The sequence below is a fragment of the Triturus cristatus genome, chromosome 12 (genome assembly GCF_964204655.1).
Source record: "Triturus cristatus chromosome 12, aTriCri1.1, whole genome shotgun sequence".
Lineage (NCBI taxonomy): Eukaryota > Metazoa > Chordata > Amphibia > Caudata > Salamandridae > Triturus > Triturus cristatus.
The window spans coordinates 537,561,785-538,375,041 of NC_140595.1; the positions used below are offsets into that span (position 1 = coordinate 537,561,785).

Here is an 813,257-nt window from a genome sequence, read left to right on the forward strand (position 1 = left end):
TGCCTGCCGACGCCAGCGCTCCTGACTTCAACCGCGAGGAGCTCAACCTGCAATGCGTGTGACTTCAAAGGCCCGATGACTCCTGCATTGACCTTCGGAACAGACGTCTACGGACGCCGTGCTTTTGGAAGCTCAATGAGAGGCTGCCGATGCCCTGCATCTCTAAAGGTACTGTTTTTCGGGTCTTTCCGACACCGTAGCTGGCCCGCGACACCGCGGTCAGCCAGAACGGTTTGGATTTGTTTCTTCACGACGCCATGATAGCCCCGGACGGATCTATTGACATCAAGGAACTGTTTTGCAAGGTTATTTTGATAACTGAAGATTTCTTAATACTGTATTGTGGGTTTTTATAATTTTTGGTCTTGTCTTAAGTATATAAAAATATTGGATATTTATCTAAACTGGTGTGGTGTCCTTTCGTAGTGCTTACTCTGTATTACTGTTGGTTTTGAGCAAATGCTTTACACACTGCCTCTAAGATAAGCCTGACTGCTCGTGCCAAGCTACCAAGGGGGTGAGCAGGGGTTATTTTAGGAGTGTAACTCCCTTATCCTGACTAGGAAGAAGGGTCCCTATTTGGACAAAGCTACTCACCTCTGCCAACTAGAGACCCCCATTTCTAACAGTAACTCTGCTGGATTTCTTATTCACAGGCTGGCACCATAAAAACAGAGAAAGAACAGGCAATCACACAGTTTGGCTGAGCATCTGTGCAGCCGTAAAGGTGACAAATAATGTATAAAATTTAGCCTAGAGCTTATTCTCATCAGACCCTGAATCTAGGCTAAAGAAGAGAAGGTGAGTTAAGAATCTGAAATCTCCCGGGAAGTGGACCAGAGTCTTCAGTCCTAGGAGAAACCATGTGCCATGTAACACGAAGACACAACAGCCTAGTGTGAGCTTTAAATAAGCATGAAACCTATTACAATAATCTTACCTTGGAGTAGGCGATCCTGTTTGCTAGGTGGGACGACTCTTCAAAATCTACCTGCATCATGCATGCTCCCTGGCTGCCCTGAAGCGCTGAGCATGTCGGGCACGCAGAAAGTGAAAGCAGGCATCACACATCTCTGCAAAAAAAAGCACTGCTTTTATGCTGTTTATAATAGTACACAGCATAAGAGCAGTGCAAGTATTGGTTGGGACAGGTGAGCACAGCGCTCCATCGGAGACCGATGGGGTTGTGTCTCTGCATTGCAGCTCCTTTACAGAGATGACCGGGGAAGCCTGAACTCCGCATGTCAGGCTGGACGAAAGCAAAATACGGGCCAAACTGACATGAACAGTTCAGATACACAGACCCAGTTGGTCACAGCAGTAAACCATGCCTAGGAGCACAGTATGCCTTGCCTACAAGACAGATGATTAAGGGTATCTGTGGGTAATGGTTGGCAGGTCGCAGGTCAATGCCCCTACGCTCATATGTAGAAACTGCCCCTGGTCAGTCCACAAGCTAGCTCCCACTTTGAAGCTGTAAACTATTTCCCCCATCTCCATTTCTGAGCCTATGAGCTGCTTCACTTCTACCCTACTGAGATTACTGAGCCTTTTTTCCTACTTTGGTCATTTCTTCGTCTTGCCCCTTTACCACACCAGGTTTAGATTTCAGACCTGCCCAGAATATCAAATTTGCCACACCACACCACACCACACCACATCCACTCATTATTTTTACACCATCCGCTTTTTGCATCCTAATCCTATGCTTAAGCTTTATTCTATGTCATTGAGCACCTGTTACCTGCCATAAGAGCAGAAAGCTCTTTTGTAATGTCTAGGCTTGAGCCTTACTCTGTGAGGGTCAGCATCCCAACCCGATTGTGGCCATTTTCTAGGGACTGTATTTCTGGTTTTACATCTAAGTCAATGTTTCAATATATTATGTGGCTTACTCTACCCTCTTTGTAAAAGTCACTTGCATCTGAAAGCAATTAAAATCGGTTTGATGGTAAATGCTTTTACAGGTGGGTTCATCCTGCTTGCTGTTATTTAAGCAGCGTTTTCCCTTGCTTGCTATAAATGATCTGCTACTTTCTCAAGAGATAATTCATTGATAAACGAAAATGTGGCTTTTTGTCAGCCAAGTAGAATTCAGGACAGAAAATTCGACCAATCTCTTTACAAATGGTTGATTGGTTGATTAATCCATTTAGTTCATTGTGTATTAATGACCCACCACAAATCATTTACTTGGCGTTTGACCCCTTTTGTGGCAACCAATTTAATGCAGTCATGATGGATCACATTGGCTCAATACAAACACACTGGTTCACTGAACAAGGACACAACCATAGGCTCTGTACACATAGATGATGTGTTTTCATTTGTCATGAACTGATTGTACGTGGTAAGGGGGAGTCCACAACCACAGAAGGGGACCCTCTAACATAGATGTGTCTGGGAAGATGGCAATGTAACCATTCACTAACAGCAGCCCATCCTCAAATGTTGCTCTTCTTTACATCTATTCATCACCGGGAGGCTGATTAAAAAAACCCATGCAGGTTCTGACCCTCTGAGACACGCATGTTTCTGACAAGGCGCAACCTCATGATGTTTCCTTGCTTAACAACATAGGGATGTGCAAGAGATGTGTGTGATGGAAGGCTTCCGGAAACCACAGTGTACTCAACTAATTCTCATAAGATGCATGCATTGTTTCCGGGTGAGTGGAGTGGTGTGGCTCACTGGTTAGAGGCAGCAGACCTGGAAGCAGAGGATGGCCCGGGACCAGGGTTCAATTCCCGACGCGGCAGGGTCATGGACCAGGGCCAGCGGACTCGATAATTCTCGCTTCAGTGCCTACTCTAACCAGGGATCACACTCGGCAACTCTGGGCGTTAGCATGCCTCATCTCCACAATGGCCCCCCACATTCGCCGGGGATGCCTGGTTTCACCTTGGAGATACCCTGGAGGAACCATCTCACAGGGATAGCCAGGAGGGGTTCCCCAGCGGTCTACAGCGCCACGACGCCTCAGGGCAGCAGTGCGCTTTACAAGACACATACATTTACATTTAAAGTGCTCTGATTTTAAATGTGGATGATGATTATTCATGGAGTATTAATATCAGGCTTTTGGTTTTTTTTGAAGACCATAAGTATCCTCATTTCCTTACCTTAGACCTTTCTGTTAACATGTTTTTCTTGAAGTCTTGCCGTAAATTATGCATTATGGTGACCATATAATTTATTCATCCAATTAATTCTTGATTACCGGGGTAACTTTACCTTTTTATCCATAACCTTTCCATTACACTATTCCTAAGCTGTAGCCTTAAAATGTAGCCGGTAACTATCTTTTTTTTCCCCTCTAGCTTGTTTATAATCTGGTTTTTATTTCTTAGAGTTATTCTAGAAACTCTGTTCAATTTCAAATCAATAACTTCTTGATTTTTAAATATCAAATCTTCAAGACAGATTGGCACATTTACCTGTGGAATCTGAAAGCAGATAACAAATTGGGATTTCAAATGAAGTGTTCTATATCGCTTTTTTCCTGGGATTTCACTAGGCGTAATAGATCTCTAGCATTATCATCTTGCAACACAATTTCTCTCAGCCCATTATATTGATGATGGTGAACCTTGTAACTTTAAAAATGGAGGAGTATTGTGCAAAATGAACAATTGTTACTTACCTGTAAACAGGTGGTTCTCCAGTATTGGTGTCTTTCATAGATTCACATGCTTGAATATTCCCCGTCGTCGGAGTGGGAGTCCCACGGTAAATAATATAGCAATATATATAGTCATAATATACATATATATATATACATATACATAAGTAATCATATAAAAACAGAGATATAAGTAAGTGATAAACCTCAAGAATGTCCCTATATGAAATCTCCATAGAGATACATGGAAAGAGAAAAAAGACATTCGCAGTCTATCTCTGTCATTATGTTAGTCCAAACTACGGCCAATCAGGCGCCAGCTCCTCTCTAGAGCCTTCTCCTCAGAGCTCCTCACCTCAGATTTTCGTAGCACCAAAGTGACTTTAGAGTGTATGAGGAGAAGAGAGCCTCTGAAGGGAGGAGGGAGGGTCGCATGTGAATCTATGAAAGACACCAATACTGGAGAACCACCTGTTTACAGGTAAGTAACAATTGTTCTTCTCCAGTATTGGGGTGTCTTTCATAGATTCACATGCTTGAATATAGAATAGCCAGCAGTAACAATTATTATTGTTTCCATAGTTATAACAGCACTAAACAGTTGTAATGCCAATCAATATCCTTAAATATATGATATTACTGAATATCTATATAAGTGTAAATGAACCATTATCTCAACAGTAAATGGAAACAATATGGAGGAGGGAAGGAAGAGGCTCACCTTATTTAAAAAGATTGCGAAGCACTGCCTGCCCAACTGCAGCATCCTCCTCGTTTAAAGTTGCCAAGCAGTAATGTCTTGTAAACGTATGTCTACTTGACCACGTAGCTGCTCTGCAGATCTGATGTAAAGGCACTCCAGCAAATAATGCGGTTGAAGAAGACATCGCTCTAGTGGAGTGAGCCCTCACTGGTGACTGCAATGGCTTGTTTGCCTTTTGATGGCAGAAGACGATGGCTGCTGAAACCCAACGTGCAATAGTTGGTTTTGTCACTGGACGTCCCTTGTGATAGCGTCCATAAGCTATGAAGAGTTGATCAGTTTTCCTTAAAGAAGCTGTTCTGCTGATGTAGAACTTTAAACATCGTTTCACATCCAGGGAATGTAATCTCTGCTCCGCAGGAGTTTGAGGATTAGCAAAGAAGGTTTTCAAAATCACTGGTTCGTTAATATGAAAGTCTGAAGGTACTTTAGGCAAAAAAGTTGGATTTGTACGCAACACTACAGAATCTGGTTTGAACTGTAGGAAAGGCGGATTTATGGTAAATGCATGAATGTCACTGACACGACGTGAAGACGTTAGTGCCAGAAGAAGAGCCACCTTCCAAGTTAGAAACTTCAACTCGACCTTGTGAATAGGTTCAAATGGTGGCCTCATCAGTTGTGCCAATACGATGTTCAGATGCCACAATGGAGGTGGGCGTCTAACAGGAGGAAATTTACGAAATAACCCTTTGAAGAATTGTTGGATAATCCTTGAAGAACAAAGGGACGTTGAACCATCTTGACGGAAACGGGAGATTGCCGCCAGAAAAACCCTCAAGGTTGCATGAGACAATCCGGAGTTAGCTAAATGCAAGAAGAAAGGTAGCAATTGTTGTGGCGTGGAGTGAAATGGATGAACTCCATTAGCTGCACACCAGTGGCAGAATCTTTTCCACTTTAATTTGTACGTCTCTACCGTAGAAGGAGCCCTCGCCTGAGCCAAGATGTCTCTACAGTCATGTGGGATGTCTAAATGGGCAAATTCACAGTGCTCAGGTTCCAAGCTGATAAGCTCAGTGAGGAGGGGTTCGGATGACAAATTTTCCCCTTGCTCATTGTCAGAAGATCTGTATGAGGATGTAGAAGGATTGGTTCGCATTGAGACATTAGGAGTAACTCTGAGAACCATGCTTGCCGAGGCCAACGGGGAGCTACTAGAAGTAGATGGCAAGGTTGCCTCCGCATTTTCAACAGGACCCGAGGTATGAGTGGGATTGGAGGAAAAGCGTAGGCAAACAGATTGCACCAGTTCATCAAAAGGGCATTGCCCCGTGATCCTTGGTGGGGATGCCAGCTTGCATAGTGTCGGCATTTGCGGTTCTCTGGTGTGGCAAAGAGATCCAGCTGTGGACGTCCCCATCGTCGAAATATCATCTCCAGCGTCGGCTGATGTAACTCCCATTCGTGGGTCGACGAGGAGGACCTGCTTAGGGAATCCACTAGGATATTGGATACCCCTGGTAGATGAACTGCTGCAATCATGATGTGATGGTTGAGAGACCAATCCCAGATCGACTGGGCTAGACGAGACAGTTTCGGGGATTTTGTTCCGCCCTGCTTGTTGACGTAGTGCATGCAGGTTGTGTTGTCTGTCTGTATGAGGACTGATTGTCCTTGGATTAAAGGAAGAAAGGATTTGAGAGCCAGAAATATAGCCATGAGCTCTAACCTGTTGGTGTGCCAGGCTTTTTGGCATATTGTCCATTTTCCCTTGATTGATAGATCCTCCAAATGAGCACCCCATCCTTCTAGAGAGGCGTCTGTTGTTATTGTCATGTCTGGTATGATTCACAGAAATGAAATGCCTTTCATTAGATTTAACGGTTGTGTCCACCATTTCAGTGCCGACTTCATCCGATCTGTGACGGTTACGAGATCGTTGAAAGAACCCGTAACCTGACGCCATTGAACATCCAGTTCTTCTTGGATGGGGCGTGTCCGTAACCTGCAATGAGGGATCAATGCAATGCATGACGACGCCATCCCCAGAAATGACTTCAACAGTCGTACAGAAACGGATCTTTTTGATCTGATAAGGGTTACCAGACGGAGAATCCTTTGAAGACGGTCTTGGGAGGGAAGTGCCCTGGCTGGCACTGTCTCCAAAGTTGCTCCTAGAAAATCCCTGAAATGAGAAGGCTGTAGATGAGACTTCGCGGTATTTATGCTGAGCCCTAAGGCGCGAAACACCTCTTTGCAAAGACGTGTGTGCTGTCGAAGTTGAACCTCCGATTGTGATTTTAGGAGACAGTCGTCCAGATATGGGAAGATCTGCACACCCTGGAGACGTAGGAACACTACGACAGGGGCTAGCACCTTTGTAAACACTCGCGGGGCCGAGCGTAAGCCGAATGGTAGTACTCTGAACTGGAAATCCTTCCGACCCACTCGAAAACGAAGGAATTTCCGATGTTGTCGTAGTATGGGGATATGAAAATAAGCATCTTGGAGATCGATTGTTGCCATGAAATCTCCTTGTGAGAGTAAGCGCAAGATCTCTACAAGCGTCAACATGCGAAAGGATTGTTTCTTGAGAAATCTGTTGAGAGCCCTCAGATCTAGAATGGGCCTCCATTCCCCGTTCTTCTTGGTGATAAGAAAAAATCGGGAATAAAATCCTTTTCCTTTTTGAGATCTTGGAACTACCTCTATAGCTCCCTTGTCTATTAGAAGTTGAACTTGATATAACAGTTCCTTGATATGAGCTGGTGGTGGTCCGGTAGGCAGTGTGGGTGGAGGGAATTCGGTGAACTCTAGAGTGTGACCTCTTTCTACAATGTCCAAAACCCAACGGTCCTTTGTTATGGAGGACCATTGAAAAGAGTACAGAGAGATTCGACCTCCAATTTTTTGGGACTGATACAAGTCATTGTCTCTTAGGGGTAGAACCCCTATAAGAGGATTTTCCTCTGTAAGTCTTGGAAGACTGTTGTCGAGAGGTTTGCTGTTGGTTATAGGAATAACGGTTGGAACCTTGGCTATATGATCTATACTGGTTGTTTCCTTGTCGAAAATTAGAAGAGGTGCCGCGACGACGATGTAGATGCTGTCGTCGTCGTGAGAGTCACCGTCGACGAGCAGGAAATTGCAGATCTCGTCGTCGGAAGCTTCGTCGACGACGAAGCCAGTTTTTTCTCTGAAAACTGGGAAGTGGAAGCCTCAGCAGCCTGAGAACTATGTCTCGTGGGTGACAAAGCAGTAGACAAGGCAGAAGAAGTGGCAGATGTCATAGTCAAAGACATTTTCTTCTTTTTCAGAAAAGGAGAAGGTAATTCTTGTATGCTACTGCGCTTAGAGGCTGTGTGGGAACGGCCAGAAGTAAGGCTTTCTACCTCAGAAACCACTTCATCTTTATCCTTAAGTCTCTGTAGCCACAACAAGAGACGGCCTTCCCTGTCCTTCAAAGTTTTTGTAGAAAAAGTTCTACAGAACTTACATTTATCCACTTCATGGTCTGGGTAAAGACAGTAAATACACTTACTGTGCGGATCTTCTGAGAATAAACGTAGCTTTCCACAAGAAGAACAAGGTCTAAACAAAGACTTCTTACTTGAAGACATGCTGAATAGAACAAAACTGAGCAGAGCTCAGGGAGACTCCCTTTCACACGACGTGCGGTAGAAAATCTGAGGTGAGGAGCTCTGAGGAGAAGGTTCTAGAGAGGAGCTGGCGCCTGATTGGCCGTAGTTTGGACTAACATAATGACAGAGATAGACTGCGAATGTCTTTTTTCTCTTTCCATGTATCTCTATGGAGATTTCATATAGGGACATTCTTGAGGTTTATCACTTACTTATATCTCTGTTTTTATATGATTACTTATGTATATGTATATATATATATGTATATTATGACTATATATATTGCTATATTATTTACCGTGGGACTCCCACTCCGACGACGGGGAATATTCAAGCATGTGAATCTATGAAAGACACCCCAATACTGGAGAAAGGCAAAATAACATGTTTTAAAATTGGGCAGAGCTAAATCACCATCCTTGACTTACCCATGTAAAATGCTAAGAGATAACCCAGGACAAGAGCCTTGCAATAAAAAAAAGAAGAAAAAAACGATAATATCTTTAAAAAAAGTTGCATACAATACGCAAGTGGCAGCAAAGAAAAGAAAATTAAACATTAGGAGCACTGTCATTTTAATCAGAGCTTCTCTACCAAGAATCATAAGAGGTAATGACTTCCATTTTAATAATAGGGCTTTGGTTTGTGCCAATAACGGTTGACAATTTAATTTATGGAAACCCCTCTATTGAATTGGTACAGTTAATGCCGAGCTAGCATTCTGGATGTTGATTGTAACAGTGCCACTGCTCAGAAAGCAAACTTTCCAGAAAGCAGTTGCTTAATAATACTTCAGTCTCGAGATGTTGATCTTGTATCCCTCCAGGGCATGATATGATGTAAATATTTCAAACAACATGTCTTAACATAATTTTAAAAATAACATGATGCCATCTGCATATATTTTATTTTGTGCCATATGTGGCACTGGGGTATAAATAAAACGGCATTTTCTTTTTTTTTTCAAATGATGTTTATTAGCAATTTTTTCACAAAATTATACATAAACCTCCCACCCCTCCCTTTGGACCAAGATATTACTTCACATCATATTCATCCACAAGAGAAAACAGTTCGATAGATCTGGGGAATAATACAGCATATATTGTCAGACTCAGTACAATTACAATACATATTCACCCAAATAAGATCATAATATTGACCAAGCATTTTAGGTGTGATCTAGTTGCCAATGCAAAAGCGAACCCCAAATCTGAATCCCTCTTCTCTTTTTTCTCCTCCCTTTAGTTTTATATATAGCTACTTCCAGAGTGCAGATTGCTAATAGTCTGGATCTCCATTGTGCATAAGCCGGTGCAGTAGCATCCAGCCACGCTGAAGCTATACATAGTCGAAGGACAGCCATAGCTATAAAAATAAGGTCCTGCATATGATTAGGTCTTTGATTATTAGATATTCCTAGCACAATTTCCTCCCGAGTGATAGATATATTAGCTTGAAAAATTTCTGAAAGGAAGTCAGAGATTCCTTTTATCAAACCTGACAGTTTCTCGCATGAGGCAAACATGTGAATCATGTCGGCAGCGCCCAACGAGCAGCGTGGACATGTTGTTCCCTTTCCTACTGCCCATTTTGCAATCTTATATGGTGTATAATAAAGGGAGGAAAAAGTTTTATAAAATTGTGCCTGGAGATTTATAGACATTAAACACACTTGTGATAGTTCATACGCTCTCATAGGAATATTCGGTTGGATTGCAAGTGAGGTCTGCCACTCCATTAAATATTTTCCCAAGTCATCAGGGAGCTTATCCCTAAAAAGTTCATAGATGACCTCAATTTTAGGGGTATTTGGTCTACATATAGTATCTAGTACGATATTATTTTGAAATTTGTCACGTCCCCCTGTTTTCTTTTGCAAAAAATCCCTGATCTGTAGATATTTAAAAAACTCTCTATGGTTAATGGAATATTCAGTCTGAAGATCGGAGAAAGTTTTTAGGCCGCTTGAGCTATAAAAACAGCCTAATTGCTGAATGCCATTCTCGATCCATCTCGGCATACAAGTGTCGTGGAATAGAGCTGGTAGCTCATAATTAAGCTTAATTGGGGTGTAACATGAAAAGCGGCCCAATCCTAGCAGTTTTCTTACATTAATCCAAACTTTATATATACTAGAGATGGTCTTGAGTTTTACTTTCTTAAAATAGTTGTCGTTCATGTGTCGCCAAAGACAACCCTTGCAGCCTATCCCTAGGATCAGTTCTTGTGGAGTGATCCTATCGGAATTGTGGCCTTCTCCTATTGATAAGAGCACGATACTATATCTGATTACCGTAGCCCAATAGTATAGCTTAAAGTTTGGCATTCCAAGTCCGCCTCTTTCTTTGGCAACATAAGCCATTTAAGTGCTCGGCGAGATCTCTTATAACCCCAAATAAATCTAGAAAAGATATTTTCGATGTTTTTAAACTGTTGGGGAGTGAACTCCAGGCATATTGTGCGAAAGAGATATAAGAATTTAGGTAAACATAGCATTTTAATGACGTTACATCTCCCGCCAATAGTAAGATGTAGGTTGTTAAGTCGGAGTAGTTCTTTCTTGGTGTGTTTAATCAATGGGTCTAAATTTAAGCTAACTACACTATCTATGTTTGCGGTTATATCAACTCCTAGGTAGACAGCATGTTCCGTTACTCTATAGTCATCCATCTTAAGCTTGTCATTAATAACTATCTGTGTTTTAGTTGAGTTCAGCTTGTATCCGGAAATCTTACCAAAGCTAATCTCTTCCTCTTCTATCGCTGACATTGCTTGGATAGGATTACAGGTGACTATGGCTATATCGTCGGCATACGTTAGGATTTTTGTCTCAATATTAAATGCCTTTATCGGAGTTATTAGCGGATGGTTTTCTAATTTCCGTATGAACGCATCTATATAAACTGCAAATAGTAGGGGAGAGCATGGGCACCCCTGTCTCGTTCCCCTAGTGATCTCAAATCTCTCTGAGAGTGTCCCATTGATCATAACGCTGGCTCCTGGGTCAACATATAATCCTTGTATGGCTGTAGTAAATTGTGATGTAAGTCCACACCTACCCATAATTTCCCAAAGGAACCTCCAGGAGACCCTATCAAAGGCTTTTTCTGCATCCAACAATATTAAAGCCATAGGGTCTCTTGTTTTTTCTGTGAAATCAAAAATTGATATCACCCGTTGGACATGGTCCGATGTCGATCTCCCTGGGATAAACCCATGTTGACGAGGAGACACTATATTATGGATAATAGGGGCTAATCGGGCGGCCAGTACTTTTGAATAAATTTTCGAATCCCCATTTATTAGTGTGATCGGTCTATAAGAGCCCATTTCCATGGGATCTTTATTTTTTTTCGGGAAGACCATGATTTTTGCTGTAGACCATGAGGGAGGTGGTTTACCGCCACTAAAGATGGTGCTAAACAATTCATGCATAATTATTCTAAGCTGTGTTGCAAATTTTTCATAAAACTCTGAAGGGATTCCATCTATCCCAGCCGCTTTTCCATTAGCTAATGTTTTCAATGCCATCTGGATTTCCTCCCACGTAGGGGTACTATTAAGATTAGCCTGTTCCTCCTCATTAAGGCAGAACCCCTCATATTGCTCCAAGTATTCAACCATGTTCTCCAGTTCTCTATTAGGCTCTTTATATAGATCTTCGTAGAATCTCTTAAACGCTCTTCTAATATCTGAGGCTTCCGTTCTCACCCCTCCATCTAAGTCTTTAATGTTCTTTATTGTATTTATTGTGTGTCCAACTCGTTCACTGAGTTCATAAGTTTTTGTTTTATAGATCGTAGCTTTGCTAATAGCTTTCTCAATAAACACTTCCGATATCCGATTTCTAGCCACAGCCACCCGTTCTAATTCATCAGTTACCTGCCCACTTAGTGTTGCTTTGACTAGTTCCGCCTCTGTCGTACTCAGGTTCTGTTGTAGTCTATCGAGTTGAGCCTTTCCTTCTCAGTTAAACCTAGTAGAGAACTGGAGAGTTTCTCCTCTGATCCCAGCTTTCAATGCGTCCCAAACTATCTCTATCGGAGCACTACCGATATTAACTTCCAAGAAAGCCGATATCCATTCCCTCATATGGTTATTATAACCTTCGTTCATTAAAAAGGCCCTTTCAAACGTCCAACTCCTCCGGGTGGCGCTGCTTCTGTTACATTCCAGATTAATACTAGCGGGTTGTGATCCGAAAGTATCCTAGGTAGTTTGTTGATTGTGCACCTATTTTGCAGGGAATTGGAGATGAGGAAATAGTCAAGGCGTGCATGGCGTGAGTGGGGTAAGGAATAAAAGGTAAATCCATGATCGCCTGGGTGTTTCATATGCCAAGTATCTATCAACCCATGCAGTGAAAACAGCTCCTTAAAAGCCCTGAAGACCCTAGGTTTTCTCCCTTGATAGATAAATGTCGGTTCTGTCGACCAGTGCCCCGGAAGGTTTATATTAAAATCGCCACATGTAATTAAGGGCAATGGCCAATGTACCAACTCGTTAGTAATATAATTCAGGGCTTCAGGGTCATCTCCAACATTGCCATATACAGTGCAGATAGTCATCCTATTTTCCCCATTATTATATAGACATTCCGCAATGGCCCACCTACCAAATTTGTCGGAAATTGTCTTTGTAAATTGAAACTCTCCCCCTTTAGCTAAAATTGCAACCCCTTTAGTTCTAGTAGGTTGTGTTGAAGCGATTATCAGTTTATATCCTAGCATTTTTAGGATAAATAGTTGTCCACCTTCGATGTGTGTTTCTTGTAAACATATAATATTTGGTTCCATCGTTTGTAAACCGATAGCAACTTTTTGTCTTTTGTTTTGATCGTTTAGGCCGCATATATTCAATGAAATAATTCTTATCTTATTCATTAAAGATATATTTCCATTTTCCTGTGGTTATACCCTCTTTTTTTACTATATAGCTTGATCTCCATTTTCCCCCTGATTGTGGATCATTACATTCTACTTTTGATTCAGCCTTGGTCCGCAAGCCCCCCCTCCCCAAAGCCCCTCTTCCCTCAAGGTCCCCACCCTCCTCCCCCCCCTTACCACCCAATGAGGTGTCCGGGGTCAGCAAGTACCCAAGTGTGTGCGTCAGCCTGATCAGTGCGTTTCAGCACCCTCTGCGTACCGGCCTGGTAGGACTGGTATAATCCTTATAGTCAAGTTTCCAGGTTTTGATTGTAGTTTCCTTTATTGAACAAAAAAAAGAATTAAACTTTTTGTCCTTATATCATTTTGTTGTCTTAGTTATTTCTTTTAAGTAGACCTCTGCTTGGATTTCGCTTGTGAAGCTTCTCGTTGTACCATTATAGATTATTTTCAGCCGTGCCGGATTTTGGAGAAAAACAGTTGCCCCGGTTTGTTCAAAAGGGGTGATTAATTGTCGCAGCCTCCATCTTCGCTCGACGGTCGTGTGAGCATAGTCTGGTCTAGTAAAGAATGAAAAGCCCTTGTATTCTCTTTTTTTTGTAGGTCTTGCCAGATCGTAGATAGCTTCTCGTAAAAGAAAATTTCCGAAGTAAACCAGTATAGCCCTTGGATATTGGGGCGGCTTGTGCAGGTGTTGAGGGAGCATCAAAGGAAATCGGTGGGCACGTTGAATTTCTTTTTCTATTTCCCACGTTTGTAGCTCTGGGAAGGCAGTCTTCAACAGATTTATCATGAAGCCCCTTGGATCGTTGTCCTCCTTGCCTTCAGGAATTCCGAGGAAGCGCAAGTTATTTCTTCTAGATCGATTTTGTTGGTCTTCGATCTTTATCATTAGGCCTTTTATAGTTGCCTCTTGATCTTTTCCATGTTTTTGCAACTGAGCAACATCGGACTCAAGGTTTTCAGTACGTGCTTCTATTGTCCCCATTCTCTCAGAAATTTCAGTGCAAGTTTTGTCTACTTTTTGAATTGCTCCCTGTAGCTTTTGGATAGCAGAATGGTTCCTCTGGCTATCCATTTTTGTATCTTGATGGAGACTCTTAATGGAGCTTAGCACTGCGGCTAGTGAGGGCTCTGCCAATGAGCTTGCATCAGTTCTATGGCCAGATCGCTGTTGATTTTCATAAAGATGTTTGTTTTCAGATCTCCTCTTTGTTTTAATATTAGGGCTTTTTCGCGCAATTCTAATTCTTGTGCCAGGTTGTTACGAGTTACTCGTCCAGTCGAGGGTTTCTTCATTTATGACTTGGCCCTGTTTTTTGACTTTCGCCTTCCTTTTTTCAAGTCTTTGTCTTTTGTTCAAACCTTGCTCAGAGGTAGTTAGTTTATCCGATTCTAGAAAATCTGAGCCATCTGAACTACCAGAGTCCGAAATTTGGTCTTCACTTGTATCCGTTATCTTGCAAGATTCGCTAGAGATGGACAAGCCGGTTTCATACGGGTCTGAATCCGACTCTTCGGAGAGTGCGTCGTTTTCGAGTGGAGTAAGTTTTTCCCTGTCTGATGCAGGTGAGCAGAGTGAGAGGGATAGGGGGATGTCGACCACATTTTCTTTCAGAGTGTTAGATGTATTCTCACTGTTGCTTGGATTTATTGTGTCTGTTTGATCTATTTGATCCTTTTTAGCTATTCGTGTTCTGACTGTTTTAGCCCCTGAATTTCTCCGGGTTAAGTCATATGACTGATCGATGAACTGGGTGCCAGAGTCCATCGCCCGTATAGACTTTTCATTAATAATGGGCCGTGCTAGAAGGAATCCAGAATCATCGCCGTGAATACTACTCGTAGCAGTGGGTTGTTTCTCATCACTTTCCTGCGTGGCAGATTGCTTATCCGTTTTCAATAAAGCACTCCCTACTTCTCTGTTCAGTGGGCTAAATATATTGAAGATCCTAGGCTGAGAAAGATCCTGAGCTCCGGTAGTTTTTATCGCAGCTTTTAAATTTTTAATTGTTTGTAGTCTTTTTACTTTTTTTGCCATTAATTCTAGATTCTTGTTGCTATCATTACTGTCGTTGTTTCCCAAGTCTTTTTCTCTCTCTCTCTCTTTCTTCTTTTCTTTTCTACCCCCGCTCCCACTCTTGTTTTCTTTCACCTCTTCCCTTTCTTTCTCTTGTTCCATCTCCTTGTCTTTCTCTTTGCCTTTATTCTGCTTCTTATCCATGTTTTTGTTTTTATTCTTGTCTTTTTTTACTGTTCTTTCTTTACCCTCAAGTTTTCCTTCTTCGTTCTCTTTGGGTCTGGAGCTTCTTGTTTCGGGTCGTCTCTGCACTTCGAAGTTTCTCGTTGAGTCCTGTGCGTTCATTGTATTTTGTATGTTTTCCGGCTTTTCTGTGGTCTCAGAAGCTTCTGAACATCTAAGATTCTGTTCTCCATGTTCATCATCTATAATTAGTCTTCCCCCACCACTTGCAGCTTCATTTCCGCTTTCAGTTCCATTACGTAGGGGTTGTTGTTGTAGTGATATAGCTTCTGTGGTCAGTCCACCTTCTAATCCACTTACAATTTCCTCGCCTCGAGCCGCCATATCTGTAAAAAATGATACTGCAATGAGTGCGATGAGTGCCTGCATTGCCTGTAATTCTTGAATAAATACTGTATTCGGGTGTGTCTGAAATTCTTGGAGTTGTTGGGGTTGTTGGATTCGGAGTTGCTGCGTCAGTTGCTGCGTCAGTTGCTGTTGCTGTAACTGATTATGTATAGCCCTTTGTATAGCCTGTATAGCCTGTTCTAAAGGGATTATAATAGTATATAGATTCCAACAGTTACTTGAGGAGTATGCTGGGTATGAACAGGTGGTAAAGATCTGCACTTGTATCATAATATCACTATTCGTGTGTTAATACTATGTTAATACTGCTTGTTTTGTGGTTTGTTTCAATATGTCTACGCTCAGCACTATTCAGCCCTATTTTTCAACGCTGTTCCCAACGCTCCAACACTCCACCCTCCTCGACCCTACTATTTCTAATATTTCTACTATTTCTCACTCAGGGACTCACAGGGGCTGCAAGACTTAGGTCCATTACTTGCCCTTGCCCTTTCACAAGTTCTTCCCTGTTTTTCCCTATTTCTCTTGTTCTCTTGTTCTCTTTGTCTAGTCTGTCTCACCTCCTTTGTCACCTCTCTTGATTTCAACCCCAGCTGTAGCTGTAGCTGTAGCTATAGCCGTTTCTGCTCCAGGCTCCTATCAGCACGTACACGCTATCTGTTACCCTAGTAACAGCGTAACGTGAGTCAGCAGCGTGTACTAAGAGAGCCCGTTCCCACGTTAGCAGATGACGCAATGACACGAAGGAAGGCTTTGGCCAAGCAGGAGTTGCGGAGTTAATGCTGAGTTAATGTTGAGTCGTAGGGGGGAATTCTGACGAGGTAACGCTCTGGAGCAGTAAAACAGAACAGAAAAGGAATGCGAAATGCTAGGCTAGAGCTTGAGTTTGAACTTCATCTTGAGCTTGATTGAAACGTAAGTATGTTGTCTCAGTCTTTTCAGATTTTCAGATTTTCTCTCAGTCTTTTCGGTTTTCCGTTTATACGGTTGTGCGGGTATGAGAGCATGTGTGCGTTTATATACTCATTAGCAATTCTCCACGCACCGTGTAGCTCTTAAAAGAAAAAAAAAGTCTCACAGCAGTCTCCTATAGTCTCCTATAGTCTCCTATAGTCAATACAGAATCGGTGCAAGATCGGAACCGCCCTGGAGTAAATTCAGTACCAGTATCAATGTCCCATCTCGTCAATACAACTTACGCTTCCGAAGGGTCAGCGCCAGATCCGGGGGTCTTCCCTATTAGAATCCTCGCCCCTCAAGACGCTAGCCTCGATAGCAGACCGTCGGGTATCCCAGCTCCGCTCACTGCTTCCAGGACTGCGGCAACGTGACTTTTTCCACAGTTTCTCTCACGGCTCACAGCTCACAGCTCCACAGCCGGATTGGGTTAGGGGTAGATGCCTCCACTAGCTAATCTTGGCCAGCTAGAACCCCCGTCCCAATCTCTGGCTATCTACAAGTTCCACCGCGTCTTGTCCATGAGTTCTTCAGTGCTTCAGTGCATCGTGACATCATGGCAGCATACCGCACCGGAGCATCAAGCATCAGTGTATCGGAAACTCTTTACCCGGGGCAGGATCCCTACTGTTGTACTCTCTCGGACTGGAGTTGGGCTGTAAAAGTCCAAAACGCTCATTGCCACAGGCCATTGCCACCCCAGAGAATATTGATCGTAGGTCGTAGAGCGTAGGTCATAGATCACAAATCACAGCGTTCTGTTTCTTCATCTTTCATCTCTCATCTCACCAACTCCAGGCCTGGGCTAGGAATCTGCTCACCAGGCAGATTTCGCAGAGAGGTGCCTGTCCGACCACTCACGCCGTCGCCATCTTGCCTCTGTCAAACGGCATTTTCTAATTTCAATTGCTAGAGTCTTTATAAAAAAGAGCAAGTGGAATAGGAGACATAGGGTAGCCCTGCCTAGTCCATCATTTCACTTCTAAACTGCACGCATTCCCTGAATTAACAATAAATCTAGCTATTGCACCCTTATATAATCTAGAAATTACCTGTACTATTTGTGTGGGGTACCCACATTTCCCTAATATGGAAAAAAAAGTATTCCATGCCACCAGGTGAAAGCTTTTTTTCGGCGTAAAAAAAACAAAACATTATTACGGGTACCTGTTTTACAGAGAGAGTTTTCAGTGCCTCCATTAAATGGTTTGTATTGGGGCAGAGCCATCGCCCAGGTACAAAATCTTTTTAATCACTATGTATGAACTTACTGACTACAACATTAAATCAATTTGCAATTCATTTCATAAACATCTTGTAGTCAGTATTTAAAAAAGAAATCAGGCGATATGATCTAGGATCCTGTGAGTTTTTGTCCTTCTTCAAAAATGATACAATAGCCCCAGCATTAAAAGCTGAGAGAATAGCACCTCCAGAAAACATAAAATTGGACAAACTAAGCAGATGTCTATGTAACTCATTATAAAATGCTTTACAAAACTCAGTAGAGTAACCACCAGGTCTGGAGGTCTTTCCAACAGGCAGGCTAGTGATCACTTGGTGTAAATCTTGCATTGTAAAGGACTTTATTAACAGTGCTGCCTCCTCTTGTATAAGGAATAGAACGTTTCTGAAAAAAACTAATTTAGTTTACGTGACTCTACTTTCTGAGCATTATTACAATTTAGTTGCTTGAAATGATCCAAAAGAACGAAATCCAGATTTCTGGCACCTTGGCAGGCTTACAGTGTTTAGGGAAACCTTTTCACATGACTGTCAAGCTAAGAAATTACCAGAATCGTTATTTTCCTCATATATTTTTTGCTCGTATGTGGAGTTAGTTGCATAGTTCATAGCATATACATATTGACGCAAATTAGTTCTAGTCTTTTAAAAAATCATGCTGTTTTCCTTTCTATCTTGTTGTAGAACTATTTCATAAGTGCTCCTAACCTGGGCTTAGAGATCTTATTTTTCCTCCACCTGGGTCTTTCTAATAGTGATGTCCTTAGTTATTATCAATGCTGGTAAAGAAGCTTTGATAGCATCCCAAACCCCTTCCTGGGGGGAAGTGTCAGAAGGCTTGGCAAAAAATCAGAGATCTCTTCCTTTATTTCACTAACCTAAATTTCATCTTATAAATATGATTTATCCTTCTAGGAGTCCAAATCCTATTATGTGCAATTCCACTGCTGAATGATCCGAAAAATTCAGTAGAGTTACCATGGACACAAAATGAAGTGGGGGTCTGGAAAAAAATCAGTTTGGGTGGCTGAACGAAATCTAGCAGAGACATTGGTATATTCCCACTTGTCGAGGAACTGGGTCCATCATGGGTCCACAGGCCTTAGCCTTGCCTTAAGGTGATGCATTGCCCTGGCAATTTGGAATTTAAGCTGTTTCTTGCCCTATGTTGTGGTGTTTCTTTTGTGATTCTGTAAAAAATTAAAATCACCACCTATGATTGTATCCCCTGTATACGATATAAGTGATTACAAAAAAAAGAGTGTGGAATGCCTCTGGGTTATCTTCAACCATGGCTCAAAAAGACGAGGCGGGTGGAAGCCATAGTGCAATTGACCAGGCACCACCAGCCCTCTTTATTCTGTTGCCACAAGAGTATCTGTGTAGTAAGACCTTTTGCAATAAAAATCGCCACTCCACTATGTCCAGCTGTGGCTGATGAGAAACATTCCAAACACGACCAGATTTTAAAATTGTTTAACTTTGTTGTAGGAATATGTGTATCCTGAAGTAGAATCACCGAGGGGCGATGAGTCAATATTTATCAGTCAATCACCTCTGCTTTTCGAGTATTATTTTAACCTGTAGCATTAAAACACAAGATTTTCAATTCATCACTCATAAGAATATCTACAATGACTTAACACAGCTAAAATGTTATCAATCATACTTCTGAATACGGCATAGAAATAAAACCCTAGTATATTAAGGACGGTAGAGTAGATGAAATGTTAAGTCTACATTCATGGCGAGGCTATACATGATACCAATATTAAAATACATGATGTCCAATTCCTTGGAATAAAAAGGAAATCTGTAGAATCTACAGAGTGTAGTAGTATTTATAATTTCTAAAGTGGCGATAGTGCTTTCCACCCAGTTTCACCATAAATTGCTCGTGATAATAAAGTGACAATAGCGCATATTGCACAACTAATTCCAACACTTGATGATTTTTGATCTCTCTCTCTAATATGCATACTTTTTTATTTTCAATAAACAAATGCATCCTCCACCCCATCGTCCACCCCAACCCTGTGCTATAGCAGGTAGCCCAACCAAGTACCACCCTCAGGTTCCACCCACTGCCACAAGACTACTGACACCATGAAATAGTGGAAAGGCTCTCCAGTTCCTGCACATTTAATTCATATGTCTTGACATTCAGTGATCAAAGCAGGCCAGGCTGCTAATCTGCAGAAAGGCTGTTGGAGAATCATTTGAATTTTGTGGAGATGGACCATTGTGGAGATGTTGGGTGCTCGTGTGAAGTCCATGTGTTGCCTGATCTGGTTTATCTTGTTCTTGAACCTTGAAGATGTTGGTTGTAGATGTGCACTTCTCTTTGGAGTGCGCAAGAGGTTGGGTCACTATAAAGATCACACCTATAAAAAAGCCCTGGTTCTGTTAAAAGCAACATTGATGGTATTCTTGTGGGAGGTGATCAAGGCCTTATTGATGAATTACCTGTTCATTTGAATGTGCACCCCCAAGTCCCAAAAGATCCCTTTTACCTCTGCCATCCACCAGGATTCTAAATTGTGCCCTGTCACCTTCAACCTTTACATACAGCGTTCAGGAGGGGCTGTACTCACAGATAACAGCATAAATATTCACCAGTATGCCAATTATACACAGCTCTATTTGAAAGTCTTTTCTGCTCCAGACATCCAATGGCTGTGCAGCGCCTGCTTGAAGCTCAAACCCACCAAGACAGAATTCCTATAGTTTGCTATGAAAAACAAGCAGGAAAAAGCACAAGCATGGCTATATAATACAAACTTTTCAAACCCCAACTTTCAATGAATACCATTTCACCTGGATTCACTCTGGACATCATCCTCTCACTCAATGAACTCATCGCCCGCCTTGTACCAACTTTCTCTCTAAAGAAAGTGAAATAGTTTCTTCCACAAAGCAACTTCACAACTGCTGTCAAATCCCTTGTACTCCTTCATCTGAATGGTGGTAATTCCTTGCTCAATGGTCTCCCAGGCTCCACATTTTCCACATATCACAGAATATCTCATCCAGGGCCTGAACAAATATGATCATGTCACCACTATCCTGGTGGAAGGTCATTGGCTCCCATTGTTGGCCCCCACCATTTTAAAATGATTTACAAAGCCATCACGCCCAGAACGCCCAGTTATCTTGCAGATCTCTGAGTATAACTGCAACCAGGACACTATCAGACTGCAGACTAAGAAGTGAAAAAAAGAAAAAACAAGTCGCAGGACTTTTCCATTTATGCACCTAGGATCTGGAACAACACCCCCATATTCATCCAGACCGCATCCAGACCGCCCTAACACTGCTCCAATTTAGGACAAACGCACTTGTTTATATAATAACAACAACAGAAATGCAGTAACGGCCCACTTCTGCTCCCAGAACCCAGCTACCTTTGGTATCATTTGTTGACTCTAAGCTTGCCTATGACCTTGTACAGCCCTGCACCACCTTTTGCCTAGGTTTGCACTATGCATAGTACCACACACACACATATAGATACACACACAATACACACATAAATGCACACAAGATGGTATGGATGTCAAGATTATTGCAAAAGGTATTATGGAAAATAAGTTTTACTAAAAGACATTTAGGAAAATTATTTTATCATAGGCTGCTTGTGACTGTTCCAGTGAGAGGTTTCAGGGTTGACAAGGTTGTGAATGTATTTGCCACCACTTGTTTTGTTGGTGTCCCATACTGCATCGGCTGTCCGCCAGCTTGTAATTGTACCATGTTGGAGAGGGTTTGACATTCTTGGAGCAGGATCTGATAGGGATAGTGCCATCAGCTGTTGTGTGGAGCATGCCGTTGAATAATAGGCTCTTTTGGGACCGAATAAGGCTGGCAGGAGTGTCAGGTTAGTCTTGATTGCTTGTAAAGAGAATTTTTGGACATGACTACTCAGCGTCATTGTGCTTTTTAAGTTGACCTTGGTTGGTTGGAGATGTGTTCGTCAGGTCATGGGTGATTGTGGAGCAGTCATTCCACAGGGAAGGTCTTCATGGTGTGGTGATACATATGAGGTGCAAGAGTCATTGGTCTATATTGGCAGAAAGAGGACCTTTGATGTGATCTGTGGGAAGCAGGTCAGTGAATTTGCCATTCATTGTTTTATTTATGCAAATCATAGGGCGTTAAGTTGCAGAGGAAGATACTGTTCATGTAACTGGTTAAGCTTGTAGTCATGAGGTCTGACATACCGAGGTTGACTGTTCAGTTAGGGCTGAGTGACAAGTCTGGGTCAGCCAGGCACTGGAGATGCTTGGGGGACACAGCACTAGCTCATGTGACCATGAAATCACACTGACATTTGATTCACTTACTCCATGCCAGATGAGTTACTTCTGAATATATCAGAGAACTGGATGGCATGGTTGCTTGGCTCTCATTGGCTCTGGTGTTTGTGACTCCTTTAATCCATCACTCATAAGTGAGGGCCAGATTGTGTGCAAACATATATTCCGCACTGAAATGCATCCTAAATCGACAATATTTACTGGGACTTTGTCTGTCTACAATGGACTCTACCAATTAGTATATGCAGCCATCTGATGGAAAATTCAGAAACTGACCGCTTTATAGAACTGGGGAAAACCAAAACACCCCTTGCACTTCCCCCACGACAAAAACTTGGGTGCTCAACCTGAAATATTGTATTTGTATGTGTTTTGTGGTCAACGGGTTTTATATACTAGTGGCAAAATCAAAGTCAACTGCCTTGTCTGTTTTTTTATTTTTTTATTCCAGTACGATTCGATTAAAGTGTTCGGAAAAATAGTGTTATACGCATGGAACTCCCAGAACGGTAGAGGTAGGCAAATAAAATAAAGGACTAGATATTGCAAAGGCAGACAGAAAAGTAAAATCATATTTAATAAATATTATTTATTGAAATTGTAATAAACAACTACAGAAAAAAAAATGCATACAAACACATTTGTTAACCTTAAACATCCCATACACCAGGTAGGAATAATGAAGAAAATAGATGTCCAAATATCTCATTAGGTATTAAAAAAATAAACACATAAATTCATTTCTTTCTACCTAATTCAATTGTTTGCTATTCTGCTGTAGAAACTGTCTGATAGATTAGGCTATCATTATCACTTAGGAAGACATTTCTGAAAGTGTATAGAGCTAGTGTGTGCACACTGTCACAATTATTGAACCTACCAGCAGCTAATGGTCCCAGTATCTCTCAGGTAAATGCTGTGGTCTATCGCTGCCTTGTCAGAGTGCTTCCACAAAAATACTGTCTGTCCTCTTCTTCACAGAATGTTTGGCAGGTTTTACGGCATGTGTGCTAGTAAAAGGAATATTTTATGGATGGCTATTTTTAGCCACATCAAGGTCAAGAAGATTAGGCCTGGATTAAACTGTATTACATTGGAGAAATTTGGCAAAATTTGCAAATCTCATGTTATACAACATTTCCTGGAACTTCACATCAGGCAACTTTGCGCATCTCCAGTTTGGGAAACTGGTTCGTGCAGAAACGGTCTTGAGGGACAGTCATTTTCAGCTAGAAACCATGTCCTGCCATTATTTCACGTGATTTTTTACACGAGGTACACCCTTACGTCTAATTTTCATTTGTGCTACTGGCAAAACACCTTTACTATAATTTAGCTGAATTTTTCCCAAAAAAGTTACGTGATTTCACACACCACTATCATGAATTCAGCGTAACAATACTTTTGTAAATGATGCTAGCTTCATTCTTGGTGTGTGTTCAACTGTGTGGGTCTAAAGTTGTGAAATGCCTACACTTATTATTTTTTGCTGAAATTATCAGTCAAACTAGAGTCTCAGATGGCCAACCTTGGTCACGGAGAGTCAGTGCATGGAATTGTTTACATTGTCAATGATTACCTTAAAAATCTAGCAGTCTCTGGACAATGTGGGCTAACGCTGGGCACTCGTAGCCTCTTCCATAAGCAAGGACAAGGGACCCGTGGTTCATAGAAGAGCCTGTTGGACGTTTTTTATCTCTCTGTAGGGAAACAGGACTTGCCGGGGGTGATATGAGCAAAGATGGCAAGGTAGTATAACCTACATCCTGCGGGCAGGAAGAACACATGGAACATTGACAAAATATTTCAAGCACCCATTTTAACAACTTAAAGGGCAATCTTGAAGATTTAATCAAAACGTAGCACATACCTAACATAATACATTTAACATAATATCCAGGAGCGGCCAACAAACAATGGGGCCTGCTTTAACTACAGGCAATAAGGATTTGACCTGGTCTTCCTCTGCGTTTGAACTCTTTTCCAAAGTTACAGACATATTTTAACTCCCACCACTAAAGGTGTGCTTTGGGATTTTCCTCAGTCTAATCCATACTCAATGTCCTCTTCTTCAGGCTGTTGTGTGTTAAAGATGGATTCTCCAGACTCTGCTTCACCGTGTTTCTTGTCTTCTGAAGAGTAACGATCTGCACAATTGAAGGGAAAAATATGGCATGTGAACAGTGACTAGCTTGTAATAGTCGACATTTGTACTAAAAACATTTGTGTTTTCCATGAAAACCTTATTTATTAAACTATTAAATATTCCAAGAGGTTGGGTTTGCGATGATGAAGAAAAACAAATTCAGTCATTCAGTATCATTATTAAGCAAACTCATGTGGACATTTTCCAAGATTTTAGGAATAACCTCAAAATAGATTACAAAAGCAATATACTCATGAATATGGTTCAAATCTGAAGAAAAGAAAAGAAATGCCGTCTCAGGGGGTGTATCGTGTTACTTATCTTGGATGTAAATTATCTTGGATGTTTCAACTCATATGTGTTAACGTATATCGTAACTCAAGTCATAGCTTAAGTCATCTCCATTTTGAACACTGGTAAACAAATTAGCAAGCTAAGGTGATTGCATATTCTGCAAAGATAAACCAATTTGTTCCCCTCTTCGACCAGAATTGATGGCAAACCTAGAAGCATCTTAAACAGTTTTAGGAGATGTCCAAGAGGTCAGATAGCAAATGTACATAGATAGAAAAAAACTATAGAGACAACATTTAGTGGAAGGGAGTGAGATCATGCTGAATTTGATCTTGCCATTCTCACCACGTGGCATCATTGTATCAAAAAAAGTTGGCAATCAGCAGGAAGAATGCTCTGTTCATATATAAATTTAAAATGTGCCTCAGATATAAATCCAAGATCACTGCCTTATACTCTTTGCTTTTATCATCACTAATAATAGGCAGAATTACAGTGTGCTGACAGTAGTGATACCTGACTTGGGGCCCTTGATCTTGTTCCAACTGGCTGTTTGGCAAAATTTCACTGTGCGACCAATATGCTTTAGAACGTTTTACGGAAATGAGAAGGCAGACATTCAACAAGGATTGTCTAGATATGAAGGTAAATATTCTAGCTAGGAATAAGCAGGTTCCTAGGATTAAAATACATGGATTTCTGTCTTCTTCCGGACCAAATACAATTGCCCAAAAAGTTTTCTTCTGGCTTTGCTTTTGCAAAGGTTGCTTGCACAAGGAGTACTTGCTCGAGTGACCCTTATCTGAACCTGTCGTGTTCCTGATGGTAGAGCCATAACCTGAAGATCACAAGCCCCAGCACTCTAAGGGAGGGTGGGAAATTGAGAGATAGGTGGATAGGATGACTAGGATACCTGTTAATAAGCTAACTTACACTAGCAATAGATAATACTCTTTCTGGTATAGACACTCTATCTAACTGCTGATTTTTCACCTTGTGAATCTCCCCACGTGTTAGTCAGGATCTGGAAAATGTTTGTAATAGCTCCTGTGCCCTGGCAGATGGCACCAGTGGTCCCCCACTTCATCATGACTCCGTGTCACTTTCATGACAGCATTGGCCCTGCACTGATGTTAGTTGTCTTCTATTTTGTTCCACTGCCTCAGTCATGCAATATGGTTGACAAGACTGAGTTTGTAATAGTAGTGGGTGAAAAAACTAACCTGGGACCTCATCACTCCCAAACGGTCATTCCACACATCCTCCCAGAGAGGCAGCCAAACTGGAGAGCATAAGCTCAAGATCAAATGTTTGGAGTAGCAGACCCTCTGAGCCCCGTCTGGGGATATCAGAATGAGGTGTGTCGGTCCTGCTTTTCTTTAGCACCCATGGAATCAAAGAAATATGTGGAAAGATGTCCAAGAAGGAGAAGTGCCACTAAAGGTAGGACACAACTTCAAGAGACCCTGACAATTGAAACTCTATATCACAAATCATCTGGCTCTGAGTGTTTTTAGAGATAGCAAAAAGTTGACCAAGGGCTCCCCACTGATGATACTTGTGCACAGCAAGATGCCACCTGCTGACTTCACCTGCCCTGATCATTAGTGACCTCTCTAGATGACTTACCATCAGAGAGATCCCATCAGGCAGGGCGACTGGACAGAGGGCCCACGACCCCTTGAGGGACCATGATCCCACGCTGCCCTGTGTTGTCTTGGATCGCCCTGCTCTTGATAGAAGGCAGAAAATCATTGAGAATCAGATGGCATGCAGCTTCAGAAGATTTATGTGATGTCACCACTCCACTGGAGACCAGAAGCCTCTGCTCTCTATCTGTTCCAGATGACCTGTCTAAATGAGAGACAACATCATGAGTTCCGGAGAGGTTAGAGAGAACGGTCTGCCACAGATCAGACTGGCATATGTCTTCCACCATTTGGGGTCCTGAATTGCCTTGTCAGAGACACAGGTCTTACCCAAGATGCTTCCCCAGTGCAGGGTCCACTGCAGATGCAGGTTAAATTGAAGGGACTACATATGCTGCTGACCCTGGAAAGCCAACAAGATGCCTGAGGCTAACTGGCCCAGAAGCCACAGTACCGTAAGGGCCCAAACAGTGGCTCTCTCCTGATTATAGCTTGATTATGCCTGACTTACTGTGGAGGTGGGAAGGCCTTCAAGGTGGCTGTGTCCACAATGGCTTTAATAAAAGGATGCCTCTGTTAAGGTTGAAGATGAGACTTCGACTTGTTGATGGAAAACCCTAGAGTAGACCTGTTTTCTGTAGGTGCTCTAACACTTGCTGAAGAGTCCACCTTAACCAGAAGATCATCAAGATATGAGAAAAGATGTATCCCCATGAAGATGAGTCGTAACCAAAGACATGACTTTTGTAAATACATGAGGAGCTTATGTAAGACTGAAAGGAAGGGCAGTGAACTGGAAATGGTCTAATCCCACTACAAAATGGAGATACTTCCTGTAAGACTACAGGAATAGTATGCATGTATGCATCCTGCAGATCCACCGACTACATCCAATCTTTGTGGTCCAAATCCAACAGAGTCTGCCCAAGATCATCATCTTGAACTTTGCCTTCTGGAGGTACAAGTTCAGAACTAAGAGGTCTAAGATCAGTCACAAGTACAAGTTTGATAGCCAACTTGGTGAACAACATCGACTACTCTTTGGAGAGAATCTTAATGTGAAGACGGGTGTCCAGAAAGGGAAGGGGATACCTTACATTGAGAACTGGAAAACCCATATGTCCAATGTAATCAAGTGCTAGCATGGTAAGCAAGGTCTTATCTTGACCTTGATAGAGCTAGATTTCTCAAGATTAAGCATTGCTCTGTTTTGTGTTTCAGACAGACAGCATTTAAATTGGCACGCAGATTTTGGTGCAAGTGAAAACACATGGCACATGAAATATGAAATGAGGCCTAGTCAAATGCTTTTTAAAAAACGGCACTTTTGGTGCATGCAAAGTGAAAGACATAAAATGAGGCCTGGTCAAAACGCTTTCAGTCTGAAATGCTTGTGCTGAATTAGCATGTGTTTTTGCAGTGTAGAGAAACTCGTGATTGCAGTTTTCCTTTTAAGCTTTGAAGATAAAACGGAATGTGTTCTCTCCTCCCAGCTCCTTTTCTCTTATAATCTACACTCCCTGTTCCCGTCTCAAGAGACTCTGGCTTTGTTGCATATTTAGACAATGCATATTCAGTTCATAACACATCTTTTTATAATGTGTATTAATTAATCAACCATGCACCAACACTACACGTGGGGCAAAAGCATTTTGCATGAAAAGCTATCTAAAACATTAGAGCATGTTGCTTTAAGTATGAATTAACTGCTTGCGCTTTGAAAACTTGCACTGGTGCATGTTTATGCTATGTTGTACATTGCACATTTTTGCATGATGTGCACAAATAATAGAAAAACTGCTTTAAACTAATAGCTTTGGCTAGGTAATAACTAACTAGGTAATAACTAAAACAGGCTACAAGTATGGGGGGAGGTAAACACAATGGGTTTTATTTCATAAATTAATACTCTTTTGTGTTTGTTTTGTTTTTGGCCTACTATAAAATGGCTGCCTGGGAATCCAGCATGGCTGGGAATTGTGCTGAATGAGAAACGCATGCGCAGAACCAGCTTGCCTCAAGTGAAGACACATGGGTCAAAGCAACAGTGAACTGTACATTCTTGTCATCGTGCCAATGTACCAGTGTTTGTTGGAAAGTATCATTCCTGCATGCGATGTGAAAGCAAGGAGGAAATGGACTGATACATTTTTCTGCCTTAATGTTGCATATTTGTATAATTATTGATGGTGAAACATAAGACTATATTAAGCATCAACGCTTCCGTTGTTAAAACTGGTATGGGTTGGATTTGCAATGAGAACAGGATGGTGAGACCCTCATGTCATCTATGCTAACCAATCACAGTGCGAGTTTCTACTGAAACTGCAACATTATTAGTGTACTCAACCAAGAATTGGAGTATACATAATGACCCCTTAGGGGGCGTGTAGGACTAGAAGAGATAGGAGGAGAGGGAGCAGATGAGACCAGACATCATATGGGTTAGGTACATGAACGTCGCGGGTGAAGCCTGGGAGGAGATTGCGTCCGAGGAGAGACAGAGGGAGGTCGGGGTTCTTGCTCATATTTTTTTCAGAGAGTCCTTGCACATCATATTTGTGGCAAGGCAGATCACATTCCTCTGTGGTCTTATGAACGGCGGGCTGTCTCTCTCTGTGAAGCACAGAGAGGCAGATTGAACAGACCAGGGCAGAGAGTACAGCTGATGGAACAGGTTAAGATTTAGATGCTAAAACTCTAAGTTTATGCTTTGACTAATTAACTAGTTTGAAAAAGATGTATTTGTCTTATGCATTTATTTCTATATATGAGAGATTTTTGCCAATTATTAATTATTGATTAGCCTTCAAACTCACTCTTGAATTATATTTTTCCTGAAACTCTTTGAAGAGTTCTGACTGGCGTAGAATTAGGGTTTTTTCTCTCCTTTATGGAGTGCTTTGTATGCAACCTATAATATGTTTTGTATTAATTCTATTTTTCCTATTTTCAATTCTGTAGTCTGATTGATATTTGACTAATGAATAAAGGGTCAGAGAACCTTAACTTTTAACTAGAAAATAAAACCCTTTAAAAATACTCACAACACTCTTTATTGGCTTAAATATTAATTGCATTTTTGATTGTTCATGTTTATGTAAAGTCTCCTGAAGGTAATACAAGGTGGCAAGGGTCCAACACCATTACAGCGGTAAATTAGAAGTAAATGAGGTTTTGCATTGAGAAATTACCGTGAAATTACAGCTGGATCAGTTTCTGGTAGCAAGAGGATGGCTATTATCAATTAGTTTAGTGATTAAGGATTATTAATATCACCATCAACTATTCCACAAATGGCCCATTCACCTTAGGAGGAAAGTTGGTCTGTGAAAATTGGTTTAGATATTGACTAATACAAATCGAAGTGAAGAAAATCCACAACCCACTAGATCAGTTTCTGGTAGTAGAGGTAAGGATAACACCAGCACCAAAAGTAGCATAGTTTAGTTTAAAAGCCTAAATAGCGCTAGAAAATAATTGCCCAAGTAAGATAAATGTCCAGATTCGCTAAAGAAAGTCCTGATTCCAATGCTCAGAACCTGAAGACTGTCAAAGCAGTACTGGAAGGTGATGCGATTGCTGGAGTGGTGTGAGTATCAATAGGGTTGTGAAATGTTGTTATTGTGCTAGGATGTATTTTTGAAGTGTTGGAAATAGTAAGGGTTTTGACTGTTGGTGAAAATTCTGCTCATTTATGACTTGATGGTTTTAGTGATTATATTGGTAATTTCATAGGACAGCATTTTTGATTATTGATTATAGGTTTTTAATATGAAAAGTTAGTGCCTTGTTTTATGTTGTCGGGAAGCACAGGTACAGTGATACCTGGAAATTCCCGGGAAAGGAATAGCGGGTGGTAAATGGAAACCACACTGCTCTGAGGTTACTCGTCTGAATAACACTGAGAAGCTATGCAGGGCTGGCAGTGTTAAATTAGGGACTATTTTCTGTGTAAAAGTGAGAGTGATTGATAGCAAAGAGTTCGCTGGTGAAACTTTGGTGTTATATCACCTAGAAAGGGTAACACTGAAGGGGTAGCAGGTTCTTCTGAGCTTGAGTGAAAGGTAAGCAGGAGGGATTTACTCGCAGTGTTTGAAGAGTAAACGGAAATTCTTACTTTGTGAAGAGTAAGCAGAATGTGTTACTCGTAGTGAAAAGAAATCTATCCTTTGTTTAGTGGAACAGACAGAGTAGCGGATGTTTTTATGTTGTTATTAACAGAATTTTGATTAAGAAAACTCAGAAAAATATTTCAGTAAGATTTTGTGGAGGGCCAGTAGTAGGAGTTAAACTGACTGAAATTGAAACTGACAGCATTGGAGAAAAGAATTTGCATTGAACTATTGCAGAAATTAAAATGTTTGAAGGTTTAAAGAAACTGTTGGGAGGTAAAGTGAAAAATGTGTTTTTAATTGGTGATGCTTCTGAAGGAACACCCGTGCATTTTATGTCTACCAATTTAGGACAAAATTCATGTATGTGGGGTCACCAATGGTGCAAGATTACTGAAAAAGAGGGTCCTTTGAGGTTTCCAAAAGATGGTACTTTTGAATTGCAAATTATTGACAAATTAAGGGAAGTGTTATGTGAAATAAAGACACCATCTAGAGCTACACAATTTGAGGATTTAAGCATGTGGGAAAAGACAGCAAGAGACAAAGCAAGTGAGGATAAAAAGGTAAAGAACCAGATACAGGAGAAGGGAATTAATGATGACAAAAAGCTTCAAAAAAATAGTGATTCAGGGGGTGAAATAATGGATGCATTGTTCACTGAGTGTCTGCCACTTTATGTGGTTCCCATTAAAATACTGAAAATAGTGTACCTGTAAGTACTACAGTGGCTACTGCCTCTGTGGAACAGAGAGAAACACAGATTGAGAGAACTGTGCAGACATTCCAGATTGACCCACTATCTGTTGATTCAGCACTGACAGTGATATCTCCAGGTATTACTGCTTCAAATTTGACTGATTCAGTCCAAAAATTACAAACTGCAGATGCACAGGCAAGGTTCAGGGTACATATGAATGATGAAGCAAATGAGAAAATGTTTTCTTCAGGAATGCAGTTGCACCTTGCAGAAATAATAAAATATAATTTCAAATGCAATGGGTTTGAGAAGTTAGGAGACAAGTGGGCAAGAAAACATGAGAAGAAAGAGAAACCACCAGACCTTGTTAGGGAAAATAATAAACAGGATGAAGGAGAAGCGTTTGCTTACTCATTGAGAGAAAAGGTGGGAGAAGTGCATGTTCATGTGTCATGGAACAAAGGTGAACCTGCAGCATTTCTGAACACATTCCCACAATTGAGGGACAAACTTATGCTGTGGTACCCACAAATTGATGGAGTTGTTGAAAATTTAAAAGAGTTGTGCATTAATTTGGAAGTGTTCTTTGACATTGCCATGCAGACTGAATTGTGGTTTGAATCTAAAGTTGTTGTGCACAGGCCAGGTGAGGAGACAATGACAAGGGTTTGCATGAATGCACCATCATTTTCTGTTGTTATGGAGAAAAACGTAGCAGTGATTACTTTCCTGAAGGGCAGAGTGCCAGCAAAGGATGTTGAATGGGTACAGATTAAAAGCACACAGGATGGAAGTAAAGGTGTTTTGTTTTGTGCAAATTCAGATATGGATGTTGCACTGCTGGAAAAAGTATTCTTTTGCCATCTTTATAACAGATTTGAGCATTGGAAGAAGAAATTTAAATTTAAACATGATGCAGCAGTTGGAAATGTATTTATTTATTTATTTTTCACATTTATAGAGCGCACTGTTACCCAGAGGTGTCCTGGCGCTAGTTGAGAGAGTGTGTATGAGCAAGGGCTTACTGTGTGAAAAGCCAGGTCTTTAAAGCTTTCCTAAAAGAAAAGAGGTCCGGCAGTAGTCTGAGGTTCAGCGGCAACGCAGTCCATGCCTTTGCTGCCCCTAAAGAGAAGCTCCTGCCTTCCCAACAAGCTTTCCTATCTCTGGGAATAACTACCAGACCCTGCTCAGCTGATCTCAGAAGTCTAGTTGGTCTATGCCATTAAAAAAGTTGGGAAATGCAGAGGGGACCTAGGCCATGCAAGGCCTTGAAAGTAACGCAAAGAGATTTAAAAATAATTCTTTTGCGAACTGGTAGCCAATGTAACTTCACCAGGTCCCGTGATACAGAGGCAAATTTAGGTGTGCCTGTGATTAGTCGGGCTGCAGCATTCTGCAGAATCTGGAGTTTGTTGAAGAGCCCCTGTTGGGCGTTCAACAGAAGGCTGTTGCAATAGTCCAGCCGGGACAACACCAGTCCAGTGACCACGGTCTTCTTATGCTCGTCCGCGAGAAACGGCAGAACTTTCCGAATGGTTTTTAGGACAAAGTGAGTTGCTGAGGAGAGTGCATTAATTTGAGGCTTAAAGGACAGAGAGTTGTCCATAAGTACACCCAAGTTTTTGACCTTTGGGACAGGAGCTGGGGGAGTACCCATTTCCTCCGGCCACCAGCGAGGGGACCAGAAATTGTCTCTGGACCCGAACAGCAAGACTTTGGTTTTAGTAGAATTTAATTTGAGACAGTTATCTGCCATCCAGTTGCTGACTTCCCGCATGCAGCCTCTGAATCTATCAGCTGTGCTGTCAGTTTCCCCTGGTAGCAGAGATACCACTATCTGAGTATCATCTGCGTAAGAGGTTAACTGGAAGCCAAAAGATCTGATGACTGGTGCCAGGGTGGAGACGTATATATTAAAAAGGGTGGGACTCAAGGATGACCCCTGAGGGACTCCGCAGGGAAGCACGAAAGGGTCTGATTCGTAGTCCCCTATTGCCACCTTCTGCGTCCTGTCAGACAGGAAGGCGAGCAGAACTTTAAGCGCCTTGCCCTGGATCCCCGTAGCCCTGAGCCGGTCCCCAAGTATCTTATGGTGGACCGTATCAAAGGCCGTGGATAAGTCTAACAGGATCAGGGCAGCTCTACCTCCTGCATCCATCACCGTTCTCACGTCTTCTGTTGATTTAATCAGGGCAGATTCGGTACTGTGCCCTGCCCTGAATCCGTGTTGGGAGCGGTCCAGGCCCTGGACTGCCCCTAGAAAAGAGCTTAGCTGTGTGTTTAGAATACCCTCCAGGATTTTAGCCAGAAGGGGTAGCCTGGCTATTGACCGAAAGTTGTTCAGGTCAGTCACCTCTAAATTCGGCTTCTTCAACAGGGGTAAGATGGAAGCTTGTTTCCAGCATAAGGGGAACTCCCCCTTGTCTAGCATCGCATTGAACAGAGGGGTGAGCCCTGCGGCCACGGCCGAAGAGGCCAGTTTGGCCACGCTGGCTGGACATGGATCATTAGGGGAACCTGATTTTGTCTGTTGAAGTCTGCTCTCCACCTCCTCCTTCCTAATGGGGGAGAAGTTGAGAAGCCTAGGAAGATTACAGTCTGCCTCAGGGTTGGTATCTGGAGCGGCGGTCTTGACACGAATGTCTAGTGGGCGGAAGATATTTTCTACTTTTTCCTGGAAGAATTTCGTCAGATCTTCACATAGTTTGCGACTAGGGGGTATCTCCACTGGTTTGGTGACAGCCAGGGACGATACTGTGCGAAATAATTCCTTAGCGGAGTTACTAACCTCCTTAATACGTTTCGTGTAAAACTCATGTTTTGCCTCTTGAATCGCATATTTATACCTTTTTAACTCTAAGAGGAGAAGTTTTCTGTCCTCCTCTTTGTAATTTTTCCGCCAGATTCTTTCCTGCTTTTTACAGAGCAATGTGTGGTCCCTGATACGTTCAGAGAACCAAGGCGCAGAGGGGCTAGATCGAGTGGAGTGATACGTTTTAGGAGGGGCAAGGTTATAGCATGCTGCCTCCAGCCAGTTCGTGTATGAAGTGGCTGCATCTTCCACCTTAGCCCTAAGGGGCTGCATGGAGGTTTTGAGCAGGCTCTCTAGAGCTTCTCCATCTATATCTTTCCACCTCCTGATAGTTCTGGGTGGGTTCGAGACCTTACTAGGTCTAGAAGGCGGGGACAGGCTGATATCAAAATGCACTACCGCATGGTCAGACCAGGAGACCGGAAGAATTGCCGTGATTTCAAGGTTGGGAAGATTGGAGAAGATCCCATCTAGAGTGTGTCCTGCCCTGTGGGTTGGGCCGATAACCCTTTGGTTAAGCTCAACCCCAAGCATCAGATCTAATAAATTCCGCGTATCGGGGTCTGAATCACATTCCAGGTGAAAGTTAAAATCTCCCAGAGCTGTAAATGTCTTAGCGCAAAGTGCTTCTTCTAGCAAGCAGCTGAGTGCTGGGAGGAACGAGGTTTTGGGTCCGGGGGGCCTATAAATTAGGCCACCCTTGAGAGATTGATGGTTGGAAAGGGTCAGGTTATAGATAAGGGCTTCAAATTGGTCGGTGGTATCCGACTGGAATGAACCTCTGATGGAGTTATGATAGAAGATAGCGAGACCTCCTCCGCTTTTATTTCCTCTGTTCTGGACAAAGCACTCGTACTCAGGGGGGGTTGCTTTAACAATATCCGGACCCGAGGCAGCATCTGTCCAGGATTCTGTTACGAATGCTATCAGAGATTTGGTTTCAATTATGAGGTCCGCTAGCTCTATACTGTGTCTCACCAGGGATCTAGCGTTAAGTAAAAGACATTTAACTGCAGTGTGTTCTTTCCTTATCCAAGGCACTGATGAGGCTGAGCAGCAGTTACTCGTTTGCCAACATATCTTTGGGAGAGCTTGATTGCAGTTACTGCATAGCTGTGGGGGGGGCAGCCCATCCTCACGCATTTCTAAGATAACGCATCCCGGGCTCCCGCCTTTGTATCGGAGAGCCAGGAGAGTGTCACGGCTATAGACAAAGCTACTAGGCGTTTTCCCTGACCCTGGACCAGAGGTCCCGGCACTAGGCGCGGAACCGGCGCGGACGGGCGCAGACGGGCTTGCCTTTGGCGCGCCTTCGGCGTGCCGCCGGCGCGCCCGCTGCGCTCGTCTGCTGCGCTTCCTGTGTAAGGTGACCATTTTATGCCAATCGTGGAGTGAGGGGCGGAGCACTAGTCTGCTCGCCCACCTCGTCTGTGAAGAGGGCAGAACAACGGGCCACTAGTCACGGGTTCGATCCCCGAATGTGCAAAAGAGCAGTATTTACAAGCTGTGCGGTTTTAGAATACAGGCAGTAAAATAAGATAAAACGAGTGTATTTAAAACGAGCAGCAGGTAATGAGGGCAAAGAAACCACGTACCATACAACAATCACAGAGCTTTCAGTCCCGGCTTCCGCCTCAAGACCGTATTGTCACAAACACACGCAAACAATCAGCTGTGGTGTGTGAGGGTGGGAAGTTTATACCTATCGTGGAGTGAGGGGCGGAGCACTAGTCTGCTCGCCCACCTCGTCTGTGAAGAGGGCGGAACAACGGGCCACTAGTCACGGGTTCGATCCCCGAATGTGCAAAAGAGCAGTATTTACAAGCTGTGCAATTTTAAAATACAGGCAGTAAAATAAGATAAAACGAGTGTATTTAAAACGAGCAGCAGGTAATGAGGGCAAAGAAACCACGTACCATACAACAATCACAGAGCTTTCAGTCCCGGCTTCTGCCTCAAGACCGTATTGTCACAAACACACGCAAACAATCAGCTGTGGTGTGTGAGGGCGGGAAGTTTATACCTATCGTGGAGTGAGGGGCGGAGCACTAGTCTGCTCGCCCACCTCGTCTGTGAAGAGGGCGGAACAACGGGCCACTAGTCACGGGTTCGATCCCCGAATGTGCAAAAGAGCAGTATTTACAAGCTGTGCGGTTTTAAAATACAGGCAGTAAAATAAGATAAAACGAGTGTATTTAAAACGAGCAGCAGGTAATGAGGGCAAAGAAACCACGTACCATACAACAATCACAGAGCTTTCAGTCCCGGCTTCCGCCTCAAGACCGTATTGTCACAAACACACGCAAACATGTGCAAGAACAGAGAGAAATGCAGGTACAGGTGCAATGTGTCAGCCAAGCAAATGCAAATGTCAAGGAATATGAGTGTCTAGATGTCATGAAAATATGCATAAAGCCAATATCAGACTTTAAGAATGAACGTCTGATTCAGCACAACAATGTCCATTTTGGAGATGGCTCATATTTGAAAGGTAACAATGACACATTAGGAGCAGCACATGCTATGATCCTTATACATTATGTTGTCAAAGCTTCATGGCTTTCAGTAGTTACCTCAGCCCAAAATTCGAAATTGATTGCCCTTACCATAACATGCAGTATATCTGCTCAAATGGGAGTCACTGTTGTCATGGGAGGGAGAAATGCTAATTCAGTTGCACAAAATTGTGTTCTGTTAGCATATACATTCAATGGAATCTTCACAGGTGAATTAATAGAAGCTCAAGAAATTGTTTCAGAAGCAGAACAACAGGGTTGTATTAGAACTGTTTTTGAGAAAAGTGACAACTGCATAGTAGCAAATGTGTTATTGCAAAAACTGATGCCCAGGTATAGATTGCCAGTTTCTCTGAAATCAGATCATAATGAGGTTTCAAATATGATGTGTGCAGAACCACAGATTGGACAAGGATTGGATTGTAGCTATCTCCCTGATGAACAAGTTACTTACCTTCGGTAACGCTTTTTCTGGTGGATACAGTATCTGCCTGTGGATTCCTCACCTTGTGAATATCCCCTGCGCCAGCATTCCACGGAACTTTTCTTCCCCAGCATTCCACGTCGACGTGGGCGACGTCACAATACATCGGCTCCGCACGCGACTCCGTACGACGTCATCGGAGCCATAAGAAGCCCACGTCGGCGTGATGACGTCAGTTCCACCCATTTTTTCCGTGCCTTCGAGGCGAACAGGTGAACCAACGACAACTCCAAGTATACACAGTATACAGAATACCAATACATATACATAGCATACAAAAACAAAGGAATGCTAATCAAACAAGCATTTCCTACAAATGTACAAGAGAATATACAAACATTTCAAACAAGACCTATTCCATGGTATACAAAGGTGGACAACGGGGAGGCGGTTGGGTCAGTGAGGAATCCACAGGCAGATACTGTATCCACCAGAAAAAGCGTTACCGAAGGTAAGTAACTTGTTCTTCTGATGGATACATCTGCCAGTGGATTCCTCACCTTGTGAATAGATTCCCACAGCAGTCCCCACTCCCGGAGGAGGGTGTCCACCTTTCTATACCAGAAAGTCTTGCAAGACAGAACGCGCGAAGTGGCCCTCCCTCCTCATCTCAGAGTCCAAGCAATAATGCTTTGCGAAAGTATGGAGGGAGGCCCAAGTCGCGGCCTTACAAATATCTGCCACAGGAACACCCCGGGCCAGAGCAGATGTTGAAGACTTAGCTCTAGTAGAGTGAGCACGAATACCCTCAGGAGGAGTCTTACCAGCCAGGGCGTAGCAGATCTTGATGGTCAGTATAATCCATCTTGACAGCGTGCGCTTGTGCACCGCTTTACCTTTAGAACGACCAACGTAGCCAATAAAAAGCTGGTCATCAATACGAAAGTCCTTGGTCCTGTCCAAATAAAAACTCATAGCCCTCTTCGGGTCAAGGCGATGGAGTCTTTCTTCTTCTTTGGAAGGATGAGGGGGTGGATAAAAAACAGGGAGGGTAATAGACTGCCCCAAATGGAAAGGAGTAACAACTTTTGGCAGGAAAGCAGCCCTGGTCCTGAGAACCATCCTTTCAGCATGTAAGGTAAGAAAAGGAGGTTTGGAACTAAGAGCTTGAAGCTCACTCACCCTCCTTGCCGAGGTTATGGCTACAAGAAAAACCACCTTAAAGGACAACAGCCTCAAAGGACAATTATGAAGAGGCTCAAATGGGGACCCCATTAAAAAGGTTAAGACAAGATTAAGGTCCCACTGAGGCATTACAAATGGAGTAGGAGGAAACATGTTTGTAAGGCCCTTGATGAACCTCAGAACAACCGGAGATTTAAACAACGAAGGTTGATCTGGAAGGCACAGAAATGCCGATAAGGCCGAAAGGTAGCCCTTGACCGTGGCCACTGCACAGCCCTGCTGAGCCAAGGAAAGAGCAAACTGAAGCACATCAGAAAGATGAGCCTTTAAAGGGTCAATGGATCTCTCTCCACACCACTTTACAAACTTAGACCACCTGTAGGAGTATATGGACTTGGTGGAGTGTCGCCTGGCCGATAAAATAACGTCCACCACATCAGGTGGGAGAGAGAAGGAACTCAGGTTGCCCCGTTCAATCTCCAGGCATGAAGGTGTAAGCTCTGGAGGTGGGGGTGTAGAACCTGCCCCTCCGACTGCGAGAGGAGGTCTGCCCTCAAAGGGAGACGGAGCGGAGGGCACGAGGAGAGGTGGAGAAGATCTGTGTACCACACCCTTCTTGGCCAGTCCGGGGCGACCAAAATGACTTGGGCCCGGTCTTGGCGAATCTTCCTCAGAACCCGAGGAATCAAGGGTATGGGAGGAAACGCGTAAAGGAGTCATGAGCCCCAACTCAACTGAAACGCGTCCCCCAACGCCCCCTGCATCGGATATTGGAGACTGCAGAATGACGGGCAGTGCGCGTTCTCTCGGGTGGCAAACAGGTCCACCCGAGGTGTCCCCCACGTCTGAAAGACGCGACGAACCACCTCCGGATGGAGCCTCCACTCGTGGTCGGCGGAGAACTGCCGACTGAGACTGTCCGCACGCACGTTCAGCACCCCGGCCAGATGATTTTCCATCAGACAAATCTGATGGTCCTGAGCCCAGGACCATAGTCGTAAGGCCTCTCTGCAGAGACAAAGAGACCCTACTCCTCCCTGTTTGTTTATATACCACATCGCGGTCGTGTTGTCCGTCAGGACTTGAACTGACTGACCGCGAAGGGAAGGGAGGAAGGCCTTGAGTGCCAAACGAATCGCCCGCAATTCCAGAAGGTTGATATGAAACAACCTTTCCTCTGGAGACCAAAGACCCTTGATCTCCAGATCCCCCAGATGAGCTCCCCACCCTAGGGTGGAGGCATCCGTTATCACTGTGGCCACCGATGGAGGTAGATGGAAAGGCTTTCCTTGGGACAGATTGCCCTCCACGCTCCACCAAGACAGATCCGCTGCAGCTTCTCCGGAGATCTTGATCGACTCCCCGAGATCCCCGTTGTGCTGATACCACTGCTTGCGGAGGCACCACTGGAGCGCCCTCATGTGCCAGCGTGCATGGTTGACCAACAGAATGCAGGAAGCGAACAGACCGAGCAGGCGAAGGACCTTCAGAACTGGAACAACCGCTCCACTGTGGAATAAAGGGACCATCTCCTGAATGTCGAGAATCCTTTGAGGAGGAGGGAATGCTCGACACACAGTAGTGTCCAGTACTGCCCCTATAAACAGGTTGCGTTGAGAGGGCACCAGGTGAGATTTGGGCACATTGATTGAAAAACCCAAGTCGAACAACAGCTGAGCTGTCACCTGCAGATGACGCTGCACCATCTCCGGGGACTCTGCCTTCAGAAGCCAGTCGTCCAGGTAGGGAAAAACCGGAATCCCCGACCTCCTGAGATGAGCAGCCACCACTGCCATCACCTTTGTGAAGACTCGAGGTGCAGTAGTAAGACCAAACGGGAGGACCGCAAACTGATAATGTTGCGACCCAACCGTAAAACGGAGATACTTCCTGTGCGACTTCAGGATTGGGACATGGAAGTACGCGTCCTGCAAGTCGAGCGACACCATCCAGTCTCCTTGCTGCAACGCTTGAAGAACCTGCGCAAGGGTCAGCATCTTGAACTTCTCCTGTTTCAGGTAAAAATTCAAGATTCTGAGGTCCAGAATCGGACGTAATCTGCCGTCCTTCTTGGGGATCAGGAAATACCGGGAGTAGCATCCCTGACCTCTTTCCTGCTCCGGAACCACCTCTATTGCGCCCTTCTGAAACAAGGCTTGAACTTCTTTCTGCAGGAGAAGCAGGTGGTCCTCCGAGCAATAACCTTGGCAAGGAGGGTAAGGGGGAGGAAACTCCCGAAAGGGAAGGGCGTACCCAGTCTCTACGAGGTTCAAAACCCAAAGGTCGGTTGTAACAGATTTCCAACCCCGTAGAAAGTAGGACACCCGACCCCCCACAGGCCTTACATGATCCAGGATGGGGGATCTAGGACTGCTTCCCTGAAGCCTCATTTGGAGCAGAGGAGGAGGAGGAAGAAGAGGGGTTACGACCAGAACCTCTCCGACCCCTTTGCTTCCCTCTATAGGAGCGATAGAGGGGATTCTGCTGCTGTTGTTGCTGCTGCTGTTGTGGCTGTCGGAAGGAGGGAAAGGATGATCTTCCGAATCCCCTAGCCTTACGGAAAGTTGAACCTTTAGCAGGAACCTGCAGACCCAAGGACTTCGCCGTCAACCTACTGTCCTTAAAACGTTGAAGGGCAGAATCTGCCTTCTCCCCAAACAACTTTTGTCCATCAAAGGGCAGATCCACCAGCGTGGCCTGGACATCTGCAGAAAACCCTGAGGAACGGAGCCAAGCCTGTCTCCTTGCGGCAATGGACGACCCCATAATCCTCGCCACAGAGTCCGCCGTATCCAGCCCAGACTGGATCACCTGCCTGGCAGCTGCCTGAGTGTCCGCCACAACCTCCATGAAGGACGACTTATCCCCCTCAGGTAACTTAGGGGCCAAAGTTTTTATAGAGTCCATCAGGGCATGAACATAACGCCCCAGCAAGCATGTGGCATTTGACGACTTCAACGCCATACTTCCTGAGGAGAAAGTCTTTTTGGCCGCCTGATCAACTTTCTTTGACTCCCTATCAGCAGGAGATTGGGGGAAAGCACCCGAAGCATGTTTAGAACATGAAGCCTGCACCACTAGGCTCTCCGGAGAAGGATGCGTGGATAAAAAATCCGGGTCTCCTGGCGCAACCCTGTATCTCCTTGCCACCTGCCTGCAAACTGCCGGAGCTGATAGAGGCTTCTTCCACACCTCCAACACTGGTTCCAAGAGAGCCTCATTGAAAGGTAACAAAGGCTCTGAAGCCGACGTCGGAGAGTGCAACACCTCTGTAAGCAGATTGGACTTGTATTCCACAGAGGGCAGCTGCAGATCTAACAACTCCGCGGCCTTCTTGATCACAACATGGTAGGGCGCCAATTCCTGTGGTGGAGAAGACCTTGCAGAAGCATGCTCCCACTCCGGGGTGGTATCCAAACCACTTGCTACCTCTATACCTCCAAACTCATCCGAAGAAGAGTCGACTTCACCTTCTTCCACCTCAGCCCGATATCTTTCCTCCTCCAAAACCCTTTGGGCCTCCCGCCTCGATCGGATCCGGGGAGCCGGCGTCGTCGACGTCGTACGCGGCGTCGGTGGAGCCAAAGGCACCGGCGTCGGAGGCGCCACAGGTGGAGTCGGCGGCGCCGGATGCGGCGTCGATGGAGTCGGCCTCGGCGTCAGAGAAGGCTCCGAAGATTGACGATCCATCCGAGGTCGAGCCGGATTCCCAACCGGCGCCGGAAACTGCCAAGAAGGCGCCATCGGCATAAAAGGCAGAAAAGGAGCCTGAGCGTATTGCTGCGGCACTCCCAGAGAAAACGCCATCGGACCCACGGGACCTGCTGGTGCTCCGGATGGGAAGGATGCTCTCTGAAAAATGCCATACATGGCATTCAGAAATCCCGAAGGATCCGTACCTGGAGCCGGGAATTGGGGATAAGGAACTGCCCCTGTATCCTCCTGTGGAGTCACCGGCGTCGGCTCCTCAGAATCCTCCACCGGAGCCGCGGAGTCACCAGGCACCGGAACAGACTCTTCCTGCTCCTGCTCATCCAAATGCACATCAGATTCCACCCGACCCGGAGTCGAAGCCTTGGACGGCGCCGGCGACGGCGTCGGGGAACGAGCTGGAGTCCGCTTCGGAGAGGGAGACTTCGAAGACTTATCAGGAGAAGGCGAAGGAGACAAGACCTTGCTCTGACGTCGACGAGGCGAAGCCGACCTCGACCTCTTAGACTTCGAGGACCGACGCCGAGAAGAATGCTTCCTCTTCTTATGGTGCTTCTTCGACTTCGACGACCTCGAAGTCGAAGACTCTCGCCTGGACTTCTCCTTTTTCCTCCCTCTCTTATCCTCACCGATCTTCTTCATGAAGAGTTTGGTCTTCCTCTCCTTCAGCGCTTTAGGATTCATGCTCCTACAGCACCCGCACTCATCCACGTCATGATCAGAGGAGAGACACCATAAACAGTTCTGATGCGGATCCGTCATGGACATCAGGCCTCCGCACTCCCTACAGGGCTTAAAGCCCGACTTCCTCGTCGAAGACATACCGATTTTAACAAAAATACACCACTAGATTACAAAGTATCTAGAGAGCACTGGGAAAAAACCGTTGCGCGTCGACGGCGCGGAAAAAAGGGAACTGACGTCATCACGCCGACGTGGGCTTCTTATGGCTCCGATGACGTCGTATGGAGTCGCGTGCGGAGCCGATGTATTGTGACGTCGCCCACGTCGACATGGAATGCTGGGGAAGAAAAGTTCCGTGGAATGCTGGCGCAGGGGATATTCACAAGGTGAGGAATCCACTGGCAGATGTATCCATCAGAAATTTCAAGCATAATAAAGCAACACAAAGACAGTACAGAGTTACACTTTGCAAAAGACTTTGTTTCAGCATCACCAAAGTGGCTTGAAAATGGACATGCAAATACACTTGTGAAAAACACAAATGATTATACTAGCCATTGCTGTGAAGGTCTGACTGATGTGGACCGTGCAGTTCTGCATAATGAATGGTGCCAAAACTTTGATTTGAGAGATGCTGTGAAATGGAAAGGCCTGTTCCAAAGGATCCTGGCAAAGACTGCTGTGAAATGTGGTGGCCTTCCAAATTGGGTGCATGCCTCTCACACACGTATGGGTCCTGTTTCCCCCTGATAAAAAAGCTCCTCTTCAAGAAGATATGCCAGCAGTGGTCAAAAGTCTACAGAAGAGGGTCAGTCAAGCTGTAAGGGAACACACAGAGTCTGAAGTAGCACTAGAGAACACTGAAGTGGCACAGGAAAAGCAAAAAGTGGAAACTGACTCAGATAAAAGCAGTGTCCAAAGGGTGAAAGAGTCAGATGCAGCCTCTGAAGAAGAAATTAGTGCTGTGGGCCTACGAGTGGAGGTAGGAAAAAGATGGCTGAAATGGTACCCAAAACGTTTGCAGTGGCCCCTTGAAAAATCATTTGCACCAATAAATGAAACATCTGAATCTGATCAAAGTGAAAATAGAAGTTAAAGGCTTGGATTGAAAAAGTGCAAATAATTGATGGTGCTCTGTTAGAGTTTCTCATCACCTGAATGGTCAAAATGCATGGAAAAAGTACAGAATGTCACTTTGAATGAACTGTATGAGCCAAACTGATGGCAAGCTGGTAACAAAGAGAAAAAGAGAAAAAAAAAAAAAGGCTGAAACAATAACTAAGAATTGTCAAGAGCTGAAGAGAAAAGAATCGTTGAATGATGAAAGAAAAAGAAGAAAAGAAAAAAGAACTGTCCTTTTGAATTTTCCTTTCATTATTTTAGTTACTTATTTTAGAGACGACTAACAGTTCCAAGAAGCTAATCACAGAACTGTGCACTATACATTTGAGCTTTTCTATATATGATATGATTACAGACAAAACTTGTGTTGCCTTAGAAATAGAGGTAAAATTGTTATATGCTCAGCTTTTGCAATAAAAATGTCACTTGTGAAAATAAATAAGTGTGATGATTTACAAATCAATTGAGGTATCATGATTTGTTATCATCAAAGGGTGAGTTGATAGAGCTAGATTTCTCAAGATTAAGCATTGCTCTGTTCTGTGTTTCGGACAGACTGCATTTAAATTGGCACGCCGATTTTGGTGCAAGTGAAAACACATGGCACATGAAATATGAAATGAGGCCTAGTCAAATGCTTTTTAAAAGGGGCACTTTTGGTGCATGCAAAGTGAAAGACATAAAATGAGGCCTGGTCAAAATGCTTTCAGTCTGAAATGCTTGTGCTGAATTAACATGTGTTTTTGCAGTGTAGAGAAACTCGTGATTGCAGTTTTCCTTTTTAGCTTTGAAGATAAAATGGAATGTGTTCTCTCCTCCCAGCTCCTTTCCCTTATAATCTACACTCCCTGTTCCCGTCTCAAGAGACTCTGGCTTTGATGCATATTTAGACAATGCATATTCAGTTCATAACACATCTTTTTATAATGTGTATTAATTAATCAACCATGCGACCAACACTACACATGGGGCAAAAGCATTTTGCATGAAAAGCTATCTAAAACATTAGAGCATTTTGCTATAAGTATGAATTAACTGCTTGAGCTTTGAAAACTTGCACTGGTGCATGTTTATGCTATGTTGCACATTTTTGCTTGATGTGCACAAAACTGCTTTAAACTAATAGCGTTTGCTAGGTAACAACTAATACAGGGTACTAGTTTGGGGGAGGTAAACATAATGGGTTTTATTTAATAATGTAATACTCTTTTGTGTTTTTTTTGTTTTTGGCCTACTATAAAATGGCTGCCTGGGAATCCAGCATGGCTGGGAATTGTGCTGAATGAGAGACGCATGCGCAGAACCAGCTTGCCTCAAGTGAAGACACATGGGTAAAGGCCACAACGAAGAACAAAAGTTACTTACCTGTAAACTGTGGTTCTCCAGTATTGGTGTCTTTCATAGATTCACATGCTTGAATATTCCCCGTCGTCGAAGTGGGAGTCCCACGGTACATAATATAGCAATATAGTAATAACATAAGCCTAATAGGCATAAAAGAAAGAAAAACCATAGAGTTTTCATGGTTAGACAACTTGTCACCTCTATAACATATCACTGTCGTTATGTTCTAGGCCAAATCCAGCCAATCAGTTGTCTGCACCCTCTAGAACCCTCTCCCCAGAGACTCAGGCTCTCAGATTTTCGTAGCACAAGAGTGACATATAGTCAAATACATAATTAGAGCCTCTGAGGGGAGGTGGGTGGGTCGCATGTGAATCTATGAAAGACACCAATACTGGAGAACCACAGTTTACAGGTAGGTAACTTTTGTTCTTCTCCAGTATTGGGGTGTCTTTCATAGATTCACATGCTTGAATAAGAGTAGTGAGCAGTGAATCAGAATAATACAAGGTACATAAGCATCAAAACAATAGCATATACAGTGCAAAAGACTATATGCATATAAATATACATATATATATATAAATATATACATCTATACATAAATAAATAAATAAAAGTACCTTGTATACAGGAGGAGGGAAGCATCAGAGGCTCACCTTATTTAAAAAGATTACGAAGGACTGCTTGTCCCACGGCTGTATCCGTGTTATCTGCAGCATCCAGACAGTAGTGTCTCGTAAAGGTGTGTCTGCTGGACCATGTCGCCGCTCTACAGATGGATTGAAGAGGGACTCCAGCAAAAAACGCAGTAGAAGAAGAAACCTTCCTGGTGGAGTGCGCTTTAACGGTAGCAGCGAGAGGTTTCCCTGCTTGTTGATGACAGAAGGCAATAGTAGAAGATATCCAACGTGCTGTAGATTGTTTGCTGACAGGATGACCTTGTCGCATCCGTCCGTAGGCGACAAAGAGTTGGTCATTTTTACGAATAGCAGCAGTTCTCTGAAGATAAAATTTGAGGCATCGTTTGACATCCAAAGAATGAAGTGACTTTTCTGCAAAAGTTTGAGGATTTGGAAAAAATGTTTTTAAAACAACCGGCTCATTGAGGTGGAAATCAGATGGTACCTTAGGGATAAAGGTCGGATTGGTGCGAAGCAGGACAGAATCTTTAGTAAATTGAAGAAAAGGTGGGTTAATGGTAAATGCTTGCAAGTCACTGACCCGGCGTGAGGATGTAAGAGCCAGTAGGAGAGAAGTCTTCCACGTGACATATTTGAGGCTGACCTTATGGATTGGCTCGAATGGCGATCTCATGAGCTGCGCCAATACAACATTGAGATGCCAAGGAGGAGGAGGCCAACGTATCGGAGGAAACATTCGGAAAAGCCCTTTGAAGAATTGTTGTATTACTCTTGACGAGTAAAGGGAGTTAGAGCCATCTTGTCGGAATCGTGAGATTGCTGCTAAAAAGACTTTAAGGGTAGCGTATGAAAGACCTGATTTTGCTAGGTGCAAAAAGAAAGGTAAAAGTTGTTCCGGCTTGGAATGCATTGGATGAATATTGGCATCACTGCACCATGAACAAAAGCGTTTCCATTTTAGTTTATATGTTTTCACAGTAGAAGGAGCTCTAGCTTTTGCTAAGACTTCTCTGCAGTCCAAAGGGATGTCCAAATTCACAAATTCAAAGTACTCAGGTTCCAAGCCGCCAAGTGTAGAGATGCAGGATCGGGATGACAAATTTGACCGTGTTCCATGGTCAAAAGATTCGGAAGAGGACAAAGCATGATCGGTTCGCACTGAGACAGGAGCAGCAGTTCCGTGAACCATATTTGTCGAGGCCATCGGGGGGCTATAAGGATGAGACGACAGGGTTCTTTCCTCATTTTCCGTAGAACCTTGGGGACCAGAGGTATCGGTGGAAAGGCGTAAGCATAAATTTTGGACCAGTTCATCAAAAAGGCATTCCCGCACGACTTTGGTTGGGGAAGCCAACATGCGTAGAACTGGCATTTTCGGTTCAGATAAGTTGCGAAAAGATCCAGATTTGGGGAACCCCATAGTTGGAATATATGATCCAGAATGGGTTGGTGCAATTCCCATTCGTGATTGGTCGTGGAGAATGTTGGACGCTCCCGGAACATGCACTGCTGTGAGGGCGATGTGATGTTGAATCGCCCAATCCCAGATTTTTTTAGCCTGAAGGGACAACAGAACGGACCTCGTGCCTCCTTGCTTGTTGATATAGTGCATGCACGTTTTGTTGTCCGTCTGGATCAACACCGTGCTTCCATGAATGATGGTTTGTAAAGCTTTGAGAGCCAGAAAAATGGCCAGTAATTCTAACAGGTTGATGTGTCTTGTCTTTTGATGAACCGAGCACTTGCCTTTCACAGTTAGTCCCTGCAAGTGGGTGCCCCAACCCTCGAGAGATGCGTCGGTGGTGAGGGTGAATTGTGGAGTGTCCGCCAGAAAAGGACGCCCCGCGGAGACATGTTCTTCGTGAGTCCACCATAAAAGAGCCCTTTTTAGGCGAAGGGTGACTCTGACTAGGTCGTTGAAAGTGCCTGAGACCTGAGCCCATTGCTTGTCCAGTTCTTCCTGGACAGGTCTCATCTTCAGGCGGCAGTGAGGGACTAAAGGAATGCAGGACGACAGCATCCCTAGGAAAGATTTCAACTGTCGGACAGAAACAAACTCTTTTAGGTGGATAGAGGTCGCTAGATCGCGAAGACGTTGTCGCCGTTCGTGCGACACAAAAGCTTTCCCTAGACTGGCATCCAGAATGGCTCCCAAGAACAATCTGTTTTGAGCCGGGCGCAACTGAGAGTTTTCTAAGTTCAGTGTGAGGCCCAGAGATTGGAACAGGGATCTGCATAACAGAGTTTGTTTGGACGCTAGGTCGAAAGACTTCGCCTTCAGAAGGCAGTCGTCTAAGTAGGGAAAGATTTGTACTCCCTGAAGACGAAGGTAAGAAGCCACCGGTGCAAGGACTTTTGTGAACACTCGGGGAGCAGAACGAAGGCCGAATGGCAGGACCTTGAATTGAAAATCTCGTCCGGCCACCCTGAATCTGAGGAATTTTCTGTGTCTTGACAATATGGGAAGATGAAAATAAGCGTCTTGCAGATCTAGAGTTGTCATGAATTCTCCTTGAGAGAGAAAAGGAAGTACCTCTTGTAGGGACAACATACGAAAAGTTTGTGTCTTTATATATTTGTTCAGGGCTCGTAGATCCGAAATGGGACACCATTCTCCCGACTTTTTCTGTATAAGGAAGAACCTTGAATAGAACCCCCTGCCCTTCTGTAGTTTTGGTACCACTTCGATCGCGCCCTTTCTCAATAGAATATTTAGCTGATTCAGAAGCTCTTTCAAGTGTGCAGGCGGGGGACCTCTTGATGGAGTATTTGGAGGAATCTTTATAAATTCCAAAGCGTGTCCCCTGCGCACAATATCGAGAACCCATTGATCGGTGGTTATTTGCGACCATTTGGAGTAGAAGCGGGAGATTCGACCTCCAAGTTTTGGAGGAGTCCGTGACTGAGGGTAATGAGAGTCATTGTTTCTTTGAGGAATCCTTTCCTCTGTAAGAAGATGTGCCTCTGTATTGCCTGTAATTGGAAGAATTTTGCTGCCGATAAGATTGCTGGTTTTGAGAGGAATAGCGGCTCTGTCCTCAAGTACCTTGACATAAGTACCTTGACATTTACATTGTCCTTGCCTGTATTGGTTTGAATTGCCTCGAAAGGAAGAAGAGGAACCACGACCTCTTGCGCCTCGAAAAGGTTGTTTTTTGAATTGCAAAGACCCTACAGCACGAGCTGTGTCAGTGTCCTTCTTAATTGCCTGAAGGGCATCATCTATATGCTGGCCAAAAAGGGACTCGCCGTCGTAAGGCATGTCCAGGATTTTTGTTTGCAACTCTTGACGAAAGGACGTAGCCCGTAACCAGCCCTGATGCCGGAGGACTGCAGCACCTGCCAAAAGATGGAAGCCAGAAGAAGGCACATCAATGGCGCAATCTATAATCTCCGAAGAAATTCTTTCTCCCTCTTGGAGAATCTTCAAAGCCTCTGGTCTGGATGATTCAGAAATAAGATTAATCAGAGATGAAATGTCTGACCACATTTGGCGATCGTAGCGGCCTAAGATCGCCAAAGAATTGGCCGCTCGTACAGTAGCTGCCGCCATAGTGAAAAAATGTTTCCCTATACCATCCAGCCGTCGACCTTCGCGATCAGGAGGTGCCGACAAAGGAGATGAAGGGTTTCTAGATCGGCGTTGGGCTGCCTGAGTAATAATGGAATCAGGCGAAATTAAACAGGCAGGAGAATTTGGAGGAGCCTTGTATTTTTTGTCTATCCTAGGAAGGATGGCTGGAATCGAATTAGGAGTTTGCATCAATTTAAGGCCCTCTTGCCATATAAAATCAATGATTGGAATGCAGCGGACCTGCTTTTGAGGTTGGTCCTTAAAGTCATATAAGAAACAATCCTCCTCTCTGGTTGTCATAGGGAGGTGAAATCTTTTAGCTGCTCTTTCCATGAGCAAATGAAAACCACCAATGTCAACTGGGGGAGAATCCAAAGGAGCTGGATCAGCGGGAGAAGGTGTTTGAATCTGATAGTTGTCCCAGTCAGAAAGGAGGGAAGCATCATCCAGCTCACCTTCCTCTTTGTCAGCGTCATCATCTTGTTCCTCGACTATATCTTCAAGTGTGATTGGAGGAACCCCAAGAGATTGTTCTCTGGTCACTGATGTAGGTGTGGCTACCGTTTCCCTAGGAAAAACAGGTTGTTGAGGTGTCTGCGGCGTTGGAGTGGTATGCCCAGACCGTGGAAAACGGCAATTATAATCATCCAGCATGTACTTTAAATTGGAAATCAGACTTAAAGGCAATTGTGCCATAGGAGGTTCCTGAACTGGATGCGTGTCATAAGATGAGAAATCATCTTGTTGCAAGTCCTCCTCATCATCATCTGAGTCCTGACATTTAATTAAAAGTTCTGAAGGACTGCGAGCAGCCCGAAATCCGTCATCCTCGTATTCCTCATTGTCAGATGAAAACAGCACTTCAGGAGGCTGCACAGGTGTTTTAAGTGGTATCAGGGTATCCAGAGACGAATGCCGGCATTGAAGCAGAGAGTTTGAAGTCTCTAATGGTAGCAAATCCAGAGTTGGAGTCGTAGCCATCGTTGCTGGTGCTGAAATTCGCCGTTGAATTGCTGTCGACGACGAAGCCACCGTCGACGACGAAGCCACCGCCGACGAGGAAGCCCCCGTTGACGACGAAGTCATCGCCGACGACAAAGCCACCGTCGACGACAAAGCTACCGTCGACGACAAAGCTACCGTCGACGACAAGGCTACAGTCGACAACAAGGCCACCGCCGACGAAGAAGCACTCATCGACGACGAAGTTCCCGCCGACGACGAAGCCATCGTCGACGACGAAGCACTCCTCGACGACAAAGCACCCTTCGACGACGAAGCACCCGTCGACGAAGTCTGCTTCTTCTTATGCTTGATAGCCGTCGACGACGAAGTTAAGGGTAGTGTCGATGAAATGGGTCTCATCTTAACTGATACCAGCGACGACGGTGAAGACGCCGACGACATGATCATCGTTGGCTTCATAGACATAGATGCCGAGGTCGTCGATGTAGATGCGACGACGGCAGCTCTCGTCGACGGAGGAAGCGTTGAAGAGCTCGTCGACGAGAGAGGCAGTTTCTGAGGTAAAAACTGCGCAGATGGAGTCTTAGACGCCTGAGAATCAGATCTCGGGGGCGTCAAGGATACAGAGAGGCCCCTGGGGGGGGGAATCACCCCTCTTGAAGTAGAAGGTTGGGTAGTAATCTTGTCTCCATGATGTTTCTTCACCACCTTAGTTCTAGGAGAAACTTTTTGAGAGTCACAGGACCTTTTCAAAGAGGGAGCAGTTTGGATAGAAGACACACTCTCCACATCTGAAACAGGATTTTCTGAAGTCTTCATCTTCTGCAGCCACAGAAGGAGACGCCCTTCTCTATCCTTCAAAGTTTTCTGTGAGAAGGTTCTACAAATTTTACAATCCTTTACCTGATGTTCAAGATATAAACAATAAATACATTTTTTGTGAGGATCTTCAGAATGAAGTCTCAGTTTACCACAACTCCCACAAGGTCTGAAGAGGGATTTCTTGGTTGTAGACATCATAGACTCAATCTTCTGTGAAATATGAGATGAAAAAAACTGAGCAAGCTCAGGGAGACTCCCTTCACACGATGTGCGGTAGAAAATCTGAGACCCTGAGTCTTTGGGGAGAGGGTTCTAGAGGGTGCGGACACCTGATTGGCTGGATTTGGCCTAGAACATAACAACAGTGATATGTTATAGAGGTGACAAGTTGTCTATCCATGAAAACGCTATGGTTTTTCTTTCTTTTATGCCTATTAGGCTTATGTTATTACTATATTGCTATATTATGTACCGTGGGACTCCCACTTCGACGACGGGGAATATTCAAGCATGTGAATATATGAAAGACACCCCAATACTGGAAAACTGTACATTCTTGTCGTCGTGCCAATGTACCATTGTTTGTGGGAAAGTATCATTCCTGCATGCGATGTGAAAGCAAGGAGGAAATGGACTGATACATTTTTCTGCCTTAATGTTGCATATTTGTATAATTATTGATGGTGAAACATAAGACTGTATTAAGCATCAACGCTTCCTTTGTTAAAACTGGTATGGGTTGGATTTGCAATGAGAACAGGATCGTGAGACCCTCATGTCATCTATGCTAACCAATCACAGTGCGAGTTGCTACTGAAACTGCAACATTATGAGTGTAGTCAGCCAAGAATTAGAGTATAAATAATGACCCCTTAGGGGGTGTGTCGGACTAGAAGAGATAGGAGGAGAGAGGAGAAGGAGCAGATGAGACCAGACATCATGTGGGTTAGGTACGTAGGGAGGAGATTGAGTCCGAGGAGAGACAGAGGGAGGTGGGAGTTCTTGCTCATATTTTTTTCAGAGTGTCCTTGCACGTCATATTTTTGGCAAGGCAGATCACATTCCTCTGTGGTCTTGTGAAGGGCGGGCTGTCTCTCTCTGTGAAGCACAGAGAGGCAGATTGAACAGACCAGGGCAGAGAGTACAGCTGATGGAACAGGTTTAGATGTAGATGCTAAAACTCTAAGTTTATGCTTTGACTAATAAACTAGTTTGAAAAAGATTTATTTGTCTTATGCATTTATTTCTCTTTATGGGAGATTTTTGCCAAGTATTAATTATTGATTAGCCTTGCAAACTCACTCTTGAATTATATTTTTCCTGAAACTCTTTGAAGAGTTCTGACTGGCGTAGAATTAGGGTTTTTCCTCCTTTATGGAGTGCTTTGTATGCAACCTATAATATGTTTTGTATAAATTCTATTTTTCCTATTTTCAATTCTGTAACCTGATTGATATTTGACTAATGAATAAAGGGTCAGAGAACCTTAACTTTTAACTAGAAAATAAAACCCTTTAAAAATACTCACAACTCTCTTTAATGGCTTAAAATATTAATTGCATTTTTGATTTTTCATGTTTATGTAAAGTCTCCTGAAGGTAATACACGGTGGCAAGGGTCCAACAATTAGAAGTAAATGCGGTTTTGCATTGAGAAATTACCGTGAAATTACCGCTGGATTTGTTTCTTACTGGCCCCAGATGCCCATAGAGGGCAAAAAAATAGGGGGTTGGAAGCATTGCCTGGGGGACAAACAACAGGAAGATTGATGCTGCTAATGTCCTTGACCCGTGCCACTATGTGTGCCTCTACTGCCCCGAAAAGTATTTGTAGGTTGCTGAATGGGTTGTGAAGGCCTCTGCTGGCAGAAGGCAAGGCCCCTAGAGTAACCCCAGAACTTTCTGTACTGTTGGTGGAAATGGGGAGCTAGGGCTAGCACGTCCAAGGAGCGAGCCATGGGTTTGCTATTTTTCATAACCGCATTTGCCTTTTCTCCAAAAAGCCTGTCCCCTGAAAAGCGTGTATCCATTAATGATGCCTGGACATCTCCGGAAATTTGGTAGAGTGCATCCAGGCATGTGGTATGAAAAGAAACTGGTGCACAGAGCAGGAACAATCAAGTGTATGGTGTCTAGGCTAGAATGTAAAATCGTTTAGCTGCATCTTGTCCATTTTGGACTGCTTGTGTGAAGGCATTACATAGACCTTCAGGGAGTGCAGGAACTCACATGCCTTGTCCCTGAGGGTGTAACTGTGGGTACATATTAGCATGTTGCATTTAAATAATTCAGTGCCAGACTGCCTGAAGAAACATTTTCCTGACCAGTGCATCAGTCATCTTGGACTCTCTGCCCAGAGCAACCACAGGAAAAGAGTAGGGAATTAACAAATAGAGGCCTGTACCGTAAGGCTCTGCAGAGTTGGATGCCGGAATAAAATCATATGATCACCAGGAGCTGGTCTATGACGCATAGCAAAGAGGCAATCTACTGCTGACACAGAAAATGATTAGACCAGGCCCTCTTGACGGGCAACTGAAGTTCTGAAGTAGATGATCCAGGTTGAAAAATCTCTGTGTGAAGATCTGCTTTACTCTCCTCAGTGGGGAAGGGTAATTATAAAACGTATGCCAACTCCTTAAACACAACAGAAAAAGAGGCACTTTCCTCAGTCGGAGGGCCCAAAGTGAAATCAAGGACAGATTCTGGAGAAGTATCTAGGCCTGTAAGTCAAGGTATAATCAACATTGGTACAATGAGGAGGTAGCAAGGTATTCCACTTCATTATTATCTTGTTGAGCACTTTCAAGACCCCGACGGACCTAAAAAATACCCTCAATCCTCATGAGGTGCTGCTGACATTGTAGACAAACTGGACAGGGGTCATCCTGTGCCATTGGTTGGGTCAAACCCTAGCTGAGGAAGGATCAGAATCTGATGCTGCAGCCAAATTTAAATCTGAAGCTGGCACCAACGAAGCAGTAAGTGGCCCAGATGGAGGAAAGATCAGCGAGACCTGGGGTACCGGGGTGGACTCACAGTCTGGTGCTGGAAGTGCCGAGGCTTAACTTTATCAAGGGCGAGTTATGTCATGGGTTGCGTCTGCCAACAGTAGTTCGACTGGAGCCACCATTGGGTCAGTGGAGCCAGAATGCACGCCAAAGGGATCTTGGATCAGTATGAATCACTGAAGTATGGCCACTTAAAGGGATTCAACTTGCTGAGGAGTAAACGATGGCCCAGGGTATTAGGGCTGCATCAGCTTCAGGTCCCACATCTGGTCCAAATTGGAAGGCAAAGCCAGTTTCAAGTTTGTGAATGTTGAAGGTGATCTGGACTATAACCCCATAACCCCCCCCCCCCCCCCCTGCGCCCCCAGGTATGGATCAACCCTGCTTCTTGTTCCCGTTGATGTAGACTTTGCCTTCCCACTCCTTGGTGGATTTGGGGACATCAGTAACCATTTGTGACAGGGCTTTGAGTCACGTTTAATACTGACGCAACACAGGCAGACTTTGGATGGATCTGTAAATCTACTTCTATTGTCAAACCTTTTGTTAAAGTACAAAAGGGTTTTGATAAAGTAGCAACAGTAGCACAATGGGCAGAAGCAGAGTTTCAGAGGACATGGAACAAGGGCAAAAGAAGAACTGACGTAAAGCGAGCAGGAGTCCTAATGGAAGCCGATGGTGCCACCTGCTGGTGCACGCAAGCTATTGGCGAGGTTTTCCAGATCCAGTCCGGTGCCTGGGGGATTCAGGTGAGGAATCTGCACACTGATGAAGCAGCCATCAGAAATCTGCATTTTTTGGTCTTTGCCCTATAACTGCCCACCTCTACATCAATTTAAATTTTTTATGCAAGTTCAAGATTATACATGGTGACTAATATTAATCTCAATTTTGTGATATCACAGTTTCCTTTAATCTTCACTAATGCCACGAAAAATCATAAAGTGAAATAACAGCTCAATGCTTTCAATGCTTTGAATGTACAATGTACGACTCCATCACTATTATTTGACTCAAACCAGCTGCGATGTCTACGCCCATTTCTATTACATTTAACCAATTTCTTTTTCATGTTCATTGCCTCTTGAATTATGTGCAGTCGAACATCATTTTAGCTTGCATCTAGTGCCCAGTCATCTTCAATAACCAACTATCTAATGAGCACTGTAATCTAATCTTCCAATCGACATGTTCTCAGCTAAGAGATTGTGATTTCTCTTATTAATCAAACAACTTACCAAGCCACCTTCCCTCAAATTCGTCCACGTGTTTAACACTTCCTTCTTTCGCACCCATCCCTTTCCTTTGCATTCTAGCTTTCTGCATCTTTTTCTTACGTCCCTCCCCAAAACATAATGGTTCTGTCACTGTGTCATCTTCAAACACACACTCCCATCCTTAATCTCCCTCTGGTGCAGTGCTTTGCATGGTCTTCTAGAAGTAATCCTACCCTAAAAGCAGTCAGCTTTCTTTCGAAAAGGCTCTAAGAAGCTTTTTTTTCTGCATTAACAACGCTCTCTTGTAAGCATCTACTGGGAGAATAAAGAGGTCTGCACAAAAACATTTCCTCTCACCTTTTCGCAAAGCAGAAAAAATAAGGTCCACTTCCCAGTCTTCAGCATATGACAGGAGGCACCACCAAATTAAACACAGAAGGATGCTCTCTAAACTACCTCATGAAGATATAAAGCGCTAAATAAATGCAACCACAAAACAATACCATGCAAAAAAGACACAATTTCACTCCAGATAGATCTTAAGAATGTTCTCATTTACAGAAATTTTGTTGTTGCATAAGCTACAAAAACTATGGTAAGCTACGTTATCTTGAACCAGACCTGCTTAAATCACATTTTTGAACTAAACGATACCTTTCCGGATAAAACATGTATTCCAAAACATAAAAATTCAAGAATGAAAAACGGCAAGGCTCTCATAAAACAAGCCAATCTGATCAGCTCTAAAGCAGAACCATCGCATCTAAATCTTCTTTGAAAATCTGCCATTTCACAGAGCTGCATGATGTAATTAAGCAATTCGCATTGTTGAGAAAATATAGACGATGTACCTTTGTTTGAATGCTTAGGAGGCCAACACATGATCCTGCAAAGGGAATGCCTGACGACACAAATATATAGTGAGCCTGTCATAACCTTACCAGAAAAATCAGACAAAGCGGCTCGGTTCTCATCTACTTCTGACTGCCATGTATTTTCGACTTTATTCTGAGCTGACCAAGTTGGCAAACTGTCCAAGGTCCCCGAAGAAATCTCTTCAATTAATACTTTTGGTCGAATCCTTTCATCAGTTTCCTCCTTCGCGATGAAGGTTGGGACATTAGTTGATTCTTCTCTGATTTCTTCTATGAGTGGCCTTATGTGTTTGTGGCTCCCAGGTGTCATATTTAAGGTGTCTGACGTGAGGTCTTCTTTCATTTCTACAATCAGCGGTTTATCCGATGCCTCCCATTCGGATTCACTGTCTTCGTCGTCCCCAGAAATGACTTCAATTTTTGGCCGATAAATTTGCTGAAATTATAAAAACGAAAATGAGACATCTCTTTATGCAAAAATAACAATTCTGAATACGTGCATGACTTCTCTAAAACTATAGCGCCTCTCAAAGTAACGTGCGGGACCGGTGTTTTAGGAACATGTCATCATTTGTTTTTATCGTTGGAGAAATTCTGTATGTTGTAGTCAGTATGACCAATTAAACAAATACAAAGTCCGAATCATACATCAACATCCCAAATTACAAAGGTGTCTTGGTAAAGGTCGTTTTGATACCACTGGCCAGCACATTCTGACTCTTGGGCCCACCTATGGCCTTCTGCTAGGTTTTGCAGTTTCTCATTGCTTTGTTTTCCCAATGTCTGCTTTACTTGAGAGCTAGCTGTCTCCCAATTTCAAAATACTTCAGAGATAGGCCTAAGGTATGACTAAAACCTATGATTTACACACGTAGCCCACAGGGCATGGCCAGAAGCCATGTGCAGATGGTTCTGCTTCCATGAGAAATGGCACAGTTATGGCACTACGCCACAGCCAGGTGCCTACAGCCCTCTACTCATGATAAAAGTGTACAAGTCGTGTGTTCTACGTGGCACAGAGGATGCACGAAGGCAGTGGTCACAGTCCGTGGCCAGCACCCACTACACATGGCCAAAGACCTTCCAGAGCGGTTTCAGAAACCCAGTAAGTAGGAGTAGGCCTCGCCTGGCACCTTCGTCTGCTTCAACTGCCGAAAGTGGTGCAGAGTTGTTTCATACTCTGCTCAAGGCCAAAATAGATTTTTTAAAAAAGGAAACAAAAGAATTCAAATAAAACACTTGTATAAACAGAAGTTATTCTTCTTTGCACAAGGAAGGAAACAAGAAAATAAGTTTTGTTATGAAAAATACAAATACAATATCGAAAGTAATTTAAAAACTTCAGTTGAAGGACATGATTGCTATAACCGAAACCTAACTGCCTGTGAAAATCATAGGCTGTGGTGAGCAACGCATTCCATGCCCTTCTCATGACCTAAGCGGTACAAAAGGGGGTGGTGATGGACGGAGCATCAGACCCAATCAAACACTCACACCCAGTCATCAGATCTGGGTTTGATCCATCACCGTTCTTTAGCCCACTGTGCCACCCCAGTTCAGACATGGCCATATGCAAATCAGTCTGACCCTGTGCCTCATGGGAACAGTCCAGCCCGAACTGCCAAGCCTTGCCTTCCCTGGACCGGAAACAAGCTTCCTAGGACCGGTTTCTGGCATTTCAGCCGTCTTCAGCCAGGCTTGCTTGAATCCAGTGGCAAAGTGAGCAAGGGACTCACGTCTGAGCATACCCTGCCAACTTATGGCGAACAAAGCGGTACAAAAGGGGGTGGTGATGGACGGAGCATCAGACCCAATCAAACACTCACACCCAGTCATCAGATCTGGGTTTGATCCATCACCGTTCTTTAGCCCACTGTGCCACCCCAGTTCAGACATGCCCATATGCAAATCAGTCTGACCCTGTGCCTCATGGGAACAGTCCAGCCCGAACTGCCAAGCCTTGCCTTCCCTGGACCGGAAACAAGCTTCCTAGGACCGGTTTCTGGCATTTCAGCCGTCTTCAGCCAGGCTTGCTTGAATCCAGTGGCAAAGTGAGCAAGGGACTCACGTCTGAGCATACCCTGCCAACTTATGGCGAACAAAGCGGTACAAAAGGGGGTGGTGATGGACGGAGCATCAGACCCAATCAAACACTCACACCCAGTCATCAGATCTGGGTTTGATCCATCACCGTTCTTTAGCCCACTGTGCCACCCCAGTTCAGACATGGCCATATGCAAATCAGTCTGACCCTGTGCCTCATGGGAACAGTCCAGCCCGAACTGCCAAGCCTTGCCTTCCCTGGACCGGAAACAAGCTTCCTAGGACCGGTTTCTGGCATTTCAGCCGTCTTCAGCCAGGCTTGCTTGAATCCAGTGGCAAAGTGAGCAAGGGACTCACGTCTGAGCATACCCTGCCAACTTATGGCGAACAAAGCGGTACAAAAGGGGGTGGTGATGGACGGAGCATCAGACCCAATCAAACACTCACACCCAGTCATCAGATCTGGGTTTGATCCATCACCGTTCTTTAGCCCACTGTGCCACCCCAGTTCAGACATGGCCATATGCAAATCAGTCTGACCCTGTGCCTCATGGGAACAGTCCAGCCCGAACTGCCAAGCCTTGCCTTCCCTGGACCGGAAACAAGCTTCCTAGGACCGGTTTCTGGCATTTCAGCCGTCTTCAGCCAGGCTTGCTTGAATCCAGTGGCAAAGTGAGCAAGGGACTCACGTCTGAGCATACCCTGCCAACTTATGGCGAACAAAGCGGTACAAAAGGGGGTGGTGATGGACGGAGCATCAGACCCAATCAAACACTCACACCCAGTCATCAGATCTGGGTTTGATCCATCACCGTTCTTTAGCCCACTGTGCCACCCCAGTTCAGACATGGCCATATGCAAATCAGTCTGACCCTGTGCCTCATGGGAACAGTCCAGCCCGAACTGCCAAGCCTTGCCTTCCCTGGACCGGAAACAAGCTTCCTAGGACCGGTTTCGGGCTGGACTGTTCCCATGAGGCACAGGGTCAGACTGATTTGCATATGGCCATGTCTGAACAGGGAAGGCATGGCTTGGCAGTTCGGGCTGGACTGTTCCCATGAGGCACAGGGTCAGACTGATTTGCATATGGCCATGTCTGAACTGGGGTGGCAGAGTGGGCTAAAGAACGGTGATGGATCAAACCCAGATCTGTTGACTGGGTGTGAGTGTTTGATTGGTTCTGATGCTCCGTCCATCACCACCCCCTTTTGTATCGCTTTGTTCGCCATAAGTTGGCAGGGTATGCTCAGACGTGAGTCCCTTGCTCACTTTGCCCCTGGATTCAAGCAAGCCTGGCTGAAGACGGCTGAAATGCCAGAAACCGGTCCTAGGAAGCTTGTTTCCGGTCCAGGGAAGGCATGGCTTGGCAGTTCGGGCTGGACTGTTCCCATGAGGCACAGGGTCAGACTGATTTGCATATGGCCATGTCTGAACTGGGGTGGCAGAGTGGGCTAAAGAACGGTGATGGATCAAACCCAGATCTGTTGACTGGGTGTGAGTGTTTGATTGGTTCTGATGCTCCGTCCATCACCACCCCCTTTTGTATCGCTTTGTTCGCCATAAGTTGGCAGGGTATGCTCAGACGTGAGTCCCTTGCTCACTTTGCCCCTGGATTCAAGCAAGCCTGGCTGAAGACGGCTGAAATGCCAGAAACCGGTCCTAGGAAGCTTGTTTCCGGTCCAGGGAAGGCATGGCTTGGCAGTTCGGGCTGGACTGTTCCCATGAGGCACAGGGTCAGACTGATTTGCATATGGCCATGTCTGAACTGGGGTGGCAGAGTGGGCTAAAGAACGGTGATGGATCAAACCCAGATCTGTTGACTGGGTGTGAGTGTTTGATTGGTTCTGATGCTCCGTCCATCACCACCCCCTTTTGTATCGCTTTGTTCGCCATAAGTTGGCAGGGTATGCTCAGACGTGAGTCCCTTGCTCACTTTGCCCCTGGATTCAAGCAAGCCTGGCTGAAGACGGCTGAAATGCCAGAAACCGGTCCTAGGAAGCTTGTTTCCGGTCCAGGGAAGGCATGGCTTGGCAGTTCGGGCTGGACTGTTCCCATGAGGCACAGGGTCAGACTGATTTGCATATGGCCATGTCTGAACTGGGGTGGCAGAGTGGGCTAAAGAACGGTGATGGATCAAACCCAGATCTGTTGACTGGGTGTGAGTGTTTGATTGGTTCTGATGCTCCGTCCATCACCACCCCCTTTTGTATCGCTTTGTTCGCCATAAGTTGGCAGGGTATGCTCAGACGTGAGTCCCTTGCTCACTTTGCCCCTGGATTCAAGCAAGCCTGGCTGAAGACGGCTGAAATGCCAGAAACCGGTCCTAGGAAGCTTGTTTCCGGTCCAGGGAAGGCATGGCTTGGCAGTTCGGGCTGGACTGTTCCCATGAGGCACAGGGTCAGACTGATTTGCATATGGCCATGTCTGAACTGGGGTGGCAGAGTGGGCTAAAGAACGGTGATGGATCAAACCCAGATCTGTTGACTGGGTGTGAGTGTTTGATTGGTTCTGATGCTCCGTCCATCACCACCCCCTTTTGTATCGCTTCTCATGACCTAAGACATGATATCACAGATGACGTCACAACTGAAATCATCGCTGACTGGTGTCTCTTGATATCACATCACTATTGATATTACTAATGACGTCACTTAAGATGCTTAATGACAACGAAGCTCACAGTCTATTGGACTGACTGCACCCCCCGTGTATCTAAGGTTACTACAACACTATTGACACTGGTTTTCAGCCAGACCCTGCAATGAAGGAGAAAGGGGTTCTGAGGTAAGAGATTTCTTTGCTGTGCTTAAGTGATGTGAGTTAATATGGCAAATGATAGACAGACAGACAGACAGGCAGACAGGCAGACAGGCAGACAGACAGACAGGCAGACAGGCAGACAGGCAGACAGGCAGACAGATAGACAGATAGACAGATAGATAGATAGATAGATAGATAGATAGATAGATAGATAGATAGATAGATAGATAGATAGATAGATAGATAGATAATTACACAGCAAAAATGTAGTTATGGTTCAACAGCACTTTATATAAAAAAAACATTTCATTTTTTGATTTGCTGATAACCTTTGAGCCTGTGGACAGATCTGCACCAAATATAAGAACTGTGGTCATATTGGAGAGAAGTGACATTACAGAAACAAATATTGAACAAAAAGACAACAATCTGCAGCGACAGACAAATGTGCAAAGTCCACAGCTCTTACAGGAAACCTTAGTATAACCAAGCATACACATTAGAATGCATAACCAGGCTGACTATATTGTTTTACCTTGGCTGGTATTGCATCATCTGCTACCAAGAAATCGCTGACATCAATGTCTTCCAAGTCTGGAAGATCCTATAGCATTAAAAAAGGAATATTAATTTAAAGTAGAAGGTAAGCGTGCACATGCATAAAATATGAGGTAGTGGATTACTAAATTTTACTACACTATTAAATTATCAAATCCATCACTTGTAGACGATTAGTATAATCATTCACCTTGACTTGTTCTCCTCTATCTTTTTCTACCAATTTTCCCTCATAATTGATGCTCTATTCAGATTATCTTGTTAGAAACCGACCCCTTCCATCAACCTCGACCTCCCGCCTATGATCTCTCCAGTCAGAAATGCTTTACTATACTGAATTGTTAAGCCTGACCTGTGTTTTTTAGGTAGATTTGACCTGTCTTTGATGTTCTACCTGTATGTATGTATGTAATGGTGGTTCTGTTCTTCTATGATATTAACCCAAAGAGCCGGCACTTTAAAGGCAGTTATAATCCTGGTTGTTTTCTAAGGTTTATTGTGTAACTCGTCTGATTTGTATGTAAAGCACTCTAACATCCTAGAGCCTCATTCATGCTGTATAGAATCTCACAAATAAATCAGTACAATTTACCACAAATGTAAAAAGCAGAACTAATAAGTAATCATGATATCCCCGTGATACTATGAGCAACAAGTCCAGAGTCTGAAGGGTTTGTGAAGCCACGCAAGAGGTGCCGGGTAAATAACCAATGTCCTTACTGAATACACATTTACACTCTTTTCTGGCATTAGTATGGCCACAGCAAAGCAAGTTTTGATTGTAGTACGGAAAGTCGAGTTGACAGCCAATTGTTTCCAATCAGCTGAAACCTCCAGCTACTTTTGTTTATTTTATGGTTTACGTTTCAACACGTACAATCAGGAAACAGGTTGGAACATAAGGTGCAGAAGGAGAACAACAAGGAAGAAAATACCCTACATGCTCCTCTCAGGACATCTGATAATTTCTTAATTCATTCTATCTATCATCTATCTATCTATCTATCTATCTATCTATCTATCTATCTATCTATCTATCTATCTATCTATCTATCTATCTATCTATCTATCTATATATTGATATATATATATTTTTTTAAACAAAGTTAAAGTAATGTTATAGTTAGGCGGGAATTTCAATGCCAATGTAATGTTTTATACATAATAAAGCACTGAAATTGACCAGTTATAGTTATCTCTATTAACTTTAACTCATGCCCTAAGGTAACTAAAACTCACGCCCCGCCATGCACAGTTTTGTCATCCATTATGTCACTGACCATGTCATGAGTGATGTAATATGTGAGGTCATAAGCAGAGCATTGCAGGGGCCTAAGTTATAGTTAGCTCAAGTAACTATAACTGCTGAATTTCACTGGCTTTGTACAAGTGAAATCTAAGCCCAACTATAATGTCCCTGTAACCTTTGGGTTTTTCCCAGTGAATTTCTACGTTTTTTGTTTCACAGCTCTCGCTTGCTGAGAGTGGATTTCGTGGTTACTCTGACTTGCCGCGAGCTGTCAAAGCTCCCGTCAAGTCAGAACAAACAGATATGTCCCAGGGGTGGGCACCCCGGGACATAGCAGGAGCCTGCCCTGAGAGTGGTGGTCTCCAGGCCTATTATTGGCTCCTGGAGAGGAGCCACATGGCATCCTTTCTTTCTTCTGCATGGGCCGGCCCCATGGAGGTGGTGGTCCCATTGGCTCAAACAGCCTCAGGAGAGAGGCCCCAAGCGCCCCTCCTTTTTAAAAAAAATACCCCCGGGACCTGGCCCTCCCGGGGACTCATTTCAAAACAAGCAGGCGCCCATACTTGGTTTTTTTTTATTTTTGCTGGAGTCACAAATCTACAGTGATTGTTGGCGAACTTTTGTAAAAAAAAAATGCTTTTTGCCCTGTTGGGGTCTCCGTGGGACCAAAACGACCAGAGCTAGGGGGCAGGGTATTCCTACCGTGGGCTGTTTTTTTTTTTAAACATGATTTCTGGGACTTGGCTGAAGCCAAGTCCCAAAATGGCTGCCAGCACTTCGTGGTGGTAGTGTTGGCAGCCAAACAGATCTCAGCACAAAATCAGGTGGGTTTTCCGAGCCTTCGTGTCCCTATATATACAAATCAGTTTTTTTCTTTAAATCTCAAAAACTACTGAACGTATTTACACCACATTACAAAAAGCACTCTTTCTGGACCAAGAGACAGCTTTCTGCCAAATTTTGTGTAATTCGGTTCAGCAGTTCAGGCTGTAGTCGTGTTCAAAATCGCTATGGAAATATAATTGGAAAACAAAAAATTGGGAATACCCCCTTTTTCTCGGCCCCCACTTGACAGATTGCCCCAAAACCTATCTAAATTCACCAGGGCACTTTTTTTGGAAAAGTTTGTAAAGATTCATCAAACGTCACCAGAGATATAGGCAAGTCAAAAAACACTTTTCTTATAGAAACATGGACCTAACTATAACTACCTATTTCAGAGTTTTTAAAGTTTAAAATGGTACATTGTCACTAAAATTGTCACCTAGCTGTAATGTTACTTTAACCTTTGTTTTTTCAGTGATGAACAAGTTACATACCTTCGGTAACGATGTATCTGTAAGAAACCTTAGTTAGTTAGATTCCTCACCTTAGAATATCCCCAGGCATCAGGCTGTATCCGGAAACATTTTTCGTCAGCCATACCCCTTGCGCATTGCTAGGCGTCGTCTGCGGCTCCGCATCCGTCGTCAGCGTCGTGCGCCGGAATGACGTCGTCGGAGTACTTAGACGCCGCCCTCGCGTGCTGACGTCAGTTCTTGTACATAGCTTTCCGCGCCAGGAACGCAGAGCCATGCAAGGGACCGACACTGGTGCCAAAAAATCTAGGGCCCTAGAAAGGATAGCCTTAACCCTAGATGTCGGTTTGCAGAACGGGGAAGATGGGTGGGTCGGTGAGGAATCTAACTAACTAATGTTTCTTACAGATACATCGTTACCGAAGGTAAGTAACTTGTTCATCTGAAAGAAACACGTTAGTTAGATTCCTCACCTTAGAATAGATACCCCAGCAATACCAACCCCGGTGGAGGGTCTGCGAACCAAGATCACACCAGAAAGTCCTGGAGAACAGAACGGCCAAAGAAGCCGTCTCTTCGGACTTGGCTGTCCAGACAATAATGCTTGGCAAACGTGTGCAGCGAGGCCCACGTTGTTGCCTGACAGATGTCCTGCAAAGGGACTCCCCGTCCCAGGACAGTTGTCGCCGCTGTGGCCCGGGTGGAATGGGCTCTCAGCCCTACAGGAGGGTCCTTTTTAGCGAACGAGTAACAAGCCTTTATACACAATACGACCCACCGTGAGATGGTCCGCTTGTGTACTGCCCTTCCCTTCTTCGCACCCACGTATCCAACAAAAAGCTGGTCATCCACCCGTAACTGTTTGGTGCGGTCCAAATAAAAGGACAGCGCCCGTTTTGGGTCCAGACAGTGGAGCCTCTCATCCTCTTTCGAAGGATGCGGAGGCGGAAAGAAGGTGTCATGCCCCGCGGTCATGCCTGGAGATGCGGAAGGTATTTAAGGAGCATTGAGGGCTTCTAACGCTGCTTAGCGTTCTAGCTGTTAGCCCGTTTCCGTCTCGTCATTGTATTGCCTGACTTCCTGTTTGGTAGTGTTTCCTGTTTCCGGTTCAGAGGTCGTTGTGTCGCGGACTGTACGAGCCCGTGCTGTTCCTTTGCGGCAGTGTTTGTATTTCCCGGAGTTGTTGGGGGACAACAACGGTAGTCGCCCTCTGGTCTATTTGCCCTGCTGAAGTCGCCCACGGTCCAGAAGCCTCTGTCAAGTAAGGCCTCGGTGTTGGTAGCGTGGTGCTACTCACGGGGCGGTTCTTTGTTCAGCTCCCTGTTGTGGTCTTCTTATTCTTGTTTTACTCGAATCCTGCGGTTAAGGATTCTCTCTGACTCTTCTGGCCAGAGTTATATTGCTTTCTTGAAACTCTTCAGTTCAGTTCGCATTTCATTACCCCCCCCCCCATTAGGCAGGAGAAACTGGCGTGGACCTTTGGGGTGTATCGTAGGTTACAGTGGTACTTCATAAATAAACACGGTAACCATTAGTCATTGCAGGGGTACATTCAGGAGAAAGTTGTTCACACATATCCCTTATATCCTTTTCCATCCATATTCCCTGCAGCTCTTTGTTGTCGTATTCACCTCAGATTATCTGTGGACACACAAGGAGACTAGCATTCCGCCTATTCACACTCATCAGAAGATAGGGGTAAGCGCCTCCATTACAGTTACAGATTGATGGTCCAGGAAAGTAGTGAACGTTGGTTGTAATCGTTGTGCATTCACATAGGGGTCTGGACGTCTACAATAAGATACATGCTGAGAATTCCCTAAGTCAAAAACAGCGTGGTAGGTGTATTTTTACTCACACAAGGTTAGACTGGAAAAGGGGACATTAATGCACATTAACGAAGTGTCTTTGTCTTACAGCTGTGAAGTTCTGCCTGTTACCTAGAAGTGGTGTACCGCACGATCTGCCTTTTTTCCCCCGCCTACCCTTGTTTTGTTTCCCTGTTTTCCCTAGCGTCCCTCCTGGCTCTAGAGTCTGATAGAGCGGAAGGGGCGTGGGGGACGACAGAGGACTTCTCTTCAGGATTCCTGGCGCTCCTGCGGAACAGAACCACTGATCCTTACAGAACGCTAAGCCTGAAATAGATAGTTCTGCCCGAGCGCCATGGACCTGGGAGCAGTCACACTCGCTGATTTAGCTGGCATGTTGGGTAATTTACAGGCGGAGACACAGGCTTTGTCTACCAGACTCGACTCTCTGCAGCACGGGCATGAGCCAGGAGCTGCTGGGGGGAGAGTCGAAACCGCGCCCTCCGTGATCCATGTCACTACCCCTACCTCCATCCCTTTGGCCCCTCCTGAGAGATTCTCGGGTGATGCTTCCAGGTGCGGGGCTTTCCTCAGTCACTGCCAGTTGCACTTTACGTGTAAAGCCTCTTGCTTTCCCACGGATCAAGCCCGTGTAGCCTTTCTAGTGTCTTACCTCAGCGGAGCAGCCGCAGATTGGGCTATACCCTTGATAGATCGCGATGATCCCCTCTTATATAATTACTCTGCCTTTACAGGGGAATTTCGTAAACTATTCGACAGGCATACGTACACCCATTCAGCTGACACCGAATTGCTAGCTTTGAGACAGGGTAACCAGGATTTGGTGGTTTACATTACCTCCTTTCAGAGATTGGTGGTCGAGGCCAATTGGCCCGAGGAAAAACGGAGCACTTTATTTTATAGAGGGCTCCGCGATGATCTAAAGGATGCACTCTCTCAAATTGTGGACTTGCCCTCTGCCTGTACTGAGCTGATAGATTTAGTGGTTAGGATCGAACACCGCCTCCAAGAACGAAAACTTGAAAAAGGAAAGGGCGAACCACGTTTTGTGCCTGCTAAGGAGAAGAGAGTTGAAGCTGTGAAGGGTACAGATGACAGCGAGCCTATGCAGATAGGGTTAGTGAGAGGGCCGTTGTCAGCGGAGGAGAGGCAAAGGAGGAGAACGAATCGGCTCTGTTTATATTGTGGAAAGGCTGGTCATTTCCTAAGGACATGCCCAATCAAACCCAATACATTCAAGAGTTCGGGAAACTAGAAAGCCGGGGTTTCGTGGAGACGGGAGCCTTGGGCAGTTCTGGTCTAACAGTCTCCTCTACTGAACATGACATTACACCTATCCCTCACCTCTATGTATCAACCTACCTCTCTGTAGAAAATCTTGGCATTCACGTATCCACCATGATTGATTCAGGGGCTTCTGGGAATTTCATGGATGAGGAGTGGGCAAGGAGTAATCTAATTCCCTGTGTCGTGAAAGACGTTTCCACCAAGGTCTTTACGATAGATGGGAGCTCGCTTGTCTCGGGGCCAGTGACTCATAAGACAGTTAATCTCCATATGCACATACAACCTGATCATCACGAGGTCCTTGAATTTGACTTAATTCGGTCGCCGCAAATACCTGTTCTTCTAGGCATTCCATGGTTACACACGCATAACCCCATTATTGACTGGAAAGAAGCGACCCTCACGTTCCGCCCACATACACACAGTGAGGCTCAGGTGGCAGTGGTCCAGCATCCGCGTGAGATTGAAGTGACCAACCCTGTACCCGAATTACCTGCTTGTTATGAAGACTTGTACACAGTTTTCGATCCCAGGGAAGCAGAGGTCCTTCCTCCGCATAGGGTATATGACTGCAGAATAGACCTTGAGACTGGAGCCAGGATTCCGTGCAGTAGAGTCTATGCCCTTACGGAGAAGGAGAACCTGTATCTCAGAGAATACTTGGATGAAATGTTGGAGAAGGGGTTTATTAGACCGTCTAGATCACCTGCCTCTTCGGCCCTGTTTTTCATTCCCAAGCGTGAAGGGGGCTTGCGGTGTTGTATCGACTATAGGAGACTGAATACTATCACCATCAAAAACCGTTATCCCTTGCCTCTGATCGCTTCCCTCCTTGACAGAATACGCAACGCCAGGTATTTTACTAAACTAGATCTGCGGGGCGCCTACCATTTGGTACGGGTCAAGAAGGGAGACGAATGGAAAACGGCCTTCTGCACGAAATACGGATTATTCGAGTATTTAGTGATGCCCTTTGGGCTTTGTAACGCTCCAGCGGCATTTCAATTCTTCATCAATGAGGTGCTCTGGGTTATGCTGGACGTTCATGTCATCGCGTACATTGATGACTTACTGATCTATTCCTCTTCTCTGTCTGAACATATGGGTCATGTCCGTAAGGTGTTGGAACGTTTGCGTGATAATAATCTGTACTGCAAATTGGAAAAATGCTCCTTCCATACGCAAGAAGTGCCCTTTTTGGGATCTATTGTTACGCCCCAAGGACTCTGCATGGATCCCATCAAGGTCAAAGCAGTCCTTTCGTGGCCGGCACCTGGGTCGATCAAAGAGCTTCAAAGGTTTTTAGGGTTCGCCAATTTTTATAGGCGTTTTGTTCAGAATTTCTCGGAATTGGCACTTCCTCTCACTGCGCTATTGCGGAAGGGGAGTTTGTATGTATGGTCTGCTGCAGCTGAATCCTCATTTCAGCGCATGAAAAAGGCCTTCACATGCGCTCCTGTCTTGCGACATCCTGACCCGGCCTTGCCCTTTGTGGTGGAGGCGGACGCCTCGCAGGTGGCAGTGGGAGGGGTCCTGAGTCAAACAGATCCAGAGAGTGGCGAGTGTCATCCTGTAGCTTATTTCTCTCATAAATTCACTCCGGCTGAATACAACTATGCTGTGGGTGATAAAGAATTATTGGCGATAAAAAAGGTCTTTGAGGAGTGGAGGCAGTATCTACTGGGAGCCAGGTTTCCTGTTGTTGTCTATACAGATCATCGCAACCTTCAATACCTTAAGACAACCAAGGCACTGTCCATGAGACAACTTCGCTGGTCTCAATTCTTTTGTGAATATGAATTCACTATACAGTTCCGTCCGGGATCTAGAAATGGCAAAGCAGATGCCCTATCCCGGCTGGGGTTTCAACATTTAGAGGATCCGGTTGAAGCTCCATCTATCATTCCCGAGAAACACATCATAGGAGGTGTGATCACCGGAGCTGTATTTCAGGATCATGTTAGGGAGAGTCAGCTCTCGGCGAACATGCGGGCCATTGTTGGGTCGCATGAGACTCGCACGGTGGATGGGTTTGTGTGCGTTCAGGGAGGAGTAGTATTACCTACATCTGATTTGCAAGCCCAGGTACTAGATTGGTATCATTCACATCCCCTGTCAGGGCATCCCGGAATAAAGAAAACTACTAAGACCATACGGGAAAAGTTTTGGTGGCCAACCATGTTGCGTGACATAGAACACTACGTGAAGACATGTCATGTTTGTGCCCAAACCAAGAGTTCCCATCAGAAACCCGTGGGTCTTCTCCTGCCTCTTGCCTCTCCTCCGGGTCCCTGGCATACGGTCTCCCTAGATCTTATAGTGGACCTACCAGTAACGAAGAAATCGAATAACACCTTGCTGGTAGTTGTGGATCATTTCACTAAGACTGCACACTTCATCCCTTTACCTGGTCTACCCAAAGCCTCAGAATTGGCCTCTATTTTCCAACAACACATTGTCCGCCTCCATGGCTTGCCTTCGGTTCTGATCTCAGATAGAGGGGCTCAATTTGTATCTCGGTTTTGGAAATACCTATGTGCTCTACTACGGATTGATGTGCGACTATCTTCTAGCCATCATCCGCAGTCAGATGGCCAGACCGAGAGGGTCAATCAGTGTTTTGAGCAATATGTACGAAATCAAGCTTTGCACTCCTTGGCTGACTGGGACGAGTGGGTATGGTTGGCAGAAATATCGTATAATAACAGTCCACATACATCCACCACTATGACACCTTTTTTTTGTTCTCACGGTTTCCATCCGAAGTTGTTGCCTGTGGGGGTCTCGATTGACTGCCCTACTCCCGCTGTCACTGATCTAGTACTGAAACTACAGAACCTACACGTTAAGACATTGGAGGAGCTAGACATGGCCAAAACACGATATAAAGAGGGGGCTGATTTGCACAGGAGGTTGGAACCGATCTATGCTCCAGGGGATAAAGTGTGGCTTTCCACAAAGAACATTACACTCAAGGGTCCTCGCAAGTTTACTCCCAGATATATCGGTCCCTACACTGTCCTTAAGGTGGTCAATCCAGTGGCGGTGAAGCTCGAGTTACCTGCTTCGTTTCGGATTCATCCGGTTTTCCATGTGTCCTTGATAAAACCTGTTGAGCCTGGCACAAGTCTCCCTAGCGCACCCGCTCCTGTCCTTGTTTCCGACACGGAGGAATATGAAGTTGAGGACATTGTGGACTCGCGCACCCGGGGACGTTCTCTCCAATATCTGTTGCATTGGAAAGGATATGGGGTGGAGGAACGCACATGGGAATACGCTCGTGATGTACATGCCCCCCGGTTGGTACGGCAGTTCCATCATCGGTACCCTGACAAACCCAAACCCAGGGGAGAGTTTCTTAGGGGGAGTGTGCTGTCATGCCCCGCGGTCATGCCTGGAGATGCGGAAGGTATTTAAGGAGCATTGAGGGCTTCTAACGCTGCTTAGCGTTCTAGCTGTTAGCCCGTTTCCGTCTCGTCGTTGTATTGCCTGACTTCCTGTTTGGTAGTGTTTCCTGTTTCCGGTTCAGAGGTCGTTGTGTCGCGGACTGTACGAGCCCGTGCTGTTCCTTTGCGGCAGTGTTTGTATTTCCCGGAGTTGTTGGGGGACAACAACGGTAGTCGCCCTCTGGTCTATTTGCCCTGCTGAAGTCGCCCACGGTCCAGAAGCCTCTGTCAAGTAAGGCCTCGGTGTTGGTAGCGTGGTGCTACTCACGGGGCGGTTCTTTGTTCAGCTCCCTGTTGTGGTCTTCTTATTCTTGTTTTACTCGAATCCTGCGGTTAAGGATTCTCTCTGACTCTTCTGGCCAGAGTTATATTGCTTTCTTGAAACTCTTCAGTTCAGTTCGCATTTCATTACCCCCCCCCCCCCATTAGGCAGGAGAAACTGGCGTGGACCTTTGGGGTGTATCGTAGGTTACAGTGGTACTTCATAAATAAACACGGTAACCATTAGTCATTGCAGGGGTACATTCGGGAGAAAGTTGTTCACACATATCCCTTATATCCTTTTCCATCCATATTCCCTGCAGCTCTTCGTTGTCGTATTCACCTCAGATTATCTGTGGACACACAAGGAGACTAGCATTCCGCCTATTCACACTCATCAGAAGATAGGGGTAAGCGCCTCCATTACAGTTACAGATTGATGGTCCAGGAAAGTAGTGAACGTTGGTTGTAATCGTTGTGCATTCACATAGGGGTCTGGACGTCTACAATAAGATACATGCTGAGAATTCCCTAAGTCAAAAACAGCGTGGTAGGTGTATTTTTACTCACACAAGGTTAGACTGGAAAAGGGGACATTAATGCACATTAACGAAGTGTCTTTGTCTTACAGCTGTGAAGTTCTGCCTGTTACCTAGAAGTGGTGTACCGCACGATCTGCCTTTTTTCCCCCGCCTACCCTTGTTTTGTTTCCCTGTTTTCCCTAGCGTCCCTCCTGGCTCTAGAGTCTGATAGAGCGGAAGGGGCGTGGGGGACGACAGAGGACTTCTCTTCAGGATTCCTGGCGCTCCTGCGGAACAGAACCACTGATCCTTACAGAAGGTGGGCAAGGTGACAGATTGCCCGATGTGAAAGGGAGTTACCACTTTTGGAAGAAAGGAAGGACGAGTCCGGAGGACAACCTTGTCCGGATGAACAGAAAGAAAAGGAGGCTTAGACGATAACGCCTGGAGCTCACTCACCCGTCTAGCCGAGGTGATAGCTACCAGGAAAGCAGTCTTAAGAGTCAGAAGACGAATGGGACAATTGTGAAGAGGCTCAAAGGGAGCGCACATTAGAAAGGTCAAGACTAAATTCAAATCCCACTGAGGCATTACGAAGGGGACAGGAGGAAACATGTGAGTAATGCCCTTAAGGAAACGAGAAACAACAGGCGATTTGAAAAGAGAAGGCTGATCAGGAAGCCGTATACCGTTTTAGTGGAGGGACGCCTGGCTGCCAGAATAACGTCACAGACTTCGGGAGGCAAGTCCAATGGCATCAACTGTCACCGCTCAATCTCCACGCATGGAGGTGGAGGCTGGACAGGTTCGGGTGGAGAACCGTCCCCTGCTGCTGCGACAGAAGGTCCTCCCGAAGAGGCAGTCTTATCGGAGGATCAATTGACATACTGAGTAGCTCGGGATACCAGTACCTCCGTGCCCAATCCGGAGCCACTAAGATGACTTGGGCCCGGTCGCGCCTGATCTTCTTCAGCACTCTGGGTAGAAGTGGTATAGGCGGAAAGGCGTACAACAGACCGCAACTCCACTCGTGACGAAAGGCGTCCCCGAGCGAGTGCCACCTTGGAAACTCCAACGCGCAGAACTGCGGACATTGGGCGTTCTCTTCGGTGGCAAATAGATCTAACCAAGGCTCTCCCCACTGCCGAAAGAGGCCTTGCGCCACGTCCGAGTTTAGACGCCATTCGTGATCCATCATGCAAAGGCGGGTGAGTTTGTCTGTTCTGGCGTTCAGAGAGCCCGCCAGATGTTGAACCACCAGGGTGATGCCCTGATGTTCCAGCCATGTCTAGAGGCGCAGAGCCTCCTGACAAAGGGTCCACGACCCCACCCCGCCCTGTTTGTTGCAATACCACATGGCGGTGGTGTTGTCTGTGAACACCTACACCACACTTGCCCGGACAACGGGAAGGAATGCCTTCAGTGCAAGTCTGATCGCTATCAGCTCCAAAAGGTTGATATGGAGCCGAGTCTCCGCCGGAGAGCAGAGTCCTCTGATCTCCGCCTCCCCCATGTGGCCCCCCCATCCCAGGAGGGATGCATCCATCACTACTACGTGCTCCGGTTGGGGTAGGGAGAGGGATCTGCCGCTGACCCAATCGCGGTTCATGAGCCACCACTGCAACTGCTTCGCAGTGCCCTTCGAGATCAAGAGATGGTCAGACAGATTGCCACGATGCTGGGCCCACTGAAACTTCAAGTCCCACTGCAGAGCCCGCATTCGCCACCTGGCGTAATGCACCAACAAGATGCAGGAGGCCATCAGCCCCAGAAGCCGCAGCACCAACCTGACCAAAACCCAGGATAGAGGCTGAAAGATGGGAATCAGAGCCTGAATATCCCGGACCCGCTGCTCCGGAGGATAGGCCCGGAACTGCACTGAATCTAGAACTGCTCCGATGAAGAGGAGCTTCTGGGAGGGTCTCAGGTGTGACTTCGGCACGTTGATGGAGAACCCCAGCAAATGCAGGAGGTTGGCTGTAGTCTGGAGGTGGGAGACGACTTGCTGGGGCGAGCCCGCCTTCAACAGCCAGTCGTCGAGATAGGGGAAGACAGTAACCCGCGATCTGCGCAGATGAGCTGCGACCACCACCATCACTTTCGTGAACACCCGAGGGGCACTGGTGAGACTGCAGGGGAGCACGTTGAATTGAAAATGCTCCTGACTCACCGTGAACCGCAGGTAACGCCGGTGGGCCGGCAGGATGGGGATGTGAAAATAAGCATCCTGCAAGTCCAACGCTACCATCCAGTCTCCTGGGTCTAGGGCAGCCAGAACCTGAGCTAAGGTGAGCATCTTGAACCGCTCCTTCCGAAGGAAGGCGTTGACGCTCCTGAGGTCCAAGATAGGGCGTAGGCCCCCTTTGCCCTTCTTGGGAACCAGAAAGTAGTGGGAATAGCAACCACGACCTACTTCTGGACCAGGAACGCGCTCGACGGCCTCATTGGCCATAACTTCCTCCCAGAGAAGATTCAAGTGATCCCTCAACATGCGGTGGTACTGTGGTGGCATGGCTGGAGGGGTCGTCTCAAAGGGGAGGGAGTAGCCTCTTCGGACGATTTGCAGCACCCACCTGTCCGACGTGATGGAACGCCAGAGGAGCAGGTGATGGCGAACTCTGCCGCCCACTGGCGTGGAATGGGCCTGAAAGCTCGGACTAGGAGGGCTTTGAGGCGGATGCTGCCGGGGTGGATGTGGACTGACCGGCACGTTGGCCTCCAGTACCGCCTCGGCGGAATCCACGTCCGCGTGCAGGTTGGTTCTACGGCCGGTGGCTAGGCGGACGTGAGGAGGCGCCCCTTCCTTGGCGGAAGTTTGCGGCCGCGGGGCTGAGAGACCCAAGGACTTGGCCGTGGCCCGGGAGTCCTTGAAACGAGCCAGCGCACTATCCGCCTTCTCGCCAAAAAGGCAAGTACCATCAAAGGGCATATCCATGAGGGTACTCTGGACATCCCCCGAGAAAGACATGGACCGTAGCCAGGCGTGGCGACGAAGCGCCACCGTGGTCGAAATCGCCCGCCCCAGCGAGTCCGTGGTGTCTAGTCCACACCGTATGGCATGCCGTGCTGCATCTCGCAAGCGCCTGGGCGAGCCGTGACCGGGCCTCCTCCGGACACAGGGGCAGCACGTCCTCCACCGCATCCCACAGAGAGTGGGAATAACGGTCCAAGAGGCAAGCGGTATTCAAGGACCGCAGACCCAAACTCAGGGAAGAGAACAGCTTCTTTCCGAACTGTTCCAGCCTCTTGGATTCCCGATCCGGAGGAGCGGACGGGAAGGAGGATTGGGAAGTCGAGGCCTGGACACCAGGATCTCGGAAGTGGGGTGTTGGGACAGAAAACTGGGGTCGCCCGGAGAAGGGCGGTGGCGCCGGGCCACGTTCCGATCCACAGGAGGTACTGTGGAGGGCTTGGACCAGGTGCCCTGCAGAACGTCTACGAGTGCCTCATTGAACTGCAGCAGAGGCTCTGTGGAGCTTGCTGACGGTTGAAGCCTTGTGCAGCACCACTGAAAAAGCTGCACCTTCCTCCGAGGCCACAGTCGGAGGAGAGATGAAACCAGCGTCCGGGGAGGTGTCCAGACCACTGGCATCCCCCAGTTCGTCTGCCCAGTCCTGTGAAAGTTCGGCCTGTCTGGCCATAGGGTCCTCAGACCCCTCCCAGTCGCCCCCATCATCCGATTCCTGATAAACAGAAGGAATAACCGGAGCCGGGCGGTAGATGAAGTGCTCATGCATCGGCGTCAGATGCGGCTTTGAGCGGCGCCGCAACGGCGCCGGGCCCGGACCGGGGCTAAACCGGGGAACGGTGCCGTCCGGGGATGGCGCCGGGGGTGGAACCGGTGTCGGCGCCGTTGGAGGAGGCGTCGTGAGGTCGACTGGTGCCGGCAGAGATCCAGGCCTGGATCCCTCGGGGACCTGCGGCGTCGGGACCGAAGTCGTCGACGGCGCCGGGGCCGCCGGCTCGCGAGGTCGCCCAGTCAAGCCCGCGGGGCCCGAAGGCGCGCCTGCAGGCATCGACGGCGGAGCCAGGCCCCTCATGGCCGAGAGGAAGGCGCTGATCTCTGCCGGAGTCGCGTCAGTCCCAGGGACCGGCAGGTATGGGGACGGAGCCGCGGGGGTGGGACCACCCTGACCCTCGACCGAGCCGCACGACCGGCGAGGGGAGTCCGAAGAGTGGTGTCGCCTCTTGGACTTCTTCGAGCACTTCGACTTACCCCAAGACTTCGAGCCCGATGAGCGATGATTGTGACTGCGGCTCCGCGACCGGTCCTTGGACCTCCTCCTGGACCGGGACCGTGAACGGCGCGGAGCCGAGTGCCGAAGCTCGAGAAGCTTACAGGACCGCTCCCACCTAGCCTTCGAGGTCCAGGCCTGACAGTCGAGGCACGACTCCGCATCGTGGTCGGGCCCCAGGCAGTAAAGGCACCGGCGATGGTGGTCCGTCACCGACCTCAGTCGATGACAGGTGTCACAGGCCTTAAAACCAGGCATCCTACCGGCACCAGAGTCGAGTCGACAGAAGACCAAAAACAGTCAAAAAAGTTTAGTCAAAAAGTGACTAAGGGGTAAGCTCTTCCCGGATCGGCGCTGTATGGCGCGGAAAAAAGAACTGGTGTCAGCGCGCCAGGGCGGCGTCTAAGTACTCCGACGATGTCATTCCGGCGCACGACGCTGATTGAAACCGAGCCGCAGACGACGCCTAGTGACGCGCATGGGGTATTGCTGACGAAAAATCTTTCCGGATCCAGCCTGACGCCTGGGGATATTCTAAGGTGAGGAATCTAACTAACGTGTTTCTTTCAGATATAGATATATTTTCAACCAAGTTCCCTCGTAACATGGACGACACGTACACACTCTTGTCAGAGTGTATTTAACTTTTATTAACCCACCGAAGCACAAAATCATCATTGCGTGGCGAACATCACTGGTCTTATTCAGGATGAATGCCCGTTATTAAGCGCACCTTTTATCTTTATTGTCATTACATGATCTTTTCTATTACTACAGTTACAGTAAATTATGGGAGACGTAGTCTATACTTCTCAAAAGGTAACACTTTTGCTTAAAAACAGTGATATAACATAAAAATGTACAATTTACATACACACACCACATTTTCACCTTATGGTGCAAATAATATTGCATTAGTTTTTGATGCATTACATGTTTACTTTCATTCTTACTATTGTATCAATAAAAGCACAACTCAAAATGTACAGTCAATCTATCAAGTATATTCCAGTTCAATTGCCATTTCCTGCAAAATATAGTGTGCTTGTTCCACTATGCCAAAAATATTGACACTTCAACAATTAGAATCCAGTTGCCCATTCATGGGCAAGTAATTCAGACACATTTGGTCTCGAAAATAAAAAAATATGTTATCATTTAATTTCCATCAATGCTCCCAAGCAGGCTATTATTTAGGTGTGTGTTGGAACAGGCCAGGTGTTGTCCAGCTCCCTCTTATCATTTGTCTCGCCTGCTCGAGGGCTGAATACTTGTTACTCAATAACTTCAAAACTATTCATCGCATGTAATGAAATGTGCTTGGTTGTTTCCAACAATGTGTTCTATAAATCCCTCTCACTACTACATGGATTTGAGGCGACAATAAATCACAACTATGAAACATGAATAATCCCGAAGCCAAAAACTATACCCCATGTACGAAAAGCTCCTCGACCTTTGGGGGTCATTGTCTCCGTGTTGAGAAAGTTCCATCAATGTAACATGCAATGGGGCTCATCCTCTGTCACCCCCACTCTTATTTCTTTCCACCATATCAATTCCAAAGGTTCGCATTTGTTTCCAATCACTGTTATGGTGAATTTCAAAATCTCTCATCACTGGCTATATTCTGTCCTTGTTGGTTATTGCTCTTGAGTGTTCTAATATTCTATATTTCATTTCACATGTGGTACTACCAATAAACGCCCGGTTACATGGGCACTTCAGAATGTAAGCAAACATAAAGAGATGATGAACGGAGTCTTGAAACTTTTCAGACACTCATCCCCAGTCAGAGATCAGGGTTGAATCCATTATCATTCTTTAGCTCACTTTGCCACCTCAGTTCAGACCCAGCCATATGCAAATCAGTCTTGACCCTGTGTCGCATGGTAACAGTCCAGCACAAACTGCCAAGCCAGGTCTTCCCTGGACCGGAGACAAGCATCCTGGGACCAGTTTTGGGGTAACACCCCTCATCAGTCAGGCTATTTTGAATCCAGTCGCCGGGTGCGCAAAGAATGCACGTCTGGGCGTACCCTGCCAAATTAGGGTGAAGAAATCAAACACAAAGACATGATGGACGGAGTGTTGAAACTTTTCACACACTCACCCCCAGTTACAAATCTGGGTTGAATCCATCGTCGTTCTTTGGCTCACTTTACCATCCCAGTTCAGCCAAGCCATATGCAAATCAGTTTTTACCCTGTGCCTCATGGGAACAGTCCAGCCCGAACTGCCAAGCCAGGTATTCCCTGGACCGGAAACAAGCATCCTGGGACCGGTTTCGGGGTAACACCCCTCATCAGCCAGGCTAGCTTGACTCCAGTGGCAAAGTGAGAAAGGGACCCACGTCTGGGCATACCTTGCCAACTTCAGGTAAAGGAAGCAAACACAAAGAGATGATGGATGGAGCATTGAAACTTTTCAGACACTCACGCCCAGTCACAGATCTGGGTTGAATTCATCTTTGTTCTTTAGCTCACTTTGCCACCTCAGTTCATCCCCAGCCATATGCAAATCAGTCTTGACCCTGTGCCTCATGGGAACAGTCCAGCCCGATCTGCCAAGCCAGGTCTTCCCTGGACTAAAAACAAGCATTCTGGGACCGGTTTCGGGGTAACACCCCTCATCAGCCAGGCTAGCTTGAATCCAGTGCAAAGTGAGCAAGGGACTCACGTCCGGGCATACCCTGCCAACATAGTGTGAACAAAGCAAACACAAAGAGATGATGGACGGAGTGTTGAAACTTTTCAGACACCCACCCCCAGTCACAGATCTGGGTTGACTCCATCCACGTTCTTTAGCTCACTTTGCCACCTCAGTTCAGACTCAGCCATATGCAAATCAGTCATGACCCTTTGCCTTATGGGAACAGTCCAGCCTGAACTGCCAAGCCAGGTATTCCCTGGACCAGAAACAAGCATCCTGGGAGTGGGTTCGAGGTAACAACCCTCATCAGCCAGGCTAGCTTGAATCCAGTGGCAAAGTGAGCAAGGGACCCACGTCTGGGCATACCCTGCCAACTTAGGGTGAACACAGTAAACACAAAGAGATGATGGACGGAGTGTTGAAACTTTTCAGACACTCACCATCAGTCAAAGATCTGGATTGAATCCATCATCGATCTTTCGCTCACTTTGCCACCCCGGTTCAGACCCTGCAATATGCAAATCAGTTTTGACGCTGGGCCTCATGGGAACAGTCCAGCCCAAACTGCCAAGCCAAGTCTTACCTGGACCGGAAACATGCATCCTGGGACCGGTTTTGGGGTAACACCCCTCATCAGCCAGGCTAGCTTGAATCGAAGGGCAAAGTGAACAAGTGACCCACGTCTTGGCATACCCTGCCAACTTAGGGTGAATAAAGCAAACACAAAGAGATGCTAGACAGAGTGTTTAAACTTTTCAGACACTCACCCCCAGTCACAGATCTGGGTTGAATTAATTGTTGTTCTTTAGCTCACTATGCCACCCCATTTCAGACCCACCCATATGCAAGTCAGTCTTGACCCTGTACCTCATGGGAACAGTCCAGCCTGAACTGCCAATCCAGATCTTACCTGGAGCAGAAACAAGCCTCCTGTGACTGGTTTCGGGGTAACACCCCTCATCAGCCAGGCTAGCTTGAATCCAGTGGCAAAGTGAGCAAGGGACCCACCTCTGGGCATAACTTGCAAACTTAGGGTGAACAAAGCAAACACAAAGAGATGATGAATGGAGTGTTGAAACTTTTCAGATACTCACCCCCGTCACAGATCTGGGTTGAATCTATCATTGTTCTTTAGCTCACTTTGCCACCCTAGTTCAGACCCAGCCATATGTAAATCAGTTTGACCCTGTGCCTTATGGGAACAGTCCAACCCAAACTGCCAAGCCAGGCCTTCCCTTGACCAGAAACAAGCATCCTGGGACCGGTTTTGGGGTAACACCTTCATTTGCCAGGCTAGCTTGAATCCAGTGGCAAAGTGAGCAAGGGACCCACCTCTGGGCATAACTTGCAAACTTAGGGTGAACAAAGCAAACACAAAGAGATGATGGACGGAGTGTTGAAACTTTTCAGACACTCACCCCCAGTCACAGATCTGGGTTGACTCCATCCACGTTCTTTAGCTCACTTTGCCACCCCAGTTCAGACCCAGCCATATGCAAATCAGTCTCGACCCTGTGCCTCCTGGGAACAGTCCAGCTGAACTGCCAAGCCAGGTATTCCCTGGACCATAAACAAGCATCCTGAGACCAGTTTCAATGTAACACCCCTCATCAGCCAGGCTAGCTTGAATCCAGTGGCAAAGTGAGCAAGGGGCCCACATCTGGGCATACCCTGCCAACTTAGGGTGAACAAAGCAAACACAAAGAGATCATGGATGGAGTGTTGAAACTTTTCAGTCACTCACCCCAGTCACAGATCTGGGTTAAATCCATAATCGTTCTTTAGCTTATTTTGCCACTCCGGTTCAGACCCAGCAATATGCAAATCAGTTTTGACGCTGGGCCTCATGGGAACAGTCCAGCCCAAACTGCCAAGCCAAGTCTTCCCTGGACCGGAAACATGCATCCTGGGACCGGTTTTGAGGTAACACCCCTCATCTGCCAGGCAAGCTTGAATCTAAGGGCAAAGTAAACAAGTGACCCACGTCTTGTCATACCCTGCCAACTTAGGGTGAATAAAGCAAACACAAAGAGATGCTAGACAGAGTGTTTAAACTTTTCAGACACTCACCCCCAGTCACAGATCTGGGTTGAATCTATCATCGTTCTTTAGCTCACTTTGCCACCCTAGTTCAGACCCAGCCATATGCAAATCAGTTTGACCCTGTGCCTTATGGGAACAGTCCAGCTGAACTGCCAAGCCAGGACCGGAAACATGCATCCTGGGACCGGTTTTGGGGTAACACCCCTCATCAGCCTGGCTAGCTTGAATCGAAGGGCAAAGTGAACAAGTGACCCACGTCTTGGCATACCCTGCCAACTTAGGGTGAATAAAGCAAACACAAAGAGATGCTAGACAGAGTGTTTAAACTTTTCAGACACTCACCCCCAGTCACAGATCTGGGTTGAATTAATTGTTGTTCTTTAGCTCACTATGCCACCCCATTTCAGACCCACCCATATGCAAGTCAGTCTTGACCCTGTACCTCATGGGAACAGTCCAGCCTGAACTGCCAATCCAGATCTTACCTGGAGCAGAAACAAGCCTCCTGTGACTGGTTTCGGGGTAACACCCCTCATCAGCCAGGCTAGCTTGAATCCAGTGGCAAAGTGAGCAAGGGACCCACCTCTGGGCATAACTTGCAAACTTAGGGTGAACAAAGCAAACACAAAGAGATGATGAATGGAGTGTTGAAACTTTTCAGATACTCACCCCCGTCACAGATCTGGGTTGAATCTATCATTGTTCTTTAGCTCACTTTGCCACCCTAGTTCAGACCCAGCCATATGTAAATCAGTTTGACCCTGTGCCTTATGGGAACAGTCCAACCCAAACTGCCAAGCCAGGCCTTCCCTTGACCAGAAACAAGCATCCTGGGACCGGTTTTGGGGTAACACCTTCATTTGCCAGGCTAGCTTGAATCCAGTGGCAAAGTGAGCAAGGGGCCCACGTCTTGGCATACCCTGCCAACTTAGGGTGAACAAAGCAAACACAAAGAGATGATGGATGGAGTGTTGAAACTTTTCAGTCACTCACCCCAGTCACAGATCTGGGTTGACTCCATCATCATTCTTTAGCTCATTTTGCCACCCCAGTTCAGACTGTAACGCCCTGAACGTCTCAGGATCGTTTAACAGACACGACAATGAGGACGCAACCACTTGTGAAGGGTTAGTTCTTTTAATGAAGGCAAATAAAATACAAAGAACAAACAAAAGTTATAGTCACTGGAATCCTCCAGGCTAAGTACGTTACCAGCCCACAGCACGGATGGTCCTAACCGTCCTCTGCATATACGCCGATCCCGGCGTATGCCAACAGAGGGCAGAAATGAAATGGCCGACAATGCCAATCGGTAGGCTGTGAGGGGCACGAAGAGTGTTGGGGAGAATCGAGGAGTCAGGGAAACACCCAGCCGGGGTCTCTACCTGAAGGGAGCAGCCGCTCAACCTCTTCCTCAGACTGCACCGGGACGCGGAGTCACCTCCTGGTGATGCGTCACCGATACCCCAATCACAAGCAAGAAGACTGAACCGAGAGCAGCCGCTCGATCGATCCTGTGGACTTCCGAGTCTGTAACGCGGCAAACACCTCCTGGTGTGCGTTACAGCTGGCAGTCCCTGTGTCTCTGGTCGGGCTGGGAGTTACGACTCCAACCAGCAAAAGCAAAACCTCATGTTTCTTGTGGATATCCAGACGTAGTCTCCAGTGCGGTACAGTGGCCCGGGCCTTCTCTTCCTATCTGCCGCAGCCTTGTATCTTCTCTTGGCCTCTATTAGGACAGCCCTTGAGCGCATCAACGTGTCTTTTATGTGTGCCACCCTGTCCGCTGTGGCGGGAATCCTGTCCTCTCTGAACGGATGTAGAAATGGCAAGAACCTGGGATGTTGGCCATAGTTGCTATAGAACGGAGATGACTGTGTGGAGCTGTGAGTGGCATTGTTATAGGCTATCTCTGCAACCCATAGCAAGTCGACCCATTCTTCCCTGCCCTGGTCCACAAAACATCGCAGATACTGTTTGAGCGTTTGGTTCAGGCGCTCGGTTTGGCCGTCCGTTTGAGGGTGGTAGCTGGTGGACAGGGCGGTCTTAACATGCAGCGCAGTGCACCAAGTCTTCCAGAATTGCGCAGTAAACTGCGACCCCCGGTCCGACACGATCGCCCCAGGTAATCCATGCAGTCGTACCACATTCTTTAGGAGTAGTGACGCCAATTCCCCGGCCGTACGGACTCTCTTGCAGGGGATGAAGTGCCCCATTTTCGCCAAGTAATCCACCACCACCAGTATTGCCGTCATCCCCTGGTCTACCGGTAGGCCCACCACGAAGTCCAGTGATATGCTATCCCATGGTCTATCCGGGGTCGGAAGTGGATGTAAGAGCCCTTGGGTTCGGCCATGGTCGGCCTTCATGGTAGCACACGTAGGACACTCCTGTCCCCACCTCCTGACATCCACTCTCATGGTTGGCCACCAGAAATGCCGTCCCATGCTAGCCACCGTTTTTTCAAAGCCCAAATGACCTGCGCATGGAGAGTCATGGCACCAGATGAATGCTTGTTTCCTTAGCCTAGGCGTGGGTATCAATAGGCACCTGCCCTTCAGGGGTATCCCGTCCTTCAGCTGCCATTCTCTGTGACTGAGGAGCCACCTCCGCCATGCGAATGACCTGATCCCTCTCTTTATTCCCCTCAGGAAAGTATCCGGTTGGATAACCCCCAATACCATCCTCTGGGAAATGATGGAACGCTCGGTTGCAGGCAATGGTTCCTTAACTGCAGATTGACGGGACAGGGCGTCCGCCTTCCGGTTTTCCGTCCCCGGCCAATATGTGATGCGGAAGTTGAACCCCGCAAAGAAGATCATCCACCGCAGCTGCCTGGGAGAAAGGTGTCTAGTGGTCGTCATGAACTGTAGGTTCCGATGGTCCGTGTACACCGATACCACATGTCTTGCCCCCATCAACCAATGCCTCCATTCGGTGAAGGCGTCCTTGATTGCGAGAAGCTCCTTCTCCGCAATATGGTAGTTGCGTTCGGCGTCGTTGAGTTTGCGGGACATGTACGCAACGGGATGAAGCACCCCTGTGTCGTGGTTCCGTTGGGACAAGATAGCCCCCAGCGCCACATCCGACGCGTCCGCTTCCACCACGTAGGGGAGATCCGGATCGGGGTGAGCCAACACCGGCGCCTTACCAAAGGCGCTTTTCAGGGCCTCAAAGGCTTTGTTCGCTTCAGGGGACCAGACAAACTCCTTGGACTTCCTCAGTAGCTGTGTGATTGGGGCCACCACTCCTGAAAATCCATCTATAAACCGCCTGTAAAAGTTGGCGAAGCCAATGAAACTTTGGACGTCCTTCACGCTTTGGGGCACCGGCCATTCTTTCACCGCCTTGATCTTTCGTTCTGCCATCTCCTGTCCCTCTGGACTCAGCATCACTCCGAGGAATTCCACGGATGTGACGTGGAAGTCACACTTGCTGAGTTTACAAAACAGCATGTTTTCCCTCAGCTTTTGGAGCACAGCTTTGACGTGGTGTACGTGCTCCTCCACACTGGACGAATAGATGAGGATGTCGTCGATATATACGACCACGTAGATATCCAACTCCTCTCTGAATACCTCATTCAAAAAGTACTGAAAGGCTGCCGGGGCGTTGCACAGACCGAACGGCATGACGAGGTACTCAAAAAGGCCGAACCTGGTCTTAAAGGCGGTCTTCCACTCGTCTCCGTCCCTCATGCGCACCAGATGGTATGCCCCTTTCAAATCCAACTTGGTGTAGATACGAGCTTTCTTGACCTGTTCCAGAAGTACACTGATGAGAGGCAAGGGGTACCAATTTTTTATGGTTATCGCATTCAATGCCCTAAAGTCCACACAGGCTCTCAGCTCCCCATTAGCCTTCGGGATGAAGAAGAGTGGCGAGGCGGCCGGAGACTTGGACGGGCGGATGAATCCTAGCTTGAGGAGTTTATCCAGGTACCCCCGGAGATGCACGTTTTCAGGCTCCGTCAGGGCATACAGCCTGCCGCTGGGAACGCTGGCCCCTGGCACCAGGTCGATCTGGCAGTCAAACTGTCTATGTGGTGGTAGCACTTCCGCCTTCACCTCATCAAATACATCCTCAAAACTGTGATAAGCCTGGGGGAGAGCCACATCTTTTTCTGCCGCTGTAGCCACCGTCTGACTCCCGCTCTCATCTGCGTCAAGGGATTCCGTTCTTATTCCACAATGCAGGATGCAATACGGTGACGTCATTTCGATGCGATGTGTTGGCCAATCCACAAAGGGGTTGTGTTTCTGTAGCCACGGCAATCCCAATATGACGCCATATTGGGGCGCTCGGATGATGTTAAAATCGATTTGTTCCAAATTGTTCCTCCCATATCTCATCGGAAGGACCCCCGTGTGCTGTCCGATGGGCCCCGTCACCAATCGCCTTCCGTCTACCGCATAGACGTCTTCGGGTACTGCTTTGGGAAGAAGCACTAGCCCTAGCCTGCATGCCTCGTTGTGGTCCATAAACATGCCAGTGGCCCCTGAATCCACCATGGCCACAACGGGTATCCACTGGTCATGCACTCCCACGTGCACCGTGATAAACAGGTGTCGTTGTCCCTTAGTGACCGAGTTGGAAAGTGAAGGGATGGATGAGTGACTCCGAGATGCCCCTTCTCTGGTCTTGGAGTCCTCTAGTTTTCCGCCGGTATGTCCACCACGGCTGTTACCGACCGGTTGGCCCGATAACGTGACGTCTTCGGTTTGGCAGGGCATTCACGTACGTAGTGGCCTTTTTTGCCACAATATAGGCACAATCCTTGTTTACGGCGTGACTCTTTCTCCGTGGCTGTGAGGCTCGCTCGTATTGCGCTGATGTCCATGGGTTCTCCCTTGGATGCGGTGGAAGTTTCAGGACTTCCCACCGTCACATAGGATGGAAGGGATTTTCCTTTTCTCCCATGATCCCCCTTTCTTTCACTGAGCCTATGTTCCAGCCGTAATACCAGGTTGATAAGGCCCTCACATGTCTTGGGTTGAGGGTCAATATGAGCCACGGCGTCCTTGAGCTCATCGCACAGCCCTTGATGGAAGAGCGCCGTCTGTTTAGCAACAGGCCACTTGGTTTCCGCAACCAGCCTTCGGAACGCGTTGAGATACTGCACCAGGTCGTTGGATCCCTGTCTCAACTCAAGCATTTCACGGTCCGCCGTGTACGAGTCAGCCCTTCTGTCGAATACCTTCAGGAATTCCTCGCGAAAAGCACCCCAATCACATAAGAGGGGGTCGTCCCTGCTCACCAGAGGTACGGCCCATTGTGCCGCGTTTCCAGCCAAATAGGATATAAGGAAAGCCACACGAGCCTGACTCGTGGGGAACGCCTTTGGTTTGCACGATAAATGTAGCGCCACTTGTGTGAGGAATACCTGCACTGTGTTAGGATCCCCACTGTACCTCTCTGGTGTTGCCAAGGGGATGGCTACCGGCATTTCCACTACTACCGCAGGGGTCTGGTTCGTGAGGGAGGTGCTGGGCGTGAGCGGGTCCAATTGGATAGCATCCAGTCTGGCTTTTACATCGGCTGTTTCTTGCCTAGAGGCAGCCACTTCAACTTGCATGGCCGCTAAAGCAGCCAGCACATCATCAAGTGTTGCCATGTCTGTTATCGACCGGGAGACAGTTAGTGTTATTAAGGTCGGATATTTTGTAACGCCCTGAACGTCTCAGGATCGTTTAACAGACACGACAATGAGGACGCAACCACTTGTGAAGGGTTAGTTCTTTTAATGAAGGCAAATAAAATACAAAGAACAAACAAAAGTTATAGTCACTGGAATCCTCCAGGCTAAGTACGTTACCAGCCCACAGCACGGATGGTCCTAACCGTCCTCTGCATATACGCCGATCCCGGCGTATGCCAACAGAGGGCAGAAATGAAATGGCCGACAATGCCAATCGGTAGGCTGTGAGGGGCACGAAGAGTGTTGGGGAGAATCGAGGAGTCAGGGAAACACCCAGCCGGGGTCTCTACCTGAAGGGAGCAGCCGCTCAACCTCTTCCTCAGACTGCACCGGGACGCGGAGTCACCTCCTGGTGATGCGTCACCGATACCCCAATCACAAGCAAGAAGACTGAACCGAGAGCAGCCGCTCGATCGATCCTGTGGACTTCCGAGTCTGTAACGCGGCAAACACCTCCTGGTGTGCGTTACAGCTGGCAGTCCCTGTGTCTCTGGTCGGGCTGGGAGTTACGACTCCAACCAGCAAAAGCGCCACTGCGCTTGGACTCAGCCGAGTCAAAAAGCGAAGCTCAATGGTTGACCGGTAGAGCTTCCGGGTCCTTCACAGGTGACGATGGGGCAAGACACGGCCCAGGGAGTAACGACTCGACCTACCTCCGTTCTTGCCTTACTGGAGCACCACTCCGGAACACTGCTCTTCACGAAGCAGGTACGTCGGTGTAAACACAATATCCGACAGCCTTGTACCTCCCGGTTCCTCCCTTTATAGGGCGTGTTTTCCTTGAGTTATGTAACAGCTCTCCTGTTTACATAAGGGCGTGTTTCCCTTGAGTTATGTAACAGCTCTCCTGTTTACATAAGGGCGTGTTTCCCTTGAGTTATGTAACAGCTCTCCTGTTTACATAAGGGCGTGTTTCCCTTGAGTTATGTAACAGCTCTCCTGTTTACATAAGGGCGTGTTTCCCTTGTATGACAGGAATTCTTGACACAGACCCAGCCATATGCAAATCAGTCTTGACCCTGTGCCTCATGGGAACAGTCCAGCTGAACTGCCAAGCCAGGTATTCCCTGGACCAGAAACAAGCATCCTGGGACCGGTTTCGATGTAACACCCCTCACCAGCCAGGCTAGCTTGAATCCAGTGGCAAAGTGAGCAAGGGGCCCACATCTGGGCATACCCTGCCAACTTAGGGTGAACAAAGCAAACACAAAGAGATCATGGATGGAGTGTTGAAACTTTTCAGTCACTCACCCCAGTCACAGATCTGGGTTAAATCCATCATCGTTCTTTAGTTAACTTTGCCACTCCAGTTCAAACCCAGCCATATGCAAATCAGTCTTGACCCTGTGCCTTATGGGAACAGTCCATCTCGAACTGCCAAACCAGGTATTTCGTGGACTGGAAACAAGCATCCTGGGACCGGTTTCAGGGTAATACCCCTCCTCATCCAGGCTAGCTTGAATTAGGGGCAAAGTGAGCAAGGGACCCACGTCTGGGCATACCCTGCCAACTTAGGGTGAACAAAGCAAACACAAAGAGATGATGGACAGAGTGTTGAAACTTTTCAGACACTCACCCTCAGTCACAGATCTGGGTTGAATCAGTCTTGACCCTGTGCCTCATGGGAACATTCCTGAATGTAAACAGGCATGATATTCTCTAAATAAATGTCTCTTTTGTTCCCATTCCTCATTTCAAATTCTGAAGTGTCAACCTCGATACGACAGATCTTACAATGTTGGTATTTGAAAATTCCTGTCTGTGTGTTCCACCAAGCTTGTTCTTTTTGGCTATGTACCTGTCCTTGATGCTCCTGGCTTTTTGTATGTTATTATTGGTGCCACTCCCAATATTCTGTGTAATGTGGGATCACTTTTCAAAATTCGCCAATCCCTTCCCAAAATGTGTTTGAATTGAGGGTCTTCGTTAGTTAATGTTAAAATAATTCTGATATATTTTGTTGTCTAATTATTGGCTTTACCATTTTCTATTTTTGTAACAAGTAATTCCCATGTATTCCATATTGTTGATCTTTCCGCACATTTCTTGATCACCTTCTTTGAGTAGCCTCTCATGAGAAATCTATTAATAATTTCAATATTCCACTTATCCAATTCTTTATGTTCGTGGTTGTAGGCTTATGATTTAATGTCGTTTGGAGCATTCCATCCTCAATCAATATTTCTGTATCAATAAATACCACTCTTGTATTACTTATAACATAAGTGACTCTTAGATTCAGATCATTTGTGTTCAATATCTGGTAAATTGTTCAAATTCTTCATTAGTGCCATCCCAAATGATCAGTAAATCATCTATGAATTGCAACCAAACAACAATCTTGCTTAGTATCTCTTCTTTACCTTCCATGCAGTGTATTTTTCCCACCGCCCATTGTTAGATTTGCATAGCTGGGTGAAAATGATACACCTATTGAGGTCCCACAGTTCTGTCTGTATAGTTCATCATCGATTATGAATATATTATGTTTCAAGCAAATCATCATAATTTCTTCAATCATCAATTAATGTTCATAAAGAACAAGTTACTTACCTTCGGTAACGCTTTTTCTGGTGGATACAGTATCTGCCTGTGGATTCCTCACCTTGTGAATATCCCCTGCGCCAGCAACATTCGGAAACTTTTGTAGCAGTCCACGCCGATGAGGTCGAAGACGACGTCACAGAGGCACGGCTCCGCTCGCGACTCCGCTGACGTCACCGGCTCCATAAGAAGACCTCCTCGGCGTGATGACGTCAGTTCCGCCCCTTTTTTCCGTGCCTCCGAGGCACACGGACGGACTGACAGCAATATATACACAGTATACACAGCACATGATATACAAACCAACACACACAGTGTGGAAAATAAATAGCAAGGCACAAGAAACAACATAATACCCATGATAGTAATAAACACATTTGAAATACCATTAACATAATTACAGGTATAGAAGGATGGACAACGGGGAGGCGGGTGGGTCAGTGAGGAATCCACAGGCAGATACTGTATCCACCAGAAAAAGCGTTACCGAAGGTAAGTAACTTGTTCTTCTGATGGATACATCTGCCAGTGGATTCCTCACCTTGTGAATAGATTCCACAGCAGTCCCCACTCCCGGAGGAGGGTGTCCATCCCCCTATACCAGAAAGTCCTGAAGGACGGAACGAGCAAAGTGTCCGTCCCTCCTCACCTCAGTGTCCAAGCAATAATGTTTTGCGAAGGTGTGGAGGGAGGCCCAAGTTGCCGCCCTACAAATGTCCTCCACAGGAACACCCCTAGATAAGGCAGACGTAGAAGACTTAGCCGTGGTAGAATGAGCCCTCAAACCCTCCGGAGGCTCCTTACCAGCCAGGGAGTAGCAGATCTTGATGCATAGTACAATCCATCTGGAAAGGGTGCGCTTGTGCACCGCACGACCCTTTCTGCAACCAGCAATGCCCACAAAGAGCTCGTCATCAATCCTGTAGTCTTTCGTCCTGTCCAGGTAAAAGCTCACCGCCCTCTTAGGGTCCAAACGGTGAAGTCCCTCCTCCTCCTTGGAAGGGTGTGGGGGAGGATAAAAGGAAGGAAGGGTAATGGATTGCCCCAGATGGAAGGGAGTTACCACTGTAGGAAAAAACGCAGCCCTGGTCCGGAGCACCATTCGTTCAGCATGCACAGTCAAGAATGGGGGCTTTGAACTAAGAGCTTGAAGCTCCTTGCCGAGGTGATTGCAATGAGGAAAACCGTTTTAAAAGACAACAACCTCAAGGGACACTTATGTAAGGGCTCGAAGGGAGAACCCATAAGATAAGTCAGTACAAGGTTTAAGTCCCATTGAGGTACAATAAACGGAGTAGGAGGAAATTTATTTGTGAGGCCCTTGAGAAACCTAAGCACAATAGGTGATTTAAATAAGGACGGCTGATCCGGCAGGCATAGAAAAGTCGACAAAGCCTATAAATATCCTTTAACTGTAGCCACAGCAAAGCCTTGCTGAGCAAGAGAAAGGGCAAACTGCAGAATGTTAGACAAACGAGCCTTCAAGGGATCAATTGACCTCTCCCCACACCAGAGAACGAATTTAGACCATCTATAGGAGTATATGGATTTGGTGGAGTGTCGCCTGGCCGATAAAATAACGTCCACCACATCTGGCGGGAGAGAGAAAGAATTCAGGTTGCCCCGTTCAATCTCCAGGCATGAAGGTGTAAGCTCTGGAGGTGGGGGTGTAGAACCTGCCCCTCTGACTGCGAGAGGAGGTCTGCCCTCAGAGGGAGACGGAGCGGAGGGCACGAGGAAAGGTGGAGAAGATCTGTGTACCACACCCTTCTTGGCCAATCCGGGGCGATCAATATGACTTGGGCCCGGTCTTGGCGAACCTTCCTCAGAACCCGAGGAATCAAGGGTATGGGAGGAAACGCGTAAAGGAGTCGTGAGCCCCAACTCAGCTGAAACGCGTCCCCCAACGCTCCCTGCATCGGACACTGGAGACTGCAGAATGACGGACAGTGCGCGTTCTCGCGGGTTGAGGTTCTGTAGCGATCCGAACCCGTGAAATCGGTATCGTAGTACTGACACGATTTTGGTACCAATGAACCGCAAATGATCCATTATATGCATAACAGTGTTTTCGCTACGCAACTAGCATGAATTCACTGAGAAATAGGGCATTCTGTTGTAAAGTCATGGCATCCATTTTAGTTACGGCATCCATTTTGTTTCTTGCCCTCACATAGTCAATGAACGGGCGATGACCCCGGCAGAGTCACCTTGTTAAGGACACGTAAGCTCAAGCCCCGAGAAAGGCTGACGCTACATGACTAGGCAGAATCAAGCTGCCTCCCCTGCCTGAGGCCAGTCCTGCTATACTGGTTCTCGTGTCCGTTGTCCTGACTGAAAGGCCGAAGACGGTAGCCATGCCAGTTTATGATCCATAAACACCTCTTATCCTACTTTTCAATCCTTTGCACCTGGCTCTGCTTCTCTCCTTCTGGGCTTTTACAATGGGGAGGTTACGATTTTTATGATGGGGAGGATCGGGCAAAGAATGAAAAACTGTCAAGGGAACCTGATCGAATACCGAAATCCTACGACTAATTATTGTTTGATGTCTATTTACTGTTTGTTTGGGATACCGGGTTGGGCATGAGAAATATTCGTGTAATGTTGCCTAAAGACATTTTGCGTGTATTTAAAGAACAACCCACTTAATGCAATTTGAACAGTCTCGTAGATTCTGCCTCTGTGTGGTTCCTATGACTTCTGTGTCCCTGCAGTAAATAAACCTTGGTCTTTGACGCCACCATCGAGAAGCCCGTGTCTCTGTTTATTTGTGCACCGAGACAGGAGGACCTCAGGGGTCTTTGGGTGTTGTTTCCCTGACACCTCTGGACTCTTAAAAGTCCAGAACCTCAAATTGGCGCCCAACGTGGGGCGACGTCATCCGGTACCGGTCCAAAGCCTGAAAAGTTCGAGAAGTTTCGTGTGAAGATTCCGGAGGGAGGTACTCCGCTTCATCGATCCCTGCATGTCGTAAAAGTGGCCCGACGATCTCTTCCACGAGGGTTTCCGTTCCCAGACGGCTACAGAGGACCGCTGCCCTGACTGTCGCCCTGTCTTGGACCCGAGGTGCAGACCTTAGTACGGCGAGACGTAGACGGGTTCTCCTTGGTGACGTCTTCCACATTTCAGTTAAGTATTAAGTGGGTTACGCTCAGTTTGGTTGTTCCTTGTTGCTCTGGTTTAATTCGTAGATTATCATTGGTTGCTCTTGTTTAGATAATCTTTGTTTTGGTATTAGTTCATTTTGGTAGGCCTAAGTTCTTTGCGCATTTTGGTTGGAATTTGTCTTTGTTTGTCATGACTACCAGTAGTAATTGTTTCCTGTCCTGGTTACGTTGCAACGGGGATTCCCGGTTGGAGGATTCATGTTCGGTTCCTCCGATTGGAACTCCTACATATGAGCTCTATTGTAAACATGGTGTTGGTCCTATTACGTATAATGAAGTATGGATCCGTTATACCAGAAAAGATGGTGTCCTTAGTTGGCCACCGCATGGTAGCTTCGAAACCGAAATTCTAGATAATCTAGAAATGAAGTTGTTTAAGAGAAATGCCCGGCCGGCAATGTTTGATTCTTTTCGCGTATGGCGCAAAGAAGCCAAACAGAGAGAAATTAGGAAGACGAAGAAAGAACAGAAAGAGAAAGGGTTGACTTTAATGGAGTCTGCTAGGCAGCTGCATGTCAACGAGACTGAGAAAGCAATGGAGATGGCGAATAGAAAATATAATTTGGCAATTGATAAATGTTACCCTGTATTGCCATCTCGTCCTACTAAGCCGATGGAGGATCATGAGAAGGATCCTCTGTTGTCTTACCTGTTGAATTCACCTCCACCATATGCACAGGGTATTACAGTACCACAGTTACTACCTGTCGTACAGCCAGCTGCTGGTCAGCCTGGAATAGTTGCTCCACTTCCTTTGATTCCAGCTCCTGTCCTTCCCGTGGTTAATGTTCCTTCGGCACCCCCTCTTCCTGGGTCGCCTGCTCCGCCTTTGCCTGTCGTTACGCAAACTGCTTTACCTGCTACCCCTACCCTTACTATTTCATCTGCTCCAGCTGCCCTGTCCCCGAACCCTGTGAACGTTCTGACTCCGCTTTCCGTTCGTCGGAAAATAACCGACTCTGTAACTAATATCTTAACTCCTCTCTACACGTCTTTAATTGAGACCCCCGTTTCTGACTCTATACAGAGACGTAGCCAGCTTCCTGGTCCTCAGGAACGAGACATGTTAGATTAGACAGCTCTTAGGTGGATGTCGAAAGCTGTGAAGTATGATGCACAAGGGGGGCGGAGCTAGCCGGCGGCTATGGCGGACGTGTGAGCGCGGAGCTCCCGCTCGAGACCCCTTTCTATCCGTACATACGATCCTGAGTAGCAGCATTCTACTACGCGCTGGTGCGGAGGGTCCCCCCTGGCACTGGGTGGTGTCACCCCGGGAGTCCGGCGGAGCCGATTGAGCCCTGGTGCACAGATCCCGGCGAGCTCGGGGTGAGGAGGCGGGCTGGGCCGCGATCCCCGGACTGGCCTGCGGCTCGACCCGACGTGCGTCAGCTGACGTGCGGCTGCCAGGCACGAGGCGGACCCGACCAACGGGGTCCAACCGGCTGCGTGGTGCGGTCGAGCGCCCTGGACCCGAGTGCGGGGGGTCGGCTGCGGTGGCGCCCCCCCCCCCCCCCTGGATTGCTGACTGAGTGGGCAGCTAAGTGCGGCCTGCGCCGTGTCGGTCTTCAGGCGCCCTGGGGACGCGGGCACGGAGGCCCTCACCCGAGACATCTTGGCGCTGGGAGACGCCACACTTGGAGTAGTGGGGGACCACTTGCGCAGGCACGGCGTGCCCCCTCTCGCTCCCGCTCTGAGGAGGTGACCGGACACTTGCAGTAGCACATAGCCGCCGGAGTGCGGGACCGCGTGGCGGGGAGGTCGACATCGAGTGGAGACGGCGGTGGTCAGCCGGACTGGGCCTCTGTGCAGTGGAGGCGACCTCGGGCCAGCGGCCGTCCCCAGGCGCAGCCATGGGCAAAAGTGATAAACTACAGTCCAAACTGTCTTTTGATCCCCGCAAGCCGAAGGGACCGGTCGAGGCCTCGCCGGCGCGACCCCCGGACGGGGCGACTGCGGAGAGCGCCATGTGCGCCGACATCAAAGCAACACTGGCAGCGATGGAAAAAGGGCTGCAGGGCAGTCTGACCGCGATAGACACTAAGCTTGATGCACTCACGTACCGCATGGACCGCATGTCGGAACGAGTGGATAAGAACGCAGAGCGGCTGGACGCGACCGAGCAGAGGATAACGCAGGTGGAGGAGACGCAGACGGCGTGGGACGCGGACCGCCGGCAATTCAGTAAACTCCTGCAGGTCATCCAGGATAAGTCCGAGGATTTGGAGGCCCGTTCGAGGCGATCGAACGTCCGTATCACTGGCGTGGCGGAGTCGACGCACACGGGCCGAATGGAATTATTTGTGGAAAAACTGCTGCGGGCCCTGCTCGGAGAGGAGGTGTTCTCCCCAATGTTCGTGGTTGAGCGGGCCCACCGCTCGCTGGGCCCTCGACCCAAGCCTGGGGCGCCTGCCAGGCCTATAATTGCAAAACTGCTCAATTACAGAGACAGAGACACGGCCCTGCGATTGGCGCGAGAAAAGGGGAAGCTGCTATATGAAGGGATGGATATCTCCATCTACCCCGACTTCACGGCGAAGGTGCAGGAGGAACGCAGGCAGTTTGCACCCTACAAAAAACAGCTCCGCGATTTGGGCCTGGACTATGCGATGCTATACCCGGCGCGGCTCCGTATCAACAGGCAGGGGCAGTCGCACTTCTTCACAGACCCGAGGGAGCTGCAGCGATCCCTGAAAGAGTGGTCGAGGGAGCAGCGGCGTGGAATGCAGGACGACGCGACTGCCCGCACGGAGGTCTCCGACCTGGGGGACCAGGACTAGAACACTGGCGGTGGCTGCTTGATCTGACTTGTCTCCGGGTGAGTGGACGCCGACCCGCGACGGGGGCTGCCGCTCCACAGGTGGCTCGGCAACAGCGGGGACTATGTTGGCGCGCCAGAGGTGACGAACGCCATGGAGGACGCTGAGGCTGCAGCTGGGTGAGGCCATTATGCTGTGTTTGGGGACCCCCGGACATCGCTGCCCTAGCACTGGTGGGGGGGCGAGAGACTGGACTTCTGCTACGGCTTTGATCGGGGGAGCCCGGTGTCCCTAGGCACTGCGAGACTTTAGTGGGGAGAGCAACTGGAGTGCACCGCATGGTTTGATCTGCGAGCAATGGACCTGGTTAGCTGTCTGGGGGGGGCTGGGGGGCGCTGTACAGATTCGGATAGACTGGGGCGCTTGCCACTGAGGTGAGGTGTCATTCGCTAGCGCTGCGTTTAGCTTCGTTTGGGGGTCTGGAGGCGGGGGCACGGCCACACGGCGGACTCTTGGGAGTTCTGAGGAGCAGCCCGCTGGAGGCCCCTGCCCCAGCGCTAAAGGCTCTCTTGGCCCCCACGGGGGCTGGTTTGGGGATGTTTTTGTATGGTTGTTGTTGTGGGGTAGGGTGGGGGGAGGGACGGGGGCTCTGTCTGGCCAGGTTGGGGACGGTCGGCTGTGGGAGGGGGGCTGGGAAGTTTGGGGGACGTTCGGTGTTGTGCATTTGTGCTTGGTACTGTCTCTTGCATGGCAAGTTATTTGATTTACTGATGTGTGGCTGTTTCGGACTGTCTGAACTAGAGGGGCGGGAGGGGACATCCTGCTGCCCCACGTGCAGTGCTGATATTAGAACGAGTAACTGGGATGACTGGAACGGATGAACGAATGGATGACACTGACGGGGAAGTTCTTAGAGCGCTGACGTGGAATGTCCGAGGGCTGAATGACCATCGCAAACTCAGAAAGGTCTTAAACTACCTCCACCGACATCACATCGACCTGGCACTGCTCCAGGAGACTCACCTCCCACTTACTAGTAGGTTGCTGGCGGCGAGGGGCCTGGCGGGATCCAGTGCGGCCGCGGGCTTCACATCGCATTCTAGGGGGGTGATTACCTGGGTGAACCCACGATCGAGACTCCGGTTGACGTCGCTGCTTGCCGACCCGGACGGGCGATACTTAATAGCGCGGTGCGTGAGCTTTGTTAAATCCTGCACTCCCCAATTTCTTAATAATTATTTCTGTTCCCCAGTTGTGTTGTGTTCGCCACCTTGTCGGTGCGCCGGGACGCTCCTTCGCTGGAGCAGCCGTGCGCAATACAAATAGCACTAACATAACATAACATAACATAAAGGCCATGACCTGATAGTGGTCAATGTGTACGGCCCTAACTATGATTCCCCAGACTTCTTCGACGCTCTGGCGGCACAGTGCAGGCAGCACGTGCCCTCTGGCATGGTGTGGGGAGGCGACTTTAACTTCACATTCAGCCCAGAGCTGGACCGCTCGTCGGGGCCGGCCCGCCGCCCAGCGGCCGCTGCCTTACACATGCAGGCGGAGCTGATCAGGCTTGACATGCTTGATGTCTGGCGACACCGTCACTCGGGTTAAGGGGGCTTTACGCATTACTCGGCTTTCCATGACGTGCACACCAGAATAGATTACTGGTTGGTGTCCCGGGCACTGCTCGCGAGCGTCGCGGACTGCAGGGTGCTGCCACGCACGTTGTCAGACCACTCTCCTCTGCTACTGGTCCTGACCACTCCGCGTCGGCGGCCACCGCCGTTCACGTGGCGACTACCGCCGTATGCACTGCTGGATGACGTGTTCCGTGGGGAACTGGCGGACGAAATAGACACGTTCTTTAAGGTAAACACGGGCACAGTCCAGAGTTTCCAAACAGTGTGGGACTCGTTTAAGGCCTATATCCGTGGTGTAGCGATGACTAAGCATTCGGGAGTGCTTAAGTCCATCCGGCGGCAGCTCGGGGCACTGGAGTCGCAGATAGCTCAAATGGAGAGGAGACAGGGGGACTCGGCGGACCCGGAGGCGGCCGCGCGGCTGCAGCACCTGGTTGCTGAATTCAATAGTGAAGCGGACCGAGAGGTGAAACATATGGGGAAGTATGCCACGGCCCGCACGTACGGGGAGGGCGAGCGCCCAGGATCCGTGCTGGCGGGAATACTGCGCAATTCTAGGCGACCTCTGGTCATTGACGAGCTCGTCACGGCTGCGGGCGATGTGATCACCGAGGAGGAGGGGGTCATAGAAGAATTCAGGGCCTATTACGCTGGCCTATACAAATCGCAGTCCTCGCGTATGGAGGCAGAGATAGACGACTACCTCAGTTACCTCAAAATGCCATTTTTGTCTAACTCGAGGCGAGAATTCTTGGCCCTGCCCATACAAAAAGATGAGATCTTGGAGGCATTGGGGAGTATGCGGGCGGGCTCCGCCCCGGGAGCGGACGGGCTGACGGTGGCCTTCTATAAGGCCTTTCAAGACCAGCTCCTCCCGCATCTTCTGACCCTTTTTGATGACATTTGCCTCGAAGGCAGTATGCCCGAGACGATGCGAGAGGCCCTGCTAGTTACAATCCCTAAACCCGGGAAGCCCCCTAACCAGTGCGGATCCTATAGGCCACTCTCACTGATTAATGTCGATGCCAAAATATATGCGAAAGTGCTGGCCACGCGCTTGGCGCTCCTGGTCCCGGAGCTCGTGGCGCCGGAGCAGGCGGGCTTTGTCCCAGCCAGGAACCTTACGTATAACATCCGCACGGTCCTTGGCGTCATGCAACATGTGCGCCCAGAGAGTAAGGCCATAGCGCTCTTCCTTGATATGGAGAAAGCGTTTGACTCTGTGGAGTGGCCGTTCATGGTGCGGGTTCTCAGGAAGCTCGGGTTGGGGGAGCCTTTCCTACAGATGATAGGGGCTTTGTATTTCAGACCTACTGCCAGGCTTCGCCTCGGAGATCGAGTCACGGAGCCGTTTGCTATCTCTAGAGGGACCAGGCAGGGCTGCCCTCTCTCCCCACTCCTCTATGCGCTAGTGGCCGAGCCCTTGGCGTGCGCGATAAGGGAATACCACAGATTTGAGGGCATTAATTTTCCCTCTTACAAGATAGGTATCTCTACCTATGCTGACGATACGCTACTTTACATCAGAGATCCGGAGGAGAATCTCGCCTCTATACTGCGGGAGGTGGTTAGATTTGGGGCGCTATCGGGCCTCAAAGTCAACTGGAGCAAATCGCTGGCATTCCCGCTGACCACAGCAACATTGCCGTTCCCAATGGAATACCCACTGCAGTGGACAACGGACTCTATTCGCTATCTGGGCATTAGACTGCACAGGGACCCGGAGGTCTTGATGAGGGAAAACTATGGGGTGGCTTATTCCAAACTCGTGGATGAGGTGGAAGTGTGGAACAGACTGCCCCTCTCGCTGATGGGCAGGATAGCCATTATGAAAATGATCATCCTACCGCGCTTTCTGTTCCTCTTTGCCAACATTCCTACAGTGTTGCCCAGGTCTTTCTTTGCGCAGCTGACTCAGACCCTCCTCCGGCTGGCTTGGGGAGGTAGACAACCGAGAGTCCAGTGGAAAGTGCTAACGTTGCCATATGAGATGGGGGGGCTTGGAGCCCCGGACCTGGAGAGTTATTACAGGGTGGCGCAGGCGTCCCATCTGCATTCGTGGATACACGCTGACCCAGATGTCCCACATGTGCTGCTGGAGCGCTTGTTCGCGGAGCCGGTACCACTCCCGGCGACGATTTGTCTGCCCGTGGATCGACGGACTGGACTGTTGGACTCGCTCGGATCCACTAACCACGCGTGGCACATGCTTCTGAAACGGCAGGACTGTGCCATCTTATACTCGCCGCTGATGCGGGTGGAGTGGGCGGTTTGGCTCCCTCCTCTGCGAGAAGCGGGGGTGACGCGGGCTTTGGGCGCCCTGGGTATAGCGAGGATGGCAGACCTGTTCCAAGACGGCGTGGTTAAGACGCTGGAGAGCGTCGTATTGGCACATCCGGGGTGCACGTTACTCCAACGCTTCCAATTCCACCGGGTTCGGGGTGCACTGCTGTCTCTTCTGGGACCTACTGCGGCGGAGCCGCCCGAGATCCCGGAGCTCACCTATGTCATTAAAGCGGCGGAGCCGTCCAAGCTGGTCTCGGCACTCAAAAAGATTGGGGATCAACACAGGGAGCCTCAGTGCTCTGCCGCGCGGCGAGCCTGGCAAACGGACCTCGAAATGGACATCTCGGATGAGACGTGGAGATACTGCTGCTCCAGCACCAAAAAGGTCTCTTTGAACGGTCGTCACCGTTTAATACACTTTAAGTTCTTGCAGCGGGTATACTACACCCCTGAAAGACTACACAGATATGGGCTGCGCCCCTCGGCGGAATGCGAGCGGTGCCATGCACCTGTGGCTGACTTCCTACACATGGCCTGGCTTTGCCCAGGTGTGGCCCGGTTCTGGACGGCTGTATTCCGAGAGTTGAGCAAGATATTGGAAAGGGAGATCCCCCCAGACCCGGCTCTAGCGTTACTGGGCTACTCCAAGCCGCTTCCGCGGGCGCTGCGGCGACTGACGGATGTGGCGCTGCTGATCGCGAGGCGAGTTGTGGCGGCCTGCTGGATGAGAGGGCCGCTTCCCACTAAGAAGAGGTGGGCCAGGGATATGTTGTACTGTAGCACGCAGGCGGAAACATATAGCGAACTGCTGCCCCCTAGAAGTCGCCCTAAGAACTTCTGGGCGCTATACAGCACCTACATATCCGCGGAACATGCTGAGGAACCTGGTAAAGGGGACACGCAGCAGGAAGCCCCGGCGGTGTGCGGTGGGGTAGTGGAGAGTATGCCTTCGGACTAGAGTGCGATAATGGTGAGATAAGCCATGAGGCCTGTGTGATGTTCGAGAGAGAGACTGGTTGGAGGGAGGAGGGAGGGGGCATCCCTTGTACGAGGCGAGGGCTACCTAGAGACGGGCCCGCGCGGCGGGCACCGGAACCGCAGGATTGGCCAGGCCTGGAGACATGGGAGGTGATGTCGGCCCGGAGTTTGACACCCTGGTCAGAGACGGCGTGCGTGAGTATGCCTGAAGCGAGTGAAGATGGATGCATGATGGCGAACGAGGGGGGAGGGGCGGGTGTTGAGACTCGAAGTGCGAAGTTACGGGTACTCGAGCAGACTGCCGGCAGTTGGGCCGAGATGGTCGATTACATTATGGCGCGGTCCGGTGGGGCACACGTACCATATGCACTGGAAGCGTTTCAGCCCGAACTGCATTATGTAAAACTGCAATGCCGCCGGTCCTCCGGGATGTCGGCTAAATGGCTGTGTGAGAGCTGCTGGACTACAATGGCCGTTTTTTCTGAAGCAACGAACTGCAGAAGGAGCACACGGCAGTCTGTTATGTATATTTACAGTGTCTCAATAAAGGTTTTTGAAAAATCAAAAAAAAAAAAACAAAAAAAAAAAAAATGTATGATGCACAAAGAGTGTTAGATACTTTTATGCAATGGAATGAACCTACTCAATGTTATGTTTTTGACGTGATGTGTTCTCTTGTGCGTGAAGAATGGGAAGATGATGACTTAGATTCCGTCCCCTCTGATCTGATAAATATTCAACAGAAGTTCGCCACCGGAATGGTGATAGGTTCAGAAGTAAGGGGAGCGATAGAACTGATTTTAGCTCATAGGGATGATTCCCCTCTTCGAGCGACAAGAGACCCTGATGGTTCACCGATTACTACTAGGAAAAAACGAGGTCAATATCCGATGAGGGAAGTTCCGCCGATATGGCGTGATGCAGTTCAAGCTGATGGGGCTAATAATATTGTAGCTGCCCCGGCACATTTCCAGAGAGTGTGGATACACATCCCTTGGAAGCGGGCCGAAGTATTAGCAGTAAAACAAGCGTTACCAGACCCACGTAAAAATCCTGCTGGTTATTACAAAGAGTTAACGCAGACAGTTCAAGCGTGCATCATGAATTTGGCAGACATTGAAATGTTATTTGGTAATGTAGTGCCACAGCCTATATGGGCCAAGATTCGGCAAGAGAACCACCCAGTCGCCTTAGGAGGTGATTGGCCAGCTATTGTAGCAGCAGATGCGCAACAAGTTGGCGGTGCTAAACCTGAACCTCTGATTGCTGCCTTGCCTGGCAGAATAATTAATCTGATGAAAACGCTGATGCCAGCGTTACGAGTTAATTGGGATAAACTATCGGCATGCAAACAAAAGAAGGACGAAAGCGTTTCTGACTTTTTCATTAGATTTGAAGAGACATTCGTAGACCACAGTGGGCAAGATATGAGTACTGAAGGAGGCCAGAGATTGTTTGTCGACAAGTTCGTGTTTAATTTACTACCTGAACTTAGTAACAAGTTAAAGGATTCTGAAAGTGCATGGGCAGTGTCGACGACAGCACAGATACTTGCAACTGCTCAGTATTACGAGAATAGAGAGAAGGAAGAGAAGGAAAAGTCAGAAAAGAAAACAAAAGATTTAAAGACTAAAGTTCTTTTGCAACAGGCGTATCCGCCTCGTTCGAATCAGTCAGATTCACAGCAACGACCCCAGTTTCAGCAACAGCCACAATTCCAGCAAGGGACGTCCCAAAGATTTAATTATGGTTTTTCTCGACAACAGTTAGCATGGAATCAGTGTGCCTATTGTAAAAAGGAGGGCCATTATAAGAATGAGTGTCCGGTACTGCACGCACAGACTAGTGGTGTCCCAGCTCAGAGAGGTACTGTTGGATCTATGCAAACTCCTAGAGGTAGAGGACGTGGTACTATGACACCACAGGCCGATCGCCAATCAAATTATTTCGATCAGCGAAATGCACAATCTGCGCAAGCAGGTAGATCTCCACAGTATCATGTTGAAGATTATTATGATCATAATGAGGAGATTCAGAGAAGCGAGCACTAGGACAGCCACAGGCAAAGAGAGGGAGTAGTATCCGTTCCAGTTGATCAGAGTGGACCTTATGTCGCAGTAGTTACCTCAGGCGTGGTCGAACCGTTTCTGTTGGATACTGGTGCGGCAAAAAGTTCAATTATGCATGCGAAACTCCCTGGCGCACCTTAGTCTGGCTCAACGAACACTTCAGTAGGTTTCTCAGGCGCCCCTGTTCACAATCCTGTTTCTAGTCCTTTGTCAATATCTGTTGGGCCATGCGAACTAGAAGCACCCCTTATCCTAACAACCGGTTGTAATGAGAATCTGCTTGGTTTAGATCTGTTGAAACGCCTACATGCGACACTGTACTGTTCTCCTTCGGGAGTACAGCTCACATTAGGCAAAAGAGTCATCTCTCCAATGTATATGTCGATGGATAAGCTCCCACCGGAGCTGCATCCTCTCCCTGATACTCTTTGGGCAACTGGTCCTAACGATGTAGGCCTCTTGGAAATTCCCCCTTATGTGGTAAGTCTGAAAGCGAATGTTAAATTCCCACGAATCCCACAGTATCGGATTTCGAATGAAGGGGAACGTGCACTCTTACTGATTGTGAAAGACTTAATACAGAAAGATGTGATTGAGGAAACTAGAGGAAATGTCTGCAATAGTCCTGTTCTGCCGATTTTGAAACACACTGACCCTTCCAAGCCTCCAATCTACAGATTTGTGATTGACCTCAGAGAAGTAAACAAAATCGTGATTCCGCAGTTTCCTGTGGTCCCAGATATCACTGCATTATTGACGTTGATTCCTGCCTCAGCCTCATGGTTTACAGTTATCGACTTGAAAAATGCCTTTTTCAGCATTCCCATAGCCGAGGAAAGTAGAGACATTTTTGGTTTCTCCTTAGGAGGTCGCAGTTTCAGATTCAAGCGCGCTCCACAAGGTTATTGTGAGAGCCCTTCAATTTACAGCCAAGCATTGAAGAGTCAATTAGATGCTCTTGTACTTCCTCCTGGTGTTGCTCTGATCCAATACGTAGACGATCTTTTACTGGCTGCTGATGACAAGGAAACTTGCAAAGCAGCTACAATTTCTCTATTACGTCATTTGTCAGGCTTACATCACAAGGTGTCACCTTCTAAACTGCAATATTGTTGCCAAGAAGTGACCTACTTAGGTCATCTTTTGTCAAAGGAGGGAAGAAGGTTGACCCCAGAGAGAATCAAAGCAATTTCACAGATGACTGTACCAAGCACACAGAGAGAAGTGCGTGCGTTTTTGGGTATTACGTCATACTGCAGGCAATGGATCCCAAATTTTTCTCTCATGGCAAAACCATTGGTAGCCCTGACTGGAAAAGGTGTTCCGAGCCCTTTGCCATGGTCTGATGAATGTCAACAGAGTTTCTCTGACTTACGTGATGCGCTGTGTTCAGCTCCTGTGTTGGGTACTCCTGACTACAGTAAGCCGTTTACTTTATATGTCCATGAAAGAGAAGGTTGTGCTTTGAGTGTTTTAACGCAACAATTTGGTGACAAACAGCGACCTTGTGCATATTTCTCATCCACATTAGATCCGGTAGCCAGAGCATTGCCAAGTTGTTTGAGAGCTACAGCAGCAGCTGCAGTGTCTATTCGACAGTCTGCTGGACTTGTCATGAACAACATGTTAGTAGTCATGGTTCCACATGCTGTGGATACACTCATGAATCAAATGAAAACTCAGCACCTCACCAGTGCTAGACTATCAGGCTATGAGCTGACGCTTTTGGCAAGTCACATTCAGATCAAGCGATGCAACATATTGAATCCAGCAACGCTGTTGCCGACTACTCAGGAGTCGAGTGATTCAGAGCCTCATGACTGTTGTTTCAGAACTGAGGAAGAGACAAAAGGTAGGATTGATTTGAAAGATACTCCGTTACTAGATCCAGACGGCACCTTATATGTCGATGGGTCGTGTTTTAAATTACAGAATGGTGATGTGACGGCCGCGTATGCAGTTACGACTTTGAGTACGATTGTTGAGACTGCAAGAGTAAGTCAGAATTCTGCCCAAGCTGCAGAATTAATTGCACTAACAAGAGCGTGTGTTTTAGCTGAGGGAAAGAGAGTGAATGTGTTTACTGACAGCCAATACGCCTTCGGCGTATCACATAGCTTTGGACGTCTCTGGAGAGAAAGAGGTTTTCTCACGTCCCATGGGACTAAGATCCAACATGGACAGTTAGTCAGTGATCTATTGGAATCTCTGACCCTACCGAATGAAGTTGCGATTGTGAAGTGCAGTGCACATCGGAAGATTACGGATGATGTCGGCCGTGGGAATGCGTTTGCTGATGAGGTCGCCAAAGAGACGGCCAAGAACATGACGAGCCGAATGTATGTTGCAACGTCTGCAAGATGGATTGCTGAATCAGGGATGTGTGAGAATACGATTGAAAGTGTGAAGGCAATCCAGAATGAAGCAACTGAAAATGAGAAGAATGAATGGAAGGAGAAAACGGGTAAAATGGATTCAAGTGGATGTTGGGTTGATTTGTCTGAGCAGCAACGTTGGATGTTACCTGATGCGTATGTACTTGCGGTAGTCACGATGGCGCATGGAGCGGCGCACATCAGTTCGAAAGGGATCTGTAAAATGTTAGCCCCAGTATGGAAGAACGATGGAATCACTAAGTGTGCGGAAAGAGTGGTGAAAAATTGCATGATATGCCTGATGCATAATCCTGGCAAGGGAACCCCAACCCCAACTGGTCATTTTGCTCCCCCTTCTTGTCCCTTTGAAGTGATTCAGTTGGATTATATCCACATGGATAGGTGTAACAATCTTAAATACGTCCTAGTGGTAGTCTGTGCCTTTTCAAGATGGATTGAGGCATATCCGTTGAAGGATAACACTGCTATGTCCACTGCCAAAATCCTCCTCAAAGAATACTTCCCCAGATATGGTATGCCACGGATTGTTTGGTCGGACAATGGAAGTGAGTTTGTAGGGAAAGTTATGAAGAGTGTGTGTGCGGGTCTGGGTATTACCCAGAAATTCCACAGTGCGAATCACCCACAGTCAGCGGGTTTGGTTGAAGGGTACAATGGCACCCTGAAGCTGAAACTTGCTAAAATTCAAGCTTCCACTGGTCTCTCTTGGCCAGACGCACTGCCTTTAGCTCTACTGTCCACCAGAGCGACTGTACACTCTCGAGTAGGGCTTAGCCCATATGAGATTGTGTTCGGTCGTCCTGCTAATGTTTGGGGAGTCCCTAGGCCAAAGGAATTCAAACAGATTGAATACCCAATGTTGATTGATTATCTTTATGATCTGACTGCTAAATTAAGCCTTATTCATCAACAGGTATTCGAATCCTTGCCTAAACTGCCAGAGAGTCCAGGCCACACGTTGAAACCAGGCGACCAAGTTGTAGTTCGGAATTTCGAACGAACTCGGAACCTCCAGCCAAGATTCGTGGGTCCGTTCCAGGTACTCCTCACAACAAGAACTGCTGTACGCCTAGCTGGAAGGAAAAATTGGGTGCACGCTAGCCATACGAAGCGTGTCCCTCTCCCACTCCCCTATGACAATTGGGTTAGACAGGGATTTGGTGTATCCGAGACAGAACCTGTTCCTAGGCACATCCCTTTCAGTGATGCAGAGTACATAACGGACCACCCACGAACTGAAACACAGAACTTTGACACCTCAGCAGGAACCGCTCCTTTGAATCCTGGACCGAGTATTGTACAAAGTGAACATTTGCCACCTGTGGAGTCGAACATTTCCGCACCTGTAGACCAGCTATTTCAAGATCAGACAAGACCCGGAAAGTACAGATATAATCTACGTTCTCATGTTATGAACTAATGACATTGCATAATTACCTTTCTGTTTGAAAACTGTTTTGATCTTACTGCATTCCATTCAGTCAGGAAGTTTGCTCAAAATTTTTATCTTTTTGTTTTTATTGTTTCTCGCACCTTGCCGTCTGGGTTACCGTAGGGTCGTAACGTGTGCCTTGTTTTAATTTGCAGGGAATCAGACATAAGGTCGGTTTCTTCTGTCTATCTTGGGAACTCCCAGGGTAAACAGAGGCAAGTTTTTAACAGGTACAAACCATCCGTTGCGGTTGTAGAAGATGGAACTTCCTGAACTGCGACGGGTTAATGTCATAAATGTGCACAAGACAAAGCTATATGACATATTACATAGTAAATGTTTTCTAATGCAATGTACTCTGACACTTCTAATTGTTTTGATAACTTTGGTAGGCGGAATTATTTTTGGTATTCAGTTGATCTTTACACCTGTTACATCTACAGTATCTCCCCATGTTCCTGTTTCTCTGACTGTTGTTTCTCTTCATTCTTTCCATCCTTTTCCTGCCCACGAGCAAGCTCGACGCTCTGAGTTTATAAATAACACTTTCATTCAGCTCTTGCACCAACATCAACTAGTGGTTAACACAACAAACTGCTGGGTGTGTTGCTTGATACCACATACCATGGACAAGGGCATCCCTTATCTGGTTCTGCCCTTTAGTTATAATGGATCATTCTGGGCATTTCAGACCATGTTCGCTTATGCCCTAGAGACCTATCCTCCACGACCTCCGCGTTCCACTCGGTATAACTCTGCTAATAGAGCCTTGGTAAAAGGAATCACTGACATGGTTAGAGATGTCAATAACACTCCGTTCATTCCCAAGGATGAATTGCGAGTTTACATGGGTTGGAATGTTACGGAATATGGCATTACTCTGGGTGAGAACAAACGTAAAAGCTCGACTCCGAGGTCAGGTCAGGTCTGTTTGCAAGGAAATGGGAGGAATCCGAAAGCCCGACTAGGGAAGAGTGACTGTATCGAAACTTATGTTTTCCCGTCACAGTCTTCCCCTGCATTCTTAGCTGCTAAGGGTACCTATTTTGTTTGCCAAGACAGAGCATACACATGGCTGCCTGCTGACTTCTCAGGCTCATGTTATATCGCTCAACTGCTACCTCCGACATACACTGCTGCACCGAACTATCACAAAACTAGAGTTGCGAGAGGTGTTTTCAGTAAGGAAGATACTGCTGGCCAAGAAGCAGGAGACTTCTTCAAAGGTTTCCTTCCGTTCTGGGGGCCTATGGCCAACAGTAGAAACTTACGTCAACTAACACGGGTAGTTGAATCCACTATCACCGAAACTGCGGGTGCCCTTAGTAACCTGACAGCTGAGCTTCAAGCGGATCGCCTCATGACGTTACAGAACCGTATGGTTCTTGATGTGTTACTTGCAGATCGAGGTGGAGTGTGTAAGATGATCCAATCGAGTTGCTGTGTTTTTATCCCAGATAATGCGCCAACGGTGTACAAGGCCATCTCTAAGTTACATAAGATTTCTGACTCTATTCATGTAGAGGAAGGTGACTGGTCATTAATGGGATGGTTCTGGAGCCTGTTGTCTGCGTGGGGATGGAAGGTTCTGATAGTCACTGGTGTTGCGTTGGTATTTTTATTTTCGTGCTGTCTCATTGTTCAGTGTGGTCCTGCCTTATGTAACCTCTGCATTTCAACATGCGTAAGAAGACCACCTGTTTTTAGAGATACGCCACGGGATAGAGTAATGCTTCAACAACATATCAGTGACCTGATGAACATAGAAATGGACTCCGACATAGAGTGAGTTATTGCCTATGTAAGGGCAAAAGGACGGTCTGAGGTTCTGTAGCGATCCGAACCCGTGAAATCGGTATCGTAGTACTGACACGATTTTGGTACCAATGAACCGCAAATGATCCATTATATGCATAACAGTGTTTTCGCTACGCAACTAGCATGAATTCACTGAGAAATAGGGCATTCTGTTGTAAAGTCATGGCATCCATTTTAGTTACGGCATCCATTTTGTTTCTTGCCCTCACATAGTCAATGAACGGGCGATGACCCCGGCAGAGTCACCTTGTTAAGGACACGTAAGCTCAAGCCCCGAGAAAGGCTGACGCTACATGACTAGGCAGAATCAAGCTGCCTCCCCTGCCTGAGGCCAGTCCTGCTATACTGGTTCTCGTGTCCGTTGTCCTGACTGAAAGGCCGAAGACGGTAGCCATGCCCGTTTATGATCCATAAACACCTCTTATCCTACTTTTCAATCCTTTGCACCTGGCTCTGCTCCTCTCCTTCTGGGATTTTACAATGGGGAGGTTACGATTTTTATGATGGGGAGGATCGGGCAAAGAATGAAAAACTGTCAAGGGAACCTGATCGAATACCGAAATCCTACGACTAATTATTGTTTGATGTCTATTTACTGTTTGTTTGGGATACCGGGTTGGGCATGAGAAATATTCGTGTAATGTTGCCTAAAGACATTTTGCGTGTATTTAAAGAACAACCCACTTAATGCAATTTGAACAGTCTCGTAGATTCTGCCTCTGTGTGGTTCCTATGACTTCTGTGTCCCTGCAGTAAATAAACCTTGGTCTTTGACGCCACCATCGAGAAGCCCGTGTCTCTGTTTATTTGTGCACCGAGACAGGAGGAACTCAGGGGTCTTTGGGTGTTGTTTCCCTGACACCTCTGGACTCTTAAAAGTCCAGAACCTCAGGGTGGCAAATAGATCCACCCGAGGAGTTCCCCACGTCCGAAAGACGTGACGAACCACCTCCGGATGGAGCCTCCACTCGTGGTCGGCGGAGTATTGCCGACTGAGACTGTCCGCACGCACGTTCAGCACCCCGGCCAGATGATTTGCCAACAGACAAATCTGATGGTCCTGAGCCCAGGACCACAGACGCAAGGCCTCTCTGCAGAGACAAAGAGACCCCACTCCTCCCTGTTTGTTTATATACCACATCGCAGTCGTGTTGTCCGTCAGGACTTGAACAGACAGACCGGAGGAAGGAAGGCCTTGAATGCCAAACGTATCGCCCGTAACTCCAGAAGGTTGATGTGAAGCAACCTTTCCTCCGGAGACCAAAGACCCTTGATCTCCAGATCCCCCAGATGAGCACCCCACCCTAAGGTGGATGCATCCGTTATCACTGTTGTCACCGATGGAGGTAGATGGAAGGGCTTTCCTTGGGACAGATTGCCCTCCACCAAAATAGATCCGCCGCAGCTTCTCTGGAGATCCTCACAGACTCCCTGAGATCCCCTTTGTGCTGATACCACTGCCTGCGGAGGCACCACTGGAGCGCCCTCATGTGCCAGCGTGCATGGTTGACCAACAGTATGCAGGAGGCGAACAGACCGAGCAGGCGAAGGACCTTCAGAACTGGAACGACCGCTCCGCTGTAAAACAAAGGAATCATTTCCTGTATGTCGAGAATCCTTTGAGGAGGAGGGAATGCTCGACACACAGTAGTGTCCAGTACTGCACCTGAGGGCACCAGGTGAGATTTGGGCACATTGATCGAAAAACCCAATCTGTACAACAGCCGAGTTGTATCCTGCAGATGACACAGCACCTTCTCCGACGACTCCGCCTTGATCAGCCAGTCGTCTAAATAAGGGAAAACCGAAATTCCCGACCTTCTGAGATGGGCTGCCACCACCGCCATCACCTTTGTGAAGACTCGAGGTGCCGAAGTAAGACCAAACGGGAGGACCGCAAACTGATAATGTTGCGACCCTACCGTGAAACGGAGATACCTCCTGTGCGACTTCAGAATGGGGATGTGAAAATACGCATCCTGCAAGTCGAGCGACACCATCCAGTCCTCCTGATTCAGCGCCTGAAGAACCTGCGCAAGGGTGAGCATCTTGAACTTTTCCTGTTTCAGGTAAAAGTTCAGGATTCTGAGGTCCAATATCGGACGCAATCTGCCGTCCTTTTTCGGAATCAGAAAATACCGGGAGTAGCATCCCTGACCCCTCTCCTGCTCCGGAACCACCTCTATCGCACCTTTCTGAAACAACTTCAGGACTTCTTCCTGCAGGAGAAGACGGTGGTCCTCCGAGCAAGCTCCTTGGCAAGGAGGGTAATTTGGAGGGAATTCCCGAAAGGGAAGGGCGTACCCATTTTCTACAAGATCCAGAACCCAGAGTTACAGATTCCCAATCTTGTAGAAAATGGGTAAGCCGGCCCCCCACAGGACCAGCATGATCCGGAATGTCGAATCTAGGGCTGTTTTGCGGTGGTGGGAGGGGCTGAGGAAGAGGAAGAGGAGGAGGAGAGTTGACGGCCACGTGAGCGACCTCTAAGTCTTCCTCTATATCCCTTGGAGCCTTGCTGCTGTTGCTGCTGCTGCTGGGTTGGCCTATAAGAACGAAAACTCGCCCTTCCAAATCCTCTATACCTCTTGAAAGTACCTCTCGGCTGGGATTGAAGGCCCAATGACCTAGCCGTAGCCTTACTCTCTTTGAAGCGCTCCAGAGCAGCGTCAGGCTTCTTCCCGAACAGACCAGACCCATCAAAAGGTAAATCCAATAAAGTTGACTGGACATCCAAAGAGAATTCAGAGGACTTAAGCCACGCACCCCTCCTGGTGGCAACTGAAGACCCCATGACCCTGGCAACTGAGTCTGCTGTATCCAGGCCACTCTGAATAACCTGGCGAGCAGCCGCCTGGGCACCCGATAGTACTTCATTGAAGCCTGCTCTATCCTCCTCTGACAGTTTTGGTGCCAACTTTTTAGCAGAATCCATAAGCGCATGGATATAGCGCCCCAACAAACAAGTCGCATTTGAAGATTTTAATGCCATACTGGCTGATGAAAAGACCTTCTTGGCCGATTGGTCCACCTTCTTTGCCTCCCTGTCCCCTGGGACTTGAGGAAACGCACCTTTGGAACGTCCAGAACAAGCCGCCTGAACCACTAGGCTTTCAGGTGAAGGGTGTGAAGACAAAAACTCAGGATCCCCTGGAGCCACCCTATATCTTCTTGCAACTACCTTGGATACTGCAGGAGCTGAAAAAGGCTTGCGCCATACATCCAGCACAGGTTCCAAAATTGCTTCGTTGAAAGGCAACAGAGGCTCCGAGACCATAGCCGGAGAATGCAACACCTCAGTCAAAATATTGGACTTGAATTCAGTGGATGGCAATTGAAGGTCCAACAACTCCGCAGCCTTCCTAATAACTGCATGATAGGGTGCTGCATCCTTAGAGGGTTCATCTGATGGCGGAGTGATCTCCCACTCCGGAGACAAATCCAAACCACTTGCCTCCTTCAACTCGTCGAACACCTCATCAGATTCGACCAATTCCCCCTCTTCAGCCTCTTCCAACAAAAAGCGTCTCTCCTCCAGCACTCTCTGCGCCTCCCTTCTCGAACGGATCCGCACCTGCGGCGTCAGTGGCACAGTGTTCGAATCCGACGGAGCCGGCAGCGGCGTCGAACGCGGATCAGCTGGAGCAGCCGGCGTCGAACGATGTCGAGCCGGCGCCGGCGAAGAAGGAAGCGGCGTCGATGTTCTCGGCGCCGGCAGCTGCCAAGACGGCGTCGCTGGGAAGAACGGCATAAACGGTGCTTGAGGATAAACCTGCGGCACTCCCAGATTGAAAGCCATCGGACCCATCGGACCCATAGGTGCACCAGAGGTATACATGGCCCGTGAGAACACCCCATACATTGCACTGAGATAATGCGAGGGGTCCTGACCTGGATTAGGGAAAGCAGGATACTGGTCAGGTAACACCGGACTCGGGCCTGGCGGCGCCGACGGTGGAACAAGCGGCGTCACAGTCTCACCCGGAGCCTGACGATCCTCATCCAGGGCCGGAGTCGGAGACGGAGCCGGAGGACTTGCAGGATCCGGAGATGGAACCGGCGCCGGAGTGGACACCGGCACCGGGGATTCAGCCGGAGCCGGCGAAGGCATCGGAGTAGTTGGAGTCGGAGGCGAAGCCGGGACAGGAGAGGGAGACACTGACTCTCTTCGACGCCGAACTGGCGATTTCGACTTTGACGCCGAAGCCTTATGATGCGACGAATGTCTCCTCTTTTTCTTATGCTTCTTGCTCTTGGAAGCATGTCCCGAAGTCGACTTGGAAGCCGACCTCGACCTGGATCTTCTTCTACCCCTTTTCTCCTTCTTCTTCATCCGAGCGATAAAGAGTTTTGCCTCTCTCTCCTTAAGAGCCTTCGAGCTCATTTTTCTGCAACTTGAACAACCCCCGACATCATGATCCGAGGACAAACACCAAACGCAATCGTCGTGCGGGTCGGTGATGGACATGTGCTTGCCACACTCTCGGCAAGGCTTAAACCCAGACTTCTTTGTCGACATTTTCGGAAGATAGACAGAGAAATCCAGAAAACATACAAAGTAACCAGAACAGCTACCAGTAACGATTCCCGAAATCCGTTGGCGTCGTCGGCGCGGAAAAAAGGGAACTGACGTCATCACGCCGAGGAGGTCTTCTTATGGAGCCGGTGACGTCAGCGGAGTCGCGAGCGGATCCGTGCCTCTGTGATGTCGTCTTCGACCTCATCGGCGTGGACTGCTACAAAAGTTTCCGAATGTTGCTGGCGCAGGGGATATTCACAAGGTGAGGAATCCACTGGCAGATGTATCCATCAGAAGAACAAGTTACTTACCTTCGGTAACGATGTATCTGTAAGACACATTAGTTAATTAGATTCCTCACCTTAGAATATCCCCAGGCATCAGGCTGGATCCGGAAAGATTTTTGTAGCAATACCCCTTGCGCGTCGGTAGGCGTCGTCTGCGGCTCCGCGTCCGTCGTCGGCGTCGTGCGCCGGAATGACGTCGTCGGAGTACTTAGACGCCGCCTTCGCGTGCTGACGTCAGTTCTTATACATAGCTTTCCGTGCCAGGGACGCTGAGCCATGCAAGAGACCGACACTGGTGCCAAAAAATCTAGGGCCCTGAAAGGGAGAACCTTAACCCTAGATGTCGGTTCGCAGAACGGGGAGGCTGGGTGGGTCGGTGAGGAATCTAACTAACTAATGTTTCTTACAGATACATCGTTACTGAAGGTAAGTAACTTGTTCATCTGAAAGAAACACGTTAGTTAGATTCCTCACCTTAGAATACTTACCCCAGCAATACCAACCCCGGAGGTGGGCCTGCGAACCAAGATCACACCAGAAATTCCTGGAGAACAGAACGGCCAAAGTGGCCATCTCTCCGGACTTGGCTGTCCAGGCAATAGTGCTTGACAAACGTGTGCAGTGAAGTCCACGTTGCCGCCTGACAGATGTCCTGCAAGGGGACTCCCCGTCCCAGGGCAGTTGTCGCCGCTGTGGCCCGGGTGGAATGGGCTCTCAGCCCAACAGGAGGGACCTTTTTCGCCGAGATGGTCCGCTTGTGCACAGCTTTACCCTTCTTAGCACCTACATATCCAACAAAAAGTTGGTCGTCCACCCGGAACTGTTTTGTGCGGTCCAAATAAAAGGACAGCGCACGTTTTGGGTCCAGACGGTGGAGCCGCTCTTCATCTTTTGAAGGATGCGGAGGCAGAAAGAAGGTGGGCAGCGTGACAGATTGCTCGATGTGAAAGGGAGTCACGACTTTAGGAAGAAAAGAAGGACGTGTCCGGAGGACAACCTTATCCGGATGAACCGAAAGGAAGGGAGGCTTAGCTGACAGAGCCTGGAGCTCACTCACCCGCCTAGCGGAGGTGATAGCCACCAGGAAGGCAGTTTTCAGAGTCAGTAGACGAATTGGACAGTTGTGAAGGGGCTCAAAGGGAGTGCACATCAGAAAAGTGAGAACAAGGTTCAAGTCCCACTGAGGCATTACGAATGGAACAGGAGGGAACATATGAGTAATGCCCTTCAGAAAACGGGAGACAACAGGGGACTTGAAAAGAGAAGGCTGATCAGGAAGCCTTAAGAAAGCAGAGATTGCAGCAAGGTAACCCTTCAAGGTGCCCAGAGCAGAGCCCTGCTGGGCCAAAGAAAGAAGAAAGAGTAGAACCTCAGAAAGAGGGGCGGAAAGGGGATCCACAGCCTTTGCTGTGCACCATGCCACAAATTTGTTCCACTGGTAGGCATATACCGTCTTTGTGGAGGGACGCCAGGCTGCCAGAATGACATCACAGACTTCAGGAGGCAAGTCAAATGGCATCAACAGTCGCCGCTCAATCTCCACGCATGGAGGTGGAGGCTGGACAGATTCGGGTGTAAGACCGTCCCCTGCTGCTGCGACAGAAGGTCCTCCTGAAGAGGCAGTCGTATCGGGGGATCGATGGACATACTGAGTAGCTCGGGATACCAGTACCTTCGTGCCCAATCCGGAGCCACCAAGATGACTTAGGCCCGGTCGCGCCCGATCTTCTTCAGCACTCTGGGCAGAAGTGGTATAGGCGGAAAGGCGTACAACAGACCGCAACTCCACTCGCGACGAAAAGCGTCTCCGAGCGAGTGCCGCCTTGGAAATTCCAACGCGCAGAACTGCTGACATTGTGCGTTCTCTTCGGTGGCGAATAGATCTAACGAAGGCTCTCCCCACTGCAGAAAGAGACCTTGCGCCACGTCCGAGTTCAGACGCCATTCGTGATCCATCATGCACCGGCGGCTGAGTTCGTCTGCTCTGACGTTCAGAGAGCCCGCCAGATGTTGAACCACCAGGGTGATGCCCTGATGTTCCAGCCATGTCCAGAGGCGCGCAGCCTCCTGACAAAGGGTCCACGACCCCACCCCGCCCTGTTTGTTGCAATACCACATGGCGGTGGTGTTGTCCGTGAACACCTGCACGGCACTTCCCCGGACAGAGGGAAGGAAGGCTTTTAGTGCAAGTCGGATCGCCCTCAGCTCCAAGAGGTTGATATGGAGCCGAGTCTCCGCCGGAGACCAGAGTCCTCTGATCTCCGCCTCTCCCATATGGCCCCCCCCCCATCCCAGGAGGGACGCATCCGTCACTACGACATGCTCCGGTTGGGGTAAGGAGAGGGATCTGACCGCTGACCCAATCGCGATTCATGAGCCACCACTGCAGCTGGTTCACAGTGCCCTCCGAGATCAAGACATGGTCGGACAGGTTGCCTCGATGCTGGGCCCACTGAAACTTCAGGTCCCACTGCAGAGCCCGCATCCGCCACCTGGCGTGAGGTACCAACAGGATGCAGGAGGCCATCAGCCCCAGAAGCCGCAGCACCAACCTGACCGAAACCCAGGACAGAGGCCGGAAGATGGAAATCAGGGCCTGAATGTCCCGGACCCGCTGTTCCGGCGGATAGACCCGGAACTGCGCCGAATCGAGAACCGCCCCAATGAAAAGGAGCTCTTGGGAGGGACTCAGGTGCGACTTCGGCACATTGATGGAGAACCCCAGCGAGTGCAGGAGGTCGGCCGTAGTCTGGAGGTGGGAGACGACTTGCTGGGGCGAGCCCGCCTTCAACAGCCAGTCGTCGAGATAGGGGAAGACTGGAACCCCTGATCGGCGCAGATGAGCTGCGACTACCGCCATCACTTTCGTGAACACCCGAGGGGCACTGGTGAGGCCGAAGGGGAGCACGGTGAACTGAAAGTGCTCCTGACCCACCGTGAACCGCAGGTAACGCCGGTGGGCCGGCAGGACGGGGATGTGGAAATAAGCGTCCTGCAAGTCCATCGCTACCATCCAGTCTCCAGAGTCTAGGGCAGCCAGAACCTGAGCTAAAGTTAGCATCTTGAAATGGTCCTTCCGGAGGAAGGAGTTCACGCTCCTGAGGTCCAAGATCGGGCGTAGGCCCCCTTTGCCCTTCTTGAGAACCAGAAAGTAGTGGGAATAACAACCGCGACCTTCTTCCGGACCAGGAACGCGCTCGACGGCCTCTTTGGCCAAGAGGGCCGAAACTTCCTCTCGTAGAAGATGCAAATGATCCCCCGACATACGGTGGTTCAGCGGTGGCATGGCTGGAGGGGTCGTCTCGAAGGGGAGGGAGTAGCCTCTTCGGACGATTTGCAGCACCCACCTGTCCGACGTGATGGAGCACCAGTGGAGCAGGTGATGGCGAACTCTGCTGCCCACTGGCATTGAATGGGCCTGAAAGCTCAGACTAGGAGGGCTTTGAGGCGGATGCTGCCGGGGTAGATGTGGACTGACCAGCACGTTGACCTCCAGTACCGCCTCGGCGGAATCCATGTCCGAGACCGCGTGCAGGTTGGTTCTGCAGCCGGTGGCTTGGCGGACGTGAGGAGGCACCCCTTCCTTGGCCACGAAAGGGACGAAAGGCGGAAGTTTGCGGTCGCGGGCCGAAAGACCCAAGGACTTGGCCGTGGCCCGGGAGTCCTTGAACTGAGCCAGCGCACTGTCTGCCTTCTCACTAAAAAGGCGAGTGCCATCAAAGGGCATGTCCATGAGGGAACTCTGGACATCCCCCGAAAATGACGTGGACCTCAGCCAGGCGTGACGCCGAAGCGCCCGACCCAGCGAGTCCGTGGTGTCAAGTCCACACCGAATGGCATGCCGTGCTGCATCTCGACCGTCAGCAAGTACTTGAGCGAGTCATGCCCGGGCCTCCACCGGGCACAAGGGCAGCACGTCCTTCACCGTATCCCACAGAGAGTGGGAATAATGGTCCAAAAGACAAGCGGTTTTTAAAGACCGCAGCCCCAAACTCAGGGACGAGAACAGTTTCTTGCCAAACTGTTCCAACCTCTTGGATTCCCGATCCGGAGGAGCGGACGGGAAGGAGGATTGGGAGGTTGAGGCCTGGATAACCAGACTCTCGGGGTGGGGTGTTGGGAGAGGAAACTGGGGTCGCCCGGAGCAGGGCAGTGGCGCCAGGCAACGTTCCGGTCCACAGGGGGAACTGTGGAGGGCTTGGACCAAGTGCCCTGTAGAACGTCTATGAGGGCCTCATTAAACTGCAGCAGAGGCTCAGTGGAGCTTGCTGTCGGTTGAAGGACCTCTGTGAGGACGTTAGTCCTCACGGCCACAGCAGGCAACTCCAGCCCTAGGGCTTCGGCCACCTTGCGCAGCACCACTGAAAAAGCGGCACCCTCCTCCGAGGCCACAGTCGGAGGAGAGATGAAGCCAGCATCCGGCAAAGTGTCCAGACCACTGGCATCCCCCAGTTCGTCTGCCCAGTCCTGTGCAAGTTGACCCTGGAGGGCCATAGGGTCCTCAGACCCCTCCCAGTCGCCCCCGTCATCCGATTCCTGATAAACAGGAGGAACGATCGGAGCCGGACGGTAGATGAAATTGTCATCCATCGACGTCGGGTGCGGCGCCGTACCAGCGTCGGGTCTGGACCGGGGCTGAACCGGGAAACGGCGTCATCCGGAGAGGGCGCCGGAGGTGGAACCGGTATCGGCGGAGGAGGCGTCGTGAGCTCGACCGGCGCCGACCGAGATCCAGGCCTGGATCCCTCGGGGACCTGCGGCGTTGGGGCCGGAGCCGTCGACGGCGCCGGGGCAGGAGCCGCCGGCACGCGAGGTCGCTCAGTCGAACCTGCGGGGCCCGAAGGCGCGCCGGCAGGCGTCGACGGCGAAGCCAGGCTACTCATGGCCTAGAGGAAGGCACTGACCTCCGCCGGAGTCGCGTCAGTCCCAGGAAGCGGCGGGTATGGGGACGGACGCGGCTCCTGCGGCTCCAATGGAGCCGCGGGGGTGGGACCACCCTGACCCTCAGCCGAGTCGCGCAACCGGCGAGGGGAGTCCGAAGAGCGATGTCGTCTCTTGGACTTCTTGGAGTGCTTCGACTTACCCGAAGACCCCGACGAGCGTTGACGATGGCTGCAGCTCGAGAAGCTTACGGGACCGCTCCCGCCTAGCTTTAGACGTCAAGGCCTTGCAATCGAGGCACGACTCCGTGTCATGGTCGGGCCCCAGGCAATACAGGCACCGGCGATGGTGATCCGTCACTGACATCAGGCTATTACAGGCGTCACAGGCCTTGAAACAGGCATCCTACCGGCACCAGAGTCGAGTCGATAGACCAAAAGAAGTCAAAAAGTTAGTCAAAAAAAGACTAGGGGTAAGCTCTTCCCGGATCGGCGCTTACTGGCGCGGAAAAAAGAAGAACTGACGTCAGCGCACGAGGGCGGCGTCCAAGTACTCCGACGACGTCATACCGGCGCACGACGCCGACGACGGACGCGGATCCGCAGACGATGCCTACCGACACGCAAGGGGTATTATTACAAAAATCTTTCCGGATCCAGCCTGATGCCTGGGGAATATCCCCTAAGGTGAGGAATCTAACTAACGTGTTTCTTTCAGATAGTGTATATTCCTCTTATTGAGGAAATAGCGACAGGCTTCTACACCTGTTTCATGTCTGATACTAGTATATAACGATACCACATCCATTGCAATTAAATGACATGTTTCATTCCATGGAATGTGCTGCAAATGGGTAATCAGATATTTAGTACCTCTTATGTAAGAACTTGTCTTTGACTATTGGTGACGAAAGTTAATCCATATAAATTGAAGTTTCCTCAAACATCGATCCCATGGAAGAAACAACTGTCCTTCCAGGTGGGTTCACTCTGCTATTTTGTATCTTTGGCAAATTGTTGCTATCACAGATTTTTGGGGTACTAAAAATGTATATTCATCCTCATCCAGCAAACCTTGTTCTTTCCAATTGCTTGAATTGTTGAAGTAGCATTTCTTCCATTCTTTTATAGTGTTTATTTTCATTTTCTCATAGCATTCTCTATTTTGTCATAATACCACCAGTATATAGTATTCCTTATCCAACATCACTATATTTCCACTTTTGGTGGATTGTTTGATTTAAAAGTCAGTCTCTTCCTTCAACTTTTTCAGTGCTTCCCTTTCTTTCCTTGTCAAATGTTCTCCTTGTTTTTAGTTGTTTGTTAATTTGCAGACATCTTTAAACACCATCTCATGAAATACATCTACCTTATTCCCTGCAGGTATACTTCGACAAAATCTCGATTTAGATTTTACTGTACTTATGCCTGCTCAAAACATATTGATTCCTGCTTCTTTCAGTAATGATGCTGGTTCATTCCATCCTCTTGACAAATCATCCTGCTCCAATTCAGCTAAGGTACAAAGGATCTCTATATTATCAATAATACGTTTATTCGTGGGTTTTGGTGTCACGTTCGGACTCACTTGTTGTTTCTTCCCATAGTATTTTACTAGTTTCAATTTCCTTATATATTTAAAAATCTCTATTCTGCTATCTACGGAATCAAAGAGCATTGTTGGACAGGAGTTCAGACCTTTTGTTAATACCTTTATTTCCATTTCACTCAACTTGCATTTCGGCTAATGTATTATTTCCATCTCCATTGCTCTCTTGTCTGTCAATTCTACTGGTTGTTCTGTGTCCTCCTCCTTGTTTCTATTGTTCTTCCTGATTTTACATCCTGCTCTTTTTTTCCTCTTCCTTTGCCCCCTCTTTGTCACTTCACTCTCCCTCATTGCACCTCCTCTGTGCCTTATTTGCTGATCTTGATGTAGCAACCTCATTTCGTTTAAAAAAGACAGTTTTTGTTTCTTTTCTATCACTTCACTTGAAGCTCCTTCCCCCTTCACTTGAGTCAACATCTGATTCACTTGCAATGCTTTCAGTTTTCGATTCCACAATTATTCTATCTAATATTTCCTGCCTCCTCAAGTCTGAGAACCATTTTACAAGCGTAAATATTTCCCCATGATCGTAATCTTCATGTCTAGTTGAAATTTATTCAATTTTCACGCTTCTGCTTCCCCTTCATGTCTAAGAAGCTGTTCATCACTCTTGTCCTTCCATTTAATCAAATCATATGGTAAATACATTAGTTTAAATTAATTCTCCAATCGGGCTATTTCTTCTGGAATTTTAATCAGGTCTGCTTTGGTGTGTTTCCCAATGATTTCCATTAGCCCTAATGATAAATGCACAATATGATTATCCCACTCTTCTAACATGGCATCATTTTCATCGACATGACTTGGCATTAGAGTTATGCGCAACCCTTTAGGTACTCTTTTCACTTCTAAGTATTTTTCTAAATACATTATTTTTCACCATTTATTAACTTCCTTTCTCCTTAACTTTTCCAGTTACATGAAATTTCTATTTTATGTGTACTCCGCTCATTTTATTCACCGTTCCTCGTTCCACTGCCATAGCATCAGAAAGATTTTGTGTATGCTCAAGTAGTGAGGCTTCTGTATAAGCTCAAGTAGTAAATATTCATCATGTGCCTAGTTTACTTAAAAGGTTAACAATTAGCAGACAGAATTGTATCAACTTAGAATTTTACAAAATAAATTAAGAACAATTTAGGGAAAAAGCCATAGCAAAAGCTCCTTTGAAAGCCAACTGGTTGGTATCGCAAGGAGCAATAGCAAGGCACAAAAACTCAATCTATAAGATCAATTACGCTAGAAATATACTCTTTCTTTGAAGTGCTCTGCAATAAGCAAGCTCGTGAGACCATAGCTGAGCAAGCAATCCCTATAAATTTTTAAAAGCAGTCAGTAAACACGTGATCGTCACTTACATGATATATTGTTAATAGATATGTTAAATTATCTGGTCAAAATATCTAACGAGTAATTGTCTACTGTTAGTAAGTCCCAGAGAACAAAATGAGTCCCAAGTACAAACTAAAAAAAGGGGAGTTCTGGAATATGCACAAACTCAAGTGACGTCAGCAACAATTTTAGGTGTCTTGGTCAGAGGGTCAAATTTAAACATAGTTGAGAATCATGCAACAGATTAGTATAAAGTATGTACCGTACAAAAATATTAACATAGCGAGCAATGAAACATATGTAAGTTAAGCAATGTAATACAGACGTCAATGAAGAGCTTTTTCTGCATCTCTAGGGGAATGGTTTCCACCTCTTCAGTTTCATCCAGTTCAGTGACAAGCACTCCCTGGGCGGACATCTCCTGTAAAGATGTTGCTGCAGAAATAAAAGAAATAATGTCATTATTAAAAAATTGATAGTTCTCTGATGCTAATGTTTTCTTATTATATTCACATGTAAATCAGTCCAAACTTATTTTGATTCCCAACTACAGTCTTCTTTCCTATCTCAAGACACTAAAATGAAACAAATCTATCTCAAGCCATCAACCGTAATTCTCAAGTTTAGATTGGAAGCGGTTCAACCACAAATCAAGTATTTCCTAAAATTTAGAACTAGAACTAATATAGAACTAATCCAATAAGATAGATAAAATAATGAGCACAGTTTTTGTATTTGCAATACATTGAAAAGTAAAAGTTACTCACTGTTGATACTTCAGTACTCTTACTCCTGCAATACTATCAGTCGTACGAATGGAGTGTAAGGGAAGCACTTTCAGTTAAGAGAAGCCTGAGAATGCTTTATTTACTGATAATCTTCATCATACTAAACTCTGTTCTTCATCGTCACAATCCTTACTTTTTGTGGGGGAGACAAACCTGGACATGTAAATCTTAGCCACTCTTCTTTTACTAATGTCATAAATACTGGACTACAAATCCAGAAGTGGTATGTACAATACCCAAGCATACCACAACAATCAATGATGTTCCCTACACAATAGCAACAAGGAGGAAACATTAATCAGAAAGCTGGAAAATATTATGTCAGGCACTACTAGAATGATGTAGCAAGGGATGACCAAATTATGCGGTGAGGGTTAATTAAATTATGCAGCAAGGATGACATCTACCACTTCAAGCAGTAGATCAAAAGGAATCAGTTACTACCTCTCAATATCCATGCATGCAGGTGTAGACTGCGCATATTTGGGTGGAGGACCTTGCCCTGTTGCTGTGACAGAAGATCCTTGTGAAGTAGTAGCCTGATATGAGGACAAATGCTCCTGCGCAGAAGTTCGGTTACCACTCTCTCTGGCCCAATCTGGAGCCACTAGGATGACTTGGAACTGGTTGTTCTTGATATCTTTCAGAACTTAGGCAAAGAGAAACAGGGGCATGAACACATACCGGAGTCCGATGTTCCATTCCAGTCACAACACATCTCCTAATGAGTTTTCTTGTGGAAACTCCAGTGCACAAAACCTTTGATGTTGCGCATTCTCTACCGTGGCAAAAAAGTCTAGCCAGGATTCTGCCCACTGTTGGAAGTTGCCCTACGCCACCTCGGGTTGTATACACCACTCGTGATCTGCCAGATGACGCCTGCTCAACTCATCTGCTTTGGCACTGAGGGATCATGCCGGGTGGTTTGTGATCAGGGAAAGGCCCTGGTACTCCAACCAACTCCAGAGGCACAGAGCGTCTTGCCACAGGAACCCACTCTGGCATGCTTGATGCTATACCATCTGGCAGCAGTGTTGTTAAGTGAGAACCTGCACCAGTCTCCCCTTGATGGAAAGCAGACGAATCACCCGCAGCTCCAACAGATTCATATGGAGCTAGGCTTCCATAGGAGACCAGGGACATCTGTTCACCTCTCATAGGTGACCTCATCAGTCCACCAGTATAACACGGATATCTCTCTCACTAACTTCAGCTCTTCGTGGGGAAGGGATGTGGACCTGCCGCAGGACCAACTGAAAATGAGCAGCAAGCCACATCCTCCGAGATCTGGATTGACATCTGTCAGATTTCCTCTATGCTGGGCCCATTGCAACTTCAGATTGCATTACAGAGCCAGTAGGTACACTCTGGCATTGCTGGCACAGCGGATGCAGCAGGGTAAGAGTCAAAGTAAAAAAGGAAAATGTATTTAGACCATTAGTCTTTAAACAGCGTAAAAACATGACATTTTATGTAAATATTCTAAAATCATTACAACTTCATCAACCAACGTCATTGCAGAAGCCTAATTTCCATGTAATTCCTCTGAATTTTACACCATACTCCATGCGTAAGTCTTAAACACACCTGTATATAAACATAAATAATTTAAGAGCAATAAAATTCCTATTCTAGCATGTTTTTAAAAGGTAACCAGTAAAAAATTCCTCAAATCCCTATCCATCATAGCTTCTAATCTAGCTTACAGCCAACTATTTCCTATTCCATAAAAAATCATTTTTACAGCCTTCATGTACTTCGCAATGGCTATTGTAATTTCGAGATTTGGCTTATCTGTAAGGAGTTCAATTGCATGTGTGCACAGCCTAGTACCATAGTTTAAAAAGATAGAGGCATAAAAACTGTTTCCGTGGAGCTAACAATTTTAGGCAGTCCATCAGGATATGTAAATGATCGCATTGTGTGCCCAACAGGCATGTACATTTACAATCAGTTCGCCTCAGTTCTGTTCTTATTCTGCCATTTAACATAGCGGGATTTATGCCAATTCTCAACCTTAGTATTTCTAATCTAAGACATTGATTAGGTAGAATATCCAGATAGGGGTACCAATTTTCTTTCACCCAACTATTTCTCATAAATTTCACAGAATATTTCTTTCTCAGGTACTCCATGTCTTCCAGCCTAGACAATTCCTTCCCTATTGTTCTGAGTACGCTCTTTGTCACTTCTATTTGAAGAGTCTGTTGATCAATTCTTACGTCTAGATTTTCACAGATAGTTTATCATTTCTTTCTGCCCACTTTGGCCCATTTTAGGTCACTATGCTGAATCTCATTCTTACACCTCTGTGACAATTTTGTCTCTTCTCCTGTCCCCAATCTTTTCCAAAATCGTAATAGGCCCACTTGTGCACCTGTACATTCTTTGAGGTCATGCCCAACTCCAATCTAATTGCCTGGATCATAGATGAGCCTGGCAATGACATTAGAGATTTTATGCATTTTCCTTCCTCGATATCCCAGGTGCATTTTTCAGCTAAGCAGAGAATTTCTGCTCCATACTGTAATTGCGGGGGTATCAATCATAGCGCTGTAGGCCTTTATCAAAGGTCTGTGGGACACGTCACCATAGTTGTGATTACATTTGTTCAGCCCACACACAGATGTGTGAGATTTTGCTTTCTGTGCCTCCAAATGTGTGCACCACTTTAGAGACTTGTCAAACCAGACCCCCAGGTATTTATACTCATTTACAATCTCCAGGTTGGTTTGGCCCGAATACCAATTGAATTTCTGGTCTCTCGTCCCAAAACACAGGATTTTGGTTTTATCCATGTTTACCGTTAAACGTTTTTCTGCACAGTATATGCTTAAAGCGTTTAGCTTCCTCTGTAGGCCCATCTCTTTCTGGTCGAGGATTGCTAGGTCATCAGCATACAGTAAACAGGATACTTGTTTCCCACTCATTTCTGGGCTAGCACTTCTATCTGCCTCCAAGACAGATGGCAGATCTGCTACAAATATGGCAAAAAGTAGAGGGGCCAGTACACAGCCCTGTCTTAAGCCATTTTTAATCGCTATTTCGATGTTAAGCCCCCCACCAAGTCCTTAATCACCTGGGCCCAATTCTGGCTATGTAGCTCCTGAATTGCAACTAGGAGGCCTCTGGGATGTAATATTTTCTCATGGTCTCCCAAAGACATGTCCTATCTACCAGGTCAAAGGCCGTGTGGAAATCTACAAAGCAGCAATACTGCCTACCTCGCTGCTCCATAGACCTCCGTGCCACCGCCCATAGGGCAAAACAGTGGTCAATCGTGGAGTGACCCTCCTTAAAACCTCCTTGTTCCACCTGCACAATCGATACCTGCTCTACCCAATCCTTCAATCTGTCCAGGACTATTTTGGCAAAGATCTTCTCACCAACATCCAGCAGATCGATCAATCTATAATTCTTTGGGGTCTTCCTATCACCTTTCTTGAGTATAGGTCTAATTACTGCCCCCATCCAAGTTTTGGGGATAGTACCAGAGTCTAATATGGCTGAGAATATATGGGATAGAAGTTCGGCCCACCAGTTTAACTGTGTCTTTATTATAATAGCAGGTACATTTTCTGGACCAGCTGCACAAGTTAAATTTAACTTCCTTATTGTATCCTTTACATTTTTTACTGTAAAGGATGTTTTTAGATCTTCAACAGCCCATCCCCAGTGATTTTGTTTGCTTACTACAGGCACTTCACTTGTCCCATACAATTTGCCTAGATACTCCTCCCAAGCTGTTTCTTCCACTACACAGCTCAAGGACCCCGGGGACTGACCGGAGGCATCCTGTATCAGCTTCCAAAACCCTTTTACATTTTTTGTATCGATTATTTTCAGCAGGTTTTCCCAACATCTTTCTTTAAAAATCCTCTTCTGATTCCTAATTAGCGTTTTATATTCTTTTTTAATTTAGTCAGGTTAGACAGGGTACCCGGGTCATACCTTTTCCTCAGACTTCTCTTTTCTCTCCTTATTAACCTTTTCTTGTTCTTACACTCCAGACTGAACCATCTTAATTGTCTTCCTTGTGTAAATTGCTTGTCCATAGGCCTACCTTTAATTCTACTCTGAGGCATTGTACGACCTATTCTATTGTTTCCAGAAACCAGGCTACTTTCTGATGCTTAGCACATTCCATATTTAATTTCTGTTGAAAACTAGCCAGTTTCTATACATAATCATCTGTTAATTCTGTAGTCATAAGTTTAGGGTATTCCATTTGTTGGGGGAAGACTATTTCACGGTGGCTTATTGGCCCCCTAATAGTTCACGGTACAGGGCATTGGGATCGCTGCCATTACACCGGGTTACCTGGATCCCTTTTTCTGATGCATAATTCCAAGCATGTATAAACACGTAGTCAATGGGATAGTATTGAGCACCTATCCTGAATGTCTGTTTGGCTGGGCGGTCGGATTCCATTCTGCCATTTAAACTAAATACCCCTTTGAGCCCAAGGACTTCCCCAGTGCTACATCTTGTCTAGTGGGAGTGCAATTGGGGAAGTCGGCTGGCTCTATATCATATGAGCTCAATATTTCTTTAAACCAGGGATCAAGTTTTATTGGATTAAGTTTGTAATTAAAATCTCCCAATACAATTATCAAATCATTCTCATACTTTTCGCACAAAGCATCCATGTCGTCCTTGAAATGCCCCAATTCCACCTCATACTCCTCCTGGGAACCCCATTGTATATAGACATTCACAAGAATCACGTAGTCGCCCTTCATTTCTGTAACCAGTAGGGATACCTTGCAAACCAAAAACGCTTTACATGATGCATTTATTAACATTACTTTTTTCCCAATCCTGGTTGAGGTGAGTGTCATAATTCCCCCAGAGGGACGGCCAAACCTTTTTTCCTAACAGGTCTGTGAATTTGGGCAAAGCCTTCAATTACAGGGGTATTGTCCCATAGTCATCTTTCCTGCAAACAAATGATCTCGGCACACTGGGCTAGTTGTTTTATGCTTTCAACTTTTGTCTGACCTCCAAGACCATTTACATTCCATGATATCAATTTCAAGCTATGCGACAACCCATTTTTCTAATCAATATCGCTGATGAAATCAGACTCACTCTGATCCCACCGAAGAGAGCCTAGATAGCTAATTTCTGGACTTACCCCAAGGTTTACAAGGCTCAGGGTTCACAACATCTATGTTGATGTTTTCTCTATCCCCACATGCCCCGGCTATCAGCTTTACTTTACTTCCCCTAACCCTGCAGGATATTTCAAAAAGGTGCTACCTTGTTTGTTACCCCCCTCAAATTCGACTTCTGGCATTATCCTTATCCCTTCTTTCAATATCTCCTTTTCGGTTTTTAAAATTGCTGCCTTTACCAGCCCTGAATAGACTTGGACCTTAATGATTTCCTTGCCTTTACTATTACTGCTCTTTTTCAGTCTTGGACTTTATAGCTGGGTCCGTATCATCTCTCTGGTCCCTCCTTGGTTCGTTTGAGGCATTCCCCTCATGTTCTGATTCTTCTGCACCGGTCATAGAAAATATCCGTGGGGAAGAGGAAAGTCTAGGTTCCAAATTGGGTTAAATTCGGCTTAGGTTACTATGGTTAAGAAATGATGCATCTAAATGTGGGGCAAAATAATCTGTAACCTCCTGTCCATTTAACTGCTCTTTATTAGAGTCCTGGGCACTCACTGGCGTACGCATCCTCTTAAAGTGCTTGCCCACGAAGTCCTTTATTGATTGAGACACTAGCGCCCCCCTTTCACACTGGATTGAGTAGTATCAATTATAATTTTCTTCCTTGTATTTCTCTTTGAAGCCCTCTTTTAATTTTCCTCAGGGTTATCCATACTCTCTACTAGGATCCCGTTTTCAACTATGGAATCATTAAGCAGTGTAGGGTGATCTTTCTGCACTTTACATGCTTTTGACTTCCTTGGTGCCATCTTTCAGGGCCCTCTTCGGTGTCCCGTATAATTATGAAGATGTTTAGAGTGAGTGTGTATGGCAATTTGGGTAGAAGATGTGAGGATCCGGCTTCCTTGCTACCAGTGAGTTGCTCCACTGTTTTGCCTCCACCACCCTTTGCCGCTTTTGGACTAATGCCTGGTGTAACTAATACTGAAACAATGGTTGATGAAGATGACTTTTATATAACAGTGGTATCCTGTAAATAAGTGGTAAAACACTTACCTCTGCTGCGGGATGGCTGGCTGGCCATGACTCACACTAGAGCGCTGGGAGTTCCTCAAGCCTTGGGACATTTGCTTTTTCTTCAGATTTTCACACTTTTGTACGCTTTCCAGTCTTTTCCCAAGATGCCAAGATGTTTCCAATGCTAGACCTTCTGTCTACAACAACGCCTTACTTGTGGATTGGCCCCCTGCTAGGCTGCTGGACTTGGGCTGCTGGTAATGGACTTTGGAGAGGGGGATTAGAGGGGGGGAGGAGTTGTAGTTCTACATTGAACTGGGGACTTTAGCCCCTACACCTCCCTGATTTTGTTATTGGCTTTGCGTTACGTCAGTAGCCTTACATTTGCCCCCCTCTCCTGAGCTTCCTTGATGTTGCTAATGTGTCCCTGTTGTCTGGTTTCCTGATTTCCCTAATTTTGGGGGCCGTGCCTACCCCTCAGGCCCCCAAACACAAACTCTAGCTCCTTGCATGCCCACCGACCGCCTGCCAGCCACCAAGCACCGGCCAACCACCAGTGTCGTTGGGGCTCGTTGGGGGCTCGTTGGAGCTTGCTATTCCTCCAAAATTCTTTCTCTCTGCTTTTTCAGCGTTTTTCTGCTTTCGCCGCTCTCCCAGAGTTTAAACGGTGCGGCGTTATCGGTGAGGAGCGCAGTCTGGGAGTCTGTGGAGTCCGTCTATCAGCGTTACGTTGCACGGCTAGCCCACACAGCGGAGGTACTGCCAAGAAGTTGCAGAGCTGCTCTCACCGATGTCCAGGATCAAGGATGAAACACAGAGATTATAACCCAAATTTCCTGGACTCGTTGCTGTGGGGGGGAAGGCCCTGGATTGCACTGTGTCCCGGACATTGTCTTCGAAGGAGACAGATGCGCTTTAGCTCATTGATAGTGAACCTGAAGAGTGCCAAGAGGTTTGCAGTCATCTGATTGTGATTTATGGCTGACAGTGGTGAGCTGGCCTTCAATAACCAGTCATCGAGGCAGGGGAAACTGGTTTCCCTGACCTCAATGGGTGGGCAGCATCTACCGCCATGACTTTCATGAACACAGAGGTGCACTGGTGATGCCAAAGGGGAGCATGGTAGGCTGAAAATGCTCCTGGCATACCCTGACCGCAGATAATGTCTTGGGACTCCAGGACGGGTATATGAAAATATACGTCCTGCAGGTCCAAGGACATCATCCAGTTGTCCTGGCCCATGGCAAACAGGATCTGGGACATGAACATTTGGAATTTTTTCCATCTGCAGAAAGGTATTTAGAGACCAAAGGTCCAAAATCGCCTTGTAATCTTCAACCTTCTTTGGCACAAGGAAATAACAAGAATAGCAATCTTCTCATCTTTCTAAGTCTGGTACCCTCTCAATAGCACCCTTGGAGAGTAAAGCTCACACCTTCTGTCTTCTGAAATTCACTCCGATGTGGGGGGAATATTTGACAGGGCATACAGAAAAGACAATGAATAGCCATGTTGGACTTTTTGTGAGACCCATCTGTCAGATGTGGGTATGTACCATTAATGGAAAACTAAAGTGGCTTAGTGGCTATTGGAGCAGGGGAAGAGGAATGGGAGTACTGATGCCCCAATCTGACCTGTGTGCTGCCTTCCAGACCCACATTCACAGCTCAAAATGCCTGGGATGACTGATGTACCCGTGGGGAAGGCTGTCTTTGTCTGCATGGCAGCCCTCTGGGATAAACTCTAAATATTTTTAATTGATAAGGAAGCTGCTTGCCAGGGGTTAACAGACCCAAACAGTGAGCTGTGGCTCTATTCTCTTTAAAGCTCTTAAGGGCACAGTTTGCCTTCTAACTGAAATGGCACGGCCCATCCAAAGGCATATCCAAGAGGGAAGCCTGTAAATCACAGGAAAACCCAGTGAAGTGCATCCACACATGTCAACAAAGTACATGAACTCCAGTGTATGGCCTGAAATAACAAGTTGCGTCACCAATTTGTCTGATGTTACAGCTTCTCAAGCAGGAGCAAACCGGGAAATTCCATCCCCCCCTCCACATTTGCATTGTCGGAAATGGGAAAGGGGGCAAAAGCAGAGAGCCAAGCTCTTTTCTGTTTGTCACCGGTGCGTGACTCAGAAGCACTTCTCTTTTTTCCTGATTATCTCCCATAGGGCTGCCTTTGTCTACGGTTATAGAATTATCCTTACTCATATCCAGATTGTCTTAGAGGATAATTTGACCTTTGACTTCCATACTAGTTGAATCCTCCCCTAAACATTTGTGATCTTCAAAATGCAAGAAAATTAGAAGATTCAAATCTGCGTACCCAGAAGAGCCTCATCCACATGCTTTCCGAAAAGAGTAAGGCCTTCGAAGGGCATGTCCAAAATGTTTGATTGCACCTCAGGACAGCAGGTTGTGGTCTGTAGCCAACGATGCCTTCTTAACACTGTTCTGCCTGCAAGCTGGCCAAAACCTGTATTAGAGACATCCAGTGTTGCATCAATAATAAAAGAATAAGTGAGTTCTCCTTCTTTAAGGATAGCTCCCTCTTATCCTCTGGGATGAGTCAAAGCAAGGGTGCATTATCATGCCACATCCGGTGATCATAACACCCTAACATTGCCAAGGCGTTGGCTGACTTGATGGAGGTCACTGCCTTTAGATGAGAGTCTCTACGTCGACTATCTTGAGGTCCGGAGGATTGTGTTAGTGGATTTTAAGATCTTCTTTGAACCATTGAGGAGCTAACTGAACCCTGCTTTGTATTCCCAGTGAGACAAACTGAGGTGGAGTCTAGAGCCTTCTATTTTTCTCCTGGCGAGGTTTCACTGCCGTAACCATAACCGGAGCCTTCATTAACTTTAGACCTTCCGACCAAATAAAATCTAAAAATGGTATAGCTCTCACAGGCTTCAGAGGTTGCTCCCTAAAGTCATACAGGAAACATTGTTGATCTGTGAATTTAATTGAAAATTAAACTTCTTTGCAGCTCTTTCCATAAGAGAATTAAATATGGAAATATCATCTGTCTGATCTTTAGGAGCAGGTGTGTCATCCCCTTCCTTTGGAGTCACAATATCGTCCACCATATTATCTTGTCCTCCATCATCTTATGGAAGTTCACCTTCTTCCTCATCCACATCAAAATATGTAGATTGATTGGAGTCATTTTGGCCTATACCTTCAGGCGTTGGTGGGACCATTGCTCTCTGTACAACTCTGGGTGACTCTCTTGGAGGTGGCGAAGAAGGTAGTTGTGACTGCTGTGGAGAAGGATTATCTGGTAAATGATATGGCTGTTTTGGACTATTAGGCAGCTGCTTTGGCATTAACTTTTTTTAATTTTCCATCATTTGCTGTAATGTAGATAAAATTGCCATAGACACCTGGACTACTTCAGGATATCTGCGTTGCCTAGATGGTAAGTGGGATCTTGAAGCATGAGGACCGCAATGTTGGAAATTAATGTCTGATTAATTGTGGTTTTCCTCTATGTCCTCTCCAAAATAAGGGACATACTTTACATTTAGTTGCACGGAGTTATAAGCAGTTAGCAAAACACAGTTGCTTGCTTCCTCTCCCTGATCAGTATGTAAAATGTGAACTGGTGGCAAAGTTTATGCAATTAGAAATTAGAGGTTCCAAAAATGTATTCTTTGAGGGTGTCATCATTCTATCACCGAAGAAGCAGGTTCCATTGTTGACGGGATTGGCGTCGACGTAGTCAAGAACTGCATGAACAGAGTTGTTAAAGTCTACCCTTTTGGGCTCATCGTCGACAGTCTCGTAGACAACGTAGTCAGCGATGGTATCGTAATCAATGACAAGGTTTGAAATTTTGAAGATTTTTGACTCCTTCTTCAGAGGTTGATCCTCTGTCTGTCCCTTAGATACATGTTTTCCTACCTTACTGACAGGAGGGGATGCTGCAAGCGCTGCTCCAAACAAGTCCAATTCAGGAAACTGAATACGTCTCCTTTTTCGCATTGCCTTCATGTAAGTGCTTGGAGGAGCACCTTTTCCAGAATCTTCCCCTGAAGAGGGGGCATCTCCTTTAGAGAGAAGAAAATTCTCTTTAACCATCAGATTCAATGCCGACCTTGTTTCTCTTTCCTTAAGATTCTTAGTTGAAAAACGTCTACAAATGTTAGATTTGGAAGCCTTATGATTTAGATAAAGGCAATAAATACACTTATAACAAGGGTCATCGATGTAAACCTTTTTAAGACCATGGGTTGAACAAACCTTGAAAACAGATTTCTTGTCTCTGTCAGCCATGGTGGCAGTTGGGGAAAGTTGGCTGTCAAGTAAGAAGATCTCCCTGGCCCAGAATGTTATACAATTCCTCCTAAAAAAACACTCACAATACTTTGGTGCTGTAGATAGCATTGGTTCAAATCCAGGGCAGGTCAGGAAAGTAACACATTCAAGGTTCACTGAAAGGTTAGAGCAGAACTCTGTCAGGGAAGTCCTTCACAAACAACGTGCGGTAGAAATTTGAGCTATGCTGGCCTCTAGGAGGAATGGGAGAGCTTAATCTCCTATCTTAATGGTTGAGGTTTGGGTTCTTTCTATTGAGGTGGAAGGATGTGCTACTAAGTATACAAAGTGTTTCAGGCTTATGGCCATTTTACACTGTATACAGTATGTTGTATATTTTATACTGTATACTGCTATTTTAATGTACCGGGAAATCCCGGCCTGAAGATGGGGAAGGATTCAAGCATTTGAATACATAAATCATCCAATGTTGGAGAACCTGGGTTGTCCTTTTGACTGAATCAGAGCCAGACTGATAAGAACATAAGTTACTTACCTGTAAACTGTGGTTCTCCAGTATTTGGAGTCTCTTTCATAGATTCACATGCTTGAATCATTTCCCGTCGTCATTGTGGGAGTCCCACGGTACATAAAATAGCAATATATATGTATACCTATATACATAGTATAAAAATAACATAGCTAAAACATTCCATAGGAAGTATTGTAACATAACTGTCAATAGGAAAAAACATACCATTTTTTTTAGCTAGTCCAAGTCATTAGATATAGTCCAAACTCCAGCCAATCAGGCGTCAGCACCCACTAGAACCTTCTCCCAAGAGGCTCAGAACCCTCAGATTTTCAACCGCACGTCATGTGAAGGAAGTCTCCCTGAGCTCTGCTAAGTACTTCAACTTTTCTTTTCAAGAATTTTGCTTAGATCTTCTTTATTATGTCTTCTACTAAAAGATCATACTTCAGACATTGGGAGTCTTGTGGGAAATTGCGACTTCACTCTGAGGACCCACACAAGAAGTGTATTTACTGCCTACATCCTGACCATCAGGTGAGAGATTGTAAAATATGCAGGACTTTTCCTCAAAAGACCTTAAGAGACAGAGAAGGACAACTACTTCTGTGGCTACAGAAGCTCAACATGAAGGATGACCCTGTATCTGATGTGGAGAGTGATTACTCTCTTAAGACTGTTGACTCTAAGAAAAGGGCTAGTGAGGCGGATATGTCATCTCCTAAGCTTAAGGTGCTGAAAAAACATAATTCTTCTAGGCGTGAAGATCAGTCTTCCTCATCGAAAGGGACTCCAGCTCTCCCTAAGGCTCTCTCTTCACCGTCTACGCCTCCGAGATCTAAGTCTCAGGCGTCAAAATTTATCTCTGAGAAGCCTTTACCTCAGAAATCTGGCATCTCGTCGACGAGCTTGTCATCGATTCTGCCGTCGACGAAGTCCTCCGTCGTCACAACTACGACGGTGTCTTCTCCGTCGACGCTGGTCTCAGTGACGGTGAGGCCTAAATCATCTACGGTCTCTCTCTCTTCGTCGACGATGAAAAAGAAGAAACCGTCGTCGACGGACGCTTCTTCGTCGACGGGATCCTCCAAAGATCTATTGGCTCCGTCGACGCTAACCTCGTCGATGCCCTCCTCGTTGATACCTGTCCTGTCGACGGTTGTCTCGTCGACGCCTGCTTCATCGACGGTTGCTTCGTCGATGGTTGCTCCGTCGACGACAGTGAAGCCTTTGCAAATGGAGGAACAAGTATGTCTTTCGTCGATGGCTGCAGCTTCGTCAGCGGAATCTCTGCTATCGCCTCCAGGATTGATACCTCTAGTGCCTTTGAAACCTTCAACAGCTATTTTGCCACCTTCTGAACCAAGGAAGATCTCTTTGCTTCAACGTAGACAGTCTTCAATGGATCTTTTATTGCCAATACAAGCTTCTCCTAAACTTCCAGCGCAGCTTTTTGATTATGGGATGGAGGAGGAGGATTCAGAGGAGGATAATAGGTTCCGAGCAGCTCGTAGTCCTTCGGAGCGCCTCATTAAGTGCCAGGACATAGATGATGAACAAGACTATGACTATTATTCGGAGCCAAATATTCAACCATAATCTGAAAATCCGGCTGCACAGACGCCTTTGTCACTCATTTCAAATTTGCAACATATGTTGGATGACTACTACCGCCGCTTTCCACCTTCTGAACCAGCCTCTTCAATTCCTTAGACGCCTATTCCTCCTCCTTCTTCGCTCATTGGGCCACCTCCTCCTGCTTCTCCGGTGCCATTGACTGCTCAAAACATAGAGGACACTCATACAACTGATGAGGGCAGAGAGGAAGGGGAATTAGATGATAGATCCCTTCTTACTGAGTGGGACAATTACCAGATCCAGACTCCGTCACCTACTACTCCTACCCCTGTTGATTCTCCACCTGTGGATATAGGTGGATTTCATGTCCTCATGGACAGAGCAGCCAAAAGATTTCATCTCCCTATGGTCTCAAAAGACGAGGATTGCTTTTTATACAATTTCAAAAGTCAACTACAGAAACAGGTTTGGGCAATACCTATAATTGATTTCATCTGGCAGGAGGGTTTGAAACTCATGAAGACCCCTGCCTCCATCCCTGCAGTCCTGCCGCGCTTAGATAAAAGTACAAGGCATCAGACAATTCACCAGCCTGTTTAATTGGTCAAACAAAGCCGGATTCGGTTATTTCGCAGGCGGCTCAACGTCGTGACAGGAATCCTTCTTCTTCTTTGTCGGCTCCTCCTGATCGTGAGGGCAGACACCTTGATGCCATTGGGACAAAAAATTCCACCATGGCGGCAACTACTGTCCGGGCGGCTAATTCCCTGGCCATTCTAGGCTGCTATGATAGGCAAATTTGGACGGACATTTCTCCTTTTATCGATCTGTTGCCTGAAGACTCAAAAAACGAAGCTTTAAAGATTCTCCAGGAGGGTGAGAGGATCTCTGCTGAGATCATTAACTGTGCAGTAGATATCTCTTCTATGGGTTTTGGCCAGCTGGGAGGAGCAGCAGTCCTCCAAAGGCAGGGCTGGTTAAGAGTTAAATCCTTTCGCCAAGAAGTGCAAACAAAGATTATCGATATGACTTTCGATGGAGAGTCACTTTTTGGACAGCACATAGATGATGCCCTCCAACCAATTAAAAAAGATACTGACACCGCACTTGCTCTTTGCAATTTAGGAAACAGCCTTTTCGTGGTGCGAGAGGTCATGGTTCCTCCTATTCCTTTTGAGGAGGTTACAATCAGAACAGACAGTATCAGTCTTATCAGAGACAACAACGGTACTCTTCCTCACAGCAACATCAGATGTACTGTCAACCACCAGCTGCCTCTTATAAGCAGTACAGAGGAAAATCTTCATACAGAGGCTGAGACTCCTCAAAAAAGCAGTGACAGCCGCCACCTGCCGACCACTCTACTCAACAACCCAGCCAACGTTGGAGGACGAATCTCCCATTTCTTCTCAAACTGGTCTGCCATCACTACAGATCATTGGGTTTTGAACATAGTATCCAGAGGACACACCCTAGAATTTGTAACATTCCCCCAAATTCTCCTCCCAGAGGTCCTCCTCCTGCTCATCTGAAAGAACTCTTATGCCAAATCAAGGTCATGTTAAAAAAAGGAGTGATCGAAGTGGTTCCAAACTTACAAAGGGACCATCCTTTTGACTGAATCAGAGCCAGAATGATAATAAAGCCTCTGCTAGCGTGTATGCCCTGGGAGAGGCACCGGATCAATGTCCGAGTTTATGATTACCGGCTGCACATTTGTCATCTTGTAGTGCAATATATCGACTGAGATCGAACTGAAGCCAGTTCGGTGTCCGGCAGTAGTGAATCTTCTTCCAGCACCTGTGGTATCAGCAATGGTGCAGATGTGAAAGGGACTGGTGCAGGTCCTGGAGCCAGAGTGGAAGCCTATACCAGTGTTGGTACGGGGCCTGAGATGGATGCCAAGAATAGATCCACCTAAGTTAACCCAACTGGGGGCCACTACGATTGATGGCCTCTCATTCCTGGTTTGCCTTTGGGCGTATGAGAGCACATTTGTTGCACAACTTCAAGTGGTGGCTTGAGCCCAGACACCAGAGACACACATTGTGTGGGTCTGTGACTGACATCTGTTTTCTGAAGTTGCAGTAAGGTTTAAATCCTGTCATTTTGGGCTGGGACATTGTCCCCTAGCCCACTGGAATTCATATTTGGAAGTCGTTGGAGACCAAAGAAATTTTGAGCAGAGCTCTGATTCCAAGTTGAAAGGTACAGAAAGAAAGGAACTGATGTCAGCATACAAGCTTTGCTCTGTCACTTCTGGGGCAGTATGGAACTAATGCATAGCAGAACGGTGCCACCTAGCAAGTGCACCAGCACAGCTGATGAAAAGATTTCCAGATCCAGCCTGGTCCCTGGGGAGTATTTTAAGGCGAGGAAACTGCATTTGGAGTATCCAATAGAAACAAACACTTGTGAGAGTTCCTAAATTTTCAAGGCAAACCAAACCTTAGAACACCCTTTCCCAAACCCTCAGTGCTCATGGCGGAGGAGTCCGATCTTGTAAAACCAATAATACCTGCCAAGAATCACTTGTAGGTGCTTGGCAGGCATAGAAAATGTAAATTTAGTAGTTAAATATGTTTATGCACAAATTTACCTTTGTGAACCAGGCCCAATGTATTTACCTATCACTCAACATTCCAGTATTGTAGCAGGAGCTAATGCTAGCCTGGCACTAGTGTTCTGAAAAAGGCATTTGTAATTTACTGAAGAAATGTTTAAGCCATTTTAGTATAAATAGCTAATGCATGTGCATTCCTTAACATACAACTAAACTATTAAAACTCAACTCTCGGGCTTGTCCATAGTAAATACATTTTGCACAAGTGGTGCAGGTGAAGAACACAGATTTGAAGGCGGACTATATTGATTTATTGATATTGAAAACCTGGCATTTGGGGACAAAAATATAAGACCTTTGTAAAAGACTAACTTTCATTTGCGGGAAAATGTTATTTGTTTGAATTGAAAAACAGACATGAGAGCCAAACTACCGTATTTTCAGAAGTCAACAAGTGATGTAGCGGGCAAATTTAGTTTATTTACCAAAATATGAAAAAGCATGAATTAGGGCAATATGATGCCTGGAGGACATTTTTTATTTATTTTTTACCAGAAATGAAAAGCTGTTATTGTACAACAAAAGGTTTTGGTACAAATCTTTAGCTCAATTTGTTCTCGTTTCCAAATCAAGACGTAATATTCATTTCCTTTGTGCAAAACACAGAAAATGTGCACACGCTTAATATCTAGAATTTAAATAGCTGCTATTGAACTCTGGCAAGGGTTATGGTCAAACCGTCTCAGAAAAACAATTTAAAACATAGATAATGTGGATTACATCACACAGAATGAACCTTGAAAGCTGAATGGTCATCTTTGCAGTCCAATTCCCAGACCACACACTACCACCTATCTGTTCTGCAAGCATAGCCTAGATCACGATGGGCTCAATGATTCCCACAGCGGTATGGCTGTTACTATTTGCGTTTTATTTCCCATTTCCGCCATTAATGGTACACATTGTACACCTGGTAATTAGTAAACCCTGTGATACCCAAATTACAAGATGTGCAATTTTAAAAGACTGATCGCGATCCTGCCCATAATGTGTTACAAATATGTTTATTCTCTCATCACTGTCCCTAATAACAAGATCAAAGCTCAGTACTAAAACCTAGTTGCCCTTGGAACACTACTGTCAGTTAAGGTGGTGGAGTACCTTGTTTAGAGTGCTGTACTTTAGTTAAATATGTCGACGTAATAAACTTATGGGGTATAGAGCATAATTCCTTACCTTGTTCATCACGGCTTTCTTCAGCAATATACTTGTCAGTAGGACGCTCTTGTACGATAGTTTTTTTAGTGTCTTCTTCTGTGCTGTGTTGTTTTTCTTCCCCAACATACTGGACCTCTTGATGTGTTGAAGCATCTCCCTGGAAACCTGACTTGGCCAAGATTTCCTGGTCAATCTGGATAGATTTGTGATCTTGATCAGACATGATATGATCTCCCTGTGATCTTTCATTTGACAGCTCATCAAATGCCTCCATACTTTCGTTTACAAATTTCTGGATTTTTCTTTGTGTTTCCTGCTCCTCGCTGGAGCGGGAATTGTCTTCTGCATCCTTAGTTACATCATCAATGGGTGGAACTTCTCCTGCAACAAACACAGTCATTAAAAGAGGCAAGGGTTGGGAGAAGTGAAAAAGAAGCTACATTTACTTTAAAAGTTGTAGAATTAACCTCTGATGTACATAAAAGGCATTAATCAATACCCAATAAGATCAATCCTAACACGAGTGCATCAGATAAATAAGTTTGCCTTTAGAATAGATTGCCTTTAGAATAGATTGACAGCCCTAAGCTCCCACACCCGTTCAGTAATTCTAGTTATCAGCTGTCTTTCCCAACTGTTCCTGTTTAAGACCAGATTCTAGAGAAACAGACAGGAGGTTTATTTGATCTTTAGTCAGACACGAGGGAGCACCATGGGTTACCTTTGCAGCACAGATCACAGAGATTCATTGTTACATTTTTTCCAACTCAAATATGCATGATAGATATACCTCTTGGCTCAAAGGGACAAGAAAACGACTCACCATCAATAATGTTGATTCAGTGTGATACTGTGTTCTGCAGATTGGTTATCCAGCTGCACAGTAGGACACTAGAACATTAGTTTAGGTGTTGCTTTCTGATGGACTATTATTAGTATTCTATAAAATTCATTAAAATATTTATACCCAGCTCCCCTCGATGCTTGGAAGTGCCTTCTTCCTCCGTATGCCTCCTCCCTCCGTACTGCTCCTAGGGCTGCTCCTGCCATGTACTGATTAGTTTTAGTTTTCTTGTGTCATTTTTTTGCCTCGTTTCTTTTCCTGTTTTCTGCGCTTCCCAATGCCTGCCTCTCCAGGGTCCCTCCATGGACCTACTTAATGGAGGCAGCAGCATGGCCGCATCAAGCATGTATTTACCAGCTTCCCTTCGCTGCTTGGCAGTGCCTCCTTCCTCTGTGCCTCCTCCCTCTGTACTGCTGCTAAGCTGCTGCATGTTAGTCCTGGTCAACCAGTTTTAGCTTTCTTTTTGCCTCATCTCTTTTCCTGTTTTCTACGAGTCTCGCAGCCCACTCAGCGTTGTTCTCGTTTCTCGCCACCCGCTTCCCGTCTACCCAGCGCCCCTCCTAGGACCTCCTTAATGGAGGCAGCAGCACAGTCACATTAAGCAGGTCCTCAACAGCTCCCCCTCGCTGCTTGGCAATGCCTCCTTCCTCCATGTGCCTCCTCCCTCTGTGCTGCGGCTGGCGCTGCTTCTACCATGTACTGGTTAGTCCCGGTCAACCAGTTTTATTTTTCTTTTGTCATTATTTTGTCTTGTTTCTTTTTCGGTTTTCTGCCAGCCTCGCTGTCCGCTTGGTGCCGTTCCTGCTTTCTACCTCCTGCTTCCCACCGCCTGCTTCCCCAGCGCTCCTCCCCTCACCGAGGACCTACTTAATGGAGGCCGTAGTGCAGCCCCATTGAGCAGGACTTCACCAGCTCCCCCTCGCTGCTTGGCAGTGCCTCCTTCCTCCGTTTACCACCTCCCTCCATACTCCTGCTAGGACTGCTCCTGCCCTGTACTGATTAGTCCCTGACAACCAGTTTTAGTTTTCTCTTGCTGTTATTTTGCCTTGTTTCTTTTTCTGTTCCCTGCGAGCCTCGCAGCCCACTTGGCAGCGAACGCGCTTCCCACCACCCGTTGCCCGCCTCCCATGTGCCCCTTCCAAGACCCACTTGATGCACGCAGCAGGCGCACAAAAGGCGAGCCTGTCTGCACCTGTCCGTGCCCAGGCCACAGTCAGCGCCAGGAACCCTGGATCTCCCGCCATCCTCCGCTAGTCCAGGACCAAGCTCAGAGCCCTGAACTGCAGACCCCACAACAAGAACTGCTTCTGCACCTCTTCACGCTATACAGCAGGACCCTTCGCCTGCCACCTCTGCCAGTTCTTCGGCAGCACTGACACGCCAGTGTACCCCGACGCCACAACCTTACCCAATTTGACTGCGCCCAAATAACTCCACTGCCTTCTGCTTGGCACCTGATCCCTCTGCAAAAACACACTACCAAGATATGGGACGGTAAACAGCCATTATTGCGAGTTTTATACCTCGCGATACCATTACAACGCATGCATTACCATGCATGCGTTGTACATCGCGAAGTATATTACTACCCATTTTTTTAGAACGCATGGTCATTTACCACGCATGCCTTTACAACGAATTAAGGTATGTATAGTAAATGACCGTGCATTCTAAAAAAATGTAGCCCATCCACGTCGTTGTAAGGAAACCGAGGCTGTTCCGTTTTCTTGAGAACGACATGCACCGCCCCGCAGAGACGACGTGAAGCAGGAATAATGAGGAGAGAGGAACCACGAGGAGAGAGAGGTAAGGGGGTTTGGGCATGGGGTGGGGGTTACTTTTTAAGGGTTTAGGGGGTCAGGGGGTTTGTGTAGAGTAGGGGGTCATGCTGGGGGTAGTGTTTTAGGGTTTAGGGAAGTCTAGTGGTGTATGTGTAGTGTAGGGAGTCGTGCTGGGGGTAGTGTTTTAGGGTTTAGGGTAGTGTAGTGGTGTTTGTGTAGTGTAAGGGGTCGTGCTGGGGGTAGTGTTTTAGGGTAGTGTAGTGGTGTATGTGTAGTGTAGGGGGTCATGCTGGGGGTAGTGTTTAAGGGTTTAGGGTAGTGTAGTGGTGTATGTGTAGTTTAGGGGGTCGTGCTGGGTAGTGTAAATGTAGTGAGAGGACTGTCACTTACCTTAAAAACTTTTACCACGACTATACCTTTACCACGCATGTTTTTGCGTAGTAATGGCATGCGTGGTAAAGGCATAGTCGTTGTCAAAGTTTGTGTTGTAAAGGTAACTCATTGTAATTGACAACGCGTACTAATACCCGTGTTGTAATGGTACGCGTTGTATCGGTACGCGTTGTAACGAGTGCTATTCTATGAGATACCATCACCACCCTCACCCCAACATCATCTTCCTCACTGAGACCTGGTTCATCTCTGCCTCAGCACCATACATCGCCACAGCCATGCCCCTCGGCTACAAGATTGTTCTCCAGGACCGCATCAACAAACCTCAGAGGTGAAATCAACATCATCCACTGCAGCACCACTATGGACGACAACAACATAATCATGGAACACCTCAACTTCCAGTTCTGAATAGACAGCTAGACCGCCATCAGAGGCACCCTCCCGTACAGACCTCCAGGACTCCGCCATGGCTTTTGTGACACCATCCCCGAATATATCGCCCCCTAAGCCATTAACAACGAACACTACATTTTCCTCTGAGACCTAAAAATCCAACTTGACGACCCCAAAGACATCAACATCGTCAACCTTCTGGACAGCATGAACAATATTGGCCTCACCCAGATGGTTACCGACCCCACGCACATCGCAGGACATATGCTAGATCCTATCTTCACTGCTAGCAACAGAGTCAAATAAAGCCACACCATGACCTCACCTGGACAAACCACGCAATCATCCACTTCACCTACACACCAGCCCTAGCCAAGCTTCCAGACCGGTCAGCACCACTCACCGCAGCTGCAACAAAATATCAGAGATGGCATACTACCATGGAGCCCACTGACCAGACCACCTTCCACACATCACTCAACCAGAACCACAGACAGCATCAGAAAGAATGCCTTAGACCAACTGCATGGCAGTTCAGGCTGGACTATCACCATGGGGAGCAGGGTCAAGACTGAAGTGCATATGGCTAGGTCTAAACTGGCGTGGCGTGCAAAAAACGATGGATTTAATCCAGGTCTGTGACTGGGGGTGAATGTTTGATTTGTTCAACATTCTGTCCATCATCTATTCTTTTTGCATTTGTTGCTTCAAGTGGGAAGGGTGTGCCCAGACATGGGTCCTGGGCTCGCTACGCCACTGGATTCAAGCTAGCCTGGCTGATGAGCGGTGATACCCTGAAACCAGTCCCAGGATACTTGTTTCTGGTCAAGGGAGGACCTGGCATGGCAGTTCGGGCTGCAGGGTACCCATGGTGAGAAGGGTCAAGACTGAATTGCGTATTGCTAGGTCTAAACTGAAATGGCGTGGCATGCAGGAACCAATGGGTTTAACCCAGATCTGTGAATGTTTGATTTGTTCAGCATTCTGTCCATCATCTGTTATTTTTCATTTGTTGCCCTAAGTGGGAAGGGTATACCCAGACGTGGGTCCTGTGTTCGCTACGCCACTGGATTCAAGCTAGCCTGGCTGATGAGGGGTGAGACCCTGAAACCGGTCCCAAGACACTTGTTCTGGTCCAGCGAGTACCTGGCCTGGCAGTTCAGGCTGGACTGTACCCAAGCGGAGCAGGGTAAAGATTGAATTGCATATCACTAGGTCTAAACTGAAATGGCGTGGCTTGCAGAAAAACAATGGATTTAACCCAGATCTGTGACTAGATGTGAATGTTTGATTTGATCAGCATTCCATCCATCATCTGTTATTTTTGCATTTGTCACACTAAGTCGGGAGGGTATGCCCAGGTGTTGGTCCCGTGCTTGCTACGCCACTGGATTCAAGCTAGCCTGGCTGATGACGGTAAGACACTGAAACCGGTCCCAGGATGCTTGTTTCTGGTCTAGGGAGAACCTGGCCTGTCAGTTCAGGCTGAACTGTTCCCATGGGGAGCAGGGTCAAGACTGAATTGCATATGGCTTGGTATAGACACCTACCTCGAGGATTGGAAACACGCCGAGATCAAACATCTCCTTGAGAAACCTTACAACAACCCCAACGAGCTACTACTGACGGATCTCCTTGCTCCCCTTGCCTGTCAACATCCTCAAAAAGTCAATCAACCAGCAACTCACAGAATACCTAGAAAATAAAGATATTCTGGATGCATCCCAATCCAGATTCTGCTCCAACCACAGCACCATAACCACCCTGATCACTGCCTTGGATGAGATCAGAACCCACCTTGACCTGGGAGACTTAGCCACTCTGATCCTGCTCGACTTCTCGGCAGCATTCAACACCGCCTTCCACCACACCCTGATCAAGAGGCTTCATCAGATCAGCATCCAAGACGATGCCCACAAATGGATCACATCCTTCCTCTCCAGAAGAACTCAAGAGGGCCCTCTTCCCTCCCTTCACCTCAGAGCCTAAGAGCATCACCTGTGGCATCCCTTAAGGCCAATTCTTCAGACCCATCCTTTCTAACACCTACATAGACCTCATGGCCAGCATCGTCAGAAACCACAGACTGAACATCATCTCCAACACGGACGACACCCAGCTCATCCTCTCGCTATCCAAAGACCCCTCCACCACCAAGGACAATTTACACCTCTGCATGACCATCGTTGCCAACTGGATGCAAGAAAATTGCCCCAGACTCAACAAAGGGAAGATGGAAGTCCTGATCTTCGGGAACACAGCATTGATCCGGATCCAGGCCTGGATCCGTGGGGTCCTCCTGGGCCAGAGCAGCCGGCAACAAAGGCCCAGGACCCCGACCTACTCTGCAGGACCCGAGGCATGCCGGTGGAGTCGGGCTGCTCTAAGACGAGGTGTAAGGCCTCGTAAAACTGTCGAAGTTGGGCATGGGACGCTCTGGCTACTGGAAATGGGGGGAGGCGCAGAGTCATCCCTGAATCAGGCACCGGACCTGGAGCCTCTGAACAACGACGCTCCAAAACAGACGTTGCGTCAGGCGACCGATGGGGAGAAGGTGAAGAGCACTTGTGCTTCTTCGCCTTCTTCTTGTGTTTGAACCTACCCGAGGACCTCGACAACTTGAGTGCGGCGAGGAGTGGGGGCTCCGTGAATGACCTCAAGACCTTCCTCACTAACGAGACCTGGAACGACTTGGAGCTGACCGCCGGGCCTCCAACAACTTTCGGGACTGCTCCCGCAAAGTCTTCAGATACATAGCCCCGCATTCGGAGCACGACTTCAGCTCATGGTTGCACTCCAGACACCGCAAGCACACGCAGTGCGGGTCCGTCACCAACATCATCTTGTGACAGGACCCACAAGGCTTGAAACTGGTCCAACGATGGGACATCCCTCATGCACCAGGAGTCAATAGTCTTGAAAAGAAGGTGACCAAGCATTGCAAAAAGGCTAGCCAAAAAGTGGCTAAGGGGTAGCTCTCTCTGTATCTTCACTAGGCTGGCGCGGAAAAAGAAAGAACTGACGTCAGCGCGCAGGGGCGTCGTCTAAGTAGGCACCGCAACGTCATCCTGGCGACCACGGCGCAGACGACAGATACAGAGTCGACCAATGTCACCTACTGACGCGCAGGGGTACTGCTAAAGAAAAATCTCTGGATCCAGTCTGACGCCTGGGGAAAATTCTAAGGTACAGAATCTGCAACTAACTGTCTCTTTCAGATTTAAGACTTAACCGCTGATTCAGCCATTACTACAAGTGCAGCATGCTTTTTCTCTCTCTCTCTCTCTCTCTGTCTTCGTTTCTTTTTAGCATGTGCTCTGCCCTTCTTTAAACGCCATTCCTGAAGGGTCTCGCGTTTCTCTGACACTAATGCACATTTCCTGGGGATGAGCGCCCCTTTTTGATGATTCATATGCTATGTATGACATGCATTGCTCTCTAGCTTAAAGAGCACAAGTCCACTGGTCTGTAGAGGACCTGCCATAAGACTTAACCGCTCTTGCAGTTACACTTACAATTACATCCATATTTTGAAATTGTGTGCTTTCTCCTCCACCTTTTGTCAATACAAAATTCCTTAAGGATTTCACAGTTCTTTGCCACCACTTTTAATTTATAATTTCCTGGGGCATCCTCTTTTTGATTAACATGCTGTCTTTTGACACACACGTTTTCCCCAGCTTTATTATGCGTATGCATCACCCTCTTCATCACACAACTTCTAAAGGGCTTTTGCCATTTGTTTTCTTTGCTGTTTGTTTAATTCTGCGACACTTGTGCCTCATTATTGTTAACAAGCCATGTATGAATATACAGACGCCTTTTCTGTAGCATTGTCTAACAACACTAGGTTATCTTTGTCACTTTCCTCAACATAATATAACTGCCCATGTTACATCACGCCATGACATACCCATTGAGGTTATTGATGTGTGTTTTTCCTGCGTGCTTTTCCTATTTCTTTGTTTTCATCCAGCCGTGTACATAGTGGGGTCACCTACAAGGCTGGAGAGAGCTATTTAAATATCACCCATTAGGTAAGATTACCTAATTAATACTTTATTATCTCTTTCCTGTTGCCAAATTTGGAGACCTTACTCTGCAAAACATAATAGAACATTTCAACATGGCCTCTTTGTCTGGGTTTGTTCTTTTTGCTTTTGTCTTTCAGATGTGATGGTGGACCTATTCCTTTACAATTCCCTGGCCATTGCTCACTCATATAGGCTACTGAAACGTGGTGGCCAGTACATACATCTTTTATTTTCATTTTTATGATTTTGATGCAGAGTGGCTTACCATTTGGTCCTGCAGAAAACCCCTGCTGGGGTCACTAGAAGGCAGAAGCATGTTGACCTATTTTAGGGGTATATTTGCTGATAACCCCTAGTCCTTTTTTTAAAAAAAATCTTGTCCTAGGAGACCGCAGAATAAAAGGCATTTGGTCTCCCACATACAGTTTTAACCTTTTCTCTTTGCACTCTGCTCCTTATCCTTGGTATCTTCTTTAAAACACCTCAGCTCCTCTTCTAGTCCAGAAGAGTTGTAGCCCACAGCAGTGACTTTGTAGCCCTGATGTGAGGAAGGAACCCTATTAGGAAGCATGTCACCCTTGGGTGAGTGAGGGTTCTTGTCCTAACGAACAAGTTACTTACCTTCGGTAATGCTTTTTCTGGTGGATACAGTATCTGCCTGTGGATTCCTCACCTTGTGAATATCCCTTGCGCCAGCAACATTCGGAAACTTTTGTAGCAGTCCACGCCGATGAGGCCGAAGACGACGTCACAGAGACACGGCTCCGCTCGCGACTCCGCTGACGTCACCGGCTCCATAAGAGGACCTCGTCGGCGTGATGGCGTCAGTTCCGCCCCTTTTTTCCGTGCCTTCGAGGCACACGGACGGACTGACAGCAATATGTACATAAACAGTATACACAGTACACAATATGCATATCAACACACTCAGTGTGGAAAATAAATAACAAAGCAGAAGAAATAACATAATGCCTTTGACAGTGATAAACACATTTGAAACCCATCAAAAGAATTACAGGCATAGAGTCACTGGTATAGAAGGATGGACAACGGGGAGGCGGGTGGGTCAGTGAGGAATCCACAGGCAGATACTGTATCCACCAGAAAAAGCGTTACCGAAGGTAAGTAACTTGTTCTTCTGATGGATACATCTGCCAGTGGATTCCTCACCTTGTGAATAGATTCCACAGCAGTCCCCACTCCCGGAGGAGGGTGTCCATCCCCCTATACCAGAAAATCCTGAAGGACGGAACGAGCAAAATGTCCGTCCCTCCTCACCTCGGTGTCTAAGCAATAATGTTTTGCGAAAGTGTGGAGGGAGGCCCAAGTTGCCGCCCTACAAATGTCCTCCACCGGAACACCCCTAGCTAAGGCAGATGTGGAAGACTTTGCTCTGGTAGAATGAGCCCTCAAACCCTCCGGAGGCTCCTTACCAGCTAGGGAGTAGCAGATCTTGATGCAAAGCACAATCCATCTTGAAAGGGTGCGCTTGTGCACCGCACGACCCTTTCTGCAGCCAGCAAAACCCACAAAGAGCTGGTCATCAATCCTGGAATCCCTTGTCCTGTCCAGGTAGAAGCTCACCGCCCTCTTAGGGTCCAAGCGGTGAAGCCTCTCCTCCTCCTTGGAAGGGTGTGGGGGAGGATAGAAAGAAGGAAGGGTAACGGACTGCCCCAGATGGAAGGGAGTTACCACCTTAGGCAAAAATGCAGCCCTGGTCCTGAGTACCATTCGTTCAGCATGAATGGTCAAGAATGGGGGTTTCGAACTTAGAGCTTGAAGCTCACTTACCCTCCTTGCCGAGGTGATTGCTACGAGGAATACCGTCTTAAAAGACAAGAGCCTCATGGGACACTTATGTAAGGGCTCGAAAGCAGAACCCATGAGATAGGTTAAGACAAGGTTCAAGTCCCATTGAGGCACAATAAAGGGAGTTGGAGGAAATTTGTTTGTAAGACCCTTTATAAAACGAAGAACAATAGGAGACTTAAACAGCGACGGCTGATCCGGCAAACAAAGGAAAGCCGATAGAGCCGATAGATATCCTTTCACAGTAGCCACAGCAAAGCCTTGCTGGGCAAGAGAAAGGGCAAACTGTAGAATATTAGACAGACGAGCCTTCAAGGGATCAATGGACCTCTCTCCACACCATTTAACAAATTTAGACCACCTGTAGGAGTAAATGGACTTGGTGGAGTGTCGCCTGGCCGATAAAATAACATCCACCACATCTGGCGGGAGAGAGAAAGAATTCAGGTTGCCCCGTTCAATCTCCAGGCATGAAGGTGTAAGCTCTGGAGGTGGGGGTGTAGAACCTGCCCCTCCGACTGCGAGAGGAGGTCTGCCCTCAGAGGGAGACGGAGCGGAGGGCACGAGGAGAGGTGGAGAAGATCTGTGTACCACACCCTTCTTGGCCAATCCGGGGCGATCAATATAACTTGGGCCCGGTCTTGGCGAATCTTCCTCAGAACCCGAGGAATCAAGGGTATGGGAGGAAACGCGTAAAGGAGTCGTGAGCCCCAACTCAACTGGAACGCGTCCCCCAACGCTCCCTGCAACGGATACTGGAGACTGCAGAATGACGGGCAGTGAGCGTTCTCGTGAGTGGCGAATAGATCCACACGAGGAGTCCCCCACGTCCGAAAGACGTGACGAACCACCTCTGGATGAAGCCTCCACTCGTGATCGGCAGAGAACTGCCGACTGAGACTGTCCGCACGCACGTTCAGAACTCCGGCCAGATGATTTGCCATCAGACAAATCCGATGGTCCTGAGCCCAGGACCATAGACGCAGGGCCTCTCTGCAGAGACAAAGAGACCCCACTCCTCCCTGTTTGTTTATATACCACATCGCGGTCGTGTTGTCCGTCAGGACTTGAACAGACTGACCGCGAAGGGAAGGGAGGAAGGCCTTGAGCGCCAAACGTATCGCCCGTAACTCCAGAAGGTTGATGTGAAGCAACCTTTCCTCTGGAGACCAAAGACCCTTGATCTCCAGATCCCCCAGATGAGCACCCCACCCTAAGGTGGATGCATCCGTTATCACCGTGGCCACCGATGGAGGTATATGGAAGGGCTTTCCTTGGGACAGTTTGCCCTCCACGCTCCACCAAAATAGATCCGCTGCAGCTTCTCTGGAGATCCTCACAGACTCCCTGAGATCTCCCTTGTGCTGATACCACTGCTTGCGGAGGCACCACTGGAGCGCCCTCATGTGCCAGCGTGCATGGTTGACCAACAGTATGCAGGAGGCGAACAGACCGAGCAGGCGAAGGACCTTCAGAACTGGAACAACCGCTCCGCTGTAAAACAAAGGAATCATTTCCTGTATGTCGAGAATCCTTTGAGGAGGAGGGAATGCTCGACACACAGTAGTGTCCAGTACTGCACCTATGAACAGGTTGCGCTGAGAGGGCACCAGGTGAGATTTGGGCACGTTGATCGAAAAACCCAATCTGTACAACAGCCGAGTTGTATCCTGCAGATGACACAGCACCTTCTCCGACGACTCCGCCTTGATCAGCCAGTCGTCCAAATAAGGGAAAACCGAAATTCCGGATCTTCTGAGATGGGCTGCCACCACTGCCATCACCTTCGTGAAGACTCGAGGTGCCGAAGTAAGACCAAACGGGAGGACCACAAACTGATAATGTTGCGACCCTACCGTGAAACGGAGATACTTCCTGTGCGACTTCAGAATGGGGATGTGAAAATACGCATCCTGCAAGTCGAGCGACACCATCCAGTCCTCCTGATTCAGCGCCTGAAGAACCTGAGCAAGGGTGAGCATCTTGAACTTTTCCTGTTTCAGGTAAAAGTTCAGGATTCTGAGGTCTAATATCGGACGCAATCTGCCGTCCTTTTTCGGGATCAGGAAATACCGGGAGTAGCATCCCTGACCCCTCTCCTGCTCCGGGACCACCTCTATCGCGCCTTTCTGAAACAACTTCAGGACTTCCTCCTGCAGGAGAAGACGGTGGTCCTCCGAACAAACCCCTTGGCAAGGAGGGTAATTTGGAGGGAATTCCCGAAAGGGAAGGGCGTACCCATTTTCCACAAGATCTAGAACCCAGAGATCTGTAGTTACAGATTCCCAATCTTGTAGAAAATGGGTAAGCCGGCCCCCCACAGGACCAACATGATCCGGAATGTCGGATCTAGGGCTGTTTTGCGGTGGTGGGAGGGGCTGAGGAAGAGGAAGAGGAGGAGGAGAGCTGACGAGAGCCACGTGTGCGACCCCTGATTCTTCCTCTGTAACCTCTGGACGAGGAACTTTGCTGCTGCTGCTGCTGCTGCTGCTGAGTCTGTCTATAGGTACGAAAGGATGATCTTCCAAAACCCCTGTACCTCTTAAAAGACCCTCTCGACTGAGACTGGAGTCCCAAAGATTTAGCAGTTGCCTTGCTCTCCTTGAATCTTTCCAGAGCAGCATCTGCCTTTTTCCCAAATAGGCCAGACCCATCAAACGGTAGATCCAGTAGGGTCGACTGCACATCTTGAGAAAACTCCGATGTTCTCAACCAAGCACTCCTCCTGGTTGCAACAGCCGACCCCATGACTCTTGCCACAGAATCAGCAGTGTCCAGACCACTCTGAATCACCTGCCGCGCAGCCGCCTGAGCATCAGCCAAGATGTCGTTAAAACCAGCTCTATCGTCCTCAGGCAATTTCGGCGCCAGGCGTGAACATAGCGTCCCAAGAGACATGTGGCGTTAGTCGACTTCAAAGCCATGCTGGCTGATGAAAACACCTTCTTTGCCGATTGATCCAGCCTTTTTGCCTCTCTGTCCCCAGGGACCTGTGGAAAAGCACCTTTAGACTTCCCAGAACAAGCCGCTTGAATCACCAGACTCTCTGGTGACGGATGGGACGACAAAAATTCAGGATCTCCTGGGGCCACTCTGTATCTCCTTGCGATCGTCTTTGAAACCGCAGGAGCAGAAAAAGGTTTGCGCCACACCTCCAATACAGGCTCCACAATGGCCTCATTAAATGGAAGCAAAGGCTCTGACACCGCTGTGGGAGAATGCAAGACTTCAGTCAAGATGTTTGACTTAAACTCCGTTGTTGAAAGCTGGAGATCAAGCAACTCCACAGCTCTCCTTATGACTGCATGGTAGGGTGCGACATCCTTGGATGGCTCATCAGATGGCGGAGTAATCTCCCACTCAGGAGAAAGGTCCAAGCCACTAGCTTCCTTAAGCTCGTCAAAAGCCTCATCCGACTCTACCAATTCTCCATCCTCCGCCTCCTCTTGAAGGTATCTCTGCTCCTCAATAATCCTCTGAGTCTCCCTCCTGGAGCGAATTCGAATCCTCGGCGTCGGCGGCGCCGTAATCGACTCCGACGGCGCCGGTGCCAGTGGAGCCATCGGCGTCGAACGTGGATCCAGCGGAGCCTTCGGCGTCGAACGAGGTCGAGCCGGAGCCGGCGAGGATGGAAGCGGCGTCGACGTTCTCGGAGCCGGAGGATTCCAAGACGGCGTCGCCGGATAAAATGGGTAGAAAGGAGCCTGAGGATACACCTGCGGCACTCCCAAGTTAAAGGCCAAAGGACCCATCGGACCCGTAGGTGCACCAGGGGCATACATGGCACGAGCAAATACCCCATACATCGCATTTAAATAATGCGAAGGATCCTGACCTGGCCCAGGAAAGGCAGGATACTGGTCAGGCCCCACCGGACTCGGGCCAACCGGCGCCGACGGTGGATTCAACGGCGTCGCAGGCTCACCCGGGACTTGAAGCTCTTCCGGGGCCGGAGATGGAGCCGGAGCCGGGGATGAGACCGGCGTCGGAGTCCGGACTGGAACTGGCGAAGCCAGAGACAAAGGGACCACTGGAGATGAAGGACCAGCTGGTGAACCCGGCACAGGAGAAGGAGAGACGGAGTCCCTTCGACGCCGATCAGGTGACTTCGACTTCGGCGCCGTACTCTTGTCAGAATGACGCCGAGAGGAATGCCTTCTCTTTTTCTTGTGCTTCTTAGCTCTCGAAGCATGCCCCGACGTCGACCTCGAAGCCGACCTCGACTTCGATCGAGACCTCGATCTTGTTTTCCTCCTCCCTCTCTTCTCCTTCTTCATCCTGGCAATAAAAAGTTGTGCCTCCCGTTCTTTCAAAGCCTTTGAGCTCATTTTACGGCAGCTGGTACAACCATCCACATCGTGGTCCGAGGATAAACACCACACACAGTCCTCATGTGGGTCAGTGATGGACATATGCTTGCCACACTCCCGGCAAGGCTTAAATCCAGACTTCCTCGATGACATCTTCAAAGAAGACAGGAAACAGCAATGAAAATACACAAAGTATCAACGACGCTAACAACAGCGATTCCCGAAATCCGTTGGCTTCGACGGCGCGGAAAAAAGGGAACTGACGTCATCACGCCGACGAGGTCCTCTTATGGAGCCGGTGACGTCAGCGGAGTCGCGAGCGGAGCCGTGTCTCTGTGACGTCGTCTTCGGCCTCATCGGCGTGGACTGCTACAAAAGTTTCCGAATGTTGCTGGCGCAAGGGATATTAACAAGGTGAGGAATCCACTGGCAGATGTATCCATCAGAAAGAGGTCTCCTCCCATGAATAGGGCACATTCTGAGCCCAGTACTTTCATTACCTCACAACCGGGAGGATTCCTTTTCTCTCCTCTCCCGCCTCTTTTTTCGCAACTTTTGAGATGTACTTCTAATGAGTTTACATTCAGACAGGGAGTAGTATGGTCTCCCACACAGGGCCTCTCCATTTGATTCAGAGTGTTTATCAGTTGGATTATAGATGGCTAGGAGATCCATGGAGGTCAGCTGCAGGTTGATTAATAGCACAGGAGTGTTGTGCGAAGGTAGCACTATGCCTGGCTATAGAAAACATTTGTGTCAGGCACAGGGTGTTCAAGACATGAGATGGAGTTGAGACTAAGCTGCCTTGGTATTCAGAGCCCACAAAATTCGGCAGCGTACTCCTAAAAAAAACTTTTGACCTATCTGCATCGTCAAACTGAGATGAGTCATCCACTTTTGGAAGCAAAACAGATCTTTTAGGTTTTTTGTCAGGAAAAACAGCTTTGATTCAGCTGGAATCAACAAGTCAGCGTACGACCACAGAGAGGAGGATAAGCATAATCTTTTTTGAGGCAGGAAACTGCCCCAACATTTAGTATTTGTAAGAGATATGGATGAATGAATGGGTTTTAGGAGACAGTGATATTAAATTAGGAAAGATCTGAGAAATTTAAATAATATGAATATCGGAGTTCATTTCTTACACTGAGCATTCAAAAATGTGCGTACACAGGGCGGGCATTAGGGCAGTGAGACTCGAGCGGCCGCACTGGGTGCTGACCTGTAGGGGGGCACTAGCCTCAAGGGTGGGGGGGGGCTGTGTTAGCAATGACTTAAGATTTAAAAGCATCTGCTGAAGGAGTCCTTGTGTATCCAGCTTTCATGCAGCAATAAAAATGTCAAGATAACTCTTGTGATTAAAGTTCCTGCTAGAGAGAGAGAGATCAGAGTTCTGTCTAGTGGCAGTTTTCACTCGCCATAAAGTAGCACAGAGGGTTCATTTATTTGCCTGCTGCAAAGAACAGATCTGAATGTTATGTTGATAGATGAGTGGATTAGTGAAGCCAGCCTTTATCAGGGATTTAAAACAAATAAAATGTATGTAAGAAAGGGGCTACGGAGAGATGAGGGGCGCTTTTGCTGGGTGACAGTGAGGGAATCAGAGGAGGAGGTCATTGGGGGCGGGGGCGCCAAAATACATTGTCGCACGAGGTGCCACCAGCGCTAAAGCTGGCCCTGTGTGTACAATCAGACTCGGCACGCATTGCGTCATAACTTTCATAATCACACCTTAAAACCTCCCAGCAGACTACGTCATTCCTTTTTGAAGTACGCCTAGAACCGCGAGGGTCCTAGCACGCATAATATCAAAGACACTACACAAGGCACATTATATAAACATAGGATTAGGAAACTAGGCGTAAGACATCACTGTATATAAATAACAGACACTTATATCTGTAACATATGCCAACCCTGCATTATGCTTGAGTTCTACGCATACATATGAGAATTAGTAAAATGTTGCAATATGGCTACGCATGAGTGTAACTTGGCTTGCGTAAAGATGTACACTTTCAAAACTATAATGATTAGGCGTATTGGACACCAAAACTACAGTGGTCAAATGTATTTAACGATAATGAATAGTCACATGGAGTAATCCATGCAGACAGAGCCTGAGAGTGTGTGATAAGTAGACCCACTGCACTGTTTTTTTAATGTTTTTTCATGTGAGTTGTAGCAAGCACTCTGAAAGTGTTATTGGCACAACGTGTGCAAATATTGTCGGTTTCTCACTACTGTATAGCATTAGTCTAAGCAAGTTTGAGTGACAAGAGAGGTGAGCTGAGACAATGAAAAACTCAGAGCGGAGTACAATGGTTTAAAGTGTAGTTGTTGTCAGGGAGTCTAATTTGTAGATTGAATTTCAGTCTTGGTCGCAGCCTGAACCAAGATTATTAGATGAATTAATGAACAGTGTTTGCTGTTCTTAGATGGTTTCTCTTAATTTACTAGTATTGCCATGCATAACGGCATACTTCATAGAAGCGTGTTTTTATGCTGTTTGGTAAGTACATTTCTATTAAATAAAACAATAATGTTATTTATCATTTAAACGTAAACTTAAATATAAGCAGTAAATCTGTATATTTGGAGTAACAATACCTGATTCTTCCATCATCTTATGTCTTTTTTTAGCTTCTGCTCTCTTTCTAATGGCCTCTAAAGCATCAATACTGTCTTGTATTTTCTTCCTTTCTCTCGATGCCCATTTTTCTCTCTCCTCTATTTCAGCTTCACGGCCTCCTCTGAACCATGCCTCTGCACAAGCTCTGGTGACAATAAGGAAAGTGATGTTATTGGAGAGGGCACATATTGTCATGCATATCTAAGTAAAACGGTTGAGGTGTTAGGGGGAATGAGTTTAGGTTCTTGTATCTGACAGGCCTCAAATGGTACATTGTGAGTCGCATGCTTCAGTCAAAAAACAGTTGCTTTTAGTATGAGGCTTCCAGGTCAGATAAACAAGAAGTTATTTACCGGTAACAACAGTGCTCAAGGGTGGATATATTTTATACACTAGTACACTTAGAATGTCTCCCTATTCTGGAACAAAGATATTGAAAAAAGGTGTTTGCCTTTTTTAGTCTGTTGATTACACTATGAAAGCCCCCATTTACCTCCAAGTTCACCATAACTGACCGATTTAATTTTCTTTTGGGTAAGAGATAGTATAGTAAGGCACCTACAGTCTGCATCTAATTCTGGAAGGAGTGGTGAGGAGGGTCAATTGGAAATCCATAGACGGTACATGTTCTGGTGGGGAATTGTTACAGATAAGTGCCCTCATGTTCACCAACTTGTGACATTCTATATTTTAACATTATTCGAGTGAAACTTTAGCTAGAGGAGAGCACTGAGAGATTAGCCTTCACAATAATATATTTTTAGAAAGAATGAATAACCTTTCGACTCTACAAGTGGTATCCGAACAATATTGTTTATGGAATGTATGATTAAAGCACTACACATTTTGTTGAGGCGGTGCCATCTCTTATGTCAGTGGTGCAGGAGGGGCTACTGGACCACCAAACATGGTGGTTGGGGACATTTGTCTCAGATGTTCTGCGGCTGTCATACTATGGCTCTGCAAACAGGGCCCAGTACACTAATTCAGCGCTTGACTCTTAAGCAAGGGGTCTCAGGTGGATAGTGTGGGGGAGAGACTCAACACCCAAGAACAGGGGTCTAACAAAAGGCCCTGCAGCCCAAGCAGTGCAGAGGGCCCCCATGTTACCTCCATCCTGCTGGGGACCCTCATCCACTTCTGTAGACTGTGTGCATATGCACACAGAACAAATCAGAGCAGCTGCTGCCTGTCTATAGTCTGCTGCACAGTGCATTCCTTCACCATGTCTTCCTGGGGCTGAATTATAGAAAGTGCTCCAGGGATGCAAAAGCCATGTGTGCCCACCTTGTGAGACCCCCGGGCAGTTTGGTATTACAGATGGGGCCACAGACGCTTGCACTGCCTCTTCTGTGATACAGATAGCACTGGCGCACATGGAGCGCCAGAACTGAAGAGGGCATTACCTCATTTGCATGGGGGTGTGGTCCCATGCAAATGAGGGAATCTCTTTACCTCTGCACCCACGCAGTATTATGGAACACGAGCACTAAGGCAAAGAAGCTGTCAGGAGGACTGTCAGTACGCCCCATGATGGCAGCCCTCTGAAGAGGTTTAAGGGGGTTTTATGAACCCCCCCAGATATCCCCTTGAAAGAGGGTGCAGTCACTCACTGCACCTGCCTGCAAGGGGATTTCTCTTCCCTCTTAAAAGTGCTGATGGTTGCCGCCTGCACTGTGAAACACGGAGCAACTTTAAAGGAGCCGCTCCGTATTTCCCTTGAATGTGCTGCCCTCAGGCATGGGTTTATGGCTGCCCTGAGGGCAGCGCATTCAATATAATAATGTGCACTTTCCTTGTTTCCGCACGTCACACCTATTTGATGGTGTGCTGTGGCACAAACAGGCAAAATGTGTCCTATATGTAATATGGCCCCTGGTGAAACACCAGCAACAAAGTTGCAAAATATTGAATTATTGGAATCTAAGGGCAAAACTGTGCCCCCAAGCTTCAGGATGTCATTGAATATTGATCAGAAAGAAAAATACTGCCCTGTCAAGAGTGGGAAAGTCGATCAGGAAAGGTGGAGGACAGAGGAGAGGAGGCTGGAATTACAGAGAATCAGGGGAAAGGCAGAGAAAGTGACAGAGAGATGTGAGAATGAGAGTGAAATAATGGAACATCTTAGAGAGTGAGAGAAGTGAAAACAGATGTATGAAAGTTAATAAAAAGGCTGTTGAGAGCGAGATAGAAAGACCTCTATAGGGTATGACAAGATTGATAGAGACTGTTATAGGGTAGGACAAAAGAGAGGGAGGTGCTAAAGAATGAGGCGCATACATGTTAACACACAACTTGAGAAGTCTGCGCAGGACGTTGGCTGGGATAGGGCTGGTGCGGCTGAAACCGCCTTCAGTTGCCACAAAAGGGGCAAAAGCTAGACTGGCCATGAGGTGTAGTAGAGAGGATCAAGGAGCTGGCTGATGCACGAAAATCCTTGAACCACTCTAGGACCGCGTCTGGCTTCTCTCCAAACAGAAGGGATCCATCAAAGGGCATGCTCATCAAATTAGCCTGGACATCACTCGAAAAGCCAGACGTTCTAAGCCAGGCGTGGCACCATAAGACCTCCGTTGATTAAATTGCTCTGCCCAGCGAATCAGTTGTGTCAAGTCCACACCTGATGGTGAATTTTGCTGCATCTGTCCTGTCCTTAACTGCCCGGGCGAGCACAGGCCGGGTCATGTCCAGGACTTGGGACAACACTTGCACTGCCATCTCCCAGCGGGTGTAGGAGAAACGGCCCAATAAGCATGCAGCATTTACCAACTGCAATGCCAGGCTGGATGAGGAAAAGGTCTTCTTCTCAAGTAATTCCAACTGGCAGCCTTGAAGGTACTGACTTCAGGTCCAATGCCGGGGAAGGTCAGGAAGGCATGACTGGTGCCGTCCCAGATCTGCAATCGTATTTCTTAAGCCCCACTGGCACTGTGGCTGGAGTCAATGGCATAGAATCTAATGAGGCCCCTTCCAACGCTGCGGGTCCGTGGGCTCACCAGAGGGGTCAGCACGCTCAAATACGTGATGCATGGCCTTGTGGAACTCTTTAATTTGAATGGGGGTCACTCTGGCTCCCAAAAAAGGAGGGAGGCGCAAAGTCGACCCTGGCTCTGCAGAACCGTGCCTAGTGTTGGTGCTCCGTCCACAGTCGAGATAAAGACAAAGTCAGTTTGGACTTCTCCTTCTTCTTGTGCCTCTTCCCCGAATGTTCTGATGACCTCGAGTGGAAGTAAGAGGAATTGGGGCTCCAGGAGCAGTCCCGCAATCTACACTTCTTCAATCAGAACCATGATCTCAGTGGAGTCTCGCTGGCAGGTGTCAAATGGCGGGCCACAGGGATCTTCAAAGCTCGCTCCCGAAAGGCCTTCGGGGCCATGGCCTGAGATTCTGAGCACGATTTCGAGTTGTGGTCGTGCTCAAGACACCAAAGGCAGACAAAGGCAGATCGGTAACCGACATGGCACGGTGACAAGCACCACATGGTTTAAACCCTGTCTTCCTTGAAGACATCCTGGCACACTATGGGAAAACATTTCCCGAAGTAGACAAAAAGTCAAAAAAAGGCCTGTCAAGAAACAACGGAGGGGCAGCTCTTCCCGGGATCGGCGCTTAATTTGCACGGAAAGAAAAGAAGTGACGTCCGGGTGCCTGGGTGGCGCCTATATAGGTAGCTGCAACGTCATAACCAACGCCAACAATGCCGATAATGTCATGGAGAGCTGAATGCAGCCACTCGACAGCGCACGCAAGGGGTACTGCTCACGGAAAAAGTTTCTGGATTCAGTCTGATGCCTGGGAAATTCTAAGGTAAGGAATTACAGATAAAAGTCTCTATCAGATATTTACATTGTGTTGTGTTACAGAAAAAAATAACAACCTACATCTTTTCTTTCAGCACACCCCAAGTGCCCAGCAAGATTGTCACATAAATCCCTCACTTTTGAAGTCAGTGGAAGAAAAGTAATCACCAAGCTCTTTCGGAGGTCATAGCCTGACATGGGACCTCTGTCTATCAATGCACAGCAAATGTGACAAGATTAGAACAATATTTGAAGCCCTGTTTACCGAAAGTGAGCACGTGCGGAAGAATACAAGGAGTGAGTCAGAGAGGTGGCAAACAGGCTATGATCCAAGGGAGGGACAAAGACATGTTGTATAGCCTGAAACAAATAAAGCCAGCAACTAGAAAGTAAGCAAATGTGAGTTACAAGCTACAAAACAAATGGTAAGCAAGTGGTGGAATGCATTCCCAGGGAAGCTTTCAGAATGTCCTTAAGAAGTCTTCTGTCTGTTAGGTTTCGACCTAAAAATAGGCCAATGTTTGAAAACAGGGGCAGTTATGAACTTGTAAAGACACACTATAGATGTTTTTTAGAAGGTATGGAAGACTATATGGATATAAGCTTGTTACAGGCAATTTTGGTTTTAATATCAAGGAAACTAACAGTAACAACCATTGGCATAGCCAATAGGTCTCGCCTTTGGGACCTTATAAGTGTTTAGTTATCCAGCACAATATCCTTGGTGCAACAACATCAAGTGCTGCATGGCCTAACACTTATAAGGTCCCAAAGGCGAGACCTATTGGCTATACCAATGCTTGTTTTGAGTGAGTGGCTCGTGCAGGTATGCCACTATGAGGTAGAGATGCTGCGAGTTCTTTTACAGGAGCCCCTGTGACATTGCACCTTTTCAAAATGTATCTTGGGTATGGTGTAATATTTCTAGCCCCTATTCCTGTCTTCTCGCACCCAATGCATACTTAAATGTCCCATGTACAGCCGGGGTTGACACTCCTATTACCCCTGCCCTCCAGAGACACTTTACCTGTCATGGGTGGTGGTGGAGATGGTGGATGTGGTGGTGGACGTGGTGGTGGTGGATGTGGTGTAGACATGGTGGTGGACGTGGTGGTGGTGGATGTGGTGTAGACATGGTGGTGGACATGGTGGTGGTGGTGGACGTGGTGGTGGTGGATGTGGTGGTGGTGGATGTGGTGGTGGTGGATGTGGTGGTGGTGGATGTGGTGGTGATGGTGGACATGGTGGTGGACATGGTGGTGGACATGGTGGTGCTTGTGGACATGGTGATGGACATGGTGGTTGTGGATGTGGTGGTGGATGTGGTGATGGTGGTGGTTGTGGACATGGTGGTGGATGTGGTGGTGGATATGGTGGTGAACGTGGTGATGGTGGTGGACTTGGTGGTGGTAGACGTGGTAGTGGTTGACGTGGTGGTGGTGGAAGTGGTGGTGGTGGATATAGTGGTGGCCTTTTTGGCCTAGTTGGTGGTGGACGTGGTGGTGGACATGGTGGTGGTAGACGTGGTGGTGGTGGTGGACATGGTAGTGGTGGACATGGTGGACATGGTGGTGATGGACGTGGTGGTGGATGTGGTGGTGATGGACATGGTGGTGATGGTGGATGTGGTGGTGGATGTGGTGGTGGACGTGGTGGTGGACGTGGTGGTGGATGTGGTGGAGGACGTGGTGGTGTTGGACATGGTGGTGGTGCACATGGTGGTGGATGTGGTGGTGGTGGACGTGGTGGTGGATGTGGTGGTGGGCGTGGTGGACATGGTGGGAGATGTGGTGGTGGTAGACTTGGTGGTGGTGGATGTGGTGGTGGTGGTGGTGGACGTGGTGGTGGTGGACATGGTGGTGGACGTGGTGGTGGACATGGTGGTGGATGTGGTGGTGGCTGTGGACATGATGGTGATGGTTGTGGACGTGGATGTGGTGGTAGATGTGGTGGACGTGGTGGATGTGGTAGTGGTGAATGTGGTGGTAATGGACGTGGTGGTGGTGGACGGGGTGGTGGTGGATATGGTGGTGGTGGTGGCCTTTTTGGCCTTGATGGTGGTGGACGTGGTGGTGGTGGTAGATGTGGTGGTGGACATGGTGGTGGTGGACATGGTGGTGGTAGTGGACATGGTGGTGGTGGTGGACGTGGTGGTGGTGGACGTGGTGGACATGGTGGTGGTGGTGGTGGACATGGTGGTGATGGTGGATGTGGTGGTGTATATGGTGGTGGATGTGGTGGTGGACGTGGTAGTGGTAGACATGGTAGTGGTGGACCTGGTGGTGGTGGATGTGGTGGTGGTGGACATGGTGGTGGACATGGTGGTGGACGTGGTGGTGGTGGACATGGTAGTGGTGGATGTGGTGGTGGTGGACATGGTGGTGGTGGTGGATGTGGTGGTGGATGTGGAATTGATAGTGGACGTGGAGTTGGTGGTGGATGTGGTAGTAGTGGACCTGGTGGTGGTAGTAGGTGGACCTGGTGGTGGTGGTGGACGTGGTGGTGGTGGACATGGTGGTGGATGTGGTGGTGGACATGGTGGTGGTGGACATGGTGGTGGTGGACATGGTGGTGGTGGTGAATGTGGGGGTAGTGGATGTGGTGATGGTGGAGGATGTGGTGGTGGTGGACATGGTGGTGGTAGTGGTGGACGTGGTAGTGGTGGATGTGGTGGTGGTGGAAGTGGTGGTGGTGGAGGATGTGGTGGACATGGAGGTAGTGGACCTGGTGGTGGTGGACGTGGTGGTGGACATGGTGGTGGTGGTGGTGGACGTGGTGGTGGATGTGGTGGTGGTGGACGGGGTGGTGGTGGACGCGGTGGTGGACATGGTGGTGGTAGACGTGGTGGTGGTGGACGTGGTGGTGGTGATGGACATGGTTTTGATGGTGGATGTGGTGGTGGTGGTGGATGTGGTGGTGGATGTGGTGGAGGACGTGGTGGAGGGCATGGTGGTGGAGGACGTGGACATGGTGGTGGTGGACATGGTGGTGTTGGTGGATGTGGTGGTGGATGTGGTGGTGGACGTGGTGGTTGTGGAGGATGTGGTGGTGGTGGATGTGGTGGTGGTGGATGTGGTGGTGGTGGATGTGGTGGTGATGGTGGACGTGGTGGTGGACATGGTGGTGGACATGGTGGTGCTTGTGGACATGGTGATGGACATGGTGGTTGTGGATGTGGTGGTGGATGTGGTGATGGTAGTGGTTGTGGACATGGTGGTGGATGTGGTAGTGGTGGTGGATGTGGTGGTGAACGTGGTGATGGTGGTGGACTTGGTGGTGGTAGACGTGGTAGTGATGGACGTGGTGGTGGTGGACGTGGTGGTGGTGGATATAGTGGTGGCCTTTTTTGCCTAGTTGGTGGTGGACGTGGTGGTGGACATGGTGGTGATAGACGTGGTGGTGGTGGTGGACATGGTGGTGGTGGATATGGTGGACATGGTGGTGATGGACGTGGTGGTGGATGTGGTGGTGATGGACATGGTGGTGATGGTGGATGTGGTGGTGGATGTGGTGGTGGACGTGGTGGTGGACGTGGTGGTAGATGTGGTAGAGGACGTGGTGGTGTTGGACATGGTGGTGGTGCACATGGTGGTGGATGTGGTGGTGGTGGACGTGGTGGTGGATGTGGTGGTGGGCATGGTGGTGGTGGACATGGTGGGGGATGTGGTGGTGGTAGACTTGGTGGTGGTGGAAGTGGTGGTGGTGGATATGGTGGTGGTGGACATGGTGGTGGTGGATGTGGTGGTGGTGGACATGGTGGTGGACGTGGTGGTGGATGTGGTGGTGGATGTGGTGGTGGCTGTGGACATGGTGGTGGTGGTTGTGGACGTGGATGTGGTGGTGGATGTGGTGGTGGACGTGATGGTGGTGGATGTGGTAGTGGTGAATGTGGTGGTAATGGACGTGGTGGTGGTGGATGGGGTGGTGGTGGATATGGTGGTGGTGGTGGTGGCCTTTTTGGCCTTGATGGTGGTGGACGTGGTGGTGGTGGTGGATGTGGTGGTGGACATGGTGGTGGTGGACGTGGTGGTGGTGGTGGACATGCTGGTGGTGGTGGACTTGGTGGTGGTGGACGTGGTGGACATGGTGGTGGTGGCGGACATGGTGGTGATGGTGGATGTGGTGGTTGTTGGAAACGCCCACTCCCACTCCGCAGGGTGGTGGTGGACTCCCCGAACACACTGTGGTAGCTTGGCTCGAGTGGTCAGGAAACAGGCGCAGTGCTAAGCATACAATATACCCATACAATAACCATGCGTGCATCCGTTCCAAAAACGACTCTACACCGTAAAAATTATGAAAATATTCTTTCTTTATCTTTTTCTCTTAGTTGCTGATTGGAAAAATAAATAGGTCAATCACAATATACAAGTTTCAATTAGTGCAGGTCAAATAAATATTGGCTGTTTGATGAAATAAATAGGGGTGATCATAAATGACAGGGCATAAATACAAGTGCAATATATACAGACAATTAAATACTTTGAGGCAATAAATACTGTACCAATAAATATTGTACACCAACAAGTCCTGTGGACCTATCAATATAGTGCAGCAATAAATAGATAAAAATTCAATAAATACAGTATCCCCAATAAATAATTACAAGTATACAGCACCCCTCATATAATCAGATGACACTTCACTTCTTAAGGGCTGATTTGGCCCAGGCACAGCTTGTAGGGTTGTGGAAGGCTTGAGGGGGGAGGCTACTCCCTGGCTGGGACAAGGCTGAGGCCTAAACTGAGGTAGATCAAAGGGGGGAAATACCAATGCCCTGGCTTTCCTTCTCCACACAACCTCTCTAGGTTAGTCCCAGTTCACCCCAGGCACAGTCAGGTTGGTTTCAGCACCTCCCTAGCCCCTTAGAGCAGTCTCTCAGGTCTCCACAGGGCCTTAGGCGCCCTCTACTCCACTTACTGCCCTTTTTCTGATGTTCCGACGCCGCTGGAGTCGTGTCGACGCCGTGAGGCGGTTCCGGTTCGGTCTCGGCGGCCTCGGCACAATGTCAGTTCTTTGACGACGCCGGCAGGCGGTTCCGGTCCGATGTCGGTGGCCTCGGTTCGATCTCGACCTCCGATTCGACGGCGTCAGGCAGTCTCTTCACGATGTCGACTTCGGGCGGCTCCGGTCCGATGGCGCTCTCGGCTCCGATGACGTCGGCCGGCCTGGCCTCGATGTCGACTTCCGGCGACTCCGGGGTGCGATCCTCACCCCCGACCTCCGGTGCTCCTCCACACAGGTTCCGGGCGACTCCGGAGTGCGATCCTCACTCCCGACCTCCGGTGCTCCTCTACCTCGGTCTCCGACGACTCCGGAGGGCGGACTTCACTCCTCCGATGACGCCGCTCGCTCGACCTCGGTTCACTTCCTCCTCGACCTCTGGTATTCCTCACGACCTCCGTCGGCGCCCTCTCACGACCTCAGGCGGCTCCGGGTACGACGTCTGCTACTTCAGTCAGCGCCGCTTCTCCACCTCGGGCTCCAGGTCTTCAGGCTACTCGACGCCGGACTCCAGGGAAACCAGTTCTCAGGTCAGGATCTTGCTGCTTTCTGCTTCTAAGGCCTGTTCCTGCTGTTCAGGTCCTTAGGATGAGTTTTTCTGTCTTCTTCCCACACAGGGCTATAGGCTGGGATCCATCAGTAGGGACAAGTGTCAAGGGTGGGTTTATGGACCCCACTCCAGGCACAAGTTTCCACCCCTGCTGCTTCACTCCTTCCTCCTTCACTGTTGTGCTCCTCTCTCTTCACCAGTCAGGTGCCAACTGCCAGCTCCAACTGCCAACTGCCTCTCTTATCCTCCCAACATTCTAAACGGTCTCCAACTGTCACAGAGTTCTGGAATCTCCTGGAATGTTCTGGAAGGTGCTGGTAGGTTCCAGTGGATGCTGGTGATGTCACAGGTGGCCACCATTTTGTGCTCCAGGCCCTCAGACAGAAGTTTCAGGGGTAGGTAAAATGGCTCCCTGAATCTGCAGCAACACTAAAAAGTCTGGTGGTTCCCAAAAAGGAAAAATTCAAACAGGGTTTGAGGCAAAAGTGGGACAAAATAAATAATGATGAGGAGGGACCACCCAAAGGGCTGACAGGTCTAACACGCGTCCCCCCCAGCTGAAAGTGGGGAGAGCTACCCAACCCCTTGGGAGTTCTCATCACTAAGGCGGAAATACCTTGAGAGACCGTCTGCATTGGCGTGGTCCACTCCAGGCCGATGTTCCACCTGAAAGTCCATCCCCTGTAGGGAAATAGACCACCTCAACAACTTGGGATTCTCCCCCTTCATTTGCATCAGCCAACGAAGGGGTCTGTGGTCGGTCTGAACAAGGAAGTGCGAGCCAAACAGGTATGGCCGCAGCTTCTTCAGAGCCCATACCACTGCAAAGGCTTCACGCTCTATTGCACTCCACTTCTGTTCCCTGGGAAGTAGTCTCCGGGATAGGAAGACCACGGGTTGATCCAGACCCTCTTCGTTGAGTTGCGATAACACTGCCCCAATGCCATGTTCTGATGCATCTGTCTGGACAATGAACTTCTTGGAAAAGTCTGGGGCCCTTAAGACCGGGGCCTCGCACATGGCTTTCTTCAATTTCTCAAAGGCTTGCTGACAAGCCTCCGTCCAGACTACCCGTCGAGGTTGTTTCTTGGACGTGAGCTCCGTGAGAGGGGCTACGATGGTACCGTACCCCTTCACGAAGCGGCGATAGTATCCCGTGAGGCCCAAAAATGCTCGGACCTCAGTCTGTGTCTTGGGGGGTTCCCAGGCCATGATGGCCTCGATCTTCGCCTGGAGGGGTTGCACCGTTCCCCTACCCACCAAGTGTCCAAGGTACACTACCGACCCCTGCCCGATCTGGCACTTGCTGGCCTTGATCGTCAATCCAGCTTGTCTCAGGGCCTGGAGAACAGCTTGCAGGTGACGCAAGTGATCCTCCCAGCTGTTACTGAAGACGGCTATGTCATCCAGATAAGCAGCAGAGAAACTCTCCATTCCGGTGAGGATCTGGTTTACCAGGCGCTGAAACGTGGCAGGTGCGTTCTTGAGCCCAAAGGGCATCACACAGAACTGGTAGTGGCCATTGGGCGTGGAGAAGGCTGACCTTTCCCTTGCTCCATCAGTCAAAGAGATCTGCCAGTACCCTGAAGTAAGGTCAAAGGTACTTAAATATTGGGCAGCTCCCAGCCGGTCAATCAATTCATCCGCCCTAGGGATCGGATGAGCATCAGTTTTGGTCACTGAATTCAGTCCCCGATAGTCCACACAGAACCTCAGTTCTGGTTGGGCACCCGGTGGTGCAGCTTTCGGTACTAACACCACCGGACTGGACCAGGGGCTGCTAGAAGGTTCAATCACTCCTAGCTCCAGCATCTTAGTGACTTCACTATGAATGCTGGCCTTCACCTTGTCTGACATCCGGTAGATCTTGGACTTCACAGGTGGGCTGTCTCCTGTGTCCACGTCATGGACGCACAGGTGAGTCCTACCCGGGACAAGGGAGAACAACGCAGAGTACTGCCCCAGGGCCTGGCGACAGTCCTCCTGCTGTTCAGGAGTTAGAGATGGGGAGAGAATCACTCCCTCCACCGACCCATCCTTTTCTTGAGACGCAAACAGATCAGGGAGAGGCTCGCTTTCCACGTCCTCTCCTCCGTCAGTCACCATCATCAAGATGACTTCGGGCCTCTCGTGGTGGGGTTTGAGGCGGTTGGCATGCAGCACCCGCAGGGGCTGACGAGGGGTCTTCAGGTCCACCAAGTAGGTAGCCTTTCCCTTCTTCTCCAACACCTCAAAGGGTCCTGACCAGCGATCCTGGAGGGCACTAAGCTCTCCTGGTTCGATCACCCACACCTTCTGGCCAGGCTCCAACTCCACCGGGTGAGCGTTGTGGTCATACCACGCCTTCATTACTGCTTGGCTGGCTTCCAAGTTGTCAGAAGCTTGCTTCCACAACTTAGCCATTTGGCTCCGGAAGGCCAGCATGTAGCTCACCACATCCTGGGGGAGCTTTCTGGGAGTTCTTTCCCATCCGTCTCTCACCAGGTTAAGAGGTCCACGTACAGGGTGCCCATACAGAAGCTCGAAGGGGCTGAAGCCCACTCCCTTCTGTGGCACTTCCCTGTAGGAAAAAAGTAAACAGGGTAGGAGGACGTCCCATTTCCTCCGCAGGCTTTCAGGCAGACTTCTGATCATGCCTTTTAAGGTTTTGTTAAACCTCTCCACCAGACCATTGGTCTGGGGGTGGTAAGGAGTGGTGAACCGGTATGTCACTCCACACTCCTTCCACATTGCCCGCATATATGCTGACATGAAGTTGGTCCCCCTGTCGGACACAACTTCCTTGGGAAAACCCACTCGGGTAAAGATTCCCATCAGGGCCCTAGCCACAACAGGTGCTGTTATGGTCCTCAGAGGTATCGCCTCTGGGTACCGTGTGGCATGATCCACCAGAACCAGGATAAACCTGTGACCAGCTGTAGTCGGTGGATCTAATGGACCCACAATGTCGATGCCCACCCTTTCAAAGGGGGTGCTAACGACAGGAAGTGGTTCCAGGGGAGCTTTCAGCTTCACCCCTGTTTTCCCACTGGCTTGGCAAGACACACATGTCCGGCAGTAGGTATCGGACGACACTTTCATCTGAGGCCAATAAAAGTGTGGGACAAGACGGGCGAAGGTCTTGTCTTGCCCCAGGTGTCCTGCCAATGGTATCTCGTGAGCCAACTCTAAAAGGAAGGCTCGATAACGTTGAGGAACTACCAAGGCTCGTGACGATCCATGTAGGGGTGCCTTGGGTTCACTGTAGAGGAGGCCATCCTCCCAGTAAACACTGTAGTTCCCTTCAACGTTCCCTGCTGCCTGGGCTTCGGCCTGTCGCCTCAGCCCCTCAAGGGTAGGGCACTCCCTCTGGCCCTGGCAGAATTCCTCCCTGGACGGGCCTCCCTCCACGTGCCACTCGGCCGGGATGGGTAAGTCCTCCAGGTTGGTAACGTCCCCCTCCGCAGACTCCTGGCCCACCACCTCCGGTGGCCTATCCGTCCTACGGGGTGGAGACGCCGAGGCAGGCTCCTCCTGTCCTCGGTTCTTCCCTTGACTGGCAGCTGGCTGGGCCTTTGTTCCAGGCTCCAGCCGGAATGAACTCCCTCTTCGGGTAGTCTCGGACCTTGTGCTAACACAGGCCCAGTCAGGTGTACCCAGCATCTCGGTGTGAGTCCGGTATTCCACCTCCTTCCAAGCGTTGTGCTCCATGTCATTGCCCAGCAGACAATCGACTGGCACGGCAGGGCTTACGGCAACTCGAAGTGAACCTGCAACCCCCCCCCATTCAAAGGGAACCTCGGCCACTGGATAGTGACCTGTTCTGCCGTCAGCCATCGCGGCTGGGTGGAGTACATCGGGAATTACCTGCTCTGGAGACACCAGTTGGCTACGCACCATAGTCATACTGGCTCCTGTGTCTCTCAGAGCCTCCCCTCTTTGGCCGTTGATGGTGATCCACTGCCCATACTTTGCGGTATTTGCGGGCACCTGGATCTTAGGAACCATCTCCCGTTCTCCCAGGGACACTAAAGTGACACCCGCCCACTCCCTTCCCTTAGTTAAGGGCATCTCCTCCCCGAGCACTACACTAGCTACTCCGGGGGGCTTTCCTCCAGTGGGAGGGGGTGATCGTTTCTGACACTTCGGATCTCCTTTATAGTGTCCAACGCCACCGCACTCGTAGCAATGGACAACCCTTGGCTGCTGACTCTGGCCAGGATTAGGGTTTCTGGGTGGGTTAGCCTTAGAGGTGAATCCTGTTCCCTTCCCTTGGAAGTTATTTTGGGGGCCTTTGGAGAACTCCTTTTTCTTTTCCCCTCCCTCTTTCTTCTGGGGGGCGCCCTGTCCGGCCTTTTGAGTATCCCCTCCAGTCCCCCTTGTGGACACCCGGGTACTGGCCCAAATGTCCGCCTCCTCAGCAAGCTTCCGGGGGCTGGTCAGCTTGCTATCCACCAGGTGTTGCCGCAGTTCAGGGAAACATTTCTCGAGTAGGTGTTCCTTCAGTACTAGGTCAAACAGCTCCTCGTAGTTCCTTACTTCACTGCCCTGAATCCAACCTTCCAGTGCCTTCTTTGCATAGTCCAGGAAGTCCACCCAATTCTGTGTGCCCAGCTTGTGACTACCCCTGAACTTCTGTCTGTACTTTTCAGGTGTTAGTCCAAACTTTCTGATGAGCGCCAGTTTCATGGTGGGGTAGTGGGTCTGCTCATCCTCTTCGAGGGCCAATAAAGCATCCCTACCAGCTGGAGGCATGTACCTATACAATCCTCCTCCCCAATACTTCACTGGAACCCCATGGGCCCTCAACGAGACCTCATAGGCTGCTAGCCACTTGGCGATGTCGTCACCCGCCCCATAGCTAGCTACTATGTCCTTTGGCAGGTAAGGTTTGGGTTCCCTGGTGGACTCTTGGATTTGGCTGCCACCATTAGGAACAGTTGGTGCTCCAATTCTTAGGATCTGAAGCTCTATCTCTTTCAGTCTTATCTCATGAGCCATCCTCTCTTTCTCCGTCTCATGAGCCAACCTCTGTTCCTCCTTCTCCTTCTCCAGCTTTGCTAAATCCCATGTGAGCTGTCTTTTCTCTCTCCGATCTGCTAACTCCACGCTGGATAAGCCCCCGCTAGAGACAGTGCTGCCCTTCCTAGAAAGTGTCCTGGGCCCTGCTGACAGGTTCCCCACCTCAGGTTGGTACATCTCAGCCCCCTCGGGGTCAGGCTCTCCATCCCTGTCTTCCTCCTCAGCCTTGCTTTCCCGGCGTGCCTCCCCCCAAGCCCTTAAGCTGGTTTGGAGTGCACCCTTCTTTGCTCCTGGGGGACAGTACACCCCCTCCCGCTGGCAAAACTCCCTGAGTTGGGCCACAGTGTACGTTTCTAGATTTTCTAGTACAAACTCCATCTTGCCCACTCAGGTTAGAGGACAGGTTTTGTGCAGTAACAATGTAGGGGGGTACCTTTAGTAATACCTCCTCCCACCACCAGAGTAAATTTGGAAAAAACAAAAACCCACAATTAGGAAGGCCGCTGTGAGAAAACTCCCGGTGTAGGCCTATGGACTACCCACAGTTATTGTTGAGTATATGTAGGCACAGCTCTATCCCACCACTGAACACCAATTTATGTTGGAAACGCCCACTCCCACTCCGCAGGGTGGTGGTGGACTCCCCGAACACACTGTGGTAGCTTGGCTCGAGTGGTCAGGAAACAGGCGCAGTGCTAAGCATACAATATACCCATACAATAACCATGCGTGCATCCGTTCCAAAAACGACTCTACACCGTAAAAATTATGAAAATATTCTTTCTTTATCTTTTTCTCTTAGTTGCTGATTGGAAAAATAAATAGGTCAATCACAATATACAAGTTTCAATTAGTGCAGGTCAAATAAATATTGGCTGTTTGATGAAATAAATAGGGGTGATCATAAATGACAGGGCATAAATACAAGTGCAATATATACAGACAATTAAATACTTTGAGGCAATAAATACTGTACCAATAAATATTGTACACCAACAAGTCCTGTGGACCTATAAATATAGTGCAGCAATAAATAGATAAAAATTCAATAAATACAGTATCCCCAATAAATAATTACAAGTATACAGCACCCCTCATATAATCAGATGACACTTCACTTCTTAAGGGCTGATTTGGCCCAGGCACAGCTTGTAGGGTTGTGGAAGGCTTGAGGGGGGAGGCTACTCCCTGGCTGGGACAAGGCTGAGGCCTAAACTGAGGTAGATCAAAGGGGGGAAATACCAATGCCCTGGCTTTCCTTCTCCACACAACCTCTCTAGGTTAGTCCCAGTTCACCCCAGGCACAGTCAGGTTGGTTTCAGCACCTCCCTAGCCCCTTAGAGCAGTCTCTCAGGTCTCCACAGGGCCTTAGGCGCCCTCTACTCCACTTACTGCCCTTTTTCTGATGTTCCGACGCCGCTGGAGTCGTGTCGACGCCGTGAGGCGGTTCCGGTTCGGTCTCGGCACAATGTCAGTTCTTTGACGACGCCGGCAGGCGGTTCCGGTCCGATGTCGGTGGCCTCGGTTCGATCTCGACCTCCGATTCGACGGCGTCAGGCAGTCTCTTCACGATGTCGACTTCGGGCGGCTCCGGTCCGATGGCGCTCTCGGCTCCGATGACGTCGGCCGGCCTGGCCTCGATGTCGACTTCCGGCGACTCCGGGGTGCGATCCTCACCCCCGACCTCCGGTGCTCCTCCACACAGGTTCCGGGCGACTCCGGAGTGCGATCCTCACTCCCGACCTCCGGTGCTCCTCTACCTCGGTCTCCGACGACTCCGGAGGGCGGACTTCACTCCTCCGATGACGCCGCTCGCTCGACCTCGGTTCACTTCCTCCTCGACCTCTGGTATTCCTCACGACCTCCGTCGGCGCCCTCTCACGACCTCAGGCGGCTCCGGGTACGACGTCTGCTACTTCAGTCAGCGCCGCTTCTCCACCTCGGGCTCCAGGTCTTCAGGCTACTCGACGCCGGACTCCAGGGAAACCAGTTCTCAGGTCAGGATCTTGCTGCTTTCTGCTTCTAAGGCCTGTTCCTGCTGTTCAGGTCCTTAGGATGAGTTTTTCTGTCTTCTTCCCACACAGGGCTATAGGCTGGGATCCATCAGTAGGGACAAGTGTCAAGGGTGGGTTTATGGACCCCACTCCAGGCACAAGTTTCCACCCCTGCTGCTTCACTCCTTCCTCCTTCACTGTTGTGCTCCTCTCTCTTCACCAGTCAGGTGCCAACTGCCAGCTCCAACTGCCAACTGCCTCTCTTATCCTCCCAACATTCTAAACGGTCTCCAACTGTCACAGAGTTCTGGAATCTCCTGGAATGTTCTGGAAGGTGCTGGTAGGTTCCAGTGGATGCTGGTGATGTCACAGGTGGCCACCATTTTGTGCTCCAGGCCCTCAGACAGAAGTTTCAGGGGTAGGTAAAATGGCTCCCTGAATCTGCAGCAACACTAAAAAGTCTGGTGGTTCCCAAAAAGGAAAAATTCAAACAGGGTTTGAGGCAAAAGTGGGACAAAATAAATAATGATGAGGAGGGACCACCCAAAGGGCTGACAGGTCTAACAGTGGTGTATATGGTGGTGGACGTGGTGGTGGACGTGGTGGTGGATGTGGTGGTGGAGGACGTGGACATGGTGGTGGTGGACGTGATGGTGGTGGACATGGTGCTGGTGGACATGGTGATGGATGTGGTGGTGGTGGACGTGGTGGTGGACGTGGTGGTGGATGTGGTGGTGGAGGTGGACGTGGTGATGGTGGTGGTGGATGTGGTGGTGGTGGATGTGGTGGTGATGGAAGACGTGGTGGTAATGGACATGGTAGTGGTGGACCTGGTGGTGGTGAATGTGGTGGTGGTGGACATGGTGGTGGACATGGTGGTGGATGTGGTGGTGGTGGACATGGTAGTGGTGGACGTGGTGATGGTGGACATGGTGGTGGTGGTGGATGTGGTGATGGACGTGGTAGTGGTGGTTGATGTGGTGGATGTGGAGTTGGTGGTGGATATGGTAGTGGTGGACCTGGTGGTGGTAGTAGGTGGACCTGGTGGTGGTGGTGGTGGTGGTGGTGGTGGACGTGGTGGTGGTGGACATGGTGGTGGATGTGGTGGTAGACATGGTGGTGGTGGACATGGTGGTGGTGGACGTGGTGGTGGTGGACATGGTGGTGGTGGATATGGTAGTGGCGGTGAATGTGGGGGTAGTGGATGTGGTGATGGTGAAGGATGTGGTGGTGGTGGACATGGGGGTGGTAGTGGTGGACGTGGTGGATGTGGTGGTGGTAGAAGTGGTGGTGATAGAGGACGTGGTGGACGTGGTGGTAGTGGACCTGGTGGTGGTGGACGTGGTGGTGGACGTGGTGGTGGTGGACGTGGTGGTGGATGTGGTGGTGGTGGACGGGGTGGTGGTGGACACGGTGGTGGACATGGTGGTGGTGGACGTGGTGGTGGTGGACGTGGTGGTGGTGGTGGTGGTGGTGGACATGGTTTTGATGGTGGATGTGGTGGTGGTGGTGGATGTGGTGGTGGACATGGTGGAGGACGTGGTGGAGGGTGTGGTGGTGGAGGATGTGGACATGGTGATGGTGGACATGGTGGTGTTGGTGGATGTGGGGTGGTGGATGTGGTAGAGGACGTGGTGGTGAAGGACATGGACATGGTGGTGGTGGTGTACGTGGTGTTGGTGGACATGGTGGTGGTGGACATGATGGTGGATGTGGTGGTGGTGGGTGGATGTGGTGGGGGGCGTGATGGTGGAAGTGGACGTGGTGATGGTGGTGGTAGATGTGGTGGTGGTGGTGGACGTGGTGGACATGATGGTGGATGTGGTGGTGGGGGGTGGATGTGGTGATGGTAGTGGTGGATGTGGTGGTGATGGATGTGGTGGTGGTGGACGTGGTAGTGGTGGACATGGTAGTGGTGGACCTGGTGGTGGTGGACCTGGTGGTGGTGGATATGGTGGTAGTGGATGTGGTGGTGGTGGACATGGTGGTGATGGATGTGGTGGTGGATGTGGTGGTGGACGTGGTAGTGGTGGTTGATGTGGAGGTGGTGGATGTGGTGTTGGTGGTGGATGTGGTAGTGGTGGACCTGGCGGTGGTAGTAGGTGGACCTGGTGGTGGTGGACATGGTGGTGGACATGGTGGTGGATGTGGTGGTGTACGTGGTAGTGATGGACATGGTGGTGGTGGACATGGTGGTGGTGGACATGGTGGATGTGGTGGTGGTTGATGTGATGGTGGTGGAGGATGTGGTGGTGGTGGATGTGGTGGTGGTGGACATGGTGGTGGTGGTAGACATGGTGGTGGTGGTAGACATGGTGGTGGTGGTAGACGTGGTGGTGGTGGTGGACAAGGTGGTGGTTGTTAGACCTGCCAGCCCTTTGGCTGTCCCCTCCTCATTCTTTCTTCCTTTACCCTCTAATTTTTCTGTCCACTAGTTTTTTTTGGTGTTGACTTAGAGGCTCTGGGTGCCCCATCATCACTAATTGATGGTGTGGCACAAGGCGCTTCCCTAAAATGGAGGGAGGGAGAGAGCTCCTCCACAAAATGGTGGCGTAAACTGTCACCTTAGAACCTGGGCCATAGGCTGGCATGAGGAGCTCCAGAACCTTCTGGGCCACTCTAGCCAGTCAGGGCCCAGGCTATATATAGAGGTGGGGTGCGACGGCCATTTTGGTGGTGAACTGAGTTAGTCAGGAGTAAGGCACCTGAGTGGGGAGGTAGGAGCGCCAGAGGGGGGGAACTGACTGTTCTTAGGGCCTGCTTTTTCTCCCCCCTCGGTTGACACCACCCCCTACCTCGTGACCTAGCCCTGCCTTCAGCCTCTTACCCTGGGATCACGTCAACTTTTTGTGCTCCCCGTCTAGTCAGGACCCCTGAAGATAACTGGGGAAGAGAGTGACCATTTCTGACCTTATCCACCATTTTCCTGACTGTGCCTGGGTCCCTCCTATCTTGTTCCGCCACTTGCGTGTGGCCTGCCGCATTCCAACCAACCTGTCCTGAGCCTGGGCGTCGCTTTGAGGAGACAGGGGGCGCTAGGCGCCGAATACTTCGCCACCCCCGAACTGCCAGCCACCCCTAAATTTGTGCCACCCCCGTCGGGGCTGTCCCAGAGAATAGCTCACCGCTGCGGCCCAGGGCCGGAAAGATTGCCCCCATAGTCATCGGGTCCCGTGGAGAAGCCCAGGGCCCCATCGCTGCAGTCGGAAGGCAGGAAAGCCCACTGGAACCCTGCTAAGGCCTCACCAGGCCTGGAGCCATCCTGTGAGGGCCGCGCAAGGCCGTGAAGCGGATTCCCCCCATCACGTGACGGGGGCGGACTGCGAGACGCCGCCCCCTCCGCCGGGTGATTTGCCGACTGGGCCGCGCCCCGCAGGTCGCGCTGCATCGGCGGCTGCGGGCACGGGCCCTGGAAGTCTGAGGGAAACTCCGGAGCCGTCTGGAGTCCTGCGGAGCCCCCACCACCTCGCCGGACCGCGCCGAGTGGAGCGCTGACTGAGAGGAGGCCCGTGAGGGGCGAAAACCAGCACAGGGGCCGAGAGAAGGCTGAGGAGAAAGGTAACCCCTGGGGGAGGCAGGCAGAAGGCCGTAGAGAGGCCCAGAGTTCGCCCCTCCCCTGGGGAGGCCCAGTGAGTCACAACATTTCCCCCTGACTTGGGACCCACCTCACCAGCATCTCCTGCCTCTGTAGGGCTCCAGGACAAGGGAGTTTGGGGCCCAAGGACCTCGCCTCAGACGGAGAGTCCCGTTAAGGCCTTAGGTACTTGCTGGGGATAGCACTAATGAGGTACTGAGTACACCGCTAAGCGGAAGGGCCACTTTTAAGGCGCTATGAAATTACCAAGTGCAGTGCTATGTTAATGACTCTATTTAAGGTGCTATGAAATTACCAAGTGCAGTACTATGTTAATGACTCTATTTAAGGCGCTTTGAAATTACCAAGTGCAGTGCTATGTTAATGACTTTATTTAAGGCACTATGAAATTACTATGTGTAGTGCTACGTAAATGACTCTATTTAAGGCGCTATGAAATTGCTATGTGCAGCGTTATGTTAATGACTCTATTTAAGCCGCTATGAAATTGCTATGTGCAGCGCTATGTTTAATGACTCTATTTAAAGCGTTATTGAATTTGCTGTGCTGTGTTTGACCACCAGGTGGCGCGCTTGATTTCACATCAGGGCTAAGGTACTTAAGTACTGCCAATTTAACCACAACAAAATGTTTTGACCCTCATGTGGTGTAGATAAAAACTGATTGGTTTCATTTGAAAGAAAAAAGAAACCTGATAAAAGGAAAGATAAAGCTTTTCTAACTTTTATAATACATTGGTGTAGTGTCGTTTTTAGTGGTGATACGCTGGAGTGCTGAGGTGAGTGTGATGCAAGCAAGACATGTTACTCCGGAACAAGGCCTTTCCACCTGAGCCAAGCTACCCTAGGACTTTAGGTCCAACAAGTTGGTGTTCATCGGTGGGATTTTGAGCTTGTGCTTGCGTCCATTCATCAGCAATTCAGTGTGTGCCACGCACCCTACACCTGATTTTTGTTTTTATTGGAGTTTTCTCCAGGTTGTCTCCCTGATTGGATTCTTTTTGGATTTTCCGAAATTATCCCTGCCTTGTGGTGTGGCTTACTTTTGAAAGAAGGTCCTTCTCACCTTGAGAGTTCTTTTCCGCATTGTTTAGGGCCCCACCTGGCAGGATGGAGTTTGAGCTGGATAGTCTAGAAGAGTACACTGTAACCCAGCAAAAGGAATTTTGCCAGGAGAGGGGGGTATTTTTCAATGGGGGGAAAAGAGAGAGGAGCTCCAGACTAGCTTGAGAGCCTGGGTAATGGCCCACCCTAGCGGGGGACGGGAGGAGGAGGGACCGGGACCGGACACCACGGAAGGGGCAGAGTCACTTCTTCCCCCTGAGAGCAGCAATATGGTTGCAGGACCCAGGGCGCCTTCAAACGCTGGTAGTAGCGCTTCAGGGGAAGCCTGTCTTCGGCTGATTTAGCCGACAGGAGGGAGGAGAGGCAATTCAGGATGGAATTAGCCCGCTTGGAGAAGGAGAGGGAAGAGCGGAGGTTCCTTCATGAGCTCCATTTGAAAGAATTGGATCTCAAGGCCCTTCAGTTCGGGGTCCCCAGTAGTCCTGTTGGTGGCAGCGTACAGAAAGAAGTCACCAGGGAGCCCAGACCCCACTTACCAAAGGACGTAGTTGCCAGCTACGGTGTTGGGGACGACATCGCCAAGTGGTTGGCTGCCTATGAGGTCTCCTTATGAGCCCATGGGATCCCGGAAGCTCAGTGGGGGTACATGCCTCCGGTGGGGAGGGATGCCCTTTTAGCCCTAGAACAACGGGAGCAGACCAATTACCCCACCATGAGGGTCGCCTTGATTAGGAAGTTTGGGCTGACCCCTGAGAAGTACAGGCAGAGATTCCGGGGTAGCCAAAAGCTGGCCACCCAGATTTGGGTGGACTTCCTGGACTACGCCAAAAAGGCTTTGGAGGGCTGGGTGCAGGGCAGTGAGGTAAAAGACTACGAGGGGTTGTATAACCTGTTTTTGAGGGAGCACCTCCTCGAGAAAAGTTTTCCGGAGCTGCGTCAACACCTGGTGGACAGCAAGCTGACTAATCCTAGGAAGCTTGCAGAGGAGGCGGACATCTGGGCTAGTATCCGGGTGTCTTCTAAAGGAACTGAGGGGATTCCCAAAGGACTGGACAGGGCGCTTCCCAGAAGAAAGAGGGGGGAGACAAAAAGAAGGAGTTCCCTAAAGGCCCCCAAAAGAGTTCGCAGGGAAAGGGATCAGGATTCCCTCCTAAGGTTGGCCCCCACAAACCCCCTTATCCTGACCGTGGTCAGTAGCCTAGGGTTGTCCGTTGCTATGAGTGTGGTGAGATTGGGCACTATAAGGGGGATACCAAGTGTCCCAAGAGACCACACCCTCCCACAGGAGGAAAGACCCCCGGGGTGGCGAGTGTAGTGCTCAGGGAGGAATTGCCCCTAGATAAGGGAGGTGAGTGGGCAGGGCAAACATTAGTGTCCCTGGGAGACTGCGAGATGGTTCCTAAGACCCATGTGTCCTCGAATACTACCAAGTACAGGCAATGGGTCACCATCAATGGCCAGAGGGTGGAGGCTCTGAGGGACACAGGAGCCAGCATGACTATGGTAAGGAGTCAGCTGGTGTCCCCAGAGCAGGTGGTTCCCAACGTAGTCCACCCGGTTGTGATGGCTGACAACCGAGAGGGTCACTATCCGGTGGCTCAGATTCCCTTTGAGTGGGGAGCGGTTGCGGGTCCTCTTCAAGTTGCGGTAAGCCCTGCCATGCCGGTCGGCTGTCTGTTGGGAAATGACCTTGAACATATGGCCTGGAAGGAGGTCGAGTTCAAGGCTCATGTGGAGATGTTGGGGTCGCCTGAGTGGACTTGTGCCAACACGCGGTCCGTGACTGCCCGGAGGGGGAGTTCACAGAGGTTGGAGCCTGGGACAAAGGCCCAACCAGCTGCCAAAAAGGGTAAACGGGGACAGGGGAAGCCTGCCCCAGCATCTGCACCTCGTAAGGTGGATGGGGCAACTGAGGTGGTCCCAGAGTCCACAGAGGGGGATGTGACTTCCCTGGAGGGTTTACCTACCCCTGCAGAATGGCAGGTGGAGGGAGGACCTACCAGGGAGGAGTCTTGTCGGGCCCAGAAGGAGTGCCCCACCCTTGAGGGCTTACGGCGGCAGGCCAAAGCCCAGGCAGCGGGTAACGATTTGGGGAACTTCCACATATATTGGGAAGATGGTCTCCTCTATAGCGAACCCAAGGCTCTGGTGCATGGATCATCCCGGGCCTTGGTGGTTCCCCAGCGTTACCGAGCCTTCCTTTTGGAATGGGCTCATGAGATACCCTTGGTAGGACACTTGGGACAGGACAAGACCTTTGCTCGGCTTGTCCCTCACTTCTACTGGCCTCAGATGAGGATTACGTCCGACACTTTTTGTAGGACATGTGTCACCTGCCAAGCTAGTGGGAAAACAGGGGTGAAGCTGAAGGCTCCCCTGGAACCACTGCCTGTCGTTGGCATCCCCTTTGAGAGGGTGGGCATCGACATTGTTGGGCCAATGGATCCACCAACGTCTGCCGGTCACAGGTTTATCCTGGTTCTGGTGGATCATGCCACCCGGTACCCAGAGGCTATTCCTCTGAGGACCATTACCGCACCTGCGGTGGCACGGGCCCTGATGGGGATTTTCACCCGGATGGGGTTCCCCAAGGAAGTTGTGTCTGACAGAGGTGCCAACTTCATGTCGGCATACATGCGGGCTATGTGGAAGGAGTGTGGAGTCACCTACCGGTTCTCCACCCCTTATCACCCTCAGACCAATGGTCTGGTGGAGAGGTTTAATAAAACCTTGAAGGGCATGATCAGGAGTCTGCCCGAGAGCCTGCGGAGGAAATGGGACGTCCTCCTGCCTGGTTTGCTGTTTTCCTACAGGGAGGTACCGCAGAAGGGAGTGGGCTTCAGCCCCTTCGAGCTGTTGTACGGGCATCCTGTACGAGGACCCTTAGCCTGGTGAAGGATGGATGGGAAAAGACTCCCAGAAAACTTCCCCCGGATGTGGTGAGCTACATGCTGGCCTTTCGTAGCCAAATGGCTAGGTTGTGGAAGCAAGCTTCTGAAAACCTAGAAGCCAGCCAGACGGTCATTAAGGAGTGGTATGACCAAAATGCTCACCCGGTGGAGCTGGCACCTGGCCAGAAGGTGTGGGTCATGGAGCCTGGAGAGCTTAGCGCCCTCCAGGATCGCTAGTCAGGCCCCTTTGAGGTGATTGAGAAGAGGGGCAAGGTCACCTATGTGGTGGATCTTAAGACCCCCAGGCAGCCCCATCGGGTGCTCCATGTCAACAGCCTCAAGCCCCACCAAGAGAGATCAGAGGTCACTTTGATGGTGGTTGATGATGGTGACTGATGGGTCAGAGGAAGAGGAAAGTGAACCTCTCCCTGATCTTTTCGTGTCCCAAGAGAAGGATGGGTTGGTGGAGGGAGTGATCCTCTCACCATCTCTAACTCCCGAACAGCGGAAGGACTGCCGCCAGGTTCTGGAGCAGTACGCTTCACTGTTCTCACTTATCCCGGGAAGGACTCATCTGTGTACCCATGATGTGCACACAGGGGATAGCCCACCTGTGAAGTCCAAGTCCTACCGCTTGTCGGATAAGGTGAAGGCTAGCATCCATGGTGAAGTCACCAAGATGCTGGAGCTGGGAGTGATTGAACCTTCAAGCAGTCCCTGGTCCAGTCAGGTGGTACTGGTACCTAAAGCTGCCCCGCTGGGCACTACCCCAGAACTCAGGTTCTGTGTGGATTACAGGGGACTGAACTCTGTGACGAAGACCGATGCTCATCTTATCCCGAGGGCGGATGAGCTCATTGACCGGCTGGGAGCTGCCCAATATCTGAGTACCTTTGACCTTACATCCGGGTACTGGCAGATCTCCCTGACAGATGGAGCAAAGGAAAGGTCAGCCTTCTCCACCCCTGAGGGTTACTACAAGTTCTGCGCGATGCCCTTTGGGCTCAAGAACGCCCCTGCCACTTTTCAGCGGCTGGTGAACCAGGTCCTCTCCGGGATGGAGGCTTTCTCGGCTGCTTACCTGGATGACATCGCCGTCTTCAGCAGCAGCTGGGAGGACCATTTGTGTCACCTTCAGGCTGTCCTTCAGGCCCTGCACCAGGCGGGTCTGACGATTAAGGCTAGCAAATGCCAGATCGGGCAGGGGTCGGTAGTGTACCTCGGTCACTTGGTGGGTCGGGCAAGGTGCAACCCCTCCAGGCTAAGATCGAAACCATCATGGCCTGGGAACCCCCCAAGACTCAGACGGAGGTCCGAGCCTTTCTGGGCCTCACCGATTACTACCGACGCTTCGTCAAGGGGTATGGAACTATCGTGGCTCCCTTGACTGAGCTTACATCCAAGAAGCACCCTCGACGGGTAATCTGGACCGAGGTGTGTCAACGAGCCTTTGACACCTTGAAACAAGCAATGTGTGCGGCGCCTGTCCTCAGGGCCCCTGACTTCTCCAAAGAGTTCATCGTCCAAACGGATGCGTCGGAGCATGGCTTCGGGGCAGTGCTGTCGCAGCTCAATGAAGAGGGTCTGGACCAACCGGTGGTTTTCCTGTCCAGGAGACTACTCCCCTGGGCACAGAGGTGGAGTGTGATCGAGAGGGAGGCTTTTACGGTGGTGTGGGCTCTGAAGAAGTTGCGGCCATACCTGTTTGGCTCGCACTTCCTGGTTCAGACCGACCACCGGCCCCTCAGGTGGCTGATGCAAATGAGGGGCGAGAATCCTAAGTTGCTGAGGTGGTCCATCTCCCTACAGGGAATGGACTTCAGGGTGGAACATCGCCCAGGAGTGGACCACGCCAATGCTGACGGTCTCTCCAGGTATTTCCGCCTTAGTGAAGAGAACTCCCAAGGGATTGGGTAGCTCTCCCCACTTTCAGCTGGGGGGGACGCGTGTTAGACCTGCCAGCCCTTTGGCTGTCCCCTCCTCATTTTTTCTTCCTTTACCCTCCAATTTTTCTGTCCACTAGTTTTTTTTGGTGTTGACTTAGAGGGTCTGGGTGCCCGATCATCACTAATTGATGGTGTGGCGCAAGGCGCTTCCCTAAAATGGAGGGAGAGAGAGAGCTCCTCCACAAAATGGTGGCCTGAACTGTCACCTTAGAACCTGGGCCATAGGCTGGCATGAGGAGTTCCAGAACCTTCTGGGCCACTCTAGCCAGTCAGGGCCCAGGCTATATATAGAGGTGAGGTGCGACGGCCATTTTGGGTGGTGAACTGAGGTAGTCAGGAGTAAGGCACCTGAGTGGGGAGGTAGGAGCGCCAGAGGGGGGGAACTGACTGTTCTTAGGTCGCGCTGCATCGGCGGCTGCGGGCGCGGGCCCTGGAAGTCTGAGGGAAACTCCGAAGCCTTCTGGAGTCCTGCTGCGGAGCCCCCACCACCTCGCCGGACCACGCCGAGTGGAGCACTGACTGAGAGGAGGCCCGTGAGGGGCGAAAACCAGCGCAGGGGCCGAGAGAAGGCTGAGGAGAAAGGTAACCCCTGGGGGAGGTGGGCGGAAGGCCATAGAGAGGCCCAGAGTTCGCCCCTCCCCTGGGGAGGCCCAGTGAGCCACAACATTTCCCCCTGACCTGGGACCCACCTCACCAGCATCTCCTGCCTCGGTAGGGCTCCAGGACAAGGGAGTTTGTGGCCCGAGGACCTCGCCTCAGACGGAGAGTCCCCTTAAGGCCTTAGGTACTTGCCGGGGATAGCACTAATGAGGTACTGAGTACACCGCTAAGCGGAAGGGCCACTTCTAAGGCGCTATGAAATTACCAAGTGCAGTGCTATGTTTAATGACTCTATTTAAAGCGTTATTGAATTTGCTGTGCTGTGTTTGACCACCAGGTGGCGCGCTTGATTTCACATCAGGGCTAAGGTACTTAAGTACTGCCAATTTAACCACAACGAAATGTTTTGACCCTAATGTGGTGTAGATAAAAACTGATTGGTTTCATTTGAAAGAAAAGAGAATCCTGATAAAAGGAAAGATAAAGCTTTTCTAACTTTTATAATACCTTGGTGTAGTGTCGTTTTTAGTGGTGATACGCTGGAGTGCTGAGGTGAGTGTGATGCAAGCACGACATGTTACTCCGGAACGAGGCCTTTCCACCTGAGCCAAGCTACCCTAGGACTGTAGGTCCAACAGTGGGGAGGATGTGGTGGTGGTGGACATGGTGGTGGTAGACGTGGTGGTGGTAGACATGGTTGTGGTGGTGGACATGGTGGTGGACGTGGTGGTGGTGGTGGAAATGGTGGTGGTAGTGGACGTGGTGGTGGATGTGGTGGTGGTGGATGTGGTGGTGGTGGACGTGGGGGTGGTGGACATGGGGGTGGTGGACATAGTGGTGGTGGACATGGTGATGGTGGACATGGTGATGGTGGACATAGTGGTGGTGGATGTGATGGTGGTGGTGGACATGGTGGATGTGGTGGATGTGGTGGTGGACCTGGTGGTGGATGACGTGGTGGTAGTAGACGTGATGGTGGTGGGCGTAGTGGTGGACGTGGTGATGGGGGATGTGGTGGTGGTGGATATGGTGGACATGATGGTGGTGGATGTGGTGGTGGTGGACATAGTGATGGACGTGGTGGTGGGGGATGTGGTGGATGTGGGTGTGATGGACATGGTGGAGGTGGACGTGGTGGTGGTGGACATGGTGGTGGTGGTAGATGTGGTGGTGGATGTGGGTGTGGTGGTGGATGTGGGTGTGGATGTGGTGGTGGTAGACGTGGTGGTGGTGGACGTGGTGGTGATAGACATGGTGGTGGTAGACGTGGTGGTGGTAGACGTGGTGGTGATAGACGTGGTGGTGGTGGACATGGCTGTGGTGGTGGACATGGCTGTGGTGGTGGACATGGTTGTGGTGGTGTACATGGTGGTGATGGTGGAAGTGGTGGTGGACGTGGTGGACATGGTGTGGTGGACGTGCTGATGGAGATGGACATAGTGGTGGTGGACATGCTGGTGGTGGACGTGGTGGATGTGGTGGTGGTGGATGTGGTGGTGGACATGGTGGTGGATGTGGTGGTGGTGGACATGGTGTTCATGGATAAGGGTGTGCTTGCACACCTTACAGTGATATAGGCTACCTATATCCACATATATATACAGACACATATAAACCTATAAACCTGGTGGTGGACGTGGTGGTGATGGACTTGGTGGTGGATATGGTGGTGGACGTGGTAGTGGTGGTTGATGTGGTGGTGGTGGATTTGCTGTTGGTGGTGGATGTGGTGTTGGTGGTGGATGTGGTAGTGGTGGACCTGGTGGTGGAAGTAGGTGGACCTGGTGGTGGTGGTGGACGTGGTGGTGGTGGATGTGGTGGTGGTGGACGTGGTGGTGGTGGACATGGTGGTGGTGAATGTGGTGGTAGTTTATGTGGTGGTGGTGGAGGATGTGGTGGTGGTGGACGTGGTGGTGGTTGTGGACATGGTGGTGGTGGACATGGTGGTGGTAGTGGTGGACATGGATGTGATGGTGGTGGACATGGTGGTGGATGTGGTGGTGGTGGAGGACATGGTGGTAATGGACATGGGGGTGGTGGTGGACGTGGTGGTGGTGGATGTGGTGGTGGACGTGGTGGTGGTGGACATAAGGGTGGTAGACGTGGTGGTGGACCTGGTGGTGGACTTGGTGGTGGTGGTGGTGGTGGATGTGGTGGTGGATGTGGTGGTAGAGGTGGACGTGGTGATGGTGGATGTGGTGGTGGTGGACATGGTGGTGGAGGACGTGGTGGTTGTGGACATGGTAGTGGTGGACATGGTAGTGGTGGACCTGGTGGTGGTGGATGTGGTGGACCTGGTGGTGGACATTTTGGTGGTGGATGTGGTGGTGCTGGATATGGTAGTGGTGGACGTGGTGGTGGACATGGTAGTGGTGGTTGATGTGGTGATGGTGGATGTGGTGGTGGATGTGGTGTTGGTGGTGGATGCGGTGTTGGTGGTGGATGTGGTGGTGGTGGATGTGGTGGTGGTGGACGTGGTGGTGGTAGTAGGTGGACCAGGTGGTGGGGGTGGGGGTGGATGTGGTGGTGGTGGACATGGTGGTGGTGGACGTGGTGGTGGTGGACGTGGTGGTGGTGGGTGGACGTGGTGGTGGTGGACATGGTGGTGGTAGTGGTGGACATGGATGTGGTGGTGGTAGACGTGGTGGTGGTGGTGGAGGATGTAGTGGTAGTGGACATGGTGGTGGTGGTGGACATGGTGGTGGACGTGGTGGTGGACGTGGTGCATGTGGTGGACGTGGTGGTGGTGGACATGGTGGTGGATATGGTGGTGATCGTGTATTTGGTGGTGGATGTGATGGAGGACGTGGTGGTGGAGGACATGGACATGGTGGTGGTAGACGTGGTGGTGGACGTGGTGGTGGAGGACGTGGACATGGTGATGGTGGACGTGGTAGTGGTGGACATGGTGGTGGTGGACATGATGGTAGATGTGGTGGTGGTGGGTGAACCTGGTGATGGTGGTGGACGTGGTGGTGGTGGATATGGTGGTGGTGGATGTGGTGGTAGTGGACATGGTGGTGGTGGACGTGGTGGTGGTGGTGGATGTGGTAATTGATGTGGTGGTGGTGGATGTGGTGTTGGTGGACGTGGTATTGGTGGTGGATGTGGTAGTGGTAGACCTGGTAGTGGTAGATCTGGTGGGGGTAGTAGGTGGACCTGGTGGTGGTGATGGTGGACGTGGTGGTGGTTGACGTGGTGGTGGTGGATCTGGTGGTGGTGATGGTGAATGTGGTGGTAGTGGATTTGGTGGTGGTGGAGGATGTGGTGGTGGTGGTGGACATGGTGGTGGCAGACGTGGTGGTGGTAGACGTGGTGGTGGTGGACATGGTGGTGGTGGACGTGGTGGTGGATGTGGTGGACATGGTGGTGGATGTGGTGGTGGAGGTGGACGTGGTGATGGTGGATGTGGTAGTGGTGGACATGGTGGTGGAGGACATGTTGGTGGTGGATGTGGTAGTGGTGGACATAGTAGTAGTGGACCTGGTGGTAGTGAATGTGGTGGACATGGTGGTAGACATGGTGGTGGATGTGGTGGTGGTGGATGTGGATGTGGTGGATGTGGTGATGGACGTGGTAGTGGTGGTTGATATGGTGGTGGTGGATGTGGTGTTGGTGGTGGATGTGGTGGTGGATGTGGTAGTGGTGGTAGTAGGTGAATGTGGTGGTGGTGGTAGTAGGTGTACCTGGTGGCGGTGGTGGTGAACATGGTTGGGTGGACGTGGTGGTGGTGGACGTGGTGGTGGTGGACATGGTGGTGGTGGATATGGTGGTGGTGGTGGTAGTGAATGTTTTGATAGTGGATGTGGTGGAGGATGTGGTGGTGGTGGACATGGTGGTGGTGGACGTGGTGGTGGTTGTGGACGTGGTGGTGGTGGACATGGTAGTGGTGGACGTGGATGTGGTTGTGGTAGACGTGGTGGTGGTGGAAGTAGAGGACGTGGTGATAGTGAACATGGTGGTGGTGGTGGACATGGTGGTGGATGTGGTGGACATGGGGGTGGTAGACGTGGTGGTGGTAATGGTGGTGGACATGGTGGATATGGTGGTGATGGTGGATGTGGTGGCGGTGGTGTATGTGGTGATGGACGTGGTGGAGGATATGGTGGTGGAGGATGTAGACATGGTGGTAGTGGACATGGTGGTGATGGTGGATGTGGTGGTGGACGTAGTAGAGAACATGGACATGATAGTGGTGGATGTGGTGGTGGTGGACATGGTGGTGGTGGACATGATGGTGGATGTGGTCGTGGATGTGGTGGTGGAGGTGGACGTGGTAGTGGTGGACATGGTAGTGATGGACCTGGTGGTGGTGGATGTTGTGGTGATGGACGTGGTGGTGGACGTGGTGGAGGATGTGGTGGAGGACATGGTGGTGGAGGACGTGGACATGGTGGTGGTTGGACGTGGTGGTGGAAGACATGGGCATTGTGGTGGTAGACGTGGTGGTGATGGACATGGTGGTGGACATGGTGGAGGATGTGGTGGAGGATGTGGTGGTGGAGGACGTGGACATGGTGGTGGTGGACGTGGTGGTGGTGGACGTGGTGGTGGTGGATGTGGTGGTGGTGGATGTGGACATGGTGGTGGACATGGTGGTGGTGGATGTGGTGGTGGTGGTGGACATGGTGGTGGTGGACATGGTGGTGGTGGACGTGGTAGTGGTGGACGTGGTGGTGGTGGTGGACATGGTGGTGGTGTACATGGTTATGGTGGTGGTGGACATGGTGGTGGTAGTGGTGGATGTGGTGGTGGTGGTAGTGGTGGATGTGGTGGTGGTGGAAGTGGTGGTGGTGGACATGGTGGTGGATGTGGTGGAGGACATGGTGGTGGAGGACATGGACATTGTGGTGGTAGACGTGGTGGTGATGGACGTGGTGGTGGACGTGGTAGAGGATGTGGTGGTGGAGGACGTGGACATGGTGGTGGTGGATGTGGTGGTGGTGGACATGGTGGTGGTGGATGTGGTGGATGTGGACGTGGTGGTGGTGGATGTGGTGGTGGTTGTGGACATGGTGGTGGTAGACATGGTGGTGGTGGACGTGGTTGTGGTGGACGTGGTGGTAGTTGACATGGTAGTGGTGGTGGACGTGGTGGTGGATGTGGTATTGGTAAACGTGGTGGTGGTGGACGAGGTGGTGGTGGACATGGTGGTGAACATGGTGGTGGTGGACGTGGTTGTAGTGGTGGACATGGTGGATATGGTGGTGGTGGTGGACGTGGTGGTGGTGGACGTGGTGGTGGTGATGGACGTGGTGGAAGACATGGTGGTGGAGGACATAGACTTGATGGTGGTGGACGTGGTGGTGATGGTGGATGTGGACGTGGTGGTGGTGGACATGGTGGTGGTAGACGTGTTGGTAGTAGACATGGTTATGGTGGATGTGGTGGTGGTGGTGGTTGTGGATGTGGTGGTGGTGGACATGGTGGTGGTAGTGGTGGACGTGGATGTGGTGGTGGTGGACGTGGTGGTGGAGGAAGTGGAGGACGTGGTGGTAGTGGACATGGTGGTGGTGGTGGATGTGGTGGTGGACGTGATGGTGGTGGTGGTGGACATGGTGGTAGATGTGGTGGTAGTAGACGTGGTGGTGGTGGACGTGGTGGTGGACATGGTGGTGGTGGACAACGTGATGGTGGTGGTGGACATGGTCGACATTGTGGTGATGGGTGGATGTGGTGGTGGATGTGGTGGTGGATGTGGTGGTGGACATGGTGGAGGACATAGATATGGTGGTGGTGGACGTGGTGGTGATGGTGGACGTGGTGGTGATGGTGGATGTGGTGGTGGATGTGGTGGTAGACGTGGTGGAGGATGTGGTGGGGGACGTGGTGGTGGAGGACATGGACATGGTGGTGGTAGACGTGGTGGTGGTAGACATGGTGGTGGTGGGTGGATGTGGTAGTGGTGGACATGGTAGTGGTGGACCTGGTGGTGGTGGATGTGATGGTGGTAGACATGGTGGTGGACATGGTGGTGGTGGATGTGCTCGTGGTGGTCATTGACATGGTAGTGGTGGATGTGGTGGTGGTGGTGGATGTGGTGGTAGACGTGGTAGTGGTGGACATGGTAGTGGTGGACCGGGTGGTGGTGGATGGGGTGGTGGTGGACATGGTTGTGGACATGGTGGTGGTGGATGTGCTCGTGGTGATCATTGACATGGTGGTGGTGGATGTGGTGGTGGATGTGGTAGTGGTGGTTGATGTGGTGGTGGTGGATGTGGTGTTGGTAGACATGGTGTTGGTGGTGGATGTGGTAGTGGTTGACCTGGTGGTGGTAGTAGGTGGACCTGGAGGTGGTGGACGTGGTGGTGGTGGACGTGGTGGTGGTGGACGTGGTGGTGGTGGAAGTGGTGGAGGACGTGGTGGAAGTGGACATGGTGGTGGATGTGGTGGTGGATGTGGTGGTGGATGTGGTGGTTGTGGATGTGGTGGTGGTGGACGTGGTGGTGGTGGATGTGGTGGTGATGGACATGGTAGTGGACATGGTGGACATGGTGGTAGAGGATGTAGACATGGTGGTGGTAGACGTGGTGGTGGTGGATGTGGTGGTGGTGGAAGTGGTGGAGGACGTGGTAGTAGTGGACATGGTGGTGGTGGTGGTAGACGTGGTGGTGGATGCAGTGGTGGATGTGGTGGTGGTGGATGTGGTGGTGGTGGACGTGGTGGTGATGGACGTGGTTGTGGACGTGGTGGTGGACGTGGTGGACATGGTGGTGGATGTGGTGAAGGACATGGTGGAGGACATGGTGGTGGAGGACGTGGACATGGTGGATGTGGTAGAGGTGGACATGGTGGTGCTGGACATGATGGTGGATGTGGTAGTGGTGGTGGGTGGATGTGGTGGTGGACGTGGTGGTGGAGGTGGACATGGTAGTGGTGGACATGGTAGTGGTGGACATGGTAGTGGTAGTAGGTGGACCTGGTGGTGGTGGTGATGGACGTGGTGGTGGTGGACATGGTGGTGGTGGATATGGTGGTGGTGGTGGTGGTGAATGTGGTGGTAGTAGATGTGGTGGTGGTGGAGGATGTGGTGGTGGTGGACATGGTGGCAGATGTGGTGGTGGTAGACATGGTTGTGGTGGACGTGGTGGTGGTAGACGTGGTGGTGGTTGTGGATGTGGTGGTGGTGGACATGGTAGACATGGATGTGGTGGTGGTGGTGGAAGTGGTGGTGAAGGAAGACGTGGTGGTAGTGGAAATGGTGGTGATGGTGGACGTGGTAGAGGACATGGTGGTGGAGGACATGGACATGGTGGTGGTGGAAGTGGTGGTGGTGGACATGGTGGTGGATGTGGTGGTGGTGGACGTGGTGGTAGACGTGGTAGTGGTGGACATGGTGGTGGAGGTGGATGTGGGGATGGTGGACATGGTGGAGGACGTGGTGGTGATGGACATGGTAGTGGTGGACCTTGTCGTGGTGGATGTGGTGGTCATGGTGGTGGACATGGTGGTGGTGGATGTGGTGGTGGTGGATGTGGTGGTCATGGTGGTGGACATGGTGGTGGTGGATGTGGTGGTGGTGGATGTGGTGGTGGTGGATGTGGTGGTGGTGGACGTGGTATGAATGTGGTGGTGGATATGGTAGTGGTGGTTGATGTGGTGGTGGTGGATGTGGTGTTGGTGGTGGACGTGGTGTTGGTAGTGGATGTGGTAGTGGTGGACCTGGTGGTGGTAGTAGGTGGACCTGGTGGTTGTGGTGGACAAGGTGGTAGTGGATGTGGTAGTGGTGGACATGGTGGTGCTGGACATGGTGGTTGATATGGTGGTGTTGGTGGTGGTGGTGGTGATTGTGGTGGTGGTGGTTGATGTGGTGGTGGTGGAGGATATGGTGGTGGTAGACATGGTGGTGGTGGTAAACGTGGTGGTGATGGACGTGGTGGTGATGGACGTGGTGGTGGTGGACATGGTGGTGGTGGATATGGTGGTGGTGGTGGTGAATGTGGAGGACATAGACATGGTGGTGGTGGAGGATGTGGTGGTGGTGGATGTGGTGGTGGATGTGGTGGTAGACGTGGTGGAGGACGTGGTGGGGGACGTGGTGGTGGAGGACATGGAAATGGTGGTGGTGGACGTGGTGGTGGTAGACATGGTGGTGGTGGACATGATGGTGGATGTGGTGGTGGTGGGTGGATTTGGTAGTGGTAGACATGGTAGTGGTGGACCTGGTGGTGGTGGATGTGATGGTGGTGGACATGGTGGTGGACATGGTGGTGGTGGATGTGCTTGTGGTGGTCATTGACATGGTGGTGGTGGATGTGGTGGTGGATGTGGTAGTGGTGGACATGATAGTAATGGACCGGGTGGTGGTGGATGTGGTGGTGGTGGTGGATATGGTGGTGGTAGACGTGTTGGTAGTAGACATGGTTATGGTGGACGTGGTGGTGGTTGTGGACGTGGTGGTGGTGGACATGGTGGTGGTAGTGGTGGACGTGGATGTGGTGGTGGTGGACGTGGTGGTGGTGGACATGGTGGTGGACATGGTGGTGGTGGTGGACATGGTGGATATGGTGGTGATGGTGGATATGGTGGTGGTGGTGGATGTGGTGGTGGATGTGGTGGTGGATGTGGTGGTGGACATAGACATGGTGGTGGTAGACGTGGTGGTGGATGTGGTGGTAGACGTGGTAGAGGGACGTGGTGGGGGACGTGGTGGTGGAGGACATGGACATGGTGGTGGTGGACGTGGTGGTGATAGACATGGTGGTGGTGGTGGACATGATGGTGGATGTGGTGGTGGTGGGTGGATGTGGTAGTGGTGGATATGGTAGTGGTGGACCTGGTGGTGGTGGATGTGATGGTGGTGGACATGATGGTAGACATGGTGGTAGTGGATGTGCTCGTGGTGGTCATTGACATGGTGGTGGTGGATGTGGTGGTGGTGGTTGATGTGGTGGTAGACGTGGTAGAGCTGGACATGGTAGTGGTGGACCGGGTGGTGGTGGATGTGGTGATGGTGGACATGGTGGTTGTTGGACTTGGCCCTTCTGGCAGGTTCACCCCTGAACTTTTTTGCTTTTTACTGATGACTTGGTATGGTAATTGTTTGGTCTTTGCGCACTTTCCCTGTGTCCCAGGGTAAAGTGCGTGCGTGCTCTGAGTGCATGTGGTGAGATAGGCCTGCCCTCCCATAGGAATGCATGGGGAATGTATGTGTCCCTAGTAGTTCCTGATGCGTGGGGTGTGCAGGCCCGAGTTTGGTATGTGCGGACTCGTGGGAGTGAGTGCTGCGCGATGATGTGTGCGGCGTGCATGTACCTAGTGTGGAAGTGCCACTTCTAGAAGTGGGCACTTCTGTGTGCAGTGTGTCTGTCGCGTGATTGGCTGGTCATGTCATGTGACGGGCTAGGGATTCCCCAGAGTCAGGATGAGTCACCCAGTGGTGAATGGGGAGATCAGCAGCTAGATGGGTGGGAGGAGTACACCTGGGTCCTGAATAGGACAGGGTTTTCCACACACAATGCTGGCCCCGCCCCCTGCGGTGCGACTGACGACCCTAGCCCTGCCAATGAATAGAGTGAGGGGCTGAGCACATCAAGGGTGCTCCCCAACCAGCTGCGACTGGTTTTCCCCCTCACCCTGAACCCAGAACAAAGGGGTTTTGCTGTATAAGAATGGGGCTGTGTCCCCACAGAAACTGTTCTTTGCCAGGATCCTGCCTGAGGGGGGCTGCTGCTGCTGCTGCTGGACCAGAGGACCGCCACCTGGACTACCTCCCTGCCTGGAGGCCCAGTGAGCTGGCTCTGGGTCCAGCCTTGCCCCCACCCCTGCCCTGCTGCATGCAGGGGAGAACTTGCCTGGACTTTTGCTGATTGTGTGCCCTGAAGCGCTGGGAGCGCTTTATTTTTCACCTCTAGTGCCTGGAAGCGCTTTCCTTTTCCTTTAGCGCTCAGGAGCGCTTTTATTTCTAAAAAGCCGGTGCCCACCCGGCGTCTGCCCCGTCTCTGCCGAGCCTGAAGTCCCCTGGCAGGTGCCCACCCTGCCAGGGACATTGCCGCCATAATCGAGTGCCCACCTCGATTTACTGCCCTCAGAGAAGCGCCGGTGCCCACCCGGCATTTGCCCCGTTTTTATTGCCTATTTTGGATTTCTCACTACGGGAGCCCACCCCGCATTGCCGCCGTACTGAGGAGCTCACTGCCGCGACCAGGAAGCCCGGTGAGTCTGCGCGTTGGTGGGCGGGGCCTGCCCACGTCATAGAGCCGCGAGGGCTCCCCTTGCATCGGACGGAGAGAACGGGTGTCCAACCCGCTTCCCTGTTGTTCTCGGAGCGGGTGCCTACCCCGCCGAGCACCACGAGAAGGAGAAACGGGAGACGTCCGCCGCGATCGCAGGACAATCAGGTGAGCCGGTGTGTTGGTGAGCGGAGTCTGGCCACGTCTGGGAGCCGCGAGGGCTCCACTCCCGCATTTGCCCCGAGGAGAGAGGTCCCACCCGGAGGAGCGAGTACTGCCGGTGAGTAGAGGCCCGCATTGTTCCTCTAGAGCCTAGAGGGCTCCAACCCACGCCAGGCATTGTGTCTTTTAGAGCCCCAGTGCGCTCCAACGATTGGGGCATTTTGATCAAACTGAGTCCATGACCAGGACTCCAACGACGGGGGCATACTGGTTTTCAGAGCCCACGAGGCTCCCACACCGGGCATTGGTTGTTGCTCAGAGTCCAGAGGGACTCCAACACCCCGCATTGTTTTCTTTGAGCGCTGGTGCGCTCCAACGAAGGGGCCATTATTTCTCGAGCCTAGAAGGCTCTAGGGGGCATTTCATTTGTTTCAGAGCCCTGGGAGGCTCCAACGTTGGCCCCAGCATTTCTCCAGTTGCCCAGCACTTAGTGGGCAACTGCTACGTGTAGGTTGTGCTTTGTGCGCGCTGGTTGGCGCAGCCTGCGCCGGCGCGCCCTGACTTTTCTGGACACAGGGCGTCCTTGCCCCTTCAAGGCCAGTTGGCCTAGGGACTGCCACAGGTGGTGGCTTATGTGAGTTTTGGCGCTATTGTTCCTTTCCTGCACCTCTGAATGTGTTTATGCGTCATGTGCTTTGCTTTACACCTCTGAATGATATGCATCATGTGTTTATGTGCTTAGACCACTACAGGTATTGTGATACTTAGGTGGTTGTTTTCTCCCTAGTACAGGTGGTGCTAGTGAGGTCCTGATTCCCTGCGCAATATTTTCCTAAGGTGGTTAGGGTTGCGTAGGTGGTACTTACCTAATACCAGTAGTTACTGGTTGTGTGCTACATATGTTATTTTGTACTACAGTATTATTCCTATGTTCTAAAAAGTGCAAATTCCTGACAGTGGTCCAGGTGGCCCTGTCCCCTATATATATAATCCCTTGTAAATTCTGCCCGTGCCTGTTGGCACATTGTAGAGTGTGTGTTTTTATCTAATGTGTTGTGTATAATACAAAGGCTATTTTTATAGAATACCTTGTGTGGAGTTTCCTTTGTGGTGGGCCTTGGGTGTTGTTGCTGCGTGCGCGCGCAAACGCTTTACACATCGCCTCAGGGATAAGCCTGACTGCTCGTGCCAAGCTACCAAGGGGGTGAGCAGGGGTTATCTTTGGCGTGTAACTCCCCAGCCCTGACTAGAGTGGTGGTTTCTGTCTGGCTTTGGCGCAAGCCTCAGCTAACCAGAAATCCCATTTCTAACAGTGGTGGACATGGTGGTGGTGGATGTGCTCGTGGTGATCATTGACATGGTGGTGGTGGATGTGGTGGTGGTGGTGGATGTGGTAGTGGTGGTTGATGTGGTGGTGGTGGATGTGGTAGTGGTGGACATGGTAGTGGTGGACCGGGTGGTGGTGGATGGGGTGGTGGTGGACATGGTGGTGGACATGGTGGTGGTGGATGTGCTCGTGGTGATCATTGACATGGTGGTGGTGGTGGATGTGGTAGTGGTGGTTGATGTGGTGGTGGTGGATGTGGTGTTGGTAGACATGGTGTTGGTGGTGGATGTGGTAGTGGTTGACCTGGTGGTGGTAGTAGGTGGACCTGGAGGTGGTGGACATGGTGGTGGTGGTGGTGGTGGACGTGGGGGTGGTGGACGTGGTTGTGGACATGGTGGTGGACGTGGTAGACATGGTGGTGGATGTGGTGAAGGACGTGGTGGAGGACGTGGTGGTGGAGGACGTGGAGATGGTGGTGGTGGATGTGGTGGAGGTGGACATGGTGGTGGTGGACATGATGGTGGATGTGGTAGTGGTGGTGGGTAGATGTGGTGGTGGACGTGGTGGTGGAGGTGGACATGGTAGTGGTGGACATGGTAGTGGTGGACCTGGTGGTGGTAGTAGGTGAACCTGGTAATGGTGGTGGTGATGGACGTGGTGGTGGTGGACACGGTGGTGGTGGATATGGTAGTGGTGGTGGTGGTGAATGTGGTGGTAGTAGATGTGGTGGTGGTGGAGGATGTGGTGGTGGTGGACATGGTGGTGGCAGACGTGGTGGTGGTAGACATGGTTGTGGTGGATGTGGTGGTGGTGGTGGACGTGGTTGTGGACATGGTAGACGTGGATGTGGTGGTGGTGGTGGAGGTGGTAGTGATGGAGGACGTGGTGGTAGTGGAAATGGTGGTGGACGTGGTAGAGGTCATGGTGGTGGAGGACATGGACATGGTGGTGGTGGACGTGGTGGTGGTGGATGTGGTGGTGATGGACATGGTGGATGTGGTGGTAGTGGATGTGGTGGTAGACATGGTAGTGGTGGACGTGGTGGTGGAGGTGTGTTAGACCTGTCAGCCCTTTGGGTGGTCCCTCCTCATCATTGTTTATTTTGTCCCACTTTTGCCTCAAACCCTGTTGGTATTTTTCCTTTTTGGGAACCACCAGATTTTTTAGTGTTGCTGCAGATTCAGGGAGCCATTTTATCTACCCCTGGAACTTCTGTCTGAGGGCCTGGAGCACAAAATGGTGGCCACCTGTGACATCACCAGCACCCACTGGAACCTACTAGAACCTTCTGCAACATTCTGGAGCCCTGTGACAGTTGGAGGCGGTTTAGAATGTTGGGAAGCTAAGACAGAGAGTTGACAGTTGGAGCTGGCAGTTGGCACCTGACTGGTGAAGAGTGAGCAGCAGAAACCTGAAGGAGGAAGGAGTGAGGCAGCAGGGGTGGAAACTTGTGCCTGGAGTGGGGTCCATAAACCCACCCTTGATACTAGTCCCTACTGACTGAGCCCAGCCTGAAGCCCTGTGTGGGAAGAAGCAAGAAAAACCATCTTAAGGACCTGGACAGCAGGAACAGGCCTTAGAATCCAAGAACAGCAAGATCCTGACCTGGATACTGGTTTCCCTGGAGTCCGACGTCGAGTAGCCTAGAGACCCGGAGCCCGAGGTGGAGAAGCGGCGCTGACTGGAAAAGCAGACGTCGTACCCGGAGCCGCCAGAGGTCGAGAGAGGGCGCCGACGGAGGTCGTGAGGAGTACCAGAGGTCGAGGAGGAAGTCATCCGAGGTCGAGTGAGTGGCGTCGACGGGGGAGTGAAGTCCGCCCTCCGGAGTCGCCGGAGACCGAGGTGAAGCGTGCCGGAGGTCGGGAGTGGAGGTCGCACTCCGGAGTCGCCGGAACCTGAGGAGAGGAGCACCGGAGGTCGGGAGTGAGGATCGCACTCCGGAGCCGCCGGAAGTCGACATCGAGCCAAGGCCGGCCGACGTCATCGAAACTGAGGTCGCCATCGGACCGGAGCCGCCCGAAGTCGACATCGAGCCAAGTCTGCCCGACGTCATTGAATCGGAGGTCGAGATCGAGCCGAGGCCGCCGACATCGAACCGGAACCGCCTACCGGCGTTGTCAAAAACGGACATTGTGCCGAGGCCGCCGACATCGAACCGGAACCGCCTCACGGCGTCGACACGACTCCAGCGGCGTCGGAGCTTCAGAAAAAGGGCAGTAAGTGGAATAGAGGGCGCCAAAGGCCCTGTGGAATCCTAAGAGACTACTCTAGGGGTTAGAGAGGTGCTGGAACCAGCTGGACTGTGCCAGGGGTGAGCTGAGACTAATTTAGAGGGGTTGTGTAGGGTGAGAGAGCCAGGTCTCTGGTATTCCCCCCTTGATCTACCTCAGTTTAGGCCTCAGCCTTGTCCAAGCCAAGGAGTAGACACCCTCAAGCCTTCCACATCCCCACAAGCTGTGCCTGGGCCAAATCAGCCCATAGAAATTTAAATGTGATCTGATTCTATGAGTGTCACTGTCAGCTTTTAATTATTTATTGAGGGCACTGTATTTATTGTATTTAACCTATTTATTGCTTCACTGTATTTATTGTTCCACAGTATTTATGGTCGCACAATATTTATTGGTTTACAGTATTTATTGCCTCAGAATATTTAATTGCCTGTATGTATTGCACTTATATTTATGCCTTCCTTATTTATGATCACCCCTATTTATTGAATCATTAAGACAGTATTTATTTGACCTGCACTATTTAAAAAGCCTTGTATATTGTGATTGTGTTTTTATTTATTTAATCAGCAACTAAGAGAAAAAGAAGATAAATAGAGATATTTTTATAATTTTTACGGTGTAGAGTCGTTTTTGGAACGGATGCACGCATGGTTCTTGTATGGGTATGACGTATGCTTAGCACGGTGCCTGATTCCTGACCACTCGAGCCAAGCTACCACTGTATATGTCTGGAGAGACCCCGTTAACACCACCCTTTCCGGTGTGGGAGTGGAGTATTTCCAACAAGGTGGATGTGGTGATGGTGGATGTGGGGATGGTGGACATGGTGGTGGAGGACGTGGTGGTGGTGGACATGGTAGTGGTGGACGTTGTCGTGGTGGATGTGGTGGACATGGTGGTGGACATGGTGGTGGTGGATGTGGTGGTGGTGGACATGGTGGTGGTGGTGGTGGACGTGGTGTTGAATGTGGTGGTGGACATGGTAGTGATGGTTGATGTGGTGGTGGTAGATGTGGTGTTGGTAGATGTGGTGTTGGTGGTGGACGTGGTGTTGGTGGTGGATGTGGGAGTGGTAGACCTGGTGGTGGTAGTAGGTGGACCTGGTGGTTGTGGTGGACAAGGTGGTAGTGGATGTGGTAGTGGTGGACATGGTGGTGCTGGACATGGTGGTGGTGGATATGGTGGTGGTGGTGAATGTGGTGGTAGTGGTTGATGTGGTGGTGGTGGAGGATATGGTGGTGGTGGACATGGTGGTGGTGGTAGACGTGGTGGAGATGGACGTGGTTGTGGTGGACATGGTGGTGGTGGATATGGTGGTGGTGGTGGTGAATGTGGAGGACATAGACATGGTGGTGGTGGAGGATGTGGTGGTGGTGGACGTGGTGGTGGTAGAAGTGGTAGAGGACATGGTGGAAGTGGAGATGGTGGTGGACATGGTGGTGGACATGGTGGTGGATGTGGTGGTTGTGGATGTGGTGGTTGTGGATGTGGTGGTGGTGGATGTGGTGGTGGTGGACGTGGTGGTGGTGGACGTGGTGGTGATGGACGTGGTAGTGGACGTGGTGGTAGAGGATGTAGACATGGTGGTGGTAGACGTGGTGGTGGTGGAAGTGGTGGAGGACGTGGTGGTAGTGGACATGGTGGTGGTGGTGGTAGACGTGGTGGTGGTGGTGGACGCGGTGGTGGATGTGGTGGTGGTGGACATGGTGGTGGTGGACGTGGTGGTGATGGATGTGGTGGTGATGGACGTGGTTGTGGACGTGGTGGTGGACGTGGTGGACATGGTGGTGGATGTGGTGAAGGACGTGGTGGAGAACGTGGTGGTGGAGGACGTGGACATGGTGGTGGTGGATGTGGTGGAGGTGGACATGGTGGTGGTGGACATGATGGTGGATGTGGTAGTGGTGGTGGGTGGATGTGGTGGTGGACGTGGTGGTGGAGGTGGATGTGGTAGTGGTAGACATGGTAGTGGTGGACCTGGTGGTGGTAGTAGGTGGACCTGGTGGTGGTGGTGGTGATGGACGTGGTGGTGGTGGACATGGTGGTGGTGGATATGGTGGTGGTGGTGGTGAATGTGGTGGTAGTAGATGTGATGGTGGTGGTGGAGGATGTGGTGGTGGTGGACATGGTGGTGGCAGACATGGTGGTGGTAGACATGGTTGTGGTGGACATGGTGGTGGTGGACGTGGTTGTGGACATGGTAGACGTGGATGTGGTGGTGGAAGTGGTGGTGATGGAGGATGTGGTGGTAGTGGAAATGGTGGTGGACGTGGTAGAAGACATGGTAGTGGAGGACATGGACATGGTGGTGGTGGACGTGGTGGTGGTGGTGGTGGATGTGGTGGTGGTGGACATGGTGGTGGACATGGTGGTAGACATGGTAGTGGTGGACGAGGTGGTGGAGGTGGATGGGGTGATGGTGGATGTGGGGATGGTGGACATGGTGGTGGAGGATGTGGTGGTGGTGGACATGGTAGTGGTGGACCTTGTCGTGGTGGATGTGGTGGACATGGTGGTGGACATGATGGTGGACATGGTGGTGGTGGATGTGGTGGTGGTGGACATGGTGGTGGTGGATGTGGTGGTGGTGGACGTGGTGTTGAATGTGGTGGTGGACATGGTAGTGGTGGTTGATGTGGTGGTGGTGGATGTGGTGTTGGTGGTGGATGTGGTGTTGGTGGTGGATGTGGTAGTGGTAGTGGTGGACCTGGTGGTGGTAGTAGGTGGACCTGGTGGTTGTGGTGGACAAGGTGGTAGTGGATGTGGTAGTGGTGGACATGGTGGTGCTGGACATGGTGGTGGTGGATATGGTGGTGTTGGTGGTGAATGTGGTGGTGGTGGTTGATGTGGTGGTGGTGGAGGATATGGTGGTGGTGGACATGGTGGTGGTGGTAGACGTGGTGGAGATGGACGTGGTTGTGGTGGACATGGTGGTGGTGGATATGGTGGTGGTGGTGGTGGTGAATGTGGAGGACATAGACATGGTGGTGGTGGAGGATGTGGTGGTGGTGGATGTGGTGGTGGTGGAGGATGTGGTGGTGGTGGACATGGTGGTGGCAGATGTGGAGGTGGAAGACATGGTTGTGGTTGTGGACGTGGTAGACATGGTGGTGATAGTGGTGGAAGTGGATGTGGTGGTGGTGGACGTGGTGGTGGTGGAGGACGTGGTGGTAGTGGATATGATGGTAGTGGTGGACGTGGTTGTGGACGTGGTGGTGGTGGTGGTGGATGTTATGGTGGATGTGAACATGGTGGTGGATGTGGTGGTGGTGGATGTGGTGGTGGTGGATGTGGTGGTGGTGGATGTGGTGGTGGTGGACGTGGTGGACATGGTGGTTATGGTAGATGTGGTGGTGGTGGTGGATGTGGTGGTGGACGTGGTGGTGGAGGACGTGGACATGGTGGTGGTGATGGTGGATGTGGTGGTGGTGGTGGACGTGGATGTGGTGGAGGATGTGGTGGTAGAGGATGTGGACATGGTGGTGGTGGACATGGTGGTGGTAGACATGGTGGTGGTGGACATGATGGTGGATGTGGTGGTGGTGGGTGGATGTGGTGGTGGGTGTGATGGTGGAGGTGGATGTGGTGTTGGTGGATGTGGTGGTGGTGGATGTGGTGGTGGTGGTGGACATGGTGGCTGTGGTGGTGGACATGGTGGTGGTGGTGGATGTGGGTGTGGACATGGTGGGGGTGGATGGGGTGGTGGTGGATATGGTAGTGATGGACATGGTAGTGGTGGACCTGGTGGTGGTAGATGTTGTGGACATGGTGGTGGACATGGTGGTGGACATGGTGGTGGTAGATGTGGTGGTGGATGTGGTAGTGGTGGTTGATGTGGTGGTGGTGGTGGTGGATGTGGTAGTGGTGGACCTGGTGGTGGTAGTAGGTGGACCTGGTGGTGGTGGACGTGGTGGTGGTAGATATGGTGGTGGTGGTGATGGTGAATGTGGTGGTAGTGGATGTGGTGGTGGTTGAGGATGTGGTGGTGGTGGACATGCTTGTGGTGGACGTGGTGGTGGTGGATGTGGTGGTGGTTGTGGACGTGGTGGACATGGTGGTGGTAGACATGGATGTGGTGGTGGTGGACGTGGTGGTGGAGGTGGATGTGGTGATTGTGGATGTGGTGGTGGTGGACATGGTGGTGGAGGACGTGGTGGTGGACATGGTAGTGGTAGACATGGTAGTGGTAGACCTGGTGGTGGTGGAAGTGGAGGTGGTGTTGGTGGTGGATGTGGTAGTGGACGTGGTAGTGGTGGATGTGGTGTTGGTGGTGGATGTGGTGTTGGTGGTGGATGTGGTGGTGGTGGCCATGGTGGTGGTGGACGTGGTGGACATGGTGGTGGATATTGTGGTGGTGAATGTGGTGGTAGTGGATGTGGTGGTGGACATGGTGGAGGTAGACGTGGTGGTGGTAGACATGGTTGTGGTGGATGTGGTGGTGGTTGTGGACGTGGTGGTGGTGGACATGGTGGCAGTAGTGGTGGATGTGGATGTTGTAGTGGTGGAAGTGGTGGATGACATGGTGGTAGTGGACATGGTGGTGGTGATGGACGTGGTGGTAGACGTGGTGGATATGGTGGTGGTGGACGTGGTGGTGGTGGTGGACGTGGTGGTGGTGGAGGATGTGGTGGTGGTGGACGTGGTGGTGGTGGATGTGGTGGTGGACATGGTGGTGATGGTGGATGTGGTGGTGGACATGGTGGTGGATGTGGTGGTGGATGTGGTGGTGGAGGACATAGACATGGTGGTAGTAGACGTGGTGGTGATGGTGGATGTGGTGGTGGTGGTGGACGTGGTGGTGGACATGGTAGAGGACATGGTGGAGGATGTGGTGGTGGAGGACGTGGACATGGTGGTGGTAGACGTGGTGGTGGTGGACATGGTGGTGGTGGATGTGGTGGTGATGAATGTGGTGGTAGTGGATGTGGTGGTGCTTGAGGATGTGGTGGTGGTGGACATGGTGGTGGCAGATGTAGTGGTAGTAGACATGGTTGTGGTGGAAATGGTGGTGGTGGATGTGGTGGTGGTTGTGGACATGGTGGTGGTGGACATGGTGGTGGTGGACATGGTGGTGGATGTGGTGGTGGAGGTGGACGTGGTGATGGTGGATGTGGTGATGGTGGACATGGTGGTGGTGGACGTTGTAGAGGTGGACATGGTGGTAGTGGACATTAATGGTGGATGTGGTGGTGGTGGGTGGATGTGGTGGTGGACATGGTGGTGGAGGTGGATGTGGTAGTGGTGGACATGGCAGTGGTGGACCTGGTGGTGGTAGTAGGTGGACCTGGTGGTGGTGGTGGACGTGGTGGTGGTGGACATGTTGGTGGTGGATATGGTGGTGGTGGTGGTGAATGTGGTGGTAGTGGATTTGGTGGTGGTGGAGGATGTGGTGGTGGTGGAGATGGTGGTGGTAGACGTGGTGGTGGTAGACATGGTTGTGGTGGACGTGGTGGTGGTGGATGTGGTGGTGGTAGACGTGGTGGTGGTTGTGGACGTGGTGGTGGTGGACATGGTGGTGGTAGTAGTGGTGGACATGGATGTGGTGGTGGTGGATGTGGTGGTGGTGAAAGTGGTAGAAGACGTGGTGGTATTGGACATGGTGGTGGATGTGGTGGTAGACGTGGTGGGGATGTGGTGGTAGTGGACGTGGTGGTGGTGGACATGGTGGTGGACGTTGTGGTGGACGTGGTATACATGGTGGTAGTGGATATGGTGGTGCTGAATGTGGTGGTAGTGGATGTGGTGGTGGACATGGTGGTGGTTGACGTGGTGGTGGTAGACATGGTTGTGGTGGACGTGGTGGTGGTTGTGGACGTGGTGGTGGTGGACATGGTGGCGGTAGTGGTTGACGTGGATATAGTGGTGGTGGATGTGGTGGTGGTGGAAGTGGTGGATGAAATGGTGGTAGTTGACATGGGGATGGTGATGGACGTGGTGGTAGACGTGGTGGTGGATTTGGTGGTGGTGGACGTGGTGGTGGTAGAGGATGAGGTGGTGATGGACGTGGTGGTGGTGGATGTGGTGGTGGACATGGTGGTGGATGTGGTGGATATGGTGGTGATGGTGGATGTGGTGGTGGTGGTGGATGTGGTGGTGGACGTGGTGGAGGACGTGGTGGTGGAGGAAATAAAAAATGGTGGTAGAAGACGTGGTGGTGATGGTGGATGTGGTGGTGGTGGTGGACGTGGTGGTGGACATGGTAAAGGACATGGTGGAAGATGTGGTGGTGGAGGACGTGGACATGGTGGTGGGGGACGTGGTGGTGGTGAATATGGTGGTAGTGGATATGGTGGTGGTTGAGGATGTGGTGGTGGTGGACATGGTGGTGGCGGACATAGTGGTGGTAGACATGGTTGTGGTGGACGTGGTGGTGGACATGGTGGTGGTTGTGGACGTGGTGGTGGTGGACATGGTGGTGGTGGACATGGTGATGGATGTGGTGGTGGCGGACGTGGTGGTAGAGGTGGACGTGGTGATGGTGGATGTGGTGGTGGTGGACATGGTGGTGGAGGACTTGGTGGTGGACGTGGTAGTGGTGGACATGGTAGTGGTGGACCTGGTGGTGGTGGATGTGGTGGACATGGTGGTGGAGATGGTCATGGACGTGGTGGTGGTGGATGTGGTGGTGGTGGACGTGGTGGTGGACGTGGTGGTGGTGGTGGTGGATGTGGTGGCGGACGTGGTAGTGGTGGATGTGGTGGATATGGTGGTGGTGGTGGTGAATGTGGTGGTAGTGGATGTGGTGGTGGTGGAGGATGTGGTGGTGGTGGACATGGTGGTGGTAGACATGGTGGTGGTAGACATGGTTGTGGTAGACGTGGTGGTGGTAGACGTGGTGGTGGTGGACATGGTGGTGGTAGTGGTGGACATGGATGTGGTGGTGGTGAACATGGTCAGGTGGTGGAAGTGGTAGAGGACGTGGTGGTAGTGGACATGGTGGTGGTGGTAGACGTGGTGGTAGACGTGGTGGGGGATGTGGTGGTGGTGGACATGGTGGTGGTGGACGTGGTGGTGGTGGACGTGGTGGTGGACGTGGTGGTGGACATGGTGGTGGATGTGGTGGTGGATATGGTGGTGATGGTGGATGTGGTGGTTGTGGTGGATGTGGTGGTAGACGTGGTGGTGGACGTGGTGGAGGACGTGGTGGTGGAGGACGTAGACATGGTGGTGGACGTGGTGATGGTAAATGTGGTGGTGGTGATGGTAGACGTGGTAGAGGACATGGTGGAGGATGTGGTGGTGGAGCACGTGGTGGTGGTGGACGTGGTGGTGGACATGGTGGTGGTGATGGATGTGGTGGTGGTGGTGGACATGGTAGATATGGTGGTGATGGTGGATGTGGTGGTGGATGTGGTGGTGGATGTGGTGGTGGACGTGGTGGTGGACATGGTGGTGGAGGACATAGACATGGTGGTAGAAGACGTGGTGGTGATGGATGTGGTGGTGGTGGTGGTGGACGTGGTGGTGGACATGGTAGAGGAAATGGTGGAGGATGTGGTGGTAGAGGACGTGGACATGGTGGTGGTGGACGTGGAGGTGGTGGTGAATGTGGTGGTAGTGGATATGGTGGTGGTTGAGGGTGTGGTGGTGGTGGACATGGTGGTGGCAGACATAGTGGTGGTAGACATGGTTATGGTGGACGTGGTGGTGGTGGACGTGGTGGTGGTTGTGGACATGGTGGTGGTGGACATGGTGGTGGATGTGGTGGTGGCGGACGTGGTGGTGGAGGTGGACGTGGTGATGGTGGATGTGGTGGTGGTGGACATGGTGGTGGACGTGGTAGTGGTGGACATGGTAGTGGAGGACCTGGTGGTGGTGGATGTGGTAAACATGGTGGTGGAGATGGTCGTGGACATGGTGGTGGTGGACGTGGTGGTGGTGGACGTGGTGGTGGTAGTGGTGGATGTGGTGGACATGGTAGTGGTGGACGTGGTGGACATGGTGGTGGTGGATATGGTGGTGATGGTCGTGAATGTGATGGTAGTGGATGTGGTGGTGGTGGACGATGTGGTGGTGGTGGTAGGGTGGTGGTAGACATGGTTGTGGTAGACATGGTGGTGGTAGACGTGGTGGTGGTTGTGGACGTGGTGGTGGTGGACATGGTGGTGGTGGTGGTGGACATGGTGGTGGTAGTGGTGGACATGGATGTGGTGGTGGTGAACGTGGTGGTGGTGGAAATGGTAGAGGACGTGGTGGTAGTGGACATGGTGGTGGTGGTGGACATGGTGGTAGACGTGGTGGGGGATGTTGTGGTGGTGGACATGGTGTTGGTGGACGTGGTGGTGGTGGACGTGGTGGTGGATGTGGTAGTGGATGTGGTGGTGGACGTGGTGGTGGATATGGTGGTGATGGTGGATGTGGTGGTTGTGGTGGATGTGGTGGTAGATGTGGTGGTGGACGTGGTAGAGGACGTGGTGGTGGAGGACGTAGACATGGTGGTGGTGGACATGGTGGTGATGGTGGATGTGGTGGTGGTGATGGTGGACGTGGTAGAGGACATGGTGGAGGATGTGGTGGTGGAGGATGTGGACATGGTGGTGGTGGATGTGGTGGTGGTGGACATGATGGTGGATGTGGTGGTGGGTGGATGTGGTGGTGGACATGGTGGTGGAGGTGGACGTGGTCATGGTGGACATGGTAGTGGTGGACCTTGTGGTGGTGGATGTGGTGGTGATGGACATGGTGGTGGACATGGTGGTGGACGTGGTGGTGGACGTGGTAGACGTGGTGGTGTTGGACATGGTGGTGGATGTGGTGGTGGACGTGATAGTGGTGGTTGATGTGGTATTGGTGGTGGATGTGGTATTGGTGATGGATGTGGTAGTGGTGGACCTGGTGGTGGTAGTAGGTGAACCTGGTGGTGGTGGTGGTGGACGTGGTGGTGGTGGATATGGTGGTGGTGGATATGGTGGTAGTGGATGTGGTGGTGGTGGAGGATGTGGTGGTGGACATGGTGGTGGCAGACATGGTGGTGGTAGACATGGTTGTGGTGGATGTGGTGGTGGTGGACATGGTGGTGGTTGTGGATGTGGTAGACATGGTGGTGATAGTGGTGGAAGTGGATGTGGTGGTGGTGGACATGGTGGTGGTGGAGGACGTGGTGGTAGTGGACATGATGGTGGTGGAGGACGTGGTTGTGGATGTGGTGGTTGTGGTGGTGGATGTTGTGGTGGATGTGAACATGGTGGTGGATGTGGTGGTGGTGGATGTGGTGGTGGTGGACGTGGTGGTGGACGTGGTGGACATGGTGGTGGTGGACATGGTAGTGATGGTAGATGTGGTGGTGGTGGTGGATGTGGTGGTGGACGTGGTGGTGGAGGATGTGGACATGTTGGTGGTGATGGTGGATGTGGTGGTGGTGGTGGACATGGACGAGGATGTGGTGGTGGAGGATGTGGACATGGTGGTGGTGGACGTGGTGGTGGTAGACATGGTGGTGGTGGACATGATGGTGGATGTGGTGGTGGTGGGTGGATGTGGTGGTGGGTGTGGTGGTGGAGGTGGATGTGGTGGTGATGGATGTGGGTGTGGACGTGGTGGGGGTGGATGGGGTGGTGGTGGATGTGGTAGTGATGGACATGGTAGTGGTGGACCTGGTGGTGGTAGATGTGGTGGACATGGTGGTGGACATGGTGGTGGACGTGGTGGTAGATGTGGTGGTGGTGGACATGGTGGTGGTAGATGTGGTGGTGGATGTGGTAGTGGTGGTTGATGTGGTGGTGGTAGATGTGGTGTTGATGGATGTGGTGTTGGTGGTGGATGTGGTAGTGGTGGACCTGGTGGTGGTAGTAGGTGGACATGGATGTGGTGGTGGTGAACGTGTTGGTGGTGGAAATGGTAGAGGACGTGGTGGTAGTGGACATGGTGGTGGTGGTGGACATGGTGGTAGACGTGGTGGGGAATGTTGTGGTGGTGGACATGGTGGTGGTGGACGTGGTGGTGGTGGACGTGGTGGTTGACGTGGTAGTGGATGTGGTGGTGGACGTGGTGGTGGATATGGTGGTGATGGTGGATGTGGTGGTTGTGGTGGTAGATGTGGTGGTGGACGTGGTAGAGGACGTGGTGGTGGAGGACGTAGACATGGTGGTGGTGGACATGGTGGTGATGGTGGATGTGGTGGTGGTGATGGTGGACGTGGTAGAGGACATGGTGGAGGATGTGGTGGTGGAGGACGTGGACATGGTGGTGGTGGATGTGGTGGTGGTGGACATGATGGTGGATGTGGTGATGGGTGGATGTGGTGGTGGGCATGGTGGTGGAGGTGGACGTGGTCATGGTGGACATGGTAGTGGTGGACCTTGTGGTGGTGGATGTGGTGGTGATGGACATGGTGGTGGACGTGGTGGTGGTGGATGTGGTAGACGTGGTGGTGGTGGACATGGTGGTGGATGTGGTGGTGGACGTGGTAGTGGTGGTTGATGTGGTATTGGTGGTGGATGTGGTGTTGGTGATGGATGTGGTAGTGGTGGACCTGGTGGTGGTAGTAGGTGAACCTGGTGGTGGTGGTGGTGGACGTGGTGGTGGTGGATATGGTGGTGGTGAATGTGGTGGTAGTGGATGTGGTGGTGGTGGTGGAGGATGTGGTGGTGGACATGGTGGTGGTAGACATGGTTGTGGTGGATGTGGTGGTGGTGGACATGGTGGTGGTTGTGGACGTGGTAGACATGGTGGTGATAGTGGTGGAAGTGGATGTGGTGGTGGTGGACATGGTGGTGGTGGAGGACGTGGTGGTAGTGGACATGATGGTGGTGGACGTGGTTGTGGATGTGGTGGTTGTGGTGGTGGATGTTGTGGTGGATGTGAACATGGTGGTGGATGTGGTGGTGGTGGATGTGGTGGTGGTGGATGTGGTGGTGGTGGACGTGGTGGACATGGTGGTGGTGGACATGGTAGTGATGGTAGATGTGGTGGTGGTGGTGGATGTGGTGGTGGACGTGGTGGTGGAGGATGTGGACATGTTGGTGGTGATGGTGGATGTGGTGGTGGTGGTGGACGTGGACGAGGATGTGGTGGTGGAGGATGTGGACATGGTGGTGGTGGACGTGGTGGTGGTAGACATGGTGGTGGTGGACATGATGGTGGATGTGGTGGTGGTGGGTGGATGTGGTGGTGGGTGTGGTGGTGGAGGTGGATGTGGTGGTGGTGGATGTGGTGGTGGACATGGTGGTAGCAATGGCTGTGGTGGTGGTGATGGATGTGGGTGTGGACGTGGTGGGGGTGGATGGGGTGGTGGTGGATGTGGTAGTGATGGACATGGTAGTGGTGGACCTGGTGGTGGTAGATGTGGTGGACATGGTGGTGGACGTGGTGGTAGATGTGGTGGTGGTGGACATGGTGGTGGTAGATGTGGTGGTGGATGTGGTAGTGGTGGTTGATGTGGTGGTGGTGGATGTGGTGTTGATGGACGTGGTGTTGGTGGTGGATGTGGTAGTGGTGGACCTGGTGGTGGTAGTAGGTGGACCTGGTGGTGGTGGATGTGGTGGTGAAACGTGGTAGTGGTGGATATGGTGGTGGTGGTGGTGGTGAATGTGGTGGTAGTGGATGTGGTGGTGGTTGAGGATGTGGTGGTGGTGGACATGGTGGTAGCAGACGTGGTGGTGGTAGACATGCTTATGGTAGTCGTGGTGGTGGTGGATGTGGTGGTGGTTGTAGACGTGGTGGACATGGTGGTGGTGGACATGGTGCTAGATGTGGTGGTGGTGGACGTGGTGGTGGATGTGGTGATTGTGGATGTGGTGGTGGTGGACATGGTGGTGGAGGACGTGTTGGTGGATATGGCAGTGGTAGACATGGTAGTGGTGGACCTGGTGGTGGTGGAAGTGGAGGTGGTGGTGGTGGTGGATGTGGTAGTGGACGTGGTAGTGGTGGTTGATGTGATGGTGGTAGATGTGGTGTTGGTGGTGGATGTGGTGTTGGTGGTGGATGTGGTGCTGGTGGTGGACCTGGTGGTGGTGGCCATGGTGGTGGTGGACGTGATGGTGGTGGACGTGTGGACATGGTGGTGGTGGATATTGTGGTGGTGAATGTGGTGGTAGTGGATGTGGTGGTGGACATGGTGGTGGTAGACGTGGTGATGGTAGACATGGTTGTGATAGACGTGGTGGTGGTTGTGGACGTGGTGGTGGTGGACATGGTGGCAGTAGTGGTAGACGTGGATGTGGTGGTGGTGGACGTGGTGGAAGTGGTGGATGACATGGTGGTAGTGGACATGGTGGTGGTGATGGATGTGGTGGTAGACGTGGTGGTAGATATGGTGGTGGTGGACGTGGTGGTGGTGGATGTGGTGGTGGTGAAGGATGTGGTGGACGTGGTGGTGGTGGACGTGGTGGTGGACATGGTGGTGATGGTGGATGTGGTGGTGGACATGGTGGTGGATGTGGTGGTGGACGTGGTGGTGGAGGACATAGACATGGTGGTAGTAGACGTGGTGGTGATGGTGGATGTGGTGGTGGTGGACGTGGTGGTGGACATGGTAGAGGACATGGTGGAGGATGTAGTGGTGGAGGACGTGGACATGGTGGTGGTGGACATGGTGGTGGTGGACGTGGTGGTGGTGGACATGGTGGTGGATGTGGTGGTGGACGTGGTAGTGGTGGTTGATGTGGTGTTGGTGGTGGACATGGTATTGGTGATGGATGTGGTAGTAGTGGACCTGGTGGTGGTAGTAGGTGAACCTGGTGGTGGTGGTGGTGGACGTGGTGGTGGTGGATATGGTGGTGGTGAATGTGGTGGTAGTGGATGTGGTGGTGGTGGAGGATGTGGTGGTGGTGGACATGGTGGTGGCAGACGTGGTGGTGGTAGACATGGTTGTGGTGGATGTGGTGGTGGTGGACATGGTGGTGGTTGTGGACGTGGTAGACATGGTGGTGATAGTGGTGGAAGTGGATGTGGTGGTGGTGGACATGGTGGTGGTGGAGGACGTGGTGGTAGTGGACATGATGGTGGTGGTGGACGTGGTTGTAGATGTGGTGGTTGTGGTGGTGGATGTTGTGGTGGATGTGAACATGGTGATGGATGTGGTGGTGGTGGATGTGGTGGTGGTGGACGTGGTGGTGGACGTGGTGGACATGGTGGTGGTGGACATGGTAGTGATGGTAGATGTGGTGGTGGTGGTGGATGTGGTGGTGGACGTGGTGGTGGAGGATGTGGACATGGTGGCGATGGATGTGGTGGTGGTGGTGGACGTGGACGTGGTGGAGGATGTGGTGGTGGAGGATGTGGACATGGTGGTGGTGGACGTGGTGGTGGTAGAAATGGTGGTGGTGGACATGATGGTGGATGTGGTGGTGGTGGGTGGATGTGGTGGTGGGTGTGGTGGTGGAGGTGGATGTGGTGGTGGTAGATGTGGTGGTGGTGGATGTGTTGGTGGTGGTGGACATGGTGGTGGCTGTGGTGGTGGACGTGGTGGTGGTGGTGGATGTGGGTGTGGACGTGGTGGGGGTGGATGGGGTGGTGGTGGATGTGGTAGTGATGGACATGGTAGTGGTGGACCTGGTGGTGGTAGATGTGGTGGACATGGTGGTAGACATGGTGGTGGACGTGGTGGTAGATGTGGTGGTGGTGGACATGGTGGTGGTAGATGTGGTGGTGGATGTGGTAGTGGTGGTTGATGTGGTGGTGGTGGATGTGGTATTGATGGAAGTGGTATTGGTGGTGGATGTGGTAGTGGTGGACCTGGTGGTGGTAGTAGGTGGACCTGGTGGTGGTGGATGTGGTGGTGGACGTGGTAGTGGTGGATATGGTGGTGGTGGTGAATGTGGTGGTAGTGGATGTGGTGGTGGTTGAGGATGTGGTGGTGGTGGACATGGTGGTAGCAGACGTGGTGGTGGTAGACATGCTTGTGGTGGTCGTGGTGGTGGTGGACGTGGTGGTGGTTGTAGATGTGGTGGACATGGTGGTGGTGGACATGGTGGTGGACATGGTGCTAGATGTGGTGGTGGTGGACGTGGTGGTGGATGTGGTGATTGTGGATGTGGTGGTGGTGGACATGGTGGTGGAGGACGTGGTGGTGGATGTGGTAGTGGTAGACATGGTAGTGGTGGACCTGGTGGTGGTGGAAGTGGAGGTGGTGGTGGTGGTGGATGTGGTAGTGGACGTGGTAGTGGTGGTTGATGTGATGGTGGTGGATGTGGTGTTAGTGGTGGATGTGGTGTTGGTAGTGGATGTGGTGTTGGTGGTGGACCTGGTGGTGGTGATGGTGGCCATGGTGGTGGTGGACGTGATGTTAGTGGACGTGTGGACATGGTGGTGGTGGATATTGTGGTGGTGAATGTGGTGGTAGTGGATGTGGTGGTGGACATGGTGGTGGTAGACGTGGTGGTGGTAGACATGGTTGTGGTGGACGTGGTGGTGGTTGTGGACGTGGTGGTGGTGGACATGGTGGCAGTAGTGGTGGATGTGGATGTGGTGGTAGTGGACGTGGTGGAAGTGGGGGATGACATGGTGATAGTGGACATGGTGGTGGTGATGGATGTGGTGGTAGACATGGTGGTGGATATGGTGGTGGTGGATATGGTGGTGGTGGATGTGGTGGTGGTGGATGTGGTAGTGGTGGAAGATGTGGTGGAAGTGGTGGTGGTGGACGTGGTGGTGGACATGGTGGTGATGGTGGATGTGGTGGTGGACATGGTGGTGGATGTGGTGGTGGACGTGGTGGTGTAGGACATAGACATGGTGGTAGTAGACGTGGTGGTGATGGTGGATGTGGTGGTGGTGGTGATAGACGTGGTGGTGGACATGGTAGAGGACATGATGGAGGATGTGGTGGTGGAGGATGTGGACATGGTGGTGGTGGACGTGGTGGTGGTGGACATGGTGGTGGTGGACGTGGTGGTGGTAAATGTGGTGGTAGTGGATGTGGTGGTGCTTGAGGATGTGGTGGTGGTGGACATGGTGGTGGCAGACGTAGTGGTAGTAGACATGGTTGTGGTGGAAATGGTGGTGGTGGACGTGGTGGTGGTTGTAGACGTGGTGGTGGTGGACATGGTGGTGGTGGACGTTGTAGAGGTGGACATGGTGGTGGTGGACATGATGGTGGATGTGGTGGTGGTGGGTGGATGTGGTGGTGGACATGGTGGTGGAGGTGGACGTGGTAGTGGTGGACATGGCAGTGGTGGACCTGGTGGTGGTAGTAGGTGGACCTGGTGGTGGTGGTGGTGCTGAATGTGGTGGTAGTGGATGTGGTGGTGGTGGAGGATGTGGTGGTGGTGGACATGGTGGTGGTAGACGTGGTGGTGGTAGACATGGTTGTGGTGGACGTGGTGGTGGTGGACGTGGTGGTTGTAGACGTGGTGGTGGTTGTGGACGTGGTGGTGGTGGACATGGTGGTGGTAGTGGTGGACATGGATGTGGTGGTGGTGGATGTGGTGGTAGACGTGGTGGGGATGTGGTGGAGGTGGACGTGGTGGTGGTTGACGTGGTGGTGGACGTGGTGTACATGGTGGTGGTGGATATGGTGATGGTGAATGTGGTGATCGTGGATGTGGTGGTGGACATGGTGGTGGTTGACGTGGTGGTGGTAGACATGGTTGTGGTGGACGTGGTTGTGGACGTGGTGGTGGTGGACATGGTGGCGGTAGTGGTGGACGTGGATGTAGTGGTGGTGGTGGAAGTGGTGGATGACATGGTGGTAGTGGACATGGTGGTGGTGATGGACGTGGTGGTAGACGTGGTGGTAGATATGGTGGTGGTGGTAGAGGATGTGGTGGTGATGGACGTGGTGGTAGTGGATGGGGTGGTGGACATGGAGGTGGATGTGGTGGATATGGTGGTGATGGTGGATGTGGTGGTGGTGGTGGATGTGGTGGTGGATGTGGTGGTGGACGTGGTGGAGGACGTGGTGGTGGAGGAAATAGACATGGTGGTAAAAGACGTGGTGGTGATGGTGGATGTGGTGGTGGTGGTCGTGGACGTGGTAGTGGACATGGTAGAGGACATGGTGGAGGATGTGGTGGTGGAGGACGTGGACATGGTGGTGGTGGATGTGGTGGTGGTGAATGTGGTGGTTGAGGATGTGGTGGTGGTGGACATGGTGGTGGCAGACATAGTGGTGGTAGACATGGTTGTGGTGGACGTGGTGGTGGTGGACGTGGTGGTGGTTGTGGATGTGGTGGTGGTGGACATGGTGGTGGTGGACATGGTGGTGGATATGGTGGTGGTGGGTGGATGTGGTGGTGGATGTGGTGGTGGAGGTGGACGTGGTGGTGGTAGTAGGTGGACCTGGTGGTGGTGGTGGTGGTGGATATGGTGGTGATGGTGGTGAATGTGGTAGTAGTGGATGTGGTGGTGGTGGAGGATGTGGTGGTGGTGGACATGGTGGTGGCAGACATGGTGGTAGTAGACATGGTTGTGGTGGACGTGGTGGTGGTGGACATGGTGGTGGTTGTGGACGTGGTAGACATGGTGGTGATAGTGGTGGAAGTGGATATGGTGGTGGTGGACGTGGTGGTGGTGGAGGACGTGGTGGTAGTGGACATGATAGTGGTGGTGGACGTGGTTGTGGACGTGGTGGTGGACATTGTGGTGGATGTGGACATATTGGTGGATGTGGTGGTGGTGGATGTGGTGGTGGTGGACGTGGTGGTGGTGGACGTGGCAGTGGACGTGGTGGACATGGTCGTGGTGGACATGGTGGTGATGGTAGATGTAGTGGTGGTGGACGTGGTGGAGGACGTGGTGGTGGAGGATGTGGTGGTGGAGGATGTGGACATGGTGGTTATGGACGTGGTGGTGGTGGACACGGTGATGGTGGACATGATGGTGAATGTGGTGGTGGTGAGTGGATGTGGTGGTGGGTGTGGTGGTGGAGGTGGATGTGGTGGTGGTGGATGTGGTGGTGGTGGACATGGTGATGGTCGTGGTGGTGGCCGTGGTGGTAGATGTGGTGGTGGTGGTGGATGTAGGTGTGGACGTGGTGGGGGTGGATGTGGTGGTGGTGGATGTGGTAGTGATGGACATGGTAGTGGTGGACCTGGTGGTGGTAGATGTGGTGGACATGGTGGTGGACATGGCGGTGGATGTGGTGGTGGTGGACATGGTGGTGGTGGATGTGGTGGTAGTGGTGGATGTGGTGGTGGATGTGGTAGTGGTGGTTGATGTGGTGGTGGTGGATGTGGTGTTGGTGGACCTGGTGTTGGTGGTGGATGTGGTAGTGGTGGACCTTGTGGTGGTAGTAGGTGGACCTGGTGGTGGTAGTGGTGGATGTGGTAGTGGTGGACATGGTGGTGGTGGATGTGGTGGTGGTGAATGTGGTGGTAGTGCATGTGGTGGTGGTTGAGGATGTGGTGGTGGTGGACATGGTGTTGGCAGATGTGGTGGTGGTAGACATGGTTGTGATGGACGTGGTGGTGGTGGACGTTGTGGTGGTTGTGGACGTGGTGGACTTGGTGGTGGTAGACATGGTGGTGGACATGGTGCTGGATGTGGTGGTGGTGGACGTGGTGGTGGACGTGGTGATAGTGGATGTGGTGGTGGTGGACATGGTGGTGGAGGACATGGTGGTGGACGTGGTAGTGGGGGACTTGGTAGTGGTAGACCTGGTGGTGGTGGAAGTGGTGGTGGTGCATGTGGTAGTGGACGTGGTAGTGGTGGTTGATGTGATGGTGGTGGATGTGGTGTTGGTGGTGGATATGGTGTTGGTGGTGGATGTGGTATTGGTGGTGGACCTGGTGGTGGTGGCCGTGGTGGTGGTGGATGTGGTGGTGGTGGACATGGTATACATGGTGGTGGTGGATATGGTGGTGGTGGTGGTGAATGTGGTGGTAGTGGATGTGGTGGTGGACATGGTGGTGGTTGACGTGGTGGTGGTAGACATGGTTGTGGTTGACGTGGTGGTGATAGACATGGTTGTGGTGGACGTGGTGGTGGTTGTGGACGTGGTAGTGGTGGACATGGTGGTGGCAGTGGTGGACGTGGATGTGGTGGTGGTAGACGTGGTCGTGGTGGAAGTGGTGAATGACATGGTGGTAGTGGACATGGTGGTGGTGATGGACGTGGTGGTAGACGTGGTGGTGGATATGGTGGTAGATGTGGTGGTGATGGAGGATGTGGTGGTGATGGATATGGTGGTGGTGGACGTGGTGGTGGACATGGTGGTGGATGTGGTGGTGGACATGGTGGATATGGTTGATGGTGGATGTGGTGGTGGTGGTGGATGTGGTGGTGGACGTGGTGGTGGACGTGGTGGAGGACGTGGTGGTGGAGGACATAGACATGGTGGTAGTAGAAGTGGTGGTGATGGTGGATGGGTGGTGATGGGCGTGGTGGTGGACATGGTAGAGAACATGGTGGAGGATGTGGTGGTGGAGGACGTGGACATGGTGGTGGTGGACATGGTGGTGGTGGAAGTGGTGGTGGTGGATGTGGTGGTGGTGGACGTGGTGGTGGTGGTAGTAGTGGATGTGGTGGTGGTTGAGGATGTGGTGGTGATAGACATGGTTGTGGTGGACGTGGTGTTGGTGGACGTGGTGGTGGTGGACATGGTGGTGGATGTGGTGGTGGCGGACGTGGTGGTCGAGGTGGATGTGGTGATGGAGGATGTGGTGGTGATGGACATGGTGGTGGAGGACGTGGTGGTGGTAGACATGGTTGTGGTTGACGTAATGGTGGTTGTTGGAAACCGGGCAACCGGGTTAGCAGTCACCAGGTTCCCAGCACAATGGTAGCTTGGCTCGAGCGGTTGGGGGTCAGGCACCGTGTTAAGCGTACGTCACACCCTCACAATAACCATGCGTTCATCCATTCCAAAAATGACACTACACCGTAAAAATGATGCAAATCAAGTTGAAAATATATATGTCTTTATCTTATTTTCTCTTAGTTGCAGGTTTCATTACATAAATATAAGACAATAAGATTTTCCTTAAAAGAGCAGGTCAAATAAATAATACTACATTGGAATTTCAATAAATAGGTTCAGGTCATAAATAAGCAAGGAATAAATAGATGTGCAATAAATACAGATGGCAAATAAATACAGTCAGACAATAAATATAGTGCAGGAATAAATTAGTGGATGACAATAAATAAAGCACTTCCAATAAATAAAGTAAAACAATCAATGACAGTGACAATTCAAATCATTTACATGAGGTCACTTGGTCTTACTTTGCCCATACACAACTTAAGGACACTTGGCTGGCATGGGGGGTGTCCCACCTAGGTTGGTCAAGGCTAGGGCCTACACTGAGGCAAAACAAGAGTTATCTAAAGATCTGGCCCTCCAAACCACACAGCTCTTTATGTAGGTCACTGTACCAGTCTCAGTTCACCCCTGGCACTCTCAGGTTGGTTCATTAACCCCTAGAATGGTCTTTTAGGGCTCCACAGGGCCTTAGACGCCCCCTCTACCACTTACTGCCCTTTTCACGATGATCGGCTCCGCTCGGTACCGTGTCGACGCCGTGAGGCGGCTCCGGATCGATGTCGCTGGGCGGTCTCGACTCGATGTCGCTGGGCGGTCTCGACTCGATGTCGCTGGGCGGTCTCGGCTCGATGTCACTGGTCGGCCTCGTTTCGATGTCGCCTTCCGGCGTCACAGGGTCTCGGACTCCCCACTTCCTGGTGTCTCCGGAGTGCGATCTCCACTCCCGACCTCCGGCGCGCTTCACCTCGGTTTCCGGCGACTCCGGTGGGCGGACTTCACTCCCCCGTCGACGCCTCACCTCGACCTCAGGTGACTCCCGACTCGACCTCCGGCGCCTCTCCACGACCTCCGTCGGCGCCCTCACTCGACCTCCGGTGTCTCTCCACGACCTCCGTCGGCGCCCTCACTCGACCTCTGGCGGCTCCGGGTACGACGTCTGCTTTCTGTCAGCGCCGCTTCTCGACCTCAGGCCCCAGGTCTCCAGGCTTCTCGACGTCAGGACTCCAGGAGGACACTGCTGAACAGGTCAGGAACTTGCTGTTCTTCTTCTTTAAGGCCTGTTCCAACTTTTCAGTCCTTTAAGATGGTTCTTCTGGTCTTGATCCCACACAGGGCTCTATGTTGGGCTTGGTCAGTAGAGACTAGCATCAAGGGTGGGTTTCTGGACCCCACTCCAAGCACTGGTTTCCACCTCTGCTGCCTTACTCCGACCTCCTTCTAACTCTGTCCTCTCTCTTCTCCAGTCAGTTGCCAACTGCCACTCTGAGATGGCCTCCCAACATTCTAAACTGCCTCTCACTGTCACAGGGTTCCAGAATGTTACGGAAGGTTCTAGAAATCTCCAGTGGGTTCTGATGATGTCACAGGTGACAATGGGTGGCCACCATTTTGTGTCTCAGGCCCTCAGACAGAAGTTCCAGGGGTAGGGAAAATGGCTCCCTGACCCTGCATCAACACTAAAAAGTCTGGTGGTTCCCAAAAAGGAAAAATTATAATAGGGTTTGAGGCAAAAGTGGGACAAAATAAATAATGATGAGGAGGGACCACCCAAAGGGCTGACAGGTCTAACACGCGTCCCCCCCAGCTGAAAGTGGGGAGAGCTACCCAACCCCTTGGGAGTTCTCATCACTACGGCGGAAATACCTTGAGAGACCGTCTGCATTGGCGTGGTCCACTCCAGGCCGATGTTCCACCTGAAAGTCCATTCCCTGTAGGGAGATAGACCACCTTAGCAACTTGGGATTCTCCCCCTTCATCTGCATCAGCCAACGAAGGGGTCTGTGGTCGGTCTGAACTAGGAAGTGCGAGCCAAACAGGTATGGCCGCAACTTCTTCAGAGCCCATACCACGGCAAAGGCTTCACGCTCTATTGCACTCCACTTCTGTTCCCTGGGAAGTAGTCTCCGGGATAGGAAGACCACGGGTTGATCCAGACCCTCTTCATTGAGTTGTGATAACACTGCCCCAATGCCCTGTTCCGATGCATCCGTCTGGACAATGAACTCCTTGGAAAAATCTGGGGCCCTTAAGACCGGGGCCTCGCACACGGCTTGCTTCAGTTTCACAAAGGCCTGCTGACAAGCCTCCGTCCAGACTACCCGTCGAGGTTGCTTCTTGGACGTAAGCTCCGTGAGGGGGGCCACAATGGTCCCATACCCCTTCACGAAGCGGCGGTAATATCCGGTGAGGCCCAGAAAAGCTCGGACCTCAGTCTGAGTCTTGGGGGGTTCCCAGGCCATGATTGCCTCGATTTTCGCCTGGAGGGGTTGCACCGCTCCCCTACCCACCAAGTGTCCAAGGTACACTACCGACCCCTGCCCGATCTGGCATTTACTGGCCTTGATCGTTAAACCAGCTTGCTTCAGGGCCTGGAGAACAGTTTGCAGGTGACGCAAGTGATCCTCCCAGCTGTTACTGAAGACGGCAATGTCGTCCAGATAAGCAGCAGAGAAACTCTCCATTCCGGTGAGGATCTGGTTCACCAGACGCTGAAACGTGGCAGGTGCGTTCTTGAGCCCAAAGGGCTTCACGCAGAACTGGTAGTGGCCCTTGGGTGTGGAGAAGGCTGACCTTTCCTTAGCTTCATCAGTCAGAGAGATCTGCCAGTACCCGGAAGTAAGGTCAAAGGTACTCAGATATTGGGCAGCTCCCAGCCGGTCAATCAGTTCATCCGCCCTCGGAATCGGATGAGCATCAGTCTTGGTTACTGAGTTCAGTCCCCGGTAGTCCACACAGAACCTCAGTTCCGGTTGGGCCCCCGGTGGTGCAGCTTTTGGTACTAGTACCACCGGACTGGACCAGGGGCTGCTGGAAGGTTCAATCACTCCTAGCTCCAGCATCTTAGTGACTTCACTGTGAATGCTGACCTTCACCTTGTCTGTCATCCGGTAGATCTTTGACTTCACAGGTGGGCTGTCTCCTGTGTCCACGTCATGGACGCACAGGTGAGTCCTACCCGGAACAAGGGAGAACAACGAAGAGTACTGCCCCAGGACCTGGCGGCAGTCCTCCCGCTGTTCAGGAGTTAGGGACGGGGAGAGAATCACTCCCTCCACCAACCCATCCTTCTCTTGAGACGCAAATAAGTCGGGGAGAGGCTCGCTTTCCACGTCCTCTGCTCCGTCAGTCACCATCAGCAATATGACTTCGGGCCTCTCATGGTGGGGTTTGAGGCGGTTGGCATGCAGCACCCGTAGGGGCTGGCGAGGGGTCTTCAGATCCACCAAGTAGGTAGCCTTACCCTTCTTCTCCAACACCTCAAAGGGTCCTGACCAGCGATCCTGGAGGGCGCTAAGCTCTCCTGGTTCGATCACCCACACCTTCTGGCCAGGCTCCAACTCCACCGGGTGAGCATTGTGGTCATACCACGCCTTCATCACTGCTTGGCTGGCTTCCAAGTTGTCAGAAGCTTGCTTCCACAACTTAGCCATTTGGCTCCGGAAGGCCAGCATGTAGCTCACCACGTCCTGGGGAAGCTTTCTGGGAGTTCTTTCCCACCCGTCTCTCACCAGGCCGAGAGGTCCACGTACAGGGTGCCCATACAAAAGCTCGAAGGGGCTGAAGCCCACTCCCTTCTGTGGCACTTCCCTGTAAGAAAACAATAGACAGGGTAGGAGGACGTCCCATTTCCTCCGCAGGCTTTCAGGCAGACTTCTGATCATGCCTTTCAAGGTCTTATTGAACCTCTCCACCAGACCATTGGTCTGGGGGTGGTAAGGAGTGGTGAACCGGTAGGTCACTCCACACTCCTTCCACATCGCCCGCATGTATGCTGACATGAAGTTGGTCCCCCTGTCGGACACAACTTCCTTGGGAAAACCCACTCGGGTAAAGATTCCCATCAGGGCCCTAGCCACAACAGGTGCAGTAATGGTCCTCAGAGGTATAGCCTCTGGGTACCGTGTGGCATGATCCACCAGAACCAGGATAAACCTGTGACCAGCTGTAGTAGGCGGATCTAACGGACCCACAATGTCGATGCCCACCCTTTCAAAGGGGGTGCTAACGACAGGAAGTGGTTCCAGGGGAGCTTTCAGCTTCACCCCTGTTTTCCCACTGGCTTGACAAGACACACACGTCCGGCAGTAGGTGTCGGACGACACTTTCATTTGAGGCCAATAAAAATGTGGGACAAGCCAGGCAAAGGTTTTGTCTTGCCCCAGGTGTCGTGCCAAGGGGATCTCATGAGCCAATTCCAGGAGGAAGGCTCGGTAACGTTGAGGGACAACCAAGGCCCGTGACGATCCGTGCATGGGTGCCTTGGGTTCACTGTAGAGGAGGCCATCCTCCCAGTAAATATTATAGTTCCCCTCAACGTTCCCTGCTGCCTGGGCTTCGGCCTGTCGCCTCAGTCCCTCAAGGGTAGGACACTCCTTCTGGCCCTTGCAGAATTCCTCCCTGGTCGGCCCTCCCTCCACGTGCCACTCGGCCGGGATGGGTAGGTTCTCCAGTTCGGTAACATCCCCCTCCGCGGACTCCTGGTCCACCACCACCGGTGGCCTATCCGTCACACGGGGCGCGGATGCCGAGGCCGGCTCCTCCTGTCCTCGGTTCTTCCCTTGATTGGCAGCCGGCGGTGCCTTTGTTCCAGGCTCCCGCCTAAACGAACTCCCCCTCCGGGTAGTCGCAGACCTTGTGCTGACACAGGCCCAGTCAGGTGTACCCAGCATCTCAGCATGAGTCCGGTATTCCACCTCCTTCCAAGCATTATGCTCCATGTCATTCCCCAGCAGACAATCGACTGGCACGGCAGGGCTTACGGCAACTCGAAGTGACCCTGCAACCCCTTCCCATTCAAATGGAACCTCGGCCACCGGATAGTGGCCCATTCTGCCGTCAGCCATCGCGGCAGGGTGCAGTACATGGGGAATCACCTGCTCTGGAGACACCAGTTGGCTACGTACCATAGTCATACTGGCTCCTGTGTCTCTCAGAGCCTCCCCCCTTTGGCCGTTGATGGTGACCCACTGCCCATACTTTGTGGTATTTGCGGGCACCTGGATCTTAGGAACCATCTCCCGTTCTCCCAGGGACACTAAAGTGACACCCGCCCACTCCCTTCCCTTATCTAAGGGCATCTCCTCCCCGAGCACTACACTAGCTACTCCGGGGGCCTTTCCTCCGATGGGAGGGGGTGGTCTTTTCGGGCACTTCACATCTCCCTTATAGTGTCCGACACCACCGCACTCAAAGCAATGGACAACCCTTGGCTGCTGACTCTGGCCAGGATTAGGGTTTCTGGGTGGGTTAGCCCTAGGGGTGAATCCTGTTCCCTTCCCTGGGAAACTATTTTGGGGGCCTTTAGAGAACTCCGTTTTCTTTTCCCCTCCCTCTTTCTTCTGGGGGGCACCCTGTCCGGTCTTTTGAGAGTCCCCTCCAGTCCCCCTTGAGGACACCCGGGTACTAGCCCAAATGTCCGCCTCCTCAGCAAGCTTCCGGGGATTGGTCAGCTTGCTATCCACCAGGTGTTGACGCAGTTCAGGGAAACATTTTTCGAGCAGGTGTTCCTTCAACATCAAATCAAACAACCCCTCGTAGTCCCTCACCTCGCTGCCCTGTATCCAACCCTCTAATGCCTTCTTTGCATAGTCCAGGAAATCCACCCAATTCTGTGTGCCCAGTTTGTGGCTACCCCGGAACTTCTGTCTGTACTTCTCGGGTGTTAGTCCAAACTTCCTCACGAGCGCCACTTTCATGGTGGGGTAGTGGGTCTGCTCATCCTGCTCCAGGGCCAATAATGTATCCCTACCAGCTGGAGGCATGTATCTATACAATCCCCCTCCCCAATATTTCTCTGGAACCCCATGGATTCTTAAAGAGACCTCATAGGCTGCTAGCCACCTGGTGATATCATCACCCGCACTATAGCTAGCTACTATGTCTTTCGGCAAATAGGGTTTGGATTCCCTGGTGATTTCTCTTTCTTCGCTGCCACCACTAGGAACAGGGTGTGCCCCGACCCGTTGGATCTGGAGATCTATCTCCCTGAGCCTCAACTCGTGAGCCATCCTCCGTTCCTCTTTTTCTTTCTCCAGCTTCGCCAAATCCCATGTGAGCTGTCTTTTTTCCCTCCGGTCAGTGAATTCTGCTTCTAATAAGCCGTTGCTAGAGACACTGCTACCCTTCCTTGAAAGTGTTCTGGGCCCTGCTACTAGGTTCCCCACCTCAGGTTGGTACAAACCAGCCTCCTCGCTGTCAGGCTCTCCATCCCTGTCCTCCTTCTCAACCTTACTTTCTCGTCGTGCCTCCCCCCAAGCCCTTAAGCTGGTCTGGAGCTCACCCTTCTTTGCACCTTGGGGACAAAACACCCCCTCTCGCTCACAAAACTCTCTGAGTTGGGCCACAGAGTAAGTTTCCACATCTTCCAATACAAACTCCATTTTGCTCACTCAGGATAGAAGACAGTTGCTTACAGAAGCTATGCAGGGGGGTACCTTTTGTAATACCTCCTCCCACCACCAGAAGTAAATTTGGAAAAAACAAAACTCAAAATTAGGAAGTCCGCTTGGAGAAAACTCCCGGTGTAGGCCTATGGACTACCCAAAGTTATTGTCGAGTGGACGCAAGCACAGCTCAATCCCACCACTGAACACCAATTTTATGTTGGAAACCGGGCAACCGGGTTAGCAGTCACCAGGTTCCCAGCACAATGGTAGCTTGGCTCGAGCGGTTGGGGGTCAGGCACCGTGTTAAGCGTACGTCACACCCTCACAATAACCATGCGTTCATCCGTTCCATAAACGACACTACACCGTAAAAATGATGCAAATCAAGTTGAAAATATATATGTCTTTATCTTATTTTCTCTTAGTTGCAGGTTTCATTACATAAATATAAGACAATAAGATTTTCCTTAAAAGAGCAGGTCAAATAAATAATACTACATTGGAATTTCAATAAATAGGTTCAGGTCATAAATAAGCAAGGAATAAATAGATGTGCAATAAATACAGATGGCAAATAAATACAGTCAGACAATAAATATAGTGCAGGAATAAATTAGTGGATGACAATAAATAAAGCACTTCCAATAAATAAAGTAAAACAATCAATGACAGTGACAATTCAAATCATTTACATGAGGTCACTTGGTCTTACTTTGCCCATACACAACTTAAGGACACTTGGATGGCATGGGGGGTGTCCCACCTAGGTTGGTCAAGGCTGGGGCCTACACTGAGGCAGAACAAGAGTAATCTAAAGATCTGGCCCTCCAAACCACACAGCTCTTTATGTAGGTCACTGTACCAGTCTCAGTTCACCCCTGGCACTCTCAGGTTGGTTCTAGCACCCCATTAACCCCTAGAATGGTCTTTTAGGGCTCCACAGGGCCTTAGACGCCCCCTCTACCACTTACTGCCCTTTTCACGATGATCGGCTCCGCTCGGTACTGTGTCGACGCCGTGAGGCGGCTCCGGATCGATGTCGCTGGGCGGTCTCGACTCGATGTCGCTGGGCGGTCTCGACTCGATGTCGCTGGGCGGTCTCGACTCGATGTCGCTGGGCGGTCTCGGCTCGATGTCGCTGGTCGGCCTCGTTTCGATGTCGCCTTCTGGCATCACAGGGTCTCGGACTCCCCACTTCCTGGTGTCTCCGGAGTGCGATCTCCACTCCCGACCTCTGGCGCGCTTCACCTCGGTTTCCGGCGACTCCGGTGGGCGGACTTCACTCCCCCGTCGACGCCTCACCTCGACCTCAGGTGACTCCTGACTCGACCTCCGGCGCCTCTCCACGACCTCCGTCGGCGCCCTCACCCGACCTCGGGTGACTCCTTACTCGACCTCCGGTGTCTCTCCACGACCTCCGTCGGCGCCCTCACTCCACCTCTGGCGGCTCCGGGTACGACGTCTGCTTTCTGTCAGCGCCGCTTCTCGACCTCAGGCCCCAGGTCTCCAGGCTTCTCGACGTCAGGACTCCAGGAGGACACTGCTGAACAGGTCAGGAACTTGCTGTTGTTCTTCTTTAGGGCCTGTTCCAACTTTTCAGTCCTTTAAGATGGTTCTTCTGGTCTTGATCCCACACAGGGCTCTAGGTTGGGCTTGGTCAGTAGAGACTAGCATCAAGGGTGGGTTTCTGGACCCCACTCCAAGCACTGGTTTCCACCTCTGCTGCCTTACTCCGACCTCCTTCTAACTCTGTCCTCTCTCTTCTCCAGTCAGTTGCCAACTGCCACTCTGAGATGGCCTCCCAACATTCTAAACTGCCTCTCACTGTCACAGGGTTCCAGAATGTTACGGAAGGTTCTAGAAATCCCTAGTGGGTTCTGATGATGTCACAGGTGACAATGGGTGGCCACCATTTTGTGTCTCAGGCCCTCAGACAGAAGTTCCAGGGGTAGGGAAAATGGCTCCCTGACCCTGCATCAACACTAAAAAGTCTGGTGGTTCCCAAAAAGGAAAAATTATAATAGGGTTTGAGGCAAAAGTGGGACAAAATAAATAATGATGAGGAGGGACCACCCAAAGGGCTGACAGGTCTAACAGTGGTAGACATGGTTGTGGTGGACGTGGTGGTGGTTGTGGACGTGGTGGTGGTGGACATGGTGGTGGCAGTGGTGGACATGGATATGGTGGTGGTAGACGTGGTGGAAGTGGTGGATGACATGGTGGTAGTGGACATGGTGGTGGTGATGGACGTGGTGGTAGACGTGGTGGTGGATATGGTGGTGGATATGGTGGTGGTGGACATGGTGGTGGTAGAGGATGTGGTGGTGAGGGACATGGTGGTGGTGGACGTGGTGGTGGACATGGTGGTGGTGGTGGATGTGGTGGTGGACATGGTGGATATGGTGGTGATGGTAGATGTGGTGGTGGTGGTGGATGTGGTGGTGGACGTGGTGGTGGATGTGGTGGAGGACGTGATGGTGGAGGACATAGACATGGTGGTAGTAGATGTGGTGGTGAAGGTGGATGTGGTGGTGGTGGACGTGGTGGTGGACATGGTAGAGGACATGGTGGAGGATGTAGTAGTGGAGGACGTGGACATGGTGGTGGTGTACGTGGTGGTGGTGGACGTGGTGGTGGTGGACGTGGTGGTGGTGAATATGGTGGTAGTGGATGTGGTGGTGGTTGAGGATGTGGTGGTGGTGGACATGGTAGTGGCAGACATAGTGGTGGTAGACATGGTTGTGGTGGATGTGGTGGTGGTGGATGTGGTGGTGGTTGTGGATATGGTGGACATGGTGGTGGTGGACATGGTGGTGGACATGGTGCTGGATGTGGTGGTGGTGGACATGGTGGTGGAGGATGTGGTGGTGGATGTGGTAGTGATAGACATGTTAGTGGTGGACCTGGTGGTGGTGGAAGTGGTGGTGGTGGTGGATGTGGTAGTGGACGTGGTAGTGGTGGTTGATGTGATGGTGGTGGATGTGGTGTTGGTGGTGGATGTGGTGTTGGTGGTGGACCTGGTGGTGGTGGCCGTGGTGGACGTGGTGGTGGTGGACGTGGTGGACATGGTGATGGTGGATATGGTGGTGGTGAATGTGGTGGTAGTGGATCTGGTGGTGGACATGGTGGTGGTGGATGTGGTGGTGGTTGTGGACGTGGTGGTGGTGGACATGGTGGTAGTGGTGGATGTGGTGGTGGTGGACGTGGTGGAAGTGGTGGATGACATGGTTGTAGTGGACATGGTGGTGGTGATGGATGTGGTGGTAGACAGGGTGGTGGTGGACATGATGGTGGATGTGGTGGTGGTGAGTGGATGTGGTGGTGGGTGTGGTGGTGGAGGTGGATGTGGTGGTGGTGGACGTTTTGGATGTGGTGGTAGACGTGGTGGTGGTGGTGGCCGTGGTGGTGGACATGGTGGTGGTGGTGGATGTGGGTTTGGACGTGGTGGGGGTGGATGTGGTGGTGGTGGATGTGGTAGTGATGGACATGGTAGTGGTGGACCTGGTGGTGGTAGATGTGGTGGACATGGTGGTGGACATGGTGGTGGACGTCATGGTGGATGTGGTGGTGGTGGACATGGTGGTGGTAGATGTGGTGGGGGTGGTAGATGTGGTGGTGGATGTGGTAGAGGTGGTTGATGTGGTGGTGGTGGATGTGGTGTTGGTGGATGTGGTGTTGGTGGTGGATGTGGTAGTGGTGGACCTGGTGGTGGTAGTAGGTAGACCTGGTGGTGGTGGACGTGGTGATGGTGGATGTGATGGTGGTGGATATGGTGGTGGTGAATGTGGTGGTAGTGAATGTGGTGGTGATTGAGGATGTGGTGGTGGTGGACATGGTGGTGGCAGAGGTGGTGGTGGTAGACATGCTTGTGGTGGATGTGGTGGTGGTGGACGTGGTGGTGGTTGTGGATGTGGTGGACATGGTGGTGGTGGACATGGTGGTGGACATGGTGCTGGATGTGGTGGTGGTGGGCGTGGAGGTGGACGTGGTTATTGTGGATGTGGTAGTGGTGGACATGGTGGTGGAGGACGTGGTGGTGGATGTGGTAGTGATAGACATGTTAGTGGTGGACCTGGTGGTGGTGGAAGTGGTGGTGGTGGTGGATGTGGTAGTAGACGTGGTAGTGGTGGTTGATGTGATGGTGGTGGATGTGGTGTTGGTGGTGGATGTGGTGTTGGTGGTGGATGTGGTGTTGGTGGTGGACCTGGTGGTGGTGGTGGTGGCCATGGTGGTGGTGGACGTGGTGGTGGTGGATGTGGTGGACATGGTGGTGGTGGATATGGTGGTGGTGAATGTGGTGATAGTGGATGTGGTGGTGGACATGGTGGTGGTAGATGTGGTGGTGATTGTGGACGTGGTGGTGGTGGACGTGGTGGTGGTAGTGGTGGACGTGGATGTGTTGGTGGTGGACGTGGTGGAAGTGGTGGATGACATGGTGGTAATGGACATGGTGATGGACGTGGTGGTAGACGTGATGGTGGATATGGTGGTGGTGGACGTGGTAGTGGTGGACGTGGTGGTGGTGGAGGATGTGGTGGTGGTGGACGTGGTGGTGGTGGACGTGGTGGTGGACATGGTGGTGATGGTGGATGTGGTGGTGGTGGTGGATGTGGTGGTGGACGTGGTGGTGGATGTGGTGGTGGACGTGGTGGTGGAGGACATAGACATGGTAGTAATAGACATGGTGGTGATGGTGGATGTGGTGGTGGTGGACGTGGTGGTGGACATGGTAGAGGACATGGTGGAAGATGTGGTGGTGGAGGACGTGGACATGGTGGTGGTGGATGTGGTGGTGGTGGACATGGTGGTGGTGGACGTGGTGGTGGTGGTGGTGAATTGGGTGGTAGTAGATATGGTGGTGGTTGAGGATGTGGTGGTGGTGGACATGGTGGTGGCAGACGTAGTGGTGGTAGACATGGTTGTGGTGGACATGGTGGTGGTGGTTGTGGACGTGGTGGTGGTGGACATGGTGGTGGTGGACATGGTGGTGGATGTGGTGGTGGTGGACGTGGTGGAGGTGGACGTGGTGATGGTGGATGTGGTGATGGTGGACATGGTGGTGGTGGACATTGTAGAGGTGGACATGGTGGTGGTGGACATGATGGTGGATGTGGTGGTGGTGGGTGGATGTGGTGGTGGACATGGTGGTGGAGGTGGACGTGGTAGTGGTGGACATGGCAGTGGTGGACCTAGTGGTGATAGTAGGTGGACCTGGTGGTGGTGGTGGTGGACGTGGTGGTGGTGGACATGTTGGTGATGGATATGGTGGTGGTGGTGGTGAATGTGGTGGTAGTGGATGAGGTGGTGGTGGAGGATGTGGTGGTGGTGGACATGGTGGTGGCAGACATGGTGGTGGTAGACATGGTTGTGGTGGTGGTGGACATGGTGGTGGTTGTGGACGTGGTAGACATGGTGGTGATAGTGGTGGAAGTGGATATGGTGGTGGTGGTGGACGTGGTGGTGGTGGAGGACGTGGTGGTAGTGGACATGATGGTAGTGGTGGACGTGGTTGTGGACGTGGTGGTGGTGGACGTTGTGGTGGATGTGGACATGGTGGTGGATGTAGTGGTGGTGGATGTGGTGGTGGTGGTGGACGTGGTGGTGGTGGACATGGCAGTGGATGTGGTGGACATGATGGTGATGGTAGATGTGGTGGTGGTGGTGGATGTGGTGGTGGACATGGTGGAGGACGTGGTGGTGGAGGACATGGACATGGTGGTGGTGATGGTGGATATGGTGGTGGATATGGTGGTGGACGTGGTGGAGGATGTGGTGGTGGAGAATGTGGACATTATGGTGGTGAACGTGGTGGTGGTGGACACGGTTATGGTGGACATGATGGTGGATGTGGTGGTGGTGGGTGGATGTGGTGGTGGGTGTGGTGGTATAGGTGGATGTGGTGGTGGTGGAAGTGGTGGTGGTGGATGTGGTAGTGGTGGATGTGGTGGTGGGTGTGGTGGTGGCTGTGGTGGTGGACGTGGTGGTGGTGGTGGATGTGGGTGTGGACATGGTGGTGGTGGATGTGGTAGTGATGGACATGGTAGTGGTGGACCTGGTGGTGGTAGATGTGGTGGACATGGTGGTGGATGTGGTGGTGGTGGACATGGTGGTGGTGGATGTGGTGGTAGTGGTGGATGTGGTGGTGGATGTGGTGTTGGTGGGCGTGGTATTGGTGGTGGATGTGGTAGTGGTGGACCTGGTGGTGGTAGTAGGTGGACCTGGTGGTGGTAGCGGTGGACGTGGTAGTGGTGGACATGGTGGTGGTGGACGTGGTGGTGGTGGTGGTGAATGTGGTGGTAGTGGATGTGGTGGTGGTTGAGGATGTGGTGGTGGTAGACATGGTGGTGGCAGACATGGTGGTGGTAGACATGGTTGTCGTAGACGTGGTGGTGGTGGACGTTGTGGTGGTTGTAGACGTGGTGGACATGGTGGTGGTAGACACGGTGGTGGACATGGTGCTGGATGTGGTGGTGGTGGACGTGGTGGTGGATGTGGTGAAAGTGGATGTGGTGGTGGTGGACATGGTGGTGGAGGACGTGGTGGTGGACGTGGTAGTAGGGGACATGGTAGTGGTAGACCTGGTGGTGGTAGAAGTGGTGGTGGTGCATGTGGTAGTGGACGTGGTAGTGGTGGTTGATGTGATGGTGGTGGATGTGGTGTTGGTGGTGGATATGGTATTGGTGGTGGACCTGGTGGTGGTGGCCGTGGTGGTGGTGGATGTGGTGGTGGTGGACATGGTGTACATGGTGGTGGTGGATATGGTGGTGGTGGTGGTGAATGTGGTGGTAGTGGATGTGGTGGTGGACATGGTGGTGGTTGACGTGGTGGTGGTAGACATGGTTGTGGTTGACGTGGTGGTGGTAGACATGGTTGTGGTGGACGTGGTGGTGGTTGTGGACGTGGTGATGGTGGACATGGTGGTGGCAGTGGTGGACGTGGATGTGGTGGTGGTAGACGTGGTGGTGGTGGAAGTGGTGAATGACATGGTAGTAGTAGACATGGTGGTGGTGATGGACGTGGTGGTAGACGTGGTGGTGGATGTGGTGGTGGACGTGGTGGTGGTGGAGGATGTGGTAGTGATGGATATGGTGGTGGTGGATGTGGTGGTGGACATGGTGGTGGTGGTGGATGTGGTGGTGGACATGGTGGATATGGTGGTGATGGTGGATGTGGTGGTAGTGGTGGATGTGGTGGTGGATGTGGTGGTGGACGTGGTGGAGGACGTGGTGGTGGACGTGGTGGTGGAGGACATAGACATGGTGGTAGTAGACGTGGTGGTGATGGTGGATGTGGTGGTGATGGACGTGGTGGTGGACATGGTAGAGGACATGGTGGAGGATGTGGTGGTGGAGGACGTGGACATGGTGGTGGTGGACGTGGTGGACGTGGTGGTGGATGTGGTGGATGTGGTGGTGGTTGAGGATGTGGTGGTGGTGGACATGGTGATGGCAGACATAGTGGTGGTAGACATGGTTGTGGTGGATGTGGTGGTGGTGGACGTGGTGGTGGTTGTGGATGTGGTGGACATGGTGGTGGTGGACATGGTGGTGGACATGGTGCTGGATGTGGTGGTGGTGGACATGGTGGTGGAGGATGTGGTGGTGGACGTGGTAGTGGTAGACATGTTAGTGGTGGACCTGGTGGTGGTGGAAGTGGGGGTGGTGGTGGATGTGGTAGTGGATGTGGTAGTGGTGATTGATGTGATGGTGGTGGATGTGGTGTTGGTGGTGGATGTGGTGTTGGTGGTGGACCTGGTGGTGGTGGCCGTGGTGGACGTGGTGGACGTGGTGGACATGGTGGTGGTGGATATGGTGGTGGTGAATGTGGTGGTAGTGGATGTGGTGGTGGACATGGTGGTGGTGGATATGGTGGTGGTTGTGGACATGGTGGTGGTGGACATGGTGGTAGTGGTGGATGTGGTGGTGGTGGACGTGGTGGAAGTGGTAGATGATATGGTTGTAGTGGACATGGTGGTGGTGATGGACGTGGTGGTAGACATGGTGGTGGTGGACATGATGGTGGATGTGGTGGTGGTGAGTGGATGTGGTGGTGGGTGTGGTGGTGGAGGTGGATGTGGTGGTGGTAGATGTGGTGGATGTGGTGGTAGACATGGTGGTGGTGGTGGCCGTGGTGGTGGACGTGGTGGTGGTGGTGGATGTGGGTTTGGACGTGGTGGGGGTAGATGGGGTGGTGGTGGATGTGGTAGTGATGGACATGGTAGTGGTGGACCTGGTGGTGGTAGATGTGGTGGACATGGTGGTGGACATGGTAGTGGACGTCGTGGTGGATGTGGTGGTGGTGGACATGGTGGTGGTAGATGTGGTGGGGGTGGTATATGTGGTGGTGGATGTGGTAGAGGTGGTTGATGTGGTGGTGGTGGATGTGGTATTGGTGGATGTGGTGTTGGTGGTGGATGTGGTAGTGGTGGACCTGGTGGTGGTAGTAGGTGGACCTGGTGGTGGTGGACGTGGTGGTGGTTGTGGATGTGGTGGACATGGTGATGTTAGACATGGTGGTGGACATGGTGCTGGATGTGGTGGTGGTGGACATGGTGGTGGAGGATGTGGTGGTGGTAGTGGTAGACATGTTAGTGGTGGACCTGGTGGTGGTGGAAGTGGTGGTGGTGGTGGATGTGGTAGTGGACGTGGTAGTGGTGGTTGATGTGATGGTGGTGGATGTGGTGTTGGTGGTGGACCTGGTGGTGGTGGCCGTGGTGGACGTGGTGGTGGTGGACGTGGTGGACATGGTGGTGGTGGATATGGTGGTGGTGAATGTGGTGGTAGTGGATGTGGTGGTGGACATGGTGGTGGTGGATGTGGTGGTGGTTGTGGACGTGGTGGTGGTGGACATGGTGGTAGTGGTGGATGTGGTGGTGGTGGACGTGGTGGAAGTGGTAGATGACATGGTTGTAGTGGACATGGTGGTGGTGATGGACGTGGTGGTAGACATGGTGGTGGTGGACATGATGGTGGATGTGGTGGTGGTGAGTGGATGTGGTGGTGGGTGTGGTGGTGGAGGTGGATGTGGTGGAGGTGGATGTGGTGGTGGAGGACGTGGTGGATGTGGTGGTAGACGTGGTGGTGGTGGTGGCCGTGGTGGTGGACGTGGTGGTGGTGGTGGATGTGGGTTTGGACGTGGTGGGGGTGGATGGGGTGGTGGTGGATGTGGTAGTGATGGACATGGTAGTGGTGGACCTGGTGGTGGTAGATGTGGTGGACATGGTGGTGGACATGGTGGTGGACGTCGTGGTGGATGTTGTGGTGGTGGACATGGTGGTGGTAGATGTGGTGGGGGTGGTAGATGTGGTGGATGTGGTAGAGGTGGTTGATGTGGTGGTGGTGGATGTGGTGTTGGTGGATGTGGTGTTGGTGGTGGATGTGGTAGTGGTGGATCTGGTGGTGGTAGTAGGTGGACCTGGTGGTGGTGGACGTGGTGGTGGTGGATGTGATGGTGGTGGATATGGTGGTGGTAAATGTGGTGGTAGTGAATGTGGTGGTGGTGGACATGGTGGTGGCAGAGGTAGTGGTGGTAGACATGCTTGTGTTGGATGTGGTGGTGGTGGACGTGGTGGTGGTTGTGGACGTGGCGGACATGGTGGTGGTGGACATGGTGGTGGACATGGTGGTGGATGTGGTGGTGGTGGGCGTGGTGGTGGAGGTGGACGTGGTGATAGTGGATGTGGTAGTGGTGGGCATGGTGGTGGAGGACGTGGTGGTGGATGTGGTAGTGATAGACATGTTAGTGGTGGACCTGGTGGTGGTGGAAGTGGTGGTGGTGGTGGATGTGGTAGTGGACGTGGTAGTGGTGGTTGATGTGATGGTGGTGGATGTGGTGTTGGTGGTGGATATGGTGTTGGTGGTGGATGTGGTGTTGGTGGTGGACCTGGTGGTGGTGGTGGTGGCCATAGTGGTGGTGGACGTGGTGGTGGTGGATGTGGTAGACATGGTGGTGGTGGATATGGTGGTGGTGAATGTGGTGGTAGTGGATGTGGTGGTGGACATGGTGGTGGTAGATGTGGTGGTGGTTGTGGACGTGGTGGTGGTGGACGTGGTGGTGGTAGTGGTGGACGTGGATGTGGTGGTAGTGGACGTGGTGGAAGTGGTAGATGACATGGTGGTAGTGGACATGGTGATGGACGTGGTGGTAGATATGGTGGTGGTGGACGTGGTAGTGGTGGACGTGGTGGTGGTGGAGGATGTGGTGGTGGTGGACGTGGTGGTGGTGGACGTGGTGGTGGACATGGTGGTGATGGTGGATGTGGTGGTGGTGGTGGATGTGGTTGTGGTGGACATGGTGGTGGTGGTTGTGGACGTGGTGGTGGTGGACATGGTGGTGGTGGACATGGTGGTGGATGTGGTGGTGGTGGACGTGGTGGAGGTGGACGTGGTGATGGTGGATGTGGTGATGGTGGACATGGTGGTGGTGGACATTGTAGAGGTGGACATGGTGGTGGTGGACATGATGGTGGATGTGGTGGTGGTGGGTGGATGTGGTGGTGGACATGGTGGTGGAGGTGGACGTGGTAGTGGTGGACATGGCAGTGGTGGACCTGGTGGTGATAGTAGGTGGACCTGGTGGTGGTGGTGGTGGACGTGGTGGTGGTGGACATGTTGGTGATGGATATGGTGGTGGTGAATGTGGTGGTAGTGGATGAGGTGGTGGTGGAGGATGTGGTGGTGGTGGACATGGTGGTGGCAGACATGGTGGTGGTAGACATGGTTGTGGTGGTGGTGGACATGGTGGTGGTTGTGGACGTGGTAGACATGGTGGTGATAGTGGTGGAAGTGGATATGGTGGTGGTGGTGGACGTGGTGGTGGTGGAGGACGTGGTGGTAGTGGACATGATGGTAGTGGTGGACGTGGTTGTGGACGTGGTGGTGGTGGACGTTGTGGTGGATGTGGACATGGTGGTGGATGTAGTGGTGGTGGATGTGGTGGTGGTGGTGGACGTGGTGGTGGTGGACATGGCAGTGGATGTGGTGGACATGATGGTGATGGTAGATGTGGTGGTGGTGGTGGATGTGGTGGTGGACATGGTGGAGGACGTGGTGGTGGAGGACATGGACATGGTGGTGGTGATGGTGGATATGGTGGTGGATATGGTGGTGGACGTGGTGGAGGATGTGGTGGTGGAGAATGTGGACATTATGGTGGTGAACGTGGTGGTGGTGGACACGGTTATGGTGGACATGATGGTGGATGTGGTGGTGGTGGGTGGATGTGGTGGTGGGTGTGGTGGTATAGGTGGATGTGGTGGTGGTGGAAGTGGTGGTGGTGGATGTGGTAGTGGTGGATGTGGTGGTGGGCGTGGTGGTGGCTGTGGTGGTGGACGTGGTGGTGGTGGTGGATGTGGGTGTGGACATGGTGGTGGTGGATGTGGTAGTGATGGACATGGTAGTGGTGGACCTGGTGGTGGTAGATGTGGTGGACATGGTGGTGGATGTGGTGGTGGTGGACATGGTGGTGGTGGATGTGGTGGTAGTGGTGGATGTGGTGGTGGATGTGGTGTTGGTGGGCGTGGTATTGGTGGTGGATGTGGTAGTGGTGGACCTGGTGGTGGTAGTAGGTGGACCTGGTGGTGGTAGCGGTGGACGTGGTAGTGGTGGACATGGTGGTGGTGGACGTGGTGGTGGTGGTGGTGAATGTGGTGGTAGTGGATGTGGTGGTGGTTGAGGATGTGGTGGTGGTAGACATGGTGGTGGCAGACATGGTGGTGGTAGACATGGTTGTCGTAGACGTGGTGGTGGTGGACGTTGTGGTGGTTGTAGACGTGGTGGACATGGTGGTGGTAGACACGGTGGTGGACATGGTGCTGGATGTGGTGGTGGTGGACGTGGTGGTGGACGTGGTGAAAGTGGATGTGGTGGTGGTGGACATGGTGGTGGAGGACGTGGTGGTGGACGTGGTAGTAGGGGACATGGTAGTGGTAGACCTGGTGGTGGTAGAAGTGGTGGTGGTGCATGTGGTAGTGGACGTGGTAGTGGTGGTTGATGTGATGGTGGTGGATGTGGTGTTGGTGGTGGATATGGTATTGGTGGTGGACCTGGTGGTGGTGGCCGTGGTGGTGGTGGATGTGGTGGTGGTGGACATGGTGTACATGGTGGTGGTGGATATGGTGGTGGTGGTGGTGAATGTGGTGGTAGTGGATGTGGTGGTGGACATGGTGGTGGTTGACGTGGTGGTAGTAGACATGGTTGTGGTTGACGTGGTGGTGGTAGACATGGTTGTGGTGGACGTGGTGGTGGTTGTGGACGTGGTGGTGGTGGACATGGTGGTGGCAGTGGTGGACGTGGATGTGGTGGTGGTAGACGTGGTGGTGGTGGAAGTGGTGAATGACATGGTAGTAGTAGACATGGTGGTGGTGATGGACGTGGTGGTAGACGTGGTGGTGGATGTGGTGGTGGACGTGGTGGTGGTGGAGGATGTGGTAGTGATGGATATGGTGGTGGTGGATGTGGTGGTGGACATGGTGGTGGTGGTGGATGTGGTGGTGGACATGGTGGATATGGTGGTGATGGTGGATGTGGTGGTAGTGGTGGATGTGGTGGTGGATGTGGTGGTGGACATGGTGGAGGACGTGGTGGTGGACGTGGTGGTGGAGGACATAGACATGGTGGTAGTAGACGTGGTGGTGATGGTGGATGTGGTGGTGATGGACGTGGTGGTGGACATGGTAGAGGACATGGTGGAGGATGTGGTGGTGGAGGACGTGGACATGGTGGTGGTGGACGTGGTGGTGGTCGACGTGGTGGTGGATGTGGTGGATGTGGTGGTGGTTGAGGATGTGGTGGTGGTGGACATGGTGATGGCAAACATAGTGGTGGTAGACATGGTTGTGGTGGATGTGGTGGTGGTGGACGTGGTGGTGGTTGTGGATGTGGTGGTGTTAGACCTGTCAGCCCTTTGGGTGGTCCCTCCTCATCATTATTTATTTTGTCCCACTTTTGCCTCAAACCCTGTTTGAATTTTTCCTTTTTGGGAACCACCAGACTTTTTCGTGTTGCCACAGATTCAGGGAACCATTTTAGCTACCCCTGAAACTTCTGTCTGAGGGCCTGAAGCACAAAATGGTGGCCTCCTGTGACATCACCAGCATCCACTGGAACCTACCAGCACCTTCCAGAACCTTCCAGGAGATTCCAGAACTGTGTGACAGTTGGAAACCGTTTAGAATGTTGGGAGGATAAGAGAGGCAGTTGGCAGTTGGAGCTGGCAGTTGGCACCTGACTGGTGAAGAGAGAGCAGTACAACAGTGGAGGAGGAAGGAGTGAAGCAGCAGGGGTGGAAACTTGTGCCTGGAGTGGGGTCCATAAACCCACCCTTGATACTTGTCCCTACTGATGGATCCCAGCCTATAGCCCTGTGTGGGAAGAAGACAGAAGAAAACCATCCTAAGGACCTGGACAGCAGGAACAGGCCTTAGAACCAAGAAAGCAGCAAGATTCTGACCTGAGAACTGGTTTCCCTGGAGCCTGGCGTCGAGTAGCCGAAGACCTGGAGCCCGAGGTGGAGAAGCGGCGCTGACTGAGGTAGCAGACGTCGTACCCGGAGCCGCCTGAGGTCGTAAGAGGGCGCCGGCGGAGGTCGAGAGGAATACCAAGGGTCGAGAAGGAGGTGAACCGAGGTCGAGTGAGCGGCGTCATCGGAAGGGTGAAGTCCGCCCTCCGGAGTCGTCGGAGACCGAGGTAGAGGAGCACCGGAGGTCGGGAGTGAGGATCGCACTCCGGAGTCGCCCGGAACCTGTGAGGAAGAGCACCGGAGGTCGGGGGTGAGGATCGCACCCCGGAGTCGCCGGAAGTCGACAGCGAGGCCAGGCCGGCCGACGTCATCGGAGCCGAGAGCGCCATCGGACCGGAGCCGCCCGAAGTCGACATCGTGAAGAGACTGCCCGACGCCATCGAATCGGAGGTCGAGATCGAACCGAGGCCACCGACATCGGACCGGAACCGCCTACCGGCGTCGACAAAGAACTGACACTGTGCCGAGGCCGCCGAGACCGAACCGGAACCGCCTCACGGCGTCGACACGACTCCAGCGGCGTCGGAACATCAGAAAAGGGCAGTAAGTGGAGTAGAGGGCGCCTAAGGCCCTGTGGAGACCTGAGAGACTACTCTAAGGGGCTAGGGAGGTGCTGAAACCCACCTGACTGTGCCTGGGGTGAACTGGGACTAAGCTAGAGAGGTTGTGTGGAGAGGAAAGCCAGGGCATTGGAATTCCCCCCTTTGATCTACCTCAGTTTAGGCCTCAGCCTTTGCCTCAGCCAGGGAGTAGGACCCCCCAAGCCTTCCACACCCTACAAGCTGTGCCTGGGCCAAATCAGCCCTTAAGTATTGAAGTGTCATCTGATTCATGAGTGTTATTGTATACTTCTAATTATTTATTGGGGAAACTGTATTTATTAAATTCTTATCTATTTAATGCTGCACTGTATTTATAGGTCCACAGGACTTGTTGGTGTACAGTATTTATTGGTACAGTATTTATTACCTCAAAGTATTTAATTGTCTGTATATATTGCACTTGTATTTATGCCCTGTTATTTATGATCACCCCTATTTATTTCAGCAAACAGCAAATATTTATTTGACCTGCTCTATTTAAGAATTTGTATATTGTGATTGACTTATTTATTTTCCCAATCAGCAACTAAGAGAAAAAGATAAAGAAGAATATTTTCATAATTTTTACGGTGTAGAGTCGTTTTTGGAACGGATGCACGCATGGTTATTGTATGGGTATATTGTATGCTTAGCACGGTGCCTGTTTCCTGACCACTCGAGCCAAGCTACCCCATTGTGTCGGGAAGGCCCTCCACCACCCTGCGGAGTGGGAGTGGGGCTGTTTCCAACATAAATTGGTGGCAGCGGTGGGATAGAGCTGTGCCTACATATACTCAACAATAACTGTGGGTAGTCCATAGGCCTACACCGGGAGTTTTCTCACAGCGGCCTTCCTAATTGTGGGTTTTTGTTTTTTTCCAAATTTACTCTGGTGGTGGGAGGAGGTATTACTAAAGGTACCCCCCTGCATTGTTACTGCACAAAACCTGTCCTCTAACCTGAGTGGGCAAGATGGAGTTTGTTCTTGAAAATCTAGACACGTACACTGTGGCCCAACTCAGGGAGTTTTGCCAGCGAGAGGGGGTGTACTGTCCCCCAGGAGCAAAGAAGGGTGCACTTCAAACCAGCTTAAGGGCTTGGGGGGAGGCACGCAGGGAAAGCAAGGCTGAGGAAGAAGACAGGGATGGAGAGCCTGACCCGAGGGGGCTGAGATGTACCAACCTGAGGTGGGGAACCTGTCCGCAGGGCCCAGGACACTTTCTAGGGGGGGCAGCCGTGCCTCTAGCGGGGGCTTGTCTGAAGTGGAGTTAGCAGACCGGAGGGAGAAAAGACAGCTCACATGGGACTTAGCAAAGCTGGAGAAGGAAAAGGAGGAGCAGAGGATGGCCCATGAATTGCGCCTGAAAGAAATAGATCTTCAGATTTTGCGAATCGGGGCACAACCTGTTCCCAATGGTGGCAGCCAAAACCAAGAGTCCACCAGGGAATCCAAACCTTACCTGCCAAAGGACATTGTAGCGAGCTATGGGGCAGGTGACGACATCGCCAAGTGGCTAGCAGCCTATGAGGTCTCATTGAGGGCCCATGGGGTTCCAGCGAAGTATTGGGGAGGGGGACTGTATAAATACATGCCTCCAGCTGGTAGGGATGCTTTATTGGCCCTCGAAGAGGATGAGCAAACCCACTACCCCACCATGAAACTGGCGCTCATCAGGAAGTTTGGACTTACTCCGGAAAAGTACAGACAGAAGTTCAGGGGTAGTCACAAACTGGGCACACAGAATTGGGTGGACTTCCTGGACTATGCAAAGAAGGCACTGGAAGGTTGGATTCAGGGCAGTGAAGTGAGGAACTACGAGGAGCTGTTTGACCTAGTGTTGAAGGAACACCTACTCGAGAAATGTTTCCCTGAACTGCGGCAACACCTGGTGGATAGCAAGCTGACCAGTCCCCGGAAGCTTGCTGAGGAGGCGGACATTTGGGCTAGTACCCGGGTGTCCACAAGGGGGACTGGAGGGGATACTCAAAAGGCCGGACAGGGCGCCCCCCAGAAGAAAGAAGGAGGGGAAAAGAAAAAGGAGTTCTCCAAAGGCCCCCAAAATAACTTCCAAGGGAAGGGAACAGGATTCACCTCTAAGGCTAACCCACCCAGAAACCCTAATCCTGGCCAGAGTCAGCAGCCAAGGGTTGTCCATTGCTACGAGTGCGGTGGCGTTGGACACTATAAAGGAGATCCGAAGTGTCAGAAACGCTCACCCCCTCCCACTGGAGGAAAGCCCCCCAGAGTAGCTAGTGTAGTGCTCGGGGAGGAGATGCCCTTAACTAAGGGAAGGGAGTGGGCGGGTGTCACTTTAGTGTCCCTGGGAGAACGGGAGATGGTTCCTAAGATCCAGGTGCCCGCAAATACCGCAAAGTATGGGCAGTGGATCACCATCAACGGCCAAAGAGGGGAGGCTCTGAGAGACACAGGAGCCAGTATGACTATGGTGCGTAGCCAACTGGTGTCTCCAGAGCAGGTAATTCCCGATGTACTCCACCCAGCCGCGATGGCTGACGGCAGAACAGGTCACTATCCAGTGGCCGAGGTTCCCTTTGAATGGGGGGGGGTTGCAGGTTCACTTCGAGTTGCCGTAAGCCCTGCCGTGCCAGTCGATTGTCTGCTGGGCAATGACATGGAGCACAACGCTTGGAAGGAGGTGGAATACCGGACTCACACCGAGATGCTGGGTACACCTGACTGGGCCTGTGTTAGCACAAGGTCCGAGACTACCCGAAGAGGGAGTTCATTCCGGCTGGAGCCTGGAACAAAGGCCCAGCCAGCTGCCAGTCAAGGGAAGAACCGAGGACAGGAGGAGCCTGCCTCGGCGTCTCCACCCCGTAGGACGGATAGGCCACCGGAGGTGGTGGGCCAGGAGTCTGCGGAGGGGGACGTTACCAACCTGGAGGACTTACCCATCCCGGCCGAGTGGCACGTGGAGGGAGGCCCGTCCAGGGAGGAATTCTGCCAGGGCCAGAGGGAGTGCCCTACCCTTGAGGGGCTGAGGCGACAGGCCGAAGCCCAGGCAGCAGGGAACGTTGAAGGGAACTACAGTGTTTACTGGGAGGATGGCCTCCTCTACAGTGAACCCAAGGCACCCCTACATGGATCGTCACGAGCCTTGGTAGTTCCTCAACGTTATCGAGCCTTCCTTTTGGAGTTGGCTCACGAGATACCATTGGCAGGACACCTGGGGCAAGACAAGACCTTCGCCCGTCTTGTCCCACACTTTTATTGGCCTCAGATGAAAGTGTCGTCCGATACCTACTGCCGGACATGTGTGTCTTGCCAAGCCAGTGGGAAAACAGGGGTGAAGCTGAAAGCTCCCCTGGAACCACTCCCTGTCGTTAGCACCCCCTTTGAAAGGGTGGGCATCGACATTGTGGGTCCATTAGATCCACCAACTACAGCTGGTCACAGGTTTATCCTGGTTCTGGTGGATCATGCCACACGGTACCCAGAGGCAATACCTCTGAGGACCATAACAGCACCTGTTGTGGCTAGGGCCCTGATGGGAATCTTTACCCGAGTGGGTTTTCCCAAGGAAGTTGTGTCCGACAGGGGGACCAACTTCATGTCAGCGTACATGCGGGCAATGTGGAAGGAGTGTGGAGTGACCTACCGGTTCACAACTCCTTACCACCCCCAGACCAATGGTCTGGTGGAGAGGTTTAACAAAACCTTGAAGGGCATGATCAGAAGTCTGCCTGAAAGCCTGCGGAGGAAATGGGACGTCCTCCTACCCTGTTTACTTTTTTCTTACAGGGAAGTGCCACAGAAGGGAGTGGGCTTCAGCCCCTTCGAGCTTCTGTATGGGCACCCTGTACGTGGACCTCTTAACCTGGTGAGAGACGGATGGGAAAGAACTCCCAGAAAGCTCCCCCAGGATGTGGTGAGCTACATGCTGGCCTTCCGGAGCCAAATGGCTAAGTTGTGGAAGCAAGCTTCTGACAACTTGGAAGCCAGCCAAGCAGTAATGAAGGCGTGGTATGACCACAATGCTCACCCGGTGGAGTTGGAGCCTGGCCAGAAGGTGTGGGTGATCGAACCCGGAGAGCTTAGTGCCCTCCAGGATCGCTGGTCAGGACCCTTTGAGGTGTTGGAGAAGAAGGGTAAGGCTACCTACTTGGTGGACCTGAAGACCCCTCGTCAGCCCCTGCGGGTGCTGCATGCCAACCGCCTCAAACCCCACCACGAGAGGCCCGAAGTCATCTTGATGATGGTGACTGACGGAGGAGAGGACGTGGAAAGCGAGCCTCTCCCTGATCTGTTTGCGTCTCAAGAAAAGGATGGGTCGGTGGAGGGAGTGATTCTCTCCCCATCTCTAACTCCTGAACAGCAGGAGGACTGTCGCCAGGTCCTGGGGCAGTACTCCTCGTTGTTCTCCCTTGTCCCGGGTAGGACTCACCTGTGCGTCCATGACGTGGACACAGGAGACAGCCCACCTGTGAAGTCCAAGATCTACGGGATGTCAGACAAGGTGAAGGCCAGCATTCATAGCGAAGTCACTAAGATGCTGGAGCTAGGAGTGATTGAACCTTCTAGCAGCCCCTGGTCCAGTCCGGTGGTGTTAGTACCGAAAGCTGCACCACCGGGTGCCCAACCAGAACTGAGGTTCTGTGTGGACTACCGGGGACTGAATTCAGTGACAAAGACTGATGCACATCCGATCCCTAGGGCGGATGAATTGATTGACCGGCTGGGAGCTGCCCAATATCTAAGTACCTTTGACCTTACTTCAGGGTACTGGCAGATCTCTCTGACTGATGGAGCAAGGGAAAGGTCAGCCTTCTCCACGCCCAATGGCCACTACCAGTTCTGTGTGATGCCCTTTGGGCTCAAGAACGCACCTGCCACGTTTCAGCGCCTGGTAAACCAGATCCTCACCGGGATGGAGAGTTTCTCTGCTGCTTACCTGGATGACATAGCCGTCTTCAGTAACAGCTGGGAGGATCACTTGCAGCACCTGCAAGCTGTTCTCCAGGCCCTGAGACAAGCTGGATTGACGATCAAGGCCAGCAAGTGCCAGATCGGGCAGGGGTCGGTAGTGTACCTTGGACACTTGGTGGGTAGGGGAACGGTGCAACCCCTCCAGGCGAAGATCGAGGCCATCATGGCCTGGGAACCCCCCAAGACACAGACTGAGGTCCGAGCATTTTTGGGCCTCACGGGATACTATCGCCGCTTCGTGAAGGGGTACGGTACCATCGTAGCCCCTCTCACGGAGCTCACGTCCAAGAAACAACCTCGACGGGTAGTCTGGACGGAGGCTTGTCAGCAAGCCTTTGAGAAATTGAAGAAAGCCATGTGCGAGGCCCCGGTCTTAAGGGCCCCAGACTTTTCCCAGAAGTTCATTGTCCAGACAGATGCATCAGAACATGGCATTGGGGCAGTGTTATCGCAACTCAACGAAGAGGGTCTGGATCAACCCGTGGTCTTCCTATCCCGGAGACTACTTCCCAGGGAACAGAAGTGGAGTGCAATAGAGCGTGAAGCCTTTGCAGTGGTATGGGCTCTGAAGAAGTTGCGGCCATACCTGTTTGGATCGCACTTCCTAGTTCAGACCGACCACAGACCCCTTCGCTGGCTGATGCAGATGAAGGGGGAGAATCCCAAGTTGTTGAGGTGGTCTATTTCCCTACAGGGGATGGACTTTCAGGTGGAACATCGGCCTGGAGTGGACCACGCCAATGCAGACGGTCTCTCAAGGTATTTCCGCCTTAGTGATGAGAACTCCCAAGGGGTTGGGTAGCTCTCCCCACTTTCAGCTGGGGGGGACGCGTGTTAGACCTGTCAGCCCTTTGGGTGGTCCCTCCTCATCATTATTTATTTTGTCCCACTTTTGCCTCAAACCCTGTTTGAATTTTTCCTTTTTGGGAACCACCAGACTTTTTCGTGTTGCCACAGATTCAGGGAACCATTTTAGCTACCCCTGAAACTTCTGTCTGAGGGCCTGAAGCACAAAATGGTGGCCTCCTGTGACATCACCAGCATCCACTGGAACCTACCAGCACCTTCCAGAACCTTCCAGGAGATTCCAGAACTGTGTGACAGTTGGAAACCGTTTAGAATGTTGGGAGGATAAGAGAGGCAGTTGGCAGTTGGAGCTGGCAGTTGGCACCTGACTGGTGAAGAGAGAGCAGTACAACAGTGGAGGAGGAAGGAGTGAAGCAGCAGGGGTGGAAACTTGTGCCTGGAGTGGGGTCCATAAACCCACCCTTGATACTTGTCCCTACTGATGGATCCCAGCCTATAGCCCTGTGTGGGAAGAAGACAGAAGAAAACCATCCTAAGGACCTGGACAGCAGGAACAGGCCTTAGAACCAAGAAAGCAGCAAGATTCTGACCTGAGAACTGGTTTCCCTGGAGCCTGGCGTCGAGTAGCCGAAGACCTGGAGCCCGAGGTGGAGAAGCGGCGCTGACTGAGGTAGCAGACGTCGTACCCGGAGCCGCCTGAGGTCGTAAGAGGGCGCCGGCGGAGGTCGAGAGGAATACCAAGGGTCGAGAAGGAGGTGAACCGAGGTCGAGTGAGCGGCGTCATCGGAAGGGTGAAGTCCGCCCTCCGGAGTCGTCGGAGACCGAGGTAGAGGAGCACCGGAGGTCGGGAGTGAGGATCGCACTCCGGAGTCGCCCGGAACCTGTGAGGAAGAGCACCGGAGGTCGGGGGTGAGGATCGCACCCCGGAGTCGCCGGAAGTCGACAGCGAGGCCAGGCCGGCCGACGTCATCGGAGCCGAGAGCGCCATCGGACCGGAGCCGCCCGAAGTCGACATCGTGAAGAGACTGCCCGACGCCATCGAATCGGAGGTCGAGATCGAACCGAGGCCACCGACATCGGACCGGAACCGCCTACCGGCGTCGACAAAGAACTGACACTGTGCCGAGGCCGCCGAGACCGAACCGGAACCGCCTCACGGCGTCGACACGACTCCAGCGGCGTCGGAACATCAGAAAAGGGCAGTAAGTGGAGTAGAGGGCGCCTAAGGCCCTGTGGAGACCTGAGAGACTACTCTAAGGGGCTAGGGAGGTGCTGAAACCCACCTGACTGTGCCTGGGGTGAACTGGGACTAACCTAGAGAGGTTGTGTGGAGAGGAAAGCCAGGGCATTGGAATTCCCCCCTTTGATCTACCTCAGTTTAGGCCTCAGCCTTTGCCTCAGCCAGGGAGTAGGACCCCCCAAGCCTTCCACACCCTACAAGCTGTGCCTGGGCCAAATCAGCCCTTAAGTATTGAAGTGTCATCTGATTCATGAGTGTTATTGTATACTTCTAATTATTTATTGGGGAAACTGTATTTATTAAATTCTTATCTATTTAATGCTGCACTGTATTTATAGGTCCACAGGACTTGTTGGTGTACAGTATTTATTGGTACAGTATTTATTACCTCAAAGTATTTAATTGTCTGTATATATTGCACTTGTATTTATGCCCTGTTATTTATGATCACCCCTATTTATTTCAGCAAACAGCAAATATTTATTTGACCTGCTCTATTTAAGAATTTGTATATTGTGATTGACTTATTTATTTTCCCAATCAGCAACTAAGAGAAAAAGATAAAGAAGAATATTTTCATAATTTTTACGGTGTAGAGTCGTTTTTGGAACGGATGCACGCATGGTTATTGTATGGGTATATTGTATGCTTAGCACGGTGCCTGTTTCCTGACCACTCGAGCCAAGCTACCCCATTGTGTCGGGAAGGCCCTCCACCACCCTGCGGAGTGGGAGTGGGGCTGTTTCCAACAGGTGGACATGGTGGTGGTGGACATGGTGGTGGACATGGTGCTGGATGTGGTGGTGGTGGACATGGTGGTGGAGGATGTGGTGGTGGACGTGGTAGTGGTAGACATGTTAGTGGTGGACCTGGTGGTGGTGGAAGTGGTGGTGGTGGTGGATGTGGTAGTGGACGTGGTAGTGGTGATTGATGTGATGGTGGTGGATGTGGTGTTGGTGGTGGATGTGGTGTTGGTGGTGGACCTGGTGGTGGTGGCCGTGGTGGACGTGGTGGACGTGGTGGACATGGTGGTGGTGGATATGGTGGTGGTGAATGTGGTGGTAGTGGATGTGGTGGTGGACATGGTGGTGGTGGATGTGGTGGTGGTTGTGGACATGGTGGTGGTGGACATGGTGGTAGTGGTGGATGTGGTGGTGGTGGACGTGGTGGAAGTGGTAGATGATATGGTTGTAGTGGACATGGTGGTGGTGATGGACGTGGTGGTAGACATGGTGGTGGTGGACATGATGGTGGATGTGGTGGTGGTGAGTGGATGTGGTGGTGGGTGTGGTGGTGGAGGTGGATGTGGTGGTGGTAGATGTGGTGGATGTGGTGGTAGACATGGTGGTGGTGGTGGCCGTGGTGGTGGACGTGGTGGTGGTGGTGGATGTGGGTTTGGACGTGGTGGGGGTAGATGGGGTGGTGGTGGATGTGGTAGTGATGGACATGGTAGTGGTGGACCTGGTGGTGGTAGATGTGGTGGACATGGTGGTGGACATGGTAGTGGACGTCGTGGTGGATGTGGTGGTGGTGGACATGGTGGTGGTAGATGTGGTGGGGGTGGTATATGTGGTGGTGGATGTGGTAGAGGTGGTTGATGTGGTGGTGGTGGATGTGGTGTTGGTGGTGGATGTGGTAGTGGTGGACCTGGTGGTGGTAGTAGGTGGACCTGGTGGTGGTGGACGTGGTGGTGGTTGTGGATGTGGTGGACATGGTGATGTTAGACATGGTGGTGGACATGGTGCTGGATGTGGTGGTGGTGGACATGGTGGTGGAGGATGTGGTGGTGGTAGTGGTAGACATGTTAGTGGTGGACCTGGTGGTGGTGGAAGTGGTGGTGGTGGTGGATGTGGTAGTGGACGTGGTAGTGGTGGTTGATGTGATGGTGGTGGATGTGGTGTTGGTGGTGGACCTGGTGGTGGTGGCCGTGGTGGACGTGGTGGTGGTGGACGTGGTGGACATGGTGGTGGTGGATATGGTGGTGGTGAATGTGGTGGTAGTGGATGTGGTGGTGGACATGGTGGTGGTGGATGTGGTGGTGGTTGTGGACGTGGTGGTGGTGGACATGGTGGTAGTGGTGGATGTGGTGGTGGTGGACGTGGTGGAAGTGGTAGATGACATGGTTGTAGTGGACATGGTGGTGGTGATGGACGTGGTGGTAGACATGGTGGTGGTGGACATGATGGTGGATGTGGTGGTGGTGAGTGGATGTGGTGGTGGGTGTGGTGGTGGAGGTGGATGTGGTGGAGGTGGATGTGGTGGTGGTGGACGTGGTGGATGTGGTGGTAGACGTGGTGGTGGTGGTGGCCGTGGTGGTGGACGTGGTGGTGGTGGTGGATGTGGGTTTGGACGTGGTGGGGGTGGATGGGGTGGTGGTGGATGTGGTAGTGATGGACATGGTAGTGGTGGACCTGGTGGTGGTAGATGTGGTGGACATGGTGGTGGACATGGTGGTGGACGTCGTGGTGGATGTTGTGGTGGTGGACATGGTGGTGGTAGATGTGGTGGGGGTGGTAGATGTGGTGGATGTGGTAGAGGTGGTTGATGTGGTGGTGGTGGATGTGGTGTTGGTGGATGTGGTGTTGGTGGTGGATGTGGTAGTGGTGGATCTGGTGGTGGTAGTAGGTGGACCTGGTGGTGGTGGACGTGGTGGTGGTGGATGTGATGGTGGTGGATATGGTGGTGGTAAATGTGGTGGTAGTGAATGTGGTGGTGGTGGACATGGTGGTGGCAGAGGTAGTGGTGGTAGACATGCTTGTGTTGGATGTGGTGGTGGTGGACGTGGTGGTGGTTGTGGACGTGGCGGACATGGTGGTGGTGGACATGGTGGTGGACATGGTGGTGGATGTGGTGGTGGTGGGCGTGGTGGTGGAGGTGGACGTGGTGATAGTGGATGTGGTAGTGGTGGACATGGTGGTGGAGGACGTGGTGGTGGATGTGGTAGTGATAGACATGTTAGTGGTGGACCTGGTGGTGGTGGAAGTGGTGGTGGTGGTGGATGTGGTAGTGGACGTGGTAGTGGTGGTTGATGTGATGGTGGTGGATGTGGTGTTGGTGGTGGATATGGTGTTGGTGGTGGATGTGGTGTTGGTGGTGGACCTGGTGGTGGTGGTGGTGGCCATAGTGGTGGTGGACGTGGTGGTGGTGGATGTGGTAGACATGGTGGTGGTGGATATGGTGGTGGTGAATGTGGTGGTAGTGGATGTGGTGGTGGACATGGTGGTGGTAGATGTGGTGGTGGTTGTGGATGTGGTGGTGGTGGACGTGGTGGTGGTAGTGGTGGACGTGGATGTGGTGGTAGTGGACGTGGTGGAAGTGGTAGATGACATGGTGGTAGTGGACATGGTGATGGACGTGGTGGTAGATATGGTGGTGGTGGACGTGGTAGTGGTGGACGTGGTGGTGGTGGAGGATGTGGTGGTGGTGGACGTGGTGGTGGTGGACGTGGTGGTGGACATGGTGGTGATGGTGGATGTGGTGGTGGTGGTGGATGTGGTGGTGGTGGTGGATGTGGTGGTGGTGGTGGATGTGGTGGTGGATGTGGTGGTGGAAGACATAGACATGGTAGTAGTAGACGTGGTGGTGATAGTAGATGTGGTGGTGGTGGTGGACGTGGTGGTGGACATGGTAGAGGACATGGTGGAAGATGTGGTGGTGGAGGACGTAGACATGGTGGTGGTGGATGTGGTGGTGGTGGACGTGGTGGTGGTGGACGTGGTGGTGGTGGTGGTGAATTGGGTGGTAGTAGATGTGGTGGTGGTTGAGGATGTGGTGGTGGTGGACATGGTGGTGGCAGACGTAGTGGTGGTAGACATGGTTGTGGTGGACATGGTGGTGGTGGACGTGGTGGTGGTGGACATGGTGGTGGTGGACATGGTGGTGGATGTGGTGGTGGTGGATATGGTGGAGGTGGACGTGGTGATGGTGGATGTGGTGATGGTGGACATGGTGGTGGTGGACATTGTAGAGGTGGACATGGTGGTGGTGGACATGATGGTGGATGTGGTGGTGGTGGGTGGATGTGGTGGTGGACATGGTGGTGGAGGTGCACGTGGTAGTGGTGGACATGGCAGTGGTGGACCTGGTGGTGATAGTAGGTGGACCTGGTGGTGGTGGTGGTGGACGTGGTGGTGGTGGTGGTGGACATGTTGGTGGTGGATATGGTGGTGGTGGTGAATGTGGTGGTAGTGGATGAGGTGATGGTGGAGGATGTGGTGGTGGTGGACATGGTGGTGGCAGACATGGTGGTGATAGACATGGTTGTGGTGGACGTGGTGGTGGTGGACATGGTGGTGGTTGTGGACATGGTAGACATGGTGGTGATAGTGGTGGAAGTGGATATGGTGGTGGTGGTGGACGTGGTGGTGGTGGTAGTGGACATGATGGTGGTGGTGGACGTGGTTGTGGACGTGGTGGTGGTGGACGTTGTGGTTGATGTGGACATGGTGGTGGATGTAGTGGTAGTGGATGTGGTGGTGGTGGTGGACATGGTGGTGGTGGACATGGCAGTGGACGTGGTGGACATGGTGGTGGTGGACATGGTGGTGATGGTAGATGTGGTGGTGGTGGTGGATGTGGTGGTGGACATGGTGGAGGACGTGGTGGTGGATGACGTGGACATGGTGGTGGTGATGGTGGATGTGGTGGTGGATATGGTGGTGGACGTGGTGGAGGATGTGGTGGTGGAGAATGTGGACATTATGGTGGTGAACGTGGTGGTGGTGGACACGGTGATGGTGGACATGATGGTGGATGTGGTGGTGGTGGGTGGATGTGGTGATGGGTGTGGTGGTATAGGTGGATGTGGTGGTAGTGGATGTGGTGGAGGTGGACGTGGTGGTGGGCGTGGTGGTGGCCGTGGTGGTGGCCGTGGTGGTGGTGGTGGATGTGGGTGTGGACATGGTGGTGGTGGATGTGGTAGTGATGGACATGGTAGTGGTGGACCTGGTGGTGGTAGATGTGGTGGACATGGTGGTGGACATGGTGGTGGATGTGGTGGTGGTGGACAGGGTGGTGGTGGATGTGGTGGTAGTGGTGGATGTGGTGGTGGATGTGGTAGTGGTGGATGTGGTGTTGGTGGGTGTGGTGTTGGTGGTGGATGTGGTAGTGGTGGACCTGGTGGTGATAGTAGGTGGACCTGGTGGTGGTAGCGGTGGACGTGGTAGTGGTGGACATGGTGGTGGTGGACGTGGTGGTGGTGGTGGTGAATGTGGTGGTAGTGGATGTGGTGGTGGTTGAGGATGTGGTGGTGGTGGACATGGTGGTGGCAGACATGGTGGTCGTAGACGTGGTGGTGGTGGACGTTATGGTGGTTGTGGATGTGGTGGACATGGTGGTGGTAGACACGGTGGTGGACATGGTGCTGGATGTGGTGGTGGTGGACGTGGTGGTGGAGGACGTGGTGGTGGACATGGTAGTAGGGGACATGGTAGTGATAGACCTGGTGGTAGTAGAAGTGGTGGTGGTGCATGTGGTAGTGGACGTGGTAGTGGTGGTTGATGTGATGGTGGTGGATGTGGTGTTGGTGGTGGATGTGGTATTGGTGGTGGACCTGGTGGTGGTGGCCGTGGTGGTGGTGGATGTGGTGGTGGTGGACATGGTGTACATGGTGGTGGTGGATATGGTGGTGGTGGTGGTGAATGTGGTGGTAGTGGATGTGATGGTGGACATGGTGGTGGTTGACGTGGTGGTAGTAGACATGGTTGTGGTTGACGTGGTGGTGGTAGACATGGTTGTGGTGGACGTGGTGGTGGTTGTGGACGTGATGGTGGTGGACATGGTGGTGGCAGTGGTGGACGTGGATGTGGTGGTGGTAGACGTGGTGGTGGTGGAAGTGGTGAATGACATGGTGGTAGTGGACATGGTGGTGGTGATGGACGTGGTGGTAGACGTGGTGGTGGATGTGGTGGTGGACGTGGTGGTGTTGGAGGATGTGGTAGTGATGGATATGGTGGTGGTGGATGTGGTGGTGGACATGGTGGTGGATGTGGTGGTGGACATGGTGGATATGGTGGTGATGGTGGATGTGGTGGTAGTGGTGGATGTGGTGGTGGACGTGGTGGTGGATGTGGCGGAGGACGTGGTGGTGGAGGACATAGACATGGTGGTAGTAGACGTGGTAGTGATGGTGGATGTGGTGGTGATGGACGTGGTGGTGGACATGGTAGAGGACATGGTGGAGGATGTGGTGGTGGAGGACGTGGACATGGTGGTGGTGGACGTGGTGGTGGTGGATGTGGTGGTGGTGGATGTGGTGGACGTGGTGGTGGTGGTAGTGGATGTGGTGGTGGTTGAGGATATGGTGGTGGTGGACATGGTGGTGGCAGACATAGTGGTAGTAGACATGGTTGTGGTGGACGTGGTGGTGGTGGACGTGGTGGTGGTGGACATGGTGGTAGATGTGGTGGTGGCGGATGTGGTGGTCGAGGTGGATGTGGTGATGGAGGATGTGGTGGTGATGGACATGGTGGTGGAGGACGTGGTGGTGGTAGACATGGTTGTGGTTGACGTAATGGTGGTAGACATGGTTGTGGTGGTTGTGGACGTGGTGGGGGTGGACATGGTGGTGGCAGTGGTGGACATGGATGTGGTGGTGGTAGACGTGGTGGTGATGGAAGTGGTGGATGACATGGTGGTAGTGGACATGGTGGTGGTGATGGACGTGGTGGTAGACGTGGTGGTGGATATGGTGGTGGTGGACATGGTGGTGGTGGAGGATGTGGTGGTGATGGACATGGTGGTGGTGGACATGGTGGTGGACATGGTGGTGGTGGTGGATGTGGTGGTGGACATGGTGGATATGGTGGTGATGGTAGATGTGGTGGTGGTGGTGGATGTGGTAATGGATGTGGTGGTGGACGTGGTGGAGGACGTGATGGTGGAGGACATAGACATGGTGGTAGTAGATGTGGTGGTGAAGGTGGATGTGGTGGTGGTGGACGTGGTGGTGGACATGGTAGAGGACATGGTGGAGGATGTAGTAGTGGAGGACGTGGACATGGTGGTGGTGTATGTGGTGGACGTGGTGGTGGTGGACGTGGTGGTGGTGGACGTGGTGGTGGTGGTGAATGTGGTGGTAGTGGATGTGGTGGTGGTTGAGGATGTGGTGGTGGTGGACATGGTGGTGGCAGACATAGTGGTGGTAGACATGGTTGTGGTGGACGTGGTGGTGGTGGACGTGGTGGTGGTTGTGGATGTGGTGGACATGGTGGTGGTGGACATGGTGGTGGACATGGTGCTGGATATGGTGGTGGTGGACATGGTGGTGGAGGATGTGGTGGTGGACGTGGTAGTGGTAGACATGTTAGTGGTGGACCTGGTGGTGGTGGAAGTGGTGGTGGTGGTGGATGTGGTAGTGGACGTGGTAGTGGTGGTTGATGTGATGGTGGTGGATGTGGTGTTGGTGGTGGATGTGGTGTTGGTGGTGGACCTGGTGGTGGTGGCCGTGGTGGATGTGGTGGTGGTGGACGTGGTGGACATGGTGGTGGTGGATATGGTGGTGGTGAATGTGGTGGTAGTGGATGTGGTGGTGGACATGGTGGTGGTGGATGTGGTGGTGGTTGGGGACGTGGTGGTGGTGGACATGGTGGTAGTTGTGGATGTGGTGGTGGTGGAAGTGGTAGATGACATGGTTGTAGTGGACATGGTGGTGGCAGTGGTGGACGTGGATGTGGTGGTGGTAGACGTGGTGGTTATGGAAGTGGTGGATGACATGGTGGTAGTGGACATGGTGGTGGTGATGGACGTGGTGGTAGACGTGGTGGTGGATGTGGTGGTGGACGTGGTGGTGGTGGAGGATGTGGTAGTGATGGATATGGTGGTGGTGGACGTGGTGGTGGACATGGTGGTGGTGGTGGATGTGGTGGTGGACATGGTGGATATGGTGGTGATGGTGGATGTGGTGGTAGTGGTGGATGTGGTGGTGGACGTGGTGGTGGACGTGGTGGAGGACATGGTGGTGGAGGACATAGACATGGTGGTAGTAGACGTGGTGGTGATGGTGGATGTGGTGGTGATGGACGTGGTGATGGACGTGGTGGTGGACATGGTAGAGGACATGGTGGAGGATGTGGTGGTGGAGGACGTGGACATGGTGGTGGTGGTGGACGTGGTGGTGGTGGATGTGGTGGTGGTGGACGTGGTAGTGGATGTGGTGGTGGTTGAGGATGTGGTGGTGGTGGACATGGTGGTGGCAGACATAGTGGTGGTAGACATGGTTGTGGTGGACGTGGTGGTGGTGGACATGGTGGTAGATGTGGTGGTGGCGGACGTGGTGGTCGAGGTGGATGTGGTGATGGAGGATGTGGTGGTGATGGACATGGTGGTGGAGGACGTGGTGGTGGTAGACATGGTTGTGGTTGACGTAATGGTGGTAGACATGGTTGTGGTGGTTGTGGACGTGGTGGTGGTGGACATGGTGGTGGCAGTGGTGGACATGGATGTGGTGGTGGTAGACGTGGTGGTGGTGGAAGTGGTGGATGACATGGTGGTAGAGGACATGGTGGTGGTGATGGGCGTGGTGGTAGACGTGGTGGTGGATATGGTGGTGGATATGGTGGTGGTGGACATGGTGGTGGTGGAGGATGTGGTGGTGATGGACATGGTGGTGGTGGACATGGTGGTGGACATGGTGGTGGTGGTGGATGTGGTGGTGGACATGGTGGATATGGTGGTGATGGTAGATGTGGTGGTGGTGGTGGATGTGGTGGTGGACGTGGTGGTGGACGTGATGGTGGAGGACATAGACATGGTGGTAGTAGACGTGGTGGTGAAGGTGGATGTGGTGGTGGTGGACGTGGTGGTGGACATGGTAGAGGACATGGTGGAGGATGTAGTAGTGGAGGACGTGGACATGGTGGTGGTGTACGTGGTGAACGTGGTGGTGGTGGACGTGGTGGTGGTGGACGTGGTGGTGGTGGTGAATGTGGTGGTAGTGGATGTGGTGGTGGTTGAGGATGTGGTAGTGGTGGACATGGTGGTGGCAGATATAGTGGTGGTAGACATGGTTGTGGTGGACGTGGTGGTGGTGGACGTGGTGGTGGTTGTGGATGTGGTGGACATGGTGGTGGTGGACATGGTGCTGGATGTGGTGGTGGTGGACATGGTGATGGAGGACATGGTGGTGGATGTGGTAGTGGTAGACATGTTAGTGGTGGACCTGGTGGTGGTGGAAGTGGTGGTGGTGGTGGATGTGGTAGTGGACGTGGTAGTGGTGGTTGATGTGATGGTGGTGGATGTGGTGTTGGTGGTGGATGTGGTGTTGGTGGTGGATGTGGTGTTGGTGGTGGACCTGGTGGTAGTGGTGGTGGCCATGGTGGTGGTGGACGTGGTGGTGGTGGACATGGTGGACATGGTGGTGGTGGATATGGTGGTGGTGAATGTGGTGGTAGTGGATGTGGTGGTGGACATGGTGGTGGTGGATGTGGTGGTGGTTGTGGACATGGTGGTGGTGGACATGGTGGTAGTGGTGGACGTGGATGCGGTGGTGGTGGACGTGGTGGAAGTAGTGGATGACATGGTGGTAGTGGACATGGTGGTGATGATGGACGTGGTGGTAGACATGGTGGTGGTGGACATGATGGTGGATGTGGTGGTGGTGAGTGGATGTGGTGGTGGGTGTGGTGGTGGAGGTGGATGTGGTGGTGGTGGACGTGGTGGTGGCCGTGGTGGTGGACGTGGTGGTGGACGTGGGTTTGGACGTGGTGGGGGTGGATGGGGTGGTGGTGGATGTGGTAGTGATGGACATGGTAGTGGTGGACCTGGTGGTGGTAGATGTGGCGGATATGGTGGTGGACATGGTGGTGGACGTGGTGGTGGATGTGGTGGGGGTGGTAGATGTGGTGGTGGATGTGGTAGTGGTGGTTGATGTGGTGGTGGTGGATGTGGTGTTGGTGGATGTGGTGTTGGTGGTGGATGTGGTAGTGGTGGACCTGGTGGTGGTAGTAGGTGGACCTGGTGGTGGTGGACGTGGTGGTGGTGGATGTGATGGTGGTGGATATGGTGGTGGTGAATGTGGTGGTAGTGAATGTGGTGGTGATTGAGGATGTGGTGGTGGTGGACATGGTGGTGGCAGAGGTGGTGGTGGTAGACATACTTGTGGTGGACGTGGTGGTGGTAGACGTGGTGGTGGTTGTGGATGTGGTAGACATGGTGGTGGTGGACATGGTGCTGGATGTGGTGGTGGTGGGCGTGGTGGTGGACGTGGTGATTGTGGATATGGTAGAGGTGGACATGGTGGTGGAGGACGTGGTGGTGGATGTGGTAGTGGTAGACATGTTAGTGGTGGACCTGGTGGTAGTGGAAGTGGTGGTGGTGGTGGATGTGGTAGTGGATGTGATAGTGGTGGTTGATATGATGGTGGTGGATGTGGTGTTGGTGGTGGATGTGGTGTTGGTGGTGGATGTGGTGTTGGTGGTGGACCTGGTGGTGGTGGCCATGGTGGTGGTGGATGTGGTGGTGGTGGATGTGGTGGACATGGTGGTGGCGGATATGGTGGTGGTGCATGTGGTGGTAGTGGATGTGGTGGTGGACATGGTGGTGTTAGATGTGGTGGTGGTTGTGGACGTGGTGGTGGTGGACGTGGTGGTGGTAGTGGTGGACGTGGATGTGGTGGTGGTGGACATGGTGGAAGTGGTGGATGACATGGTGGTAGTGGACATGGTGATGGACGTGGTGGTAGACGTGGTGGTGGATATGGTGGTGGTGGATGTGGTAGTGGTGGACGTGGTGGTGGAGGATGTGGTGGACATGGTGGTGGTGGACATGGTGGTGGACATGGTGGTGATGGTGGATATGGTGGTGGTGGTGGATGTGGTGGTGGACGTGGTGGTGGACGTGGTGGTGGAGGACATAGACATGGTGGTAGTAGAATAGGTGGTGATGGTGGATGTGGTGGTGGTGGACGTGGTGGTGGACATGGTAGAGGACATGGTGGAAGATGTGGTGGTGGAGGACGTGGACATGGTGGTGGTGGATGTGGTGGTGGTGGACATGGTGGTGGTGGACGTGGTGGTGGTGGTGGTGAATTTGGTGGTAGTGGATGTGGTAGTGGTTGAGGATGTGGTGGTTGTAGACATGGTGGTGGCAGACGTAGTGGTGGTAGACATGGTTGTGGTGGACATGGTGGTGGTGGTTGTGGACATGGTGGTGGTGGTGGTGGACATGGTGGTGGTGGACATGGTGGTGGATGTGGTGGTGGTGGACGTGGTGGAGGTGGACGTGGTGATGGTGGATGTGGTGATGGTGGACATGGTGGTGATGGACATTGTAAAGGTGGACATGGTGGTGGTGGACATGATGGATGTGGTGGTGGTGGGTGGATGTGGTGGTGGACATGGTGGTGGAGGTGGACGTGGTAGTGGTGGACATGGCAGTGGTGGACCTGGTGGTGATAGTAGGTGGACCTGGTGGTGGTGGTGGTGGTGGACATGTTGGTGGTGGATATGGTGGTGGTGGTGGTGAATGTGGTGGTAGTGGATGAGGTGGTGGAGGATGTGGTGGTGGTGGACATGGTGGTGGCAGACGTGGTGGTGGTAGACATGGTTGTGGTGGACATGGTGGTGGTAGACATGGTGGTGGTTGTGGACGTGGTAGACATGGTGGTTATAGTGGTGGAAGTGGATGTGATGGTGGTGGACATGGTGGTGGTGGAGGATGTGGTGGTAGTGGACATGATGGTGGTGGTGGACATGGTTGTAGACATGGTGGTGGTGGACGTTGTGGATGTGGACATGGTGGTAGATGTGGTGGTGGTGGATATGGTGGTGGAGGACATGGTGGTGGTGGACATGGCGGTGGACATGGTGGACATGGTGGTGGTGGACATGGTGGTAATGGTAGATGTGGTGGTGGTGGTGGATGTGGTGGTGGACGTGGAGGACGTGGTGGTGGAGGACGTGGACATGGTGGACGTGGTGATGATGGTGGATGTGGTGGTGGATGTGGTGGTGGACGTGGTGGAGGATGTGGTGGTGGTGGGCGGATGTGGAGGTGGGTGTGGTGGTGGAGGTGGATGTGGTGATGGTGGACGTGGTGGACATGGTGGTGGACGTGGTGGTGGTGGTGGCCATGGTGGTGGTGGTGGATGTGGGTGTGGACGTGGTGGTGGTGGATGTGGTAGTGATGGACATGGTAGTGGTGGACCTGGTGGTGGTAGATGTGGTAGACATGGTAGTGGATGTGGTGGTGGATGTGGTGGGGGTGGACATGGTGGTGGTGGATGTGGTGGTAGATGTGGTAGTGGTGGTTGATATGGTGGTGTGGATGTGGTGTTGGTGGACGTGGTGGTGGTAGTAGGTGCCCCTGGTGGTGGTGGTGGTGGTGGACGTGGTAGTGGTGGACGTGGTGGTGGTGGACGTGGTGGATATGGTGGTGGTGGTGAATGTGGTGGTAGTGGATGTGGTGGTGGTTGAGGATGTGGTGGTGGTGGACGTGTTGGTGGCAGACGTGGTGGTGGTAGACATGGTTGTGATGGACATGGTGGACGTGGTGGTTGTTTTGGACATGGTGGTGGTGGACATGGTGCTGGATGTGGTGGTGGTGGACGTGGTGGTGGAGGTGGATGGGGTGATAGTGGATGTGGTGGTGGTAGACATGGTGGTGGAGGACGTGGTGGTGGACGTGGTAGTGGTGGACATGGTAGTGGTGGACCTGGTGGTGGTGGAAGTGGTAGTGGTGGTGGATGTGGTGGAGGATGTGGTAGTGGAGGACGTGGACATGGTGGTGGTAGACGTTGTAGAGGTGGAAATGGTGGTGGTGGACATGATGGTGGATGTGGTGGTGGTGGGTGGGTGTGGTGGTGGACATGGTGGTGGAGGTGGACGTGGTAAAAATTGATACTTGTATAGCGCACTACTCACCCGCAAGGGTCTCAAGGCGCTTGTACGAATACCGCTGTGGAACCCATCCTGGCTTTCCCTGTGAGGCGTCCACTCCTGGGCACCCCTAAGGTGGAGGCCAGGCATCCTTAGCATTGTGGGGGCCGTTGTGGAAATTAAGCAAGCTATTGCCCAGAGTTGCAGAGTGGGACTCCATGATTGGAATGGCACCGAGGCGAGAATTATCAGGTCCGTGGAATTTTTGAGCCCAAGACCCGCCGAGGCGGGGAATTGAACCCTGGTCCCGGGCTAGACCTCTGCATCAGGGTCTGCCGCTCTAATCATTGAGCCGCACTTCTCCACTGGTAGTGGTGGTGGTGGACATGGCAGTGGTGGACCTGGTGGTGGTAGTAGGTGGACCTGGTGGTGGTGGTGGTGGTGGACGTGGTGGTGGTGGAGGACGTGGTGGTAGTGGACATGATGGTGGTGGTGGACGTGGTTGTGGACATGGTGGTAGTGGTGGTGGACGTGGTAGTGGTGGTGGTGGTGGACATGGTGGTGGACGTGGTGGTTGTGGACGTGGTGGTGGTGGATGTGGCGGTGGACGTGGTAGTTGTGGACATGGTGGTGATAGTGGATGTGGTGGTGGGTGTGGTGGTGGACATGGTGGTGGACGTGGTGGAGGAAATGGTGGTGGAGGACGTAGACATGGTGGTGGTAGATGTGGTAGTGATGGTGGATGTGGTGGACGTGGTGGTGGACATGGTGGAGGACGTGGTGGTGGAGGACATGGACATGGTGGTGGTGGATGTGGTGGTGGTAGACGTGGTGGTGGTGGACATGGAAGTGGTGGACCTGGTGGTGGTGGATGTGGTGGACATGGTGGTGGATGTGATGGTGGTGGATGTGGTGGTGGATGTGGTGGTGGATGTGGTAGTGGTGGTTGATGTGGTGGTGGTGGATGTGGTGTTAGTGGTGGATGTAGTAGTGGTGGACCTGGTGGTGATAGTAGGTGGACCTGGTGGTGGAGGACATGGTGGTGGATGTGGTGATGATGAACGTGGTGGTGGTGGACATGCTGGTGGTGGACATGATGGTGGTGGACATGGTGGTGGTGATAGTGGATGTCGTGGTAGTTGATGTGGTGGTGGTGAAGGATATGGTGGTGGTGGACATGGTGGTGGTGGAAGACGTGGTGGTGGTGGACACGGTGGTGGTGGACATGATGGTGGATGTGGTGGAGGTGGGTGGATGTGGTGGTGGGTGTGGTGGTAGAGGTGGATGTGGTGGTGGTGGACATGGTGGTGGTGGACGTGGTGGTGGGCGTGGTGGTGGGCGTGGTGGTGGCCATGGTGGTGGACGTGGTGGTGGTGGTAGCTGTGGGTGTGGACGTGGTGGGGGTGGATGTGGTGGTGGTGGATGTGGTAGTGATAGACATGGTAGTGGTGGACCTGGTGGTGGTAGATGTGGTGGATATGGTGGTGGACATGGTGGTGGACGTGGTGGTGGATGTGGTGGTGGTGGACATGGTGGTGGTGGATGTGGTGGTGGATTTGGTAGTGGTGGTTGATGTGGTGGTGGTGGATGTGGTGTTGGTGGACGTGGTGTTGGTGGTGGATGTGGTAGTGGTGGACCTGGTAGTGGTAGTAGGTGGACCTGGTAGTGGTGGTGGTGGACGTGATAGTGGTGGACGTGGTGGACGTGGTGGTGGTGGTGAATGTGGTGGTAGTGGATGTGGTGGTGGTTGAGGATGTGGTGGTGATAGACATGGTGGTGGCAGACGTGGTGGTGGTAGACATGGTTGTGGTGGACGTGATGTTGGTGGACGTGGTGGTGGTTGTGGACGTGGTGGACATGGTGGTGGTGGACATGGTGCTTGACATGGTGCTGGATGTGGTGGTGGTGGACGTGGTGGTGGACGTGGTGATAGTGGATGTGGTGGTGGTGGACATGATGGTGGAGGACATGGTGGTGGACGTGGTAGTGGTGGACATGGTAGTGGTAGACCTGGTGGTGGTGGAAGTGGTGGTGGTGGATGTGGTAGTGGACGTGGTAGTGGTGGTTGATGTGATGGTGGTGGATGTGGTGTTGGTGGTGGCCGTGGTGGTGGTGGCCGTGGTGGTGGTGGACGTGGTGGTGGTGGACGTGGTGTACATGGTGGTGGTGGATATGGTGGTGGTGGTGGTGAATGTGGTGGTAGTGGATGTGGTGGTGGACATGGTGGTGGTTGACGTGGTGGTGGTAGACATGGTTGTGGTGGATGTGGTGGTGGTTGTGGACATGGGGGTGGTGGACATGGTGGCGGTAGTGGTGGACGTGGATGTGGTGGATATAGTGGTGGTGGAAGTGGTGGATGACATGGTGGTAGTGGACATGGTGGTAGTGATGGACATGGTGGTAGATGTGGTGGTGGATATGGTGGTGGTGGACGTGGTGGTGGTGGAGGATGTGGTAGTGATGGACGTGGTTGTGGTTGACGTGGTGGTGGACATGGTGGTGGTGGATGTGTTGGTGGTGGTGGACATGGTGGATATGGTGGTGATGGTGGATGTGGTGGTGGTGGTGGTGGATGTGGTGGTGGAGGTGGTGGTGGACGTGGTGGAGGACGTGGTGGTGGAGGACATAGACATGGTGGTAGTAGACGTAGTGGTGATGGTGGATGTGGTGGCGGTGGACGTGGTGGTGGACATGGTAGAGGACATGGTGGAGGATGTGGTGGTGGACGTGGACATGGTGGTGGTGGACATGGTGGTGGTGGACGTGGTGGTGGTGGATGTGGTGGTGGTGGTAGTGGATGTGGTGGTGGTTGAGGATGTGGTGGTGGTGGACATGGTGGTGGCAGACATAGTGGTGGTAGACATGGTTGTGGTGGACGTGGTGGTGGTGGACGTGGTGGTGGTTGTGTACGTGGTGATGGTAGACATGGTGGTAGATGTGGTGGTGGTGGACGTGGTGGTGGAGGTGGACGTGGTGATGGTGGATGTGGTGGTGGTGGACATGGTGGTAGAGGACGTGGTGGTGGACGTGGTAGTGGTGGACATGGAAGTGGTGGACCTGGTGGTCGTGGATGTGGTGGACATGATGGTAGACATGGTCGTGGACATGGTGGTGGTGGACATGGTGGTGGCGGTGGATGTGGTGGTGGTGGACATGGTGGTAGTAGACGTGGTGGTGGTAGACATGGTTGTGGTGGACGTGGTGGTGGTAGACATGGTGGTGGTTGTGGACGTGGTGGTGGACATGGTGGTGGTAGTGGTGGACATGGATGTGGTGGTGGTGGACGTGGTTGTGGTGGACATGGTAGTGGTGGAAGTGGTAGAGGACATGGTGGTAGGGGACATGGTGGTGGTGGTGGATGTGGTGGTAGATGTGGTGGGGCATGTGGTGGTGGTGGACGTGGTGGTTTTGGATGTGGTGGTGGTGGATGTGGTGGTGGACATGGTGGTGGACATGGTGGTGGACATGGTGGATATGATGGTGATGGTGGATATGGTGGTGGTGGTGGATGTGGTGGTGGACGTGGTGGTGGACGTGGTGGAAGACGTGGTGGTGGAGGATGTAGACATGGTAGTGGTGGACATGGTGATGACGGTGGATGTGGTGGTGGTGATGGTGGATGTGGTAGAGGACATGGTGGAGGATGTGGTGGTGGAGGACGTGGACATGGTGGTGGTGGACGTGGTGGTGGTAGACATGATGGTGGATGTTTTGGTGGGTGAATGTGGTGATGGACATGGTGGTGGAGGTGGATGTGGTAGTGGTAGACATGGTAGTGGTAGACCTGGTGATGGTGGATGTGGTGGTGGTGGACATGGTGGTGGACATGGTGGTGGACGTGGTGGTGGTGGATGTGGTAGTGGACGTGGTAGTGGTGGTTGATGTGATGTTGGTGGTAGACGTGGTGGTGGTAGAAGTGGTGGAGGATGTGGTGGTAGTGGACATGGTGGTGGTGGTGGACATGGTGGTGGACGCGGTGGTGGATGTGGTGGTGGTGGATGTGGTGGTGGTGGACGTGGTGGTGGTGGACATGATGGTGGTGGACGTGGTGGTGGTGGATGTGGTGGTGGATGTGGTGGACATGGTGGTGGAGGATATAGACATGGTGGTGGTGGATGTGGTGGTGGTGGTGGAAGTGGTGGAGGACGTGGTGGTAGTGGACATGGTGGTGGTAGTGGACATGGTGGTGGTGGTGGACGTGGTGGTGGTGGTGGATACGGTGGTGGGAGTGGTGGTGGTGGACATGGTGGTGGTGGACGTGGTGGTGATGGACGTGGTAGTGGACTTGGTGGACATGGTGGTGTAGGATATAGATATTGTGGTGGTGGACGTGGTGGTGATGGTGGATGTGGTGGTGGACGTGGTGGAGGACATGGTGGAGGACGTGGTGGAGGACTTGGACATGATGGTGGTGGACATTGTAGAGGTGGACATGGTGGTGGACATGATGGTGGATGTGGTGGTGGTGGGTGGATGTGATGGTGGACGTGGTGGTAGTGGTGGTGGACGTTGTGATGGATGTGGATGTGGTGGATGTGGTGGTGGTGGACATGGTGGTCGTGGACATGGCGGTGGATGTGGTGGATATGGTGGTGGTGGACATGGTGGTGATGGTAGATATGGTGGTGGTGGTGGATGTGGTGGTGGACGTGGTGGAGGACGTGTTGGTGGAGGACGTGGACATGGTGGTGATAGACGTGGTGGTGATGGTGGATGTGGTGGTGGTGGTGGACGGGGTAGAGGATGTGGTGGTGGAGGATGTGGACATGGTGGTGGTGGACGTGGTGGTGGTGGACATTGTGGTGGTGGACATGATGGTGGATGTGGTGGTGGTGGGTCGATGTGGTGGTGGGAGTGGTGGTGGAGGTGGATGTGGTAGTGGTGGATGTGGTAGTGGTTGACGTGGTGGTGGGCGTGGTGGTGATGATGGCCGTGGTGGTGGACGTGGTAGTGGTGGTGGTGGATGTGGGTGTGGACGTGGTGGGGGTGGATGTGGTAGTGGTGGATGTGGTAGTGATTGACATGGTAGTGGTGGACCTGGTGGTGGTAGATGTGGTAGACATGGTGGTGGACATGGTGGTGGATGTGGTGGTGGATGTGGTGGTGGATGTGGTGGTGGTGGACATGGTGGTGGTGGATGTGGTGTTGGTGGTGGATGTGGTGGTGGATGTGGTAGTGGTGGTTGATGTGGTGGTGGATGTGGTGTTGGTAGATGTGGTGTTGGTGTTGGTGGACGTGGTGGTGGTGGATGTGGTAGTGGTGGACCTGGTGGTGGTGGACATGATAGTGGTGGACGTGGTGATGGTGGACATGGTGGTGGATATGGTGGTGAATATGGTGGTAGTGGATGTGGTGGTTTAGGATGTGGTAGTGGTGGACATGGTGGTGGCAGACGTGGTGGTGGTAGACATGGTTGTGGTGGACGTGGTGGTGGTGGACGTGGTGGTGGTTGTGGACGTGGTGGACATGGTGGTGGTGGACATGGTGCTGGTGGACGTGGTGGTGGACGTGGTGATAGTGGATGTGGTGGTGGTGGACATGGTGGTGGAGGACGTGGTGGTGGACGTGGTAGTGGTGGACATGGTAGTGGTGGACCTGATGGTGGTGGAAGTGGTGGTGGTGGATGTGGTAGTGGACGTGGTAGTGGTGGTTGATGTGATGGTGGTAGATGTGGTGTTGGTGGTGGATGTGGTGTTGGTGGTGGATGTGGTGTTGGTGGTGGACGTGGTGGTGGTGGACGTGGTGTACATGGTGGTGGTGGATATGGTGGTGGTGAATGTGGTGGTAGTGGATGTGGTGGTGGACATGGTAGTGGTTGATGTGGTGATGGTAGACATGGTTGTGGTGGACGTGGTGGTGGTTGTGGACGTGGTGGTAGTAGACATGGTAGTGGTTGACGTGGATGTAGTGGTGGTGGACGTGGTGGTGGAAGTGGTGGATGACATGGTGGTAGTGGACATGGAAATGGTGATGGGCGTGGTGGTAGACGTGGTGGTGGATATGGTGGTGGTGGACGTGGTGGAGGATGTGGTGGTGATGGATGTGGTGGTGGTGGACGTGGTGGTGGTGGACATGGTGGTGGTGGTGGATGTGGTGGTGGTGGTGGACATGGTAGATATGGTGGTGATGGTGGATGTGGTGGTGGTGGATGTGGTGGTGGACATGGTAGAGGATATGGTGGAAGATGTGGTAGTGGAGGACGTGGACATGGTGGTGGTGGACGTGGTGGTGGTGGACGTGGTTGTGGTGGTGATAGTGGATGTGGTGGTGGTTGAGGATGTGGTAGTGGTGGACATGGTGGTGGCAGACAGTGGTGGTGGACGTGGTGGTGGTGGACGTGGTAGTGGTTGTGGACGTGGTGGTGGTGGACATGGTGATGGTGGACATGGTGGTGGATGTGGTGTTTGGCGGACGTGGTGGTGGACGTGGACGTGGTGATGGTGGATGTGGTGGTGGTGGACATGGTGGTGGAGGACGTGGTGGTAGACGTGGTAGTGGTAGACATGGTAGTGGTGGACCTGGTGGTGGTGGATGTGGTGAACATGGTGGTGGAGATGGTCGTGGACGTGGTGGTGGTGGACGTGGTGGTGATGGACATGGTGGTGGTGGTGGATGTGGTGGTGGACGTGGTAGTGGTGGACGTGGTGGACATGGTGGTGGTGGATATGGTGGTGGTGGTGAATGTGGTGGTAGTGGATGTGGTAGTGGTGGAGGATGTGGTGGTGGTGGACATGGTGGTGGTAGACGTGGTGGTGGTAGACATGGTTGTGGTGGATGTGGTGGTGGTAGACATGGTGGTGGTTATGGACGTGGTGGTGTTGGACATGGTGGTGGTAGTGGTGGACATGGATGTGGTGGTGATGAACGTGGTGGTGGTGGAAGTGGTAGAGGACGTGGTAGTAGTGGACATGGTGGTGGTGGACGTGGTGGTAGATGTGGTGGGAGATGTGGTGGTGGTGGATGTGGTGGTAGACGTGGTGGTGGACGTGGTGGTGGACGTGGTGGTGGATATGGTGGTGATGGTGGATGTGGTGATAGACGTGGTGGTGGACGTGGTGGAGGACGTGGTGGTAGAGGAAGTAGACATGGTGGTGGTAGACATGGTGGTGATGGTGGATGTGGTGGTGGTGGTGATGGTGGATGTGGTAGAGGACATGGTAGTAGATGTGGTGGTGGTGGACATGATGGTGGATGTGGTGGTGGGTGGATGTGGTGGTGGACGTGGTGGTGGAGGTGGGCGTGGTCGTGGTGGACATGGTAGTGATGGACCTGGTGGTGGTGGATGTGGTACTGGTAGACATGGTGGTGGACATGATGGTGGACGTGGTGGTGGTGGATGTGGCGGTGGTGGACGTGGTGGTGGTGGACGTGGTGGACATGGTGGTGGTGGACGTGGTAGTGGTGGACATGGTAGTGGATGTGGTGGTGGACGTGGTAGTGGTGGTTGATGTGGTGTTGGTGGTGGATGTGGTGTTGGTGATGGATATGGTAGTGATGGACCTGGTGGTGGTAGTAGGTGGACCTGGTGGTGGTGGGGGTGGACGTGGTGGTGGTGGATATGGTGGCAGTGGTGGTGAATGTGGTGGTAGTGGATGTGGTGGTGGTGGATATGGTGGTGGTGGACATGGTGATGGCAGACATGGTGGTGGTAGATATAGTTGTGGTGGACGTGGTGGTGGTGGACATGGTGGTGGTTGTGGACATGGTAGACATGGTGGTGATAGTGGTAGAAGTGGATGTGGTGGTAGAGGACGTGGTGGTAGTGGACATGATGGTGGTGGTGGACGTGGTTGTGGACGTGGTGGTGGTGGTGGTGGACGTTATGGTGGATGTGAACATGGTGGTGGATGTGGTGGTGGTGGATGTGGTGGTGGACGTGGCGGTGGACGTGGTGGACATGGTGGTGGTGGACATGGTGGTGATGGTAGATGTGGTGGTGGATGTGGTGATGGATGTGGTGGTAGAGGACGTGGACATGGTGGTGGTGGATGTGGTAGTGGTGGACATGGAGGTGGTGGACATGATGGTGGATGTGGTGGTGGTGGGTGGATGTGGTGGTGGGTGTGGTGGTGGTGGATGTGGTGGTGGATGTGGTGGTGGTGGATGTGGTGGTGGTGGTGGACATGGTGGTGGTGGTGACCATGGTGGTGGACGTGGTGGTGGTGATAGATGTGGATGTGGACATGATGGGGTTGGATGGGGTGGTGGTGGATGTGGTAGTGATGGACATGGTAGTGGTAAACCTGGTAGTGGTAGATGTGGTGGACATGGTGGTGGACGTGGTGGTGGTGGACATGGTGGTGGTGGACATGGTGATGATAGATGTGGTGGGGTGGTAGATGTGGTGATGGATGTGGTAATGGTGGTTGATGTGGTGGTGGTGGATATGGTGTTGGTGGACGTGGTGTTGGTGGTGGATATGGTAGTGGTGGACCTGGTAGTGGTAGTAGGTGAACCTGGTGGTGATAGACGTGGTGGTGGTGATTTGGTGGTGGTGGATATGGTGGTGGTGAATGTGATAGTAGTGGATGTGGTGGTGGTTGAGGATTTGGTGGTGGTGGACATGGTGGTGGCAGACGTGGTGGTGGTAGACATGCTTGTGGTGGACATGGTGGTGGTGGACGTGGTAGTGGTTGTGGTGGACATGGTGGTGGTGGACATGGTGGTGGTGGACATGGTGCTGGATATGGTGGTGGTGGAAGTGGTGGTGGAAGTGGACGTGGTGATTGTGGATGTGGTGGTGGTGGACATGGTGGTGGAGGACGTGGTGGTGGACATGGTAGTGATGGACATGGTAGTGGTGGACCTGGTGGTGGTGGAAGTGGTGGTGGTGGTGGTGGATGTGGTAGTGGACGTGGTAGTGGTGGTTAATGTGATGGTGGTGGATGTGGTGTTGGTGGTGGATGTGGTGTTGGTGGTGGACCTGGTGGTGGTGGACGTGGTGGTGGTGGACATGGTGGACATGGTGGTGGTGGACATGGTGGTGGTAGATGTGGTGGTGGTAGACATGGTTGTGGTGGACGTGGTGGTGGTTATGGACGTGGTGGTGGTGGACATGGTGGCGGTGATGGACGTGGTGGTAAACGTGGTGGTGGATATGGTGGTGGTGGACGTGGTGGTGGTGGACGTGGTGGTGGTGGATGTGGTGGTGGACATGGTGGTGGTGGTGGATGTGGTGGTGGTGGTGGACATGGTGAATATGGTGGTGATGGTGGATGTGGTGGTGTGGTGGTGGACGTGGTGGTGGACATGGTAGAGGACATGGTGGAAGATGTGGTGGTGGAGGATGTGGACATGGTGGTGGTGGACGTGGTGGTGGTGGACATGGTGGTGGTGGATGTGGTGGTGGTGAATGTGGTGGTAGTGGATGTGGTGGTGGGTGAGGATGTGGTGGTGGTTGAGGATGTGGTGGTGGTGGTGGACATGGTGGCAGATGTAGTGGTGGTAGACATGGTTGTGGTGGACATGGTGGTGGTGGAGATGGTGGTGGATGTGGTGGACGTGGAGGTGGACGTGGTGATGGTGGATGTGGTGATGGTGGACGTGGTGGTGGAGGACGTGGTGGTGGACGTGGTAGTGGTGGACATGATAGTGGTGGACCTGGTGGTGATGGATGTGGTGGACATGGTGGTGGACATGATCGTGGACGTGGTGGTGGTGGACGTGGTAGTGGTGGTGGTGGACATGGTGGACATGGTGGTAGTGGATATGGTGGTAGTGAATGTGGTGGTGGAGGATGTGGTAGTGGTGGACATGGTGGTGGTAGATGTGGTGGTGGTAGACATGGTTGTGGTGGAAGTGCTGGTGGTAGACGTGGTGGTGGTTGTGGACATGGTGGTGGTGGACATGGTGGTGGTAGTGGTGGATGTGGATGTGGGGGTGGTAGACGTGGTGGTGGTGGAGGACGTGGTGGTAGTGGACATGATGGTGGTGGTGGACGTGGTTGTGGATGTGGTGGTGGTGGACGTTGTGGTGGATGTGGACATGGTGGTGGTGGATGTGGTGGTGGTGGATATGGTGGTGGTGGACGTGGTGGTGGTGGACGTGGTGGTAGACGTGGTGGTGAATGTGGTGGTGGTGGACGTGGTAGTGGTGGACGAGGTGGTGGTGGACGTGGTGGTGGACGTGGTGGTGGACATGGTGGATATGGTGGTGATGGTGGATGTGGTAGTGGATATGGTGGTGGACGTGGTGGTGGATGTGATAGAAGACGTGGCGGTGGAGGACGTAGACATGGTGGTGGTGGACATGGTGGTGATGGTGGATGTGGTGGTGGTGATGGTGGACCTGGTAGAGGACATGGTGGAGGAGGTGGTGGTGGAGGACTTGGACATGGTGGTGGTGGACATGGTGGACGTGATGGTGGATGTGGTGGTGGATGGGGTGGTGGAGATAGACGTGGTAGTGGTGGACATGGTAGTGGTAGACCTGGTGGTAGTAGATGTGGTGGACATGGTGGTGGACATGGTGGTGGACGTGGTGGTGGATGTGGTGGTGGTGGATGTGGTGGTGGTGGATGTGGTGGTGGTGGATGTGGTGGTGGATGTGGTAGTGGTGGTTGATGTGGTGGTGATGGATGTGGTATTGGTGGACATGGTGTTGGTGGTGGATGTGGTAGTGGTGGACCTGGTAGTGGTAGTAGGTGGACCTGGTGGTGGTGGACGTGGTAGTGGTGGACGTGGTGCTGGTGGACTTGGTGGTGGTGGTAGTGAATGTGGTGGTAGTGGATGTGGTGGTGGTTGAGGATATGGTGGTGGTGGGCATGGTGGTGGCAGACATGGTGGTGGTAGACATGGTTGTGGTGGACGTGGTGGTGGTGGACGTGGTGGTGGTTGTGGACGTGGTGGACATGGTGGTGGTGGACATGGTGCTTGACATGGTGCTGGATGTGCTGGTGGTGGACGTGGTGGTGGACATGGTGATAGTGGATGTGGTGGTGGTAGACATGGTGGTGGAGGACGTGGTGGTGGACGTGGTAGTGGTGGACATGGTAGTGGTGGACCTGGTGGTGGTGGAAGTGGAGGTGGTGGTGGTGGTGGATGTGGTAGTGGACGTGGTAGTGGTGGTTGATGTGATGGTGGTGGATGTGGTGTTGGATGTGGTATTGGTGGTGGACCTGGTGGTGGTGGTGGATGTGGTGTACATGGTGGTGGTGGATATGGTGGTGGTGGTGGTGAATGTGGTGGTAGTGGATGTGGTGGTGGACATGGTGGTGGTTGACGTGGTGGTGGTAGACATGGTTGTGGTGGATGTGGTGGTAGTTGTGGACGTGGGGGTTGTAGACATGGTGGCGGTAGTGGTGGACGTGGATGTGGTGGTGGTGGACATAGTGGTGGTGGAAGTGGTGGATGACATGGTGATAGTGGACATGGTGGTGGTGATGGACATGGTGGTAGATGTGGTGGTGGATATGGTGGTGGTAGACGTGGTGGTGGTGGAGGATGTGGTGGTGATAGACGTGGTTGTGGTGGACGTGGTGGTGGACATAATGGTGGTGGTGGATGTGGTGGTGGACATGGTGGATATGGTGGTGATGGTGGATGTGGTGGTGGTGGTGGACGTGGTGGTGGACGTGGTGGAGGATGTGGTGGTGGAGGACAGACATGGTGGTAGTAGACGTGGTGGTGATGGTGGATGTGGTGGACGTGGTGGTGAACATGATAGAGGACATGGTGGAGGATGTGATGGTGGAGGACGTGGACATGGTGGTGGTGGACGTGGTGGTGGTGGAGTGGAGGTGGTGGTGGTGAATGTGGTGGTAGTAGATGTGGTGGTGGTTGAGGATGTGGTGGTGGTGGACATGGTGGTGGCAGACATAGTGGTAGTAGACATGGTTGTGGTGGACGTGATGGTGGTGGACGTGGTGGTGGTTGTGGACGTGGTGATGGTGGACATGGTGGTAGATGTGGTGGTGGCAGACGTGGTGATGGAGGTGGACGTGGTGATGGTGGATGTGGTGGTGGTGGTGAACATGGTGGTAGAGGATGTGGTGGTGCACATGGTAGTGGTGGACATGGAAGTGATGGACCTGGTGGTGGTGGATGTGGTGGACATGGTGGTAGACATGGTCATGGACGTGGTGGTGGTGGACATGGTGGTGGCGGTGAATGTGGGGGTGGTGGACATGGTAGTGGTAGACGTGGTGGTGGTAGACATGGTTGTTTTGGATGTGGTGGTGGTAGACATGGGGGTGGTTGTGGATGTGGTGGTGGTGGACATGTTGGTGGTAGTGGTGGACATGGATGTGGTGGTGGTGGACGTGGTGGTGGTGGAAGTGGTAGAGGACATGGTGGTAGGAGACATAGTGGTGGTGGTGGACGTGGTGGTAGATGTGGTGAGGCATGTTTTGGTGGTGGACGTGGTGGTGGTGGATGTGGTGGACGAGGTGGTGGACATGGTGGTGGACATGGTGGTGGACATGGTGGATATGATGGTGATGGTGGATATGGTGGTGGTGATTGATGTGGTGGTGGACATGGTGATGGACATGGTGGAGGACGTGGTGGTGGAGGATGTAGACATGGTGGTGGTGGACATGGTGGTGATGGTGGATGTGGTGGTGGTGATGGTGGACGTGGTAGAGGACATGGTGGAGGATGTGGTGGTGGAGGACGTGGACATGGTGGTGGTGGACGTGGTGGTGGTGGACATGATGGTGGATGTGGTGGTGGACAAGGTGGTGGAGGTGGACGTGGTAGTGGTGGACATGTTAGTGATAGACCTGGTGGTGGTGGATGTGGTGGTGGTGGACATGGTGGTGGACATGGTGGTAGACGTGGTGGTGGTAGATGTGGTGGTGGTGGACATGGTGGACGTGGTGGTGGTGGAAGTGGTGGTGGATGTGGTGGTGGACGTGAGAGTGGTGGTTGATGTGGTGTTGGTGGTGGACGTGATGGTGGTGGAAGTGGTGGAGGACATGGTGGTAGTGGACATGGTGGTGGTGGTGGACATGATGGTGGTGGTGGACGCGGTGGATGTGGTGGTGGTGGATGTGATGGTGGTGGACGTGGTGGTGGTGGACGTGGTAGTGGTGGACGTTGTGGTGATGGACATGGTGGTGATGGACATGGTGGTGGACGTGGTGGACATGGTGGTGGAGGATGTAGACATGGTGGTGGTGGACGTGGTGGTGGTGGTGGAAGTGGTGGAGGACGTGGTGGTAGTGGACATGATGGTGGTGGTGGACATGGTGGTGGATACGGTGGTGGATGTGGTGGTGGTGGACATGGTGGTGGTGGACATGGTGGTGGTGGACGTGGTGGTGATGGACGTGGTGGTGATAGACGTGGTAGTGGACTTGGTGGACATGGTGGTGTAGGATGTAGACATTGTGGTGGTGGACGTGGTGGTGATGGTGGATGTGGTGGTGGACATGGTGGAGGATTGGACATGGTGGTAGTGGACATTGTAGAGGTGGACATGGTGGTGATGGACATGATAGTGGATGTGGTGGTGGTGGGTGGATGTGGTGGTGGACGTGGTGGTGGAGGTGAACGTGGTAGTAGTGGACATGGTAGTGGTAGACCTGGTGGTGGTAGTGGTGGTGGACATGGTGGTGGTGGACATGGTGGTGGTGGATATGGTGGTGGTGGTGGTTAATGTGGTGATAGTGGATGTGGTGGAGGATATGGTGGTGGTGGACATGGTGGTGGCAGACGTGGTGGTGGTAGACATAGTTGTGGTGGACGTGGTGGTGGTGGACATGGTGGTGGTGGTGGTTGTGGACGTGGTAGACATGGTGGTGATAGTGGTGGAAGTGGATGTGGTGGTGGTGGAGAATGTGGTGGTAGTGGATATGATAGTGGTGGACGTGGTTGTGGACGTGGTGGTGGTGGATGTGGTGGTGGTGGACATGGTGGTGGTGGACATGGCGGTGGACGTGGTGGATATGGTGGTGGTGGACATGGTGGTGATGGTAGATGTGGTGGTAGTGGTGGATGTGGTGGTGGACATGGTGGAGGACGTGGACATGGTGGTGATGGACGTGGTGGTGGTGGACGTGGTGTACATGGTGGTGGTGGATATGGTGGTGGTGAATGTGGTGGTAGTAGATGTGGTGGTGGACATGGTGGTGGTTGACGTGGTAGTGGTAGACATGGTTGTGATGGACGTGGTGGTGGTTGTGGACTTGGTGGTGGTGGACATGGTAGTGGTAGTGGTGGACGTGGATGTAGTGGTGGTGGACGTAGTGGTGGTGGAAGTGGTGGATGACATGGTGATAGTGGACATGGTGGTGGTGATGGACGTGGTGGTAGACGTGGTGGTGGATATGGTGGTGGTGGACGTGGTGGTGGTGGAGGATGTGGTGGTGATGGACGTGGTGGTGGTGGACGTGGTGGTGGACATGGTGGTGGTGGTAGATGTGGTGGTGGACATGGTAGATATGGTGGTGATGGTGGATGTGGTGGTGGTGGTGGACGTGGTGGTGGACATGGTAGAGGACATGGTGGAAGATGTAGAATGGAGGACGTGGACATGGTGGTGGTGGACGTGGTGGTGGTGGACGTGGTGGTGTTGGTAGTAGTGGATGTGGTGGTGGTTGAGGCTGTGGTAGTGGTGGACATGGTGGTGGCAGACATAGTGGTGATAGACATGGTTGTGGTGGACGTGGTGGTAGTGGACATGGTGGTGGTTGTGGACATGGTGGTGGTAGACATGGTGGTGGTGGACATGCTGGTGGATGTGGTGGTGGCGGACGTGGTGGTGGACGTGGTAATGGTGGATGTGGTGGTGGTGGACATGGTGGTAGAGGACGTGGTGGTAAACATGGTAGTGATGGACATGGTAGTGGTGGACCTGGTGGTGGTGGATGTGGTGAACATGGTGGTGGAGATGGCCGTGGACGTGGTGGTGGTGGATGTGGTGGTGATAGATGTGGTGGTGGTGGATGTGGTGGTGGACGTGGTAGTGGTGGATGTGGTGGACATGGTGGTGGTGGATATGGTGGTGGTGGTGAATGTGGTGGTAGTAGATGTGGTGGTGGTGGAGGATGTGGTGGTGGTGGACATGGTGGTGATAGACGTGGTGGTGACAGACATGGTTGTGGTGGACGTGGTGGTGGTAGACGTGGTGGTGGTTGTGGAAGTGGTGGTGGTGGACATGGTGGTGGTAGTGGTGGACATGAATGTGGTGGTGGTGTATGTGGTAGAAGTGGTAGAGGACGTGGTGGTAGTGGACATGGTGGTGGTGGTGGACGTGGTGGTAGATGTGGTGGGAGATGTGGTGGATGTGGTGGTGGACGTGGTGGTGGACGTGGTGGTGATGGTGGATGTGGTGGTTGTGGTGGATGTGGTGGTAGACGTGGTGGTGGACGTGGTGGAGGACGTAATGGTGGAGGAAGTAGACATGGTGGTGGTGGACATGGTGGTGATGGTGGATGTGGTGGTGGTGATGGTGGACATGGTAGAGGACATGGTGGAAGATGTGGTGGTGGAGGACGTGGACATGGTGGTAGTGGACGTGGTGGTGGTAGACATGATGGTGGATGTGGTGGTGGGTGGATGTGGTGGTGGACGTGGTGGTGGAGGTGGACGTGGTCGTGGTGGACATGGTAGTGGTGGACATGGTGGTGGTGGATGTGGTGGTGGTGGACGTAGTGGTGGACATGGTGGTGGACGTGGTGGTGGTGGATGTGGTGGTGGTGGACATGGTGGTGGTGGACGTGGTAGTGGTGGACGTGGTAGTGGATGTGGTGGTGGACGTGGTAGTGGTGGTTGATGTGGTGTTGGTGGTGGACGTGGTGTTGGTGATGGATGTGGTAGTGGTGGACCTGGTGGTGGTAGTAGGTGGACCTGGTGGTGGTGGTGGTGGACGTGGTGGTGGTGGATATGGTGGTGGTGGATATGGTGGTGGTGGATATGGTGGTAGTGGATGTGGTGGTGGTGGATGTGGTGGTAGTGGACATGGTGGTGGTAGACATGGTGGTGGTAGACATGGTTGTGGTGGACGTGGTGGTGGTGGACATGGTGGTGGTTGTGGACATGGTAGACATGGTGGTGATAGTGCTGGAAGTGGATGTGGTGGTGGTGGACGTGGTGGTGGTGGAGGACATGGTGGTAGTGGACATGATGGTCATGGTAGACGTGGTTGTGGACGTGGTGGTAGTGGACGTTGTGGTGGATGTGAACATGGTGGTGGGTGTGGTGGTGGTGGATGTGGTGGTGGTGGACGTGGTGGTGGTGGACGTGGCGGTGGACGTGGTAGATGTGGTGGTGGATGTGGTGATGGACGTGGTGGTGGAGGACGTGGACATGGTGGTGGTGATGGTGGATAAGGTGGTGGTGGTGGACGTGGTGGAGGATGTGGTCGTGGAGGATGTGGACATGGTGGTGGTGGACGTGGTAGTGGTGGACATGGTGGTGGTGGACATGATGGTGGTGGGTGGATGTGGTGGTGGGTGTGGTGGTGGAGGTGGATGTGGTGGTGGATGTGGTGGTGACGGATGTGGTGGTAGACATGGTAGTGGTGGTGACCATGGTGGTAGACGTGGTGATGGTGGTGGATGTGGATGTGGATGTGGTGGGGGTGGATGGGGTGGTGGTGGATGTGGTAGTGATGGACATGGTAGTGGTGGACCTGGTAGTGGTAGATGTGGTGGACATGGTGGTGGACATGGTGGTGGACGTGGTGGTGGTGGACATGGTGGTGGTAGATGTGATGGGGTGATAGATGTGGTGGTGGATGTGGTAGTGGTGGTTGATGTGGTGGTGGTGGATGTAGTGTTGGCAGACGTGGTGTTGGTGATAGATGTGGTAGTGGTGGACCTGATAGTGGTAATAGGTAGACCTGGTGGTGGTAGACGTGGTGGTGGTGGACGTGGTGGTGGTGGATATGATGGTGGTTGAGGATGTGGTGGTGGTGGACATGGTGGTGGTAGACATGCTTGTGGTGGACGTGGTGATCGTGGATGTGGTGGTGGTTGTGGTCGTTGTGGACATGGTGGTGGTGGACATGGTGGTGGACATGGTGCTGGATGTGGTGGTGGTGGACGTGGTGGTGGAGGTGGACGTGGTGATTGTGGATGTGGTGGTGGTGGACATGGTGGTGGTGGACGTGGTAGTGGTGGACATGGTAGTGGTGGACATGGTAGTGGTGGACCTGGTGGTAGAAGTGGTGGTAGTGGTGGTGGAATGGTAGTGGACGTGGTAGTGGTGGTTGATGTGATGGTGGTGGATGTGGTGTTGGTGGTGGATGTGGTGGATGTGGTATTGGTGGTGGACCTGGTGGTGGCCATGGTGGTGGTGGAGGTGGTGGTGGTGGACGTGGTGGACATGGTGGTGGGGGATATGGTGGTGGTGAATATGGTGGTAGTGGATGTGGTGGTGGACATGGTGGTGGTAGACGTGGTGGTGGTAGACATGGTTGTGGTGGACGTGGTGGTGGTTGTGGACGTGGTGGTGGTGGACATGGTGGCAGTAGTGGTGGACGTGGATGTGGTGGTGGTGGACGTGGTGGAAGTGGTGGATGACATGGTGGTAGTGGACATGGTGGTGGTGATGGACGTGGTGGTAGATGTGGTGGTGGATATGGTGGTGGTGGATGTGGTGGTGCTGGACGTGGTGGTGGTGGAGGATGTGGTAGTGGTGGACGTGGTGGTGGTGGATGTGGTGGTGGACATGGTGGTGGTGGTGGATGTGGTAGTGGTGGTGGACATGGTGGATATGGTGGTGATGGTGGATGTGGTGGTGGTGGTGGATGTGGTGGTGGACGTGGTGGTGGATTTGGTGGAGGACGTGGTGGTGGAGGACATAGACATGGTGGTAGTAGACATGGTGGTGATGGTAGATGTGGTGGTGTGGTGGTGGACGTGGTGGTAGACATGATCGAGGACATGGTGGAGGATGTGGTGGTGGAGGACGTGGACATGGTGGTGGTGGACGTGGTGGACATGGTGGTAGTGGACGTGGTGGTGGTGGTGGTGAATGTGGTGGTAGTGGATGTGGTGGTGGTTGAGGATGTGGTTGTGGTGGACATGGTGGTGGTGGGCATGGTAGTGGATGTGGTGGTGATGGACGTGGTGGTGGAGGTGGACGTGGTGATGGTGGATGTGGTGATGGTGGACATGGTGGTGGAGGATGTGGTGGTGGACGTGGTAGTGGTGGACATGATAGTGGTGGACCTGGTGGTGGTGGATGTGGTGGACATGGTGGTGGACATGGTCGTGGAGGTGGTGGATGTGGTGGTGGTGGACATGGTGGTGGATGTGGTAGTGGTGTTGGTGGACATGGTGGACATGGTGGTGGTGGATATGGTGGTGGTGAATGTGGTGGTAGTGGATGTGGTGGTGATGGAGGATGTGATGGTGGTGGACATGGTGGTGGTAGATGTGGTGGTGGTAGACATGGTTGTGGTGGAAGTGGTAGTGGTAGACGTGGTGGTGGTTGTGGACGTGGTGGTGGTGGACATGATGGTGGTAGTGGTGGACGTGGATGTGGGGGTGGTAGACGTGGTGGTGGTGGAAGTGGTAGAGGACATGGTGGTAGTGAACATGGTGGTGGTGGTGGATGTGGTGGTAGACGTGGTGGTGGATGTGGTGGTGGTGGACGTGGTGGTGGTGGACGAGGTGGTGGACGTAGTGGTGGACATGGTGGTGATGGTGGATGTGGTGGTGGTGGATGTGGTGGTGGACGTGGTGGTGGATGTGGTAGAGGACGTGGTGGTGGAGGACGTAAACATGGTGGTGGTGGACATGGTGGTGATGGTGGATGTGGTGGTAGTGATGGTGGACCTGGTAGAGGACATGGTGGAGGAGGTGGTGGTGGAGGACTTGGACATGGTGGTGGTGGACATGGTGGACATGATGGTGGATGTGGTGGTGGGTGGATGTGGTGGTAGACGTGGTGGTGGAAGTAGACGTGGTAGTGGTGGACATGGTAGTGGTGGACCTGGTGGTGGTGGATGTGGTGGTGGTGGACATGGTCGTGGACATGGTGGTGGACGTGGTGGTGGTGGATGTGGTGGTGGTGGACGTGGTGGTGGTGGTGGATGTGGTGGTGGACGTGGTGGTTGATGTGGTGTTGGTGGTGGACATGGTGTTGGTGATGGATGTGGTAGTGGTGGACCTGGTGGTGATAGTAGGTGGACCTGGTGGTGGTGGATATGGTGGTGATGGTGGTGAATGTGGTGGTAGTGGATATGGTGGTGGTGGAGTATGTGGTGGTGGTGGACATGGTGGTGGCAGACGTGGTGGTGGTAGACATGGTTGTGGTAGACACAGTGGTGGTGGACGTGGTGGTGGTTGTGGACATGGTGTTAGTGGACATGGTGGTGGTAGTGGTGGATGTGGTGGTGGTGGAAGTGGTGGTGGTGGAGGACGTGGTGGTAGTGGACATGGTGGTGGTGGTAGACGTGGTGGTGGACATGGTGGTGGTGGACATTGTGGTGGATGTGGACATGGTGGATATGGTGGTGGTGGACGTGGTGGAAGTGATGGAAGTGGCGGTGGATGTGGTGGTGGTGGACGTGGTGGTGGTGGTGGACATGGTGGTTGTTAGACCTGGCACCATTGGCGTGGGTCACCCTTCCATTTTTGTCTGTGCCTCAATGTATTTTTGCGCTGGTGTTAGCTGCTCAGGGCCCTGTGACACTGCCATCCAGTGCCACAGGGCAAGTGCTCCCTATGGTAAAATGTATTATGTGAATTGACTTCCATGTTTGGCTTATTTGGTTTACTATCAGTCCCTAGTAGAGTGCACCAGGGGTGCCAAGGGCTTGTATATCCAAATGCTGCTAGTGGGCTTGCAGCACTGGTTGTGCCACCCACAGAAGCAGCGGGGTAAAATATGTCTAAGGTCTGCCATTGCAGAACCTGCGTGCAGTCTGGTACTGTCATGCTGACTGGGCCAGTGTCCCCACTCGCCAGTCCCTAAACCTTCCCTTACCTTCATGTTAGTCACCCCTATGGTAGGCCCTAGGGCAGGGTGCATTGTAAGGATAAGGTAGGACATGCCCTGAGGTGTGTGGCATGTCCTAATAGTGAATTACAGCCATTTTCGATTTTCACTATTGTAAGGCTACCTGCTCTCCATAGGCCAGAATGGGCTGCTAGATTATAACACCCTATAATCCTAGCAGGCTCAGGAAGCATGGTAGAAAATCGTGTTTAGTATGCCTGAACTCAGAATAATAAAATACATCTTTTAGTAAAGTTTATTTTAATATCCTGTGTTTGCAAATGCTACTTTTAGAAAGTTAGCATTTCAGTCCGCCTCTGGAGGGGAGGGCTATCTTCTTTGTGTGTAGCTTGAGTGACAGGGCTGGGAAGTTCCAGGAGACAGGCTGGCGCTACCAGGTGGTGAATAGGAAGATTACACCAGGATGGGTGGGAGGAGTGCACCTTGACTCTGAATGGGACAGTGCTCTGCCCCCACAATGCTGGCTCCACCCCCTGGGGAGCTTCTGATGTCTCTGCCCTGCCTGCTGAAAGAAGAAGCCAGAGTCTCAATAACAAAGTGCTCCTCACTGAAAAGAACTGGACTAGGATTATGCAAAGGCCCCCCTGGCCTGTAAAGACAAAAGAAACTGGGTATAAATGTAGGAGCCCTGCTCCTAAGAAATCAGATCCTGCTTGTGACCAAGAAGAACGCTCTGCCTGAGGAGGAGGAACCTGAAGCTGAAGGAGGAAACGCTGTTCTTAAGTCTGGAGCACTTGCCTGCAGTGGTTGCCTCGCTGCCAAGGGAGAGAAGAAACCTGCAAAAGACTTGCTTTATTTATTGACTCAAAGACTTGTGTTCACAGCAATCTCCAAGGGCTTGACCGTGCTTGCCCCCTGAACTGAACCCCAGGACCAGTGGGTTCACCGTGTCTCTGCTCGTCTGAGAATCGAACCGTGTGCTTTCTCCCGCCGGAGTGCTCTGCGCACTTTCACCCCCTCCAAGGGCCGTGACACCCAGAAGCCTGGCCGCCTCCACTCGCCGAGAGCCCCGCTCTACCTGAGTCGCTCTTGACCCATCGGGTCTGGCCGCCCGCTTCCCTGTCACCTGCCTGCTACTGGAGCGTGCTTGGTGTCCCCTTGCCCTCCCACCGGATTTCTACGTGGAACGCGAATTCAAGCCCCGGACGGCCGCCCATACGTCGCTCGTACCCGGCCGCCCCGCTTCGCCTCCACGAAAGAGTCGGACCGTGCCGCCCCCTGAAGTGACCTCTCGCACCGTCCGTGTCAGAGGCCCGGGGCCGCGCCTGTCCACCGAAAGCCGCCTGCTGGTTCTAGATCTGGAGTCCCTCGAGGTGCAGAACCTGCACCCCACCACCGAAGACTCGTCCAACACATCGCACGCTCCCAGGTACAGTGAACACTCTCTCGGACTCGGGGTCCGCAACGTTCTGATTTCCCCGCCTCACTGTGCCTAGGGTGCCCTGCGCATCACCGTGACTGGACAAACTCGAAAGATCACCACGAAGTGATCAAAGAAAAGACTAAACGCCTAATTATCATCTTGTGGCTCCCAGTTCGCAACCGTTATTTATGGTCTTGTACTAAGCCTGCATAGTAGAGAAACTTTTACATAAAGGATACGTATTTTTGATACAACTCGTGCCTGGCGTCCATTTGTGGGGGATCGTTGTGATTTACTGTGTGTCGTCATAAATGCTTAACTGACTTAGCGCCCTGAAGTTTAGCCCTGACTGCTCGCGCCACACTACCTATAGGGTGAGCAGGGATTGTTCTGAAGGGGTAATTCTCTTGCCCTGAATAGAAGAAGGGACCGCTGCTTGTCACAAGTACCTACCTGTGCCAACCAGGGGTACCCCCATTCTAACAGTGGTGATAGTGGATTTGGTGGTGGTTGTGGATGTGGTGGTGGACGTGGTGGTGGATGTGGTGGTGGAGGATGTGGACATGGTGGTGGTAGACGTGGTAGTGATGGTGGATGTGGTGGTGGTGGTGGACGTGGTGGTGGACGTGGTAGAGAACGTGGTGGTGGAGGACGTGGACATGGTGGTGGTGGACATGGTGGTGGTGGACATGATGGTGGATGTGGTGGTAGGCGTGGTGGTGGAGATGGACGTGGTGATGGTGGTGGTGGTGGTGGACATGGTGGTGGTGGACTTGGTGGTGGTTGACTTGGTGGTGGTGGATGTGGTAGTGGTGGACATGGAAGTGGTGGACCTGGTGGTGGTGGATGTGGTAGTGGTGGTTGATGTGGTGGTGATGGATGTGGTGTTGGTGGTGGATGTGGTAGTGGTGGACCTGGTGGTGGTAGTAGGTGGACCTGGTGGTGGTGGACATGGTGGTGGATGTGGTGGTGATGGACATGGTAGTAGTGGACATGGTGGTGGTGGACATGGTGGTGGTGGACATGGTGGTAGTGGATGTGGTGGTGGTTGATGTGGTGGTGGTGGAAGATATGGTGGTGGTGGACATGATGGTGGTGGTGGATGTGGTGGTGATGGATGTGGTGGATGTGGTGGTGGTTGTGGATGTGGTGGTAGTGGACATGGTGGTGGTGGTGGACACGGTGGTGGTGGTGTGTGTGGTGGTGGATGCGGTGGTGGTGGACTTGGTGGTGGTGGACGTGGTGGTGGTGGATGTGGTGGTGGACGTGGTGGTGGTGGTGGACATGGTGAACATGGTGGTGGATGTGGTGGTGGTGATGTATATGGTGGTGGACGTGGTGGTGGATGTGGTGGAGGACGTGGACATGGTGAAGGACGTGGACATGGTGCAGGTGGACGTGGTGTTGGTGGATATGGTGGTGGTGGACGTGGTGGAGGATGTGGTGGTGGAGGACGTAGACATGGTGGTGGTGGATGTGGTGGTGGTGGACATGGTGGTGGACATGATGGTGGATGTGGTGGTGGTAGGTGGATGTGGTGGTGGACGTGGTGATAGAGGTGGACATTATAGTGGTGGACATGGTAGTGGTGGACATGGTAGTGGTGGACCTGGTGGTGGTGGATGTGGTGGTGGTAGACATGGTGGTGGACATGGTGGTGGTAGACATGGTGGTGGTGGACGTGGTGGTGGTGGATGTGGTGGTGGACGTGGTAGTGGTGGTTGATGTGGAGGTGGTGGATGTGGTGTTGGTGGTGGACGTGGTGTTGGTGGTGGATGTGGTAGTGGTGGACCTGGTGGTGGTAGTAGGTGGACCTGGTGGTGGTGGTGGTGGTGGTGGAGGACGTGGTGGTGGTGGTGGATGTGGTGGTGGTGGACATGGTGGTGGTGGATATGGTGGTGGTGAATGTGGTGGTAGTGGATGTGGTAGAGGATGTGGTGCTGGTGGACATGGTGGTGGTAGACGTGGTGGTGAAAGACATGGTTGTGGTGTACGTGGTGGTGGTGGACGTGGTGGTGGTTGTGGATGTGGTGGTGGATGTGGTAGTGATGGTTGATGTGGTGGTGATGGATGTGGTGTTGGTGGTGGATGTGGTAGTGGTGGCCCTGGTAGTGGTAGTAGATGGACCTGGTGGTGGAGGATATGGTGGTGGTGGACATGGTGGTGGTTGTAGACGTGGTGGTGGTGGATGTGGTGGATGTGGTGGTGGTGGTGATTGTGGACGTGGTGGTAGTGGACATGGTGGTGGTGGTGGACGTGGTGGTGGTGGTGTGTGTGGTGGTGGATGCGGTGGTGGTGGATGTGGTGGTGGTGGACATGATGGTGGTTGACATGGTGGTGCTGGACGTGGTGGTGGTGGACGTGGTGATGGACGTGGTGGTGGTGGCGGACATGGTGGTGATGGTGGATGTGGTGGTGGTGATGGATGTGGTGGTGGATGTGGTGGTGGACGTGGTGGAGGACGTGGACATGGTGGAGGACGTGGACATGGTGGATGTGGTGATGATGGTGGATGTGGTGGTGGTGGACATGGTGGTGGATGTGGTGGAGGATGTGGTGGTGGAGGATGTGAACATGGTGGTGGTGGACGTGGTGGTGGTGGTGGACATGGTGGTGGTGGACATGGTGGTGGACATAATGGTGGATTTGGTGGGGGTGGGTGGATGTGGAGGTGGACATTGTAGTGGTGGACATGGTAGTGGTAGACATGGGAGTGGTGGACCTGGTGGTGGTGGATGTGGTGGACATGGTGGTGATGGATGTGGTGGTGGTGGACGTGGTGGTGGTGGACGTGGTGGATGTGGTGGTGGACGTGGTAGTGGTGGTTGATGTGGTGGTGGATGTGTTATTGGTGGTGGACGTGGTGTTGGTGGTGGATGTGGTAGTGGTGGACCTGGTGGTAGTAGTAGGTGGACCTGGTGGTGGTGGTGGATGTGGTGGTGGTGGATATGGTGGTGGTGGACATGGTGGTGGTGGATATGGTGGTGGTGGTAGTGAATGTGGTGGTAGTGGAAGTGGTGAAGGATGTGGTGCTGGTGGACATGGTGGTGGTAGACGTGGTGGTGGTAGACATGATTGTGGTGTACATGGTAGTGGTAGACGTGGTGGTGGTTGTGGATGTGGTGGTGGTGAACATGGTGGTGGTAGTGGTGGATGTGGATGGGGTGGTGGTGGATGTGGTGGTGGATGTAGTGGTGGAGGACGTGGTCGTGGTGGGCGTGGTGGTGGTGGACGTGGTGGTGGACATGGTGGTGATGGATGTGGTGGTGGACATGGTGGTGATGGTGGATGTGGTGGTGGTTGTGGTGGTGGTTGTGGTGGTGATGGATGTGGTGGACATGGTGGTGGTTGTGGACATGGTGGTGGTGGACATGGTGGTGGTGGATGTGGTGGTGGTGGACATGGTGGTGGACGTGGTAGACATGGTGGTGGTGGACGTGATGGTGGTAGATGTGGTGGGGATGGTGGACGTGGTGGTTGATGTGGTGGTGGACATGGGTTGTGGTGGATGTGGTGGTGGTGGTGGGCGTGGTGGTGGATGTGGTGGTGGTAGACATGGTGGTGGATGTGGTGGTGGTGGAGGACATGGAGATGGTGGAGGACGTGGTGATGATGGAGAACGTGGTGGTGGACGTGGTGGTGGTGGACGTGGTGGTGATGGTGGATGTGGTGGTTGTGGTGGATGTGGTGGTGGCGGACGTGGTGGAGGACGTAGTGGTGGAGGAAGTAGACATGGTGGTGATGGTGGATGTGGTGGTGGTGATGGTGGACGTGGTAGAGGACATGGTGGAAGATGTGGTGGTGGAGGACATGGACATGGTGGTGGTGGACGTGGTGGTGGTAGACATGATGGTGGATGTGGTGGTGGGTGGATGTGGTGGTGGACGTGGTGGTGGAGGTGGACGTGGTCGTAGTGGACATGGTAGTGGTGGACATGGTGGTGGTGGATATGGTGGTGGTGGACGTGGTGGTGGACATGGTGGTGGACGTGGTGGTGGTGGATGTGGTGGTGGTGGACATGGTGGTGGTGGACGTGGTGGTGGTGGACATGGTGGTGGTGGACATGGTAGTGGTGGACGTGGTAGTGGATGTGGTGGTGGACGTGGTAGTGGTGGTTGATGTGGTGTTGGTGGTGGACGTGGTGTTGGTGATGGATGTGGTAGTAGGTGGACCTGGTGGTGGTGGTGGTGGACGTGGTGGTGGTGGATATGGTGGTGGTGAATGTGGTGGTAGTGGATGTGGTGGTGGTGGATGTGGTGGTGGTGGACATGGTGGTGGTAGACATGGTGGTGGTAGACATGGTTGTGGTGGACGTGGTGGTGGTGGACATGGTGGTGGTTGTGGACATGGTAGACATGGTGGTGATAGTGGTGGAAGTGGATGTGGTGGTGGTGGACGTGGTGGTGGTGGAGGACATGGTGGTAGTGGACATGATAGTGGTGGTAGACGTGGTTGTGGACGTGGTGGTGGTGGTGGTGGACGTTGTGGTGGATGTGAACATGGTGGTGGATGTGGTGATGGTGGATGTGGTGGTGGTGGACGTGGTGGTGGTGGACGTGGCGGTGGACGTGGTAGACATGGTGGTGGTGGACATGGTAGTGATGATAGATGTGGTGGTGGATGTGGTGATGGACGTGGTGGTGGAGGACGTGGACATGGTGGTGGTGATGGTGGATAAGGTGGTGGTGGTGGACGTGGTGGAGGATGTGGTGGTGAAGGATGTGGACATGGTGGTGGACGTGGTAGTGGTGGACATGGTGGTGGTGGACATGATGGTGGATGTGGTGGTGGTGGGTGGTGGTGGGTGGATGTGGTGGTGGGTGTGGTAGTGGAGGTGGATGTGGTGGTGGACGTGGTGGTGGTGGATGTGGTGGTAGACATGGTGGTGGTGGTGACCATGGTGGTAGACGTGGTGATGGTGGTGGATGTGGATGTGGACGTGGTGGGGTGGATGGGGTGGTGGTGGATGTGGTAGTGATGGACATGGTAGTGGTGGACCTGGTAGTGGTAGATGTGGTGGACATGGTGGTGGACATGGTGGTGGACGTGGTAGTGGTGGACATGGTGGTGGTAGATGTGATGGGGTGGTAGATGTGGTGGTGGATGTGGTAGTGGTGGTCGATGTGGTGGTGGTGGATGTAGTGTTGGTAGACGTGGTGTTGGTGGTAGATGTGGTAGTGGTGGACCTGGTAGTGGTAATAGGTAGACCTGGTGGTGGTAGACGTGGTGGTGGTGGACGTGGTGGTGGTGGATATGATGGTGGTTGAAGATGTGGTGGTGGTGGACATGGTGGTGATAGACATGCTTGTGGTGGACGTGGTGGTCGTGGATGTGGTGGTGGTTGTGGTCGTGGTGGACATGGTGGTGGTGGACATGGTGCTGGACATGGTGCTGGATGTGGTGGTGGTGGACATGGTGGTGGAGGATGTGGTGGTGGACGTGGTAGTGGTAGACATGTTAGTGGTGGACCTGGTGGTGGATGTGGTAGTGGACGTGGTAGTGGTGATTGATGTGATGGTGGTGGATGTGGTGTTGGTGGTGGATGTGGTGTTGGTGGTGGACCTGGTGGTGGTGGACGTGGTGGACGTGGTGGACGTGGTGGACATGGTGGTGGTGGATATGGTGGTGGTGAATGTGGTGGTAGTGGATGTGGTGGTGGACATGGTGGTGGTGGATGTGGTGGTGGTTGTGGACATGGTGGTGGTGGACATGGTGGTAGTGGTGGATGTGGTGGTGGTGGACGTGGTGGAAGTGGTAGATGATATGGTTGTAGTGGACATGGTGGTGGTGATGGACGTGGTGGTAGACATGGTGGTGGTGGACATGATGGTGGATGTGGTGGTGGTGAGTGGATGTGGTGGTGGGTGTGGTGGTGGAGGTGGATGTGGTGGTGGTAGATGTGGTGGATGTGGTGGTAGACATGGTGGTGGTGGTGGCCGTGGTGGTGGACGTGGTGGTGGTGGTGGATGTGGGTTTGGACGTGGTGGGGGTAGATGGGGTGGTGGTGGATGTGGTAGTGATGGACATGGTAGTGGTGGACCTGGTGGTGGTAGATGTGGTGGACATGGTGGTGGACATGGTAGTGGACGTCGTGGTGGATGTGGTGGTGGTGGACATGGTGGTGGTAGATGTGGTGGGGGTGGTATATGTGGTGGTGGATGTGGTAGAGGTGGTTGATGTGGTGGTGGTGGATGTGGTATTGGTGGAAGTGGTGTTGGTGGTGGATGTGGTAGTGGTGGACCTGGTGGTGGTAGTAGGTGGACCTGGTGGTGGTGGACGTGGTGGTGGTTGTGGATGTGGTGGACATGGTGATGTTAGACATGGTGGTGGACATGGTGCTGGATGTGGTGGTGGTGGACATGGTGGTGGAGGATGTGGTGGTGGTAGTGGTAGACATGTTAGTGGTGGACCTGGTGGTGGTGGAAGTGGTGGTGGTGGTGGATGTGGTAGTGGACGTGGTAGTGGTGGTTGATGTGATGGTGGTGGATGTGGTGTTGGTGGTGGACCTGGTGGTGGTGGCCGTGGTGGACGTGGTGGTGGTGGACATGGTGGACATGGTGGTGGTGGATATGGTGGTGGTGAATGTGGTGGTAGTGGATGTGGTGGTGGACATGGTGGTGGTGGATGTGGTGGTGGTTGTGGATGTGGTGGTGGTGGACATGGTGGTAGTGGTGGATGTGGTGGTGGTGGACGTGGTGGAAGTGGTAGATGACATGGTTGTAGTGGACATGGTGGTGGTGATGGACGTGGTGGTAGACATGGTGGTGGTGGACATGATGGTGGATGTGGTGGTGGTGAGTGGATGTGGTGGTGGGTGTGGTGGTGGAGGTGGATGTGGTGGAGGTGGATGTGGTGGTGGTGGACGTGGTGGATGTGGTGGTAGACGTGGTGGTGGTGGTGGCCGTGGTGGTGGACGTGGTGGTGGTGGTGGATGTGGGTTTGGACGTGGTGGGGGTGGATGGGGTGGTGGTGGATGTGGTAGTGATGGACATGGTAGTGGTGGACCTGGTGGTGGTAGATGTGGTGGACATGGTGGTGGACATGGTGGTGGACGTCGTGGTGGATGTTGTGGTGGTGGACATGGTGGTGGTAGATGTGGTGGGGGTGGTAGATGTGGTGGATGTGGTAGAGGTGGTTGATGTGGTGGTGGTGGATGTGGTGTTGGTGGATGTGGTGTTGGTGGTGGATGTGGTAGTGGTGGATCTGGTGGTGGTAGTAGGTGGACCTGGTGGTGGTGGACGTGGTGGTGGTGGATGTGATGGTGGTGGATATGGTGGTGGTAAATGTGGTGGTAGTGAATGTGGTGGTGGTGGACATGGTGGTGGCAGAGGTAGTGGTGGTAGACATGCTTGTGTTGGATGTGGTGGTGGTGGACGTGGTGGTGGTTGTGGACGTGGCGGACATGGTGGTGGTGGACATGGTGGTGGACATGGTGGTGGATGTGGTGGTGGTGGGCGTGGTGGTGGAGGTGGACGTGGTGATAGTGGATGTGGTAGTGGTGGACATGGTGGTGGAGGACGTGGTGGTGGATGTGGTAGTGATAGACATGTTAGTGGTGGACCTGGTGGTGGTGGAAGTGGTGGTGGTGGTGGATGTGGTAGTGGACGTGGTAGTGGTGGTTGATGTGATGGTGGTGGATGTGGTGTTGGTGGTGGATATGGTGTTGGTGGTGGATGTGGTGTTGGTGGTGGACCTGGTGGTGGTGGTGGTGGCCATAGTGGTGGTGGACGTGGTGGTGGTGGATGTGGTAGACATGGTGGTGGTGGATATGGTGGTGGTGAATGTGGTGGTAGTGGATGTGGTGGTGGACATGGTGGTGGTAGATGTGGTGGTGGTTGTGGACGTGGTGGTGGTGGACGTGGTGGTGGTAGTGGTGGACGTGGATGTGGTGGTAGTGGACGTGGTGGAAGTGGTAGATGACATGGTGGTAGTGGACATGGTGATGGACGTGGTGGTAGATATGGTGGTGGTGGACGTGGTAGTGGTGGACGTGGTGGTGGTGGAGGATGTGGTGGTGGTGGACGTGGTGGTGGTGGACGTGGTGGTGGACATGGTGGTGATGGTGGATGTGGTGGTGGTGGTGGATGTGGTGGTGGTGGTGGATGTGGTGGTGGTGGTGGATGTGGTGGTGGATGTGGTGGTGGAAGACATAGACATGGTAGTAGTAGACGTGGTGGTGATAGTAGATGTGGTGGTGGTGGTGGACGTGGTGGTGGACATGGTAGAGGACATGGTGGAAGATGTGGTGGTGGAGGACGTGGACATGGTGGTGGTGGATGTGGTGGTGGTGGACGTGGTGGTGGTGGACGTGGTGGTGGTGGTGGTGAATTGGGTGGTAGTAGATGTGGTGGTGGTTGAGGATGTGGTGGTGGTGGACATGGTGGTGGCAGACGTAGTGGTGGTAGACATGGTTGTGGTGGACATGGTGGTGGTGGTTGTGGACGTGGTGGTGGTGGACATGGTGGTGGTGGACATGGTGGTGGATGTGGTGGTGGTGGATATGGTGGAGGTGGACGTGGTGATGGTGGATGTGGTGATGGTGGACATGGTGGTGGTGGACATTGTAGAGGTGGACATGGTGGTGGTGGACATGATGGTGGATGTGGTGGTGGTGGGGGGATGTGGTGGTGGACATGGTGGTGGAGGTGCACGTGGTAGTGGTGGACATGGCAGTGGTGGACCTGGTGGTGATAGTAGGTGGACCTGGTGGTGGTGGTGGTGGACGTGGTGGTGGTGGTGGTGGACATGTTGGTGGTGGATATGGTGGTGGTGGTGAATGTGGTGGTAGTGGATGAGGTGATGGTGGAGGATGTGGTGGTGGTGGACATGGTGGTGGCAGACATGGTGGTGATAGACATGGTTGTGGTGGACGTGGTGGTGGTGGACATGGTGGTGGTTGTGGACATGGTAGACATGGTGGTGATAGTGGTGGAAGTGGATATGGTGGTGGTGGTGGACGTGGTGGTGGTGGTAGTGGACATGATGGTGGTGGTGGACGTGGTTGTGGACGTGGTGGTGGTGGACGTTGTGGTTGATGTGGACATGGTGGTGGATGTAGTGGTAGTGGATGTGGTGGTGGTGGTGGACATGGTGGTGGTGGACATGGCAGTGGACGTGGTGGACATGGTGGTGGTGGACATGGTGGTGATGGTAGATGTGGTGGTGGTGGATGTGGTGGTGGACATGGTGGAGGACGTGGTGGTGGATGACGTGGACATGGTGGTGGTGATGGTGGATGTGGTGGTGGATATGGTGGTGGACGTGGTGGAGGATGTGGTGGTGGAGAATGTGGACATTATGGTGGTGAACGTGGTGGTGGTGGACACGGTGATGGTGGACATGATGGTGGATGTGGTGGTGGTGGGTGGATGTGGTGATGGGTGTGGTGGTATAGGTGGATGTGGTGGTAGTGGATGTGGTGGAGGTGGACGTGGTGGTGGGCGTGGTGGTGGCCGTGGTGGTGGACGTGGTGGTGGTGGTGGATGTGGGTGTGGACATGGTGGTGGTGGATGTGGTAGTGATGGACATGGTAGTGGTGGACCTGGTGGTGGTAGATGTGGTGGACATGGTGGTGGACATGGTGGTGGATGTGGTGGTGGTGGACATGGTGGTGGTGGACATGGTGGTGGTGGATGTGGTGGTAGTGGTGGATGTGGTGGTGGATGTGGTAGTGGTGGATGTGGTGTTGGTGGGTGTGGTGTTGGTGGTGGATGTGGTAGTGGTGGACCTGGTGGTGATAGTAGGTGGACCTGGTGGTGGTAGCGGTGGACGTGGTAGTGGTGGACATGGTGGTGGTGGACGTGGTGGTGGTGGTGGTGAATGTGGTGGTAGTGGATGTGGTGGTGGTTGAGGATGTGGTGGTGGTGGACATGGTGGTGGCAGACATGGTGGTCGTAGACGTGGTGGTGGTGGACGTTATGGTGGTTGTGGATGTGGTGGACATGGTGGTGGTAGACACGGTGGTGGACATGGTGCTGGATGTGGTGGTGGTGGACGTGGTGGTGGAGGACGTGGTGGTGGACATGGTAGTAGGGGACATGGTAGTGATAGACCTGGTGGTAGTAGAAGTGGTGGTGGTGCATGTGGTAGTGGACGTGGTAGTGGTGGTTGATGTGATGGTGGTGGATGTGGTGTTGGTGGTGGATGTGGTATTGGTGGTGGACCTGGTGGTGGTGGCCGTGGTGGTGGTGGATGTGGTGGTGGTGGACATGGTGTACATGGTGGTGGTGGATATGGTGGTGGTGGTGGTGAATGTGGTGGTAGTGGATGTGATGGTGGACATGGTGGTGGTTGACGTGGTGGTAGTAGACATGGTTGTGGTTGACGTGGTGGTGGTAGACATGGTTGTGGTGGACGTGGTGGTGGTTGTGGACGTGATGGTGGTGGACATGGTGGTGGCAGTGGTGGACGTGGATGTGGTGGTGGTAGACGTGGTGGTGGTGGAAGTGGTGAATGACATGGTGGTAGTGGACATGGTGGTGGTGATGGACGTGGTGGTAGACGTGGTGGTGGATGTGGTGGTGGACGTGGTGGTGTTGGAGGATGTGGTAGTGATGGATATGGTGGTGGTGGATGTGGTGGTGGACATGGTGGTGGATGTGGTGGTGGACATGGTGGATATGGTGGTGATGGTGGATGTGGTGGTAGTGGTGGATGTGGTGGTGGACGTGGTGGTGGATGTGGCAGAGGACGTGGTGGTGGAGGACATAGACATGGTGGTAGTAGACGTGGTGGTGATGGTGGATGTGGTGGTGATGGACGTGGTGGTGGACATGGTAGAGGACATGGTGGAGGATGTGGTGGTGGAGGACGTGGACATGGTGGTGGTGGACGTGGTGGTGGTGGATGTGGTGGTGGTGGATGTGGTGGACGTGGTGGTGGTGGTAGTGGATGTGGTGGTGGTTGAGGATATGGTGGTGGTGGACATGGTGGTGGCAGACATAGTGGTAGTAGACATGGTTGTGGTGGACGTGGTGGTGGTGGACGTGGTGGTGGTGGACATGGTGGTAGATGTGGTGGTGGCGGATGTGGTGGTCGAGGTGGATGTGGTGATGGAGGATGTGGTGGTGATGGACATGGTGGTGGAGGACGTGGTGGTGGTAGACATGGTTGTGGTTGACGTAATGGTGGTAGACATGGTTGTGGTGGTTGTGGACGTGGTGGGGGTGGACATGGTGGTGGCAGTGGTGGACATGGATGTGGTGGTGGTAGACGTGGTGGTGATGGAAGTGGTGGATGACATGGTGGTAGTGGACATGGTGGTGGTGATGGACGTGGTGGTAGACGTGGTGGTGGATATGGTGGTGGTGGACATGGTGGTGGTGGAGGATGTGGTGGTGATGGACATGGTGGTGGTGGACATGGTGGTGGACATGGTGGTGGTGGTGGATGTGGTGGTGGACATGGTGGATATGGTGGTGATGGTAGATGTGGTGGTGGTGGTGGATGTGGTAATGGACGTGGTGGTGGACGTGGTGGAGGACGTGATGGTGGAGGACATAGACATGGTGGTAGTAGATGTGGTGGTGAAGGTGGATGTGGTGGTGGTGGACGTGGTGGTGGACATGGTAGAGGACATGGTGGAGGATGTAGTAGTGGAGGACGTGGACATGGTGGTGGTGTATGTGGTGGACGTGGTGGTGGTGGACGTGGTGGTGGTGGACGTGGTGGTGAATGTGGTGGTAGTGGATGTGGTGGTGGTTGAGGATGTGGTGGTGGTGGACATGGTGGTGGCAGACATAGTGGTGGTAGACATGGTTGTGGTGGACGTGGTGGTGGTGGACGTGGTGGTGGTTGTGGATGTGGTGGACATGGTGGTGGTGGACATGGTGGTGGACATGGTGCTGGATATGGTGGTGGTGGACATGGTGGTGGAGGATGTGGTGGTGGACGTGGTAGTGGTAGACATGTTAGTGGTGGACCTGGTGGTGGTGGAAGTGGTGGTGGTGGTGGATGTGGTAGTGGACGTGGTAGTGGTGGTTGATGTGATGGTGGTGGATGTGGTGTTGGTGGTGGATGTGGTGTTGGTGGTGGACCTGGTGGTGGTGGCCGTGGTGGATGTGGTGGTGGTGGACGTGGTGGACATGGTGGTGGTGGATATGGTGGTGGTGAATGTGGTGGTAGTGGATGTGGTGGTGGACATGGTGGTGGTGGATGTGGTGGTGGTTGGGGACGTGGTGGTGGTGGACATGGTGGTAGTTGTGGATGTGGTGGTGGTGGAAGTGGTAGATGACATGGTTGTAGTGGACATGGTGGTGGCAGTGGTGGACGTGGATGTGGTGGTGATAGACGTGGTGGTTATGGAAGTGGTGGATGACATGGTGGTAGTGGACATGGTGGTGGTGATGGACGTGGTGGTAGACGTGGTGGTGGATGTGGTGGTGGACGTGGTGGTGGTGGAGGATGTGGTAGTGATGGATATGGTGGTGGTGGACGTGGTGGTGGACATGGTGGTGGTGGTGGATGTGGTGGTGGACATGGTGGATATGGTGGTGATGGTGGATGTGGTGGTAGTGGTGGATGTGGTGGTGGACGTGGTGGTGGACGTGGTGGAGGACATGGTGGTGGAGGACATAGACATGGTGGTAGTAGACGTGGTGGTGATGGTGGATGTGGTGGTGATGGACGTGGTGATGGACGTGGTGGTGGACATGGTAGAGGACATGGTGGAGGATGTGGTGGTGGAGGACGTGGACATGGTGGTGGTGGTGGACGTGGTGGTGGTGGATGTGGTGGTGGTGGACGTGGTAGTGGATGTGGTGGTGGTTGAGGATGTGGTGGTGGTGGACATGGTGGTGGCAGACATAGTGGTGGTAGACATGGTTGTGGTGGACGTGGTGGTGGTGGACATGGTGGTAGATGTGGTGGTGGCGGACGTGGTGGTCGAGGTGGATGTGGTGATGGAGGATGTGGTGGTGATGGACATGGTGGTGGAGGACGTGGTGGTGGTAGACATGGTTGTGGTTGACGTAATGGTGGTAGACATGGTTGTGGTGGTTGTGGACGTGGTGGTGGTGGACATGGTGGTGGCAGTGGTGGACATGGATGTGGTGGTGGTAGACGTGGTGGTGGTGGAAGTGGTGGATGACCTGGTGGTAGAGGACATGGTGGTGGTGATGGGCGTGGTGGTAGACGTGGTGGTGGATATGGTGGTGGATATGGTGGTGGTGGACATGGTGGTGGTGGAGGATGTGGTGGTGATGGACATGGTGGTGGTGGACATGGTGGTGGACATGGTGGTGGTGGTGGATGTGGTGGTGGACATGGTGGATATGGTGGTGATGGTAGATGTGGTGGTGGTGGTGGATGTGGTGGTGGACGTGGTGGTGGACGTGATGGTGGAGGACATAGACATGGTGGTAGTAGACGTGGTGGTGAAGGTGGATGTGGTGGTGGTGGACGTGGTGGTGGACATGGTAGAGGACATGGTGGAGGATGTAGTAGTGGAGGACGTGGACATGGTGGTGGTGTACGTGGTGAACGTGGTGGTGGTGGACGTGGTGGTGGTGGACGTGGTGGTGGTGGTGAATGTGGTGGTAGTGGATGTGGTGGTGGTTGAGGATGTGGTAGTGGTGGACATGGTGGTGGCAGATATAGTGGTGGTAGACATGGTTGTGGTGGACGTGGTGGTGGTGGACGTGGTGGTGGTTGTGGATGTGGTGGACATGGTGGTGGTGGACATGGTGCTGGATGTGGTGGTGGTGGACATGGTGATGGAGGACATGGTGGTGGATGTGGTAGTGGTAGACATGTTAGTGGTGGACCTGGTGGTGGTGGAAGTGGTGGTGGTGGTGGATGTGGTAGTGGACGTGGTAGTGGTGGTTGATGTGATGGTGGTGGATGTGGTGTTGGTGGTGGATGTGGTGTTGGTGGTGGATGTGGTGTTGGTGGTGGACCTGGTGGTAGTGGTGGTGGCCATGGTGGTGGTGGACGTGGTGGTGGTGGACATGGTGGACATGGTGGTGGTGGATATGGTGGTGGTGAATGTGGTGGTAGTGGATGTGGTGGTGGACATGGTGGTGGTGGATGTGGTGGTGGTTGTGGACATGGTGGTGGTGGACATGGTGGTAGTGGTGGACGTGGATGCGGTGGTGGTGGACGTGGTGGAAGTAGTGGATGACATGGTGGTAGTGGACATGGTGGTGATGATGGACGTGGTGGTAGACATGGTGGTGGTGGACATGATGGTGGATGTGGTGGTGGTGAGTGGATGTGGTGGTGGGTGTGGTGGTGGAGGTGGATGTGGTGGTGGTGGACGTGGTGGTGGTGGATGTGGTGGTAGACGTGGTGGTGGTGGTGGCCGTGGTGGTGGACGTGGTGGTGGATGTGGGTTTGGACGTGGTGGGGGTGGATGGGGTGGTGGTGGATGTGGTAGTGATGGACATGGTAGTGGTGGACCTGGTGGTGGTAGATGTGGCGGATATGGTGGTGGACATGGTGGTGGACGTGGTGGTGGATGTGGTGGGGGTGGTAGATGTGGTGGTGGATGTGGTAGTGGTGGTTGATGTGGTGGTGGTGGATGTGGTGTTGGTAGATGTGGTGTTGGTGGTGGATGTGGTAGTGGTGGACCTGGTGGTGGTAGTAGGTGGACCTGGTGGTGGTGGACGTGGTGGTGGTGGATGTGATGGTGGTGGATATGGTGGTGGTGAATGTGGTGGTAGTGAATGTGGTGGTGATTGAGGATGTGGTGGTGGTGGTGGACATGGTGGTGGCAGAGGTGGTGGTGATAGACATACTTGTGGTGGACGTGGTGGTGGTAGACGTGGTGGTGGTTGTGGATGTGGTAGACATGGTGGTGGTGGACATGGTGCTGGATGTGGTGGTGGTGGGCGTGGTGGTGGACGTGGTGATTGTGGATATGGTAGAGGTGGACATGGTGGTGGAGGACGTGGTGGTGGATGTGGTAGTGGTAGACATGTTAGTGGTGGACCTGGTGGTAGTGGAAGTGGTGGTGGTGGTGGATGTGGTAGTGGATGTGATAGTGGTGGTTGATATGATGGTGGTGGATGTGGTGTTGGTGGTGGATGTGGTGTTGGTGGTGGATGTGGTGTTGGTGGTGGACCTGGTGGTGGTGGCCATGGTGGTGGTGGATGTGGTGGTGGTGGATGTGGTGGACATGGTGGTGGCGGATATGGTGGTGGTGCATGTGGTGGTAGTGGATGTGGTGGTGGACATGGTGGTGTTAGATGTGGTGGTGGTTGTGGACGTGGTGGTGGTGGACGTGGTGGTGGTAGTGGTGGACGTGGATGTGGTGGTGGTGGACATGGTGGAAGTGGTGGATGACATGGTGGTAGTGGACATGGTGATGGACGTGGTGGTAGACGTGGTGGTGGATATGGTGGTGGTGGATGTGGTAGTGGTGGACGTGGTGGTGGAGGATGTGGTGGACATGGTGGTGGTGGACATGGTGGTGGACATGGTGGTGATGGTGGATATGGTGGTGGTGGTGGATGTGGTGGTGGACGTGGTGGTGGACGTGGTGGTGGAGGACATAGACATGGTGGTAGTAGAATAGGTGGTGATGGTGGATGTGGTGGTGGTGGACGTGGTGGTGGACATGGTAGAGGACATGGTGGAAGATGTGGTGGTGGAGGACGTGGACATGGTGGTGGTGGATGTGGTGGTGGTGGACATGGTGGTGGTGGACGTGGTGGTGGTGGTGGTGTATTTGGTGGTAGTGGATGTGGTAGTGGTTGAGGATGTGGTGGTTGTAGACATGGTGGTGGCAGACGTAGTGGTGGTAGACATGGTTGTGGTGGACATGGTGGTGGTGGTTGTGGACATGGTGGTGGTGGTGGTGGACATGGTGGTGGTGGACATGGTGGTGGATGTGGTGGTGGTGGACGTGGTGGAGGTGGACGTGGTGATGGTGGATGTGGTGATGGTGGACATGGTGGTGATGGACATTGTAAAGGTGGACATGGTGGTGGTGGACATGATGGATGTGGTGGTGGTGGGTGGATGTGGTGGTGGACATGGTGGTGGAGGTGGACGTGGTAGTGGTGGACATGGCAGTGGTGGACCTGGTGGTGATAGTAGGTGGACCTGGTGGTGGTGGTGGTGGTGGACATGTTGGTGGTGGATATGGTGGTGGTGGTGGTGAATGTGGTGGTAGTGGATGAGGTGGTGGAGGATGTGGTGGTGGTGGACATGGTGGTGGCAGACGTGGTGGTGGTAGACATGGTGGTGGTTGTGGACGTGGTAGACATGGTGGTTATAGTGGTGGAAGTGGATGTGATGGTGGTGGACATGGTGGTGGTGGAGGATGTGGTGGTAGTGGACATGATGGTGGTGGTGGACATGGTTGTAGACATGGTGGTGGTGGACGTTGTGGATGTGGACATGGTGGTAGATGTGGTGGTGGTGGATATGGTGGTGGAGGACATGGTGGTGGTGGACATGGCGGTGGACATGGTGGACATGGTGGTGGTGGACATGGTGGTAATGGTAGATGTGGTGGTGGTGGTGGATGTGGTGGTGGACGTGGAGGACGTGGTGGTGGAGGACGTGGACATGGTGGACGTGGTGATGATGGTGGATGTGGTGGTGGATGTGGTGGTGGACGTGGTGGAGGATGTGGTGGTGGTGGGCGGATGTGGAGGTGGGTGTGGTGGTGGAGGTGGATGTGGTGATGGTGGACGTGGTGGACATGGTGGTGGACGTGGTGGTGGTGGTGGCCATGGTGGTGGTGGTGGATGTGGGTGTGGACGTGGTGGTGGTGGATGTGGTAGTGATGGACATGGTAGTGGTGGACCTGGTGGTGGTAGATGTGGTAGACATGGTAGTGGATGTGGTGGTGGATGTGGTGGGGGTGGACATGGTGGTGGTGGATGTGGTGGTAGATGTGGTAGTGGTGGTTGATATGGTGGTGTGGATGTGGTGTTGGTGGACGTGGTGGTGATAGTAGGTGCCCCTGGTGGTGGTGGTGGTGGTGGACGTGGTAGTGGTGGACGTGGTGGTGGTGGACGTGGTGGATATGGTGGTGGTGGTGAATGTGGTGGTAGTGGATGTGGTGGTGGTTGAGGATGTGGTGGTGGTGGACGTGTTGGTGGCAGACGTGGTGGTGGTAGACATGGTTGTGATGGACATGGTGGACGTGGTGGTTGTTTTGGACATGGTGGTGGTGGACATGGTGCTGGATGTGGTGGTGGTGGACGTGGTGGTGGAGGTGGATGGGGAGATAGTGGATGTGGTGGTGGTAGACATGGTGGTGGAGGACGTGGTGGTGGACGTGGTAGTGGTGGACATGGTAGTGGTGGACCTGGTGGTGGACCTGGTGGTGGTGGAAGTGGTAGTGGTGGTGGATGTGGTGGAGGATGTGGTAGTGGAGGACGTGGACATGGTGGTGGTAGACGTTGTAGAGGTGGAAATGGTGGTGGTGGACATGATGGTGGATGTGGTGGTGGTGGGTGGATGTGGTGGTGGACATGGTGGTGGAGGTGGACGTGGTAAAAATTGATACTTGTATAGCGCACTACTCACCCGCAAGGGTCTCAAGGCGCTTGTACGAATACCGCTGTGGAACCCATCCTGGCTTTCCCTGTGAGGCGTCCACTCCTGGGCACCCCTAAGGTGGAGGCCAGGCATCCTTAGCATTGTGGGGGCCGTTGTGGAAATTAAGCAAGCTATTGCCCAGAGTTGCAGAGTGGGACTCCATGATTGGAATGGCACCGAGGCGAGAATTATCAGGTCCGTGGAATTTTTGAGCCCAAGACCCGCCGAGGCGGGGAATTGAACCCTGGTCCCGGGCTAGACCTCTGCATCAGGGTCTGCCGCTCTAATCATTGAGCCGCACTTCTCCACTGGTAGTGGTGGTGGTGGACATGGCAGTGGTGGACCTGGTGGTGGTAGTAGGTGGACCTGGTGGTGGTGGTGGACGTGGTGGTGGTGGAGGACGTGGTGGTAGTGGACATGATGGTGGTGGTGGACGTGGTTGTGGACATGGTGGTAGTGGTGGTGGACGTGGTAGTGGTGGTGGTGGTGGACATGGTGGTGGACGTGGTGGTTGTGGACGTGGTGGTGGTGGATGTGGCGGTGGACGTGGTAGTTGTGGACATGGTGGTGATAGTGGATGTGGTGGTGGGTGTGGTGGTGGACATGGTGGTGGACGTGGTGGAGGAAATGGTGGTGGAGGACGTAGACATGGTGGTGGTAGATGTGGTAGTGATGGTGGATGTGGTGGACGTGGTGGTGGACATGGTGGAGGACGTGGTGGTGGAGGACATGGACATGGTGGTGGTAGATGTGGTGGTGGTAGACGTGGTGGTGGTGGACATGGAAGTGGTGGACCTGGTGGTGGTGGATGTGGTGGACATGGTGGTGGATGTGATGGTGGTGGATGTGGTGGTGGATGTGGTGGTGGATGTGGTAGTGGTGGTTGATGTGGTGGTGGTGGATGTGGTGTTAGTGGTGGATGTAGTAGTGGTGGACCTGGTGGTGATAGTAGGTGGACCTGGTGGTGGAGGACATGGTGGTGGATGTGGTGATGATGAACGTGGTGGTGGTGGACATGCTGGTGGTGGACATGATGGTGGTGGACATGGTGGTGGTGATAGTGGATGTCGTGGTAGTTGATGTGGTGGTGGTGAAGGATATGGTGGTGGTGGACATGGTGGTGGTGGAAGACGTGGTGGTGGTGGACACGGTGGTGGTGGACATGATGGTGGATGTGGTGGAGGTGGGTGGATGTGGTGGTGGGTGTGGTGGTAGAGGTGGATGTGGTGGTGGTGGACGTGGTGGACGTGGTGGTGGGCGTGGTGGTGGGCGTGGTGGTGGCCATGGTGGTGGACGTGGTGGTGGTGGTAGCTGTGGGTGTGGACGTGGTGGGGGTGGATGTGGTGGTGGTGGATGTGGTAGTGATAGACATGGTAGTGGTGGACCTGGTGGTGGTAGATGTGGTGGATATGGTGGTGGACATGGTGGTGGACGTGGTGGTGGATGTGGTGGTGGTGGACATGGTGGTGGTGGATGTGGTGGTGTATTTGGTAGTGGTGGTTGATGTGGTGGTGGTGGATGTGGTGTTGGTGGACGTGGTGTTGGTGGTGGATGTGGTAGTGGTGGACCTGGTAGTGGTAGTAGGTGGACCTGGTAGTGGTGGTGGTGGACGTGATAGTGGTGGACGTGGTGGACGTGGTGGTGGTGGTGAATGTGGTGGTAGTGGATGTGGTGGTGGTTGAGATACGGTGGTGATAGACATGGTGGTGGCAGACGTGGTGGTGGTAGACATGGTTGTGGTGGACGTGATGTTGGTGGACGTGGTGGTGGTTGTGGACGTGGTAGACATGGTGGTGGTGGACATGGTGCTTGACATGGTGCTGGATGTGGTGGTGGTGGACGTGGTGGTGGACGTGGTGATAGTGGATGTGGTGGTGGTGGACATGATGGTGGAGGACATGGTGGTGGACGTGGTAGTGGTGGACATGGTAGTGGTAGACCTGGTGGTGGTGGAAGTGGTGGTGGTGGATGTGGTAGTGGACGTGGTAGTGGTGGTTGATGTGATGGTGGTGGATGTGGTGTTGGTGGTGGCCGTGGTGGTGGTGGCCGTGGTGGTGGTGGACGTGGTGGTGGTGGACGTGGTGTACATGGTGGTGGTGGATATGGTGGTGGTGGTGGTGAATGTGGTGGTAGTGGATGTGGTGGTGGACATGGTGGTGGTTGACGTGGTGGTGGTAGACATGGTTGTGGTGGATGTGGTGGTGGTTGTGGACATGGGGGTGGTGGACATGGTGGCGGTAGTGGTGGACGTGGATGTGGTGGATATAGTGGTGGTGGAAGTGGTGGATGACATGGTGGTAGTGGACATGGTGGTAGTGATGGACATGGTGGTAGATGTGGTGGTGGATATGGTGGTGGTGGACGTGGTGGTGGTGGAGGATGTGGTAGTGATGGACGTGGTTGTGGTTGACGTGGTGGTGGACATGGTGGTGGTGGATGTGTTGGTGGTGGTGGACATGGTGGATATGGTGGTGATGGTGGATGTGGTGGTGGTGGTGGTGGATGTGGTGGTGGAGGTGGTGGTGGACGTGGTGGAGGACGTGGTGGTGGAGGACATAGACATGGTGGTAGTAGACGTAGTGGTGATGGTGGATGTGGTGGCGGTGGACGTGGTGGTGGACATGGTAGAGGACATGGTGGAGGATGTGGTGGTGGACGTGGACATGGTGGTGGTGGACATGGTGGTGGTGGACGTGGTGGTGGTGGATGTGGTGGTGGTGGTAGTGGATGTGGTGGTGGTTGAGGATGTGGTGGTGGTGGACATGGTGGTGGCAGACATAGTGGTGGTAGACATGGTTGTGGTGGACGTGGTGGTGGTGGACGTGGTGGTGGTTGTGTACGTGGTGATGGTAGACATGGTGGTAGATGTGGTGGTGGTGGAGGTGGACGTGGTGATGGTGGATGTGGTGGTGGTGGACATGGTGGTAGAGGACGTGGTGGTGGACGTGGTAGTGGTGGACATGGAAGTGGTGGACCTGGTGGTCGTGGATGTGGTGGACATGATGGTAGACATGGTCGTGGACATGGTGGTGGTGGACATGGTGGTGGCGGTGGATGTGGTGGTGGTGGACATGGTGGTAGTAGACGTGGTGGTGGTAGACATGGTTGTGGTGGACGTGGTGGTGGTAGACATGGTGGTGGTTGTGGACGTGGTGGTGGACATGGTGGTGGTAGTGGTGGACATGGATGTGGTGGTGGTGGACGTGGTTGTGGTGGACATGGTAGTGGTGGAAGTGGTAGAGGACATGGTGGTAGGGGACATGGTGGTGGTGGTGGATGTGGTGGTAGATGTGGTGGGGCATGTGGTGGTGGTGGACGTGGTGGTTTTGGATGTGGTGGTGGTGGATGTGGTGGTGGACATGGTGGTGGACATGGTGGTGGACATGGTGGATATGATGGTGATGGTGGATATGGTGGTGGTGGTGGATGTGGTGGTGGACGTGGTGGTGGACGTGGTGGAAGACATGGTGGTGGAGGATGTAGACATGGTAGTGGTGGACATGGTGATGACGGTGGATGTGGTGGTGGTGATGGTGGATGTGGTAGAGGACATGGTGGAGGATGTGGTGGTGGAGGACGTGGACATGGTGGTGGTAGACGTGGTGGTGGTAGACATGATGGTGGATGTTTTGGTGGGTGAATGTGGTGATGGACATGGTGGTGGAGGTGGATGTGGTAGTGGTAGACATGGTAGTGGTAGACCTGGTGATGGTGGATGTGGTGGTGGTGGACATGGTGGTGGACATGGTGGTGGACGTGGTGGTGGTGGATGTGGTAGTGGACGTGGTAGTGGTGGTTGATGTGATGTTGGTGGTAGACGTGGTGGTGGTAGAAGTGGTGGAGGATGTGGTGGTAGTGGACATGGTGGTGGTGGTGGACATGGTGGTGGACGCGGTGGTGGATGTGGTGGTGGTGGATGTGGTGGTGGTGGACGTGGTGGTGGTGGACATGATGGTGGTGGACGTGGTGGTGGTGGATGTGGTGGTGGATGTGGTGGACATGGTGGTGGAGGATATAGACATGGTGGTGGTGGATGTGGTGGTGGTGGTGGAAGTGGTGGAGGACGTGGTGGTAGTGGACATGGTGGTGGTAGTGGACATGGTGGTGGTGGTGGACGTGGTGGTGGTGGTGGATACGGTGGTGGGAGTGGTGGTGGTGGACATGGTGGTGGTGGACGTGGTGGTGATGGACGTGGTAGTGGACTTGGTGGACATGGTGGTGTAGGATATAGATATTGTGGTGGTGGACGTGGTGGTGATGGTGGATGTGGTGGTGGACGTGGTGGAGGACGTGGTGGAGGACTTGGACATGATGGTGGTGGACATTGTAGAGGTGGACATGGTGGTGGACATGATGGTGGATGTGGTGGTGGTGGGTGGATGTGATGGTGGACGTGGTGGTAGTGGTGGTGGACGTTGTGATGGATGTGGATGTGGTGGATGTGGTGGTGGTGGACATGGTGGTCGTGGACATGGCGGTGGATGTGGTAGATATGGTGGTGGTGGACATGGTGGTGATGGTAGATATGGTGGTGGTGGTGGATGTGGTGGTGGACGTGGTGGAGGACATGTTGGTGGAGGACGTGGACATGGTGGTGATAGACGTGGTGGTGATGGTGGATGTGGTGGTGGTGGTGGACGGGGTAGAGGATGTGGTGGTGGAGGATGTGGACATGGTGGTGGTGGACGTGGTGGTGGTGGACATTGTGGTGGTGGACATGATGGTGGATGTGGTGGTGGTGGGTCGATGTGGTGGTGGGAGTGGTGGTGGAGGTGGATGTGGTAGTGGTGGATGTGGTAGTGGTTGACGTGGTGGTGGGCGTGGTGGTGATGATGGCCGTGGTGGTGGACGTGGTAGTGGTGGTGGTGGATGTGGGTGTGGACGTGGTGGGGGTGGATGTGGTAGTGGTGGATGTGGTAGTGATTGACATGGTAGTGGTGGACCTGGTGGTGGTAGATGTGGTAGACATGGTGGTGGACATGGTGGTGGATGTGGTGGTGGATGTGGTGGTGGATGTGGTGGTGGATGTGGTGGTGGTGGACATGGTGGTGGTGGATGTGGTGGTGGTGGTGGATGTGGTGGTGGATGTGGTAGTGGTGGTTGATGTGGTGGTGGATGTGGTGTTGGTAGATGTGGTGTTGGTGTTGGTGGACGTGGTGGTGGTGGATGTGGTAGTGGTGGACCTGGTGGTGGTGGACATGATAGTGGTGGACGTGGTGATGGTGGACATGGTGGTGGATATGGTGGTGAATGTGGTGGTAGTGGATGTGGTGGTTGAGGATGTGGTAGTGGTGGACATGGTGGTGGCAGACGTGGTGGTGGTAGACATGGTTGTGGTGGACGTGGTGGTGGTGGACGTGGTGGTGGTTGTGGACGTGGTAGACATGGTGGTGGTGGACATGGTGCTGGTGGACGTGGTGGTGGACGTGGTGATAGTGGATGTGGTGGTGGTGGACATGGTGGTGGAGGACGTGGTGGTGGACGTGGTAGTGGTGGACATGGTAGTGGTGGACCTGATGGTGGTGGAAGTGGTGGTGGTGGATGTGGTAGTGGACGTGGTAGTGGTGGTTGATGTGATGGTGGTAGATGTGGTGTTGGTGGTGGATGTGGTGTTGGTGGTGGATGTGGTGTTGGTGGTGGACGTGGTGGTGGTGGACGTGGTGTACATGGTGGTGGTGGATATGGTGGTGGTGAATGTGGTGGTAGTGGATGTGGTGGTGGACATGGTAGTGGTTGATGTGGTGATGGTAGACATGGTTGTGGTGGACGTGGTGGTGGTTGTGGACGTGGTGGTAGTAGACATGGTAGTGGTTGACGTGGATGTAGTGGTGGTGGACGTGGTGGTGGAAGTGGTGGATGACATGGTGGTAGTGGACATGGAAATGGTGATGGGCGTGGTGGTAGACGTGGTGGTGGATATGGTGGTGGTGGACGTGGTGGAGGATGTGGTGGTGATGGATGTGGTGGTGGTGGACGTGGTGGTGGTGGACATGGTGGTGGTGGTGGATGTGGTGGTGGTGGTGGACATGGTAGATATGGTGGTGATGGTGGATGTGGTGGTGGTGGATGTGGTGGTGGACATGGTAGAGGATATGGTGGAAGATGTGGTAGTGGAGGACGTGGACATGGTGGTGGTGGACGTGGTGGTGGTGGACGTGGTTGTGGTGGTGATAGTGGATGTGGTGGTGGTTGAGGATGTGGTAGTGGTGGACATGGTGGTGGCAGACAGTGGTGGTGGACGTGGTGGTGGTGGACGTGGACGTGGTGGTGGTGGACATGGTGATGGTGGACATGGTGGTGGATGTGGTGTTTGGCGGACGTGGTGGTGGACGTGGACGTGGTGATGGTGGATGTGGTGGTGGTGGACATGGTGGTGGAGGACGTGGTGGTAGACGTGGTAGTGGTAGACATGGTAGTGGTGGACCTGGTGGTGGTGGATGTGGTGAACATGGTGGTGGAGATGGTCGTGGACGTGGTGGTGGTGGACGTGGTGGTGATGGACATGGTGGTGGTGGTGGATGTGGTGGTGGACGTGGTAGTGGTGGACGTGGTGGACATGGTGGTGGTGGATATGGTGGTGGTGGTGAATGTGGTGGTAGTGGATGTGGTAGTGGTGGAGGATGTGGTGGTGGTGGACATGGTGGTGGTAGACGTGGTGGTGGTAGACATGGTTGTGGTGGACGTGGTGGTGGTAGACATGGTGGTGGTTATGGACGTGGTGGTGTTGGACATGGTGGTGGTAGTGGTGGACATGGATGTGGTGGTGATGAACGTGGTGGTGGTGGAAGTGGTAGAGGACGTGGTAGTAGTGGACATGGTGGTGGTGGACGTGGTGGTAGATGTGGTGGGAGATGTGGTGGTGGTGGATGTGGTGGTAGACGTGGTGGTGGACGTGGTGGTGGACGTGGTGGTGGATATGGTGGTGATGGTGGATGTGGTGATAGACGTGGTGGTGGACGTGGTGGAGGACGTGGTGGTAGAGGAAGTAGACATGGTGGTGGTAGACATGGTGGTGATGGTGGATGTGGTGGTGGTGGTGATGGTGGATGTGGTAGAGGACATGGTAGTAGATGTGGTGGTGGTGGACATGATGGTGGATGTGGTGGTGGGTGGATGTGGTGGTGGACGTGGTGGTGGAGGTGGGCGTGGTCGTGGTGGACATGGTAGTGATGGACCTGGTGGTGGTGGATGTGGTACTGGTAGACATGGTGGTGGACATGATGGTGGACGTGGTGGTGGTGGATGTGGCGGTGGTGGACGTGGTGGTGGTGGACGTGGTGGACATGGTGGTGGTGGACGTGGTAGTGGTGGACATGGTAGTGGATGTGGTGGTGGACGTGGTAGTGGTGGTTGATGTGGTGTTGGTGGTGGATGTGGTGTTGGTGATGGATGTGGTAGTGATGGACCTGGTGGTGGTAGTAGGTGGACCTGGTGGTGGTGGGGGTGGACGTGGTGGTGGTGGATATGGTGGCAGTGGTGGTGAATGTGGTGGTAGTGGATGTGGTGGTGGTGGATATGGTGGTGGTGGACATGGTGATGGCAGACATGGTGGTGGTAGATATAGTTGTGGTGGACGTGGTGGTGGTGGACATGGTGGTGGTTGTGGACATGGTAGACTTGGTGGTGATAGTGGTAGAAGTGGATGTGGTGGTAGAGGACGTGGTGGTAGTGGACATGATGGTGGTGGTGGACGTGGTTGTGGACGTGGTGGTGGTGGTGGATGTTATGGTGGATGTGAACATGGTGGTGGATGTGGTGGTGGTGGATGTGGTGGTGGACGTGGCGGTGGACGTGGTGGACATGGTGGTGGTGGACATGGTGGTGATGGTAGATGTGGTGGTGGATGTGGTGATGGATGTGGTGGTAGAGGACGTGGACATGGTGGTGGTGGATGTGGTAGTGGTGGACATGGAGGTGGTGGACATGATGGTGGATGTGGTGGTGGTGGGTGGATGTGGTGGTGGGTGTGGTGGTGGTGGATGTGGCGGTGGATGTGGTGGTGGTGGATGTGGTGGTGGTGGTGGACATGGTGGTGGTGGTGACCATGGTGGTGGACGTGGTGGTGGTGATAGATGTGGATGTGGACATGATGGGGGTGGATGGGGTGGTGGTGGATGTGGTAGTGATGGACATGGTAGTGGTAAACCTGGTAGTGGTAGATGTGGTGGACATGGTGGTGGACGTGGTGGTGGTGGACATGGTGGTGGTGGACATGGTGATGATAGATGTGGTGGGGTGGTAGATGTGGTGATGGATGTGGTAATGGTGGTTGATGTGGTGGTGGTGGATATGGTGTTGGTGGACGTGGTGTTGGTGGTGGATATGGTAGTGGTGGACCTGGTAGTGGTAGTAGGTGAACCTGGTGGTGATAGACGTGGTGGTGGTGATTTGGTGGTGGTGGATATGGTGGTGGTGAATGTGATAGTAGTGGATGTGGTGGTGGTTGAGGATTTGGTGGTGGTGGACATGGTGGTGGCAGACGTGGTGGTGGTAGACATGCTTGTGGTGGACATGGTGGTGGTGGACGTGGTAGTGGTTGTGGTGGACATGGTGGTGGTGGACATGGTGCTGGATATGGTGGTGGTGGACGTGGTGGTGGAAGTGGACGTGGTGATTGTGGATGTGGTGGTGGTGGACATGGTGGTGGAGGACGTGGTGGTGGACATGGTAGTGATGGACATGGTAGTGGTGGACCTGGTGGTGGTGGAAGTGGTGGTGGTGGTGGTGGATGTGGTAGTGGACGTGGTAGTGGTGGTTAATGTGATGGTGGTGGATGTGGTGTTGGTGGTGGATGTGGTGTTGGTGGTGGACCTGGTGGTGGTGGACGTGGTGGTGGTGGACATGGTGGACATGGTGGTGGTGGACATGGTGGTGGTAGATGTGGTGGTGGTAGACATGGTTGTGGTGGACGTGGTGGTGGTTATGGACGTGGTGGTGGTGGACATGGTGGCGGTGATGGACGTGGTGGTAAACGTGGTGGTGGATATGGTGGTGGTGGACGTGGTGGTGGTGGACGTGGTGGTGGTGGATGTGGTGGTGGACATGGTGGTGGTGGTGGATGTGGTGGTGGTGGTGGACATGGTGAATATGGTGGTGATGGTGGATGTGGTGGTGTGGTGGTGGACGTGGTGGTGGACATGGTAGAGGACATGGTGGAAGATGTGGTGGTGGAGGATGTGGACATGGTGGTGGTGGACGTGGTGGTGGTGGACATGGTGGTGGTGGATGTGGTGGTGGTGGTGGTGAATGTGGTGGTAGTGGATGTGGTGGTGGGTGAGGATGTAGTGGTGGTAGACATGGTTGTGGTGGACATGGTGGTGGTGGAGATGGTGGTGGATGTGGTGGACGTGGAGGTGGACGTGGTGATGGTGGATGTGGTGATGGTGGACGTGGTGGTGGACGTGGTAGTGGTGGACATGATAGTGGTGGACCTGGTGGTGATGGATGTGGTGGACATGGTGGTGGACATGATCGTGGACGTGGTGGTGGTGGACGTGGTAGTGGTGGTGGTGGACATGGTGGACATGGTGGTAGTGGATATGGTGGTAGTGAATGTGGTGGTGGAGGATGTGGTAGTGGTGGACATGGTGGTGGTAGATGTGGTGGTGGTAGACATGGTTGTGGTGGAAGTGCTGGTGGTAGACGTGGTGGTGGTTGTGGACATGGTGGTGGTGGACATGGTGGTGGTAGTGGTGGATGTGGATGTGGGGGTGGTAGACGTGGTGGTGGTAGAGGACGTGGTGGTAGTGGACATGATGGTGGTGGTGGACGTGGTTGTGGATGTGGTGGTGGTGGACGTTGTGGTGGATGTGGACATGGTGGTGGTGGATGTGGTGGTGGTGGATGTGGTGGTGGTGGACGTGGTGGTGGTGGACGTGGTGGTAGACGTGGTGGTGAATGTGGTGGTGGTGGACGTGGTAGTGGTGGACGAGGTGGTGGTGGACGTGGTGGTGGACGTGGTGGTGGACATGGTGGATATGGTGGTGATGGTGGATGTGGTAGTGGATATGGTGGTGGACGTGGTGGTGGATGTGATAGAAGACGTGGCGGTGGAGGACGTAGACATGGTGGTGGTGGACATGGTGGTGATGGTGGATGTGGTGGTGGTGATGGTGGACCTGGTAGAGGACATGGTGGAGGAGGTGGTGGTGGAGGACTTGGACATGGTGGTGGTGGACATGGTGGACGTGATGGTGGATGTGGTGGTGGATGGGGTGGTGGAGATAGACGTGGTAGTGGTGGACATGGTAGTGGTAGACCTGGTGGTAGTAGATGTGGTGGACATGGTGGTGGACATGGTGGTGGACGTGGTGGTGGATGTGGTGGTGGTGGATGTGGTGGTGGTGGATGTGGTGGTGGTGGATGTGGTGGTGGATGTGGTAGTGGTGGTTGATGTGGTGGTGATGGATGTGGTATTGGTGGACATGGTGTTGGTGGTGGATGTGGTAGTGGTGGACCTGGTAGTGGTAGTAGGTGGACCTGGTGGTGGTGGACGTGGTAGTGGTGGACGTGGTGCTGGTGGACTTGGTGGTGATGGTAGTGAATGTGGTGGTAGTGGATGTGGTGGTGGTTGAGGATATGGTGGTGGTGGGCATGGTGGTGGCAGACATGGTGGTGGTAGACATGGTTGTGGTGGACGTGGTGGTGGTGGACGTGGTGGTGGTTGTGGACGTGGTGGACATGGTGGTGGTGGACATGGTGCTTGACATGGTGCTGGATGTGCTGGTGGTGGACGTGGTGGTGGACATGGTGATAGTGGATGTGGTGGTGGTAGACATGGTGGTGGAGGACGTGGTGGTGGACGTGGTAGTGGTGGACATGGTAGTGGTGGACCTGGTGGTGGTGGAAGTGGAGGTGGTGGTGGTGGTGGATGTGGTAGTGGACGTGGTAGTGGTGGTTGATGTGATGGTGGTGGATGTGGTGTTGGATGTGGTATTGGTGGTGGACCTGGTGGTGGTGGTGGATGTGGTGTACATGGTGGTGGTGGATATGGTGGTGGTGAATGTGGTGGTAGTGGATGTGGTGGTGGACATGGTGGTGGTTGACGTGGTGGTGGTAGACATGGTTGTGGTGGATGTGGTGGTAGTTGTGGACGTGGGGGTTGTAGACATGGTGGCGGTAGTGGTGGACGTGGATGTGGTGGTGGTGGACATAGTGGTGGTGGAAGTGGTGGATGACATGGTGATAGTGGACATGGTGGTGGTGATGGACATGGTGGTAGATGTGGTGGTGGATATGGTGGTGGTAGACGTGGTGGTGGTGGAGGATGTGGTGGTGATAGACGTGGTTGTGGTGGACGTGGTGGTGGACATAATGGTGGTGGTGGATGTGGTGGTGGACATGGTGGATATAGTGGTGATGGTGGATGTGGTGGTGGTGGTGGACGTGGTGGTGGACGTGGTGGAGGATGTGGTGGTGGAGGACAGACATGGTGGTAGTAGACGTGGTGGTGATGGTGGATGTGGTGGACGTGGTGGTGAACATGATAGAGGACATGGTGGAGGATGTGATGGTGGAGGACGTGGACATGGTGGTGGTGGACGTGGTGGTGGTGGAGTGGAGGTGGTGGTGGTGAATGTGGTGGTAGTAGATGTGGTGGTGGTTGAGGATGTGGTGGTGGTGGACATGGTGGTGGCAGACATAGTGGTAGTAGACATGGTTGTGGTGGACGTGATGGTGGTGGACGTGGTGGTGGTTGTGGACGTGGTGATGGTGGACATGGTGGTAGATGTGGTGGTGGCAGACGTGGTGATGGAGGTGGACGTGGTGATGGTGGATGTGGTGGTGGTGGTGGACATGGTGGTAGAGGATGTGGTGGTGGACATGGTAGTGGTGGACATGGAAGTGATGGACCTGGTGGTGGTGGATGTGGTGGACATGGTGGTAGACATGGTCATGGACGTGGTGGTGGTGGACATGGTGGTGGCGGTGAATGTGGTGGTGGTGGACATGGTAGTGGTAGACGTGGTGGTGGTAGACATGGTTGTTTTGGATGTGGTGGTGGTAGACATGGGGGTGGTTGTGGATGTGGTGGTGGTGGACATGTTGGTGGTAGTGGTGGACATGGATGTGGTGGTGGTGGACGTGGTGGTGGTGGAAGTGGTAGAGGACATGGTGGTAGGAGACATGGTGGTGGTGGTGGACGTGGTGGTAGATGTGGTGAGGCATGTTTTGGTGGTGGACGTGGTGGTGGTGGATGTGGTGGACGAGGTGGTGGACATGGTGGTGGACATGGTGGTGGACATGGTGGATATGATGGTGATGGTGGATATGGTGGTGGTGATTGATGTGGTGGTGGACATGGTGATGGACATGGTGGAGGACGTGGTGGTGGAGGATGTAGACATGGTGGTGGTGGACATGGTGGTGATGGTGGATGTGGTGGTGGTGATGGTGGACGTGGTAGAGGACATGGTGGAGGATGTGGTGGTGGAGGACGTGGACATGGTGGTGGTGGACGTGGTGGTGGTGGACATGATGGTGGATGTGGTGGTGGGTGGATGTGGTGGTGGACAAGGTGGTGGAGGTGGACGTGGTAGTGGTGGACATGTTAGTGATAGACCTGGTGGTGGTGGATGTGGTGGTGGTGGACATGGTGGTGGACATGGTGGTAGACGTGGTGGTGGTAGATGTGGTGGTGGTGGACATGGTGGACGTGGTGGTGGTGGAAGTGGTGGTGGATGTGGTGGTGGACGTGAGAGTGGTGGTTGATGTGGTGTTGGTGGTGGACGTGATGGTGGTGGAAGTGGTGGAGGACATGGTGGTAGTGGACATGGTGGTGGTGGTGGACATGATGGTGGTGGTGGACGCGGTGGTGGATGTGGTGGTGGTGGATGTGATGGTGGTGGACGTGGTGGTGGTGGACGTGGTAGTGGTGGACGTTGTGGTGATGGACATGGTGGTGATGGACATGGTGGTGGACGTGGTGGACATGGTGGTGGAGGATGTAGACGTGGTGGTGGTGGTGGAAGTGGTAGAGGACGTGGTGGTAGTGGACATGATGGTGGTGGTGGACATGGTGGTGGATACGGTGGTGGATGTGGTGGTGGTGGACATGGTGGTGGTGGACATGGTGGTGGTGGACGTGGTGGTGATGGACGTGGTGGTGATAGACGTGGTAGTGGACTTGGTGGACATGGTGGTGTAGGATGTAGACATTGTGGTGGTGGACGTGGTGGTGATGGTGGATGTGGTGGTGGACATGGTGGAGGATTGGACATGGTGGTAGTGGACATTGTAGAGGTGGACATGGTGGTGATGGACATGATAGTGGATGTGGTGGTGGTGGGTGGATGTGGTGGTGGACGTGGTGGTGGAGGTGAACGTGGTAGTAGTGGACATGGTAGTGGTAGACCTGGTGGTGGTAGTGGTGGTGGACATGGTGGTGGTGGACATGGTGGTGGTGGATATGGTGGTGGTGGTGGTTAATGTGGTGATAGTGGATGTGGTGGAGGATATGGTGGTGGTGGACATGGTGGTGGCAGACGTGGTGGTGGTAGACATAGTTGTGGTGGACGTGGTGGTGGTGGACATGGTGGTGGTGGTGGTTGTGGACGTGGTAGACATGGTGGTGATAGTGGTGGAAGTGGATGTGGTGGTGGTGGAGAATGTGGTGGTAGTGGATATGATAGTGGTGGACGTGGTTGTGGACGTGGTGGTGGTGGATGTGGTGGTGGTGGACATGGTGGTGGTGGACATGGCGGTGGACGTGGTGGATATGGTGGTGGTGGACATGGTGGTGATGGTAGATGTGGTGGTAGTGGTGGATGTGGTGGTGGACATGGTGGAGGACGTGGACATGGTGGTGATGGACGTGGTGGTGGTGGACGTGGTGTACATGGTGGTGGTGGATATGGTGGTGGTGAATGTGGTGGTAGTAGATGTGGTGGTGGACATGGTGGTGGTTGACGTGGTAGTGGTAGACATGGTTGTGATGGACGTGGTGGTGGTTGTGGACTTGGTGGTGGTGGACATGGTAGTGGTAGTGGTGGACGTGGATGTAGTGGTGGTGGACGTGGTGGTGGTGGAAGTGGTGGATGACATGGTGATAGTGGACATGGTGGTGGTGATGGACGTGGTGGTAGACGTGGTGGTGGATATGGTGGTGGTGGACGTGGTGGTGGTGGAGGATGTGGTGGTGATGGACGTGGTGGTGGTGGACGTGGTGGTGGACATGGTGGTGGTGGTAGATGTGGTGGTGGACATGGTAGATATGGTGGTGATGGTGGATGTGGTGGTGGTGGTGGACGTGGTGGTGGACATGGTAGAGGACATGGTGGAAGATGTAGAATGGAGGACGTGGACATGGTGGTGGTGGACGTGGTGGTGGTGGACGTGGTGGTGTTGGTAGTAGTGGATGTGGTGGTGGTTGAGGCTGTGGTAGTGGTGGACATGGTGGTGGCAGACATAGTGGTGATAGACATGGTTGTGGTGGACGTGGTGGTAGTGGACATGGTGGTGGTTGTGGACATGGTGGTGGTAGACATGGTGGTGGTGGACATGCTGGTGGATGTGGTGGTGGCGGACGTGGTGGTGGACGTGGTAATGGTGGATGTGGTGGTGGTGGACATGGTGGTAGAGGACGTGGTGGTAAACATGGTAGTGATGGACATGGTAGTGGTGGACCTGGTGGTGGTGGATGTGGTGAACATGGTGGTGGAGATGGCCGTGGACGTGGTGGTGGTGGATGTGGTGGTGATAGATGTGGTGGTGGTGGATGTGGTGGTGGACGTGGTAGTGGTGGATGTGGTGGACATGGTGGTGGTGGATATGGTGGTGGTGGTGAATGTGGTGGTAGTAGATGTGGTGGTGGTGGAGGATGTGGTGGTGGTGGACATGGTGGTGATAGACGTGGTGGTGACAGACATGGTTGTGGTGGACGTGGTGGTGGTAGACGTGGTGGTGGTTGTGGAAGTGGTGGTGGTGGACATGGTGGTGGTAGTGGTGGACATGAATGTGGTGGTGGTGTATGTGGTAGAAGTGGTAGAGGACGTGGTGGTAGTGGACATGGTGGTGGTGGTGGACGTGGTGGTAGATGTGGTGGGAGATGTGGTGGATGTGGTGGTGGACGTGGTGGTGGACGTGGTGGTGATGGTGGATGTGGTGGTTGTGGTGGATGTGGTGGTAGACGTGGTGGTGGACGTGGTGGAGGACGTAATGGTGGAGGAAGTAGACATGGTGGTGGTGGACATGGTGGTGATGGTGGATGTGGTGGTGGTGATGGTGGACATGGTAGAGGACATGGTGGAAGATGTGGTGGTGGAGGACGTGGACATGGTGGTAGTGGACGTGGTGGTGGTAGACATGATGGTGGATGTGGTGGTGGGTGGATGTGGTGGTGGACGTGGTGGTGGAGGTGGACGTGGTCGTGGTGGACATGGTAGTGGTGGACATGGTGGTGGTGGATGTGGTGGTGGTGGACGTAGTGGTGGACATGGTGGTGGACGTGGTGGTGGTGGATGTGGTGGTGGTGGACATGGTGGTGGTGGACGTGGTAGTGGTGGACGTGGTAGTGGATGTGGTGATGGACGTGGTAGTGGTGGTTGATGTGGTGTTGGTGGTGGACGTGGTGTTGGTGATGGATGTGGTAGTGGTGGACCTGGTGGTGGTAGTAGGTGGACCTGGTGGTGGTGGTGGTGGACGTGGTGGTGGTAGACATGGTGGTGGTAGACATGGTTGTGGTGGACGTGGTGGTGGTGGACATGGTGGTGGTTGTGGACATGGTAGACATGGTGGTGATAGTGCTGGAAGTGGATGTGGTGGTGGTGGACGTGGTGGTGGTGGAGGACATGGTGGTAGTGGACATGATGGTCATGGTAGACGTGGTTGTGGACGTGGTGGTAGTGGACGTTGTGGTGGATGTGAACATGGTGGTGGGTGTGGTGGTGGTGGATATGGTGGTGGTGGACGTGGTGGTGGTGGACGTGGCGGTGGACGTGGTAGATGTGGTGGTGGATGTGGTGATGGACGTGGTGGTGGAGGACGTGGACATGGTGGTGGTGATGGTGGATAAGGTGGTGGTGGTGGACGTGGTGGAGGATGTGGTCGTGGAGGATGTGGACATGGTGGTGGTGGATGTGGTAGTGGTGGACATGGTGGTGGTGGACATGATGGTGGTGGGTGGATGTGGTGGTGGGTGTGGTGGTGGAGGTGGATGTGGTGGTGGATGTGGTGGTGACGGATGTGGTGGTAGACATGGTAGTGGTGGTGACCATGGTGGTAGACGTGGTGATGGTGGTGGATGTGGATGTGGATGTGGTGGGGGTGGATGGGGTGGTGGTGGATGTGGTAGTGATGGACATGGTAGTGGTAGACCTGGTAGTGGTAGATGTGGTGGACATGGTGGTGGACATGGTGGTGGACGTGGTGGTGGTGGACATGGTGGTGGTAGATGTGATGGGGTGATAGATGTGGTGGTGGATGTGGTAGTGGTGGTTGATGTGGTGGTGGTGGATGTAGTGTTGGCAGACGTGGTGTTGGTGATAGATGTGGTAGTGGTGGACCTGATAGTGGTAATAGGTAGACCTGGTGGTGGTAGACGTGGTGGTGGTGGACGTGGTGGTGGTGGATATGATGGTGGTTGAGGATGTGGTGGTGGTGGACATGGTGGTGGTAGACATGCTTGTGGTGGACGTGGTGATCGTGGATGTGGTGGTGGTTGTGGTCGTTGTGGACATGGTGGTGGTGGACATGGTGGTGGACATGGTGCTGGATGTGGTGGTGGTGGACGTGGTGGTGGAGGTGGACGTGGTGATTGTGGATGTGGTGGTGGTGGACATGGTGGTGGTGGACGTGGTAGTGGTGGACATGGTAGTGGTGGACATGGTAGTGGTGGACCTGGTGGTAGAAGTGGTGGTAGTGGTGGTGGAATGGTAGTGGACGTGGTAGTGGTGGTTGATGTGATGGTGGTGGATGTGGTGTTGGTGGTGGATGTGGTGGATGTGGTATTGGTGGTGGACCTGGTGGTGGCCATGGTGGTGGTGGAGGTGGTGGTGGTGGACGTGGTGGACATGGTGGTGGGGGATATGGTGGTGGTGAATATGGTGGTAGTGGATGTGGTGGTGGACATGGTGGTGGTAGACGTGGTGGTGGTAGACATGGTTGTGGTGGACGTGGTGGTGGTTGTGGACGTGGTGGTGGTGGACATGGTGGCAGTAGTGGTGGACGTGGATGTGGTGGTGGTGGACGTGGTGGAAGTGGTGGATGACATGGTGGTAGTGGACATGGTGGTGGTGATGGACGTGGTGGTAGATGTGGTGGTGGATATGGTGGTGGTGGATGTGGTGGTGCTGGACGTGGTGGTGGTGGAGGATGTGGTAGTGGTGGACGTGGTGGTGGTGGATGTGGTGGTGGACATGGTGGTGGTGGTGGATGTGGTAGTGGTGGTGGACATGGTGGATATGGTGGTGATGGTGGATGTGGTGGTGGTGGTGGATGTGGTGGTGGACGTGGTGGTGGATTTGGTGGAGGACGTGGTGGTGGAGGACATAGACATGGTGGTAGTAGACATGGTGGTGATGGTAGATGTGGTGGTGTGGTGGTGGACGTGGTGGTAGACATGATAGAGGACATGGTGGAGGATGTGGTGGTGGAGGACGTGGACATGGTGGTGGTGGACGTGGTGGACATGGTGGTAGTGGACGTGGTGGTGGTGGTGGTGAATGTGGTGGTAGTGGATGTGGTGGTGGTTGAGGATGTGGTTGTGGTGGACATGGTGGTGGTGGGCATGGTAGTGGATGTGGTGGTGATGGACGTGGTGGTGGAGGTGGACGTGGTGATGGTGGATGTGGTGATGGTGGACATGGTGGTGGAGGATGTGGTGGTGGACGTGGTAGTGGTGGACATGATAGTGGTGGACCTGGTGGTGGTGGATGTGGTGGACATGGTGGTGGACATGGTCGTGGAGGTGGTGGATGTGGTGGTGGTGGACATGGTGGTGGATGTGGTAGTGGTGTTGGTGGACATGGTGGACATGGTGGTGGTGGATATGGTGGTGGTGAATGTGGTGGTAGTGGATGTGGTGGTGATGGAGGATGTGATGGTGGTGGACATGGTGGTGGTAGATGTGGTGGTGGTAGACATGGTTGTGGTGGAAGTGGTAGTGGTAGACGTGGTGGTGGTTGTAGACGTGGTGGTGGTGGACATGATGGTGGTAGTGGTGGACGTGGATGTGGGGGTGGTAGACGTGGTGGTGGTGGAAGTGGTAGAGGACATGGTGGTAGTGAACATGGTGGTGGTGGTGGATGTGGTGGTAGACGTGGTGGTGGATGTGGTGGTGGTGGACGTGGTGGTGGTGGACGAGGTGGTGGACGTAGTGGTGGACATGGTGGTGATGGTGGATGTGGTGGTGGTGGATGTGGTGGTGGACGTGGTGGTGGATGTGGTAGAGGACGTGGTGGTGGAGGACGTAAACATGGTGGTGGTGGACATGGTGGTGATGGTGGATGTGGTGGTAGTGATGGTGGACCTGGTAGAGGACATGGTGGAGGAGGTGGTGGTGGAGGACTTGGACATGGTGGTGGTGGACATGGTGGACATGATGGTGGATGTGGTGGTGGGTGGATGTGGTGGTAGACGTGGTGGTGGAAGTAGACGTGGTAGTGGTGGACATGGTAGTGGTGGACCTGGTGGTGGTGGATGTGGTGGTGGTGGACATGGTCGTGGACATGGTGGTGGACGTGGTGGTGGTGGATGTGGTGGTGGTGGACGTGGTGGTGGTGGTGGATGTGGTGGTGGACGTGGTGGTTGATGTGGTGTTGGTGGTGGACATGGTGTTGGTGATGGATGTGGTAGTGGTGGACCTGGTGGTGATAGTAGGTGGACCTGGTGGTGGTGGATATGGTGGTGATGGTGGTGAATGTGGTGGTAGTGGATATGGTGGTGGTGGAGTATGTGGTGGTGGTGGACATGGTGGTGGCAGACGTGGTGGTGGTAGACATGGTTGTGGTAGACACAGTGGTGGTGGACGTGGTGGTGGTTGTGGACATGGTGTTAGTGGACATGGTGGTGGTAGTGGTGGATGTGGTGGTGGTGGAAGTGGTGGTGGTGGAGGACGTGGTGGTAGTGGACATGGTGGTGGTGGTAGACGTGGTGGTGGACATGGTGGTGGTGGACATTGTGGTGGATGTGGACATGGTGGATATGGTGGTGGTGGACGTGGTGGTGGATGTAGTGGTGGAGGACGTGGTCGTGGTGGGCGTGGTGGTGGTGGACGTGGTGGTGGACATGGTGGTGATGGATGTGGTGGTGGACATGGTGGTGATGGTGGATGTGGTGGTGGTTGTGGTGGTGGTTGTGGTGGTGATGGATGTGGTGGACATGGTGGTGGTTGTGGACATGGTGGTGGTGGACATGGTGGTGGTGGATGTGGTGGTGGTGGACATGGTGGTGGACGTGGTAGACATGGTGGTGGTGGACGTGATGGTGGTAGATGTGGTGGGGATGGTGGACGTGGTGGTTGATGTGGTGGTGGACATGGGTTGTGGTGGATGTGGTGGTGGTGGTGGGTGTGGTGGTGGATGTGGTGGTGGTAGACATGGTGGTGGATGTGGTGGTGGTGGAGGACATGGAGATGGTGGAGGACGTGGTGATGATGGAGAACGTGGTGGTGGACGTGGTGGTGGTGGACGTGGTGGTGATGGTGGATGTGGTGGTTGTGGTGGATGTGGTGGTGGCGGACGTGGTGGAGGACGTAGTGGTGGAGGAAGTAGACATGGTGGTGGTGGACATGGTGGTGATGGTGGATGTGGTGGTGGTGATGGTGGACGTGGTAGAGGACATGGTGGAAGATGTGGTGGTGGAGGACATGGACATGGTGGTGGTGGACGTGGTGGTGGTAGACATGATGGTGGATGTGGTGGTGGGTGGATGTGGTGGTGGACGTGGTGGTGGAGGTGGACGTGGTCGTAGTGGACATGGTAGTGGTGGACATGGTGGTGGTGGATATGGTGGTGGTGGACGTGGTGGTGGACATGGTGGTGGACGTGGTGGTGGTGGATGTGGTGGTGGTGGACATGGTGGTGGTGGACGTGGTGGTGGTGGACATGGTGGTGGTGGACATGGTAGTGGTGGACGTGGTAGTGGATGTGGTGGTAGACGTGGTAGTGGTGGTTGATGTGGTGTTGGTGGTGGACGTGGTGTTGGTGATGGATGTGGTAGTAGGTGGACCTGGTGGTGGTGGTGGTGGACGTGGTGGTGGTGGATATGGTGGTGGTGAATGTGGTGGTAGTGGATGTGGTGGTGGTGGATGTGGTGGTGGTGGACATGGTGGTGGTAGACATGGTGGTGGTAGACATGGTTGTGGTGGACGTGGTGGTGGTGGACATGGTGGTGGTTGTGGACATGGTAGACATGGTGGTGATAGTGGTGGAAGTGGATGTGGTGGTGGTGGACGTGGTGGTGGTGGAGGACATGGTGGTAGTGGACATGATAGTGGTGGTAGACGTGGTTGTGGACGTGGTGGTGGTGGTGGTGGACGTTGTGGTGGATGTGAACATGGTGGTGGATGTGGTGATGGTGGATGTGGTGGTGGTGGACGTGGTGGTGGTGGACGTGGTAGACATGGTGGTGGTGGACATGGTAGTGATGATAGATGTGGTGGTGGATGTGGTGATGGACGTGGTGGTGGAGGACGTGGACATGGTGGTGGTGATGGTGGATAAGGTGGTGGTGGTGGACGTGGTGGAGGATGTGGTGGTGAAGGATGTGGACATGGTGGTGGACGTGGTAGTGGTGGACATGGTGGTGGTGGACATGATGGTGGATGTGGTGGTGGTGGGTGGTGGTGGGTGGATGTGGTGGTGGGTGTGGTAGTGGAGGTGGATGTGGTGGTGGACGTGGTGGTGGTGGATGTGGTGGTAGACATGGTGGTGGTGGTGACCATGGTGGTAGACGTGGTGATGGTGGTGGATGTGGATGTGGACGTGGTGGGGTGGATGGGGTGGTGGTGGATGTGGTAGTGATGGACATGGTAGTGATGGACCTGGTAGTGGTAGATGTGGTGGACATGGTGGTGGACATGGTGGTGGACGTGGTAGTGGTGGACATGGTGGTGGTAGATGTGATGGGGTGGTAGATGTGGTGGTGGATGTGGTAGTGGTGGTCGATGTGGTGGTGGTGGATGTAGTGTTGGTAGACGTGGTGTTGGTGGTAGATGTGGTAGTGGTGGACCTGGTAGTGGTAATAGGTAGACCTGGTGGTGGTAGACGTGGTGGTGGTGGACGTGGTGGTGGTGGATATGATGGTGGTTGAAGATGTGGTGGTGGTGGACATGGTGGTGATAGACATGCTTGTGGTGGACGTGGTGGTCGTGGATGTGGTGGTGGTTGTGGTCGTGGTGGACATGGTGGTGGTGGACATGGTGCTGGACATGGTGCTGGATGTGGTGGTGGTGGACGTGGTGGTGGAGGTGGACGTGGTGATTGTGGATGTGGTGGTGGTGGACATGATGGTGGTGGAGGACGTGGTGGTGGACGTGGTAGTGGTGGACATGGTAGTGGTGGACCTGGTGGTGGTAGAAGTGGTGGTAGTGGTGGTGGATGTGGTAGTGGACGTGGTAGTGGTGGTTGATGTGATGGTGGTGGATGTGGTGGTGGTGGATGTGGTATTGGTGGTGGACCTGGTGGTGGCCATGGTGGTGGTGGACGTGGTGGTGGTGGACGTGGTGGACATGGTGGTGGGGGATATGGTGGTGGTGAATATGGTGGTAGTGGATGTGGTGGTGGACATGGTGGTGGTAGACGTGGTGGTGGTAGACATGGTTGTGGTGGACGTGGTGGTGGTTGTGGACGTGGTGGTGGTGGACATGGTGGCAGTAGTGGTGGACGTGGATGTGGTGGTGGTGGACGTGGTGGAAGTGGTGGATGACATGGTGGTAGTGGACATGGTGGTGGTGATGGACGTGGTGGTAGATGTGGTGGTGGATATGGTGGTGGTGGACGTGGTGGTGCTGGACGTGGTGGAGGATGTGGTGGTGGTGGACGTGGTGGTGGTGGATGTGGTGGTGGACATGGTGGTGGTGGTGGATGTGGTGGTGGTGGTGGACATGGTGGATATGGTGGTGATGGTGGATGTGGTGGTGGTGGTGGATGTGGTGGTGGACGTGGTGGTGGATGTGGTGGAGGACGTGGTGGTGGAGGACATAGACATGGTGGTAGTAGACATGGTGGTGATGGTAGATGTGGTGGTGTGGTGGTGGACGTGGTGGTAGACATGATAGAGGACATGGTGGAGGATGTGGTGTTGGAGGACGTGGACATGGTGGTGGTAGACGTGGTGGACATGGTGGTGGTGGACGTGGTGGTGGTGAATGTGGTGGTAGTGGATGTTGTGGTGGTTGAGGATGTGGTTGTGGTGGACATGGTGATGGTGGACATGGTAGTAGATGTGGTGGTGATGGACGTGGTGGTGGAGGTGGACGTGGTGATGGTAGATGTGGTGATGGTGGACATGGTGGTGGAGGACGTGGTGGTGGACGTGGTAGTGGTGGACATGATAGTGGTGGACCTGGTGGTGGTGGATGTGGTGGACATGGTGGTGGACATGGTCGTGGATGTGGTGGATGTGGTGGTGGTGGACATGGTGGTGGATGTGGTAGTGGTGTTGGTGGACATGGTGGACATGGTGGTGGTGGATATGGTGGTGGTGAATGTGGTGGTAGTGGATGTGGTGGTGATGGAGGATGTGATGGTGGTGGACATGGTGGTGGTAGATGTGGTGGTGGTAGACATGGTTGTGGTGGAAGTGGTAGTGGTAGACGTGGTGGTGGTTGTGGACGTGGTGGTGGTGGACATGATGGTGGTAGTGGTGGACGTGGATGTGGGGGTGGTAGAGGTGGTGGTGGTGGAAGTGGTAGAGGACGTGGTGGTAGTGAACATGGTGGTGGTGGTGGATGTGGTGGTAGACGTGGTGGTGGATGTGGTAGTGGTGGACGTGGTGGTGGTGGACGAGGTGGTAGACGTGGTGGTGGACGTGGTGGATATGGTGGTGATGGTGGATGTGGTGGTGGTGGATGTGGTGGTGGACGTGGTGGTGGATGTGGTAGAGGACGTGGTGGTGGAGGACGTAAACATGGTGGTGGTGGACATGGTGGTGATGGTGGATGTGGTGGTGGTGATGGTGGACCTGGTAGAGGACATGGTGGAGGAGGTGGTGGTGGAGGACTTGGACATGGTGGTGGTGGACATGGTGGACATGATGGTGGATGTGGTGGTGGGTGGATGTGGTGGTAGACGTGGTGGTGGAAGTAGACGTGGTAGTGGTGGACATGGTAGTGGTGGACCTGGTGGTGGTGGATGTGGTGGTGGTGGACATGGTCGTGGACATGGTGGTGGACGTGGTGCTGGTGGATGTGGTGGTGGTGGACGTGGTGGTGGTGGTGGATGTGGTGGTGGACGTGGTGGTTGATGTGGTGTTGGTGGTGGACATGGTGTTGGTGATGGATGTGGTAGTAGGTGGACCTGGTGGTGGTGGATATGGTGGTGATGGTGGTGAATGTGGTGGTAGTGGATATGGTGGTGGTGGAGTATGTGGTGGTGGTGGACATGGTGGTGGCAGACGTGGTGGTGATAGACATGGTTGTGGTAGACACAGTGGTGGTGGACGTGGTGGTGGTTGTGGACGTGGTGTTGGTGGACATGGTGGTGGTAGTGGTGGATGTGGTGGTGGTGGACGTGGTGGAAGTGGTGGTGGTGGAGGACGTGGTGGTAGTGGACATGGTGGTGGTGGTGGACGTGGTGGTGGACATGGTGGTGGTGGACATTGTGGTGGATGTGGACATGGTGGATATGGTGGTGGTGGACGTGGTGGTGGTGGAAGTGATGGACGTGGCGGTGGATGTGGTGGTGGTGGACGTGGTGGTGGTGGTGGACATGGTGGTTGTTAGACCTGGCACCATTGGCGTGGGTCACCCTTCCATTTTTGTCTGTGCCTCAATGTATTTTTGTGCTGGTGTTAGCTGCTCAGGGCCCTGTGACACTGCCATCCAGTGCCACAGGGCAAGTGCTCCCTATGGTAAAATGTATTATGTGAATTGACTTCCATGTTTGGCTTATTTGGTTTACTATCAGTCCCTAGTAGAGTGCACCAGGGGTGCCAAGGGCTTGTATATCTAAATGCTGCTAGTGGGCTTGCAGCACTGGTTGTGCCACCCACAGAAGCAGCGGGGTAAAATATGTCTAAGGTCTGCCATTGCAGAACCTGCGTGCAGTCTGGTACTGTCATGCTGACTGGGCCAGTGTCCCCACTCGCCAGTCCCTAAACCTTCCCTTACCTTCATGTTAGTCACCTCTATGGTAGGCCCTAGGGCAGGGTGCATTGTAAGGATAAGGTAGGACATGCCCTGAGGTGTGTGGCATGTCCTAATAGTGAATTACAGCCATTTTCGATTTTCACTATTGTAAGGCTACCTGCTCTCCATAGGCCAGAATGGGCTGCTAGATTATAACACCATATAATCCTAGCAGGCTCAGGAAGCATGGTAGAAAATCGTGTTTAGTATGCCTGAACTCAGAATAATAAAATACATCTTTTAGTAAAGTTTATTTTAATATCCTGTGTTTGCAAATGCTACTTTTAGAAAGTTAGCATTTGCTTGCTTAACCATTTCAGTCCGCCTCTGGAGGGGAGGGCTATCTTCTTTGTGTGTAGCTTGAGTGACAGGGCTGGGAAGTTCCAGGAGACAGGCTGGCGCTACCAGGTGGTGAATAGGAAGATTACACCAGGATGGGTGGGAGGAGTGCACCTTGACTCTGAATGGGACAGTGCTCTGCCCCCACAATGCTGGCTCCACCCCCTGGGGAGCTTCTGATGTCTCTGCCCTGCCTGCTGAAAGAAGAAGCCAGAGTCTCAATAACAAAGTGCTCCTCACTGAAAAGAACTGGACTAGGATTATGCAAAGGCCCCCCTGGCCTGTAAAGACAAAAGAAACTGGGTATAAATGTAGGAGCCCTGCTCCTAAGAAATCAGATCCTGCTTGTGACCAAGAAGAACGCTCTGCCTGAGGAGGAGGAACCTGAAGCTGAAGGAGGAAACGCTGTTCTTAAGTCTGGAGCACTTGCCTGCAGTGGTTGCCTCGCTGCCAAGGGAGAGAAGAAACCTGCAAAAGACTTGCTTTATTTATTGACTCAAAGACTTGTGTTCACAGCAATCTCCAAGGGCTTGACCGTGCTTGCCCCCTGAACTGAACCCCAGGACCAGTGGGTTCACCGTGTCTCCGCTCGTCTGAGAATCGAACGTGTGCTTTCTCCCGCCGGAGTGCTCTGCGCACTTTCACCCCCTCCAAGGGCCGTGACACCCAGAAGCCTGGCCGCCTCCACTCGCCGAGAGCCCCGCTCTACCTGAGTCGCTCTTGACCCATCGGGTCTGGCCACCCGCTTCCCTGTCACCTGCCTGCTACTGGAACGTGCTTGGTGTCCCCTTGCCCTCCCACCGGATTTCTACGTGGAACGCGAATTCAAGCCCCGGACGGCCGCCCATACGTCGCTCGTACCCGGCCGCCCCGCTTCGCCTCCACGAAAGAGTCGGACCGTGCCGCCCCCTGAAGTGACCTCTCGCACCGTCCGTGTCAGAGGCCCTGGGCCGCGCCTGTCCACCGAAAGCCGCCCGCTGGTTCTAGATCCGGAGTCCCTCGAGGTGCAGAACCTGCACCCCACCACCGAAGACTCGTCCAACACATCGCACGCTCCCAGGTACAGTGAACACTCTCTCGGACTTGGGGTCCGCAACGTTCTGATTTCCCCGCCTCACTGTGCCTAGGGTGCCCTGCGCATCACCGTGACTGGACAAACTCGAAAGATCACCACGAAGCGATCAAAGAAAAGACTAAACGCCTAATTATCATCTTGTGGCTCCCAGTTCGCAACCGTTATTTATGGTCTTGTACTAAGCCTGCATAGTAGAGAAACTTTTACATAAAGGATACGTATTTTTGATACAACTCATGCCTGGCGTCCATTTGTGGGGGATCGTTGTGATTTACTGTGTGTCGTCATAAATGCTTAACTGACTTAGCGCCCTGAAGTTTAGCCCTGACTGCTCGCGCCACACTACCTATAGGGTGAGCAGGGGTTGTTCTGAAGGGGTAATTCTCTTGCCCTGAATAGAAGAAGGGACCGCTGCTTGTCACAAGTACCTACCTGTGCCAACCAGGGGTACCCCCATTCTAACAGTGGTGATAGTGGATTTGGTGGTGGTTGTGGATGTGGTGGTGGACGTGGTGGTGGATGTGGTGGTGGAGGACGTGGACATGATGGTGGTAGACATGGTAGTGATGGTGGATGTGGTGGACGTGGTGGACGTGGTGGTGGATGTGGTGGAGAACGTGGTGGTGGAGGACGTGGACATGGTGGTGGTGGACATGGTAGTGGTGGACATGATGGTGGATGTGGTGGTGGGCGTGGTGATGGTGGTGGTGGACATGGTGGTGGTGGACTTGGTGGTGGTGGACTTGGTGGTGGTGGATGTGGTAGTGGTAGACATGGAAGTGGTGGACCTGGTGGTGGTGGATGTGGTAGTGGTAGTTGATGTGGTAGTGATGGATGTGGTGTTGGTGGTGGATGTGGTAGTGGTGGACCTGGTGGTGGTAGTAGGTGGACCTGGTGGCGGTGGACATGGTGGTGGTGGACATGGTGGTGGATGTGGTGGTGATGGACGTGGTAGTAGTGGACATGGTGGTGGTGGACATGGTGGTGGTGGACATGGTGGTAGTGGATGTGGTGGTGGTTGATGTGGTGGTGGTGGAAGATATGGTGGTGGTAGACATGGTGGTGGTGGTGGATGTGGTGGTGATGGATGTGGTGGATGTGGTGGTAGTTGTGGATGTGGTGGTAGTGGACATGGTGGTGGTGGTGGTGGACATGGTGGTGGTGGTGGTGTGTGTGGTGGTGGATGCGGTGGTGGTGGACTTGGTGGTGGTGGACGTGGTGGTGGTGGATGTGGTGGTGGACGTGGTGGTGGTGGTGGACATGGTGAACATGGTGGTGGATGTGGTGGTGGTGATGGATGTGGTGGTGGACGTGGTGGTGGATGTGGTGGAGGACGTGGACATGGTGAAGGACGTGGACATGGTGCAGGTGGACGTGGTGTTGGTGGATATGGTGGTGGTGGATGTGGTGGTGGACGTGGTGGAGGATGTGGTGGTGGAGGACGTAGACATGGTGGTGGTGGATATGGTGGTGGTGGACATGGTGGTGGACATGATGGTGGATGTGGTGGTAGGTGGATGTGGTGGTGGACGTGGTGGTAGAGGTGGACATTGTAGTGGTGGACATGGTAGTGGTGGACATGGTAGTGGTGGACCTGGTGGTGGTGGATGTGGTGGTGGTAGACATGGTGGTGGACATGGTGGTGGTGGACGTGGTGGTGGTGGACGTGGTGGTGGTGGATGTGGTGGTGGACGTGGTAGTGGTGGTTGATGTGGTGGTGGTGGATGTGGTGTTGGTGGTGGATGTGGTGTTGGTAGTGGATGTGGTAGTGGTGGACCTGGTGGTGGTAGTAGGTGGACCTGGTGGTGGTGGTGGTGGTGGAGGACGTGGTGGTGGTGGTGGATGTGGTGGTGGTGGACATGGTGGTGGTGGATATGGTGGTGGTGAATGTGGTGGTAGTGGATGTGGTAGAGGATGTGGTGCTGGTGGACATGGTGGTGGTAGACGTGGTGGTGGAAGACATGGTTGTGGTGTACGTGGTGGTGGTGGACGTGGTGGTGGTTGTGGATGTGGTGGTGGATGTGGTAGTGATGGTTGATGTGGTGGTGATGGATGTGGTGTTGGTGGTGGATGTGGTAGTGGTGGCCCTGGTAGTGGTAGTAGGTGGACCTGGAGGTGGAGGATATGGTGGTGGTGGACATGGTGGTGGTGGTAGACGTGGTGGTGGTGGATGTGGTGGATGTGGTGGTGGTGGTGGTTGTGGACGTGGTGGTAGTGGTAGTGGACATGGTGGTGGTGGTGGACGTGGTGGTGGTGGTGTGTATGGTGGTGGATGCGGTGGTGGTGGATGTGGTGGTGGTGGACATGATGGTGGTTGACATGGTGGTGCTGGACGTGGTGGTGGTGGACGTGGTGGTGGACGTGGTGGTGGTGGCGGACATGGTGGTGATGGTGGATATGGTGATGGTGATGGATGTGGTGGTGGATGTGGTGGTGGACGTGGTGGAGGACGTGGACATGGTGGAGGACGTGGACATGGTGGATATGGTGGTGATGGTGGATGTGGTGGTGGTGGACATGGTGGTGGATGTGGTGGAGGATGTGGTGGTGGAGGATGTGGACATGGTGGTGGTGGACGTGGTGGTGGTGGTGGACATGGTGGTGGTGGACATGGTGGTGGTGGACATGATGGATGTGGTGGGGGTGGGTGGATGTGGTAGTGGAGGTGGACATTGTAGTGGTGGACATGGTAGTGGTGGACATGGGAGTGGTGGACCTAGTGGTGGTAGATGTGGTGGACATGGTAGTAGACATGGTGGTGATGGATGTGGTGGTGGTGGACGTGGTGGACGTGGTGGTGGTGGACGTGGTGGATGTGGTGGTGGACGTGGTAGTGGTGGTTGATGTGGTGGTGGATGTGTTATTGGTGGTAGACGTGGTGTTGGTGGTGGATGTGGTAGTGGTGGACCTGGTGGTGGTAGTAGGTGGACCTGGTGGTGGTGGTGGATGTGGTGGTGGTGGATATGGTGGTGGTGGACATGGTGGTGGTGGATATGGTGGTGGTGGTGGTGAATGTGGTGGTAGTGGAAGTGGTGAAGGATGTGGTGCTGGTGGACATGGTGGTGGTAGACGTGGTGGTGATAGACATGATTGTGGTGTACGTGGTAGTGGTAGACATGGTGGTGGTTGTGGATGTGGTGGTGGTGAACATGGTGATGGTAGTGGTAGATGTGGATGGGGTGGTGGTGGATGTGGTGGTGGATGTAGTGGTGGAGGACGTGGTCATGGTGGACGTGGTGGTGGTGGACATGGTGGTGGACATGGTGGTGATGGATGTGGTGGTGGACATGGTGGTGATGATGGATGTGGAGGTGGACGTGGTGGTGGTTGTGGTGGTGATGGATGTGGTGGACATGGTGGTGGTTGTGGACATGGTGGTGGTGGACATGGTGGTGGTGGATGTGGTGGTGGTGGACATGGTGGTGGACGTGGTAGACATGGTGGTGGTGAACGTGATGGTGGTGGATGTGGTGGGGATGGTGGACGTGGTGGTTGATGTGGTGGTGGACATGGGTTGTGGTGGATGTGGTGGTGGTGGTGGACGTGGTGGTAGACGTGGTGGTGGTAGACATGGTGGATGTGGTGGACATGGTGGACCTGGTGGTGGTGGTGGACGTGGTGGTGGTGGTGGTGGAGGACATGGAGATGGTGGAGGACGTGGTGATGGTGGGGAACGTGGTGGTGGACGTGGTGGTGGTGGACGTGGTGGTGATGGTGGATGTGGTGGTTGTGGTGGATGTGGTGGTAGACGTGGTGGCGGACGTGGTGGAGGACGTAGTGGTGGAGGAAATAGACATGGTGGTGGTGGACATGGTGATGGTGGATGTGGTGATGGTGGACGTGGTAGAGGACATGGTGGAAGATGTGGTGGTGGAGGACGTGGACATGGTGGTGGTGGACGTGGTGGTAGTAGACATGATGGTGGATGTGGTGGTGGGTGGATATGGTGGTGGACGTGGTGGTGGAGGTGGACGTGGTGGACATGGTAGTGGTGGACATGGTGGTGGTGGATGTGGTGGTGGACATGGTGGTGGATGTGGTGGTGGTGGATGTGGTGGTGGTGGACATGGTGGTGGTGGACGTGGTGGTGGTGGACGTGGTGGTGGTGGACATGGTGGTGGTGGACGTGGTAGTGGTGGACGTGGTAGTGGTGGACGTGGTAGTGGATGTGGTGGTGGACGTGGTAGTGGTGGTTGATGTGGTGTTGGTGGTGGACGTGGTGTTGGTGATGGATGTGGTAGTGGTGGACCTGGTGGTGGTAGTAGGTGGACCTGGTGGTGGTGGTGGTAGACGTGGTGGTGGTGGATATGGTGGTGGTGAATGTGGTGGTAGTGGATGTGGTGGTGGTGGATGTGGTGGTGGTGGACATGGTGGTGGTGGACATGGTGGTGGTAGACATGGTTGTGGTGGACGTGGTGGTGGTGGACATGGTGGTGGTTGTGGACATGGTAGAAATGGTGGTGATAGTGGTGGAAGTGGATGTGGTGGTGGTGGAGGACATGGTGGTAGTGGACATGATGGTGGTGGTAGACGTGGTTGTGGACGTGGTGGTGGTGGACATTGTGGTGGATGTGAACATGGTGGTGGATGTGGTGGTGGTGGATGTGGTGGTGGTGGACGTGGTGGTGGTGGATGTGGCGGTGGACGTGGTGGACATGGTGGTGGTGGACATGGTGGTGATGGTAGATGAGGTGGTGGATGTGGTGATAGACGTGGTGGTGGAGGATGTGGACATGGTGGTGGTGATGGTGGATAAGGTGGTGGTGGTGGACGTGGTGGAGGATGTGGTGGTGGAGGATGTGGACATGGTGGTGGTGGACGTGGTAGTGGTAGACATGGTGGTGGTGGACATGATGGTGGATGTGGTGGTGGTGGGTGGATGTGGTGGTGGGTGTGGTGGTGGAGGTGGATGTGGTGGTGGACGTGGTGGTGGTGGATGTGGTGGTAGACATGGTGGTGGTGACCATGGTGGTAGACGTGGTGATGGTGGTGGATGTGGATGTGGACGTGGTGGGGGTGGATGGGGTGGTGGTGGATGTGGTAGTGATGGACATGGTAGTGGTGGACCTGGTAGTGGTAGATGTGGTGGACATGGTGGTGGACATGGTGGTGGACGTGGTGGTGGTGGACATGGTGGTGGTAGATGTGATGGGGTGGTAGATGTGGTGGTGGATGTGGTAGTGGTGGTTAATGTGGTGGTGGTGGATGTAGTGTTGGTAGACGTGGTGTTGGTGGTAGATGTGGTAGTGGTGGACCTGGTAGTGGTAATAGGTAGACCTGGTGGTGATAGACGTGGTGGTGGTGGACGTGGTGGTGGTGGATATGATGGTGGTTGAGGATGTGGTGGTGGTGGACATGGTGGTGGTAGACATGCTTGTGGTGGACGTGGTGGTCGTGGATGTGGTGGTGGTTGTGATCGTGGTAGACATGGTGGTGGTGGACATGGTGGTGGACATGGTGCTGGATGTGGTGGTGGTGGACGTGGTGGTGGAGGTGGACGTGGTGATTGTGGATGTGGTGGTGGTAGACATGGTGGTGGAGGACGTGGTGGTGGACGTGATAGTGGTGGACATGGTAGTGGTGGACCTGGTGGTGGTAGAAGTGGTGGTGGATGTGGTAGTGGACGTGGATGTGGTGAATGTGGTATTGGTGGTGGACCTGGTGGTGGCCATGGTGGTGGTGGACGTGGTGGTGGTGGACGTGGTGGACATGGTGGTGGGGATATGGTGGTGGTGAATATGGTGGTAGTGGATGTGGTGGTGGACATGGTGGTGGTAGACGTGGTGGTGGTAGACATGGTTGTGGTGGACGTGGTGGTGGTTGTGGACGTGGTGGTGGTGGACATGGTGGCGGTAGTGGTGGACGTGGATGTGGTGGTGGTGGATGTGGTGGAAGTGGTGGATGACATGGTGGTAGTGGACATGGTGGTGGTGATGGACGTGGTGGTAGATGTGGTGATGGATATGGTGGTGGTGGACGTGGTGGTGCTGGACGTGGTGGTGGTGGAGGATGTGGTGGTGGTGGACGTGGTGGTGGTGGATGTGGTGATGGACATGGTGGTGGTGGTGGTGGATGTGGTGGTGGTGGTGGACATGGTGGATATGGTGGTGATGGTGGATGTGGTGGTGGTGGTGGATGTGGTGGTGGACGTGGTGGTGGATGTGGTGGAGGACGTGGTGGTGGAGGACATAGACATTGTGGTAGTAGACATGGTAGTGATGGTAGATGTGGTGGTGTGGTGGTGGACGTGGTGATAGACATGATAGAGGACATGGTGGAGGATGTGGTGGTGGAGGACGTGGACATGGTGGTGGTGGACGTGGTGGTGGTGGACATGGTGGTGGTGGACGTGGTGGTGGTGGTGGTGAATGTGGTGGTAATGGATGTGGTGGTGGTTGAGGATGTGGTTGTGGTGGACATGGTGGTGGTGGACATGGTAGTGGATTTGGTGGTGATGGACGTGGTGGTGGAGGTGGACGTGGTGATGGTGGATGTGGTGATGGTGGACATGGTGGTGGAGGACGTGGTGGTGGACGTGGTAGTGGTGGACATGATAGTGGTGGACCTGGTGTTGGTGGATGTGGTGGACATGGTGGTGGACATGGTCGTGGATGTGGTGGATGTGGTGGTGGTGGACATGGTGGTGGATGTGGTAGTGGTGTTGGTGGACATGGTGGACGTGGATATGGTGGTGGTGAATGTGGTGGTAGTGGATGTGGTGGTGGTGGAGGATGTGATGGTGGTGGACATGGTGGTGGTAGATGTGGTGGTGGTAGACATGGTTGTGGTGGAAGTGGTAGTGGTAGACGTGGTGGTGGTTGTGGACGTGGTGGTGGTGGACATGATGGTGGTAGTGGTGGACGTGGATGTGGGGGTGGTAGACGTGGTGGTGGTGGAAGTGATAGAGGATGTGGTGGTAGTGAACATGGTGGTGGTGGTGGATGTGGTGGTAGACGTGGTGGTGGATGTGGTGGTGGTAGACGTGGTGGTGGTGGACGAGGTGGTGGACGTGGTGGTGGACGTGGTGGATATGGTGGTGATGGTGGATGTGGTGGTGGTGGTGGATGTGGTGGTGGTGGATGTGGTAGAGGACGTGGTGGTGGAGGACGTAAACATGGTGGTGGTGGACATGGTGGTGATGGCGGATGTGGTGGTGGTGATGGTGGACCTGGTAGAGGACATGGTGGAGGAGGTGGTGGTGGAGGACTTGGACATGGTGATGGTGGACATGGTGGACATGATGGTGGATGTGGTGGTGGGTGGATGTAGTGGTAGACGTGGTGGTGGAAGTAGACGTGGTAGTGGTGGACATGGTAGTGGTGGACCTGGTGGTGGTGGATGTGGTGGTGATGGACATGGTCGTGGACATGGTGGTGGACGTGGTGGTGGTGGATGTGGTGGTGGTGGACGTGGTGGTGGTGGTGGATGTGGTGGTGGACGTGGTGGTTGATGTGGTGTTGGTGGTGGACATGGTGTTGGTGATGGATGTGGTAGTGGTGGACCTGGTGGTGGTAGTAGGTGGACCTGGTGGTGGTGGATATGGTGGTGATGGTGGTGAATGTGGTGGTAGTGGATATGGTGGTGGTGGAGTATGTGGTGGTGGTGGACATGGTGGTGGCAGACGTGGTGGTGATAGACATGGTTGTGGTAGACACAGTGGTGGTGGACGTGGTGGTGGTTGTGGACGTGGTGTTGGTGGACATGGTGGTGGTAGTGGTGGATGTGGTGGTGGTGGACGTGGTGGAAGTGGTGGTGGTGGAGGACGTGGTGGTAGTGGACATGGTGGTGGTGGTGGACATGGTGGTGGACATGGTGGTGGTGGACATTGTGGTGGATGTGGACATGGTGGATATGGTGGTGGTGGACGTGGTGGTAGTGGAAGTGATGGACGTGGCGGTGGATGTGGTGGTGGTGGACGTGGTGGTGGTGGTGGACATGGTGGTTGTTAGACCTGGCACCATTGGCGTGGGTCACCCTTCCATTTTTGTCTGTGCCTCAATGTATTTTTGTGCTGGTGTTAGCTGCTCAGGGCCCTGTGACACTGCCATCCAGTGCCACAGGGCAAGTGCTCCCTATGGTAAAATGTATTATGTGAATTGACTTCCATGTTTGGCTTATTTGGTTTACTATCAGTCCCTAGTAGAGTGCACCAGGGGTGCCAAGGGCTTGTATATCCAAATGCTGCTAGTGGGCTTGCAGCACTGGTTGTGCCACCCACAGAAGCAGCGGGGTAAAATATGTCTAAGGTCTGCCATTGCAGAACCTGCGTGCAGTCTGGTACTGTCATGCTGACTGGGCCAGTGTCCCCACTCGCCAGTCCCTAAACCTTCCCTTACCTTCATGTTAGTCACCCCTATGGTAGGCCCTAGGGCAGGGTGCATTGTAAGGATAAGGTAGGACATGCCCTGAGGTGTGTGGCATGTCCTAATAGTGAATTACAGCCATTTTCGATTTTCACTATTGTAAGGCTACCTGCTCTCCATAGGCCAGAATGGGCTGCTAGATTATAACACCCTATAATCCTAGCAGGCTCAGGAAGCATGGTAGAAAATCGTGTTTAGTATGCCTGAACTCAGAAAAATAAAATACATCTTTTAGTAAAGTTTATTTTAATATCCTGTGTTTGCAAATGCTACTTTTAGAAAGTTAGCATTTGCTTGCTTAACCATTTCAGTCCGCCTCTGGAGGGGAGGGCTATCTTCTTTGTGTGTAGCTTGAGTGACAGGGCTGGGAAGTTCCAGGAGACAGGCTGGCGCTACCAGGTGGTGAATAGGAAGATTACACCAGGATGGGTGGGAGGAGTGCACCTTGACTCTGAATGGGACAGTGCTCTGCCCCCACAATGCTGGCTCCACCCCCTGGGGAGCTTCTGATGTCTCTGCCCTGCCTGCTGAAAGAAGAAGCCAGAGTCTCAATAACAAAGTGCTCCTCACTGAAAAGAACTGGACTAGGATTATGCAAAGGCCCCCCTGGCCTGTAAAGACAAAAGAAACTGGGTATAAATGTAGGAGCCCTGCTCCTAAGAAATCAGATCCTGCTTGTGACCAAGAAGAACGCTCTGCCTGAGGAGGAGGAACCTGAAGCTGAAGGAGGAAACGCTGTTCTTAAGTCTGGAGCACTTGCCTGCAGTGGTTGCCTCGCTGCCAAGGGAGAGAAGAAACCTGCAAAAGACTTGCTTTATTTATTGACTCAAAGACTTGTGTTCACAGCAATCTCCAAGGGCTTGACCGTGCTTGCCCCCTGAACTGAACCCCAGGACCAGTGGGTTCACCGTGTCTCCGCTCGTCTGAGAATCGAACCGTGTGCTTTCTCCCGCCGGAGTGCTCTGCGCACTTTCACCCCCTCCAAGGGCCGTGACACCCAGAAGCCTGGCCGCCTCCACTCGCCGAGAGCCCCGCTCTACCTGAGTCGCTCTTGACCCATCGGGTCTGGCCGCCCGCTTCCCTGTCACCTGCCTGCTACTGGAGCGTGCTTGGTGTCCCCTTGCCCTCCCACCGGATTTCTACGTGGAACGCGAATTCAAGCCCCGGATGGCCGCCCATACGTCGCTCGTACCCGGCTGCCCCGCTTCGCCTCCACGAAAGAGTCGGACCGTGCCGCCCCCTGAAGTGACCTCTCGCACCGTCCGTGTCAGAGGCCCTGGGCCGCGCCTGTCCACCGAAAGCCGCCCGCTGGTTCTAGATCCGGAGTCCCTCGAGGTGCAGAACCTGCACCCCACCACCGAAGACTCGTCCAACACATCGCACGCTCCCAGGTACAGTGAACACTCTCTCGGACTCGGGGTCCGCAACGTTCTGATTTCCCCGCCTCACTGTGCCTAGGGTGCCCTGCGCATCACCGTGACCGGACAAACTCGAAAGATCACCACGAAGCGATCAAAGAAAAGACTAAACGCCTAATTATCATCTTGTGGCTCCCAGTTCGCAACCGTTATTTATGGTCTTGTACTAAGCCTGCATAGTAGAGAAACTTTTACATAAAGGATACGCATTTTTGATACAACTCATGCCTGGCGTCCATTTGTGGGGGATCGTTGTGATTTACTGTGTGTCGTCATAAATGCTTAACTGACTTAGCGCCCTGAAGTTTAGCCCTGACTGCTCGCGCCACACTACCTATAGGGTGAGCAGGGGTTGTTCTGAAGGGGTAATTCTCTTGCCCTGAATAGAAGAAGGGACCGCTGCTTGTCACAAGTACCTACCTGTGCCAACCAGGGGTACCCCCATTCTAACAGTGGTGATAGTGGATTTGGTGGTGGTTGTGGATGTGGTGGTGGACGTGGTGGTGGATGTGGTGGTGGAGGACGTGGACATGGTGGTGGTAGACGTGGTAGTGATGGTGGGTGTGGTGGTGGTGGTGGACGTGGTGGTGGACGTGGTGGAGAACGTGGTGGTGGAGGACGTGGACATGGTGGTGGTGGACATGGTGGTGGTGGACATGATGGTGGATGTGGTGGTGGGCGTGGTGGTGGAGATGGACGTGGTGATGGTGGTGGTGGTGGTGGACATGGTGGTGGTGGACTTGGTGGTGGTTGACTTGGTGGTGGTGGATGTGGTAGTGGTGGACATGGAAGTGGTGGACCTGGTGGTGGTGGATGTGGTAGTGGTGGTTGATGTGGTGGTGATGGATGTGGTGTTGGTGGTGGATGTGGTAGTGGTGGACCTGGTGGTGGTAATAGGTGGACCTGGTGGCGGTGGACATGGTGGTGGTGGACATGGTGGTGGATGTGGTGGTGATGGACATGGTAGTAGTGGACATGGTGGTGGTGGACATGGTGGTGGTGGACATGGTGGTAGTGGATGTGGTGGTGGTTGATGTGGTGGTGGTGGAAGATATGGTGGTGGTGGACATGGTGGTGGTGGTGGATGTGGTGGTGATGGATGTGGTGGATGTGGTGGTGGTTGTGGATGTGGTGGTAGTGGACATGGTGGTGGTGGTGGACATGGTGGTGGTGGTGGTGGTGTGTGTGATGGTGGATGCGGTGATGGTGGACTTGGTGGTGGTGGACGTGGTGGTGGTGGATGTGGTGGTGGACATGGTGGTGGTGGCGGACATGGTGAACATGGTGGTGGATGTGGTGGTGGTGATGGATGTGGTGGTGGACGTGGTGGTGGATGTGGTAGAGGATGTGGACATGGTGAAGGACGTGGACATGGTGCAGGTGGACGTGGTGTTGGTGGATATGGTGGTGGTGGACGTGGTGGTGGACGTGGTGGAGGATGTGGTGGTGGAGGATGTAGACATGGTGGTGGTGGATGTGGTGGTGGTGGACATGGTGGTGGACATGATGGTGGATGTGGTGGTGGTAGGTGGATGTGGTGGTGGACGTGGTGGTAGAGGTGGACATTGTAGTGGTGGACATGGTAGTGGTGGACATGGTAGTGGTGGACCTGGTGGTGGTGGATGTGGTGGTGGTAGACATGGTGGTAGACATGGTGGTGGTGGACGTGGTGGTGGACGTGGTAGTGGTGGTTGATGTGGTGGTGGTGGATGTGGTGTTGGTGGTGGACGTGGTGTTGGTGGTGGATGTGGTAGTGGTGGACCTGGTGGTGGTAGTAGGTGGACCTGGTGGTGGTGGTGGTGGTGGAGGACGTGGTGGTGGTGGTGGATGTGGTGGTGGTGGACATGGTGGTGGTGGATATGGTGGTGGTGAATGTGGTGGTAGTGGATGTGGTAGAGGATGTGGTGCTGGTGGACATGGTGGTGGTAGACGTGGTGGTGGAAGACATGGTTGTGGTGTACGTGGTGGTGGTGGACGTGGTGGTGGTTGTGGATGTGGTGGTGGATGTGGTAGTGATGGTTGATGTGGTGGTGATGGATGTGGTGTTGGTGGTGGATGTGGTAGTTGTGGACCTGGTAGTGGTAGTAGGTGGACCTGGTGGTGGAGGATATGGTGGTGGTGGACATGGTGGTGGTGGTAGACGTGGTGGTGGTGGATGTGGTGGATGTGGTGGTGGTGGTGGTTGTGGACGTGGTGGTAGTGGACATGGTGGTGGTGGTGGACGTGGTGGTGGTGGTGTGTGTGGTGGTGGATGCGGTGGTGGTGGATGTGGTGGTGGTGGACATGATGGTGGTTGACATGGTGGTGCTGGACGTGGTGGTGGTGGACGTGGTGGTGGACGTGGTGGTGGTGGCGGACATGGTGGTGATGGTAGATGTGGTGGTGATGGATGTGGTGGTGGATGTGGTGATGGATGTGGTGGAGGACGTGGACATGGTGGAGGACGTGGACATGGTGGATGTGGTGGTGATGGTGGATGTGGTGGTGGTGGACATGGTGGTGGATGTGGTGGAGGATGTGGTGGTGGAGGATGTGGACATGGTGGTGGTGGACGTGGTGGTGGTGGTGGACATGGTGGTGGTGGACATGGTGGTGGTGGACATGATGGTGGATGTGGTGGGGGTGGGTGGATGTGGTAGTGGAGGTGGACATTGTAGTGGTGGACATGGGAGTGGTGGACCTGGTGGTGGTGGATGTGGTGGACATGGTGGTGGACATGGTGGTGATGGATGTGGTGGTGGTGGACGTGGTGGACGTGGTGATGGTGGACGTGGTGGATGTGGTGGTGGACGTGGTAGTGGTGGTTGATGTGGTGGTGGATGTGTTATTGGTGGTGGACGTGGTGTTGGTGGTGGATGTGGTAGTGGTGGACCTGGTGGTGGTAGTAGGTGGACCTGGTGGTGGTGGTGGATGTAGTGGTGGTGGATATGGTGGTGGACATGGTGGTGGTGGATATGGTGGTGGTGGTGGTGAATGTGGTGGTAGTGGAAGTGGTGAAGGATGTGGTGCTGGTGGACATGGTGGTGGTAGACGTGGTGGTGGTAGACATGATTGTGGTGTACGTGGTAGTGGTGGACGTGGTTGTGGATGTGGTGGTGGTGAACATGGTGGTGGTAGTGGTGGATGTGGATGGGGTGGTGGTGGACGTGGTGGTGGATGTAGTGGTGGAGGACATGGTCGTGGTGGACGTGGTGGTGGTGGACGTGGTGGTAGACATGGTGGTGATGGATGTGGTGGTGGACATGGTGGTGATGGGTAAGTTACTTACCTGTAATCCTAGTTCTCTTCCAGGGGTATCCTCATCAAAGTCATAAGCACTGAATATTCCCGCCCATGTGCGGGGACCCCGGAAATAATAAAATTATATATGTAAAAAACACATATATACAGCTCTGTATATGTATAAACATATATCATTTTTTCCAAGCAAATGCAGCTCCCATAAAAGGCTAGGCAATGTAAATATACACATCCAATAACACATATATACATATAAATATATATATAAAGGTATAACAATACACCTAAATCTCTTTTTTTTTTTTTTTTTTTAATGAGGTAAACACTCATGAGAAATCAAAAAATAAAGAGAGCAAACTGTGGAAAAACACAGATGTACAACACATTGCCAGCCTGCAGGCTGCATTGCAATATAATACCATAGAGACTAAAAAGCCCTGTACAGGTAAAAACTGGCACCGTGCCTTTAAGGCAGCCCTGACTTCCATATCCCATCATGCCTCAGGGGTGACAGTTAGGTCAGTTGTTCTTTGCGGGACCGTAGTCCTAAACACAAAGATATATCCTTTCCATAATGAATAATACACTTCTTCTCATTTGCCTGGGGAGGTGGGTGGGTTGCTTATGACTTTGATGAGGATACCCCTGGAAGAGAACTAGGATTACAGGTAAGTAACTTACCCTTCTCTTCCAGGGGATCCTCATCAATAGTCATAAGCACTGAATAGAGTAGCAAGCTCCCCTTCCACCAGCAGGCAAATGAAACTAAGGTTGTATCACCCATGGAGAAAGCGAATCATGAAAATGATTATGCATGGAACAGATTCCTCAAGGAGGCTTGTCCTACTTGAGTGTCTGCTCTGGTGTCCGAATCCAGACAATAATGCCTGGTAAAAGTGTGGACAGATCTCCAAGTGGCTGCCTTGCAGATCTCGGAGAGTGGGACATTATTGAGAAAAGCCGCGGTAGCCGCTTTTCCTCTTGTCGAATGCGCTTTAGGGCGCGCCCCCAATGGTTTCTGAGCCAGTTGGTAGGCCAATGTAATACTTGAAACAATCCACCTAGCAATGGAACGTTTGGATGCAGCAAAGCCCATACGGACAACCCCATAGTTCACAAACAATTGATCAGATTTCCTGACATTCTTAGTCCTATCTAGGTAGAATTTTAGGACCCTTTTGACATCTAGAGAATGCAACGCCCTCTCTGCTGGAGAGGAGGGGTTGGGAAAAAAGGTTGGTAAGGATATGGCTTGGTTTACATGAAAATCCGATACCACCTTGGGTAGGAACGAAGGATGAGTTCTCATCACCACCCTATTTAGATGAAAAACAGTGTAGGGTTCTTTAGAACAGAGGGCCTGTATCTCACTGACCCTCCGTGCTGAAGTGATGGCTATTAAAAATGCTGTCTTCCATGAGAGGTGCTGTAGGGTAGCCTTATGAATAGGCTCAAAAGGCGCACCCATGAGCTTCGACAGAACCAAGTTTAGCTCCCAGGAAGGAGAGGGAGGTCTAACAGGGGGATAGACTTTCTTGAGTCCTTGCAAGAAATCCTTCACTACCTGCACTTTAAAAAATGACTGCTGTGAAGGCGAACGCCTGTATGCTGTTATGGCTGCTAGGTGAACCTTTATGGATGAAAATTTCAACCCTGCCCTTGCTAAATGTAGAAGATAGGGTAAAATTACATCCTCCTGGCATTTAGTGGGATCATAATGATGCTGAGCACACCATATATAAAATCTTTTCCACTTACAGAAGTAGGAGTGTCTTGTCGAAGGCCTCCTGGCTTCCTTCAGTATGGACATACACTCTTGAGGGAGGTTCAGATGGCCATACTGGAGGACTTCAGGAGCCATGCTGTTAAGCTCAGCGAGGGAAGGCTGGGATGGTAAATCTTCCCCTGCATCTTGGATAACAAGTCCGGCCTGCACGGCAGCCGCTTGTGGGGTCGGATCGACATGTGCAAGAGATCCGTGTACCACCACTGCCTCGGCCAGTCCGGTGCTATGAGGATCATTTTGGCAGATGAATTCTGTAGCTTGGTCACCACCTTGGGAATTAGTGGGAGAGGCGGAAAAGCGTACACAAATGTCATTGACCAATTGATCAAAAGGGCATTCCCTAGGGATCCTGGTCGATGGTATCTTGAGGCGAAGCCTCGGCATTTTGTGTTTTGCTCGTCCACTAAGAGGTCCACTTGAGGACGCCCCCATTCCCCGAAGATGTCTTCTAACACCTCGTCGTTGATTACCCAGTCCTCTGGCTCTTGGAAATGCCGACTGAGCAAGTCCGCTTGCACGTTGAGTTCTCCTGGTAGGTGCACCGCTTTCAATGAGATGTTCCTTGCTAGGATCCAGTGCCACAGGGACTGAGCTTCCAGCGAGAGCGTTCTGGATCGAGTACCCCCTGCTTGTTCAGGTAGTACATTGTGGTGGTATTGTCCGTCTGCACTAGAATGGTACTCGTCGTGATCGCAGGCAGGAACGCTTTGAGGGCTAGGTGGACTGCCCTGAGCTCCAGCATGTTGATGTGGTACAACTGCTCGCTGCTGGACCACTGTCCCTGAGTTTGCAGAGTCCCAAAATGCGCACCCCATCCCTGAAGGGATGCGTCGGTGATTAAGGTCTGAGTTGGGGGCTCTTGATGGAAGGGGATCCCCACTTGTAGATTCCTTGGCTTCAGCCACCACTTGACTGACTGTTTGGCTGCAGAGGAGAGGCAAACCTTTTCTTCCCACAGGGAGTTCCTTTGATCCCATTTGTCCTCGAGATCTTGCTGGAGAGGACGCATCCTTAGCCTGGCATTGGGCACTAGGAAGATGCAGAATGCCATGGCCCCTAGCAGAGATGAGATTTGCCTTGCCGACGACAGATTGCTGGTTATAATCTGTCTGCCTTTTAGCATAATGGATGACTGTCTTTCCTCCGAAGGAAACACTTTTCCTACTACGGAGTCTATAGTTGCACCCAGGTAGTGGATCCTCTGCGTTGGTGAAAAATTGGACTTTTTGACATTCACTCTGAGACCCAACTTGCGACATAAGTTCAGGCATAGCGACAGCTGTGACCGCACATTCTGTGGTGATGAGCCCTTTATTAGCCAGTCGTCTAGGTAGGGATAGACGAAGACTCCTGCGCGCCTCAGAGCAGCCGCTACTACTGACACGCATTTTGTGAATACTCGAGGAGCTGACTTCAGGCCAAATGGGAGGACTTTGAACTGATAGTGAGAGTTGCCTACCACAAACCTGAGAAATTTTCGATGATTCCTTAGGATGGGAATATGGAAATATGCATCCTGAAGGTCCAGTGAACACATCCAATCGCCCATCCGGAGAAGAGGATATATTTGGTGGAGCGCCAGCATGCGAAATTTCTCCTTTCTTATGTGCTTGTTCAGTATCCGTAGGTCTAAAATGGGTCTGAACTCTACCTTCACACTCCTCTTTTGGATGAGAAAGTATCTGGAGTAAACTCCCTTTCCTCTTTGGTTTATGGGCACTTTCTCTATTGCAGATTTGAGTAGAAGCGTCGCTACCTCTTCTCTGAGCTGCTTTAGATGCTGGGATGAATTGACAGGAGGAATCGATGGGGGGTGACTTCTGAAACGAAGCGAGTACCCATGACGCAGTATATTCAGTACCCACTTGTCCTTTGTGATGGACTGCCACTCTGGAAGATGATGTGCAACACTTCCTCCCACCGGAGCGGTGGACAGCAACGGAGGAAGCGGCTTCTCATTGCTTCCCCGGAGCTTTGTTTCCAGCATTAGATTGCCTGTTGTTACCTCGTCCCCTGGATGGCTTGCGGGACTGGTATTGCTGTTTCTTTTGACCTTGCTGGTCCTGGTTCTTTTGCCAATGAGGGGTTTGAACCCTCTGTTGGTAACTGCGCCTGTCATTTCCCTTGCGGCGTCGAAACTCTTTTCTCTTTTCAAGCCCGACAGCTTTCATGGTCTCCAGCTCTGCTTTCATACGGGCCATTTCTTCGTCTGCATGGGACCCAAAAAGAGAACTACCGGAGAAAGGCAGATTTAAAATTCTTGCCTGCGCTTCCGGTTTCAAGGCCGTCAATCTAAGCCAGGATGATCTTCTGGCTGTGACTCCATGCGCATATTCATGTGCTGCCAGTGTTGCCCCATCCGCCGCTGCACTTATGATCTGGTTAGAAACCAGACTCCCCTCATGCAAAATCTCTTCAAAGTCCCGTCTGTCCTCTGATGGAACTTTGTCAATGAACCTCTGCAGAGAGTCCCATAATGACCTATCATAGCGCCCCAGAAGCGCCGAGGCACTCGCCACCTTTAAGCTTGAGGATGCTGAGCCGCAAACTTTCCTCCCCCAGGAGTCTTGTGTCTTACTGTCCTTATCTGGTGGTACCGTTGAAGATCCAGCTACTGCATGTGTCTTCCTGGCAGCGGCGGTGATGACAGAGTCCGGTGGAGGATCTGATTTAAGGAATAGAGGATCCTCCGGAGCTGGACGGTACTTTTTTAGAATTCTCGCCGGCGCCGTTTTGGTGGTTGCTGGTGTAAGAAAGATATCCATTACCGGTTGTAGCAAACCGGGGACTAACGGCAATAACGGGCGTGACACTGTACGTTCATGAAGAGTTTCAAAAATTATGGATGAAGTGGTCTCCTGAACCGGCATAGGGATATTTAATTTTGTAGCTCCTCTACACAACACTTCCTGAAACGTAGAAATATCATCTACCGGAGATACCCGAGAGGGTGACGTCTCCGAGAGTGTCGGTGAATAATCCCTTTTGGATGATCTGGAAGAAGGGGAGGTAGAAGGGGTTCTACGGCGCCTTCTCTCTGATCTGGTCGACTCCCTTCTGCGGGAGGAAGACCTGGATCGCCTTCTTGGTGCTCGAGAGTGACTTCGGGATTCTCTTTCTCGAGATCTTGGTCTGATCGGTGTCGCTGGGAATACCACGCCCCTTATTCTTGTTAGCGATGCCTTTATTGCGTCTGGTACAGCAGGGTCCTGAGGCATCTCCCTTACGGGACTTTGAGGTACAGCATTGTCCTCCTCCTGCGAACTTTCTCTTGCAGGTACTGGAGATTGATGCACAAGCTCTGGTGATTCTGATCTTGAACCTGAGCCCTCTGATCCTGAAGGCGAGATAGATATGAGACGCGGTGACTCAGGAGTCGTATATATCAGTCTATGAGGAGATTTTCGCCTTGAGACTGGTCGAATCGTGAGGCGAACATGCGACACCTCCTGCGTACCCTCAACAGAGGGCTGCCTCGACGGTGATAGGCCTATCACCGGAGATCTTTGACTCGAATCTTCGAGGTGTCTCGACGTCGAGATTATCTTCGACGGAGGCTTCATGTACCTCACCAAAGCTTTGGAGACCTGTGAGGACGGAGGCACCTGCCTCGACGTCGACTCCGACGGAGGCACCTGCCTCGACGTCGACTCCGACGGAGGCCTTTGCCTCGACGTCGACTCCGACGGAGGCCTCTGCCTCGACGTCGACTCCGACGGAGGCTCCTGCCTCGACGTCGGCCCTGACAGAGGCGTCTGCCTCGACGTCGGCCCTGACGGAGGCGTCTGCCTCGACGTCACTCCTGACGGAGACTTCTGTCTCGACGTCGAATGCTCCGACGACGTCGAAAGCCTCTTCGCCTTCGAACGATGTTTCCTCGACGGCGATCTTGATCTTGACGGCGATCTTGGTCTCGACGTCGACTGTGGAGATCGCCTACGTACTTCTTGCGACGTCGAATGATGTCTCGCCGGCCTCGACGTCGAACGATGTCTTTCTTTCGACGACGAACGATATCTCTGTGCCGACGTCGATCGATCTTCTCTTGACGTCGACAGATGCTTCTTCGACGTTGAACTGTGGCGCCGAGTCCTCGACGCCGAGCTTTTAGACGCCGTCGACGTCGAACGCATCCGCTTCGACGCTGAATCTAAAGTCGACGACGATTTTCTCTTTGCAGCATGACTTCCCCTTGACTCCTCACCTCTCAGCGACGATCCCGCCGCTGGAGTCTTCGACGCCGAGCCCGACGTCGATGGGGAGCAAACAGGGACCAACTGCTTCGACGTCGACCGTTCTGCTAGGCCATACAGCCTAATCCTCTCCCTCTCCTTTAAAGTCCTTTTGGAAAGGTCTTCACAATGATGGAATGTTGCTGGAGAGTGAGAGTCCGGCAGACAGATAATACACACCTCATGTGTGTCTGAAGCAGCCTTCTTTTTTCCACAAGATGGACATGGAACAAATAAAGAAGGCATTTTTCTGACAAAACAGCAAAAAAGTCAGTCAGAAAAACACAGGATACTAACTTCTTCAAAGATGTTGTAAGAAGAAGTCCAAAAAATCTTAAAGTTGTAATAATTCTTGACTAAAGAGTCAAAAAAGAAGAGAGCTGAATTCCAGGGTCCTGACTGAAGGAGCCGGAAAGAACAACTGACCTAACTGTCACCCCTGAGGCATGATGGGATATGGAAGTCAGGGCTGCCTTAAAGGCACGGTGCCAGTTTTTACCTGTACAGGGCTTTTTAGTCTCTATGGTATTATATTGCAATGCAGCCTGCAGGCTGGCAATGTGTTGTACATCTGTGTTTTTCCACAGTTTGCTCTCTTTATTTTTTGATTTCTCATGAGTGTTTACCTCATTAAAAAAAAAAAAAAAAAAGAGATTTAGGTGTATTGTTATACCTTTATATATATATTTATATGTATATATGTGTTATTGGATGTGTATATTTACATTGCCTAGCCTTTTATGGGAGCTGCATTTGCTTGGAAAAAATGATATATGTTTATACATATACAGAGCTGTATATATGTGTTTTTTACATATATAATTTTATTATTTCCGGGGTCCCCGCACATGGGCGGGAATATTCAGTGCTTATGACTATTGATGAGGATCCCCTGGAAGAGAAGGTGGATGTGGTGGTGGACGTGGTGGTGGTTGTGGTGGTGATGGATGTGGTGGACATGGTGGTGGTTGTGGACATGGTGGGGGTGGACATGGTGGTGGTGGATGTGGTGGTGGTGGACATGGTGGTAGACGTGGTAGACTTGGTGGTGTTGGACGTGATGGTGGTGGATGTGGTGGGGATGGTGGATGTGGTGGTTGATGTGGTGGTGGACATGGGTTGTGGTGGATGTGGTGGTGGTGGTGGACGTGGTGGTGGATGTGGTGGTGGTAGACATGGTGGTGGATGTGGTGGACGTGGTGGACCTGGTGGTGGTGGTGGACGTGGTGGTGGTGGAGGACATGGTGATGGTGGAGGACGTGGTGATGGTGGAGAACGTGGTGGTGGACATGGTGGTGGTGGATGTGATGGGGATGGTGGATGTGGTGGTTGATGTGGTGGTGGACATGGGTTGTGGTGGATGTGGTGGTGGTGGTGGACGTGGTGGTGGATGTGGTGGTGGTGGATGTGGTGGTGGATGTGGTGGATGTGGTGGACCTGGTGGTGGTGGTGGACGTGGTGGTGGTGGAGGACATGGTGATGGTGGAGGACGTGGTGATGGTGGAGAACGTGGTGGTGGACGTGGTGGTGGTGGATGTGATGGACATGGTGGTGGATGTGGTGGTGGTGGACATGGTGGTGGATATGGTGGTGGACATGATGGTGGTGGTGGACATGGTGGTGGATGTGGTGGTGGTGGATGTGGTGGTAGTGGACGTAGTGGTGGCGGACGTGGTAGTGGTGGACATGGAAGTGGTAGACCGGGTGGTGGTGGATGTGGTGGTGGTGGATGTGGTGGTGGATGTGGTAGTGGTAGTTGATGTGGTGATGATGGATGTGGTGTTGGTGGTGGATGTGGAAGTGGTGGACCTGGTGGTGGTAGTAGGTGGACCTGGTGGTGGTGGACATGGTGGTGGTGGACATGGTGGTGGACGTGGTGGTGATGGACGTGGTGGTGGTGGACATGGTGGTGGTGGTGGATATGGTGGTGGTGGACATGGTGGTGGTGGTAGTCGTGGTGGTGGTGGATGTGGTGGATTTCTTTATTTATTTATTTATTTATTGGGCTTATTGAGCGCGACAGCCACCCAAAAAGGGTTTCCCGGCGCTATAAAACACTGAAGCAAAAGAAAAGGCAGGAGAAGGTCATAAGAAAGAGACCGGAGCATGTTACTGGTTGAAAAGCCAGGTCTTAATGGCTTTGCGGAAATGAATGTAGCGGGTTTCCAAACGGAGAGATTGTGGGAGGGAGTTCCAAAGCTTAGGGCCTAAAAGGGAGAAAGATCTTCCTCCCATCCTTACTCGGAGAGTTTTGGGAACACAGAAAAGGCCTTGAGTGGAAGACCTCAGGCAGCGAGCGGGCATGTGGTGGTGGTGGTTGTGGACGTGGTGGTAGTGGACATGGTGGTGGTGGTGGATGTGGTGGTGTGTGTGGTGGTGGATGCGGTGGTGGTGGAAGTGGTGGTGGTGGACATGATGGTGGTGGACATGGTGGTGGACGTGGTGGTGGTGGACATGGTGGTGGACGTGGTGGTGGTAGTGGACATGGTGGACATGGTGGTGATGGTGGATGTGGTAGTGGTGATGCATGTGGTGGTGGACGTGGTGGTGGACGTGGTGGAGGACGTGGACATGATGGAGGATGTGGACATGGTGGAGGTGGACATGGTGGTGATGGTGGATGTGGTGGTGGTGGCCGTGGTGGTGGACGTGGTGGAGGATGTGGTGGTGGAGGATGTGGACATGGTGGTGGTGGACGTGGTGGTGGTGGACATGGTGGTGGTGGACATGATGGTGGATGTAGTGGTGGTGGGTGGATGTGGTGGTGGACATGGTGGTGGAGGTGGATGTTGTAGTGGTGGACATGGTAGTGGTGGACATGGTAGGGGTGGACCTGGTGGTGGTGGATGTGGTAGTGGTGGACATGGTGGTGGACACGGTGGTGGTGGACGTGGTGGTGGTGGACGTGGTGGTGATAGATGTGGTGGTGGACGTGGTGTTGGTGATGGATGTGGTAGTGGTGGACCTGGTGGTGGTTGTAGGTGGACCTGGTGGTGGTGGTGGACGTGGTGGTGGTGGATATGGTGGGGGTGGACATGGTGGTGGTGGATATGGTGGTGGTGAATGCGGTGGTAGTGGATGTGGTAGAGGATGTGGTGCTGGAGGACATGGTGGTGGTAGACATGCTGGTGGTAGACATGGTTGTGGTGTACGTGGTGGTGTTGGACGTGGTGGTGGTTGTGGATGTGGTGGTGGTGGACATGGTGGTGGTAGTGGTGGACGTGGATGTGGTGGTGGTGGACGTGGTGGTAGATGTGGACATGGTGGTGGATTTGGTGGTGGAGGACGTGGTGGTGGTGGACGTGGTGGTGGTGGACGTGGTGGTGGACATGGTGGTGGTGGACATGGTGGACATGGTGGTGATGGTGGATGTGGTGGTTGATGTGGTGGTGGACGTTGTGGTGGTTGTGGTGGTGGTGGATGTGGTGGACGTGGTGGTGGTTGTGGACATGGTGGTGGTGGACATGGTGGTGGTGGACGTGGTGGTGGTGGACATGGTGGTGGACGTGGTGGTGGACGTGGTGGACATGGTGGTGGTTGACGTGATGGTGGTGGATGTGGTGGGGATGGTGGACGTGGTGGTGGACATGGGTTGTGGTGGATGTGGTGGATGTGGTGGATGTGGTGGACATGGTGGTGGTGGTGGACGTGGTGGTGGTGGAGGACATGGTGATGGTGGAGGACGTGGTGATGGTGGAGAACGTGGTGGTGGACGTGGTGGTGGTGGATGTGGTGGTGGTGGTGGTGGATGTGATGGACATGGTGGTGGATGTGGTGGTGGTGGACATGGTGGTGGATGTGCTGGTGGACATGATGGTGGTGGTGGACATGGTGGTGGACGTGGTGGTAGTGGACGTGGTGGGCATAGTGGTGGACGTGGTGATGGGGGACGTGGTGGTGGGGGACGTGGTGGTGGTGGATGTGGTGGTGGTGGATGTGGTGGACGTGGTGGTGGTGGATGTGGTGGTGGTGAATATGGTGGTGGTGGTGGATGTGGTGGTGGATGTGGGTGTGGATGTGGTGGACATGGTGGTGGTAGACATGGTGGCGGTGGACATGGTGGTGGTGGACATGGTGGACGTGGTTGTGGTAGACGTGATGGTGGTGGACATGGTTGTGGTGGTGGACATGGTGGTGGTGGTGGACGTGGTGGACATGGTGGTGGTGGACATGCTGGTGGTGGACGTGGTGGACATGGTGGTGGTGGATGTGGTGGTGGACATGGTAGTGGTGGTCATGGTGGTCATGGATAAGGGTGTGCTTGCACCCCTTACAGTGGTATAGGCTACCTATATCCACATATATATACAGACACATATAAACCTGGTGGTGGACGTGGTGGTGGTGGACCTGGTGGTGGACGTGGTGGTGGTGGACGTGGTGGTGGACGTGGTGGTGGTGGATGTGTTGGTGGTGGTGGATGTGGTGGTGGTAGTGGACTTAGTGGTGGTGATGGACTTGGTGGTGGTGGACGTGGTGGATGTGGTGGTGGACGTGGTGTTGGTTGATGTGATGGTGGTGGACGAGGTGTTCAAATAGCTGGCACATTTGCCGTTCGGATCCATACAGCATGGTGATACAGGACATTTGCTTCAACAAAACTTCCACCGTATGGGTGAAATATCCGATGCTATTTAAAAAGACATATACAAATGAAATGCATTTCAAATATTTTGACTGTATGAAAAATTAAGGGCTTTCACTTTTAATTTCCCCAAAGGGAATTGATTAAAAGGTGCTGTCAGTAATAAAGTTAAATCGGGAAATCGGGGAGATAAGTCATCCGCAAGATGACAAAACAAGGAATGCGCGTGAGAGAGAGGGGGAGCAGGAGGTGAGCCCGGGAGTGGTGCGTGCATGCGTGTGCAATCTGCTCATTTTCAAGCACTGCACTCATGCTTGTGGCGCGCCCCTGCACGCTCCCGCATGGTGGATGCCGCCACAAGCACGAGTGTGTGCTTGAAAATGAGCAGAGCGACGGCTAAAGGCCCTCCTTTGCAGCCTGTTTGAAAAATTTGGGCTTTCACTTTTAATTTCCCCAAAGGGAATTGATTAAAAAGTGCTGTCAGTAATAAAGTTAAATCGGGAAATCGGGGAGATGAGTCATCCGCAAGATGACAAAACAAGGAATGCATGTGAGAGAGAGGGGGAGCAGGAGGTGAGCCCGGGAGTGGTGCGTGCGCGCGCAGTCTGCTCATGTTCAAGCACTGCACTCATGCTTGTGGCGCGCCCCTGCGCACTCCTGCAAGGTGGATGCCGCCACAAGCACGAGTGTGTGCTTAAAATGAGCAGAGCGACGGCTAAAGGCCCTCGCATGCATCAGCGCATGCGCGCTGTGTAGGCGAGACCTAAAAAGGGCTTAAAGGCCATAAAACAGGCCTGCACACTGACTTCTCAGGCCAGCCCATCGGGCACTGCCTGATTGCCCTAAGGGCCATTCCAACCCTGCTGCCTGCCAGGGAAGTGACAACTGCAGATGAAAGGTCTTCACTTATAGTCAAACTCATGTTAAGCTCTAATTATCACTATACCCCACAACTTCTCCCACCAACCAGAGAGCTGTTTTCATAGGCTCTCATTCTCAGTGGCAGAGTAATTCTGATTGGCCTGGCGACATTAGTTGTCAGTTGCATCGGAATTATGAGATGTGGTATTTAGCTGCTGAAAACAGTTTAAATCTTCAGGTGAAATACCCGGCAAACAACTAAAATAAGTATACATGTACTAGGGAGTATTTCCGCAGGGATACTGATTACATGCTTCAGGGAGGGGTTTTGGGGAAAAACATATAAAATGCCACCTGATTCAGAACAAGGACCTTAATACCAGAAGAATACCAAATCCAATCTTCATTGTACCTGTCTTTTGGAAAGACTGGTCTGTCATCCAGGAATGTCAGTTGCGGAAGTCGAACAGTGACGGTTTTTCTGTAATTTGAAATTTTTTTAATCACTTCATTTCCCATCAAATTTAACACACGCTACAAGCAGGAAAGAGAAAAATTGAGATTTAAGTGCATTGTAGTTTGCAATATAGCCCATATTTATAAATGTTTGAAACACGAAATAGTGATGGAACTTACACATTTAACATAAGCATTCAGATATATTATCAAACCAAAAAATATAGACTAAGGGCACAAAACATTTTCATTTTATCACTCTCAGATTACACAAATATTTAACAGCTAAAAAATCAAATGGATTTGCGGATGGTGAACAAGAAGACCTCAGTGATGTTAATACATTATACACTTTTTATATTACAGCACAATTATGGCTGTCATTATGTAATGTACCACATTTTACTAAACCGATTCCTGTGCGACACATATTTTCTCAACATGATTTTTTTTCTCGATTCCCAACAAATTTGTTCTGTGCATATAAGGGCTGCTTCATTTTCTAAGATTAGTATATTAAGTATTAGATGCATTGAATTAATATAGCCTTAAGGCACGACCTAGTGGGCTCTACCGGCCATTAAAGGTCCGCTCCAGCGTTAAAGACCCGAGCCGAAGGCGAGGGCCTATAACAAGGGTGTGGGCCTTCAATGGCCGGTAGACCCCGCTAGGAGGACTCTTAGGCTATTAGAACATTGTGCCCCAGAGGGAAGAATGTTCTAATTGGTAAAAACAAAGGCCTCTCGGTGCCAGAGGGGATTTAAATCCACTCAGGCCCTGAGAGGCCTTTGTTCACAGCAGTAGCTGAATGTTGTTCTGTGGTCTTCTACCGGCCCGTAGAAGCCCAGAGCCCTCCACTGCCTGCAATAGGAGTGCTCAACATTCTAATGTTCTAATATTAATTTGGTACCTTCAGCAAAGATCTTGTAAACATCTCTCAGGAAGGACGCCACTCTGATTTCGAACAGGTGGAATATCAATTCATTCTTACTAAAGATCTCGACTGATGTTCCCACACAGTGCACACACTGTTGTTTTTAAGTGATTTGGCTAGCTTTCTTAAAAATATCTACAAGATCTGAAATACAAATTTTTGTAAGGTGTGTTTTTTGTGTCCTAAACTTCGGTTGAAAGGGTGAGTGAGCATCCCACTCTGTTTTTTTAATAACTTTCTTTTTTATCGGCAACAGCATATTTGTCCAGCCATTTGAGGTATATACAGTTGCTGTTACAGATTCGTAGGCAACGCGGGTACAATATTCACAGGGATACACCGCCTTTTCAAAAGAACTTGCACATCTTTTTTACTAAATCTTTTTATTAAGCAGTTGTTCAGTTCACAACAATACAGACTGAATGGAGAGTACATACTGTGAGCCACTGGAGGCACAGAGCATTTACTTTTTTTGTTAAAGTTTCCTCTATCGGGCCTATAACAAGCACAACAGTTTAGATACAATCTGTTTCCTCAGACAAATCTGGTAGGGGGTATATCCCTGGACCTTCCTTCCAGCACCTACCTCAGATCCCTCAGGACTCTCTGTGATGTACCCAGCTACCCCAAATCTTTTCGAACTTGTGGGTACATCCCGACCCTGATACACCTCGCGCTCCGCCAACTGGCACCAGTCAGGATTATTTTCCCAGTCCCAGACATTCAGGGATCTGTTCACCCCCCCATGCTTTAGCAATATTTCTTTTTACAATCCCCGTTGCTAAAGTCAAACAAAGAGCGAGGTATTTGGGACATTTCACTGACCGGTGATACCCAGGATAAGCCATCGGGCTCGTTACTCGTGTACCTTTGACTTGGCGATTCCACAATTAGCCATTGATGTATAATCAGCCATACATGCCACAAGAATAATAACACCCCCCTTATCCGAACTCAGTAGAGAAGTAACTGTAAATTAGTCCATGAAACAGCTAATGCCTACAATCAAAAAAGCATTTGCAATGCAATATGTCTCGCATTTACGTGAGATTAAGCTATTGGCATTGTAAATGACAATGCGTTTTATTTCTGTTTTAAAAACCAAAACATAAATAAAAGGCATTGTCATTCACAATGCCAATAGCTCAAACTCGTGTAAATGCGAGACCTATTGCAAATGGCATCACGGACAACAGGAGGGTAGGGAATGGGAGGGAGGGCGGGGTGGGGGTAAAGAAGGCAGGACAACGGGAGGGAGGGCGGTGTTGTAAAGAAGGCAAGGACAACTGGAAGGAGGGCTTTGATGTAAAGAAGGCACCAAAGCACACTGTGCCTGCAGTTAGAGAAACTGGATAAAGAAAATAGTGCTCACAGTATAAATAACAGTACAGTGTAACAACCGAAATAAAGGGGCCAGTCGCCATGAGAGGTGACAATATGAAGAGGAGGCGGTACTAAGGAGGGCTAACAAGGATAAGGTACTTACCTGTAATTCTAGTTCTCATCCAGGGGTATCCTCATCAAAGTAATAAGCACTGAATATTCCCACCCATGTGCGGGCAGACCAGAAATAATAAAAATTATATATGAAAAACATATCTCTCTCTCTCTCTCTCTCTCTATATATATATATATATATATATATATATATATATATATATATATATATATATATATATGCACATATATCATTTTTTCTCATACCAATGCAGCTCCCATCTAGGAGGCTAAACAATGTAATAAACACAAACTGCTTTTGCAAAATACATAATTTGTATATAAAAACACAAGAGGGCAAGTAGCACTTGCACTCTGTATTTAATGAGTGAACCTCATGAAGAAAACTGCAAAATAAAGCAGACATTGTTAGCCTACAGGCTGCTTGTAAACCAATAGCATAGAAAATGAAAGCATTTTTACACAAAAACTGTCACCGCGCCTTTAAGGCAGCCATGACCCCTAGCTTCCCATCATGCTTCAGAGGTGACAGTTAGATCATTTGTTCTTTGCGCAACCCTGTGGATCAGGGCAGAAAGATATCCATTAAAAAAGAAGAAAATGTCATGTGCCTGGGGATGTGGGTGGGTTGCTTATGACTGATGAGGATACCCCTGTAAGAGAACTAGGATTACAGGTAAGTAACTTATCCTTCTCTTCCAGGGGATCCTCATCAATAGTCATAAGCACTGAATAGAATAGCAAGCCCATCTTCCACCTGCAGGCAAATGAGAGAAAATAACCAAACATACAACAACAGCCGCCATCAGCTGTTGAACAGATTCCTGAAGGAGGCCTGGCCTACTTGAGTATCTGTCTTGGTGTCTGAATCTAGACAATAGTGCCTCGTAAATTTATAGACGGACCTCCAAGTTGCCACCTTACAAATTTCAGGGAAAGGCACATTATGAAGAAAAGCAGTCGTAGCCGCTTTTCCTCTAGTGGAATGCGCCTTGGGAGTAAACCCAAGGGGCCATTGCTTTAATTGATAAGCTAATTTGATGCACAAAACTATCCATCTGGAGATGGAACGCTTTGAAGCTGGGAAACCCATTCTGATCGACCCATAGTTAACAAATAGTTGATCAGATTTTCTCGTGGACTTGGACCTAGCCAGGTAGAATTTTAAAACTCTTTTTAGGTCCAGAGAGTGTAAAGCCCTCTCAGCTGGAGTGGAGGGATTAGGGAAAAAAGTGGGCAGATAGATGGTCTGATTCACATGGAAACCTGACACCACCTTCGGGAGGAAAGAGGGATGAGTCCTCAATACGACCCTATTAAGATGAAAAAGGTTTCACATTTAAAGAAACTTGCTTGTATGCAATCCTCACGAATAACCTGTAATACTATAACCAATCTGTCCGTGAGTACTAATTTTGCACCACATCTTACATAATCATATCTAGAGGAAGCTTGTCTATGTGCTGTCTTAATAAGTAACCCGAGTGTCCTAAAAATGGCCGCCGAAAACGCGGGAACTTTTCTTCGCATGCGTCTACCACATCACGTGGTGTGACGTTCTTCTGTCGCTTGGGGGTAAATGTTTGCAGCTGCGTAATAGCTTCTAATATGGCCGCTTCAAAATAACATACTAATGCGCATGCCGAGCTGAAACTTACCCATGCAAGTTCTACTAAGTTATTAATGCAAAAGAGTTGTTAAGTAAATGGGGTTAGAGTAGAAGTAAGTGTTTTACAGTGAATTCATTTAAGATTGCATTCTAATGTGATCTTTTCTGACTTTATTAATAGTTTGTATTTGGGCCTTGGAGGGGTGACCACGTCTCTGTTCCCTTGTGATTTCTACACATGTGCAAAACGACTGCTTGCCCTGAAACAAGTGATGCAAGTTGACTGACTGACAAACCCTAAGCTGACAAGGACATGAGAACCCAAACTTCTGACCCTACTAGAGGAAGAAAAGGGGCAACAATGTATAAAGACTTTCCGATCCACATATGAAATGCTTGAGGGAATAAAGCTTGTGGGTATTAAAATTAAGAGGTGGGGATTAGACAATAGACTAAAGAAAAGTATTGCACTTGGTATGGTGTGATGTCCTCATCCCACTACTTGGCCCAATCAAATTGCGGGTGAACATAGAATTGAAACATTTGGGGGGAGGATCATACACTTGAATTTGGTACAACAGAGATAAGTTCTAGATAGTTAGACACACTTGATGCGGAGATGCTGATGCTATGCTGAGATGCTGCCCAATTTTGCTGCAATCTGACTGAAGAATCCTACACTAGGGAAAATTTGCGGAACAACCGAGGAGGCACATCTAGGAAGGGGTCCGGACGTGCCCGAGACAGAGAGAGTAGCACCAGAGAGGGGTGTAACGCTGGCGCTGCACTAGAAGAGGTCACCTTTCCCTGTCCCGAACCTGTCCTGAATCCTTGACTCTTTGATGTCGGGGTCCTCACACCATTCTAGGTAAATATATCTGTAGGGTAAATGTTCCGTACTTGCTCTCTGTCCTTTCTCTCCTCAGGTGCTGTCATTGCAAGAATGTATTAATGCAAACTGATTATAAGCTAGCTGTACTATTTTCCTGATGGAGATTTCTGGTATATTCATGTGTATCTTGATTTGACTCACAAAATTAATATTAATTCAGATAAACTTTTAAAACTCCCTCTGAGTCTGTGGTTCTTTAAAATAAAGTTAAATGCATTATTGTCTTTCCTCCCTATTCTAATCTACTACTAGATCTTATCGCACGTTCATTTACTCAGGAGACAGGAATGGTAAGAAGACTAGTGTAAAGGTTTCCTAGGGTAAAAAAAAATTGATGACCAGTGGATATTTGCCAGCTCATTGTGTGTATAAATGTATATGGGCCCAAATGAGTGTTGTGTGTATGAATGTGTAGAGCTGGTAAACTCCGCTGCATCAATGAGTCCTCAATACGACCCTATTAAGATGAAAAACAGTATAAGGTTCCTTAGAGCAGAGGGCCTGTATATCACTCACTCTGCAAGCTGACGTGATCGCTACCAAAAAAAGCCGCCTTCCAAGTGAGGTGTTGCAAGTTTGCTTTGTGGATCGGTTCGAAAGGTGGACCCATCAACTTTGATAGCACCAGGTTTAGCTCCCAGGGTGGTGAAGGAGGCTGGACTGGAGGGTAAACCTTTTTCAGACCATGTAAGAAATCTTTTACAACCTGTAACTGAAAGAAAGAAGGTTGAGAAGGTGAATGCCTATATGCAGTGATAGCTGCTAAGTGCACCTTAATGGATGGAAATTTCAAGCCTGCTTTTGCCAGGTAAAGCAGGTATGGAAGAATGACCTGTTCTTGTCCTTTGGTTGGGTTTCAATTGTTTTGAACGCACCACATATAAAAACGTTTCCACTTGCACGCATATGAGTGTTTAGTGGAAGGCCGTCTTGCTTCTTTTAAGATGGACATGCAGTCTTATGGCAGACCTAAATGGCCATACTGGAGGACTTCAGGAGCCATGCTGCTAAGTTCAGTGAGGGAAGGTTGGGGTGATGAATCCTCCCGTTCATCTTGGACAGCAGGTCCGGTCAGCATGGCAGCCTCCTGTGAGGGCATTCTGACAGGTGCAGAAGGTCCGGGTACCACCATTGTCTTGGCCAGTCCGGGGTTATCAAGATCATTCTCGCGTGCGAATGAGTCACCACCTTTGGGATGAGAGGAAGGGGTGGAAAGGCGTACACAAATGCCTCTGACCAGTCTATCAAAAGGGCATTCCCTTTCGACCCTGGCCGGTAGAACCTTGAGGTGAAGTCTCGCCATTTTGAATTTTCGTCATCCACGAAGAGATCGATGCTGGTATGACCCCAAGCCTGGAAGATGTCTTCGAAGACCTTGTCGTTGAGAACCCAGTCCTGTCTGTCTTCGAAGTGGCGACTGAGAGCATCCACTCTCGCGTTCTGTTCTCCCGGCAGGTGTGCAACTGTGATTGATAGGTTCCGTGCCAGGAGCCAATGCCAGAGCTTGAGCTTCCAGAGACAATGTGCGAAAGCGAGTTGACCTTGTGTCTGGAGAGACCCCATGTGGGCTCCCCAGCCCTGGAGGGAAGCGTTCGTGATCAGTGTTTGAGAGGGAGGTGCTTGATGAAAAGGTATCCCTACTTGCATATTCTTCTTCTTCATCCACCATGGGATCAATGATCTTGCTGCGTTTGAGAGACTTATCTTGTCGTCCCAGCGAGCTGTTTGCTGGTCCCACTTGTCCTCCAGATACTGCTGGAGAGGACGCATTCGCAGTCTAGTATTGGGGACCAGGAAGATGCTGGATGTCATCGACCCTAACAGGGAGGCTATCCGATGAACCAACAGCATTCTGTTGTCCAGAACAAGATTGCATTTCTGTATGATGGAAAATTGTCTCTCCTCCGAAGAAAACACTTTTCCTACCTCGGAGTCTAACAGAGCTCCTAGATAATGGATCCTCTGTGTAGGTTGTGGAGTCGATTTGTCGAAGTTCACATGAAGGCCCAGCCGGTGACAGAGTTCTAGGCATTGCAGGAAATTACTCCTCACGCTGCTGGGGAAGGGACCCTTCAACAGCCAGTTATCCAGGTATGGGTACACGAAGATGCCTTTGCGGCGTAGTGCGGCTGCCACCACTGCCATGCACTTCGTGGACACTCGGGGAGCTGACTTCAACCCGAAGGGCAGTACTTTGAACTGGTAGAGAAGATCCCACCAGGAATCTCAGATATTTTCTGTGATGTTGACTGACCGGGACGTGAAAGTATGCATCTTGTAGATCCAGCGAACACATCCAATCTCCCTGCCTGAGATGTGGATATATTTGATGGAGAGCCAACATGCAAAACTTCTCCTTCTTGATTGATTTTTTGAGTGTTCGCAGATCCAGAATGGGTCTGTACTCTGCTTTTTGACCCTTTTTCTTTACTTTTTTTTTTAACAATTCTTTATTGATTTTAGTATCCAAAAGTGTACAGCATTAACGACATATCAATATATCTAATATTCCCTCCCACCCCCCGCCCAAAGACCATCCCACCCACCCCACCCTGGCTGGTCCTTATGAAAAAAGAAACAAAAAACAAATATAAAAATGAAAAATAGAAGGAAAAACCAAAAACAGAAAAAGAAAAACAGTATTACAGTGACATATTCAACCTCAGACATGGACAAAGGGGCACACAGTTATTAGGAGCACCGGCTTAGTACCCCAGCGACCAAGCATATAAGCTTACATTTCACCGACCCTTCACTTAACTATTTTCCAGCCATCTTGTCAGAGGAGCCCACATGCCCATCCCCTTGACTCTTGATCTATGCCCCCTTCTGGCATATACTGCTGTTTCTAGCCTATAAACGGCTAGAAATCTCACCAACCATTTTTGTCCCGTAGGGGGTACAGGATCCAGCCAATGGGTGGCCAAACAAAGTTGAAACACTATCATAGCAATATATAAAAAGGTTTGAATCCGGGCAGGTAAGTGAGACCTGCTCACCCCCAATACTATCAATTGGGGAGTCATCTCCATTTGCTGTCCCAGGTAGGATACGAGAATAGCACCAACTCCCCTTTTGATCAGGCCCAGCTCAGGACAGGAAGCAAACATGTGCACGATGTCAGCCGCAGGATAGCTGCAGCGTGGACATGAAGCTCCCGCACCTCCTCCCCATTTAGCAAACTTCTCAGGTGTTATATAGAGATTAAACCATGTCTCAAAACATTGAAGTTGGAGGTTTGTAGCAATACAAGAGGTTTGGGATAAATTTAAAGAATCTTCTACTTCCCCCGCTTCCACCAGAAGCCGCTCTTGCCACCGTCCCACATGTTTGGGTAGGTCATCCACCATTGACTCCATTAGATTTTTATAAATCCTGCCTAGCGTACCTGACTCCTTGAGTACTCCCTCAACCAGCGATACTCGATCAAATCCCCTCCTAGGAAATCTCTGATCTGAAGGCACTTGAAAAATTGCCTATTATCTACCTCAAAAGTTTCTTTAATTACATCAAATGACCTTACCCCGGTTCCATCAATGATATCCCCCACCTTCCTCACCCCTTTATCATTCCAAATCTTCGTAAACCCGTCATTAAAAATGCTGGGGAGTGCTTTATTACCAAACAGAGGAGTGTACGCGTGAATTATGCCCATGCCGAACCTTTTACGAACGGCAACCCAAGTTTTGAAAGCACACATTAATGTCTTAAATTTCACCCTTTTATAGTACTTAAAATCGGTATAACATAAGAGACAGCCCCTGCCCTCCGATCCCAACAGTAAATCATAAATTGATACGGGACCCGCCCCTTGTGCCTGCTCAGGTTCAGCCCCAAACAAACTACCTATTTTGAATAATATGGCCGCCCAATGGTATAACTGAAAGTTCGGAACCGCCCATCCACCTCTCTCCCTGGGTAGCATCAAATATTTGAGGGCTCTCCGAGGGCGGCAATTAGCCTAGAGAAATTTGGAGACCAACTGGTTTATTGATTTAAACCATTTAACATTAATGGCCAACGGGATTGCCCTGAAAAGGTATAATATTTTTGGTAAAAACAGCATTTTAATAACATTGCTCCTCCCCACAAGGCTTAGTTTAAGATTATCTAAACGCTGAAAGTCTGCTTTAAATTTTGGCAGCAATGGGTCCAGGTTGATTTCAACAATCTTAGATACTTCCGCCATTATCTTGACCCTTCTGAACAACCCGTGGGTCGCTAGCATGGCATCCTTTGCCTAGTACAACAAGAGTTTTATTGGAGTTAAGGCGATACCCCGAAATTTGCCCAAAGATCTCTGCTTCTCTTTCAATTTCGGCTAGCGCTCCCAGTGGGTTAGGGGTCATAATGGCTAAATCATCGGCATACGCCAAGATCTTAATGCTCCCCCCACCACTATGTACTGCTAAAATCTGATTATTATCCATAATCCTCCTGACCAGGGGTCGATGTATAAAGCAAATAGTAGGGGGGAGCATGGGCACCCCTGGCGCGACCCTCTACTTATTGACACTGGGCCCGACAATTCCCCCATTATGGCGATTCTGGCGACCGGGTTGTTGTACATTACTGAAATAGCCTTAATAAAGCCGACGCCAATCCCTCTTCTCTCAAGTGTCGCCCATAAAAACGGCCAGGAGACCCTATCAAAGGCTTTCTCTGCATCTAGCAGGATCAGCTCGGCCGCGTCGAAGAGAGCAATCACCCTCTGAATATGGTCAATTGTGCTCCTCCCCAGAACAAACCCATGTTGGACCGGGCTAACTAAATCTTTAACCACTCCTGCTACCCGATTAGCCAAGATCTTGGCATAGATCTTGACATCGCTGTTAATTAGCGTTATAGGCCTATAAGAGCCCAATGCCTTAACCGGTTTCCCTTTCTTGGGAAAGACCACCATATTAGCCGACCCCCAAGTAGCGGGCTCCCTCTGTCCTGCCCGGGCTTGGAGAAAAACTTCAACCAATAATTCTAATACACAGGGTGTCAATTTTTTATAAAACTCCCCAGGGATTAGATCAGAACCCGCCGCCTTCCCGTTAGCCAAAAGGCTAATAACCCCTGCCACCTCGTCCGCTGTAATGGGGGTTTCTAATGATTCTCTCTCCTCCCCAGTTAGCTCATCCCCAGGCATCTCTGCTAGGTAATCCCATATCTCTTCTTCGCTTTCCACTGTATCTTCGGAATATAAAAGTTGGTAAAAGCGCTAGAAAGCAGCTTGAATGTCCAGGACCTCAGTGACTTCCCCCCTTTGAGGATCATTGACTGCTAAAATAGCTCCCTGAGTCGCCCTCTGTCTAGTACGTACAGCAAGCAGATTTCCCACTCTCTCGCTGCATTCGTACATTTTGGATCTCCACTCTGTATATTTCCCTGCTGCTTTCTTTGCTGAGATTTTCCAAATTTTGGATTTGGCTAAGGCTACCCTAGTCTGTGCCTGGCCCACCTCTCCCCCATTAGCAATAGCCTCAACTAATTGAGTTTCTGCATCTGATAGTTTGACATATACTTCCTGAAGATTAGCTTTAGCCACTTTCTGAATCCTCCAACCATACCTTGAGGTTTCCCCCCTAATTCCTGCTTTCAGGGCATCCCAGACGATGCCCACCCGAGTACTACAGTTATTCTCGGAAATAAACCTCGGAACCCACGCTTCCATATGTGCAATGTAATCTTGATCAGATCAAAGTGCTCTATCAAAGGTCCACCGTGATGTTTCCCTTTTTACAGCCTGGAGCGGAATATCAAGAACAAGCAGATTGTGATCGGACATGCCCCGAGGGAATTTAAAAATCTGGTACCTAATCGACAAAATCTGGGACACAAAAAAATAAACTAACCTGGCACGTGATTGATGTGGGGCTGAAAAAAGGTGAATCCATCATCTTGAGATCCCTGCGACGTCCAGGCATCTACAAGCCCATGCGTCTGACAGAGTTCCAGCAGTGATTTAAAAACCTTGGGTTTACGTCCCCTGTATAAGCTTGACCCCAGCTTCATTGTATTGGCTCCCAAATTTATGTTAAAATCCCCACACTTAATCATTGGCAATGGCCACCCCACCAATTCCATATTTAACCAATTCAACAAAGCCGGGTCATCAAGAACAGAACCATAAACCGAGCAGACCGTAAAAGAAAAGGAACCCGTATTGCATAAAGTGAGGGCCCATCTGCCCATATGGTCCGCCTTGGACCGTGAAAAGCTGATGCTTTTCCCACGACCCATAATAGCTACCCCCTTAGTCCGTGTACCTTGGGATGTGGAGGAAATTAGCTGGTAGCCCCCTACTTCTGCGACCTTCTGCCTCCCTGCTTGGATGTGCGTCTCCTGTAAGCATATTATATCTGCATTCAAATACTGCATATCTTCACTAATCCTGCGCTTTTTATAGGGACAATTCAAGCCACATATGTTTACTAACACTATTCTAATCTTGCCCCGTGCCATTGAAAGCATTCTCATTTACCTTCCAGAAGATTTGTCTACCATACATATAATCTCCATGCCACTGCATATATTTTAACCCAATGAACCAGCCAGAACCCTTGAAGAACCCCCCCTCCCCTTCACCCCACCCCCTGCCTTATGGCAAAAAAGGTCCAAAGACCCTTGAGATGCTCCCTGCATGAAACTGCTTCCCACCACCACCCATCCAGCTCCCTTGTGCGAACACCAGAAAAAAACAAGCTTCCATAAGTCCAATACATCAAAATAGCCATATATTCCTCTTTAACCCCTTCCATGCTGCGCAAATTCCGCCGCTGTGCTGACGGAATCTTGCGCGGGCGTGGTCATGACGGAACGGTTCCGTCATGAGCACAGCTCAACCGTGGCTCATGACGGAACCGTTCCGTCATGAGCACCGAAGGGGTTAAGAGTCCTTGTGGGCCGAGGCTCCTGATAGCTTTCGTAGAAAATCTTGAGCTTGAGCCTTTAAAGAGAAGACCCTACTATTTCCCTGATGGATAACTTTGAGACAAGCAGGGCTCAATAAATACACTTCACAGCCAGCTTTTTGGAAGGGAGAGATAAGTTGTCGAAGCCTCCACCTCCTTTCAACCGTTGCCTGGCAAAAGTCTGGCCGGACAAACAAGGAGTGGCCCTCCGCTGAGCGCTTTGCTTCCGGGTGTGCTTTGTCAAAAACTGCTTGTCGCAACTGAAAATTACCAATAAAAATCAGTATTGCACTGGGTTTAATATCCCCTTCCATTTGGCCCTTTCTTTTCTTCAACATGAGTGGGAAACGATGCACCCGTTGCACTTCAGAATCCCAGTCCCAATGTGAGAGTTCGGGGAGTCCACCTTTCAACAAGCGGAGCACAAACCCACGAATATCTCCCCCTCTGCATTTTCCAGAATGCCCAGTAGCCTTAGATTATTACGCCTTTAGCAGTTCTCAAAATCCTCTAGCTTCCACATGACATCCGTCATCCTAGATTCATTAGATGTTATTTGTTGGGTAGTGCTCTCTGCTCCTGTCTCCAGAGTCAACACTTGTTTTTCCAGCACCATTGTTCTTTCTGTTATTTTCGTGCAGGTTTTGTTGATTTTCCTAATGGCCCCTTGTAACAGCTTGGTTGCATGGTAAGCCCTCTTATGTTCCTGTCGCTCCTCAGTTTGGATCTGTTCGAGAGTTGAGTAAATTAGATCCATTGAGGGAGAGGCCGCTGAGGTGGATGATGTTAAAGTAGATACGTTGCTCGCTCTACGAGTAGTGACCTCAGGAGTAGGTCCGTCATTGATATCAAAGAGCGTAGTGGTGTAGTCCCATTTTAATTGACCTGAGAGGCTTTGATCTGAATCAGAAGGCATAGCGTCCCGGTTTTTCTTTTTCCCTCCTTTAGTCTTGCTCCGTTGCCGCTTTTGAGTACTGGGGTTAGAGAAAGAGCTACCTGAATCTGACTCCTCCACCAAAGATGCCTCTTCGCCACTTGTGCAAACACTAAATTTGAGGTATCAGAGTCCTCATTAAGGGAGAAAAATGTATCACCACCATCGGGGGTTCCTGATGGTAACTGCAGTGACACAGACGGTTTAAAATTGGCAACTATTCCATCCTTAGACGCCTGATTCAACTCCAACCCCCTTTGTCCTCCCATTGAACCATTTGCTTCCGTGTGTTGACCTTTCCCCTGTGTAGTTGCCTGACTGCTAACCCCACAGCCTACATTAATGAGTAAAGAAGGTGTCAATCCTGTACTTACAGTTCCTGCGGCTATAGTATCCTCACCGCTTACAGCTGATTTTTGTTGAGCCTCCGAAGTGTTGATGATACCATCGGTGGAATTATCCACAGCACCTCCCCCAGGTCCAATGCGCTGCTCCCCTCTCTCCTGGGTCTTTCCTCGTCCCGAGAACATTCCCGGAATTACCAGAGGTTTGGTTATTCCAGCGTCCTCCTCCGCACTTGGATGCTGATCCCCTGCTTTCAGTTTCGAGGACGCCGCTTTCGCGCTCCCTGCCACTGCAAGAGAAGCATCTCCCATCTTCCTTCCTCCAGGTGCCCCTCGTGTTGCTGGGGGCCGTGCTGGCTTGTGGCCACCACCGCTCCGTCCCCAGTTGCTCTGTCGGCCCGGCCACGTTGGGGCTTGGAAACCCTTGGCAGCATGATACCTCGTCGCAGATGACAGCCTTGGAAGTCCGCCGCCGTACGTGCTCTTGAAGCCGTCCGGATTAACAGGTACACCACGATACTCGTTTTGACGTACGGGTGTCCCAGTACTCACCTAAGCCTATTTGTCCAACCATATCTGGCCATAGCATGCTTTTTAAAACACTCTATCTCCAGTCATCTTCAAAATTCCCCTTGAGTCAGATGGGTGGTGAATCGCAGCTCTCACACAGCCGCCATCTTGCCGCTTTGACCCTTTTTCTTTACTAAGATGTATCTTGAGTAGACCCCTCTCCCTCTTTGAGATGTTGGCACCTTTTCGATGGCTGATTTTCGCAGAAGGATGGCAACTTCGCGCTTCAATCTTCAAATCTGGTGACACGATGATGGAACCGGAGGGATGGAAGGAGGATAGCATCGAAAACGTAGAGAGTACCCATTCTGCAGCGTAGCGAACACCCACTGGTCCTTTGTGATAGCTCGTCACTCTTCGAGATGATTTGCAATACTTCCCCCCCACTGGAGTGGTGAACGGCGATGGGGGAAGTGGACACTCATTGTTTGGTCTGCGTCTTGGCAGAGGTGTTAGCCTGATGCTGGTTTCCTCTTCCTCTGGAGGAATGTTTGCCTTGATATTGAGATCTTTGTTGCCCTTGCTGATCCTGTTTTTTCTGCCAATGAGGGGTTTGAACCCTCTGTTGGATCACCAATTGTAAGGTCTGAATCTTTTTTGGAACTCCTTCTTTTTCTCTAGACCCACAGCCTTTAGTGTGTCTAGCTCCGTCTTCATCCGGGACATTTTTTTATCTGTGTGTGCCCCAAACAAAGATGAGCCGGAGAAGGGAAGATTTAGGATCTGAGACTGTGCCTCTGTTTTGAGCGCTGTGAGTCGGAGCCAGGAGGTTCTTCTAGCGCATATACCATGCGCATAGGCATGAGCCGAAAGAGTAGCATCATCAGCTGCAGAGTTGATAACTTGGTTAGCCTTCAAGCTGCCTTCATTCAAGATCTCATCAAAGTCCTTACGATCTTCTTGCAGTAAATTTTCTGTGAATCTTTGCAGGGAGTCCCACAGAGACCTGTCATACCCAAGAGAGCTGATGCACTAGATACCTTCCTCATAGAGGCTGATGTGCCGCATACTTTCCTTCCCCATGAATCCTGTGTCTTACTCTCCTTATCTGGTGGAACAGTAAAGGGGGAACCAATTACATGAGTCTTTTTTGTTGCAGCGATTATCACAGAATCCGGTGGGGGGTCAGATTTAACGAAAAGCAGGTCCTCTTCCGGTGAACGATATTTCTTTAAAATCCTAGCCGGCGCGGTCATGAGTGTTGCCGGCGTGAGAAAATGTTCATAACCAGTTCTATTAGTCCCGGGACCAATGGTAGCAGAGGTCTAGATGCTGCTCTTTGGTGTAAGGTTTCACAGATGACAGATGACGAACTCTGTCGAATCGGCGTAGGGATGTGTAGTTTTGCCACCCCTCTGCCAAGCACGTCCTGAAAAGTGCTCACGTCATCCACCGGAGAGACCCTCGACGGTGGGCTGTCAGTAAGAGTAGGTGAGTAGTCTCTGTGTGACGTGTATGTGGAAAAGGAGGAAGGTGTTGGAAATCTGTGCCTTCTCCTCCTGCTTCTGGATCTAGATCTCCTTCTGTGAGAGTGCGCAGGAGTGTGACTGCGACCCCTGGCTCTTGATGGAGTACACTCTCTATCCACTGCCTGTACCAGCCAAGCGAACGGAGGTCTGTTAAGGGGCCTCGAGTAATGCTGTGCCGCCGTGGCTGGAGCTGTGGCCCAGTGATGCAAGGGCCTGTTCCATCTTGTTGATAGACGGATGGAGGGCGATCTTTGTCCTTCTCGACCCTCAGGAGAATGATGAGGAGGAGGGGGGACACTTCTCCGTTACTTGCGCAGGCCTGGGCGGTGAATCTTGGTGTCCTCTGGACACTGGACTGCTGGACGTCGAGATTACAACCTCCGGAGATCTTGACGTTGAACCTCTGTGAGAACTGAGAGAACCTGTTCTCGACGTTGGTGATGGTGATGTAGAGAGGCTTACCAGACGTGAGGCCTCTTTGGACTGGTGCCTCGACGTCGATCTGGAACGTCTCTGGACCGACTGCCTTCTCAACTGTCGTCTTGGTGACAGTGACGCCTGCCTTGACGTTGACTTTCTCTTCTTGGACGGATGACTCAGTCTCACAGTCGACCGGCCTCTCAACGTCGAACGTCTACTTGACACCGGAGGAGTACCGTGGTTTGATGTCGGCCGCCACTGCTCTGAAGATCGGTGCCTCGACGTCGACCTGGAGTGTGCTGCCGTCGACGGAGACTTCTGCTTCGATGCCGGAGATCTTTGCACTGACCTCGATGGAGACTTCTGCCTCGACGCCGTCGACGAAGTCTTGTACCTCAACGTCGAAGATCTTTGGACTGACCCCGAAGGAGACTTCTGCCTCGACGTCGGCGACGGAGTCTTGTGCCTCAACGTCGAAGATCTTTGGACTGACCTTGACGGAGACCTCTGCCTCGGCATCGATCGCCATTAATGTGGCGACGATGGAGATATTCGCCTCGACGTCGATCGCCTAGCCAATGTCGACGGAGATTTGCTCCTCGACGTTGATCTTCGCCTGGTTGATGAAAACGAAGGGCCTTTTACCTTCGTCAACGTTGAGAGCAATGTCCTCGATTTTCCAGAAGAGTGATGTGCCAGCACCACCGTAGTCTTCGACGATGACGATTTCTTCGCCGCCGGCAGCCTCGACGTCGATCCTGATGCCGAAGGAGAACACGTCGGGACCTTGCCTCTCGACGTCGATCGAGTACTCTTTTTCTGCTGCCTCACTGGAGACCTACCTCTTTCAGAGAGGCCATAAAGTCGAATTCTCTCCCTGTCCTTGATGGTCCTTCTCGACAACTTCTTGCAATGATGACAGGAGGCAGAAGAGTGAGAATCAGGGAGGCAAAGAATACACACAGGGTGTGTGTCTGATCTGAGCTTCTTCTTGCCACAGGCAGGGCAAGGGTCGAATAAGGAAGGCATTTGCGACAGAAATAAATCTTTTCTGAAGCAGAAAAAGGTTTCACTCTCACTCTAAGGTTAAAAGACGTTGAATTAAAGCAAAAATTCTTCAAAAAAATCAGGTAATTTTTTACAGAAAGTCAAAAAAAGGAAGAGTTGTGAATCAAGGGTCCTGACTGAAGGAGCCGGAAAGAACAATTGACCTGTCACCCCTGAGGCATGATGGGAAGCTAGGGGTCATGGCTGCCTTAAAGGCACGGTGCCAGTTTTTGTGTGAAAATGCTTTCATTTTCTATGCTATTGGTTAACAATGCAGCCTGTACGCTAACAATGTCTGCTTTATTTTGCAGTTTTCTTCATGAGGTTTACTCATTAAAAACAGAGTTCAAGTGCTATTTGCCCTCTTGTGTTTTTATATACAAATTATGTATTTTGCAAACGCAGTTTGTGTTTATTACATTGTTTAGCCTCCTAGATGGGAGCTGCATTGGTATGAGAAAAAATGATATATGTGTATATATATACAGAGCTGCATATATATGTTTTTCATATATAATTTTTATTATTTCCGGGGTCCCCGCACATGGGTGGGAATATTCAGTGCTTATGACTATTGATGAGGATGCCCTGGAAGAGAAGCCTATTTACGAATCAGAAGCCAGCATTTAGGAAGGACAACGACACAAACCAATGGCAAATATGGGCGGAGAGTGGGCGGGGCTTCTATTCCCTACTCGACTACAGCAGATTGCCAGAGCAGCGCATGCGCGCTGGCTCAGGTTCGAACTAAAAAGGAGACAGACAATGGCTATCGTGGGCTGACACACTGCCCCTTGCTGTATGTGGTCTTGGGCAGAAGCAAAATGTTTAAAAGACTAATAGATTAAGTGGGGTGACTGAAACGGCCTCTGTATGTACATACAAAAGATACATAATAGGTAACTATGTAAGAATACTGCCATCTCGGTGTTCTGGTGAGATCATAAACCCTGAGGCTAAGGTAAATGTCACCAGAGGCCTGAGATGCCAATATTGGACAACAGTACACCTTACCCATTACATTGTTTTTCGTATCAGTACGTTTATCTGGGCCGCTACTTTCAAGAAGCAGTTCTCTATGCTAACTATAGGCACCAGGATGAATTAGGATGCTTAGGGGTTGTTTACTTTCATAAATAAACTGTTGATAAAACAATGGTGATTGTCTGTGGAATTAGCGTTCAGCTATAGTTATGGATTTATTGCCGTTGACATATAAATTGCCAACAATTTGCTGATTTAACCAAAAGGTGCTTCTAGCTATAATGGATTGATTAAAACTGCCAGTGAATATGCGGCATAATTTGCATTCCTGCTGCATAATATAAATACTTTTTCAATTCTATTGAGCTCAAGGAGGAGAGGATTATGCTTCTCTATCTTTACTGCAAAACTTTCAGCAGGCACTAAAAACACAGTGAACACAAACTACATTTCCCATAAATCCATCAGCCAAACAGGGGCCATCAATCCCTATATCAATGACAACTCACGAGGGCTCCTCCTAACTAGTGCAAACAGAATAACAGAACTCCAAACATCCCGAGTCTAACCAGCAAAGACTCCATCAGTCCTTGGAACGTACCAATGCCTGACACAAAGCAGCCATTGTTGAAAAACCTCGAACATAGACAAGAACGTAGCCAACAGGAACCGGACCTCGGATTTTCAGCTCTGAAAATGCTCATCTCTGCTTATGGTCTGAACTGGTCAATAAAAATAAAGGAGTAATCTCCACATACACCACCAACAAATTACACAGGGCAGGTAGAACAACAACATTATATGCTTATACAATAATGCAATAACTTTGACAGGTGGGATAATCCTCGCCTCCGTGTCCTCAACAGAATTGAAAATTCTTAACACGATTCTTGTGGCTCCGATTATGCTTGTTTAAAGCTAATTCACCACCACAGAAGCCACTTTTATAATAGGTTTATAATAATAACTTTTAAAAGTAAGAGTCTGAGGACAAATCAATCACTCACATAATGTCCTCCAAACAAGACCCCAACAGAAAGGATTTAGATGCCATAGAACCTGTACTGATTGCGCACCAAACACAGACACGTCTACCCCAGCCTCCGCCAGCAACCATTAGGTCCAACATACTAACGTGGCAAAGGCCACTGGCCCAAAGGGCCTCTCTCTGCAAAGCAATCAATTATTGCCCCAGAGCCAGGTCACGTCTCATTGAATTGCTTGCCTGCTTATAAGCCTAAAGGCATTTAAGAACACATAACTGTAGAACATTAGGAAAACCAGGGTACGAAATACATGTATACATTTTTTTCTTGTGCATTGAAAGCTGGAAAGAAACTCCTTCCTGTTGGCTGCAGCAGCAAAGAAAGAGGGAGTCCTTGTGGGTTATCCATGAAATAGGGGTTGGTGGCCCCTGATTGGCTGAGGAACCTATGAGAAAAGTAATTTTGTGTTTACTGTGTTTTGACAGGCTGCTCAAAGCTTTGCAGAAAAAACAGAGAAGCATAATCGGAGACTCCAGTCCTGACTTGAAGGAAAACGGGGAAGGCTGTCTCTAAGCCAGAGCAAAAACCAAAGGAAATGATGGACGGAGTGTTGAACATTGCAAGCACTCACCCCCAGTCAACTGATCTGGGTTTAATCCATCACCATTCTTTAGCCCACTCTGCCACCCCAGTTCAGACATGGCCATATGCAAATCAGTCTGACCCTGTGCCTCATGGGAACAGTCCAGCCCGAACTGCTAAGCCATGCCTTCCCTGGACCGGAAACAAGCTTCCTAGGACCGGTTTCTGGCATTTCAGCCGTCTTCAGCCAGGCTTGCTTGAATCCAGTGGCAAAGTGAGCAAGGGACTCACGTCTGAGCATACCCTGCCAACTTATGGCAAACAAAGCGGTACAAAAGGGGGGTGGTGATGGACGGAGCATCAGAACCAATCAAACACTCACACCCAGTCAACAGATCTGGGTTTGATCCATCACCGTTCTTTAGCCCACTCTGCCACCCCAGTTCAGACATGGCCATATGCAAATCAGTCTGACTCTGTGCCTCATGGGAACAATTCAGCCCGAACTGCCAAGCCATGCCTTCCCTGGACCGGAAACAAGCTTCCTAGGACTGGGTGTGAGTGTTTGATTGGTTCTGATGCTCCGTCCATCACCACCCCCCTTTTGTACCGCTTTGTTTGCCATAAGTTGGCAGGGTATGCTCAGACGTGAGTCCCTTGCTCACTTTGCCACTGGATTCAAGCAAGCCTGGCTGAAGACGGCTGAAATGCCAGAAACCGGTCCTAGGAAGCTTGTTTCCGGTCCAGGGAAGGCATGGCTTGGCAGTTCGGGCTGGACTGTTCCCATGAGACACAGGGTCAGACTGATTTGCATATGGCCATGTCTGAACTGGGGTGGCAGAGTGGGCTAAAGAACGGTGATGGATTAAACCCAGATCTGTTGACTGGGTGTGAGTGTTTGATTGGTTCTGATGCTCCGTCCATCACCACCCCCTTTTGTACCGCTTTGTCTCTAAGCCAGACCAAAAGATATCAGGGGGGTGCGAGGTAGAAAATAATTAAATTGGAGCAGAGAGTGGACAAATAATACAGAAGAGAACAGTGCCAAAGAATGTAGAAAATGCATGAGTACGGGACAGAAAGCGACTACTGACATAAAAATGAAGGACGGAATTAACAATGACGTCAGTGAGGGCAGGCATGGAAAAGCAGCTACAAATCTGGGCCGTGAAAAACATAGCCCAGAGCTGGATCACATGCCAAGGGAACTTCACTGTTCAAGGCAACAAAAAAAGGATTGCACACCGCCTGCTACAATGTAAACAAGCATTAGAACTGCAATTGGTCTCGGACAGAAATTGCCACTTTGCAGGTGCCGAACAGAGCATTGCTCCATGAAACGGCCTGAAAGCCTAAAACGATGCTGATAGCCTACAAAACAAAAAGGCAGATCAGGATGACCAGGAGGAACCACGGACGTATTGGGATGGCCAACGTAAGCAAACAATGAGTGAAATCGCCTGAGCGTGACCCAAGCATGCAAAGGTGGGAGAATCAGACCCAATGCACCAATTAAAAAAAACGTATTTCTAAATTGCACAACGAACAAATGGCAATACATGGGCATGCTAAAAGCCAATAGAGAAGATAACAACAGGTCTTGCAGACTGTGCTTGTGCGCTGCCTAGGCTCCACCTAAAAATACAACCAGCGCCACAAACACTACGAGCAGTAAGAAGTAGAAAGCAGACACGGAGAATGTCCAGGCCTCTGAGTGTAAAGAAAGCAGTGTCAATGTTGATTAATGTGTGGTTTATAAAAGACAAATAGGATGCAGTCACAAAATATCATAAGTAATTTCAAGATCTAGAATGTTTGGCCAAGGTTCTGCTTACCAGGTCGGGCATGATCTCTAGAACAGTGAGAATATTTGGATCCTCCAATTTGTTGTGAGACAGGTCCAGCACACTGATACTTGGGCACTCCTTGAGATGCTGCAAATCTTCTAGTGTCTCCAGTTTATTGTGTGCGATCTGGAGGGTGTTCAGGACTGGCAAGCAGGCTAGGAGACAGCAAGCACAAATCAGGGCTTCTATTACTTTATCTGTTTTGAGGCATGCAGTATGACTGGGTTGAAGCATTTGTTTAAAGGACAACCACAATTTCATTGTGGGTGATCAGGACTGTTTTTCATCTGAGAGAAATAATGAATTGTACCACCCATCACACAGTAAATACAGTTTGAAAGGACAAATGATTCAATTTAAACAATCATTCCCTAGTTGTAGAATAACTCCTCACTCTCAAAAACACTTTTAATTACTTCATTTCTCTATAACTTTGCAAACTTTAATGTGCATTTTCTTTTCTGTTTAAACTACAAATAAAATAACAATCCTTTTTCAGTAGGAGGCCACATTTAGAAGGCTAGGCGGTTTTCATACTTTCTACATTCTTTTGGTCCTGTACCCTCCAAAAATTAGTAGAATTGAGGGTACTTTTCTCCACGTCATTGGGGAAACAGTTGTCACTGCATAGTATCAATGGTGGTGCTGTGAACTGAATTCCTAGAGCCTCAAGAAGAATTTCATTCTAACAGAATAATCAAGCTACTACCTTGCCAAATATGACTATCCAAGGGTAGTGAGGGCAACAGGCACAGCTTACTTCAGGAGGTTATAGTAGGCTCTCATCCGACTTAATATGACATTGGTAATATAGTCAATAAACTCAGTGTCTAGCCAGATCTATATCTGTTTAAAAGGAATACATCATTTCATTTAAATATGTTAGTTTAAATTAGGGTATTTACAAAATGAGTTGCCCTAGTGCATTCCTTGAGATCAAGCTATGACCTCCAACACTTTAAGATCATTTACACACTAAGGGCCTCATGTAGGAAGCCAAATACCGGTCGGTAACGGCCGATTTTCGGTAATTATACCGTTACCGACCGGTATTTTGGCCATTGGTATGTAGGGGGACAAACTTTGCTTTCGGAATTTACCGAATCGGTAAAATTACCGATTCGGTAATAATACCGAATCGGTAATGTTACCGAATCGGTAACTTTTCCGAATCGGTAATTTTACCGATTCGGTAAATTCCGAAAGCAAAATCGAGATGTAGGGGGAGTGTGTGTGTGTGTTTAAGAGTCGGTATTTACCACCAACTTATAGTTGGTGGTAAATAATGAATGTATGTGTAAATGCATTTTTACGCGCGTAGCAGTGTGCAATGTGGCATACATACATGCCCTTAGGGCATGTATGTGTGCCACATGTGCACACATGGCCGAATCAGGGGTGCAACAGGGTGTCAATGTGACACCCTGCCACCCTTGTATGTGTTCCCCCCATTACCGAATCGGTATTTACCGATTCGGTAATGAGGCATACCTTCCCATCAATGGGAAGGTATGCCTCATTACCGAATCGGTAAATACCGATTCGGTAATTACCGACTAGTAACGATTCGGTAAAAAATACCGACTCATTACCTACATACCAGTTACCACTTCTAAAATACCGATTCGGTATCGTTCGGTATTTTAGAAGTGGTAACTGGTATGCTACCTACATGAGGCCCTAAGTGCTTAAAATCTTTATTACTTGTTGTAAATGTTATCCAAAGGGGAAAGGTGTGGCTGTCCTCATGAGACTTTGTGAGCTTGGGTCTTACTACAGTTTTTATTTACCTTGCCAGCCAATGGGGAGAGGTGCTGGACAGACAGTTATAATGTGTCAAGCTTGCTATGTGTAGCAAATCCGCTTTACCTGCATTTTCACAACAGATTTTTCACATTTTCCTGGACCATATTTTTCTGGCTGCTACATTCTATGCACTTAATCAGTGCTAAACAAGAATGAAGTGTCTGTGCTTCCCCACTAAATCATGTGCTGTACATTGGAACTCCATATATGATATATTTATCTTCCCTGTAAGTCCATTGTAAGTGGTGCCTAAAGTGTGCCAATAACTGGGAAGTTAAACACAATATGTGGACTAAGGTGTTTATTTACACCACCCACAGATATGACAAAAATATGTGTCTTCCATGAGCACCATTGTTCTCTTGCTAGGCTGCAGTTTAAAAACACTGCTGATACATGTCAGCGAAAAATGCATTGGCCAAGTAGGAAAAGACTATTTTTATAAATAGGCTTTCCTGTTTTCACTTTCTACTTTTGGTAAATTCTGGTGGTTTTTTTTCAGTATTTTCCAGTGAATTCAACAAGTTAAAAAAACAGTGGTTATCAGTGGTTACACATTTTCTCACCATTAAAAAAAACAGAAACAGTGCTTTTCCGGTGTTTATGAAACGTCTTGCTTTTATCATTGCTTACCTTCTGCACTGATAGTGCATGGCATATGGACAATATACGTACAGTGCATATGAGGTCCAAATACTTTTTTACAAATCAAACCTATTGCAGGACACCATATAATTCTTATTCAGTGAGTCTTTGGTCATGCGGCCATCTCTTTCCTTCCCATGTAAACTTGTATCTATGAAAAGGCCCTCTCAACATTGACACTTGAGTCGGGCAATCTCAAAACAGCCAGTACAGAAATTTCTAACTCTGGCCACTGACATAGCTTTCCATGCCAATACTAGTGCACCTGAAGATTGTAATTCTCTGGGACAGGTTCTACAAAATGTGTGTTGAACTGGACGAATATCCCCTTATTGAATTGGTCAAAATTGAAGCAGTATTTTTCAAAGTCTGGAGAAACTTTCCCTTTACGGAAGGTATCTACAACTTGTGCAGAGTACCACAGTGAGGCTCCATTAACTTCAAATGCAATGGTCAGTGAAGGGACTTTTCTATGCATCATTGCAAGCAATTTCTCACGCATTTTAAAATAATATTTCCTGAATTGCTCATCAACACGTTTTTGCTTACCAAGTGGCAAGCATTCTACCAAGGAACATGCTGTAGTGCCAAAGTCACTAAAAGTGTAGTTCAGCCTACTCTCACTGAGATGTTTCACATCTACGCCAATGACTCTGAACATTTGGTAGACTCTAGTTTTTTTATGTCAACTACAGCAGTCATGTTTCCTGTAAAAATCTAAGAATGCAGTAGAGTGTACTTTTTTCACATTACTATCAATATGCAATTGAAGATCCTCACGTTTCTTACCTTTGGCGTCATCACTAAGAGGAAATCCTGTAAACAGTCGCCACATGGATAATATAGCATTCACGGCCTCTAGGACTGAGAACTACCAGCTAAATGACACATTTGGGAATACTGGAATGGACTACAAAGTCAATAGCATTCTTCATTAACTGTGAAGATTGTAAAGATGCGTTCAGCATACCAACAAGAAGCGGCAAGGATCTCTTACAGGGAAGCACTTCAGCTCAGGTATCGACTTTGACAGGTCATCACACAACTTTTTCATATACTTTGCTGAATCACTGCATATACAATTTCACTCCAATCTTTGTTGAACTTAGTAAGAACTTTTTGCACCAGCTTTCCAAGTGTCACCGCATTCCATGTTTTCCAAAGGTCAGTTGTTATGTTTTCACCACTTTCCCAGATGCTTGGTGGCAGCACTCTTTTCACATATACCTGTCACTACACCTTGCACTGAATGTTTAAAGCCTGGGATATTTAGCAATTCACCTACTACCAATCATGACTCATTAGAAAAGAAGAATGATGTATCAAAGGGTTTCACCCATTCTCTGTCTTTGGGTAAATGTGATGATACATATTGGGAAAGATTCTTATGAAACCAGCCATTTTACCTATCAGTGAAATAAATAATCAAACATAGCCAAACGATAAAATAAGTAAATAAGACCTAAAACATGCTTCTAAACCCTGCATCTTTAGACCAAAGACCATAACACTGAAAAAAGTAGAAGGAAGAAGAAACATTATTTTAGTGACATCCCTAAACCACAAACCTCAAGCAGAATAATGTTAGCCCAGTCTGTCTTGCTGCTACCTTGAATAACAAAGTTACATGAAATTGGCCTCTTCGGGAACAAATAAAAAAGGTTCTTTCACTCTCCTTTTCCTTTCTTTGAATGGCATTTAGTTTATGGTTGTGCAGGTGCATTTTCAGTGTTCATATGTTTACACTGGTGAGGACTATCTCCCTTTCAGTGGGGTTTTATCAGGTATTATCGGTTTAAACCTAAAACAGTATAGCATATTTATGAATTGATGTCATCCCTCAACTCTGCATTGTAAACCGACAGGTCAGGGTGCTAATGTAAAAAAATAAGGCACACTACATATTGGGGTGAATGTGCCTGAACAGTATAATTCACAGTGCAATAAAACCCAACAGCTATTTTACTTTGTAGGCTTTGCCTAGGTGGGATTAAATGTTTATTCTCCATTTAGGAAAGGACTAGAAAAATGCTTCAAAGTTATTTCCTGCTTAGTTTTTAAAATTTGAATTAATGACTAAATCAGATGTTTGCACTTTATCTTAGGTAGAAAAGAAACTTTGTAAACATGTATTTTGGCCTTACTGAGCCAAACAATTACTTAAAAACAGTTCTGCCACTATCCATATCATCAGAGCTGAAACACATATTCTTGGCTGAGAGAGTTAAGTACCATGGCTCAGAGAACAAGGGCCTGCCTCTGAGCACAGGAAAGACCAATGGATGTTAACTACTGACAATTTAGCAGGGATTAGCTATACGGGAGTGGACATGAGCAGATGGCAGAGCAAAGGCCAGCTTTAGCGCTGCCTCTTTTGACTTGGAGTTGCCTGGGAGGGATTTTCCTATTAATTTCTGGACTCTCCTAAACAGTCAGACACCAGCTACAGTAAAAGGAAAAAAACAGATTTGACCCAGGCACCTAGGAGAGTGGCCAAGAAACTGAGGAAATATCTGCCTGGTTGCAGATGGATCCTGTCATGTTGAACAAGTGATCCAAGGTAATTATACTGTAAAGCAAAAAGGAAGTGCTGCAAAAGGAGGAAGTGGGACTGCGAGAAGATAGTTAAGGTTGGAAAGTACATTGTCTCACTTAAAGGCTAGTGCACAGGATAAATACGATACCACATCCACCACCTTCTCATAACATTCCCGGGCCTGGGAAGACATCATCTGAAGAACACTCTGCTCGAAGAACAATTCGGACTTCAGACTAATCATGGAAGAAGACTCACACAAGGACTCAATGACTTCTGAAGTCTATTGGCACCAGGGGCTGGACCTGCACTCCAAAGGTCAAGTGGTTGCCTCCTATTTATCTGCTTCATGGACATAAAAAGTAGAAGTATTCCTGACTCCAAGAGGGCCCAGTTGACTAAAGAGAACTAGACCTTGCACGCGAACTGGCTGGAGTGTGAGACCTGGTGACCACTAATGTGCCCTGAGGAGTTAGGGGATGCATGACTAACCAGAAGAAGTTTTCACAAGAGTTGCAAACTAAGTCTGAAGGTAAAGCTTTTGACTAAGACAACCCTCTTGGTGTATCGATCCTCCGCTCAATAGCTGTCATCGAAATAGAGCCTACCACAAACTGTTGCTTTTCAATAATGCTTGAGATTTTGTTGGATCTTTCTGCTTTAATACTTTTAAAATACATACCTACTGTTCCACTTACCCTAATTATATGACATCCGCATCTTTTTGCTCTTTAAATTTTCTCTATTTTCAAAATTGGTTTGGGAATTTTATTGTGTTTTATTTCATACTTTAAAATTGTTGGTACTCCTTAAACTTAGCACGTACTTCTCTGGAGACTCCTGCGCTACTTGTGTCATAGTTACCAGGGCTTGAGCAGAGGTCCTCTCAGAATTTTGTTTTGACCTAACCAGAGTTGTTTATCAAGCCGGCAGGGGTCCCCCCTCCCAAATTAAAAACCCCATGCTGAATACTACAAAATGTATCTTATGCCCACATTTCGCAATTGGCTTTGATTAAGGATTGGACAGCTACAAGATTTTGAGGTCCTGTGTTGGAAAAACTTAAACATCCATCACTCCTACCTAAACTGGAACACAAGTTCCAAAACAAGATCTTGGGTGATGTTGAAATGCCCCGGGCCAGCACACAATATTTTGGTGCCAAGTAAACAGTCTGCCAGTGAACCTTCATTCAGGAATCTTTAAGAATTGAAAAGGTAAGGAGCAGAATATATGACCTCTTATGTGTTACTATGCCAAGTCGCATATTCAAATACTAACACAGGCTAGCACCCATTTCTACACTCACAAAGGGTTCCAAACATCAAAACCCTGAATCTTGGAACTGGCCTGTGAAACACAAGGTTTACAGTTATCAGAGTGACTCTGGGGTTGGAGGCTCCACGTGGTTTGCCAGCTGTGAGTGAGGGTCCACCCACAACTTAAAATTTCAATATCTTCAGAATTATAAAGTTGAGGAACAGAATTCTAATGGTCTTACAATTAGGGAACCAGCCTCCTTTGCTGTGAAGAGGAAATTCCTGTGTGTCTCTCTGCAGCTGGAAACAGGCAGAGGAATTATCTTGCAATGCTAGAGATGGCAACTCAGTTCCTCAATAATTTGGTCTTGCAGTTACTTCTTAGCCTAACAGAGTCAGCTGGGCATTTCCCTGGATCCTCCTATTCTGAGGCCTATTGGTTGCCATGCCAACCAGTAAAGCTTCTACTTCTGTCCGGTCACAGTGTACAGTGCTAAAGACCTTGGTCTGTTACTGGATTCGAAGAAAAGAGTAACCAATTAGGCCCTGTTTCTGGCAGACATCTAACAGGGTTGGGTTAAAAAAGTGCTTTTGCAAAGTGCAGATGAAGAGCAACTATTGGCTATATGGAGGTTTTAGTGGGTATCCTTCCTTGGGGACACCAGATAGAAAACTGCAAGTTAAAGGCAACCTATCTTTAAATATGGCACTCTCTATTAATAAGGGCAAGGTGCTTTACTCTCAGCCTTTACAGAACAGGTAAAAGATAGGGCGGGCAGATGGTACAGCTGGTCAAAAAATATAGAATAAACTTTGACTGATTCTAGGCAAGCTTAGATAGGTTCCTTAGCCGCTTAGGCAAAATGCAGGAGAACAAATGAAGGAGTGAGGGGAGGACAGTGGTTATGGTAAACAGAAACTGACTTGGCTTGGCAGAATGCATGTTCCCCAAGAACCCCAAGTACTTGAGAATCTCAGTGCGAGGTCCAAGGAACACTGTACATACAGGTAGTCACAGTCAAATCAAAATGAAAACATTCTGAAAGACAGCCACCATTTTGTCCAGACCGTCAACAATGCACTCAATGGACAAAATTAATTCTGCACATAATCTACCAGCATACCACAGATGTGAAACATGCTACAAACCTGCAATACAAGTCATGGCAGGAAGACATCAACAGTTTTGAGGACTTCAAGGAGATTCTGGAAGACCCACTCTCTACTAGAGGCTCAGATGAAATACCATCTCTCCTGAATGCAATTCAGCTAGTATTTACATTCCAGCCTCACAACAGCCTATTGAGAGAGGTCAGTAGCCCTTTGACAAGGTGTTGTGGTATGCTCTAAAGGTACTTACTAATCAGCAGACCCTAGAACTATGTGTCATGGTGGGTAAAAAAATGATGGACTGGGATGCAGCCCTGTGCAATTACCAGTGCCTGAGATTAATTCAAGCATTCCACCCTTCACTTTTTTTATACTTCAGTGTGACTTCCTAAAATCAAACTGATATGCACAGACATGAGCCCCATGCTCACTGAGCCACTGGAACCAAGCTGCACCCTACTGATGAGGCCCAACTAGTCTGAAACCGAGGACGTATATGTTTTCTAGTTGAGAGGGGACCTGGCTTGGATATTTAGGCTAGACTGTTCCTATTGGGGCAGCAGGATCAAGGTTATTTAAATATGGTTGTTGGCAGGGTGGCCAAAAAAAAAAACGATGGATGGGATGCAACCTGAGTAATTACCATTGACAGAGATTGATTTAAGCATTTCACTTGTAACTTTTTTTAATACATTATAACTGTATACACAGGGCATGTGGAAAACGCCGAACAGTGGCAGAGTGGACCAGCTTTACTAGCCATGTAAGAACAGTTTTCCAAACAGTAACATCTTCAACTAATTTTTCCAGTGGCTCTGGAGGGCAACTCACAAATCGAGAGAATAATGTTTACAGGGAAGATACTTCTCCTTCGCCAGCAAAGGATGCCCCTTTGATTTGTAAACTGTAGACTACATTTCATAGCAAATATTTTCCGAAGGGAGAGGGAATAACAAGGGCGTTTACAATAAATTATTTACAAGGAACACTCAACCCACTTAAATACTAGTTCCATCCATCCAAATCCAAGCACAAATTCATGGAATTTATGGACATCCAAGCTACTACTCTTAATAAAATACCATGCCACCTTCATTTGTCTGTCCCTGATTACTCCTTTAGTTGAGCTGATGACAGTCAGGTACAGGAACAGCATGCATCTTTGATCCCCTTTTGTAGGTGCTCCAGGCTGGAGACAATCACAGTCCTAGACAGGGCTTCAACTACAATGATCAGCGTGGGCCCAACTGGGGCTGCACCTTACCTGGTTCTATTGAAGCTACAACTGCTGTGACCACCATCGGCCTGACTTTGGCTGCAATTGTCCTCAGACCTGGTGAGGCTGCAACCCTTTGAGACCGTCCCCGCCAGCTCTACTCCAGTGCCTGCCCCATGAGCTCCACAGACTGCTGTTCGGTGGGCGTGCTGTCAGATGCGGCCTGCACCACACTTCCTTGGCCAAACAGACTTAGTGCTGGCCACGACCCCCTCCGGAAACAAGCAGGAGCGCCACCAGATAACAAAAAGGCAAACAAGGACTCAAATATGCCACTGTTGCAAAGGGGGTAAGACTTAAATACTGAGTGTGCATTTAATTGTGAGCCAGAGAGTTGCACCTGTACTTGATTCATGATATATTCTGATTTCCCAAGGGTAGGGGACTACCTGTGAGGAATAATCTCACCTAGGGGTGCATGTATGGTCATTGTAATTGTGCAGTATTTAATACAAATGTGTGATCAAAGTACTTTGTTTCTTTGAAAAGGGCTGGACATAGGATATGTTCTATCTGTTGGTTGATTGTTGAGTGCTGAGTACCCAACACTAAGCCACGGAAGCCTGTGTTTGCTCTTCCTCGATATCCTGGGTGTCAAGTAGGGTGTTAGGCTTGGCCTAGTTGACAAAGACATAGCAGGCAGACCCCAGGACATATGTGGGAATCAAACTCAACCCTATGGTAAAGGCCCAGTAATGCCTTCCAGCCATGTGCTCCCACACCCCCCAAAGAGGTCTGATAACAGTCACCTCTGCTTTTCTCCGCTAGAGGATGCTCTAAAGTGCTTTCAGAAAAAATCAACACACTGGAAATATTCAGGTACAATTTTAACACCCTTTTCACATCAAGTGTAAGTGCTCCTGTTCATCAGGAAGGAATTTTATGGCTTTGATGGGCACTATTCCTGCTTTCTTTTCTAGGTTACTGCACTGTATAAGTAGTGCCAAATGCACTGTATATAGTAAATTAGCTATCAATAAAAAGAGGAACGAATGTGGCCTATTTGGGCATGTTTTCTCCCATTGTGACTGATTGGTAACATTCCTTGAAATGTTGTGTTCCAAGATAATATAATAATATAATAATAATATAAATCATTTTATATATAAATATATATACATTTTTTTTCCCAAAGGCCCAAAGCTTTTCAAAGGCGCACTCGACAGGTGAATTAATTGCAGTAGGTATCCGGAGTGAATGTTGACCCATTTCGCCGCATCTCCTGTGCTGCTTCATGGGCGTTAGGCACAGTTCCTGTCATGCAGCCTCGCATTTCAATTTGCGCAATGGTGCAGCCTTCCACGGTCAGGACGGCCGTGTTGTCAATTTTCCTCCAAAGGCCCAAAGCTTTTCAAAGGCGCACTCGACAGTGGAAGGCTGCACCATCGTGCAAATTGAAATGCGAGGCTGCGTGGCAGGAACTGTGCCTAACGCCCGTGAAGCAGCACAGGAGATGTGGCGAAATTGGTCAACATTCATTCCGGATACCTACTGAAGGAGAGAAATGCTTTTTAATTAAGGATGTACCAGAACCTACTTAGGGAATAATAATGCTCCACAAATGGACTACATGTCCCATCATGCCTGAAACAACGTTCGTACTACACGTGAACCCAATTAGGGTAATGCATGGTTACAAAAAGTGAAAGGGGAGCTCTCTGTGTACATTCTAAGCTGCCCAAGATGAAGAGGCTTGTTGCCTCGAAAAGCGTCGGCAAAGGACATCAAATAAAATATTTACACTGGAATTAATTCTGGCCGCCTTGTGCAATTAATTCACCTGTCGAGTGCGTCTTTGAAAAGCTTTGGGCCTTTGGAGGAAAATTGGCAACACAGCCATCCTGACCGTGGAAGGCTGCACCATCGCGCAAATTGAAATGCGAGGCTGCGTACAAAAAGTGAAAGGGGAGCTCTCTGTGTACATTCTAAGCTGAAAAACCAAAACAGTTCAAAGCAAGGGGGTCCTAGGGAATTTTTACAGACCACAGCAAGATTTATTCCCCATACAATATGTCAAAAAACAGTACGAAATCTTGGGGTCTATGTACAAAACGTTACGATTGTGTAACAAAGCACTACTAAGGCTTGATAAACCTACCAGCACAAAATTGGTGCTGGTAGGTTTATCAAGCCTTAGTAGTGCTTTGTCACACCATCGTAACGTTTTGTACATAGACCCCAAGATTTCATACTGTTTTTTTACATTCTAAGCTGCCCAAGACGAAGAGGCTTGTTGCCTCGAAACGCGACGGCGAAGGACATCAAATAAAATATTTACACTGAATGAATGCTGGCCGCCTTGTGCAATTAATTCACCTGTCGAGTGCGCCTTTGAAAAGCTTTGGGCCTTTGGAGGAAAAATATATATATATATATATATATATAAATATATATATATATATATATATATATATATTCACTGAAAAAACCATAGGTTTCACACATGTTATAGTTAGCTGGACATTTTACTGATAAAAAACCAATGAAATTCCCCCGTTATAGTTAGTTCAGCTAACTATAACTCGCGCGCCCGCAATGATGTCATGAGTGATGTCACAGACCATGTCATGAGTGATGTAATATGTGACGTCATCAGCAGTGGATTGCGTGCGCGCGAGTTATAGTTAGCTGAACTAACTATAACGGGGGAATTTCATTGGTTTTTTACGAGTGAAATGTCCAGCTAACTATAACATGTGTGAAACCTATGGTTTTTTAAGTGAATTTGCAAGGTTTTTTAAATGCTAATTTATGAATGTATTATTATATTTTTTAAATATTTATTTTACAATAAGCTACCTATATATATAGTTATAGATTAACTTTATCCTGTAATATGGAATGGCTCCGTTTTTTTATTTTTATTTTGTATAGAGTTGAACAGCATAGTTAATATCTTCTATAAACTGTGTTTATAAGTGTTTTTGACCATGCGCGCACGGGGCGCGCACGGTGCACGCATGCGTATGTGCTCCGTGTGCGCATTCGTACGTGCTCCGTGTGCGCATGTGTACGTGCTCCACATGCGCATGCGTACGTCGTGCGTGCTCCGTACGCGCGTACTCCTTACGCGCATGCGCGCGTGCTCCGTACGCGCATGCGTGCGTGCTCCGTGCGCGTACGCGCATGCGCACGTGCTCCGTACGCGCATGCGTGCATGCTTCGTGCGCGTACGCGCATGCACGCGTGCTCCGTAAGCGCTTGCGTGCGTGCTCCGTGCGCGCACCGTGCGCGCACAGCAAGTCATGTGATTTAGAAACAACACTTTTCATTGGTTTATAGTAGTTTCAGGTCATGTGATTAAGAAACAACACTTTTCATTGGTTTATAGTAGTTTCAGTTCCAGAAACTTCCAACACCACACCCACTCCCCTCATTATTACTTCTGATTCCCTGGGAGAAGGAGCTGAGCAGCTTTTCCAGTACTCCAGTCCTTGAGAATGGCAGAGCAGCAGTCATCTTCTGGGAGTGAGCAGGAGACCCTTGTGCCGCAGAGACAGAGGAAACAGAGAAACTCTTTTATATGGCAATTTTTCACTTTTCCAGAGGGGCAGAAGAAGGTGAATGCTCCAAAAGTCACCTGCACTATTTGTAATGGTGTCTTATCAAGAGGAGATCCTAAAAAGAAATACTCTTTTAGTATCTTCACTATGATCAGGCACGTTAGAGATGTGCATCCTGTGGCTTATGCTCGAGCTGCTAGAGAAAACCCTCCAGCAGCTCAGCCGAGCACATCCGCAGCAGCTCAGCCGAGCACATCATCGGCAGCTCAGCCGAGCACTTCATCTGCGGCGGCAGCTTCACCTGCTTCTGTTCCTCGGGATATACACCCTCTGTTTAAGAGGGTGCATATACGGTGCAATGCGTGCAATGCTCTTCTCTCCTATGGAGACACCAGCATTCCCCTAATAGAGAGCAAGATACAGCAGCACACGTGCGGCACCCTATAATGTCATTTTTCTGTTCCTCTGTTCCTCAATTAACACAACGGCTCTTTTTAGAGCCACCTAACATCTTAACACTTAAATAAAGGAGGTAATTTTAATAATTTGACTGCGGTTGTTCTAGGTGGTGGACTTCCTTTCAAATAGCAATTTGGCCTTAAAACACCATGGCAACTATCTTTTGGGGACTCTGGGTTTAATCAAAGCTTACTGAGACCATGGCAACACCACATCAGATCACTCAGCCACCACCATTCCTAAGTTAGCCAGGTAAACCAGTAATGATGTGGTCTGAATGGTTCAGGCTGTTTGAGAACCATTTGGTGGCTATTGATGCCATAGATATGCTACTGCTCGTAATTTTGCCATGCTATTTGGGGTCTGAGGCAAGCAGCTCAGCGCATTTTTGATAGTCTCCCACCGACACCTCCTCCTCAAGGTAAGTCTAGTGATAGGCAATGGAATGTGTATTTGGTTTGGAGGTGATTATGAGACTAAAGAAACACTTTTAAGAGCCCCTAACATCATGTTGGTGCGCCATAATTTCTATAAATGTAAGAAAATGGAGGACGAAAAGGTTGAGGAGTACATTTCAGTGTTAAGGGTATTGGCAACTACATGTGGTTTTGGGCCCTTATCGGATGACTACATTAGAGATTAATTGGTATTTAACTGTGTATCGCGAAAAATTTAAGAAAGATTACTGAGTTGCAAAAATCCATCACTATCTGAAGTCATTGGCTTGACATTAAGTATTAAAAGGTCGTCAATCTCGACCAAAGCCATACAGGCAGATACCTTCTTGGGTATCAATGTGGTTTCTTCGGCGGATGCAGATCAGGAGGAAGCACTATGTATGGTTAGCACAAATGAAAAACCATCAAAGTTTACGTCAAAAAGGATCCACTTTTTGTGACGAGTATGGGTCAAAGAGTCATTTGAGCAATTACATAGGGTGTCCATCTGTAAACAAGGTTAGCTTAAGGTGTAGCAAGTTGGGGCATTTTCTGAAGGTTGGCAGGAAACTTAAGAAAACAGTAAGAGTTGGCAGTGTGGATGTAGACATCGATACATGTTCAGATTCCCTCAACAATGTGGGTCTAACACTGGATTGTGACGATGGGTCCAGAGTGGTTAAAGGCCCATTATGTTCTGCTACCATTGATATCAATGTTTTACAGGTCATGGCTGATTCAGGATCACCTATAACTATCCGAAGAGATACTACCTTTGACGAAAATTGGGGAAAGGATTTTACTTTATGTCAGGCGGATGTGAACCCCAAGGCATTTGGAGAGAAAGACATTGAAATGATTGGGTATTTTTTAGCCAATGTACAATGTTTGGGCAGAGAAACTCACACAAAGTGTATGTGGCTGTGAAAGGAAAGAATATAATTGGTTTGAAAGATGTAGCGTTAATGGGTCTGTATCTGGTTCCTGGGGATGAGAATCCGATAAGAGTACGGAATTTGTCAGTTTGCGGTGTGGATGAAGCGGAAGGTTCTATTAAAAAGATGTTATTAGATTTTCAGTCTGCGTTCAGTGAGCAGGTGTGGACAATCAAATAGGATTGTTCCCTAATGTTCAACCAGTAGCACACAAAGTATCTGTGGTGCCTATGAGTGTCAGGGAAGAATTGAAGATCACTCTACAAAGTTTGCGCTCTCAGGGAATAATCCAGGACACGGATTCGTCACAGAGGGTGGCACCTATAGCTGTTGCATGGAAAAAGTCAGGAGATTAGATTTTGGGCTGATTTATGTGCCTTGAATAAAAATATTATTATAGACTGCCCCCCACTGCCTAGAATTCATGAGCCATTGGCGAATCTTGGGGGAGCTAAGTGGTTTTCCCTAATTGACTTAAGGTTGGCTTATCAAAAGGTATCATTGACGACTGAATCTCAGGAATTGACGAGGTTTGTGACCCCCTTTGGTGCTTATAAGTTTCTGAGACTTCCGTTTGGTCTGGCTTCAGCGGCCAGCATTTTCCAGAAACTTATGGACACGTTATTTAAGGGCACCAAGGGGGTAAAAGCATGTCTGGATGATATCCTGATACATGCACAGACCTTGGAAGAACATAATAAGATTTTGAAGGAGGTAGTGTCCATTTTAAAAGAACGGGAAATGAATGTAAGGGCAGACAAATGCAAGTTTGCTGTGAGGGAGTTGGAATACTTGGGACACATCGTATAGTATGCTGGCATAAAGAAGAAGTTCTCAGTGATTAGAGCAATTAGTGGTACTAAGGCACCCAAGGATAAGGATACTCTCCGCTTGCTTCTGGGATTGGCAGAGTATTTTGCCAGATTTGTGCCTAATTATGTTCAAACAGTTAAACCATCACGTACATTACTAAGGAAGGGTCAAGTATTTAAATGGTCAGACGAGCTATAAAATGTGTTTGGAAAGGTGAAGGATTTAATCATAACTGCTCAGGAACTATATGCATTTCGTGAGGACTGCACATCACTTATAACTGTGGATGCTAGCGTACACGGCCTGGTGCAGTGCCCAGTCAGAGGGTGGATGAGTGAGAGCAGACTGTGGCGTTTGAGTCAGGGTCCCTGAAGCAGTGTAGATGCCAATATAGTTTGATTGAGCGAGAGGGACTTGCTTGTGTATAGGCAGTGCAAAAGTTAAAAATGTACATTTGAGGTCACAGGTTTGAGTTATATACAGACCACAAGCCACTAGTTTATATTTTTAGAAGAGTGATCAGCAATAACATGTCAGCCAGGCTCACAAGATTGGTGTCTAAACTACAAGAATATGAGATCAGGCATATTTCGGGAGGAAACAATTTCAAGGCGGATTGTTTGTCCAGAACGCTCATGGAAAAGGATAATTAAGAAGATCCACAAGGGGATGACGTTGAGTGTGTGGCAATGGTGGATGCAGTAGCAGTGTATGAGTCTGTTATAATGGAAAAGGATTGGAGGGAGGCTGGCAGAAAAGATCCTGAGAAGAAAGAGAAAGTGAATTGTAGATAAAAAGGTGGCACTCGGTATGGTGAGTATTTTAAGATGGCTCCTAAAAGCCATCAGAGGGGGGATTGATGGAGCAGAATTTCGTGAAAAGAAACCTGCTCAATCGAACACCCCTATAATACATATTAACAGTAAGTAGTGTTAGAACAACTAATGTGCACATTTACACTACACGCAGGAAGCTTGCTTTGCAATATGCATGCACTAACCCTGAATAATACGTAAATAACCAGAAAGGTAATAATACTACGTTTAGAACGAGTTAAAAAGGTGTGCATGGCAAGACCACATGTGTATTTAGTAAAATGCATGGTGTGCGTTGCTTTATCCTAGTAAATAATGCAGCTTTTCTGCTTGTGCTATGCTAGGATAACCGTTAATAATGAAGTAGAGCTAAAGTGGGTGGTAAACAGTGAGAATTTGTATTATTGTTTCATTAATCAATGTCTATTTCCTATTCTTTTAGTAATGGACGAATCTTCCATGTTTTAAAATTGTCCAAACTAGAGGCCGGTGGATTTGTATGCGAGCAAGGATCATGTGACCACGTGACTGAACTGCCGTGCAAAGCTGAAAAAGCCTGACCTGGTGAAGGACAAAGATGTTGACTGCCAGCCAAAACCAGTATCATCATGTGAAACAGAACCAGTAGTCGCTGAATTTAATAAATTGTATACAAATTTGCAACATGTGTACTCATGAGAGAGAAGCCTTATTGATGACTATGGATAAAGGTTTTGAACAATGGTATAGTCAAAAGAAGAATGATTTCATAAAGGGGTGACATCCCACCCCTAGAAACCAACCAATCCTGTGCTTAGAAAATATGAAGTTAGCAACTATTATTGGGTGGATACGTATTTTTAAGGTATAAGAATAGGTGCTTTGGGGTGTGGTCTAGAATGCTGTCGGGAGAGAGATCGCATAAGCTGAGGTGTCCGAGAGAGGGATTCAGTGCTGTTCGTCGGGTTGATGAGGGGCCTAGCTGTTCCTGTCCTGTCCCTGTCGTGGTTCACGAGTCTTTGATCCCTGGCTCTCAGTTTGGGGTCCCTCACTACTGCCTAGGCCTGGGTGGTGGTTTTCCCCTTTACAGATCCATTGGGTTTGTATAATTTAACATTGCAGAAGATATTTACAATAATTGCATTTTCTCTGTGCTTTTGTCTCTTCCTCTATCCCTCCGAAAATTGCTGGTTAAAGTCTATATATATGTTATATGCATCTAATGTCTCTTCATCTATCCACACTCTGCAACGTATATTTGAGATGTTATTTCTGTTATTGCTATGGTTAGTTTTGTTACTCTCTCATGAGGTTTCCAGTATTTGAGTGTATAAAGTTTGCTTTGAGCATTTAAATATTACTAGATAAAATTACTAAAAATCACCGAGAGTAAGTGGTTCTTTTAGTGAATTATTGATTATTAATGTTCTTAGAATTTCCATTGCCATCAACTCTTCAGCTAATTGGTTCATCGACCAATTAGATGAAAAGTCGGTTAACGTATGTTAAATATACATGAATTACAAGATGTTTAAATATAAATATGAGAAATAAAGAAGGTTGGAAAAGGATACGCAAACTTGACCCCAGTGCATCAGGGATTTGGGTGAATGTGTATGGGCCAAAGTAGTATGAAGATATTGAGTATTTATCCCTGATCAATTTATTGGGTTCGCACTGGATCAAGTACATCACCCATAAGTGACCAGAGTCAAGATGCTTAAGTGGGGATTTGAACATTTCTGCACAGATAGCAGAGGAGTTATTTGTGGAAAACGACTTGGTAATGAGGGGTGATCGAATGATTCCACCTGCTGATTTACATGGTACAATCGTAAGGGAAGCACCTCAAGGACATCTAGGTGCGACAAAGACTAGTATGAAAGTGAAGCAGCACTATTGGTGGCCTGCAATTGATAGTCAGGTTAAAATGTTGAGATACGAATACTACCAGTGAGTTCCTGAAAAAAATGTTTTTAACTGAAAGTGCTCTAAGGTTATAGTCAAGGATAACGGGACACATTTTGAGTCGGAAAAGATGTGTAAATTCATGAGTACACAGGACATAAAACACATCAAAGCGCCATTATACTCGACTAGTTCGAATGGTTTGGTGGAGCGTGGTAACAAAGTGATGAAGGAGGGTATACAGACTCCTATCGCGTCAAGTTTGGATGAGAGTGAGTTAATTGAACAGAAGGTGTGGAATTATAATACAGTGTCACACTGCGCAATGGGGGGTTACTCCGTTTGTTTTGTTAAGGTGCAGGGAAGTACATACATCTTTATTCCTGTCATGGTTGGGTGAAATGAAAACTGTGAATGTAAACGATAAGTTGAGTACTAAGAATATATTGTCTAAGGTGGTTGCAAAACAAATCACTATGAAAAATTATTTCGACAAGAAGTGTTACCTTGTGGGCAAGGACGTGTCTGTGGGTGACTGGGATTTAATTAAGAAACCCCTCAAAATGAGGAAAGAGGAATCTAAGTTTTTCAGTCCAGCACAAGTCAGTAAAGTCAGCAAAGGGGCGGCATTTGTTGTCAGTAAAGGTTGGTGGTACAAGAGATAACTTGTGAAGGTGACAACAGAACAGGCTAACTCTATACAGCAGAAGAGGTGTGGTTTGGAGGATCAAGATTGGGCACATTGGCTACAGTCTGAAGCGGGAGTAGGATTGGGGTAGAAAGTGTCGTGGAGGACTTGGAAGGATTAGTTACTTACCTGTAATCCTAGTTCTCATCCAGGGGTATACTCATCAAAGTCATAATCTATGAATAATCCCCACCCATGTGCGGGATCCCGGAGCATATAGAAAATACATATATATACATATATATATATACATATGTGAAAACATATACATGCAGCCTAAAAATGTTCAAAACATGGCAATGCTGTAAATTACATATGTTTGCATAGTAGTGCCCCCTAACCCGTAAGGAAAAAAGGAAGCATCAGGCAAATTATAACACAGCACTGCTTTATTGTCATAAAGCAACTTGTAATTGTAAGCATTCGCCAGTAGGCTGCAGCAGAGTATCAAGAAACAAAGAAAACTGACACCTTGCCTTTAAGGCATTAGAGTAGGGGGACCGTGCCTTTAAGACCTGCATGAGACCCCCTGCTCCCATGATGCATTACAGGTGGCAGTTGGGCCAGTTCTTTTTGGCGGTGCATCCGCACCTGAGTAGATCTGCATGCCATACATCACGTACTTAAAGAGAAACCATGCTCGTCCGGGGAGGTGGGTGGGTCGCTTATGACTTTGATGAGTATACCCCTGGATGAGAACTAGGATTACAGGTAAGTAACTAATCCTTCTCATCCAGGGGATACTCATCAATAGTCATAATCTATGAATAGAGTAGCAAGCCCATACCCAAAGTCTCGCGGACGAGCACGACAGCATTTAAAACATACAGTAACATTTAGCATCACAGTTATGCAAACAGGTTCCTCAGAGAAGCCTGCCCCACCTGGGCGTCGGCCTGCACGTCTGAATCTAGGCAATAATGGCGCGTAAAGGTATGAACTGAGCGCCATGTAGCTGCTTTGCAGATTTCAGACATGGGAACGTTGCGAAGGAGTGCAACAGTAGAAGCCTTCCCTCGAGTAGAGTGTGCTCTAGGTTTACCCTGCAGAACCTTGTGGGACAGTTGGTAAGACAAGGCTATACATGAGACAATCCATCTAGAGATGGACCTCTTGGAGGCAGCCAGCCCGGTATTCGTGGGCCCATAGTTAACAAAGAGCCTATCTGACTTTCTAAGTGGAAGGGTCTTAGCCAGATAGAATTTCAAAACCCTCCGGAGGTCAAGAGAATGTAAGGCTCTCTCCGGGGGAGTGGATGGCTGAGGAAAAAAGGTGGGCAAAGTGATCACCTGATTAATGTGGAAGTCCGAGACCACCTTGGGCAGGAAGCTCGGGTGAGTACGGAGCACCACCCTATTAGCATGAAACACCGTGTAAGGTTCCTTGCAGCAGAGGGCCTGAATTTCACTGACCCTACGGGCCGAAGTGATGGCTACTAAGAAGGCAGCCTTCCAGGTCAGATGCTGCAAAGACGCCTTATGAATTGGTTCAAAAGGGGCCCCCATTAGCTTAGAGAGAACGATGTTAAGTTCCCAGGAAGGGGAAGGAGACCTCACTGGAGGGTAAACTTTCTTAAGCCCTTCTAAGAAATCCTTTACCACTGGCATCTGGAAGAATGAGGTCTGGGTAGGAGACTTCCTATAGGCTGTAATAGCAGCTAAGTGTACTCTGATGGAAGAGTACTTTAACCCAGACTTCGCCAAGTACATTAAGTAGGGGAGAATAGCCTGTTCTTGACCCCGCATCGGATCAAGGGTGTTATCTCTACACCAAACGCAGAATCTTTTCCACTTAAAGGCGTAAGACTTCCTAGTGGAGGGCCTCTTTGCCTCCCGGAGAATGTTCATACAGTCCGGAGGCAGATCTAAATGTCCGTATTGGATGAATTCAGGAGCCATGCCGTCAAGCTGAGTTAGGGAAGATTGGGATGAAACACCCTCCCCTTGTCCTTGGTCAGCAAGTTCGGTAGGCAAGGCAACCTCCTGTGTGGTACTTCCGACAGCTGGAGTAGATCCGGGTACCACCACTGACGGGGCCACTCCGGGGCTATTAGGATCATCCGAGTCCTGGCCCTGTAGAGTTTCTGTATCACAGCCGGGATGAGAGGGAGAGGAGGAAAAGCGTAAAGCAATGTCCTCGACCAGCTGATCAAAAGTGCGTTCCCCTCCGACCCCCGTTGAGGGAACCTGGAGGCGAAGACTGGGCATTTTTTGTTTGCCGCGTCTGCGAAAAGATCGATGTCCGGTACGCCCCACAACCGGAAGATCTCTTGAGCGACGTCTTCGTTGAGCACCCAGTCGTGCGCTTCGACAAAGTCTCTGCTGAGGCCGTCTGCCTGCACGTTCAGGGTCCCTGGCAGGTGAACAGCGACGATCGCCAGGTTTCTCGCCAGAAGCCATCTCCAGATGGACTGGGCTTCCAGAGACAGGACCCGCGATCTGGTGCCTCCTTGTTTGTTCAGATAGAACATAGTTATGGTGTTGTCTGTCTGAACCTGAACATCGTTGGTCTGCAGGGATGGATACAGGGACTTGAGAGTTAGGTGGACTGCTCGTAGCTCCAAGAAGTTGATGTGATAAGTCTGTTCGATAGCGGACCAGAGACCTTGTACTTGCAGCTGGCCCATATGAGCACCCCAGCCCTGCATTGAGGCATCTGTGACCACTGTCTGTGTCGGAGGCGCCTGATGGAAAGGGACGCCGTGAAGCAGATGGGAGCGCTTCATCCACCACCGGATGGAGTCTTTGGCGGCTTGATGAAGGGTGATGGGATCTTCCCAGCGGCCGGACCTCTGAGACCACTGATCCTCTAGGTCTTGTTGCAGAGGACGCATGTGCAAACGTGCATTGGGCACAATGTAAATGCACGAAGCCATCGACCCCAGGAGAGATGACTCTTGTCTGGCTGTGGGAAACGCCGTGCTGAGAAGCATGCGGCCTTTCTGAAGCATGGAGGATAACCTCTCCTCCGAAGGACACACGCTTGCGGAGTTTAGAGAGGCGCCCAGGTAGTGGATCCGCTGAGTGGGATTGAGGACTGACTTCTTGTAGTTGACCTGGAGGCCCAGCGAGTGCAGAAGGTTGAGGCAAAACGAAAGATGACTCTGAAGTCGAGCAGGAGTGAAACTCTTCAAGAGCCAGTCATCGAGATAGGGGTAGACGAATATCTTCCGCTTGCGGAGAAAAGCAGCTACCACCGCCATGCACTTTGAGAAAGTTCGTGGTGCGGATTTGAGGCCGAATGGCAGAACCCTGTATTGATAATGCCGGCGAGAGATCTGAAATCTGAGAAACTTTCGATGTTTCGCTGAGACAAGAATGTTGAAGTATGCATCCTGTAAGTCGATGGCACACATCCAGTCCCCCTGGTGGAGATGTGGGAAGATCTGGTGCAGTGCCCGCATTCTGAATTTCTCTCTTTTGAGAAATCCATTGAGTAGGCGGAGATCGAGGATGGGTCTGTACTCTCTGACCGCTCCTCGTTTCTGAACAAGAAAATACCGGGAGTACACTCCTAGATTTCTTTGCCTGGTTGGAACCTCCTCTATGGCGTTCTTGGAGAGGAGAGTGGCAACTTTGTCCTTTAAAAGTTGGTTTTGGATGGGAGGGAGTGGCTGCTTCCGTGGAGGTACCTGCGGAGGGGGAGATTTGAACCTCAGCAAGTAGCCATGCTCTACAATATTCAACACCCATCTGTCGTTTGTAATGGCTTTCCACTCTGTCAGGTGAACGGTGATACTTCCTCCCACCGGAGTGGCGAATGAGAGCGGAGGAAGTAAGATTTCACTGTTTCGCGGGCTGTTTGGTAGAGGACTGTTGTTGCTTCGCATTTCCACTTCCTCTGCCCCGACCCCTTTGCTGAAACAGGGACCTCTGTTGATTCTGGGAGGACCATTGGGGCGTTTGAACGCGCTGGTGAAAGGCACGTTTGTCGCCCTAGCGAAAACGCTTTCGGAATTCTTTGTGTTTTTCCAGCCCCACAGCCTTCATGGTGTCCAACTCTGCCTTCATCTTGCTCATTTGGTCATCCGCATGAGCACCAAATAATGATGATCCGTTAAAGGGCAGATTGAGAATTCACTTTTGTGCGTCAGGCTTGAGGCCCGTTAGTCTCAGCCAGGCCGAACGCCGAGAGCAGACGCCCTGTGAGTAGCCATGCGCGGCAAGGTCCGAGGCATCAGCCGCCGCGCTGATGATTTGATTGGCCACCAGTCCGCCTTCTTGTAGGATCTCTGTGAAGTCCCACCTGTCTTCTCTAGGCAGCTTCTCCGCGAATCTGGCGAGGGAATCCCACAGGGAACGATCATACCGCCCCAGCAGAGCAGAGGCAGAAGTGTTGCACATTTTCCTGCCGTAGGAATCCATCAGCTTGCTGTCCTTCTCAGGGGGGACAGAAGAAGACACTGAGGTCGAGTGGGACTTCATAGCTGCTGCCACGATCACCGAGTCCGCTGGCGGGTCCGCCCTCAAGAACAAAGGATCCTCGGCTGGAGCCTTATACTTCTTCGCTATTCTTGACGGAACCGAGCCCGCCGTAGCCGGAGTGAGGAACGTGGCCATAGCTGGGTCCAACAATCCTGGCACCAAAGGGAGCAGAGGTCTGGGAGCTGACCGATGATGCAAAGTGTCAAAGATCACTGAAGTGGGTGCCTGAGGGATGTGCAGCGCGATGTTCAATTTCTGCGCCCCTCTACCCAGGACGTCTGAGAAGGTAGCGATGTCATCCACCGGGGACACTCGCGATGGAGGTGTAGAGGAAAAAGTAGGAGAGTAGTCCCGGACTGAGGACCTTGTGGATGAAGTCCCAGTGGGCAACCTGGTGCGTCTCCTCTTGTGAGAGCGTTCACTATGGTGAGCCCTAGACCTTGAGCTGCGCTTTGACGGAGATCTTGGACGTCTGTGCGCGGAGCGGCGGTCCCTGGAACGAGACCGACGGGGAGTAGGTGGCCTTGGATCCCTTGGAGGAGACTTACTCCTGCGCGGTGGAGAATACCTGCGGGAGTAGTCCGATCCAGGACTTCGACATGTGCCAGCGCCCACATCCCACAACCAGCGAGGTGACAGTCCGAACCTCTCTGGAGACTTGGGTGAGCCTTCCGGAGATATTTGCACGATGTGCAGTCCCGGAGATGATGACTGCTCTCCTGGAGATCGAGACCTCTCCGCGGGAGCTCCAGCTGTACCCTTCGACGTCGAATTCCTCGACGTCGACGATGTCTGCGTCACCATCGGCAAGCGTGGGGTATGGCGTTCTGGCCTCGACGGCGGTCTCGACGCCGATCGCGGAGACCTCGACGTCGATATCCTCTTCTCCGGCACCTGACGTCGACTGGATGACCTTGACGTCGGCCTTGCATGCCGTCGACTGGGTGACTTCGACAGCGACCTCCCTCGACGTCGACTCTTCGACGTCGACCTCTCACGCCGTCGACTGGGCGACTTCGAAGTCACCCTCTCACGACGTCGAGTGGGCGACTTCGACCTCTCACGGCGTCGAATTGTGGATCTCGACGTCGACCTTCCTCTCGACGTCGACCTTCTATGTCGCCGAGTGGGGGTATCCCTCGACGGCGACCTGCCCACTCGCGGCGGAACGTACGTCGCCGCATCTCTCGACGCCGACCCCCTCGAGGGTGACAAATGCAAAAACCACAATTGATGGACAGAATGCAGAACAATGTCATACATTCACCCCAGTACAGAGATCTGGGCCTAAATCCATCGTTTTTTTGCTCACCATGCCATTCCAGTTTGAACCCAGCCATATGCAAATCAGTCTTGACCCTGTGCCCCATGGGAACAGTCCAGCCCGAACTGCCAAGCCAGGCCCTCCCTGGACTGGAAACAAGCATCCTAGGACCGGTTTCGGGCTTTCAGCCCTCGTCAGCCAGGATAGCTTGATTCCAGTGGCATGGAGAGCAAGGGACTCACGTCTGAGCATACCCTTCCCACTCGGGGTGACAAATGCAAAAACCACAATTGATGGACAGAATGCAGAACAATGTCATACATTCACCCCAGTACAGAGATCTGGGCCTAAATCCATCGTTTTTTTGCTCACCATGCCATTCCAGTTTGAACCCAGCCATATGCAAATCAGTCTTGACCCTGTGCCCCATGGGAACAGTCCAGCCCGAACTGCCAAGCCAGGCCCTCCCTGGACTGGAAACAAGCATCCTAGGACCGGTTTCGGGCTTTCAGCCCTCGTCAGCCAGGATAGCTTGATTCCAGTGGCATGGAGAGCAAGGGACTCACGTCTGAGCATACCCTTCCCACTCGGGGTGACAAATGCAAAAACCACAATTGATGGACAGAATGCAGAACAATGTCATACATTCACCCGAGTACAGAGATCTGGGCCTAAATCCATAGTTTTTTTGCTCACCATGCCATTCCAGTTTGAACCCAGCCATATGCAAATCAGTCTTGACCCTGTGCCCCATGGGAACAGTCCAGCCCGAACTGCCAAGCCAGGCCCTCCCTGGACTGGAAACAAGCATCCTAGGACCGGTTTCGGGCTTTCAGCCCTCGTCAGCCAGGATAGCTTGATTCCAGTGGCATGGAGAGCAAGGGACTCACGTCTGAGCATACCCTTCCCACTCGGGGTGACAAATGCAAAAACCACAATTGATGGACAGAATGCAGAACAATGTCATACATTCACCCCAGTACAGAGATCTGGGCCTAAATCCATCGTTTTTTTGCTCACCATGCCATTCCAGTTTGAACCCAGCCATATGCAAATCAGTCTTGACCCTGTGCCCCATGGAAACAGTCCAGCCCGAACTGCCAAGCCAGGCCCTCCCTGGACTGGAAACAAGCATCCTAGGACCGGTTTCGGGCTTTCAGCCCTCGTCAGCCAGGATAGCTTGATTCCAGTGGCATGGAGAGCAAGGGACTCACGTCTGAGCATACCCTTCCCACTCGGGGTGACAAATGCAAAAACCACAATTGATGGACAGAATGCAGAACAATGTCATACATTCACTCCAGTACAGAGATCTGGGCCTAAATCCATCGTTTTTTTGCTCACCATGCCATTCCAGTTTGAACCCAGCCATATGCAAATCAGTCTTGACCCTGTGCCCCATGGGAACAGTCCAGCCCGAACTGCCAAGCCAGGCCCTCCCTGGACTGGAAACAAGCATCCTAGGACCGGTTTCGGGCTTTCAGCCCTCGTCAGCCAGGACAGCTTGATTCCAGTGGCATGGAGAGCAAGGGACTCACGTCTGAGCATACCCTTCCCACTCGGGGTGACAAATGCAAAAACCACAATTGATGGACAGAATGCAGAACAATGTCATACATTCACCCCAGTACAGAGATCTGGGCCTAAATCCATCGTTTTTTTGCTCACCATGCCATTCCAGTTTGAACCCAGCCATATGCAAATCAGTCTTGACCCTGTGCCCCATGGGAACAGTCCAGCCCGAACTGCCAAGCCAGGCCCTCCCTGGACTGGAAACAAGCATCCTAGGACCGGTTTCGGGCTTTCAGCCCTCGTCAGCCAGGATAGCTTGATTCCAGTGGCATGGAGAGCAAGGGACTCACGTCTGAGCATACCCTTCCCACTCGGGGTGACAAATGCAAAAACCACAATTGATGGACAGAATGCAGAACAATGTCATACATTCACCCCAGTACAGAGATCTGGGCCTAAATCCATCGTTTTTTTGCTCACCATGCCATTCCAGTTTGAACCCAGCCATATGCAAATCAGTCTTGACCCTGTGCCCCATGGGAACAGTCCAGCCCGAACTGCCAAGCCAGGCCCTCCCTGGACTGGAAACAAGCATCCTAGGACCGGTTTCGGGCTTTCAGCCCTCGTCAGCCAGGACGTGGGCTTGGCAGTTCGGGCTGGACTGTTCCCATGAGGCACAGGGTCAAGTCTGATTTGCATATGGCCATGTCTGAACTGGGGTGGCGTAGTGGGCAAAAGAACGATGGATTTAACCCAGATCTCTTGACTGGGGGAGAATGTCTGCATTGTCAGCATTCCGTCCATCATTTGTTTTTTGTAACGCTTTTCGCCCTAAGTGGGATGGGTATTCCCAGACGTGGGACCCGTGCTCACTACGCCACTGGAGTCAAGCTATCCTGGCTGATGACGGCTGATAGCCAGAAACCGGTCCTAGGATGCTTGATTCCGGTCCAGGGAAGACATGGCTTGGCAGTTCGGGCTGGACTGTTCCCATGAGGCACAGGGTCAAGTCTGATTTGCATATGGCCATGTCTGAACTGGGGTGGCGTAGTGGGCAAAAGAACGATGGATTTAACCCAGATCTCTTGACTGGGGGAGAATGTCTGCATTGTCAGCATTCCGTCCATCATTTGTTTGTTGTAACGCTTTTCGCCCTAAGTGGGATGGGTATTCCCAGACGTGGGACCCGTGCTCACTACGCCACTGGAGTCAAGCTATCCTGGCTGATGACGGCTGATAGCCAGAAACCGGTCCTAGGATGCTTGATTCCGGTCCAGGGAAGACATGGCTTGGCAGTTCGGGCTGGACTGTTCCCATGAGGCACAGGGTCAAGTCTGATTTGCATATGGCCATGTCTGAACTGGGGTGGCGTAGTGGGCAAAAGAACGATGGATTTAACCCAGATCTCTTGACTGGGGGAGAATGTCTGCATTGTCAGCATTCCGTCCATCATTTGTTTGTTGTAACGCTTTTCGCCCTAAGTGGGATGGGTATTCCCAGACGTGGGACCCGTGCTCACTACGCCACTGGAGTCAAGCTATCCTGGCTGATGACGGCTGATAGCCAGAAACCGGTCCTAGGATGCTTGATTCCGGTCCAGGGAAGACATGGCTTGGCAGTTCGGGCTGGACTGTTCCCATGAGGCACAGGGTCAAGTCTGATTTGCATATGGCCATGTCTGAACTGGGGTGGCGTAGTGGGCAAAAGAACGATGGATTTAACCCAGATCTCTTGACTGGGGGAGAATGTCTGCATTGTCAGCATTCCGTCCATCATTTGTTTGTTGTAACGCTTTTCGCCCTAAGTGGGATGGGTATTCCCAGACGTGGGACCCGTGCTCACTACGCCACTGGAGTCAAGCTATCCTGGCTGATGACGGCTGATAGCCAGAAACCGGTCCTAGGATGCTTGATTCCGGTCCAGGGAAGACATGGCTTGGCAGTTCGGGCTGGACTGTTCCCATGAGGCACAGGGTCAAGTCTGATTTGCATATGGCCATGTCTGAACTGGGGTGGCGTAGTGGGCAAAAGAACGATGGATTTAACCCAGATCTCTTGACTGGGGGAGAATGTCTGCATTGTCAGCATTCCGTCCATCATTTGTTTGTTGTAACGCTTTTCGCCCTAAGTGGGATGGGTATTCCCAGACGTGGGACCCGTGCTCACTACGCCACTGGAGTCAAGCTATCCTGGCTGATAACGGCTGATAGCCAGAAACCGGTCCTAGGATGCTTGATTCCGGTCCAGGGAAGACATGGCTTGGCAGTTCGGGCTGGACTGTTCCCATGAGGCACAGGGTCAAGTCTGATTTGCATATGGCCATGTCTGAACTGGGGTGGCGTAGTGGGCAAAAGAACGATGGATTTAACCCAGATCTCTTGACTGGGGGAGAATGTCTGCATTGTCAGCATTCCGTCCATCATTTGTTTGTTGTAACGCTTTTCGCCCTAAGTGGGATGGGTATTCCCAGACGTGGGACCCGTGCTCACTACGCCACTGGAGTCAAGCTATCCTGGCTGATGACGGCTGATAGCCAGAAACCGGTCCTAGGATGCTTGATTCCGGTCCAGGGAAGACATGGCTTGGCAGTTCGGGCTGGACTGTTCCCATGAGGCACAGGGTCAAGTCTGATTTGCATATGGCCATGTCTGAACTGGGGTGGCGTAGTGGGCAAAAGAACGATGGATTTAACCCAGATCTCTTGACTGGGGGAGAATGTCTGCATTGTCAGCATTCCGTCCATCATTTGTTTGTTGTAACGCTTTTCCCCCCCCCTTGAGGGTGGCGGAGAGTGTCTCGACGTCGACGGAAGCCTCAACGTCGACGGAGACAGTCCAGACCTCCCCGGACTAGCAGCCTTCGAGCCCGAAGTGCTGCGCCTCGACGCCGACTTACTTTTGCGCGGCGGAGAATCTCGATGGGGAGATGAATCCCTTGACGCCGAAGTTGTCTTCTGCCTTTTCTGCGACCTCTTCGACGTCGACGACGAATCCCTAGGACTCTTGGTCTTTCTGGAGCCAGGAGAGCTGGTGTGTCGCCGTTTTTGCGATTGTGTAGCTGAAGAAGGTGGTCTTGATGAAGAAGGATCGCCTTCACGACGGCTTCTGCCCTTCTCCAGCTGTGCCTGTAGTCTAATGCGCTCTCTATCCCTCAGAGTGCGCTTGGAAAACTTCTGGAAGTGAGGACACCGGTCAGGATCGTGTTTAGATGGTAAACACGCAATACACACCGAGTGTGGATCTGCCAGTGCCATCTTGTTGCCACAAGAAGGGCATTTTCGAAATAAAGGAGGCATTCTGACTGGAAAAAATTCGAAATTTTACTGGAAACCAGCAGAATCAGCCCCCAGAAGCCACAAAACCTCGAAAAATGCTTGAAAGAGCTGTAATTTCCAAAATTTCAGTCAAAAACTGAAGAGCTCAAGCTCCAGGATCCTCACAGAAGGAGCCGGAAAAAAGAACTGGCCCAACTGCCACCTGTAATGCATCAAGGGAGCAGGGGGTCTCATGCAGGTCTTAAAGGCACGGTCCCACTACTCTAATGCCTTAAAGGCAAGGTGTCAGTTTTCTTTGTTTCTTGATACTCTGCTGCAGCCTACTGGTGAATGCTCACAATTACAAGTTGCTTTATGACAATAAAGCAGTGCTGTGTTATAATTTGCCTGATGCTTCCTTTTTTCCTTACGGGTTAGGGGGCACTACTATGCAAACATATGTAATTTACAGCATTGCCATGTTTTGAAAATTTTTAGGCTGCATGTATATGTTTTCACATATGTATATATATATGTATATATATGTATTTTCTATATGCTCCGGGATCCAGCACATGGGCGGGGATTATTCATAGATTATGACTATTGATGAGTATCCCCTGGATGAGAATGGGTGATTGCTTCAGGTTCTAGCGGGGCTGGTTCTGATCTTCCTGTTAGCCGTCATGTCAGAAAGGTTCCAAGAAAGTTTCAGGAATTTATTAGATATTAAGTTTTCAAATCGTAGGATTTAAGCGGTTGGGTGTTAGTTGATTAGTATTGTTGTTTTGTTTGAAAGGGTGAGGTCATGTAGTATAATGATGATGTTAACATGGGGTAATTTGGTATGAGTCACTCCATGGCCATGTAAGCGTGGGCAGTCATATTAATAAGGCATGGGATACTTGCACAGACCAAGCAGATGGGAGGCTGTTGCTTGGCATAACTAGACTGTCTCAGTGATGCCGGTAAAAGACTGCACTGAACTAAGCGGTGCCCAAACATCTTAGTGACAATCTTGCTCCCTCCAGCCAAAGGTACATTGTGTAAATTTTTTAAAGTGACGCACCTGTCATTTTAATCACATTACTAGTTGTGAGCACTTGAAAGCAATCTTGAGTTCAGACTTGGAGTCGTGGTATGGCTGTATCTTCTAAGGTTTGCTGCCAAACATTGCATCACTCTTTTCCTTCAAGCATAAACAGTGACAGCAGCACAATTTTAGAAATATTTTAGTAAGGAAAAGTCATTTCTATGACCAGGAAAACAATACCAAAATGCAAATAGTTTCCTAAATGCATGCCTCACAAGTTATTAGCTGACAACACTGCACTGCATTCCTTGTTGCAAGACCTGTTTGTAAAGTTAAGTCTCACTGCAGTACTTACAAGCCACTCACTTATGTTATGTCATTTATTTATTGTGATATCATTTGGGTGAAATGCCACATGATCCTTTTCTCCAATGCAGATACTCTATCACATGCTGTGATTTCCTGTGATGTTGTCGTCTACCGACAATCACTTGACATCATTTCCGGTGACCATTGTTAATTAGTGGTTTCGAAATCTGGGAAATCCTAAATCTTTTTGGTCTCCGACTTTGCCAAGTATGTACACTTTATTTTTTCTTTTACTTTAATACCATTATAATTGTTTTATTGCATATCCTTGGAATTTCATTGTAAACAAAAAGAAATTCTGTACATCTGTATTACACTTAATAATGCTTGTATTTATTTTTTTTTAAAGAACTTTGCCAAGTATGGAACAATGTCAACTTCCTGCTAACCCGAGAATACTTACATAGGTTCTCAATGCTCCTGATGTAATTGTTGCAAAGATTGAGAGAATCCAGCTTTAGGAGAGGTTCAAGATTCTCGATTTTGTGAATTAGGTTTTGCTGAAGGAAGAGACAACGTAACTCTGTCTGAGCATCAAGGTTCTCAATCTTCAGAAGTCCATTGCACTCCAACCACAGACACCGCAGCCCTGTGTACTCTTCAAGATTTTCAATACGGGCAAAACCTGAAGGGAGGGAAGAAGAAAATGTGTTAGACCGTTTAACAACCAGAAGGATAAGTTACTTACCTGTAATCCTAGGTCTCTTACAGGGGTATACTCATCAAAGTCATAAGCACTGAATAGTCCCACCCACGTGTGGGGACCCCGGAACAATAGCAAATAATATGTATATATATATATATATATATATATATATATATATATATATATATATATATATACATATACATATACAGCCTGAAAAACATGTTACTAGGCACAAAACTGCCACAATTGCAATGTAAATCTTTTACATTTGAAACTATCAAGAAACATAAGTCATGATATTCTTATGATACATATAAAGAAAACTGCTTTGAGTTTGCTTTGAAACACACAACCCTTATTTTCAAAGGTAAAAAGGCAAGATCATAGAGGCAGATTATCCTAGAGAGGCTGCATATAGAAACAATTGGAAAACTGGTGCCGTGCCTTTAAGACCTCCAGGAACCCCCAGGCTCCCATCATGCACCACAGGTGACAGTTAGGTCAGTTCTTTTGGATGGCGTATAACAGTTTAATCACAGCATGGGTAACAGATACATATATATGGCCATGGTATTCGTCCAGGGAGGAGGGAGGGTTGCTTATGAATTTGATGAGTATACCCCTGGAAGAGAACTAGGATTACAGGTAAGTAACTTATCCGTCTCTTCCAGGGGATTCTCATCAATAGTCATAAGCACTGAATAGAGTAGCAAGCCCATCCCCATACCCTGAGGACGAATACCAACAAATCAAAAACCATTTTACCAAAACATACATTACCCAAATTTGTCAAGGATACTTGTCCAAATTGAGCAGCTGCTTGAGTGTCAGAATCAAAGGCAGTAATGGTGTGCGAAAGTATGAACCGAACGCCATGTGGCTGTTTTACAGATTTCCTGAATAGGTAAATTTTTAAGCATCGCTATCGTAGCAGGTTTGCCTCTTGTAGAATAAGCCCTCGGCTTGCCCGGGAGCTGCTTATGTGCCAGTTGATAAGATATTCCAAATCAAGAGGGGCGACAGAGTGCACACCGTTATTTTCACTTGTTGTTCTGTTTTTTCTTTTCTTTTCATAAATTTGCGTGCAAGCCCGTACGCGTGGTCTGCCCTAAGCCACGTATTATATAACGTAATCCTTTGTAAACTGGAGCCTGGTAGGCCCCAGTGACGGACGCACAGCTCCCTCGTTGCATATTCAAATGCCACAAATTCATTAGATTTCACAAATTGTTTTTATTCTCATTTTTTCTTTTCATCCATAACTTTTCGTTAATCTTGTTCTTTTGCCACATGAAAGACGCTTACATTTTCGTTATAACCTTAATGCTGCAAACATGCAAACAGGCATGTTTGCAGCATTAAGGTTATAAAGAAAATGTAAGAGTCTTTCGTGTGGCAAAAGAACAAGATTAACGAAAAGTTATGGATGAAAAGAAAAAATGAGAATAAAAACAATTTGTGAAATCTAATGAATTTGTGGCATTTGAACATGCAACCAGTTGATAAGATAACATGATACATGATACTATCCATCTAGAAATTGACTTTTAGAGGCAGGGAAACCAGTGTTCAATGGACCATAATTCAGAAACTGTCGGTCAGACTTTCGTACACTTTTTGTTTTATCTAGATAGAATTTTAACACTCTTATTAGATCTAGTGTGTGCAGAGCTCACTCCGCAGGAGTGACAGGGTTTGCAAAGAAAGTAGGAAGAGTAATCAACTGGTTGATGTGAAACTCCGAGACCACCTTAGAAAGGAACCGCGGGTGAGTACGTAACACCACACTGTTCGCGTGAAAAACAAGATAAGACTCTGTAGAGCATAAGGCTTGTATCTCGCTCACCCTGCGAGCAGATGTGATTGCCACGAGAAAAGCAGTCTTCCACGAACGATACTGAAGGGAAGCTTTGTGGATAGGTTCGAATGGGGGACCCATTAACTTAGAGAGGACCACATTAAGCTCCCAGGAAGGAGATGGAGACTTACGGGTGGGTAGACCTTTTTTAGACCCTCCAAGAAATCCTTGACTGGCATCTGAAAGAAAGAAGCCTGAGTGGGAGACCTTCTATATGCTGTTATCGCTGCCAGGTGAACCTTTTTGGAGGAATATTGCAAACCTGCTTTGGCCAAATACAGTAAGTATGGTAACAGTACCTGTTCCTGACCTCGAAAAGGGTCATGACCCTCAGCAGTACACCACATGTAAAAACGCTTCCACTTAAAAGCATAAGACTTCCTCATAGAAGGTCTCCGAGCCTCCTTCAAGATCTGCATGCAGTCTTGAGTGAGACCTAAATGTCCATATTGGATGAACTTAGGAGCCATGCTGCTAACCTCAGGGATGGCAGGTTGGGATGGAACACCTTGCAGCCCGTCCTGGTCAGCAGATCCGGATGACATGGCAACCTCCTGTGTGGTACTGTGGACAGATGAAGAAGGTCCTGTACCACCACTGGCGAGGCAACTCTGGAGCAACCAGGATCATCTCTGTCTTGGATTCGTACAGTTTTCTGATCACCAGGGGCATGAGGGGAACTGGTGGAAAGGCGTAGAGTAATGTCTCTGACCAGTCCATCAACAGAGCATTCCCCTTGGATCCTGGTTGCGGGTATCTGGAGGCTAAGACGCGGCATTTTGCGTTTTCTGCGTCCGTGAAAAGATCTATGTCTAGTGTTCCCCAGCTGTGGAAGATGTCTTGCGCCACTTCTTGTTTTAGCACTCAGTCGTGTGCTTCTGCGAAATGCCTGCTTAGGCCGTCCGCTTGGACGTTGAGGACGCCTGGTAAGTGAATTGCGGAGATCTTCATGTCTCGTGCTAGAAGCCACTTCCAAATCGCCTGTGCTTCCAGCGACAGGGGTCTGGACTTGGTGCCCCCCTACTTGTGCAGGTAGTACATCGTTGTTGTATTGTCCGTCTGAACAAGCAGAGCAGTCGATTTGATGGAAGGAAAAAACGCCTTGAGAGCCAGATGCACCGCTCTGAGGTCCAGCATGTTTATGAGGTATAGTTGTTCTCTCTCTGACCACATTCCTTGGATCTGTAGTGACCCCATATGAGCGCACCATCCCTGAAGGGAAGCATCCGCCACCAGAGTCTGCTTGGGCAGTTCCTCTTGAAAGGAGACTCCTATGATGAGATGAGTCCGTTGCATCCACCATCTGATGGAGAGCCGGACAGCCAGAGGCAGAGTTAAAGTGTCCTCCCAGCGATTGGAGATATGGGACCACTGATCCTCTAGAATCTGCTGTAGAGGTCTCATGTGAAGTCTGGCGTTTGGAACTAGAAAAATGCACAAGGCCATTGAACCCAGTAGAGATGAGACCTGCCTGGCCGTGGGCTGAGGTATCTTCAGGAGGGTTTGACAATTGTGGAGAATGGATGATAGTCTCTCCTCCGAAGGATACACTCTTGCGTTTACTGTGTCAACAGTTGCACCCAGGTAATATATCCTCTGTGTTGGATTGAGGATGGATTTTTTTTAAATTGATGTGTAGACCCAGCTGATGTAGTTGTTGGATGTAGTAAGCGAGGTGCTGCTGTAGAAGAGTTGGAGACGCACTCTTGAGAAGCCAGTCGTCTAGGTAAGGGTAGACGAAAATTTGCTTCCTCCTCAAGAAAGCAGCTACTACTGCCATGCACTTTGAGAATGTGCGAGAAGCCAACTTCAGACCGAAGGGCAGGATGCGAAACCTTAGAAACGTTCAATGCTTTGGAGAGATTGGGATGAGGAAATAGGCATCTTGAAGATCTATGGAACACATCAAGTCCCCTTGATGTAGATGCGGGAATATTTGATGTAATGCCAGCATTCTGAACCTCTCTCTCAGAATGAACTTGTTGAGAAGCCTGAGATCTAGTATAGGCCTGAACCCCTTGTTTGGACCTTTCTTTGGGACCAAAAAATATCAGGCGTAGATCCCCTGTCGACGTTGGTGCCATGGGACCTCCTCGATGGCCTCCTTTAGGAGTAGAGCGAACAACTCTTCTCTCAGAAGATTTATGCGATCTTTCAATGAGAAATAGAAGGTGGAGGGGACTTGAACCTGATGGCATACCCATTCCTCACAATATTGAGCACCCACTTGTCTAGTGTGATTTTGGTCCACTCTTCCAGGTAGAAACGGACACATCCCCCACCGGAGTGGGTAACGGAGTTAGGGGAAGCAAGCACTCATTGCTTCTGTTGTTGCTTGGCAGCAGGTGTGGACTGTCTGGAGTTCCCTCCTTGTCCTCTACCAGGATGACGCTGGTAGGACTGTGATCTTCCTTGATGTTGCTGGGATGACCACTGAGGGGGTTTGAACACTCTGTTGATATTGGCGTCAATCGTAGGGGTGGTAGCGTCGTCTGAAGTCCTTCCTCTTCTCGAGCCCAACCGCCTTCACCGTATCCAGTTCGGTCTTCATCCTGGACATTTCGTCATCAGCATGAGAGACGAAGAGCAATGTGCCATTGAAGGGGAGATTGAGGATATGATGTTGAGCCTCTGGCTTCAAAACCGTAAATCTCAGCCAGGCAGAGCAATGGGCACAAATCCCATGTGCATAACCATGGGCAGCTAAGTCCGAGGCATCAGCCGCTGCACTGATGACCTGATTGGCCACCAAACCCCCTTCATGAAGGATCTCCAGAAAATCTTGTTTGTCTTCTTTTAGGAGCTTCTCAGTGAAACGTAAGAGAGAGCCCCACAAAGAGCTGTCATACCAACCCAGTAAGGCCGAGGCGCTGGCTACCTTCATATATGATGCTGAGGTGGTGCACATTCTCTTGCCGACAGAATCCATGACCTTACTGTCTCTATCCGGGGGTACCGCAGATGATGCTGCCCCCGTCTGGTTCTTCCGTGCCGCTGACACAATAACCGAGTCTGGCGGAGGGTCAGCCCTTAGAAAAAAGGGGTCCTGCTCAGGAGCCTTGTACTTTTTAGTGATCCGAGATGGGGCCGCCCCCACCGATGCTGGAGTAAGGAATTTTGGAAGAGCAGGCTCTAGCAGGCCAGGCACCAGGGGAAGCAATGGTCTAGATGAAGACCTTTGGTGAAGTGTTTTGAAGATGACTGATGTTTTAGCGGTAGAAACAGACCTCTTAATATGAAGCTTTGCAGCCCCTCTGCATAGAACTTCATTGAAGGTCAGGATATCATCAATGGGTGATATTCTACTCGGAGGAGAGGCAGAAAGAGTAGAAGAGTAATCTGCCTTTGAATCTGAAGACCACGAAGAAGATCTATGGCTTTGTCTTCTAGGAGAGCGGTGGCGAGATCTGGATGCCCGACTCCTAGGAGAACATGATGAGCGCCTTCTCAAAGATGGGGACCTTTGTGGAGTGGCACATCACTCATGTCTTTCAGATGAGTGCACTGATTGAATTATAGGAGATCTGGATCTGCTAGATGAACGTGGCAGTCTTGTAATCTTCCACTCTCTTATGTCCCCCAGCCATCTCGGGGAGATATTAGTTGCAGGGGCTGGAATTGACACTGGTGAGGGTTCAGGAGTGACTTGCACTATCTGAAGTCCCGGGGAGGAAAAGGCACTCCTTGATGTCACAACCTGGGCATCCCGCGACGAGCGGTCTCTCGACATCTCCCTAGGACTCTTGGCGTGATTGGAACGTGATCTCCTCAACGTTGATCTCCTTGACATCGACCTGGATCACGATCTTCTTGACCTCCTAGATCCAGAGGGTGTTTTGCGAGATGTCGACATTGATCTCCTCGAATGAGATCGCCTTGACGTCAACCTCCTTGGCGATGGATGCGTCGATGTCATGAGTCTCGATGGCGAATGCCTGTGCTGACGTGTCATCGGTGAACGACTGTGTCTCACCGGTGTCGAGGCCCTCGGTGTTCGGCTCGACGTCGATGCAAGCGACCTCTCGACGTCGGTGGTGTTCTCGATTTCGCCATGGACCCTCTCCGCGGTGGGCTTTGACGTTGATGATTCGATGTCGAGCCACGGCCTCTTGACGTCGTAAGCGAGCCGGACCTAGACCGCCTACGCGTTGGTGTCGACTGCGTCCTATGGGTCTTCTCACCTGAAGTCGGTTGCTTTGACGGCGAAGGACGCCTCAACGTCGATTTCGATGCTGACTCGGAGCACAAAGGTATTTTGGATGTCGATCTGTCCCTCGACGGCGTGTCAGACTGGTGTCTCCGCTTCTCACCTTTCTCTTTGCGCTCCAGCCTTGGTTAAGAGGAGGGCTTCTTTGAGGGATGTTCTTCTCGGCCACTTGCTATTTCCTTTCCTCTCTCCTGCATAGAGTGCAGCTTAATCTTCTCCCTTTCCCTAAGGGTTCTTTTTGAAAACTTGCTGCAGTGGTAACACTGGTCTGGCTTGTGAGATGAAGGTAAACAAGCAATACAGACCGAGTGCGGGTCTGACTTAGCCATCTTTTTTCCACAGGCCGGGCGCTTATTAAATAAGACTGGCATTATGACAGGAAACGATAGCCAAAAATCTGAAAAAACAACAGGATTAGTAAGCTAAGTACTAAATACGTCGAATGAAACTAAAAAAATTCACCTTAAACCAGAAAATAGTGATAAAAAACCACTAACTGGCGAGCTCAGTGCTCCAGGATCCTCACAGAAGGAGCCGTAAAAAAGAACTGACCTAACTGTCACCTGTGGTGCTTGATGAGAGCCTAGGGGTTCCTGGAGGTCTTAAAGGCATGGCACCAGTTTTCCAATAGTTCCTATATGCAGCCTCACTAGGCTAATCTGCCTCTATGATCTTGCCTTTTTACCTTTGAAAATGAAGGTTGTGTGTTTATAAAGCAAACTCAAAGCAGTTTTCTTTATATGTATCATAAGAATATCATGACTTATGTTTCTTTATATTTTCAAATGTAAATGACTTACATTGCAATTGTGGCAGTTTTGAGCCTAGTAACATGTTTTTCAGGCTGCATATATATGCATATTATCTATATTCACTTAAAAAACCATAGGTTTCACACATGTTATAGTTAGGTGGATATTTAACTCGGAAAAAACCAATGAAATTCCCCCGTTATAGTTAGTTGAGATAACTATAACTCGCGCGCCCGCAATCCTCTGCTCATGACGTCACATATTACATCACTCATGACATGGTCAGTGGCATCACTCATGACATCACTGATGACATCATCCTTGTGATAGAGTGGCGGTCGCGCGAGTTATAGTTATCTCAACTAACTATAACGGGGGAATTTCATTGGTTTTTTACGAGTGAAATATCCACCTAACTATAACATGTGTGAAACCTATGGTTTTTTAAGTGAATTTGCAAGGTTTTTTAAATGCTAATTCCTAACTATAACGTGTGTGAAACCTATGGTTTTTTCAGTGAATTTGTATGGTTTTTTAAATGCTAAGTTATGTATGTCTTATTATTTTTTTTATATATTTATTTTTCAATAAACTACGTTTTAAAATGTTTTTTTTTTATGGTTTTTCACCGTGCGCGATTTTAAAAAAAAAAGTGTAATGTTTTTTTCTGCCTTCGGGGTCCTTCAGGGACCCCGTGACCAAGGCTAGGGGGTCAGCAACTCTCTACCCTGCCCCCTTTTCACATTTGCCACCTTCCTTTTCCACTCTCGCACTGAAAACAAATAAAATGGCGGCCGACACTTCCTGATTTCGACCGATTAGAACGTTGACTGACATGTAACAACCAATCAGAATTACGCTCGTGCACGTAAGGGCTATAGATATGTATGTGCTTTTAAATGCAATTTTCTCAGGAAATACTGAACAGATTGACTCCATATATGCAAAAGGCGCTTCCCTGACCTGAGGACTACCTCTCTGCCAAATTTCAAGTAATTCTGTTCAGCCGTTCAGGCTGTACCTTCGACTAAAGGTCCTATGGAAAAATGCATGGGGAAAACGCGTTTTGGGACCCCCTTTTTTCTCGGCCCCCGCTTGACGAATCACCCCGAGACTTTCAGGTAGGAGCTGAGCGGAGCGCCCCATTAGTTTTGAAAATTTCGCGAAGATTCGTCAACCGGCGCCAAAGTTATTCAAAATAGAATTTTGAGATTTCCTATGGAAACACGGTCCTAACTATAACTATCTACTGGCGACCGCCAGTAGATAATATATATATAGATATATATATATGTACGCTCATTTGCCATGTCCCAAACTTTGAGCTGCACTCGAACAACGACCAGGGTGGCAAGTCCTTAAATCAAGGGTATAAGCAGGCTGAGGTTGACAGTTAGTGATTCAACAGCTACAAACGCGGTAAGCCTGACGCGTTTCAAAGGTGAGTCCTTCTTCTTCAGAGGCGGTTGCATTTGTAGATACGTGCTCGGTTCTCCGTCCTGAACGCCATTTATATGCCCCCAAATGGGACGGTTCAATGCCCGATGCATTCTGGTTGTAGGAGTCCCGATATTGCTTCCACTGATGGTGCACTCATTTCTGCTCCTTTTCAAGCCCACAGATGGGCCACCGTCAACACCATCTGCTTTAAATCCCAGGTCAGCGTTCCCAATGAACGGCTCAGCAAGATTGCCGCCGCATGGCCCCCTCTCTTAGCAGGGTGGTGCTGCTCGACGGCCGGACCGCCGCCAAAAATGTACGCTCATTTGCCATGTCCCAAACTTTGAGCTGCACTCGAACAACGACCAGGGTGGCAAGTCCTTAAATCAAGGGTATAAGCAGGCTGAGGTTGACAGTTAGTGATTCAACAGCTACAAACGCGGTAAGCCTGACGCGTCTCAAAGGTGAGTCCTTCTTCTTCAGAGGCGGTTGCATTTGTAGATACGTGCTCGGTTCTCCGTCCTGAACGCCATTTATATGCCCCCAAATGGGCCGGTTCAATGCCCGATGCATTCTGGTTGTAGGAGTCCCGATATTGCTTCCACTGATGGTGCACTAATTTCTGCTCCTTTTCAAGCCCACAGATGGGCCACCGTCAACACCATCTGCTTTAAATCCCAGGTCAGCGTTCCCAATGAACGGCTCAGCAAGATTGCCGCCGCATGGCCCCCTCTCTTAGCAGGGTGGTGCTGCTCGACGGCCGGACCGCCGCCAAAAATGTACGCTCATTTGCCATGTCCCAAACTTTGAGCTGCACTCGAACAACGACCAGGGTGGCAAGTCCTTAAATCAAGGGTATAAGCAGGCTGAGGTTGACAGTTAGTGATTCAACAGCTACAAACGCGGCAAGTATCTACAAATGCAACCGCCTCTGAAGAAGAAGGACTCACCTTTGAAACGCGTCAGGCTTACCGCGTTTGTAGCTGTTGAATCACTAACTGTCAACCTCAGCCTGCTTATACCCTTGATTTAAGGACTTGCCACCCTGGTCGTTGTTCGAGTGCAGCTCAAAGTTTGGGACATGGCAAATGAGCGTACATTTTTGGCGGCGGTCCGGCCGTCGAGCAGCACCACCCCGCTAAGAGAGGGGGCCATGCGGCGGCAATCTTGCTGAGCCATTCATTGGGAACGCTGACCTGGGATTTAAAGCAGATGGTGTTGACGGTGGCCCATCTGTGGGCTTGAAAAGGAGCAGAAATTAGTGCACCATCAGTGGAAGCAATATCGGGACTCCTACAACCAGAAGGCATCGGGCATTGAACCGGCCCATTTGGGGGCGTATAAATGGCGTTCAGGACGGAGAACCGAGCACGTATCTACAAATGCAACCGCCTCTGAAGAAGAAGGACTCACCTTTGAAACGCGTCAGGCTTACCGCGTTTGTAGCTGTTGAATCACTAACTGTCAACCTCAGCCTGCTTATACCCTTGATTTAAGGACTTGCCACCCTGGTCGTTGTTCGAGTGCAGCTCAAAGTTTGGGACATGGCAAATGAGCGTACATTTTTGGCGGCGGTCCGGCCGTCGAGCAGCACCACCCCGCTAAGAGAGGGGGCCATGCGGCGGCAATCTTGCTGAGCTGTTCATTGGGAACGCTGACCTGGGATTTAAAGCAGATGGTGTTGACGGTGGCCCATCTGTGGGCTTGAAAAAGCGCAGAAATTAGTGCACCATCAGTGGAAGCAATATCGGGACTCCTACAACCAGAATGCATCGGGCATTGAACCGGCCCATTTGGGGGCGTATAAATGGCGTTCAGGACGGAGAACCGAGCACGTATCTACAAATGCAACCGCCTCTGAAGAAGGACTCACCATTGAAACGCGTCAGGCTTACCGCGTTTGTAGCTGTTGAATCCCTAACTGTCAACCTCAGCCTGCTTATACCCTTGATTTAAGGACTTGCCACCCTGGTCGTTGTTCGAGTGCAGCTCAAAGTTTGGGACATGGCAAATGAGCGTACATTTTTGGCGGCGGTCCGGCCGTCAAGCAGCACCACCCCGCTAAGAGAGGGGGCCATGCGGCGGCAATCTTGCTGAGCCGTTCATTGGGAACGCTGACCTGGGATTTAAAGCAGATGGTGTTGACGGTGGCCCATCTGTGGGCTTGAAAAGGAGCAGAAATTAGTGCACCATCAGTGGAAGCAATATCGTGACTCCTACAACCAGAATGCATCGGGCATTGAACCGGCCCATTTGGGGGCGTATAAATGGCGTTCAGGACGGAGAACCGAGCACGTATCTACAAATGCAACCGCCTCTGAAGAAGAAGGACTCACCTTTGAAACGCGTCAGGCTTACCGCGTTTGTAGCTGTTGAATCACTAACTGTCAACCTCAGCCTGCTTATACCCTTGATTTAAGGACTTGCCACCCTGGTCGTTGTTCGAGTGCAGCTCAAAGTTTGGGACATGGCAAATGAGCGTATATATATATATGGGTATTTTTGTATATATGTATATGGAGATCTATGCATATTATTGTCTATTGCTCCGGGGTCCCCGCACGGGGACGGGACTATTAGTGCTTATGACTATTGATGAGTATTCTCTGGAAGAGAAGAGGAAAAAGTTCACTTAAATCCATTTACAGAAAAAAAAAGCGTTTTAAACAGAAACATCCTACACAGTAAGGAGATGATGCATTGGATCACAGGCAGCAATATGGTTAACTGGGTCGGTGCTGAGATGATGCTTGATGACAATACAACTTGCAGATTTATAAGCCCTTTGTTTTACACTCAATAAATAGATGGAGATTTAATCACGTCAAGGGGAAGAGTGCATCTACTTTCAGGGTATTAAAGGTGACGAAATGTCTGAAAAATTAGAATGGGACTTTAGAGAAGAACGTATTCCCCACAAACAAACATTATCCCCCTAGTGACACAAACAATGGCTAACAAGTATACATGTAAGATGGCCTTTGTTCACATTGTAGCACTCCCTGAAAGATGCAACAGTCACTGCTTAACAGTTGTTTGCATTGGAATTCCATTGGAATTTCATAAAAGTCAGAAATGTATGCAATTCAAAGGTACAATGAAACACTGTAAATGTCAGGAGAATGACGCCTAGTGAGTAACCTCTGACTGTGGGTAGGTCGGGAAACCCAGATTTTAAGTCTTGCTCTACCAGTGATAAGGGCGACTCCTTCCAGTAGCCACGATGCCGACAATACTTAATAGTGCTTAAGCAGATGGAGCCCTCGAGAAGGAGCCCCAAACAGAGAATAGGCCAGAAGGCAAAAATACTCCTAGATGGCAGCAAAGCTTCAGATGGACAGGAATTAAATCCCAAGGAATGGACGTTACATCCGAGGAGCAGGAGAAGACAGGGAACAGCAGGACAAATCAGGAACTGGAACTACTAATGCTGAAAACCCAGGAAATCCTAGAACAGGTCCGGAGCAAGGAAACACACCACCAGGAAAGATGAAGCGTTGCAAGGAGTAAAGAAAATCAGAGCTAAATATTTCCTAACCACAAAAGGAGCCACCATGTTGGATTGGGAACCTCTAATAGGTTGGCTACGATCTTGGATTGAGCTATCCCAGGACCACTCAGCATGGAGATGCCAAAGTTGTCTCTCACCAGAAACCCCCAGCGAGGGTGCAGAACATTGTACGAGCAGGCTATGTTACCGGGAGCATCCACAGGTATGTGTGTTCATTTAATCAACATTTGTAGCATCATGAGTGATCAAAGCTGTTTCCTGTCACAGCCTTGCAGATGTGCTACTAAGTAGCAACCTTGCTGCCCAGGTGACAGGAGCACGTCTCACCACAGGCAAAAGCACAGGTGCCATGTGAAATCCTCTGCTAAAGCTCCCGATGTCCCTTTTGCTGTGCCCACTATACCTCTTGATTTGGAGGCTGTAAAGTCTTTATTTTCAGAGTCAGTTTTCGGCTGACATTGATAGACATTGTTCACATCCTGCACCTCTCTAGAGTCTTCTACAGATAATATAGGGGAGGCAACTGAGGAATTTAATGAGTCATTTGCAGAAGCTGATGGTTTCTAGAGAATTAGAGGCAAAAGTATGTTATAATAAAAAGGAGGTCCTTGAGGAGCTCATTGCCTATTTTGCCGACACCTCACAACCTTCATCTTTGAAGATACTCAGTGAAATATGTTTGCTCATTATCTTCCTTCTGTGTCATCAGGCATCCTTTCAGGATATCCAAAAAGTAATGCTTCAGGAGTGAAACGACCCCCAAAAAGCCTCGGCTCTAAGGCTCTAGTCATAAATGTACCCTTTATCTGACTTTAAGTAAAACTGTCCTAAAAGTCTTAAGGTCATTACTTCCTTCCTTTAATTTTCAGAGTATTCTTTTATTGCATCACAGAATTCCACTCCATCTGATAATGTAGATAAAAGAGTTAGAATCGGCCTTGAAGAGTCAACTTGCTATTCCCTCTTTCACCATCAGATCTAAAACGTAGGCAGCCTACTCTGCTAATTCCCTTATGAAGGATTTCCAAGCTTTGATTTAGATTTGGAGGATGGTTCGAATTGTACAGCTTCACAAAGACTGTTGAAAAACAACTGCAATTGGTTTCTGAAATTGGTTTCGAATCTTTTAAGGTTTCCTCCTTGGGAATTTCTTCTGGTGTGGCAGACATTTTTTTGTCTAAGATCATGGAAAGGAGATCCTTCCCAAAAGTCTCTCTGTCTTTTTAAGTTACCCTGTTTAGGACTGTAGTTGTCTTGACCTCACCTAAAAGAGCTGGACAAACACACAGCAAGGGATATACTGTTTCCTTCATTTCATCTGGGTCCCCCTTTGTCATGTAGGTGACATTTGGGAGGTTTGAGAGACCCTCAGGAGGTAGCCTTAGCACTTCAACAGGCCTCCACACTCTTCTACCTTGAAGTTGAATAACAAGCACTGGGCATTGTTAAACCGTTGGGGTCTCTTAAGACTTAAATCAGAGGTCTTCAAACTTTTGGATGCCGAGACCCCCCTGTCAACATTTTGAGGCGTAAGGACCCCCTCCTGACAAAAAGTTCTAAACCTGTAGGCAGGGCTACTGGAATTATGAGGCAGGTAAAGACCAAATTTTGCGACAGGCTTGACTAAATTGTGTGGGAAGAAAATGTAAATGAGGTTATGTTATACAGCGTATTTTGGGATAGCATTGCTTCATTATTTTGACATTTTTTACACACAGTAACACTGAGGAAAGATTTCACCCAATCAGTACCCGTTTATAACCAAAATACAGCAATTATCATCAGAAGGATTTCTAGTCAACCTTTGTGAAGGGCCTTCCACTCTGCAGGAATATGTGCTGCCACATTAGAAGCTCACCGGGAGAAGCAGGGGTCCCTTAAAACCCTGGCAGTTTTGTGCAGAGTTAAGCAGTTTACCCATGCAACTTTCCTTTCACCCCCTCCCTTCCATCTCTCTCTCCTCTCCTAACCCTGGATCCCCCTCTCATTACAACTTCTGAACTCTCCCCATTCAACCTCTCACTTCACCTTTAATCACCTCTTGCCATTCTGTCTTTTCACTGCCCTCATCTCTAACAGTCTCTCGCCTTTATCTCATGGCCTCTCTGGCCCTGTCACCTTCCGTGCCCCGCAGCTCTTCTCATTCACCTTGTCTCTCCATTCAAATGTTTGTCTATTTCTATCTTACACCTCTCCGGTCCCCCCATTCATCTTTCACATCTCCCCTTTGTTCTAACAGAAGCCCTCCCCTTTGGCTCACACTCACTTCTTGCGTGTCCACACTTCTCTTCGGCAATTCACATTTCTCCTCATCCCTGACCTCTTCAGTCAAATTCTCTCACTCCCTTGCTGTCCTCTCTCATCCTCTCATCTCTCCTCACCAAGCATACGGGTCAGACCCGTATGCTCCTCTCGGCATGTGCCACTCTGCTTATTGTTCCCTAATTCAAGAACGCATGAGTTGTCTGTCTCGCTGTTTTGATGCAGGCCGCGCAGTTATGGAACATGCACCCTCCTTTGCTTCGCTCCACCAAGAATCTATTATCATTTAGGACGATATAAAAACCTTTCTCAATGCTCTGTAGGTTACCCCATTTGGCTAGTTCTCCTTCTGTGTGTTTCTCATTTGTCTCAGGCAGCAGATGGTTATTAGCCCCAGGACATCTTTTGGTAACAGTAGCACACTACAAATGTAAGTAATAATAGGCAGAAGCAGGGGAGTCACTTGACTAGAACTTCGGAGGGGGGGCTAACACTTCCAGCCAGGGCCGGTCCTTACACTGGTCGCACCCGGCGCAACAGTGTTTTTTGATGCCCCACCCCCGTTTCCGCCTTCTCCATGAATTCCTTCACTGCCACTCACCAACAATGCACCTCATCTCTCTATAGCACTTTACTGACAAACATTTCATTTTTTTATAGTGCTACTCATAGTTTACTCACACTTATTTCTGTGATCTGCATGGTACATATTCTTTGTAGCAGGCACATTAACCCTCTGCACTGTGTGGGTGACAAGAGTGCCCATGTGAGTGCACGGTGAGTGATGCAACAGTGTGAGAGTAGGGCAAGAGGAGTGACTGCAGGGTGAGTGAAGTGGGGTATGAATTTACGTGCGGATGCAAGTTCAGAATGGGATGAATGAATGTATGATTACTGATGGGCTTTTTTGAGTGAGTTGCATATTGAGCAGTGAGGGGGACAAGTGAGTGAAGTGTCACATGGGTGCAGGATGAGTAGTGTACTCGTGTGACTGCAGGGTGAGGTATAGGGTGAACAGCGCAAGTGCATTGTGAGTGCAGAGTGATCACTGTGAGTGCAGGGTGAGCGGGTGAATGGTGTGAGTGCATGGTGATCAGTGTGAGTGCACTGTGATCGCTGTGAGTGCAGGGTGAGCATGAAAGTGGAGGGTAAGAATGAGGAATGAGTTGTCTGAATGCAGGGTGCATTCCCAGAGCCATGAAGTAACTCAGCATGTTATTGACGGCGGCGTAGAGTTTAAGGTCTAAGTTAAACTATTGCGGCATTAATCGGGGATCGAGGGTGAAGGAAATAAATAATGTGCTGATCCTGCAACAAACTTACAGTCCTATGGTTAGGGTTGGCAGCAAATTATTTTGATGGCCCAGTCGGTACAAAAATAAGCAGTCACCTAAAGCTGTATTTTCAGCACTTATTTGTGCATACTTCGAACAGCAAATATAAATAGAAAGCACTTTTAATTGTGTTCTAGGGCTGCCTCAATGATACTGATAATTAAAGAGAACAAAGACAGAAAAGTCACATAACGAATGCATACATACTTTTTTATTTATAAGTCTATTTAGTGTCAAGAGGAGATCTTTACAGGCTCTTTAAACAAAACACGGCAGGCAATTTTCCTTTAGCAACCCAACTTTATATTCCTTTTCATTAAATGCATTCTCACACTACGGCAGTAAATGTAAAATACAAATGTAAGGAATAGGCCGAGTGGGGACCCAGGGGGTACTGGAACCAGGAAAAAAACTAAGACTCTGTAACTAGTTTACAAAGGCATGTAAAAATGCAAATGGTCTTTAAAGACCTGTGATAAACTCGCCGGAGATAAGACTCCAGACACTGCCCCCAGCAGCTGGAGTTACACTGCAACAGCCCGGGCTGAGGCACAGGACGGGGGAAGGGCCTAGGCAGAAGTGTGACTGGGAAGGCGCGAACCCCTTTGCATCGCTCCACGGCCCCCCTGGGGGTCGCGCCCCACAGTTTGAAGACCCCTGATCTTAAATCCTTTGTCTTAAGAGCCTCTTTCCTTCCTTTGTGATTGCTTCCTTTTTAGGTCTCGGCTAGGCAGCGCACGCGCTGTCTCGTTGAGAGATGCTGTATACAGTATAGGGGGGGGAAGCTCCGCCCACTTTCCGCCTATCATTCTGATTGGCCGCAATTCTAAATGCTGCATTTTGATTGGTTTTTGGGAACTTAATCCCGCCTCCTGACGACCATGTCGTCATTTTCCTCCTTTCGAAGCTATCGGCCCCTTTACTTTGAAAACAGTTTTGTTCCCCTGCCGCTCCCCGTTCTTCCCGTAGTCCGTAACTTCTTGGACCATCACTACCCACACCACCCCCTCCCATCCATGCCTTCTTTCACGCACACACTAATGTTGAAAATGCAATAGGTCTCGCGTGAATACGAGTCCTATTGCATTTTCAATGCTTGTTTGTGGAGTGATTGGTGGAGGGATTCGCACTCTTTGTCTTGCATGCGCACGATGCCTTACATCTTAGCATGCAGGCCAAAACAGTAGCGTTGCCCTCAGCGCCTGCACCCGCCCCAAAAAACCTCCTGCTTACAATTCATAAAAGACATAATATGCCACAAATGAAAAAAATGATTCTACGTGCGTCTCTGCTTTATTGGAGTTCAAATGTGGTTTGAGCCCGTAGCACACTGGGAATTTGTATGCAAATGAGCTCGCATATTACCTCACAGATTTGTCCTATGTACTGTGCCCTCTCATACTGTACTCACAAAGATACTACAAAATAGTGTACGGAAAAGAGTTGAACCAGATGGGGTTTTCAAACCGAAGAATAGATGCATCTCCGAATGGCTATTTTTGACTAAACGAAGAAAGCTAGAGGATGGGAAATTACCCAGGTTTATTCAGAAATAATCAGCTGTGTTGCTTAAGCGCCCCCCCCCCCCCCCTTGCCCCCAATGCAATGATGCCGGACCCGAGGAAGTCTGAGAAGAGTGAGTGACCCGGGTTGCAGTGGCTGCCAGGACAGAGTCTGCGTGTCACTGGACGGCCCCGCCCGGGACTCACTGGCCTGGAGGGTGACTATTTATTAATGAGGCGGCCCGGGCCGACAAACCAGAATTACCGTGGCGCGCGGAGGCTCCTGGCCTAAATGAGCCTGCAGCCACTTCCTTGCAAGATACTGTGTCAAGCAGTTCTTGAAACGGAGCGTCACCGCCTGGCGCCACACTCCTCCGGACTCTGCAGCCACTGCCCAAGTAAGTGCCACCAGCTCCTGTGTGGTTTACACAATGAATGGCAGCGTGCGGTTAGGCAGCTGCAGCCTGTAGTCAGTGCCTGCATATGTTAGTACTAAGAGCTAGCCACTGCCTCCTTGCCTCCTCTTCATTTATTCCCACATAGTGCACCTCTCTACCCGGGGGCGCAGTAGAAACAAAACTCTTACTGACAGGTGCTCTGATGCGTTTTCAAGCACACGGTATGTGTTTCTGCCTCTAAGCGCTCTTTGCATAGCTTTTGATCTCACCACACTAACATTTCAATCTTCGTGCCATCGCAACACTTCACGGGTCAAGAGGTTAAAAAAGCTGCATATCTTTTGGTTCGAGATGTATTACATTGAACTTCATGTGTGGAAACTATGGCTCGTTCTGGATCAAAGGTTAACTCTTCCAGAGCCGTTTCAGAAATATTACACGAGAGTGATCATTTGACATATGACAGTTGAGACTTTGCAGCCGAAGGAAACGAGATTTCAAAGCAATCGTCAATCTTAGGGCTGGGCTCCAATAAGACAGCTCGACACATTGGTGCTTTTGTAGAAGAAAGCGATGTGCAACGCACAGGTTCAAATGCCAATATTGTAATCTTACTGAGACCACAGCCTGCCACTGAACGCAGCAACAGTGGGATCTGCCTTAGTTCCCAAGCTGTTTCATGTTTACTCTACCGAATTGTTTACATGATCCTGAGTTTGAAAATGTGCAGGTTCGACGTTTTACTGTGACTATGTGCATCATTATATATGTTTGCTCATCAGTGGCTTGAATACCCCTAGAGTACATGGCATTTTACAGCTGTTGTTGGGTGCACACTAGCTATTCTTAACAGTAACACGCCATGTATGACACATTCTGGGAACTCTTTGGGACATGCTGGCTAAACAAACATAACATAAGAATCACCTTTCGGTGTTGTTTGGCAGAAACAGCAGGGGGAGGGTGGCAGTGGGCCATAAGTCAAAAGGCCACTTGACCTTTGACCCCACCTTATAAAGGTGACCTGGGCTTAGACGTGGCCCATCCTTGAATTACTGAATTCCCCTTGCATAAGGATAGTGAGAATATTTACCATACAATACGCCTACTATTTGATGACGAATGGGCATGAAAGGCAGAATCTGAGCTAGTGTATGTGGGTGCACGGTGAACGTGACATAATGATGTTTGGTAGCCAAATATCATCACTGTCTGATCATGTGATCTATTTGTACCTGAGCAATAGTGCAGCTGTGTCAACCTGTAACATTTCTACATCTGTGCTGTCCGCATCCTGTGATCTGTATAACTTGTGATTTGTGCACCTATCTCTGTCTCCGCTATAACATTTTAATCAGCATCTACTTGAAAGGAGCTAAATGGGAAAATAAAGGGAACAGGCATTACAAATGCAATAGGTCTCGCCTTTGATTAAGTTAAAAGCCATTTGCTTTGCTAATGGTATTGTATAGCAAAGCAAATGGCTTTAACCTAATGAAAGGCGAGACCTATTGCATTTTCAATGCTTGTTTGTAGTTGGCAGTTCTTTCTCTTTGCTGTCAACTAGAGGCTTTCATTGCCTTTCACAATCGCTGAAAAAAACTCTGCTCTCTAACTCGATTGGCATCCCGCCATTTTAGAAGCTTTGATCTGACTTGACCCAAATTTCACTCTCCATTCCTCTTCGGGCTCTCTGTTTAGTCCTCAAAGCTCTTGGGTCAGTCCCTTTTGAGGATTTCGAGAATGCGTCCAGGGAAATTCTTTCTGCACATATTGCTTTCAGGGTAGCCACTGCCTCTGCACGCAGGTTGGGTGATTTTTTTTATTTTATTGTTTTTTTGCCCCCTGAGCCTGTTCTTTGTTTTCTGAGGGTCTTGTTCTTTGTTTTTTTTCCTTTGCTTTCTTCCTAGGATAATGTCCCGATTTCCATTTCAAGCAGCGCATTGTCATTGCCCTTCATTATCTTTGTCCATCGCTCTCTTTTGATGAAAAGCATTCTTACACCAAGCCTTTACTTGCTATCAAAATTATGCCAGCGCCTGAATTAAAGCTGAGAATAAAGAGTTATGAAGATGCCCGTAGTAAGCTAGCCAACATATATTTTGCCCCATTAGCACATTTGCACTATAAGGTATATTGTCAGTGGTACAAAATCTCTCTTTTCACTCAAAGGACCTGATTACGAGTACCCAGACAAGAAGGTGTTATTTATCGCATGCAGTAAAATCAGTCTTCCGGGGTTCAGAATTTATGGGGTGAGATAAATTACACCTATTCGGAGATTTTGGGGACAAACGTGGATTGCCGTGCTTGCTACACCAAAATCCACATCATAATAAATCCAGAGTACTTTTCACCTTTCAAATTCCAGCCGGTTTGACTGCCAAAATGTAATGAAGGGTGCAAGCTTTATTGCGCTCAGTAAACTACGTAGTGTAGTAAACTGCATGCAACTCAGAGTATGAGCAGGGACTTGAAGACACTGGCCCACTCATAACCAGTGCCCAAGAAGCTATAATGAATGACGCGCGCTCTCTCCTGACCTGGTGCCACACTTGAGACCTACGTGTCTGCTGTGAGGGGAACGGCCATCGTTGGGGGTCATTATTTTATCCCAGCACAGCGCTTTCCACCACTGCCGAGAGGGGAACGGCCATCTGAAAATTGCATATCCCAACATCCTCGGCCCCGGGCGCTCGCCACTGACGTCATCAGGCAGCGCCGGGGAGGAGCTTAAGCCCAGCAGTAGCACCGCAGCGCGGGACGCGCCCGGGCCAAGGGCGGGCCCGTCCTTGCCCGTCATCGCCAGACATAGCCAGGGCAGGGCTACCCCCCTAATCCTTGGGTTCTGGTGCTGTTCCATAGACTTCTGAAAAAAGGTATTGTGATTATACTTGCTGTTTGTATGTGGGAGTGTCTATCTATTGATCAGCACCTAAGGACTGTCTGCTGAGATTGTAGCACAGTTTGTGAGGACTCCTATCATCTCACACGGATCCCCATAACACCAGCATTGATAACAGGATGATATCTTGTGGAAAAGCTATTTGATTGGGGTGACTGTTGAGATAGTGCGCAGCTGGGGATCTAAGGCTGTATCATCGAGGTCCTGTGTTCCCTGTGTTGGGGGCCGATAACATTGACGTTTTTTACCTGAAGGAGGCCCGTGTAGGTCTCACAGTCCCAGGAGTCCTGTGATTGCCACACCTGACATTAACCGAAATTGGGACTCTCAAACGCCCACTGACTTTTTGTTAAGAGGTCTTTTAGTCGGTGTCTTGGAGTGAAAACCAGGGCCAAGGGCGGGACTATTTAAATGTTAGTTTGTGCCCCGGTGTCAGGATTGTCAGGGGTTGTGTGCATCATTACTATTACCAATAGTATCTCGTGTATTTGTATTCTTTATTAGATCGATCACTCATTATTTGATAATGGCAGCCAGCCGCGAAATAACTGTGAGAGGTTCTAACATTGGTGTTCTTGGGACTTTAGACAATTTTATTATAAGAGCTACTTCGGTCTTGGACAAAGAGATTACATTAGCGGAACGCCGTGTGTCTCTTGAATTGGAGCATACTAAACGTTCCTCACTGGGGAGATTGGCTAGAGTTCCCTTCCCGGTTCAATCCCCACCTGTTGGCCTAATACAGTCCCATTTGGTTGATTTAGCTCTGCCCTTATCTGATCAGACTGTTCATCCAGTAACTGCGGGATTACCACAGAGCTCTGTTTTAAATCCCGTGATATCACAGGTGTCTACGAGATCCACACCGCACTCATTACCAAATACATCTGTGTCCTCTCCCCTAGGTGCCCATGTATGCAAATGTAAACGGGGTGGAGGCTTATTGAGACAGACAAATGCCAAAGCTGGTAAATTAAATAATGGTACAAAAAAAGGGAAAGGGAAGTTTAGCGACCCTCCTGATCCCCCTATAAATAATCCCACTCCGGGTTTGGTACAGACACCCCCACCCAACGAAACAAGGGATGCTTTAACCCCAAATTTGGGTGCAAGATTCTGGGAAAAAATTGAAAATTTGGTTTCTTCATTGCCTCTCCTTTAAATGAACGGTTATTGTATATTGAAGAAAAACTCAGAGCCATTGATATGAGGGTGGGCTCATACGGAGATGCGGTGAATATATTAACAACAAAGGTGGAGAATTTATCCGCACCAATGTCGGTGCGATTTCAGCAATCCTCTTTAAATAACCCAGGGCTACCAGTTGTGCAAGCAGGTGTTTTACCATCTCCTAATAGTAATATTTCTATTATGGGGTTGGTTGATGCACCTGTTAATACTGATGCAGCGGAAAATATTATATCCCATGAGAATAGGGGGTCCCTTCCTTCTGCCCCTAGAGTTGCTAGTACTGGAAGTCATATGAGCAGTGCTCGAAATGTACCAAAGCCTAACGGGGTCCTTTTGGACTTACCTCCAGATTGTGCACCCTATGTAGTGGTTTTATCTGGGGTTCCAGGGCTTGGTAGTAATTCCCAGGAATCCTATGATGAACTTAAGAACAAATCTTTACATTGGTTGAACAAACATAGACCCTTACCGTTACATGTGTTTAGTGAGATCATTCATGTGCGTAGAGTAGGCTGGGTGGGATCTCGAAAGAAGGATTCCACAGGTGACTGTATTGTCCTTAACTTTAGAGATAAATGAGCTGTGAAATTTATCTGTGAACAGGGAAATGAGGGTATGGCATCATGCATTAAGTCCCATCCTCTCTCCTATTTCTTCCCTCATGGAAACTATATGGGAAGGCAGAAATGGTCGGCCCCAGTGTACGATAGCAGGGAGCAAAATAGGGGGTGGTTAGATGACTGTTTATATAATATTCCCATAAAGAACAGTTTTGGAGTTTTGGACCAGGTGGATTGACTTTCCATCTCTATAGGGAGCCCTGAACCCAATGTTGGGATGGCTTTTTGTGAAGATGGGGGTGGTAATAGGCCGGAAAATATTGATGGTGAGACCCTTGGTGGTATCATAGTGGCTTTAGGTGACTTAGAAAGGTCGGACATTGTAATCCCTATGTGTGAGGGCTTAGGTTTGGGAAGGGAAACACCACAGGGTGAAGTGGTGCTAGAAGCCTCCATACAGTCTGTGGATGTTCACCTTCTGCCAGGCCAGAGTAGTTATCCTTCTTTGTTTATGTTTGCTTCCTGGAATATTGCAGGTTTACAACGCAGACTCCCGGTAACTGAGTGGTCAGACTTTGTGGAGGAGTACGATATTTGGGCTTTTCAGGAGACATGGTCCGTTGAACCCGTCCACCGTTTAGGTTTTTAAAATTTTTGCAAAGCAGCTGTGAGAGGAAAACTAGGTAGGCCCTCGGGGGGCCTTATACTTTGGGTTAGGCAATCAACCAACTATAGTTTGGAGGAGAGCCCCACAAATAGCCCTGATATTCTCGCCGTCAAGTTACATCGACCAGCTTTAAAAGATATTCTTATTGTAAATGTATATATGCGAGGGATGCCAGGGGGGCAGAGTTCGAAAACTTTTGCTGACTTTGATTCCCTCTTTGACTCAGTGGGGCATGATTGTATTACGATCATAGCGGGGGATTTTAATTGCACATTTGAACCCCTAAATTATGAAGGGGAAAATATTATGGATGAGGAGGATGTTGAGTGGAATATTCCCCCGCTCGATCTACTACCTATTAAAAAATGGTCAGAATCGGCCGTACAATTGCTGGGCTTTTGTTTGGAACGTGGTTTTAGGGCAACCAATGGACGATCAACGTCAGATACAATGGGTAGGGCCACTTTTGACAATGGTCTGCACAAAAGCAGAATTGATTATATTCTAATCAAGATTGAATATTGGTCCATCTTAGATGACATGATGATCTCTGATCGTCCTGAAAGTGATCACAATCCTTTGCTTCTTAGTCTCAATCTTTCTGTAAAGTCGGCTGGTAATGAACCAACAGTGGTGGCTACTGCTGATGCCCTACTAACAAATGATTTACATAGGGTTCGATGGGCAAGAGTGTTTGATGATTTGGAAGCCCTAGAAAATATAAGATCAGAGGTTGTACGGTCATTGACCTTACTGCGATCTTTTAACTCACAAGCTGAAATTAATGACAGCATCCTCAATATTCACGAAGACCTATTTCTAAGTCTAAAATCCCATTTTTCTAACCCCACTAGATCTCAGAAAACAAAGAGCCAGTGTAGAGATAAATCATGGTACAACAAGTCGTGCCGTGAATCTTATAAACTCTTGTCCATGGCAATGAAAAATTTCCTAGCTAACGTAACGGAAAGTTTCAATTCTATTAAGGACTCGGAGGCGAGGATTATGCCTTCTATTCCTCACTTTATTACTCAGCAGCCAATAGTAAAACAACAGACTACATTTCCCATCAAACTCTGGGGAAACTGTAGTCAAACAAAAGAACCAATCGGCACTGTCCATAGTCCACCAATAGGGGTCCTCCAGCACCCAGATAGTCTGCCCTCACTGGTCCTTCCTCCTCTTTCTGAGCGCGAAGTCCTCCAGCCGAACTCCTCAGCCATCTTGTTTGTTGGAGTCGGACCCTACGGAGGCAAAAGGAACCATCAATCCAAGAAGAGAACAGATGTCGGCAGAATATCAGCACGATACTGCATAGAACAAAGCAAACCATAAAGCAATTCCACAAACCCCAAAATGTGTTACTTACTGAAATACGGGGCGGGAATCCTGAGATGATCCCTAGGGCGGGATAATCCTCGCCTCCGAGTCCTTAATAGAATTGAAACTTTCCGTTACGTTAGCTAGGAAATTTTTCATTCTATGTCAGGACTGGAGGCGAGGATTATGCTAGTTCAAAGCCTGCTCACCACGAGGTGAGCCATATCTAGCACAGGCTTGAAGTAAAACCTCTTAAAGGTGGAGTCCGAAGACCAGTCCGCTGCGTTGAGGATATCCTCCAAACGGGCACCCAAACCGAAAGCTTTGGAAGCCATAGCCCCTCTAACCGAGTGGGCGCCAAACTCTCTAAGGTTGATTCCTGCTTCCTGCATAACCCACCTAACCCATCTGGCAATGGTGGGGGAAGAAACCGCCTGAAAGGGCTTGCGGAGAGAAATTAGGAGTTGACGCTCCCCTGGAGGACGAAACTCTTCGGTCATCTCCTCATAAGCTTTCAAGCAACGGACCACGCACAGTTTGGGACAATCAGGGAATTCCGGGTAGGAAATCACCCTTGTGTGACATTTTGTCCTCCTTGAAAGAGTGAAGGTCACCCCGGAAGGAGTGAACATCCTAGAAGTGATATCCAGTGCTCTCACATCAGAAACCCGTCTGCAAGATACGAGACAGAGCAGCATAGCCAATTTGGCTGACAGTTCCTTCCTGGACAGAAACCTGTTGGGCTGCCAGGAAAGGAACAAATTGAGGACCTGGTTAACGTCCCATAAGGCTGAGTAACGGGGTTCCGGAGGTAACGAAAGCCGAATGCCCCTAAGAAGTCTACAGACTAGGGGATGCTCGCCAACCGGAGAATTGTTCACCGGCACGTGTCCAGCCGAGATAGCAGAACGAAAGGTGTTAATGGATCGGTAAGCAAGGCCCTCGGACGCTAAATGAGCTAAAAAATTCAGGATGTGTACTAAATCCGTGTCCATGGGATTGCCACCCCTTCGCAGACACCAACGGGACCATCGGCCCCATGCGGATTTGTAACGCTTGACAGTACTGTCTGCCCATGCTTTATCCATGAGGTCCCCAGCTGCTGCCGAAAGGCCCGGGATTTCCCAGCGTCGCCGGTAATCCTCCACGCGACAAGACGTAACGAGTTCTGCAGAACCAGAGGATGGGGTATCCCGTCGGGACTGAGAAGAAGACGAGGGAACAGGGGGAGTAGGATTGGAGAATCCCAGGAAAGTTCCAGAAGAACTGGAAACCAGACTTGAGCTCTCCACAAAGGAGAGAGGACTACCAGCTCTGCTCCCTGGCGTCGGACCTGAGCCGTTACACGAGCCAGCATGGCAAAGGGGGGAAACGCATATCCGGTTTCCAGGCTCCAATCCTGGAGAAACGCGTCCGTGGACACCGCCAGAGGGTCCGGCCTCCAACTGAAGTAACGAGGCAATTGATGGTCGAGCCTTGAGGCAAACAGGTCGATCGACAACGGACCCCAAAGTTCGTTTAATTGGCGAAACACTCCGGAGTCTAGCTTCCAAAGACTGGAATCCTTGAAATTCCGGGATTGAAAGTCCGCCACCAAATTCTCCCGACCCGGGAGATACTCTGCTGTCACAGCGACATGATGCTCCAGGCAGAACTGCCAAAAGCTGGCCGCCAAATCGGAGAGGGCTTTGGACCTGGTGCCTCCCAGGTGATTGATATAGCGGACCGCTGAGATATTGTCCATCTTGAGAAGGACCGAAGACTGAATGCGATCCTTGGTCCAACAACGGACGGCGAAGGAGCCCGCTAGGAGCTCCAAGCAGTTGATGTGTAAACTGCGCTCTTCTTGAGACCACAAACCTCCTGTGGAAAACTCGCCGCACCTGGCACCCCAGCCCTGCATGCTGGCGTCGGATTCGATAACTAAATCTGGAGCGGAACCAAAAATGGCGCGTCCATTCCACGCCTCCATGTGTTGCAGCCACCAATGGATCTCGTCCCTGGCTTCCCCCGCCAAGACAACCTTGTGGGAGTAAGGGAGCCCTCTGCGGAGGTAAGACGCCTTGAGGCGTTGGAGCGCGCGGTAGTGCAGGGGCCCCGGAAAGATCGCCTGTATAGAGGCGGAAAGCAAGCCCACCACTCGCGCCAGGTCCCGAAGGGACACCTGAGCCCTGGCAAGGGTACGACGTAGCTCGTGACGGATCTTCGCAATTTTCCGAGCGGGAAGGCTGAGAGAAGAAGACCTTGAGTCGATCACGAACCCGAGAAACGTCAGAGACTGTGAAGGACAAAGCATGGACTTTGACTCGTTGATGACAAACCCCAGTCCTTGCAAGAGGTCTACCGCTACCTGAAGATGATGAAGAAGGCGACGCGGGCAGACGTCCATAATCAGGATGTCGTCGAGGTAGACAATCATCCGAATACCTCGAGCTCTTAGCCACTCCACCACAGGGTGGAGTACCTTGGTAAAACACCAAGGGGCCGACGAGAGGCCGAACGGGAGGGAGGCGAATTCGAAAACCTGATCGCGCCAAAGGAACTGCAGGAAACGGCGGTGGGGGGGGAAGATCGGGATCACCAGATAAGCGTCCTTCAAGTCGAGGCGGACCATCCAATCGTTGGGGCGCAACACGTCGCGAAGAAGATGGATACCCTCCATCTTGAAGTGGCGGTATACTAGCCACTCGTTGAAACTGCTCAGATTGATCACCGGACGCTTGCCGCCGTCTGTCTTGTCGACAAGAAAAATATTGCTTAAGAAACCCCGCGGGTGAAGGTCGGCGGGAACGATCGCCCCCTTGGATAGAAGAGAGGAAACTTCTTCGTCTACCAAAGCGGAGTCGTGGAGGGAGAACAAGAGGGGACGCGGCCTGGTGCGTTGGGTAGGAGTCCCCTGATACTCTATTCGAAAACCTTGAATGGTCTGAAGAACCCAGGGATCCGTCGTGACAGAAATCCACGCCTGGAAAAAATTCCCCAGCCGCCCCCCTATTTTTAGAAGGGAAGAAGGGAGTACACTCACCGTTGGAAGAGGAAGCAGCTCCCCGGTAGCCTCGTCCTTTGCCACGTTTGCCTCTTGTGGGGTAGAAGTTGCCGAAGCGGCTTTGATCCTGGTACTGTCCTTTAGCGGGGCCTTGTCCCCGTGGCTGGTTGTTGGAACCCCGGCCGGACGAGCGGCCCCTGCCTCGACCGGCCCCCCGGAAAACCCGAGGGAAGACCTTCCGAATAGTCGACTGGGCCCTATCCAAGGAAGTAAACGTGTTGACAAACTTCCCCAATTCCTTCACGAAGGGCTCCCCAAACAGGCCCCCCTGGGCCACTGCACCGGCTTCAGTATCCGCAAGGTCCCCCAGTTTGGGGTCCACCTTAATCAAAAGAGAGCGCCGACGTTCAGTAGAGATCGCACAGTTCGCATTGCCCAGGAACACAATGGCCCTCTGGGCCCAGCCCGACAAGGATTCCGGGGAAATTAGGGAACCAGATGCTTTCGCCTCCTCCGCCATGTCGAGGATCTTAGTCAACGGGCCCAGGACATCCAGGAGCTTGTCCTGGCAGGACCGCCAGGACCTATCGATCCCCTTCTTGGGATCACGCATGAACTTTTGTAAGAAAGTCGCCATGCGGGGGTCAATTTCAGGGGTCAACGCTACCTTGCCCTCCAAGGAGGGGCGAGGACACTCAGCCCTCAAACAACTACGAGCCTCCCTCTCTAGGGGTCTCCGAATACGCATAGCCACGTACTCAGCCACTTTGTCTGCTGGAGCCCAGTCAGAGGAACGCGGATGAACGATGTCATCAGGATCAAACATATCCGAGGTGGCCGGGACAGTAGAGGGATCATGAGGGTTGGAAGGACCTAACCCGGGATCAGCGGAACCAGAGGGTTGGGGAATCGGAGATTGCCCCAGAGGCAGAAGAGGTTGCGATGCCAGGAAAGCCTGTTTAAGCCTGTCAAAGGCGGAAGGGTCCATACCTGTGTCGCGTGAACGTTTAGTTGGGGGGGGGGGACACCCCCAAAGGCGCAGGGGGAGGGTTTGCAGGGGGAGGGGGGACCCCCGGCAGAGTCACGAAGCGCGCCAGCGCCTGATCAATGCGCTGGGTAAGGCGGTCCTCTAAGGGCGCCATAGCTTCTCCCACAGCGTGGTAAATTGAGGTGTCCACCGCCTCATAAAACTCCTCATCCCACTGGAGGTCGGTCAGGGCATCATCCCCTCCATGGGAATCATCATCGTATTCAAAGTCCATGGTGATGATTGGGATACACAGCCTAGAAGGCACGTATTCGAAAGGTCTGGGTTTCAGACGCCAAGAAATTCCCCCACAAAATATAAGGCTGGGAGACAGCCAGCAGATGGGCGAGATGACTCGCAATTAGCAACAGTGGGGGGGGGGGGGGGGGGGGGGAGCCCCTGGCACCAAAGTCTGGCAAAGCAAAAATATAGAAAGTCTCGTGGACAATAATGGCCTGGGCAGGTGCCCCAAAGCGAGAAACACGCAGTGCAATACAGACCCAACCGGGCGTTTGATTGAAAATATGTAATACAGACTCCACCGATGTTATCAGAGAGTGGAGCGTAAGCGCTGTACAACGAGCGGAAGTCTCAGAATAGCTGATAGAGACTTCCCGCTCGCGTAATGCCTCAGGCCAGATTCCCTGTACGGCGCGTCACACAGACCCTTCAGGGTTTAAAATGTGCGCGCCGCAGAAACATCCACCGCGCCCCCTGACGGGCGGAGGAACCAGGGACACCAGACAGGCCGCGTAGGAGATCGGCTCCCGCGGTCTCAACAACCGGGCGGGCATCCGCCCGCCAATAAACCGTGACAATAAGCAAACGGAACCAGCGCGGGGGAAACCCGCACCGCTCACAAGAACCGAAACGGCTCCACAACAAAATCTCGTCACATAAGATTCAGTCAGCGTCGCACACGAAGACTCGCAATAAACTAACAAATTGCACAATATCACTGACAGGGTAATAGCGCCACAGTTTTAAGAGCACAAGTAGTAAAGCACATCATTTTACCACAGAAAGACTCATAAGAAAAGAAAACACTTAGCTCGGCTGCTGAGCAGCGAAGAAAGAGGAGGAAGGACCAGTGAGGGCAGACTATCTGGGTGCTGGAGGACCCCTATTGGTGGACTATGGACAGTGCCGATTGGTTCTTTTGTTTGACTACAGTTTCCCCAGAGTTTGATGGGAAATGTAGTCTGTTGTTTTACTATTGGCTGCTGAGTAATAAAGTGAGGAATAGAAGGCATAATCCTCGCCTCCAGTCCTGACATAGAATTAGGTCTAAACAAAGGTTTTTAAAATGTTTGCAAAGCAGCTGTGAGAGGAAAACTAGGTAGGCCCTCGGGGGGCCTTATACTTTGGGTTAGGCAATCAACCAACTATAGTTTGGAGGAGATCCCCACAAATAGCCCTGATATTCTCGCCGTCAAGTTACATCGCCCAGCTTTAAAAGATATTCTTATTGTAAATGTATATATGCGAGGGATGCCAGGGGGGCAGAGTTCGAAAACTTTTGCTGACTTTGATTCCCTCTTTGACTCAGTGGGGCATGATTGTATTACGATCATAGCGGGGGATTTTAATTGCACATTTGAACCCCTAAATTATGAAGGGGAAAATATTATGGATGAGGAGGATGTTGAGTGGAATATTCCCCCGCTCGATCTACTACCTATTAAAAAATGGTCAGAATCGGCCGTACAATTGCTGGGCTTTTGTTTGGAACGTGGTTTTAGGGCAACCAATGGACGATCAACGTCAGATAAAATGGGTAGGGCCACTTTTGATAATGGTCTGCACAAAAGCAGAATTGATTATATTCTAATCAAGATTGAGTATTGGTCCATCTTAGATGACATGATGATCTCTGATCGTCCTGAAAGTGATCACAATCCTTTGCTTCTTAGTCTCAATCTTTCTGTAAAGTCGGCTGGTAATGAACCAACAGTGGTGGCTACTGCTGATGCCCTACTAACAAATGATTTACATAGGGTTCGATGGGCAAGAGTGTTTGATGATTTGGAAGCCCTAGAAAATATAAGATCAGAGGTTGTACGGTCATTGACCTTACTGCGATCTTTTAACTCACAAGCTGAAATTAATGACAGCATCCTCAATATTCACGAAGACCTATTTCTAAGTCTAAAATCCCATTTTTCTAACCCCACTAGATCTCAGAAAACAAAGAGCCAGTGTAGAGATAAATCATGGTACAACAAGTCGTGCCGTGAATCTTATAAACTCTTGTCCATGGCAATTAGGTCTAAACAAATGCCTAATATCAAGATGGCCAGGCAAAATTATAGAAAAGCCTTGCACTGTGCCAAAAAAGAATGGGACGACCAGCATTGGAAAGAACTTCTTGATGCAGGTAGATTGACAAATTTGGCCAAGTTTTGGCATATTGTAAAATGGGGTAAGGGTACTCAATCACAATCCCCCGCAAATTATGTTTCCCCAGATGACTTGGTTAATCATTTTGGTGCACAGTTTTCTATGTTAGGGGCCGGGACTGATCCTTTGCTGTCAGACTTATTATTGGAGTTTCATGCTTTTTCTCCAACTAATGAGCAAATTATACCATTTGACAGTAAGGAGGCAGAGGATGCCCTAAATAAGGCCCCCAGTGGTAGGGCCTCGGGTATGGATTGTGTTCCTGTGGATCTTTATAAATATGATACCGTCAATTGGGTGCCCTATATAGTATTTATTGCGAATGCAATGGCTACTGGGGCACACATTCCAGATTCATGGCGGGGGGGGCGAGATCTTGCCAATTTACAAGAAGGGAGACCGCTCCAAACCAGGAAATTACCGCCCGATCAGTTTGATCGATTGCATACAAAAAATAGTTGCAAGGATGGTTCTCGTAAGAATACAGAGATGGATGGAGCTTGACGATATATTGTCCCCACTACAGGCTGGTTTTCGACCATGTGTAGGCACCATCGAACAAGTTTTTAGGTTTTTATTGATTTATTGGCGTGTGGTGAGTTTGGGTGGTGGTACCATCTATGCTATCTTTATTGACCTTAAGTCTGCGTTCGATTTGGTGCCTCGGAGCAAGTTATGGAGGGCATTGAGTGAAATGGGGATGCCTCTAGATTTATTGGCCCTAGTCATCAAGCTACATGAGGAAAACTTAGCACGTGTTCGCTGGGGTTTACAAGGGCAGGTTACAAATAAATTCACTGTGTCACGTGGGGTTAGACAGGGATGTGTCTTAGCACCTACACTTTTTTGGTTGGTTATCAACAGGGTAATGGAGTATTTTTCTACTTTTCCAACGGATGCTCCATCCCTGGATGGCACTAAAGTGCCGCTACTTATGTTTGCGGATGACACTCTCTTATTATCTAAAACCCAGATAGGATTACAACGGGCTCTGAATGAATTTGAAGAGTTTTGTTTAGACAATGATTTACAGGTTAATGTCGACAAAACCAAATTTATGATCCTCACCAAGAATAAGCAAGTGGATGGTTTTGTAACTATGAACAATATTAAGCTAGCCCAGACTAATGTAATGGCCTATTTAGGAATCACATTAGAGTCCAAACTAAAATGGAAACCCCAGATTGATGTTTTTTCCCTCAAGTTCGCCCAGCTGACAGGGTGTTTAATTAAAGAACAGCGATCGTCCTTGACCAAAAGGATAGGTCCTGCCCTTAAAATTTATAATTCTAGGTTTAGCTCCGCGATCCTGTATGGGGCAGAACTATGGGGTTTCTCTGATCTATCAATGCTGGTTAAGGTTCAAAATAAATTTATGAGGAATCTGATAGGTCTCCCCGGTTCCACCCCCCTAAAGCCTCTTTTAATGGATCTGGGATGTTATTCCATTGAGGATGTGGCACGCTATAGGCCGCTGGCCTTTTGGCGGCGGATATGGACTACTCCAGAACTTGATCTATTTGACAGGGCTATCCTGGATGTCAGATCAATCGCAGGTTCAGGAAACATCCCATGGTTTAAGGAAGTTAGAACGCTCTTGGTGGATATGGGGATGAGTAACTTGTGGGTCGATCCTGTTAATAGCCAATTTTCTACAAAAAAGGTTTTCAAAGAAACATACTGGGCATTAGTGTGTCACAATTATATAACGAAGATTGAGGCTACCTCCCTGACGGGATTATTTTTTGATCACAAGATCGTCCCCCTTATGGAGGACTACTGGGATATTATCACTAGGTCTTGTGATCGTAAATTTTATCACCAATTCAGGGTTGGTTGCCTTCCAATCAAAACCTTTACCAAATCCTGGAATGGCATGCAGGATGATGTTTGCAAATGGTTTATGGGCCAAAAAGAATCTATTGCCCATATACTTTTTGTATGTCCAGCTTACACTGCCCCACGCAACAAGTGGCTGATACTTATTTGCCGGAACCTAGGTACACGTGTTGGTTCTGATGCATTGAGAATCCTGAGAACTAACACTCAGGAATCCTTGGTTATAGCTGTTGCTAAATTTCTCGGTTGGATGTGGATTATTAGGGCTGGGAACATACCAACAATAAAAATTTAGTTTGGGGTCTCTTGGATTGCTGCTAATAGAGATGTTCTTCTGTTTTTACTTTGAAAATTGATGTCATAGAATTGATAATAATTGTGTGGTTTTTATTTACTTAGAATTATTATTAATAATTCTTATTTTTATATTTGTTTTTAAATAAATCTGGATTTTATTGTATGGTAATATGTTCTATGAACAAATTGGTTTATATTGTATGGCATTTTTAATTAAGACCGATTGTCATTTTATTTGTTTTTTGTTATTGTCATGTCTTTTATGATGAAATATCGAAATAAAGACTAATGAAATGAAATGAATGATTAAAGAAGCAAAAATTGCTACCCACCTCTGCATATTAAGAAAAGAGAGAACGCGAGAGAGAGAGAGAGAAAGAGAGAGAATATTTTAGCTTTGAAATAGCAAAGTTCATATTCAGGGAAACATATTCATAGAGGAATGACAAGACGTAGGAATATACAATTGCTAGGGATTGTGTGCTATATTGTGGACACATTTAACTAGCCAAGTATGATAGCACAAATCATAATTGTACACCTTTTATGAATGTGCGTGCCTTATCTTGTTTCATGTATTTCAGGATGAGGATAATGCCAAAATATATTGTATTTTACCAACAACATTCAGAAATATAAGGTCTCTAGCTATATTAAGAACGTGGTTTAGCAGGTCAACCACTAGATGGCAACATTTCACATTATAGAATGTAAATTATCGCCATACAGGACCTGGAGCATTATGATTAAAAGACGCGATCACCCTTTTCAAGCCTGGCTACATGAAGCTTTAACTGCATTCTAATGTTTTCATTTCTTTAAAAAAGCATTATAGGCGGAATTACAGAGAGAGGGCAGGCTTTGGGATAGTCCCCTTCAGCCATTGGCATTCAAGTGTTCTTCCTGGTTACCCATTCCCTGGAAAGGCTCTTTATCAATGCCATAGCATTTCAAGGCTGGTTACACTAATACTGCAATGTAATCCCTTGAGGTGATGGCATCAAGCTGTCCTTTGTTAGACTGCAGATGAGCCAGCTACTTTATATTGGGACTCGACGTGTGTTCTTTGTTGAGTTTATTTTGATGACACAATAAAATTTTAATAGCAGATTTATGGACTTTTTGTTTAGGAAGTGCTTCCTCTTTGAATGCTTTGGCTTGTCAAAGACAGTACTGTTAACTAATTGCCCTCGCATGTTTATTTGTTGCACTTGTTGTCATGGCACAATGTTGTCAGATTTGCCCCTTTTTCACTTGTACACAGGTAGGCTTTCTTACAGATCCAATGAAATTACTGCCCCTTTGTCAAATATATCTATTATGAAATATTTTGCAGTTTATGCCTTTTATGTTCACCAGTTAAGATGCAAACTTCATCTTTTAACTTCTTTTCATAATATTTGTCTTTAAGGGTACAGGTGAACTATGCTAATGTTGTCTGTTCAAAGTGGCCCTGCAACCAGTTTCCATATTGTTGTAGACCAAAATGTTGCTTCACATTATGGCATGTTGCTCTGTAGGACATCTAGCACTCCAAATATTCCCAAACCCTTACCCTAACAAAAGGCATACCTGTTGGCTTTACCATTGCTTGCTAGGTCTTGCAGTAGCCAAGTCCTTGTGTCACAAACATGAAGAAAGTAAACAAAAACTGTAAAGAAAGGGGCTTTGGGCCAACCCCTTAAGACATGGGTTGCTCTAGGTCAGTCTTGTTCAGCCTCTGCTTTAATGAAGTGTCATTAACAGTCTGGAGCAGCACAAAGGAGTATTTTTTCTTCAGCCTGCAGGTACGTTATATGTTGATTAAGAGTATCATTCCACTTCCTATAGAATGAAAAGCCCATCCACTGCATACGCTCGCTGCTGAATGGGGGCAATACCACCAATACCACCACAGCTCCAAATCAGGGGTGGGTGTAACTCTTGTAATTCTGTGTAGCTTAATCACGTGGAATTACCTAAGATTAAGATTCCACAAGATTACTCTTGAATTGTACGAGTAATTCTGCTTTTAGCACTATTTCTGAGCTAAAAAATGCCCACTTGCATTCAAAACTGACAAAAGAAATAGCGCTAAATGCAACAGAACATGAATAGTGAGAGCGAGCAGAACCACAGACAGGGGTGTAGCTTAGTCAGTGATATTTGTGGGTGTGAATTGTAAATTTCCCAACTAAAAAAACAGTATGCTTAAGGGTGGAGGGAAGAGCAAGGTTTGGGTTTGGGATACACTGTTTCCATGATGACCAGGTTCAATACTGATTTGCATTAGGTGTGTCTCTGTCTAAGTTCCTGATAAAAAAAAACATTATAACAAGTTAAAACCTTTTAGTGAAATGAAGATGATGACAAAAATCAACAAAGGCATAAGAGACCCGACTCAGGGACACCAGCCCCAACTCTCAAGCTAAGAATGAATTTATTTGGGGGGGTGGGGTCACACCAAAGACACTCCGTGAAGCTACGCCCCGGACCATAGGGTCTGGGAACAGGGGTGCGGGGGGCATCAATGAATAATGCAGGGGTGACAGGTTCTTTGTGTGGAGGCAGAGCACAGCCTATTCAGTTGCAAGTGGAGCTATGCCCAACTTCATCTCCCCATCCTGCCAGTTGGTAGCCCATTCAGGCACACCAAATACCTGTATTGTGTGGCTTTCTGGGAACAATAAACAAAGTCCTACTGCCAACTACACCCAGTTGTGTTACCTAGGACAGGCTGCAGGTACCAAATCGTTTAGGGCAGCAAAATGCCAACTTTCTAATAGTGGCATTTTCCAAATTGTAATTTTAAATCCAACTTTCCCATTAAAGAGGATTTTCAATCGCAATTCCATAGACACCAAACATTAAATGCTCACCAGTTCCCAATCAAAAGTTAGCACTTATTAAATCTAATAAGGTAACACAATGTTATTCTATGGGACAGGTAGACCTTGCAGTAATGAAAAATGAATTTAGGAATTTTTCACTACCAGGACATGTAAAATTAAAAAGGTCCTACCTTTTCATTACAATTCACCCTGTCCTATAGGCTACTTAGGGCCTACCTTAGGGGTGACTTATATGAAATAAAAGGGAAGTTTAAGGCTTGACAAGGGGGTTACATTGACAAGTCGAATTTACAGTTTCCATTTGCTTTCAGGCTGCAATGGCAGGCCTGGGACTTTGGCCCACTTGCAACTGTACGCTGTGCTCTGCCTTCACAGAACGGACTTGTCACCACTGCATTGTTCATGCAGCCAGCTTGGATCTAGGGCAGCGGAAGCAGGAAACTTCAGTCACTTCAAAGGGGATTCTCCAGAAACTTCTCCTATTTCAAAGAAGGCATCAGATATAGAAATAGGACCTTCAGACTTACTCTTCAATTTACTATCTGGCCCTGCAGAAGGACTCTCAGAGAACGGCCTGCTGCTGTGGCCTGCTGTGTACTCCACAAGACTGTTTTGCTGCACATGGAAGGGCTGTTTTGCTGCCTGAAGCCTGCCTTGAACCTTCAGAGGTCTGCGTAGCTGCTTGAGCCCTGTTTCATCACTTGAACCCAGGACTACCAGAGTTACTCCAAGGGCTAAATGGATGGCCTCCTGATCAGAGCCTTAGGAACAGAAAAGGCTTCAATCACCTTGAACCCAAACCTGGACCCAGCCTGAGTGAGTCCTGAATCCCCAAGTCATGCCCCTCCAGTGCAGTGTGGACCCCTGGTTGCAGTGTTAAAGGTGCCCAGATAGCCAAAATCCAAAATGTAGTACTTAGAAAATATTTGGCTAAATATTGGCTTGAGAACTTAGTGTAGGCCAGGACCAACTTGTTTGTCTATCCACCTAAGGTACATCGCCAGTCAGCCTCACTTCACAGTAGCTCCCACTACATTCTTCTTTACAGCAGCAAATCCTGGATAGCGTCCTTCGTCAAAGGGGTATCCAGTCTCCTGGAGCTCTCGTCGGCTACAGCCTCCTGCCTTGTCCCACCGGAGATTTTTGACTTCCAAAGAAAGACAAAGTCTGAACGTAGAAATCTTCACTGCGACTTCATCCAGCAGCTCCCTGATGACGTCTCCTCCTCAGACACCACCTGCAGCCTTGCCAAACTGAGCTTTTACTTTCTCAGAATTCTCAGAATTTTTTGGGGAAATGTCTTCTTTGTACTAAGGTAAGCGTTGACAGGGCCCAACCGACTACTTGTATCCAACTCACACTCCATCACAGTCGGTCATATGTTTTTTACTTTGACACAGCCTTTTTTTACTTGATATCCGAGGTTGGCACTTTGATCTGTTAGGCATTATTTTTTTACTTTAAAAATTCATACCTTCAGTTCTACTGATTTTGTTGTTTTGGTGTCAAATAATTTAGTAAAATGTGCTCTATTTTTCTAAATCGGTGTTGGATTTTTCTTGTGTTGTATTGTTACCTTATTGTTGTTTTTGTGCTGCATAAATACTTTACACATTGCCTTTAAGTTAAGACAGACTGCCTTTGTGCCAAGCTACCAGACGGTTAAGCACAGATTAATTTAGTGACTTTTATGGTTCATCCTGACAGGGATTGTGGCTGTTACGTAAGCAGGGTGAACACCCCCCTCGATCAACAACCCAATTTCTCGCTGTATCAAATTTGGACATGGTAAATTCTATCTATCTGTGTATGCATATTGCACATTTATATAATGCACCATGTTTGCATACAACATCCTGCTACGACTAGTGAATTAAATAACTTGTCTACTGGCACTGATTGAAGAACTTGGAAAAACCCAAAATGTTTTGAGTTTTAAAATCAATTTAGGAAAATCTAAAGCACTGAATCTTAATCTCCCTAGTAGCCTAGTAGATTAGGTAATTTATAGTCTACTGGACGTGATAGCAATAGGACTATGAAATATCTGAGCAGCTATTTTACCCTGAGACAATATGGATTATTTAGAATTAACCGCCCTAAGATGGCTACAGATAGCAGGAAAAAACGATAGCATTTGCGTGAGACATTCCTTGTACAGTTGTGGAGAATAGCGACAGTCACTATGAGTGTCCTGTCGAACAAGTTACTTACCTTCGGTAACGCTTTTTCTGGTGGATACAGTATCTGCCTGTGGATTCCTCACCTTGTGAATATCCCCTGTGCCAGCAACATTCGGAAACTTTTGTAGCAGTCCATGCCGATGAGGTCGAAGACGACGTCATAGAGACACGGCTCCGCTCGTGACTCCGCTGACGTCACCGGCTCCATAAGAAGACCTCGTCTGCGTGATGACGTCGGTTCTGCCCTTTTTTCCGTGCCTTCGAGGCACACGACGGACTGACAGCAATATATACACAGTATACACAGTACATAATATACAATGCAACACACACAGTGTGAAGAATAAACAGGAAGGCAAAAGAAATAACACAATGCCTTTGACAGTAACAAATACATTTTGAAACATCATCATTAGAATTGTAGGTATACAAGGTTGGACAACGGGGAGGCGGGTGGGTCAGTGAGGAATCCCCAGGCAGATACTGTATCCACCAGAAAAAGCGTTACAGAAGGTAAGTAACTTGTTCTTCTGATGGACACATCTGCCAGTGGATTCTTCCCCTTGTGAAAAGATTCCCACAGCAGTCCCACTCCCGGAGGAGAGTGAGACCAGAAAGTCCTGAATGACGGAACAAGCAAAATGTCCGTCCCTCCTCACCTCAGAATCCAAGCAGTAATGCTTTGCAAAATTGTGAAGGGAGGCCCAAGTTGCCGCCCTACAAATGTCCTCCACAGGAACACCTCTAGACAAAGCAGACGTGGAAGACTTAGCTCTAGTAGAATGAGCCCTTAAACCCTCTGGAGGTTCCTTACCGGCCAAAGAGTAGCATATCTTGATGCACAAGACAATCCATCTGGAAAGGGTGCGCTTGTGCACCGCTCTGCCTTTCCTGCAGCCAACAAAGCCCACGAAGAGCTGGTCGTCCACTCGAAAGTCTTTAGTCCTATCGAGGTAGAAGCTCACCGCCCTCTTAGGGTCCAAGCGGTGAAGCCGCTCCTCCTCCTTGGAAGGGTGAAGGGGAGGATAGAAGGTAGGAAGGGTAATGGACTGCCCCAGATGGAAAGGAGTTACCACCTTAGGCAGAAAAGCAGCCCTGGTCCTGAGAACCATTCTTTCAGCATGAATGGTCAAGAACGGGGGTTTTGAACTCAGAGCTTGAAGCTCACTTACCCTCCTTGCCGAGGTGATAGCAATGAGAAAAACCGTTTTGAAAGACAATAGTCTCAAGGGACACTTGTGTAAGGGCTCGAAGGGAGAACCCATCAGATAAGTTAAGACAAGATTTAAGTCCCATTGAGGCACAATGAAAGGAGTAGGAGGAAACTTGTTTGTAAGACCCTTTAGAAATTGTAAAACAATAGGCGATTTGAACAATGATGGTTGATACGGCAAACAAAGGAATGCCGACAAGGCTGAAAGATATCCCTTTACAGTGGCTACAGCAAAACCTTGCTGAGCAAGAGAAAGGGCAAACTGAAGAATGTCAGATAAACGAGCCCCCAAAAAACCAATAGATTTCTCCTCACACCAGAGCACAAATTTAGACCACCTATAGGAATAGATAGATTTGGTGGAATGACGTCTGGCAGACAAAATTACATCAACCACATCTGGCGGGAGAGAAAAAGAATTCAGGTTGCCCCATTCAATCTCCAGGCATGAAGGTGTAAGCTCTGGAGGTGGGGGTGTAGAACCTGCCCCTCCGACTGCGAGAGGAGGTCTGCCCTGAGAGGGAGACGGAGCAGAGGGCACGAGGAGAGGTGGAGAAGATCTGAGTACCATACCCTTCTTGGCCAATCCGGGGCGACCAATATTACTTGGGCCCGGTCTTGGCAAATCTTCCTCAGAACCCGAGGTATCAAGGGTTTGGGAGGAAACGCGTAAAGAAGATGAGTGCCCCAACTGAACTGAAACGTGTCCCCCAATGCTCCCTGCATCAGATACTGGAGACTGCAGAAAGACGGGCAGTGAGCGTTCTCGTGAGTGGCAAACAGGTTCACCCGAGGGGTTCCCCACATCCGGAAAACGTGACGAACCACCTCTGGATGAAGCCTCCACTCGTGGTCGGCGGAGAACTGCCGACTGAGACTGTGCACGAACGTTCAGGACCCCGTCCAAATGATTTGCCTTCAGACAAATCTACTGATCCTGATCCCAGGACCAGAGACACAGAGCGACCCCACTCCTCCCTGCTTGTTGACATACCACATCGCGGTAGTGTTGTCCGTCAGGACTTGAACCGACTGACCGTGAAGGGAAGAGAGGAAGGCCTTGAGCGCCAAACGTATCGCCCGTAATTCCAGAAGGTTGATGTGAAGCAACCTTTCCTCTGGAGACCAAAGACCCTTGAGCTACAGATCCCCCAGATGTGCACCCCACCCTAAAGTGGAAGCATCCGTTATCACTGTGGCCACCGATGGAGGTAGATGGAAGGGCTTTCCTTGAGACAGATTGCCCTCCACGCTCCACCAAGACAGATCCGCCGCAGCTTCTCTGGAGATGCTCACAGACTCCCTCAGATCTCCTTTGTGCTGATACCACTGCCTGTGGAGGCACCACCGGAGCGCCCTCATGTTCCAGCGTGCATGGTTGACCAACAGAATGCAGGAAGCAAACAGATCGAGCAGGCGGAGGACCTTCAGGACTAGAACGACCGCTCTATTGTAAAACAAGGGAATCATTTCCTGTATGTCAAGAATCCTTTGTGGAGGTGGGAATGCCTGACACACAGTAGTGTCCAGTACCGCCCCTATGACCAGGTTGCGCTGAGAGGCCACCAGGTGAGATTTGGACACGTTTATCGAAAAACCCAATTTGTACAGCAGCTGAGTTGTAACCTGCAGATGATGAAGCACCTTCTCTGGCGACTCCGCTTTGATCAGCCAGTCGTCCAGATAGGGGAAAACTGAAATCCCCGACCTTCTGAGATGGGCTGCCACCACTGCCATCACCTTCGAGAAGACTCGAGGTGCAGTAGTAAGACCGAACGGAAGGACCGCAAACTGATAATGTTGCGACCCTATCGTAAACCGGAGATACTTCCTGTGCGACTTCAGGATGGGGATGTGGAAATATGCATCCTGCAAATCGATCGACACCATCCAGTCCTCCTGATGCAGTGCTTGAAGAACCTGCGCAAGGGTGAGAATCTTGAACTTCTCTTGCTTCAGAAAAAGATTCAAGATCCTGAGGTCCAATATTGGACGCAATCTGCCGTCCTTTTTCGGAATCAGGAAATACCGGGAGTAGCATCCCTGACCCCATTCCCGCTCTGGAACCACCTCTATCGCACCTTTTTTTAGTAATGTCAGGACTTCCTTCTGCAGGAGAAGAAGGTGGTCCTCCAAGCAAGCACCTTGGCAAGGAGGGTAGTTTGGAGGGAATTCCCAAAAGGGAAGGGCGTACCCATTTTCTACAAGATCTAGAACCCAAAGGTCTGTAGTAACCAATTCCCAATCTTGTAGAAAATAGGTAAGCCGGCCCCCCACAGGACCAGCATGATCCAGAATGGTGGATCTAGGGCTGCTTTGCAGTGGTGAAAGGGGCTGAGGAGCAGGAAGAGGAGGAGGAGGAGAGCTGTCGACCTTGAGTGCGACCTCTGACTCTGCCTCTGTAGCTCTTATACAGAGTGTTCTGTTGCTGTTCTTGCTGCTGCTGCTGGGGCTGTCTGTATGAACAAAAGGATGACCTTCCAAAGCCCCTGTATCTCCTGAACGAACCCGTAGGCTGAGTTTGAAGGCCCAAAGATTTAGCCGTGGCCTTATTCGCCTTAAATCTTTCAAGCGCAGCATCCGCTTTTTTGCCAAAAAGTCCAGAGCCATCAAAAGGCAAGTCCAGGAGCGTTGCCTGCACATCAGGGGAGAACTCAGAAGACTTGAGCCACGCACTCCTCCTCGTGGCAACAGAAGAACCCATGATCATTGCGACCGAATCAGCTGTATCCAAGCCGCTTTGGATTACCTGACGTGCAGCCGCTTGGGTATCCGACAGAACCTCATTAAAGTTCACTCTATCCTCTTCTGACAGTTTTGGGACCAATTGCTTTGCTGAATCCATAAGAGCATGGATATACCGGCCCAAAAGACAGGTGGCATTCGTCGATTTTAAGGCCATACTGGCAGAAGAGAAGACCTTCTTAGCCGACTGGTCTAATTTCTTCGCATCCCTGTCACTCTGGACTTGGGGAAAAGCACCTGTAGATTTTCTGGAACAGGCAGCCTGAACCACCAGACCCTCCGGAGAAGGATGAGATGTTAAAAAGTCTGGGTCCCCTGGAGCTGCCCTATACCTCCTAGTAATAACCTTAGAAACTGCAGGTTCCGAAGAGGATGGCGAACACCGATGCCACAGAATCAGGAGCAGGGATTCTTCAGGACACGTCAGAGAGTGTACAGACGTTGAATCTTAATGAGAGTCACAGTAATACGGGTCTGGAGTTAATGCCTATATACAATTTGTCCCAACACCCCTTGTCTGACGTGGAAACTGCAGTTCTCCGTAAGGGGTTGTCTTTTGTACCTACGGTTATGCAAGACCCTGTAGATACTAAAACTGAAGTGTTGCAGTTTCTCAGGAAAATTCGATTAAAGATCTTTTTTTCGGAATACAATGAGAGCAATGAAAGAAATTTCAGTGGCCTTAAAAAGAAGTCTACTTTTTGCCCACAGCGCTTGGCGATGCCTGAGGAAATTTTGGTCTTTGAAGACCAAACCTTGCGTGAAATAGATCTGTTAAACGCTAAACAAATTTCGTTCAGATCTAATTTCAATAAACAAGAACAACTGGCATTACACGAACTAGCTAGTAACCCCCTTACGGTTATTAAACCAGCTGATAAGGGTGGAGGAATAGTCCTATGGGATACAAAAAACTATGATGAGGAAATTATAAGGCAGTTAAGTAACAGGGAGCATTATCGGCCTATAATTGACAACCCCACAGCCAGACTTAAAGCCCAAATTCTACACCTTACCACAGATGCCATGGAAGCAGGGTATTTATGTAAAAAAGAATATGAGTTTTTAAATGTCACCGAACAGAAAATACCCAACATATATGTATTACCAAAAATACATAAAGATGTTACCCAACCTCCAGGAAGACCCATTATTGCCGCTTGTGGCTCAATTTTGGAGCCGCTGGCGAAATATATTGATGTATTTCTCAAGCCATTTGTTGCTCAAACTAAAGCGTATGTGAGAGATACGATGGATCTCATCTCTAAAGTAGAGCTCTCGTTGTTCGATGGAGACCAACAGTTGTTGGTCTCCTTGGACATCGAGAGTTTATATACGAATATACCACAAGATGAGGCACTGCTGGTGATGAGACAGGTATTGGACACTAGACCGAGACCGCACATGGTTCCTTCTGAATTTCTGCTTGAACTGGCAACCATCTGTTTGAAAAATAATTTCTTTGCTTTTAAATCTGATTTGTTTTTGCAAGTTAAAGGTGTAGGGATGGGATGTTGTTTTGCCCCCGAAATTGCCAACCTAGTGATGGATTTCTTTGAAAATAGGTACATCTTCAATGAGGAGACTCCATTCAGAGAGCATATTCTTGAGTGGATTCGCTTCATTGACGATGTATTTATGGTATGGAAAGGCACACAAGAAGAACTGGAGCAATTCCATATATGGCTAAATAACCGTACCCCTGACCTCAAATTTACCAAAAATGTGAGTAATACACGTATTAATTTCCTGGATGTATGGATCATTGCTAGAAATGGCAAGTTGGAAGTGGATTTATTCACCAAACCAACCGACAGAAATACTCTACTAGACTATTCATCAGGACACCCACGTAACCTCAGGGACAACTTGCCCTATGGGCAGTTCCTGAGGGTACGACGTAATTGTACAGAAAAAAACGATTACTTCAGGAATGCAAAAAATCTACAAGAGAAATTGGTAAAAAGAGGTTACCCTAAGCGATTGGTAAAAGGAGCACTTAAACGTGCTTGGTACACACCCCGGGAAAATCTCCTTATACCTAAAACTAAAAAGGAATCTGAGCAACTGGTTTGCGTATTGACCTTCAGCCCTAAAGCTAATAAGGTCAGACAGATTATTCTGAGGAATTTGAGGCTACTGGACCATCTAAACATTCCGAAGCCCTTGTTTGCCTTTAGACGTGGCAGGAATTTGAGAAACCATCTTGTAAAAGCTACTCGGCAATCACCTATACCCACAGATACTAGAGGTCTATTGGGGTTACCAAAAGTTGTAGGACACTTTAAGTGCAACAATTGTGTTGTATGTGTCCATACCAAGGATTCTAAAACAGTCACGATTCACGAAAAAATACATAAACAGTTAGTCTTTTCAAATTGCAATACGAAAAATGTTGTGTATTGTGTGACATGCCCGTGTGGATGTTCATATATAGGACAAACCACACAAGCCGTCAAAATGCGGATTATCCAGCATAAATCCCGCATCCGATGCAAGACCTTGGGGGCTCCCATGGTCCAACACTTTTTGGAAAATGGACATGGCGAAAACGAGCTGGAGTGGACAGTTTTGGCAATAGTGAAGGCCCCTACAAAAATATCATTACAGAAAAAACTTAATAGCCTAGAAGCACGTCTGATAGAAAGATATCAGACCTCCAGTAGGGGGCTCAATGACCGTGATGAGGTTTGGTCACTGATTGGAAATTAAACTGCCATGTTAAGACTATACTTGAGTTTCTCCTAGGTAAATACCGAAAGGGCGCGTCATTTTAAAGGGTGCACCAGCTCATGTAAGTCCGTGTATTTTGCTACCCTCTCTGTCTATGTTACATGCAGACTGTTGAATGCCTATGATGTACTACCTGGGTGAGTCATCCGTAGGGCTCTCCTCCACATTTTGGCTATGGACATATTAAATGTATGTATAATTGTAAAGTGTAGATGTGTATATATTGTATAGATCTTGTGTGTAGTAGGGAGTTGTGGGTTCCCCTGGTGTGTTGACCGTGCCGTGCTCACAATGCCCACTCTGTAGCTTCGCCCTTCCTGTTTACAATAGGGACTGATTCAGTTGGTATACAGGTTGAGTCGATGGATTTAGTTTCATTACTATTATTTTTTGGTTTGATTTTATTTTTATTCTTATTTTATTTTTAATGCGGATCTTTATAAATTTATGCCCTGTGTTGGGTATAGTCACGGGTGTCCGTTATCCTTTCATTCACTTTGGAACGTCAGACGATCCGATATTGAGAAGAGCTACGGGCGATTAATAGCCCTCTGTCTATGTTTATGCAGGCAGAGGGAGGGTCCAATGCAGAGCGTTAGTTCTTATTTCCGGGTAGGACGCGTCACGTTCCGGTGCTTCGTCCCCATTTGTGGTTTGGATTGGCGTGTTAATGAAGATTCCCGCGTAGAGACTGCCCGACTTTGACTGAGTAAGTGTAATTTTAGCCTCGGTCTAGACCGTTGAAGATGGGCATAGAGTCGCGGAGTATATAAGTCAGTTTTCTTCTATTATTTCGTAGAAACTGTGTGGAGAACCGGTGATTTGATCTCTAGGGAAGGACCAGAATAGAAGCGCGAGCAGCGTTTTATAAGGTATGTGCATACCAACGTGTTTGACGAATGTAAATTATTTATTCTGTGTATATTGATTAGCTATCTTAGCAGCCCCTGTGATACTTTGTTGCTCTGTTCTCCCTGTCGCTGACAGAACGTTTCCTCGATATCGAGTGAGCAGCCTCGGAAGTGTTATATTTAGAAGATACATGTAAGTGTATCAGGACTTTAGGTGTAAGGATATAAGGTTTTTAGTCCCGGTCTCGTCATCTGGGACATGTATAAGGCTCATTAGGACGGTGGTCCATTGAGAGACATTTTTAGATGCTGTCACTTTCTTCTTTAATTAGTTAGTATGTACACTATGGTGAGGGATGATATTAGATACTCTCTGTCACCCTGTGTTGTGTGGCACATATCCACCTCCTTCCCTCTTTTTCCTTTATAAGTCACTCTGGGATGTAAGGTGTATTTGGTCCCTTTGTGGGCACTTGGATTTGTGTGCACGGCTTGGTCACCACCCCTAGACATGGGTCCATGTAGATATGATTAATGTTATCCCCCTCCCCTTTATTGTTATAGTTGTCATTCAACCCCTGTCCTGAAGAGGCCTTAAGTTTTCTTTGGCTGAAACATGGTCACGTCGACAGATATTGGATGGAGGAGTCACCTGAGCTTCAGTGATTCACAGACTGTCGGTGGGACACCTGAAATAACGTTTGGGTCATAGTTGCCCTCATTGCTTGTGTTCCCCATTTTTAGTTTGACTACCTCCAAGTGGTCCGCCTGATACTTAGAAGGGGACACTGATGAAAATTGTTTGCTTTTGGGTTAATTGTTGTGTGTTATACATTTAATTGATGTTGTGTGATATATGTGTTTGTATCTTTCATTGTATAAACGCCTGTTTTCTTGTGATATATTGTAAATGATGCCAGATGTATTCTATATGATTATTTGATATTCTTGAAGGGGTAATTAAATGTGCTCTTCTCATGAACGATTGTTAGATATATTTTTTCCTTGATACTTTTCTTCATACATATATACCTTAGAAACTGCAGGAGCAGAGAAGGGCTTACGCCATACTTCCATTACCGGTTCTATAATGGCGTCATTAAAAGGGAGCAAAGGCTCCGATGCAGAGGAAGGAGAATGTAGAACCTCTGTCAGAATGTTAGACTTAAACTCTGCAGATGGCAACTGCATATCTAGAAGTTCAGCCGCCTTCTTAATAACAGCATGGTATGGAGCCACATCCTTTGAAGGAGCATCAGCAGGAGGAGTAATCTCCCATTCAGGAGACAAATCCAGGCCACTAGCCTCCTTCAATTCATCAAACACATCGTCCGACTCCATCAGCTCACCTTCTTCTACTTCCTCCATCAGGTACCTCTGTTCCTCCAGTACCCTTTGGGCCTCCCTCCTAGATCTGATCCTCACAGCAGGAGTCGGCGGTGCCGTGACCGAATCTGACGGCGCCGGCGTCGAGCGCGGATCCAAAGGAACAGCCGGCGTCGAACGAGGTCGAGTCGGCGCCGGTGAGGAAGGAAGCGGCGTGGATGTCCTCGGCGACGGTAGATGCCAAGACGGCGTCACCGGAAAAAATGGCATGAAGGGAGCCTGAGGATAAGCTTGGGGAATTCCCAAACTGAAGGCCATAGGACCCATAGGATCCGAAGGTGCGCCAGAGGGGTACAAGGCTCTGGAGAAGACCACATACATAGCATTAAGATAATGCGTCGGATCTTGACCTGGGCCTGGAAACGATGGATATGGCTCAGGCTGAGGCATCACCGGACTCGGGCCGACCGGTGCCAACGGTGGAAGCTGCGGAGTCGAAGGCTCACCCGGAGCTGGAAGCTCCTCAATCGGAACAGGAGACTAAGCCGGAGATGGAGCCGGCGTCGGAGATGGTGCCGGTGCCGGAGAATGCTCTGGTGAAGCCACAGGAGACGACAGGCCAGCAGGAGAATCAGGAACAGGCGAAGGAGATACAAAGTTCTTATGGAGTCGGGAGTGCGAGGTCGAGCTCGGGGCCGTATCCCTATCCGAGCGATGTCGAGATCATTGCCTCTTCTTTTTCTTGTGTTTCTTGGACTTAGAACCATGTCCCGAAGTCGACTTCGACGCCGACCTCGACCTTCTCCGGCCTCTTTTCTCCTTTTTCATCCTGGCGATGAATACTTTGGCTTCCCTCTCCTTCAGAACCTTTGAGCTCATCTTGCGACAGGAAGAACATCCATCTACATCGTGATCCGATGAAAGACACCATACGCTGTCTTCATGCGGATCCGTTATTGAAATGGCTTACCGCACTCTCGGCAAGGCTTAAAACCAGACTTCTTCGTCGTCATTTTCAGCTGAAGACAAGAAGAGAAAGAGAGATACCAGCAGAAAACAAAGTATCAAATACAGCTACAGAGAGAGTCCCGAAAACCGTTAGCGCGGAAAAAAGGGAACTGATGTCATCACGCCGACGAGGTCTTCTTATGGAGCCGGTGACGTCAGCAGAGTCGCGAGCAGAGCCGTGTCTCTGTGACGTTGTCTTCGACCTCATCGGCGTGGACTGCAACAAAAGTTTCCAAATGTTGCTGGTGCAGGGGATATTCACAAGGTGAGGAATCCACTGGCAGATGTATCCATCAGAAAATAAATGTATTGCTGTCTCAAGCCTTACAAATAAACATCAAAATGGAAGATCTTGAATCATTGTAAAAACCTCATGTGGAAGAGGTAGGCTAGAATTTCTATTCTGCAAACTACACAGCACTCTAGAAGAAGGGATCTGTGACTGCATGACATGACTAGGCAACTCAACGTAGAAGCTTGTTTCAATGGGTTGGGAAATAAGAAGGAAAAAGGTGGTGCCTTGTTGACCACTCTCTCATGGATAACCATTAAGGAGAAGTACCACGGCTAACAAAAAACTTTAGGCAGGCAAAACAATATATAGCTCCGTCAAGACCTGGGTTAATCTGCACAAATGAGACAAAATAGGGAATAGATTAGGGATTGTAGCTTCAGTGCATCTTCATGCTGCTTTGTGGGCAAACCAAATTTAAAACAGGTTTGTCCAAAGAAGAATTGAGGGTTCACAAAGAAGGAGTTGTACTAAAACATGTGATCAACATGTACTTGGAAAGATCATGTTATTTTATGCAGAATCTGATTTTGAAATGCCAGAAGCTCAACAATTCTGCTATTACTATACTGATTTGGTCTTCGAATCCGAAAAAGTTCTCTGTCATTGCCAGCCTGGCGCATTCCATGATGAATGGAACTGGTGTACTCAAAACACTCGATCTGCAGTCCAAAAGTGCTCTGATAGCCTCAAGTGTCTCTCCCTGGGGGATGCAGGTATAAAGGGATTTCACATCAAAACTAACTAGGAAATCCAACTCAATGTTAAAATTGATCCCAGGGAGAAGTTGTAAGACATCCTTAGTGTCTTGAAGGTAAGTGGGCATTGCTTTAACTAGCAGTCTGAGGAAATGGTCCACAAACGTGGAGAGAGGTTTGAGAAGGGTTTGGTGTCAACGGTTGATTGACTAAATGCTCGTGGACACACCATGACAGTCATGTGTGGCCTATGAGCGGATCTGTTTTATGGTTATCTCGTATGACCTAGTCATTTTTATAGGAGTGGGAGCTTGCACCATTTGCTCGATTATGGTGCCATGATACATTAATGATATTGTCACGTGCTTCTTATACTTATCGCAGGTGCATGATTGCAATTCTCACATCTCTACATAGTTGGGTAGTATTGAGTATGTTAATTGAGATGCTTGCACCCATATGCATGATGTATGCGAGTGCGGGACTACAATTCCTATATCCCTTTTACTTCTATGTAGCTCTTAATACGTGGAATGAGCACGCCTGTTGACGGCGCACACCATAGACGCTCTCATCCACACGCATCAATTTCATGCTGCTCGTGGTTGCAGGTAGGACTACAATTCCCAAATTTCCACACTCCTGAGTAGTCCTGTACATGTAGAATGAGTGTGCCACTTGACGATCTGACACGCTGGCTGACGTAGAGAGACACATGGCCCTCCCCAGGTGAGGCTGATTAACAACCATATTTAATGCCGCACACCCGCCCGTCTGCTACCGCTCGTGACAGCCAGGATCGAGCCCGGGGTAGCGACGGACAGGTGAGTGCAGCGGGATATATGGGGGTTGTATTGTGAGCCTAGACTCCCTCCCCTTGTTTTAGTCTTCTTTGACTACCAGCTGGAGTATTCTAGATCGCGGTACCATTGGATAACTTTTACCCAGCACAAACCATTTAAGCATATCCGGTTGGCGGCTTGAGCGTGTTTGACCGCTCTGTTGATCAATCTTGCTTGTTGTCAATGAGCAATCTGTTTATGCCTCCGGGCACATCTCATGTTTTTTGCCATTGTTGTTTTGAGTGTAGATAGTTATTACACACTCCTGAATTTCTGATACTTACTAAGGTTAGTGGAAGGGTGGGTGGTGGTACTGACAACGCTTCCAGCCTCTACTAACAATTGATATTCCACATACATGCCTACATGTGAGGAGTAAGTGGACTCTGCCTTCTTGTACATGAGGGTACATCATAGTGACCTCGACAAAACCCTTTTTAGTTTATAAGCATTAGTGGTGGTGCCATCTTGGGCCGCCATCTCTTAAGAGCTAACTGGTTGTGTGGTACTAGTTCTTTCTTTCTTTTCAGAGCGTTGCCTCACGCCCAGAGTTGTTACCAGGAGCGGTGGTAGTCCTCCTGACTTCTTACGGGTAAGAAGGCTGACAAAATACTTCCTTCAAGCATTTTTATTGATTAGAAATGCCTCGCTATAAACAGACAAGTTTGATAATTGTACATTCTGAGCACATTTTTCTCTTTTTCAACAGGTGTTCACCACGTATCCCTATAGTTTCCACTACAAATAACACACCGGTATACTGTTGATTGTATCGTTCCTAATAATTTTGTTTTTGATTTGTGACAACTTTCACTCACTAAATCTTGCAGTAGTAACAACTAGGTCCTGAAGAAAGCCATGATCAATTCTTGATCAATATTGGCTGAAGCATGTAGACCTTTCATATATTCTTCACCTGCGCGTTTGCACATTTTTTCAGACTGTGCCCTGACGGCTTTTAACTTTTGACACCACAGGATACTTAATAAATTCATTTCTCTCCTGGTAGTCAATTTTAATACACCTTCCCTTTTTACACTGCACCACGTACTTTCACCACACTGTGTTTTGCTTCATTGATCTTAGGAGATCTAGCCCCCGGATTACACTAAAACATCTGTGAGCTCCTCCTTTACACTTGCAAGGAGTTGTAGCTCCTTGGCTGCACTAGGTTGCAGCCAAGAGGAGATCCCAAATGATGAAGCATGCCACCTCGGTGGGTGATGGGATTCCGTCCTCTTAAAGAGGACTTCCTCCAAGGTTCCTTTTTAAACAGTGCCAACATAGTATTTGAATGAACTGAAGATGAGAAAACCACTATTGGTCAAAGGTTAAAAAAGACAAACCCGACCTCCAAGAAGTATCTGAATTGAACAAGAGACAAAAATACTTCAAGTAAAGCAAGAATGTGTTTTCACAAACCAAACTTTAAAAAAAGGGCCTTATGTCCAGGGTACAGTGATCATTGAATCATACAGCAGAACAATGAACACAGGGTTTGTCAGTATGCTGGAACTCGGAGGAAGGCTACTGTCATACAGTAGTAAAGATAATTCTGATCTTAATTGTAAATTGGAAAATGGAAAGGTTGGTCCACATATGTAGAACAGGTTTTAGGGAAAATATATTTATCATTATGGCACATATTCAGGATCCCGCATAAAGGTGAAGGCAATTCAGTATCTATGAATGCTGATGAAGATCCCATGCTTGGGAATTCTGATAACAGTGTGTTCAGTAGGTTGCCTGTTCAACATTAGGGAACCTTTTTGATAGTGAAACCTGCACTCAAATGAACCTATCAACATTTATGATTTAACACATATAAACAAAGTTAAAAAACCCTATGCCGCAATGCAAATGGAAACAGAAAGGGGAGGCTACCAGGGGAGTGAAAACAGGACAAGACACGTCAAGAGTTGAGGCATGTTTAACAAAATCAGAGATCAAATAGAAAAGTACAATTCATTACGAAATGTGATGTTAAAGCAATCTCAAAAGAAGAGAGGCATGTGAAAGAGCTATTGATCAAGAGGACTATCACCTGACAACCAAGACTAACCTCTTCAAATCCTTTTCAAGAGTAGTAGGAACTATAAAAATAGAATTACAATGTAATACAAATCAAAACTTAGCAAGGTTTCATATGTATGATGCCACTAAGTTAATTATTTTTTCTTAAAGTAGTGCTGTCAAGAGCTTGGCATTAACAGGAATCTTTAGGCAGATGTTTAAACAAACTATGTTATGTTATGTTATGTTAATCGGAATTTGTAAAGCGCATGGTCACCATAAGGTTTCATGGCGCTGATTGTATGAGAGTTACGGTGGGGTGAGCTAGACGTAGCTTTGCAAGTACAACCAGGTCTTGAGAGCCTTTATGAAACCCATCAAGGTACCCTGCATCCTGATGCTCAATGGGAAGGAGTTCCAGAGGTTAGGAGCAAGGTAAGAGAACCTGCAACCGCCTTGGCGTTTAAGTTTAAAAACTGGAATGGTGAGGAGATTAAGGTGAGCAGATCGGAGGTTGCGGCGTGGGACATGTTTGACGATCAAATGATTAATAAATTTGGGACTCCTGCTGTACAAGGCCTTGAAGATCAGACATCCGGTCTTGAAAACAGCACGTTTGCCGATGGGAAGCCAATGCAGTTTGGCTAACAGGGGACTGGTCGGCATCCATTTAGGGTGATTGAATATCAGTCTCGCTGCCTGATTTTGAACTATTTGTAGTCGCTTGAGTAGGTACGCCGGCAGACCGAGGTAGATGGAATTTGAGAAATCGAGGCGCGAGAGTACCAAGGAGATCACTACCTGAGTGAGTGCCGATTGGGTTAATAAGTGGCTTATTTTCCTGATTTTCCTCAGTTGGAAAACACAGGAAGAGACCATTGACCCCACCTGGCCTCTAAGAGAAAGGTCTGAGTTAAGGGTGACGCCGAGGCTCTTCACTGAGGTAGAGGGGGCTAGGGGTGGTCCAAGGTCCGTAGGCCAGAAGTGGGGGCCCCAATTGATCTCACTCCTCCCCGGCAATACAAGTTCTGTCTTACCGGGATTGAGTTTAAGATGATTGAGGTTCATCCAATGTTGAATATGGAGCATGGTGGCTTGCAATTCGAGGGCAGAATCCGGGGAGTCCAATGTAAAAATGAGTTGCAGATCATCCGCATAGTTGAAGGTAGTTACCTTCCTATTTTTTAAAGAGTTTACCAGAGGTTTAAGATAAAGGTTAAATAAATGGGGTGAAAGACAGGACCCCTGAGGCACCCACAAGAGGTAGCGGATCTGGGTGCAGTGAAAGGTCCAAGATGGACTGCTTGGGTTCGGTCATCGAGAAAGGATTTGATCCAGCTATATGCCGCACCCTGGAGGCCAGCCTGCTCGACACGAGTCAACAAGATGTCATGGTCGACCGTGTCGAACGCGGCCGAGAGGTCGAGGAGGACCAAGGCTTGTGGGGTTCCCCTGTCTGCGTTTGCTCTCATAGTGTCCAGGACTGCAAGGATAACTGACTCGGTGGAGTGAGCGGGTCGGAAACCTGCTTGGTTGGGTTCCAAATATTCGGACTGTTCTAGAAAGTTGGAGAGAGATTTAGCAACATGAGCCTCGAGAATTTTTGCTAAGTAGGGGAGAAGAGAGATAGGGCGATAATTTGAGGTATTTGTTGGATCAGCCCCTGGTTTTTTCAAAAGAGGGTGCACTATTGCGTTCTTAAATGTGCTGGGAACCTTGCCCTGCCGTAGTGAATCGTTAAGGAAGGGGAGCACACTATGAGGGAGGGTGGGCAAAACGTCCTGGAGGATGTGAGGGGGACAGCAGTTGTTTGGGGAGCCGGAGTTGCCCCGGACCAGAAGGTCTAAGAAAGTCTGAGGGGAGATGGCGGGGAAATGATCCATAGTGATAGGATTGATAGGTGTAATGGTCGAGTCGGCCCTGTCTGGGGAAGTAGAGATGCTGGCTTTAATAGTTGCAATTTTATCCAGAAAATAGGTGTTGAGGGAGTTACATACAGCCTGAGTGGGTATTTGTTTGGGGTGGGTTCTTTCAGTGTTACAGAGATCGTTAACTATGGAAAAGATTTCTTTGGAAGTATTATGTGCATTTAGAATTCTAGCCGAGAAATAAGCCGCTTTGGCTTCTCGGATCGCTCTTTTATAGTCCTTACAGGCTAGCGAAAATTGTGCTTTGTCCCCCATGGAGTAATTGAGCCTCCATTTCCTTTCTTTCCGGCGCAGCTCGAGCTTTTGCTTTTTCAGCTCGACAGAGAACCATTTATGAGCCTCTGTGTGTCGCGTGCGTGAGAATTTAGTCAGAGGGGCATGGACATTACACGCCTTTGTAAGCCATTTTGAGATATTTTCGTCCGAGGTATTGACATCTTGGTCAAGAGTAGGTATAGAGCTGGCTAGGGTGTCTATAAATGCAAGTTTGTCGATGGCGCGCCATTTCTTGCTTGTGCCTCCGCTTGTTAGAGGTATCTTGATCCTAGCGTTGATGGTGATGGTAAAATCGATAGAGTGATGATCGGACCAAATGCAGAAAAAAAGTGATTAGTTAATTCTGTGAAAAAATTCCCCCGGAGGAAAGAGTCACACCATGGAATATTGTCTCTTGCTGACTACTCTGCATCCGTTCACATGATTCTGTGCGCCTGCATAAAGAATTCTGGACATAATACTAGTTATGAACATCTTATGGAATGAAAACCCAAGAACTCTAAGCACAATGCAGACACTTTCTTCAAGAGAGCAGTATTCTGAGATGTCTCTACAGAACATTTCATGTGCCTTTCAGCTTAAATTAATAGATGCCTTCAGCAACCTGGCACTAAGACTTTGCTGAAAATAAATGATCCATCCTCAGACAGAAAAGAAAATGGAAGAAAAACAGAACTCCTAATCACTTGGAACTGAAGTCCCTCTTCGCAGCAGCCAGGCATCTCCTCGCATCAGCGAAAGCAATGTACTATAACAACACCACCAACAAAAAGCAGAACACTGTTCAACATAATCAAGCACTGCATCAACCCTCGGGCAGACCTATCTATTTCTCCCTTCACAGGAAAGTGCAATGCAATCAATCCCCTCTTCAATGAAAGCATAGAACATCAATGAAATCAAGCTTGCTTCAATTCTTGCACCCATCTTTTCCCATAAAATATCACAATGATCTGTCTTTAACCCCTTCTGTGCCCATGACGAGATAGTCTCGTCATGGAGCGCGGTTGCGCTGTGCCCATGACGAGACTATCTCGTCATGGACCCCGCCCGCTAATGAAAGGGCCGGCACAGGAGGGGGAAAGGGCGGGGCACTCAAGGGGTTAAAGAACAATCCCTCCCAGATCTCACTGACATACTCAACTCCTCAAAGCCATTTCTTAACTTCTCAAGAAGATGATGTCTTACCATCGTCCCTAATCAAAGCTCTCTCTGGTGATGCTCTCTTACACACACTTATCATTGTTATTGCCTCCCTGACACAAGGCATTTTAACAGATGCACTCAAAACAGGCCAGATCCTCCCACAAACATAGACTAGACTCTTACGACCTCACCAGGTACAGCCAATCATTCACCTACCATTCATTGGCAAGATTACTGAAAAACCAGGCTATGTTCAACACTTATATACAATCAAACCTAATCATCTCCTGCATGACTACAAATCTGGCTTCAGAGCACACTGCATCATAGACCTCTACCTCACACATTGAAGACAATATTCTCTTTACCACAGACAAAGATGACTTCTGTCTCCTGATATTGCTGGACATTTCTCAGTTGCCTTCGACACAGTTGACCATCCCACCCCCATAAGCATCCTGGAGCCTCAAATGGGATTCACTGGTAATGGCCTTCACTGGCTCTCCTCTTACCTTTAAAACTGACACCAGGTTGTTTACATGGGCACCGCCTGATGCCTGTTACCTGTTACCTCTGGTGTTCCCCAGAGCTTTATACTGTCTCTTATCATCCACCTTTACATGGAGATGTTTGGTGTTCTACTCATATATAACAGCACGAAGACTCACTAAAATGCAAATGATACACAAATCTACTTGAAAGGTTCCTCTAATTCACACATCCAGCACCTGAAAGAACGCTTGCAAATCATCCAGACGTAGATGTTCAGGGCCTACCTGAAGGTCAACCAAAAATAGAATTTCTTTTATTTGTCAAGTACAACAAACAAGATATAGTACAAACCTGGCTAGACAGCATGAACCTTGATAGCTTTGAAACCCAACTTTCACCTGGATGCCAAGTCACTTTGATCCACCCTGGACATCAACCTCAACCTAAGGTGATGGATTGCCCACAACAAAAACAAGACATCCTGATACCAGCTCTCTCTTCTAAGGAAAGTCCACCCATTTCTTCCACATTAGTTTAGAACTGCTTTTCAAGTCCTCATACTCTTGCACCTGAATGGTGGTAATGTCCTAATTAATTGCCATCCAGAGTCTATACGGGCCCCCTTTAAGGGCATCCTACATGCCGCAGACCACCTCATCCATGGCCTGAACAAATATGATCAAATCACCCCATCCTGATGGAATTCCATTGGCTTCCCTTGCTGGCCCACACTATCTTCAAAACCATCTGTATCATTTAAAAAGCTACCACAGCCAGCCTCCCCCTTATCTTGCAGACAAACTCTCCATCACTGGTGGTTCTTGGCACACCCGCAGCAAGGGCAGCATCGGACTGCAGACCAAGAAGTGCAAAAAAGAAAAAACAAGACACCCAGTTTTTGACATCTATGCCCCCTAGGATCTGGAACAAAATCCCTTTAGCCATGAAGACCACCCCAATGCTGCTCTAATTTAGGAAAGAGTTGAAGACTCACTTCTTTAAAAACACTTCTTTAAAACATTTCTTTAAAAAACAGTACATCACAATGCATTAACCGACCACAAAGTAGCTTCTGCTCCTATTACTTGTTGACTTTGAACGTGTACAGCACTCCGCTGCCTTTTGGCTAGGTTTGCGCAGTGAAAATAGCATACACATATATTGCTACAATACATTCTGAAGATTTTTAAGTAAATTCACTAGATTATCAAAGCTCCATATAGAAGAAGGTTACACACAATATGCCAATATGCTAAAAAAAATCTTCACAGGTTTTTGGGTTATTTTCAACAATTATCTGACTGTCGTTATGAGCTGGGTAGCACAGGTTACAGAAGCCGATACCTACGCATTGGGGTCATACACGATCATTCAACAAGCTCACCGCAGGAAAACGGACTTACCTTTATAGTGAAGGTAAAGTGTGTCATTCAAGTATGGCGTGCAATAGAGTTTGTGCTGTTTGCAGTGGTCACGCAGAAATTTTTTTGTCATCCTGAAATATGAACGATCTATTTTGAGTCTTATTAAATTTAAATATGCATAACAATACCATAAAAACTTACTGAATAAGGAAACAAGATTTCAAAAATCTGTACTATTTACAAAGCAGACAACTGAGAAAGCAAACATAAGTTACTTAAAACCTGGCAGCTACCAGTTGGGGCTTTGAGCAGAGGTTACTGTCCTTATATCTTTGAAAAACACATTAGTCAAAATCATAAAATGTATAGATAAGAATGCAAACTATGCAAACTGTACAAGGGGTTTTATTATTATCCCAAGGAAGTAAGGCTACGGCAGAACCAGAGTTTAGTTTTTATGAAACACTTTTGATAGTAAGACCTTTCTTGCACAAACCTTTCACATTTAAAATTTTTCAAAAGAAAAGGGGATACAATACGAACATTTCTAAAGCTGATAAACATGAAGGTTTTAACGGCTGCAATATGAGTCTCTTTATTTCAGTCATGATTAAGAATTGCATAAAAAAGGATAAGTTAAAGATTACAGGAGAAAAATATGGAAATTCCTACCAATGTTTTTTTGGACATACAATCCCAAGATGCATTGTACCAACTGAATGAATTGTACCAACTGAGAGTGATTAGAGGATAAATTGGACAATGCCGCTCTTTCACACATGCTGTCTTTGAGAAAGGACGTAATGCCTGAAAAGCATTAAGCATTGTGTGATGCCTTTGAGTGTTACATACCGGAGCTGTTTTCTGCCAATAAATTTAACTTGTTTGAGAGTGCAGTTCGCCGTGAATCAATATTTTATTTTCAATATTTTTTACTTACCATTATAGAGACACAATATTTTGGTAAACAATATTTTTTACAAGATATTTGTGTCAAATGATATCGTTTACCTCAATATTGTGTCAATGATCCCAAACTCTTCCCACCACTAAACATCTGGCCAGATGATCTTGCAAGTCCTTCCACTACTGCCCAAAATGCTGGGAACCTGAACTTTTGTTCAACGCAGTTATCAATAGGATCAATCAACAGTTCTCCCTACTTCAGAAAGCACTTCCATTGTTTCAGAAAACCTTTCCATTCCTCCAAAAGAAGGGATTCATTAAGATGGCGGACAAGTCCATCCACCATTGTATTGGGGACTGGGACCGCCCGCCTACAAGGTGGCAGTCCCACAGGGCCAATTACAATGCGACCGCCACCACTTTACATTGCGGCAGGTGATGTTGGCTGCAGCACCCACCGCAATGTGAAAAAGGGACATTTTACATATCCCTGCACTAGGTGGCAGGCACATGGTGCATGGATATGTGGGAGGGCACCATAAGTGCCCCGCAACACCCAAAACAATGTGCCATGGGGTGAAGGGGGGCCCGCTACGGGCCCCCAGTGTCCATCTCCACCAGCCTTTTCGTGGCGGGTGAAACGCCATGGAAAGGCTGGCGGGGAGGGACATCCAAAACCCTGGTAGGCACCACCACCAATGCAGGGATTGGGAGGCCCTCCGCCACACCGGCGGGCTCAAGGAGCCGTCCGATGCGTGGAGGTCAGAGTTTCCGACCGCCAACCACCGTAATGTGGTGGGTGGGGAAAGACCATCAGATGGCGGTGAGACAACTACGGACAGCCTGTCGATGGCAGTCTCACCGTCATCGTAATGAACCCCTAAGTATTGGAGAGAGTTATGAAAAACCTGGCCCTGGCACATCTGAGGTTCTTCAACATCATCTCTACAGTTCATCCAAGGAAACTCATTGCCAGACTTCAAAGATTACAGAAGCAAATGACCAGAAAGTGCATAAACCAACAAAAAATGTGACCACATTAATTCTTCCCTGATAGTGCACCAATGGCTTACTGTAGAAGCCAAGATTACATTTCATGGTTCTCTGCATAGTCCACAAAATGTACTGGAACAAAGGTCCAGATGACCTGCAAAACCTGGTTTCAGATTATACTCATACCAGAAATCTCTGGTTTGTTTTTAAATGTGTTTTTTTTTAAATATTTTATTTGGCAATTTATTTAATGTTTTGTAATTGAATTGCAAATATTTTTTGTGTTTCATTTGAATATATATTTAGATATATACCAACCAAAACGATCTAACAATGCTCTTTTAAGGGGATAAAACACAATGGTAGATGACCAGGGTACACAGCCTCAAGACTGCAGAATGTCATTCGCCGTACAGCGATATCTAAAGGAAGCCAACGTCAATTCACAAAACTCTGCAAAATTAGTTTTTTAATTGATTCACTTACAGCTAAGGGTTACAATAGGCGCACTGCCCATGCCTCTTCACCTGGAGTTCATACTAACTGGTCTAGCAGTCTCAAGTAATCGTACGCGTAGTGCGATACAAAACCCTTACATAAATATCATACTTCTTGACTAATATCACCACTTATGAGGCAACATCTTGAATTTTAAATGTTACAGTAGTTAATCTGACACAGCATAGTCCAATCTGGGTGCGATCAGGACATTAAGAGCAAAAAAATGCACATTCCTTTGTCAGGGATGAGACACCACCTGTATCTAAGATGCAAAGTGCAGTGAGGCCTCAAACCTCAAGGTTCCTTGCACCTTTTATGGGTAAGGAACAAAGACTTACATTTTCTGCTGCAAACAGAGATATCCGTGTAATTTCAGTGCATCCTGCAATTATTGTCTATGTCTTATCAGAGTTTAATTTAAACAAGTGTCTCCTAATTAATTAGCTTAGTGTGAGCATGTTGACATAAATTCTGTAGCAACTGCACCCAAGCAAAGGAGTACCTATTCGCCATCTCTCTATAGGACTAAAACGAAAGCTGTGATTGTAAATAAGAGAAACCAAGGGCTCCAGGTAAATGTTAAAGAAACTCCCTGGAGGATACCACATTGAATAGGACGTGGTGCAGATGAGCATGATGAAGGTCTAACTGTCCGAGTGCCCTTCTGTCAGTCCTAGTCATTATTTAGATAGACATTACTAACATCAAGTTATGGAGACTTCTGCACCAATAAATCAATTTTAACCTAAAAGTGGGATCTTTACCAAGAATTGAGGGATTAATTGCCAGTGCGATGCAGACTTTGATTCAGGTGGCTATTGGCAGCAAAGCAGCTCCATATAGTTGTAAACGCCATTTGGATTTTTAGCTTTTTTAAATTTTCATATTTAATATTTTCTTAATAGATAAAAAAGATAAAGAACAAGAAAACTTGGCATCATGGTAGGCATTGTATGGCTATAATTTAATTCTCTATGACGATGCATTCTGGAAGTCGACATAGGAATGAACATTTTCAAATGTTTATAACTATAATGTATAACGTTATGATGGAGATTGGCTTGCTCTGCCCTCTAAATCAGGCAGCAGAACACAAAGATGGGAAGATATGGCAAGCACTTGTGTTGTGCCAGATGTCTCATTGCAGCCCTCTAAATCATGAAGTTAGTGTCAAGCTGAAGACGGGGCACAAGAAACATCTTAGAAAACAAGCATTGGCATAGCCAATATGTCTCGCCTTTGGGACTTTATAAGTGTTTAGCCATGCAGCACATTCAGCATTTTATCATTTGTGCTACAACATCAACTGTTACTTCACGTGCCACCGGTGACATAACGAGGCTATGTGCAACAAAGCTGCACACATACTGCATGATAGGTGCTCCGAATGAAGGAAAAACTCAACAACAATCGTCTTATATAAAAAAGCTGACCAGAATGTTAAATTCTATTATCAACTACCACAAAAAGGTTGTGGCACTCTTTCCAGCTTCTGAGAAACATTTGAACACCATAAGCCAGCCATGCCCTTCACTCACCATGGCTAAGATCTTACAGTCCCACAACTTAGACAACATTAGTCAGAGTCATCTATGCAACTTTCAGGAAAAACAAAAAACTTGGGTGCTTAGCAAGCAGAAATATTTGTGATGTAGGAGAAGAGTTGACAATATGCCCAGAGGAAAGGACTGGAACTCAGTAATCTATTGTGAGGAGAAATAGCATGACATTGTTCCGCACTCAGGATCCCAGGGCTTTTACTCATGGTGCTGGGGTAGGTGCACATTACTTTGAAGCCTTGGGTTCGTTATTTTGCAGGCACAGTGCTAAGCTTTTTAAACCTTCTCCACATTGCCTCTGTTGCTTGGGTTATAGATATATGCTCCAGTAGCAAACTACAGATTTCAGGGATGTTGTGAGTTTAGGCCCTAGAGCAGCTATTCAGGTTATAGTGTCTGTAGGGACTAGGATTTATGACAGATTACAAATGTTACGTATTAGATCTATCTAACAGAGTCAGTTTCAGACAGCCAAGACATCAATTAGATTACATATAGTTTACAGTCTTATGCATTGGACACAGATTGCAGATGACACAGATCTCACATCATCAAGGCTGTAACCTGCAGAGCAGTTCTTCATGCTTGCGCGTCTCACATGAAAGCACTCGTATCTTTCACAAATATTACATACCTATAGGACTGAACAGTTATCATCCAGTTTATTTAAATCTTACAGGAACGTGGCTCTGACTGCAGAAACATCCTTCATGGCTCAGCATCACACAACAGCACGCTCTTTTGTGTTATACACAAATTGCTAGTGCTGCAAACATGGAATCAATCACCTTTGGACGAAGTGTCAATGGCAAGTGGGCAGAATGTGTTTCTGACTTTCACAATACTGATAGCAACACCACAGTGTTGTTACTTATGTTTACTTTGCCCCCTGAGACTAGTCACTGCATGTAGCAATTTACAAAATGAAACTTAGCTAACCTTTTGTAAAGCAAATATAAGTACCTTTCTGAAGTTGAGTGTTCATATTTGCATAGGACTATCGCTATTTGTAGCTTGACTACACTAAGGGGCCTATTCTCAAGGACCTATCGGCAAGTTATCGACACTTTATCGCAGCCAAAGTGGCGATAAGGTTATCACTCCATTCACAAACCGGTGCTAACCGCCGACATGACCATTTTTCCGGCGATAGCAGGCGCAAAAAACATCGCCACAGATGTCGCCGGCAACTAACGCTAATGAGATGCAGAGTAGACGTTCCTGTGCAAAAAGCCGCAAAAACACCACTCCGCAACATTCTCAACGACCAGCCAGATCGGCGATAAGATCCCAAAACAGGCGATAAGGCGCATTAGCAGCAGGAATTACACCTGCTCTAACCTGGTGTAAAGTCGGTCGACAACCTGCACCATAAAAGGGAGCCCAGCCCAGAGCCACACCTGAAAAACAACAGATGCCATGGAGCTACTGATCATGATGCTCTGAGCCCCAAGAGAGCCACAACACCCACCGCCACCACACCCAGGGGCCCCTCCTCCCGGATTACCCCCCACCCATCCCCCCGGACTACCACAGAGGCAGCGTAGACTAAGACAGCAGACCTTCGGAAAACACACCAGCCTCACAGACATAACACTAGACAATGTCATTGCCCACTACAGGTTCAAAAGGACAACCATCCTCCGCATCGTGAACATCATAGCCCACAGGCTGACGGTACCAACACAGCTGGCAACCAACATCCCTCCGCAGACAAAGCTGCTGGCTGTGCTGCATCTGTTGACCTCTGGTACCTTCCAACCAACAACTGCCAGAGTCGGAGGAGTCTCACAGCCAGCCCTATCAAAGTTCATCACAACTGTCTTGGATGCTATCATCAGCTCGGTAACCCAGCACCTTCACTTCCCCCACACTGTGCAGGAACAGCAGGAGACCAAGCAAGGCTTCTACGCCATAGCTGGCTTCCCGCACGTGTTGGGGCAATTGACTGCACACATGTCATACTTGTGCCCCCTGCAGACAATTACCGCAACAGAAAGCACACGCATTCCTTCAATGTGCAGGCAATAGTGGACCACCAGGGACTCCTCACCAATGTTGTTGCCAACTACCCAGGCAGTGTGCATGATTCCTACATCTTCCGACAGTCCATCATCAACCAGCACTTCCAGGATGGCACCTACGGAAATGCACTGCTCGTTGGTAAGTACCAAATGAACACACCACACACCCCAACTCCACAATCACGCAACTCACAACTCTGGGAATGCACACATTACCTCACATACAACATGCCAAACAACATGCCCACCCACTATACACGACAGCACAACTGACTGTGGTAACCTGGGCTAGCCATGTACATGAGCCATCTACGGCATGGCACCTCAGCTACAGAATAGCAGATTGTGGGGAGAGGTGGGAACCAGGCATGTGTGAAGGAGGCAAGTGACCCATGAATGAGAATGTACACAATGCCAAGTGTGGCGTGGATGTGCTGGACAGACTGCAGTATGCAGACTACAGACATGTCCATGTCGACATATGCTGCTGGTGTTTGGAGTGCAGTGGACAGCGGACGCAACCATGTAACCTCAGCCAGTGGGGAAGATCACAGAAAAGTAGCTTGTTATGTCCTCCTCTGGTAGCGTGAGCGGAGTGGGCTGGCCCGGCGTATGCCAGGCTAGCGTAGGGGTGTGAATAAAAAGCACGTAGCTCTGGGCCTGGTTCTCTTCCGGAATGGCCAACGTGCCTGCCAGGGCAGCACCTCACAGCCCACCACAAGGCCGACACCGTGAGCAGCAGGGCATGCGATCATGTGCGCCTGCTGCACCCCAGGCCCCTATCTTGGCCGCCCCTGTTCAACCAGGCCACACCGCTCACCTGCCTACACTGGCGTGTGTCAAACAGGGCCCAACACATGCCTGTGCAAGCTCCAGGCCTGAAGCCCGCGACCATGGCAGCCTCCTCAGACCATCACGGCCTCCGCGACACAGGAACCCAGCACTCCTTTCTCGTTGATGTACTCCACCGGCCTACACTGCAGTCAAGTAGGTCACCCATTTGGAACTGAGTCTTGATTATGCAATGGCAGAGTACACACTTTATGGCTGAGTTCATATCACTGTACTCCCTTCGATGTGGTGCCACCAACTCTGTGCATAGCATCCGAACGACACCTGTCTGTGGTGCCTTGCTGACTACTGCCTTCGGCCGACACTGCGGTCCAGCAGGCCTCACACTAATCCAACCCAGTCCGGACCAGGCAGGACACGACATCGTCGCAGGCTGCAAATACGCTCAGCTCTGGTGCTCCTACCTCCGTTAACCACAAATCATCGCCACATGCCATTCCAACGTCGTGTGTGAGAGTTCCAGGAGGAGCTAGCTGGACAGCGGTTGGCCCTTGCTGACTGCTGCCTCCGGCCTACACTGCGGTCCAGCAGGTCACACATATGGAACTGAGTCTTGATTTCATGATGGCCGTGGTCATATGTTTATGGCAGCCTTTATTTCACTGTACTCCCTTCAATGTGGTGCCAGCGACTCTGTGCATAGCATCCCAACGACACGTGTCTGTGGGCCCATGCGGACCGCTGCCTTCAGACTACACTGTGGTCAAGTAGGTCAAACATTTGGATCTGATCCTTGATTTATTTATGGCAGAGTTTATATCATTGTACAGGCCTCATCGCAGACTGCATCTCCTTTCAGCCCTAGTGCCACTGACTCGGTGCCCCAAAATTCATGGACACTCTCTGGTTGAACTTTGGTGGCGTCTGAGTCTATGGCCTGCGGGTTGTCTTCATTATCATGTAGCTGATACTGACTTGGTGGTAAAAATGAGTCTGTAGCATTCTACTCCTCCATTTGCCTGTTACGGCTTGCTTCTGCCCTCTGCATCATGCCCTGGAAGGACACCTTCCACTGTGCCCCGAAACACTCCGCGACATTCACCTTCGACATCAAGGAGGACCCGCTCAGCTCACATGGCTCTACCACAGTGCACCACAAGTCACCGTCCCGTGGCGGTGTGTCTGTGCCGGCCACAGTGCATCCAGGGCCACTAACTCTGTGCAGCTCAAGAAATGGACCCTGTCTGATTGAATATGAAAACAAGTTACTTACCTGTAACTACAGTTATCCAGTATTGGTATCTTTCATAGATTCACATGCCTGAATCATTCCCCATCGCCGAGGTGGGAGTCCCACGGTAAATACAAAAGTAGTACCAAAAGTAAATAACAGTAGTAGGCTAAAAGAAAAACCCTAAGGCCTACATCTTAGTAGCCTATCTACAGCATTATAGTAAAAAGAACCAAAAGTTGGTTCCAACCAATCAGCTACCAGCACCCTCTAGACCCTTCCCAGCAGAGGCAGTTCTCCTCAGATTTTCCTAGCACAAGTGGGAAGTTAGTATGCCAGATTATAGAGAGCTGACTCGTCGGGGAGGAGGGTGGGTGCACGTGAATCTATGAAAGATACCAATACTGGATAACTGTAGTTACAGGTAAGTAACTTGTTTTCTTATCCAGTATTGGGGTATCTTTCATAGATTCACATGCCTGAATCAGAGTAGCAAGCAGTATACCAATATACTGTCGTTCGCGGATGGTTGGAGACACGTGCTCATAAACTCCCAAATAGCATCCACAAAGGTTGAAAACATCATAAATTATTATTATTATTATTTTTTTTTAAACCAAGCCTTTAAGAAGCAAAAGCTATAGAAAAGACATTATATAAATATATATGTAAGTATATAGAAATATTTACGATTTTAGGCATATAAGTCTGTATATTTGCATAAATATTAAAAGTAATGGAATAATACATAAAAGAGAAAAAGTACCTGAATCTGAGCTTAATGAAAGAGATAGCATAGAACAGCCTGTCCAACCGCTACATCTTCTTGATGCGAAGATTGAAGACAGCAATGCTTCGTGAACGTGAGGACATTTTTCCATGTCGCAGCACGACAGATATTTTCTAGAGTCACTCCAGAAAACAAAGCTGTAGAAGTTGATATAGTTCTTGTCGAATGAGCTTTGACTTTCCTCTGCAAAGGCTTGTTAGCCTTGTCATGGCAGAAATGAATAGCAGATTCCAGCCATCTGGCTATTGTTGCCTTTGTTACTGCATTTCCAAGAGTTGCTTGACCATAGGCCACGAACAGTTGGTTGGACCGTCTGATGTCCTTAGTTTTCTGTAGGTAGAATTTTAAACAGCGCTTAATATCCAGGGAGCGTAATGCTCTTTCAGCTGGAGTGGATGGATCCGGAAAGAATGTTCTTAATCTTACCGGTTCATTCAAGTGAAATTGAGTCGGTACCTTAGGGATGAGCTTGGGATTTATTTGAAGGATTACGTAGTCCTGAGTAAACTGCAAAAAGGGCTCCTTGATAGTGACAGCTTGGATCTCACTAACCCTTCTTGCAGTAACCAATAAAAGGGCGACCTTCCAAGTGAGGAATTTGAGATCCGCTCTGGATTTGGCCAAAATCTCACGATAGTCCTGTGAAATGTTGAGGTCCTTGAACTCTAAGAAATCAGGAGCCATGTGTGCAAGTGTAGGGACTGTGGGTCCGGATGAAGTACTTGCCCTCTGTCCCTCGATAACATTGTAGGCGTCGGAAGAAGGCGAATGGGCCTGTCTTGAGACAATAGGAGAAGTTCCTGGAACCAATATTGCCTTGGCCAACGGCATGCAATCAGTATTAAACGGCAACCCTCCAGCTTCATCTTGTGGAGCACCTTCAGAATCAATGGTATTGGGGGGAAAAGCATACGCACAAATCCCTGACCATCGCATGGACAGGGCATTCGCTCTTGATCCCTGTTGAGGGAACCTACTGGCATAGTATCAGCATTTCTTGTTCTCCCTCGTTGCGAATAGGTCCAGCGCAGGTTTGCCCCAGGCCTGGAACACTGTGTTTGCCTGCTCCTGCTCTAGCTCCCACTCGTGACAGTCTCACTGAGACCTGCTCAGCGTGTCTGTCAGGGTATTGTGGAGACCCCTGACATGTTCAGTTCTCAGTGTTATCTTTTGGAGTGTGATCCACTCCCACAATTCCTGAGCCTCCTACGAGAGTGTAGCTGATTTCGTTCCTCCTTGTTTGTTGACATAATACATGTTGGTGGTGTTGTCGGTACGGACTAGCACTGAGGAACCCGCAATCCTTGGAAGGAACGCTTGGAGAGACAGAAAAATGAAACCATCTTCCTTGAATCTGCAAATCCTGCAGATGACCTCCCCATCCTTCCATGGAGGCATCGGTCGTTAAAATGAAGTCTGGAATGGTCTGTAGGAAAGTGAGGCCTTGGGTTAAATTCTCTGTCTGTGACCACCAATGCAGAGAATTTAACATGCGCTGTGTGATCCTGATAGTATCGTCGAACAAACCCATGGCCTGTTGCCATTGAAGGTGCAGTTCTTCCTGAAGAGGTCTCATTTTGAGCCGTGCTAAGGGTATGAAATGTATCGCTGAAAAGCACATTACGAGCAGCGAAGCAAACATTCGGACTGAAACTGACTTTCTTTTTGCAATTAACTTTGCCAACTTCTGAAGACGCAACTGGCGGTCGTGCTACAAGAATGCTTTGCACTGGACCGTGTCTAACAGTGCTCCAAGAAAAGGCATGACTTGGAGAGGGTGTAACTGTGATTTGCTCTCGTTGAGGGTCAGTCACAGAGAAGCGAATAGATGTATACATTCTTCTGTGGCAGCATTGGTTTTGTGTTCTGAAGGACCTTGGAGCAGCCAATCGTCTAAATAAGGGAATATTTGTATTCCTCGAGATCTCAATGCTGCTGCTACTGGTGCCAAGCACTTCGTGAAGATTCTTGGCGCCGATTTCAGCCCAAACCGGAGCACCTTGAACTAATAGTGGACGCCAGCTACTGTAAAGCGAAGACTTTTGCGATGTTTGGGGTGGATAGGTATGTGGAAATATGCATCTTCCATATCCAGAGCAGCCATAAAATCTCCTTCGTTTAAACAACTTAAAATCTCGGCAAGTGTGACCATTCAGAAAGAGTAAAGATCACTGCTTCCTGCTAGTGTCTCTGCCTTGATTTTGTGATCTCTTCCGACCACTTTGAAGAGAGAAACTAGCCGTGGACTGTGGTAAATAATTTAATTACCGGTACTTAATTTGATGCGGAAAATTAATAAGAATAGCTCAGTAAAATAAGAGGCAGAATCCGTGGTATTAGAGATTCGGAACGGGCTTTATTCCTATACAAAGGAACATAATTCGAATTATGGGCCTTCTATTCCATCACCACGAAAGTTCAGGAAGGAAGGGACAATACATTATTGACAGGTAATCATTTTTATAGAAGAGGCATTACAGTGAAACAGATGCAGGAGGCGTAACAGTTGATAACAGAGATAAAGATATACATGCGTAACTAAAATGGGTGTAACTAGGCGTAACTAAAGAACGTCATTAGGTATGATGTCACAAATGGGTGGTTCCATGAAAGAATTTCGCAATGTCAGCAAAAATACTTGGCAGAGATGCGCGCGCAGCAGCATGACGTGTGATTTGACGTGCAACTAGGGGGAGAATGGGACTTGACATTTAGCTCTACATGTGGAGACAAAAGTCTGGGGTTATGTCAACCTAATCCCAAATCATATCTAATATCCTATGTTTAAAGAACTGTGTTATCCAAAAAGAGAGGTCTCTTAGGATAGAATCTTATTCTATACTGACTATACTGACTGTTAGTGCATGTACAAGCGTCTAAGTGTCTACACTAGATGCGAGGGGGTAGGAATATTCCATGGTAACAGGGTTTATGAATTACTTGCATGAGGGCAGCGAGGCCTGGCCCCTTTGCACGGTAGTTGGAGGAATGTTTACCTAAACTACTAGACAGGAATGCATCGGATGGGGAGCGGAGGAGATAATCTCGAGGGTGAAATACAGTTTTTGGCAAGCGACAGGCTGGATCAGGCACCGTTAGCCGCGCAGGGAGTAAGACAAAGTTCATGGTCACAGATGCGGGCTCAGACTGGAGCTTTCAGAGGCAGAAGGCAGGAAAAGGCTTGGTGGCAGAATCAGGGCCTACTCGCCTGGACTGTAAAATGGGATAAATGAACCATATAAAGCCGGTGGCCTTTCATACTTAGGAATAGAATATCCGGCCCATTCATGGCGGATCTGAAAGAGGACATGTTGACGGTGGACGCACATGTATTTGCGTCTTCATAACTGGAACTGGAGGGAACATACATGTACTTGTGACTTATACATGAAACCGTTGGGGTCCAAGATAGGGGACATAACCGACCATAAAAATCCATATTTCCACATTCCCTCCTTGTCCCCTACTTGCCCTTAGGAGATATCAATCTTCATCAATCCATCGATCTGTTCATATAACATCATTTGTTCTTCTTTCTTCTTCCGGGATCTCGAACGAAAACTTGGATGTGTGATACATGAGGTGGCACATAGACCACAAATCGCTGGCCCACATTGTAGACATAAGCAGCAACTGAATAGTATGAGAAAGCCAATACCTAGGAAGGAGAGCATTCTCCATCCCCAGGCTGACAACACGCCCCAGAACCAACCGGACCAAGTCCAGGTGCCTGGACTCTGGTGTATCTGGCTTACAATCTTATGAAGGCAGGTTATGGCTTTATATACTGACGGTGAATTTTCTGGTATGAAAATGCAACAACTTGATCCGATGACCCTACAAGCTCTGCCCCTATCGGCCAGGATGACGTCAAGGACAAGACGATTCTGAAGCACAACAATCCGCATAGCAGACTGCTCTTCTGTTAAATTGCCTAAGGCGGAAATAGTTTCGTTCACTACTGCTTCAAGGGTTCTAGTTAATCTACGTATCAACTTACTATTAGTGACTGTACCTATATAGGGGAAGAAACCTTTATTGAAATCTGTGTATTTTTCCCATGCTGTTTCAGTGTAATCAACGATTGGGAGATCTCTCTGCTGTCTATTGTGTACTAAATGAGTATTTCTATGATAATCAGGAGGAGCTAGGAAAACAGGTGGTAGAAGGAATGCTATGTAACAGGTACCATCCCAATCTAGAGGTAGGCGTATATATGCGGTCTGGCCACATATAAAGTAGGAATGACGAGAAGCTCTAAATGTAGACTTGCCTTGATCACTGAATTTTATCACAGTGGTGCATTTACTATGGCCCATGTGTATGGAGCCATTCTTTCTTATACATAGTTCCCCTTTTACTGGGAATACCGACATGGCGGACAATATTGGTGTAGCTTCAGATTCAACGTTCAGGATCATGAGGTTAAGTGTAAAATTACCTAATCCATATACTTCATTTTCTAGATCAGTTCCTGTTCTTTTGGGAAGTCCCTCCTTGTTAGGGTAGCAGACTTTAAGCAAAACTAAGTTCAGGTTTCCCCATACCCAGTTGTCTTGATAAGCTACTGAGTTTGAATCTAAGGAATTAATTAAACTAAACCATGCTCCACAGGAGCCATTGTGTGTGAACGGATATGGAAAGAGGGGCAAAACTCCCTTATAGTTCTGATAGGGAGGGAGTCGGCCACATATCCAACAATTTGTAGCATTGCTAACCTGATGGGAATGATGTAACATACTAATAAAAGTGTTGTTGCGCAGCGCAAATCTATATGACAACTCATGCGGAGGAAATTCACTAAAAGAATGTTCAGCAGTAACATTGTAAACATGTTTAGAAATAGGATAATATATGTGCAACAATATACTTGCAGCCATTATTAAAAGACATAAGAAAAACAAAATTAATAACGTCACTGTGCAATGACTACGCAGTGATTTACAGTACGCATGTTTCTTGAGCAGCATTCGATTATTTCTTTCTCTATTCCGGTCCAGAGGATACATGTCAGAGACAAATTCAACCGATTCACCTTGGAGAGGACTTAAACAATCAAATTGTCTGACTTATTGGACCTCAATTTTAGTTTATAGATTTCTGAGTTCGATTGCTCAGCCAAGGGGAACTTTGAGTCTGTCTTTGAGGAAATACAGGGTTTAGTCTCTATATCGGATGGTAGTCCATAAAATTTCTTGATATGACTCGAGTGCAACCATCCTTTTCTTCCCTCGATTTTCACGGCTGTCCTTGTGGTGAGTAGTACAAGTTGAGGCGATTTCCACCTAGGATCCAGCTGAGTCTTCCGGTCAAAATTCCGCACTAACACCAGGTCCCCAGGAACTACGTCATGGGGTTTCACCTCGGTGTTGTCGGGAAAGGCTGCAGCTACCTGTGAACGACAAGATTGTAGTGCAGACATCAAGGAAGCCAGGTAATCTGTCAGCATATTACAGTCAACATCAGTTATTTTGCGTGGTATAGGCGTCCCCCACATATTTGGTGGTCTACCGAAGATCACCTCATACGGGGATAGCCCTGTTCGAGAATGTGCTACCATTCTCATGTAAAAGAGTGCAACTGGTAAGGCTACTACCCAATCGACACCTTTCTGTCTACATATTTTGGACAATCTAATTTTCAGAGTTTGATTATGTCGTTCCACGAGACCTGCTGCCTCGGGGTGTCGGACACAGTGAAATCTCCATTGATAGCCTAACAAAAGTGAAACGTGTTTCATTAATTCGGATGAGAACGGCTGGCCGTTATCTGAGTAGACAACACGTGGTAAACCGTACCGTGGGAAGAATTCTCGAACCAACTGTTTGGCAGTAGTCGGGGCAGTGTAATCTGAGACCGGGTAGGCTTCTGTCCAACGGGAAAGAGCACAAACAACTACAAGAACATATTTGAATCCTCGACATCGTTCCATCTGGATATCATCCATCTGGAGGACTTCAAAAGGGTGATCAAGAGGCTGAAATCCACCCTGTTCTACGGGAATGCTTTTACCTGGGTTAAACTGACAACAGATCATACAGGTACGAACTTTTTGTTTAGCTGCGGCTCGCAAATGTTTGTTAAACCAAATGTGTTGAATGCTGTCTAGCATAGCTTTTTCTCCTAGGTGCGCTGGACTATGTATTGTATTAATGATAACTTGAACCATAGAGTCGGGAAGAAACCATATAAATTTTTCCTTCGTCATCCATCCTTGATTCGTTTGGATCCCTCCTAATTCAGTCCATTTCTTTATTTCATCTGGTGTAGCATGTGTCTGTATGTCAATTACGTCAAGAGCGGGATCCTTAACCGTCATGCAATGTGTTGGTGTCAGAACTATTGTCTTTGTCATGTCAGATGTGTGAGTTTGATTCTGAGCAGTCTGTTTAGCTGTTCTGTCAGCTAGGTCATTGCCTTGGGAAATGATATCAGTAACTTTCGTATGAGCTTTACATTTCATAATTGATATTGCAGTGGGTAGATGTATTGCATCTAATAAGGCATGAATGAGGGGTCCGTGCTGAATGTGGGCACCGTGAGAAGTTAAATAACCTCTCTCTCGCCACAGTACGCCGAAGTCATGTACAACTCCGAATGCATAACGTGAATCAGTGTATATGTTGACTTTCTTATTTGTGGCTTGAATACAGGCTTGTGTCAGAGCGATGAGCTCTGCTGCTTGAGCTGACAAAGTGTTAATACAATTTGTTTCAATGACTTCAGTGTCTGTTGTGACTGTGTAAGCGGCCGCTAACTCTCCTGTACTTGTTCTCATACATGAACCATCTACATACAACGTCAGGTCTGGATCTGACAATGGGACGTCTGTCAAGTCTTGTCTGGGTTTCGTCGTGATAGTAATAACTTCAATACAATCATGTGCTAGTGGGTCTGTTCCGTTTACTGGCAAAAGTGTGGCAGGATTTAACGTATTACAACGTCTGATTTCTATATGTGGCTGAAACAATGTTAATTCGTAACCGGTGAGTCTCGCTATAGTCAAGTGTTGTGTTTGTGTGCGGTTCAAGAGAACCTCTACTGCGTGGGGTACTTGTACTGTCAATTGATGTCCTAACACTATGGCATCGCTTTGTCTGATTGCTAAAGCTGTCGCTGCCACTGATTTCAGGCACGCAGGCAGAGCCTGAGCTACGGGATCTAATGTACTAGAAAAATAAGCACATGGTTTGTGTGATCCTGCTTGTTCCTGTGTGAGTACTGACAAAGCAGTACCTTCGCGTTCTGTAACAAAGAGTGTAAACTGTTTATTGTAACATGGTGTTGCTAGGACAGGTGCTTGACATAAAGCTTTCTTTAGGCTTTCAAAAGCTTGTGTATGTTCCTGAGTCCAAGGGAGGACAGTCGATGTGGCCGCCTCCTGTGTTGTCAACTGAATGAGTGGTTTTGCTAGAAATGCATATTGAGGGATCCACTGCCTACAGTATGAAGTGAGGCCTATAAAAGCCCGTACCTCCTTTTGTGTCTTGGGTATTGGCATGTTAGCAATTAACTGGATGCGGTCTGACGTAAGCTGCCTTCCCTCTTTGGACAGCGAGTGCCCAAGGTAAACAACTCGCTGGACACAGAATTGCAGCTTAGAAGGGGACACCTTGTGCCCCTTTTCGGCCAAAAATTGTAAAACCGTCAGTGAAGCTTTTTCACATTCAGTTTCGCTTCTAGCGGTGATCAGCAGATCATCGACATATTGAAGCAGGGCAGTGTTGACTGGCATGTGGATACTGTCAAGTTTTCTTTTCAGTGCTTGGCTATAGATGCTGGGGCTTTCTGTGAATCCTTGAGGTGCGCGTGTGAATTTAAAGCTTCGTCCATTTAAACTAAATCCGAACAAGTATTGGCTTTCCGGATCTATTGGGACGCTGAAAAAGGCATTCTTGAGATCAATTACAGTAAAGAATGTTGCTTCGGAATCAATGGCTGTCAGTAATGAAGAAATGTCTGGAACTACGGGGTATTGTGGTACAATACATTTATTTAATTCGCGCAGATCAATAACCAATCGATATACTTGCGGGGCTTTTGGATCTGTTCGTTTAAGGATCGGAATTATCGGGGAATTACATACATTGGAGTCAGTTTCCACAACCACTCCTTGGGTAATAAGCTCGTCAATGATTTGCAGTAAAGCCACTACAGCATCTGGGGGTAACTTGTATTGTCGCATTCGTGGTAGTACCACACCTGTCTTTAGTGTGACTCGATATGGTGTAATGTTCATGCAACCAACATCTGTAGGGCCTTGCGCCCATAAATGTGTGGGTAAAGTCTGCAGTCGGTGATCCATGTCTCGGGACACATAGTGCCCTTTGAAATCACGTAAAAACAATCTTACTCCTTCCGGAGAACAACATATTATAGCTCCTAGAGCTTTCAATGTTTTTATACCTAACAGGTTTTCTGGACATGATTTAGTAAGCAATAAATCTGTAGTTCGTGTCAAGGGACCAATCGTAAGTGGAAGAGGCTGTGATACTTCGTTAATGATAGGTTTTCCTGAAAAACCAAGGGAAATATTCTGTGAGCCTGAGAGGGGTGCCCCTGGAACTTCACTACGTTTTATGGTTGTTCGGCTTGCCCCTGTATCAAGTAAAAATTTTCTATCCTGGCCTAATAGTTCACTATGTACATAAGGTCCTTCTTGATCTACAGGGACCTCGATAAGGGGTAAGCCAACTTCCCTCTCTAGGCTGTTTCATGAGTATCGTTGATAATCAGGGTAGTCATACTGTGCAGTCTGGTCCATCTGTCGTGTCGTTGTTGGTGTGGCAGCAATAGACTGCGGTGGTGGAGCTGGCATAGACTGTTGCGGAGCTGGCATGGCCTGTGCATGCTGCGGGGCTCCTTGTTGGTTCTGATCCTGTCTAAGTGGCCGTGGTCTTTCTTTTGTATTACCTATGGCGATGTTATGTTTTAAAACTGGACAATCGTGTACATAATGACCTGGCTGTTTACAATAGTTGCATGTCCCTTTTACAGAACCTGCTGAAACACTGGACTGTGTCATACCCTTTTTATGACCGTCAGCTGGAACTGTCTGGGAAACTAGCATTTTCATTTTCGTGTCTTTCATGCGTCTTTGTTCATGTTCTTGTTCCTCTCTAATTCTATTGTGATGGTACTGTAGCATTTGTAACATTTGTGACGGAGTGTTACCTTGCCAGGTACTCTCGAATTTCAATACTCTATTCTTAACTTGGGGCAGGGCATTTTCAACTAATTTTGTCACAAACAGATGTGGATACGATTCGCTACTTGCTTTTATTCCACTATTTATACCAAAACATTTTTCGAATCGGGCATAAAAATCACTAGTGTCTTCATCTTGCTTTTGTTTACAGGCTGATATTGCACCCCAGTCTTCCTTTTTCGTAGTTAATAAACGTGGCAGTACCTGTACTAATAAACCTGGTAGTATTTTGGTCTTTTCCCCAAGCCCTAAACCTGGACCTCGAGCTGTTTCTTCGTTTTCTAATGCTGTCCAATCTATCTTTTGGTCTCCCACCTCCCAATCCTTTTCTTTGAGTTTTTCGTAAATGCCCGCAGGCATTAATACCTTTAATATTTTCATAATGTCGGGATAGGTATACTCTCCCATGAGCAACATGTCTTTAATTTCACGGTGGAAACCCGCTGGGTCTTTGTCATGACTGGGTACCACTTTCTTCATTTCTAATAGTTCCATTTTAGATATGGGTGTGTATACAAACACACGTTTAAACTGATTGTCATCACCTTTTATCGGGTGGACTTCGCGTAAGGGATTCTGTCTATCCATATAATACGTCGTTCTTTCCTTGATGGGCAGTGAGACATGTTCGGGGCATACAAAAAGAATGTACTGCTTTCTAGATTCTAGTATTTCTCTAATTAACTCAGTACCTGAACCTCTCCATTTATTCGTGAGTAATTTAGTTAATATATCAGGTAAGGGACCAGGATCGGAGTGTTGGCTTTTATATAATATAAGGAGTTGTTGAATCATGTAGATACCAGCTAAACGCTGTTCATCTGGGGTGAGGTTCAAAAACGTGTGTGCTAGTGTATCATCACTATATTTTCCGGGACTGTCAACCCAGTGAACGGCTGACCTGGCTAATTCTTGTTCGTCCATAGAATCGAGTATATGATAACCCCTTCGTTCTCGGAGTAATTTGTCAGCGGCTTGGAACGAATGTTCGGGGGACCTTATATTTATTATAGGGGTTTGGAAATTTCTGTTATTTTCTGGACGTATCGGACGTATCGGATCAGTAAAGCATCTAGTATTATTACAAGATCTTCCTCTACCTACATAGGCCATGGTTTCTAACTGTCCTGTGGGCAGTTCTAATTCTTCCTCCTCCTCATTTTGTTCAGGCTGGTCTACCGCCAATCTTTCTTCGTGTATTCGTTCTACTTCTTTGCGGATCTTTCGGCACATAGCTACTATACTTAGTAGTTTATCATGTCTCCCCTCTGATATATTCCGACTCCATGTGGTAAGAATTCGCATTTCTTCCGGATTTACCCCTGGTCTGTCTTGATTTCTGATCACACAATTTATGAGGAAACGTAACAGTTCCCCCTGTATCTCCACTTTCTGGTACTCCATGGCTCTATTAATACTTTCAGAATCTCGCCCTGACTGGACAAAGTGATATATATTTTCTAAATGTGTAGTCATTCCTGGTAGCCTCCCTAAATATATTGCAGCTCGTCGGATACGTAATGATGCCAGCAGCATTTCATCCTCTTTGCCGGGCACAGGGTCATATCTACAATCTACTAGAAGTTCCTTAAGCATGTCGGGAGTTACTAGTTTGGGCGTACGTTGGTGGGCTAATTCTTGAAAGGAAAGTTTATTTACTCTGGGTGGCGTGGAAAAAATGTTTGTTGTACCTCCTGTAGCACCGCCTGGGGTGCTGGATGTGAAAGGATTCGTTGAACGTGATATAACAACCATAGGTGTGGGTACAGCTGTAGAAACAGATGTGCTTGCCGGAACTTGTGTCGGAGTTTGTTGTTGCGGAGGTACAGACGGAGGGTCTTGGCGTTGAACCCCCTCGGCAGGCGGTCTATGTGGTGCAGTATTAGCATACTCGGGAGCTGCGTCGTCTAAATAAGAGGAAAGGAAAACATCTTCTGCGGTTCTGGGATGCCCTTTGGGATGTGATTTTATCGGAAACAACGGAGGTGGCAAGTCTTTTGGTATCTCCGGAGTAGCCTTAGGTAACCCTTCGGCCAGAAGAGGATACATACCATTCATAAGGGCATTTCTTTGTCTGTCTACTTGTTCTGCTTTTGCTCGGGTACCTTCTTCAATTAATAGATTTTCTCGGACTTTATTTGAATTCTCCTTACTCTTCTCTTCCTGTCTGAGTGCTTTTTCTGTACGTCTATATGATTCTTTACGCCATAATTCAATGGCATCTTTCTGTGATTGTCTAGCTTTCTTTTTCCATAATTCTTCCTCTACTTTCATGATGCAATCTGCATCCCAGGTCCCAGCTGCGGGCCACCTCTGACTTTCTGGTAATTCCTTGGTGTAGTCTACCCATAAATCAAGAAATAATATGGCGTCTAGGCCATGTTTATGATACATGAAGTACCCTGGAGTGTCCCTAGGAGGAATGGGAACAGCTTCTTCGAGTACCCCTTTTCTAGTTTTGATCTGTCTTAATTTCGAAAAGAGCGGCATATTGAGAACTGATCTGATACCTAATTTTGAACACATTTAATACAACAAAACACAATAATGAACAGTCATTCACACCACAATATGCAGAACGTATTTAAAACATCTAACATTTAACATAATAATGAACAACAATGATGGCCATTTAGGAAACTAGTCACTAAGCATAATATTCGGCACTAACTAGGTAATTCTGAATTATATACTAGACATACTAGATATACTGCTAAACAGTACAGATACACTGCTGAAACAGTGCAGACCGGATTTGTGTACCCAAACCCGTCTTGACCGGCACAACCTATGTGCACGTCAGAACGCCTCCCCGGCAATGGTACTCACCGGGTAGCTCGGAACGGAAGGCCTCGGAACTGAACTGAACTGGACTTGGACCAGACTGGACTCGACTCGAAACTTCGGAACTTCGGAACCTGGTGGGCCTCTGTATACCTCGGATCTTGCTCTCTCAGCTAGGCTCTGGTCGGGATACTTCGCACTTCTCACCGCCTCATCTGGGTGTTGATCGCAGCCTCAGTTACCCCCGCTCGGCAGGAGGGAGATACAGGAAATCCTGTGAGTACGCGTTGTTGTCCGTCCAGCTGTGGCAGGAGACCGGGCCTGCAACGCACCTCCGGCGCGTGAGATGAGAAAGTGTCCCTGTTCGGGCGCCATATATGTGGTAAATAATTTAATTACCGGTACTTAATTTGATGCGGAAAATTAATAAGAATAGCTCAGTAAAATAAGAGGCAGAATCCGTGGTATTAGAGATTCGGAACGGGCTTTATTCCTATACAAAGGAACATAATTCGAATTATGGGCCTTCTATTCCATCACCACGAAAGTTCAGGAAGGAAGGGACAATACATTATTGACAGGTAATCATTTTTATAGAAGAGGCATTACAGTGAAACAGATGCAGGAGGCGTAACAGTTGATAACAGAGATAAAGATATACATGCGTAACTAAAATGGGTGTAACTAGGCGTAACTAAAGAACGTCATTAGGTATGATGTCACAAATGGGTGGTTCCATGAAAGAATTTCGCAATGTCAGCAAAAATACTTGGCAGAGATGCGCGCGCAGCAGCATGACGTGTGATTTGACGTGCAACTAGGGGGAGAATGGGACTTGACATTTAGCTCTACATGTGGAGACAAAAGTCTGGGGTTATGTCAACCTAATCCCAAATCATATCTAATATCCTATGTTTAAAGAACTGTGTTATCCAAAAAGAGAGGTCTCTTAGGATAGAATCTTATTCTATACTGACTATACTGACTGTTAGTGCGTGTACAAGCGTCTAAGTGACTACACTAGATGCGAGGGGGTAGGAATATTCCATGGTAACAGGGTTTATGAATTACTTGCATGAGGGCAGCGAGGCCTGGCCCCTTTGCACGGTAGTTGGAGGAATGTTTACCTAAACTACTAGACAGGAATGCATCGGATGGGGAGCGGAGGAGATAATCTCGAGGGTGAAATACAGTTTTTGGCAAGCGACAGGCTGGATCAGGCACCGTTAGCCGCGCAGGGAGTAAGACAAAGTTCATGGTCACAGATGCGGGCTCAGACTGGAGCTTTCAGAGGCAGAAGGCAGGAAAAGGCTTGGTGGCAGAATCAGGGCCTACTCGCCTGGACTGTAAAATGGGATAAATGAACCATATAAAGCCGGTGGCCTTTCATACTTAGGAATAGAATATCCGGCCCATTCATGGCGGATCTGAAAGAGGACATGTTGACGGTGGACGCACATGTATTTGCGTCTTCATAACTGGAACTGGAGGGAACATACATGTACTTGTGACTTATACATGAAACCGTTGGGGTCCAAGATAGGGGACATAACCGACCATAAAAATCCATATTTCCACAGGACGATTGGCGGTATGAGGACAGGCTGTAGGGTTGTCTATACTAGGATTGATACTGCCTGTTCTGCTGGTTTTGGTATCCTCCTCTTGATGAAAAACCACATCCTCTTGCGCCTCTGAAATTTCTGCACCTGTACTGAAGGGTGCCCAATGATCGTGCGGTATCCGTGTCAGTCTTTATAGCTAAGAGGGCCTCATCAATGTGCTTACCGAACAAAGACTCTCCGTCATAGGCCATGTCCAGAATATTTGTCTGTACCTCAGGTCTGAAAGTGGTGGCTTTAAGCCATCCCTGGCGTCGCAGTACTGCCGCTCCTGCAAGCTGACGGAAGTTGGTGTTTACGATGTCCAAAGCGCAATCTATAGTTTCCGATGCGGCACATTCCCCTTACAGCAGAATCTTTCTTGCCTCCTGCCTACGGTCTTCTGGAATGAGGTCAATGAAACCCGCCATGTCTGACTACATTTGATGGTCCTAACGGCCGATAACGGCTAGAGAATTGGCAGCTCTGATAGAGGCTGCTGCCATGGTAGAGAATATTTTGCCTATAAGGTCCAGACGACGTCCTTCCTTATCAGGTGGTGTGGTGATAGGTGTTGCAGGATTCTTAGATCGCTGTTGGGCGGCCTGTGAAATCACCGAATCTGATCATGGGTGACCAATGAGGCAGGATGGGCTGTTGGCAGGGGCACTGTATTTTTTCTCTATGCGCTGAAGCACCGCCAGAATAGATGCAGGCGTCTTCATGATCTTAACCCCTTCATTCCAAATATAGTCTATTATAGGCACAGCTCTCGTGATTTTCCTGGACTCTTCCTTGAAATCATGAAGGAAACATTCTGTCTGTTCGACTGTTACTGGCAGCTGAAATCTAGCTTCAGCCCGTTGCATTAAATTATGGAAGCCCCCGATGTCCTCAGGGGGAGAATCAGACGGCAGAGGAAGAGGCGGAGAAGACATTGGTATTACGTAGTCATCCCAGGGATCCAGATATTAGTATTGTCAGGTACTTCACCCTCTTCAACCTCTTCTTCGAAGGAGGTAGTGTCATCTTGCACCCCTTCCGCTTGACCTGAAGGAGGGGCCGGTGTATCAGGAGCTTCAGGTTGAATCAATGGAACAGGAACCACCGCTGGTATGGGTGGATTCTCTGGAACTGCCTGCTGCGGGGGAAACCTCTGTCGGTAATCTGCCAGCATGGCCTGTAAATCCTGAATGAGCGTTGGTGGGAGGTGTCATTTCCCTCTGGCGTACTTCCCTGTGATGGAATCTATGATGTGGAACAATAATATCCTCTTGATAATATTGATCTTGGTAGTTGTCTCTCTTTGTCGTCATCCTGACACTTGATGTTTAATTCAGAAGGATGGTGAGCTGTACCAAAGGGTCCTTCATCCTCTTTGTCCTCATAGTCCTCATCTTCAGCGCAAGTGTCTAGGAGATGTGAAGGCATAAGTGGTGAGAACTTGCTGTAATCTTGTTGTCTTTGAAAAAATTTAAATTGGTAAAGACCTGATGACATAGGCGTTGACTGTTCAGGTAGAGCTAACCCAGCAGAAACTGTATATTGAGCAGGTAAATCCGTAGTCGATAGGCTCTTCGTCGACGGGATCATCGATGGGATCGTCGTTGACGGGCTCTTCGTCGACGGGCTCGTCGTCGACGGGCTCTTCGTCGACGGGATCTTCAATGTTGCCATCGTCGTCAACGGAACGGTTATCTTCGCCGACGAGGCAGACGGCGTGGGTTTCGTCGACGATGACATCTTTGTCGACGGTACTGCCGATGAGCTCGACGTCGATATGGTCGTCGACGGTGATTTAGATTTTCTCGTCGACGACTCCTCAAGAACTGGTTCCTTGGTAGAGATAGAGATTTTTGTAGACAGAATAGGCGATTGAATGGCCGTAGTTGAAATAGTAGCTGTAGATGATGAGGCAGAAGAGGTATATCAAATTAAGGAGGGAAGGAGAGGTTTACGAGGTTAGGTTCACCCTCCAAAAGTATACATAGGTAAATAAATAGCCTGAACCTTCAGGTTATAGGAACCTAACCTAGGGATGTCAGGAAGGCACTTGTTTCCCGAAAAACACCCAAGGAAAAGAAAGGGGCAGAACACTTCCTTTCTTGAGTCCCCTCACTCACCAGGGTTTCCCCACGGTGACATGCTTCATCATTGGGGTCCTCTCAGTCCTCTACGGACTGAGGCGTGCTGCAACTTGCGGATTACGTAGGAGCACTAAACAAAATTATGTGTGGTGCAAGTGTCGTGGTGTGGAGTGGAATGAAGTGAATTAAAATAATCAACTAGTGGGCCAAATATATTTTATTCTTGCTCCTAGCTAATTGGTTAAAAAAGTGGGTAATATGCTAGAATAAACTACTTTAATGGGTAAGTGTACCTAGCAAATGGTCGACTAGTTTCGAGCTTCCCTAGCTCTTCCTCAGGACTACACTGGGACCAGCCCAGTGCAAGTAGCACTCCTAGTAGACCTGATTCCGGTGCAAAGATAAGTGAAAAAAACGCTGCGCCTAATAAGCATGCGTTAGAGATAATACATACGTAATGTACGTCTATATAAATCTGTAGGATATAAAAGTACAGAAGTTAGAGGAAAAAAAGACACAATATGCAATATTTCTATAAAATACAATGGTGGTTACACTATACACCTGTGTTGTAATACTCGTTACTAATGTTTTCTTATTGTGCCACTATGTTGCTCTCCAGTAAATACATCCTTCATGCGGGCGTTTCGCTATAAGGTGAAAAAAGTGTTTGTGAATGCACACAGTGCACATATAATCAAACAAACAAAAACAGAAAACATGCGTCTGACAAGACAAACTACACCAAAAACGGACAATTGCAAGATAATACATACATCTTAAAAGGCAATACTGTGCCTCATGGTCGACTGAGGGTGTGTGGACACTCGTACACCTAAAGAGAAGGTACAAGTGATTTGGTAAAAAAAAATTTTGGAGCGCCGTCTTGTTTGTAGACCTAGCGCGGGAGAAAAATACGAAGAAAAACGATGTCCGTTAGTAAGGAGAAACGGGTCGGTCTTCCCTCAGCAGTATTGTCACTCACTTGTACTTTTCAAGCCACACTCCGGAACACCTAATGGAGACCTGCCTCGCCGACCGCATACTGTGTGGTTGCGAGCCGGGTGCCAAGTTATCTACCGGGGAGGTGGTTGAAAGGAAAGAAGGACTTGCCGGTTGCGCTCCTCTTTCGGGGCCGCCATGTTGGAAAAGGAAAAATACTTCATGCATGAGAATAAATGAAGAATACAAGAATAATAAACTAATGGATCATTCGACATAGGCGTCAAACCAACAATATTCGCAATGAAGTATGTAGGCATGTGGGCACTAGGTGTCTAACCTTTGATTGAAAAAACGTAGCGAGAGAATGGTTCAGCCATTTTGGATCGGGGAGAGTGTGTCAGGTAGTGCAACACACTCTTCCCATAAAGTAATCGTTCTCCTGGTTGTATGGGTTGGTCAAGAGTACCGAATGACCCATCGGTGCTAAAGTAAGTTATTAGGACAAAGTCCTTGTAAGGCCATGCCAGTTTCAAAATATATTGGTAACTAGGAAAGAAAAAGATGAAACGTGGGTCGCGTTTCAGTGATACATATCTCCGTTGAGTGATATCATATGACTATAACGGACCACCTGCTATGAAGAGTATTAAACATTTGTCATGGATGGAATAGTTGCCACGTTGATATTTCCAATAAAGATGGGTGTATTCACTATGTTCATAAAAAAAAAAAAATGTATGTTGGGAAACACATGGCCAGATGGTCATTTATGAACAAATTCACTGAAAAGAAAAAACTCAGTTGGAAGTGAAATGGCCCCATGGTATATCATCATTCAGGCCAAAATCATCTGATCGCAGTTTGAAGACCCAACGTTGTTCTTTTCCATGTAGATTTTTCTCACTGTTGGGATGGTTACTGATATGTTCAAGAATGACCCATCTGAAGTCATTCAGTGTGTGTTGTTGTTCCAAGAAATGTGTGGTCATTTTGGTGTTGTTATGTTTACATTTGAAGTTACTGCGGTGTTCAATCATTCTTGTGTTCACTTTTCTTGTAGTCATCCCTACATAATGGAGATTACACACGCAAGTAATGAGGTATATTACCCCCGTTGTGTTGCAATTCGTGAATGATCGAAGATTCCATGTCACGCCATTATTGCAGGTGACAGTTTTTGTTACACTAGTGAGGTGACATACGCTACAGTTGCCACAAGGGTAGTGTCCCTCTGGGAGCGGGTGGAGTAGGCGTACAGGGCCTACAGTCTGCGTTGGGTTTGGCCTGGTATGTACCAGGTAGTTCCTTAAGTTTTTCGCTTTTTTATGACTGAACATAGGTTTTTGCAAGTTCAAACCTCCACTATTCAGGATCCGCCAATGCTTCTTAATTATCTGATGCGGTATTGAAAGTCGTGATGCAGATTTGTCTTTTTTCTTTTTTGTCAGCTATTTTTACAGGTTTTGGTTCTAGAAGTGCATCTCGGTTATTGTTGGATGCTCTTTTTTGTGCTTTAGACACCAGATGTGGTGGATAATGCCGTCGTACCAGTTTTTCGGATAGATCTTTAGCTTGGATTTTGTAATCCTCTCGTGTGGTACAATTGCGTCTTAGGCGCAAGAATTGCCCGAAGGGGAGATTGTCTTTCAGGCTCCTTGGGTGGAAACTGTCGTACACTAGGAGGCAGTTCCTTGCCGTGGGTTTGAAGTGTGTGGTGGTAATCAGGCGACCCTCGTGTGCTGATATGTTGAGGTCACGAAAAACCAGCTTGGATCTACTCATGGTAAAGGTAAATTTAAAAAAAGGATCTTGTTGGTTGAGCCAGAGTAGGAAAAATTCAAAACCTGTTTCATCGCCTTCCCAAATGAGGAGCACATCGTCGATGTATCTCTTCCATAACTTGATCTTATGAATGTGCGGATTGTTATCATGGAGGATCTTGTGTCGTTCCAGATGATGTACGTAGAGCCTTGCCAGGCTCGGCGCAAAGGTGCTTCCCATGCTCGTACCGTGCATTTGTTTGTACAGTGAGTCATTAAATTGAAAAAAACATCATCTTGAACAAGAGGCGATTCAACAACTCTCAAAAGAAAAAACTCTCACTATTAAACCAGCCGATAAAGGTGGAGCAATAGTCCTACAAAACACATCTGATTACCAAACTGAGTGCCTGAGGCTGTTGGACGACAGAAGAAACTATCTAGCTATACATAATGACCCCACTGAACGGCTAAGGATAGAGATCACAAACTTGGTTGAAGAATCTCTTATCAATGACTGGATAAGTAAGAAAGAAGCGGATTTTCTGGAGAATAGGAAACCGGTTATCCCTTACTTCTACACTATCCCTAAAATACATAAGTCTATGGTTACACCCCCCGGCAGACCCATAGTATCAGGGATTGGTTCAATTTTGGAACCGTTGTTGAAATTTGCAGACGCATTTCTAAGACCCTTAGTCCAAGCGACTGACACATATTTACAAGACACCAAAGCTGTTTTGTGTCTGATCCAAAACCTAGATTTCAACCCCACAACCAGCATCCTAATCAGCCTGGATGTGGAAAGTTTGTACACCAGTTTACCACACAAGGACACACTGGACATTCTAGAGGAAGTACTCTTTGAAAACAATTGGGCTTACCACACGCCCAGACATGTGGTTCTAGAATGCTGTCGCCTAGCTCTAACCGGAATATTTTTTCAATTTAATGACTCACTGTACAAACAAACGCACGGTACGAGCATGGGAAGCACCTTTGCGCCGAGCCTGGCAGGGCTCTACGTACATCATCTGGAACGACACAAGATCCTCCATGATAACAATCCGCACATTCATAAGATCAAGTTATGGAAGAGATACATCGACGATGTGCTCCTCATTTGGGAAGGCGATGAAACAGGTTTTGAATTTTTCCTACTCTGGCTCAACCAACAAGATCCTTTTTTAAAATTTACCTTTACCATGAGTAGATCCAAGCTGGTTTTTCTTGACCTCAACATATCAGCACACGAGGGTCGCCTGATTACCACCACACACTTCAAACCCACGGCAAGGAACTGCCTCCTAGTGTACGACAGTTTCCACCCAAGGAGCCTGAAAGACAATCTCCCCTTCGGGCAATTCTTGCGCCTAAGACGCAATTGTACCACACGAGAGGATTACAAAATCCAAGCTAAAGATCTATCCGAAAAACTGGTACGACGGCATTATCCACCACATCTGGTGTCTAAAGCACAAAAAAGAGCATCCAACAATAACCGAGATGCACTTCTAGAACCAAAACCTGTAAAAATAGCTGACAAAAAAGAAAAAAGACAAATCTGCATCACGACTTTCAATACCGCATCAGATCAAGTGACCAAAATAATTAAGAAGCATTGGCGGATCCTGAATAGTGGAGGTTTGAACTTGCAAAAACCTATGTTCAGTCATAAAAAAGCGAAAAACTTAAGGAACTACCTGGTACATACCAGGCCAAACCCAACGCAGACTGTAGGCCCTGTACGCCTACTCCACCCGCTCCCAGAGGGACACTACCCTTGTGGCAACTGTAGCGTATGTCACCTCACTAGTGTAACAAAAACTGTCACCTGCAATAATGGCGTGACATGGAATCTTCGATCATTCACGAATTGCAACACAACGGGGGTAATATACCTCATTACTTGCGTGTGTAATCTCCATTATGTAGGGATGACTACAAGAAAAGTGAACACAAGAATGATTGAACACCGCAGTAACTTCAGATGTAAACATAACAACACCAAAATGACCACACATTTCTTGGAACAACAACACACACCGAATGACTTCAGATGGGTCATTCTTGAACATATCAGTAACCATCCCAACAGTGAGAAAAATCTACATGAAAAAGAACAACGTTGGGTCTTCAAACTGCGATCAGATGATTTTGGCCTGAATGATGATATACCATGGGGCCATTTCACTTCCAACTGAGTTTTTTCTTTTCAGTGAATTTGTTCATAAATGACCATCTGGCCATGTGTTTCCCAACATACATTTTTATTTTTTTTATTTTTTTATGAACATAGTGAATACACCCATCTTTATTGGAAATATCAACGTGGCAACTATTCCATCCATGACAAATACTCTTCATAGCAGGTGGTCCGTTATAGTCATATGATATCACTCAACGGAGATATGTATCACTGAAACGCGACCCACGTTTTATCTTTTTCTTTCCTAGTTACCAATATACTTTGAAACTGGCATGGCCTTACAAGGACTTTGTCCTAATAACTTACTTTAGCACCGATGGGTCATTCGGTACTCTTGACCAACCCATACAACCAGGAGAACGATTACTTTATGGGAAGAGTGTGTTGCACTACCTGACACACTCTCCCCGATCCAAAATGGCTGAACCATTCTCTCGCTACGTTTTTTCAATCAAAGGTTAGACACCTAGTGCCCACATGCCTACATACTTCATTGCGAATATTGTTGGTTTGACGCCTATGTCGAATGATCCATTAGTTTATTATTCTTGTATTCTTCATTTATTCTCATGCATGAAGTATTTTTCCTTTTCCAACATGGCGGCCCCGAAAGAGGAGCGCAACCGGCAAGTCCTTCTTTCCTTTCAACCACCTCCCCGGTAGATAACTTGGCACACGGCTCGCAACCACACAGTATGCAGTCGGCGAGGCAGGTCTCCATTAGGTGTTCCGGAGTGTGGCTTGAAAAGTACAAGTGAGTGACAATACTGCTGAGGGAAGACCGACACGTTTCTCCTTACTAACGGAGATCGTTTTTGTTGGAAATTACTCCACTCCCACACCGGAAAGGGTGGTGGTAACGGTGTCTCTCCAGACATACACAGTGGTAGCTTGGCTCGAGTGGTCAGGAATCAGGCACCGTGCTAAGCATACGACATACCCATACAATAACCATGCGTGCATCCGTTCCAAAAACGACTCTACACCGTAAAAATTATGAAAATATCTCTGTTTATCTTCTTTTTCTCTTAGTTGCTGATTAAATAAATAATAACACAATCACAATATACAAGGCTTTTTAAATAGTGCAGGTCAAATAAATACTGTCTTAATGATTCGATAAATAGGGGTGATCATAAATAATTAAGGCATAAATATAAGTGCATTACATACAGGCAATTAAATATTCTGAGGCAATAAATACTGCAAACCAATAAATATTGTGCGACAATAAATACTGTGGAACAATAAATACAGTGAAGCAATAAATAGGTTAAATACAATAAATACAGTGCTCTCAATAAATAATTAAAAGCTAACAGTGACACTTAGTAAATCAAATCACATTTAGAATACTAAGGGCTGATTTGGCCCAGGCACAGCTTGTGGTTAGGTGGATGGCTTGAGGGTGTCTACTCCCTGGCTTGGACAAGGCTGAGGCCTAAACTGAGGTAGATCAAGGGGGGAATACTAGAGACCTGGCTCTCTCACTCTACACAACCCCTCTGAATTAGTCTCAGCTCACCCCTGGCACAATCAAGCTGGTTCCAGCACCTCTCTAGCCCCTAGGGTAGTCTCTCAGGATTCCACAGGGCCTTAGGCGCCCTCTATTCCACTTACTGCCCTTTTTCTGAAGCTCCGACGCCGCTGGAGTCGTGTCGACGCCGTGAGGCAGTTCCGGTTCGATGTCGGCGGCCTCGGCGCAATGTCAGTTCTTGACGACGCCGGTAGGCGGTTCCGGTTCGATGTCGGCGGCCTCGGCTCGATCTCGACCTCCGATTCGATGACGTCGGGCAGTCTTGGCTCGATGTCCACTTCGGGCGGCTCCGGTCCGATGGCGACCTCAGGTTCGATGACGTCGGCCGGCCTTGGCTCGATGTCGACTTCCGGCGGCTCCGGAGTGCAATCCCCACTCCCGACCTCCGGTGCTCCTCTCCTCAGGTTCCGGCGACTCCGGAGTGCGACCTCCACTCCCGACCTCCGGCACGATTCTCTCAGGTTCCGGCGACTCCGGAGTGCGATCTCCACTCCCGACCTCCGGCACGCTTCACCTCGGTCTCCGGCGACTCCGGAGGGCGGACTTCACTCCTCCGTTGACGCCGCTCACTCGACCTCGGGTGACTTCCTCCTCGACCTCTGGTACTCTCCACGACCTCCGTCGGCGCCCTCTCTCGACCTCTGGCAGCTCCGGGTACGACGTCTGCTTTTCCAGTCAGCGCCGCTTCTCCACCTCGGGCTCCAGGTCTCCAGGCTACTCGACGTCGGACTCCAGGGAAACCAGTATCCAGGTCAGGATCTTGCTGTTCTTGGATTCTAAGGCCTGTTCCTGCTGTCCAGGTCCTTAAGATGGTTTTTCTTGCTCCTTCCCACACAGGGCTCCAGGCTGGGCTCAGTCAGTAGGGACTAGTATCAAGGGTGGGTTTATGGACCCCACTCCAGGCACAAGTTTCCACCCCTGCTGCTTCACTCCTTCCTCCTTCAGGTTTCTGCTGCTCTCTCTTCACCAGTCAGGTGCCAACTGCCAGCTCCAACTGCCAACTCTCTGTCTTAGCTTCCCAACATTCTAAACCGCCTCCAACTGTCACAGGGCTCCAGAATGTTGCAGAAGGTTCTAGTAGGTTCCAGTGGGTGCTGGTGATGTCACAGGTGGCCACCATTTTGTGCTCCAGGCCCTCAGACAGAAGTTCCAGGGGTAGCTAAAATGGCTCCCTGAATCTGCATCAATACGAAAAAGTCTGGTGGTTCCCAAAAAGGAAAAATACCAACAGGGCTTGAGGCAAAAGTGGGACAAAATAAATAATGATGAGGAGGGACCACCCAAAGGGCTGACAGGTCTAACACGCGTCCCCCCCAGCTGAAAGTGGGGAGAGCTACCCAACCCCTTGGGAGTTCTCATCACTAAGGCGGAAATACATTGAGAGACCGTCTGCATTGGCGTGGTCCACTCCAGGCCGATGTTCCACCTGAAAGTCCATTCCCTGTAGGGAAATAGACCACCTCAACAACTTGGGATTCTCCCCCTTCATCTGCATCAGCCAACGAAGGGGTCTGTGGTCGGTCTGAACCAGGAAGTGCGAGCCAAACAGGTATGGCCGCAACTTCTTCAGAGCCCATACCACTGCAAAGGCTTCACGCTCTATTGCACTCCACTTCTGTTCCCTGGGAAGTAGTCTCCGGGATAGGAAGACCACGGGTTGATCCAGACCCTCTTCATTGAGTTGCGATAACACTGCCCCAATGCCATGTTCTGATGCATCCGTCTGGACAATGAACTCCTTGGAAAAGTCTGGGGCCCTTAAGACCGGGGCCTCGCACATGGCTTTCTTCAGTCTCACAAAGGCCTGCTGACAAGCCTCCGTCCAGACTACCCGTCGAGGTTGTTTCTTGGACGTGAGCTCCGTGAGGGGGGCCACGATGGTACCGTACCCCTTCACGAAGCGGCGGTAGTATCCCGTGAGGCCCAGAAAAGCTCGGACCTCAGTCTGTGTCTTGGGGGGTTCCCAGGCCATGATGGCCTCGATCTTCGCCTGGAGGGGTTGCACCGCTCCCCTACCCACCAAGTGTCCAAGGTACACTACCGACCCCTGCCCGATCTGGCACTTGCTGGCCTTGATCGTCAATCCAGCTTGTCTCAGGGCCTGGAGAACAGCTTGCAGGTGACGCAAGTGATCCTCCCAGCTGTTACTGAAGACGGCTATGTCATCCAGATAAGCAGCAGAGAAACTCTCCATTCCGGTGAGGATCTGGTTTACCAGGCGCTGAAACATGGCAGGTGCGTTCTTGAGCCCAAAGGGCATCACACAGAACTGGTAGTGGCCATTGGGCATGGAGAAGGCTGACCTTTCCCTTGCTCCATCAGTCAAAGAGATCTGCCAGTACCCAGAAGTAAGGTCAAAGGTACTTAGATATTGGGCAGCTCCCAGCCGGTCAATCAATTCATCCGCCCTAGGGATCGGATGAGCATCAGTTTTGGTCACTGAATTCAGTCCCCGGTAGTCCACACAGAACCTCAGTTCCGGTTGGGCACCCGGTGGTGCAGCTTTTGGTACTAACACCACCGGACTGGACCAGGGGCTGCTAGAAGGTTCGATCACTCCTAGCTCCAGCATCTTAGTGACTTCACTGTGAATGCTGGCCTTCACCTTGTCTGACATCCGGTAGATCTTGGACTTCACAGGTGGGCTGTCTCCTGTGTCCACGTCATGGACGCACAGGTGAGTCCTACCCGGGACAAGGGAGAACAACGAAGAGTACTGCCCCAGGACCTGGCGGCAGTCCTCCCGCTGTTCAGGAGTTAGAGATGGGGAGAGAATCACTCCCTCCACCGACCCATCCTTCTCTTGAGACGCAAACAAATCTGGGAGAGGCTCGCTTTCCACGTCCTCTCCTCCGTCAGTCACCATCATCAAGATGACTTCGGGCCTCTCGTGGTGGGGTTTGAGGCGGTTGGCGTGCAGCACCCGTAGGGGCTGACGAGGGGTTTTAAGGTCCACCAAATAGGTAGCCTTACCCTTCTTCTCCAATACCTCAAAGGGTCCTGACCAGCGATCCTGGAGGGCGCTAAGCTCTCCTGGTTCGATCACCCACACCTTCTGGCCAGGCTCCAACTCCACCGGGTGAGCGTTGTGGTCATACCACGCCTTCATCACTGCTTGGCTGGCTTCCAAGTTGTCAGAAGCTTGCTTCCACAACTTAGCCATTTGGCTCCGGAAGGCCAGCATGTAGCTCACCACGTCCTGGGGAAGCTTTCTGGGAGTTCTTTCCCATCCGTCTCTCACCAGGTTGAGAGGTCCACGTACAGGGTGCCCATACAGAAGCTCGAAGGGGCTGAAGCCCACTCCCTTCTGTGGCACTTACCTGTAGGAAAAGAGTAAACAGGGTAGGAGGACGTCCCATTTCCTCCGCAGGCTTTCAGGCAGACTTCTGATCATGCCTTTCAAGGTTTTGTTAAACCTCTCCACCAGACCATTGGTCTGGGGGTGGTAAGGAGTTGTGAACCGGTAGGTCACTCCACACTCCTTCCACATGGCCCGCATGTACGCTGACATGAAGTTGGTCCCCCTGTCGGACACAACTTCCTTGGGAAAACCCACTCGGGTAAAGATTCCCATCAGGGCCCTAGCCACAACAGGTGCTGTTATGGTCCTCAGAGGTATTGCCTCTGGGTACCGTGTGGCATGATCCACCAGGACCAGGATAAACCTGTGACCAGCTGACGTTGGCGGATCTAACGGACCCACAATGTCGATGCCCACCCTTTCAAAGGGGGTGCTAACGACAGGAAGTGGTTCCAGGGGAGCTTTCAGCTTCACCCCTGTTTTCCCACTGGCTTGGCAAGACACACATGTCCGGCAGTAGGTATCGGACGACACTTTCATCTGAGGCCAATAAAAGTGTGGGACAAGACGGGCGAAGGTCTTGTCTTGCCCCAGGTGTCCTGCCAATGGGATCTCGTGAGCCAACTCCAGAAGGAAGGCTCGATAACGTTGAGGGACTACCAAGGCTCGTGACGATCCATGTAGGGGTGCCTTGGGTTCACTGTAGAGGAGGCCATCCTCCCAGTAAACACTGTAGTTCCCTTCAACGTTCCCTGCTGCCTGGGCTTGGGCCTGACGCCTTAGCCCCTCAAGGGTAGGGCACTCCCTCTGGCCCTGGCAGAATTCCTCCCTGGACGGGCCTCCCTCCACGTGCCACTCGGCCGGGATGGGTAGGTCCTCCAATTTGGTAACGTCCCCCACCGCAGACTCCTGGTCCACCACCTCCGGTGGCCTATCCGTCCTACGGGGTGTGGACGCCGAGGCAGGCTCCTCCTGTCCTCGGTTCTTCCCTTGACTGGCAGCTGGCTGGGCCTTTGTTCCAGGCTCCAGCCGAAACGAACTCCCTCTCCGGGTAGTCGAGGACCCTGTGCTCACACAGGCCCAGTCAGGTGTACCCAGCATCTCAGTATGAGTCCGGTATTCCACCTCCTTCCAAGCGTTGTGCTCCATGTCATTCCCCAGTAGACAATCGACTGGCACGGCAGGGCTTACGGCAACTCGAAGTGAACCTGCAAACCCCCCCCCCATTCAAAGGGAACCTCGGCCACTGGATAGTGGCCCGTTCTGCCGTCAGCCATCGCGGCTGGGTGGAGTACATCGGGAATTACCTGCTCTGGAGACACCAGTTGACTACGTACCATAGTCATACTGGCTCCTGTGTCTCTCAGAGCCTCCCCTCTTTGGCCGTTGATGGTGACCCACTGCCCATACTTTACGGTATTTGCGGGCACCTGGATCTTAGGAACCATCTCCCGTTCTCCCAGGGACACTAAAGTGACACCCGCCCACTCCCTTCCCTTAATTAAAGGCATCTCCTCCCCGAGCACTACACTAGCTACTCCGGGGGCCTTTCCTCCAATGGGAGGGGGTGGTCGTTTCGGGCACTTCGCGTCTCCCTTGTAGTGTCCAACGCCACCGCACTCGTAGCAATGGACAACCCTTGGCTGCTGACTCTGGCCAGGATTAGGGTTTCTGGGTGGGTTAGCCCTAGGGGTGAATCCTGTTCCCTTTCCTTGGAAATTATTTTGGGGGCCTTTGGAGAACTCCTTTTTCTTTTCCCCTCCCTCTTTCTTCTGAGGGGCGCCCTGTCCGGCCTTTTGAGTATCCCCTCCAGTCCCCCTTGTGGACACCCGGGTACTAGCCCAAATGTCCGCCTCCTCAGCAAGCTTCCGGGGACTGGTCAGCTTGCTATCCACCAGGTGTTGACGCAGTTCAGGGAAACATTTCTCGAGCAGGTGTTCCTTCAGTACTAGATCAAACAACCCCTCGTAGTTCCTCACTTCACTGCCCTGAATCCAACCCTCTAGTGCCTTCTTTGCATAGTCCAGGAAGTCCGCCCAATTCTGTGTGCCCAGTTTGTGACTACCCCTGAACTTCTGTCTGTACTTTTCGGGTGTTAGTCCAAACTTTCTTATGAGCGCCAGTTTCATGGTGGGGTAGTGGGTCTGCTCATCCTCCTCGAGGGCCAATAATGCATCCCTACCAGCTGGAGGCATGTACTTGTACAATCCCCCTCCCCAGTACTTCTCTGGAACCCCATGGGCCCTTAAAGAGACCTCATAGGCCGCTAGCCACTTGGCGATATCGTCACCCACCCCATAGCTAGCTACTATGTCCTTTGGCAGGTAGGGTTTGGGTTCCCTGGTGTACTCTCGTTCTTCGCTGCCACCGTTAGGTACAGGGTGTGCCCCGATTCTCAGGATCTGAAGATCTATCTCTTTCAGCCTTATCTCATGAGCCATCCTTTGTTCCTCCTTCTCTTTCTCCAGCCTTGCTAAGTCCCATGTGAGCTGTCTTTTCTCCCTCCGGTCTGTTAACTCCACTTCAGACAAGCCACCGCTAGAGGCACTGCTGCCCTTCCTGGAAAGTGTCCTGGGCCCCGCTAACAGGTTCCCCACCTCAGGTTGGTACAAACCAGCTCCCTCACTGTCGGGCTCTCTATCCCTGTCCTCCTCCTCAGCCTTGCTTTCTCGGCGTGCCTCCCCCCAAGCCCTTAAGCTGGTTTGGAGTGCACCCTTCTTTGCTCCTGGGGGACAATACACCCCCTCCCGCTGGCAAAACTCCCTGAGTTGGGCCACAGTGTACGTTTCTAAATTCTCCAGTACAAACTCCATCTTGCCCACTCAGGTCAGAGGACAGTTATTTGCAGTAACTATGCAGGGGGGTACCTTATATAATACCTCCTCCCACCACCAGAGTAAATTTGGAAAAACAAAAACTCACAATTAGGAAGGCCGCTTTGAGAAAACTCCCGGTGTAGGCCTATGGACTACCCACAGTTATTGTTGAGTATACGTAGGCACAGCTCTATCCCACCACTGAACACCAATTATGTTGGAAATTACTCCACTCCCACACCGGAAAGGGTGGTGGTAACGGGGTCTCTCCAGACATACACAGTGGTAGCTTGGCTCGAGTGGTCAGGAATCAGGCACCGTGCTAAGCATACGACATACCCATACAATAACCATGCGTGCATCCGTTCCAAAAACGACTCTACACCGTAAAAATTATGAAAATATCTCTGTTTATCTTCTTTTTCTCTTAGTTGCTGATTAAATAAATAATAACACAATCACAATATACAAGGCTTTTTAAATAGTGCAGGTCAAATAAATACTGTCTTAATGATTCGATAAATAGGGGTGATCATAAATAATTAAGGCATAAATATAAGTGCATTACATACAGGCAATTAAATATTCTGAGGCAATAAATACTGCAAACCAATAAATATTGTGCGACAATAAATACTGTGGAACAATAAATACAGTGAAGCAATAAATAGGTTAAATACAATAAATACAGTGCTCTCAATAAATAATTAAAAGCTAACAGTGACACTTAGTAAATCAGATCACATTTAGAATACTAAGGGCTGATTTGGCCCAGGCACAGCTTGTGGTTAGGTGGATGGCTTGAGGGTGTCTACTCCCTGGCTTGGACAAGGCTGAGGCCTAAACTGAGGTAGATCAAGGGGGGAATACTAGAGACCTGGCTCTCTCACTCTACACAACCCCTCTGAATTAGTCTCAGCTCACCCCTGGCACAATCAAGCTGGTTCCAGCACCTCTCTAGCCCCTAGGGTAGTCTCTCAGGATTCCACAGGGCCTTAGGCGCCCTCTATTCCACTTACTGCCCTTTTTCTGAAGCTCCGACGCCGCTGGAGTCGTGTCGACGCCTTGAGGCGGTTCCGGTTCGATGTCGGCGGCCTCGGCGCAATGTCAGTTCTTGACGACGCCGGTAGGCGGTTCCGGTTCGATGTCGGCGGCCTCGGCTCGATCTCGACCTCCGATTCGATGACGTCGGGCAGTCTTGGCTCGATGTCGACTTCGGGCGGCTCCGGTCCGATGGCGACCTCAGGTTCGATGACGTCGGCCGGCCTTGGCTCGATGTCGACTTCCGGCGGCTCCGGAGTGCAATCCCCACTCCCGACCTCCGGTGCTCCTCTCCTCAGGTTCCGGCGACTCCGGAGTGCGACCTCCACTCCCGACCTCCGGCACGATTCTCTCAGGTTCCGACGACTCCGGAGTGCGATCTCCACTCCTGACCTCCGGCACGCTTCACCTCGGTCTCCGGCGACTCCGGAGGGCGGACTTCACTCCTCCGTTGACGCCGCTCACTCGACCTCGGGTGACTTCCTCCTCGACCTCTGGTACTCTCCACGACCTCCGTCGGCGCCCTCTCTCGACCTCTGGCGGCTCCGGGTACGACGTCTGCTTTTCCAGTCAGCGCCGCTTCTCCACCTCGGGCTCCAGGTCTCCAGGCTACTCGACGTCGGACTCCAGGGAAACCAGTATCCAGGTCAGGATCTTGCTGTTCTTGGATTCTAAGGCCTGTTCCTGCTGTCCAGGTCCTTAAGATGGTTTTTCTTGCTCCTTCCCACACAGGGCTCCAGGCTGGGCTCAGTCAGTAGGGACTAGTATCAAGGGTGGGTTTATGGACCCCACTCCAGGCACAAGTTTCCACCCCTGCTGCTTCACTCCTTCCTCCTTCAGGTTTCTGCTGCTCTCTCTTCACCAGTCAGGTGCCAACTGCCAGCTCCAACTGCCAACTCTCTGTCTTAGCTTCCCAACATTCTAAACCGCCTCCAACTGTCACAGGGCTCCAGAATGTTGCAGAAGGTTCTAGTAGGTTCCAGTGGGTGCTGGTGATGTCACAGGTGGCCACCATTTTGTGCTCCAGGCCCTCAGACAGAAGTTCCAGGGGTAGCTAAAATGGCTCCCTGAATCTGCATCAATACGAAAAAGTCTGGTGGTTCCCAAAAAGGAAAAATACCAACAGGGCTTGAGGCAAAAGTGGGACAAAATAAATAATGATGAGGAGGGACCACCCAAAGGGCTGACAGGTCTAACACTTTTTCTTCGTATTTTTCTCCCGCGCTAGGTCTACAAACAAGACGGCGCTCCCAAAAATGTTTTTACCAAATCACTTGTACCTTCTCTTTAGGTGTACGAGTGTCCACACCCCCTCAGTCGACCATGAGGCACAGTATTGCCTTTTAAGATGTATGTATTATCGTGCAATTGTCAGTTTTTGGTGTAGTTTGTCTTGTCAGACGCATGTTTTCTGTTTTTGTTTGTTTGATTATATGTGCACTGTGTGCATTCACAAACACTTTTTTCACCTTATAGCGAAACGCCCGCATGAAGGATGTATTTACTGGAGAGCAACATAGTGGCACAATAAGAAAACATTAGTAACGAGTATTACAACACAGGTGAATAGTGTAACCACCATTGTATTTTATAGAAATATTGCATATTGTGTCTTTTTTTCCTCTAACTTCTGTACTTTTATATCCTACAGATTTATATAGACGTACATTACGTATGTATTATCTCTAACACATGCTTATTAGGCGCAGCGTTTTTTTCACTTATCTTTGCACCGGAATCAGGTCTACTAGGAGTGGTACTTGCACTGGGCTGGTCCCAGTGTAGTCCTGAGGAAGAGCTAGGGAAGCTCGAAACTAGTCGACCATTTGCTAGGTACACTTACCCATTAAAGTAGTTTATTCTAGCATATTACCCACTTTTTTAACCAATTAGCTAGGAGCAAGAATAAAATATATTTGGCCCACTAGTTGATTATTTTAATTCACTTCATTCCACTCCACACCACGACACTTGCACCACACATAATTTTGTTTAGTGCTCCTACGTAATCCGCAAGTTGCAGCACGCCTCAGTCCGTAGAGGACTGAGAGGACCCCAATGATGAAGCATGTCACCGTGGGGAAACCCTGGTGAGTGAGGGGACTCAAGAAAGGAAGTGTTCTGCCCCTTTCTTTTCCTTGGGTGTTTTTCGGGAAACAAGTGCCTTCCTGACACCCCTAGGTTAGGTTCCTATAACCTGAAGGTCGAGGCAGAAGAGGTCACAGAGATAGTAGACAAAGTAGTCACCGTGACAGATTTAATATGGCTTTTACTTACAGTTTTTGAAGTAGATGCCTTTTTTGATTCCTTGCCTGCTGTGGATGACGGAGACAGCGTTGACCCAGAGGAAGGTTTTGGTGACCTCTGTGAAGAGTCAGAAACATCATGGGAAGATTTAAGGTGTTTTCTTCCCTCACTTGAAGAGCTGTCATGGGATTTGGCTCTTTTGCCGAAAGTAGAAGCTCTGTCATCCTCTTCAGCTGAAGAAGATTTGAGCAACAAGAGCAGTCTTGCCTCTCTATCCCTAAGGGTCTTGGTAGGGAAGGTACGGCAGATCTTGCAATTTTTTGTCTCATGCTTGGGAAAAAGGCAATAAGTGCAGTCCTTATGTTGGTCATCCACATGGACCCTGTTTTTGTCACAGGTCCTGCAGGGTCTGAAAAGAGCTTTCCTGTCAGACATTCTGAAGAAAAAAATAGAAGAACTGAGTGGCACTCAGGGAGACTCCCTTCCACACGATGTGCGGTGAAAATCTGAGGAGAACTGCCTCTGTTGGTAAAGTTCTAGAGGGTGCTGGTAGCTGATTGGTTGGAACCAACTTTTGGTTCTTTTTACTATAATGATGTAGATAGGCTGCTAAGATGTAGGCCATAGGCTTTTTCTTTTAGCCTACTACTGTTATTTACTTATGGCACTACTTTTGTATTTAGCGTGGGACTCCCGCCTTGGCGACGGGGAATGATTCATGCATGTGAATCTATGAAAATACCCCAATACTGGATAATGGATGGCCTCTTTACTTGCTCTGGCTACCAACATGATGCTTCGCAGTTGTTTGTGTTAAGTTGGTGTTTTCTGTTTCCGCTTTAATAGTGAACACTGTTCAAGTTGTTGCCAGCACCAACCACTCCCTGAGGGCTGGCTCACACTCACCCCACACCCATCCAGCAAAGGCGTCAGTGGTCAGGTGACCCTGGTAATAAAGAGTGGCTGGGCGCACGTGCCCATAGCCAGTTCAACTGACTATCAAAGTGTGTCCGTGTGCTCATTACGTATGCATGATGATCCCGGGCCCTACCACATTACATTGTGCGGTGTACAGCGGACGCAACCATTTCATCCCCCGGCAGTGGGTAAGACCTTGGACATGTAGCTCTGTCCCCCCCTTCATATGCAAGAGGAGTGGACTGGGCCAGCTTACGCAAGTCCAGTGTAGGGGTGTGAATGATTGTCCCGGGGCTTTGGGCGTGGATCAGTACTGGCAATGTGCAAATGCGTGTGGCTATGTCGCAGTGTGTATGTCCGTTGGTGAGTGTAGGTGGTCCCTGATGGGAATTAGACACCTACATATGTAATCGTGTTTGGCTCGTATGAGTTCGAACCCCACCCGCACCTGTTCAGCCACCTTCTTCTGGCAGTTTAACACCTGGCTGTGGACTGCGATGTGTGCTTCGGCGAGGTGCTGGGAGCCATCCGTGGTGGTGTGTGCTTCCTGCTGTGTGGTCTATGCAGGGGGTGGGCTCTCCTGGATGCAGCTGGGATGCCCTGCTCCTGGAGGTGGGTTGCCTAAGATGTCCATGAGCTGTTGTAGGGCGTCGGTGTCGAAGGTGTGGAGGTCCTCTTCATCATCACTGATGAGTTGTCTCGTCTGCTCTGCAGGAGGTGTTGACTGTCCCTCTGCTATGTGAAGGGGAGATGCAGTTTAACTTTGTGTTGAGATGTATGTTGATGCATTGCTCATGTTTACATCGGGACTGCATGACAATGTACATTGTGACTGTTTGGGAGGAGCTGACTATTTGATGCGGACAGTGGACATTTGAACTACATCACGGATGTGAGGTTGTAAACGTAAATTTTCATCTCACAGATGCCAGATGTGATTGGCCTGTTTCCACGCACAGACGGAACCAGTTGTGTCCTCTGTTCTGTAGTGGAAGTGTTGCACTTTGTACCACATTGTTGTCAATGTTGATGTGCTGTTATTGCTATGTGTGTGTGCTGCATTTTGGGTGAGTCACCCATGCTGCTCAGATTTGGCTGCCCCTTATCCCTTTCAGGCGGTGTGCCTTTGACTTCTGTGCTTCGAGAGTGCTGGGATGTTTCGGACGGGTATGTCGGGCTCTTGGTCGAGTTGTGACTCTTGGGCATGGTTTCTCCGCAGATGTGCTGTTGACGTCAGGGGTGGTTTGTGCACGTGGATGTGTCAGAGTGTGGCCTGCTCCTTTCCGGATGTGGTAAACACTCAGCCACCTCCGTGTCATGGCGTACACAATGTCATGATGATTGGACTGCAGCCATGCTAATTGTCGTGTAGTGTCACTTGCATTGTCGGTGTGGCTCACAAATATGATTCTTTTCTGAGTTTCGCACATGTGCATGTGTTGGTTGTGATATTGGTGATGTGTGGGGTAGGACCCCTTTGGGCACATTGTGGACGGGGGCCTACTTGGTGTTTGTATGTGTGCTGCAGTGTGCCACGGGGGTCAGGGACATGATCCAAAGTAATTGTGGGTGTGCTCTGCTTAATTGTGCATGTGTGCCATTGTGCCCATCGCCCCCGTCCCACCAGTCCCTGGTCGGTACTCACCCTGTTGATGTTGTGTCAGATCATGCTGAGCAGTGTCCGGTGCCAAAACTCCTGGCACCGTATCCTGACTGCTGACTGTGGCCACCATTTTCTCCCTGTCATCCAGCTCCTGGTGTGCCGCTGGACCAACACCTCTAATCTGCGTTGCTGCTTTCATGTTGGCATCGAGTTTCTTCTTGTTTTTGGCCTTCACATCCTTCCTGCGCCTCTTAACCTCTTCCATTGTCCTCCTCAACGTTGTATCTGCATTCACATGGTCCAAGATAGTCTTTGTTGCTAATGACACGTTGGAGGTGACGAACAGTTGTTGGTAGTGTTCCATCACCTCCGTGACAATAATCCTGTTTTCCTGCGGACTGAACCGCGTCTTCCTCTAACTCTTCTCCTCGGCCTTCCCCCTAACCCGAGGTTTCTTGCTGGTCTTCTGTGGGGCTTGTGGGTTTCGCTTTGTTCTCTGCACTCGGTCCGGGTGCATCCATGGAGCTACACAGTTTATTTGTTTTTGTATTTTTTTAACTGCTTTTATAGTGCATTTTCCCGCATGAGGCGTGGGAATTGCAGACCTGTTGCTGGCTATTGCTGATTTTTGTATCGCGATTTGGGACATCGCAACTTTGTTCGCGTTGGTGTTTTGCATTTTTTCGGTGTTGCATTGATTTTAACGCGGTCATTTGGCGCGTTATCATGAGACTATCGCCTGGTGCTGCCGTGTTGAGAATACAACGTTAACACGGTGTTATTTTCCGGCAATAGACTGCGATGTGCAAAGTGTTAAGCTAATTTTGCGATTATTAACACACGTTCTTGAGAATATCCCCCTTAGATGAGTACATGTGCAGCAGAATATTTCATATAGAAATGGACGGAAAACTATCACTTCATTTTAGTTAAATATTGTAACCATTCCATTTTCTACTGTGAAGTCATTTCCTAACACCTGCCCGTTTGCAAGTTTATACAGTTGAAGCTTCAAGACTGGATTACATTGGTTTCTCAACCACTTAACACTTAAGGGCCGAGGGGGACTGGTGTTTGAAGTTTGGCAGCCGAAGCCTGGGTGCGAAGAGAGTTACAATTAAACAACTCCACAGCTTCAGGAGTGGGAGGGCGGAGAGACCAGGAGCAGCCTGTTGAGAATTTACCTTGTGATTTTATGTGTCCACTGTTGTTGCTTTGTGCTGCAATCGGTACTTAATATAAAGAAAATATTCTAATTTGGGAAATATAAATGTTCCTTTTGGTTACAACATTAACATTGCGACATGTGTATTGTTTTTGGCCCAGATTTGCAAGTATGTGTACGCAGTGAAAAAAAAGTTACACATAAACCAGGGCGGTATCGTAGAGGATGGGAAAGCATGTCAGCATTTCCTGTAAAATCATAGCTGTTTCAGAGAATGCAGGTTTCAAATGTTAAAAGGAATGACACAGCCTTACCTCGTTCGCCCTAGCTAACACAAGACAAACAGCAGACGCCTCTTGCCGATTAAGTCCCTGAAGTTTAGTGGGAGGGAATCTTAAACCTGCAGTCAATTGAATTAAATCTCCGCCTCCAGTGAGCTTGCCATGGAATCTCGATCATCAGGTACAGTCCAGAGCCTTTGTTAATGTTGCTTGCAGCTGTAGGTAGTTTTAGGCAGATAACAAAATATCTCAGAGAAACGTGATAGAAAGAATGAAAATGCACCTTTGGCCATCTGCTCGGAAGACGTGTTGCACAGTGCCACCTCGCATGTCTCCTGCTCGGAGTACCCCTTGATTGAACTGCCAAAAGTGCCCTCCCAGCGAACAGAGTAAAACAAATTGAGACACAAATCACAAGGCAGATGTCAAACCAAAGAAGTGTGGAGCTATTAAAAATACAAGCATTTACAATGCAATAGGTCTCCAATGTATGCGAGACCTATTGCATTGCAAATGGTTGGCAACTTGGCAACACGGACAATGGAGGGGTGGGGAGAAGACACAGATATCGGGAGGGAGGGATGGTTGGTGGGGGGCAGAAGGCACGGACAACGGGAGGGCAGGCAGGGGGGAGGAGAAGAGAAGGCACGGACAAAGTTGTGTGGCGCTACGTGTGCACGAAGGAATAGTACAAACACACAAACCAATGAAAAAATAAGGGCGGGGGAGTGGGCGAAGCTTCTCTCTGTATTAAAGTATCACAGCTCTTCGCAGAGCAGCGCTTGCACGCAGGCTCATGCTCAACCTAAAAAGCGGAAGGAGGCTAGGCTCCTGCCGCAGCCAAAACCTCTTGAGATTTTCCTAGCCAGAATTACCAGACAGAAAAATCGTGTCATGTTTGTCCGGATCAAGTAAAACTGGATGTCTTTTAATCAGGTGGAGCGAAATGAGCGCGTAACACGTGTTAATTACCCTCCACCTGATTTACAATCAGGGAACCAATGTGGTCCACAAGAAATATTGAAACATATTTCACCGTTAGTACCTAGTGAAAGATGTTTACACAACAGATTTAAAACTTGCGTGCTCATTTAAATTGCGGTGGACAACGGATGTCTGCTGTAACCCGGCAGGTATTCCATTCTGCCACACTCTCAATCCCAATGCCTCTTTTAGAAGCAGGCAGCTGCTTGGTTTCTTACATAGGAGATTGCGCTGGCAGAAACCCATTGCCCATGACCCCCCTACCCCTCCCCACCACAGGGCTGCCAGAAAAGCATAATACAAATGCTCACTTTATGGCAAGCCTTAGTAGGGCGGGATTTCTGCCGCTGCTTTTATCAGCTTACGACTTCCATAAAGGGAACAGAGGTTGCAAATAGGAAACAAGCATGTGCAATGCAATAGGTCTCGCATTTATAAGAGTTTGAGCTATTGGCATTGTAAAATTACAATGTCTTTTATTTATGTTTTGGTTTTAAAACAAATAAAAGGCATTGTCATTTACAATGTCAGTAGCATAAACTCGCATAAAAGCAGTGTGTGGAGTGCAGCAGTGTGCGGCGTGCAGCAGTGTGCGGCGTGCAACAGTGTGCGGCGTGCAGCAGTGTGTGGCGTGCAGCAGTGTGAGGCATGCAGCAGTGTGCGGCGTGCAGCAGTGTGTGGCATGCAGCAGTGTGTGGTGTGCAGCAGTGTGCGGCGTGCAGCAGTGTGTGGCGTGCAGCAGTGTGAGGCATGCAGCACTGTGTGGCGTGCAGCAGTGTGCAGCGTGCAGTAGTGTGCGGCGTGCAGCAGTGTGCGGAGTGCAGCAGTGTGCGGAGTGCAGCAGTGTAGTGCAGCATGCAGCAGTGAGTAATGCAGCAGTGTGCAGCAGTGTGTGGCATGCAGCAGTGTGCGGCGTGCAGCAGTGTGTGCCGTGCAGCAGTGTGTGGCGTGCATCAGTGTTTTGTGTAGCATTGTGCGGCGTGCAGCAGTGTGTGGCGTGCAGCAGTGTGTGGCGTGCAGCAGTGTGTGGCGTGCAGCAGTGTTTTGTGTAGCAGTGTGCGGCATGCAGCAGTGTGCGGCGTGCAGCAGTGTGCTGCGTGCAGCAGTGTGTGGCGTGCAGCGGCATGCAGCAGCTTGTGGCGTGCAGCAGTGTGTGGTGTGCAGCAGTGTGTGGCGTGTAGCAGTGTGCGGCGTGCAGCAGTGTGCGGCGTGCAGCAGTGTGCGGCGTGCAGCAGTGTGAGGCGGTGCAGCAGTGTGCGGCGTGCAGCAGTGTGAGGCGTGCAGCAGTGTGCGGCGTGCAGCAGTGTGAGGCGTGCAGCAGTGTGAGGCGTGCAGCAGTGTGTGGCATGCAGCAGTGTGAGGCGTGCAGCAGTGTGAGGCGTGCAGCAGTGTGAGGCGTGCAGCTTATGTGGCGTGCAGCAGTGAGTGGCGTGCAGCAGTGTGTGGCGTGCAGCAGTGTGAGGCGTGCAGCAGTGTGAGGCATGCAGCAGTGTTTCGTGTAGCAGTGTGAGGTGTGCAGCAGTGTGTGGCGTGCAGCAGTGTGCAGCATGCAGCAGTGTGTGGCGTGCAGCAGTGTTTCATGTAGCAGTGTGAGGCATGCAGCACTGTGTGGCATGCAGCGGCGTGCAGCAGTGTGCGGCATGCAGCAGTGTGCTGCATGCAGCAGTGTGCTGTGTGCAGCAGTGTCGTGCAGCATGCAGCAGTGAGTAATGCAGCAGTGTGCAGCAGTGTGTGGCGTGCAGCAGTGTGCGGCGTGCAGCAGTGTGTGGCGTGCAGCAGTGTGTGGCATGCAGCAGTGTGCGACGTGCAGCATTGTGCGGCGTACAGCAGTGTGCGGCGTGCAGCAGTGTGTGGCGTGCAGCACTGTGTGGCGTGCAGCGGCATGCAGCAGTGTGTGGCGTGCAGCAGTGTGTGGCGTGCAGCAGTGTTAGACCTGTCAGCCCTTTGGGTGGTCCCTCCTCATCATTATTTATTTTGTCCCACTTTTTGCCTCAAAACCTGTTAGAATTTTTCCTTTTTGGGAACCACCAGACTTTTTAGTGTTGATGCAGATTCAGGGAGCCATTTTATCTACCCCTGGAACTTCTGTCTGAGGGCCTGGAGCACAAAATGGTGGCCACCTGTGACATCACCAGCACCCACTGGAACCTACTAGAACCTTCTGCAACATTCTGGAGCCCTGTGACAGTTGGAGGCGGTTTAGAATGTTGGGAAGCTAAGACAGAGAGTTGGCAGTTGGAGCTGGCAGTTGGCACCTGACTGGTGAAGAGTGAGCAGCAGAAACTTGAAGGAGGAAGGAGTGAGGCAGCAGGGGTGGAAACTTGTGCCTGGAGTGAGGTCCATAAACCCACCCTTGATACTAGTCCCTACTGACTGAGCCCAGCCTGGAGCCCTGTGTGGGAAGAAGCAAGAAAAACCATCTTAAGGACCTGGACAGCAGGAACAGGCCTTAGAATCCAAGAACAGCAAGATCCTGACCTGGATACTGGTTTCCCTGGAGTCCGACGTCGAGTAGCCTGGAGACCTGGAGCCCGAGGTGGAGAAGCGGCGCTGACTGGAAAAGCAGACGTCGTACCCGGAGCCGCCAGAGGTCGAGAGAGGGCGCCGACGGAGGTCGTAGAAGTACCAGAGGTCGAGGAGGAAGTCACCCGAGGTCGAGTGAGCGGCGTCGACGGGGGAGTGAAGTCCGCCCTCCGGAGTCGCCGGAGACCGAGGTGAAGCGTGCCGGAGGTCGGGAGTGGAGATCGCACTCCGGAGTCGCCGGAACCTGAGGAGAGGAGCACCGGAGGTCGGGAGTGAGGTCGCACTCCGGAGTCGCCGGAACCCGAGGAGAGGAGCACCGGAGGTCGGGAGTGGAGGTCGCACTCCGGAGCCGGCGGAAGTCGACATCGAGCCAAGACAGCCCGACGTCATCGAATCGGAGGTCGACATCGAGCCGAGGCCGCCGACATCGAACCGGAGCTGCCTGAAGTCGACATCGAGCCAAGACAGCCCGACGTCATCGAATCGGAGGTCGACATCGAGCCGAGGCCGCCGACATCGAACCGGAACCGCCTACCGGCGTCGTCAAGAACTGACATTGTGCCGAGGCCGCCGACATCGAACCGGAACCGCCTCACGGCGTCGACACGACTCCAGCGGCGTCGGAGCTTCATAAAAAGGGCAGTAAGTGGAATAGAGGGCGCCTAAGGCCCTGTGGAGCTCTAAGAGACCATCCTAAGGGATAAAGAGGTGTTAGAACCAGCCTGGAAGTGCCAGGGGTGGACTGAGACTGATACAGTGACCTGTGTGAGGGGTTGTGTAGTTTGGGAGAGCCAGATTCCTAGATTACCCTTGATCTACCTCAGTTTTAGCCTCAGCCTTACCCAAGCTAGGTGAGACACCCTCAGGCCATCCACCTAACCACAAGCTGTGACTGGGCCAAATCAGCCCATAGTATTTTAAATGTGATCTGATTCTACAAATGTCATGGTTGGCTGGTATTATTTATTGAGGGTACTGTATTTATTGTATTTATCTAAATTATTCCTGTAATGTATTTATTGTCCTGAGCTAACTTATTCCTGCACAGTATTTATTCCCTCACACACAGTATTTATTTGACCTGAACCTATTTATTGCACCTGTAAAGTGTTACTATTTATTTGACCTGCACTTTTTAAGGAGAAGCTTGTGTACTGTGATTGTATTATTATTTATTCAATCAGCAACTAAGAGAAAAGAAGATAAACACAGAGATATTTTCATAATTTTTAAGGTGTAGTGTCGTTTTTGGAACGGATGCACGCATGGTTATTGTGTGGGTATTGCGTATGCTTAACACGGTGCCTGACCCCTGACCACTCGAGCCAAGCTACCACTGTGTATGTCTGGAAGGACCCCGTTACCACCACCCTTTCCGGTGTGGGAGTGGGGTTTTTCCAACATAATTGGTGTTCAGTGGTGGGATCGAGCTGTGCCTACGTATACTCAACAATAACTGTGGGTAGTCCATAGGCCTACACCGGGAGTTTTCTCAAAGCGGCCTTCCTAATTGTGAGTTTTTGTTTTTCCAAATTTACTCTGGTGGTGGGAGGAGGTATTATATAAGGTACCCCCCTGCATAGTTACTGCAAATAACTGTCCTCTGACCTGAGTGGGCAAGATGGAGTTTGTACTGGAGAATTTAGAAACGTACACTGTGGCCCAACTCAGGGAGTTTTGTCAGCGGGAGGGGGTGTATTGTCCCCCAGGAGCAAAGAAGGGTGCACTCCAAACCAGCTTAAGGGCTTGGGGGGAGGCACGCCGAGAAAGCAAGGCTGAGGAGGAGGACAGGGATAGAGAGCCCGACAGTGAGGGAGCTGGTTTGTACCAACCTGAGGTGGGGAACCTAGTAGCGGGGCCCAGAACCATTTCCAGGAAGGGCAGCAGTGCCTCTAGCGGTGGCTTGTCTGAAGTGGAGTTAACAGACCGGAGGGAGAAAAGACAGCTCACATGGGACTTAGCAAGGCTGGAGAAAGAGAAGGAGGAACAGAGGATGGCTCATGAGCTAAGGCTGAAAGAGATAGATCTTCAGATCCTAAGAGTCGGGGCACACACTGTTCCTAATGGTGGCAGCAAAGACCAAGAAAGAGAGTTCACTAGGGAACCTAAACCCTACCTGCCAAAGGACATAGTAGCTAGCTATGGGGTGGGTGACGATATCGCCAAGTGGCTAGCGGCCTATGAGGTCTCGTTAAGGGCCCATGGGGTTCCAGAGAAGTACTGGGGAGGGGGATTGTACAAGTACATGCCTCCAGCTGGTAGGGATGCATTATTGGCCCTCGAGGAGGATGAGCAGACCCACTACCCCACCATGAAACTGGCGCTCATAAGAAAGTTTGGACTAACACCCGAAAAGTACAGACAGAAGTTCAGGGGTAGTCACAAACTGGGCACACAGAATTGGGTGGACTTCCTGGACTATGCAAAGAAGGCCCTAGAGGGTTGGATTCAGGGCAGTGAAGTGAGGAACTACGAGGGGTTGTTTGATCTAGTACTGAAGGAACACCTGCTCGAGAAATGTTTCCCTGAACTGCGTCAACACCTGGTGGATAGCAAGCTGACCAGTCCCCGGAAGCTTGCTGAGGAGGCGGACATTTGGGCTAGTACCCGGGTGTCCACAAGGGGGACTGGAGGGGATACTCAAAAGGCCGGACAGGGCGCCCCCCAGAAGAAAGAGGGAGGGGAAAAGAAAAAGGAGTTCTCCAAAGGCCCCCAAAATAATTTCCAAGGTAAGTGAACAGGATTCACCCCTAGGGCTAACCCACCCAGAAACCCTAATCCTGGCCAGAGTCAGCAGCCAAGGGTTGTCCATTGCTACGAGTGCGGTGGCGTTGGACACTATAAAGGAGATCCGAAGTGCCTGAAACGACCACCCCCTCCCATTGGAGGAAAGACCCCCGGAGTAGCTAGTGCAGTGCTCGGGGAGGAGATGCCCTTAACTAAGGGAAGGGAGTGGGCGGGTGTCACTTTAGTGTCCCTGGGAGAACGGGAGATGGTTCCTAAGATCCAGGTGCCCGCAAATACCGTAAAGTATGGGCAGTGGGTCACCATCAACGGCCAAAGAGGGGAGGCTCTGAGAGACACAGGGGCCAGTATGACTATGGTACGTAGTCAACTGGTGTCTCCAGAGCAGGTAATTCCCGATGTACTCCACCCAGCCGCGATGGCTGACGGCAGAACAGGCCACTATCCAGTGGCCGAGGTTCCCTTTGAATGGGGGGGGGTTGCAGGTTCACTTCGAGTTGCCGTAAGCCCTGCCGTGCCAGTCGATTGTCTACTGGGGAATGACATGGAGCACAATGCTTGGAAGGAGGTGGAATACCGGACTCATACTGAGATGCTGGGTACACCTGACTGGGCCTGTGTGAGCACAAGGTCCGCGACTACCCGGAGAGGGAGTTCGTTTCGGCTGGAGCCTGGAACAAAGGCCCAGCCAGCTGCCAGTCAAGGGAAGAACCGAGGACAGGAGGAGCCTGCCTCGGCGTCCACACCCCGTAGGACGGATAGGCCACCGGAGGTGGTGGACCAGGAGTCTGCGGTGGGGGACGTTACCAAACTGGAGGACCTACCCATCCCGGCCGAGTGGCACGTGGAGGGAGGCCCGTCCAGGGAGGAATTCTGCCAGGGCCAGAGGGAGTGCCCTACCCTTGAGGGGCTGAGGCGACAGGCCGAAGCCCAGGCAGCAGGGAACGTTGAAGGGAACTACAGTGTTTACTGGGAGGATGGCCTCCTCTACAGTGAACCCAAGGCACCCCTACATGGATCGTCACGAGCCTTGGTAGTCCCTCAACGTTATCGAGCCTTCCTTCTGGAGTTGGCTCACGAGATCCCATTGGCAGGACACCTGGGGCAAGACAAGACATTCGCCCGTCTTGTCCCACACTTTTATTGGCCTCAAATGAAAGTGTCGTCCGATACCTACTGCCGGACATGTGTGTCTTGCCAAGCCAGTGGGAAAACAGGGGTGAAGCTAAAAGCTCCCCTGGAACCACTTCCTGTCGTTAGCACCCCCTTTGAAAGGGTGGGCATCGACATTGTGGGTCCGTTAGATCCACCTACTACAGCTGGTCACAGGTTTATCCTGGTTCTGGTGGATCATGCCACACGGTACCCAGAGGCAATACCTCTGAGGACCATAACAGCACCTGTTGTGGCTAGGGCCCTGATGGGAATCTTTACCCGAGTGGGTTTTCCCAAGGAAGTTGTGTCCGACAGGGGGACCAACTTCATGTCAGCGTACATGCGGGCGATGTGGAAGGAGTGTGGAGTGACCTACCGGTTCACAACTCCTTACCACCCCCAGACCAATGGTCTGGTGGAGAGGTTTAACAAAACCTTGAAAGGCATGATCAGAAGTCTGCCTGAAAGCCTGCGGAGGAAATGGGACGTCCTCCTACCCTGTTTACTCATTTCTTACAGGGAAGTGCCACAGAAGGGAGTGGGCTTCAGCCCCTTCGAGCTTTTGTATGGGCACCCTGTACGTGGACCTCTCAACCTGGTGAGAGACGGATGGGAAAGAACTCCCAGAAAGCTTCCCCAGGATGTGGTGAGCTACATGCTGGCCTTCCGGAGCCAAATGGCTAAGTTGTGGAAGCAAGCTTCTGACAACTTGGAAGCCAGCCAAGCAGTGATGAAGGCGTGGTATGACCACAACACTCACCCGGTGGAGTTGGAGCCTGGCCAGAAGGTGTGGGTGATCGAACCAGGAGAGCTTAGCGCCCTCCAGGATCGCTGGTCAGGACCCTTTGAGGTGTTGGAGAAGAAGGGTAAGGCTACCTACTTGGTGGACCTGAAGACCCCTCGTCAGCCCCTACGGGTGCTGCACGCCAACCGCCTCAAACCCCACCACGAGAGGCCCGAAGTCATCTTGATGATGGTGACTGACGGAGCAGAGGACGCGGAAAGCGAGCCTCTCCCCGATTTGTTTGCGTCTCAAGAGAAGGATGGGTCGGTGGAGGGAGTGATTCTCTCCCCATCTCTAACTCCTGAACAGCAGGAGGACTGTCGCCAGGTCCTGGGGCAGTACTCTTCGTTGTTCTCCCTTGTCCCGGGTAGGACTCACCTGTGCGTCCATGACGTGGACACAGGAGACAGCCCACCTGTGAAGTCCAAAATCTACCGGATGTCAGACAAGGTGAAGGCCAGCATTAACAGTGAAGTCACTAAGATGCTGGAGCTAGGAGTGATCGAACCTTCTAGCAGCCCCTGGTTCAGTCCGGTGGTACTAGTACCAAAAGCTGCACCACCGGGTGCCCAACCGGAACTGAGGTTCTGTGTGGACTACCGGGGACTGAATTCAGTGACCAAAACTGATGCTCATCCGATCCCTAGGGCGGATGAATTGATTGACCGGCTGGGAGCTGCCCAATATCTAAGTACCTTTGACCTTACTTCTGGGTACTGGCAGATCTCTTTGACTGATGGAGCAAGGGAAAGGTCAGCCTTCTCCACGCCCAATGGCCACTACCAGTTCTGTGTGATGCCCTTTGGGCTCAAGAACGCACCTGCCACGTTTCAGCGCCTGGTAAACCAGATCCTCACCGGAATGGAGAGTTTCACTGCTGCTTATCTGGATGACATAGCCGTCTTCAGTAACAGCTGGGAGGATCACTTGCGTCACCTGCAAGCTGTTCTCCAGGCCCTGAGACAAGCTGGATTGACGATCAAGGCCAGCAAGTGCCAGATCGGGCAGGGGTCGGTAGTGTACCTTGGACACTTGGTGGGTAGGGGAGCGGTGCAACCCCTCCAGGCGAAGATCGAGGCCATCATGGCCTGGGAACCCCCCCAAGACTCAGACTGAGGTCCGAGCTTTTCTGGGCCTCACGGGATACTACCGCCGCTTCGTGAAGGAGTACGGTACCATTGTAGCCCCCCTCACGGAGCTCACGTCCAAGAAACAACCTCGACGGGTAGTCTGGACGGAGGCTTGTCAGCAGGCCTTTGTGAAGCTGAAGAAAGCCATGTGCGAGGCCCCGGTCTTAAGGGCCCCAGACTTTTCCAAGGAGTTCATTGTCCAGACAGATGCATCAGAACATGGCATTGGGGCAGTGTTATCGCAACTCAATGAAGAGGGTCTGGATCAACCCGTGGTCTTCCTATCCCGGAGACTACTTCCCAGGGAACAGAAGTGGAGTGCAATAGAGCGTGAAGCCTTTGCAGTGGTATGGGCTCTGAAGAAGTTGCGGCCATACCTGTTTGGCTCGCACTTCCTAGTTCAGACCGACCATAGACCCCTTCGTTGGCTGATGCAGATGAAGGGGGAGAATCCCAAGTTGTTGAGGTGGTCTATCTCCCTACAGGGAATGGACTTTCAGGTGGAACATCGGCCTGGAGTGGACCACGCCAATGCAGACGGTCTCTCAAGGTATTTCCGCCTTAGTGATGAGAACTCCGAAGGGGTTGGGTAGCTCTCCCCCACTTTCAGCTGGGGGGGACGCGTGTTAGACCTGTCAGCCCTTTGGGTGGTCCCTCCTCATCATTATTTATTTTGTCCCACTTTTTGCCTCAAACCCTGTTAGAATTTTTCCTTTTTGGGAACCACCAGACTTTTTAGTGTTGATGCAGATTCAGGGAGCCATTTTATCTACCCCTGGAACTTCTGTCTGAGGGCCTGGAGCACAAAATGGTGGCCACCTGTGACATCACCAGCACCCACTGGAACCTACTAGAACCTTCTGCAACATTCTGGAGCCCTGTGACAGTTGGAGGCGGTTTAGAATGTTGGGAAGCTAAGACAGAGAGTTGGCAGTTGGAGCTGGCAGTTGGCACCTGACTGGTGAAGAGTGAGCAGCAGAAACTTGAAGGAGGAAGGAGTGAGGCAGCAGGGGTGGAAACTTGTGCCTGGAGTGGGGTCCATAAACCCACCCTTGATACTAGTCCCTACTGACTGAGCCCAGCCTGGAGCCCTGTGTGGGAAGAAGCAAGAAAAACCATCTTAAGGACCTGGACAGCAGGAACAGGCCTTAGAATCCAAGAACAGCAAGATCCTGACCTGGATACTGGTTTCCCTGGAGTCCGACGTCAAGTAGCCTGGAGACCTGGAGCCCGAGGTGGAGAAGCGGCGCTGACTGGAAAAGCAGACGTCGTACCCGGAGCCGCCAGAGGTCGAGAGAGGGCGCCGACGGAGGTCGTAGAAGTACCAGAGGTCGAGGAGGAAGTCACCCGAGGTCGAGTGAGCGGCATCGACGGGGGAGTGAAGTCCGCCCTCCGGAGTCGCCGGAGACCGAGGTGAAGCGTGCCGGAGGTCGGGAGTGGAGATCGCACTCCGGAGTCGCCGGAACCTGAGGAGAGGAGCACCGGAGGTCGGGAGTGAGGTCGCACTCCGGAGTCGCCGGAACCCGAGGAGAGGAGCACCGGAGGTCGGGAGTGGAGGTCGCACTCCGGAGCCGGCGGAAGTCGACATCGAGCCAAGACAGCCCGACGTCATCGAATCGGAGGTCGACATCGAGCCGAGGCCGCCGACATCGAACCGGAGCTGCCCGAAGTCGACATCGAGCCAAGACAGCCCGACGTCATCGAATCGGAGGTCGACATCGAGCCGAGGCCGCCGACATCGAACCAGAACCGCCTACCGGCGTCGTCAAGAACTGACATTGTGCCGAGGCCGCCGACATCGAACCGGAACCGCCTCACGGCGTCGACACGACTCCAGCGGCGTCGGAGCTTCATAAAAAGGGCAGTAAGTGGAATAGAGGGCGCCTAAGGCCCTGTGGAGCTCTAAGAGACCATCCTAAGGGATAAAGAGGTGTTAGAACCAGCCTGGAAGTGCCAGGGGTGGACTGAGACTGATACAGTGACCTGTGTGAGGGGTTGTGTAGTTTGGGAGAGCCAGATTCCTAGATTACCCTTGATCTACCTCAGTTTTAGCCTCAGCCTTACCCAAGCTAGGTGAGACACCCTCAGGCCATCCACCTAACCACAAGCTGTGACTGGGCCAAATCAGCCCATAGTATTTTAAATGTGATCTGATTCTACAAATGTCATGGTTGGCTGGTATTATTTATTGAGGGTACTGTATTTATTGTATTTATCTAAATTATTCCTGTAATGTATTTATTGTCCTGAGCTAACTTATTCCTGCACAGTATTTATTTGACCTGAACCTATTTATTGCACCTGTAAAGTGTTACTATTTATTTGACCTGCACTTTTTAAGGAGAAGCTTGTGTACTGTGATTGTATTATTATGTATTCAATCAGCAACTAAGAGAAAAGAAGATAAACACAGAGATATTTTCATAATTTTTAAGGTGTAGTGTCGTTTTTGGAACGGATGCACGCATGGTTATTGTGTGGGTATTGCGTATGCTTAACACGGTGCCTGACCCCTGACCACTCGAGCCAAGCTCCCACTGCGTATGTCTGGAAGGACCCCGTTACCACCACCCTTTCCGGTGTGGGAGTGGGGTTTTTCCAACAAGCAGTATTTCGTGTAGCAGTGTGCGGCGTGCAGCAGTGTGCTGCGTGCAGCAGTGTGTGGTGTGCAGCAGTGTGTGGCGTGCACCGGCATGCAGCAGTGTGTGGCGTGCAGCAGTGTGTGGCATGCAGCAGTGTGTGGCGTGTAGCAGTGTGCGGCGTGCAGCAGTGTGCGTCGTGCAGCAGTGTGTGGCGTGCAGCAGTGTGAGGCGTGCAGCAGTGTGAGGCGTGCAGCAGTGTTTTGTGTAGCAGTGTGAGGCGTGCAGCAGTGTGCGGCGTGCAGCAGTGTGTAATGCAGCAGTGTGTAATGCAGCAGTGTGTAATGCAGCAGTGTGTGCAGCAGTGTGTGGCGTGCGGCAGTGTGCGGCGTGCAGCAGTGTGGCGTGCAGCAGTGTGTGGCGTACAGCAGTGTGTGGCGTGGTTTGTAAACAACAAGAAAAGCGGACATCAAAGGAAGGGTGGGAGGGAACGAGCATATGGGGTGTGAGTTATAACGAAAGTTAATTGTTGTAAGAGGGGCTGCAGGAAGTGAGGCCGAGCGCGCGCTGGCGAAAGCAGTCTGCTGCTTTCAAGTCCGATGCCAGATGCCAGCTTCGCGCTTGAATGCCTCACATGCACTGGCTATAAACCGCATTCCTAAGGTCTTGTGCCCCTTACTAAATCTCTCTGAATGCGTGAGGCTAAATAAAAAAGGTGACTATGGTGGCGGGTTCACAATTTTTAGCCTGACTAGTTACTTAAGGCCTTCCTCTTCTGTTTTTCCCAAGGGTTAAGTCTATCCACCGTAGAGATTAACCAAAAAGAACAGGATTCAAGGATGAGGATAGCCACGTTAAGGCCGAAGTTTAAGAAAGATATCTGGCGCTTTGATATACCAGTTGTGTGATACAACCAATGAATCTTTATACTTACAGCATGCAAGTCTGGGTCGCATCACACTTCCTGTTACACTGCCATTGAACGGATAGTGAGTGATGTTGAAGACGCCATACCAGATGTCTCCCATATGGTTAAGGAAATTAAACAAGTTAAAAAAACGACAGAGGATTTGGAAAACACAAACAGGAGAAATAATCTTTGTCTGAATGGTATAACAGAGGGATCTGAAGGTTCCAACATGATCTCATTTTTACAAAAGGCTATTTCCGCAATTGTTCACCTGGGAGATCGTGGTACACTCAGCATCCAAAGAGCTCATCACTTGGGCCCTACAACCTCTTCTTCATCTAGCAGAAGGCCCAGGGGCATCATCATTCTCTGCCTGCAGTTTACAGAACTGATGGATGTTCTTTCAGCAGGTAAAAGAAAATCTGAGAATTGTTCTGGGCAGAGAACAAAGTTTCTTTTCTCAAGGTGTCTCCAATACCACAGCACTGAGAAGGAAACAATGTCTTGCATTTAGCCCGCAATTCAAATCTATGAATGCTAGATATGGTTTAGTTCACCCTTGTTTTTTCAAGGTCACAAACAAAGATGAGACTTTTGCAATTGATGACCCTTGCAAACTCAGAGATTTTATCAGACAGCACAGACCTGAAGATATGGAACAGAGTTCTTCTGGTACTTTATGATTTTGTAGTTCTATTATCTGCTTAAGAAAAGTCTAATTGCATTGAACATGTTTCTTCTTACCTGGTTTTAAGTGATTGCATGGATATTCATAATCTGTGTCTCATTGTTTTAAAAAATGTTTTTTTTATATTTCAGACTGGATTGTTGTATAGTTCCTTGTTCTGTATCCACCGCCTCTTGTTGTGTGTCTGCCGGTTCGTTTTGACCTATCCTTCTGTCATTATTGGTACATCAGGAAACTTTAGTAAAATTGCCATTGTGTTGTTTTTCTATATTTCAACTGTTCAGTATTGAGCTGTGTGTCGCCTGTTTTCCTTGTGCTTCCTTATGTGTATTTCTTTTTTTTAATTAGAAACTCTGGCATATACATTTTCTCTTTCCTTTTCCATCCGTTAGAATCATAATCTGCACGTCCGCATTTAGGTGTGCCACGACTCTCACATACTATGGGATGTTTTAGTTCATATCCATATTGTGTCCACTACGACTAGGGAATTTTCTTTTCCCCTTCGTCATCAGTCATGTCTTTGTTAGTCTGTTGGGGATTTTCCGCCACTTTTTGTTTTCTCTCTTTCCAATCACTCCTTTCTGTTTTTCTTTTTTTTTTTTTATAGAAGTGTTACATACTATGCGTTTATTAAGCCAACTTTTTATAACCTTATTTTTTGTAAAGAATCTCAGAATTGTTATGCACAATGTAAAGGGTTTATACCCCTATTAAGAGGTAAAGAGTCTTGTAAATTTGGCTCGGCTCAAGAGTCAAATAGTTTTATTACAAGAAACACATCTTTCTGACATTGAGGTTGTAAAACACAAGAAACAATGGGTTGGTGAAGTACTTTTCTCCTCCTCTATCTCCAATGAGAATAGTGTTGCTATACTTGCTCACAGGAAATGATTCTGAGGGACAGTGGATTTTGGTTAAACTCAAAATAGAGGATTATATTCTTTCAATAGTAAATGTATATGGTCCTACTCATCCAGATCCACTTTTTTGGAAACTCATTTCACAGAAAAAAACGTGAACATTCTGGTGATAATTCCCTACTAGGTGGGGATCGTACTCAATTTATAGAACCCTTTCTTGATAGGCATACCTCAGCTGGATTTCTTCCTGACAGTGCTAATAAGGCATTTTCAATACCATTTCACAGAGCTCCCTCTCTGAATCCTGGAGTTTGTTTAACTCACATATTTGAGATTTCTCCTTTTACATGGCCACTCATAATTCTCAAACTAGAATTGACTATTTATTTTTAAGTACAAGTATGGTTCAACTTTTGGTTACATTGGAAATGAGCTCAATTCTGATTTCTAACCATGCCCCGGTTTGGACAGACTTAGATATTCTGCAGAGCAATAACAGAAAATCTCAATTGAGATGTAATAATTCCCTACTTTCAGATAAAACTTTCATTAACATTTACGAAAACTTTGTTAAAGAATATTTTGATAATAATAATACAGGGGACACTCTTTTCCACTTTGTCTGGGGTGTGTTTAAGCAGTCTCCGAGGTTTTATAATTAGTTATGTTTCCTTCAAAAAGAAAAATGCTGAAAAACAATCTGCACATGATTCTTGACATTAGGAGGTTAAAACATAAATATTGTACTTCAAACAAAATATAGCTGATCTGGATACTTTGACAGAAACTAAAATGCAGTTTAACAAATACACTACTGAAAAAGCTTGTGGATGTCTTCTTAAAATTATTGCTTTATTATGGTGAGAGGAGCAGAGCTGGTTCTTTATTGACTAATTATCTGAAGTGCAAGAGGGAGAAGTCAGTTGTGAAATCTTTTGTGAATGACTTGGGCGAGAAAATATTCTGATATTTCTGCTTGCTTTGCGAACTACTACCAAATGTATATTCTCCTGAGACTAGTCCTTCTGAGGTGCTCAATAATTCATACTTCTCTAGGCTTAAGAAAAGGAATATAGATATTATAGATATTTCTCCTCCAGAAAACCTGTTGAAAATTGAAGAAATGGTCCAAGATGATGCCACAGTGGTAGCAAGCTTATGGAGCTCCACCGCCCACCTCACTTTTAATGGAGAAGCAGAATGCCCTGAGTTTCCTCCAGCATCCATAAGCCTACAGAAGATGGTCAGGATGGTTAGGAGTGATTTACAGACAGACCTGAAGCGATTCCTCACTGTTTTGAAACCCTAGCTGCCCCGCGTCTCGGTCTGCATATTTCCAAGATGACTGCAGAAAGCCTCTCTATGCTCCCATCCTAAGCGGAAGGCATGAATGAGCGAACGGAGTAGCCCTAACGTGCCAGCGAGTGCAACCAAAGCATGCCTGAAGGGGACGTCTAGCCAGAATCTCCATGAACCACGCTGCATGCTTACAGTGAGCAGGTAGAGCACCTGACCTAGTGGGACAGTGGTGCGGCCTTCGGCATGCCCAACGAGCGCGACCTGAAGCCCGGACTTCCACGGAGCCCAGTTGTGGGTCAGGGGCTGATTCCTGATGTGGGTGGCATGAAAGGATTGGGCCACCCACGAGAGTTGGCCTGCTGTGCCTGTGTGCTCCCTGCTTTGTGCCAGCTCCCTGAAGCATGCCATGCTGGAGTGACATGGGACCCAGAGCTGACCTGCATCGGTGACACTTTGTACCCGCCTGGCCCCCTACATGACCAGGAGTGGTTGGGGCCCAATGGGACTATGACTGCCCACGTGGCCTGAAACCATAAGGTAAGTCAGGGATATCCCTATTCCCTCCACCCTCGAAGGCACTACAATACGCAGCCTGAGCTCTCTCCTTGTGCTGCTGACCCAGATCTCCCATCCACCCGCGATGCACGCTTCACCTCCTCCACCCCTTGGTATAATCTGCAGCATCACTCCACGCTAGAGGCTCACCCTCATTGTGCATCTGTAATACGGGGGACTTTCTGGCTACTGTGATTTCCCAGGTTGGGTAAGCAAAGGCCCAGCTACATCAAGGGAGTAAATCTGCTAATTGAGACATCTGACTCACCCAGGCCTAGCGGTTCGGCACCCCTATCCCCTATCATATGCTTTTGGCACCCTTCTTCATCACCCTGAAAGCAGAATTGCCCCTCCACTTGTGGTTGACCTTGTGAGGGTGCTTCAGGGTGAGGCATGGTGAATACTCAACCTCTCACTGTTGGGACTCTCATAACCTAGAGAGCTGAGGCCCTCCTCCAATCAGTGCTACACGTTTGGCCCTCTTACAGCCTGTTGGCGCAACCATGGCAGCCCCACATACGAACAAGAAGGACAACTCCATCAAGGACCTACTCACTAAGACCACAGGCAAAATGCCAGAACACCACAGGAAGGCCTCTTCTTCAGCATTGTTCATGGTGGATGACACCAACCATGTCAACGTGGGTGAGGAAGCGCTGGTCATCCGGGCCTTCTTAGAGACTCTTTTTGACACTCTGCAAGCAGATATTGGTAACCTCAAACAGGAAATGGCAGTGGACATCAAGGGCCTTAAGAGAGAGATGGGTGAGATGGGTGGGAGGGTCAGCACATTTGAACAAAAGGGCAACTCCCAAGGAGAAGAACTCAACGCAGACTGTCATGAACTGCTCGAGTTACAGGATAGAAATGCGGAGCTGCACTGTTAATTGGAGGACCTTGCAAAAAGGTATTGGCGGGCCAAAATAAGAATTAAAGGAGTCCCTCCCCAAGCAGCAGCAGAGAATCTGGAAGACTTTGTCCACTGGCTTTTTTATTCAGGTGGTGTCAGATTTCGTTGAACAAGACATTATATTGGACCGCACACACAGGGTGAGCCAACCTGCTAAATCCCTCGGAATGCCCCAAGACATCCTGACCTGCCTGCACTTCTACAAACAGAAGGAGGCAATCATGGCAGCTGTACAGGATCGCAATGCGATTGACTTTGAGGGCAACAAGTTCTGGCTCTATCAGGACCTCTCCCATGTCAGCTTGCAACATTGTCATCTGCTGGGGCCTATCACAGAAATTTAGCAGGAGCGGGTGATTTCCATGGGGACATCTGTTTTGCCTTACATTTGTTTGGAACAATGAGATGCAGTGTGTGAGCACCTTGAAGAAAGTTAAAACATTGTTGGAAATTGACACGCCACTGGATGCGGATGCCTTCTGTCCCCCACCCGCAGAGCTCCTCTCACTCCTAAGTGGGCTCAAGACGCTCCATGCGACTGAAGACAAAAAGATTGGCCAAACCTACCAAGGTGGAGTGTCGCAAGGAGAGAGCAGCCCTCCTCCACCAACTTCAATATCAGGAGGCCACCTCTGAGCCTGAAAATGATAAGACATCCCTGAGGGAGCGCTATCGTGTGCTGCCCCCACAGCACACCTAAGATCTAACATAGCATAATATTACATGTGCATTTGTAAAGCACACGTTCACCCAAGGGTATCTTGGCGCTGAATAACAGAGGTTTATTGTTACCCAACTCAATAGTACTAATTTTATTGACCTCAGAAGCATGAAAGGCTGATTGGACTTGCCTAGATTTGAAACTGCGACCATGAGGTCAAACACAGCTCAACCACACGGGGTCATACTGCTTCAGGTGGTGCGGCTCCCTGACCCAGCGGACTGATGTAAGACCGCACCTGGCAGCCGAGACATTGACCTCATCTTTTGTTGTTCTTTTTGCTACTTTTCTCATCCTTTCCTTATTCAGCGCTGTGCACACGGATACGCCTACATACATTTGCACTATGTGTTCTGCCTTCTTAGAGTTATCAAGAACACACTTCATATGGGCTTCACACATGCATGCCCCCACAGTATGACCGATGGCTAGAATAATTAGCTATGATGTTAGGGGCCTCAATGCACCATCGAAGCGTCTAGCATTCTTGTCTATGTTACGGGAATACAAATGTGACATCTGTTTAATTCAAGAGAAACATTTTCTGAAGGCGGATTGGAAGCGCTTGATCGCCAGTACTTCTCATCCGGCATGGGGAAGACAGCAGGGGTGGCAATATTACCTGCCTCACACTTTTCTGGTAGGGTGGTCCAGACACAAGCTGAGATTCCTGTTAGACTTTTATCTCTTCGCGTTGCTATGCAGGCAAACACGTTTACACTTGCTACTTTATATGCCTGAATGAGCACTAATAGGCGTGATGGCCACTACTGATGCGGATGTTCTGATTGGAGGGGACTATCATTTGGTCCCCAAATGCCAGCCTGGACAGGTCAGTGCAGAGGGTGGGACAAACTGGTGCATTTACACTTCAGGGTCATCAACAACTAGATACCTATGGACAGATGTATGGTGCAAATGCCATCCCACGGAGAGCGACTACACCTTCTTTTCAGCAGCTCATCAGACAAATGCAAGGACAGATCTCTTCCTTATGACCGCGTGATTATTAGTGTCCACCACTGCAGTGAATATCAGGGTGGATGTCCTTTCCGACCACTCCCCAATTAGTATCACTAAACACTTGCCAGACCTCACCTCTCAACACCATAACTGGCGCCTTACCCACAAACTCTTAACATATGAGGCGACAGTCACAGAGATAAAGGGAGCAATTAGAAACTTCTTGGATACCAATGATGCACCTGATACAACCATAGCACTATTATGGGATACTCTAATGGCAGTGATTCTGGCCGGCTCATAGTCATAGCTGCCCTCCTTAATCGGGATAGAAGAGATAAGAAGACCAGTCAGGAGGGGCAGGTGAAAGAATTGGAAGAGACACAAATACAGTTGGGCTCTCACAAAGTACGCGGTCAGCTCACCACAGCACGTAATCAACTTAAAGCCCTAAACATGGATAGGGCAGAATATGCCCTTTTACGTACAAAGCAGAAATACAAAGCAGGAGGCAACAAAGCGGGACCCCTTCTGGCACATCGCTTACGAGCCCAGGCCGTTAGACAACAGGTGACTGAAATTGAGGGGCCACAGGGCATCTGGCTATTCCAGGATGAGCACATCTCTCAGGCCTTCAAGCACTTTTATGCTGCTCTGTATTCAGCCGAAGCGCTGGAGAAGGAAGACGCTACTTCATACCTAGTGCAGGGCCCATTATAACACTTAGCTCTTGTATCGTGACTTCCAGATGGACGAGGTGATGGCAGCAATTTTTCATTTACAGTCAGGCAAGGCACCAGGCAAGATGGCTATACCTCTGATTTTTATAAACTATTTGTGCTCTCACTGGCTCCCATCCACACCAGTATGTATAACTCGATTAGCACCACGGGCTCCCTTGCCGATACCATGAAAATGGCTACTATTACGGATCTGCCCAAACCCAGCAAGGACCCTGTACACCGCTCCTCATATCGGCCTTTTTATTATTGAATGTTGATACCAAGATTTTTACTACCATATTGGCGACTTGACTTGCTCCTTATTTGCAGAGTCTGATGTACCCAGACCCTGCAGGGTTTATACCCGAGAGGGGTTGTAGTAACAACACCAAACGCCTTTGTCACCCCTTGAGTAAGACCCAGTGATCCCCAGTGCCTGCACTTCTGCTGTCGTTTAACGCCAAGAAGGCATTTAACTGGGTGCACTGGCCCTACCTGCAAGTGGTGCACCAAAGGGTGGGCCTTGGTGAACGGTTCAGATGCTGTATTTGGTGTAGCTATACGGACCCCCGAGCCACTGTTCGGGTTAATGGCTTGACATCATCGCCCTTCGATGTTGTACTTGGCACTCGGCAAGGTTGCCCCTTGTCAGCGCTCCCCCGTTGTCATGGCTCCTTGTTGCCCTGCATATGAGCCCTTCGCACAGATCATTTGCAGAAACCCCACAATAACGGGTGTCACCATGGGAAGGAGGGACTATAACCTCACTCTCTATGCGGACGATGTTATGATAGCCCTGATACATTCACTCAAATCTCTGCCTTCACTCATAAGTGAAATGCAGGCCTTTGGGAAAGCCTCAGGTTTCAAAGTCAACTTCCATAAATCATAGATACTCAACCTAACGGTCCTGAAAGCTGCCCAACCTACCCTTAAGCGCCTCTTACCCTTCACATAGGCTAAGCAGGGAGTGGTATATCTGGGCCTACATATCCATTCCACACCAGCGCAGAATGCAGAAAGAAACTATGGCATCCTTCTCTCAAAAGCTTGGTTGGAATTACAGTCCTAGAAAAACTACACTCATTTATGGCTGAGGAACCTCACAGTGATCAAAATGACTCTTCTGCCTAAGATATTGTATAATTTGCAGACGTTAACTTTACAACCCCCGCCACAGGTATTGAGCAAATTACAGCACCTTATAGAGGATTACATTTGGGTGGGCAAGAAAGCCTGAATCGCCAAAAACAGGAATATTTGTCCCCGGCTGAGGGTGGCCTTGGGGTTCCCCACCTCACACATTACTATCAGGCGACACAACTTCAGGACTTGATAGAATGGGCCCGGCTCTCCACAGAGAAGCACTGGTGTTTCATCGATCAGGTAATCTCTGGCATCCATATTTGGAAGATGCCTTGGCTGCCCAACTTCACAGACCACCCGAAATGTACATTTCCCCTGTCCTTAGAGCCACTATGGGGACTTGAGACAGGGTGCAGTTGCCAAAGAAGTTGTCCACTCGCATCTCCCCCCAAACCCCAATCATTGGGAACCTTGACTTTCCTCCAGCTTGTCAGGGCACTGATATTATACAATGGCAGCAGGCTAACTGCAAAAGAATAGGCAACTGTTTTGACCACATATGGCCTATGGACTTGCCCCAGATCCAACATGATTATAGCCTAGCCTCAATTGCACACTGGTAGTACATTGCTATCCACCACTGGGTCACACAGCCTTCCATTCTCCCCAATGCTAGCCGGACCTTATTGCCTACCCATTACACAAACACTTACTCTCTGACATCTATGCATTTCTCAATGCATCAAATCAGTGGTGCAGCAGCACTGGGAAAAAGAATGTGAGCGCTCCTTCGACTCTAAAGAATGCTCGGACATCCAGACACCAGCCAGCACCTCAGCTCACAGCATTTCAGGTAAAGAAACACTCCTTAAGGGAGTACATTATTGGTATTATAGCCCATCACGCATGGCTTATTAGAAGCAGGATGGGAGAGCATATTGCAGGAGAGGCTATGGACAAGTGGGAACCCTGACTCATCTTCTTTGGCAGTGCTCTAAGCTCTACCCATACTGGGTTGAAGTCCTAGCCACCACTTACCAAATGTACGACACCGAGCTTTCAAGGTTTCCGAGCTATATTCTGTCTCCCAAAAGCCCTGACCTACCCCCTGAAATCCACATCCCTATGTGCTGCCAAACAAGCCTCATTGGTACGCTGGGACACTGCCAAAATTCCCACCCACTTAGACTGGCTTTATAAAATCTGGGATCTCCTTGGCCAAAGGATGCCCCAATTCGACAAGACTTGGGGACCAGGACTAAGATTCCTCTCAAAGGAATTCAGGGAATTAACCTGCCCTGCATTCTTGCACATACTCCATCTCACACCGGCAGTAGGTATCCCTTAGTTTGTTTTCACCTCTAGTTCGTATGATTAAAAATGTACGAGGAGATACTTCTCATTTTTTCTGTATGCTTTGATATGCTTCCAGTGTGATTTAACAGGAGTGGTACCAGAGCTTTCACCAGGTCCTGAAGAAGAGCCAATTAGGGGCACGGCCCGAAACATGTTGAACATTTAGGAGCAAAGATTCTTAACAATCTCTCTTCGTAAAGAACTCCCCATAAATTTTTAATCATACCGACTAGAGGTTAAAATAAACTAAGGGGTACCTATTAGCCAGGTATTTTTAAACCACATACCATCATTCCCACTCCCTTCCCTGTCTTAGAACAACTTCTTTATCATTGTATCGGAACATCAATAAGTGCTCCCACGTAAGCCATAGGACGCAGTACGGCCCGATCTGCAGCGGATCGGGAGGAACCCAATGCCCAATGATGAAGCATGCCACCAAGGAGTAACCCTTTTGGGTGAGGGTTTCACGAGAATAGCTAGACTATTTTCCTTCAGTGGAGAGTTATTTTCAAACCTAACTGTACTGGGCTTCTGTTTTGTTGGAACTATGCCTGTTAATAAACATTGCACAAAAGAGCCATTTGTTGAAGCAGGTATCCTGGAATATCAAATGCTTGGGTATCTTGTATTGTAATTATATTAGGGATACTCTTAAAATCAATACAAATGAAATAGTTTGTAAAGTCCATCATCTTACACAAAAAGGTTGTCCTTTATTTTTATCTTGGCGGGGTCGCATTGACACAATCAAGATGATGATTTTCCGAATTGTAAACTTTTTTCTTATAATGATGCCTATCAGAATTTCTAAAAGGTTTTTTGCTACCGTAAATAGCATGCTTTCTAAGTTTCTTTGGAATGGGAAGAAACCTAGAACTTCCCTGTATTGATTGAAAAACCCAAAGTGACTAGAGGTGTTAATTTTCCAGATTTATCCACTTATCACAGCACATTTGGGGGTAAACAAATTCAGGTTCATTTACTGGATCCTGTCCGCAACATTGGCCAGTTATTATGGCTCTATCTAGAGGGAGCTTTGGTTTTCCCTTTTTCTTGCAAAAATAATATTTTTATGACTAATCTACCTAAGTTTTGGTTGCCACCTACTGTAAAACATTTTTGTTCTTTATTGAAACCACTTATGGTTTCAATTCTCAACTTTTGATCAGTTTGTTTACAGTCTCATCCGGAATATTAAATTGAAAAAGAAAAGTAGTAAAACCATATTGTAGAAAAAGTGGACGGATAAGGGCATTCTCGCCACTCCACAATTATTAAAGGTTAACACTATTGTTTATTTTTCAGAACTATCCATCACATACAATCTCTCAAATAATATGTTTAAGATCTGGGCCAAAGTGCATTCTACTGCTCGCTCCGCTACTTCAAAATAAACTCTGTTTTCTTCTATAACCGATTATTTAGCACTCCAGTTTTTCTATTTAAAACCAAACTCATTCAACAAGATGGTGTTGTGATGCACATGCGGGCTCATACTTACATGTGTTTTTCCTATGCCCCGTTGTTCCTGAATTTTGGACTCATGTTTGGCAAAAGGTTGAATTTATTACCAATGTTTCCTCACCTTTTTCGTTAGATAAATAGTTTATGAGAGGGGTACACTCTGTTTGGTCTCATAGCATATTGCTAGAGAAACTTGTAGACATCTTAATATCAATTGTTTAGAGGTCATTACTTCTAACTCGAAATCCAAAGAAAATATTTCTATTTACTGTTGGTGGAATTTGGTATGTCATACCCACAGATTATGACATAATACCACGGATTTATTCTGAACTACAGATACAATGTAAACGTGAAAAACTGTGGCAATCAATTACCAATTATATCTCATAGTGCTTTTGTTAATGCTACTATGACTTCACAAGACTAACCACCTTTTATGATTAATTATGTCAATGTTCTGCATTATAATTCATGTTATATTTCACTCAGATTTTAATATGATTATTTGTTATCCATCCTTACTATATTATAACTTTGTCTCAATATGTACTTGATATCCTTCTTACCTTCTTCTTTCCACCCTCTCCTTTATCCTTCTCTTCTATTCCCCTTCTAACTTTCTTTCTTCTTTTCTATTATAATATAACTCTGCATATTGCCTTTTTGGTGATTTATTCATTCTGATTTTATTTAATCTCTCTTTATTTTGATATATTGTTCACACCCTCCCCTGTTGTTGACTATATGTCTTACTGGCTCATGTTGATTTATTGTTTTTATTCTAAAAAAAAAAAATAAGAAAATAAGTATGACTTGAAAAGCTATTAAGGAAAACAACATAGCAGATATCTGCACCTGCATCAGATACCTTAGCACCACCTAGCACTCATAAAAACGTAAAACATGTTTATTAATATTTGCAAAGGCAATTTTGTCTAGTGTGTTACCATCTTCCAGCAACAGCCATAGAGCTGCACCACACTCAGAATGCAACAATGACACATTTGTTTTCCTAGGTTTATATCTGCTGCCTATTGACTACACTGCAATAAATTGATGCTAAGGCAAAACAAACTCTATCCATATTTACCTGTTTATTTTATATCCTTCTTGGAATAATGACCTTTAGTTTGCCCATGGCTACATAGAAAAATCTTATTGTTTTCAGAATGGCCTTTTCATGGACATTCCATTCTTTCCCACAGTGATGTTGATTTTTTCGAATTGTGCCCTACTGAATCTTGTACCCTCATCACATATTACATTGTTCAAACGTTGTGCTCAGCCAAGTTATGGGTAAGTTACTTACCTGTAATCCTAGTTCTCTTCCAGGGGTATCCTCATCAAAGTCATAAGCACTGAATATTCCCGCCCATGTGCGGGGACCCCGGAAATAATAAAATTATATATGTAAAAAACATACATATATACAGCTCTGTATATGTATAAACATATATCATTTTTTCCAAGCAAATGCAGCTCCCATAAAAGGCTAGGCAATGTAAATATACACATCCAATAACACACATATATATATATATATATATATATATATATATATATATATATAAAGGTATAACAATACACCTAAATCTCTTTTTTTTTTTTTTTTTTTTTTTTTAATGAGGTAAACACTCATGAGAAAGCAAAAAATAAAGAGAACAAACTGTGGAAAAACACAGATGTACAACACATTGCCAGCCTGCAGGCTGCATTGCAATATAATACCATAGAGACTAAAAAGCCCTGTACAGGTAAAAACTGGCACCGTGCCTTTAAGGCAGCCCTGACTTCCATATCCCATCATGCCTCAGGGGTGACAGTTAGGTCAGTTGTTCTTTGCGGGACCGTAGTCCTAAACACAAAGATATATCCTTTCCATAATGAATAATACACTTCTTCTCATTTGCCTGGGGAGGTGGGTGGGTTGCTTATGACTTTGATGAGGATACCCCTGGAAGAGAACTAGGATTACAGGTAAGTAACTTACCCTTCTCTTCCAGGGGATCCTCATCAATAGTCATAAGCACTGAATAGAGTAGCAAGCTCCCCTTCCACCTGCAGGCAAATGAAACTAAGGTTGTATCACCCATGGAGAAAGAGAATCATGAAAATGATTATGCATGGAACAGATTCCTCAAGGAGGCTTGTCCTACTTGAGTGTCTGCTCTGGTGTCCGAATCCAGACAATAGTGCCTGGTAAAAGTGTGGACAGATCTCCAAGTGGCTGCCTTGCAGATCTCGGAGAGTGGGACATTATTGAGAAAAGCCGCGGTAGCCGCTTTTCCTCTTGTCGAATGCGCTTTAGGGCGCGCCCCCAATGGTTTCTGAGCCAGTTGGTAGGCCAATGTAATACTTGAAACAATCCACCTAGCAATAGAACGTTTGGAAGCCGCAAAGCCCATACGGACAACCCCATAGCTCACAAACAATTGATCAGATTTCCTGACATTCTTAGTCCTATCTAGGTAGAATTTTAGGACCCTTTTGACATCTAGAGAATGCAACGCCCTCTCTGCCGGAGAGGAGGGGTTGGGAAAAAAGGTTGGTAAGGAGATGGCTTGGTTTACATGAAATTCCGATACCACCTTGGGTAGAAACGAAGGATGAGTTCTCATCACCACCCTATTTAGATGAAAAATTGTGTAGGGTTCTTTAGAACAGAGGGCCTGTATCTCACTGACCCTCCGTGCTGAAGTGATGGCTATTAAAAATGCTGTCTTCCATGTGAGGTGCTGTAGGGTAGCCTTATGAATAGGTTCAAAAGGCGAACCCATGAGCTTCGACAGAACCAAGTTTAGCTCCCAGGAAGGAGAGGGAGGTCTAACAGGGGGATAGACTTTCTTGAGTCCTTGCAAGAAATCCTTCACTACCTGCACTTTAAAAAATGACTGCTGTGAAGGCGAACGCCTGTATGCTGTTATGGCTGCTAGGTGAACCTTTATGGATGAAAATTTCAACCCTGCCCTTGCTAAATGTAGAAGATAGGGCAAAATTACATCCTCCTGGCATTTAGTGGGATCATAATGATGCTGAGCACACCATATATAAAATCTTTTCCACTTACAGAAGTAGGAGTGTCTTGTCGAAGGCCTCCTGGCTTCCTTCAGTATGGACATACACTCTTGAGGGAGGTTCAGATGGCCATACTGGAGGACTTCAGGAGCCATGCTGTTAAGCTCAGCGAGGGAAGGCTGGGATGGTAAATCTTCCCCTGCATCTTGGATAACAAGTCCGGCCTGCACGGCAGCCGCTTGTGGGGGCGGATCGACATGTGTAGGAGATCCGTGTACCACCACTGCCTCGGCCAGTCCGGTGCTATGAGGATCATCTTGGCAGATGAATTCTGTAGCTTGGTCACCACCTTGGGAATTAGTGGGAGAGGCGGAAAAGCGTACACAAATGTCATTGACCAATTGATCAAAAGGGCATTCCCTAGGGATCCTGGTCGATGGTATCTTGAGGCGAAGCCTCGGCATTTTGTGTTGTGCTCGTCCGCGAAGAGGTCCACTTGCGGACGCCCCCATTCCCCGAAGATGTCTTCTAACACCTCGTCGTTTAGTACCCAGTCCTCTGGTTCTTGGAAATGACGACTGAGTAAGTCCGCTTGCACATTGAGTTCTCCTGGTAGGTGCACCACTTTCAATGAGATGTTCCTTGCTAGGATCCAGTGCCACAGGGACTGAGCTTCCAGCGAGAGCGTTCTGGATCGAGTACCCCCCTGCTTGTTCAGGTAGTACATTGTGGTGGTATTGTCCGTCTGTACTAGAATGGTACTCGTCGTGATCGCAGGCAGGAACGCTTTGAGGGCTAGGTGGACTGCCCTGAGCTCCAGCATGTTGATGTGGTACAACTGTTCGCTGCTGGACCACCGTCCCTGAATTTGCAGAGACCCGAAATGCGCACCCCAGCCTTGAAGGGATGCGTCGGTGATTAAGGTCTGAGTTGGGGGTTCTTGATGGAAGGGGATCCCCACTTGTAGATTCCTTGGCTTCAGCCACCACTTGACTGACTGTTTGGCTGCAGAGGAGAGGCAAACCTTTTCTTCCCACAGGGAGTTCCTTTGATCCCATTTGTCCTCGAGATCTTGCTGGAGAGGACGCATCCTTAGCCTGGCATTGGGCACTAGGAAGATGCAGGATGCCATGGCCCCTAGCAGAGATGAGATTCGCCTTGCCGACGACAGATTGCTGGTTATGATCTGTCTGCCTTTTAGCATAATGGATGACTGTCTTTCCTCCGAAGGAAACACTTTTCCTACTACGGAGTCTATAGTTGCACCCAGGTAGTGGATCCTCTGCGTTGGTGAAAAATTGGACTTTTTGACATTCACTCTGAGACCCAACTTGCGACATAAGTTCAGGCATAGCGACAGCTGTGACCGCACATTCTGTGGTGATGAGCCCTTTATTAGCCAGTCGTCTAGGTAGGGATAGACGAAGACTCCTGCGCGTCTCAGAGCAGCCGCTACTACTGCCACGCATTTTGTGAATACTCGAGGAGCTGACTTCAGGCCAAAAGGGAGGACTTTGAACTGATAGTGAGAGTTGCCTACCACAAACCTGAGAAATTTTCGATGATTCCTTAGGATGGGAATATGGAAATATGCATCCTGAAGGTCCAGTGAACACATCCAATCGCCCATCCGGAGAAGAGGATATATTTGGTGGAGCGCCAGCATGCGAAATTTTTCCTTTCTTATGTGCTTGTTCAGTATCCGTAGGTCTAAAATGGGTCTGAACTCTACCTTCACACTCCTCTTTTGGATGAGAAAGTATCTGGAGTAAACTCCCTTTCCTCTCTGGTTTATGGGCACTTTCTCTATTGCAGATTTGAGTAGTAGCGTCGCTACCTCTTCTCTGAGCTGCTTTAGATGCTGGGATGAATTGACAGGAGGAATCGATGGGGGGTGACTTTTGAAACGAAGCGAGTACCCATGACGCAGTATATTCAGTACCCACTTGTCCTTTGTGATGGATTGCCACTCTGGAAGATGATGTGCAACACTTCCTCCCACCGGAGCGGTGGACAGCATCGGAGGAAGCGGCTTCTCATTGCTTCCCCGGAGCTTTGTTTCCAGCATTAGACTGCCTGTTGTTACCTCGTCCCCTGGATGGCTTGCGGGACTGGTATTGCTGTTTCTTTTGACCTTGCTGGTCCTGGTTCTTTTGCCAATGAGGGGTTTGAACCCTCTGTTGGTAACTGCGCCTGTCATTTCCCTTGCGGCGTCGAAACTCTTTTCTCTTTTCAAGCCCGACAGCTTTCATGGTCTCCAGCTCTGCTTTCATACGGGCCATTTCTTCGTCTGCATGGGACCCAAAAAGAGAACTACCGGAGAAAGGCAGATTTAAAATTCTTGCCTGCGCTTCCGGTTTCAAGGCCGTCAATCTAAGCCAGGATGATCTTCTGGCTGTGACTCCATGTGCATATTCATGCGCTGCCAGTGTTGCCCCGTCTGCCGCTGCACTTATGATCTGGTTAGAAACCAGACTCCCCTCATGCAAAATCTCTTCAAAGTCCCGTCTGTCCTCTGATGGAACTTTGTCAATGAACCTCTGCAGAGAGTCCCATAATGACCTATCATAGCGCCCCAGAAGCGCTGAGGCACTCGCCACCTTAAGGCTTGAGGATGCTGAGCCGCAAACTTTCCTCCCCCAGGAGTCTTGTGTTTTACTGTCCTTATCTGGTGGTACCGTTGAAGATCCCGCTACTGCATGTGTCTTCCTGGCAGCGGCGGTGATGACAGAGTCCGGTGGAGGATCCGATTTAAGGAATAGAGGATCCTCCGGAGCTGGACGGTACTTTTTTAGAATTCTCGCCGGCGCCGTTTTGGTGGTTGCTGGTGTGAGAAAGATATCCATTACCGGTTGAAGCAAACCGGGGACTAACGGCAATAAAGGGCGTGACACTGTGCGTTCATGAAGAGTTTCAAAAATTATGGATGAAGTTGTCTCCTGAACCGGCATAGGGATATTTAATTTTGTAGCTCCTCTACACAACACTTCTTGAAACGTAGAAATATCATCTACCGGAGAAACCCGAGAGGGTGGCGTCTCCGAGAGTGTCGGTGAATAATCCCTTTTGGATGATCTGGAAGAAGGGGAGGTAGAAGGGGTCCTACGGCGCCTTCTCTCTGATCTGGTCGACTCTCTTCTGCGGGAGGGAGACCTGGATCGCCTTCTTGGTGCTCGAGAGTGACTTCGGGATTCTCTTTCTCGAGATCTTGGTCTGATCGGTGTCGCTGGGAATACCACGCCCCTTATTCTTGTTAGCGATGCCTTTATTGCGTCTGGCATAGCAGGGTCCTGAGGCATCTCCCTTACGGGACTTTGAGGTACAGCATTGTCCTCCTCCTGCGAACTTTCTCTTGCAGGTACTGGAGATTGATGCACAAGCTCTGGTGATTCTGATCTTGAACCTGAGCCCTCTGATCCTGAAGGCGAGATAGATATGAGACGCGGTGATTCAGGAGTCGTATATATCAGTCTATGAGGAGATTTCCGCCTTGAGACTGGTCGAATCGTGAGGCGAATATGTGACACCTCCTGCGTACCCTCAACAGAGGGCTGCCTCGACGGTGATAGGCCTATCACCGGAGATCTTTGACTCGAATCTTCGAGGCTCCGAGCTTCTTGTCTCGACGTCGAGATTATCTTCGACGGAGGCTTCCTGTACCTCACCAAAGCTTTGGAGACCTGTGAGGACGGAGGCACCTGCCTCGACGTCGACTCCGACGGAGGCACCTGCCTCGACGTCGACTCCGACGGAGGCCTTTGCCTCGACGTCGACTCCGACGGAGGCCTCTGCCTCGACGTCGACTCCGACGGAGGCCTCTGCCTCGACGTCGGCCCTGACGGAGGCGTTTGCCTCGACGTCACTCCTGACGGAGACTTCTGTCTCGACGTCGAATGCTCCGACGACGTCGAAAGCCTCTTCGCCGTCGAACGATGTTTCCTCGACGGCGATCTTGATCTTGACGGCGATCTTGGTCTCGACGTCGACTGTGGAGATCGTCTACGTACTTCTTGCGACGTCGAATGATGTCTCGCCGACCTCGACGTCGAACGATGTCTTTCTTTCGACGACGAACGATATCTCTGTGCAGACGTCGATCGATCTTTTCTTGACGTCGACAGATGCTTTCTCGACGTTGAACTATGGCGCCGAGTCCTCGACGCCGAGCTTTTAGACGCCGTCGACGTCGAACGCATCCGCTTCGACGCTGAATCTAAAGTCGACAACGATTTTCTCTTTGCAGCATGACTTCCCCTTGACTCCTCACCTCTCAGCGACGATCCCGCCGCTGGAGTCTTCGACGCCGAGCCCGACGTCGATGGGGAGCAAACAGGGACCAACTGCTTCGACGTCGACCGTTCTGCTAGGCCATACAGCCTAATCCTCTCCCTCTCCTTTAAAGTCCTTTTGGAAAGGTCTTCACAATGATGGCATGTTGCTGGAGAGTGAGAGTCCGGCAGACAGATAATACACACCTCATGTGTGTCTGAAGCCGCCTTCTTTTTTCCACAAGATGGACATGGAACAAATAAAGAAGGCATTTTTCTGACAAAATAGCAAAAAAGTCAGTCAGAAAATCACAGGATACAGACTTCCTCAAAGAAGTTCTAAGAAGAAGTCCAAAAAATCTTAAAGTAGTAATAATTCTTGACTAAAGAGTCAAAAAAGAAGAGAGCTGAATTCCAGGGTCCTGACTGAAGGAGCCGGAAAGAACAACTGACCTAACTGTCACCCCTGAGGCATGATGTGATATGGAAGTCAGGGCTGCCTTAAAGGCACGGTGCCAGTTTTTACCTGTACAGGGCTTTTTAGTCTCTATGGTATTATATTGCAATGCAGCCTGCAGGCTGGCAATGTGTTGTACATCTGTGTTTTTCCACAGTTTGTTCTCTTTATTTTTTGCTTTCTCATGAGTGTTTACCTCATTAAAAAAAAAAAAAAAAAAAAAAAAAAAGAGATTTAGGTGTATTGTTATACCTTTATATATATATATATATATATATATATGTGTGTTATTGGATGTGTATATTTACATTGCCTAGCCTTTTATGGGAGCTGCATTTGCTTGGAAAAAATGATATATGTTTATACATATACAGAGCTGTATATATGTATGTTTTTTACATATATAATTTTATTATTTCCGGGGTCCCCGCACATGGGCGGGAATATTCAGTGCTTATGACTATTGATGAGGATCCCCTGGAAGAGAACAAATGTTCATCCGTGATGCCATGTGACTTGGGTTCAGTGAGCACTCAAGGGATAGCTTGTATATAGAGTGGTCGTCCTTTTTTTTTTACACAAGGAAACTCGTTCAGATCACATATGGAAAATGGTTGAAAGTCTTATTTTCTGAAAATCATCTGTACTTTTTCATAATCTGAGATTACTTTTATCAATGCCAGAATAATGTGGGGATCACAGTTACCTTGGTCCAGCATACTTGTCTTCATTCTTGCTTGGTGTGCTTCTGACTGTCATATGATCACCGCTTCCTTTACAATCATTTGTTTGTAACGAGGGGTTCCCCGTTGCATCTTTCAATATTAAACCTGTTTTAATACAGAAGTTACACACAGTAAAAGTATGATTAAAGTAGACATATACAAATAGTGAGAAACAGAAAAGAATCATATTCCAACGTCAATCTTCTACTCTAAGGCTGTGATTACAAGTTGCTCATTATATTCCAACCTATGTGTAAACCCCTGTTTGTGCATGGGTCGGAATTATCGGATTTGTTAAATACCTCAACTGTCTTTGAATTTTGGCAGGTCGAGCCTGCCGAAATTTAATAAGAAAAATCATAAAGTATTTGCTACACCATGCAGACTTTGGTGTGTTAAGCACCAACATCCGCATGTTATTGTCCACAAACTCATAACAGGTGTTATTTATCACACCCGATAAATAACGTACCCCATGGTATTGTTATTTATCAAGTGCAATAAATAACACCTAAACTCGTAATTAGTCCCCCTCAGCGATATTTTCCACATCGTACACTATAAGGCAAATACTATTATCTAACCCCAATTTGCCTTTTCTTTATTCAAAATTGGAAGAAGGAAAGGTTGGCAGGGCTTGCCAGAATTCACTGGAACTTCTGACTTACCTATATGAGAGAACAAATTCATGGCTAACTCACCTTTCTCAATTGCCAATGGCAAACCTACAAAATAACTTGTAAAAGTAAAATCAGCTGTGTGTTTAATTCTACAAACACTGCAGATCAGTGAAATATTACATGTCCAACTCTTTCACTCACAGTGTAATTTCTGTTTTTATGAGAGCATTGATTTATGCTGAATGATGAGATTGCTGTGCTTTCATTTAAAAATAAACCTCTGATATAAAGAATACAAATAATGTATTTGCATAAAGCCTGGAGCGGCCACTTTACGATCATACCTGCCCAACATTATAGGGTTGTTTCACCTTGATCAAGATGACAATCAGTCGCTGTGGAAATTAACCTTTTTAGAACACTTCCGTATCTTCTTTGTAAGGGTAAAAAGGGACAATTCAAGTCTCTAGCCTGAAGAAATTGGATTGGATTTTTCATTTAACCTTCTCCAATAATCTGGAATGCTTTTTCCTCTATAGGAATTTTAAAATTATGGCTGTGATCAATTGTGGTATGCCGCAGAAGGTGTCTTTTTTCATAATTGGTAAAAAAGAAGAAATAGTCAATGAAACGCTTTCAATTTAGAAGCTAATTGATATCTGTACGAATAAATGCTTGAAGTGTAAGAGGGAACTCAATGAGAAATGTTTTCTCTTTACATTTATTTTCAGAATGATGTCCAGTCTTTATGTAATATTCTGTCCTTCTTTACTTTATCTGACATTTAGTTCCATGCACTACTTTGGAAGTACCTTTACTCTGTCCAATTACTGAATTATAGCAACACTATGCCTAAAGCATCAGGAAAACTACTTTTAAAATAAGTATAGTTTAATATTTGAGTTAAAAACGCTATATGATTGTTATTATATCATGAGTAAATAATTCACTTTATGTACTTTTGTTTAATATATTGGTAGAGATAGTATAACTAATTAAAAACAATTGAATTGCAATTAGGTGTAACAGATTAATATTTCTTATAAGTTTAAATATAATTAATTTGAAATAAATCAGTAACATTTATGGTTAAGACTAAAGGTAAACTAAGTGAAGACAATTACATTGAAAATACATGAAAATAATAAAATATAACATTAGGTTTACACAGAGACGGTACACTGTACTTTCCAACATCACCCTTCACTGCTGCTCGTGCCATCTCAAGTGCCTGTATTAGCACTGTTCATGTTCACCACTGCTTGGGGCAGCACCACTTGAAACTACCATCTCTGTATTCACATATCATTCACAACTGTCTCACACTGCATATGCAGAGGTCCCATCTCACCGACCTTTTGTGTCTATAAAGCTCTCCTTGTACAGCTTATAGGTACAGTTGGAGATATGCAGAACTGATTCATGAATCGAGAAGTTTGTAAGGTATCAAGGGATATAGAGACATATAACAGCACAGGCAGAACCAACCTCTTCCCTCCCAGTGTCTGATGGTCCAGTGCTTTGTAAGCTGGATAATCTCTGCCCCTCTTTGTGACCTTTAGCGACACAAGCAGATAGCCAGGGAAGGGATGGAATGGGAGAAAGCCAGATTTAGCTGGTCTGAAGAGCCAAAAAAGGGTAGAAGAAAATCCTTAGCAAACCCCTTGAGAAAGGCAGGAAAAAGAGATTATCAGGGTTTTCCATTACACAGAATCGCCAATTTTCTTATCCAGGCAAGAGGCTTTAGAGGGTCAATAGTAAGGGCAGTTAGAGGAATAAGGATGACCCACATATGGTGAAAGAAGCAGTGATTTAGGGAAATACCTCTCTTTAAGCTCAGAGTATCTTTTGCTTTATTTCCATGGACAGTGAGGAAGGAGGACAACAGACATGGATAAAAAGCTTCTGAAACGTATTTGGTGGCATGTCTCTTTGTCATCACGATCTACTAGATCACAGATTAGAATTAAAATTAAGATAAGGTTTATACAATTTGTAAATGCAATACAATTAAATATAGGTTAGGCTAAACATTGCCTTAATACAATACAAATGTATCAAATTTGAATTGAATACTTTAAACTGAATTATTTGAATGGTTAGCATTAGAATTGCCATAATGTTCTGAATGTTTTATTGTAATTAAACAAAGAAAAAATAGAGTATTAATAACATTTAGTGTTCCCTTATTATAACAAGAAATTATTAATTCAGAGTTAGGAGTAGCATGATTTTTGGAGTAAGATAACAAAAATTACATTTTTTAATTATTTAGAATAATTAGTTACAACTATTACAGGCTAGAATATGTGTTATTACAGATGAAAGTTAATGTGATCAAATTATATTAAAAATAAGATTAAGAAAATTGTTACCATTATTTTAAAAATGTATGGATAGCATTAGGGACCATAGTGAAGGTAAGACATAGTAAAGTGAAAAAGGTAAAGGTCATTTGAATATTATGGACAGGGGACAGAAGTGTAGGTAGGACATAGTAAAGGTGTTAAAAGTAAAGCAATTACCCTTTCAGTACTGAAACAAGACGCAGTTGCTCTGATATAAGCCTTGAGAAGAATGGAACATAACATATGCACGAAACAGCATTGCGTAACCTGACACTGACACGTTATGGTATTCAAAATGTAGTATCTTACTTTTACATCTTAAGATTATATTTGTAAGACACTAACTAAACAGTAGCAGTAAATGAGCAGCCGTCGCCTAATTTAGGGCCTCTATCTCACCTCCATTTAATACGAGAGTATTCCATTCTAGTTCCCTTTGTGAGTATCAAACTGGAATAGTATCCTAAATCTCCTTTGTATTAAATTATTTTGCATGTTTTATTAACTAGAATTAAGGGAAATGTGACTTGAAATGACCTTGTTTAAAAAGCTTGCCTAGTAGACAGGTTTGAATGAGGTGGAGCCTCCACCAAAAAAATGTGTGGTTGAGACTCTGTAGAAATACCACGATTTAATAAAATCCATCGTCAGAGGAAGGGTACATAGAGAAGGAAAACCGAGCTCTTAACTGTATTTCAATGTTGGTGCTATTGCTCCAAAACAAAACATTTTGCTAACAGTAATCAGATGGAATCCATTCCGTAAAATCCCTGAAGAGGACTATGGAAATGACAGGGACCAATTTGTAGCTGGTCTGACTTTTTAGTTCTAGGGTTTCAGCCAGGGACAGTTTGAAGACTAAATGGTGGCAGAAAGCTATAATTAACTGGGACATGGATTGTCAGAGCAGTGTGTTCAAGGACCAGCACACGAGGAACCTGAATGTATATGCTGCTATTCAAAGGTATTTCAAATTACAATATTGTGCACTTTTTGTAAAATATGAAACGGAAACAAGATTTCAATGTGTTGTTACAGACCTGTGATAAAATTGTACCTTATAGTTAAGTACGTTTCCATCGGTTCTAAAACCTTGCACACCTAAAAAACTATTTCTTTAAAGTGTCATGAGCTCAACAGTGACAGATCGGGACTAACTCTCACCACAGTCTTAAACAGAATTCTTCACCCAGTACTCTGAAGTTGCTACGACGTGATATGTTTCAGCAAAATACAAAACTCCTTAAATAAGATTTAAACAAATAATAAAATGCCCAAATTGGTTGATGGTAATCTTGACTACTCAAACTATACTATCATATTCACATCCAGTAGTAAACATAGGTCTATCCTCCACATGAGATAGACACCCTTTTGCGTTACCCAACTTTTCGGATCACAGAATATTTCAAAAAGTGTTTGTAAGACCCTTCACTGCCCTGGAAGTGGCAATAAAAGAAAAACAATCACGTGATCCCACCTGTGGTCCTACCCCAACTACCTTATATTGAGACATAAGCAAGTAAATCTGTGCCTTTCTTAGTTAAGCATATACCTAATGCACACATAGTTGTCTCGATCTTACTGATCCAAACAAATACATGTCCATCACAAGTTGCATGAAGAACAAGTTACTTACCTTTGGTAATGCTTTTTCTGGTGGATACAGTATCTGCCTGTGGATTCCTCACCTTGTGAATATCCCCTGCGCCAGCAACATTCAGAAACTTTTGTAGCTCTCCACGACGACGACCTCACAGAGGCACGGCTCCGCTCGCGGCTCCGCTGACGTCACTGGATCCATAAGATGACCTCGTCGGCATGATAACGTCAGTTCCGCCCTTTTTTCCGTGCCTTCAAGGCACACGGACGGACTGACAACAATATATATACAATATACACAGTACATAATATACAAACTAACACACACAATGTGAAGACAACGCAGGAAGGCAAAATAAATAACACACTTCCTTTGATAGCAACAGATACATTTTAACACATTAACAGTGTTGTAGGTATACAAGGGTGGACAACGGGGAGGCGGGTGGGTCAGTGAGGAATCCACAGGCAGATACTGTATCCACCAGAAAAAGCGTTACCGAAGGTAAGTAACTTGTTCTTCTGATGGATACATCTGCCAGTGGATTCCTCACCTTTGTGAAAAGATTCCCACAGCAGTCCCACTCCCGGAGGAGGGTGTCCACCCTTCTATACCAGAAAATCCTGAAGGACGGAACGAGCAAAGTGTCCGTCCCTCCTCACCTCAGAGTCCAAGCAGTAATGCTTCGCGAAAGTGTGGAGGGAGGCCCAAGTTGCCCCTCTACAAAGGTCCTCCACAGGAACACCTCTAGATAAGGCAGATGTAGAAGACTTTTCCCTAGTAGAATGCGCCCTTACACCCTCTGGAGGCTCCTTACCGGCCAAAGAGTAACATATCTTGATGCACAAGATAATCCATCTGGAAAGGGTGCGCTTGTGCCCCGCTCTGCCTTTCCTGCAGCCAACAAAGCCCACGAAGAGCTGGTCGTCCACTCGAAAGTCCGTGAGGGGGAGGATAGAAGCTAGGAAGGGTAATGGATTGCCCCAGATGGAAAGGAGTTACCACCTTAGACAGAAAAGCAGCCCTGGTCCTGAGTACCATTCTATCAGCATGAATGGTCAAAAAAGGGGGTTTTGAACTCAGAGCTTGAATCTCACTTACCCTCCTTGCCGAGGTAATGGCAACGAGAAAGACCGTTTTAAAAGGTAACAGCCTCAATGGATACTTGTGCAAGGGCTCGAAAGGAGAACCCATCAGGTAAGTTAAGACAAGATTTAAGTCCCATTGAGGCACAATAAAAGGAGTAGGCGGAAACTTATTGGTAAGGCCCTTAAGGAATCGTAAAACAATAGGTGATTTAAACAATGACGGCTGATCTGGCAAGCTAAGGAAAGCCGACAAAGCCGATAGATATCCCCTCACAGTAGCTACAGCAAAGCCTTGCTGAGCAAGAGAAAGTGCAAACTGAAGAATGTTGGATAAACGAGCCCTCAAAGGATCAATAGACTTCTCTCCACACCAAAGGACAAACTTAGACCACCTATAAGAATAGACAGATTTGGTGGAATGACGTCTGGCAGACAAAATCACGTCTACCATGTCAGGCGGGAGAGAAAAAGAATTCAGGTTGCCCCGTTCAATCTCCAGGCATGAAGGTGTAGGCTCTGGAGGTGGGGGTATAGAACCTGCCCCTCCGACTGCGAGAGGAGGTCTGCCCTGAAAGGGAGACGGAGCGGAGGGCACGAGGAGAGGTGGAGAAGATCTGTGTACCACACCCTTCTTGGCCAATCCGGGGCGATCAATATGACTTGGGCCCGGTCTTGGCGAATCTTCCTCAAAACCCGAGGAATCAAGGGTATGGGAGGAAACGCGTAAAGGAGTTGTGAGCTCCAACTCAACTGAAACGCGTCCCCCAACGCTCCCTGCGTCGGAAACTGGAGACTGCAGAATGACGGGCAGTGAGCGTTCTGGTGAGTGGCAAACAGGTCCACCCGAGGAGTACCCCACGTCCGAAAGAAGTGACGAACCACCTCTGGATGGAGCCTCCACTCGTGGTCAGCGTAGAACTGCCGACTGAGACTGTCTGCACACACGCTCAGAACTCCGGCTAGATGATTTACCATCAGACAAATCTGTTGATCCTGAGCCCAGGACCAGAGACGCAGAGCCTCTCTGCAGAGACAATGCGATCCCACTCCTCCCTGCTTGTTGACATACCACATCGCGGTAGTGTTGTCCGTCAAGACTTGAACCGACTGACCACGAAGGGAGGAAGGCCTTGAGTGCCAAGCGTATCGCCCGCAACTCCAAAAGGTTGATGTGAAACAACCTTTCCTCTGGAGACCAAAGACCCTTGATCTCCAGATCCCCCAGATGAGCACCCCACCCTAAAGTGGATGCATCCGGTATCACCGTGGCCACCGATGGAGGAAGATGGAAAGGATTTCCTTGAGACAGATTGCGTCCACACTCGACCAAGACAGATCCATTGCAGCTTCTCTGGAGATCCTCACAGACTCCCTGAGATCTCCTTTGTGCTGATACCACGGCCTGCGGAGGCACCACTGGAGGGCCCTCATGTGCCAGCGTGCATGGTTGACCAACAGAATGCAGGAAGCAAACAGACCGAGCAGACGATGGACCTTCAGGACTGGAACGACTGCTCCATTGTAAAACAAGTGAATCATTTCCCGTATGTCGAGAATCCTTTGTGAAGGTGGGAATGCTCGACACACAGTAGTGTCCAGTACCGCCCCTATGAACAGGTTGCGCTGAGAGGGCACCAGGTGAGACTTGGACACGTTTATCGAGAAACCCAATTTGTACAACAGCTGGGTTGTAACTTGCAGATGATGAAGCACCTTCTCTGGCGACTCCGCTTTGATCAGCCAGTCGTCCAGATAGGGGAAAATCGGAATCCCCGACCTTCTGAGATGGGCTGCCACCACTGCCATCACCTTGGTGAAGGCTCGAGGTGCAGTAGTAAGACCAAACGGAAGGACCGCAAACTGATAATGTTGCGACCCTATCGTAAAACAGAGATACTTCCTGTGCGACTTCAGGATGGGGATGTGGAAATATGCATCCTGCAAGTCGATGAACACCATCCAGTCCTCCTGTTGCAGCGCTTGAAGAACCTGCACAAGGGTAACCATCTTGAACTTCTTTTGCTTCAGAAAAAGATTCAAGATCCTGAGGTCCAGGATTGGACGCAGCCTGTCATCCTTCTTCGGAATCAGGAAATACCGGGAGTAGCATCCCTGACCCTTTTCCTGCTCTGGAACCACCTCTATCGCACCTTTCTTTAGTAACGTTAGGACCTCCTCCTGCAGGAGAAGAAGATGGTCCTCCGAGCAAGCACCTTGGCAAGGAGGGTAATTTGGAGGAAATTCCTGAAAGGGGAGGGCGTACCCATTTTCTACAAGATCTAGAACTCAAAGGTCTGTAGCAACCGATTCCCAATCTTGTAGAAAATGGGTAAGACAGCCCCCCACAGGATCATCATGATCCAGAATGGTGGATCTAGGGCTGCTTTGCAGTGGTGGGAGGGACGGAGGAAGAGGAGGAGGGGAGCTGCCGACCTCGAGCACGACCTCTGATTCTGCCCCTGTAGCTCTTATACAGGGTGTTCTGTTGCTGTTGTTGCTGCTGCTGCTGGGGATGTCTGTAGGATGATCTACCAAAGCCTCTGTACCTCCTAAAAGAACCCCTAGGTTGTGTCTGCAGACCCAGAGATTTGGTTGTGGCTTTGCTTTCTTTAAATCTCTCCAATGCAGCATCAGCTTTTTTACCAAAAAGCCCAGAGCCATCAAAAGGCAAATCCAGAAGAGTTGCCTGTACATCAGGGGAGAACTCAGATGATTTCAGCCATGCACTCCTCCTTGTGGCCACAGAAGAGCCCATAATTCTAGCGACAGAGTCCGCAGTATCCAGGCCACTCAGGATAACCTGACGTGCAGCTGCCTGAGTGTCTGACAGCACCTCATTAAAGTTCTGCCTGTCCTCCTCTGATAACTTAGGGGCCAGTTGTTTTGCTGAATCCATGAGAGCATGGATATATCGGCCCAAACAGACAGGTGGCATTTGTCGATTAGGAGAAGACTTTCTTGGCTGATTGGTCAAGTGTTTTAGCATCCCTGTCTCTAGGGACCTGAGGAAAGGCACCTGAAGTTCTCTTAGAACAAGCAGCCTGAACCACCAGACTCTCCGGAGAAGGATGGGAAGTAAGAAAGTCTGGGTTCCCTGGAGCCGCCCTGTATCTTCTAGCCACAGTTTTAGAGACCGCAGGAGCTGAAAAGGGCTTACGCCATACCTCCATGACCGGTTCAATGATGGCGTCATTAAATGGAAGTAAGGGTTCTGGCACAGAGGAGGGAGAATGTAAAACCTCTGTGAGGATGTTTGGCTTGAACTCAGCAGATGGTAGCTGCAGATCCAAAAGCTCCGCTGCTTTTTTAATAACCGTGTGGTAGAGAGCCACATCTTTAGAAGGAGTATCAGCTGGAGGAGTAATCTCCCACTCTGGTGACAAATCCAGGCCACTAGCTTCTTTCAACTCCTCAAACAAATCATCATCAGACACCATGAGCTCACCCTCTTCCATCTCATCAACCTGGTACCTTTGTTCTTCCAGGACTCTTTGAGCTTTTCTCCTGGATCTAATCCTCACAACAGGCATCGGCGGCGCCGTAACCGACTCCGACGGCGCTGGAGCCGGCGTCGAACCCGGATCCAGAGGAGCATCCGGAGTCGAACGAGGTCGAGCCGGAGCCGGTGAAGATGGAAGCGGCATTGAGGTCCTCGGCGCCGGGAAATGCCAAGATGGCGGCGCCGGGAAAAAAGGCATAAAAGGAGCCTGAGCGTAGGCTCGAGGAACCCCCAAGTTGAAAGCCATTGGACCCATGGGACCAGAAGGCGCTCCAGAGGGGTACATCGCCCTAGTGAAGACTCCATACATCGAATTTAAATAATGCGTTGGATCTTGACCCGGGCTTGGAAAGGAAGGATATGGCTCAGACTGAGGCATAACCGGACTCGGGCCGATCTGCGCCGACGGTGGAGCCAGCGGAGTCGAAGACTCATCAGGAGCCGGATCTTCCTCAAATGGAGCCAGAGAATGAGCCGGCGTCAGAGATGGAGCCGGAGAATGCTCCGGTGAAGCCACAGGCGAGGTCAGGCCAACAGGAGAGGCAGGAACAGAGACAGGAGAAGGAGACACAAAGTCCTTACGACATTGAAAAGGTGAGGTTGATCTCTGAGCTGCTTCTCTATCCGAACGATGTCGAGAACCATGCCTCTTCTTCTTTTTGTGCTTCTTGGACTTCGAAGCATGCCCCGACATCAACTTCGACCTCGCTCTGGATCGTCTTCGACCTCTCTTCTCCTTTTTCATTCTGGCAATAAACAACTTGGCCTCTCTTTCCTTTAAAGCTTTTGTACTCATCTTGCAGAAGCAAGAGCATCCCTCGACGTCGTGATCTGACGACAGGCAACAGACACAGTCCTCGTGCGGATCCGTGATGGACATGTGCTTACCGCACTACCTACACGGCTTGAATCCGGACTTCTTAGTCGACATTTTCTAACAGGAAGCAAGAAGAAAGAGAGACACCAGCAGAAAAAAAATTAACCAGCCAAAGCTACGGAGAGTCCCAGAAAACCGTTAGCGTTGACGGTGCGGAAAACAGGGAACTGACGTCATCACGCCGACGAGGTCTTCTTATGGACCCAGTGACGTCAGCGGAGCCGCGAGGGGAGCCGTGCCTCTGTGACGTCGTCCTCGTCGGCGTGGAGAGCTACAAAAGTTTCCAAATGTTGCTGGCGCAGGGGATATTCACAAGGTGAGGAATCCACTGGCAGATGTATCCATCAGAAAACACATATCTTTATATAGCAAGTCACGAAGGAGATCAAAGTAATCTTAAGATCGCAGCACAGCATAAAGGTTGTTGGTTTGGAGTGCAAGACACACATCATCCCACTTTGAGAATGTAGTAGGATACAAAGGCAGAGGGAGGAGTCAAGGTGACCTTTTCAAAACATATCCAGAAGTAACATGTCTTGGCCTGAATGGGGGATTTGGCAGTCCCATGCGATGAGACACCCCTTACCAAATCTCAGGGCACCAAGTGAGCCATATCATTGGCCAGTAAAAATAACATTTGAATTCATCAACTCAGTAATGTAGTGGAGAGTTTCAGGCACATTTCAAGCAACCCTAAAAGGGACAAAATTTGTTGTAGTGATTGTAGTTATCAGAAAGATCAAGATTAATATCCACACCTGATTGATGTCCGACAATCAGTGGTTATGTATCCTTTCTCAAAGAGGGAAAATGAAGAAAGGTAGGAAGAACAATATGGAATGCCATGTTGGAAAAAGAGATCCATTTAAGCTTGAATCCTGAACACAAATGGAGCACATGCTTGCAAAGGACAATTCTTAGAAAAGGATGCTTGGACATCAGTATTTCTATATGCCCATGACATTTGACCAGTGTCATTGCCACCAGGATAACAACCTTAAGCTCAAGACATTTTAAAAGGACCGTTCTGTATTATGTCATAAAAAATCTCAAATTCCAAGCAAATATCTTCAAAAAAAGCAACATTCCAGAATCAGTATTCTTGGTGATTGTTAGAGATGCAGGGTCTGGGTAAAAAGCACTATTTTCCTCTACACTGGATGGCCCCTTTGAAAGAAATTCAGGAGAGACTGACATAAATTTTACCGTAGAGAAGGTGACCAGAAGATGGTTTGCCCAAGATTTAATTTCCTCAAAAGCTGACTCCCAAGCCCTTCAGTGGTCACAATCTCTCACCTTAGCTCTCAAAATACTTTGTTTACCGTTAACCTAAACAAATAGCTACTATAACTTTGGGGTACTAAACAAAGAATTACAATCCTCTGGACCCTGCTACCAGGGCAGAAACAAAGAAAACAAGTTAAAACTAACTGTATCGATGTTACAATTTAAAAACAACAATTTTTTGGCTGGGGTTCTCAAAAATAGCCACCAGGAGGCATCACTGCATTTTAAGCACTGAAATAAAGCATTGCCCTCAGTTTAAAAAACTTATTTTGGGAAAACGCTATCCTTTAGAACCATGGGTTCACTGACGTTTAGCAGCCAATGTTTTGCTTTGGCAGAACCTCCTCACAACTTTGGCTCCACAGTAAAATGTCCTTTTACAACTGCTAACTGGGTTCCCTCAAATGTAGTGCTTTTCTACTCTTCAAACACAGGAGATAATTTGCATGTGGGAGTGCCGAAGAAAACATCTAGCTGCTTTTGGTATGCTTGATTTCATTCAGGTGGGCACAGGTCTTTAGTATCTAGCCAACTCTGCTAAACTAGGAGAGCCATTCCTTCTAGGTAGACATTGGTCCATTTCACAGGTGTAGCTTATGGGGAGGTGGTGTTTGGGGTGTTACACCTCCCTAATAAATGTTTTATTTAGTAAATAGTTGGGTACAGGAGATTTCAGTTGGGTATGGTAAGGTGTCTGCCAGATTTCACCTGGGATTTTTAAATATTCACACACGCACTCTTCTGTTTTGAAGGTCTTAAAACATGGGTACTTTACAAAATACTGTGTTCAAAGTACTCCCTCACAATCCACATTCCTTTCCCTTAGAATTGGCCTTTAAGTCCCCCCTTATGCGCTGCTTCTCATGTAATATTTAACATGATATGTCAGCGTGATTGTCGGAAAATCTGAAGCTCATACCCCCCAGTCTTACTGATAAAGCTATCACTTGGTCCCTTTGTGATTACTGAGTCAGCAGGAGGCTAGCTACCTCAACCCTCAGAAGAGATTTGCTCGTACAGCGACTCAAAGCAGAGCAAGACACTTCTGTCAAAGGTTCTTCATCGGACAGATGGGAATTCTTCCAGCAAGAAGTATTCTATTACCATCATGTCTCTATCTGTCTTGAGAGCCAGCAAGAGCATTTAAAGGTTGAACTCAGATGTGATTGTGAAATCCCATAACAAATCCATGGACAGTTCCCACATATTCTTCATCCAGCTTTTGCTGCAATATTACCCAGTCCCTCTTTCCTAATAGATTAATAATTCCCAAAACAAGATCACAGAACTTTGTTCTTCAGTTTTTGAAAAAAAGCAGAGCTAAGAGTTTATTAGAATTGCATATTTGTCTGCCCCCAACTCCTCCCAATACTCACCCTCTTTTTCCCCCAAAGAAAGATCATTTCCATCCCATTTCCCCATGCCACTTCTGCCTCCTTTACCTGGAAAGAGTGGTTCCTCCAGGTCAACTAGATTGCTTCTCATCGAGGCTGAACAGGATGTTTTCATCTGGGGGATTGTTTCAGTGAAAGGAAAGGTGTTGTTCAGAGAGGGATTTCATCAGTGTCTGTTGGTCATGTCATGACCTTTTCCTACATTTAAAACCATTTTATATAAAATACTATTGCCCAATATCACATACCCCAGTTATGGTTTAGTTTATGAGCAGTTTTTAGCATTGAAGAATGGGGTATGGACGTCCTTTGATTTTGGGGCATGACAGGAACAGTTTCATTCTTGTTACATATTAGGGAACTTCAATAAAATTGGTAAAGAGTGTATATGTAACAACTCAAAAGCTTTCAAAGCAACCCCTTAATTTCTTGATTACTAAAGCACCTTCTGAGGCCGGGGTTTATAGTTCATATTCTTTGGCCCGATCTCATAGCACAGAGATTCTGGCACCATGTCATACACAAGCAGAATAGCATCATTCAATATCATGCTCGAATCAACCCCAAGGAAATCACCTCGACCGAGAGAGGACTGTTAAATAACATTCTAATTTTGCTAAGAAATACAATAGAACTTGAATGGAAATCTTAAGGGGGTATCCATATAAACAGCAGGAGGGCTTCCAGTCACAGCCTTGTGTGCTAGAAAGGAAAGGGCTCGAATTAGATGTTAGCCCCAAAAGGCTGCAGCTTTGTGGGACCTTTGAGATAATCTTGTTTTAAATTTTCTTTTGCTAAACACACTTACATCCACAGGTTCGGCAGAGTGCTAACCGGTGCACATCTGTAATTAAGGGATACATGCAGTTGGATATCTTGGCCTCCTGTCTCAGCTGGGGATGCCCATGGGATCTGGCAAGAGGAATGGTGATCATCTCAATTATCTTTCCATTTTGTAGTGTGATTGTATATTTCTAAAGCCCTACATATCATCTTGTAGTGATGGGAAAAAAGAAGGGAGTAATAATAGGACATTTGTGGAAATGTAAAATATATTTATAGGCCAGGACACTTCTGTATTCCATATAACAGATATCTAAATGTGATTGTGAATTAACCAGCCTTCTGCTACTGTGGTCAGTCAATTTTTGTGGAAATGTGAGGAGTACAATAACTTAAATCATTTGTATATATGTGAACATAATGTTTTGTGCTAGTCTATTTTAAAGAACAATTTAAAACATCTGATCTCTGAAGCTCCTATACCTATTTCATCAGTAGTTTGCTCATTCATTTCTGGAGAGCCTCCATTTCCCCCCATCTTCATCACAGTTTCTGCTTCACTACTCCGAAGCACTTCTTCCTTGGATGCTTCTTTCAATTTGGGCTGTAGTTGTTCTAGGTGACTTTTTGGTTCTGTAAAACAAAAAAGATAGACATCTATGAAAGTTATGTACCTCTATAAGGCAGCATTTATACATTGATATACATTTATTTTACACAGCACAACTATCAATGTAGTCTCTTAATGTTCATTTCTTCTAGGAGCAAGAATTATTTTTCACTTTCTCCACAACAAAAGCAACACACATCCAAGGGCATGTCAGTAGTATTTTTTTTATTTTTTTCAGGCACAACAGAATCCGGGGGAACATGGTGGCTAGATAGCTTCTCAGCCGTGAGCTCCGCAATCTCCCTCTGGCTCTGGCCCTGTGTGTCCTCAATGCCGGGCCCGCCTACCTGATCTCAGCCGGTGTCCCGTTCTCACTCTGTCTGCTGGCTCGTCTTCTATGGACAGAAGTGTTGATCTTCTCACCACCTCCGTTTTGGCTCCATTACGGTGCACCTGGTTTCTGGCTGATGACGGCCGGGGCACGCCGTCCAGTGTTTTTTCCTTTGGGCGGGGGCGGCTGTTTCAGACAGCTGCTGAAGTGTGCAGGGAGAGGCACACATCCTCACAGGTTTCTGTCCGGGGCACACCTGGAAGGATCGGCTTCTGCCAGGTGCCCCTGCTTCTACCTGGGGCACAGAAGCCCTCAATAAGCACTAGTGGAATATGGCTCCCCCCGGGCTGCGGGGTAAATTTGCTTATTTTTTTTTGCGCATGAGCCCAAAACAGGCTAGACGTGGGGGCAAGGAGTCTGGAGCCTCTTACATTTCTGGAGGCCATCAAGAAAGGAGAGAAGGGAGAGAAGGAGAAACTTGCAAAGGAGAGGCCTGAGTCATCTGCTCAAGTAAGTCTGGGGGGTTGTGCTGCATTACTGGGTGTACAGGCAGCTGAAAGTTGTATGAGACAGCCAAATAGATACGCTTTAAGAAATAATAGTATCTGCACAGCAGAACTCCCACTACCCTCCCAAGGCCCTCTCTACGAAAAAATTGAGTGCACGAAAAGAGGTAAGAAAACTAAGATCCTGAAAGCAGTAAACATTAGTTTAGAACCTACCCAAGCCCCACTCATAGTTACACAAAAAACTCACAATTGATGGACGGATCAAAACATTCACCCCCACTCAAGAGATCTGGGTTAAATTCATCATTCTTTTCTGAAACCCCGAAACCGGTCTTAGGATGCTTGTTTCCAGTCCAGGGAGGACCGGGCTTGGCAGTTCGGGCTGGACTGTTGCCATGAGGCACAGGGTCAAGACTGATTTGCATATGGCTGGGTTCAAACTGGAATGGCATGGTGAGCAAAACATTGATGGATTTAGACCCAGATCTCTGTACTGGGGTGAATGTATGACATTGTTCTGCATTCTGTCCATCAACTGTTGTTTTTTGCATTGGTCACCACTCATAGTTACAGCACAGCACCTTTTTCCTCCAGCCCTGCAGAAAAGAAAAGCGGAGCGGGTGAATATAATCCCTTCTCTGAGATCTTTCTTTAAGGTGCAAGCCAAATCGCAGATTAAAGGACCCGATAATATTCTTCTCCCAGTCCCCCTACGAGCAATTTGACTGGTCCTATGGAAGACAAAGTAAAGAGTTTAGCTAACATGCAGTCCCAATTACAAAGCACAGAAGGATTATGCATGGGCGATGCTACTGCTAATAGATTCCAAGTATTAGGGGATATTGAGACTAATCCCATGGAGGAGGGGGGCCAAGACTCGACTTCTACAACTGCAGCGGGTACCCCCAGATTGACGGAACCCAACCAGATGCAGCAGGGTCTGGAAGGAATGCTAGATGCTTTATCCACTGAGATCAGAAGCAAGTTTGCTATATCAAAGGGAAACCAAATTAAGATTCAAGAGACCTGCAAGACTTTGGAGGCTAGAATGTCATCCATCACAGAGAGAAATTGCTCAATGGAAGCCATATTGGAGACCCTTAATAGGGAGGTGGAGCTTAATCAGGTTGAAATTCAAACTCTTAAGAGAGGGGATAAGGGTCTACTGGACAAGATAGAATCTTTGGATAATAACACCAGGCGAAACAACATTAGAATACTTAATATTCCAGAGGGCCTCGAGGGTGATAATATTAAAGGGTTTATCATTAGCATAGTAAAAGAATGCATCCCTTTTGTAGATGCTCTGGAGTTGGAGGCGGATATCCAGCGGATTCATGCAGACCCTTTTATCAAGAATCCAAATAAGAAAAATCAGAGGAACATTCTGATCAATTTTAAATCCCATACTCCTAAAGAAAGAATTCTCTCAGAGGCTCTGAAGGTGGACAGCTGCACCAAAGGGGAATGGTCATTTTGTGTCCTACCAGACATTTCTAAGATGACACTAGATAAACAAGTCCCTATTAAAAGTCATGTGGAACAACAAGATGCATAGTTTTAGGGACCCAAAGGAGGCTGGTAATTTTTGTGAGCAAATAAAGGCTCTGCAGAAGCATAAAAAATTAAAGGCCTTACGCCGGAAGGAGTAGAGAGCTCTAAAGGGCATTAAAACAATCACTCTTTTTTTCTGGGGAGGGTTCCCCGGGGTGGGTTAAGATCACTTGATGAGATAGTTATTTTAGGACTTCACTGGCAGCGCAGTTTAGAGAGATCACAGCAAAAATAACTAAGTGCCTCGGACCCACGTGGACAGTGCACTGGCATAAAGGGGGAAAAGCAGGGCCTGTGTCTACATTATAACTGGCACGCAGCATGAAGTAAAACAACGCAACATAATACTGAAGATAGGGAGGAGTACAGAAACAAGAGGCAAAGACTGGGCACAGTGCTCGGAGAGAGAGTCGAGATGTCGAGCACCAAGGGTCTCAAAGGCTCACAGCAGACGAAAATAGATAGATTTACAAAGCCGAGACCAACTGACCTTGAACATACTGTCAAAGGCAAACAGCTGCAGGACCAGAACGCAAAGACAAAGACCCAACTCTGAAGGACATTATTTAAGCCATCTTTAGGTGTGCGCCCTTCCCTTGAGCACAGAATCGATTCTATTACGACGGAAGTCACGCTGATAAGGGCAGATCTACAGAAAATGGGGTAGGAAGTCAGGCAAATGGAAACAGTCACCACAGACCTTATGGGGGACTCAAAACAAATGCAACAGGATATTAAAGACTTGCAAGCCTTCCAAAAGTTGGCAGAGGATAAATTGGATGATTATAAAGATCGTACTTGGAGAATTAACGTACGAATAATTGGACTACCTGAAAGAGCGGAGGGCCCCGCGGCGGACCTCTTTGTAGAAGATCTAATACTCAATCACCTGCAAACCAAAGGACTGTCCAAATTCTTCATTGTCGAAAGGGCGCACAGAGTCCCCAGAGGAGGACCAAAACCCGGAGTGCCCCCCCGTCCAATGCTGGCCAAACTCCTGAACTTTAGGGACAGAGACAACATATTATATGCTGCCCAAGTTACCCCTCCCCTCAAATATGAAAATTCTGAGATCTCCTTTTTTCCAGACTTCACGTTAGATGTCCAGAGGCAATGAAGGTCCTTTCTCAATATCAAGAAGCGGCTCAGGGAAAGAGGCCTAAAGTATGCAATGCTTTTATCCGCAAAGCTGCGAGTCGAGGCTGAAGAGAGGGCCTGGTTCTTTGACAATCGAGAAACAGCAGCGGACTGGTTGAAGGATTGGCGATCAGCAAAAGAACATAATGCCCGCAAGGATCGAGAGCCGGGCCAAATGGGACGATCGCTGCAATCAGAGTGATTAAACCGCCACCTGCTACACAAGAATAAAAGAACATTGAGACCGCCCAGAGCCCGAACAGCGACAACGCTTTGCTGACCACGCTAAGTGTCTTATTAATTGCTAAAACTATCATGCTGATCCCTCTGTAAAGTGTTCTATAACGAGTAGGGGTCCGGGTGGTGGAATTCCCCCCCCCTCAGTTTATTCTACTTTTAGTCTACAGCTAGGGCGACAGGCATTCTGCATGGTTGGGGTCATGGGCAGTTCGAAGCCCAGAGTGCAGGGGAGCAGGGAGGGGGGTAGTTAGGTTGGGGTCGGGTTGTTTTACATGTTATTGTATAGTGCGGCAACGAGTGATGCAGGAAATGAGAGGGGATCAAATGGACATGACCACAACAATGGGAACGCAGTCGGATAAATGTTTTAGCTCCTATCGTGGAACGTTAACGGTCTGGGGACAAATTAAAGCAAAGTATCGTCCTACAGCATAACAAGAGACATGCCCCGGATGTGGTGCTGCTCCAAAAAACGCACCTCATCTGCAGCACATGTAAGGCTTTGAACAGATGGGGATACCGTCTGATTGTTCACTCAGGTTTCACCACGGGTTCCAGGGGGGCGGGCATCATGATCAAGAGCTCCTTTCCACTGTCGATAAATCGCACCAGGACAGACGTGATGGGCAGGTATGCGGCCGTATCTGGGCAGTGGGAGGGAATGCTACTCACAGTAGTTGAGGTATATATCCAACCGGGGCTGCAGGGACAGACATTCAGAGATCTAGGTAACATTATGCTGTCATTCCCTGAGGGAAGCCTGGTGGTGGGTGGAGACTTTAACTCTGTTGTGTCTGGGACACTTGACCGGTATCCCCCCGTAACATTAGCTCCACACAAAGATGGCTTCCTGATTTACTAGATGCAATTGGGCGGGCCGACACTTGGAGGGTATATCACCCCGGGTGTGTTGAACAAACTTTTCACTCGGGCGCACAACAGCCTATCTCGGATAGATTATCTTCTCACCCAAGTGGCCCAAATAGGAAATATACAGGAAATCCGACATCTTGCCCAAGGTTTTTAAGACCACGCACCATTATGGGCCAAGGTGGCTCTGAGCGAAAAGCGGGTGGGTAGAATAGCACCGATTAACCCTTGGTACCTTCGGAATCAGGTTGTTAAAGAAAAACTGTCTACAGCCATTGAACATTACTTCCTAGAAAACAAAGAGTCAGTAAAGTCATCACAAATACTCTGGGAAACCCTTAAAACAGTTGCAAGGATGCTGGCAATTTCCCAGGGTGTGCAAGGAAAAGACCAAAGAGTTAGTCAGGCTTGAAGAAGAGATTCTCCTCTTAGAGGAGGAAGCAACGGGACAATGAAACAGGATAGACTCCACACACTACAACTTAAGGAAGAAGAATATAAAGCTATTGCCACTGACATGGCCAAAACACTGAGCAGGGACAAGGCAGGTAGACTGTATGAATTGGGGGACAAGACAGGGAAGCTGTTGGCCTGGCTAGACAAAAAGGAACTCGCAAACCGTCTAGTCACCGAATTGACGACGAAGTCAGGGGCAACATTGGTGACCCGCAGGAGATAGCTAACAAATTTGCCAATTATTAACACACTATTTACCAAACACACACCTCCTTCCAAGAAGAAGAGTCTAAAGCTCTGCTATCATATATAACACTCTCAACCTTAAGGACTGAAGATATAGAGCAGCTAGACAGTGCTTTCACTAACGACGAGGTTGCCCAAGCCATAAAAAGCCTGCAATCTGGGAAGGCCATGGGCTCTAACGGTCTACCAATCGAGCTGTATAAGTTGAAACCAGACAAAATAGCACCATACTTAAGAGGCATGTTCGAGGAAAGCTGAGACTTTGGTGTGCTCCCTCAGGACCAGTGGGTGGCCACATTGGTAGCCATACATAAAGTGGGTAAACCCAGGAAAGAGTGTTCTTCGTACAGGCCAATCGCGTTACTGAACGCCGAACCCAAAATACTAGCCAAGCTATTAGCCGCTCGTCAGGTCCAGGTAATCAACAAACGAGTGCACCCGGACCAATAGGGCTTGATGCCTCCCAGAAACACAGCACTCAAATTGAGGAGACTTAATGGGGTGTTAGGACATCAGGGATACATAAGAGAGGATGCAGTTGGGGTATCCCTGGATGACACAATGGCCTTCAACACTATTGAATGGCAATACCTCTTTGCGGTATTGGGCAAGATGGCATTTGGGTCCAATTTTATTGAATGGGTACACCTACTATCCTCAGAGCCCCTGGCACAAGTGATCGCTAATAATAAAAAATCTGTGGTCTTCACCCTTGATCGAGGGACTAGACAGGGATGCCCACTGTCCCCTTTACTCTTTGCACTGACTTCGGAACCCCTGGCGGCTTGGATCCGCAGAGACGCCATTATCCGGGGCCTACAAATGCAATTATGCGGATGATATACAGTTGTATTTGGCAGCCCCCAGAGCATCACTGCATAGAGCTCTCAACTCTAATGGCAAATATTCTGGCTATACGATTAACTGGAGTAAATCTTTGATATATGTCATCAGTGGTGGCATGCCTCCCCTACCCAAACATTGCCCAGTACAGGAAGCGAAAGAAGGATTTCAATACCTTGGGATGTATATAACAACGGACCCCAGAGCTTGCTACGAGCATAACCTATTTTCCCCGAAGCGGTGACTGAAACGAGACGTACGTAACTGGAAACTCTTCCAATATCGTTATTGGGAAGATCTTCATTATTTAAAATTATGTCACTACCACGCTTTCTCTTTGCCCTTCAGAACTTTCCAAACCCGATTCCGGTGAAATACTTTAAAGAAGTGGAGAGTGTCCAGAGGGAACTGCCCTGCGATGGCCATCCCCGTATATCATTTTCAAAACTGGTGAGGGGATGGTATGATGGGGGAATTGGCCTCCCAGACATCAAAAAATACTATTGGGCGACCCACTTGTCTGCCATTAACCACTGCACATATCGACACTGGGATGACCCGGGCTACAAAAGGACAAATGGCTTCTACCAGGCGGTAACTTTAACAGGGCTCTTTACTCCAAACCAACAAAATTTCCTCTGACAGGACCGACTAGGCATTCAGTACTAGTGTGGCATGCAGCCACTAGAAGTATGGGCTGGGAGCAGAACATAACGCAGGCCACTCTCTTGTGGGACTCGGAGCAGCTGGGCACCCTGAGGAAAACAAACACTTTCGATAAATGGGATATGATTGGGATTTAAAAAGTAGGTGACTTGAGGAAGGGGGGAGGGATTATATCATTTGGCACTTTACAACAGGAACATGAGATGGCAGGCACAGGGAATTTTCGGTACTTGCAAGTGAGGCACGCACTGACGTCAAAAATACCAAGGGGAGAGTAACTTTCGGAGGCGTCACCCCTGGTGAATAGACTCCTAGACAGATAAATGCAAACAAAAGCGGTATCCTTGACATAAAAAACTGATAAATAATGCCCCAGACCCCCTAGGAATGGTCTGTGGGAACTGGGAGAGAGACATCTCAGAACTGGACAAAAACAAGTGGCAGGAAGCTTTGGCCTCCCCTAAGGAAGTGGCGATCTCTGCCCGATTGCGACTGGTCCAAATAAAGATCCTCCATTGAATAGACGTCACAGGACCCACACTGGCTAGGATGGGCAGAAATTAAGACATGGGATGTAGGAGGCAATGCGCCCAAGACAGTACATTTATACACATATTGTGGGAGTTTATGCACATTAATAAATACTGGAGAGGAATCCATCACAGCTTGAGGGAAGTCCTTGGGGTAGAAATGAAAGTTGATGTCAAAGAACAAGTTACTTACCTTCGGTAACGCTTTTTCTGGTGGATACAGTATCTGCCTGTGGATTCCTCACCTTGTGAATATCCCCTGCGCCAGCATTCCACAGAACTTTTCTTTCCCAGCACTCCACGTCGACGTGGGCGACGTCACAATGCATCGGCTCCGCACGCGACTCCGTACGACGTCACCGGAGCCATAAGAAGCCCACGTCGGCGTGATGACGTCAGTTCCACCCATTGTTTCCGTGCCTCCGAGGCGAACAGGTGAACCAACGACAACTCCAAGTATACACAGTATATAGAATACCAATACATATACATAGCATACAAAACAAAAGAATGCTAATCAAACAAGCATTTCCTACAAATGTACAAGCAAGTATACAAACATTTCAAACAAGACCTCTTTCATGGTATACAAAGGTGGACAACGGGAAGGCGGGTGGGTCAGTGAGGAATCCACAGGCAGATACTGTATCCACCAGAAAAAGCGTTGCCGAAGGTAAGTAACTTGTTCTTCTGATGGATACATCTGCCAGTGGATTCCTCACCTTGATAATAGATTCCCACAGCAGTCCCCACTCCCGAAGGAGGGTGTCCACCTTCCTAAACCAGAAAGACATGCAAGACAGATCGCGCAAAGTGGCCCTCCCTCCTCATCACTGAGTCCAAGCAATAATGCTTTGCGAAGGTATGGAGGGAGGCCCAAGTCGCAGCTTTACAAATGTCTGCCACAGGAACACCCCGGGCCAAAGCAGATGTAGATGACTTAGCTCTAGTTGAATGAGCTCTAATGCCCTCAGGAGGGGTCTTACCAGCCAGGGCGTAGCAGATCTTGATGGCAAGGATAATACATCTCGACAACGTGCGCTTGTGCACCGCTCTCCCTTTGGAATGTCCAACATAACCCACGAAGAGCTGATCGTCCAGACGAAAGTCCTTCGTTCTGTCCAAGTAAAAGCTTACAGCTCTCTTTGGGTCCAGACGATGAAGCCTTTCCTTGTCTTTGGAAGGATGAGGAGGAGGATAGAAAACAGGGAGAGTAATGGACTGCCCCAAATGAAACGGAGTGACAACTTTTGGCAGGAAAGCAGCCCTGGTCCTGAGAACCATCCTTTCAGCATACAAGGTTAAAAACAGGGGTTTAGAACTAAGAGCTTGAAGCTCACTCACCCTCCTTGCCGAGGTTATGGCTACAAGAAAAAACACCTTAAAGGACAACAGCCTAAAAGGACAGCTATGTAGAGGCTCAAATGGGGACCCCATCAGAAAGGTTAAAACAAGATTAAGGTCCCACTGAGGCATTACAAATGGAGTGGGAGGAAACATGTTTGTAAGGCCCTTGATAAACCTCAGAACAACCGGAGATTTAAAGAGTGAAGGTTGATCTGGAAGGCATAGAAAAGCCGATAAGGCCGAAAGGTAGCCCTTGACCGTGGACACAGCACAGCCCTGCTGAGCCAGGGAAAGAGCAAACTGGAGCACATCAGAAAGATGGGCTTTTAAAGGGTCAATGGATCCCTCTCCACACCATTTTACAAACTTGGACCACCGGTAGGAGTAAATGGACTTGGTGGAGTGTCGCCTGGCCGATAAAATAACATCCACCACATCTGGCAGGAGAGAGAAGGAACTCAGGTTGCCCCGTTCAATCTCCAGGCATGAAGGTGTAAGCTCTGGAGGTGGGGGTGTAGAACCTGCCCCTCCGACTGCGAGAGGAGGTCTGCCATCAGAGGGAGACGGAGCGGAGGGCACGAGGAGAGGAGGAGAAGATCTGTGTACCACACCCTTCTTGGCCAATCCGGGGCGATCAATATGACTTGGGCCCGGTCTTGGCGAATCTTCCTCAGAACCCGAGGAATCAAGGGTATGGGAGGAAACGCGTAAAGGAGTCTTGAGCCCCAACTCAACTGAAACGCATCCCCCAATGCTCCCTGCATCGGATACTGGAGACTGCAGAATGACGGGCAGTGAGCATTCTCGTGAGTGGCGAACAGGTCCACCCGAGGTGTCCCCCACGTCCGAAAGACGTGATGAACCACCTCCGGATGGAGCCTCCACTCGTGGTCGGCGGAGAGCTGCCGACTGAGACTGTCCGCACGTACGTTCAACACCCCGGCCAGATGATTTGCCATCAGACAAATCCGATGGTCCTGAACCCAGGACCATAGTCGTAAGGCCTCTCTGCATAGACAAAGAGACCCCACTCCTCCCTGCTTGTTGACATACCACATCGCGGTCGTGTTGTCTGTCAGGACTTGAATCGACTGACCGCGAAGGGAAGGGAGGAAGGCCTTGAGCGCCAAACGAATCACCCGCAATTCTAGAAGGTTGATGTGAAGCAACCTCTCCTCTGGAGACCAAAGTCCTTTGATCTCCAGATCCCCCAGATGCGCACCCCACCCTAAAGTGGATGCATCCGTTATCACTGTGGCCACCGATGGAGGTAGATGGAAGGGCTTTCCTCGAGACAGATTGCCCTCCACGCTCCACCAAGACAGATCCGCTGCAGCTTCTCCGGAGAGCTTGATCGACTCCCCGAGATCCCCGTTGTGCTGATACCACTGCTTGCGGAGACACCACTGGAGCGCCCTCATGTGCCAGCGTGCGTGGTTGACCAACAGAATGCAGGAGGCAAACAGACCGAGCAGGCGAAGGACCTTCAGAACTGAAACAACCGCTCCACTGTGAAATTAAGGGACCATCTCCTGAATGTCGAGAATCCTTTGAGGAGGAGGGAATGCTCGACACACAGTAGTGTCCAGTACTGCCCCTATGAACAGGTTGCGTTGAGAGGGAACCAGGTGAGATTTGGGCACATTGATTGAAAAACCCAAGTCGAATAACAGCTGAGATGTCACCTGCAGATGACGCTGCACTATCTCTGGGGACTCCGCCTTCAGAAGCCAGTCGTCCAGGTAAGGGAAAACCGGGATCCCTGACCTCCTGAGATGAGCAGCCACCACTGCCATCACCTTTGTGAAGACTCGAGGTGCGGTCTTAAGACCAAACGGGAGGACCGCAAATTGGTAGTGTTGCGACCCAACCGTAAAACGGAGATACTTCCTGTGCGACTTCAGGATTGGGACATGGAAGTACGCGTCCTGTAAGTCGAGCGACACCATCCAGTCTCCTTGCTGCAATGCTTGAAGAACCTGCGCAAGGGTCAACATCTTGAATTTCTCCTGTCTCAGGTAAAAATTCAAAATTCTGAGGTCCAGAATCGGACGCAATCTGCTGTCCTTTTTGGGAATCAGAAAATACCGGGAGTAGCATCCCTGACAACTTTCCTGCTCCGGAACCACCTCTATCGCACCCTTCTGAAGCAAGGCCAGAACTTCTTTCTGCAGGAGAAGCAGATGGTCTTCCGAGCAATAACCTTGGCAAGGAGGGTAAGGGGGAGGAAACTCCCGAAAGGGAAGGGCGTACCCAGTCTTTACGAGGTTCAAAACCCAAAGGTCGGTTGTAACAGATTTCCAACCCTGTAGAAAGAAGGACACCCGACCCCCTACAGGTCTTACATGATCCGGGATGGGGGATCTAGGGCTGCTTCCCTGAAGCCTCATTTGGAGCAGAGGAGGAGGAGGAAGAAGAGGGGTTGCGACCAGAACCTCTCCGACCCCTTTGCTTCCCTCTATAGGACCTATAGAGGGGATTCTGCTGCTGTTGTTGCTGCTGCTGCTGGGTTTGTCGGAAGGAGCGAAAGGATGATCTTCCGAATCCCCTAGACTTTCAAAAAGCTGAACCCCTAGCAGGAGCCTGCAGACCCAAGGACTTCGCCGTAAATCTACTGTCCTTAAATCGTTGAAGGGCAGAATCTGCTTTCTCCCCAAACAGCTTCTGTCCGTCAAAAGGCAGATCAACCAACATGGCCTGAACATCCGCTGAGAAACCAGAGGAACGGAGCCAAGCCTGCCTCCTTGCGGCTATGGACGACCCCATAATTCTCGCCACCGAGTCCGCCATATCCAGCCCAGACTGGATCACCTGCCTGGCAGCCGCCTGAGTGTCCGCAACAACTTCCAAGAAGGACAACTTATCCCCCTCAGGCAACTTAGGGGCCAAAGATTTGATAGAGTCCATCAAGGCATGAACATAACGTCCCAGCAAGCATGTGGCATTAGATGACTTCAACGCCATACTTCCTGAGGAGAAGGTCTTCTTGGCCGCCTGATCAACTTTCTTTGACTCCCTATCAGCCGGAGACTGAGGGAAAGCACCCGAAGCATGTTTAGAACATGAAGCCTGCACCACTAGGCTCTCCGGAGATGGATGTGTGGACAAAAAAATCCGGGTCTCCTGGTGCAACTCTGTACCTCCTTGCCACCTGTCTGCAAACCGCCGAAGCTGAAAGAGGCTTCCTCCACACCTCCAACACTGGTTCCAAGATGGCCTCATTGAAAGGCAACAAAGGCTCTGAAGCCGACGTAGGAGAGTGTAACACCTCCGTAAGCAGGTTTGACTTATACTCCACAGAGGGCAGCTGCAGATCTAACAATTCTGCGGCCTTCTTAATCACCACATGGTAGGGTGCCAATTCCTGTGGAGGAGAAGACCTTGCAGAAGCATGCTCCCACTCTGGGGTGGTATCCAAACCACTTGCCTCCTCTATTCCTTCAAACTCATCCGAAGAAGAGTCGACTTCACCTTCTTCCACCTCTGCCTGATATCTTCCTTCCTCCAACACCCTTTGGGCCTCCCTCCTCGACCGGATCCGGGGAGCCGGCGTCGTCGACGTCGTACGCGGCATCGGTGGAGCCAAAGGCACCGGAGTCGGAGGCGCCATAGGTGGAGTCGGTGGCGCCGATGGAGTCGGCCTCGGCGTCGAAGAAGGCTCCGAAGACTGACGGTCCATCCGAGGTCGAGTCGGATCCCCAGCCGGCGCCGGAAACTGCCAAGAAGGCGCCATCGGCATAAAGGGCAGAAAAGGGGCCTGAGCGTAATGCTGCGGCACCCCTAGCGTAAACGCCATCGGACCCACGGGACCAGTTGGTGCTCCGGATGGGAAGGACGCCCTATTAAAAATACCATACCTGGAGCCGGGAATTGGGGATAAGGGACCGTCCCTGTATCCCCTTGTGGAGTCACCGGCGCCGGCTCCTCAGAATCATCCACCGGAGCCGTAGAGTCATCCGGCACCGGAACAGCCTCCTCCTGTTCTTGCTCATCCAAAGGAACATCAGACTCCACTTGACCCGGAGTCGAAGCCTTGGACGGAGCCGGTGACGGCGTCGGGGAACGAGCTGGAGCCCGCTTCGGCGAGGGAGACTTCGGAGACTTAGAAGGAGAAGGAGAAGGTGACAAGTCCTTTCTCCGACGTCGACGGGGCGAAGCCGACCTCGACCTCCTGGACTTCTAGGACCGACGCCGAAAATAATGCTTCCTCTTCTTGTGGTGTTTCTTCGACTTCGACGACCTCGAAGTCGATGACTCCCGCCTGGACTTCTCCTTTTTTCTCCCTCTCTTCTCCTCACCGATTTTCTTCATGAAGAGCTTGGTCTTCCTCTCCTTCAGCGCTTTAGGATTCATGCTCCTACAGCACCCGCATTCTTCCATGTCATGATCAGAAGAAAGACACCATAAGCAGTCCTGATGCGGATCCGTCATGGACATCAGGCCTCCGCATTCCCTACAGGGCTTAAAGCCCGACTTCCTCGTCGAAGACATACTGAATTTAACACAGTAACACCGCTAAACTACAAAGTAGCTAGAGAGCACTGGAAAAAAAACCGTTGCGCGTCGACGGCGCGGAAAAAAGGGAACTGACGTCATCACGCCGGCGTGGGCTTCTTATGGCTCCGGTGACGTCGTACGGAGTCGCGTGCGGAGCCGATGCATTGTGACGTCGCCCACGTCGACGTGGAGTGCTGGGAAAGAAAAGTTCCGTGGAACGCTGGCGCAGGGGATATTCACAAGGTGAGGAATCCACTGGCAGATGTATCCATCAGAAAGATGCTTGTTGAACATTTGGGAACCCACAGACCTGAATAGTAAAGACAAAATATGGGTGACATTGGGCCTGATGGTAGCAAAAAGGAACGTGGCCAAAATGTGGGGTGCAAGTGCAGCACCTACAGTGGAAGCCTGGAAAGCAGACATGGACTGGTGCATGATGAGGGAGAAAACAGTTTATACAGCAAGGGGCTGCCTTAAAAAATGGTCACAAATATGGGGCAAGTGGAATGAATATCGAGGTAATATCTGTGTTCCACCAGTTATCCCCTCTCCTTCTCTATCAGATACACCATAAATAATGTAACACAGGAATATTATGTATTGATATGTGAACATGACCTATGTAAATGTATGTATACTAAACTTGAATCTATCTCACCTGAATGTAAGATATGACTACCGCATTACAGTTATCAATAAAAAGATGTAAAAGAAAAGAAATAGATGGAGACTAGATATAAGATAAAAGTCCTGGAAAACAATATTTTGAGGGCTTTGAGTGAGAGAAGCTTGCAACTAGAAGAGCAGGGCCAGGCTCAAAAAGACAGTAGTAAGGCTAGCAAATCAACCCTTAGTAGATCATATAGATGATATTTTCAGGAAAATATGGGAGGCAGGTAAATTTTCCCACTATGAGTATGGGGAAGGGTGTGGGAAGCTTCTTGCCTGGAAATCTTGCTCAGAGTTTACAAGGAATATATTAAAAGAAATCATACTTAATGATTCAGGGAGGGGGTGCACTGCCAACACTGAGATTGAGCAAGCTTTTGTGGCTTTTTTCAAGACTTATACACTGACGACCTTACAGCCTCTGAGGGTCAGGTGAAGAACTATATGAATAGTATAGCACTTCCCTCGCTCTGCGAAGACTCAGTGCTGCTGCTTACCCTGAGAATTACCCTAGAAGAGGTTCAGGTAGCAGTAAAAAATTCAAAAAGAGGCAGTACTGCTGGGCCGGATGGTATCCCCAATGAGTTCTATATTTCCCTTCTTGAGGTAATCATGTCTTGGCCAGGTTGATGGAAGGTATATTCTCGGAGGAGATGTCAAGCCCTAAGTCGTAGGATGAAACAGCTGTTAGTTTAATCCTGAAGCCAAACATGGACCCTAAGAAGTGTGAGTCCTATAGACCAATCTCTTTGCTGAATTGTGATTATAAAATCTAAGCTCAAGTTCTTGCAAAGTCAGTGATTGGCCCCCTTGGTTCACGCCGACCAAAAGGGTTTTATTAAGGGCCGGTAGCTCCACAACTTAACACACAAACTGATAGGTGCAATTGACATAGCTTGACGCTGCAAAAGCCTTTGATAGAGTTAGCTGGCCTTTTATCTGTTACACGATGCATCAATTTGGCTTAGGCTAGAGGTTTGCCAACCCTATTAGTGCCCTATATAAGACTCCTTCTGCCAAGATATTGGTTAATGGGTCCCTTACTAAATCAATTACCATAAAGCATGGGAATAGAGAGGGGTGCCCCCTCTCCCCTTTGCTTTTTGATTTATACATGGAACCCCTAGCATGTAAAATTAGGGCAGATCAAAACATTTTGCCATTTGAATGGAATGGATGGGTGAAAAAAGTTTAACTTTATGCCGATGATCTGATGGTTTTTACAAGGTATTGCTCTCACTCCGCTCCTGTGCTAGAACATCTGTTGGTCGATTTTGGGGAAGTCTCTGGTTGCCAAATTAATGCACTGAAAACCAAGATTATGTCCTGGAATACTCAAATAAATAATCCCTTCATAAAGCAAGAGATTAGATTTTTTGGGATACAGATAACCCAAGACCTTACTAAGCTGGCCCAGGTAAACCTTGATAAAAAAATGAAAGAGGCTAAGGCTTTGCTAAGGCTCTGGGGAGTGACTACCACTCTCAATTATAGGTCGTTCCAACTTGATGAAGATGTCGATCCTCCCAAAATGTACCTTTATCTTCGATGCGATCCTGCTGAAGTTTAATTCCAAAGCTTTAAAATCTGTACAAGGACATATATCAAGTTTTATTTAGTCCTGTAAAGGAGTGAGGATTGCCTGGAAAAAACTAAGAAGGTCAAAATTAGAAGACGGCCTCACTGGGTCTGATTTCCGCTTCTACTGTTGGGCCTTTCAGTTAATAAATATCAGATCTTGTTTTGACTATTCAGCTTATTTCTCCCATGCCTTCTAGCCATGATAAAACAATGTACCTTTCCGTGGCGACAGTTCCTTTTTAAATGCGGCAATCCAAAAATGTAAGAAAGTCAAACTAAAGACTTTGAGAGGGGCTAGTGAGCTTTGGTACCAGATCAGAAGAATTTTGAAGAGCTCATACTACAGCTCTGATGCTCTGATCTGGTATTCCCCAGGGGCCCCAAATTGTCTACAGGATAAACTGGCTTTACCTCTGGTGGAAGAAGAAATGGGGACAATTATTGTCAGACAACAGATTTGTCTCCTGGGAGCTCCTGGACACTATCATGAACCAAAAAGTTTCTAGGTTCAAGTTTTATCAACTATGGAGCTGGGCACGTGGTCTAGGTAAAGACAGGGAAGGTAATCAAGAATGCGAAAATAAACTTTTGGGGCCTCTTCATCAGTGTAAGGAGATCTCTTGGTGGTACTGGATTCTGGAAGAGGGGGATTTGTCATCATCATCTTTGGAGGAGTCCTGGAGGAGTGACCTGCCATCGACTGACATCACACCCTTACGGTAAGTATCGATGCTCACTTTATGGTCAGTTGTCAAAGCTGCTCCATTAAGAAGAAATCATTTGTTTACAGTCCACAGAGCATACTGGACCCCTAAAAGGCTATCAACACCTAGAGCTGAAGGAACCAAATGTTGCCTAAAGTGTGCTGCGACGAATGCTGACGATATACATATGTTTTGGCAGTGTCCTCAGATTCAGGTCTTCTGAGATGACCTTGATAAGGCGATTTCTGAAAATTTGGGTAAAGAGATCGAGCTAAGTCTTGCTTTAGTTATTTTTGGGATCCAGCCAGGGGAGAGCCACAAGTTAAATTTACAAAACAGCCGGTACAATTATTATTTGTTCTAACCTTAATGGAAAGAAGAGAGATCAGTTAAAAATGGGTTTCCTCCTTGCTCCCAGTACTCCTGAACTGGGTTAACTCTGTTATAAGAGTCAACAGGCTTGATCGCAGATGTCGTTCAGAAAAAAAAGATAGATTTTGGGAAGCATGGGAGTGGCCTGAAGAAACCATTCAGTTACCACAAACCAAAGGTCCAATGATTATTTAATAAGTAAAACCACGGCAGGTTGGAGGAGGTAATCTCAGGCCGCTACTCTCCCTTCTTCCTGCCTGGTTGTCTTGAGGATGGCTTTAGGAGGGCCATCGAGAGGGCTGGACAATCTTATGCTGATGAGACCCTCTCCTGTCTGGACCGCTTTCGAGCCCTTACCTCGTAAAGACAAAATTACTTATAGCTGAATGAGGACTGAAAAGGAAAATATACAAATACAATTTTTTTTCACTTTCTCCATAACAAAAGCATCAAACATACAAGGGCATGCCAGTATTTTGAGAAATTTTCCTCCACGCTTCTCCCAATTGAGCTTTAAAATGTTTGAAACTATGATCTCAGATGGCTTAACGGCACACTGTGTAACATGGGAAAGCTAATGATGAACACTTTATTGGGGCATACTTTTGTCACAGCAGAGCAATGATTAGTGCCCTCAAGTTCCATTTTGCAATAGGACTTACAATGGAACGAATAAAAAAAAAAACTCTCTTCTAATTTAAACCTGCTTACCCATAAAGATTTTTTGAGCAATTTTATCAATTAACATTCAGATGAGATGAGGGAGGATTAAAGAAACGCTAGCACCGTTGAATTGTAAACATAGACACATATGGAATTGTACGTAAATATCAGGAGTTGGACCTGAGAGGATAAGAACATTGGCTGTGAAAATGCAGCTATTTAACTATTCCTATGTGGATGAAACATAATTCATTTCATGCATTAAAACTCAAGACTTTATTAATGAAACATGTCAAGGTCATACATAAAAAGAACTGTTGCAATCTATTTCATATTTCCTTTACCCATTTTATCCAAAGCCTGCTCTTTCTCTGTCGGGGAGCCTCCATTTTCCACCATCTCGATTATGGTTTCCCTTTCACTGTTCAGTGATACATCCTCCATGAGTTGCTCTGACATTCTTGGTTCTGCTGGTTCTCGATTCATTTTTGGTTCTGTGAAGCACAAATGGTACATCTCCATTAATGTGAAGACTCATTAAAAGGCATGCCCTTAAACACATCCCGGATACACTTCTCACTACCATACCTTTGTGGAAGCCTTAATGATTATTTGATTCAGGTAAAAAACATATTTTCACTTTCTCCCAACCAGAAACAATATTGATCTAAGGCAGTTGATTATGGTGCAGTGAAATTTACTTACTTTGAGCTATAGAATGCAACTAAGTTCTAAGATAGCTTTCCTGTATCCCCTTGACATGTGACATATGAATATCATACTATTCCAGAATATTTGTAAAGCGGGCAATCACCTATAAGGGTATCTATCTTACTGCCAGGATCACTAGGCAAGACTGGGAGCAGCAAGAATGAAAACAAGACAAAATCTAGAAGGATTAGTTGGGTTGGTAGAAAAAATGGCCAGGTGTTTAATGATTTCCAGCACTGAAAGTGATTGTTGGTAGAATGAAGGCGCTCCCGTAGAACCCCCCATTGCTTAGGGGCCAGATATGAAAATGAGTGGTGCCAGACCCAGTTTTTTACTGAGTTTGAGGGAGAAGCAGGCAGTTCAACTATGCAGATCACAGTGGTTTGTTTAGGTTTATAAGGGAAAAAGCGAGATTGCAGATAAGTATGGCACAAAGGGTCCTGGATTCGAGAGAGGTTACATATACAATGGTAACATATGAATAGGTGATTTATCGAATATTTGTAAAATCTTACACATCATCGAGTAGTGATGGGACAAAAAAAGAGAGTGACACTAGGAAATGTGTGGAAATGTAAATCATCTTCATGAACCAGGACACTTCTGTATTCCATATAACAGCAATCTAAATGTGATTGTAAAAAACCCAGCCTGCTGCTACTTTAGTCAGTCAATTTACATAGAAATATGATGAGTATAATAACTTAAATCGTTTGGATATATTTTAAAATAATGTATTATACTAGTCTATTTTCAAGAATAATTTAAAAAAATCTGATCTTTGAATCTCTTCTACCTATTTTATCAGTAGGTTGTTCATTCATTTCTGGAGAGCCTCCATTTCCCCCGATCTTCATCACAGTTTCTTCTTCATTACTCAGTGACACTTCTTCCTTGAGTTCTTCTGTTAATCTGGGCTGTACTTGTTCAAGGTGACTTTTTGGTTCTGTAAAACAAAAAAGGTAGACATCTATGAAAGTGATGAACCTCTATAAGGCAGCATTAATATGCGGATACACATTTATTTTACAGAGCACAACTATCAACGTAGTCTCTTAATGATCACTCACTTATTTTCCTCCACATTTCTCCCAATTGAGCTTTAAAATGTTTGAAAGTATGATCTCAGATGGCTTCACGGCACACTGTGTAACATGGGAAAGCTGATGATAAACACTGTATTAGTGCATGAGGGTTTTTATACTTTTGTCACAGCCTCAAGTCCATTCTTCAGTAGGTCTTACTATAGAATCAATTTTAAAACGCTCTGTTGCAAGGCAAGCCCACTCACCCACAAATGGTTCTTGAGTAATAAAATTAGTTTACAAACAGCTGAAATGAGGGAGGATTAAAGAAAGGCTAGCACTGTTGAATTGAAGACATAGACACATATGGAATTGTAAGCAAATAGCAGGAGTTGGACTTGAGAGGATAAGAACATTGGCTGTCAAAAAGTAGTTATTTGGCTATTTCTATGTGCATGAAACATAATTCATTTTGTAATTGCTGGTGTTAGACCTGGCACCATTGGCGTGGGTCTCCCTTCCATTTTTTGCTGTTGCCCCCTATGTTTTTGCTGGTCTAGATGTTTTGGGGACTTTGCCACTGCTGTTCAGTGCCAAAGTGCAAGTGCTCCCTATTGTAAATTATTGTAATGAATTAGTGACTCCATGATTGGCTTATTTGATTTACTTGTCAGATCCTAGTACAGTGCACCATGTGTGCCCAGGGCCTGTAAACCAAATGCTGCTGGTGGGCTTGCAGCACTGATTGTGCCACCCACAGAAGCAGCTTGTAAAATGTGGCTCAGGCCTGCCATTGCAGAGCTTGTGTGCAGCCTGGGGCTGACATGTCGACTTGGCAAGTGCACCCACTTGCCAGTCCCTAAACCTTCCCTTTTTTACATATTAGTAGGTGCCTCAGGGTTCAGCTCTCAGCCGTACCCTATTTAATATCTATATGCTCCCCCGGCAGATATTGTGTTGAGACATGGGGTAAAACTGGTGTCATATGCCGATGACACACAGTTGATTGTTACCCTGGAGCAAAAGGAGACAGGAATGGCATCTGATTTTAAGGTCTGCTGGGGTGAGCCTGTGAACTGGATGAAGCTCAGCTGCCTGCAGCTGAATGCGGGAAAGACGGAGGTGATGGTAGTTGGCAAGCAGCCCTCTTTATGGTCACATCTGTGGTGGCCGGAGGAGATGGAACCTACTCCGACCCCTAAGGCCAAGGTCAAGAATCTGGGAGTATGGTTCGATGATATCCTCTCCTATTCAGAGCAGATATCAGCTGTGGCTGGAGCCTGCTTTGGCATTCTGAAAATGCTGCGAAAAATCATGGACTTACTCCCACTAGATACCAAACGAACCATTGTACAGGCCCTTGTTACGTCCCATCTAGATTATTGTAATATCCTGTACTTAGGAGTGACTACAAGAAATCTGAACATCTTGCAGAATGTTCAGAATGCTGCAGCTTGGTTAATTCTGAGTATTCCTAGGCGGGCCTCAGTGGGGGAGGCCTTGAGGAAATTACATTGGCTCCCCATACAGGCTAGAGTCACCTTTAAGGCCTTGTGTTTTGGCCACAGGATCCTCAACAAGAAAGGGCCAAGTTTTCTGCACCCCCTTCTTACAGCATATAGACCTGGTTGTTACCTAAGGTCCTTGGGCACAGCAAAGACGATTGTGCCTAAGGTGCGGAAGGTACGGGCTGGAGGGAGCTCCTTTGGCTTCCTTGCGGCAAAGGTCTGGAATGACCTACATGTTGACCTAAGGATGTGCCCGTCTGAGATTTTGTTCCGGAAAAACTAAAAACTTGGCTCTTCCAGCACCCCCCGGGGGGCCAAAAGAAGGCCTTTTACCTGTTCTTCTGGGGAGGGAGGTTTCAGACCAGTGGCCAAGGTGCTGTTGGTGTTCTAGCGCGGGGACACTCCGTTGGAGTAACCAGGCACTCTACAAGCTGAATAATATTAATAATAATAATTAGTCACCCCTAAAGTAGACCCAAGGGCAGGGTGCATTGTATGTAAAAGGTAGGACATGCCCATGTGTGTGTGGCATGTCCTGATGGTGAATTACAGCCAATTTCGTTTTTCACTATTGCAAGGCTACCTGTTCCCATAGGCAAGAATGGGCAGTTTGATTATAACATCTTATAATCCTAACTGACCCAGGGAACTAGGTAGAAATTCGAGTTTAGTATGTCTGAACTCAGAATGTTAAGATACATCTTTTAGTGTAGGTAATTTTTACATTCTGTGTTTGAAAAAAACACTTTTAGAAAGTAGGTATTTTCTTGCCTAACCATCCAGACTGCCTCTGCTAGGTTTGTGTATTCCATGTCTGGTTTGTGAGTGACAGGGGGGCTGGAGAGGGCCTTGGCTACAGCAGTCTCATGGGTCAGGGCTGGTCTGAATAGGACCTGCATTGAATAGAGAGTGGGGGGCGGAGATTTCCTTTCACTGACCTGAGGCCTCATAGAAAGAGAGTAGGGGGAGGAGATTTCCTTTCAGCTACCTGGGCCAGGTCTGCTCTCAGACAATGTTCTCTCCACCTCCTGCCAGGAAGCTGCACAGAACTGGTTTTGGCTGGGCACAGGCACCCTCTGCCTTCAGATGACAAAGAATTTACTGGTATAAATATTGGGGCCCAGACCCCAGAACTTTAGATCACTTCTGGGAATCAAAACAAACCTTTGCCAAGGAGAAGAACCAAGGAAGCTGAAGGAGGAGACTGCCCCTGTGCTGTTTTGCTATTTCTGGGGTTGGTCTGCAGTGGTTACTTTATTGCCAAGGAAAGGGGAAAAGGATTTTTGTGAACTTTTCATAATCTTGAAGAAGAATCTCCAAGGGCTTGAAGTGTGCTTGCCTCCTGTCTGAAGTCTCAGGGATACAAGACTTCACCACCAGCTCCCCTGAATTCCCTTGCTGGGAATTATGCCTGCAGAGAGGTGCCTACTGTTGTTTGGGCCCTCTAAGAAGACTGCCTGTCGCTGGGAGCTGGAATCACGATGCAACAAGGAGAAGCATGTTGCCGCCGCAGCAGTTGCCGTCGCATCGCTGAAGAAGCGTGCCGCCGCCACAGCTGTTCACCGTCGCATCACGGACGAAGCGTGTCGCATCACCGGAGAAGCGCGTTGCTGCCACAGAGGTCACCGTCACATCACTGGAGAAGCGTGTCCCAGGGCCTGGCGTGGCTCAGAAGTTACCGAGTTCGCCGCATGGCCGTCGGGTGTGCACGCATCACATCCAACGTTGTCGCATTGCATCAAAGACGCCATTTTGTCGCATTGCACCGGATTGTCACATCGCATCGAGGCTCCATCTTGTTGCATCGTTACCGGGCCTCAGTAAGAAACGACACATCAACTCCCCACACAGTAAGGAAGCGGGCCTCAACTCCCCTGCGCAGCAGTAAGGAACCGACGCATCCACTCCCCTGAGTGTAAGGAACGGTGCATCAACTTCCCTGCGACCCTTTTTGTTTGCATTGCGTGACGCATCTAAGGTACTTTGAGAGTAAAGTGTCGCATTTACAATCTACATTGAACTAAGCTATTTTCTACCATTTTAAAGTCTATGTGTTAAGTCTAGTAAAGATTACTTATTTTTCTAAACTGGTGTGGTGTCCATTTGTAGTGTTTTCACTGTATTACTGTATGTGTTCACAAATACTTTACACACTGCCTCTGAGATAAGCCTGTCTGCTCGTGCAAAGCTTCCATGTGGTGAGCAGGGGTTATTTTAGAAGTGTAGCCCCTTACCCTGACTAGAAGCAAGGGTCCCTATTTGGTTAAAGGTACCTACCTCTGCCAACTAGAGACCCCCAGTACTAACAGCCGGTGTCTTGAAAACTACTTGCAACCAATAAACTCTCTGATTTACTTGTCTACGGGAACCCCATAACTGCCTTCTGGAAAAGCTCGATGCAACTTAATAACTTTAGATGACAATAATAAGGACTGAATTTTCATAATATATTGGTCAGTTCCATCTGGAAAATATTTCATATTTTAAAATAAAAACTTAAATAATGAAACACGTCAAGGTCATACATAAAAAAGAACTGTTGCAATCTATTTCATATTTCCTTTACCCATTTTATCAGAAGCCTGCTCTTTCTCTGTTGCGGAGCCTCTATTTTCCACCATCTCGATTATGGTTTTGCGTTCACTGTTCAGTGATACATCCTCCATGGGTTGCTCTGACATTCTTGGTTCTGCTTGTGCTAGATTAATTTTTGGTTCTGTAAAGCCCAAATGGTACATCTCCATTAATGTGAAGACTCATTAAAAGGCATGCCCTTAAACACATCCAGGATACACTTTCTAGCTACCATACCTTTGTGGAAGTCTTAATGATTATTTACTTCTGATAAAAAAATATATTTTTATTTTCTTCAGAAACAATATTAATCTAAGGATGTTCAAAATGTTGCGGTGACATTTCCTTCCTTTGAGCTTTGGAATGCAAGTAAATTCTAAGATAACTTTTTGGTAGTCTCCTGACATGCGACTATCATACTATGCCAGAATATTTGTAAAGCATGCAGTCACCCATAAGGGTATCCCATTGTCGGGTTCAGGAGACAAAACTGAGAGCAGCAATAGTGTAAAGCAGACAAAATCGAGAAGGATTAGTTGGGTTGGTAGAAACATAGCCAGGTGTTTAATGATTTCCAGCACTGCAAGTCATTGTCAGTAGAATGAAGGTGATCCCGTAGAACCCCCCATTGCTTAGGGGCCAGATACGAAAATGAGTGGTGCCAGACCCAGTTTTTTCCTCTTTTTGAGGAGAAGGAGGCAGTTCAACGATGCAGATCCTATTGGTTTGTTTAGGTTTATAGGGGAAAAAGCCAGATTGCAGATTAGAGTCCTGGATGCGAGAGAGGTTACGTATACAATGGCAACATACGAGCAGGTGATTTATCGCATAAACGACCAGGTGGATAAGTGATCATCTCTATAACTTTTCCGTTTTTTAGTGTGATCGGTATATTTGTAAAATCTTATATAGCATCCTATAGGGATTTGAAAAACGGAGGGAGTGATACTAGGAAAAGTGTGGAAATGTAAATTATCTTTATGGGCCAGGACAATTTTGTATTCTATATAACAGAGATCTAAATGTGATTGTGAAATACACAGCCTGCTGCTACTGTAGTCAGTCAATGTCTGTGGAAATGTGATAAGTATAATAACTTAAATCGTTCTTACATAAGTAAAAAATAATGTTTTATACTAGTCTATTTTCAAGAACAATTTTCAAAAATCTGATCTCTGAAGCTCCTCTACCTATTTTATCAGTAGCTTGTTCATTCATTTCTAGAGAGCCTCCATTTCCCCCCATCTTCATCACAGTTTCTTCTTCATTACTTAGTGGCACTTCTTCCTTGAGTTCTTCTGTCAATCTGGCCTGTACTTGTTCTGGGTGACTTTTTGGTTCTGTAAAACAAAAAAGGTAGACATCTATGAAAGTGATGAACCTTTATAAGGTAGCATTTATATGTTGAGATACATTTATTTTACATAACACAACTATCAACGTAGTCTCTTAATGATCACTTCTTCAAGGAAAAATAATTATATTTCACCTTCTCCATAACAAAAGCAACACACATCGAAGGGTAGTGTCAATACTATTTTGAGATATTTTCCTCCACATTTCTCCCAATTGAGCTTTAAAATGTTTGAAGTATGATCTCAGATGGCTTCACGGCACACTGTGTAACATGGGAAAGCTGATGAGGAACACTGTATCAGTGCATGAGGGTTTTTATACTTTGGTCACAGCCTCAAGTCCATTCTTCAGTAGGACTTACTGGACTTACTATAGAATCAATTTTAAAACGCTCAGTTCTAAGGCAAGCCCACTCACCCACAAATGGTTCTTGAGTAATTGAATTAGTTTACAAACAGCTGAAATGAGGGAGGATTAAAGAAAGGCTACCACTGTTAAATTGAAGACATAGACACGTATGGAATTGTAAACAAATACCAGGAGTTGGACCCGAGAGGATGAGAACAGGTCTGTGAAAAAGTATCTATTTAGCTATTCCTATGTGCATGAAACATAATTCGTTTGTAATTGCCAGTGTCTTGAATACTACTTGCAATCAATAAACTCTTTGGGGCCATACTATGGTAAATACACATTTTCATTGTTTGCGCAGGACGCACCTTTAAAAAGGTGTGCTGGGCACAAACAGTGAACATGCGCCCTATTACCATGAAAGTGCTGCCTACAGGGCAGTCGTGAACTTGTGCAGTCCCGGGGGCAGCGCATTCCTATGTAAAACTGCGGCTGCTTTACAGCCGCTCTGTATTTTCACAGTGCAGGTGGCAACCTGCCTGCCCTTTTGAAGGATTAGAGATCCCCTTGCAGGCTTGTGCAGTCACTGACAGCACCCGCCTGCAAGGGGATGTCTGGGGGGCCCATGGGACCCTCTTTTCCCCCTCCAGATGGCTGCTATTATGGGGCGCACTGACAGTGAGCCACCTTTTAGATGGCGCACACTGAGTGCGCCTCCTGAGGGCTCTTTTCTTCTGTGCCCACGTCTGTAATACGGCGTGGCAAAGGGAGTCCCTCATTTGCAGGGCGCTCGCCCCCATGCAAATCAGGGAATGCCTCCTGCAGATATGTGAGCTATAAGTGAGCCAGCGCTATCAGTATTACTGAAGGGGTGTCTTCTGTAATACCAATTTGCCTAGGGGGCGGGCAAACCGGGCGCAAACGCCCATTGCACCCCCAGGGCACTTTATGTAATACGGCCCTTGATATACTTGTCTATGGGAACCCCACACCTGTCTTTCTGGAAAAGCTTGATGCACCTTAATAATTTTAGATAACAATGATGAGGCCTGAATTTTCATGATATGTTGGTCTGTTCCATCTGAAAAACATTTCATCTATTAAAATAAAAACTTTAATAATGAAACATGTCAAAGACATACATAAAAAGAACTGTTGCAATCAATTTCATATTTCCTTTACCCATTTTATCAGAAGCCTGCTCTTTCTCTGTTGGGGAGCCTCTATTTTCCACCCTCTCGATTACGGTTTCTTTTTCACTGTTCAGTGATACATCCTCCATGGGTTGCTCTGACATTCTTGGTTCTGCTGGTTCTAGATTAATTTTTGGTTCTGTAAAGCCCAAATGGTACATCTCCATTAATGTGAAGACTCATTAAAAGGCATGCCCTTAAACACATCCAGGATACACTTTCTAGCTACCATACCTTTGTGGCAGTCTTAATGATTATTTACTTCTGATAAAAAATATATATTTTTACTTTCTTCCTATCAGAAACAATATTAATCTAAGGATGTTCAAAATGTTGCAGTGACATTTCCTTCCTTTGAGCTCTGGAATGCAAGTAAATTCTGAGATAGCTTTTTGGTATTCTCCTGACATGCGACTATCATACTATGCCAGAATATTTGTAAAGCATGCAGTCACCCATAAGGGTATCCCATTGTAGGGTTCAGGAGACAAAACTGGGAGCAGCAAGAGTGTAAAGCAGACAAAATCTAGAAGGATTAGTTGGGTTGGTAGAGTCATAGCCAGGTGTTTAATGAAGTCATTGTCAGTAGAATGAAGGTGCTCCCGCAGAACCCCCCATTGCTTAGGGGCCAGATACAAAAATGAGTGGTGCCAGACCCAGTTTTTTACTCTTTTTGAGGGAGAAGGAGGCAGTTCAACGATGCAGATCCTATTGGTCTGTTTAAGTTTATAGGGGATAAAGCCAGATTGCAGATTAGAATGGCTCACAGAGTCCTGGATGCGAGAGAGGTTACGTATACAATGGCAACATATGAGCAGGTGATTTATCGCATAAACGATCAGGTGGATAAGTGATCATCTCTATTACTTTTCCGTTTTTTAGTGTGATCGGTATATTTGTAAAATCTTATATAGCATCCGATAGGGATTTGAAGAAGGGAGTGATACTAGGAAATGTGTGGAAATGTAAATTATCTTTAGGGCCATGACAATTCTGTATTCCATATAACAGAGATATAAATGTGATTGTGAAGAACAAGTTACTTACCTTCGTTAACCCTTTTTCTGGTGGATACAGCATCTGCCTGTGGATTCCTCACCTTGTGAATATCCCCTGCGCCAGCAACATTCGGAAACTTTTGTAGCAGTCTACGCCGATGAGGTCGAAGACGACGTCACAGAGACACGGCTCCGCTCGCGACTCCGCTGACGTCACCGGCTCCATAAGAAGACCTCGTCGGCCTGATGACGTCAGTCCCGCCCTTTTTTCCGTGCCTTCGAGGCACACGGACGGACTGACAGCAATATATCCACAGTATACACAGTACATAATATACAATGCAACACACACAGTGTGAAGAATAAATAGGAAGGCAAAAGAAATAAAACAATGCCTTTGACAGTAACAAATACAGTTTGAAACAACATCATTAGAATTGTAGGTATACAAGGGTGGACAACGGGGAGGCGGGTGGGTCAGTGAGGAATCCAAAGGCAGATACAGTATACACCAGAAAAAGCATTACCGAAGGTAAGTAACTTGTTCTTCTGATCGATACATCTGCCAGTGGATTCCTCACCTTGTGAAAAGATTCCCACAGCAGTCCCACTCCCGGAGGAGGGTGTCACCCTTTTATACCAGAAAGTCCTGAAGGACGGAACGAGCAAAATGTCCGTCCCTCCTCGGAATCCAAGCAGTAATGCTTTGCGAAAGTGTGAAGGGAGGCCCAAGTTGCCGCCCTACAAATGTCCTCCACAGGAACACCTCTAGACACAGCAGAAGTGGAAGACTTGGCTGTAGTGGAATGAGCCCTTAAACCCTCTGGAGGTTCCTTACCAGCCAAAGAGTAGCATATCTTGATGCACAAGACAATCCATCTGGAAAGGGTGCGCTTGTGAACCGCTCTGCCTTTCCTGCAGCCAACAAAGCCCACGAAGAGCTGGTCATCAACTCGAAAGTCTTTTGTCCTGTCAAGGTAGAAGCTCACCGCCCTCTTAGGGTCCAAGCGGTGAAGTCTCTCCTCCTCCTTGGAAGGGTGAGGGGGAGGATAGAAGGTAGGGAGGGTAATGGACTGCCCCAGATGGAAGGGAGTTACCACTTTAGGCAGAAAAGCAGCCCTGGTCCTGAGTACCATTCTTTCAGCATGAATGGTCAAGAACGGGGGTTTTGAACTCAGCGCTTGAAGCTCACTTACCCTCCTTGCTGAGGTGATCGCAATGAGAAAAACCGTCTTGAAAGACAACAATATCAAGGGACACTTGTGCAAGGGCTCGAAGGGAGAACCCATAAGATAAGTTAAGACAAGGTTTAAGTCCCATTGAGGCACAATAAAAGTAGTAGGAGGAAACTTGTTTGTAAGGCCCTTTAGAAATCGTAAAACAATAGGCGATTTGAACGAAGACTGCTGATCCGGGAAGCAAAGGAAAGCCGACAAAGCCGACAAGTATCCCTTAACAGTGGCCACAGCAAAGCCTCGCTGAGCAAGAGAAAGGGCAAACTGCAGAATGTCAGATAAACGAGCCCTCAAAGGATCAATTGACTTCTCTCCACACCAGAGAACAAATTTAGACCACCTATAGGAATAGATAGATTTAGTGGAATGACGTCTGGCAGACAAAATTACATCTACCACATCTGGCGGGAGAGAGAAAGAATTCAGGTTGACCTGTTCAATCTCCAGGCATGATGGTGTAAGCTCTGGAGGTGGGGGTGTAGAACCTGCCCCTCCAACTGCGATAATAGGTCTGCCCTCAGAGGGAGACGGAGCGGAGGGCACGAGGAGAGGTGGAGAAGATCTGTATACCACACCCTACTTGGCCAATCTGGGGCAATCAATATGACTTGGGCCCGGTCTTGGCGAATCTTCCTCAGAACCCAAGGAATCAAGGGTACGGGAGGAAACGCATAAAGGAGATGCGAGTTCCACCTCAACTGAAACGCGTCCCCCAAAGCTCCCTGCAACGGATACTGGAGACTGCAGAATGATGGGCAGTGAGCATTCCCGTGAGTGGCAAACAGGTCCACCCGAGGAGTTCCCCACATCCGAAAGACGTGACGAACCACCTCCGGATGAAGCCTCCACTCGTGGTCGGCAGAGTATTGCCAACTGAGACTGTCTGCACGTACGTTCAGAACCAGCCAGATGATTTGCCATCAGAAAAATCTAACGATCCTGAGCCCAGGACCAGAGACGCAGAGCCTCTCTGCAGAGACAATGAGACCCCACTCTTCCCTGCTTGTTGACGTACCACATCGCGGTAGTGTTGTCCATCAGGACTTGAACCGACTGACCGCGAAGGGATGGGAGGAAGGCCTTGAGCGCCAAACGTATCGCCCACAATTCCAGAAGATTGATATGAAGCAACCTTTCCTCTGGAGACCAAAGACCCTTGATCTCCAGATCCCCCAGATGAGCACCCCACCCTAAAGTGGATGCATCCGTTATCACTGTGGCCACCGATGGAGGAAGATGGAACGGCTTTCCTTGAGACAGATTGCCCTCCACGCTCCACCAAGACAGATCCGCCGCAGCTTCTCTGGAGATCCTCACAGACTCCCTGAGATCTCCTTTGTGCTGATACCACTGCCTGTGGAGGCACCACTGGAGCGCCCTCATGTGCCAGAGTGCATGGTTGACCAACAGAATGCAGGAAGCAAACAGACCGAGCAGGCGAAGGACCTTCAGGACTGGAACGACCGCTCCATTGTAAAATAAAGGAATCAATTCCAGTATGTCGAGAATCCTTTGTGGAGGTGAGAATGCCAGACACACAGTAGTGTCCAGTACCGCACCTATGAAGAGGTTGCGCTGAGAGGGCACCAGGTGAGATTTGGGCACGTTTATCGAGAAACCCAATTTGTACAACAGCTGAGTTGTATCCTGCAGATAATGAAGCACCTTCTCTGGCGACTCCGCTTTGATCAGCCAGTCGTCCAGATAGGGGAAAACCGAAATCCCCGCCCTTCTGAGATGGGCTGCCACCACTGCCATCACCTTCATGAAGACTCGAGGTGCAGTAGTAAGACCAAACGGAAGGACTGCAAACTGATAATGCTGCGACACTACCGTAAACCGGAGATACTTCCTGTGCAACTTCAGGATGGGGATGTGAAAATACGCATCCTGCATGTCGATCGACACCATCCAGTCCTCCTGATTCAGCGCTTGAAGAACCTGCGCAAGGGTGAGCATCTTGAACTTCTCTTGCTTCAGATAAAGATTCAAGATCCTGAGGTCCAATATCGGATGCAATCTGCCATCCTTTTTCGGAATCAGAAAATACCGGGAGTAGCACCCTTGACCGCACTCCTGATCTGGAACCACCTCTATCGCACCTTTCTCTTGTAGCTTCAGGAGTTCCTCCTGTAGGAGAAGACGGTGGTTCTCTGAGCAAGCCCCTTGACAAGGCGGGTAATTTGGGGGGAATTCCCGAAAGGGAAGGGCGTACCCATTTTCTACAAGATCTAGAACCCAAAGGTCTGTAATAAGCAATTCCCAATCTTGTAGAAAATGGGTAAGCCGGCCCCCCACAGGACCAACATAATCCAGAATGGTGGATCTAGGGCTGCTTTGCGGTGGTGGGAGGGGCTGAGGAGGAGGAAGAGGAGGAGAGCTGTCGACCTCGAGAGCGACCCCTGAGTCTACCTCTGTAGCTCTTGTACGAAGTTCCTTGTTGCTGTTGCTGCTGCTGCTGCTGGGGCTGCCTGTAAGTACGAAAGGTTGTCCTTCCGAAACCCCTGTACCTCTTGAACGAACCCCTTGACTGGGATTGAAGGCCCAAAGATTTAGCCGTGGCCTTTCTTTCTTTAAAACGTTCAAGCGCAGCATCCGCCTTCTTGCCAAAGAGTCCGGAGCCATCAAAAGGCAAGTCCAACAGCGTTGATTGGACATCAGGGGAAAATTCCGATGACTTAAGCCACGCGCTCCTTCTAGTGGCAACAGAAGATCCCATGACTCTTGCTACCGAGTCAGCTGTGTCCAATCCACTCTGGATCACCTGACGCGCCGCTGCCTGGGCATCCGAAAGGACCTCATTAAAACCAACCCTATCCTCCTCTGATAGTTTTGGGGCTAGCTGCTTCACTGAGTCCATGAGAGCATGTATATAGCGTCCCAAGAGACAGGTGGCATTCGTTGATTTAAGGGCCATGCTGGCCGAAGAAAAGACTTTCTTGGCCGACTGATCCAGTTTTTTAGCTTCCCTGGCACTCGGGACCTGGGGAAACGAACCTGAAGATTTCCTTGAACATGCCGCCTGAACCACCAGACTCTCAGGAGACGGGTGAGAAGTTAAAAATTCTGGGTCCCCCGGAGCTGCCCTATACCTCCTGGCAATGATTTTTGAAACTGCTGGAGCAGAAAAGGGCTTACGCCACACCTCCATCACTGGCTCTATGATGGCTTCGTTAAAGGGGAGTAAAGGCTCAGAAACAGTAGTGGGAGAGTGCAGTACTTCCGTTAAGATGTTCGGTTTGAATTCTGCTGAAGGCAACTGCAGATCTAAAAGTTCAGCTGCTTTTCTTATAACCGCATGGTATGGCGCCACATCCTTTGAAGGAGCATCAGAAGGAGGAGTAATCTCCCATTCGGAGATAAGTCCAGGCCACTAGCCTCCTTCAACTCCTCAAAAACATCGTCCGATTCCATGAGCTCCCCTTCTTCTACCTCCTCCATTAGGTATCTTTGCTCATCCAGCACTCTCTGAGCCTCCCTCCTAGACCTGATTCTTACAATCTGAGTCGGCGGCGCCGTGACCGAATCCGACGGCGCCGGAGCCGGCGTCGAACGTGGATCCAAAGGAACAGCCGGCGTCGAACGAGGTTGAGTCGGCGCCGGTGAAGATGGGAGCGGTCGACGTCCTCGGCGCCGGTAGATGCCAAGACGCCGTCGCCGGAAAAAATGGCATGAAGGGAGCCTGAGGAGATGCTTGAGGAACCCCCAAACTGAAGGCCATAGGACCCATAGAACCCGAAGGTGCACCAGAGGGGTACACGGCTCTGGAGAATACCCCGTACATCGCATTAAGATAATGCGTGGGGTCCTGACCTGGTCCTGGAAACGCAGGATACTGCTCAGGCCTCACCGGACTCAGGCCGACCGGCGCCGACGGTGGATTCAGCGGAGCCGAAGGCTCACTCGGGGCCAGAGGCTCCTCACACGGGACCGGGGACGAAGCCGGAGCCGGAGATAGAGCCAGTGTCGGAGATGGAGCCTGGCCGGAGCCGGGGAATGTTCCGGTGAAGCCACAGGTGATGACAGGCCAACAGGCGAATCCGGAACAGGTGAGGGAGACACAAAGTCCTTACGGCGTCAGGAGGGCGATGCCGATCTCGGAGCCGCATCCCTATCCGAGTGATGCCGGGATGAATGCCTTCTCTTCTTCTTGTGCTTCCTGGATTTGGAAGCATGCCCCGAAGTCGACTTTGACGCCGACATCGATCTCGACCTCAATCTCGACTTTGATATTGATTTTCCCTGGCCTCTTTTTTCTTTCTTCATCCTCGCGATGAAGAGCTTTGCTTCCCTCTCCTTAAGAGCCTTGGAACTCATCTTGCGGCAGCAAGAACATCCCTCGACATCATGGTCCGATGAGGGGCACCACACGCAGTCGTCATGCGGATCTGTTATGGACATGTGTTTCCCACATTCACGACAGATCTTAAATCCTGACTTCTTAGTCGACATTCTGCGGAAGAAGACAAACAGAAACCAGCAGAAAACAAAGTAACCAGTATAGCTACAGAGAGAGATTCCCGAATTCCGTTGGCGTCGACGGCGCGGAAAAAAGGGAATTGACGTCATCACGCCGACGAGGTCTTCTTATGGAGCCGGTGACGTCAGCAGAGTCACGAGCGGAGCCGTGTTTCTGTGACGTCGTCTTCGACCTCATCGGCGTAGACTGCTACAAAAGTTTCCGAATGTTGCTGGCGCAGGGGATATTCACAAGGTGAGGAATCCACTGGCAGATGTATCCATCAGAAATACCCAGCCTGCTGCTACTGTAGTCAGTCAATGTCTGTGGAAATGTGATGAGTATAATAACTTAAATCGTTCTTATATAAGTAAAAATAATGTTTTATACTAGTCTATTTTCAAGAAGAATTTTCAAAAATCTGATCTCTGAAGCTCCTCTACCTATGTTATCATTAGTTTGTTCATTCATTTCTGGAGAGCCTCCATTCCCCCCCATCTTCATCACAGTTTCTTCTTCATTACTTAGTGGCACTTCTTCCTTGAGTTCTTCTGTCAATCTGGCCTGTACTTGTTCTGGGTGACTTTTTGGTTCTGTAAAAACAAAAAACAACATCTATGAAAGTGATGAACCTTTATAAGGTAGCATTTATATGTTGATATACATTTATTTTACATAACACAACTATCAACGTAGTCTCTTAATGATCACTTCTTCTAGGAAAAGTAATCATATTTCACTTTCTCAATAACAAAAGCAACACACATCGAAGGGTAATGTCGGTAGTATTTTGAGATATTTTCTTCCACATTTCTCCCAATCGAGCTTTACAATGTTTGAAAGTATGATCTCAGATGGCTTCACGGCACATTATGTAACATGGGAAAGCTGATGAGGAACACTGTATTAGTGTATGAGGGTTTTTATACTTTGGTCATAGCCTCAAGTCCATTCTTCAGCAGGACTTACTATAGAAGCAATCTGAAAAAGCTCTTCTCTAAGGCAAGCCCACTCACCCACAAATGGTTCTTGAGTAATTGAATTAGTTTACAAACAGTTGAAATGAGGGAGGATTAAAGAAAGGCTAGCACTGTTGAATTGAAGACATAGACACATATGGAATTGTAAGAAAATACCAGGAGTTGGACCAGAGAGGATGAGAACAGGTCTGTGAAAAAGTAGCTATTTAGCTATTCCTATGTGCATGAAACATCATTCATTTTGTAATTGCCAGTGTCTTGATTACTACTTGCAATCAATAAACTCTTTGGGGCCATACTATGGTAAATACACATTTTCATTGTTTGTGCAGGACGCAGCTTTAAAAAGGTGTGCTGGGCGCAAACAGTGAACATGCGCCCTATTACCATGAAAGTGCTGCCTACAGGGCAGTCGTGAACTTGTGCAGTCCCGGGGGCAGTGCATTCCTATGTAAAACTGCGACTGCTTTACAGCCGCTCTGTATGTTCACAGTGCAGGTGGCAACCTGCCTGCCCTTTTGAAGGATTAGAGATCCCCTTGCAAGCTTGTGCAGTCACTGACAGCACCCGCCTACAAGGGGATGTCTGGGGGGGTCCATGGGACCCTCTTTTCCCCCTCCAGATGGCTGCTATTATGGGGCGCAGTGACAGTGAGCCACCTTTTAGATGGCGCACACTGAGTGCGCCTCCTGAGGGCTCTTTTCTTCTGTGCCCACGTCTGTAATACGGCGTGGCAAAGGGAGTCCCTCATTTGCAGGGCGCTCGCCCCCATGCAAATCAGGGAATGCCTCCTGCAGATATGTGAGCTTTAAGTGAGCCAGCGCTATCAGTATTACTGAAGGGGTGTCTTCTGTAATACCAATTTGCCTAGGGGGCGGGCAAACCGGGCGCAAATGCCCATTGCGCCCCCAGGGCACTTTATGTAATACGGCCCTCGATATACTTGTCTTTGGGAACCCCACACCTGTCTTTCTGGAAAAGCTTGATGCACCCTACTAATTTTAGATGACAATGATGAGGCCTGAATTTTCATGATATGTTGGTCTGTTCCATCTGAAAAACATTTCATCTATTAATAAAAACTTTATTAATGAAACATGTCAAGGCCATACATAAAAAGAACTGTTGCAATCTATTTCATATTTCCTTTACCCATTTTATCAGACGCCTGCTCTTTCTCTGTTGGGGAGCCTCTATTTTCCACCATCTCGATTACGGTTTCTCTTTCACTGTTCAGTGATACATCCTCCATGGGTTGCTCTGACATTCTTGGTTCTGCTGGTTCTAGATTCATTTTTGGTTCTGTGAAGCACAAATGGTACATCTCCATTAATGTGAAGACTCATTAAAAGGCATGCCCTTAAACACATCCCGGATACACTTCTCACTACCATACCTTTCTGGAAGCCTTAATGATTATTTGATTCAGGTAAAAAACATATTTTCACTTTCTCCCTATCAGAAACAATAATAATCTAAGCCAGTTCATTATGGTGCAGTGAAATTTCCCTCCTTTGAGCTTTGGAACGCAAGTAAGTTCTAAGATAGCTGTCTGGTATTCTCCTGACATGTGAATATCATACTATTCCAAAATATTTGTAAATCCTGCAGTCACCTATAAGGGTATCCCAGTGTCGGGTTCAGGAGACAAAACTGGGAGCAGCAAGATTGAAAATAAGACAAAATCTAGAAGGTATAGTTGGGTTGGTAGAAAAAAGCGATTGTCAGTAGAATGAAGGTGCTCCCGCAGAACCCCCCATTGCTTAGGAGCCAGATACGGAAATGAGCGGTGCCAGACCCAGTTTTTAAGCTGAGTGAGAGCAGGCATTTCAAGGATGCACATCACATGGGCTTGTTCAGGCTTATACGGGAAAAGGAGAGATTGCAGATAAGAAAAGAGACGTATACAATGGCAACATATGAACAGGTGATTTATCGGATAAACGATCAGGTGGATGGATAAGTTGGATGTAGTATGGGAAGGGGGGTCTACATGCTCCTAATGTACAGTAAAGACATCCCCTGAGTTCACTGCTCTCAATGTCCCCCATAAAGTTTAAAAGGTTATGCATAGACAAATGCTTTACATACGATAGACCGCCCCACGATAGATTAGAAAGGGACTGAATGAAAAACCACACCCCCTCCCATGAAAAAGACACGATCATTGGGAGGACGTTGTTGCATGAGAAGGGAATATTGCTGTTTCACAATATGGATTATATAATACTGCAGTAAGCGTTAAGGGAAAGGGAAGTTCCTTCAGAGGTGAAAAGACGCTATGTGTGTTGGATTACAATTGGACATTACTTGCTTAGAGTGGTTTGCCGTTTACACTTAGGGTTTGCAGTATCAAAACACTAGGCTTCATACCGGGCTACATAATAAAAATGTGATGTTTTGTACTTTGTTTGATCTTCAATGATGTACACTTTGGTAGGATCTAAACCAATGACCAACCGTTAAAACAAGCATTTGCAATGCAACAGGTCTCGCATTTACGCGAGTTTGAGCTATTGGCATTGTTTAACCCCTTCGCTGCCAGGCCTTTTCCCCTCCTGTGCCACGCCCTTTTTTGGCTATTTGGGGTAGTGTGCGCTTAGACCCCTGTAACTTTTTGACCACATAAGGTATCCACGCCAAATTTGCGTCCTTTTCTTCCAACATCATGGGGATTCTAAAGGTACTCAGGGTTTGTGTATTCTCCCAGAGGGGTCACAGAAATGAGCCAAAATACAGCAAAATTTGGGGGGGGTTTCGGAAAAATTGGAAAAACGGGCTGCAAATGAAAGCATCTGGGTTTTTCCCTGCAAATGTTATCAAAAAAGGGTTTGTGGGGTTGAAATCACCATTTTCCCAGCTTTTCGGGGACACCAGACTTTTGTCAGAAACCCAACATTTTTTACACAGTTTTGGCATTTTTCTGGGACATAGCCTAATTTTGCTATTTTTTGTGCTTTTGACCTCCTTCCAGTTAATGGCAGAAATGGGTACAAAAGCAATAATGGATCCTGGAAAGCTATACATTTTCGAGAAGAAGACAAAATTATGAATTCAGCAAGGGGTCATTTGTGTAGATCCATCAAGGTTTTTTTATAGAAACTAACAGTTAAATATAGGATAAATTGAAAATTAGTTGAAAAAAAAAAGCCTTTCGTGTCAACGTTTTCACCTGTAACTTCTTCTAATTATGACAGCTCTTTGAAAGCAATATACCATTACATCCGCTGGACATTACTGGTTGTGGGGATATATAGGACTTGTAGGTTCACCAAGAACCCGACGAACCCAGAGCCAAAAACTGAGCAGCAACTTGCAATGGTTTTTTATTATGTACCGGGTATATAGTAATTATTCTGTAAAAATGTGTACATGGAAAAATCGGTATGAAAGACACATATGTATTTCTGAAATGGGAACAAAATATAGAGTTTAGAAACAGTAGATATTTGCACATTTCTGAAATTGGGAATACTCATACTAGCATGAGAATTATCAGTCATTTTTTAGAATGACTTCTTTTTTACACAATATCTCTCATTTGGAAGGCAGAAATGCATCGAAAGTCAATAGATAATAACAGTTCCTTTACAAAACTGAATTACCCTAAGTCGCCCGATAAAAATGGTACCTCACTTGTGTGGGTAGGCATAGTGCCCGCGACAGGAAACGGCGCAAAACGCAACGTGGTCACAACTCAATATCGCAGTGAAAATTTACCCTTTTTTGGCAAAGTGCCTAGCTCTAGTTTTTGAACCCTAGCTCTGCGGGCACCTTGGGAAACCTAGCAAACCTATACATTTTTGAAAACTAGACACCCAGGGAAATCCAGGATGGGGTGACTTGACTGCCTCCCACCAGGGTCTGTTACCCAGAATCCCTTGCAAACCTAAAAAATTGTCAAAAAACCACATTTTCCACACATTTCTGTGGTGGAAAGTTCCGGAATCTGCGTGGATCCACAAATTTCCACCCACCCCGCATTCCCCAAAGTCTTACGAGAAAAACGGTACCTCACTTGTGTGGGTCGGCCTAGTGCCCGCGACAGGAAACGGCGCAAAACGCAACATGGTCACACCTCAATTTCGCAGTGAAAAATGACCCTTTTTTGGCAAAATGTCTAGCTGTAGTTTTTGAACCCTAGCTCTGCGGGCACCTTGGTAAACCTAGCAAACCTATATATTTTTGAATACTAGACACCCAGGGGAATCCAGGATGGGGTGACTTGACTGCCTCCCACCAGGGTCTGTTACCCAGAATCCCTTGCAAACCTAAAAAATTGACAAAAAAAGCACATTTTCCACACATTTCTGTGGTGGAAAGTTCCGGAATCTGTGTGGATCCACAAATTTCCACCCACCCCGCGTTCCCCAAAGTCTTACGAGAAAAACGGTACCTCACTTGTGTGGGTCGGCCTAGTGCCCGCGACAGGAAACGGCGCAAAACGCAACGTGGTCACACCTCAATTACGCAGTGAAAAATGACCCTTTCTTGGCATAATGTCTAGCTGTAGTTTTTGAACCCTAGCTCTGTGGGCACCTTGGGAAACCTAGCAAACCTATACATTTTTGAAAACTAGACACCCAGGGGAATCCAGGATGGGGTGACTTGACTGCCTCCCACCAGGGTCTGTTACCCAGAATCCCTTGCAAACCTAAAACATTGACAAAAAAAACACATTTTCCACACATTTCTGTGGTGGAAATTCCGGAATCTGCGTGGATCCACAAATTTCCACCTAACTTGCGTTCCCCAAAGTCTTACGAGAAAAACGGTACCTCACTTGTGTGGGTCGGCCTAGTGCCCGCGACAGGAAACGGCGCAAAACGCAACGTGGTCACACCTCAATTTCGCAGTGAAAAATGACCCTTTTTTGGCAAAATGTCTAGCTGTAGTTTTTGAACCCTAGCTCTGCGGGTACATTGGGAAACCTAGAAAACCTATACATTTTTTAAAACTAGACACCCAGGGGAATCCAGGATGGGGTGACTTGACTGCCTCCCACCAGGGTCTGTTACCCAGAATCCCTTGCAAACCTAAAACATTGACAAAAAAAAACACATTTTCCACACATTTCTGTGGTGGAAAGTTCCGGAATCTGCGTGGATCCACAAATTTCCACCCACCTTGCGTTCCCCAAAGTCTTACGAGAAAAACGGTACCTCACTTGTGTGGGTCGGCCTAGTGCCTGCGACAGGAAACGGCGCAAAACGCAACGTGGTCACACCTCAATTTCGCAGTGAAAAATGACCCTTTTTTGGCAAAATGTCAAGCTGTAGTTTTTGAACCCTAGCTCTGCGGGCACCTTGGGAAACCTATACATTTTTGAAAACTAGACACCCGTGTGCTTCCAGGGAGGCATGGCTTGCGTGGATCCCCCAACGTTTCCTTACCCAGAATCCCCTGCAAACCTCAATTTTAGCTGAAAAAATCACATTTTTCACACATTTTTGTGTGGGAAAGTTGAGGCATCACCGGGCTGACACAAATTTCCTACCACCCAGCATTCCCCCGGGTCTCCCGATAAAAACGGTTCATCACTCGTGTGGGAGGCCCAAGTAGCCGCGACTGGCAAGGCCCCAAAACGTATTGAGGCGACATGAAAATTGCCTACCTCTAAACGACCTGGTTTCGCAAGGGAGGTCACCTGGGTTTTTGGCCCGGTGCTCGGCGGCCACCTAGGGGAACCTACCAAACCCACACATTTCTGAAAACTAGACACCCGGGGGATTCCAGGGAGGTATGGCTTGCATGGATCCCCCAACGTTTCCTTACCCAGAATGCCCTGCAAACCTCAAATTTAGCTGAAAAAATCACCTTTTTCACACATTTTTGTGTGGGAAAGTTGTGGCATCACCGGGCTGACACAAATTTCCTACCACCCAGCGTTCCCCCGGGTCTCCCGATAAAAACGGTGCCTCACTCGTGTGGGAGGCCCAAGTACCCGCGACAGGCAAGGCCCCAAAACGTATTGAGGCGACATGAAAATTGCCTACCTCAAAACGACCTGGTTTTGCAAGGGGGGTCACCTGGGTTTTTGGCCCCGTGCTCGGCGGCCACCTAGGGGAACCTACCAAACCCACACATTTCTGAAAACTAGACACCCAGGGGATTCCAGGGAGGTATGGCTTGCGTGGATCCCCTAACGTTTCCTTACCCAGAATGCCCTGCAAACCTCAAATGTAGCTGAAAAAATCACCTTTTTCACGCATTTTAGTGTGGGAAAGTTGTGGCATCACTGGGCTGACACAAATTTCCTACCACCCAGCGTTCCCCCGGGTCTCCCGATAAAAACTGTGCCTCACTCGTGTGGGAGGCCCAAGTACCCGCGACTGGCAAGGCCCCAAAACGTATTGAGGCGACATGAAAATTGCCTACCTCAAAACGACCTGGTTTCGCAAGGGAGGTCACCTGGGTTTTTGGCCCGGTGCTCGGCGGCCACCTAGGGGAACCTACCAAACCCACACATTTCTGAAAACTAGACACCCGGGGCATTCCAGGGAGGTATGGATTGCGTGGATCCCCCAACGTTTCCTTACCCAGAATGCCCTGCAAACCTCAAATTTAGCTGAAAAAAATCACCTTTTTCACACATTTTTGTGTGGGAAAGTTGTGGCATCACCGGGCTGAAACAAATTTCCTACCACCCAGCGTTCCCCAGGGTCTCCCGATAAAAACGGTGCCTCACTCGTGTGGGAGGCCCAAGTACCCGCGACAGGCAAGGCCCCAATACGTATTGAGGCGACATGAAAATTGCCTACCTCAAAACGACCTGGTGTTGCAAGGGGGGTCACCTGGGTTTTTGGCCCCGTGCTCGGCAGACACCTAGGGGAACCTACCAAACCCACACATTTCTGAAAACTAGACACCCGGGGGAATCCAGGGAGGTATGGCTTGCGTGGATCCCCCAACGTTTCCTTACCCAGAATGCCCTGCAAACCTCAAATTTAGCTGAACAAATCACCTTTTTCACGCATTTTTGTGTGGGAAAGTTGTGGCATCACTGGGCTGACACAAATTTCCTACCACCCAGCGTTCCCCCAGGTCTCCCGATAAAAACGGTGCCTCACTCGTGGTGGAAAGTTCCGGAATCTGCGTGGATCCACAAATTTCCACCCACCTTGCGTTCCCCAAAGTCTTACGAGAAAAACGGTACCTCACTTGTGTGGGTCGGCCTAGTGCCTGCGACAGGAAACGGCGCAAAACGCAACGTGGTCACACCTCAATTTCGCAGTGAAAAATGACCCTTTTTTGGCAAAATGTCAAGCTGTAGTTTTTGAACCCTAGCTCTGCGGGCACCTTGGGAAACCTATACATTTTTGAAAACTAGACACCCGTGTGCTTCCAGGGAGGCATGGCTTGCGTGGATCCCCCAACGTTTCCTTACCCAGAATCCCCTGCAAACCTCAATTTTAGCTGAAAAAATCACATTTTTCACACATTTTTGTGTGGGAAAGTTGAGGCATCACCGGGCTGACACAAATTTCCTACCACCCAGCATTCCCCCGGGTCTCCCGATAAAAACGGTTCATCACTCGTGTGGGAGGCCCAAGTAGCCGCGACTGGCAAGGCCCCAAAACGTATTGAGGCGACATGAAAATTGCCTACCTCAAAACGACCGGGTTTCGCAAGGGAGGTCACCTGGGTTTTGGCCCGGTGCTCGGCGGCCACCTAGGGGAACCTACCAAACCCACACATTTCTGAAAACTAGACACCCGGGGGATTCCAGGGAGGTATGGCTTGCATGGATCCCCCAACGTTTCCTTACCCAGAATGCCCTGCAAACCTCAAATTTAGCTGAAAAAATCACCTTTTTCACACATTTTTGTGTGGGAAAGTTGTGGCATCACCGGGCTGACACAAATTTCCTACCACCCAGCGTTCCCCCGGGTCTCCCGATAAAAACGGTGCCTCACTCGTGTGGGAGGCCCAAGTACCCGCGACAGGCAAGGCCCCAAAACGTATTGAGGCGACATGAAAATTGCCTACCTCAAAACGACCTGGTTTTGCAAGGGGGGTCACCTGGGTTTTTGGCCCCGTGCTCGGCGGCCACCTAGGGGAACCTACCAAACCCACACATTTCTGAAAACTAGACACCCAGGGGATTCCAGGGAGGTATGGCTTGCGTGGATCCCCTAACGTTTCCTTACCCAGAATGCCCTGCAAACCTCAAATGTAGCTGAAAAAATCACCTTTTTCACGCATTTTAGTGTGGGAAAGTTGTGGCATCACTGGGCTGACACAAATTTCCTACCACCCAGCGTTCCCCCGGGTCTCCCGATAAAAACTGTGCCTCACTCGTGTGGGAGGCCCAAGTACCCGCGACTGGCAAGGCCCCAAAACGTATTGAGGCGACATGAAAATTGCCTACCTCAAAACGACCTGGTTTCGCAAGGGAGGTCACCTGGGTTTTTGGCCCGGTGCTCGGCGGCCACCTAGGGGAACCTACCAAACCCACACATTTCTGAAAACTAGACACCCGGGGCATTCCAGGGAGGTATGGATTGCGTGGATCCCCCAACGTTTCCTTACCCAGAATGCCCTGCAAACCTCAAATTTAGCTGAAAAAAATCACCTTTTTCACACATTTTTGTGTGGGAAAGTTGTGGCATCACCGGGCTGAAACAAATTTCCTACCACCCAGCGTTCCCCAGGGTCTCCCGATAAAAACGGTGCCTCACTCGTGTGGGAGGCCCAAGTACCCGCGACAGGCAAGGCCCCAATACGTATTGAGGCGACATGAAAATTGCCTACCTCAAAACGACCTGGTGTTGCAAGGGGGGTCACCTGGGTTTTTGGCCCCGTGCTCGGCAGACACCTAGGGGAACCTACCAAACCCACACATTTCTGAAAACTAGACACCCGGGGGAATCCAGGGAGGTATGGCTTGCGTGGATCCCCCAACGTTTCCTTACCCAGAATGCCCTGCAAACCTCAAATTTAGCTGAACAAATCACCTTTTTCACGCATTTTTGTGTGGGAAAGTTGTGGCATCACTGGGCTGACACAAATTTCCTACCACCCAGCGTTCCCCCAGGTCTCCCGATAAAAACGGTGCCTCACTCGTGTGGGAGGCCCAAGTACCCGCGACAGGCAAGGCCCCAAAACATATTGAGGCGACATGAAAATTGCCTACCTCAAAACGACCTGGTTTTGCAAGGGGGGTCACCTGGGTTTTTGGCCCGGTGCTCAGCGGCCACCTAGGGGAACCTACCAAACCCACACATTTCTGAAAACTAGACACCCGGGGGATTCTAGGGAGGTATGGCTTGCGTGGATCCCCCAACGTTTCCTTACCCAGAATGCCCTGCAAACCTCAAATTTAGCTGAAAACATCACCTTTTTCACACATTTTTGTGTGGGAAATTTGAGGCATCACCGGGCTGACACAAATTTCCTACACCCAGCGTTCCCCCGGGTCTCCCGATAAAAACGGTTCCTCACTCGTGTGGGAGGCCAAAGTACCCGCGACTGGCAAGGCCCCAAAACGTATTGAGGCGACATGAAAATTGCCTACCTCAAAACGACCTGGTTTCGCAAGGGAGGTCACCTGGATTTTTGGCCCGGTGCTCGGCGGCCACCTAGGGGAACCTACCAAACCCACACATTTCTGAAAACTAGACACCCGGGGGATTCCAGGGAGGTATGGCTTGCGTGGATCCCCCAACGTTTCCTTACCCAGAATGCCCTGCAAACCTCAAATTTAGCTGAAACAAATCACCTTTTTCACACATTTTTGTGTGGTAAAGTTGTGGCATCACTGGGCTGACACAAATTTCCTACCACCCAGCATTCCCCCGGGTCTCCCGATAAAAATGGTGCCTCACTCGTGTGGGAGGCCCAAGTACCCGCGACAGGCAAGGGCCCACAACGTATTGAGGCGACATGAAAATTGCCTACCTCAAAACGACCTGGTTTTGCAAGGGTGGTCACCTGGGTTTTTGGCCCGGTGCTCGGCGGCCACCTAGGGGAACCTACCAAACCCACACATTTCTGAAAACTAGATATCCGGGGGATTCCAGGGAGGTATGGTTTGCGTGGATCCGCCAACGTTTCCTTACACAGAATGCCCTGCAAACCTCAAATTTAGCTGAAAAAATCACCTTTTTCACACATTTTTGTGTGGGAAAGTTGTGGCATCACAGGGCTGACACAAATTTCCTACCACCCAGTGTTCCCCCGGGTCTCCCGATAAAAACGGTGCCTCACTCGTGTGGGAGGCCCAAGTACCCGCGACAGGCAAGGCCCCAAAACGTATTGAGGCGACATGAAAATTGCCTACCTCAAAACGACCTGGTTTCGCAAGGGAGGTCACCTGGGTTTTTGGCCCGGTGCTCGGCGGCCACCTAGGGGAACCTACCAAACCCACACATTTCTGAAAAATAGACACCCGGGGCATTCCAGGGAGGTATGTATTGCGTGGATCCCCCAACGTTTCCTTACCCAGAATGCCCTGCAAACCTCAAATTTAGCTGAAAAAATCACCTTTTTCACACATTTTTGTGTGGGAAAGTTGTGGCATCACCGGGCTGACACAAATTTCCTACCACCCAGCGTTCCCCCGGTCTCCCGATAAAAACGGTGCCTCACTCGTGTGGGAGGCCCAAGTACCCGCGACAGGCAAGGGCCCACAACGTATTGAGGCGACATGAAAATTGCCTACCTCAAAACGACCTGGTTTCGCAAGGGAGGTCACCTGGATTTTTGGCCCGGTGCTCGGCGGCCACCTAGGGGAACCTACCAAACCCACACATTTCTGAAAACTAGACACCCGGGGGATTCCAGGGAGGTATGGCTTGCGTGGATCCCCCAACGTTTCCTTACCCAGAATGCCCTGCAAACCTCAAATTTAGCTGAGACAAATCACCTTTTTCACACATTTTTGTGTGGTAAAGTTGTGGCATCACTGGGCTGACACAAATTTCCTACCACCCAGCGTTCCCCCGGGTCTCCCGATAAAAATGGTGCCTCACTCGTGTGGGAGGCCCAAGTACCCGCGACAGGCAAGGGCCCACAACGTATTGAGGCGACATGAAAATTGCCTACCTCAAAACGACCTGGTTTTGCAAGGGTGGTCACCTGGGTTTTTGGCCCGGTGCTCGGCGGCCACCTAGGGGAACCTACCAAACCCACACATTTCTGAAAACTAGATATCCGGGGGATTCCAGGGAGGTATGGTTTGCGTGGATCCGCCAACGTTTCCTTACACAGAATGCCCTGCAAACCTCAAATTTAGCTGAAAAAATCACCTTTTTCACACATTTTTGTGTGGGAAAGTTGTGGCATCACAGGGCTGACACAAATTTCCTACCACCCAGTGTTCCCCCGGGTCTCCCGATAAAAACGGTGCCTCACTCGTGTGGGAGGCCCAAGTACCCGCGACAGGCAAGGCCCCAAAACGTATTGAGGCGACATGAAAATTGCCTACCTCAAAACGACCTGGTTTCGCAAGGGAGGTCACCTGGGTTTTTGGCCCGGTGCTCGGCGGCCACCTAGGGGAACCTACCAAACCCACACATTTCTGAAAAATAGACACCCGGGGGATTCCAGGGAGGTATGGCTTGCGTGGATCCCCCAACGTTTCCTTACCCAGAATGCCCTGCAAACCTCAAATTTAGCTGAGACAAATCACCTTTTTCACACATTTTTGTGTGGTAAAGTTGTGGCATCACTGGGCTGACACAAATTTCCTACCACCCAGCGTTCCCCCGGGTCTCCCGATAAAAATGGTGCCTCACTCGTGTGGGAGGCCCAAGTACCCGCGACAGGCAAGGGCCCACAACGTATTGAGGCGACATGAAAATTGCCTACCTCAAAACGACCTGGTTTTGCAAGGGTGGTCACCTGGGTTTTTGGCCCGGTGCTCGGCGGCCACCTAGGGGAACCTACCAAACCCACACATTTCTGAAAACTAGATATCCGGGGGATTCCAGGGAGGTATGGTTTGCGTGGATCCGCCAACGTTTCCTTACACAGAATGCCCTGCAAACCTCAAATTTAGCTGAAAAAATCACCTTTTTCACACATTTTTGTGTGGGAAAGTTGTGGCATCACCGGGCTGACACAAATTTCCTACCACCCAGCGTTCCCCCGGTCTCCCGATAAAAACGGTGCCTCACTCGTGTGGGAGGCCCAAGTACCCGCGACAGGCAAGGGCCCACAACGTATTGAGGCGACATGAAAATTGCCTACCTCAAAACGACCTGGTTTTGCAAGGGGGGTCACCTGGGTTTTTGGCCCGGTGCTCGGCGGTCACCTAGGGGAACCTACCAAACCCACACATTTCTGAAAACTAGACTTCCGGGGGATTCCAGGGAGGTATGGTTTGCATGGATCCCCCAACATTTCCTTACCCAGAATGCCCTGCAAACCTCAAATTTAGCTGAAAAAAATCACCTTTTTCACACATTTTTGTGTGGGAAAGTTGTGGCATCACCGGGCTGACACAAATTTCCTACCACCCAGTGTTCTCCCGGGTCTCCCGATAAAAACGGTGCCTCACTCGTGTCAGAGGCCCAAGTACCCGCGACAGGCAAGGCCCCAAAACGTATTGAGGCGACATGAAAATTGCCTACCTCAAAACAAACTGGTTTTGCAAGGAGGGTCACCTGGGTTTTTGGCCCCGTGCTCAGCGGCCACCTAGGGGAACCTACCAAACCCACACATTTCTGAAAACTAGACACCCGGGGGATTCCAGGGAGGTATGGCTTGCGTGGATCCCCCAACGTTTCCTTACCCAGAATGCCCTGCAAACCTCAAATTTAGCTGAAAAAAATCACCTTTTTCACACATTTTTGTGTGGGAAAGTTGTGGCATCACCGGGCTGACACAAATTTCCTACCACCCAGCGTTCCCCCGGGTCTCCCGATAAAATTGGTGCCTCACTCGTGTGGGAGGCCCAAGTACCCGCGACAGGCAAGGGCCCACAACGTATTGAGGCGACATGAAAATTGCCTACCTCAAAACGACCTGGTTTTGCAAGGGGGGTCACCTGGGTTTTTGGCCCGGTGCTCGGCGGCCACCTAGGGGAACCTACCAAACCCACACATTTCTGAAAACTAGACATCCGGGGGATTCCAGGGAGGTATGGTTTGCGTGGATCCCCCAACGTTTCCTTACCCAGAATGCCCTGCAAACCTCAAATTTAGCTGAAAAAAATCACCTTTTTCACACATTTTTGTGTGGGAAAGTTGTGGCATCACCGGGCTGACACAAATTTCCTACCACCCAGTGTTCCCCCGGGTCTCCCGATAAAAACGGTGCCTCACTCGTGTGGGAGGCCCAAGTACCCGCGACAGGCAAGGCCCCAAAACGTATTGAGGCGACATGAAAATTGCCTACCTCAAAACAAACTGGTTTTGCAAGGGGGGTCACCTGGGTTTTTGGCCCGGTGCTCAGCGGCCACCTAGGGAAACCTACCAAACCCACACATTTCTGAAAACTAGACACCAAGGGGATTCCAGGGAGGTATGGCTTGCGTGGATCCCCCAACGTTTCCATACCCAGAATGCCCTGCAAACCTCAAATTTAGCTGAAAACATCACCTTTTTCACACATTTTTGTGTGGGAAAGTTGAGGCATCACCGGGCTGACACAAATTTCCGACCACCCAGCATTCCCCCGGGTCTCCCGATAAAAACGGTGCCTCACTCGTGTGGGAGGCCCAAGTACCCGCAACAGGCAAGGGCCCAAAACGTATTGAGGCGACATGAAAATTGCCTACCTCAAAACTACCTGGTTTTGCAAAGGGGGGTCACCTGGGTTTTTGGCCCGGTGCTCAGCGGCCACCTAGGGGAACCTACCAAACCCACACATTTCTGAAAACTAGACACCCGGGGGATTCCAGGGAGGTATGGCTTGCGTGGATCCCCCAACGTTTCCTTACCCAGAATGCCCTGCAAACCTCAAATTAAGCTGAAAACATCACCTTTTTCACTCATTTTTGTGTGGGAAAGTTGAGGTATCACCGGGCTGACACAAATTTCCTACCACCCAGCGTTTCCTCGGGTCTCCCGATAAAAACGGTGCCTCACTCGTGTGGGAGGCTCAAGTACCCGTGACAGGCAAGGCCCCAAAACGTATTGAGGCGACTTGAAAATTGCCTACCTCAAAACGATCTGGTTTTGCGAAGGGGGTCACCTGGGTTTTTGGCCCAGTGCTTAGCGGCCACCTAGGGGAACCTACCAAACCCACACATTTCTGAAAACTAGACACCCGGGGGATTCTAGGGAGGTATGGCTTGCGTGGATCCCCCAACGTTTCCTTACCCAGAATGCCCTGTAAACCTCAAACTTAGCTGAAAACATCACCTTTTTCACACATTTTTGTGTGGGAAAGTTGAGGCATCACCGGGCTGACACAAATTTCCTACCACCCAGCGTTCCCCCGGGTCTCCCGATAAAAACGGTGCCTCACTCGTGTGTAATTTTGATGTCTCCTCAATAGGTTTTGGGCCCTTGCCTGACGCGGGCACTATGCCTACCCACGCAAGTGAGGTACCATTTTTCTCTGAAGACTTTGGGGAACGCAGGGTGGGTGGAATTTTGTGGACCCACGCAGATTCCAGAACTTTCCGACAAAAAAATGTGAGGAAAAAGTATTATTTTTGAACACATTTTTTGGTCTCGCTGAGCCAAAGGCTCGAAGAGACATTTTGTATGTGGGATTTTCAAAGTGCTACCCACAGTCTTTTGGCTGGCCTAAACCTTGAGTGCACGATCACATGCACGTGCACAGCTGCTCCCACTCCCCCCTCCCTTCTCTATAGCTTTCTTTCACTTTAGCCGCTTTGACCCTTGCATTCCCCCCTCCCTTCTCACCCAGCCCTTTGATGCTCTGCTCGATTACTTTCACTTTCGCAGCTTTGATGTTTGATTTTTATTGCCTTTGTTTATGTGACGGAGATCCATTGCATTTGGCAGAACATTTCTGGGGCCGTATTGCATGAAATACACCAGGTGGCGCTAACGTGTTTTACAGAGCACCATACAGCATTTTGTTCTGCGTTAAAAAAAAAAGACGCTTTAGGAGCGGAAAGGAGCTATCCCTTTTACTTGTATTAAAATGTATTTTTAAAGGTGTCTCAAAGGATCCTGAACATAGTTTATACTAGCATGCTCCAATACTGTCCGTATTTCACTCCTGATTGCACTGGCCTTCCAGGTCCTAAGACTCAGACTCATGATTTTACTGTAATTTCAAAACCAATCTAACATTTGTTTTGTTTTCGGTATTACCTTAGTAAAGCATACCTATGTGATCTTACTCTCCTTGGTCAGTGTTTTATTATGGATGACAAGATGTTTTCTCATTAGGACTCGCACCATAAGCCTCTTTCATTTCAAACATCTGGAAACGCATTCGTCTCTGTAACTATATAGTAATGGCTTTCAGTTACAGCTGGCGGAAATTATGCTACACACCTATTTATTGCCTTCACCAAACGATTCTGCTTTCACTGGTTTGACCATAACTTGCCAAAATATTTTACTGATGCTTTCGGCAGTGTCTCCACTTCTGTCTGATCACTCCTCAAATGACACCTTCCTTAATCCCACCCACAAGCAAGGTAAGCCACTCAATTGTATGCTAATTTCAAACACTTTATCCAAATCTAAACCCATCATCGCTCCATCTGACATCACACATTTCACATGCAAATCAGTTCGCCTCCTTGTAGATTGCTCTCTCATGTACCCATCTGCTGTAGAAAACAGGACCCCACTGCTCTCACTGCTTTCCACGTGATCTTCATAAAGACCTCACTTCAGTCTTGCACTACAGCTCATACAACTGCTTCATTATCCACCTTGTACCAAAGATAGGCCTCAGCCATGAATTACACTTGAAATAAGAGCGCATAACAGTAAATGAGGGCAGCAGTACATAAATGGCGAAAGCACATATTCACTGCTAACTTCTTGGTTAATAAGCAAGCCCTTCATACACTGCATAATGATCTAGGAGGTGTCAAATCTATCTATTTCCAGGACCTCATTACCTCACCATCCACAAGCGCTCTGTGCAAACCTTCAGCTCTTTACTCTCTCCATCATCTTCAATTATCAGTATTCTATTGTTCATCCTTACCTGCTCATGACTTCACCCTGCTACATCTGCTGCAAGATTAACACTATAATTAGTCCACAGTGCTCAAGTCCTCACTCGCCTCAACCCTGCGCAGTTACATTATTACGATTTAACACAACATCCTCCTAACAAACGTTTCCTCTTATGAAAGTAGCTAATCCACCCTGTGCCCCCCCCTGTAACCATTTCGTCCTCCCTTCATCAAATCTTTGCCTCTTTCATCCAACAGTTTCCCCTGCGTTTCCCTTCGCACTGACTGCCTGTCCTGTAACAGTCTACTCAACCCTCTCCTGTGTTCGGGACCCTTCATTCCACTATCCTATCCTCTCCTCTGTTCTTGTCTATGCTCATACTCTTAGATCGTTCTGCCTCTCCTTTGATATTGCTGGTCACCCCACACTTTTCTCAATGAGCGCACGGGGCATTAGCTGGGTACCAGCCCTTATGCTCCTCAATAAGCAGCAGCAATCGTTGCAGTTTCACCATGGTGAGTTTAGTAAAAGTTTATTTTACTACTTTCGATAACTGGTGCCTTTCGCAAACAGAAAAGGTAACGACAATGTATGGCACATTACAAGATGGCATGTTTTAATACTAGGGCTTCTGATTATATGCATAACGTTTGATCTAGCAGACATGATTGAACATATGGTGAGACACTTAAATGAAGGCTTAGGGCTCAAATCACAAAGGGACTAATATGCAATAAAGTTACGTGTCTCTTCACTCATGGCAGAATCTCCGCACTGCACTCACTTCAGTGCGCTGGACAGAGAGGCTGCCCAGAGTGCAGAGACTCCACACTTGTACCTTTACTACACGTAAGTCCCTTTGCAAATCAGACCCTTAACCTCTACTTCTTTGTGATTTTTAAAATAAAGAGAGGGAAGCATTTATAGTAAAAATGGAAAACTCGTGTCTCTATTTACGATGCAGTTATTGGTTGTTTTTAACTTTCAAGAAAATAACACATTTGTTCTTAAGCGACATCCATATCTTAAATCACACATTTTATGATTTTGACATTTGGAATTTCATGTCATACCCTTCACTTGTGCCCATTCCCGACTTCTTATACCCTTGTTATCTAGCAGTGCTTTCAACACCACAGGCCATCAAATTCTGGACGGAACGGCCCTAAACGGTTTCGCCCATACCTCTATAATCACACTCAAATGCTAACAAGCATTGGCATCGCCAATAGGTCTCGCCTTTGGGACCGTTTAAGTGTTTAGTTATCCAGCACAATATCCTTGGTGCAGTAACATTAACTGTTGCATGGCTAAACACTTATAAGGTCCCAAAGGCTTTGGTTTGCAATGGATTCTGGGTAACAGAACCTGGTGAGAGCCAGTGAAGTCACCCCATCCAGGATTCCCCTCGGTGTCTAGTTTTAAAGAATGGATAGTTTTTCTAGGTTTGCCTATGTGCCAACTGCGCTAGGGCCCAAAATCCACAGGTATGCACATTGCTAAAAAAAAAAATCGGAGCCCAGTGGGCTTTCTGCCGCCCTGGGGGGGAATCGGGGAAGGGGGTTTCATCCTGATATGCCCCTAAAGGGGCAGAAAGACTGTGGCTATTTTTTGTGGGGGTGGGGGCATTGGTATGACCATTTTGGGTAGCCCCCACCCCCACGCATAAAAAAAGCCTGCATACTCGCTGGCGCCTACTGGGCTTTCTGCCCCCCCAGGGGGCAGATCAGGGGCCACTGCCACCATCTGCCCTCCCGGGGGGAAGAAAGACTGGAATTTCTCTGGGGGTGGGGTGGGGTATTGTCATGCCCATTTTGGGGAGCCCCTACCCCTACACTAATAAAACAAAAAAATCCATGGTTTCTAGTCGGCATTCTGTGCCCCCGGGGGGGCCAGATTGGGGGCTTCAGCTCCCATCTGCCTCCTGGGGGGCAGAAAGACTGACATTTTTGTGGGGGGGGAGAGTGGGGGCATTGGCGTGCCCGTTTCGGGCAGCCCACACCCTAAAAACAATGGCGCCAAAAATCCCTGGTGTTTAGTGGGCTTTCTGCCCCCCCCCCGAAGGGGCAGATTAGGGGCCAATGCCCCATCTGCCCCCCGGGGGGGCAGAAAGACTGTAATAATTGGGGGGTGGGGTGGGATGGGGTGGGGGTATGGGCCTGCCCGTTTTGGGCAGCCCCCACCCCTATTTTTTTTTTTAACAATTCCCTGGTGTCTAGTGGGCTTTTTGCCCCCCCCCCCCCCGGGACTTAGGAGTTGGATGCCAGTAAATAGAATCAATGAAAGGAGAAATTTGAGTAAACGAAGGAAGGAAAAAAAAGATGTGCTGAAGCATTTTGAACGTATTGAAGCTGGGGCAGAAAGTAATTAGGTAATCCGACATACACAAGGTGAAAAGAATGACCTCCATGTGCTGTATTATAAATGTGGCTCAGGAGTGCAAAGGGCATGTGCGCCCCTTTACAGCAGGGGACACAGACACTTGTGCAGCCCCTTCTTTTACACTGATGTGCACCAGCACTGTCATGAGAGGGTGTGCCCTAATCTGCATGGGTATACAAAGCAGTGATGGATGGAATGCTTGAATAAATATCAGCCACTGGTAATCACTCTGGGCTGCATCCCAATTAACCTTTATTTTACACACCATGCCACCTCAGTTTGGAGGCAGCCTTATGCAAATCAGTCTTGACCCTGCTAAAAAAGGAACAGTCGAGTCTAACTACTAGGCCATGTCGTCCCTCAACTGGCACACAAGGAACCCAGGACAGTTTTCGCCCTAGTTACGGGCTCATCCGCCGGGGTACAGATTGGTTTGAGTGACACAGTGTGCACAGGATATACGTCTGGGCATACCTGTCTCACTTAGGGCCACACAATCAGTATACATAACAGTGATGGATGGATTGCGTGAATTAATCTAAGCCACTGGTAATCACTCTGGGCAGCATCCCAATACATCCAGTGGTCGAAATGGGTGGGATTGGCAGGGCACGACGAGCCCCTACTTCTTTAATTTCATAGAGTCCGTTCCCCTACTTTCTTATTTTAAAAATGCCTCCCGGACGGCAGAAATCGCCAAGGCTGATAGTTTAGGCTCAGTCCTAGGATGCTTGGTTCCAGTCCAGGGAGGACTTGGCTTGGCAGTTCGGGCTGGACAGTCGCCATGAGGCACAGGGTCAAGACTAACTTTCATATGGCTGGGTCCACACTGGAATGGCATGGTGAGCAAATAACGATGGATTTAGGCCCAGATCTCTGTACTGGGGTGAATGTATGACATTGTTCTGCATTCTGTCCGTCAATTGTTCTTTTTGCATTTGTCACCCCAAGTGGGACGGGTATGCTCAGACGTCAGTCCTGTGCTCTCCATGCCACTGGAATCAAGCTATCATGGCTGAAGAGGGGTGAAACCCCAAAACCAGTCCTAGGACGCTTGTTTCCAGTCCAGGGAGGACCTGGCCTGGCAGTTCGGGCTGGACTGTTCCCATTGGGCACAGGGTCAAGACTGATTTGCATATGGCTGGGTCCAAACTGAAATGGCATGGTGAGCAAAAAAATTATGGATATAGGCCCAGATGTCTGTACTGGGGTGAATGTATGACATTGTTCTGCATTCTGTCCATCAATTGTTCTTTTTGGCTTTTGAGGACGGGCGGAATGGGTAGAGAAGGAAAAGGACTCTGTCTTTTCCTTCGTGACCAGAGAAGACAAGGCCAGTGTACAGCTGTCTATCCTCTCTTTGTTCCCCCTCTTCCCTCTCTTTCTGTCTCGTGAAAAACAAGACTTCAAGAAACAGGTATTACCTTCTCTTTCCTCCTTTCGTTCATTTGCTCCCCTGTGAAATGGATCCAAAAAAGAAAAACACTTTTGATGGAAACGTCGTCTTTTTCTGACATTTTTAAATTTCAAAGTGCAGCCTCGGGGTGGAGAGAAATAAAACATTAAAAATATGAAAAATAACTAACTAACTAAAGCAAGACAGAGTGGTTGCAAGATGCCAGATGAACAAGTTACTTACCTTCGGTAACGCTTTTTCTGGTGGATACAGTATCTGCCTGTGGATTCTTCACCTTGTGAATATCCCCTGCACCAGCATTCCACGGAATTTTTCCTAGCTCTCCACGCCGACGTGGACGTCATAATTCCACGGCTCTGCTCGCGACTCCATATGACGTCACCGGAGCCATAAGAGAGCCACGTCGGCGTGATGACGTCAGTTCCACCCATTTTTTCCGTGCCTCTGAGGCGAACAGGTGGACTGACACAGACTCAAGTATACATAGTACACAACATTTGAACCAATATATACCGCACAAAGTCAAAAAGGTAATCTAAAAACAACAGCATTTCCTATAAATGTACTAGATAGAAAATACAATGAATAAACAACCAGCCAAAAAAGGTATCTTTTTAGGTATACAAAGGTGGACAACTGGGAGGCGGGTAGGTCAGTGAGGAATCCACAGGCAGATACTGTATCCACCAGAAAAAGCGTTACCGAAGGTAAGTAACTTGTTCTTCTGATGGATACATCTGCCTGTGGCTTCCTCACCTTGTGAATCGATTCCCACAGCAGTCTCACTCCCGGAGGAGGGCGTCCATCTTTCCTATACCAAAAAGTCCTGCAAGACAGAGCGCGCAAAATGGCCCTCCCTCCTCATCTCAGAGTCTAAGCAATAATGCTTTGCAAAAGTATGGAGGGAGGCCCAAGTCGCGGCCTTACAAATGTCTGCAACTAAAACACCCCTGGCCAAAGCAGAGGTGGAAGACTTAGCTCTAGTACAATGAGCTCTAATATCCACAGGTGGAACCTTACCAGCCAGGGCGTAGCAGATCTTGATCGTTAGGATGATCCACCTGGACAGAGTGCGCTTGTGCACAGCTTTGCCTTTTGAGTGTCCAACATAGCCCACGAAGAGCTGATCTTCCAAACGTATATCTTTTGTTCTGTCCAAATAAAAGCTCACTGCTCTTTTAGGGTCCAAGCGGTGAAGTCTCTCCTCCTCCTTGGAAGGGGGAGGATAAAACGCAGGGAGAGTAATGGACTGCCCCAGATGAAAAGGAGTAACTACCTTAGGTAGGAAAGCAGCCCTGGTCCTGAGGACCATCCTTTCAGCACGTAAGGTTAACAAGCATTTGCAATGCAATAGGTCTCGCATTTACGCGAGTTTAAGCTATTGGCATTGTAAATGACGATGCCTTTTATTTATGTTTGAAAAACGGAAAAAAAAATAAAAGGCATTGTTATTTGCAATGTGAATAGCTCAAAGTTGCGTAAATGCGAGACCTATTGCATTGTAAATGCTTGTTTGGGTAGGCACGGGCAGATTAAGTGATTTGCCCAGAATCACATGATTTTAAGTCGACGCCGAGACTCAAACCTGATTCCCCAGCTCTAAATTCTGCAGCGCTGGCAGTTAGACTACATCTCTTTCCTTGTCCTCTTCGGTGTTATGCTGCTCGCACATTCGTTTTGAGGAAAATTGCTCATTGTTTGTCATTTCTCAGGGGGAAAAAGTTATTTTCTCGGATACGGAATCAAAACTGCAAAGGCCGGAAATTGAAACTGAAACTAAAGCCCCAGGCGCAATTGTAGTTCCGCATCTTGTACTAGGGGTTGAGGAGTTAATGCACAAAGACATGTATAACATGAGAGAAACGGGGCTTCTTATAACATTGAAGATGTTTGCAAACTCGTAGAAAATACATTTTTATCACATAAAAAGTAGAGTCATACTAGCAGCCTCGTATTTTAAGGCATTGCGTCGTGCTGCGCTGCTATTGCCCGCTAGTCACCTGTTCGGTATGAGTTGGTGACAGTTTAGACTGAAGACAACTATTTAGTGTTGTGTTTCTTTAAATCATAACAATGCCGAAAGAGGAAAGAGAAAGATAATTAAAAAACTGAGGAATAAAGGAGAATCAAAAACGTAGAAAGAATGAAAAAGGAGTCCGAAAAATGGGAAATTAAAGAGAAACAGGGAAAGCGGGAGCGGTAAGTTGGGCAAGAATATTAGACGTACCAAGAAGAGGAAAGAGCATGAGAAAGAGAGAAGGAGGATAAGAGTCAGGAATATGGAGAAAATTTGCATGACGCTGACAGAATAAGAGAAAGAAACAAGTGCTCACCAGGCAGCCACGGCAGAACAACGAAAGAACGCACGCAAAGTGAAAGTAATCATTTTGCAGGCGCTTTGATGTTCTCAGTGGCTGCGCGGCTCACTGGGAACATCAAAGCACCCGCGAAATGTACACGCAGGCTGCCAAATGGTGCGCGCGCACATGCACTGAAGTTGGGGGCAAAGTGAAAGTAATCATTTCGCGGGCGCTTTGATGTTCTCAGTGGCTGCGCGGCTCACTGAGAACATCAAAGCGCCCGCGAAATGTACACGCAGGCTGCCAAATGGTGCGCGCGCCCGGCGCACATGCACTGAAGTTGGGGGCCTGAAAAGCACTCGTTTGCACTTCCAAATCACCGTCTTCTATAGCTCTCGCCAGAGCAGCGCTAAAGCGCTGGCTCAGGCGAGACCTAAAAACGGGGGTTTTGAACTAAGAGCTTGAAGCTCACTCACCCTCCTTGCTGAGGTTATGGCTACAAGAAAGACCGTTTTAAAGGACAACAGCCTCAAAGGACAGCTATGAAGGGGCTCAAAAGGGGACCCCATCAAAAAAGGTAAAACAAGATTAAGGTCCCACTGTGGCATTACAAAGGGAGTAGGTGGAAACCTATTAGTAAGACCTTTGATAAATCTTAGAACAATAGGAGATTTAAATAACGACGGCTGATCCGGAAGACACAGAAAAGCCAATAAGGCTGATAAATAGCCCTTAACCGTGGCCACAGCACAACCCAGCTGAGCCAAGGAAAGAGCAAACTGAAGCACATTTGACAAGTGGGCCTTTAAAGGGTCAATGGATCTCTCTCCACACCTTTTTACAAACTTAGGCCATCTATAGGAACACATGGACTTAGTGGAGTGTCGCCTGGATGATAATATAACATCCACTACGTCCCTTGGGAGAGAGAAAGAATTCAGGTTGCCCCGTTCAATCTCCAGGCATGAAGGTGCAGGCTCTGGAGGTGGGGGTGTAGAACCTGCCCCTTCGACTGCGAGAGGAGGTCTGCCCTGAGAGGGAGACGGAGCGGAGGGTGCGACGAAAGGTGAAGTTGATCTGTGTACCACACTCTTCTTGGCCAATCCGGGGCGATCAATATAACTTGGGCCAGGTCTTGGCGAATCTTCCTCAGAACCCGAGGAATCAAGGGTATGGGAGGAAACGCGTAAAGGAGTTGTGAGCCTCAACTCAACTTAAATGCGTCCCCCAACACCCCCTGCATCGGAAACTGGAGACTGCAGAATGAATGGGCAATACGCGTTCTCTTGAGTGGCAAACAGGTCCACCCGAGGAGTCCCCCACGTCCAGAAGATGTGCTGAACTACCTCCGGATGAAGCCTCCCCTCGTGGTTGGCGGAAAACTGTCGACTAAGACTGTCCGCGCGTACGTTCAGCAGCCCGGCCAGATGATTCACCATCAAGCAAATCCGATGGTCCTGAGCCCAGGACCAGAGTCGCAAAGCCTCTCTGCAGAGACGGTACAACCCTACTCCTCTCTGTTTGGTGACATACCACATCGCGGTAGTGTTGTCCGTCAGGACTTGGACCGACTGACCGCGAAGGGAAGGGAGTAAGGCCTTGAGCGCCAAATGTATCGGCCGCAATTCCAGAAGATTGATATGAAGCAATCTTTCCTCTGGAGACCAAAGACCCTTGATCTCCAGATCCCCCAGATGAGCACCCCACCCTAGGGTGGAGGCATCCGTTATCACTGTGGCCACAGTTGGAGGAAGATGAAAGGGCTTTCCTTGAGACAGATTGCCCTCCATGCTCCACCAAGACAGATCCGCTGCAGCTTCTCTGGAGATCCTGACTGACTCCCTGAGATCCCCGTTGTGCTGATACCACTGCCTGTGGAGACACCACTGGAGCGCCCTCATGTGCCAGCGTGCATGGTTGACCAACAGAATGCAGGAGGCGAACAGACCGAGCAGACGAAGGACCTTCAGAACTGGAACAACCGCTACATTGTGGAATAAAGGGATCATCTCATGAATGTCAAGAATTCTTTGTGGAGGAGGAAATGCTCGACACACAGTAGTGTCTAGAACCGCCCCTATGAACAGGTTGCGCTGAGAGGGCACCAGGTGAGATTTGGGCACATTGTTTGAAAAACCCAAGTTGAATAACAGATGAGATGTTACCTGCAGATGATGTTCCACCATCTCTGGCGACTCTGCTTTCAGTAGCCAGTCGTCCAGGTGGGGGAAAACCGCGGAATCCCCGACCTCCTGAGATGGGCAGCCACCACCGCCATCACCTTGGTGAAGATTTGAGGTGCATTAGTAAGACCAAACGGGAGGACCGCAAACTGGTAGTGTTGTGACCCAACCGTAAAACGGAGATACTTCCTGTGCGACTTCAGGATTGGGATGTGGAAATACGCATCCTGCAAGTCGATCGACACCATTCAGTCTTCTTACTGCAACGCCTGAAGAACCTGAGCAAGGGTTAGCATCTTGAATTTCTCCTGCTTCAGGTAAAAGTTCAAGACTCTGAGGTCCAGGATCGGACGCAATCTGCCGTCCTTTTTGGGAATCAGGAAATACCTAGAGTAGCATCCCTGACCCCTTTCCTGCTCTGGAACCACCTCTATCGCACCTTTTTGTAGCAATGCAAGAACCTCCTTCTGCAGAAGAAGCAGATGGTCCTCTGAGCAAAAACCTTGGCAAGGAGGGTAAGGGGGAGGAAATTCCCAAAAGAGATGGGCGTACCCATTCTCCACAACGTTTAAAACCCAAAGGTCCGTTGTGACCAATTTCCAACCTTGCAGAAAGTGGGACACCCGACCCTCAACAGGCCCCACATGATGCAGGATGGGGGATCTATGGCTGCTTCCCTGTAGCATCATTGGGAGCAGAGGAGGCTGAGGAGGAGGAGAGATTGCGGCCAGAACCACGTTGTCCCCTTTGTCTTCCTCTATAGGACTTATAGAGTGGATTTTGCTGTTGCTGCTGCTGAGGTTGACGGAAGGTGCAAAAGGAAGACCTTCCAAAACCCCTATACTTTCTGAAGCCAAAACCCTTCGACTGGGGCTGCAATCCCAAGGATTTCGTAGTCGCCCTGCTATCCTTGAACCTCTGTAAGCAGAATCCCCTTTTTTCCAAAAAGCTTTGTCCCATCAAAGGGTAACATCAGGTGAAAATCCAGAAGAGCGGAGCCAAGCCTGTCTTCTTGTGGCTATGGAAGAACCCATAACTCTGGCAACAGAATCAGCCGTATCCAAGCCTGACTGGATTACCTGCCTAGCTGCAGCCTGAGCATCTGAAAGAACTTCCATAAAGCAACCCTTCTCCTCATCAGGCAATTTGGGGGCTAATTGCTTTACAGATTCCATTAAAGCGTGAATGTAGCGGCCCAACAAACAAGTGGCATTAGTTGAGTTCAGTGCCATACTAGCTGAAGAGAAAACCTTTTTAGCAGACTGTTCCATTTTCTTTGAGTCTCTGTCAGCTGGAGCTTGTGGAAATGCCCCCGAAGATTGTTTGGAGCAGGATGCTTGCACTACCAAACTCTCTGGAGATGGATATGAAGAAAGGAAGCTCAGATCCCCTGGAGCTACTCTATATCTTCTAGCCACAGCCCTTGAAACAGCAGGCGAAGAAAGTGGCTTGCGCCAAACGTCCATGATAGGATCCAGGATGGCCTCATTAAAAGGCAACCGAGGCTCAACAATTGAGGAAGGCGAATGTAGAACCTCCGCCAATAAGTTAGGCTTATATTCAGCAGAAGGCAACTGCAAATCTAAAAGCTCCGCAGCCTTCTTTATTACCAAATGGTAAGGAGCCAGCTCTTGAGGTGGAGAAGACCTTGAAGAAGAAAGTTCCCACTCAGGAGTGGTGTCCAATCCGCTTGCCTCCTGAATTCCTTCGAACTCATCCATTGAATCATCTAATTCACCTTCCTCCTCTTCCTCTGCACGATACTGCTCCTCTTCTATAAGCCTCTGAGCTCTCTCCGTGAACGAATCCATGGACACGATGTCGGCGGCGCCATTCGTGGAGTCGGCTGCGCCACACGCGACGCAGTTGGCATCGAGGGAGGCTCCGACGAAGGCACACGATCCAGACGAGGCCAGGAGGAAGGCTCTCCAGACGGCGCCGGAAGCTGCCATGACGGTGCCATCGGCATGAAGGGCATATATGGTGCCTGAGCATAGTGTTGCGGAACACCCAAACTGAATGCCAGCGGACCCACGGGACCTGAAGGAGCTCCAGATTGGAAGGCTGCTCTATGAAATACTCCATACATGGCATTTAAAAAATGCGACGGATCCGCCCCTGGAGCCGGGAATTGTGGGTATGGATCCTGTATCCAGCCGGGGAGTAACCGGCGCCGGAGCCAACGGATCCTCTACCAGATCCACTGGTTCACCTTAAGGCACAGGAGAGAGTTCAGCATCCTGATCCGGCCCGGCGTCGGAAGCTGGTGAATCCTTCGGCGCCGGAGTTACCTTAGGCAAAGGAGACTTCTCCGGAGTGACACGAGGAGAAGGTGAAACAAAGTCCCTACTGCGACGTCGATGTGAAGGCGACTTCGAAGCCCTACCCTTCGTCAATCGGCACCGAGACTCATGCTTCCTCTTTTTCTTATGTCTTCTTGACTTCGACGAGTGCGAAGTCGACGACTCCGGCTTCGACTTGTCTCGCTTTCGACCTCTACCTTCCTTCTTCGCCTTGGCCATAAACAGCTTTGCTTCCCGTTCCTTAATTGCCTTTGGGTTCATTTTCCTGCAACAGGAACAGTCTTCCACGTCGTGATCCGACGACAGACACCATAAGCAATCTTCATGGGGGTCAGTGATGGACATGTGACCCCCACATTCCCTACACGGCTTAAATCCTGACTTCCTCGGCGAAGACATGAGTACCTTAAAAAACAGTAACTCACAAGTTAACAACAAAGTAACTCTTCAACCAAGGAGAGTGCTAGAAAACCGTTATGCACCGACGGTACGGAAAAAAGGGAACTGACGTCATCACGCCGATGTGGCTCTCTTATGGCTCCCGTGACGTCATACGGAGTCGCGAGCGGAGCCGTGGAATTATGACGTCCACGTCGGCGTGGAGAGCTAGGAAAAATTCCGTGGAATGTTGGCGCAGGGGATATTCACAAGGTGAGGAATCTACAAGCAGATGTATCCATCAGAATGATTTATTCACACCTAAACACATTAGCGCCACTTTACAGTGGTTGCCAGTGAAGCGCTACTTTTGTTTTCTCGTCTCTCTTAGAACAACATTATTTTCCCTGGGTGGGAAAGTACACTATTCCTGGAGGAACTGAAATACCTGCTTGATGGGTGAATTGGAAAACAAAATGTGTATAGTGGCTCTGTGTTCACGAACGTGAACTTTTTAAACCATACTGCTTACGTTTTGTAAGAATATAAGCAATGGACATTGAAACGGGTCCTTGCTGGGCCCTGTAGTCATGCCTTAACTTTTCAGGCAAAAGCACTCACTAATTTCGTAATAATGAGTGTAAAAAGAAAAAGGTAACCATATTGTTCCTGCTTACATTTCACATGCTTTACTTAATCATGCATTCCCTATGAGTGTTTGCTTTTTCTAGGATGTTGTTCATTTTTTTTTAGGCAGCAAATTGCTCTTGTCTAGTGCGTAATTTGAATTGAGTCACATCCAGGTGTTTATAGCGGGTCAGTGCAGTGCAAGTTTCTCTCAGTGGGGCAGTATGGTGTTCAGTGGGGGAGAGGATGCAGCAGTGAGAAAGGTGACCAGTTCAAATTTGCAAAGGGCCCTCCACTTCACAGCAGCACAAGTCACATTTTTAGTAACTTTTGATCCGTTTGAGCTATAAACAATTTATTAGTTAAAATCGTTAGATTATGCAGCAGATGATGTATTATGTGGCAAATATGGCAGAGCCATATTTATTTGGAAAACATTTGAAAACTGGTATATTTTGCCGTTCATGTTTGAACTGCTCTTGTGGAAAAAGGGAGGAGAAGTGCTGATGACAGAAACTCCATGGCTGGGAGACAAATGGCTTGCGATTTCACTTTTAAAGATATTTGGGACATTCTATGATTAGAAACGTATCCCACTTTGTGAATGTATTTTAATGTCAATAACTCATAGTAAACCTTAAATAAACATGTGTATCCATTGGTTGAATTAAATAACGTAATAAGCTGTAACTGGTTAGTGAAATAGCAAACAAATACTAAACAGTGGGATATTTTGCTCTTTCTGCCACACCTCTGACTCCGCCCACTGACCCAATCCACGGGTTATTCCCACCCTCTCATTCTCCACCCACAGTTCCCTTACTTTTCCCCCCCACTTCGACCACTGAATTCATGGTTATTTTGCACACCATGCCACCTCAGTTTGGACCCAGCCTTACGCAAATCGGTCTTGACCCTGCCCCAATAGGAACAGTCCAGCCCGAACTGCCGAGCTAGGTCCTCCCTGAATGGAACACTAGAAACTCAGGACCAGTTTCACCCTAGTTATAGGCTCATCAGCCTTGTACATCCTCATCTGCATGGGGGCTTGGCCCTAGGCCAAATGAAAGATTCTCTTTGCCTCTGTGCCCATGCCGTACTATAGTACCAGAGGCAACAGGCCCTTAGGAGGCACACACACAGATCGCCACAAAAAGGTGATGAACTGTCAGTGAGTCTCCTGAATGCAGCCCTCTGGAGGAGGAAATGGGGGTCCCACAGACCCCCCCCCAAAATCCTCCTACATGTGGGTGCAGTCACTCACTGAACCCACCTGCAGGGGGATCTCTCTCCCTTCTTTAAAGTGCAGGTGGCATGCCTTCTGCACTCTGAAACACTGAGCGGCTTGGAAGCATCTACACCCTGGGGGCAGTGCATTCATTCAAACATGGCTCAATCTCCCTTTTTGAACCTGGTGCACTTGTTTAAATGTGTTCCATGGCACAAATAGAGACAGTACACCCTTTCCATAATATGCCCCCTGGACAACTGACAGATAAGAAAGAAGAGGGAGAAAAGGAACCACCTTTCTGAACAGGTAGCAAATAGAAGAGATTTCACTCATCTGGAAAACAAAAGAGTTGGCCTAACGGCTAGGGCGGTCGACCTTGAATCTGGGGAACTGGGTTCGAGTCTCGGCAATGACGCTGAACATCCTGTGATTCTGGGCAAATCACTTAATCTCCCCGTGCCTAACAAAAATGAATGTGTCCTCATGTAATGCAACTGGTGCTATGTAAAGCGCTCAGATACCCGATTCGGGTCAAGTTTGCGCTATATAAAACTCTGTAAAAAAAAAAAAGGTTAATGATTGGCCTACTGGAAAGCCAAGAATTCTCACCAAATGGGCTGGAGCAGGAGAAGAGCTTAAGTCAGAGTGCCACCATCTTTTGGAGCATGGGAGGGTTGTTTACACACTAGCAGGACATTTGTTTTGTCCGTGTTAAGTTCCAAAGAACTCATCTAATTCACAGCTGCTTTAAGACTTTCATGGACGTTTATCTTGGCTTCAGATGATTTATCATCTAAATGAATTAGACTTTGGTTGTGGTAAGCATACAACATCTGAGAGCAGCCAAAAGACTTGATGAAATAGGACAATGGCAAAAAATATGTGTTACACAAAATGGTACTGAGGGATGAGCTCCGGCAATACCAGGAGAGAGGACTTTACATTCAGAATGGAAAGAAGGACAGTGGATGGGCTTGAGACTGGTGGGATATACAATAGGAAATACAGAATTTCGGATGTCTGGTGTGGAAAGGCAATGGAGGAGAATATTATAAACAACTGTAACAAAAGCTGCAAAAAGGTCCAGGGCAATGACGGTGGCGCGCCTGCACTGGTACATCAAAACTCAATGGCCATCTAAGCCAGAGACCACACCAAACCATGCACTCTGAAGATACCAATGGGATGGGGTCAAGAATTTTAGATGTGTCCAAGAATGAAGAGAACTGCAAACAATTCGTTCTCAAGCTAGTTGCGACTGTACTTTCCTTAGAAGGATTGTTAGGAATCTCCCTAAGAATTGGAAATACTGTATCAGTCGCTGAATGTAGCATGTGGGCAGATCAATGAATCAAAGGGGAACCAGGTTTAATGCATCACAAATGAAGTTTAGTGAGTGCAAGAGTCAGAGAAGAGAACTCATAAAGCAGTGCAGACAAGGACCTCAAAGGAAGAGGAAAGGCAAAGATTGACTGGATTAGTGAACATTGTTCTGGATGGAAAATTACTACAGCTAATGGAACTATTCTCATGGCAAATAGCATGAAATGGAGAAACAAGTGGGCTGTGACTAAGGAATGAGCAGATTGTAAGAAGCAGGATTAACGCAGAACTCAAGAATGTTTCAAGCTTCCTTAGATGAACTATCTGCTTCTACAATGCGTTTTGCTTAGTAGGGTGCATGTGCTGAACCCACTAGATTCTTGGAGGTGCGAAGGACTTTCTGATAAACTTGATGTTTATTCGTATCATAGTCTAGTCGCCAACTCCATTGGAGAGATTTTTTGTGTTGTTTAGCGACCTTCTGTTCAGAAGAGAACCAAGGCGCAAATGTTTTGAAACTGTGACTTTAAGTGTTATTATACAGGAAACTAAGGTTATTATTCTACTGCAGCAAATTGATGAACTTTTTGGGGATGTAAAAGTAGACCACATTCCAGTAATTGAGACAAGAGCCTATGACGTCACAGGATATGAGAACAGCATAACTTTCTTTCACGAAAATCTGGAGGCATCTTGCTAATCTTAGACGGTAATGGTGGTTTTTGACACAGTGAGCAGTGCAGTTTTCCTTTGGCGAATGTCTGCATTTCCATTATACATCGGTCTGGTACTTCTGAAATATATATGATTATTTAATATAAAATCTTTAACACCAAAGCATTAAAGTCATACATTTAAATACCTGTTCAAATCTCATTCCAAGTTGTTTTATCAGGGGCTTGTATTTTTATTTTTGGAGAGCACCGACTGCCTCATCTCCATAATGACTTTAGCTACACTATTCAGTGCCTCTTTGGGTTTCTCTGAGATTCTGGGCTCTGTTTGTTCTCGACATATATTTGGTTCCGTAAAGCTCCAAATGGTAGATCTCCATAAACTAGGTGGCCCCTAAAAGGCATGTCTTTAACACACATCTCACTCCAACTCGACAAATATCAAATCATACTTTTGTGCGAGTTCTAATGATTCTCCCAGAATTTACTACCTTGATGTTAGAAACTATGTAGTAAGAACACGTCTAAGCAAACCCTTCAATATTTAATTGCTGAGTAGGCACACAGTGTTAGTGTGCAATGGTTGTTGCAGAATGTACCCAAGGACTAATAAATGTAAACACACCTCAGGTCTCCAAATGCATACATACAAAATATAAATCTCTCAAAAGGACCTCTAAAAAGACAGGGCTATTTTGAGAAGGTACAACTGAGCTAAAATGAGAAAAAGCAATGAAATATGTGGGTATTCTAAACATTCATCTAATTCCACGTGCATTGATTACGTTTCAGAAATGGGGACATTTATTTATTCACACTTGTATTTTGTCTTGTAGAAAGATAACAATTCTTTCAAAATATAATATATTAAAGTATAATATTTTTTTACTTTAAGCACATCGTTGAAATAACTTTCCAGATTCTTTTTTTTTGTATTTACTTTCATCACTTTACATTTCATTTTATGAAGTTCTCATTTTTTTGCATGTTTATTATTTTGGTCAATTGCCTTTCTCGTAGCGCAACTTGGAATTTGATATGCTTTGTAATTAAACGTGTGTGTAAGACTACACTTCAATGTGTAGCAAAGTTATCAGGCTCAATTCACAGGGACACAGACAAATTACCACCTGTGAGCCAAATGACAGAACCAATTTAAGTCCATTGGATTAGAGCTAGGGGTGTTTTCCGATTTTCACATATGGAACAATATGTGCATACCCTTTTTGCACAAGTTATTTTTTTATTTGGACAATATTTTTTTCCTGTAGACACACGTCCCCATTGATCTCCCAATTGTATCACTTACCCATGTCCACCCTAGAAAATCACTTACTCCTGCCCATAAAGAGGGTATACTTGCATGAATATCCACGGTGGTAAACTGTCTGCAAGTACCTGGAAGGAGTATGTGAATTAGGAGTTTGTGGGTGTCAACCTACGTTTGAAAGCGGCTCTTACTAAAACACCTTTATAATGGTAGCAGTGGTTCAGGTGCCAGCACACATCTGCATATAGTCCTTATGTACTGTTTCTTAAAGCAGTATATCAATCATAGCACCAGTGCTATATCCAATTAAGTACCTTGCACAATTGGACTCATGTACCAGCCTGCCACTTGCACAAACGTAAATTAGAATGTACTGCCAGCAATATTTTACTGTAGTAAATTTGTCAAACAAGTCGCATGGAGCAGCTGGGCTGTCCTTTAAAGAATACATTTTCTCTATTAAAATGGACTTTCAGCTGTTTCTCACATTTGACAGTTTACAAAAGTAAATATTTTTGTGAGATGCCAATTTATTATTATTTAACCTTAGTGGAAAATGGACAAACCCACATCCCACTCAAATGAGAATATAGAAATTCTACTATACTGTAGAAATGTCTATATTTGTATACATGATTTAAATTTTGTGCACTAAGTCCATTTACGTTTGGGGTAAGCAATTACAGGGCACATTCCAGTAACCAAGATAAGAGTTCGAAGTCAATGTGTGACCAATTAAGCCCGTCAACATTCCCTAAGTGAAGGATTCTAGCTTCATGGTCTATAATTACATCCATTTCAAATATATTTTATATATTAAAATAAAATAAGAAATCAAAACAAGGATATATATATATATATATATACACATACACACACACACATATATGTTCTTATATACTGTATATGGCCATGGCCTGTACCTATTTCATCAGGAACTTGTCCTTTCGTTGTTGGGGAGCTTCCATTTTCCCCTATCTCAATCAGGATTTCTGCCTGACTAATCAGTGACACATCCTCTTTGGGTTCCTCTGCTGTTCTGGGTTCTCCCTGTACAGGACGCATGTTTGACTCTATAAATAAAAAACGATAGACATTCGTAAAAAATGATGATGATGCATTAATGAGCACGACTCTCAACAAATCCACGTTATTCTGTCCAAATACCATACTTTTGTGGGAAACTTAATGATTATTTGATCTAAGAAGGCATTACCTTTAGTACATGAATGTTGAAGTGCTCACAATACTAGCAGGCTATCGGATTCCTGTGCAATTTCTCAGATTCGCATAGGTTCTCATAAGCACTCCTGGAAATGTGTGACAGTTGCGGGTTTTGAGAAACGTCCCTGGAAAGCATTTGTGAATTCTTATGCTAATGCAAAGGCTTTTCCATATGTGTTATTCTAAATGGTGTGCAATTGTGCATGCAGAATTGCCTTGCATGAGCGCAATTTCCTGTACATGTTTTAGGTCACGTTAAATATATCTTCACCTGTCTAGCAGAGCTCTTGCCATAAATCAATACTACACAGAGGGAGGGCTCTGTTCAATTCCCTTTTACTACTGGCTTGTGTGGGTCAGACCATTCATTCACCCTTTGCTTGAATGAAAGTGTCATTTATGTTTCGATCAATTCAAATTTGAATCAATCAGAATGTCCTCCTACCCAGCATTGGATTATGTGTGTGAGTCCACCTATGGTGTGGTTTCATTGGAATGTATGGTCGACAATAAAAGACCATTATTAATATTCTATAAACAAATCTTGGGGTGCAAACAGAAGACATTTTGTGATGAGGGTGATGCCGCGCAAACCCACCAAAGGGTGGCCTTTTTGATTTTGTGAAATAGCTACTAAGTAAGGTCTTGTCTCTCACAAGCACACAGCCCTTACAACATCTAAGAAGCAAACAAAAGGAATCACATCTCTTGATTTGTGTTTCAACTGTTTGTTGCAGCATCAAATGTTGACATTTTCAGAAGATATTAGATCAATTAAGGCTGGCCAAAGCAGAGTAAGAGTTTGAAACAAAACCAGCCCTAGCAAATATGCTCCAACCGGCTTCATATTGTACCTTTAGCATGAGTGTAGCAAGAGGGCTTGACTCTCTCCACAGGTTTTGACTGTATTGTGGTATTTTTCCACTCCTAAAGAAAATTATGAGAAATAAATTGGCTAAAATGATGCAAATTAAAGAATATTATTTAGAATGAATTGGCTAAGCTCTTTGGGAGCTGAGAAGGGCACTGGGAATCGGCAAATAAGTGAATAAGAGTTGAACCATAGATTCAAGGTGTCAGGAGCAGCATTGGTGTTTTTTTTGCCAGGGTCCTGTATACAGTTCAAATAAATAAAAGTGTTGTTTTGAAGTTATTCATGAACCCCACAGCTAGTTTATAAGAAATGGAACATTCGGGAAACCCAACTTTCCTACTCCACAGAGACTGATTTTAGTGGCCTATACAGAGCTTTACTTCTAAATGAGTTCAGTTTCAAATTTAATATTAAGCTTAAAAAGATAGATTTGCACATTCAGTTTGAAAATCTGCATAGATTGAAAACACTTAGGTATCGAATATTTATCCCAGTTTGCTCTGATTTAAACACTTGTAATGCAGCCTCATCAAACCATCGGTAAATTTCTGAAGTATTCGACGGTTACATGAGTAAAAAAACCTTGAAGTAAAATAATGAATTAATACTGTTTCTAACCAACATTTTGGTAACCAGTAAAAACAATGGTAATTACTGTTTATATTTTCAACCAGAGTTGCCATCTGATCTGCATTTTAACCTCGCTGATTGTAGCGTGAGCTGGCTGCCTCCTGAGCCACTGCAAAAAAATTATGATGTAAATGGAAGGGGACGACGACTAGGACGTGGAGCTTATTGAGAAGGCGAGGGTGGTTCATAACCATTTTGATTGCAAGATCTAATATCACATTGGTTTGGCAATCAAAGAACTACCTTCCTTTGAGCAGTGCATAAAAAGGAAGATATTTAGGCTAAGCATGTTGGGGCTCTGAACAAATTTATTAGGATAGGGTCAAGGTTTGATAACTATTCAATAATAAATTGATATGTGCATTCCGATCAAAGCATAAATATTTAATTTTAATGAGGACGATTTGCTGAAGATATGATTATGAAAATATAAAAATTTGAAAGGTCATATTTTTTTGATTGTCAATTGGACCCTGATTTTTGTTATTTGGTCATTCATATCTGTGAGAAATTGGGTTTTTGGTTGTCTGGGGTGTGAGCCTTGGTCTACCAACAGTCACAATCCCTTGCAGGGTGAACCACAAATAGTCACTAAATTAACCTGCTCTTATACCTGGGTAGCTTGGCCCAAACAGCAGTCAGCCTTAGATTAGAGCTAATGTGTAAAGTACTTATGCAGTACACAAACAGTAACACAGTGAAAACACAATACAGGGAAAATCCCACACCAATTTAGAAAAATAGAGTACATTTTAATAAATTATTTGACACCAAAACGCTAAAAATCCAATCAGTAGAACTATAGTTATGGAGTTTTAAAGTTGTTAGTGAAAACGAACACCTAAAAGATCAAAGTGCCAACCGCAGACATCTAGTCACACGAGACCAGGTCAATGTTGAAAAATATGTCAATTTATATGTGGATAATAGGGTGTGGAGAACTTATCAGTAACCCAACACTCCTTCCACATAGACATGGACATGAAGTTGGTGCCCTTCTGACGCCACTTCTTGGGGGAAACCCAATCTGGTAAAAATCCCCATCAGGGTCCTGGTCACTACAGGTGCAGTGACGGTCCTCAGAGGTATTGGCTCTGGGATCCTAGTGGCATGTTCCACCAAGGACAGGATAAACATGTTGCCTAAGGCTGTTGTGAGGTCCAAGGGTCCTACAATATCCATGCCAACCGTCTCAATGGGAATTTCAACTACAGGCATGGGACCAATGGGAGCTTTTAGCTTTTTCTCAGTCTTTCCACTAGCCTGGCAGGTAAGGCAAGTCCCACAGAATGCATCAGTGGCTGTCTTCCTCCAGGGCCAATTGCAGTGGGTGGCAAGTCTGGCAAAGGCCTTGTCCTGCCCCAGATGTCCTGCCAGGGGGATCTCATGAGCCAAGCCCAGTAGGAAGGCCCTGTAACATTGGGGAACTACCAACACCCAATTTTGACCCATGTTTTTAAGCCTACGACTCACTATACAAGGGGTCATTCTCTCAATATAGGAGGTGTTCTCCAGAGGTGTCCCGAGCTGCCTGGGCTTCAGCTTGCTGCCTCATGCCATCAAAGGTTGGGCAGTTTTTCTGTCCCTTGCAGAACTCCTCCCTGGTGGTTCCCCCCTCTGTTTGCCATTCTGTAAGCTCAGACAGGTCACCAAGGGAGGCAATGTCCTCCCCAGTAGACCCAGGGATGGCCTACGTCAGCAGCCCATCCACCTCTACAGTGGAATATTCAGGGGCAAGTTCCCACACCCCTTGCCTTTCCCTTTCCAGCTCAAGACCTTTTTGACTCCCCTCCTGGCCAGCCATAGACCTGGTGGTCGCATAAACCCCCTCAGGCAACCCTAACATTTCAAGGTGTAACCTGAGCTCCACTTTCTTCCAGGCAGTGTGCTCCGGGTCATTCCATAACAGATAGTCCATGGGCATGGCAGGGCTCACAGCAACTGTCAGAAGATCTGAGACCTCCTCCACCAAGAGAATCAGAGCCACAGGGTAGTGACTCTCCCGGTTGTTTGCTACCACAACCTGTTGGAAAGTATTGGGTATCACCTGCTCTGAGGACACCAGATGACACCTGACAGTCATACTGGCTCCTGTGTCCCTCAGAGCCTCTATCCTCTGCCCACTGATGGTGACCCACTGCTTATACTTTGATGTATTTGAAGGCAATGGGGTTTTCTCCACCATCTACATGTCACCCAGGGATACTAGGATAACCTCACTAGTCTCCCACACACTAACCAAGGCCATCTCCTCCCCAAGCGCTACACTGGCCAATCCCTGTGACTGCCCACCACTGGGGGGGAAGTGCCCTTCTGGAGCACTTGGCATCTACTTCGACATGCCCATATTGGTAGACCTCATAGCACTTCGGGACACATTTTCTGGTATTCTGGTCTATGAAGCCTCTCTTCTGGTGACCAGATTGGGATTGGGACCCTTTTCCCAGTGAACTGACTTGGGGGCCTAGCGAGAACTCCATAGTTTAATTTTTGTCTACTCCCACTTTCTTCTATTGGGAACCCTGACCCCCAGATAACATCTTAGACACCCTGGTGATGAGCCAGAGGTCTGCCTGCTCAGCAAGCTTATTGGGACCAGTAAGCCTGATATCCACTAGGTGTTGGTGCAGCTCTGTAAAAAAAATACTGAGCATGTGCTCCCTCAAAATTAGGTTGTACAGACTAGTAAAATCACCCACTTTGCTACCCCTCACCCATCCTTTCAGTGCCTTGCTTGCATAATCTACGAAGTCCACCCAGGACTGTTTGGGAGTTTATGGCTGTCCCTGACTCTCTGACAGTACTTCTAAGGGTCAGCCCAAATTTAGCAGCAAGTAGGGTTTTTGGGGGGCATACCTGGTTTGATACTCAACCGCTAGTGTCAGGAGTCGATCCCTTCCCACCGTGGGCATGGTGTTTCCACAGGCTACCCTCCCTTCCCCAGTACTCCTCTGGGATGTGTATAACCTGAGAGCAACTTCATATGCAGTAGACCACTTGTCTATATCATCTCCCATCACAAAGTTAGGCACCAGATCCTGTGGTATGCAGGCTCTTACCTCTACCACTATTCACGCTACGCTGAGGCACTGAGTAATTTCCTGGTTAGACACCCATTAGGGGCATCCAATCACAGAGGGCGGGAGGAGGAGCTAAGGCTGCAACCGGCCATTTAATGCCGGTCGCAGCACGGGAGCGCAGGCGGCGCACCGAAGGCATGCCAAAGGCAAGCCCGTCTGCGCCCATTCACAGCCGTCCAGGGTCAGGGGCCAGCCACTATGCCTCAATTCTAAACTATATCCAGTCAGAACTAAAGCTGCTACACTCATAAAACTACCCTTTCAATCCCTCCATTAGCCCCAGATTAGTAAGGCTAAGGATTATGGAAACTAGGGTCTCTTTTCCAGAACTTGATCATTCTCCCCATGAAGTAGGAAATACTCAGAGACGCGATAACAACGGGGCCTCGGAACTAACAGCCACGTACCTAAACAAGCGTTCCCTGGCGAAACACAAACTAGATATATTTCACCTACTGGACTCAACTAAACCGGATGTTCTTTTATTAACTGAAACTTGGCTCTCACAGGAGTCCGACCCCGATATTTTGGCTGCCCTCCCCAACAACTACTATATCCCCCAGGTGAATCGGCCAGCTGGGGAAATTGGTAGAGGGGTAGCCGCTATAATATGTCAGGAATTGAAATTCACCACACTATGTTAGACATATCCTCGGTGGACAATCTAGTCATTAAATTGGAGTTGGCCCTGGCACCATTAATTTGTGTACTGCTTTATAGGCCCCTTCAGAGTGTTCCCCTTTTTCCTCAAATATTGGGTGAGCAGGTGGCCCATCTAACAATCAACTACGCTATAATTTTGCTGATTGGCAACTTTAATTATTGGACCAATGATGCCTTGGGCGGACCACACTCTGCAGATTTGACCGATCTACTCAGTGGGTTGAACTGTACTCAACATGTAACATCCCCCACACACATCAAAGGACACCAACTTGATCAAATGTGGACATCTAATCTTGCAGTGTCCACCCTGACAGTGTCCCCATGCACATGGTCTGATCACTCCTTAGTAAAGTTTGCAATCAACGACATAACTTCAGACAACCCCCCGGTCAAAGGAGGATTCAGGGCAAGGAATTGGAATCGCATTGACAGGAATGCCTTTAGTAGCTCATTGACGAACACAGCACTGATTAATCAGCCTTCTATCAACCTAAAATAAAACATCACAGCTTGGTTAACAGTAGCTAGCGATGAACACGCCCCCCTCAGGACAATAACTGAAAGGAAATGGAGACGGAACTACTCCCCTGACAAAAAAATACTTATCTAGCTCAACTTAAGGAATACAAAAAATCCATTAAAATTACCAAGGCCACTTATTTCTCCTCAAATATCTTGAGCTCTTCTAATAGATCTAAGGAAATATTCACGATTGTTAATGAGCTGCCCAACCCCGGCAGAGTCACAATGAAACCCATACCTTCCCAAGCACTTTGTAACTCCTTGAACACCTTTTTTATCGACAAAATTATTACAACTAAAGCCAGTATTCCACAGCATTTGACATGGTCGACCATGGAATTGTAGTAGACTGTGTCAGGGACGCAGGGCTCCAGGGTTGGGCCCCCAGATCGATTATGTTCTTCTTGGAGGACCGCTCCCTGTCTGTTCGCCTCTCCCACTTCACTGCACCTAATATGAAGTCATTGTGTGGTATACCACAGGGATATTCATTATCCCTCCACCTGTTCAATCAGTATTTACTCCCTTTGATTCTGTCCTTAAGAGAAAGAAATGTGAGCACATTCAATTACGCAGATGACCTGCAACTAATATTTACCTTTTACAACCGATTCTATGTCCAAATTTCAAGCCACCATGCTGCACATCCGTAATTGGATGAACAGCAACCACCTAAAGTTAAATCTGGACAAAATCGAGCTGATCCTGATAGGGGGGTGCTCGAAAACCATAGAGCTCACACTTCTGGCCAGCTGAGTTGGGCTCTCCTCCAACCCCATCCTCCTCAGCTAAAAGTCTCGGGGTCACAATCAACTGTGACCTATCCATGAAGTCCCAGATTGGAACGGTAGTCTCTACCTGTTTCTTTCAGTTTCAGAAGATAAGTAAAATCAGCAGACTCCTTACTAGGGAAGTTAGTGCAGGTTGTTTTAGCCACGGTCTTGTCTCACATAGACTATGCCTACTCACTGTACTTTGGCCTACCGTTATATCTAATCAAAAGACTGCAACTCGTGCAGAACCAGGCCGCTAGACTGATTTTCCATCAGCCCAACGTTGTGCATTTAAAGTCAGGTGCCTTATTTTCAAATCTTTGCATGGCACCAGCCCAAAATTTGTCTCCAATCTCATCCAGAGACACATACCCACCCGCAATCTGCGCTCAGCCCACATTAACCTTTTGGTCATACCATCCTATAAATTGAAGCGGCTAGGCGGCAGAAGATTTGCGGTGCTGGCCTCCTCCTTCTGGAAAACCCTACCCTTTGACATCAGAACCTTTTACAAACCTCCCAAGATTCAGGAGACTTCTCAAGACATGGCTGTTCACTCAGGCATATGAATAACTCACCTGGACTCAGGCTATTCCTATATACAGTGCCAAGAAACCAATCGGTGTATGTGCGCTCTACAAATAATTTTAACATAACATGCTGCCACCATCACTGTTGGGTCCTGCAGGTTGGTTTGACTTTAGCTCTAGGTCCCTCATGTTCTTTTGATGCTTCAACAGTAGACTTTTCTCAGCCAAAGCCCCCTCAGCCTTCTTCTTTGCCAAAACCCTCTCAGCCCTCTTCTCAGCCTCCAGTTTCTTTTTGACCACCTGCAGACTGAGCCTCCTCTCCTCCCTTCTGTCCACCAACTCCACTTGGGACAAGCCTCTGAATAACAAACTGCTCCCTGCCCCATCCTGGGTATACCGGTTCTCCTCTGGGGGCAGTTGAGCTCTCCCTGCAGCTCAGCACCCCTCCCTAGGTCCTGCTCCTCATCTTCATTTAAGTCCATCTCCATATCCTATGGGTCATCTTCTACTGCTGCTGCCTGCAACCTCTTAACCTCCTCATAGGCTTGGAGGGCTATCTGTAGATCCACTTTGGAAGCTCTCTGTAACGCCCTGAACGTCTCAGGATCGTTTAACAGACACGACAATGAGGACGCAACCACTTGTGAAGGGTTAGTTCTTTTAATGAAGGCAAATAAAATACAAAGAACAAACAAAAGTTATAGTCACTGGAATCCTCCAGGCTAAGTACGTTACCAGCCCACAGCACGGATGGTCCTAACCGTCCTCTGCATATACGCCGATCCCGGCGTATGCCAACAGAGGGCAGAAATGAAATGGCCGACAATGCCAATCGGTAGGCTGTGAGGGGCACGAAGAGTGTTGGGGAGAATCGAGGAGTCAGGGAAACACCCAGCCGGGGTCTCTACCTGAAGGGAGCAGCCGCTCAACCTCTTCCTCAGACTGCACCGGGACGCGGAGTCACCTCCTGGTGATGTGTCACCGATACCCCAATCACAAGCAAGAAGACTGAACCGAGAGCAGCCGCTCGATCGATCCTGTGGACTTCCGAGTCTGTAACGCGGCAAACACCTCCTGGTGTGCGTTACAGCTGGCAGTCCCTGTGTCTCTGGTCGGGCTGGGAGTTACGACTCCAACCAGCAAAAGCGCCACTGCGCTTGGACTCAGCCGAGTCAAAAAGCGAAGCTCAATGGTTGACCGGTAGAGCTTCCGGGTCCTTCACAGGTGACGATGGGGCAAGACACGGCCCAGGGAGTAACGACTCGACCTACCTCCGTTCTTGCCTTACTGGAGCACCACTCCGGAACACTGCTCTTCACGAAGCAGGTACGTCGGTGTAAACACAATATCCGACCGCCTTGTACCTCCCGGTTCCTCCCTTTATAGGGCGTGTTTTCCTTGAGTTATGTAACAGCTCTCCTGTTTACATAAGGGCGTGTTTTCCTTGAGTTATGTAACAGCTCTCCTGTTTACATAAGGGCGTGTTTCCCTTGAGTTATGTAACAGCTCTCCTGTTTACATAAGGGCGTGTTTCCCTTGAGTTATGTAACAGCTCTCCTGTTTACATAAGGGCGTGTTTCCCTTGAGTTATGTAACAGCTCTCCTGTTTACATAACCTCTCAACCGCTAAGCATCCTGGGAGATGTAGTCCGTTTTCGCTGGTTACCGTTTTCCTCCCCTCGTATGACAGGAATTCTTGACACTCTCCTGCCCATGTTCAGGTCCCTTCTCCTTGCAGAGCCTTTGCAGTTCAGGCCTCGGGAGGTTGTTAGCTTTGATCATATCCATCCCATTGGTAAAGAGGAGGGTAGGGTGCTTAAACTAAAAAAGGAGAGAATACCCAATGTAAAACGAAGGAGGATTTAAAAAGGCTCAAGTTGGTATCAAATAATTTAACTTGGATACTGTGTTACATACATCACTGTATGGAACTGCACAAATACAAGTCTTGATCCCACTGCTGAAAACCAATGTGAGAAACTGGACTGTTGGTTGACTGGGCTGTGAGCCCTGGATAAGCAACAGCCTTAATCCCTTGTAGGGTGAACCACAAAAAGTCACTAAATTAACCTGTGCTTAAACCTGGGTAGCTTGGCACAAAAGGCAGTCAGTCTTAACTTACAGCCAATGTGTAAAGTATTTATGCAGCACACAAACAGTAATAAAGTGAAAACACAACACAAGAAAAATCCCACACCAAGCACACTGGTGGGGAGGGTAGGGGTGGGTAGAAATAGTAGTTCTGGATTTCGGGAGGGTTGTGGGGAAAAGGGCGTAAGGAGGATAGTAGGGCGGAAGTTGGCGAATAATAGGCAACGAGACTGTGGGTACTAATGTAAATCATTGTGATTGCATAATCTGACAACTATGTGGGGATGAAGGGTGGAGCACAATCTTCCTGAATGATGCCTACAACAACTGTGTAAGAGATGATGTGGAGATGGAAAGGGAAAATAATAAAAAAAAAATATTTAAAAAAAAAAAAAAAATCCCACACCAATTTAAAAAGTAGAGTACATTTTAATTGATTGTTTGACACCAAAGAAACAAAGCTCCAATCAGTAGAACCGGAGTTCAGAATTTTAAAAGCTTTTAGTGAAAACGAGCACCTAAAAGACCACAGCAACAAACATGAACATCTAGTCACACGAGACAGGGCCAAAGTCGAAAAACATGATCGACCACTATAGAGCTTGGTTTGGAAACAAGAAGGTCAGGAAAATTGCAGCTCTCTAAAAGTGCCATTTTCAAAGTTGTAATTAAAAATCAGACTTTGCGGGGGCGTGGCTTGCGGCCGTCGGGAATGGTCGCTCTCTGAGGCGGCTGCGCAGCCCTCGCAGTAATATCCGCACAAATCTCCGTTAGTACTGAGGCAGATTCCCCTCTCACCCCGGTAATCGCCTCCTAAACCGATCCAGAAAGCATACGCTGCTCAAAGATCGAGCTGCGCTGACATTAATACCAAAGAGAGCTGCCGATCCGAGACACCCGAGAGGCATCAAAATGGCGGCATGCAGGGGAATGATTAGGGATGGCGCTAGCGGACCACAACGGAGCTGCGTTTGAGGCCAAAGCCGCCGTCGATCGGATCGGCTGTGCACGCTGAAGACCTCCGAGCGACACTGGTGCAGCGAGGAGGCTTGACCGCTGCGGTGGGGGAGGGGGAGCGACACCCACGAATGCGGCCTGCGGAGGATCGAGAGCATATTGGCTGGCTGGCAGGATAAATTGAGGTCCCCGGTTTGCCGGGCCATCCCTGGAGCAGCTACATTCCCCCAGGACTGAAGGTGAGGTGGGCCGGCCGAGCGTTGAAGATGGGGGACGTGCGCTGCGGGGGGCCTCTGCCGCCCGATGAAGACTTAAGACTACTGGGTGGCCGGGTGAAAATCGGGGCCCCGTCTCCAGGGCCTACTCGGGAGGATGCTGGGTGTCGCTTGCTCCTCCTAATCTCTGAGCTGACCGGAGCGGCGACTGTTGAGGCCAGACAGGAGGTTCCTACTCACCGTGGGGGCAGCTACTGCTACTTGGTCTGCTGCTACCTATGTGAAAGCCTTTGAACGCGACACAAGCAGAGGGAGGAAGTGTTAAGACGCTGGGCAGCCCAAGAAACTGAGGCCCATGCCTTGAGGCGCACTGACACCTGCACCGCAAGTTGAGCGTATTTCCCCCGGATCAGGGCCGCCTCGGGCATTACATATAGCGGTGGACTCCTGTTCCCTTGAACTGGTGCCACTGTAGGAGGACCACACAACGCCATAATCGGAGAACCTACACACGGAGGGTGGAAAGAAGGGGCCCACCTCCTACGGGGCTGACCTGCGATGAGTCCCGCATATTAATTGCCACGGAGGAGACCTTCCCCCACTGATCACAAACCAAACACAAGGGTGCTCTGCTACTGAGATGGGCCTGTTAGAGGATGACCAAACTCCTTCTCAACCTATTGGTCTCACCTGGAACACCGACAGCCCGGCAGAGGACAACCCTCTCCCTCCGCGGAGGCGGCGGCTACTACAGGTGTGTCCCTCAGGTCTTCTCAAATATCCTCCATTATCTTTGGGCTCCCTCGTCTCCTGCATACCAAAGATGGCCACCACCAAAGGACTCAAATCCCAGACGCAAAAACAGTTGGCAAAATTTGCCTGGACTAAACAAGGGGAAGATGCTGACGCATTGCTAGGAGAAGACCCCAAAACGTCGCAGCCTCACTCTTCGAACAAAGCCCTCACTCTCAAAGACGTCATGGAGGCTATAGCGGGTGTACGGTCATCGCTGGAGACTCGTATCGACTCTGTGAGCATTGAGGTCACTCTCATACAAGCGGATCTAAAGAAAATGGACTCCAGAGTCAAGGATGTAGCTACAACAAGTGGCCCAGCTCCAAGACCTGCAAAAAAAGATGGAGGAACTCCTGGATGATTTATGAAGGAAGGGCGAGACAGAACAACATTCGTATTCTGGGAGTTCCTGAACCATCAGAAGGACCGACCATGGATCTTTTTGTGGAGGACCTGGTGCTTAACAAACTCCAACCTAAGCGTTTATCTAGCTACTTCTCCATTGAACGAGCCCACAGGGTTCCCGGAGGATGCCCCAAACCTGGGGCCCTCCCCAGACCTATAATCGCAAGAGTCTTCAATTTTCGAGACAGGGACGTCATTCTACAAACAGCACTGGCCGGACCTCCAGTAAAAATTGATAATGCGAATATCACCTTCTTCCCGGATTTCACAGTCAAAGTTCAGGCACAGAGACGCAGTTCCACAATGGTTAAGAAGGCCCTACGCGATAATCCCAGCTAAGCTTCGAGTGGAATCCGAAGGGAAATCATGGTTTTTTTCTGTCTCCGGAGGAAGCCTGGGAATGGCTTGAAGGATGGCGGCGAGTGAGAAGGTCATCAGACGCTAACAACAACAAGGTACCTCACGCTGACCAACGTGCTCCTCTAGTGTCAAAAGAACATCGCTTGGAAGAACACCCGGTCGGGTGACTCTGAACCAGACAACTGCACTTTATCGGTCTTCTCCAACTCCACCGGGACATGTCTGTACTCTTTAACATGAAAGTTGCGGCCTACATAAATGAATACCTGGGGAATTGCCGAGTATAACACTGTGGCACTGCTTCCCTGGCGGTGAATGCATCTCAGTAACTTGCCAACTTTACAAAGTACACTGGGCAAAGGATCGGACTACAATCTACATACTTAAGTATAAAATGAAACATATTACGTTGCATAGGCGGGGTGGAGGTGGTTAGTCAGGCACCCTACACATGACGGGGTGGGCGACAGGCACTCTGCCTTGTTGGGGAGTGGAAAGTTGTAATTCCACTGACAGGGGGGCAGGGAGGTGGGTAAGAGGTGGGGAAGAGGGGCTAGTTGGAGTTTTCAATGTTGTAGTTATTTTATTGCAGAGCATCCAAGTTATCCTACCTTTGTCATGTACATGTTTTGAAGTGCAGGCATTGTCCTTAGGCTCAGGGGGATGGGGTGGGAGAGGCCTTGCCAGTACTGTTATGTCAAACCGCTCTTTTAGTTGGGAAATGCTGATTGCGGGCGCTATTGTTCGCATCGCATTGCCCCTTTGCTCTTCACCGCTACCCGACATGACAGATACGAGAGACATGAAGCTGTCCATATTGACGTGGAATGTTAATGGATTGGGGAGTAAGATAAAAAGAGGAGTTGTCCTACAATACCTTAAAAGGCAATTGCCAGATCTGGTGCTACTGCAAGAAATGCAAGGCTCTTGATGGGGGTACACGCTTTTGGTCCATGCGGGATTCACATCGGGCTCCAGAGGCATGGGTATACTCATACGTAAAAATCTCGCTCTTACACCCACTCGCGTCTGGAACGACCCGCAGGGTCGATTTGCTGTGCTTGAGGCGATGTGGGAGGGTAAGCCACTCAATGTAATATCGGTATATCTTCCACCCTCATTGGGCAAGGTAGCACTGCAAGACCTGGGCAATATTCTCATAGATCTCCCCCCCCGGTACTCTTATACTAGGAGGAGACTTCAACATGGTAATGGACGAGACGCTTGACAGACACCCCCAAGAACCGTCTCCCCGATGAAACACACACATGGCCGACTTCACCCAAGCGATGGGTCTCACTGACATCTGGCGAACATTGAATCTCACCACAGCTTATTTCACGCACTACTCAAACGCACACAAAAGCATGTCCCGCATTCACATCCCTGGCAGATATCGGCCTGTTTCAACACCCCCATGGCCTCCCAAGAGGTATATTGGACCACTCTCCCCTCAGGGTTGACCTTATTTTCCAACGGCACTGTACCCGAGGCCCTATATTCATAAACCCATGGCTTCTTACGATCCCGGATATTAAGGAAGACCTTGCAGAACACACAGACTACTATTTTAGTGAAAACGTCGACTCTGTGGATTCAGCCAACACCATTTGGGAGGCTTATAAGACAGTGATTAAGGGACGTGCACTAGCCTTAAAGATCGGATATATTAGGAATCAAAATGCGCAACTGACTCAATTAGAAAGTGACCTGATCCAACTAGAAACTGTACATAACACCTCCCCCACAGAAGCCATGGCCCACAACCTCCGAAATAAGCAACTAGAATATAATGCCCTTGCACGGGAAAAAACTCAGGCGAGACTTCTCCGTACACGCCACAAAGTGTATGAACTAGGTGAACGTGCTGGGAAGATGCTGGCGTGGCTGGAGTGGCGAGATCAGGCGGCTCGTTGGGTCCCCAAACTCCTACTTGAGGATGGGGCCCAGGTAACTGACCCACAGGAGGTAGCAGAAGCATTTGCAGACCACCTGGAGGTGGTATACACCGCCAAGACCACCGCCTCCTCTAGCAATTCACTCCAGCTCTTACAGGAAATGCCCCTACCCACATTCTCAGATAATGATAGAGAAGCCCTAGACGCAGACATAACAGCGGAAGAAATTTGGAAAGCTATATTTGCTAATAATTCCGGGAAAGCAATGGGGCCCAACGGGATTCCCATCGAGTTCCTCAAGGGCATGGCCCTTAAAGTAGCCCCACACATTAAAAACATGTATGACGAGAGTTTGGAGCAAGGTGTGCTTCCCTTGGATCAGAGGCTAGCGTCTATTGTCGTCATACACAAACCAGGCAAATTGGCAACCAATTGTGGCTCGTATAGGCCCATCTCCTTAATAAGCTCAGAGGCCAAGGTATTAGCCAAACTCCTAGTGTCACGCCTGATCGCAGTCCTCCCCTCCCTCATCCATGACGACCAATCGGGGTTCGTACTGGGCCGCAACACCGCTTTAAATATTCGTCGAGTTCACAACGTCCTGGGCAGGCAGCCATATCTACAGGAAGATGTGGTTATATTTTCATTAGATTTCACCATGGCATTTGATTCGATAGAATGGCCTTACCTATTTGAGGTTTTGGCGAGGTTTGGTTTCGGTCCCCGATTCCGACAGTGGGTGGCATTGCTTTACACTACCTTGCTGGGTCAAGTAAGAGTAAACAATCATACATCTCGTACATTTGCATTACAAAGAGGGACCAGACAGGGATGTCCCCTGTCCCCCCCCTACTGTTCGTAGTGACTCTAGAGCCACTAGCACATTGGATCAGACGTGATGTCTCAATATGTGGACTGCGATGGAGCGAAGATAAAGAGGATAACATTTTGTTATACGATGACTATATTTTGATTTATTTGGCGTCCCAACGAGCCTCAATTAATAGCTTGCTCAACATCATTACTAACTTTGGTAAATGCGCGGGATATACCATCAATTGGTCCAAGTAGGTACTGTACGTCTTACAAGGCCCCCCACCTAAACTACCGAGTGGTTATGCAATTGAAGTGGCCACTAAAGGTTTCAAATATTTAGGAATCTACATTACACCTGACCCCAAAACATTTTATGATCGGAACCTTTTGGGCCCCCTTCGACGACTACAAGATGACGTCAAACACTGGAGATCACTGCCCTTGTCCCTCCTGGGAAGAACAGCCCTATTTAAAATGCTTGCGCTCCCTAGATTTGTATACGTGCTCCAAAACTGCCCATTCCCAATCGCCAACACATATTTTACTACCATCGAAGGAGAGATCCGTATTTATTATGGGATGGCAAGGCACCTTGCATTGCCCTCCGAAAACAAAACTGACAAATCGATGGTACGATGGGAGGGGATTGCCCTTCCTGACTTACGTCTATACCATTGGGCCACACAACTGGTGGCCACTAACCACTGGATTCATGATTCTCCGTCGAATCCGACCTTTCACCTGGAGCGCTACCAAACTGGGTGGGAGGGTTATTTAGGCACCCTCTATAGCAAGGTCCAAAAGGGCCGCTACCTAGGACCTATGTCACAAACTGTGGCTATCTGGCACCAGGCCACCAAGCGTCTAGGATGGGCCGATAAACTAACGGAATCTACACCGCTCTGGTCCACTCAGAAGCTGGGACTACTCTGCCACCACACGGGTTTCGATAAATGGGACACCATCGGTATAACGAACATTGGGGACCTGATACACAGATGCAAACTCCTCACTTTCAAGGAGCTGCAAACTAAATACGACCTCGCACCAGGTGAAGCCTTTCGATATTTGCAGATTAGACATGCACTTCTCACTAATATCCCAGACATACCCTCCATACCAGACTCTTCCCCTCTGGAAGACCGCCTACTTTCAGAACCGCTCCTAACAAAAGCTGTCTCCTGCACGTATCGTAAGCTCTGTAACAATTTACCTGATTCCTTTCAGACCCTCCGAAACCAATGGCAGATGGACGTAGTGCCACTAGAGGACGAGGACTGGCAGACTGCACTAATGTCCCCCAGGGAAACGGCGATAAATCATCGCTTTCGCCTCATTCAACTAAAAATCCTACATAGATCCTACATCTCCGGGGTACTCCTGGTCAAGATAGGCAGCAGGGCGGACGCGCTATGCTTTAGAAGCTGTGGACAAGATAGCACCTTTTATCATATCTTATGCGAATGTCCCAAGGTACGCCCTCTAAGGAACAAAGCAACCAAAAAACTGAGGGACACACTGGGCAAGCAGCTCCACCTGACACCACGGTTGGGGATCTTGAATATATGGGATGCCACAGATCTGACGGAAATAGAACAGTGGGTGGTATTGGGGTTCCTACTAGTGAAAAGAGCTATCGCAATGCTTTGCGGCTCCGATAAACGGCTCTTAACGATTGGATGGGTGGCAGAAATGGATCGGTGCAAGATAGCAGAGAAGGAGGTCTATAAATTACGAGGTTGCCCCAAGAAATGGGATAGGAAATGGGGAGGATGGAACGCATTTAGGGGAAATATTTGTACATCACCAACAGAAGATATGCCAATGCGCAGAATAACAGAACAGTAAACTCCCAGCCGCCTAACTTATGTAGCATGTGATTGACGCATTGTAATTCACGATTTAACATGTAATATGATATTGCACTGATGACTCTGTGATTTAACTTTAATAAAAACGGTTATAAAAAATCCCCAAAAAATCAGACTTTGCTATTAAAGAGGATTTTTCATTACAATTTAATACCCACTAAACACAATATAATTACCTGCTCCCAATTGGAAATTACAGCTTATTAAATGTAATAAGGAATCCTCAATTTTAACCTATGGGAGAAGTAGGCCTCACAGTAGTGGAAATAAGTGGCGCTGGCCCAATAGTAGCATTTCACCTTACAGGCCCTGGGTATATGTTATACCACTCTACAAGGGACTTGCAATAAATTAAATATGCCAATTGGGTATAAGCCAATTTAACCATGTCAAGGGGAGTGAGCACAAGCACTTTAGCACTGGTTAGTGGTGGTAATGTGCACAGAGTCCTAAGGCCAACAATAAGAAGACCAGCAAAAATTTATGGAAGAGAGGTAAAACGTTTGGGAGCAAGACCACCTTAAGGCTGACAGGTCTAGCAATACCCGATTAGGATTCAACTCATCCAATTACAATACTGTAAAACTAAAATACTCCGGGTGGGACAAACACAAAAATTGGGTGGGAAGCCATTGAATCGAGAGCAGACCCTGAGACAGACAACAAAACGTTCTAACCATGAGCAAGGTGCTGGTTCAAAGCCGACTCTAAATATAAGGTATGTTCTGGAAACTATAGGTCTTGCTTCTCCGGTTGATTGTGGAGCAGGATGCATTAGCAAGTACCACATGCTCCTATTATTTGCTCTGATACCTCAGCCACCTCCTATCCTCATCGGTTTCTTTGTGTCTCTGCACAGCACCACAAAACCCAAGACAGATTATCTTTCACAACAGTTGACATTGACATTTAAATGATAAGCAAGGGGACTTGGACCCAAGTAATTTAAATTTACAATAACTGGTATTAACATCTAAAAGTTATGGTATTTAAACAATTCACTTTGAGCTCCCCTGTAATACAAGAGGTTCGCAAAATGTTTTCTATTCATGATCAGGCCTTTATCTTGCCACAGTTAATTTATAAATATTGAAATGACCAAAGAGGTAGACTTTTTGCTGCTATTGTTGCCTTGGCTAATGATGTCAACAGGGTACTAAGAATGTCATCTAGAACATTTGAGATCCTTTTTGGACTTGCAGAGCCATATTTGGCTATCTGTAAGGCTGGAGTAGAACACAACATTTGGTATTTTAGCAACAGAGAATGGCCTCTGCCGGGTAGGCCATTTTCTGTTAGTGCTTTATTAGGTAAATTTCTGAAGTCTCTTAATCAGAAAAAAATCTAACTCCAAAAGTGAATTCTACTTTAGCTAATCCCATTATGCACGCAGATGATGTAACCATGATTGATCTGTCTCCAGCTGACTTGCAAGAACAGCTGAACTTACTGCATAAATACGCAGTGAGTAATCATCTTACCGTTGATAATGATAAGACTATCATGAGTTTTTGGGGACAATGGACATTTGAAAAATTATAAATGGCTGGACAATACAGTACAGATTGGTAAAATTAACAGTGTTAAGTTTCTCGGCTAGTATTTCAAGGGAGCTGATGCTTAGAAAAGGACTTTATCGTTTGGAGATGATGAAGGGTTTAAATAATTTTAAAGGTAAGTTTAGGAGCAATTTAATTTGTCTGATTATAATAGCCTACAAAGGCGAGGAAGTCCCATTGATTATCTTTGGGACGGAGGTACAGGTGTACAATATTTTCTCATGTCAGATAGTACTGTTAGAAAATTATGATATGCTACACTACCTGTAACACTAGCTACATGAACGTTGGCCACAAAGAGGGAACTTGGTCTTTCACCCCCATATTTTGTGCACAAGAGAGTTTTTTTTATTATATATCAAGACAGATTACTTGCAAGGGGACACTGCAGAGTCTGGGAAAGTGTTTTAAGAGTATAACGTTGCCAAGGAGAATGACCTCAATTTAAGATTTTTGGATAGCAAAAGAAAGCCTTGGATCAATTTGGGGTCCCCATTAATATTTTTTTCACTGACCTTCCCTGCTCTATATTTCAAACATTTCTATTAACTCAATGGAAGAAGGTTTCTTGTAACCAGATAAAGTCACATCTCAATAGTCTAAATATGATGTCTCACTATTTGCAAATGGAAACATGTGAAGGCGTACCTTTTTCTGTACTCCTGATTTGGATTTGGAGAAATGTTTTATGATTAAGAGTTCATAAATCCTGCTGATTCGCTTTTTGTAGTACCAACTAGGTATGTAGAGAGGAGGGAGTTTGCGACCATAATTGTGGATCTGTTGCAGGGATTGTGCTTATGCACAGAACTATGCACAGGAAACCAGGACCTCAGTGAATTGTGGTGTACCAAAAACTCACCTCAGAACCCAGAATCCCTTATCCGACCAGCATCAGTGTCCCATTCGTTATCCGAGGTTTAGCTCGGCGGTCCCAATGTATAGACAACCCAGAACAAGCGACTTAGTGTATTTCTCAGGAATGGTGGGAATCAGAAATACCTGTTCGTAATTATTCTCATATCAGTCCACAACAGAATAAACAGAGACATGGTAAAGTTTAAAGAGTTTATTTTATAAACCTCGTGTCCTAAGATGCAGTACCTTGGCTAACATAAGCAGACAGACGATTAAAATCAAAACCATCAGCATAGTTACGATACCATAGAAAATGAAAGGATTAAACATACTAAAATGACAGTGGATCTCATCCACCTTCCTTTCCCTAGCAAACTAATAGTATTATTATTAGACTTGTAAAAGGTCTCTAGGCTTGACTGGGGAACCCCATACCGTAAAGATCAGCTCAGTGAGATCACATCACAGGATCAGCTAGGCTCTTCTTCCCCTAGAAAGCTCTTCTTCCGAATGTAATGCTGCAATATTAAAGGCACCCGACTTTCAGGTATTTGCAGCTGCGTGCATGCTATGGCTAAATAGTGGGCCGATCAACCTAAACTCAACAACATGCACCGTCTAGCGACCCAGACTGTTTCTTAACACTATGTACAGACCAAGGTCGCTGCTCACTGTTTGGGATGTGAACAACAGAAAGTTCTCATGTGAAGCAAAGTCGAGCAAGCATTTCTCAATTTAATCACATGTGACTACAGTGTCGTGTGCAAAAGCAGCAAGATGGCTTTCTAACATCTAACGCGGTTATGCTAACTTAGCAATGTTCATATATAGATAACGATCTTCACTACACCCCCCCTTGATCGGACCACTAACCAGTAGGGGCACACTTGCAAGAACGCAGAGTTCAAGTTTGGAAGAACGGAACCAAGGGCATGAACTATAAGTCCATATAAGGTAAGTGAAAAAGTTCGAAGAAAAAAATAAAGAAAAAATTAAAATGGAGCGAAAAAAAAACCATTTAGAGGATGAAAAAAAATATCATTGAAGGGCGTATGACGAAATGAAAGTGCAAAAAGTCAATCCATCAATGTATAAGCACAATAAGCCGCAACAGCTTCCAAGAGGAAATCGTTGGAGCGTTCTGCAAAATCATCTGCCATCCAGTTCAGCACGGGGAAGGAACATACATGCTCCTCGACCACCGGAGCCTCCAGCACCATTCAAGGACAACTGGCGTGCTCTTCAAGATAACTTCTCGCTAAGAGTTCAATCACAGCCGTTCCAATGTCCCAATTCCCAAGGACTCCATGTGCTGCTCCACAGGCCATAATCCCGACACCAGAACAGTCCAACTCATGAGCCACTAAGGGGCTCATCAGCCGATCATAATCCGGGGCAGGAGACACCAAGTTCGACAGACACAAATCCAGAGCCCATTGGAACGGACAATCTAGGCAATGAAAGACGGGCTGCACACAAGTAAAGTAGGGAAACCGGAAGGTCAATCCATAGGCTATGCTTAGAGTTGCCAGTGGTAAAGTGCCATAGTATTCAAGCATCCGGTTACGAAGATGGAGCAGCCGGGACATGCGGTCGTGTGACGCAAGTTGTGCATCCATAGCGCTGTGCGCAGATCAACAAAAGTATTCCAGCTATAAGGGCGAGAAGTAAAGGGATACCTCCGAAGACGCTGGAAAAAACAGAATGAAAAAATGCCGGGATCACACCAAAAATAGTTTGAAAGGAGGTCACGAGGCTGGAGCCCACAATTTAAAAAAAATGAGCCAGGCCACTTGTTGACGAGGCATTAAAGATAGTCTGAATCAGGGTCCTAAAATGAAGTGGGAGATCAGTATTCAAAAGCGCTTGCACCTCAGTGCGGGTGTTTGCTACGTGAAGGACAAATGTTTTGCGGGATGAAGTCAACGCAACTTCTTTTTGAGACAATAGAGCCCTTATTCTGCTCATCTTATCGAACTCTGCTTTCAAGGTTGGAATGGAAGGCCAGATGGAGACATCGAGCCGTCCATGCGGGGGTGGGAAAAGGACGTTATTACAGCAAACTACTCTCTGCGACACAGTCACTATGTAGGGAATCCCCACTAACATCCCACAGCAAGCTTCATTATTTAATAGCAAATAACTCCCGTTAGCAAGCAGCATAAAAGAGGGTGTTATAACTCGCACAGGAATCCCTTTCAGGACGCAAGCTAAATTAGGCGCGTGCACATTACATGCACCGTGCAATTGAATGTGCCTATACACCACAGAGTGATCCGGAGTGGAAGTGCACTCTTCACCTTTCAAGTATACCTCTTTGCCGTCTCTCACACATCTATACGTGAATGGGAGTGACCAAACTTCGTGCAGGAAGGCAGTACCAAGTTGTTCATATCTGCCAGGGGCATAATGTTTCATGCACGAACTGAACTTAAACAGGGGGAACGGTAATGTGATCAACCCATGTATAAGCCACACAGCGGAATTTAATTCAACAACAGAAAAAGGCAAAGGTTCTAATTTCTCAATGTGCAGTAATGAGTATGTAGCATCTTTCATGGACATGAACTGTTGTTTTGCAGTTAAATTAAAAGGAAGGAATAAAGATGAAGTGTTCATGTAATCCTAAGGGACTTTCACAGCTTTTAACGTTTGCAACGTCCATGCAAACTGCATAATAGAACGCAATTGATTTTGACCATGATACAATACAGACAAATCATCCTGCACAATGTCTACCACAGATGAAACAATATTGTCTAAAGTATAAATTCTGGAAGACAGGGTGTTAATGCTATTATCTATTACAGCCAATACCTTTTCCATATTGGCTTGATCAATAGCACGTAATCTGGATGCAGCCTCAATTTGTGATAACTTCCAAACCTCGTTGTAAACAACATATACCCATCTTTTGGACCTGCCAACTGCAGGACCCTTAACAAAATCATTCAAATCTATTTTGTCGTTTAATTGTGATAAATGAAGTTTAACAGACGCTAAAGTGGAATGTTGCAGCCAAGATTGGCATAACTTCCCCACTGAGTAGGTAGTCACAGTGTGAGAAGACTCAAAATGGGGGTCTACACGAACTTGTGTATACCCCGGTGCTAAATCCAGAAACCGATGTTGACAGGAATCTGAACTGGTCTGCCACACCAGCCACCCTTCTGGATTCAATTCAGAAATATTGAAGGATGTGTTGGAAACGTATGTCTGTAACATAGCAAGGGACAGATCCATATGATTACCCCAATTTGGATAAGCACCCAGACCCGGAATGGAGGGAGAATTTAATTTTTTAGAAGTAGCCAATCCAAAACAGGTAGTCTGAAAAATTGACGAATTTAAAAATAACATGTGATTTGGGATAAGACAGGCACGATGCAAAGCTTCTGTTCCCTGTACCTGCCATGGTTTAGAACCCCAAACCGATTTAAGATCGATAGTAGCTTTCCATAGATCATACCCTCCAATTGCCAACTCGTCCATAAAGGACTTGGAATACAACAATTTGGTGTGTGTCAGTCTAACTTTAGAAGCAGACTCAGGCGCAACCTTAAAATAAAAAGATGCCGGATTTGACACACTAAAATCAGAAAAATAGGTGAATTTATCCACTAACGTGGCAGAGCTGCCCATCCTAGGGGCGGGACAGTGTTCCCATTGTGTATAATTTACAAAATTTCTAAACGTATTTGCTTTGTGTAGGAAATGCGTTCCATAATGTTGATAGCAGAATTGCTCATCATAATTAGCAGTATCTAAATACAAATCCTCAGCATCAAATGCAGCATAATATTTCAAATCAGCAAACAGTGCTACTATGGCTTGAACATCCCAGTCATCTGAGTGGATGTTCTGCTTAACGACATCACCCATAGAAACACGAAATACATTTGGCACATTAATTACTTCAGTGGGGCCATGAATTTGAAATTTTACAGCATCCCAAGCGATCCCATCACGTACAGGCCAGGCGGTAATGTTCACAAAAGTCTGGTCCCTTTTCATAATATGTGATGAGGAGTGGGGGGCCAAAGTTCCATCAATTAATCGAATTGTAGATCTTTCATTCAGGAAGTGTCCATTGATAAGTCTAAAAAACACTACCACAAAGCCAATGGACATAAACAAAAAAATACATATGAGCACCAGCCAAATGTAAGTCCAAGGGGGAATTAAAAAATGTCTCTTGAACCAGGCCACAAAAATCGAAACTTTGGACGGGGCAATGGAGGTCATTGAATTAGAGTCAAAAGAGTCTCGTGAGTGGGCAACTGTGGTGGATTGTAAAACAGGCAATGTAACATCCGCAGGATAAGCATACTCAACATCTTCAGGCAGACCACCAGGTGACGGTGGCAATAAAGGACCAGTAACTGCATGCATCTCGACGGCAACATCAGGCATGGTGTTAGAAGCTCGGGCCACAACAGAATTTCTCAGCATCGAAGGGCAAGAAACTGCCGGTGTCATACTAAGAAGAATTGTCCACTCGCTGTAGCTTGACATTGTCAATAGAGATGTACCTTTTACCCTTGCGACCAGGAAGTGGAGGTAAAATGACTGTTCGTGTACCCTGTACTCCAAGCACTGGAACTGGTACACGATAAGAGGGGCAGAACTCCTTCTTGTTCTCCACCTTCTCACAGACCAGATCAGCAACTCGAGGTAGCCAGCCGACTACCGGAACCTGAAGCGCAGCATCAGATAAGGAGGGTACGTGTTCCTTCGCTAGACTGTCTCTGGCTTCTTGAAGATTCTGCAATACAGCACAGTGATCATCTACGTCAAAGTGTGCGGCTGACGCCGCCATGTCTAGAACATCAAGGTCCGGGACAAACATTTGTATGCCAAAGAGCATCATGTATGGGGCCCGCCCACCCAGAGACCTTCTATTTATTTATTTATTTATTTTAAGAATTTGTAAAGCGCAAACTGTCGCCATTGCAGGCATCCTGGCGCTGACAGAGTCTGAGGAGGAAAGGGGGGTGGAACAGAGGGGACTTGGGCTAGCCCGGGAAGAGCCAAGTTTTAACCTTTTTTCTGAAAGGTAGGAATTCATCGGTATGTCTGATCTCGGTGGGGAGGGTGTTCCAGAGTCTAGCGGCGGTAACCTCAAAAGATCTACCTCCGGATCTGACCTTCTTGAATCTGGGGGTGACCACCAGTTTGGCATCCGAGGAGCGGAGTTGTCTGGTAGGGGCGTACCACACAAACTTGGATTGTAAAGGGGCTGGGCCGGAACCGTGGCGGGCCCTAAAAACAATACAGAGGGCCTTAAATTGCACTCTCTGTCTAAGAGGGAGCCAATGCAATTGTGCCAAGGCGGATGGTCCATGGGATCTCCTCGGGAGCCCCAAGGCTAGTTTTGCAGCCGCAGATTGGACTCTTTGGAGCCTGTCTAATAGATACTCCAGGGCCCCGAGCAGGAGGGCATTGCAGTAGTCCAGCCTGCTCAGGATAGTGCATCTAACTACTTGGGCGCGAGCCTGGGTGGGTAGGAGGGGCAGAACTTTCCTTAAAGAGCGCAGAATGGCATAGCAGCAGGCAGAGGTTTTCTGAACATGGGTCTCCATGCTGAGCTTGTGGTCAAGCATGACCCCTAAGTTGCGGACAGAGTCTGCAGGCTGTACATTAGAAGCTGTTTCCGGGGGCCAGAAGTTGCTAGGGAACGGACGGGGGATCCTCGAGCCATTGTTAAAAAGCACCTCGGTCTTCCCTGCATTGAACTGAAGTAAATTATTCTTCAGCCACCTTGATGTCTCCCGCAGGCAATCGTGTAGGATCTCTATGGAGATAGAGTCCTCTCCTTCCAAGGAGAGGATCATCTGCGTGTCATCAGCGTAATTAATGGTTTTGATGCCGAAGCTTTTGATCAGAAGAATAAGTGGCCTAAGGTAAATATTAAAAAGTATTGGGCTAATGGCAGAGCCCTGTGGGACTCCGTGCGTTACCGGGGAGAAAGCAGATTGGAAAGGAGGTAGAGATACTGCCTGTTGCCTGTCCTGCAAAAAAGAGTGGAACCAATGCAGTGCCGTATCCCTCACTCCTGCCTCCCATAGGCGTCTCAGTAAGATCTTGTGATTCACCGTGTCAAAGGCGGCAGACATATCGAGCAGTATCAAAAATGATGCCTGACTTCTGTCTGCTCGCCTTTGAAGTTCGTTCATGGCGATAATAAGGGCAGTTTCGGTTCCATGAGCAGGCCGGAATCCGAATTGGTCCCCATCCAGTAGTAGATGATGTTCCAGGTGGTTGGAAAGGGTGTTACTGACCACCCGTTCCACTATCTTGGCAGGGAACGGCAGCAGTGAGATGGGCCTGTAACTTTTTGAGCAGTCAGGGTCCAGGGAAGGTTTCTTCAGCAAAGAGGAGACTAGCGCTTGTTTCCAGTGGGCAGGGACAGTGCCGGTCAGCAAGGATTGCTGACAGATTAGATGGAGCGGGGGGAAAAGTTCTGCTTCGAATTCTTTCCAGATTTTAGGGGGTACTGGGTCCAGTGGAGACCCAGACACGATTCCTCTAGCTATCTTAGTGAAGAGTTTGAGTGCTAGCGGTGGAAACCTGCAAAGGAATTCTTCTGGAGACACAGCTAAGTTAGGTGCTTGATTCTCCAGAGTAACAGTGTTCAAAGAAAGGGGATTTCCAGCAGTAAGAGGAGTATCCAGATCTTTAAGGATAAGTTCAATTTTCTCCTTGAAGAATATGGCCAGATTGTCACAGAGGTCTTGGGACGGGACGATCGCATTTTTACAAGACTCCGGGTTAGTGACGCTGTTTAGGATGCTAAAAATGCTCCTGGAATTGTTGGTAGTGTTACAGATCAAGGAGGAGTAGTGCTCGGCTTTAGATTTTTTGATGAGAGTTTTGTACGCGTGGACCTTGGTTTTCCACGTGTCTTTGCAAGTTTTATTATAATCACGTCTCCACCGTCTCTCTGCTTGTTTACATTCAAGTTTTAGCAGTTTTAGGTCAACGTTGAACCAAGGGGCAGAGTCTTTACCCCTGCAGGTCCGATTTTTGAGGGGGGCGTGGGTGTCGACCACCCTAGAGATACTGGAGAAAAGGGAATTGTAATTGTCGACTGTGCTTTTGTTCACATCAAAAAGTTGTTGCAAATGGAACATTTCGCCCGAAGGATGTGCGCGTGAGAGAGCCCTCCAGTCTCTGCATTTAATTTCCATGGTCGGTGCCGGGGCCTTGTAAGGGCCAGTCGTCTTGTGAAGAAAGAATTTAACCAATGAGTGATCAGTCCAATCCATTGGAAGAATTTCTCCCATTACCACCAAGTCAGGTGCCGCAAAGATCAGGTCAAGCAGATGACCCGCTTTGTGGGTGGCCTTGGAGGTCAGCTGAGAGAGGCCAAAGCTGTCACAGGTAGAGAGTAGGTTCTTGAGAGCTGAGTCAAGGATACCGTTTTGCCATAGATTAAAATCACCGAGTATAAACAGCTTCTGGTGAGATAAGGCGATATTGGTTAGGGTAGTGATTAGTGCTTGTTGCTGCTGAAGGCTGAATGCCCCTGGTGGGCGATAGCACAAAATCCCTGTGACTATATTTCCGGCGTGGGTCTGAATTGAGAGTCCTAGTAACTCGGTGCCCAGAATAGGGTCAAGAGTAAGGATTTTAATGCTGCAAGAGGCTCTGAAAATGACTCCCACACCTCCGCCTTTACCAGTAGGCCTAGGGAAGTGGAGAAATTTAAACCCGGAGGGGCAGGCAAATCCCGGATCGACCAAACAGTCTGGACGCGTCCAAGTTTCTGTTATGAAAAGGATGTCAAGTTCATGAGAGTCAATCAGAAGTTGGATCTCTGTGCAGTGTTTGGGCAGAGACCTGACGTTTAATAGCCCACAATACAGAACCTCATCACAAAGTACATCAGCCCGGGGGAGAGAGGAGGGTGATAGAGACAGTATTCCTTTGTCGGCAAATTGCTTACCTATTTGGATGAGCTCCTCTCTGGAGTAGGGAGGCCCAGGCGGAAGCTGATCCTGATATAAAGGGTCGAAACCGGCAGCATAAGGGGCCCATGGCCCTACCTTGGCGCGGACGGGCGCAGACGGGCTTGCCTTAGGCACGCCTTCGGCGCGCAAACGTCGCTCCTGCTGCGCTCGTCCGCTGCGCTTCCTAGGAAAGCACATTTTTATAAGGCTGTGACTAGCGTCAAGGGGGTGGGCGTGGCCTCAAGGGGGCGTGGCCTCCGCGATCGAGCAGGCAATGGCGGCAAGATTACCTTAGGTGTTTAGACCGTGGCAGCGTTAATATCGGCTGCACGGCGTCTCCACAGGCAGGTAAATGCCCTGAAGTCGTGAAGGAGGGCGGAGAGGGAAAGTGGGTTTTAAAACATACAGAAATTCACAATTTTAAAAAATGAGCGGCAGTTCACACTCCCGGCTTCCGCCTCAGGAGGTCTGTCAAGTATGAATTAAAGCGCTTGTAGTCAGCGCTTTAAATGCTGGTTCGGGGTGGGCGTGGCCTCAAGGGGGGCGTGGCCTCCCCGATCGAGCAGGCAATGGCGGCAAGATTACCTTAGGTGTTTAGACCGCGGCAGCGTTAATATCGGCTGCGCGGCGTCTCCACAGGCAGGTAAATGCCCTGAAGTCGTGAAGGAGGGGGAGAGGGAAAGTGGGTTTTAAAACATACAGAAATTCACAATTTTAAAAAATGAGCGGCAGTTCACACTCCCGGCTTCCGCCTCAGGAGGTCTGTCAAGTATGAATTAAAGCGCTTGTAGTCAGCACTTTAAATGCTGGTTCGGGGTGGGTGTGGCCTCAAGGGGGGCGTGGCCTCCGCGATTCTAGGGAGATTATTAAGTGCACGTTGCACCTCATACAAGTGGGCTAGCCAGTTCCGGCCAGTACCTAAAACCCTGGCTGTCAAAGATTGCTTTAAGTCACGGTTCATTCGCTCCACTACACTATTACTCTCAGGTCGGTATGGAGATGAAAATTTGACTTGGACCCCCAAATTTCTCATGGCTTCTTTGTACGCCTTCGAGGCGAACGCAGGGCCCTGATCAGAATGAAAGGTACCACACGCAAAACTTCCAACAAAGACACGCAAATCCTTTATGACAGTACGGGAATCAGCACTCCTTTGTGGCCACACCCACAGAAAACGTGTGCACGAATATACTGCAACCAAGATGTATTTGTACGCAGTATCAGAGGTAAAAGGACCGCAATGATCTAAATAAACACAACCTAATGGTTTATTAAATATGTACAACTGAGTTTGTGGTGGGCGTGCCGCAGACGAAGGTTTGATCTGCTGCCAAATGTCACAATTAAGAACATAAGCCCGGGCTTGTTTATACAAACCGCACCACCAGTAACGTTGTTGTAGCAGAGATACAGTAGCTGCAACGCCGGCATGCGCAGACGCCATGCCCTCGTGAACCGCTAATATCAAAGATGGTCTGCAGTCCGCGTTGGGAATCAATCTGTCACCAACGTCATTAACCCTCACTAATGGGACGTTATCAGGACTTAAGCGATAATGGTAACGAGAAGGGAAACCTCTTGGAAATTTCGTTCCCTGCTCCGTAGCAGCAATAGCTGCCAAGATGTCATCATCGATCTTACTTTTGGATCTTGTAACTGCTGCTACTAAGTACGTTGCCACTGCTGTTTTTGCTGCCTCCTCAGCCAGGCTGTTGCCGACAGCATGGACCCCAACACGTTGGTGACCAAGAGTGTGAATAACATTCACGAGAGGCAGATGTTCTTTAAGTTCTGCCACTCGAACCCAAAGCGTTTTATGCTTAATCGTGCTACCTTTGGAATCATGGTAGTCGTTCTGAGACCAAAAATGTAGATTGTCGTTGTATGATTGGACACAATAAAAGGAGTCACTCACTATAAGAGTAGTGGCTCGGGGATCAGCAAACTCTAGCGCTAGCACCAGAGCCCGAAGCTCCACCAACTGCACGGTACAATCACCCAATGACTGCGTATGCACGACATCGGATTGGAAATCACCATTTACGAAAGTACCGACTACAATTGCGCAGGCCGCTGAATAGGCGTGCTTTAATCCAGTTGCCGGTTGCGCAGACCCATCAGTGTAAATGACACAATGGTAATCCTCGAGCGGGCGCAAAGACAGAGGAGCTGGATGAACAAATTCATACTGCAAAAACTCCTGAGTCTGAAGTGCTGCGTCAAAGATATATGTGACGTCAGGCGAAGTCAAGGAAGTTGCCCATTGTATCCACCTTGGATGCAAAGCCTTAGAATTTGGTACACTAGCCTTCGTCACTGCCTCAAGGGCAGGATACGGTGTTACCACCAACATGCGTTTACCTTGCGAAAGCGCTCGTTCTTTCAGAATCGCCATCTGCACTGCCGTCAGAACTTTCTCGGCAGCGGAAAATCGCAGTTCAGCCGAAGTGTACAAGTGAGATTTGTAGGCAATGGGGACGGTGTCGCCCTCATTGAACGTTAAGTATGTGAAACCCACTGCGCCTGGCACAATTCTTATGACAAGGTTAGTGTGGTCATCACGCGTCAGTAAGTATTTTGAAGCAAGAAGGTCAGCTTGCAATGATTGCAATATAGCTGAATGCTCTGGCAGCCAACAAGATTTGGAAAAAGTAGGTTGTACCAAGGCATAAAGCGGCTTGATACGCTGGGCATAATCCGGAATGTAGGTTCTACCAAAATTCAGAAAACCCAGCAGAGATTGTTATTTCTTCAGTGTCGTAGGAGCACGTAGGCATGCGCATTTCTCTAGGAAGTGCGGAGCCAATCCTCGACCTTCATTGTTGAGTTCGTACCCCAGGAACAACACTGTATATTCCGCAATGTGAGACTTCGCAAAGTTGAATTTGTAACCGAAGTCTGCAAACAAAACAATAATTCGATCAACGCGACGGAGATGCAGCTCCAACTCGTCATCTGTGAGATAAATATCATCCACATACGAGTACGGATCAGGGTCTATGCCCTCTAACAGAGAGACTACGTGAGCGGCAAAGACACCAGGGCTGTTCTTATAGCCCATTGGTAATCTTTTGAATTGTTTTTGTTTGCCACCAGAGGTGAATGCCGTCCACTCACTACTAAGAGAGGACAGGTTATGGCTGTACAAGCCATTGGAAATGTCAAGTGTGGTTTTAAACCTTTTTCTCACGAGACTATCGACGAGAGCTGAACTGTGGGTGTTTTGTACTGCACATGTCCGGCAATGAGAGTTAAGATGCCGGCAATCCAAAACCAGGCGGTACGACCCGTCAGGCTTCGTCACAGTGAACAAAGGATTATTCATAGGTGACACACATGTTTCGATTACTCCTTGATATTCCAATTGTTCAAGGATTGACGTGACGTGAGGTCTAGCTTCGCGACGCATGTGGTACTGGGGTTGTGGTTGGGGCGTAGTCCGCAACGGAATCTCATGGCCGGGAGACAATTTATCCCAGCCAACCTGATTTCGATATAACGCAGGTGCAAGCACCTGAGCCCATTCCTCAGCGTACTTTTTAGCTTGGACCTTCGGCACTGTGTGCGCAAAGGACGGGAGGATTACCTCCTCCCCTCTAGGAGCATCTAAAACGAAAGCCGGGGGCCATTCTGTCTCCGCCAACAGAATATCATAGGAAGTGGTCAGATTATCCCAAAAAAAACCTTGAATTGTACGTTGTATGTCACCTTCAATTTGAAGGACTATATTATACAGTCTATCAGGGGGAGCCACTCGAGTATCAGCAGTTTCAATATTCACGAATGTATCTGTTGCTGTCGCCACCAGATATGGACGCAGTGCTCGTCGCACTACTGTAACTTCCACCGCGCTGTCGAACAGCGTTAGTGCCCATGTCAGGTTCTGAAGCTGCGTCTGTACCATCTGAGGCATATCTCGCTGTCAGCACAGCAACTTTCTTTTTCTGAAACGGGGGTCGTTGACACGCAGACTCGTCCTGCTTGCCTTTGCCGTCAGACTGGCGGGGTTGCTCACGACCTTGGGCACCCCTTCCTTTCCCACGGTCTCCGCCACCGGATTGTGAAGCCGATGTTTCCTGTGAAGAACGAGGAGAGCGTTGTTCAGAAACCTGAAATCTATCAGGTGACTTAATACGAGAGCGATCGTGCAGGTCATATGTGCGTTCGGTAGACGACTGTACGGGTGAGGCAGGACGAGACCCCTGTTTCTGTTGCTGCTTCCCCTGTTTCTTTGCTCGCCAACTTTGCTTAGGAAAGTTGGGGCGTTCGTCTTTTGTAGACGAGCTCACCTTAGTTTGCTGTACTATATCAGGAATGATCACAGTCGGTTTTACACCTAAGGCACTACGACCCACGGTCCTGTATGCCTTCGCAATTATTTTAGCGAACTCTTTGGGCTTGTCGGCGTCATCCACGCGGTCCAAAAATATTTGCAACTTGGAACTGCATGGCATCTCCTTTGAGGTTGCCCATTACCATGGAGCATACCACATCGAAGCTGTCGACAAGCCTCATTCCCAATTCAATAGCAGCCTCCGCACCATGATTCTCTTGAACCTTTTTGATGACGGATGATAGCACAGACATAGACGGAGTGCCATAGCACTTCGAATAGGTCGCGGCAAAGACCTTACCCCAATTGTCACAATCGGCCATATCAGGGACTAGGTCTTTCGGCAAAGTAATGGTGAGGATCCTGTGTTTCTCCACAGGAGTGGTATGCGGAAAAACCGCCTCCAGTTGGTCAAATTTCTCAGAAAGCCAATAAGGAAATTCATCCTTATTTTGGGGGCGCTTGCCGACCACAGAATTAACCATAACAGGACTAATAACCACCGCGTGGTGGTCTGTTGGTTGTCCCGCAACAGCAGGTGCCCCCACCTGTACGTTGCGTGACACGTACTGCACTAAAGCTCTATAAACTGTAATCAGGGCTGTGTGTAGTACCCGCAACTCAGCCACCGCCACCGTGAGATAGCGGGGATGAGGCGTAAAGCCGGCCAGCACCGGCCATGTGGCCCCTGCAATAGACAACGGGCCCATTCTCGCCGGTGCAACCGAATGGGGAAGGGCGCCATTAAACCAAATAGTATGCTACCAGGCAGAGATCGGAATTTCTTGTGTCCTATATGGGGCATAGACCGCAGGTAGCTGTGTGGCAGTATAGGTATGAAACGTATCATCATCATCTACCGCCGGGAAAGTCACCCAAGAGTAAAACAACTCTGACCTGGGGCAGTGCATCCAACAGGAGATACGATACAGACGGACAGAAAGCAATACCTGCCAGGAGAGGAAGTCCAGTCCAGGTTTTCGACCACGTTCGACCGGCAGCCAGCATCAAGCAGCAGGAGCAGAGCAGAGCAGGAAGCAGGAAGAGCCGCGCACCGCGGGCAAAAATTGCGGCTGAAATCGCGGCCGAAAATCGCCGAAAACAACAGCTTGGGAGTCCGGGAATCAAGGCTGCGTGGAAGGAGGGGGGTTGTAGAGCCCTGGTGAGTGCGTGTGGACATCGTGTGTGGCGGTAACAGCAGCAGCCAAAATCTGACACCTGTAGCCATCACGGCAAAACGCAATTAGCTTGCAAATTGCCCGCCACTCACCACTATCACCGCTGCCTCCTCCCGGCTGGGCTGGGCTCCGCCCCTTGCATCTCCGGGGGCCAACAACCGGCCGGGTTTGGCTCCACCGGTCTTTTCCTCTTCCTGTCCACAAGTCCCAGGATCTCCTGAATCTCCTGGGACAGGATGCATTATTTCAACGTACCTGGAGGCGCATAAAGGCACGCCTGGTTTCCCGTCTTGCGGGTCAAGGGTTTGATAACGGCTTGAGGCGGGTCGCCCTCTTTGAGTGTCTCTTTAAGGTTAGTACTCATTTGAAATCTAGAAAAACACTCTATAGTCTTGTGAGTTGTATACGGACTGCAGAGAGCTACGGCACCGAATCATTATCTCAGTGGGAATCAAAAACTCAGCGGGAAAAATGGCAACTAAGTCGGGCAAGTCGGGCAAGGGTGGGAAGGTGGTCCCTACAGGTTCAGTTATGGGAACATTGGACCAATTTATTGTACGTGCCTCTTCAATCCTGGCCTACGAAATTGATCGCACTGAAAAAAGACTGTCACTGGATATTGCGGCCAATAGAAGGTCCTCAATGGGTCTCCTAGCCGGGGCGGTGTCTCCCACTTCCACTACCATCATCCCTACCATCATCCCTGGCCCAGTTGTCCAGCCAGGTGAGCGTGTTGGGGTGGACCAGGGTGTACACACCGTCCTAGTACATCCAGCCCCTAGTGAACCCCATCGGGGGTCGGAGTCTGTATCCACACCTGTATCTACACCTGAGGGACAAATAGGCTCTCTAGTTAGTAGCATCTCGCTTGACCCAGCAGAGAGTAACTTTAGGACCCGTTATACACGTGGTGTAAAATCCGCGCACCCAATACCAGTATCTAAGAGGAAGCGTGGGAGCAAGGCCCAGAAGGGCAGGAAGGCAAAAATTAAGAAGCCAAATGCTTTAGCCGAATCTTCTGGAGGTATATCGATGCCTCTAGATAATAGTGTTGAGGTCCTGTCTCCAACGATGGCTGGGATAGATCAAGCGACGCTATTTGGGATAGATACCCCGTCGGAATGGACACAGGCAACATGGGATAAAATTGAACAGCTATTTAACAGAACTTGTATCCCTATTTACAAAAGACTGAGCTCCATCGAAAAAAGACTTGAAGCTTTTGAAGGTGTAGAAGCTAAAGCTACTAGTAGTGCGGGGTCTGTGGACAGTGCTAGTAGTACTAGTAGTGGGCAACGTATGTTGGGGACTACTGAGATTATTTCAAGTTTAAACCCTCCAGACCAGTCTCCACAGATAGTGGTATCTAAAAGTAACTCTACTGTGACCGCGAGTGCTTCTATCCTCCAGAATTCTTTGCATGCTACAAATGGAGCCCAAGACCTACGTAGGGTGGGAGCAGGGCTGGGTGGTTCTAACCTAATCCCCCTTGACCCAGGCAGGGGCAGTAGGGTGCCAAATGATATATCTTTAGCTAGTCTTCCATGTATAGACCTTCCCCCTGCATCTACTCCTTATGTGTGCATCTTGACGGGGGCTCCCCCACTGAGACCAGGTCAACGTGAGGATTACACTGATTTAAAAAATAAGTGTATTCACTGGCTTAACATGAACCGAACTTTACCTCCTGGTGTTTCGGCTAAAATTCTTTTTGCAAGAAGGGTGGATTGGGTTGGGCCAAGACACAAAACGATTGAGGGTGATTGTATCATCATTAACTTTGGGGATACTAGTGCTGTGGAGTACATTTGTGGTTGGCGATATCAAGGTATGGATTCTAGGATAAAACCTCTTCCTTTAACATTCTTTTACCCAGCCTCCTCTTTAGGTCCTTTGAAAGCTAGGGTAGGTAGGAGTGGTCCCGTACGGGGGCCTAGGGGGGAGTTTGGAGTTCTGACAGGAAATAGGTTTGATGTTTTATCTGGCCTAGAGGAGTGTGATTGACAACAAATCACTCCTAATCACTATACCTCAGTATGTATTCCCAAAGGTATTAACCATCCTGATCTAGGTCTGAAGATGGTCGACTTGGTTTATGAAAATTTAAATGTACCTAATCACCCTCTAGATAGGACTATAGTAAATAAACTCCCTTCTGATGATAGTTTAAAATTCCATGGGGAAAATGGGGTTAATGAGTCAGCACCGACGATGGGGTTGACCACGAGCCATGGTTCTCCCCCTACCCAGGATGGTTGTCCTATGCTTAAGGATTCTTGTACCTATAGACCTACAGTTTTAAAGTTACTATCTTGGAATATCGCAGGGTTGGGCTCTAAATTAGCACTTCCTGAATGGTCAGATTTGATTGAAACTCATGATTTATGTTTTTTTCAAGAATCTTGGGCAATAGCGCCCGTGTTTCGTTTGGGGTATCTTACCTTCCAGGTTCCAGCGGTAAGACAAGAGAAGGGCCGCCCAATGGGGGGTTTGGTTATTTGGGTACGGCAGGCATTAAGGTGCAACATTTCACAAATACCCACAAATAGTATTGATATCCTCGGAATAAAAATCACACCAGAACAAAGTCCTAGCCTATATATTTTTAATGTTTATGCAAGAGGTCTAGCTGGTGGGCGACGTTCTTACGTTGTAGCTGACCTGGAAAGGTTGCTGGATGATATACCAAGGGAAACTAGTCCGATGGTCGTGGGGGATTTCAACACCACGTTTGAACCCCTAGGGCCAAAGGACCAATGCATAAAGGAGGATGAGGATGCAAAATGGGGTATACCTACAATTGAGGCTGAGCCAATTAAAAAATGGACAGAGGCGGCCATACAAATGAAAGGGTTGTGCAATGGGCATCAGTTGAGGGCCGCAAATGGGCGAACATTGTCTGATAAGAAGGGGGCTAATACTTTTAATAATGGGCGTAGGGCGAGCCGTATTGATTATGTTCTAGTAAGCCTGTCTTTGTGGCATTGCGTTAGGCACATGGCCGTTGTTACTCGAGTGGAAAGTGACCAGTTGCTAGATGAAGCCATACCAATTAGGTCAGTGGCAGGGGGCAGTGACTTGGTATTGACCAATGATACACGATACTTGAGATGGAAAAACGTTTCAAGATCCCAGGCATCGCTGGCAGCGATTAATAATGAGGTGGATAGGGTATTAGAAGTCTGGGGATCTAGTGAGAGAAGCCAAGAAGCCAGACTCCCCTGACCCATATTACCGAGATGCACACAGCACTGTTTGAACAATTAAAACTGTTCTTTTGTAAACCTGCTAAGAGTAGTCAGGGTAAGAAGAAGAAAATTGTTGGATGGTTTACTGATAATTGTCGACAGATGCGGAGGAAATTGGGGATAGCTTTAGGTGAAGGAGACCCACCAAAAGTAAGGTTGGCACGGGACTCCTATAAAAGAGCAGTTAAAGCAGCAAAAAATCTATGGGACCAGGCAAGATCGATGGAGCTTAAAGAAGCATGCGTGTCACGAAATCCTAAAGTATTTTGGGATACGTTTAAGTGGGATAGGGGGGGATCCCGGACCCCCCGCAGAACAATGTTGCCCACCATCTATGGGTGGAATATTTTAAACCCCAGTACGCTTCCTTGGAGGATGATCAGACTATGGGTCCTATCGAACTAATTTTTTTCTCTGGTGAGGTGTTCACGTTAGTGGAAGTAGATAGGGCTTTAGATACTATGATCCCTAGCCGTGCCCCTGGAATGGATAATATCCCTGGAGATGTGTTTTTAAATTATAAATCCTCATGGCGCCTGTATATCAGATATTTAGCAAATGCTATTGCCTGTGGGGCTCCAATCCCGGCCTCCTGGAAAGGGGCCGAGATAATACCGGTTTTTAAGAAGGGGGACAAATCCGTTGCAGCTAACTATAGACCAATAAGTCTTATAGACTCCATCCAAAAGATCATGGGTAGACTGATTCTACAAAAGCTGCAGTCCTGGATGGATGATGAACAAATCCTTACCCCACTGCAGGCGGGTTTTCGCCCCCTTACAAGCACTATCGACCAGGTCTTCCGTTTTATTAACATCTATTGGAAGACAGTCGTATTGGGGAAAGGGGCCCTGTACGCGGTATTTGTTGATCTGAAAGCAGCCTTCGATTTGGTGCCACGACGTAGGCTGTGGGGTGTCTTAAGTGAGATGGCGATGTCTGCTGAATTGTTATCTTTGATCGTCCGCTTACATGAGGATAATCATGCGCGGGTCCGGTGGAGGGCCAGGGGTGAGGTCACCGAGTCATTTCCTGTTGACAGGGGAGTGCGCCAGGGTTGCGTGCTTGCGCCTACCCTGTTTTCGCTCTTCGTTAACGGGGTGGCCGATTTCCTCTTGGAAACCCCACCGACGCCCCTGTGCTGGCGGAAGAACATATACCTATCCTCATGTTCGCAGACGATACTCTGATAATTTCCAAGACCCCCAGTGGCTTGCAAAAAGCCCTCAGTAAGTTTGAGGACTTTTGCACAACTCGGGGCCTTGTAATCAATACAGAAAAGACAAAATTTATGTCATTTAATGAGCACAAATCCTTCCGGGGCAAGGTATACATGAATAATGTACCTCTTGACAAAGTTGACGCCTTCACTTATTTGGGGGTTACGCTACAGTCAGACATGAGTTGGTCTAACCAAATTAATGTAGCTACCCTAAAGCACAAACAACAGGCTGGGATTCTTGCAGTTAATTTTAAAACCTCTTTCTCCAAACCAATTAGCCCATTGATGGAGATTTATGGTATGAAAGTCCTAAGCTCTGTATGGAGCGGAGCTTTGGGGGTTTGAGAATTTATCTACCATAACTGCTGCTGAAAATTCATTTTTGCGTAAGGTCACCAGCGTCCCAATAAGTACACCCATGTGTCCATTATTGCTTGACTTGGGAAGGAAAACAGTAAGGGATTTGGCGAAACTTCGCCCTCTTTTATATTGGCGAAGATTGTGGTGCACAGCTGAACTTTCGCATTATGCAAGAGGGATCAAAGATGTAATGGACACAGATTGTTTCCATAGGATTAAATGGCTAGGGGAGATAAGGATGTTGTTGGTGAATCTAGGTCTGAGAGAACTTTGGGATGATCCCCAAAATGCTCCTTTTCCATCAAAGAAGATATTGAAGGAGAAGTATTGGGACATGGTAATGGCGTCAGCACGAGCGAAGGGTGCAGTAAAACATCTGACAGGCCGGTTCCTTGAATTGAAGATAAAGCCTGTATTAGAACATTATTGGGACTCTATTGAGAAACCTTTAGACAGGAAGTTATACTTCCAATTGAGGGTTGGTACCCTACCTGTTAGGTCATTTACTGGCAACTGGGTTTGGGTTATGATGAAAGCCTGTCCAAAATGCTTAGATAAAGAAGAAACGGTTAGTCACCTGTTGTTCTTCTGCCCACTGTATAAAAAACCTCGGGCTATGTGGGTTATACCTATTTGCAAACTTCTAGGCTTCAGAAAGCATGACGAGGCCCTAAGAATCCTTACAATGGACCCATTGCTGCCAATAGCAATAGCGATGGCTAAGTTTTTAGGCTGGGCCTGGTCCATCCGATCCAGGGTGTTGCTCCAGGCTAATTGACTTAAATGCCCTCAGTTCCAAAGATAGGCTGTATCATAGTATGAACTGCCTGGGATAAATTGAGTATGTATGTATTTTATTTCCAGAATTAATTTACTCGGCAGTATTTCTTGTTTAATCCGTTCTTAAATGTTTTAAATTCAGAATATTTATTATCTTAATATACATGTTGTAACGTATGTGTTTTGCTTTTATGACATATCTGTCGAATAAAGCTATTTTTGATTGATTGATTGATAAAAACAACTCATACGGGTAAGACGCATCAGCGCTCACCACAAAGATAACAGCCATCCCATCATCTGGCACCCCATACGTCGTCAAATGACGGCGTAGAGGTGCACGACTATGCGCGGCTATGTCAACCGCCATTAGGACACACTAAAGAGTATCAACGATATCAACAGTAGCACTGGGGTTCAGTAAAAATAACCTTTTTAATGATCAAGCTTGAAGGAACCTATTAGTCGAAACACAGGTAGGTTAAACCGTCACTCCCGTTCACTGGAAACTAGAGTGAGGGTGTTGTGGACTAATAAAAGCACTACTAAGGCGTTTCAAATCAATAGACCAAACGTTAGGTGCGCCATGTTGCAGGGATTCTACTTATGCATAGAACTATGCACAGGAAACCAGGACCTCAGTGAATTGTGGTGTACCAAAAACTCACCTCAGAACCCAGAACCCCTTATCCGACCAGTATCAGTGTCCCATTCGTTATCCGAGGTTTAGCTCGGCGGTCCCAATGTATAGACAACCCAGAACAAGCGACTTAGTGTATTTCTCAGGAATGGTGGGAATCAGAAATACCTGTTCGTAATTATTCTCATATCAGTCCACAACAGAATAAACAGAGACACAGTAAAGTTTAAAGAGTTTATATTATAAACCTCGTGTCCTAAGATGCAGTACCTTGGTTAACATAAGCAGACAGACGATTAAAATCAAAACCTTCAGCATAGTTACAATACCATAGAAAATGAAAGGAGTAATCATACTAAAATGACAGTGGATCTCATCCACCTTCCTTTCCCAAGCAAACTAATAGTATTATTATTAGACTAGTAAAAGGTCTCTAGGCTTGACTGGGGAACCCCATCCCGTAAAGATCAGCTCAGTGAGTTCACATCACAGGATCAGCTAGGCTCTGCTCCTGGGAAAGCTCTTCTTCCGAATGTAATGAAAACATGTAACACTACAATATTAAAGGCACCAGACTTTCAGGTATTTGCAGCTGCCTGCGTGTTATGGCTAAATAGTGGGCCGATCAACCTAAACTCAACAACATGCACCGTCTAGCGACCCAGACTGTTTCTTAACACTATGTACAGACCAAGGTCGCTGCTCACTGTTTGGGATGTGAACAACAGACAGTTCTCATGTGAAGCAAAGTCGAGCAAGCATTTCTCAATTTAATCACATGTGACTACAGTGTCGTGTGCAAAAGCAGTAAAAGCGGCAAGATGGCTTTCTAACATCTAACGCGGTTATGCTAACTTAGCAATGTTCATATATAGATAACGATCTTCACTACAGATCCAAATGAGTCTGCAGACAGTGTTGCATTTTTAGGTATCTCCAAAACTGTTTTTTGGGTGAGCTGAACTCTTGTGAGAGGGTAGAGAAGTATTTGAGGAATCCGGGGGGGCGGAGCTAGCTCGCGACCAAGATGGCCACTTGAGCAGAGAGCTCCGATAATCCGCCACAATATCCAACTTTTATCCTTCAGCTGCACCACATTTCTCCTGCTGTGCGGCGACCTATAAGCCCCTGAAGCGCCGAGGAACCGGCCCTAGGAAGAACGATTCCCCTACCTGCCTCGTAGGTGACGCTGCGGCCCATTGCTGATCCCGAGCCGGCTGCGCACCGGGTCCTGGCGTGACATGAGACCGACTGCAGCCCGGGGGCCCGCCTTCTCCGCCCAGGCCGGGGGGGGGCCACGCCGGACTGCCGACGCCCAACTGCCGCAGACGATTCTGCTTTGGCGGACGCGGGACGCTGACACCGGCCGGCTGCTCGAACGAGCCGACCTCCTCTGAGCACGCCTGCGGCGCTGCTGGACGCTGGAGGAGGGGCCGACTACCCGGAGAGGACGACGGAAGGAACCAACGGGTGTGAGGGCCGCGGCGCCTGGTGGTGAGCGCGGGTCGCGTGCTGACGAGTCCCCCCCACCCCAGGACTTCTGACAGGGGGTGGTCGCGAGGGCCACATGTGCACTGGCCGCCTGCGGAGAGACCCTGTGAAATATCGCTGGGGCGGCTACAGGGAGATGCGCTCCCCCCTGCTGACTTTGCGGCCTGGGTTGGAGACCTGCTCTCTGCGTCGGACGCTGCTGGGGCCTGGCTGTCTCTGCCTGGATCTCCCAGCCTCTGCTGCCCCGGATGCTGGGCAGTGATGGGACGGGCCTCATGTGAAGCGGGCCTGCTAGCCTGGAGAGGAGCTGGGGCCTGGTGCCGGCTGAGGCGTTGACCGGGCGGCTGTGACGGTGCTGGTGAGTGGGCCCTGGGGGTCACAGAGACTTGCTGAGCCCTGCAACATCTTCCTGAGGCGGCCCTGATCCATGTGGCTACCCCCTCCCCGCTGGGACAACTGCCTACAACGGGTCACGCGGTGGACCACTCTGCGCTACCCTTGGCCCCTGCCTCCCTGTAATAGTACAAGGACAGCCTGTTGCGAGTTTGAGGTGGGGCGAGGGCCTTCCCCTCTGCGGACCCTTGTAGATTGCGGCGAGATAGTGCCGGACTGGTCGGGAGAGGCAGGGTTAGTCTCCCCAGACAATACTCCTGCGGTGTTATTAGCTGTGGGGTCGCGGGACACCACAAGCACTTGGGGGAAGACGACGGTGCGAAGCATGCCACCACAGGGCTGACCCACGGAACGCATATTGTGAGAGTTGCAGGGTGTCGCAACTCTGAGTGCTCTGCTACTGCGACGCGGTGGGGAGGCCCCAACACGTGGTGGCGGAACTTGACCCCGGGTGGGACCGATCAACCTCGAAGTCCCTCCAGCAACTGCTGCGCCCACATTGGGCTGTTCGCCTCGCTGTTACCCTGCCGCCCGCGCTGACGCCGGACTGTGAAGGAGCCTACGCGTGAAGACAAGATGGGGCGAGTGGACAGAACGCAATCAAAACTGTTGTTTGACCTAAAGAGGTCCAAGACTGGTGAACCTGCCACCGACTACGGGGTTGGTGAGCAAGAACAAGTTGTGGAAGACCCACGTCAGGATATTCGTGGCCTACTGTTGACAATGGAGAAGAACCTACAGGGCGGGATATCCTCCTTAGGCACCAAGATGGATGCGCTAACTTATAGAATGGATCACATGGCCGAAAGACTGGACAAACATGCGGAAAGACTAGACATGTCGGAGCGCAGGCTTACGGAGGCGGAGGAGGCACAAACTGTCCTCGATACCGAACACAAACAGCTGGGTAAGGTGCTCCAGATCTTACAGGATAAAACGGAGGACCTGGAGGCTCGCTCCAGGCGCTGTAACCTACGCATCACGGGCCTGCCGGAATCTACTCCTACAGGGAACATGGAGCTCTTCATTGAGAAGCTTTTGAAAACACTATTGGGCGACACCTCCTTTTCAGGAATGTTTGTTGTGGAGAGGGCACACCACTCTCTTGGCCCGAGACCGGCACCGGGCGCGCCCCTCAGACCGATCATAGCAAAACTGCTAAACTACAGGGACCGGGATGTTGCCCTCAGACTAGTCCACGAGAAACAACCGCTACGATTCAAGGGTTCGACAATCTCACTGTTCCCAGACTTTACAGCCAAAGTACAAGAGGCGAGAAGCTTGTTTGCCCCCATGAAGAGACAGCTTCGCGACCTCGGAGCCGATTATGCTATGCTGTACCCTGCAAAGCTGAGAGTCAACCGACAGGGGCGTTCGCTCATCTTCACCGACCCTAAGGCCCTACGAAAAGCGTTGAAAGATTGGAAGAAGGAGCAGCGATCCCCCCCGGAACGGCACCTCCTGAATGAAGCATCGGGTGGAACAATGGACAGGCAGGATTGAACACCATATGAGAACTCTAATCTGCTGAGTATAAATAGCTGTTACTAGGGGCTGGGGGGATGTCTATGTAGGGACTGTGTTTGGGGTGGTATCAATTGGTCCTCGCCTAGTGTCAGACTATCTTACTCACATCGTGAGGGGGGAGAGGGTTTACCCCCCCATTGGGTGGGGATCACCTTGAGGTGCCTTCCTTAGCGCATGTTATCTTAGCATTAACTTGAGGTGTGGATTGAGCTGCTGATTGATTGCTTCGGTATGTTTTTCTCGTTAAGGGTAACCTCTGAGTTGGTTTTAAAATGAAGGTACAATATGCGCCAATGCCACGGGGGTCCCGTTGCGTTATGCTCAACTACACTCTCTTGCAGCTGAGAGTATCCCTAAATGGCTGAGTGTGGAGAATGGCCTTATAGGACACAAAGACTTTTCGCTTGGCGAGCTACATCCACCCCCGAGTGAACCACACCTGGGATGTGTTTTGTTGTTTGGGAATGGGTGGGGGGGTTTCTAGTTGGGAGGGGGGAAGGTACCGCAGCCAAGTTGGGGTTGGGCAGGCATGGGAGGGAACCAGGGGGGCGTTTGACTCATGAATTTATACTATGCTCACTGCTACTGACTTCATTAGCATGCTGCTGTATTGTGGGATTACAGTTCCATAGTTTTTGTCACTACGTATCTGTTCTTGCACGAGTGGGGGGAGGGCATCTGTTGGGGATGTCTTTGGATGTATTCCTTGTTGCACTAAGTTGCGTTGTACAGTTTTGGCGTGACGTGGTCCTGATACACATATTCTTGTTACCTCTCAACTGCATATTCCTCTATGCCTGACAAACCAGTGACTGCTCCTGAGGGCACTCTTGACTCACTGGTCCTACTTACCTGGAACGTACGCGGTCTCAATGACCACCGTAAAGTCCGCAAAATCTTAAGCTACCTCTACAGACATAACGTAGACATTGCCCTCCTGCAGGAGACTCACCTTCACCCGGACAGCCCCATTCTGCGCACTAAAGGCCTAATGGGCAATATCCACACTGCGGGCTTCACTTCACACGCTAGGGGGGTCATGACATGGGTGAACCCAAAGGTATCGGTGACATTGACACCCTTGGAAACGGACATGGAGGGTAGATTCGTCCTCTCCAAATGTTGTGGGAAGGGAATAGAACTTTACCTCTTAAATGTCTATGGCCCTAACTATGACCATCCAGATTTCTATACTAACCTGACGACGTTGATCCAACCATATGCTCAAGATCACACTTTGTGGGGAGGAGACTTTAATTTTACCGGACACCCTGCCATAGATAGGTCGGACGGCCCAGACAGACGCCCTTCTGCTCAGCTAGAGTGGTGGAAATGTCACTGCTGAGGTTCGACATGTGCGACGTGTAGCGGTGTAGATACCCACGTCAGGGTGGCTACACGCACTGCTCTGCACAACACAATATCCACACGAGAATAGACTACTGGTTCGCCTCACGACACCTGCTCCAACATGTTCGTGCATGCGCGATCCTTTCCCGCACCAACTCTGACCATTCTCCACTATTACTGACACTTGCCTCCCCTAAGAAGCAAATCCCCCGTTTTTATGGCGCTTCCCACCCTACTCTCTTCTTGATACTGCTTTTAAAGAGGAATTAGCCATGTCCATCGAGACGTTTTTTGAGGCAAACGTGGGTTCTGTAGACTCCCTCCAAACTGTCTGGGAGGCTTTTAAGTCATACATAAGTGGGGTCACTTTCCAAACACGCTGGGGTACTTAAGTCGATACGCTGTAGACTAGCGACCCTGGAGAGCAAATTGAAGGACCTGGAGTCCTCTCGCATGACAATTCAGACTGCAGACCTTACTCGAGAGCTGGCGCAGACACTCCGTGAGTATCACGAGGAAGCCAACGCGGAAATATAACACCTCGGGAAGTATGCCACCGCCAGATCCTTGGCAAGGGAGAGCGGCCTGGGGCGGTTCTCGCGCAAATCCTTAAGCAACGCAGGGATAGAACTACGATACCAGACATCAGATCGCACACGGAGGACCCGATGCTCGCGGAGGCCCAGGTGACAGAGAAGTTCTGGGAATATTATGCGAAGCTCTATTCCTCTCGTGGACCCATCCCAGAGGAACACATTCTTGACTATCTGACCCATATTGAACTACCATGGTTGTCTAATTGGCACAGGGAATTCCTGATGCGACCGATCGACCGTGAAGAGATAATTCTGGCACTCTCGGAGATGAGAGCAGTGAGCGCACCTGGGAGTGATGGCCTCTCTGTCGCCTTTTATAAGGCGTTTCAGGACCTCTTACTCCTGCACCTACTCACGTTGTTTGAGGATATATGTACCTCGGGAACGATGCCCCCGACTATGCGAGAGGCGATCCTGGTTGCCATACTTAAGCCAGGGAAACCCCCAGATGAATACGCATCATATAGGCCTTTATCCCTTATGAATGTGGATACGAAAATCTTTGCGAAGCTGCTGGCCAACCGCCTCAGCCCACTTGTCACCACTCTGATTGCTCTGGAGCAAGCTGGCTTCGTACCCAGCCGGAACTTATCTTATAATCTGCAAACCGTATTCGCCGCTATGCAACATACTCGTCTAGAGGTCCCTGCAATCGCGGTCTTTTTGGACATGGAAAAGGCCTTCGACTCCGTCGAATGGCCCTTTATGAGACAGGTTCTTGGCCGAATGGGAGTGGGGGCGGTCTTCCTACAACTCATTGCGACACTATATTCTAACCCTACGGCCCGCATCCGGATCGGATCTTTGGTCACTGACCCCATACGAATCCGCAGGGGTACGAGACAGGGCTGTCCCCTATCCCCAATACTCTACGCCCTGACGGAAGAACCACTAGCCTGCGCCCTACAGGAATATCATGGGCAGAGGGGCATACCGACTAATAGTGTCCACATATGCGGATGACACTCTCCTCTATGTTAGAGAACCCCAGACCAACCTATCCCCAGTCTTACGCGAGGTGGTGTTGTTCGGCGCCATTTCAGGCATAAACGTGAACTGGAACAAGTCCACCATGTTCCCCCTTACTCCAGCCACGGTACGCTTTGAACCGGAATATCCCCTACAATGGACTACAGACGCGGTGCGTTACCTGGGCATCCAACTGCATACAGACTCAGAGGTCATTCTGAGGGGGAACTACGGAGTTACCATCTCCAAACTGGAGGATGATATTGACAGATGGATTTGCCTCCCGCTGTCATTGATGGGCAGGGTATCTCTTATGAAAATGATTGTCCTGCCCTGCTTCCTCTTCCTCTTTACGAACATTCCCATAGTCCTGTCCAAAACATTCTTTCAATGTCTGCACTCGCTCATGGTCCGCCTGGCATAGGCGGGCAAACAGCCACGAGTGGCCTGGAAAATACTGACGCTGTCGTACACGATGGGAGGCCTAGGTGCCCCCGACTTAGAACTATACTATAGAGCATCCCAAGGTTCTCACGCATACCACTGGATGCATGGAACCACTGACATTCCGCAGATACGGATTGAAACCATTGTTGCTGACCCCAGGCCCCTACCAGCTCTACTCTTCTCGCCTCGCGATAGACGCACTGGCATACTAGACTCTCTGAACTCGGTCACTCACGCGTGGCATTCTTTGCTAATGCGCAAGCCGGTAATTTGCTATATGCCCCACTGGCACGCCTCGACTGGTGTCACTGGCTGGCACCATGTAAAGACAGAGGAGTCATTGTTGCACTGAGGACACTGAACATATATACAACAGGAGACCTCTTTGCAGATGGCACCGCCCGTTCCTGGGGGGAAGTCACTGAGGAGGAGGGGACACACTCGCCCCTTGAGCATTATCAGTTCCATAGAGTGCGGCGAGCACTCAGGGAACTGCTCTGGGACGATATGGCGGAACCCCTGGAGTTCCTGACCCTGACCGCTATTATTAAAGCAACGTCTCCTGCCAAATTAGTGTCTCGACAAGGGACAGCGAATACACCAAACCGCGACTGACGTGGCAGCTGGACCTGCAGGTAGAACTGTCGGATGACAAGTGGCTATACTGCTGCTTGAGCACCAAACGAATATCGCTCAACGGACGTCATAGACTAGTCGACTTTAAATTCCTAAACAGGGTGTATTATACACCGGAACGACTACATTGCTATGGACTGCGAGAGAGCCCACAATGTGACAGATGCGGGACATTAGTCGCTGATTTCTTTCATGTGGCGTGGGTTGCCGCCTTCTGGGGAGATGTCTTCGCTGAAGTTAACCGCGTTACAGATATGGCGCTAACCCCTGATCCGCTGCTACCTATACTGGGCTACTCCGAACCACTCCCTAAGGCACACAGACGTCTGGTGGATATGGCTTTCCTCTTAGCTAAGAGATGCGTTGCCCTCTGCTGGTTGCGTGGACCGACTCCTACATTAGCACAGTGGCCCAGAGACATGCTGTACTGCTGCACCCAAACAAGAAAACTACAGCAAATTGCTCCCACCCCGCAACAAGCCCAAAATCTTCTGGTCCCTTTACGTGACCAAGAGACCCACGCTGATGACTCCTGATCGAGTTGACACTGCCCCCCGAACGGTGACTGCTACTGACAGCACGGACCCTGACACATAGATAGCTTTCCCCGCCTCCTGAACTCGACTGCCGAATCCCCCTCCACGTCTTCCCATTTGAGTGATAACGGGATGAACACAGGGCTTTGTTGCACACTGCGGACAGATTCACCCGAGTGCCCTTTTTTTTTCAACGTATACCCGAAATGTATGGTTATAGAGATAATGCATGTAGATAGATGGTGGACCTGGGACCATGTCAAAGTCTTTACATCGCGGTTTTGTTTTTTCTGCTGTGAAAATACCAATAAACATATTTAAAAAAAAAAAAAAAAAGTATTTGAGGAATCCATCTTAAATCATCTACCCTACAATCAACATCCCATTAGTACTTCAGTCCTGCCATATGCCACAAGGGGGCATAACAATATAGAAAACATCTTCCCCTATGATTTTGTGGGATGTCAATCAAACATTAGCCATTTCAGCCATAATTGGGTTGATGAGATCTGATGATGCTATTTTTCCTTTGTAGAAGGTAAGTGGTCTCCAAACACCCCCTAGCAATTGTTGTTCAATGTGGGCTCTTTCAGGTATTTCCTCTTGAGCGTGCATATGATATAACATTTGAGAGAGATGGTAGGCCATGTAATATGGTCACATGTATTGCAGTTGAAGACCACCCGCCCTCATGGCAGCATACAGTTTTGCTGAGGCAAGTTGGGGCAGTGTTCACCCTCCATATGAAGTTCTGTATGCTGGCATCAACTTTCTCTAAAATTGCAGCCAGTATCTTGAAGGGTAGCATGCCAAACATGTAGTTAGAATGATGGGCCACCACCAGTTTTATAGAATGAATTCTACCCTAAAGGGAGAGTTGTAACACTTCACACTCTTGCTTTGCTCCGTTTTGGGAATGGATGGAGCCTACCACTAGAGTATGCTCATGTATTTTCAGATGGACAAAAATGTAGCAACATCTACGCATGTTTTTAATAAAACAAGTTGCTTGTGGAGCAGTATGGCCAATCCGTTTTTCTTCTTTGGACATATGGTGGTTGATAGGGTTGTTTTAAATCTGTGGAGCCAGAAGAGGATATCACTCTTCCTATGCAATCATACTTTAATTTTGCATATTTAAAAGAGAAAAGGTGAGTTTCTTGGAGCAAAGCCATATCTGTCATTTTGGATCCCATGTAGGTTAATGTTTTCTTCTGTTTTATGTAGGGGTTTAAGCCATTTATAATGGAGGGACCATATTGTCAGGGCTTTGTTTCGATATTGTTCTATTTTGTTGAAACGGCTGATAAAGATCAAGCCTATATGTAGAGGAGGTCAGTACAGGTTTATTATTTTAGTATTTGTTCAGAGTTCCATAACCCCTCTCCCACAAAAAAGGGGGTTGTATTGCTGACTTAGTTAACCATGCTATGGGGTCAAAAGATCTAGGGCCAGATGTATCAAGAATGTATTTTGCGATTCTGAAATAGCGAATTTTACTGATTCGCTATTTTTGAATCGCAAAATGCAATGTATGTAGGATTTGCTAAAAAGATAGCGATTCCTACACATTCCCTAATAGCGAATCGCAAATTGCATTTTGCTTTTCTGGAATGCTTTCCCATTCATTCCTATGGGCCTTGAGGCCCATAGAAATGAATGGGAAAGCATTCGCAATTTGTGAATACCAAATAGGTAATCGCAAATTGTGAATGCAATTGCAATGGTGCTAGGGGGCCTAAGGCCTCCCTGATGGACCCCCAAAAAAGGTAAGTGTGCACATGTGGCGCACACACATACCCTAAGGGCATGTGTATGCGCCACATGGCACTTAGGAAAATGCAATTTTGTGCATGTTTCTAAGGATTTGAAAATTACCATCAACTTGAAGTTGATGGTAGTTTGCGTTTCCTTAATGCAAAGTTGCATTTTTAAAATGCCTCTAGCATTGCATTTAGGGAATCACAAATTGCGATTCCCTAACTGCATTCTCAAAATAGGTAATCGCAAAAATTGCGATTACCTATTTTGCGAATGCATTTTGGGTTGATGCATCCCAAAAGGCTTTGTACCTTTCGCAAACGGGCCGATTCTGCAAATCGGCCAGTTTGCAACTGGTAAAACGCTTGATACATCTGGCCCCTAGTGATTTATTTTGTAAATATCTGATATCCTTATTCCAGTAAGCAAGCAATCAAAGGGTGGAAATTGTTGTGATGAATCATGGTAAAAGGGGTGGCTCAGTTGTTGAGGAAGGTAGGAGAAAAAAACGAACTTTATAACAGGTGATAAATAACTAGTGATATTCGAGCACTCAATCAATCAATCAATCAGAGTACTTGTAAAGTGCGCTACTTACCCGTGAGGGTCTCAGGGCGTTGAGGGGAGGGAGGGGTGCCGCTACTGCTCGAAGAGCCAGGTCTTGAGGAGTCTTCTGAAGGCGAGTAGGTCTTGCGTCTGCCGTAGGTGGGAAGGGAGGGTGTTCCAGGTCTTGGCGGCGTGATAGGAGAAGGATCTGCCACCGGAGGTCGTTCGTTGGATGCGGGGGACAGCGGCGAGGGCGAGGCTGGCGGAGCGGAGCTGGCGGGTGGGGGTGTAGAAGCTGAGTTTGCTGTTCAGGTAGGCTGGTCCGGCGTTGTGGAGTGCTTTGTGTGCGTGGATGAGGAGCTTGAAGGTGATCCTCTTGTCGATGGGGAGCCAGTGTAGGTCTCTCAGGTGGGGTGGATGTGGCTGCGGCGGGGGACGTTGACGATCAGTCGGGCGGAGGCGTTTTGGATGCGTTGTAGTCGTCATAGGTGTTTGGCTGGGATTCCTGTGTAGAGTGCGTTGCCGTAGTCCAGTCTGCTGCTGACGAGGGCCTGTGTCACCGATCTTCTTGTTTCGGTCGGGAACCACTTGCAGATTCTGTGGAGCATGCGGAGGGTGTTGTAGCAGGAGGAGGAGACGGCGTTGACCTGTTTAGACATGGAGAGGGAGGAGTTGAGGTTGCGTGCATGGTCGGTGGGTGTCGGTGCTGTTCCCAGTGTGGTTGGCCACCAGGAGTCGTCCCAGGCTGAGGGGGTAGGTCCGAGGATGAGGACCTCCGTCTTGTCCGAGTTCAGCTTCAGTCGGCTGCTCCCGATGCAGTCGGTGACGGCCTTCATTCCCTCGTGGAGGTTGGTTTTGGTGGTGTGTGGGTCCTTGGTGAGGGAGAGGATGAGCTGGATGTCATCGGCGTAGGAGATGATGTTGAGGTTGTGATGAGGGGGGCCATGTAGATGTTGAACAGCGTTGGGCTGAGGGATGAGCCCCGGGGGACGCCGCAGGTGATGTCGGTTACTTCGGATCGGAAGGGTGGGAGGCGGACGCTCTGGGTTCTGCCGGAGAGGAAGGACGTGGTCCAGTCAAGGGACTTCTCTTGGATTCCAGCTTCTAGGAGGCGTGTCTTTAGAGTGCGATGGCAGACCGTGTCGAAGGCGGCTAACAGGTCCAGGAGGATGAGGGCTGATGTTTCGCCATTGTCTAGTTGGCGCCTGATGGTGTCTGTGGCGGCGATGAGGGCTGTCTAGGGGCTGTGGTTTCGTCTGAATCCGGACTATATCTGACCTGTCTAACCAATACTAGTACTTCTAATTCGATATTCCACTTTTACAGAGGTTGGAAATTTGTATTTGCAGTTTCATGACATTACTTTTCTTGGATTCTCGCAGCAATGACTGTGATCGCAGATCTGGAAGGATTGCAGCTCCTTCTACATGTGACGTCCCCCACACACAGATTGGGACACACTTTGGATCCTATGTTCTCAAATATGACTGATATAGCTATTAAGCAGCCTATTCCACTCTCATGGTCTGACCACTTTGCCATTCCTTTTCTGGTCCCTTATGAGAACACGCCTAAAATTCACACATCCACCTCAGCGGGACGGGCAAGGCAGTGGAACAAAGTTACCGCTCTGGAATGTTGTGGCGTCCTGGCTACTAGTTGTCCTATTTTGGACAGCTGTGCCCACAGAACTGATGTACAAGTAGACAAATGGATCAATGGAGCACTAGATCAAATTGCCCCTTTAGGGAACCAGACCTTCCACAGACAAAAACTGTTGACCGACTAGTTTAGTGAAGACCTATAAGTTTTAAAAAGAAGTTTAAATGCCTGAAGCGCCTCTGGCGCAGACAGTATGACCCTACCTGCAAAAGAGACTATAAGGCAGCAAAAAAAAATACCATTGCTGCATAAAAAATCTTGTAGTAAATACTACACCAACAAAATTCAGGTGGCCCAAAACTCCTCTCATGAGCTATTCGCTGGGTTGACTTCACTGTCTTCCTTATCTGCAGTCTCAGCTTCAACCACAACTGAGGAAGGATGCAATGTCTTGGCTCAGTTCTTTCTGGAAAAGGTAGCTCATATTTGCAACACCTTTCCTGTAGTACTTAGAGATGCCCCCTGCTTGACCGTTTGGTTCAATTGGTCAGTGGACAGCTCTAGGCTGCATAATTTCAGGCACATCAAGATTGACGAGCTGGCCGCACTATTTGCTTCAGTAAACTCCGGCTCTCCATTGGGTCCAGCCTCCCCGCCCATTTTGGAACAAGGCTTGGAGATGATCCACCCAGTACTAGGTGAACTGATCAACAGCTCCCTGACCTCTGGCCAAGTACTTGGAAGATGAAAGCATGCTGTGGTTGATCCACTTCTTTAAACAAAAAACTATTTGCTGGATCCCACTAAGCCAGAAAACTTTTGGTTGTTACCAATATTCTCCAAGATCACGGAGAAATTTGTTAACAAGCAGCTTTTGAGTTTTATAGAGAGTCATGACTTTTTACACAGGACCCAATATGGATTCTGCCCCTCATACAGCACTGAATAGAGTTTGGATGATGGTGATTCTGCGGTACTGCTGACGCTGGATTTCAGTGTCGCTTGCAACACTGTGTCCCATAATATCCTGTTATGGTTTAGATTTCTTTATTAAGTTTTAATATCAGACAGAAAAAAACGGTTATATTTCATATCGGTACCCTACTATAGGTCCAGGGAACATCGTACACTTTCCCTACATCAACGCCCATTATTTCATATGAACGAGCCTTATAAGGACATAGCTCCAAATAAGGACAGAATGCCTTGTATGGACATAACACCTTATAAGGGCTGTAGCCTTTTATGGACTAAACCTTTCACCTAGTTCCATGCAGAGGGTGGGTTTTTCCCAATCGATATTGCTAAGACGTCATCATTAGCACATATGAATAATTGATGAGTACACTCTACAGGAGGTACACTTCACCTCTCCCATCGACGCACAGGGTTTAATCCCCAACGTCATCCTCATACTGAACAATGGGTAACACACGTACATAGACTGTATAAATACAGCACCTCTTGCTATCAGAAGGCAGGAGGAACCCGAGACCGACACACTGACCAGAGACGCTGCAGCTCCGACAAACCATTGCTCCAGCTGACACTGGTCTGACGATCCCTTGCAGGGTGTCCAGCTCAAGTCCAGGATGAAGTCCCACACTTCCACTATTCAGGTAATGGGGTTCGACTAAAAGCCTAGTGGGATTCTTGGCTCTTGGGACTCTTAGGCTCTATAGCACCTACTCACATACTAGGTACACTTAGGTACATCTAGTAAGGCATCTTAGAAGTACGCACTTTATTTTATAAATGCATTCTATAGTCATGTATCTGTTCATGACTATTACACAATGGTAGAACAATACTATTTCTTTTAAATCACTGTACTGCTGGTTCTATTTCTCTGCTACTAAATTACAGTTATAGCAGCGCATATATTTTACATGAGAAGAACAAAGGTACAACAAACTCTTATTGTGAAAACGCCTGACTGTTTCTCCTGTGTATCTCTCCGAGAGCAAAACAAGCAAGCACGAGTGACTGGGTGAAAAGTAATATATTGTTTTCACGAGTCTGAGGTTATTGTGTTCCGAGGTTGCCAAATACTAATCTCTCTGATAGCAGGAGAGTCTAGTGCACAGGTCTTCAAACTGTGGGGCGCGCCCCCCTGGGGGGGCGTGGATGGGTTCCCAGGGGGGCGTAAAGGCCTCTGTAAGCAAATGTAAACGAAGATGCCTGGAAGTGCAGCGATGTTTATTTGCTGCATTTCCAGGCTGTCTTCATTTTCTCCGAAGCCCTCAGAGTGCCATGGGGCCAGAGGTCAGTGAGTGTGCTGCTGGGGGGTCGGCTGGGCAGTGTCTGGAGTCTTATTAAGACTCCATCAGGCCCGAGTTTTTCACAGGTCTTTAAAGACCATTTGCGTATGTTTGGAAACTGGTTATGGAGGCTTAGTTGTATTCTTTTTCCAGAACCCCTGGGCCCCGACTCTGCCTCTTCCTTACATTTATATTTTAAATTTACTGCTGTAGTGTGAAAATGCATTTCATGAAAAGTAATATAAAAAAGGGTTGCCAATAGAAAAAATGCCAGCCATGTATGTTTAAAGAGCCTGCACAGACCTTGCTTTCATACTAAATAGGGTCTTAAATAAGGAGGTATGTATTCATTTGTAATTTGACTTTGTCTGTTCCTTTTATTTTCGGTCATGAAACATGCAGGCAGCCCTAGAACACATTTAAAAGTGCTTTATATTTGCTTCTGGGAGTACGCACAGATAAGTTCTGAAAATAGGGCTTTAGGTGACTGTTTATTTTTGTACCGTCTGCAACATCAAATTAACGAGCTGGCAACCCTAATCATAAGACTGGAAGTTTGCTGCAGGATCAGCACATTATTTATTTCCTTCACCCTCGATTTCCCTGATTAATTCCAGAATAGCAATAGTTTAACTTATATCTGAAACCCTATGCCCCGTCAATAACATGCTGATTAACTTCAAGTGTCTGGGAATTCAGCCTGCATTCAGACAACTCACTCCTCATTCTCACCCTTCACTTTCACGCTCACCCTGCACTCACAGCGCATAGTTATGGTTTTCCCGCATTTGCCACATAATCTATCGTCTGCTGCATAATTTGCAGATTAAAAAATGCGGCAACACATTACCTCACAGTGGAAGGCCCTTTCTAAAGGTTGACTGGTCACCTTTCTGTTGCTTATTGCTATATATTGGGTGTTAATGTGATACTTATGAGGGGCAATAAAGGCCAGGACAATGTTAACAAGTGTGATAATAGCAAAATAGTGCAGTAATTCTATCACAAAATATGCAGCATAATTCGCCTTTGCTTGCTGCAGAATTTTGTCAACCATGCTGCATAATTTGGCCTCCTGCCGCATGATTCCAATGGCCCTGTTTCTAGTGCTATGAGGTCCCAGCCTGTGGCAGAAAGCACTGTGGTTATATGTCATTATTTTAAAACAGTATTTACATACTCTAAGCTAGGCCGCTGCAAAAGGAGGTAGTGATTGAGATAAAACAAGTTCTTACAAAACATACTTTTTAGTAATAAGTAATCAATCTAATGCAGACATTTTTGTAAGTGTCTCCACTAGTCCAGATCCCAGCTGATAACTCCTTTACATTAAATCTTAAAAAGAATCGATCTTTGCCACCATAAATCTGTAAGCAGAGCCACTGGAATTATTCAGCTGAAGAGGACAACATTATGCGGCAGGTTTGACTAAATTATGCATTAAGAAAAGGTAAATTATGCGGCACAATGTGCCACATTTTGCGGTTAGCGTTACTTCATTATTTTGTCATTTTAACTCACTGTAACGCTGTCAGGGGAAATATTTCACCTCATTAGCACCAGTGTAGCACCCAAATACAGCAGTAAGCAACTACAAGATTACCAGTCAATCTTTGCAAAGGCCCTTCCACTGCTTCGGAACACTTTGTCATGCTTTAAGTAACTTTTGTTCCGTTTGAGCTAGAATCAAGATTTTTTTGTTGAAATCTGCAGATTATGTAGCTAATGCACTAAACTGATAATTATGTGGAAAACTCTGCTGCTGCTGCAGAAACTCATAATTCCATGGTTTCTTTTTTACTTTTTGCACTACTACCCACACTTCGATTTCAGGCAGAGACATCTCAAAGTCAGTATTAACCATTCAGGGGCAGTTTTTTTGTGAAAGCTGGGTCCATGGGGTGGCAGGTAGGCCAGCAGGGTTGCATTCAGATGCATAGCCCTAATCTTCTCGATCCCTGGGGCCTCACAGTAATGGTCTAGGAGACAGAGGAAAGGAGTGAGATTCATAGATATGGTCAAAGAGAAGGCCCAGAATAGGGAGCACTGTATGCGGACTCATTTTTATGTTTACAAATGGCCAGAGACCCCTTCTTCAGAGAGATACCCCAAAGAAGGGGACAATATAAGTGTTTTAGTTTTTTTACAAAGGACATTCATTAGTGAAGCTGGTACTGCTGCCAAGTGTGTAAGTGGCCACTGCTGCTTATCATAAAGGAGCAGATGCAGCAGGACTGGGGCCCAGGGATTTGGGGGGCCCACTGCATCACAATTATGACTGTCTACCTTAACAAAAAGGGGCATCAGAGCTTATTGTCCTTTCAAGCATTAGGACAGAGGTGATGATCCATCATGGAGGGGAAGAGGTAAAAAAGGCAAAGGAGATAGCCTGCTACTCAGGACTGCAGTTATCATTAGCAGTTATCATTAGTGCAGCAGGTGTAGTTGCATTGGAGTCAAAGAGTGTGAGGGGCTCACAACACCCCAATTATGGGGAGCAGTTTGTTTGGGATATCAGTTTTTGTTTGATGCTTTTGCTGTTTTGTAAGTCTCATATTTGGTGCAATTCATAAACTATAGAAAAAATATTCCTGAAATCATCTCATAAGCCCCGCTCCCTGCACGCAGCCATGTCCCTCCCGCTCCCCCAATCCTTGTCATAAAGTTTTGGAGGGGGGCCCGACCTCAAAACATTTTCCTTAGGGGGGGCTCAGAGTAAAAAAAGTTTGAAGACCTCTGGTCTAGTGCCACTGCGAGCTAGCTAATGCAAACCATAGGCTAACCTATGCGGTGGGGGTGTACAGAGTTATGAATATCGAAACGAAACGGGGTATGTAGTACACGCACTGCGTAATGGTACTTTGGTTGTTGATTGGTTGTTTCGTGCACCAAGGTCTCGCTTTCCGAAAAAGAGTGAGTAAACGTGAAAAAAGCACTCCCCAAAACATGGGGTGTGTCCCTCGGGCACAGATGTAGTCCTCTCGAGGAGGTTTCAAATGTTATTCAGTGAGTAAAGTTAAACTTTCATCGATTTGAAAAAAGCTTTATTCGTCTTTTTTGATGGCGTTCAGTTCAAACACATCACGGTGAACATTGCTTAGGTTACACATTCCCAATGCATTTCGGCTTGAGCCTTCATCAGGGGTGATCTACAAATGGTAAAGAGGATGAATAAATGTAGGATACAACAATAGTGCGGCATTTATTTGCATATGATGTTAACGGTTAAAAGAACAAACTGAAAGGTGAAAGAAGAGGTAAAAAAAGGATAAGAAGAAGGTGGGTTAGTCGAAGCTGTCAGGCAATCGTTTACGGAGAGCTGTATCTCGTATGAATATGGCTTAGTTTCAATTAGGGTGTAAGCTTAATCTACAATAAAGTATCTGGTGTTTTTAGTGAGTATAGTTCCCTGAAGGTGTACCCAAGGGATGGTAAAAGGCTTCCGCAAGATATGCGAGTAGAAAATATAAGTGAAATCGTGTAAGGTGTTCTTACCGAGTGCCTAACGCCTCATCGTATCGTCCGTGTGGTCCGTGTGTGGATGTTCGCGTCTATACTCGTTTTTGAACGAGTTTAAATGTTGGGAGGAGAACGTAAAGAGCGTGTCACGTGTCTGCTAACAATGTGTATAGACATAGGACTAAGCTGTTGTGGATGTGAAAAAGGTGAAAATGGTGAAAGGACTAGAGTGCCCGTAACAGTGAATATGGATATAGGACTAAGGAATTGTGGAACGTAAAAGGGCTTCAGTTGTCTGAAGCAACCCGGTTGATCTCATTAGCGTATACTCCGTGAATAAAGATGTGTAAAAATGTATAAAGGAGAAAGTGACATAATCACAGGATGGTGATATATGTTGTTCAGAGGAACAATTGTGAGCAGAAGAGTCAGTAACAGGAGTTAGTTATAAGTTGGTCTGAATCAAAAGATGCATTGTACGATAACTGACAAAATTAATAAAGTTGATAAATCGATGGTTAACCATATTCAAAGATCATGTAGTAATACAGGTATAAAGGATGAGAGTTTATGTGAACATTCATAGATAACATGAGAATTCAGTACGATCATTTAAGCCATTCGGCTTCATCGAGTTCAAAAAATAAATCCAATGATTTTCTCTTTGCAACATAAAGTTGCGATTGTCTCTCCCTTCTTTTTTTGTTACTATTTCCAAGACACAAAATTTCAGTTGGCTAACATTGTGGCCAGCTTCCAGAAAATGTTGGGCAACAGATGATTTTGGTTGTTTGGTCCTGATGTTGGATTTGTGCTCATTGAGTCTTATTTTCATTTTTCTTTCGGTTTGTCCAACGTAAATTTTGCCGCAAGGGCATTTGAGCATGTAGATGACATTAGATGTATCACAGGTTGCCGTTGATTTCAATTTGATTTTGTGTCCTTTCATAGGGTGTGTAATGTAGTCACCCTTAATGATATTGTTACAGTTGTTACAATTTAAGCAAGGGATAGTTCCTTTGAATGGAAGTGTCATAAGAGGTGGATGTTGTTGTTTCAAGATTTCACCTATGTTCTTATTACGTGTGTAGGCGAAAATTGGTTCCTCATCAAAAATATGGTTGAAATCCTGTTCTAATCTTAGCAATTGCCAATGCTTTTTGATTATTCGTCTGTAGTTTGTACTCATGGTGGAATATTTTGAAACTACAGTAACTTGATTGCTGGTTGGTTTGGGTAGTGTAGTAAGGAGTTGGTTCCGATTTTTGGAATCAGATCTTTCTTTCGCTTTATGTAGCACCTGATCACGATAACCACGGATTTTGAATCTTTGTGTGAGCGTGTTGAGTTGGTCCAGTGATTTATCATGATTCGACACAATTCTTTTTACTCTGAGCATTTGAGAGAAAGGAAGATGTTGTTTGAGTGGTGGCGGATGAAAACTTTGATAGTGAAGGGTATTGTTCCTATCGGTGTTTTTTCTATAAAGGTCAGTCTCAAAGCCCGTGGGTGTTTTGATGATGGTAACGTCCAGGAAGTTAATGATGTCGGGATGGATGTTGAACGTGAATTGTACTCGTTGATCAATTTGGTTAAGGTTGTCAAGGTGATCCTTGAGAGCATGGTTTGAACCTTTCCATATGCTGAAAATATCGTCAATAAATCTGAGATATAGTTTTAAACTGCTGATCCAAGAAGGTGAGCTTAAGATGTGATCCTCCTCAAATTGATTCATGAAAATATTGGCGTACGCTGGGGCAGCGCAATTTCCCATAGATGTACCAGTTAGCTGTTGATACCATTCGTTGTTATGTACAAAATAGCTGTGGAAAAGGGTAAATTGCATTAGTTCCATCAAGAAAACCTGTAAGTTGTGTGGATGTTTAGAATGTAGTAATGCCTGTTCAATCGCCTCTAAACCCATTTGGTGAGGGATGGAGGTATATAAGGACTTGACATCCACTGTGCATAGGAAGACATGCTCGTCTTCTGACATGGATACTTGATTAAGTTTGATTAAGAAATCAGTGGTATCTTTCACAAATGACTTCATAGAGTTAACACTGGGTTGGAGATGACGGTCTAAAAATTTGCCAACTGGTTCGTGAATACTACCACGTGTAGAAACAATAGGTCGACAGGGAGGTTTGGTGGGATGCTTGTGGATTTTGGGTACCATGAAGATAGACGGACTTTTTGGGTTGGGTTGAATGAGAAAATTTTGAACCTTCTCATTGATGGTGCCATTGTCAACGGCGGTTTGTACGATAGTTTGTAGAATCACACTGTATTGTCTTGTAGGATTACTTTCCAATTTCAAGTATGTTTCAGGATCCTGGACGTGGGTCGATATTTGAGAGTTGTAATAATCAGAATTAAGTACGACTAGTGCCCCACCTTTGTCAGCTTTGGTACAAATGATGTTAGGATTGCCAGCGATGGATCTCAAAATGCCTATCTCTTTGTTGGTGAGATTACTGCGTGTTGGTCTGCTTCTGCTGAAATTGAGTTTAGATAAATCGTTCTTTACACATGATTCAAATAGGTCCAAACATTTGTGGCTAACCGGAGCCATAAATGTACTTTTAGGTCGTAAACCCATCAAGGGATCCTCTTCTTGTTCTTTAGTAGGTGTCAGGATGTTGTCAAAAAAGTGTCGGAGTCTCAGTTTTCTCATGAGCTTGTAAAAGCTAATGTGCAATTCAAGTAGGTTGCTGGTTGTTGTTGGTACGAAAGATGTACCTTTCTGTAAAACTTTCAGTTCAATGTCACTGAAGGTGTATTCAGAGATATTAATGACCAAGTTGTTTATTGATTCGTTTTCTTTGTGCGGTCCCTCTTGGTTGAGGTGGTGCGTGTATGTGGAAGATCCTTTTCTTTGGTTTTTTCTGTTGCTCCTCCTGGATCGTCTTGTCCTGTGGGGCCTACCTCTAAAAAAGAAGTTGTTTCGCTATGTGGGGTAGTAGTAGACGTTGATGGTGTGTCTGTTGAAATTGTTGGTGTTTTATCCTTTGCAGGAGGCCTTCTCTGAGGTTGGGTGTGATCACTGTCAGAAGAGGAGGTTTCAGTGTTGTTAGTATATGGTTTGTTTTGTCTCCGTCTGGCGTAGATTTCCGCCCAGGAATATACCTCACCCATTTTATAATCCGTCGTGTCCCGACGGAACTTACGGATTTTTCGTTCATTAACTTCAGCTGAATGTTTTGACAACTGTTTGTTGATATCCTCCAAAATTACATTGAGATCCTCTGTAGTTAATGATTTTTCTAATTCGGTTTTGATGTCATGTATTTCTTTGGTGAGTTCCTCCATGACATCAAAACCGAATTAGAAAAATCATTAACTACAGAGGATCTCAATGTAATTTTGGAGGATATCAACAAACAGTTGTCAAAACATTCAGCTGAAGTTAATGAACGAAAAATCCGTAAGTTCCGTCGGGACACGACGGATTATAAAATGGGTGAGGTATATTCCTGGGCGGAAATCTACGCCAGACGGAGACAAAACAAACCATATACTAACAACACTGAAACCTCCTCTTCTGACAGTGATCACACCCAACCTCAGAGAAGGCTTCCTGCAAAGGATAAAACACCAACAATTTCAACAGACACACCATCAACGTCTACTACTACCCCACATAGCGAAACAACTTCTTTTTTAGAGGTAGGCCCCACAGGACAAGACGATCCAGGAGGAGCAACAGAAAAAACCAAAGAAAAGGATCTTCCACATACACGCACCACCTCAACCAAGAGGGACCGCACAAAGAAAACGAATCAATAAACAACTTGGTCATTAATATCTCTGAATACACCTTCAGTGACATTGAACTGAAAGTTTTACAGAAAGGTACATCTTTCGTACCAACAACAACCAGCAACCTACTTGAATTGCACATTAGCTTTTACAAGCTCATGAGAAAACTGAGACTCCGACACTTTTTTGACAACATCCTGACACCTACTAAAGAACAAGAAGAGGATCCCTTGATGGGTTTACGACCTAAAAGTACATTTATGGCTCCGGTTAGCCACAAATGTTTGGACCTATTTGAATCATGTGTAAAGAACGATTTATCTAAACTCAATTTCAGCAGAAGCAGACCAACACGCAGTAATCTCACCAACAAAGAGATAGGCATTTTGAGATCCATCGCTGGCAATCCTAACATCATTTGTACCAAAGCTGACAAAGGTGGGGCACTAGTCGTACTTAATTCTGATTATTACAACTCTCAAATATCGACCCACGTCCAGGATCCTGAAACATACTTGAAATTGGAAAGTAATCCTACAAGACAATACAGTGTGATTCTACAAACTATCGTACAAACCGCCGTTGACAATGGCACCATCAATGAGAAGGTTCAAAATTTTCTCATTCAACCCAACCCAAAAAGTCCGTCTATCTTCATGGTACCCAAAATCCACAAGCATCCCACCAAACCTCCCTGTCGACCTATTGTTTCTACACGTGGTAGTATTCACGAACCAGTTGGCAAATTTTTAGACCGTCATCTCCAACCCAGTGTTAACTCTATGAAGTCATTTGTGAAAGATACCACTGATTTCTTAATCAAACTTAATCAAGTATCCATGTCAGAAGACGAGCATGTCTTCCTATGCACAGTGGATGTCAAGTCCTTATATACCTCCATCCCTCACCAAATGGGTTTAGAGGCGATTGAACAGGCATTACTACATTCTAAACATCCACACAACTTACAGGTTTTCTTGATGGAACTAATGCAATTTACCCTTTTCCACAGCTATTTTGTACATAACAACGAATGGTATCAACAGCTAACTGGTACATCTATGGGAAATTGCGCTGCCCCAGCGTACGCCAATATTTTCATGAATCAATTTGAGGAGGATCACATCTTAAGCTCACCTTCTTGGATCAGCAGTTTAAAACTATATCTCAGATTTATTGACGATATTTTCAGCATATGGAAAGGTTCAAACCATGCTCTCAAGGATCACCTTGACAACCTTAACCAAATTGATCAACGAGTACAATTCACGTTCAACATCCATCCCGACATCATTAACTTCCTGGACGTTACCATCATCAAAACACCCACGGGCTTTGAGACTGACCTTTATAGAAAAAACACCGATAGGAACAATACCCTTCACTATCAAAGTTTTCATCCGCCACCACTCAAACAACATCTTCCTTTCTCTCAAATGCTCAGAGTAAAAAGAATTGTGTCGAATCATGATAAATCACTGGACCAACTCAACACGCTCACACAAAGATTCAAAATCCGTGGTTATCCTGATCAGGTGCTACATAAAGCGAAAGAAAGATCTGATTCCAAAAATCGGAACCAACTCCTTACTACACTACCCAAACCAACCAGCAATCAAGTTACTGTAGTTTCAAAATATTCCACCATGAGTACAAACTACAGACGAATAATCAAAAAGCATTGGCAATTGCTAAGATTAGAACAGGATTTCAACCATATTTTTGATGAGGAACCAATTTTCGCCTACACACGTAATAAGAACATAGGTGAAATCTTGAAACAAAAACATTCACCTCTTATGACACTTCCATTCAAAGGAACTATCCCTTGCTTAAATTGTAACAACTGTAACAATATCATTAAGGGTGACTACATTACACACCCTATGAAAGGACACAAAATCAAATTGAAATCAACGGCAACCTGTGATACATCTAATGTCATCTACATGCTCAAATGCCCTTGCGGCAAAATTTACGTTGGACAAACCGAAAGAAAAATGAAAATAAGACTCAATGAGCACAAATCCAACATCAGGACCAAACAACCAAAATCATCTGTTGCCCAACATTTTCTGGAAGCTGGCCACAATGTTAGCCAACTGAAATTTTGTGTCTTGGAAATAGTAACAAAAAAAGAAGGGAGAGACAATCGCAACTCTATGTTGCAAAGAGAAAATCATTGGATTTATTTTTTGAACTCGATGAAGCCGAATGGCTTAAATGATCGTACTGAATTCTCATGTTATCTATGAATGTTCACATAAACTCTCATCCTTTATACCTGTATTACTACATGATCTTTGAATATGGTTAACCATCGATTTATCAACTTTATTAATTTTGTCAGTTATCGTACAATGCATCTTTTGATTCAGACCAACTTATAACTAACTCCTGTTACTGACTCTTCTGCTCACAATTGTTCCTCTGAACAACATATATCACCATCCTGTGATTATGTCACTTTCTCCTTTATACATTTTTACACATCTTTATTCACGGAGTATACGCTAATGAGATCAACCGGGTTGCTTCAGACAACTGAAGCCCTTTTACGTTCCACAATTCCTTAGTCCTATATCCATATTCACTGTTACGGGCACTCTAGTCCTTTCACCATTTTCACCTTTTTCACATCCACAACAGCTTAGTCCTATGTCTATACACATTGTTAGCAGACACGTGACACGCTCTTTACGTTCTCCTCCCAACATTTAAACTCGTTCAAAAACGAGTATAGACGCGAACATCCACACACGGACCACACGGACGATACGATGAGGCGTTAGGCACTCGGTAAGAACACCTTACACGATTTCACTTATATTTTCTACTCGCATATCTTGCGGAAGCCTTTTACCATCCCTTGGGTACACCTTCAGGGAACTATACTCACTAAAAACACCAGATACTTTATTGTAGATTAAGCTTACACCCTAATTGAAACTAAGCCATATTCATACGAGATACAGCTCTCCGTAAACGATTGCCTGACAGCTTCGACTAACCCACCTTCTTCTTATCCTTTTTTTACCTCTTCTTTCACCTTTCAGTTTGTTCTTTTAACCGTTAACATCATATGCAAATAAATGCCGCACTATTGTTGTATCCTACATTTATTCATCCTCTTTACCATTTGTAGATCACCCCTGATGAAGGCTCAAGCCGAAATGCATTGGGAATGTGTAACCTAAGCAATGTTCACCGTGATGTGTTTGAACTGAACGCCATCAAAAAAGACGAATAAAGCTTTTTTCAAAATCGATGAAAGTTTAACTTTACTCACTGAATAACATTTGAAACCTCCTCGAGAGGACTACATCTGTGCCCGAGGGACACACCCCATGTTTTGGGGAGTGCTTTTTTCAGGTGTACAGAGTTAGTCTGCCACCAAACCCACAGTATATGTTATCCGTAAACGTCGTAGGTCCTGCATGACAGGGTACTTATGGGACTACACTACATGGCACCCAACGTGGTATAATAAAGGCGCACTTACTCAACAGTACAATCTGAGTAACTCAGTCGTGCTTGGTCTTATTCTCAGAGACCCTACTTACAAAACCCAGAGACGTCTGGAGTAAATGGGAAAAAACTCCACCACAGCTGAGTAGGTGAGATATCCTATGTATTGGCTGTTGGTTAATCAAGCTTGAAAGGAAAAATTCCCCAAAAATTGTGCATAAAACCTTTTGCATAAATCCTTTAAATAACTTCCTTAGGCAGTTGGTCTGTGTTCACAACACAATGGTTGAAGAGGGAAATTTAGACGCAGTAAACCAGGGACTTAATGAGACTAATGAGGAAGATGCAGATGCAATAGAAATTGCACCCAAAGTAAGACAAACTTTAACAGTTAAACTACTCAAACATGGGTTACCACCCAGAGGAGGTGTAGTGATATTCTTAATAGAGGCACACGAAGATTTCAAAACAGAGGTATTCTACTTATGGGTTATATTCCCAGCAGCCAATGCTGTAACAAAAACTTTTCATTATTACAATCATGATGAAATTTCAGCGGTCTACACTCCGTTTGAGGAGACTGAGATTCCGCTTACTTTCCAGGAACATATTTTCTGGTTTAATGGCGCCCTATCCCACATAAGAACAAGAGCAAGGCTTGGTCCTTTAGGGATTCCAGGAGCAACATGGCCGATATTAGCGACCTATGCACCAAATCCAGACATTGACACAATGCCACAGGATGAACTACTTGTTCAACACAGAGTTGATAAAACTCTACAGAAACATGACACACTTTGTCTTGAGGACACTTGCGGTCCAATCCACAGTAATTACAACTACAGCAGCTCTTACACAGAGCTCAGGGACTAAAATTACTCCACAAACATTACATGCAGTAATGGGCAAGGTGCCCACAAAACGTGAACAAATTCCTTTCTGGGTAGCTCAGAAAATAACCCAGTTAGAAGCAGTATTTCCAAATACAACACCATTTGAAAAACACAGAATGTTAACAATCTGTTTGCCATTGGGGATAACACCACAGTTAGAGGATTGCACCTCTTGGGGTACAGTCTTTGCTGCCATATATACCAGGACACATGGCATTCCTTCACTAGCGGTAATGCCAGGTGTATTAAGACGAATACAAAACGACTATGGAGCATAACCTGCCCTAAACTTAGGGATGAAGTTATTAAATAACTACGACCAGGTATCAGCCATTATACTAGCTAATATTAAAGGGGAAGCAGCATCAGTGGCAATCTGCCAATGCCTAAGGGTGTTCACCCCATTAGAACAGGAAAATGAACTACCCAAAATAACAGTAACTGCATATGCAGAATTAGGCAGAGATAGTTTGAGGGGAAAAGCTTTAAAACCTCAACTACAGGGCAGTCCTGAAAAGGACACTTTTAAACAGACACCAAATTCTTCAAAGAATAAGTGGGATAATAAAAAAGAAAATTTTAAAGACAAGAGATCTCAAACCCTAGGTAGGTCTCCCCAAAGGGAGCCCTCTGAAAAGAGGTACAACCTTAGGAATAGGGATAATATTAAGAAACCTGACAGGTACCAGGATACTGATACATGTTCCTCTCGTTCTTTTCAGGGTTCGAAGAAAGGCTCCAAAAGAGAAGGACAGTCAGAACACAGAGAAGAGCACACACAGTCCAGAGATAAGCAGCGCACTCCAGACTTTACTTCCAAAAAAAGAAGAGAAACAAACTTCAAAATCTCAATTTAAGAAAAAGAAAGTTGCTGGTCTGAAAATTAGACACGCCCAAAATTCTGAGGACACAACTTCTGAACGGGGATGGGCTCTGACGATGCTAGACAGTGCGCCAGAAGTAACAATAGCTCGCCTGAACCTGAAGGAATTTCTGGTGACAGCGGAGTTGAATGATTACATCACGGTGGAAACACCAGACACCAGGGTGAGCGTCCCACATAAGTTATATGAAGTAACACTCCGACTGGAGGGGGACAAGCCCAGGAAAGTAAAAAGACTTTTTTGGAAGAACTTATCATCTTGTTATGACATCCTATTAGCAGAACAAGATTGGCCGCCTGCATTCGTAATAGAGTGCCCCAGGGGAGAAGAAATAGTTTTTCCTGCTTTTTCCGACTTTGTACCGGTTCACTTAAAACATGCTTATGCACAGGAGTGGGTAGTAGCTCAAGCTCCAGCACTGTACAAAAATCAAGCAGGGTGGGATGAGAATTCAGCCTACCATGTGATCCCATTAAAAGTTTCACCTATTGCTCAGAGGCAATACCCAATAAAGAAAGAAGCTAAAAAATAGGTCTGGGAGATCTTAGATCAACTTGAGTACCAGGGGGTCATTGAAAAATTTACCTATCCAATGAACAATCCTTTGTTTCCCGTCTCTAAACCTGACAACACATATCGTCTAGTTTTAGATTACAGACATTTAAACTCATGCACAAAAACATTTGCTGTCCAAAATGCACATAGTGCCGCATTAATGAATAACATTGTGCGCAAAAAATACAAGACCACACGATATCTCAAATGGATTTTTCTGCCAAAATATAGCGCCTGAAAGCAGGTATCTGACCGCCGTCAGTGCGTTGGGGTCCCAGAGAGAATTATGTAGTTTAACACATGGGTATAAAAATAGCCCATGTGTATTTTCAGCAAGAGTAACAGAGTAACTTCAAAATTTTGATGAAGAAGCGCTGTCCTATGTGGATATTTGTTAGAAATGGGGGTCTCTAGTTGGCACAGGTATGCACTTGCGACAAGCAGGGACTCTCAATTCTAAGTCAGAGTAAGGGGATCCACCTTTCAAATAACCCCTGCTCACCCTTTAGGTAGTGTGGCGCAAGCAGTCAAGACTATTCTCAGGGCGTCATAGGTTATGCATTTGTGAACACATACAGTAATACAATGACTCACCACAAATGGACACCAGTCAAGGTTATAACAAAAATAGGTTTCTTTATATAAGGCTTAGCACAAGACCAGAATAACGATTAAAATTACCACAGTATTATTTTAAAGTTCAATGTTCTCGCAAAAAGGCTTAAAATGCAAAAATAGGCTTCTTTTACTCAATTCTGCTTCTTTTCAGGCTTTGTACGGTTCATACCTGGGTGTACGACTCGTCCGCATTAAAAACAAAGAAAGTACGAGTCAAACAATCGGTGCGGACTCCGGGGTCCGGAACGTGCACACTGCGGTGCGAACAGAACAAAGTACCTTAAGTTCGTGGGGTCCGCGACGGACAGTGCGGGACAAGTTGAGGGGTCCGGGTCGTAGTTCGGCAGCGTACTCGGTCGGGTCCGGTCGCGGCGTCGGGACGCGGCATTGGTAGGGTTCCTTCAGGGATACGTGCGGATGATCTGGATCAGCTTGCAGAGTCCGTGGCGTCGGCATTCGGGCCGTACCTTCGGTGCGGATCGGCGGCGACACTTCTCGGCGCCGTACAGCGTACAGGGAGGATCAGCGTACTGCGGCTTCTCGGCCCCGAGTACGGCACGGTGCAGTACGTTAGCAGCGTACGGACCATACCTGCGGGTCGATGGAGCTTGGGTCCGGCGTACAGGGTTCGGCAGCCAGTGATGTACGTCTCGAATCGGCGGGGAAGGTTAGGTGCAATGCAGCCGGGAGGGATACGGCACGTACTAACGCTTTTGGATCACCGTAGAGGCACGTGCCGGGTGGCAAAGACACGGCTTCGCGGTGGATGGGGTACGAGGCGTACTGGGGCCAAATCCAGCGGGAAACAAGCACAGATCGTCCAGGCAACTCAAATTTTGAAGGCAGATGTGTCCAATGGTCCTGGGACTCAGTTCAGGGGGCAAGCTCTTCTTCCAAGCCCTTGGAGATAGATGAAAAACAAAGTGCAAAGTCTCTTTCAGTCTTTTCCTCTCCTTTCTCAGCAAGGCACCAACTGCAGGCCAATCCCCCAGGTCAGGGAAAGTTACTCCTCCTTCAGCTTCATCCAGGTCCTTCAAGTCAGGCAGAGTTCCTTCGTGGTTCAATCAGGATCTGATTTCTTAGGAGCAGGGCTCCTACATTTATACTCAGTTTCTTTTGTCTTTACAGGCCAGGGGGGCCTTTGCATAATCCCAGTCCAGTTCTTTTCAGTGAGGAGCACTTTGTTGTTGGGACTCTGGCTTCTTCTTTCAGCAGGCAGGGCAGAGACATCAGACGCTCCCCAGGGGGTGGAGCCAGCATTGTGGTGACAGAGCACTGCCCTATTCAGAGTCAAGGTGCACTCCTCCCACCCATCCTGGTGTAATCATTCTATTCACCACCTGGCAGCCCCAGCCTGTCTCCTGGAACTTCCCAGCCCTGTCACTCAAGCTACACACAAAGAAGATAGCCCTCCCCTCCAGAGGCGGACTGAAATGGTTAGGCATGCAAAGGCTAACTTTCTAAAAGTAGCATTTGCAAACCCAGGATATTAAAATAACCTTTACTAAAAGATGTATTTTATTATTCTGAGTTCAGGCAAACTAAACATGAATTTCTACCATGCTTCCTGAGCCTGCTAGGATTATAGAGGGTTATAATCTAGCAGCCCATTCTGGCCTATGGAGAGCAGGTAGCCTTACAATAGTGAAAAACGAAAATGGCTGTAATTCACTATTAGGACATGCCACACACCTCAGGGCATGTCCTACCTTATCCTTACAATGCACCCTGCCCTAGGGCCTACCATAGGGGTGACTAATATGAAGGTAAGGGAAGGTTTAGGGACTGGCAAGTGGGGACACTTGCCCAGTCAGCATGACAGTACCAGACTGCATGCAGGTTCTGCAATGGCAGACCTTAGACACATTTTACAAGGCTGCTTCTGTGGGTGGCACAACCAGTGCTGCAAGCCCACTAGCAGCATTTGGATATACAAGCCCTTGGCACCCCTGGTGCACTCTACTAGGAACTGATAGTAAACCAAATAAGCCAAACATGGAAGTCAATTCACATAATACATTTTACCATAGGGAGAGCATATGCACCTTAGCACTGATCAGCAGTGGTAAGGTGCCCAGAGTCATAAATCAGCCAACACCAGGTCAGGAAAAATATAGGAGGAAGGCAAAAAGTTTAGGGATGACCCTGCAAGAAGGGCCAAGTCCAACAATATTTATCTGACTGACGGCGACTTAATGAGACACTTGACCAGGGTAAGCACCATTATTATGGGATTTGCCGCAGAGGGCTATAAGTTCAACTGTAAAAAGTCGAAAATAGCCCACCTCAATGTCCTATTTTTGGGATATGAGCTGTCAAGTGAAGGCAAAAGTCTAGCAGCTAACGTTTTAGAGAAGTGTGCACTGCTCCAACCTCCAAAATCATTACAAAATCTACAATCAATACTGTGATTCCTAAATTGCGGCAGGACATACATTTTAGATTACGCACAAAGGGTAAAACCTTTCTATGAATTAATAAAACCTGACTTTTCAGCCAGGGACTGGACACAAGAACATACCAATATTCTTCGCTCACTCCAGGAAGACATGATGGCTTCCAAACACTTCCAAACACGCGTAAACGTACATTACTTAGTGATCAGAATCATAGCGGGTCAATGCGGGTACACATATTTAACCTTTAATGAGGGGGAAACTGTACCAATTGCATACAAATCACACCTGTACACAAATGCAGAAATGCGTTTCACTTCAACAGAAAAAATCTTGACAGCAGTTCAGACTGCCGTGGCTAGAAAAAGAGCACTGGCTCAGGGGAAACGAATCACTGCCGTAACCCCAGTACCAGCTTTAGAAGCTGTCACAAAGGCCAGCATCCCAAACGTGAAAGCGTTACATCCGAGGTAGATACAATGGGCTAATTCTCTTACTGCAACAGATGTTGAGTACAGATTTGATCAGAGTTTAAAAACTCAAGCATTCCTGCAATATGAACAAGAAGATCCTGTGCCAAATGAAATCTTGCCTCTTGATCAATATGACTATATTATCTATACTGACGGATCTGCACAACCTGCCATAGGGAGTAAGCAGCAATATTTTTCAGCGTGTGCAATCGTTAAAGGTGGCATGCATGGTGGCAAATTCCATCCTAGCTGCACAAAGACGCAATCTCTAGGAGACTGCACAGCTCAGTTGACAGAATTAAAAGCACTAATACTTGCACTGAAAAATACGGATCACGAATTCCCCACACTTATCGTGTGTGATTCTTTTTACTGTGTACAGTCGTACAATGAGTACTTACAACATTGGGAACAGAACGGGTTTAAAGATGCAAAAGGTGGCACAATTAAGCATAAACTGCTATGGGAACAGGTAACGGAATTGAAAACAGAACTACCAAGGATACACGTGATCCATACACTGAGTCATCAACGTGATGGCATTCACGTTGAAGGAAATTCATTGGCTGATGAAGCCGCAAAGGGAGCTGCTCGCTCAGCTTCCGTGTCTGCGCTGACTCATTCACAAACACGAATAGACGGAGAAATAATGGTAGCTGTCATTGCATCACGCAAAGGCAGCACAGCAGTACCTAAACAATTTCCACTCAAATACTCCTACAAGTTAGATGCATAAAACATTCCATTTGCTCAAATTCCTGGAGTGGTGGACAGGGTAATACCAAATATGGATCGTAGGCAAGGTTTAATGCTAGCTGCACATGAGGGTTTGGGCTCTGCGCACACAGGCGTTACAGCGACCATTTCATTACTGAAACATCACTATTGGTGGCCAGGGTCATCTAAGCAAACTAAAGACTATGTCTTGAAATGCGACATCTGTCAGCAGATGAAAGGCTCCACCATTTCACGCCCAGCACAGACGCCATTACTGAAGTCAGACAAACCTCTCGCATGTGTGTACTTGGACCACTCCGGCCCCTTACGAACAGACGGGGCCTACAAGTACATCATGATTGCAGTGGATTCCTGCTCGAGATTCCTATGGGTTTGGCCTCAGCGTTCTGCTGACGCTCAAACTGTTACAAAAGATTTGCGAGTCTTTATCGGTACATACGCAGTTAGCACGTTACACTCTGATTGCGGACCTGCATTTAGCTCTCGGGCTTACAAATAGGCCATGGAAGGAATGGGCGTTGCATTGCGGTTCTCATCTCCGTATCATCCTGAGGGAAATTCTGTTGTTGAGAGAAAAAACGGGACTTAAAGCAATCTCTAACAGCAAGGGTATTAGGCAAGGGCGGTAGTTGGGTCACAGACCTGTAAGGGGTTCAGCGGGCATTAAATAACCAGCCAAGAAGCTCACTAGGGGGAGTCACTCCATATGAGGTCCTCTTTGGGACACGAATGTGGGTACCTGATATTGATTGTGAGGGTGCAGTGGCGGATGAAAACCCATTTGTCATCCATGATCGTTAGGCTGTTTTACAGGATCTGAAATAATCCAGAACAAAACAAACCAATCTCCATCTAAAGCAGACCGCCACTGAGGAAGTCAAGGTAGTCACGGCAAGACCTGTCTGGGTCCCAAAAGTCGTGGATCTGGTCAGAGAGAAGATTGCGGATAAAAAGGAATTTGGACCTTCTTACAGAAAACCTGCAGCAGTCCTTTCAGTACACGGAATAAGAACTGTGTTACTCCCGCCTCTTGCTTGAAAAAAGGAGAAACGATTTACCTCAATTGACCTAATCCAACCACACTATGTGGCCAATACTGAACAATAGGCCTAGTGGACTCCGATGTAGCAGACGTCGTCCTCTAGCTACAATCCAAGAAGTTCAAACAGAGAGACTCATCACGTTTGAAGAACCACCTGTAAGGAATGAAAGGCTAAGCAACACCGCTATGGAACTTATTCCACTTAAAGCAAATATTCAAAATCAAAATAATTCACAAGTTGCAATTCGACCACATACAGACATCTACATCAACTTGCCTCATCGAGAGGAAAATGACATTTCAACTAATCCTGATGCAATTCCAACAATTGATCGAACAGCTTCTGGCTATTTCATGAACTTTGAAAAGTTTTCACTGGATCCAAGCGAACCAGAAACGACGCCAGCCAAAACACCATTCAAGCAACAAGTAAAGAACTTTCTGCTCTTTCTTCAAAAGACATACCCGATATCACCTTGGATTGAACTCTGGGTAATTTCTGGGAGAATGTTTTTTCTTTTATGGCTAGGTCTAGTATTGACTTTTAGTATGCTTATTAATGGACATTATCTTCAAAAAGATTCCACAGCCCAAAAGGTCAATGTCATCCTGAAGCCACACACGTCGTCACATCGTGAACAAAGAGACTTGTCATCAGTGAACATCACAGCTGTTCCTATACCGGATGGTATAGTTTGGGACAAGGTTGATTTGAACATATTCGGAGCGACAGAACTTTTAAAAATGAATCATGTATTTAAAATGTCATTAACTGATTTCATTACCGCCAGTACATATTCTGATGATTGGGACACTGAAACAGTTAATAACATGTTATCTGATTTGGAGAAAACTGCTGCATTTTCTAACAATGAAATGTTAGGTGGTTCATCAGATTATGATAAATTGTACTGCTATCAACATTATGGCCATCACTTCCTACACAAGTCCATTTCACCTAGGAATGTATTTGAGTACCAACAGTGGGAACATTGCCCCACACCACCGAAGAGTAGCTCACAAACATTTGAACAAAAATGTGCATACTTTTCAGGGTTTAACATCACAGATCCAGCCTGATTTTATTATAAGGTTGCACCAGAATCAGCACTGAAAATTATGCTAACAAACATTGAACAGATTTACTCTGCTTCCTTTTTGGCCCAATTGTCTGAACAGGGTTTCGATCTATGGCAAGACGAAATTGACACAAAATCGATTTGGGGTTCAAAGGACTGGCAAGTCAAGGGTACAGAGGCACTAGTTAGAGCTTGCCTCATTCCACAGCAGATAATCTTTTTAAATGACACTGTACAACAAACATCCTGTCTAGGAATAGCCAAGATGAAGGAATTGAACACTCCAAAGTCTCCAAAACCACACAATGGTGGGCAGAATTCTTCTGAAATGGAAGGGGCAATACTTGATGACATACTGAAGTACAATAGAACAGATCCCAACTGGAAGGAGTGGTTGGTTTGGCCCTTAGACACAAACACATGTCATAATAGGTTCCTGCACATCACCGAGGGACTCAATATACATAGGCCAGACCCACGTTATGTGCAGAGAGATCATCCAGGGGTAGTGACATTGTATAGTGTTGGGAAGTTATGCCTGCAATGGCTAAAGACCTCAACACTTGCAGAAGTGAAACAACACTTATCTTTACTCACACAAGACATGGATCTTAGGGACTTTTTACTAGGACCTAGGAAACAACGTCCAAAACGTTTCATATATGCAGGCATTTATGCTGCCTATAATGGAATCAGGAAGATTTCCCAACAAGAAGCCGCAGAGAGAATACAGGAAATAGACCGTATTAACTTAGAAAAAGCTTTTTCTGTGGTGGATAATGGGTTAGCAACTTTGACCTCCAGGGTATATTCATTGGGCAACATTGTATCTTCTGCTATTGACATACTGGAACAGGATTTAGCCATATTACAAGATGGCCAATCTCAGTTACGTTTTATTATTTTATTGAGCTGGGCGCTACAATCCTTGCGTGCAGGCCTTGTGCCTTGGCGTTTTATAAACAGTACGTCTCTGTTTTCAGAATATAATCTAACTGATACACAGATAGAAATGGCACAAAGGGGAGCTAAATATACAATGCTGCACATTGAAAAACTGGGCAGGCTTCCATTTACAGTAACTGAATTACCATCAACTGAGTGGCTTATCCATGGTCAAATAACTCTCCCAGTCACTACATTCCAGTTTCACTATTGCCTTGAACAGAGGCAGGCAGGCACATATGAAAAGCTGGGTAAAGAATACATTAAGAAATCCTGAGATTTACCATATAAGTTCCGATGCCGGAGTGGGGATCGAGAAGTATTTCTTAGTGGTACCAACTGCAAAAACTCTTTAAGCGGTTCTCTCATATGCCAAGATATTGTTTTGCATGGAGCCTGTAATGGTTCAGTTTAGAATTTGTCTTGCCACATGAAAGGAACACCAGCTGCTGTGATAACGCCAGTGTTCAAGTTACTTTCAAATGGGAGTTACTTGATGCTGAACGATCAAGGTTGTTGTGGCATGCTTCCAGGCATTGCATATCTGGTCACAGTGAACACCAGGGTTACTTGCTGTATGCAAGTATTGTTCCCTCCGACAAATACAGCCAGGGAGGCGCTGGTATGGCCTTCACTGAATGTTTCGTTGATGCAGTTTGATACTTTGAGAAGAATGAAAGCCATGCTTTTACAGCAAACCGTGCCGCTGACCTCCGCTCGAGAAACCTTTGAACTTCAGGTTGCAAGGAACTCGAATGAGATACATGCGCTAATTTGAACCAATTGCCCCCTACACTTCGTGGAAATGGTGGGTTGTATCTTTAACATGTCTGATACGAGTGGCATTATTCACCTATTTAAGACCATAGGGTTCGGATTCCTTAGCACATTCCAGACTATCCTCGGAGTTATCCCTAACTTCGTACACTCCGTGTTTGGAAGCATTTTCGGGGGTCTACCTCTGATCCTGCTCGCTGTAGCTGGAATCCAGTTTATCGTCTACCAGCTGCGCAATGGACGGACCAACCACCAGAGAGATTGCAAAAGCTCTCCTGGAAAGATATTACCGTGAGCGCATGATACAGCATCTCGGTGTACCTCTCCTAAGGGAACTAAGTGCTTCTTGGTTCTTATTCATCAGACCAGTCTTTGAGGACTGCATCGTACCTGCCTTCCGATGCCTGTTTTGCAGAAGCGAATGCGAGTTGGACATCTGTCTGACCCCTCTGACGGAGACGCCAGCAGACTTAGACTCCAGACTGGAGCCGTGTGGTCCCATGCTCGACGTTGTCCCCAGCGTATTCCCATCTTGACACATGCTTTCCTTGAGGAGCCACAGGTGCCTTTCACGACTGAATTAAATTTCAGCTACAGCATTGACACAGAGGTTTCAAATCCGGTAACGGAAGCGTACACACCAGCTACTGGAACGGAGGAGCTACAACTATGCACACTTGACGTGCTGTGCGAGGTACTTCAATGTTTGTCCCCTGCTGTAGCAGGCAGCGATAATGTTATGTCTCCCAGCCAGGACTTCTAATCTGAATCTGGCTCGCCGTGTGCTGGGAACAACTATGGAACTTTTTCCTTCCCGTTTTATATTCAAAATTACTTTTGCAAATTGACACTTTTGAAGCATGGCCTTCTATAAACGCTTACAGTAGTTCAACTTATGTGATCGAACTCGTTTAGAACTGTGATTGGCAGAATTTTACATCATTTTGCAAACATTAACAGAGAACAATTTTTTTCATCATTTTTTTAACTGTTTCTAAGTGACTTCTAACATTTTTAGAAACATTTTAAATGACTGCTTGATAATTATATGCACTAACACTGTTATACCCGTGTGTTTCAAGAAACGTGTATTACTATTGTTAAGTATAAGGTGGAGTGGGTGTTATATTTCATATCGGTAACCTACTATAGGTCCAGGGAACATTGTACACTTGCTTGCTTGCAAAAAAACTAGATGGTCCCTCCTACCAACCACTTCTCTCTGTTATTAAAGGAAAATTGCTTCCTTCTCTAACCTATGCAAGTATGGTGATGCATGGTAGGGATGCCAAAATGTTGGACAGACTTCAAATCAAAACATACAAACAGGTTTTTCGTTTGCACTTTAATGCTTCCCCCGCCCAAATTCGTTTGGAGTTCGGAGTTACACAGCAAAACATAGCAAGAAGGTTTCAGTTCATTAAATCCATGCATAAAATACGAAATAATCAGTCTAGCCCTCTAATTAGCGCGTTATGGGAAGCTGTGACCAATGATGAGAATTCAAGTTACAATAAATATCTGTTTTCAGCCTTGCAACTAACCAATGCGGGTGACTTGCAGGACTTGAATTTGTCGCATTCTACATTTTGCCAAACCATGAATAAAGCAGCAAAAATTAATTCACTGGTTGATGATAAAAGTATATTTTCGCGGCGAGCCCATGCATGGATGACAATTCAAACGTATGTCACATTGCAACCGGCAACTTACCTACATCTAACTTATCCGGTGTATTTTAAGAAAAAACTATTGGCTATGCGCCTAGGTGATCTACCATCTCTGTCAGACAAACCAGCCTGGCGATATAAAGGATCAAAAATGTGCAGATTATGGGATGTCCCTGATGAAGACTTTGTGCATTTGGTCTGTATATGTCCCAAATTGAACAACGCGCGTCGAGCACTTTTAAAGCGCTTAGTTAATGAGCAAGGGATTTGAACGTGTAGAACAGCCATCATGAGAAGTCTGGACTCCACAGATCCTCAGTTAAATTGTAAACTTCTGAAGCTTTTACAATCTCATGACAAAGTAGTAAAATAGAACTGTAAGTAGTATACAACAGCACAAGGATCTTGTCCAGATGTAAGACTATAAGATATTGATATGATGATAAAACCAATAGCAGGATGTCGATATCTAGAACTGTGGAATTTTCTTTTTCTACAGACGCACACGCCACATTAACAAAATTATGAAGTTTACCTACAATTATGAACTGAATGAATTTTATAACTTTCTATTTTAACAAATCCAAGATATTCTTCTGTGTTGCACCAATCAATGTTTTTAAGAAAATTGTTGTTTTTTTTTTTTTAAAGTGGATTTTTTTATATGTATTTAACTGTATTGTGATGGTTTTTATTAACTAATAACAATAAAGAATAAACTTGAACTGGGTGCAAATACTCAGTTTGACAGCGTGACATCGTACACTTTCCCTACATCAGCGCCCGTTATTTCATATGACCGAGCCTTTTAAGGACATAACTCCAAATAAGGACAGAATGCCTTGTATAGACATAACCCCTTATAAGGACTGTAGCCTTTTATGGACTAAACCTTTCACCTAGTTCCTTGCAGAGAGTGGGTTTTTCCCAATCGATATTGCTAAGACGTCATCCTTAGCGCATATGAATAATTGATGAGTACTCTCTCCAGGAGGTACACTTCACCTCCCCCATCGACACACAAGGTTTAATCCCCAACGTCATCTTCATACTGAACAATGGGTAACACACGTACATAGACTGTATAAATACAGCACCTCTTGCTATCAGAAGGCAGGAGGAACCCGAGACTTCGAGGCCGACACACTGACCAGAGACGCTGCAGCTCCGGCATGCCATCGCTCAAGCTGACAGTGGTCTGACAATCCCTTGCGGGGTGTTCAGCTCATGTCCAGGACAAAGTCCCACACTTTCACTATTCAGGTAATGGGGTTCAACTAAACGCCTAGTGGCATTCTTGACTCTTAGGCTTAGGCTCAATAGCACCTACTCACACACTAGGTACACTTAGGTACATCTAGTCAGGCATCTTTGGAGTACGCACTTTGTTTTATAAATGTATTCTATATTCATGTATCTGTTCATGACTATTACACAATGGTTGAACAATACTATTTCTTTTTATTCACGTACTGCTGGTTCTATTTCTCTGCTACTGTATTGCAGTTATAGCGGTGCATATATTTTACAAATGTACAATAAACTCTTATTGTGAAAACGCCCGACTGTTTCTTCTGTGTATCTCTCCGAGAGCAAAACAATCAAGTACGAGTGACTGGGTGAAAAGTAATATATTGTTTCCACGAGTCTGAGGTTATTGTGCTCTGAGGTTGCCAAAAACTAATCTCTTTGATAGCAGGAGAGTCTAGGGGCACTGCGAGCTAGCGAATGCAAACCATAGGCTAACCTATGCGGTGGGGGTGTACGGAGTTTGTCTGCCACCAGACCCACAGTATATGTTATCCGTAGGTCCTGCATGACAGGGTACTTATGGGACTACACTACAAAACAGCATATTTGAGGATGCATAATGGGACCCAATTACACAGGGGGGTCCTGCGCAGGAAGAATAATATACCTCAGTAAAAGAAAAAAACCTCCCCAACCCCCCCCTCCTTCCCTCGGACCTGGTGACTAATGAAGAAGGAGAAAGGCTACCAATGTACAGAGCGTCTGCCACGGTCTATCGCTATTGTTGTTCAGTGCCATGGGATTTTGCAGCCTCTGATGGGCATAATAAGTGAAGGTTTTTGGGGCAAGTAAGCTCCGGAATTCGGCTGTTAACAACTACAAGAGTGGCGCCCATAGTGTGGAGAATGCCAGACCCGGATTAGCTATAGACAAACTGATGCGTTCCATCCCCACTATGCACCACAGCCAGTGCAACCATCCCACGTGTCGGTAGATTTGCAGTACCCCAGTGTGAAAGGACATTTTGTAGTGCCGCACATAGTGCCACACCAATTTTTTTACCTCGCGAGACCTAAGGGGAAAGGTGAGGGGATTCGGCAAGCCTAAGATTACATAGACTGGGAATCTGGGGAGGTCTGTGTCTAAGTGTTTATCTATATTCTTGAGCACCTGTTACCAATAGGGCCTAATTTTCGGACAATCCCAAAGTATGTGTAGTAATGTGCCTGGAGAGCCACACTGTCACAAGCAATCCGGAGAAGTGGACTGGTTATATTTGTATATCCTGCAGGGTGTGTAGTGGTAATAGGTTGCGATCTTCATGGTTGGCTCAATGCAGGCCATGTTATGCGCAGTATGCCTTTCCCTGTAATAAAGGTCTCCCCATTCTTTGGTCGTGAGTTCCCTGCCAATTTCTGCCTCCCAGCGGAGTTGGCACTGGGGATTGGGAATCTCCAATGGGTGAATTATCAGACGGTAAAGGTCCGAAACCAGTCGTTTGTCGGTCGTTCTCGACAGGAGCCAGTGTTGGAAGGGGTGAGTTGTTGCTCTGCCCCAGGACGAATAGAGGGTTGCATCAACCAATGGCGTACCTGGGTATAGTGCCAGCGCTCCATTTCAGGGAGCGCAAAGTCTGTGCGGAGTGCTTCGAAAGGGAGTGGGCCCCCCAGATCAGATATGTGTCCGACTGATCTGCATCCTTCTGTTCCCAAACCTGATATGAGGGCTCCTGAAAGCCTGGCTGAAACTCTGAGTTGTTAGCTATAGGAGTGAGTGGCGAGGGACAAGTGGTGAGATTCCTTTGTGTCGCTAGGCTATCCCACACTGTCAAGGAAGCCTTAGTGATGGAGGAAATGAAAAGCGATTGAGGTCCTGTGTGCTTAGGGAGAAATGGGATGCCCAATAGTGCCTGACCCACCAGTGCCCGGTCCATAAATAGTCAATTCTTCTTGGATTCAGCCCTGGACCATTCCACAAAGACCCTCAGTTGAGTTGCCTGGTAGTACCGGAGGAGATCTGGAAACCCAAGCACTCCCTCTTCGGGAGTTCGATAGCTAAGGTCCCTGCGGAGGCGCTTATCCGCCCATACAAATGTATTGATCTCCTGCTGTAGAGAGTTTAGTAACCCCGGCGGGGGGAGGGCCGGGAGTTCTTGGAAAAGGAACAAGATCTTGGGGAGGATAGTCATTTTGATGGCTGAGATGCCTCCAAGCCGGGATGAGGGGTGAGATCGTCATTTCCGCAAGTCGGTTTTGATACGTTGAGTTAGCGCTTGGTAATTTTGGGTGACTGTGTCAGCAATGGTAGATGATAACTGAAGGCCTAAGTACAGAATAGATGTCTCAGCCCATTATAGCGGCAAGGTAAGTCATAAAGCGTACAATGTCTGTGGGTTAAGAGTAAGATTGAGAGCTTGTGATTTATGTTTGTCTTACTTTGAAGCCCAATGCTAAGCCAAACGTCTCCAGTTCGGCAAGAAGGGCCGGCAGTGAGGTGGACGGTTCCTCTAGAGAGGCTATGACATTGTCTGCATATAGCCCTATAGTATGGACTATAATTGGACTCCCTTGGTCTAAATTGGACTCCCTTGATCTGCGGACTGGTGCGCACTCTTCCATGTATAGGGCGAACAGCAGGGGCAACAAAGGGCATCCCTGTCTTCTCCCCCCTGGAGACAGGAAAGTAAGTGGAAGATCGCCCGTTGACCCAAATGGTAGCCGTTGGGTGGAAGTAATTGCTAAGGATCCCTCATAGAAAGAGATCCCCGATACCAAACTGGGTCAGGGTGGCCCCCAAGGATGGCCAGTGAACCCTATTGAATGCTTTTTCGGCGTCTATTGCCAAGAGCATTCGTTCATCTGAGTATCTCTGAGCTTTATCAATTATATGTAAGATCCTTCTCGTGTTGTCGCTACACTACCGTTGAGGTATAAATCCTGCTTGGTCAGGATCAATGAGGCCAAGAAGGAGGGGGCCGAGCCGGGAGGCAGGGACCATGTCTAATTGGAGATTTTGTGCAGAATAAAGGGTCTGATATTATTCCCAAAAGCAATCCGCGATTTGTGCATCCTCCGTCTAATCGTTTTCCCCGTTATCCAAGATTCGAGTGATCCTCGACTCCTGGAGTTGGCCCCGTAGTCGACTCGCCAGAAGGCGGCCAGAGCAGTTGTCACCTACATAAAACCTGTGCTTTGTCACAATAATAAATGAAGTGAAAAGTAAGACAATAAATACAATCTCTCTTAGTTAAAAACTAATCTAAAATGCTTTATAATCAAACCGAGCAGTCACAATTGACAATTTTAGTAAATAATAGCCTATAGAAACATTCCTGATTGAATAAATAATTAATATATTCAACCTTAATAAGAAAATAATAAATACTTATCAAAAATGTAAAAGATTTTCTACAAAAACTGCATATTTTTCTGAGAGACATAATATAAAGGTATTTACATGTAAACAATTCTGAGATCAATCCCCGATTTGACAGAATACATTATTTGCTTAAATGCAATATGTGTATCCTAGATTCAATTAGAATAAATGAATTATCTGTTCTATTGAAAAAAAGTGCTATGTGCTACCTAAAATGTATCAAAATACCCCCATCTTTCTACTCATCACAGATGAATATAAAAACATAAGTGCTAATCAATAAAGTGCAACTCGGTATAGCTTATTAAAAAAACAGGATATTAACTGGTTAGAGTGTTTTGGCAGTCTTCACGTGTGTCATAAGTGTATTTCCCATACATTACTATTCTATTTCAACATTGCGTTTCAGTTGGATCAAGATTTTTTTTTTATATAGAATAGAATAGAAATGGGAAGACTTGAGAATGTTAAATAGAATTATGTTGATCTAAAAAAACGAAAAAAATAATACAATTTTATTATTTTGTGAAAAACGGATACACGAAGTCTGGGGATGGGCAGGACATATTTACAAACAGGTGTATAGATCTTCTGTGTTATTTAACCCTCCTGGTGACTTGCTATCCAAATTAAGAATATAACGTGTCTCAAGTTTTCCAAGCTGGTCATCCCTATCGCCTCCTCTTTTGGATTTAGGTATAGCATCTATTACAAAGTACGAGGAGTCTTTTAAATCATTCTTGTGGACTTCTCGAAAATGTCTGGCGACAAGGTAGGTAGGGTCACAATTGTTGATAGCCCTAATGTGTTGCAAAATTCTTTTGCTCACCGGTAGCTTCATGCTGCCTATATACCTGAGTTGGCATGTACATTCTAGCAGGTATATTGCGTATTCGGTTTTGCAATGAAGGGGTTTGTTGATTTTGACCTCCTTATCGCAAAATGCAGTGTAATAGCGGTTTCTGTTTGTGCCATATTGACATGCCTTACATGTCTTACATTTAGTAAATCCAATAGGAACAGTTATCCAATTGATGGTATTGGATGATTCTGGACTGCTGGAAACTAGACTGTTATACATAGAAGGTGCTCTTTGGTACATAATACTGGGTTTCATTGGAAGCTCATGACCTATTACAGGGTCATTTTTAACAATGACCCAGTTTCTATGTATGATCTTCTTTATGGATTTTTCTTGAGCATTATAGGAGATAATAAGTCTCAACTCATCGTGGTTTTCATTTTTTGTATGAGTCACTATTCTGGCTTTTTTGGGGATTAGTAGTTCATTTTTTACCAAATTATGTGTTTTGCTGATGTCCTCTTGTATGATATTAGCAGGGTACCCCCTAGATAAAAATCTCATCTTACTTTTGTTTTGGGCTGTGGCTAGATCCTCTGGGTTACTACAAATTCTTTTGAGACGTAGCATTTCCCCATAAGGAATGCTGCGTACTAGGTGTCGAGGGTGGAAACTAGAGAAATGCAGTACGGCATTGCCAGCAGTGTCCTTTCTGTATAACCTAGTTTCAACGATGTTTCCCTTAGCATATATTAACACCTCTAAAAAGTGTATGCCGATATTGCTAATAGTTTATGTGAAACTAAGGTTGACACCATTCTCATTATTCTCTGAAACAAAGTTCAAGGCTTGCACTTTGAACCCCTCCCAAACAATAAATAAATCATCAATCTATCTATGATACAGTTTGACATGATCATCCATATACTTTTTGTGCCTGTCCCTGAGAACCAGCTCCTCCCACCAGCCCATAAATAAACAGGCATAGCTGGGGGAGAAGCTGGCTCCCATTGCGACACCTCGCATTTTCTTATAGAATCTTTTGTCAAACAAAAATATATTATTGTTTAAGCAGAAGCTGATCATGCTTAATAACATAATATTGTGCTGGGGTAAGGTAGCCTTGTTCTTGTTCAGATAAAATTCAGTAGCACATAGACCGTCCTTATGATTAATACAAGTGTATAGGGAAGACACGTTCAAAGTTAAAAGATAGAATTTGCTGTCCCATTTAAAATTCTTTATCTTAGAAATAAAATCACTGGTATCCCTTATGTAGCAGGGTAATCCTTGAACCCATTCTTGAAGAAAGAAGTCTATATATTTGGAAGCATTTTCTAGTAGGCTGCCTTTGGTCGATATAATTGGCCTGCCTGGGGGCTTGGTGGCATTTTTATGGATTTTTTGGATGAAGTAGATGTTAGGGATGATTAGATGGTCATTTCTGATAAACTGATACTCGTCCATGGTTAATAGTCCCATACCCTTCCAAGCCACCATTTTCGCGTAAAAATCCTTAGATGTCTCCTTTAGATCCATTGAATTGCTGAGTCTATAATATATATATTTATATGTTGAAGCATGAGTAGACACAAATTCATCAAGTTAACTATATAAAACAATATACTTTGAACTATATATCAAACTGAGCTGGTTGGAAATATGCAATTGATTGTTACTGCACATGCAATTTATTTTCATAGATTTTGTTAGTCACAACAAGTCTTCATACTGTGATTATATCTATGAGTTAAACAATGTAATCACTGGTAAAGAATGAGATTTAGGGTGCAATCTCATGAGTTTAGAGTCTAGGTATAGCTGCCTAACTCCTGTGTTTCGACAAATAAAGCAAATATGGAACTAAGATATAGAAAAAAAATTGTGGTCGGCTCATTGAAGAGTAATTAAGAATGCGGGCGCCTTGTTGGAATGCCAGTCAATGCGAGTCAAAGTCTGAAAGTGGGCTGAAGCCCTTGGAGGCCGGTTTTTGAAAGCCTATGCCTGGTACCACTGTCACTTCTGGGAGGCTTAAAAAAGAGAGAGATGGAGAGGGAGGGATGGTGTGGAGAAGAAAGAAAGAAAGAAAGAAAGAAAGAAAGAAAGAAAGAAAGAAAGAAAGAAAGAAAGAAAGAAAGAAAGAAAGAAAGAAAGAAAGAAAGAAAGAAAGAAAGAGAAATTGTGCGAGGAGTCATGGGGAACGGAGCTGGTTAGAGCGTTTTTTCCAGCCCTGCTTTTGGTTCAACCCTGCATTAGTGTGCCGTTTTGCCATTTCTGAGCCATGAATGCGTTTCTTGTACCTGGTAAAATGATAGTCAGTGTATTAACATTGGAAGCACACATGGCGGTGTATACCCAGCCAGGATTCAAACTAATGAACTGCTGGTTAAACACAGGAGCAAGCAGTACTTTAAAAACCTTTATTTATTCTTTAAAATATCCACTGCATAAATCCTGCTCTACGTGGAACGTAACAAACATAGAGAGCTTCTCAATTAAAATAACTGACTGACATCCACCACTCAAATTACTTTCATATTTTACCATACCAATTCAACACAAATCCTTTAATGGATTCCGGAGTAGCGTGCCACTACCCCAAAAAAAAGCGCTTCAACACCCCATCAGGGGTAACAAGCGCTATATAAATGCAAACCTTTTCCTCTTCTACCCCTCCGCTATCCTCTCAAACCAAATAACTGATTAATATCTACCACTCAAATTACTTTCATATTTCACTATACTAATTCACCACTAATCCTTATGGGTTCTGGAGTAGCGTGCTACTCACCAAGAACGTGCTTCAACACCCCATTAGGGGTAAGAAGCACTATATAAATGCAAACTTTTTTTTCCCTCTTCTATCCCTCTGCTATCCTGCTGAATTTAAAAAAAACTGACTAACCTATCCACCACTCAAATTACTTTCATATTTCACTATTTCACTATACTAACTCAACACTAATCCTTTATGGGTTCCGGAGTAGCGTGCTACTCGCCGAAAAAGCGCTTCGACGCCTCGTCAGGGGTAGTAAGCGCTATATAAATGCAATTACAATTAAATGCTTAAAGAAAGCAAGGCACAACGGGTATACCCTGAGAAGAGCAGCAATAGACCCTGAAACTGTATTAACACAACAGGTCCGCCTCGCCTCCTTACCTCTCGCAGTTTCCTAGAAGTACCTTCATACAGTATCAACCTTTTTGGTTGTGTGTGATCACCAGGCAGCAAACTTGTTTAAAGAAAGAACATAAATCCCACAAAGCTACAATGCACTAAATTGAAAAAAAAAATACAATTTGAAATTTCTCGTCATGGGTGTCAACCTGACGTGGTCGCCTCAAAAAATCGTCGTCTACTCAGATGTACAGTACGCCTCCCCCTTTGTAGACAATTACTCCTTCGCCGTTTAAACTTACCGGTTTTCGTTTATTCGTTCTAAAAGTTTCACGCGTCTCCTGTAACCATGGAAACAAAGCGGTAACGGAAGTTGTCACAATAACGAGGGATTCCCTCAAGTGGGCGTGGTTGCAACGCAGCATTCCGATAAAGCACTAGAGCGCTAACAGATATACGTGCTGTACCCGAGTAGGCGCCATGCCGCCGGTTACACAATTTACCGTACCCAGTAGATTCAATGTTACTAATTTCCTCAATCTGGACAGAATTACATTAAATCTCACAACTATCGCAGCATGGCGTCCTGTGACTTCCCTACTCTTTATCCACATTTGTTGAAAATGGCAGTACTATTTAGTTCTTTATTGGAAGTCTGAGGGTTGTATATTGCGTTCTACACTTGAAGCATTGAAGTTTTGAGCTTAATGACGGTGCTTACGCGAGGTACAGCACAACCTGACCCCTGCAAATCCGCGATTTTTCCCTGGCCCTCTTCAAAGGCCGGCTACTTCAGACCACAAAAGTGGAAACGCTTTTCATTATTGACGGCCGACGCGATATATAGATAAGCTTTAAGGTAATACACAGAGATCGCGCACTGAGAAAGCTTTGAGCTGGTTGCAAGAAGACCCTGGGCCATCTTGGAGAAAAAAGGATCTGTCATTATAGAGGGCAGTTTCACTGCAGCAGTTAAACGTTGCTGCCACTTTGTAAGTTTTTAGATCGTACTTTGTAGAATTCCAGCTTTCAGTTGTTTTTTTTAGTATTTTCTGTACAAATCCCCAAGTATTCCTTAATGTAATCTATTCAAAGCTGATGGTTCATTGCTGGTATTATTTCGTTGCATTTTTGTAGCTCCTCTTGCGTCTCACAGGTGTGCTACTTATATATACAGTCACTTGTTTAAAGCGGCCGCAAGATCTTACTATGTTTTATTGGTTTTAAAAAAGAGCCTAAGTAGGAGTCCGTTCATCTTGAAATCACTTTTTCTTCCTTTTCGCCTTAAAACAGAGGCAAGAATGAGGAAGAGTACTCGAAGGCAGCTCATTTTAACAAGGATTAACAAGGATGTATGTCTTTTCAGACATATATATATTTTTTAATTACACTTAGAAAAATATTTGTATTTTCGTGAGACTGACGATTTATTTGAATAGAAATGATTGCTGAATTTCTGTAACAGTTGACAACAGTATACATTACATAGTTGCACATATCGAATTCCGCCTCAACATAGGCAGGCACCTGTTTAGCTTGCCCCGCGTGATATTATTCCAAATTTCGGGATTATGTTTGCTCTTTGCGGTTTATAGGCTACCACCATGCGTTACCTGGTGAGTTTACCCCCCTCATTGGCATTTTTATTTGAGAAAACTGTAGTTTTTTTTTAAAATGTCAACGTGACATTATGTTCTGTTAAAATTGCGCAGTTGGAGGGGGAAACCGCTTAAAGAGAGAGTCAAGTGTCTCCAAATGCAATTGCATATTAATAACGACCTTATCACGGATATTGTTTCCAGTTCTGGGTTAATTTGTGATACCCTAATACCATCTCGGTATTATAGGCTTGGTTTGCTTCCATGGAAGTCTCTATACTAATACATCTGATAGCAGTGACTTGCAGGTGAGAAGCCGCGATGCTGGTTAAGTATGTGGTTATGGTTGTCACGTGACGGTAATTTATGTTAAGGCTAGTTGGGAAAAAAGCTGGGGACTTTAACCAAAGCCTATTTTACCCCCTCGTCAACCTAAAACAGCTACATACAAGAAGAAATCACATGACCTGCATTTCCATGCTATAATAACTATCCCTAAATGATTATTAAAATAAACAGTTGCAGGAAACACGTTAAAAACAGCATATCAGGGAATTAAAAAAAAAATTGTATTGAAGTATCAGCTTTGAGCCCCTCCAGAATCTCAAAACATCAACAAATAGCCGTGTTGCAACCCTTGTGTCGCTTGATCAAATTTTAGCGATACTTTTTTACAAAGTGGATGAAAAGCTGCCATTTCTAAACTCCACACTTTCCCAAGCAATTGCTGAACTCATTGTCTCATTAATATGTTTGATTACTGTGGCATGGATTGTTTCGATTGATAAGTGTATAGCTCACCCTGTGATTCCTTTACCAAAGCTCTACAGCTTTGGTTCATTAATTTATAAGTCCTTTCACACAATCGTCCCGAAATGTCCGACTACCCTGGCTATGGTTTCAAAATACTAAAGTGTACAAAAAAGTGATGGATGGAATGCTTCAATTAATCTCAGCCACTGGTAATTACTCGGGCCGCATCCAAGTCTATCGTTATTTTGCACACCGTTCCACCTCAGTTTCCCATGCACACTGTGTTACTGGAACCAATCTATACCCGACTGACCAGCCCATAACTAAGGCGGAACCAGTCTTTGGTTGCTTGTGTTCCTATTTAGGGAGGACTTGGCTTGACAGTTCATGCTGGACTGTTCCCATTGGAGCAGGGTCAAGATTCATTTGGATGTAGCTGGGTCAAAACTGAGGTGGCATGGTGTGCAAAATAACGATGGTTGGGTAGCGGCCCAAGTAATTTCCAGTTGCTGAGATTAATTCAAGCATTCCACCCATCATTTTTTGTGTACTTTAATATGGTTTCGAAATAGCACTGAAATTAGAACGTCATTAATTTTGCTGTAATCTGTCCTGCCTTCACGTCTGTATGTAATGGGCGGTGTCTAGTTGAATTCACTTTTCCACTTCCTCATCATTACATCTGTGCATTCATGTAATATGCAGTGTCCGCTGTTGTGTGAGTCTCAGATTTATTTAAGATTTTTTTATTTTATTATGTGCACTGTTAGTAAAAACCTTTGCACCAAGTGCTTTAAAAAAGATCAATCAAGTCAGAAATATACATTACATTTTAAAAAGGCTGAGAGCTTACAAGAATAAGGTTATAAAGGATTTGCTCATATAACCAGTACGTAATAAAAGCAATTTCATAATAGAAATATCAAGAGGGTTAAAGTGCTGTGGAAAAGATAAATACAATCAGAAATTAGTTTATATACATTACATTGCTAAATAGGCTGACCGCTAACAAAAGTAAGGTTTAAAATGGTTAGCTCATATAACCAGTGCATAGCAAAAGTCATATAATTGAATTATCAAAAGGGTTAAAAGGTCAGTTGCTCTTAAAAAGTGCTTTGCTTATGTGGCTACACGACCTTTCTATGTAACCCGGCTACACACTTATGCCATTCTTAACGGCCGTTGTTTGGTGTTGCACCTAGGTCGCAGGGTAACTGAGCTGTGGCTGCATGGAATAGAAATGTCTAAGTCCCTGAAATGCTTGTTGTGTGTGAGTCTCTTTATAGAGTGGTTTGTTTCTTACATAACTCACCCATTTAGATCAATTCATCCCCTCAGTGTGGTTGCATGAAAGTATTCTAGCATTGTTTTCTGCCTAATATGGCGTAAGATGTCAGTCTTGATGAATCAGGTCCTACTTCCATCAAACTCGCCACTCAAGGAGTAAAGGCACATCTGCAACGGATTTGGGACCTTCTACTTGGTGGAGGTGGTGATACAGACTCCCTTCCCTTATCTTATATCTATGCCCGAGAGAAGTACGAGGTTCCTGTAAGACGCTGGCTCTCTATATAGTGTACTAAAATGAAGTGCACCGTGCAGAGTCCAGTGGATTTGCCAATAGGTGTGCAGAGGTAAAAGCAGATAATTATAATGCTCTTTTTAAGGTAGTGTGGGCAAGCAGTGTTAGGCCTATCAGAAGGTAGTACTAAGCATTTGTCTCGCAGACCAAGACAATAAATGAGACACACTCGAGAATAAATCCGAGAACAATTAGGAAAATAAATTGGTATCTTTATATATATATATATATATATATATATATATATATATATATATATATATATTCACTGAAAAAACCATAGGTTTCACACATGTTATAGTTAGCTGGACATTTTACTGATAAAAAACCAATGAAATTCCCCCGTTATAGTTACTGTAGGCAACTATAACTCACGCGACCGCAATCCTCTGCTGATGCTAATACTGTATTTAGACACTTATTTGCCCATATCTTCTTCCATTAAATTTTAGCTATACATATATTACAAATATTTTTTTTTCATAAAGACACATATGTCATCAGCAGAGGATTACGGTCGCGTGAGTTATAGTTGCCTACAGTAACTATAACGGGGGAATTTCATTGGTTTTTTATCAGTAAAATGTCCAGCTAACTATAACATGTGTGAAACCTATGGTTTTTTCAGTGAATTAGCAAGGTTTTTTAAATGCTATTTCCTAACTATAACGTGTGTGAAACCTATGGTTTTTTCAGTGAATTTGTACGTTTTTTTAAATGCTAAGTTACTTTACGCCATTTGTGGCGTGCGCGCCCACTTAACGCAGTTCGTTCCGTGCACGGTTTTTATCAACTTTAATAAGCCCTGTACATTTGGTGGCCTTCGGCCACCAAAAGCACAGGGGGTGAGGTCAATGTGGATAGTGTTTTTTTTATTTCGATTTTATAATTTCATGTTGCCAAAATTACGTTTTTTTTCTCTATTAATAAGCCCTGCACATTTGGTGGCCTGCGGCCACCAAAAGCACAGGGGGTGGGGTAAGTGTGGATAGTGTTTTTTTTATTTTTATTTTTTTACCGTAAGCGTACGGTAAGCTTACGGTAAGCGTACGGTAAGTGTACGGTAAGCGTACCCCGCGAAATTGCCGAAAAAAAAATAAAACCGTTTTTGCTCTTGGGGGATGTTTGGGGACTCCCTCAACATGACTATGTGGGAGGGAGTTGTCAAAACAGCCCCGTAACATGTTTTTGGCCATCATGTTTGATAAACAACACTCAGTGCGAGAGACAAAATGGCGGACGCCGCTTCCTGGTTTCGGCCGATTCGAATGTTTACTAAGATCTAAGAGCCAATCAGAATCGCGCTCGCGCACGCCACCGTAAGCTTACGGTAAGCGTACGGTAAGCGTACCGTAAGCGGGCTCAGATATATATATTGATTTAAAGGCTATTTTCTCAGAATCTACTGAACAGATTTACACCAAACCTACAAAAGGCACTTCCTTGACCTAGGGACTACCTCTCTGCCAAATTTCTAGTAATTCTGTTCAGCCGTTCGGGCTGTAGCTCGTTCTAAAGGTCCTATGGAAAAATGCATGGGAAAAACGCGTTTTGGGACCCCCCTTTTATCTCAGCCCCCGCTTGACGAATCCCCCCGAGACTTTCAGGGTAGGAGCGGAGCGTAGCGCCCCACCTATTTTGAGAAATTCGCGAGGATTCGTCGACCGGCGCCAAAGTTATTCAAAATAGAATGTTGAGGTTTTCCTATGGAAACGTGGTCCTAACTATAACTACCTACTGGCGACCGCCAGTAGGTAATATATATATATATTCACTGAAAAAACCATAGGTTTCACACATGTTATAGTTAGCAGGTCATTTTACTCGTAAAAAAACAATGAAATTCCCCCGTTATAGTTAGTTCAGCTAACTATAACTCGCGCGCCCGCAATCCACTGCTGATGACGTCACATATTACATCACTCATGACATGGTCAGTGACATCACTCATGACATCACTGATGACATCTCAAATGACATCACTGATGACATCATCCAGTGAGTATGTGTAACTCATAAATTTCAATATACTTACTTAAAGAATCATGTTATGCAACATAGAAAATCATCCATTTACACACTTGTACACCCACTCATTCTTAAACAGGCCTTTCCGTATATATATTAAATATATTGAAATTTATGAGTTACACATACTCACTGGATGATGTCATCAGTGATGTCATTTGAGATGTCATCAGTGATGTCATGAGTGATGTCACTGACCATGTCATGAGTGATGTAATATGTGACGTCATCAGCAGTGGATTGCGGGCGCGCGAGTTATAGTTAGCTGAACTAACTATAACGGGGGAATTTCATTGGTTTTTTACGAGTAAAATGACCTGCTAACTATGACATGTGTGAAACCTATGGTTTTTTCAGTGAATTTGCAAGGTTTTTTAAATGCTAATTCCTAACAATAACGTGTGTGAAACCTATGTTTTTTTCAGTGAATTTGCAAGGTTTTTTAAATGCTAATTCCTAACTATAACGTGTGTGAAACCTATGGTTTTTCCAGTGAATTTGCAAGGTTTTTTAAATGCTAATTTTTGTATTTTTTTAATATTTTTTTGATATATTTGTTTTTCAAAAATTTCCCTATGTATACATATATATATTATCTGTATCCTTTAATTTGGTGTGTTTTTTTTTTTTTTTTACTTTCAATTAGGATGAAGTACAACAACATAGTTAATATCTTCTATTAACTTATGTTCACTTTTTTTTTTTTTTTTTTTTATACATTCTTGGGGTGCGCGCTCGTAGCGCGCTCCTAGTACGTTTGCGTACGTTTTTTGTGAATTTCAGTGTACGTTATTTACGTACGCAAACATACGTTTTCGTGCGCGTTCGGAGCGCGCACCCAGTACGCATGCGTACGTATGCATGCGTGCGTGCGTCGTACGTGCTCCACGCGGTACACTTCCGTATACGCGTAGAGCCGCGCGCTGACGTTCGCGTATGCGCGTTACGTACGCGAATAGTACGTAAGCGCATGCGCGATACGCGTTTGAGCATGCGTAATTGCACCGTGCGCGCTGGGAGCTTGCGCGGTGCGCGCACCTCGGGGTATGTGATGAATAAAACAACACTTTTAATTGGTTCTCATTACTTTCAGTTTCAGATTGTTTCAACACCACACCCAATCCCCTCATAGCAAGTCATGTGTTCAAGAATCATCACTTTTGATTGGTTTGAAGTACTTTCAGTTCCAGATTCTTCCAACACCACTCCCACTTTCCTCATTATTAGTTCTGATTCCCTTGGAGAAGGAGCTAATCTGTTGTTGAGAGACAATGGCTGAGCAGCATCCATCTTCAGAGAGTGATGAGGACACTCTTGAGAGACAGAGGAACAGGAAGCAGAAAGACAGCTTTATATGGCAGTTTTTCACTTTTCCAGAGGGACAAAAAAAGGTAAATGCACCTAAAGTTACTTGTGTACTTTGTCAAAAAGTCTTGTCACGTGGGAATCCTAACAAGAAGTATTCTTTTAGTATTCACACTATGTTGAGGCATGTTGACAAAATGCATCCAGTGACTTTTCGTCGAGCTTCTGGAGCAAACCCTCCACCTGCTCAGCCGACGACATCTGCAGCAGCTCAGCCGAGCACATCTTCGGCAGCTCAGGCAAGCCCTTCTACTGCGATGGTGCCTTCACCTTTTTCTACACCTCTTGTTGGTCCACCTTGTTTGGCGAGGTTGTCTACACGGTGCACTGATTGCGGTAGTCTTATTTCTGTGGGGGAGACCAGTCTTGATCTCCTTCAGCGAAAATTTGATGCGCATCATTGTTCTAGGCCATAGATGTTTTTTCTTTTTTTCGTTTTTCTCTTCCTGTTTCCCTACATTAACTCAAGGGCTCTTTTCAGAGCCACATAAAAACTAAACCCAAAAATATTTTTGGGGGATTTTTTTAGTATTTATTTTTTTTGGGGTGCGCGCACCCAAGGAGGTTTTTAAAAAAAAATATATTTTTTTAAAAAATTTTAATGAACAAAGAGAGGTGAAGAAAAGGAATCATGAAAAGGAAGGATTAAGAAATACAAATATTTTTTAGTTATCTTATTTTTAAAAAAACTTATTTTGATAAACATTTTTAATAATTTGCAAGGAAACAGAATTTCATTTTTTAATTTTTCTTTCAAGTTCTGAAAAAAAAGAAAAAAATATTAATATTCAATCATACATTTTATAAAGCAGTACATGTTTTTACATATTTTACAAAGCAATTTTTTGCCCTTTTTTTGCTGTTTTCAGTATTTTTTAATTTTCACTTAAAATAGTGAAAACAATTTTATTCATCATTTAACAGCGGGCAAAAAAAAAACAATCAGAAAGATTGTTTAAAAAAGCCCCAAAACTATCCACACTAAAAAATACCTTGTTACAAATATTACATATATATTACAAATACCTTTCTAGATGAATAATTTTTTTTTAGATATTCCGTCTTTAAACCTTGTTGCAAAAGCACATATGAGAGAGTGAGAGTAGAAGGCTTTATTCGAGTTATAAGCTCATAAAAGCACAACATGCATATTATAAAAACATCACACTTAATCAGGGCATTTCATTCAATACATTAAAACAGTTGCGCAAGCTTAATCATTGTAAAACAAAACATTATACAAATAAAACATAATCAAGAAACATTAGGAGAAACAGAAAGGGCTCTCCGTCTAATGGACCAAGCCCACCCCAGGTACTTTGCTATTCCCATAACAATAGGCTCCTCAGAAGTAGTGCAAATAATTCTCTGTGCCTCAGCCGCACTGGATGTCCCAAGGTTCTTGCAGATAGGGGTTAACCAGACCCTTCTTGGGGAGGCATAAGCCTTACAAGCAAATAGGAAGTGTCCCACACTTTCCTTAGTTGCGCCGCATGCTGGGCAGCACTGGGTGTTCAAACTCTTCCACCTGCCTGTTAGATCTCTCAACGGGAGGGAACCAGATCTTAATTGGAAAAACAACTTTCTGTCCATAGGAACAGTTATACTGTCCCAGTAATTTTCTAAAGCAGGACACATTTTACTTTCCAAAAAGCGACCTCCCATTGAGTCAGATTTAACCCTTCTCCAAAGCCTCTCATCTATCCATTCCCAATATAGTGCTTTAAGTATATTTTTGCTTGGGAACACTTCCCCCGACGGATTGTCCCAAAGGTTGGAAAGACCTAGTTCGCCTAGCAATACCCTTAGGTTTTTTAGCCATGATATTTTATGGAATGTATCACTCTTGATTATTGCCAGGAAGCCTTCCCCATAATGCCTAATTTCAGGGGTGGACCAAAGTCGCCTCCAGTATAAGATGGGACGCAGTCTGGCTCGGTCGGTTACCGATCTTCTTCCCAGGTCAAGACTAAGGGGGATTAATGGTGTACTCTGGGGCAATCCCGTAATGCCCCTAAGAAACCAGTTCTCAGCTATCTGTAATGAGGTTAAGTTGTCAAAGCCAAACAGCTCCGCCCCATATAAGGCCGATCCTATTGCCTTAGCATCGTATACAGCGAGGACAGGTTTTATGGGTTTTGTTTTGGATCTATTGTGCTCCACCCGTAAGGCCCCCGATATTTGCTGATGTTTCAGGACCGCCTTTTCTATGTGGTGGGACCAACCATAATTACTTGCGATTTGTACCCCTAAGTAGGTGAACTCCCTTACGACCTCAAGCCCGATATTATTCAAGTGTATCCTAGGGCGAGGCTTCTGTCCTTGGGAGAAAGCCATCAGCTTGGTCTTGCCTATGTTTACTTCCAGGCCATGCTCCTGGCAAAAGTCATCAAAAACATTCAGGGCCCGTTGCAATCCAGCTGGGGTTTTGGATATTATCAAAGTGTCGTCAGCGAACATCAGGATCGGAACCCTGATGCCCGCCAACGAAGGCGCATCCACACTAGCGTCCTGCATCCTGCTGACTATCCCATTGATATATAATGTGAAGAGCAAGGGCGCCATTGCACAACCTTGGCGCACCCCACGCTCCACAGGGAAGTCAGTAGAGGATTGGCCATTTGACCCCCACTGTACTTTGGCAAAATTGCATTCGTGCAACCTCATAACCAAAGTAAGCAATTCTGCGGGAATGCCTATCTTACTTAACACTGCCCAGAGCTTACCCCTTGGGACTAGGTTGAAGGCAGCCCGCAGGTCGACAAAAGCGACATACAGGCTGCCCCCACCAAGAAGAACCGTCCCCCACCGTAGCATAGTGAAGCGAAACACCTGGTCGATGGTACTGGTAGCCCTTCGAAAGCCTGCCTGAAAAGGGGAAAGAGAATCATTTTCGTCCACCCAGTCCATAAGTTTGTTTACCACCATCTTCCCAATTACTTTTTGGACGGTGGCAATCAAACTTATGGGCCTGTAGTTAGCTGGAAGGGATCGATCTCCTTTTTTGTGGACGGGTATAATGATGGCTCCCCTCCACTGTTCCGGAACTTGCGCACCCTTTGCAATTGCGTTCCCCAATAGGAGCACATATCTGCCCCACCTATCTTTATCATTTTTAAAAACGTCCGAGGGTATCCCGTCTAATCCCGGGGCCCTACCCCCTTGAACGGAGCTAATTACAAATTCAACTTCCTTGGAGGAAAACAGATCATCCTTAGGAAATACAGCCAAGATTACATCCCCACCACCCCACTCCTTTGTTTCAGCATATTGGGGCCTAAAGTAATTCACCCAATCGGATTCAGCAACATTATTATCCGGTTTGTTTGGGGTACCGCCTCTGCCCCACTTTACTATCTTCCAGAAAAGCCTGGAATCCTTTGCTCCAGAAGCCTCCTTCAGTTCCTCCCAATGCTTCTCATCCCAGTCTTTTTTGGCCAAGAAAATGCTAGTATTGTATTGCTTCCTGGCAGTTTTGATTGCTACACTGTCCCTGCTTCTAATAGCATTACCCAGTGTTAATCTGGCTGCCCTGCACTGTTTGTTAAACCACCCTGCTGGTTTAGAGGAAGCTGTGCGATTACCCTTACATGTTCTCATAAAGTATGGTTTTAGGGTGGCGAAAAGATTGTTATGGATTTCAGTGATCGCCCTAGATCCTGGCAGTGTTGCACTAGCTAATTCCATGGAAACAATTGCTTTGTCCACTTCAGACCCAATAAAATCCATGGAGGCTGCATTCGCCATTACCGAGGGCCATTTCAATCTACGCATATTATTCGCCATGTCTGGGAGCAACCCATTACTAGCATGTAGATAAGGCTGAGTGTGCTTCCACCAAGTGTGGGTCACACAGAGGGGGTTGTGATCACTTTCTATCCTGCCCTTAACTTCCATGTCACAAACCCCCTGCCAAAGATTAAGACTACAAATAACGTAGTCTATCCTGCTTCTATTATGACCATTATCATATGTGCACATACCTTCCTTATCTCCCTTTGTTCTACCATTGAGGGCACGCATCCCATATTCTAAACACATAGCATTTAAGGAAAGAATATCTTTTGACCAACGTTTGACAGGGGCAAGATTCAGGGAGGGAACACCCCATAGATTGTCCTCTTCCTGTCCTAATGGGTTTTCGGTACTGTCTAGAGGCTCAAAAGTCCTATTTAAATCCCCAGCTATTACTATTCTGTTTCCAAGGGACTTTGATTGCAGAAAATTAAATAGAGCCTCTAAAGTGGGGGAACTCCCGTTATAACAACCTCTGGCATAGACATTATATAAATCTATCACACCCCACTCTACTGAGGAAATTCGTAGCATTTGAATATCTCTGCAGCCCAAGTCCCACATTTTCACAGTAAGTCCGAAACTCTGTCTAATCCAAACTGTGAGGCCTCCTTTGGGTCTACCCCTAGGACCTCGACATGCCGGGATTGAAAAATTTAGATAGCCTTGGAGGTAAATAGGATCACAGGCCCAAGTCTCCTGGAAGAAACACAGTTCAAACCCGTTAATAAAGTCGGCCCACGATTGTAACATCAACTTACTCCCCAATCCTGCAACGTTCCAAGATACAAAGCTTTCCATAGCAGGGCTATCACTACCCATTATATCAGAAATGGGCAATCCCATGGGACTCAATTGTCCATCATCCTCATCTCCCAAATTGTGAGCTTTGTCCACAGTATTCTGTTCCATTAACACCTCACCACTCATGTTTTGCATTAAATCCCCGGTAATTTCCTCTACAGATGCAACATTTTCATCGCCTTCTATTACCTTCAACACAGCATCAGTAGTCATTTCCGGGGTTTCGGGGACCCAAATTGGCTTCTGGTGTGGAAGGCATCCCCTTATGTTAAGCTTTGGTCAATATCCCCAGTTCAAACATTCAGTGCCTTCCAGACTATTATAATTTGAACCAATATTTTGGGGTTGCCATTGCAGTAGGGTAGAGGGTGAGGGTGCAATCATTACCAACGGAGGATTGGTGGAACTATTTAGATTCATGGGCCCACCTTTTAGTAAGCATGTTTGTCTTGGGTAAAAAAAAGAAAGATCCACGATACCAATTCCACCACTACTTATACCCCAGCCCTGCCTTGTAATCCAACCAGCCACCCTGGGGTCTTGAAAATTGATGATAATACAGTCACCCCCCAAGTTTTTACTGGTGTACCCAATCCAGTCGATCCTCCTTACCCCTATTATCAACCCGTCCAGCCCCCCCGGGAGTGGTCTATTTTCCTTCAACCAGTGCATTACTTTATTTTTGAGCATCTGGAAGTTTTCTCCTTGACCGACTAAAAGAGGTGGAACATTAGTGAGAACCGCCACGAAAGGGTGGGAATCCGGGGTAAGATTCACAGGAGGAATCTTTCGGGGTTGTTTCTCCAAGTAAGTCGGTGGTGGTCTATTAACCGGGGCACTAGGACAAGGGTTAGGGATATTTGATTTTTGCTGGGGGTTTGAGGATAAAGCTTTAGTTGTCCTGGGGCCATTAAGGCCCTCTGCTCCAATATTTATGTTGGGATTGGAAATACTTGGCATTGGCCGATGGTTACTTGCAACAGTGTTGCTGTTTTGTAGGCCCGTCTTATTCTTGTCCTTTACCATAGGGTGTTGGACCTTAGATGCTTTTTCCCTTGCACTAATGCTCGGACAGACCTGCTCTGGTGAAATAAGCGGTTGACTTGGTCCCTTTGCCTGGGTCTTACTTATAGTGCAGCCTGCTTGGGGGAGTGTTACAACAACAGGCAGATTTTGTGCTTTTTCTGAAATTTCCTCAGCCCTACTAGACTCAGTTATCTTGGGCTGTAATTTAATTAGTGACTTAGTATGGAAAAAATTATCCAAGGTGGCCTGCTCAAAGTGGTCTAATCGATCCATTAGCTTATTTACTTTGGCCTCAATGGGTGTCAGAAGCAACCTTAGTAATTTCTCCAGCTCAGGTATCAATGAGTCTATTGGAGGAATGTTCGCAGCCAACCCGTTCCCCTGGGGATCACTAAATAGTGGATTAGAACTCTCTATAACTACATTGTCCCCCTCATTTAGTAAGTCGCCACTTCCACTTACCCCACTGTGTACCTTTTGTGTAAATAAAGGGTTTTTTACCACTTTTCTTACCTTGTTAGGGGGTTTGGAAGGATGGAGTTTCCTTGGGGCAGTAATCCTTTTCCTTTTTACACATGGTTTTAGGCCTGACATACTAGTTTTAATTATGGTTTTCACTGTAGATGAATGAACAATGGGGTCTAAAGGTAAAGATGTGGACAGAGTGGCATTGTCCAATCTTTGTAGTGGGCCGTCCTCAATCTCCAAAGTAGAGGGAGAAGTGTTTTGTATTTCAATCACCCCAGGCAAAGTTATAGAGGACAGAGGGGTTACCAATGCCGGGTAGGCTTGCGGCAACCTTTTTTCCATAGAGCTTTTAAGAAGCTCAATGGACAGCCTACGGTCTGCACGTTTCTCCGCCAGTGAGATCTCTTTGTCTATATCTTGATTGGAACGATTGGAAAAGAATTTGTCCAAGGGGCCTAGAATGGTCGTACCACCCTCAGAATGGGGAGGTGGTAAGCTGGTAGTATTTAACATATGAGACATTATTGGTAGGTTTTACGAGTACATAAACACAGTGGGGCACACAATATAATGGATCAATGGAGTCCCGAGAACAACGAATTACAAGAAACAGATCTCGAGTCCTACTCGTCAGTGGGGTGGCCCAGCCCGGCCTCCTTTGGCCCCTGACGGCCACAGACGGACCCGCCCTTGTCCCGGGCTTCTCCCGGCGCCCTCCCGCGCGCTCCCGCGCAGCGGAAGAGCAGAGCCCGTAATATATGCACGAATAGGTGAGAAGGGGGGAGGGGTCGGGGAGAGCGGCCCAGGTGTAGCAAGTCAGGCAGGCAGGCGGGCGCTCCTGGGATATGTAGTCCCAGTGCAGCGCGCGCGCTCGCTCGCAGCCCCTACCAATATCCTTCCCTCAGCATCCCCCTGTAAACAATGGCAGGCAGCACTCCAAGCGCAGCGGGACCCGCGGAGCGGGTTCCGCAAGAAGTGGGTTGATGGCTGATGGCAAACTCCAAGCTCCCAACTCCAACCAGGTCACAGCAAAAATGCAGAAAGGCGTCCCACTTGCCAGATCCAAAGAACAGCTGATAAATGCTCGGTGAGAGGGGGGAGGGGTCGGGGAGAGCGGCCCAGGTGTAGCAAGTCAGGCAGGCAGGCGGGCGCTCCTGGGATATGTAGTCCCAGTGCAGCGCGCGCGCGCTCGCTCGCAGCCCCTACCAATATCCTTCCCTCAGCATCCCCCTGTAAACAATGGCAGGCAGCACTCCAAGCGCAGCGGGACCCGCGGAGCGGGTTCCGCAAGAAGTGGGTTGATGGCTGATGGCAAACTCCAAGCTCCCAACTCCAACCAGGTCACAGCAAAAATGCAGAAAGGCGTCCCACTTGCCAGATCCAAAGAACAGCTGATAAATGCTCGGTGAGAGGGGGGAGGGGTCGGGGAGAGCGGCCCAGGTGTAGCAAGTCAGGCAGGCAGGCGGGCGCTCCTGGGATATGTAGTCCCAGTGCAGCGCGCGCGCGCTCGCTCGCAGCCCCTACCAATATCCTTCCCTCAGCATCCCCCTGTAAACAATGGCAGGCAGCACTCCAAGCGCAGCGGGACCCGCGGAGCGGGTTCCGCAAGAAGTGGGTTGATGGCTGATGGCAAACTCCAAGCTCCCAACTCCAACCAGGTCACAGCAAAAATGCAGAAAGGCGTCCCCTATGGCAAAATAATATCTATCAAAGAAGTCCACAATTGTTTTTATTACTTTTCCTTTAGGCCAAATAGTAATTTCAAAATCCTTTTTAAGTGATATCTTCAATTATAATCCTTTAAAATTTCAAAAAATGCTTTCTTCAGATGCAGTTTTTATTTTTTAAAATTTAGGTTTCAGAAAAATTAAGTAAGAATTGGGTAAATCATAAGGCAAACGTTGTTTGAAAATCAATTGGGAATCATTACACAATGTCCAGCCTTTTTCACATTTAAGATAAACTGTGTAATGTCCCGAAGTTACAGTAGGTCCTTCATGAAAAATTATTGCAACTGTAACAAAAGTTTTGCCAGAAATTGATAATTGTTGTCCTATAAACTTCTTTATTAAAGTATCCAATTTAGAACCATCAGCTCTACAACGTTGCATCATTAAAATAACATACTGACCGTATTTCTGTAAAAATAACGTGGAAAACATGTCAGATTTACATTCAGAACATTCCATGTTATGATTGGCATCTTTAACTAATTTACTAAAAGTCACTGATTTACTTTGTGGTAATGGTAAATATATGAACCTTTCAGAATCAACATTACTACTGCATGTGTTCATACAGTTTTCACAGCAATGTTCCCATTTATAAGAGATACCAAATAAGTTTTCTACTTCTACTCCTTCATCTTCAAGTACCATCAGCATATATATTAAGATTTCTTGTGCATCTTGCTGGACATTTTGACTAAACTGTGTACTTCCTGAACATACATCTAAAAGATTTCTAACATCAGAAGCACTTTCTATTTTAGTTTTATCATTACTCAGCTTCTCATAGAGGAGACTCAGCAAAGAACAGAATCTTTTTTCATGATTTAGTATTATCTGCTCTTGCAAAAAATCAAGATAAAATACAACATTCAGCACTACATTTGCGTAGCAGTTGACACCAGAGCTATTTTCAAAATGACAACCAACAACCTCTTCCACACTGTCCTTTTTCTTTTTGCTTGCAGTCTCATTACTCTCTTTTTGTTTTCTCTTCTGTACATCCTCATTACAGATATTCTCAAATCTCAACACAGGATACTGACCTAAATGAGGAGCATAGCTCCTTCTTAATCTATTATACTCCTTTACACAGTTTGCATCAGCACTTACTTTTGAATCATCAAAGTCTATCATGAATAACCCAGATAATTTTTTCACGCGTGACAAAGCAACATATGCCATACCTTCTTTAAACACAGTAGATCCAATGTTTACAAAAGCACTGTCAACAGTTAATCCTTGAGATTTGTGAATAGTTACAGCATATGCTAGAGAAAACGGAAACTGCTTCCTACGCACATATAAGTCTTTCACAAGCAAGAAACGAACTGAACAACGACAAATGTCTTTAACCTCTTGTATCTGATCAAATTTTATTTTTAAACATTCAATTCCAACTTTTTTCTGGTAATTAATAAAACCCACAACTCTTCCCATAGCTCCATTCACTAAACCTTTCTCTACATCCAAATTACGTCTTAAAATTACTCTACAGTTCATACACACATAAAGATTCTTTTCCAAACCAGCTGTTTTTTAAATGTTTTTCTCCAGAGAATCCAATTTAGTACCCAACTTGCCTGTCAATATAACAGTTATTCGTTCATGTTCTATTTTATCCACGGCTTCCAGTTTTATGATCTCTTCATTTTACAATTTCAAAAGTTCTTCATTGAATACAGAGCATTCATGTAGTGTTGGCATTAAGCAGATTGCAGTATTTTTTTCCGCAATTTCCTTGTATATTTTCTCTGGTACTATTTGTTCTGTTGGAAACAAATTACTCAGCAATCGACTCTGTAATTCTTTTCTGCCATGTTCTGTGAGTAGTCCAATTCTTATATCTTTCAGAATACTTGCATAGTCCTCATCATTGGCTTGCCTCATATTGGTAATGAGTTCCTTATACTCAAAATATGTCCAAATATTTACTTTGCCTATACTTCCTAATGACTTTTTCGTGTCTTCATGTGTAAGAGTATGGAATACCGGTTGTCCTTTAACTGGAGTAAGTTGCAAAAGATCTCCAAAAACTATGACGTGTTTTCCTCCAAATAGGACATCAAAGTCTGTCTTCAGAATTTGCTGCATTCTTAAATGCACAAAGGCAAGCATTAAGTTTGATACCATGCTTACCTCATCAATAATGAGTACTTTCATTTTCTTCAATACTCTTGAAACTTCCAAGCATGCTTCTCCTGCTAGTTTGTGGTACTGTATTTTGTTCTCATGCTCTACTGGTAACATTAGCAAACGATGTAAGGTAACTCCTTTGATGTTATACGCTGCTAACCCAGTTGGAGCAGTAACAACACAAGACAAAATGGATTCCATTTTCTTCTGTAGGTAGCTTCTAATTACGTTAATTAAGAAAGCTTTTTCCAGTTCCTGCTTGTCCACTTACATACATTCTCATTGGTTCAAAAGATGTACATGAGCACTCATTGGTTCAAAAGCTGTACATGAGCACTCTTTATTTTCATGTAGTAATCCGTGATCAATTTTTTGTCTGACTTCTTCATAAATTTGTTTTTGTTCTTCATTCAGTTGCTCCTCCAAATATGTTAAGTCTACTAAATCTTCTTGAGCTTGATTCATAGCTGTTTCCACTTCGTTCATAGCTATTGCTGCTTCATTTTCGATGATCGGTTGTCCTAGAGGATCTTGACTGAATGTCCCAGAACTTTGACTGTCTTGAGAACTGTCTCTAGCTACTTCAGCTGCAATTGTTGCTTCTTGTTCAATTTCTTCATTTAACATTTGAACATAAGTTGTGAAAGTACTACATTCGATGCTGTCTTTCCTAGCATTGAAGGAATCTTCATAGTTCTGAAATTCTCCAAGAAGTTCGTCCTCTGAACGCCATGGTTTAAACAGCTGCAAAAGTGCCAAGTAGTAAAATTCCTTTTTATCAGGAGTGTCGCAACTCAGCTTCCGGTGATTTATTAAACTTCCTTTTGTTTGCTTCACCAAACATCCTTCCTCACCAATGGCTTTATATTTTCCATTGTTGATATCTTCTGTGACATTCCGTTTAAACATAAAGTTCTGCAGCACTTCATAGAGACCCATGTTCTCAAGGTGATGACTTCTTTGTGGGTAATATGTGTCCAACATGTTTGTTCTTAAAATGTCTGTACTTTCTGGTTCGAACTCTGCTAAATATTCAATTTCTGGAATAGATTTCAGTACCCGATTTCGCATTCCTGCAAGACCTAAACTTGCCCAAATTATTCTTCTGGATTTCGAGTACAGACTTGCAGATGATAACCTATCTGAACATTCGTAGGATCCAATTTCTTGATGCGATAACATCTTTAAACTGAAACTGTATAGCTTCTTACTGACAGTCTTCTCATGAGAAATCTCTTCCCACATTTCCTTCAATTCTGTTTTCTCAGATTTAGTGATGTATGATGTGACATACCGAGCAACAGCAATAGAATTGTCTGCCACATACTGAATATCCATGTTAGCATTCCACATGGATAAAATGACTGGGTTGTAGTCATTTATGTATTTCGACTCTTCTTTTCTTCTTAGGTTATAGGTATTTTTTGGCGATTTTCTTGTAATAGTATGTCGCCCAGCTGACATAAAACTGTTTACCCTTCCTTTTGAAAGGACAGGTCTTGGAAATCCAAATCGACATTTTGTGTAGAATTTTTCTTTGCTCTTGTACTTTGTTCGACAGTATTTTCCACACCGATGATTTTGAAAACGTAGAACTTGCTCTTTTAACTTTTTCTCTTCTGTGCTTTTAGGTATAGCACATGTTGCATATTCTTCAATAAAACTTAAAACTGCTTCATCTGCATCTGTTCCAAATTTTGGGGCATCCTTGATCCACAACAGCATATGAATATGAGGAGCACCTCTTGCTTGGTACTCTTTTCTCAAAAAGAAATCCATAACTTCTCCAAGAGGTGGATTTTTTTTATTGCAGATGAAGGACATCATAGCCTCAAATCTGTGATTGAAATATCTGCAAACATTAACCGGATCTAATGAGCACAATTCTCCTGCTGTCTTGTATTGGATGTTTTTAATGTTAGAATTTGCCTCTCGTAGAAAATCCAGTAAATCATCCCAAGCATACTCGGCACAGCTTAGGGTAAGAAACCATGTTGGAGTTCCTAAATTCCGTAACATGCATTTTAATTCTCCATGGCGTCGGTACCAATATTCATTCGTCCCACGCTGACAAACCATCAGATTGATCAATTGTGTTTCCAAATGATCATCTCGGTGCTGCACTTTGTCCATAAAATCCTTAGCAGACACATTATGTAGATGTACTCCACTTTTTAAAATGTGATTTACTGCATAAGATAGTGCAGACAAGTCGCTTTCAAATAAAAGATGAAACAAATAAGGAATACTTTGACGAAATCTTGAATCTTCTGCATATAATCTTGTAGTCCGATACTCAGAAGCTGGAATCTGTTCTGGGCGATCATCGTATCGTCCACCTTTTCCTGTAGGAAACAGCTGGGGAAAACATCGAGCTTCCAAGCTCTTCTCCCATACACTAACGGGAGTTCCTTTTGCTTTCTTCATCTGAAACAGATCAATAGTGTCTCCCATAACTTCTTTAGAATGAAGAGGATGTATGCTAAAATGTTCAAAAATTTCTTCTTCTTTTGACTTGTCCACTTTTTCAATTTGCCCAGTAGGTGTTTCTGTGTCTTCTAGTATTTCTTCTTCATCTTCATCCATATAAATTGATTCATACCATTTATTATTCCTTTTCAAATATAAATTTGCTCTTTGTACTTTCCGCACATCTACCAGCTCCTGCCAAATCTTCTTATTCTTTGTAGGTACACCATTAACCAGAATAACTAATGGTTCAGTTTCCAAACTATCTACATCAATAGTTTCCATATTTTTTTTCAAATCCAATGGCAAATACACCACTCTTCCTTTTAAACCTCTCAGTAAATCTGAAGGAGGTAATTTACCAGTTTTGGGCTCCATACGCACTATGGTCTGGAACGGATGAACACATTGAATGAGTATAGACTCATTTTCATTTCATTTCATAAGGCTTTATTCGGAGCTTAAACACAAAGTCCATAAAAGCACATACAAACCAATAAATGAAACAACATATTAACAAAATAATCAAGCTTTTAAAATACATTTTAAAACACATTAAAAAAAAAAGTTTAAAATATCATACTAGGCCTTGCTTTAATGGCTCGAAGAAGAAAAGTGGCAGTAAAAAAGCAGACATCAGGTGTCGGGTTAAATAACAATTTCATAGTATCATTTACTGTCCTAACTCCATATTTCTTAAAAACAGGTTTTAAAAAAGCTGAGCGAAAATTGCCATAAATCGGACAGAATAATAAAAAATGCAAGGTGCTTTGAGCAGTAGTATTATCACAGGGGCAAGGACCATTCGGGCGTTTTTTGATACTTGGAAAAGCCACCAAATGGTGGACAATCCCAAAACGAAATCTTGTCAATACGAACCGATGGGAGGGTCTGGTAACAAAGCTCAGATATGTTTGAAAACCTGTTGACTCGCAGAAACTGTCATAGAACAAACAGGTAGATAAATTACCGTTGTCCCTCCCACGCACCTCTGTCTTATAGCTCACGAAAACAGATTTCATTTCATTTTTGGTCAAACCCGTGACTGCATGATGATCCTCTATTATATTAAGACCATAGATCTCCAGGAAACTGCCCGTAACAAATTTGACCCATGGACTCTTTTGATGATTATCAATAGAGAAACAGTCTTTAATGATAGCTCTATTTAAGGAGGTCTCTTCCTTTGCCCAAATAGCTCGCCACAACAAAAGTGGTCTAAGGGCTACAGAATCTTTAAGATGTTGAATACCAAACTCCCTGTGCACCAGATCGGTTGAAACCGACGTGGGAAGACACAGGAGTCTTTTTAGGAAGAGGTTTTCCTCCACTTGTAGACTACCACTAGAAGAATGCCCCCAAATGCCAGCACCATAGAGAGCTATAGAAAGACACCTCATTTGATAAATTTTCAACATGTCTTTTATCCGTTTATCCCCAATTTTAGATGCGAACTGGAACACCCCATGTGCGCATTTCGCCATCCTCCCTCTGACATGGTTGATCTCACTGGTCCAACTACCTGACTTAGAAAATGTTATACCTAGGTAGTTAAAAGAGTCCACCGTTTGGACTTTAACCCCATCAATAAAAAACGAATGCGGTTTTTTACAACTCATGCCACATTCCATAACAAATGTTTTAGTTTTATTGATCTTCAGCTTCCTTTCCTTAATGAACTGGGAAAACCTGTCCATTAGGCGTTGAAGGCCAATGGGGGTCCTAGATAAGATAACGGCATCGTCCGCATAAAGTAAAACTGGGACGTTGAAATCAAGGGTTTTGGGGGCGTCAGCCGCAACGGCCTTTGACTCTGTTTTAATCTCGTTAATAAAAAGTGTAAAAAGTAGAGGGGCAAGCACACAACCTTGTCTAATTCCACGTCTAATAGGGAACTTAGAGGTAAGCTCCCCTTCCGGCCCAAAGCGAACACTAGTTCTAAGGTTAGCGTATAACCGGGCCAGGAAATAAACAATGCCCTCTGGTGCCCCCATTTCCAATAATTTTTCCCATAGGATCTTATGGTTCACCATATCGAAGGCACTGCTCAGATCTGCAAAGCAGAGAAAAAGAGAACCATTCTTAGCCTTCGTGTACTTCCCTATGAGAAGATCAAGGTTGAGGCACTGTTCTACTGTCCCTTGACCCTTCCTAAAACCATATTGGGAATTGGCTAATATATTATTTAAATTGGCCCATTCTTCTAGTCTAACCAGAAGCACCCTACTCATGATTTTCACAGAGGAATCGAGGAGGGAGATCGGACGGTAGTTCTTAGCGTCCCTCCTCTCCCCCTTCTTATATATGGGGATAATAATAGATTCCTCCCAGGTGTTTGGGACTCCGTAACGGACCGCTGCATTAAATACATTAGTTAATATCGGGCCCCATATCTCTGGTTCTTTTTTGTATACATCAATGGGCACCCCGTCGGGCCCCTGGGCCTTTCCTCCCTTACTAACAGAGATGCAATCCTGAACCTCGGAAATTGAAATGTCTAAGGAAATGACAGGCCAAACCCCACCCCCGACCTCCAGAGATTTATCCGAGTCAAAGATCTCGGAAAAGTGGGAGACCCAGCTATCTGCACTGACATTGGTCGTCAGTTCAGGCATCTCCTCGCTCTTAAGAAAGGGACTATTAACTGTTGCCCAGAAAAGGGAAGAGTCAGAAGTTTCAGCCGCCTGGTCTAGCTTGTCCCATGCCTCATGTCTCAATTCGGCCTTCCTTTTTTTGACTGCGGCCTGATAGGTGGCTCTGAGCTCCCTAACCAAAGGAATATCCCTTGGTTTAGCTACAAGTGCCTCTTTTAAACCTTTAAGGGCGATGGTGCTAGCGTGGTCGAACCACCCCCTTTGCCTGCACGACTTCCCCTTAAGAAGCCTAGTAAACTTGGCCTCAATAATGAGATTTATTTTAGTAAACTTGGGTACTATTACATCCGTTAATACTTGACTTTCTAAAATAACGGCAATTTCGTCAACGCAATTAAAAATAATGGAGTTGGACAGAATATCAGCTTTATCTCCCTTCCACCTAATTCTAGTTCCATTTGGGCGGTGGGGTTCGATATTTGCTATAATGTTAGGATCGGGGCCTTGTGTCGCCTTCCAAAGAATGGCCTCCATGGTTAGGCAGTTGTGATCACTTATAAGATTATCGACTACCAAAGGGGCAGTACACCATGGGTTAAGGCTTGTTGAAATGCAAATAAAATCAATCACCGTATTTGCATTTCGACCCGTAAAAGTAGGGATAATTTCCCCAGAGGCACCTTTCAGATTCTCCAACAATTCAATGTCGTAGGTCATTAGAATTTTATTTAATGAATCTCCGTATGGGTTATGGGCTCATATGTATTTAAATCAGAAAGTTCGGCAGGAATAGCATCCAATTCTAAATTATTATGTACAGCTCTGGTCGGCATTCTATTTTCTTCTAACTTATTATAACAGTATTTACAAATACGCTGATCTTCACCCAATTCATAACAATTTTCCAGAAATATATATGTTGCAAAATCCTTCCACTTATAATTATCTTCATTTTCACTTTTTTTATACAGATCAACATTCCTTGTTTGAATTTTGTAATGGCTTCTCCGGCAACAAATACAAGTAATATTTGGTCTTTCATTGGAGATGATAGTAAATTTTGTCATTTCATCTTCAAAATTTTTAGTAACAGTGAGTTCTACATTCTCTTCCACATTTTCCTCATTAACTGTGTCCTTTTCTGCACTTTCTTGTTCTGGACCGAAGTAACAAAACTGAATCTCATCAGTAACCTTCACTACATCTGATACAGATCCACGGAACAGAGCATTATTTAACTTTACTGCTGGACTTTTAGCAAAATACAATGTTCTGACAAACTTTCTCATTTCATTATGATGAACAGCCAGCATCCTAAAATGGTGAAAAACACTTTGACACACTTTCCTAGATAGACAAGCCAGAGAATGTCCTTGCAAACCAGTATTCTCTCTCACTCTGCATGGATCTAGTCTTTGAAGCACCTTAATCTTCTGTTTTACACTCTTTTTACTAAATTCTCTTAGAAACTTTCGTAATTTATCAATAGATTCCTGACGCACAGTACAAATACTACTACAATTCCAAGTGTACACTGGGGCTTTTGGACGTCTCCCCATAGCCTCAGCAGCCATCACTTCTTCCTCATTTCTTGGAACCATTTTCTCCTTTTCCATCACACAACCATCTCTAACTTCATATGCTCTACCATTGGTGTCAACTGCATGCAACAAGCTATTACTTTGAAGATAACTCTCTTCATTAAAAAATGGTTCAGTACTTGATCTGTGCTTCCATTCTCCCAAGAACACTTTACAAAAGTTACTTTTTTTCACTTCTCTTTTCCTTTTGCTTTGTGACTTCATTGCATTGACTAATTTATCTAATCTACGCATCCTATTCAAAATTAAAATAAAAAGTTTTCTTTTTATTTCCAAAGCCTTACTTACAATATTTTCTATAAAAAAAAATTTCTTAATAAATTTTGTTTTTTTCTTATATTTTTTCACATCCTTTAGCAAATTTAACATCACTCTTCTCTGAAACATTTTTCATGTTTTTAAAATCTAATTTTCGTGTTAAATCACTTTTACTTACTTCTGATTGTACATTAGCTTTTGTTTTTTGCTGTTGACTCTGTTGTTGCTTTGTACCTAAAACACTTTGTTTTACATTTATTTTTTTCATTTTTTTGTTTTTTGAAGAACTTTTTTAAGAAATCTCTACTCTGCCTACCAGTAGACTTTTTCTTTTTGCCATCACCAGCTTTTCCTCCTATTTGTTTTTTTCCAGTTTTGTCCAGATATAGTTGTTGTTGCTTTTCTTTCCTCTTTCTTGTCCTTAAAGGCATTTTTTTATTTTTTCACTGTTGCTCAGCAATACCTGCAAGAAACTGTAAAAAAAATACCTTTTTGTAATTATAATTCATTAAAAAATTTTTTTAGCTTTTCAATAATTTTAAATGTTTTAGCTTTTGCCTCTCATTTGCGATTTAGTGTTTTCTGCTGAGTGCTAACAACCACATTTGAAGAAAACAAGCTGTCCCTTTCCTGCAAGTGCATGTTTTACAGAACAACTGCAACACAAATTACAACTCTGGCCACAATTTCTGTGCGCACACAGCCTCATGGTGTGATTCTAAGCAGAAAACAGAATTTGATTGGCAATTTCAAAGCACATTTACTACTGTGGTAGAGCAAGTGATAATTACTGTTACAGCCTGACACATTTTCCTAGTAGATTACAGAGGCAGAAACGAGCACATGTCCTAACAGCTACTTCATACCATGAGCATGTGCAACCTGGGTGAGTGACTACACTAGAGCAAAGGAAATGAGCCTTGGTGACGTTGAATGTCTTTGCATTACACAGTGCTATCTGAAACAGCACACAGAGCTGAGTACTACGCATGGGAGTGTTGGAGAAGCTGCTGCGTGTGTGCCAAGAGTGTGTTTCTGGAGACTGTGTATTGTCTGGTACAAGACAGATGAGCAAAGAGACTTCCAAAACTGCATGAAGACTGCTGGGATGTATGTAACAGTGCATGTGTGCTAAGGGTTATTTTCAGTTTTGAACATATGGCAACTACCTGTGCCTTTGCTATTTTGAAAGGGAAATCTACCCTGTTGGTTTCAAATGTTTTAGCTTTTGCCTCTCATTTGCGATTTAGTGTTTTCTGCTGAGTGCTAACCACCACATGTGAAGAAAACAAGCTGTCCCTTTCCTGCAAGTGCATGTTTTACAGAACAACTGCAACACAAATTACATCTCTGGCCACAATTCCTGTGCGCACACAGCCTTATGGTGTGATTCTAAGCAGAAAACAGAATTTGATTGGCAATTTGAAAGCACATTTACTACTGTGGTAGAGCAAGTGATAATTACTGTTACAGCCTGACACATTTTCCTTGTAGATTACAGAGGCAGAAAAGAGCACATGTCCTTACTGCTTTTTCATACCATGAGCATGTGCAACCTGGGTGAGTGACTACAATAGAGCAAAGGAAATGAGCCTTGGTGACGTTGAATGTCTTTGCGTTACACAGTGCTATCTGAAACAGCACACAGAGCTGAGTACTACGCATGGGAGTGTTGGAGAAGCTGCTGCGTGTGTGCCAAGAGTGTGTTTCTGGAGACTGTGTATTGTCTGGTGCAAGACAGATGAGCAAAGAGACTTCCAAAACTGCATGAAGACTGCTGGGATGTATGTAACAGTGCATGTGTGCTAAGGGTTATTTTCAGTTTTGAACATATGGCAACTACCTGTGCCTTTGCTATTTTGAAAGGGAAATCTACCCTGTTGGTTTCAAATGTTTTAGCTTTTGCCTCTCATTTGCGATTTAGTGTTTTCTGCTGAGTGCTAACCACCACATGTGAAGAAAACAAGCTGTCCCTTTCCTGCAAGTGCATGTTTTACAGAACAACTGCAACACAAATTACATCTCTGGCCACAATTCCTGTGCGCACACAGCCTTATGGTGTGATTCTAAGCAGAAAACAGAATTTGATTGGCAATTTGAAAGCACATTTACTACTGTGGTAGAGCAAGTGATAATTACTGTTACAGCCTGACACATTTTCCTTGTAGATTACAGAGGCAGAAAAGAGCACATGTCCTTACTGCTTTTTCATACCATGAGCATGTGCAACCTGGGTGAGTGACTACACTAGAGCAAAGGAAATGAGCCTTGGTGACGTTGAATGTCTTTGCGTTACACAGTGCTATCTGAAACAGCACACAGAGCTGAGTACTACGCATGGGAGTGTTGGAGAAGCTGCTGCGTGTGTGCCAAGAGTGTGTTTCTGGAGACTGTGTATTGTCTGGTGCAAGACAGATGAGCAAAGAGAATTCCAAAACTGCATGAAGACTGCTGGGATGTATGTAACAGTGCATGTGTGCTAAGGGTTATTTTCAGTTTTGAACATATGGCAACTACCTGTGTCTTTGCTATTTTGAAAGGGAAATCTACCCTGTTGGTTTCAAATGTTTTAGCTTTTCCCTCTCATTTGCGATTTAGTGTTTTCTGCTGAGTGCTAACCACCACATGTGAAGAAAACAAGCTGTCCCTTTCCTGCAAGTGCATGTTTTACAGAACAACTGCAACACAAATTACATCTCTGGCCACAATTCCTGTGCGCACACAGCCTTATGGTGTGATTCTAAGCAGAAAACAGAATTTGATTGGCAATTTCAAAGCACATTTACTACTGTGGTAGAGCAAGTGATAATTACTGTTGCAGCCTGACACATTTTCCTTGTAGATTACAGAGGCAGAAAAGAGCACATGTCCTTACTGCTTTTTCATACCATGAGCATGTGCAACCTGGGTGAGTGACTACACTAGAGCAAAGGAAATGAGCCTTGGTGACGTTGAATGTGTTTGCGTTACACAGTGCTATCTGAAACAGCACACAGAGCTGAGTACTACGCATGGGAGTGTTGGAGAAGCTGCTGCGTGTGTGCCAAGAGTGTGTTTCTGGAGACTGTGTATTGTCTGGTGCAAGACAGATGAGCAAAGAGAATTCCAAAACTGCATGAAGACTGCTGGGATGTATGTAACAGTGCATGTGTGCTAAGGGTTATTTTCAGTTTTGAACATATGGCAACTACCTGTGTCTTTGCTATTTTGAAAGGGAAATCTACCCTGTTGGTTTCAAATGTTTTAGCTTTTCCCTCTCATTTGCGATTTAGTGTTTTTTGCTGAGTGCTAACCACCACATTTGAAGAAAACAAGCTGTCCCTTTCCTGCAAGTGCATGTTTTACAGAACAACTGCAACACAAATTACATCTCTGGCCACAATTCCTGTGCGCACACAGCCTCCTGGTGTGATTCTAAGCAGAAAACAGAATTTGATTGGCAATTTCAAAGCACATTTACTACTGTGGTAGAGCAAGTGATAATTACTGTTACAGCCTGACACATTTTCCTTGTAGATTACAGAGGCAGAAAAGAGCACATGTCCTTACTGCTTTTTCATACCATGAGCATGTGCAACCTGGGTGAGTGACTACACTAGAGCAAAGGAAATGAGCCTTGGTGACGTTGAATGTGTTTGCGTTACACAGTGCTATCTGAAACAGCACACAGAGCTGAGTACTACGCATAGGAGTGTTGGAGAAGCTGCTGCGTGTGTGCCAAGAGTGTGTTTCTGGAGACTGTGTATTGTCTGGTGCAAGACAGATGAGCAAAGAGACTTCCAAAACTGCATGAAGACTGCTGGGATGTATGTAACAGTGCATGTGTGCTAAGGGTTATTTTCAGTTTTGAACATATGGCAACTACCTGTGCCTTTGCTATTTTGAAAGGGAAATCTACCCTGTTGGTTTCAAATGTTTTAGCTTTTCCCTCTCATTTGCGATTTAGTGTTTTCTGCTGAGTGCTAACCACCACATTTGAAGAAAACAAGCTGTCCCTTTCCTGGAAGTGCATGTTTTACAGAACAACTGCAACACAAATTACATCTCTGGCCACAATTCCTGTGCGCACACAGCCTTATGGTGTGATTCTAAGCAGAAAACAGAATTTGATTGGCAATTTCAAAGCACATTTACTACTGTGGTAGAGCAAGTGATAATTACTGTTACAGCCTGACACATTTTCCTTGTAGATTACAGAGGCAGAAAAGAGCACATGTCCTTACTGCTTTTTCATACCATGAGCATGTGCAACCTGGGTGAGTGACTACACTAGAGCAAAGGAAATGAGCCTTGGTGACGTTGAATGTGTTTGCGTTACACAGTGCTATCTGAAACAGCACACAGAGCTGAGTACTACGCATGGGAGTGTTGGAGAAGCTGCTGCGTGTGTGCCAAGAGTGTGTTTCTGGAGACTGTGTATTGTCTGGTGCAAGACAGATGAGCAAAGAGACTTCCAAAACTGCATGAAGACTGCTGGGATGTATGTAACAGTGCATGTGTGCTAAGGGTTATTTTCAGTTTTGAACATATGGCAACTACCTGTGTCTTTGCTATTTTGAAAGGGAAATCTACCCTGTTGGTTTCAAATGTTTTAGCTTTTCCCTCTCATTTGCGATTTAGTGTTTTCTGCTGAGTGCTAACCACCACATGTGAAGAAAACAAGCTGTCCCTTTCCTGCAAGTGCATGTTTTACAGAACAACTGCAACACAAATTACATCTCTGGCCACAATTCCTGTGCGCACACAGCCTTATGGTGTGATTCTAAGCAGAAAACAGATTTTGATTGGCAATTTCAAAGCACATTTACTACTGTGGTAGAGCAAGTGATAATTACTGTTGCAGCCTGACACATTTTCCTTGTAGATTACAGAGGCAGAAAAGAGCACATGTCCTTACTGCTTTTTCATACCATGAGCATGTGCAACCTGGGTGAGTGACTACACTAGAGCAAAGGAAATGAGCCTTGGTGACGTTGAATGTGTTTGCGTTACACAGTGCTATCTGAAACAGCACACAGAGCTGAGTACTACGCATGGGAGTGTTGGAGAAGCTGCTGCGTGTGTGCCAAGAGTGTGTTTCTGGAGACTGTGTATTGTCTGGTGCAAGACAGATGAGCAAAGAGAATTCCAAAACTGCATGAAGACTGCTGGGATGTATGTAACAGTGCATGTGTGCTAAGGGTTATTTTCAGTTTTGAACATATGGCAACTACCTGTGTCTTTGCTATTTTGAAAGGGAAATCTACCCTGTTGGTTTCAAATGTTTTAGCTTTTCCCTCTCATTTGCGATTTAGTGTTTTCTGCTGAGTGCTAACCACCACATTTGAAGAAAACAAGCTGTCCCTTTCCTGGAAGTGCATGTTTTACAGAACAACTGCAACACAAATTACATCTCTGGCCACAATTCCTGTGCGCACACAGCCTTATGGTGTGATTCTAAGCAGAAAACAGAATTTGATTGGCAATTTCAAAGCACATTTACTACTGTGGTAGAGCAAGTGATAATTACTGTTACAGCCTGACACATTTTCCTTGTAGATTACAGAGGCAGAAAAGAGCACATGTCCTTACTGCTTTTTCATACCATGAGCATGTGCAACCTGGGTGAGTGACTACACTAGAGCAAAGGAAATGAGCCTTGGTGACGTTGAATGTGTTTGCGTTACACAGTGCTATCTGAAACAGCACACAGAGCTGAGTACTACGCATGGGAGTGTTGGAGAAGCTGCTGCGTGTGTGCCAAGAGTGTGTTTCTGGAGACTGTGTATTGTCTGGTGCAAGACAGATGAGCAAAGAGACTTCCAAAACTGCATGAAGACTGCTGGGATGTATGTAATAGTGCATGTGTGCTAAGGGTTATTTTCTGTTTTGAACATATGGCAACTACCTGTGCCTTTGCTATTTTAAAAGGGAAATCTACCCTGTTGGTTTCAAATGTTTTATCTTTTGCCTCTCATTTGCGATTTAGTGTTTTCTGCTGAGTGCTAACCACCACATTTGAAGAAAACAAGCTGTCCCTTTCCTGCAAGTGCATGTTTTACAGAACAACTGCAACACAAATTACATCTCTGGCCACAATTCCTGTGCGCACACAGCCTTATGGTGTGATTCTAAGCAGAAAACAGAATTTGATTGCCAATTTCAAAGCACATTTACTACTGTGGTAGAGCAAGTGATAATTACTGTTGCAGCCTGACACATTTTCCTTGTAGATTACAGAGGCAGAAAAGAGCACATGTCCTTACTGCTTTTTCATACCATGAGCATGTGCAACCTGGGTGAGTGACTACACTAGAGCAAAGGAAATGAGCCTTGGTGACGTTGAATGTGTTTGCGTTACACAGTGCTATCTGAAACAGCACACAGAGCTGAGTACTACGCATGGGAGTGTTGGAGAAGCTGCTGCGTGTGTGCCAAGAGTGTGTTTCTGGAGACTGTGTATTGTCTGGTGCAAGACAGATGAGCAAAAAGACTTCCAAAACTGCATGAAGACTGCTGGGATGTATGTAACAGTGCATGTGTGGTAAGAGTTAATTTGTGTTTTGAAAACAGACTGCCCCTTTCCTGGGTCTGCAATTCTTACAGAACAACAACTTCACAAATAAATTAAATCTCAGGCAACAATTCCTATATGCACACAGACTCATGCTGTGTTGGTAGGCACAAAACACAGGCTGCCCCTTTCCTGGGACTGCAATTCTTACAGAACTAATGCTAATTTCAAATGTGTTGCCATTTTCCTCTCTTTTCTTTCAAAGTGATTTCTGCTAAATCCTAACCATCACAATTAAAAAGAAGCTGTCCTTTTCTTTCAACTGCAAGTCTTACTTTTCAACAGCAACACAAATTAAATCTCTGTCTACAATTCTTCTCTGCACACAGACTCATGGTTTGATGGTAGGCACAAAACAGTATTCCTCATTGTTACCAGTACACATTAACGTATGGTGAAAACATACTCCTTAATATCTTACAAGTTCAAGACAGTTAAATATCTCCCAAACCTCAAAATGTAAAACATAACTTTTGAAGAAGATTCACAATTCTAATATTTATCTCAAAAATCACCACATACTTTCCCTCTCAAACTCATAACTCACCTTTAAAATTAGTTAGTTGTTTAAGAAATGTGCCACTGAAACAGCAGACTATCAGAGTCAGAATATCAGAGCTCTACACCTCTCTCCTCTCTCCAGAACCAGTAAATGGCAATGTTTCCCTCTCTTTTTTCACACATATACATGTTAATTTCAAATCTCAGTGCTTCCCACTTTTTTTCAAATGAAATCACACATTTCTATTGGTTGAAAACTTCAACCCCTTTCCAAATGTACCCTTCCCCCAACTTGACTTCTGCCTGCTACCATAGCAACAGGTCATGGAACACTGCTGTGAGGAGAGAGGTCAGAAGTTCAGCACACAATGTTTCAAATCCAAAGAGCAAGAGTAGTTCACCTGTCCAACCTAACAGCAAATCCAATCTAATCTTCTGTGGGAACACAATTTTCTGAACCAATACAAAACATGCTTCTAAACATATACACATACAGCCTACTTTTTTCTGTTAAAAGATTTGAATCAGCCAATGTGTTCTTTTTGTGTTAAAAAAATATGTATGCCTCCATTTTACAACTGTCTTTCATTTCATATTGCCTTTCTACTGAAAGACACCTCCTGAGTGCATCCAGATCTCCTTGGAAGATGTTCACAGTGTGGATTGTAGGTCACAGCTATGTCTTCTGGAGTGAAAAGTTTGCAGAAAAAAGAGGTATGGTGAGAGACCTTGCTTTGCCAAATGTAGACATTAAATGGATTGGTCAGAGAGGGTTAAAGTGGCACCAATTAATGCCTTTGGTGAAAACCTTTCTACATCTCCCACAGCCTAACCTTTTTATTGTGCACTGTGGTGGTAATGACCTAGGCACTCTAACTGGGGTAGGTCTGGAAATGCTTATTAAGGACACCTTTGTGCAATTGATGTCGCTTTTTCCACAAACTGCCTTTGTATATTCTAATATATGCCAAAGGCAAAAGTGGAACTGGTCCAACCAATTTTGTCCACAGATTGACAAAGCAAGGAAGCACGTCAACAAATCTATTTCTGCTTTCCTCAGAGACTATGGTATGGGTTCTATATACCACAACAACTTGCATTACAACATGCAAGACATTTATAGAGGAGATGGTGTACACTTCACTGATGAAGGCAACAGAGTCTTCCTCTTGAACTTTAGACTCTGCATCGGTACTTACTTGTAGGTACCAAAAAACACACAATGAACACAAGGGCTCTTTTTAGAGCCACCTTATATCTAAACACTTAAATGCGATTTTTTATTCTTTTTTTAAAAAAGTTTTTTTTCGGGTGCGCGCTGGGTGCGCGCACTCGGCGATATTTTTTTTCAAAATATAAATCTTTTTTTTTGCCCTACAAGGTCCTACTGTGACCCCCTTACAATGCCTAGTGGGTCAATATCTCCCCACTCTGCCCCCTTTTCACGTTCTCCCCCTTTGTTTCTCACCCCCTCTTTATGCGAGAGACAAAATGGCGGCCGCCGCTTCCAGATTTCCACTGATTAGAACGTTTACTTACTTCTTACAACCAATCAGAAGTGCGCTCGCGCACTGCCGAGTGCGCGCACCCAGCGCGTACGCTGCGCGCTTACAGATATATATATTGTTTTAAATTCTTTTTTCTCAGGAAATACTGAACAGATTTACACCAGACCTGCAAAAGGCACTTCATGGACCTTTTAGGTACCTCTCTGCCAAATTTCACATAATTATGTTAAGCCGTTCAGGCTGTAGCTGCGACTAAAGTCCCTATGGAAAAATGCATGGGGAAAATGTGTTTTGGGACCCCCCCTTTTTCTCAGCCCCCGCTTTACGAATCACCCCGAGACTTCCAGGGTAGGAGCTGAGCGAAGCGCCCCATTAGTTTTGAAAATTTCACGAAGATAAGTCAACCGGCGCCAAAGTTATTCAAAATAGAATTTTGAGATTTCCTATGGAAACTCGGTCCTAACTATAACTATCTACTGGCGACCGCCAGTAGATAATATATATATATATATTTAGAAACCAAGAACTTCGTTTAACAGTGAATAAATGCTTTGTATGCCGATTTTTAACCAAAAGCAGTTTAGGACACATGCTTACAGGTTTTAAGCAACATCAGTCAATACCCTCAGTCAGAGGCTGTCGCGGTCAAGAGAAGAAAGCATAGGGTTAGATAGCAGAGTACCGCCAGCACATTTACTGTCGTGGTCGATGGAGGCAATACTCCGCGACAGAGTTATGGAGGACAACGGTCACCCAGAGTTCACAGGAAGTTCTACTCCATGGGAGTCAGAGTTTTGGAAGTCCCAGGGCTCGGGCACAGAAGGCAGTTCTGGGTTACCTGGGTCGGAAGTGCTGGAGGTCTTGGGATGCAGAATTGCCTCTTCACTGATGGCGTTCATCTACAGGTGCAGTTAGGGCAGTCCATCGCGGTTGTACCCAAGTTGCTGCTTTAACACAGTCGATGCCACCAAAAAGTGGGTACAAGCTTACCGGAGTGGGGCTGTTTCCAGCATTGGTTGCAGGTACTGTGAGGATTCCTCAGGATAGTGGATGCGTTGTAAGGGTTGGTTACCGGTCTGGTGGCCAACAAGCCTTGGCTTTTGCAACTTTTGTTTGGTGGGGTGAATCGCATCAACACGGTCTGTGATGGTCTTCACCCCCGCGGTCTTTACTGGCGGTCTGACCGGGACTAGTGCCACTAATCCAAAACGAGGTCCCAGCCAATTGGCGAAGGCTGGCTGGGCTCTGGGTTTCTTGGAGGCTTCACAGGTTTCACTTAGGGATGGCAGGCCACAGCTGTCGAGTCCTTTTGCAGTAGTCAGGGTTTGGTGCCAGTTTCTTCTGCAGCAGGGCTCAGTTCCTAGTTCTGCAGCATGTCTTCTTCCTGTGTCTTTTTTTGGTCCTTGGAATCTGAAGTCAAGGTTTTGGGGAGCCACCCAAATACTCAATTTAAGTGGAGACAGGCAGTAGCCAATGGGCTACTTACCTCTAGGGTGTCTACACCCTCTAGTGACTACTTCCTGTGGGAAGAGGTACTACCCTAGCCCTGATTGGAAGTTTTCTCACCATCTCAAGATGGGGGAATTTCAGGATAAGGGTTCACCTCGCCTACCCCACCCTAGGGGTGGTGCAGATTGAGGGAGGACCCTCCTCCTCATCTAACTAATGTTATTGCTTTTCCTCCTTACAGAAGTGGAGCAGGAAAGGGGGCTTGGCCTCCCCCACTATCAGGGGGTTCCTGGGTTGGATTTAAAAAGCGGCATCACCATTTGAAGCTTCTCGCCTGAGAAGGCCATCCTGTCCTGGAGTAGGTGTGACACACCAGTGCCCAGAGCAGGTATGGTTTCTGTCCTCTGAGCGCACTGGCTCTCAGCCGATGAGGTCAGAAACAGGTCTGGTGGTGACAGACTGGTGGAAACCAGCCAGAGACCCCACTAGTGTTTAGTTAAGTTTCAGAGGACCATCTAAAAGGATCTTCTGTGTGAATGTATTAATAAATCCAACACTGGCATCAGTGAGAATTTATAAGTCAAGATGTTTGGTACCAAACATCTTAGAAATCAGTGAAGCCATCATTGAGCTAGGAACCTCCTGCTGATGAGTATTCAACCCTTGTATTCTTTATGGCTTCCCTGTTCATTTACGTCACAGAATGGACCTCACATTGTAGGGGCATATCTGCTCCTGCTGATAGGCCCACACATAAGGTATAGTGCACCCTGCCTTTGGGCTAAAGGCCTGCAGTAGGGGTGGCTTACCCATATCTTACTTAGTGTAGGGATGGCATGGCACACAGGGCTGTGCGCCATGTCGACTCTTTGTAGTACCTGAAGCTAATGATGTGCCTCTGAATTATATTCTTAGTGGTGTTATGCATACTCTGATCAGTAAAGGTGATAGGATAGTCCCTCTTCACCCTAACAGTGAATTACTAGACGTAATTCCACATATGCTTACCGTCCCTATACTTTGGTCCTTTCCTCATCTATTGCTAAATAAATATTCACGCTAAAATTCACTAGCCATTGAACCTGGCATGTCCCTGCAGATCAGGGCAGAATGAACTGCCACTACTATCCCTCCATTCATTTAAAAAAAAAACTTGGTGTATGTGTATAAAGTAAACGTCTGAGTTAATTCATATAACAGTTGTTTTTTTCAGGGCTCAATTCAGGTCTAATATTGCATGAAGGTGGGGATTCCCCTGTTTAAATATCTCATAGTTTAGAACATTTTTAAGTGTAGGAACACCCTTGTTGGTGTCCAATGTTTGTATGTTCCACAATTTCAGGGAGGCTACTCTCTGTATCCTATCAGTAGACTGCAGACCACCAGTTTGCTGACTTGCAGTAGTCCAAAATGCAGCTTCCAACCAGGCCAAGCAGACCACTGCTCAATGAGTAAGTACCCTTTGAAAGAAGCTGTGCATTTAAAACAACAGCCAAGTAATCCACGGTGCTGAAGAAAACTACAAAAGTTAAATGTGTGTCAGACGTGGAGATACCTTTCTCCCAACATTATTTGCACAAAACACTGGCAGATACAGGGCACTAGCGACCATGGAAGAAAAGCAAAAACGTACACAGTGAGTAAGAGTATTAGGCCTATGAGTCTCCAAAATGATTTCATCATTCCCTTATGACTCGGGTCAGCAAATGTGCTGAATGTGTCTTCATTCAATAACAAGTGGCTGTATAGATTGCATAGTTGCCAGTGTGTGGCTTCTGAAGTGGGCACATCGACTCAAATGCAGAAGAATTTACTGAGGGTCACTTATGGCAGGCCTTGAGCTGATAGATGAGGAAGGGGTTCAGGCAGGGATGATTCTCCATGTAGGTTGATGGTTCTGAGACAGAGATTCCTGAACAGACCGGTAGTTCGGAGAATTGAGTATGCAGTTTCAAAATAGCAGATTTGATGTCATCACGAAAGGAAGATCCCAGATCTAAGATATGTACTTTTTTCTTTGTCTTCTGCAGCAATGAAGACTAGTAGTAAACATCAACAAGCGCTGCCTAACATGGTTGTTTATTGATCATATTGTGAAAATGTAGGTTTACATCAGCTGCTGGGACTTTGCCAACCTTAATGTACCAGTGTGGTGTCAAATACCCTGGTTGTAAGGATTCATTTAATTTTCAACTTTCTGTGCAAGATGTGGATTGCAATGGGGAGTTGAAAGTCCCAACGCGAACATAGGTACAGGCTTTGTTAGAAGAAAAGAAACGAAACCTGTCCCATCCTTAAATGTTTACACGTTAAAACTAATTTTTACTTCTCCATTTTGCAATTTCAGACATAGTTCTTGTTGTATGGTGGACTGACCATCTCATTTTTAACTGAATAATCTTATTTCCGGGTTCATAGTATTCTCCTGTTTCAAGCTTGAAAAACACCATCTTAGATGTTTCTTTCAGTCTTCATTCCGAAGCTTTGGGTATTGGCTACTGTCTGAATACACATCAAATACAATTGTTAAAGATGCATCTAAACTTTGCTCATCCAGGGGTTTTGGCTTAACCAGTAATGTGGAACTTATGTTTTTTACTTTAAGTATTTTTGGCCAATTGGGTATATGTTAAGTTGTTCAGTGTTTCGTGTGATATATTAGAAATAATAAGCTTAGTTTTTTTTATTGTCTTTGCAGAGTTTTTGATGTCATGGCTGCTGTTGATAGTTTCTACCTGCTTTACCGCGAGATCGCCCACTCTTGCCACAGCTATGTGGAGACTCTTGCCTTGGTTGGGGCCTGTTATATGGCCAAAAAAGGCTTTCATCTCCTATGTGACTCCTATGGCCTTCTCAGAGTATACTTCATCCCACGCCTGGTGAGCCGTATTGATCTAGTGAAACATTATGGAGCATGGGCTGTGGTTACGGGTAAGAGATTCAAATAAACCAATATCAGTGTAATTTCTGAGAACATTTAGGTTTTCTGAGCCTCTCAAACTCTTCTGCTTCTTAATGTTATCATCTGCTCCTTCATCTACACATTTATTCTTAAATCATGTTCAGATCTGTTTACTGAAAATGCGAGTGGGTTTTCTAGCTTCTGATGTCTTTTGCATTTTGAAAACACAACAGTTGTCTTAGACCACCAAAATCATGGAAAATTACTGATCTCCAGTTAGCAGATTGTAATAGAACCAATGCAGTGAGCAGCTCAACAGAAAAGTGATGTGCTGAACTGTTTTATGTTCTATTTACAGAAAAACAAGCATTGGCATAATAGGTTTTACTTTTTAGCTGAAGTATTTGGTAATAGTTTAGCCTCTGTGTGTTGTTTCTTGGCTATAGCAATATGATAACAAGGAGTAACCATCCTTAACTAAATAGACTGCATTAGCATAGTTAAGCTGCATCCTCAGAGAAGAAAAACATTGATTCAGAAGATGAAGTTTGCATGTAAGTTGTGAATTTAAAGCTGATACACAGCAAACTACTGAATAGTAGATTGTTTTGAAAAAAGGCCATTATTTTTGTTGCATCTTTAAGAAAGTCTGTGCTTGCATACATCCTAACTTACTATATCAACCACCTAACCAGACCTACCTACATATCGTACCTACAATTCATACGTAAGATAATTGCCCTACATTACCGAACCTATCATACCTAATCAAACACACCTACCAATAATCCCTACTTACCTAAAACACCTACCTCCCTACCAAGCCTTTCCTACTATATGTACCAAGCAAAACAGAAATAAGGGAGAAGCTCCCTTGGTGGCAGTCAAAAACACTATAAAAAAAAGTTTATTCGCATCTCTCCACAAGTTCTTAGTTGCACATCATCTCATTTAATTTCATGTAGATGTCAAGAAAAAGGTATGGTTAAAATATTCATTCTTTATTTCTTGCTTAAAATTTACAAGGACATGGGCACAGCCAAGATATTTCGTCCCATAATAACCAGACTTCTCCAGGGCTGTTAAAAGACATACATGACACAGTTTAAGCCACATACAAAACATTGATCAGGGCAAATTATACACATCAAATGCACAATAAAGCAACATACAGAGCAACCAATTAAAAGATATATAACATTATGGACACAAGACATAATTAAAAACAGCTACGTCCGTTGTTTGAGAAAACCCAAACTTGAAACAGTAAGCCAACGTACAGCACCCCAATTTGAAAGTCTTTAAATAAATTGTTTAAATATAGGTTTCAGCTTTATGTTCTTATTCCTTACATATACCATTGTTTCTGAAGTACACATTCATAATTATAGTTTCATCCGAGACATATCGAATGTTGTAACTCTGATCCACCATGTATTCCAAAAAAACGTTTCTAACAGAACAGCAAAATATCCCATTGTTGGACACAACAAAATCTACAAAGGGGCTAAATAAAAACGTATCTAGGCAAGGGGTTCTATTTGCAAACTAATCATCTTCAAAGGTGTAAATGAGCTTCCAGTAATAATATCTTCAATAGTAAAGGCAAAGATTAAAGGAGAAAGAGGTTTAAACTCATTTAAATCCACATTCCTCCTTTATAGTTGCAACATGCACAAAAGTATAATTTTTGTACAAAGAAAAAAGAGTTTTTTTCACTTACCATAAATTGTATCAATATGCCATAACTCGTCATTTGAGAAAGTTGTTGCTGTAATTCCATCATTCCCAAAAATTGAAAACCCATTCCTTCAAAAAAAGATTAACATTAGCATAAGTACCCAGCTCAGTGTTTCTCAGTTAAACGAAATATATCAGAAAGTAGTGTCCAACCCTTGTACACTCAACAGTACTATTAAATCTCACCTGTGAGTGAAGAGTAAATATTTGATTAAATAACCACATCACCAGAGCTCCAAATTTACCTCTTACCAAAATCCAGTGTGAAAAAACATAATCTACAACCACCATAAAGCTTCTCCCTTACGAACAACACCTGAGGTGCATTCCATATTATCAAAAAGCACATGCAGCAATTCTTTTTAAAATCCTTAACACCCCAAAATACATTTCTATTTGCTACAATATATATATCATAATAATGTACCTTAAGAACGTAAGTTTTAAGGTATTGAAAGTATTTGAAGTCCTAAAAGTAAGAGTCCCTTAAAAAAATACAAAGTGAGCACACTGAATCAGTGCGCTCGCTCGGTTAAACATTTTACATCAAGCCACTGTACGTCATTACAAACAATATTCACCACGACTGCACATTAACATACTCATCAAAGCCTGCACACAGTTGTGAACGCCCTCTCATATTTCACAACAATCGTATCAGACCATAGTCAAGAACAAGAAAAGTCTCTCAATCCTGACATAAAGAGCCTGGCGGTCATCAAGCAACATTCATTCATACCCCTTCACATACCAAAGTTCATTCCAGTCTATCCTAACATCACTGTTCGTGTATGCCATAAGCAACAAAGCTGTGTTCGGATTCAGCACCATACGCCAAAAATGTACCTCAGATCAACTCATATGAAGATAATCAACCTATTATACTTCAGTGCAAACACCGTTCACCCTGAATGCTGAGTAACGCAACTCTGAGAGCCTGCATGAAATCATAAAGATCCTCCCATGTTTCACAACACTTGCATCCAACAGTAATCAATCGCAGTTAATCTCCCAACCCTGACATTACACAGAGCTTGGCGTTCATCAAACAATAGTCACTCGTACCCCGTCACTTACCAAAGTTAGGCCTAGTCCGACCTTAAATTACCGTCGCAAACAATAAAGCCGGTTTCAAATTTGGGGCCATTTTAAATACTCATGAGATTATCCTCACGTCCATCCAGGTGGAGAAAATCACTTCACTCGTATCAATGCAATTGGGTCCGCTATTGTGGAACGGTAACTTTGATAAAGTTCCTATTGGGTTGTGCTACATAATGTCACACACTGCCTTAAGAAATATATCAAATACGCTCTCTAATGTATTATTTTCGCTGATGGGAACTTCTTTCCAACTTTGTCAATAATGAAAAAAATATAACCAGTGGAAAAAAGAGCACACTAACGCTATACCACATGTGTAAGGACAGTCCACAAGTTCAAACAAGTTCCATCTTAGGCCTTGTAAACGGCAGCAATCTTGTAACAGTTCTGATCGAATAACCGCTATCAAACATGTAACGTTCAAACACTACTATATAATTTTAAAATTTGTAATAAATGTCCGTAATCTAACCATAATAATAACTGTATTGATTAGAATAATATCAGAAAATTGTCATGCAGCATATATCCATGAACTCCCTAATAATGTTGACTTAAACAGAGATTCACTTCTTAATATATAATTTATAGGGAGACACAAAAACAGAAACCATGTTAAAGTACTAACCATATGTATGGACAATCAATAAACACAATCCAATCCACACAGTAAGGTACCAAAAAAGTGTAAGCAAGAGATCAAACTCCTGTTATTGCTCCATAGTATTCATTTCTTCACTGCAATATTATATCAACATATTGGCACCGGACAACAAAGGACCATCACGCCTATCACAGTTCAGCATAGAAGATTCAAGCCCGTCTTCAACAAGATTCTCATCTGACAGTCTAAGCCAATGTGGGACGCAATCGGGGCATACAAAAATGACCATATTTGTTATAGTCCGTTTGGAAAGAGGCAACAACAAAGTGACAGACTCCAGTTCAAATGAACGGGTCTGGCAAATGCCAACCTATCCTTACAAAAGTATAATGTAAACCCCTTCCATCACCAAACAGGCAGACCATCCAGATTGACTCACAACTCATTACAGAAAGGGATGAAATTCATGATCTTTATTGAGGCCAAATTCAACAGTTCCTAAACGGGCCTCCTGCCGGAGTAAACGCAAAAACGCAACACCAGGTTCATCAAGGACATTTTGCATTTCTGTTCTATTCATCTGAAGACAGTGGGTATGATGTATCTCTATTTCAGCTTGCCCTAATATGTTCTGCTATTCTAAATCTAAGTTCTCTGGTAGCACTACCTACAAACTCCTTACCACAATTCCACACAATGGCATAGATCACAAACGTCGTCCGTCAGTTGCTAAATGCATTAATTTTGTGATTTGCACATGTGTTCCATTTAAAAGTGGTTTTCTTGCTCAAGCCGTATCGACACACGGTACATATAGTACACTTATAGAAACCACATGGTTGTTGAGGTAACCAGCCCAATCATCTTGTTTTCTTACACCGAGACTTGTAACTGGGACTTACTAAATCTTTACTATTGCGTCCCCTTCTGTATATCACACTCGGTTTATCCATAAGCATGGTTTCTAAAGCAGGTACACCGTATAATAATCCCCAATGTCTGTTCAATACCTGCCATATCTGATGGCTAGAGGTATTATATATGGTGATGAAGGCCAGGTGACCATTTTTCTTATTCTTCACCTTCTTGTTCCCAACAAGATCTTCTGTCTTAAAGTTGCTCACTCGCTTTTATTTATCTTGTAGGAGCTTGGAATTGTACTATCTTTGTGCCAATTTGTTGTTCATAAGATCTAGATTAGATGTACATTCTACCTCCTCAGTGCAATTTCTTCTGAAACGTAGCATCTCGCCAAATTGAATGGATTTATTAGTATTGGATGGATGCGCACTTGTTGCTAGTAGTGTACTATTGCAGGCAGTGGATTTACGATATAATGTGCTTTGAATTTTGTTGCCAGTAATGTAAAAGGTCACATCTAAAAAAGCAATTCTTATTTTGTGACAGTTCATAGTGAACTTGACATTTAAACTGTTGTTATTGAGATATTCAAAATAGTCTTCCATTTGTTACAGAGAGCATGTCCAGATGACGATAATTTATTCTATATATCACCCCCAAAAGTGTATAAACTCAGTCCATTTGGATGCCTTTGCAAACCAGGTTTGCCCCTTCTCAAGCCACCTCATAAAGAGGTTGGCATAAGAGGGGACAAATCTTGATCCCATGGCAGTACCCTACAGCTGCTGGAGCCACTTTCCATTGTAAAGAGAGAAACTATTACTCAAAAGAGGCCAGCCATCTCCAGCAGCATCCGGGATTGCTCGATTCATGTGTCTTGTTGAGAGAAAATGGTCTTGACCCCTAAGACCAAATTCTTTTTGTATGCACCTGTATAAGCTCTCTAAATCCAGAATAACATACATCATACATTCCAGATCCCATACAACATCTTTGAACTTCCTTAGGATGTCTGTTGTATTACATACAAAGGATGGCAGGTTCACAACAAATGGTTTATGGAACACATCTGCAAATTCAGAGATGTGTTCCACGGGCGACCCTATGCCCGCAGCAATGAGACGATCCGCTGGATATGAAGGGTCCATGTGTATTTTAGGAAGCATATATATGCAAGTATTTCAAGGATAACCCACTTTAAGATACCTGTTTTCTGATGCCTGTATTCCAACTCAGAGGTATCTTTAAGCATGGCCAGTTCTGACCCTCCAAACTTTCAAAGCAAAGAGGATCAAACTCAGTTAATGGGTGAAGGAGGCGCTGGGCCTAATATGCTTGTTCAAGGTAAGCTGGACAAGAGCGGCTCATTCGCCCGCAGGGAGAAGGAATCAAATCTTTCGGAGTGGAGGGTTCAGGTGATAACGAACATAGAGGGTATAATTTCAGAAATAACCAGACTCTGGACCTATCTTGGGCGGGAGGGAGGGGATATGTTTTACTCCCTCACCGACAAGTCAGATTCTACTGGCCTCATCCCCAAATCGAGCAAGGATGAAGCCAGCACCTCCCTGTCTGAGGCGAGTGAAAGTAGCTTCTACACTGCACTGGGGGCCACAGCCAAGAATTGGAAACAGCAGAAAAGGTTAAAAGGGAAACCAGGGGCATGTGTAGTAGGGAGAGACAAAGAGCCCCAGACGGCAGCTGCTCTAAAATGGGACTATACAAATACTCAATTGCTGCATCAGGATCACTGGCATGAAATCTCATTTGTGTCTAAGGAAGCAATACACACTGGCATCGGGGTCGAACCAGGTGAACCTACATTACAACTTATCTATGGCATGATCAACGAGCACCAATCAGAAACCCGGCCGAGAGCTGGAGTGCCCGACTTGCTACTAAACAACTGCCAGGCATCCTAAAGAAGGTGTCTAAATCTTGTGCAGAGATTGGGGAAAAACTCAACACCATAGAGGAAAGAACAACAGTAGTAGAAACTGATGTGGGGGTCCTTAAGGGACAGGCTGAAAGTCAGAAAGACACTTCTGTCAAAAAAGTAATCCCTTTGGACACTTTTATTTATAACATACCAACGTAACTCTTAAACCACTTCAACCATTCATTAGTTAGCACCAAATAGAGACCAAAATCATAATATAAATTCTATAAATATTTTATTCTTAAATCTTTATAGACTTAATCACAAAAACTTTTTTGTTTCAATAAAAAACAAATATATATGTACATTAAAAATATTTCATTGCACAAAACAGGGAGAATACATCAAACTAATAAAAATCCATTCTCAAAACACAATAGATTATAGCAACACTCCAAGTGTAAATGCAGATTTTTATGATGACTCAAAGATAATATTGGATAACACTCTTTCTTTTATACTTATTTGTCCAGATCAAATACTACTTGGGTGCTGTTGTTAACCAAAGCAAGCGACGCGTTTCGGTGGTATAATTGGATTCACCACCTTCTTCAGGCTTTAAGATTTTCACACATTGTCTCCCACCACATATATCAGATAGAAGAGGGTGTATAAGGGGATCTCTGTCTCCCTATTGACCGTTTCCTTTTTCATGCGGTCACACAACAATGGATGTGAAATCAGGGACATATTGAATACCCTTATATATTCTTGATTTTATTATTCAGGTAGGTTTATGAAGATATGTACCATCAGGGGACTAAGCCTCTCTGGTAGAACTTAATTTTTCACTTGGTGTAACTCAAGCCACAGGAGCTATGGCCCTTCAGCAGAGGTTCTTGATAGAAAACACGAAGCAGCGCCCCGTTATTACTGTTTTCGGGGTATTGAAGCTGTCCAATATCGGGATTAAAAAATCTCCTTGTGTGCTCCTAAAATGCATACACCAATTGAAAGTCAGAAAGGACATATCTTTGATATCAAGTGGCAGATCGAAGACTTTGAGAATCGTCAAAGGTGGAACAACCTATTATTCCTCAGGATAAAAGAGCAAGTTGAAGGCAATGGCATCAGAGCATTTATGCTAGATCTCCTCAAAGGTGCCTTCTCAGAGCCTGTGTCCTGAGACTGGGGGACAGAGGTGCAGAGAGTGCACAGATTGCCTCTTTTGCATAAAAAGCAGGGCCACTCTGATGGAGCGAATTAGAGCCATCCTAGAGCTGTTCTTGTCTACTTTGGGAATTTCCTTCTCAGGCAAGCTATCTTTGAGAAGGCGCGCCCGGATGCCCAGTGATGCTTTAATGGTCTCATATTTTGTGCGCCCTGATTTTTGGAGAACAACCAGGGGACGAGACTTCCGAAGGCGAACTAGGAGAATCCCAAGAGTACGAACCCTCCGAAGAGGAACCAGGGAAAGCCGAAGAGCCCGAGGGGACAACTGCTAGCTCTATAAGACTTTGGAGTGGTCCTAATCCGGTCCTGTCAAATAAAACACGCCGAGCATCACACTATATACAGCCTCCTCGTCTGAGTATCCGGCCTGCCCTCCCACAGTCATCTTTGCAGCGCCTCAGCGTAGCTCGATCTTGAACCCCCCTCCTTCCAACAAGGGCGTTTACTTTCAATTTTTAACTTGGAGACTGTGCTGTACGAGCATAAAGGAAGTAAAGCGAGGATGGAAATCATTTAAATGAACTGTTGAATATGATTTACTACTTGCTTCGCATCCTTTTAAGCACTGTAGAAGTTAGGTAAAGACTAGCTCTTTAAGATTTTTGGGATTTGGATACCAGGCAAAGGTCCTGTGGGACATAATCCCTGGGCGCTGCACTCATGTGCATTAGCACTTCAGATATCCCACATACATGAATTATGCATATCTGTTCATTTTTCTTGTATTATTTAATAATAAGTACTAATTGTTCCGTTGTCGTTATGGATGTATATCCCTGAAGAACTATTGATTATAATCCTCTTTTAGTGTGTGTTCTTTCCTCCCTGGCATTCCCTTCCCTGAGGATGTATGCACGGAAATTCGAAAAAAGCATCAATAAAAATATTTAAAAAAAAGAAAATACATGTATTTCAAGTCTGTCAATAAACAGGTTTCCTGCCAGTATCCCAATTTGTTGTTATTATTGGACATGATACACAAAATAGAATTCGATCCTAAAGCCTTATAACACTCTTGATTATCAAGTTGTCGCTTCGCTTCCTAATGGTATTGGGAGCTATTCTTAACAACATTACCCCCTTTATCTGCTTCACTGATGATTGTTGACTCATTAGACTTGAGACAATGTAATGCCAAAAACTCATCTTTTTAAGGTTGTTGGATTTAGTGTTGCAGAAAGTAGATCATCTAACCTTGTCGTCCAAATCATACAAATCCATCATTACCTTTTTCGTTAAGATTTTGTTCTTAGAGCTCTAGACCATTTTCTCTCAACAAGATGCGGAAATCTATATGAGCACTCCCAGATGCTGCCAGAAATGGCTGACCTGATTTTGAGTAATAATTTCTTTCTTTACTATGGACAGTGGTTCCAGCAGCTGCAGGGTCCTGCTACTGGATCAATGTTTGCACCCTCTTATGCCAACCTGTTTATGGGGTGGTTTGAGAGGAGTCATGCCTGGTCTCAAGCCGCATCCAAGTGGACTGAGTTTATCCACTTTTGGGGGTGATATATTGATGATGATATTGTCATCTAGACAGTTTGTCTGCTACAAATAGAAGACATTTTTGAATACCTCAAGAACAATAGTTTGATTGGCAAGTTTACCATGAATTGTCAGAAAAGAGGAACTGCTTTTTTAGATGTGACCTTTCACATTACTGGCTGCAAAATTCTCAGCACGTTATATCTAAACCCTCTGCCTTCAATAGCACACTACTAGCAACAAGTGTTCATCCGTCCAACACTATTAAATCTATTCTGTTTCGCTAGATGCTACATGTTAAAAGAAATTACATCGAGGAGGTAGAATGTATGTCTAATCTAGATCTTAGGAATAGATTGGCGCAAAGAATGTACTATTCCAAGCTCCTATGCGATACACAAAAGAGTGAGCAACTTTAAGAGAGAAGATCTTCTTAGAAATAAGAAGGTGAAGAATAAGAAAAATGGCCACCTGGCTTTCATCACCTCATATAATACCTCTAGTCGTCAGATAGTGCAGGTATTGAACAGATATTGGGGATAATTATCCAGTGCACCTCAATCAATCAATCAGGGGAATTGTAAGCGCTCACCGCGAGGGTCTCAAGGCACTGGGCGGGGAGGGGGTTTAAGCGGTCCGTTCAGTCGAAGAGCCAGGTCTTAAGCGTTTTCCTGAAGATGTTCAGAGAGGGGGGGCGTCTGATGTCGATCGGTATCTTGTTCCAGGTCTTGGCTGCGATGTTGGAGAAGGTTCTTCCACCTGTTCTGGCTCTGCGGATGCGCGGGGTTTCGGCAAGGTCAGCGAATCGGAGGTTTCTCTTGGGTACGTGGAAGGAGATTCTCTCATTGAGGTATTGGGGTCCGGTGTTGTGGAGGCATTTGTAGGTGGGGGTGAGTATCTTGAAAGTGACTCTCTTCTCAACGTGGAGCCAGTGGAGGTTCCGTAGGTGTTGGGCTGTGTTCGTGTCGAGGAATGCCGAGAACGAGTCTGGCTGCGGTGTTCTGTATGGTCTGGAGCTTGCGGAGAAGAGACTTGTTGATCCTGGCATAGAGGGCGTTTCCGTCTGCTTGTTAGGAGTGCGTGGGTGACGGCCTTCCTTGATTCGGGTGATCCACTTGAAGGTCTTTTGGAGGGTGTTGAAGCAGCTGGAGGCAACGGTGTTGACCTGTCGGATCATGGAGAGGAAGGAGTTGAGTACGATGCCGAGGATTCAGGCATGGTTCTTGGGGTTGGGGGCCTGCCGAGGGCGGTGGGCCACCAGGTGTTTTCCCATGCAGAGGGAGAGGGTCTGAGGACTTCTGTCCTCTCCAAGTTGAGCTTCAATTCAATTCAATTCAATTAGCTTTATTGCGGTTGAATTTACCTTAAAAGCACATTAAAAAAAATGAACAAAACAACAAAACAGACAGTCCGTTTCATGAATGCAGTTACACAATATTACATGGTTGTTAGAACATTTGTTCCTTTAAAAATTTAAATAGTTCCATAAATTTAAAAATTGTCATAAAAATATTATTCCTAAAAAGAATAAAATATTTCTACTCTCTTAAATTCATTTTGGATAGTCTTAAGTTAAAATAGCATTATTAATCAAATTCCTTCGTGCAATCCACATTGAATGTAAAAATGTGGCTACTGTACAGACGATTAATGGGTTGGTGTCTGTTTTTAATATCCTAAAAAAGGCCAAATAATGTTTTATACCCAGGTTCTTGCACAACTGTATTATCCATATCTTCCTAGTATAGGCATAAGCTGGGCAAAATAGGATGACATGAACCGGGGTTTCATCCTCAGTAAGGCAGCCAGGGCAGGGGCGTACAGCTCCCCCCTTCCACCTATCAGAAATGTAAAGAAATGGCAATGTGCCATATCTAAACTGTAGATAAGAGTTTTTTAGCTAGTGTAGGTTGTATTAAATCAATCGCAGACTCAAAGCTATAAAAGGATTTTACATCCAGAAAAATATCGGTTAAGCTTGATGATTTTACTGAGCGAAAGAGATTCCTTAGGTTATTTTCCCTGACCGCACTAGTCACAATCTTCTTTGAAATAGCTGGGCAGGAAACTTCAGGATTAGACCAGAGTTCCTCAATGCCATTCGATATAAGTGACTGTTTTACGAAGGCTAGCCAAGGGATCCTTCCAGAACCAATAGAAGCCATGACAACTTTGAGCTCCTCCTTATAGCTCACCAACTCCGGTATACTCCAGAGACGCTTCCAATAAAGTAACGGTCGAATGGCAATAGCGTCTGCAATTGGACAAACATTAAGATCAAGTCTTAATGGGAGTAAAGGAGTGCTATTTGGGAGGTCCAATAGTTGTCTTAGAAAGTTATTTTCAGTTATAGATAGGTTGTTTGTTGATGTATGACCCCAAAGTTCTGCCCCATAGAGAGAAGAGGCCCTAGCTTTCACTTTAAAAATTTCTAGCGGGGCACTAACAATTTTAAGGGTACAACTCTTCTGTACTTTAAGAATTCCCCCTGCTGCTTGCGTTAATCTGAAATTGGACTTGGCCACTTGAGGACCCCAACCCATTTTGTCATTTAAAGTCACACCCAAATATTCAAATGTTGAAACCCTTTCAAGGGGTCTGCCACCCATCATTGGATGGGGGCAGTTAACAGTTTTTGCATTAAAAGCCATGTACTTAGTCTTATTTATGTTGACCACCAGATTTCTTTTGGAACAACAATTGGAGAATTGATCTAACACACGCTGCATCCCCATTGGAGATTTTGAAAGCAGCAGCGTGTCATCCGCGAACATTAAGGCGGGGAATTTCCGGGCGCCCAATTTGGGGGAGTCTATATCTTTTTTGGCCATGAGATCTTCGATAAGCCCGTTGAGAAAAAGGGAAAATAGTGTTGGAGCAAGGACACAGCCCTGCCTAACACCTTTCTCAATCGGGAAGGCTCCAGTTAACTGGCCTTGTTTACCGAAGCGTACTCTTGCAAAGGTGCCAGCATGTAAAATTTTAAGCTGGTGGCATAAATAGGGTGGAACCCCCATTGATAATAACATGGACCATAATTGTTTTCTATCCACCATGTCGAAAGCAGATTTTAAATCGACAAAAGTAAGATAAAGACTACCCCCTTCCAGGGTCACATGCTTCCAATATAACACTTGTAACCGGAATAGTTGATCAATTGTTGAGATTTTCGCCCTGAATCCCGCCTGGAGCGGCGTCAAGATATTATTATCACTAGACCAGCTCTCCAAGCGTTGTAACAAAACCCTGGCATAGATTTTTTGTGTAACATCAATAAGGCTAATCGGCCTATAATTAGAGGGTTGGAGCGGGGAACCCTTCTTATATATTGGGATAATCTCCGCCCCAAGCCAAGTGCTAGGCAAAGGTAGCCCCTGCAGAATTGCATTGAATAAAACCAGGATATAAGGGGCCCAAACTGATAATTCTTCTCTGAATAAATCACCTGGGATGCGATCAAGCCCCGGAGCTTTATTTGGCTGGATCCTGAGTATTGCCATCTTTACTTCCTCCAGTGAAATTGTTTGCGCTGGCCATATAGGGTTCAGAGCCAAAGGACTCTGCGGAGCCTCCCGAGTGCAGGAGGGAGAGATAGAGTAGAGATCTTTAAAATAAAAGGACCAAGCTTCCTCTGAAATATTGGGGATGATTCCAGATCCTCCTTCTGGATTCCCAGTATGGACAAGGTTCCAAAAGGACCTCGCATCCTTTGCCGCAAGGGCAAGTGAGATGGCGGCCCAACGATCAGCCTCCCCTTCTGATTTAGCATTTTTTAACAATTTCTTGTAAGCTTGTCTAGCCTGAATAATGCACTGTCTATTTCCTTGGCTTATAGCCAGTAGTAGTGCTGATTTGGCGTCCTCTATTAAACCAGGGATTATCACCAAGACATGGTTTGGTTTTGATAGGAACTGCTTTGTAAAAGGTATCCTTTAATAAAGAAACCATCTCACTGTGGATATCAGTGATTGCAGTCATATCAATGGTAGTAAAGGGTCGCTAAAGGCGTGGTTGGTCTTTTCAAGAAGGGGGACTACGTTTCTATATAAGTTTGGCATTATTTCCACAGAAGATTTCGCGGCTGCCCATCGAATTCTTCTCCCACCTTGTTCTAGCCTTAGATCACATCTGGGAGAATTGGTTGTAGCACTCTCCCCACCAGTTAGTTGGAAATCCAACTCAGTTATCAAAGGATTGTGGTCACTTTCCGGGCACCGACAAACGGTAAAATCCAGGATTTTTGACCAGGATGTCAGGCTCACCAGAAAGTAGTCTATAACTGATGTATGCCCCAGGCCATTGTAAGTATAGTAAGCAGGGATGTCGCTTTTAAAGCGACCATTACAAGCTCTGAGGGAAAATGTGAGGGAGAGGGAGGTCAGTTGTAGAACTAAGGCTGACCAATTTTTATCAGGGTAGGCAATAGGGGGAGGAACTGACCAAATCTCATCCTCAGCCTTGGTCATTGTAGGAACTCCATGTAATGGTTCAAAATGACAATTGAAGTCGCCTCCAATCAACAACACTACATCACCCCCCAGTTTATGCAGTAAGGCAGTTAACATATCCAGGGTGTCAGAGGTTCCACCAAGTTTTACTGGCCGCGAATAAATATTAATCAAGGCCAGCTTAGGTGTTCTCTTATGAGACATCAGGATGCACGTGAGATCAGGGCTATTTGTCACTATTCTTTTCAGCGTGAATCCAAGGTGGATGCCTATCCAGGTGCACAATCCCCCTGACGGTCTACCTCTTGCACCTTTTACCGCAGGTTCTGCAAAAGTTACATACCCTGCTCTATGGGTGGGACCTGTCGCCCATGTTTCCTGAAATAAACAGATCCCATGGGAATCCACAAAAGTATACCAATCTGGGATATCTAGATTAGACACAAGGCCTGCTATGTTCCATGATAAGATTTTTAGGGACCCTTTTGTATTTGGCAGCTTAGTACCCACATCGCCCTCGTGACGGGGGCCAGCAGAGCCATGGGTCCCAAATCCAAGTAAGTTAAAATCCGCCTGTGCACTAGTATACTGAGATTGAGGCACCAACGAACAATTAGGATTCATAGAGGATGGTCGATCATCCCTAAACTCCCCATCTATTGTGAGTAGATACTCTTTGGCCACCACACCAACCTCTGTAGGTGACCTAGAGTTGGATAAAACTTTTACCACCTCCGGATGCTTATTTCTAAAAGTTGCAAAAACTTCATCCTTTTTGTAAGCATCAATTTGGTAGGGCAGGGGACGACAAGACGACACAGGAAGTCAATCAACTTGATCGAGCAAGCTGTATCGATTGTATAACGAGATACCCATCATTTCACCCCCTAGGTAGACTACCCCTACTTCTAGGTGCAAGGTGCCAGGAGTCCTCTTGCTGTGGCCTCAAATCAGATCTCCCGTAATCGGGAGGGGAATAAATATGAGCTGTTGGATAAAAATAGTCTAACCTCCATGATTTAATCATTGTATTAGAGCTTGACTGTTGCCAACTGCATATATGATCAACTGCCCTAAAGTCCTCAAAATTAATAATTACACAATCTCCTCCCACATTTTTAGATCTGGAACCTATCCACCTCACTCTTCTAACATGCAAAATTTTACTATAAATAGAACTAGGCAAAGATCTATGAGAATTCAACCAGTGCATAGTCTTGTTCCTGAGTTCCTCGTATGATTCTGATTTGTTACTCGGTAATTCCGGGACCTCCGTTAGAACAACAACATATGGAGCACAATCCGGAGGTAAATTGATGCATGGTAGAGCTTGAGAGTTAGTATTTCCAGCAACATGCACCTTCCCTGGAATAACAGAGTTTGGTAGGGATACCGATAACAGCGGTTGGGTGGGATGTACCTTATCCACAGAATTAAGGCTATTGTTAGAGTCAGTAATAAGAGAGCCCAAAGTTGACCCCTGTGTGTTGGACATTGGGGGTTGATCTTTTGCAATAATGTCGGTTTGAGGGTGAGAGGCATTGGACAAAGGGACTAGGGCTTTAACTTGGGTTTGTATGGTAAGTAGATCTTTTTTAAGGCCCATATTTTCCAAAAGTAGAGCCTCCATTTTCCCAAGTCTGACATCTAAATATTGCAACTTTTGCTCCACAGGCTGGATAAGAGAGGATAAAACAAGACTCAGTTTTCCCACTAATGAGTCTAAATCCAGGGAGCATGAATTTACAAATAGTGAACCATTCTCAACGGGGGTGTCTGTTAGGGTCCCAGGGGAGCAGGACTCCAAAGGTACCGTAGTCCGGGGAGGCGATTTGGTCGTGATTTTAGGATATTTCGTTTTTTTTCCCCGTGACGAAGTAACAGCCTTCCTCTTCTTTGGAATAGCACCCTCCTTAGGTCTTGACTCCTTATCATTGTTTAGGTTCCGCTCAGTTGGGGCCGTAGTTATATTAATGAACTGCCCACATGGTGGTTGCGTGAGGTCATCGACCCGGGCGTCTGTACTGGTCCCAATATTCAGTGTGGTTGTTGGATAGTCCTCAATAGCTAAATTTAATTTAGTGGAAACAGGTGAACTAGCATGAGCAGTAATACCCAAAGAGGATCTTCTTAAGAAGACCGGGTCTTGGGATAAGCGGCGCTGTGTCATTTCAATTTCGTGCTCCAATACCGATGCTGCCCTCCTTATAAATTGGTCGAGTGTCCCCGCTACCATCCCAACAGGTGTGGCTTTCGCAGCCCTTCTAGCAGCCATTTATAAGCGGTGCTGACAGATATTGAAGAGAGTACGGCTACTTACTTAGAAGTGCAGTTGATAGAGGGGTGGCCCAGCCCAGCCTCTTCCGGCCTTGGACGGCCGTAGGTGGCCCGCCCTCTGCCCGGGCTCCGCCCGGCGCTGCCCGCGCGCGTCCCGCGACGCGGAGGCAGCGGGGGTCTTTTAAGCGCCTCCTGGCGCGAACACGGCGTCAGCGGGTCCGCTGGCGCACAGGATGCTGGGTAGTGTAGTGCGACCCTGTCCCCGCACTGCGGCTGCTGGTGGAGATGGCGGCGGCGGGGGACTGCTGCACAACGAGGTAGGAACGAGGTAAGAAGCACTGATGTAGACAGCAGGTAAGTCCTTGGAGGAGCGAGCAGTTTGCCAGAGGAAGTTGAGCTTCAGGCAGTTTCTACTCATCCAGGATGCGACGTCCTTCATTCCTTCCTGTAAGATGAGTCTGGTGGTGATTGGGTCCTTGGTGAGGGAGTGGATGAGCTGGGTGTCGTCGGCGTAGGATACTATGCTGAGTCTGTGCTGTCTGACGATGGTGGCGAGGGGGGCCATGTAGATGTTGAAGAGCGTGGGGCTGAGCGATGATCCTTGGGGCACTCCGCAGTTGATTTCCGTGGGTTCGGAGAGGAAAGGTGGCAGTCTGATTCTTTGGGTTCTGCCAGTGAGGAATGAGCGGATCCAGTCGAGGGCGGTTCTGTATGCCGGCGTCGTGGAGTCTAGCGGTGAGAGATGGTGTTGAACGCTGCAAAGAAGTTGAGTAGGATCAGGGCTGCGGTGTGTCCTTGGTCGAGGAGGGTGCGAATGTCATCTGTGGCGGCGAGTAGAACGGTCTCGGTGCTGTGGTTGCTGCAGAATCCGGATTGGGAGGGGTCAGGAATGGCGTTTTCTTCGATGGATTTGGTTAGTTGTGCATTGACGGTCTTCTCGGTGACTTTGGCTGCGAAGGGGAGGAGGCAGATGGGTCGGTAGTTCTTGAAGTCGGTGGGGTCTGCTGAGGGCTTGAGCAGGGGTCTGACTTCTGCGCACTTCCAGTCATCAGGAAAGATGCCGGTCTTGAAGGTGGCGTTGATGGTGCATCGTAGTTTGGGAACCGTGGCGGCTCTGTGGAAAATGTGCGAGGGCAGGGGTCCATGGGGGCTCCTGAGTTAATGCCTTCCATGGTCGAAGTGGTGTCTTCGGTGGTGACTGGGGTCTAGGAGGAGATGGTGAGCTGAATGGCGTTGCTGGAGAAGGAAGTGATTTCGGAGTTGGGTGTCTGGTCGTTGAAGTTGTCAAAGAGTCCCTTGATTTTTAGATGGAAGTAGGATCCGAGCTTGTTGCAGAGGTCCTGGGAAGGGGTGATGTCTGTGGTTTTGCTGGGGGGCTTGGTAAATTCCTAGATGATGCTGAAGAGTTGCTTGGAGTTGCAGGCATTGGCGAGGATCTTGTTTTGAATGAAGGTCCTTTTGGTGGATCTGATACGTTGGTGGTATTCCGTCGTGGTGTTTATGTAGGTGGTGTGATCTTCTCACGTTTTGCTCTTTCTCCAGTTTTTCTCGAGACGTCTGCAGGTGCGCCTGGATTCTTGGAGGCCGGCGGTGAACCAGGTGGCTTTCATGGGGCACTGTCTGTCGGGATTGCATAGGGGTGCGAACTTGTCTGCGCAGTTGGAGATCCATCTGTGGAGTCCTTTGGCTGCGAGGTTGGCGTTGGTGGAGATGGTGGGGGCGTCGCAGTTGAGGGTGGAGTTGAGTTGTTCCTCAGTGACTTGGCTCCAGTTCCTTCGTGGAGGGCACGGTGCAGGTTTTGGCGGCGTGGGTTTGTCGACATGGAAGTGTATGCGGTGGTGGTCTGTCCATGGGGGTTGTGTGGTGTGGCTGAAGTGGATGTTGTTACCTTCTGCGAAGATGGGGTCGAGGGTGTGTCCTGCCTTGTGGGTGGGTGTGGTTACGAGCTGTTTCAGCCTGATGTTGGCGAGGTTGTCCAAAACGGTGGTGGAGTTGGGGTCGCTGGGGTTGTCGAGGTGGAAGTTCAGGTCTCCGGCGAGTAATAGAGGCGATGGCGTGAGGTGCAATGAGGTCGGCGATGGTAGTGGTGAACGAAGCGTAGGGTCCGTGGGGGGGGGTATGAAGGCGAGGGTGCCACGGAGTGTGGTTCTAGGGCTGGTCTGGATCTGGAAGTGAAGGTGTTCAGTGGTGGGGAAGGAGTCCTTCATGGTGGAGGTGGAGAGTCGGAAGGAGCTCCTGAGTACGATGGCGAGTCCTCCACCTGGTTCAGAAACCATACTTACGGATAAACAGAGTGTGACATACAGAAGGGAACGCAATATTAAATAGATCGTTAGTCTCAGTTACAGATCTCCATGTAAGAATATGAGCTCTATGGGCTGGTTACTTCAACCATGTGGTTTCTCTACGTATACTACATGTACCATGGGTCAATTCGGCATGAACAAGACACCCACTTTTAAATTTAACACCAGTGCTAATCACAAAATGAATGCATTTATCAACTGCCTGACAACATTTGTTATCTATGCCATTGTGTGTATTTGTGGTAAGGTGTATGTAGGTAGTACCACCAGAGAACTTAGATTTCGAATAGAGGAGCATACTAGGACCAGCCGAAATAGCGATCCATCATGCCCACTGTCTTCTCATGAATGGAACAGAAGTGCAAAATGTCCTCTAAATTTCATGGAATAGATACAGTGAAAATAAGATGAACATGGTGGTGATAGAGAAAGTTTACTCTGGCAGAGTGAGTCCAAATGGATTTCTTCTTTACAAACTATTAAATCTGGTTCAATAAAGAGTCTGAATTTCATCACTTTCTGTAATGAGTTGTGAATCAATCTGGATGATCTGCCTGTTTGCTGAAGGAAGGAATTACCATTACACGTTTCTGAGGACAGGTTGGCATTTGCCAGAGCCGTTCATTTATACTTGAGGTTGTTGCTTAGTTGTCACCTTTTTCCGAACTGGGTATACCAAATATTGTCATTTTTGTATGCCCTAATTCCATTCTGCGTTGGATTAGACTGTCAGTTGAAAATTTTGTTGAAGAGAGGCTTAAATCTTCTATGCTGAACTGTGATAGGTGTGATTGTCCTTTGTGGTCCGGTGCTGATTTGTTGAAATAGTATTGAGGTGAAGAAATCAATACTATGGAGCAATAACTGGACTTTGATCTCTTGCTTACACTTTTTAGGTACCTCACAATGTGGATTGAACTGTGTTTATTGATTGCCCATACATATGGTTAGGATTTCAAGATTGTTTCTGTTTTCTGCGTTTGTGTCTCCCTATAAATGAATTATTAAGAAGTGAATCTCTGTTTAAGTCAACCTTATTAGGGAATTCAAGGATATATGCTGCATGACAATTTTTTGATATTATTCTATTCAATACAGTGCCTATTATGCTGAGACTACTGATCTATTTAATAAAAATTATGTAGTAGTGTTTGTATTATGCAAATGCATTGAACGCTACATATCTGTTTTGATCCAAACTGTTACCGTTACAAGATGGCTGCCATTTGCAAGGAACAAAATGAAACTTGTTTGAACTTGTGAACTGTACATAGGCCATAGTGATAGTATGTTCTTTTTTTTGCTGGTTGTATTTTTTTCATTATCGATGAAGTAGGAAAGAAGTTTCTGTTGACTAAAATAATACATTAGAGAGTGTTTTTGGTATATTCCTTAAGACAGTGTGTGACATTATGTTGCACAACCTAATAGGAACTTCGTCAAAGTTACCATTCTACAATGGCCGACGCAATTGCCTTGATATGAGTGAAGCGATTTTCTCCACCTGAATGGAATTAAGGCTAATCTCATGAGTATTTAAAATGTTGCCGAATTTGAAAACGTTTTTCTGTTTGCGACGTACACAAACAGTGATGTATAGTCAGACTTGACCTAACTTTGGTAAGTGACGGGGAACGAGTGAGTATTGTTTGATGACCGCCAGGCTCTGTGTAATGTCTGGGTTGGGAGATTACGCGTGCTTTGATTACTGTTGAATCTAAGGTTGTGAAACATTGGAGGATCTTTATTATTGCATGCAGGCTCTCACGATTGTCTTACCCTGCATTCGGGGTGAAGGGTGTTTGCACTGAAATCTAATAGGTTGATTTTCCTCATATAAGTTGATCTGAGGTAAATGTGTTGCTGAATCTGAACACAGCTTTGTTGCTTACGCCATACATGAACAGTGATGTTAGGATGGGCTGGATTGAACTTTAGTATGTGACGGAGTATGAATGAATGTTGCTTGATGACCGCCAGGCTCCTTATAATGTAAGGATTGGGAGGCTATGTTTGCTCTTGACTATGGTCTGGTACAATTGTTGTGAATAATGAGGACTTGCGCAACTGTGTGCACTCTTTCACAAGTATGGTAATGTGTAGTTGTAGTGAACAATAATTGCAATGATGTACACTGTCCTGATGTAATAGTTGAGCGAGTGCATTGATTCAAGTGTGATTACTTTGTATTTCTTCAGGGACTTGAAAATATGGTCTTAATGTACATTCTTATGATATACGTTGTTGCAAATAGAAATTTATTTTGTGTGTTATTTAAGTATTTTAAAGAGAATTGTTGCATGTGCTTTTTGATAATAATGCACATTGGGTTTATTCGTGAGGGAGAAGGTATATAGTAGTTGGTACTTTAAATGTTTATTCACATGGGATTTTGGTAAGAGGTACATTTGGAGCTCTGGTGATGTGGCTATCGAATAACATATTGACTCTTTACTCACAGGTGTGAGATAGTAGCACTGTTGATTGTACAAGGGTTGACCCTCTTGTCCGATATATTTTGTTTAATTGAGAAGCACTGAGCCAAGTAGTTACGTTAATGTTAACTTAATATTTTTTTGAAGGAATTTGTTTTCCACTTTTTGGGGAAGCTGGAATGACAGTAATAACATTTACACATGACCTGTTATGAGCTATTGATTACAAATGATGGTAAGCAATTTTGTTTAAAAAAAACCCAAAAAACTCCAAAATTGCACTTTTGTGAATGTTGCACCAATATATGATATATATGAATTTAAATGAGTTCAAACCTCTTTCTCCTTTCCCTTTACTATTGAACATATTATTACTGAAAGCTCATTTACATCTTCTGAGCTGATTAGTTTACAAATAAAACCCTTTGCCACATATGTTTTTTGGACCCCTTCATGTGGATTTTGTTGTATCCACAAAAAGGGGTATTTTGCTGTTCTGTTAGAAATCTATTTTTGGAATACAGGGTGGATCAGAGTTACAACTTTCAATGTATCTCAGATTAAACTATAATTATGAACGTGTACTAAATAGGAATCATTTTAGAAACAATGGTATGTTTAAGGAATTGGAACATGCAGCTGAAAACTATATTTAAACAATTTATTTGAAGACTTTAGAAATTGGGTTGCTGAATTTTGGCTTACTGTTTCAAATGTGGGTTTTCTCAAACTACTGACAAAACTGTTTTTAATTATGTCTTGTGTCAATAAGTTTATATATCTTTTTTTGGTTGCTTTGTATGTTCCTTTATTGGGCATTTGTTGTTTATAATTTGCACTCATCAATGTTTTGTATGTGGTTTAAGCTTTGTCATATATGTCTTTTAACAGCCCTGAAGAAGTCCCGTTGTTATGAGTCGAAACGCATTGACTGTGTCCGTGTCCTTGTTATTTTCAAGAAAGAAATAAAGAATGAATATTTCAACCATACCTGTTTCTTGACACCTACATGAAATTAAATAAGATGATGTGTAACTCTGAATTAGAATTTATGGAGAGCTACTAATACTCTGTTCTTTTTTTTTTTGGTGTTATTTTACTCCCACCAAAAGTGCTTCTCCCTTTTTTCCGTTTTGCATTCAATTTTGGAGCGTTCGATGGGACGTTTGGCCTTGGAAGTGGAGCATCTTTAGTTGTAAACTATACTTTGTGTGCAATCAATACCATAACCGTTCTTGTGTTCTCTTTTAGGTACCATATCTTCTTTGTTGGACTTGCCCTTTGTGCAGGGTCATCCCCAAACACTTTGCCTCCACCCTCCTGTTTTCTGAACCTGTGTTTGTTGGCTTTTATGACTCTGCACTGTTTACCCCTGCTAACCAGTGCTAAAGTGCAAGTGCTCTCTACTTAAAACATGGTAGAATTGACTTCTACCCAATTAGCATATTTAATTTACTTGTAAGTCCCTAGTGAGTTGGCAATACCTGTGCCCAGCGCCTGTAAATCAAATGCTACTAGTGAGCCTGCAGCACTGGTTCTGCCACCCGCTGAAGTAGCACTTGCCTTTGCAACCTGTGTGTTCAGTTTTAAACTGCCATTTCAACCTGACAAAATAAAACTTTTGCCTTGCCCAAACCTTCCTTTTTAATACATCTAAGTCACTACTAGGTTAGGCCCTAAACTGCCCACAGGGCACGGTGGAGTATAGTTAAAAAGTTGGACATGTACTTTTAAGTTTTACATGTCCTGGCAGTGAAAAACTTTTACATTCATTTTTCAGTACTGCAAGGGCTACCTCTGCCATAAGATACCAGTGAAGCTTCATTTAATAAGCTGTAACTTCTAAGTGGGACCACACAGACAGGTTAAGTTTGGTGTGCAAAAAATTGTAATTAAAACCCCTATTTAATGGTAAAGTTGGATATTTAATCACAACTGCCACTTTTAGAAAGTTGCAAAAATCTATAGGGGTTAAGCCCAACGGACCAGGGCCAGGTAGGGCTATTCAAAATTCAGTACACTCCTACTACTCATGGAGTACCGAACAGTCAACTCTTTTATCTGTCCGAATTGAATTTTTATTAGACCATTTCTGTTTCTTATTAATTTAAAAATGTATCAAAACAATTTTTTGGACTGAAAAAGAAACGCAGACTTATCAAATTCACACATGAACTTACACGTATGTACAATTCACATTAACATACACTTAAAGACAAAAATGGACTTAGACACTGTGAAAAAATTATTGCCAACAGCTTGCCACATGACAAAATCAGCAAATGAATTCATACAATAATCTGATGCAAAACACATTTTTAGGAAAATTTACATCATATACATCATATACAAAATTTAGTAGTAAACATGAAAATAGTCTGAAAAGAGTGTCTGAATAGTATATCAATCCTTTATCCAATAATTTCCTTCAACACTCGCCGCATTCAGAATTATCTAAATGCCTCCCAAAATGCCAACGCGTTTCAAGACCCAGGTGAATAGTACTGGGACTATCATCAGGGCTTCATAGAAATGGACCGGATATTCTGTTTTGTAGAGACGGAGCGGCCGCTCCAGCTCATTTGCTCCAAGAGTTTTTGGCTTTTCTGCCACTGGACTCATTTATGTTACTGCCTATGAGGCTCCCTTAACACTTGCCAGTATGAATTTCTTTACTGCAGAGTATGGGCAGGACTGAGTTGCTTGAAGACTCTTTTACCGCATCTTTACCAATTCAAAACTCTGTATGTAATGGACTTTCCTTTTGCTCAAATATGGGCGTGCTTTCCCTCATGGGTATTATTTTTCACTCAAAAACGAGAAGGAATATTCAACTTCTGCACCATGCTGGTTGTGACTCAACTCGGCATCTCAAACCAAGATGAGTAGGCAGTAACATAAACGAGTCGCTGAACTTGACCGTCTCAGACATTTTTCTTTGAAATTTCTTGTAAGTCTGAAGGTAAGGTATCTGAACCGTGCTCCAGTGTTGTCGGCCATAACTTTTGAGTTTACCCAGTCTCTGGCAAATAGATATCCGCGGTTGGCACTTGGGGCCTCATGTAGGTAGCCAAATACCGGTCGGTAACGGCCGAAATTCGGTAAATATCCCGTTACCGACCGGTATATAGACAAGTGAGATGTAGGAGACCAAAAACCATTTTTCGGTAAATATGAAGCGGTAAATACCGATTCATAATTACCGAATACATATTAACCGAATCGGTAAATATGAAGTGGTAAATATGAATCGGTAAATATGAAGTGGTAAATATGAAGTGGTAAAACTGAAAATGACATGTAGGTAAATTCGGTAATTAAGAAATCCATGAAAATCGGTAATTAAGAGTCGGTAATTAACACTGAGTGAAAGCAGGTGGTAACCATCAACAGACCATATAAGCAATCTCAAAATGCAACAGCGTGGACAACATGGCCGCTCTGTATGTCATTGCAAGGCGCCTACGTCTACAGGCAGCAGGTCTGAGGATATGGAGACGGGAGGAACAAATCTACAGACAGCGCATCACACTCTTCCAACTGACTGATGCAGAGATACATGAAAGGTACAGGCTACACCCCCAAACCATCATTGACCTGATAAGGGACCTGCACCCACTCCTGGACCAGCCAACAAGAAGGGCGCATGCCATACCACCACATGTGCAGGTGCTCTGCAGCCTACATCTACTGGCATCCGGCAGTTATCAGGTGGTGATAGCTGCGGTGGGTGGTGTATCCCAGAGTTGCCTGTCCCGTTTCTTCAGGAAGTTCCTGGATGCCATGATGCAGAGAATGTACCACTACATCAGCTTCCCAAACACACAGGCTGAACTGCAGAAAACTAAAACTGACTTTTATCACATGGCACAGTTCCCCCATGTCATTGGCTGTATTGATGGCACACACATCCCAATCTGCCCACCAGCTGACACAGAGCACATCTACAGGAACAGAAAGTCCACCCACTCCATCAATGTGCAGGTGATCTGTGATGCAGGGAACATCATCACTGATATTGTAGCGAAGTTTCCTGGGAGCACCCATGACTCTTACATCTTCCAGAACAGTGGGATCTACACACGACTGATTGCCGGAGAATTTGGAGAGGGATACCTGCTAGGTAAGTAACAGTGACGCCCCATGAAACCTGCAAATCATAGTGTATAGAGGCATGTGACTGATGGTTCCCTTTTACTCACCTAGGCGACAGTGCATATGCCTGCCGGTCATTCATCCTCACTCCCTACCTACACCCATCAACCCAGAGTGAGAGACGATACAACGTGGCACATAAATCAACACGCAATGTGGTGGAGCGCACGTTTGGACTACTGAAAAGCAGGTTCCGCTGCCTCCACAAGAGCGGAGGCGCACGCCAGTACACACCCATCAACTGCTGCAAGATCATTGCCACTTGTGCAATGCTGCACAACCTTGCCACGAAGAAAGGTACAGATGTGGAACTAACAGATTTTGAGGACAACGAGGATGAGTCAGGCCAGCCAGAGGGCAACGCAGCTAGAGTGCCAACTGCAATAGATGGGAGAGAGAGACGGGCAGAGATCACATGCAACTATTTCTAAGTAAGTAAGGGGACACAGCCAGTTGTGGTATGTCATGACGTAGTTTTAATGCGGCACTACGCCATGAACACAAGATCAAGCCAATCTGGCAACATAGCATATATACAAGGAGTAAGTCCAGGGTTACGTCACCCATTGGGAAGTGGCTACGCAATGCTGCATCAATGTTTGCGCATACGCGCTGCAGTGTGGGATGGCACGGCTTGAGCATCCTCACTACAGCCAACCCCAAGCCGCCTGCTGCTCCTGCGTGCTTCTGGGACGGGGGGTGTGATGCTGCTCCTGCTGCTGGTGTCGATGCTCTCCGCAGCATCCCCTGCAGCAGTTGTCGCCGCCTGACTAGTTAATAGCACCTCTAGTGCACTTGTCACCTGCACCATCCCCCGAGACACGTCGCTGCAGCAGTGTGTCAGGCCCTCCTGCATCGACACAGAGCGCCGGCACAGTAGAGAAGTGGCAGTTGCCAGACGGTTGAGTGCCCTGGTGGTAGTGTCCCTCCTCTGCCGTTCCCGGCGCCGTGCATCTATGTCAGCATCTAATTTGCTGCACCACTGCTGGATTGACTGGGACATGTCCCGAATGCCCGCTGCCATTGCGCTGATGTTATTGTCCATGTTGACAAATGTAGATTTCATGAACCGCATATGCCTCTGGACTGACATGACTGCCTTTGTTTGCAGGCGCTGTTGTTTTAACATTTGGCCCTCGAGCCCCGAGAAGACACCATGGCTGTCAATGCTTGCTCGTGGACTCTGGACACGCGACCTGCGGCGCCCTCTTGCACCCGTCTGTGCTGCCTGTGAGGTGTAGGGCACAGTGGCATGGCTCCCATCCTGGGGCATAGTAATTTGCTCAGGGCCCCTGCTGTCGTCAGACGAGGTGTCTAAGGCTCGCAGCCTGGCGGCAGGACGCCTCCTCATTCTCACACCTGCAGGCGGTGATGTGGCCGGTGACTCAAACATGAGTGGCGATGCTGGCTCTGGGTGAGGTGATGCTGGCTCTGGGTGAGGTGATGCTGGCTCCGGTTGAGGTGATGCTGGCTCTGGGTGAGGCGAGGCTGCCTGTGTTGGTGGTGCGGCTGCCTGTGGCCCTGCTCCCTGGGCTGAACTTGTGCTGGCCAGAGGTGATCTTTGTGGCCGGTGTGCCCTCTCTCCTGCAGCATGCCCTGTCCTGCGTGATGTCACATCTGTGGACAGAAATGCAACATCGGCTCAGTGTCCCCGAAGGGCTGCATTGCAAGCATCACAATAAATCATGTCACACTCCAAATTGTCCTCTGCCTCCTTGTGCCTCATGTGTGTGACATGCCTTGTTGCCCTGTGCTATTTACTTCATCGTTGGGGTTTCCCTGACTATATCTCCCAGAATGCATTGCCTGTCTGCACTAACACATGGACTGGAGTGGGATACTCATTTCACAATGGGGGATGTGGGATAGGGGTAGGGGGGGCTACATTGCTGTGCATTCGTCTTACCTTGTTGGGTGGCGGCTCTGGCAGAGCTGTCAGCATCCCCAAGACCCACGACGCTCTCTTGCTCGATTGTGGCCCCCACCAGCTCCTCCAGTTCGGTGAGGGCAGGTGCCCTGTTGGTTCCACCTCCAGTCTGGCTGGCCTCCTTCTGGATTTCCCCCATCTTCCTCTTGGTTACAATCCTCAGGTCATACCAGCGCTTTTTGAGGACCTCTATGTCCCTGTGGGTCACTCCCACAGCATTGACCTGCGCCTGGATGGCCAGCCAAATATTGCGCTTTTCAGCCTCAGGCACTTGCAGGGACTGCCTCCCAAACAGCTTCTGGTGCTGCTTCACCACCTCCTCCACCAGCACCTGGAGTTCCTTGGGGCTGAATTTCAGCTTCCTCCTCCTTTCCCCTCCATCTCTCTGTGTCCTCTGGCTGGACCTGATGTTATTTTTGCTGCACAAACAGGCACTGGCTCCCTGCCTCTCCTCTGCACTCCAAGCCTCTCCAGGGTCTGTTAATTGTGTGCACCTGCCTGGGTGTGGCCACTTCCTGGTTGGGTGGGGTGTGGTTGCACAGGATTGGCTATTTCATCAAGTCATGTGATTGTTTTTCCCGATTCGGTAAACACCGATTCGGTATTTTCCGAATCGGTAAATACCACCGCGGTATTTACCGATTCGGTAAATACCACCTCGCTATTTACCGATTCGGTGAATTCCGATTCTTGATTACCGAATGTTACCGATTCGGTAATTGTTACCGAATTTTTACCTACATATAACTTACCGATTCTTAAATACCGATTCGGTACGGCTCGGTATTTAAGAAGCGGTAATATTTATTTACCTACATGAGGCCCTTGATCTTTTAACCCGTTCGACGCTTGTGACGGAGCGGTTCCGTCACGTGCGTCGGTTGCGCTGTGCGCGTGACGGAACCGCTCCGTCATGGCCCCGCCCGCGCACGGAATCTTCAGCGCGGCGCGGAAATCCGCGCCGCGCTGAAGGGGTTAAGCGGTAGATTGCACTAAAGCTTTAAAAATTCATAACTACAGTTCTACTAATTGGATTTTTATCGTTTTAGTGTCAAATAGTTTATGAAATTTTACTCTATTTTCTAAATTACTGTGGGAGCTTGTGTTTATGTTTTCACCTTATTGCTGTTTGTGTGCAGCATAAATATGTACATATTGCCTCTAAGTTAACCCTGACTTCTTTTGTGGCACTGGTTAATTTAGTGACTCTGTGGTTCACCCTCAATCAGATTGTGGCTGTTGCTTGAGAAAGGTTAACACCCCTGTCAACCAACAACCCAATTTATCACACCATTCCAATGAATGTCAAAATTCAAATAGCTAACCCTAATGATGGTTAAAAGTTACCTGCGTAAACGCATTTCGAGATTTTCCACAGTATATATTGCAATTTAATTAATGTGTCAACCAGATCCAATTCTTCACTAGAGAGCTATTGTTACAGGGAAATGAGTTTGGTTCGGCTTATAGGCCTCGAGAACTGTCGTCAATTGCAGGATACATTGGAACACGTGCTTCACAAGAGCCCCTGATTTGTAGAAAGCAACTTTGGATCAAGTAACTTTGGACAATATGTTTAGTTTTATGGAAACCGAAATGTGTATGATTTGCTGTAAGTGCATTTGTGTTTTCATATTTATGCTTGTACTTTTTAATGCCAGTTTGGCCCTACCTCTACTTATAAATTTTTATTGGGAACAATTATGTTCCAGAATGTGTGATGTGACCATGTTAAACTAAATTGTCTCCTCATTATTTGATCCTTGTTTTATTTTTCCCAGGTGCCACATCTGGCATTGGAAGAGCCTATGCTGAAGAGCTGGCACGGCGGGGCGTAAACGTCATCCTCATTAGCCGGAATAAGGAGAAGCTGGAAAGTGTTTCTGATTCCATCTCTGAGAGATACAAAGTGCAAACTGCATTTATTGTAGCAGATTTCAGCAGAGGCCATGAAATTTACCCTGCAATCAAAAAGGCACTGAATGATGTAGAGATTGGTATTTTGGTAAATAATGTTGGAGTAGCTTATGATTACCCACAATACTTTAGTTTGGTGCCTGAAGAGAAGCTGTGGGACATTGTCCACATTAACATAGCTGCTGCTACCATGATGATAAAGATAGTGCTTCCCGGGATGATAGATAGAAAAAAAGGCGCTATTGTCAACATTTCTTCTGCCTCCTGCTACAGGCCTCTGCCACAGATGGCTGGATATTCTGCATCAAAGGTAAGGAAACCTGGAACTTTTGGAAAACCCGGGGAAAGATAACTTAAATTCTGGCAACATCATTCTGCTACTAATGTGCCATGAAGTCTCTGTCACAAACGTGGCAGTATTGGTGGTTTACTCTGTCATAGCGGTGAATACACAGTCATAATATCGAATATTAGTGTTTCCAGGTATATGCGGAGCATATATCTGCATCTTATATAAAGGCATACATCTAGAACATGTACTCCACGTTTTGGAAGTAGTTTATGGGCTAGCACCTAAGTGGCACAGATTAGATCACCAAGTGAAGGGGTTGGTTGTGAAAAAGGCACGGGGAAAGACCTGGGCAACACAGTTTGGCCAAAGAGGTTAGTGGCGAAGTATTGCTCTGCACAAGGGATCTTGGGTCCGGTTTATTCTTGATGCTCCAGTCCCGAGTCCACCTTTTTCACCTTGACCAGTTATGGCAACTGCAACAGCACGGCAGTGATTTAGGTAGACCCTCTCGTTTCTAAGAGGAAAGGAGGTTTGAAGGCCATGTAAGAGTCCTATTTCAATAATGTGAAAAGTCTTGGCTGGGGATTTTACACTCTGTTTCATGGAGTTCTGTTCTCGAATGGGTACATCATGTTTTAAATATCGAAAGCACAACAGTGCAATACAACACCTGTTAATCTTTCGTTTTTGACAGAGGTGTAAAAAAGCGGAAGTTTTATGTTTGTATAGCAGAATGTTATTTAAATAATCTCGCAGCATAATTCGTAATTGAATGACCTGTGATCTCCAAAGAAGAATGCATTAAATGTAAATGGAATATCCAGGCGTCTTTGGGCTTGATATACAAGGCACAACTACCAGGAAATCCTAGGTAGCATAGGAAATTAGCATGAATTAAACATTTCACTCCTGATCTGTATCACTGCACAAACACCATGACATTATTTAAAAGTAATTGTGTGCTAGATTACAGCTGTGAAATGATGCCGGATACGTTTTAGCCTGGTGCACCATGGATTTCGTCATTATGTAACATAATTCAGTGAACTGTATGTTTATTGCAAAGTCTTCTATTTGTTTTTTTTCCAGATCCCCTCATTCTCTCTCAGTCTCAACTTACTTTAGTGTCATGAACCCTTTCTAAAATAATGAACTCTTAACTTTAGTGTCAGGAACCCTTGGCTAAAATAATTAGGTGCCGTGATAAATGAGACCATCTTTCTATATTTCCCAGATGCGAGGAACATTTTTAGCGAGTAGGAAACTACCAGGAAACATTCTTAAAGTATTGTAAGGTCAAGCGAGCCGGTGAGCTTTCAAGTACACCACATGCTGCATTGTATGTACTGATGTGTCCACTGGTGGACACACTCAACCACCACTCAGCCTCAGAGTTCTGAGGTATTTTATCAAACCGTACTCTCCACTGTCTCTCTCCTACTGTCTTACAATAAAGGCCACTTCATGGATGACGCCCGGTTTGTCACCCACTATACAGCCATCTCAGCAGAATTCCTTCTGCTGCTGAACCAACCACTGCCTGATTAAATTAACTCTAAAAATAAACCCTACCCCTTTAGAGCCCCTCCGTATGCCCAGAAACCAAGGTATCTACCCGAAGCCTTAAGAATCCTGTGAGATTCCCTCCTCCTGTCTCTCACCTCCTCAGTGATATAAGCAAAGCTGCAGACGAGGTTGTATTACATTATGAATGCAGTCAATGCATGCTTCAAATCCTGACCTCACCAAGTACAAGTTCCAGTAACTTCGACTCACTTGGCATGTATCCAGTCAGACCTCACCAACCTAATGCACAACCTCCTACCCTAAATTCCTTTTGACTCCTTAACAGCATTTCTAAATTGCCAACAATTGAACAAACTATCAGTAAACTGACTATTGAGATATTTGTGAACACCAACTGCAAAGCCTCTTATATATTCCCACAACATAATCCATGCTATGACATTACCAACTTCATTATTGAAAGATTCAAATAATGCAGAACAAAATTTCGGCATAACTAATTTATATTCCCTTTCTCATCCATTGAGCCACCTCAACCCTCACAAGGGATCCCTTACAAACAATGAAGCTGAAACCTTTCTTCACAAGCTACAGCCTTCATTGGTCCCCAGCATCCTTGTCATGGATTATTCTGTCCCAAGTAGAATCGATGTGTCTAACATCATAAAACACAAGGAGATGATGGACGGAGCACTGAAACTTTTCAGACACTCACCCCCCAGTCACCGATCTGGGTTGAATCCATCATCATTCTTTAGCTCACTTCGTCACCTCAATTCAGACCCAGCTATATGCAAATCAGTCTTGACCCTGTGCCTCATAGGAACAGTCCAGTCCGAACTGCCATGCCAGGTCTTCCCTGAACCGGAAATAAGCATCCTGGGACGGGTTTCTGGGTAACACCCTTCAGTAGCCAGGCTAGCTTGAATCCAGTGGCAAAGTGAGCAAGGGACCCTCGTCTGGGCATACCCTGCCAACTTAGGGCGACCAAAAAAAACACAAGGGGATGATGGACGGAGCACTGAAACCTTTCAGACACTCACCCCCGTTACAGATCTGGGTTGAATTCATCATCATTCTTTAGCTCACTTCGCCACCTCAGTTCAGACCCAGCTATATGCAAATCAGTCTTGACCCTGTGCCTCATGGGAACAGTCCAGCCTGAACTGCCAAGCCTGGTCTTCCCTGAACCGGAAACTAACATCCTGGGACCGGTTTCTGGGTAACATCCTTCATCAGCCAGACTAGCTTGAATCCAGTGGCAAAGTGAGCAAGGGACTAATTGCCACCTGGAAAAGGTTTCATCAATCCAACCTCACCTTCTTGCTGAAATCATCACTTGACCAGTGTGGCTTTTGCCAACCATTGCTGCTTCGATACTCCGTGTTGTCTTTCCAGGAGGCTGGAAATAGAGTGGTTTTGAAACTCTAGGAGTTCATTGAAATCCGGCACATCCTTGACTCTTAACTACGTTCACACTGTTATGGGCATTGGCTATGTAATTCTTACCAGAGCTGATGACCCATCCCTATCCCTGCTCATCCTCCATCGTCTGCATCGGTCACTGTTACCTTTAGTAGAAAGACGATAAGTCCCAACTGGAAGTGCTGGCTCCACCTTTGGGAGATTCACTTCATTCACAAGCCACAGACCACAAGGACTAAACAAAAGATCCCTTGATCTGAGTCGTGTGTAATCCCTGTCATGTTCAATATTGGACCAGGCACTATATCCTACCTCTGTCAGGCCGCCGTTATTAATGCCATTTTGTTCATGCCCTATACCCTCACTGTGATTAAGGTTTATTTCTAGGTCAGATCCTGTTTTTATGAGTGCTAAATTCAAGCAAACTGTTACTCGCATTCAGTGCTCCTTATATACATGCCTCCTGGGCTCTTTGCCATTCAGAAATCTTCTTTGCTAGTTCTTTTCTGGATATCAGTGCATTATGAGACTGTCCTCAGGATTATTACCTATTTGGTCAGGAATGGAAATCTCTTCTGTTGCTGAGGTTTGTTTACCAGTTGTAATTCCCTTCTCAAAACATACTCTGGATATTGCTTTTGATGATATTTCTTCTGGGCATACTTTTGAATCTTTACAATGTATTCCTGAGTACTTTTTTTAGTTCACTTAAACTAATGAAAATTAAAAGTATTCGTGGCTTGTGAGAAATCTACGTTTTTTGCCTTAATATTTCTTATCTGGAGTACTCTGCTTACCAGAACTCCTGCAATCTTACTATCTGCTTGCTATATACATTATTGTTTATGAGCTGGAGATAGTTAAGAGTATTGAATTGGATGCTTGCAACAGTTTGTTTGAAGCATTCTGGAGTCGGGCAATCGTTCATGAATCATGCTGCTTTTTCTGGAATATCTGGCACTTTCTTCAGCAAGGGTAAGTCTGAAATGGGCATGGCATTTGCTATACTGTAAAGTAGGGTACCTTAACCAGTTTAGATCTAGTTCTGTACCAAATGAGGACAGTGCTTCTCAGAAGTCAGACAATTTAGGTGTACCGGACATTATTCTGAGGTCTCCAATACTGGATAGAGAGGAATGCTGCTTTTCAAATCTACACACCTTCATTTTAGGGTAGCCAATCTGCAAGACTTCTGTCACGTTAATCTAAACATTTGAATCTTGAGCTCGGAAATTCGCCTCTTTCTACAGGAGAGGATGTTATCCTTGTCTGGAGATAGATGTGAAGTACTGTCCTAGGAGAAATGCATACTCTGTAGAACCCACATCCCTCCCCCTCCCCCGTTGCTACTTCCGGCAGTTAGGAGCATTGTAAGAGAAATGACACACATGAAATTGAGAATAAAGTTTGGAAGTACTGCAAGTGCCGAGAAAGCATATCAAACCTCTTTTCCTGTCTAAGAAGAAATAGCCCTGGTGCCTATCTCTGGCGGATGAATCCTGTGTACTTCTGCGATTGTGCTGGCTGTCCAAGGCTCTTCTCACTTGTTGATGATCCAATCTGACATTCAGGGATTCTGTTACGATTTGTAGAGGACTAATGAGACATGTTGAACCTGTCTATTTCTCCCTGCTTTCTTGCCTGCATCAATAGATCTGTTCAACATTGACACAGATTGCGGAGCCAAAGGTCTATGACAATTTGCCAAGAAGGAGTACAGTGCAAAAAGCTACCTATGGGAAAACATCAGGTCACCTTGAACATAGTGATATTGATGTCATACTCACAGTCTTTCCTTGATACCAACTCAAACATCTGGCACACATTTTTGGTGGTCCCATATCTAAACTCTTATGAGCAAATGTAGATGGCGTCATTTGTGGTTCGCATATATTAAGCGAACATCCTAAAACAGTTTTTTCACCAGGGCTCATCAGAATAAAATCGGATGTACTGATGCAGCGGTCATCCCCTTCAGCAACAAACCCCTCATGCACGCATTATCACTAATGATCTTCTCTGGAAGCAATGAAGCCTTGTACTTTCTGAGGAATTGGGAAGCTACAAAACGTTTCTCTCAGGGCTTTGTCAACCGAAACGTCTTTGGCATACACATCGAATAGTCTCTTGATCTGCACAAGCATGTTACCTGCCTCAGACAAAGCACATTGGTGATGTGGGTGGTTCTGAAATGGGTAACCTGCATTCTAATTGAACGAATTATGTTGTAAATATTTTATTACATTTTTCAAAATACAATGTTGTTATCACCTGAAACAGTGCACCTAACCAGGACAGAAGAAAAATGTTACTTGCAACTCTCACCTTAGGGGATTAGGAGTGTCCAATGTACACGCAATAGTATAATAATGGTTTAGGTCCTACAGAATACTCCCATTGACAGGACACCAACAAAGAGAAACTAGCAGGATTTTGCTCAGCAGCCTTAGGCAACGCAGCCAATATAACTGGCCTCAACCTTTAAATAGCCACCTCAAGTTAAAAAGATCTCCCACCCGCAAGTTCCACCGTCAAACTTGTCTTCTCCATTGAACTTCAGCACCTCTACATTATGTATCGATGTCTGTTTTAGGAAGGTTTTCTCTTTGTGCAACACCTTGAAGCCATGGGATATAGGATAGACTTTTGTGCCCCAAAACCAGCAGGCTGTTTGTAACTCTTGCATTTGTCTTCTTTGCTCAAGCTACTCTAGTCTAAGTGCCGGGAACAATAATATGCATTTACCCCCAAAACAAAAGCTACACTGTGAGGCAGCTGTGCTCAAAATGGGTTTTCTGATACCTTTATCCCAGAGACCAACTACCACAATGCCCTGCTCCCTTTCTCCTACTTTCTGCTTCCTCACTTTATTACTCTCTTCCCATGGATGGATCTTTCCCTCCAGGTCTGTGTTTACCTCTTGCAGCAGATTTTTTTAGGATTTGCTACTTATCCATTGGTGGCCAGCCCAGCACCGGCGATTCCACAAGCACTTTCCAGGCTCAAAATGCTCTAGTTTATATTCTACTTGCATCACCCCCTTAGCACACACATTTGAAACTCCATATTCCGTCCAGAATAGCCTCAGCAATTTCATGTTTTGTCACTGTATTATCTGCCTTTTCTTATCTCTTCACAACTTATTTTATTTTCTACTACAGTTGATTGACCTTAACCGCAAAGTCTGACATTCTCCTCTCCATTTTATCAGTATCCCATGCATCTGTCCATAGCGGCAATGTTAGACCCGGCCCTCGTAACGTAGTCAGACCTGACCCCTGCACCTCACACCAGCCCCGAGCCCACGGCCTAGCCGATCCTTCCCACCAGAACACACACACCCGACCCGGACTTCCCCCGTCCGTGGCCTTCCTCCTTCGGCCACCCCGGGTGCCCACTTCATGCACCAAGATGGCCGCCCGGCCCCAGCGCGACCCTAGCCTATAGGCGCCACTCCGGCTGGAGGACATCGCGCTCCCCTTGGGATGAGAAAGGGAGGAGCAGTTTCCATCACACCTCTGCGCTTCCCTGGGAAGGTGGGTTTCGATCGACCCGCCGGCCTCCCCGAGGGCTGGCTCCACGCCTGCTGGGTGTCTGGGACTCCTCCCGACCCGGCCCTGAAAGGATCAAAGGACAATGGCAGGAAACCCCCAACAAGCGACCCCCAGGTGACAAGACCCCTGCCTGCACAGACTCCGGACATCAAAGAGGAGTCGCCCTATAACAAGGGGTGCTCTGGGACAGTCCGGCAGATTCGCCTTGGAAACACCTGAGCCCTGCTGAGTGACTCGCGGCTCCCTGAAGATCGTAAGACCTCCGACTTTGTGCTTGAGCCCTGCTGAGTGACTCGCGGCTCCCTGAAGATCGTAAGACCTCCGGACTTTGTGTTTGAGCCCTGCTGAGTGACTCGCGGCTCCCTGAAGACCGTAAGACCTCCGAACTTGTGCTTGAGCCCTGCTGAGTGACTCGCGGCTCCCTGAAGATCGTAAGACCTCCGAACTTGTACTCGAGCCGGCTGAGTGACTCGCGGCTCCCACAGGCTCTCTTGGTCCCGCCGGACCCCACGACGACAAGCGTATCCCCCAGCTCGAGGATTGTGAGCTGTGCGCCGGGTACGCTCCTGCATCTGATTCTTATCCCCAAAGACTGTCCCGCTACCTCCTAACCCCCCCTCCAAGACTTTGCGAACCCGCGCTCTACTTGTATATATTTTGCCTTGGTGATCATAAAGATCCTACCACTCCGATCTGATAAAGATTTGCTCTTAAGAACTCCTCGTGGGGTGTCTCTCTGTCGTGTGGTGCCGAGTGTGCGATCCTAGATACGAGGTTCCTCCCCTGAGGAGTCTCCCGCCAGTGCCCGGCTACGATACCTCGAGGGTGGGTCTCAGGGCAGTCAGGGCCCCCTCCGGGCCCCTCTGAGGTCGCCTTCTAACAGGCAAGAAGGACCTTCTCTCCCTTCAACAATTCTCCTGTCCCATCTTATTCATCAGAAGAATTCGCTGTTTGCATTGACTATCTTTTCTTAAAATTTTCCAGGAGATGGTGCGCTCCTCTCTATTGATTTGGTGTGACCGTCTGGGACCCAATGAGCACATCCTTCATTGTGCAACACTTATTTGAGGGACTTAGGATTCCACTTCCAGTTTCTTTCCAATGCTCAGGTTTTCAAAGTGCTATATATCCATTCTCCTATGTGGGAGGACAGTGATGATTGATCAGATCAGGCTAGAGTATTCTGCAGTGCCCCGTAGACCACCGCAACCAACCCCATCTGCCCAGTCAGGTAGTTGCTACTAGAGGGGCCTGCGTCTAAGCAGGGGGATATTAACCGACTCCCCTCCCCACAGTCTGGCTTCCATGCTGATTCTCCTTACTGCTTGCCACTGGTTCAGCTTGGTTCCTTATGTTAACCCCTTCAGTGCCCATGACGAGATAGTCTCGTCATGGAGCGCGGTTGCGCTGTGCCCATGACGAGACTATCTCGTCATGAACCCCGCCCGCTAATGAAACGCCCGGCACAGGGCGTGGAAAGGGCGGGGCACTGAAGAGGTTAATGATTGCTGCTGATTCTTTCTCCAACGCGCCCTCCAGCTGGCTTCCTCTCACTGATACCAGCTGTTGTCTCAGTCAATAAATGACAGCTGCCACCTTGTCTATACTGTATAAGAGAGGGGGCTTCTCAGTCGAAAACGTCCAGCCTCATTGCACCTCTACATCACCCTCATTGATCCAAGAGAGCACTGGAGGTTCTGCTGCAATACAGAGTTGAGTGATGCTAGAGCAGGGTTCTCTGGCTGGGAATGTAGCCCGCCCCACTGTACCCCCTAGCCCATCTATTGAATAATTTAAAGGAACCATTCATTCGGGGTGAGCAGAGTCTTTTGTTAATACAAAGAGGATGCTCTGTTACATTTGCTGCTGATATATTAAAGATCAGCTGTAAGACGTCTGATGGAATATTTATTTTCCACAATGACACAAGGCTTTCACTAAGTTATATCTCTTGGGAATTTGTTTATTTGGCTTCTAAGGGCATTGTTCATAGACCCTATATACTTGGTTATCTCTAAAATTCTAGATAGGGGTGTGCCCAGATTGTGGAGGATTGAGACGCCTTTGTCCTCCCCTCTGCATCGGCTTGCAGAATAAACTGATCCTGTTCCCACTGTTCTTGCATAGGAGAGTGGCAGGGGAAGGGGAATTAAATTCTGCCGGTAAGACACCCCTGATAGGAATGAGTACGGTCCTGATAGAAATGTGGTTGATACCTCCACAGTAAGATGTTGCTTCTGTAAGTACAGCCGTATATTAGCTGCACATGTCTAAACTTGCGTGCTAAGAAGAGAAGTTCTGGAGGAAGCTCCAGCACCGCTGGCATGAAACACCTATTGTTCCAGTAAAAGGCTTTCGAGTAGGCCCGCAGCTGACAGGATTAGAACCTGTGGCTAAAAACACATGGCTGTCCCCAGAGGAAAGGAGTAGTCTGGCCGAAGCAGGAATATTTAGACCCTACTCTGGTGCAGCACATTAGTGCTCAGCGTGTGAGGTGAGTAGCATGGTGTAAGCACAGAGACTGAAGATTTGTTAAAGTTTGATTAGAGGCACACCTAAATAACTACGTACAGTAGCGCTCTGGCGGAATATAGAGCTTCAATTGAGGGCACCAAGGTGTCTTGAACCTCAGAAATCATAAACTAGACTAAGAGAAAAGTTGTAAGGCAGGAGACTGTCCTGCAACCAAGAACTCCCATGATCCATGAAAGCGTACATAGAAGGAATATCTGTGGGTCCCCATCTTCTAATAAAGCGCTAATCTGAAATTAGTTTCGACCCACTAAAAGAACCACCTGGGAGATTACAAGATGAGGGAGGGCAGTGGGAAGCTTGCTGATTCCCATAGACAGGGTTACGATTTTCTGTACTGCACCGCATATGCAACAGAGATAACAGGCAAGGAGGTGATAACTTGCTTTCGGAAACCCTTCTAGAACACACACTATGCCTCTACCTAACAGGAAGAAAACAGCCCTTGAAAGAACTGTTTCAGAAATCAGTTACCCAGAAAGTTAACTCGCATAAATAGAGCAGACCGGCGGAATATAACATGATGACCTTCTGGGGTGAAGGCATTTAAGGCAGAAGTGTCCCTCATGAAGAGGTTTCTGGCAAACCACCTCAGGGAAAACTTTTCAACTTTAAGCAGAGAAATGAAGCAGGGAATTCAAGAGCTGAATGACCTAGGAAAGAGGGTGCATTCACAAGAACAGTTGGGAGACGTGAGAGATAAGGAACAAGAATATCTGAAACAAAAAATTCTAAGTTTCAAAGAGCCCAGGACCATGAAAACGACTAAAGGCAAAACAAAATGCAGATTCAGGGAGTATCAGACGGCACAGAAGAGAGAGCAACATTGTTAGCTAGGTACAAAGACTGTTTAAAACGAGTCTTTAGGAGTCTAGCTCAGAAGTTCTAGTACTAGCTGTAACACACCATATTGTGTCAAGTAGGGCAGTCGACCACCTGACATCTTCACGAGGGTCCTCGTTTTTTCATCAGAACGAGAAGATCATGGAAATACTAAGAGAAAGAGGCAGAGTTTGCGACTGATGCTGAAGCGTCCCAGGTCACACAAAACAAAATTTCTTTATGGTCACTCCCTCTGCTTGATCTTCACCTGACACGCCAGACAAGATCTGTAGCCGAACTAGGAAGGGTCTTAACATCCAAAACAAATCATAGGGGGTTTATCACCAACAGGAGGATGATCCCCATCTCCATGGCTTGTAACTACAGAAAAATAGAGGTAAGACTGTTGCCAGAAAAATGACGAGTTGAAACCAGCATCAGCAATCAACTTAGAAAGAAAGCAGTTCTAGACCAGCTGAAAAGCAGTGCGCACCTGTGAAAGAGCAGTGCCACCAGAGTTCTGGACACCTCAGGAGAACACTTAGAATAAGTATGGATCTTGGGTGGTGGCTGAAATTAAAGAACCCCACATATTACAGTCAGAGAACTGTGGTCTGCTTGTGCTGACCAGTAATAGGACTGGCGGGCCTGGCTGAGAGAAGCCTCTTACGTGGGAGTCCTAAAGATGGCATACCCCCCTTTTCTTCTCTGATCACACCTGGTATTGAAGATGACAAGAGACAAGCCCCCCCCCCCCTTAAAATCAAACTAAACTTGATAAATGTGCCACAGCGGTGGTCCCTGGTACTGGCGCTAAGCACTTCAAGCCTGTAGACATGACAGATCACACTAAGACAGGGAGACCAATCCACATACAGAAGGGGCAGAGGGCCATTGCCCCCAAGGAGACACCTCAGAGTCTGAAGGGGAGGCAATGGCTGACAACAGGGGTCGAGACGGAGACGAATGACTATATATTACCTGTAGCTCACTTTTGTTTCTGGAACTGCTGGCCTGGAGCAATACATAGTGCCCTTCCGTAGGACCTGTAGCTGCAGATGCTGGTGAACACTCTAAGACACATGGAGTGGAATGTGAGGGCTGGCAACGGGCCACTACTCTGCGGGGTGGCGGAACTTGGGGGTCCCATGAAGAGGGTATCCCCCTCATACTGTATGATTATTCAACACTTCATATGGTTCTTATATGCTTTGCTTTCTTATTGTCTAGGGCTGCCAGTAGTTAGGGTGGAACCCTACTAGCGAGTGCTCACCAAGCCACTTAACTCGATTTAGATTTAGTTTTTGAATATGAATATTTTGGTTCTATAAGGGTGACGGATGCTCCAAGGATGGAAGAATAGGGTGTGTGGTTGTTGGGGGAGGGGTGGGAGTTTGGGATTTGTTTTGGGTATGTTGGTTTTCTTGTTATTGAACATCAGACAGCAACAACACTGACTTCTCCTCAGGCCACTATCCTTCTTGACTGATGAATATGAAGGAGCAAGTGAGAGAGGACTTGGTATAATGTCCTGGAATGTGAACGGGCTTAATAGTAAAATGAAACCAGGTAGTTGTGTTATACGTAAAGCATCACACCCCTGAAGTCCTTCTTTTACAAGAGAATCATTTGTTGGGCATGCGCTTTGGATTTTTAGGCAGACATGAGTACATACTGGTATACCGATCTGGCTGACAAAGGGATCCAGAGAGGTGGCAATCCTCCTATGGGAGAAATTCCCCCTGACAGTACAACAGGTTTATACAGGTGAATTATGACACTATGGGCCTCATGTAGGTAGCCAAATACCGGTCGGTAACGGCCGATTTTCGGTAAATATGCCGTTACCGACCGGTATTCAGACAAGTGAGATGTAGGAGTCCCAAAACCAATTTTCGGTAAATATGAGGCGGTAAATACCGATTCATATTTACCGAATTCCAAAATACCGATTCAGAGTTACCGAATACATAATTAACGAATCGGTAAATATGAAGTGGTAAATATGAAGTGGTAAAAATGAAAATGACATGTAGGAGCACTCGGTAATTAAGAAATCCAAGAAAATCGGTAAATTAGAGTCGGTAATTAACACGGATTGAAAGCAGGTGGTAACCATCAACAATGCATATGAGCAATCCCAAAATGCTACAGCGTGGACAACATGGCCGCTATGTACGTCATTGCAAGGCGCCTACGTCTACAGGCAGCAGGACTGAGGGTGTGGCGACGGGAGGAACAAATCTACAGACAGCGCATCACACTATTCCAGCTGACTGATGCAGAGATACATGAGAGGTACAGGCTAGACCCCGAAACCATCATGGACTTAATCAGGGACCTACAGCCACTCCTGGACCATCCAATAAGAAGGGCGCACGCCATACCCCCACATGTGCAGGTGCTCTGCAGCCTACATCTGCTGGCATCCGGCAGTTATCAGGTGGTGATAGCTGCGGTGGGTGGGGTATCCCAGAGTTGCCTGTCACGTTTCTTCAGGAAGTTCCTGGATGCCATGATGCAGAGAATGCACCACTACATAAGCTTCCCAAACACACAGGCTGCACTGCAGAAAACAAAAACAGACTTTTATCACATGGCACAGTTCCCCCATGTCATCGGCTGTATTGATGGTACACACATCCCAATCTGTCCACCAGCTGATACAGAGCACATCTACAGGAACAGGAAGTCCACCCACTCCATCAATGTGCAGGTGATCTGTGATGCAGGGAACATCATCACAGATATTGTTGCAAAGTTTCCTGGGAGCACCCACGACTCTTACATCTTCCAGAATAGTGGGATCTACACACGACTGAGTGCCGGAGAATTCGGAGAGGGATACCTGCTAGGTAAGTAACAGTGACGCCCCTTGAAACCTGCAAATCATAGTGCATAGAGGCATGTAACTGATGGTTCCCTTTTACTCATCCAGGCGACAGTGCATATGCATGCCGGTCATTCATCCTCACTCCCTACCTACACCCAGCAACCCAGAGTGAGAGACGATACAACGTGGCACACAAAACAACACGCAATGTGGTGGAGCGCACGTTTGGACTACTGAAGAGCAGGTTCCGCTGCCTGCACAAGAGCGGAGGCGCACGCCAGTACAAACCCATCACCTGCTGCAAGATTATTGCCACTTGTGCAATGCTGCACAACCTTGCCACGAAAAAAGGTACAGATGTGGAACTGACATATTTTGAGGACAACGAGGATGAGTCAGGCCAGCCAGAGGGCAACGCAGCTAGAGTGCCAACTGCAATCGATGGGAGAGAGAGACGGGCAGATATCACATGCAACTATTTCTGAGTAAGTAAGGGGACACAGCGAGTTGTGAGAAGTCCTGACGTAGTTTTAATGTGGCACCACGCCATGAACACATGAACAGGCCAATCTGGCAATATACCATCTATACAAGGAGTATGTCCAGGGTTACGTCACCCAATGGGAAGTGGCTAAGCAGGGCTACATCAATGTTTGCGCATTCGCGCTGCAGTGGTGGATTGCACGGCCTGTGCATCCTCACTGGAGCCAACCCCAAGCCGCCTGCTGCTCCTGCGTGCTTCTGGGACGGGGGGTGTGATGCTGCTGCTGGTGTCGATGCTCTCCGCAGCATCCCCTGCAGCAGTTGTCGACGCCTGACTAGTCAATAGCACCCCTAGTGCACTTGTCACCTGCACCATCCCCCGAGACAGGTCGCTGCAGCACTGTGTTAGGCCCTCCTGCATCGTCACAGAGCGCCGGCGCAGTAGAGAAGTCGCAGTTGCCAGACGGTTGAGTGCCCTGCTGGTAGTGTCCCTTCTCTGGCGTTCCCGGCGCCGTGCTTCGATGTCAGCATCTAATTTGCTGCACAACTGCTGGATTGACTGGGACATGTCCCGAATGCCCGCAGCCATGCCGCTAATGTTGGTGTCCATGTTGACTAATGTTGTCTTCATCACCCGCATGTGCCTCTGGACTGACATGACTGCCTTTGATTGCAGGCGCTGTTGCTTCAACATTTGGCCCTCGAGCCCCAAGAAGACACCATGGCCGTCAGTGGGTGCTGGTGGACTCTGGACACGCGACCTGCGGCGCCCTCTTGCTTCCGTCTGTGCTGCCTGTGAGGTGTGGGGCACAGTGGCATGGCTCCCTTCCTGGGGCCCGGTGCGGTCTTCTGGGCCCATGCTGTCGTCTGACGAGGTGTCTAAGGCTCGTAGCCTGGCTGCTGGACGCCTCCTCATTCTCACACCTGCAAGCGGAGATGTGGCCGGTGATTCGAACATGAGTGGCGATGCTGGCTCTGGTGGTGGTGATGCTGGCTCTCGGTGAGGTGATGCTGGCTCTGTGTGCGGCGAGGCTGGCTGTGTTGGTGGTGCGGCTGCCAGTGGGCCTGCTCCCTGGTCTGAACTGGTGCTGGCTAGAGGTGATTTATGTGGCCGGTGTGCCGTCTCTCCTGCAGCATGCCCTGTCCTGCATGATGTCACATCTGTGGACAGAAATACAACATTGGCTCAGTGTCCCCGAAGGGCTGCATTGCAAGCGTCACAATAAATCATTTCACATTCCAATATGTCCCCTGTCTCCTTGTGCCTCGAGTGCGTGACATGCCTTGTTGCCCTGTAACATTTACGTCATGGTTAGTGTTGCCCTGACTACATCTCCCGGAATGCATTGCCTGTCTGCACTGACACGTGTGGACTGCAGTGTGATTCTCGTTTCACAATGGGGGATGTGGGATAGGGGTAGGGGGGGCTACATTGCTGTGCTTTCGTCTTACCTTGGTGTGTTGCGGCTCTGGCAGAGCTGTCGGCGTCCCCAAGACCCACGACGCTCTCTTGCTCGATTGTGGCCGCCACCAGCTCCTCCAGTTCGGTGAGGGCAGGTGCCCTGTTGGTTCCACCTCCGGTCTGGCTGGCCTCCTTCTGGATGTCGCCCATCTTCCTCTTGGTTACAATCCGGAGGTCATACCAGCGCTTCTTGAGGACCTCAATGTCCCTGTGGGTCACTCCCACAGCATTGACCTGCGCCTGGATGGCCAGCCATATGTTGCGCTTTTCAGCCTCAGGCACTTGCAGGGATTGCCTTCCAAACAGCTTCTGGTGCTGCTTCACCACCTCCTCCACCAGCACCTGGAGTTCCTTGGGGCTAAATTTCAGCTTCCTCCTCCTTTCCCCTCCGTCTTTCTGTGTTCTCTGGCTGGACATGCTGTTCGTTTACCCGCTCGCACATGCAACGGCTCCCTGCCTCTCCTCTGCACTCCAAGCTTCTCCAGGGTCGGCTAATTATGTACACCTGCCTGGGTGTGGCCACTTCGGCTAATTATGTACACCTGCCTGGGTGTGGGCACTTCCTGGTTGGGTGGGCTGTCGTTGCACTGGATTAGCTGTTTCGTCAAGTCATGTGATTTGATTTACCGAATCGGTACATACCGATTCGGTATTTTCCGATTCGGTAAATACCACCTCGGTATTTACCGATTCGGTAAATAACACCTCGGTATTTACCGAATCGGTAAATACCACCTCGGTATTTACCGAATCGGTGAATTCCGATTCGTGATTACCGAATGTTACCGAATCGGTAACTGTTACCGAATTTTTACCTACATATAACTTACCGATTCTAATTTACCGATTCGGTACGGCTCGGTATTTAAGAACCGGTAAAATTTATTTACCTACATGAGGCCCCTAATCTTCATAGCAGGACAGTTGAATGGTTCTCCTTGGTTTATTGTGAGTGTGTACATCCCTCCCAATCTGATCAAAAGTACGTCGACCACACTAGCACTGCTCCTATCTGGCACAACCACAGGAATGATAGTTGTAGGAAGAGACTTCAACTCAGTGGTAGACCATGCACTAAACGCTAGTAGCCCCTTTCACCAGCCTATTGTACACCCCATTTCAAACAGTGGATATCCACCATGGGACTAGTAAACACCTGGCACTATCACCATGCATCTGACATGCAATATACTTATTACTCCCCTACACACATCACATTCCTCAATGGACTACCTACTCATACCAGCTATGGAATGTCTTAAAGTAACCGCAGGGCCATTCCTCCCTGAGGATTTTCAGACCACTCCCCTATACATATAAGTATACAACGCCGTCATTGCGGCAGTTGGGAAACGTGGCGGTTGAATGCCTGGTGGTTATTAGAGGTCACCGTTTCGGAGTCCCTTCAGGGGGAAAGTGACGAATATTTTAAGATTAACGTGCCTTCCATTTCCTCTGCCAATTCTGTCTGGGAAGCTTTCAAGGCAGTCATCCAGGGGTCCAGCTAGGGGTAACATCAGAGGGATACAGGCAGGTAGGAGGAGGGGCATAGTAGAGCTGGAGCGACACATTCGGTTCTTGGAAAGCGGAGGGTTTGGCCCACAGGAACAGGATCTAAAGCGTCTGCTTTATCAAGCCTGCCTGACATAACTAAAGCTCCTTGATTAAGCTAGAGTGGGATGGATGATCCACCAGAGCAAGTTGTACGAACAGGGTGACAAAGCAGGAAAATTACTGTGTTGGCTAGCCAACCGTGAATATAGTATAAGGATAGTTCCGGCCATTCGAGATGTGGATGGCACATTGCACATGACCCCCACTGACATAGTTAAGACGTTTGCCATTTATTACAAAGTTCTCTATGCACATGTGCAACCCCCTCTGTTAGAGACACAGAACCCCATTATTAAAGATTTGCTCATGCAGAAATTGTCTAGAGAGGGTAGAGGGGACCTTGACCTCCCAATCACAGAGGGGAAGATTCGGGAGACTATTGCAGCTTTGGCCTTTGGTAAATCTCCAGGTCCTAACGGTTTCCCAGTAGAGTTTTTCAGGGAATATACCTCGTTGATACACACTATCCTAAAGCACTCTTTGACAAGGCCTATGGACAGTTTTACTGCCCCCAGATTTAAGAGGTTTAACAATTTCAGTGTTACTCCAACCATCTAAACCTCCTGACCTTTGTACCTCTTATCGCCACATCTCCGTTCATACTGAGGGAAAAATCTTTGTCCAACGACTGTGCACAGTTATCCGCTCAAGGATACATGAAGACCCAAATGGGTTTATGCCCAACAAGGGCACATGACACTGTCTCCAGCGCTTAAATCTCATCCTATCCAGATCTGGGAAAATAAGAGGCTTTATGGCCTTCTCTTCCTTAGACTTTGAAAAAGCTTTCAACACGGTACACAGGCTCTTCACGTGCCAAGATCTGGCAAAAATAAATTTTGGCCCATGTTTCACATGATTAATTGATACACTCTATACACTGCTGTGGGCACAGGTAAGGGAAGATGGTGTACTATCCGCCCCTTTCCTGATTGAAAGGGGTAACAGACAAGGATGCCCTCTCACCCCTATTGTTCGCCCTGGTTATAGACCCATTGACTGAATGGATCCCTACAGATGCCTGGATTACGTGACTATGCTGGAGTGATGCACAAGAAGGCAGAATATCCTTATATGCGTATGATATGCTGCTGAACATGCAGGACCTGGAGAGCTCCATATAAAGGCTTCTGGAAATACTTGATATATACGGATACGCCGTGGGTCTGTGGGCGAACTGGTCTTAATCAACCTATTTTCCTAATGCTAGAGGGGGCATCAAACCTAGACGTTCTACAATTGCAGGTGACGGAAGATCATTTCAGATACTTAGGCATGGAAATAGCCATTTCAGAAACTTGGAATTGAATGCGACTATCCTGAAGGGACGATGAAGCACAAATATTCAATCATGGGAGATTCTTCCCCTTTCAATGCTGAGACAGGGAGCCCTGTTTAAAATTATAATCCTCCCCCAACTGCTTTATGTCCTTCAAAACTACCCACACATATTGTCATATTCAATCGATGATGTCTGATTTCCTATGAGCGGGAGGGGGGGGGGGATTTCCCAAGAGTCTTTTTCATGAAATGTCATCGATCTCAGTACGATGCCTGTTTGGGATGGGCAGATGTCCAGCTCTACTAGTGGACAGCACAGATGCTCCCAATTAACAATTGTTTTTTGGGGGATAGACACAGCCCCCTGCAGAGATTACCCCTGCTATGCTGAAATCTATCAGGAGTTATGGTATCCTTTCAATGGCAACCCAACTATGACATGGTAGCTGGCTGCCACAAGTGTGGCACCTACAGGGATTTGGCAGTGGGACCTGATTGGTATCTCTGTGCTCGGGGATGTATGGAACCATAACCACATTACATTCTTAACAGACCTTAAGGCATAATTCTCCCTGCATACGCCTCACAGTTCTATCGCTATCTTCAGCTGCTGCATGTCTGGCGGAAAATGGGCATAGGTTGGGGGAGCTCCCAGACAGTGACTCCCTAAAAGACAAACTGGTGCTGATTAAGTTTGAAAAGAAGTGCATTTCTTTAATTTATGGAGCATTGATACTCCATGCCCGTGACACCCGTAAACAACTCTGCAATGGATGGATCCTAGATGTAGGTGACTTGGACAACAATGACCAGAGAGAGGCCATGATGATCTCACGGTGTCCCCCTATTGTACTGGATGTGCAGCTCACAAGAGAAATTTCTACCATTTGATATGGTTGTGCCTGATTATAAAGAAATACTGGGCAACCATATGTGCAGAGTTGGGAGAATTGGTCACGCAGTTCCAGTCGACCCTCAAATAGCGATACAAGGCTTGCCGAAGGAGTGGGATTGCCCTCTATACATGGGCGTATTTGTAGCTATGGGGTTTCTGGTGGCAAAAATGGATGTAGCAAGACATTGGAGGGATGTTGAAGCACCTACATTGACGGAATGCATTAGGGGCATGGATCTTTGCGCAAAACCTGAGGAACTTGTTTAAAAGGCACGGGGGCCAGTCAAAAACATAGGAAGGTAGGTGGAACTATTCACAAGTTTCACACATTTCTTTGTTACCATATTATTTGAATAATATGTCTTCCGCCCCTTAGAATGTGATTGTCCGAGATACTTCCTAATGTACTGAATGTGGAATGCTGTCTGTCTTAATAATGTTGGCTAATGTTACTGATTGAAAAAACAATATAAAGATTTCATTTAAAAACACAGTTTCATCTGGTCTTTCTAGAGCATCAGGTGGGTCAAAAAAGATTCCCCACTTAAGTGTGCCGATACTCTCCATTGAGCATCGCCCAGATTCATAAATGGTATCAGCATTCAATGTACACAAGGGATCCTCTCTTGCACCTATGGGTCATTAATGAGGATTTTCTTCCTTGGTGGTTCACTGTTCAATGAGGGCACCTTCAAGGATCTATCCGGTTCCACAATGGCCCAACTGCTGGGTTCCCTTAGGCTTAACATGTTAGACTCCATGATACCAATATAGCCTCTTTTTGGATCCCCTTTACTGCAGTGGCAGTTAACCTGGTGCATGCTATACACACGTTTCAGGTTCTTTTCCTTGTATCACTCAATACAAAAATGTCTTTGTTTTTAAATCTTTTAGTTATTTCACTCCGATAACTGAAGGCTCCAGGCACCACAGACTCAACTCATCCCACCTCTAGCTGCAAGGTACACTGTGCCCCATATTTCTGCCGGTGACTTATGCATTATCCAACTCAAACCAGTTCTCACGCCACATTTCTTTCACCATTACCCGTGTAATACTGTTCCAATAGTGGTTAAGGTCAGAGCTAGTTCCTGGCTTGATGTTTGAGCCTGGGTTATCATGTTCTCTACAATTTACAGGCACAAGAATGTCATCTTAGCTGCCACCCGATTCAGTGGCTCCTACCAGGTGGGGGTGAGGAACCATATATAACCCACTAGAATACTGCTCTTCCTGTAAAGGTGCTAGCATCAGATTCACTGTCATCTACCATTATCTACGGTTTCCGGTCCGACAAGGCACCTGCTGAGATGGCCAGTCGGTAGGGGTACATCTACCTGATTGTTGTGGAACCAATAGGTGATGAGTCGACCATGTTTAGTGACAAGCCACACCATCCCAATCTGAAATAATTATAGAAGATTTGCATGAGAAAGTTTCAATGTTCTACTTTACTTTAGGAAACCCACTACGTTGCTACCACGTGGTTAACTGACATATAAATTTATAGTGTCAGATTTGAATATTCATGATGGTGCTCATCAACTTTGGTACGAAACAATAGAGCGGGTCCCTTCCAAAAAGTTCTAACTTCAAGCTTCTTATTTGTCTCTGGTATTGGCCTACTTTATATGGATATCAGGAACCACCCCCTCTTTGTGACCTACTAAACGGTTTCTCGACCCTGGGAACAAAGACACATATTTGAGAGAGTTTTCCTGATGAAGGACTTCTGTCACGTAAGGCTTCTGTTGACATACCGATAGCAGGCGCCTTGTCCTTTTTTGGCCACCTGGTACTGACTTTTAAGTGACCTGTTTCTAGATAAATGATCAACAGTTACACCCTTGCCTTTCTGTTCTCAGAATCACTCCTCTTGTTTAACTCATAGAGGAGGTTTTCACACTTTATCTTGGATTAATCACTGAAAAAAGAAAGCTCAGCAGGAAGGAATTAATTACCACTCGGACTTCCAGGCAGCACAAAGTATAGTTACCTTTCCAATGTAGTTAACACACATTTCATTTTACCATTAAAGTAGATTTTTGATGAATATTAAAAAGGCACTTTGAATTAAGAATTTTTGTATTTTCCTAGCTAAATTGTAAAAATAGTCTTGTATTCACAGTTGGGCTTGCCCATTGCCAAATGCCACCATATATAAACAGTTAAAACCGCTTTGTGCCACTGTTCCTTATAGGGACATATTTGTCATTAATATGTAACATGTTCTACTTCTATACATTCATTACCAAAAACTGTGGGGGTATACCTACATTATGTTTAAATGTGTTGAACCCGGACTGGAGCCAAACATTTCTAGTCATTTGGTTCATTGGTCTAAATGTACACTCCAACACACGTGGTGTTTAATGCACTTGCCACTGATGGGCTTCCTGTACCAAATTACCACAGCATTACTGGAAAGTTAAATAAATCAGTTGGGTGCTGACCTCATGTTATAGGGACAGAGCACATGCAGAGTGATGCTGTGCCCCAAGCCATAATACATGCAAAACCCAAATAATAAGAAAGTAAAAAATCAAAGGAGACCACTTCCAGTGAGACCAGATATCTTCCTCGCTAACTTGGTCCACCCTATTGGAAAGGAAATGTGTGCAAGACATGAACTCCTGTTTTGAAAATTAGAAACAACAAGTATAGCAAGGGGCTGTCTCAAACCCAAACCTTTTGGTCAGAACCACTTTTGGTTAATTTGCCAAGGTGGCTGTATTAGGTAAAATGTCTAATGCCATCCAGACATCAAATTACACTCCAGCAGCCACCATAAAATGGCGCCAGCTGTTAATGTAAATGCAGCCATAGGGCAACCTAACCTAATTGTAAAACTAATTCAGGGTTCCATTCGAGAGAAAACTGATACCTGCCAATGGGACTAGAACTGCTCTCAACCATGCTGACATTCCAGTGATCATTTTCACCACATTCAAACTGCATCTACACTCCACATAAAACCACAGAGGTCATCTTCAAGAGCATGTGTGCCTGCTCAGCACCACCCTCAGTCCCAAGAAATATTAGAAGCAAATAGTAGGCAGCAGTCACCAGTGGTCACACAACACCCAAACAAGCATGACCATCATCTTGGTGGCGCAGCAGGCTGAAGGCTCGGCAGCCTGCAATTTCAACAGGATGATCAGGTTCCCAGGCTGCTGCACCAGGGACTGATCCGTCCATCAAGCAGTTCAGTAACTCATCTTCCCCTTACGAAGCGCAGACCTCCACAGCCAGCTGTTCCTTCCTTGTATCACTGCTCCTCATCCAAAGCCCAAATAGTTTGCAGGTACTGCAATTGGACTCCAGTCTACTGCATCCAGTGCCCCTGTGCAGGTCCAATATCAATCCAGACTGACCTTCACCTGCTGAGCAACTGCTTCTCCATATAATAAAACAACTGTAGGATAATCCCCATTATAACAGTGCCTAGCTGTACAACAAGGGGATCCAAACAATATTCAGGACACTGATTGTGAGCACATAAAATGACCCAAGGTAAACACCTGCATAGACCTTCAGGAGATCATGGAAGCAACATCTGGAAAATGGCCAGAGAGATAACATTTCAAAACTTAAAGATAACTGAAATAAAATATTAGAGTTCTGGTGACATGGAAAGCTGGATATTTATATTAAGGAGCTGTCTAGCAGCTGTGTTCTGGTAGAGACCGGAATGCGCGAAGAAGACGATGACTTGTACTTTTTAAGGGAAATGTAGGTGAGGGATCACATGATGCAGAAAGTTCCATTGGTGACTTGATTTACTTTTGCTACAGTGAAGAGACTGGGATTTATGATCACCCCTAAATTATTTTGTTGTGTTACAGGAGTTAGTGTGGACCAGATGGTGGTTGGGTGTTTGTTGGTTCATTTCCTGAACGAGAGTATCTCTGTCCTCCTCCTCCTCCACCTTCTAGTCATCCCTATTTATCAATTATTGATTATCCACTCCTTAACCAGTGTTTTCGAAGTCTGGTAAATAATAATCAGGCATAGAGTGTTTTAATTAAATCTCCTAAATCTTTTCCAAACTGACTGTGTAAGCATGTTACAAGCAATGATAACAAAAGTTTTTTAAAGAAAATCTGTTTCAAACTTTTGAGCCCACCAAAACAGCTTAAAATAGCCCTCATGTGTTTCTTTCTCAACAGGCATATTTGGATCATTTTAGCCGAGCCCTGCACCATGAATATTCCTCAAAAGGAATCTTTGTTCAGAGTTTAACTCCAATGTATGTTGCCACCAACATGGTGGCATTCAGTGGCACACTTTGCAACTCGTCCTGGCTGGTCCCCTCAGCATCTGTGTATGCCCGCCATGCTGTGTCTACGCTTGGGATATCCACAAGGACTACAGGATACTGGTCCCATTCAATCCAGGTAACTCTAGTCTGGCCTTCATTTTACTTTCCAAAGGCATGCATATAATTCCAAAATCCCTGAACCTATTCCAGATAGGTGTACTTGTGCATGTAATTTATAGGTTCTCGTGGGTGTTGGTTCTACCTGACATAAGTAGTAGATCGACACCACTGTACTGCAGCTGTATGTGAATCACAGATGACAAATATTTATGGCAAGTCATGAAGTTAATATTGGTGGCTTGATGTAGGTCTGAAAAAAGACATGTTTCCCTGAATCCCATTGTTCAGCCTCAGATGGCCCATTCCCTCTAGCCCCTATATTTTTCTTGTGATCATTGATTAAGATATCAAGAAAATACGAGTTCAGAAAGATCCAAGAAGGCTTACTTTGGACTTAATTAAAATGTGTATTTTCAGACAGAGAATGTATTTTTAGCTTTTTTGCTCACTAATAATTGAGAGATTGTTGAGGCTGTGTTTCTTAAACCTTTTATGATCATTTTTGTCATTTAAGTCATAGTGTCGTAACATAGACTGAAAGTTAGACCTGCTTAATATCAATTTGTTGCTTCTCCGCTTTAAAATTCCTGTATGCAAATATTCTTTAGCATGCTGTGCACATTGCACACTTCAAGGTGACTGCTGTTTGCCAGGTTCACTTCAAACAGTCTTGGCACTTTATATTCGAGCCCAAAGACTGTGCAAAAAAACAAATATGTGTGTGTCGCAATCCGGAATCTTTCCCAGAGGGAGGCTGGCCAAACCAATGAAAGTTTGTAAGAGAGCGGGATAAAGTTCAGCAAGATTTGTTTTATTCCAAAATTCAATTTGTCAAGGACACAAAAATTAAGTCAACGTCTGTGGTCTTTCAGGGGTCCGAACTCCTGGTTGGAAAAGGTTCCGTCTTCACCAGGTCTTCCTCTGGACTTGGGGTTGGATATTCAGTACGTCACCTCCCCAACGTTGATGGAATGGCGTGGATGGATGGGGATAAAACAACAAAAGAAATAGACCGGAGTGAGTCGCAGGGAAAAACTGCCGTTTCTCTCTCAGGGAAGGGGAGTGAGGGGAGAAGTCACCTTTGACCGGCACCGAGTGAGCCCCGACGTGACCTCCCTCCTCCCTCTATACAACGTCCTTCCCCCTCCCGTGTCCCGTAAGCCCCTGTAGCGTCACCCGTACCTTAGCAAGCCACTCTCCTCCAGGGGGGTGGCTGGGCGAAACGTAGTCCCGTTGGCCTCCCGGCTTGTCGTCTCTGCACGCCACAGCAGTTTTTGCTTCGGTCTCTTCTTTGGCTCCGCTTATTCTCGCTGCTATTCTGCCTCCGCTGTTCCTCTCTGTCCACGCCACAACCTCTCCTGCTACGGGGAAACCCGTTTCAGTCTCCTGAAAGAAGGACGGCCCTCTTGGTTGCGGCCGCTGCTCCTCCGATAGGCCGCTTGGGTATGACGTCGTGGGCCACACCCCCGGGGATTCCGTCTGAGAGATTCCCTTAAAGGGCTCTTGTCCTTCCTGCACAAAGGGTGAAACAACTGGGTCAGAATCGAAGGGCAACAAAGTCCGCAGTTCGTTATCGGACTCGTGACACATGCCCCCCCTTAGGATTCCCCGATCGGGGGAAAGAGGAAACCGGGACAGGTAGTCCGCATTGCCTTGGTCCTTGCCCTTCCGATGTAACACTTCAAAGCGGAAAGGTTGCAGGGCCAGAAACCACCGAAGGACCCTGTCGTTATTCCCCTTGTTCTTTTGGAGCCAGGTGAGAGGGGCATGGTCGGTATAAAGCAAAAAAGAGCGTCCCTCCAAATAGTAACGAAGTTTCTCTACACTCCATTTCAGTGCCAAACACTCCTTTTCTATTGTGGGATAGGCCATTTCCCTGGGAAAAAGTTTCCTGCTGATATACAGAAGGGGACGTTCTAAGCCCTCCCTATCTAGCTGGGAAAGAACAGCCCCTATCCCCACCCCAGAAGCATCCGTTTGGAGTATGAATTGTTTATGGAAGTTTGGAGTGAGAAGTACAGGAGGAGTGGTCAGTGCTGTTTTTAGGGCCCTGAAAGCCTGGAGTTCCTGTTCTGTGGGGTTTTTGATTTGAGCAGCTGTGGAAGATTTTTTTTAGCAAATCAGTGAGGGGGGCTGCTGTTTGCGAAAAATGAGGAATGAATCGTCTATAATTGCCGACCAAACCTAAAAAAGCCCTTATCTCTTTTCTGGTACTGGGAAAGGGAGTGTCTTGGATGGCTCTTACTTTTTCCGCCTGGGGTTCAATCATCCCCTCCCCTAATAGGAATCCTAGGTATTTGACTTTTTGAAAGGCAAATTTGGATTTTTTTGCCTTTGTGAAGGTTAGCTTTCTTTAGCTCTGTGAGGATGGCGAAAAGGTGGGTTTGGTGTTCTTCCCAGGTTTTACTGAATACAACAATGTCGTCTAAATAGGCTGACGAATACCCTAGATGGTTTTTCAGAAGGGTGTCCATGAGTCTTTGAAAGCTAGCCGGGGCGCCATGAAGGCCGAAAGGTAGCACCGTAAAGTGAAAGAGCCCGTCCGGCGTAGAGAAAGCCGTCTTTTCTTGGTCCTTCGGGTGGAGAAGAATCTGCCAGTAGCCTTTTGGTGAGGTCAATGGTGGATATGTAGCGAGCCTCACCCAGGCGTTCAATCAGCTCATCCACCCGAGGAAGGGGGTACCCATCTTGTTTTGAAATGCGGTTTATCGCTCTGAAGTCAATGCAGAAGCGGGTGCTTCCGTCTGGCTTCTGGACGAGGACTATTGGCGAACACCAGTTACTCTGGGAGGGTACTACTACTCCCAGAGCCAACATGTCAGCCACCTCTTTTTGTAGGGCAGCACAACGTGCTTCGGGGACCCGATAGGGTTTCTGTTTAACCACCACTCCCTCAAGGGTGGGTATCGAATGGGTTGCTAAAGATGTTTTTCCTGGCCGGTTGGAAAAGATCTCAGAGAAGGAGAGGAGCAGGGCTCGTAACTCTTCCTTCTCTTTTGTACTGAGTTCGGGGCTAAGGATGGTATCCCCCACTGTGGTTTCTGCAGGCGTGGTGAAAGAGACACTACAGGGTTTCGGTGGAGGCGGACCTAACCACTTTTTAAGGAGACTCACGTGGGTTTTATTGGTGGAGGGGCGGAGCACGTAGGTGGTCCTCCCGACCTTCTACACGACCTCTTAGGGACCCTGCCATTCTTTTCGTAATTTGTGAGAGGAGGGGAGGAGGATTAAAACCCAATCACCTGCTTTAAACTCCCTCCACTTTGTCCCCTTGTCGTATTGTGTCTTATGTCTCGTTTGGGCTTTATCCAACTGCTCGTGGGCCAGGGTTCTTAGCTTGTGAAGTCGTACCTTCACTTGGTTTGCATAGTCCAATAGAGCGTGTGCTTCTGCAACACCTTGTTCTTCCCACGTCTCTTTTGTGATTTCAAGGAGGGTACGAGGGCGCCTTCCGAATAAGAGTTCAAAGGGAGACCCACCCAGGCTTGATTGCACAGTACTCCGGATCACAAAGAGCGCTAACGGAAGAAGCTGATCCCAGTTTCTTCCATCCCCAGACAGGAGCTTCTTTAATGTAAGCTTCAGGTTCCCATTATAACGCTCTACGAGGCCGTCTGTTTGTGGGTGGTATACGGATGTTCTGATGTGCCGTATATCTAGCTGTTTACAGATCTCCCTCATGAGACGGGACACAAAAGGGGTGCCCTGGTCCGTAAGGATTTCCTTCGGAAACCCCATCCTTGAGAATACCTCGATTAACTTCTGGGATATGGAGGTGGTAGTGGCTGTCTTCAGGGGGAATGCTTCAGGATAGCGGGTGGCATAGTCAACGATCATGAGGACATATTGATGGCCTTTGCTGGACTTAGGCAGGGGTCCTATCAGGTCCATCCCTGTACGCTCAAAGGGTCGTCCAATAATAGGCAGGGGTTGTAGGGGTACCTTTGGAGGGGTGTAAGGGTTGCGCTTCTGACACACTTCACACTTCTGGCAATACTTTCTTATTTGAAGATATATGCCAGGCCAGTAGAAGTTGTCTAGGATGGCCTGACTGGTCTTTTCTGCCCCCATATGACCTGCTAACAAGTGGGAGTGGCCGAAGTATAAGACCTGGTCTCTGAAAGTCGTTGGTACTAAAAACTGAGGTGTGGCCCCCTCCTTAGCATTGCGGTACAGAAGCCCGTGCTGTTCTAGAAAGCAAGGATAGGTCTTGTTTTGGGCATTCCTCGTTTCTTGCGCACTCTGCCAGGCATGCTTAAGGGACGCGTCATTTAACTGGGCGGCCCTGAAATTTTTGTCCATTGCCCACGGTTATGAGGTCAGTAAAGCATTGTGTGAATTGTTTGAGGCTGTCTCAGGTTTCATGGCACTAGCAAGGAGGAGGGGAAAAGAGGGATTGTCTACCCCTAAAATAAGTGGCTCGGGAAGAGCAGGGAGAACCCCTACGGTAATGGTGGTGTGGGTGCCTGCCTTGGTGCTTACTGGTAATTGGGCTATGGGATAGACCCGGGTGTCCCCATGCACACACCGTATGCCAACATTTCTCCCTTCTACGATTTGTGAACGAAGGACCACATCACCCCGGGCCACTGAATGCTTACACCCAGAATCCAGGAGGGCTTTTATTTCCCGCTTATTTACAATGAGACTCACGTAATACATGGGTCCCATCTCCTGCGCAAACAGAATAGATCTGGGGGCGTATCTGACATCCATGGGCTCGTCATCTGGTTTATCCTTCTTATTTCATCAGAACCGAGCTATATGGCCCCACTCGCCGCATTCGAAGCACTGAGGGCTGGAGGTGACTGGTGGGTCATATCTCATGGGTTTGGCTTTAGGGGGGTCAGGGTACGTTTTGGCGAGCCTTCTTTCCGGCTTTGTTGGGAGAGGACCTTTGTGTGGTCTTTCGAGTTCTTTGAAAGGTCCTCGGCTTTGGGACCGGGTGAACGAAGTGGCCATTTCGACGGCTTGTTCTATGGTCAGGTTTGCGTGTTGCCGTAGCCACTTTTGAGTACCATAAGGGAGCACTTCCAGATATTGTTCTAGGTATATTTTGTTCATTACTTCATCAATATTGCCTTCTTATGGCTTCAGCCACCGGTCGGCAGCTTCTTTCATCTTATAAAAAAGTGTCTTGGGAGTGTCGCCGGCTGTTCCACGTTCTTCCCTAAATCTAAGGCGGTGGGCCTCGTCATCAACTCCAAGGCGGTCCAGGATGTATTGCTTCACCACCCCGTATACGGCGGTTCCATCCCGATTGAGCCAGGTAAAAGGGCCATCTGTCGCTGGGCCACCCGCTGGCCCTAGCGGCCCGTTCAAAATTAAGAAAAAAGGCTATGGGATCCTCCCCAGGTAAGTACTTTTGTAGTGGGATAACCGTGCCAGGTGGTGCGGGAGTTCTCCCTTGTCCCAGCCCCAGAAGGAGCTGGTTTTGTCCTTCAGCCAGCTTCACCAGGTTGTCCACTTGGGCCTGTATGGCGGTGGTAAATGTTGTCCGGTCCCTTTCTGCTTGACCGGTGTTGGACTTGGCCCTTCTGGCAGGTTCACCCCTGAACTTTTTTGCTTTTTATTGGTGACTTGGTGTGGTGATTTTTCGTTTCTGCGCACTTTCCCTGTGTCCCAGGGTAAAGTGCGTGCGCACTCTGAGTGCATGTGGTGAGATAGGCCTGCCCTCCTATAGGAATGCATGGGGAATGTATGTGTTCCTAGTAGTTCCTGATGCGTGGGGTGTGCAGGCCCGAGTTTGGTATGTGCGGACTCGTGTGATTGAATGCTGCGCGATGATGTGTGCGGCGTGCATGTACCTAGTGTGGAAGTGCCACTTCTAGAAGTGGGCACTTCGGTGTGCAGTGTAAAATGTGTGCCTTGTCGCGTGATTGGCTGGTTGAGGTCATGTGACGGGCTAGGGATTCCCCAGAGTCAGGATGAGTCACCCAGTGGTGAATGGGGAGATCAGCAGCTAGATGGGTGGGAGGAGTACACCTTGGTCCTGAATAGGGCAGGGTTTTCCCCACACAATGCTGGCTCCGCCCCCTGTGGTGCGACTGACAACCCTAGCCCTGCCAGTGAATTGAGTGAGGGGCTGAGCACATCAAGGGTGCTCCCCAACCAGCTGCGACTGGTTTTCCCCCTCACCCTGAACCCAGAACAAAGGGTTTTTACTGTATAAAAATGGGGCTGTGTCCCCACAGAAACTGTTCTCTGCCAGGATCTTACCTGAGGGGGCTGCTGCTGCTGGACCAGAGGACCGCCACTTGGACTACCTCCCTGCCTGGAGGCCCAGTGAGCTGGCTCTGGGTCCAACCTTGCCCCCCACCCCTGCCCTGCTGCATGCAGGGGAAAACTTTGCTGGACTTTATGCTTATTCTCCCCTAAGCGCTGGGAGCGCTTTATTTGGTTTCCTAAAGCGTCTGGGAGCTTTTTATTGTCCTTTAGCGCTGAGAGCGCTTTAACTTTTTATCCTTAGCGCTAGGAGCGCTTTAATTCTGCAAGCCGGTGCCCACCCGGCATTTGCCCCGTTCTTTGACGATCCTGAAGTCCCCTGGCAGGTGCCCACCCTGCCAGGGACATTGTTGTGGCGTTCGTTGGCGGGTGCCTACCCCGCTTATTGAATTATTCCTACGGCGGGTGCCCACCCCGCCGTACATTGCCCTCTTATCGTCAAAAATCACCGCTGCAGCCCGGGCCGGGACAGCCAGGAAGTCAGGCGGGCCTCCGGGACAACCGGAACAGGAAACAGGAGGGCGGGAGCCTACCCCGCCTCCCTCCGACGACTTGCTGCTAATTCCGAGCCCCGGAGCAGGCAGGAGCCTACCCTGCACCCCGGGGCACTCTAGAGGAGAAGCACCGTGTCCCCTCCAGGCGGGAGCCCACCCCGCACTGGATCTTGAAGAGTCCCGGTGAGTGAGGAGGGGGCCCGGGTGTGATATAGGAGCAGCGCGAGGCTCCCATCTGCTAGGGAAGCCCCGCGCCGCCGGTCCGGCTGGGAGAGGCAGCGAGGAGAGGAGTCCTGCCGAGCCCCGGTGAGTAAGGGGGGGACGGGGGTCGCTCCCACGCCAGCGCCTGAGATCTGCCTGAGTCCCCCGAGCGGGACTCCAACGTGTAACGGGGCACTTTGTTCAGAGCGCCCTGCGGCACAACGAAGGGACATTACTGGTTCCAGAGCGCGAGTACGCTCCAACGTGGGGGCATGAATGTTTAGAGCGCGAGGAGCTCCAACTTGGGCATGAATGTTCTCTAGTGCGAGTAGCACTCCAACGACGGGGGCTACATTGGTTTTAGAGCCCAGAGGGGCTCCCACGTTACCGGGCATCATTACTCCAGAGCCCTGAGGCTCCAGCGGGGCCATCAGTAGTTCAGAGTCCAGAGGGAATCCAACGACGGCGCATTGTTTATTTAGAGCCACGAAGGCTCTAGGGGGCATTTCTTGGGGGTAGAGCCCAGAGAGGCCCCCCCCCCGTAACGACGATATTTGTGTTCCAAGGGCACAGTGGTGCCCACGCTCCTTTCCCAGCTGCCCAGCACTTAGTGGGCAGCTGCAACGTTTAGGTTGTGCATTGTGCGCCTGGCTTGCGCAGCCTGCGCAGTCGCGCCCTGACATTATTGGCTATTGGTCATTTCTGCACCCCTGAGAGGCCAGTTGGCCTGGGGACAGTCTTGCTGTGTTGTGCCCTCCCCTAGGGTGCTTGGTGATTTTCATACATGTACTTTTTGCGCCTGCGCAATGCCTTCATGATATTTTTTCCTAAATTGTGTTTACACCTCTGAATGTATTTTATGCATCATGTGTTTATGTGCTTAGACCCCTACAGGTAGAGTGATACTTAGGTGGTTATTTTTCTCCTAGTACAGGTGGTGCTAGTGAGGTCCTGATTCCCTGCGCAGTATTTTCCTAAGGTGGTTAGGGTTGCGTAGGTGGTACTTTCTGGTTACCAGGAGTTACTGATTGTGTGTTATATATGTTATTGTGTGCTATGTTCTAAAGTATTATTCCTAAGTTCTAAGAGTGCTAATTTCGGACAGTGGTCCATGTGGCCCTGTCCCCTGTACATATAATCCCTTGTAAATTCTGCCCGTGCCTGTTGGCACATTGTAAAGTGTGTGTTTTTATCTGATGTGTTGTGTATAATACAAAGGCTATTTTTATAGAATACCTTGTGTGGAGTTTCCTTTGTGGTGGGCCTTGGGTGTTGTTGCTGGGTGCGCGCGCAAACGCTTTACACATCGCCTCAGGGATAAGCCTGTCTGCTCCTGCCAAGCTACCAAGGGGGTGAGCAGGGGTTATCTTTGGCGTGTAACTTCCTTGCCCTGACTAGAGTGGTGGTTTCTGCCTGACCTTGGGTGCAAGCCTTAGCCAACCAGAAATCCCATTTCTAACAACCGGTACTCTGCTCGATAGCCCATTCTAGTCTGGTTTGGCTCTCCTTCAACTGGTAAATGAGGTTCTCCATCTTGTAGCGACGGAGCTATGCCCGCATTCTCCACCACTTTGTCGCAATCCGAAATCTTTCCCAGAGGGAGGCTGGCCAAACCAATGAAAGTTTGTAAGAGAGAGGGATAAAGTTCAGCAAGTTTTGTTTTATTCCAAAATTCAATTTGTCAAGGACACAAAAATTAAGTCAAAGTCTGTGGTCTTTCAGGGGTCCGAACTCCTGGTTGGAAAAGGTTCCGTCTTCACCAGGTCTTCCCCTGGACTTCGGGTTGGATATTCGGTACGTCACCTCCCCAACGTTGATGGAATGGCGTGGGTGGATGGGGATAAAACAACAAAAGAAATAGACCGGAGTGAGTCGCAGGGAATACTGGCGTTTCTCTCTCAGGGAAGGGGAGTGAGAGGAGAAGTCACCATTGACCGGCACCGAGTGAGCCCAGACGTGACCTCCCTCCTCCCTCTATGCAACGTCCTTCCCCCTCCCGTGTCCCGTAAGCCCCTGTAGCGTCGCCCGTATCTTAGTAAGCCACCCTCCTCCAGGGGGGTGGCTGGGCGAAACGTAGTCCCGTTGGCCTCCCGGCTTGTCGTCTCTGCACGCCACAGCAGTACTTGCTTCGGTCTCTTCTTTGGCTCCGCTTATTCTCGCTGCTATTCTGCCTCCGCTGTTCCTCTCTGTCCACGCCACAACCTCTCCTGCTCCGGGGAAACCTGCTTCCGTCTCCTGAAAGAAGGACGGCCCTCTTGGTTGCGGCCGCTGCTCCTCCGATAGGCCGCTTGGGTATGACGTCGTGGGCCACACCCCCGGGGATTCCGCCTGAGAGAATCCCTTAAAGGGCTCTTGTCCTTCCTGCACAAAGGGTGAAACAACTGGGTCAGAATCGAAGGGCAACAAAGTCCGCAGCTCGTTATCGGACTCGTGACAGTGTGCCATGTAGGGGGAACAACAACTTTTTGTCCCTTCCAGTGCCAGAAATGTTGTATAGGAAAACACTTGAAGGGACAAGGACTCAATTTCTTTGGCACCATCTGGTGTTCAGGTATGAGTTAGTCGCAAGGAGAGCCAGTACTTATATGTATATGTTTGGAATTTATGTATCTCGAACCAGCCGAAAGGTAGCGAAGTGTGGAGTGTCCAAGGCAAAGGCAGTGTAAGCTTTTTATAGAAGTTGTAGTTGATTTCTTAGAGTGAAAGTGGACTGTTACTTCATCATGGTGTAGCGTCCTTTAAAGAGGTGTGTCTTCAGCTCTTTCCTAAATTGGAGCAGGGTTGGCGCAGTCCTGATGAAGATGTGGAAGTCATTCCAGGTCCTGAGTGCTTAGAAAGATGTTTCCTTTTTTCTCTTTTTTAATTTCTTTGTCTCTAGTCTGATGCTGCTCTGACTGTGGTGTGCTGGGAGCCATCGGAAATGATGAGCTTGTCAGCAAGCTAGGCAGGGATATTGGTTGTGATAGCTTTGTAGATGATACAGCTGGCTTTGAAGATGGTCAAGGCAAACTAGGGGGGCCAATGGTGTTCCATTGAGATCGGGTGTGGCATTTGAACCAAGATCAGTTTTGACTTAATTTAAGATGATCCCTTTGTCTGGTATCGCTGCATCTTGTGTTGCTGCACCACACCAGTCAGTAAAATTACTGTAGCTTTACGCAGATGCCTTGTTTTCAGATTCTTAAGACTGAAATATGCACTGAAAACCTCTGTGCCATCAGTGGTGATGTTTGCCCTTCATTGAATGGTTTACGAATTGGAATGCAATTTGTGACATGACCTAAGTACTAATACGTCGTATTACACAAATTGTACATTTGCAGATGCTCCCAAAACCAACCTATAGGTAGCCATCAGGTTACTACCCCCTGCAAACAGAGGGATGGACAGAGGGATTTGCCTTCCCGAATATGAGCTCAGCTTTTTTGAAAAAAGAAGCCAGTGTCCATTAAAGGGACCAGTGATGCAAAAAAAAAAAAGGTTTCCTGTAGCGTGTCCACGCCAGCTATGGAGTTGGATGCATAGTCAGTAGCTTGGATGTCAGTAAAGGCATCCTTCCGGTCAACCCGAGCCCCATGGCCCTAAAAGACAGTGGGGCTGGGAGGGCCTACATGACGTACCCGCTGGGAGTTGTGGGTCCCTAGACCGATCTGGGGGCAGCTGTTGCTTCATGCACCCGTTCCGAAAGCATGTAAAATGGCGCCCGCCATCAGCACTGGAGCTTAGGCCAGGCGTTTGCAGTGATCTAGATGTGGGCCACTGGGCTGTCTTCCCCAGCTCCAGACTGGGCGGCCAATTTAGGAAGAGGCACTAGTGAACCGTTGGGAACCATAGGAGAAATTGGAGGGAGTCAGACGATCCTCGGACAGGGGGTCTGGGGCCTGCCAAAGGGGATGCCGCCACTGAAGGCCAGGTCTGGAAGGGAGACCAGCTGGACCTAGAAACCCACACAGCCACGGTCCTAGTGGCCATCCGCGACACTAAGGACTGAATGGAGCAAAGAATAGAGGCAGTGGTGATCGATGGGGCCTACTGAGTGTGAACCACAACAAAATGTTGATGGCAGCTCACCCAGCTCCTGAAGCACCACCCAGACTAATAGTGACCCGACTGCTCAACTTCGGGGACAACATATTGCAACTTGCTCAATCTCATGGGCCCTGGCAGATCGAGGGCAGCCTGGTGAGCATATACCCAGACTATACCACGATGGTGCAGCACCAATGCGAAAACTTCTAGCTGTCAAAAAACACTGGCAGCACCTTAACAAGAAATATGCCCTGCTGTTCCTGGCCCACCTCCCAAGTTTCCGTGGGGAGTGAGCCCCACAAAGGCAGAGGCACAAACAGAGAGAGATAAGTTGGTCACGGAACTGCAGCATGGCCTCCTACAGCCTGACTGAAACTGGTGGGAGCTCCTTGACAGAGACTCGGGTAAGTCAGACAATGGATTGATTGCCACAGGGGGGGGCAGTGAAGACCTGGCCCTCCCGAAGGTCACGCCATGATGGCAGACAAAGTCGCCTGAGACACTGGGGGACGTTAGACAGGCTCTTGTGGTAGTGGGTGGGTGGAGATGAGCTGGTGATACTGTGCTCCAACTAGAGACTGGGGGAGCAGGGCCAGCCATGCTGGATCCCTATTTGAAGAGCTGGACAGGATGGTAGGAACACAAATTTGGGTAGGGGAGGAGACAGGTGCCTTGAGCATTGGGGGTGGGGGGGGTCTTTTATACTTGCAGCACAAGGTGGTTGGAGACAGTTGAGGGGAGCTGCATCAACAAGATTTGGAAACTGGGTAAAGTGGCAGTGGGGACAAGATGAAAATTCACAGACTTCAGTATAGATGGGTTCCCAACCACTATGTAGGGAAACCTTCCTTAGGATTATCTTGTGGAGCATGAATGAGCTCAGAAACAAATTAAAAGGGCGAGTGGTGTTGAAAAACCTGGCACGTCATTCACCGGACCTGGTCCTGTTACAGGAAACACATCTGAAGGGCACCCACTGCAACTTTCTAGGGCAGGCCAGCACAAAACGCTGATACATGCATGCTACTCTACAAAGGTCAGAGGGGCTGGGATCCTGTTGTGTATATCCACACCGTTCCAGATCACAAAGACCTGGAAAGACCCATAGGGGTGTTGGGTAGCGGCTGGGGGCACTTGGCATTGGGAACACCTAATAGTGGCCTCCTGCGAGGCCTGCAGGGGCCCAGACTGGAGGGGATGGGGAAATAGATCAGTGGATGCCCGGAGGGATATCTTCTGGTGGGGCGTGACTTTAATCTGATGCTACATGGGGAGGAGGACCGCATAGTATAGATAAGGGGGGTCTGGTGGCTCAGTGGACTAATGCATCCACTGTAGGGGCCTGTGTTTGACCTCATGGTCACAGGTTCAAATCCCGGCGGCTCCACTCAGCCTTTCATCCGAGGTCGATAAAATGAGTACCACTGAGTTGGGTAACAATAAACATCTGTTATTCAGTGCCAAGATGCCTCCGGGTGAATGTGCGCTTTACAAATACACATGTTATGTTATGTTATTTTATGTTATGTTACAGATGACCCACGGCTCCGTTCCTTCTTGGGGGGGTGCTATGGATGGAGAACATATGGCGTGCTTCGCACCCGGGGTCAGACACGTCTCACTCGAAAGTAGACTACTTCTTGGTGCCTGGGTCCCGACAACACAGATATAGGAAAACAAACTGTCTGGCAAGGGGTGTTTCAGACCACTCCCTAATAGTTAAATAACTGTGGTCACAAGGGTCCCACACAGACTCCAGCTAGCGCTTCAACCCCAGGGAGCTTACAGACTGGAACACCCAAAGCCACAAGACAGAAGTGCGAAGCCACCTCTTAGCACATGTCGTGGGGAAGAAGTTGAACAGACTACGTAAGGATGTGGGCAGCGAAAGGGAATGGACAGTGAGAAAGGCTAGATATGTGGAACCACCAGACCCAGAGAGGTTATGAGCCTGACCTACCTCATGGAGAAATGCAGGCCTCTGTTCCCACAGGAGGCTAGGACACTTAACAGAGCATGGCAGAGAAGACTCTATGAGACAGGGAATAAGGCGGGAAAGATGTCAGTGTGGCTGGTCGAGAAGGAGCAAGGCCAGAGATGGATTTCGGCAGTTCACACGCAATGGGGGGAGTTGGCAGAGACCCCACGGACATAGCCTAGACCTTTACACTAATTCTTAGGGATCTATGTACCTCACGCCTCTCCCGTGAGGCAAGGGAGGACATTTGCAAATTTGTGCATGATGTCCCGCTACCTCGACTAGACAGGCCAGACTTTGTCTAGAGCCCGATCTCACAGAGAGAGAAATTGAAGAGGCCATAGCCCAAATTAAGAGCAGGAAGGTCCCCAGTCCCAATGGCTTCCCCCCTGAATTGTTTAAACATGTAAAAAGCAAGGTGATTAAACCCCTGTATGATCTGTAGTGCGAGGCCCGGATGAGCAGTGAATTCCCTCGGGATCGCCGTCAGGCAAAGATTGTTTTAATCCACAAACCTGGGAAATCTCCTATATGGCAATTTCCCTCCTATGGCCGATATCCTGATATAAGTACTGATAAACTGCCTACTGCCAGTGATGGATAGCATAGTGGCTCCAGACTAATCCAGGTTCATTTTGCAGAAGTCCACGAGGCTTAAGCTATGGTGGCTTTTCGGCTGCCTGGCTCGATGACTCCTTGTGCAGGAACCAGCATTAGTTCTGGCACTGGATGCTGAGAAGGCTTTTTATTCCTTGTAATGGCCCTAGCTGATGGCCCTCTGAGAGCGCGTGACTTTGGCCCCACATACCGGGCATGGGTGCGCCTTCGCTATCACAGGCTTCTGGCAAGGGTGCAGCTGAATGGCATGCTGTCAAATGAATTCAAGCTGGGCAGGGGCGCCTTCCCTAGCTATCCACTCCCCACCATTAATCTTCGTGTTGCAAAGAAGCTGCTGGCAAAGTGGATTCGCCAGGATGTGCAGGAGCACGGCCTATGCTGGGATGGAGATTGGGAGCACATGGTCTTCCTATGCGCAGACTACTTCCTCCTATACATTACAGGCCTCAGCCCCTCCCTTCCAAGGACTTTGAATATTCTACAGAACTTAAGACATTTTTATGGAATAAAAATTAACTGGGAAAGTCCATAGCATACCTGCTGTCTCACTGGACAGGACGGGCCAGATTGCCCGTCCCACTAACTTGGGATATCACTGGGTCACTTGACTGTGGATCTACATGACCACAGACCTCAAACTATTCTATGAAAAGAAAAAAACTGCATGAATTCTGCAGAACTTCCACAGAATTGTGAACCCTGATGACCGACAGACTGGCCCTGGTTACCCACAGTTTCATGCAGTAGCTTTACAGTAAAGGGAGAGTGACGATCCTCCCGGAGCCGACTTCTTCTGTGGTTCCGACCTTGAGACACACAACATGGAAACGAGGCTAGGCAGGCACAATGATGCTAGAGACGCCACTGTGGGGCTTAAGTGCATTGGGAGAGCTACGCGGGATTTTGGGACACGAGCAATGGGACAAGATTGGTATCTCGAAAGTGGGAGACACGGGGTGGCTGGCGTTTGCAGACTAACAGAAGCAATATGACATGCCAGGGGGCAATATTAAGCTAAATGTAGATCGTCTATCCTCATACGATAGATCACCCAGCCCTAAGACATGGGAAGATATGAGCCCATTGAAACACGCAATATCTCAGCTGTACTCCATGATCCTTACCAATAGTCCGGTCCTGCTACGAAAACTGCAAGAAAAATGGGGGAAAGCCTTTTGGAGAAGTTGCCATTCGGGCTGGGTTCAGGGTGATACAAGTGAAACTGATGCACTGGGCATATTTCACACGCATGAGGCTCAATGCCATGAGAGTGTCTGACACGTACAATTGCCCAAGGGGATGTGGTCAATGGGGCATCCTGCTGCACACGCTCTGAGAGTGCCCCAGAGTAAGGGCCTTCTGGACGGGGGTACAATTCTCAGAGGCTGTGGGAGATGCCCTGGAGCTTACCCATTGGCTAGGTTCTAGGGGAGAGGTGACCCTAGACAGATACACACTTCATTTTTACAGTGCAGCACTGGTGATCACATGGCATGATGTGATTAGACATTGGGGGGCATGCAGATTTCGACTTTAAGGGATTGGCTATCTAGCATAGAGTGGTGTAGATTGGCAGAGAAACCAATATTACAGGCGATAGGCTGCCCCGGATTTTGGCGAAGATATGAGACTGAGTGACAGAAATAGAGTGGGAGTGATGGAGGAGGCCCTCCAAGTGCCACTGACTTGGGGAGAGGGGGTAACTTGGAGATCGTGGGGGCTTACAGAGGGCAGGGTTGCCCTCTAAGGATCAAGACCCACAAAGCCCTAATGGAGGAACCTTTATATTCATGGACCTCAGTCTTTTACGGTTTATACTAGTAAAAGTCACTTGAGATATCCTAAATAAAGGTACACTGCAGCTGCCGGGGTTTGGTTTGAACATTTTAATCTTTCGTGTTTGTTTGTGATAAATGGACAATAAAAATATATATATTTTTCTCCTGTCTGGGAGGATGTCGGGTTTAGCGAACAGTGGTCCACTTCCTACTTCCCCTAAAGATGCCATCATGATGCCCAAACGGGAAGATGCCCCTCATGGACACTTTCCCCTTTATCAATCCGATATCACCCCCTTTTAGGTGTTTGTATCTGATCAATGGATTGAGACTAAAGTTGTGGTCACAAACCATTGATACATTCCTCCCTGAGTCGCAGATAGAAAGAGGATACCCATTTCACCTCCCTCCTGTTTGCAATTAGGAAAGAGTTGCAAAACCCTTTCTACAAGTCAAAAACACTTCTAACTCATAAAGGGCTTTTGTAAATAGTGAAAAGGCACACAAACTTTGTGATTTAGCAAATCAGCGGCTGCACAAGATCTAACTACCTTTTTAGGTCGAGCCTAGAGGCAGCGCGCATGCACTGCTCGCTCTGCAAGACTGCTGTAGTAGAGTATGGGAGAGAAGGCGCACCCACTCTACTCCCATATTTTTCATTGGCTTGTGTCATCGTGTTCCGAAAATGCTGTCTTCTGATTCGGTAATAGGCTTGTTAGTCCCTCCTTAGTATGGCCTTGTTTTCATTTGTACCCTCCCATGGCGACTGGCCTTCTACTTCAGTTGTTACATGGAACCTGTTAATTAGTCTGTAAGCACTATTTACTTTACTGAGTTTTTTCTTACTGCAGGCCTGACATGTGCTGCTTCAGCTAAAACCGCTTGTGTTTTTTTAAGATGCACAGCCGCCCCGTAACACAGGCTTTCAATCATTTTAACCCGGCATTATCTTGTGTCTGTTCCAACCCCCCAAGTAAAATGGATTTAGAAATGATTAGCGAATTAAGTCATGTGAATTGCAGGTAACACATAATCCTGTGCTAATGGGCTGAAGCTGACAACAGCACATCTGTGTTACATGTCATCTGGACTAAAGTCACCTGACGGGTTGTTTTCAAAAGCCTGTTTTATCAACAACAACACCACCAATACTACCACCAATACCATCACCATAACTAATACCACCACCACCAATACCTCTACCACCATCAACACCACCAATACCACCACCACTCAATACTACCGCCAATCCCACCACCAAAACTACCACCACCAATACCACCACCACTTTCACCACCAATACCACCACCACCAATACCATCACCAATACTACCACCACCACCAATACCAGCACCACCACCATCAATACCTCCACCACCACCTATACCACCATCACCAATACCACCAACACCACCAATACCAATACCACCACCACCACCACCACTACCGCCACCACCAATACTACCGCCAATCCCACCACCAAAATTACCACCACCAATACCACCACCACCAATACCACCACCACCTATACCACCACCAATACCATCACCACCAATACCACCACCACCAGTAGCAATACCAATACCACCACCATCAATACCATCACCAACACCACCACCACCATTACCGCCACCACCAATACCCCCACTAATACCAATGCCACCACCACCAATACCACTACCACCACCACCACCAACACCAGCACCATCAATACCACCACCCCCAGGACCACCACCTCAGCGCCTCTCACTCACTAGTAATAGCAGGGGCATTGTATGAGGCCGGAGCTGCAGTTCAGTCCATCCCTCCCTCCCTGCCATAAAGCGCATCCCGCCCTGCACCAGGAGGTGAAACCAGGGCCCTACTACAGCTGGAGTGTTTTTAATTAGGCCAAAGATAGCAATGACATTACGCAATGCTACACTGCACACACAAATCGTGGAGAGGGCCAGAAATAGCTCTCCCCTCCCCCCCCCCCCCCCCCCCACACTCTTCCTACTGATCCACGACAGTGTAATCACAGAGCGAAAGGTGTTGGAGCGCTTTGTTAGTGTTTATAGCTCAGATTATATGTAACTCTCATTTCACACTTTGTGTCTGTGTAATTTACAACACTTACACATCTTCACTGCACTATTTATCACTACTTTGAAGACATCGCAGGCCAGTCTCTTCCTCTGATATTTACAATCTAACAAGCGGTCGAGAAAGCCCTTTATTTCAATGCAAGAGGTCTCGCATTTGCGAGAGTTTAAGCTATTAATACTGTAAATTACAATGCCTTTCATTTATGTTTTAAAACCCAAAACATAAATAAAAGGCATTGTCATTTACAATGCCAATAGCTCAAACTCGCGTGAATGCGAGACCTATTGCATTGCAAATGCTTGTTTCACTTGTTTCTATTGGCCCATAGTCTTGCTTTAGATTAAAGTATGTTGCCTTGTAAAAATAACTACAACATGTCCCTGGCTATTATTGTAGATATTGTCTATATTTTCACATTGTAATGCTATTTTTGTGATCTATATATATTTTTTTCTTCTCTTCCTTTAGCTACTTATTCTAAGAAGCATGCCCGAGTGGCTTTTCGTGTGTGGTGCAAACATTTGGAATAATATTTTGCGTAAAGAGGCTTTATCCCGGATCGCCTCCTAGAGTGCTGCAGTAAAGGACATTTACTGAACTGTCTCCAGTGATTCCCCCAGTGTTGTCTTTTCAGGTATTTCATTGTATGTTACTGGCCTGTGGAAACGACCCATATGCGACAGGAGCGGAGTGGAGTGCGGAAAGGATCCGGTGAGACGGTTCCAGAGTGGAATGCAATAGTCTTCGGGGCACCCCGCGCCGAGCCAGATAGTTTAACAACTTTCAACACCTAGGAAGAAAAAAACACACACATAACCGCAACGCGCGATTGGGATTTCCATCCTTTTAAAATCTGCACAAGAACAGCAGTTTAAGTAGAACCCTGGCCTTCAACTATCTCAGTGACACTTATTTTTAGTTTCTGGAATCTGATGTAATGAATGCACAGGTGTTTTTTCTTCAACCGAGAAGAAAGCCATGATTTGACAGGGACGTTGTTATTACGGCAAATGGACATTGGCACAAATTTCATGAGAAAACCTTCCTCTTGATATTAAAACCTGGACGTGAGGCTTGCTTTAAATGTACGGAGTGACTCTACCTGCGTTGAAAACAGATTGATTGTAGCCATAAATAATATATGTGCAAACAGAATGACTATTGCTTTAGGCTGTGACGATAATTTTGTTAACATAAACAATACATAACTGGCATTTTTTGAATGCAGTGGCCTCTTCTGCTTTGACAGAATGTTAGTGGGAGAGGGCTCTGTTATTCTGAATGTCACGTCCAGCTTCATGATCGTTGTATCATCTGCTTTAGGGCTCAAAAATACGTCCCCAGGCACCACAATGTTGGTAAATTACCTACATAGTATCTTGGAGTTAGGAAGTGAGCTAGCCATGATATATTGTCTCAGTCATTGTAGAGGTTTCTTAGTCTTGACTGATTTTATTTTTTTTTCCTTCAAAAAATGTCCTGATGTAGTTGTTACTAAAAGTTAGACTAAATCACAGTTTTTGGCTGACCATCAAAAGTATTCTATAGGCTGGAACATAGCAGCTGAGCAGCCAGCTTATTTGGATCAGCTCAAGAATCAAAAGTGGCAGTGGACGGCAACCGACCCTGGCAGTAGTCAGTCAGTCAGTCAGAGAATGCTTTATTCGAATTTCATTCATAAAAGCAGAATACAATTACAATAATCAATTACATACAATAAATTAAAATAAGATTAAATTTCAATCAAGAGATCAATACAAAACATACTTCAGCAGATTTCTGACTTAATAATGACCCTAAGTAAAACATTCTGTTCTATTAACAATGGATGTTGTTTGTTTAAAAACAAGAAAAGAAGAAAAATAGAATACGTTTAAAAACATAATACACGGAATAGAATGCAGAAAAATAACATGGGAGAGAATAGTCAAAAGACTAGCAGTCTCTCCCTAATCAAGAGAATAGTCAAACGACTAGCAGTCTCTGTCTAATCGACCACGCCCATCCTAAATATTTTGCAGTGGCTACAGAAATCCAAGTCAATGTACTGGTGCATATGATGCGCAGAGCTACGGTACTGCTAGTTGTTCCTAGATTTTTACACATCGGAGACAGCCAGTTACGCCTTGGTGCCGCATAGAGTTTGCAAGCAAATAAAAAATGTCCGATGGTTTCTTTGTTAGTACCACAAACAGGACAGCCATCACAGGATCCCACTTCCCACTTGGATGTCAGAGATTTGAGGGGAAGTGCACCTGCTCTCAGTTGAAAAAGGGGCTTCCTATCTCTGGGCCTTGTTACAATGTCCCAATATGGTTCTAAACAGGGATACATCTTGGCCTCTAGGAACTCTCCGGTCATGGAGCCAGCACTGGAGCTGCTCCAATGCCGGCGGGCGACCATCTCCCAATAAATGATCTTTAGAGTACTTTTAGATGGAAAAATAGAACTCACCGGATCATCCCAGAGTGAGCTCAAACCGAGCTCAGACAGGGACATCCTAAGCGATTTTAACCATCCAATTTTGTGATGAACATCGGTTCTTATAATATCTAAAAAACCTTTGGCATAGTGAGAAAGCGCAGGAGTCGTCCATAGCCTGCGCCAATACAAAATCGGACGAAGTTGAGCCAAATCTAAGATGGCTCTTCTGCCCAAATCATATTTAAGGGGCAACAATGGAGTGCTTTTGGGGACGCCTGTTATAGCTCTGAGAAATTTGTTCTCTGAGGATTGAAGAGCAGCCATCTTCTCAAAACCCCACAGCTCGGCGTCATAAAGTGCGGATCCTAGAGCTTTTGCTTCGTAAACCTGTAAAACTGGTTTTACAGGTTTAGTCAAGGATTTTCTATGCTCTGTGCAGATACCACCAGCCAGTTGCCTGTGTTTAATTGTAGCGATATCAATATGATGCCGCCAGCTCTTCTCACTAGATATATGCATGGCCAAATAAGTAAAGGTATTCACTACCTCTAGCGGTCGATCATTTAAAATGATTTTTGATTTAAAGCTGCGATGGGGGTTAAAAATCATAGATAGACAAAGCACACTGCAATCCGCTAGGAGTTTTAGATAGGATGAGCGTGTCATCTGCAAACATTAAAATGGGGATTTTAGTCCCAGCTAAAAAGGGAGCATCCACTTGTGCAGAAGTCATGCGTGCAACAACATCATTAATGTATAGTGTAAAAAGGACTGGAGCCATCGAGCAACCTTGCCGGACTCCCCTCTCAACAGGGAAGTCTGAGGTTACCGAATCAAATCCCCCCCACTGGATTCTGGCATAATTAGATTCGTGAAGCCTCATTATCATGGATAATAAATCACTAGGAAGACCCTGCTTCTGGAGGACCGTCCATAACTTAGATCGGGGGACAAGGTCAAAGGCGGCCCGTAGATCGACAAAGGCCGCATACAAGCTTCCTTTACCCAGCACAACCGTCCTCCATTGTAGCAAGGTAAAACGAAAAACCTGGTCCACCGTACTTGTGGATCGTCGAAAGCCAGCCTGGAATGTCGAGAGGGCATTGGTCTCTTCCGCCCAGTTCAGGAGCCTATTGACGATCACACGTCCCACAACCTTTTGAATGGTATCTATGAGGCTTATTGGCCTATAATTACCCGGCAGGGATCGATCACCCTTCTTAAACACAGGGATGATTACTGCACCCTGCCAGGATTTTGGAACTGCTGCACCAAGAGCAATAGCATTGATAAGATGATGGATATACTGACACCAACGCTCTTTGTCGTTTACAAATAGATCAGCTGGCACTCCATCAAGACCGGGGGCACGTCCACAAGCAACCGTGTTAAGGGCCATCATAATTTCACTAAGACCAAAGAGGTTTACTTTTGGGAGATCTACTCTAATTTCCTGGGCCAGGTTAGCATTATTTGGTGCAGCATACTGATTTTTAATTTTTTTTATCCATTCTGCTTCTGGAACGTTGTTATGAGGGGACTCGGGAAAACCTGATTTACCCCATCTAACAATGTGCCAGAATAGCCGGGAATCCCTTCTATCACTAGCTGCCTTTAGCTCGGTCCAATGATGTTCGTCCCAAACTTTTTTAGCCTTAAGTATACTATTTTAATAATTTTTTCTGGCAACTTGGATTAAAGCTGTTTGCCCCCCCTTAATAGCTTTACCCAGAGCAAATCGTGTTTCCCTACACTCTTCGTTATACCACTTAGCAGGCTTTGGGGCTCTGTCGCCTTTATTTTTCACAGGTTTAAGGAAGTATTCCTTGATTGTACAGAAAAGGGAATTATGTAATCCTTCTACCTTGTCAGAGCCAGTGCTAAGTGTATTAAAGTGCTCTATGGCTGATATTGCTGTGTCAACATGGCTATTGATGTTAGCAATAGCCTGATGGTTAATTGCTACCTTTTCCCATCTTAATCTCCGCATATCATTGGTGGGAACAATCCGGGGAGGGGCGGACTCAGAAGAGCCTGTGGGCAAGTTGATATGAGACCACCATTTATGAGTTGAGCACAAGGGGTTGTGATCACTCTCGATCCTCCCTACAACCTTCATATCACATATCAAAGGCCATAATTTTAGACTACATAAAACGTAATCAATTCTACTGTTATATCGGCCATTGTCAAATGTACTTGTCCCATTCCTGTCTCAACTAGTCCTACCATTTAGGGCTCCTAATCCCTTTTCATAGCATAGGGCATTTAGGCCGATGACGTCGGCAGTCCAACGCACAACAGGAGGGAGCTCTAATTTAGGAACACCCCATTGTCGATCCTCCTCATCGCCAAATAAATCGTCATCACTTATTAAGGGTTCAAATGTTCTATTAACATCACCCGCAATGACAATATTGTTATTCGTGGATTGTATATCGAGAAGACTGACCAAGGCTTCTAATACCTCAGACCTCCCTCCCCTCTTACTCCGGACGTAAACATAATAGACATCCAAACTTCCCGATTTATCTAAATTCAATCTGATTAGTTGGATGTCCTGATTTTTGGTGTCAACAACCTTAATGGCCAACTTTAGAGATTGGCGAACCCATATTGTTAGGCCCCCCCATGGGTCTACCCCTAGGTCCTTTTAACGCAGGGACAAAATAATTCAAATATTCCTGCGCAAAACAGGGTTCACATGACCAAGTCTCCTGGAATATGCATAGGTCAAATTTATTAACGAAACACATCCACTCCACAGATTCCAGTTTGGAAGTCAACCCTGCAATATTCCATGAGAATAAATTCCCCGTTGGTTCCTGAATGTTAGCCGGGTCATTAACTGATGTTAGAGGATCAGGGGCAATAAGTTGATTGGGACAATGCTCTACGCCTACTACCAGTGGTACATTCCTTGACTCATTAGAAAGAATAAATGAGTCAGTCAGTGGCTCATCAGATGACACTGTCATGGCCTTATAGTTATTGAGTCAATCTACGTCCTCAAGGTTTGCTAAGACCTCATATCGATTTCTCAACTGGATCGGAGGAGTAGGTTGGATACGAGGTGAAACCCCCAAATTAGAGGTAAAGACTGGCCTGGTTCTTGGGAAAAAATAGGTTAATTCCCACGTGGTAATGAAAGACCTCCTGTGATTTGTGTGCCAGTTTAAAATATGGCTAACAGCTCTAGAGTCCCTAAAATTAATTAAGATGACATCCCCATTTATATTTTTTGGTATATTACCCAACCAAGGTAGGCGCCTTACGTGTAAAATTTCCCCGTTAATATACGAAGGAAGAGGGCGGTTTTGTCCTAGCCAATGAATGACCTTGTTTTTTAATTGTTGGTATCCTTCTGTAGCATCAGCTTTTAAAGTGGGTACCCCCGCGAGCACAACTACAAGAGGGACAGCTTCTGGTGGTAGATTGATAGAAAGAGGCCCTCAAATCTTAGCCATGGGATCCAAATTATGACTTATTCTATCGGGCAGTGGACCCCCTTGATTTGAAGTGTTTTCTACCAGGCAATCCCTTTCCTTATTTAGATAATTTGACTTGGGATTGATGGTTCTACCTGCGTAGTTATTCCTTTCATTATTTGTACTCGTATCAGCTTGAGAAACTATCTCATATGGTGGTAGAGTGGAAGATGGTGTAACAGAAGCTGAAACAGTAGGAAACGCTAATGTTGATTTTGCAGAACTCATAGTTAGGTCCCTTTTACTACCCATTAGAGATTCTACTTTCTCCAACCTTCTTTCGATGGTCTTTAAACTCTCAACAATTGGTAGCATAAGAGATTTAAATAGTTTGTCTATTTTATCCAATAGGTCCACAGCAATTGTATCTTGTACAGGACGGGATGCGGTGCTGCCGGGAAGAGATATATTGTCAATGCAGGGAGTAAGATCTTTATCAGGATGAGCCAAAGTAGAGTTACAACTGGATTTGTTTTTGCTTTTACGTGACTCAGAATCTATCTTCCTCCTTTTCCTAGGCAATGGACCTGACAATGTAGGTTGCCTAGATAAGATGTCATTGTGAGATAGCGGCTCGATGACTTGTGTTAAAAGCCCATTCGATACAACCGGGACATTGATTACATCAATGGGAGAAGGAAAAGCAGTTAAGGACAAGTCATTAAATGAATCACCCATGATTGGATTACTGGAAGGAATTGAAGAGTCATTATTACCCAAGAGTTGAAAAGACTCTAGGGGAGGAGAGGCGCTCTTGTCTGGAGAGATTACTTCAAGAGGAGAGGCTATAATCAATGACATATTTTTAATGTGCTCAATAGAGCTGCGACGCCTAGCCCTTAATTCTGCAAGACTAGCCTCCCGATCTAAACCTGAATTAACTTTCAATAGGTAACCGTCAAGGGTACCTCTTTTAGAGGAATTATTCATGATAGTAAAATTAATAGAACAACCACTATCAACGGCGTTCAGAGATACTAGGATGCGTCATTAAAACTATTACGATACACTACTAATACAAATAACCACTATTACAAACACCCGTGCACGAACAGAACAAATGCAAGTCAAGGGGGTGAGCCCGGCCCGGCCTCCTTCGGCTCCTGAGGGCTACAGAGGGCCCGCCCTTTGCCCGGGCTTAGCCTGGCGCTGCCCGCGCGCGTCCCGCGACGCGGAGGAAGCCTCGGCCTTTTGTGCGCCTCCGGGCGCGAAGGGTAGCGGAAGTTGGCCGCAAGGCAGCCTGGGAGCTGTAGTCTCCCCCTGTCGCCGGCGCGATGGAACCAGGCGCCGACAGAGGAGACCCACAGCGTTAGCACCCCAGGAGCGGCGACACACCAGGACACTTGCCAGCAGGACCGCAGGTAAGGACACGAAACACCAACAGTCACCCCCGCTCCACCGAGGGAGCCTCGGCCTTTTGTGCGCCTCCGGGCGCGAAGGGTAGCGGAAGTTGGCCGCAAGGCAGCCTGGGAGCTGTAGTCTCCCCCTGTCGCCGGCGCGATGGAACCAGGCGCCGACAGAGGAGACCCACAGCGTCAGCACCCCAGGAGCGGCGACACACCAGGACACTTGCCAGCAGGACCGCAGGTAAGGACACGAAACACCAACAGTCAGCCCCGCTCCACCGAGGGAGCCTCGGCCTTTTGTGCGCCTCCGGGCGCGAAGGGTAGCGGAAGTTGGCCGCAAGGCAGCCTGGGAGCTGTAGTCTCCCCCTGTCGCCGGCGCGATGGAACCAGGCGCCGACAGAGGAGACCCACAGCGTCAGCACCCCAGGAGCGGCGACACACCAGGACACTTGCCAGCAGGACCGCAGGTAAGGACACGAAACACCAACAGTCACCCCCGCTCCACCGAGGGAACCTCGGCCTTTTGTGCGCCTCCGGGCGCGAAGGGTAGCGGAAGTTGGCCGCAAGGCAGCCTGGGAGCTGTAGTCTCCCCCTGTCGTCGGCGCGATGGAACCAGGCGCCGACAGAGGAGACCCACAGCGTCAGCACCCCAGGAGCGGCGACACACCAGGACACTTGCCAGCAGGACCGCAGGTAAGGACACGAAACACCAACAGTCACCCCCCTGGCAGTAGTCGTATGAGAACGCTTCCCTATTTTCTGCTTGCCAAAGGATGTCTCGGTTTTTTCCACGCATTCCTTGTAGTGTGGAAGTTCTCCCCTTTGTTAATTGCTCCTTCAGATTAGTTTGGATTAATGCCGCAATATTATAAAAAAATAATTGATTTTTCATTTTTACAAAATTCATGTTTTTAGAGAAACCAATAAAGTACAGAATAAACACTAGGAAAGCCAATCGGACGCGTTTTTTTTTTTTTACAAATACATTTCTATGCCTTGAAAAGCTGCAGGAAGCCCACTGTTTGTTAGACAGCAATACCTGCATAGAGAACATCGGAAGATGCATGATGGTGAAAAACACTGACTCTTCCCATGGTGGTTACACTTCAGAAAAGTCTGGTACACAGAAAAAATGCTATGTCGGAACTAGACACGTGTTGATGGTGCCTGTCAAGCATTGGGTACTGTAATGGACAGAAGTGCTAATGGGGCACTCGGATGCAGTTACAGAGGAAGCTGTAATGATAGAGCAGTACGGGATATAGTGAGACTTGCATTTATTTTTCATTTAGGGTGTGTTATTTTATAAGCAGTTTACTGTAGGGGAAAGACCATCTTAATAGTTACAGAATATTTTGGTCTTTTTAGCCATGCCTGCGCTCACTGCCTCCGCCCCAGTTGCACTGAGCATCCCAGTCCTCATACTTTTTTAATGCACTTCAACTGCTGCTTTTGGCTCATTTTTGTTTTCTCCCACTCAACAATTTGCACAACCATACAAAAGTCATTGAAGAATCACTTTTTTTAATTTTTTTAAAGAAAGCCATATTTGTTACCTTAGCCAATGCATGTTACATCTGCAATGGATTTCTGGTATTATTCGTACGTTACATCAAGGCACCCTTTGGCATTTGATGGCAACTTGTACTATTTAAGCCGTTTGTCCAGGTTCCAAAAAACATCATCGAGGATTCCGAAGACTACAGTCCACCCAGCGTCTACTTCCTTGCATACAAGTAAGCTAGCATACGTTGGGTCTCCAGGTGTGACAATAGTTAAAAATGTTTGAACTGCAGTTATAAACGTGAGGAAATTAATGAAATAATCTTTATGGTGATGTGGAAATGCAGTGGGGTTAAGCTGGAGCTACGTACCATATTCATTAGAAAGTAGGAATGACCAATGGTAGGGCTGGAAATGAAATAATCAATTTGAAGATACCTTTTGCCTGTCCCTTATGTATTTTTCCACCCTGTCAGCTCTGGGCATCAAATCAAACCAGATACGCTGTTTGTCTTCAAATCCACACCTCATCTTATTACTAGTCCTTCTCTCTCCTGACAGCTCTTGATTTTGACCGCGCCACTTTTACATTTCTATCTATTTATAGGGTTGTGTAGACTTCAGATTGTACCGCTAGGAGGTAACTTCTTTTTTCTTAACCTGTGCCTATATAATGAACCATGTGAAATATGTTTTTTAATTTTCCAAACCAAGTCATGACCCTGTTACTTACATATGTGGTGTAAATGTGTTGTTTGGATAGGAACAAAATGGTCTTTATCGATAAGTACATATATTGTAGAATTTTAACCTGCTGAATAACGTAACTGTAAAGTTAAGGCTGCCCTATTTGTGCTGCTTTGAAGGTCCACGTATTTAACCCTGTATTTTTAGTCCAACAGTCACTGGGGATTCCCGATATAAGCTTGTTTTCCTATATTGTGAACCTAAAGCAAAGACAGATAATCTACAATGTATTATGTTTACCCACAGTGAGCTAACGCGTGTGCAGGTTTGGTATTGTACAATTACTGTAATTTGTAAAGCTGTGTATCTTGTATTGATTTCACTAAAACATTGGTTATACTGATGCAGCTTAGTAAAGTAAATTATTTCTGTTGAAGAAATGGAGAGCTTGATTACACTTTCTGAACAATGTACAAGTGGTCCTTTAGATTGTAGGTCAGCTGATTGGACAAGTGTTGCAAATGAATTTCCCAACGTTTGCCAATGCCAAAAAATGTTCAACCTTGGTGTAAATCAAGTTCCCTGTGCTCATGTGGAGATGCCAAGAGCTTCTTTAAAATATACTTCAGTAAATTGTTTTGAATTCCATTTTCGAGGCATCTCCTGATTTTCTTGAGTGCAAATCTTAAGCCTTTGTAAATGCAAGATTCTCTTTGGCCTCTTTGAGTTTGTTCCAGAGGAAATCTTTGTTCAACTGTGCGGATTCTGCTCCTATTTATTAATATTTGCACAAATAAACCTTTTATTAAAGATGATCATCAGTGGTGGTCGGACTGAATTAATCACTCTCTGCTTATTCTGATTGCCAACAATGAGGAGACTGCACACAAAAAGGTTTCCTCGTATTGCATTGGTGTTTCTTTGAAGGATGACGACTCCTTTGAAGTTATGTCTTTTTGAATTTTGGCCAACGTATCCTGTTTTGATAATGCATAAATCTAATTCATTTTTGACAATATGATGATTTTTTCTTAGATTACTTAATATTTACTAAAGCCTTGTTTTTAGCTGGAAATTTACACACAGGTTGTTAATAAGAGTCTGCATAAAATAGTTGTCCTTATTTCAGCTTTTCACTGAAAATAAGAATGTAATACAATAAGTTTCCAACCATCATTGTACTGGATACCTGAGAAAACATAAAAAAGATAGGCATTGAAGTCTACTTTGTGTTGCAGCTGTGTTTGAGAATGTTAAAATTCAATGCTATTTTGCAATACATTGATCTGCAGTTGAGAAATCTTACAAAACATCCACCTAGTAGCGCCATCTGCTCTTGTTATTGAAGACATCCCATTTCTTCTAATGCTCTGTTTATCAGAAACCTATTACCTCACAAAGGTACATCCCAATGCATTTTGCTGTAGCCCGGGTTCCTCCACTAGAAAAGCAGTATTGTAACACAAAGCTGTAGTTTGAGCAAGGCAGTTTTCTTTTACCGCAAGTAAGTTCCAGCAGTGTCCATATTTAGTTTGACTCATTGTATTGTATTCTTTAGTGTTTAATAACCCTGTGTGGGGTGCTGAGGCTTTTACCTGAGTGGCACACTACACCATCTAGCATCTGTGGTTTAAAAGATATTGTCTTTGTTTTGATCCTATGTGAGAAGTGTTTCCATGTTGTCTGTGATGACCACCGAGGTGTTGTTGTTGTTTTCTGGAGGCAGCGCTTAGCAGTGCAATGAGGCAGAAGAATGAGAAATAGGTGCTCTGGTTTATAGTTTTTGGTAAACTGCCAGCTTTGTTTAGCTTCACAGGACATTTTATGTTATTCCTCATTGTCACAGTCTGCTAATCTGGTTGTCGCAGAGGGTTATAAACTGAGATTTTTTTTTACGTTTATTGTTCTGAAGAAGAAGAGATGGTCGGATGGACTGTGGGGATGGACCTCGTTGCAATAATCCCTTATATGACTGTCATTATGAGGTTTCTAAAAGTATTCGTAGTATGTAGTTTATTCTTGTAGTGGCTTGAAACCAGAACCGGCGACTACCTATCACGATTTCCCTTTGACCATGCAAAACGTAGGTCCTAATCTATACATTTGCATACTTGGTCATCTGTAGTGTTTTAGACACATAGCATCCCTCACTGAATTTCTGTTAACAATGTACATTTTTAGGACACTGTGGCTTTTTAACAAATTTGCTTACTCTTTATAACTTTGAAATCGCTTACTTTTAAATGTTTATTATGCAGTAGTATTTCTGTCTTTAGCTTTTTTGAAACCCGTTTCGTGCCTTGCTTAGGGAATAGGCTTGTTTAGTGAATAGGTTCTTGGTACGGTATTTTCTTTTTGAGTAAGAGCCGGTCAGGTTTGTCTTTTCCCGAGCCTTCCACTCGAATGCAGGTCTTTCTTTGACCCTCTGTTTACCGCCATCTTGGGTGGGAATCTTTAAACCACCTCTGCTGGGGTTTGGCTTGTGACCAGCAATAGGTGGCTTAAGCACGGGCAGGATCGGATTGGTAACGCGGGCACTCGGGAAATGGCCGAAGGGCCAGTAGCGAGTTCTAGCTGTGGGCTGCTTTTTAGGGCAGCCTGGGGGCTGTTTGTGCTGTTAGGATGCCGCCAGCGGCCCAGTGGGTGCCTGTGTGGCCTTTCTAGAGACAGATGGGCGAAGGTGTCACTCCCTTTCTCTCGCTGGGCCAGCCCATTAATGTATGCTGATTGAGCGGGGGCAGGGGGCCTGAGCAGAAGTGGTCTCACTTGCATTCATGTGTGGCTCAGCAGTGTGCAGTAATCTGTGCATTTTTTTTTTTTTATCTGTGAAGTTAATAAAAAATGCACCCACCCCTTTCTTTTCATTAAACTTCACTGAAGCAGTGTTTTGCGGAAATGCAATATGCAAATGTGGGCCACTTTTTTTGGTGTGCCCGGGCCGATTTTTGATCCCAATCCAACCCTGGGCACAGGTGCTTAGCCTCCACACCAACGGCACGCCTAAACTGCGTAAAAAAGCAAGCCCGTCTGCACTCATCCACGTATCGACCGGCCCTACGGCCAGAAATGCTGGTAGTTTTTCCTCCCAGGTACGCAGTGATTTTCTACTATCCCATCGACACGCTCCTCTTAGTTTCTCCCTTTCCCCTGGAGCGCTCCTCTTTCAACACCCTCCATCCATATCTCAAACACAAGGGTAAGCAGGGTATGGACCCGGACACTTTACAACGCCTTAATGGTTTTGGCACCAATTCAAAATCCTTCTACAACCCTGAAATACTTGAAATGTGCCGTGATAAACACTCTTTCACTTGTAAGGCATTCTCTGGAAGTTAACATATTAATTTTAGATTTTTATTAGGAAACAACTACATTAAACCTAAGGATCGTTCTGATAAAAAGGGGGTGGGGGGGAGTTGCTTTCATTCTTAAATACTATTTATTCATTTCTCACTACACCGTACCGGTAATGAGGAAGCAGACTTTTTAAACACTAAATTAGACCGTAAATGTTTCAGTTTCAATTTCTGTCAAGTGTGTAGTATCCGGCTGGATACATTCTAGTGTTCCACTTCTCCTGTAACCCACACTGAACACCCACCCACCTCAGGCGTCACCAGTCAGATGACCCTTAACCCCTTCAGTGCCACGCCCTTTCCCCCTCCTGTGCCGGGCGTTGCACTAGTGGGTGGGGTTCATGACGAGATAGTCTCGTCATGGGCACAGCGCAACCGTGCTCCATGACAAGACTATCTCGTCATGGGCACTGAAGAGGTTAAAATAAAAGGGGCCGAGCGCATGTGCTCTGGGCCAGTTACTGCACCAGTATACTATGTTTCTGTGTCCCTCATTTATCCGGATGTGGGCCTGAGGCCCAAATACTACAAAGTGGATTTTGATTTATAGATCTCCGCACCTGGGCCACATTGTATTTCCTCTTTGAATCAATAGCTACTTGCTTTTTAAATAATGATCAGTTACTGATACTTGATGGTTTTAACCTACATTTAGACAACGTATCAAATACTGATTCCCAGAACTTTGAAAATATCTGCTCAGCAATGAACCTTGAGCTACTGCTAACTAGTCTTACTGATTCAGCAGAACACATTATTAATTTAATCTTCAGTTCACCTTCGCTTATTCAGTTTAAAAATACTGCTCTTCTTCTTTGATCAGACCATAAATTGATTTAATTTCTCTTTCGTTTTAGACCCAGTTGTCCTTCTTCTAAAACTGGGCCAGCAGTATGTTATTGTCCCTGGACCAAACAACTTAGTCTTGGTCTTTTTTTCTTTGACAATGCTTTTTCGAGACTCTCCAGTACAGACCCCGAAGCCAACTCTACTGTAGTTAACCATGAGCACCTACCTTACGCTCGGTGTTGCTCTGCATTCCGCATCACGTTTTAAAAGTTTTTATTGCTTGTAATTGTGTTTGGGGATATCTTGTGTTTGGGCTCACTTTGCTTCCGCGTTCCACAGCCAGGCTGAGTGCTGATTGGTCTGCCTCCTCCAATCAGCAGCTCGACCGGGAGAAGCCAGTTGTGCCTCCCGGCCCCTTAATGCCTGCCGTGGCACGGACCTGCAATGCTGCCAAACAGTTCTAGAGCACCTTGAACACCTACCTGATGCTCGGTGTTGCTCCGCATTCCGCATCACTTTTAAAACTTTTTTTTTTTGCTTGTAATTGTGTTTAGGGATATCTTGTCTTTGGGCTTGCCTTGGTTCCGCGTTCCACGGCCAGGTTGAGCGCTGATTGGTCTGCCTCCTCCAATCAGCAGCTCGACCGGGAGGAGCCAGTTGTGCCCCCTGGCCACTTAATGCCTGCCGTTGCGCGGTCGCGTGCAGCTGGTGCGCCTAAGGCAAGCCCGTCCACTCCTGGACAACACCAGACATGCTGCTGGATCTGCCTGCGCCAAGTATATGTACTCCCGGGAAGACTTATTTGCTATCAGCAAGGGGGTAAGTCGTGACCACCAACTCTGCGTCCCACTTGAGGGTCCCTTTTGTTGTAGGTGATGCAGGTTCAACTCCTTGTCTGCTGCGACCCTCCTACCATCCCTTCACACGCTGTCAAGCTTCTCAGCTCTCTAGTGAAGCATTTCGCCGAGGTATATGGTTTACTCCATGACGAGTCACCAGATATTTTGTTCCTCATAGAGACATGGCTCACGGCCAATACAGAGGCGGAGCCTGGTCTGGCCCTGCCTCAGGGTTACAACATTGCGACACTCAATAGAGGGGCCTGGGGTGGTGGCATCACAATTATCTTTAAAATTGGCTACACTTGCACTCTTATTAAAAAGGCCCTGGTGTGTTGTGAGTGTGCTCGCTTCAAGATTTCCTTTAATGCCAATTTCACACTGTCTGGGCTCTTGATCTATCGCCCTCCTGGCCCTTCCGAATTGTTCAGGGATGTGCTGATCGCAGCATCAGGTATACTGGCCATTAGACCAGCCAATTTCAGCATCATTGGAGATCTGAATTTGCATCTAGACGCTAATCAAGACTGTGAGATCGGCAAATTCCTAGCGGACCTTGCTGCCCTACAACCTACACATCGTGCCCCAGGCTGCACACACTCTGCTGGACACTTATTGGATCCGGTCTTCTCAAACCTACCCAATCTCACAGTTCATATGCCCATTCCTATGAGCTGGTCTGATCACTATCTAGTATCCATGGCACTTCAGAGAGTTGGGCCCCTCCAGGGCGCAGCTCGTAAATCGGTTTTAAAACTCCCTTGGCATAAACTTGACACGAGCAGTTCCACACTCTTCCCCTGAGGCACACACCCAACCTGCCTGACAACCCTGATGTGGCTGAGAGCCCGCTATCGGACTGGATCTTGCACTCTCTTGATGCTCTCATTCCCGCCAGGTGGTCCCAGAGCCGTAACGCTCAATCTAGTCCGTGGTATAATAGCAATCTGGCTTCTGCCCGGAAAGCCTGCAAAAGCCTGGAACTGGCGTGGAGGGTGGACTAAGATCCATTTTTGAAAATGCAATATCGGGTAGCCATCTAGAACTATCAGAGGGCCATTCAGAAGGAAAGAGCAGCTTACTTTGCGGACGAGATCAGAAATAGCAGTAACCCTGCTAAACGTATCTTTTCCATACTCAAAGATCTCAAATCTTCAGGGCAACCTAGAGCTCCCCCTCTCTCTTCCAATCAGCAATGTGAAGTCCTCACCACCTTCTTTATTAAGAAGGTCGAGAACATCTACATGACCTTCCCCCACACCAAGACTAGGACAGGCCCCTCATGGTGGCCTCACGATACCCCCTCACTCTGTTTTCCCAGTGCTCTCTCAAGAAGGGATGTGCACAATCTGCAATAAACTTAAATCAGGATCCCCTGCAGACCCTCTTAAAATGGTCCAATTAAAAAAATTCCTATCTCGGCGTGTCTCCCACTTTTGCAAACTGATCAACCTATCTCTGTCCTCTGCGGTAGTCCCCAGGGCCTGGAAACTGAACAAGGTGGTCCCTTTACTTAAAAAAAAAACACATTGGATGCCTCAAAACCAGAGAACTTTTGCTCTATTTCTCTCCTTCCTTGGGTATCTAAGATTGCTGAAGCTTATATCAACTCTGTTCTCATGAGGTTTATCGAAAATAACAGTATGCTCAACCCTTCCCAGAATGGCTTCTGCCCACATCACAGCACTGAAACCGCCCTTCTGGCTGTAACAGAACATCTAAGGGGTGCATTAGATGTTGGTCACACGTCAGCTCTGATCCTACTGGATCTAGGCGCTGCGTTCGATACAGTGTCCCACCAGATCTTGGTGCAGCGCTTGGATGAAATTGGTATTGGAGGCCCTGCCTTGGGCTTGTTCGCCTCC

At 48.2% G+C, this 813,257-nt stretch overlaps 2 protein-coding genes across 6 annotated transcripts; one reads left to right on the plus strand and one right to left on the minus strand.

The window, feature by feature from the left end:
• Window positions 1–22,545: 22,545 nt before the first annotated feature.
• On the minus strand, window positions 22,546–691,448 carry LOC146776237 (dynein axonemal assembly factor 1-like). 4 transcript variants are annotated; one of them, XM_085638025.1, is made up of 21 exons: window positions 691,260–691,448; window positions 606,621–606,770; window positions 574,701–574,850; window positions 573,012–573,161; window positions 565,866–566,015; window positions 564,167–564,316; window positions 562,969–563,118; window positions 558,666–558,815; window positions 557,503–557,652; window positions 539,814–539,963; window positions 525,813–525,936; window positions 449,664–449,755; window positions 392,982–393,203; window positions 362,544–362,710; window positions 341,534–341,655; window positions 152,652–152,818; window positions 136,493–136,855; window positions 119,719–119,828; window positions 61,136–61,204; window positions 55,864–56,233; window positions 22,546–24,134 (listed from the first exon to the last, which is right to left on the minus strand). In XM_085638025.1, the coding sequence occupies exons 2-21, from the start codon at window positions 606,760–606,762 to the stop codon at window positions 24,028–24,030; spliced, it is 3,255 nt and encodes a 1,084-aa protein (XP_085494151.1). In that variant the 5' UTR covers window positions 606,763–606,770; window positions 691,260–691,448; the 3' UTR covers window positions 22,546–24,027. The 4 variants fall into 4 exon arrangements, with proteins under 4 accessions (XP_085494151.1, XP_085494152.1, XP_085494153.1 ...); XM_085638026.1 differs by lacking the exon at window positions 691,260–691,448 and adding an exon at window positions 691,000–691,092; XM_085638027.1 differs by lacking the exon at window positions 562,969–563,118.
• A 198-nt stretch (window positions 691,449–691,646) lies between these two features.
• HSDL1 (hydroxysteroid dehydrogenase like 1) lies at window positions 691,647–798,823 on the plus strand. Of its 2 annotated transcripts, none has more exons than XM_085638274.1 (5): window positions 691,647–691,949; window positions 727,871–728,103; window positions 756,313–756,758; window positions 779,338–779,565; window positions 797,429–798,823. In XM_085638274.1, the coding sequence occupies exons 2-5, from the start codon at window positions 727,884–727,886 to the stop codon at window positions 797,528–797,530; spliced, it is 996 nt and encodes a 331-aa protein (XP_085494400.1). In that variant the 5' UTR covers window positions 691,647–691,949; window positions 727,871–727,883; the 3' UTR covers window positions 797,531–798,823. The 2 variants fall into 2 exon arrangements, with proteins under 2 accessions (XP_085494400.1, XP_085494401.1); XM_085638275.1 differs by having other exon boundaries at window positions 691,647–691,816.
• Window positions 798,824–813,257: the final 14,434 nt, after the last annotated feature.

Coding starts and splice junctions, on each gene's coding strand:
- LOC146776237 (XM_085638025.1), bottom strand. CDS start 606,762: ATGCGTCCTGTACAGGGAGAACCCAGAACAGCAGAGGAACCCAAAGAG. Junction 574,851..606,620: donor ACAAGTTCCTGATGAAATAG/GTACAGGCCATG, acceptor TGTGCTTCACAG/AACCAAAAATGAATCTAGAA. Junction 564,317..565,865: donor GCAGGCTTCTGATAAAATGG/GTAAAGGAAATA, acceptor TTTGTTTTACAG/AACCAAAAAGTCACCCAGAA.
- HSDL1 (XM_085638274.1), top strand. CDS start 727,884: ATGGCTGCTGTTGATAGTTTCTACCTGCTTTACCGCGAGATCGCCCAC. Junction 728,104..756,312: donor AGCATGGGCTGTGGTTACGG/GTAAGAGATTCA, acceptor TATTTTTCCCAG/GTGCCACATCTGGCATTGGA. Junction 756,759..779,337: donor CTGGATATTCTGCATCAAAG/GTAAGGAAACCT, acceptor CTTTCTCAACAG/GCATATTTGGATCATTTTAG.